General features: G+C 41.5%; 14 protein-coding genes and 1 non-coding gene across 43 annotated transcripts; 8 read left to right on the forward strand and 7 right to left on the reverse strand.

Moving 5' to 3' along the window:
• Window positions 1-105779: 105779 nt before the first annotated feature.
• On the forward strand, window positions 105780-494175 carry KLHL29 (kelch like family member 29). 4 transcript variants are annotated; one of them, XM_059842956.1, is made up of 15 exons: window positions 105781-106014; window positions 171939-172045; window positions 253301-253606; window positions 348124-348237; window positions 355389-355530; window positions 356266-356814; window positions 421435-421573; window positions 436446-436645; window positions 443924-444183; window positions 456743-456941; window positions 459677-459859; window positions 462572-462752; window positions 471219-471412; window positions 479505-479649; window positions 491839-494175. In XM_059842956.1, the coding sequence occupies exons 3-15, from the start codon at window positions 253346-253348 to the stop codon at window positions 492020-492022; spliced, it is 2751 nt and encodes a 916-aa protein (XP_059698939.1). In that variant the 5' UTR covers window positions 105781-106014; window positions 171939-172045; window positions 253301-253345; the 3' UTR covers window positions 492023-494175. The 4 variants fall into 4 exon arrangements, with proteins under 4 accessions (XP_059698941.1, XP_059698939.1, XP_059698942.1 ...); XM_059842958.1 differs by lacking the exon at window positions 479505-479649 and having other exon boundaries at window positions 105780-106014; XM_059842959.1 differs by lacking the exon at window positions 356266-356814 and having other exon boundaries at window positions 105783-106014.
• Window positions 494176-502042: 7867 nt separating this feature from the next.
• On the reverse strand, window positions 502043-576236 carry ATAD2B (ATPase family AAA domain containing 2B). Of its 4 annotated transcripts, XM_059842963.1 has the most exons (29): window positions 576024-576236; window positions 560823-560977; window positions 559310-559356; window positions 558152-558305; window positions 555998-556100; window positions 555359-555467; window positions 554084-554200; window positions 552958-553033; window positions 551077-551175; window positions 550045-550156; window positions 549493-549608; window positions 548535-548709; window positions 547671-547759; window positions 546743-546902; window positions 545709-545799; window positions 539571-539882; window positions 535784-535916; window positions 533686-533872; window positions 532850-533035; window positions 532061-532196; window positions 531553-531749; window positions 528852-529011; window positions 525550-525672; window positions 521343-521480; window positions 509991-510461; window positions 509766-509909; window positions 508057-508184; window positions 506750-506878; window positions 502043-505373 (listed from the first exon to the last, which is right to left on the reverse strand). In XM_059842963.1, the coding sequence occupies exons 1-29, from the start codon at window positions 576177-576179 to the stop codon at window positions 505332-505334; spliced, it is 4245 nt and encodes a 1414-aa protein (XP_059698946.1). In that variant the 5' UTR covers window positions 576180-576236; the 3' UTR covers window positions 502043-505331. The 4 variants fall into 4 exon arrangements, with proteins under 4 accessions (XP_059698946.1, XP_059698944.1, XP_059698943.1 ...); XM_059842961.1 differs by having other exon boundaries at window positions 509766-510461; window positions 531568-531749; XM_059842960.1 differs by having other exon boundaries at window positions 509766-510461; window positions 576024-576235.
• A 542-nt stretch (window positions 576237-576778) lies between these two features.
• UBXN2A (UBX domain protein 2A) lies at window positions 576779-602244 on the forward strand. Of its 5 annotated transcripts, XM_059842966.1 has the most exons (8): window positions 576779-577011; window positions 582337-582518; window positions 587993-588046; window positions 589480-589615; window positions 591437-591546; window positions 593097-593237; window positions 597963-598127; window positions 600925-602244. In XM_059842966.1, the coding sequence occupies exons 3-8, from the start codon at window positions 588006-588008 to the stop codon at window positions 601211-601213; spliced, it is 882 nt and encodes a 293-aa protein (XP_059698949.1). In that variant the 5' UTR covers window positions 576779-577011; window positions 582337-582518; window positions 587993-588005; the 3' UTR covers window positions 601214-602244. The 5 variants fall into 5 exon arrangements, with proteins under 5 accessions (XP_059698949.1, XP_059698948.1, XP_059698950.1 ...); XM_059842965.1 differs by lacking the exons at window positions 576779-577011; window positions 582337-582518 and adding an exon at window positions 584187-584291; XM_059842967.1 differs by lacking the exons at window positions 576779-577011; window positions 582337-582518 and adding an exon at window positions 584187-584291 and having other exon boundaries at window positions 589480-589573.
• Window positions 602245-605933: 3689 nt separating this feature from the next.
• Window positions 605934-644341, forward strand: MFSD2B (MFSD2 lysolipid transporter B, sphingolipid). The gene is made up of 15 exons (XM_059843315.1): window positions 605934-605942; window positions 606781-607020; window positions 610246-610362; window positions 614434-614558; window positions 617964-618087; window positions 619223-619301; window positions 623233-623402; window positions 627631-627721; window positions 627816-627937; window positions 630258-630341; window positions 631646-631726; window positions 636953-637062; window positions 638610-638753; window positions 640557-640733; window positions 641731-644341. The coding sequence occupies exons 1-15, from the start codon at window positions 605934-605936 to the stop codon at window positions 641786-641788; spliced, it is 1731 nt and encodes a 576-aa protein (XP_059699298.1). The 3' UTR covers window positions 641789-644341.
• Window positions 644342-649228: 4887 nt separating this feature from the next.
• On the reverse strand, window positions 649229-657127 carry LOC132325541 (WD repeat and coiled-coil-containing protein). 2 transcript variants are annotated; one of them, XM_059842970.1, is made up of 4 exons: window positions 656773-657127; window positions 653146-655015; window positions 651597-651714; window positions 649229-649828 (listed from the first exon to the last, which is right to left on the reverse strand). In XM_059842970.1, exons 2-4 carry the CDS (start codon window positions 654994-654996, stop codon window positions 649557-649559), a joined length of 2241 nt encoding a protein of 746 aa, XP_059698953.1. In that variant the 5' UTR covers window positions 654997-655015; window positions 656773-657127; the 3' UTR covers window positions 649229-649556. The 2 variants fall into 2 exon arrangements, with proteins under 2 accessions (XP_059698953.1, XP_059698954.1); XM_059842971.1 differs by lacking the exon at window positions 656773-657127 and adding an exon at window positions 655237-656727.
• Window positions 657128-666424: 9297 nt separating this feature from the next.
• Window positions 666425-682080, reverse strand: LOC132325543 (WD repeat and coiled-coil-containing protein-like). The gene is made up of 3 exons (XM_059842972.1): window positions 680063-682080; window positions 671232-671352; window positions 666425-668257 (listed from the first exon to the last, which is right to left on the reverse strand). The coding sequence occupies exons 1-3, from the start codon at window positions 681980-681982 to the stop codon at window positions 668091-668093; spliced, it is 2208 nt and encodes a 735-aa protein (XP_059698955.1). The 5' UTR covers window positions 681983-682080; the 3' UTR covers window positions 666425-668090.
• A 13301-nt stretch (window positions 682081-695381) lies between these two features.
• On the forward strand, window positions 695382-746509 carry FKBP1B (FKBP prolyl isomerase 1B). 2 transcript variants are annotated; one of them, XM_059842974.1, is made up of 4 exons: window positions 695382-695521; window positions 698789-698836; window positions 736624-736736; window positions 746296-746509. In XM_059842974.1, the coding sequence occupies exons 1-4, from the start codon at window positions 695485-695487 to the stop codon at window positions 746455-746457; spliced, it is 360 nt and encodes a 119-aa protein (XP_059698957.1). In that variant the 5' UTR covers window positions 695382-695484; the 3' UTR covers window positions 746458-746509. The 2 variants fall into 2 exon arrangements, with proteins under 2 accessions (XP_059698957.1, XP_059698958.1); XM_059842975.1 differs by lacking the exon at window positions 746296-746509 and adding an exon at window positions 739271-739974.
• On the reverse strand, window positions 744365-748604 carry SF3B6 (splicing factor 3b subunit 6). Its single transcript, XM_059842973.1, has 4 exons — window positions 748391-748604; window positions 748031-748149; window positions 746035-746173; window positions 744365-745548 (listed from the first exon to the last, which is right to left on the reverse strand). The coding sequence occupies exons 1-4, from the start codon at window positions 748418-748420 to the stop codon at window positions 745459-745461; spliced, it is 378 nt and encodes a 125-aa protein (XP_059698956.1). The 5' UTR covers window positions 748421-748604; the 3' UTR covers window positions 744365-745458.
• A 231-nt stretch (window positions 748605-748835) lies between these two features.
• Window positions 748836-755359, reverse strand: TP53I3 (tumor protein p53 inducible protein 3). 4 transcript variants are annotated; one of them, XM_059842978.1, is made up of 7 exons: window positions 755204-755359; window positions 753661-753776; window positions 753320-753462; window positions 752344-752611; window positions 750902-751114; window positions 749928-750124; window positions 748836-749181 (listed from the first exon to the last, which is right to left on the reverse strand). In XM_059842978.1, the coding sequence occupies exons 3-7, from the start codon at window positions 753455-753457 to the stop codon at window positions 748975-748977; spliced, it is 1023 nt and encodes a 340-aa protein (XP_059698961.1). In that variant the 5' UTR covers window positions 753458-753462; window positions 753661-753776; window positions 755204-755359; the 3' UTR covers window positions 748836-748974. The 4 variants fall into 4 exon arrangements, with proteins under 4 accessions (XP_059698961.1, XP_059698960.1, XP_059698962.1 ...); XM_059842977.1 differs by having other exon boundaries at window positions 753588-753776; XM_059842979.1 differs by lacking the exon at window positions 755204-755359 and adding an exon at window positions 754415-754601 and having other exon boundaries at window positions 753588-753776.
• Window positions 755360-764054: 8695 nt separating this feature from the next.
• Window positions 764055-791425, forward strand: FAM228B (family with sequence similarity 228 member B). Of its 3 annotated transcripts, XM_059842989.1 has the most exons (8): window positions 764055-764224; window positions 767589-767693; window positions 771082-771153; window positions 771811-772008; window positions 774079-774166; window positions 774540-774614; window positions 782490-782640; window positions 787098-791425. In XM_059842989.1, exons 2-7 carry the CDS (start codon window positions 767601-767603, stop codon window positions 782507-782509), a joined length of 546 nt encoding a protein of 181 aa, XP_059698972.1. In that variant the 5' UTR covers window positions 764055-764224; window positions 767589-767600; the 3' UTR covers window positions 782510-782640; window positions 787098-791425. The 3 variants fall into 3 exon arrangements, with proteins under 3 accessions (XP_059698972.1, XP_059698971.1, XP_059698973.1); XM_059842988.1 differs by lacking the exons at window positions 782490-782640; window positions 787098-791425 and having other exon boundaries at window positions 774540-775690; XM_059842990.1 differs by lacking the exons at window positions 782490-782640; window positions 787098-791425 and having other exon boundaries at window positions 764057-764224; window positions 774079-774156; window positions 774540-774709.
• ITSN2 (intersectin 2) lies at window positions 775171-855610 on the reverse strand. 6 transcript variants are annotated; one of them, XM_059842981.1, is made up of 39 exons: window positions 855526-855610; window positions 842559-842622; window positions 824382-824474; window positions 822676-822739; window positions 821031-821194; window positions 819552-819749; window positions 819142-819238; window positions 817349-817473; window positions 816056-816119; window positions 813755-813892; window positions 813579-813664; window positions 812302-812564; window positions 811493-811642; window positions 811126-811266; window positions 810230-810317; window positions 809454-809593; window positions 806632-806768; window positions 805046-805488; window positions 803736-803857; window positions 801812-801987; window positions 801389-801533; window positions 800772-800977; window positions 799874-799938; window positions 799019-799185; window positions 798691-798736; window positions 798383-798504; window positions 797500-797596; window positions 796485-796676; window positions 783622-783743; window positions 782653-782759; window positions 781861-782044; window positions 781186-781284; window positions 780866-781033; window positions 779811-780023; window positions 778966-779087; window positions 778367-778449; window positions 778138-778221; window positions 777668-777841; window positions 775171-776644 (listed from the first exon to the last, which is right to left on the reverse strand). In XM_059842981.1, exons 2-39 carry the CDS (start codon window positions 842587-842589, stop codon window positions 776487-776489), a joined length of 5274 nt encoding a protein of 1757 aa, XP_059698964.1. In that variant the 5' UTR covers window positions 842590-842622; window positions 855526-855610; the 3' UTR covers window positions 775171-776486. The 6 variants fall into 6 exon arrangements, with proteins under 6 accessions (XP_059698964.1, XP_059698965.1, XP_059698966.1 ...); XM_059842982.1 differs by lacking the exon at window positions 855526-855610 and adding an exon at window positions 855189-855279; XM_059842983.1 differs by lacking the exon at window positions 855526-855610 and adding an exon at window positions 854973-855073.
• An 8451-nt stretch (window positions 855611-864061) lies between these two features.
• GCFC2 (GC-rich sequence DNA-binding factor 2) lies at window positions 864062-881465 on the forward strand. Of its 3 annotated transcripts, none has more exons than XM_059842992.1 (18): window positions 864063-864457; window positions 865616-865723; window positions 867170-867331; window positions 867941-868066; window positions 869030-869109; window positions 870037-870152; window positions 871884-872070; window positions 872563-872686; window positions 873955-874033; window positions 875255-875367; window positions 876096-876295; window positions 876713-876863; window positions 877131-877252; window positions 878416-878492; window positions 878670-878736; window positions 879460-879606; window positions 879951-880075; window positions 880400-881465. In XM_059842992.1, exons 1-18 carry the CDS (start codon window positions 864112-864114, stop codon window positions 880512-880514), a joined length of 2445 nt encoding a protein of 814 aa, XP_059698975.1. In that variant the 5' UTR covers window positions 864063-864111; the 3' UTR covers window positions 880515-881465. The 3 variants fall into 3 exon arrangements, 2 of the variants coding, with proteins under 2 accessions (XP_059698975.1, XP_059698974.1); XM_059842991.1 differs by having other exon boundaries at window positions 864064-864457; window positions 867848-868066; XR_009485979.1 differs by lacking the exons at window positions 879460-879606; window positions 879951-880075; window positions 880400-881465 and having other exon boundaries at window positions 864062-864457; window positions 867848-868066; window positions 878273-878492; window positions 878670-878703.
• A 390-nt stretch (window positions 881466-881855) lies between these two features.
• On the reverse strand, window positions 881856-886743 carry MRPL19 (mitochondrial ribosomal protein L19). The gene is made up of 6 exons (XM_059842994.1): window positions 886617-886743; window positions 886294-886405; window positions 884572-884690; window positions 883915-884049; window positions 882964-883145; window positions 881856-882202 (listed from the first exon to the last, which is right to left on the reverse strand). The coding sequence occupies exons 1-6, from the start codon at window positions 886672-886674 to the stop codon at window positions 881987-881989; spliced, it is 822 nt and encodes a 273-aa protein (XP_059698977.1). The 5' UTR covers window positions 886675-886743; the 3' UTR covers window positions 881856-881986.
• Window positions 886744-900214: 13471 nt separating this feature from the next.
• EVA1A (eva-1 homolog A, regulator of programmed cell death) lies at window positions 900215-1102541 on the forward strand. 5 transcript variants are annotated; one of them, XM_059842995.1, is made up of 8 exons: window positions 900215-900422; window positions 956500-956714; window positions 967183-967306; window positions 984237-984389; window positions 998603-998746; window positions 1089663-1089827; window positions 1093556-1093750; window positions 1101086-1102541. In XM_059842995.1, exons 1-8 carry the CDS (start codon window positions 900323-900325, stop codon window positions 1101454-1101456), a joined length of 1467 nt encoding a protein of 488 aa, XP_059698978.1. In that variant the 5' UTR covers window positions 900215-900322; the 3' UTR covers window positions 1101457-1102541. The 5 variants fall into 5 exon arrangements, with proteins under 5 accessions (XP_059698978.1, XP_059698979.1, XP_059698981.1 ...); XM_059842996.1 differs by having other exon boundaries at window positions 900219-900422; window positions 1093559-1093750; XM_059842998.1 differs by lacking the exons at window positions 900215-900422; window positions 956500-956714; window positions 967183-967306; window positions 984237-984389; window positions 998603-998746 and adding an exon at window positions 1036764-1036992 and having other exon boundaries at window positions 1093559-1093750.
• On the forward strand, window positions 1022755-1022826 carry TRNAC-GCA (transfer RNA cysteine (anticodon GCA)). The gene has a single exon. It is a non-coding gene; the product is annotated as a tRNA-Cys (tRNA).
• Window positions 1102542-1153433: the final 50892 nt, after the last annotated feature.

A 1153433-nucleotide genomic window follows, 5' to 3' on the forward strand; every position in this document is an offset into this window, starting at 1 on the left:
TCTACTTTTCCAACTGAAATGTCACTTTGAAATGGAAAATCACAATTTTTTTCAGTGTTCAATTATTTTTACACTTTCAAAAATTGCTTTAATTTTTCAGCAGAGCTTAAACTTTCAAATATCTCTGTGTGTTCCAAGAATCATTTACCACAGAATGGCACAACTTTGACAGGAGAAAAATGTTCATTTGCATTAGTTTGCCTTATATATGCTGTTGGGGCACTAAGAGGCACTTTGTGCAAGGAGAAGAATCTCCTGCTGGTGAGTTTATAGCACAACTCAAGCAAAAAGCAGCTTGTATAAACAGCAGATGCTGACCTTTTCACTTAGTGAGAGGGGGATTCATCTCCATCTCAACTGGTCACTCTGGCTCCATTTAGAGCCAATGGAGACAAATGAGTAGTTTTAGGACAGAATTCACAAAATCTCTTTCAAGCATCTAAATTAGGATGAGATTAAATGCATCTTAAACCAAGCTGCTTTCTACCCCAATCATAAACAAATAGCTTCTTTACCATCCCTGACTACAAAGTGAGGGTAAGCTATAGGTCAGATGCACATTTCTACATTTAGGCTGATGAATCCCCCCATCAAAGCCCAGTGAAATCACTGTGACTGTCCACTGAGTTCACTGGGCACCAAAAGGGAATCAGTGCCCGTTAAAAAAGCATTTAGCTGCATTTATTACTCCCAAATCGTAAGTGCATTTATTTTGGGTTTTTTTAATACCAGGTCACTAATTCTTGCATATCGATAATTACACAGCATTGCTTCTTAATGGCATTTGCATAGACGCAATACTCAAACAGTTGTAAGAGGTCACACACCTTCCCAACTGAAAAATCAGATTTTTCCCTTGTTGACTGCGAGGAGTCTACAGGCCTGATCCAGGACCCTGGAAACTCAATGGTAATGTCCCCTGTGGCTCCAAGCCAGTGCTGCAGCAGACTTTAAAAGTGTGGGTGGGGGTAAAAAAAAAAAAAAAATTCACAAATGTTTAGCAAAGCATTCCAGAAACAAATTCACTACTAGCACTCAAATCTTTTGTTTTTCCCCAGAGCTCAGACAACCCTCCCACTTAGAAATAATTATTAGCTGGAAGCTCATTCTGGCTTTTACCATTCCAAATGAACCTGACAAGCAATTTCCAAAGGAATTTATGTGCTGCACTGCTGTATTTCCCTAGGCTATGTTTTAAAAGTGAGATCCCCTTTACTGCCTTTTGAGAGAGTTTAAGCAAGTTTACCAGTCCCCTTAGGGAGTATTGGTGGACACTTTGTGAACAGAACAAGAAGCTATGCCATCCTTTCTGCAGGAATTCTCATCACTTCACCCCACTCATTAGAGCAGTGAAAAAAGGGCACCTGTGGAAGATCTTTTAGATAATCACTGACTTAGTTTAACAGATGTTATGCAAAATAATATTGGCATAGTGAGACTAACATGAATAGTTATAAAATACATATAGAACACAATTTATTGCAAACCACCCTGTGCCACAGATGACACCTGTCCCTACCTTTCTAGTTAATTTTACCAATACAGCTTAGAAAGAAGGCCATGTAACATAGGTGATCAGGTTTATCCAAGTTAAAGAAGTCAAATATCCAAAGTTACCTGTGATTTGAACAGCTCAGAGGTATACCCATAGGCTCACATATGTTCACATGAAATCTTCACTAAATATTTTCAATTATTAAAAAAATAATTTATTTTGGCCTCTTCAAAGGTATTAAAAGCCTCAACTTGTACATTACTTCCTAAGAACAAGACTGTTAAGCACGAATGGTGTTTGCATCTGATCCATGGGCACACCTGTACATAATAAAGAAAAGAGTTATTGCTTGTAATAAATGATTGGAGAAAATAATAATTACACTGAAAATTACAGACTATTCCAATTATCATACCTAATTATACCTTACATATTTCTTCATGCATATGTGTGTGTATATACAAATAGATAGATATAGATATAAATATATATTTCTCATATACCTGTGAAATACATTTGTTTAGGTAATCAAAAATATGCAGGGGAAGTCAACTGATAAAGGGTGTTGAAAGGATCTGACCAAAGCCAAAAAGCAGTAGCTGAGTGAGGATGGGAATTCAGATGTAATAAGTGAAGTCCTAACCCAGCACAGTATGGACAACAATATCTTTTTTCTGTTGAAAAGACTATATGTGTTACTCCTATTGCTAGCATAAAACTGTTCCTGCAGGGCATCTAATCAGGGCTGGCCATCCCCATGTCATTAAACTCTCTTACTTTCCAAAACATGTCAGCAAAACCCATACCATGAGGAGAATGTTCTAAAAGCTCTGACCATATAATTGTTAGTAATAACAATAGTTGCTCAGGACAAAAGTGGTGGCCAGGGACCATTGAACAGCATGGACAGCTTCCAGCTCAGCCCCAGCCATTGTGTTCTGCCATACAGACGTGTTACCTCCATCCAAGACTTGCTGTTTGCTTTCATCTGATCTACAGAGAATATTTTTTGCTGTAGCTGCCTCCAGGAGGCTAAGTCCTTTTGCTCAATCAACAGAGGTTTTTGCATTTGATATCCAAGGCACACTCTCCAGTGGTGTCCTACATATCAGGTTTACATAGAGATCGTGCTTCCATGCTGGGCTAGGCACCCTACAGAGACATCATTTGTTTCCCCAGGCAAGAAAGCATTACACATATAAACGAAGAGTGCCTTCAGTTGAAAAGACATTTCACACTTTTCCCAAGTGCATGAGGGACACAACTAACAGAAACATAATTTAATAGGATTTTTTAATGAGTCCTATGGTAGATGTTTAATGGCCAAAAAAGAAAGTAAAAGCCCACTGTACTTTGTGAGAGGCCAAAGAACATGTGAGTTCCCAGATTAATTCACAGGTCTCCCTTGAAGAGCAATCCTTATTGTCCTCTATCAAATTGCATTACTTTATTTTGAGAAAATGGATTTACTTATTCCTTTGCTAGAAACTTGAGAATGACATCACCAATCACTTTGTGTGACACCTACATGTCAGCAACATTGGGTTATATAGTGACAGACAACTAGCTTCTACCTAGGAAGAGCTTAATAAAATTGACTTAACAGATATTTTTTATTATTCCCAAGAACAGTGTTGATAATGAGATTTTTTTAGGTAACCACACTTCACTTGACAAATTATGAAGAGATCAATTTTTTTCCCATTAGCCTCACCCTCATCAATGGCTCAGCTGAGGTCAACTAGCCCTTCACTTGTAGTTAATGGTACACAGCCTTTGTCTACTGATTTTCCTCTATCAAAGCCTAAAAGAAGAAAAATCAATGGCTGTTATTTCAAATTCAAAGGAAAATACTTTAAATTAAAAACATATTTCACTTAAAAGACATCATGAATACATTTGGGAGAGAATGCCTTAGTCTGATGACAACTTGATACACAGGCCATAATCTGAGTGGTGCTGAGCATTTGGAAAACCCACCTACAAAATCTTAGATCTCTGAGAATATTATTAGTAATTTCAATTAGGTCTAAATGTAATCTTTGGATTTTATCTGGGTATTAAAGAACTCAGTGGTGGTTTGTACTGATATAATAATATCTAGGTAACGTATTCCGAAACTTAACATACTTTAAATTATGTTTATGCCATTGTCTTTTTGTACTGTTGTATGAGCTTCAGAGTGTGTGTTCCACCCACCCCCATTCCCTCACCTGCCAGAAATTCACCATTTCCACAGTACAGATTGTGACTTTCAACAGAAATATATAGGTGGATGCTGAGTCCCACAGAGAGTCACATCCTCAGACACTCTCTACCACACACATGCAGAACATCCATGTAAGACATGTCAGCATAGAAGTAAGGTATCAAAAAAACAATTTAATAAGTTTATAATAAGGACCACCTTATTGTGAGAAGCTGGTCATAATTTTACACTGTTGTTGGTTTTCAAGGGGATTTAACTACCTCTCTAGGCAGAACTGTTAGCAATTGGCTGATTACAATCATAATTTAGGCCAGATTCAACCTTCCAAATTTCTGACACTCAGATGAGGCATATCTCTCGGGAAATCCCTCTTTGGTCCACAGCAGCTTAAAAGTAGTTTGAACCTCTGCTGGGTGGGGTCTGCCTGTTATCATTTCCATTGGCCAAAACCCAAACCTGGGATAGTTTTAGTTTATGGTTTTATAAACCAGAAGAGTTTGTAAAGAGTCATCAAAGTTTGGATTGGAGGAATCTGGATCTCTGTATACCAGATGTCTCTGAAAGAAGCACAGATGCATCTTGCCTAATTTAACATTAGGTATCAGTGCTAACACAGCAGCATCACAGCCAACAGAGGAACATAAATGTTTCCACCAGGCAATTTTACTGACCCAGGTGTATTCCTTGACTCTCTCTGTGGAGACACAGAGACACAAATACAAACAGCCTTCTGCTCATCCTTCACAGAATCATAGAATAATTAACATTGGAAAAGACCTTTAAGAGCAAGAAGTTCAATCATCATCCTCAAGTACCATATGCCAGCATTTTGAACACTTCCAGCTTTGGTGACTGCACACTTCTCTGAGCAGCCCATTCCTATGCTTTTCAACCCTTTCTGTGAAGAAATTTTCCCTAATGTCCCATCTTAACCTCCCCAGGTGCAACTACAGGCCATTTCCTCAGATGAAGGAACTAATAGAGGATTTTAGATTTGAATTCCTGGAATTGCTGTGAGATTTATATGTTCAGCCTAAGCATCTTTGCAGATCTAGCCAAAGGGTGTATTCTTTTAATGTCTGCATCAACTGAATTAAAAAAAACCCTAAGACTCAGGGGTTCCTTCTCTGGATTTTCACTCTACTATGTCCATTTAAGCTCACATATCCCATCTGCAAGATTCTTTCAGACTTCAAAAGATGGTGAAATTTTAACTGATAATTTACACAAGAAAGGTCTATAAGAGCTGCATGTAATAAGGACAATCCAGATAAAAAACCACAGCAAAAATTTTGGCAGCCAAATTAATAACTGGTATAACTCTTCAGAAATGCCTAAGGATTTAAGCACTGCAAGTCCTTTTCCACAGTTTGTCCTTTAAATTCTCTGCTGCATTATGAGTAAAAAAAATATATTATATATATAAGACTTAGCTAGTCATAATACCAACACACTCCTTTGGCCACAATGAACAGTAATCTCTTTTTCATGAGTGCATATCATACAGATATTTGTTTGTATTAAATGGAGCAGTTTTTAAAATATTTTGTATTTGAGAAGATTGTTTTAGTCTGATGCTAATCTTTTGTGCTAATTGACTCTCCAAGACATTCAGACATTTCAGTGCTCATCCTGAAAAAAAAGAAAAAAGACAAGGGTGATCATCAGGCCAGGTAACATCAACAACTTGCAATGAGTGCTGGACCTGGACTCCATTTTTATATCAGTCACGGGAATGATTGTCCCTACTCAAAATAATTTAAGGTCCAAAGTTCCCATCCAGAAATTTATTTAGATTTTCCTACTTCCATTTAAATCAATACCAATTACAAACTTACATGACTTTGTAGATCTGGTCTCAGGTATTCACAGTATTGTATCAGAAGTTAGACACTAATGTAAAAGTATGCAGATATTATTAGTTCCTAACTGATCTTGTATACCCTATGTTAGTGAATTTTTTTTTTGGTTTTCCTCAGTTTCATCTTGCCTTGTAATACAAGATTAATTGCTTCTAGCCCAAATGTTGCCAACAACAATACCATAATTTTTTTATAAAAGGGTGGATGGATGCATAATAGGACTACAAGTACATTGAATACTCAGGGATTTGTTTAACCTCAGATGATCACTACATGAATGAAGTAGATTCTGTGGAGATAATTAATCAGGTTCAGGAAAAAGAAAGCTTGCACCTTTATTCATTATCTTACTGGAAAGAGCCAATGAAGCATGAATTGATTACCTGGAATACATTATCTTTCCTAGATGCTGCCAAATATGGGTCCTTCTTCAGTTAAGTAGAATCATGACTTCTTGTGTTTGGACCAGAAAGACATTGAATTTGCATTTCAAATTCATGCCAAAAATCAATACAACCAAGAGACTTACTAAATCTGTATCTCAAATTTATATAATCTGACTGTAGCTTGAAATACAGGGATAACAGAATTAGAACAAGACTAAGGCAAAAGAACTTCAGTCTGGAAAATAATTCTTGATCAATTAACTGAATTCTCCCTACATTCCAGGATCCATGAGAAAATATTTGAAGTAAACTAGAATTCAAAAAGATACAAGGATTTGGTAAAAATATTAATTTCCCTAACCTACAGAATTAAAGTCTGTCAAATAAAAGTGTGGCCATGATCATATCTCTCCCTGGGAGAATGGATCAGCCTTACAGTGAAATACACCCAAGTTGTCAAGCCCTTTGTCTATGGGCACACAACCTCTTGGAACAGAGTACTTTGAATTAATTCTTATGGGCCAGATCAAAACCCCACAATTTTTTTGTTTGTTTCAATATACTAATCTCTATACTTTTACTCAACAATAACCAGGGTGGTGCATTCTGCTGAAACAGCTGCAGTGAGGAGGCACAGAGGCAGGTCTGACATAAATAAGTAAAAGTGAGGTACAGGCTCGTGCTCCACAGAAACAAGCTGCAAAAAGCATGTGGGCCCCAGTCTCTGTATGAGTGGAGGCAGAAGTGATCACAAGATCCTCAAAGAGTGGCAGCATTTTGTTGTCCTCAAGCCAAAGAAAACTCCTGTGAAGCACAGCATTGAAGATGAGGCTTGGCTGGGGTAGATGGAGAAAAGAAATTGGAGTAATCAGAGGACTGAAACCACTGATCCCTCTTCTTCAATAAATCTGCATGTGTGTATTTTGTAGCAATAAAGTAAAATAGTAATTTTTAAAAATGTCTAAAATATTCAGTCATTTCATGAAATGCCTGTTTCAATCCTAGATACAACTAATATTTTCAATTATTTCAGAAAATTACCAAATATCATAGCTAGACACTGTGGGACATGCCAAAAGCTAGTTTCTCTTGGATCATGTGACAAGTGAAACAATACTTTTATTATGTTTCTTTTTAAAGCTATATACTCATATTTGTGTGTGAAGCTACATAGCAATACACATCACAGAGCTAGCATTTATTTTTAAAACTGAGACTATTTCATAAAGTGATTTCTTTCTGTCCATTTTAAAAAATAAATGCTTTTTAAAAACCAACTCAAAACAGATTAAAGGGGAATTAGGTTTACTGCAGGCATTCCACCTTCTGTGATAACCTGACACTTTAACCCTTGCTAGTGCTGGGACTTGCAGCCCACACTTACCTGCTAAGGAAACCCTTCCTGTCAGCACATGAATGAGCAACCCAGGAGAGCAGGTGATGGTGTGCTGGACTCCATCAATGAGCACCTGAATCAGTTGGGGGTCCATGGTCCATCCCAGCTGCAAAACCTTTGACCAGTACTTCTGTTATGGCAGAATACTCACTGCCTGTCAAAATGAAGGAAGATCTATTTGCAATAGGAGAGGAAGGAAAACTGGTGTGGACTCAGTGACAGCAGTGCAGATTTGATGAGACTTCAGGCCTTATGATTCCTTTCTTATTATTATTTATTACTAATTTATTATGGACAAGAAATGGAGCTTCAGATGTGACCTGAGGCCTTGCTGCACACCTGGAAAAGAGAGAGTGAGTTGGCTTTAATCAGGTCAATCTCATCATCTCACAAATTCACAGAATCATAGAATCTTTAAGGTTGGGAAAAATGTCTGAGATCATCAAGTCCAACCATAAACCCAGCACTACCAAGTCCACCACTAAACATGTCCCAGAGTGCCACACCTAAAGGTCCTTTAAACACCCATGGGGACAATGGTTCCACCACTTCCCTGGAAAGACTGTTCCAGTGCTTGACAAGTCATTCAGCGAAGAACTTTTCCTTAATATTCAATTTAACCTCCCCTGGTGCTATTTGAGGCCATTTCCTCTCATGCTGTCCCTTGTTCCCTGGGAAAAGTGATTGATCACACCTGGCTACAACCTCATTTCAGGGAGTTGTAGAGAGCAAGAAGATTCCCCCTAATCCTGATTTCTTCCATGCTGAGCCCCCCCAGATCCCTCAGCTGTTCCTCATCAGATTTGTGAGCCAGACCCTTCATCAGCTTCCCTGCTCTTCTCTCCAGTACCACAGTAACTCAGGGTTACTTGTGTTCCAGCCTTCCATAGAATTTTTGAATCCTAGTATGTCCTGATCTGAAACTGAAAAGGAACCCACTACTGCCCTGAAGCACTCCTGGATATAACCAGGATTTTGGTGCTGTGTGGGAGTCAAATAGAAGAGACTTCCACCTGAAGAACAGTTTCTCCTTCACACTCCAGTGAACAAATTGAAAAAAATAGCCCATGAGGAATACAGATATTAAAAGGAGACAACCTACTTGGAGATATTTTCAGTATAAAAAGTTCCCAGAAGGACAGTCAACAAAAGGGCATGTGGTCCCATGGCTAGGGAATTTCCAGAGGACTGAAAAGTGCATGACTGCTCTTTTGCTCTGTATCACTGCTGTTGTTTATTAATTCCCTGAATAGTAAGAAGTGGCTGGAGACATTATTTCCCACATAACCACAGTGTGAAAGCACATGGATAATGCCAGGATTCACCTTCTGTCAGTTTATGAAACCAAGTGAAACAGGCATATGATCCAGAACACCTGTAATGCCAGTCAGTTGGCAAAAATGCCTGAAACCTTTAATTATTTCATGAAAGGACTGATTTCACAAGCTGACAGTAATAAGCACAGACAACAGAGACATACACAGATTTTAAAATACTGCAATGTATACTTATGTGTACATAGATGCACGCCAAAGTAAGCACACAGCAGCCAGTTGTTAAAGGAATTGGTTATTTCCCAGTGCCACCAGCTGTCTCCTGCCTCTGCAATGATGACTCAGTACAAACCAGTGACCCTTGTGCTCTAGGGAACAGTTTGTCTTTTTGAAGTTTGATTTGTCAGCGAGGATAATACCACCTTAGCTTTTGCACTGTCCTCCAAAGTGTTCCTATAGGGCTCCCCAACACCTGGAGAGCAATGAATCAAAACCATTCAGGCCCCAGTTCCAGTCACTGCCACGGCTGCACATCACATAAAATGACTTTTTGGTTGTTGTTGTTGTCGTTCTTTAAAATGTCATTTTCTACAGCATGGAAAAAAAGTTTCTGAAATTTTCAATCCATTTTCCCACTTCTGAACTAACTTGGCAGTCCCAGGTTTCTTATCTCATGCTTCACAAATTAAATACAATGAAAAGAGAAGAGCTTTTCATTTCAGGAGGGTGATATCATTTATGCTTTTATTTATTATTTTATTTTATTTTCACTTCAGTCACAACTTCTTACATTTCATCTTGTTACATTTTAGGCTAAAAGAGGTAATCTAACATGACTTAGATTCTCCCAAGCCGTAGCCTGTCAGATTGCTGAATTATCAGTAACTAGTCAAGCAGCACAGTAGAAACAGATCACATATGCCAGTTCCTCCCTTCTTGGTAACCATTTTCCAGTCACTGGAGGAAAGTGCACAGTCCAATCTCACTTTTGCATGATCAAAGTTTGTTCAACTCTGTAGTTCAGCAGATGCCCTTGGGCACCAGGTGGTCCAATCAATTATATCAGAGAAACCAATAAGTTCTGTATCAATCTGGAGATTCTTTGCTCCCTAACTTGTTAAAAGAACACATTCCTTTTTCTTTTCTCCTATTTAATGAAATTTCAGACTGCCAACCTTCTTTTAAAATAGTCTCAAGGAAAATACAGCAATGAAACTGCTTTCTAAAAGATTGTTTAGAAATCTAACATTATTTGTTGGCATCTGGAAGCAAAATGGGGGATGAGAAAATATGTTGAAAATATCCAAATATCTTGCACATTGACATCTGTGTATTCAAACTATTCCAACTGGAGCTATTCTGACTTACACCACCAGGAAATCCTCCCCAGATTTGTCGTGTCAACACAGATCAGAAGGGAACACAACCTGTGCTGTCAGAAGCACTTAGAAACACCCTAAAGACAATAACAACAAAATTAATGTCACATAACTGCATAGAGAAGCCACATGTCCTTGATGAATTGCTGAGGTTTTTGGTGGGTTTTATTTTATTCCTTTAGAGAGGTGAAACAACTGTTGACAAATATTTTAGTGGTATCCATCTTTTTCACAATATAATTATGATTCACACTCACTTGGCCATTAACCTCGGAGTATTTATTAATAGTCATGCCCCTAGGAAGAAGCAATGTTTTATGTTTAACAAAGAAGTGGACAGAAAGCCCAAATATTTGCATTCCATCCCCATTTCCACAAGACTTTCTTTGTGGACTTAGCAAGCATCACATCTTCAATATCCCTCAATTATTCCACGGGTGAAGTCAGGATAAGTCTTTCCCCACTGACCAGAAACTTGAGAAGGTTAACTTATGATTAGTGAGTTGTTTTAAGGTGATTAGCTGAAAAGGAATGGATATGTAAATTATTTCCAATCTTGTTTAGGCTACTGTCGCTAAAAAACAGAATGCAGCATAGACAGATGAATATAGATATTTTTCTGTGTATAGCGTTACAAAATCCAAATTCCAGCAGCTGCAAGCATTAACTGAAGCAATGACAAATGATCTGCATTTTCTTCATTAAGGTAAGAGTTGTATATTACAGTCTAATCAATAATAGAGTCATGCTACTAAAAATGAGATAGGTAATTATTTAGGGAAGCAAATAAATGGAGTCTTAGGGCTCTTTGCTACCACAATTTAATTTCCCTGTATTTTGGCTTTTAGCATCTTTTAAGGGGGAAAAAATATTCTCCATTCAGACAGGATAAAGTCTACAGCCAACTATTTGAAGACTCCCCTTGGTCGAGGAGGATGGCAACAGATTTGTATGCAGTGACAGCTTTAACAAATCACCCGATAATGGGGTGTGGAGTCTGCAAACATGTTGCTTTCTTCCTCAATGGATAGCTTTCCTAGTGCATTCAGGGATTATGCATCTACTTGTCGGCAAGAATAAGTTGCTGCTTTTCACTCCCTTCAGCTTTGCACAGGCAGCATAGTAAGAAGAATGGGAATGAATCTATTAGTACTTGTGCATCATAAATACATTTGTTTACAGAGTCCCTTGTGCTTTCAAGACAACAGAGTTGCATGATCAAATGCAAAATAACACTGTGGAGGAAGAGAAGCCAGACACACAACTGCCTTGAACTTTTCCTCCACTCCATGAAAACTACATAAAAAAGCTCCCGAGGCAGAATTCCCCACAGGTATGCATAAGGTCAGAGGAGAATTTTACAGGCAGTTTGCAGCCACTTTTCACACAGCTATAGAGGACTGCATAGCATTAAGGCTGTGCTGAGCACATTGTGTTGCTATTATATAATGTGTCCACCAGAGCTGTTATTGCTTTTGATGATGCTCAAGAAACAAAGAAATCAGCTTTGTTCTGAAAACTCAAGCAGAATGCCTGTGCTTAGCAGAAACGAGGGAAACAAGATAAACTCTGAGCTCTGTGATATATCTAAAGAGTTGTTTTCCTGGAAGAGTTGCTTTTGAAGGACTTAATTACATTTCTTCAGCATCATAAGCACCTAAGAATGGTGTCACTGTGCATGTGAAAAAACCAGCCCCACAGCACGGGGTAGCCGGACATGCTCCACCCTCACAGGGGAGCATTTCTGGCAATCCAAGGCTGGGTTGTCTAAGGGAGAGGGGCAGATGCCCACGGCTGGCATTTGCTGTGTCCCACCACGGCAGTGCTGCTTTCCCTGCTCTCATAGAACAGGCTGCAGTGCCAGGAGAGATTTGAGGCTGGAAAAGTCTCCTGGCACCTGGAACCAAACCCTATATGGCTCCTCAGGTTGTAGATAGCTTTAAAACATTGCTTTTGCCCTACATAAAGAGTAACCTACAGAGAAAGGTGTTGAAATAAAGGACCTAAATGGCAGAAGCCATTCATGCCAGAGGAGGGATTTCCCTTCCATTTAAGAGGCTGTTCTGCACTGTGATGTTAGAGGGAGATCTGGTTAGTGGCAGATGAGTGAAATTATGAGTCATATGGCTGCTTTCTCTTTCTGCTCAGCCGGGCAGGATGGCACATCAGAGCCAATTTCTCTCCTCAGGTCTATGTCTACATATAGACCAGTACTTTCTTCAGTCCAAAGGGCAGAATTTGGTTCTCCTTTAGATCACCTCATGTTTATAATTAAAATGTCAGCAACTCTTTGCATGAGATTTGCACCCAGGGTATAGTCACTGCGACCACAAAGACATCCACATCCACTCCACCTCCAATGTCACTGAAAGCTCAAGAACTGTGCTTTTCATACTGACTGTGGATGTCTTCCTCCATGAAAGCTGATGTTAAATATTCCCCAAGCTTCCTCAAATGTGCTCCTGGCTTTGAGAAATTGCCACAGGGCAATTCAGAGCAAATTCTGTAAGCAATTCAGTTGCCTAATCACAGGTGCCCCAGGGAGTCTGGGGGACTCTGGCAGTGTGACAGAAATGACACAGGACCAAAAGCTTTTAGACAAAAAGTCTTTTGTGACCGACAAGACAACCCAGTGGAGAAACAGCTGGAATACAGGTCAGATATGCTTTCCTGTAAAAACACACCTGAATCCCATCTGGGGTGGTAAATCTTTGCACTGACTTCTTCACTGGATTAGGTGCCTGTGGTTTTATTTGGAGTGGGAGGTAGTCTAAAAATAGATTTAAGAACCTATGGGTGTTTTCTAAAAGACAGGGGAATATTGCTGAAAAACACATCAATCCTTTGCTGCACCATTAGATGTCCATACAGCTCCAAAAATATTGGTCAGTCTGAAACTTCTTACAAAGTAACATTTTTTTTATGGTGAGAAAGCCCTGCATCTCCTTTCTGTGGTTTTACAAATCATTAAAAATAAATAATAATTAGTATTATCCCTACATCTATAGTTTCATCTTAATATTATCTGTCTTACTTTATGTTATCTGAGGTTATCTTGCTATAGACAAACATAAAGTGATGCAAAGTGTCCAGGCACAGAAGTTCTAGGCAAAGAGGCATTCATCACTATCATATATTTCAAAACAGATGGGCAAAAATTCACCAGTGGAACAGTATAAAGAGAGTCTCTTGCTTATCATTTCCCCCTTCAATCACATGGCATTATGAAAGATCAAAACAAGGAGCTCTGAAGAATGCAAACCTTCAGAAAGCCACACCAAAAGAGAAGGTGAAATATAATGTGATTTGTCACTACAGCCACAAAGTCACAGAGTAGTAAGAGAGAACAAATCTGTGTTTATCAACATCAGATAAGTAGGAGAAGCAAGGGGGGGAAAAGTACCTCACCCTTATCCAGATGTGATCGAATTTCTTTGGAAAACACAGAGCTGAATCTAGTTCAGTAGAGCATTGAAATTACAGTACATGGGGTTACTAAAGCTCCTTCGTTTTGAAGACTAGTAGAAATATTCACTGGAGCCCTGAAATCCTGCACTGATGAGAGGTATATTAGCATATGGATGGATGCATGGATGAAAATCAGGTAAGTAAATTTGTACTTCTAGAAGAAGGAGAATTATTTAGCCTAATAAAAGAGAGACAAAATTTAGGACTGGGCTCAGTACCCTGATTTTAAGACAAATTGACCCAGACTTCCAGATCTTCACTGTGTCAAAGAAATGAAAAAGGCTATGACCTTCTAAAAATAAATATGTTGCAGATAATATATGGTGTTGATACCTTTCTATAGAAAAACTTCAGACAGTAGCACTTTTCATGACTTAGGAAATTCAGTGGAACAATTTTGTCTGCAATTACATAAGTCCATGCTATTTTGACTTCAGCCTAGTTTCATTATATTTTAGGTTTTAACCCAAATCGTTGTAGGTTTTAATGACTTTACCAGATATCCTTCCAATTTAAACCAATGTCAGCAAGAGCTAAATCAGGTGCTTTGTGCTCATATGATTAAAAATAGATTTCACAGACCCGTTCAAGTTACCTTTACAGCCGAGAAGGAGTAAAGACAACAGCTTGTGCCTAATAGGAATGCAGGAGAATTAATTAGAAGGACACTGTTGACCCCATGTTGGATCACTTCTCACCAAAAAAAAGTTTGTCAACTCCTTACTTTGTAATACCTCAGTCACTACAAATGAGACAGTGAGACAAGCAGAGTTAGAGACACAGTTTATCATATTGTGAAGTCCAGCCACACGAAATATATTGCCCATGAAATAAGATTAGACAAATAATACACCTATGATATAGCTATGATAAAAGTCCACCAGCTGTATTTGCACCACAATCATTGTTTTCAAAGAAAAGTACATGGTTTCAAAGTCGTCAGCTTGAGGGTAGAAAAGTCACTTTGTTCAGTTAAGCAAGGAGTGGATGTCTCTGACTTAGTGAGATGCTGCATTTGCTCGTCCCTGCTCACACCCACTGCTGACCCATGAGCTTTGACATTTACCCAAATGGAGTAGAGCAGCTCTGTCTTCTGCCCACGTGAAACACCCAGTTTTCTCTGTAATCTCAACACACTTTTCATGCCTGAATTTTTTTCAAAGATAGCAAAGTAGAACACAACACGCATAAATATAAGACACAGACTTGCCTATGTCCTCATCTAACAGCACCATCTTTGTAAATTCTGCAGAATTTAGGTGCAAAATTGTTAGCTGGGATCTAATCCTGCTGTAATCCACAGCTGGTAGGTGACTGCCAGCAACCATCCCAATTTGTACCAAACACTGCCATTGGGAAAGGTCACATTAGGCAGGAAAAGCCTACTTATGGGAAACTGTGTATCAAGTTCTATCTGAAATATCTGTCCCCTTTGAAAGGTAAATCAGCCAGAAATCTGCCCTAAAACTTGACACCAGGAGAAAAAAAAAAAAGAGTTTTCAAAGGCATCTTAATTACTTCAGTTTAGCTTTCTGCCATATCCAAATGGTGACATAACTGGAACAATTTAATAAGAGACTAAGCCTTACCATCCATTTCCCGTCCCCCTCCCCTCCAAGAGTTGTGATCCTGTCAGCTGAGAGTGGACAGAGAAAGTGCTTCTGTTCCCCTTCAAAGCAAAAATAGAACTGCTTAAACCACCCTCCAGACATGTATGCAGTTTCCAAATGTTAACCCAGATCCACTTCCTGGCATTTGTTCCTAACATGTTTCCAAGCCATTTGAGACAAGATTATTTTATCCAGCTTTTTTTAGCTCTGTTTCAGAGTAGCAACCACAGGTTTATTCCATGTGCACAGCATCTGACGTGACACTGCCCCACATGGTGGTTCCTCTGCATTGTCATGATTACAATCCCCAAGTTTTCACCTTCTGTAAAGACACCATGCCACCAGAGACTTACACAGCCATCGTGCATTAAAAAGCCCTCAGTGCTACCACATCAGTGGGCATCCACAGAAAAGGTTTACTGCAGAAGTAGTGTTTTAAGTAGCCTGATTTTTGCACACAGTTTGAGCATGATCTTAATATCACGGAGGGATGAGGATTTATGTCATAATGCCACACTGCAGTCAGTGTGGAGCTCAGCAGCATTTGAAAATGACTTGACATTGTCTGTGGAGAGCCTGTGTTATCCAGGTATAGTAATCAAAGCTGAAAAGTAGAAGGAAACTGAATATTCAGCTTTGAAACTGTTTGGGTCTGTGAAAGATTACTGTGTCCATGTTATGCAATCTCAGTGCAGCAGCATTGCAGAAAAAAAAGTTGCAATAAATTTGGAGAAAACCCTATAAATCTCCAAAGTTGGAACTGTCCTTAACCTAAGACAAATGAACTCAGATTCAACTCTCCATGTGACAATTCATAGATGAATGACAATGAGACATGATTTAATGTGATGGTGAAAAACATTTCACTGGGGCATCCCAGGCTGACCCAGTGGTCTTCTGCCCAGGGAAACAGAAATCGGTTTTGATACTCCAAAGAGGGGGGCAGAATGTTGTTATTTCACAAGTAATGTCTCAATAATATGTTAGCCTTTCTGAAGTGCTTCTCCTCACATATATGATTGGTCTCCATGTATTTCTGAAGCATTTTTTTGTGTTTTTATTGCACCGTATGTTGCAATAAAGCATTTAGCATATTAATTCTATTTTTAGCCCCCAGTTTCAAGTCTGCAGACACTCTTGCTGGCACTTCAACCCTTTAGGACAGTCTAGGCCCATCCTCTGTGACTTATCTTGCTTTGTTGTTCATACAAGGGACAGTGCACATTTGTACTAAAGACATGTCTCAGCAGATTATATCCCTTCTAGAGCTGTAAGAACAACCTGTATCAACCTTTAACTTGCTCAGTGCAATATCCAAAGGCAGACTAAGAAAAAAAAACCTTTCAATTTCTAAACTGCTTCTTCCCTGAGGCAAGCAGCAGTTAGCAATGCCCTTCAAAGTATAGATGGTGCCGGGATGACACCATTCAGTGCAGGAAAGAAGTCTGATTCAGTCTGTGTAACGGGTAACAGGACCATATCTACTGAATGCACAAAGGAGCCAGTTCTAGTTCTTAGAGCACTAGTTAGAGACTTAAATGCTGTTGAATTGGTTGTACTTAAATCCTTGATATTCCATAAAATTGCTGTGGAAACCTTGGTAAGTCTCTTAGGATAAGCTCCAGCCTAGATCAGACATCTACTCTAATGCAGCTCTTCAAAACATCAGCTGTTGGCAGCAGCAAAGGGGCTTGAAGTGGGAGTGTGACCCCAGCAGAGCAAATTCTAGGCAACCCAGGAACTGGAACAGGACTCTTGTCACAGTTCAACCCCAGATGGTAACTCAGCCCTCCCAGCTGCTCACTCCTCACCAGTGAGGTGGGGGGAAAGAACAGGAAGGGTGAAAGTGAGAAAACTCACGGGTTGAGATGGAGGCAGATTAATAGGTAAGCAGAAGCCACACACATAAACAAGCAAAACAAGGAATTCATTCACCACTTCCCATGGGCAGGCAGGTGTGCAGCCACCCTCAGGAGGGCAGGGTCCCTGACGTGTAACAGTGACTTGGCAAGACAAATGCCATCACTCTGAACATCCCCCTTCCTTCTTCTGCCCTTCAGCTTTATCTGCTGGGTATGATGCCACATGGTATGAGACAACCCTTGAGTCACTTGGGGCCAGCTACTGCAACTGTGTCCCCTCCCAAATCCTTGTGCACCCCCAATCTCCTTGCTGGTGGGATGAGGAGCAGAAAAGGCCTCAATGCTGCATAAGCACTGATCAGCAGTAATGAAAACATCCCTGTTTTCAGCAAAATTCCAAAACACAGCCCCATACCAGCTACTGTGAACAAAACTAGCTCTGTCTCAGTCACAACCAGCACAGCTTTATGTTCAGGTCAAAATCCATTTCACTGGAATTAGGTACTGAAAAACTGTCTTTTACATCTCAGTCATTCACCACAGTCTCCCTGTTTACTGAATTTGCCCTGAATGAGTGGTATCAGCATTTGTCTGTGCAAAACATTGTGGTACATTTTTAAATACCAAACGAATGTTTAAACATCACCATCTTGTTGTAGATATATCAATACAAACAACCAAACATGATGCAACTAAGTAAGTGTATTAATCAGTGCCAGATGATTAATTCCCACATCATTTCCCTGCTTCCCTACTGTTCAGTTATTCCTGTGTCTTTTAGACCCAGACTCCTCCGCTCAGGGGTGCTTCCATATGTGCAGGTGCCCACACACACAAACACAAACACACAAGCAGGCACATCTAATTACTGCTAGGCACAGTGGGATTCCAATTCTCACCAAGACCTTTGATTCACCCATATTATAAATTATGAAAAACAAAAATAATGGAAAATCCAAGGACAGGGAAAAAAACCCCAGGGGAAGATAGTTTTCCAGATGCTAAATGCCCAAAGCTCTAATCAGACCCCAGGGCACGTCGTGTCTGTCAGATGGCACTTCCTCTCACTTCAATTACAACAAGGCTATGGATGAAAAGTTGGATGAATATACAAAACCGTTTCATCTTTCTGCAGCTCCATTGGCTGGCTCAGCCATACTTTGCTGAACACAGTAAATCCCACAAGCCACCATCCGCTAAGGAAAAATCCTGAAGTATTTCAAAGTGCAAAGCACCAAGTGACTCGAAGAAAAGCACATCTTTCATTACTAATGGAACCATATGACTAATGAAACCATCTTTCAGTGGTTTCATTAGTCATATTTCCTCCCATTGCACCTTTTTTTAATTCAGTGAAGGGTCCAGATTTCAAAGGAAGGGATTCTCATTATCTTATCCCAGTCTAGGAAAGAGAGGAACAAAAAGCAAAAGTCAGCTGGAGAGATGCGTTCTCCTCATTATCCTCAACTGCCCTTTACTATTTTGTTTCTCATCCTCCCAATCCTCTGCCAGCTGACACTCCTGTTTTGGCAGAAAAGTTGCCTGTGTAAGGGTAAAGAATCAAAACTGAATCTCTCCCTAAATTTCCCTGTTATTACCTATTTGTATCAGGGACTGCAAAAACATAAACTTGACAGCCACGAACTGTGTGGATAAGTGTTTCTCACCTCCTCCACAGCATCTTGAAATATGCTCCATGTGAGCTGTAGGAGAAACAATAGCCAGCAAATCTTCGATAATTGTGGAATGCCTCCATGCACTGCATGTCTGAAATAGATATAAAGCCACAGTCTCTTCCATGAACACTAGCAAGAAAAGTATTTTATCTAATGCTAAGTGAAATTACCAGCAACAACCAGCAATAAAATATATCTGCACCACCCTTTCATTCTCATATTGCTGAAAAATGTCATATACACACAAAAGAGACTTCTATGGTTTACTGTGTGCACATTTGAATTTGGCTTTCAATAGAATAAAAATTTCTGAACTCAAATGTCAGAATCACCATTTAAATAGCTGAATAGCTAATTTTCCACCCTTTCTATAAAGTTAATGAGACAGGTGTCTTCAGTGTCACCTTCTCAGACAACTATGTCAAAATTATTTTTAATTGATTTAAATATCAGAGTTCTAAACACAGCAAGTACTGAGTTCTTGAAAAAATTCATCCAAATCCTTTTAAAAATTATTTCTTCATGAATCTAAATATAGATAGACTTCATTCTGGCAGCAAAATTTGATAGATGCTACAATGTAGGTGAAATTTTCCTTTTTGGGAGAAGGGCTACACTGATAACCAAATTTTTCAGATTCTCTGACTTCTGCTCTAAAAATGGAAGTGTTTCATGCTGTATCATTTCCAAGAAAAGTGAACCAATTATATTTGACACATTCTGCTTTCCAGCTTGCTCTTATTTTCTTGGAGATTCATGAAAAGGAGATGTGTGCCACATAATGCTCTTCCCTGCTCACTGAGTGCATTGTCTAATCGAACAGGTGATGGATGTGCTCAGATGGTCAGATTGATTCCTCTGAACCGCTGCAAAACAGCGGCACCATAACTCCCCCTCAAAAAGAATGAATGACAAAGAACTGACACAAATGGCACCTAAAAGTTATCTGCTCTCTCCAGTGCCATCTAATAATGAACATAGACAACAATCAAAAAGGAAGAGAAGCCAGCTTGATAACCTGGTCTGGCACAAAGAAAGTCAAGCATAAACCAGTTTAATCACGAATCCTGCACATGCACCTCATGACAAGGAATGGAAACCCATTACCTTGGATGTAAATGTCAGCCCTGTGGATGACAGTGACAACACTCTAAGCTTCTCTTTTCCTCATGAAAGCATTTTAAATATGTTAAGATATTTCCTCAACAAGCAACTCGTGCGTATTGGAGCCTCATATCTCCACTACTTCAAAGCAGAGGGTTTTGAAGCATGTTCTTGGCTCTCTCTAGGAGAAATCACTCATGTAACAAGGATGCAAGGTGCGGTTGCAGCAGGTGTCTACACTGCATCATATCTATTCAAATGAATTCAACACCCACTGAATTACTTTGCATATTAAGTGAACAAGGTTGTCATTTTCATTTGCCTTTAGCTTTCCCCCTGCAGATGATCTAGGGCATTTTCTCTGTCCCCTTTTACAGGAGCATAGTGTGGATATAGGGGGTTTGGTGCCTTCTCCTGACTTCAAGGATAGAGGAGTCACTGCAATCTCTATGCTTTAAGAGGGTTAAACAATGTTCCCTCCCTGCACCTCCCAGACAGTTACTTTTCTCTAAGCCCCTTCAAAGAACATGTCAGTAGTTCATGGGAAGCAATCTTCAGCTTTTTGGGGTTGCCTCTCCTAGGTTTCTTCCACGGAGGTCCACATGTCCTCCAAGGAGACAGTGCAGCCAATACAGATTGGTTAACCACACATCATGGCAGTACCAATTTCAGTGCTCCTGAAATTCAGAATACCTGTGTGAAGGCTTATATATGTACAGTGTCTAGTGGTTTCTCACACTTTCAGAGGCTGATTTTCAAAATGCTTTAGTGACGCTAGCTCTGGAACCACAGAATCATAGAATCAAATAATGTTTGGGTTGGAAGTGACCTTAAAGATCATCTAGTTCCAATCCCCCTGCCATGGACTGGGACACCAGGGAATCTTTTGTTCCACTGAAGAAATACCAGGAAGAAGGAGATGAGTTTGTTGCTTGTCATGGTTTAACCTTGGTAGGCTCAGTATCCCCATAGTAGGATGGGGGAGAGAATCAGAAGGGTAAAAGTGAGAAACCTCACAATTTGAGATAAAACCAATTTAATAAATAAAAACAAATTAACAAATAGAGAAGAAAAGAACAAAACTAAGTGATGCAAAAAACTGCAAAGTGCTTACCAGCAACCAACCAAGGCCCATCCTGTCCCCAAAAAATGTCAGTCTCAACAACCTTCAAACACCTCCACCCCCCAAAAAAAAAAAAGTTTTATTGCTGGCCACATCATTATATGGTCAGAAATAGGTGAACTGACTCCCTTGGGTCAGTTAGGTTCAGCAGTCCTGCCTATGACATTTCCCAGTTCCTTGTAACAAAAACATTTCCTCTTTGTCAATGCTGTCTTTATCACAAATCCAAAGCACAGCACCTTAAAAGCTACAGTGAAGAACTTCAACTATATCCCAGCTATCCCTATGATTGCTGGACCAAATATCCTGCAGGGACCAGAGGAACTGGAGCTTAAGCATTTAGGGAAAAACTAGGAGGGTAAAGAGCTTAATTCTGTGAGGACAAATGGATTTTAATTCAAATTGACTCCTCTTCACATGAAAATGCTTTTTACATGCAATATTTTCTCTGTAAATGCTAGGAGATAAATAATGGTAAAACCAGTAATGGAATTTATCTAAGTTACCTAAAGATTTGGAGATCCTGTTCAGACTACTTATCTCATTCCTTAATAGTCAAAGGAGAGGAACTGACAGGGACAGAAGTCAGTTCACCTCACCTTTGTCAAAAGACTACTTGTTCTCCACTCTCTGAATGTCCCTGCTTCTCCTTAGTGACTGCAAGAGTAAGCTAGAAAATCGACTTGGGCTTAATTCCTAGGCTTTAGACAGATAAACATAAGTAACAGAAATGCCAACCACACCTAAGGAACACCCTGGGAAAGAGTCATAAAAAATAGAAGTTTGGAATGGTCAGGAACAGAAGCCTTTCTGTGATGTTTGTGTGGCAGTTGCATGTGGCACTGAGACACCACTGTCTGCACTGTGAAAACTGATTTCCACATGGTGCAGACATGTCCCTCTGCCACTTTTCCAGGCAGCAGCATACTTTTCCAGGAGCAGTATCCTATGCATTTCACATGAGCACTGATGGGGGGAAAAGGTACTACTTGAAGGATAAAAAAAGTACCAAACTTTATTTTAAATGAAATATTTTTAAGTGGCAGCAGGAGCCTATGGCTCCTGAATCCTGGCAGTGGAGATTCCCTTGTGAATTTGGGAATATAAGTGCCTTTGCCAAGTGTACAAATGACCTTTGGTTCTGCAAGAAAAAACCTGTGCATTTCACTCGAATGTTTGTCTGGCCACCATACTTAGACCGCAGAGGGATAACATGCACATAAAAGATATATATCAGTATGTATTTATTGGACTGCTCCCTATATAATGTTATTATGTTGCACTTTTAGCTTCTTAACTAACAGAGAAATTGAGAGCTGAATGGAAAAACAGACCAAATGTCACTCGTTTTAGAAAGAAATAGGAAAAATGTGCTTAATTCAAGGAAACTGTATTTGATTAATGTATTCTGAGAAGTTCATTGTCAATGTAGGTTAGGCAAGATGGTCTATAGATTCTAGAGGAAGAGATTTGAATACACTATTAAATACAAATCAGATAACTTTAAAAAATCAATTTTCTTCAAGGGAAAAAATTCTCTCAAGCCAAAAAAGATTCAACTAATTATATCAAGAAAGTGCACATAATGCACTGTATATGCAGTAGTATAGATTCTGTTCACAGAAACATGCAGGCAGAAAACTCTGGGAGATGAGCACAGCCCAACTCAAAAAGCAAGTTTTATGGCCTTTTGCAGATATATGACTTTGACCTAAACTGGGGTTTGATCAATTTCCACATTGTCATCATTCTCCAAAGAAGATGAGAGTAGCTATAACTTATAAGCAGAACCCAAAGCAGAAAATGATCCCTTATCAGATGGAACACAGACAGCTCAAAAGTGAAACCTGACCACGGAACAAGAAATCATATGGATGTTTTAAGCCTTAATATTAGATATATTTATTTAAGATGTAGCACTTCACATTTTCTTAAATGCAACAGCCCAAATTAAAGCACACTTTGAGTTTCAGTTTTGCTGAACCCATCCCCTCCCTTCATATGACATTATAAGTGACAAAAAGGATATTCACCCCAGAACAGTTTTCCAGCATAATCTCAACAGAAATCAAATGGAGAAAGCATTAGTAACTGTATACTACCATCAAGATCTCATTGCCACTAATTATCCACACAAACCTCATTAAGGAAGTCATCTACACCTCTGTGTCATTAAAGATTTAATAAATAGGACCCCAGAAGATGGCAACCTGAAAGGTGCAACAGAAGTCCTGAATTTCAGGACAGTGCCTGTAAACTGCAGATGCCTCTGCAGCCTACACTTTACCTCAGCCATAAGCACCTCATTGCACTACTTGGGATACTTGGAGAACAAATGGTCTTTTGAAATGACAGGAAATGTCTCAATTTCACAAAAAATCAATTTATTTCAAACACAAAAATGTTAAAGAATGAAAATTCAGTTCTGGGGCTGGGGCAAGGATGATGTCCTGGTCTCCCTTTTTACATCTACCCTGCAAAATACAAATAAGAGCCTAGGATCTAAGAGCCTAAATACAAGTAAGAGCCTAGAGTGCAGACCTTAAAAAGCTAAGGGAAAGGAGGCCTTAAATTTCATAAATAAAAATTTCATTTATTAAAAGGGAAAAAAAATTGGGTAAAATTTCTTTAGTTCTCTCCCTAGTTAATATAAAAGTGGTACTTTGAATGAATGGTGTCTGCTATGTATTCTAGGGAGCAGACATATTGATCCACCAGAGACATCTTGCTATTGCTATATAATAATATTTTAAACCCTTTTATTTCCTTCTTAGGATTCAGCCCCACATATAAGAGAATATACCCCTAAGGACTGGACAACACCTGGTGTATATATAGGGATAAATCACAAGGTGGATATAAACAAAGAAAGATCTGAAATCTCTTGACAAAGTAGCTGTTTCAATCCTTTAAGAAGGCTATTGAAAGTTGATCTTAAATGTGATTTTAGGAGCCAAAAATTTTTGTCAGCAATTTATTTTCTTTACAAAATTAAAAAAATTCTTCAAAAATTGAGCTGCCATGTGGATCCCCACAGCAGTGGAGCTATTTTCTTTCAAGATATGGTTGCTTCTTAACACTGTAATTAAGTTTGAATATTGCTGCCACAGTAAATCATGCACTTTACAAAATTACTGTACAAAATATAAAAGGGAAATAAATTATGATGTGAGCTTTGTTAAACTTAAAATACACTTGACAATCACTTTACCTAATTAGATATATTTGCCTCCTGAAAAGTTGCTGTACTAAAGGTGATGTTCACCTTTCCAAGGAAAATAATCATCTCCCAGAGCCAGAGGCATATATCCCACCCCTATTTCTTATTATTACAGGAACACTTCTGTATGAACTTCACAAGCCCAGCAGCCAGGGGACAATTTCCTAGTCCCAACTCTGTCAACGATCTGCTCTGTGTTCTTGGGCTGGTTGTGCCAGCTCAGTGCCTCTGTTTCCAGATCCATTGCTTGCAAGTCTTTTCAATTTGGAAGTTATTATAATACTATGTACAGCATAATAGCTAATAATAATTACTGTAATATACATAATTATATTATGTGCCATGTAAAGAATAGTAGTTATAGTAAGAAAACCTCAATACTTTGAGGAAATTAACATTTTGTGGTTATAAACTAACCTAGATTTACAATTCCCCAGGTTTCATGAGGTTCCTTTACTAATTTCAAATAGTGTTTTCTTTTAGAGGACACGTAAGTGTTCTTTTCCTTTGTACATTCACAAGAGATTGGAATATGCACAGGGCTCAGACAATACTGTCCTTTTGTGCAGCTTGGCAGAGCTCCACTTATTTCCATGGGGTTTAGTCAATTTACATCAGATGAGAATCAAGCTTTTGTTTTCCTCTACCTTTTAGATACTGGTTTATTTTAAGCACCCATAGTGATAAAACAGAAAGACTCATCCACTGTGGTTTCATATATGTGAAAATCATTATTCTTCAGGGAGAACTATGGAGACCAAGTTCTGTTCTGGACTCCTACCAACACAGTAATGAACAGTGAGGTGGTGGGTTTGAGCATGATGCTGTTGTCTACACTCCACACAGCTAAGGAGGAATATGAGCAGCAACTCATATATTTTCCTCCTCCCCCAAGCCCAATTGTACTGAAAGGGCACCAGATGTACAATTAAAACGACCTGAAAGCTCTCAAAGCAGCAAAGTTATGTGCTCACCTTGTCTTGAAACACATCTCTCCATTGAGATTGTGGGGTGGCCTAGGGTGAGTGATCCCATCTGCACCACCCAAGGAGTATCCTGGATCAAGGAGAACCTTCCAAGAGTCTCTCAACAAACCTTCCTGGCTGCTTTGAGTCTCCTTAAAATGGCCAAGGTCTGAGCTATTCTCAGAACTTTTAAAATCTGTCATGGACATCTTTAATATAGGTTGATTGTAGTCAGAACATAAAGAGCAGCCAAAAATGTATCAAAAATTTTGATATGATGTGAGTTCCACATCAAATAAATCTTCCAGGCTCCTAAGGTTTATTGCTCATATGTTGCTTTCAATTAAAGGGTCAGCCAAAAAAATGGTGAAAATCCAATTTAATTCCACTTTTCCCCTTTTTTATCCAAGTGTCACTGTGACAAATAACTCCCTCAGGCTACAGTACCTACATCTTCCAAAAAGCACCATTCCATGATATTATTTATTATTTAATAACCTAATTTTATAAACAATTGTCTTTAATGTTAGTTATTAATATTATGAACACTAAAATTAATAAAGGATTCCTTAAGGAATCATGTCTTGTGGTTGTACCTCCTGATGTGCAACAAATGGCGTGTTCCAGCTAAGATCTTTGTTCTGTTTTGGAGCATAGAAGGAAATCTTCCATGTGGCTTCTCCTGTGTCTGGACTGCAGCCACCCCAGAGCCTTTCCCTAATTCAGACTGCAATTGAGTCTTATCTGTTTTGAAATTCCCACCAGCCTGTAACCAGGCTCGACACTGGTCAGCATTTTCATGCAAACAGAAAACCAGGAAAAAGAATGACAAATAGATGACGTATCATGGAAATTCAGGGATTTCTTTTCCCAGGTAAGGTCTTTCCTCTTTCTGGAAAGTCAGCAAGAGAAGGAAAGGAACGATGAACCAGTTCAGTTCAGGTTAATACACAATTTTTCATACCAGAAGGTAAATCGATAAATGGTTGCCTAGATCAATTTTCTGTCATGTCTATGCAACATACTGAGGAAATGTAGCAAGGGAAGCACTTGAGGATGTGGCAGGTAGGAACAGAACTGGCATTTTGATTATTATTTCTGGAGAGTTTTGAATTACTAGATTTGGGGAGGAAGGATTTTTCTTTCCACAAGTGAGACTGAGCTGTGCATTCACCACACGTACACACCACTGCATTGGTTGTTTATGCTCTCTGATTAACTGTAAAAAATGTTATACCATTTAAGTGTGAAGGTCTCCACTAAAATTATAGAAATGTATTTATGGGAGACTTAATATGTACAGCAGTTGTTTATTAAGGTCATTGGTATAAAATATATGACTGATGCAATGACTGTGTATCATTACAGTGCTGAACATACAACACACCAACAGAGCACCTTGACAGATGCATGAGCCTCTCCCAGACAGGGCTGGAGCTGATGATCAGGCAGTGGATGTGCTGCAGCCTCTTCTGCTGTACCTCCCCTGAGCAGAGGTTATTAGAGCAGTGTCCTGCCCATGCTAAAGTCACCAGGTGCCAGCCCACAGTATTGTAGGTGGAAGGTTTTGAGTGTTCAGTCTCTTAAACCTGCATTGTGCAACTCCAGCAGAGCAAAACAGATTTAATATCAGCTTACTTGCAGGCCCACTGATGGTGCCATATCCCAGGTGGAAATCACAGCACCTTTTGTATTAGCACAGGGGCAAAGCATCAGTTAGAGAGATGCCAGACCAGGGCTACTATTTGCTTCTGCTCCCCTTTTGCCCCTTTAAGAAGAGGGAACAACTGGGAGCCTGAAAACATTTTCTGTATCCTAGTGGGTTCATTCTGGGTTTCCTTAGTCCTCTACTATCTCTCCAACCTCACCAGTGATTTTGGTTAACAATTACATGTGCATTTTGATAATTATAGATGTGAATTTAAAAATTCCTTTTAATTTTTTTTTCAAAGTGGCCTGAACAAAGCTGGAAAGAAAAGGAAGCTAGGTTTTATTTGTGTACTATGTAAAGCTGCTTCTTTGGACTACTGTTAATTTCATATTATATAATCCTGCATTGTCAAATAAAAGCAGATATTTCTAGGTTTGTTTTTTTTTCCCCAGATCTGAAAACCAGCAAGAGTTCAAATGACTGGTCCAGGCAGGCTGTTAAAAGTAAGAACTCCTGGAAAAAAATTTCCAGCTTGCATTCTGATGCCATAATTTTGCAATCATCCTGTTTACAGACTGGGACAGTCAAGTGAAATTAGACCAGTGGGCCATGATCAAAGCTAAAAATAAAATTGCAAGAACACTGTGTAAAGCTACAGCTCTAATCCCTAAAGAAAAAGGTAGGGCACCTTTTTCAATTTCAGAAGAATTTTAAGAACCCTTCTCTCCTTCTAACACAGCTTGAGACTTAGGAAAAGTATTGCTTTTAAGAAACTGTCCCACTGGAACTCAGGCCAGATACAGGGGCAGAGCACAGCCTAACTTCCCTGGCCTGCCACCAAAGAGAATGAGTTTATTACAGCAGGCAGAGGGAGAGGGGTCTGACAGACAGCTGGCCATCCAAGCACTCCATTATTAAAGACTGTTTGGCAGGATGCTTTGTTTGAAAGCTGTGTTTGTAAAAGCAGCCTCGACCAGCATCTGCATTAACTACCAGTTTTATGAAGTACTAACTGCTTCACAATGTCATTGACACAAAGCAAACTTAGCCCTCTTCCTATTTGAAGGAGAAAGAAAAAAACAACTCCTGGGGTTATTTAATTTTTTCCAAACATATGTTGTGAAAGGCCTCACAGCAGTTTGAACAAACTCTCAGAGCTACAGCTAGAATCATGCTGAGACCTTCTCTTCTGCAAAGAAAAAGCTGAAGCCTTTTGCTTTCATCAGTAGAAACAATGAGCATGGAGCAGGCTGAAGTACAGATAAACCTTTTCTTGTTTGGGCTGCCATGAAGGTAGAACCAAAGAAGACCATAACAGTATATAATAGGTGTATTTTCTTGTAGTAGTAAATCCTGGCACAACACACATGTGGGAGGATAATACAGTTTTGTTACCAGAGCTCTGGCATCTACACCTCTCTCCAACAGCCAGTCCAATTTCCAGCTGCTCTGTGGCTGTCAAACTCATCATAGAATAACTGAATTATTTGTGTTGGAAAGGACCTTAAAGATCACCTCTTTCCTACCCCCTGCCATGGGCAAGGACACCTTCCATTAGACCATGTTATGCCAAGCCCCATCCAACCTGGTCTTGAATACTTCCAGGTATGGAGCAGGCAAAACTTTTCTGGGCAATCTGTTCCAGCACATCACCACCCTCAGAGTAAATAATTTGGTCCTAATATCCAATCTAAACCTACTCTCTTTCAGTTTAAACCAGTTACCTGCTGTGAAGCACCAGTTCATACACCAAGGCAAGGTATTTCTATTTTTGTTCCAGTTTGTGCAGAGTAGGGAGCTTGGTGGTAATGCAGCTGGCTCCCTGATTATCAAAAGTTTACACTATTTATACATTTTAATAAAGGCATAATCATTCATTTATTACAAATTATATAACTTTTCTATTAATTAGTACCCCAAACCCCTATTTTCTGGTTCTGTCTCTTGTTTCTCATGTTAATCAGCCCACAGGTCCAGTTCTTCACTCCACTTGACTTGGAAGGCCATTCTGAGTAGGTGGCCAATGAGTTGGTGGTTGCAATCTCCCACAGCCAGAATTACCTTTCACTCAGTTATGGCTCAGTTCTGCTGCCTTCACTCTTGGTGGCTGTTGTCCAGACAGCCCATTTATCCTGGGACTGCCTTTTTATTCCTTAAAACAACATTTACAATACAATTGCTTAATCAAAGCTGCCCACCTATAGCTATTGATTAACACCTGAAAACAATTGCAAATTTTTATTTGTATCTTAAGGGAGTCAAGCCATTTTATACCACTATCACAGAAGGTCCTTGTAAATAGTCTCTTTCCATCTTTCTTGTAGGTTTCTTTCAGGTACTGGAAAGCAGCTATAAGGGAAAATCCTCTTCATGAAAGGGAGAATAATAAAAAGAAGTCTATATTCCTGCCACAGAACTTCTACTTCCTTACAGAAATACCCAAAGCTCTTGGCCATTCAACTTATATTTTTTAGAGATTTCTGAGCAATGCTGTCAAAGCTGTAAATATTTGAGCCCCTCTAAGTGGATATTTTTTGCCTTTCCCGTACTTAAAACTAAAAGTTACTCAGCTCCATATGCAGACTTGTAAAGCCTTTGTGATGCTCTTTCCCTAAATGTATGTTTGGAATCAGTCAAATCATTGCCCAATACACCAGTCCTCAGCCAAGGGTACATCTACTTTCCCCCCACACACACTCACATAAATACAGCACATGCAGCATACAAAATGTGCAGACAACAATGTAAACTTGCTCCCACAGGAGGGAGAATGCTCCTTATCCCATCTATGATGAGGCCAAGCAAGCTTGGCCATTCGTGAGAAGACCTCAGACTATTTCATGTGCAGCTTCTCTGCATTGGAATAGGACATGGATGGGATACACGACAGGAGCCACAAGAGTAGGGAAGTGATTAAAATGAATCCTCACTTTGTTCAGTAGCAAAATGTGGCCATCACAGCCAAGTTCAGCATTCAGTCTCTTGGTGGACTATATTTGTGCTCTGTCTATGGTTAACAAAGAGACAGCATCTATACTTAAATCCTAGGACCAGCAGGTTCTGCCCAGTCTCAGGGCTGGGCACTGGGCACAGTCATATCCTCCCTAAAATTTGGGAATTTCGCCTCCACCCTCTGATTCCCCTGGAGAGAAATCTCTGCAGGTTTAACACACTCCAGACCACCTTCAGAATCTAATCCATCTTGTTTATCCTAGACACCTATCTTACAAACTGAACCACCCACCTATATTTCTGTAGACTGTAGATGACTCACTGGACAGCTAAACTCAGCTGAAATGAATTCCATCTGAAATGTTCTGCAGGATCAGACTCTATTTTACAATTACATGGTATTGTAGGAGTTTGAAGTGTTTTATCTAAATTAAAAAAAAAAAAAAAAGGAAGAAAAGGAATCAAAGAAAAACCATAAGAACTCGTACTTTTAAGCTTAAGTCCCTAAATACACCAAAGCTGTGAATTTTTTCAGTAATCCATTTTCTGCAGTGGTAGGAACATGTTGACTTCCTCTATTAAGTATTATAATTGGTAAGAAAATGAAACAGAACAGAACAAAAGGTCTTTGGATGCCGTGTTAGCTATCACCTCCAAGAATAATTTTGATCTTGCAATTGTAATAGCCAATCTACAGCACTGAATTTATATAAGACATTTTTGGCTGGTTTATGAGAGAAAAATCTTGGCATTCTCATAAACATCCATGTATGTGTCTTAAAAGTAATGTTCGTAATTTACATAAACTAAATAAGGTAAATTGGAAATTTCAGCTCTCAGGCAAAAAGTGTCTAAGAGGCAATTTCAGATTGATCTAAATGCCAGAAGGACTAAGGTCTACAAAAATATTGTCCCTTTCCTCAAAATGATAATACCTCAGCCCTGAGCATGCACACACACACACACGCTGCACAGACTCCTGTACCTGTCACCTCCTCCTGTTCAAAATTAGAGAATTTTGTGCCAAGGTACTATTCTTTCTGCAATCCAAGCATCTTTTTAGACTAGTCATTTTAAAATCTGGTCCACTGTATCTTTCTGCTCCTCATATTGATTTCAGTGCTGTAAATTGTCAGGTAGACCCATTACAAAAGGTCACACTGTCGAGTGTTTGCCGTCTGGACCAAGCTGGACCTGAGCAGCTCCCAGCCATAGATCCCCTCTGGAAAGGTCTCAATTATATTGCTCTAATGCAGCCTGATTCCCAGGTCTTCTTCCAAGATAATGCTCAGGTCAGTCACTCACCATTTTTCTTCCACCCTGGTGTTGCCAAATCTGGAGTATGCAAATCCCTTTTTTTTCTCCCCAATGTGATAATCATTCTCTTTTGTTAGGCACCCTGCCTGTGCATCTGCAGCCAGATAAAAGGAAATCAAATTGGATCAAAAAGATGATTAAACCAAATGTCACTGTTTCACACCCACCTTGACATCTCTTCAAAAGGCAGTAAATTATCAGAGGACTCCACAGGGGAGAATGGAGTCTGGACAAATAAAGATTTACCGTTCAAGTTTTTCAGGTGTTTTATCAAATCCTGACTTGGCAAAGGAGAATTAGAGAAATTCACTAAACACAAAAGTGTTTTGAGAGCTATTCGTGGGATGTTTTATGTTGCTTTAGTAGCTCATGGCCATTATTTTAAAAATTACATTAAAAGCAAGCAAAGAAAAGAACAGAGTTTAGCCCTGAGGTTTATTCCTGTTAAGTATGCAAATGAAATTCACATAGATCTCTAAAAGGATATTTATTGTGCTGGAAATAATAAGTAAAAGTTTCAAAATGGTTCTTCTTTCATATCCCTGTGCTTACAAAAGTCCATTTACTGTAAAGGACAGTTAGTAAAGGTGTGTTTTATTTCAGACTATAAATAGCTGAACTTTGCTAGTTCTCTCAGAGGGACACCATGAGACAGTTGCTTAGATCACACACTTGATGTTAAGGAGCATAAAATCCCAAGCCCTCCAGATAAAAAAACTTCCCTTTTTTGTTTTTTTTTTAAGGTATTGGGTACTCAGGCTACATACAGACCATGTACTCCTCTTCTAAATTTAGTGTGTCTGATTGCATGTTCATCCAATAAGAATCATGAATCAAATATATTTGAAAATGAACAAATTTCACTGAAGGTTAAATTTTAAATACTCTCTAAAATTCCACCTATCAGAGCCACATCCTGAAGTGCTGCAGAGCAAGAAATAGCTATTAAGACAGGAAAGGGGAAAAAACACCTTAAATCAGAAAAGATAACAGGGAACTTCAAAAAATGTTTTTATTCTGCCACTTATTTCCCATGTGGTCTTGGTTTATTGCCTATATTTTTACCACAAATTTCCAATAAATAAACCAAAACATAATCCCATCTGGTTTCTGAGACTTTTAGTGTTCATAAAATAGTAGCCCAATCAATCACTGATGTTACAGGAATACCAGACATTATTAGGAGCAACATGAAAAATGAGCAGGAAATCAACTTTTCAAGAAGTTTGGAGTTTATTTTGCCTTCTCTATTTGCTAAATTCCAATGTTATGTAAATAACCCCTCCAGACGAGTTAATAAAAATACTACTCTCATCCTGGTTTCCATTTCTCATGCCAAGGACACTTCTTAGGCTCTGTAAGAAACGAGACAGGCTGGTGAGGAAGCAGCTCACTGTACCCCAAGGTCTGCTTGAAGGAGCGGAGGCTGCCAGGCTGACACAGAAAAGAAGGGAGTAGAAAAGCACTGAAGGTCTTATGTTTGGGAAACAACGTCCCCTGACTAAACATTTCAAAGTAAATAAACCAGCTGACTAAACATTTCAAAGGAAATAAACCACCTGTTTTTGAAGATACAAGGAAAAAAACACATACACATTTTCAAGATGAGAGGCAGAATTCTTACATGGAAAATGAGCAAAATTTCCTTAGAAGTCTGATGGCATTTCCCCCAAGTGGCAGGAAACAACTGGCTTGGGACAGCCAGCTGAGAACCCCATCACAGCTGCTCAGAATGAAACTTCTCTCAAAGCTTGGCTAGGAGGGTCCAATTTTTTGAAAATTGAAATGATAGAGGAGCACAGGAGATAGAAAGTATTTGTAGAAACTCCAATGTGCATCATCAGTGGATGGATGTTTATTGCTGGTACCAAGAGCACACAAACAAGGTGTAAAGGTGCAACCAGGTGGGACCTGCCTGGCCATTAGGTTTTGTCCTGGCAGAACAGAAATGGTGGGAACAGATATCTCAGCTAGTAAACAAAAAACAGAGTCGTGAAACATTCTGAGTTGGAAGGGAGCCACATGGATCATTGAGTCCAACTCCTGGCTCCTTGAGGGCAGCGCAAATGTCAAACCATGTATCCAAAAGCCAGGAGGTGTTGCAGAAACACTTCTTGAACACTGAAAATTTCTTCATGGAAAGGGTTGTCAGGCAGTGGAACAGGTTGCCAATGGGAGTAGTGGAATCACCATCCATGGAAGTGTTCAAAAATGTGTGGCTATAGCACTTGAGGACATGGTTTAGTGGTGAACATTTTGAGGTGAACCACCATTCAAGGTGGTTGACAGTTGGTCTTGGTGGTCTTAGAGATCTTTTCCAGCCCTAACATTTCTGTGATTCTATGATTTATGAAAGAGAGATTTTCATGGTTTCACTTTGTAGCATGAAGTGCAGACTCTGTCAGAAAGAAACAAAAGTTGATGTTTTGTAAGCCTACACGAATGCAACCACAGGTCATGAACACAAATGTAACCAGAGGTCATGAACAGAGCCACTGGGCACTGAAAGCAAGGCTCAGCTGCTGAGACACCCACAGTAGGATGAGGCACTTCAGGTAAGACAACGACCTGTGGGAGACGTGCCCCCTTCCAGACCATCAGCTGGAGATGAACACTGATATCCTGGGCATCTCATATGGCACAAGGTACTTCTATTGATGGAATTTCTTCCTTGTGAACAAAACACCCTTGGGTGAGGGGAAAAAAAGCTATACTCAAAGCTCTCTGAATAACCACTCAAAGGGTGGAATTAAAGAAATCCTGAAGAGAAAAGACAGAAGTAATGTCAACTATTTTAGGAATGTTGATGACTCAGCCCAGTACTTGCAAAGCCACCTTAATTACATGGAAATTTCTATCAGACTGCATGTCTCCTAAATAAAAGGGGTTTAGAGACTGTTTTCAATATCCTCTCAGTAAGCCCAGACATAATAATAACCTGTTTGACCCAAAGTCAAAATTGAAATACACTCAAAATAGACACCTACCTAACTATGATTTTATTTTTAAGTTTAAACCATCTTAATAACTATATTTTCGTTCCATAACACTTGAGTCTTAGTTGCAGACAAGAACAAAATTTTACCAGATAATTTAAAAGAAGTGAGAAAGCAATAGTTCCATGTTAAAGAGGTTACAATCAGAATATGAAACAGGAGACAGCAGATGGGTGTTCTCTGATGGAAGGACACAGGGAAATGATAAGGCAGAAGTTGTTAATTATGAATGAAGATTGAGTTAGTGAAAATAAAGCCAAACCTTCATCCTTTTTTTGATGGCACCACAGAAAACACTTTTTTAAAAGAGCATTTTAAAGCAGGTGATGTGATAATTTAGGGTATATTTCTGTTATGCTACATGAATTGGAAAAACCTTAAGTATACTTCAGAATTTACCATTTAGAAGACGAGGAATGATATGAAGGTCCAATACAAAATTATTTCAGAAATACCAGTGGTAGTAAAAAGACCAGAGGTGGGATAAAGATGAAAGTGAGCAACACAGACAGCTAGTTTCTAGCAGCTTTGACAAAGGGGTTCTAGTGGAGAGACTTTAAAATACAGCACACATTTTATATGTTAATTCAGAAGTGAACATGCAGCTTTTACAGTAAATAAAGTTAGGCCTCATATAGGATCACTTCTTACAACTTCATTTTTAAAAATAAAATTAATATACCTTTTAGACACATGAAAAATTCTCATATAATTAAGTTTAATATCACTAAAGTAAAGAGAATTGTCTTTATTAATTTCAGAACTAGACTTGTGCTCTATTAAAGAACACCTGCATTTCTTTTTGTTCAATAAAAATAATTTATTTTTATTCAATAAAAATTATTTTTATTCTATAAATTAGTCAGACTTTTATTGATTTAATTTTACAAAGGATGATGAGCCATGGAAATGTTAAGTAGTTGGGGTTTTGCCCCCAAACCTCTGGGGTTTACCATAGGATCAAAACAGAATTTGGTGATTTTTTTCCCAAAGGTGCTTTTTTCATTGAAATGTCAAATCATTTTGCAGCATTGAACTCCGGAGGTAAAACCTGTGGCACTTATTGAAGGTGGTGAACATAGAATGTAGCTCTTCTCCTTGGTCATCTTTGTTCCTTAAAACACTTGGGGAGACAGAGGAAAAATATATCCCAAAAGTCATGCTATCCGTTCTTGGAGTTCTTCCCAGAATAAAACTGTCAGAAGGATCTTGCTGTTTCTCAGAGCTTTTAAGCAGGTGTGGAGCTCAGTGCAGAGCACATCCAATAATGCAGAGCACATCCAATCCCACCGCAGTCTGAAAAGAGCTGCAAGGCTTGTGACACCTGCAAAAGTGCAAGTCTGCAGAAATGGAAAGCACCTGGTTTAAAAAGTTTTAAGCCCTGTTTTTCAGAAGATTGCAATAAACTTCCCTGACAAGCCAACAAAACTGAAATCCCAGGTACCTTCAGGAGGGGGTTCCTCTCCTAAGGAAACAACAGCATGAATGGCAGCTCTGAATAATGCTTGCAGTAGAATTACACTTTTCTTACACTTACCACAATTATTTGAGGTATGTTAAAATAATACTGAGAAGACAGACGTAACTCCTCATTGTAATAATGTTTAACAAAAAGAAGTAACCTGACCTCAACCTAAATATAGAAAATATCCAAGAAGTGAGCAAAGAGGGATGCTGGGGATGGGAAACTGAGATAAAGAAAGACTAATTCACTTGCCTGAGGTAACCAGGCTTAGAACTGAAGAGAAATTTCCCAACTCTCACACCAATGCCTTAACCACAAAGTTAATGCTCTGCTGATCTCTATTTTATCCTTCATAACTTTTAAAAAATCCCATTCCTATCAGGCTTCATTTTCTCACTGCTTTGACTGAGCACAAGGGTGAACCGCTGCGGGGTAGGCAGGTAGATGAATTGTATTTGAGTTAGACTACACTAGGAAAATATGTTTGTCCTTTAACAGTGAAAGATGCATTTTTCATTCAGGCAACTCAAAAACTAAGTCTTTTTTGTTACATATTGAATGCAGCTAAAAGTGAATATATTTCCTTATACACCTGTGCTCAGAGAAAGCAAAGGCTAAGTAATGTATCCAGCCAGTTCATCCTATGCAGCTTGTTAGGAGCTTTCTCAATTTCTCATAATTTCTGCTCTCATAATCTCCTCAAAATTGACAGAGACATTTGTCCTCACTGAGAACTGAGGCCAGACTGGAAATGCAGTTATGTTAAAGACAAGTTTATGCTGATATTTTCAAATGTAACAATACTAATATATTATATATCCCTGAAATGCAAGGCTTTTCACCGCACATAGCTAAAAGAAATTTTGTCATAAACTGACAAGCAAATGTTTTATTAAACCTGTTAGAATTCATTGTTAAATAACAATGTTCAACATTTATATCCTTAAATCTCTGCATCTACACAAACTACCAAATCTTGCAACACAAGTGGATCAATTTTTCTTTCATTACTATTACTAAATCTGCTTTACAACAGGCAGCACTGAGTCTCAATTTCCCACCTTCCATTTGCCAAAAGGTGCAGATTTATTGCATCATACAAAATTTAAAAGACATGGATTTAACTTTAAACAGCCCTGATTTGCCATGTATGTTCTCCTATGCCATGTGTTAGCTCCTCTCTTCTCCTCTGGTCTTCCTCACCACTGATCAAGTCTGCAAAACACTCAGCTCTGGGGTCAGTGGAGATATTTGCTGCAAAGACAGAAATTTTTGCTTCTCCTTGCATATCCAGAATCCACTACTTGAAAAAGCTCAGATGTTTTTGCTGAGAACAGGATGTTATCATATCACATAAAATTTTGGGGAGTGTTTAGGGAGTGCATCATTTCTGTGAAGGCGATGCAAGACATGAGTTTTAGGAAATACGTTCCCTAAGCCTGACCAAAAAAAAAAAAAAAAAAAAGATTGCCAAGACCTGATATATCATTAATTATAATTATCAGTTGCCACATCATTTCATTCCATTCTCCTTTTGATCATGCCAGGAACAGAAGGAGCTGCATTCTGTCAAGGCCTTGTGTCAAGAGAATGGAGAAGATTATTTTGTATTCAAGCAGTTCACATTTCAGGGCACATGGGCTGAACCCTTACGAGCAAAAATAATGATGAATCACATACCACTTATGCACTCATATTTTGGCCTGGGTTTTTCCCCAAAGCTAGCACACAACATACCATTTCCCTGAGCAGCTCTGGTGCTCACAGCTCTAAACATTTTTCTGCCCACTATACTACTTTTTCCTTTTCTGTTTCCTTCTGTTTTTTTCAGGTCCTTGGTGCTAATATTCTCCAGGGTGGCTTTGTATCTTCCCTATTGTCCTTTCTGTGTTCCTCTTTGCCCCTTTACACAAATAAATCTGGGATTTGCCTAGAACCAGATGATTGTGGTTATCTGAAACATCAGCCTGTTTCTTCCAAGGTGGTTCCCATTTTAGCAGTGAGAAATCCATTCCAGGGAGTACTGGGCAGCATTGGTCTCACTGATCCTTCTGCTTTATAGGAGGTATTCTTGCATCTCTTAATGTCATTGTGGGCTTCAGATGTCCCAACAGTTGCTCAAACACCACAATCTATTTCAATTTAATACTTCAAGGAAGATGCCACTTGTCCACTGGGATTTGCTTTTGCAGTAAGTCCAGTGGGAAGACTTGCTACACCTTGCAACTCAGCTGTGCATGGGAGACAGAGACAGGCTTTCTGTGACATTAAATCATTTGTGAGATCCCTGGCATGCTCAGATATTGCTCCCTAAGAAGCTCAGGCTCTGTGCAGCCTTCCTATTCTGAACTTCCAGAGCCCAGGAATGGTATGGATGTGTCCCAACCAACGTTAGGTCTGAAGGAAAGTTAGCCTTGAGGATCTGGAGCTTTTAGGATAACTAGTATAGGTCTAGTTTGTTATTTATTCTCAGAAAGCAGAATATAAAGCTCTCAGCAAATTTGGAAGCAAGGTTATGCAAAGAAATGAAGGTTCCTTTCTAGGCTGTCCCAGTGTCTCTCCTCACATCTCCCCTCAAATTTCCATCTTGCTGCAAGATTTGTTGCTGCACTCTCTTCCTTCTCTTATTTCCAGACAGGGTCCTTGGCTGCTCTCTAGCAGCAAAAGAGCTTCCCCAGCTTACAGAGTGTGCTTGGGCAGGGGGCTGTCAGCAGCACTCTGTTAGAATCCTGACTTGCTCCAGCCTTCTCATTCTTCCTTGTTTTTTTCCAGAGGAGCAGCCATTTTAACCACAGCTTTAGCAGTGCCATTCTTTTCACCAGACAGCTTAATATGCACTGAAAAACCTTCTCTCGATTTTGCCATATTTTGTAAACATCATAAAAATTCTCAATCCCACAACAGTTCAGTTCTCTCCCAGGACTCAGTATGGGCTTACCTTTCATGAACCACGTGGAACACAGCCTTAATGATGCACCCAGAAGCCTCACAAAATGAATGATTTACCCAAAACAGCACCTTTTAACACTTAGAGGGGACTTGGTGAGCAGAGCACTATCAAACCCTGACCATTTACAATATTTGGTTTCACTGTGCAGTGAAACCTCGTTAGTGTCCCCCCCACCCAGGCTCTGAGCCACACTTTGCATTTCTTTTCCTTTGTTTTGTTTTCCTTTCTTTTTTTCCCCTATTATTTTTATTGAGGTCTTTCTGCTTTCAGGTCTTTCTAATTCCAAGCTCTTCCAATCCCTAACACAGTATCACCATTGTTGCTGTAATTGTTACTGACCTAGATCCTGCTCTACCTTGATAGCTTGCACATCAAGACTTCAGAAAGTCAATGTCTGGCATAATCACCCAAGAAGTCATAAAAACTGTATCCATCAATATAAAAAAAATAAAAGGGGGAGGTCCCAGATAATGATTTATCCCAAGAGCAGACAGGTTTCCAAAGCAGAGAGGAGGAATTGCCTTGTGTCTCAAAGGAAGCCTAGGATGACTAGGTCATAATTCACTGGCCAGTTTTTAGATACTTTAAAGTTAGATGAAATGAGCCACAGACCTACTGCACAGGAGCCAGAATGACAGATTATGACACCATGGTGCTGGATACTGTCCAAAATTATTTTGGCTAGCCTAGAAGAGTCATCATTTTATCTTCTGAACTTCAGAGAATTGGTTTGCCTAAGGTTTTCACTGTGCAGGAAAGTAGCTTCGTTGGCACGCTTAAGTGGGAACAGTAAGGGAGGTTGGAAAACTGGGAAATGAATTAAGAGGCTGTCAGTGAGTAAAATACAATAGGAAGCCAAACTTTAAGCCACCTAAAAAACCGTGGGATACTCACTGTGTCCTAGAGCCACTGACCTTAAAAGCAGGGCCCTGTATTGCTCCTGCTACACAGGGAACTGCCTTTTCCCATTGAAATGGTGCATATCATACAATCCCTCCTGCAGCTCTTCCTCCTTCAGGCTTTGCAACAGTGACTGAGGTCTCCTTAACTCAGTTTCCCCTCAGACAGAGTGAACTGTGAGTAGAAATTTTAAGAGCAGAAGAAAGTAGAAGAAGCAAGCAACGAGAGATGAAGGCAACAGTTAGAGGAGCTGTCTGAAAAGGGATCAAAATGAGAGTAGCAAAGAAAGTAGCAATGTTAATTATGAAATAATCAGAGAGAAGTCTTTGGGGTTTTTTTGGCCTAGATATTTATTGCAGTACAGAAGTAAAGGGTCACAAAGCAACAGTGGGGTAAGGACTGCAAGATGTATTCCTCTACAAGGAAGCAAGAAGGAAGATTACAAGATTACAAGGAGAGCCACGTACTGTGTGGACAAACAAAAAAGAAAGGCAGGACAGATGACAAAGCCAAAGGCAAGACAGGGGAGAAACTGCAGCTGTAGAGAGAAGGAGGTAGAAAATATCACTGCACCTCATTCCTTCAAGTTGTGTACATCAAGAAAACAAGTGGCAGCATCTGCTATACTGCAAGGATGTGGCCTGCACAAGGCCCACCAAAGCCACTGCCTCCCGTTCCCAACTGGGAGCCTGGTCAAATGGTTAAGGTATTAGACTGGGACTCAAGAAGACTCTCACTATCTTGTTTCAGGTCTCCTGGCATCTGGGAAACATCCCCACCAGTAAAACAAGGATCAAAATATCCTCTCTCTATTCAAGACGTCTTTTCTCCTTTCTTCATACAGCACCTCCCATCGTGGGACTGCCAGCTGAAAGAATGGCCCTCAGTAAAGTTCAGGTAATAATGATAATGTGCCTTAGATGGAATTCTTTGAAGAAAAAAGAGTGCTTAATTGTACCGAGATTTCAAAAACTATGTATGCACAAAGGGCTTTTAAAAATAATTGTGTTTATTTTTAATCTTATTTGCCAGCCTTATCTTTCAAGCAGTCAGAGATAGCACCAATATAATCTGGCAAAAGCAACAGTAATTTAATGGAAAGAGTAGATAAAATGTCCAGATGCATGTCCAGCATGTAAATCGAAGGAATTGCCTTATTGTACTTGCCAAATTTAGTGAAGAAAGGTGCAAAATATCTCAATGAGAAAATTGTTAAGACTTGGATAGTTTTCCTGCATGGCTAAGAAAATGCTAGAACACATTTAGAGAAAAAGATTGAGAAAAAGATTGATATTATTCCAAAGTAATATAGTGACAGGGAGACTTGGGCTCATAAACTTTCTGAACTAAGAATGACGTGAGCACCATAAACAAGTCTTTGTCCAGAGAGTGCTCACAAAGTTCGTAATACATATTCTAAATCAAGATGCACATAAAAATGGACAATTCCAGTGGGAGAGACAGATCAAGAGGTGCCTGTGGAGCCACCATAAATACAGCTGCTATGGGAGAGTCCAGAAACAAACCACCACCAGGCAGAGTTCAAGACCAAGCGCATTAAATGAAAGACTTAGGGAAAGAATCCAAAAGCAAGAGCCAACATATGGGGGCCGATATTTATTTCTTGTTCTGCTATCTGACCTTGGACAAGTTATTTTGGACTTAGATTTGAAAAGTAATGACCATTCTGTTCCCAAACTAACAATGCCATTAGAAGCATGCCTTGCCAACACTGTTGTTTCTTGCAGGCGCAGAGAAGGTGCTTCTCATCCCAGGGCAGACCCTGCCAAAGTACTCTGTTATGAATGGAAAGGGTGGCATCTGTTCTCAAAGCTGTGTTTGTGCTGCTTGTGAATCACACCATCACTATGGGAAGGCATCAGCTGATCACACTCAGATCTCATCTGCAGGAACAGCACTGAAATCCTGGAAGGGGATTAGGCTTCTACAAAATCCCTCTGCCAGGCTTCTATCTCTCTGCACTCAGCTTGTAGATCCCATATCCCAGCTCATGGACCCTTCAGAGGGCTTGCAGGTACCCAGGCTGTGTGCAGACAGCTGGCTGGAGCATCTTTGCTAAGTGTGACTGCTAAGTGTGCCTCTGTTCCCAAGGAATGTTGCAAGACCTGGGTGTCCCCCAGGGTTCTTCCAGACTTTGATAGACCACATCCATCACAGCCCCCACAAAGACCTCCCTCCTATTCATCTCTCAAAGTCATAGAATCATAGATTCATAGAATCAAAGAATCATAGAACAGTTTGGGTGGAAAGCACCTTAAAGCTCATCTATTTCCAACCTCCCTGCCATGGGCAGGACACCTGCCACTAGACCAGGTTGCTCAAAGCTCCAACCAACCTGGCCTTGAATATTTCCAGTGATGGGGCATCCACAAGTTCTCTGGGAAACCTGTGTGCCATCACTCTCACAGCAAAAAATTTCTTTCCAAACACAATCTAAACCTACCCTCTTTCAGTCTGAATCCATTCCCCTTGTCCTCTCATGCTCTTGCAAATAGTTTCCTTCCATTCTTCTTGTAGGCTCCCATTGAGTACTGCAGTCCCATGAAGGAAACACACAACTAAAGACATGTAAGCTCCAGACATTTTCTGGACCAGATTCCTCCCCGACTCATATCAATTCTACTGCAGGATAAGGCTATTGATTTCAGTGGTGGTATTGCTGATTTACACAAGGTTGAATAAGAGGAGAGCACTGGTGACCCCTGTAAGATGGGGATAATAATCTTTAGCAACCACCCAAGGGAAATGTGAAAGTTAATTAATTAGTATTGTAAATCTCTGTGAGATCCTAGCAGTCTATAAATGAATTCAAATGGTACCAGAGAGAGAGCATAAAATTTGTCTTCTTTCAAAAGTTTAAAAGCACAGACAAGGAGGAACAAAGTAGATAACAGATCCAAACATTCAAATTTTGAACAGTGTGTCCATTTCAAGCCCCATTACAGTAAAAATGTTTAAGACACATATAAGACATAAACTGTTTTCAATCCTGAAAGCAAGATTCCCTGACATTTTCTTTAAAAGAAAGTGCTGTCAATACAGCCCAAAGAGGTTCATAAAAGGGCCTGTTTTAAGTTTAGTCAATTAAAGATGCAAGCAAAAGAACTTTAGACATCATTGACCCAGATATTCTATGGCATTTATATTCATAAAAGAACAGAATATGGACACCACGAATTGCAGGAAAAATTCCCAATACAGATGGTTAACTCACTGTTCTGCCCTTCAGTAGTGCAGAAGTCGGAAAGGTGAAGGAGTCAAATGTAGAGGGCTATTCCCTGATCAAGGGAGGAAAGTGTGCTATTTAATAATAAGGAGAAAGGGAAGAAGATTTTTTAAAGCTGTTGGAGTGTCAGGATGATGCTCCAATAGAGCAATATTTCCCAAAGGCTGCATTCTTTAAGGACAATCAAGTCCACTTCTGACATGTTAGTAGGGCACCATGGTTCATTTGCACACCCAAATATTTAAATGGGTGCACACATGGTTTGCAGTGAATCATTGGGATTAGCTACACCTTCTACAGATCTAAGGACTACAAGTGGAACAAGGCATTTTTTATGGCGTGCTACACACAAACAAATGGCACAAAGACCAAAAGCTTAGAATGTGCTTTTCCCAAGAGAGCCTAAGACCATGTTCATTTGTGCTCTGCAGTCTCATTCTCTCCACTGACCCTAAGAAAAGTACTGAGATTTGTTGAAATATTTGAGTAGCCAAATTACGCCCCTTCTTAAGAGATTATGTTTGCATATACAATTCAAAACATATTATAGGCCTAAAAAGGATAGTAAAATATGACCTGCTGCATTCCTTAGGTAGTGGTGGCGGGGTTTGTTTTGGTTTTGGTTGATTTGCTTGTTTGTTTTTTTTTATTTCTTATCACCTGTGTCCCCAAAGTCAGCACAAAGCCAGGTAACAGATTTAAGTGCACGTGTATAAATTCAAAGCAATCATCACTGGGAAATCAGGAGAGTTCCTCTTCATTTAGATGACTTCATGGTTTCCATCTGACTCCAGTAAATTTAAAGAAGTAAAAGAAAATGTTCATCTATTAGCCACCATCTAAACCAGTAACTAAGTCGGAGGAGGCTGGTTGGACCTCACCAATCCCACTGAGTCCCATAAAAGAAATGTATTTTCTTAAAGATGGCAAGAAAAGACAGCTGTAGATGCAAATAAGAAAATAGGACAAGCATTGCTAACTTAATTTGCAGCATCATGTTGATAAGCCAACACTTTTGCAGCTGGTTTTGAATGTTTTTCCCTCCAAAGAGTCCCATAGCTGCCTTTACCCTGGCATTGCTTTACTGCCTATTTGTAGCTGGGCTGTGTGACTACAAGTGCACATACAAGGGCACTTCTTACACAATCATGTCTCTGTCCTGTAATCAATAGCTTCCCTCACAGGTGACCTGGTCACTGATCATGCTCCCTTATGTATATGAGAAACCTTTGTGGATGAATCCTTGCAATAAGTACTATGTTGTAAAGAACCATTTTTGGATAAATGGTACTCAGACAGTGTTAAAAAACACCCCAAGCAGCAGCTGACATCATCAGCATTTTTCAGCTCTCACCTGTGCTCAGTGTGCTATACCAGGTATAGCCCAGGATAAAAACCAAGCAAACCATGTGATAGCTGAAGATGTCTTTTGAAAATGCTTTGAAACAAATAAACCCAGAATATTTTTAGAAGGCACAAAAAGTGCATTATTTATTAGCACTGATTCCCTCAGCCAGAGATTACACCAGGATCCTAACCCCCAAGTCCCTATGATCTCTGTGTTTATTCTTCCTTGAGAATGAAACACATTTGCAAAGCAGCATGAGGAAGATTTTCTGATGTTGGTCCGTACATGGACCAGGCTGGGCTCTAGGGTGTGAGTCAGACAACCTTCCCCCTGCTCCCTACTTGGTCATCTTTATGGTCTATCTAGACAGAAAAACATCTCTTCTTAAGCACAATGTCTAACAGGACTGGAAACCAAAAACAGGGTTTAATATAATGTACCTGTGATAAATAGTTTATTCAGTTTCCAGGGGAGTCTGATCTTCCCAACGACAGGCAAGGAAAACTGATGAACTAAAATAAAAGTGGGATAACAGATACAAAACTGCTGCAGACTTAGCTTAAAAGTAATATATTGTTCTAGGCTAAGACAGGTCCTTCTTATTTAACATTACTCTGGGATGTACCTATACAGGATGTCAAACACTGCTCTATTTGCATGTGTTGACTTTAATCCTCAGAAATCTGTGAAGGTCCAGATTCTGAAAATTTCTGTAGTGGCTCTTAGTGCCTCAGTTTCCTCATCTATTTTATGTTAGGACATTATTGTTTCTTATACAGCAACAGTGTCTAGAGAAATAGTGCCTAGAGGCCAACCAGCTCAGCATTCCATGGTGCCTTGGTAAGATATGGAAAATTACAGTCTCTGCACCAGACATATAACAATGCAATTGTTTATCTTCATTATAGACCTCTCATTGAGACTAATGCTTCTCAAGTGCTTAGAAAGCCTGCAGTGAAAGGTGGGTTGTAAATGCAAGAAGTGGTACCATGGATAATAGATTACTGTGATTGAGGTAAAATCACAAACAAATATAATGTGTGGTGCATTAAAAGTAAAGAAAAAGCCAAGGATTTAGTAATCAGCTATCATCAAACTAAAGAAAAATATCTCTCTCACCAAGGAGTCTGGCTACAAAGTGATGGGTGGACTTCAGTTCAAAAGTTCAATTATACAATTTCAGATTCAAAGGAAACTTCAACTCAGCTATTGCCTGGTGATACGATTACTGAAACCTTGAAGGAAGGAAATTGAGTTTGAGCTGAGTGTAGGAGCAGTAATTTACCAGGTGGAGTAGTCAGAAAACATTAACCCTGTAAATGCCATTGGTAAAGCAGAATTTATTAATGCACCAGTGTCTTATTTCTGAAGGTAACAGTCAATTTCTAGCTCATAACACAGAAAAAGTATGTTTTCAACTTAAGGAGCCAAGATCTGTGCAAAGCCTAAGGAAAATTTCTCTATCTTGAATATCTGATAGAAGAATTACTGTCCCGATCTAGTCAGAAGTCCATCTAATCCTGGCTCCCCAAAAGCAGTAAACAGCATCACCAGTTTTGGAAGAAGAAAAATAAACCTTTTAATAGTTTTGCTGTTATAACCTGCCCCAGTGAATCCCTTTCTTATATAGGTCATAAATCAATTTATGCCCTAAGTTACCAAGTTGTTGGCATTGTCAAAGTCTTTTTTTTATGTTGTCGTTGAGAGTTAAAATTCAATTTTTGCTATGATACTCATGGGTAGTCTTCCTGTCCACCTTGCTGACATCAAACCTTGACATTTAAGTGTCTGCCTTCACATAAGCACATGATAAAAACCGATTTCATTTTGCATTTGCATGGCAAATTTCCACCTGCAATGCTAAAAGTATCTACATTGGCATTGATTTTACCCTCTATCCAAGCTGGAGCAGAGCAATGATTGCAATAATCTAGTTCAACATCCCACTTAAGACACTGTATATCAGTTTAACTCACCAGTTGAGCATCTGATTCAATATCTCATACCTGAGCCAAGGATTTGCTTCCATCCAGTCATGGACATAAAAGCATCTTATCCCCAACATTAAAAATACAGTAGGTTTAGATTGGACACAAGGAAGAAATCTTCTGTGCTGAGGGTGTTGAGGCACTGACACAGGCTGCCCAGAGAAACTGAAACACTTCCAGGGAAGTATTTAAAGCCAGGTTGGATGGGGCTCTGAGCAACCTGGTCTAGTAGAACATGTCCCTGTCCATAGCAGGAGGATTTAACTACATTTTTTCATAAAGATTGCTTTCAACCCAAACAATTTTATGATTATATTTCTGATTATGATTTGATATTCCATTCATTATGTGAAACTCTGCTGTACAGTATTTTATTCTTGAATACTAGCTGTCCAGCCACAGTAGGGGAGGACAACTGGCAATAAGATGAGCCTAAATTTTCTTACTCAATTCCAGTGTCCTGTGCAAGTGATGAAATTTAATGCTTAGGTCCAACTTTGAAGTCTCTCCACAGTAGTTTGTAAAAAGGACATTTCAGAATTGATTCTGAATCACAGAATGCCAGATCGAAAGGCACTTCAACAAACATCTGATTCAACATTTCTTGGGAAAATCATGGTCTAGACAAGACAGCCCAGCACCATATCCAACCAAATCTTGAAAGTATCCAATGTTGGGATAAAATCCTGATTTTTTTTTTCACACATGATCTACAATAGTTCCCTTTGTCAGGAGAAGCAGCTGGAAAAGAGTCAGGACATACTATGGTGTCTCGATGTGTTCTGGTTACATAACTGGACCATGCTGCTACTTACTGCAGTCAGGGAAGTCCAAGCAGACCTTGGAATGCCCAGCCCCTGGGCCATGCAGACGTAAACATCTTGTGCTACTGCAGGCATGTCGGGGGTCCAGCTGCCAGTCCAGAAGGACACTGGTTCCCTGTGGATTTCAGCTCGTCTGCCAGCCTGTGGAGGAGCTGTGGGTGCTGTGAAAGGTCTCAGAAAGCATCTCATGCGAGGCCACCAGCTCTGTGTGTTAGGATTCAAACACAATGTGTGAACAAACCGTAAAGGGCAGCAGATCTGACCCACCACTGACCAAACGCGCTTTCTTCGTCATTGAGGTTTAGCTCTCCCAAAACGAAGAGATAAGGCTCAGCAGATCCCGTGGGAATTAACTGTATGACCCCTTGAAGATGACAGCCTGGGGCAGTGACCACACCTTCGATGCCAGAGGAACTGCCAATGCAAATAAATCCTGAACTGTTGGCGAACATGGAACTCAAGGAGAAAAGCTCGAAAAGCTCTTAATCTCACTAGACAGCTGGGATAAACATTCACAAAGGAAACATTTTCAAAAGGCTAGGCAGATTATAAAGGCACCAGGAGTCACTGAAATCTTGTTAAACATTGTTCACTGCATTACTTTAGATTTTAGTTTGAACTTACACTGTCAGATAAATTCCATTTATCTCCTGAATGCTTTTCTCACTGTGTTTGTTGCTAAGAATTCACACCTTCACTGAAGATTTACATTTCGTCCTTGATCAAGACAAAGATAATGTTCAGCTTCAATCATTCTAAAGCACCTTTCTGGGTTTTTTTCACTTTTCTGGGTCAGTGTTTCTTGGTGTCACACTGAAAATACAGGCTGTGGTGTTCAACCCTTAGTGTAGGAGAGAAGAATGTTCTTACAGGAAAGCAACTGAATGAGTCCCCCAAAGACCCTCTCGAATACTTCCATAAACTTCCAGCCTGACCTTGGGAAAACTGCATTAGTCTCCTCATGGATCTATAAAATAAGGAAATAAAGGCTTTTTCTTCCCCATCTGCTGACCTTGCCTTTTCCTACATAAAAGGCCAACCTCAATGGGAACAAATTTTCGTCAAGGCTGCTAATCATTCTTTCAGTACAGCCTATCATGAATTATCAACATCATGGTAAATTTGGTGATTTAACCAATGCAATATCTCCACTATAATACAGAAATATAAATACCCAAATGGTATTTTTGGAGGAGCTGTTGAAGAATTCCCTTGAGCACTCCCACACTTCCATTTGCTATCCTATCTCACTTGTCATTAATTACAAACTAATGAATGCCATTTTCTGTTCTGCATTGATACTTTACTTTCTCCTCCTGTGGGGCCATCAAGCAGCACTGAAGGACGTGTGCAGACTGACAGCATTTATCTATGCCATCTCACAAAGCTCAGCTTTCTAGATAAAACAAGACTTTATTACAAAATAACCCCTCTTTCCAAAAACCAATTTCACTGATAATCCCTTCAGTTAGCTGCAGCTTGTACTAAAAATTAATTTTATCCATACTCTTACTTAGATGATGATAAGGATGACCACATGCCCTGTGACATTTACCACAGCCCCCTGTACATTTTCCTGACGTGCTAATACCATCTTTTCACCCAAGCTTCCTTAAGTAAGTCTGGTTTCCTGCTTATTTTGCCTCCTTGGCAATACAGAGAAGATTATTTTGCTCCAAGTTCTTTGTTATAAATTATGTTTGAGGCAATGGAGTGATTTATACCAATAAATCTTGACCATTATCTCTAGGCACTTAATGACTGTCTACAATAATTACCTGTGATACTAAATCTATACTTTTAAATTGCTACAGTAGTTGCTTGCATGGTTTTGACTTGGGCTCACAAGCTCATTAAGTCATGAGCATAGTGAAGGCATTAACAGAAATCAGGAACCACTCCTGGAAAGCTGTTTGGACAGGGTGATCTTATTTTGGGTGGTTACAAGTCTGATAGTGCAACCATGGTCTGTTCTCTTCTACTTGACTGCCAGTCACAGAATAGTGCTGGATGCATTTAGCAGCATACATAACCACCTGAAAGCATCAAGGGAGGAACTAAAAGTGTGTCTGAAAAGGCAAAATTATCTAATTGCCTCTAAAACACACTGTAGATGGGCTACAGACCTGCAGACTATATGATCTGTTAGCTGATGATAGAGTAAAAATGATTTTATATCACCTGGGAGAGGGATGGGGATACAAGCTATCTCAAGTGCAATCTAAAATAGACTTAGGACTGCCTGGACTAGCCAGGGCTCCTTGTAAGCTGGTCAGAAGTCCCATACCTTCATGGACTCTGTCCCTGAGAGCCAGCCTTGAGACAGACGGAAGCATCAGCACTTCCTGTTCCTACACCAGAATTCCTCATTGCCCATTTTGTGTAAAAGATGCCAAGTGGTTTCTGGGTCTCAGACCACAGGCTTTTCCCTAATGCCAAAATGGAGAAGGAAATTCTTAGAAAAGTTAGAAAGCTTTTCTGTGGCTAAAAGAAAAGAAGAAAAGAAAAAAAAAATCACAGAACCTAAAAGTTATTGAAAACAGTGTCATAACTTCTCTTCCCACCAATAGACATACTGAAGTTATTGTTAAAAGCATTAATTAATCACACAACTTCAAAATCTGCATCAGTAATAAAATAAATACGGACAGTACAGCCTGGCTGTTCCTGAATATTGGATGTGTTATTACAGTAGTTAAGGTGAATAGTGATTACCTGTCTTGCTTGTTGATATTTTCTTGGGCAGGTAACTATAGCTACACTAAAAGACATTCTAAACATATGTTTGGAACATCATTCACTGATACATTAACCTCTTTTATATGGCAAGAAAAAGTCACACATATTAAGTTCTAATGTGCAATATTCAATTTGAGCTTCAAGGAACAGTGATGGGAAATAAACTGTCTGCAAACTACAGAGTGAAATTCAGTCCAACCATGTTGTGGCTTTATCACTCTACCATGAGTGTAAAATCAATGTTTACCCAAATTCTGAACTATGGGTCTTCTTTGTAAAATACAGCATATTGATAGAAGTGAGTTAGACATAGCCAGGCTGTGTATGGTTAGTATCTGGCAGTGCAAAAGATAGAGAAAATAAAATAAAATGACAGCAGTTTACCTTTCCCCCAGAAAAGAAGGTAAAAGGAAAATTACTGGATTGGAGTTAACTCGAACAAAAAGGGACTTTATTTTCAAAACAGAGAATGGATGTTCCAATTAATTGTTCCAAATTACTCCAGTCCAGCATATTTTGCCTTATCCAAGATTCACTTCAGAAACTGGCAATATTTGGCATTTCACATGATTAGCCCCTGCTTCAGGATGTCAGCTTTAGCTCCAGTCCCCTCTCCTCCTCCCAGATCACACTCTCTGTAATCTGGATTACACTCTCTGTAATCTGTCCTCTCCCTGCTCCTGCAGTACCTGTGTTGTCATCACCAACAGTGACCAAACCTCAGCTGCTTCTCCAAGCGACTTTGTCTCCCACATCCCTTCAAAAGGCAGCACTGAGCACGTGGTAATTCTTTATGTGCCTAGAAAGACTTCCCATCCCAAATTCCTAAGTAACACTATTCCACATTCTTAGATATCCACTTCTTTCCACTACAAAGGAGTCTGCACTCCATTCTTGCAGGAAGAGATGGATTAGATTAGACTGAGTTTATGAACTGCTTTTTTATCCTTTGGGAAAAAAGACATTATAAAAAGGCAGGGTTTTGTATCATCATTAAAGTCATGAACCAAATTATCATTAAAATATAGAAATTGCCAATAGACAACCAGAGTTTTTTCTATTAGCAAAATCCACATTTTATGGAAGTTTATCTTGAGCCAGTTTTCAAATGTGCAGCCTCAAATGTACAGAGTTCATCAATGAGCTCTAAAGATGACACTGCCTGGATATACCAGCACAGCAAAACCACAAAGGACCAACTGCCTTCTGAGCTGGGAGCAGCACTTAGGTGATATCAAACTTTTATAAGACAGGGAAGCAGGATCCCAGCACATGAATGCTAAATAGCTGAGGAGCCAGAGTAGAGTGCTGAGGAACATCACAGTTTATCCCATCAGGATGAAACACTATCTAACAAGAAGACTAAGCACAAAGAGAAAGGGCTTAAAGCATTCAAGTTGAGTAGCAGAAAACCCTGTTTATGCCTCAAGTTTCCCTGTGATCTTGGGAGGCCACAATAATTTGAACTGTTAGAAAGAGGAAACAGACAGCAGTGTGTGTCGTGATACAGAGAGCAAAGGATTTCAGAGTCCCTTGGAGCAGCCTCTGGAGCCCGAGTGAGGACATTGCACAGCCCAGGGGAGGAGGGTGATAGCACACAGCATCAATGGAACCATGAATGGTTAGATTCTTCACATGCAGAAGGGAGGGATAAAAGCATGGATCATATCAAGTACTCCTAAACAGATGGAAGACAAGGGAGAGTAGGAGGACTGTGAGTTCAGGCAGAGAGTGAAAACAAAACAGGATTTTGTATAAATAATACCTAGGAGGGTCAAACTCATCTTTACAGGACTTCCTCGGAACTCAGTTTGTACATGACTTTGGTCTCAGATCCACAGGACAACATGGGCACCTTGTTTCTGTTGACTTGAAGAGAAGGCAATATCTTCAAAAGACCAGACACAAATAATCTTTCTCAATGTCATTTCTCCATCTATAAATCAGGGATAGCAGCACTCTGCAGAGATTTTAAGAAGAGAAACCCATGAAGTGTTTGCTTACACCAGGAGCAATGAACATATGAGCAATGAAGGCAAGGTAAACAATCAGACACTAATAACTTGTGTCTTACTAGTTTGTAAATATTACAGACATTGAATCCCATTCATTCCTGGTACAATGTCATTAATGAGGTCACATTCTGCTTTGTCTGTCTTTATCTTTCTAATGATCCCTATGGAAAATTGAGGCAGAGAAAATGAGAAGCTTCATTGTGCTTAATATCCAAAGTGACAAGCCTTTGTAAGTGGTGAAATGAGATTCTTCTACACAGGTATAGTGATGAGGCTTGAAAGAAGCCTGTTGCTGGATTAAACAGGGTAATTGCAGTACAATTAGGTACAAGCACTTAACTCCCCTCTTCCAAATTCTCAATTATAGTAATAAAAATGCTTTTGTTTTGTCTTTTGTGCTTCATGGCTTACAAATGCTCCTGTCTTCTGCAGCTGAAGAGAAAAAAAAAAAGGAGAGAGAGAGAAAGAAAGAGCTTTGACACATATCCAATGCAAGTGGTACAGTGTTCCTCATGATACATTACAGCAATGCTTAAACCCTGACAGCCCCAGTGTTACAGCACAGCTAAGTCTATCACTGTTCTTTCCTGCCTTCTGAAAAGAGCTTTGGATAAAATGCAAAGTTACACTCTTAAAAAACCTTCCAGTGGTTTTCAGAATTATTTTTCGGACTCATCCGGTAAATCATCTTCACTTGCAGAGCTCATGGGAGACAAACCACAAACTGAAAATAGGATCCTTGTGAGTTAGTCACCCTTGTGTTTCATGAGCATCATTCCTAACAGCAGGCAAAGAGTCCTGATTCCTGCATATATATCCATTATTGGCAAATATTCTCTAAGTCACCTCAGTGAAAAAAGATCCCCAAGATGAAGAAAGCTGATGTAGCTTCTTCATTACTTGCATTTCTTTTCCCACAGAATTTGAAGGACACTCACATCACTTAACACTGTTTCATGAGTGGATGGCTTTAACTTTTTAAAAAATTTAATGAGGCCAAAAAAATAATCACTGGTGAAAACCAGCTATGTTTACATTTCTTTCCATGTAGATCTGGGTATTTACATAAAAAAGGAATTGTCAGGCCCTAACCAAATTTTACTTTGATTTTTATCTGTCCATTGTACCATTCACAAGAGCCCACCTCCAGTTCCTATCCTCAGCTTTCTTCCATCTCCCTTTTCTGCTTTACAGGGCACACCTATCTAGAAATCTGCTGTTTGGTGGTTCTATTTGATTTTATTGGGTATTTCCACATTGCACAATATTCTTCACATTGCACACTCCTCCCGGGCTTTTCCTTCACACCTTTCTAGTATCCAAAAAGGCACAAGCGCATTCAAAATATGCCCCACAGGACATGGGGTATGTAAAGGGGTACAAAGCAGAACAGAATTTTTAGGACCCATAACAGAACATCATTTTGGAAGCGTCCACAATTTCCAGTATGGAAAGAGAAGAAGGCAGTGTTTGGTTTCAGGCTCTAAACAGGATGGTGGGATTTTGACATTATCACCCTGCCACTTTCCTATAAGATTAGTATGCAGGAAGCCCCAGGTGTTTTTGTCCCATAATCTCAATCTCTTGGATGCTTGGGGAGGCTGTGATTCATGGTAAAGCAGATGTGCTTTACTACCTCAGTCATACCTGCCCCATGTTTTAAGATTTACTAAGCCCACAGCTCTTAACCAGACCAGCTACACATTCAAGAAATATTTGGATACCTGTTCAGCTGTCAAAACCAAAACAGATTCTCACTCTTTCAAAAAGTATTACCTCTTCTCAAGTGTTCTAGCAAAGGCAAAACTTTTTCTATAAATGTTTTGGATGGTGCTGTGGCCAAGCAGAGTAGATGCTCAGAATCAGAAAAAATATGCATGCATCTTGAGGTCTGACTACTGAAAACTCAGTCTTGAAGAGCACTTAGGTATTCACTTCATTTTATTCATATGAGTAGCCTCAATGACATTAATAGGCATGGGGCTTAAATAATAGCTGGAGAAGTGCCCCGAGTTACAGAAAATAAAGTAAGAAAAAAGAGAAGCAAAAAGGAAAGAAAAACAATGCAAAGATTAGCTGATTTTTATTATTATTATCATTTTACTGAAAGATTTCTTTTGTATATCATTATGCTAAAATCTATGCATAAATATGTATGCGTGAAGTTTCATTAGCACACATTAATCCCACATTTTATTACTGTGCACATTTCAGATAAGTAGGGAAAAAGATTCCTTGACCCAAAGAAAAAGCTGATTTTGCCTATCATTTATGTAAAGTTACATCATATCTCCTAGATGTGTTGCAAGAGAACAAAAAATTGTAATTAATTTTAAAGGCATCTCAAAAATGTCCAGTTTACTCTAAGGGAGTCACTTTTAAGCTTCTGCTGTTTGCCATTTTTCAGTCATTTCCTACATTTGATCTTGGCTGCCCACTTTTATGGACAACCTGGAATAACTTTCTGGTCAGCCAGAGCTGTAGGCTCTTTCAGTAGCCCATAATAAATCTTAACTCTCATTTAAAATGCCTGAGGACTTAAATCTCCAGCTGCTGCTTCAGAAGGGCCCAGAAATTCCCCTAAGTCAGTACAGACAATGGCACCTACAGAGTGCTTTAGCAGACCCCAAAGCAGGCAGGGAGGTTCAACTCAGTTGACTAATCAAGGCGTCGACTAAAACATCCAGGGAATCAATACAGCACATGCACCTGGGAACAGCAAGGGCTGAGGCTGTTCCTGCAAGGAAAGGGGAGCTGGGAGCAGGGATGACATCAGGGCAAGAAGGGCAACTTGCCAGTCACAGGCATGGCTGCTCATCGTCACACAGGTCAGCAAAGGTCAAAAAGAGACCAGAAGAATGCAGCTGCTAAAAGAAGGGTGGGAGATGCTGTGTTCCTGATTTCTCAGACAGCTCCTTGCAAACACCTAAGCTGGTCAGGACCCTCACACCATAAGATGGATGACAGGAAGAGGAGTTCAGGGTAGCCCATGGCACCTGAGAAGACACCAGACTCTCACACCTAGGTAGCTGAACAGGCATATATGGGCATCTAGTGCCATGTTAGAGAGCCTCACTGGGTGGCACAAGACCCAAAGCAGTCTCACCCCCTTCCCATGCAGATAGAATAATGCAGGCATTTCAGATGTCTCTGAGTGACTGCACAGACAAGTGTCACACTTCCAGTGGCCATCTCAGTGTCTCTGCAGGCTGCACTGACCCCATTATAACCTCTCTTCTGAATATCAAGTCTGTATCTATAGGTAGCAAGTATCTATAGGTAGCCTAGTAGCTATAGGGGTCTGCCTACAGATGAATAAATTCAGATTCCTAATCTCCAAATCTGTGCCAGCTGTTTAATACAGTTTGTTGGGAAAGAGCTGGAAAAAAGGGTCAATAGGAACACTGGTTCCTGTTCACTGTCAAACAGAGAGAGACATAAGGCTTTTACTATTACCATTCTTGTGATCCTAGCTGTTGTGAAACAGAGCCATCTGCACTTACAAAAATAAAATCAAAACTAGACTATATATTTAATATTTTATGTATGTGTGGATATATGTTTGTATAAAAAGCAGTGAATTATAAAAGAACAAAGAGAAGGAACTCTTACTGTATTGGGTGAAGGACTTAAATGTCCCAGGTATTTCATTTTGCAAGAGTCCTTTCTGTGTGTCTGCTGCAACAAATTTCTTTGTGGATATGTTCAGCCCTAGCAGGCTCAGAAGTAGATATTGCTTTGTCTTTTCTGGATAGAAATATAAATGTTATGGGCTAAAAATTTATATGAAAAAAGACATTCTAGGAGGTTATTGTCTTCTGTAGATCGTGTTCTGATTACATGAAAAAGAGATACTTCACAAGAAGATATCTGGGACCCCAAGAGAACTCATGGATGAGGGAGACAAGGTGAGAGGCATCAGATACCCCACCTGAAGTCACTGAATGGAAATAGCCCCTTCTGTCTGTGTGCTTCATATGCAGGGATGAGGATGAAAGCTTTTCCTAGGTTTGAAAGGAAAAGAGCCTTGAAGATTATGAAGTGTTTCTATACTTTGGTAAGTCAGGTTGCATGAGCTACAGATAGAAACTTTAACACTCATCTCATTAGAAATTGTTGGAAAATCACATACATCCTCTTTCTTTTTACAATGTCATGGTTTCAGGGCATTGCATTTGCAGGAAATTGGGAACCAGTCAGTCTAGAAAAAAGTTTCCTCTGGTATGACATCCCATCTCTCCTCTAAAGATCAGCATTTATTTTCACGCCTCTCTCCTTCCTGACTTCTTGTCATGAATCAGAAACAGATGAGCTCACTTTTCCTTAAAAACAAGTAAATAACCACGGCATGTTGTGATCCTACTGCAATGTCTCCTCCTGCCCACCACCTTTGTCCCTTTAGAACTCCATTGTTACAGTTTTCAGAAGATTTGGGAAGCTTCTGTAAGTTTTCTGGCCAGAGTACACTACATAGATTCTTGTTCTCCCAGACACAGTGTCAGTGCTCTGTATTAGATCATAAATATGTATTTACATGAGGCTGATGCTGATAACAGCTATGAACCTAATAGAAGATTTTGCATTCAACAAGAGAAAAGATTTTCGGTTTTCATCAGCCTGTAAGTCTTGCTTTCAAATTCATTTCTTTCCACTGGATACAATCTAATATGGTTTGAGAGTATCATAGCAATCTTGATGCAGCACCTGTTGAAAAATACATGGCCACCTCCTGGGGTGTGGATAAAGCCTCAAAATGGAGAATAAATAACTTATTATAAAGAACTGGATTTCCAGTTGTTATTCACGGTAATATAAAAGAACTCCTGCTTTATAATTTAGAAACTCCATCAGTTTCATATCTTTATAGTATTTTGAAGGCATACATCAGCTAGAAGGAAAAAATAACCATTTACTTTTCCATTAAGAAGGGTAGAAGAAGGGGAGTCATGTACTGCTTTCTATATAAAGGTACTAGACACTGCTTAAAAACGGAAAATGAAAAACCTCATAAAAATAAATAAGAACCTCATGTCTTTCACTTATAAAGGAAATATACTAAAGAAGGCCCTATTCTTTAAAATTTTAAGGGGGAAAACCCCCCCAAACTAACCCTCCAAAAAGCCAAAGAAAGATACACCTTGGGTCAAAGAGTCAGAAGACGTGATCATGACAACAGATTTGTACTTCTGGCCCCACCCCAGGTGGAGAATGAGTTCCTAGTGGGGGTTAAGGGTTCCTGTTGCATGCAAGATGGGACAGTGCCTGTATCAATCATCCATGGTGTCTCAGTGGCAAATCCACGGACCAATGAGACATCTGACACTGAATTGAGTTTTTGGCCTCTTGGCCAGAACAAAATCAAATGCCATGGTATCACAGCAAGTGGAAACTAAAAAATGCAATATAGTGAACAATAGCACATAAAAAATATCAGAAGACACTCAGAGTAGGCTGACATTTAGATGTTGTATTTCAGTTTCAAAAAAGATGGTTATTATGTGAAAGCTATGAAATGTGACATTTTTTACCAACTAGCACTAGGCTTCTTGATATATCTGTTACATACTTTCTCTGCGTGTTCCTATGCCTGTGTGTGAGCACAAGAAAATGTAGGTTTTCATTACAGCTTTGCACTGCTTGAAGCAATCACAGTGCTGAAGGTCTAAAATTATCTCATATTCTTTCTCTTTAGATTGTTTTTTCTGTCCCAAGAATGGGGTTGGATTTTCAAAGCTACCTGGAGAATATGGATGAATCTCAGTATTCACCCCATCAGCCATTATCTTGATGTAAAGTACACAAACACAACAGGAGCTGTCTGAGGATGGCATATGCATAGGACAAAAAGAACTTGTATTAACGAGACCCAAACTCAGTCTACTGCCTCCATCTGTACTTCTAAATTAAACAGTCCAGGGAGCCCAACTGGCTGTTCTGTTAAATGGTTTGAACAATACATGGCATGCTTTTTCCAAAAAAACCTTGCAGACATAGTTTAGGACTTGGCATTGGCTATGGCCCATTCCCAGTAGGCACATCAGATGCAGCTCCCCCTGTTAAAGGACCAGCACTATCATGTCCTATCCACAGCCAAATAGATGGAGCCACATCATGAGGTCATCACGGCATGACCACAGGCCCCTCTAATGATTTTGACACATCACACACTATGCTCCAGGCAAAAGAACCAGTAAAATGCAGTGAAAAACTGTGATTAATTATGCATACTTTTGGCAACAGTTGGGAGCACTGCAATTCAGAACTTATTTATTTGAATTTAAAAATAAAAGGAAAACCAAAAAAAACCCAAAAAATGAAAGAGTACTGGAAAGATAGTCTTGTGCCTGATCTCAGATCTGGCACAGCAGTGGATACAGGTCTTACCTGTGCTGAGTCCTGCTCTGTGACCTTGGGACTTGGACTTCATATTACTGCATCTCAGCACATCAATAAAACTGCAGTGACAAACCACCCTCAGTTCTCAGCTATTATACTCGCTCATCAGGGCAGTGTGTGAACATCTCTTAATATCATTTTGGACAGCATGAAGCTCAATGGGCTCTCGCTCTCAATTTGGGCCTCTAGGCTTCTGGAATGCACCAAACAATAAAGTTGTATATTTTGAATAGCTTTAGTAAATCATCTATTAAAAAAAAGAGCTTTTGCAGAGCTCGCAGTGTGCCTCATCATGGGATGTACTGCCAAAATTGTAACAATTAGCTGTCTATCTTAGGTACTTCTGTGTCTCCCAGAACCGTAGTATGCCAGTATATCACAAACTTTAATGGATTTTTCCTCCCCATCCAGCTGTGAGGCTGAGAAGGCAGTGTTAGCATGTCCCTTTTACAGCAGTCACTGAGACCTGTGTCTGAGCAGGGCAGCCTGGCAGCTTGGGAAGAGCCCTGCATGGTCCCATTGCCCCTTGCCCCCTGTACCCTCATTGTAAAGGAAATCCCAGCCTACAGGCTGGAAGGGGCTATGGCATTTCCTATCCAGATCCCAGATGTGGGGGTTGAGGGACCAGGATCACTGCAGAGCACATTTCTCCATCTGCCTGCAGCTAGTCAGCAAGCCCAAGTCATTGGGAAAACTAAATGCCACTGATTTCAGAAAGGCTGATTTTAAACACACCTACAAACCCAGGCTGAGGCACAGATCTGTTTTTAAATTACAGCTGGATCTGATCACAACATGAGATAGCTTACCCACTGTAGCTGCAAATTGTGCCAGATTGAGTGCAATTGTCATTGTGAGCTCTGGGATTGACAAAGCCCAAGGGGCTGACCAAGGCTACACAGGACATTACTGACAGGGAAAGCCATTTTTCCTCCAGAAACTCCAAGGCAGACCCTGCAACCTCTAAGGTGTTTTTTCCTTCTAGACATAATTTCCCTCCTGGGTAGCAGAATAATGGAATCAGAATTTTGTAAATACTCTTTTCCCATCTTGATGATAATTGACCAAAGAAGTTGTCTTGCAGCTTCTGGAAATAAAGTGGTTACCACAATTAAGTTTCATTTCAGGAATATGTTTTATTCAAGAGACTGTCAAACTGATTGTCAAACAATCTTGAGTACAAATTTTAGGAATAAGTACCCTGGAACTGCTGCCTTCCTTTCAGAGAGACCAGGAACAGGAAGCAGAAAACTTTGGGTTCTTAGTGGATTTGACAGAGAAAGGAGATGTGGTCACCAGTTTCTTCCCACTAGACCTTGAAATCTTAGGCAAGGTCCTTGACCCATCACAAGAGATGGAGAGGGCCAGAAGGAGCTGAAGACTTTAAACCTGTTGTAGAGTTAAATGAAACTGTGAAAGTAATCTGCATTTTGAAAGAGAATGAAAGAACAGTTAAAAGCCAGGTGTGTTCTTTTCAGGTGATTTTCCCAAAGAAAATATCTGTAAATTTGCTTTCTGGCAAAGAACTGGAGCTTTCCTGGTTCCTCTGTGACATATGTCAGCACTGTCATTATTTTGCTAAGCAGACACTGGGTGAACAAGGCAGAGGTAGAAGCTGAGAAAACGGTTGGTTGAACAAAGCCATCCTTTCTTTTCCTCCTGTTAGGTAACACTTTAAAGAAACTGAGGTGGAAGCTAGTTTTCTTTTCAGCATGAGGTTGAGAACACACAGGATCTTTAAATGCAGTTCAGCACCTTAGCCAGTGAGCAAGAAGTAATTAAATTACATTTGTCCAGGCTGGTTGTTAAGTTGTCCTGGGTGGCTGAACAATGGGCTTTTCTGAGCTTGGAGAAAATACATATTTTTACAATTAGGTGAAGCAACAAGAAGACAAAGAGATATGAGGAAGGATGTTTTAAATGACAAGAGCTACAGAGACAGAAAATCCCATGTTTGTGTTGCTAAGACAGCATGAAAGGACTTTAAGAAGGCTTTGAAGAAAGAAAGAGGACGTAAGTAAGGCAGAAAAAATTCAGAGGTATGCACATAGAAAACATATAAAAGAGACCAAAAGTATGTTATTATTTTTGGGTTTCATTTTCTCAGTCTGTGATGGAGTTACATATATCTAAAACAAACAGCTGCAATATCAGTTAGAGTATGGAGAACCTACAAACAACTCCTACTGCCCCTGCTCCAGGCATTCCCCAGCTTCAGCTTTTCAGGCTCCAGTATGTGCAGAGCTCAGTGTCATACTCTGGAGGGACATTACTTTGAGATGCAGTGATCTGAGATTTATGTTCCTCATGAAGGAATATGGTCTTTCAGGACACAGAGCTGCTGTGCTTTTTTTCTGGAAAACACTTGCACACACATACAGACACATTTCACTTCGTGTGATACTTTCTGCAAGTTTTAAAAAACCAGTTACATCCATATTCCTAAAAACAGATGTATATTATCATTTCAGGCAGTGAGATATGAACATTTTTAGAATAGGTTACTGTTCTGTAATACCTGTCACCACTGTCTTTTACTTAAGATGTGCAAAACTTCTATTGCACTGACTTAAAAATTAACATTTCCTTTTACTTTAGGGCATAAAGACTCATAATTTACATTATTGAGAAACAATATTCACAGTAGGTTGTTCTGAACACCTTCTGTTGTTTTTTTTTTGTGCTTTTGCTAATTTTTCTTTATGTCTTTTTCAGCATCCCCACCATTGCCACTGGTTTATGATAATGTGAGTGATCATTTGTGTGTTTGCTTGTCTGTGCAAGTCAAGGCCCGTGCAAAAGGGAGCAATAATCCCCTGGCACACACACTTCACACAGAAGGTTTTCTATTTTTATATACTCTTTTGTCCCACTACTTTACTTCAAGTCTTTTCAAAATATGAACAATGGTTGCTTCAATGCATTTAAGATGCAATGTGACAAATAAATGTTTGTAATAGATGTTCTTATTCATACAAGACAATCCACTCATGGCAGAGAGGCTCTTCTCAGGCATATGAGGGTGGCCTTTGGATTGAAAACAGCATCATTTCTGTCAAAAATGAAGTCATCAGGGACAATAAAACAAAATTCTAAGAAAATACACACAATATAGCAAATTTAAAACACAGCTACACCTTCCTTCTAGTGGCTAGCTCAGCTGGAGAAAGACATAATTATCTAGTTTAATGTGGCTATGGGATCACCACAGAGTTTGGGAGTCCTGCAATTTTCCATTAGCAGAAAATTGACAGAGTTCCAGAATATATTTTAAGTTGGACATGGATTTTGCACTCCTACATATGGTAAGAAAAAGCCAAGAAGAATGTGATATATTTCAATCCTTATGCTTCTGATTTATTCCAGTCTCCTTCTGTATCTTTTATTACCATTAATTTTAATTTAATTGGAAGGGCCTGGCCTCTTTTGCTCTAGGCACCACATACATTAATTAAAATTTAAAAAAGAAAGATTAAGAAGTAATTCAACAAAATTCTTTTGATTAGACCAAATATCAGGGTCCAGTAGGTCATCTTAAAACATTTCTCAAAAATACCATTCACAATAACTACAGCTTTTGCTCTTGGGCCTCTCCAGGACAAACACCAGTGCAGGAGGTCAAGCAGATTAGGAAATCTGAGCTGAAGAGGAGATCAGAGTAAAAAACAGTAAACAGGGTGCTCCATCCAGATGGAACTTCACTGCTACCCCCAGCTGCCTGGTTCAGGGAAGGTGAGGAGGAAACATTCTCCCAAGGAAACAGGCTAGTGCTGCGCTGCTGGCACCAGTTTCCGAATTCTCCTTGGCAGAGGGTAGAAGCCTGGCAGCCTGCAGGGCAGCAGTGCACCTGCTCCAGCTGTGCTGGCTCCTAAGTGGGCTTGTGCATTTTCCACCAGCTCTTGTTCCCAGCTGCTCCCACAGGAGATGCCACAATCACCTTTCCTTAAGGTGGCTGATGCACTGGATGTGTCAGAGAAATGATCACACTCATCTCATCGGGAAATAATTTTGTTGTTTTGGGCTTTACTCAAGGCCTCAGCTGTATTTTAGGTGCATTTTGCTTTTTGGGAGCCTCTGTTGTAAATCCCTTTTTAGTACTGATTCTCTCTTTGTACTGATTGACTTCCTGGGCAAAGGAGGTTATAGTTCAAATCCTCCAAGGATTTTAGGAATAAAATCACTGAGCTGATAGCAAAATACACAACCTCTCTTTCAAGATAGCTACTCTGTTACACTTTTGTGGGATTGCAGACAATGCACCTATACTTTAGAAAAGGCTGGACTTATACAGAGGTATACCTTGATCATTTTAAAAAATAATCATTGCATATAGAATAACATGTTTCCTTACAAATAAAAAAAAATCTAATTAGCACAAATTCTGCAGAGAGAAACTATGCCTCACTACTCTATTGGTATTCTTTGAATGTGTTGATAAATTAGCAGGTAAAGAAGAAAATATTCCTTTGATTTCACAAAGTTTTTGACAGGATTGCCAAAAACATGATACTCCTGAACTTAGAAAGTCATACAGAGGTAAAGTACCACTGTGAATTCAGAAATGGCTAAGAGATAGAAGACAAAGTTAGAATTAATGGCCAAGTTAAAAATTTAAGAGCAGATGCCTTTAGATTTTACGTTTGCTCTGGCATTATTTAACATACCTGTTAGTACCTGGAACAGGAGATGAACAGTGAAGTATATCAATTTGCAAATGACAATATATTATTTACATAACTTAGATCTGGCTACCATTTTAGGGATTCTCAAAGAAATTTAACATATACAGGTTTTAGCTTAATGAACACCAAAGTGTTCACCATTAAAAAATGGAAAGTGATACATATCAAACTGAAAGAAATTGACTTATACAGCATACACTGCTTTAAACTATGTTAGGAAAGAGATCAGTTGCAATTGTGATCATGTAACAAAGACTGCACTTGCAATTAAACAAGCAAATGCAATTTAATAACAAGAAAATTCCTGATACCAGTATATGAAATAATGATGTGCCATTATAATCTTGTATCCAAACAGACCCTGTTATCTCAAAAAAGTTATTAAAAATTACATGTTCAGAGACAGGTTGAAAATCATTAAGAGCACAGAGGTCACTTACATAAAATCAGAATGAAAAGACTAGGATTGTTGACTCTGCAAATTAGAAAACCAAGAAAACCTACACAAAAGCATATAAAATATAATGAGTATAATGACTTGCTCAAAAAGGCAGATTGCTAGCTCTGCTCTCCTTAGCCAAGGAGACATTCAATGAAAATGAAAGATAATCAATTCAAAGCTGATAGAAAGTAATAATTTTTCATACATGATAAGACTGTGCTACTCCCTGCAGCGAAGCAGTCATGAGATCAATAGCCCAGTAAAACCCAGAGAGGAACCAGCTTTCTTACTGACAACAAAAATGTCCCTTCTTTCAAGAGCTTGGCAAAGTATGCTAGAAGGATTGAATATTCCAAGGTTAAATCAAACTCTGGTGATTATGGACATCCTTGAACACCTCTCCTGCAGCATTCCCACATGGGAGAACATTGACTCAGCTGGCTTTGGCCATTTGCCAAAGATGGTCTGAATGGATCCTAAGTCTGATCTAATAGGGCATCTCCACATATTCCCATCTTCTCAAAAATAAGATTAAAGGACATGCCTGCAGTGATCCTCTCAGTAGGATTCTAGCAAATGTGCAGTATGGTTACTTGCCAAGGAGCAGTTTTGTATTTTTGGGTGCAGTCTCCATGATATGGCTCCTAAATAGTCCTTCCTGTGATGCTTCTCCCTTTACACGTCAGAGTGCAGCACCTAGAGAAGGCAGAAGCTGTTGTATCATCAAATAGTTCATCGAGTGAATTTTCTCTCTTCTTCTCAACGTGATAGATAGCACAACTCTCCTTCCTCTCATTTACAAAGATTTTTCTCAAATGAACTATGAATAATTAAAGTCTAACTCCATTTGTTCATTTTTTTCTTAATTGAAGAAATTAAAGATGTATGTAGTATGACTTCAAGGACTGCATATGAAAAGATATACATTATTTTATTCAAGTATAGCACTTCAAATGGCACTGCACATATTTCTCTACTAATTCATGCCTCATTCAAGTTAAATATTTGCGCCATATGTGGCAAATTAAGCTAATAAAAGCAATTTTGTTAGACGCTGGTGTTTTTGTCACATCTGCAAACTCCAATTTTTTCACCCTTGTGCTCAATGAGCACTAAAAATTTCTTTCCTATATTTTCTTCTCCTTTTTTTAACCCCAACATTGAGTTATTGCAATTATATTATTAATGAGACTGAACACAGCCAAATAAATGAAATATAGATTCATTATGGACATAAGCCCTCTTGCTGCAGGGCACAAGCACACTGCTGACTGTTTGGGGTTAAGCAGAACTCTCCCCAAAGGTCTGCTTGTTACAGTTATTCATTAGGAGATTAGCTGCATCCTCCCTTGACATACCTCATTATGATGGCTTTTGGAGTGTGGATACTGGAACAGACTAATAATTTATCAGGTTCTGTGCTGCTGTTCTTCTGATCCTAACATGCCACTGTTAGAAAACTTATGGGAGATCATTACTGGAGGCAAAAGAATAAGCAAAACCTAATAGGAATTATTTTCCGTATGGATCATTTGCTAATTAATTTCATCTATGGCTAATGAAAAGATGATAGACCAGTAGATCATTGGATCATTGCAAAAATTTGCTTGCAGCGCATTCCTAAAGATTTATTTTTTATTACAAACATGCAACTGTTAGAATTTTGCATCTCATTCTATTCCAGTGATTGTCCTTCCTACCCCATTTTTAAGCCATCAGTATATTATAACTTCAGTTAATTACACAATATAAAACATAGGAGAATGAGAAGTTTGTTGAGTAATGAATTTCACAGTGACATGGTTCCAAAATCCCTCCCATCAGACTATTTACTGCTCCTCCTTATCTCCTGAAACATACCACTACTACAATTCCCACCATTTCTTATAGCAAAATATCCCTCTCAATTTCCCAGAGCCACCTTCAAACCCTCTTTCTCAATTTGCTTGCCTAATAGGGAGGTGAAAGTTGGCTTGGGCTGTGATTAGTTCAGCATTTCTGCACAGGGAATGTCCAATTGGCCATTGCCAGATGGAACAAATAAACCATGAATGCTCCTTGATATGACTTCAGCTGGAGCAAAGATATATAAACATCTACAAAGCTGTTGATTTTCACAAAATTTGTAGGAATGTAGTATCATTGAAACCTTTACTCCTCTGTCAAATAGAGCTGAAATTGGCCCCCAGGTTCAGAAGTTATGAGGGAGCTGACAGTCAGCATAGTGGCATCAATCTCGTTTCCTTAAGAAACTTGGCTAAAAATATCAAACCTTAAAAGCAAGAAAATGAGGTGCAAAAGACATCATAAACTCTACAGTGCTCTCACAATGAACAAAGATATGTTATCCTTGCCAAGCCCAATGGAATGAGATTTCACAATCTCAGACTGATGGTCAAAGTCAATGGTGCAATAAGGAAGTGACACATTGCAGAGTTAGCAACATAACTCTATTTACTGCCCTCAATTAGATGTTGGAGTCTATCATAAATTAGTGTCTGTAGGACCTGACATGGATTGTTGTTCTGATCCAGTGGTTGACATTACAAATGGGAAATGCAGGCCCAGAGCTCCTCTTTAAGTCTGGCCTTAAACACTTGAAGTCTTTGGTGATATTCACCTGTGGTGAAGTCAGACACCTTGCTGGAGGTGCCAAAGCTACAAGGCTTGTCATCCAAGCCTCTCACTATTGATACTGGAGAAAGACTGGTTTTTCCAAAGAGCACCTCAAATCAGCTGCTGTGTAGATTTATCCTTTGAAGGAATTTTTAACTCTCTACTGATCAGCAGAAAAGGCTTGTTATTCATCTCATAACCTAAGCTCCAAATGTTGGTATCTAAAGCTAGATAGAAACACCATCAACCTTTAAAATGCTTGCCAAAAGACAAGGGGTTTATTGACACTTTTCCTTTCCATTTTTTCTTCTCTCTGACGGCACATAAAGCAAAACCTCCTCATTTATTTCTTCTTTAATACCAGCATCACATATTCCTTTGCACCTTGAAGGAGGTCAATTAGTTGGCCACATTTTCCTCCACTGGCTCTGTTAAAATGGAGCTCAAGCTACGCTGATCTATGATTAATGAAAAGTGAGGTCTCATTTGCATCACTCATGCTCAGCCTGTACCTGTTGCAGTTTGGAGGAAACAACAAAATGTTGGGAACTAAGTGTCCAGACCAACTAATTCCCACTAAGTATTACTAGATCCTTCTGCACTGAAATGATTAGGTCCTGAAGCTGTGAAAGCAGTAGTTTAAATAAAATATTTAGACCCAGAAGAATTCATCTGACCAGTCTAAAACAACTGCAAGGCTCTAAACCCTTTTTGAGTCTGAGCTAGCAGACTGGAACAACTAAAGGGGCAAGAATAATAAGATTAATCTGCTGTGGTTGGCTCTCTAGAATGCTTATTGATAAGAAGGGGGATATGATAGCCGGGCTCCTATGTTCCTTCAGCAAAGTCTAAACTCCAATACCAAATGGCTGCATACATTCAAAATTCTCTCATCCATACCCCAAAAACTTGGCCAACCAGTTATTGACTTTTATGCAAGCTATCTGACCACCAGGACTGCACATAAGTGGTTAATTCTACTCACAGACTCACAAAGGACTAAACTGTAACGTCACCAGCAGCTCGGGGGAGGATCAGTGGGATAATTCACTGCCAAAGAGGGGAAAGGGAAATGGACTGTTTTTCAGAGGCCACAATCTTTTCCCCATTTCCCTCCAGCAACCATCTCAGCTCCATTATTTTGAACAGCTTTTTTCCCCTCAGGCTCTTGCAATGCCCAAGCCTGCAGAAGTGCAGAACCATGACAATAATCCATCACCTCCCCGTGTCCACAGGGAGGTCATTCCTTCAATGAAGTTGCTCTCTGCAATGTATGGGTCATTCCACAACAGAAGAAGGGAGGAATGCTGCACCTGTTGCATTAGATGCTGTGAATGAATTTTTTTAGGACAGTGGAAACAAAGATGAATTCCTCCATTTTGCCTCCATGTTATTAAACAGTTTAGTTTAGGACAAATCAGGCTAATAGCCCTCATTGAGGAAAACCCAGCACTGTGCCTGTGCCTTTAGACCAGAATAATTCTAAGATTAAACTGTACATTGAGATCTAGTCAAAGCTTTCTAGAAGTCCAGCAGGTACCATCAGGATGCAAGCAAATTTTGGCAGTTCCACCTTCCATTAAAATCCTCACTTGAAAATGAAAAACAAGTGAGATTCTCATTTATGGAAAGGTTCCTTTACATTGCACAGTGGTATGAATAGGTATCAAAAATATTGTGTTGCATATATATAGCTTTGCATGTGTGCAGAATATCTTGTGTGAAAGGAAGCGCTTCAATATTTGCTCAGTATTTCATCTCCCAATATAATTTCAATATGTAAAACAAATGTTACTTATACAGCACACCCTTGTAAGTCATACAGATGCAGTTCGTTCCACCAGGCAGGTTTTATTAGTCACAAATCCTAGCCAGCTTGTTTCTTTTTCCTGTATGCTGTAGTGTTCATAAGACAATTGAGTCTGGGGACTGGAAAACATCCTCATATGCAAATTTGCATATAAAGCATACCTTTTAATTTATTGTTTGGATATTAGGTGCCGTGACAAGATAAGTCATATGATGTGTAATTGCCCCAGTGAGGATTTGTTGGTGTGTATAATGTATACACTTCTATTAAAGTACAAGAAGAAAATTACTTTGTCAATCATTTCTAAGATAAAAAGGGCCTGGAGAAAGCATTAATTCTTCTGCTGTCACTTCTGGCTCTATAGTCCTTTCTATGCACAACTACATTTCAAAAAATATTGCTACTGTACTTTAATCTTAAATAATTCAGAAGTTTTCTGATTTCTGATTTGATGCGAAAGATGGTCAGATGTGTTTGCACAGGCATGCGCATGCACACACACGACAGGCACCCAAGATCTGAGTCAATAATTCATAATTAAAAATCCAAATAGATGAAACAGATGGGAATGACACTGCTGTCCCCAATTTGTCAGAGACGTCAACCCCACCAACAGGTAAAATTAACCCAAAGCAATACTGGCACTACTAGCACACATGTATTATCAATACACAAAACCATTCCGTATCTGTGTTGGTGTCCTCCCACTTTGTTGGAAATAAGACCTATTCAATCATCATCAGAAATAAAAGTATTTCCTTTGCTTTGCTTATACTCCAGCCTCATCCACAGTGTTATCTTGCTCACAAATATCTAAGGAAAGTGAAGGAAAGGTAAGATCTTTCCTCTTGAAGCACAGACCTGCTGTCCAAACCCTTTCGTTTCCACCCATCACTGAAAGCAATAAGGTCTCTCTTTTCCTGCCTCCTAGCTTCATCTCCTCTGCCATTTATCCAATTCTACTGCTCTTGGAGACTACGGCAAATTTTGTCACAAACTATCCACAAAAAAACCACATGCACCAAAGTGGAAAAGGTTCTGTCTTTGGGCATACATGGAATAGATTAACCTACAGCTTGATTGGAATATCTGGATTTTTATAAAGGAAAAGAAAAAAAAACCAACAAACAACTTGTCCTTAAGCAAAGCTGAAATCCATCTGTGGATTCACAAACTTTTATGTGGAAACACCTTACAGTTAGTAAAGTTTACAAAATACTGATTCACATTTTGCAATCCATCCTGGGCCACCACTGCTTTAGCACTCTAAGCTAGTTCTCCTTAAATTAGATAAACACCCATTTAGTCTGCTCAGAAATTTTGAAATATAACATCTCTTCTCTGGAGAATTTCAATAATATAATGAGCCAAAAGACTCTTAGGGTAGCACTTCTTTGGGTCAGTTCCCAACCGTGTTATTTACATGTGTATACAGAGTCAATTGTTGATCTATGTGCAGCCTGGGGAAGGGCTTTGCAGAAGATGCCAAGACAAGTGACCAAGAACCAACCCACTCTCTTATTTATTGGCCACTCATTTTGTGGTCCATTCACTCAGCGCCTGAAGTAAGTCCTGCCAGGAGGTTGTGAGCTCATGCCAGCAATCCCAGCAAAAAGCATAGAGCCAAGGGAGCTCCCTGGGCCCAGGCCTGCTCCAGAAGTAAAGAGCTGGTGGCCAACACACCCATCAGACTCCTCAGGGTGTCTCCTGAGGCTGCAGCTCACAAAAGCACAAGCATTTGTCTACCTCTGCTGTCCTAAGGCAACTCTGACTAAATGGCAGAGGGGAGAGAGTCAGAGCCATCCCTGGCTTGGCATGGCCTCTTCACTCTCTCCTGCCACATCATCTCCTTTTTGCAGCCAAATATTCTTTTCCTGTGGGTTGCTTTTTTTGTATGTAACTTCTGAAGCATTTGTGAACTCGAGTCTTTAAAAGAACTGTAAAACAGCACAGCAGCACATTGCCTCCTGTACTCTGCTCCAGCCTGGCAGAAACCTTGAGATCTGCTCCATAGAGCCTGCCAGCAGAGGCAAGAGAGAGCTGACAGAAGTCCTTGTTTTTCATCCTCTAGGTGCAGATGAAGGGCAATAAATGAAGTTTCTTTGCTTGTTTGTTTGCCAGTATGGTTTATAACTAAAGACAGGTGGAATGGGATGGTTCATTTCAAAACAGCACACCTTCCCCACAACTCCAAACCAGGGGACCTACACAAAAATATGTCTTGCAAACAGTCCCTGACACAGGCTAACACTGGACCTGAGCAGAATTTGGGAGTGTGATGATTTCTGCAGGCCAAAACTGTACCAGGGCCTATGATAAAAAAATATAACAAAATAAACTGCAGTACTCCATGTGCCCTGGCACTGACCTGCAGGCATAACAGTCTGTCCTTGTACAAAAGGGCTTGGAGCAACCTGGCCTCATGGAAAGTGTCCTTGCCTGTGGTGGGGGGGTTGGAATAAAATGATTTTTAAGCTCCCCTCCATCCCAAACCATTCTGTGATTCTGTGATTCCACAATTCTATGAAATACCTCCCCCAGTGCTCCTCTGCTGATTCCAGGTATTGTTCACATATATTTCCCTTTTTTTTACCAGGATTTTTCTACTTTTCTCCACTTCCAAAGCACAGACCCACCTCTGAGCTCTCAATCCCAACCATTATGGCTGTCTGTTCTCCTCCTCCTGCTGCTCTTCGTGTCCCAGCCATTCAGCCTGCAGCAGATCCCAGCTTGCCCCCTATTCTCATCCAGCTTGCTCACTGGGATTGAAATCTTTAGGACCCAGAACCACTCTCCAGTGACCAAAAAAACAAACAAACAAAAAAATATTTTTCAGAAACTAACAAACTAACAGTTTGGCCAAATGGAGGTAGCTGTATGCAAGGACAGCACTTCCCTGACACACAGGCAATCTATCTGCCAGACTTCAAGTCCTTGCCTGAATTAACAGCTAAAAGCAGAACCAGCAAAAAACCTGCTAATAAAACAACTGTGAGATTTTTGTTTTAATATTGGCAGAAAAACATATTTTCCCTGACCCAGTTTTAAAAAGTGCTGATTCACTTTTTTAAAGCTTCCTAAAATATTCAGCTAAACACAGGCGCTTTTCATATTTTTGGAAAGTTTTAATCCAAGTTATTACAGTCTGGCAAACTTATAAACCACTGAAAACAGAACTCAAAAATGATAAAGACTAAGAAACTTTAATCACAGGCTTTGCAAGGGTGGTTTAATCCCCAGAGGGGGTTATTACACCAATAATAATTTTTAAAGATTATGGAATTATTTAATTTTTTATTTCTTGACTTGGAGAGATTTCTGGTCTAAACATTTTTCTATGTCTAATTATGATAGAGAAATACAGCACTAGCAAAACTTATAGCAGCACTCACATTATTTAGACTGCTAGATTTTGCTAAGTAAAAAAGCTGCTTGGAAGAGGGAACACTGGCAGAGTAGCAGAAACCTTACTATTGTTCCTAAGCCTGGATTTTCTTCCAGAGGATAATGCAGTCACTAGTAGGCTGGTAACAAATTCACATTTCTGCACTGGCATACATTATTTCATTATTTTTAAACAAGAGAAGGAAAAAATCAGAAAAAAATATATACACTAATTTTACTGCTTTTAAAGTGCCATAATGCTGTGAACATCATCTCTTAACTGTTGGAGAGATGGGCTTCCCCACACCACTGCAAAAGAACACACATTTCAGACTAGAAAGCAGGGAGAGTGATAAATCTCCTTTCTGAGCACCAGTCATCATTTTTTTATTGTACCAGGCAAATGCATTCTGGTTTTTAAACCTTCACATTAGAAACAAGGAATAACTGGTTTAAACTTTGTTTAAAAGCTGGCCAAGGTTATATTTGCTTATGTAAGCTTCATTAAATTCCAGATTCCATTCTCCTTTTTTTCATACTATTTCTAAATCCTAAATAAAAGTATTAGTCCTCTCTGCTACTTATAACAAACAATTCTTGTCAGTTATTCTCTATCCACAAAAAACCTCCACCCTTAAAACCTTAGCTGATAGCTCTTTATAAAAAGCAACACTACCAAAAAAAACCCCAACAAAAAAGTCCCCAAAAACCCAAACTCCTGGCCTTTCCAAACAGGCCAATATATTTGTAACAACATCTTTACCGAGTTCATGTATCTTCTTTATTGCTCTTCATAAACAGGCTATTGGATCCTTCGGACTTCCAACGTGAAAAATGAAAGAATTTCCTCCCATTCTTGCTTCTCTTATCTCATAATTGTTTTGTTCAGAGCAGTAGGAGAGACCAATATAAATGTCTTTGCTATTTATTTGCCCTTTTCAAGCTCATTCATACTTTTCTTGAGGGCATTTTTTTCTCCTTTTCCTTTTGAATTTGTATGCATTTACTGCTCTGTAAACACAAGCGAGTGAAATTGTTTGGGACTTTATTCCAGAGCCTTATGTAATGCTGATAACAGAGCAAAATATTTAACACTGAGATTTCACTGTGTTTTGTAATAGTGGTACGAGGTAAAAATTTAGGGATGTGTTCAGCCCCCAGGAACACTTGTAAAACAGAACTTACGTTCCCAAACCTGTTAATCTTTTGAATGTGCGATATCAGTCATCCTTCCTTCCAGACATCCTGGGCTATATTGTTAGAGCCCTTGTTCTGAGCTTATAAAGAAAAGGATGCAATTGACAGCTGGATACCAACACCTGAAACGTCTGTCCTGCATGAGAGGGTTCACAGCTCTTGCTTGTCTGGAGGTGTGGCAAGTGCAACTGGAGAATGCCAAGAGCTGTCTTCAGGAAACAGCGTTTTCCCATGATCTTAGGAGTATAAATTGTAGTGTGGACCTTCAAAGAAATCCCAGGAAGGATACCAGTTGTATTGGGTTTACATGACAAAGCTTTTGCTAGTGGGAGTTTTACAGGGGTTACTTCTATAAGAAGCTGTGGAGGATTCCTCCTTGCCCAGAGGAGCCAGTGCAGGTCAGCTCCAGGACAGACCCACTGCTGCCCAAGGCTGCGCCCATCCGAGATGATGGAACTCTGGGATAACAGAGTTAAGAAAGGGATCAAAAAACAACTGGTCATTTACAGCCAGAGAGGGAAGTGAGAATGTGTGAGCAACAGCCCTGCAGACACCCACGTTAGTGCAGATGGAAGGGCAGGAGATGCTCCAGGTGCCAGAGAAGAGATTCCTCTGCAGTCCCTGGTGAAGCCCATGGTGAGGCAGCTGTGCTCCTGCGGCCCATGGAGGCCCATGGGGGAGCAGAGATCCACCTGCAGCCCCTGGGAAACACCACAAAAGAGCAGGGGGGGGCCCAAAGGAGGCTGTGCCCCATGGGAAGCCCATGCTGGAGCAGGCTTCTGGCAGGACCAGTGTTGCTGGAGCAACCTATTCCTGAAGAATTGCAGCCCATGGAGCAGCACATCAAGAAAAGCAGCCTTTGGAAAGGACTCAAGGAGTTTGTAGAGGACTTTTCCTGTGGGAGGGACCCCACAATGGAGCAGGGAAAGAGTGTGAGGAGTTCTCCCCCTGAGGAAAATGAGCCATAGAGACAACCTGTGATGAACTCACCACAGCCCTCATTCTCAGTCCCCTTGAGCTGGAGGGAAGGAGGTAGAGAAAATCAGGAGTGAAGCCTCAAAAGAAGGGGAGGAGTGGGAAAGTGCTTTAAGATTTGGTTTCATTTCTCATTATCCTACTCTGGTTTGATTTGCAATAAATTAAAGCAATTTCCCCAAGTCTGTTTTGCCAAAACACTCCCTGCCCATAATTCACAAGCCTTTTGTTACATTTTTCTCTGCCTTGCCCAGCTGAAGAGGGCAGTGATGGAGTGACTTTGGTGGGCACCCGGTGTCCATCTGGGGCTCACCACCCAGGTAAAGACCCATTTCCTGCGGCTGAGCCTTCCTGCCATATAACTCTGCTAACCAAAGTAGACACATTCTGCTCCTGCCTTCCTTCACCTCCCTGCTCTAGCCAAGGGAAATTGTTATGGGTGCCTCTAGCAGGCAAAGGTTTAGAGAGAACCATGGGTCAGCTGAGCCCTATGCATGCAGATATATATATATACACATATATATAGATAGATATATATAGATATATAGATATAGAGATATATAAAAATAAATGAATATATGCATAAGTAATTTAGAATTGAAATTCTCTACCTGACTCTAACATTCTCCCATAACCTTTTCCTAGCTCAAACCTAGCACAGCACAAAATCTCTGCCTATGTTTTCTGATGACAGCCTGTAAGGTGTAAGACTGGTATGGGAATAAAGGTGATATGCTATTAATTATACAACAGAAACTGCATTGAGAATCTAGATGAGGAAGTGTGGAAACAATCTCTTAAGGGAAATTGTCATTTGGTGTTTTTTTCTATCCTCTTTTTTCTTCTGTAGGTTCTTGTACCACTCTCACATCTGTAGCATCTAGTGGAGCATTAAGCAATGTGACTAACATCTGTCAAACGTGTGGTGTCTGCTTGTGTGAATACTTACTTGGAGTGCTCCAGAGGCTTGGCAGCTGGTTGTCTTTTGTGATCTGGAAATCAATCAAGGAGGACTTCTGCCAAATCAGAGATTTTTACACTCCTCTCTGTACTAATCACAGCAGACATTCTCTAACTGAGGCAAAGACCAGCAAGTTGAGGACTGAAAAACAGAAGTACCCAGAGACACGCCTTGCCTGGGATACTTGGACAAGTTATGTCTCCTGGGGACTGGTGGGGAGCAGCGCCCTGTGGTGAAGTGAAACTGCTTTAACTGGCCACATTGTGAGGGTCCAGGGACATTTTATTCAGGAACAGGAAAAAATTGACAGAAATCTTTCATTACAGAAGTCGTCCAAAACTGACAATCCTGACACTTCACGATGTGGGTGACAGCTCACGTTCCCGTGGCCAGCTCTTCAGTGATCATCAGGCTGCTGGGTAAGGCAGATCAATAACTGCTTTAATAAGACAGAATAAGAAGAGGAATACAGATAACAAATCTTACATCCCTTTTGTCCCAGCACTCTGTGTTTGTGCAGCATCGCACACACCCTGGATTCCATCCAGGGAAATAAATATCACCATTTTGGTCATTTCAGCTAATATGTAATTTTCTTAATAGAAAACCACACTATTCACAAAGAACTTTTGCTTGACAGCTTCTCACTGTACTTTTCAATAAAGGCAAGGCTGAGCAAGCAGTATAATTGCTGGTACCTAGGAGAGCTGCCTGTGGCATCACTCACAGTGATCTGGCTGAGGCTGTCCTGTGACCAGGGGGTTTGTGCAGCACAACACAGCCTGGAGGCCACCCTGGATGTGCAGCACAGGCAGCATGGCACAGGCTGCTCATGCAATTGCTGTGTGGGTCACCAACAATCACAACATACAACTGTCTCCCAGTCAAGATCGATATATTCCATCCACCCCTTGATCCATATAGAGTTTCCTGTCCCAAATATAACTTACAGAATATATCAGTAACGTATGGATTTCTCAGGCCCTAAATACCATAGCCAGTGGAGCAGACAGGGCCTGTGCAGGATCATTAAAGCCTGAACTACACCTGCACAGCTCCCAGTACTGGCTGTAAGGGAGGTGGGTTTGGGAGGTTGTGGCAGGGCTCCCCATGGAGACAGGACAGTTGGGTGGCTGGGTATAGCTGCCGCCCCAGGACACAGCACTACCTCTTCTGCATTGTATCCTCCCTCCTGATCTCCATTCCAGGCTCACAGTGAGTCACAGAACTGCTGCCATTGCCCAGACATGCCTTTTTCTACTGACAGCATCAAGATACATAACTTCATTTTAGTCATTTAATGGCCCTGCTCTCTGGTGAAAAGCTATCCACAGACTTTTTATGGCAACATGACCTTGGTCAGCATTGCAGGAATGAGGATTTAGTCACCCCAGATCCCAGATTCAGAGCTACTCAAATCACTAATAATACTATTGAGAGAGAGAGGAATCTGTGTGGGATCACATCAGAGGTCTCCTGACAGCAGTGCTGTTTCCTGTCAATGCCTGCTGTAACTGAGCCTTGCAGTAGGTCTCACACCATTTAAGCTCATTACCCTGGGGCTCACAGCCTCCCTGAGACAAGAAAATGTAGCTTATGGCTAACAATGTCAAACATGACAGAGGGATCCACAAGTATGAGAATGGATGTTTGCCTTTTGTGATGCCCGAGAAATCTATTTAAAAAACTGAAATGTTATATCAGATAAACTTGGTTCTGTCATTTATGAAACACTTAAAGAAAGAATAGTTTCTGAAGTACACTTATATAATACAATACTGTAATAAAATACCTAATAAAAAATTAGCTCAATTAGCTGAAACATTATTCTTTCTACCACTAGCCTAAGACATATGTAAAATTTTATTATGTTTAATGGCTGTCTGGGCTCCTGCTGTAATGACTTCAAGCAGCTCACTGAGCTATGATGTTTTTGCCACATGAAGTTTAAATGGAGGGCAAGACATTCAGAGGGAAATTTCAGAGAGAAACGTGACAAGGTGCTGGGCTTGATGGAGGCAGGGAGGTCAGGAGAGAACAGGTAGATTTGTAAGTCATTGATGCAAAGCAGATAGCTGAAGCCATGTGAGGCAGCAAGCTCACTGAGAGAAGGGTTTTAAATGAGAAAATGAGCCAAGGACAATATCAATAATCTGCAAGTAATTGCCTGGTTTTGCACGTCATGTCAGAGACACTGTGGGAGGTGCCTCCTGGGACTCACCTTAAATACTGTGGAGGAACTGAGCATGGAAGGAGACAGAGGGTGTTTCTACAGAACTACTTTAGCTCCATTCAGGACTGCATGCTAGGAGTAAATCTGATAAGTAAAGAAGTAAACCTGTAGGCTCATATCATGAGTAGTCTCAGAGGAGGCAAACTGGATTCCTGGATGGTTGGATTAAACCAAAGGATGTGCACTAGGTGCATTCCAGCTGCCAACAAGAGTCCATTTCCCTGGGTGAGAGTAGGTCCAGTCCAAACTAAATCCTCCAAACCAATTTTAGTGTGGATGACAGGTTCTGAGCACTGCTGCTGTCAAGTGTTGCAGCCCATTCCCACAGTGCCCCACTACTTGCTAATGTAAACACAGACACAGTGGTATTTTCTTTCTAACTTTGCTGAAGACTTCCTGGATGGACTCACATCAATCACTTCCCTTCTCACTGTTTGTGTCCTTCATATACAAAATGCTCTTAATACCACATCCTGTGCTGGCTGGGATGTGGAAAGGGTAAAATTGTTAACATACATCAGGCACGCAGACACGATGGTGACAGACATCCCTCTGTAAGGCAGGGAAAACACTCTGAAACAATATTTGACTAGTGTTCAGTACATGAGATGGGGACCTTAGCCTGCACACTGGAGATATGCTTATGGACCAGACTCCTCAATTTAGTGACTTGTGTACTTCTTCACTCACTCTGAAAAATGGGTCCTGGTGGAAGAGAGCATGACATAATAAAAACAAGGAGCTGAAGGAAAAGTTCTGCAAGCTCTAAATGGTGGATTCTTTACCTTGCTGTCTTCACATCCTTTTGAGATACCCTGGGATGTTCCTCTGCTATGAAATTGCATAATGTTCTGTTATTGTCTCTTTCAGGCGGTCACAAAACCCAACTCACTGTACAACAGCAAAATCTCTCCACGTGTTTATGAAAGGTGTCCCATCTAATCTCTTTGCATGAAGTCTGGTCATCATTTATATTGGTGTTCTTGAGGCTGATTCATTCCTGTATTGAACCCAGCTGTGTTCTGTTGCAGAATCCATTGAATTCAAATCAGAAACACTGGTCTGGTACCACAAAACCTTGAAAGGTTTTGCTAAATAATTCTACACTCAGCAGAACCACTACATTTATGTTCTGTAGCAATCATCAGCGCAAAGGCTACTGATTTAAATGTAAATCACCCTTTTCACAAAAGGAGTGCTATTCCCTCTTACTTCAACAGTATTTCTTCCTCAAAACCAGCCAATTGTACAAACACTTCAACAGGATCTGTTTCTCTTGCTGTCAATAACTTCATCACAGCTGTAAACATTCACAGATAGCAAACTTCTCAAGGCCTATATTAAGAGGCCATGTCCTACCTATAGAGCTTTCTATGTGAATCAATGAAATTCCTGAATTAACTCAAAAAGAACAGTTAGATTTTTGGAGCATTTTCTTTGACACACTTTACCCGCTTCTCTGGGAAAACACTTACAGTATCCAAAGGTTTTCCCAGCTATTGAATTTGTGTTTGTTTGCTTGTTTCTGCAATTTGCACACAAATATCTCCCCACGACACTTGAATGTTTGAAAAGGGAAGATCCACATTCCTAACACCAGGCTGTAATAGCAAAGAGCATTTTCCTGCTTTGCTGGCACATCACATTAAAGAGGCTGCCCGTAATCTTAGGAGAACAGACAATGTAAAAAAACCTTCCTGCTTATATCAGACCTTGTTATTAAATTTATATCCATTTCTCATAATAACCTACATTTTCCTTTATCAGAACTCTGAAAAATAACTCCTTGTGCAGGACTTGAGCATGGCATTTGATACAGTCATCAGAGGAATTCTGATGTCCTGTCTCAGGGACATGGCAGGGATTAGTGGGATTGCAAGCAGATGGCTTCAATCATTCCTCACGGACAATACTCAGTGAGTCATGAAGACTTTCTACTTTCAGAGCTATCACCCATGAAGTTCTGAAAGAGTCCACCTAATTCAGTGTTTAGAAGGCGACCCTTAGTGCGAAATAGCTTGGACTAAAACACAGGTAACACACCACAGGCAGCCAGCACAAGCTGGAATTGCCTCTACACCTCTGTGCCCAAGGTGGCACAGCTGGCTGAGCTGATCGACAAGGGGAGCTGGGCTGCAGAGGGGAGCACCAGTGACATCACTGCAGCCATACCAACGAAGGACAGTCATCCTTTCCACTGCTCTGCTGCCCCAAAGGTCCTGGAAATTACAATAAAACCACAGCTTTGTATGGCAAATGGGTCTCCAGTTAGAACAAGAGGACCCCAAACAGCCTCTCTCTGCTCTCAACCCTACCTCACCTTCTGGCACCTCTTTCCTGAGATACAACTAAAGACATCAAAACCAAGTGATCTGCCACATTCCACTGACAAGGGGCCTGGAATTCTTTTTCCAGTCCAAGCAAACACTGTGATCAGGCAGCTTCTCCTCAGCACAAGGCTGGGAATATTTATGCAGAATATTAATATCTTCATTCGTAGGGCTTGCAGATTATCCTCTGTTTCTTGTCTACAGAACTTCAAAAGCATGATTAATTTTAAAAAATGTAATTGAAACAAAGACTCAAATTCATTTTTAGCAGGGAGAAAAAATAAATTTCACTGCAGTATGTGCAGGGAAAGGTAGCTGGACTACCCCTATTCTGTGAGAATGATCCCTTGGCATCCAGTTGTCCAGTTTGCTGACAAATTAAAACTGGGATGTCATTTCTTTTGTGAAGCAGCTCTAAGATTAATGTTTTTAAAGACTTCTTCTTTACTTCATTATTCATCCTTCTCACCTTTTTATGCAACATAGCTATTTCAGAAACTCTTACTAGGACTGCCATATATAATGTTATACCTACCAACATGAGAAAAAAAAAGATTTTATTTTTTGGAATACCTTGCATCAGGGATAATACATTCCTGCTTTTTAGAGGGATCACATGTGTGTATTTCTCTTTGCTTTGTAGACCTGGTCGGCACAGTCTAGAGGCAAGGCTAGATACCAAAGACAAAAAACACTTTAATACTTTCACATTACTTTAGTAAGATCCAATAAAAACATATTTTTTAAATAATTCCAAGAAATAATGTATTCAACCAGACCAGTCTTTAGAGTACTTTCTTGCTGGACATCTCTGGTGGCACAGAAATTATTTTTACCAGAGATCTGCTTAGGGAAAAAAGGAAGAAAAGGCCTCCAGCATTCATCTTGGATTTGTGTGATACTTTTAACCCTTCTGCATGGCAGAGAGAGTTCACGTGCTTTCCACTTTATCCCATGTGCCTAAAATTTATACCCTGAGCTGCTGGCTTGTATTCTGACTATATTTTACCTTTTAGAGCTCATCATAAGCAAGCCCTGTGGAATTGGAACACACTGTATTCCTGATGTTTCATATCAATCCAGCCCAGCATCTCCAAGATAGAATAATAGTTTGTGGCCCTCTAACATAACTCTATCACAAAATGGATTGGAAGAAACTTCTCTACACACCTTCCCATTCACATCTACAAAAGCTTTCATTAATCTTCTGATTCCCAACTTCAAGATGAATCAGAGTATTTGAGACATCCCTTCTCCATTTTGCTTAAGGTTATAAAGTGGTAATCTATCCTTTAATATCAGGATGTTGAGCCAGTTGTCCAGGTGGTTGAAAGTGATGACATTTGCTTCACTAGCATTTGCAAGCAGAGGGTCTGGCTTACTGGTGATGGAGCTCCAGTCAGCCTAAAAGAGTCATTATCTGTGCTACCCTAGTTAACACCTTGGTTAATTTAAAGATTCCAGAGTAAAATAGCTCCCATGGCTCTGTAATAAAACTGCAGTCCATTGGCTATGAGTGTTTGTACAGCTTAAGTCAGAAAAAGTAGCTAATTTACAATGGCATCTCCTTTGCCTTATTCACTGTCCAGTGAAAGAAGCTAAACACCTCAAGCAAAATAGTTATCTCATCCTTAAATTGATCATTCTTCACAGGCAAGACCAGGTTCTTAGTACAGCCACACTAGATGTGAACAGGTAGTTGAGGGTGGTCTCTGGGCTCTGAGTTTACAATCTAAGTAGACCAGGTGAGAAAAGAAAGTGTTGCCCTCCACTGAGGGTAAACTGAGTCCAACATAAAGTGATTTACTGTGAAGAAGGATTCCTCACAGCCAGAAACTTTAATGAAATCTTTTAAGGTACAGCTCAGCACCCTAATTACTGAATCATTTGTCTTGTATTCTCCTTAGAAGCAAAGGTTTTTCCATAATACAAATTCTTCCTGCAGGTCTGAAAGGTTAAGCTATTTAAGAAATGTGATTTCTTAAACCTGGCAAGATTTGTCCGCATAAAAAATATAAAATAACAGTAATAAAGCATAAGTAGTTTTTACATCACCAAAGCAAAGCAGAAAATATTAGCTAATTCAACCTTACAAGACCCCTATGAGTTAAGTACAGGCTACACTTCTCAAATATGTGTTTTATCCCTCCCTTTCTCTTTCTCTAAACATGCAACCAAAATTATAAACAAGGTGAATAATCCTTCTGTGTGGTAACCATGGAAATCAGCTATATCAACTACTGTAAATGGCACTATATCCAGCAAGTCCACAAAAAGCAGACCTACTCCACCCTCACAGAAGGTTTCCTACTCGCAGTCACCCAATGACCTAAAAACTACTTTAATATTTTTGCTGAGCAACCTGTTGCAATATTCAGGAACTGCCCTTTGTAAGCTTGTTTTAGAGATGAGTAACTAACCATTTTAGTTAGACTGCTAAGGCAAAGCCAATCCCAGTGCCTATCCATGCTTTAGACATTCTCTGGCCAATATAGTCCTGGCCTTTACTATGGCAGACCCTGTACCCTAACCAGGACTGGCTGTTCCATAACAACTCTTTCTATCCAGATAAAATTAGCACCTGGACTGTTAATAAAGATTATGACTCAGAGAAGAGAGTAAATTAATGTGGCAAAATGCACAGTATTTTAAGGTTTTGTTTCATCAAAGTTTTACATTTCCCCAAATAATGTTGTTTTCTTCATCATTTTAAGCAGACATGCTTTCACAAGAAGTCACTGGGCAGCACTTTTAGGATACAAACATGATTTTCAGCCTACTGCACCTATAGCACTGACTGATACTCTATTTTTGATTACTTCAGCTGAAGAAATATGAAAGCCAGTCCTTTCTTCTGAGTGCACTGATACAAGATTACAGGCACCTCTAATTCGTATAACCTCTACCCTTTTGTATGTCCTACCTCAAATGTTTTTTATTAACCTTGTTTTCTTTCAAAACTCAATTCCTGCAGGTGCTTTCCTGCCACATGATGACTAAGGCTGCTTAGTTTAATAACATCAGAAACTTTTTATGTCCTTTTTGTCCCATGAGGCTAAAATTCCTCTTACCTGGAGACGTAATTTTTCACATAGAATCATAGAATAGTTTGGGTTGTAAGGAATGTTAAAGATTATCTCATTCCAACTCCCTGCCATGGGCAGGGACACCTCCACTAGACCAGGTTGCCAAAAGCCCCATTGAACCTGGACTTGAACACTTCCAGGCATGAGGCAGGCAACCACAGCTTCTGGCAGCAACCTGTTCCAGTGCCTCACATCCTCACAGTAAAGAATTTTTTTCCTAACACCTAATCTAAACCTGCCCTCTGCCAGTTTTAAGACACCCCCCTCAGTCCTACCACTCCATGCCCTCGTAAAAAGTCCCTCTGCAGATTTCTTGTCAGCTCCTTTTAGGTACTGGAAGGTTCTATAAAGTCTCCCTGAAGCCTCTCTTCTCCAGGCTGAACAATCCCAGCTCTCTCAGCCTTCCCTCACAGAGGAGGTGCTCCAGCCCTCTCATTTTCATGGCTCCTCTGGATGCAGCCCAACAAGCTGTCCTTTCTAGTGGTCACATCATAGTGACCACATCCTAGTGGTCAGCTAACCTGGGGGCTCCAGCAGGTTGAGAAGGGGCTTGGGCAAGCTAAGTAGAAATAATTTAAATCCAAACAAGAATTTGTGACAGACAGAAATGGTTCCACTGCCATTTGACATGCCAAAATTCATCTTTTGGTCTCCAAAAGCTTATATCAATAAATGCAGCATACCTGTCCAGTTCTGCAAACCCTCCTGGTATTTAGAAAAGCATTACAGCTGATCTCAGTGAGAGCTCAGTCTGAACCTGCACTGCAGGTCTGTGCTCTCTTTCAAGCAACAATTTGCATAATGGTGATCGTTTCCAAAAAAAAGCTTTGCAGGCTTTATACCCACAAAGCCATCTCTGGATGGAGAAGACAGAAAAACAGAAAACAGAGTGTTGGCCACCTGAAGAAAGAAAGGGAGATTTGGACAATACTGATATTATGGACTGAAACCCTGGGTTTGTAGCACAAAGATCATCAGTAAAGAGCTACACAGCAATATTCATCAAGCTCTGTGTAACTCTGAACTTCCAGTTCCTATGAGCTGGGTGCCAGACTGGGACCATTCCACACAGAAGTGCCCAAACCTCAGTATGCAGGTTTAATTCTGAAGATTAACACAGAATACCTCATTAACTGACCCATGAACCCTGAGAAGACTGAATTAAAGCTACTAAATATGTACCTGCAATTCTAACAGTTGTTTGCAAACAGATTCTTAAAACACTGTCCAGAAGTTCCCTCATGCTCCCCCATCTCCCTAAACAAAGGGAAATTGGCACATTTTAATTCTGTTCTAGTCAAGGTAGTTTTGTAGTGCCCCTTGCTCACCAAGAGCACTACCAGTGACATGATAAATACTTCTCAGGTATCATTCATCTTCTCCTTCTTGTTATTAAGGTGAACTGTGTGTGCAGCATAACATTTTGTTTAAAAAGGACTTGGGATTTTCACAGGAGAAAGGAGAAGATTGATACAATTGTCCATTCTTATTTTGGAGAAGGCAGGTGAAAGAAGCAGGTACCCAGGAAAATGGGAGGTGATGAGGTTTGCAAAGATCCTCAGTCCCTGAACACTTTATTTAGTATGGAAAAAACACACCACGAACCCTTCAGTGCCTGATGGACAGGGGGTCAGGGGGGAGGGAGGCTCGGGGTGTCACCTGAATGATCTGAGGGGTGGGTTCATGTCCCTGAGGCTGAACCTGGCAAGGGACACACTGAGATCAGCACCTGTGGGCAATGGGCAGTGAGCAGCAGGCAGAGGGCAGGCTGGGATGGACAGCAGGATGGGATGGACAGCAGGCAGGGACAGACAGCAGGCTGGGATGGACAGCAGGCAGGGACAGACAGCAGGCTGGGATGGACAGCAGGCAGGGACAGACAGCAGGCAGGGACAGATAGCAGGCAGGCAGGGATGGACAAAGGACAGGGACAGATAGAGGATGGCAGCAAAGCAGCAGACAAGGATGGAGAGAGGGCAGGGATGGACAGCAGGTAGGGGTGATCAGATGGACAGCAGCCAGGAACGGACGGTGGACAGGCCGGGATGGACAGAGGGCAGGGACTGACAATGGACAGGGACGGACAGAGGGCAGGGATTGACAGAGAACAGGCAGGGACGGACGGCAGGCAGGGACGGACGCACAGTGGGCAGGGACAGACAGTGGACAGGGACGGACAGCGGGCAGGGATGGAGAGCGGGCAGGAGCGGACAGAGGGCAGGGACTGACAGCGGACGGGGTCGGACAGCGGGCAGGGACGGACAGACAGCGGATAGGGACGGACAGACAGCGGACAGGGACGAAAGGACAGCGGACAGGGACGGACGGGGGCAGGGACGGACAGACAGCGGATAGGGACGGACAGACAGCGGACAGGGACAGACAGTGGACAGGGACAGACAGCGGATAGGGACGGACAGACAGCGGACAGGGACAGACAGTGGACAGGGACAGACAGCGGATAGGGACGGACAGACAGCGGACAGGGACGAAAGGACAGCGGACAGGGACGGACAGGGGACAGGGACGGAAGGACAGCGGACAGGGACGGACAGGGGGCAGGGACGGACAGCGGACAGGGACGGACAGGGGGCAGGGACGGACAGGGGGCAGGGACGGACAGGGGGCAGGGACGGACAGACACCGGGCAGGGACGGACAGCGGACGCACCTCGCGGCTGGCCGGCAGCAGCAGCGCGGCGCGCGCCCTCTGGCGGCCGCAGCCCGCAGTGCGCGCGGGCCGAGGAGAGCGGAGCCGAGCAGCCGCGCCCGGGCTGCTCTGCCCTTCCTTTTCTTACTCTTTCATCCTTGTTTTCGTTAGAACTCGAGGTTTTCACACCCTTAAATGGCTCCAAATTGCAAAAAACACGAATCCTTTCACTTTCATACTTCAGTAGGACTGTAAGAGATATCGAGGAAGCCAAATTAAGGCGAACAGTGCTCCTCGATCACTTAAAGTTTGTGCTTCTGAATTTCAAGTCTGCGACTGAAATGGGCTTTATAAAAAGTGGATACTTATGACGTCATTTAAATGTCACTGAATGTAGGAGAGGTTAAGCAAGCAGAGTGAAGGCACAGGCAGTGGTGAGTGTGGCATGAAATGAGAAAACAAAAAAAAGAGGAAATAAACCCTGTAGTTATCGCAGGCAGCAGCATAAGAGGGATCTAAAGAGAAGAGTTCAGTTTGTCTCACAGTTTTATCTGAAATTAAAATATGTTTAACTGTTTATATAAGGGAACTGACAGAGCTTCTGCCTGTAAGGGGAGATTTCAGAAACCTGAAGATCAGGTTTATGAAACAGAAAGTGAGGGCAGAATCTTTGCTAAATCAGGAGCCCTGTTCCATACAGTCTCTAATTTAAAGATAGACACTGCTATATTGCTACAAAACAAGAGGTATTTACAAGGTGAGAATGTTGATCACTCTGACCTATATTGTTGATCACTCTGACCTCTGCATTGCTACCTATAATTCAAATAAGAAATATTTTAAAATACATATTAAGGTCTGTCAAGTTTTTCTGAACATCAAGCCATATTTTCTGCTGCCCATTCAAAGACCTTTATAGTGGTGTAGAGATCCAGAAATCAAAAAACAACAAAAGTATAGTCCCTTAACGTTACTTAGATCCTGACTCTATATAAGGACACATGCAGAGATTAAAAATTTAATTCCAGAACTGTAAATATGCACAACAAACTGTAAACTTGCACAACAACAAGTGCATCTCATAAGGAAAGTTCTTAAAAATTGAAAGACACATTTAAAGCCCAAGACAGAACCATTTCGTAGCTGTTGCTTATACAGAGTGAGGTTAAAAGCTAATGCACAACCAAAGGCCTTTCCTTGTGCAAGCACAACTCTCCTAATTGGAACTCCTTCATACAGAAATGCAGGATGTGTTTGGCAGAAATCCTGAATTCTCTTCAATTCAGTTATTTCCCTTTTCAGTACCTGCTTCATTCCCTTCTCTTTCAATGGAAGGCATCTCGTGTCAGACCACAATCACTGTCCCCCCAAAAATAATTCCAGTATTGACATTTACAACTCTATATAAACATACCCCAATAAAGGCATTTGGGTGAAGTGTGGCAGGTAAATAAAGATGATGACATAATGGTGCATGCACTATTTAAAGCAAAAAGAGAGGAAAAAATGCTGCATGCTGGCTCTCAGTAAGATTAAACATCCTTCTCTTAAGGAGGGAAGTGAACCAGAACTGATCAGAGCTGGAGTCAGTGGAGTTTGGGAGAACTGCCTGTCTGTGAGGAGGGTCATTCCAGTTCTTTTGGAAATCGATTACATTCCCCAGCTACCTACTGTTATATTGCACCAGGATATTATTGTACAGTCTTGCTACAGAGCCCTCCATTATAGAGCAGCTCTATTGGCATTTCAATGCTCAATGAAGGCTAGAATTGCCACAGAGGTTTCAATTAAAGAAAATTCAAAACTAAAATGGAGAAGGAAAAAAGAAGAAAAAAGGCTGGGTTGAAAGTTTCCAGCAAAGGTATTTATGGCTGTCTGTCACCTTTTCTTTTTTCTTCCTGGATCCTGAAGGGAAGTCTAAAGCATGCATTTAAACTGATGTGTTTTGCAGAATTTTTGGGAGGAACCCTAATGCATCATTCTGGTGGTGTAGTAATAAATAAAAAAATAGATATCCTTACCCATTTGGTATAAACTCAGCACTGCCCAAGTTAGAAGGGGGTAAACTACATTTACCTGTATTCCCCCTTGGCAGCATCACTGCAGGATGCTACTAGAACATATCAAAAGTAGTTATTCCATCCATAGCAGGCTGTAATCACTATTTTTCCTAACTCCTAGTCTGGTTCAAACACCCTGTGGTACCCACCACAACTACACAGGACTCCATATATCCTTTTCTAAACTGAACAGCCCAGAAGAATGGGTGTTTACTGATTACTTTATACACATCAACCTACAAAACCAGAGCATTCCCTGGACTGGCAGAGAACATAGCTGCTTGAAAAATATGGCTTAAGTTTCCTTCTACTAAGGTTTGATATTTTTAATGTTTTATCTTCTGTATTTATGGTCTGAACAAATTGGGTTAATTGCTTTATTGGCTGTACCAGACCCTATATTTGAGTTCAAGATTAACATTGCAGCCAGTTTCTAAGGTGATGGCAATTTAATTATTGTTTATGTAGAAGTGATTAACTAAATGCCAAAAAAAAAAAAAAACCCAACCCAATCCTAGCTAAAACTTGAAAACAAGGAGGGTCTGTAAAAAGTTATACAAAAACCTAAAGAATTCAGTTGAGCATGTGAGATCCTGTCTATAAGGGGGTTTAATTCCCTTAAACAATTTGATGTCAAGAACACCTTGCTGTTTACAAGGAATTTACAAATCTTTAATTGCACTTTCCCCATTCAGTTACATTCTTTAAAACTTTCCACAAGACAGAGTGAGAGGCTGTTGTGGAGGGCAGCAGCCATAGTGGAGAGGGTTCTTTTCATGCACAGGTCTCTTTTAATCCTTATTTTTACATCTTGATTGCATTTCACAATAGCAACTAGGCACTCCAGGCAGTGTTTTTAGGGCAATTACTACAATTCTTGGGTGGTCACTCTGCATTAGATTTCATGCCTTATAAAACAACATGAGGTGTTCCATAATGACTCAGAAATATACAGCCTTTCATGTCCTATTGCTTAATTAAGGAGGGTGTTTTGCAGGACAGATATTATTGCTAGTCTGTGGTTTTTAATTTTACTACACAGTAAAAGCACCCTAATTCATACCAGGAATTGGCAAACCCGCAAATTAGTGCATTTTCTGAATTAGAAAATAAGTGAATAAAACTGCAGAAAGAAAATCTAAATGTGAACATGGCAATATTAAAGCAAATGTGCTCATTTATCCTGGGAAATATAGCTGAGTCTCATTCTGTTGATATTTAATAGCCTTACACCTTGGCTTTTTTAAAATATAACGAGTCTTCAGACCCCAGACCTACAATGAGCTCCCTGTGTGTGGACTCCTGCACAAACATGGATTTCAGCAAGGCTTCCCAGGAGAGCTGCCTGAGCATCTCTTGTGGCCATACTGAGAACAGGGTATCAAGACACTGGAAGGACTTGTTGAGACAGCAGGGTTTTGTGGCAATTATCATTTCTGTGAGGTGGTGAAATAAAAGCCAGTGATCTTCCAGTCACTTTTACATTAGCGTAAATACTGTAACTTTTAAAGCTATGCTTAATTTTTTGAGAGGAACTGATAAGCAGATAAGTCGCAAAATTTGACCTACTTGAATAAATATCTATAATCTGACAAACAGTATGCTGCAATTTCCCTCTCCCTTCTTTATAAACCCACTAGCTTTTTTTGCTGACAATCTAAAATGACCAAATGCACAGACAACACATGGAGTAAGTACATTCACCTCCACCTTGCTCACCTCCCTTTCTCCCTGTGTCAGAAGTTGGCAAAAATATTGATCCCGACCTTTACCCCAAATTATTTTGAGTCAAACAATTTTCCAGATGTAGGCAATGAAGGGTACAACTTCTAACAAATGCCAGTGATGTTAATGCTCTCAGGGTCCAAAGCCTGGTGTTTGAAGGCAGTGGGGCAGCACATAATGAGTACAGGATTCTCTGGCTAAACCCAAACATTCTTTTTCAACCCACTGGTCCTTGCTGAAGGCCACTTTGCTCTATCATTTTCCACTGGCCTTTTCTGGACAGCTCTGCCTGCCTCATTTGTCATATAAATGCACCCTAGACCATGGCACTTCAATGAGCTGGAGGAGATGAGCAACAACCACTTATTCAAGTGGTTGTTGCTCATCAGTGGTTTTGGCCAAGTTGGCCAAAAGAGATTATTGACCAAGTTGGCCTGATGAGATTATCAGCCAAGTTGACTAAAACACCTTTCATCCAAGGCTCTGCACAGCTTTGTTGACTCATTCCAGCAGCATACTTCAAGAGCTCAGCCAGAATTGTAGCTTTCATCCTACCTTGGGAGAGTCTCAGCTCACCAAACAGGTGCCTGCACCTGGCTAGCAATCATTAACGCTGAATTATAGTCCCTAGTCTTAAGGAAGCACATTCAGTCAGCAGAGAGCTAATTGCCTATCTACTCAGTAGGTTCATGGGGTCATCCCTACAGCTTCAGACAGAAATCCTAAATTATCCATAACTGCCTAGTTCATGGTTTGCTACTTTTTTCCAGCAAATTATACTGGTATCACTCTAACATGCAACGGCAACTTCTGGGCATGAAATTGTTATCCCATGGAGAATAAAGGAATTTTTCACCTGTATGGGAGCCAGGTCTCATCCTAGATTCCTGAAGAAGTGTGTGATGTCCCTTCTAAAAGTAAAGAAAGATTGTACTACTGCCAGAGGAATTTTTCAGGGCTCTTCAGTCTGAGACCTGACTATTTTGGGACCATGGGCCCCAAAATTACCAAATGCTTTTGAAAATTACTTTGGGTCTGTGACCCACAGCAGCCATTATCTTAACAGCCTGTCTACAGTACAGCATGAGGAAATATTTCCTTCCATTGGCTTAAAATTTATATGCAACCTACTTCAATGAAATGCACTTATTTTTCTCTTCCCCTTAGAAAAAGAGTGGGGGTAAAAAATAAAATAGCTGCTCCAATTTTATTTATGTTCTCTGTAGTCATAAATATCTGCATTCAGTCTCTCTTTTACATGCAAAGCAATACTGCAATCTCTCATGCCAGGCCCACTTCTGCTGTCATTGTAGTCAGTGGTCAAAATTCATATGGATCTCATAGGGAATCAGAATAAGGTCTGTGTATAAGCTGTCCTTCTACATCTCACCGTCTGCACCAAAGTAAACAAAAAATGCCATACTTACATAGCTGGAAACAGAAGGAGAGAAGGATACACTAGCATTTGCTAAATATAAAACAATAAACAGTTTTAAAAGGTGCTACAAATAATGGATGGATTTAAAAAAAGAAGTACAGCTGCACTATATGTGACTTTCTTAAACAGGTCCATGTTGAGACTCTTTTTTTAATGATTATTGCCTTTCTTAATATATTGTAGCAAAAAATATGTAATGTTAACAATATAGACAGCACTATAAAATAGTCTAAATTATTGACCATTTTTCAGCCTTGCAAGGAGAAAGATTTCATTACAGCCCCAGCTCTGTCATGGGCTGTGTGAGTGCTCAAATTTGCACGGTTTCATTTAACAGAGAGCCACACAAGCCCTGGGATTTATCCCCAAAGATTTTGCTCAGGAGTGACAGGGTGAGAGTCTCATTCTGTAAAGTACGATGATGTGGCACAGGCTTTAAATCAGTAAAGTACCCCTGTTTAGGAAAATACACCTAAGACAAGAAGCCGTAGGCATGTGCTTATGTGCTTCCACGAATCAGCCTGATTGCTGTATTTTTCCTGAGGCAGAGATAAGGTTTACAGACACAGGTCCCAAATTCGGGCCAACCTAAATATTATTTAAATGCATCTCTTTCTCTTTCCCTCTTTTTGCTGAAAGAGCTGGGTTTGCTGCACATCTTATTCCTATCTGCCTTTATTAAGCTTTTTATAAGTGTGTAAGAAAAAAAAATATTCAGCATCCCAGACATCTTCTTGGGTTTAAGATCTTAACAAATGAGGACACAGCTGGGCTACTTGGTCTGTGGATTTGCTAGCTGCAGGATTAAGTCCAGCTGAGCTGAAGTTTATAAACCAAGTTATTGACTTTAAAAATTCTCATACCGCTTATCAAAACACACCACATTGAAAGAACACCCTTCCCAGAATCAAATGTGGCAAAGCTTTCTCAATTATAGACAGCCTCTCCCCATACAGCTGGCCTTACCATAACCTTACTAGTCTCCTGCATCTATTTTATTTCAAGACTCACTCTCAACTTGCTGTAAAAAAATAGTCTTTTCTATCTCCCATCCTAAATAAGCAGGGTCTGGGCAGCAAAAGGTTGGTGGCATATAGCCCAGCACTGAAAGTGGAAACAAATCATGCCCCAGCAGGCATCATCCTCCCCTGGCAAAGCCCAGGCTGCCATTAGGTGCTACTCACCTGAAAGGATTTGTCTCTAGTCTGATGTTAGCACAGCGCCTTTGTACATTGCTTTTCACTAAAGGTCTGATCCAGCTGCCATTAAAATCAATGAAAAGGCTCCCATTGACTTCAAAGGAGTTGAGATATACAGTATATTGCAGCAGATGAAAAATACCGAAGGAAAAGAAAACCTGTCTTTTAGTATATACTTTCGATTTTTATATAGTCTTCACCATAACAATGTTCTGAAGAAAGGGACTGGAAAATTTTCCATGTCTGTCAATGCTGAAAGCTGGTGGGGGGGGAGAGTGGGGGAGGAGAGTTTTGACAAAAGAAGATACTTCCCCATTCACTTCAAACTGCATTTTTCTGTCAAAAATTGTTTTCATTAGCAAACATGATTAAATTCTAAACTGACAATAAAGCTGGGGAAGTATTTTAAAACAGACCATCTTTGGAACCATACACTTACTCATCAGTCACCACAATTTCTGTGACTTTGAAGGTTTAATAAAAAGAAAAAAGGTCAAATATTAGTGCTTTTATTGCTTGTGTCTATAGGGAGGATCCCAGTGCCTGACTCAGCCCAGCGCTCTGTGACAGACATAAGATGGGATAACACATAGAGGAAAGAGAGAGATTTATTTGAATACAGAAAGCTGGGCCAGACATCCACCTATGAAGCTTTATAGATGCACATATTTAAAACACCTTTCAGCAGCTTTTTATACCATTACAGTTATTGGATTTTTCATCTTTGACTTAGATATTAATTATTTAATTAGAAACTTCAAGACCTGCATAACTACTAAACCCTTCCACTATTATTCTTTCCCCAAAAAAGAAAAAAATATATATGCACCTAAGAGAATTTCTCAGCAGTCAAAACTTCTATGGAAAGCAGTAATACAACTGTGGTAGGCTAGATTATTCAGGGATTTGGATCAGGCCACACTTTGGTTCAGATCACATCTGGCTTTCCTTGAATGTAATGACCCAACATTTGGTTATTGTTTTGTGAATATGATTTACTACCAAATTATTCCCTCTGGATTCACTGGAATCTGACAGAAAACATCTTGAAAGGACACATATGTTTCTATTTTTTTTTTTTTAATTCAATTAATTCTCTGGTTTTAAAATATTTTATAACTCGGTATCTCCAGCAGGTTTTTCTTTTTTCCCACCCCCAGTAGACTACTTTGAAGGAACGACAAGCTGCTGAAACTCTACACAGGGCATTTGTCCATTATGGAAGAGAGATCACAAAAGCATTTCACATCCTGCTGTTCAGAGAAAGAACAAGTCTATTTCTACCTCACATGGCAGGGTCGTGCACATGGTGGGTTCAAAGAAGAATGATGGAAAAATACTCTGTATATCAGATACAATTATAAGAGACTTATAATCGACTGCACAAACGTAACTTCCCTAAGGGATTCCTGCTGACCCTCTCACAGAATGGCTTCACCTCAGGGATTCCCATCCACCAAAGGGTTCTGCAGATAAAGCCTTTCCTCTGGGGTTAACCCCTTGCACGCCCCAGCAAACACAGCATCCTTCCAAGGTACCCCAAAAGAGGGGCTGGGAATTTCTGCTAAAAATCTGACCTGCTGGAGTGTGGGATGCTGCTGGGAGGGCAACACATGCACTTGAGACACACATGAAGTTCCTCCCCTGCAACCACTGTCCCCCCATCTCTGCTCAGAAGACCACTTAGAGCTCAGGGGCCAGATACATGTCTACAGGATCCACTGTCTGCCCAAATCAGTCTCACATTTCACAGTTAAGCATGGGGTGCCCTGTCCTCCTCACATGGGCACCATTGGAACACACTGCACTGAAACATTCTGGTTTGTAAAACATTTTTATTAGTGACTACCAAAACACTACTGGGAGCTGGCAAAAACCCCAAAGGTTTGGGTGAATGACTGAACAGCTCAAGGCCACGGCTAATGCAGTTCCCAGGACAGCAGCCCTCACACCAGGCAGAAAGCGACTGGCTGTGTTAAAGGTAAAATCCCTGATGAGCCTTATTTGGAGTCTTGATAAACAATTAATGTCACAAGGAAGAGATAACAGTATTTTTCACTGACCCTAATGTCAAAATGTTTCCTTTTCCCTTTGCTTCATGTTGAAGAAAGCATGGCGTTAGCACCTCTTACCAACACCACCATCCTGTGAAAAGCAGAAGCTGGAATCAATTAATTTTGGAACTCCGGCCTTGGACAGGCTAACTCATGTGCCTTACTCCACATGAGTAGCCAAAGACCAAGGGATTACTCCTGAAAGTCAAGTGACAAACGTGTGCTTTTCTGGCTGAGGGTTTCTGTCATGAAGGAGTCCCAGCTTCACAGGACAAGAGGATTAGGTTTCATCCCTAGTGCCTAACAAGATATTGCTCTTTAAAACAGTCATTGGTGCACAGGAATAGGAAATATAAATGCCAATTCTGAGAGAGACAAAGATTTTTTTCTGTGTAGTAACAAAGACCTCAAAATAGTCTATGCTGATGAGTGAACAGAGGATTAGATTTAAATTCAACATATTAATGTACATTTCTAATCTTAAATTTCAAAAATTATTAGCCATTTATAGGCTGAATAATACCTTCTGCACTCATTTTAGAGAGTATAAAAATCATAAAGGTTAGCAAACTGTGTGGATCAGAATATAAACTAATTGGCATCTGGGATTAGGAAGAAATCTCCTCCAATTCATTGGTAAAGGCTTCCTCAAATACGGAACAGAGCCCATTATTGTTTGGCTGTTAATAACTCAAGTGACATTTGCCATATGCCATCAAAGGACCCGGAGTCAATATGGATTTTATCTCTGTTAAGACCTGCAGATTCAGCCTCAAATTGTGAATTCACAATTCAATAGTGAGTTGAACATTCCCATTTTAAAACAGTTTTTGAAAATGGTGGGGATTACTTGGAAATCGTGCGATGCCAAGGTGCAAGGGAAGAAGTCACAGAGGAACAGAAGTGAAAGGAAATAAGATTTTGACATAGGACAAATATCAAAGTAGGTGATCTTTTTTCCTTCGCCAACTGTGCTAAAGTTGTCTTTTTAAACTAGAATCACTGTGTAACTCCAATCAAATCACATTCAAAGCAGTTATTCCAGTATGTCCCTAGCTGCATTTCCGCAGTAATTTAAGTACGTTATTCATATGCTGAGTTTCTCAGAGAAAGGGAAATAAACTGAAGGTGGTTTTTTTCCCCACAGTTAAAAGTACATTGAAGGTATGACCTTAAAGTAAGGATAAACCTTAAGATATTCCTCATTAGTTTTTTCTGGAATAAATGTTGATAGCCTAATATAGGTGGAATTAAGCCTCAGTTTCTTATGCTTCAGTATCTCTAGAAAAGTCACAATTTGTGCTAGAGGGGTCTGCAAGAAAATGTCAGTGTCTCTGAAGGGGCCATCTCTGCCACTAAGAATTAATGAGATGTCTTTAGAGGTGGTGATAGTCCTTTCCCAGAAGTACAAGTTGGCTCCGTGAATTAGTATTTTTCTAGAGCTGCCAAGCATCTCAGCTAGGAAAAACCCTCACTCCCTGATGTCTCTTGCTGAAATGTCTGCATCCCATGTCCCTGCAGTGCAGACCTACTACCTCACCTGCACCTCCAGACAGCCAGTACTGTCCTTGAGGAATGCTAGTCGAAAGACTAGAGAGTCATAAAATCACAGAATGGTTTGGGTTGGAAGGGATCTTAAAGGTCATCATGGGAAAGGAGCACCTTCCACTAGACCGAGTTGCTCCATCCAATCTGGTCTTGAACATTTCTAAGGATGGGGTATCCACAACTGGGTTGAAAAGTTACTTTTTCCCCAGAAGAGTCCAACCACCAAAAGCTTTCCTAAGGTTTAGGTTACCATCTAAAATCAGAAGTCTGTCTGTAGCTGGAATGGCAGGAGCCAAGGGAGGATGCCTTGAGAAGAATGTAACATAGGGAGCTTACGCAGGAAAAGCTCACTGGCATGCCTTCCCTCACTCCAGCTAACTGCACCAGTTGGATTTCTTGGGCCAGCAACACTGCCTCTGTGTTCAGCATCTCTGCACTGATGTTTTGCCTTCGGGAATTCATCCCAGCCCTTACTGAACCACACAAACTCCTGGCATTCAGCACACTCGGTGCTGTGCATGTCCTGCCCAGTACAAATTCAGCACACTCAGTGCTGTGCATGTCCTGCATCCAGAGGCTGCCCAGTACAAATCATCAGCAGAGCCCCCTCGGGCTGTTTTGAAGCCAGTGCCTGTGATTTTCCTGTGCTGGCCTCAATTGCAGAGGTGATGGTGTCACCTGCCTGGAAATGCTGCCAATCATGATGCCTGCCAGAGCAGCCAAACCTGCTCCATTTTCAGGAATATGAGATGTTATTGCTGTTATTTCTTAATGCTGAGTGAGGGTCTGCAAGCCTACAGCCCCAGGACTATGTGAAATAAAGGGTTCACAGAGGTTCTTCCTTGGGCTCCAGCCAGCAAACACCTGCTCACACACAAAACTCTCCATTCAAGCCAAAGGGACGACACCTGTCAGCACAGTCATGCCTGCCATGATATCTGTTTGGCTTCCCAAGTGGAAGAAAACCTGCTCCAAGCTGCACCAAGTGCCTGATGTGCTCCATGCTAATATTTGATTCACAAGTCATAAATCTGCATTGCTCAAGTGGGTCTGGGGTAACAGTAAAACAACCACTGAAGGTGGAAACTGACACAATTTCAGACACTGCTAATGAGTAGTAAGTTACTGTAGTTTGAATACTTTATGCATTACTGAATCAAAACTTAAAGGCAACTTTTAGAAGACACTAATATGATTTCTGAGCATCTGGATACCTTCTAGATCTATTGTTTGAGCACTGAAATTCTTAGCTATAACATGTACAGACCTGATGCTGTAAAATACTGAGTCCTGACCTGTGATTTCCAGTCACTATTGAGAGTTTTCTGCCTGGGGTTTACATCTACATGCAATCATTGCCAGAAACTAAGATGGGTGTTCACAAAAATCACTTAGATTACTTCTAAAAATCACTAAGATATTTGGGACAAAAGACAGATTCTTTGTGGAAAATCACCATACAATCATAAAATAGTTTGGGTTGGAAGGGACCTTAAAGATCATCTCATTCCAACCTCCCTGTGCCATGGGCAGGGACACCCTGCACTAGACCAGGTTGCTCAAATTCCCATTCTACCTGGCCTTAACACTTCCACGGATGGGACATCCACAGTTTCTCTGGGCAACATGTACCAGGGCCTCACCACCGTCACAGTAAAGAAGTTCTTTCTTTCTAATGACTATTAGATGTGTTATTATTGTCTGCTTCTTCCAATGTCTATTACAGAAGTAAAAAGGCAGATTTATATTAAACACTCACTCTATAACACCCGTAACAAACCATCTTTTTGAGACAGCAGGAAACATCTCCCAAAATATCCAGACATAGAATGAGGTGTAAAGTAAAATACTTTTCAGGAATGTTACTGCCTATTTTTTGAGGAGTATGATGGAGAATACTCAGATAGGGTGAGTATGTCCAGCCACAATACACAGAGAATTTAATGGAAAACATAACAGGCATGACTACTTGTTGGCTGCATTCATGCTTAATTTATCTGAATGCGATCCCCTGGAATGTATCCCTTTCCCTAATATTCAAATACAAAGGGTTTCAAGATGCAGAAAACTTGCATCCAAGTAAAACAAGAAGGAGGGTGTTTCCCTCTTCTTCACTGAACAGGCTATGGGATTCATTGCATTGTATTGTGCCATTTCAAAATGGTTGTAAAAGTTTGTCCCTAGGCATAAAACCTGCTCACTTACTTTGTGAGTGCATCAGCTAATGAGCTCTTATTTGCCTTTCCAAATTAAATTATTCGTTACAGGTAGAAGGAATTTTGCAGTGGTGGGTTAAAAGTAAGGGAGTGAAAAAAGCACATTAAGCAACTTTTCTAGTCTGTTCTAATTCAAAGGTATTTTACTGTTCTTCTAACACAGAAGTACTAAACTCACACATCAAGTAAAAGTTGCTGGCAAACTCTCAGGAAAGGTGCCCTTTTCTTTCACCGTCATTCAGCGGCAATGCTGCCGTTTTCCTCTGCCTCCAGTGGTTATGTCATCTCTGAGGTCAGTTTTCTGCTTCTTGAACATGACTTGGCTGTTTATGAAACGTGAAATCAGCATCAACAACCCGTAGCAACTTCAAGAAAGAAGCCCTGGGCTAACAAATAATAAAAAACCCCTTATTTTTGCCCACAATGAGAAAAATCTACAGAGCTGCTACCTAAGGGCTTTCATTGCCTTCGGCACAGAAGGAATCCACATTTAGAGAGTGCAGCCTAAACATTTTCACTCTCTGAGCTCATCATTTATTTCAGTGGCAGATGTCCCTATGTGAGACAACCTCGCCAGTCATCAATCCCTCTTTAGATTAAACATGAAAGGGGGTCTATCCTCCCATCAACACAGGGGAGATGTACTAATATGGCCCAAATTAATGTACTAATCATCCTTTGACAGAATAGAATTTAAAATATCCCAACTCTACCACTCCAAAATTGCACAGCCTGAGTCTGATCGTTTGAAAATCAGTGTTGGTCATCAGGGATCTCAGATTTCATCTGAAGTTTTTCAGGGTATTGGGCACAACCACACACATTATGCTGGAGAAGAGGGGAAGAGAAATGAAAGGGGCAAGTCAGGGGGCCTTGGTGAAAATCCCAACACAGTTGGGCAGTTCAGCCAAACCCCAGCTTCTCCCCAGTTATTTAGCTACAAAACAAAATTTTTGTCCAAGAGAGCACTCACAGAAAACACTATCTTTGCACATACTTGCTTGAATACGCACTCACACGGGTTTTCAATCTCAGTGTTTACTGGGGCTCTGGTTACATTCTCCAGACAATTTACTCATATAATGTGTTTTTTTCTCCCTCTGGCTACCGTGAAACAAAGTTTCAAAAGGGGTAGGCAGGGAAAAAAAATCCTCTTGCTCATGTTTTTCTCTCCTAAATACTGAGGAATTCTACTTCCCTGGCACGGTTCTCACTATTTACATGCGTGTAGCTGTGTACATACCCCAGCTTGCTAACCCATGCTATGCACAAGGGATATAACTGAATAAGGTTATTCATAACCAAACCCTCATACAGCTCACTCGGTGCCAGGATTTTAGTCTATGCTCACGAGGCTGTGATTAGTCCTAGAGAACATTATGAAAATCAACCTGGCTAATTATTACTCCAAATAACTGAGACAGGAATGCAACAGAGTCTCCAGGAAATACTATAAGAGAAGCAAGATTTGAGTGTTTGCATTTGTTTGTTTGTAAATGTTCTCATTAGCTCATCTGTAAGATTTATGCTCCATGCAAGAATTACCAGGGGAAATTCTATAGACTGTTCAAAGAAAGAAGGCAGAAAGATGATCACATCACTCTTTTTGGATACAAAAGCCTCTGAATGCAAAAATTTTGCGCAGAATGTTCATCACAACATTGTTAATCATATCCTTATTGACTATACAAACCATTTATAGAAAGTTTCCCAGCACTTAAAAACAGAGCTGAGAGCCTGATTTCCTATATATCTCCAAGCAAATATGTTTTTCCCTATTTTAAACCCCTAAAACACAGCAGTTTAGTCCTTGGGAGAGTACATCTATGTATGAAACAAAAAGAACCTGTCAACAATGTCAAGACCTCTGCAAAAGCACAAATGGACAAAATGAGAAACATTTAGGTGATCCCAGTATGAACAGTGCGCCCTACACCCTGGAGACACCATGTCACCTTCAGGACCCCTGCATATCTGACATGTGGCAAAAGACCTAATCAGTTTAACTACTGGATTAATTTTAATATAAATATAAAAGGAAAATAAAGCACTGAGGCGCCTATGATGAGAGGAGGGTGGGTCTGCACCAGTGGAGAACAGAGGTAAAAAGCCATCCAAGGCATCCCTGATCTTCAGTTGAATGCAGAAAAATGAAACAATTCCCAAATAACCAAGATAATATGTGGCCAGTTTCATCCAAGAGAAAAAATAAATCCTTCCTGACAGTCTGCAAGACCTCACTAAAGCAAAAAAACGAGACAGTGATTATTTGCCAATAATTATTCTATTTTGAAACTGTAGGTGTTACAAGGATGGTGAGAGCAACCCTGGCAGTGCTGGTGCCCAGAGCCTCACAAGGGACTGAGGAATAGGAGGAATAACAGGTTCTCAGAGTGAGAGACAAGGAACTGCCACCAGCATCCTGACAGGGCTCCCACTCACACATGCACAGAAAGATGTACAGATTTTTCCACAAGGCATATGAAAGGAAGTATTTAAAAATACTTATTTAACATCCTCTTAAACATCCTGTGACAGATTTTACAGGGCAAACAGTGTTATTATTTAGGGCTCTGCAGGGTAGGAAAACATTTCTTCTTTTAAGAGTGGATTTGTCTGACTTAAGTCGGCAAACACTGGGTCCTGTAATGCCTTTGTCAGGTAGATAAAGCAGATCCTCACTCTTGGGTATCTTTTCCATGGGTCAGTACCTACCTGCAGTGACCAAGTCACTTCTCAGCTGCTTCCCTGATGAGCTAAATAAGTTGAGCTGCTTATGCCTTATGTTGTCATGCTTCTTTTCTGAATCCTTTTTCATACCTTTCCTTTGAACTTCCCTTACTATTTCCACATTGCTTTTGAACTGCAAACACCAAAACTGGACACGGTTCCTAACAGTAGCCTTACCACGTTGTGCATGTGAGCAACAGCAAATCCTCTTATCTGCTTGATATTACTCTTTTTTACATCTCAGGATTGCATTGCCCTTTTAGCAACAGAATTACAGTGAGATTTCATTTTGAGGTGCGTATTCAAAAAGAATCCAAAATCTTTTTCATAGTTCTTGTTTTCCAAAAAGAGCTCCTACCCTGCACAGCCTCTTGACTTTATGCTTTACTATACTGCCTTGCACTAACCCAATGTTCAGAATTTTTTCATTTTATTTTGACCTCTTCATAAACTGAAACAGGGCAAGTTTAAATTAGATATTAGAAGGGTAATTAGAAGGGTAACCCTCTTTTACTGTGAGGGTGGTGATGCACTGGCACAGGCTGCCCAAAGAAGCTGTGGCTGTCCCATCTCTGGAACTATTCAAGGCCAGAGATGGGGCTTTGCACAGCCTGGTCCAGCTCCCCCTGCCCATGGCAGGGTAACTGGAACTAGATCATCTTAAGACCCCTTCTAATACAAACTGTTTTATGATTCTACGATTAAGCACTTCAGGTCACTCAGCAATAATAATTTGCCCCTTTATTACTTATCCTTCCATTTGTTCACCATTAACCTGTGCTATGTGTAAACGTGATTCTGTATAATTTCTTTGATAAGTGATAGAAACACTTGGCCTTTGCTCAAAACTTGATTCCTAAAGGAATCCATTAAAAAAGAGTTTTTTATAATGTTCAGAATCTGTGAAAAGCATCAACCAAATAAAAAACAGAAGCATCATTGTCATTTTAAACTGACTTTTACAAGACACTAAAGAAGGAACATTTCTTTTTATAGTCAGAGCATTGATGCCACCCCCTTCCAGGGTGGGGATGAACTCCCCTAATGTCTGTAAGGTACTGAAGGGACAATCTGCCTCAAACACCTAACCCATATGTATATATTTGGGGTAAATCAGGCCTTCTAAAATAGGTGTCTATCGGTAAGTGAGATCATTAGTGCCTCCAGGCTCCAAGGTATGCTGGCATGCCTGGCTGTACCTCAGCTCTATCCCCAGGAAAGGCCAAGGTATCCTCAACCTTCTCCTATCAAGTTTTCTATGGGTCTGAAGGGGCCTTCTCTGGTCATTCTGCCTAGTAGGAAAACAAAGGCTGTGGAGAGTAGCACTGTCTCCATCTCACTCCAGAGCCTGGATATGATTCCCTATATCATCAGTGGCAACTAATGCAGGTGGCCACTAAGCCTTCTGAGAGGCTTCAGCAGCACCTACTTGTCTCATTTTCCTCTCTGTGAACCTGCTTCTGGCTCTTTCCACAGTCAGGTTTACGAGGTGCTTAACATTTACAGGGAAAATTCAGTATTTAATTAAGCTGAATTACATCTCAGCATTTTGGTGAGATTGTTTGGGAAGCCATCTAAATATACAGAAAAATTATGTGTATATACTGAACCAAAATATTATAGCATATATTTTGGTCCCTCTATTAAATGACAGGACAGCAATATCTCTTCTCTGTGCCCAGGGTGTCATACCACTGCTTCATTCAGAGCTGCAATGAATTATTTAAAATTAAAATTACCAGAATCACAGAATATTCTGAGTTGGAATTGACAAGAATGGGGGGCATGATGCCTCTCCTAAAGGAAATGTGACTGAGTCATTTATATTTTTTTGTTCTCACTCTCTGTTCTAGTTATGCCACAGATGGTAGAAAAATAGAAGTCAAACCAATTTAATACAGACATTCAGTTCAAAATGGCACATATTTTAGTTCTCCCTGTATAATTATGAGGAATAGGTGGAAACATATTGTTACTGTTTTAGACAAACAAATCAAACAACACAACTCCCTCTAAAATCACCTTGAAAGTCCAATTCCTCCCACATCCTCCCTCATAAACTAGTGTAGTGGAGTTACTCTGATAAAACTCAAGCAGCTGATGCAATGACTTCAATGGCAATGAAAATGCCTTTCCATGTGACTGAGTGGGACTAGAGGTGACTGGAAATAAAGTTGTTAAACAGAACCTTCATAAACTTTCAAGAAGTCCAACAAAAACCTGACTTCTCTGCTATCCCTAACGATTAGAGATTTTCAAATAATTCAAGACAGTGCTCTAGACTCTGCCAGTATAGTGAAATAGATCCTACTTTTTTATTACTGCCCATCAGAAATCACAATCACAACTCCAGCAGAACCCACTTCTGTCTTCTGGGGGAAGTTTTAGCAAATGGTTCTGTCATGGCTAAGAGAAATCAACTCAATATACTGCTTGCTCTTAGAGGATCAGACTCTTCTCATTCCGTTGACAAGTCAGGGACAAGGACGTTTTGGCTCATACACCTAAAATCACACAAATCTTTATTTCACCAATTCCAAGCAAATGACTTCATAACCTCTGCCTGCAGAGACGTGTGTGTGTCTGCAAACAGTTTGTGGTCAGGTTAAAGAGCTAAATGCCTGAGGAAATCAGGGATATGTAAAGTTGAGGAGTTAGAATATAATCCCCTTGTCAAAAAAAATACAGGAATATGGTCAGCTCTTAGGGGGATGATCATATATCTTCCTCATCTCTTGGTACAATAATTTCCCTGAGTAGGTTACCAAACAGTGATGATCTGACACTCCTCTTCTTGTCTGAAGGTTGATTCTTTTCACAATAGTTGCCTGCGTTGATGACTACCCTGTAAATGACATGGAGGTGGGCATGGTTTGGGATGTATGAAGGACAGAATTCTTTTCTAAGCAGCTCGTGGTGACAGGACATTGTACCTGCCACCTCTGCCTTCCCACCCCTGAGAGCAGCTTTGATTGCTCAGCCAAAGATAAAAGATTTGCTCAGAGAAGGAGGTATTTCATTTAACATGGTGTGCCCATTGAAGTCAACTCTGTTTTTCAATAAATTCCACAGGTTAGTAGTTTTGATCCATCTTAAATTCATATTTCGGCAATTAACTCAAGCTGCACAGATAAAAATTACTTTAAATGTCGTTTCCTGCTTCCTTTGGGCATTATCTTTCTGTTAAATGCTAAGGATAATTGTAAAAGATATGTATATATGAATGCTAAAGCAGAAGCAAACAGTCTTTATACTTCAAATAAATAAAAATAGATGATTGAAAAAAACCCTAAGATATCTTTCAAATCTCCACAGACTTTTTCAGAACCCCTAAACCCTGTGAATATACAAAATATCTACTGCTGTATTTTCTAGATATTTTACAGATCTATTAACATTTTCAGACAGTAGAAAATTGATGCATTGACATTAGAATCTATGTTGTAAATCTGTAATTGAGGAGATCTTCATTAGCTGAAAGCAGAAGTGAAACCTTCCAGTTAAGGTCTGGGTAGCAGATACTCCTCTTTCACTATGCCTTAAAAAAAATCTCAGGCAACATTTCTGGAGATGAAATTTCATTACCTTTGAAATGGCTTAACCTGCATAAAAAAAAAAAAAAAATTGGTAGCAATCTAAGAATTATATTTTGAATCCCTTAAAATAAATAATAATTTCACTCCCTTAAGCATGTACAAACCTAGGGGATAAGTTTTACCACAATGTAGGAAATATTTATAGGAACCCCTTTGCAAAATCCTAGTACTCAACTATTATGCTGGTCCCTGTGATACATACCCACAGCTAATCTAATGGCATTGCCATCAAATATTTTTCAGACTAAAATGAAATCTCCAATAAGATGAATAGATCTGTGTGTCTTCCAATATTTTATCAGAAGATGGACTTGATGCTCTGACAATTCAAGATGCCATTAGCTTTGATATGATCAGCAAAGACAGGGGAAGTTGTATTATTCTCATTCTAATACACGCCTTGTAACATAATGATCTATTGCTAAAAGAGGAAATCTCTTCTTTCAGAGGAGCAAGCTTTACCAGCCACCAAAGTCTTGCAGGCTATCAGCTCCCTAATCCAAAATTGGGATTCTTTCAAATAATCCTCAGCCTGTCAAGCACAACCCTGTAACAGATTCTATTTAAAAAAAAACACAGCCCCATCCAAATAAACCCCTCTACCCAGAATATCTGTGTTTCTGGAAATAGGTATTTTGTTTCATTAGCATTGAAAGGATCCTTATTTTCAGCGTTATTATGTGGACAAAGGTTTGCTTCCCTTAAAACTCAAACTACTACATAAGAGTAGGGACAGGATTTCCCAAGTGCTGAGAAAGGATAAGAGCAGCAGTGCCAGGAATAGCATGCAAAGCATGGGGAATTTCTCCAGATCCAGGTATTCATCTTAATTTTTAAAAAACTTGCAGACTGCTTCACTTCATCAGGAGCAGGATGCCCCCAAATAACTTTTCAGACCCCTGACCTTCTCTACAAAACCTGCCAGCTTTTTTCTCAGAATCAGAGCAGAGAAAAAAAGAAATTGAAAAAAAAAAAAAAAAGAAGCAGTTTCTTCTTAAATTACTGAAGTTGCTAAAATAAAATTGGAGCAAGAAAATTAAAGTATAATGGTATATTCAGTGTAATCAAATGCTTATTCTTCATGAATATGAAATTGTGATGCTAATTCTGAGTTGAACTGGTTTAGATTTAGAGCAAAGTCACCGAGGATCAAGAAATTCTCTGAAATTCATTACCTGTAACTGAATGCAGAATCTGACCCTGTGTCAGCATTTGTAAATCAGGTATTTGACAAAATTTGATGGGAAAACTAAAGTCAAGATTTGAGCTCTATCTTCTGGAAGTGAGAGTATGGAAGTACCTTCCTAAAATGAAAATGCAGAAAATGGTCAGTACTATAGACATATAGAGCTTCATAGCTTAAAAGTGCTGTCCAAATATTAGCTAAATCCTTACTATAAAACTGTGAGGCAGATAAGATGGAAGCACTTATGCTAAAAATAAATAAAACCTAGAACTGTCTCATAAAACTGTAAGATTTTATTAAAAATAAACAGGGCTGGTTGGTATCCTTAACCTCAAGGTCACAAAACAAAGTACTAGGCACTGGAGGATAGCAGCAGAAGCCAGTACTCCAAAATCACTGTGTCTAATTAAGGATTCCAAAGAATCTCTGCTTTATGCTCTCTCCTGTCTCAAAGCATTCGCTGCGAGAACATTCAAATGCCACCAGGAGACTGACACGCTACTTGTGAGGTCAACAGTCCCATTGAGACTTCTTCTCATCGGCTTTGTCAGATTCTGGGCCAACCATATATGCTGGGCAAATAATGCTCCACCAGGGCAAATAGCACTGGGCAGGGCTCTCCTGTTTGGAAGGGAGAAAACTGAGGGGGGGGAAACAGTGTGGAAATCAGAAGAGTGTGTCGTGTGTGCAAGTGCTAAATAATTCAGATTTAAACTGTTCTGAACTTCCGACCCTCACACTCCACTGTGATGTACAGGACTGGAGGTTTCAATGTTAGTTCATGATTTGTGAAAGACTAAAATGTATGAAGTCTGCCTGTACCAGCGTGAGTCCATATTCAGCTAAAAGCATTCTAATATTAATGATGATGGCTGGGTTTAGAACTGTTTTAGTCCACTGCAATAATTTTCATTTGTTTACGAGGCTGGGAAGAGAGAAAATGAAATTGCCCTGTTAGTGCTGCACCCTGCTTCCTCCAGGCATTGGGCAGCATGTGTCCCTTTTCCAATAAAAACATAGATTGCCTATTTCTCTGCGTTGTGTGCTTCCCCCCTTTCCCTTTGCTGGCATTTGGTACAACTGCCTTACTTCTAACACGTTAGAGCATAGATGCATTTTTTTTAACCAGCAAAGTAAGGAGAAAAGAATTTGATTAAGCTTATTTTTATGCTTACAGGAAATATAAAAGACAAAGTGTTCTATGTATAAAACTACAGCATATGCAGCTTGTGTGCACATCAGAGAGATCCCTACAAAGCAGCACACGCAGTTACAAGATTATACAGAAGAGAGAGACAGATGCAGATTTCCACGCGGAAAATCTCTGGTGACTCCAAACGCGATGGATATTAAAAAAAAAAAAAAAAAAAAAAAAAAAAAAAAATCGCGTTGTTGGGTAAGAACGGTATCAACGTATTTCAACACTCCTGTGGACTTGGAGAGGCCCAGGAAGAGGACCTCGGGGAGCGGTGATTTCATAAAGCGGGGCAATATTTCTTTCCAAGTACCCGCTACTTTCCCGCAGGCAGCGGGAGCGCGGTGACCTTTGGAACGCGCCGTCCCCCTCACGTCCCCGCCGCGGGCCGAGGGCAGCGCTCGGGGCTCCGGCGCCGCCCGCACCTGCGCCCGGGCCGGGGAGCGCGGCGGGAGCGCGGCGGGGCGGCCCCACGGGGCGGCGGCGGGGCTGGGGCTCCCTCCGTCGTCCCTCCCTGCCTCGCTCCCTCCCGCGGGGGCGGCGCGGCGGACGGGGCGGGCCGGGCCGGGCTCCACCGCCTCCCGCCGCCGCGGTGATTGGCCCGGCCCGCCCCTCGCCCCGGCGCCCAGGCCACCTCCCTCCCTGGCTAAAGCGGGCAGTAGGTGAGGGGAAGGCGGCCAGACGGGAGCATGGTCGCGGCTCCGCAGCAGCCGCCGCCGCCGCGCTGCGCCTCCCTGCCCGGCCTCCAGCGCGGCTCCCGGTGCCCGCAGCCGCGTGGGGCTCTGCGTTAGCGGCGGAGGCTGCGATGCAAAAGCTGCCGCCTCCCGCCGCCGCGCATCCTCCCGCCGCCTGAGGACGCGGCCGCCTGCGCCCCCGCGGAGGGAGGTAAGCGGCGCGGCGGTGCCCTGCGCCCGCCGAGCCCCCGCCGCCGCCCGCCCGCCGCGCCGGGCATCGCGGGGCTGGGGCTGCCCTGCGCCTGCGCTCGCTGCCCGCATTAAAAACTTCCTGCGTGCCTCCCGCTGCCTGGGGGGGTGCCGTGCGGGGGCCAGCGGGCCCTCAGAATGTTGCTGTGATGGTTTCGGTTTTTTTCCAGGGTTTTTTCATCTTGGCGTGGGGGTCTCCACCCCCGCCGCGCACCCACAACTTCAGGCACTCGCTCGGGGAGCGGCGGCGGCCGCGCAATTCCTCCCCCCTCAGCCCACCCCCAGTCCCGGGGGCGGCGGTGTCCCCGCAGACCCCCATCCCTCCGGGGGCGGCTGTCCCGGTGGATCCTCCATCCCATCCCCGGGCCCGCTCCCGGAGCCGCCGCGGAACTGCCTGGCGCGGATCGGCGCGCACCCCGCAGGCAGCCTGCTTCCCTCCCTGCCTGCTTCCCAAACGCCTCGGCCAGCCCCGTCCTCTCCCTGCGCCTGGCATGCATTCCCGTTCCCCCTTCTTGCTTCTCCACATCCCCATGCGTGATGCATACGAGGAACTTTTCAGCACAATATTGCCTAAATATATATATATATATATATATCTGTGTGTATGTACACATTAAAACATTTCGTACGATTCCCATGCCGATGACATGTCCTCGCCGGTGTGAGGTTTGTTTGGCTGCTGCTGTGCTTTTCCATTGATGCTTTCTTTCTTTTTTTTTTTTTTTTCCCTTTTCTCTCTTTTTTTTTTTTTTTTTTTTTTTTTTTTTTTTTTTTTTTTTTTTTTCCTGAGGGTTGTTTTCCTGTAACTTATCTCCGAACCCGAGTGCTGCCTGGTGCCGCTCGGAGCACAGAGGTGCATCCCTTGGGTGCCGGTTTTCGGAAGGTCTGGCTTAGGCTGGGAGGGAAAAGCTACTTTCTGTTTTGACATTGAGTGGACGTGGCGAGCTGTCCTTGTCGTGTGAGGATGCAGGTCTGTGATCCCCGGGATTTTGGGTTCACGTCTCTGTGCCTCCCTGGAGGGTGGAGGAAGGTCTGGAGGAAGGGACTTCTGGAGATGGATGGTGGTGTTTGTCGTGCACTTCATAAACAGTGTGTGCTCATCGTCTCCAGGATTATTTTTTTTTCCTCCTCTGGTCTCATTTATTAAACTGAAAATATCCCTTGAACGCTGGAGACAGATTTATCTCCCCACCACAACCAAAAATGATGGAGCCCTGGTCATGTAGTTGGCTGCTTATCTTTTGCTACTGTATATGAAAACTGCATAGAAAAAATACAGCGTTCTGGTAACTAGATTAAGGGGGATTTAATCACTTTTCCAACAGCAATGGAGGAAAAAGCCATGCATGTTTGCTGCAGGCTTATTACTTGTTTAAATGGAAGATTATATAGAGCATATTTCCGATAAATGAAGAAACTTTCTTTTTCCTGGTAGTCTTGAAAACAACTGAGCAGTGTGTGTGTGTAGGCACGTGTGAATCTCTTGCACCGATTTAAACACGTTAATCAGGCTCTTCTTTTGAGGTACTTTCAAAAACCCAAACTACTGTAGCTTTAAGGTGACTGCAGATAATAGTATTATTGTTTCTTATAATTAGCAATCTGCTGAAACTTTAAATCCTCCTTGAAAGATAGGATCTGTGTGAGAAAATGGGTAGTGTTCCATAAGCTTTATTATTTTTTTATTATTGTTTGCCTCCAAACCAAAGCAACAGAGTGTCTATTATTGTTGTATTCTGGCTTAAACTGCTAATAGCTTTTTTTTTTCCCATGTAGAGAAAAATCAAGTACAGCAATATTTTACTCTGACATTTATCTGCGTCAAACTTTAGTTATGCTCGGGAGGTTGTTTAATTTTCTCTGAGTAATGTTCAGGATTGTGGCTTTTTGTTTGTTTATTCTTATAACCTGTTCTTATTGTGTGTATTTCTAGAAGTTGTCTTCAGTTTCGGATGAAATATTGGAGCTATGCAAATAATTTAGTGACCCAACCAGAATGAGACTTAGCCTGCATATGTAAACTGTGCTTTTCATTGCCTTGTTTTGCATAGCTGTTTTTTTCCTCATAACATCCATGTTGATATTTCCTAATAATGCCTAAGGTATTTTAGTTGAAAATTTACATTTGGTGTTTGAATAACTAACTCTTTGAAAAAATGAAGGTATCACTGTGATTTATTTAAAAGTGGAAAAACATCCTGTCATATACCAAGTACTTGTCTTGCAAATAATGGCCTGTAACACTTAATTTGGATGAATTTCTGTTCATGTTCATTTTGCATACAATGAAGGGTGTTAAATGAACTCTGAAATACGAGCTGGGCTCTTGGTCTCAAACTGCCTACTTTCCTGCATTTGTTGTCTCCAGTAGCTTATGAAATGTGTGCACAGTGTGTCAACCTTTCCCTTAACAACAAAACCTATGAGCAAATGTTCAGTGTGAATTATATTACGGAAATAAAATATTCTATAGTTGTCATGGTTACAAATAGAGGCAGGGTTACTGGTTTTCATCTGCATGCTGGGGAGGGGGGATCTAGTTTTGTCACTTTTTAATTACGTTTCTATTGAGTGATGGTCATACTTCAGATACCCAATATATTAAATACATGGCAGAGTGAATTAGATTTTGTCAAAGTCTTGCTGAAATGAAACAAAAAGTGGTGGTGTGCAGGAACAAACCCTTGTTCATTTGTTTTTTTTATGAAGCAGAAATCTTGAGGGAAGAAAGTAACCAGCTCTGTTTTGTCTTGGTTTCTAGATTAGCATGCTGGCGGCGTTGCTGATCTTCTTCAAACAATAATAAAAAGTATATAGGTGTATGTTGACTGGAAATCTTCTCAATGAAAGGAGAGGAAGGCACAGATCTAGGAATTAGATGTGATTTTGGGGTTTACTGAGCGCTGTGTCTGGTGCTATCACTTTTAGTGCCTGTTTGCAAGCAGAATTCATTATGCCCAGGTTTGCTGTGGTAGTCTCTCCGGCGATGTTGCTCTGCTCCCACGCGTCCTCCTCTGCCAGGTAGCGATCCGTGGTGTCCCTGGGAGCCACTCAGCTTTGGGCTGCGCTGGCAGCCACCAGGACCAGGACCGTGAGTGTTTGCAGTTGTTGGCGCTTATCCCAGTGCTGTGTCTCTCCTTCTCCGTGCTCATCTGCAATTCAGTCTTGTCCATGCCTACTTGTTTTCCTGACCTTTTAATTTAGTTCCGATACCTGATGGACCCAGTTCTTGTGAAGCGCAGGAAAAAAAAAAAAAAAAGGGCCAAAAGAATTAATTTTTTCCTTCCCTTCTTGCCATTGTGTGCTATGGTGGAAACTCACACACAGCATTAGGGTGGGAAAAGTACCCCATGATCTGTAAATGGAGAGAGGAATTCCCGGCTGTCCCACCTGTTTTAACCCTTGTAACTTGCATCATACCCCTATTGTGCAATATATTTTTTATCTTAAAACTCATTTAGAGTTTTCTGTTGCGCTTTGAAGTTTTGGTCTCTCTTCAGTATTTTTCTTGAGGTTTTCATCATCCCTTCTTTAGGTTGAGGACTGAGTTCTTGAACTTGAGTTCTTGTAATGACTTGTCCACTAAAGTCCATCGATCAGTTGGATTTGCTGCTGCAGGCTATGGACCCAGGGAGCTCACACAGGTGAGGGCCTGATCCCAAAGCTGCTCTGTTTGCAGAGCCTCAACTTTATAGTGCAATACTGAAGTCTGCATCATCTTAAGATCACTAATTCTTTGTGGTGCAGTTGAGACTTCTAGCTAGCTAAAAATCTCAGCATGGTTTAGTGACTTACTTGTTCCTTCTGCTTTTTTGTTTTTCATTCCAGATCTTCTATTTTGCACAGTTTGCCGATTCAGTAATCTTAAATATGACATAGTATCATTAGCTTCTGTCATTTGTGTATCTAATCACTTTCTTAATGTACTCACCTCTCAGCAGAAGACAGTGTGAAACCTGTATCCTAAAGCCCATAAACATACAAATTAGGTAATGTTTAATATACCTGCAGGTAACTGAATTACTGCATTAACCCTTTGTCATATTTTAAAAATAATTTCTCTTGTTTTATGTTGGCTTACCCAGTGTGGAGAATGATTTCAACATCCCTCTGTGCAGTTAACTCTTCCATAAAGTTACCTGTAGGAAGGTGGACCTCCTGCATGGAGGCTTAATATGCTCTTCCCAAGAAGTAAACTGCCAACAGCAAATCCAAGTGTGAGGCTGTATGAAACATAAACAGCTTTGACATGCTTCTGTCACTTCTGTGTTTCCTTTGTTACCAGAAGTACAAAGAACTCCTCCTCAGCTATAAAGATATTAAAAGGAAATAGATTAGAAGTCTCTTATGGGAACGCCTTTCTGTCAGGTTTTTGCAAATCACCAGTGTGTCCCAGGGTGTGAATATGCATCGAGTACCTGGTACGGTGAAACCAGACCTGGTGCCTCAGTGCCCAGAAGCCTTCCCAGTGCTGTTGTTATGCGGCCAGTTACCTCTGTGCTGTCCTGAGCATCTGATAAATGACAGTAACTGAATTCCTAGTCACACTCTTCCATAAATAATTTTATGTTGTGGATTAGGGTATGTGGAACATGGGACCGTTTTGTCTAATTTTTATGTGCTGGTTTCCCTTTTTTTTCTTTTTAATCTATGATGCTTAGGTTTGGGTTTTCAGATATTCACAGCTTGGATTTTGGCCATAATTGGTATTAACATCAGAAAAACAGGTTTTTTTGGTGGTCTTAAATTTCAGGTAAAGTATAGTACTGGCTTGCAATAATAATACTGATTCTGTGAAACAGTCTGCTGAATTATAGACAAAGACTTATTTTAAAATGAACTCAATGTTCCTTTTGTAGCGTTCTGTGATTTGTGTTTTTGTTTAATTCCCTGCCATCCATTACAATATGCTACGTGATGTGTAATGTTAAGTGCTGGGATTTCTGTTCAGGTTTGTTTTTTCTTGGGTTGGTCTCCAATTTCAGAGCTCTCCATAAGTACAGGTTGTACACAGTTTGATTGGGAAGCAGATTCTATCTCAAGGTGTGCAATGGAACTCGTTCAGTGCAGCAGTTTGCAAGAAAATCTGCCACTGATAAAATTCCTCTGCAACATTGCTGTTAACTAAAAGCTGTTAAGTATGCTGTGGCAGGAGTGTTTCTTGGACTGTCAGCATAGTTGAAAGATAACTCCCTGTCAGCTTGAAGGATTCTTCACAGTATCTGTGGCAATAACCATGTTTGGTAGTAGGACTCAAAATCAGAAGAGGCTAATTTGTTGAGCTGGACTCTGTCTCTTCATATTTTTGAATCTTGGAGAGAAACTCATTATCAATCTCAACTCCTGTTGTTTATTTTAAAGCCCCCCAGACAAACCCAAAAACCTCCATCCCAAAACCAAGATCTTCATGACAGTGCAGACTTCAGAAATCCTGGGTTTAAAGTGTGATTTAAGGCCTTTTGCTTCAGACACTTCTTAAAGTCCATGCTGATGAGTAATTAATATTTAAATCGGATAATTCTGCTCTAAGATCTGCTTTGTCAGACCTTGTTGTAGGATTTTGTTTTTGGTCTGCAAAAGCAATGCTGGTGGATTTGCAGATTGCAGCATTCTACAGCTACTCAGAGAAAGGTTTATTTTCTCAGTCTGAGGCTTAAACATGCTCTCTCCCTTAATTAGAGGGAGAAAAATTTAAATGCAGTGAGTTTTTCCAGCCACAGGTGAACCCCAGATCAAAAGGAGAGGTGAAAGTGTTCAGGAAGTTCATTGCAGTAATCACACAACACGGAGGAACTTTAAAGTGGATGCAGCTGTGATTACCTGTGCTTTGAAATCTATATGTATTGCAAAGTTTGGTTGATTTGTAGCTTGTTGAGCACCTGAATTCATTAAATGATTCCTAACATATTGTATACTTCAGAAACTTCATTTTTCACTTTCTCTTGATTTTTTTATTGTCTCTAGCCTGCCAAGGGTGGAACAATGCCAAATTGGAACACTTCATATTACAAAATGTTGTTGGGTATATAAATGTCTGGAAAATAGTTTTGAAACTATATGAAATGCTGTAGAATGAAGTTAAGCAATATCTTTTTAAGCTTATTCATTAACTCTTCCTAAAGTTTGGAAGAGCAGTGGCAGAGAAGCTGCTAATTCTGTATGAAGTTTCTTATATTCTAATACAACCAGTAGAGCACAAAAATATACGTGGATGTGAAATATATAAACTATTTCAGCTCTATTGACCTGTACACAATGAAATGGCTCCTTGGCAGTGCCTGTATTCTTAAGTGCATCCTTAATATGGGGTGGCTCAGTAGAGCTATTTGGCATGAAGTTTTTGCTTGGATTATGAGGGCCAGGAACTGATGGCAGTGGAAGTTGGTTCTTCTGGTTGAGGCTTTTTTACTTTTGCCCTCTTCTTGGGTGACTTTTTTAAAGAACTAGTTTGAGGCTATAAAGGATATCTCTGGAGACTCCATGAATAAAAGAAGGAAAATAATAGAAGAAACACTTTTCCTAAAATTTTGCTGGTAGCCACTGGAGTAGGGAGAAATTTCTGGAAGGTTGGAGTAAGTGGCTGCTTGATTATGAGGTACTGGTTATGTTTTAAGGGTTTTATTTAAAAACTGGATCATATAAGTATCTACTTCAAAGATGCATCTTGTTTCTTTCTCATCCTCTATTCTCATCCTCTATTGGGGTAGGAGTAGATACAACAAAGCTGCCAGATGTTCCTCATGACAGTGGACTGCCCTGCTTTCCCCCCAGATAAGTGGGTTTCTCCCCAGTTGTGCAAACAGCTCAATAGATTACATCTGAAAAGCCTCTCTACTGCCACAGACACTTTGCAATCCATCCTACTCAGAGTAGAGAAATACCAGAAACACTGAGGATATTGTGTGATAAGAGGTTATGAAAAATGCTATGGCTTCTTCCTGTAGAAGGGCACAAAAATGTGTGGCTAACACTCCCAGGTCATCTCTGACAGACTTGCTAATAAAATGCAAGGCAAAATGTTAAATGTACTGCACTGCCCTCTTTATTATGCTATTTTTGGCTGATCATATGTGGAAAGTATGTATCATTTAAACAAAAGTCACTGCTCTATCATCCCTTCTTTCTCACCCCCACACTGTTTCACATTTCTAAACATTGAGCATACCAATCAATAATCCATTAAGAGGAGAATTAACTTGGGAGAAGCTTGCATGTATTTGCATGTAGTAGCTTATTTCTTGGTCTGTGGCTTTGTGTTGCTTTTCCCCAGTGTCATAGTCTTTTTTTTTTTTTTTTTTTTTAAGAACACTCCAAATATTTGTGCAATTACTTCTACTAGTGAGGTTTGCCATGCTCCATCTTAATTTTGTCAATATGAATTGCTGGTAGAGCTGTCTGCAGTGCCCTGCTTGCAGGCAACATCAGTCAAATGTTTGTAGTTACCTTTTTGCTTCTGTTTTACAATAGCTGGGCATCAAGGTACTAGGCTTCAGATCAAATGTTGCCCCCGGTTACACACATGTAGTTAACAGAAATCAATGTTGCATAGGCGTAAATGAAAGTTGGGTTTGATCTTTGGTGAGTTAACTCTTATCTCTTCTACATTGATGCTGGTCTAGATTTTCTGCAGGCTGGATTGAATGCCCATTCTCAAATTCAGAATTCGTGAGGCTTTGGCTGTCTGTGCCAACATTTTATTCCTTATGGTCTTTGTATGAGACTGAAAGTAAAAACCTCCCGCTTGCTTTCTGAGGTCTGAGCCTTAAGACTGCAAACAAATGTAATGAGATGTGATTAAAAGCTGCCTGTAGCACATAAGAGTGTGGGCTGTGGCTGCGTGGGACCTCCTGGGGAACCTCTCAGTTGATCTTGATGTGTGAATTGTCACAAGAGCTGCTGAACTGTGGACCAAATCCCGATCTAGTTAACACCTGTGGAGCTGACATATTCCAATATGTATCTGATGTTGCACCGTGCTTCTCTACCCTGAGGAACAAATCACTTGTGAAATTCAACTGTGAAGGTCTTGAGGTCGACAAAAAAGTCTGCAAATTTCAGTAGATGACAGCAAATGCAAGAGAGGGGGAAGGAAATATTTGCTAGTTTCTGGTGTGTATGGTTCAGCTGCTTCAGTACCTTATCTTCTTCCCCCTCAGTTCTGTATTATATAAAATGGGCCAAATTTGTCCTAGGCCTAGATCCTTGCAGTCAAATTACATTTGGTACCCTGAAAACATTAGATAAATATTCTGCCCATTCTTTAAGTTTATTGAATCTTTGAAATAAAGCCTCCTTCCTAGTATGTTTTTTTCCTTTTTGGAAGAAAAGTGTATAGTTTTATGATTAAACTTCTGGGCAGTTTGAGTTTTGCAACATCACAGCCTCATCTCTGGGAACTAAAATGCAATGAGCAGTTGTGGCCAATATTTGAGTTGCTTGGAGGAGGGAAAAAAAGAGCCTAGAAATGGTATAGGAATTAAGGAAATAATAAGGCTTGCCTGAAGTCCCTGAAATGTGAGATTGACTTTAAAAGTAGTACTTGGATACAGAACTGCAGCCAGAGATGAAGAGGAGAATTATGATTGCCCTAATACTCTTTATTTTGGTTTATTTGTTTTTCCTCTGTTTCAGAGAGAAATTTTGAAAGCCCATTTGTGTGTGTATAGGGTATGTTCTTGCTAAAAAAGAAATTGAAGCAAGTTTTCCTTAAATTCACTGTTTCAATATCACACTTGAACAGTTCACAGCAGCATCCTTCAAGCCTTCTAAAAACTATTCTTAGACAAATATTGTTGTTGCAGCAGCTAAGTTACTGAAGTATTGTATTTCAAGAATAAGACAAGTAAAACAAGAAACCCAACCTTTGTGCCATGCTGGCATCTTTATTCAAAGAACTGCATACAGCTGCAGTGCTCCCATGGCAGAGTTGAGGGAGTGTGGGCTGGAGATCAAGAATGACACCCAGTTGGGTCAGGTTGAGAGGCTTAAACACTAATTTATGGTGGAAGTGCAGGTGCAGCTTGAGCCCAGGCATCTCCTGCTGGAGCTGATGGTTAACCAGGGCATCATCAGGCACTCATCTGGGGAAGCCAGGGGGGGCTGGTTAGACTCCTGCTGGAAGTCCTCATTAACCATTGCCTTCCCTTTTTTAGGCTGCACTGATTATCAGGCAGTTATTCACTTAAGGAAAGCATGAATAGGCTCAGATTTCCTCAAGATATTTACTAAAATGGCATCACAGATGACTTAGTACAAGTCTTTTCCTGTCTAAATATTATCTTGTGAAATTAGAATCTCTCAGTTCATGGCTTTCAGTAGACCAGTCATCTCTTGAATCTGACTATAGCCACTTCAGGGTTGGCTGAAGTGGATAGTTTTACTCTAGAAAACAAAGCATGAAACCCTTATTTTTATGTAAAAGATTGCAAATTTAACAACAGTCAGAACTGTTCAGCCTTGAGCCATCTTGATTAGAAAATTGAAAGATTATAAAACCTCAAGATTAACCACCAGGATAAGATCCAAGAAATGTCAGTGCTCATTTTACCTAGATAATATTTCTTTTAATTTTAGGCAAAAATTTAGGATTAATGCCTGGGCATCATGTGTATAACTATTACATGCACAAATAGACCATTTAATCTTGGCTTGCTCTATCTAATAAATATATTTCACTGTAACTGCAGTCAGCCTAATGTTTTGGGATGCTTACAAGAATGATTATCAGACAGCTCATGCAGGAGAACACCAAGTGACAGTGTTGCTCTGTGAAACTCATGGCCTCTGTCTTCAGAAAAAATGGTAAGTGTAACTCTGAATCTCTGTGTGAGCTGCTGGCCAAAAATAATTTTACGAAAAAAGTTTCTGATCTTCGCCAAGCGGGTTCTAAGCACTGGTGTCTGTGTCTGCCACTAGAGAGGGAGGGAGCTCTGTACAGAGCAGGGATGCAGGACTTGGATAAAGGCACGTGTCAAATAAATGAGTGGCTTTTGACAGTTTTTTGTTTCTCTTTCTGAGGGCAAAAGGAGGGCATGAATTTTAAATCACATCATTTCTTTGTACCCCAGAACAACTTTGTGAGCAAAGTTTTGTTGCCCAGAAACATCTATTACAAGACAGAAATGCTTCACATTCTATGTGTGGAGGAAAGTTGGAAGTATTTTTGCCATAAAGCAATAGTTAACTGCAAATTGTACTGTGGAAGCTGGAAACAAATACCTAACCGTCCTGAGGAACCAAGAAAGTGCCACATTCTGTATGAAATGGAAGCACAAAGAGAACTCTGGAAAGCAGTGGAGTTCTTCCATTTTCCTTCATGTGACCTCTGTGTTCTAGTGTGCCTTTTTATTTAGCTGCCACTCTGAAGCTTTGCTGTTGCACATACACAAAAAAAAATATCCCTAGAAACTATGTGGGGTCATCTTGAGATCTCTGTGTAACTGCAGCTTTTTTTGGCTGCTTTAGGGTCAGGCTTGTGCAGTCCCATCTGCCTGGTAGCTCTCTTCTTCCGGTGTGGCTGATTTGCCAAAGCAGTCTGCTTTACATATATATATATATATATATATATATTCTCAGTGTAGCTGTACACGCACTCTGCTCCCAGGTTGCTGCATTATCTTTTCTGTCACTGCATCTTAAACCTTCAGCTCTCTTTTTTTAGATTTATCTTGTTTCAGATTAATGAAAGCAACGCCCACAATTATTGAACATCTAAAGGATAAAACATATCATGTTAACTTCAGTTTATATTTGAGGGTTTTTTTTTTCAATCTTTGATTTTTCTGTTGAGGCAATAAACTCTTCTGAAACAAGGGCTGTTATTTTTTTGCCTGTACAGTTAGAGCTGCCTCCCTAGTTGTGCCTGGTGCTTTAGCAGCACAAAAATGATTCATAAGCTCTGAAAATGCTGTTCTTTTCCACCCCTCCTTTCTCCAGTTCAGTCAACAAAGATTCTGTTATGCTGAGGCTAAGCAGAACTTTTCTGTTTCTCTTAATTACTTATTTTTTAAGATGAAAATATATCCTAGAGAAGAAAAATTGATGTTACATAATGTTATGATTTCTAAAACTATTTTAACAGGATTAAAAAAAAAAAATGAGATTATTCTAATCCAGAGATAGTGAGCAGTAAAACAGGCTTGTTAGTCAGGGCTGTATCTGTTTCTTCTGGAAGGCAAGTATGTGCTTTGTCTCACTCCATTAAAAATAGTAATCCCAGGAATATATTGAGGGCTCTGAACTAGTTCGGAGGTGGTTGTTGATGTAGAGGTCCACAGTCACGCCCACCAGAGGGCATTTTATCACCAGTTTCTTGGGGAAAAAGTTTTTTTCCTGAAGTCATGAATAAAGTAGTAAATATTGGACGGGAAAGCAATGTATGAAACATTGTACAGATAGCTTTTTTGTTTATATATAAATACATATGCTTATTTCCTGGCTGTATTTATATGTAAATAAGTAATGATGTAGGCTTGAATGGTTGGGTTTCCCCTCTGCTTTCTAAATACTTTCTAATTTTACTTAGGGATAATCTGAGGAGAAAGGAATTCCTTAAAGCTCTCCCACAGCTGGTGTAGCCATTGGTTACCAGGACACTGCCCTCCCTTCCACACAAGTGCAGCAGATGCTCTGGATGATTGCAGTGTAGCCTTGCTCCCCCTCTCCAGGGCACTCGGAAGCAGAGGCTGCTGTTCAGGAGCCCTACTCATTTAGGAGGCAGGAATTTGTGAATATAGTTCATAGTGAAGCCCCTGGATCTAAAGGAAGCACTTGGCAGCTGGGGAAGTGTACATCTGCCAGATGGACCTGACATCTTGTGTTTGACAGCAGTTAATGCTAAGGCATGATATGCAAAATACAAGGATGACAGCTAGGAAATGAATTTTTATTCTAAAAACTGTTTTGATTTTGGTTTTTGCTTTTTTACTCATCTGTTTTCCATTATGAAATAAAGCTCTGCAGGAAAGGAAGAAAGAAATCTGCTCCTTAAAATACCTTTTCTGGCCAGTTTTCAGGGTGTTTCCTCATGAAGCTGACATCTGTGCTGAAGGTTGGGCTGCCCTAGTTCAGATGTGTGACCTTCGTCGGCCTGATACAGCACATAAAATGTGATTAATTCCCTTCGATTCCCTATGGATAAATAGATTCTCTCCAGCAGAGCCCCTGTGACTTGTTTGCTGTCTCAGTAGAGGCCTGGGGTCATCTGAGACCAAGCTGCAAACCCAGGCAGGGCTCTGAACAGCCTGTGCTGGGACATGCAGGCAGAGCATGGTAAAAGCTTTTCTCTTTTGCAGGACATTCTTTGCTCTGAATGATTTGATTGGAGATTTGGAGACTGTGATCTTTGAGAATCTGGCCCTTATCCACAGAGGATAGTGATCTTTTTTGGGATGAAGGGAGGCCAAGATGCAAGGCAGGAGCATAGTTCTTTGTAGGGATGGATGCACTGTCTGTTTTGTGTGCTGCTAGTGGGGAGGCAGAAGGTGCTCTGGCTTCTCCTGATCCTGAGGGTTTCATGGTGCTCTGGTGTGAAAACTCTTCTATGCAAAATAGGGTGAAGACCCTCAACGAATGGTGGTTGCAGGGCTGTGTGGAAACAATTGATCAGACCTTAAAATGATTGCAATGAAAAAGTGAGGTGAAGGATTAATCAAGACTAGCTCTGCCTCATCATCAGCAGGCAGTCTCCTGCTAAACTACCTCAATGTTTTTCAGCCTCTTTTTTCAGATGATATATCCTTCATCCAGGAAATATTTTTTTTTTCAGCAGTGTTAGTGTCTGTGCAAATAAATGACCTATAAAAGAATTTTATTAATTCTCTAGGACTAAAACTTTGAATAACATTTTTAGCTAGATAAATTTGCTTTCTGGAACTGTCCATATGATTTGATAAAGACCTATGTCTTTGCCACCTTGTCATCACTGAATTTAGTAGCTTAATATCTCCAAGCATAGTAAAAGATATCTTGTGGTTAAGATTGAGAGAGTTGTGGGGTTTTATTGCTGTTTGAGGGCTTGAGTGTAAATTAGGGTTAAAAGGACTTTGGATGTGAATCTGTATTTTGTTTCCTTGGGTTTTAATTTTGCCTGTGGTGATGAGCTGGACCACGTATAAATGTGGGGACCCAACTGTAAAGACTTAGGTGAGGGAGTGTTGTCATAGTGGGTGAGTTAGTCTGCTAAGAGCTTTGCTAGCATAAAAAAACCCCAAATCTGTTAGGGTAAAAAAAAAAAAAAAAGTAGATGGCAGCACTAAGCTGTTCTGAAGGAGAGAGAATTTGAAGGTGGGAAAGATGAAAAAGCCTGTTAAATCTGCAATTATTGCAACAGTGCAGAGCTCCCACAACATGATAGCAACTCACACTAGCAAAAGAACCTTGCAATCTGGTTTCCCTGCTGTTATGTTGGGAGTAGATGCTACTGTTTCTTCTCTTTTCATTAGGAAGGACCATGTGAGGTCTCAGTGTAACTCTGAGCTGAAACAAGCTCATATCTAGGTTTCCTACAGAGTGACTTAAGGATTTGACCTGTCGGCTGTTTGTATCTTGGTGCTGACTTGTTAGCACTATTGTTATTGTATCAGAAACAATTCCTTTGCTTCCAAAGTATGTTCAAATACATATGTAACCTCAACATATTTTCATTGAGGCATGTAGGTCTGTGGCAAAGTTCTGAGTTATAGCCAATAGTGTTTTTTTGACAGAATTAGCCAATACCAGACTGAAATACTTGAAAGATGCTGATTATTCTGCATTTGAATTAGTATTTTAATGTGCCTCAGCAGAAGACTTTCATATTAAAAAGAACTACTTCTCACCTTTTGCTTACTTTGCTGCTTTTCTCAGATGTCAGACACTGATTTAAGGCACCTCTGGAGAGGGAGGAGATGCTTGCCTTGGAGCCAGGTGACTGCCTTGCTTGAAATCTGTTTCTGAGCAGCAAAAGACTGTCTTTGCATTTTGTGAACTCCAAAATAAAGCAAGCAAAACCCCAAATTCACCGTTTTTGTTATTGTACTTACGCTTTGAGGCAGCAAATAACTAAGGAGTTGGCAGCATTGTATGGGCAAAAAACATGAATGCTTTCAGGACATTCAGCTTTGAACAGAATGGGAGAAAATACATGTGTTTTTAATTACCAAACTAGCTGTTCCCAACATTTGTCTGACCAGCACTCTCTTTAGGGAGCAGGAGAGCCTGATGATGTGCAGAAGGTGAGCTGCTTGGACTCTAGTCAGGCTTGGTGCTGTGACAGCTTCCCTGGGGAAGCCTGTTTTAGTGCTCAGCCACCTTCTGAGTCAAGAACCTCTTCCTAGTGTCTGTTTTGAACTTTTTTTGATCTTCTTTTGCAAATGGAAAATTAGTTGTGTGGATGGATATTTGGTGTCAGAAAAATCAGGAAAAAAATCAAAAAACCTTCAAAATAATGTAAGAACCAATAAATCAACAAAAAGAAAGGGAAAAAAAACCAAACTCAACCAAAAAAACTCAACTCAAGAATTTTTTACATGCATTGATTTGTAGCTTCTGCGCTGAAAGTAACTAACTTTATATGGTGGTGATTGCATGTATTGTTTGTTATTATAAGTATTATAGGAATTTGGCAGGGTTTAAGACTGCTAAAATAAACTGTTATTTTAGGAAACAGCAAGTAAGTTCTGCTTCTGGAGAACTGGATATGTTTTGAATACATAATTTTTAATATTACAGTTTTTGTACCTTCTTGAGCAGCTAAAGTGGTTAATTGATATACACTAGGAGTGAACTTGTTTATCACATGGATCTTATTGGTCCAGTTGTGACCTTAGAAAGATGGGAAATATGATAGGGTTTTTTGTCTGAATCTAAGTCTGTGATACTCCTTTTTAAAAAAAAAAATTTAACTTCATGTTTTTTTGGAAAAAAATATTCAGTGCTTTTAAAGGGCTTAATGTGTTGTGTCCAGATGAAGCTTAAAAACAGTCTGACCATGAAGCTGCCAGACTTTAGGTCCATTTAATCAAATACCTCCTTCCAGCAGTTCCCAAAGGGAACCATTTATAAAAGGAGAAATGATATTTTGATTTGGGCTGTTGTAATTACCTTTGTCTCACAATACCTTTCAGGGGTTATCCCAGAAGTTTAATACCTTGTACCAAGATTTGTTTTATCCTGCACTCTTTAATCTATTGATGTTCTTAGTCATATGTGTCTGCTTTGGGGCAATTTTTGCTTTTTTGGCCGTGACAATTTCTGGCTTCAAGCTCTGCAGTCTGGTTAGACATTTTTGAGACTATCGTATTTTTATCTCTTCTGTAACTTGTAGCTTTTATTGAATTTCCCTTTGTTATGCAACCAAGAAGAGAGAAACTGAAGTTAGGATTTCTCTCTGCTAGTCATGATTTTACATTTTTATTTCATCCCTGAAGTCTGCTATCCAGTCTTCACTCTGCCTTCAAATAAGCCTCTCCACATCCAAAATACAGCTGTTATGGTCCTCTGAGTGTTCTCTGAGTCTCCAGTATTTCCCATGGATTTGGGTGCCTAGCACAGAGTAAGGAAGCAATACTGATGATTTGACAGTGGTGCTTCAAAACTGCATTATTCCTCAAGCTAACACACTGAAGGTTTCTTGGTATCATTTTCCGTGCCTCACTGAGCAGTTGTTGCAGAGTTTTCTGTGACCTCTCCAGACTGGTGCCCATAGGAATTTAGCTGAAGGACTGAAAGTCTGGATTGCTTTCCTTGAGATTAAATTAGTTGATATAGTCTGTTTATTTTAGTACAGGTTATCATTGATACTTTTAAGGTTAGGGGTTTCCCTTTTGCTAAGATCGGTGCTTCTTCTGAATGGTTTTACAGATTTTGGGGAGTCTGAATTGGACCTTATTCTATCTTTGGAACTGGGCTAGCATCAAGAAATTCTCATTTTTCGTGTGTATATCAAGGGCCCTGCAGTTCCACAGGCTTCCTTTCTCTACCAAGCTTTGCATCAGTAGGAGATGGTGATTTGCTGAAGTCTGGCTGTTCCCTTGCTGTGCTCAGGATTAGACACTAAATTTTGTCTCTTTCTGGTTTTACTCTCAGGAGCAAATCATGGAGAGGAGGGGAAGGATGAGCAGTGTGACTCAGTGTACAGCATGCCCTCTCTGACAAACTGTGCAGTCCCTGAGGTTTCTGTCAGCTCAGGCCAGAGCAGTGGTATCTTTAGTGCAGCCAGGCTTGTGTTTGAGTCCTTCAGGTCTACACATCCGTGTGTGATGGATTCCCCCAGCTGAGCAATGCTCATCTCTGCTTGTATGCCTCATCCCCATCCCACCTATTTTCCTCTGTTGCCTTTATAATGAGTCAAGTTGAATTTCTTTAAAAAAACTTGATACCCAGCTTCCCTCTCTGGCTTTGACTTCTGGCTGTCATTTCTCAGGTGTCTGAACAGTTGCCTCGAGGCTTCTGCCTCTCTGTTCATTTGTGCTGATTTAAGCTGAACACGGCTGATTTATGAAATATATCTTAAACAAAGTTGGCTGAATAGCAAGGGTTTTTTTCTCTCTTTTTCTGTTTTTTTTCCCCTCCCTTCATGGGAACTTAATTACCGAGGAGTAGAAATGATTCTGGTGGCTGGTATTTTTCTGTTTTTATTCAATTTTCATGAAAATTAGATCCAAACGTAAGTACTGTGCATTTCTTTCACGCTGCAAATTCTAAGAAAATATCACTTATAAACAGTGAAACAAACAAATAAAAATGTATCCATTGCTTGTTTGCTTTGAAGTAATACTTGTATATAATCAAATTACTCCAGGAGCTGGCAGGCAGCTTTAAGAACAACATCAAATGTGATTAAAGCAAATACTCAGTTGGCAACCATTGGACCTTTATCACAGTTAAGGCTTCTCAGTATCAGACTTCCAGCACTCCTGAAACACTGTGAGAATGAATAAATAACCATCTTCAAAAAATCTGAGGTGATTGCATCTGTTTGGCCTTTGTCATGCTGTTTCTGCTCTGTGACTTTCTGCATTTCTGCTCCACGACTTTCTGCATTTCTGCATTTCTACATTGTCTCATGTCAGGCTTTGCAAAGCTCTAGGAACTGGGAAGCTGAGATGCAGAGGAGAGAAGGGATTTGCCTCAGGCACTCAGATCAAATGTACTCCCAGTTCTGGTGGCAGAAATTGCACATTTCTCTCTAGGCTCCAGTAATATGTTGTCCTGGAGGGCAGCACTGTTTGTTTGTGCCTGGGCAGTCTCGAAGGTGACCTGCCTCAGGGCTGGGTTGGTGGCTCTTAGCTGTGGTGGGGAGGTGAAGTTTTGCCTGTGATTTGAGCAGGTTGTAGTGGTGATAATAAAACCACATCTGCCCCACTGCCAAGGATTTGGATGGCCTTGTAAAAATGAAATTTACTTCTAGTGTACCTTTCCATCCTAGTCATCATAGAATAGACAGACACAAGACAATGGTATTTTTTTTTTTTTTTTAATTCTCCAAAAGTAAAATGGTCCTTACCTTCAAAAAGATCAAGAAATCTTTTTTGTCATGTGCTGCCACAACAATGCCTGTGCTTTCAGCACTTGAATTTTGCCACTTTATTTTGTGGAATACTTGTTCTTTATTTCAGTTGTACACTGGGCTGTAGAATGTGGTAGGCTCCTGTAGCAATGCCCTCAGTCTGCCCCAGTGTGCCTCTGTGATGGCTGACAGTCCCAGAGGCCTTGCCAGGGAGCTGCTGAACACAGTCTGCAAAGAAGTAGCAAAAAACCTATGGAATTGAGCCCTAGCAGGCAAAAAAATTATTCCGAAGCTGTGACTTAGGCAAGTTTTTCTGAGCTTGGCAAAGGAGGCTGTGATGAAGGTTGCCTTGGAACTGTCGTCATGCTGAAAGGGAACTCATGGTCTTTGGCTTGGATGTTAGCAGAGATTAGAGCCATAGGGTCCTAAGGGGTTTGGCTGTCTTAGATAATTTTTGCTAGTGTGAGTAGTTGAATTGAGGCAACTATTCCAAACTGCTCAGTTCCTTAAATGAGGAGCCTCTTGCAAAGAGTAAGCAATGTTCTGGTAACCTGGAAGAACGTGGGTGACTAATCTGCAGTACAGTGCGAAGTCACACCTCTGGCACCAGTGCTGTGCAGGAGCCTGTGCATTGGCACAGCAGTGAATGGAGCTGATGGAACTGTGTGCAGGGCCATGGTCTGTCAGAGCCTCTCTTGATGAGTAGTCTGTATCCTATAGCTGCTGGATGGCTGTGGGGATTATTCTGTATTTCCCAACGGTGGGGTTTTTCCTTGTGAAAACTGAGTCATTAAGGTAGGAAAAGCCCTTTACACCATTAGGGTGTCTGATGCCCAGACAGCAGCACCAGCTATCAGGCATCTCTTTCTCAGTAGCACAGAAAAGCTGGGGCTGTGGTGCAGCACTGAAGCTTCAGCATGAGGGTATCCTTAGAGCACTGAGCTGGGGCTCAGACCTCAGAGCAGCAGAAGGTAACACTGCTGCAGAGACAAGGGCTGAAAGTGGAGCATCAGAGCAAATAGAGTGTTGGAAATCTGAAGCACTGTCCAGAAGGGAAACATCCTCTAAAGGAAAGTCAGCTGTGCAGGAAGGAGATGATAGAGCTTTTCCTGTTTGCACTTAAAGGAGAATTAAGAGGATAATCTGCTGTGACAGCTGCCAGGTACCTGCTGCAGTGCTGCCTTAGTGATGCCCCAGTCCTTTCCCAGCACCTGTGGCTGCTAGCTGCTGATAGGATGCAGCCAGTGGGTGGCCCAAGTGGAAGCGCCACTCCTGTTGGAAGAAGGAAGAACTCGGCTTGTGGAGAATAGAACAATCACAGATAGCAAAATTGCTTCTTTTCTGCACAGAATTGGTGAGCTCCACCTAAAGACAGGTTGTAGTATTGCTTATGCAATCCTGAAAAGTTCCAAGAAAGGAAGAAGTAGCAATTGAAGACATTGTTCATAACTAATCTTATGCTAAGACCTGTCAAGTCTTTGTGTTACTTGAATTGTTTTATTTCCATATTTTAAAACCCTCTGAGAAGGCAATTACTGTCCAGCTGTCTTCTAGCTGTGTTTTCATAAAGTTGACCCCGCTTCTAGTTTGAGAATATGTTGCCAATTACCTCCCTTTCTTTAGTTACTTTATTTAAATGCCTTTATCTCCTAGTTCTTGACTTGATGAGGTTTCTCCCTATCAATCATGAACATACTTATACGAGTGTTAGGACAAGTCTTCAAGCTTTGAATGTTGGTTGTGGGAGAAAACTTTTTAAAGTGTTTCACCCTTTTGGGGGGAACATGTTCTTCCTAAAATTCTGGATGGGCATTTTCTTTTAGTCACTGTAACCAAGCCAATGCTGCTGTGATCTGGCAGGACTTGCTCTGACCTGAGGATGGAGAGGTCATGAAGTCCCATTTCCCTTTTTGGCTCTTGGTGTTTCACTGCCAGTTGAGAACTAAACTGAGAGGCTGTCATAGAGCAGCATTTCTTGAAATGACCTGCTTCTTTCATCCAGCAGTGACACCTCACCCAACCAGCAAGGCTGTATGTGCCAAACTTTGTGCGTGCTTGGTAGCTCCAGAGTCCAGACCACAATCTTTTTGTAGAATAGAAGCCAAACCCTGGAGCTGGGCTGGTCCCCTATAGTTACCAGTTGCCTGGCTTATAATCTTGAAGTAGTGCACCTACATCTAATGTTAATTATTTGTCTATGCAAGCTTTCACCTACATCTTAACTAAGAGGCAAAAGTGTGTGCTTTCAACACGAGAAAGGTCAGGGTTTACACTTTCCTATAAAAGCTTGTGGTTTTGGACTGAACTCTTTGCTTTTGATGTAAAAAAACCCAAAAAATCAACAAACTAAAATCAGTAGTTCAACACTCTTAAGCAGGTATCCCTTAGAAACATGTTGGGCAGTCCAAAAAAACCTCTTACACACTTAGGAAAGAAAGTGCTGAATGTTTCCAGAAATGCTGTATTACTGGCTTAGGGCCCTTCTGTAGTTCAGTAGTTAAGCAATATTCTAAGCAGGGCAGCAGTAGGGAAATTCCCACTGATGGAATTTTTATTAATTTTTATATTTGAAAACTTAAAATGGTCAAATCTTTACTTAAGTCAGAGGAAAATGTTGAAATGTGTTCTGTTACAGAGAAGGATTTCCTTTTGAACCCAGCTGGACAGTTTTAGCCTGAAAAGAAAATCAGCAGCACAGGTAGATACCAAATCTGTTCTGCAAAGAGCTGTTAGTCCCACTGGAAAGATTCCTGAAATGAAAACTTCTCCAGCACAATGAAGTATCAGTAGTGTATCCTTCCCCACAGTGGAAGTTCAGAAACACAAAATGTGGAGCATCAGTCAAGCAGTTTTCTTGAAGTCCTGTGCTACTTCATTGCTCATGAGAAGGGGCAGCCAGTGTTTGCTGTATCAGTTTGTTTTGGGATGGGTTTTTTTGTTGTTGTTGTGTTTGTTTGTTTTTTTTTTGTTTTTTTTTTTTTTTAATGGTAGCTTTGAGGAGAAGCATAATAGCAATGGGAGTTCAGCAAACTTCAGCAAAAGAGACAGGCAGAGTAGTCTGCTAGGAAGTATCATCATTAAAAGCAAACTACATTTGTCAAAATAAATGAATGCAACAGAGTTTATGGTACATTAACTTGTTTGCACGTAACCAAATTCTTTTGGATTAGCAATTGGTGTCCCACTCATTAGTGAATGTTAATTAGGTTCTATTGTGATACTTATTGGCACGTTTGAGAACAGAGAAGGAAAAGGAAACAAGTTATTGGGACCAGGCCCAGTAAACTGCTAAGCACTCTTTGGTTTGAACTGAATTTAAAAGTATTATTTAAACTTCCCTTCAAAATGGGAGAACCAGCTACCTGCAGCCCACCAGGATGGCAGCAAACTTGCTTTGTCTGTCACAGCCCAGCTTCTCTGTGATTCAGATTTGATTTTTTGGAAGATGTCAGAGGTGTTGCTGACCTTCCTTTGCTGCCAGGCCTGGGCCAGGGTCCAGCCTTCACCTCTCCCCTGTCATGCTGGAGGGTGAGCGGTGCAGCTCAGCTGCTCTCGTGTTCCACCCTTTGGAGCTGCAGCTGCTTCTCCTGTTAAGCACAGCTTTTCCAGAAGGTACAAAGCGAAATTGGGGCGAGTCTTGCCAAATCCTTTGCTGACTCTGAGGCTGTGAATACCATTAGTGAAGACTGACTGTAGAAGAAATTCTCATGTTGCTGTTGGGAGAGGTAATGGCTGTGTCTGAAGGATTTCCATGCTACCGACGTGAGGAACGAGGCACTGCTTTGTGTCACAGTCACAAGCCAAATCCCTGCAACAGAGCAGGCTTCTACATGTGTTTGAAGGTGGCAGAGGAGCTGTTTTGGCAAGTGCATTAATTCTTGGAGAATGATTAGGTGGGATAGAGCTCTTCCCCCTCTGTATCAAGGAGGTTTCTCTCCCGATTGTTTAATTTTTTATGAGTAAGTACAGGAGAGAAACTGCGTAATTCATGAGCTGTGTTTTAATCAGATGTTAGCACTTTGCTGTTCCATATGTCTTACTAGGTATCTCAGCAGTTTTTTTGGGTAACAGTAAAACACGAATCAAGCCACTCTTATCTCTTCTTGCTTCACCAAGCAGGACTCAAATGTGGAGATCAGTACAGTGGTCCCGAGCCAAGATCCTCAGAGGTTTTTAGCAAAGACTGCAGTGGCAAAGACACTGATGAGGTGACATAGTAGAAGCTTCTTAACACTTTTAACATTCAGAATGTCAAGGAAGAAGCCATTTTTACTCATACCTGAATGTTGTTTCTTTGTCCTAGGTAGCAGGTAAAAAGTTTGCTGCTCTTTTTGAAGCACTTATTGATCAGTGTTTCCTGCTGGGTATAAGTGTCTGTACCATCTGTGGCCAGGGATGTATTCCTTTATATTGTCCTGGTGAACTTGGCATAGTATTGGTGCTTTCTTGTATAACTCTTAATTAAATCTCACCTGAAGTGTGCTTCTAATATTCTAAGTTTTGTCACCAAACTCTTACTTCTACTAGAAATATGATTGGCATATATATTTAGTGATTTTTTTTTTTGAAGAAAAAGTTTCTTTATCTAGCGAAATATGATGAGCAAAACCAGGTTGAAGGGAGTTGGTTATACTTGGTCTCCAGTGCAGCATTACCTGCATACTGCTGACAAGTTTGAAAGATTACAAATAGCTATCTTTGATGCTAAACCCCTTATTTTCAGGGTATTACAACCTCACTCTAAAATGCTGAAGTACTTCCAATGGCTTTAAAGAGGTACAAGTTAATTTCAGAACCTGTGGTAAAGCAGATTGATTAGCAGCTTGGGGTAGTTAGAGCATGAAGAGCAATGGGATGTCATAACTCTCTGGAAGAGTCATCTGTGTCTAACTGAACTCAGGATGATGTCATATCCCAAGTCGTTCTGTGATCACTGAAGTCTGCAGAGATAGATTTTCCCCTTTGTTGTCATGGGGGAATCATCTGGATCAACTCCAGGCTGCAACTTGCTTGGACCTTCTGGTCTATGGCCGAGAATTTTTTTCAGGCATGCTGGAAACATGGTTCATTTAGCAAGGCTTATCAGCAAAGCCAAGAGCTGTGTTAAGGTTACTAATCCTGCCTTAGAGAAGGTTTCTTGCATTATTTCCATATGAGTATTTTTATTTTGCTGTGATTGATGGCCAGTGGTTAACCAGAGCATTTTGGGTTGCGCGGAGCTGAATGTTCGAATGCTGAGCTGTCAGGTGTATGGCCAATGACTGAAATACAAAGATTCAAATTAGATACCTTCATACTGAATGCAGTTCAAGGAATCACAGAGTAGTTTGGTCTGGAAGGGATTTTTAAAGTTCAGTCCTCCTGCTGTGGTCAGGTATGTCTCCGACTACATGGAGCCCCATGCAATCTGACCTTGAGCATTTCCAAGGATGGGGCACCTGCCACCTCTTCACAGAGAAAGATGTGCCAGTGTTTCACCACCCTCATTATAAAAAACTTATTTATATTGCATCTAAAAAAACTCTTTTATTTAAAAATTATTGCTTCTTGTCCTATTGCAACAGGCCCTGCTGAAAAGTTCATACCTGTCTTTCTTACAGGTCACATACTGAATGGCCTTGATAAGTTCTTCCTGAGGCCTTATTTTCTTCAAGCTGAGCAACCCAACTCTGCTTTTCCTAACAGAAGAGGTGTTCCATCCCTCCAGTCATTTTTGTGGCCTTCTCTGGACCTGCTCTAGCAGGTCAATCCATGTATTTTCTGTGCTGAGAGCCCCAGAGCTGGATGCAGCATTGCAGACGTGGCTTCAAGAAGGTGGAGTAGAGGGGTGGAATCACCTCCCTTTCAGTTCATAAGAATTCCTGAGCTCATGTCCTTGAGATAAACTGCATGTAGGAGCAGTTAAATAAGTTCTCTTGTTGCGCTGTGAAAACACTGAAAGTGCCTGTCTTGGTCCAGGGGATAAATGGAGAAGTAGAAGTGAGGCTCTCCTAGGGTGTGCACTTGGGTAGCATCAGCCTTTTGGCACCACTTGGACTTAGCTGGGCTTTGATTTTGGCACCATTTGGACTCAGCTGGGCTCTGATTTTTGTACCTGTCAGTAAAAACTTAAACATTGAAGAAGGACATAATTGCAAGAATATTATATTAGGATTATTCTAATAAAAGCCATTGGAGTTGGGATTCTTAAAACCAATTCACTAGGGGCACATCAGTTCCTGTCTTGATCTAGTCTCTGGGATTTTTTTAAGCTGACTTTATTCTGTGTAAATTAAAACCAAAACTGAGACCAAACTCATTCTGAGGAAATTACTAGACTCTATGGAATTAAGCATAGTGCTTCCGGTCTTCTAAAATCATGCTTTCAACTTCTGCTCCAGGAATATCAAGTTGAGACTTTCTCGCAGTCATTTAAATCTTGCTGAGTGCTTTGAGTTTATCAGCAGGAGTACATGATGTGTTATTCCCTTCCTACCCTCTACCCCCTCCCACAACTTTTTATTTCTACATGATTGGCCCAATGGGATATAAAATAAACATGCTTGCTCCAGAAGGCTCTGTAATGCAAGGAAGAATAGAGATCTGCTCTTCCCATGGTGACAGAATGCCTAAATAAATAGTTGCCAGTATGAGCATAGAAGCTGGAGTAATGGTAGTTTAACCACTAGGAAATGTATTCAAAGAACAACTGGTAGTAGAAGAAAAGAAGCTAAAAATAAGTATGCCCCTTCCTAATGCTGCATGGTGGGTAAAAGGGAAATATTTATCAATTTTCTATAACTCCTCTTCCTCCCCCCCTTCCTTTATTTGAAAATCCTCCTTCAAAAGCATAAGGGGATTGTCAACAACTGGGTGCACAACTGTAAGTATTTTTTTTCACCCAGTAAAACCACTTTTATAATTGGGAAATACTGAAAATAGCTGCCTTCCTGTAGGAGGATGGAAAGTGTTGCAAAACGAGATCTTACTTGCAGAAAAATGTGTCTCTTTGTTTTAAAGACAGCAGAAAAGGATTTGTTTTAGGTGTTAAATATGTCAGCATTGTAAAGAGCCAGCAACCCACTTTGTTTTTAAATGTTTAAATAATTGTTCCTATGCTATGTTGCGGTGAATTATGATTAATTATACAAGTCACAACTTGGTAAGAACCAACCCATGAATGAAATACTATATTGAAAGGTTTGTTTTCAGCACTTTTAAAAAAAATTTGTGAGATTTTATTAAAAAAAAAAAAAGGCTGGCTAAGAGAGGCCAGCTGGCACTATTATAGAGTGATTGGGGAGAGCTGTGAGCATGGAGGAGGCACAGCGTGACGGAAGGCAGCCAAAAGGATTAAGGTATCTTAGAACTTCTTTGCCGCAGGCTTAGTCTGATGGCAGAGGGAACGTGTAATTCCTGCTTTATTTTATTTGTGGCACAAGTGAGGAAGAGGGTTGGAGTCCTGATGACACATTTTGAGGGATGGGGCCAGTGGAGCTGCTGCTGGGGCATCATGCAAGTGCAGAGGGATAAAATGAGAAAGATGTTTTAGGTCATCTTTTTTCTAAAGCTGCTTTCTGTTGACATAAAAGGATAGTGAATGGGACTGTCCAAATGGCAGAGGTTTCAAGGGAGGATTGGGAGTAAGAAAAAAGTGCTCTGCTTCAGAATTAATGCTGGGTTGGTAGAACTCTGCAGATATTTTCAGTTATTTTCATGGGACATTCAGGGACTACAGTAGTCTCCTATATTAGACAAATGTCCCATTTAACATGTAAAAGGATAGGCTACCTTTTATTTCTGCCCTTTTTTAAAAATAAGAAACAACAATAAAGTAGTAGATATTGATATCTTTGAAATTTGTTTCTGTGAAAATTCAGAGACGCTATTTTACATTCTGGAGATATCATTGATACCAACTTGTGTGTGTGCATATATTTGCTTGCTTATATATCTGCTTACATCTGTTTATGGGTGTGTAAATATATACACTGAAGGCACACAGAATTAATAATAAATTACAAAAGGCCCAAATTCTAGTTGGAGTTTTTAATTTTTTTTTAAGAATCTAGGTGTGAAGTTGATGGTGTCACTTTAATGCTTTCACTGGCAGTATCTCTTAAATACTTCCATATTCAGTTTTAAAACATAAGTACTTGTGCCTCTTATCTTCTGTGGCCACTGTTCTAGGAAAGAAAATCAACATTCTTTGTAGTTTTTGTACTTTCAAGGTATTGAGCCCTTGTGCCCTAATCTCTCTCGGAAGGGATTGTAGGAAGTGAAGTGCTGACTTGCTGCCTGTATTTAAATCCTCTTTGCGAACTTTTAATCTTTTTTATTTAATATTTTCAAGTCAGTTTGCAGCACAAGACTGCTCACAACTGCAGGGAGACTTGCATTTTGGGAAGGCGAGCACAACCTGTTCTGTGATGATTGAGATCTGGACTGTGGCATGATTAGCCAGCCCTTGGGGTAGAGGTTGGCTGGCCCTCAGGAGCAGCCTGTAAATACACATTCATCTTGTATAAAGCTGCTCATACTTCTGGAAATACCCAGTGGGTGTGCCAAAAGGCTTATTGCTGGCACTTTGGGATTGACTAACATCATTGCCTTAGCTGGGCTGAAGTGGACTGAGCTTAAGGCCCCCCTACCCTTTGGATGCTATTTACAAAAGTAATGTGAGAAAACCTGAGAGCTGACAGAGATGGGCACATCTCAGAATGGTGGCAGGTAAACACTTAAAGAAGGAATACTAGTTCTTTGAAATTCTGAGTTTGGGAATCCTTGACCACAGTCAAAATTTTTGGAAGTAAATCTTTCAATTCTCTTATACCTCTGGGGCATTTCTGACTCAGAGCTTTTGAGTGTTTTATTTAATATACTTGTTTAACTTACAGGTCTGATTGAGGTTTTTGAGTTGAGGGTTACTGTTTGTTTTCTCGATTCATGTTTGCTATTATAGGACAAAAGAATTTTTGTTGTCAGTATGTGTATTTTATAGCTTCATAATACAATCTAAGCACTCTTAAGTGCAACTTGACTGGCCAAAACATAACAAGCAGTAAATGCTTTTATTAATATTTTTTCCTCTTTATTGAACTGCCATAATTGATGCAAGATGAGGACCTTAAGAAGAAGTAGAGGAAAATTGCAGCTGGCAAGGTTAAAGTCTAGTCTGAAGTGAGTGTTGATAAGACAGATGTGAAGAGGGAGGCCATGTTGTCACTGCGGCAGTGTTAAATCTCTCTCCCAAAACAATCGCATGTAAAGCTCCACCTATGTGGCTAATCATGTTTACATTGTTGAATGTTTCCATAGCACAGCAGTGCCTGCGTGCTGCTTTAGATTAGATTAGCTGCACACTGTGTTGAATAGATAGCATTTTGACTAACTGTGTGTCAAATGATACAGCCACTATGAAGTGACTGAAGCAGCATCTTCCCCCTGCCCTACCCAAACCTGCAGGTTTGTCTCCATGAGGCCATTTAAAATCATTAGCATCAACAGCTTAGTAGGGCTGACCAGAAGAGGAGATCTGAAAAGGTTTTTTTTCCTGTCTGTTGGAGATTGAGACTGTTTTACTTGTAGGAGAGTATTCATTTTGAAAAGCATTGGTTCCTAAAATCCACTTTGTCCCTTACAAAGGGAGAGCTTCACCATTTCTGCTGCACAGCAATTTTGTGATCAAATCATGGATGTACAATCCTGCATAGACTAATATCTGGAAGTAGGTTATTAAAGAGATCAAATGTTTCTCTTGCCTAGGTGCTCAGGTCCTAAGTAGAGATTTTTGTTTTAAAAATCTGGATAGCAAGGGAAGTGGTGCCATATGAACAAGGTGCACTTTTGTTCATGCAGCAGTAGCACATGCTATATCCTGTGGGTACAACTCTCTCAGATGGCTGATGTGGGGGTGTCACTGTGTGCACATCTATCTTCAGAGCATTTTGGCAGTTTGTGGATGCCTGTTGTATAGAGGCAAAAATAAATACACAGTTGGGGCAGTGTGCATTGCTTGACAAAGTGAGTTTGTTTCCAAAGCAGAAGCCTCTCCATTCTGCTTATTTTTAGAGGGTGGGGAAAACTGATTAAAGTTAGTTTGGAGGAGCAGAAGCCTTCTAGACCACTTGACAGCTTTACTGACTGCTGCTCGGATGGACAACTGCCTCTAGTTTCCTTCTTACTACATTCACAGTGTCATGACTCAGGCAAGCAGATACTCAATTATTAATGACTTATCTACAAAGAAAAATAATTAAAAACAAACCCAAAGCAATAGAGCACTTAATTAAGAGTTAGTGGTGGAGTTTCCGCTGTCTCTTAATGGAAAGCTTCCAAGAACAATTTACCTTCCAGAAAGAGTACCTGCATCAGCCTCATTAAAAATGCTTCCCGTGTAAACCAGAAGTTGGATCTTACTTTTAGGCAGGCAAATAAACTTATTGATTAGACACTAATTGGAGTTCTGCAGAGCAGAAGGGAGCCTGCATATATTTCAGAGACTTCATGTAGAACCTTGCATTGGTGTTGCATTGTTGATGATCCCAAGAATAATTTACAGGAGGCCTAAGGAAACTTTGTCATAAAGATGAGTTTTAAGACATTTTGCTCCTCTATCTTTTATGGCATTTCTTGGTATCTGGTTGGCTTAGAACTCCCTTGGGCATTTCAGCAATGTCATTGTTACTGTGTGTAGTACCATGTATTTTTTTGTTTTTCATCCTTTTTCCATGTCTTAAAAAATTATTTGTAGCAAAACTCCCCCAAAATAGAAGGAAAACCTAAGCGTCTGAAGTAGAATTAAGGTTTTCTGAAAATGCAAGTTAGCAGTACCTACTCATAAGATGTAAATCCCTTGTGGAAGAGCTGTGTATGCAGCATGTGCAAATTAGTCTATTTATTTCTCCAAGAGGACCCATCCAGGCTGGCTCCTGCCTTCTGCCCTGTTTTCCTGGAATTCTTTCCCCCAGCAGGACTTTCGAGCTACTGCAGTTTGGAAAACTCAGGTTTATTCATTACTGCAGTAAGACCTGCATGAATAAAAAGCTGTCTGGGTCTTAGGAATTCAGTTGTCACTGTTCCCGAGGCAAAAAGAATATAATCAAATAAAATCAACTCATTTTAGTGGAATCAAATTTCTGAAGGTGTTTATATCCTCACATTTCTGTCCTGTTTCTCTGTATTGCTGTGTGCTTGCTCCTTTCACAGAGTCATAGAATGGTTTAGGTTGGAAGAGATGCTTCAAAATCAGAGCTTCATCTAGTCTGGCCTTGTCTTTGGTGTCTTCCTCCTGACTCTGTGTTTCTGTGATTTTTTTTTTTTTTTTTTGTCTCCATGCTTGTAGTTTAAGGTCTTTATCTTTGAAGTCCTGTTCTGTTCCCCTTCCATCTGTGAATGTGTTTCAGTAATTCCTGAGGAGGCACAAACAGAAAACATGCTAAGTAAGTCTCTAATGCAATTTGGTAGCTGGAAATAAAGAGCAAAACCAGCAGGATGTGATCAGCAATGACTTTGCAAACCAAAGGGCTGAGTGTTGAGTTAAATGAAGTCACAGTCCTTTCTCTATTATTTTTTATTTTGAAATGCTGGCAGTTTCATTGCTGCAGGGTTTTATTTCCCCTTTAGTCCTCTGTATGCTGTCTTAGCTGACAGTATCTGGTTGGTGAGGTAAATGATCTCATGACATTACTGTCTGTGAGGTTTTGGTTTTGCTTTTCCCCCCTCTGTGAGAGGAGAGCTTTAATTTAATTACTTGGTAAGAAGAGTTGGTGAGTGGTCACTCGAGATCTTGCAGAGGGTTTTAACCTACAACTCATTAGTGTGACTTGGTAAAAACCCCAACTGGGCAGGCAGCTTTTTGCAATCACTATGGTTATCTTCTTTAATTATGTTACTATGTTCCCTATACAGAAGTAAGTAGCCAAATTTAAATTGTATTTGTAAGCTGTTAATGAATAGTAAGTCACTCAATTTCTGAGTTTTCAGTTAAATTTGAGATAATGAATAGTTGAAACCTTGGTAGTGTTTGTTCTAAAACTTTTTCTGACTCAGCTGTGCTTTATCAGAAAATTAGAAGAAAAATTCTTTAAGCTACATGTTTCTGTCATTTGTGTTTGAGTTGTGTGGGTAACAGAGGCTCGACAGTGGCAGGATGCCCTTTACATGGATGGGTAGAGAAAACAGCATTTATGAGACATTAGTCTCTTCCTGTTTTACATCACTGATGGACCAAAATTCAGTGGCTGACAGAAGAATTGAAAAAGGAAGAGTTAAGTGACGTTCCTGTCTGCAAGATGACTTTGGCAGCAGTGGTGTCATGGCATGCGTGTCCATGTTGCCATTCTAGTTCTTGTTCTTTGTGTTTATTTAGTAAAGTTTTGTTTTCTCTGAAGGCTCAGCTTACAGTGGTTTTTTGGCACATGCAGGCTCTTGGTTGGCACAGCCAACAAAGCAGTGCCTTCACAGGGGCTTTGTCAGAGAATGTTTCCCCCAAGTAAAGATACCTAGATAATTTTTTTGCTTTTTACTTTAGCTATTTATGAAACTTAGCTATTGATCTTTCAAAAACCTGTATAGTGTAAGTTTTTGTAAACTGCCTATGATGGGAAATCTGAACAGGGCTGCTCCTGCTGGCAGCTCATCCACTGAAATGGGGCCCTACATTGAGAACAGCATGTTCTCCCTCTCGAGACAAATAAATACCTCTTGACAGGTAACTTGCTAACTGTGTATTTGTGCATTGTGTTACACATGATTCCTGACACACCTAATTACCTTGAAATTACAGATAAAAGTCCCTTTATATTGACTTGACAAAAAATGTTTTGGTTGTAATTTTTATTTATAAGAATATGGCATTTTTTCAAAGATATTTTTAAGTAAACCTGTTTATTCTCGAAGTGCAGCTGTGAAACTGCTTTGACAGAGGATTGTTGATTACCCTTAAAACTGCAAGACAAATTTTGGTCTATTTAAGAACTTTGTGTACATGATAGAAAACAGTCCAGCTGAAAGCATGTGGTGTAGCTGCTCCTTTTCACATGTAGGATGTTTGCCAGTGGGGGATTGTTTGGGGTTTTTTTTTTTTTTGTCTCTGTGATTCTGTTACTAAATGTTAGAGGAATCTTAAGGAAAATATCATCTGAATTTTTAACCTTGCTGAACAGCCAGCCTGCTCCAAAGCTCCTGATTAGTGCAGAATTTGATCACAAAGCATGATTGAGAGTAGCAGCTTGTCATTGTGTGTGATTAATGACAGCTCCACCTGCCATGGAGCTTCCTAAGTGGTAAAAGCAATCCAAACTGGAGTGTCCTCTTCACTCAGTTGCAATTTAGGTTGCAGATTTATTCTCTCATCTCCTCCCCCCTGGGCCCCCCCTGAATAGTGAAGCTGAAAGAAATAAGCAGGAATACCTGCAAAGATTCAGGATTACAACAGGAAACAGCTGGCTGATGAGGGGAAGTAGTGGCACAGAAAGCAGGGCAGGTGTGGTGGTGCTTTTGGTTGAGGGTCAGTAGAATGTATAAATGTGGGTGTGCTCTGCTGCTCCTGATGGAGGTACAGCTGGTGCAAGAGGCTGCACAGAGCCAGTTCAGGCGCACTCACCTTACCCAGGCAGGGTGGACCACTGACTATCCAGCCTGCTCTGACTGATTTTAGTAATTTTCTAGACTAATTCTGTACTAAGTTTCAATAAGAATTCTTGCTACATTTTTTCTTTTTTTTTTTTTTTAAGAACATCTGCAACACTGCACCTCTCCCAGTTAAGCTCATATTCAGCTTCTGCTGACCAGAACCTTCGTAGCAGTAGGAGCAAACCTGTACATGCCCTGCTTGGCTTTTGAGAGCAATTCAGTTTGGTACTGTACCTGGAGAAATGGAGGTACCTGAACTACATTGCTCAGTAGTGAATGATTTCTGCATGAATGAAGTCTTGCAGGTACACCTAGTCATCCTGACTGATCTCACTAATGTTATTATGGAGCAGAGTCTTTCACACGGCCATGGTTTGCACCACAAGCACAGATTATAGGGACATGCCTGGGGAAAGTGTGTATTTCTCTGTAATGGGAAAAGAAATTAAACTTCTGCAGGAAACAAAGCTATCATTAGTGGTAAATAATGTGCTTCAAAATAATGTGCTTCAAAATTGTGTATCAGTGAGGGCCTGCTCCTTTGCTCTCCTGCCTCTGGTAAACACTCTACATAAATGATGCTTACAGGTTTGTAGCTGACAGATCAGAAAAAAAATACATTTAAAAAAAAGTTTTTCTGGCATTCTGCACCAGCTGCAGGAGGTTTGTCCTGGTAAAGCAGGTGGTGGTCACAGGGATGCACAGGGCAGTGATTCTGTCTCGTGGTAGGAAGCACAGACAGGCTGGGGGAGTCTGCCCTAATGCTCGAGGTCCGGAGGAGAATTTGAGAGGTGGCCTTGGATTGCGAGAATGACTCAAGCACATTCTAGCACTGATCACCTTTCTTAAAATAAAAGCTGTTTGCATTTGAGTCAGTCAGTGTCTCCCCTTACCTCAGACATCTAAGTTTAAGCTCCTTGCCCCAGGGTGCCTGCATGAACAGGAGAAAGAAATAGATTGCCCTGACCACGTGCCTGTCGTGAAACTGTTGGGGCTGAGCTTAAGATGGGCTTAGTGTCTCTCTCTCGTGGCCAGTTTGTGCTCATGTAACTGTTCCCTATTGTTCACCTCATGAAATTCATCAAGGCCAACTTCGAGGTCCAGCACATGGGTCAGGGCCATCGCCAGTGTCAGTGCAGACACCTGCGGGTGTTGGTCAATGAAAAACTGGACATGACCGAGCAACATGTGATTGCAGCCCAGAAACTCCACTGGGATGCATCAAAAGCAGCATGTCGAGGGAGGAGATTTTGCCCCTCTGCTCTCTCTGCAGGTGTGTCTCTGGGATCCTGGGTACAAAACAGACATGGACCCCTTGGAGTAGCTCCAGAGGAGGGCCATGAAAATGGTCAGAGGGCTGGAAGGGTTTTCCTCTGAGGGCAGGCTGATACACTTGGGGTTGTTCTGGGGAGATCTTCTTGTGGTGTTTCAATGTTTAAAGGATGTATAAGAAAGCTGGAGCGAGGCTTTTTACCAAGGTCTGTAGTGGCAGTACAAGGCGTAACAACTTCAAACTTAGGGCAGATTTAGATTGCATGTAAGGAAAAAAAAAAGATTCAGACAGGGAAAAAAAAAAGGTGGTTTAGAGAAAACCACTCTGGTGTCAGTCTGTGGTTGCACTGGATGTAGAAATGCTGCTGCTGCATTTGGTACAAATTCAGCTCAAAACTTTCTCTGTCTGCCTCTGTGGTGCTGCTTGCTTCCAGTGAGCCTTCTTGGTGTTCTCGGCAGGGTGAAAGCTTGACAGTTCATTTTAAACAAAAATATCAGTTTTCAGAGCTTCTGTTTTGAACGCAATATGAGAGAGTGTGTATATAAATACTTCCTCTGGCTCATGCCTCTGTCTGCAGTGTGAATTAACATCAGTGTTTTGTCTTCACAAAAATGTTACCACACTATGTTGTTACGTGCCAGTATGACAACCTAATAGGATCACTGTTTCCAACTTTCCCCTCTCCTTATTGCAGGAAATGATATCAATTTCGCTAATGAGGAACCCAAATACAGCAACTTGCAAATATTTGTGTTTTGGCAGGCTGGTGTCTCTGCAATATATGGGCCTGTCTCTCCTAGTCCTTTGGTATCAGGAGATGATACACCAGTTATTTCCATTTCCTATCCTTACCACAGAGTCTAAAGAGCAGCGTCTCTTTAAATGCAACATGGAACATAATGTCTGGAGAAGTACTCGATCTGATTTGCCTTAAAAATGTGTATTTGTGGGGAAGGAAATACCAGGAGATGTTTGGATGATAGGAACTTTTTGAGTGCTTTTATTTATAGGTTGGCAGTGCTAAGTGTATGAGCACATCAGCTCATCCTTTGAGGTGTTAAGGAGGTATTTCTGTTACTAGTTGAATTTGAGGCCAGCAGGGAGATGGTGGCCTGGCCCAAAATCCCAGAGACCCAGGTAAAAGAGGCAGCGATAGCCCAGTCCTGTGAGCTCTCTTTCCTCCCAAGTGGTTGGAAACAGGATGTACAACATCTCCAGTGTGTAAAGGAGCTTGGTTTTGAGACACCATGGATATCCTTTGGTCCTGACACAGATCAGGTGGTCCTGGCTGTTACCCAGGCCTGGCAGCAGTAACGTTTTGCCTGTGACAGTTCCATGTGCAACTTACCACACAATCAAGGGAATTAAACTCAGAACACAATAGTTACAGACTTACCTTATTCCCTGCAAGCTAAGAAGATACAGCTAGGAACCTGTCTTGCTACCATGTGGTGACTTGCAATGACTTGATCAAGAATCTGTATGATTGGAGAAATAAAGTCATTTATACTGCAATGCTAATAATATTTTTGTAAGTGTTGTGAAACTGGAGGTAGTTGTGGGCTTTTATTCCTTTATGGGTATTTCAGTTTGAGCAGTTGTGCAAAAGAAATTATATTTATTTGGTTGATACCAAAATATATTCCTGTTCTGTAATTTTGATCTATCTCTTTCCTGATACATAATTCAGTTACTGCCTTAAAGGCAGAAATAGCTTGAAGTGTACTGTTGTTTACTTCCATCAAAGCAGGATTTTACCTGCTGACCTATGGACACTTAAAGTTAGCTTTGCTGTACATGAAATGTTATTCAATTTTGATGAGTCTAAGCAGAGTGAATATGTATGTTGTGAAGTCCCAGTAATGTGCAGAAAATGTAGCATAAGTATATTTTAAAGTTGTAAAATTTAAAAAAATAAATGAAAGCCCTTGGTAAAATTGCTTAGCTGATAACTCAGAAGCCAGAGGCTTAAGTTGTTCAGAAACAAAAAAAAAAAAAACCCCAAAACAACAATAACAAAAAAAAAAAAAAAACACCACAAAAAACCAACCCTAAAAACAACAACAACAACAACAAAAAGTAGTTTTAGTTTCTAGAAAGTGGAAAATAATTATTGACATAACTGTTGTCAGGAAAGGGACTGTAAAAAGGTGAAGTCTTGCTCAGCAGATCTTAGCAGACCTGCTAAATTTCTAGCCTGTATGTCAGAGTTCATTTTTCTTGCTTCCTTCTCCCCCTTCCTCCTGATGCATGCTTGTGCTCCCTTTGGTTTCACGGAGCTAGCAGAGCGCTGATCCAGGGGGGCTGGCAGGTGCAGGAACTGGAATTACCGACGGCTTTGCCAAGCTGTGCCTGGCGGCCACTGCATGAGCCCCACAGGGACAGGGGCTGTGCAGGGGGTGTCCCCAGGCACGGGCTTGGCCAGTGCTCCCAGCACTTCTGGGAGTGATGGGCAATGAGAAAAGAGTCCAGTATGACTCAGGAGTGTGCTGTGGGAGTATTGAGAGCATCTTTTTCTTGTAAGCTGAGACTTGAGATAGAAGCCTGGAAGCACAGTCAATCTGGAATATCACATAGCCTCTTAAAGTCTTTTTTTACCTTCTCTTCTTGTCCATTTACACTCAAATGAAATATTGTTTTCAGTCTACTTGGAATAGAGCTGGTTACTTGGACTATGGGAAGAATACAATAAAAAAAGCTGAAACTCTAGTTTATTCTATGTGGAATGTTCCATTTTGTGAAAATTGCCTCCAACTGATAAGGCTGCAGAGCAAGTTCTCTGTGAATTCAGGCCATTTTGTGCCTTAAAGGCTTCTCCCTCAAGAAGTGCAAAAAAAAAAAAAAAAAGAATAAAAATATATCCACGCATCCAATTAAATATTGGAATTTTGAAAACCTAAACATAGCAATTAAACACAGGCCCCTTCCTTTTATTTTTTCCACTTATTCTAAACAAGCCCAAAGCACTTTGCAAGCTACAAATGGAGGTCATACAACAACTTAGTCCCTGTGGTCATTAGCCAGAAAACTGAAATACAGATGTCTCTGGGGCAAAACCAAGTAGTTTTTAAGTAGGACACAACTTTAGGACAATAAAAGAATGTCATCCAGCCGAGCTGAGATTCTCAAGGTAGCAAAGAAGTTGAGCCCTTAGGTTGTAATTTTAAGGGTCTGCAGACAGCTGGCAGAGGGACCACAGCCTTAAATATGTATTTATTGTTGCATTTACCTCTGTCTTCAATGCCCTTTCGTGTCCCAACTCCCCCTTGATACGTGAAGTTTAGTTTGTAGCATCCTATTTTAAAGTCATTACTTGGAAATTTTGTGGTTGTTCATTTAAAATGTCACTTGAAGGTTGAAGGACTTTCTCTTCAGCCAAAGCATCGGAAATTTTTTCTTAAGTTGGAATAATTTTACCGCTGTGGTAACTGGGGAAATAAAATAATCCTGCAGAACCTGCCAAAATGGAAGCATAAACAGAGGCTTTGAAAGCCCACATTTCAAACGGAAAAAAGAGCATGTTCTCAAGCTGTGATGGTTGATAGATGTTTGCAGTATTTTGTCAATAAATGCCTAAACGGTATTAAAAAATAAAGGAAAACATTGGAGTTTTTAATAACTAGTATTTTTTAAAGACACTTTTGCTAAATTCCGTCATCTCAATTGTTTCCTTAAATTACCAGTGTTCATTGTAGCACTTACAAGTAGGTTTGTTTTTTATTTTTAACCTACAATAATGGTATCCTACAGGTTGCAGAGGAGCACCCAAAGACGTAAGTCTGAACAGTGTTTTTGTGAACATGGGATTTTCCCCTTCTGTTAAAGGTTTTTTTAAAAAAAAACTATTGATGTTTCCACCATCTGGGGACTCATAATAATTTTCAGGAGTGTGAGAAGTGGTCTCTTTCTTCATTCTGTGTAGAACATTATTGGAGGTGTGGTAAAGCTTATGAAGTCAGTGCTGCCTCTGTCCATAATGAGTGATCAGGCAGGATTCCTCAGGACTTGTTCTGTGCAGGTGCCACCTGCTTGTATTTCTGCCTTAGGCTGTGGTTTGGTAAGCAACCAGATCTTATTTTTGGGAGTTGGGGTGGAACATGGAGCCACAGTAATGAGATGAGTGATACTGGACTCTTCTTACAGAACTAAAGTGACATATACTGTTCTTCCCAGAGTTGTGTAGTGTTATTTCAACCCATGGAAGCCCCAAGAATACTGCCTATGGGAGGGAATTATGGTGGTAAATGGGAGTGAGTGCATGATCTTCTTCTGTAACCTACCTCCAGATGTGGTGGTGACCATAAATGTCTGCATGTGGCTGGTTCTAATATTAAAGAGGGCTCTGCATTTTAATGGGATGAGCATAGAGCTGAGACATTATTTCATGAGTCTTAATCCACCACTGCCTATGATAATTCATTAACTTTTCTGTCTGTCTGCCTTTGAAGCTGTGAAATGGGTAAATTCATAATGCCTTCCAGAGGAAACTCTGGGAAGGGTTCCATGGCAGAGCAACCCAGGGGAAGCGCTTGTTCCAAGGATGCTGCTGCAAGGTCCTTGGAAAAAGAGAGAAAAGGACCAAGATCTACATGATGATCACTGTCCCACAGAAAAGTGTGGAGGTTGTGGATAGAGAAATAGAGTGGGCTTTCCCAGCAAGGGCTAAAGGGATCCTGCCTGGAAGCTGTGGGTTGGGAAGAGGATGTTTCTCTGGAGCCCTTTTCTCCAGTCTTTCCACGCAGTGTCTTTTGCTGGCTCTTTTATTAACATGGGTTTTAGACCTTTCCTCATCCTCCCTGCTGTGTCAGTTTTTCCTCCCATTTTTTTCTTTGCCTCCGAAACATAAAGTGAAAATTAAACAGGATTTGAAAAATGGCATCACTCACATAAAGCTTGTTGCCTTTTTTTTTTTTTTGGTAGGGTCTGCCTCTTTTTCTGCACCTGCTGCCATCTCTGCTATTTTGATGGGCTTTACAGAGCAGGCAGTGGCATTTGTGCATTGCAGAGAAAGCTATGACAGTGGTTTGTCCCAAATTATTTTAACATGAAAATAGTAAGTGCAGCGTGCTAACTAAAATCTAAATACCCATAAAAGAACAAGAGGCAGTTCCTCTCAGGTGATGTTTGCCACTTCTCAATTCAACTTCTCCTACTCATCTGCAAGGTCACTGGGGAGGTCCTACAAATCCTGTGTTTAATTTGATAATTTAACTTTGTCCAGATGCTTGCTGTTTAGGTTTCTTGTTGCTGAGGCTGTTGAGAGTGATCCTGCTGGGTCTGTGAACACCCCATCTGTCTGACATGGAGTCTGAGTAGAAACGTAGGTAGTAAATGTACAGTAAGGCTGGCTGGTTGCTGGGTATGTTTCTTTTCTCTAGGACTGGGTTTTATGCATAAGGATATTGCATCAAAATCACCAAAATCTTAAGGGCTACTGGTATTTGACTTCAGTGTTTTAGATGAGCAACGTTTTAAGAGTGGGAACCTTTTACTGATCTTCCTGATTCAGATAATGCTAATGTAATATATATTATAATTGATATATGTGATGGGGAGAGAGTAACTTCTCACCAGAAGTGCAAGCTGAAAGGAATGCATTGCACTGAAGAGAAACATGGGTTTCATTTGTTTAGTTTTTAGGTTTGTTTTTTTTTCTTTTTTTTTTTTAAGAGATTTTGACATAATTCTTTCAAAGACAGACTCTTTGTAATTTAGTGTCTGGACTTCTCTTCCTTTTAGAAATGTGAAAATTGTTCTTTCCTCCAGCTATTTTCAGTGAGCCAGTTCCTAGAATTTTATAGAGAAAGGATAATATTTAGGTCATAGGAAGAAGGCTGTTGGAAGTTGCCTTCAAATGTACTGTAAATATCACAGCAACAGTTATGAAAGAAGGAAAATTGTAGCTTCAGTACAGTATAAAAAAATCAAGTAGCTCTGTTAAGCTATTAATTAAAACTATATGAAATGCAGTGTAGTGCAACATTAGACTCTGTGAATGAACCAATAGGATTTTCTATGAAAGAGGAGAAGTAACCATCTAAGAAAAGTAAAAGTGGGAAGGTTAAGGCTGGACTGTTTTTAATTTAGGAAAAATAGTAGCTCTGTTGTCCACCAGAAAAGGCCCTGCAGCTTTTCAGTGAACAGCCAAATCTTTGGGACTGAAAAGCTGCAGATGCCATCCAGGCGTACCCATATCAAAATGCTGACAGATTTGCAAGGATAAATAAAAATTGAAGACTTGTGCATGTAAAAATGAACGTAGGTTTTTTTTTTTCCTATAGTTGAAAATAGGAGTTTTTTTTAAAGCCTGGGAATGGCTTAACAGAAATTGTTAAAAATTAGTAAGTTAGGGGTTTTTTTAATTGTTTATACCATAGTTGTGCAGTATCAAGAAAGAATGTTAGAAACTGGCCTAGATAAGCATTCAGCTGAGTACAGAAAGTCCCTCAGTGGCAGCTGGTCAAATGAAGAAGTTAATCTCTCTGCTCTCACAGGCTATCAAGCGTTACACTTTGGCTCGTGGGTAAGTGCTCGTTAGTGACTGGGAGCTGCTGGTGTTGGTTTTCAAGGGCCTGGGGAGACATTCTCTGGGGTTTTGTGGCTCTGTCAGCTCAGGGACTGCTCAGTCAGGCCAGAAGAGGCACTGGCATGGCTGTGTTTCCTCATCTTTCCCAAACAAGGGGGTTGCTTGAGCTGCTGAACGTCTCGGAGGCTGCTGGTGTTGGCGTGCCCAGGCGGAATGTTGCAGCCTTGGCCAGGCTGTCCTGGAAGGATGGGCACACAGGAGGCTTTCCTTGAGTTCTGCCTCAGCCCAGCCCTAGGTGTGCTGCTGAGGAAAAGCAGACAGTTGGTAGGAATTTGGCCACCAGCCCAGCTTTCTGGCCTGTCATACAGAGAGGGAAGATGTCTTCTGTGTCCCGCAGTTGGACACTGTGGTTTGTCTCTGGCAGCTGTAGGGAGCAGGTACAAGCAAGGGCAGTGTGCTTGGGAAGTTGCTGTTTGAAAAAATCTAATGTGAGAGGTGGGAAGCAGAGGGGTTTTCCTCACCTTTGTTTTCATGTAATCATCATTTCACATTAGTGTCATTAAGACGGGTTGTGGAGACAGTGTCAAATTTGCACTCTCGCTGCTTTTTCCTTTGGAAGGGCAGAAGGAAAATTTTTGGTAGCTTGTGGCTTGTTTTCATCTTGCCTGACTTGAGGTGTGAGTGGTTCAGCACAGAGCTGCCTCAAAAACATCCACAGTTGGGAAGTGGATTGGATAAATGGAGTAGATAGAGCAGACTTGAAGTTCTTTGAAAAGCAGTTAAATTTGCCTGTCACTTGCTGTTTAAATGAGTGCAAGTGGTATGTTGATGGGTTGGTTTTGGCCTGAAAAGCTGTTTTGTAGAGGAAGATGCAGAGCTCTGGTTTTATGTGGTGGAGTTTTTTTGGTACATGCTAAGAGTGCTCTAAAGTAAAACTTTATGGCACTGAAAAATGGTTGAAGCATCCCCTCAGTAAAGCAGATGCGTGAGGCACTCTAAAGCAAAATCCACCCTTCTTCCAAATAATCAAACTGGGGAAAAAAGCCAGGAAAACCCAACATTATCTGAAAATCAAGCTCTTCTATCATAAAGTACCCAGTTGCAGCTTACGTTTCTCTTGCCACACTCCAGACATTGATGGGACTGTAAATGGCTCTCTGTTAAATGTATGCAAACCAGATTGTACAAAGCAATGATTTAAAACAACAACTGTCTTTCATCTTTGGTGAAGACAACAAATATTACAAAATCTAAATTGTCTGGAAAAAGTAGTTTATCTTTGAATTCTGACAGCATTCAACAGCTGAAATATATAAATGCACTCAATTCTAGCTTTGGAACCTAGATTTAATGAGATGCTCAGAGGAAAATCTTTGGAAGGGCTTATATAAATTGTAGAAATGGGCCACTATGTTGTCACAGATAACTACTTTTTTTCAACTTTTGATCCATCTTTATAAGCAATCATTTTATCAGACAACATTTGGGTCTGTGCTTTACCTGTCCTTTTTTGAAAATAATTTTCAACAGTAACAAATAATCACAGGCTGGAAATGGAGTCCTGTCACTGATGCCACCGAATAACAATCGGTGAATGTGGAGCGTGAGCTGCTGGGCTCTGCATGGTGCAGGATGCACCTGCCTGCAGCTCAGCCCCAGTCTTCCAGTTTATTGACTGTGGTGCAGGAAGAATGGAGGAGGAAAAGAGGAAGGGTGTGGGTTGAAGCAGAAAATTTTCTGTTGGTCTCTTATCCTAAAAAAATGTGTACCCTATATCTGAGAGGTTGCAGAGCTCACACTTCCTCAAACCGACTTTGTTCTGATGCAACAGATTTCACTGAGCAGACTGCCATTCTCATTTACTGCTTGGTATATCTCAGTGATGAGAGATGATATCTGGCCTCATTGTCTTCTATTTAGTTAGGAAACAGCCCAGGATGTTTTTCAAAAGACATTCCTACGTTAACGTGAAAACAAAATATGTTTTGACAAAGATATCCTGATAGGAAAGGAAACCCGTGGAAATGCTGAGGGTTTCATCAATCTTAGGAGAAAGTTATTAAATTTGATCTGGTATCTGCTCACTAATTATAAACCAAAATTCCTGGAAGCCAAGGAATGCCCTTTTTATTTTCCCTGTTGTTGACAGCTAGAAATAAGTTCTGCTAAAATAGATGTGTTCTTAGTTTCTTTTTTGGTGTGAACATGAGCTGTAGATACTGGAGTCAACTGATTTTTCTTCAGAGAGTTTTTGTGTGTATCAGAAAAGCAGTCAGGAGCTGCAGTCAGCACTGAGTCCAGCTGTCCATTCCATCTCCAGCTCAAGTTCCTGAAGGCCGTCCTTCCCCACATGGGCAAATAAAAAGCATGGAGAAGGGAACCAGAAAAATGCCACATACCTAAAGCTCACCTCCCCTATACATATTTCTGATGTGAATCTATTTATTGCCTTACATTCTGGGGTATCTAAGCTTGCTTCTTTCTTATGCCACCAAGGCCAGCAGTCTTTGGATGCGATCTGGTCTCTGCCGAGTAACTATTATTTTTCAGGTAGAACAGAATTTTTACCAGCCATTTCTGCATTTTTCCACAGTGGCTTAGCCACCCATCTAGATATTGGCAGATGTTGTGGCCTTATCAATATGACAGATTTGAAATATTTTCATCTTTTCCTGGGAAATACCGGTTATGGTGACTCTTGTTTATCCATTGACTTCACTTATTTTAATACTTGATCCTTTCCAAGGGATTTGTTTTGAAGGTATTCAAATGTCCAGCTGTAGTTTCAGATTTTCCTTTCATTGCCAGGCAGTAAGCTGGAAATAACTTTAATGTCATCACCCTTACTCCTCCTCCAGTGATCAAATCATGCCAGTATGTGTCCTGTCTGTGCTGCAAGAGTTTGTTTCTTCTGGGTGATGAACTGTTTGTGCATTTGTATTCTCCCTTCTTTCAAAATGTTTGACTTGAGACTGATCATTGCGTTTTGCAGACAATTAATGTTAAAAAAATATTCAAAATTCAAATGCAAAAATAAATTCAGTTAATACTTAATGCTGGATGGGTTCTCCTTCCCTGCATACTTCAGTCTTTACTCTGCATTGGCTGAGTCACTGTTCAGGGAATATATGCTTAAGAGTAAATTGCATTCTTCTAATCAGAATCACAGATTGGTTTGGGTTTGGAGAGACCTTTAAAGATCATCTAGTCCAGCCCTTCTGCCTTGAGCACCTCCCACTATCCCAGGTTGCTCAGAGCCCCATCCAGCCTGGCCTTGAACACTTCCAGGGATGGGGCAGCCACAGCTTTGCTGGGCAACCTGTGCCAGGGCCTCACTCGAGGTGTTAATGAGGTGCAGTAGTGGGTAATTTTTCATACATTTTGGAGTGAGGTCTGGGAAAATAGTGCCTTTCTGGTGTGAGAAAGGCGTGTTGGGGTTGGTTGGATGTTGGGCTTTGGCACTAGTAACTGTTTTAACACCATTTGTTTGACTTTAGTTTAACCGTACAGGATAAATGCAGACTGTGATCTACTTTTGTTCCATGTTACAACATGAGGGCATCATGGGGAGTTATCCTGCCTCTGTGGTTGCAGAAAAGAGAGAGTGTTTTCAGTTTGATAGACACTTGTTAGATTTTGTAGCTGGAAGACTAGGTTAACTTTGGGTTTCTGCTTCCTTTTTCAGTGGTTAAGATGATGCTGGAGGAAACTTCTTGTTTACTGATGGAAGGAGCCTAATATCTCTTTAAGTCATCTTGGGTTGATATTTTGAGTATAATTTAATTTTCCTGTTTTTTCTCTGTGTGCTTTTCCAGATTTGGAAGAATTTGGGGATTTTTTTTTTTATCAGTCATCTCTTTATGCCAGAGTTTCAACATTTTCTCCAGTTGGTTTCCACTGGCAGCTTTCCCTTAAGCTGCTGTTATTGTATCTTTCATGCCATTGTCTGTGTTGTGAAATGTTAAGCAGCTTAGCCACGACTGTTTAATTTCTCTGTTAAAGCTGATGTTTTTGAATAGACTTGGCTTGCTTAGCACCTATCCAAAGTTGATGGGCATCCTCCCTTTACTCTTTTAGTGCAGGCTTTCACTTTCTAGGTGACAGCAGATTTCTGGGTCAAGCCCCTGAATTCAGAAGGCATTTTCTTTTAGCTTCTTTCAAAAACTACCAGTTTAGTGTAGTTAACTATATAATTCTTATTTTCAGGCTGTATTTTTTTCTTTTCAATTTATTCTTCATGTCAGCTGCCAATTTCTCTCAACCTGTGTGTGAGAATTTGAATGTGTTGTATCATCTTTTCTACAGAGCTATCTCTTGCCTCTGGTTTCTGCATCTCCAGAATTCATTTCCATTGTGGGAAGTGATTGGTGTACAGCCTAAAACATGTCAATTCGGAATTGTGTTGGATATGCATCTTGCAGTCCATAAAATCTTTCATTGATATTGATCTGAAATTGCTGCTGTAATTGTATTTAGTCCTCGAACGTGGATTTCTCTCAGTACTTTTTATTTTGCCTTTTTAAAGTTTGGGTTTTGTTCTTGCTTTGCATGAAAAGTAATCAGATCAGATGTCAGCTGCACTACACACTTTAATATCCTGGATAAGTTGAGCTACATTTTCATTCCAGTAGACGGGTTTTTAATCTGATCTATGGGTAGATATCTTACTGGAGGAATGAATATTCCACCAACAAGAAACCCCAGAGCGATTCTGTCAGTCTTTTGCCATCATAACTTTTAAAAATTATTTTTATTTATTTACTTATTTATTTCCAAGTGTGTGAATGTCATGCTGGTTGTTGTCTGGCCTCTCCAGTGTAAGCAGGTGTCATGGCTGAGGACCCTGTCATAGTTTGCTGTAAGGTTCAGCAGTGCAGTCATTTTTCAGTGTGTGGAATCCTGTAATTGTTGTTTTCTTGTGAAAACATGTGAAATGCAGAAGTTGGCTGCTAATTGGCTCCCAGTCTACCAGCAGCATTTCATCATTAGAAGTCCTAGTTAAATGTTCTTTTTGCAGTGAGGGAGAATCATTTTCCCATTTTGTTTCATCATGTCTATAATGAATTCTTATATTTAGCTATATCTTTTAACCTACTCCTCAACATCAACATAAGCTGTGGATTTTGAGAACACACTCCTCTGTTTTCTGTTACTTGTGTAGCTTTTGACCTTGCTGATTTCTAGTATCCCAGAGAACTATAATTGTAGCTGGTAGAGAACCACTCATTTTGGAAATTGCTGTTGCATTTGGAATGTGTAACTGCCGCTCCTCTGTGCCTTCCCCAGCTGTGTGGTGCTGTGCTGCAAGTAAAAGGGGAGATGGGAGCACTCCAGCCTCCAGTTTTGTCAGCCACCCTCGCCTGAGAAGTCATTGAAAGGGATTTGACTAACCCAGGCAAGGAGAGGCTTGCAAAGTGCAGTAGAGTTGAAAACATTACTTGACAGGTAACTATTATGAGTGGCAGAGCACAGTAGCGGTCTTCAGCTGCTTGTGAATGTCCACAGGCACAACCGACTTGTCAGAGCCTCCTTATGCAGATACTTTCTCTAAAGGCTCAATCCTTGAGATACTCCTGTAGCATGGTTTGTTGCAGAGCCAGCCTTGTATGGCTTTCTGAGTTAACCTGCCCTGCTCAGGTACCTCTGCTGGCTTATCAGGTCGGCTCATTCCTGAGGGTGATAGGAAGCTGGTGGGTCTGAAACACAGAAAATATCTTGCTTTTTTGTGTGATCTTTGCTTTTCTTGACCTGCCTGGCTTGGTGTGGCCTATACTGGAGAAAGTTGCAGCTTTTGGTGTAGCTTGGGACGTTCCCAAGATGTTCTGGGGTCTGTTCTGGTGTGTCCACGTGTAGATCCTCAGGAAGATACCGCTGGCTCAGGTGATGTTAAATTCTAAATTGTATCTTTGTCTACTTAGAGATGGTTGCTTTCCTATTCCTGGTTGTGCTCAGTCCTTTTATACAAAAAGTAGGTGCTTTTGAGAGTGGCCATGATTGCATAATTTTTATACTTGTATTATTATTGTTATTATTTTTTGATCCAGCTTTGTGTGCGTGGCAGAAAAATACCCATTCATATTGCAGTTGTGAAGTTTGTCTATTAAGGAAGTCAAAAATGATACTTGACTTGCTGTCATGTTGTCTAGGATGCTGATCTTTAGTCCAATACCACATGTAGGTTTCTTGGCTGTCATTCTAAATCTGTAAATACATATAAAGCTATATATATGTCATATATTTAAAAAACAGGGAGTGTCTCCTGAATGTAGCAGGAGTATTATTTGAATGTCTTTTTCATTTATGTGACAGGGAATTGCAGTGGAAGAAATGTGCAGGCATGCATCTCCAGCTTTCCTTGGGATGTTGGACAGTGTTACAGATTAGTGATAACACGTGTAATCACGGGTTGAGATTCTGCTGCAGGGGATAATCTCTTGTTTGTTACATTGAATGCTTTTTCTTTCCTTAGCTTGCTTTTTCATGAGTCCCTTTCTGGGGTAGATGAAGCCTAGTTTTCCTTTTATGAAATCCCAGTTGGTGATTGCTATTAGCAACACGTTAACACATTTCCACAAGCTTGCACCTGGTTAAAAACAAAACCAAAAACCCAGCATGTGTGCTGCTTTGTTTCTTGGGTTATGAGGTTCAGTTTGAATAGCTGATTCCTGCTCTGTGCTGAGGTACTCAGTACTTTGCTTCTGAAAGAAGCTGAAATGTCTTTTGTTGTGCTTGTTGGTTACTAAATTAAGTAATCTGGAGAAGTTTAAAATGCAGTTATCTTCTGTCCTTTAAACAGTAATGATGGACAGTTATCACAAATGGAAGGCAGTAGATGAGGTGCCCACTGTAGGTGTGAGGATTTTTGGTAAGAGATAAAGCTTGCTGGCTGGAAGATCCTGGTAGCTGTGATCAGTTGATTGTTTGATTAGAGATTGGGTTATTATATCAACTTTGAATATCCATGAAGCAGTTATTGAGGTCCTTCGTAGCAGCTCATCTACAGGCAAAGAAGGACTGATAAAGCTGAATCAAACATTCCTTAGAATTAGTGAGAAAGATGTTTTATGTTTGGGAAATTTGGATTTGGTCCTATGATGCACAATGAAGTGATTTAAAAACTTGGCCTGTGTTCTGCTTGTTCCCTGCCACCCACCCCACCACTTAGTTTAGGTTATTAATTTTACTAATAGAAAATATATTGACTTTATATAGGATTCTTGATAGTATCTCCATGAGCTTCTAAGATGCCAGCAAAGCAGAATCTGGGGAAACTAATATTACAAACTGATGTGGAGAGGGGAGAAAAAATTTGAATGGTTTTCTAGCACATGACCCCTGAAATTTGAACGTGTCATCTGGAGAAAACATAAATCTCCAGAGTTTACGTATCTGAGTCTGTGCTTAGTCTTCTGATTTACAATAAGTAGCATTTCCATGTTCCAGCACTGAGTAAACATGTTTTTAGGAAGCAGGGTATATCTGTTCTGGCTCAGGAATATACAAGAGGAGTTGTACTATGTCAGTTGTTCAGGTTAAGTTCTTCTTAACCATCTCTTGGGGAAAAAAAGCAAACCACAACAATGTAATAAAACAGATGGAGAGCACTGTTTCTTCATATCTTTCTGTGACAGGCAACATTCTTCTAACAGAATTACCTATATTAAATTATGGATGAGCTGTATTGCAAAACTAACACAAACTTCTGTATTTTCCAGGTCATTTTCTCCATGTTTGTCCCAAATGGCATTCATCTACAGATATTCATGTCATTTCATTGTGGTAAAGCAAAACTCTACTCCCATGCAGTGAAGTCCCTGATGAAGGGATCTCAGTGAAATGAGGGGGAGCAAGTCACTCTAAATCCATTCTCTGCAGCCCTCAGGCAAATATTGCAAGAAACTTCCTGGAACTTGCTGAACTTCCCAGGGGAAATAAAAAAAAAAAAAAAAAAGTTTTTATTGGTGAATTAAGTTGCATATATTTTATGTGAAGGTTAGCTGGGAATTCCATCTAGGCATAAGAGACTGTCACCCTAGCTGCTGGGGAGATGCTGTGTGTTCTCCCTTGGGGCAACCAGAGCCTTTGCCCAACAGTTTGGAGAAACCAAGGAAGAAAACAAGATTGGTGCTAACAAGTTCCCAAGGGGGCTTTTGCTCAGCCCTCTAGCATTGTTGTAAACCAATCAACTGGGTGAGAAGCAGCTGAGCCAGAGGAGAAAGCAATGAGGTCCTCGCAGAAGAGCTCTTAAACATAGATATGTCCATTTGTAATTAACTCCCTTCCCTGCCTACTGTGTCTTGCAAGAAGTGGGAATGTTTTACAAGAAATAGAGCAGCTATCACAACAAATGAGGGGTTTGAGGGATTTTGTTCCTCACCCAGTACTGGCCTCTTTAAATTGGAGCACAAATTTTTTGAGGAGGAGCTGGGGGTATCTAGCCAGGAGAAGAGGAGGCTCAGGAGGGATCTTATTGTTCTCTACAAGATCCTGAAAGGAGGCTGGAGCCAGGTGGGGGTTTGTCTTCTGATTAGCAGGCAGTAGGAGAAGAAGAAATGGCCTCAAACTGTACCAGGGGATGTTTAGATTGATAACTACAAAAATTTCTTTACTGACAGTGTGGGCAGGCATTAGAACAGGCTGCCCAGGGAAGTGGTGGGATTACCATCCCCGGAAGTGTTAAAAAAAAAAAAAAATTAAAGTGTAGATGTGTTTAGGTTTAGTGGGTGGTCCTGGCAGTGGTGGGTTAATGGCTGGACTACACAACCTGAGGTCTTTTCCAGCCTTAATGATTGTGAGCTGCAGTTAGAGCAGCATGGGCTGAAGCGCTCACTTGTGACTAATGTCATCCAGATGTTTGCTGTTCCAGTCCTCTTTAGGCTGTGTATTCCTGAGGTTGCTTTAAATGCTGTAATTTTATTTTAGTTTGATTCTGTATAGCTGTCTCTATATTACTAAACTAAACAGGGCTAAGGCAGAGGCTCAAGTGCACTTGTGTATTTGGGTGATGTCCACATGCTCTTGGGCTGGGTTTTGGATGAGGGCTTTCCCTAAATCATGCTCAAGTGTGACCACATCTGTTATGTGGTCACATAAACAGGCTGGACAGAAAATCCTCCTGGAGAGGAGTTTGGGCAACTGGAGTGGCAGCTACAGTGTACCAGAGAATTGGCACTTACCTGCTAAATGCATCTTATTGGTGTCATATATTTATTAAAGTCAAGAGCCTTTTAGATGTTCTGTTTAGGGTTTTTTTTTTGATGCCTGGAGCTCACAAGCATGTGTATGTACGTACAAGTGTGTGACATGGCAGAGCTGTTTCTGCCCCATGTGGGAGTGCTGTGGTGGGGAGCAGGTTTGCTTTCCTCTCTGCTGGGAGAAGTGGGAAGAGTTCTACATGCGTGCTCACATCCCATATCATGGGATAGCCTGGTGGATGTAGCTGGCTCCTGGGGCTGATTTCAGGTGGGATTTCAGGTCTCAGGCAGTGGAGAGGTTTTGAAGCACAGATGTCTGTGTTTAAGGCAAATGCTTTAGCCACTGAGGTATTGAAGGGAAAGGGAACAATGCTTTCTCACTGCTTAAGGGGAAAAGGCAAAAAAGCTTCACTTTTTATTGCTCTCGGCAGAAGGGAAGGGAGATGAAATGGAGCAAATTCCAGCAGGGACATCACTCCTAAAAAACAGAAGTGAGGGTTTTTCCTACCTGCAGAAGGCCAGATTTCATGATTTATTCCTCTCCATAGTGTTTTCCTGGGCTTATGCTAGTCTCCTGGCCACCCAGTATCCCATGGTGTGCAAGCCCTGCCCTGGTGTGCCTCACATGGTGCCTGGCAGGGAGTGGAGCGCTGCCCTGCCACACTGCTGCTCACTTTCTGCAAACACTGAATCATCTTTTGTGATCTAATCTGTTTTAAGAGCTAGGAGTATTAAGTTTCATTCTCATACTGTTTTAAAGGTGGTGTATAACTACAGATCAATGTGTTTTTTTTTTTTTAAACATGCTTTTCCTGATGTATATGTTAATTTTTCCTTAATCCTCTTGAGTTCCAGTACTCTGAGCTGATTCTGTTACTTGGTCAAATCCCATTCTGGTACTTGGGAGATACTTGTAAAAAATACTGGTGTGTTTTCACCCCCTTTTTCTAGTATGGTGTTAATTTTTGACAGAGTTCCATGAAATACAGCCTTAAGTTAATGAAATAAACTTTTCTTGATCCAAGAGATTAAATGTGGCTGTAAATTTTTAAGCAGAACCAGTTGCTGCAATTCTCCATCAAAGAAAATCTTGTGGACTTGAACGAGTAAGACTTAGAGAGAGCATTCTCCTGGGGAAGCTGATTAGTTAATACTTGAGTAATACATTTTTCTTTCCTCTCCCCCTGCATCTCCAGACCTGAAACAACAGAAACGATTCCTAGATCAAAAGACCGCTTGAGTCCCTTTTATCGGACAAATATCATAAATGGAAGGCTCTTAACTTTTCACTTGAGTAACGGCTCAGGCTTTCACGATTCCTTTAATAAATTTAAAGTAGGTCATAATACCCACCACTGCATCCTTAAACTGGTATAAATCTTGGTTTTCAGAGTTTTAATTACAGTGGCTGCTCCCATTAGGTGGTCTTGTTTCATGGCAGGATGCTAGACAGCTCTCTTGCTCTAAGTCATTTATGTGGACTGCGGGTATGTCTGTCAAACCATAATGAGCAATGAAAGAATGAAGAATGTTAATTTAACCGATGCTGCTTTTGCTGTTAACGTAAGTACCACCAGCTGCACCTCGTAAACATTTGCTGTTTGCTTGCCGGCGCTCTGCTGTTTAGCGAGGCCTCGTGTGATTGATAGAGGCAGAATCAGACTGATGGCTGGTGTGCCGCAACTTCTCCGAAGCGCTGCTTCTCTGAGTGCCTTTTTGTTGCGAGAGACAGCTCCTAAATTTTAATTGCTTTTCAAGCTACCAAGTGCTGCTCGTGTCAAATGCGGATAATTGTTTTATGACACAGAGGTGCTATAAATTAAGCAGAGGTCAGCGTAGATAATGCGTGCATTACCTGCTGGAGGAGTGATGGCTGGGTGGAAGTGACACGTAGGAGACGCTCGCTCCGGTGTGTGGGGGTTCTTGGTGCTCACACGCAGCTTCTTAAACAATGGGCCCTAATAGGAAAAGACTGGTTGCAACAGTAGAAGTGCTTGAAATCACTTTATAATTAGAGAAATTACTGAATAATGCAGAACTCCGCAAATGGCTTTTTTTTCCGACCCATTAAGCGTTCAGGTGAACATTCAGAATAAAGCTGCAGACCTCCATTCACCTGTCAGTTGTGGTGAGTACTCAGCAAAAGCACATTTTGTTCCTCTCTGGTGAGTCATTAAGAGGGTGATGGACCCCAGGAATTTGACACAGGCCACATGTGCTCCAGTGCAGCTCACCCAGAATCATCTTGCCTTCCTGCTCTTGCTTCACTGTTTAAGGTGCTCCTGTACTTCTTGGCATGGAGCTGCTTCTTATTGATATCCTGTCCAGCTTTTTCTTCTTTGCCTTGATAATTTCTTGAAGTGTTTTTGATCTCTAGCATAGTTCCTTTCTCATTCTCTGTCCTGATATACCCAGTTACTTTAGAGACAACTTACTACACCTCTGTTTTTTATGCCAAATGTATGTCAGGGTGAAATGCTCTAAATCAAAATGACTGCAGTCTTTAGGATTTAAATTATTTAGTGTTAAAACAAAGAAAGAGTCATAGAAGTAATTGATTTCTTTTTGTTCTGTATTACATATAACTTATTTTCATAATATACTCCAGTTAGTAATAATTGAAATATTATGAATTGCAGCTAAATATCTTAAATTTATACCACTCTTTGCTAATTGTAGTAATATGCTTTTATCTCTGCACACTATTAGGTTTTAAAGCTTTATATTCTCAAAGTAACAAATAATGTACCTTTATTAAATTTTTACCAGATAACCCATGGCAAGTCTTTTTTTTTTTTTTTTTTTTTTTTTTTTTTTTTAATGCAGCTACAATCAGTGAAACTCTTTGTTTTGAGTAGAGATGAGAGAGATGCAGAATAAAGTAGAACTGCTGGTTATGACCCACAGGACTGGATGGTTATGGCACCAGACCACAGGCCAGGGTCTCATCCCTGCTTCTGGAATACTCCAGAGGGATGAGAACTGTAGTGACCATGGATAGAAACTTGTAAAACTTGCCAAAATTGTTGTATACCAGTGTTCTCCTTGGGTCAAAACCTAGCCCATAATGTGTCTGTTTCTAGCCTTTAGAGTTAAGTTTCATTTATTTCAGAGAACTACGTTTATGTAAACTTCTGATGTCTGTGCACTGAGATGCTGTAGTCAGATTTTTAAAAAATGCTTTAATGTAGTTCTAGGGACCTAAACTGGTTATTATAGGGATTCATGCCTTCAAGGCTTTGATATTGGGCTATATTATCTTTCCCATTTGGTTCCCTGTTTCCAGCCCGTGATTGAGAAATTAACTTTCCTAGGTCTTATGTTCAGTGAATTGTCCCAGTAAAGAAAACACTTTCTGGGTAACAGCTGGTTGTGTTGAAGCAAACAAAATAAAAATGTACTTCTAGATAGCCGAGGCTGAAAAAAGCAGACTTACTGAGAAAGATTACCAAGGACAAAGACAAATATATTAGCAGTTATGAAAGTAACTTACTTTACTTTTTAATACACAAACATGCTTGAGTTGACTTTAGAGGTATATTTTCAAGTTGTTATCTTTTTGCTCATAATCTGAAGAGAATTCACTGATCTAGAATAACAGAATGGTTTGGGTTGGTAGAGACTTTGAAGATCATCTAACACATCCAATAAAATTTTCTTTAAACCTTAATCTGTTTAAACCCTTATATTAAACCAAAGTTTTAATACTTTGTTTTTTAAATTAAATTTGAAATTATTACATTTTAATCTCATGTAACTGAGAAATATTTGTTTTAATACAACATAGTATGAATTTCATTATGCTTTCTTAAGAGAAAAAAGATTATTTCACTGTCTTGTAACAGTATTTCCATTTAGTGGGCTGTTTAATTTATAGCCACTAAAAATGAATTTTTTTTTTTTGTGTAACTCAGAGGATTGTTTTAATGGCCCTGACAAAAAAAACCCATTAAAATTTCATATCAGCTCCAAAGCAGGATGTTTCCATTTACTGTACAGTTTTTCTTTTGGTTACTTTTTTCCCCCCCACTCTTGACTATGTTGTGAGCAAACCAAAGAAAATACACCATTGGGGTGTATTCAGGTCCTGTTTCCACTGTTCCAGTGTGTAACTTCAGCAGGAGACTTGTCCTCCCCCTCAGGGTGGATTCCTCACCCTCTTTCCATTGGCCAGCACAGACTTTGAGTGGATCAAGGGAAGCAGATCCCAATTCCTCAGTCCGTGTTGGCCCCCAGCAGCTTTTCCAGTGCTGCTTTTAGCAGCAGGCCTGACAGCAACTGAAGACTTGAGCTGTGGTAGGAGGTGACAGAGGTTATTGTTGGTTCCTCTTGCCACAGAACTGATTTGAAGCTCACACCTGAACAGTTGATGGAAGTGAAGAAGGGATGAGACCAAGCCAGCTATGGGTGTCCTTACCACCAAGTATTTCTTTCACCTGGTTTCAGAGAGGTTGATGCTGCATTGGGGACTACAGTGGTCTGTAATCTGCTATGTTGCTAATCCTATGTAGATAAACAAATAGGTGGTGATATATATATTTTTTTTTTTAATTTTTTTTTTCCTCCAAGAAGGAAAAGCTCGAGGCAGTACGTCTAACTGGGTTGTGTTCACCTTGGTTTTGTAGGCTGGAGATGAGAAAATGAACAAGGAGATAAATACTCCAGCCTTCCAGCTCTTTCTGTTAACCTATAGGGAGTCCGGATAAAGAGTAGTGTATCTGTCCACATGGAGGCCACAAATGTGGGATGAAATGGGTGAAACTCACAGCTTCATTACTTCTCTGATGAGCTGGTAGCAGCATTTCTTCCTCTCTGGCAGTGGTCTAAGTTTTGCTTGAAACAGATCTACTGTGTGAAGAACTAGAGTGCTTCAGTGGATGAAATACTGCATGTTTAAAATTGAATGGGTGGAGAAAATTAACTTCTGCTGAACAAAGAAAAAAAACCAACAATGACTTCTGATCTTCTATTAGAAATAGCTGAAGTCAAGTCAGGCTGCATTAAGCAATCAACAAGTAACACTTTTGTTTCTCAACAACTTCACTTACCTCCTGCTAATTTTCATCAAGATTCCAGACAATATACTACTAACCATTATTTTCTCACCTAGTTTGCTCAGTACTGACAGATAATAGATGATCCTATTACAAATAGATTTGACACTGCATCCATGAAAATGTGAAAATTGGAGTCTCTCGTCATTATTTAAAATGTGTGCTCACTCACTCAAATGAGGTATAAGAGTCTGCTTTGGAGATAAAGTAGTCCAGATTGCTGGAAAGGCTGCTCCAGTGTCACCCAGGTTAATGCAGATATATTATGTATTTATATAGCCTATAGGAGGATAACTTTTTAGCAAGTGATTTGAACTGAATATGTACTTGATCAGGACTCTCATTAATAACCCATGGCCATGCTGTTCTTCTGGTAAGAACTTACCCTTGCAATCACAAAGATTAATTCTGGGGCTGTCTACTGCAGTTTGGGAGAATGAGTCCAAAGAAATGGGTGAATCATACAGAGATCTGTGTAAACTGAACTATAGATTAAGATCCTGCGCCTGCGCTGTCCTTGATATTTTGATTAAAATGACCATTTTTTAGTCACCCTTCTGGAATTTGGAACAATAGTGTTTTGCTCTGAAGATGATGGGTGCTTGCTCACACTGCATCTTGCTTGAGGGCCTGGTGTCAAACTGTAAGTTCTGTGCTTGAGATATCAGAGATAAACTGACTTCTTTCCATGAGGCTTGAGGTCATGCCCATGTTTTCATAAAAATTGCAGTAGTGTCGTTCAGGAGTTAGTAACTGATGGATTGACACACAAAGTGGGATTTGATGTAAAAGAGGGAAGAATTGGTTAAAAGTGAGACAAGAAGCATTTTCTCTTATACTGGTAACTGGATTTTCATGTTTGATGGGTCGTGAGAGACCAGCATATTTGAAGCTCTTTGGAGAATAGACAACATCCATGGACTGTTAGGAAAGTCATTTTGCACATCTCTGAGTCCTAGTTATTGCAGAAGCCCTGCAGCTCAGCAAAACACTTTTGATAGACTTTCTTCTCAATGGTGTGTACCTCTAGCATAGCATTTGTGATCTTGGACCAGAGAATTGTCTGGGCTAGTCATGTAAAGGCAGGGAGTGTTTTGAGAGTCTCTGAATTACACATATGACAAATGTGGACTGTAAGAGAGGACACTGAGTGGGAAGCATTTGGATGAAGGTAACAGATGGGATCGGGAGCTTGCACCTGAAAAGTGCATCACCAGAGAGCTGGAGCTGGGGAGAGAAGGCCTTTTTACTAATCCTGACATTGCTGTTAGGCCATGAGTTAAAAAATGAGGATGTAAACAGCGCATCCCTGGTGCTGGAGCATGATCATTGTACATTCTCTCTGTCATCAGCATATTCTCTATGTCAATAAATGGGAGTGTGGTAGTCCTATTCAAAGCCTTTGATGACAGGCTGCAGGACACTGCCTCAGGCTGTAAGACAAATAACAGTGGTCTTCTCTGTGGGTGCTATCTGACTTGTAAAAATGAGTACCTTTCTGCCTGTGCCAGAGCTGGGTTGTTAGACACAGGCAGGCTCTCTGCTCTCTGTGCTGAACTTGCTCAAGCTGCTGAACTGGCATGTGTTTTAGTCAGAGCTGTAAACAGGAGTGTCAAGGGAAGCAGTACTCTTTGTCTCCACAGATAGGGCAAAGCATGAGAAAGATGGCAGTAATTTAGTGATGGAAAATTACTTGTTGTAATGCCTCTGTTCAAAGTAGTTGTGTGTCGTCCAGGCTTATTGAGGAAGCTTGCTAGTTGGGAGGTGCTGGAGGTAGAAGTGTTGTGTCACCCACCTAGGGTGCAAGTGAAAATATGTGATGGCCAGGATAATAAATCCTCTAGGAAAATTATTTTTCTCCATTTATCTTGAATGTAGGCATCTGGATGACTGCAAGCAGTGCTGACTCTCCTTAGGGAAGGTTAGTGCTCAGGCTACCCACTGCTGAAAGTTTCTTGGCACCATATGTAAAAACCCTAAACCCTATGTTTTTATATAACCTAATTCTTAAATTAAATCTACCAGCTCAATTTTAACAGCATGATCTCCTCACACAATTGAATGAATTCTGTGATGGTCATATGTGCTAAATTCAACAATTTGCGTCTGGAGAACAAATTCTCACTGTGAAGGAAGTACTTCTTTTTCAAATTTTTCTCATGGAATCCAAAGTTTGATTGACTGTAACATGCACACCTCCCACCCTTCCTCTTCTGTCTTTGCTTGCTTTCTTTGGTTTTCTCTAAAGGCAATCTTTTGTATCTGATCTGCTTGTTCTGCTGTTTCTTTGGGGATGACAAATTAAGCCACAGGTCTTTTTATAGTGTTGCCATTGGGAGGTGGAGAGGGGATTCAGGGCTCCACTACTCTGGTGTGCTGCTGGCAGTCAGCTTTGGAAGTTTGGTTCATTCCTTTGGAAGAGCAGCTAAGATCTGTGCCTCAATGGTGTGAGGGTGTGACTCTTGTCATTTTAATGGTGAATTAGGATGTAATAAATGGGACAGTTTGTAAAGGGTTGAGTAAGAATTATAATTAATGCCAGTCAACAAGAGCTTCTGGAAAACAGACCCTGTCAAGCTAAGCTGGTACCTATTACATGTTTTTAATGTCATTGCAAGTTTGATATTTATGGCTTCTGCAAGGTGAAGCCGTAAATACTTGGTGAAACTTGACTTGGTGAAACCATTTTGATTAAGAAACAATAACAGTATAGAAACATAGATTTAATTTGATTTTGCAGGTGTGAGGGATGGGAACTGAGATTGCCCAACTTAACTTTTCAGGTTTGCACCCTCTCCTAAGCCAGTTGTCCTGGACTCCTTCTGAAGTCACTGCAGAGGAGGGAGTGCCATTGCTCCACCCTCAGTTGATGGTAGGGGAACATGAGCTTGTAGAAAAAGCTTTTGTTACCTGTGTCAGCAATCTCTGTGTAGGTCCACAGGAGAACTTCAGGGAGGCTGTGCTAAATCTGGGTCTGTCCATGTTGCATACACTCCCAGAATGTTGTGTTCAGATCTATCTGCACCTCTAGGAGGTGGATGAGATAGTGAGCAGATTAGATGAAGAGTAGAAGAGTGATGATGGTGGCTGAGGGTGGAAAAACACACCTTACAGCCACTGGGATTTCTTGCAGACATTCATTACCCTAATCCAAAAGAAAGAAATAATTTATTAGCTTTTCTATTTGGGAAAGTTTAAGAAAGGAAGAGTCTTCAGTTTCTTTAACAAAAATATAGCAAGATTTCCTGTATAGAAATGACAGCTAAGAAAATTCAAAATAAATAATGAAAAAAAAACCCCAAACAAATAGGTTTTGACAGACAGAATAATTAATCACTAAAATCTTTTGCCAGCACCAGAAGGCCTCACTAGAACTTTGGAAACTATTACAGTTTGGGGCTTTTTTCTTCTTTAAAAAAGCAACAAATAAAGTCATGTGCCTTATAATGCGAAAGAAAATCAGCCTGAGGTCAAAAAAGGACTGCTGTGTTATGCAGTCTGTTAAAAGTATGTTGGCCCTTGTGAAGAGGGTATGGTTTTCCCTGTTCTGGTCAGGTTCTCAGAGCCTTATTTGTGTATTATGCTGCATTCTCCTGGCACATGGCAGTGTTAGTTCACATTGTAAGAGAAATGGTTGCTTTTGCCCTTTTGAGCGCAGGCTGTTGTTTCCAAGCTATGGTACTGTGCTCTCCCTTCCCTTTTTGTAGCATCAGACCCAACAGAATGAGCTGTCATCATCCCTCATGTCTCTGGTACATCATGAACCAAGTGCAGTTCCTGCTTGGTTTCTTGGCATTGTGCAAGGCTTCAGATAAGACAAGGAGGGACACAAAGACTCTGAAGAGCCAAGTCCTTACTTTGCCACCATCCTGACTTTTTTTGCAGCAGCCTGATCCTATCCTGCTGCTCTCCAGCTGCCTCATAGCATTTCTCCAACACTGCAAAAGGCAGGATCTGGCTGCTCTTACATCACCTGCAGTTGGTTATGTTACCTGACTTCCCAGCAGTCTCTGAGAGTGTTACTAGAAGAGTAGGGCTTTGTAATAAAAACCATCAGGAAATAGCAAACCAACGGGTTTTGTTCTGCTTCTGTTGGCTTTTGACAAATATCTGGAAAAGACATTGAACTGCAGAAAGTCAGTTCATGGTGTCAAATAAGTTGAGGTCTTCTCAGTCTCAGATGTTTCAGTGCTTTTAATGTGAGTCTCTCCAGCTGCTTCAGTGAAGCATTGACATTGAGAAAATATGTTAGTCAAGCTGTCCTAAAACTTTGAGTCTTTTAATCTCAATGCCTTCAAGCTATTTCAGAAGAAGGTATCTTTGCTGGTCTTTGCTTCAACAGAGAAATAAAAGATACTTCAACAAATGTACTTCCTTGCCTGCTACCTTTAAACTAAAAGTTTAGAGGGTTTTAAACTAAAGTTGCCAGTGGAGGGGAACCTCAGTCCATCCCACTCCTATCAGTTTGATGGCAGAGCCTGGAGAGGGAATTGCAGGTCTGCAGGAGAGTACCTGAATCCAAGCCAGCTTCCTCAGGGGCTCAGCTTAATGCCACTGTGCAGAAGTGGGGAATCAACAAGAGGAGTCAGAGACATGCATGGCTGCAGGGCTGTGGTCTTACTGGCCTGGTGGAGACATGCCAGGATGGTTCTGTGACTGAAATGTTGGAATAAAAGGATGTAGGTTCTTCATAAAATGCAGGAGGTGGAAATGAGGAGAAGTGTTAGTGGCCAGCTGGAGTGCATGGAGTTCTGCCCGGGGGTTGATGAGAAGCTGACTGAGAGCTTATGGGACAGGATTAAAGGGAGGGCAGGGACAGGTAATTTTTCTGCCTTGGTCTTCGCTGACAGGTGTTCCAACCCAACTGCCTGAGTTGCAGAAGGAAAAGGCAGTGATTGGGAAAATTAAGAACCACCTGCTGTAGGAGATAATGAGTTTGAGAACATCTAAGGAAGCTGCAGGGGCACAAGTCCATGAGACCTGATGAAATGTGTCTGTGGGTTCTTAGGGAACTGGTGGATGACATTACTAAACCATTATCCATCATGTTTGATAAGTTGTGTCAGTATCATGAAGCTCCCACTGACTGGAAAATACCTCTCATTGAAAAGGAGGACATGGGAAACTATTAACCAGTCAGTCTTATCTCAGTACCTGGCAAGGTCATGGAGCAGATTCTCCTGGAAACTATGCTAAGGCATGTGGAAAATCACAAGATGACTGGTGACGGCCAGCATGACTTCACTGAGAGCAAGTCATGCCTGACAAATCTGGTGACCTTCTGTGATGGGGTTAAGAGTGTTGGTGGATAAGGGAAGCACAATTGATGTAATCTACCTGGACTTGTGCAAAGCATTTGATGCTGTTCCATGTGAAATTCCTGCCTCTAAACTGTGGAGACATGGATTTGATGGCTGGACCACTTGATGGATAAAAAGTTGGCGGGTTGGTTGCACTCAGAGCTGGGGTCAGTGTGTCAGCGTCCGCATGGAGAGTGGTGATGAGCTGCATTCCTCAGGGGTCAGTTTTGGGACTGGCACTGTTTTGCATCTTTGTTGGCAACATGGACAGTGGGACTGAGGTACCCTCAGCAAGTTTGCTGGTGACACTTAGCTGTGTGGTGCAGGTGACACACTGGAGGTAAGGGATGCCATCCTGAGGGCCCTGGACAGGCTTGAGAGGTGGGACTGTGGGAACCTCATGAAGTTCAGCAAGGCCATGTGCAAGGTCCTGCACCTGGATATCAGGGTCATCCCAAGCACAAAAACAGTCTGGGCAGTGAATGGATTGAGAGCAGCCCTGAGGAGAAGGAGTTGGGAATGCTTGTGTATGAGAGGCTGGACAGGACCCAACAATGTGCACTTGCAAAGTCACCAAGGATCATCTTCTTAGGACCATGAAGGTGATGAGAGAGCTAGAACATCTCTCCTGTGAAGAAAGACTGAGAGAGTTGGGGTTGTTTAGCCTGGAGAAGAGAAGGTTCCAGGGAGACCTTGTAGGCCCCCTTTACGTACTGAAGGCAGCAGAAAAAAACTGGAGAGAGACTTCCTACAAGGACATGCAGTGGTAGGACAAGGGCTTTAAACTGCAAGAGCAGATTGGGATTAAGTGTTAGAAAGAAATTTTTTGCTGTGAGGATGGTGAGACACTGGCAGAGGCTGCCCAGAGAAGCTGTGGCTGCCCCATCCCTGGAAGTGTTCAAGGCCAGGTAGGATGGTGCTCTGAGCAGTCTGGTCTACTGGAAGGTGTCCCTGCCCATGGCAGGGGTGTGGCAAGGTGATTTTTGAACGTTTCTTCTACCCAAACAATTCTGTGATTCTTTGACCTTCATCATCCAATCTCCAGCAAATCCTGTGGACTTCAATGAATTGTGAAGTTGACTCTACTTCAGGGCAGTCTACTTTTTCACTAGATTGTATCTATTTTTTGTTCAGGAACCCTCACTATTAGGGTTAATAATTTTTAACTGAACATTTATAATCTGTTAGAACTCCGTAATTTTTGAATAAACAATCTTTTTAGTGCTTTATTTTTGCATGGGAATATTTTACATATCCTTTTTTGAAGCCCATACATATCAGCAGATTTTTTTGAGCTTTTAATGGGAGTTAAAAAGTAAATAAACTGGGAATGAGAAGTTTTTACTTGCATACTATGAGTGATCTCATTTTGAGTCTTAACTACAGCATACCACAAAACTTAATGTCATCTGGATAAAGCAATTCTATGTTTAACGTAGTTTTGGGGAGGAATAGTGAATTACATGCTCTAGGAATGGGCTCCTAAAGTGCCTGTCTGCATTTCTTTCTGGAATTTTGTTCAGTTGGTTTGGTGTGTATGCTTTAACTTCATTTGCAGCATCAACTAAAGGCCATTTAAAAAAACAAAAAAGATGAGGCTTGACAGACTAATAATGCTGGCTAGCTGATCTTCTAGGTCTGTAAACTCATTACTAACCTGTAATATCTGTACATATTTTAGTGTTTTGAAAGCATTTTTTAAATGAAAAGGCGTCTGTAAATCATCTTGGCAAACTTTGTCATAATTGCTCATTGTGTTTGAGTTTGCAAAAATAACTTTGTTTATGATGTGGTATTTTTAATGGCATATTTCACTGTTTCCATTTAAACTTCGAAGTGACATCTTTGTTTTTCCCCTTTAAAAAGGAGCATAATCCAGATGTCTGTCAAAAGAGTTGTTGATGTAGCATTTTATGAGTAATTCTTATGTTTGAGGTTTTTTTGTCAGAACTGTATGCCAAGCTCTTACGGAGCTCCCCGTGAATATTATTGATGTATACTTCCTCTTAAAGAAGTGATTATCCAGGCATCAACAGCCAGTTGTAAACCACAAATGTTTTCTCAAAAGTTATGTGATGTCACAGGAGGAGTTAATTTGTCAATGTTATGGAACAGGGGAATACTGAGTGAATATTATTCTCCCTTCCCTTTCCATTTATTAACCCTTTGAAACACAGGCCAGCATTTGAGTTTGGGGAGCTTCAACTATTGCACAGAGTGACCTCAGGGGTTGCTGTGTGTCTCAATCTTTGATGAAGAGATGTTCATAGCTCCCAGCCTGTTTTCAGAGAGATCAGTGGGATTGCAAGAAACTCAGTAAAACTACCAAGTAACCTCAGGTGTCTAGCAATTATCATTTCAAACCCAGAGCTGATGGTACAGTGATGCTCTCATTTGTTGCTGCTAAAAAGTTTTCTATAAATATTTGAACATTATTTGTGTGCAAACATCCTTCTCTAGTCATTTTTTCTCAGGTAGTTCCTTAGTTTAGGTGGCTGTGGCTTAAATTCTTTGGACCTTAGTGAGGACTGACAGCATTGCCAGGCTTTTCCCAAACATTTCAGAATCCTTATGGCTTGCAAATGTCCTGGGATCTGCAGACCTCACAGCATTTTAGCTTGCAAATTAGTAGTTGGCTGGTTGTCAGTTGGGGAAAAGAGAGAGCTGTAAATTCTGTAATAAATAATATATTAGGATAAACATAACAATAGTATTCTGCAGACATCATGGTGCAGAGCAGTCACTCCTTTCCATAAAGTCAGGTGGGACTGTGAAAATGGATGCATCCTTCATTTCCAGCCCTGTATTTTATTTTTTTTTATCCCAGCCTACAACTCTTGAGTGCAGCTCTGCCGAACTTCAGAGCCTCTTGTGGGATCTGTAATTACTCCCTTCTCAGACCACTTGCTTGGCTTCTGGCAGCAGTAGGACAACAGGTTGCCAGGCCTTATAGAGCTTTTCATGGTAAACATGCTAAAGATAACAGATAAAGATAGCAGCATACAGTTGTCCCCAGCCTGGCCGCACTGACACCTTTGGGTGTGTTGGTCTGTCCTTACCTCCTGTGTCCATACAACTTCCCAGCCATGCTGAGCTCAGCTCTTTGCAGTGGCTGGTGTGATTTGGCAGATACAGTGCCTATAGCACCCTTCTGCTGCCTGTAAAGCTTCCACTTAGCTGGCCTAGCAAGTGCTCATACTTTATGTTGGAGTTGGTTTTTCCCCCTCCCTCTGATTTGCTTTCCTTTGCCTTGTTTCTTTGCACAGAGGGTGCTCCGTGTCTGGTATTTCATTCCTGTTCTTCAGCCCCTGCCCCAGGCTGTGGTACCTGATTTAAGAGAGGTTGTTTGCAGGTCAGAGCATCTCATAAAGGGCATTTTAAAAGCACTTTGTGCTTCAGAGTTGATTTATAGCTTGTCTGCACAGGCAGGCTTTCATAGAATATTTTTGTGTTAAACTTTTTCTGGCTAATTAACCTACAATAACTATGTCCACATCCTTGGCTTCATCCTTCTTCTTGTCCAAATACTTTTTTCAGCCACAGGTGAGACGTGGGAAGGCACTGCATGGAGCATTGCATCTTCACTGAGGTCCATGTTGTGCAGCTCTGCTGTTAAGTGATCTCTTATTCAGGGAAAGTGATCTCTTATTCAGGGAGGCTCTGGAACAGTGAGTCCCTCCTTGCAGTACTGAGCTGCCAAATGTTGCTGCCTGCTCCTTGCCTTTTTTCAGATCTGCTGTATGGCTTTTGGATACTTTGTCTGTTACATAGAAGCTCTGAAACAGTGCATTGCTGCATTAGAAAATTGTGGTTTTGGCTTGACATTGTATGAAATCATCATCTCCCTCATCCTCTCTTCTCTTTTGGATGCTTCTTTTCTAATTTACTATTTACAGCTGAGCTTTCTGCTTGCTGCTTGTGCTGCTACCATATCTCATTGTTTGCTGGTGTAGCTGAACTCTTCTTTGGCCAACCCAGAACTGTAGAGGGGAGGCCATCTGATACAGCTCCTCTCTCTGAAAGATCCAGACCTGCTTCTCACTGACCTGGTCTTTCATGCCAAAGGCACTTCTGATTATTCCATTTCTTTGTGGGGATACTTGTGTTGATGAGAGGTGAGCTGATACCAACTTTTCTTACCATGGCCTGCAGCTGATTAAACCTGAAGAAAGAGCTCTCTCCTTCAGGAAGGAGGAGATGTAGTATCTAAAGTAGGTAGTTTTAGATCCAGTTGCTTCAAGTCACTTAATTTAGAAGCATAGGCACCGGACAGAATCCTTAACCTTTCTATTTTGCAGTAGTTAGGCTCCCAAAGGAGAGATAAGCCTGCCTGTAAGGCACCTTCAGCTTCATGAGAATTAATTCAGGGAATGCAGGTTTTACCTCTGTGCAGGGCAGTACACTGTGATGAGAGACATCCTGGGTTTGCTGTTAAAGCTCCTTGCTGTGTTTCTACCTTTTCCAGTTTCAATATTTTATTTTAGTGGTTCAGAACTGCCTGGCAGCTGTTGCTCTCCCACAATGGTAACTGAAGTAAAGTTCTGGTAAGGTTAAAATCCTTTCCTATAAGCAGCCAAGATTTTCTAAAGCAGGGGAAAGAAAACTCACCCAAATGCTAGTAAATCATGTAAGTTGCAGTATGTTAAAGACCATTAAGTGTGTCTTTGTATTTCCCCGAGTGGTTTTTTACACTTCTCTGGAATTGTGTGTCCAAGAGTAAGCAAACAGATTTTGAACTTTGGCCCATCTTTGTGTACCATTTTCATGGTGACAGGTAATTGCTTTTCTTGTTCCTTCATTTCCTTCTGATTCTTCTTTCTTCAGATGTCCCATATCCAGCTGTGAGTTCTCTTTGCCTTTCTATATCACACTGCTGTCTAGAGCCTGCCATGTGCTTTGTAAATATTCTTCATGTCTTTCATTATTGAGGTGAGAGAGAAGAAGGTTTCCTTCATGTAAAACTGTCATTGGCTACTCAGGCTTCTTCTCTATCTGAAACCCATTTTACTTTTATTAGTCTCAAATGTTTTTTTCCCATTCTGTGAAGTTCTGGAACAAGAATCCTGAGATAGCTTTGAGAAGTGTGTAGTTCCCTATGGAGATCTTTCAGAGTTGCTCTGGCCTAGTGTTGCCCTTGGAGATGATGGGGTAACTGTGATATGATGAGTCACTATGCAAAACAGAAATTACTCCCTTGAGTAATTTCCCCTTTCTTCTTTCCATAAACTGCCTCATGAAAACAGTGCTTTTTTTCAGCAAACTAAAAGCAAAAGAAAGAAAATATTCCCTTTTTGTTTCAGCATTTTTAGGTAGTACATGGTATATTCCTTCATTATCTTATGAAAATCAGAAATACTAAATTACAAAGTCACAACAATGTATTCAGGTAGTGTTAAATAAATAAGTAGACCAGCTATTAGAAGAGCCTTAGCTCCAAAATGAGAGGAAATCTGTAAAGAAGACAGGCTCAGGAAGAGCATGGAGCTCTGTTTGATGGACTGAATGGTAATGATGAGGGATAATGTTATTTGCATTTCCACACTTTCACCAGCCTTTCATGTGCTTCCTCTTCCATCATCTTATGTTTTTAGGAAACTAACCTGCAGCTGGCAAGAGGTTAGACAGCACAGAGTTTTTTCTGCTTGGAGCTATTTGACCTTTTAAGTTCCTTCCACCCAAAGGTGACCTTGAACACCTTCAGGTCCATAGATGGTCTTGGCTCTGGTCTTCTCTCCTGGTGGGTGGTTCTTCATTTCCCCAATCCCTGCCTGCAACTTGGGCAGTGTGGGTTGGAACACCTGTGACTGAAGACTGGGGCCAAAAAGTCATTGAGTATCTTAATGTTCTCCATATCCCAAGTAACTGGGTTTCCCATTTTCTTCTGGAGAGGGCCAACATTTTCACCAGTCTTCCCTGTTGTCACAAAGTACCTATAGAAGCATTTGGAGTTTTCCTTGATGTCCTTGGCCAGAGTTGGTTCTATCAGCACTTCAGCTTTCCTAATCTGATTTGGGATGTCATTCCTCTGGCCCACGCTTTTAAACTTTTTTTTAGTGGTTTGATCTTTTTTTCCCTCGTTTCTCAGGCTGATGGTGTGTAGTGCCTCTCAGCCAGCTCTTATTACAGATCATTCATTGCAGCATGAGCCATTTGGTCAGCTAGTCAAGCCAAAGTTGCTGTATGCTTCATTTGCAGAAATATAGTAGGAATTTAGCAGTTTTATTAAACTCTTAATGGAGCTCATTGCCTGACTGATCTACAAAGTGACCTTGGATAAGTCATTCAGTTTTTCTGTGTGCTTGTACCCTTACCATCATCACCTTCACACACCTTTTTGGGCTGTAAATATTCAGCACTGAACCAGTTTTAGACTTTCACAAGGGAAATTATTTGGTCAGGCTATTTAAACATAGCAAAAGTCATGCATATATTCTGAAATAATATCCTAGCAGGGTAGGGAGATAACTTCCAAGGGTATGTTTTGTGTGCTAAAGTTTCGAGAGCTAGCAGGTTGGATTAGTAAAGTGTTACTCTACCACTTCAAAATTATTATAAATAAATAAATAAAGTTTATATAAAAGGAAAAAAGGCTTAAGCTGAGGCAATGGGACGGAAGCCCCGGTTGCATTGCGAGGGAAGTGCGCTGTAAACTTCACATTCAGATTGTATCAACTCAATTACATGTATGCAGCAATCTTGTCATTGTAAGAATCTTCTTGGTAGAAACTGAAACTCTAGGGCTAAAAACATGAAATCAATAGGCACAGTTATATCCACTTAAAAAAAAATTGTATTGATTTGCAGATAACAACAGCAGTTCATTCTTGCAGGATTACATGCCACTTCCTGTCATAAAGATTGCTTCAATATGTATTGCATCTGAGATGGAGACTGTAGGAATAAAACTGCTTTGCTTTAATGAATAGTCATTTTACTCTGTGCATTAAAATGAGATATATTCCTTTAAATTTATCTCCAGGGATTATTTTGATTTCATGGGCAAACTCTGTGTTACCAAAGACTCTAGAACACTATTAAACTTTTAAATAGTCTTAGATTGCCTTGTTTTTGCAAGTGCTTGTACTCATCCTCTCTTTGATAGCAACTAATTAAGCAAAATATCGTGCTCTTTCTGGTCTCCTCCACATCCTTGATTAGAGGGTTAACACCATGTTATCTTGGGTATTAGATGTTCTTTGCTAAGCCCTGAGTGCCTACCAGCATCTAACTCTCTGTGCTTTGGAACAAATTTCTGTCGCCTTCTGGGGTTTAAGTTCTCTATTCTGATTATGGTGGTCTCCCATTGAACAGCTGCTTTTTTTTTTTTTTTTTTTTTTTTTTTTAGTCTGATGCTGTGATTTATTTGAATCCTATTCTCATTACACACAGGTGATTTCATCTTTGTGTGTTAAAGTAACTCTTTTCAACTCTTTCTAGGTGATCTGGCTTCCCAGAAATCTTCTGCTAAATGCAAGGGTTTGCTGTCCTGTTTACTGACTGTTACACCTGAGGCTGATTTTGATACAGATTGTGGATATCACAGGGTAAGTGTGCAGATGTCTTTTTTTTTTTGGTGGCTTTTCTTTCATGGTCTCTTCCTTTCTTACACAAACACAATTTGGGCATTGCTCTCGCTTTCGGTGGCTGCAGCAAGTCCCTATTGCGGCACATGCAAAAAATTATTGTACTATGATAAATGCTAAGGCTATAAACCTGATCAGGAGTATTTTAATTTGGTGGTGTAGCTCCAAGAGAGAGCAAAGTTTTTTGTGTGTATAGGCCTAGAGTCATGGGGCCATATCTTATAAAACTGTAAAAAGCTGTAAGAGGCTTATTTGGGTGTAGTGAACTTTGAGTTTTAAGCTGATAAAAGTGCATGTAGTTTTATATTACAAATGAAAAATTCTTCATAATGTACATAGTTAAAATATCTGTGAAGTTTGCAAGATTTGAGTTCAAATATTTGGAAAAGGGAGATTAAAGGTTAGTTGGTTTCTTAGGGGCATGGGAAGGGAAAACTGATTCCCTCTCTTACCCAACTCTACTATGCACATTACCGTAGAAACTTAAATACTTGACTTCATTGTTGAATGACTCTTGTGGAATTTTTCGCCTCCTGCCTATGAGAGGAAAGTTCAATTTTGTGAACAGAGATTTGATTTTTCTTCTTTTTTTTGCTTCTTCCTCAGTCTTGATCCTTTCTGCTATTTTTCTTGCTTATTCCCTTTTCTAGCTTCTTTTTGCACTTCTCTGTTTTTTTATTATGGAGCTAATCCTGTGCCTTTATGCTGTTTCCTGTCCTCTTAGCCTCCTTTGACCAGCTTTCTGCTTTCTTCCATCCAGATATGTAATTTTTTGGGATAATTCAGGCTGGAAAACACCTGTGCAGTTGTCTAGTCCAGCCTCCTGCTCAGAGCAACGTCACTTTTAAAGCAGGTTGCTGGGGACCATATACAGTTGGGTTTTGCATTCTCTAAGGATGCAGACTCCAAAACCTTGTTAGACCCCTGTTACCATATTTCACCACCTCATGAAGGATATTTTCTTCATTTGTAACCTGAATTTTCACTGTTGCTGTTTCTTTGTTCTTGTCACATCGCTGCCCTTTTAAGAATAGGCTCACTCTGTTCTCTTTGTACCTTCCCTTTGGGCAATCAGAAAACACAGTGAGATCTGGGCGAGACCTCTGTTGTAGACACCACTATGCTCCACTGGACTTTCTCCAGTATGTCAAAGCCTTCTTGCTCTGGAGGGCTCACAAATCCTACAGGAAGGAGAAGGATTGCTTCCCTGGGCCTGTTGGCTGTGCTCTCACCAGCACAGCTCAGAATGGACACACATGGGTGTGTTCCAAGGGCGTGTTGCTGGCTCATATTGTACCTGCTGTCTGTCAAGACCACTAAGTCCCATATTATTTTTCATATTTTCAGTTTGTTTAATCTTTCTCATACACTGTCATGCATTCCTTACTTCCAGCATTTGCTCTTTCTTCACAAGATTCCTTATTGAACACCTCAGTATCCCCAGTGCACCTTCATCACAATGTTTCTGGCAACCTCTTCCCATAAATGTGCATGAGCTACACTTTGGAAATAGTGAAACACTCTTGGAAATTAGTTTATTTCCATGACCAGCTAACTTAAAGCTTTCCATGTAGCTTTGATAATTTAAAATTCTTTTTCAATGCCTGTCATTAGTATATTCACAATAGATCAGAAATTGTGTGTGTGCTTGGGTGTGTACAAGTGTGCATGAGAGAGTGTATTTAATCCTTTTTTCTGTATACAACCAGAAATAGTGTATATAATAATAATATGTATATGAAACTTGCAGGAAATCAAGTCTGAGTTATGAACAAGACTTACTTTATATTCCTTCTTTATGTTTGTCCCTGTGTGTGTGTATGTGATGCTACAAATTGCAGATGCCAACAACTGTAATTGTAGTGGTGGTTAAATCAGATGTTTTGCTCTTTTTCTTTTTTTGGTGGCCCTTATGATGAGTAATGCATCTGCTTTTTCTGTATTTTAGTAGAGCATGTATGTTGGGAGATATTCAACACTCAGGAATACAGTCTCAGCCTTAGCTTGACGTGATGATCAGATGATTCTTGGGGAAAGGAGAGGTAATCCTGTGCTCCTGGAAGCTTTGGTGTCTGATTCCCTAGGGGAAGGACCAAGGGACCACTACAGCAGTAGTCCAGTACTGAGTTCATCATTATTAGTTATGCCAGGATGGCTGGAGCTCCTGTGCAAATGCCTCTGTTTATATCTGCCAAGGAGAACAAAAGAATGCACTGGAGTGCAAGTGGAGCAAAGAGGGTTAAACATACTAAGTCATGGGGAAAAAAATTGAGCAGAAAATAAGAGAAGTGGAAAGGAAAAGAAAATGTGCAGAAAGGAGGATAAAGACTTGGAAGAAAGTGTGTTGGTTTTAATTCAGAGAAGTGTTGTTCAGCTCATGAAGAAGTAGTTACACTAGTGCAGCTCATACGGTGGTGAGTGACAGTTTAATTCACTTTCTGTGGTGGGGAATGTCTAGTAAATCTGGCTTGTGATAAGTTGCCACATTGCCTAGTCACATCAGTATGAAATGTTTGGGATAATCTTAGGCTGAATATCCAGTTACTGCAAAGTGATTCTGTTGGGCTGTGGGATGCCCATGGGCGTTTCTGCCACGGTCGCTGTGATCTGGTTATAATACATATATGCAACAAAAGAATTAAAAACTAGTAATTTGGAAATGAGAAACCAGCTGTGTCCAGGCTTCCTCTTGAAGGCTTCTGTTGCATGAGAGAAATAGTTTGAAAAGGCTGTGAGTTTCAGGATGGACTCCCACTGTCTCCTTCTGGTAGTGAGCTGCACGTAGGAGTTGCACACTTGTCTGTCTCACCCATTTTTGGATACTCCTAGCTCAGCTGTTCCCCTTAAAAAGCCTTTTAACTCAATTTTTCTGAAGGATATAAATAGTATTTCTGCATGTTGACTGTAGCCCTGTATATCCTGACAGTCACGTGTGGTTGCAGTTTTTGTATTCTGGTTGAAGAAGTACTTAACCCCAGTGTTTTCTGGTTCAAACTGAATTAATTTTCACCATATGCAGCATCTCTTACAATAGCGCGGGTGGTGGGGAGGAATTTGAAATGATCTTGAAAGCTGTTTTGGAGATGAAGTTATTTTAATAACTGTGGGTCTCCCTGCACAGCAGACTGATTGTTTTTTGGAGTATTTCTTAGGAGGAGAGGTCAGGAAGGTGAGTAAACTCTAAGCGAGACCTCAAATGACCATGTGTATTTAGGAGCTTGAGCACAGTGATTGTGTTTTGCTTTTCATTTTTCACAGTTTTCAAGTGGGTGAAAGCAAAGATTTGGATTTGTTCCATTTTATCCCTTTCAGAAGAAGGAGCAAGCCAAATAAAGTAAAAAAAAAAAGTTAGTCACATAAATCCAGGGTCATGCTTCTTGGGTGAATTAGTGATAAGCTTTGGGATGCAGCAGAGAAACCAAACAGCAACCTCACTTGTCTTGGGGATGGTGTTCAAAGAGCAATTCAGTTTGGGAACGACCTTGGAGGGATTATCTTGTCCAAGCTCCTGCTCAAATCAGGCAAACTGCAGAGGCAGAGAGGTTGTGCAGGGCTGTGTCCATGTCCAAGCAAGTCCTTTATTACCCCTGAGGATGAGGGCTCTGCAGCCTCCCCACACAGCCATTCTGCTGCTTAAGCACCTGCTCTCAGTTCTTCTTCCTTATCCCTTACCAGATTTTCCCTTGATGCAGCTTGCACCTGTGTCCTGTCTTACTGCACAGCCCAGGAAGATTCTGGCTCACCACATGCTCCACACCTTTAACCATCCATTAAATCATGACAAACTGGAGATGTATGATTGTAAAAAGCTCAAATCAGTGCTTCCCAAGCACTTATGAATCAGGCAGTATTTTCTGACTTTGCATCCATTTAACAGCATGTGTGTTGGGGTTTGGGGTGTTTTTTGGGGTTTTTTTGGTTGTTGTTTGGGTTTTTTTTGTTTGGTTGTTTTGTTGTTGGTTTTGGTTGGCTGTTTTTTGGGGGGTATTTGGCTTATAGGTTTTTGGGGTTTTTTTGGTGTTTTTTTTTTTTTTGTTGTGGGTTTTTTGGTTTTTTTTTGTGGTTTTGGTGGGTTTTTTGTTTTCTTTTTTTTTCAAGAGGACTCTGATTTTACTGTGCTGTTATTTCAGGGAGCAAGGATGGAGTGAGGCACAGACAAGACCCACTCTTAACATTTCTTTAGATGCCAAAACAAAAATACCTGTGTTCATTTCTGCCTATAGATAATACATGTCAAATAGACATGTATTTCGTCACAGAGCTTGGGGTTGGAGATGGTTGCCATTGCTGTTTATTCCACAGCTGTCTTAGTAATAGCTGTGCTTCAACTTCCATGCCTTTATAATAGAGATTATGCACTCTTATTCACAGGAATTGTAGGAATGCTACAAGTCCTACAGTATCTTAAATGGTTTTAGTTACTTGGGAGAAAACTGCTATAAAGAAGGTTAAAATATGTATTTTTATGGTATAAACTATATGTTTGTACTTGTACAGATTTATGTTAACTCCACACTCTTTGTAGGCTGCTTTTAAACCTAAGAAGTGTTATTCTGTAATGCATTGTGTTACTGTACAAATTGGATGCTTTTATCCAAATTAGGTGTTGGAAATCAAAGGTGACACACACAGGGGTTGTTAGGATAGCCTTTTTTCACACAGAAGATTTGGAAGTAGAAAGAAGGCTTAGAAACTTGATTCTTTTAAAAAGTAAGTTCTTTTTTAAAAGCAGTTAAGTATTCTTTCTGTCAGCTTCAATAATAATGAGCTTTTTGGTGCTGGGATGAGCGATAATTGCAAATGGCAAAAAGTCATCAGAATGTTGTTGCTCTGATTGCAGATTTTATTAATCGTAAAAGAAATGATTCACCTAGAAAGGCTCTTTTACAAGTACTCATTTATATGAAGATTTTCTGCCTAATTTATTTTGTTTTAAAAAAAAAATTAAAAACCCCCACGAAACTCCACAACCAGGAACCTGCATGAAGTAGTCCTGTCCTTCAAAACCCTGATTATTTTGTCCTTCCTATCTAGTTTGCTTAAAATGTCATCTGTGCTCCTTCTTATCAGTGGCACCAATCTTAATTTTGCCTCCTCTTCCTCAGTAATGTACGTGAAGCTTCTTGGAATTATTTTATAGTTGAGTACTGTGCATCTTCCCTGCATGAATTCCCTCCACTTTTAAAAAGGATGTTTATCTTTTATGAATGACTTCTTGGGTAGATGAGTTGTTTGGCCCTTTACATGTTTCTGATCTCATGATGTGTTGGGATTTGCAGATGTAAATTAAATTTTCATCTGTTTTCTCCTACTCCTTTTATGTTGTTTTCAACATGAGTCTTGAGTTAATAAAAAAATGGAGCACATCCTTCACTGTAAGAATACAATTAATCAGTGAGCCTGCCCTGTGAGCTTAAAGCAGGGTACATACTAAAGTATCTCTTTAATTGGGGTTTTGGATGGTAAACTCTTTGGGGTAATGGTGCAGCCTTTACATGTGCCTGCTAGAGAATTCATACAGAGAGCATTGCTACGGCATCAATATTCAGCAGCTGCCTGCCCCTTATTCCTTATGCTGAAATATTAATAGAGCAGTGATTCTTCACCTAATCGTGCCGAGATCAGGTGCCTGTAAGTAATCCTACTGACAATATCCCAGTATCCTGCACACAGCCCAGCCTTCTTGTGGGATCATACCTTCCTGGACCACGCTGAACACCAGTTGTTCTCAGTAAATCCACAACTGCTACTGCTAAAATTGTGATGGGCTCTGCTCCTGGCTGTGTGCCGCCAGGTCACCCTTTTAGCCTGCAGGAGGTCAGTAACTCCAAGGGGGCAATAAAGCTGCTACTCATCACAGCAAAAGGGAGTTCAGATGTGCAGATGGAGGAACACTTTACTATAATGCCCATGTGACAAAGCTGTCTTTGAACTTTGCCATATTGAGATCCTTCACCTGGCATTGTGATCACTTGGGCGTTTTCAGGACTGGGTTGCAGTAGTTTGTGGCAAATCCTCTAAGGAAGTGCAGAATTCCTGTGCCCTGCCGTGGGCTGTAATTTAGAAACAGAATTGCACAGGATTGATTTGGCAGACTTCTCAGTGTATTTTCTAAACTAATATTTAAAGTATGCCCCACTAATTCTGGTCTCAGAGTTGGCTGTTGAAAGTCTAGTGTATTTTAACACAAAATTATGCAGGCTGAAGTGAAGTTGGGTATGGTAGTGCAGCAGATTCTTCTGTTTCATGTGTATTTGAAAGCTGAGAAAGCTTCTGCTGAAGTCAGACAACACTGGCTTGTCAAATTGCTCACGAACTAAAAGATTGCTCTTGGATGGAATTAATTTGCAGTATCTCATTTACAGTCTTAGTTTTGTCATGAATTTCCCCTACTCGGCAGCCTGAAATGCCAAGTGAAAAAGTGTTTCAGTGGGAGATAATATAATATATTAAGAAAATGTTATTGATCACAGTATGCTTTTACTGGAAGATGACTTTTTCTGACCGGAACACCAGGGACTTTGCCTTGTTATTGTAGGAAAATGTATTGTAATATGCAAACAGGATTATTGTTAAGGTCACAGCAACTTTGTTTTTACATTCCACTTCTACTGGAAGCAAGCTTCTCCGCAGCTAATGCTGTCAGCTGGGCTAGAGTGAGAACAATTTCAGTTTTGAACTTCCAAACAAGAGATTGCAGCAAGTGTTCTTAGTTTTTGAAATAGGGAATAAATACTGTTTTTCACATCACCAAAGGTCAGGACTATAATTTGGTAGGGATTACTGTAAGCGTTTCATTATGATGATGAACTGCTTTGTGGAGGTTCTTTGTCATAATCAATTAATGTACATTTCTTCATCACACATGTGTTTTATATGTACCTTACAGACAGAAAATGTTGCACATTTGGGTTTAGAGTGGCTTCCATACACAAGGACTATGAAGCACTTAATTTTTCTATGTGATGTGGGAAGATTAGCTGGGTGGAAGAGTCCATAATGCTCACAGACATCTTATGTGGGTCTCTGGACATAATTGCCCTCCAAAGCATGAAGACATAAATTTGTGATGGGGTGCCCAGAATAGGCAACTTCAGAACAAGGACAGTTTTAAACATGCTTGATTTAAAGAGGGCCTCCACTGCATAAACAGTAACTCAGAGCTATTAAAATCTTGCTTGCAGTGAGGTTGCTTTCTGCTGAAGGGCTCAAAATTTCCCCTCAAAGGTAAGCATGTCATTAAGATCATAATTCTTAAAGTTATTTTGAGCTATTCCTAAGGAAACTCATCTAAATAACATTCTGCAAAACTTTACTCTTCACGAAATCTTACCTCTGTGTGATATAAGTTATAGTAGTTGCCATGTTAATTTAGACTGGAAACACAAACTCTCTTGGAAGAAATCAGGGATGGTTGTACTGCAAATCCAAGAATATTGTCTTTTCTGTGCTAGTTTTCCTTTTGCCCTGCTCCACTTGCAACATATCCCTCCAGTGGTTTTCTCTGTTTTTGTTGCAATAAATCTCCACTTCAGTGAATTTGAAGATACAAAGCTGTCTGCAGAAATTAATCTCTGATACAGTAGTGGGTTGCTAACCTGGTCAAGGTTTCCACATGGCAAAATGATTTCTTCACTTTAAGAAACCATCTCCTGCACAGGTAAAGCACTGTTACTAAAATGGTTGTTATAGTCTGAAATTTAATTGTATTTCTTGGCAGGTTTTTCTAATTCAGTTTGTACAATGAGAAGTTGTTGTAAATCAGAGGAACCGACCTTAGTTGTGCACAAGACCTCTTTCCCTGGTCCTCTTTGCAGGCTCCTCTTCTAACATGTGCAGGAGAGAGACCACCTGTGTTATTAAAGCAAGCAGAATGGAACAGTTTAGATTTTGGCTTTTAAAAGAGTAAAAACAAAACCACAAGTCCCTGGATTTTTTTTTTGCCCTTTTTAGCTGCAAGAGTTTGCTATGGTTTGTTTAGCACAAGAAACATGACTTGACATGCAAGTATAGTAAAGGTTAATTGTTGGACTTCCTGCAAGAATTAATCCACTGTTTGTACTTAGGATGTTTAAAAATATGCAAAATACTTTCTACTTTCCTTCATGGCTTAAAGAGAAGCAGAGTTACTACCATCACTTCACTTCCCAGTCCCCATGGGACCTTGGTTTAAGGCAGCTTGGCTCACAGGATCAGCTCAGCTTGTGTGGATGTCTGCCCTGTGGGACTCGTGCTCCTAAAGATGCTTTATATTGCCACATGTTTTCCTGCTACTTGGCAGGAAAACGATGCTCAGCCTTTGTAATTCTCTTCATCTTCCCAAGATGTGCCAGAGCTCACCCCACTCACAAAGCCTGTCTTGTGCAGACATGAGTCTCCAAAATGCAATGGCAGTTCAGGAGGGATGGGAATGTGTCCCCGTCAGCTGTGTTCAGTAAGGATAGGTAGAGTTTCAACACGTGTTGTTTAAAAACAACTCTGTCAACACAGCTGTTCAGCATTTCCTTGCAGCCTTTTGTGACTAGCTTTCCAGAATGCTGTTTAAAATACCACTAGAATCGGCTACATCTGGCAAACCCTTTGGATGAACTCAGGTATTAGTTTGATGTGCCTGAAAAGATGAATTATTTACACATAAATCCATTTAGTTTTCATGTTCCCTATCTTCATGAACTGAAAGACGAGTGGAGGGAGAGAGGAAAAAGAAGAACCTCATGGGAGAACAGTTTGTGCTATTGAAATCATAGTTAAGTTGTTTTATTTGATTTTTTTAATGGTTCTTGGTGGGCACAGTAAACACAGGGAAGGTATCGTTCACTTTTACTGCATCTTGTGCTGAGTGTGAGAATTCAGTAGTAAGCAGAAAAGACAACAGTCTATAAAATCCCTTTGTGTGTTTGTAGAAGAGTTTGATATAATGACATGAAAGGTATCTCTTAATCTGTGCATCTAATTGTAATGCAGTAAAGAACAGCTTATCTGCTTACAAGTATGTGAGCAAAAACATTTAGGCTGAGCATTTATGGGGACACAAAGAGGTGGTTCTTGAAGAGCAGAAAAGGCTTTCTAATTTGTTTTTCCTGCTTACGGGAGTTTCATTTTTTTAAAAAAAGTCTTTTGCACAGAAGAGATAAATTGAAAGATGCAGATAGATGGGAAGAGGTGGTGGGGTTGTAGTGGGAAGATCATGGGCAGATTTGAATCTTCCCTTGCTCAGTCATAAACCTGCTTCTGAGCTGCTTCATGTCCCCGTGGGACATGGCTCTCTGTACAGCCTGACTTTGAATAATAGAGTTGCCATTAGAGTCCAGCATAAAAAAGATGATTGGCTGTGTGCTTGATTTACGGAAAGGCAGGAGTGGTGAAGCATACGGTACACCAGGGGATATTTATGCTGCTAATGCTTAAAACACAGCCCAGTGTTTTGCGCACTGGAGATGCTTTCAAATGGCAAAAACAAAGGTGCGAATGGCAGTAAATCCAGTTGTTCTGATAGTTGAATGGCCCCAGATCAAGATCAGGCTGTGCAGTCTCTTCAACATGCAGAGCAAGTCTGTTAAAGCCCCTGTTTAGTTACTGCCTGTTACAGGATTATCGGCTTTGAATCAAAGAAAATAATTTCAAATATGTTAGGATTTAGGGTGTATTGTTTCATCTTCATCAGTTTCTAATGCAAGAATTATTTTTTCCAATTTATGTGCAAATAGGCTTCCAAAATCTGTTGCTGTGAACTGAGATTTTGTCAGATTTTTTTCCTTCATCAAATTACTCCTGTTCTGCTAATAACTGTCAAATTGCACCTCAACTCAGCATTTTCTTGATTTATCTTCCCTGCAGCAGCTAACAGTAGCTCTCTGAGGTGTATCACTTGGCTGCTGTGCAAACAGGCTGTTCTTAAGGTACTGAGCTGTGCATTTAAATTTTTTTTAAATGTTACAGCAATTATATTTGATTCTTAGAAGAAGAATTCATTGTTGACTCAAACTGGATAAATTTTTCAAAATGTGGAGGGTTTTTTCTCAGATGTTCATAAGCTGAGAGGACATTTGGCATTCATATTCTGCGAGGTCTGAAACAAAATATTAACTCTATGTTTTTATTCTGTTTTTTCCTAAAGAAAATATTAGTCACATCTTTCTGCTAAATAATACATTCTGCTCCATTTGCACAAATCCACCCCTTTCTGTGCTTCTCCAGGAAAATACTTTAGAGGGAGGGAGGTCCTAGAGAAGCTGGTTTGGAGTTGGTTAGTAGCTCTTAATGGAAAAGATGTTTGTGAGGGTTACTTCTGGCTGCTTCCTTTCGAAAGGTGTTTCTAATTAAAGAGCATTTGCTGAGCTTGGATTAATTTTGTGTGATACAGAAAATTCACCTGTATTCCTTGAAATACCATTTCTAAACAATTTTCTGCATTTAAAGCAATTTATTTCTCTCAACCCTCCATTTGGGGAAAACAGCTAGAGGAAAAAAAAAATAACCTAGTTGTCTACTAAGGCTAATATGCACATTGCATGGAGAGGCTTTCTCCACTCATGAAAGAACTCACAATTTTATAGAAGTTGCTTGATACTAAGAAAATGTAGATGCACACCTGTCTCTGTGTGCTGTGTGGACTTGAACCAACAAGATCGATATATCCAAATTATAGTAGCTTTGTCTAGTGTGAATGAGATGCTACTTACATTTTCAGGTAAAAGAAATCAACAACTATTAATTTGGCAGAATTATTTATTTCTTACTGATGATATTTTCAGTGTATCTAATCAGAGCACTCATGAATAGAAATGAAACAATTTAAATAGAGGCAGTGTACATTGTATGATCTTGTTTTCTCAAACTGTTCCATAATGCAGTGAATAAATTTATCTGTTCTACTGAAAAGACTTCTGCAGAAATCATGCACAATGCTTTCACCTCTATTATTAAATACAGCTGTTTTATAACTCTTGGAAGATGGTTATTTCTGCTGCTGCTACAGGCATCTGGAAAAAATGTTCATTTTCAGGCAACAGAAGGGAAAAGCAGACTTAGAGAGTCTGAAAATCCAGGAAGGTACACCAGGAGCACTTAACTGAAAGGTGTGTAGAAAATGATGAAGTGATCTTACTTCATATTGCTCCCCAACCCCTGGAGTAGCAAGGTTCAGATTTACAGAGGGTAAAGTAATGACTGGAGAGAGGCTGGTCTGAGTCAGCAGCTGAGCCCCTTGGAGGCACAGGGAGAAACGCATCCATGCGGAGGCAATGCTCACAGAATGTCCTGGTAGAACTTGAATTTTACTCTGAATCATTGGATAAATGTGGGACACTCTGGGAGAGAGGCAAGTTTTAGGTGGCCTCACCACCAGCTAGCTTTTGGCTGTCCATCAGGCCTCTTGGGAACCTGGTGGGCTTGGCAGAAGTCTGTGTTCTCCTCTGAGGTGTTGTACTCTGACTGTGCAGTTTGAGGTGGTGGTGGCTGAGGGTGCCAGCAATGTACTTTGCACTTGATGCTGATGGAGACCACTCTGTCATAAGGCAATCTGACTTAAGACTCTGTGGTCTGCACTGTTTAAAATGCCTTTTTAGGAAAACTTTTCATCCAAAATTCAAATTTCTTTATTAAAGGTTTGTGTTTACTTAGAGTTCTTTGCAAACTAATTATTTTCTCCTTTCTGTTTTTTTGTTTGGTTGGTTGGTTTTTTGGTTTTGACTTTTTTTTCCCTGGGAAGTTATCTTTTGCGCACCCCAGATAATTTTATATGGGGAGCTTTGCTTATCCTTGGTAACAACATAAACTGATTTTAGAGGTGAATCTGCACAAGCTGGAATCAAACTAGGAGGTCAACGTGTTGTCTTATCCTTCCTACCGAAAGGATGCAGATACAAAATGCTATCATCATTTCTGTTACTGTGCCTTTAAAAACTGTGACTCTGCTGTCAAGGCAAGATTTTGGTAAGCAAAATCTCTTAACTCCAACAGGTTTTATTTAGATTGCCATAGTTCATTCATATATACCAGAATAGAAGTACTTGCTTCTCCTCACTAAAGCTGCCCTAGGATCATTCAGTATAAGCCATGGCATGCATTTCACTTTTCCACAATTAATTCTCCTAATGCTTGGGAAAAGGTGGTGGGGAGTGCCGGTGGAACTGTCCTTTACTTTTATGCTGTTTATGATCTGTCCTTTACTTTTCTTCTTTTTTTTTTTTTTCACTTGAGGAATTTTAATCTCAAAATGAATTCCAGCACTTACATGCTTTTAAAACCTTACTGGCAACCATCACCTCTTAATCTTTTTACATTTCTTGTGATTAGCAGTGCTTTCTAATCCTAACACCAGACCCAACAGCAACTGTTAACTGCACTACTTGTTTTACAGCTAAATCTAATCCTTCTAGTAGTCTGAGGCCAACAATCACTCTGAAATTACTAACTGCAAGACGTTGTGGCAGTTCTTCCGTTGTTTTTTGGTTTTTGGTTTTTGGGTTTTTTGTGTGGTGGTGGTTTTTTTTTTTCTTCTTTTTACTTTCTCATTCCTTATCATGAATTGATAAATACAGCAATTGGTATATTTCCAGAAAAGACATGAAAATAGGTGCTTTTCCCCCCTTCAGTCTTATTGTTCTTTTCTTCTGGTCCTGGAGAAGCAATTTGCTTTCTACCTGAGTTTAGGATTAGTAGTGAGATGTGTAGGTGGAATGTGTTTTAGTGGCTTTCTTCCTTTCCCTTCCCCCACACCTATTAATATATCTGTTAGTAAGCTAATGCTGTTAGGCTATGCAGACTGCTCAGTGTGCAAGGAAAGCTAAGACAGCCATCAAATCCTCACACTGCCCTGAAACATCTCTCCCTTGTGCCAAAGGCTCTGTGTGTGTTTGTCTATGGGGCAGCAATAGATCTTATATCCAGTGAGTTCTCAAAGAAAGGGTAAAGAAATTGCTGATGTAGATTTACTGGTGTGAGGTTTTTTACCTTTTCCCCACCTGGAAACTTGTGTGGGTGTTAACAGTCTCTACAGGAACTGCTCAGAATTTACATTAGGAAAGGGGGAAGAGAATGTCAGAAAACTGAAAACTTTTCTTTGTTGCTGCTTGAATTTTTTTTTTCCCCATGGGAGGGGCCAGGGAGGTTTAGCCAGGAGTATGCAACCCCCAGATGACCCTAGTTACATAAATCCTGGAATAATTTTCAAGGTGGATGAAAAGAATAGCAAAGAGAGGCTGCAGAATAAAAACCAGCATTTTTCCATAATCACAATAGGTAATAGCTAATGGCATCTTCTGCTTCTGCTGGGGTCTTCCATGGTGTGTTTTTCTTAGTTGTGATTTTCTTTCTCCAACCAAAGGAAATTTGAGCTTTATTTGTTATTGGCAGTACTGAGAAAGCATTTTGGATTTTAAAGCAAGGTAGGAAGTTTTAATATATGTGTATATATAAACATGTCCATTTGTGTTTATGTATTTAAAGAGCAATGGTCCTTGCTCTGTGAAGATCTCCTGTCTCCTGGTCCTGGTGTCTGAAAGCTCATCTGTATTCTCTGTCAATTGACTAATAGAAGATGGTACTTGTCTCTCGTGTTCTTTGCCTTGCTCATATACCATGTCAGCTCTGGCAAAAAGTGCTACTTTTGTATTTAAAACAGGAGCAGAATTGCAAAGCAATATGTAGTTTAAAACAATCAAAATGTAACTGTGTCATTGCCCTTTTCACCTTATTAAATGTATAGTAACTTAAATCACTTTAATCCATTACTAGCAGGATTGTCTGGCTGCTGGAAGAGGATGCAGGGCTTTCATCTCTTCTCAGACAGAGCTGCTCCACATCTCTTGTGGGGAGAGTCCGTGCCTGCTCATCTGGGATGTCTTCTTTTTCTGTTGAACAGCCAGGAAATTTCAAGAAGCTGCATCTTCCTCATGTGCATGTGTGCCCACCCAACTGCTCTTCCTGCTCTGGCTGTTTTCTGAAGAGAGGTTCTGGCTGCCCCTTTGCTGGAAGGGTTCAAGGGCAGGCTGGATGGGGCCCTGAGCAACCTGGTCTAGTGGAAGGTGTCCCCCAAGGGAGAGGGGCTGGAACTAGGTGGTCTTTTGAGGTCCCTTCCAACCCAAACCATTCTATGCTGCTATTTCTGATTTCCCAGGGTTTTGGGGCTCTTCATGCTTCTTTGAACAGTTCCCTCTCCACTTTCTCTGTTTTTCTTTTTCCCCATATTCTTGAGTTCAGTCAAGGTCCCTGTTGAGTTTGTACAAGCTTGTAAAATATTTTAGCTGTGATTAATTTAGTCTTGACTTTCCAAAGGGATAAGTGCTTGTAATATATTATGAAATCAGGCTCCCGCCCTTTTTGATTATTTTTCTGCTTCACACCTTTGAGTTCCTTCTCCCAGATAATTTCAAAATTTTGTGAGATGGGGCAAAAATATATAAACATATATAAACTTTGCACAAGTCAAAATTAGGCTTTTTAGTCAAATGCCCTGGCAGGGGAGAAACTGGGATGCTGGTGGGGCTTTCCCTGGCAGCCTGGGAGGAGACACTGATCCCTACTGCTCTTGTGAGCTGAGAATACTGATGGCTGGGGAAGGAGGGGATGAAGTGAGAGCCAATCTGGGAGTTGGCAATATTCATATTGTGTCTTAAATTACAAGTGCAAGTGCAGGGCTCTTCGTGCAGAAAGGAGAGGTTGAGAGGGTAGCCCCAAATGTTAGGGTCCTTATGCCTTGAATGCCATCTTCAGTGGGAAAGTGGCTTAAAGAGGATCTAGTGTGAATTAGGAAACTGTGATGATTAAAGATTGGGGTGAGCAATACAAGAGAAGCATGGGGTAAATAAACAATATAGGAAAAATTAAGTCGGTACCCTGCATAAAACATGAAGTAGTCAGGGGTGATGTTTGCAGACTTGCTGTAGTGTTGCTGATGGCCAGAGAGACTCTTGAGCTTGAGTGCTGCTGTTGTTCTATTCTGTTTACCTGCTTTTATAATTTCCCAAAGAGAGACATTTCCTGAGCCCTGCCTGCATAACTCTTCACTCTCCAGTCAGTGCTCCTGTTTCCTGCACAACATTATACCTACTTACAAAAACCACTCTAGTTAAAAAGGCAAGCATATTTATCTGACAATTTTCTATTTTAGCAAAGGCAGAATATCTGTTCCTTTCAAGTCTTCTGACTGAAAGCCATGCCGAGCTGATTTATGTAAGAAGTTGGATCTTCCACCGTCTCTTTTTTTAATTCAGCTTTGAGCTCCAACTACAGAACACATGTGGTGGGAAGCAGACAATCCCATTACCCTGCTCCTCCTTCTCTATATCTGCTGAAAACCTTTTTTTTCTGGTAGATACTGTAAAAATCAATATTCCAGTTGCTGGGAAGGAAGGAGCGCTATGCAGGTTGATACAGAGGGATCTGCAGTCTGTTAGGTGTGAGATTGCTTCCTCCTTGCCCAGGTTACAATCCTAGTCTTGCTGCTTACACGTTTTGGGTTTATATGCATAAGACAGATGCTTTTATGTTTCTGCAGTAAGTTTCAAAGGAGCAGAATTGATCAAGGCTGCTATCATGAATAGTAAATGTTCAGTCCCATAAAAATTGCTTGTATAAGTAAACAGCGTTCCAGAAAGTGACAGTCCTAATGCCTTATGTTGAATTTCATTAATTCTTTTACCTCTTTAATTTCTTCAGTAGCTTTTGAGGCATGAAAACTGATAACCTTCAGGCTACTCTGTACCTTAGAAACCTCTCTACTTTAGAATAGCATAAACAGTGACCAGTGAAGCTGAAAGGAAAGAAGATAGTGATTAAAAACATAATACAAAAGTGTGGAAAAATCTTGAGTTCAGAAGACACTGAGATTCAAGAATAAGAAACTTTAGCACTCGCAGAGCACTGAGTTCCAGCAGGGCAGCAATAATGATAGGCACAGGAATACTTACTTGAAAAGTCACTTTTCTTACCAATCCCTCTCACTGATGCCAGCTCAGGTGTTGGGCTGGAGGACAGGGGTGGCTCTGGCTGTCAGCACTGAGGGTGGAGGGATGAATCAATATGCAAAGCATGTTTTTAACTGCTTGAAACCCAGGGACATGCTGTACCTGACCACAGCCTATTTCAAGGTCTGTCAGCTTTGAGGAGTCAGCGAGCTGGCGGTGTCTCTTTCTGAACATACCCATGAAAATAATTGTGAATGATTAATTTTAATTACTGTTGGCTGAGGGCAGATCCTTGGCCGTGTGGATGGGTTTTATCACTCTGTGTCAAAGAATTGTCTGAGCTAGAAAAATCTCAAACTTCTTGCTGTTTGAAAGGTGTGTTGGGGAAAGGGTGTATCTGCAGGAGGCTCTCCTCCCAGCTCTCTCAATTGCTTGGTGGTGTAGCAGCTTCAGCAGCTGCCCGTGGTGTGTGAGTTAGTGCAGAAAGCACTTGAAACTGGGAGTGGGGAATGGCTGGAGGTGAAGATGACTGATGGCTGCTCCTGTTGCCTTATGGTCTCTCTTCCACATGTTGTGTTCCTCTAACCTGAGATAAGCAGACAGGATGACTACACCAATCTGAAAGGACTGTATTTCTGTTACAGCTTTAAAGCACATTCCTTCTGCCTCATCATGCAGTGTGTTTTAGGCTCTGTCAGTGGTTAGAGTAGTTCTCCTCCAAATCATGTTGGAGTTGCTCAGTGTATCTCCTGTAAAGCCTAATCTGGGAGCAGTGATCTGTTTTCTCTGTTTCAGAGAAGTACCTGAGTTAGAGACATCAGCTGTTGCTTTGCTGAAATCTCTGGTTTTCTCATCGTTTGTGAGGTATCCCATAGGCTGTTGGAGAAGAACAGGTTGGAACCTCTTCTCAGTGTAGCAGCTAGTTCCTCTCAGGCATTGAACCAAAGTGTCTTCATTCTGGTTTAGGGAGGTTTATTTATTTATAAAGTTGGAATATGCATTTAGACACCCAAGAGCCAAGAGGAGGTCTATCAGGTAAGCTGCTGGCCTCAAACTCTGAAATCTACAGCTGAAATCATGGGCTCAGCTTCACTCCCAGTTCCCCACTAGGTTGCTTTTTGGCATTGATCAAATAATTTGACCTTTTTTCCTTATGTTTTTGCTTTTCTATTAAAAAACATACTTCTGCTGGGCAGAGGCTGAATTTGTTTGTTTAATCCTTTTCTTTTTATATACTTGTACAACATTAACAGGAAAAAATTTTGGTTTGGAGTGTGTAGCTGAGAATTGAAATTGCATGCAAAAATATCTTCCAGTCATTATAAAAAACCTGAAAGCGTACCTAATTTAGAAATGTCTGCTCATGGAAATAGTTATTCTCAGCCAGTGAAATTCAGTTTGGTACTACTAGACTTTGAGCTATGAGAGTGTGCAGATCAGCAGCAATCATTTATGTCCCTACAGAGTTTTAAGAAATATTCCTAATCCAAGAATGGTTTTTGGAAAGGTTTCCATAGAAGGCTTGCTGCTTCTGATTGGAGTGGAGCTCTGTAGACAGCTGAAGTTCAATCCCTGAGCTCTTTATATATTCCTTAAAATTTTATCATTTTATTATATTTAAATATTTGTACAGACCATATAAACTTGGTATGACCTTGCTCTTGTAGGTGGAGGCGAGCACTGCATTTTCCTGGGAAATTGCACGATAGTGTTGGGAGTGGAGCCCAAACCACCTGAACCTCCCACTGGGGCTTGGACCATGAATAATGCCACCTTCAGTGCCTGGCATGGAGGGTGTTTGTGACTAAGCTGTCATTGCAGCACACTGTGATGGTAGATTTTCCTGCTTGAGCTAATCCTGGTCATGTTCACAGCCTCTAATGGAGTGCCAAAAATTAGCACACTGGGCAACAGCTGAGTCTTGTTCCAGCCTGTGGGGTTGGTAGGAATATGTCAGCTTTAAAGGTTAGGAAGGTGGGCTTGTTTTGTCCTCTTCCTTTAGTTCTGTTTTCTGTTCGGAGCTAAATACAGTGATCGTGGCAGTCTGCCATTGTATTGTCTGTGCAGTTTCCTTTTGCCAGGATAATCATCATCTGGACCCTCTTTTAATTAAATTAGCTCAAACAATGAGCTGTATGAAAACTGCGCTGGGACTTCAGCTGCATTCTTCTGGGTAGACTCGCACGGCATTGTTTGGTTTGGAGACTGATGAGGGGACTTTGGCTGGGCTTGCAGAGGTGGGGAGGCATTTCTTCATACTTGAATTTTCTTGGGCTGAAGTCTTCAAATTGGCAATTTGAGCAAGAGTAGGCTTTTTAACAGGCAACCTCTGCTTTAAGTGTTTCTCAGAGGAAAGAGATCTTATAAAAAACTGCTTCCATTTGAAGATTTTTCCTGTATTTCAAGTTGTTAAATGAATAAATGAAGAAATTAAGTTTGTTTCTACCATAATTGTCCAGATCAAAACTGGTCAGTGGGAAATCTGCTGTCAGTTACTGACGACTTCTTATTAATCTCTGCTTTTTCTTAGCTCATGGATGTTTTTGTTGCTTGTTTTTTGTAGATCAGTGTACAATCTTTTCCTTTTCCCTCCACTACTAACTTCTAACTTCATACTTCTTATGGCACCCTTTACTTATTTCCTGCATTTTTGTCCTCCCTTCATTTTTCCTTTTTGAACAGTTAAAACAGATACCAAAATACTTGCTTATAGAATATACAGTGATATACAGTGAAATAGGGAACAAATGGAAAAAGAGGGAAAAAATCATGTATACTGTCTTTAAAGCATGCAATTCCTTTTTGCCTTTCCTTAGGCATTCCTGACGTAACATGACTTGTTGAATGACCTGTAATTATGCAAACATCTTCATTTTTTCTAGTCTTCTGTATGGACTAATAATTAAGTAAATGGTCTTTTCCATTCCAACATACATGGAAAAGGGGTCATGTGGTCTTGTGTGCTTGTTACAAGGAGAGTGTTTGTCCTTGTACAGCCTAAGCAGCATTTAAGGTGTCAGAACCCCTTCCAAATCATCAAGAAATTTTCAGACAAAATATCCCAGTTACCTGCCTGCCTGTTTGTCAGGAAATAATTGAGAAGATACAGAAGGATCTTTCTTTGTCAGTACATTATGCTGGAGCCCCAGCTGCTATTTTGTTTCTGCCTTGTGTACATTTTGATGTGTAAAAAACATGGAGGCAATGTGATTTATCCTAACTGAAGGATTTTGCAAAAGGGTGGATTCCATTTTCTCTATAGCTCTGTTTTGATAACAATGTCAGTTACACTTCAGCCAGATACAAAAAAACAGCAATGTAATTTCAGCACAGAAAACAGAAGTCAGAGGATGACTCTTAATCATCCTTACACATCCAAATCAAGGATAGAACTGTTTAAAAAAAAAGTACATCTGCAAAGTACAGTGGTTTCCATCCAAAAATACTACTGTAGGTACCTCCCAGGTGACAGCTTGTTCTCTGTCATCATGACAGTGCCTCTTGACATGATGGTCTCCAGGAGGTCATCCATTGAAAGGAGAGTGTACAAGGGAGATAGGGGACTCAGCTTAGCTGCAAACAGCACACCTTTATTTAATGCCACGTGCATGGCAGTGCCAGGGGTGTGCACTGGAGATGGTGTTGCATGGATATGGAGAGGACAGCTTGAGTCTGAAACATTAGGGGATGGTGGTCAGGACTTTTTGAGGCTGCAGTGGCATTGTTTTCCCCAAGGCTGTATGTGATTCCCACAGCAGGTGCCCAGTGCTGTGTCAAGGAGGGCAGTGCCACCCTGCTGCCCACACTGGACCTCGACCACTTAAATCAGCTGGTCCCTCCCTCTGGACCTGCCAGTCACCCTCCTGGGCTTCCTGAGCTGTCTCCACAGTGGCACATGGATTAACAAAGAGCCATGTGTGCCTTCAGGAAACCCTGAGTGACCCTCAGGAGATGATTATAATTTGCTCTTTTTTTCTTGAGGGCTGTTTTGATTAAGTACCCTGCCCTACCACACAGGGCAGCTAAGACATTGCTTATGTTTCCTGAATAATGGCTGAGGATTTGTGTCTTTGTGAGCATGCATCAGTGTCTGTTGCTGCTTTCTGCAGTGCCAGCACTAACTGTGGTGAGAAGAAGCTAGGAAAAAATGAAATAACACCCTAAAAGTCACAAAAGAAATAAAGAAACCATATTTCACTTTTAATAAGTCTCATGATTTTTTTTAACAGGCTGACTTCTGATTTTTTTTGTTGTCTTTCACTACTTTGAACTACTCATCGCTTTCCTCCTCCTGAAGGATTTTGCAAACTGCTAGGTTCATATTAATACACTAGCTTCATATTAATAGGAAAATTATGCAGCTTTTGTACAATTCCCCTCCATCTCTTTCTTCTTCTGTTTTCTTCTAATTAATGTGCAACAGAGTCCAGCTACATCAGGTAATTTGCCATTTGTCAGATCAGGTGAAGGTAGTTTGGTGCAAAAGGCACTTTAATGACATCTGGGTGAGCTTCTTTGCTAATTGGGTTTCAACATATGCATTATTGCCCACTTTAACTCAACAGAATCATTTAAATCTGATTCCTTCGCTGTTATTTTACACTTAGAATTTGTGACATTCAACCTTTTTTTCCCCAGGAATAAATATTATTTAATTATCAGAGATTGACAGAATCACTGAGGTTGGCAGGCCTCTCATATGCAGTCCAACCTGAGGCTGTCTTGTGTCTGCATGGCCTGATGCTTGGTTCATGGAGTGGCTGAGAAGATCCAGAATATGGTGGTCTTATTGGGAGAGTACTATTTAAGGTGAAAAAAGCATCATACCTTGCTTATTTAAAATGCCTAAATTCTAGTTTACACGTATATCCTCCTTCATCCTTCATAGAAATGGGTGTGTGCTCCCCTGACCTAGGACACCATTTAGTTACAGTCCTTTATGCCTGTAACTCTAGAATATCTTGATTTTCATACTACTGTGTATTTTCTTTCTCATTTCAGATTCCCTTTTTTACCCAGAAGAGAATTACATTTTCTACCTGCGAGCACTACTGCTGCAGCACGTTGGAAAACAGGATGCTAAAGGCATTTTGTTGGTACTTACTGAGTAGGTTGATGTTGCAGTCACAGAGGGAATTGCAGTGTCATGCAAATACACCCAGTCTAGCTTGGTATCTTCAAATGTTCCAAACCAGCTTGTTCAGAAGCTTGTACTACTCTACCCACAGTCTGATGGGGTTCATAATAAGCTGGTGTACCCTGCTGCTGCTTCAGCTGATTTATGGTGCTTGTATTTACCTTGCAACCCTATGACCATGTCATAAAATTGCTGAGGTAGGAAAAGACCTCTGAGATCACTTAGTCCAACCATTAATCCAGCACAGCCATGTTCATCACTGACCTGTGTCCCGAAGTGCCACATCTAGATGTTATTGAATGCTTCCAGGGATTGTGATTCTATCACTTCCCTGGACAGCCTGTTCCAATGCTTGACCACCCTTTCAGTGAAGAGTTTTCTCTTAATATCCAATCTAAACCTCTCCTAGTGCAACTTGAAACCTCTTGTTCTATCACTTGTCCTTTACTCCTGCATGATGTACTTGGAGGTGGGTTGTTTTATTTACTCCTTTTCCTAGGAAAAAGCCCTTCTTTCTTAACGTTTTGCATTTCAAAAGCCCTTATTTCTGTGAATGTGTTTTTTGGTCAGATGGGAGAGAGGTTAATCACTGACCTGGTTCCCTAGGGGTCACAGCTGTTTCTGGCATGGATATCATCACCTCCCTGCTGCAAGGGTCCTTGTGAAGAGAGTTTTTTAGGAGAGCACTGTCCTGTATTTTAATTTATCTGACCTACGTCAAAAGCACTTATGCCTGTGGGGCACTCTGGGAAAGCATAACCCTCTTTTTGAATCATAACCACAGTAATGCAATATTGTCATACAAAGGAAATTAGAAAAATAGATAATCGGGCTGGAATTATTCAGGAATTTAACTCCAGGGGGATCCTGACTTGTGCAGGTGGTACTTGGTTTCCTGCTTCCAGTGCAAGGGCTACTTCTAGCAGCCCAATAGCCCTGTGCCCGGGAATGGTTTCTGTGTGTCTTTTTTAGGGAGCTGCAATGCAAAATGCCACGAGAACCAGTTTTTGTTACTGATAAGCAGTTAATGTTTCTTAAAAACTGTAGAATGTGCAGAATTTGGCAACTTCAGAGAACATGGCAGCGTCGGAGCAAGCTGGGCTCCCTTGATGTGATGGGAGACGCTCCTGACGTGGCAGCCTGTGAGGGCTCAGAGCCCTTGTTCTAATTAACGCTGCTGTTGGACACAAATGCACAGAACCACTTCTTTTTGTCTTCTGCAAAAATCCAAGCTCTCGTGCTGAGAATTGTTTTGACAGTTGGCTTTCCATTAAGCAGTGAGGAGGAGAGCGAAGTGCTCCCGTCTAGACCTACTTGCAGAACTATTATGGAGAGGAGAATAATCTTACAGGAGAAGTTCCTATTTCCAGGACCTATTTGTACATTCTGACTCCTCTCCGTATAATAGGATTACACATTTCTTATCACAACCACAAACTGGATGTGAGCCAGCCATAAACTGTGCACAGTGTAACAATATGATTGCAGGCGATCTGTTTTTTTCACTTCTCTCCTTCTTCTCTCCATTTCTTCTTATTCTGGGTTAGCAGGGGAAAAAAAAATCGTATTAGTGTAGAATGAATCATAAAGCATCACTTAAAACATTCCTATAGCCCAGTATATAGAAGCAAACCCACTTGACCAATGGAAACTAATTACAGACAAGGAGTGTGCCTTAGGAGGAAAAGATATTGATGTTTGAAGTGTTTCCTGAATGCATACATTTGAATCTGAGGAGAAAATTAAGATTCTGTTGCTTTGAGGGAATCTTCATCTATTCATATGATAAACGTGGGAGTGACACTTAAAGCTGAATGACTGTGGACTGGCACTCATTGCATTGCATTGCTGTTTTCCTTAGCATGAGTGTTTGATTTACATAGTACTGTGGCAGTATTCTGTCTGCCCTGAAGTCTACTGGACTCTAATATAGTGAACAGATAAAGTTTGTTTGGCCTGAGGTGTCTTAAAGCTAAATAAATTCTAAAAGGGGAAATCTGAGCATGTGGTGACTACCATTAAATAGGATTTAAAAAAAAAAAAAGGCTAGAGGGGAGAAATCCACCCTCTTAAAAAAAATAAAAATTATAATATACATAATTAGAAGTGGAAGTCTTTTAACAGTTCCTACTGTTAAATGTTGCTGTAGCCATCTGCAGGGAAATGTGCATTCCTGGAGTCTGGCCAGACTTCAGCATTGTTCTGTGAGGAGAAGACGACCCAAATTGCCCTTCCCCACGTCTGTACCAAGCACATTTGCTACAGCTATTTTGGGATTTTTAAACCTTGGTCTGGGAAAGTAGGATGAGGCGTAGCAGTCATTTCAAAGGTAGAGCCTCTCTTGAAACTGGGCTAAACTATGAACAAGTGTGGCAATGTTAAATGGTATTTGGGATCTGCTCTGCGTCTCGAGGCTGCAAAATAGAAATGTTTGTCACTTGCTAACCTCCATTTCTGAAATATGTTCTTGCAGGACATGAGAGTGTCATTGTTCTCTTGCTGTTTGGACTAGCTTGCAGATTTGGGCTGAAGAAGAATAGCTTATAAATAGTTTTGTACCTTAGTCCTAGTTTTGGAAGGACAACACTTTGAAGGTATTTGCTGGGTTATGTCAGCTCTGAGGTCTTTTGTTTGTCCTGGATCCCTCTTTTAATGCATCTTTTCCTCCCTGAAGCAAATGTGAACTTAAGAAAGGAGTGTGTGGGAGTGAGGATTCTGTACTGGCAAGGATGCTGACCCGAAGGCAGATGTGGATGGGGGGGAACCTTAGGGCTTTCTCTCCCTTTACCCATATGAATTAGGGTGAAACAGTTTGTGCTAGATATTTGCATTTGATGTCTTACTGAAGAAAGCCTGTTCACTGAGTTGTTAGAAAAAGAGCATTTTTAACTGAATTTTGCTGGCCATTTGCAGGAGGCTCAAAAACTTCCAATCAGGGTAGAAATGCCTTTGTAAGTATATAATGAAAAAAGCATAAATGTTCAAATTGGGCAGGAAAAACTCAAATCAAAGCTGTGGTCGCTAAAGGCAGCAAGTGCTTCTCAAGCAAGCGTAGGTGGCATCTTGGCTGGGGCAGCTGCTGCTGTGTTCTTGGCCCACAGATTTTATAAACTCAGTTACAGAAAAAAAATTGTCAAATGAAACTGTATTAGTCATGATTCTGAGGAGGGGTTTTGGGAAGGGTGGGAAGGAAGGCTAACACAACATGAACCAATTCTCTCTGGGTGGGGCTTTTTGGATTTCCAAGTCCCCTTGTCCCACCCTGAACCTTAACTGTGTTGTGTCTTTTTGAGCTGTCTGAAGTAATTCTGGAAGTTGTTGAGGTTCTAGTCACACATCCATAAGGCTTCTCTAAATGTTAATATGCAAGGCTCCAGTTACATGTGCTGTTGGACTCTGCACGCTAACTGTGGTTATTTCAGTAATTGATTTGAAAGGTATAGATGTGAGGTGGATTGATACATTTAATCTGTAAATTGTATGTAAAAATTGGAAAAAGTTACCTGCATTTATTTCGGTATTCAAATACTGTTTCATTCATTTATTGTAAAAGCATGGGAAATAACAGTTAAAAAAAAAACAACAACCAAAAAAACACCACAACCAAAAGACAGTTAGTATGAAGCTTTATTGGGAATTTAATATACAAGTTAGGAAATTAAAAGTTCCTGCAATAAATGTGACTCTCCTGTTACAGGTATGCTGCAACATAAATTTCCCAGCCTCTACAGCAACACTAATTTCTGAATATGTGCATGATGGTTGACGTAGAGTGGTTAGGAGAATTACAGCCTTGTTTTTCCTAACTACTTCATTTAAATTCTTGACCTTAATGTTCTGTTAGCCTTCCATTTCTTGCTAATCTGCTTTAGAAAAATAAACAAAGTACAAACCGCAAGTATCTTGCAACTCCAAGTATTTGGAGAGAGAGAGAGATTGCAATAATTTTTGTGGCTTCATCAGTGTTGAGTCCTTGACGACTGATATTGGTGCTAACATCCCTTGTCTTCATGGAAGTTGCCAATGGACCTATTGGATCTGCTCTCCTTGAGACTGAGAAAATGGGATAGAAAGCAGTTTTCCACTTGGAGAGTGTGTAAAGCATGTTTGTGTCCCATGTGGGATACTTTTGGGGCTGCTGGAAATGGGGAAATGAGTAGGAGAACTCATCTGTGGGGTGCAAGGTGGAACCATTGCACATCTGAAGAGGTAAGATCGATGTAGGGGACTACCCTGTCCCACCCAGCCTTTGAGGGTCTTTTTAGGTCTGTGTGCTCTTTGCAGATAGGTCCCTGTCTTGTTGACTGATCTCCTGCTGGGATCACTGTTGTGATATTACACTCACACAGTTGTGATGTGTAGCATTTTCATGGGGCAGTATCCACTCAGAACAGGACATACAGACTTCTGAGGGCTCTTTCCCAGCTTTCCAGAGCTACAATAAATCACAATTCTCCAAATTGCAGAAAATTTGATCCGTCTTTGCTGGGCCCCTATCAGCAAATGTTTACTTCAGGGCATTGTACAATTTCCCACTTGCATAAGAAACTGGCACACAGAACTGATAAGGAGTCACTCCTGAATGTGGGTCACCCTTTGTGTGGCATCAGGCTGTACGTGGTGCTGGCAGAGCTGAGAGCAAGGAAGAACAAAGTTTCAGAAGTAGCCTCGACAAACTAGTTAGAGGCCCCTGGGAGACAGAAACCTGATTTTGTAAAATAAATCTCTGTCATATTTCATATGCAATGCAACACTAGTCCCTTTTTAAAATCTCTTGTGGCTAAACACTTCTATCATGTCCTTACCACCTGCTGCAAATCCAGAAAGAAAACAAAAATAACCAAATCTTAAGTTGTAGCAGCTGAACCCATTTCAGATAGATCATAAAAGCTATTGTTTACGATAAGTGTTATCTGATTGCTGGCAGAACCTGTGTTTATTGCTTTTTCCATTGTACAGAGAGATTTGTAAGTAGACAGAAGTCTATAATTATACTTAGTGGGAATGGAGAGCATATAAAACGTAAAATGAAATTGCTTGGTTTTAATCTGAAGTAGCATCACATCAAATTTTCCCCTTTTTTACATATCTTGGAACAAATATTTTGGTTTGAATAACATTGGAGGACATTTAGGAACTATCAGGAACATATTCTGTGTAGAATGTTTCCATGTACTTATGTTTAAAAATGTTTTCACTGAAAGTCAAACACTGGGTGCTTATTGTGCTGGTGGTCATGAAGAAAAGCTATAAAGTGCAGTCTGACAAGTGTCATTGACTATCCAGAGTGAATCTTTCATTTCAGAACAGTAATTGTGTCTTTTTCTCTCTGTGATTAAAAAAACAATGAACAAGCCAGGTGGAAATGGATCATACAGTTCATTTTTTTCCATGTTCTAGCAGTCCACTTTAGAGCTCCTTTTTTTTTTTTTTTTTTTTTTTTAACTTCCCACATGAGGAATGAAGAACAGAAAAGCCCAAATTATGTATAAAATCCCAAGGTGCAGCTGTAAAGTCTCAGCTTAGATATATTCAGCTGTATTTTTTTGGGCGTGCTTGGCTTTGTGTATTTATTTTTTATTTAGAGATTATAATAACTTTTTTGTGGGGATAGAAAAATATGAATATAATATTTTCCTATTTTGATTTTCTCCAGTAGTGTTGCATTTCATGCTAACAGAGCAGTCAACAGCTCAGTCCTCCTGGCAGTCACAACAGTCAAGAACAGAGAAGTGTGATCCACCATGACTAGGGTTTAATTTGATATTAGATGAGCCTTACTGCTGCCCTGTTTTTTGTACTGGTGGTGCTGGCCAAGGCTCGTGGTTGTGACATTGCTGCCAGCTGCCTCAATCAGAAAGTCATGGAATGGTTTGGATTGAAAGGAGCCTTAAAGATCCTCTAGTTCCAGCCCTCCCATGCCATGCCAGGGACATATTCTGCAGGAAGTCAGCCATGTTCATACCATCCAGACCCAATGAAGCGAATCCTTAAGAATTTGAGATGCTGACTCAGTGGGAGCTGCCCACTGTTGTCCAGGAGAGATGGTTTTAGTTAGGGGTAAAACTGTATGTTGCAATCCCTGCGAGATGAGGAATGAGGTTACTCACCAAAAGAGGAGGTTGATCTGTGGTTTTTGTCTGTTAAGGCTCCATCTGTACTGGGAAGGTCAGGATACAGGCATTTGACTGGGTAGAAGCTAACCTTCGTGGTGTGAGTACCCACAATGGCTACACCTTTACCCTCTGCAAAAGCAGGGGAGGGAAAGGAGTATCACATCTAAGAGGACCATTTTAGGAGCACACTGAAAGTATTTCTCTGCTTTTAAACCAAAAGCAATGAAGAGTAGGCCTTGTGAAAGAAAATATTGCTCCTCAGAATTTCATTACCCTAATTCCTTTGAACTCAGAATGCTTTGTATATTACAAGTCTGGACTGTTTTATAGCTTGTCTTAAAATGAGAAGACTAATCTAAGTTATGCTTAAGTCTGGAACTTAATGTAAATGCTCACTGTCTTGCAGAATGTGCCTGTAGGAATGGCACAATCTGAATGTCAGGTCTTTGAAATCTATTCTTCCAGTATTTGTCCCTTATACTTACACATGCCTGGTAGTTACACAAATTATATTGAATCATGTGATCATGATGCTGGATCAAGAAAAATATACCAGCATGTCCAAGAGCAAGAGGAGCAGGTTGTTTTGGACTCACATCAAGCTTCTCTAGCCTACTTAAGTCTTTCAAAATTGGAGTTAGTGCTAATGGTCTAGGGTGGAGGCATGGAACAATGATATTATCTGCTCAGCTGGGTGGAATTCATTTCTCAGATGCTTGTGCATGTTCTGGTGCCATAAAAATGAAATGGTAGTTGGTCAAGAGGATTTTTAAAATGTCACACTCTTCAGATCATGACAGGTATGCCAAGAAATGTAAGATCACGTGAGTACTGTACAAGAACAGGCAGCAGCTGTCTTACACATGCAGTCCAGACATGCCTGCAGGTGTCCACTCTCTGTCCCTTCTTCCAAGCTACTAGCTGCTAAATTTATCCCAATAATTTAGAAGAACATAAAGACTTAAAACCAAAATTCACCATTGCCCTTTGCCAAGAGGAGGAGCCCTCATGGGCATGCCAGGTCTTGAGGCTCCTGGAACTGCCAGGAGATCCCATGGTAGACCTTGAGCTGGACTTGCTGTACACTGTTACTTGTACTCTAGAGAACTGAAGAGCAGGGTGCTGCATCAGCTCTTCTCCTTTATTTTCCATATTAAGGTTTTTCTTTTCACCTTTCGTTTTGAATTGGAATTCTTGCATTATTTCATTCTTCTTTCTGCTTTAAAAGGCTAGATTAAAAAAGTATATTTAAAATGTCTTTGTTGTATTGGCCAAAAAAATCTCTTTCACTGTTTGTTTCCTTATGCTCTTTTACATCTGTGTTCCTACCTCTGATCAGTGTATCAGACCTGCCAGGGTGAAATTCAGATGTGGTTTAGAGTATCTCACCCTAGTGGCATGGTCATCTCTGACAGCTTTCTTGGTCAACCTGTAGCAGTAGTTTCACATGCTGAAGATGCGTAATGAATGTCTGAAAAGCAAATACAGTTGTAAAGCCCAGTGACAGAGACATTAATTTCTCTCTCTGAAAATGCACCATCATTCCCATTTCAAAGATAATAGAATGCATCCACAGAAAACAAAACCATCTCCTTCGCTGTGTTTCTGTTGGGAGCACTCCTTAGAAACATTGGCCATTTGTGGTATATTTTGGAAACCAGAAGATTTCCATTGTTGTCAGTAACTGCAGGAAGTTTTTCTGTGTTGCATAGACTGGGTGATGCCTCTCCACTGAGACTGCTGTCAAACTAGTGGGTGACATGTGGGCAGCACTTGGGAGCTGGTCAGCAGTCACTGGAGGCCACTTGTTTAATATCTAGACAGCAGTAAAATTGTGCAAGTGTAGGATCCTTAGGGCTGTTTGACTAAAACTGAATAGGACTGTTCTTTCAAAGTATTTCTGTTACAGCTATATCCTACTGCCACAACTGTCTTGAGGTTAACAACAGGAAAGGTTCACCAAATATGTGTTATATATGCAAAAGATATGTTTACTATTAAAAAAAAACAAACAAAAAAGAAATCTATCATCCTTTTACTGCTGGGACAGCTGAGGTTTAAAAAAGATGGATGTATAGAAGCTGCTGATAAATTGGGGCTGGTGGTTTACGTGTCATGCCCAGGCTCTCCTTGCCCAACACGTTGGAGAGATTTAGGCTTCTTGCCTTGAGTATATGGCTGCCTTCTGCTGGTTGCTAGAAAACCATAGCATTAAATATAGCACTAAATCCATTTTCCCCAACATGTCAAAGCTTCAGGCATTCACATCCATCTACTTGAACTTTATTTTTTGGACCTTTACCAAAGGCAGGCTCTCTACTCCTCTGACCAAAAATCCAAACTGGCATGTGATGTTCTTTTTTCCTATTGTTACAAAACCAGTGCCAGCAGTTGGGGTACAAAAGCTGACAGATGCCTTGGTGGGTAGGAGCAGTCAGTTCACTGGTGGAGATGCTCAGAAATGAAACTCAGATGCAGCTGTGGAGTTCAGGAGTTCACAAAACTTCAGTTAAGTGGCTCCTGTCTGGGTTGTAATAGTATTGCAGCTGTAGACTTGAGAGGCTCCTTCCTTATTCTTTGGGGCACTAAAAAAACTGACAGGTGAAGGAAAACTCATGGAAAATGTAGGATGACAGGTTCCTGTGCTTATGTACTAAAGCCTGTGGAGAGAAGCTCTGCATGTGGCAGAGCTCCCCGGGTTTCAGGCAAGGCAAAGGTCCCCCGAGCCCCAGCAGCACTCCTGGCTACACTCTGCACCGCGCTCCTGGGATGCTCCAGCAGCCCTTTGGATATTTTTCATGATCTGCAGCAGTGTTTCCCCTTGGCCTATATGTTTTCCCTTTTGTATAGGGCCCTGCTTCCTTGCCTGAGGAACTCTTGCAGACATCTATTTCCCTCATCCTTTCTGAGCCTTTTCTAAGCTTCCTTCCCTTCGCAAGTCTTTGATATATTCCCTTCCCTTCCTGATCTGAAGACTGGTAAGCACAGCAGGTGAGGAGTGTTAGTGCTGCATCTGCTGCTAATTGGGCTCACAGGCTCATTCAGAGAGTGCTGGCAAGTGATGTACTGAGTTAATCAGGAGCTGGGTTTGTAGGAGAATGTTCATATTATGTAGGGTAAGTAGAGATTTGCATGTCAGCTTTTAAAGTGGGAGCTTATCAAAATGAGCCTAGCTGCTGCTTTCTGTTGTTGGTATCCCCATGACCCTCATTTACTTGGGGTGTTTCAGCACCTTGACTCCATTTATCCCCTCTAACAGCCTGGGAACATGAAGGGTGTTGCCATCCCCATCACCAGCTAGGTGATGCCTCGGAATCCAGGGCTTAGGGAGGAGGTTAAACAGTGCATTGCATCCAGTGCTGGTGCTGGTTTCAAGAAATTCCTGGCTGTTTCTTCCTCCAGACAGCAGCAGGTGAAGTGTTGACATGTCTTTCCTTCTGCTGCCCTTGCTAGGACAGCCATCCATGCCAAGAGGGCTGGAGAGGCAGCTGGAGAGTGGGAGCCACATTGATCGCGAACACCAGCAGCTGATGCTGTCCAAACACATCTGGCAGGGCTGAGGAGGTTCTTTCACCAGTCTTGGACAGCACCTTGTCCTTGCAGCCTTCCTCCTGCTTATTCCAGCCCTTGTGCCATCATGGATGGGCTTCCCCAGCTTCACCTCTTCTGCTTCTGTAGCTTACTGATTGTGGATCCTTTAATCAGTCCAATGCAAAATTACCCTTCTGCCTGTAAATGACAGCCAAAACTTGCTTTTAACATCATCCCGTTCAGTAATTTGCTTTACAGGATAGTGCCTGTGGGCTCTTGGGGCAGCACAGGTGTGGAGGCAGCAAATGACAGGCGGGGGCAGGCAAGAACTTCTTAGGCTGACTTTGCCTTGAAGCCAAGGTATCCGCTAGCTACAGCTCAGTTTTTTTGCCTAAGGTCATGCAAGAACGCTTGGCAGAGCAAAGAACTGAAGTGGGTCTCCTCAGATCGTGGTTACCACTCTAACACCAAGACTGTTTTTCTTTCAGCCCTTGAAAATGGTCTAAACCTCCCATGAGGTGTTTTGTGAGAACTTTTTAAGCAAAGATTTTGCTCTTAAAAAGTAAGACTGTTTTGCTTTGAAAGGGGAAGTTCTTGTTCCTGTTTCCTTTTTGATGTAGTCCTTCTGTTCTTGGCCTGTTAACTTGATACTACTCCCCATTGGACAAAAGCTGTTTTCCCTGTATCCAAAGAGCCAGGAGGAGCAGCTGCTCTCCTGCCTCTAATCTCTAGTTCTTCCCCCACTCCTGTGCCATGCCAGTGGGAGCTAGGACTAAGGAGCCGTGTGGGGAGCACAGATCCAGAAGTGAATCTGCTGTGTCATCCCTGAGACCAAGAAATGGTTCACTGATGTTTTTTCATGAAGGATCCAAAGTTTGTGCGCCATGTCCAGGAAGGACATGGCTGTGGAACTGGCTGGTTGTGGAGCACACCCAGGTTCTTTGTCAGAGCCACCTGCAGCAGAGGAGGTGGAAGCCCTCACCACCTGGTGACTTCTCTGTGACATAGTATGGGAAATGAGACTTTTGTGCTTTCCACCTGGTGCCACAGGATGCCCATATTGGAGCTGTGGGTACAACAACATCTTCTGGCTTACCTGCATGCTGTGGAAAACCTGTAAGAGCAATTAATTTCACTTCCTTACAGGGAGCTTCCTTCAGTCAGGTACTCCGACCTCCCTTTCTTCCAGAGGACCATCATCCACTTGAGTTCTTGGTGCTTAACTGCACTGATTTTATGTGTTTGGAAAAAAATTAAACTTGCTCCTTTTCCTTTATGTCATTTTCTGATGATGATATCTCATTCTTTTAAAAAATTGAGTAATTGCTTCAGCACTATCCACAGCTCAGTTGTGCAGGTGCCTGACTAAATTATCCCATGCATGTATCTAGTGTTCACTCCAGCAGTCTTCCGTAATTGACAATTAATTTGTGAATCTTTTTCCATGCTGTTCTTTCACCTTGAGTGCTGGGCGTTCTGGATCTCTGCCACCTCATATTTCTTGGATAGAGTCACTGTGGCTTTTTGTCTTACAGTATCTGACTCTGAGTCAGTGTAACTTGTTGGAAAAAAAAAAAACCTGCAAAATATAGTGTGCATTGGAAGATGCATTTATAAAGGTGGAGTAGTTGCTGGAGAACAGTCTCTAAAACAAAGAGAAAGTTAAAAATCTTGATGTGTCCAGAGAAATTTTAAGAGAAGGTATTTACCAAGTAAAACGATTAGGCAATGCCTTTGTCACCATTGCGTTTTTCATTCTTTTGTTGTGTTAAGAGGGGATGACATAAATCATATTCTAGGATGCCTTATGTCCATCCCATTCAGTTGTATAAAATTTCACTGTGTGGTGCTTTGATTTCTAACCTTTAGAAGTTATGAGCTATGACAGAGAAAATTATAAACTCCCATTTGTTTTGTGCGCTTGTGTGGGGAAATTCTGTCCCAGTCCAAGCACCATGAAGCTTACAGTGCCTTAAACTGATTTATGAAGCCTTTTTTTTTATTTGCTTGCAGCTGGTATGTGTAAAGCCAAATTCAGTTGCCACACCTGCAGTAAATCAGTAATATATAAATGTTTTCTAACGTGGGAAAAAATCTATTAGTGGTTGAATTAAACCTTTAAAGGACTCTTATTCCTCAGTGTTAGGCTTCTTTAACTTTTATATGTGATTTTAACACATTCTGAAGTGTTAGGCAAACTGCAAAGACCCTTTGAGTATGTATATTGTTAATACATTTTAAGAATGGTTTCCTTCTGAAAAAAAGGGTTCTGTCATGTAAATGTTAGTATGTCACGTCTAAGGAGAGGCTTCCAAAGCAATCAGAAGTTGGTGATTTGGTAGGTTTTATTGTTTTCTTCATCTAAGAGACCATCTCTGCCTTTGTAATAACATTTAGTTTTTATTAGGGACAAGCTAAAAGCCTTAGAGAATGATGGGAGAAATGACAGGGCGTTTGCTAACAAACCTCCCCCATTTCCATATTCTGCATATCCTTCTTGCCTCTGCAGTCACTGGGACCTGAACAGGGAGCAGAAGTGACCTACAGCCTCCTCAGTGTTCCCCATGTCAAAGGCTGAGGATGCTTCTGTGCACCCTGAGCTGAATTCCCAAGGCCTGAGCATGTCCCAGCAGGAGGAGCCCCGGGGTGGAGGGGTGGCAGATCAGGCCAGGCACACGCTGCCCCATCGGAGCTGCCATCTGAGCTGCTCTCCTGGGCATTTCCATCACGTTCAAATGAGCCAGAGCTTAAACGGTGCAAGCACAGCAAGGCTTGGATAACTAAGCCATGTAATTCTGCTGGCATGCTGGTGGCCATATGGATGCTGCTTGCATGGACTGCTGGGCAGTGGCAAAATTGGAGGCCTGTCCTACAGTTTGCTCTTCTTTCTACTCCTGTAATTCCCTCTCTCCTTCCTTCCCTTTCTCTTTTCTTCCCTTTGCACCTCCCAGAGTATGTTTCAGCCAACACAGCTGAGCAGGTACAGAGAAGTAAACAAGTTGCATCACTACACTAAATTGCTTTCTCTCCTCTTTCCTTCTCAAAAGCACAGAAGGGAATAGAAAAGGAAGATTAGTTGTGTTGGAGTTCCATCCTGGAGCTGTTCCTGTGCCATGGATTGCTCAGAGCTGAGCATGTATGCTTTGTCTGGGATAAATAACACTGAAACTCTGTCTCAATTTTCTCTGCAGTTTTCTCCCTCTTGCATTCATTTTAAAATTTCATTCCTCACTCTCATTATTGCCAGGCCTGCTGTTGCGTGCCCAGGGGAGCCAGGTAAAACATTTTTATTTACTTTTGGTTTGGTTTGATTCCACTTTTAGCTTCCTCTCTCCAAATTTTTTTGTTTTCCAGTGACTTTAGGAGGAATGGGGGCAGCAAGAAGGAGTGACATTTATACCATGTGTGAGACACTTTCAGATGTAAATCCATCTCCGGCAGTGTTAGATTGCTGCCTAATTCTTTCCCTATAAAGTCATCCCAGTCTGGGCTTACTGTCTCCACCACTGGTTGTAGTCTTGATCTCAAAAACATTTACATGGAATGAAGAGCACCAGGGGCTGAGGAAATTTGGGAATTCTGGATTGGATTGCTTAGATTGTTATTGGATAATGGATTATTTGTCAGTTTAGAGGTACCAGTCAAGTACCCTGATTTTGCAGTCTGAAAGCCTCAGGAACAGCAGTGGTTTAAAGACTTCATGCTTTTTCTGTGTATTTATCTTCCCTGCAGCCTTTTCAGGCTGCCTGTTCAATGGTGCTGATGCTGTAGTTTGAGACATGCCGTGAAACAGATTATCAACTGGTCTGGGCTAAAAATAATCCTTCAGCATAGGGAGGAGGGGAGGGGTGCTGGGGTTTTTTTCCTGCTTGCATCAGTTCACCACTTTGCAGGATGACCCACAGGTGGCTGCTGCAGCTCAAACCAAGGGATGACACAATGGATAGGAACAAGACAGTAAAGAGCTGGAGAGATGTAGGAACTCCGTAAAATAGCTTTTCCTTAGGAATTTTGGCTTCCCCCTTGGCAGCTGTTTTTTGATGCACCTTGCTGTGTAGAAGTTTTCAGATGTTCTAACCATGCTTGTCTATGGCAACTCCTGCACTTGCAGCAGCTGCTTTCTGGTATCTCAGTGCTGTTGTTCTGTAGTGATAGGTTATTTCAAATCCCCCTTTACCAGCAGTTGCTGTGAGTGCTGGGGGAGGGACACACATCCTGTTTGACCACTGTTGATCTGAGAACAGTAACCTTTGCAGAAGGCCAGAGCAATAATGTGTTAAACTACAGACAGTAAATCTGCAAGAGCCTATCTGTCAGAACGCTCTGATTTAAAAGGTAATATCCTTCTGCAGGATTACAAAAGGGATATCAACTGATACAGAATTTACACTGCAACTTCCAAATCAGTGACTAAAACAGCTTCTAGGCTGAGGACAATTAGCGTTTTCTTATGTGCATGACAGATAAGCGAGGATGAGGATGGGTTTGCAGAAGAGGCTCAGAGATGCTCTCTGCCTGTTTCTAGTGGAGGAACCGTGGACAAGCCCATGTGGGTTAGCAGACCACTAGACTGTCTAAGCACTCTTAAAGGACAAAGTTCAATCAGCTTTTATTCCAAAGAGCATTATCAGTGTGTTGCACTAATCCCATGTAACGGTACTCCAGCCTGACATAGGTACCGTGAAGTAGATTTTGGTGGCATGGATTGGCCATGCTGGTTTAGCAAAGACATTAAGATGCTGTCAAAGTTGATAGCATGAAAGACTTTCTTAAATTACTCTGCTTTTCTGATTGATGGAAATGAGGCTTTGCCCCAAGCGGGTTCCAATAGTTAACATGCCATGAACTCTGTGATATTAAAGTTATTGCCCAGTTATTTTTTATTCTCCTGACTATTTTAGTGTTTGGTTATAGAATTTATTGCTTTGAGGTGTTGCTTTTTTCCCTTAGCTCTGGCCATTGTGCCTTGAGGTTGGAAGTGTTCTGCTTGGTCAGTTGAGTATTTGTGTCCCTATGTGCACTGTGCCAGACTAGATCTGGGTGACAGAATAGCCTGCGCTATAGTACCCGGGTCAGATTTCAGCTCTTCCAGCTTCTGCAATATCATTTTGTTTTTAATTTTAAAGCACATGGTAGAGGCAGGAGGGAGTAATCTTAAAATATTCACAGATACTCACATGCACAGACGGGTTGTAGCAGAGATTTCCTAATCTTTCCATTTTCAAAGAAAGAGATAGGAAAAAACCCTTCAGGTCATTCAAGGCTTTGCTCAGAAAACACCGGATTTATTGAGGCTGGAGACATCCTGCTGTTAGGGCTGCTGGGAAGGAGAGGGCCTAAGGTTCCTATTCATGCACAGTAGTCCTATTTCCCCCCATTTCTTTCTTTTATTTTCCCTATGCCTTTATATTGCATTACCATGCTCTTGCCCCCCGCCCCTCCCAGCCGAGTGTGCCTCTCCATCACTGGACATTGTGTTGCTTTTCCCCCGCTGTGTCATTCTCTTGTGTGCAATGGCAGCAGCAAAGTAAAACTGACTGAAATGCTGATCTCTGAAGCCCTGGCACACAGTGCTTTAGAGATTAGGATTTTAGTGCATTATACTCAGCTGCTAGCAGAGCAGAGCGCTGTGACAGGGAAACACAGCGCCATAGCCAGGGGATCTGGCTTGGAGCGGAAGACCTGGTCCCTCCAGGCAAAGCTCTTCACACATCTCCTCCTGCAAAACATCTTGGTGAGCGTATGCATGGATGGGCTTGAGTTTATGCAGAAGATGAAGAGGGATATCCAAAGGCAAGTTGAGAGCTTTTTCATCTAAATCGTATCTATTATTAAGAAATTAAAAAAAAAATCCTTAATAGTGAAACAGAAAAGCTTTTATGGCAAGATTTTTCTCACTGTTCTATCTACATCCTCATTCTTCCTTTTCCTTTGCTGGGTTTAGCTTTTTTGTTTTCCTAGAAACTAAGGAAGACTGATATTTTTCCTCTTGTTCCCACAGACTTGCAAGCTCATAATGCTGCAGTAGCAATTTGCTCTAGATCCAGATCCCCAAGGTTGGACAGTACAGCAGGCATTTGGGGCAATGCAGTGTTGTAGGAGGACTAACAGCAGGCTTGCTGCTTGTCCAGCTTCCAAGGAGCCTGGCTGGGTTTTGCTGGACACTTGCCAACTGCCCCTGGAGCTGGTTGGTCTGTGAGTACCATGGCCAGTCCTGCCAGGTGGACCTTGGGATTTTTTTCACACTTTGAAGAAGACCTTTCTAATTACTGCCCTCAGCTAGTGCCTGGTCCTCATTGGTTTTGAAAGAATCATTACTTAATGACATAAAGCAATTTTAAAAACTTGGTAACCTCTAATACCTTTATCAAATATCAGATAATCGCACATTTTTCGGTGTATAGTTTTTCCATTGGCTTAAGGCCACTTAGTTATATAAATATTAAGACTTACTGCTGCTAGGTTTAAATCCTATTTAAAAGTGCATCTATTCTGTATTCAGAAAGGGAAGGAATGATATCAGGTACCAGAAGAAATTCTCTCTTCTGGAACAGTGAAATGTTTCTCCAGCATAAGCTGAGGTTTGTGCTGCCTGCAGATGCTGGTGAGCATCTGTCTCTCTGCTCTTGGTTTGTTCAGCAGCTCCTACTGCTGCTTGCTTTAGCATCCTAATTCTCCTTCTCCTCATCGCCATGCTTGGTTCCTCTTGCTTCTTCTTTCCTTTGTCCGTTGGCAGCACTTGCCCTCATGGCTTCTGCTGATTTTTGTATGCCATTTCTTACCTGTTTTTTTCTGGTTTTGTGCTTTGACCTTGACCTTCAAACTGTAATGAATTTTCTCTTCTTTGAAAGTGGCATCTTCTTGCACCTTGGTGCTTTAGCACACTTTCTTTTCTGATCTCTTTCTCTGATCCATGATGTAGGTTTCCCTCCTGCATATTCTGTGACTTTAACCATCCAAGGCTCTTTTTCTCATTTTTGCTTATTATAACTTCCCTTCACAGCCATTCTTAAGTGGGATTTTCCTGTTTTTCCTCCCCGCTACCGTGTTGCTGTGAAGCCTTGAGGCACAAACCACAGGTCCCCCACTGATTTCCTGCTTTTCACACTCTTAGTAGCCACTTCGAACAACAATTTTTTACTTTCTCATCGTGTGCAGCCCTGCACTTTCAGTGATTTCCAGTAACTTCTCTCAGATTCTTGGTTTGACAGATTCATGGGGTATTCTACCCAGCTGCAGTTTAATGTTTTGCTCTCTACCACATTTTCCTGACTTTGGTTTTATACCTTTTCTTTCCGTTTTCCTGATTTTGCTACCTTCCACTTACTGTCCTCTTACAACCTGTCATCCTTTTTTTGTGTTTTCCATATAAAAGCAGAGTCTGGTAGCTTTGAAGCATCCCACAAGTGGCCATTTGTATTTCTGTTGTCTCTTTTTCCTTGTAAACATGAGAAGTCAGCACTCACCCTGCTGGGGTTAGGCACAGTGGGAAATAAAAAATGAGAGTCCTTGAGCTGAAGTCCTTCTTAGTGTGATTTGAAGCACACACCTGGCTCCTGTGCACACAGACTGGGAGCTGCATATGCATGAGCCATGCCATACCCCATTGCTGTGGCTACAGACATCCCCTCTCTAATCATTTGGAAACCCTGAGCCCGTGAGCCCACGCATGAGCTGTGCTGGCTGCTTGTGATCTGCTCTTGGTCCCCTCTAGTCACCCTGGATTCTGGCTCTGAAGAGCCTCCCCTGTTTATTTTCTCTCTTTGAGAAGATGCTGAAAAAGCAGCCCTGGAAAGGGAAGCGAGACGAGGGAGAGGAAAATATCAGAGCCAGGAAAGTGGCAGAAAGGTCAACAAAAGTAGAGATGAATTACAGCCTTTCAGCTTAGCCAGGAACAGCACAAGGGAGACTGTGATAGGTGTTCCTCTAGCAGGGGAACACAGGTCACAGAGTTTCCAGCTACATACTATACCTTCTAAATAAATAAACCAATAAATAAGTAATGTGCATATGGCAGAATTTTGAATAAAATAGAAAATGCCTGACTTTTTTTTCCAAGTGGAAGGGTTGTTGTTCAAGTTACAGGACATTGCTTTTCACCAGAAGCTGTGGATTCTAGGCAAACAGTTCCACTGTCAGGGTTGGTCTGACTGACAGTCCCTGGTCTGCTGCCATCAGACACATGACTGAAATGGACAGTGAGCTGTCCTGGGCACTGTTTTGTTGGATTTAGTCTTGCATACAGTGCCTGTTGTGGAAGTGGCTTGACACTGTGTTCACCATCCCTCATGTGCCATGTTTTCCATGCAGAAGAGCAAGGACCCTGATGGTGGGTATCCCCTGGGGACCCATGGTGACACCAGCTATTTTCCCGCACTCCAGAGGCAGCTATAGCTCATGGGTGTAACCAATGATGTGTGTGAAAAGCACAAAAATGGGGATTTGTGTTGGAATTTTGCTTCATTGAATAAAAGATAGAAAAAGTCTTGCAATTGTGACCTTTTTACATTGATTAACCCTTCTCAGAGATTGTGTAGATCATACTTGCAGTCCCTTCATTGTGCATGTCTGACCCATGAGGCTGTGTCAGCTCCAGGGCAGTACCATTGCTATAAGGAAAGTGTGTGTGGACAGGCTGGATGGAGCTTTGAGCATCCTGATTTAGTGGAAAGTGTGCAGCAAATCTGGGTCTTCAACAGGTCTGTTTGATGAAAAAGAAATGGTACTGTTCTCTTAAAAATGTCTGTACATTTTCTGTGAGCAGCCTAATGCTGTGCATTTAGAGTTTCTGTGTGGCCAGCGCTGGTCACTGACCCAGGGCTTCTTTTTGAACAGGGAAAAGGGAGGAAGAAAGGACTGAGAATCCTGTTCATTTCTTTAATTTATGCTTTCAAAAAGTAGCTGCTGCAATATTTGGGTCAGGTAATGATTTCTCAGTACTGGTTGTGTTTCAGTATTCATACCTGGCTACCCAAGAGTGGGTTTTTGGGGTTTTTTTTCCCCTTGGTCTCTCAATTTAGGTGATGCTTTGGGAAGTCACTGTTACGGGTGTGGTGCAGAGCTGGTGCTTGGCCTGTGCTGGTTGCTGCAAGCCAGGAAGCTGGTGTGGTTTCTGACTTCAGGCCAGCTCAGGAGCAGCTCAGAAATACCAGACACAGAGAGTTCCAGTGGCCTGAAAGCCTGGGAGCCAGGGACTGATGTGCAGCGAGAGGCTGATTCTCCCTGTGCCCTCAGGTCCTGCCGCCTGCTCTGCGCTGGGGACCCGCGGCCACATGGCTGCAGCACAGCTGTGCAGCCTTGAAGCTCCCTGCTGCTTGCCTGTTCCCAGAGCCTGCTTTTACAGGGCTCTTGCTGCCCAGGAATGAGGGGAAGGCCCAGTGTTTGCTTGGTGCAAGCCAGACTAATTTCCATCCTTGTCAAAGTGCTCCCATTGTCACTGTGCCTTGTGGTGCAAGGCAGGATTGCTGGGCTGCAGCCACAGGGAGCTCAGCAGAGCTGCTGGTTTTCCCTGCCTGCTCTCACTGCCAGATTTACACAAGAGACAAGTTAAAGGCATGGCTTGAACTGTGCAGAGCCAACAGATGTAGCCCCTGCCCTGCCCTGGCTATGCAAAGCCACTATATCTGTGCCCACTTGCTGGGCAGAGCAGTGTCAGGTTTGTGGGCAGGCAAACCTTGCTTTCCTGTCTCTAGGTATTTGCTCTGGGAAGGGCAGGATAAAAACAAGAAGAAAAAGAGCCACATTCCAATGGTGGCTTTCATGAGAGGATGATGCCAGACTCTTCCAGAAGCTGGTGTATACAGAAGTAAGATAGGGCATTGTTGCTGTTGGGCAGCAGTGCAGTGCAGTGGGAGCTGCTGGGGATGTGCAGCACTGTGCTGCTGTGCCACTTCCTTGTGAGGTTCTCCTGGTGCCAGGCTTTCTGTTTGTGCTCTGCCTTCTGCCAAACCACACATGGTTAACCCCAGCTGGCAGCCAGTGGGATGGGATGGGAATGAAATGGTTTGTTCTGGGTGTCCCAGGAAACCTTTTCAGTCCTCTGGAAGACTTCACAAATTAAAACTCCAAACCTGACCTTGATTTTCATACTGTTTATTCACATACACAGAAGCACCTTTTTCTTTCATGTGGAAGAGAAGGATCCCTTTGCTCAGCATCTTCCAGATAGATAGTGTCCTGCCATTGAAGTGCTGCTTCCAGAGCCAAATTTTCTGTTATGGACTGGCAAGATCCATAATCCTGCCTGAGTTTCTGAATCAGGTTTCCCTGAGCTGAGGAAGGATCTGAATGGTAGGCAGACCCACTCCAGAGTCTGCTTCTCACTGATGTAGGGATACAGTCACACAAAGGAGCCTTGCTTTTTAATACCCAATCTAGGCTCTGTAAATAGCTACTTTTATTTACTTCTAGTTTTACTTGTGTCATCCACACAGACATACATATTAAAAAACCCCGACTCTACCAAGAAAATTACACTGGAGTGGGGCTCTTCAGTGGTTATTTTTCTCCTGCTGCTCAAAACAAGTGCTCTAAGCTTCAGATCATTTTTAGAAACCTCCAGAGCATCGTCATCCTATATTTGCAGAGTAAGGCATCCTATATTTGTTAAACCACCATCTTCACATGCTTTAGCTATGATGGCTGTGATGGCAGCCACCACTTGCACTACTTGCTTACTCGCATATTGGTGATTCAGATGTGCAGGGTTTTTATTCACTGTTGAGAGGCTGAGTGCTTCCAGAAGGGACTTGCACTGTGCCTGCAAGTGGCTGTAGTGGATAATGAGCACAAACCTATTAAATAGTGAAACATGAGATTCCCTATCAGATAACGTGGTGCTGCTAATTCGAGTGTTAGGGAGACAGGGAGGTCATGAGGACATGGCAGTGAGTAAGCAGGGAGGGAACAGTCAGCAACACTGGGGCTTTAATTCTTGTACCAAAAAATACAGGCAGAAATACATATATTTTGTGATTGCTTAAAAAAAACCAAACCAAAACAGCAAAACCCAAAAAAACCAAACCAGCTGCAAGGCAGAAAACTCTATCAGAAAAGCTTTAAATATAGAGGGAGTTAAATCCAGGTGGTATAGATGGACTCAGATATGGTCATAATGACATTTTTCCTTTGTAATTCCTCAGAGTTGTTTTTTGTAAAATTCTTTTTTCATATTTCTGTGCAGACACTATATTACATTGGCATTGATTCACTGAATTTATTCATCATCAATAAAATGAATGAAATTGTAGATGTACAGTTTCAACCACCTGCTGTTGTTTACTAGTGAGACTACCAGTGCCCCTTGCTTTCTATAAATAATGTGAATTAAAAGCAGGGGACTATCCAGTAGTTTTTTTCTTCCTCATCTTTCCCAGATGCTATCTTGCTTTACTTCCCCCTCCCTCCCAATTGTTATTCAGTCTCATCTCTACCACTTCAAGAAAAGCCAAACATTAAAAGGAAGATTTAATTTCTAGTGAACAGTGGACTTGGTCATTTGTTAAAAGGCTCATCAAGTTGTTAGACTGTGTGAAGATTTTTCTCTGGTCTGTATGGTGCTGACTTTTGGTAATGGCATTTTAAAGTAAAAACTCAGATATAAAATATCTGAACATTATTTTTGGCTCTCCTGAGCTCGTAATTCTTATTAAGGAGAAAGTTGTTTGCATTCATTGATTAGTTACAATTGTAACTTCCAAATAGCTTTGGGCAATATTACATGAGAACTGCAGTTTCTAATCTCCTTTTTCAGCATGGTGTTGTGGATTTTTCCCCCCTACTTTTGTAAGTTTGACATGGAACAACAGGTTTTTTATTTTATCACAAGACATTAAAGACACTGTTTTTGCTGAAGCCTAGCTCAGCCTTATGAGCCACTAGGAAAGATTTTTCTCCTCTGCAGTCTCAACAAGTAAAATTCACCTGCTCCCTCTGTGTCGTGAGCATCTCAGTCAACAAGACTATTACTTGCCCTTTGATAAAAGCTTGGACAACATCACCATCCTCACATCAGAGTTTCTCAAGGCCTTATTAGCTGTTGTTAGAGATTTTGGTCTGGTTGGATGTTCAGCTTTCCCACCTGCTGTGAGGGTATGCTGAGCTCACAGCTCTGTGCTCTCACTGAGAGGAGGGAGGCTATAAATTTGACTTTGATGCTGCAGAGCAGGGCAATACTCCTTAGCTGGCTGTGCTGGTTTGGGCTGGGATAGAGTTAATATTCTTCAGAATAGCTGGTATGGGGCTGTGTTATGTTTGTGCTGAAAACAGTGCTGATAGCTCAGGGATGTTTTCATTATTGCTGGGCAGGGCTTCCACAGACTCAGAGCCATTTCTGTGCCTCACCCCACCAGCGAGGAGGCTGGGGGTGGACAGGGAGCTGGGACAAGACACAGACGGGACAGCTGACCCCAGGAGAATCCCAGACCATGTAGAGTCATGCTCAGCATATAAAGCTGAGGGGAAGAAGGAGGAAGAGGGGATGTTCAGAGGGATGAGGTTTGTCTTGCCAAGTCACTGTTACACGTGAAGGGGCCCTGCTCTCCTGGGGATGGCTGAACACCTGCCTGCCCATGGCAAGGGGTGAATGAAGTCCTTGTTTTGCTTTGCTTGTGTGCATGGGTTTTGCTTTTCCTGTCACACTGTCTTTATTTCAACCCCGGAGTTTTCTCACTTTTACCCCTCTGATCTCTCCCCCACCTCACAGGGGGCAGTGGCTATGTAGGGCTGAGTTGCCTGCTGGGGTTAACCAGGCTGCTGCCCTCACACCTCTGGCAGGCAGTGTTGATACTGCTGACAGCACTGGGCTGACTAAACTCTCTGATAAAAGGACAGTTTAGTGCCATTCATAAAAAACCCCGAAGAGCCAGACGGTGGTGGTTGCTCTCTGTGGGTCTGTGATGGGATGTGAAGGGAGATCTCACACCTCTCACAGAGCACAGACAGCCTCTGTCAGTCTCTGCCAGTAAAGCTGTTCTGGTTCCCATACAGTGTTTCTGCATTTATAGAGTTGGAGCGAATGAGAGATTTCTCAGCCCCAGGATTAGGGCCCCTGATGTTGCTGCTGGCTGTCCCCCCACCTTTACACAGAGCAGAGATGCTTCTGAAGCAGAAATCTGGGAAGGACCCACCCAAGAAAGGGAGGGGGGAGTTTTACAGGTGCATCTCCATTTTTACTAAAACTGAGCCAAACCAAACATTTTCTTATTAAAAAAACCCCAAAAAAACCAAAATATACTTTTGCTTTGTGCTTTATGTTTTATTTTGGTTATCCACCAATTTTGTGTCCAAACCCTGTTATTCATGCAGTCCCAACTGCTACAGGATATGAAGTTAAGAAACACCTAAGGAGGGGCAAAATTTGTACTGGATCAAAATGACAGGCAGCAGAACACTGGGAATACATAAACCAAAGAAGCCATCGGGTTTGGGGTTCAGCTGCTTTTCGATCATAGGCAATGGGGATTTTTCTTCAGCAAAATACTCGTCTTGTTTTCTGGTCAACTGAAATCTTCCTATGGGGATATTTTTCCAGCTACAGCTTTTCTCTTTCACTGATGAGAGCATCTTTTGTTATCTAGAAATAATAATTTTTATGACAGGGTAGCTGAAGTCATTTGAGGACTTAGCCTTGCAGTCTGCTCGTATTGAGCAGCCACACAAATTGATGAAATGGTCGAATTTGAAGATACAATTTCCAACTTTCCTCATTAATTTCCTACATTAAAAAGTAAAAAAAAAAAAAAACAACAAAACAAACTGACAAACTGCTTCCAAACTCTCCTGATGAGAAATTCTCCCAAGTTCTACCACTTGTGTCCTGAGTACAATGAGAAGCATTCTGTTTCTCTCATGATCTCTGTGGTATCGCCAACAGGGATAAAAAGATGTTGATGTTCAGAAGGTTTTGTTGAGAAGCCTATTACTGTTTGCTAGTGTTTTAAACCAGGAAATTAATTCTAAGCTGTTTTGCCTGAATGGCTGAGTTTTGTCATTTTACCTGCAATTTAAAAAAAAAAATCAACTTTTATTGAAGGGAAAAAAGATAATTATATAGTAAAATTGTTGCTATTCTCTTTTTTAAAGACAAAGAAACATCCATCAGAACAGATGTGAATATGCAGACCTGTAGTAGTTTAGAATAATTGCTGTACCCATATAAGCCAGTATTTCTTTCCCTCTGTAATTTCAGTGTAGTTTTTCTTGTGCATTTCCAGGTTGGCCTTGCTTTTTCATTAGCTCTTTCTTGGGCTGGTCCGGGTATTCTGAGCTCGATTAATCCTTTTTTTGGAAGTGGTGTGCTTTTATTCCCCATATTGTTATCACAGCAGGAAGAAGGGGAAATGTGTGATGATGGAAGAGTTTTAACATTTATGTATGCCACACATGAAGTTAGGGATCCCATGAGGATTGTTTGTGTTCTTGTATATGTGTGGATGAACATCTGTGGAATGACAGCTTAACAACTTCCTTCTGACATTATAAAGGGGCCATAATGGTACTATTTTTTTTTTTTTTACGTTGGCTTTCTTTTGTGTTAACACTTCTAGTTCCATGCTGATTTCAAGCTGTGTTCACACTATAATCAGTTAAAAAGTTACATTGTTTTGGGGTCAGCTAGACCTCGAATTTGGAATTAATGTCAGAGTAGTAAGCCTTGAATGTTCAGGTAACAAGGGTCTAAATCTGGGCTCTTTCCCTGTTATTTCCTGTACTAATTTGCTCAGGTGAGACATGATCTTTTTCTTTCCCCTTCTAATTTCCTCTCCGTGGCCTAGGAAACATTTTGCAGGTAGTCAAATTGTCAGTTATACCTCAAAAACCTGAAGATGAAGAGGTGAATATGCTTCACTGCTTTGTGTCTCAGATTAAACATAATTTTAAGAAAGCAGAGAGATGTTGGAAGTTTTCCATGAAGTTTTCAGGCTTGGGAATGCCAGGCTTGGAAGGGCTCTCAGCTCACTATGTCCAGTCACTGCTGGTGGATCTCCATCCTGGAATAAATCATTGAAATTTCAGCTTACACCCTGGCATGTTTGATGTCTTTATATCAGCTATTTTTGCACCTTGTGAATGTTATCAGCGCACAAATGTAAATGTATCCTGAATAAAGTTCAAACTGGAAATGGAAAATCAGATTTGAAAGCACCACTTTACCAAGTTTCTACATTGACTTCCCAATAGGAATAATAAAGACTAAAAGGAAAAAACAACCCCAAAACCCCAATAACAACAAAATGCCTCTCAATCTATTTTTGAGGGCCTGATCCAAATCCCAAAGCACAAACCTAATCAACATCCTAATGATTAGAAAGTCTAATGTACTTTCCTGGTAATCTCTGCCTCAGACCCTTAATTTCTGTCTGAGCTATAGCAGATCTTTTAGGACATTAACTTGTCTGGTTTACAAATTCTGAGCGATTAAAAGTCCACACCATCCTTATGGTTTTTTTTTTCCAGTGATTAATTACTACATGAAGCCAACTGGTATTTAATATGTGTTAACTATTTCTGTCTTGCCTTTAATTTTGGTTTTGTCTTCCCAGTGAATCTTCCAATGGATTAAAGACCTGTGCTTAGAGATGTTGATCAAAAACCTTGTTAACCTCCTTCTTGATAACATCGTGCTTCTTGAGCCTGTTCTTTATAAGCCAAGTTTTCTGTGCGTTTTCAGATCTTATTTAGTGAATATTTTTTGATTGAATTTCTGTGTTTTATAGTAGAGACAGCAGTACTGGCTTTACTTATCCTTTATACTTTTCCTATATACTGAAGGATTTATTCAGCTGCATAACTGCGACACTGCATAGAAATCTAATGCTCAGTTGGTAATTTATGATAACCCCTTCTTAGCAATGGAGTATTGATTTCCCCAGCCTCTTCTAAAGGAAGAAGGGGTGGCTTGAATATTAGAATTCTCCTACCATGATAGCTCTGTTTAATATTGATTATCATAACCATATACACTCTTGAGATCTAGTTGATAGAAAGTTGCTAGAAACTTTGAAAAACACATAATAGCTTCCAAGTAAATAGTAGAATACCCAGAACTGATATTTCTGACATCAGGCAATTCAGCTCCTGCATGCGAGAAAATATGTGTTTATGCTAAAAATCCTGCCATAATTTTCTGCTTGGGGAATTGAGACTTGCTAAAAAAGTTTAATATGCAAAGCTGAAAATCTACATTTTAAAGTCCTTTTTATGCAAAGACACAAAAAAATTAGCAATTTTTAATAAGCAAATGTATAACTTAAAGAAAAATGTGCACCAACAGTATCAATTGTATAGGTGGCATTCATTTGGCTCAGGAGCATGGCATGGCAGACTCTGAGCTCCCACTAAGGAGCAGCACAGCTTTCCCTGGAGTAGCATCTAGCCACCCTGGGGGACTGTGCAGGGTGGGCACTGCAGGAACCCCACCTTTAGTTGAACCTCTGTGAGGAATGCAGGTGGGCAGAAGGTTATGATCAGAAGACAAAATTGACCAGGATGGCGGGGATGAGTGCTGCTGCTCCCAGGATAATTACCATCACCCTCACTGTGGGGCTCACAATCTCTGCTCAACAGCTCAAATAAAGAAGAGTTTGTAAAACCCCATCCAGCAGCAAGCACTCAAGAGAAACCACCTGAGATAAGTAACCTCACTTTAGGAGCATTTGTTTTTCCTTAGCAAATGGCTTTACTCTCTGCTGTGCTATATAAAAGTTTTCTGATATTCATTATGAAAGTTGTATGTAATCTGCTTTAACTCAGTCTAGTTTGAAAAGTGGAATGCATGGAAACAGGCAGCCTGAGAAGAGCTCCTGAGCCTCCAAGTCCTGGCTAAGAGAAAGATCCACATCCTGAAATTACTGTGCTCTCTTGTGAAACTCTTCAGTTTAAAACTGCTTTTGGAAGCTATTTCCCTCTTCTCCTGTCTTGTGGTTAGAAGTTTTTTGGTTTCTAACCTAATTCTATTTAGAGGAGGTTTATAACATGATCTCTCTCAATGTTATTTTTTCGGCATCTTTTGTAGTGTACAGTCAGGGCCCTCAATTCTAGATTATTTTCATCAGCCATGAAAGAAGATACTGGGTTATGTCTGAGAGCCCTTACCAGATTTATGCCTGCAATGAATGTTTAAAATAGAGTCTGGAACACTCAGTACTCAGTTTGTAATGAAAAACTTGAGTTTTTGTTGGAGTAGAAGCTACTGCAATTACCAGTAACAGTTTTGCTATCCTAGCCTGCTTGTTCTGACTCTTCTTGTCTCTGAAGACTGGCAGCACTCAAAAGCCATGTATATTTCTGCTCTTTAAGGCTGCATGTTTCCTGGCTGAAGTTTTGAGTTTTGAGATGTGACTCTGTGACTCCAGTGATAGCATTTCCCACTGAGATTTATTGTGAGGCTTTACCCAAACATCTTAGTCAAAAACAAACCCAGTTTTCTATTACAAGGAATTTTTGCTGGTCTACAAGTGAAAGGAGCTTTTAGCCAATCTCATCTTGCTACTCTGCAGACCTATTATATATAATAATATGTATTCATTTGACCCTGCAACTCCATTAAAAAAACTCATTTTAATCCTGAAAATATGTGCATCAGAATATCAAGAATACAGAATCAGTAGTCATCTTTTCTGTACTTAACATCTGTCATTAAAGGTTGGGTTCAGTGGTGAAATTTTGTGTTCCACTTCACACCCCTGGAATTTTGGGTTTGTTTTCTGCAGAAGTTTAGTATGCAGTGGCGCAAGGAGGTTATTTAAGAATACTCCTGGTTTCAGCTGATTTCCTTAGCAAATAATTTTGTGTGCTTCACTTTGCTCTAGCAATTTCCACAGCCTCTTGGATAAAATACTAAAAAGGATCACATAAGCTTTACCCCTCCCTGTAACATTTAGCCTGTCTCTTTCATTATAACAAAATATTGCATTTTACATGCCAAGTCTTAAAACCTTCCTTCTAAAAATGGTAACTGTATTTAATAACTAATTACTCTAATGATCCTACAGAAGTGCTCGAGACCTGTTTTAGTAGTGGTGTCAATTACAACCATCTGCACGATGAATAAAGGAACCATGGCCCAGCTGTAGAGTTGAAACATGTTGGCATTTTCCTACGGGCAGCCATATGGTACTTAACGAAAGCGAATTGTTCACACTGCAAACAGCTCTGCTCCTGATGAATGATAACGTTTTGTTCTGGAAAATGGCTCCACAAACACCGGGAGTATTTTTAAATGCTGGAAGTGTGTCTGTAAGTGACAGGCTATAAATGGGAAGGTCTTTGGAAGGAGGAGAGAGGGTTGAGAAAGGAATTGTTTTGGTTGCCTAGGGGTGTTCTAGCACAGCCTTCCTGTCTCTAATAGCAGTATCTTTTTTGTGCATACATAGCCCTGAATCTGTAAATTTTATTTATTTTGGTAAGGAAGCAGATAATTAGAAATGTAACTCTCATTTGCCATCAGCATGCCCAAGCTTGAAGCTGGTGTGAGCTTTAAAATAGTGAAGCTGAAGCTGTGAAGAATTAATAACTCTTTGCCTCACATATGTGCAGACATTTTCTTACACTCAGAAGAGGAGGCTCAGAGTTGTCACCGCAGTAAGTATGTGAGCACACAAGTTGGGAACAGGTCTTGGCTTCTCAGCACTTGGTGTTAGTCAGGGAAAAAAGGGCAGATAACAAATCAGCTGTAGAAAAGATCTTCCACTTCTTTTTGTTAGGAACAGAAGTAGTGGCTTTTTTCCCCTCCCCACACATAACTGTCAGAGACTGGCTTAATGAACTCATTGTGAGACTGATGGCTCTTTAACCCCCAAATCATTAACCCTAGATCTGAGCTGAATCAACAATAGGTTGTTCCCATTTTATCGTTTATAGGTAACGTTTGTGTAATATGTTTGGTCTCAGTTCAGTATCTGTCTTTGAGACCTAACAGCTGCTAATGACCAGGATTAATCATTTTATTAATCTTGGAAATTGATTTTTTCCTTGTGGCTTACTGCTTCTGTACATGACATGTAATCAGGAATCTTATATCATTTGAATTCCTGTTTGATTAATAAATGCTTAATCTGGGGATTTTTGTTTTCTCCTCTGTGATGTAGCTGTAGGTGGAGGTGATGATTGTTCCTGAGGTTTTATGCCTGGATCTCACGAGAGTGATACAGTACTCCTCGCAGTGAGGTACCCTCTGCATTTTGCAAAGAGGTGACTGGTTTTAAGTGCCAGCAGTCTGTATGTTTGCAGGTATCAGGGCTGCTTAAAACCTCTTGATAGGTCTTGCAGCAGTTTTGCAGCGACAGTGCAGTAAAAAGCCTCACGAAGGAGTGCCAACCAGGTTCTCATTCCATGCGCCCAGAGCTATTTGCAAATTCACCACCGCAGCACGGGGGCTACAGCTCTGAAGCCCTGTGCTTTTGGTCTTGGAGCATCTGTCACTTGAGCTCAAAGCAAATCTTCCTTAGCTCTCCGCAGCACAGGGAGGATCACACTGCTGAGAAACCCCCAGTAATGAAACAATCATCTGCTAAAGCCTCCTAACGCCAAGTGTAAGAGTGAGCACAAGGCCAGGAAATTGCTCCAGAATCAGCTCAGATATTTTTTTCTTGCAGCTGTCTTGTAAGACTGTGTTTTTATCTGACCCTTCTTCACAAGCTGTGGTTTTATGTTATAGGTTTGTCTGCAGGCAGGCAAGGAACCCAGACATGGTGGGGTGCAAGCCCACCCTGAAACCCATGAAACGCACGGGGCTGTGATCTAAAAGGCATTAAGCCTCCAATTGCAGCACATTGTGCCTCATATCCTTCTGCTGTTTGATCTGTTACAGCAGCACTGCCTAATGCAATAAATCTTCCTCACTTTTAATTAATAGTTGTTCATCTGTACTGCAATAATTTCAAGTAATATTTACATTAAAAAGAAAGTACAGGATGGAGTAGGGAAAAATATCTCCAGGCAGGAGCACAGTAAAAAAAAGCCTCTTCATCCAGCTGAGAAGTAAATATTATAATTTGGGAGCAATACATTGAGTGTATGTTTTACAGAGGAAGGCATAGCCCTTCCATAAGAAGCCAGCATCGTGAATCAAACTCAAATGTCTTAAAGCTCTGCAGTGTTATTTAACGTGTAATTCTGCATTGCATTTCCTTAAGGGCAGGTTCAGAGGTTCCTGCAGCTCCTGTGTTTCAGTTTGCAGCCTGTCCATCTTCCTCTTCTGCCCTCTTACCCCTCCTGTGCAACCTTTGCTTTTTTACACAGCCTTATTATCCACTCCATCACAGAGATTCATTTGACTTAAAATGCAGGGAAAAAAAAGAAATTTGCTTCAAGTTTGTACATACCTCCACATTTAGATACCACAGGTATCTAAATGTGGAGGTATGTACAAACTTGAAGCAAGGTTGTGAATCTTATAACTAATACTTCCCCAGCATGTAGCTCTCTAATCATGTTACATGTTTGGTCCTGAAGGGAATGAGTGAAAAAGTCACAAGGCACAGATTCTGGCAGTGTGGGCTGCAGGGCCTGCTAGTAGCCCATGGTGCTTGCTCAAAAGGCAATCTGCAGAAAGCTGATTAAAGCCAAGTATAGTGGTGATAACTGTTTTCAGGCAGAATGTGTTGCAGGACCCAGCTCAGGATGCCTAAACTGAGTCTCAATATTTTGTGTATTTGTTGCTGTTGTTCACTCTTCTGGATTCCTGTGACTTCGTGCTAAAAATGCATTGGTGAAAGTTGGGAATTTTGGTTTGTAGCCATGTGGTCATGGAGTGGAACTTGAAAATGTCACCCTGTAAATAGTATAAGCATAAGAGCATTTGAATAAATAAATGAGTAGTTTCTGAGTTGGAATGCTTGTGTCCCAATTCAGTTGGCCCAACATAGGCATCCAGTGCCATTTAAGATATCTCAGGATCTCCTGTGGTGCCTCCAGCTTGCCATGCCATATGGGTATGGGTTTCCTGTAGGTCTGTTGTCATGTTTGCCTCGCTGGCTCTGTGAAGATGTCTCATATACCCTGGAGGGTCACAACTGGTGCTAAATGCCTGTGTTTAGGCAATGGAATCAGCCCTTCCTGTTGGAGAGCTGTGCAGCTGATCTGAGCTGTTCTTACATTCTAAACATAAAGGAATTCTTCAAATTTCAGGTCCAGATTAATCTGAGAAATTCCATTTGAACCTAGAAGAAGCCTTTTACTATGAGGAGAGTCAAATGCTGGAACGGGTTACCCAGAGTGATTCTTGAGTCTGTGTCCTTGGAGATGGTCAGAGCCTGACTGGACGTGGCCCTTGGACCCCGGCTGTACATGACCTGGCTTGTGTGGCAAATGAGGGCTGAACTATCTCCAGAGGTGCCTCCCAGCCTCTGCAGTTCTGTGTTGTATGTGACTCTGTGACCCTTAAGGCTTAGTCAAATAAAGGATTTGGAATTTAACAGCTATTGCCGTGTGTCAAAGGTCGTTCCAGTGATGTGGCAGCATTTCAAGCTTTTCTGTGTCCAGACTTAGGGAGTTCAGTTTCTGCAAAAGGTGCTGTGATCTTTGGTATAATTCTCTCACAGCATCTGCTGAATGCATCAGGAATTGCAGTGATCCACCTCTTTTTCACAAATAGTTTTAAGCTGTGGATGGAGAAACCTCACCTTTCTCACTCCGTAGCAATGCTTTTGTAGTAATCCAGCAGAGCCTTCCTTCCTTTAGCAGGGGAGGCAGACCAATAGATGTCTGTGCTGGAGTACTGAAACAGCCATGTTCAGTATTTTGACCTGCAAGTTTGGTTTTAATCACTGAAAGTCCCTCTTCCAACTCACCGTTTAAAAACAAATTTTTTTTAGCGAAATGGAAAAATTGAACCAATGGAAGATACTTTGTTTGGACTTAGCAGTTTTTCCACATACTTAAGAAATGCCTTCTCTGATCAAGTGAGAGCTCTTCTCCAGTTTCCTTTAGGAAAATATTTACAATTGTTGTTTCAGTTTGGAAATCTCTTCCATATTATAGCACTTCAGCTACATTAAATATTTAAAAAAATAATGACTGTAGAGCCATGCCATTGGATGAAAGACAGAAACTGAAACCACTTATGAATAGAATTGGAGCAGAGCAGTGTACTTTCCAAGCAGAGTGAAATGCAGAAATGAAACATCTAATCAGTACTTACCCTAGAATCTTACTTACTTTTAATGTATGTACACACCCCAGAGTATTTTAAAGATAAGAACTAAATATTATATTTATTTAGTAAATCTGAGTTTGTTTTGATTGCCACTGTGTAGTACTGAGACAGACAAGCTTCCATTCACTCATGAATTTCTGCTCCACTTTTTTTTTTATTTTTGACTTTATTTTGAAGACAGGAACAGTCTACTTAGATGAGTGGCGTGCAACAGTTAGATACTGGGGAGCCACTGTGGTCCCCAAGCCCCCAAGCTCTCCAGCTCCTCTTGGTTTCCTTTCTTTGGCAGGAGATCCCAGCACAGCCTAGAAACTTCGTAGATGAATCTCACAACAGACAAACAGTGACTCCTGAGGCAGGCTAAGACAGGACTCAAGGAAATGCCATGACACAGAGTCAGGGGAGGTTTAGGTTGGATATCAGGAAAAAGCCTTTCACCCAGAGGGTGGCTGGGCACTGGAACAGCTCCCCACGGCAGTGCTCACAGCCCCAAGCCTGAGAGAACTCGAGAAGCATTTGCAAAATACTCTTGGGCGCGTGGTGTGACTTGGGGTATCTTGTGCAGGGCCAGGAGTTGAGCTCTATGGTCTATTCTATTTCTATGATTCTGTGATAAAAGGTGTTTAATGCTGGGGAGCAGCACAAAGTAACATTTAGCTGAGCAGCAGAGATCACTGTAGTCAGTCAGCTGCTGATGGAATTGGCGCAGCCGAAGTTCCCAACTGCCAGGTTGGAGGCTGTGTCCAGAGAAGAAGGTTGCAACATTGTGCAAAAAGGTCAGAGGAAGGCGTCAGCTGCTCTTGTTCAACATGGTTTTTATTAGTAGTAAATGTAGTTGATTATGTATTTTCTTTACTTAATCCCACAGAAAATCCCCCAAGCCAGGCCATGGGTTCAATATATTAGATGGTGTGTGCATGTGGAGTAAAACCAGCATTCAAGCTCCCTCCAAGTATCCCATGTGCTAGGTGTAATGCAGGAAAGATGGGCTGGGCATGGCCAAGGATGGCATGTGAGCTAAAGCAATCATTCCAAGGGATAAGCAGGAGCTAGTGCACGCCGTGTGTCAAATGGTCACATCTTCTGAGCGTGGCCCAAGTATTTTGAAAGGAGGGAGAGGTTTTGGTTTGTTGTGCCCTGGCACAAGCTGTTCTGTGAATGTTGCAGGAGTGTGGGTCAGATGAGTGGCATTAGAGTGCTGTGGTGAGGTGGTGAGGGTTGACATGGCTGATCAAAGGTGGGAGTCAGCATGCCAGGGGCACAGAGGGGATAACAGCCCGAAAGGGCATGGAGAGCCAAGATGCACACACTGATACAGAGGGGAGTGGGGAGGGCAAGCAGTCTGGGAACATAATCCCTGTGGCAGCCGTTTGAAGAGATCACCAGGCTGCTGCCTTGCAACCCTTGACCTTGATAAGGCTTGAGATTTCCAGTGAGGCTGCCCCAGTGACACAGCTGTAGCTGGGGAAGGAGACCTGGGGGGATGTTGTGACTTTCATAAATGAGCCAAGCCGCATGCGCTTGCATCCCAGAGAACATAAAAAAACTATTTAAAAATTGATGTGCATACATTAGACCTGTTCCCCAGCCTTTCTCCCCTACCTTGGGTTTCACAAGTACTGAGAAATCAGTATAGGATTACATTGAAGAGAAGGAACTAAAAACCACTTCAGCAGATCAGAAATAGCAGTATCACTTTCACAGCATTCGGACAAAATACACATAATTGACACAGCGAAGTGGTAGCATGAGCCTCGTTTTTAATGCATTTGGAGAAGGAACCTTGAGATACACTGGTGTGATACAGAGAGAGTAGACTTGTTAAAGCCAAAGCTGCATCCAGATTGCACAAACCAAATCTGACCCTATTCTTCCACAATGTCACACAGCTTTTACAGGAAAAAAAAAAAAAAAGTACTTTAAACACTGCCAAAAATTACTAGCATTTGTCTTCAGATTTCAAAGAAAATTAAACAGGTTGAGTTTTATTGTCCAGTTGTCTGGTAAAACCTGCAAGGAGGGTAAAGTGGGGTATACATTGAGTTTTACTTCTTCATTTGCTTTATTGTTTAGCTTTCAGTCTCATGTAAATATCAACCAGAGTGGCCATCCAAACCTCTGGGTACCCCTGATGTATGTTGTAATATATGGGAATGTTCCAGATACAAAGTAAAATGCTTATGAAAAGGCATGTAAGAATAGTTTGAGCCATGGTTTAGTTTTCATTTAAAGCAGATATTTTTAGTCTCTCTCGATGGCAGAAGCAGATAGCTAACCCATACTAGAAACTCTAAATGGATGCCTGTTGTAAATGGAAATTACTTCAAGAAAAGACCTTTTTAAAAGGTAAATTTTACATTTTTAATTAGTTATAAAACTAAAAGCTGATATGCAAGTATTGTCACCAAAGTAATTAAACTGGACTTCAAAAAAATTAGTTTAATTATAGTTGTGCAAGTTTCTGTACGGATGGCCCTAATTTCAGAATAAATATAGCCTGTATTGAGATAGTAAAAAGCCACTTTCCAAACAAAAAAAAAAAGATGTGGCAAATTTGGTTTTGGAATCTTAATGTGCACATACATTTGTATGGCAATAATACGGATGGGAGGTTGTTTATTTTCAAATAATTTTTTTTAATACTGGTTCTAATATATTACCTGAAAAACCCATTTCAGGCATTTGCAGTTTTACTCCCTTAGGTAGAATGTTACAAGCACAGAGAAAAACTCTCGGACCTCCTTGTCATTTTTTTTTCTCGGATTGTCACAAGTAAAAAGAGGAAAAGCAAAGGCTAGGCTTTATTAAAAATTAAAAAAAAAAAAAAGAAACAAAAAAGACTGAAATATATTGCATATCTTGCTTTGATGAAGTCCCAGACTCTTTCCTGGTGAAATTAAAGTGGATGTTATAAAATGCCTGGTAACTCTGCGCTTGCCCTGGTCTCTCTGTGTTTTCCAGACCCCACAGGCACTTTCCTCACAGCCTCTGCTTTTGGAAGGTTTCTTTCTGCCTGTTGGTGATAATATCAAGGAGAACTTCATAACACCTGAACACAGTTGTTTTGATTTTTTAATTTTTTTTCCTCCCTGAGGGTCTTGAGCTGCCTCTGCTTACCACAAATCTCCCGAAATCTCTGAAAATGAAGTTTTGTACTTCTGTATCCTAGTTTCTGGCTGTGTTTGCCCATAGCCATCCCAACATGTCTCTGACAAAGTGATCAGGGAACTCAAGTTAAATCTCTGGTTTTAGCACATCAAAACTCTGGTTTAAAGCACTGCTTCTGCTTTGGGTTAGGTGGTTTTGTTTGGTTTTTATTTTCTTAAAATGATCTTAAAAGCCCATTAGGTGGACTGACAGCTGTGGACAACCGAGGTGGGAAGGGAGGATGGTTTCTCTTTAGCTCCTCCTGGGCCAAGCTGCTAGGAAAGTATTCAACAAATGTTTTGGAAAGTTCCCTCTTTTGGCACCTGAAAAATCTCAGAAGGGAACTGTAATTCTCCTGCACAGCAGGAGTTAAAGCAATTAGCTCTTCTGTCTCTTAAATCTCCCTTGGGTTGTGAGATATTTAACATATAAGTACTGACCACATACGATGGCAGATATGATGGTGTGAAAGTAAAAATAATTCCTCAGGCAGTGACGTGACACACAGTGTGATGTCCAAAAAATACAGAGAACAACCAAATTATTTGTGTCAAGGGGAAGTTTCTATTTAAGCTGCAGGGAGCTGCCAGTGCCACCCTTGGTGCTGCCAGGATGTAGAGGAAGAAATGGTTGTAGTTAAGGTTGGTCTTTAATGCTTGTCTCCTCCCAACCTTTCACTAACTCGACCTCCAGTCATGAGTGGACAACAAAGAAGTATTAACTCTACAGTATGGAGAAAGAAGCTGAGAAAGAATTGAACTTCCTGGCTTTCAATGTGTCTTTCTAATTGTTGTTGTCCAGCTGAAGGAGTCAAAAGGGAAATTTCTACAGAAGTCCAGGGTCACTGAAGCCCTTGTTGGAACAACAAGGAGCTGCAAGTTTAAAATACCTCTTCAAGCCTGGCCCAACAAAGCGTCTACTGCCTTCAGTCTTTCTCTTGGAGAAAAAAAAATCCACATATATTTATAAATCTTTCAGTGGTATTTTAACACTTTTATTCTCAGTGCTTTTAGTATATGCTGCTTAAAATGGGCATGTGTGCAGCCGCATTATCCGCCGCCTGAATGACAAATGGTTTATCAAGCCCTGACAGAGCACCCGCTTCATGCTGAACGGAGCAAGGCAGCTGCAAGGACTCTGGCTTCAGAGAGATTAACTTCCAGATAGGAAAATAATAATAAACAACAGCCCATAAGCAAAGGACTAGAAAAGAGGAATCGAGACCATAAAGCGGAATCACAATGATCCGAACGGACAAAGGAAAGCGGATTTGTATATCTGAGCTTGAAATATGATAAATGAGTGGCAGATGAACGTTGCTAGGCTCCATGATCGCAGCGAGATCTGAGAGAGGGAGACGTGGGAAGGGCGCTGCAGGAGAGCTGCAAATCTGACAGCAGCCAGGGAGCAGGGAAAGAGGGGGAGACTTGGGTGGGGGTGAAGAGTGCAGGTCCCCAAAGGTGAGACGGGGGAGCTGCACCCTCGTGGAGGGTTTTGCAGGGGAGGGTGGCATGGTCTGAGCTCTGAGACGCCTGGCATATATGTCAGGGGGGCTTAAGGCTGGAAGAAAGGTGGTGAGAACATCCAGTTTAATAATTTAAGTTCTATAAAATTAACTGTTTTAGCACCTGAACTATGAACACCCCCAGGATTTTAAAAAGGGGCATTTAAAGGATATCTCGGAGTTCATGCTTTCACACTCAGATATTGGCATTCACATTTCTATTAGTATGTCATGATGCAACTTTTCTCCCTAATGGTGGAAATTTCTTTTGAACAATCTAAGTCTTGTGACATAAGATTCTGTTTGGACCTGGACATCTGGGTTACCTTGGGCAGTTAGATGAGTGATTGAAAGATACTGCTTACCTGATTATTCTGAAGAGTGGCTCCCAGACTGCTCCCTTGTTTTTAGGGTCCTTTATTGGTTGGGGGGACTTGTAGTTTGGGGTGTAGCAGGCCTTGAGTATCAGTGGTTATTCCCAAGGTTATACATGAGTGCAATCCCTACCCTGTGCTCCTCATAGTGATACTGAGTATCTTGTGCTGTAGCGTGCAAGAAAGTCTGCTCACGGAGAGCCAGGGAAGTTTTGAAAGTAGTGTCACATACCACCTGTTAACCTTCATAATCACTCTATTACATGCTATTATGACCTAAAAATCACCCTGTTACAGCAAAGATTTTGATGTTGTTCCATTGTGCCAGTGAATTAATTAGAAATAGTTAATGGAAATGCAGCTGGTAGCATCTGAGAGCTGAAGGAGCAGCATGGCCCAGTGGCTGGACTTGGATCTCAAACCTCTTGTGGCACTCTGTTCGTGACGTAGTTTGGGACTTGGGTAGGTCACTCACTCCCTGCCTCGATTTCTCTGTCTTGCCAAGATCATAATCTACCCTGCTTTTATGAACTATTCCGTGCTCTAGAGCTGAAAACTTTGCATCCTTACTATATTTGGAAGAAGAATGGAAATGCTAGTGGAGTGATTGTATTTATTTTCAAAGAATTTGATAAAGAACTACAATTCAGATACTTTGGAGTGAACGTGCCCTGGTTTTTGCACCTCTGCTATGAGATGGTATCACTCTTGGAGAAATGTATGGATAATAAAATACTGTGAAATGACACTATTGCCAAATGAGATTGTGATGAATAGAGCCTTGTAGTATTAAATCTATGGGTACTTTACATTGTTATGACAATAATAGTTTGCACTGTTGTAATAAGTTCCACTTCTTCTTTTAAAAAATAAATTTAGTTAGACTTAATGCATCTTGGAAAACATACCCTCCACTGAAATCAGATATACATCTCTTGGAATAAAATTGCTTTAAACATATATAAATGTACATTGTATGGCATATCACAGGCAGTTGTGAAATAAATGTTTATCAGTGTGCCTTATGTAAAAAGACTGCAAATACATGTTCCTTTTTGTAGTTCAGGTTTGACAAAGTCATTGCCATAAGTCTTTTGCTTTTAATAAACAAGATTACTTTGCAGCTGCTACTTAAAACTCTTTTATTAAAAAAAACCCAGGTACAAAGCCCTGCAGTGAGGGGCTGGGGGGTTATACAGAGCATTCTAGAGATTTTATTCTCCTTTCCCTAATTACAGATAAGGGGTGCCATGCTTACAGCTCAGCTTCGCAGGCCCTTGAAGGATTTTATGATTCTGCAGCTGCCAGTGCAGTTTGTTGAAAATCTTTCATTTTCATAACGGGAGCTGGGATGAGACTCTATTCCTAAACCGGCAGGATAAAAGTACTTTGACTTAATAGGTGCCATCCGTGTTAAAAGGATGATTTTGAAGATTATTAGCTGGCATGACTAAGATTTATGATGCAATCTGCTTTTTTCTCTTCCTTAGTACAGATAAGGGGGGTTATTATTGTTAGTAGAAATACCTATTAAAATAAACCCCATGAAGCAGTTTCAAGGATTTGATAAAAATGAATATAAAGTTGAAGCTCCCAGCTTATCTTTAACTCAAGTGATTTTCATGGGGTTATAACTCTTCTGGCATGGGATGAAGGAGCAGGAGTGTGATTTTTATCCTCACTCTACAATAGAAGGGAAAACCAGATTTTGTATTCCTTTCATTAGCACATTACTGCTCATTACTCCTCAAGTTCGCTTCTGCAAGGGAGAGTTAACAGAGATTGCAGGTAGGTGGGAGTGAGTTGGGAATTTGCATGAATGGCTCCTTTTCAGGTTGCAGACAGCAGTGTCTGAATGCCAGGTTCTGCGAGTAGTTTTAGGGAGAATCTTTCCTGCCAAAGTCATACTCAGAAGAGCTGGAGAAGCTACGGGTGGGAGAAGCTTTAAAACACACCCCACATGATGCTTTTTCCTGTCAAACATCTGGGTTTCAGGCTTCCAGTCCTGCCTGCTGAGTCACCTCATCCCTCTCTCCTACTTGTTGCTATCCTTTTACATCTAAACACTGCCAGGGCTTGATCTGTCAGTCCTGAGGAGTCGTCAGCAGCATCAGCTGGGGATTTTGGCCACACAGTGTGTTTTTATGTCTCTGTATGTGTCCATCCCAGGTAGAATGGGAGGGAAGGATACTGAATTTGCACAAGAACAATAAGACATGCTATTGATTCTTTCCTTAACTTCCCGGCTTTTATTTTTTTTTTTCATGCTTCTTAATCTAGGTTTCAAAGACAAATAAGCCACTTTTCATTCTTTTTTGCTTGTTTTTGGGGTGTGTGCATTTTGCTGTTGCTGGATTACTCACTCACAGCCTTGTATTCTGAAGTGATCTCCTATACAGCATCTAGTGAAACCAAATTGTTACTTTGATTTAACTAAAAGCTAAAATTTTTAGGTTTCCTTTTTTTGATGAAGGAAAATGTATCAGTGTGAGTGACTCAGAAAACATTCAGAAAATATCCTTGCTGAATATTAAAGGAATAATATATCATTTGTAGTTTTAGGATTTTTTTTCTTCAAATAATACCTAATTTTTTTTAAAAATTAAACTTTTTTTGCATTTATGGGCCTTTCTGATGATTTGGGGGATATTTGTAAAGTGCTGAGCGTTTTTAAAAAATATGTCTATTATTTGTGCTATCCAGATTTTAAATGCTGTTGACTTAGACAACTAATTAAATTAGTTTTGTAGCTTTCCTTCTGTGCTGAGTAAGATATATTTGCAGGTTGTACAGCTGAGCGTGATCTTCTGTCCCCAGCAATGCTGCATCTGCAAAAATATTATTTTGGCTTTTGGCTTCTTGTAGCCTGAAAACTTAACTTGGAGTATGGTGACATTGGTTTGACCAGTATTGGTTTTGCTTGGCAATGCATTTTTTTCTTTTTCAGGGAATTTTGTTTGTTTCTTTGTGTTCTGCATACTGCTGTTCAGGATTTACAAAAGCAAAGGAATTCTGCTCCCAAGGAACAAAAGACTTTGCATTGGTGGAAGAGCACGGGGATCATTCCTCAGCATTCAGATGCTGACTGAGAAAGGAGAGATTGTTACTAAAATTGAGTTTGAGTTTACCATCAGTCCCATGGCAGAGCACACTGGGTCCTCTGCAAGCAGGTTCTCCAGTGCAGGGATTCCTGTCTCGGCAGAGCTCTGGGTTTCTTGTTAAAAGCATCAAGACCTGGCTCTGTCCACTTTCTCAAAAGCCTTTTTGTGTCTTAGCCAGGTGGTGAGATGTTTTGGATTAAACTTCCAGCTGTTGGGTTGAAAGTTTCAGTGCCAGGTATGATCCAGTGATTTCTTGGAAGCTGGTGCAGTTTCCTCTCGGTAGTTTGGGCAGGGAGGTGTACGTGGCATTGGTCAAACAGGATACTTCAAGCAGCCCAGTGCCAAGACTTTCATTCTCACTTCCTTCATATTTATTAAAAATGACTAGAAGGAAGTTCAGAACTTTTGTATCTGAGATTTGCTACATCTAATATGGTTGTCAGACAACTAAGAAAAAAGTCACTGGCTAATGAGTCTTAATTGTAACAAAACATCAAATCATTGTCACTTCTGCTGCAGTAAATGGCATTCATTAAATTAATCCACTCCATTACAGAAGTATTTTGCAGAGAATACCATGACCCAACTGCTTCTGTAACAGTAATAAGCTGAACATATCACTGTGGCCCTATTAGGTATATTAGAAAGCAGTTTGAAGCATGGCTGCATGACCTGGAGCAACATCAGGAGGTCTCAGGTAGCATGTTTGAAAAAATAAGCTGCCTTAATTAGAGACAGGACCAAAGCAGAGCCTAGATGTGAACATTCCTGTAGCTTAGCACAGCAGGAAATCAAAAGCTGGATCGAGAACCTCTTTGGCTTCATTTGCAGAGCAGCACAAGCCAAAAGAAAACTTAGACCTTGAACTGGGAACAGGGAATTTAGAAATCTGAATATTGCTTCTTTTTCTTCACTCAAATGATTCCCTTTTAACTTTGGAGCTAAACCCACCGTGCCGTCTCTCCCCTTTTCACCCAGTATCAGAAAACAGAGAACTGCATCATTCCCCAGCACCGCTTTTACAACGCTGCCATCAGAAATTTCTGGCAGGAGTTGCTTTGACTTTTAGCTGCATTCAATTTCATACCATATGTGTACATACACCCAAGGATGATATAGCGCCTTTGTAGCTGGGGAATGGCCTGCTTTATTAAACATCCCCCTTGCCAAGGGGGAAATTGAGCAGCCACAGTAAACACAGATGCAGGGAGGGTGGAGCAGTCCGAGCGGTGTCGCAGCGCATTGTACCTGAGGAAAAGCGTCAGCCCTAATTGGCGCTGAGCGCAGCCCACCTACTTAGCGAGAGAGGCTGCCAAGAGCAAATTGCCCCGGTGCTCTGTGCGCCGTGCTGCCTTCCCATTGAATGCACTCAAATGGAAGGCTTTTGCCTTCATTTTCAAAACTCTCCATGTGTTGGCAAAACGCTGTCTTGGGGAGAGGCTTTCTGTCTAGAATAAAAACCTCCTGAGGATGCGTTCCCTACTTTGCCTCCTCCGAGGGTGGTGCCACTCCAATTCTTCTCGAAATTTGAAGATGACTGCGGGGGAGGAAGGGGGGTGTATTTGTTTTGGAAAGAGGGGATTTATTTATTTTTTTTCTGGGAAAACACATTTTGGCCCAGGAAGAATGAGCAAAATGACAATCTGTCTTGGAGCTCTTAAGCTACTAAGCACAACATTCGGTGCTTATATGTTGTCACATTGCCAGCAGCGGGTATGCAGAGGCAGTGCAGAAGAGAATAAATTATTGTATGCCATCCTTAAAACAATTCTTTTGAGAGCCAATGCTTTGTTTTTACTTAAAAATTCATAATCCCCTGTTTTGGCCCTTCTTTTGCACCCAAGCACTGAGATGTGGCAGGGATGCTCCTGGAACAGACTGCACTGTGGGATTAACTCCATGAATTCCATCACAAATAGAAATGGTTGGTCGATTGGCAGGTTTTCCTGCTGGTTGCTTACATTTTCCCTTCTAAGCTAATAAAATTAATTGTCCAAAACTAAAGTCCCCTATGAGGGGTTGGCTGTAGACAGCTGAATTGGAACAGAATGGGGTTGCTGGTTCTCTTAAAGGTTTCTGCTCAATACCTTATTTAGGAAGGAACTTCTTTTGCCCCTGGTTTTTGGATGAAACTATGCTTAGAAACTTAATAAATTATAAGCTTGTCACTTCCATTTCATCACTGCTACATTCCCACCTGCTTCTTCACTTCAGTTTGCTCCTCTCTACATCTGAGAATAGGTCATGAGTCCTTTGTTTCTTTTTAATGGTGTGAGCTTGCCAAACTCTTGGTACGTTGGGGCATTCTTGCTCACCTAATGATTTCACTTAGGGATTTTAAGTTGGATAAAACAAGGTCAAAAAGGTATGCGTACATAAGTAAAGAAAGTTTTGCAAACCACCTATTTGAGTCCATCTTGTTTGAGGACTGGGGAAGGTCTTGGAGGAATTCTTTCTTGGACATGAAACAAAGAGAGAAAGGAACCTGGATGTGATAGAAGGGAAGGTGATGAGTAGAAATGTGAGATGTGGTGAGAATAAAGAGGAAGAATTGATTGAAAGATTGATTAACACTGGGGGAGCAAATTTGAAAGGGCATCAGGGGGCTGCAGAGTCCTGGGTTTAAGCTGCATCTGAAGGTAGGTTGTGTCTCCTTCACCCTCCCAGCCTTCCTCCAGTCTAACTTGGGATCTCCTTTTCTGAGTTTTTCTCAAGCCTTTCCTGTCACTCTGGGGACCCAGTGCTGCCAGAGTGGAGAGCCCTGAGCTATGCCCAGGTCATGGCATTGGAGGGGTGAAAGGATGGGCACAGTACCTTTTAGAAGGCTTGTAGGGCCAGCGAGTATGATAGTCAAGTTTTTTTGGCTGCTTCAGAAAGACAGTGGTTCAAGATTTAAAAAAGGCAGTAACAGCAAATTGTGTTTTGTACATTCCTAAAAAGGACTTTAATCCAGTGGTGTGTGGTATTTCCCTAGTTGTGACAACTGTGTCGTTGTTTTTCTCATTAGAAAAAAAACCAAAACCACAGTGACTTCATGAGTAAGGTTTGGCTTTCCCTCCACAAGGAATTCAGTCTTGGCCATTTTGCTAAGTGTATTAAAATGCACAAGAAAATTGTTGTTTCTTTTTTCTTCCATATGTTCATTACTGCCACAATATGACTTTGTGCAGACTTTACTGTAACCTGTACTTTAGCTGGTCAATGTAATTTATAACAGAAAAGCTACATATTATAATGCCAGAGCTTTCATAATATGTGTGTGTTGCCTTCACTCTGCTCTTTCATGGTAGTGCTACAAAATATTTTACCAGAACAAGTGTAAATCCTATAATCTTCAAAATTAAATGGGGGGAAAAAAAACAAACCACCAAAGCTGGAAGGCAGAAGCCTGTACCTCGTGCAGTAGCGGAGCCTGGGGTTGCCTGAGGAAGGTAATGGCAGGCTTGCTGAATTGCAGAAACTCCAGTGCCCTCTCTCAGGAGCTTTGGCTGAGATGTGGGTGTTGGTTAAACCTGCCCAAAAGCTCTGTTAGAGCATGATGGGGACATGGTGTTCATCTGCCATGTCCTTGGTTGTTTTTCTCATGTCTCTCTAGCAAACTCCAGTGCTCTGTTGAGCTGAACCTGCAGTGACATTGAGCTGAAACTGCAGTGACGTAGGACATCTGAAAGAGCAGAGAATTATACCCACTCCTTGTCTTGGGTCTAAAGCTGGAGTTAAAAGCCAGCAGCACCACCTGAAAGAGAGCTTTAGCCCTAGTGCTGAGCATGGCCGTGCTGGGCTCATCGGCATCCGGTTTCTGGCATGAAAAGTCTGAGCCCAGCAGATTTCTGTAATGCCTTGTGCTTCAGTTGTGTGGGGAGCCAAAGCTGGAAACCAGATCCCTCAGCAGGATGTGTTACCTCCCCTTGGTGTCAACCCAAAGCATCCCTGTGTTTTGGAGTGACATGACACCAGAGGATTTGGGCAGTGGTACCTCATTAGGGAATTTCCAGCAATCCTGCAGTGATAAATGGGCAAATGATGTTCCCTTTGGTTTATGCAACAGCAGGACACTGGGCACCTAAATAGCTTTGTTAGCAATAATGTGGCTTCCTGCAGACTCTGAGGTACATGAGCCTAGAGGGATTTTGCACATGTTTAAATTGGATATAATGTCTGACCTCTGCTCTCTCTACCTGAGGACATCTTCTAGTTTTGATCCATATTTTTTCCATCCTCATCTCACCAGCTGAAGAGGAGGGATAATAACATTCTTGACCTCAGAAGATTTTGTCACTTTTAAACAGGTACCAAGGGTGTTTGAATCTGGTGGCACTGGAGAAGTGTAAACAGTGAGACAGAACCCAACGGCACAGAGGAGGCAGTTGTGCAATATGCAGATTTATTTTTTGTTTATGTCTGGCTCCTACCATTACAATGTTTCTCTAAAATTCTGAGTGTGTTTTGTGTACTGTTGATCTTGCACATGTGCCTGCATTTCACAAAAGAATTAAAGAGATCCAGTGTAATGCCAGGAGCACATCCCCCATGTGAGTGGTACTGCAGACTCCCGTGCCGTTTCCCACGTGTGTTAGGAAAGGATGCTCTGGCACTCACTGTCACAGTATCTGAGGCTGGATTTGGCTTTCCATTCAGCCAACAGATGATGTTTCCAAAAAAGAAACTTCTACAAAATGGGGAGTCTCTGGGAGATAATTATGTGGTTGTATAAATAATGAGTGAGATATGATCTGCTAGCTCTATAGTCACATCCACGGAGAGAAGAGATGAGCTTTCTTCGAGGGCAGTGGAGTTATCTCAGCTCAATTAAATGGACGTATAGTACCAGCCTGACACTGAACATTTGTTCCCATAGGAGCCTGTTAAAGGGAAATACAGTTAGTGTTGCATACAGCCTGTGTTTAGACCTCCTGCTTAGATTATGAAAAATGTTAAAGCTAAAAAAAAACACCCTCATTATTTGAGTTCCAAAAGCTGCCTGGCTCCTGCACACTCCCTGCAGCAGGGCACACCTTTCGCACTGCCCGATTAGCTCTGTGTTATCTAGTTGCAAATGCCTGGCTTCACTATTCCTGTACTTTATTTTAAAAGGCTTTTGCTGTGTGCAATTGAATGTACTGTAATCTTCTTATCAAATACCGAAGCTCTTTAGTGATGCCATTTTGAAATGTACTTTGGTTTTTAAATTGCAAATTCTTCTCTGGCTGGAAGGTCTCTGTTCTTGGTTTAGGCAGTGTTTGTGAATGTTTTTGTGTGTGTGTGTGTGTGTGTGTGTGTGTGTGTGTGTGTGTGCGCGCAATTGGCTGTATATAAATGCCTGAAACATGCTGACCCCTTTCCTGATAATGTCCAATTGTGGGTTTCCCTCTAAAACACTGGAAAGGGAAGACAAAGCTTCTGGGTAGGGTTACAAACCTGGTAGCTGCCCTCCTGGGTAATTTGGGGGTGCTTTTCCTGTGTTTTTTTGGTTGTTGTTGTGTTTAGAACCTCCAAAGAGCTAAGTTCTCTCCGAACAAGGATCCTCATTATTATTTATATTATTTTAAGTGAAAGAACAAGGCTGGTCTAGTTTTGAGTACAGAACTGAAAATCTGAGCTCATATATTCTGGTCTCACATCTGTCAGTAACTTGTGATGTGACTTGAAACAAAATCACTTAACCTGTGAGTCTCTTTCCCTACCTGTAAAATGGGGTTGAGAGTAAGAGGGATACCATAAGCATTAAATATTTAATGTTTGTAAAGTGCTTTGAAGACAAAGAGTGCCACATAAATGCTTATCATTGTCTTAAAATACAATGAACTGGGTAACCTTGTGTGGGAAGAATTTGCTAGAAACTGTAACTCTACAAATGAGGACCAAAGCAGGAGAAGAAAGGACATCTTGCAAAATTGAGTATTAAGAATTTTTTACAAAATGCACTGGAGAGTTTGTCTCTAAAGAATTAGCAGAGGCAGTCTTCAGGAACATTGAAAATACTTTCAGAACATCATAGGATTCAGCAAACAAAGTTGGACTTCCCTGCTAATAAAGAAGAAACTAAAGTTCTCAACAAATGGCTCTGTTTAGCCTGGCCACAGTAATCAAGCATGTAATGGGGCCATTATGGGAATGCTGGGAAATAAGAGATCTAGTTATAGGCAGGCATTATTTCGAAGTGTATGTCTAATCCATCCTCAGTGGATGTGATTACTTACCTAGAAGATCAAGGAAATGGTATGGATACGTACTTTATTCAGGAAAGCAATTGGTAGAGCACTCCATCAGTGAAGATCATTCCAAGCAGCTCGTTCACTTACGTGAGCTTAGAAATTGTTTACAAGTGGATAGGCAAAAAGATAATAATAGAATGCATGGGGGGAAAAGTGAAAGAAACTGGGAATGCACATGTCTTGAAAGCATGAAATTAAGCAAACTCAGCTTTTGAAATGATGTAGAAGGTCTTCCCCATGGTGTCTTTCATAAATACACTACTATATTGCAGATACAGAAATACTCAGTCCTTTCTGTCCCTCCTCTCTACCACTACAGAGGATGAATGCGTGAACTTCCCTGGGAGATTCTGGGAAAAAAACTTAAACATCAGCAGGGCTGCAGTTCCTCCAGGATGGATCCTCCTCCACAGGCTGCAGCTTCTGCCTGAATCCTGCTTCGGAGTGGATACCTCTCCGTAAGGAGAGGTCTTCCATGGGCTGCAGTGTGGATATCTGGGGGAAAAAAAACAATGCTGGAGATGGACTTCTTGCATGGGCATAGTAATAGGACAAAAGGAGTGATGACTTTAAAATAAAAGAGGTTTAGATTGGATATTAGGAAGAGATTCTTTATTGTGAAGATGGAGAGACAGTGGCGCAGTTTGCCCAGAGAAGCTGTGGATGCTCCATCCTGCAAGGTTTCAAGGCTGCGTTGGATGGGGATTGGAGCAACCTGGTCTAGTGAAAGGTGTCCCTGTCTGTGGCAAGAGGTGTTGGGAATAGAGGATCTTTGAGGTCACTTCCTCAAACCATTCCACAGAACCTAAACCATTCTATGATGATCCTATGATCAGCTTCCGTCATGGTCCTCTCCATGGGCAGCAGGGCCACCCCTGCTCCAGTATTGGGATCACCTTCTCCTCCTCCTCCTCCCTCTTGGATCTTGATATCAGAAGGGTTGTTTCTTATTCTTTTTTCCCTTAATCCTCATTGCCTGTGCAATGTTCTTGCCCTTTCCTAGAAGTGTTTCACAGAGGCCCCACCAGTCTGGCTTCAGGGATCTGTGGTTCCCTGCAGTGGAGACAGGGAACTGGCTGTGGGCAGCACGGGGCCACCCCTGCCTCTCCTTTTGTCACATCCCTGCAGCCTTTCCAGGTCAGAGAAACTGCTAGGAAGAAAGGTGTTGAGAGGTACATGAGTGTACATTCAGTGATCAATAATTTTACATTTTTTTCCTTTTTTTTTTGAGAGGGAACTGTTGTGGTGCTCGCAGGCGAGCTTAGGCATGTGTTATAATTTAATGTACGACATTGCTGGTCCCTGTTTGTGCCTGGCAGGCAGGCTCCTGGGTGAGCCAGGAGAGCTGTGCTGTTCAGAGTCAGAGCAGAGCGATTGTAACAGCCTCCTGTGCTTTTTGGCCTAAAAATCTATAAATTTATAAGACTTACAGGAGTGGTGTGGTGACTCATCTGTGCAGCAATCAAGGTGTCACAGCAAATCAAAAGTTTCCATCTCTTCTTTGAGACGGGGATTCGGAGAAAATGCTGACGGTAATTAAAAGAATTGCTCATCCCTGGCTGTGAAGCTGCCGTGTGCCTCATAAGATATGCGTCTTATCTCCAAACTATTTATGGCTCTGTCTTGGGTAGTGCATGCTGGCACCCAGGGCTGTGGAGCAGGACGTGGCTTCCCAAAGCGGGGCGTGCTGCTGGCACCTCATGCCGCATGGGGCTGGATTTGGCATTTGATGTTTTCCCCTGGTGTCCAGAGCTCTGACTTTGTTCTCTCAAGTGCCATCATCTGTTGGGATTATTTACTGGGAGCACAGTACCTGTGCCTGATCTTCCCGTGCCTGCTTTGGTTGATGCCTAAGAATTACTGAGATGATGGTAATTCTCAGTCTCAGCCTTTGACCACTGTTCGTGCCTTCACGGAGAGCCTGAATATTAAGCCAGACTGATCAGTTAAGCTGCAACAGCATCATTGGATGGATGCTTCTTGTAAAAGCTGTAAGGTTTTTCACGTGAGGAATAAATGCTCATAGTGATGTCTCTGTAATATTTTCATTTATGTCTCCTTGTTATGTTTTGGATCTCTGAAAACAAACTCCATAGTAAGTTTTGTAGCAGTAGTAAAATAATTTGCTTCAACAGCTCACTATTAGATGTCACAACATACTTTTGGTTATCCTTCTTATGTGTATGGGGAAATGGAAATGTGAAGAAAGATTAATCAATCAGGAAAATGATCTGTTATTTCCCTTTTCATCTATTCCAAAAACCTGATGGGCTGCGAGGCAGTGTTTCTAAGCAATGCATATAATGTATGCAGTTACTGCATGCTCAGCAGCCAAATGCAAACATTGCAGAGTAGAAACACAAGGTTTATCTAAAAATAAACAAAAAGGAAACAGAAATCTGTACTTCAGATTCTACACACAAGCTGTTCAAACAGTAAGATCTTAATAGTAGATTTAAAAGTGTCAACAGCAATGGCCTTGTGTTTTTGCATGGGTAAAACTTGTCAGCAAATGCAGTCTTTTGAGTGATAATAACACTAAAAGGCTTACAACAGACTGTCCTTGGTGTACTGCAAAACAAAAAAACCTCACAGGAACAACAAGTATCTGTTGACCTGGGGTCAGCATGGGAATCGCAGGTCACTCTTGTAGGCTGAGAAGCTTCTTGAGGAAAGAGCAAAATCCATGAAATCATTGCATTGCTTAACCACGCAAGTGGAAGGTCAGAAGGGAACAGACCTCTTCAGATTATATTTAGTAACTATGAAGATTTTGCTTCTAGTAGTTGCTTTGCACTACACAGTATTTTTCTCCCCTACTCCCTGCACCTCCTCAGAAAAAATTTCATCCGATCCAATCCGAAAGTAATCACGTACCCATCAGCAATTTTTCAGCAGACCAGACAAAATTATTCTAAAAGCAAAAACCAAATTATTTTGCTCTACATATGTTTATGGACAGATGAGCCAGGCCAGATCCGTTCAGGAAGATGCAAGGATGGGATGGTAGCAAATAAATATGCAGTGCTTCCAAATATTAAACTTTCCCCTGATGCACTACTGTAAATTGAAGTGAGTACTGTTGCTGCTAAGGTTGGCTTTACACATATTTTTTGCTGGTGTTGACATCTACTGGATAAATTTGCTACTGACAGGAGGAATATGCTCTGTTTCAGAGAACAGGAGAGTGCTGTCCCCTCCTCTCAGGAAGCTTGCATTGCACAGCTCTGTCTTGAACAGTCATACATCCTCACCAATGCCTTTTTTGTTGTTTTCTTTTTGTTGTCTTCTGTTCCCAAAATTGTCCTGTGAGCAAAAATTCAATTTAAAGATAGTAAATGGCAAACACATTTGGGCAACAGACTGATGAAACAGCTGCTGTCTTTCTCCCATAGACCTGGATTTCTCTGTTTTGCCCAAGGCAGTAAAGGGAAATTAGTTTATTAGTTTCACGTTGGTCACTGGTGGATATCATCCTCCCTCACAAAAATAACACTTTAATTCTGCTTGATTTGAAATAATTGACCGATCAGGAGTGAGGCATGTGAAGGGAGCTACCAAGACGGAATTACACCGTTGGGCTGGAAGATCAATTGCTGGGGAGGAGAGCTGAGACACTGCAGCCTTATATTACACCTGCCTGTTTATTACACTTGGCCTGAGGGGAAGGCAATGCACCATTCTGATCTGTTGCCTCGGAGAAGTACGGATGTAAAATGAATGCAAAATCAGGGAACAGCAAGTTGGGTTTTTATGTTAATACATTTTGTATTGATATTGAGGACATTTCAGTAAACTGAGCTTCTAGTTTATAGAACAGCATATGTGTTTTTCCTTTTCTCTCTGCCAATATACTTTCCTAAATGTGGTTTAATTTTTATTTTTTTTAGCTTCTCAATAACACTTGTAGTGATTGACTGGTAGCAGTAGCACAAATACTTAGTAAAATTAGTCCCACTGGAAGATTACTCAGATGCTAGAGCTCTTCTTACTTCTCCTTCCTCCTCTCTTTCTGCCTGTTTTAATGATTTCATTTTAAGAAAAACGACCTGAGGCACAGCAGCGAGAGAAAAAAAATAAAAGTCACAAGAAAAAACAATAGATAGACTTATGTTTGGCAAATCTTGGAACAGAAGCAAGTCCAGATGTTTGCTATACAGGCATTTGGCATGTATATAACAGCCTCGCTACAAGACTGCATATAGAGTTTTTGACAGCTTTGGTGGAATGAAAATGAATTATTGCTATTCAGAATAAAATGCAAAACATTTTGGCCAGTGCTTGCAAATCTAGTAGTTTTCAACTTATATTTTTAACTAGATTCCTGGTATTCTTAAATGCATATTTAAGTAGGTGCTTGGCAAACATGATTTGATTTCTCTGTAGTATTGAAAGGTTCTACATCACCTAACATATCTTGAGGGGGATATGGTGAGTGGTTCATGATCTGTTTATTATTTGATCCTGTTACTTCTAAAGCAGCTAATTAAAAGCTGCAGACCTCTGGCCTAGAAAGGGTGGGCTGCTGATTTCCTGCATTCAGCAAACAGCCTTCATCCAGCAGCTGAAAAGATAAAACATGAGTCACTTGGGCCAAACTTAAATGAGATGCAAGAAAGGGTGGTGGAAGAAATGGTAACAGCTTTTAAGAGGCAGAGGAGCAAGCAGAGAGGCAGTTAACTTTGATACTGGCTGAGGTATTAATTCATTAGCATGGTGGCACTGTCCCTCTGGTTCTTGACGCATCGCCTTTCAAAACAAAACATAAATAGCAAGTGGATGTAAGTGATACTTACTCTATTGAACCAGCTGAAAATAAAGTCAATCCATTTTATGAAACATGGTTAGGCCACGAGAGGTGATGAGCTGTGACTGCAGATGGACAGATAACGTGGGCTCTGGCCAACTCCAGTAACATGCACTGAGAAGGGAATGTTTTGATCCAAAAGGCCCAGGTGTCTGCCCAGTATTTCCAGCCAGATAAAGGGGTGCTGGGTGCTGATGGAGTGGTACTAATGGTACCAGTGCCCTGAAGCAAAAAGATGAAAGTACAGAAATATGCAGAGAAACTCCTCTCCAGACTCTCCATGATCTCTGAAAGAAGAGCAAGAATACAGGTGTCTCCTTAAGAAAAGAGAAGCTCATGAGGCTTTGTGAAGGGAGGCTAGTGGCAGTCACACATTGAGGGCACCAGAAACTGTAAAAACTGTAGTTATTCCCTGTGGGTCAGAGATGTGTATTCTCTGGGAATTCACTTAGTTCCTGGAGGACTGGGATAACTCCACCTTCATACCTCAGATGCCACAAATCATGTTAAAGCCTTGAACATCTTTGGATGCCTGTCACTATGGACTGTGCTAGTCTCATGTTCAGTAAATGTAAAAGAACATGTAGATGTGGCACTTCAGGTTTAGTGGTAGACTTGGCACTGTTTAATGGTTGGACTTGGTCTTTTGCAACCTAAATGACTCTGATTCTATGATTTAATGTTTTTTTGGGTTTTTTTTTTTTTTTCCTGAGGCAATTTTCATGGAATAAGCTCTTTTTATGTACCAGATGGTAAGAGACTGTTTTGTGCTGTAAGTGTACATGTGCTCTTGATTTGGGGGAGCGATACGTGTCTTCTTTTAACAAAATGTGTGTCAGAAGATTCTGTGTGGTCAGAGGACATCAGTCATGAAAGAGAAAATGTATTACTTCACCTGGTGCTGGCCGAAGCTTTTTAAATGTGAACAGTGATGGGGTGGGATGACCCAAAAATACCCTCTAAGAGGGAAATTTTAAGTACGTTTTCTTTGTTACGGCATTTTGCAGCACTGCAAGTGATCCAGATATCTTATGCTGTAAAATACACTGCACTTAACCCTTACCTTGGCAGAGAGCTTTCTCCTGTAGTAATTCTGACTGTGTGATCAGTCTTCCTTTAGGGTCTGGAAAACTGAGAACAGCACTTAACAAAAGGAAATTTCTTCTGCCTTGAAGAAGACCTAGTCCCCTTCTCCTCCCACGCCCCCCCACCCCCCCCCACCTAAGAAACCATCCCCAAAAGAGCCAAAATCCTGCTAATTAAATTTTGTGAGATTTATTTTGTGACATTTGGCAACACTGACAGTGGCTTATTCTACATTTCTGCTTTATTAACTATGAAGTCTTAGGCAAGATTAGGTATGTCAGGTCCTGGCAGCCACTTCACACATTTTGAAAAGATGGCCCATTTCCCCAGAAGAAATCCAGTCGTGTCCCTGTCTCCTCTCCCCACCTGTCCCTGGCAGGCACCCCTGGACCCTGGCCACCAATTGTCATCCTGCCAGCCCCCGTGCCCAGGTGCTGGCCCCCGGCTCTGCCGTGCAAGTCTTGCTGCACAAACCCTGCATGAACTGGCCTTTAACACGGCAGCTCTTGGCATTTGGTTTCCTTTCGTTTGCTTTTCATGCTAATGAGATAATTTAATTAGGGAAGACAATGTTTTGGGCAGCGTTTTGCAAGCAGGAGTGTTACAAAGGGACATCATTTTTCTCTCTCTCCGTTTTTAACAAGGCTGGGTTCCAGACACTGCCAGCTACCCTGGACCCTGCAGAGACATCTGAGGAAGTTATTTTGCTGTTGTGTAAAGTTCTGGTGGATTTTAATTTATGAAACTTCTGTGTAAAATTCCTGTCTTGTTGCTCTAGAAGGTCCTTGGAGAGACCAAGAATCTGCAGCAAATGGCATCTAGAATTGATATTGGGGGCTGGAGGGTGGTGAGGGTGAATTTTGTGCTGAGTTTTTTGTAAGGTTGTGGGGACGGTTTGCAAGAAAGCTGTGGGGGAGAACCATATCAGCTAGGATGTCTTGAAGAGAGAGAAATAAATTTAGTAGTTTTCTCCTGGAGTTAGGAATTTTATCCAAATACATATCCCAAAACAGTATATTTTGACATATTTTCTATCAGTTTGAAATTGATGATAAGTACATCTGAGGATGTGGATGGAGGCCTTTTAGAATAGTCCAAGAAAATTGTATGATCAGGAACATTTGCAGAAGGAGACCCTGGTGCCGGGTGTAAACTTCAGTGTGATTGTGTGTGTCCAGGTTTGGCAGACAACAGGATTCAAGACAGGACTTGTCTTCACCTTCTATTCCAGCAGTGTGAGCATCAGGACCACCCTGAATCTTTGGGAACTTTCTCACCCTGCCAATGCTCATTACCCATTGAAGGATGTGTTACCCAATCTGCCCAGATTGTAAAAAAATTAGTATCTGAAAAACAAATTACTATAGATAGGAAATGATCACAGTGAAGATAAATTTCCTAGAAGCTTAGTAATAAACCAGACACTTAGAGATTTTTTAGCAACCCCTCATTTAGGAAGGTCGTATTATGTCAGCTGTGAAGGACACGAACTGCAAGGTATGGTTTCACTTGCATCATGACTGGGTTTTTCTTTTATTTGGCTAGTCTAGTTTATCTTTTTACTTACCTAGGGGGAAGATTTCCATATGCATCTGAAGTACTCAGAAATAAAAATGCACAAACTTTTCTACAATATATTGAGATAGCAAAGCAAAAATCTCATTTTCGTTTCTTTCATAGTGAGCTTTCTGCTGAGAAGACACCGTTGTGTTCATGCTCAGATTTTTTTAAAATATGTCCCAAAGCATCACTTCTTCCAGCATATATTTGGAAAATTAAATCCTATATAATCTCTTTAATCTACTGCTCCTTTATCACTTACAGGGTTAGGATTTGGGCTTTTTTTTTTTTCTTCCTGTTTTTTCCTTTAAGATCTGATTGTAGCAAAGCAGCTCAAGTCTCTCTGCCTTGTCTTGGATTTTACAAGAGCTTTACAACTGTTTACAAGACTAAATCAGGGGTTTACAAAAGTAGACCTTGCTTGATAATAAAGTTGTTTCCTTGCCTCTCAAATATTTCTGGATCTTATCTTTCTACACAGCTGCTTGTAGTTCAGCTTTACAGAACCTCTTGATTGCATTCTTTCTGCACTTGTCTAACAGAGAGTTCTTTCATTGAAGTCACCCAAACAGAAAAAAAAAGTAGTTCAGTAAAAATTGTGAAAATGGATTAGTCAGATCCATGTGGGCTTGTAACAATGATTGTCTATGTGTCTAAGATAGTTTTTGTAGGTTATAAAAAATGTTGATCTCGAATAAAACATTTTTCTTGGCACATTGCTGAAGAGTTGCTCCTGAAGCTGCCAGGACTACTAGTACCTTGTTTTATTTTGATTTTCTTGAAGATGTGTACATATATGACCTGATGATTGAGTTATATCCAGAATTTATGGTCATACTGATATGCTTCGATGTGATTTTGGTGCCATGTGCATAAATTACATCTGCAGACCCGTGCCTGGGGAGAGGTTGTTGTGTCGGTAGGCTCTGATAAAACTGCATGTCGTAACATTTCCCCATTTCCCCTGCAGCGTATATGTGAAATCATTCAAGCTTAGGTACTTAGACATCTTCCTTTTTATCAGTTACAGTTCTTCATGCTAGATCTGATTCCAGCAAATCTCTCTCTTCCTCTTTTTTTTTTTTTTCTTTTCTTTTTTTGGTGTGTGGATCTCATAAAATACTTAGGCATTGCATGCACTTAACTGCTTTTACAGCTCTCTGATGGGCTATTTTACCTGTACTTCCATTTATCCTGTCTGAAAACATGTAAGATTATTTAGCTGCGTATTTTAAAGCTTCAGGTTCTTTCTTTTTCCTTTTCTGCCATTTCCCTAATGGCCATGGATCTACTTCCGTCACTGTCTCCCAACGTTTCTCGCCTATCATGTTTCTGTAATGTTATTATTGAAAAGGTAAATTTAGAAACAAATGCTTACCCAGGAAAAATTTAAATTAAAAGCTTGACCTTTATTTTTGAAGTCACTTAATGAAGTTGACTAATAGTCTAAGAAATCTGATTCTCTAGCTTCAGACTGGCTGAAAGCCTGTTTTTCCTTATATTTATATCTGTGGGGACAGGCACTTTAAGGAGACCTTGACTAGATAAGCGTGGAAAGCAGGGAAAGAGCTGCTCCAAGGCTCGAGCCCGGACTGTCATTTAGAGAAACATGAATAGGAAACATTTTTTCTGCAGAACAGTGAGTGTTTTGGGCTTGGGGGAAGAAGGGCTGTGTTTAAATGTATCGAGCATAAAATGAAATGTTAACCACTAGAGTTTAATAAATCTGCAGCAATGATCTGTTTGAACCTGGTAAGAGCCCTGAGGACAGCACGCTGCTATCTCACACGCCGCTGGCCTTTTCCTTTCCTCTGTGTGTGTGTGTGTGTAAGCCGTGGAAATGAGGAACAAATGAGCCTGGATAAGAGATATGGTGAAAAATGAGTACCAGGAGGAGGGTGGTTTTATGCTAAGAAGGTCGGAGGATTTCCAAATGGCCAAAGTGTTCAGGGTAAATTTGGAGGCTGGATGTTGTCATCTCTTTAAGTGCCCTACATTTGAGTCCCGAAGATGCTCACATTTTGCCAGAAAACTTTCTCAAATATTATTGTTGAGAAAGCCATTAGTATGAGATATGTCTAAAATTCCTGGTTGTATAAAAAGTTATGTTGTGTAGCAGGGGTACACTGACATTTTACTTTGCCTTGAGAGGGATAGATTTAAAGTAACGTCTTTTTATGGTCTCTCTCACCTGTTGCCTTGCATGTTTTGGCCTTGTCCCATTCCTTAGAAGGTGTTTGGTGTTTTCATCAGTCTGTTACACTCTTCTGGTCAACCCTCCCAAACCCATCTTTCTCTGAAAGTAAATGATGGGAGAAGGGGTCAGGTGCATGTATAATCCTCATGCCTGGCTCCTGCATAACCCCTGTCTGAAACAAAGAGGGCTGTGTTCTGGCATTCTTTTTGCAGCACATGTACAGTGATGCAGTCTTGGGGACTTCTTGCCTTGCCATATCACAAAATCTCATTTTACATTTGTCACGGGATTTGTATTTACCTCTGGTTGCTCGATCTCTTCTTTAGCTTATAGCCCTTTCCACTGCCCCCCCTTAATACCAATTTGATCTCCTTTTTTTTTTGCTTTGAATTTATCAGTTCATCCAGTAACTGCTTTTTTTCCTCTGTCTTTAGCAGGGTGGGGAGTTTTTTCCCCTCTAAGAGAGTTTTTGTTCCTTCTGGCTGCACAATAAAATCCTTTGATTCCATGTGACAAACGAGAATGCGTTTCCTTTCTAGTAGAGATTAAAGGCACGGGGCTACTCCAGTGATTACATCTTGAGTAGAGGGTGAGGGAAAGCCTGTCTCACTGACTTCACCACCTTCTCCAGACAGTGTGTCAGCTGAATTGAGTGTACAGAGGAATTTTCAGCAATAGCAGGGTGCAGTATGCCTCCTCATGGACTACGACTCTGGGATGCACAAATCATAAATTCTTTCTCCTGCTGGCTGTGTCTTCATCGTGGGTTTATGGCTCTGATGTAGGGTAGACATATCTGAGATAGCTCAAAGCTTATCTGCTCTAGTACTGGCTCCTACATGTGACAGTGTGGAGCATCATGCTAGCTGACAAATCAACCCCACAACTGAGATTGATAGATCTGCAATTAGCCAGGGCTTAGCTGGCACAGTGTCTAAAAAAACAGGTAAAAATCTTCTTTCTCTTACTCTGTGCTGTTTAGAGGGGTCTAAAACTAGGTAAGAGAAAATGTCTACACATGAATGTTGAGGAAAACTTCCCTTAAAAATGTAAAAACACATGAATTAATTGTAGCTGTTAATGTTGATGTTCATAAGTATTAGGCATTGATGTTTCTCCTTCTCTCTGTCTCTGCAACAGAAAGGGTTTTTTTGTTTTGTTTTGTTTTGTTTTGTTTATTTTTAAGGGGGAAAAATCTCAAAGAACATGTCTGGAAAATTGTAGCCTAAAATCAGATATTGTGGAACTGGTAGTGACAGGGTTAGGGTTGTGGCTGGACTTGGTGATGTTAGAGATCTTTCTCAACCTTAAGGATTCTGTGATCTCTGACTGCAGTGACTGCTGCCCTCCCTGCTGTTTGAGTGAGGTTTCCACTGGCCTCCCTCTCTGCTGTTTCTCAAGATGGTTTATGCTGCTCTGTGTCAAGTTCTGTGCAGAGGAATGTGATGATTACACTTGATTCAGGACACAGTGCTGGAGAAGTTTTTCTTCTGAGTACAGAATATGTTTAAAGCATTATTATTTTGATTGTGATCCTCAACATCAATAAGTCTAGACAAAGCATAAACTCTGGATCTAAAAATACACCTCAAAATTAGCTAGTCTGTTCACAACCCATTTCTTACCTCACCCAGCAGCTATTTATGAAAACATTTTGTATTCTTTCTAATTTTAAATAGCAAGCACTAGCAGTTGAATACTCATTTATTAGATAGTTATCCCCTCTGGTTTTTCTGCACATATTGTCACTGTCAAGTAACTTTGTACCCAGACGAAAATGCCACATTGAAACAAGTAGTATATATTTATTGCAATATATTGGGGAAGGGAAAAAAAATGGAAAAAAAAAAAAGAATTTTGTTTAGCCCCAGCTTTTATTTTTTTCATTGGAAATATGAAGTACAGTAGCTGGACTGAGAAGTGAATGTGCTCATGAAGAGGGTGTTGGGTTTTAAGTAAACTTCTTAATGCGTGGCTTAGTCACAGGCTTTTTTTCCTGCTTGTTATTGACGTACTTGCCTGTCTGTCTCATCTGATAGAAGAATTGCTGGGGGCAGGGTGCCTGGGATCGTGTGGCAAAACTGCTTGCTATTGACTTGTGTGCATGTGTGCTGCTGCTCTCCGCTGAATGAAATGTCAGATGTGCTCAGGAGTGTGGGTGGGTGGGTGGGGGAGATGTGATTTGGTTCTCCCTGGTTGCCTTGTCAAGGAGTACACTAATGCAGCTAATGGAGATCCTCAGGCTAGAGAGGAGAAGGGCATTCAGTTGACAGCCACCATCCAAACAGTCACAAAAGATAGCTTCATACAGCAGTGGAGGCTGTTGGGATTAAAAAGAAACTCTTTTGAAGGCAAGGAGTAATAAAGGATATTTTGAAATTGCAGTTTGCAGGCTCCTTTTTTGCCTGACTTAGCAAAATGGCTGTAAAACAAATGAAAGAGAGGTTATACCTGTGGAACTTCTAACCTTTAAAGACACTGTGTTTAGGTACTGAATTTATTCTGAGATAGTTTTCACTAGAGAAAAAGTTTGCTTTCTTCACCTCTACTGAAAGAAAAGGATTTGTTTTCACTACAGCAGCTTTCACAGCACTGGTGTCTCTGGGTTTTCCTGTGGTCATTGTACAGCTGAGCTCACATGGTCCTCTGGAAAATACAGAATTAGCTTTCTCAATGAAAGTATCAGATGGCCACAAAACTGAAAGACAGAGGAATCTAAGTAAATACCAGAACCATCAGCCCTCAAATCATCAAGTCAAACATTGCATCACATTCTGTTAGAGAAGAAAATAGCTGGGTTAAGAGGAATGTTCGTTTTTTGGTCAATACCAGCTACACTGTGGTGTGGTCTCCAGTGTAAGTTCTTGCTGGAGGTGCTCATTCTTGGAGAGGGGCAATGTACCCATCAGATATGCAGCTTATTGGGAGATTTGGTTTGGTAATATACATTTCTATTATTGAATTTTTAACTGAGGAGGAGTATTCTTTGTCTCAGCTAGTGAACCAGTTCTCAGCTACTCTCAGCTCTCTAGTGAACCAGGTGAATCTTTCATCCTTTAGGCATAATGATTGGTTTTGTTTGCCTTTTTAATTTCTACCAGGTGAATAACTAATATTGGCAATAGGCACACTGTTTTATAACTTTTCTAAGTTTTTTTATCTCTCTTAAGGAGTTTCTTACTTCAAGTTTCTGGGTTAGTTTAGTTCTGGCTCCCTCCACAATCCTTATAAAGGATATTCTTACCATCCATTATTGTATCTAAGAATTTGTGAAACAGCATTGCTTCCACTGACCTGATGTCATTATTACAAAGAACTTAGTGGATCATGTGATGCAAATAAAATAAATCAGGTTCTTCAGTGACCTAGATACTCATTATTTATTTATGGAAATAAATACATTTAGAATTTATTCATATTGTTTCTTCTATTGCAAACGCTGTAAACTTTCACTTACTTAGAGCTCTGCTGGGAAAATAGCATTATTGCCACCATTCTGCACATTAGGAGACCTTGCCAGGAAGACTTCAGTAGCTGCTCTAGGCTATGTAACATATAATTATCAGAACTAAGATTAGATGTTGGGAGTCTTGATCCACAACATTGTGTTTAGACATCCCTCACCTGGCAGATACAATCTGTAGATAACAGAGACTGAGGGGTGATAAGGACAGGGTGATCATAGAACAACTTGGTCATAGATCACCTATGTGTATTAAGTGTTTAAAGTATAGCCAGAAGCACGAGGGGAGACAGAACACGTTGGCCTGCCCCCTGTAGAGCATCCTCGCTGTGGGGAGGTGTCACAGAGTAAAATATTCCTGTAGGTGCTTACAGTGAGGAGTCTAGCAAACAGGGGGCTGTGTGGAGCAGTATTTGGCTTTGAAAATAGAGAAGTAATGGGTAGATTTATCAGGTAGATTTTTTTGTCTTTGATCTTTAGCATCTATATTTGGTCATGTGTGAGATACAGAAAAGATCTGAAGGCTACTGAAAAAACAGAAAGAGGGAGCTGTTGGGAGTGTTTTCCTGTTGTCAGAACATTGAATTATGACTTTCTTCTTACTTGGCTTTTCACAGTTTGTGTGCTTCTGCTTGTTATTTTGATGAAGAGTTTGGGCTGATGGTGTTTCTTCAGGTCTATGGGACTGGGCTCTCCACTGTGTCCTTGTACTTGTCTAAACTCTCTCGTTTGTGTTCTAGGTCAATATTCACTATGACACTGCTCTCTTCCTCTTGATGTTCAGCTGGGAAAAGAGGAGGAGCAGTGCTCTCCTAAGGCAGAGAAAGCACAACAGGGTCTTGCCTGGTGGTTACAGGGCACGGTCCCTGTGCTGGGCCCTCATCCCTGACTCCTCCTTGTCTTTACTCTTCCAGGCAGGCTCTCGAGTTCCCCCTGAGAGGCAGCTGCCCTCCAGCGCGATGTCACGGCACCACAGCCGCTTTGAACGAGATTACCGCGCGGGCTGGGAGCGCCGGGACTGGAGCTCCAACGGGAACCATGTGGGCAGCACCAGCTGCAGCAGCGCCGCCAGCACCACCAGCAGCTCCCGGCCCGGGCTGCTGCCCCTGCCCATCGTCCCCTCGCGCCTCCCCACGCCGGCCACCGCCGCCTGCACCACCGGCAACAGCGAGGTCATCACCAGCCTGGTGGCCAACTCCTCCCCAGCTTCCAGTACCAAAGTAAGAATTCACTTTTTTTTTTTTTTTTCCTTTTTAAAATTTTTGTTTGTTTGTTTTTATTTTTTTTAACGGGGTTGATAAGTTGAAGGGATGTTAGAGATGGAGCGTCGTCTGTCCCTTTGTAAGGCTTGCATTCATGGGATAGCCAAGAGTAGGGAAATGAATTTATATGGGCAGTCTGTGTCTTTTTAATTCTTTTCTGTGTTGTACATACACCAGAGTAGGTCTTTCTTGCTCCAAGACTGAGTGTCTCCATGCTTCTGAAAGGCCCAGGCAAAGCAAATGTTTCCTTCTTTTCACCACTGCCTACGTTTGGGCTTTCTGTGGCTTTCCCTGGAACTTACTGCTCCCATTTTTCATTTGAGAATGCTCTTCTTGTCTGTTGACCCAGGCAGAGATGTGGTTGACAGCACCTGGATGTGGTTCTCATCCAGAGGGAGTGGAAAGTGACTAAAGGTCATAATTTTGGCTGAATGGTGTTTTCTCTTTAGCTGATAGTTTCCTGAAAGGTTCTCAAAGCCTCGTTCTTAATGCAGGTTGGAGTGGATCTGTGGAACTGCTATAACCAGGCTCACTCATTTGTGCAAAAATGCACACTAAGGAATGAGGAAGTGTTAAGCACCAAAGAACAGAAGTCACTCACCCTCTTCCCTCCAATAATATATTGGAACAAAAAAGCCCAAACTATTGGGCTTTTTTGTTTCAATATACTATTGGAGGGAAGAGGGTGAGTTTTCCTTTAAAAAAACCAAACTTTTGTAGAACTGCAAAGTACATTTGGTATTTTTGGAGAAAGTTGGGGTTTCTTTTGGCATCCAGATTCAGGTAGAACAGCTGGAAACAGAACAACCTGGCAAATAGTAAAGGTGACCATAGTGGTGGCAAAGTGAGACAGAAGCATTGCTGGGTTTCATTTTTAGGATATTTAACAATTTCTTTCAACTTTGTTTCATTTTAATAACTGAAACTGCCAAATGCAGCAGATGTAGACAGAGGGAAAGGAGACAATGAAGTTATTTAAAGTAAGCCAAGAGCAAGCTGAAATTTTGCTGCAGTACCATTATTATATTGATTTTTTTCACACAGTAGAAAAACAAGGTCAATGCTACAGAAGGAAATATTAGCCTTAAGTGTAGTTGTAAAAATTTGCCATGGCATCTTAAAATTATTATCATTTGGAAGAAGCTACTCAGATTCTGATCAAAACATTTTTTGTGTTCTCCAGATGCTACCCAGTGATAGATGCATTTCAATCATGCTTTGTCAGGAGATGATTGAAGCAATTCTGGAGCTAAAGCCGTGGTTTCATTTATCATGACCTTTGTTCCTGGTTCTGCTTAAGAGTCCAACGATTGTCTGGAGCTGATCAACCCTTTTCCCAGATGTTCAGAACCATTTTGAAGCTTATCAGTGCTAGTAAACCATGTGTTTATTGGGGGAGAGGAGGCAGGAACAGCAAGTTAAGTGCCTTTTGATCATATGCTAGATGTGAAGTGTCTTCTAAATAACCTTATTAGACAATTTTCTGATGACTTTCATTAGTAAGAATGTTTTGGCATGAATAGATCAAAAGCAATAAATAGACAAGAATGGAGGTAACAGGAGACACTTTTTATTCTGAGAACTGTTAATCAGCTGTGTAATCTCCCATAAAATAAGTGTGTAAAAATGCATTGAGTTTTTGCCCCAGCTTCTTCTGCTGTGAATCAAGCTCTAACTAAAAATTCTAACTTGCATGTATTAAAGAGGAAAAAACTATGAAGAGGTGAGAGAGGTAGGTAGGTAGGTAGGTAGGTAGGTAGGTAGGTAGGTAGGTAGGTAGGTAGGTAGGTAGGTAGGGTAAACAGAGATGTAAGGGTATGGTGCCTAGCAATCTTGTAACTAATAATGTGAAATGGTGTCACAAAAAACATCAGGTGCTCATGCACACTCCTGTTCACCCTGCCTGCCTGTGTCTCTCTCCCTCACACACAGCAGACTTACTCTTGTGGTCAGCAGTGTAACCAGCCAAGGATTTTCCCTGGTAGAATCCAGCTAATGGCTAGGCACAAAAAATTGCATTCATATATTGAAGAGATGGATGCAAGTTAGAAAAACAATGTGGTTACTTGCTTTCTTTTAAAAATAAAAACATAAGAATTAAAAATACAATAATACTTTAAAAATAAACCAAGCATGTGCTAAGTTGCCTTGAGCTATGGAGAGATCGCAGCCTGCCTACCTTTTGCAGCCATTTATGTCAACATGTTTATTGGGTACCGGGTCATGGGGGATAGGTGACATCCAACAGCTGGATTTGTTAGTTCTGTTTTGGGAGTGAGATTTTTGATTGCTGAGCTGCCCTTCTGCAGGCTGAACCTCCCCCAGCATTGTGGCAGGTCATTAAACTCAGTGGCAAGGGTGTGCCCCACACAAGAGGTGAGCAGTAGATAAGGTGTCATGAAGCAAGAAGATTGGTTACCTGGTCCTCCTTGTCTGATTGTCCGAGGAGATAAGCACAGCCACCAGTGCTGCCCCAGCCTGAGGTCAGAAGGGACTCTTTCTCCCATCCAGGTACCAGTTTTGACTTCAGCATATCTTTTAGGAGCTGGTTTGGCAATCTTGAACCATAGAGAACTACCATCTGTAGCCCTTCAAACTGAGCTCCTTCTTACTTGATATCCTCCCAGTTAAAAGTTTGCTTTGCTTTTTTTTGTAAATCATCTAGTCTGTCCTCAGTCCTTTGGTCATTGGTTCCTTCCTCTAGTATCCTGCTATTGACCAGTTTTGGTAGCCTCCAAATAAATCTGCATCTTTTGCATCCCCTCCATTCTTCATTTGCCTTTGAAAATATGGGTGTTAAAACTTAGACACCCAAACCTTATGCATCCTTTCACTGTCAGATTCCCCATTCCCTTGCCTGGGGATAAAACTGCTCCCTCCTTCTGTTTCCATGTCTGTATAGCCAATAATTGCTTCAGACTTTATTGCCAAAGTGCTAAATCAGTAGTTATTAAAAATACATGTACATGGCATCGTCCTCAGTTATGAATTATCAAACAGCCATAGTATTGTCAAAGACTGGAGTGAAGTCTGTTTGACAGGATCTGTCTTCTGGGTACCTGTATTGGCAGATATTGGTCATATTCCCATCCTGCAGCTCAAGGTTAACTGAATCCTAAAGTCACAAATTCAAAATGGGGGAAAAAACTTCTTTTCTCTCTGACATGTAACTGGACTGTATGACGTGCTGCCTGATGGAATTGTTCAGGGAATTTATAGATAAATTGTTTTAAGGACCACTAGTCTACCTAATCTGGCTGAACCATGGTCTTTAAAATTATGTAAATGTATGTAAGATTAAAGACTTTGCCAGACGTACGTGATATGAATAGAAAAAGCATTGGAAAGGAGAGAAAAAAAATGAAACCATCATCAGAGGAAGCTTAGGATATGTAAGACTAGCTGTGAGGGGGTTGGGTTTGGTCTATGTTTTCATGCTTCTGGAAGAGCTTTTTACTTTATGTGAAGGACTTTAGAAGGTTTTTATTACTAATTATTAATGTGTAGGAGAACTTTAGAACTAATTATTCTTTGCAGACCTTTGAAATTTATTCTCAAAGCGTACCTGTAACCTTCTTACCACAGATGCTTTGGTTCAAATCACACTTAGTGAATCTGCCACCTTTAAGTGGTTATGGATGTTTGGTCTGAGTTATTTAAACAGAAAAGCTGTCTTTTCCCAAGCTTTTTTGCTGAACAAAATGAGACTTTGCACTGCTACAACCCATTTCATTGGAGGCTGCCAGAAAATACCAGAAAAACTATTTAAACATCATCAACCTCTAAGAAATAGTTTGATGCTGCGCACCCAGTATCTTGACAGGGAAAGTGAGGCACTCAGAGGTAGTGATTTTTGGGTTTTCTGCTCATTCTGTTTCACTATGAGTAAAGTTTCAACTCTTGTACTCAATTTGGTTTTTCTACCCTGATTCTGTACACCAAGGGTTGGGCCGCAGACTGGCACCCAGAGGCAGCACAGTTTGGAGAGACGAGTCAGAGATATTTCCTCAACCCCTCTACCAGTAGTCCATAGGAAGGTGGAAATCTTGCCAATGAACTCTGTGTTTGGATCAATCTGTCAGACTCTGAGCTCAGCCATGTATGATGATTGAGTTCAGGGCTGGTTCTGTACATGGTGGGGTTTTGGGTTTTCTTCTGTAGTGAGGTTATTTATTGGTCAATGGAAACTATCCAAGAAATCCTTATAAGACTACAGCACTGCTTAAGATATTGGCAACAAAACAGTCTGAAATTCATTTAAGGATGCTGCACACCATTCCAGCTATGTTTTCTGTTCATCTCAGCAGCACCTTCATTCTTTGTTGCTTTTCCGAATTACTTTTCGAGTTACTTGTACAATTTTCTCCATCAAAGCTCCTGTATCACAGCTTCAATTTAGAAGTGTTGTCATGGGCTGTAATTTGAAATTTTATTACCAAGAGATTTTTTGGTTATAGAACATTTACTTTTATCATCTCTATATTATTTTTAAATGCCTGAAAAGATTGATACATCAACAGAATCTGTGCACCACCAGGCGAGATCTATTTTTTTTTTTTTTCAAACTTAATTTTAAAAACCCTTTGCTCGCAACATATATTGATTCTTCAGCCCCCCAGCATTTAATGATTTGTTATTCTCAAGGTTAAACCTATGACAAATTTTACAAAAACACCGGTCTTCAGTTTTGAAGACTGAGCTCAGGGATAGCTGTGCAGTTTTAAGTCTTTAAATAGTGTAACTGAGGCGTGATTGTGGCCTCCTGTTCTCACAGTACTCCTTTAGCATTTAAGACTTGTGTGTTTTTGCTACCAGAGTTTATCCCACTGTGGTTAGCCACAGGTTATGCTGTGGGAGGGAAGACAGTGATGATCAAACATTTGTTAACCTCTCTGGAAAGTCAGACAAGGATTGCAGGCGAAGAAGTAGCCATCACTGACTTTGTACATCAGTGCAACTAAATAGCATTAAAAACAAGTGGGGTGGGAAGAAAGTTATTGTGGTAAAGGAAAAACAAGTCAGTGTGGCTGAGGAATGCACTGTAAGAAGAAATAAAGGGAAAATGCACAGAAGTAAAGTGTTATATTCTTCTTTCCTTCACGGGCCAAGAAAATGTAGCTCCCTGAACAGCAGCCTGTCAGATGCTGATGATTTGCAGTAGGCTGCAGGATTTGTGTTGTCTGCTGTGTTTCTCTCACTTAGGAGGTGGTGATTTGCAAAGTTAGTGTACGGCTTCCACAAATATTTAAAATATTGATTAAGCAGAGGAAGAATAAACACGAATTGTTTTTCAAGTTACGCCTTATGTTGTACATGACTAATTACATACAACAATTTGCTCTGCTACGGTAACTGAAATTTATGTACTCTTTTTATTATAAAACATAAGATGCTTGCATAAAGAGAGAGATTATAAATATTGGAATACAACAGGTGCTAGAAAACAGTCAAAATATGCAGTGATGAAATATATGGGATTTGCTCTTCCAGCTTCTCTGTGAAAGCTGTTCTTCCCCTCCCCTAGGGTTTGTACTGAGAGCTGGTGTATTTTTGTCACCATTTCAGATAGCAGCCTGGTGATTCTTCAGTGTGGACCTGACATAGCAGTCCAGCCCAAGTGCACTGCAGTGGCAAAAGCTGTTTTAAAGATCCTCAGATTCTTCCGGCAAGTTACTGTGATGGTACACATGGCTTCAGTTGCTGGAAGTCAAGTTGTAACAGTGATTTTTTTGTTTTTCAGAAAAACACATTTACCTCTAGACACATTTCTAATATAGAGCCATGTTTCATTGGTAAATGAGATGCAAGTCTGCTCCCACCTAAGCAGAGACTTCTGATGCACAGGAAGCTCTGATTATGGCAGACTATGACATGAATGCTTAGGAAATCAGAGCAATGCCCAGAGTATATAACATTGATGGTTTGTAACAGAACAAAAGGACAGGTTTTCCCTGGCACCCAAATCACATTCTCCTGGTTCTTTAGGCTTGAAAATTCACTAAGCTTGTAAAATTTACATTTTGGGCTGACACACAATTTAACTGAATTGCAGCTGCCAGACTGAGGCTTTTGTGAGTAGTCTGCAAGCAAGGAGAGAGAGACAGAGTGAATTAGGTTGGCCATGATGTGCCATCACACCAGCCCAGCTAGGCTGAAACCAGCAGGGTGCACCAAAAAAAAATACTATTATGGTATCGTATTTGTATCTCAAACTAGAGAGGTACTTTAAGAGTTGCATTTGAGGAATCAACAGCTTGAACAAGGAATGAGAGGAGATTTGGTCATTGACTCTTAGGACACATTTTTCTTTCCTCTAAATACGAATTGACAAAAAATGTCTGTGAATTGATCTGAGCAATGACTTCTGCTGAAGTAATCGCATTACGCTACTGCAGAAAAGTCACAACTCCTGGGCTGTATTCATACCACCAGGGCAGAGGAGAGCAAAGGGAGATTGATGACGGGTTCCAGAACTGATGTGATGAAGGTATTGAAGCAGAGGAACAGATTCTTCCCTTTGAAGGAGGTGGAGATGTCTTAGGTGTTTTTCAGTCTCCTCTCAAAAAGGCTGTTCCTAATGATCTGTGGCCCTAGGGCTTAGACTGTGCTGATGATCTGCCACTTCCTCCTACCATCTCATTTCAGTATTTTTTCTCAGATGCATCTGTACATATTTTTTAGTAGTGTAGAAATTGGAACATACAAAATGTGGGTTTAATTTGTCAACTTGTGCAGATACGTTATTGGAGCAAAATAGGTTGGAAAGCCCTGGCATGCTCATTAATCTGTAAAGTCATAAAAAACTGCTTGGATTTTTTTACTCGCAGTGAGTTTATCATCTGTTGAAAGAGCTAAGAGGTCTGGCCAGTTTCTAGGCCCAGTTCCATTTGAAGATGAAAGGCAGCATTTTTGAAGCACTAATTGACATCGCCAAATACTTACAAGGTCATAAACATGACAGCTTTGGATAAAGAAAAAAGAGGACTTCTGGGCTTTGGCACTTTAAAAAAAAAAATCTCTTGACTTCCAAAAGGAATAAATATCAGTCATAAAGCTTAAATAAAATTTGTGTTGGCCAGGATTTAAGTGCCTGATTCCTTTAAATTATTGAGAGTTATTTTTATTTTCTTACTTCTTTCTCGGCATTACCTCATTTTCACATGTATTAGTTGCAGATTATCCATTCAAAATAAAGCAAAATATATACTTCTGTCATTCAGGAGTCATGGGTGTTTCATTATAAAATTTGTCCCAGGCTCCTGTCAAGATAAAAAGGCCTGGGAATTGCCTTGCCTGTGATTTGATGTGGGTTACTAGAGGGTTTATTTCCAAGGAGCGGCGCTTCTAAAGGAGGGCAGGTTCTCTGAGTCATAGGTGCATATAATCCTGAGGTTGGTTGCTGTAATTTAGGAATGTAATGCTATTGTCAGCATCAAACACGGCCACAAAAAGAATTTTACAGGGAATCTCTTGGTGGTTTCCTATTATTTTGCTGTCAGTGCTTAATAGGTAGGGCCTGGAAATTATTTTCAAGAAAACTGATACTTTCTCAACAAGGTAATTTCTGATTTTGGCGTTGCATGAAGAGGATAATGTCAGAGAAATCATTGATGGAAGGGATGGCTTGATTGAGGTATAAAGGAGCCTGATGTAAACAATTTGAGGGCTGTTCTACTGTTTGGGTGGGATGTCTGCATACCATATTTTTTATTATAACAGGAAAACAATGGTAATTTGTATGAAATGCAGTTTTAAGGCACAGCAGAAGGAAAATGCATTATATGTATGACAAATGTAATACTTTCTTGATGACATCGGTTTCCTCAGCTTGCAAAACAAATGAACCAAATGAATAAAAAGAAAGAAAGAAATAGAAGGGAGAAAAGCTTCACTTCTCCCTGTGATTTCCATGGGCCTTGAATTCCTCTTCGGTGCAGCACTTGTCTGCGAAGCTGACAGACACAAAAATAAATTTGTCCCTGGGAGTGGTAAACAGGACATTAAACTCTGCACTCTGGCTCTTTGAATGGGGGGTGCTGCACCTTCAAACCCTGGACACAGGCTGGAGTGCTCCAGGCATACCAGGGAGCTCTGATCAGCCAGGGCTGACACTCCAGACTGATGTTAGAACATCACTGCTGCCCTGTCTACAATCCTGAAAATCCTCTTGAAAAAATGCCCAGACCTTGAAGAGAAGCGTGGGGATCTTGTGACTCTGACATGAGGTGTGGGCAGGCTGGGTGCTGCGAGGGAGGGCGGCAGCGCCAGGAGTCCTGTTACAGCAGCGATGTCCCTCCGTCCCCACAGTGCCACAGGGTGCAGACATCTCCTGCAGAAATGGAAATACACAGGCTCACTTCCTTGGGAGTGGGCAAAACTGCTTAATTGTCAATGCCTGTGAGAGTGCTGTAAGGGAGATCATGAAAGGAATTCCTCACACTTTTTCCTGACTCTACTTTCACTCTGTAGAAGCAGCTCTGATGAAGATTTATAATCTCACATTTCTTTTAAAAGAAGCGTGTGTAAAAGGATAACCAAGTTATTTTGTTGGGGTTTCTCTTGGAATTTGAGGCATTACTGAACGTTCAAGTGATGGTTAGCTGCTGTAACACTCTGTTCTTGGATGAAGTGGGCACTTTTCAGGAAGCAAAATGCACGTTTGCTTTGATTTGGAGGAACCGACTATTCCAAATTCTCCCGAAGGTTGGTCTGCCTCTGCTGGTTTTGGTTGTTCTCTGCTCCTGTCAACATGAAACATATGTGGTTGTTACCCACTACAATTTAGCATGACCAAATTGGTTCACTTTGGAAAACAAAGCTTGTAAAAGTTCTAGAGAGAACTAAATGCGTTCTGTGAACTGGTGTTTGTGTGTAAAACGATATGCACCCACTGTGTAAATAATGAATAACTAGTAATAAATTCTTCATATCATAGCATTATTTCTTACTTTTTATGATCCCAGGTCTTTTATGGTGATCCTGAAACAAAGCACTGGGAAGTATGTGAATAATATCTACTATGACTAAGTTTTTGCACAAACACGCCCAGAAGAAGCAGCTTTCTTGGCTGTGTCATTTGAATGTTTAAGATTATATACTGCTTATATTATTATATTATATAAAATAATGTTATGTTTTAATTCCAAAGGGTTATACAAAGCCCATGCTTTCAAAACCACTGAAGTAATACATCAAATGAAACATTTGTCAGCTGGCAAGTGAAACACAAGAATCATTGAGGTTGGAAGGAGCCTCTGCAGATTGTCTGGTCCAGCCCCCTTGCTCAGGCAGGTTCACCTTGACCCAGCTGCCCAGGACTATGTTCAGAGGACCTTGAGTATCTCCAAGTAAGGAGATTCCCATCCTCTGTGGGCCACCTGTGCCGGTGCTCTGTCATCCTCTCAGTGAAACAGTGTTTTTTGCTGTTTATAAAAATATAGGGAATATATATAGGAATATTTAGGTTGAGAAAGATCTTTAAAATCATTGAATCCAACCATTAGCCCAGCACTGGCCAGCCACCACTAAACAATGTCCCCAGGTGCCACATGTACACGTCTTTTATTACCTTTGGGGGTGATGCCTCAACCACTTCCCTGGGCAGCCTGTAGCCTGTTCTCAATGCTTGATAAATCTTTCCAGTGAAGAAATGTTTCCCAGTATCCAGTCTAAAACTCCACTGGTGCAACTTTCCTCTCGTCCTATTGCTTGTCAGTCTCTTGTCAGACAAGAGACTGATCTCCACCTTGCTACAAGCTACAAGCTCCTCCTGTTTGTTGCACATTACTGCAGGTGCAGGGTCCAAAACTGAGGAAAGTCTCCATACAGCTGAAGAATCTCCATAGGAAACACTGCAAACTCAGCTGTACATGACCAGGAATACTCTGATCTAACATCAAAATGTGCTTTGTTTTGAGCAGGAGACAACCAGATGATCTGCAGAGATCCCTTCCAGCCAGAAGCATTCTGTAATATCCTGACAAAATCCTAGAATCGAATCAACTCTTCAGTATATTTCCCAGTGCAGAGGTTTTGATGGTTTGCTTTAAAACAATACCCAGAATCCTCATCGGCTAACAAATACCAGAACTTTGGATTTATTTTAGGTCTTCTGAGCCTAACTCCTATCTTGGCATAGTCATCACAGTTTTGCTTTTGAACAGCTTGTTTCCTTTAGAGTTTTTGCTTCATGCTGGGATGGAGTAAGACTGAATAATTTATCTTCCTTTTCCTCAAAAGCTGAACAATAGTTATACCCCACATGGATTTGAGACATTATTATCTTTCTAAGCTTCCATTAATTATCTTTATCATCCCTGCTTTTAAAGGTCTAGCATTTATCTTTGCAAGGTTCTTCAAGCTGGATTATAGAGGAAAATTTGAGTGTATTAATTCCATTCTTGCTTATGAAGTTCTAAACTCCATTTCATAAACATTTTTTTCTACTGCTCACAATAATCCTACTGGTAGTTTTTCTGTGACCAAAGTGTCTGATGGGTAGAATTGATGACTTTTAGAGTCGTCATACACATGAATAATTATCTCAGATGCACTGCTTTGATTAAGACACAGATGTGTAGAGGTTTTGAAGATATGGATCACACATGCGTTGTTTGCAACCTACAAAGCTGCCATTCACCTTGTTTTCTCAGCCTGCTTAGAAATATTGTACTGCTGTGCAATGAAGTTTAGCTCAGGAGCACTGCAGGATAATGATATTTCAAATTGTCATCTCAGCTATGATTTGTACAGCTGTTACAAATTTTACAATAAATCCATTTCCTAGAATCATAGAATGGTTTGAATGGGAAGGGACCTTTAGTTCCAACCCCCTGCCATGGGCAGGATTACCTTGCAAGAGAAGAGGTTGCTCTGAGCTCCATCCAACCTGATCTTGAACATTTCCAGGAATGGGGCAGCCAGAACTCACCACCCAGTGCCTCACCACCCTTGCAGTAAAGCATTTTTTCCTAATCCCTAATCTAAACCTACTCTCTTTACGTTTGAAGCCATTCCCCTTGTCCTGTCACTCCATGCTCTCATAAAATAGTCTCCCTCCAGCTTTCTTGTCAGCTCTCTTCAGGTACCAGAAGGCTGCAATTAAGTAACACCACAGCCTTTTCTTCCCCAGGCTGAACAATCCCAATTCTCTTAGTGATCATTTCCATTTTCATGTTAGGTGGATAATTCCCAAGTTTTCCAGTAAGTTGCCAGTGGTTGCTTTGCAAAGGGACAGGGCAGGCAGTCAGTGCTCTTTAGAGGCTGGGGGATACTCCTGGATGCAATGCACTAAATGGGGTGACAGAGGACCCTTCTAAAATAACCAGAAGTCAAAGAGTAGAGCAAGGCACCTCTAAATTCACCCAGACAGACCCCAACTTAACTTTGTGTTTCTCTTCAGCTCCCTATGGACTTTGTTATTCCTCAGGTTTTGCTAGGTGGCTGTCCTGTAAAATAGGGCAGTGGAGTCTTCTCAGGAGTGGAAATGAAAAGAGAAAAGACAATGCACACAAAAGTCAGGAAAGGGATTTCTGGAAAGGGATTTCAGGAAAGGGATTTCAGGAAAGGAAAGGAAATTTCAAGGAAAGGAAAGGAAATTTCAAGGAAAGGAAATTTCAAGGAAAGGAAAGGAAATTTCAAGGAAAGGAAAGGAAAGGAAATTTCAAGGAAAGGAAATTTCAAGGAAATTTCAAGGAAAGGAAAGGAAAAAGGAAAGGAAAAAGGAAAGGGGAAAGAGGGGAAGGGAAAGGGAAAGGGAAAGAAAGGGAAGGAGAGGAAAGGAGAGGAGGGGAAAGGAAAAGGGAAAGGAAACAAGGCTCACACTGACAGTAGCCAGATACTGGCACGGATGCACTGAGATGTTGCTGCATACCCTGGAGCTACCTAAAATTCAAGTGCTCAAAGCCCCATGCAATCCAGTGTTGTCTTTGCCTGCTCTGAGGAGGAATTGTACATGGTCACTTTCCAGAGCCCTTTCCCATGAAAGCAGGTTGGTTATTTTCTGGTGGTGAAAGCTGGCAAAGAGCTGTGGAAAAGTCTTGGAGGAAAGTCAGTCTAGGCTCTCCTAAAAGGTATCCTTCAGAGAAGAGAGAGGGGGTACCTACCACACAAAGGTAGTTATGGAAGTCACCTTGACCTTGGCTATAAGCCTGCAATCTTGCTCACCTCACCTTCTGAGCTGTTGGTAAGGGAGTGAATTTGCTCTGCAGCAAAGACCTTTTGTATCATTCTTTTGGTATGGATCAAAGAAAGTGGTTCAAAACCAGAGAGAGATAAGGCAGTCACAGCAGTTGTTGAGCAGTGTGCTTTTTGCATCCAACTCTTTGAACCAGGATACAAAGCAAAGCTTAGGCAGTGCTGCAAAGTTTGCAGACCAATTAATTTAATTCATTTATCTTTGCACCTTTCTACTTCCGTCTCAACATCTTTCTCCTCCTGTCCCATTCTCCATCAGACACTTGATTTAAACTCTTCTGACACTTCCCACAGCATTCCTGACTGTACTGGAAGCATCATCACTTGTTGGCTACTGCCACTGAATCGTGGTAGGAAAAAAACATGCTGGGCACTTATCACAACTATTTTGGCCTTCTGCTGTATTGGCAGATGGAACACCTCAGTGGAAATAAGGCTATCTGGAAAACAAAGGAAAAACAGCAAAAACAAAACCCGAAGAATAACGAAGGGAATCTTGACAACACTTCAAGATTTAAATTTGGTTGGATGCTCTTTTTTTGTCTGTGTTCCAGCCAGCTCTGCTCACAGTACAACTGTGTTTGGCGAGGTCTCCCTGAGCAGATCAAGCAGTGCCAGGGCACAAGCCCAAGAGCTGGAACTTGACCATCTATACCATTAAATTGTTAGCACAGGCTCTGCCTTGTGCTCAGCCTGGACCAGCTAGTGCTGTCATAAACAATTCCCAGGCATGGCCTAGGGATTAGCAAGAGCCAGCAGCCATTCCCAACTGGCAGTTTGGATATAGCCACCTTGTTTTGGAGGGTAAAAGTGTATAATCCTGTGAACGTGGCCAGGCCATATAATTTGGCCTTAGAGCCGTATAACAGGTCCTGGCTCTGTTTTGTTTTCTAGTTATTGGGACAATTTTGTGTTTGAGGCAAGTGTAATTGGTTTTACTTGACTCCACAGTTTCATACTTGACTGAGTTGTATCTGAACAATAAGGAGCACAAGCACATCTCCACTTTGTCTCTGCTTTAGGCCAGTGTACCTCTGCACCAAAATGATGTAGTCTGACCCTATTGAAAATTGTCACAGCAACTTCAATAGTTTGGAATTAGTTTTCAGTTAAAAATAGAAATGCATAATCTAAGGGAGTCTAGAAATGTATCTTCTACAGAGTTGTGTCAGCTGGTTTTCAGAAATTTTTTTAAGGTTTTGCACATGGGCTACCAATTTCTGGTAAATTGAGTTTCTGTATCAAAATGAGTATGTTCTGTAGATTTGCCTTGTGCCAGGAAATTATTTTTGTATTTTCAGTTGCATCTGGAAATAAGAGATTGTGTTAGATATTGGACAGTTGTTAACATACATCTGGTATGAAAGATCATGGCAGCCATTAAGCATTGAAGTAGAAACACCTCTCACTACCTGCAAAGTTGGATTTTGTTTAGTAGCCTGTCTCTTTTCTTCTTTTCTCACCATGGCCATGAATAGAAAATAATACTGCTTTCTACCAGTGAAAGCCCAATAAACCTATGCTAGCTGCCAGGACTGGGGAAATTCCAGAAGTGTGGTTGTATCCTTTTGTCCTGCCCTGTTTTCATCCTCATGCTTCCATTTCCAGCTGCCTGAGGTACAGTTACGTATGCATCTTGATTTTTTTTCAAGATGAATTATGAATGCTTTTTATTAATGGAAGTTGCCTGATTGCATGAGCAGAGAGCTCCAGACCGTTTTCCTGGCACATCTTACTAGTGCTGCAACAAGAGAGACCTGAGGTTTTGGTTCAGCTTCAGTATTTTAGTCATCATATGAACCAAAATTAGTGTTCCCACATGTGGCTCTTTCAGACCACACACTCCTTCTAGCACAGCCGCAGCGTGGGCAAACAAAATTAGAGCAGCACTGTTAGTAAGTGTGTCTTCTTGTGGGGTGGATTTTGCCTTGATTTTCTACCAGTGCTGGCAAATTTGGAGACTTCTCAGTGCCAGATATTTTATCTGAAGCGTTTCTCATAGGAAATGTCGACTGGTCCATTTATGATGGCATCTGGATAGAAATCCATGACCATATGTTATATTTGAGATAGTTCCCCTCATAAGAGACTATAGAAACAAAGCTTGGAGCACCTCACCTTTGGTGTTAGATTTTGAAGACCTCTAGGGGACTCACTTTCTTCATCCAATCAACCATAAAATCTGCTGAATCTATCATACCTTTGTAGAAGAACAGTTCATGAGTCTATTTGATGAAGAGCTTAGGGGTTAATAGTGGGGTGTTTTGCCAGTCAGGTTCAGTCAAATGTAACAATATTAGCCTGGGGTAGTTGTTCAGTACTGTTGGAAATGAGCTTCTTTTTCTCAGCTCTTTTCCCTTTGTGTTTCTGCTTCACTGTGTTCAGTGCCCTGGCTGTTTGCTTTTCCTTTGGAGGTGAGTGTTCCTGGACAGAATGAAAGTACAGAGATGCCCGATGTGCAAATGTGCATTCCACTGCTGAAATCTTTTTACGAGGACTGCACTGCTTGGAGGGAGACAGAAAGGAAGAAATGCTGTTGCAAGAAGCAAATCTAAATAAGCTCCCACTCCGCCGTTTTCAATTTACTGGAGGAAATATCTTTCTTCATATCATTTGACTTTTTGATTGTTAGATCAAATTGAGCCGTGTGGAATGAGCTTCGGTGATCAGAACACAAGACCTGAAAACCTCTGTTTGGCTGCTCTCTGGTCTTTGTGCAATTGGTTTGCTTAAATTTGCTGTAATAACCTTTCAAGAGTCGTGTACGCATTTTTCACTGAGGACCCTGCTGTGCATTGTGATTATGTTATCTGTTGCCTCCCTGAATGTTTAGCATGTTATAAGTGTTGTGTTGTGGGGCTTGGTTTTGGGGGAAGTTTTTCTCTTTGTCTAGGTCTGTCCTGCATCCTCTGTACCCTCCTTGTACCCTTGTATTTTGCAAGCTTTTACTTGCAAAATACAGGGTTGTGTTGCTTTTTATGTATTACTGTCTGTATGTCAGTCCTGATTTTCTTCCCTCCCTCCCTTCCTTCTCCTTTTTAAGGTATCTGCTTAGTAAAGTATAGAGCAAGCATGCTGAGTAGCTCTGATAGTTGGGCAATCTGAATTCAGGCATGGATGTTGGATGGTGAGTGGTAGGATGCAGGCTGGGTGTGTCGGAAGGCCGTGTGCCCTGTTTCTGGGTAGGACAGAGTGAAAATGCCCTTTCTCTGAGTGCCTCTCAGCAGCCAGCCAGAGGGAGAGTGTTGAACAGGAATGCAGTTGTGTGGCCTTTTCCCCCCTCTTTCTCAGGGAAAGCAGCAGATGCTGGCAGTGAACATGGTGAACTGCAAACGGGTAAAATAATGAGCTGAAGTGATAGCTTAATGGAATTATTAATGGGATGTTCAAATAGTGAATGAGGATTGATTTTTATTAGCATGGGTTTTGCACATGTAAACCTATGCAACAGATTACACCCCACTCATTTCCCCTTCTCCAGTGGGGTGTTTATAGAGTAGGCTGTGTGCTTCAGACTTCTTTAAATATTGCCCTTTCTCTCACTTATCTACCAGTGCTTCTCAGTGTGTAACTCTTCATCTGAATCTGTATAATAAACCCAAAGATTGAACTGAACAACGAGGAAACCTTGGAATGGAAGCAGAAGTAGTAGGTGTTCAGTGGGAGTTTGCTGTTTGCTTATTCATTCTCACCAGAATAAAAGACAGGAACACGACGGAAGCTCAAAATGCTAAAGTGCAGCTCTCCACAAAATGTGAGGCCTCTGCTGGGAGGGGCTGTATTACCTACAGGGTGGTAGTGAAGATGTCATAATTATGAGCTGGCATTTAAAGAAATGTCAGAAGCATTCAAGCAACCCCCTATTCAGCTTCCACCCATGTATCTTTTTGTGTCCTCAGTCCTGCCATCTATTTTCCAAGGACTCTGGTTTTGATTACCTTTTTGTTTGTTTTTCTGATAAATGCTGTGTTTATCCTCTATGCCTGGCATGTGCTTCCAGAGATTGTTTGCAAGCCCCTCACCCTCTTTGTACGAGGATTTCTCCTAAAGAACTGTTTACCACCATGATGCTGGCAAAGACTAATCCTCTGATTATGGCTGGATTGTGAGTATTTCTGAATGCATCTGTATTTAGGAGCAGACTTTGCCAAATACTTGTTTGGGAGTGTGTGTGCAGAAACACATATGGTACTACTCAACATTGTTACCTGCCATCTACTTGCTTGCTTCTTGTGTGTTATTTTCATCACGTGTCATTCTCTTGTAATTTTTGGATGTGAGCTCTGCAGGGCAGGGACTAGACCATTCCTGGCACTTGGGAAGTTCTTTGTTTCATTTAATGGATTTTTTTTTATTGCTACATGTCTTTTGAAAATCCAAGAAAAATGCTTTGTTGCCTTTCTGCCCTGGTACCACAAAGTCTGTGCAAAGATCATTGGTGACCATTAAAAAAGAAGGTTTTTTTCCAAAGAAGCTGCCATATTTCACCGGTATTGTGATAATGTTAAAGCATGTTTTGTGGTGCTAATGCTAAATCAGTTCATAAAAGGTTAAAAACAGTCATGGTAGGTGAGACTGTGCATTCATACATCTCAGTACTCTGCCTCCAGTAGGGCTGATATTGCAGGTACACTGGATGCATCCTTCCCCAGAGTGTACTGCCCACAGCTGCACCCTGGGGATTTCATTTACCACGTGTGTCTTTGTCCTTCTGCCACATGATAAAACATGAGACATTGGCTTGCCTGCAAGTAGCAAGTAGCCCTCTTGAGCTCAGGATTGCTATCCTCATCCCTACTGTTTAGTATGGGTTTTGTTATTTAGATGGATTGCTGTTTCTTAGGGAGAGATAGCCATGGCAGTGGCTGCAGTGAGCAAAACACAAAGATCTGAAGTGTGCCTGATCCTTAAAATCTGCTTCCCTAAGGGAGAAGGAGTTCCTCAGGCTCACATCAGTGCCTGGAGGTGTGCACAGGGACAGGACGTGGTCATGTCTCTCCATCTTGTACCCCCTGGGCCAAATTACCAAGTAATTTCCTGGGCAGAGGAGGGAGAGCCTGCTGAGCAAGCCTTGACTTGCTGCTTGGGAACCATAGCTGGACACTTTCCTAAGTGCTGGTATTTCAACAACCAGGCTGTGTCAGGGAGGAAGAGGTTGGATATTAGGAAAGTTTTCTTTGCCCAGAGGGTGGATGAGCACTGGAGCAGCTCCCCAGGGCAGTGCTCACAGCTCCAGCCTGACAGAGCTCAGGAAGTGTTTCCACAAAGCTCTCAGGCACATGGTGGGATTCCTGGGGGGTCCTGTGCAGGGCCAGGAGTTAGACTCAATCATCCTTGTGGGTCCCTTCCAAGTCCAGGTATTCTGTGGTTCTGTGACCATAAATGTGCATGTAAATTATGTCTGATGATTCTGTGGTGTCTAATGGATGCAAGATTGTGGTCAGGTACATGGTAATGCAGGAAGACTAATCTCTGATGGCTGTGATTTCTATTTCTGAAAAAAAATGCTGACTGTGGGTTTTTTTTTTTTAATTGTAGAATCACGTTAGTCCTGGGATTGAAAATATTAGGTAAAATATATTGTACTCATAATTCATATTAATGGAAATTCAATAATGGCAACCTGTCATTCAAAAAGATTAGAAATGAGTCCAAGTGTTGTGCTATAAAAACATTAAAAAAGCATTATGAATTACGATCTATTGCACCATGTTTTGCTTGTTATAAATAATGAAGGGAAAAAATAGTCCTTGGAAGTTTTTGAATTGTCCATTTTGAGAGAAGCCAGCAATTACTTTGTAGAGCTGACTGTGCACCATTGATCTGACTTATGGATTTCATAAGTGCAGTGGTCTGCTAATTTAATAAACGTGCTCAATCTGTTTTTAAACAGAACAAAGAACTTTGAAAAATGATTTCCTTTCAAACTAAAATTAACTCTTATGGCTTTTAAATATTAGACTGTGATATTTGCTTCCAGATTTTCATTAAAATACCTTCTGGTTTCACATTTTTCCTGGGATGGGCTCAGTGCTTGCGGCTCATGTTTTATTATATTAAATACTCATATTTCACTTATGCTAATTTGGCATCGAGTTATGAATTGGAGTTCTTAGGCAAACCTTTATTTGGTTCTACATTGTCAGTAAAGCTTGCAGCTGCTTAAAAAGTTTGCCACTGCCAAAAGCTTAGATAAATATGTGTTCAGAAAACTAGAACTTGCTGTGTATTGGACAGAATATTGATAGACTGTATGTGATATCTTGTCTAAGTAGTTTGTATGTAAAGCTGCAAGTTTTGGGAAAAAACTTGCAGTGTTTTCAATAAATTTGCAGCAAACTGAGTAAAGGGAGATTTCCTTGTCAATTTAATGAGTACTCTCAAGCATGAGCTGTGATTATTTTTGTCTCTAGTCTATTTTAGCTGTTGTAACCACAGTAAGTCATAAATCAGTTCAAGCTGCTCTTGCAATCTGTCTCCTTTTGTGAATCTAAAACCTACCTGTTGGACTTTTACGTGTTCAAAGGTCAAACAATGTGATGGCAGTGTCCATCAACAGAGTTTCAGGATTTGGTGATGGGATACCCATTAATGTCCAGGGGATCTTGTGATCTGAATTCTTTCTCCCTTCATGTGGAGACTCACCTGCCTTGTTGGAGCACAGAGTGTAACTGGGACCAAAGTCCTCCTTGTTAAACAAATTCTGAACTTTATAACGTCTTGATCCATCCTTCCTTTCCTTCTCCAGTCTATGCAAAATGTATGGTATCCTGAATTAGCATTGACAGGGTAACTGAAGGAGCTTTGGTCATGTGCCAGGTTTAATTCATTTGTTATCAAGACAGAGAAGTGAATGTGACAGTGACAGCAATAATTATCTTCTTCTGTAAAGAAATGCAATACAAGCTTATGCATTTTGTTTAAAGGGGGCTTAAGGAAGAGTAAGGCAATTATACCTATCATACACTTGTGACCTGTTTTTATATCAATCTTGACAAGCTTGGAAAGTCTGATGGTACATGTTGGGCAAAGAACACCTAAATCCAAATAAAATAACTTTCAACTGGTACCGTATTTGTACTGCAGTCTGATAAATTGCTTTTTCAGAAAATGGCTCTGTTGAATTTTTTAATAAAGTTAATGGGCTAGGACAGACAGTAGTGGGTTGCTGTCTGCTTAGTGTATTCTGGATACAAAATGAAATTCCCTCAGTCTTATTTAATATTACAGGTTTGGGGTTTCAGAGGGAGAAAATGAAAATCAATGACATTTGCAACACAACACAATATTGGAGCAGCAGGATTCAGGAAAAGTAGCTAGTGACTGTCCTTGAGGACTCCCACTAATTATATTTTTTAGCTTCCACCTCCTGCAGATACAGGACTAATATTATTTACTTTTCTTTATTCTGGCTCTGTTGGATTGCTTGAGCAGCTCTTATGAGCTATTTGAATAGCGACACCTTTGAAATTCATGCATAGCCAGAAATTCATTTCTTGCTGATATTCAGACCATTTTAGGGTATTTCCATCCTGGAAGGTCTTTTGAAGAGCCTGAAAAGTGAGTTGGCACAAGCATGAGTGTTTTGAAAAATTGACTTGATGAAGCAAACTTCTCCTTGACATAGGGCAGGGCCACGGTCACGTAACTTTGGATGCTGATCCCTCTACGTTTGGGTACTGGTATAGACTTTGCAGCCTTGCTTTGGAAAAGGCTTGTCTAAAACTAAATGGAGGTACTTTGAGAGAAGTGTCTGGGAAAGAACAAGTTTGCAGCAACTGCATTTGTTTTCAGATGGGGAAATATAACGATGTCAGGTCAGCGGCAGAGCAGCAGCGCTCCGTGCTGTGCTCCGCTGCCCAAGTTGAGCTTGTCAGTCCTTGGGAAGTTGAGAAGCCAACTGAGTTGTCAGTGTCATCAAGACCAAGTCCTGAGGCCTGGCCAAGAGGCTGTGTCTGTCAGCTGAAAGGCTGAGCTCCTGGGCTGTGTCTCGTGGCAGGAATTGGCAGTATTTCCCTGGAAAAGCACCGTTCCCGCAGACAGCAATCCTTCTGCTGCTCATTGGGCCATTCGGCACATCGGCGTCCTCTCCTGCCCCTGACAAACCTCCCTTCTCTCTGCTGACTTTTCTCCTGACTCAGCAAGTCTTTCAGCCGTATTTGCGCTCTTCCTAATGAAAAAAAAAAAAAAGAAAATGAAAAAAACTGTTTCTTTTTAATGAAATTTCTTGTATGAGATCAGAAAATCTAAAATTGTTTCATTGATCTTTTTTGTTTTGTTTTATTACTTAAGCACTAAAAATGAAATAGATAAGACATAAATGAACTGGCTCATCTGTTGTTTCTTCCCTGCTCTTGTAAGGCTTAATTTTTTGTGCCTACTATAGAGATTTGTCATCTGTAATGCACTTTTTTTTTTTTTTTGCTTCTCATCTATTTCCATGCCTTTCCATTTATTTCTCTATCCATTTCCATTTATTTTTACCTCCAACAGTGTGGGGTACCTGAAAGCTCTCTGTTGCATTCCTGGGAACAGGCTAAGCAGATGAGGCATAAGGAGAAGTTTAGGGAAACACAGAGCATGATCCTGTTTCACTTGACAGCTTCTGTTGAATCCTTGAAGCTTTGATTCACCTCATATATCTTTATCCATCCAAATGTTAGACATCTGTTTACAGTTGGCTTGTAGCCCCTCTTTTTATTCAGCAGGGAGGACTAGTGCTCTACAAAAGATGATTTTTCTCACCCTGCAGTAAGTGGTTTGAAGGTCCACTTTGGTATCCTTTTCTGTTCCCATTGGATACAGAGGGACCCTGTAGATCACTTTTGGAAATCTGATATTGAAATGAAACCACTCTCCACATTCTTTATCATGTTATCCATCTGTGGCAGCAAAGGCTATATAAGTACTTAAAGATCTAAATGTGAAATGAATGTACCTTCTGTAAATGGTTATTGATACTGTAAGTATTAATATTAGTATTGTCCACCTGCTAAGGGAAACAGAAAATAACATCTTGCCTATACTGAATCATTTGAGTGCCAGAAACTTTGCCTAATGTTTCGCTGCATACATTTTTTTCCCCTGTTTGTTATGCTTTTCCTTTTGCTGTTCTTCATTAATGCAAATTTTTCTCATTTGTGATGCTGGTAGGAAGTGCTTGGCCCATTACACATGGCTTGGTCATAAACAAGGTATTTGCTCTTTCTTATGAACAGAAAAGTGTCAGGAAATTTCATTCTGGGCTGTTGGTGACATTATCACATTGGAGTTTGTTGTTAGAAAACTATTTTCTCTGCAGATACTGCACTCAACCTCAAGATTTTGAGGTAAAACCACACAAATAAAGCAGTTCACCATTTCTGATCAAATTGCTCATTTTCGGTTTTGTGGAAAGACTGTAAAGGAATATATTAAAGGAATAGGAGAATCTGTAGATGCCATGGGGAGCTGGAAATGAATAAAAAAGAGCAATGGTGTTGTGAGGCTATTGAGGAGACAGGACACTGATTTCAAACTGAGAAGGGACAAAAACTAAGCCAGACCATTGGGTTGGCTTTGAAGCATTAAGGAAGGAACTCAGCTGCAACAATCACAGCTTGTACTTCTTTCCAGTGTGTGTTATCTGACAGGCCACCATGCTGAATAATGCAGAAGGTGCAATTGTTTGTTTTAAATGTCTAACCTCCATCACTATAAAGGCAGGTAAACATTTTCCATCTCTGTTACCTGGTAGTGAAGGATTGGTGAGAGAACAAGTGGGAGATCTGAGGGGTTTTGTTTACCTCTTGAATATGTCCTTCACAGAGGTCTCAGTCTTGGGAAAATCATCCACAATGTGTGGAAACTTATTGCCTCCCAATTACCCTAAAATTTAGGTGTGGACAGCTGTGGAGCTGGACTTCAGTGTTTTGTGTTGGTATCTGTAAGAGAGGGGAATGAAGCCATATCAAGGCTTATGAGGATATACACATTAAAGGTGATGAGGGGCACCAAGGCTTCATCCATACTTGTACCCTGAACAGTCAGACAGGACATGGGCCCAGTGTTTTCAAATTTTGAACAGTGCAAAAGCAAATTGTGCTAAGCAGTGTGAAGGTGAATTGATTTAAATTCTACCAGATGTTATCGATTGGTAGTATATCACCATTGCTAGAAAAAATTACAGCTCACTGAAGGGAGTTGGGAAAATAAAGGGATGTAATCTGGAATACCACATGGTCCAGAAGAACACAAAATAAGACTGCAAGAAACCAAGACACTGTGATGTCTTTGGGATGATTCTGTTTGCAAGAACATGGTTCTAGGCTTTGGAGACATTGGGAAGAGTTTCTAAACTCTGGGAGGTACAGTGGCACCATTTTTAAACAGAACTACCTCAGCTGTCTGCCCATTTGCCATGGATTCCCTTGGAGCAAGAGTTGCAGGGTGAGGATATGTAAGTCCAGCTTGGTTGCCCATGCTGGGGTTTGGTTTATGAGTAGAAACCCACCTTTCTGCATAGAGCCAGTCTGCTCAGCTGCTGCAGTGTAAGCTTGGGTGCACCTTCTATTTGCTAACCCATGGGATGGACTTTGGAGCCAGCAGTGCCTACGATCTCATGGCTCAAACCACCAGGGCTTTGTTCTTAAAGCCCTCGGGAAAGGGCATCAGAACTTGCTAGATAATCACCTCCAAATTAGTTGTCAGTGTAACAGTGTAATTAACAAGAGCCAGCAAAGACCTTGGTTGTATAAAAGGAGAAATATCGAGTAAAAGTAGTGAAAATTCTTTGATAAAGTCTATTCTATTAGTAAGGCTGATGCTTAAATACTCTGCCCAATTCTGATGTTCTTGACTGAAGAAGATGGAAAAATAATAAAGCAGTTCTTAAGGAGGACCATAAAAACTATCCAGGCCTGGAGAATAAGCCATAAAATGTGTTTCAGTCTGTTCAGTTTCTTAAGGGAGGTTGAAAGATGATTATTTAGGAGCTGACAAATGGAAAAATAGCTGAAGTGGAGAACATGTAAACCTTGCAAACAATACTGAGTGACTCTGAGGAGCAGTGAGATGATATTGGGAAATCAAGTAGTCCCAAATGATCCCTTCTTCCAGCTTTAAGTTGTGAATCTAGAAGGACTAGAACACTTGATCAAAACTTGACTTTTAAATGACTAAAGGACCCCACAGTCTTCCACCTAGGTGCTGTGGTGTCTTCTGATGTCCACTTCAAAGGTTTTCAGTTGATTAGGTCTTTGCTTGGAAGATTTATTTTGCAATAGTAATAAATATTTAGCTGATTCATTTGGAATACAGTCGGTTGCAGAAATGAGGGGGAAACAAGTTATATATATGTTTATATATATATATTTATCCTTTTTTTAAAATTTTAAACTTTTTGCCATGAAAACTCTTGATTTTAAACCTCTTGCTGTTCCTTCTGGAGATTTCAGTGTGTGCATTCGTGCTATGTTCTTGTAATGCTAGATTATTTCATGATGTGACCGCACAGAATCACAGACTACTCTGAGTGGAAGGAACCCACAAGGATCCAACTCTTAAGTGAATACAGGCCCATACAGGCATCACTCCTGTGACTTTGGGATTGTTAGCACTGTGCTCTGACCAGATGAGCCAATGTTAGTGGGTGAAAGTCTTTGCAGGGAAAATAGCTGAAAATTAAACTCCTGCAGCTGCAGCACTCTTTGGGATCTAAAATTATGCTTAGAGAAAGATGTGTTAATCTTACTGCTGTGTTAATCCTACTTAGCACTTTACCACAATTTTTTACAAGGTCTGCTGCAAATGTCAAGGTCTTTAGTTGCCAAATGTCCACATTTGATTTCTTTCTTTTGTTCCACCATTTTTATTTGTATAATACTATTTTCTTCCCGATTTTTTTTTTTTTTTCCCCTGCCTCCATGGTTCTTAAATACTTCCTTTAATCATAGCACTCATTTTATCTAACTGTCAGTAACACAACTAAGACTATACTCAGTAAACTGTTAATATAATGCACAGTGACTGAGATTGCACTGAATGTTTGAGGATCATTCCACAGCGAGGCACCAGGGAGACCACTCCTTGTGTCTGACAGTATGTTAACCCATGTAGATATTTCTGTAAGACCTGGCTGCAAATGGAGAGGGATGTGAAAACACACTGCATGACACGTTAGGCACTGTCACATCACTGAAGGCGGCCGTGAAGGCATTTGCTGACGTTGCTGAGCTGATGGTGAGTAGGGTATAGGGTCCATACAACGTAGTGTAGTTTGGGGCTCAAAATGCTTCATTCAGCTTTTGGATTTTGTCTTGTTATTACTCTGTACTTGGCATTTCTCAGATTCAAACTTCTGAGAGCCTTATAGGTAGGTGTATTGTGACAGCGCTAAAAATATGGACTTTAGAGTCATGACAAATCTCATCTAGTCTCAAAACAGTGAAATGTTTACATAGTTATAAAACACTCAAGCATCTGCCCTGTTGAGGTACATCTTGCTTATCTATTTTATAACATTTTTCATCCTGTTAGCATTCGTGAATTCTAGTGTTGCCAGCTCCAGATGTTCCAATGTTGTGACAAAGTCGTCAAAGTCTTAAGATTTTTACAACATAATAAATTTAGAGTTGCTTTTGTTTTCTTTATGGCTTCTGAGGCTTTGGAATACGGTCAGGTTGCATTTCATGTTATTCCTTGTAGCAATCAAGGCCGGAAAACATTTGTCTTTTTTGAATGAAAACAGAGATGGCTTTTGGGAATCATTTGTAGCCATGTCACTTCTACTCAGCCATAAAAGAAGGTGCTCCCAAGAGGATGGGGGGAGGGAAGTAAAGTTCAAAGAACAAAATCCAAAGTTTTAACCCTAAATCTTTCTACTGCCTAACCCAAGGGATAACTACAAGCTCTGCAGATGCCTTACTTTTTCAAAATTTTGAATACTCCTGACATCTTCAGCTAGAAATATGTGTGTGCAAGACCTGTCCCTTCCTTAAGAGTTAGACTTGTCTGGGATGTGGAAACCAAGTGGTCCTTTACCAAAATCAACAAAGTGGCATTTCTTAGAGTATGCCTTTCAAAAAAAAAAAGGCATTTAAGGAAATTTGAAAACAAGACTTCAGGTCAGCAGCAGCTGTCTTTTTTTGCAAACAGCAAAAAAGCTGTTTGCAAAAAACAGCACCAGGAGATCTTAAAACTGTCAAAAAATTGTGGGGAAGGAGGATTTTGGGTAGAGATTCCAATGGCAGGTTCATCATCTCTGCTCTGCGGTCAAGTGTGTGCTCTCTGGAGAAGCTTTTTCATTCAAGACTACTGGCAGTGGATGCTCTGCATATTTGTAAGAGGGAAAGCAAAAAAGCCAAGGTCTGAAGAAGAATGAAGGGATATTGTCTCAGGGCCTCTTGCTGGTCAGAGTGACCCCGAGAAAAGTTAAAAAGTCTTTTTTCCCAGCCTGGCGCTTGAAGAAGGAGTCAGAGCTCTTCAGTTCTCGGTCTCAAGGTTGTTTATTGTTCCTTATCTATAAAATATTTTTTTCCTGTCCAGCTGAGGTCCGTTCAGCAAGACAGCCCAAGGCACTCTGCCTGCCCCCGGGGCAGTGTTATCTTTTTGTACTAAAAACTACGTGTACAATATTTACAATTACTTTCCAATACCTATCACCTATGTTAGATTAGACAGTGAGCTTCTACTCTAAACCAATCCAAAAGTGCCAACATCAGAGCAGAAGATGGAGGCAGAGAAGAAGAAGGAGAAGGGCTGGACATGTCCAGATTCCTCCATCTTGGCCCCTGAACCCCCATTCTAAAAACCCCAAAATCTACTTTTTCATCCTGTGATAAATTCACTATCATTCTACTTAATTTGTCGTGGCTTGCAGATCTTCATCTAAGGTTGGTAACTTGCTCCACGGGTCATAATCAAAACCACAGGCATCGTGGGCTGTGTGCCAGGGTCTCTGAGACCCCTGGCAGGGGTCTTGGCTGCTCAGGGCAGCCAGAGGGATGTCCTGGGTTCTGACAGGATGTGTCCTGCATTTGAGAAAAGGAAGGTAATCCCAGCTACAAGCAAAACAAAACAAAACAAAAACAAACAAAAAGACAACCAAGCAACAACAAAAACAAGAGCGCATTATCTTTTATTAAACCAAAACAAGGAAAAAGGTAGTCTGCCAAAACACATGGTCTGGGAGTAAGGCTTCAGACCCGCAGGGCAATTTGGGGTTCAGATCCTATGGACAGTAAAATAAAGGTAAAAGTTCCTTAGTCAGTCAAACTGATATGGCACATAACTTTGTAATATAACATTAAGAAAGGATTTTGCTTAAATTATACATTTAATTTTAGGGGGCTATATTGATTTTTTTATAGATACGGTTTTGACTTCGCAAATAATTTATAACACTTCTGCTCTTTCAAGAATATCCTTGTGATGTTTTCACTCTCAAGTCAGTGAGAGTCAGTCTCAGTTATTAAAAGTCAGACTGAAGCTTGCAAATCCAGGATGCATGTGTCCTTTGGAGGTGAAAAATCCAATTACAGCAGCATGCGTCGGGGAACCTGCAAGCCTGGGAGGTGGGTTTATCTCTATCTGAATAACGAGGGTTTGTAAGAGAGCTGGCAGCACAAGTTGCTGGGCCCTGGAGAGAAGCATTTCCCTGTAGATAGCAGCCAGGCTGCTCTTGTTAGAGGCAGAGAAGTTCTCAGTGCACCAGTCAAGCCCCAGATTGTTACAAGTACTGAAGCAGTACCAAAAAAATCCTTTAATTTTATAAAATAACCACAGTATCAGACCACTAGCTTATGAAATAGAAGACCTACTTCAGTTGCCTCCTCAGTTTGAGGAGATTCAGACTTACACTTCTGATTCTCCAGGGCTGTTTTATAACACAGCACTGTTTCTGAACAACATTCAGTATTCCTAAAGCAAGGATACAAACCTGGGCCTCTGAGCTCCCATCCCACAGTGGGGCTGCAGAGCCACACAACCCTAAATGAAGTGCAGGAGGATTTGAGACTCACTCCTTCCCTCAGCTTTCCTGCTGGGCTCCAGATACTTAATGAGGTTCTTGCCTTTTGGGAGTTTTCATCTCAATTTGCTGGGTTTGTGAGACATCCATGTATATATGCACGTATAAATATGCATACAGATGGTACATGAAGTCTAAATGCCTGACATGGAGTTCTGGGCTCTTCTTGCATAAGGAAAACATGGATAAAGCAAACATGGTCCAAAAATCCTGTGTCCTTCCATATAAGACGAAGCCACAGAAATAATCTCCAATTCTCAGTCCTGCAACTTCAGCAGTGAAATTCTAAAGCTCTGGTTTCAGAGCATTTCTGGTTAAAATCTTTAGCACTATCATTAATGCCTAGAAGAGACTGGAAACATGCATCAGAATATTTGTAGGGTGGTCTGTGGCTCCCTGTTCAACTTTGCTGACAGATGCAGGACATGATGCTGGGACAGGGCAGCATGAGCCACTGGGCACTGGATGCAGGAGGGGAGAATGGATAAGGATTAATGGTGCTACTGTGGAGGTAAAGGTTAAGAATACTTTTGCTTTTGAATTTCTTTTGCTTGGGATGAAGGTCAGTGAGCTTGACTTTTTGCCTCTTTTTTTTTGCATTGTTTCCATTCAGATCTTTCTTGGATTTATTTAGAGGGATTTTGGAGAATATTTTTAATTGGATGTTAAGAAGGTCTGTTTCTTGGTCTCTATTTCTGGCCACAGGAACTAAGTCTTTGAGTCTTACTAAAAACTCTATAATGTGGTGTTTTGAAAGTTACCTTGCAAGTTAAGCTGAATTATTTAGCCCTCTATCGTGCTGCTGTCACCACTTCCACAACCTGAACAGATTATTCAGTGTCAGTTTTTTACTTTTTGATTGTAGGAAATTACCTAAGCTGTAATTTCTTATTCACTTTCTATCTCTGTTTTAAAGAACAGTGTAAATGTTAAGTCCTGACTGGTGGGATTTTTTACTGTCTTTAAAATTCTTAGTAATTCCATCTCTATCAATGGAGGCAACTGGCAGAGCAACCTTGTCTAGTGGAAGGTGTCCCTGTCCATGACAGAGGGATTGAAACTAAATGATCTTTAAGGTCCCTTCCAGCCAAAATCATTCTGTGATGGCAGGGGACCATGTACAGCACACTGTCAGGTAATAAAATTCTGGTGCAATAGAGGAGACCCCAAACTTTTAAGGGAATCACTTAATACAAACATCTCAGTGTACCTGTCCAGGTTACATATGGCAGCTGAACCAGTTGAGGGACATAGTCAATATTTTTTAAATGGAAAATTATTCAAGCAAGTCCTGCTCTCTGGGGTTCACCAAAAGATTTTATTACAGCTGAAAGCTACTAAGGTAATAGACAGGGGTTGAAGGAATCTCAGAGGAAGCCCATCTGCTGAGGTGCAGAGAAATCTATGCTTTGTAGAAATGCACTATTTGTTGCATCCCACTCTAGAAGCCTTTGATGTTACGAGGTTGAGATGGTGAGAATACTATTTATTTAGGTACCTGAATATGGCATCTGGTTATTCTGGATCCAGACTGTAGTATCTAACCTTCAGAGCCTTCCATCAAAACGCAACATTAAATGAAGATATTAAGCAGTTTGTACGTAATCCTGGTAACGCTGGAAAATCCAGTGGTTTTTCATACAGAAGAGACAGGGGACTAGCAAGAAGTTTGGTGCAGGACTGAGGCAGACCGAGCAGTAAAGACAGTAAATTGACATCTTGCTGCACTGTTTTTACAGCAGCCAGTCCCATATTTTCCCAAGCAGCAGGACTGACATTAGAAGGTGAGACTGAAGAGCTGGTAATGCAGTTGTGTTAATAAATTGCAATGTGCCTGGACAGGTCAGAAGGGGCAATGCAACACGAGTTGGATAAGTGTGAACAGAGGAATAACCCCATGAATCAGCAGAAGGGATGCAGTGTACAGCTGTGATGACTCTTCAGCCTATAAATGTAGCTGATCTCAGTTGTGGGCTGTATCATCATGTACGAGGAGTTCTGGGTTAGTGTAGCATGTTCTCAATAGATAATCTGTTGAGGTTTTCACTGGAAATAAACTTTTCTTTTGCCTCAGAAGAAAGGATGAGACTCAGTTTCCTTAAAAACAAGTTTCTTCAGATATTAGAGATGCAGCAGGCAAACCCACCATGTCTTCAGCTTCACAAGGGTATAGATCTCCTGTAGGACCTGTGCTGTGTCATCCAGACTGCTGCAGATGTGCGAGTTACCTCAGGCACTTAAATCAGCATTAGACACTAAAGTATAGGCAGCTGAGCCTCCACCACTGGTAATTTATTTAGTACTAAATTGTGGAGGCTTTTGCAAAGGCAGCAGAAATGCAGCCAGTCAGCAGGTTGTGGGGATGGGTGAGTCCCAGGGCACCGAGGCACCCGCGTGTCCCCTGCACCAGCCATCGGCCGTGGCCATCGCTGTCCTTCACCCGGGGGCAGCAGAGATTCCCCCAGGGACGGGGGGGATTGTGAGGACTGGCAGAAAAATTGGAAAGGGGGCAACTTCAGTCCAAGCCAAGGGGAAAGCTGCTAATAGTGTGCTTTACTGCAACATGGAGGCAGCCCTATTACTCATGACTGCAGAATTGGGTGGGTTATTGCTGAAGAACCCATATTAGGAGACAATCGTACACTATCAGTGGGAACTGGGGAGGCTAATGATGTTCTAGCTGGAATGAATGAAGAAGAAATTACATAGTGGATTTCGTGGAAAATTGAGGCTTTGGGTTGCTGTACATTTTAGTAGTCTTGAGTAAATGTAAACGTGTGTGTATTTTCTGGCATGTTTTACTTTGCTCTAAGCCTTCAGCCAGATTTAGTTCCTTACATACATTTTTTTATTTCATTTTTATTGTACTGGTGAGGCAAATATTTAAAGAAAAGAAGTAGGGGGTTGGGAGAGGACCAAAAGTTAATGTTATAGCTTTTTAATTAGAAGTCTTTTAAATTACAGCAATTTTATACTCTAGTAAGTTTTCAGGGCCATTTAGATTCTAAAATACCTGCCAACTGGGAAACCAGCAGTTCAGTTGTTTTATTTTTCCTCCATTACATCTGCAGCAGAATGTGACTTTTATAGACATTTGCTTTTCCCCCAATGTTTCCTGCTGATGTGTTTCTTTGTGCCACTGCAGTCTTCAAAATGCTGATACCATCTCACTGCTGTGTGTTCAGCACCTCTAATCGTCTTTGTTGGGTTTTAGGTAGGGAATTGATTTTTCTTCTGGGTTTAAGGTGATCCATGTCTGTAGGTCTGCAAGTACCAAGAGGAGGAGACATCCATTAAATATTCCCACACACCCATCTCCATTCACTCTTCTCCCTGAGCCCTGTGCTTGTGCATGGAGGGTTTCTTCCCTCCTTGCCTTGTTTGCTGGCTCCTGGAAGAGTCATCTGGAAGCTGTGACATTGCCATCAGTACAGCCCAGTGGTGTGCTAAATGAGAGGCAAGTCATGTTAATAGTCCTGCACAACCCTACATCTCATGAATATTTTAGTTTACTGGCAGAGCTCCTGTTGTGCTGCATAGTCCGTGCTGTGTGGAGCTGCAGTGGTCTGGAATATAATTGTTGAACAGGGAATTAAAGAGTGTTTCACATTTGGAAATTTTCAGTGATTCTTAGAGATAAGCTTGGTAAATTAACATAATGTTGACAGGAAAACCATGGGGGATTGATTTCCATCAGGTCAGATTCATGGGGCATCAAGTGGGGTTTGATATGGGAATAGGTCAACTCTGCACTGACCTATCAAATACACATCTAAAATAAACCAAATAGTTGGAAATATTAAAAATCAGACCCAGTTATTATCTCACCCTGTGTTTTTATGAAGAAAAGAATGTTCAAAAGCAAACAGGCAAAAAGCACCATCAACAATTTGCTGTGGGAGTTTTCTCTTTTTATAGCTTAACAAGAGTCTGTTTTCTGAAGGTTCAGGAGTGTTTAGTTCTGTTCCTTAATCTTCAGAAAGTGTAGATGAGGCAACGAGAAGCAATAATCAGAGCACAGAACCCTGATCTAAGTAGATCAGACGCTCCAGAGAGCCTCCCGTTGCACTCAGCAAATGCCCACAGTGTCTGTCAGTGCTGGTTTGTATTAAAGTGCTGCCTGACGGGGCTGGGATGGGACGTCAGGGAAGGTTACAGGATGCTCCATGATAAGTGTGAGGCCACCTGTTGTATCTGGACAAGACAAGATCTGACGTGAAAGATAGCTGGAGGTGTTCCTGTTGTTTCCCTGTATTACATTCTCTCTCTTTTCTTTATTTTCTTTTTTTTTTTTAATGCAGTTATGTTCTTACAGAGAAATACCTTCATTCTGGTTTTGTCTTAGTTTGTCTTTCCCAAGTGGCTCGTGTGCATGCGTGCATGCATGTCAGAGGAATCTCTATAGTCTTCACTTATTTTATTTATAGCTTGCAGGTTTAATGTTGTTGCAGTTGATTATTCATAAAGAGCTTTATCAAATTGTTTTCAGCTAGATAAGATTGGGGGGGGGAACCTATATTTAATTATTGATATGGCCAGTCTGGTTTGTAGTGGATGTTGTCCATGTATCTTCTAGTACACAGACAAAAGCTTGCTTGAACAGTTTTTTCTCAGTTTCTGGGCTGCTTTCTCAAATGAGATGCCTTTTGCAAGTTTCTTACTTTGGGGTTAAGTGTGTGAACCCTGGCTGAAGGCTGACTGCAGGGATAGACTATGTTAAGAGGATTGAAAATGTCCCCATTCAGTAAAATAATGACCCTTGAAGAAGGCCCTGCTGCCTCAAACCCCATCAGCAGGCTTGGAGCTGGTCACCAACATTTGGGTGAAGGTGGTGGGCTCAGGGCAGACCCTTCTCCCAGGAACACAGTCCGTGTTCTCCCTTCCGTTTGCCTGATTTTCTTTGCTTTCAAGCTTTTCTGCATAGTCACACTGGAATAAATAATAAAAAAAAAAGAAGAAAAGGTTATGCTGTGTGTCTCCCTCGGACTCCTAACCCAGAGGTAGGGGTCTCTCCTGGCTGACTGATGTCCCTTCAGCCAGGGAAGAATTTTAAAGGGTCTGTGTGGCTCAGATACATTTCCAGCTGACAGCTCTGTTGCACAGGGTTGTTTTAAATGCGAGTTAACTGTCAGCACTGAAGCCCACAGCATGAGGAGAAAACTAAAGCAGTAAACTGAAAGTTTGGCTGCAGTGCACTTCCAAGGCTTCACCTGGCACGCTCTGGGACGCGGGGCCAGCCAGCCATGGCTGGGTGAAGCTGCCACCCACGCAGAGGAGAAGCTGCAGCAAGGCACTGCCTCCTTCCCGCGTGCCTTTCTGCTGGGGTTTGGCTCACGTGGTCTGAAATGAATGAAAAAATTTGGCAACCCGATTGGCAGGTCAGCCTTGAGAGGCAGCCAGGATGTGTAGTGGTTATCAGGCAGATCCTGGGCATGGCATCACCTGTGCCACACAACAAACACAGATGTGGCAAAGACAAATAGCGGGCGGAGGGGAGGATTCGAGTGGGAAGCGAAAGCGGCTTTTGCACAGACGCGTGACTGGAAAATTTAGTAAACCAAGCAAATTGCTTACCAGAAGCTTAAATAGGATTCCTCTGGTATCCAGCAGGATTCACAATGAGTGAGTGGTTTATAAAGCAGCACATCCACAAAGAGAAATAGCCTCGCTGAAACTAGCCAGCCAGTGCCTTAGCAGTGTAGTGAAATCACTTCAATAAATAACTTCTTTTTTTAAATAATACTTTAATGCTTCAGATTGGTAGCAGCATATTTGTGTAGCCTTGAACTTCTCAAGTGTGTTTTAAAGCAAACTATTTAAACAGCATTTTCTGCCTTTGTAAAGTCCTGACTTGAAAGTGATGCTGCATCTTGTGTATGGCTTGATGAATCACCAATGCCCAAGGCTACACAGAGGATCCAGGTCGGGCTTTGTTTTAGGTGTTAGTGATTCATCAGTGGGTTCTGGGGAAATAAACTGGACCTCTGGTCAGGCCAGGCATAAGAGCCTTCGTTCATCTTTTAATCCTGGAAAATAAAATAGATTTCCTATGAAGGGAAAAAATAAAAAAAAGAAACAGCAGAAAAGTATTGCATAAAAGCAGTAGAGGGAAGATTACTCTGAAATCAGCAGAGGAGAGCAGTTATCACTTGAAGATAAGCAGTGGGTAAAGGCAGGCTTAATTCTGAATCTTTTTAGAGCAGTGAACAAAAGAGTTACTTTGCCAAGATCAAAGGTCTGTTCTTGACTGTAGCTTGTTAATTGTTGTACTGGATATTGCTATTTAGGTACCAAATTTGGTGACTATTAAGAATTTTTCCAGAGATGATGGAAGTGTTCCAACAAGCTTTGCCAGACCATTTCCACTCAGTATCGGTGTATTCACACCTACAGAAATCTCTATGGCCAGGAGAGTCAGGTCTTGCATCCTGTGACTGAAGGACCTTGGGCTTCTGCAGCTGGAGTGGGAAGTCAGAAGGTGCAAGAGCAGGGAGAGAGGTTTCCTCTCTGTCTGTGGATCTGGCTGAGCTGTGGCTGCTGCCAGGGTCCTTGAGCTGAGTTGCAGAAAGCATCCTGGGTTATTCCTGGGTGCTGTGCTCTGCAACCACACAGGGCAGAGTCCACATTTGGTCTGAGACAGCAGATCCCTCCCTCCCTTCTCCACCAGCCTGAGGTGTGAGGGCCAGGCTGCAGCCACAACCAAGTTAGCAGATTTAGGGGCACTGCAACCACAGTGGAACCAAGTCTTCACTTTGATACAGCAGATCATTTGACATGCAATACCAGGGAGGCAGTTGTTAGCACCAGCCCTGACTGAAGTGTGGGAATGAGTCAGCTCTTGGGAATTTATGCATATTTAGTCATAGCTGTTGGAGAGAAGATGCATTTTTCTGCCTGCCTTGTTTGTTATAAACAATGCACGTGTTATCCTTGTGAAACAAAAGTAATATGTCTGCCAAACAAAGTGGTGAGAGACTGAACCTCAACAAATGCAGATAAATTCAGAAATTAAGTCTCAATTTTCAGCAGTGAAGAAAATTGACCAAGAGGTCAACATATGAAGAGATTTTTGCACTGAATCTCCATCACTGTTGATTTTTATATGAAGATTAGATGCTTCTATATAAGATACACTATATCGATCAAACAACAATCAGTTCAGGGAAGTTCTGTGTCTTCTATTATGCAAGAGGTCATGTTGGGTAATTTCAAAAGGTCCCTTCTGGCCTTCTCTATGAAAAAAAAATACCATTCAAAAATCACAGTTTACATAAAATACAATTCTCCTCTTGCCTGATGCTAAATGAATTGAAAAAGCATGTTTGAAGGAATCTAGCAGATTGTTCAAAACACTATTAAGAAACTGCAGCTGTGCTGGAGTCTGAGATACACTGTATTTTATAAGGTTTAGCAAATAAAATTTGTTTCTGGTAGGCTAAATATGTATTCATAACCCACATGATTGCAATTTATCTCACTGTTGATGTCTTTGAGGACATAGTTTTAAAATAGAGATCCAAAGTCCTATGTCACTCAGTTCACCTGTGAATTGCTCTTTTATCTCCTGTACAGCTGACACTGCAGTGTTGGGGATCATGTACTCTGCAGTGCTGTAGGGTTTGTTTGTTTACTTTGTTTGGTTTACCTTGCTGTCATCTCTGTTGGTGATGACAAGGTCAAAGAAATTTAGCCTCCACCAGGGGCTGTGGGGTGAGTAGTGATGCTTTTTACTGCCCTGGAGAGGGGCAGAATTCCCTTTTCGTCTGCCTGGCCGTTGCCTTCACCTGATGAGCTGGGTGGTTGACTGCCATCCTCAGTCAAAATCTTGGCTCAGTCTTTCAAGTTTTCACGAACAAGGCTCTGGAACAGCTCAGACTGAGGCCAAGACCTCGTATTAAAAGTCCAGTTGGCTGGGAAGGAGAAGCAGGAGCCACAGAGAGGATAGGATGTGTTGGACCATCCCTGTGACGTGTGGTTGGTGTTGCTGGTGGTGTGCACAAGCACCTGAGCTGCAGCCACGGCTGCTCTGTCCCCAGGGCTCTGAGCCAGCAGGGAGCAGTCTGTGTTGCTGCAGGTCACTCCAAGTGTGTGTAATGGCTGGCCTGGTCCTTGCTGCTCTGTGCCCTGAAGGTGAGTGGAGGATGGAGAACAGGAGAATTCCCTGTGGTTTTACTGTCACTGTGTGCTGGAAAGCTCTGGCACCTCCAGAAAAGTACTACATGGAACAGAGCAGGATATATGGTGCAGCCTAGCATCTCTTGAATATTGCTTTTAGTATCTGTAGTCCCCTAAAAGGTTAGGCAGTGCGACTTTTTTTTTTTTTTTTTTATTCTTTATTTTCACTTCAGTTTTTTTGCTCTTCTGCTCGCTTAAACACATATTTTCTTGAGACAGTTTTGTGGAGGCTGAAGAAGACAGTGCAGAAACCCCATCTCAGACCTGAGAGAAATGTGGGCTAAGACATTTTTCTTAGAGACAAAAGCCATAGTAACTGGGATAGGTAATATTAAGGACTTTTATCACCAGTTAAGTGAAGACACTGTGATTTTTTCTCTCAAGGATGGGTACAGGTTAATAGTACCTCTTCTGTTGATTTGCAGGACACACAGCTATAGAACAGCCAAGCTGAGCTGTCATGTCCTCACACGTACTTCAGAAAAAGTCTAAAATTAATTACTTTTATTAATGCTGTTGAGGGTTCATCATGCAGTGGGTATGGGATAGGATGGGGCCCATGCAGCTTTATGTATGTGTCACATAAGGCAAGTCACAGCACCTCTGTGCATCTCCTGTTGTGCCATCCTCTCCCCATCTCTTCATTTTTCTTTATTTTTTTGGGGGCTAGAGACTTCCTCCCGAGGAAGGTACTCTTTCTTATGTATTCCTAGTGTGTCTAGCCCCAGCTGGGATTGTAAGAGGCTGCTGTAATACAAACAAACAAATAATAATAACTAGAGATAAGAAGAAAAAGTATCCAGCTTGAAATATGGATCCCAAGGTGCTTGACAGAGAGAAAACTAAGCAAATCTTACACAGAGGTCATTGAAGGAAAATAAATAAGCGTGCTCAGCTGCCAGATTTACAGGCTCCCAAGAAAGCTGCAATTAATAAAATGCATTAATTGAGAAGTGTGAAGAATATCTTAAAGCTTAATGCATGGAAAATATGTCTATATACCCAGAAAATAAACATCACATTGTGAAAAGGCAAAGTTTATATTGCATAGCATAACCAAGCTGAGAATGACTCCTGTAACTAAGTAAAATTTATGATGCACTGACATGAGACACAGAACACTTTACCAGTATCTAATACTTCAGTCCTGATGCAGTACTTCACTGTTTCTAATGGAGTCACAAACTTAAAACATTTTGGGGATGGCTGCTTGAGATTTTATTTTGACCAATGCAGCTGAAAAGCCTTGAAAGTAGTTGTGGTAGATCTTGAAGCTGTAACTGTTCTTTCCACATGGACATTTCACTTTTTTCAGAACCCTCTGATAACTGCGGAGGGTTTGTTATTGTTGTTGTTTTTACTTTCCATCAAATATTTCTTGTTGCAGTTGAACAAGTTCCCTACATTTCCTGTGGAAAGAGAGGAGAGGGGATTGGTACAGCCTAACCCTCTGCATTTTCCTTTCAGTCAGCCACAACTTCTTTACTTTTCATCACTGAAAAAGACATTTTTATGCAGATCACAGTTCTGTTTATTATCAAGTTGATTGATCCCTATATATTCCTTTATGTTTTCTAGTGTCTTCTAATGGTTCTGGTTTGGGTCTTAAGACTTTTTTAATTAAGTAGATTTATTATATCTTCCATTTATTTCCTCAGCTGCATGAATTAAGCTTATTGGAGTGATTTTCATAGATTCTGTTGTTTAATCCTGAAAGCAGCTTTGTTCTCTCTTGTACCTTAACATGAGTTAAAACATTTTTGGGAGGGGAAAGAGAAAGGTTTCAGATTGAAAACAAGGCTAGGACTTGGCAGATCCAGGAGAGGATGATGATTGATCAGAAGGTCTTGTCTTGATAGTGTGGAGTTTTATGATACAGCTTCTTCCATTAGAAGAGTTAGAGGGAACCTGCTAGGCCACAGAGATAAGGTGTCCATCAGTGTTACTTCATCAGGGTTCATGTCTTACCTTCTTCTGTCCCAAAATTAGTAACTTGAAAAATGCGACTTCCAGTTGATTTGAGAGCAGGACTATAAGTCTTAACTCTGGATTCCTTCTTGCATATTAAATGCTGTCCATAATATTATTCTGAGTGTGCTTTTTTTTGTGATGGACTGCTTTTTTTGGCTTTTATTTTGCATCTGACATTGGTGCCTCAGCCTTCTGCCTCCCGGTCGCTCTGCTGTTTGACTCTTCCTAACACTGCCATGGTGTTTGCAAGAGTGAATTCTGCTATTACTCCAGGGTGCTTTCAAAGTCCTTCTTGTGGTCAAGTTCAATTCCATTTATTTTTGACATGTTTTTCCTACTTCAGAGACCACAGTGCATTGCTTTATATTTCTGTCAAACTTTGTGTCATAAAAACTTTATGATTCTTCTTCATTGTCCCTCCTTCTGCTGCCAAGCACTGAAGTCCTTAATTTTTTACCTTTTTTTTTTTTTTTTTAATAGACATGGCATTGATCACAACCTAGGCTAGAGGGTTAGGATGAAACATTTACACCCCATGGTTATCATGGCAGTAAATAATTGCTTCAAGTCTGCTTTTTTATGCTTTTCTCTATGATTCATATCATAGTGTGGTGTGAATTTCACAGTATGCTTTTAGAGACTTTTAGTTGGACACTTAAGGTGCCAAAGTTAGGATGATCCCCATATAATCAGAGGAGGGTGCCCAGCAAAGGACTGACCCATCTCATCACTGAACAGAGAGGGAGCTTTGGGAGCAACATTCCTGGGACTCTTCATTCACATGCTATGGAATGAAATCCAAGTCAAAATTTCCCACTTTTAAATACTGGAGTAGATGAAATTGCTGTGTTTCTTGATAATTTATTTACCCATGTGCTTGCAGTCCTTTTACATACATGTCCCTCAGCTGAACATCGCATAAATTCTGTTACAGACTTCAGTGAATTAATCAAATGTGCCCTTGAGAATGGTGGACACTCTGTGTTGTTTGAGAGTTTGTCTTTGATGGGAGAAGGTGTGGAAGCAGTGATATCATCATGCTACCAGGGACCATGGCAGGTGATCAGAAGAGGGAGAGGTGGTGAAGTCAGCAGAAGAAAAAGAAGGCAGATTTCTGGGTGTTACTTTGCAAGGGAAAAACTAAAAAGATGGGAACATAATTCCATATATCATCTTTCTTCTGAGTGTTCTGATTCAGAAGTAGAAGTTGCTAAGGTGGAAGGAGTGCCAGGAGTGAGATAGGATTATGGTTCTGCAAAAGGAGGAAGTGAAGGGCTGTCATTGAATGCTCTCATAGGCAGTGACACTTGGGTACAGTCATCCAGACTGAGAAAATAAGAGTTCTGTTCCTCACACCAGCTCTGTAACCTTGAAAAATTTGCTGGACTTCTGGCATTTCTACCTCCTCCTGGGAGTTGTCCATCTCACCCATTTAGGACAGAAGGTCACTGGATTTGGGTGGCCTCCTGCAGTGCTGTGCCAGTGCCCAGCACAGCTGGGATCCCATTTGGCCTCCAAGCCATGTTGAAAGCAGTAATACTTTTACACTGCCAGCCTAGGCAGGAGGAAACTGGGAAGTGTTGTGTGAAAACTTGGAGTGAAATAACTGCTTTTCTCCCAGCAAACCACCTGGGAGATGTGTTTTGTTTTGCTTTGATAGCTTCTGACACTGTGTCTTATATTGCGACTTGTCAAATTATGTCAAAATTGTGATATGCTGCCGTGTTACAAACCGTATTTATTGCTAATTTCACACTAAAATGTTATTCCATATCACTTTGTAATCTGGTGCCATATTTACTGATTTTTTATTCCATCTGGAACTTATCAGCCTTTCCATGATGTCTGCCAGTAGCCCAAAAGTTCCTTCCTTGATCTTCTCTAATACCCAGGGATAACTTCCATCTGGTCCTAGAGATTTGTTGCTTTTAAATTCCTCTAGATTACTTTCTTTCTGTCTCACTGGTGCTGAAATCAGCTCAGATTGTGTATGTGACATGGGCATTTTTCCTCTTTTTTTTTTTTTTGGAAGGCATTTAGAATATACTAATTTATTTTTAGCTTTCTGGATATCCTGCAGTTTTCTTCAATTTTCTCTCCCATTCCCTCCCATGATTCCAGTTCTTCCCATGATTGAAATACTTTTGTAATTCTCCATTAGGAATTAGTAAAACAGCAAAAGCAAGAAATTAATGTCCCTAGCCCATGGGGCTTTTCACAAAGTTAGATGAAATTAAAGCAAAATAATGAGTAGAGACACAACTGAGTTTTTTACATTCTTTGATTTTCTTTTCGTAATTTATGTAGTAAATAATTTTTTCTTTCTTTTTCTTTTTTTCTTTCCTTTTCTATTTTTGAGGTATGTGACTTGTTATCATTTGAGTGAAATTACATGCCAAATGGATTTTCATGTTGTTTTGCTGCTTAGGGTCATGACATATATTTATTATTTTTGAAACACAAGTAGTTTTAATTATTTTGCTGCTACTCATGTAATTCTGGATAGCTGCTAGCAACTGAACTTTTACATTTTTGTTCATGTTGTTAATAAAGTATTGTTTTTAAATTTGTGAAGGTTTGCTGCTGCTCATCCATGTAAATTAAAACAATAATTTTCAGCTTTGGTCATACTTCAGGAGAGTCCATTTCACATTTATTCCCGGTCATGTGCTTGTTCTGCACTTTAGCCACCCATTTCTATCAGATCAAAGCTACCCTTGCAGGTGTGTCAGGAGGCTGGATTACAAAAACATTTCCATACCCTGAATATTAATAATCTTGATAGCCTCCCCTTTTCTTTTAATTCAGCTTGCCAGCAGACTCTACATGCCTTAACATAAACATTGCTGCCTTTTGATTTAATATTCAGTCCTTCCATGTCTCCACAGCCCCAGGAGACAACACAGGGCCCCACATCTCTAAAAAGATGCATTTTATCTGGTTGTATCAACTCCACTGCTCGCACCAAGGGGTGGCCCTCACAGCTACCTTGCATCTTGAATCAGTGGAATTTATCACTCTGAAAATCCAGAGTGCTCAAGGGAGTGAATTACTCCTTGTTGTGAGTGACAGTGGAAGAACCAATGTCTAAACTTAATTTTCTCTGGGAAACTGTGTTTTTACTGTTGATCTGATGTTCCAGTTACTGTCCCCTCTGCAAGGAAGGTGGTGTGGGACATTAGCTCACATGAGCTCCCATGATTAAGCCCCTTAGAACACTGCTCTGGATATTCATGGTCCAGAGGTAGGAGATGTGGTTGACTAAATGGCAGTAATTATCCCTACTGGTTATAATTAAAAGCTGTAATTCATATTATTTATCACTCACACTTCTGTTTTTCCTTCGGGTGACTCACTGGCTGAAGCATAGCAGATTCATCACAGCTTGGAGCCTGGCTTTTTGTTATTAAAAAAGGAAGGAGACGGATTTTCAGTTGGAAGATCAGAAGTTTGTTGCATTCCCATTTCTTCATTGGAGACACTTCACATCTCTTTATTAAAAATTCTCCAGTAGAGATTATACCTTAAGCAGAGTCCAAATTAACTTTTATTAGATCAAAGTATCTTATTTCCAAAATCAGCAGTTAATGCCACCTCAGAATAACTCACGGTTATTAATTTAGTTAAGAATGACAATGGAATTTCACTTTGTTTTTTCCTTTGGGTCAATATTCTCTTAATCAACTTTAGTTTAGCCCAGATTAAATTTCATTGCAGAACTTCTCTTTCTTAATCAGTTTATAAACATGTAGCGGTAAGCTAACTAACTGAAGGAACTTTTTCTAGGAAAGCACCAAAAGAAGCCTTTGAGATAGTCAATGTGCTAATACTAATAATCTTATTTTTCAATAGGTCCTGCTCTTACTCCCTCTCTGAGAAGTAATAGTCTGTGCAACCTGGGATTTGACAGAGAATAACAAAAGCTGCTACTCTGTTAAATTGCAAAGATATTTCAGTATGCCATTATAAAAGCAGTGAAAAAGAAATTAAAAGTAGATGGTTTATTGGAGCTTACAAAGCTGTTAAAAAGTGGGGCGGGGGGAAAGAGGAAGCAAAGAAAACTCAAACTAAGCAGAAGTACTTTGGTAAGTGCCTTCTCACCAGTAATGCTGAAGCCTAAGTGTTCCTAAGGAGGTGCAGAAGTGCTGGACTTGCTGATTCCTGGTAGCTCCGCTGGGTCTTCTGTTCTGAGAGTTTCTTGCTGCAGAAGATTTGCTTGGAAGGAGCCAGGCAAGGAAAGCTTTGATGAGGCAGCTGTTGTTCCCTGCCCCAGTTCAGAGAGAACTTCTGCTGTAGAGTCACTTGTCAAGGTGTTGGTTGAATTCAGACCTAGCCATGCCTTCCTCTCCCTCAGGTTTGGTTCACAAGCTTCTTCCACTCCTGGATATGGTTTGGGAGGCTGAGACATCAGCAGGGTTGGGTTTGCTTTTTGTTCCTTCAGTGGAAAACCACCTTTTGTTTAATCAGGATGTTTTCAGAGTTATCTTTGTGGTTCTGTCAGGGGTAACTCAGTCAAACCCCACTCCTGTTCCCAAGAGTTAAGCATATGCATCTCTGAAAGTAAGGTGTCTAAATTCTCCAAATTTCAACTCAACTAATTACTCAGTATTTTAATACAATTTTTCCTTACGTCCCCTTGCAGTCTCAGTTCCTTGTCTTCTTAGTCCCTTGTCTTAGTTTCCCACTTAACACAATGTTTTATGCTCAGATGCCTCATATTAAAAATTGTTTATAGCATCAAATAAAAACATGCATAAAACATTTAGCATTTGTGTAAATGTAATCAAGCAGTTATAATATGGAAAGTCTGTATCCAAATAAAAGTGTTTGCAAATATGCATCTGAGGAAGAGCTTGCATAATCCTTAGAACTGCAAACACTGGTGGTTGATACCCCCTAAGAAGTACAGTTTTACACCTATTAATGTTTTTCTAATTGTTGTAGAAACACAAAGTGCTTATATATGGATAATTTAGGGGAGGTTTGGGCTTTGTTTCTTGGATTTGGGGTTGGGTTTTTTGAGGTTTAAATTGGAGGCTTATTTTTCCTTGCTGGAAGAAAAGACAGTTTATAATTTTAATAATATATCTGGTGCATCACCCGCTTCTCAATAATTCAGTGTTTCCAGGATCCTAAAGTTCATTCTCATCACCAGGTACTTTCCAAAGGTACACCCATCTTTAAAATAAAGTTCTTGTGATAATCTACACAAAACCACTGTGTTGTACACGGGTGCTATGTGGTTCTTTTCTGATAAGATGCCCTTGTGGATTTATTTGCTTATTGTCAACATGATTTCTGGATTCCCTGCCTGCTGCAGAGTGTGATTTGTAATTAAGGATGCCTCGTATGAAGTAATCTACAGAAAGCACCATGGTAACCAAGGGACAAACAAGTATTTTAAGGTCAGGTGTAAAAAAATACATGCTACAAACTGTTCATCCCAAAATTGCATTTGGGATCCTCTGTAATCTCATTTGGGATCCTCTGCATTTGGGATCCTCTGTAATCTCATGCTGTAGCAAGAAACCTGGCTAAGGAGAATGTGTGGTCTTTGGTACTTGTGATCTGTCTTGGGTTGGTGGAAAGAGATCCCCACTTAAAGCTTGAAGATTTTCTATGACTCCACAAATCCAAAGTGGGTGACCCCAGTACTGCATGAGGGGTGCTGACACAGTGCTAATTCCCTAGCAAATAATAATAATTCAAAATAGTTGTATGTAAAAATCCGTTTGCTCGCACATTTCCATCAGTTGCAAGATGGAGACGTCTGATACAAGTTCACTCCAGATGTTTTCCTTTTTCTGTGAATATTTATGGTTTTGCTTGCAGAAGGAGCAGCACTTAAACAAACACCTTTCTGTCCTTACACCCTCTAAGGTGTTTTGTTTTGGAAAAATGCAGTGTACACAGAAATGTTTGGGAAAAACACCCCTCAAGCTTTAGGTTTCTGCCAGACTCCCACTGATAAGCATGGCTCTGCTGGAATTTGCCTGTCCTTTTTGCAAAAGCACTTGCATAGGTAAGATAGCATCTAGTGAACCTTTGGGAAGGGTATATGCTTGTTTGTATAATGCAAAGCAAACAAGGAGATGGAGAAGATATCCTGTGTTTGCAGGAGCAGCATTGGGCAGAGGGTGTTTACTGCAAATGCACAGAGAACTTTTGCCTTGCATATTTATTTAGCAATAATACACCTTCACTTCAGCACTACCCAGAAAGTTAAAGGTCATCATGAGTGGATTCAGACCTCTGTGAGGGTAGAGTTAAAAGCTGGAGGTAGCTCTGAAGGGTATTACTTCTATTTCATCAGTAAGGCTGGATTTGCTGGCAGAGCTGGGAGGTGATACCCCTTAGCAATACACATCAGGTCATTTGTATCCCGCTTGCAGTGCAAGGTGCATTTCTTCTGCTTGCATTTTCTGGTGTAAACAAACATAGCAACAAATATAATCTTGGAGAAATCCAAGAGCAAGGGAAGGAAGCGTAGCAAACCAAATAAACTCCCCAAACCAGCCCCCACACTGAGAGTAAACAAAGATGTACCAGTGCACACGCATCTTGTACCTGAGCTGTGCCACCTGCCTGTACCAAATGCGAGGCACTGCTGAATGCTCTGTGGGAGCTGTGCAGAGAGGTGCAGTGTGTAGGACTGTTGAACTCCTGGGGTGGGTTAGGATGGGTTGAAGACTCTGTGAGGATTTATATATACATTGTTGTTTTCATGCAGTTTGTTCAGGCTAAGACAAAACCCAGCCCTTACCTGCAGAAGTGCAGTCCCAACCCAGCTGGACTCAGTGACTTGGGAGAAGTCAGAATTTCATCCCATGTGTTTGGGTAAGCACAGAGAGACCCCTAAAAGTCCGAGTTGGTGTGGCAGGGTAGGAAAAATGACTCTCTACCTTGAGTACACCTGTTCGTAGCCTTAATAGAGGTGCGTTTATGGAAAGTTTGCATGATCTTTAGAAGGGCTCCTGAAGAATATTTTTCACAGTAGAAACACTATCATGTACTGTAGTGAATGAAAACTGAGATTATGCTGGGCAAAACTCTGTAATTCAGCAAATCACTTAATTCTGTGAATGGGAACATTTTCCTTCCAACTTCAGGGTACAAAGAATTCTTTTACATGAATTCTGTAAGCTTTAGAATTCAACAATGGCAGAAATGTTCTTTTTTTATACCATCAGATTTGGAGAATTCCCTTTTAAGGCAATGCAAAAAGTAACTTGGCTGCTATTGTCTGCTTCACCTGTCTTATTTTCTTTCTTGATTGTTATTGTTCTTACCCAGAATATCCTACTGCTTGATCAGTGTCCTCATACATGGTTTGTTTTATTACACCTACTTAGAATACTTAAAATAGCTCAGTGGCACTTGAAGAATAAATCTGGAGTTAATTTGATTACAGTGGTTATAAGATGTAGCAATTAAGTGCAATAATTTTTAAATAGTATGATTTTATAAACATTGAATGAACATAATGTAAGCTGCAGATAACTCCTGCAAATTTATAGTAAACAACTTCATTGTTTATTTTGACAAACCTTCTGGAAGCTTGAAATATTAATTTACATTTTTATAGAAGTTGTTCATGCCAGTAAGAAGAGAGAGAGCTGTATGTATTTTAAAGAGTGCACATTTAGAACAAGAGATTGAGTGTCTTCATGAATTATATTGAGAAACTACTTCAGGTTTCTTAAGTAGGGTATAAAATATGTTTTGGGATGGCCCTGTTCTTCTTACCAGTTTGGAATTTCTTCAGTCTGTGTTGTCCAGTAAAGGAATGAAATATTGTTCAACACAAACCATAACAGCCATCTCAGTGAGAGACATGCAGAATTAAATGTGCTCTCCAAAGTGTCTTTGCTATCCTTTTTGAAATTCAGTAGTGAGATCTGAGCCCTGAGTAGATGGAAAAAGTCATCAGAACGTGTGGCTGGGAGAACTTGAACAAAATGAGAAAGCAGCTCCTGAATCAGGGAAGGCACATATTAATTATTTTGGCTTATTTGCTTTGTTCACTTGGGGCTGATTTTTGTAAGCCATCGTTATCCAAAGGGAAAGACAATAGTCCATTCCCTTCAGGTGACAAGAAGATCCTTTGTTACTGCAGTAATTCTTCACAGATTTTGAAGCCATGCGCACATGTATAAATAAAAAATGAAGAGCTCTCTAAGAGCTCACACATATAAAGACTGCAGATAAGCAAACCTTTTTAAACAAAGGGGTTTTTTAAAGAATGAGGCAATAAGAGAACCTCCTAATTCAGTGCTTCCCTGGCTTTCTGTTGAGGCTGGTTCAGTTCCCTTGGGAATTTAAAGCCACTTTTTAACCTGCCTCACTTCTAAAGGCAAACAAGTTAGCTTAAATTTCAAATGTACACATGTGGCTCAGACTCCTTTTGCTTCTCCAGAGGGGCATGCTAAGAGAAAACAATGAAATGTTACTGCAGCTTGGTTGTTAGTTGTTGTTTTACAGTGACTTGATTTCTTGTGGTCATCTGTGTATAACCTTAGTTCTGTGTAGAAGAATTTGTTGTAATTCAAAAAAATTCCATTAAATTCTCATTTTAGTTCAGCCTTTGTACATCTGTTATGGTGCTGTTTTGCTTGTATTGTGTGTCAGTCCTAAGGTCTTAGCCCTTCAACTTCATGTGTTTGTCTGTGCTGTCAGTTGGGTAAAAAACCAAGGGATTGACATGGAAGAATTAAACTGGAATGAGACATATTGGTTAGTGCAGAGCAAGGATAACACAAATTGTTTAACAGGTAAAAAAAATCCGTATTACTGAAAGTTGAGTGCCATAAAATCTACATTATATAGAATTTAAGATTTGATAACCAAAATCTTAATGCACAATTAAAAAAAAAATGTAATAGCTTCCAGCTGTCAGTCAAGTATGTTTTTGTTTCATGTCGCTGACTCCTTCATGTCTTTTCAGCTTAACCCATGTCCCATCCCTGCTCATCCTGAAGCAGGGAGGTAAACAAGTGTCCCTCTGAATGATGGGCAATAGTAGATGTCTTCTAGCAAGACTATTTTTATTTCTGACTTCTGCCTAACTTTTTTTTGTTTATTTTGCTTAGTTTAAAGTGATAGTTACAGACTGTAAGAAACAAGAAGCCTGTATTGACTAACTGTATCAAGTGAAGTAAAAGTAATACATGTTCCTTGTCACCTTTACATCAGAGGGCTTTCAAAGCAGCATCTCTGTATTTGAGTTGCTTTATTTTCCCCTCAAATCCACAGCAGCTTTGTCCTCTTGGTGCCTTGGCTGCAAACACAGTCTGTAAAGGCAGAAGCCAAAAGGGATCTTGGGGTTCTGTTTGCTTTCTATCATACACAACAAGCCTAAATTTGGACTTGGGTAGATCACCTTCACAGTATAAATGAAAAACCAGATTCTTTCCTCTTTTATTTTCTCTGGTTTTATTGCAATGGGTCATTGAAAGAAAGCCTGGAGGGACATTCTGGAATGCATTTTTCTTCCTCCTGTCTTATTTTGTACATTTGAACTACTTCAGCAATTTCTCTCCTTTTGCTGGACAACTCCTCAGAGAAATTAAAGAATTATTTATTTATGATTATTAGTTTCCTTTCAGCATTTTAAAAAATGTCTTCAATGTTTGAATCATGCCAGCAGGCATCACAAGCAAAATCTGTAGCAAAGAAAACAACAATGTAGCGAAAATAAAGACAAATTCTATCCAAAGAGGAGAATGGAGGAGAGCTGTTGAGCGACAATAATTAACCAAGTTTCTCCATGCTTCAGATGCCTCTAGGAACCACCTGACAAATTGAAGGGGTTTGGGGTATTCCTGAAGATGGAAAGGTCTGAGCTGTTTCCGTTGTGGCTGAGAGAGTGGTTAGCTCCTAAGACTACGTGAAAGACATTTCTTGTTATAAACTCCTCATTAGCAGTAAAAATGAATGTTAACCATGAATGTTTATCAAACACTGTCCTCTGAAACTGCTGGCTATGCCTCCATTTCAGGCAGGTTTCTGCTAGGCAGCTTTTCCTCTTGAAACCAGTTGGAGAAATAGTGTTCCATTGTTCAAGTTCATTCATCTGGGCTCTTTGGGTTTTTACAGGAAAGTACAAGTTCCCCGTGCTCTGCCTTCCTGCAGCAGGCTGTCACTGGAGGCACATCACAGGGAGCCATCTCTGAGCTGTGGGGAACACAAAGCTGGCTGTTGCCAGTCTCCTGAATTCACTTCATCTTGTCTCCTAATTCAATCCCATAGCATTTTCCCTTGCATGGGAAAGAAGTGGGGTTATGCCTCCTTATGAGAGAGTTTCAAGCAAAAGGTTTTGCCTTCTGGGCTCTTCTACTGTCAGTACCTCTTGATCTCTTTGGTTGATGGCAGCTGCCTAATCCCAGTGGGAATAGAAGTATAAACTCAGGGCAGCAAAGGACAGAAGACAACAGAGTTTCATTGTAGTCTATCCCACAGTCTTAACCAAAGACAAGATTAGGTTTGGGGTTTTGGGCAGAGGCTGAACTGCACCCTCCTAGAGACCTTGGTCTCACCAAAGGTCAAAGATATAAACACACCCCCCGAGGACCCTGAGTTTCTTCACCCTTCATCAGGCACTGAGGACAGTTTACAAGGGATAAGAAAATCTCTGATTGTCATTTCCTTAGAACATCCAGAAACTGATGTGTTGCCATCACATATTACAAGAAACCAGTGCTGCTTTAAATCATCTCCTCTGTTCCACCAGTTGTTTCTCCTCCCAAGATCCAGTGTCCCTGTAAGGGACTGTTTGGCATCCTCCATGTGTCCTCGACTACTGTTTGCAGTAGTAGAGGACACATAGAGGGTGCCAAAGGCAGACATCTATTTCATAATGGACCTTCCATTTCCTACAGATTGTCTGAACTGTCAGTTGAGCAGGATTCTCTTGTGGTAGCAGCAGAAGCTCCCACTACAGCTCCTGGCCTTCAAGGGTCACCTCAGAGATCCTCATTGTTTCTGATCTTTTCATTATTAAAGCAAAAGAAAATAATTTTTCAAATCTTTCTGTCCTATTTCCTTTGAATATCCCCTTCAGATACTGCAGAATAATCTTATCTTTTTGTAGATAAGGCAGTTCCATTGAGAAGGCTGTGGGTGATGGCTTCCCTGTGCTCCTTTAAGGTCTTGATCTTGGTTTTTTGAAGTTAAATTGCCAGAAAGGACCTTCCCTGGAGAGCACATGCTGGATTTTTTTCCCTTATACGTCCAAAGAGGTCTGCATGTTCTTTTGAAACCTGTGGGTTTTGTGGTCACAGAACATCAGTTACCCTAATTAAAAGAAGATTTTTGTAATGTCTTTTTATTTTAAACTATGCAAAAATTCTGTAGTGAGATGAGCTAGCAGGAAAAAGTTAAATATGCCTATTGTGCCAGCCTGCAGCCACATTACATCCAAGCTGGGCTTCCTCTGGCATTTAAGAGTATTAAACCATCTAAAGGGAGTTGCTCCCATGGTCATGGACCTCCATTTATTTACGTGGAAATAAAGTGGTCTAAAGTGCTCTAAAAGATAGGCTTTTTACCCCCATAAGATGACCTGAATAGGACCTTTGTTCCTTGAATCTAACTCTTGGCATTGCATGGAATCATGTTACTGGAAGCACTGTGACCAGAAGTTTCAGACTCCGTCACTGTCTAAGGAAGCCCTTTCAGAGCTCCACTTTTCTGCTGCTGTGTTCAATGACATGTCATGACCTTTCCCTATAAAGAAAAACCTCATTTTTTGTTTACCCCCCTATTAGCAGGGAGCAATTATACAACCTCACGCTGTTATCTCTCTCCTGTCAGCTTTCTTGCCATGTGCTCCCTGCAAGATCCAGCTTCCATGGTGACAGATTGGACCATGAACTTATTTCCAATGGAAAACAGTTTGCAGCTTTTAGATCGAGGTTATACCTGCTTAAAAACACTGCTATTTAGACCTGGTGAGCTCACCAGGAGGATATTAAATAGATTATCTAATCTGTTTGTTTCTCTTCCTCCTGTTGACATCCTGTCAGTTTTGTTGTTAGTCAGAGTTATGAAAAATGGACCTGAAAGGAGCCCACAGCATGAGAGCTACAGCATGTTAAGAAGGTAAGAAAATTGCCCAGGGTGTCCTGCATAGAGATTTCTCTGGATGAAGACAGAAGGAGGAAAATCCACTTGTACCACTTTGAATGTGCTCTCTTTTAGTTTACTACACAGCCGAAAGGTGAAGTGTAACTCCTTTAGAACTGTTGCTGAGAGCAGCACTGTCCCAAAAACAGAAACAAGAGAAGCACTTTTGAGATAATTGAGGTCAAAGCCAAGCCAGCACAAGGTGAAAGGCCTTTGAACACATAACCAGTATCATGGCAAGCATGAGAGGCTGATATCCCTGATCCATAGATTTAAGGAATTTCTGTCTCCATTTCTGATAAAATGAGTCCCCTCAGTTTTAGTGTAACTTAGTTGAAGAGGATTTGAGCTACTGGGTTTTTGCTTGTTCCTTGTAGACTGTTCCAAGGCTGGTCAAGAGAATTTGAACTGTCCTATTCTTCCCTTAGAGATACAGGGACACAAGGCCATCCTGCTGCTGTTGGCTGGTGTAGGATTTCATGTAATACTGCCTTGATCCTGAGCTCATAGGGTAGTAGGTGCTACCAGAAGAAAGTGCAGTGCATGGGGAGGGTGTCTGTGTCTGTATGCACAGATACTCTTAGGAACATACGACCTGACAGCGATCACGTTGGTTCCATCTGCTTCTCTTCTCCACCCAAACATGCATACTTCTACCAAAGAAATAAAACCTCAAATTACTTGTGTGGTCTGCAGCTGAGCTACCAACAGAACATACATATATATATATATATATATATATTGCATGAGCCAAGCCCTACTGTTCCCAGGCAGCTCAGCTTCTCGCCGTCATTTCAATTACAGAGTTTTGTTTTAGTGCGAGATGAGTAAGAATCGTGAGTTTTGGCCCGAGACTGCTTCAGCAGTTATGTGTCATGCTTAATTTTACTGCACAGCAGTTTGCCAGATATACCATATTGGAGACGTGTTGATCTTTGTCGTTTCCAAAACTGACACTTCCTTTTCCAGTCCTGCCTGTTAAACTATTTCAGTTGGACAACACTGAGCTTTTGAAAAAGGCTGATGCTTCACCCCATTTTGATACTGTATTTTAATTCAAGTGTTTAGTTAAGACTTACATGCCAGTTCAGGTTGTGATTTTTATTTTATTAGTAAACATAGTGATATTGGGATGAAGCCATATTACAAACACAGATACACCCTTGGCTGATCCAGTGATGGAGAGACGTGCCAAAACCTGTTTTGCTACCCATAAGCTCTTGTTTCTGTGTTGTTTCTAATTTTTATGTGAATATTCTGGCTTTCTCTTTGCTACAGAATTAGTCCTGGTCATATCAGTGCAGCTTATGCCAGTACAAGCTCTAGTACAGGCAGTGCTATAGTCTGTTTTAAAGCCATATGAAAGGTCAGAAAAAGTGGTGTGAAGGACTTTATTACAGAGTTTTAGGATTAGACATGACCTGGCTGCTGGAATTTCAGTCAGTAGTCTTTCCCAAGTTGGCCAGAACTTGAGGATGTTTTGGTTCCTTGCATGCTGAATTATTAATCTCCTCTTAGGTCTCAGGTGGGTCTGGCAGAGCGTGTGAGGAGGAAAATAGGTCTTTCAATAAACTGTAGCTCGAGATAAATGAAACAGCTGCTGTTGGTCTTTGGCCTTGTTACCTCTGTGCATTGTATTTGCCCTCTGGAATATCACATAACTGTAGAACCATGGAATGGTTTGGGTTGGGTCATTAAGGGATCACACAGTTCCAACTCCCCTGCCATGGGCAGGGACAGCTTCCTCTGGACCAGGTTGCTCCAAGCCCCATCCACCCTGGCCATGAACACTTCCAGGGATGGGGCAGCCACATCCTAGAGTTGTCCATCACATAGGACTTAATATAACCCCTCATCTGTCTGGATGTATCTTCACCAATCATCTTAAAAATGTACTGAAGAACAAATATACAGAGACAGTTCTTCAAGAAGTCAACATGGGGAATTTTCATGCTCTTGTGATTTTTTTCAAGTAGAATGAAATGAGGACATTCTAATTTTATTTTTTTCTCATTAGGAAAAAATCCGTTTTTATAGAAATTCTTTCTTTCTGTCATAGACGTTTGCATTTATTTGTGATTGTTTCATTTGAGTCTGGGTGAAATCTGTATGTGCCACTGGTTTGTGCATCCACTGGGATATTCACATGAAGCTCTGTCTGCTTCTGTGTAGCTCATGTTGAAATCCAAAACTGTATTTATTTTCAATGTGAACACAGCTAGAGAAGTTAATCCCAGCATCTTGAATGCAGCATTACCTAAAGGCTGATGATACAGAAATAATTGAAAGTAAGTACAGCAAAGTTGTTGAGATAAATTTTGACATAACAATGTAGGTTGGTTCATAAAAAGTTGCAGTGACAATAGGTTATAGTGACAGCTTTTCAACAACTGTATAAGCCTCCAGATGGAAGGGAATTTGGCTTAATGAATTATAGGCAGTCTGTGTAACACAAGCTCTTTTTATATGAGCAGCTCAGAATAAAGAATAAACTTATTCATACTGGCATGTGTTAAATAACATCATTGTTAAAAACATGGGGTTGTAAAGAGACTGAGAAATGAAGGAATTTAAAAAAACCAAACCCAAAACTGTTAATATCTCAACCTTCAGGCTCCTGAGTAGGGCACTGACTGCTTTGTTTCAGAATGATCTGATAATGAAAGTTGTCACTGGCCAACTGTGGAGGCTCACAGCCTGATGAGGTGACCCTACTGCAGAACCTGTTCTTTTGTGCACTTGCTCTGGGTCTGGAGTAGCCTGAGCTGGTTACTTGTTACTTACACCTGGGGACAGGTAGTCAGAACTCCTGAGAGCACTTAATTCCCTACCTGTGGCACAGACAGGCCTCATGACCTTGGCAAATTACTTAATATCTGCGTCCCCATCCAGAAAATGATGATGATACTTACCTGCCCCCAGGAGAAGCATTTGGCCTTCATTAAGGATTAGGACATGCTATTAGTTTAGTTAGTTGTGTTGAAATGTGCTCGGTAAGCAAAAGTTATTGTTAAATAATGAATGAGGAGAAATGCTGTCAAAGTAATCCAAAGGACTGAGCCAGTCTAAGAGCCGTGTCTGAATAAAATCACATGTGTCGTGATGTCAGAGCAGGGGAGTGCGACCGAAAACTAAGAATAAGCAGCAGATGTCAGTGACTCATTAAAATAACAAACTTGTATTTCTAATTTTGTCAGCATGCCGTGGCACTTTCGATAGGACGGATTAACCACGGATGAGCTTTGTAGGGTTTTTGACACACGTGGCGGTGAGTTAAGGACATGGCTGTAGCCTTCTGCCTGCCTTGCTCTGTCTGTCTGTGCCTGGCTTACAAGGCAGGATTCAAACACACAGACTGAGGATTTAGAAATGCAGGAAATTTCTGTGAAGCTACTAATTGTGGATGTATAAAATTGCCAGGTTTTCTGGGTAGGGAGTGCTTTCTTTTGGTAGGGAGTAATTTTCTAGCGGGTCTGTGACTTTAGAAATTTTCAGGTGGCCTGATTTGCATCTTCCAGCTCCAGCCAGCAGCCATGTCATGCATGGATGGATGCATTTGCTGTGGAAGTGGAACCAATGCAAAGTATTAGGTATTTTCTTACAGCAATAATCGTAAGGGTGTGTAATTATTTATCCCACTCCCTGTTTCGTGAGTGCAGAAATCTTGATTGTACTGGCAAAGCAGATGTGTATGTTTTGTCTGCACAACTGTGTGTTTTTGATACTCCATCTCCTCAAACTCTGCAAGGACTCATTTTTCTCAGCATATTCTATACTTAGGAGCACCTGGATCATTACCCATGCACCTCATGAAGCCTTTTTCTAACTCATTTTCCTAATTAGCAGCCCATCCCTGCCTCGTGTGGATAATAATGCTTTCATCCATGGATAATAACACTTTCATCCTTGCACAGGTGAAAGGATGCTCTCCACAGCAGCCATTCTTTTTTTCCTTTTGCATCTCTAAAATGGCCTAACATTATTTTGGGGATGGGTTTTTGTACCAACCCTGAGCTCTGCCAAGGCACGCTGGAGGTCCTGCCACAGCTCGTTGTGGAGCTGCTGGAAGAGAGAGTCTGGGAGAAGAAGGAGCTGAGTGGCTCTGTTGGCCTTTGCCTGGCCCCAGGCACTGCAGCTCTCCCAGAGCACAACAGAGCCTTGTCCAGCCCTGAATGACAAGCAGTTCTATATTAAGGGAAACATGAAAACACAGCTTATTAGAAGCCACAGGGTTGATTGAAAGCATAATAAATGGCAGCCTACCAACAAAGATTGTTGCTCTGGGTAGATAATCTGATTAGTAAATATTTATTTCATTACAAAGTCCCTTTTATGGTTTGATCCGTGTGCAGTCAACAATTCTAAGTGACCTCTTCAGCATTTTAAATGGGATCTGGAGGTTCTGCCATTTGAACCAGGGATACCATAAACAAATAAAAGAGTTTCAGTGCTATTAGAGGTAGTGGTATGAAATGCTATAGTATTTATTTAGAGAATAAGTGGCATCTGCTATTTGGTTAGGTAGTTTGTTTAGTTATTTTTGAACTAACTTGTTTAATCTTAAACTTTGAGAAGATACAGAAATGTTACACTCACCTGAGGACAACTGAAAAACATCAACTCCTCAGTTACTGCTGTGTGGACATTCATTTCACTGGTGACACTCACTAACAAATCTCATCACCTAATAGTCTGCAAATTGTTTGTACCTGGGTTTTTCAAGCACTGTAGCAAATGCTTTCTGCCCAGACATGCCTGGTGTAATCAGCTACCAGGAAGAAAGGAAAAATATACAAATTTTCATCAGCTTTGCTGGTGCATTATATTTACCAGAGCAAAGCAAACAAATCTAAACATCTTAATAGTAGTGTTATTCATAAATATTGCTCAGTCATTGTCCTCAGAACTCTTCAATGCAATGTTCAAGGTCTGCAGATACAATACAAGCATTTTTACTTTGTCCGGCATATCAGATAAAGGAATGCAGATTGAGGAGAATGCAGTGCTTTCTCCCACTGGAGGTTGTGGTTTTAACTTTAAATTCAGAAAATGCTTAAGAGAACCTTATGAAATGTAATAAAGTTCTCTTTCCCAGAGCTCACACTCTCAATCTGAAATTGTATTGAGGGAATTTGGGTTTCAATAGTGTCCTTACGGAGCAGCTATGCTTATTACTTAGATATTAGAGATGCCCTGTTGATGTACAAGCGTTTGAATTCCAAAGGGAAATAAAGTCTGTATTTTCAGCTTATTATTGTACAATATTGTAGGCACTCTGCAGTAAGTGTCAGAAAAAAACTGTTCTTTTTCCCTTCTAACTTTCACCACCTAACGTGCTGTCTTGGCTTTCTACCTCTACTGCAAAAGAAAACATCAGCTTAAATTTCCAATTCCCCAGTAAGAGGTTACCTACATTATAACACTATTATAGCTAATGTAGTTTATGTACTTAATTCTTTGTGCTAACAGTGGTGGCCACAGTCTGAGGTTGTCATGACACCTAGGTGCTCAAGGAAAGGACTAAAATTACCCAAGAGCAGGCTGAGAAGCAGGCAGCATGTCCTCTCCTCCTTTGTCTATTCCAGCCCTGGATTTAACATCCTGCAGAGTTTGCCCTGTAAATACAGGGGCACGCCTGTGAGCACAGCTGTGGGGTGGCTCCCTCAAAGAAGCAGAAGGAAAACCGTGCAGCAGGCACATGGAGGGAGTTGTGGATGCCTCATCCCTGGAAGTTTTCAAGGCCAGGTGGGATGGGGCATGGAGCAACTTGGTCTAGTGTGAGGTGTCCCTGTCTGCAGCAGGGAGGTTGGAATGAGGTGATTTTTAAAGTGCCTTCCAAGTCACGCCTTTATATGATGATTTCTGTGTACTCAGAAGGAGCTGCTCTGTGTAAAAATGCCTTGTCACATCCCTCACCATCTCTTTTTAACTTGCATATGCTCCTGCTCATTGTGGGAATACCTTGCTTACAGCCTGGCTCGTGAATGCCTTTCCAAATCATCCTTTTTCCCACCCAAGCAGTAGAAGTGGAAAACTGAAAGCTCTCAGTTTTCTCTGCTCTCAGCATGAAACAGAGCAAGGAGGGGATGCTCCAGGCAGGCAGCAGCTCCAAGTTAACTGTCAGGTCAACAGGGAAGGCCAGGAGCTGGTCAGTGTGCTCCCAGTGCAGCCGGGGTGATGTGCCTGCCTTTTGTAATGGACAGGGTTATTTATAAATGATACACAGAGGGATTTTGAGGTCTGCAAAGGCAGCGCCAGGGCAGCGTCAAAAAATACTTGAAGGTTTTAGTTCAGCCAAGATCGCTGGCCATGTTTACCACAGCCCAAAATAAGCTCCAAAAAGAGAGGGAATGAAAGACTTCTGCTCGGTCTCAGAAGAACTTTCTCCACTTCCAGTTGTGCAGCCATTAAAAGAGGGACAAGTGTGCTGTGCAGGTATCAGGAGAGCTCCTCTTCTCTGTTTTATTTCTTTCTGACCCCAGCAAGTACAGAAATCTTGCTGCTTCAATAAAAACTAAGGACAGGATTTGCCCAGCTGAAATGAGGAAGCTTTGGCATTGACTTCAATCAGGATGTTTGGAGCTGAGCACCCACATGACTTTTAGTTCATGATTCCTATGGGTAGCTGCAACACTTTTGTACATAACTATTCTACTTTGCATTTCATTATGTTTATTGAAGCTGTATTCTAACTCTAGGTTTGGGGGAGCTTAGCCCCTGAGGTTTATTTTGGAGTGGATGAGAAAAGTCACTCTTGTGCTAGGAGTGGAGGAGAAAAGTCACTCTTGTGCTGCCTTTTAGGTCTTCCTGATGTAGCAAGATAGAAGACATGTAATAATTTATTGCCACCTTAAATATTGATTTATTATTTTTCATGGCACATTTATTCAAGGCTTCATGCCATCAGGTTTTCAGCATCTCTGTGTGTGTGTGCACGTGTCCACACATCAATACTCATTAATACTGGATGTCCTGTCAATTCCCTGAAGTGACACAGAAGTGGACCATGCATTTGAAACTGTATATTGGCATTTAAGAATTGCCTGTATCAATCAAAGATTTTTCTCCCAAAGAAAGGAAGAGCCCAGCCAAATAAACAAAAAGTCCTTCTGAGATGTGCAGTCTTTGCTGCTGAAATTTTGAAAGAGATTTTTTAACCTAAAGAACATTTTTTTTTGCAAAGCCTGTAGTACAGAACTCACTGAGCTGGGTTGATGGCTGGAGGTGTGTGTTTTTGTGTGTTTCCACCCTTCGTTTCAAGGATTGCTTAAGAATAAGATCCTTGCATGGATCAGGACTCAGGTCTCAGTCTCCCTATTTCATTGCCATGTGATGCCTTTGCTCTCACCTTCCTCAGCTGGAATTTGAAAAAGCCAAACTCAGGGAGAGGCCTCAAGAGAGAGGCTGTTGCATTGTAGAGTTTTTAACCCCTAAATGACCAAATTGCTTCATGATTGGGCATATCCACTGTGGGCCAAGGGGTGATGGAGCTCACAAGTGATCCTCCACATGTGCCTTTTCTAAATATAGATGGTGTTGATGAAATCCTGGTCTCCAGAGGGTTTCTAAACGGGACAGGGCCCCATGTTCCTGTGGTACCCTGTCCATAGCACTCACAGCTTCACTAATAGGAAAGCCTGCCAGCCCCTCTCCACAAAGGTCTTGGGGTGGTGTCACCCACGGCACACCTGGCTCATGGGTGACATCAGACCTGAATTGAACTGCATGGTCACTGTTGGCCACCACTTTAGTCGTGTCACACTGACTTGTCCAATGTCTCTTTCAATCATGCCCTCTGTTTGTATGTCCTTTAAATAGTTTCTTTCCTAACTTCCTTCTGTTAACAACTTCGTGCTAATATTTTTCATTTTTCCCCAAATGTCTGCTACCTGCCCATTTTGTGTCCTGTTTACAGTTGAAACTCCTTTGCATTATGTATTCAGTAAGAAATGCCTTGCTCTATGAAATGCCTTCTGCCTGCAAACACCCCGTTTCCCTTAAGACTTCCAGCAATGATCTCTGAAAATATCCACACCACTTCACAGAGAGCTTGTCTCTGGTGTATTCAGATGTCAAACTGTTTGTGTCTCGGCTTGGAGCAGACACTCTCTCATTTGTTTGCAAAGCCCTGCTGTGCACATGGGACACTTCTCAATAAATAATAGCACCAGATTTGTCTGCTGCATCCTATAGTAAAATTTCAAAATAACCCCAAACTTTTCACAGTTGAGGACTGTCTCTCCTTGCTCTCCTCCCTGCATTTTAAATTATGTTTTTGCTGTGCTTCCATTAAGCTTTTGCAATTGCATTCTTCAGTGTGTGAGAGCTCACCTTGCACAAAATCAGGCTAAAAATCAACCACAGATTCCCAGTGGAGAATCTTCCTGGAAAGGCTGGAATTTCTTTTGATGAAGAAGACACCATGGTCTCTAATACCTCTTTCTTTTTCCAAGCCTAGAGACTGGGTGAGATGCAGGGTGAAGTGAGGAGCAGAAAGCTGATGCATTTCATGTGAGCTGAACCCACCAGGGATGTGGGGAATCTTACACCATCCCCACAAGGCAAGAAAGGACTTGTCATTCTCTGACACACAGCTGGGCCAAGCAGTGCTAAACTGAGTAAGCTCCATGTGGCTGTTTTCCCCCAGCTTTCTTGCCATGCTCACCTCTGACATGTCCAAACCCCTGGCAGTAGCAGGGCACTGAGCAGCGAGATGGAACTTTGGTCAGGTGCTGTTTGCCTCCTCCTCCCCTCCCACCTGGATCCCTGCTGTTTCTTTTCCACTGGCTGAGTTGCATGAAGCATCCTGGGGTTTTTGTCCATGGGGAGTAAAATGAAGCAAAATGGGGTACTTTAGGCAGCTGTTGCAGTTAAGTGAGTAGTATGTGGAAATCATCCAGGCAGTACCAGAAGAGTGTGAGCTGTAGTGGAACAAGGCAGCCCTGCTCTGTCCTTGAGTCTGCTGCTTTTGATACAGTACTGTTGGCATTTTCATGGCAGGTGTGTGTGGAAACAAAGAGGGCTCTGAGGGGGCTTGAAAGAAGTGATGTTGTAAATTTACAGTAGCAGCACTGTGTTACTAGAGGTGCCCACAGGCCTATTTCACCATCCTGCTTTTCTGCCTGTTGTCCCTGCTGTTCTTGAACAAGCAGGATATTTAAATACATGAAAAATTGCTGTCTCCAAGGGACATTGCCTACTTATAACAGCAACTAATCTGTGAGGTGACCAACCAACACCACCACCTGAGAGTTTTGGGTTTGTTTGTGCTCAAGAGTGTGTCTGCACATCACAGCTGCTTCTCTGCTCAAGAGCCACTAGAGTATTGTAATATTGAGGAATCCTGCTCTTGCCCAGAAGCTGATTGCAAAACAAACCCTTACTGTCCTGACCTGCAATTTGTACAGTGAATGGCTTTAAAATTAGGGCTTGGCGAATAACTGATCCATCTGGTAGACTGCCAAATTGAAAAATATCATCACCAACACCAGATAAATGCTCCTAGATGACTAAACAGCACTGAGTCTATTTCTTCTGATCAGCACAGGAGCTGCAAAATGAAGAGGAAAAAGAAAGTACAAGGAGAATGAGGTTTTACTGTCAAACAGAGGAGTCCAGTGCACTCAAGAAAAGGCTTAGTCCTTTGAAGAAAAGTGGGGGAGAGAAAGGCAGACTTCACAGAGGGGGAGAAGTGCATGGCTGCCCTTTCACCTGGTAACTCAGTTCTGCTCTGAGGGTGGCACTGACCAGGGTTGCCATCCCTTTCCTGCCTGGTAGAGCCTGGATCCATCCCCCTGTGAGCAGCCAGCCTTGTGCACCCACTCTGCATCTCCTCCTGCCCCTGCCACTGGTCTGGGTGCTCAGACAGCAAGGGGGACATCCCCACCATGACATTACTCACATCTTCATATTCTCTCTCTTGATGAATAGTGCAGATATTTCCATCCAACAGACTCCAAAAAGTGAATTGCAGCCACGTGAGAGTTCGGACTTCTTCCTGGAAAGTGGAGGTCTTGATTTGCATCTGCCTCAGAGCTGGGGTAAAGCAAGGCTCCCACTGTTTCCCACCTCCCAAGAGGACTATATTGAAGTTGTTTTCCTTTAATCTCTCCCATTTCACGTCAGCTCTGCTGTGCACCAAACACATAAAACATGCTGTACATATCCATGGCATCATACAGCAGTAAGCAGAAATTAATACAAGTCTACTCTTGTAGCAGATGTTCTTGCAACTCCCCAGAACAGAGCAGTCGGGCCTTAAGGATGAAAGGAAATTAAAATAGGCAGGAATAGCCCACCTGGCTTGATGTTGTGCTGAATTTTTGGAGAAGAAAGCAGCAAGAAGCTGGGAAGCATGGTAGGGATGAGGCCCTGCCATCAAAGTCCTTTGAGTGAGAAAACCTGACCTCAATCAGAATAAACTGGGAGGCCTCAAAGGATGGGTGACAAAGAGCCTTGGCAGTAGGTGACATGAGAGAAGGCCAGCAAAGTATCTTGGGCATAAATTGTAGTTGGCACTTCAATAATCTTGAAGCCCTTGCTTTGGCAGACTGATAGATTTTTTCAGAATCAGATGGACATTAGAAAAATATATTTTATGGACTAGATTTTAATTTAGGGACCGATCAACTGTGGCACTGTCCTTTCTCTTAAAGTAAGGTCACCTCCATGTCCTTAGGCTGTAGAATACGTCTCTCCCAGATATTCAAGTCTCTGAGATGCAGTTTAATTTGTAATGTTGTAAATATCTTCAAGTTTGCCAGTTCTTGTGATTTGATTGCAAGTTTTGCAGTACTGTGTGATTTGGAAAGGGGAAAACCTCAGCTGTGAAACTGTGAGGCTGTGAGGAGACATGTTTGGTTGCTGCTTTTTTTTTTTTTTTTTTTTTTTTTTTTTTTTTTTTTTTTTTTCCTGCTGGCTAATACCAAAGATCTGTTAGAAGTGTCCTGAATATGATGGTTTTTTTCTGAAATAAGTAGGAGAGGCAGTTGCATGTGCAAAGAAATACATTTCTATGCCTCAGGTTTGGTACCAGGGAGCCTGGTGGACCCATCACATCCAGCTGTGTCACAAGGTCTGAAGCCAAGCTCCCCACAAAGAGCTGTGCTGTTCTTTCATGTTCAAGGATGGGTGTCCAATTAATTGTATAGATGCATCCAAACTGGGGCTTTCTGTGTTCTTACTGCATTTAACCATTGCCATCCATCTCCAGCTTGCATTTCAGCTCTGAATCTTGATGAGAACAGATTAGCCACATTTTCGGTTAGTTGGGCAGGTAGGAAGTAGGCTACTTTCCTTTTTTTCCCAGGAACTGTAGCAGAGTTCATTGCTGCTTTGCATAAAGTTCCCTGTGCTGTTTGATTTATCCTACTCCTTATGCATTAATAATTTCCTTTTCTCTCATTTATCATCTCTGGCGAAGTTAGAACTCTTCATGCAGATACAGATTGTTCTAATAATAAAAATAGCAGTAAAAATAAGTCTTGGTGCTTCTGCTTGTTCTGCAACAGCTTTTTCTGGCTGGAAAAGTATCTTTCACATACATCAGGGAAGTCCTAAGCACAGATTTAGGCTGAATGAAGAATGGACATGAAACATGTTGGGGTGAGTCCAGAGGAGGTCACAAAGGTGGTCCAAGGGCTGGAGTACCTCTGCTGTGGAGACAGGCTGAGAGAGCTAGGTTTGTTCAGCCTGGAGAGGAAAAGGCTCAAGGGAGCCTTAGAGCATCTTCCAGTACCTGAAGGTACCTAAAGGAAAGCTGGAGAGGGACTATTACAGGGATGTAGTGATAGGACAAGAGGGAATGGCCTTAAGCTAAAGAGAGTAGGTTTAGATTGGATATTGGGAAGAAATTCTTCATTATTAGACACCTGAACAGGTTGCCCAAAGAAGCTGTGGATGCCCCATCTCTGGAAGTGTCCAAGGCCAGTTTGGATGTGGCTTTGAGCAACCTGGGACAGTGGAAGGTGTCCCTGCTCACGGCAGAGAGATTGGAACAAGATGATCTTGAAGGTCTCTTCCTTCCAGGCCAGACCATTCTGTGATCCTGTGGTTCACTTGAGACTGCCCTTTATGTTTGGCCTTGGGTTTTTATACAAGTATGTCAATTCTCCTTTTCACATAGTCATTGACCTTTAGCAAGAAAGAAAAATGAGGGGAGGTTAGAAATACAAATAGGTGATCTCTGCTGATCTTTTTTAGACAAGTCTGTGGTATTGTCAGGGAGATCCAGTGAGCAAGTGAAGCATCATTTCCTCTCCTTGGTCTCTTTTCTCCCTGTCTAATATGAGATTAAGAAAGAAACTCATAAATACTCTTTCTTTGCTGCCTGCATTTAGTGTTTCTAAATTTCACTCATCACATATATTTCTTTCTTCACAGCCCCTCAACTGCTATTTGGTCATTTATGCAGGAAGTCTGTCACCATTGGGACAGAGCCATCTTTCTACAAAGCCATTTTAAAACTGTTTGCAGAACAAGAGGTGTTAATGCTGATGACTTCTCCTTTAGCTCAGATTTTACATACAGATCGAGGTGGACATTTTATTTATGTGTTTCTGGAAAATCAAATAATTTCCCAGCTGTACAGCTCTATTAGGATCATTAAAAAAAAAAAATCAGAAGGTTTATTTTGGGCAGGTTTAGGATGTGTTTAGTCTCACACCCTTGAAATACTATAAATATTCACAGGCATTTTTCAAATAACATCAGATCTAATAGATGATATTTAAAGTTACTAAACATTAGATGTGTTATTAAACTGATCTTCTGAAAAATACATTCTTTTTCTCTTGTAATTAATCTCATTAAAAAGTCTTTAGCTGGTATGGAGAAATAATGGATCTTTAATGTTTTGTTTGATATTGAAAGCAAGTTTAATAGTGAGACATTAAAAAGTAGTTTTAATGTGCCACTCAGCATGCATGGTGATCACTTGCAATCCATGATGCCTAATCTAAAGGTGATGAAAACTTCATCTTGGGTCAAAAAGGTGCTGGAGAAATGTGCTGAGGGAGGATGAGATAGATAACTTGGCACCTGGAGACCAACATCTTCCTGCTCTGAATAGAACAGCCCCAGTGAGAAGCAGTTAATCTTGCATGTCAGTAGTTGGTAGTTCAAGAAGTCACATATCCCAGGCTACCAGTGTGTGGTCCTGTTTTATGAAATATATACACATGTATTCCCAACTTTTCTTTTTTATGGTAGTTCTCATAATTCATGAAAGTGCTAAAAATCCATCATCTGAGCTACTCCTGTTTCAAAAGCAGACCTCAAAATTTATCTGCAAGCCAAGTGAGACTGGCCACTAAATGTCTCTGACATATCTTCTAATCACTGGAAACAGTTCAGCTGGACTTTATTTTGGCAGATGGATCTTACTTTTCTGTGGAACTTGTTCAAAGAGTTTCTCTGTCTGATTTGGGAATGAAAACCACCTATGACAAATATCCAGAGACCTACAGGATCCTGGTGGAAGAAGACTGTGAGCCAGCCAGCTCCCTTAGGATTTGGGACTGGCAACTTAAAGACTTTCAGGTTAGGAAAAAAAATAAAAGAGAGTGAAGCAAATACATTGTTTAGTAAGAAACCTTTCACTGAGAGTAACTTAAAGTTAATTCATTGGGGTTTATTGACAAAGTAAAAGACCAACTAATTCTGCTTGCATGTAGCAGGGTGTTGGGCACCCTCTGACAGAGATGAGAAGGAAAGGGTGAGGGTGGTTTGCTGGGAATAAGGTCTGTGATATGGTCACATGTAACATCTTCTCAAGTAAAGCAAGGAGGAGTGGTCGAGCTGAGAGGGCAGCCCAAGACAACCCCAAGGCTTGGGCTGGCTCATGCATGGCTGTCCCCTGCTTGTCTCGGGGGCATTCACGTGGATGATCACCTCATGGGGAGGAGAGGAAGGCTTGGAGAGTACAGAGGTGACTTTCTGTTGACTGTTGGTTTATCAGTGCAAGGCCATTCTGTATGTAGATGTGGAAGTAGGAGGGGAAAAAAAAAAACAAACAAAATGCACAAACATAAAAGGGGAATTCATGGGCTGGGAAGTGATACCTGAAATAGGAGCTTTGAGTCAGCTGGTAAGAAAGTCTGGTGACAAATACAGCTAAGCACTGAACTGGGCTCCTTGGCAAGGTTTTGAATTGTCTTCTCAGGAGACCTTTAAAACCTTATGGTAATAGGGCACTGGCAAACAGCTTTCAACTGTAGGAAGGCAAGTTTAGATTAGATGAAGGAAGAAACGCTTTAAAGGTGCTGAGGGAACGGCACAGGATTCCCAGGGAGGTTGTGGATTTCCCCTCCCTGTAGATGTCTAAGGCTAGGATGGATGAGGCTTTGAGCAACCTGGTCTAGTGGAAGGTGTCCCTGCCCATTGCAAGGGTGTTGGACTAGGTGGTCTGTAGGGTTCCTTCCAACCCAGACCATTGTATGATTCAGTGATAATGAGATGTGTACACCAGGGTCAGGCTGTGTTTGTGGGTGCCACCTTTGAGGTGTCCAGTTGGGCTCCTTCTGGCTTTTTGCTTGTTCCATTTTCAGATAACACCTTGCAGGCTGGGCTCATATCAGTATCAGCCTGTAATGGGAGAGTGTTGGCACTGTGCGACTCCATTCCTGCTGAATGTTGGCACTGAGCAACTCCATTCCAGCCTTGCACCTCCATTCCTGCTGAATTCGTCTTCCTTAACTTGTAACCTATTTCTTGACAAATACTGTCTGAATATAAAGTGAAGAAATATACCTGACAATTATGATGGAATTTTTGTGCTTGTAGAATTGCTTTGGCAGCATCTGTTTTTTCTAACATTTAAATAGAAAAAGCATTACAAGCTTTCATTTGCAGTTTAGGTAGCTGGAAGTTCAGGTGGAAGAGCCTTTGCATCATCCATGCTCATTATTAAAAAGACATGGGGAAATTGGCAAGAAAACAACCTGCTTAATATTAAGAAATGGGACTCAAAGTGCAGATTTTCTTGGCTGTGTTATAAGCTGGGTTTGGCAAGTCATACAACTCTTCACTTTATGTAGCCTCTCTGAGACTCAGTCTGATCTCTCTTGGGGAATTTTGGAGTAATGAAGAGAGACAGAACCATGTAAGTGCTAAATATTATTGTTACTCTCATTTATTCTGTGCACAGTTTTTTATTTAAGTGCTACATTTTTGTATCTTCCTTAAGAGGATTACAGGAGCATTTTCTTTCCCCTTTCCCTATAGTTCACAGAAGTTTGTATAATTAGTTTATTGGTATAAATTGGTACTCACAGATTTTCCATTGCTTCTAAATAAATTGCTACATCATCAATATGTTTGTGAAGAACATACGTGTGTTTAAACTGCAGGTAAAATGTGTGGGGCCAGGCAGATACCCTGATCTTGGTGGTGATACTGAATACTGTGGGCTAAGAAATATTAAGTCACTGTGACAGTGCTGAACACAAAGGGATAACTTCCTCTTTCTTGTGGCACAAAATCAATGTATAGCATCAAGACTGTATATTGACAGCTTGATTATAAAGGACACTGAATATACTTGACCCTGGGATAGCACCAGAATGGAACAGAGCAAGACATTTATACAGCACCAACAAGGGTAGCATGCATTAAATCCTGCTTGCTGTTCTCAGTTACATGAGATATTTTTAACTCTTGTTACCATTACTCTTTCTTTTTCATATCCTTTTGCTATTTGTTTGCTTTTCTTTAGCACTTTGGCACTCGTACTTCCTCCACATGTGTAGCTGGCAGTTAAGCTCTGTGACAAAGCTTTGTCATGACACACCACTCCTTACTCTCCTGACAGATCTTGCTTAGTTTGTGAGGGGAAGGCACAAGCTTGCCACTGAGACTGGGTAAGAGCCAAATGTTACATGAGTTTTGTCCTTTTAATTTCTTGAAGCAGGAGCGAGGTTGGTGCCGTGTGGAGGTTGGCAGTGTCCACACTCAGAGTGGGGTAGGCAGGAGCCACAGCAGCAGAGCTGGTGGGTCTCCATCACCCTGCTGAGCAGTCATTTGTCCCTCTGAGCATAACAGCAAAGGAGCAGTCCCCATGGCATGTCTCTCTGCCTTCCTACGTATGTTTTCCATCCTGTTTCAGGTGTTATGTCCTCTCTTAACACCAACTGTGAGTTAACTGGGCAAGAGTGCTATCCTGCCCACTTCCAGCTGGAGTATAAGACAGGGGACTAAAATGAAAGACCATAGTAAACATTATGATTCATCTCATCCAAAAAGGACAGAATGCTAAAAATGGTAGCAAGAAAAATCTCTGCCTTCTCTATTTTAACTTGTGGATAGCTGCAGTTACTAAAAGCATATTAGGCAGTTGCAAATGAGGGAGAAATTAGTCTGCAGGGTAATTGCTAAAAATGGATTTGGCACTATGAAATTTGTGAGAAGTTCCAGTTTTCACAGGAGAGTGTAACCTCCTGCTTGTGAGTCACTTCTGTGGCATTGCTTCCTACCTCATTACTGCCTGACCCTGACCATTGCAAAACTTGATCTCTCTTTTGCCACAGAATAAACCACAGTGACATGATCTGCCACCTCTCCTTGATGTGTTCTGCTTCCAGTTACTGTCTCCTCTGTCATTCCATTGCTGGCATAGTTCTCATAATACTCTTATCTCTGTTTCATTGTTGTTGCCCTTATTTTCCTTTGGCAGTGAGCACAAATTTCAAAGAAATGAAAGCTATCTCAGCTGTTTCCCCAAGCAGAGCAGTCTCACCAGCCTGGCTATCTGATACACCCATCCCAAATGGGATTTTGTTCACCCTTCTCTGCACATCTCTTTTTTCTTACCATCTTCATTTCAGGAATGACTAACTGATGGGAGAATCTCTCCCAAAGCCAAGGAGACAAAAGCAGCTATATAATTCCTTTTTTCCTTTTTCTTTTTTTTTTCTTTTTATTTTTTTCTTATTTTGAAGGGCTAACATTTAGAGATACATCATTCATGTTTCTACAGTCAGTAAGCAAAGGTCAGTCTGTGCTGTAAACAGAGCTGTGATTGTGGTACAAGTCAGGACACCATCCAAGCCTTAATCACAGCAGCTTGTAACAAAACCAGGGAGATGCAGCAGGATAAATGCCATTTGTGGCTCGCTGTGTGGCTGAGGATCCAGTGTCACCCTGGTACCCAAGGAGCTGGAGCAACACTGGTTCAAGTACTGCTGCAGGTGCTGCAGTTGTAATTGCTTCCCAGTTGTCACCCAAGTATCTTCTTTGATTTTTCCCCCTCTTTGCAATAGATCAGGAAGGAATAGAGCTGTTTTAACTGAGGTGGGTACTCATCATTCCCCTCCCAGTCTCAAGCTTTCAGGCAGGCACACGTTCAGCAGGGAGAAGTTGCCTTCTGTGATCTCGGTGACTGTTTCTAGCAAATTTAAGCAGGATATTAGATTGCTATTTTACATTCTCTCAGAGCTGCTAAAGCACAGTGTGGATAAAGTTGAGTGCACATCTGTCAGAAGAGGAAACATTATCCCCTTTTTTTATTATTTAGAGAATATTGGTGCATACAGATGAGCTTGGCTCTGGCAAGTCATTTAGGGAGAAAAAAAACTTCAAATCATTGGAATCCACTTACCATGTCATTCTCCCTCTCAGAGTAACTTTCAGTCCTAGGTTCTTTGTAAGAAGCAGTTATATAAATTAGGGAACCGAAACATGTTGTGTTTATGTGTATGTTTGTGTAGTATCCATCACAAAATGCAGCTGTCTCAGAGGGGGATTTTGCAGTGCTTAAGAGGTGCACCACATCACAAACCAGATGACAGCACGCAGGGAAGAGAACCTTATGCAATTAGAACTACAATTTGCTACAGAGAATAAATCTGGCAAACTCATCCCTGTCAAGTTGTTTATCTGTTTAGCTCAGTTGCATTAACAAAGAGAAGCCCAAAGCACTGTTTCCTTTTGTGCTGGGGGTTTCAGCACACTGAGCTAGAAGATAGTCCCTAAAATCGGGATCTTAGGATGTTATGATACAAGGCAAGAGCTGGGTGAGCAAACAGATGGAGGGAGCACAACTGAGACCTTTACATTTAACATAATAAGCCATGGTCACACCATCTGCCTAACTCTTCTGGAGTGTTTTGTTGTCAAATTCTCACGTAAAACACCCCAATTCTTGGGAATATTGCCATAAAACCTTTACTGACTGCAGGGAGTCGGGCTTTTCACTAAAATCATATTTCTGGAATACTGTTACCAAATTGCACTTTTGAATATTTTACCCATGGCTTTGGTCTAGAAATAATCCATCAAATTGTGATGGGATGCATGCTGTTATTAGAGCTGATTTTCCTGCTCTTGTTTGTTGTTGTAATTTGTGGAGAAAGGCCATAAGTTAAATCTCTAATTCACAAGTTTTAATGTAAATCATATCCCATTACAGTACATCATAGTGATATAATACAATATGTTAGTTTGCCCTAAGTGGATGTATTTGTCTCTATTTTCTGGCTCAGATAATAGTTACCATCTGGGTGTGTGTTAATTTTTTGTTGTTGTTTCTTTTAATCATTTGTGTCGCTGCTTGTTCTAAAGCCGAAAATGACTAAAATTTGAAGCTGATTTAGGAAATTGCCTGGAGAATTTCAAAAGGAACATCAGACACTTTAAATGCTTCACATTTTTAACCTATTACCAAGAACATTTCAGTAGCCTTGAGGCAAGTTCCTCCCTCCATTCTCCATTATATGTCTTTGGATGTCTTATAAAATCAGCAGCATTGGGGTTGAGCACAAGGGAGAAGGGCAGAATCCCTAACTTCAAACCCTTTCTTTTATCTGGACTTAACAAACATCAGATAGTGTTGTGAAGGGTTTTGGTGTCCCCCACCTCCATGAGCAGGATGCAGAGAGATGTCCAGCCTGACTCCAAATCCGAGTGTTCCTCTTTCTGGCTGCTGTGAGCATTTGTGCTGCAGTCAGTTTTGTCTTTCTTAGGAGTCTGTGCTTATAGCTGTAACATTCATTATCTGTGTGTTTTTATATGCATGTATTGTGTACATCCTTCAGGCTCTTTTATTCAATCTCTTGCAAATCTCTATGCCAAGCCAGTAACGACACATCATATGAAGGAATGTAGATGCCTAATTTGCACCTAAATTTTATGTTCTGGTGAAGATGTCCCTGTAAAGTGCATAAATTCCTTATAAAGCCACTGGGGAGAAACAGTTGCTTTGAAGGCTCCCAAAGAGTGATCTTTTCTACCTGACTTCGACACTTTAGTTGCTCTCAGTAGTGCTGTGATCTTTTTCCTTCTGATGAAATCTCAGGGATTTGAGGCATGATTTTTTTTTTTTTTTCCTTGTTCTGCTCTGGTGCAAGGTGACTGTGGTGGTCAAAGATCACAAAGAACACACTGAACTAAATTTGGCCTCTGCTGGGGAACAAAGTGTGTATATTCAGTTGCCTGGTTTGGGGCACCTATGAAAATATTTTGGATGTCAATTTGGAGAATGTTAATGTAGGCTCCAAACTTGCACTTGTTTAAATAAGGAGTAGATGATTTACAGCATTATATCTGCCTTCTGACTGGTTTCTCATGCATAGGCAGGCATGTGGCTGTAAAAGCTTTGTGTTTCAAATCCTGTAACTTTTAAAACCTGAGCAAATAGAACCCTCTTTATTCTGGTGCACCCCTGTCCTTAGTGCCCAGAGGAGCTGTGGGTGCCCCATCCCTGGGAGCATTTGAGGCCAGGTTGGATGGAACTTTGAGCAACCTGGTCCAGTGGAAAGTGCCCCTGCCCATGGCAGAGGGATTGGAGCTAAATGGAAGTTTAGATACCAAGCTTTCTAGACTGCCTTTGAGCCCTTTACCCAATTTAATTTTTCTCACCACACGCAGAGCAAGGGAGAATTTATCCCAACAGCTTTCCCAGACAAAATAAAAAGTGTAAATCATATTTTCTAATTATTTCTATTCAGATATGGAAATCCAAATCACACAGTCCCTAATGATGTTGCACACAATGAAAGGAAGGGCCTTTACCCAAATACTTGACTTCATTGTGTCATGATTAGAGGCAACAAATAAATGAGAGAAAACAAGGGTTTGGCTAAATGGAAAAGTCATGGCTATTTTCTCTCTTCAAACTGTTTTGATATGATAAACTGTGAAAAAAGAAATTACACAGGAGAAAACACTTGAAATTACTACTGGTATTGTCAAACAGCACCATTTGCTTGAATATCTAATGTTCAGACATCAGTATTAGTCAGAAGCAGTCTTGAGATCAAATCCTCTGAGACTGACTTGAGTTTGAGAAGCATCTTCCTTTGCTCTAGAATTTTGTTATTTACAGTGTGCCTCTGATGAAGATTTTTGGATATAACAAGATTTTTCTGGGCCAAATACATGGCCACATGATAGATGTATATATGTCACCACCAATATAGATCAGCATCCAAATTGGACAAAAGGAAAAATAAATTGAAAATTAAATTGCTTGACACCTATTCCAAATTAAATTCTCTTTTCTGTACATGCTAGAGTTAAGCATGACTTTGCCTATGCTTTAGGCTCTCTCATCTCCTCTGGATTTGAGTGTATAAAATATATCAGATGGAGTGGTGCAGTTTATTCAGAAGTTCAAAGGTGGGGCACAGAAGCTTAATGTATCTGCATAACAAAGATTCTGTTAAGTGGAACCAGCCATACTGCAACAGAAAAAGTGGCCAAGGGCCTTAAAGGAAATTAAAACCAGCCATAACAATTTGGAATTCACACAAGAGCATAAAGGATCTTCTGAAGATAAATAATACATGCATTAAAAAGTGTTGAACAGGAATTAATGTGATAATGGAGATTATGTCTCAAAAGCAAAAACAAAATCGTAAAATAAGAATGTTGGGTGAAACACAAAGCTCTGTGACACCATGCCTGCATGGGAAAGGCAAAACTCCAGTCTGGGCCTTCTGCCTGCACAATCTCAAGGACACCATTGCATTTTCAGTCCGTGTCCCTGAAATGGACTGGTGCAAGCTGAACTGGCTTAGGTTTGATTGTAACAGAGGGAAATGTTCTGGTGCAACTGTGAGTCAGTGGTTTGGATTATTCAGTTGGGGGGGGTGTGTTTTTGTTTGGTTTGATTTTTTGTTTGTTTTAATGCACAACACACATATGACTAAAGAGGATCAGCAGAACAACCCAATCCTTCTGAATACTGACAGTGAGGTCGTAGGCAACATGTCTCTGTTCAATCCATAGGCAATATCCATAGGCTGTAATGGATTAAAAGCCATAAGAGTCTTTTGTGACACAGAAACACATTATCAGTGTTCTAGACTTGTTGCAATAAGAATTTTGTTAGTGAATACATGCTAGTGTTCCCATAAAGGACTTGGCACTGCAGTAAAGAATGTGAGAAAAGCCATCCCTGACTGATCAAGTCACAACCAATACACAGAGCTCAGATCTGCTTTTGAAACCACCCTCCACCACCCCCACCTGGAAGATTATCCAAATGATGTCGGAAAAGCTCTGACTCGTAAAATCTTGAGGGCTCGTCCCAAGATCATCTGAAGTCGAAGGGCTTGTTTATATTGACTTGATGAGTTTTGGATCAGAAGCCTTGGCTCCTCACACATGTGACATTCAGCTCCCTAATTGTGTGCAAATAAAAGGAGAGAACATAAAAGCAGTCGAGTTTCTGTGCCCGTGATTGTCCTCAGTGATGCTTGGTACTCTTTTTCCAGAAGAGCTTCTGCTACCTTCTCACTCCAGGCTGTTTTGATGACTTAACAAGGAAAGCTTCTGCCATCAAACAAAGCTCATCCAAATACACATTTTCCTTTGATGCATCCCAGGTCTCGAACTGAATTTCTTCAAAAGCAATAAACAGAAAAAAAGAGAAAACAATTATCATCTTTGTGTGTAGACATCTGAGCTTCTAAAACAAAGCTTGCTTTCATGTCTTCCAAGTGTTCAAGGCTGGAAGTAAGCTTTTGACCTGATTCTCCAGGGAAACTCCTTTAGAAAATAACTTACTCTTTGATTTCTTGTCAGGGTTTTATTTCATGCCAGTCTTCCTAGACTAATATTATAAAAAGGACAATTTCAGGAAATAGCCTTGAAGCTGTAGAGAGGATGCTAATAGTTCCAGAAAAAAAGAAGTTGAGCGTCAGTTGGAGAACACAGAATTAGCTGAAAAAATCAGCAGACATTCTGGCTGTGGGTCGTGGAGAGAGTTTCTTCACACCAGTGGATATGATACACCTTTTGTTCACATTACTTGTTACAGTGGGTGTCAAATTTATCCCCACCAAGGACATCAGGAGTCTTCATGCTCAGGGATGGGAATAAACACTTTACAACAATCATTTTCTCACATTGTCATATTATTTTATTTTACTCCTGGAAATACATTTTTCAACCAGTGAATTCTCTGGTTGTAAGATGCAGTGGAAATATTTCATGACTGAAAATATTTCATCCTGCTTACTATATTTTATTTTTGAACTTCCTTGAGAAGTGGCTCAATTCTGAAGAATGATGAGCACATTAATGCTCACATTGAAAACCTGGACTGCATGAGTTTTACACAATTTTTCTCGTTTTCCCTTTAATGCTGCCTATCATTTACTCAGACACAAGTGTTTGTAGATGGCTGACATGGAACTCAGAGCCATAAGACCTGGTTGTACTTCTCAAACCACCTCAATTCTTCAGTTGTGTATGAAGGGACTGAATCTTTCAGACAGGATCTCTGCATGTTTTTTTGGTGATGACACTGATACACAAGGAAATATTTGAGCAACAGTGCTTCACAAGAAAACAGTAAAGACAAATAACCAAAGTTCTGTTTCACATAAATGTTAAAATTGCCAAAAATTACATGGGGGTCAAAGGAAAAGGTACTGTTTCGACATCAGAAGTGAATTCCTCAGTATTCCTTTTAAGACAGCTCTTCAGACTTTTTACTCCTCACACCTATCACTTTCCACTGCATTTTATTAGCCCAAAGCCAAACTTGTCCACCATTTTTTCCAATAAGAAGCACTTGGAGATGATCTCTTTCCGTGTTAGGCAATGGTGTTTGTTAGTAGTCTGTTGTTTTCCTTTTACCATTGACTGTTTCTGCAGTCTATGACACATTTTATTTCCTCATAACCAATTCAGCCAAAATATAAAATATTTAGTTTGTCCATATATTTGTAGAGTTTGGGGCCACAGATAATGCCTGTGATTACCTTCTGAAAGGCAATAGTTTGATCCAGTGGTCCTGGAACAGATCCCATACTTAATGATGATCAAAGATCATGGCCTGAAAATATCCTTCATTCTTAGTCTAATTTATGATGGACAATTCTCTTTTTTCCTTGACAGTACATTCCAGGGGTTAGCTAATTGCAAAACCTTCATCTTATTTCCTCTCTGAATGTACCATTCTGCAGCTCCCAACAACTGGATCCCTTCAGTCTTTGTCCCCTATGTTAAAGAATTAAAAGGCTTTTCCCATTGTAAGGTAGCACTGTGCTTTCATAAAGTCTCCTCTTATCATTTTTCGTGTTGGAAGACATGACAGAGAAGATATTTTAGAGTCAGAAACCAAATAATGTAGCCTTTGAGGAAGCCTCTAAGGAAGCCATGAGCTGAATTACATGTAATTGTTTATGCAATGCAATTTTGGGGACATGACAGTCCTTTTAGTGTCATACTGTAAAGATTCTTACTATGCCCTGGAGGAAAACCTGACAGAAGTAAGCAAACAAAGCTATTAATCACAAATCTGTGGGTTTTTTCTTTCTTCATATAAAAAGTGTCAGAAAAAAAAAAAGGCAATAAAACTTGTCATTTGTTCCGTTATTCCCCCAGAAAGATGCAAACTGCATCACCCACGCAAATCATACCTGTGTTTATTGTGGAGGAAAGTGGTATTAAATCCTAAAATGGAGCACAGATAATTATCTTTGATAACCCAGCTAGTTCTAATGACAAGTCTATTTAAAAAGGTCTTTTTTCTGACCTAGCAAAACTGAAAATGTTTGTGAGAAACAAGAAGCTGTGTAATGAGAGGAAAGCTTTAATTCTGTGACTTGATGAAGCAACTCTGAAAGTTTTCACTTAAAACCTCAATATCAGTTTGTTTAAGTAATTACTTGAGACAGAAAGTTTAATGAAAATTAAGCATCTTAAATTCAAGTTAGATCCCACATGGACTCTGTCTTACCCTTGTTGGCTCACGTTATCTGGCTGTTTGGGGGTTAATGCAAGAAGCCTTTAAAAAACTCAAGTTACAACAACATTTTAATGCTCAACCAAAACCAGTATCAATTACAGGTAAAACTTTACAAGTGCCATCATTTCTTCAGGTCTAAGTCCAGGTGGCAGCTTGTTTTCAAAAAAGCAGTTGGGTACTTTGGGAGCTGTTTGGGATCCTCCTTTTTCCTCTTCTGCCTTAAATTTATGATCAGTGGTGAGTTTCTCTGCTTGCAGTGATACATTTGAACTGGGCAGTAGTTTCCATTCCTAATTCACCAGGTTCTGTATTGCTTTTGAAATTTTGTTTTGAAAAACTGTATCCTTTGCAATATCATTGCATTCCTATAAATTCTTAAGCTTGGCATTCTTAAGAGTGCTTGAAAGTTCTCTCACTTGCATTAAAAATATAGATTGTGTATATCAAAGTCTCCTGGCTTTATAGATAAAAGTACTTTGAAACTTTATATTATTAGCATGGCACACTTGCTTGAAGTACTAAAATAGTCTCTTCAAGTGTAGCTTCTTCTATTAAATCCTTCTGTAGGATTCATGTAACTTAAAATTTTAATTAACATGTTTCATAGCCCTGCCAAATATTTAACTCCTCAGTTATATACTCAAGCAATCCCTTAGTTATTAAACAAACAAAATATTGATTACTTGTAACAGAATTTTCTTCCTGTCATAAAAGCAGGTACCTGCCATCATCCAGTTCAAAATAGCATCAAGGTTAAACCACAAGCAAAGTTTAAACCTGGATAAATTATTTTCTGCTACAGGATTTTTTTTACAAAGTTAAGAGACAGAAAAAAGTTGAAAAGAGTCTGAACACAGGTAAACAAGGAGGTTGTCACCTCTAAAAGAGGAAATGAATTGACAGTAATCCAAAAAACTACATTTGAAGTTTCTTAAATGTAGCATTCTTTTGACATACTCTTAATTCTTGTTAAGTTTGCAAAAGACGCCTGTGTGTCGTTTATATCATCATTTATAATAAGACATTTCTTCAGAGGAAAAACTCTGTGGTTTATAATTACATTGTTGTGCAGGAATTAGGTGGGATATTTTTATGGATGAGCTTATGGCTTGAAATAACTGAGGTTGCTGCATTGTCAGTGTACTCAATTAAAGAGTTAATTTGTTGGCATCTTCTAGGATAATCATATTTTGAAGGGAAGAGACAAAATTGTCTTCAGTAGAGTCACAGAATCGCTCTGATTATAGACATCCCTAGGGAAATATTTTTGCTTGTCTGGCTTGGGAGAGTTTTAGCACCTTATTAAATTTAAGTTTACAGTTTCAAGTCTCACGGTGGATATTTTATATGTGACAAGAAAATCTTTACTATGTTTAGAGTACCTGGGAGTTTCAGGGGATGTCTGTGTCAAAATACAGAGTAGTAACCAAGTTTCCTGAACTTTAACTGTCCTTTCTTCCCTTTTACTGCCTACTCCCATTTCACTTTATTCACTGGAGGTTCTAATTCTTCCCAAATTGCTGTATTGGAATCTAATTCCCTCATATTGCTGTGCTTTGAGAGTCTTTACATTGATGAACAAAATTAGTCTTTTTAGCAAGTAATTACTTAAATTACCTCAATTATATAATAATGTAAGGTCAGCAACAAAATTATATATACTTTAGCTGAGTTGTTATAATGCTGATGACATTAAGTGCCAAGCACTAACTTCCATCCTGTTTCTCCCAAAGCCAAGGTTTTGTACAATCCCACTGCAGTTTATGCAGCATAATTTAGTTTGAGGTGTTTATCATAGTACAGATAGCCAAAAAGGTATTTGAGATAATTAGTTAAGTGATTTTATAATTGCTGAAACATCTGTTGGAATGAATTCTGGCAAGGTAGCCATTTTATCGAAATAAAAATATTCTCATAATACTTTTGGCAAAATAGCTCCCTTGGAGTCATTGAAATGGCTGTGGGGAAGCATTTGGGGCATTGAATTAGTCTTTGGTTGCACAGTGCATAAACAGCCTGCCCTTCTGTCTTTCCAGCTTAGGAAGACATAGCCAGGCTCAGTGCAGGAAGTCTTTAGCTGCTCATATTAAAACTCTCTTCAGCTTCTTCAGTCCTGGGGTTTTGCAGAGTCTGAACAGTCTTTGTGCTCATGGGGTGTTCCCTCTGTGCCTTCCCTGACCTCAAATACGCCAACACCTCAGTCCTTTCACTTCTTAGGGCTCTAATGAGAATTCACAGATCTGTTTGTTTCAGGGTTTTGGTTTTTGTCACTTCAGACAGCTGTAAGCCTACACATCCTTTTTCAGAATCCATAAATGAAGATGAACTTCTACAAACACAGCTATTACATTTTTAGAATTTAACAGCAGCTAGCATTTTGAGAGCTTACGTTTTGGAAAACGACAGCGATGCTGCAGTTGAGTACCTGTGGTAGAAAAAGCCAGTCTCGTGGCAAAAACTGTGGGTAGAGACTAAAGCTTGTAAGTGTATTTCTTTAGTGAGAGCAGGTGGCATGTTTGCCATTAAGCAGTGTCAGTGAACAGACACAACCTGGGTCCGTGGCATGAATGCTCAGTTGTCTCAGTGGTTCTTGGGGCAGTTTTGCCTTGATCCAACTGAAAATGTGATTTATGCACAAAAAAAGAGCAAGAGAGGGTGAGTGGTGAGAAACTACTCAAGCAAAGTGTCCAAGCAATAGCATTATGTCTAATTTTCTATGAATATTTTGGCACGATGGGGCAATCAATGGACTCTGATATTAAAGACAGGGAAGGAGAAAGAAGCTCAAGAGATGTATATCAAGGTAAGAAGAGCATCTAGAGAGGTGTAAGTGGTGATGGAGAGGAGGATGGGATGGCAGTGTATAGGCTGTATTTACAGTCATTAAGATTAAAAGAATTTATGTAGTTCAGTAGGTGCAGAGCTGGTGTTAGTGTTTGCTTTTACCTTTTAGACCAGACAAGTTTAGTAAGGACTGGTTACTTCAAAGCTAGCTTAAAGCTATTTATGAACTTGTCATGTATCTAAAGTTTTCTCACCTCCATGAGAAGATAAGAGAATTTTTAGCTCCAGGTCATTTTCTGGAAGAGTGGAGGGATGGCAGAGCAACTGGTTGGTTGTCTGCAGGGAGCAAGACCTGCTATAAGGCAGCTTACTGTTTTAAATGGATGAAAAGTATTTGATGGAACAGGTGTGAGAGGCATTCAAAGAAACATCCCTGGGTATTTCTGCTGAAATGCTGGATACTTTCTGTTTCTGATCACAGTCATCACTGCAGAGCAAGGCACCCATGTTCCTCCATAGCTTTCTTTAGAGGGGGTAACAAAAACAGTTAACACAAAAAGACATTGGAAATAAGGACTTTTCTTTCCTCTTTTAAAAAATGTTAAGATTTTTTTTTTCCAGTGATATGTGTGGCTGATCTTATTTCAAAGTCACTTTGAAATTTTGGAGAAAAGGAGGCTCAGGAGGACTTAATCCACAGCTCCCTAGAAGGAGGTCGTAGCCAGGTGTGTGTCGGTCTCTTCTCCCCAGTGACAGGATGAGAGGAAATGGCCTCAGGTTGCACCAGAGAAGGTTAAGATCAGGTGTTAAGAAAAAATTTCTTCACTTCAAGCATGGTCAGGGATTGGGGTAGGCCGCCCACAGAAGTGGTGAAATCACCATCCCTGGGAATGTTCAAAAAGTGCTTGGATGTGGCACTTGGGGATGTGGTTTAGGGTAAACACAGCTGGCTTAACTGCTGGACTCCATCTTGCAGATCTTTTCCAACCCTAATGATTGTATGACTTCAGGGGGATGTATGATGGATGAAAATTTCATTGCAAATGAAAAGCACTTTTAAGTTTTAAAAAAAAAAACTGAAAGAAATGTTGGACTGTTTTGCAACCAGCAGTTTGTTTCTCACCATTTTTATAGGTATTATTTTTATAGTAGAGAAACTTTTTTAGTGGCAAATTTTGTGGCTTATGACATAACTAAAGCCATTTAAGAAGTTTATTCTTCTGTGACTAAACTTTCATCTGTCAGAATGTGTGTCGAAACACAAGCATTGACATCTGGAATGCTGAAGCTTGTGAAAAAAAAATCTCACCATTTAGCTGGAGGCAGTGCATGCAGTTAAACTTGTTGAATCAAAGTTTACAGTAGGCAGTCAGCATCACCTCCCTGCCCGTAAGAAGTCATTGTTTGGTGTTCAATAAAAAAAAAAAAAAAAGAAAAGACAAGAAAACATTAGGTACAGTTAAAACTTTGCAGCCATTGACTATTACTTGTGTCTCTAAATCCTTTTGTTTCCAGAGAAAAGTTTGGCAGTTGGCAAAAGCAATACAGGCAGCACAGCTGTTGTGTATAATACTGAGAAGTTGGTCAGGAATTAATGCTTAGGTAGTTGCAAGTTTGTAAGTGACAAAGAAGGAATATCTGCTGTAGAAAAGGGTGGCTTATTAGGCTACATTTGCATGCATAAGTACAGAAGTGTGTGCAGAAGCACAGTGGCAAGCAGCATTGGAAACCAAAAGGTGTCTCCTCTTGAAAGGAGTATGGGAGACTTCAAGTAGACTGTTGAGCATCCAAAACTCATGAAAGATCAGGTAAGGCCACTTAAACTCATCCCTGTCACTCACAGCCATAAATTACCTTGTTTTAAAGAGCCTCTTATGTATTTTTTCCTTGTCTTGATTTCCCCCACTCTGTCCTGGCCCTGCTTTCCCCAAGAGTCCCACAGAGGTTGCACCTTGGCAGTGCCAAAGAAACGGCACAGTAGGGATAAAAGACATAAAGGATGTTTATGCCTTTGTGCCCACATTTCTCATGGCACAGATGTGATCTAGCGATACAGGGCTTTCACCAAATTACCTCACACTCAAGTGATTTCCTGAAAGATTTGTGTGCCTTAGAGCTATTTCTGCTCCGAAGGCAGCAGGTAAATAGTGCCTTTCCTTAGATATAAACACCAGTAGTTTTGTCTCTGTAGATGGTCTTGTGTTCTTAGAAATCAGGGAGCTCATCAAGCCCAGACTAATCTCAGATTTTGCCCAAGATGCTCTCACACAAGGACATACTCTCAGTGCATGAGTATCTGGCACTACATCCGAGAAAGCTCTGCTCTCATGTCTCCCTGGCTCCATTCCTAATGCCAGAGTTTGGAGAATTAAATTAGTGTCCATGGTAGAACACTAGGCCAGACAAGGAGAGAGCAGTGACAGTCACTGTGACCTAAGCAAGGCTTTTGACAGGTCTCCCATAGTACCCTTGTATGCAAATTTGGGCTGTTATTTCTAGATTTTGGGTTGGTATATTGTAAAGTGGGTGAAAAATTAACTGGAGTTCAAGTCTTGAATGGTTGTGATCATGGTGATCATGGCATGAAGTTGGTGACTGGCTCCTGGGAGTTCTTGAGGGGTCTGGCAAGAGCAGGCTCTTCTCAGAGGAGCACAGCAGGAGAAGAGGCAACAGTCACAAGCTGCAGCAAGGGAAATTTCAACCAGTTGCTTAAAACAAAATTAGGTGGTCTGATACTGGAGCAGGCTGGCTAAAGAAAGTGTAGCATCTCCATCCTTGGTGATATTCCATACTCCACTGGGCCATGCCTGGAGCAACCTGATCTGTCTTTGAGATTGGCCCTGCTTTGAGCAGGAGATTGGACCAATCAGCCTTAAAGTGACCCTTCCATCTTGTGCTATGATTTTATAAACCACAGGACAAAAATTATATTTAAGAGCACCTCCAGTAGCCTGACTCCTCATTTCCATGTAAAACGCTTAATATTGACTTTGGGGCAGAGAAGGATCTATTTTAAAGTCTCTTCTGCTCTTCTGTGTCCAGGGCCACAGTGCCTGCAGATTCCTTCTTGCAGTAAATAGTGCTGCTCTAATGGACTTCCCAGCAGTGCAGGGAGTGGGTGGTGAACCAAGGACAAATGGAGCAGCATTCCAGGGTAGCTTATTAAGTACCATGTCCATAAGGCAACCCGAGTGCTTACAGCCTTCTACTCTTAGATGAGGTCTGAGATCTTTGGTTGCCCTTTCTCTCCACAGTGCCCTGAATTTGGCACATAACAAGGTAGTCTGGGTGTGATGGTACCGAGCCAGCTGGAGGGCAGGAGGAGATGCTGATGGGTGAGGTATTTATCCTGCCGTCCTTCAATATAAAAAGTTAACATTTAATTGTTGCAACTGCTTTTATTGCAGGCTCTGATGTTGGACAATTACCTTATCAATTTCTAACTTGTACCTGAACCCCAAGGGTCAGAGCTATACTTGGGAGAGCTGCTGCGTTCGCCAGGTTTCTGCTAGGGATTGGTTTGACTCGGGCTATGCTCTGCTGTTGTCTAGCAGCAAAGTTTGGAGTTTCTGAAATTGCTCTGCAGTGCGACTGCTGCGCAGAGGATTAAAGTTGTTTCAGCGTATCCTGCTTTGCTGAAGGCCACATGTCACCTGGCCAAACAACAGTTTAATGGCAAAGCCAGTTTGAAATGTTCTGTGTTAAAGGTGCCTGGATTCACCCTGACCATTTTCCATTCTTTTTGAGGCTGTGACCTTTTATTTATTCTAGAAGCCAGCTGGAGAGGGGAAACATCACAGAATCATAGAATGGGTTCGAGTGGAAAGGACCTTAAAGAACAACTAGTTTCAAGCCCCCAGCTGTGGGTAAGGGTACCTTCTACTAGATCAGGTTGTTCAAAGCCCCATCCAACCTGGCCTTGAACATAGGGCAGCCACAGCTTCTCTGGTCAGCCTACTCCAATGTCTCACCATCCTCACAGGGAAAAGTCTCTTCCTAACATCTCATCTGAATCTCTCTGCTTTTACTTTAAAGCCATTCCCCCTTGTCCTACCACTATCTGCGTGTGTAAAGATGTGGCAAAGATTTTAAGGGACTTTTAGAGAGCCCCTGAAGACAGAAATTGAACAGCATTTTCATAATTATTCCATGGACTAGTCTGCATGACATCAATGTGATTCATGCAAGGTCATTACAATATATCTTAGTATCTGAGTAGGAAGTGGGAACAAGATCCTGGAAGGAGGAAAAACCTGTTGTATATCTGATTTCGGTATTAAGTACAAACAGAATCATAAATAAATAGTTACGTTCTGTCTTGAGAAGCTGGGATGAAATAAGGTGGAAGGCACCTTTAGAAAACCTCACATTTTCATTGGCCATTGACATATTGTTTGATACAGATTATCTGTGAAGCTGCAATTTGATGATAACCAACACAGCTGTAAAAGTGTGTAATAAATAATAAACAAAATATAGAATGCCTAGAATAATTGAAATGGCCAAACATTTATGACCTAAACTTTCGTTAATGCCTCAGCCTCTTCTAAGAGGAACAGTGAGGATTGCCACCTATTTCTAAATGCAAATATTTTGCAGAGTGATTTCTTTTTGCCTTCTCCCCCCAGCACTTCTCATTGCATCTCTTATTCCTCTTGAATGACTATATTGCATTTTGTACAATAAATGGCATTTGAGTGTGTATTGGAAATGACCAGGATTGGTATTAGAAATTAAATAAAATATTACCTTTTTTTTTTTCCTTTTTGTAAATTGCTCCAGTGGTAGCAAATTAACAGTAAATTGATAGAGAAAGGTAAGCGCAGATCCTTTAAATCATAGTGAAGTTTTTGGCATTCAAGCTAGAAGTGTCTCAATTTAACACATCATTGGTTTGTATTATTAGAAATTTCATTGGTTTGTGGAGCGTATGATGGTTATGCTCTAAAATTGAAAGTACATAGACTCAGGACTTCCACAGTAGGCTGAGCTCTCTCGCAGTTACTGATCAGTGTGCAGCAACTGCCATGGCTTGTTAATAAGCACAGGCAAGCCACCATTAAAACCCTACTTGCCACTGTATAGAAAGATTTTTAACAGTACTTATTTTCTTGTTTATAGTTCCATATCAATCATGAAATGGGAACTGAGAGACCAGTAAATGTCATTTGCCACTTTTCAAGTGGCAGGAATTTATCATCTTCATTGCATTGCATCGCATTCATCTGTTTCCTTCCAAACGGGAGTAGGGATTAGAGTGGAAATGTGTCTTGAATCATTAAAAGAAACTCTACTTAAAATAGTAGGGTTAATTAAGCTAGCAAACTTGTTTCAGTTAATACTTTGACAGTGTGATCCTAACTCTTCTTGTACTGTTTTGAGCCTCGTTCCCTAAAAATTGACCTAGAACCCCCTTGTAATAGGGGAGAGACTTGGTTAAATAGTAAAATATTTTTAGATGCTTGCTAAACTTTAAGAGGGTCTTTATTTGCCAGTTTTATGGCTGCCTTCTCCATGGTGTGTTTGGTGGGCACTTAACAAGGGTTTATTATGTCTATAAAGTCCTAGCACGATATATATTCCTTGTCATGTACAGGCTATGTTAAATGTGCCTTCTGTCACGATCATGAGGCTGGTTTTATTCAGATGGTGGTTTTCCCATCTGTGGGGAATGAGAATTTCTCCATTTTTGTGTGCTGCTAGGGGGTGATTACTTGGGACTAAAGATACGGTGTTTGCCTTTTCCCACGATCTGGTGGACTCCTCTGTTGTCAGCCTTTTGCTCTTAAGGCCTGATTTTCTTCATTGTTCCTAGCTGAATAGAACTTGCTAAAATGCTTGCGCTGATGTAGCAGAAGCAGCTGATGTGTCTGAAGCACGGGTGGTTTCACTGGCTTGTGCCAGTGGTGCCCATTGGCAGGGCAAAGAAGCATGGTCTCTGCTGGGGACATGCCTGGTGACACAGCAGCTTGGGTAGGTGATGCTTGGAATGCTCTGTGATCCTGCAGCACGACGGGACATAGGCATGGCATGTCACCAGGTGGGTAAGGACGCTGTTGGGCCTTTATCAGGTAATTGGAGGTCTTAGTCGTGGGATGGAAGAGTATTTGCAAAACACTTGGGAAACCAAGTAGCAAAGGGGATGCCAGATTACTTCTTTCTCATATCTGAAAGCTCCCAAGAGGAGCATAGCAGGAGCAGTTAGCAAGCTGGACCTGCTCTGCAGGTTGCAAATTAAATAATCTCATTTAATCTGTTCCATGTGCTAAAATACCTCTGCAGCTGAGGATGGTCAAATCCAGCCCCAGTATAGGCAGGCAATTCATTAAGAGGTGCAAATCCAACCACAGTCATGCAGATATATTTGGCCAAGGACACTGATTCAGGACATGGCTCCTGCAGCACAAAGAATATCTGCACCATCTACACTCTCACTGAGACATTGCTCTGCAAAGCCCTTTTTTTAATGGAGCCAAAACTGGGATCTGAATGAGTTGTACTTAAAAGCAATTGTCTCTCATTTTAATTAATCAGTACTGCTTGAATACTACTGGTTGAATAATGTATTTAATGAATAATGCTGTTGTCCATCAAATAAATTATTCAATTAATCTTTCTTTTTTGCATTAGCTAAACACTTCTGTAGAAGTTCGGAAATATCCGTTGAATAATCTATTAGAATGATGCATTGCTTTTCAAATATATGATACAACAAATAATTTTATCTAGTATTCAGCCAAGTTTTCCCTTAATTAAAATTTGCGTGTATATAACAACTGTGCCTAAAGAATCACAAAAACTTTAGGTAATAGCAGACATGAGGTGGACAGAAGTGTTTCTGTTATTTTGGATGATTTATGTGTTTTAGCTGCTGTGGTATTGTGTTCTAAGAGTATGTCAGGGATGGCAAGAGTTCTGAAGATTCTCTTTTTGTTTGGTTTTTTTAGGGTTGTTTTTTTAAATTATTTTTTTGTTTAATAAAGTTACTTTTATTCTGAACTCCAGATAAATGATAAACGTTTTACCAGTGAAATGCAGCCACCCTTGCAAGAGAAGTGGTTGGCAGTCAGTTCATTGTACAAGGGTGGAGAATGAAGAAACAGAGACTGAGGAAAAGAGCCAATTCCAGCATGGATAGATTCACATGGCAGATTCGGACATGCAGAGAGCTCTCACTCCTATCAAACAGCTCAAGGAGCCCATCTCAGAAGGGCTGACTACTCCTACGAGGGTCCATAACTGTGGGTGGCCAGGGAGCCAGCCTCCAGAACTAATATTTACATCAGTAGTGTGCACAGGCACATCAGATGCCTGGACAATAACAAAAGGATTGGTCAGAGCTCTAGTACGAGGAGGGTGATGGCTGGCCACTGCTTCCTTCAGACTTCACCACCAAATCTTGTGGGAATGTACAGATATTGGGCTTGGGAGGCAGAAGAGAGTGTGCCCAAACCCCTTGTCTAGCTTGCATCCTCTGCCTCATTTCTGCTGACATTCCAATGCCCCCATGTCCCATTTTTGGAGGTGACACGCTCTCCAGGTCTGGCTTTCAAGGTCCTTTAGGTACCTCTGGATTGTCAGGTTTCAGGTTAGGCCACCCTAACTCCATCTCTCTGGACATGGGCAGAAATTAAGAGCCCTCTGTGCCTTGGCAATTATGGAAATCAGTGCTTCCCTGGATGGTCCCCTACTGAGGTGCTCTGGGAGGTCAGTGTCCTGTCCCCGAGGAGAGACTCAGGCAGTGGGAGGCTTCAGCTGTGTAAAAGTGGAGCTGTGGTGCACAGGGTGGCCCACTGGGCATTTTACACTAAAATTCACTTAAATAAAGAATGGAAAGCCAGTCCTGTTTTGATTTAGAAGAGGAAGGAAGTCCTTTACTCTTGCATTTACATTTTTCTTTAGCTTCCAGTTTGTAAAATGAAAGAATAATTTAGAGGTTCAGAGGGTTTCCGTGAAGTATGAAATAACCCAGCCACTGCTGCATTTGGGGTCTAGAAGACAGTCAAGGAACTACGATTGAGGCCATTAAGGTCATCTGGTTTTGTCTCAGCAAAATCCAGTGGGTTTTGATGTTTAGCAGCTTGGCAAAGAATGCTTTTTAAAGGGAAAAAAGGAGTAATTTATTCAGGAATTTAAGTCCTGGGCTTTATCGCTGACCCTTGGGAATGGTTTTACAAATGCTCACCGTCTCTCTAGTTTTGAGTGTCTCTCAGAATGATGTAGGCTCTTGATCTAGCCAACTTGCCTGTATCTTTATATTAAAGTTGCACTTCTTATGATTGTGGATTTAATTTAATGCAAACGGAATTGTGTCTAGGTGACATGATCAGACTGTGTTATGCAAACTCTTACATTATGACATTCCTCTCACACTAACTAAAAGCTTTGTTGCAATATATTAATATAGAAGGGGTTATTTGTTTTGCTAGTAATAAAGGCTGTATATTTGCTGTTTAGAAGTAGTAATAACATTGACTTTTACACAACCTTGGGGAGAAAGTTGCGTTATATATTTATTTTTGAAGAGTTAAAAATTAAAAATGCATCTTGTGTATGTTCAGCTGAGACGAGAGCGAAGGAGAGTACATACAAATTCCATCAAATACAATTAGCATAATCAGAGGCTGGATGAGAGCCACAAATGATTGCACAAGGGGAAAAGAAGTAGTTCCTGGGATCTTGGTACATTGCCTGAAGCTGAAAGGGACACAAAGCAGTAGGAACTATTTTTACCCAAGGGCAATTTTTGCTGATACTGCCCTTGCAAGCAGCTCTTATTTTATTATTTTTATAGATTCTTTTTCTGCCTTAAATTTGTATACTGAATTATCCATGAGGATAAATGTCAGAGTGGATTAAGATTAAATTAGGAACTAGATACTTCAAAACAAAAAATATTCCTCCTTCCTATGTACTCCCTTTAGTTTAGTCTAGGGTTTTTGCACAGGGACAAAGTTGGCTTTTTTCCCTGTAGATGCTCTGGGTTGCAGCTACATAGACCGTATTTTCCTTTGAATCTTTTTACATTCAGTTTTTCTGCACAGATAATTTAACTTCCAATGTCTCATCTTCCTTGGTTTAGGTCATCATTATCTTCATGGAGTTCCTGAATTTCTTTCTTCTGCTTGTAATATAGCTGGGTGATGTTCTTTGTAATTTTTTTTCCCTTTTTCCCTCTGGTTCTGCTGCAGTGCATGCAGGGGCACAGTCAGAGAGTTTACAATGGCTCCTACCATCCGGAGAGTGATGAGTAATTTAGACCACTTGTTACCCAGGGCTGCCAGACTCCAGCTTGTTAAAGAGCCGACAGAAAAGTAGACATGACACCAAAATTAGGTACCTGTATTACACTGTTTAGCTGCTGCCCCTAGATCTTACCAAGTTAGTTATAATAACCCTATTGATGTTAGTGGATGAAAGCTCAGTCTTAAAAAATTCCCTCCATGTTGTACACAGAGGTTTTGCCGATCTGCAAGCCAATCTTTTCCCTCCCTGCCTCTTTTTTCCCCAAACCAGTGCTTTTTTTCTGTCACTTTGTGTTTCATCTCTTGTCTTCTTATCATGCTCACCTCCTTTCCACTCCCTGTGACACATGCAAATGTTCCAGAATACATTCATGCTCTCGTACTTTATTAGTCTTTCTCAGATGCATACTTTTCTGGGTTTTATTTTTTGCTGGGCTTGTTTTGTTTGGCACTCTTTTCACATTTTAATGCAAAATATGCTTAAGGGTGTCTATTTAAAACTGCAGTTGTTTAAACACTCCAAATGGTCCCTTTGGGAAGGCAGAGGAGTGCAGGGAATGCAGACAAAGGCAGCTGATGATGACTTGTATGTAGCACACCTTCTTTTGTCCACAAAACAGTTTACAGCATTGATCTGACCAGTTTCTGGCTCAGAGCAGCTTCCAACGGTTGCTTAGTCTTTAAAATGTTTTTTAAAAACATTAAACCCCAGTGCCTTCTTTCACTTTGTGCAGAGATCTTCCTCAAGAAAAATTCTAATGGGAAGGAGTTGGTCAGTTGAGCACTACCAAGATGTTTTTGAAAAGCAAGATTGGAAGGACGTACAGCTAGAAATAGAGCTCTCTTCCCATCAGGGAAATGCCTGTTTTCTGAATATAGAAAAGATTTGGGGAAGTTTTTAGATACACCATTCTTTCCCTCTGGTACTCTTCCAGTTCAGATAATGCTACTGATGTCCCTGGGCTTACAGCTCAAGGTAAGATGCTGTGCTGGGTGTGTGACAGCTTTTCCAGACATGGAAATGTCACAAGTTTAAACCTCCCATTTTAGACCCTGTACAGCTGTAAACAGGAATTTTATTCCACTGAGAAAGGCAGGTTTTTACTCTGCCGGTGGAGTTAGCTCTCCTGGCTAGTTCTGAAAGGGCTTGAACTCCCTTAAGCTTGGTATTGAAAAGCTTTAGACAATCACATTTTATCGGTATTTTACTTTTATTAGTGAAATAAAAAAAAAGAACACAAATTTGAGACCTACCTAGTTTAACCTTTGGTAAATAATTTCAATGTAAAAATTTACTCATGAAAGAGAAGGAAATTAAAATATGTCTCTAGATGACTAGTTCCAGAGGCAAATAAATAATTTTTAAATAACAGCAACAAGAGTATCTTACACTTTTCACCTCTTTAAGAATCACAAAGCTTTTTAGGCAGCAACTGCTGTATAAAATGTGAACAGGGAAAGCTGTTTCCATGTGTCCAGCTTGGTGCTGAACGTGGCCATGATGCAGTGAAACAGCGTGGGACTGGATGAGGGGGCTCCTGCATCTCCTCAAAGCAAGAGGGGAATATTAGGTGGGCAGAAATGTAATCACTGGAGTTGAAACTGGGCCAGGACAGTGGGACTGACAACACATTCCTGGGAATTGTGCTCTTTGATCGTAAATATCTGTGAAGCGAGCTTGCCAACCATATTGATTTTGGCAGTGGATTATCACTGATAGCCAGGATCTGCTGCCCTCCTGCTTAAAGCAATGCCCTAATAGGTTTTTGGACGAGCAGCCAGGATATATAGAGAGAACAACTCCCAGGATACATTCACCCCATCTCAGATTCCCTGAGTGTGTTGGGTTGGCCCCTGAAGAAGTCCTGTACAGGTGTTTGGTGCTCGGACAGCGAGTCCTACACATTTGGGAAGTGCTGGCCCCACACAGAGCAGGTGCAGGTGCACTGTGGGATGTCCAACCCACTGGCATCAGCAGCTCTGTGCAGGTGCCCATCCTTCTGCTGAGGCTGATCTGGCTCTGCTCCCTTTCCATCATGAGCTCTGACCAGAATGAAGCGTGAGCAAAGCCTGACCTGCATGACAGCTTTTTTCCTTCAAACTCTGCATTTGGGAGACAGTTGCTGGCTTTACCAAATGTAAGACCCATGTTTCAACAGTCAACATGTTAGGTAGTGATGCTTACAAGCTGCTGGTACTTTTGTTCTTAAATGAAATTGAGTATAGCTATGAGGAGGCTGTTGTAAAATTCTGAGGTAAAACTTGAGAAAGTTTTATGATGCTGTTTGTCTTTGTGTGTGAAATGCATAGAGATTGTGCCCTAATCCTCAACTGATAATTCCAAGTCCTACTGTAATACAAATAATAACCAGATATTTAGGATAGATTAGAATTTACTTTTGGATCCATTAGCATTTTGGTTAAATCTGACAAACGATTTAGAAAATCTATATGAATTCAAAGAGCCTGCTTATCATATTTTGTGACAGCTGGGTGAATACTTGACATCTTTGTGCTCTTAAAAGAACATATGCAAAGACTCAATTTAATTTGTAGGGCTGAGGGAATTTATTTGCCTAATTTTGAGCCCACTAGCACATGATGGATTTGAAAGTTCAGTTCTAACAGGAGTATAATTGGGTTCTCATTTCACTTAGAAGAGAGCGTGATAGAAAGGGTGAAGAGAGAGACAGAGACACGAGGAAAATAAAGTAAGAAAATGAAACTGAGAATACTCTTGAAAAAAATTGCAATGAGATTGAAAAAAGAATGTAGCAATGCGCAGCGTGAGCAAAAGCCCGTACATAAAAATAAGTTACTCTTTAAGGGGACAGAAGAGACAAGATAATGCATTCTTAATCATAGTGCCAAATGTCTTTTGGCTGAGAAGAGCTGATGCTTTAAAATTCACTCACTGTCATAGCTGAAAACAAAGACAAAATATTAAACCCCTTAAGCTGTGGGAAAGGAGAGATGGATGTTTCTCTAAATACTTTATGGAGTCAGTAAGTAAAGCAGCTCATCAAATGTTTAGTCTTGCTAGGAGAGTCCTTCAACACAAATACCTGGAGCAAATAGTGAGCTGCAAGGAAAGGACACATGGCCATGGCCATACAAACCAAATCCCATGGGTGAACATCTGCCTTGCTGACAGCAGTTGTTGTCTCATGTCTCCTGTGGTTTCATTTGGGATGAAGACCATCTCACACTTAGGTCAGCTACCACAACACTCAGCTTGGTCTGTTCCCTGCATGCAAGGAAAGTCCTGACGCCATCACAAGTGCCAAAGTCCTTTCAGGTGACTGGATGGGCGTGATGTCTGCTGGCAGTTCCCAACCGAACATACTTAGAGACAAAGTGGCACTGTACCAGGTTATAGTGAAGGAGTCTTCCTGAACAGTTCTGAATACTTTCGTAAGAGTCAAATATTCGGATTTGTTGATTTGAATCTGACCTGCTTACCTTCTTTGCCTTTTGTTTTTGTTCAGACCACAGCACCTTCTTTTCTTACTGTTTTTGAAAGATGGGTGAACCCTCTGCTTTGGCCCCTAATGTGCGTAGTGGGATCAGTGGCAGTGTAGTGTCTTCTGTCTCTGTGCTGCTGAGGACTGCTGCCATGTGAGCAGCACATCCTGTCCAGTGTCCTTCCTCATCCCGTGCAGAATGTGGGGCCAGGATTCACAAGCAGCACAGTATGCCAGCATTCTAAAGTGGCTTTATTAACAGTCCTTAGGGAATAGCTCTCTACATCCCTCATTTATCTATTAAGTGAATCTCTTTGCAGAAGAAGAGGGCAGGAATTAAGTCTGGTTTCAGTCTAACTCAGCATTTATATTTTCCGAATTACGTCCAAATGAGCTGGCTCCTGGTGTCCCCAGCCTTTCGTTTGCCTTGCATTGGACGCAAAGTCCCTTTGCAGCTGGGCACTGACTGGTCCAGTTGAACCAGCCTGAGCCCAAGGCATTTGAAGGTAAATCTCTGTTGAGTGCTGTAGGACCTTGTCAGCTGCTCGAGGTTCAGCTTAGTACACAGCAAATAGAAGTGTTTCTCCTGTGATACTTGTATGTACTTTCATTTTTAGGTAAGAACTATATTTTCAGCTGTATCACTGGCAACTTTCATTAACTCTCCTTGTTGAACAGTAGCTTTTTCATCTTTATGCTTTACTAACGTTGTAGAATTAAATGGGTTTTTCTGTCTTTTTGATTGTATCCTGATATTCTGTCATGTTTTGATCTCTGTGTAGTGCACATAGACTGGAAACTCCTTGAGGTACAGACTCCTGGGGAAGGAGGGCGTATGGGGTGTATTTTTTCTTTAGAGGGCAGAGCCCCACAGCTCTTTACTGTGGCAGAGCCCCACATACTATGGTACTGTGAAATAATAGCATTATTATTATTATTGTTATTGTTATTATTATATTTCTTCCACATTACCTTTGTAATACCTAGAAAATTCAATTTAGTTTAAAGTATATTGAGAACTCTAGGTAAAGAGAGGGAAATGGCTACCTACAGACACAGCAAATGGCCTGAAGTACTAATACATTTCTGACTTTATACAGCAACTTTTCCTTAATCCGATCACTGGTTAATTTAATCCTGTTTCCTTTGATTGGATCCCCTGGAACCAAATAATTTGTATTGTGTTTTAGTCTGGTATTTCTGATCATTGTCTTTGTTAATTTGATCAGGATTGATTGAAGCAGTCATTGAAAGTAAATCATATAATTAATCAAATGCAGCATTAGAAAAGCAAGCCCTCAGTGAGTCTGTTAGCTTTTACCTCTTGTTTTTCTTCCCCAGTATATGAAGCTTGGACTACTTTTAGAAAAAGATGATGAACTTTTTTATAGCCTCCACAGCTCAGTAGTAGAAAGGGAAAGAGATACAGATATATCTATGTACATATGCTTATTTAATTGTGAATAGAATAGAACAGAATAGAATTAGTTAAGTCCGAAGGGACCTACAGTTATCATTCAGTCCAACTTCATATCTCCTCTCAAAGCATCTAAATGTCACAAATTCTGTGACCCTTTCTGAGACAGGCATATTTGGTGGAAGATCTTGCTTAACGGCTGAACTTTCTTGCTAACTCAGTGATTTTAAGAAACTCGACATGTGATTTATGAATCATCACTAAACATAAAAAACAAGATATGGGTCTGTGCTATTCTAATAACATCTGGAAAATCTGGTACAGTCGGTGTTATCGTCTCAAGCTGACAGTCACTCCAAAAACTGTGGTATGGGTGGAAAGGAGATGTTAGATTCTCAACAAAGATAATTTTGATTTCTACCTGTTGTGTGGAGAGCATACCTGTTGGGTTTTTTCAGAGTAGGTGTGTGGTCCCGTTTTGCTTTTTCTCTCACTCTGATCAATAGCTGTGACCAAAGTTGGCCATTTTGATCTGCACTGTTAGATATTTATAGATTTGTGTTCTAACTGAACCTCTGTTACAACAAACCAAGGCTCAGTTTGTATTCTGGAGGCAGAGGTTGTACAAGAACAGCCAGAACTCCCCTTGCTCTTCTGAAAGCCACAGCAAGTTCAGCAGGGGACAGGCCGCCTCTTAAGGGGTATTACCTGCAGTGACCCAAGCTGGCCTCCCTGGCAGTCCAACTGGGGGGAATACCAGGGCACTGTCTGCCCTGCACCCATCCTAGCAGGAGTAGCAGCTTCTGATGGACCATGACCTGCAACAGCAGAGGAGGAGAATTAGGAAGATCAGATAACTACTTGCTGTTGTAGGTGAGGTATCCCTACCAAAGGTCATTTAATTTTAGTTTGTCCTTCCCTTCATGGCTTACAGAACTCACCTGTGTTATTTAGTGCACACAATAACCCTTCTCTCTCTCCCTGTCACCTTGACATTTCTTGAGTGGGAGATTATTTTTAGAGGTGGTTTACTTTGTATTAACTTCCTGGGAGCAAAGAGAGTGTGAGGTTTGATGCTTTTTGTAACATGAATTTTCTTTCAAAGATACGTAACAGGTGATTTTTAAAAACAGAAAGTCTGTGGCCAAACTCGCATCCTTGCTGGATTTCCTCTTCTTAATTAGTCCAATGGCTCAAACTGGATACTTAGAATAATTTAATCTTAAAAGAATAAAAAGTAAAGGAATGTAAATCAGTGAAAGAAATGTAAGTAGGACTTAATCTTGATGGTACCCATTTATCCATGGATGACAAAGGAGTGTTTAGCATCACAAGCTGCTGTGAACAGAGTAATACTAAAAGATCATACGATTCACACCCAAAATGAGAATGAGGTGTCTGGAAAAAATGTGCAGCGATGTAGCACAGTTCTGACAGGTGTACCAGTAATGCTAGACCAAGCTATACCATTATCAGTTTTGCTTTAAATCATGTGGCTGTGGACAGCAAAGTATGTCTAATAGCCATTTGGTAGATTTATATCTTGGGATGCAATGTGTTTGCCATAAATCTTTTAGAAGGATGGTGGTTGAGGCACCTGAGGCAGTCATGCTAGTCCACGAATGCATTCTGCTGAAAGAAAACAGGAGAGCTGGGCAGCTTCCTATTGGTAGCATGGAGATACAGACACAAAACAAGCAGGAATGCTTTGATATAAAACCTGCAGAACAGAAGAACTGAAGAAAACAGTGACTGTGTTTCCAGCAACACCATATATTAGCAGTCTGTTGTAAATCAGATTAAATGTCTGCCTCACTCCCTGATCCTGCACTGAAGTTCTTGTGTTATTAAAGCTCTGAATCTGAATGGAAATAGGGTTGTAGCTTGAGACCTCATGCCCAAAAAGCATCTGCCAGTCATGTCTGGTCAAAACAGCTTGGGGAATGTTTACCTTCTTTTAGGAACCAATGGGATATTGATGGTTTCGAGCTGGTTTTGCACAAACTTGTTTGAATCTTAAAGGGCGTTTTCATCTGTCTGCACAGAGGAAAATGGTTTTATAGCAGAGGAAAAAAGGTTTTAATAAGAATCATTGAGATCTGTGATTTTGGATTAAAAAGAAATGCAGTATATTATTGTAGTATTTTTCACTGTGAAATACATTTGTGTTTCCTCTACACAAAAAAAAATTTAACAAGACCAGAGGAATTACAAGAATACCCAGATTTTAGATGTTATCTTGGATGTAGAAAAAGGGACAGATTATTAAAGTGTATTTCTCTCTATTCTAAAAGAAGTAGCACTCTAATGCTGTTTTTCACATCTTAATTTTAGTGCCTGCATAACCTACCTTCATAAGATGCTCTTAATTGAACATTTCAATAGAATTTGAATAAAGTCTAATATATCTGGGATTCCTCCTCCACTTCTTAAAATATGATGTGAAATTTATTAGTCTTAATGTACATATCCCAGAGCTAATTGTTTTATCTTGTAAATCAGTTTCTCCTCTTTTTATGGCTTTTACTTTCAGATATAAAAAATTAAATAAATTCTTGATTGAAAAGTCTTCTTTGTTTTGCAGTAGCAAAAGGGGGAGGGGGTCAGCTTTGTAAGTGCAAAAGGATTTTTAGTTCTTTTTTTAATTATTTACAAATGCTGAATTAAAGGACAGCAGAGTTTAAATTATGCATTAAATTAGCATGTTACTGATGGAAGACACTCAAAGAAAGTTGAAATTTTTTAATTGCTGTGTTCCAAATTCAGCCACAATTTAATAGCTTAATTGGTGTTGATGAACTTAAGGCAGCGATAAACCCCAACCTATAGGCTTATTTTTCTTTTTGCTGTGAAAGGTAAGCTGCTGTTTCTACAGTACTGTCTGTCCTTTTGTTTGAGAGTTGACTGAGTATACTTTGATCCTTTTTTTAGAAAAAGAATTCTCTGTTCTCCCTTAAAGAAAGCTTCCTGAGACCTGGATCAGATTATGGAAACTAAAGTGAGCACACAAAAGTGCTTGTTAGAAAGTGAAATATATGTGCAAACTAAATGTGCCCTTGATGATAGCCTTATTGATCAAGCCAAGTTAATAAATCACTAATATCACGCAGCACTGTTCAACACTCACAGGCTTATATTGGTTTTCTTTTTTTTCCCCCTTTCTTTTCATGTGCCTGCTGTGTAGGCAGAGAACATGCACTTTCCTGCCACGGACTGTGTACTACAATTGAAATACTGAGTTCAGAGGGCTTGAATGTAAAATGTCGGCATGCAATACAAGAAAAAGGAACTTTTATAGCAGTAACTTACTGCTGGGATTGGGGCATTTTGCTTCTTAAGTATTTCTCTCTTTCTTTCTAATGCTTCAGGCCCTCATCCAGAATGAAATTTGGGCTCCTGTTTGAATAATTAAAGAATTCCATGGGAAATTTGGCATGAAAATGCCATATGGAGTGACTTCTGAACCTAGCAATGGCCAGCATTTGCATTCAGGATAAATGTTTAGTTTTCAAGAAGTCTGCCTTTAGGTTCTTCTTTAGTAGCTTTGCCAGTACATAAGGACAACATCCTTTGTGCACCCTTGGGATTCTGGTCTGACAAGCACTTACTCCATTATTGCCCATATTTCCTTAAGCCCTCTGACAAAAAGCACTTATGATGAACTGGATTTATGTGCCCGTGCCATGGGATGCCTGCAGGATCTCTGAGAGCCCTCTCACGTTGTGCAGTGCATGTTCTCTGTAGCTGCCGCGTTGTTCCCAGTGCCGCGCGTTTTCTCCTCCGTCGTGAGATGGTTTTGCATTCATAGCTTTGCTCTGATTTGGGGTTGATCTGCATGCAGACCGTGTTAGTAGAGGAGGTTCTGCTCAGGCTAAAGTGGGGCTTCTGTGCTCGAACCCAGTGTCGTGCGCTGATGTCCCTGGTGTCCTGGAGCAGCAAGTGTCGCAGCCGGGACCTTGGTTCGATACCTCAGCTCCGTTCCCTGATGTTCTCGCTGAGAAATGAAGGCAGCTGGGTGAGTACCTGAGCCTCTGCTGGTGCAATTTGCCAAGACAGAATACAAAGTAGCATTTATGAAGCACTTCTTGTCATTTCATGGTCCTGCATTCATTCCTAGCTGATGACTGGAGCACTGGTGTGAGAGCGGTGGTTGTACTGGGCAGTCAACGCCCAGAAAGAAATAGACATCATCTGTGGTCAATTCACAACCTTTTTCTATCCCATCCTTCTCTGTTCTTTTCCATAACCTCATTCCTTCTCTTTCCTTCACAAACCTGCAGGTAATGTGGAGGGTGAGCCTTAGAAAAGGTTGATGAGACAGAAGTGGCTGACCCTTTCCCAGAATGGAGTTATCTTCCATTGGATTGTCAAAGCTAGGAAATTTGGGCTTTCTTATTTATCAGAGTAGCCAAGGCTCAGTCCAGGAAAGTTGGGGTTGATTTTGGTGGTGGAAGAAGCTGGACATGCTCATACGTGTGCCTTCCTATCAGCTCACAAACTGAGTGGTGAGAAGTTCTGCTCTGTATGGAGCCAGGATCAGGGCTGGGTAAAAAGTACTGATGCTGTGCTGGTCTGGAACTTGTGTGAATATGTGGAATGCACCTCACTCTAGAGAGAAGCAGCAATATGTTTCATTAGTTCAATAAGTTCAGTGGAATTTAACCAAGTTTAACAGTGGTTTAACTTAACAAAGGTTAAGTAAGTTTGATGGTGAGGTTCACCTTTTTAATTACGGCATGAAAGAAGGGCACAAATGCAAACTGAGTTAGAATCAAGTTAGAATGTTTTATACAGAGACTGGAGATTCAAAATGGTTAGGAAGACTCTCCTAATGAATCATGAGCTACAGAGTGGTGGAACTTAGGTGCAGCCAGGTCCAGTCTGAGTCTCAGACAAAGGCCTATATCTAATGAAAGAAGTACTAATAGTGAGGGAGAGCCTTCTGTTGAGTCACAAGGTTCAGAGTGGACCCGCTTGCATTCTAAACTCATTATGGAGCCTTCGTGCAGTCAGGCCCAATCAAGGTTTCAGACTTGGACAAGGGATCTATCTAATGGAATGATCTATAATAAGTTGATAATAATTAATATTGAGTAGCTACATGAATTAGTAATGTTTCATTAGTATTAATTTAGGTTCCTGACAGATCAGCCATTGGTAAAGGTCTCGCTGTCTCAAGGAGCCTTCTTGAGAGTTGTCCCAGCTCAAGGAAGGATCGCCGCCGTGCAACTAGGCTGCCTGGCCAGAAGAGCTCAAGAAGGCTCACTTAGGCTGTCAGATTTCTGGAATAAAGTGGTTGGGTTATAGTTCAGTTGCACATGATGGAGAAGGTATGCATGACTCTCCTTGTACTGACAAATTTCTCTGCTCCTTGATTAATGAGTCTTGGAAAAGCCACCAGCTATTCATGTCTTAATCGCATGATCAGCGTTCCAAGCTCATGTACACTGATGCTCACTCTGTCACTGTTTCCTTCATGGTTTTTCAGAGAACAAGTTGAAACTAGAGTTCTTGGCCTGGACATGGATCAGACCTTTACCACCTCTGCAGCCTCTACCAACCTACCCCAGTTTGTTCAAGGGGTGGAGTGCATCCATTACAGGGATGTGGGCCCACTGCTCTCATGGGTTTCTCCAAGCCTGTGTCATTAACCTCGAGGTGGGGAGTGTTTTTAAATCTGCTGCAAAGCAAGGACTTTACCCCATTGCTGAGCCATGTGTCTCTGAAGTCTGTGCCATGGTGCTCCAGTGCTCTCCCTGGCTGGTGGCACCTTGCTGGATGGTGTTTAAGGAGTCTAAGTATTGAATTATTCTCTCTGCTCAAGAGGCAACTTAGACTTCTTTTGTCTTTTATGCAGGATAGTAACATTTTTTCTATGAGTTAACTGTATTACTCTCTTTCTTGTGGCTCCCACATTAGTTTTGGGAAGAGAAAAACAACTCTGTGTCATCGCAGAATTGCCTGGTGATGGGAACTGTAAGGTAGATGAGTTCTTCTCTCCACCCATGAGCAAGTCCTTGAATGAGGTTTTACTGCAGGACTGTTCTTTCTGTTCCTCTTATATGCTGGCCTGTCAATATCTCTTAGGTTTTTAATATGTTACAGTACACTCGTCTCTTAAAACAACAGTTTAATTTCTGTAGCCCAGCCACACAGCCAGTGCTAGGGAGATATTGCAGTCATCAGTGCATCTGTAAACGCTCTGCTTCCATCCTTAAGAGCTACTTTGGCCATGGACTAAACTCAGAAATATATTTGGCTCCTGTCCAGCCGTGTAGGAATTTGCTCCATATAAAGAATTATTCCTGTATGGTCAGTTTTTACATGCACGCCTACAAATAATACCTGTTTCATGCAATATTTAACAGTGTGAACTACAAATTAGACCATAAACTCTTTGGTGCAGAGACCACTAAACTTTTTAGAGCATCAGACACATTCAGACTTCAAACCCAACCAGGGCCACCAGTCATTACCAGTTAGAGGCATAGAGAACAGCTTTAAAAGGAATTCCTTCATTAAACTGAAGTTGCTTTTACCTGTGACAGGCCATAAAACCTGAATCTGTGGGAGGGAATGTTTGCCTCTGTGCATGCATGCACCTCAACCTTTTTATTTTCAATGGGAAGAGAAATAGACTGGGTTACATATTGGATACATTGTCTTGGTATTAAGCTGCCATTCCCAATCTCTTTTGGAAAATTGGAACAGAGATTCACTACTTCTCATCCATCACTTTAAATGAAGGCCTTATTAAAACAATTTTGATTGCTGGGAATCACAAACAGTATCTCTCTTTCCAGAATAGTTCGTTTTTGCTCATGGAACTGTTAGAATAGGTCTTAACCCTCTGAGCTGTAGCAGGATGTATGTCAGTGTTTCCACAAGCTCTGAGGAATTAGCTGAAATGTGTTTGTAAGGCCTTTGCAGGAGGTGCTTGGTGGTGTTGAACCTGGGGAAGATTCTATTGGAATTTTTGTTGTTGGATTTTTGTGTTATGGTAGTTTTTTTAAGTCCACTAGCAAACTCTTTGATGCTGTTAGTACTACAACAGGTTTTATGTTTCTGTTGATGTAAAAAGGTCTGACTAGAAGTTTAGATCTTATTTCATTACATATTTGTAAAGCTTAGGACTTTAAGTCAGACTTAGTTGTATCTATGCCTCCTAAACACCTAAGAGTAGCTGTATACAGCCATGATGCTGTATAGACCAAATCACTAATTCCCAATCTTTAGCATCAGCTGATGGCTGTGAACTCATGAACTTTCTTGTGGATATTCTGAAAAGCCCCATGAATCTGAAGGTTTTAATGTTTTAATATAATAAGGTTCAGTGGACCAGCTGTACAACAATTACTGTTGCCTATGGGCCATGGTTTATGACTGCTTGAGCTGCAAAAAATTGACAGTCTGGCAACTTGTCTGTGTTAGTCTCATGTAGTTCCAGAATTGTTCTGTCTTGCTCTCTTCTGCCTGTACATCTGTATTGTAGTTAATTTCCTTAAAACTGGGAGACTGCTCTCTACTGGAGTTCAAAGTGGCAGGTGGTGAAATGCAGACTTCAGCTAAACATTTTTATTGGTTCTTAACGGTGGCTTCAAACTAAAGAGGGAAAAAAATCCTGAGATTTTATTTTGGGGTACTCTATCCATGACAAAGAGGACAAATTGAACATTTTACAGGTGGTAGAAAGATGCTGATGATTCCTTAAGTAGTCTTTGTAGTCTGCCAGGAATTTCAGGCAATTAACTAGCCAATGCTGCTGTTGACTAGCCAGGTTTTAACAGACCTTTCAGAAACCTTTTGGTCTTTTCATGTAAATAGACTTTTGGCAGAGATGTATACCCAGTAGATTTTGTAATGCATTTCCTTTTTTCATGTGTTCCATGTTTAATTCAAACAAGCATCTGACATGAAAGCTAAAGATAAAAGTGTAACATAGTACAATTAGTTTCTGTGAAGTCTGTGGATCACTAATGGAACACAGCTCTTCCCCCTGCACAACTAGCATAATACAGGCCATTTTTTGGTCATTTGTGTTGTACATTAAAAGCATCAAATAGAGCACTGTCGTGGGCCTGAGCGAATGGACAGAAAGTTCCTTTGTTTGATAACGCTGGAAATAATTTCACTTTCCAGAGACGCAAATGGGTAATTGCTGCAATCAGATCAGAGACATATAGCACTTGTAATGTAACCCTTCATGTATTAAGAAAAATAAAGCAGAAATTAGATCAGAGACCAGAAGTATGTATACATTTTAAAAGGAAGTTCAGTGAGCCGTTTCTCTCTTTCCACCACCATTACTGTCTGTGTTTCATGGCTGTGTGTTGTGATTTCGTACCAACTGATCTCTGGCACTTTCTGATCAAACAACACAAGTTCAGGAGTACAGTTTGAAAGCAACCTACTGGATTTGTGTGTTTAAATCCACTGAGACTCTAAGAAGCAGGGTTTGTGAGCACGTTTAATGAAATAAAATCAGGCATTTAGTGAAAGTGAAGGAGAAGCATTTATTGATAGCAAACTTGATAACTTCCTTCCTCTTTTTTAATGCTTGAAGTATGGATTTAGATCTAGATTTGGCTGCAGACTCTACCACTTTCACATGTGTCTGGTAAGGTGCTCTAGGGTTTTTGGAAAACAAGTTCCAAAATAAGCAACTGTATCTTTGTAGAATTTAGCAGAGCTGTACTTCCTTCTTTATCCATTCTGGACAAAGAATACAGGTTCTTTTAAAATTGTAGCATGTGTGTCATTCTGTATTATTTAAGGCAGAGGAATTTTTTTTTTTCTTATTTTAAGTCTTGACAATGCCTCGCAATAATGATAAGTGTATATTTCAAACCCATTGGTAAGACCCAGTTCATGCAACAAAGAAATGCAACACACAGATGCCACACATGGAGCACACAGGGTGTGATTTGAGTCATGAATCCTCCTTTTGGTTCCTAAAAATGTCCATTTCTCTATATTGCATTTACATTTTTTAAAGCTTTGCTTTGGAATAAATATTGGTATTTCTGGGGAAAGTATTTTAGCTGATATATAGGCAGAGAATGGTGGTGGGTCTTTTTTTTTTTTTTTTTTTTTTATTTTATTTTTTTCTACTGCAGAGTATTTTGGCTGCTGTTAAACAGTTTAGCTAGACCCAAAGGGATACTGCTAAGATGAACTGGTAAACCACCTGCAGCGTTATATCCTCTTGTCAAAGACCTTGTACAATGTAAAAGCTAAAGGTATTCAGATTTCTCAGGACAATTTATAAATAGAGAGCATTTCTAAACCGAGACTTATTTCTTCCCCTCCTGCCCTTTCTTCACCATGAATAGACCAGAGCTCTTAAAGCTCTTGACTGTCTGCATGTCCTCTCTTTATGTCTTTTCTGACTCATTTTTATTTCAGTTGCAAAAGCTATAGAGGTAGTCAGAATGGTGGGGACAGAAGTAAATGGGAATCTAAAATCAGAATATCGTTGTCCTTGGTGCAAATAAAATAGAAAAAAAATCCAGAGAAATTACATTAAAAAAACAAAAAAACATAACCCCTAAACTATGGAAAAGAATAAATTTATGAGTTTTGAAAAAAGCAATTACAGGGAAAAAAATATTAAGAATCACATTTCCCTGTGAACCTCTACAGGTGAATGTATAGCATTTCTAGTGGGGGCAATATTCCCATTGTGGCTTCTGGGAGCAAAGAGGGCAGCACAGCAAAACCCGTGCCCTCTATCAAGGTTTGCACACACAAATCCTGACTCCAGGAGCCCACAGAGGATAAAGCTCAGGTAGAAAAGGGAGTGGGTGTCAGGAGAGATCAGAGGCTCTTGGGTGAAGGGGGTAACACTGGAGCAGGGCAGGTGCTTGTGGGAGTGCTGGTGGGGAAGAAGGGCGGGCAGGAGGAAGCAGGCGCCTCTGGTGGATGTGAGGACAGGAGGAATGACAGATTGGCTTGGGGAAGGTGTGCATGTATTTGCAGAGGGCATAAATGGGTTTGCTAATAACTTCCTTTCATGGGTTGATTGAGGTACTGGTGATGGGTGAACAGGCTGCTGGTGTTGACAGAGATTTCATTGGTACAGTGTGACCCAGGGCATTTATGGAGCTGCTGTACCCCCATCTCTGAGCTAAATTACTTCCCAGATGCGAGGCAAACAAGCAATCACTCAGACTGGTCTGTTCTTTATGGCTTCACTCTTCAGTACTCATTCAGCAATAGGCAGCTGGTTCCGTTTGCTTGGTTTAGAGGTTCTGACACCAGTAAAAACAAAACAAAACAAAAAACTTTTAATCTTCCAGCAATGAAATACACAGCAGACTTAAATAAATGAGACCTGTTGGAGCTCCCTTGTTTTCCTACAAGCCTTTACTCGGCAAAGGCGTGATTGTTTGGGAAGGTCCCCTAAAATTGCAGCAGGGGTCTGGTGTAGCATTTAAATCCATGTGATAGTTTCTTCATCAAGAGATCTCTTTCAGATCATGTCTGCTTTGATGATTGTTCAGCCCAAATCCTTCCCTTCCTTTACAGTTATTTTAACCTCTCTGAAGACCTGCCAACATATCCACTTTAGCAGCCAGTGTTGTTATGCTTTTTTTTATTGGCATTCAATTTCAAGGGTTGACAGACAGTAAATACGAAGACTTCTCTTTACTGTTCTACAGTAATTTGTCCTACAGTTGTAAATAAGTCTTTCTTGTTCTACCTCCTGCTTAACAAAACTCACTATTTTTAGAAGAAATTGAGCAAACAGAAGATTGTTCCATTTTATGTAGCTGCCACTGAGTAGATATTACCATACCTGGGTTGTTGTTTTTTGGGCTTTATTTTTATGGCAAATGAAGTGACTTATTTCTGAAAATACTAGTTTGCTATGGATTTTTTAAGGTAGATCTATTAAATTTCCAGAAGCATTTTTTTTCAAATGTATTGTATTTCCATACAGACATCTCATGCAAGCCAGGAGGACAGTCACAGAATCACAGAACTGTTAGGGCTGGAAGGGAACTCTGGAGGTCATGTAGTCCAACCCCCAAATAAATGATATTTAAAGATCTTAGGATATCCTCTTGGACTGTAACAAACAAGCAAGCTACTAGTTATGAGGAACCGTAATTAATCCCAATAGTCAAAACATTTTTATTCTGTATTTTTCCTTCTCTCTGATAGACACCGTGCATTTCCAAGACTGAAAATCAGCCTCAAGGACTTGCAACAAGCGTCAGGTGGGGACAGACACCCATCAATCAGTCCACGCCCTGGGACACTGATGAGCCTCCATCTAAACAGATGAGGGAGAATGAAAACCCAGGTATGTCTCTAATCTTATTTGTAATTCTACCAGGGAAAATCGTTCAAAGCAAATTCAATGCACTATCTCCATTTACCTCTGTAAATTAGACTTCATTGTGAGCCCTTTCTTTATTCTTTAGCAGGGGTTTTCCCTCATTGTAAAGACCCCTCAAGTTTCTTCTGTGCCAGGGCTGATACAAATGTATTAAGATGCTGCAAGTTCATTAGAGTGGGGTTTTTTATCCTTCTCTGCCTTCACTGGAGGGAAAGGCACTCTGTAATACTTTAAGACTTCTTTTATGTCCAGAACTACCTGAAATGATTTCCAGCTTCCAGACACATATCATACATTGTGCTACTATGCCAGACGCCTAATTACAATGTCTTTGTAGTGGCTGGAGCACCATTATTATACACACAGAGTGTTTGTCAGGGAGCCGTGAAAGCACAGCAGGGAAAGAGGTTAATTTTCTTGGAAGCGTGTGCTTAAGCTGCATAAAGTGCAAAATACATAAAACCGCAAACATGCCGCATGTCACCTGATGAGTATTTTAACAATTGTGCTCACATCGCTGCAGCAATTTTATGCACTTACTGCTTGGGAAGGGCTCCAGATCCCAAACTGCATTAGGTGTAGTGCAGCGGGGCGTGTCGGTGCCGTCCAGGGGTGCGGGAGGGGAAGGATGAGGGTGTTGATGTCTGTTCTCCCCCATGCCGAGCCCACCGCCATTGCCGGCCTTGCTTCGTGCCACAGGTGCAGCACCCTGGGTCACCACGGTGGCAGCGGGCAGCCAGCCCGCCCTCATCACGCACTCCTACGGGATGACACAGCCGCCCACCTTCAGCCCGGCCGCCAACGTCCAGGCCCCCGTCATCGGCGTCACACCCTCCCTCCCGCCTCACGTCACCCCCCAGCTCCCGCTGATGCCGGGCCACTACCAGCTCCAGCCGCAGCCCTCCCAGCCCCTCAGCAACATGGTGGTCAACCTCCAGAGCCAGCCCTTGTACACCAACAGCCAGCCCCTCAGCATGTCCTCCATGAGCGGTGTGGGCCCAGTGGCCCACCCGGGCCCTGGGGCGGTGGGCAACGGCCACCTGGCCTGCCCCATGCTGCCGCCGCCGCCGCCGGCCCTGCCCTCGGCCGCCCTGCCCAGCAGCGCGCCCGCCACCAACGGGCAGGCGGCCGCCCCGCTGGCCCCCAGCGCGGCCGCGGTGGGCGGCCCGGACAACACTAATGGGGTGCAGATGCTGCGGACGATCGGCGTGGGGAAGTACGAGTTCACGGACCCCTGGCACCCCAAAGGTAAGGCGGGCCAGCTCGGCCCCCTGGGGCGCGCAGCGGGGGCGGGCAGCGGCTGACCCTCGGCGTCCCTGCCGCTCTCTGTGGGCCCGCTGGCTACAGTGGCTGCCTACGCGCTTTTCTAAAATGCAAAGCTTTTGTGAGTTACTGACGACAAAGAGCAACGTGTTAACAGGAGGTACGACAGGCTGTGGGCGAAAAGTAGTGAAAAACAGCTTTCAGGCCCATCAGATAAGCTGGTGTTCCCAAGGGTAAAGCAGCCATCATCCCATGCCTCTCCCTGTGAAATAAGCTCCATGTTTCCATCCACCCACTGTTCTCCTGGCTGCAGTTGTGCATCTGCCACAACAGTGACCTCCTTCTTCAGCCCTTGACTTCTCTCCCTGCTCTGGTAGGAGCTCAGGCCAAACACAAGTCAAAGCTGACTGCAGCTGAACAGCCCAACATGTTCAGCGTTAAGGGGAAAACTCTTCATTACCAGCTTCATTGGGCTCAAATGCTGCAAAACACATGACTGAAAAGGCATGAGCATTCTGAGAGGTGACCTTTTCTGAGGAGCACTTTGTAAATGAGCCCATCTACCAGGTCATAGTGGAGTGTTATTTCCTAGAGTCTTACCCCCGACACTTCAAACCTACCAACGCTCTGTGTTCCAAGTTTCTAATTGCATTTGGAGAGTTTTCCCTTCCTCCCTTACGAATCACGACTGGGCCACATGTACAGGTAAAGCAAAATGGAGCTTCCAAAAATATTAATGCAGACCTATCAGCAAAATCAATTAAATTGATTTTGTAAAAAAAACAGCACCTTCATTAAGTCTGTGATATATTATGTATGCATTTCTATTCAGATACAATCCTTGTGTAAATTATTTATTTGCCACAAGCTATTAAGTTCTGTTGTGTAGCTCTGAATTAAAGACAAGGAATCTCTATTAAAAATGATTAGTCCAATAACTCTTCCTGCTCTTTACATAAATTGTACTTTGGTATGTGTAAACCCTTACCAAAGTTTCCTTGAAAAGGAGCTCAGATACAATCTCAGCAGAACTTTTCTAAAACTAGATATTCGCATTGCTTTTAAGTTTCCAACCCCAAACCTCTATGGTGAGGGCTCTTGCTGGATAATGAGCTTCTGAATTTTTTTTTGAGCTCTCTCTAGATGGGCCTTAAATGACACTGGCCCAGTTGGATAGCTAAAAAATAACCAACAATTATAAGAGTATTGTTAATTCTTTCCCTTTAAAAAAGAAGAAAAAAGCCCAAAGTCCACAAAAGCAATTTGTCAAGTCACGTTTGTAAGTTACAAACCATTGATTTTGTAGAAGGAGAAAGGGGAGAGATTTATACTCTATCCTGGTAGACTGAGTTCTGCTGGATGTCTCTCTCCTCCATAGGAGCTATTTGTCTTCTAAGAGACATCATCTCCACTTCCCATAGCCACCTATCCCAATTTTCTGCACTGGGTACTCAGATGCATGATGAAATTAACGCAATTTAAAGGATTACTTGGTGTCACTGGAGACATGTGCAAATATACAATACAAGGGAAAACACATAAGCTTAAACCACTTTCTCGGCAGTAATTTGATCACATATCTGAGCCCTAGTGACACTAACCTAGTGAGACAAATGAGCATGTCAGTGACTGCACACTTGAGGTTAGGAATACTCCTAAATGCCTCGCATACTTGGGGCCAGCAGCATGAGCTGTTATTTACTCTTCCTCCATCAATTAACCTTCAGCAGATCTCTGGCTAGCAGATGAAGTAAACTTCAAATCAAAGCCTAAGTAAAAAGATCGTAAAATATTTAATCAGTCTTTAATATTTGATTTACAAATTCTTAGTCAGCCTTCTTGCTTAACCTGCTGTAACCCTGGTCTAGCCTAATAGTCTGAGCACCCCAGAGACCAGTCAGCCTAGGAGATGTTCATTAAGGTGCAGAGCAGAGTTCCTCACTGGAAGATGCCAGGCATGCCAGACCTAGATCTGCTCCTGTATTTGGAAATTCCTGTACCTAGGAGAAGGATCATAAGAAGAATACTAAAACAACCAGTATTTCTAATCCATGGCAATTGCTGACACATTAGCCATACTGTACTTCACAAACTGCAGGCTAGACAACTGTTTTTCCAGGGATTAGGGAGCTTCTCTGTGACCACCAGCTATTGAGTTATTCCCATTGTGGTTAAAAGCAAACAAACGGAACAGAATGAAGTATGCATATACAAATGTCTCATAAGCAGGACCTATTTTATAAAGTAATCCCTTCCTCTGTTTCCAACCTAAAAAGCCCTTACATCTAAAGCTGTAATTCTTCATGACACACCTGAAGTCAGAGAAGATATATGTTGGATTTGCTTGTTTTGAACGAGAGAGAAACAGTCAGGAAAGAGGAGACAACTGGGTGCTGAACCAGACCTTAAAATCTCACTAGAGTAAGATTCTTAATATAAATTCCGTGAGTTTCAATGTGGCTTGATTATCCAATTATTTTATGTTTTAGTTTCTGCCCTCAGGGATTTCAGTCTTGAAAGCCTGACTGATTTCACAGTCTTACATGGTAGATACCTTTCTCTCCAATAATGAATGGAAACTAGAAGACAGTATTAAGCTGTTCAAATATACAAGTTCAAACTAGTTCCCTACAAGTTTCATTTCAATATTCTTTCTCTTTCTTGGGGAGCCTTGGCCAGTATTATAATAAGGGCCACTGCTAATGGCCTTGAGATCTATCTCATTAGCCTGTGGAGCTCTGAATTATTATTTCACTTGACAATCCAGTCTTGTCCAGGTTTGAATAATTGCCCAACTATCCCTTAAGTAAAAGAACAGTTCTTTCTGGTTAATGTGATAGGGTTTCGTATATTTTTAGATTTTCTTAGGGAGCTGATTTGAAACATTATGTTTTATTTCCCATAATTATCTTTCCTTTGGCTGTGTACGTGTATGGGCCATTTTATATTGTGTTCATGCAGAACTAGGTTTCTTCCTCAGCTGTTTCTAAATACACATAAACAAATAAGTTGCCAAAAGTTAAAGGCACTGCTGTCTTATTTGCAATAGGTCAAGAGATCTCACATGACTGAAAGAGTCATTTCCATGGCTCTGCAAAAAATGCATTTTGATAACAAGAACCATGATATAAAACAGATATATCATTTCCAGTGTTACAGCTAATTTTTACCTAATTCCATTGAAACTATTTGTAAGAAAAATTGTGCATGGATTAGAGGATCTTCTTGGTCAGAATGGGTTATGTTCTTTAAACAGAAGTTAACTTTAGCTACATGATCTATTTACTTAGTGAATTTGTAAAGTTGTTACATTAGACAGAAATAGTTTCAAAGGAATTACTGTTTTTAGCAATGTATGAAGAACTGTAGAGCTGCCTTGTGAAATGCATGGGTCTTTTACCATACACAATGAACGGGAGTTTTGGGAGGCATCTGCTTTGACCTGTAGTTTCCCTTTGGATAGGATTAGTGCCAAATACTCGTAGCTGACTTCTAAACCCATGACACCTTAACACAGAGATGTAAGCAACTATTTTAGGACAGAAGTCGCCCTTGTTTTCCATCCATGTCCTAAATCTTGCTCTATAAGCTAAAGTGCCAGAGCAATTGATAACAGCAGAATATTCAGAAACATAAAGATGTTGATTGTAAATGTATTCTGTGAAAATCTGCTGCAGTCCTCATATCAAAATTTTTACGTGGCTTCTTCAGAAAATACAGAGTTGCAAAGAATATTCAAACTGATTTTCAGGATCTTCAGGCTACATGATGTGGCCAGCACAAATTGTCACTTGTGCAATGTGCCTGCAGGGAAGAGAGAAAATCATCTCTTCAATTTCTGACACGAGGTACCAGTGTCCTGTGCTATGGCACAGTGGCAGAGACCAATGTCAATGTGCCTGCCAATCTAACTGAGCCATACATAGCAGAATTAATCAGTCTGATGAAGACTGGAAGAGATTGGTTTCCTTGCAGAAACTGAGTAACTGAGATGTAGTCCTTGTCTGTCTCCTGGAGCAATATGCATCCTGATATTCAAGACTTGTTAATCCAAAACTGAGTCCTTGGTGGACACCTATGATATCATGTAGAACATAAACATTCCAGCTTGGACTCTGAGATCTATTACACATTTGGAAATACACTCCCTTCATAAATTTTATATACTTTGAAGCATAGTTTCTAACACAAAAAATGAGGAAAATATAGTACTTTATTTCTGTACCTACTCCTGCAGTGTAAAATTAACTATGGACATCATGGGGTTTAATTTGTGGATGTTAATAGAAAATACTGATGTTCGTTTCCATAGTATTTGTGTTCTATAATTCTTTGGTTTGCAGTCCTTAACTAGTGGGAAAAGAAAGCAGATGCTAATTAGTGTTCAGAGTGTAATGACTGTAGAAACATAACAATATCAGAAATAAAATCTGAATGTTAATCCTTGTAACACTAATTTCTTAGCACTTCATTTTCAAGCATCAGCAAATAGCATGAACTGAACAATAACAAAACTACAAAGGAATACTGTTGCATCATCACTTATTGATTGCACCTTTCACACTTGACTTTATTGCATTGGAATTCTCATTAGGCCTCAGACAATATTTACTTTCCTTAATCATGAATTGTAACAAGGCAGAGTACAACATTTTGTCAATAACTATCAACTTTTTCTTCAGAAAAGACTGAATTTTCAAAGGGATTTCAGCTTGACCTGCATTTCTGTGAGTGCACGTACTTTCAGACAGGAATGCTGGGGGGTGGAGAGTGTTTAAATTCTTCATGTAACCAAGCATTTGTTATTTTAGTAACATTAGTTAGAGGATATTGTGTGATGAAGATTCTAGAAACCTTCTTTTCTATTCTCTGCCCCCCACCAGAATACATGGCCTGTGTAACCTTAGGAAAATCTCTTAAGGTAGAGAGATAAACAGATTATTAAAATTATAGATACAAAATGACATGTAAAATTGCATGGTGTGTCTGTGTACATGTATATACATATATATGGGTATGTATCCACATAGTTGTAGGGAAGGAAAGCTACAATAGCAATAGCTGCATTCTCTCCAATTGTTTGTAGCAGAGTTAGGTTAGCATGCGAGTGTTAGCACTGTGCATGTCTCTTACTGTGTTTTCCTTAGAACAGTGGTGGTTTCTGGGATGGCCTAACTGGTACCAAGGCACAGATGAGATGGTCATTTGTAAGCTGAACTTGGTAATGATGCATAAGAGTTCACAGAATCACAGAATGGTTGAAGTTGGAAGGGGCCTTTGGAGGTTTTTTGGTCCAGCCCCCTTGCCAAGCATGGCCATTTAGAGCTGTTTGCCCAGGACAGCACCCAGATGACTTCTGAATATCTGCAAGGATGGAGACTGCACAAAGCCCCTGAGCAAGTGTCAGTGACCCCCACTCAAGTAACATGTTTCACAGGAGGAGCTTTCTGTGTTTCAATCTGTGCCCAGTGCCTCTGGTTCTGACAAGTGAGGATCATGAAAGAAGCCTGGCTCCAGCCTTTTTGCACCCTCCCTTCAGGTGCAATTTATAAACATTCATGTAATTTCAATTTATATACATTGATGGGATCCCGCTGAGCCTCCTTCTCTTTTCCACGCTGAACAGCCCCAGCTGTCTCAACCTATACTCCTGGGAGAGGTTCTCCAGTCCCTTCTTCATCTTCATGGTTCTTTGCTGAACTCTTCAAGTATGTCTATCTTGTATTGAGGAGCCCAGAACTGGACTTGTCACTTGAAGTGAGTCCTCAGCAGTGCTGAGTAGAGAAGCAGGGCCACCTCCTATGATCCCATAGCAATATTTGGCCTAATGCAGCCAGCCCAAAATACCTCTGGCCTTCTTAGCTGCAAGAGTACGCTGCTGGCTTATGTTATAGCTTGCTCATGCACAGTAATAGACTTAAAGTGAACAGGTCCTCTAAAATCAAATTTTTATCAATATTAGTTACCATCTTCTTTGATTAAAATAATCTTAACAGGACTGAGAAGTTGATGAGAGTATCTAAGCCATCACTTGAGTGAAAATGAAATACTTTCCCCTTTCTGTGGTCCAAGCAGGGTATTTTTCGTAATTCCTGTCCTTTTAATGTCACTGTCGGTCAGGTCATGAAAGTCAGAGATTAACTGCACTGGAGTCAAAGAGGACTTGTAATCATCCTAGAACATTGCCTTGCTAAACATACAGCATAAAAAAGATGATTGAATTATCTTTTGATTGACATCTCTCAGTATGTCAGTGACTTGAGATTTCATATTTCAACTGGAGGAGGATCTCCTCAGCACCACCAATATTTTACGTGGGTTATCATAAAAAAAAAAAAATTGGGCATTGACGAAGTGAGTCAAAACTGAACCTGCTTTTAAAAGTCATCTGGTCCCTGCTGCTATTTTTTGTACGTCTTTTTTTTTAAATAAATGTCAGATTTGCAACTGTAGTTTATGTGTTGAAAATACAGAGCTGAAGAGCTTTCATTTTACTGTTGCATTATATTATGTCATCATTTGCAGATCCACCTAGTTAATTAGACAGTGATACATTTGAAGTTGTCTTGAATTCCTTCCCACTCTCTAGTTTTAAGTTTACTTAGAATGTGGTTTTGTACCAAATATAGTTTTGTCCATGACAGTGGCCATCAAATGCATTCAACATAAGCCTGAGAGGCGGCAGAGTTCTGTTGAATTACTATTTTCTCTCCCGTCCACACAACGCTGTATTCACAAGGTGCAAAATTCCTCAGGAGCTGGATGATAACCAAAATCTAGGATCTCTTTTGGCACAGAATACGTAAGTGGCAACTTTTTATAAATACAGACCAAATTTTCAGGCAGGCTGCCTATCCATCCATGTATCCATCCATGTATCCCTCCATGTATCCATCCTTCCAAATACTGTTCCAGCAATCCATTGCAGTTAGCTGGAACTGCATTTGGATGTTCTAAAAGTTATTAATTGTCCAACATACTTGCAGAGTTGCCATTCTCCTTTCAGAGCTCATGTTTAATATCTCGTTTCTCTGACCTTGTCTTCCCTTGGTCATCTGTCTTGTTCAGCTCTTGACACATATGTAGGTGCAGCTTTGTCTGCATCCATCCGTTTGGGTGAAACAGGAAACATACCAGTTCCCTTTCACTCCGTCCTCCTGTGCCTGGAGCCACTGTAAAGCTACCTTTCCTGAGCATTTTATTTGCTCCACAAGTTTGGATTTTCCCAAAATTTCCCACTAAGATTTCTTCTTCTTCACAGCAGCATAATTCCACTTCTTTTGATATCATGACTTAAAATGTGGACAGTCAAGTTGTAGCTGCTACAGTGTCAGCATAGAATGGGGACTTCACCCTCAGTCCAAACTCAAAAAACTAGGTCCATCCAGTGCCAGACTGTGCATTTATGTATGTACATAAATGTTCCCAAAATGGGCTATTCTGTGACCTCTGGAGATCTCCAGAGAAGCAGATTTATTAAATTGCAAATGAGTTTTGGTTTCCTTACAAGAAAGTGGAAATGCCTTTTTTTTTTTTTTTTTTCAAATCAGCAGTCCTCCATGGAGCAGTGTCTAAATTCTGAATGAAAAAGAATAATTTCTGTCTCACTGCATTCAGAATGAGAATTATTCTGTCCCATGTTAAATTAAAAAAATCTGAACAAATTTGTGAAATGCAAACATTTCCAAATAGTGACTTTTCTTACCCTGCTGAGCCTTGAGATTGCTAATGATAAGCTCCACTGTCCCATAGCAAGGCAGGCTTTAAGTCATGGTCAATAATAACAGCTGTAATAATAATAATAATATGGGATTACCTAACACCTCGAATCTTCTGAAAAATATCATTGGGGATGAAATCATCAGGAGGAAGAGGGTAGATAAGCTTGCAGAAATGATTACTCATAAACAAAACTTCCACCCTCTAGATATGCAAATAAAAGCAGCCTGAAGTTTTGTCCTAATAAATTCAGAAAATTACAGTATTAACTGTTTTATGTACATACTGCTGTACTGGAAAAATCTCTGGGCTGCAAAAAAACCTGTAAGTTCAAGAGAAATACTTGACCAGGACTGTTTAAGTCAGAAGCATTAGCCTAGAGAAGGTGCCAAGATGCTTACTCAAGTTTGCACCATATGACTATGCAATACTTAGAACAGAATGGAGGGTTTGCTTCAAGACTTTGTGCATTATATTTTGCACAGTTTTGCTCATTGGCATTACTCAAAATAAATAAAAATGTAGGATTAAAGAGAACATTGTGGTTTTTATTCATGATTCCTCTGATGTTTCAGAAGGAGAAAAAATGTGTTTTGCTCATCAACCTGCAGATGGAAGTATTTGGATGAGGATGAGGAAGATGGTACAAAAAAAGACAACTTCAACTAAAATAAAAGAAGTCTTAAGAGCAGATGTGGGCTGACACTCCTGTTCAGACTGACTGATTTATAGAGTATCCAAATCCAGTATAAAACCCAACTCTTCAGTGTGACCTTTTCTTTGTGAAGGAAGAGGGAAATATTCCTTTCATCCCCAAGCCGTGGTTCCTTTAAACCAAGGATCATTTTGCACAAAACACTACCATCCTGTGGAAAACAGAAGAAGGAGCAGTGGTAGTAGATTCCCATTGCTTGTAACCTAGGAAATAAAAGATTCTGCTCTTTGCCTTTTCCAGCATGCTGTGTGAACTTTGTTACAGATGTGGATTCTCTAGATGGCTGAATTTGCTGTGTTAAGATGTTTTTCTTCTATCTTCATGATATTCTCTTATCATGGCCATACTGTGCCATTTTAAGGACAACAATTTTCTTTGAGCATTTTGTTTGTTCTTCTTTAGGATGGTTAGAGCTCTGATTAGGAACCCCTGTTGAATCTCCAAATAGAGAGGCACTCTTTAGGAGCATTTTAGAAGAATTTTTTCTAGATGGATACATGCAGCAGGAATCACTCAAGTAATTTCAGGTTTAGACAGATGCAGATATTTTAACATCTATATGTAAAGAACCATCACACTCCATAGAAATACATAAGTCTCTTTCATTTGTAGAAATGTATCAAGAACATTGACTCATATTCCTTCAGCTCCAGAATAACAAACTCTTCATTGCATGTTACTTGCTGGAACAGTACAAGCAAATTTGATGTCTTTTCCAAGGAGCAGCTGTATAAGGACAGTCAAATCTTCTCACGAGCAGAAATTCACATTTCAAGAAGAGCCTATCTGTGAAAAGGCCACACCAATAATAATTTCTTCCTTGAGAAATTAAATTAATTTGATAACCCTTTGCTAGAGTCTCATGTCTTTGGATAAGCCACCACTACTTTATTCTTTAATTTTTTTCTTTCTCTCAAAACTGCCATATGGGTAAACCTTGTGCAGTTAGTCTCAATGTTATCAGTCAGAGCTGCCTTAATTCACTCACTTTTGGGGAGATAAAGTGGTGCTGAGAACACCTCTTGGCTTTAAGGATAAACTCAACCAAGAATTTTACTAAAGCCAGGAAATTATTTTATCACGTATTGTTGTCCAAATTTGTGGATGTTGAGGTGGTAGATTCAGTATTTCAGAAAGTTTTGGTATCTCCTGAGACTGGAGTCCTCTTTTTGTGTTGTAAAGAAAGTAGAGAAGGGCTGTTTATGTACTGAAGATATATGTAACTGTCTAGAAATTATGTGTTAACATATTTAGAAGACAAATTTCATGGATAGGGTCAAGAGTTTCAGCAGACTGACAGCTCAGCATGAACATAGCTCCTCTGTCAGAGGAGCTGCCATATAACAATGTACAATTTTAATTAAATTATTTTACTGTCTTTGTATTAAGAGAGCATTTTGATAATGTTGGTTCAAATTACCTAAAATTGATACAGTATTTGCCTATTGAGTGGAGTAAACAAGCACATCAAGCCCCTCTTTTTGATCAATATGGCTTTCCTCTTCTACCTGTGGAGAGCTACTTCTGGATGTGATACATGCAGTCATTTACCAAGCATCATTTCATTAGCACCACTAAAGCCAATTTGGGCATATATTGTCAACAGTTTTGATTCAGGATTTGTTGAACTTCTGCTTGCACTGTTACCTCACACAATTTCCAGTGCTGTCTTACACTGTTTAAAATACTAAGGCCTGCTAAGAGGGTTAATGCTGAGAGAGAGGCTTATATACCTCATTGAGGAGCCATCATTGCAGCAGTGTGGTGTCCCGCAGGGGGCTTAAGCTTTTCTTTCAGCAGTGACTCAGAAAAGGACAAGAGCCGTGTTCGGGTTTCCACCAGCGCTCAGTCTTTCCTCAAAGGCTTCCTCAGTAATTCCCAGCTAATCACGGTCCTCATCAGCCTGTGTAATGTGCTCATCACACGCTCATTTTCAGCTTTTGATTTGGCCTGGCTGTCTGCTGGGGAAGGTCTGCTGGTAGAAGTCTCCAAGTGCATGAGCAAGTGAGCTCTAAGTGTTACTAATAAAAAATCCTTTAATCCACTTTAACAATGATAAATTGGAACTGAGAACTCCTCTTACTTTACAGATACATTCAGTTCAGAATTTCACTTAAGTCAGGAAATCATTTTATGGGCAAGAGAAAAGTCCTAAATACCCTGATGTGGATGATGGAAATGAAAGGCCAGGTGCTTAATTGCTCTTACTGTATCTGAAGCACCTACTGATGACTGAAGCTTGACATGGCTGGTTCATAAAAAATTCACTAGTCTTTGCCATTATTTTTGTTCTTAATTTACTGTGGAATTTCCCTTTTTATTTTCCCCATCTTGTAGCTGGTACATGACGAAAGAAAATAACTGATCTGGGCCACAGAAGTTCAGATTGAGCAAAGATCTGTCTAAAATGTACTTCTCTGGATTTAGATGGATTTGCTACATTGTCTTGGTAGTAAGTACCCAACTCCTAAAATCTATATTGTTATCCACCTGCTACCCTATGTTTGCTTCTATGTGAAAGAACATAGCATGATTAGACACAATCAAAAATAAAGTCTCTTTATTCTTCTTCTTTCCCAGAAGCATGGGAGTTTGTACTAAGGACTCATCCACCATGGTTTGTGCCTCTTGTAATCCCTACAGATCTCTGTTTCAGTAGCCCAAACACAGCTCACTGCAGTGTTAGACCAGGCTCAAAGCAGAGTGCGGGCAGCAGGAGGGCTCTTGGAGGGATGTTCACCCTACCTGTCCTTATTGTGGGGCTCCTTGCTGGGACACCTCAGGTACCTCCTCCATGCCATCATCTTACGTGACCTGGTCAGGCTTCCGGAGGCAATTCACATCCCAGGACCTGATTTCCAGGCATCCATCCATTATCTGGCAGGAAATGTAGGCTTATTGTTTCATGTCTGATTTTGAAAATCTGGCCCCAGCAGCAGGTTTCTGTGCATCACTGTACTAACATCTGGCTTTTACTGGCTTGGCAGACTGTCTGTATCATTAAGTAGAACGAAACTATTCACTGATATGGACGGAGATGATCCTGCATCAGTTTCCAAAAGGACAGTAGGGCTATTGGCAAATTAAATAGTTGAAGAAATTCTCCATCTCTCTTCCTTTTCATGATGTATCAGGGACTAAAATTGAGGGGAAAGCAGAAAACAAACTAATGTGAGTGTAATTCCCAAATTTCAATCTTCTGTATATTATGGGTCATTACCCGTTAATTTGCTAAATGGCAGTTTCCTATGAAAGAAAAGTTTTGTTTAGCTGTATAATGATGACAGATGATGTAATTAGTATCATCCTTGCACTGAGAATGATAAAAGCATTTCTTTTGTGTGTCACTGCTTTTAGACAGTATAATATCAAAAATGATAACAGTGTGAAAATTGGACCAGCCGCCTTCGTTTTGTGCACGTAGAATACCTCAGTAATATGATACAAGTAATGACAGGTACTTTGCCATGTATTCATTTTCTCCACTCTCTAGCCTTTATTTCACAGCAAAATTAAAGCACAGCACTAAGCAGACCAGACGTGCCTAAATGCAGACCCATCTGATGAGCCTGTAAACGGCCAGTGTCCCTTTACTATTGCTGCTTATGATAATTAAGCAATTGCAAACAGGGTTTTTGAGGGAGAACACTGAATCATTTTTCAGTTAAAGAAGTTGGGGGCTATTTTAATTTCAGGCCACATTTGTTGCTTGAATTAGTTTTAATTATATTCTGTATAAGAACTTGCCCCATATCCTGGTCTTGATAGTGGTAGATATTCTCATTTAAATATAAATAAATGCCAAACTTATTTAACATGGAAAAGTGACTACTGTGACTGTGTAGTAACAATTTTCTCTTTGTTGCCATGGTTTGGATTTTTATATAAGCTTTGCAAATATAATAAACCTAATGGAGCTCTTCATCCAAGGAAATGGGTATATTCAAGAAAATAAATTACATTTTGCAAGCTAATGAGCTCTACTAATTGTGTTTATCCTTGTGAATTAATACAATTTAAGCAAATCTATCCCCCAAAATCAAGCATTTGATTGCATTTTAGCTGCGTGGAAATCAGAACATCCGAATCAAATCTGAGTTTACTGGATATCCAAGGGGTAGGGGGAAGGTTAATTTTCATTGACTTGTGCAGCTGGCACTAGATGCTAGTAAAGTAGGTAAAGTTAGATTTTGTAAGTTCTGACTTTTGTTTGCTCTTTTTTTATCCAACTGCTTCCCACACAGGCAGAATTCCCAGCAAAGACTTCTGTGTACTAAATCCCATGTAATACAGCAGCAGGCATGAACAAGTCATGGTAATTAGCCCACATGCCCACAGGACAGGATAATGGAAGACAGAAAAAGGGAATAACAGTTGTACTTTCTAAAAGACAGCTTGTCTTCATCCACTTTCCTCTCTCCCTCCCTTTTCTCACACTTCCCTTTGCCAACATTGGATTTCTTTTTTTTTTTTTTTCTTCCTATAAACAGGTTTTTATTTCAGAGAGGCATTTTGGGAGATTCAGGACAGATTAGATAACTCTCAGTATATTTTGGCAGATTTTAGGTTACTCTCCCACTTGGCTTCTTGGAAGGATTTCAGAGAGTAGAGCAAATGGTCAGTTTGAACTCTTGAAACTCTGCAAATACTCTCAAAAACTCTCAAGCAAACTGCATTGGTCAGCAGGAAGACGCAGGCAGGTGCTGGCCAGAAGGTTTGTGCTTGAGGAGGGTGACAGCAGCTGTCAGCAATGTCCCTTATGGAGGCAGTTCAGCTTGCCACGTGTTGGGTTGCTGCCATTTTTAACACCGTGAGCAAATGCATGCCTGAGATGAAGTCTGAGCCTGGCTGACTGCACTTCCTTAGTCCTGACTGCTTTTTTATCCTGCCAGATCATTTTCAGCACTGATGCAGGAGTCCCAGCAGTTAACAACCGTCACAGATTCTTCAGATAGAGCTAGTGTGAGATCAGAGCTCTCCTGTTTCTCAGCAGCAGGCTCCTATTCACTTAAAACTGGGATTGAGAAGCAAGGCCAGCCTTCCTTTCTCAGCTTGTGAAAAAGTAGCATCTTAAATATGGATAGTAGACACAGAACAGGCTCAGAAGTGAAGCTGTTGGTTTGTTTATTGCAGCTTAGTTAAGAGCCAGGCTGATCTTTCCTTGACTGCACTGAACAAAAGATACTTCTTCCGTCTCTGGTATTCAAGTACTGAGAAGGGCTGTTAGGATCTGTCTTCTAGAAATTTTCAATTAATTGCATTTGTGTAGTGAGAAGAGCACAGCTCCTCAGCATTGATGCAGTCGTACTGTTACAAAGATACTTAGAGTGACTTCTTGTAGATGAGTGACAAGCTTCACTCATAAGAGTGGCACCAATATGTTTGTTGATATAAAACAGTGATTTTAGAAAGTTTGACAGTAAACACAGCAGTGGTAAACAAAATCTGGTGACAAGATACACTTGATTATTTACTGTAGAGAGAACGGGGTCAGACAAAATTGTCAGGGAGACCCTGTCCTTCAGTCATGAGGATCAGAAAGGACTCACTTACATTCTAAACTCCTTTTCAGAGCAGAATTTAGGTGCTGCTGGATCCAGACTTAGTCCCAGCAGTTTGTGTCTTAAAATCTGTGTGCAACCAATCCTTTGTATCATGTAGCTAAGTTTTCGAAGTTTAGCATGCTATTAATCACTTACCAGGAACTTCTTATGGCAGGAAATCTTTCCATTTTGAGGAGTAACCTTGAGACGTGTCCCTACCCAAGGGGAGATCCTGGTGTGCAGCCTGCTGCCAAGCAGGGGAGCTCAGCAGGCCCAGGGCTTTCCACTATTTATGGAGCATGATAATTGTCTCATAGTCATATTTGCATACCAACCACACGTGTTAACTTCTCCCAAATTTTCCTTGAGTCAGACCTTGTTCAACACTGTAGTTAGGTGGGTGCACTACTCAGATCAGCCCTTGGCTGTTGTGTTATCTGTGTCCACTTTGAGCTGGATACAGCCACCATGACCAGACACATCCATGATGACCCCACTGGTGGTTTTCACTCGAAGAGAATTGGAGAAAATAAAGGTCAGGTTGGGGGAAGGGGGGAAGCACACTGTCATAGGAATAAAGAAGAAGAATTGAGAATGATAGTATGAGCACACTGGAATAATAACTTCAGGGTAAAAAAATATCTAGTAAAAGAAATAGAATTTGTATAAGTAAGCCTTGATGCATAGAGCTATTTTGGATTCCATAAATGCCAGGCTCCTCAAGGAGGCATTGACATAGGCCACAGTAACTTCAGGGATGCATGCAGATAGATACATAACTATAGGGTCCCAAAGTACACATTAATGAAACTATTATCTTGTCAATGATTCAGAGTGCAGAGCTATCTTTAGCAGAAGTTACTCTGATTTTTCATAAGTGAACATGGAATTTAGTGACATTTTTATTATTTGACATCACATCACTGTTGAAAAGTAAAGAGGAAGCCAGAAGAAAGATAAAGTACAAAAAGCTTTACATGAAAAATATTGCTCGCCTCTGATGGAAACTGCAGGCAGCTAGGAGAAAAGAATCTGGAGCTTTTTCAGTTCTTGGCATTGAAAGATTTTGATAGGAGCAGTTTAAAAGTTATGTGTTGCAGCAAAACTTCATCTCAGAAATGAGTATGGCTGTGATGACATGATAGCTTTGGGCTTCTGACTTACTGCACAGACCCCTGCATATCAGTGAGAGTTAAAATCAAAGTGAAACCTCTGTTTTGAACTTCCTTTTTCTGCAGCATTTGAGCAGATCCTCAGCTTTCATGTCTCACCGCGTGGGGTTCTAGAGGTCACTTCTCGAGCCCCATTGACCCCATGCAGATTTATTGTGGAATTGTTTCAGTGAAAACAGAGCTTTGAAGCATCATGCAGGTTGCCTGGTGACTCCCACAAAGTGATGACCACCCCAAGTCTGGGGGAAGAGATACCTGCACAGAGCTGAGCTCTATTATGGGTTATTAAGCTGGGAGAGGTTTGAATGATAGAAGGAGTTCTGGCAGGCTGCTAGCTCTCACCATCTGGGAAAATGGGAATGTTTATTAATAAGAACCTTTGACATGAAATGCATGATATGTGCCCTCTGTGCTAGGCCCATGATTAATAATATTAATTATGGGGAGTTCATTATAGTCTCATGGGGATGTGATATGTAATTCAGCCAGCGTTTCACTGTAAATTTGCATTAATGTCCACTTTAAGTACAGTAGCTATCTATAGCAATGCAGAAGGAGCTGCAGTCAGTATGTACAATAACATAACCTCCTTATTAAATGATGGTAGACTTCTACTTAAAAGAATTATAGATTGTTAACGTTTCTCCTGTTAAATCATTACTGTGTTTGGCAGTGTAATATCTGTTGCAACCTACCTCCTAGTGCTATTAAAACTTTCCTTGGTGGTGGTGGTAGAAGAGTCCAGCTCCTTTCTCCTTTTCTGTGCTGAAAAAGGAACCAAATAATTTTGGAATCCCTTTGGAAGTAGTCTTGATTGCAGTTTCATTAGCAATTAAAAGAGCATGTAACCTAATGGTTTTTCTACCCCAGTCCAGAGAAAGTATGCACAGTGGGCAGCTCTTCAGTTGGTGTAAACCATCAGTGATGTAATGAAAGCAGTGAACCTTCACTGATTTGCGCTGAGAATCTTGCCTGCTCCAAATTGTTCAAACGTATGCCTTCCTAGGGCTGTGCTTTATTGCTAACTTGCTTTCTAATGAAAAAATAGTTCATCTTATTTAGAATTCCTTTTCCCCAATTTGCCTTCCGGGAATCCCTGGTGAAACTGCCTCTATCTGGCCTCAGTTCCTTCTGAGCAACATGTGCTCATTCACTTACCTTCATAAAAATGACCCTTATATACAAACAGGGTTTCTTTTCATCTTTCGGTAGCATCTCAGAAACCAGCAGACACTCAAAGCCACTGCCTTCCTGTAGTGGATCCTGGGAATGGCTGGGAGGACCATAGCTCTGGTGGCCCCAAGTATGTATGGTTTGAAGCAGCTGGGGAAGCAGCTGGTAGCGCTGTGGGAAGCATCATGCAGATGCCAGAAATAGGCTGAAGGACAGAGTCTTCATTAAAAGACTGTATACATATTAAAATATATGAGTATATCAATAGGGATCCAGTCAAACCACGAAGAATAGGAGAGAAGGATACAAACCCAGGTATAGTTTTCTTTTGGAGAAAGCTGCAAAGCTGATGAGATGTTATTCTTATTCATTTGTTTGGATGGCAGTAGGTTTTAGAAATGCAAGGCTAGAGGGGACCTCCTGGGTTTTTGTGCCCCATCTTCTTCAGTCATGGGTAACCTTGTGCAAAACATCTCTTAGGAGAGTCCAAGGATCACTTGCCTTACATTCCAGCGCATACCAGGGGCCACAGTATCCTTCCTCTCTGAAATCTGCCACCTGTAATGAAAGATGGAAATGTACAGCTGTACTGTGCCAAAGGAAGACAGGAGAAAACTCCAGATCATCACCAGCAGCTTTGATCCTTAAGAGTTTTCTGTTTGGGAACTTGTTCAGTTTTGTTGAGTTGCCCACCCAAACCAGAGAGTTGTAAATCAAAGTGGCTTTGCGAGTGCCTGACCTAGAGAACTGGGTAGCAGCCCGCAGCCGTTTGGCACTGAATGATGCAAGTCCACATCCAGCACCTGTTGGACACTAAACACTTTTCTTAGAATCCATGCAGCTGACCAGCTCCTGGGGAAAAGGCAGCAGCTGTTGGGCAAAAGTGGTTAAATATAGGAAATGAAGAATGCCACACCCAACTGGAAAGGAAAAGAGGGAGACAGGAATCTAGCAGCACTGAAAATTCTTATTGGTGAGGAGGCCCCTGCAGTGATCAGGAATTTGAGGAATTTACACCCTCTATTTTCTGTCTTGTCTGTGACTGCACCTACACTCATACACTACATCAGCCTCAGAAAATGCCCAACATAGTTTAGTGCTGACTGTATTAATGAGTGTCATTTCTGAAATGTTTTGGAGGAGCATGTGAGAGCCCTGTCTCTCGCTGCGAGTCACATAGAGTTGCTGAGATATGTTGTCCTTAATTTGACTTGATTCTTTGTAGCACTTTTAATAGCAAAAATGCTGTGAAGAGCTTAAATATGAAGCTATACAGATTTAGCACAGATGGAGTTTGAAAAGGACATTCAACCTTCTCTAATCTTCAACTGAGATCAGCAAGTAAAGCATAAGGAAGGACAACCTGAAAGATAATATTTTTCATTGTGATAATCTGGAGTACTTTAATTTCACTGAGGCATTTACATGGCCCCTTATTGAGGAGTCTGAGTGATCCTTTTGCTTTAGCTGAAGGACTGTTAAGAAGAAGCAGAAAAGCATACCTCTTTTCTTAGCCAACCTTCAAGGTGATGCCAGATATCCTCACAGAGAAAGACAACAGTGTGAAGTCGAGGAGGCTTAGTTGCAGATTGGAAGATTATCCCTGTTCTTTGGATGAACAAAACAAAAGAAAGTAAGAAGAACAGGGAGAAACACTCCTGTTTTGCTTTATTTACCTGCTGCACATGTATGCAAGAGAGTGGCTCAGGACGCACGGGTATCCAAAGCCCCTGGCCCTGGTGTCCCTCTCCATTCCAGAAGGACATCTGGCCAGCACACACTCCCTCTCCTCCCACCCCTTCTCCTTCACACTGGGCTGCAGCAGCTCAAGCTGGCTGAGCCTCTCGTGGTGATGATATCATGCAGCTAAATTAATTCCAAAGCTGGTCATGCTTGGAATTAGTTAGACAGGAGACAAAAAAGGAAGCTGAGAAAGAGGGAAAAATGGACTAGGTGTGAAACACCATGCAAGGAGAAGAAGTAGTGGGTATGGTCCTAAAGGTGCCTTAGGGTTCAGTTTAACACAGAGGGTCTGAGGTGACAGGAGCTCAGCAAGCCTGCACGGATCCCTTATCCCCAGACAGGATTTCGCTAAGTACCTGTTGGCCATTCAGCCCTCCAGAGCTCAAAATAAGTGATCCTTTTCATTTCAAGGGCAACACTTAGATGGGCATGAAGATTCCTCATTTTAATATACTCCATCTCTGTCTTATATACAACCATCTCACTTTACCTCATTCCCTCACTTGCCCTTGCTGTGGAGCATAACCCATGTCCAGGAATGAGCAGTGCTGAGCAAGCATCATGTTCACCATTCACTGCCTCAGCATCTGCTGCAAGTTTGGGCCAATAAATCACAAATGTTGGGAGGAATGGGCCACCTCCTGCTGCATGTCCAGACAGCAGTTCCCACAGTGGGCATCTGATCCTTGACTGAACCTCAAGGCTCTGCCATATGCAAATAGTAGTAATCTCTGGTTTGTTGTTTCTCCAAAGGCAGATGCACCTGCATGTGTCTGTCTGCTTGGAAGCTTAAATAAACCCAGTTGAGGTTTGTTTGCTTTTGCAAGCTTGATTCATCAGCTTGATTTTCAGAATGTGTAAAATACTTCCTCAGAAATAGCTTTCTGCTATCTTTCTCCTAAATTTGCCTTAGAGAAGACTTTTTATAAATATGTAGTTTTTAGTCTTCTGATACAATGGATGCTGGCTGCAAAATGGTGAAAGAGTTGGCTTCTAACTCTGTTTTTTGAGGGTTTTTTTAATCATTTCCAGCATAACAATCTCAGAGACCCCATGAACAATGGAAAAAAAGAGTTATATGGCACACAGTGTAACTCTTAGTGATGGTCCTGTGCAAAACAGGGAGTTGGACTCGATGATCCTTCTGGACCCCTTCCAGCACAGCATATTCTGTGATTCTGTGAACTTTATATGTTGAGCCAGGTATAAGGAAAGGACAGAGAACTTCAGTAAACCATAGTATTTTAGCAGCTTTTATATAAAGCCACTCAGACAAACTTCTATATAATAATCCCTAGCAGCTACATCAGATTTGCAGGCTCTATCTACTTTTGCACCTTTCCTGCAAGTTACCTTGTTTATTTTGTACAGCTGCTCTTTTTTACTGTTGTTGCATTATTTTTGCTTACATACAAATAACTTACAGATAGCATTTATAACACAAAAAGAAAAAAAAAAAAGATGGCTGCACCAAACAGTCTGTGAATTATGAGTGCCTCTCTGGTCCTGCAGCCAAAAATAGTGCTTTTCACTAAAGTTGGTGGACTATATCCTTCCTAAATTGCTGTACCTGATCAAAAGCATTTTCAGAGCCAGGACCCACACTGTTACACAAGACTTCAACTACTTCAAATACAGCAAGCAAAATTATGATTAGGTCCTTGAATCTGTTTCTAAGTGCTGGTCCTAGCTTTTCCAGATACACTGCTAGTGCCTGAGTGGCTCAATGACTGGTCTCCATCTATCATCAGTGGACAAATACATTGCTACAGGACTGGCCATCTTCTCTGTTGATTGGGCAGCAGATTTTAGCACCTGGCCTGAGATAGAAGTGTTTCGTTTGGGATGCTGAGCTACAAGCCTGGTACTTCTTGCAGACTGCCTTGCAGATCTCAGTTTCCTCACCTTATCCATAGTTAAGGGGAAGAGGTGCTTTATGGTTATTTTAGATTTGAAGTTCTTCTTTCGAAATGCAAGGACTTCCATATTTCTATTAGAAGTTATTTGAACAGTTCAGAGGTCCCTTCAAACCTAAATTATTCTGCAGTTCTATGAGTCTAAATTTTTGAAGAGTTCCTTAAAAATAAAATTAGGTGGGGAAAAGCATAACTTTTAACTAGTCACAGAGCTAGTTTAAATCTCTTCTTTGAAAGTTTCCCCAGCTGCTCTCTGAATTGTGCAGTGTGCCCTCTAGGACCCATTTGCTCTGTCTTGGCAAATCAGGTTCTTAGAGATGAAAAAAGTGATGGGAATTTTGGGGGGAAAAGGGGGAGCCTGCTGCCCAGAATCTAATAGACACCCAGAATCTAATAGACACTGCTTTCCTGTGTGAAAGCCCATTAGACTTCCTATGTGTTCCTCTAGGGAGCTTGTTTGATGCTGAAGTCAGTACTACCTGGATCTTTTGGGTTAATTAAGCCCCTCAGACCACACCTACACTAATAAATTAAGGATGTATGTGATGGATCCCTGGTACAGACATCCAGCTGGCACTGAACCCTTCTTCTTAAAATCATGCACTCACCGAGAGAGGGTGCCTGAGTGTTAATGGTCTCTTGGGAATGATCCCTGTCCTGTTAGGAGAATGTTACTTGGCCCAGACCAAAACCACATGAGTGGCAGAGACAACTGAGTTCTAGTGCAGAAGAGTGGTCCCTGGCAAAGGTGAAATTACTAATACAGATGATGTTCAGGGAGCCCAAGCTTACACACACCTATTCATGAGTTCCAAGTAATGGCACAGTCCTCCCTCTTCTCTGTGAATGCTTTTGTGGGTTCTTTCCTCCATTTATGTTTTTTTTTTTTGTTTTGTTTTTCTCCCATATTCACTCTTAAAATGGTTTGGTTTTTGTTCTGTTACAAATTCTGGCCCCTTATTTCATAAGGTCTCTATGATGCTTTCCGTCAAATCTTCCTAATTCATTAGGACTAGGAGTGACAGCATGCTGTTCCCTCAGCCCACATATGGAGAGCATCAGATGGACAACATCCTCTGTAGTACCATCTGCCAGTAGAAAGCTGAACCTTTAACTTCCAATCCTGGCTCTTTGCCCAGATTAAATAATCAAGTGTAGACTGACCACCATGGTTTCTGTGAATCAACCGCTAGAGGGAGGCAGGAGAGACGTAGCTTATTTTATTTTTCAGATTTTGTACTGTACAAAATTTTATATACTTTAACATCCAGTTTTTGTAGTCCTTTTCCATAAAATAAAGCCAGTTTTATACAACCCTCGCTTGTTGCATCCTTACTGGGGCATTGGTTATGGGCTGTTCATCACAGGCACTGTCTCATGGCTTTGTTTTTATGGGGCATATAATAAACTGTCACTGTGTTTGCAGAATATATTGCATCTGAGAGTGGGATGAAATAGTGGATTTTGGGGTTCGTTTCAGCCAGAATTCTCCAACCATTCCTTCTCCATAGCTTTAAGCACAGCAGAAACAGGCAGTCAAACATTGCAATGGCATGTTATTTCATGTAAGGGCTTTTTTTTTCCTACTTTCAAAGCTAAAAAACCACTGCCAGCGGTGGGAATTGATCAAACTGTAACATTTGTGTGCAACACCCTAATAGATGCTATAATGCTGTTAGCCTGGCTTACAACATGGCAGCTAGACAGGCATATTAGCTGCATCCTTTTACATGCAGACCTTGCTGTTAAATCGTGTTTAGCTAATCTTGCCTTAGGGGAAATTGGATTTCAGCCCCTCTCCCAACCTCAAACCCCACTGTAAGATATAAAATTGGTTTTTAGAAGTCTCTTTTTCTCTAAGGCACTTTAATTGGCATAAGGTAGTTGCTCCTATAGAGAGGCTATCGATTAGCATTTTTATTTTGCTATATGTTAAAGCACACTACTTTTAAAAGCGTTTCCTGAGCTACCAGGGCAATAAACCTCACAATAAAAGGCCAGAATGAGGACTGACTTGGCTCACTTACTCCTGCTGGTCTCATTGGGGTTGTTATTTTGTTTTTAAAACTGACAAATGGCTGAAGCTGTGTTCCATCAGCCTTCTCACCACTCCTTGAGTGAAACCCAAGCTGGACATAGGAGTTGGTATCAAGTGCACAGCCAGATTTGCCTCTGGGGTTGAGGGACCCGGAGTTCCAGGTAGCTTTGTCTGGTGCATCATGTTCTTCAGTGCCTACCTCGGGGAAAACAGCAGGCACAGTCTGTTCTTAGTCCTCCCCTCCTTCTCCAGCTCTGGAGTTGCTGACAGTAGTGTAGCACCACCCCTGAGGATGTGAAACAAAGTCATTAGAGAAAATAGATTGAGGGGATTTTCCCAAAAAAATACGCATGTGTCTTAATATTTCATTTGGTTTTTCCAGAATGTGTTATTAGACTTCTCAAAAAGTCTTTAGTGCATTATTATATCTTTGAAAAGATGTTAAAATGCCTCTTTTAGTCCTCAACACCTGTTTTCAGCATGAGAACATTGGTGACCACTCTCAGGGCTTTGTTCCTTTGGGCTTCTTTTGTTCCAGAAATTAAATAAGTTACAGTTTTAAGTGTAAAAGTCCCTCAAGTTAAGTCTGTCTCACGTCTGTGTCAAACTCAGTTTTCTCTTAGCTAATGGGTTGCTGACAGCTTGAAGTCAGGAATTTGTATGCATTCTAGCTGCAGAACATGTCCTGAATGCCTCGTTTTTTCAATTTATCTTTTGTTTCCTACTGCCTGTCATATACTAAAAGTAAAAATAACACTTGGCCTCTTTCTGTTTGCTATCACCAGTGAAAATAAAATTTAAATATGTAGATGGCAACACTGTGGGTTTGGAAATTTATTTATTCAATAAAGCAAATACTCAAGTTGCCAGAGCTTTGTAGCAGTAGAGTACATGAGTACTCAAGAGCAAAAAATGTTGAGTGAAAACAATTTGGTGGTCCCAGTCCAATGTCATTATGTTACTTATCATCAAAATTCAGGTCTTGGAGGCAAAATAATTTTGACCTAAGACAAAGCATTTGTGTATTTACTCAGTGATATTTTTTATAGAAGCCATTGTGGGGGTACATTGCTTTGCCTGGATCTTGTGTTTAATGGTACTTTGCATCCATCTATGCCACTGAGACAGATTTTAATTTTAGAATGTTTCAGAAGTGCCTTTTCACCAATCAGGCATTAGCTGTACGAAATCACCGTGAACTACTTTGCTTTCTCAGCGTGGCTCAGCTTTATCCTCAGTCAATAGACATCTTATCAATCCTTGTTCAAAGACATTCTCTTGCTTCCCCTGGGCTAGTGCTAGTGATAGATAAAAAGTCTGCATGCTTGGGTTGTGATTTGTTAGTCCCAAGTTATTTGAGGCAAATGGATAATAAACAAATTTTAAAAGTCCACCCAGTTCATTAAAACTTGAAGCAGTCATTTGAAAGTGTGGTGGGGTTTCTGAGGGCTCTCAGCTTCACAGCATGGCCCGTGATGATGCATGTGCAAACCAAAATGTAATATAAAGTACACTTCTTTCATCTTCACAAAGAGGTTTTATCATACAGCCTTAAAGACCTTTAGATCTCTCTACATCTGAAAGGAAGAGCCAACATATCTTGGAATTTCTCAGTATAGATTCAGAACCCCTTTAGTGACTATTCCTTTGAATCTCTGGGTTAACTCTCATTTTTGTTTTCTATTAAAGTTTCTTCTTTTATTACCTTTGTACTTACAAAGGTCATTAGGGGATTATCCCTAAACTTCAAAATGTGAGCAATTTCTGACAGCTCCTGCTATTTCCCTTCCTATGGTTAACTTGACTTTTCACTTGAACCAAAAAAATAATTCTTATCATTGCTTTATCTGGATTCTAAAAATTTCCCTGAAGAACATCTTCAGTTTTCTTTAGTGTCAGTGTGACAGTCTTCCACCTCATATGGAAGACAAATGAAAGGTTTAATAAGAACAAATTTTCCTTGTTAAAATTAAGAACATTCTATGTCTGTGGATTAAGACTATGGTTTTAGAAGTAAATTCATTGGTACTTCTGTAGCAATTAGCTGTTATTAGAAAAATCACTCAGTTTTTCACAGATTGGTTTATGGGTACATGGGAAAAACATAAACAAAGCTTCTTTTTTAATGAAGATAAATATAAAATGGTTTGCAATTAAAATATACTCTGTAAAAAACTAATTGTAACCTCTGCATGTGCCCAGATAGCTTTCTCTCCCCATCCACTAAGCTTTCAAGACTGCCATTAGTCTAAAATAAACAGCCATTTCCAACTGGGAAAATTACAAAGAACTTCAGAGAAGGCTGGGCCATCTGAGGATCCCCCAGTATGAGAAGGCAAACGTGAAAGCATTTAAAAAGCAAAGAGCTTTTCTCTTGAGGGCCAATGTGCAAAGGACTGGAGAGAAATGAATGTGTATCAGCATCAGTATGAGAGTTTATTGTCAGAATGCAGTGACAGGAAAAGTGCAGGTAAATGTGGGATGTGGTACATCTGCCACCTGGTTTAGCCCATCCCCTTCCTAGAAATCTGAGTATACTGTCATGGAGAGACATTTCTGCTGCTGCTGCTTTAGTTTGCCATTGCTTAGGATGAAAAGCTCTACAGGCAGGTCTGACTGATGTTACCAGCCCTGAATGCCTGTTGTAGGGCCTGGGATAATAATACAAACGTTCCTGAAGAAGCAAAGGGGTGCTAGAATATTTCCTGACTTAATTTGGAGAGTTTTGACTGTGGCTTCCTCAGCCTCATCCTCCTTGTCCTTCTCCTCCTCCTCTTCCTCCTCCTTCCTCCCTACCATTATTTTTACTTTGTTAGAACCCATCATGCCACCAGCTACAAACAGATTTGGATGGCTCTCAGATTACAGTTTCCATGTCCTTGTTCATCAAAGGTTGCAATAAAAGTCTCCAGAAATAGACTAATGGGGGCAGAATTCTGGAAGGCCCCAGTCTGTCGGGATACCAGAGGCTCAGGAATGCCAGTGGGATATAAGCAGATCACGAAGAAGTGATAGGAATTCAGCATATAGCACTGGAAATTCAGCTGAGTGAATAAAAATTCTGTCTTTCTGCCACATTTTTTAGGGTTATTGAAACTAAGGGAGCGTTTTACTAGAAAAATTATGTTATAAGGCATAGAGCTATTATAGTCCTACCTAATTGTGCAGGTGATCTCACTTACAATTATGAAAGGTGGAGAGAAAGACTACAGACACGAAGATTTTATTTTTGTTTAGATGAAGGAAGCAAGAAATATATGGGTATAAGTCTCAGAAGCAGATGTGCACAAAAATGTATGCATGATTTACAGGAATTATTTATGTAAACTTGATAGTAATGTATGTGGCAGAAGACTAAAGACCTTAGGGGTAGCTTGCTTATGCAAAATTACTTACTGATTCTTGAGACCCAGTTTTCACACTATGATGTGACCAGATTAACTGCCACCCCTGTGAAATTGATATCCTTAGAGGCAACTGTAGGGTTTTACTCTGCTGTGATTCTGTGATTCTCTCATCTCTTTAAACAAACATTCTATTTCATCAACCTGTGTTACACATAAAAAGTTAAAGGAGAGTAAAAATAGCTAAATTGAAGCAGTGCTCTGATCTGTCTGCCTTGACATCGTGTCTTGTACAGTAGTTAGATCTGATTTTTAGAAAAAAATAAGAAAATCTTCAGGAGACTTGTAGGACCTTTCCTAGGCTTATATAGCTTATTGCTTTCATTTGAAATCTCCTTCTATTAATATTTCATAATTTCAGAGTAGAAAGAAATCCTTATGGCAGAAGGATGAGAATAGCGGGATTTTCTCTTTGTTTACTTTTTATGCAAGGTAGCTAGAAAAGTAAGTAAGGTTTCTCTGGGAGTAGGGAGGATTTGACTGATTTTTTTATAAAGGTTTTCTTTGTTATTGTCATTTCATCATGTTCACTTTCATCCAAAATCAGTTCATTATGTTATGACAACTGAAAGAGATTTCTAAGGCTTCTGTAAGGTCTGGAACTTACACCGTCAGTGTGTTTCACTATTGTTCCACTGTTTTTAATTTGATTAGCCCAAATAAGCCATAGTTTGCAAAGAGTTCCTGTTCTCATAGACTGTAATTTTCCTCCCAATATTATTAAATACCTGATGAATAGAGAAGAGAGGATTCTATACTACTTCATATGTTCCACTGGAAATATGGAAGATCTCAGTAGCATTAGTAAAGCCTCACTTCTAGCAGAGTCTTCTTGAAAACTGGAAACTGCAACCACAAGCCTCTGTCCCTAGAAAGCCATCCTTGCATGCTCCCAGACCAACATGTTTTTCTTGGCTGAATGTCTAGTGATCAAATGTTGCTCCCCACTTCATTACACTGATATACTGAGTGAAGCATTTGGCTTGTTGACTAATAAGCATAAAATACAATTAATTGCAAGGCTTCCAAGAAATCTTACTTAAGGAAGAGCAATGCAGCTTCTTAAAGTTAAGTATCTACTGAGGAAATATTTTACCACTGTATGGGCCATCATTTTTTTAGTTGGCAAACAGTTTGAGAGGGCTGACACTGTGCATGGCCCCAGCACTTTTGCTGGCTGGAGCATGTCCCTTCCCACTCAGTCCACCACTTCTTAGACAGGGAGGCCATGGCCCAAGTTGTGGTGGTTTGCTAAGGTTCACAGAGCAGATCTGTCACACAGCTTTGAATCACAGCCCTTGGTCTCTACAATCTGCTCCTCTTTTCTGAAATGAGAGTAGCCCATGCTCACACACGCTCATTTAGATCACTGTCCCTAATGCTGATTTACCAGCAGGGTTTCAACTTCTCCTCACATTATTGCCACACATGCTCCATTTTTCCCCCTGAGTTAGGACACAGTAAGTACCATCACAGTCCTGCATCACCCCCTAATAGCTCTGCAGGCGCTCAGCTTGGCACCTGAGAGTTCTGCAGGGAATGGATATTTGTGGAGGATTAGGGACTTGAAGTAGGTGACACTTCATGATTTTACTGACCAAATGATTCAAGCTGCCTTTGCAAACTACCTCAGGATCCTGCTGAATTTTTCTGAAGGCTGCATTAGTTTGAGTAATCCTGAATGTGGAATGAGTCCTCATTATTCTGTCTCTGAAAATGTTTTCTCTGAGGTTTGATACCACAGCTTCTGCTGTTCTGTGATGCTAGTGTATTCTGTTGTTACCATGTGCTTATATTCTTATTCTAAAATGACAACAAATAAAAAATTTTCAGTGTAGAGAATGAGGACAAGTCAGACAAGCCTGCCTGCTAAATTACTTTCCATTCCTGTGGTGGTTTCTCTGTGATTGGATTAAAAGAGGTTGTCAGTGTATGCTCATCCTGTCCCCTGGCTAGGTATAAATAAAGGCTTGGCAGGTTCTAGTACAGCATCTGTTTAACCTCTACAAATACCAATATTTACTCAGAAATTTAAAACAGTGCATTCAGCCTTCTCTTACTGGAGGGCAGCAGGAGTAAAAAGTGGCCAGTCAGGTCCATGGCATGTCAGCTCTCCCCATGGGCTTTCCCTTTCATTATGTCTTGCTGTCTCCTTTTGTTTAACGTAAGAACTGAATTATGAACTGCTCAGGAATTCCAGACCCATTACCACAGTCTGCTTTGCAGAGAGCTCTCTTTAAGGTGTTCAGTGATTGCTTTCTCTTCCATCCCAGAGTGGAGCTAGAAATGAAACATGTGCCATTCTGTATTTTCCAGCGGTTGGGTATTGTAATAGCCACACTCACAAATCTGTGGAGTTCTGTCCATACTCATTATGCAAACACTTTCTTTCCTCTGGTCCCTTGAACTTTTGCTGTTACCAAGAGCGCAGTGGATTTAATCATCTGTGTGGGTAAAATGGCACAGAAGAAAGAACTTGGAAATTTTGCATATTTTTTAAAAATAATTTATTAAATTCAAAATAAGAATTATATTGCACTACATTTCCATCACATTTTCTTATTTCAAAAAGGGATCAAAACCCTTGCAAAGGTATGTGAATGGGGTTGCTTTCTATAAAATGAGTTTTTACTTAAAGAGAAAAAATGTTTACCTCTGAAATGGGCTGTATCAGGCAGCCTAGAAAGAAAATGCATTACTTGAGAGAGCCACTGAGTATGCAGCAGCAAAAAAAAAAGAGATTATAGTACTTCTGCATGGTCTAGATATTGAAGCAGACCCTTCTACCCATTCCTTTGTTCCCTGAATCCCTATAGAGCATTCCTTTGTTCCCTGAGTCCCTATAGAGTCTTGCCTCCTCTTTTCACTGTCACACTTCTTCAATCCCTTTGAGCTGCTGTGGCTTCCTCACAGCCTCAGTGTGTGTCATTGCTGCCCTCCAGCCCTGGCACAGCAATTCTCTCTGCTTGTGTTCATTTTCTTTTACCCTGGCCATTCTCTGTCCCCCTGTCCCCAGAGAGGCGTAGGCATTAGCACACCAATGCACAGGAGTCAGGCTCTGGGCTGCAGTGAGCAGTTCTGAGCTGGGCTTAAAGGACAGAGATCACAAGGGGCAGCTGGCACAGCAGGGTGTCACACGTAGGACAGGTAATAGGAAAGAACAAAAGAATTGGTACTTCTAAAATCTCACCTCTTTTGAAGACATGGATTTCTTTTGGAAACTTGGATTCACACCCTCAAGCTCCACATCTGGACCTTTAATTCATGAATGACCAAGTAGAGGGGAGGTGGCAAGGAAGAACAGTTATTGGGTAGACACTCTGCCTGAAAAATAGACACAGTCCCCTCCTCTGTTTTAGACACTCATGTCTCCCACCTCTCGGGGGAGCAGCCAGCCTAGTCTCAGGGTAGACACTCTGTGGATGTTAGATTGTTGTGTGACAGTCACAGAGCTAGAAGATCAAGTAGGAAAATCCATTGTGGCCCACTAAACCATCTGTGAGAGTCAGAGAGAGCACTTTTTGGAGCTGTTGGACTTGGTTTGTTGAAAGCAGAAGTTACAAGGAAGCTGCCCCCCCTAGGACTTCCCTTGTGGCAGAAGCAAACAGGAAAGCTGAGCAGCTGACAGCAGAGGAGGAAAGCTCAGGCCTGAGTTTAAGTGCCGATCACAAGGAGTGTCCTGGAGCAGTGGGACAAGAAGGCAGGAAATAGGGGAATGTGTGCTGTTATGGGGAAGCAGCAAGCCCTTCAGCCAGGGGCCCTTCCCACTGGCCATCCAGGAACCATGCTTTAGGGTAGATCTAGGCATCCTCCTCCTGCTGGTTCCCATTAATGGTTGTGACTGTAGTACCATTTCCCTTTTTTACCCTGGCTAAGGCTCCGACCCCTCGGGGTGTGCTGCGCTGTGCTCTGTGCTGGGTGTGTGCCCAGTTTAGTCCTCCTGTCATAAATCAGGCTGGCAGGATGGTCTGTGAGGAGTCTGGGTATAACTCTCCTGCTCTTTTAGCTGAACTTCTTGGTGATGTTCTCAATATCTGTGCAAGAAAGATTTGATGGAAAGGCTAAGGCTGTCATTCCTTGAAGATGAAACAGGCTCCTACGTGACTGAGATCCTGTCAAACTGACAATTTTAAGGTTGCCAAGATTTACTTTAATTATGTATATTGTATAATTATTGTAGCATGAGATACATGCATACATTTAATAGTGTTAGGGTGTCTGGGGTCTTGTATAAGTTAATAGATAACCGAAAGTAGTAAATAAAACAAACACATGGGGCTATTCATAAAGAGAGCTGCTAAGCAGCACAAGGACAGGGCTGCAGCTTTCAGCAAGCACAGTTGGAAGAATCAGATTTTGTGAATTTCCTGAAAAATGTTTGGTCGTAGGAGCGAGTTAAAGCATTCATAGTGATCTGTGATGCCCTACGTGATTTGTGGTCTACAGGTCTAAAGGAGATCCTTCTTTTATGTGTGGGCATCACAGCTGAAATTAGGGGAAGCACCTCTGGTGAAGATTTCAGAGGCAGAAAACTGGCACACTGGAGCTTGCCTCAAGCATTGCCTTCTGGAACATATTGGCTGGAAATGAGATCAAAATGTCACATCTCTGTGTGATGGGGTTGTACTTGGGCTGCTTTCAGGTCCTGCCTCCTAATATGGGACTGGTACAAAGCTTGTTGAACAACTGCAGGCAATCTGAGAACAGCTATAAATTAACTTGGGAAATACAGCCTGACCTGCATATTTTCTGCTAAAGACTTTTAGTAATTTAAACTTATTAAGGTTTAAAATCTGTTAATATATCATACACAAACGAGATAGATAAATAAGTGAATTCACAATATTGTTGCCTTTATTTCACAGAGTGTCAGTCTTATCCTGGCTGCTTCAAAGTTCTGTTTCTAAATCACAAATGCATGAAATAGCTGTCCAGCTTTCCTACAGGAAAACATTCACTTCAGATTTTACTGTTGCTACTGAAGAAACTGTCCTGTTCATACTGGCAAAGCAAAGGGAAAAAAGTTTTACAGGTGCTGCTAGACCCCTATGAAAGCCAGTGTGTTCTCCCGCATTAAGACTGAATTAGAGGAGAATCAAATGGAATTCTCAGTGTTGTAAAAAGCTGGTCTTAGGAAACTGTGCAAAATTAAGATTCAGAAAGGATGGCTACTTCACAGCCATGAGCAAAGGTCCTTCAGCTAGACCTTCTAGCCTAAAGAAAATAGATTCAACTCCAGTGCCTCTAAACAAAAATAAAAAAAAGCAACCAAAAAAACCAAAAAAAACCCAAAAAAAAAACCACCACAAAAAAACCCAAACACACAAAAAAAGAAAAGCTAAAAGAGCAAACAAGCAAAACTATATTTAAAACCAAGGGAATACATTTACATGGGAGATGGAGTGTGGAAGGAAAAAACAAGGCTACAAAAGATCTTTGTTAAGAGAAGAAAAAATTAGATATATCCTCTAAAATCTGCAGTGAGTCACTACAGGTCATGTTTTATGGGGATTTTATTGCATGCTTCATGTGTACCTTGTAGAATAAAACCATATGCATCTGATTAGATTACTTAGTACTGGGAGTGTAAGGTAAGAGAATAAATTGAATGCAATCATTTTTAAAGGAAATTATATTCCTGCTGCTTTCTGTCTGTCTGCTGCCTTCTATCTTTTTCTCTTTTATTGTCTCTTTTATCTTGGTTCTAAGATGGCTCTCACACGGTATCTACCTTACAGTCCCCTAGTTTGTGTGAAGGCAATTCGCAGCTCAGTGCACTGCCTGTCTCCCCTGATTGTTTACAACTGGTTTATTAACCAGGCTTTGTCTTGGACTATCTGTGCTTCGTCAGGAGGGAGTGGGAGAGCACAGTTGTTCATTTTGCATTGAGCATGTGTGCTGATGTGGAAACATCCACCCATACACCTCAGTGGACATATCTGTGTTAAAGTGAAACCAACTTTTATTGGAAAGAAATTAATTTATTACTAATGCAAGGTTATTACTTGGACCATATAACCCTGTGTAAGTCTATGATATTGCCTCCACCTAAGAGTCCTGTATTCCTGATTAAAAATTGCCAGAGGGGAGTATATGCCTTGCAACCACTTATCTACCCTGTTTTCAATTTCACCTGCTACAATATTCCATTTGAACTCTTTCTTAAAATTTTCCAGCTGAAGTGAAATATTTGACTTTCTCATTGGGCTTCAGTTTTGAGGTGAGAGGGCAGGGGCTTGAGAATTTTTTTCCTTTTCCCTGCTGCCTTCCTGTTCCTTCCCCTAGAAATATGTTGCTATGAGTGCCTTTGGCAAAATAGTGATTAGCTATAATGAAGATCTGTCTGAGAGAGATTACGGCCTTTATGAGGTGGCATTTTTCAATTTGACTGTGCCTGCACCTTCCAGGCAGTTTGCTTTCTCTGGACACAATTATATTTATTTTGTTCTATAGTTTTAAGTACCTAGGCTAGGCCAGGTTGATTTATTCATATCATTTAAGTAGACATAACACGTCATATATTGAATCTCATGTTCTGTCATGATATACTATCATCTTGCCATCTACAATAATGGATCCACATGTAGCTATCCAGCTGATCCCCAGATTCCCAAGAAGACGTTGCAGCGAGATTGAAAAACTGTTGAGACGTGTATCTAGTCTAATGATTTTTGGATCTCCCCTGGTTCCAGACATTTTTCCTGGGGTAAGATTTATCATACCTCACTTCAGGTGGATGTTAATATTTGAGATATTTTATCAGGGCTCTTTTTTTCATCAGTTAGATGTAGACAAGAGCATCAAGGGAGTTTGTGGCCATTCGTCTGATCCACTAAATGTGAACTGTGCATGGCTCCTTTGGCTCTCTTGACTAGGTCTCCTCTGTTGAGAGCCCAGCTTGAGAGATCTGCGCCAAGTTAGAGGGGTCACAGTCTGTATGTCCTACTCAAATCTTGGCCTTTAACTCAGCAGATGTCTTACCATCAGTTGTTGCTGTGAGCACCAACATCATCTCACCTGCCCTTTCCCGGTATCATGTTCAACACGTGTGCCGCCTTCTTTGCAGTCTGGTTGAATCACAGTCTTGCTGCTTTTTCTGCCCTTCTGTGATACAGGCTTTCCAGGTCATTCTCCACAGCCTGAGCTCTTCTCTTGTCTCTCTTCATCTCATACCTCAGCCACCAAAGTTTCATATTCTTTGACTTGGACGTTGCCAGCCTTGTTCCTTTTAGAGCTTTCACAAAGCTAACTGGAAAGAATGGACTTGTCATCAGGTTGCCCAGCTTGATGAATCTTTTATTGCCTTCACTTTATTCTGCCCTATCAAATATGTCACCTGCATTTACAATAAAGGTCCTTAGAAGTCTCTGCCTTTCCTGTCTACCAATTTTTGGTCAATGAAGAAGCTACTTTGCTCAGACATACATGAGACACCATCCCTTTTGCTTTCAACCCAGCACTGTCTTTTCCCATGCTGCTTCTTGCACCAGGAAACTAAACACCCCTAAGAGTACCACATAGTTGTCCTGCCAGTTCATCTGGGAAACTCTTCTCCTTCGTGTTTAGCAGAGGCTCACAAGCAGCTCTAGGTTGGTACTTTGACGCAAGCTGCATTCCCAGAGTGCCACGTCCCTGCCCAAGTGTAGCACACGCATCCTTTGGGCTGCCTATCCCCTTGGAAAAGTCCCATCATAGGCATTTCTCCCCTGGAGCCAGGCAGCCTTTCAGCCATGCAGGGGTCCTTATCTATGCTTCAGTTTGAACTAAAGCTCTGTAGGACTCCATTACAAGGTTGGCGTTCATGTTTCCCATTGCTTGAACGAACTATTCTGACTTGCATTGCCCTTCTCAGTGCTCATCCATTCATTTTCTAAAGCAGTATTTCCCTCCACCACACACTCTGTACCCGCACACGCTGCAAAAAATAGGGAGAAATAATTTACTTTTTCTTTTAAAACACGGCAACATGGAGGATTGACCACTTCTTCACCTCTTGAGAGTATCGCTTTGTTAACATCATTTTCAATAGAAGTCTTTTTCTGTGCTTTTACAGGTCTAGCCTTTTGAACCCTCAGCAGTATGCTCGTGGACTTTATGGTTTTAACCAGGTCCATTATTATCTAAATACTTGGGGAAGCAGGCAGGGGAGGGAAGAGAGAATGACAAGTGACTTCTTAAAGTGCTGTTCTTGGTAGCTCTTTACAATATACATTAGGAACAGCGGGGAGAAGAGCTTTCATGATAGATCAGAGGCTGTTAAAAAAAGAAGCTATGGTGCATAGTCTCAAAAAAAAAGGAGGGGTTGGCTCATATCTGTCACCATTGGGCTCGCATTTCATGTTTGCATAGGGTGATCCTGTTGTGCACAGTCTAGACAGATCGGTGTCAGGTTTGCCCCTGCTGCTTTACAGACATGCTGGCTATAGTTTGCTTGTGAACAAAATCTCTTCAGGTGTTTTGGGATGCACAAGGCTTAAGATCTTTAAATGCTGCTTTCTAGAGTGTGTATTGCTATTAATGGGCCCATAAAGATCTCCTTATTTATTATTGTTTAATTATATGCAACCTGTTGCTCCAAAATAGCTGCACATAATTGCTATTTATTTCTCAGCTAGCTTCTCTGTACATGTATTTAAAACATACATTTTGGGTTTAGTGAATCCTGTGTTACTGGATTGTTTAAAGTGACTTTATTTTTCGTTGTCTTTTCTCTAAATGTTCTTTTGATATTTAGAGTGTTAGTGATGATATTATTACATTGCTGTTAGCTATTGAATGAAAGATTGCTGTTGTATTCTGAATGTGCTGATGCTGAAAATCTGTGATATAAATAAACTTCCTCTGGTAACATCATTATAATAGCACAAGCAGCAGAAATTTATGGAAAGAACAGATTAAATGCTTAGACTTAAATTCTTCAGTGTGCAACTCCGCTTAAACTGCTGTGTCTGAATTTTGGGTTGCTGAATCAGGTGGAAAAAATCAAACTGACACATCGCTTGTCTGTGCATTTTTACTATGATATATTATGTTACTAAAAGAAAAAGCTCAAAATCTACCATTGATAATCCTGGCTAAAAGTTGGAACATAAATTATTAAGATCTGTAGTTTCTTTTCAAAGTGGCCTGGGACTTAATGTATATATCACAGCAAAGAAATGTAACATCAATATGTACTTATGCATTATGAGACGTTTTTATGTACGTAATAAAGCACTCACTATGTAACTGTTTATCTAAGCAACCGATAGGAAGGTTGAGAAATTCACACAGTTAATCATATTCATTTAGCTAATTAACAGCTAATAGCATTAATCATAAAATGCATGAATATTTAAAAAGTAATTTATTATTGAATATGAAAACTATTTTCAGACTTGCTTTCCAAACTATATTTTGTTTATTTCTATTGATAAAATCTCCCAAGATACCCAGTCTCAGTATTTCACGTACTCATCCTGTAAATTGAAAATGCAGTACTACAGCAGGAATTTACCAGAGATTCACACACCTCCAATAACCATCTCCAATTACACTGTGTAATCACTCCTAGGCTAGGGAAATAAGACTCCCAAAGTCAGGGGGGCTTATCTCCAGATTGGTACAGTCACCTATACCTTGTGTGGAGCCTCAGGATCTCCCAGAAATAGGTTGAAAAGTAATATTATAATTATTCAGTAGGACTAGTGCACTGGTCCCAAACCTTTGCTGCCCTTTGGCAGCAATACTGAGCAAGTAATGTTGTACAGTGGGATCATAATTTCTCCCTGTCAGCCTTAAGTGTTAACTCCTTGATTCCCTGTGGCTCAGAGTAATGCTGTCCATTAACAACCTGTGGGGAATTAATGAAAAAGCTGAAGACATCACCAGCGTCTGTGTTTCTAATTCAGTAGGTTTGTTCTCTTCTTTTCGATAACTTTTTTATTACAAGTTTAATAGCACCCAGTGAGACTCACTAATAAATGAATGAGTGTTCATTTCCTGTGCAGGTTTTGTCAAATTTGCCCTATTATCTATCTCCCAAGTCCAGACTAAGAGTAATAGAGTGACAAGTCTCATAGAAAATTGAGGAGAGGTAGATGTGTCTCTCTGGGGGAAGAACAGGAAGACGTGCATACAGGCAAAATTAACGTATAAAACTGAAAAATAAAATAAAGCAGCATTTTACCTATATTTTTCAAACATTTATTTGTAACCACATTTCAATTAATTGAAGTAAATGGCTGAACTCGGCGGGTATGCCAAGATGAAATTATAAGCAGTCACAGAAAGCATTACAGCAGCACATTAGCAGTGCTGTGGGGATGGCTGTGTAGGAGGCATTTTCCTACGAAACCTGTTTTTTTCTTAAGTTATTTATAATTGTTTCAGCAAAAAATTACCTCCCTTCAGGGCTTTGACCTGTAGAGTGGGTGCTTGTTTGCTTTATGGTGATGCATTTTCAAAAGCTCCATGTTCCCTATGGCCATTAAACCTGTGGTACAACAGGTTTATAGCAGCTGAATTTTTTTCCAAATGTTGTTTGTCTGGTTTGGGGTTCATTTTCAGTGAGCTGAGCGTTAGTTTATTGCAGAAAGGAAAGCTTTCAGTCAGTAATTGAACTCCAAACTGACTTGGACCTTAATCCTGCAGTGATTTATGCAGATATTTAATGTCTCCATAGAGCAGCCAGTGAGCATGGAGTCTGTGCTTTATGGGGCTGCCTTCCTTTGGAAATGAGAGATCTGCTGATGACAATAACTTAAAATGCTCACTTAAAGTGGGCTGCAAAGCACACAATTAAACACATTCGTGTCTCATCGTCCTGGGAGACTGTTTCCAAATATTCAGAAATTACCTGGGTTTAATTCTCATATAAATGCTGTTGAAGATGAAGAAATTCAGTGTAAAACTAATGAAACTATGTATTTGTATGCACAGGTACAATTCAGTATTGGATAATTCACTCAAATTCTGAACATAAGATACATTTCTTTTTTACACATAAAAAAGGAAACTGCAATTCAGCCATATTATGATCTAAGTTTATACTAATATATCGCAATTTGTGTGCTCAAAACAGTCATTTTAGCTTGCAAGTATTTTCACATTTAAGGTAATGTATAAAATCATATAGATAAGGTCTATAAAATTATACATTGTTGCAGTCCAGTTGGATTACAAGAGTTACTATTTTCTTTTAAATGTGTATGTGCTTTTGTAAACTTATCCGGTTACCCAGTTTAACAGAGAATAACATCCTTTTCTGTGTTCTGGTGGTGGGGGAGTGGGAAGAGGAAAGGGAAACGTTTTCATCTGTCCTATAGAATACTGTAAAGAAATTTTAAAGAAGAAATTTTAAATGATATAAAAAGGTTATAATTTTCTGTGAAGTCATATGGAACTCAGCACAAAGTGCTGATGACTTATTTTAATGTAAATTCTTCATCTTGATGTAATTCACATGGCATCAGCTCTGATAAGTAATCAGACCTTTCTGATAAAACCTAAAGCACAGAAGAGTAAATGAATGCCATACATTTAAGTCCTGACTGTAAAGCCATAGTCTAACCTTGGTTTCAACTGTATAATCCATAAAGTGTACAGGAAACATGCAAACCAGGGTTACTGCAGTAAAGGTGAGCCTGGCAGGAGCTGATGATGCTGTAGAGCACAGGATTGCTACAGAGGGGCACGACCCACTGCAGTCACCCCAGACTGACTTTAATCCTGCTTAGCTCCTGCCTGGCATGCTGACCTCAGCCATGGGGCAAAGGCATAGTTAATACATAATTAAAGTTATGCATGTGAGTAGACTTATGGACACGCTGCTCACTCAGAGCTGAGGATTCTTTGTTCAGATCCCAAATGAATTTTGTTTGTGTGTGTATCAGTGTTCTCTGCTGGCCAGGGACAAAGACATATTAATACTTATTCAGTCTTTTGTAATATCCTTTGCAATCTTCAAATTAAGGTTCCGTGTAAGTATATTGTAGTGTTGTCGGTTGTTCGTGTTATTAATCCTGAAATAATAAAATGTGTATTAGATAGAATCAGGGCAGCTCAACAGTATATTGCAAGCTATAAGCTTTCATTAACAGCTACAAGAAATTTTTTGTTAACTCAATGTGTGTGGAGACAAGGAGGGAGAGAGCTGGAGGGACTGCGATTTGGGTTTGATAAAGAGAGAATAAAACAGGAGTAGGATTTGGATTCTGGACAGCTCTGGCTGCTCTTCAGCTTTTTCCATCAGTTGTCTTCTGGCAATACATTGTGCTGCTTGCTCAAACATTATAATGGTCCTTTATAATGGTCTTTTAAACATGTGTTTCATGGGCCAGGTAGGTTAATGTGCAAGAGCTTTTTTTTTTTTTTTTTTTACTCTTTCTTTTTTTTTTTTTTTTTGCATTGCTCTCAGCAAATAGGTGAATGCAGAGTGCTACAGAATGCAGCAGCTTTGGGGATTTTTTTCACCATGATTAAAGAATAGTTCATCTATAACCAGAGGAGATCTCAGTCACTAGGAGATTGCAGTGGCCAAAAGGGGTATTTAATCATCTGGCTAGGATCAGATCTGGAAGGAAAGGCCATCGTTATGGCTGCAATCTGACTGATGAGGAGAAGCAGCCAGAAGTGAGCTGCCCGCTCCTACTTTCATCCATCTGCTCCCTCCTTTCTCCATTTTTCTAAATATTTTTTGTGCCACTTTAATTATGATCAGCAGAGGCACTTGGTAGAAGCTCTTTGTTCTTACAGGTGTGGCAGGTCCTGCAGTTTCAGGGAATGGTGGAGGAGCACTACAGAAACAAGAGCAAGATGATAACACACACTTGGAAGGACAGGCATGTGTTTATTTCCCAAATGCTTTTGGCTAGAGTGGCATGTGAAAGCCCACTTCATGTGTTGATATGCAGTGCCTGGTGCTGTCGTGTTCCTCAAAGGCATCGGAATGTTGCTGAAGCATCATGACAACTTGGCTGTCTTTGGGATCAGAAAGTTCAGCATCTCTTGGGCCTGCTGCATCTGCTGGTTCATTTGGCAAGAGAAGCAGTGGTTCATAGTAACCACCATAGCAGTGGTTCACCTCCCAAGTTAAGCAGAAGAATATATTAATTGTAGCTATGTGTTGTCATCTGTACACTCGGGAAACAATTAGGGAAAACCTTCCTAATTTTCAGTGCAATCTGAGCCTCGGGTGTTCAGTAATAAACCAGCAAACTGTGACTTTGGCTCTTGGATGTATTGGAACCTTGCATGACTGCTGAGCTAAAAATGAAGCGATTCTTTCTCTCCTTCCTTAAGTCTGATCTTGAAACTGTATTTGCAGTTTTCTGAATTTCAGGTTTCTGAAGTTTCCCCAAAGTGGCATTGTTATGTGGCTTAATAGAGGCTTTTGTGTGGGATTATACACATTTGAGAAAGGGAATCAGCAGATTCTTATAAATGAATAGTGCTGCATTTCTTTAGCAATATTTCTCCTTTATCTACGTTTCATTTTTTCTCACCAGATTACAAAGAGAAATTGAGTCAAAAAAAAAAAGTTGTGGCTATTGCTAGACAAGGAAACAGCATGTTGTTAGGCAGGGAAGGTGGAAACTCTGTATCTTGTGTTTTGGTTTGGCCCATAGGAGGCTGCAGGGCTTGTGCCAGCCACGGGTACAGTGCAGAGCTGCACATGAGTGCCCTGGAGTGTGCAGTTAAGATGAGCTGAACTCTGCCAGTTTAAGCAATCAATCAAACCAGTCTGCCTTCCTCATCAGTTAATGCAATGAATGAGATCCATAATGTACCATGAAATGAGAAGCTTTTCTATGGAGGTTTAAAAACAGAAATGTGACTGCTTAGATACACGATGTACAATTGCCTTCAGTTCCAAATCATATGCTATCAACTTCAATTAGGTTGAAAACTATTATAAGATTTAACTTTTGCATCTGGGCAGGGTCTGAAATTGGTGTGTTGGTCATAGGTAAATACAATCTGACCACCGAAACGTGGAAGAAACAGTAGGGAGACTACACTGAGACATTGCAGCTAATGACAGCTCCTAAAGCTGCAAGGCCCTGGTTTGCCAGCATTGCTGTAAATCAACTTCTCTATTGGATTTCAGGCATTGGAAATTCTGTAATCACACCACTGTGGTTAAAATTCCCATTGCAAAGGGCAATTGCATGTTGTAGGATGTCTCAGATGCCCCATCCATGGTGCTGATGTTGCTTTAGTGCTAATGGCAATATAACTTGATAGTATTAAGAGATGCAGTAGCTTATCTAAGCCTATCATTATAGTAGCCATATGCTCACTGGGAAAGTGCAGTATCCTATTTCACAGAAAGTTAAAAAATTATTGACAGTTGAATGACAACATGGTATATAGGGAGATGCTATAGTGAAAAAGTTGTCTGATGGCTTAGATTGGTTTTTTTCCCTGTCGAGTTTAAATTGTCAACACTCCTTGTAATAATAAAACTCTTTGTGTGGAGAGGACTATAATTTAATTTACTACTGTGAATATTGATTCCTGGATAGTACATTCTTTATCCTGTAGATGACCTAGATCCTTGGTTCCCTAAGGGTTTTGAATAATAACAGCAGCAAAATGGTCTGGATTACATAAGAGAATTGATGGAGATTAGTCACTTTCTCTGCTGACATTTTAATTTTATTCATTTAATTTCTTCCTCATATTCTGTGTCTTGCTTTGTAAGCTGGAAACCATTGTCAGTGAATTGGTGTTGATGAGCACTGAGTGTTTTAAACATTCTTCCTAATCATATCAAAACTTATATTCAGAGTAAACCAGAAAAGACCACATTCATTTTGAGACCTGATTTCATTCCTCATAAATTGAAATAATCCTCATCGAGATGATTTACTCCAAGTGTTTTATTGGGAGGGTAGTTGCCATGTGCTTCTGACAGAATTTCCTCACAGCAGTCATTGTGGTGAAGGGTTGCATATTCTCACAACACAGGGAAAACCGATGGAATTCCCCTTGGAATCCACAAAATCCCCTTTTTCCAACTTCTGCCACTACAAGAAAGGATAAGACCTGCAAAAGTTATACAAGATTCTTTTAAAGAATAAGGAAAGGCAGGAAACAAGGCTGGTAGGAGGGAGAGAAGAGGGGTGTGGGAAGGAAGGTGGGACGGGTCTATCAGTCGCTTTCTGAACCCCCAGCTGAGAGTACAAATGGATGAAATATTCAGGTTTTTGAAGGCTCTGTAGCCACAGGGGCCAGTGATCAATCAGGGTATTGGGACCCTAAGAGAATTACCAAGTCTCTCAAAATTCCCCATCTACCCATGGGAACATGGCAGAAATCTGTGTGGAAAACGCTGAACAGAGCATGACAAAGTAGCACAGCTTCAGCATAAAGCAGGGGTTACTTCAGCAGGTTTTTAGCAGCACTTCCTTTGCCCAGTTATTTTGAGCCACTCTAAGGCGATTAGAGCGGCTCGTTACTGACACTGAGGAGCTGAGGAGGGGAGTTGTGTTCCCTTTTGGGAAAACTGTCACTATCTCTGCGTGAGCTCAGATGGAAATGAATAAAAGTCTGTTTCGTGCTCAAAGTAGCCAGTGAGCCCTCTTTTTGCTTTCAGTGGCTGGGGGTTAATACAGTCAGCTGCGGGATCTAAAGCCTGTTTGCTCTGTCCTGCAGCCGCCTGCTCTGTGAGCTCTACTGCAGCAGGAGATACTGTATTTGTACATTAAAGACTATTTTCCCTGTCCTCCAAGCATTTCAGTGCTGCCCACCAAAGAAGCCTTTACCTAATTTAGTGACTGTTTTCTCCCTGAAACACTTTCCAGTCAAGGACCTGATTAGGTAATACTTCAGGCTTACAATTATCTTTGCACCACCGTTACTAGAAAGAAGTAGGAAAATGTAATTGCTTGGACAGGATTTGTGATGGGCACATTTATTAGCATAGATTATTTCGTATCTATAATGGATACATAAAATTGCTTTTATATAAAAATAGAATTCTAAAAGTGTTGTTAAATCCCTATAAGTTATGTTTTAGTTTTATCTAAGATGAGACAAAAAAAATCTGACAGTACAGCTGTGTATCTATTATGGACATAGAAGGAGAAAATTACTGTCTGTGGGAAGTGATAAACCCTCTAAACCCATTTCTGTCTGGCACCACGACTGAAATATGAGAAAGAGGTTCTTGAAATAATTTGATGATATTTTTATGAAAATCAAATTTTCATGTTTTAATAATAGTCTTTCAGTCAGAAGGTTATGTGATTTGTGTACAACACACAAACCTGGTTTGTGTACCGAGAAAACCAGGATACTTGGCCACAGGTTCGGTTTCCAAGTAGATAATTACCACAAGTATTCTTAGGAATAGTATAGCCATTTAGGAAATGGTAAAATGAAATCTGAAAAGAAATTCAGGATGGAACAGCCTGGTTCTTAGTCATAACCTCAGCCATTTGAAGCAGACGCAGATTTTATGTCATTCAACACAGTCACTGCTGTTCCTTATATATCTCCCACACTTCATGTTGTACAGTATGTTCCTACTGCACAATCTTCAGGCACAGAGAGAGAAAAACTAATAGTTTCTGGATAGGTGTGGTTTCTTAATTAAGTGTTGCATTTTAAATCATCAAATATATTTAAATTTAGTCCTGGAAATACTCAGTGTTATTATTAGGACTCAAAATCTAGGTCAGCCTCTCAGAAGATTCTGAGATGAGGGCATGTCAGCATGGGCAAAAGCATTAGCCATTCAAGCTGCATGTGAATATGCAGAGCTTCATATGAATTTTTATTACATTAAAGAAAAGGGTTAGGGAAAAAGCCAGAAGGGTTTGGTGGAGAAAAAAAAAAATCTGCATTTGTAAGTAACAGGATTTTGCAATTTAGCCCATGTGTTAATGGCAAAATAAGCCCTTAAAAGTATTCTTTCCTACAATACTTCATTTATGGCTACTGGTTAATAAGGCTAGTCTGATTTCAATAGTTGCCTTAATTTAAAATGCTACCTTGATTTTCACAGGAATGGCTCTTATTCCATGAATAAATTATTACTTTGTCACTGTTTTTGTCAGCACTATTAACTATGGAATATATTCTCACTGGTCATTTAAAGTGTCTTTCTTATCAGTATTGTGCCTGGCATTCATTATCCTCTTATCTCTCCTCCATTTCTCTCAGTAGAGAGGTAATGGATTGATTACTTTCACTGCTATATTGGTCAGGATGTACAACAAATTCTCTTCAGCTCTACAGCTCATTCATCATGGATATCCTTTAATCCCCCATCCCTGAATTTAAACGTTTCATTCTCTTCATATATATTGGATATTATTAGCAAAGACTAGAATCCAAGCAGTGCATCTTTTATAACTCCTTTACAGTAAAACATGGTTACTGAAAATGTCTTTGTGGGGGGCTGTCTCTGTTATACTGCTCAGGGGGTGTTTCAGTGCCACAGAACCGCTAATTCAGCAGCATTTGCATTTTCTGAAATACTGAATTCTATGTTGCAACTGGAGAATTACTGAAAAGAAAAAAAACACAAAAAGGGTTCTTTGTGGTGTGGTGCTCCCCAATGTGCTGCATATTCCTATGGTTAGTAACAGAATCTGTGCTAAATGGGTGCATATTTTTAATTTTTAAATGGTATTTGAAAATAAAGACCATTTTCTTGTAAAAATTATGTGCTGTACATTGTACCTTCATACTATATGGAAAACTCTGAGCAGCTGAGCGGGCATCACAGGGTTTTCTCACTGTACCAAGCAGAGAACAGAGAGTAGCAGTACTTTCCTTGGATTTTCTAAGAAACTTGGTCTTCCTGTTTAAACTGTCATTGTAGAAGAGTCCAGAAGGCATCAAGATTTTGCTTGGAAAGACAGTAGAAGAATGTTAGAACAAACTTAAACTGAAAGTATATGTAAAGACTCTTCTAGAGATAGAAAAAAAAGTTGTTCCTTCCTGAGGTGTATGAAGGACACACAAAGTCTCTGTAATGCAAGGGAGATTCCCCAGAATGTAGCCATGTGTGAGAGGTAGCTCTGTATCACTGACTGCTCATCTTCTAGGACATACATTTGCTTTTCTTGTCACTGGCACTGTTCCTGATACTGTTGCTTATCAGTTTGGTCTGCACCCAGGCCCTGGCATGTGGTTATATCAGTGCCTCCTGTGCAGGAAGAGCTTAACCTGCACTTTTTGAAGGCATTGGCTTCATCCTGGGAACAGACTAAACTTCATTCCAGAACAAATAGAGGCAAGTAATATTCTAAATCTTCCCAAAAGATGCGGAAAGGCGCAAGTCACTACAAATTACCAAACTCTGAGAAGCAAACCTCAAAATCACTGGTAGTCCTGGGACTCAGTCTGTCTTACAGTCAAGCCCTTCCTGAGTCTCTTGCAGATGAAAGCTTCTTGCAGTACAGTGAGATTCACAAACAGCCTCTTCAATGCTCTTCCCTCATATCTATGCCCTAGTCTCACTCTCCTCACCAATCAATATGGGTGAAGACTGATAAAGAGCAGGGGAGAAATTAAAAAATTGATAGCCATATGGTGACCTGGAAGAGCAGCAAGTCCCTTCAAATAGGGTGTGGTGGTATTCATGCGTTTGTTTTTAAACAGAAGAGACATGATGTCAATAAATTAGAATGAAGAGTCATCTGAAATGTGGACAATATTCAATTTACAACAGCCACAGTGCCTCTGGGTGGGGAAGAAGCAGAGAGGAAGGAGATCTAGGCTATGATTCTAGGGACCTGTATTTGAGCATGAATTTTACAATGCTGTAACAGAGTGCAGAGAACAGACCAAGCGCAACTGATCCAGCGTTCAAAGATGTAAAGAGATGCTTTGGGTTTTTTTTTTATTTAAAGCATAAATAGTAAATCACTGAAGCATTTCCAGTAGTGTGTCTGCCCAAAATAAACCACAGAACCACTGCATATTTTCCCTTGAGAAAAGGGAAGAGTACTTGCTCCTGATGGCAACACGCTTCCTAACATGACGTTTTGCTAGAAAAATATATCATGTCAAGATACTTTTGAGCTGTCCTGCCTCCTCAATTAAAATAAAGAAAACCTCCTTATCATTATACCTATATTCCATCTCTGGGGAGACAGTCCAGAAGGAAGATTGTATTGCTTCAGCTGGGTACTGAAATCTCTGTAAGCAGCCCCTTACCTCTTTGACATCTCCTCTTAGATGTCTTGTCAGAGTGTCTGCTTCTTACATCTCTTTTCAATGTCTTTTGTAGTTGCTTTAAATGGAACATGGCCAAAAATTAAGTTCTCATCCTTCCCTATGTCCCTTTTATTGTTATCAACAGTGCTATTATCATCTCCATCTCTCAGCAGTCGGCATGTTCATAGTTACATTTCTGAATGTTTTGCTTGCCAGAATTTGTCTGGTCGGATCAACAAGGTTTTTGTCACTGCTCTAGAAGTAATTAGGAAGGACAGATTTCTCAGCAAGGGAGAGGCACACAAGCAAATCTAGACCCGTGTTAGGATCCGTGAAGGTTACTGCTTAAAGGGATAAGATTTTTAGTAGGGCAGTAGAGCCCAACAGAGGGGAAAAAATATTTCTCTCTGTGCTGTTTTAATTTGTACTGAAACTATTAATAGCCCAGGCTTTTCTCATTTCCTGTATTTTTCCCAGTGTGTTGTCCCTTTCTGCTTCTGCTCCCACCAGATTGAAAGAAAGAGTTATTTGTTGTCTTTAGAAATGTCATTTGTCCTGTATCACAGTATTTGATTTCCTGGCACCTTTTGCTCAGCTCTGTGGTTCACAGTGGGAATAATGTTGTGTGTCAGTGACCCCATCATATTATAGTACAACACTGAAATTCTTTCAGGTATGCAGGAGAGGGAGAACTGCTAAGCGTTCGATGCTGCACTCTCCTACAAAGAGCACTCTCTATTTCAACCCATCATTTATTTAACATTTGACAGCCTCCAAAAGGTAGGGAGGCTTATCCATGCACTTAAATGGATCCTGGAAGGGTGGAATTCAGCCTGTATTACCATCAGACAATCTGCAGATTCGTCTAATTTGACAAATTTCTGCTAGTATTTTAATAATTTCTATAACAACCCTTGCAGAAGTCTTGCTTTTTCAGCCTGTCCTGTCTTTGGATGCAGGCTCCAGTATTCAGCCAGAAGTTGATCATTCATTGCGTTTTGAGAAGTTTCCCCCAACTTTGCTCCTCTGCCCCTGGGACAGGGCCCCACCATATTGTTTTGGTTTGGGCAGGGACTTGGGACTGAGAGCAGAAGGGTTGGTGTCAGGGAGCTGCAGCCTCAAAAGCAAAATCCCCAGTGAGTTTTTGGGTGCTCCATTCTCAAGTAGTGTTGATGCACACACTTTCTGTGTTACACTAGAGCTTGTGTCCACCTGAGTCCTCAGGCAACTTGAATCTTCTCCTTGGCAATGACATTTCTGCTTGTCCTGACTGAACTCAGATATCCTGTTTCTTTTATCTATACTTGAAGCTCAGCTGCCATTCTCTAGTTCATATCTGGAGGGCACCCACCAATGTGATATTTCTAGCTGACTAGTGCAAAATAAGGTTCTTTTCTGTTTTTCGAGAGTCAGGAGCTTCTAAAGTACCATCTCTTCTAAACTGCTGCCTTTGCCATGGATTACCTCTATGACTTTATTTTAATTATTGCATCAAAAATATTCAAATAGCTGTGTCAAGTTTGTCATCAGGACTGCATAGTGCTGTTCTTAATATACTAAGATCATTATTGAGAGACTAAATATTTTTCTTCCATATAGCTCCTGTGCACTGATTTGAGAGTTTTGATAACTTTAACTGTTTCTGCTTTTGAGTTCTTGTGAGTTATATGAGATTAATTATTAAAACAAAATGTGAATATAGAGTATTTTCAGATGTTGAATAGCTGAAGAAATAAAAGCCCAATTTCATTGAAAATACACAATTTTTAAGAAAGTAGCTTAAGATATGAAATATTTCTTTATCAACATTTTATGAAAATATGGTACTTAATTTCTGTTTGTTTCAATTTCGATTAGAAATGCTAATTCAAATAAATTTGAGCTGAGAAAACAGTTTTGAAAACTAGCAGTTAAAAAGAGATCCGGAACCATCACTGAATAGGATATGGGAAAATTAATGCCATCCTTCTTAAAGCAGGTCGAAAATGAAAGCCTGAATGAGTATTAGCACTATTCTTTAAAAACATGCAATACAATATTCATTAAGTTTTGATCAAATGTTTTACAAATGGAGGATGATTCAGATCTTTTTATAAACTGATTTTATTGTAGGAGCATTTTACTATTAGATGATTTGTCTTGCTAGGAAAATACTCTCCTCTTATTACATTCAGATTACACTAAGACTTAGCTGAGGAGATTTTGAGATTTTGGTTTTTGGTTTCCTAGAGCTATCTAGGATAACTCTCCTTCTGGTTTCACAGGAACAAATGCTGTATTGAGTTTTTGCCTTGGGAAGTTTGAGAAGACTATTATCAAACTCTGAAAAAAAAGATCCTGAACTTCTGCTTTATAATAACTTTTTAATACAGTATCAGAAAGATGCAAAAGATCTGCCTGGAGACTGACATTTAGCTATTGTGCTCTTTTAAATTAAATGACAGCTCATAGAGGCATTCAAGGGCTAGGTGTAGAATCCTGTTATTTAAACATTGTCAAAGCTTGGGTTTAATTAACTCTAATTCAGTGTAGTTTCCCCATCCTTGCATACTCTTTCTGTCTTTCTTTCAGTCCCTCTCTGTCGTTTCTTTCTGCTGGCCTTGAAAGGCTTTGGGCACCAGTCAGGGTTACAGTGGGATTTCAAATGCCTTCATGCCGGTTGCTGGGTGGAAGGGAAAATTACGTCCTGGCAGAGCAGCAGCAAAGCATTTCATTGTCAGCTGGGAGATTGGGCTGCAGGGTAAAGCTCGAGTGCTAAGTCCCAGACTGGCTGGGGCTCTTACTGTTCCAAATGATGTATGGTGGCTTCTGAGGCACAGAGACACCTTGCTTTGCTGAGCAAAAACGTGTAGGACGCATTTGGACTTTCAGAGCCAGAGTGAACAGGTCATCTGTCAACTTCACCGTCAAATGAGGCGGCAGAAGTTGCCCTGTGCCTGTCCTGGAAATCACAAAATCATAGAATGGTTTGGGTTGGAAAGGACGTTAAAAATTGTCTCCTTCCAACACCCTCCTATGGGCAGGGAATCTTCTACTAGACCAGGTTGCTCCAAGCCCCATCCAGCGTAGCCTTGAACACTTCCAGGGATGGGGTATTAACAACCTCCCTGGGCAACCCGTGCCAGTAAATAATTTTACCAACCTCACCAACCTTCACAGTAAATAATTTCTTCCCGATATTCAATCTAAATCTACCTTCTTTCATCTTAAAGTAGTCCTACTTGTCCTAAATGTCTCTGGAAGGGCTGTGGTGCCAGCACAGTCTGCAGCTCTGGGATAGCTGCACACTGAGGATCGCAGCCCAACTGAGACAGAGATGAGTAGCAGCTCCTAAGAAAATCAGCCAGGAGCATGTGTGAGGGGATGGGAAAGCCATCAAGGAATGGGGTGGCACAAACATGTAAGGAGATCAAAGCCTTAAGTTGCCTTTCCTTTGGTGCTCATTCAGATTACTATCTTTTGGCAGAAGTAGCTCAGATTAAAGACAACCATTCCTGAATACTTTCAAAAAAATAAATGGCTTTCTATCCATACCTAGCTCTCAACTCTCCTTGAAATGCTACTGCAGTTCTTCGGTCTCTATGGATATATGAATTACTAGTCTATTTCTCCAGTGTGATCTTGGATGAGAAATATTCCTAGGCCCTGAATGGCAATTTTGTAATGAAAGTTACAGTAGAATAGGCCAGGAACCAAACAGTACCCATTACGGTTTGCTTTTATGTAATCACCATTCAAAAGCAGTCATCCAGCCTTTGGGTGATAACAGTTTTCCACCTCAGTTATACCCAGTTCAACAGCTTGGTTGTCTAAAATAAACCCTAAATTTCTTCCTCTTTCTATTTGATTGCCATTTCTCTCTTTGCATTCGGTTCACATTCTTTTTCTTTCAGAGCTTTCAGAGCATTTATGGCTTCAGAAACCTCTTCAATTTCTCAGGGTGACTTTCCAAATAGTGAAAAGTCACCTGCTGATTTTCCTGAGACCAGGAGATCTCTTTTTTGTCCTAATCAGCTGCCAGCAAGTGTATGGTGTCTTTCATGCCAGTAGCTCCTGTCCTGGGTGCTCCCTGGCCACTGGGAGCAATGGGGGAAGCCCTCAGCTATCTCTGCTTTTTGGTAGATGAACATCAACCCAGCTGGATCAAAGGAATTGAAAAATGTGGACAGGTAGTCAAATCTCATCAGCTCACCTTCCTTTGTACTTAGCAGGGATAGATGGACAATCCTGAGGGAAACCCAGATGTGCTGAAACAGATGTCCAAGGAAGCGAGAAGACTCCCCCACTGGAGCAGCCTGTTTCTGTCTGCAGAAAGAGCCTAGAGAGCAAAATTAAGGCCAAATGCCTTTTACACATCTAAATGTAGATTTGATCAATTTCAGCCCAAAATATGTACCCTCTGTAAAAATATGCAAGTGTGTTTATCTTTATTTAATTTTAATAAGCAGTATTTTGAGGAGTGCTCTCCTGTCCTCTACCTGAGGGACTGGTGAGGAGAGCAATCCTCAGCTGTCTGCTGCAGTGCAAACAGAGGTGGACTGAAACAACTGTCAAAGCTGACACTTCAAAGATCTTTCTAGCTTTTCACAGCCTTCAGAAAAGACAACCTACTCAGATGTTTTCCTTATTTTTTCCAGATTTTCAAAGAATAGCCCTCTTCTCATTTAAAAAAAAAAGAAAAAATATTTTAATAAAGATGATGCCATTATTTTTCTATCAGTGAAGGACCACTGTGATTCATATTAAAAACATTTATCTACATGGGATACCATTAATACTGGAAAATATGACAGAGTTAACACTATACATTGCCAGTGCATGTATAGTGTATATGTGAAATGATAGACTTGAAAATACAAGTACATGTGTTTATCAATTTCATGTGTACAAAGTACATAGGAAATTGATAAAAGGGCAAAAGGTGTGCTACGTTCCAGTCTAGTAGAAATGAATAGGCATGTACAGAACATTGTTCTCCTCTGCTGGCTTTTAAGGCACAAAAAGCAATTTGAGTTGTAGTCTTGCTTTAGTGCCATTTTGATTCCTCCCACAGTAATGTCAGTGCCTTCCGTGTGTGTGTGGACACATACATAACGTTTCTATAAAAGAAACTTAGTTCAGTTCTGGTTAAAAATGTTTTGTTGTGTTGTTGCCATTCATACAAACCCTAATTTTTTTTATAGTTCCATGAAAAAATGCATTTCAGGTTTAATGGTGAAGTTTCCACCCAACCCATCATGGCTAATGCTTGGGGCCATGTGTAGTGTTTGGGTTTAGGTGCCAGTGGGGGTGACTCAGTGCAATTGAGTTCAAGGAGACTGAAGACATTGGGTCAAACTGTGCTGTACTGTGCCATGAGGCCTTTGTTATTACAGGTCCTAGTGCAGGCTAGTTACCCCTGTGATCTGTTGGGGATGCTGGAAGTCATTCCCAGAGGGATGAGCTGTAAGCTCAGGCACAGCCCTACCAGACCAGCCTGAGTTCAGCCTTGAGCTAGCGATGCCCACACATCACCACACTCTGTTGGGCTGTGGTTCTGTCGTGCCCTGGCTCCTTTGGAAATCCAGTGTTGCTGCCCTACACTCCCTTGCAAGGTCTGCAAGTGCCCTGTGAGGTGATACAGGCACGAGCTCTGGGGCTGGGTACCTCGAGCATCACATCCAGAGTACAAACCACTTCCATCTCGGAGGAGGTGAGGGGGCAGTTTGTTTTGTGAACTCAGTGCTTTGATTAATCTATTCAAATATTAACATGCCTGGTGAGGTAGAACATAATATCCTCTGGATTTATAAATATTCATATACTAACATCTGCCACATCTGCATAGTTATAACTCTGTTTTCATGGGAGGAAAAGCGTCTCTTTGAGGAAGGTCCAAAGTAGCAGAGGGTTTCTCTCGTCATACCTGTCACTTAGCAAGTTCTGTAACTTTTAAAGATCTCTCACAGTTGCATTATTTTAGAGTTAGCCTGGTTCACAAGGATTTAACTCCAGAATAACTGTTAAGGTTCCTGGATCATTTTTACTATGTGTATGTGAGGTAGTATGGTTTTTTTTACAACATAAAACAGCCTCTTTGATCATTTGCAGCCTGATTTCTGCCACTGGCACAGTCCTGAAACAGCTATGCTTTGCACAGTTAATAGAGTCAGATTTTCCTTATAGTGTTGACCTCTACCTTTGGTGCTTAAAAGCATGCCTTCCCTTTTCTATGGCTTGGCACGAGCCTTCAAAACTCCATGTCCTCTCTTTTTCTTTTTTTTTTTTTTCCTTGCTTTACAGTTTTACTTTATTTATGGTTATTCTGCTCCAAGATGTCTTTTCACTAGGTTTACTCCTAGCTTTGTTCATCTGAATTTTGCCTCTAAGTCTACTTGGCTGCCTTCTTCCAAGAAAAATAAAAGAAAGTAGCCCAAAAATATAATCAGCAGCCTTGTTTGTCAGTAGATTCCAAACAAATCTATATCAGCTAGCTTACTAGTTAAAAAAAAAAACAAACTTTTTTTAGAAGTTCATCCCACTGGAAATCTTTGTTGCTTCCTAACTTTTGGGTAAAAGGAAGGCATTGTTTCAGTGCACCACCAAATAAGTGCTTTTTTGCTTTTAAAAAGAACTTGAAAAGATTGCTCCTCAAGTAGATTCAAAATGAGTCCTTCATTGAATGTCTTTTTTTTTCCTTCCTGAAGCTCTATTCAGTACCGTACAGTTGTTTTTAAAGAGTTATATTAATTTTTCTCATTTATACAATGAATACTAAGGACCACAAAATAATGGTTTGAACTATTTCTTGAGTCCATCAACCACAGAGGAACAAAAGCATAATAGCTAGAGTTTGCACTTCCAAACTTCCAGAGTTCTGAACTTTGACTTCTTTTACTTGAATCGGTATTAAAGATTGTTGTGAAAATGATGTAAAATTTGTATGATTTGAATGATATAGTCCCCTACAAAAGGGAACTTGGATCTTGCTTTTATGTGAAGTTGACATTGCAGGCTGTTGTTCCCTGGAGAACAAGCAGAGATTTGAAGCTCTGATGAATGGCTGTTTTACAGAGTAGGTTCTTGCCTTCCTGCTCTATCTTTTTAACCTTTGATATTACTTCAGTTAGTCAAAAGCAGTTTGATCCTGTTATTTCAAGAGAAATCATTATTTGTCTCTGTGACAAATTACAGGTAGGTTAAATTTTCAAGAGCTGGTAAGTTCCAGATTCAGACATTATTTAGGCATTTTGAAAATTTTAATCTACATCTTCTGTGGTTTTGTTGAGTTTTTTTTTTAATTTCTCAGAGTTCTTGCAGACAAGGACCCCAGATGTGCTGCTTCACCTTCAGTTTTATTTTTCATTTACAGCATTATGAATCTTTAAAAATAAGTTGCAGCCTACCCAAATTACACTTCAGCTGAGCAATTTGGTGTCCTTAGGAATGCACTGAATTATCTTAATCACATTCTCAATGATATATTACTACTTTTAAAATTATTGCTAGGAGAAAATCACAAGTGTATAAGAAGGAGCTGAAGAATAGAAGTGTAATAGTTAAAGAAAAAAAGGAAGACTAAACAAAAGCCAAGACAGAAGTTGACTAGAAAATTAATATTAAAAATCATGAAATCAAGAAACAGTGTTTCCTTAGTGGTATTGCAAAAGTGTGTCTCTATAACTGTAATTATTATATAGTACAGCCATGGGGACCAAAATCTGCTCTCGGTTGGAGGGGTTGGGAGGGTGTGTTGGTTTGGAACTGGGAAATACTCAGTGTCACTTTAAAAGGCTTTGTGTCACTTTAACTCCACAAGACACTGCACAGCCGCACGGCTGAAGCAAGCTCTGATTATGGCAAAGTAGGTACTGCTTGATGGAGTATTGACAGTGTCTTCAGTGAAATAAATTGTCCTTGAAAATATTTTTTCCTGTAAAATGCCATTTTAATCAGTTTTTTCCAAACCACACTAATTAGAAAAGTCATTTAACCATCATTAACAAGGTACATATTTCCAGAATTTGTTATGAGAAATGATGTTGTTTCAGAATGTATTTTATATTTGTTATCCAGTTTAATGAAATTTAAATAGCAAGTTGATATGATAGTTCATTAAGATGTAAAATGGTCAAATACACTGTTTTCATTTTAGAATGTCATGCTTTTAATTATGTTGTTGCTATTTAGTACTATAAAAACCTCCTATTTTCTAGGTCAATGTTTCATATTTGTGTTATGATTAAAACAGTTTGACATTTTGAATAAAAATATACTAATTCGTTGTATTAATTAAAAATAATGACCTAGGAAAACCATTTCCAAACTAACCTAAAGACGTCAGCGCTGTGAGACTTGACAGTTGTGCCATATTGTCACTATTAATGACATTTTCTACAGCAAAGTAAAAATGTGCATACAAAGGGGAAAAAAAAAAATTAAAAACTCTTTTCATTTTTAAAACTCTGTCCATGAAATCTGCAGTCCATTGAAAGGGTCACAGGTACTTGGAAAGACAAAACCAGCTTTTGAAATATTGACATTTCATGTGAAACATAAAGGGCAGCTTTTGCACAGGTAGATGTTTGTTCTTCTTCAATACATGTTGGCCTTCTGCTGTCAGAGCGGGGAGGGCAAGTACACGAGAGGTGGAATCACAAAGCCCTTGAAGTTTGGCCGTAGATTTTTAATGAGGTTGTTCCCAGGGTTGTTAATTTGTACACATAAACTGCTATTGCCACATACTTAAGTAAAAGTATCACCATTTTCATTATGTGTGTGTCTGTGTGTCTGTGTATAAATATATGGTTTGGAGACATGAGAAAAAAGGAATGAATCTATAATTACCTCCCCTGAAACTGATTCAGACACACAGCACACACTGATTAGAGACACCAGGTTCTACTGTGTCATAGGGCAATGCATCACTGAAGACAAAGTAAATGATCACTAACTGTTCTGTTCCTGAGGAATGCAAAATAAAAATTCAAAAGGCCGCAGACAATAAGAGGTTGTTATTTCATTTCCAATCCTGTATGTTACTTTTTGGAGCTTTCATCACTGAGTTTGAGGCTGCCCTTTCTGAGGACCTCAGAGGAAGCCCTCCTCTAACTTGGTTGTAGGTTCTGGTTTTGTGTGTCACAGATTAGTGAAGTAGCCCATCGATGAACATCTATAAATTCCCATCAAGAATCTTCTGTCTAAATTAAATCCTGTTATTTTCTGTTTGCCTAAAGCTGTAACATATCCCTATCCAGAATCCTCATGGTTTCAACAATAGTTTTCAAAGATACCTCCCAGCCCTCCACATTTCTTACATTTCACTATCTTTAATGCCCACATTCAAAAGTGGAAACAGTAAATGCTTTCCTGTGTATGTGGCTTTTGAGATCAGTGCAAGTGGCTTTATGGACCCCTGTAAACCTGCAAACTGCTGTTGGGCAGCTCTTGTTCTAGATATTTCGGTCATTAGCGAGAAAAGCTGCAAGTACCTTAAATTAAAATAGATCTTTGATTTCCCACTAGGACATCCAGAGAAGAAATTCACTTCAATTCTTTTTTGAAACTTTATAACTTTGTCTTCCCAGTGCGGGCTGGAGCCCTGGTGAGGCTGTCATTTGAACTGGAGCTGTGTTGCAGCCTCTTTTGTTCTCTGCTCGCTCAGATGCCGGCTCGCTGCCTGCTGGCGTGCCGGAGCGAGCGGGATGACTTGTGGTGACAGCTGTAAAGTTGCGGATGGGAGCAGAGAGAGGAAAAAAGCCCTTGTTCAGTTAGGAGGGGTTTTATATCTCTCTGTTGCCATAACTACACAGAAGGAGAAAAACATGCTTCTTTCATGCTTGTCTAGATTCAAAATTGCCTGTTGTCATCCTTTCATAGGTTCAGCACCTTTGCGGGTTGGTTTGAGTAGCATTTTCGGATTATGAAATGATTGTGAAATTTGTATATTGCCTTCGCAGTTGAAATTTTGACTTAATCACCATGTTTTCTGAGGTGTTCCTTTGTTTTCGTTTGTTTCCGAAATGTTTTAGCCAAGTCTTATCAACCATCTTCATTATGTGAAAGCCATTCCGCTCTCAAAACAGTCTTTATAACCTTGCTTAATTCTTAGAGAGCCCATAAATTTTAATACTCATTAAATAAATCTGTGTCCTTTAATCTCAACCGACTTCTTAAAAGTGTTTCTTTTTTTTTTATTCTGAGTTTGGTAAGGCAGCTACTTAAGCACATCCTGATAATTTAATTCTCTATGAATAGAAACAACATTTGCAGTTAAATGGTTTCTTACATTATCAGCTAGTTATGGCTCATATTCTCTTGCCATACTGTACAAACCCCCTGCTCAGGCTTGGATACTAGGAAGTGACTTTACTAGGATTTATACAAAAATACTTAATAATAATAGAAATACCTTCCAAGAAGTTTGCTTAAAAATAAAGGCTTAAAAATCAAGATTTTACCTTGTTACAGGAAAACATTAGTTAGGCAGAAGTGAGGACATTTTGCAAAATGTTGCATAAACAGCTACAATAGTGTTAGACTTTGAAAACTTTACAATGTTTTCAAATGTAGGCGAGAAAAAACAATTAAAAGTTTTTCTCATCTTCAGGACAGATAGGATGTAGAGATTTGAAATTCTTGTAAGTAAGATGATGTTCAGGCGAAATCTTGACACAAATTATGGCTTTTTTAACATAAAATACCATGTTCTTAAAGCTCAAGGGGGCCCAAAAACTAGCTCATTTATCATTTTTTTTCCAAACCTCTAGTCATTTATGATTCTTAGGTAAGTTAACAGCCCTGTATTTAACTACTACAATAACTTCTGTTGTTATGAATAGTCATGATTGCAGACCCCACACCTGCTGAAGCTACACCAGGGAACCAGTTGCTGAAGTGGAGTTGTTGGATTGCAGAATACCCCAGGGAGGCCCTAGGTTTGACAGAGAGCATAATTTTCTCTTTTTTTTTTAATTTTTTAAAAATTATTTTGCAGTATTTGATTACACTTATCTGTTCTGATAGTGTAATGAATCACTAAGAGTTATTGTGAGGACACACCAGAAAAACAGTTCTCTATGATATGAGATGTCCACTGGACCAAGAAATACTGTCCAGTGTTCCTGGACAGTATACAGTATAATCCATGCATTTAACCCAGTGCATAACACATGGCTGGTAGTAAACCATTCACAGAGTATATAGGCCTAAATACTGAGATTTGATACTTTGTTATTTATAGGTGATGTATAATGTCTTCTGAAAGGGTGAAATTTCAGTGCCCAAGATCTGAATGCTTTTATTTGCTTTCATAAGGCATCCTGTACAGCAGTATGTGAATGTTAGAAAATATGTGCATTACCACTGTCTAGTAAAAATGTATTTCAAAGATTTATGTTGATTACACTTGCATACATTCCATGAAAAGACTAAGCCCTACCCCTGTTGAAGCTGGGCAGCTCTGCTTTGTTTAAATGGGCAGAGGAGCAGCCTCGTCCTTGCTAATTAATGTATGCTAAGTGCTTTGAAGTCTTTGATTGTCAGGTGTTATACCTTAGAGCTGTGGTATCTTGGGGTTGGGGTTTTCTGCTCTAATAGATGCAATTTGCTCTGGATACATCATTGATTTATTTTCAGAAGCCTGTCTTTTCTTTTTTTTTTTTTTTGCCTTTTGGAACACGCATGGTTTTTTTTTCTGGCTGGTGGTACAGATGTGCCTGTGGCTGCTGTTAACACACAACTGGCACCAAAACTGGTCAGTGTTTCACTGGTGCTGCTGTGTCAGGAGACTGTTGGTGATCACACCATCAGTTTCACAGATGGGTGCTGCTTGTTCAAAGCCTTCAAAACTGGGAAACGTTTAGCTAATGCCTTGCACTACATACAGAGATCAAAAAGGCCCAAAAGCTATCCCTTAGTCTTCTGCTACAAGCAATTAGGATAATACCAAATCCGTCCCAGGCCACATAATAATAAATATTTCAGCCTTCCCTTAAGTGTGGATTGATATTCAGGTCTGCCTCCTGGTAAATAAAACAATCAGAACTAAATTTCCCTTTGCATCTGGGCTATTCTGCATTTCCAGTGCCCACAGGTTTTTTTCTTTTCCTTCTCTTTCTGCCTGTCTCTCTCATTTTGTCTCCAGAGAAAATTATTGTCTGCCTGGAAATCAAGTTACAGTGCTAACTGACATAGTGGCATGTTATATGTGGAGCGGGGACCTGACTGGCAGTTTGCTGGGATCTCCTGGGCTTTGTTTGCCTTGGCCAATATAGAACAGGCTGCAGCCAACTTTGTATTTATTCAGGGGTGAATCCTGAAAAAAAACCCCAGCAGACCCTGATATAGGAAGCTACATTTTTATCTCAACATCTCAGTGGGTATTTTTATGCTTGGTCCTTTGGTCTTACTGCCTTTCCTTACATGGATCACAGTGTGTGTTGGAAAATGAGAGAGATCAAATTGTCACCATATTCTTTTCTCATTCTTTGCATCCATATATGTAATATAAATGCAGTTCATTTCAAACCCGCTCACATATGCTCACTGTGCATTTGTAACCCTGTTTGATTATAAATTAGCAGGCATGGATACCATAGAAGACTTTACCTCATAAATCAAAGCAGCAAAGGTATTCTAGCCCCTAGACTCCTTTTTTTATTATTTTAATGCATAACTGTGGTACCAAAATCTCTCTAAAGTTGCATCTAAAGCTTTTTTTTTCCCTAGAGATTTAGGGTGTAGTTCGTCTCTGAATATTATCAGAAAGTATGTTGAAATTGTTCTATGGCCTAATAGAGGGAAATACCAACTGTGTAATATGTGAAGGCAGCCTTGAGGTACCTCCTAATGTCAGTTCCAGTGATGATAATAGCCTGAAAATTAGTTTCAAAACATGATATGGTGACTTCCCTGAATTTTCAGTATGTTTAGAAAGGTTCCATTTACACATAGGGCTGCAGTTGTCTTCCTCAAGTGAATAATCACCACAGCTGACTTTATTGACCCTTTCTCATCATAAGGTGAGAAGAATTTGCCTATGTGAACGACAAAAAATTATTTAGCACAACAGGGCATCTCATTGCCAACAATCATTTGAGTAGAATTATCATATACAACCACATACGTGTTGTTCAGCAGAATTTAAAAATATTTCCCAACTCTCCAGCATCTGTTACTGTTTTCTTTAGCAGCACAGGTGTCTAACAGTGTCAACACAGCCAAGATCTAGACAGGTTGGTCTGCACTGCAAAGTCCTACTGCCATGGCTGTACCAGCTTGGAGTATGACAACTTCACACCTTGCATTTCACATTGCTGTGCTGACAAAACCCAGCAGAAGATGACTCTCGTTGCCTTTGTTCAGGGGCTGGTGTAGCTGTGCCAGCAGTGATACCTCTCCATCAGCATATGCTCCATCTTCACCAGGTTGTGTAGCTGGGTAGCACAGGCTCGTCAGGGCACAGCCTTGCCACGCACATGTTTAGTATTGAGCTTTTCTCAGTTCATTTTATCTGACTTAAGGGCTTAGGAAAGCAAAATGTGCAGGAGATAGCCAGAATCAGTCAAGCATTTTCGTGTGCCTTGGATGCAGGATGGTGTCCTGTGGAAACTCCATAATGCATAGAGACTGTGAGAGGAGGACTGGGCACACCAGTATCATGCAGACAGTATTTTGCACCTCCATCCCAAGCCTTTAGCAGCCTTGACTGTTTGCAGTACAGTACAGAGTGAGAGTACTTCACTGTTTGTCTGCCTCCCCCATCTCTCTGATAAAGGATCCTTGCACAGGCAGTCCCAGCTTTCTTACACCCCCCTCTCCTTCTGCTCTTGGAAAAGAAGTTCAACTGAAATTGAGATCCACTAAGAAAAAAAAGGTGGAAGTATTTATTTGCAACAGATTAGTTCTGACCTTCTGCAAAAGAAAAAGAAATTACTGTCTCATCCCAATTATTTAATCTGCCTTAGTAATCCCTGGGGAGAGACAATACATCCTACATGTCCAAGCACACAGAACTGGTTGGGTTGTGCCTGAGACAGGTGCTGTCTCTGTTCAACTGAAGAGACAGTCCAGGTAACTGGATGTATAATCTTCAGGGTCCTGGAAGGAAACTGAAGATCACAGGGGTTCTTCCCCAGAGAGTGGTTGGGCACTGGAACAGGCTTTCCAGGGCAGTGGTCACAGCAGCAAGCCTGACAGAGCTCAAGAAATGTTCAGACAATGGTCTCAGGCACATGGTGTGATTCTTGGGGCTGCCCTGTGCAGGGCCGGGAATTAGACTCAATGGTCTTTGTGGGTCCCTTCCAACTCAGGCTATTCTATGACCTTAAACATCCTCATCTGATAGTGATTCTCACCAGGCTTCACTCATTTCCCTTTCACTTCTCCTTTCAGGCCAAAAGAGATTAGAGGACCTATTTCTTACCCTCAGTCCCAAGTAAAAAGCTGTTCTCCAGAGGTGTATGCTTGTCTTCACAAGAATATGATGTAGCTGGTTTTTGTATTTGTCAACTGGGAAATAACTAACCCTCATCCTGAACATCATGGGAGACCTTGAGGGGTGGATGATGTTCATCCTGGTCTGCCAGGTCAGGGTGTCTGGAGGAGTGGAGAGCAACATCAGCCACGGCAGTGCCAAGTGTGTCTGCTTAACTTCATCAGCTTGGCCTTATGAGGCTGCTGGGCATGGAGCTGTTACCTCTGCAGCTGCTCTAAGCCATGTATCAACAGCACAAGGGTATGTTCAGTAGGTTTTGGGGTACTCTGCAGCCTTTGGGGTTCTCTGTGTGTCTGTGGATGTTGTGGTGAGGAGCAGGACTTGTCAGAGTGGCAAAAAATCCCGAGTTCTTGTGTGGTTCATGTGGGAAGGGTTCACCACGCTCAACTCCTTCCTGTCACTCACAGCTCCTGTTTGACTTCTAAATCTTCTGCTTCATGATTTAGTTTCTTGTATCTACCCCTACTCTACCAATATAAAAATAAGCAAGTGTGGACAGTGCTGGCACTTAATGGTTAAAATTTTTGTTTTGCATAACTAGAGCATAACCTTGGGAATTAATCTCCATACTTATTAAGGGAAGAATGTAATTGGATTTTCCTCCTGGTAACTTTTCTTGGCTTTCCCACGTTTTCTGTCCCAATCATGAAAGCATGAGGCTGTGTGAGCAAGAACTGGTCTCTTGCACGTTCCTCACTAGAATAATTAGTGATGTTTCATCAATTGCCCTTTGCAGTTTCATAGAAGGTTAGTTTCCCCAAGTAAATTGTTTTAAAAGCTGTTTGTAAAAATGATTCTTCCATATTTTGTAGCTCATTATATTTTAGTCCTTTCTGCACTCTTTTAAAGCTTTATCTACTAGAATTTAAGTAGAGTACTTTATTAAAAATGGAAAGAAACCTGAGAGCTTCCATTGTGCTATGGGAATGTGCTTTAGAGAGGGTCTTTAAGTATCCAGTCTTCACTGTGCTTAAAATACTGAATAAATAAACTTTGGGAATAAGTTCCTTGTTCATTTTTTATTTCTGAATTTAAGTAATTAAAAAATACTATATAATTTCTTTTCCCTTTATTTGATCTACACTGTTACACAGTTGTGCTTGGTCCTGTATTTGATCCAAAGCTTGTGGGCTCTTTCGTTTAATTTGTAATTTGTCTATTAATTAGAGGGAGAAAATGTGGTATGATGGCTGAATCTGGGGATCAAGAATCAAAACTTCTGAGTTCTTCCTGGCTCTGTTTCTGACCTGAGGAAAGTCACTTACACCTTCTGACCTATAATGTCTCTGCAACTCTCAATATAATTATATTAAATGCCCCCAAGCAATGATAATGGCAAGACAGAAATTGCTCCACAGAGATGTTCAGTTGCAGGTTTCAGGTCAAGTCCCCTTTAGGTTCAGCCAGTATGTAGCTCATGTAATTTTGGGGTGTCTCTTGTGCAGTTCTTTATGAAGAAAGTATTCAACCAGTCTTTCACTGAGAATGATTAAGCATTACTAGTGAAGAAGGGGACAGAAAGGACTGGCTTGGTTTCGAAATCTCATTCCAGTGTGTGCGTGTGTGCGTGTGTGTGTGTGTGTGTGTGTGTGTGTGTGTGTGTGCGCACCTGTCAGGAAGGAAAAATCCCTTGCACTAGGGTAGAGCAGTGGCTGTGATTCCCTGAGGAGAAGAAACATCAGTGCTCATCCTGCTGAAACTCTGCACTTCAACTGTCCTTGCGCTTCATTTTTGCCTGGATCTCTTAATAAAACAAATAGTCAAATGAGGGAAAAAACCCACCAAACAAAGACAACAAAGTTCATAAGAACAAAGAAATGAGAGGAATAAATAATCCAGTAGGAAATTCCCAGCACATCCCGTTTTGAAGGTTTCAGGAAATTCCATTTGTTTGAGGAAATGCTGAAAATTAGGAGGAGCCCAGAAGAGGGCCTAGCAGGAGACAGCTGAGGTCATTTTTCACTGCCAGGACTGCACTGTGTTGTCTCTTCTTTTACAACTCATCGGCAGGCATTATTACCTGGTGAAAAAATTTGTTTTGCAACTCATCCTGAGTCCTCATAAATCATTAATGCCTGGCTAAGCACAGTGTGAGCATTACAAATTCTCTGAGAATGAGGGCCCATTCTGATATAACCTTGTGTCCAATACTAATGCCTGCTAGTTATTTAGTAATACAAAGGAGCCTGAGCGAGGAAGATCGATGAATCAATGCGGTCTCCTGACTTCCTTCTCCTCTCTACCTGCCTCTCCTCTTTCTAGTTCAGATACCGAGCTGCAAAAATTCAGGACAGTTCATAGGCATCTCTCTGTGGGCAGCACTATAACAATTTAGGGGAACAAGGAGGGAATCACAGCCTGCAAATGTCTGTAGGAAAAAAAGGAGCTTTGGTTTCTGAGTAGAACTTATTCTGGTTTCTGGGTTTTTGTGAGCCAAATTGCATCACTACTCCAGACCTGTTTTCTGGTTTGCATCCCTTAATGAATCCATGCAGCATAAAGCACATTCAAGTGTGTAAAGAGCACAGATAGAAGCTGTGCCCACAACTGACTGTAATTAAAGGGCGTTCAGCAAGTCCAAATAATGAGCCCATTACCTATGGGAGCTGCTTGGGGAATTAGATGCTCAAACCAGCTCTCACAATACTGGAGACAGCACAGAGAGGCACAGCATCAATAGGTATTGTGGCTGAGCTTTGTGTCTTGTTTTTCAGTAATCTTGGCCACAGTCAGGAGTTCAAGGATGGTCTATACTGATCTACTTACCCTGAGCTCACTTCCTAAAACCCCCAGCCCATTAAAGAGTACACCTCTCCTCTCCTCTCCTCTCCTCTCCTCTCCTCTCCTCTCCTCTCCTCTCCTCTCCTCTCCTCTCCTCTCCTCTCCTCTCCTCTCCTCTCCTCTCCTCTCCTCTCCTCTCCTCTCCTCTCCTCTCCTCTCCTCTCCTCTCCTCTCCTCTCCTCTCCTCTCCTCTCCTCTCCTCTCCTCTCCTCTCCTCTCCTCTCCTCTCCTCTCCTCTCCTCTCCTCTCCTCTCCTCTCGCACAGGATCCATCTGTGCAGGTGCTATTCATACAGTTGTGCCCTTTGAACACTGTAATAATTGATCATGAGCTTTAAAAGAGGGAGATGGAATGAGGTGATGTGGAGATTGACCCTTTGTAAGGGTAATCTTCATGGTTGGAGCCCTTGTCCTGAAAGGCCTCTGCAAGGAAGGTTCTAAAGTCACAAATACAAGAGAAATGGAACTTGAATAGGAACTTAGGAAAAGTGCAAATGGGGGTCAAGGACTGTGGTCGGGTAAATTTGAAAAGGGGAGAGAGTATCAGAAAGTTTAGAGAGAAAAGTAACAGTCTTTAAGACATGAAATGATAGAAAATTGATGTGAGGAAAATGTCGTTGCTGTAAATGAAAGTGGGAAAATGGACCATGACAGAGAATGGGGGGAAAAATTGTTCGTATGAGAAAAGGGACAGAAAAATGCTTCCTCCATAAGTATATGCAACTGATAAAGCACCTGGTGCTGTTCTGTGAAACCAGAGACCTCAGTCACTTTGGCCCTCAACCAAGTACAACACCCCTTGTGCCCAAACCATTCTTGATCTTTAGCTGAGGCCCAAAGTGTTCCTTGTGCAGTGAGACTTCAGGCAACACACCTCCAGCAAAAGCTTGAGACTCCCCTGAACTGGAGTGAACATTCAGATCCATTTTAGGTTTTGCTCAAAATGTATCATTGTGCTTTACCTCAGCTGAATTTGTTAAAAATAGTCCCTGCTACAGCACCCACAGGACAAAGTGGTTTATTTTCCCCTATTATAGATCTGACAAAAGCCTGCTGTTATTTCTGTGCCCTCTCTAATGATCTGCTTGCTCTCTGGAGAGCACTGACCCATTTCAGCATAGAATAATTAGCCTTTCAGACACTACTGTGTTTCCATTAAATAGACATAAATGTGCAAGGTGACATTTATTTACTTAGGCCTGAAAAATATGCACCACAGATGTTGGGGCTTGGGAGAGCTTCAATTTCTTTTCATGAAACAGTTGTATATTTGCATGCTTTTGTGTCGTTTAACACTGGTGCTTGACTGAAATGATTCCTGTTGAGTTTCCTTGGGGAAGCAGGGGAGCACAGGGATTATTTGGGTCTGGGTTTCACCGTGAGACCCTTTGTCCATGCTTTGGCAGCTCTTGCTCAAGCCTTTCAGTAGCCTTGAGCACAGTTAGAGATACAGACCCTTGAGGTCCCTTTTACTTCGTGTAAGGACTCCATGTAAGGAACTGTTGTTGATTTACAGATCTGTCTGAAGAGGAATGTGTTCAGGGTGTTACACTGAGGAAATGAGAACCTTGACCTATTGCAAACATAAAATAAACCCAAAGTCCTTTAGTATTTAAAATCAGCTCTTCTGTCATCTTGATCACTGGCTTCTGAACCACCAGGCTATTGCCCAGGTGAAAAGTATATTATTCATCTTGATAGCCACTTTAGTCTGCAAAGTTGGAGGGAAGTCTTAGCCTTAAAAGTCCAGGCAGCATATAAAACATGTAGGTTGCCTAGTAGTTCACATCCCCACATGGAGACATGGCATGCTACCTTTTCATTCCATTAGCACCAATAGGCTCTGTAAAAGGAGACATCACACAAGGTAGGTGCTTTATTGCAGGACGGAAACACTTTCATAGGTTATTTTAATCATTATGATTCTTTCATGATGTGTGAAAGTTGATTGTTGCTGTAAATGAAGCCATTGAAGGCTAAAAAATAAAAATGCTGTGATGGTAAAAATCCTTGGAGTGCAAAAAATAGGAATTGCTATAAAAGGCAGTAATTTATTCTCTGCATGAGATTTCTTTTTATCATAAGGATGCTTTAAAGCTAATTCTGAAACATATTCAATTGTAGTCTATATAGCTGAGGTATATTGCAAGGTGCATTGATAATTTAACTAATTTTATATGCACTGTAATTTATATATTATTTAGAAGTGCAATTTTTATGTTAACTGAGAGGCTTAACACATTTTTACTATGTTAAGGATAAGTTATTTTTGCAGGTCTTGTGGTTTTATTATTTTGACCCATATCCAGTTCATACTGCATCATAATACCATTTTTACTAATACTACTCTAGTATGTTCAAAACTTATTTCCATTTGGATAGAAATTCATTAGCTCTTGATTTTGATTATAACAAATTATTTTATCTTTTCTGTGATAATGCATTCTCTGTGTTTCTGATTTGCTAATGCTGAAATATTTTATTTTCATTTTTAACCCTTCCAAATTTAGGAATTATTTTTGCTTTTTTTTTTCTGTGTATATATATTTCAATTGTTTAGACCTACTGGTTCCTGCTTTTTTCTTTTTCTTTTTTTTTAATATGTTATGTTCGTAACTTCTGACTGTCTGTGTTGAGCCAGTCTTACCAACAAAAATATCAATTGTTTCCTGTTTCTCTACTTCTTTACAAAAAAAAATGAAAATTAAAAAGTAAAAATAAAAAAACTCTTAATGGGAACCCTGGCACTGTCTGTCTTCTCTGTTCTGCAGAAATGTTGAAGGAGTTGAACCAGCAACGCAGAGCGAAAGAGTTTACAGACCTGAAAATTATTGTTGAAGGCAAAGAGTTTGAAGTCCACCAAAATGTTCTAGCTTCCTGCAGCTTGTATTTCAAGGACCTGATTAAAAGGTTTGCCTTCCTTCCAGCTGTGATCTGCTCTGTTCTTTTGTAGGGCGCATTTGTGTCGCTTTTTTTTCCTCCCCTCTCTTGCAGGTTTATGAAGATTGAATCTCCTGTCACAGAGCCAGTAGCCATTCTTTCCACCTCCTCTGAATGTATTTCCAAACTGAGGCTCAGATCCATTTGTTACACATCTGACTCGTACAGTGTAATTATTTCTGATGAGTAGAGGCTGGTTTTGGCCGAAGAAAGTGTTCCACCACTGAGAGATCTAAGATTTAAACTCCACTGCTAATGGTGATTCAGTCCACAACTAAAAACTGCTGCTGTCAATGTTTGCAAGGGACTCTGTCACACACGACAAAAGTCTGTGCTTCAGGCTGCAGAAAGCCATCAGCATTCAGGTGAACGGTGCTGAGACATCGTGCAAATAAAGCATTTGGAGTACTGTAATCCCTTCACCCTGAAATCTTTGTTACATGCTTTTGTGTGGCTTTTATGGGCGAAGGGATTGATATTTTTATTATTTGGGGACTTTTAAAAGAAGAAAAGACAAGTGATTAATTTCTCTAGGAAAAAAAATGTAGCTCGGTCTGCATGTTGGACTAACAGTAGCTTTTTCACACAAACACTTCAGCTTAGGGTAGGTACAGTATGTACATTTTCTAAACATCATGTCTCCACCTTCGCATTTTCCCCCCTCTGTTTCTAGCTGATTGATTCTAAACAGTGCATGATAATCTTTTTTTTCCATTACATTGATTTTTCAATTTGTATGCTTCATATACTTGCATAGGAATAATTTGGTACTCTCGTATTATTAGTAAGTTAGAGTAGCAAGTAGGGAGACAAAAAACACAAGGATAACTTTCATTTTTCTCTCAATCATCAGCAAATTAATGCAGCTGCTGATTTTGCCTTGCAGTATTTTCCTGAGCAGACTGAGCCTGGACTGTGCTATAAAATGGGATTAAAGAACATTTTGCTTGCTTCAAATCCTGTATTTAAATTTTGCCAACTAACACAATAGTGACTGTATTTTATTTCAGGATGGCATATTGGCTGGTATCTCCTTTCAGTGTATTGTGTCCTTTTGCACAAAGCTGGTTCTATAATTATGGATATATATTACATTTCTATGATATAACTGTACTGACTGCCTTATCAATTATTCATAAAAAATATGTTGGCCTAGGAAGCATGTCTTTTCCCCTCTGTAAATCTAATGATTGCTAGCAGTAGCTATGCCAGATCTCTCCTGTCCTTTCTCTTCTGTCTGCTCATTATTATTTAATCGTTAAGGCTACAGTATATGCTTTTCAGGGTGATAAGGAGTAGAGTCTACAGGAAAAGAAAAATTATAGAACCAACTTACAGAAACCAAATCACTGACTGCCCAATGACTGTCATTTGGATTTTGTTGTGAAGACATCTGCTTGTGTGCAGAAGTCACCAGGCAGTATCTATTTCTAGAAGCATACTGACAAATCTTACTGCTTTATTATTTAGTTATTAAATGGAGGTCTACGTTAGATTGAGCACTGCTCTGTAATGAACTTAGTGAAAACAATATAAAAAATTGAATTCCTAGATTTTGTGAAAGCAAAAGCCAATTTGCTTTCAAAAGCTAGTTTTCAGCACGTATTGTATTTCAGCTGCCCACATAAGGCTTGCATGCATTACAAGAAAAAAATAGTGGAAGGTTTAGACTGTTTGCTAAACTCACCACTTTTTGCCTTCTTTCACATCATCAGCAGCAATAAATATTCCAGAGGTCGATTTGTGTCCACCATCAGGTCTCTCCATCCCAGTTGCTTTCCATATATAACCTCAGTTGCACACATGTAACCTTGATGGAGCCTAATGGAGTTGCACAGGTGTATCCAAGGCAAAAATGCCTTTATTACTGATGATGATGCTTGAATAAGAAAAAATTCAGCTTGTTGTCAAGTTGAGTTTGCAAAACTGTCAGGTGAGAAAAATAAATATTCACCTGTAAACTGAGCAAATGTGTCTTTGCGAGACAATAAACTCAGGGCCATGGGGTGGAATTTCTAAAGATTTGCTTTTTGTAGGATGTTTGCAGTGTAAAGCCTTGTCCTTTATGAAACCCCATGGAAGTCAAGGGCTCAGATTGCAAGAGGCACTCAATTTTTTGTGGGATCATGCCCTTAATAATACACAATCATTATAGTTCATGGAGTTAGAATGTTTACAGATAAAATACATCTAGAATCCTCTATGATATTTGTTAGCAGCTCCTTTGAGGCAGCACTTAAAGCTTTTTGTGATTTATATTGCACTCCTTGTGTTATTGTAGAAATCAAAACAAGAAATGGCAGTTTTTCTTAAAGAATAAAAGAGATCTCTTTATATTAAACATAATAGAAAGGCCATTTCAATCAGTGCAAGCCAGGGTTAAACCCTAGTGTCATTCCATCCACAGGCACCGATGTGTCACCTGAAACATCAATGAGAATATGATCTATTCATGAAGGTGCTATGTACCTCTATAGAAACATGCAGAAATAGAATCTTTCAGAGTATTTACCTCAGCTTATTATTTGCCACAGGCTGGTTATTATTAACCTCATATTCTGCCATTGATTCACTGTGTGTTCAAGTTGGTATCTGATGGTAGAATAGCAAGTAGTGTCTCAAAAGAATAAAAGAGAAATGTTCAAAATCAAATAAGATCAATTATTTCCTTCTCAAAATAAAACCAAAATACAGATAAAAAAAACATAATAGAACTAGAGTTATTGCTCATCTTCAGGAAGGCTATTTGATGAGAATTAGTCATAGCAGGGAAGAAAATATGTTGTTTTTATTGCACTGATAAAAAGATGATAGCCAGGTTTGATTGTCCAAAACAATTGCAAAGTTATTTACAAAACAAATTTGGTAATGAGAGTGCATTTTGAAAACCCTTTAGTTTCTCAGAAAATGGCTAATCCTGTGCTGAGCATTCTGCTCCTCATCCAGAAAATTCTCCATTCCATGTGATTTATCTTTAAATATATGAGCCCTTTTGAGCTTGGTTTAATCCAGTCCTGAGCCTGAGCTCAGCACCATACCAGGCACTTGTTTTGGAAGCAGGTCATCCCTGTCAGAAGCTGCACAGCACTCAAGCCTATTGCAGGACTTGGTGTTCATCTCCCTCCCAACAGCAGTTGACCATGGAAAACAATCTCAGCCCTTTTTAGTGCAGAAAAGGATCATGTGTATTAGGAACAGCAGGTGTGAAATATTCCTGATACCCATTCCATATCACTGTGCCCACGAAGGGCAAAAGGTGAGATTCGGGGGAAGGGTGAGGATCCATACAGGACTACAGCAGTATAGGGCTTCAGGAGAACATGGATGATAAACAGCAGCTGGGTTGGGGCACTGTCCCCTAAAGGCCATCTTACATATTTTGAGTGCACTGCCAACCACATTGACTCCAGCCTGTTTGACTTTGCTACTCATGGAATCAACCATCTCAAAACAAGGGCTTAATTTATGATACAGACAATAAAAAGGAAAACTTTTAAGGCTTCCTGAAGGATCTTTTTCTCCTAATTTTGGTTCCTGTGTGCAGGCAGGGCCCCTGGACCAATGAAAGGTGCTTATGTCTTGTATGTCGTGTGTTAGCTAACCAACATTTAGGTGCAAGGCTGGCATCTAAGACAGGTTGAGTCTAACCTCACCTTCTTGACTGTTACTGCAGTCTGCAGAGAGGGACACAGACCTTTCCAAGAGGCAAGGCCTCTCCCTGCAAAATAGGTGTCTAAGAGAAGAGGCAAAGGAGGAGGCCATCCCCCTTTCCTATAAAGGAGAGGGTGATTTGCATAGACAGTGAACTTATGATGGGTGTACCATTGCTTTCCTCGGGGGTCCAGCCTAAGCTGGCTGTCTAAACTTCTGTGCAGCTGGGAGGAAAGATGGGAATGTATGTAGGATGATACATCCCATCTCACAATAAATAGCACGATTTGCCTTCTGAAGTGCTTATTTTTCATGACCCAGAGAGAAATACCAGTCACCTAGCCTGAATCATAGTTGACTAAAAGGACATGAATTATTTCTTATGGAAACTAGTGGTTTTCTTAATGGCACATATTTATGCTTATATCTGTACACAGGAAAAAAAAAAAGAAACAGATCCAGATCCGTCAAAAAACACATCTCCAAAAATGTGCCTCTTGCAGAGCACAGATTTTCTTATTTAAAACATTCTTTGGGGAGGAAGGAAATCAGCTCTGGCTTTGTATCTGCCCTAGAAGAAATAGTGGAAGGTGGGTGTGGGGGTGTGTAGAAGGAGGAAAGAACGAATGGAAAATCCCGTGAAGAGCCATCTTTTTTATTTCCAGCTGTATTTGGGATAGACAAATGCAGCTGCTGAATAAATGGAATTTCTGATATTTCCGTAACAAAAAAATGTTTCACCGGAACATTTTAATTTGCTGCTTTCTTCTTCTTAACCCAGAGTGCTGGAATCTTTACCAAATATGACATTATTAAAAGGAAGCACTTGACATAAAAGTCTCTTCTTGGCCAAAATGCTTGCTTTTGTAAAAGGAAGCTTTTACAAGAAGATTTCTCTCTGGTCAGTTGCTAAAGATACACAGATCTTGTCCTACAAGCTTTATCTTTTCAAGATTAGATTTTAATGATGCATTGTAATCTTTAAGTCATCTTGGGTGTCTGATTCCACTGGCATAGAGTCGTAAGTCTTATGTACAAAGAAATTCTGTCACAAGAAGCAGTATTTTGGATGCATTGTAATCTGGCCCGGCTGTGTTCATCCTTCTTTTCCTACAAAGCAGACCCAGTGACTTCATGGCCAAATTGCTTTTCCATAATACCCTGCCTTTTTCTCAAGTCTTCAGATTTTTGATTTTTTTTTTCTAAAGTACTCTCTGAGGGCTTGAAGGCAGGGCAGGAGAAGTAAAGCATTTAGGGTGAGAAGACCAAATTCCTCTTGCTTTACACCTACACAGAAGACGAAGATGTCATTCTGCATTTTACACCATTGTGTGGAAAGGGAGCATTTGGATGCACAACAGAGAAACCTGCCACTATCCATCTGAAACAGGCTGACAAACCTGCATAAGCGTTTAGGTGTCTGGAAAACAGACTGTCTGGTTTGTGTTTACATTCTAAAAAGCCCAAAATGAGAAACAGCAGGATGAAAGAAAAATCTACTCTTAGTGACCCCTTCATGTTTTCCTGCTTATTAAGAGTCTTGCTTTTAACTCTGGGAGAGAAGCAAGCAGCCTTCCACATCTGCATACTTCAGCTCCATTGTAGAACAGAATGAATGTGGAAACGAACTATAGCATGTAGTTGAAAACAGAGAAATAGGGAGTTAAAGATACAATATTTGTTTCTGATGCCAGGAGAGGTCCCTTGTGCCTAGAGACAGACCTCCGGGGGTTTCTGTTAAACCATTTAAACCATGAGAATGGGATGTCGCATGGGAGTGTAAAATATCCTTCACCCTTTACTGCAAGGGGACAGGTGTAAATTGTGCTGTGGACAAGGTTTTTCTCTTAAACAAGGCAGTGATAATTGCTGTGTGTTGGGCACAAGATCTTGGCATGGGACAAGCCCCCTGCTCTCGGTGGCCTATTTCCATGAGCGCTGCGCTCGTTCTGCCTGCCCAGGCAGCCGCCTGCCTGCCCCTCAGAGCTCCCTGCTGGGCTTCAAATTTCTCAGCTGCCAGGCCTTGGAAAACGTGTTTTCATCAGGCAAAAATGTATGGTGTTCTACATAAGTGAATGGCACTTTACAAATATTCAGTGGTGTTCTGTGCTGCCACAAAACCCATCGCAGGTGTCACAGCCTGGCTCTTTCCAGCCCCGCACGCATGGCTGTGGATTCAGAGGGTGAGGGGCTTGGGCTGGATGCCACTCTGCAAGGAGGGGCAGAGCAATGTGCCCTACTCTGAAGAGAAACCCTGGCAAGGAGGACAGAAGAGCTTCTTTTCAAGCCTTGAGATGCAGCACAGAAATTAATCTTCTGCCTGTAAAATTCTGCCCTGTGATGGCAGCTGTTGAGGCACCGAGCAGATCCCTGAACCTCTCACTCCTCTCCCTCGCTGACAGCATCTCTGTTTACTGTAGCTGAGTCTTCTTGCTCCCGTAATTTCTAGACTCAACCACAAATTCTGCAAATCTTACCCAAGGAATGACAGACTGATCACCTCTGTTGCTCCAGCTCTACCCATCCACGAGCCACCCAGCTGTCATGCAACATGTCTCAAGATGCCAGTGGGAGTGACCTACCTGTGTTTACTTATATCTCACAGCCCTGCCTAGGCTTAACTCTTGTTAAAATTCAGGGGTGAAAGAGAACAGTTATCTAAAAAGGTGCAGTTCAAAAAAAACTAATCAAAGACAACAGAAAAAAAATCTTCCATGGCATAGAAACAGGAGCCATATTCTTGAAAACTGTCATTTTTGGGGCAATTCCAAAAGCCAGTCTTGCGCTAAAATGAGGGTAATCAAATCTCCAACTTGCTTATAGGTTGCTCCAGGGATCAGTAGTTCACTCCTTTCATTTATATCATCAAGGATGAGCCACTGCTGGATTGGGATAATGAATTTGAATTAATATGACTAGTTTATGATCATATCTGATTGCGGTTCCCTCTTTTTGCTTGCACAGTGCTGAGCTTCAGTGTCTGAAATACTCAGAGCAGTTCTGCAGGGTGGATGGGCAGGGACTGATGGGGTGAGAAGAGCCACATGCCCTTTCCTGCCTATACTGTGGCCATAGGTGAGGTGCTTCATGCCTGTCATTCATGGGTGTCTCTGGATTTATAAATACTGTAGAAGAGCACTAGCAACACCCTGTAGCTGAAGGAGAAAGAACCAGTGCCTGACAGAATTAATTCTAATTACTGTAATGCTGATTGGGATCCTTGGGCACTGCCATAATCATAGTAGTAGTAATAAATAATAATGGTGGTTATCATTATTTTATTATTGTTTTCCCTCTAGACATTGCAATGATGAGAAAGAGTCTTGGATAGACTACCTAGATAATTACTTGTATAAATTTCACCACATTCCTAAGAAATAGATTTATTAGCTGCATGCCAGCTCTCTGCTAAGCTGGTTTTTGATGGTGTAATAAATATCATTAAAAGAAATCAGATAGGAGTTGGGTAAGGGCTTGAGCTTTAAGGTTGATGAGAATAAATTTTTTATTCTGTCAACTTACTTTTAATCTTCCTTCCTATATAATCCCCCAGAACCTGCTTGCATCTTTTATTTACCTTTAACAAATAGTAGCTCTCACCCAGGTTGTTTTGCCACTGAATTAGGCTGCCAGAGATACCTGCAAACAAGGTAGATCCCACACTATTAATAAGTTGTCCCAGTTTTTTTGCATCTCCACTAGTACCTTGTGAGATGCAGTCTATTCTCAGTCCCTAGGAAGAGTCCAGGTCATGAAACACTGTTCTTCCAAGGGCACTTGCTATTCACTTCTTCATTCACTTGCCAGTCGTTTAAGCCAGCATCTTCAAACTCGTCATCTTCTTTCTTAAATCTCAGCAGGGAGCCAGATTCATGCCTCTGACTGTGATCCCCGATACCATAGCGTTACAGGCTGCCGCTGATCCTGCCTTTAGAAATGGTCCTGGCCAAGCATTTAGATTGTGTTCCATCAGTGAATGACATTAAGGTTATATAGGAAATGTGGCTCTTTTGTTTGCTTTATTTTATTCTGGCCATGTTGTCTGAGAACAAAAGCGTTTGCTCTTAATCCCGTTGCTCATCTTGGTTTGTAATGATCATTTCTGTGATGGTGAATTAGCAGGAGCTGCTGGTGCGTGCCCGAGCTCACAGCCATTAATTTTCCTGATTTTCTTCTGATAGAGCAGGTGCAAACTGGCAGCATTTGACCCTAATAAGTTACACTAGTCTTGCCAGATTTTGTTTGCCTGGAACAAGGAACATTATTTGTATCAACATCCCAATAAAAAGTGAGCAAATGGATTTGTTGGGCAGGTAAATTTTCCTGAATTTGCAAGCCTGTGTTTAAACAATGTAATTTATTTAATCTTGTGATTTTACTAGTTCTTTATTGTAATCATACAATAGAACCATTACAGTACATGTTTTTTTCTCTCATGAGACAGATGGATAGTGACTGAGGCTCAAAGATAATGTTTATCTACAAGATAGAGTAACGAAGGCAGAGATTTGCAAGTTAATACATTTTGAGCTGATAAAACAATTCCAAAAGAGAAACAATGCTGGGGTGTATTTTTTTTTTTAATCCTGTTTAATAAAACATTCAGTGACTTATGACATACATATTGCAATGATGTTGCTCTATAAATGCCCCTTCCTGTCATCATTTACATGATTGATTACCTTGCAGCTGCATAAACTTGTATAACTCTGTAAATAACCTATTACCTCAGTATGCACGTGTTTTTTGGTTCATGTTGTGGAAATATATGTTGTATGTTTGAGCATCTAAACTTCTATATCTCATGAACCCATAATTGCGATAAATCAAGATACTCAGTGCGAAATACAACTTGCCATGTAGAGTGCTGAGTCTGATTTGTACATAGCTGAAGGCTGGCTATAATATAACAACGTTTCTTTTCTTCTTCTCCCAAGATACATAGACATATTGGCTTTGAACCATTAATCACTCTGAAGACGATAAAAAAATCAGATAGTGGACAGTTAAAATGCAGCGTCATTGCACTCTCTTCTGTGTCTGAAGTTTCAGTGCTGTAAGGATTAAAGTAAAAAGTTAAAGTTCCACAATAAACAAGATGTTCAGTCTAAATTGTGTCGACTTGAGCAGCAGTTTCTAATGAGCACACAGCTAACAGACTCTTAAGCCTCATGAGAAGCTGTCTACCCCAGTCTGGAGTCCTTTCTTTGGTAATCAAAATAATTTGACAGAGATAAAAAGAAGTAGCTTTTCTTTGGTTAAGTGCTTCATCTTACATGAAAATCTTGGATTTCCTATTTTCTGGAGTCCTAAATACTGTCCAGGGAACAAAGCAATTTAATTTGATTATTTTATTGTCCTGTCTATCTTAGTAGAAAATATGTAGCTCATTTATAGTGGGAACACAATTACTTTAGGGTAAGCATTTATATTCCTAATTATGAAAACAAGCCAGCAAGATCAGCATGTTGAGCTGATAGGGCAAATCCTGGGAAGGTGTTGGGGTGGAGAGGCCAAGAGGCAGCTGGGTGATGGGACAGGCCATTGCTTTGGTCCATGCAGGGAAGGACCAGCCCCAAAACATGGGCTTCAGTTTCCTCAGTCCAGGGTGGAGCTGGAGCTCCTCCCTGCTGCCAGCAATCCTGCAGGCTCCTGTCAGCTCAAACACTTGCTTTTAGTGGATGAGAATTAGATCTCTGAGTTGTATGAAACCCTGAGCCATAGATAGTCAAAGACAACATTTTTTTTTCTTACACTGCCAGAATGAGTGTGTTCTCCTATTTCTTAAAGATTGATTCTGAATGAAATATGAACAAAATTGAGGTTATATTATGGAGCCAGCTCCTTCCTGCTGTCTCCTACTGGGAGAAGCAGGTAGTGGCAGTAGACTCACAGGTGAGCCTTGGAGAGGAAAAAGGGAAAAATTACATACCAAGTCCCACTTGTCCAGGGAAAGATCACAAATAACAGTTCTAAGTGTGTCTTTATTTTAAATGTTAATCATTTATTTCAGTGCCCTTTTGGAGCACAAAGCTTAAATATACGTCATACCTCTGAGTCTACGGCATGGTGAGTCATATGGCATCGAATGTAAATAGGTGTCACAAACTCTGTCAGTCCTCCTGTTCTCAACCAGGCAGCCTGGGTGGAAGCTGAACCAACTGTTCCTAGGCAGTAATGTACATTTACATAAAATGTTTCACATTTTTCATGTTTATTCTGTGCAGATGGCTCCATTTTGAACATCCAGAATTTGTTTTGACTTTGTGACTGTAGCTTGTAAACAGAGCGTTGGCTGGCATCTGCACTGGGTATAGGTAGCTTTTCGTATTTGATCTAAAATTGAGTGAAGCTGTAGCCAAACCATTAGTCAGTCAAAATAATGTTGCAAGCCAGTTAAAGGCAGCATATCCAAACCATGAGGGAAGGCTGAATGAGAGGCGGTAGCGCTGTCCATAAATTGACAAATTGATGCGCTCACGGTGTTTCACTTACACAGCTACTTTATCCAGCCTCTCAATGTGGCTTTGCAATTCAAGGCATCTCACTATTAAATGGTTTGAACAGAGTCACACAGACGTTCTGTTATGGGAACGCGTTGATACAAATAATGCAGGAAAAATGCATAGATACACATCTATTTATAACTCAACATGCAGAAAACTTCAGTTGCATCACTATTAAACATGAAAGCAGTATGGCTGATCCTTGTGTGTGTTATTGCATGTTTGGAAATTATTTTCAAGGACAAATAAATAGCAAAAAAATGTAGATTTCTATACTTTTTCTTTTGTCAGTTCCACTACTAGATCTTGCAGATGAAATATTAGGGTTATTTTTCTTGCTATCAGGTATTTAAACATTTTTGCTCTTTCCTATATATTAGTTAACAGAAAGGGACACTGATTCTGATTTGTTATTTGAGAGTGTAATCAAACCATCTTTTGCTTTAAAGGGTTCCCTGTGCCTTTGTCTTCTCTAGTTGAAGCAATTTAGTTGAAGGATAAGCAGCCAAACTATGTTCAGAGGCATTCAGTTGATTTTGTTGGATCTAATTATTCCAGACAATGCAGAATATTTTTCAGTAACTCCCCCCTTACCCATTCAGAGTATATCTGTGCTTCCTGCTTATCTGCAGGTTCAGTGCTGCTTGCACATTGCTCAGGTGTATCACCTTGCTGGAGAAATACATGATTTGTAAATCTGAAAGAATTCCCCAACAGCTACCATAAAATTAAGCTGTTAAAGAGCTCTTGGAGCTTGTTTAAATGTAGACCTAAACAAATCTCTTTGCTGTTTAGCTCAAGATAAATCTTTTTAAAAGTCCTGTTCTAAATCACTTCCCAATTTTAATGAGTTTATATATCAGCCTTTGCCAGATTTTTACTGTAGCTTTTCTCCAAGATTATAGCCATGATAAAGTAAGAACTAAAATTGTTTATTATATATTATTCTTCAGAAGCAAAACTTTTTCCCCCAGAGGCTGTTGGGAGAGCTATTGATTTTCTGCCACAATGTGAAATGTGTGACCTTTATAATATGAGCAATGATTACAAGGCCAATAAAATGACATCATTCTGTTTAAACTTTAGAGTTTGCCGGGCAAATAGCAGAATGTGCCACATTTAATGATGTCCATGGACGATAAGGGTGCGTTGACTGGCTTCAAGTGAGACTGAAACATGAAGGAGGCAGGCTCTCAATCCCCAAAACACCTCATTTTTGTTTGTGCCAGGAGTTGGGGAACAGGAGTGTATGTACCAGGTAGAACTATGACTTTTCCCAGCTCTTAAGGCAGGAAGTCAGGGTTTTTCTGGTAACAGACTTCTCTAAATATTTGCATTTCCTGATGTCACCAACAAAACTCCTCCTCTTGTGACACAGGATGAGCTATTTGGGGAACAGCTCTATATTTGGCTACAGATTTTCCCAAATCCACTGCATTTGCAGTTAAGGGACTAAATTCTATTCTTGTAATATGGCATTAGCCACTTCATTGCAGTTCCTCTAGAGGAGCTAAAAGAAGACTCTGTCCGAAATAGATGAATTCTAACTGCACAGGGCATATGATATTCTAAGATTTGTGAAAATGAGGAACACAGAAACCTTTATTCAGGCTTTGAGGGGGATGCTATAACCTGATTCACTGAAATCATTTCATAAAGAAGTCTTTGGAATTTCCCATTTCAGTGACATCAGTCTGTTTCCTGATGTTATGTTCCTCTTATCCTCCAGACATTTAATGTTTGATCCATTAGGACCTGCTTCAGCCAATTCCCTGCACATTCTTCAGCCTCTACCAAACCAGATCCCTGGCATGGAAGCCAGGGTAGCTGTGATTTCCTTGTGCAGGCTGAATGCAGCCTGTACTCAATATTTGATTCAGCCAAACATGAAGCCGAAGAGCTCCATGCTTAGAAAGCACAAGGAAAACAGTACAACACATTCAAGGCATTGCAGAGGCAGGAATAGGGATAATTTTCTTTCCCATTTCTGGCTCATTGTGTAATATCAATAATCTCTGTAGCTTTGTATTATACTTGCCGTAAGTGGCTCTAGTGATTGATTAAACACCTTAGCTTTTCTTTGGCATTTAATCAATTGCAGCAGCAGTTTATTGCTTGGTGTATTACAAAGTAAAAGAGATTATTACTTAATTATTGTGAAAAATAGCAGCTTGCAGTTGTTGCTAGCATGGGTATGTGTCTGCACTGACATTGGTGTCACATCATCCTTTCCTTGGTGCTCCTGGTCTCTGCACTGGGGGCGATTGTGCGATTCCCAGCGGATCACGCGCGATCCTTCCCGCGGCTGTCACCAGCACAGTGCAAGTAGTGGCATTAAATTAATAATTGCTTATGGTAGTCCCAGAGTGCAAAGAGCCCGACTCTTGCTTGCTGGGTACCTCCAAACCTCACTGAAATTTTAGGTGGTGTGTTTATTAACCAGCCCACGTAAAAACGAGCTCACTGTCAGGTACAAACCACTTCTGGGAGCAGTTCAGCAAGAATTACTTCTGTACCAAGAGGTATTTGACAGCCCAGAGTGCAGCACCAGATGTATGTAAACTGGAGATAAATCAGATATGGGGCATATCATTGGGGTGTGAGTGTGAGAAAGGAAAAAACCCTACATTTTGCAACATCCTCTTAAAGATCTAGGAAATGGCAACTCTTCTGTTTGCCACCAGAGGATTTCTGCCTCAGATGCAGGATTGAATCCATCTGCAAGAGTTCAGAAAGAATACTGTGATGTGCTAAAGGATTTAGGGTAGCTGAGACCTCGGATTGTAGGGGTACAACAGGTGTCATGATCAGTATGTTTTCTTAGCATCTACTTGTGGAATAGGGTCTAACCCATCTGTGTTGCCATGAAAAAGGACAGTTCAGTATTTAGAATTTTAAAAATGGGGTTTAATTCCTTGGTTTAATCCTGACTCTCTGTGATCATAGCCAAATTATTTTATCTCCTTGTGCCTCAGTTTCCTCCTGTGAATGGGAGTAGCCATTGTTCACTACCTTAGAGAAGACTAAGAAATTAGGGACTGCTAGCCGCTCCTCCATTGAAAATGAAACCTCTTTAAAGTTTTGATCTGTCAGAGATTCATATGAATTAAAGCTGTGCCCTTGACTTGACCAGGGCTGGTCAATGAAGGACCAGTGACAAAGCATCCACTGCAAATTTTAAGCAACTTCCCCAAATGATTTAGGTATTCTTGGGACAGGTGGTTGGGGTGTCATGCGGGAAAAAACCTGAACCTCGTGTGTTGTTTATTTTTCCTCTGTGATGGCAGTAGAGGTCTGACCATCACCTTTCTAGGCATCTGTGTGAACCCAAGAGGTTGGTAGTGCTCGTGGTAGTCTCTGCTCACGCTTCAAGCTGGCGTTGCCTGTGAGTAGTGATGCTGTGGCCAGTCCGTATCTGTCGCGCTGCATCGTGTGCCGGTTTTGTGTCACTCGTGCCATGCCTTTTGCAAGTACTCGAGCAGAACTGGAGCGAGCAGACGTTGACTGTCCAGTGACAAACAAAAAGCTCACGTTTCTTTGAGAAGGTGCTGGATGGTCCTAACCATTAAAAGAGTTTATTTTCTTACTCCAACAGATTTCCCCTCCCCTCCTTGATGTTACCAAATTTATCATCACTTTTGTCTTTCAGGTGTAACCTGTCTTTAGTGTTGCAGACACATCAGCCATGCATTAAGAACTGGGCCCTTACTTTATAATTCAGTATGACTGTCTTTTTGTCCAATAATTTCACAAGCACTAATGCACACTTCAAATGCAGGAGATACTTTGATCCCCAAATTGTTCAGCACTTCATGCAGGAAAAACCATAGGCCACAGTCATGAAACTCCTAGAGGATGGCTGCTGGCTTCCTGTGGCAGAGCTGGTTGTTGTTTTCCCCCCCTCTCCCTTCTTTGCTCTAACCATTTTGTCTGTCTAGCTTGTCTTGTATTCAGTTTTCAAAGCAATTGCCATGAAGGGCTTCCTTTTTTTAGTGCCTAAAAGGGAACAATAGATTTTTTAGAATAAGCATATATTTTATTTTATATGGCCATCTGTGTACCATAGATATCATATTGATCATATCTGTAATTTAATATAACATACTGAGAAGTTCAAGCTAGATAGAAATTAGTAATTTTTATTACTATTTTTTATGAAAAGGTCTTTAAATGTATGCTTAAGTGTACATGACATCTAAAATTATTGTAGTGCTGGATTCTTGAAAAAGTAGATGACCTTTTCTCTTGAAATTGGAGAGTGGTTTTTCCTTAACAGTTATATTACGCACAGAAGATGAGATGTTAACCAAGATGTTAAAATGTATTGTTTCCCTTTGAAAGCTAATCCTGTTCCTCATTTTCATTAATGTTGAATCATTCATTTTCCTTTTTCTTTTTTTTTCCTTTCTTTTCCTTTCCTTTTCTTTTGCAACTGTTTTTGCATGAAAATGCAAAGTAGCAATAAAGATTTTTTTGTAAGACTTGCTTTAAGACTCTTCTCTTTCAGATCCAGTTAAAGTTTTTAAGTTCAGTTATTTTAAAATTCATATTCTTCAGTTCCGTAAACAAAAATAATGGAGAAATATAATGAGGTGCAAAGCGATTTTCTAGCCCTCACTAATCAATAAATGCCAATAAATTGGGGATGGTGTAATGTCCATAATTTAATTGTCTGCTGTTACCAGGTCACCACGAGACAGCAGCAGAAGCGGGGAGAAGCTGGAACTGGCCATGTCCAACCTCACTGCAGATGTCCTGGAGTTACTCCTGGAGTTTGTTTATACAGGTTCTTTGATCATAGATTCAGCCAATGCAAAAACACTACTGGAAGCTGCCAGCAAGTTCCAGTTCCATACTTTCTGTAAAGTCTGCGTTTCATTTCTAGGTAAGAATCATTGTATCTAGTGAGCTTTTAAAATCATGTTAAGGTTTATAAACCTGTCTTTGAACAACTCTTGAAAGAAAATGAAGAAACCCGAGATGAAATAGAGTAAAATAAAGTAAAGCAACATTAATTTGGTTTGTGATTTGAATTTCCAATGCTGACATGATGGCCAATGGTAAATGGTCTAGGGAAGTATAGCTTGTTGCTTGAGTGACAACAGCTTTCACATCTTGTATAACCTATTTTGTTGAATCTTAATCCACTCTTGGAATCTTGATGACATTTTGTTTCCCAGAGGATGATCTCTGCATAAATATCAGGCTGTAACACACAGGTTACAGGTAACATAACTGTGACAGCATATTTTGGGTTCTACACTAGGCCAGCTTGGTCAAACACCAAAAGAGATTGGAGGTGGGCTCCAATGGAGGAAGAGCTCCTACAAATCTGCCACAAAATTAAGGACTGCATTGCAATTGCTGCAATTTTCTTTCATTTGTGAGAAAGTCCTTCTTTACATGTCCAGTGTTCCAGACAGAATGTTCCTGGGTTTGTTGCTGCATACAGAGCTATGGCCTAATGTCATCACAGAGGTGGGTAGAAGGAAAGGCTGCTGTGCCCACTCCTGGTAACTGGTGTGCCCTGTGTGCACAGGGAGCATTTGTCTCAGTGAGGGTCTACAGAGCTACACCTTTGCCAGTGCCTCAGTCCATCCTCTCATGGCCAAGAAATCCATTCTTCTTGCCAGGCACATCATGTCATCCTCTCCTTCCACCTTCCCTCTGCTTTCCAGCCAAGGTTATTTCAAAACAGTCCAAGATTTCCAGCTCAGCTAAGCTTTACTGGCCGGAACAGGAACTGGACAGACCTGGTATGGCAGAAGAGGAGACACAACAGCTGAAACACAGTGGTTCAAATTCCTGCCTGTAGCACAAGCCACTCCTTCACTGTCATAGCTGTAACATCAGTTAATAAGGCAGTAATAATTTTAAAATTACCATAAATTTATTAATACCAAAAAATTGATCTTGGTGTTAAATGATGTACTTCCAGGTGTAAGTACTAGATAACCTTTTTTGACATCTCATTTCTGCTTGGGCTTCCTCAACTTCCATCCTGGTGTGGGAGGGATTGTTGTCTCTGAAGCCCAAATAAATTGTAGGTTTTCCCTGGGCAGTTCTCATTTGAAATTGACATCTACTATTGCAGAATGTGGAAGATGAGACTTTAGAAAATGTTATGCTTAAAAAACAAGAACAAAAACCGCTCAAACAAGTCCGGTTTACTGTTGTGTTAATTTTCACTGCTAAGCCAGCCTGCTGGCAAGATGAGTAGTGTGACTAGGCTGGTACAATGCAGGCATCAGTAAAGAATCTCTGGCATTGTAGTCTCCTTTCCAACTTTTTATATACCCCTTATTTCAAAGTCTGTTCTCAAATGGGGAGCGGACTGGTGATGTGAAATTTATGCCTTGCAATCCCACCATGTAGACTGTGCAATTTGAATGAGGCTCTGGCTCTGGCATTCCTTGCTCCCAGCTTCCCTTCACCAGCTTTTTACAGTGATTAGATCTTACAGCCTTTCCAGAAATACAGGATGTGTTTAAGTTTTGATATCACTGAAGATTCAGCCACAAAACCAAAATACATTCATTTCCCTGAATCACTGTGAGAGTTCTCTTTTCTGATAGTTAATATTTTAATTCAGTGAACCATGTTATATGTGAAATAGTAGAGTTGGTTATAAGTTCAGTGATATATGGAGAGTCACTGGAACTTTCTATTCTCATTTGGAGAATTCACGGAGTGTAATTGCTTATTTTTATTTATAGCTGTGACTTGATTGCACTACAGAGACAGCAGAGCATTTGCCATCTGAAAAGTTTAGGGAAAAGCATTTTGTCTTCTCTGGCTGTGTTTTTATTTTTCACTCAGCCACCTCTGCACTATTCAAAGCAAAACTATGGTAAAAATCAGGGGGGTTTTTCCTGCAGGGCTTCTGGAGGGTTGACCAGTATAAACAGTGAATTTTTCCTATCAGTCCATGTCTAAATGGGGAGAGAAAGGAAGTTCAAAGAAGTGAAAGCCCCAAAATATTAAGTCTGTTCAGCATAGCACAGCACAATCTCAGAGGAAATTCAGGTCACCCTTTTTCAGCCATGAAGATCCAGGAGGATCCTGTCATGGTGATGCCCAAGCAGCTTTTGTGTCTCTATCCTGGGCCTCTCAGCAGCTTTGGGCAGTGGCACCCCAAATTTTCTTGCACTTTTTGGTGAAGAGATGTGGCAAAATATGTCAGGGAAGTAGTTTCATTTCAATGGGAGATTTCTTAACTGGCTTCCCTGGGAAATTATAGCCATGTTCTCTCTCTTCCTCACAAGCTGTCTCCTCGGCTTTTGTCTAGACCATGAGAAATGAGAACAGTTCTGTGCTGACTGATGCAGCGATGGTGACAGGTTCATGCAGGCACCATAGAATAACTGGGCAAATGTTTGCAAACTGGTCAGGATATCATAGGTATTTCCTCCACCAATATGGCTGAAGACTTGAGCCTTCTTTTTTTTTTAATATTTGCTTTTTTTCCTGTCATCACAGTCATGGCTTGAATTGGGTTTCAGGTGATTCACCAGTATCACAGTTTCAGTCCATGGTGCATTGACACACATCACAGGAGGAAGCACATTCTGAGGATGTACTTCAGCCAGCTGCTGATAAAGTAAAAGTATTCATCCTTAAGCCTAAAGAAGCTGGTGGAACCTGGTAGTTTCATGGGCCAGATTAGGAAAGAGCAAGAGCTCTGAATTTTGTTAGTCTCCTGAGCAAAGAGCACAAAATCAGTGTTTGGAAAGAGTATTAGAGAAAGCAAAGAGAAAAAACAACAATGGACCAGTGATGGGACCTGCATTCCTCAGGCACCTGAGGAGAAAAGAGGCCTTTATGGTCTTCAGGAATTCAAGAGAAAGTATTATGGACAATTTTTTTATTCATCCAAGGTGGAGAATTTTGATCCAGTTGGAGAACTGCACTGCCCACCCCTGGAGAAACCCTAATGTATGCACTTCATATAAACAATGTATCAACTTCAACCATATCTGGAGATGGGAGGAAGGAGGAAGACTCTCACAGGGAAGGGAAATCTTTTGGACAATTCATTAGACAATGAATGCATCTGATAGTCTTCCACCTATCCCCCATCTTCACATGCTTTTTGACACTAGTAGGAATACCTGAGGAGTAAGTTTCCCATCAGAATGTACACAGAGTATCACGAGGAAGTACACATTTGGTGCTGTTTTTATTGATATCCAAATCATCCTCTAGAAAGCATCTCTGAGTGAAAATACAGTGCTTAATGCACACAAGAGGGGGTTTACAACCACCACTGAGCTTCCATCATACTGTTACTACAATCTCACTGTGACCCTTCCTGCATACTGTTTATCTGTGGTGTTACCTCAAGTCTCCCCACTCCCAGAAGTGCAGTTGGAGCAGTCTGCCTGGCTGATTGTCTCCTGATGATGCTGCACAGGATCCTGCTCCAAAGTCACATCTAACACAGTGGAAAATACCAGCTGCTGATCTGCATTATTGTGGCACAAGTAGCAACAAATATGCTATCTAGCACTGTCTCAAACCAGAGACAACCTACTAGATTGCATCTGATATCCCTAAAGTCCACTCATGACTCTGTTATAAACTGTCCTTGAGCACTGGGAATAGCTTAGTAGTCAGCATTTGTGTTCTGAACAGGGACAAGGTGAAACTGCAAAAAAATGTGCTATTACAAGCCCAGTGTCACTGTGGCAAAACAACAATTATTGTAAAAATGCCAGTGTCCAAAGAAACACAGGAGCAGGCATAGCAGAGCTGGTCCTTAGCTGTCTTTGTCACGCCAGCATTGACAAGTACCCCTGGACTGCAGTCATTTGGGATGAGCTGTATCATATAGCAGAAGTCTATATCTGAGTAGTCATGCAGGGTCCCTTTACAGCCAGTGAAGAGTAACAGACATTGGTAAGGCAGGGTTCTGCTCATTCTGGAGTCATCATCCAAAATATTACCAGATTAATCCAGAATATTCCCAAATTGCTACTTGGAATTGCTTGTTTATGGGTGTGCTGGGATATTAATGTGAATGCAGAGTTGCACCACACTGAAGTCGAGAGACAACCAGTCTTGCTGCCAAATTTTTAGTCAGAAATAAAAAATGGGGGGATGAGGTGGTGTCTTTATGTTCATAGGATAGAGATTTTCCATATCACCTACAGCTGTTGTCCCAAGGTCTGTCTTCCTCACCAGCAGTGAATCCCTCTAGTTCACATGCCAGTCCTCATCTTAAACAGATGTTGCTGTGCCCACCTTGCTGTGGTTCTCATCACACAGAAGTGAACTGCAGAGAAGTGTGTCACCAGCTTCCTGCACATCCCCTAATCCCACATCTCCCTGGGACCCCTCTCCACAGAGCCTCACAATAGTTCCTGAACCAGACAGGGACATCTTTGGATCTGCCACCAGGGGGTTTCTCAGGGAAGAGGAGGGAGTAAAGCTCCAAGGGCCAAGATGGAGCTCCTTGGAGCACTGTACCAGTCTGCATCAGTCACCCCGTGTTGTTAGAGCTAGAGAAGCTTGTCCAGATCAGAAGAAATCAGTTGTGAGCAGTTTTTTCTGCTGCACACCACAGGCTCAGCTGGAAATGGTGCGGGGATGTCTCCCGATAGAGGTAAAACCAGTCCTCTGAAGAGAAAGACTTGAAAGTCTTTACCATGATGTGCTGCTTAATGAGTCCAAATTGATTATTCCCTTCATTATTAACCCTCTGAGGATAAGGTGGAACAGTGGCAGATTGGCCTCTGACTTGAGAGTTTGCCAAGAAATTATAAGAGTTTTGGGCTCTGTTAGATGATTACTTTACCCCAAGCCGTATGTACACCATGAAACTGTGCCAGCAGACAGAAGCAAGGAATCTGAAAGATGTTTTTTTGGTTTTGGGGGGTTTTTGTGGTTTGTTTTTGGTTTTGGTTTTTTGGGGATTTTTTAGGGGTTGGTTTTTTGGGAGTTTGTTTTTGAGTTTTTTTAAATTCCTTTCCTTTCCTTTCCTTTCCTTTCCTTTCCTTTCCTTTCCTTTCCTTTCCTTTCCTTTCCTTTCCTTTCCTTTCCTTTCCTTTCCTTTCCTTTCCTTTCCTTTCCTTTCCTTTCCTTTCCTTTCCTTTCCTTTCCTTTCCTTTCCTTTCCTTTCCTTTCCTTCCCTTCCCTTCCCTTCCCTTCCCTTCCCTTCCCTTCCCTTCCCTTCCCTTCCCTTCCCTTCCCTTCCCTTCCCTTCCCTTCCCTTCCCTTCCCTTCCCTTCCCTTCCCTTCCCTTCCCTTCCCTTCCCTTCCCAAACCTTCCCAAACCTTCCCAAACCTTCCCAAACCTTCCCAAACCTTCCCAAACCTTCCCAAACCTTCCCAAACCTTCCCAAACCTTCCCAAACCTTCCCTTCCCAAACCTTCCCAAACCTTCCCAAACCTTCCCAAACCTTCCCAAACCTTCCCTTCCCTTCCCTTCCCAAACCTTCCCAAACCTTCCCAAACCTTCCCAAACCTTCCCAAACCTTCCCTTCCCAAACCTTCCCAAACCTTCCCAAACCTTCCCTTCCCAAACCTTCCCGAAACCTTCCCCAAACCTTCCCTTCCTGAACCCTTCCCTTCCCAAACCTTCCCAAAACCTTCCCTTCCCAAACCTTCCCAAACTTTCCCTTCCCAAACCTTCCCTTCCCAAACCTTCCCCTCCCAAACCTACCCTTCCCAAACCTTCCCAAACTTTCCCTTCCCTTTTTTCCTTTTTTTTCAAGAAAAAGAATTGGTAGCTTTGGGCTTTGTAGCTATCAGTTTACACCCGGTCTCTGGGCAGTCTTTGAGTGACAAAATCTACTGACAGCAAACAGTGCTGCTACTGCAGTCAGCTTGAGGAAATGGGCTCCTTGGAGTCAGTACAATCAACTGATGCAAAATGAGATAACCTAGTTTTGAGACTGCTGGATCTGTAAAAGAAAATAAGAAGAGTTGGGAGGGGAAGAAAGCAAAACAAACCCACAAAACTCCTAATCTCATGTCACGTTTAAAAAAAATAGGTAAAGGTGGTTCATAATCCCATTTTATTAAAAGCCACATATAGATAGTGTGCAGGTTTTCAGTCTGATGAAGGCAGAGGCTGGGTGTAGGGAAGAATCCATGAGCATTTCCAGCAGAAGCAATCTGATGAGAGTTTTGTTTGAAGAGATATGGGGCATTCCTGTCCAATGCTCTGTCACAGTGCACTAGGATATGACACTGCCAAATGTGATAGACTTTTCTGACAGCACCAGAGCCTGCCACTGGTACCAGTGCCTTTGTGATCTATGGCAGTCTCACTCTTACTACTTTTTTCTTTTACAGTTCTATATCTTAAAATAATATATTATTCTTATTAGTAGTGGCTTAGTTAACAAAAGCTGCAAAGAATCTGAGAGTTCCTCTTATAAATGTCTAAAATTGGTGAGTTTTTCTTCAAAATAGCTGGAAAGAAAAAAAAGTACAGTCAAATGCATGGTGTAGCACACTTCTAAGGCAAAGCTACACACTGTGCTGCTGCTTCTGTTTGCTGGGAAGGAGATAATGCTGTCTCCTCTGTGCATGATTTTCTTTGAAACCCACTACACAACGTTTAACAGAAGGCGTTAGTATAATCTGTGTTTTGCATAAGGGATGTCATCACATTCAGCAGCAACAAAGTTCCTTTGAAAAAAAAGAAGGGGGGGGAGGATTTTTTTTTTTTATTTGAAGTAGCTTAGTAGCTGAACAGGGCAAAAATTATCATAAAGTGACTGCAGCATTCTCAGAAATGTCCTTAGTGCTGTTTGCATTTATTCTTAAGTGTCTGCACTGGCGTTTACATCTTTGCTGTTCCTTAAAGCAACATTGTAGGCGGTGGGAACAGCAGCAGTCTCTTGGCTGGGTTCCCATCCCTTGGGAAGCCCCAAATGCTGTTATGTCAGTAGGTTTCCCCAGTGCTTTGTGGAGGCTTACACAAGAAGCAAACTCAGAAAGTGCATTTGTCTCCCCATCTCCAGCTCACTTTTTGTACTTTAAACCCCAATTCCAAATTAACCCAGGGTGCTGCTTCTAGTTAACTCCCTGAAATTAATTAGGGTTGGAGGTTTGTCCACGACACTGATTTTTCTCATGATCTTGGAACAAATGCGAATCTTGCTTTTAATAATTCTCAATTGCCTTTTTTTGTTTGTTTTTTTTCCCTTTTTAGAAAAACAGCTGACTGCTAGCAACTGCTTAGGAATATTAGCCATGGCTGAAGCCATGCAGTGTACTGAACTATACAACATGGCCAAAGCTTATGCCCTGCAAATTTTCCCAGAGGTGGCAAACCAAGAAGAGATCCTTAATATCTCCAAAGATGACTTCATTTCCTACATGTCCAATGACAGCCTAAACACCAAAGCAGAGGAGCTGGTGTATGAAACAGTGATAAAGTGGATTAAGAAGGACGCCGCCATCAGAGCTCAGGTAAAAATAATCTCAGCAGCCTCACTCTGCTCCATTTCCATTAATGTCTCTTTTAGAATAGAAACCATCTTCATGCAATTTTAACCATACGAGTGTATGGGAGATGGGATGGGCAGTTCAGATTGAAAAAAGACAAAGGGAATGCAGGCTATGCACAAAATGTATATAATTTCAAAATTGATCCCTGCATCTGATCATTTAGAATGAAAATCTCATTTGTGACTTGCATGGTACAAAGTTGTTGACTGTAGGCTCAGTCAGAGATAAATTGAGAAGAATTACAGTTTTGTGAGATGCTGCTTTAAGGGGATGCATTTTAGTAACAGCAGGAAATAAAAAATCTGTCAGAAAATCTGTATTTCTTTTGATGCCACATACTGAATAAGTATAACTCCAGTTCATAAAATAAAGATTCTGTATCTTTATTGGCTGCTTAGATAATCCCTTGAGTTTTATGTATTTATTAGAGTTAGCCTTTCCTCAACCATATGAGTTATGCAGTCTGCTCTTGTCTAAAGAAACTGGGTCTGTAACTTTCCTGGCGCTGTCTTGAGGTAGTGCTAGAAACAGTGACTGGAGGCTGATGATTGTCCTTGGGACCAGAATTCATCCCTGGTGATGTCTAAAAACCTGCCACTTGCCTTGAGTCAGCTCTGTGATCTGAAGCCCAAACCTCTCCATTTGGAGGCCAGTTCTCTGCACAGACTCCATAAGGGGAAGATTGTTTTCCCCTTCTTTGGAGGCCAGAGTTATTTCTGTTGCCCCCCAGTCACAGTTTTGGCTGTCTTAAGGTGGACAGTTGCTCATGGACCCCACTGTATCTCAGGGAGGTGCTTGGCCATGTTGCTGATGCTGTCCCATATCATGACAATCTGTAGCTTCTTGACTTAATGTGAATTCAGGCACCTAAACATGCAGTTGGATGTTAAATGTGTCATTGGATGTGATCCAGAGCAGCTGCACATCCACACCTCACCTCTAAAGTGGAAGAAATAGTAATTCCTGCTCTCCCCCGGCTGCTGGATAAGGGCATTAAGGACAGTGGGGTACTGCATGCCAGGCAAGCCTTGCTGCCTGTGCTGCTTCACCAGCTGAGCTCCTGGTCCTGCCAGAGCCTGCAGCCCCCAGGGCCTCACTGCTGCCCTGTGTGCCCAGGAGCTGTGGCTCAGCAGGACAGTCCTGTGCTGGGGCCCCACCCACGCTCTGACCACCTCCTCCATGTGCCAGCAGTGCCATTTAGCAATGCCCAAGGTTATTATTGCCTAAAACATTCACACAGTACCGTGGATTCACTGAAATCCATGCCTCTTTGGCACTTGCTGGCCTTGAAAAACACACTGTTTTAGAGTGTTTCCCCGAGTGCTTGAAGTTTGATGGCTCTGTGCCACTCTGAGCTTAACACGACCTCAGGGACTGTTCCCAGGGAGTTCTGGAGCCCTGAGGCAGGAGCCTGTTTGCCTGGTGCCAACAGAAGGTGTCACTCACCAGACAGTCTGGGTTATGTTCTCAAAATTGTGGTTTTAAATATTTCCTTCTGCATCCTGCTGAGGCAATGTTGGGAATTTGTTTTTTTAAGTAGTGGTTTTTCTTGCTGCCACCACCACCATCCCCTCCTCTCTTCCTTTCGTGTTGCAGTTGAGTTGCTTTTCTGGGTTTTCTTTTTATTCCCAAGTTTCCTTGTCCTCTTTCCTGGTTCTGAAGTGCTTTTGTAGTTTATGATGGCAGTTCTATTTGCTTCTCCAAATTTCTCTGTGGTGCTTTAGTTTCATGCATTACTTTACAGGAGCTTTTAATTTTTAATTTGTATTTATCCAGAGATAAGGGTTTTGAATAAATTACTATTAAAGATACCAAGAAGAAACTATTTTTCATGCCCAATCCTACCACTAAGCTAGTATATTTAAATAGTAGCTCTCACTTTTCTTAGTACTCTGTGCACTGCTTGATCTATTATAAAGCTCTTAGTTAAATAGGTGCTTATTTTTTAAAAGTAGGAGTTCACACTTACCATGAAAAGTGCCATCTTTACAGTAATGACTTCTGCATTTTCAGAGCCTGGGAACAAATAGCTTCCATGGTGCATAGGAGGGAAGATAGACCTAAACGATCTTATTTCTAATGAAGAGGATGATGAATAAAAATTTGTGCATGGTGTGCAGCATGGCCCACCATGCCAAGAACTGCCCAAACTCCTGTGAGATGCATGGGCTGTTTAGAGCTTTGGAGAACTGGTCAGCTGTGGCAATATTGAACACAGGATGAACTTTCGTGCAGGACCTGTGCATGGATATTTTTATTTTACTCACATATTGGAGATAGATTCTATGAGCTGCCTTTAGACTGTTTGGGGTGGAGGACACCAGGACTGTTGGGGTATCCTGGGAGGGTTGATGGATGCCGTGAATTGCAGCAGTCCCAAGACATCACTCCAGCTCCACTGCACTCCTCAGGTGACCCAGTCTGGTTTTACTTCTCACTCCCAGAAGTTGTGCTGGCAGTTAAATCCTTCCAGGCATGGATTTCCAGAGCCCCTTTCTTCATTGTCTCCTCATCTCCCTTTACCTTTACAGTTCAGGCTCTATTGTCACATTTTTATTCTCAGTAGCTCCAATGGCAGGTAACTAAAATGCCTCTCTGGCAGCTTCTTCCAAGTCCTGCATTGGTGATTCTCCCAAAGGTGGAGGTCTGGCACAAACAGGGGAAGGGCTGTGCTCTTCATCTCACCTGCATGTCCATCTTCCCTGGCAAGCCTGGCAGGGGTTCTCTCAGCAGAGACATCCCCACAGAGGAGCTTCTCTCTGAATCAGCACCCTCTGCCCCCAGGGCAGCTGCAGCCCTCCAGAAGTCATTGTGCTGTAATGGCTTTGTGTCACACTGCAGTGCCTGGGGACAGTAAATCTCACCACTTGTGCTCCCCCACCGCAGCCTCATGCCGTGCTCTTACAACAACTTATCCATCACTGCCTCCCCTCCTGCCCAATCCCCTGCTGAAAGCCTCTGGGAAGGAGATTTTCAACAGAGCCTCCTGTTCTCCTGGAAAGGTGTTGTTTGCTGTCTACCTGCTCTTCTCTGCCATTCTAAAAGCTTTTCTTTAGATGTCTGACTGTTTTTGCTTTTGTTAATTCTTTCCCACCAGGCTGGAGGGCAGTGACAGGGAAGGCAGCAGGATTTTCTTGGAAGGCAAGTTGAAAAGCTGTGCTCTGGCTGATGTTTAATTGTGCACATTGTGCTCATATGAACAGTGCTCATAAAAGTGCTCTGTGGCTTTACAAAAGACAGCACCTGAGCCTTGTTACAAAGAGAGAACAGCAGTGCTTTAAGGGTTGCTGATCATCTGCATAAGACAAAGAGGCAGTTCAGAGAGTGACATGTTATACCAGGATTTGGTAAATAATTGTATCCCCCAGCGTGTTGGAGCAGTGCCCCAGCTCACATGGTAACATTTATGAAGCTGGCTTAGTGCTGCTGGTAGTGCATTTTAGAATTGGTCTGGCCAGAAAAAGCAGCTGTGAGGTGAGGTCAGGACTAGTAGGTAATTTCTAGTGGACACAGAGCACTGGTTGCAGGAGTCCTTCTGATTGCTGTCACTGAGTGCAGAGCCTGCATCTGACTGACTGACTGACTGACTGACACATCTGGGAAAGCTGAATCTACTCTTTTTTCCTATTTATTTCTCTTCCTGACTGATGGATGAGATTGTAGGGTTTATCCTAACAGTTATCCCCTTGATAAGCTTATTACAACTCCAGCAAACTCATGCAAAAAATATATTGCATAATGGAGGCTTTGCTGTCTGAAACCAGCACGGTCTGAGCTGCCCAAACAAGAAAAGATTTCTGCCAGGCCCCACACAGTCTTCACCTGAGCACATCTCCCAACTCTCTGCATGGCCTTGGGCAGGTTGTTTCACCTTTCTGCTCCCATTTCTTACCCTGTAAGCTGGAGGGAAGCGATGTCTCCCATGAGGCATGTTGGGAGGATTCAGTGGATAATGAGCCACACTGTCCACAGGTACTGATGACTGCCAAAGCTGCTCAGAGTCATGCCCAGCATCCACATGGGATGGGAAGGATGGGAAGTTGCTGGATGCATAGCAATTTGCTGCCTGTCCAAACCATAGACATCCCAAAGCTCACTGGAAATGTTCCCACTTTCTCTTCCAAGTCCAAAGTTGTATGTTTACTCTGAGATAAAAAAAACACTCTACCGTGTTTATTAATGATAGAAAGCCTGGCAGAGTCCCCTTGTAGGGGGGGACCCCTGAGAGGGATGAAGCTTCCCTCTCACCCTGAAGAGGGACAAGACATGAGGAGAGGGCAAACATTTCAACAAGTTGCTCAGAGAAGTACTAGAAGAGAGGCAGATACTGCAGTGATGAATGAAGGACAAGAGGCTCAGCTGAATGACAGCCACCTTTTGTTGCACTCTGCAAGGGTACCATCATGTGCTTTTTTCCCAAACCTTTAAAATCTTGGTGACCAGCAGCAATACAAAATGTCTCCTCCATAAAGGCATTAACAAGCTTTTTATGAACTTGAGTCCTCAGAGGCAGATTTATCTAAACAGCATCTTCATGGTGTCTGAGAACCAGAGATGCGTAGACAAATTTGAGGTAATTTAGAGAAGAGCAACACAAATGATTAAAAGACTGAAGGAACTGATGTGAGAAAAAGAAAGATTAAAAGATGTGAATATGCATGACTTGGCCTAATGACAGCTAAAGAGGGATAAATGTCTGCAAGTGTTTGAAGCCCCAAGGAGAGGGGTTGCCTGGAAAGATGCATGGAAATAACAACAGTGAGGACCACTGGGTCGAATTTGAGACTTGGCAAATTAGTCTAACACAAAGCCCACCTGTAAGCTCTGTATCTGTCAGTGAGGGTAAGGAAAAGCGATGGAGAGAAGGAGAAGAGGATTTATGTCAAAAAAGCTACAAATGCCCATGAGCTATATTTCGGCAGTGACGGAGAGTGGCAGTTTGAAGGCAAGACACTACAGAGGAGAAAGGGTTGGTGACTGTGAGAGAGCACATGGAAGATCCCTTGTTTCCCAGGCACATTTTAAAGAGCCTCCATGCAGAAGAGCAGTTTGCTTCAAGAAAATGGAGAATCTGACAGGTAACAATGACAATTCCAACTCTGCTCTGTGATGACAAGGAGGTAATGATAGAAGCTGATAGCCAATACCAGCATGTACAAATTACTTATTCATCATAATAAGAAATTAATTGATCAATCAATGTACTCAAGGGCATAAAGTTTCAGGAAAGAGTGTTGAAATAAATATGAAAAAGGATGCTTCCAAGGGAACCTAAGTGAATTAGGCACTAACACTCTGTAACACTTCAATTAGGCTTCTTTGAAAAGCCCACACTATCCTGGTGCTTTGAAATCCATTTGTGGGAAGAGCAGACAAATGCAGAAAGATGCCATAATGAAAGTACAAGAAGCTTCATTTTCTCTGAAAGTGAAAAATGCAAGGGATGAGCAGTAACCGCTGTGATTTCCCAGGGATGGGCTGCTCAGAGAGCTCCAATTTGAATGAAGCTTTTGCAGACACTCAGCTCCCATACAAGCTTACAGAGGGAGAAGAAAAGGCAGCAGCACGAATGGAATCAGTCCAGGAACATGCCCTTAGCTATATATTGGAGGAAGAAACTGCATTAAATAACAAAGAGGATGCAGGTGACATTAGCAGCTCCTGAAATTCCCTCTCTACTGAACTTTTAAGTTTTTTTTTTAATGGGATACCCTTGACAGAAAATCTACAGAATTATTTCTCTGAAGTTTTAATTGGTTTTAGGAGCTCCCTTGTCTCTCTGTCTGATCAGTCTCTTGATTTGTAGCTTTTCCAACACATTTTCCTGTTTTTTACAAATCTTTCTTCGCTGTTGCTGAAGCAACGGCCTTACAAAGACCCACATCCACAAGCAGCTCCTCCCAAGTGCTCCCTTGCCTTGTGCTGCATGTGGCCCCAGCATTCAGGACCAACCTCCAGAAACAAAATTATTTTATATTCTAGTAAAGAAGCGTTTTAGAGAGTTATGGCACATGGATTCATACACCAGTGTATTGTAGGGACAGAGAAGTTTACTTGGTTCTGTGAAGCTCCTGAGAAGCTGCAGCTGGTTTGTTGTTGGCAGTGTGCTTTTGAGGGGCATTGTTTGCTGTGTTTGAATAGGTGACTGCCCATAAGCAAAAGAAACACCACTTACCCCTGCTATTGTCTGGGGGAACTTCAAGGGGTTATTTCATAGAGTTCAGTTAGCAAGCTAGAGAATGCATGGTAAGAGTGAGGCTTTTTTTAATCCTTATCAGGCACATTCCAAATATGATGGATCAGTGATTTATCTTCCTGTGCATTTAAAAGCCTCTCATCATATTACTGCTGGCAATACCAACCTGTGAGCTGCTTTGCAAACAGGAGAACAGGACAGCCACTCGCTGGTGACATTACAGTGTTTAGTCAGCTGTGCTGCCATAAAGATATCACGTTGAAACCTGATTGCAGGAAGACAGAGGGGCTGCTCTTTCCCTCTTGCTGGGCACAAGATTTATGTGCATGGCATCCTGCCACCGAGCCACCAGCTGAACCCAGTGCCTGCAAACCAGATTTTCTGCCGCATGTTTATCTCATGATATTAGGAGGCTGTTGGCTGATGTGTTACCAAGCCTTTGGGTTTAATCTGAAGGCAGCATTGCAATTCCAAGAAGTCAAAGTGGGTGATTAGTAAGTACTCCAAGCGCAGCAGAAAGCTTAGTTGGGCTTGGATATAACCTTGGGTGTTGGAATGTGCAGGAGTTTACTGGAAACATAGTGTGTGTGTCTCTGTAATACTCAGGGGTTAAATATATCAAAGCAAGTCCCTTCATTACCAAGTAGCAGGGCAGCACTGGGAAAATCTAGCCAAAAAATACTTATTTCTGAGAATGGCAAAGCAGTGCACCAACAGCTTTGGCTTCCCCATATCAGCCAGTTCCCTGTTGGGCTTGCATTTGGCAACTCAGAGATGGCAATATTTTGAATATCAGGTTGGGTAAGCTGTGGGGTAAGCCTGGTTTGGGCTGGAGATGGTGATAGGGAGGGACCACTCATGTTGCTTTTCCAGCATGCCAGCTTGAAAGGTCACTGTGCCACATCCCCAGCTGTCACCATTGGCAAGGCCCATTGGGCAGTTCGCTACCTGGCCACAGCCAGGTGTTTTTTAATCAGCATGTCCAGTTGTCATTTGAAGGAGTCTAATGCAGTGGGGACTTGGTTCTACTTCAGATCTACCTCCGATGGCTTCCTCCATCCAGGGAGTTTCTTGCTCTCACACTGGGGCAGTGCACAGCATGAGGAAGTCTGGACAGAAGATTCCTATGAGACAACATAAATCTCCTTCAATGAGGATCATATCTATTCCTATTTCATAATGTTTTGAAAACTATTGCAATTATGCATAAAGGGCTGAAACAGCAGCTCTTTTATTGGAGCAAAACCCTACCGTAATGTGGGTAATCTACCTTCTGTATTTGTATTTCTAGCTGAAAACTGTTTCTCTAGGCAGAAAGTACAAAGGGGCCTTTGTAGGGAGAACAGTAAACTAGAGAGACAGATAAATTATAAGGCATAAGGGAAACATTATTTTGACGTCTTTAGACATTATTTCAAAAATGTTAAAAATCTTGAGGGCTTTCCAGTGGAGCATTTAAGGAGCAGGAAATATGACTCTGTAGCAGTAGACATACTTCCTTTAAAATCTAACTGTGTACTGTTGTGGCCCAAGTCTGTGCAGTACAATGAGAGTCCTTTTGGAAAATACTTTTGGGGATTTTACTGGATTAGAGATTTGAGAATAAAAAGATTATTTTTAATGTGATAGTGAAGTGGGTTTTGTAACTGAGACTGTGAAGATGCCAGAACAAAGCCCACTTGCAAGCAAGCATTCATAATACTGATGTAATCAGTAGACAAGAAATGTCATAAAAAGTTTAGCAAAGTAAATGTTGTCACTCAAACTACCAGTCAGGAATTAAAAAAAGCATTACAGGCTTCTGTTGTCTCATTTGCAGAAGCACTGGCCTGCCTAATGAGATGGGAGTAATTTGTATGTGAACAGATTATTAGGGAAAGGCTTGAAAGGGTCAGCCTCAAGGTATAGCTGGTCATGTTGATCACATATTCCTCAGAGTCAACACTGACCCAGTGGTAACACTTAGGCTTCCTCATAGCCTGATCACAACCTTTTAAACACACCCAGGACAAATGGACACAAAAATTCCCACCAGACAGTAGAATTAATTGCCCTCCAATTTGGGTTGACATATGTTTGTAGACATCTTAGTGTGCTGTGGTGTGAGGTATGTCTGAGGAACACAATCCATTTCCCAGGAGCTGATGGGTCACAGTTCTGGCCCAGAAGGGGACATTGATAATCTCAGCTTCCCCTGGTGCTCAGTGCATCCTCTCAGTTTACATTGCCCTGGGGACTGTTAAGTGTGTTGACTAAATCTCTCTTAATTATAACATGAGTTTACACATGTTTGCCTGACAAGTAAATACTTGGCTTGTATGAACCCATTCAGGTGTCTGAATCTAGAGCTGAACCTCTCCCCGGAAATGTTAATTAGGGAAAGATAAGATCTCTTTTAAGATTTTTCTCTCCCTGTTTCATATGAAACACATATCTGATTGTAGACTGGTTGCAGACTGTTCGGCCACTGAAATCAGTGCAAAATCACTGAAATATGTGCCTTGAAGCAGGACAGATAGCATCTCTTAGAAGCCTCTGCTCTCCTGTGTCCCCGATGACTGTCCACAAAGACTTTGCTGATGTGGCAGCAGGGCTCTGGCTCCTGCAGAATCACCCTGGCCATGCAAAGAGTATCTGGCAGCATCACTCAGCAAGGACTTTATGGATGAGATCTTCTGCTGGTGCAAAACCTGAGCAGTTCCCTTCGCCCAACAGGAGCTACAGTGAGGTTCACCTCACTTAAAAACAGTCCTGATGGTGTTAAAAAACTTTCCTAGCATTTTAAACAGTAAATATTTAGATTTTTGCATAATGGTGTCCATTCTCAAAGAGCCTGAGGTGTGGTCATACATGTTTATGAGTTGGTAACTCCTAATTTTAGGCCCAGAAGAGGTATTAATATTCTCTCCTTCACCCTGGAATATGATGCAGGCTGTAGAGTAGTCGTAAGTGATTCCCAACAAAGACCTGAGAAATATTTCTACTTGTCCAGTCAGCACCTGCGGCCAAGCAGGGAGAAGAAAACATTCCCAGGGTTACAGGCACAAACCATGACTTCAGGGACCCGAGGTGGATGAATTTGGCATTGGGCCCTGTGCGTGTATTCTGCTGCTTTAGTGATAACTGGTAATGTCAGTAGGTGCAGTAGATGTTTCATAGCTGTATAAGGCACAACGGAAAGACAAGAGAGAATGGAGAGCAAATAACAGATGGTAAAGAGGTTGAAATGCTTTATGGTGCTTATTCCAGTCTTAAATGAAATGGATAATAGTAACAGGATATTTAGTACAATCATAGCTAACAGAGCTGGGAAGTCTTCACAAGGGAGAATCCAAAAGAAAAAGGCTGCTGATTGCCTAAATCACTTGAATATTCTTAAATCAGTGAGGCTAAATGAAATTCACCCTTGACTATAGTGCTTAAAAGAACTGGTGTGAAAAGAGGTTGCTTTATAAAAGCTTCTCCTGTCTTGTGAAGATGCTGCCATGGTTCATACTCCTTAAATCTCTTGGTGAAAAACACTGCAATTCTATGTACCCTTACTGCTCTCAGCACCAAGCCTGAGTTGTGGCTGTGTGTGGTCGTGCACACACAGGCACACACACAGAGCCAGCTTTCTGTAGCTGTTTGAGCAAAGGGAAGAATAAGAGTGAAAAGTGACATCGGTTTTGATATGTGACATCAGCTTTCTAGCTGATGAAAGGGAGCAGCATGTTCTAATTATTATTCCCCTTCAAAATAAGCCACGAGCTCAGACAAAAGAGGAGAGAAAGGAGGGGGGGAATCCAGGAGAGAAACAGAATCACATTGTCTCACTTATCTAATTAAAGCAAGGTGGGCGAGCAAGAGGGAGAGCTCGCTGTGCTCAGGGAGCAGTGCTGCCCCATTTATTCAGGGAAAGGTGGGAAAGGGAGGCAGTAACTCCACTGGGCCCATGGGAATTGTCCCATCCCTGACAGAAAGGAGCTGTTCTCCCAATGCTAATTGGCAGTCAGCTTTTGGACATGGTGGTAAGTGGAACACCGTGCCCCCATGTAGTGGCACACCCGTCCGTGCTGGTGTTTGGCACCGCTTTGTGTTGTGGCTGCTTCCAGTGCAGACCGGCCTCGGGGCTGCCAGGGGTGGCTCTGGCATGTCCCACTGCACCAAGGGAAGGTGCTGGCTCCTGTGTACATTCCATACATTTTACAACTTTATTTAAACTGCCTTTAGCAACTTGTACTGCTTCCTGAGCAGCCTGTAGTGGGAATTAGCCTCCCCCGTGGGATTGTCTCGCCCACTGGCAGTGTACCCTCTCTCCGCATTATTCCCCTGTCCCGATGCCACGTTTCGTTTTGGCTCCCATGTAAGGTTAAACGCCTCCAACCTTCTTAAAAAAAGCACTTCCTGAAGTCAGAGATTTGCCACCCACTGCCATATGTCCACGGCTTCCTCTCTTACAAGGTAATGGCATTAAGATATCTGCAGCCAAGTGCCTGACATTTGTGGCTCCGGGGAAGGAGCAGCCATTGTACCTCCTAGAAAGCACCTCAGAAATGGTTTTCAGCAGGGGAGGAGTGTCTTCTTTTATGTTTTGAGGTTGATGAAGTGATCTCAAGCCCTACTTGGCTCTGTTCCACACTAGAGGTAGTAGCAAGGAGTCAGGAATGAACTGCTCCCAGGGTTTTTTTTCCCAGAAAAGAAGCACTGTCACTTTTCCATCCCTTTTGGATCACCAAACAACTCTTTTATCCCCAAACAATTGCAGAGTGGCCAGGCTTCAAGTCTTAAAGCTGTACCTCAAATTGTCAGCTCTAGTGTTGAGGAGAGCTGATAAGCATAGACTGGGAGTCAGCCTGACACCCTTCATCTCCTCGGGGCCACAGATCTGCAGGCACATGTAGAGCTGTTGCAACCCCACAAGTTGTTGCATTTTTGCTTTGGCAGAACTTGCACCATGGTGACGTGGCTCTCCAGTAGGAGAGCAGTGTGAATTTGGAGGAGACATCCTTTGTTTTTCTTCTGAATTTAAGCCTGCTTCTTCAGTTTGAGTGGGGAAAAGGAAGGCCCTGGAAGCCCTCACAGGTGTCACTGCATCCTCCACCTGCTTGGCCAGCCCATTACCCAGTTCAGGCCATATCCCTACCCTCCCTTCTCACTATGCCCCTGCTCCATTTTTATCCCTGCTCCTGCTCTTGTTCCTGCAGTGACTTGGCTCTCACACCCTGCAGGGACAGGCATGCTGCTGAAAAAGAAATGAAAAAGAAAGTAAGAGCCAAGTGGCTTCTGGAAGACCAGAGGCATCTGCAGGCCAGCAGATGCTGCTGGCGCCCCGAGTTTCTTGGGACCAGCACGGACCTCAGGAATATTTATTTGCATCCTGGCCTCAGTCCCAGTTTGGATCTTTGGATGCTGCTGCTGTATGAATATTTATTGCAACAGATGATTATCTTTAGTTGCTGCTCACCCTTAGTTTGCATCCTGTTTGTCTGCCTTGCTTCTGGAGTTGTGTGTTTTCCTGTTGCTCTGCTTTTCACTGTATTCTCATGCAGTGTTGTGATATACCCAACTATATATAAAAAGAATAATCTGGGGATGGACTCCTGTTTTTTCGATGGCAGTTTTCTCTCTTGGGGTTTTGTTCTCATTTAAGCCGTGTTTGGTGACAGCTTCATTTGCTCAGATGTCCTTTACCCTCTGAGGTTTAATGTATTTGTTTAGGAGATGAAACTTACTGTCAGTATTTCTATAGCACCCTCTGGAGTCAGACTTCCATAAAAGCTAGAGCTACATAATTTGTTTCACCAACAAATAAACTCTACTAATTGAAGGATTGTTAGCAATTGGTTGACATCATTCAGGCTCTATCATAGTTGTTGAAATCTACCCTATTAACTGACTTCTGTTTCACATTTATAGTGCCAGAAAGACTTGTTTGGGGGTTTTATTACAGTGCAACAACCACACTCACATTTCAAGGTTAATTCAGATAACTCAAATGCTCACTCCATGTCTCCACTGCATAAGGTGTTCCATTCAGCCTTGAGTTCAGAATGAGCTTTTATTTCCAAAAATTCCTCCATACAGTGCTGTATAAAAGGAGTTGCCACCTTTTGAAGATTATATTAAGTCCTGGGACCAAACCCAGCGTGGGCCAGGCAGCTCTGAGGGCTGCATTGTCTCTGTCCCACTCATTCACTAAGCAGGGCTTGTATGCAGCATCCATGACAAGTGTGTTTCCAGGCTGGATGACAGGGGATGGTTTACAGGCAAGGAAGTGGAGATGCCAAGTGGCTGAACTCTGACCTGAAGGCTGCATGTGTTATTATTTCCCCCCCCTCACAGTATGCTGCAGAGCTGCTGGCAGTGGTGAGGCTCCCCTTCATCCATCCCAGCTATCTGCTGAATGTTGTTGACAATGAGGAGTTGATAAAGTCCTCGGAGGCTTGCCGGGATCTGGTGAACGAAGCCAAGCGCTATCACATGCTGCCGCACGCCCGCCAGGAGATGCAGACACCGAGGACCCGGCCCAGGCTCTCTGCAGGTAAAGCAAAACGTCCTTCAACAACACCAACCCCCTGATTCTACATTTCCTGGACATGCCCTGGGACAGGGCACAGACCTTGGTTCCTTCCCAGAACCTGCTGATACTTCCATCTCAATTTTCCATTGTTACTTTCCTTCAGAATTTAGGAGCCTCCCCCAGTGGGTGGACATGGGTGTTCAGATATATGCTTCTGAATTGGGATTTAAAAGGAGCCTAAATTTGAGGAATTATTGTCTTTGACAGAGACTGTAACAGTCCTCTGTTGTTCTGAAAATAAGCCCATTGCCCTCTTTGCCTCAGTTTCTCTAGCTGTAGAAATAGGTGAATAATTTTATTTTTTTGCCATGGAGCCTCTTGTGGGGAGCATCTGTCTGCTATTCAACAAACACCTTCAGTTTCACAGCCTTTTGTAAGTATAATATCTTTATATGGTGAGGCTGGTGTAAATATGTTATTTTTATACTGATGAGTACTAGATCAGACTGTTTAATGCCTCCAGAACAAATGGATCATACATAACATATCCCCTTTTAAAAACACAGCAGCTATGAAAAACTGAGTCTTCTTAAAAAGTTTCACACCGATTTTTCCTTTTTGGAAGAATGCATGGAAAAACTCTCAGTGCCCACCTTGCCAGCTGAGCCCATATCAAGGTGATGTGAGAAATGTCCTAAATATTCGCTGAACAGAGAATGCAGGTACCACATAAGAAAACTGCATCCAAGAAGGAGTCTGATGAAGCAGGTGAATTGTTTTAACATGCTGCCTGTACTTCTGCCTCCCATAAGTACAACAGAAAGCCAGACAAAACTTTCTGTCACTGCCACTGATGCTAATGTGGCACGGAGATGGCATATCAAACCACAGCATTTGCAGCTTCAGGAGACTGCCTCATCAAGGCACCTTTCAGAAGGACGAAGTGTAGAGGACTTTCAATAACAATCTACCCTAAAAAGTCTTTCATTGAAGATGACTAATGGTGTGATGTTTGAAGGGATTTTTGAAAAGTGCTTATTTTATGTATATAAAATTGTAGGTGTAATGTGATCCATTTCCAGAAGCTTGTTGATGAGGGAAAAGTGATTCTCTCAGGGTAAAGGAGGGTGATTATAGTTTTTTAGGTCAGAGTCTAATTATATAGAATCATGTTATTTTGCATATCAACAGCATTCATGGAGGCACAAAGGATCTCTAAACACCCTTTGTGGACTCGCTGCTGCATGTCACATGCTCTCTCGAGGTCATTGATTATAATCAAGTTATGTCTTGCACAGGTGATTAGATTTTCTGGTACGGCGCAAAAATAATGATCTCTTGTTACTGAGAAACATTTATTTTAAACTGTACAGCACTTTATCTTAATAACTTTTAAGAGAGTAACCTTGCTTGAATGACACAAATATATTTTTTGGAAATGCTAATGAAGAGTGACAATAATCCATTACTCTGCAGACGCATTTCTCTCCTCTGCTGCTCCTAATCCCTCTCGCTGGCAGTCTCACTCCTGCCCTGCACCTGTGCACATTTGTCTGTGGGCTGGGAACTGTAACACATCTCAGCAATGGTTCCAGTCAGGAGACAGCTCCTGAAACGGTGATGCCTTCCAGCTTGTGGCCTCCTGGTCCTTCTTCTGAGCCTACCTCTCCTGGCAGCACATTGCACAGGGGCTTCCAGTTGCTGCTTCAGCTAAATGCCAAGTCCAAACCATTCCCCACACCTGACTCTTGGATGGAGTCAGGAAACATCCCAGGGTTATACTGTGACCCATCTCTGTGGGAATGAGTCTGGAGAGGAGTTTGGAGTAACACAGAGATCAGATGTGACTCAGCTCTGGCTGTGAAGTGGGAATAAAACCTCAGAGATGTGGACTTGAAAGTTTTGCATGAACAGACAGTTTGGCTTGCTGGATACCTACCATGTTATGGGCTTGGGGGAGCTGTTCCAACACAGATAAAGCTCAGTAAATAACTATATTAAGGCAGGGGCCATCTTTGTCATGTTTCCTAGCACCTGGTAGGCCAGGTTCTGTCCATATGATCAAGTCCATATGATCCATGACTTGAGCATATGTTATCTGGGTCTGAAAAATCTGCTTTCCCTGGGAAAAGAAAAAAAAAAAAAAAAAAAAAAAAAACCAACCAAAAAAGAAGCCAAAAACCCCCAACAAATAAAGAAATAACCCACCAGAAAATTATGTATTAATAGAGTGCATGCAGAAAAAATATCAGGATGAAGATCCATAACCATAGCTTCACTTTCTCCAGACATTAGCTTTTAATGTGAGAAGACTTTAACCTTAGGTTAAAGTCTAAATATGCTTTTGCTGGATAATGACCAAGCTCCAAAGCTATCACAATCCTTGACAAAATGCCCATTTTCTTCAATGGAAGAGAAATTTGCTACCTGCAAGTCTCACTCACAGACTGTTGAAATGAATGGACATCTTTACATGGAGCTGCCTTTTTATTTCTTTCTGCCTAAGTTTTGCCCAGATGGCATTCTCCCTCCCTAGTTCTCCCGAGAGTGTTCATAGTGTCATTCCTCACCCACTGCTCCCCCTACACACACATTCCTGTTTTTTCTCACCCTTCGTGGTTTGATTGCAGACTCTAAAAGAGATTTATATATGATACATTAAAGTTTCCCTGACTGATGAGTATTTTTGGACAGGTTCCTCCCTGGTTGAGAGATGCCACTTTTTTATAATACTATTTTTCTTACTTGAATCCTAGGAGTAGCCGAGGTAATAGTCTTAGTTGGGGGTCGCCAGATGATTGGCATGAACCAGCGTGCTCTAACAGCAGTCACCTGCTTAAATCCTCAAAACAACAAGTGGTACCCATTGGCCAGCCTGCCCTTCTATGACAGAGAGTTTTTCAGCGTGGTCAGCGCTGGAGACAACATCTATCTCTCAGGTAAGCAGCAGATTCCATAGAAACAGAACCACAGAAGGGTTTGGATTCAAAGGGACCTTTAAAGGTCACCTTATCCAGCCCCATCCAATTTGGCCTTGAACAGGGATGGGACAGCCACAGCTTCTCTGTGCCATGGCAACCTGTGCCATGGCCTCACTACCCTCGATGTAAGAAATTTCTTTCTTCTGTCCAATCTAAATCTCCCTTCTTTCAGTTTAAAACTCTTACATCTGATCCTGTCACTACAGGCCATGATAAAAAGCCTCTTTCCATCTTTCTTATAAGCTTCCTTTAAGTATTGAAAGGTCACCATAAGATCTCCCCAGACCTTTCTCTTCTCCAGGATGAACAGCCTCAGCCTGTCGGCATAGGAGAGGTGCTCCAGCCCTCTGACTATTTTCACACCCTGTCCTTGGACTCAATTTAACAGGCCCACGTCCTTCTTGTGCTGGGGACCCCAGAGCTGAACGCTATACTCAAGGTGGGGTCTCACAAGAGCAGAGTAGAGGGGGAGAATCACCTCCTCCACCAGCTGGTCATGCTGCTTTTGCTGCAGCCCAGGATATGCTGACTCTCTGAGCTGTAAGTGCACTTTGCTGGGTCATTTCCTCTTTTTTTGTCCACCAGTACCCCCCACTCCTTTTTTAGAGGGCTGTTCTGAATCCACTCACCCCCCAGATTTACTGGGCTGGGAGAAAAGTTACAATACAGGCAGCCCAGTCAAAGCAGGACCTGTCAGAGTTTTACCCAGCTGCTCCTGGGGAGAAAAAAAAATTAAAAAGGTAGGAATAATGTTGGGAGAGAGGGATTTCCCTGCTTTTATCTTTCTCCATGTCTCTGCAGTGTTAATGTACTTTCAGAGCAATCAACAACAATATTTTGCAGTTGCAATGTGAAGAAAATAGGTCTCACAACCATCAAGCATGCAAAGAGGTTTCACTGCCATAGAAACACAATTTAAAATACTCTCTGTAGTTGAATCTAAATGGTAGGTTATGGAATTTGAGACAGACAGACTGAACTGCTGAATATGTGACCTACGCTTAAAGTATTTGCTTACAGGAGCATTCATGTTTTGTACTTGTTGAAATCTCTCTTCTGACAGTAGTCACTAGCCCTATAATCTTCTTAGTTTTGGTGAAACTGAGAGCACGCTCCTTAAAAGGCTTTAACTCCCAAAGTATCTGACAACACCATGCCCTGAGCATCACAGTATCTGGATTTTTGCAGTCTATTGGTACCTCTGCTTGGCTAGAGGGAGAAAAACAATTCCACCAGACAATGCAAGAATGCTCTGATGGCAGCTGAGTGGAGGCTGGATGATTAAAAGAGGAGGCTGGGCAGGGAGGTGCGGATGTGTGTGATCCGAGGATGTCGTTGGGAGCACAGATGCACCTGGCATCTGTACCAGTAAGGGGTTACAGCTGTTGCCTTTCCCTTGCCGAGCTCTCTCAGTGCATTTTCTGCAGTAAATTGCTGCCTGTGGTGTTAAATTCCATTAATACTGCATAGAGACCCTAAGAATTGATTGGAAATTATTTCTTGATGTTTTTTTCCCCATGCTTGTTTGCCCATGCTTGAGAGCAGCTGGAGCAAAAGTCTTCTGGGGAGGCTTTTGTCAGATGTTGGCTTTTAGTTATTCTTAGCTGAGGTGCTTGCCAATATGTACAGCCATTTTAGGCTGTGCCATACCTAGTAACAAAAGCTTAGAATCCTAATTTCAAAGCTCATTTCAGCTCTTTCCCTTGAATCTGGATGAGTGACCGGATGGTATTTGGTGGCTGCAATAAGGAGAGCTGGAAATGCAGCTAAGAGTCAGTTGATATTTTGCTTTGCTCAAACATAGAAGACACAGGAAAAAAGTGAAGGGGAACCAACAGAAGTGAGAATGGCCTGCTGCAAGCTCCAAGTACTGGACCTTGCACTGCATAGCATAGGTTTGGAGAGCAAAATACCAAGGAGGAAGTCTGGTTTTCTCATTAAACCATGGAACTGTGTCTAGTTCATTTTCCTGGCTTGACCACTGACTCCGAGTGTGGTCCCAGATAAATAATTTCACCTCTTTGTGTTTCAAAACAGGATAATAAGACACCCACTAAGTGGCTACCTTGGAAGCTTGAAGCAGAAGTTAAAAAGTGACCAATATAAATGTTTCATGAGATCATCCTGAGCTGTTTTACCGGAGTGGTACAGCTGGTTCTTTTATCTACAAATTAAAATAAATAAGAAATATGCCCCGAAAATTAGAAATTAAGCCTGCAGTCCAAGCACTGACTTTATTGTGTCCATATATGTGCTGCTTCAATCCATCACTGTATTAAGCATTTTAGGTTTCAGGCTGGCCTGTGTCTTGCAAGCCAAGATACACTCAGCCTCCTGACACCTTCTTGCAAGTGTTGCAGTAATTTAATAGACTGGAAGTTATTTATGAACACTGAGAAGGGTCTATCCCCTTATGTATGTGTCCCTCGTAGTCTGACATCTTGATTTCTTTATGTCATCTTATTAAAAAAACCTCAGCCTTTGGGGCACATGAATAAATGACACAGATATGCATCATCGGAACAGATGCTCAGCATTGAGGGTGATTTATTTTAATTAGTCAAATGTCATTTGAAGAGTTTTTACTGTGTAACAGGCTTTGATTGCTGTGTGCAGAGCTGCTGCCGTTGCAGGATCTCCCATAACTCTCCCCTTTTCTCTGGGTGCCAGGCGGAATGGAGGCGGGTGTCACGCTGGCCGATGTCTGGTGTTACATGTCCCTGCTCGACAACTGGAACCTGGTGTCCCGCATGACCGTCCCGAGGTGTCGACATAACAGCCTGGTGTACGATGGGAAAATCTATACCATTGGAGGGGTCGGTGTGGCAGGCAACGTTGACCATGTGGAAAGGTGAAAAAAAAAAAAACCAAACCATGTGTTGTTTGCTGGAGCTGTGCTGAAGGACTGTTTGCCTTTTAAAGGACAAATTGAATGGACTGTATGTGTTAAAATAAGCTTTTATAACAGCTAAGAAAGTAGGAAAGTGGGCAGGATTAGATTTCATTTAAAAGCTTCAGTGGAAAGTATTGTTTCAAAACCAAAGAGGAAAGTTGCCAGCTTCTCGCTTTGCTCAGGGGAGGGAAGAGAGGAATTAAGCTTCTTTGGACATTTTTCCAGGTTATACAATGAACTAATAAACTCCCTTTGAATTTAGTATTGATGAAAGTCTTTACAGACCACATTAGTACTTTTTTTTTTTCTTTCCTTTTAAATCCAAAAAAGCCCAACAGCAAAGTAAGTCTCTTGTGTGTGTTTTCCTGGTGTAGCACCTCAGTCTTGACCTGGCTGGAAGATCCTCCCTTTGGTGGTCTTGGCCTGGGGCTGGGACCTGCCAAGTTGACAGTTAAACAACCAATAATAAATGGAAAGTTCTGAATTCCTGGCTGAACAAAGATGGGAGAGAATGGAAATTTCTCTTTTCAAGTAGACTCCAGATGTATTTTTTTTCCCATAGAACTTAAAAAAAACAGGAAGGAACAGAAGTGCAACAAAAATATTTCACTAAGTAAAATTCCAAAACCAACTGATTCCTTGTCACCCATGGCATTCAATAAAGCCATAGATTTTATATCTATATCAATGTTTTCATTAAAAAAATAGAATTCACTTTGAAATGCAGTTTATGAGAATATTCTATTCCAAAAATATCAATACAGTCTTAGCCTTCCCCAAACACTTAATTGGGAAATATATTTGGGAAATATTTTTCCTAAGTTAATGTAGCAACCAAAAATATTTTTGTCAGTTTTAAATGCTGAATTTGAATATTTCTTCAGTAACATTTTGAAGCAGACATTTTCCAGTAAAAGTTGCCTTAACAGGCAAGGCAAACAGGGATAGGCCATTAGGAAGGATTTTGGGGGAAGAAAAAAACACATTTTTCAAAAGGTTGGGAACTGGTGTTGGTGATGATGCTCTCAGCCATCAGGGAAATGCAGACAGCAAAGAATGTATGATAGGCCATAACAGTGAAAGCAACATGTGGACACTGCTCCCCTCCTTCACCCACAACTTAAGGTGGGCACTGCCTATGGGACTTGCTTTGAAACAAATCTCGTCCTTTACAGCAGATTTGTTTCTAGTATCTGAAGGTATTCATCCCATAGTTTAAGTCAGTAAATTTTTAACTAGCAGAACTGTTTTGTGAACACAGGAAGAAGAGAACCCAGGAAAGAGATGCCATTTCATTCCATCTCTTGATAAAGATGAACAGCAAAAGAATGCTATTGAGTCTTGATAGTTGTCACTGATTAAATTATCTCTTCTCAGTTTTCCTTGGGTCTGATTTCTGTCTCTGCTCTGATTCTCATGGTCTCTATTAAAGTATCCAAAATGTTGGTCAGCTGAATGAACCCTAAATCAAGCAGAGTCCCCCCCGCTCCTTCCCTCTCATGTCAGTCACCCAGCCCTCACCATAGATGACATTGCAGCCTGCAAAGTCACACTCAGGCCCTTGGTGGCCCCTGCTTGGCTCAATGAGAGCAGCAGTGCTGGTTTTCCATTGTACCAAGCCCACCAGGAGACCTGGATGTGGGAAAGGAGCAGATTTCCTCCCTATCATTTCAGTGCACACTGTCTCAGCCACAATAAGGATGTCTTGTCATGGGGATTTGCTAAACCCGTGGTTATAATTAATCTGCTGCTGTCTATAGAGTGGCTTGTGAGACAGAGCCATGAAAAAAATGCAGCATGGCCTCCTTTGGGCTGTGCTGGGAAATGAGAGAAGTTTAGGGATGTTTCCTTTTTTATTCTTCATATTTAAATGACAGTAGGGGGTGACAGAAGTGAAGCACAGCATGGCTGAAGCTGTGTTTTGGAAAGGATGTTTCAGGGTCTGCTGTCAGAAATGAAGGTGAGGGAAGGCTGACTCTCTTAGCAGTGCTGAATAAAGTCAGGCCTTTTCACACAAAAGCACTTCCCATTTGGACAAGGCAGGGTTCAGGAGTTTAAACTGCTGTACCTATTTTTGCAAGCAGTGAGGATTTCAGAATTTGGATTGCAGCTTTGGAAAAAAACACACTAAAATACAAACTAAAATTATTTTAATTGCTGATTTGGCTGCAGTGTTACGAGCAGTGAATGCCCACTTCTTGCCTCTGCTTTTCTTCCCTCCCCTCCTCTAGAGCTACAAGAAGCCGACTTTCTCCCACCATATTTCTGTGTGGATTGCACATTCCTCTTTCATACTGTGTTGGTTTGGATGGGACAGTGTGATACAATCTTTCAGTAAAGGGTAAACCTCTCTGTCATTCCAGCAGGTCATATAAAAGCACTAAATTAAAATAGTGTGGCATGGTCATATGCTCTATGTCAAGTGATGCTGAAAGTTACATTTACCTCTAAAGTTACCACTCCTCCCCTCAGTGTGGAATTGCAGACACACACTCCTGGGTTTGGGGTAGTTTTTCACCTCCTAGGAGGCCTCTGAGATTATAGCACTGTTATCCCCCCAGATGGAGGTGCAGGGGCTTATCCAGGCCTGACCCACAATGCAGTCCTGGGCTGTGCCACCAGTGTGAAGGGCAAGGCACTGAACATCCTCCCTTGGTGGACCATTTTCCACCTCCCCTGGTGCACATGCAGCTTATCTTTCCCAACCACATTTTGCTTTCTGCTTGCTTAGTCAGCCCAAGCGTGACCATGCCCAGCTTTGGCCAGGTTCCGACGTGTGTCTGCTGGCGTGGTGAAGGGCATGTCTCCACTCCAAAGTGACTTACCCTGACCTCACCAGTGAGCAGACCCAGAGGATGATGTCTAAAGGGTGTCTCACCACAGTGGGTCTTTGAAGACAGAGAACATAGCATTTTCTCCCAGTTTCTTTCTTGTTCTCCATCTGCCTGTCATGGAATTCTTCTAATATTGGATCCTAAGTGGTTAAAATCTTACAAATATGTTTTTTACGGCATCTTACTTTTTAAAAGCAAATGTCAGGCCACCTTAGCTATACATGATACCACATGCCCGCACTTAATACATCTGCTGCACCATTACAAAGCATTAAAGCAAGTAGGGACCACTGGACTCATAATGAATTATGGCATCAGCTCCTGTGTCACTCTCTCCGTGCTTTCAGTTGTGTCATTGATGCTGAAGGGTGCAGCTTCACCCAGAAATTCTGGTGCCACTTCAAACAGCGGGTGTTTTCCCATCAAATTCAACAGGGCTGATTCTTTACCCTTTATCTGCCATTTGTCTGTAAGGAGGCAGCAAAAATTCCACTTCGATGGATAATATGGGACTATCAATCACAAACAGATGAATAGGAGTCATTCGTTACTCATCTTAAAATAATATGCATGTGCCAGAGGGGCTGAGTTATAAGTCCATTTTTGTGGCTGTGCATGGGTATATGTTCAGGGAAAGTTATGTTTTTGCAATGAGTGTTTAGGGAAATAACAGCATGGCTGCAGTTCTCCATCAAGCCCCTCTGGCAAGGTTCTGTGTGACAGGAAGCAAGTCATTAGGTGTTAGGCGAGAAGGTATTACACTTTCTGTCTTCTTCTGAGATATGAGTTGACTTGGGAGCTGGTGAAATGAAGTGGATCCACGAACTAAGTCTTTGGATAATGGATGGGCCCTGTAATATATGCAATTTGAGAGCCGAGGAGGCTGCGTATGCTGACAAGACAATGTATGTGACTGGAAGTGTGGAAATGTGGGTGCTTTGTGGTTATTATATGTTTGAAGGACAGAAGAAGATGAATCCCCTTGACCTGACAGCACTTTTGCAATAAGGTTGTCTAAAATTGGGAGATTACTTTTCTTGGCAGTGCATACGTTGAAGACTCTAAAAAAATCCATGTAAAGAATAAGCTTTATACATTTTAGAAGCTGCTTCAGAACCTACTGTTTTACTGAGATATGATCATGTAGGAATTAGGGGTTCTCCCCCAAGGAGGGTGGACTTCTTCACCAGGATTGCCATGCACTAGAACAGGCTGCATAGGGGAGCATTGGAGTCACTGTCCCTGGAGGTATTTAACAGTCATGTAGATGTGGTGCTGAGGGACATGGTTTTTAGTGGTGGGCTTGGCAGTGCTGGGTTAGTGGTTGGACTCAATGATTTTAAAAGATCTTATCTAGATGAAAGAAAATTAAATATATTGCCTTGTCTTAGGATAGTTTCTTATGCCTGTCAGAAGAAAAGGAAAAAGGCAAAAAATGGTAATCCATTATTGTGATTTTAAAGATGTGGATTATCTGAGGAGCAGTTCAATAAGACACTGTACTGCTTTAGTTTAAATAGAAGCTTTCCTGCAAACATAATTAAATAATGTTTAAATAACTGAAGGATTTCTTGCAGACTGACAGAAATGGTCAGTGTGTAGGCGGCTGACCATGATGTAAGGATCATATAATGTGAATAAATGAAGATACACATATGGCTGTTTACCCTCGGAGGAGAGAAATTAAGAGACTGAGGAGGAAAAAAAAATACTGTTTTCAGGTGCTGAAGAGATCAAAAGTCAAGAAGGCAGTGAAGCGAGTGGCACAGCTTGAAATGAAGGGTTTTCTGCTGGTAATACTGAGGTGGTAGGGAAAGAGCGAGGAAGGAGGAGGTGAATGAAATGAATGAAGGACTGGGAAGATCAGTCCCACAGATTAAAAAATCCTAAGAGTGAAGAGTTGTGGAAACCAGCAAGGTTTTATTTCTGCATGTGCTCTCTTCAAGCCTGAGCTGTATTTTCTGTTGGGTTCAGATAATTTGTTGTATTATGGGTATATAAATTATACATATACATACAGATATACATTATTTTTACAGATAATGTGCATATACACATCTATAAGAGATCTAAAAACATATAAGGTGTGCGTGAATAATACATTAATCAGCAGGTAGTGAGTGCACAGGAGTCAGATGAGATCCCTGTGCTCAGTGCAAGTGACATGTGAATGACAGGTGGGGACACGTGTCCTGCAGGGCTGGGGACTGGCAGGTTGCTGGGGCAGAGGAAGGAGTGTGAGGGTAAGTGTGTAAAACCACACATGAGTCCTTAGCATGCAAGGACTGCAGACCAGGAGTCAGCAATACAAAAGGAGATGTCTTTGAAGATTCAAGTTGGGCAAATTGGATGGGCTCGGTAGGCCCACGGCCAAGGACGAGCATGGACACACCAGGAGGGAGCGGTGGAAGAGAGGGAAGAAAAACCTTTGCTTGGCTTGAAGCCAGCTCACATTATGTCTCCATCTATGGCTTCAAACAGGGGATTCGAATGCAAAGCTTGACTAATGGAAAGAGATCAAAGTGATTATTCTTTAAATCAGTTTCCTCCCTGCTGGCCCTTGAGCAGGGCTGCTGTGACAGGCAGCCAGGAGCCCCACGAGCTCCAGTGGCCGTGGTGTGATCATAGTGCCAGAGATGACACAACAGATGGAAAAGCCCTAGGGCAGGGAGGTAAAGCAGGTGTCAGTATTTTCTGTCCTGGGAGGTTACAAAGGTTCACCTTCATTCATTTTTAAACCAATTTAGTTAATCTGGTGGAAATCCTTGTGTGAACAAGGAACATTAAGAGCTGACTTGAGATTGACCAAAATGATGGAAACCTGCCTTGCAGAGACTTAAGGAGCTTAGACTACTTAGTTTATGCCATAGAAGGTAAAGAGTTGACTTTATTATTTTCTGCACATCCATATGTGAAAGAGAGAGATTTGATAAGCAGACAGCTTTATAATCCAACAGGGAAAAAGAAACAAACTTTCTGGTGGGTGGAAACTGAAGCAAAACAGACTAGAAATCAAATCTACCCATTTTGCAAGGATGGAGTGAACTGGAGGAGTAAATTCCCAGGGGATGGAGGGACTTGGTGAACAGCTGTTGGGAAACCTTGAAGGCATCAATTTCTCCTCTTCAGCCTCAGGACTAGGGTAGACACTCAAGAAAGTTGCTTCACTGAGCAGCCCATGTAAAACCCACATTAGCTGGCCATGTTAGGTAAACAAGGACTTGTTTCCACCTGCTTTATGGTTCTCTGATTTTTTAAACCAAATGACCTTCAAGAAAAGAGTGGGGGTTTAATCTTCACCACGTGCACCTGTATCCAGTAGATTTTCTGCTTTTGGCTTTCAGCAGATAAAGTGGAACTCATCATTTTTGGTTTTTCGGTGGCAGATGAAGGACAGTAGGGGAAAGAAAGATCAACTCTGTCATCGCAGAGCATAAACAGAGAGCAGTGGAAGTGGGTTAAAAATGGGGTCTGTGGGACCTGAGGCAGGGACATTCATCCAGAAAAAAAAGGTGATTGTTTTTGTGATTTGAACCATTCTCTAGTATTCCTATGGATGCAGGCCTCAGCCATACCCAGCCCCCAGCATATGTGAAGGATATAACCCCTTCCTCCCAAAAATATATTGGGACACCCAGAAAGTCATTGCCAAGAATCTCCTTGTCCTGGGAGCTGAAGTGTGCCAGGTACTTGTGCCCCTAACAGGAAAGGGACTTGGCTGCTCACCACCCCCATCTCAGACCAGTTTGGCTGCCCACAAATGTTCCTGGTGCTAAATCAGAGTAGATGGTGTGAGACAAAATGTATCAGTTGACAGGTGGAATGGTCCTAAAGGAGGAGCAAGAGAAAGAACGCTAGGTCAGTTCTCAGTTCTGTTGTTTTTCCCATTCTATACCCAATTATAGCCAATTTTTTTAACAAGACATCAAGAATTAAATTACCAATTACTGCAGTAGCTGAGTTAGCAAAGTATGTCCCAAAAGCAATGTGTGAAACTTTATATTATGTGAGATTCTTTTGCATATCTGCTTGGGTGGATGTGAGTGTTGCTCCCTATGAGTGCTGTGAGTGAATGCAGGAAATGCAGCATGTGGTTCTTACCTGGAGGAGCTGCTTGTGCAGTCAAAATGCATCTGCAGGCTCAGGTTTGATACAAGAATCAGCCCAGTAAAGGTGTGTCACTGTGAATGCTCCCAGCACCATGTTGTTTAATCTTGTTATATTTCTTTCCTTTGATCACTTGTTGTAGATTAATTTAATTTCTCTGTAACTAATTTAGAGCATCATACAAGGCAGTTCTCCATGCTCATTATAAGGGACTTTCCTAATTTTTTTTAGTTGAAGTTTGCCTCCCTCTTGCTTTTGCTTCAGTTTTATGAGTGTGTTAATTACTTTCAGTTAAATTACTTGAAAACTCATTAGTGCATTTTTATTAAGCACATTATTTTCTGCTGTTTATGCCATTTTTATCATTCCTCCCTTTTATTTTCCCTAAGTTTGAGCAGTGAAAATTTGAGGGACTTGTTACAGAGGGAGAATTCCCTTGTTGCCAAATCATATTTTGCAGATGGGTTCATGTTCATCAATTCATTTCATGTTCGCATATTTCATATCACTGTCTTTAAGAGCAAAAGCCCTGAATGGGTGGTGAGGGCTTCTGTTCTGGCAGTCAACAACTCTGAAAAATCACTATGCAGGAAACTCCTGTTTGACTGCATCTGTCATTACATGGAAATACAGAAACCTAAAAATCACATCATTCTCCACTGTCTCCAAGACTCATTTTAGCACAGCTATTTGGATCCCTGCCACATTATCTTTAAAAAAAAGGGATGCCTGTATTTGTGATGTTGTCTAAAATGAATCTTCAACCATGGATTGTTAACTGTACATCCCTTATGGTCAATGGCTTAATTAAATCAGATACCCATGACCTTAAAACTAATTTAGCACTTTCATGCATACTCTTTTCTGTTTGATTCATGTCAAATACAAATGCAATGGTAAAATCTTACTCCAGCATTGACAGCTGCAGCATCCTGAAATGAAGCACAGTAGCTTGGTTTGCACACTGAAAATTAAATGGAAGCAACTTATTGTGGCACAAAATAAGAGTTGCTGGTCAGTTAACTGGAGTAAAAGGAGCCATCATGTTGCATTATGTTGCAGGTGAGATGTGTTCCACAAGCTGAACAACTGAAGTATATTAACAGTTGCCTGCCCACAGTCACTATTGGATATCTCTGCACTGATTAGTAAGAATAATTTCATTGTATACTCATTAAAAGAAATTAATCAGTGGAAGACATCTCAACAAAGATGTCCCGAGTTTCTGCACCTTGGACTATAATGAGATTTGAGAGGCATATATAGAAAACAGAACCACCTTTCTCTGGGCTTCTATCCATGTTTTAAAACCTTAGAGAAAAGCATTCATTACATAGTTTACCAAGTGGCTGAATTTGCAAGATGTTAAAATAAATACATTTTCACCTCTGCTTTCCTTCTGCTTGCCAAGCCGCCTGTCTGTGCCTGTCTGTGCTGTCCAGTGCTGCTGAGCTCAGCTCACTGCTCCTGCTGTCGTCCCCAGGTACGACACCATCACCAACCAGTGGGAGACCATCGCCCCCCTGCCCAAGGCCGTGCACTCGGCCGCGGCCACTGTGTGCGGGGGCAAGATCTACGTCTTCGGAGGGGTCAACGAGGCCGGCCGAGCCGCGGGGGTCCTGCAGTCCTACATCCCTCAGACCAACTCGTGGAGTTTCATAGAGTCCCCGATGATTGGTAAGGGTGTGTGGTGTCACAGCAAATCTCTGTGCTACAGGGGTCTGAATGCCTTTGCAGAAGGCAAAGGAGTTGTGGGGTGGGAGGGGATATCCCTGGCACATAGTGGAAGGAATGCGTGGATACTGTACCAGAGAAGCAGTTATGTGGATTTTCACTGAAGGCAATTGTCGCTCATTAATGCACACTAGTTACGAGCTAGAAGTGATGAGTTCAAAGCAGAGGAGAAAAGAAATCAGTTAACTAGGTATGAACAATTAGCCATTTTAGATTTTAAAAACCTCCAAGTGCAGTGAAACTTCATGCTGGCATCCTGTGTTGTCCCATGTGGGCTCACAGCACTTCTCAAGTAGTGGATTATCACTCACGGGTTTGTTAAAATGCTGCCTGTCCTGTGGGAAGTGACAGGCATCCTGAACTGGAATTTATCAGTGGTGTCCACAGGCATATGTGCTTCAGAGGCTGACAGCTTCAAGACGTAATTTATTAAAACTATGTTTATTAGTTTATGAAGCCCTTGAGCTCACCAAATATTAAGAGCAAGATGAGAAACCAGGTTTTCCAGTGTACCAGCCAATGTCAGAGGTGGTGACTTCCTTCCAAAATTAGAAGAGCACTCAGAAGTTTGCAACTTACTTTCTTTCTGTGGTGATTTGCACCCTTGAGTGTTTAGGCTGCTTTTTGCAATGAGGTTTAGCACTGAGCCAGGCGAGGATGCTCCTGCAGGCGACAGCTGACCTGGGTCATCTGCTCTGCACTGGGCTCTGCCAGCCTTCGGTCTGGCTGCACCCAAGTGGCCAAAGAAACAGCTCTCACACAGTTATTGCAGAGAAGCTGCTTTCAGAGTTGTTTGCCTTCACCTCCTAGTTCAGAAAATCATACAGTGGTTTGGGACCTTTAAAGGTCATGTAACCCAAGCAATAACCAAGGACCATCTTTCACTAATTCAGTTTGCTCAGAGACCTGTCCAACCTGACCTTGAAGTTCCAGGGATGGGCCATCTACTTCCTGTCTGGGCAACCAGTTCCAGTGTTTCACCATTGGTGTTGAAACTGTGATTTCATTTTTGAAAAAAACATCTTCTCATTACTGAGCCTTAGAGCGATAGGAGTAGCAAGTAAGTAATCATAGAAGGACAGCTGTAAGGTATTCAGGTAAGGCCTGAGCATAATCAGAAACTTTGAATAAGATGCTTTTCCATTGCAGCTTGTTACAGTGATTCCAACCCTTTTGCTGGGGGTCCTGGTAGATCAGGACATGAGGGGCAGGTGCTCTGTGGCCACAGCCTCCCCTGGCAGACAGCGCAGCCGCTGCTGGTCTCGCATGCAGCCGGAGACAGCATGACACAGGCAGGACACAGTGTGAGGAACCCAACAGGAGGGTTTAGCCAGCCAAAGGCAAGTTTGTGTAAGACAGCAGCACAAACAACCCCACTGCCCAGCTTTTTCCATCACGTGGCTACAGCTATTGCTGCTCCTTTAATAAAAAAAAAAAACAATCCTGAAAAAATGAGTGCTTTATGTCAAGTCGTATTCCTTTTCCTTACCGTAATAATACAAGTGCCTCAGGAGCTAAGGAATCATCCCCTGGGCTTGTTCAGAGTCAACACTATGTGTGCTTAAAAAAACAGTCTTAACCATCCAGAGTTGGGCTCATCAACCATTGTTCTAATAGAGTTGTACTATTATTTCTTAATAGTACAAAAATACATTAAAGATACTCGTGAAGTTAAAATATGGTATTTATGTTTTCTTGGGGTAAGCTAAGTTCATTAGTGAAGCTGAAGGCATAAAATAAATGATAAAACGAGGAGTTCTTTGTTGGGTAATGTATAACGTCAATTTACCCGCAAATAACTTAAAATAACACAAAGTCTGAAAAATGGCACCACCATGGTGAATGACTGGGAACGTGAACTGGTGTATTGCCTGATCTTCACTACAAGGCAGTGGGAATTTTGGAAACATATTTTAATTTCTCCAGCTCTACAGAAACTATAGTGTCACCAGTATTTTTAAAGTATCCCCCTAAGAAGTAGATGCAGTGCCAGGTACAGTACAGACTAAAGGAAAGAGGAAGTAGAAGGAGCCTTTTGCAAAATGGAGCTGGGATCAATCCTGACATGATCACTGCCATGATGCCTCTGACAGTCTCAGAGCCTTTTTGTGCTGATTTGTGAGTTGCTAAGGTGTACCTCTGAGCTAAGGCAACTGAGATGTCTGATGGTGAGTTGTTCCAAAGTCCCCCCAAAGATCAGTGAAACCTCTTTGACCTCAGATAGGACAACAGTTTAAAAATGCTTCAAGCATGCTCAGATATGCAACGGTAGCTGCAGGCATTGAAAGCAGCCAAGCTCTGTGAAGATTTTTAGACCAGTGGCACCTGTCACAGTTCAGTGTGGTGTTTTATGATAGTGAATTGAATGCAGTGTGGCACACATTTGAACCCAAAAGATCCATCTTTGTCAAAGCATCACATGCCAGCCTAACCCAAGGCAGTGCTGGTATCAATCACGGCTCCTGCTTTGTCCAGTCTGAGTGGAGGTGAAGCAGGCTGGGCACTGACATCCTGCCTGTGCAGAGATTCAGACTGGGGACTGACAGGAAGTCCATGCAGCTCAGCCCTTGCTCTTCTGCCTGGAATTCTAAGAATATGCAGTGAATTCACTCCCAGTTCCCATTTATTCTTTCTGCTTCAGCTGTCAGGAAGTGTTGGGACATGGATGCCTGTGAGCAGTAGGTATGAACCCAGGCTCACTGACACGCTGCATGCAGATGCTGTGGAAGCCTTTGGACAAGTGTTGGTCACACACATTCACATGTGGGGAGGAGAAGGCCTTCCTCAATGCCCCATCTTCTGCCCCATGTCAGTGCTTTCCACCTTGGAATGGCCAGATGTTCCTGCAGCAGTGCACCCCACATCTGGATGTCACTGGGAGCCTCACAGAGCTTTCACATTGTATGTTTATAGTAAACCACGTTGCACATTCCCTTCTCCTGTTTTTAGATGTAAAAACAAAAGTCCTACATGAATAAATGAACCAGGGCTATGTACTTGCATCATCTGCCTTTCCATTTCTGGACAAGATGTCCTATATAGCTGTGCTAAAAATGTATTCCATGCCCAGCTTCCTGAGCTTTGTCTTATTTAACAAGATGGCCATAGACATGCTGAAGTCAGGGATTCTAAGTAAGCCTAATTACTTGGTCACTGCCTTTTAGTTCACATTGTGCCTTCATGACAAGGCACTAAATTATAACTTTTTTTGATACTCTGAACAGTCAGTGTGGAATTAAAAGTTTTTATTAATGTTTTTGGATTGTAAGAAAACCAGTATTTAATTACCATGACTATTATATTTTTCAATCTGGTGAGCGCCAGAGACAGAGATCTAAAATCTGTGAGTATTTCTGGTTTCTAATCCAAGTATCTAGTTCCTCACCATACCATTTTCTCCTGCAGTGATATGTCAGACCAAAGTGGGACAATCACAGACCTAAGAATGCAAGACCTATCTAGAAAGCAGCACTAGAAGCATCTGTGCATTTTTACTGCACTGTCCCACTGTCTAATTTTGGATAAAATGAATAATAATAATTATTTATTTTTTGACTTTACAAGAAAAATCAGATATATGTCTTGGCACTCTCCCAAGGCCAATAGTTTGGTATTTTTGTAGGGGAATATGGCTGGCTTTCACCTGAAAGTCCCACAGCAATGAGTGTTTCATCTCATTCTTCAGTGTATTTTTCTTTCCATGGCCAGTTCTAGGTGTTTTTCAACCTACTAAGCTTAAATTTCTATCTCAACTATTTCTCCTCTGTACATGCCATGTGCTCCCTTCAGAATAACTTTTTCCACCCCTCACTGTTTCGCTACCTATTCTCTGCCCTCCAAAATCAGTGTTTTTGTGTTGATGTTTATTTAATGTCCTCTTCACTCCTACCTCTCCTTCATTTCCATGGCTGTTCTTTTCCCAACACTCTGAAACTGAAGTTCACTAACATGGTGCCCATAAATTTGATGCTAAAGCTTCCCTGTGGTGGCATGTGGAGCCTCCTGCTTTGACATGGGCCATGCCCACCACACATACACAAAATGTGGTGTTTGCAAGTGAAGACCCTCGACTGTGGGGTCTCCAGGGAAGGTTTGCTCAAGGGTCAGTGGGGAAGCCCTAGGGCTGGCAGCCAGTTGTGTCTCTGGAAGAGATCAGCTCCCAGGAGAGCTCTGAGCCTGCAGAGTGACATCCAGTCCCTCACTGCTCATGCAGCAGCTTCACCTGGGCCTCACGAGCTGTGTTCAGGATCAGATCACAGTCTCCTGGTTATCCTGCGGCCATGCCATTCTTGAGTTTGTCTGCAAGGTGTTCAAGGAGGGGAAAAGGCACTTACACTTAAAAGCAGGCTTAGTTTGTATTAACCAGACTCCTTTCTCTAATCTGCTCCATCAAGTGCATCAACCTCCCCAGGAGACAATTTGGTTGGAGTTCTGCCTGGACTGGTGGCACTCCCACATTCTTCTTCCCAATAAAAATGTTTAACTAGCTTGGTTATAATAACCTTTTTCTGTATGAAGTGCTGCTGCCATTCACTGCAGTGCCCCTTCAATCTCTGACCAAGTGCATTACTGGAAGGCAGTGTAAGATCTTTGAGCAATCACAGAAGGGAAAACAGGACTGTGCTAGTTGTTCATGTAGAGTAGGGAGAGATGTGAGAGCCACAGACACATCCCAAGAGCAGCCTGTCCTCACTAAGTAAGGAGCACAGCAGCAGGATAAATCATCAGCCCCATGTGAAGGACGCCTCTGGCTCAAGGATTGTCATGGAGTGCACTCCTTCCTCCAATGGCCTGCCACAGAATAGAGCTACTGGCTTATCTTCCTGTAGCAACAGAAAAGAAGAAAGATGTTACCACGTTATCCACTTGGAGAGAAGATTACATTTTACCTATTATTTCATTTACATTTATTCTGCCTTCTAATCTCAAGTGTGTTTGCTGACCTGGACAAATCCCATTTAAGATTTTCCAGCCTGAAATGGATTACTATATCAAACAGCCTCCACACTTAGACTTTGAATAGGAAAGGAGGCTGCTTCTCTGTTTCCATGCTTCCTCTCCCCTGTCTTCCTTTTCTCCAGCAGCTTCTTGAAATGCCCAGTGGCCCCACTGTATCCCACAGAAGCCTCTGACACATAGAAGCTCATGTTCACACCCAGTAGCTCTGTCTACCTTCTCTCCAGCTTGCTGCATTTGACCAAAAAGCCCAACCAGAACATGCTTTTGCAAAACTAGGCTCCCCAACAGCTACCTTGCACTGGGACCATGTTAAGGACTTCAAACAGTGACAGAAGTTGGAGTCTGCTGAGAGTTTGCGTGAGCATGCCAAGCCCTGAAAAAGACACCACCACAGGAAGAGTGTGGGTTGCAGCTGGGTTGAAGTAAGGTTAAAGATTGAAGGTGGTCATCCACGCCCAAGGATCAGGAAAACTTGAGGTTTCCAAAATCCCAGTATCCATGAACAATTTCTGTCCCCAGGTTAACAAAAGAAAAAAACACCAAAACCCCCGCTTCCTCTCTACCTGTTTCTGGAGGAGTGTCCCTTGTGTCTTTTTGCTGTATCTTCATCAGTAACAAGAGACTTTTCTGTGAACAGCTCCTTTCTTGAAAGAAACAGCAAAGATTTTTCTGTGTCTCAGACTTACTTGATAACCAATTTATGAAATTAGAGCAAAAGACAAAAGCAGTAAAAAGACAACAGATAGGAGATGTATTGAAAAATTGATGAGTATCAAACATGATTGCCTCTTATAAAGAAAGAAAAAGAATATCAGACTGTCTGCCTATTCAAAAAGGGGAAAAAAAAAGTCACTATAAAAATACCCAAGGGGTTTCCCTCTCGTTCTTGAACAAAAAGAAATGTGAAGTCAGTGATTCAGTCCCCTGAGAAGTCACTGTTTCTGCCGTGAGGGAGCCCCAAATAATTTCCCTGTGAGATTTGGGAGCTGAGAGGATTTTTTTAATGCAAGAGTTTCATTCTCCTTCAAAACAGTGCCAGTCAGAGAAAAAAAAAAAACACCCAGGAAGATGTGATAATTAAATATGGAAAATTTCTGGTGAGTGTCTTAAGTGGAAAAAATGTCACATATGCAAGTCTGATTTGGAAAGGGATGCGAGCCGGGTTGTTGGGATAGATAAGCCTTTCTGATGAATTACAGTGGCTTAGCGGCACAGTGAAGAAACTGAATACTCCTTGTTCTATTTTCTGGATGAATTAGTTTCTTGCCATCTGTTCCCAAGGATCAGTGACATTTTCCTAATACAGCCGTGGTTTTTTGACATATGCCTGTAGATACTCGACATAGTAGGAACTCAACTTTAACCCCATCATGGGTTCTGTCTGTTTCCCTGCTGGGTGCTTCACCCCTGTAGGTCCCCCTGGGCACATGCCAGAGTGGGGTGGGATGAACTGAGCCAGACCACCCCATGGCCATGCTGGAACAGAAGCAGACAGCACAAAACCATTCTTTTCATTCTAGTTTTACCAGCTGAAACTGCAATTAAGGAGATACCTCTCTTCTGGAGATGATCATCAGCTTTTGCTTAACTCCTGTCAAATTAAATCTCTGTTAAATATTTAATGGAATAAGGTAGTTTTACAAGAACCTCAGGGTTACAACACACCATGCAAGAGGTAAGCAAATCCCAAAATAAAGCTGCTGGATCTGGTTTAAGCCCATCCTTTTCTGTGCTCCTAAAAGGACACAGTCATAATGCTGTAGCTTTGGGAGGAACATATAAACCCCTTTGGTGTTATGTAGAGGCTGGTATCAGAGATGTAAGAGCACAGTAAAGGTGGTATCTCACCTCTTCTCCAGCTCCTGCCTGCAAGTCCCCTTGGGAGGAGGTTGCAGGGGCTGAAACCAGCAGGACTGTGTCCAGTCTGATTCCTTGCTGGAGATGCGGGGGGATCAACATTCCCTGAGCACATGAAAATTCTCCATTTGTAGTTATATATAAATTAAAGCCTTTCCAAAATCTGCATTTTCATGTGTCCCCCGACCCCAGTATGGCCTCCCAGGAAATATGCCCTTCACACCCCAAAGGGCTAAGCCACCTGCCTCTTAGAGAGCTGGTTGTGAAGTTTATTTTAACTCAAAGAATGTATTTCCCCATCTTTTGTTCCCAGGCACTACTGACTGGTTCCGAGGAAATGTTGATTAAAAAACTGTATCTCATCAAGACAGACATCATCATGAGAAATTTCAGCCCAACTGGCTCATATTTAATAATGTGCATATGGCATGCTAGCAGCATAAGGGACAAGCCAACTAATTAGATTAGAACTATTTTATTCAATAATTTATGATTAGTTTTACTAATATTTCTAATAATGCCACAGCTAACAAGAATTTTAAAGTGTCCTTAGAAAATCTGATTGAACTTGACGCAGGATGAGAGATTTGCTTAATTTCAAACTCCTAACCTCACACAGTTTGTTGCTAAATTACAGGAGTGCTTGGAGATACACACACATCTGAAAATAAAAATGCAGGTGAATTTATGAGACAGATAAAGGTGAAAAAGAAATCAGGTTACAGAAAATCTTCTGGAAATGCAGGGGTGACATTCCCACAAGCAAAAGCACAATATAAAAGAGTATCAACTATTGGATATTATTAAGGGGGTCTCTTGCTATGGGTTTCTGCTATGCTTAGCTGCTGAACAGGCATGGGAAGCACCTGAGCTAAAATTTGCAGCAATTCAAAATTCTGAAACAATCTAACATCTTAATTTCATATATAACTGTGGAACTTTCTTGGTGACTCCTTTAGGCTTCAGAAGAAGATAATTGTTCTTTAGCAGTTTAGAGGGAAGCACATACTGGGGGATGAAGAAGTGATGAACTTTAAAAGTGCCTTTGAGAACTTGGAGAGAGGAGAACAAAACCTGGAAAGGTTTCCTCATTTTTCTTTCCCTAGCCTTGGAGGTTTAGAGAAACGTGACTTATCTATAAATAAGGGAATGTATAAATAAAAAAACAGTCTCCAAACCTGAGCCTAAAACTGATCTCAGTGTTGCTTTCCATTGACAGATAACAAATATGCTCCTGCAGTCACTCTCAATGGGTTCATCTTTATTCTTGGAGGAGCTTATGCGCGAGCAACCACCATCTATGACCCAGAGAAAGGCAATATTAAAGCAGGTCCCAACATGAACCACTCCAGGCAGTTCTGCAGGTGAGAAAAAACATTAAAATGGAATTACCGGTGCCTTAACATTTTCTGTTGATAAATGAGCTACTACAAGTGAAGGGGAGAGGGGAAGGGAGGTGTGAACCATTTGGGGTTTTTCCTCATCTCTTTTCTGTACGTACTCAGGCACACAGCATTTCCCAGAGTGTACATTCAGCAGTCTGTTGTGGTTCACGTGTCTCCTCACATCCAGGCACGATGGATCATGGGGTGGGATGTGAGTTGGGCTCCCCCAGTGATTACAGGAATGCTGTTCTCAGTTTGCCATGTGCAACTAGAGGATGATAAATACCCTCTGTAGGAGAGACCACCATAATATGGAATGTTTTTGCTAACCAGCTAAAAGATCCTTGAAAGAAAAATAATCCTGAGTAAGCACTACACACAGATATTAATTACTATTATTTATTAGGTGCTTGTGATTGCTTTTTGGGCTCCCTTCCCTGATCGTGGTCACAAGTTGAACCAATTTCACCAATTGTGTGACAAAAATAAAACTTGGCAGCCATGGCAGGTACTGGCAGCACTTAAAGGCCTTTTAAATGGTTTTACATGGCTGCTACTGAAAGGCAGGCTTGTTCTGCACTGTGCACAGCCAGCCCTTCCCCGAGCAGATTCCCAGCCTGGGGAGGGGCTGAGCTGCTGGTTTCCCTGGAAAAGCCACAGCTGCTCTCTAGACACTGCCACAGGCACCAGGTGAGGGTTTGTTACCCACGTCTGATGCAGCAGCACCCTGAGGCACTGAGCCAAGCCAGGGTGGAGGGGCTGTGCCAGGCACTCTCCTGACAAAGCACTGGCTGGGGTGGGAGGAAGAGCAGCAATGGGCAGCAGCAGGGCCCACAGCAGACCCACTTCTTCCAAATATTCAGCCAACTGCAACTTGCTCCAGGGGTGTCCCTGGCCCCCATCTTACTGTTGGAAAACACCTCCATGTTTTAACTTGGATTTAGCCTTTCACTTCAGTACATGAGAAAATGCCTTTTAAGAAATCATGCTCAGTTTTTCTCTTTTTGCTGTTTTTTTTCTCATTTTCACCTTTTCTCCTTCCTTTTATTAATTTAAGGGGCACCCTCTCTTGGCTGTTAGAGCAGAAATTGCTGTAAGCAGAGGGGTCAGAGTGCCAGCTGTGTCCCAGGCCGGCTCCATCCCATTGGCTGCTGCCCTGTTCCCCTGCTAAGGACACATCCTCCCAGTCCCTCCACTCCAGCAGGAGGCAGAGCAGGACAAGAAGTGCAGTGCTCAGGCAGCATAGAATGATATTTTTCTCCTGAAAACTAGAAATAACAGGTCCAATACTATGCAGTATTAGAGCCCTAAGCTGTAAAATGAAACACAACGGATTTGGACATTTGATATGTTCCTGCATCTTCCCATCCATCATAGAGAGGGATGAGCTGCTCTTTGAACACCTTGGGTTTGTAAAAAGTAAGAAGAATCTGTTAAATATACAAGAGAAAATGCATGGCTGATTTCACCTGTTGGCTGAGCACCTCACCTGAAAACTTGCCTGGGGTTCTAACATGAAGGGATGCTTTGCTCTGCCCCCTGCAGAACAGAATGACCAAGGAAAGTGAACCAGTGGCCTAAATATTCCCTAGTGCTTAGGCACCAATAATGGGCTTTGTTTAAGTAGAATTTGCCACCCATCCATAAAAAGTAACTTCAAACTTTTAAATTACTTTTTTTTTCTAATGCCTAAAGCTACAGTGGTCAGAAACCTACGTTTATAGTGTAATGGTCACCAAAAAAATGCATATCATGGGGAGCAAAAAAGGCACCATTTCAAAGATTCTTGAATGCACTGGGAAACAGTCAAGGAAAAATATTTCAGCCTAAAGACATGTAAAGCTTGTGACAAAACCTAAATAAACCACTGTGTGTGGAAATAGGGAAGATGGGTGATCAGCAGTAACAAATAAATTTAAAACCTGCTGCTGCTACAGGAGGCTGAGAACCAGTGCTGAGGGCTGATGGGAGTAAAAAGAAAGACACTTAAAAACTTTGGGGACAAAATTTCTTATTTGAATCAGTTATAAAACCACTGCTGATGAGACTGATGAGGTAGCAAAGTAAAATACAGACCAACTGGGTAGGTGTTTCTCATCTGTATTTGGAAGGGAGCAAGGAGGTTTGGTTCTGTGTTCTGCTGTGAGGGACCAAAAGCAGTTAGTGTTGGCAGCAAGGAAAGATGGGAACTCTGAAATTATATTCTCAGATCCAGCAATGCAGATGTCTTAGACACAGGTGTCTTTAGAGACTTCATTGAGAAGCTGATTGAACCACTAATGTTGATTTTTAATAACTTTTCAAGTTGAGGATGGATCAGGGCACTGCCAGAGTGTTTCTGTACTTTGAAAAGGTGAAAAGGAGAATTTCAGTGCAGCAATTAATTTTGCAAAGTACCAGCATCAAGGTAAGTGGTCTCACTTAGCCTCATGTTGGTCCTCTGCAAAATACCAGAGTGGTTAATTTGGGATTTCATCAACAAATAACTAGATGCTAATAAAGTAATGAAGATCAATCAATGCACTTTTCTGGAAAATGAAGCTTGTTAAATCACCCTGTTATCACAGACTCATTTAGGTTTGAAAAGACCTCTAAGGTCCTCGAATCCAGCCATGAACCTGACACTGCCAAGTCCACCAGAGGTGTTGGGAAGCCTGGTTCTTTGTTATGGTTTGTAATACAATACTCCTGGCTGCTAAAAACAACTGTGATGCTGTAATATACTGCAGTTTCTCCAAGGTATTTGGCTGGCATTATATGGAATTAACAAGGCACATGGTAGAGAGATTAAATCTGCTTCACTGACAGATCTCAAAATGTAGTTGTTAATGAGAAGGTATCATTCAGCAAGGCCACTGGCAGCAAGCATTTCTTCCTCTCCAATGCTATTTAATTCATCTATCAACAATTCAGGTAATAGAAAATCTCTCCTGATAAGGCTGCAGGGGGCTTAACACTTACTGGGTACAAAATATTACAGAAGGAGCTATTTTATCAGTTCCCTGAATATCTCTGTTGAACTGTCTCAAGCCAGCAGTGGTATTTTAAATACAAAGTAAGACACAGAGCAAGCACACTCATAGCAGCCCTGCTCCCTTAGAAAGCCAGGCTCTCAGAGGAGGCCATAAACGAGATCACTCAGAGCAGCACAACATGAGCTGGCATCACAATGCTCTGGATAAAAGGTCAGTGCAATATTGGGGATATAAAACATGCCCCAACACCAAAATGAAAACAAGCTGAAGCTGAGTAGAGCGAGTGCTGCCGCATACGGCGCTGGGAGACCAGTGCGGGTCCTGGGTCCTGCATCAACGTGTGGAAATATCAGCAGAAGTTCAAAGGGAAGCTGCCAAAATGACCCCAGATTGCAAATCAAACCTTTGACATGAAACTCAAGGAGTTTATCAAAGAAAGGCTGAGAGGTGATTTGATCACTGGGAGCAAATGGAGAAGCTTTCAGTCTCACAGACAAAGGCGTAGCAGGTCACAAGGGCTGGAAAGTCAAGTTACACATCTCGTAAGTGAAGCACTTTTCCAACAGCAAGGATAATTAAACAGAGACGCAGCAAGGGAGGGGGTGAACTCGCCAACACTCGCTGTTTTTAAGAGGAGATTAGATACATTTCCAGGAGAGATGCTGCCTGGGGAAATGTCCATGGCCTCCATATCCACAAGCTCAGATTAACTAAGCACAGAGGTCCCTTCTGACCTTAGCCTGTGAATCTATAAATTCCTCATTCCACTCATTAGCATGGATCACAAAAAGCATGGTTTAAAAGCAGCAACATAAACAACTTAAAAATTAACTGCATGCTATTGATCTCCTCTCACCAGGAATCACTCAATACTGAATTTGCTGGGAAAAATCTTGACCGCATCACTTTTATTTTTATCTGCTTTGTTTCTACATGTTAGTGATGAGGGAGCATGATAGCCTCAAGCAGAGGGAAAAGAAATGTGTGTGACATTCCCTGCCTGTGAAAAATTAAAGGTCCATTCAAATGGTTTTAATATCAAGTTAAATTACTTCTAATGAAAAATGAAAAATAAATGGTTCGGGTCTCCAGCTCACAATCAACAGAAGAGCAAATTGAGGATCATTTTCAGATTAAGCCCAGCCTGATGGAAGTCAATAAGAAATTCATGCTGATGTAGAATTAACCCCTTGAAAGATGATGCTAAATGGGAAAAGTCCTATAATAGGCTTGAAGCATTTTAAAATTCACTGAGAGGTGGAACACCTTCCACACATCAGGTGAGGGAAGTATTTGACATTTCCCAAACATCAGGCAAGTGTGAGCTTTTTGCCACACACCCTTTCTCAGTTTGGCAGCCCCTGTTTATTTGCAGGATCTTGAGATGGTGGACAGCAGCCAAGAGGAATGAAAAGCCAGGATGAGATGATGACACCTCGCTCTGCCAGACACCTCCCTCCAAAAAGACTTGCAGATATCCCTCCCCTTCAGCGTGGCTTTGCAGGTGGGAGTTCTCCCTTCCTGCAGTGCCCTTCAAGGGTTTATTTTTCCACAAGTGAGAAGAATACCAAATGCATTCTGTGCATGATTAAAAATTCCATATTCTGCTTGCTTAGAATGCAGGCAGCGTGCAAACAGGCTTGTGCTACAGAGAGCCTCCACGGGGCAACAGCGGCAGCATGGTGGTGCCAGCAATAATTCCAGAGAAGCTAATTTAGTACCAGCAATTCCCAACTGACACCAGAAAAGCATTTTCTTCCTCCTCCTCTGACTGCTAACCAGTAAGATTTATTAGATGGTTCTGCTGAATGGAAATCTTTAATAAAACTTTGACTCAGGCTGAACAGCACAAAACCAGGGTCAGTGTGGGGATTATTTTGCACATATACACACCCCCCCACCCCCACCTTTTCTTTTCAAGTAAGGCCTTGTTTTTCAACAGCAAAGCACGGTGCTTCCTGTAATGACCTGCCAGGCATTGCTGACCTACAGCAGCAGCTACAGACTCCCCAGGCTGGCTCCTTTCTGCCTTGCAAAGCTCATGGTAATTCCAGGCACTGGAAGGGATTGGAGCACAGCTTGTTTGGATGGATGTTTCAAGGTGCAGCTATTATGGAACATGTTTCCTCAATGGCCATGGGGTTCCTGAACCTACAGTCAGGAAGGCTGGTATGTTCAGCCAGCAGCATTTGCAGCTGGAGGTGTTTGTAGTCCAGAAGGGAAAACCAAAACCTTCCAGCCTTTCTGGAAGGAGACATAGGTGTGGGGCTCCGCTCCACAGACAGCAGTGAGAGCTGCTGCACCAGACTAACTTACCAGGCAGTAATCTCTGTCGGAGCTGATGACATGAAGGATTGTGGTGGGCATTAAAGCATAATGATATAGACAGAGCACTCAGGCCATTACTGATGTGCTGTGGACTGTGGAGTAAAACATTGCTGGTTTTCAGCAACAAGTAACGGTGCCACGTGATGGTTTTGCATCATTAGCAGGGGAAAGTGCTCATGGAGTAGGGGAGAATATAACTGGAGCTTGGCCAGAACACCCACACTAATAATCCTGCTCCAGGAAGGGGCATGATATCTTCCTAATTGACCATGACTAATCTGGACCCTCATTTATCCAGCTCATTGTAAAGATGACACTTCTGGCAGCGTGACACGGCCACCCGAGCTCGAGCCTTCTGCGACACAACAACCTGGCTGCCAGCACTGGGGGCTGTCAGCACTGCCACCAAGCAGGGGACAGTGCCTTGGCTCCCTGACTGCCACTACCCACAGACACAGGGCCAGCAATGCCTTTTGCTCCAGTGCCTCAAACCACCTGCAGGTGTCTCAGAAAGGTCCCAGGTTTAACAGAAAGCTCAGGGGGCACTTGCAGCTCTGCCTGGCACTGCCCAGAGCCACACCCTGCAGGGGCTGCGACCCTGGAGGCTTCCTTGGTCCTAACACCAGCTCCATCCAGTTGATGAGCATCCTGGAATTACAGAATATCCTCAGTTGGAAGGGATGCACAAGGATCATCAAGTCCAGCTCTTGTCCCTGCACAGGACAACACCAAAAATCCCATCAGCATCATTCAGTTCCACCTCCAGTAAAGCCCTCCTGAAATCTCAGGTCAGGAAGGAAATTCATCCACTAATAAATGCAGGGATCTTTTTTTTTTTTCCCTTCTTTTAAGCAGATCCTGTGTCGAACTAACTGATAATACTCAATAGTGTTCATGGAACTGCTTGAAATAAATGTGTGCTTCTGCATGCATAGCCAGAAATGAGGAGGGAGAAGAACATTGTTTGAGGCCTCAGTAGATACTAAGCTGCAAGCAGTCAAAACTATGCTAATTTAGCCATTTCAAATTTTTTGCAACCCTAAGAGTTAAAAGACAGAATTTTTAACAACTATGTGTTAACAGTTTCTGATGAGGCTGATGTGATATTTAGGACTGAGCAGGAAATTTTAAAGTAATAAAAGTAACATTTTTTGTAGTCCCACTGCTTGATGATATGTCCAGCATGTCATTGGGAGAGATAAGTGGAGGAGCAAGAGCATCCAGGCATTCACCTCTCAAACATACAGAAAAAAAGACAATGATCCTCTCCTTCCAAATCTTAGTGCCCATCAGGGAACTTCCATCTTCTCACTCTACTCAGCTCTTGTCTGGCAGCACTTCCACTTCCCACAGTTCATAAAAGACACAGATAGACTGGAGAGGGTCCAGAGGAGGGTTGTGAAGATGTTCAAAGGGCTAGAGAGCCTGCCCAATAAGGGAAGACTGAAAGTCTTTTCTCCCTGGAAAGAGATGGCTCAGGGGAGCCTCACAGAATATTCCAGCACTAAAAGAGCAGCCACAAGGAGGTTGGAAGCTCTCTATTGACAAGGAACCACGGGAAGAAGACAATGGGGCAAGAGGTAAAACCTGCACAAAGAGAGGCTTCATCATGATGCAAGAATTTCTTATCGTGAGATCAGTCATTCACTGGAACAACCTCCCCAGGGATGTGGTGGAGTCCCCGTCACCAAAGGTTTTCAGGATGTGATTGGACAGGATGCAAGATAATCTCATCTGGTGCCCCTTTCCCACAAAGGTTGGAGGAGATGATCTTTCAAGGTCCCTTCCTCCCTGGGCTGTTCTTGGATTTTTTGGTTCAGTGACTTCAGTTTGTCCATCAAGAGAGCTGTCAGAGGGGGACCTTCTCTGCCACTTGATCAGCCTGGGCAAGGACTGAAAGGTCGATAGGCAGGGAAGAGATGTAAAGGGTGTTTAGATTACACAAGCACACCAGTCAGGTCCCCACCAGCCCTTGGCACACCTCAGCTTCATTGGGATTTTCCTGGGAGTGTGATCCAGAGCTTCGTGGAGGTCAGCAGATGGATCAGAAGAGCCATGGCAGTGTCAGGGGACAGTCACAGCATGATCCTCTGACACTGAGCATTGCTTGGGAAATGAGGGATGCCCAGGCACCTGAGGAGAATCACAGGGCAGGAGAAGCTTCTCTAGTGAACAGCAGTAATTACCTGCAGAGTAGAAAGCTGGGTCATTCATTAGCCTGCATGGTAATAATTTGCTCTAACTCATTTTTTGGGAAGGAGTGGCTGAAGTGATCTGGATTTGGATGCCCACTACCTTCTCCCCAGTCATTCTGCTGGAGAGGTGGAGGTCTGGCTGCTCCCCAGCCAGGGAAGTCACTGCCCCAAAGCCATCAGGGTTTGTGTCCCTGCAGCAAGGCTCTCTGGCACAGAGCTTCCTTCCTTCCTTCCCAGGCTCTGACAGCCTGTAATCATTTTATCTCTCTGGATTAATGGCACCAAGCAATAAACTCACATCCTAATTATTGTAATTATTTCTTTCTTTGTATGTCAGCCTTGGTAACGATGTTTTTACAACGGATGGGATGGAGGGGAGGGGAGAAACGGAATATTGTCACAGTAAAGAAGAAAGAGCAATGAGCATACTCCCTTCCAACTCACTTTTCTTAAGGTTTTAGAACCCAGTTGAGTTTCCTGTTCTCTCAGGTCCCAGAAAGTAGCAGTGATTGTCCGAATACTACAAAGTAGCAGCAATTTAGGATTAAATTCTTAATTATCTTAAGCACCTACTTGCCACTTTAGCCCCAGAGATGGCTGAATGTCTCCAGAGTTCCCTGTTCATGAGGACCCACTGTGTGCTCAGAACTATTTCTTCATGGCAGGAGCAGCTCACTGCTTTGCTTAACCTTAGGCATGACTCACAAGCATTATGCCAGTCTTATCTATGGGAATTGCATATGGAGGGAGCAGAAATTGCTCTAATCACAATTTAAAATTCATACAGTCTTCCAGAGGGTGGAATTCAGCATGCATTTCTTCCCCACTGTATTAGCACCATGATGGGAAGGTACAGGATTGAGCTGGACAGGAATTCTTTCCAGGGCTGTAGCCCAGGTTCCAGAGAACAAGGGCAGCACTTGCCCACTCACTGTAACCCCAAATCCAGAGCATGGGCTGGGGAGGAGCCCAGACCCAGATCATTTTGAGGTGGTTTCCTTGGCTGCTCAGCTCTGTGGTGGCAGCGGCTCTGGCTCAGAGTAGCTCCTACTAAACATGCCACAGAGAAGATTTCACTAGAAGGGATGTGGGTGGCAAAGATGTGACACAAGAATTTGTAAAGCACCCACATCCCTGTTTGGAGACCTAACATGAGATACCTGAGGGAACACCAGCGTGTAGGGCCAGATTTCAGCTGAGCAGCACAGAGCCAGCAAGGAAGGGCTGGTGCCTGCTTGGCTTCTGTTCCAATGGTCATCTGTAGGGTCTTCCCTCTGGTAATGGCTCCATGCAGAGGAATTTCATCAGTTAATGAGCAGGGAGTGGTGGACCAGCCTCGCACATCAGTGTGACTGAGGACTGGGATCCTCTCTGTATTGGTGGGAAGTGCTGCTATCTACACCGGCATGTCCACACCAGGAAATCAAAACTAAGGCCATTCACTGACAGCAGACTGATCATCAGCACTGATGGAAGCAGCTCCAGTCTCCATGCTCCACACTAATACTTGCTTCAATTGCCCATTACTGATAGGTTCTTCAGACAGATCTTTTTTGGGGGTCTTTTGGAGTGTGTTTCATTTTTCCCACTTAACCCAACAAAACTGATGACCCATTTAATTTTAATTCCCTTTTTTCATCTAGCATTGTGTAGGAGTACTGTTTTAATTAGTAATCAACATTTCCTTAAAGAACCAAGGCAGCAGAGTTGCTTTGTACCACAGTCCATCTTTGACATTAGACCTTCTTCCACATCCCAAAGCATATTCCAAAGAAATAAGCTTCCATCTTCTTCAGCTTCACAATCCAGAAAAAAAAAAGTTAAACAAAACCAGCAACCATGTCCCAAGAGCCTCATCTCTCAACTCTCATTCTGCTTGTTTCAACAGCCCCTCCACCACATCAGGAGCTGGGGTGTGGCAATCCTTCCCCCTCCTCATTTTGCAAGCTGAAATTCCCAGGCCACATTTTGCAAGCTGAAATTCCCAGCCTGCCTAAAGAATAAACTTTTCCTGTCCAGAGGTCGGTTTTCCACCCCTCAGCAAATATCCTAAGTCCAAAACTGTTGTTTAGTTAGCACATTTCTCTGATTTACTGGGTTGGCTGGTCCTGCCACCTCTGCTTCCTCCTGGACATAGGGACTGAGCCTTGGCAGGAGTTCCTGCCAGGCAGTGCCTCTCTGCCACCAGCTCTGGCTCCTTTGGAGGTGAGCTCCTTCTCTTTCAAAGCCATCTTTCGGGACGTCACTTGCTTTACTCAAGTCCTTATTCTTCCCTATTTCTCCCTGACGTTTGAAAAATAATTACCCGTGGTTCAGTAAGTTCATTAGCAAACTCCCTCAGGAGCCTGGGCTATGCATCATCCAGCCCTGCTGATTTGTGGATAGGCTCTAATCAAATGTTTCAAGTCTCCCTCTCCTTCCTCCTCCTTTCAGATTAACAGTTATTTTGACAAGATTCTCATTATTTCCTATTTCCTGGCGGTACCCAGGGACTAGGCTTATTTGAGTCCTCACTGTTGTCATTGTGAGTTTATTTTTAACCTCGGGCTCTGCTTCTCCACAAGGACATCAGAGTCTTGTGTTCTTCAGAAGCACGTGGCATTGTCGGTGCCATTTTAGTCTCAGTTCATGCTGTGTCTTCCAGCACTCTCTGGCTTTTGCCTTTATCACTTTTTGTCTTTCCTCTTCCCAGTACTGCAAAATAAGCCAGACAAAATTACTTTGTTTTTACCAAGACTAGAAGTTCACTAAACTTTAACTTTTCCACCTTGTTAGATCTAGGCCACTTTCTTGGTTGCAATTAGTTTCTCATCTTCCCCTCTTGTTCTCCCTGCTATCCTTTGCCAGATACATACTCCAAGTCTCCCTTTTCCTTCCCAATGCAATCATTCACCAGCTGCTCTCCAAATGGACCCAGCCGCCAGAAAAACCACTGCCAATCCCATCCAAATTAACATCTTTAAATCTGGAAGGCAAATTTGGGCTTCCTGGCAGATGAAAAGCAGACAGCCCCAATTTTGGGTTCCCCCCACGCAGCGCAAAGGCGGCATGGAGCACACGGCAGGCCCTGCATTGGCTTTTCCCCCCCAGATGCCTCTGCCATTCCCAAATGCACACATGGGAGCCCAGTCCCATCTTCACCAGCCCAAAGCAGTGTCCTGCTGTGTGCACCACTGCTCAAGAGGCCAAGGCATAAAGTGGAAGGAAGAGGAAGAGATGAGACCAAGGGACAACTTTTCTTTCAAATACCTTCCACACCTGTGCACCTTCTTGTTGGGGAAGATGAAACAAGAAAGCCTTACAAATATGATTGCCTGGCAAAAGATTTTGAGAATATAGAAACTATAAGCGAGATTGAAATGAAAGCAAGCTTTGACATCTCTTAGTTACTGAACAACAGGAAAACAATGGTGTGGCCGGCTGAAGGTAATCCCCTTTTGATGAAACAATACCCTCTGCAAGCAGGCAGGTCCAAGGGTCAGAGCAGACCCTGCCAGCTTGGCAGAAGGGGTCCGAAGAGTAGGTTTTAGAGTTTAAAATGTAGCACAATATGGTAATGTAGTGATTCTTATAGGCTGTATGTAAATGCTATAGGATTTGTATGCTGTACTAGATTGGTTAGTGAGAATCAGAATATTCAACACAGAAGATGATTTATTGTATTGTAACGAGAACTTCGCTCTCTTATGCTCTTGCTTTTGCTCTTGTTCTCTTGCTTTTACTCTTGCTCTTAGCTCTTGCCTTTTTACGTTATTACCCTCTCATCCTTTCTCTTCTCTCGGGCCTGCTCCGAGCTGCAGCTGGCAGCTCCCAGCAGGGCCCTGTACCCACGCCCTTTGCAATAAACCGCAAGTTCCACGACTTGGCTTCAGAGATCTCTCGTCTCCATCCGTCCCAACCGTGCTACCCCCAGTCTCGCCTACACCTTCTCTCTTACCAGGAGCCTATGGACCATGGGACTAGCCCAGCCCCATTATTCCTGATTCACACGAGGTATCTGAAGTCCAACACTTTCACTTTAGGAAAGCAGTAAGGTCTTTTGTCTTTAGATGCTAACAAAGAGCTGCCCTGTCATTCCCTCAGCCACACAGCCCCGGCCATCAGGTCTGTGTGCCCCAGATCCACTTTGCCATGGACAGCTCTGGGGTGCACAGGGACAAAGTCAGCAAGATCTCCAGGACCCCATGCCAGGACACCACCATGCAAGGGGCTGAAGAAACAGAACACACTTGAAGACTTTTACCCCCCATTTTGTAGCATCCATTAACAATTAAAGAAGTAACTTGAAGAAAGACCTTACTCCAGCTGAGGTGGTGGGAACCCCCAATTGGATTGGTTTTGCGTGTGCAAAGTATTACAAAGACACAGCACCCTGCTGCTTTTGCTGCAGATCCCATGTGTGGGCTGGAGAAAGATCTTACTTGGACTTCTATCTGTTGTTTACATTAGAGATAACAGTTACCTACCTGGCAGGAACACAAAAAAGATTAATTTGGGGGAGAGAAAAGGAGAGAGAAGAGAAATGCCCACACAGCTTTATACAGATAAGAACAAAAGGTGTATTCATTGTTTACCCTTTGTTATAAAAGATTGGGTTTGTTTTAAGCCTAAAAAGAAAATTGTTCAGTAAGACAACTAACTCTAACTTTTTCTTTTTTTGAAAAACACAGTGCTGTGGTTCTGGATGGAAAAATCTACGCTACTGGTGGGATTGTCAGCAGTGAAGGACCTGCCTTGGGAAACATGGAAGCCTATGACCCTAAAACAAACACATGGACACTTCTACCAAATATGCCCTGCCCTGTTTTCCGACACGGCTGCGTAGCAATCAAGAAGTACATTCAGAGCGGCTGATGTTCCCCAGGAGTTGGATGGAGAACTGTTTGTACCTGCTGAAAGCAGGCAAGAATAATACTGTTACTTAAGGAACAAAAGCAGCAAAGCCAGCCAGTGAACATATTGCTCTAAAGTCTTGAGTAGTGTCTACATTGAATGTAGAAAAATCATCCTCACCTTTTGGTGAACAAGGAGCAGAGAGCTCCGTGCTATGTAAGATATTGTAACTTAATAATGCAAGGGTGTCACTAGATGTTATAGTGGCACTTGTTCTGGACATCGGCTTTCGGTCAACCCAGGTGCAATAGAATTTCTCATATTTTTTAAGCTGGGGAAGAGAGGAAAAAAATAATCTGCATTTTACTTTAGAGCTCAAGCTTGATTCTTGAAATAACCATGCAGATTAGTTTTACTATTACACTTTAGGCATCAGTCTATTTGAAAGGTCAAAGTGTCCTTACCACTTTGATTCCTACATTTGTTTCTAATACATGCTTTTCAATACCAATGACTAAGAGAAATTTTGTGTGGCAGATGGCTTATGTTGATGTCAGTCTTCCATCAGATCAAACAAATATTTCAGTTCTCTAGAGAAGAGCCCAAAAGCAGGGTGAGGTGGGGACTAGGGAGAAGAAGAATAGCCATTGGTAATAAATTCCATGTAAAATGATAAAAACAAAAGGTCTGTTGGGCTGGATGAGTTTCTGCTCCTGGTGATTCTCGTGTGGGCACATGTGGCTGTGCCCACGGTGGGGGGTGGGAGGCTTCTAAACCTTTTCCTCTGAGTTTCTGCTGATGCACTTGGCAGTGCTGAATTCCCTCAGCGCAAAATGGAAGCAGTTTGGATTCCAGAGGCATTCTCCTGATAAACCCACTCTTCACTTCTGGCTGGAATCACAGTAGAATGCACAGCATAGTGTGGGTTTGCCACGTGTTCATCAAACACAGAAGATGCCTCCTGTGGCTGCGCACTCGGTTTTGGCTCTCAACCAAAATTCCTTACGTCGGGATACACGCCACTATCTTTTATGTAAAGGCTGAGAAGTCTTTGATTTTACTTTATTTTTCAAGTTCCTTCCCTAGGTGTGGAAGCCTTATACTTCTTATTTACAGATTTTAAACACTTGAGTTTAAAGCCCATGGTAGAAAAATGCATAGACTTAAGCCCAGTGTAAGAGACTTCAAATTATTACTATGTAGAGTTGTACGTATATGCACAGCACAGGGGTTATATTTTTATATATATTAAAATATTGTCTATCCAGAGAGCATTGTGACGTGGAAATTCTTTATAAATTTATACATAAAAGGAACAAATGGGAGATGGACTGGGTAACATAGAGGGGGCAGGGGAAAGAATCTTAAAATTCAGCAGTAGAAAGTAACCCCAAGCTAAGGATTGTCTGGTTTCCTTCCAAGTAGAGGGAAAAAAGTTGCCATACTTGCCTTTGCAGACTCAAATCCCAAATGCCATACCAGTAATTCAAGGAGAGTCCTGTACAGGGTGTGGGTGAGATCTTGCATTCAATATCTAGTTGAATTTCATACCAAATACAATAGCCTTTTTATATGAAGGGAGGTCTGCCTACAGCTTTGGGGAAATCAATGCAGATGTTTAGCTAATCATCTTATTTTATTAATAACCATTTATAAAATAAAATTAAAAAAAAAAAACAAAGACATTTGTATCTTGCAGTATTTAAAGAAAATGTGCTCGAGTCAGCTGAGTCAAGCTATAGGGTGACTCAAGCCTCTCATTTTGACAGTGAGGTTCCAGCCTTTGTTATGCAGTTGTTTTATTTATTCTTTAAAGAAAAGAAAAATAATAAGCACAACAAAATTATATACTAGTTTGTCATTTAAAGTATTTATGTCAAACAGGGTGCAAGTGTGAACCTAAAGATTGGAGCACAAGTTTCTAACTGCCTGGGGCAGGACTAATTTTAGTGTTGGTGTGTGTCTACCTCCAAAGGAGGTGCTACCTGTCAACAAGACTGAAACACATTCGACATTTTCAATTTAGCTTATTTCTTCATTTCTCACACTGGAACAAAACTGGCTATTTCTGTGAATAATATTAAAAACAGGGTTATCTGTAATGGTATTGTATATAGTTTATGTTTACTGTTAAGTTCTTGTTATATTATAATAAATATATTTATAGATCTAGATTCAGCATCCAGATTGGATTAATTTTGTCATGATTGATCAAGGAAAAACACTGCACAAATGGGGACTTCATGTTTCAACCCAGCCAGGGATGAAAATGTATTCATTCCATCTAGTTTCTCTTGCAAATCCAAAAATTTATTGCTAATACTTAAACACTCAGAGGCTTCCAAAGTGCATCCATTCTCATTTCAGAAAAAATCTCTTAGAAGTAATTTTAGATTTTTATTCAGAAGGACTGGGTTTTGTTCATCTATTTTCCCAAATGTACTATTAAGTAAAGAACAGAAGGGCTCAAGATAGTTTAGGAAACGATCTTGAAGAAAACCCCTGATAAACAGATTCTTTATTTTTTTAAATGAAAGCAAAAATTTGTGCTGCACTGCTGCTGCAATGTCTAAAAGATGAAAGCTGCATTTGCCCTATGGTCAAAATTCCTTTATATCCAGTGTGGGAGCTCTGTACCTCACTGGATACATCGTTCGGAGAGCAATTCCATGCAACTGTTCATGGCTTCTTTGATGTTTCATTAGGGTGTCATCTGGTAGTTGTAAAACTGGATCTGGAACAAAGATGAGCCAAATATAACTAGTCTCAAATACCACCACAGTGGAACATTTCAGCCGGATCTAAGGAGGTAATTTCTGTTCTGCACATTAACAGAAAGAGCCTAACATTTATTGAAATTGTCTCCAGTTCTTACGGAGTATTTAAGAGCGTGAACTGCAGTTTTAAACATTTTAGTTTAGGCTTAGTGGCTGAGGTTGAACAGCCTGTGAAGATTACTAAAAGCCTTGCAATTCAATATTACAAAACTATGCTGCAATAATCCAGACCAAGTGGGGTGAGTTGCCAGCCTTTCATCAAGGCTCTGCACGGATCTCTTACTCAGCACTAGTCAATAATACTTGGTAGGATGAACAAGACACAGACTATTTACTTTACTTGTATGTGGAAATTATTTTAGTACCCTTCTGGGAAGTTGGCTGAGTGCTTATGCCAAATGAATCATATGCACATATCTGCTCAGAGATTTTTCTTCTTAAAAGCTTTAAGAAATTCAGGGGGACAGGCTTGCTCAACAGCCTCTTTGGCTCACTGGTGTGACTCTCCCCTGGCCCACCTGGGAAGGAGAGTGATCTCCAAAGGGGCTGGTCACTGTGTTCAGGTAATCACCCACCCCCGACAATTTACACAAGTCATCCCCCTTTCTCCCGTTGTTTCATCTAGCTGCAAACACGCTGTACTAATAAAACCTCAGCAACCCCATCTTTTAATTAACTGCAGGTAGGTGTTAAGGCTGAGCTTAGCACAGTGTAACTGCAGCAGCTAATTAAGAGCGCTGGGTACACTCCAGCTTGCCCTTGGAGGGGCGCAGACAAACCGAGCCAGCCCGAGCCCCGCGCTCTGCAGCTGCAGGGATTAGCCAGGAGGGCAGCTGCTCCCACCAGCTCCACCAGCACAAATCTGTTTAATCAGCAGAGATGGAACGGGCACAAGTGGCTTCAGGTACTCGACCGCCCTCCCAGCTTCTCGTGAAGAATTTGTCTGGAAAAAGGGAAGGGATCCCAAAGCTTTTCTCTGCAGTTTCCAATGCAAGGGCATGGTCTCAGAACCACACTGCTGCTCTGTCCCTACTGCAAAAAGGTGACGTAGTGTAATGTAATTTTAAATAAAACTACACATAGCACATGCAGTCAGGACTTGGCAGGCTGCAACCTGTGCCAGGTCTGTAAGAAGACACTGACTCTGTATCTACTTGGACATTTTTAACTTGTCATGCTAATACAAAATTGGATGAGACCCTTAAGCTCACCCCTTAATGCCTTCTTTCCCATTTTAAGTCAGCTCAAAAACAGGAACTGAAGCATGCTTTCAGCTGAGGTAGAGACGCCTGCACGTACAGGAAGGCAGCACTAGGTTCCCATCATCAGCGAGTGTTCTGGGTTGATAACTTTAGACTGCAGAAAAGGCCAGAAAGAAAATGGTCTGGAGGGAAGCAGATGGATGCATCCCGGGCACGGTGTTCCCATCACTCATTACATTGAGCTGGACAGCAATAGCAGAACAGAAACACCATTTTTCCTCCAAAAAGCCAAGCTGTTTGAGGCATGATTAAACACTCGCTGAGGTTAGGATTCATGAGAGCAAGGGCTGACATTGTGGGCTCCTCAGCTGAGCTCTGGAAGCCCAAAAACAAAAACCAGAGTGGCAGACTACCCTGAAAAACAACTCTCCCTTTGCTGGTCACCAGTGTTTTTTCTTTTGATAACATACACTACTTTCAGGAAGTCCTGTTTAGCCAGCAGATTTCTTACAGAGTAATAAATTCCAATTTCCTTTATCTAAACAAATTCTACTTCAGTCGGCAGCAGCTTTACACACAGAATTAAATGTTTTGGTTCAGTTACTACCTGGGAGAAGGAAGCTCCAGTGGTGCCATCAAGCCATATCTGCTGCTGCATTTTTCATTAGTGGTGGGCTGTACAATGAAGGTTTGAAAGGCTTCCTCCTTTTAATTTCATAATCTGTTGGTTTTGAGCAGTGTTCTTTCTTCCTTCGGAGTTCATGCACACCCCAGATATTACACAGCAAGATTCATACTGGCAAAATACAATATCAAACCTTGGCTGTTGTCCAGCATCAGAGACCTTTTCCTATGTTTTTGTGGCTAAAGAGCAGACACCTGCCTAAGGTCACCTGTGATGCTTTTTACAGAAGCATCAGCTTCTCACCTCATTAAAAACAATACATGTTAATAAAAAATAGGTCTTACAGATAAAAATGAGCCAATCCCTCTCCACATCTTGGGAACTTCAGCAGTCCCTAATTTCTAGTGCAATGTCCCTGTGCTGCTGGACAGCATCCAAATAAGGATCAGGGAATTGAACAGGGAAGGGGACACACCAAATGCTCTAAGAGTATCCTAAGCCTGATGCTCCACCAGAATCACTGTCCTTTTATCACAGAAACAATAATCAGCTCTCACAAAGCAAGCCTAAACTGACAAACCCACTGGAATTTTGGTAGCTGTTTCCATTAAAAGAGATCAGTAAGTTATACATTTTCATGTCCAGTGAATGCAGTGCTCCCTTACTTGTTACATCAATCTCAATTTTATCCATTTCAGTTTAGGCCCAGCTTTTCTACAAGTTCCCTGTTTCTGTATTGGAACATTTCAGGCTGAGAAAGCTGAGGCTGTTGAGCCTGGAGAGGGTTACAAGGACACCTCATAGCAACATTCCAGTAACTGAAGGGGGCCTAGAGGGAATCCAGAGAGGCACTCTTTGACAGGAACTGTTGGAAGAAGGGAGATTTAGATTAAATATCGGGAAGAAATTCTTTCTGTGAGGGTGGTGAGACACTGGCACAGGATGTCCCAACTCTGGCAGCATTCAAAGGCAGAGTTAATAAGGTCTTGAGCAACCTGGTCTAGTGGGAGGTGTCCCTGCCCATGGCAGGGGATTGGGGCTAGATGATCTTTAAGGTCCCTTCCAATCCCTAACATTCTCTGATTCTATCATAAAAAAGCCACACATAGCCTTTCTGGGGAAAATTGGGAGTGGAAATGTGGCAGCTTGGGAATGGCCCATATTTCTGTTTACTGCTTGGCAAGAGGTATCCCCTGCAGAGATCAGTATGTCCAGACTGCTCACTACCTGGAGAGAATATGAGACTTTCCCAACTGGAAAAGGGGTTTTTAATTCCAGAGGTAACCTAACACTCAACCATCTCCAGAAAGCCCAGAAGTCTCTGCCCTGCTGACATTCATTTTTAATAACATGGGGGTATTTCAGAGAGTGCCAATAATGTGACAGTTATCAAAGGGCAAGTGAAATGACTGGGTAATTACAGGGCATTCACCTGACATCAAGCCCAAGTAAAAATGGAGAGATGATATCTAACTAAAGTGATCATGAATCAAATGGATAAGAAGAACTACAATGATTTTCTAGAAAATTGGCTGTATCACACAAAGCTGATCTCATTCTCTGACAGGATTACACATTTGATTGATAAGGTAATAGATTTTCAACAGCATGTGACAAAACACTTCAACTTCCTCATGGTACAGTATTCAGACAGCAAATATTAAATGGGCTAAGAAAAGGCAGATTAATTGAGGAATATCCAATTTGCTGGAGTAATTCTCAATTTGGTACTATCAGAGTGTTTCTAATGGGGGAATCCTCCCCAAATTCTTGAAGGAAAATGTTGACATAAATCACAAGTCGCAGACCTGTGGAAAAGGAGATTAGCCAAGGGAAAGATAATGAGAAGGCCTGAACAAGTCATACATATGGTGCTGGCTCCTCTGGCTGCCTGGGACCCATTAAACTCTTCATAAAGCTAAGCAGGACCTCAGAGAGGTGGGAATGGGGAACCCTGACATTCAGGATGGAAAACTGCATCATGAAAAGCTGCAAGTCTGAGAAGAGCCAAACAACAAGTGTACCGAGCCCAATTTCATGGTATAAAAGGCCTAAATTGATCTTTAGATGTGCAAAAAGGGGGACAGGGAACAGGAATCAGTGATTTTTCCCTCTATAAATGGCACTGGTGGGACCTATGCTGGAATATCACATCAATTTCCTCTGCGAACAAATGTTTTAGAAGATGTTGAAAAATTGACCTACTGCAGAATAAAGCCACAAAATTGACTTAAAGGCTGGAGAAAATGCAGTGAGAGCCATAAAACCCTTGTTCTTCAGCAAAAAGAAGATGGATAGGCTACTTGATCACAGTGCATTAGTGTCTTCATGGGGGGGAGAAACAGGTATGAATAGTCCAAAACACCAAGAGATGACAAGCAGAGCCAGGAAGGTGAAGCTGGGCCAAAACAAATGAGGAATGAGGCACGTGTTTCTACCCATGAGTTTTAACTACTCCATGAAAAGTTCAGAGAGCAGGGTAGATGTACTCTGCAGACTAAATGCCTTCCCCAAAAACACTGTTGAGCCTTTCAGATGTCAGCAGGCCCTGGGCATGCAGAGGATTAAATCATACGTGCCACAGCATCCAATTCAACAAACCAGTGTTTTCTGCTGGCATTATTCCCTGTGAATAAACCCAAATTTTTGTTAACAAATGTCTGAACATTTAAATCATCATTAGATGTCAGCTCATTTCCATTTCCACAATTTATTCTCATGCATTGACAAGATTAACAGTGCAAAATTTATGCTCAGCTTGTGCTTTTGTGGCTGTCCTCTGAATCTTGTGAAAAGGAGGCTTTTTATAAAAAGCTTTTTTCCTGCTGGACAAGCTTTAGATTTTACAGCAAAACTCTGAAGCAGCCTAGCCCCAGTATAAAGGTGAGACATTAATTTTATACCAGTTAAATTTCCAGTGCTTCATGAAAATATAGTCTTACATGCTTTTATTTATGATATTTCAAATGTCTATAGGAAACAGTAATTTATCACTAATCTGATGTTAGCCACATTCAACATGTCACTATCCATGTTACATTTCCTTTATCACACTAGACCTTTTGTAATGTCACAGAGAATGCAGTGGGCATCACTTGAAAACTTATGTTGGAATTATGTTCATTAGAAATCTAAAATGTGTTAGCAATTTTCCTTTCCTATCACCAAAATCAGGTTTCACTGCTCTTCCAGGCAGCCTCCACCAGAAGGGATTCTACAAGGTGTAACAAAGTCAGCAGGAGAATGCCAGATCTTTACAACAAATCTGTAGCTGTGGCTTTCACAAAGAGGTTCTTAGCTAAAACATCATTTTCTTTTCCTTCTACAGCAAAAAGATTCCTTCTTAGAAAACTAATTGAGTCCAAATTTAATGTATTTGCTAGGATGAATCAATCCTCTATAGTCTCTTTCACTCCCTTTGATGAATAAATACTTCAAAGGGAGTCCTTCTGAAACTCGACCTTAAGTCTTTCCTTCCTCCCAGTGCAGAGTCCCAAAGTGGACAGGCCATCTCCCACAAACTCCTACTTTCCTGTAGACACAGTCGAGCATCTCTGGATTATGGCACAAATCAGATTTGACACCGATGCAAAAGAGTTTTCTCATGTCCACAACAAAACCAGGATGACAAAGTGGTGTGAGCACTCCCAGAGCCACCCAGTCCGAGGGACCTGCACATTTCTCACACATACTCTGCCAAAATCCAGATTGCTGGAGGACAGAAGCAAACCCAGCAAACCACAGGAGTCCAGCACAGCAGAACCAACCCCACTTCATCTGTTGGCCAACACATCCTGACTGACAGCCCAGACATGGAGCTTGAGCAGCCCCTGCCCCACCCCTGGAGCTGGATGTCAGCAGCTCTGAACACGGCTCCACGTCACCTTTTGCACCTCAGTCTTGAAAGCAGCATTATTCCACATCAGCATTCCAGACCAGGCAATCACAATGCAAATGGCCAGGTTCACACCAACATTCCACCAGCAGTGATGAACCCATTTCAAATTTTAGCTGCTTATCATACTTTTAAAGGGAAAGGATTTATCCTGATATAAAAGTAAGGCTTAGTATAGCATAACTCAAATGCAATTCTAAAATAAATGGAATTTCACAGTAGTCACAACCATCTACTGGCAGTGGGTTCAACCAAAATATACTTCCTATGCAAATGATCACACTGGAAAAAAATTACTCACCTAGAAATGGAATGAGGCTGAATTAATTAAAGTTTATAATCCCTCATTTTTACATAATAGTTACATGACCACAAGTGAAGCATAAAAGGAGGAGGGGAAAAAAAATGAAGTGTTTGGCTTCATTAATCAGTTCGTAAGTTTACTGATTTAGCTTGCAGAATTTATTCACATGCAGTGCTGGCTTAAAACCCCATATATTACAAGTCCAAATCCTATCCAAGATACAGAAGAAAAGGATCTCATTTTTAATTTATTTGAATAAATTACCTGAAGAGCTTAAAGAGGAAACAGAGAATATGCAGCACTGTAAATTTAAGGAAATATGGAAAATTGGATTTCAAAACTACATTCAAGGCAGAAACCAACAGCAGAAGGAAGCAGCACTAAGCAGTGAACACTTGACAAATACGAGTGTTGCACAAGCATCTACTGAGGCTTTAGGAACACCCACCCCAACTATTTCTTACTAAATCATGCTTTTGAAGTACCACTCCAAATTCACTAAGTATCTTTACAAGAATCCTTTTGCCAGTTCCCAAATATTTTGTCTCTTTTGACTGGTTATTTTTACAGCCACTGTCAGAAATCAGACCTGAATCTATTCCCTGTTAACATGGCCATTCCCACCCCTGAAAGACAAAGAGAGACACAAGACCTCACACTCCACTTCCTTTATTCAGACTGCAAACCCAAGCTGGTGCTGGTCCCTGCAAGGTGAAAACACACCAGCCCATGCTGAGCCCAGGCTCTCACCAACCAACTTCATTATTACACAACAGGTATTAAATTTCATATCTAATTGTGCTTTCAAAGTTGCATATAAAAGTGGAATTGGAGTCAGACATGAAGTTACTACCACCCACTTCCTCATCCACTCTTTTGCCCAGGAGCCCTACAGTTTAAGGTACACAGAAAGGAAAAGAGGGAAATGCCCAGGGGTGTTCCATGTCCTACACCTCAAGAGTTCATCTATAAAGAAACAAAAAGCAAACAAGCCAAAGTTGTAAGAACAACTTTGCTAAATATAATAAATAGAAAGGAAAGAGTCTTTCCTTTAAAAAACCCTCTAATTATAAGCCATTTCTCTAATGGACAAACAGTGAAAGCAGAAGTTGCTCAAAATAATTAAACAGCAAGATCCCAAAGTGTCACATCTAAACTGCAAAACCAAGGAGAGGTCTAGTAAGGAAAAGACTGTTTTCAGCCATTTCTTTTAAATACATTTTTGAAGGAGCTAAAGCTGTGTTTTCTTGTCATCTTTATTCAAGTATTTCACAGCAGTTATATTACAAATTACAGTAAAATGTTCAAAATTTCCAGAAGTTCAAAAAAATTAAATAACTTACTTCAAACTAACGTAAAATGAAGTCAAAATGCAAAACATCAATTTAAACACAATTCTGAATAAAACTATAGAATCCAAAATATACCATAGCTGATGAAGGAAGTCTACTTAATCCACAAAGTAGACACACGTTAATGAAACCAAACAGGACATCCCAATGTCTAATTAACCCAATGTACAAGATACAAAAGATGCAAGTACAAGCCCAAATTCAAGCTTCTGGTGTGATTACAAAATAAAACAAAAACAAAACAAAAGACTATCAGCTGCAGGACCTGCCATTCACGAGACTGAAGGCAAAACCAGCGCTGACTCACCAACTGAATTAAAAAAAAAAAAAAAAGGAAGACAAGATATTACAAAATTCAGTAATCCTATAAATACATTGGCATATGAGGAAATCAAGTAACAATACAGAGGACACAAAACAAAACAAAACAAAATAATCACAGGTGAGATTCAAGCTTGCAAATACAATTAACTCCAGAGTCATCACCCAAGAGCAACTCTATCACTCCAAAACAGCCCCCCCAGCCCCCAGGGGAACCTCCTCCTCCTCCTCCTCCTGGCTGGCCACATTCCATAGAGTCCAGGACAAGGACTCACACAGGAGTTTATTTGCAATTTTCACAACAAGAAACAAGGAAGAGAGGTCAATTTGTACAAACTCTTGCCAGTGCTATGTGGCAAAAAAATTAAAAACATACAAAGAGTAAACAAGTTTAGACCACATGGATAGATTAACAGCTGTTTTAACTCTATAACCACCAGACATCTGTAAAGGAAAACAAAAACTGAAGTGTGGTTATTTGGGCTAAGAAGGCGAGTATATCATTTTAGGTAAGCTGTCCACTAGAACATCTGGTATTAGCTACGTTTCTCTAAAACAACATGGCAGCTCCTCAATCAGTAAAGTTGCCTCTTAATGATTTTTCCCAATCAACAACTGACAGTAAAAATTTTCCTTTAGAAACCTGACCTTTTAGAACCTTTTTTAATGCTAGGCATTAGCTTAAACTTGCTTTTTACACTCACTGGTGACTAAAATTCTCAACTGTTTTAGTTTATATAAATTTATTATCTTCTTAAAAATGAATGCAGTTTTATCTTCCACAAGTGCTGCTGTTACTTGAACAAAAACTTCTTTGAGTAAGTGAAACTGGAATAAATATTTTTAAAAAATTCTGCAGCAAGAACCTGAGACTTGCAAAAAACCCTTTTATCAGAAACTTGCTACAAAAAATCTGCTACATTTCATTTAATCAAATCTTAAAGTTTGTAACAATTTCCATCAAAATACAAAATGCTGTTAATGTACCAGACACATAAATATCTCAAACAGGTATGATGCTAATAAATACTAAATGAAACATGGAAAAAAAATCCCATAATCAAATCTGAGATCAAAGAATCTCATTTAACATGTGTTTTCTGCTTGTTTTTGTTGTTTTTAATCGCACTTTCCCACCTAAAAAATACAGTGTTTCTGCATGGGTTGCATTTCGGTGTAACTAGATGTACATGAATGCTTAAAACCTTTTCCTGCTATTACCTATGAAGAAAAACAGTGGCATTCAGGGGTGAAAAAAGGTCTAAGATAGGCTGAATGTAACCATAATGGACAAAGCACTTTGGATTACTGCAGTAGCCCAAGGCCCACGTTTTCTCTCTCTGCAGCACTACCCTGGGATGAGCCGGAGAGGTGGAGACGAGTCCCTAAGCCTGGGGAGCAGCGTGATTCCAGTCCTCCATAAACACTGTTGGTAACTAAAATACAAAAAGCTGAGGTAGCTCAGGATCTCTGCAGTAGTCTGTTTTGTCTATTAAAAACTAATCACACTGCGTTGCATATTTCTGGACAGACACTTCTGCAGCTACATAGGGACAGCCACGACGAACGGTTCAGGATGGGAACACCAGCCAACTGTTCTAGAACACTTCCCCCGTGGGCGTGAAATAAACCAGCCCAGGTAATGGTCTAAATGTGATAAAATATAAAAACTGCCTAGACTGTTCTCTCCAGCTGCCAGAAAGCTGTTGAACCACACAATTCAGACCCAGAGAACTCTTAGCAAAGATGGATTCAAAAGGCTCTCTTCCAATCCTCCCCACAGCAACAACGCTTTGCACAGAACGACTTGTGAAACCTAAGAGAAGTTTTTATTTTCAGCTGAGGTTGGGCTCCAGGACTTTGACCAACTATAGTGTCTTCTTGCCTGCACTGCACAGTCCAAGCTATATCACAAACACAGACCTTCCCAACGAAACCTGCCAGCATTAACCTTGCTTTCCTTAGAGAACTCGCACTGGAAAACAAGGACACGGTGGGAAAATGCTTCATTTTTAGCAACACAGAAGAGTTTCACTGTGTAACTTGTTTCTAAAACAAAATATATACCAATGAAAAAGGAATTTCACCATTTTGGTAAAGTATGTGGCTTTTTCAGTGTGTCTTAGTTTAGTTCTGTAGAGTAAGACAGGCATTATAGAACCATAACACTGGCTGCCATCCAATGAAGAGAATACAATTCATCCTTTTGGAGATCTTCATTCTGCAGACAGCTTTCTAACATTGCCATTTGCTATAATCCAAACAAATTGCTTAGCCTTATCTTTCTCAATTGACTAAAAGGCACATTAAAGGCAGTTCTAGAGAGCCTCATCTTCAAATTACTGTACATCCAGTTACTCAAGATTCCTACCACAATGCATCACTGCCTTCTTTAGGACAGATTTTTTTTGTCCATAACCCCAGAGAAGAGAAAAATTGGAAAAAAAAAAATAAAAAAAGGTTGCCTGTTTAAAAATATTCAACTTAGATCTGCTCTTTCCAGTCCTCTTGTATGTGTTGGTCTTCACTTTGCCTGAAGTTTCCCCATAGATAATGCATGTAGAGTGAACAAGAGCAGGAATGAGAACAGTTTCTGTAGCACCAAAAATCTCCAAGCTGTGGCATTGTATTCTTTATTTATATCAGATACAACTATATGAAGTTCCGTTTGGTTCTTGTAGGCTGGTTGGTTTCAGGTACCTGAGACAATAGCACCAAATTCAACAGAAACAAAAAGAGAGAGCACTTAAGACCAAGGCTCTGCACATACTTGGTGCAAATGGAAACTGAATGGCTCAGAGGACTGCTCTCCCATGAGCAGTTTGAGAGGATAAACCCACCCATCTTGACGAGTTCACAGGAATGTTTCAAACACATGAACTGTTCTTTCCATCTCCTGCAAGAGACACAGACCATTAACTATTCATAAATATAGAGAGACAGGAATAGAGTTACTTTATGTAGTAGTACTTACTGTGATACTTTTTTTAATCTGAACAAACAAGTATATGAAAACAGACACTTCTGTTTATTAGCTGCTATCTGCTAGCAAAATACGGTAGAAGAGGGAACTCATTAAAGAAGCATTAATGCAGAAAAGCCCTCTACTATGACAGTCCATGAGAAAAATCAAGGCTTATTAGGGTCACTTATATAATTAATGTGCTCAATATATATTAGGAAAGCATTGCAATGGCACGCTGCATGAGTTCAAGTCTTACTGCACACTTCTGCAGTTGGTGACCCAGCTGTAATCGCAAGTCTGCATAGTTTGGATAATCAAAGTAAAGATTGGTCTGTAGACACTCCTGCTGGACAAACGCCTTTTTAATCTACCTAACATCTTGCTCAGACTTTCAACACATTTTTAGGTGAAGATGGCAGGGAATAACATGAAAACAGTTTGAAAAGTATTCTGCAGGAACTCTACAAAACCCCCCACTATGGCTTTTCCAGGTTTTGTTGTAAATTATTCATGGAGAAAAATATTTCAGGCTCAGTGATCCAACTGGAAAGTAGCAATTGTTGTCCTTTTCTCAGCAGGGCTGGTGATCAGCTGAATCAGCCAGCTGATCCAAACCCCTCTGCAGTTGAACAGTGGTGATGGAGGGAATGCACACCCAGAGCTGGCATCAGCCTGTGCCAGTGGTGAAATGACCAATTTGCTGCTGATGTACAGGAGGCCTTGGAGGGCAAACACTTCAGTGACAAAGGATGATGGCAAGGCAGACACCTGCCTTCTACCATGCTGCACTGACCTTCCCAAGACTGCACTTACTGATCAAGAGAGAATGTTCACACTTCTAGGTCTCCTATGAAAGTTGGAATCTGCAACTGCATGGAGCAGAGGGGGGGAATTGGTTTTGGCCAAGTTACACCAACACAATTAAGGGCAACAGCAGCAATGCCAAGTCGGGGTACCTATGAAATCACCACTTTACATCCACTGCTAGTCATGCCACACACATGGAAACTGCTTCTACTTCATTTTACTCTGCTAGCATGTGCTTTTCATACTGCTATATTCTCTCCTCTTTCTCCTCCCTTCTTCTAGGTTAAATTCTTAATCCTTTTCTACAGAAAATGTTCTTAGAAACAATCGCCAGTTTCTAAGTTACCACACTAAGCTTTTTTCTTTTTATAGATACCTTCTTCAAAGTCTATTAAAGGCTTTTGCCTGCTAGTAGAACAATAAATTGACAGATTAACAGTTTCTGAAAAGCCTATCTCACAATATTCAGATCAAGAATAAAAGAAGCTGTACAACATCACCTCTATAAGTTGTGATTTGTCATAGTCTCTACGATGTCTGTAGATGCATTGACTGAGGAGTGAATACAATCTCTCAAGTTGGTCAACAGTCAGGTTGTCACTTTTCTTAACCACTAAATCAAGCAGTTTCTGTTGGAGCAACAAAAGGTAAAGTTAAGAAGGATTCTAGAATAATTTTTAAACGTTTTTAAGGACAAATCAGAAATGCAATGTGTTTCTGTAGCCCTCCTGTATCCCTGAAGAGATACAACAAATGAAATTAACCACACCTGGGTATCAGCAAGGCCACTACTTCAATGTTTATACAAAAAGGACTTGATGTCTCCTTTCACTTCTCTGCTTATACCCACACTTTTCTTCTTGTCTTAAGATTCTTTTACTCAGTATAGCTGGGGCAATGTTTGGTCTTTTGGAATGCTATTGCATCCTATTTCATCTTGGTTGGTCATCATAATAAAACAAACCCTAAAAACTTCTTTGATGGCCAAAGTAGACATTTTTAAGCACTTATACTGGCAGGGAAAAAAAGTGCCACCACAGGAAAACATTTGGTCTTCCACAAATGTTGTTAAACGGAACAAAAAAAGAGGAGGAGGACACACAACATATGCAAAATTTCTCATAACAAAGGTCAAAGTATTTTACATAGTGGCAAAGAGTGACATTTAAGATATTTTTTTCTCATATCATAACAATTCTATGGTTTCTGAAGAGATCATCATTTGAATTCCACAGAAAATGGGATCTTAATTTCATAGGTCACGGTAGGTCAAGCTACTTTTTACAACAGAAGACAGCAAATTTTGTTGTAACTTTAACCGAAAAAAAACTTGAAGCTTAAAAAAACTGGAAGAAAATTAACTAGCAGTTTATAATGCCAAAGCATCCACACAAATTTCCATTTGCTTTCCAATCCACTAAATTTTCTCTACCAAGTATACCTTGGTATACACAGGAAAAGATGATATTAACTCCCAATTACCAGGCACCCAGCAGTTTATTGGTACCTTCCATGGCCAATTAACACATGTGAGTACCTGCAAAAATGGGCAATTGAAAGAGTGGACTGCTAGGAATCCAGTGTCATTACTGGATTATAAGGGTAGTAATGATGGGACAGTAAGGATTCAGTAGTTTTATTAACCTTTCATCCCAAAAACACTCATCGACAAATCATTTCCACAAGTCACTCTGATCACAATACTTGTTTGCAGTCAAAACTAAAGGAAATGTTGCTTCAGAACACAGAAAGGAAGCTTCTTCAGTGGAGTCTGTTAATAGTTCAATTTATTTTTCAGTTCTATTACCTTTAGTCTGTCATGGTCAACAACCACAGAGGGTACAGGATCTGAAGGCTCCTCTGGAACCTGCTCCAGACTTGTGGGCTTTGACTGCTCCACAGCGACTTTTCGTGTTTTCTTGCTTTTGAACAAACCTGTAATTTGAAAAACAACTATCAGCACTGTCAGTCCCACAAAATACAGCCTATTTCTTCACTTCAGTTTTATTTTGCTTGTTTAGTTTGTTGGGTTATTTGGAATCAAGCAAAATTGTAGCACTGCACATTGTTCATCAGCTCTGCCAATTCTAATGCTTACAGGTGCACAAACCCACAGTTCAGAAGACACACACAAAATGGCAATCCTTAAACCCAATTCCAAAGTGCCAACTTTGAATGAAAACTGAATCCCACTATGAGTTTTCTCATCATATCTTTCTACTCAACAACAAATAATTAAACAGCTTCAAAGACAAGTTCACACACTAAGCAAATGCTGAAATTCTTTCTCCTCAAATGAAACAAATCTTCATTTTTCTCTCTAAAGCATCCTGTGCCTTCATCACCACATTATTCCAACACCTGTTATACTCCAAACCTCATGTGTTTGTTACACATTTCTGTTTTCTTCCACCTTTGTATTCAACCTATTGACCAAAATATTTTCTTATCTCCTTATATTCTCCCTACATTCATTCACTATTTTTCTCCTCAACTATTTAAAACACCTTTTCTTCTGAGGACCACTGCTATCATAACCATCCTAAAACACACAACATTCACCCACCAAATTCAGAAATGTAAAGGCTCTTAACGCATCACGCTCTTCTTGTGATATTCCTAGGGCCTTTCTTTTATTATTCTCCTTGCCCTTAGAGAAAATGTGTATGTACAAACACAGGCAACATGTACACAGTAATCTTCTCATAATTCAGATCTCTCATTAAAGCTCATTTACTTTGTAAATCTCAGCACTAACTTTTGAAGTAAAGATTCCATTCTTTTAGATAATTCTGAAAGCTCATTAAAAAGGCAATCATGCATAAGGCTTCTATTTCTGTTCCCTGAGGAAACTCTCTCTCTTGTCTTCAAAGGACATGGCCCCTTCTTTTATACACCACCATGATTTTCCTTCTCCTTCTCTTATCTTTTTCCTGCACTGTTATTGTGTTCACTGTGACTCCAAAGCCAGATATCTTCTCTAACAGATGAACAACAATCTGGCTTTTGTGAGGAGTTAAACTGCTTCAACTTTTGCTATGCACAGTTTTTTAAAGGAATGCATTCTTTATTTCTATGCATTTTTACCCAATGTCAATGATACTGTTATCACATTCTCTAACAAAACAAGTCAATATCATGTAGATCAAAATATAAATCAGACAGAATATACAGACCATAATATGTGCTGCATTTATCACTATTTATACTATTCTTAAACACTTAATTATTGTATTGATGTTATCTCAGTATTTCCCACAAAGCTTACAAATATGAACAGAGCAGTGTTAGTGTGGAGATACACTTTCTTGCCTAGGATAAAAATATAGCAAGTCAAGATTGCACTTCAAATACTTCTATGTGCAATTAAATGCTAGAAGCATACCAAGAGTTTCAAATAAATAGTCAGCAATTAATAAAATATTATTATATAATAATTGCAACATAAGATATTAGAGTGAAAAATACACACTTGGACACTGAGATAAAGACAGAAACATAGAAAACAAGCTATACCTTCTTTATCTGCTTCAGCATCTTTAGTTTCAATGTCTGTGCTCTGTAGTGTTTTCTCATTATTGCTGCAATGTGGTAACTCGGCTTTCACCAGATCAGTTCCTTGATTTTCCCTGGAAGCTTCCATTTTCTCCTTTGGCTGATCTTCAGATAAAGATTTTTGCTTGTTACTAGACCAATCACTGTTGTCACAGGGTGAAACAGCATCAAGTGATTCTACTTTACCATTATGACAGGCTGCAACAGGTACCCCTTCGGAGCCAAGTACAGATGTCTCTCCATTCACACAGTCTCCTTTCAAGGTAGAGTCCTTCTTCAATTCCTTTTCAGCACCCAGCGTAATATTGTCAGTTATTAACAGTGATTCATTTGAGCTCTCCTCTTCTGTGGATGCAAAATTGTTTTCCTTTCCTGATGTCCCATTGTTAAGCCTCTGCTCTGCATCTATATCCATAATATCACAAGAGGATTCATCATTTGTCATAGAGAGGTCTCCTGTTTCCTCTCCGTTCTCCTCAATGCAGTCAGTGCTGATCTCTAGCTCTCCATTTTCCAGTAATTTATTGTCCTCACCATGATTTTCATCATCAGCAAACTTTGCATCATCTTCATCTTTCTTTAAATTATTGACTTTCCTCTTTTTAATAATGCCTTTTCCCCACTGGGAGCGCCGTCTCGATTTTCTCCTTATTCGAACTGAAAACAAACACACCAACAAACACTTTGAGATGCACAGGTACCCCTCAAGCATGTAAGAATATGGTGTTGTGCGAGGCAATCAAGTATCTTCACTTTTCAAGGAAAAAATAAGGTGTCTGTTGATTTGAATGTGAGCAAATTAGAGGAAACAAGGAATTTTAGAAGTATAAGGAGTGGACACTCAGTCATCCACTCAATTCCTAAACTATGGAAGCAAGAAATTCCTACTTAAAACAGCTAAGCAGTGGTGTAGTAATTTGGGTAGCTCATTTGGGTAATGAGCACTCAAAGACAGTTATTCTCATTTTCCTTTTTTAGCTCCTCAATGATTTGAAGTGATTATACAATAAACAAATGAAAGTGCAATCCATGGATTCATAGAATAATTCAGGTTGGAAGGGACGTGAGGAAGCTTCTAATACAAGCTATTACTCCAACCAGAGTCAGCTGTGAGGGCCATATTGTGCTACTCAACTTCAAGCAATATAGGCATGCGATTCCCTTTTTTCATTATTTCTCATGAAATTTTACTTTTTCTTATTTCTTGGTTTTATTTTCTGTGCCTTTGAAAAATTACAAAATAAACTGTTTTTCAGAAAGGCCACTTTATTTTATTAACCTATCTGCAGTGAGATACAACTGAGGTACTGATCTGAAGGCTTTGGGGCACATTTGTAATTTGATGAGAAAATGCAGAAGGAGGACCAATCCAACCTAATGCTATTGTCAATATCCTTTTCAAAAGTACTAACTAGACACAGCTCAGAAGACCCAGAAGACCAGGAAGACATTGGGACAAAGTGAAGTTTCTATGTTTGAATCCAAGCAATGATAAAGACTGTTGTATTTTTGCAAAATTGCTTAAGTTGTGGCCAACTACAACAAATGAAAATCGCAGCCAATAGTAACCAGAGCCTGACAAGTTTCCTTTGCTTTCAAAGTGAACTCTTATGCTGAGCACCTCCATAATGTTCTTTACATTTGTAAGTTGCTTTGATTTATGGGGTATTAAGTCCTACACCTGTGTCTGCCAAGCACACACTGAGTTACAAAGATCTTGCTTTGAAGATACAAGCACTATGCAGGTACAAGTGTTGAGAATTAATTCACAGCCACTCAGAAGCACAGTTGTACTTCAGAACTTCTCCCCATGAGTGCTGTATGTAAGCAGGTAGTTTAACAACTACATTAGGAGTAAATCCTCACCTTTTAGCTTTAAAGCTATCTAAAGTTACAATCACACTGCAATAAAAACAGTCTCACTTGGAATGTGTATTTCTTGCTACAATCTTTATGGAGAATTTGCAAGACTTGAGGGAGGGGGGAAATCCCCTTTCTCCAGCCATATTCAAGATCTGATCATGACTTCTACAGTCAGTGTCACTCTTTTATTGATGACAAACTACAACCTACTCACATAACTTTTCAGGAGTTCCATGTATTTTTTCCCTAGATTGTGCAACAGATTTTCATTAATCACTGAAGCAGCAAATCTGAAACTAAACAGGGAAATGTAAACTTACAGACAAAAATAAAAATAATACTTTACTAGATAATGAATTGAACCTCAGCTCAACTCCAAGGATGGGTAAATAAAACACAGGAGGAGAGCAAAGTCTTTTGAAGGAAATCCGGTACATCCTAAATGTATGAATACACTGATTTTTACACTTTGCTGTAATTCAGATAGATATATGAGCTACACTGTGAAGTATATTTGACATCTTTTACATCAGTGAATTGCACTTCAAATATTTACTGGTGCATCCCTTCTGTCCAAACTGTGAGTTTCACCTGGGATGAGAATCCATAATTTCCCCAAACACACAAGTACATTCCTAAAATTCTTAGGTGTGAGAGAAATCACTTTAAAGCAAAATGGAATTAATCCTTTTATTACCCATCTCATTACATTTCAAGTCTTTCCCAATTGAGAGTCAGCAAGTCCAGCTCACTCAGTGTCTCATCCAGGATTTTTGAACAAACATTATGTGTGTTGTTTTTTACTGCTGGTTTTAATTAGGACAAAGCAACAACAAAAAGTGAGGCAGCAATGTCTTTTGGAATGAGAGAGGGAATTCTGGTTCCAGACCCTTAGCAACCAAAACATTGTTACACAGATTTTTCTTTTACATAGAGTCAAGCCTCTAAATTAGTGGAAAGTTGAGCAAGGAATACAACATCTAAAAACAAAACCCTGCACCAGTCTTTCTGTCCTGCTTTATTCCCCAGTTAAGTTAAGAGAGTGGTACAAGTGTTTAATGGACCAGAGAACCATGTGACAAATTGTAGACACTAACACCAGATTTCACCACCTATACTGGCCCTCTTTATAGTTACTGGAAATAAAAAAGGCACTACTACAAGAGTATCATGGATCTGAGAAGCTGCCATAAGAGGCAGGAAACTGAATCCTACAGGACAGTTGATTATGACTTTAAAAGGACGAAGCAGCTAACACAGGGTAAAACTGATGCAAAGGGCCACTGGGGAGGATCTAATGGGTTAACAGATTGCTGCTAAAAAATAAACTTAGCCTGGAATCCCATCTTCACTACCTTAATGTTTGTATTTTAGAAGACTGTAAATTATCAAGAGCAGAATGCCTGACTTTTTATTTTCTAGTCAGTATGATTCATGACTATCAGCTTCCAGCAGGCAACAGAATGGGACAGCTATTTGCAGAAGAAAAGCTTGGAGTGAACTTTGTTTAAAAAACGAACATAGTACATACAATTGCAACTTAATGCTTTAACACCTTTTCAATTACTCCTTTTAAAACTACTCATCAGAAATTTCCTCATTGATACCCAGTCTTTTGGCAGTATTTGTGCCAGAGGCAGTGGAAATACTATTGTCAGAAGAATCCCGCTTCATAGAACTGAGTTTCTCTAACTCAAACTATTATAATAGCAATTATTCACACATGAATACATTCACTTGCCTTCTAAATTGGCCAACTATTCACTATATAATCTTCACATAACCTCTACAGATTTGCCAAAGGGATCTTAATTTTAGTTTTAGCTTCTGTCTGGTTTGCTTTTTTGTAAATCACTACTAAGCATTTTTAATAACAATAAATATCTGTCTGACCACAAGTCACACCTAACATTTCACTCAGGTTCACATGAAGTTGGTATCAAAACTAAACTTTGCCTGCTCTTTTTTTCCTAAGATGCACAATCTATGCAGACAGCACTTTTTTAAAGTACAATGTAATATAATGCAATTAATCACTGAATAGAAATTTACTGTACATTTTGTTAAGCAGAAAGTGAAGTTCCTCAATTCTTCCATTCCTATGTTAAGACAATCTCAGAGTCGTCTGAAAAACCCATGAACAAGGCAGACAGCATTTCCCCTAGGTATGATTAAAAATAAATTCTGAACTGTCCTTACTTCAGAAGGACTAGTCCTCTAGATGAAGTTAAGTAAAATGAAACCTGTAGCAGACTTTCAGAAATCCTGAATTCTTGCCCACTGACAGGTGCTACTTGCAGATTCTCCAGTCAGATACACTAAGTAATAACAACATTATCTGGTGATGTAAGTACCAGCCCTGTCCAGAGCAGAGCACTGTTCTTGGCTATTAAAGAACAGAAATAGTAGAGAAAAAAAAAAAACAACCTAAAAACATACTAAAAAATATGAACCAAAAAAAATTAAAATTCCTTCCTATTTTTCCAAAGCATTTCTGAAGACCCAGAGGTAACCATGACCTTTCTGTTTACGGTCTCAGGAAAAAAGATCTCAAAAAAATGGGTGAATGGCACAGAAGTTTCAGAGCTGAGGTATGCACTGTTGCTGTCCCCCAAGTCCAGCAGTACAGTGACAGAACTGTAGACTACAGAGAAATAAAATTAACAGTGGAAAAGAAAGCAGACATAATTAGATTATTCAAAGACTGTCAATTATTAACAAGCAAGTCTGCTTCCCTTAATGTGGAAGAGCTCTAATAAGATGCAGCAGAGATCTTTCTCTTGAAATTTCTGTAGTTTGACTTCTACAGTACCTGTCAAGGCTAACAAGTTCACTTTATGCTGCAGAGAAGACCCTTCCATGCTTCCACACTGCTTAAAACCCATCAGAGAATGTGAATCCTCTGTCAGTAAATGATAAAACTGACATCCATCAAACAGTAAATTCTCTGTTGTTACTGTACTTCATGAAGAATTCCTGGGGATTAAAACCCAAAGAAGATTCTCACGGCAAGGAAGATCACCATGGATCTAGATTTTCAGTCTGCACTATCAAGAACCACTTAAAGCAATTCACGTGTTTTAAGTTTTTCTTCCATGATCAAAACCCTCAACACCTTTCTGATGTCTTGTGTGTAAAGTAACTCAAAGCCTTGAGAAATCACTTATAACCAGCAACTTACACTCTCTTATACAGCATCCAGGATATCTATGTACCTGACACAGTAATTTAGCTGCTTCCAGTAGTTCCACATTCCTTACCAAGAGGCACTAAATAGTCCACTTGAAAGTCTCTGGAGTTTCTACTCACAAAGTCCCAAACTGCAGTCAGAGATAAGCAGCAAGAAAGAACAGATCACAGTTCCACATGGGCTTAAAAAGTAAAGTGAGGTGCCAGCTTCCACTAACAAAGCCATTTCTCCCTCCAAAGCCAGCTACAGCATTTCCACTGTCTCATTTGTGACGGCACTACTGTTCCTGCAGTACAACAGATAAGGAAACTAAATCCATCTGAAACATTAGGTTGTTGGGGTTTTTTCTGGCTTAGTTTTCAACGTCTTTGGTTGAGCTTTCCAACTCATGAATGACAATGCTGGCACAGGGAACACAGTGGGAATATGCCATCAGCAACAAGTCAAGACAGCCTCTTTAGTAGTGACCTGCAGTTTGACCAGCTTAAAGTGACAGTGGAACCAATTCCTAAAAGGTGTCATTTTCTTCACCTAGATGGAGGGCACTCAAGGCACAGAACTGACCAACACATGAAAAGAACTGCATGCAACCAATTCACATATTTATGATTTTTATCACCTTATATAACAGCTTATGTTTTGAAAGCAAATTTTGTCTCAACACAAACAAGTCAAGTTTCATAAGGAGGAGTTGAAATAGGTAGAAACCAAACCTGACTGCAGCATTTCCAGTATTTTCTTCCCCAGTCAACTGCTTTCCCCTACTATTCCCAATTATGTTCTCCACTGAAGCTCTTCCCAGTGTTTGTCATGGAACTATCCCAGTATCTCCTGTTCTTTCCACCCCAGCTGAACAGGACACACTCCATGTCTGAGGTGTGCATGCCATGCCTGGTCAATACCAGGTTTTACCTGCTCAAATACCATTTTCAATCTAGCTCCTTTTCCTGCAGCAGACACGTGCATTTGTCCAGCTACCAATTTTCACAAAACCCGCAGGAATCTAATCTTTCAGCTCTCACTCCTGTCAAATCTGTCTGAACTCTACTAAATGATTTAGAAGTTATTAGTGGAGCAGAGATGGACAGAGAGCACAGGTATGATTTTCTTGGGAAACCAAGATAAAAATATAATTTACATGAAACCAGAGTAATTATATTAGTAAAATATATGGCAAGACCGTCATGTTGGAAAAGTAAAGAGGCAAATGAAGTCAAAAGAGAAAAGACAATCAGATTAATGTCATCTGTGGAGATAATCTTCAGATTTTCACCTTTGTAGATGTGCTTATTTCCCCTCTGCTCTGTACAATAGCAACTACTGCAGCAATACACATCCTTGGTACCTTCAGCTGGCTCTTAAGGACTACTGAATGACACCTTCCTGCTGCAAGAGAGCCATGAACAAACACAAGAAAGAATCATGGCTACTGGGTGGTTTCTCTGTCAAGGAGGCAAAATCTGAAGTTAATAAATAGGTAATAATCCCAAGAAAATCCACTACTTCTGCAGACAGAAACACTAAGTCTTAAAACAATTTAAAGCAAACATTGTCACAGTTTTCAGAAGGGACGAAGAAAGGGATCTATCTAGTCTGAAAACTGTTTTTATTACATCACTTGTGCATACCACTTAGAGGGAAAAAAAAAAACCCAAACTACTTCAGAAGATGGTTTTACCATGTTTACAAGAAAGGTGATGATAGTGCTTTCAAGGAAACCTTAAAAGAGGCTGAGCCATCTTGCATTACTCAGTTATAAAGACAAGAACAAGAGACTATAAAAAAGTCACTGATCAGGTAAATTGTAGAACCCACTTAGCCCTCTGTCAGAGAAAAAAGACACTTGATTAATTCAATAGGCAGGTTTTTAATAGTGATGAAAGAAAATTTCTTTGTCACTAGATATCACTGAGTTCAGAAGTTTGATGGGATCCCAAAAAAGAACAGGCAGTCAAGATTTATTAGAACTCCCACAAATTCACTAAATTGCATTTTAAATTAGAAGAATTTAAAAGCCTATGGGGTTTAAAAGAACTGTTAACCAACCTGGAATCATCAGCTACGTTGGTATTTCCTTCAAAATCAGGCATGAAAAAAATTATTTCTCAAATGTTTGAAACTTTCTTTTAAAGCATCTGGCTGAAGGCAGCACAAGAGATCAAACCACTCCCAACCAGAATGCCAACTCCTACGTACTCAGAACAAAATGACAGAGACAAAAAGAGACAGTTGTCCCAGCTCTGACTAAAGACATCCTCACATTCCAGAAAATCTTTTTTGATGGTGCTTATCAAGTAACAGTACTTGCCTCTGTCTCAAGTGAGAATTAATCCAAGTCAAATCTGGAAAGCAGGAGGAGAAAACTAAACAGTAGCAAATACTGTAAGGGTAAGTGACAAAACAGCAGCTATTAGGATTTTCATGTCAGCATCTGAATGACTGTTACTTTGCCAATATCCAATTCTTGAATCCAAACTCAGAACCACACCAAAAGGAGAAAATAGTTCAAAGGATCAAAACCATATGGCATCAGGTCTGCCATGTCCTTTGATAAGGCACTGCTGCAGTCTAAAGGACAGCAATCACTGACACCACTGTCACAGAAAGGTCAAAGAAGAGCCACTAAACAGATGAAAATCAGACAAAGATTGAGAACAAAACAGTTTCTGAGAAAGACTGTAAATGAAGGACCTTTTCTTTCTAAAAATCTTTTTTAAAAAGTACTCCAGACAAAACAAAAGCCTTTCCAATATAAAGCAGAAACAAAGTGTTCCACAGGACAGCAAAGATCACCCATTTGGGGGTGAATAAGAGCAAACCAAAAACCAATGAACCAAAAAAATCCAACACAAAAAGGCAAAGAAAATAGTACTTATTTAGAAATGTTTTCTGCCATAGTTTCTTAGATCCTTGCTTGGTATCCCTACAGTCCTTTTAGAGAGCCCACTAATCACTTAAATTACTGGGAAAAGTTAGCAGGATGTTTACTTCATATTTCATAAAATGACTTTCATATAAAACTTATATTTTTAATAGTTTGCATAACACAAAGGATTTAAATTTTCTTTATTTGCTCCAAATGCCATTTTCACAGCTATGCTATTTATCACATGGCATAAAAAACATCTTCTCTATGAAGAAAACATAAAATCTGCAGTCTATCACTACAATATATTATCATTAAATGCTGCAAAAAAAAGATAAGAATGCAAAGCCAAATCTTCCCCACAGAGTTTATTTATATGTAACACTAAAGGAAGCAAGTGCAAGACAGTAAAATAGTATGTACCATGCCCCATCTACTGGCAAGATGGAGCAGCTGGATGCAGTTTTATTATACAGGATCCCAATGATTAAAGAGATGCTAATGCTTTCTGAGCTAACGTGTATCTAAACCACTTAATTTAGCAAACACACCGAACTGCACACTGCTGGTAGTTTCCTTTTCCACACAGCTCCATACAAAGGCAAAATAAGACTCTTCTCAGCAGTGCCCAGTGACAAAAGGCAATGGGCACAGACTGAAATAAAAGACACTCAAAATTGTTTGTACCCAAGCACTACAAGAGGCTCCCCAGGCGTGACACAGAGCCCTCATTCTTGGAGATTTTTAAAACACAATTGGACAAAGCTTTGAGCAACCAGTTCTGAGGGGAGCTAGACTAGAACATCTCCAGAGGTTCCCTCCAACCACTGTAATTTTGTGATTCTATAATCATAAAACTATTTATATCAGACTTCTGACATCTGTCCCATTCCAAGTTCCCACCAGAATACTTGCACTTTTCTCAAAATACAAACTCGATAATGGAAATATTTTAAATTGTGGCAGAACTTCCCCAAATAGATTTTCAGCAACTTCTAGTAATTCAAGACTTTTAAAACTCATCTATACTGTGAGACACAATCCACACAGCTGTACCTTCAACAAGGGAAATGGGAGTTGCAGATTAAATGTAACTCAGAATGTGTATCACCATGCCTTCAAACAGAAAAATTACTTATTCACCACATTTCCAACAGCCCATCTGGTCCAATCAAATTAACAAAATATCTAAAATACATCAGAAAAATTAAATAAATCACAAAATAACAGGTAATTAAAAAACTAAATACATTTTTATACAAAATATAAAACCTCAGAAAACAAACCAATTAATCCAACTCTCACTCTCTAGTCTACTAGCCCTGAGCAGGACCCTAAATTTGGCAAGGCTGCTGCACTGTCTGCAGTCCTCTCTGTTTTTAGAGAAGATACTTGACAATAATTTCTCTTGGAGTCCTCAGGTTTGTCATCTGAATTAACCCTTTTTGCAGGTCTTTTCTAAAATTCTGTCAAACAAAGCCCCTAGAAATAGTAACAACTGATCAGGAAAAGAAAGTTATCATTGGTGATTCTTTCCTTAGATTCCTCTAAGGGAAAACATTAATTAAAGTTCAAACAGCAGAAAATATGCAATTATTTTCAGAATTATTGAAAAGTATGGTTTTATCCTGTTTAAGTAAAATACTTTAATAGTTTTTCTTGTTACTCTGATTGTGCAATACATTATAGTCTTTAAAAAAATACTATTTCATGACCATAAAAAAATTCCACTCTCCCTCTAAAATAAACCCTCTTTAGAAATCCCTTCTCCAAACTTATTTCATTTAAACAATCACAATCCAGAGTTTCATTTTCTGCTATTTGAGCTCCCCACAATCTGCTCAGTTCTGCTCTCACCCTTCTCTAGCTTTTCCACCAAATACCCTTTTAAGAACGTTTCTCTTCCTCATTTTTAGTCTCTGCTGAACTGACCACATCAATCTTCAAGAGTGCCCATGTACTACTTGAATCCTTTCTGCAGATTTCTGATTGCTCATCAATTCCTGGTTCTCTCTCTTGATTACTAGATGCATCACATCCCTCCTGGGCTAGTTACCTTTCCTGGACTCAGCCTTAAAAGGCAGATTTTCATTTGATCGTAGACCCAAACACCACTAAGCCTCAATTTTTCTTGCCTTCCAAGCTAGATCATGAAAATACCAACAGGATCAGTGCCTTAACAGTAACTTTGTTGTTTGCACAGACACTGGCAATTTCCTGCAGCCGATGGCTCGAGTTTTCAAACAACTGCTGCTGCCTGCACAACAGAGGGGCAGCGAGAGAGGTACCGGAGCCTCTTTGGATGCGAGTCACCAGCAAGGGCTGCTCTCCCCCTTCCCAAGGGATGTCCAGCTTGGAGGTCTATAAACCCCACCGTCTGCTGCTCAGCATGCACAGCCAGCAAAATGCTCTGTAGGGCAGCCAGAGGGAAAATCTCCATCCTGGACTTCACAGGAAATTTAAAAAAATTAATTGGGAATCCCTTCCCTACACTCTCTGTTTTGCACGAGCTGCCAAATGAATAAAGAACAGCTTGGATCCACATCATCAATTTATTATATAACAATTTATTCTAACCATAATTCTGTACCATTGACTTTAATTCTTTTAACGGAAGAAATTACAGCTTCGGGAAATAAAATCATACACCTCTAATTAATTAAACCATTTGACATCAACACTATCATTCATATATAAACAATGTTCATCTCTGGGCAGTTATCACCATGCCTAGAAAACGATTTCTCATCAAGGAAAAGCACCGTGAAGGAGAGCACAAAAACCAAAATGAAAATTTGTCCGCTTCCATCAGTTTGCCATCAATCAGCAAGAATTGATAATGCTACTAATAATATATTAATAATGGACTCCATATCTTCAGCACGAAAGCCAGGTGCAACTATCAGTACACCCCCATACTCACTGTCTCCCATAGTCTTTATTTTCTTTATAATGAAAATATCTGCTATGTATTCACCTGTTCTAATCAACTTACCTTTTGAAAATAATTAGCAGTGCCTCTGATTACCCACTCAAACCTCACAATCCTAGAGATTTTGATCACTTAACTGGATTAATTCAGTAGGCTCCAGGAAGTGTATCTTAACGTCCTCCAGTAATGGTACCTGACTGTTGAAAATCATTGCCATAAAGGAAAATACAGTTAAATTTCCAATCTCCTCTCTAGCTTTCAGCATGACGCTGAATGTACTGAAGGCAGGAATTCAATGTAGTGCAGGTGAGAGACTATTAAGCAGTGTAGAGGTATTTACCTGCTAATACACAGAGTAAACAAACCTAAAACTCATCAAACCACTGAAAAGTGTTCTTGGATCTGAGTTGTCTTATACTGAAAAGTGTTTTACAACGAAAAATGCAGAATACTCACGCTGCATTAGAAAAACAATTATTCTTTATCACAAAACCAGAAATCCTGCCTCTTTACAATTTCTTGGGCAGAGATTTTATGTACTCCTGGAAGGAGTATTTCTTAGTTCCATGTGTTTCATGACTAAAATTACTTCTGGAAACAATCAGTAAGCAGCAGTAGAGACACATTTCCAATGTCTGCCATTGAAAGGACCTCTAATTTTGCACAATTATCACCCAAGGTACTTACAAGCACATTTATTTGCAGAGTTGGGCCACACAGCCATGGTGGGTTTTTGCTTGCTCCGAAATGCCTCTTCAGCTCTGGCTTCTGTTTTCCGTACAGTGGAACCGTGAGGATTTACCTGTTCTGCTGGCACTGAGAAGCCTGCATGCAAAAGACAACCATACCTATTTAAATAAACCAAGCTGCAGGAATCTACTGAATCAAAGAAGAAACTTGGAACACCATACTGCAATAGGAATACATCCATTAATATTTAGCTGGACATTCAAGATAAAGATTTGACTCAACAATATTTGGTTTCTGCTGGCAAAACAACTTACTGGTTGCATGGTCTTAAACTGTCAGCTCTGATGCATTAGAAAAATGTGACTGCCTCTCACATTCTTTTGGTCCCCAAAGATTGACCCTTCTAGTCTTATTTCCTCTACTAGCAAATTCTTACTGACCACTTCAATCTTTTACTTATTTTAAACAGTTTTAAAATAAGTGGCAATTCATAACGGCATTGTATGCCATATCAAAAAGAGTATCTGAATAAGAACCCTGTATTGTCACTGTGATCTATGTTATGTAAAATGGATCCATTTCAGAGTCAATATGAGCTCTTAAATTAAGAAAATGCAATTCTGCTTTTAACAAAAGTGTGGTTTGCTTCCTATAATATAACTTCATCGCATAGCTTCCACTGCTTCATAGGTTTTTAATTAAATTCTAAAAAAGCAAACTTTCATATTGGTTAAGCACATTTTAAAGACATAAATGAATATCTGAAGTTCTGTATTTGTGAACTAGAATTTCCTATCTATCCACTAAAATGGTCTTCAAAAAGTTATACTACATCTCTAATAGAAACCAGAACCAAGTGATCAAGAGCTGAAAATAAGCTCCAAAACTGATGGATGCAGAAATTAAAAAATTCACACAGAATCTCTCATCTCACAATTAATAATTATAGCATAGGTTTCTAGGTGCTATTATAAAAATTTTAAACTGCATATCAAACATATGTCATTACTCAAAACAACTATCACTTCTACCTTTTTACTAGCTGGTTTCCACAAGTAGTTGCAAATTTCAGTAGTCTAGGATATAGATAGTCGGTTCTGATTTATCTACTTAAAACTTGCGGTCCTTAAGCTTAGCATCATTCAACAACAGCATTTCAGTAACAGAGGAACAAGAAATTCTAGTTTGACTTCTACATACTGATTTTATTGTACAGTTTATGGGCAGTACTTTTGAGACTGGTCACCAGAGTACTAAGTAAAAATGGCAGATGTGTGGAGAACAAAACAAAACAAACAAAAAACCAAAAACAAATGAAAAAAAACCCCAAAACCAAAACACCACCACAACCACATCCCCCCGCCACAAAAGCCATGTAGAAAATATTTTACAACTACATTTTAAGATTGCTAAGTAACTTGCTGACAAAATTGTGAAGAAAATGGATATGAAGCTTTTTAGCTTTTTTTATCCCTTGCTCAAACTGCTCTGAAACAGGGTACATGTCAAAGTCTAGACAAGCAGATGCACTGGGATTGTCCTGATCTGCTGTCTTGCTGAGGCTGTTCTTTAGAGAAAAATGAGAATAATGGCAGAATTGATCAGCATTCACATCCTTTCCATCCACTACAATGACCAGTGCCAAGACTATACTCCTGAAGTGTCACCATCCAGGTGTTCTGCACCACCATAATCTTTGACACAACTCCTGATCCCTTGTGACTGCCTTCCAGCACGAGGCTTCCTCAGACCTCAGGAGCTTGATATATTTTCCTCTGTTCATAAACAGTTAATGTAACACAGCTTCTTCCATGCATTCCAAGTCTTTTGGACTTGCTTTGGTTAGCACTCCTTGCTGACCCAGTCAGTGATGTTAGCCTAGCACATTCTACAGCTGGACCAACTGCAGAGCTCAGTTGTCACTGAAACCACCAAGTGTGGTCCACATACAAGCATCTTCAAGTGTCACCTGCAGGTACCTGTGACACTGTAACAGCTTCCATGCCAATGTACTGAATCCACTTGAATCCTGCCCATTCCTGTCTGCGAGTTGTTTTGTCCCACAAACTGGTGCTGCTCATCCTGTACCTGTACCTCAAGGCCCTCTCACACCAATGGTACCTGCTTTTTCTGATTTAACAAGTTCACTGCATGATACCATCAGCCTTAAATATGACTTAAGACACTGCCCTTCTTTCAATAGAGTCTGCAGGCATTGTCTCCAGAAATATCTATTACTGGGCCACTGCCACAAAAGGAGGGCAGCATTCCAGTTCTTGCAAACTTGCAAGAAAGAACGACAAGCCATAGAGTCATTCTCTGTAACAAAGAGCTCTTACAAACATTTACTTTAACCTCGGAAGCAATAACCTTTAACAGTCATGGGGACTTGGATAATTAACTGAGCACAGCTCACAGCATGACGCTGTGGCCAGAATTGTGAATATTCTTGTAGTTCTAATAGAAAAGTACAGAGGAGAAATGAAGGCATTATATTAGCTCTGTTTTACAGCCACAGCGAATTACAATTGGTTCATTTATCCACAATTCAAGACACACATTGGAAGCTTGCACAAAATTAGACAAAAACACGCATGACTGAATAGGAAAATACAAAGAATTCTATCTGTTTTAATCTGAAGGAGAGAAAGCCTATAGATACTTGCATAGTTCAAAGAAGATTATTAATAAAGGGTCTTCAATCTACCAACAGAAATATTTCAAGAATCAGCAGCTGAAAGGTAAGACCAGCCAATTCAACCTAGAAATCAAATAATGGAGCTTTATACCAAAGCAGGAAACAACTTGCCAAGGTAAAGCTGGAATTATTGAAATCAGTGATCCCTAAATCAGCGTGAAATTTTGTTCTAATGTTATAGTTCAGTGATTTTCAACCTTTTTCAACTTTCAAAAGTTTAAAACTTTTCCATGGAGGTATACTCTTTTTATGTAAACTGATCACTGCTGCCACACCAGGAATATGTTTGGACTTCTGATAACTTTCCCTGGTCACTTCAGAAGCTGTACACAGACTTGCAAGGGTTGATTCTTAATCAAAAAAATCAATACATTACCTCCAAAACTACACTTGTACATATGCTCGGGTGAACTAAAAATCCAGTGGTTTAAAGGCTGCTCTCCCTTAGCATAATTCTTATTATACTGTACTACAGGCCCTTCCAGAACACAGCTCTGGTTCCACCACATCCACATCAGAAGTTAGAACAGCAACCCTAACATTTACTTATTCACCAGATTCTGCAGTACTGTGTAATAGTAGGCAATGCATCCTTCTTCTGGAAAGGATGATGGTGTCCTATCAGATCAGCTCACAAAATAGGAAAAAAGTAGAGGAGTTTCAAGGTCAGTCACCCTTTAACCTGCACTGTCTGAATCTGACATGCATTCTTTATTTCATATTAAATTTAAATTTTTGTATGGAAATGTGTAAATTCTATCCCATATATGTACAGAAGCTTTTCTTGTTGCCCTTGTCCCTGGCCAGGTTGAATTCTCTGAGGGCTTTAGCTTTCCTAACTTGATCCCTGGCTGCTCAATTCCTTTTTCTGTTAACGAGATCCCTGGCTACCTTTTTCTGTTTCCACTCTCTGCAGGCCTCCCTTTTGTGTTTATGTTCATCCACCACCAACTTGTTCATCCACACAGGCCTCCTAATATGTTCACCTAACCTCCTCTTTGTTGGGAAACATTGCTCCTGAGTTTGGAAGAGGCAGTCTTTCAGTATTACCCAGCTGTCCTGGGCCCCTCTTCCCTCCAGGGCTTTATCCCATGGGACCCTACTAAGCAGATCCCTGAACAGGCTGAAGCCTGCTCTCCTGAAGTCCAAGGTACTGAACTTTGCTGTGCATCCCTCTTGCTGCCCTTAGGATCTCACACCCGTCCACTTCATGGTCAGTGCAGCCCAGCTGCTCTTCAGGTTCACATTCCCCTCCTTGTTGGTGAGAACAAAGTCCAGCACAGCATCTCTTCTTGGTGGCTGCTTTATGACTTGGAGAAGGAAGTTGTCCTCTACTCATTCTAGAAACCTCCTGAGTTGCTTCTGCCCTCTGTGCTGTCCCTTCAACACATACTGGTGTGGCTGAAGCCCCCCACAAGGTCCAGGGCTTGTGAACATGAGCCCATTCCAGCTGGCTGTAGAGGGCCTCTGAATGTGTTGTGTTATGATAACTGAAGTTTAACATACCTCTTTTTCTTCTTGCTTCCTTGATTTCTTCACACATCTTATTGAATTCTGGATCCAGTTCAGCAGCAATGATAGCATGAGCAGTGTCCTTCAAAGTACATGCTCTATGTCTAATTATTTTATCTAGAAAACAGGACAGCACACTTTTTTTATCACAATTACAAAAATTCCTTAGGATTTCTATGTTGGTTTGTATTGCATATTACTACACTGATACAAACAGAAGTAACTAGGGAAAATTACAAATGACTGAAAATGCAAATTAATCAATATTACAGCACACTCAAAAATCACAACCCAGCTATTGAAGAGATATAGGCGTTTTTAGAAGGATAAACTGGTACTTGAATCCACAGTGGCAACTATAAACAAATGTAAACAGTGAATGATGAACACACCTAAATCAACTTGCCATAAGGTGTAGCCAGTTTCCATAAGCAGATCTACACAGCATAAAGGAGTGGAGAGCAAAGAGTTCCAAAGTAACAGGAGACTTGTCCAGGAATTAATTTACCCACTGGGGTCCAAGAATAGTCACAGTTATACTGCCTGGAAAATCACACTGGACATCATCTCCATCTGTAAGGCAGACCTGGCTCACTTATGTTCCTTCCCTGTTGTTTTTTTCTTTAACCTGAAATTATTGCTTAATTATTATTTAGCAACTGTGCTAAATAATTGTGCTAAAACACATTATTTTATTCCTTACATTGAATAGCTGTTTCTCATTTAAATTCATTTTTTAAAAAAAGGGCAAGAAACAAGCCTTGAGTGTGCTACATTTTCAGGCCTATTTGGGAAACAGAACAAATTGCCCATGCTGGAAGCCTAAATGAAACTCAGGAAAAACCAGACCAGTTCCTCTACCTTTGAAACACACAAAACAAATTATTCCACCACTGAAATTTGAAAAGTAATCATAACTTAATAACTAAGCCCATATGCAGAGAAAATTGACATCTAGAACGTAGCATTTCAATGAAATCTACAAGTCATTGTTTGACTTCAGTACAAACATATTTAATTTGTCAATCCATCCATAGTGAATTACTTTTTCCAGCTGTTGCAGGTACTCCAGCAGTAACCACGGGCATTAATGTCTAGAACATATTCTACAACCAGCAGATTTAATGTTTTAATAATCTTTAAAGACAAGAATTAAGAATATCACTAAATACTTATTTCACAATATTTTTAATTCTAAAAACAGCTGGTTTTACACCTGGAAAAACTATTGAGTGAAAGAGACTATCCAGTATCTAGCTCAAAAGAGTCCAACATTTTCTGGGGAAAACTACTGCCCATTAAATCTACTGAATGTTGGAAGGTTTTGCCCACATATTTGTGAAGCATTATGTTTTATGATCACAAAAACCCCCACACTCCATTAGTACCAGATGTAATTGTGAAATATTAAACTTCAAAGTTTTGGTCAGATAATGAAGTTTAAGAAGCCCTTGCAAAGGAGGAAGGGATGGGCGGGGAGAGAAATAAAAAGGAATCAAATTTGGGTGTTTGACTGAACCACTGCCTTCCTCTAACCCTGTGCTAGGCAAGACTTTCCCCCAGACAGTGCTTCAGTGAGGAAAACACTCATGTCCAACATACAGAGGTTATGTTCCAGGGCTTCAAGAACATTTCCCAGTCAAACAATGGAGTGAGAAAACCCCAACCTGTCTTACAGAACCTGTCTGAAATTTTATAGCAAAGTACCAGGAAAAAAAAAAAATCCCCAAGCAGCCAGTTTTTGATATCCAGACTGCAGATAAAATCAGTCTGGTCATCGCTCTGCTTTTCCAACTTAACAAAAATTAACAGGACAAAAGCAGGTACAGTATGAGTCTTCTGCAAGCACAAGCAAGCATGTATGTCTGGCTTTAAAGAATGTGACCATTTATAGGTTAATATTCATTTAATGAATGCATCTGAATGCATGGAATGCTTCCTCTGAACAGCCATAATGTGCTGTTTCAGGTGTGTTCACACAACAGCCCAAGAAATCCTGCATGCCAGAAGAGCAACAATGCTCTGTGGTTAACAGCAGAGGACAGAACAATTTTTCATTACCTCCTATCCAAAACTGAGCCTAGAAAGAGACAGATCAATTTCTCCCAGTTCAGTTCTGACAGCAAGGACAATCAAAATACCCCTAAACAGGTGCTCTTCAGATAAACTCTGAATGCCAAGTGCCCATTAAGGGCTTTAATTAGTTCACATCAACTGCATATTAGAAGTCCTCAAAAGTATGTTATCAAGAACACAAAATAAATGGACTTTTCTAGTTGAAAGAAAATAGTGCATCATAAACTGAAGAAATAAAGTTAATCTTCTACAAATATGAATTGGGTTCAAAAGGCAATGTGAAACTATAGCAGACTGTACAGTACAGCAAACTATGCTGTAGCTAGTCCACACATGAAACACTTGCAAAATGCCTCAGAAAACCAAATATTTGAGAAGAAAAATACAGAAAAATCAGGCTTTAACCTGCTAAAGCAATTTCACAAGATGTCATGAAAAACTTTATAACATATTCATAACATCTACATTTGTAGATGGATCCTGATCTCCAAGTACCAAATGTATTAAGCAGAACTCTACATTAAAAGGGTGCTTTGTGTTGATGCTTTGTAGATGACTCTTGAAGCTGCCAGCTGAAAGGCTTTCCTTTGGCAATGTGCACTGTAAGGCAGCCCTAACAAATAGCACACAAGATCTTCTATCCTTAGTTTGGAGTGTGAACAGCTTTTAGATGCATTTCAGTCTACAAATTCCTTTTTAATTGAAAGCATCCCACCACACTTTCTCAAGACAATACTGTCTAATCTCTCCTAATCAGCTGTAACTGACGACTTCCTTACCTGGTGATTTATCCTGTTTTATTTCTATCCCCAAATACGTAGATTTTGATTTCTGTGTATTAATTTCATGTTCTAAGCTGACATGGAAATCCAGCAGACCACTGCCAGATTGTGTGTGGATTCTCCACAGAGCTCTCCAAATTACAGTGGGGTTTTGTTGCCTATAAAAATCTAGATACCCAAAAGGAGCTATCAAATTTGAAAGGAAACTATGAAACATAATTTATTAGAAAACAGCTCTGAATGCTGCAGTTTTCCTGCTCTTCTGATGTCCCCACTGCACTCCATGCCTTAGAATACTAAAAGGACAGACCCTTAGGACTTGCTTATCGTAATTACCACAAAGCATGCAGCTTATCTAAATGCCTTAATAGCAACAGAATATGGAATTAAGTACCAGGCTTTCAGGGCTAGGTAGGCCAAAAAGAAGTAGGTTCTTACCTCCAGGATCTTTGTCTGGATTGTACTCCAATGCATTGCTGCAGATCAGGTCAATGTCTGTTAGAAAATCCTTGGCTGTTAAGTAGTTGTGTTTATCAATTTTGGTTATTACTGTTGATAGGTCCATTGGCTCTTTGATAACCTCAAGGTAATCTGAAACCTATAAACAAACAGCACACAGAAATGACACAGGACCTATTGAATAATGACAATCCCATCTTTATACTTGGATTCATTCCACATGCTTAGCTCTAACACATTAACTAAACATCTTGATTTCTAAGCAAATTTATGTTAAAAATTCAAGTTTTATCAGCCTAAAAATATAGGACTTCCAAATATTTTCCTTCAGGAGCTCACCAATTTATCTTTCAAAATTAATTAAACATTATTTTTGAAGCAGTACAACTTAATGTAAATGCATTTTTCATTTTAGACTAATTTAGTTATAGATTTTTATGGTGCTATAACACTGTCATGGAACTAAAGAGGCAAAACACATCAGTCTAATTTGAAGCCCTAGGAAATATTAGGAAAGCTCTATTTTTTTCACTTCATAGGTAAAGTTCTCATTAAACTTAACAGCCAAATTATCAGCTTTTAAATACCTTCTAGTAAATAGTTTCTTCAATCACTTGTTAAACAAAGAAATCAGGTTTTATTGATTGCAGATGTTAGATTGGCTGTACAGAAGGACAATCTGAAGAAAAAGCTGTGTGTCACGGTTTACTATGAGCTTAGATCATAACTGGAGATTCAGCAACCAGTGGGGCAGACTAAAAAGTGTTTAACATAATTCATGATACCATAAGGGTCTCAGCCTTAATAGCCAAATGCATCAGCACAGCTGCTGTAATAAAGTTCACCAAAAAATCAATGGATTTTTTATTAACTTCACAGAAAAAAGTATGTATCAATGTTTCAGTGTGATTTAGATTACATTTAATTAAACACACTGGCAGCCTCTAAAACAGTACTGCATTTTTTCCTTTTGAAATTGTCCACATATGATGGTCACTGTCAAAGCACTTAGGAATTAAACAGAGATTCAAGTCAAGACATAATGGCTCTATAATATTTTTTTTTAATATAGTGCCTGAAGAAATATATTACATATCTCTCTCTCTCTCTCTCTCTCTCTCTCTCTATATATATATATATATTATAACATTAATGCATTACTTCAGTGGACAGCAATGTGTCACCTAATTCCTTAAATACAGATATTGAAATTCATATTGACAAATGAAAATGGCAAAAATTCTCTTTTTGTCTCCCTTTATGGAAACTTGATAGGATCTTGTTCAGGGATTGGAAAGCTAAGCCACAGGCTTCCTTTTCTTGCTAGCACAGCATCAAAAAATCTTCACTGGAAGCTGTAAATATTGCTACTGATTTAGTCAGAGAAATTCTTGACTTATCACACAGCAGCATTCTTTGCAATGCAGGTAGGAGTGAAATAAACCTAACACATTTTTTAAGGAAGTCAAGCAGACAAGCTGTTGTAGAAAAAGAAAGGCTAGTCCTGTGCTTAAATGCAGCAGGTGGGACGAAAAGGATTACATTTGATTTCTGGTGCTGTGATATATTAGCAGGGTTCTGGCAAGTCTTCAAATAACAAATTCACATTTTTATTCTCTTCATCTACAAAACATGGACAGTTACTTGTTCTTTCTCTATGTGCCCTTACTCATGTAAGTTTAGACCACAAATTCTTGACAGAAAGGAACTACTTTCACTACAAGTATGAAGAGTTTCTACAATAATGGACCTCCCAGTTTCACAAGAGAAGTTAAACCAAGGTACTGCTGAGACCATGCTCATATTGTAGGTTGCCCCATTAAAGAGCTCACCAGGCTTTCAAAACCAGTCAGCTATGGAACACTATGGAAAACTCCAATTAAGAGAGGACTGCATCAGCCCGTAAAAGATGCGTGTTCCATCTTGCAAGGAATTTACACTCAAAAACTGCTTTTTACAATGCTGGTCTCCTGATGTCCCATATTCATCTTTTAATGTCTTCCAAAAGAGATGCTTCTCTCTTCAGAAGCAATTAGGGATTTCTTTTCAGTTAGTAAGCCTGCAAAGCTTGCAGGGGGCCAGCATCTGATCTCAAAGTCAGACCAAACACAATCCTATTCATACAGCAGCCCCTGAAAACAGATTTGCAGATCGAACTGTCTCATCAGTTAGGTGTGTACAGTCCATAATCGACCAGTTAATGCCTCATAATGTGCTACCATCTGTGATTAATGGCATCCACAAGCATTGCTCCTGAAATTATGCAACAACACTATTAATGCTGAATGCATTACAGAACACAGATCACTTTCCCAATATTATCATGACTATGATTACAATGCTGTAAAAGCTTTCATTAAAGAATTATATTTATGGTTTCAAGTATTTCAGAAGCACTGGCAAGGATAGGAGTGTTGGCATTTTAAAATGCTCATTTCGTTTATAAAATGGACAGGAATGCACAAGGTTTTTCCAAAGGCCATTGGCAATAGAACATGTTCCAAATTCTTGCATTGTGGACGATGAGGCTGTGACTGTACCACCAGCTAAAAATCTTAGATTGGACAGATCATGGATCAAACATCTATTTTTCTAATTAATTTAACCATTTCCTTTTTTAAATTTGCATTCTTTTTCTAGTATTTTCAACTTCATTGTTTGCACATTACTGAAACAAGACCTCTTCAATATCCACCGGTTTGCTGAAGATGTTAAAGCGTTTGTCTGTGGCCAGCCTCTTGGTGACATCCCTGAGAAACAGGCGCAGCTCCCGCAGGGTGTTCTCCTCCTGGTCCTCCATCCGCTGCTTCTCCGCCTCCGACAGCTCCCGGGCAGGACACGGCAGGGCAAGAGGAAGAACTTCCAGGGCACGAAGAGCTAGGGAAAAGAACAAGAAATCAGACAATGGAAACGTTAACAGTACAGTGGCTCTTTGCATGATGCCACTCCAAATTTCATTATGTGTATTCAACATGCATCGTGGATCTGTCACTGCATCCTTGACCCCACAGCTCTTCTTCTTCAATAACTGTTAACTGGAACTATGAAATTTATTCTGGGCACTGATTAATGCTGTTACATGGAAATTAAACTAACTGTTAATTACCCACACCTCTTTAAAAAGGAAAGTAACACAAAATAAAACATTGGGATCATATTATTATTGGTTTTACTGTAACTTAGTTTACCAGCCTGTTTCCTTCTTGGTGGGGGCATTGCTGCCTCATCAAGGATTAAGCCTTTGAAAAATCGCAATCTGTCTTCTTCACTTGGTCTTTGAATATAAAAAACCTCTTCATACTGGATTCTGAAAATACATTTCAGCTAAAAAAAAAAAAAAAAGCCCATAAGAAAAATGAGCCCCCACTGAAAAAAGACATGAACAATGACCATATTGTAATGCTAGTAACAAACTTTTCAAAAGCAGCCACAGGACAGGAGATGGTAAACTCTACCTAAAGCTGAGCTCACAGCAAAGGCAAAATAAACACTTGTAATTCTCACTAAATTTTCTATAGTAACAAAACATGCAGTATCCCACAATCCTAACAATGGCCAACACTGCAGTACTAGGAGAGTAAAAAGGGAAGAGAAAAAAAAAATCACAGAAAATGTTAAGGAGAAAAACCAGGATTCCTCCCCCTATGCCGAGCCTCAGAAAATGTAAAGCTCAAGGTCAGGCCTTTAGACTAAATCTGCATTTAATTATAATGGAGTCATTTGTCAAAAAGAACAACTGGCATAATGAACAATTTTGTCTTCTCAGCAGAGTGCCATGGAGCTTATGAAAATCAGTAATACAGACATCCCTCCCTCAATAAGGAAAATTACTAACATTCAATAATTGTTACATTTTCTGTTTGACATATTTCAAATGAAGTTAGAAAGACACTACAAAACAAAATTATTTTACATGATTAAAACATTCAGAAGAGCACAGAACTCCCTAACAATGCCTCCTTCCATGATAAACTTACCTCTTCAGGCAAATCACTAAACATGGACTCAGAGGTAGACAGTAGAAATATAGGTGAGAAAGATGGTATATCTTGCAGCAAAGTTAGGAAAGTAGCTCTCACAGTTTCACTGACAGCTTCCCACCAATCACCAATATGAGGCATGTAAACTATACTTGGTACTGTTCTTCGAGCTTCACGAAAGATCTAATTAAAAGAAACAGTTGTATTTCAACTAAGGAACTAATTGTAACCATCAGTTGTGAGTAACAAAGTTCTTGCACATTAGAGAATGATTCATGTTTGTGGTATTTTATAGACAGATGTTCAAGCAGAACAGAATTATCTAAAGACTTTCTAAACAAGTGTTTGTGACTTTTAGCTACAGCACTCAATTATTTTATGCCAACATGGCAGGGAGACTACAAAGCAACTACTTTAATTTAAAAATACATATGTTTTAAAAAACTTGCTATGACTGAACAATCAAGATGAAAATTAAACTGTTTTGCAATTCATGCAATATTCACCAAAAGATAGCTGGAAATGTTAAACACTTAAAACTAAGCAAATGAACCTAGAACCACAGCACACCAATCCACACACAAGTGAATAAAATGAGTATCAGGCACTGAATACCCAGATGAAATTTACTTAGCACTAGGTATGTGATGAGGGGGCAGATTACAAATGTAATTACATTCACTAGTCACTAAAGAGATTTCCATCACCCTCTAGAGACCTCTTTACTTTAAACAGAAAACCTGGACTTTAAGTTACATTCCAGCTGGCTGCCTTTATATTGATACAACCAGAACTACATAATTGGCTCATTACAAGGGAATCCACAATCTCACCTGTGCACATGACTCTTCAGGTGTTTTGGCACTGACTGAATAAAGGGCTGGCAGGTCCAGCCTGTGTACGGAGAATTTTTCCAGGGTGTGCAATAGTGCTGGAGCAAGGTGCGAAGTCTGACCTGAACCTCTTTCCCCAGAGAGAAGTAATCTGGGTCTGTAAGAGGTTGGCTGGTGATAAGCTGACCTGCCACAGAACAGTAACAACAGCCAATTAACATAGCAGTATTATCAATAGATGGATATACAGGAGATATTTTAGAATCCATAAGACTTTCAGTAATGGGTAATAGCTTCCTACAACAGCCTAAAAAGATCAACTAACCCAACTACCCCTGAATACTGCTTCAGGTGCCAATAACTCAAGATTTCTCTTATCTTTAGTTTCAAAACCATTTAATTCAAACTCATCTGTGGGAAACTATGCATATATTAAATTCATTACAATTTTCATTATAACCAGTTTATTTAAAACTAATTCCTTGGTCATATAAAAAGACATATTGAACATCCAGTAAAGACAGCAATTTAATCATTCCAGTTCAGTCCTAACTACTAACATATCTCTTTAGTAGCCTCAGGAATCCCAGGTCAATCCTTTTACCCCTTAAGTGCCGCCCAAGATTTTCAAGAACCAATGAACATTTCAATAGTTTCCTTATTTAAGAAAAAGGACCTGAAGTAGGGTTGAATAACATCACTATGCATAATGTATTTTAGCATATTTGTACACTTCTAGTCAGTAGACTTCTGGACAGAAGGAAGACTTCAAAGAAAAACTGCAAAGGTAAACTTATTTTGGTTTTTTTTTTGTGGTTGAGAAGAAACTCTAAGCCCATAGAAGGGGTTTTGGGATTTTGTGTTTGTTTCTTTCTCTTGCGTGGTTTTGCCCAATTTTATGGACAAATGATACATGAAGAAAAATGCATTAAGTTTTTCCATTAGAAGTCTTTTCTATTTATAGAAAACTGATTATAAAACCAGAAAGTTTTTAATTAATTTGCATTTTCTCTCATTAAGGCATTTCTATCTGCCCATCAGTGAATTCAGGCAGTGGAACAAGACTTGCTGGTATTACTTCATGTTAAACATTTTGAGACAGCAATGAACACTGCTGACCTTTGGCTTTCAGTTCTGGTGGTGATGGTTACACACGCAGCTAACAATCAGAAATGCTCAGAAAACAGACTGAGAGAGGCTTACATACTTTGCAAAAATAAACAAAGTCTTGAAATTCATTTATTTAAAGACACACACATCCACAAAAATATATACTGTTGTTTTGGGTTTGGCTTCCCCCTTCTGAACCTTGCAACAAAAGCTTAAATTTGACATTAGAATACTTAACTATGTCCCTCCAACTTTTTGAACTTTAATCCTTCACAAATTCTGTTCTGGCTTTGCTATTTAGCACAAAAGGTTTAGCAGTTTTCCACAAGATGGCTCTACTAAACAGTGCCACTAATGAACAGTTTTTCTAAGTTCATTTTCTTTATTCAGCAAACTCCCTGAAGAAACTACCACACAAAGTAGTCTAAAACTATTCTAAATGCAAAACCAAGAAATGTTAATTATTGTTAATTACTGTAGTAAGTCAAATTTATACAGGAAACACTCATCCAAATTTCACACATTTTTTCTAAATTCCTGTTTTCCTGAAACTTTCCATGAAAAAGAATGAAAAAAGTACATTAGAAATGCTGAATACAATCATTATACATGATGCTTCCAAGTAGCTGCATACACAGAAGCTCAACCATACTTTGAACCAAGAAAAAGCACACAACCCCTCCAAAATATTCCTACATACACCACTTCTCAGCTCTTAATCTTTCAAATCCAAGTAGTCTGTTAAAATTGAAAATTGGTGTTAGCATCTCTATTCCTAATCTACATACTGAAAAACATTTCTGATTCCAGTGTGTAGGATGTGGCCTTTCCCACCCCCACATCTAAAACTCCTGGCTGTGCACATACATGTTTCCATTACAGAACACCACTGCCACCCCAAAGCAAAAGAACAACTTTTTTAGTTCTCCTGATGCAAGATTCTCCTGGGTTTATCTATCTAATTATATGCATTTAGAGAAACACTCACATTGTAAAATGAAGGTAGGGTTTATGTATAGCAGCTGATGACTGTTTCTTTGGTGATCCTGAGTGACAGCTCGTCTCAAAAATTGATGAAGCATTCTCATCTTCACTATCATCTAATATTAGACTTGGTACATCTGTTCCAAGAGATGTATTAATTAGAACTTTATCACTTCTAAGTACAAGTACAACAAACAAGACAAGATATTACAATTTTCTTTGTGTCAATTATAATAAATCCTCAAATGTAGAAGAAATTAGTTAAAACTGTCTAAGTATCAGCCTTCAGAATAATAAGTACTTATTACTTCAAAAACCAAAACAAATTAAATACTGTAGAAGTCTAATCATAATTACAATTTTTTTAAACAATCAAGCTAAACAACTTCTCAAATACAAAAAAGTTAAACTTGCTATAAAATGCTTCCTTCGGGTTTATTTCACAGCTAGAGGTTTTTTCAAGGATGAAGCTATAAAATTGGTAATTCCTCAGACTACACAGAATTTTGTAATTATTTACTTGTTCCAAGTGTCTAAATTCTCATAGGTACACTTCTAAAATTATTCTCAGCATGACTATCTAGACAATGTATGTTTATGAAGAATTGCTTTCCACCTTCTGATAATCTGCTAAAGAATATCAAATTACATTTTACCAAAATCAGTTCAATGCATTCCATGTCCATATACTTTACCTTTACCTATTTTAATTCCTTTGCTAATATATCAGCACAATGAATTGAAGCACTTTCTATTCAGACCTTGAAAAACAAAAACCTCAAAGACTCATATTCACATGACACACTGCAGAGACAAGAAACCTCAAAAATTCCAATATGGCACTAAAACAGAACAACCAGGTAACAGCTGAAAATCAGGTACATTAGCTCCCAGAGCTGCAATGGGATTAAGAGTTACTTGGTGTGATTTGATATTAGGCAAGAACTGCTGCAAGATCTTATTTCCCCCAGGAAAGGAGCTGAGCTGCTTTTGCCCTATGCCACGGCACTCGTTCTCATCTCCATAGGGAAGGAAGTCTGCAGTGATGGGATGAAAATGGCCACAGCCACTCAGCTGTACAGCAGGAGCACTGCAGAGGCTGAGCAAGAAAATGCTCTGCAATGGATGGGCAGCACTCCTGAGAGCAGCCCAGAGTCACTGTAGCACATTGCTGCCCAGGACAAGCACCAGACATCCCAAACGCAGCTCAAGCTGGCCACAGCCACTTAGGAAAAGGGACTGCTGTGAAATGAAAGTGTGAGAGATGCAAGTATTATTCTCAAATACCAAACCACTGCATGACTTGTTGGATTTACATGAGGCAATGGCACAGGTCCTGCCACACTGATCAGACAACCACCATGGGACAAAGGAGTCGCCTTCAAGGCAGTGTTAAGTGTCAGATGGAGGTGCCATCTAAGCCACAAGAAAAACTGTCCCAGGGTTCCAGGAAAAATTGTTAAGAGAGAACAAAGGTTTCCTTAGCTGGCTGTGTGATGTAAGAAACCAAATTCAGAGTAGGCTGGGCAGGAACAATATTCTGCTGGCATGGAATGAGGATGTGCCACATCCTTGTCAAGCTGTGATGCAGTCACACACCTGACAATCACTCCTCGGGAGCAAAGATGAAAAAGGCTTGAAGACCCCAAGTAGTGGCCAAGAGCTAATCCAGAGCAAGAAAACATGACACAGAAGCTGTGGATATTTAGCTAAAGCTAAGGATGGAGACGTCCAAACCAACTGGACATAGGCCTTCTATCTCTGGGCTCACTAAAACAGTCCCTAAAACAGACAGAATTTCCAGAATACCAAATGCAGGCACAGTCCTATGCTCATGCACTGGACACAGCTTTCTCTTCCTAAAATACATCATTATTTTAAAAGGCAGCCCTCTTTTAATCCCAAGCATCAAGTTTCTGTGACAGTCTCTGCTCGAGCATCTGACTCATTGAATTACAAGAAAGAGGAATTTTTATTGAAATGCAGAAAACCTGATGTACAGATTGTAAGCATAGCTGTAAGCATGTTCTATATACTTGACTTTGAATTCAAGAAAATTTAAAGCCCTATTGTATAATCTATATTTATGTATAATCATTGTACCTGAAAGTGGATTTTTCTGGTTTTAACAAAGATTAAAGCTTGTTATTCCATATTTTCTTGGATTTAAGGGGGTAAGAAAAAAACTAAAGGAAATGTTAAAAGAAAACTCAGTTCATGCATCTTCAAAATCAATTATCTACAAATATTTAAAAGTACCCATAGCAACAAATTATCTAGTAAAACTACTATTTAAATCAACTTAAGCTTCCAAACTCAATTTGTTAGCAGTAATGAGCAATAATAAATAGGAATGTAAAAAATATAACCAAAGAAAATATTCTGAACTTAAACCAATTCTTCAACAAGAATGACAATCTCTAAATTGGGTGCTACTAACAGGTTAGCAGTATACAGAGACTTAAGCATCATAAATAACTTTCAGCTGAGGAAGCCCAATAGCATCTTAACTGCAGCTGCAAGCCAGCTCATTTCCCTCTACCCACCACCACGTGCTCCCAGGACCCATCTCTGGCCAACTCCAACACTTGTAAAAACCTCCAGATAACCCACAGTCAGCAGAAAACACATAAATACATCATTTTTGGATGAGTTTTCTGGCTACAATGTTTTAAAAAAGGACCTGAGGTACTCAAGCAAGTGGAAAGATGGAGCGAAACTGCACAGCTGGGCTGGAGAACTGCAGCAGCCAGCACAAGGATCAGCTTAAGCTGCCTGGACTGCAGGCTGAAAGCATGCCCTGGAACAGGAATGAGAGGAAAGTCATGGCTGTCACAGATTTGCTTTATGACTGGGCTGTTTTCAAGTCAATCACACACAACCCCAAGTACTGTTTACAGAGCTGGGGGGTGAGAATGATCCCAGATAAGAACAGTAGACTACATCAGAATAAACAGATCTCAAACCCAAAGGTAGCTTGTTCAACATTTAACTTCCCAGAAATGACCATGGTAACTATTAAAGTATGTCTCAAGAGAAGAGCTGGGTAGAAAAACCCCAGAACCTATTGACTCATTGCCAGTCAGTCAGTCAGAGTCCTTCTTATTCCCTGCATCCCTGGTGCACCCACACTGCTACCACTGCAGCAGTTTCTGGCATTCACTGACCCCTTAGGGAGTTGATTTTACTCACTAATTCAGAAAAAAAGCCAACTTGACAAAACAGCAAATAGTTCTCTACTTGCTAAGCTGACAGAATCAGCCTGGAGGATCAGGAGTGGACCAGGCCAGTTCAAGGACATGGAAGACTCAGGACTTTCTTCTAGAATCAGCACATGACCATTACATAGGCTCATGTACTAAACACCTGCTGGGCTGTGAGCCCCCGAAAGCTTCTGCACCACCAGCAAGCAAAGGACTTGGGATAGCTAACCGCTGTTGAGGACAGGAGTACCAATTTCAGGTCCTGTTACGCTCAGCCACATTGTCTCACTTTTTTTCTTTGTTCTGACCTTTAATTATGCCCATCATTTCTTGTATTTAAATTGCAAATTACTTGTGAGTTCTTTTTATGGATGGCCCTCACACCTACGGGACCTTGCTCTGTACAGGTCAGGTCATTAGATTCTACAACAACTTGGAATCAGCAAAAATAATTATGCAACATCCAAGCAAATAGTACTTACATCCTAACAACACCAAAGGAAATAAACACCAGACTTAAGGCTAGACAGAGAAGCTGAAATCCTTGCAAATTGAAACAGCATTTGCAAAAGAACCCAACCCACATACCTTCACTTTTGTCACCCTGGCTGAATTCAGCGTGGGGGAACACTTTGTGCAAGACCTCGAGGAGCTTGCTGAAGGTGCGCTCCAGGAGCGGCCGGATGACGGGGGACAGCGCGTGGCCCGAGGAGGTGACGGCGCGCTGGGAGGCCGGCACGATGTTCTGCATGGCGTGGTAGAAATCCTGCGCGCTCAGAACCACCGAGGAAACGTCCAGCTGCAGCTTCTGGCTGCTCATGTAGATCTGGGGGTAGCGGCGTCTCAGGGCAATCAAGGCAGCCTCAGTGCAAAGTGCTTTTATGTCAGCTCCACAGTACCCTGGTGCACACAGAAACACAAACACCTTCCATGAAACAGCACTGCTGTGCCACACCTGCATCAAACATGCATCCAGCTAAAAACAAATCAGGAATATTTAATTGTCAAGGTCCACAAAGCATCTGCCAAAAGGTACCAGGTCATAATCTGATGACAGTGTTGTGTATCAAGAAATTAGACATATTTATAAGATAAACTAAGAAATTAATTCCACATGGAAGTTGAAATTACCTCCATTTTCACTATATCATTTGGTATACAGTGTATTTCCAGTCCTGGGTTACAGATCTGTTATTGCTCTTTCTTTTCCCTTAATATTGTCCAACGTATGTGTGCAATTTTAACAGGCTAGTTCCTCTCCTCCTTTTTTCCTTTAATACGTCCACATGAATATAATCTTTAATAGCAAAGTAATTTTGTTACATTGAACACCACCAACCTTAAACTTTTACAGTCTGAGAAAATGAGCAGTATAAAGAAAAATGTTTCGTGAGTAGAATAGGGAAGAGATAGCATCTCTTGTTTAAAAAAGCATTACTCTGAATTCTTGGAAAAATGTTAACTTGTGCTATGAAGGGAAATGTTTCAGACTTTTAAGAGTTTCATAACTTTACTAATATAACCAAAGGTAGAAATTAAAATGCATTAAAATTTTAATTTAGCCTATCTTCATAAGTATCTACAGGTGGCTACCTATAATTGCTTAATCATCATTAGTGAAAAACACAGATCTGATAATTATGAAATACAGAGAGACTTAATACCTCTGAGTCTTTTGCAGTACTAATGGTTTGGGGATTTTCCCCAGAGCTAGAAATTAGATTTCAAGTTTTTCCATCTCTCTCAGCAAGACACATTAATATGCCTCTGTATTTTGAGGCACCATAGCTCCATCTTTCAAAAACTGTAGAACAGTATTCCAGTGAGAAAAGTCATTTAGAGAATTAGAGTCACTATAGGAAAGTGTGTTGCACTGCAGTGCTGCCATATAAAAGTCCATGGGTTTGTAATGAAGTGTTTATAGAAAGTAATTAATCAATTCTTTAGTTAAAACTATTCTCATTCAACTGTTGTTTTACCAGACTTCCTCCTCTCACGAAGTCTTACATTGCTTGCATTTTTTCTACTCTATTTTTGTATTAAAACCAAGGAGGGCAGGTTTAGATTGGACATTAGGAAGAAATTCTTTACTATAAGGCACTAGAACTGGCTGTCCAAAGAGGCTGGGGGTGTCCCATCCTTGGAAGTGTAAGTCCAGGCTGGATGCAGCTCTGAGTGACCTGGGATAGTGGAAGGTGTCACTGTCCATGGCAGAGGATTGGAACGAGATGAGCTTTAAGGACCCTCCCAACCCCAAACATTCTGTGATTCTATGATTGGTCTTTTGGCAGCACCAGGCTGCCCAAGTGAGGCCTGCCTTGCTTCTCTCTCTTTAGCCTCTGATGTTCTTTCAGTGCTCCTGACACATCTATTTTTACAAGATCCATACAGCAATAAGAAACAAAGGTGATTCCATACACAGTGTTTAAAAAAAAAAAGGAAGCAATTAATATGGAGGACTGTAGACACTTTCCCATCCCCATTTTTCAGATATATTAATTTGGGGGATAGTAATAAAAGATAAATACTTTTCCACTATAAAGGTGACTTTAATTGGATGAGACTTCAAACTGGACCTTTCTTATATATACTTGAAAATAATTTTTTAAAAAACCAACAAAAAAAAAAAAAAACAAAACAGATGGACAATCACCATAAATATTGGATAATTCCTGCAATTTTTAAACCAAGCTTTACAATTTTATAAAAAGGTCAGTAGCTGTATAAATATTGTATAAATTTGGTGGGTCCACACCATGACTGTTACCTAAAACATATGTAGCAAATCACATTCCCAAGTTACCTTGAAATAAATACACAATACATTTGAAATATGTTCAGATATATCCATTATATTAATCAATAGACAACTAATTGTTTTCAGCACTGAAGTTATGATATTTAGGGGTTTTTAACTTTCATTTAACATGAAATCAAAACTATACAGGCACACTCCAACCACGTGAAACTATTAAACAGTAGCTACTGGTGCATGAGAGAAACCAAACCAGGGTTCTAAATTCTGCATTGCTCTTTAGGTATCAGGAACCAAGTTCCCATTTAAATTGGTCCACTTCTCATCCAAAAACCACACTAGATTAAACAAAATATGAGTGAGGGGAGCACTAAACCAAAGTTTAAATCAAAGATGTGCTGAAGATAGGCAGCACCCTGAATGCCTGTCACTGTAGAAGCTAGTTTAGTATCTTTGTGAAAAGATTCAGCAGCTCAGGAGCCAGATCCTTCCCAACTTTTCTATTAACAAATGCTGTAACATCACTTTCTAATAGTCATTTTAATCACCGCTTGTACATCTCCAAAGAATTGCAAAATTAGGAAATAATAGCCTGTAGCCTATTTTTAAAATTAAATTCTCAGGTGATCAGATACACAATTAGTCTCCATTTCTCAGGAGCAATTACATTTGAAGACTAATAATTGGTGTCTCTTTTTGAGGGACTCTCTTGTGCATACTGTACATCCATTTCAGTGACAAGAAAACTGCAAAAATCCTGTACCTTGAGAAACATTAAAGAGCTTTTTATTGCTAAGAAGCAAATGCACACTGATTAAGCAGAAGAAAAACAGAAGTGAAGTATTGTCAAAACAAAACAAAATGTATCATGCCAACAGTAAATAACCTGATGCAGATTTTACCCAAATTGACACTGTAACATAAACTCAGGGTTCAGTGCATTTGCTTCCATTTTTGAAGCATCTCAGGAAAAACATTCAATTTGCCAAGCAAAAGGCACTGGCACACCTCAACTTAGAACAAAATGAGGATTCCTGTCAAGTAGCCCATTTTCTTCTACCCAGCACCATCAAACTCTGCTGAACATTAATGAAGTACAACTTTCAAAGAGCAGGACAGCAAACAAGTGTATTCCTATGCAGGTTTCCAAAGAATGCACTTTGATCACCAAAATTTCCAGCCACCTCTACTGTGCAGAAATTGTACCCTCTTTAAAATTTCTTCTCCCTAAAACCCACCCTAAACCCCACAATAAAGTGCTACTAAACAGGGTGAAGCATTTAGGTGAACAACTTTGACCACTTCTTCCACTTTATGTTGTGCAACTCTACAAAACTCTCAAAATGACTGCAGGGAAAGAGAGTTAGCAAGTAACTCAGCAGGATGACAGAGATGAAAAATAACTACAAGGTTTATTTTAAAGAATTGTGAAAAACAGGAATGCTAATGCCAAAATCTCTCCCACCATCATTACCTGAGGATGGGAAAGAAAAATTTAAATGGCATCATTTTGCCACAAAACACTCCTGCAATAATAAGCATAGAATATTTTTAACAAGCATCTTCAGCATAATGATTTGCTTCTTTTTAATTCTATTTAATAACATTATTTAAATAACTCTTTCTACATTGTAAAAAGATTCATCTGCAAAATGCCAGATGGAGGAATTCACACTTTTTCAGTTACTAGTATGTTTTGTTTCCTGCAAGACTGAGTTTATAGGTAAGTCTCTCTAGCTACAGAAAGTTACCATTCCAAACAAGGGAATAAGAACCAGAGATAAGATGGAATTTATAGAGTATCTGGGACCCATCTCCAGTAAAGAGAAAAAACACAGTAATTGTGTGTGTTTACTGAAAGTATTAACAGGACAGAAGTGTCTGGTCTTCTGAGCAATGCTGTGCTCTCCCCAAGGTGCTTCACTTTGTCTCACACACACTGCAGTCACGAGGCCATTCAGGGAAGTGGAGCCTTTAATTCTCACATACACAGAAATGCATTAAAAGGTTGTAATCCATAACACCTGGGACAAAAATCTGTTCTCAGGAAATAACCTATTTTTTGCAAGTCCTGGGGCTTTTCTCTTCCAATTTCCTTCTAATTACACCCCTGGATCATAAGAAGTTCTGAGTTGCACGTACACCTGCTTCCCCAAAGGCATTTGCTTTGGGAGTATTTCAGCAGTTTTCTTCATTAGGATCCAAAAGCTTGGAGTTAAGTGTTGCCAAGTCTGCTGAACTGGAGAGAAGTATCAACCATGCTGTGCCAAAAGCCTTCCAAGTCTAGGTAGCTTTCACCCGGGGAAGAGGGGGTGTTGTTTTTTGGGGGGAAGGTTGTTTGTTTGTTTTTAAAGAAAACCTGTGCACAACAGAAATATCAGACTGGTATAAACTACATCACAGACATACATGTGTGCCAATGAGTCCATCGGTAATGGCCACAAAGAATCTGGAAAAGTCTGTTTAAATCTTTGTTGCAGATTTCACATACGGAAATGATGAGGCACTCTCAAGGTGAAGAAGATACACCAGTCTTACTTCAGCTGTTTTGAAAAGACTTTGTAATACTTCAAAGATTTTCATCTTGAATGTATAGAAACACTTAAATTCCAAGATACAGACTGGAGACTGTAAAGTGTACAGTAGCTGGAGAGCAGGAAAGCCAAGGAAAACAGAAAAGGATGTTTCTTTTTGTTAGCTGACTTCCACAGAACTGACAGGCTTTATGGAGCACAAAGAATGTCTTCCAGTCAAATGTACAAATGGCTTTCCCTATTGTCTGAAATTTTCAAATACTGTGTTCTCAATGAAAAAATATGGTGAATTTTTAAAGAAACATCTGTGGGTTTTTTCCCCACCTATTCCCCTCTCTCCCACTAAGCAGCACCACACGTTTGCACAATTCAAGCAGAATTCACATTAAACGGGTTTGTTGTGTGCTGTTATACCCGGCAAAGCTAAAACTGGAGTTTGCTGGACAGTTCTGTTTTCTCCTCACCAGAAGATACTGAGGTCTTTGTGCATCAAAAGCGGAGGGATGCTGCTTCCATGAGAGGTGTCCCTGCGGATGAAGAGGATAATTCGGATGTACTGCAGCTGACTGAATGGACTGATGTTCAATTTAAAGTTCTTACATTCCCTGATGATGGATTCCAAAGCACAGACATTTGAGACTGCTCTTTGTCTGAGAACTTCAGTGCTCGTCCAAGCAGATGACTTACAGAGGATGTATCTTTGCATGCAAGCTGTTGAGAAGGAATTGTGGTGTGTGCTTTAGGGTCATTTCCTCTGTTAAATTCACTATACAAATATTTGGGTTTGTTTCTGATTAGATTTAAACAGCAGGCTTATCTTGAACAGCCAACCTCCATTCAGTACAGCAGGTCTTTGTGAGCTCCAAAAGCGTATTTAATGTATTCGTGTCACAGTGCTTTTTTTCTCCCCTACCTATGTCTACACTATGAGGTTGTTCTGTGCTAGCAATCTGGAAAAAAAAATCATCTTTAGAAAGGCTGGTTAGTTTGCTGGATTTATGTCAGAGGAGAGCATGACAGTCAGTAAAAAACAAACAAAAATCAAAAACCCCACACACAAGTACTGGGTTTTTTTTCTCAGTAAGTACAAAAAAAAACCCAAGCCTGCCTATCTCTTTTGTAATTTACCAATTCAATGGGAAGACTACCTAAAGATTTCAAGATTTCGCTTTGCTTCTCTTTAAGGGTATGCATCTTATATAAGGACAGTGATATCACAGAAAGGAACCGTGGTTGTACTTTCAAATGACTACTACCTACTCATTTTGTGTTTTAGTAAGAGAGAAACATATTTGTTACTACAAAAAGAGTGTTGTTCAAAGTACAGAAGTTTAGAAAGGCAGAGATAAGAAAATCTTGATACATATAACATACCTTCCAAGTTTTACACAGAAGAGAAAGGCTCTACAGTAAAAGTACTAACAACATAACACTCACCAACACATTTTTCAGCCAGTTCTCCTAAGAAAGGATCTGACAATTTGGGGTTCCAATCCCTGGTATGAATTTGCAAAATGTGCTTTCGTGCCTGATTAAAAGAAAAAAAAAGAAAAGAAAATGAGATTAAAAAACTAGCAAGTCAAATCCATATCATAGAAAAAAAATATTCTTTATTTGTGTGCATCTATAGTTATTTTACCTGCTTTTGGCATGTAACTGAGACACATAAAATAGAACTTAGCACTCCATAGTCTTAGCACTCGAAAGAACAAAGCTTTTCCCTTCTTTTTAATTTCATATTTAAGCAGTACTTTTTTCATCAGTTACACATTTTGATTTCTGTTTGATCAACATTATTATACATGAACTGATCAAAACTCATATTATATTAGGAATTATTATAGTTTTATGATTTCATTTTTAATTACTGCACCTATGAGTAACAGGTTCTACTGTCAAAGGCCTCACCAATTAATAGGTTGAGTGGAACAGCACAGCACATACACAAATTCCAAAACAATTCCAGCTAAAAGTTTCATAGAATCTAAATAAATCTATCTATATACAAAGCACATTTAATTTTAGGTATAAATTCATGAAGTATTATGGCTGAGTTTATTTAAATTTAGAAAAAGGAACTGAAATGTTCCTGTTGCCAACATCGTAATGCCTGGCTGTGCATCTACATTTTTTACATGCTTAGAAGTCTACAAGATTTAAAGTTATTTTGTCTTACCATAAGTTTCAAGCCCCCATATAGTTAGGGTTCATTATACAAATCCATAGTTTTGAGATAAGCAATTCAGTTTATTGTGAATTAATTACCCCTGTTTAGTTTTAGCTATATCCTGAAGATCTGAAGCTCAATACAACTTCATGTATACAATCTGTTTGTACTAAAAATGTCTTCCTAAATGAAACTTTCTTACAAGCAAGAATGAATAGCTTTATTTCATAAGCTTGGTTGTTAGGCATTCAAATGTTTAGTCTACTACAGATGTTTATTAATAAATCTCCTTTCCAGGTTTTACCTTCTTGTCAGGCAAGTTGAAAAGAAATTCCCTGTCAAAGCGACCAGGTCTCCTGAGTGCAGGATCTATAGAATCCAGTCTGTTTGTAGCACCAATTACAACTATTTCACCTCTGTTATCCAGTCCATCCATGAGGGCAAGGAGAGTAGACACTATAGAGCTACAAGAGAGTTTTCAGAATAAGAAATTTTAGGAACACTGCAAGAACTTCTGCATTTACAAATGCAACATGAATACATTCAAAAGAAAAAAGCTAAGCTACAAACAGCTGCATAACAGTTTCAAGTCTCCTAAGTTCCACTGGCCTCCTGGTCTGCTGGCCCCAAATTTCTCCCAGCAGAGTGGAGGGACATGGACACATCAATACCACCGCCTATAAAATGACAGGTACAAGTGTGTTGCCATACAGAGCACAGCAAAACTGAGATCAAAAGCAGCCACAAAAAATTTCAGCCAACATCAAACTGTTTCAAGAAATGTTCTAAAAAATTACAAGACAGCAACACAAGATATGTTTGTACAACACACCATTAAGAATAAAAATCACAGGTGAGCTCAGTTCATTGACAGAACATTACAATTCATGCTAGAATAACAGTTTTTCAACTGGTTATTCTATTGGGCTGGTAACAGACAATCTGTTTACAGCACAAAACAGCAAATCAAGGAATGGCTGTGGAAATCTTGTAGTTAATAATGTGGCTGAAAGGTAATTGTCACTGCAATTCAATTCCCAGCAAATTACAGTTTGCCTGAAGGCCTGAAAAGATGACTTTCAACACCAAAAAACCAATCTGTCCTTTCTAGTGTAAGTGGGCTTCAGAAAAAGTAAAAAGCTTTCCTGTGAAATGAGAAAAAATTACATTTAAGAGTTTACCAAGATAATGTACCCTATACCAAGATAATGGCAGCATAGAAGAAATATTACCTGTGAATCTGATCTTGTCTGCTAGAACGAACTGGAGCCAAACCATCTATTTCATCAAAAAAGATTATAGAGGGTCTCATCAAGTATGCCTGGTATGCAATAAACAAAAGAAAAATTGAATTCACTGTTAATTCCTAATGTATCCATCAAAATTGAACATTGGTTTCACTAGAAAGCATTAACATGCTAAACTAACACATATATTGAGATATTTTTGCTAGAAAGTGTAAAGTCTGAAATGAAAACTGAATTTCTAACTCCAGCAGTGTTTCAAGGCAAAGCAGAGTGCAGTCTACTTTGAGTAAGCAAGATGGCACCAGTGTACCAGTTTTACTGTGTGCTGGACAGGTTAAAGACAAACACACACCTGACACTCAGAAAACATGATCTTATCTGCCCATAATCTGTTTGTTTAGACACCTCTGTCTGACAACTACTTTTCTTTGAGCTACTGCTTTACTGCTTTGTGTGACTCTCTGTTTGTCCAATCTCTCCTAAGCCAAAAAAGAACACTAAAATAGACACACAACCAAGGCAATCATGCACTCCCCTCTGTAGCATTTATCTTGAACATGTCAGTCAAAATCAAACTCACTGATTTTTTTTTCCCCAAGTTTTATCCAAACTACTTTGCTTCATTAATGAACAAATCAAAAGACTTCTTCCTCTGAGTTTCCAGAGCAAGAAAAGTTACTGTCAGCATTCCCCTATTCTTTTCATCTAAATATGCCATTTGGTAAAATCCTACTTAACTTACAAAAATGTACAGTTATTTAGTTTGAATTGGAAATACCTTTGGCTACCTAAACCACAAAACGAAACATACAGAGAAATTATATCAAGAAAAATGTATTTTCTTCTAACCTGATCAAAAAGGAGTCGAAGCTGACGTTCAGATTCACCAACCCACTTACTGAGACAGTCTGCTCCTTTCCTCATAAAGAAAGCCACCTTTTTGTCTCCTTGACTGCATTCATTAGCTAGAGCTCTAGCTACCAAGGTTTTACCTGTTCCAGGAGGACCATAGAATAAACAGCCCCTGAAGATAAATGGATCAACACAGTCACAAACTTATTTTACGTCTCCTGAAAAACTCCAAGTCAAATTTTATAATGAAGACAGGGAGCCTGGAGAAGAATGACTTAAGATCTTGTATTATTATTTTGTAGTAGTATTGTATTATTAAAATGTTGTAGTATTAACATGAATTCATAAAATCTAAGTTTGTTTTATGCTTTCAAATCAGTAAAACTTAGATTTGTAAAGAACATTAATTAAAGGCATATTAAGTTTCCAAAGGATTCTTCTACATTAGTTAAATACGACCTCTTCAAGTATTAGATTTTAAGTAATATCTTCATCAGTATTTGTTACTTCTTTGGAATGAAGTAATTAAATGACAAAAATACCCCAAAATTTTCAATTGACTTAAACACCATTTAAATCACATACCAAGATGCCTCATTATTAAATATTATAATCCCAGTATAGTATTATTGAGAGAAACGTCAGCATTTTTCTTGATCTAGTAAAATATTTAATAACATAATGGGAAAAAAGGCAAGGTACTACTAAATAAAAGACATGAAAATTCTTTCTTTAACCAAATCACAAAGTTTACTTTCCTCCCACAAGAAAAATACACTAGGTTTTTTTAATTCATCATCCTGCTTATTACATATTCTGATAGACAAGTTGGGTAGCAAACATGTAAATCTATTTGAACTGTAAAACACTTCAAGGAAAGAATCAACCTCCTATGTGTTTTCAATTCCTCAGAGCCTAATTAAAAAAATACAACAGTGAGAGTAAATCCACCTACCTTGGTGGCTGAATTTTGAATTTTTCAAATATTTCTGGATAGAGAAGAGGAAACACTACCATTTCCTTAAGTGCAAGGATATGATGGCTCAATCCCCCTATACTATCAAAACATACCTTAGGAAAAAAGAAACCATATTAAGTTTATATTGTAACAGTTTTCCACAAAAGCACCCTTAGTTATAAGACATTTGGAAACAAATTAGAAAAAACATTGCATTGATCAACAGGATTTTCCTAAATTTTGAAAGTGTGAAAAAAACAGTTGAGAAAGTCAACTCTTGGCTGCCCACATGAGGCTTATCTGGTTTGCAAGTTAACTGTGCCAGGGCTGCCTGGACATCTACAGAGATCCAGCCTAAGTCCCAGAGCAAATGCTTTGTAGTCCAAAGTAATAAGAAGACAAAAGCTTTGGAAACAATAAAATAAAATTAAAAAAAAAAAAAACAGTGAGCTTTTTTATTCATTTACTTCAACATCAATAAGAGGCTGTGGAGAATTCTGCTTATGCATAATTCAGGGAAGGAAGATAAAAAGCTCTAACAAAACTTACCGATTTATCAACAATCATTGGGTCAACATCAGCCAAACTCGCCCCAACTTTCACCCGCTCCCGAAGGATTCCACTAGCTAAGTCTTCTGCTCTGAAGTTTAGAGGCAGGCACCTGTTCAACAATAAACAACCACCAAATAAATACTGTTCTGCTCTCATTGCTTGGAGGTGAAGAAACAAGAGATTCAATGCCTTTTACTACATAAAGAGATAACCTTCCCAGACTGGTAAACAAAACTAATCTTCTTTTTGTGGTAACTACGGTTATATATCTGGAAGTTCCTTAACATTTATGCATCCATACACATATTTCCATCTGTAGAACTAGGCTGAATAGATTATTTTGATTGAACACAGAAGAAACAGTATTTCCTTCCTTTAAGCCCCTACACAGACACTACATCAGGCCAACACATAGTTAAAGGGAGGAAGAAAGGTACTAGTAAGAGACAGGTTACACTCAGAACTACATTTCTGGTCGTTGAACGCTGCTTGAATTCCTTGCAATGGAAAGGGAACAACGTGGCAGACAGGAAGAGATGGAAAAAAGACAAGGGAAATTTTTTCCTGCAGAAATTTCTGACCTAGTATGAGTGAACAAATTTATTTACAGATCTTCCACTTCTAGATTACTGATAACACATGTTAGGTCAAAAAAATGTGCATTTGGTGTTTAGAATGCATGAACTCTTACACAAAAGGAAAAGGGAAAAGCTGGGAGTACAATTGAATTAAGTAGGACCAAGTTACACCAATGATATTTTAACTAAGAAGAGTTGATTTTTATAACCCAACTGAATCAAACAGCTAGTCTTATATTTCCATCTTTTTATCATTATTATTAATTATCTACTCATAAGACTCCAAAACCTGTATTAATATATAATCAGCACTCCTCCTAAACCACATCTGCAGTAATTACCAGCAGAATCAAAAGTCTGCAGAACTCATAAAACATTACAGACTAGTTCTACTTGTTTTCTCATAAATAATAAAATCAAACCATTCTAAAGACCAAGGATGTTTTGATACCTATTTCTTGCTCTGGCTATGCTTTTAGATTTTCTTCTTTCAAAACGTTCTTCATCTGAAGAGGTTGTATCGCTGCTGTGAATGGCGTGCTTCTTTCTCCTATTGAAGTGGCAAAACAAATAGAAAACTCAGTCTTTTTTGCAGTGGAATGGCATGTTTTGGTCCTTCTCTAAAAATAAAACTGAAATGGCAAGTACAGTATTGTTCAGGTTTGAGATGCATACAAATTCTAGCTTCATCAAGCATCAAAATAGTATGAGAGGGAAACAACAGCTCTTACTGCCACAGGGATTATCTGAATTCAACATCAACATTACTAGAACAGCAGAGCCCCATAACATGTGTGGTCCAGTCCATGCTACCTCAGCAATGTGATTTGAATATTTAGTCAATAAGCTGCAATTATACTTAAGAAAATTTCCAACTACTCTAGCCATCTTTAACATAACAGACATACCAAAGTCTCCTTATTCAGTCTAATGCTTCCTTTACATATTCTTTAAAAAAAATCCATACTTCACAAAGTATATAATCTCTTTTTACAAGGTTATTAATTCTGAATAGCTGAACAGGTTCTAAAACCACCTGTACTTCTGATCTGAATCCAAGTAAAATTACTATCCAAAGTCTGAATTAACCATTTCTTATATTAGTATCACAGCATTTCACAAAAAGGAGTATTTCCAAAATATTAGAGAATGTACATTAAATCATCTGTACAAAAAAGTGTTCAGTTTGCTATCAGGTGAAATGTTCAGAACTTTTTGCATGAAAAAGTTGGTTACTAGTAAAAACTCTTGGATTTTAAGTGAATATAGTAAGCTGCATTATTTGTATGAACATGATAATGCACTGAATTAACTGGTTTTTGCCAATGGATAACACGGTCTATCAATTTTACTGTTCAATGACCAAAAATGAGATACATTTCAAAATATATCAAAGAGAATATCAAGCAATTGGGAAGACTTCTTATGACAAGAGGGGATAAAATGAGAGCCAAGTAATGAGCAGGCTAAAACCAAAGGGATAACAACTTTCACACTCTTCATGTATGAATAGTAAGTACAAGTACAAATCCAGAGATTACCCCAAAAAATGTCATATGCTCTTCAAGGAAAAAAAACCAAACCACAACTCTTAACTGTATTACAAAGAAACCTTAGAATCCTAAGATTCAGCTATTACTTTATTTACTTTATATGTTTTCACTATGCCATTAAATTGAGCAATAAGACAAGAGTTTCAGCTATGACTAGTATTCATTTACTTGGATTCTGTTCGTGGACAGATTTGTCTTTTTGAAGCTTTGAGTAAGTTTATTTTTTAAAAAATGTTTTAAGCTGTAATCTCATCTGTTTTGTTACATAAAGCCTACCAACAGTTTCCAAGACAACTTGATACATTCCAGACTTCTTTGACACAAAACATAAGAGTCAAAAATTATGCTTGCTAAATATTTTATTAAATTGTTGAAAATTCTTGCATGAAATTTGAACAGAAAGAAAACAAAAAACATTAACCTGCTTTGCTCAGTTTTATAGAACAGAAAGGGAATATTTGTTAAACTGATGCGTTGGATTTAAATATTAAATATACGGCCTTATAGAGAAAGCTACAATGTGCCATGCAGAATTCTTTCCAGTACTTGTAGCACACCTGTTTCCATTCTGTGTAGCACAAAGCTTCGAGTAGGTTTAGACAGTGCCATGACAATCCTCTCTGGATGCTGATCAGAGTCTGAATTTAGGATACAATTCAAGACCCACTCACATGCATGAATGAACTGTGCAACTCTCTCAAGAATGGTTTGAAAATCAAAAGCTACCAAAATGTACTGAAGGAAAGCAAACAATTACAGACCAAGAGACTGACATTTACCTGATATGGCTTCTTCTTGCAGGAGATCTGTGAATATCAAACAGCGTGTTTTCTCTCTTTTTTTGATGAGCTGGCACTACAACACCAATTACAAAAGAATAAAAAACTAATCTTAATACAGCACAGAAGTGCTGGATTATCAATTTTCATCAATAAGGTTATCACTGTTTCTCTAAAAGCTTAAATTAAAGAAAGAATTGGGCAGGGGGCTTTGTCACTATCACTGTACTTGGCTTGATGCAGGCACAGGAATTCCATCCTCAACCTCCCCAAATTGCTAGAGCTGTGTCTGTCATGGCACAGAATGTAACTCAACCAGGGCACTAGCATTTTGAGTTTATGTGCAGGACATTAAAGTCCATACCGAAACCTCTTCATAACTGATAATATGGGATGTCTTGAAATTTCTCTGAACAAATAAACTGCAGCAGTTCTCTATCAAAGAACCCATACTCTATGATCCTCTGACTTGCAGAAATGGTTCAAAGCTGCATCAGGGAAAACTCAAACTTGACAAGGAGAAGCATTTCTTTATTGAGAGAGTGGTCCAACACTGCAAAAGGCTTCCAAAGAAGTGGTTGATGCCCCAAACCGTCACAAGAGGCATTTGGGCAATGGCCTGAGTAACATGCTTTTTGTCAGCCCTGAAGCTGCCAGGCAGTTGGACTATATGATCACTGAAATACCTGAGATTTCTCATTTGTGATAACTGCTGCTATGCCATTTATGCACAGTTATGAATTAAGCTTACCACTCAAGAAGAGAAACGGGCATAACAGTAACTATTTTTTCTATGTAATCACCTAATTTATTAGATTGCTTTCTGCTAAGTATTTCTTGACCTAAACCCCATTCAGCCCCAGCCCTGAGCCCAGCACAGGGTGGTATTTGCAGAGTTCAATGAGGCAGCAATGCCACCACCACTGACAAACTGACAGTGTGTCAGTGTCTCAGTGTGACACTGCGTCTCAGCAGTCCCATCCACATGGTGAACCACAACAGTCAGGGTGGAAATCACACAGCACTGCATCCCTGCTACTCTGTCAGGGGTGAGAAACAGCCATCCAGCTATTCCCTCCCCACATCCATGGTACTCCTGCAGGTCAAGCACTGTCAGGTTCCTCACCTATTGGAGGGGCCTGGTATCTCTCAACAGTTTTTCTCTGTCTGAGATTATATGGCCGATCATTTTCTTCCCCTTCAGCTTCTTCTACTTCTATATCTCCATCTTCTTCCTGAGACTCTGTTGGGGGGTAAAAATATTTTCAGAACACTTCCACTTCATGTCAGAGCTACTTTCATCCTAAAGAATTAATTTTTTAATAGTCCCAGAGAATTACTGCCCATTTAATAATTAACACTACGTGTCAAATCAGTGGAAATTTGAAGGTCATGATAAATCTACAGCACATTGTCAAACTTCCTTCTAGAATTTTACACAAGATTCTGGAAAGGCAAAAGAAAGAAAAATAAATGCATTCAAAACAGCTTTAGTTGTAAAATACTTCAAATATCACTTCCATCCACTGTATTTTTCCTTCAACAACTATCCTTCAAATTAAGGACAATTCCTTTCTTCTCTTTTCCCATAGGAGCCTCAATAAACCAAATATTTGACAAAGCATGAACATAAGTACAACTTTATGATTCACAGTATCATTTTTACACAAAGCAAAGAACATAGAAATACACTCTACATATTTTGTGTATAAAGGCACAACATAGGCCCATCAGTTAACAGGATCAGAATTTCCATCCATGGATATCAGAACTAGGACTGCATTCTTATTCATTGGGACAAACCATACCTTCCACAGCAGTTTTAACTAAAAACTGAGATGCAGTATGCTGAAACCTATATGGGTGCCTGAAGTTTAAGTAGGATTTTTTAAGGAGCCGAAGCATGATGCTGATCAGGCAATCAAAGTTAGGCACAATCCCAGCTTTCCTGGTAATTTTTGAACCCATTGACCAGTTTCATTTAAATTTTTAGAGGAAAGTAGAATTTCAAACACAGCTGTGCACCTACAAGCTTTCTAAAATGTCAGTGGACAGAAAGGAGACTTTAATTAATACCTTACACCAAAGGAAGGATGCAGGCCTAATTATTACAAGTTCTTTCTGGTAATTGCCACTCAGCACATGAGAAACACCAAGTCAGTTAGAACACACATTCATCACACCCTGATTTCCACCAGAGGATTGTTACAGGGAATGGAAGGAAAGCTCCAATTACTTAGTATTAAGAAAAACAGAAGGAAGGAAATTTACTATACAAACATTTAGAATCCAGGCTTTGTTCTGCTTTCTGAATATAGCAATATATTGCTATCTTATGGGAAGGAGAACTTTCTTTTGTAAGTATTTCAGACAAGCCCCCACTATTTTTTACAACCCATACCTTCTTCTTCCCCTTCTGTGGACACTTCATGGTGGTTCTGAATCCCATAGCTATTTCTCCTCAGTGACTTCCTCCTTCTTTTCACTCGAGAATACATATCCATGTTTTCCTGGAATGAAATGCACATGCAATTCCATCAGTACTGTCCTATGTCACTCAGTATTAGTTCCAGTGCAGCAAATAACGCTCCACACAATCTCTAGTCCTCAAGTGTTTTTCCAGCAGAGCTTTCCACAGGTAGACTACAAAGGCAGTCTCATTTAACAGATGCTAAAGTCAATCTCTCAGACAGTACCTAGTCCACCTAATACAGAGTAACACCAGTATCAAGTTTCCATGAAAAAAGCAGATGATAGTCCCTGGTCCTGCTGCTTCCAGGCTACCAGAGTATGCTACAAACCAAAGAACCACCACAGCACATCAGGAGAGCACGACAGTGAATTTATCAATAAAGGAAACAATGTAGAACATATCCACTAATTTAGTTCTGGATTTTAGTTTATCATGTTTTTATAATGTCATCCACTGAAGAAAATCATAAACCTTTAGACAGAGCTACAAATGTATGGTGTTTGCAAAAACAAACATGCTCTGCCTTGATATGACTTTTATCCAAGATCTCAGAAAGTCTGCACTTACGAATTCTGTATCTGTCCACATCCGCAGCCGTTCTACTTCCCCAGATCGCCTGTTCCTCCTGATGTTAATATTATCCATTTCCTGCAGGACAGCTTCAGCAGTACTGAAATATATGCAACAGTTAACACACTCAAAAAATCAATGGCTTAAAACAATGCCATGCAGAACTTTGGACATAGCATTCAACATCTTACTTGTCTATCAATTAGCTACAAACCTAACCATAATAAAATGGAGAGAATATAAACTAAGAAGTATGTAAAAGAAGAAATGCTGATGCTATTTAAGTTTGAGGTTCAAATTAGATAGTAGTATTTTAACAAACTTTTTTAAATAATTTGGCTCAGTATAAATTGTAGCACATAAATTTGCAACTGCTGAGACTTTAGATTAGGTGTCAGGTAAGATTAAATTTGCAAAATATGATAGTAAAACCTTTCACCTATATAATTATAATAATGGGAATGCAATTAATGCCCCCACCCCATAAGCTTTACAGTTTCTTACCCTGGCCTCAAAAAGACACTACAACATTTGGGTTTTTTATTAAATCAATAACATCTAGAATCTCATCATTCAGTATTTGACCTCACAATCATTTCTCATCTACTATTTAGTCAGTATTTTCATAATCTGGAGTATTTGTAAACAGCTGTCAAAACAGCCGTGGCATGTAAGTGATAACCCTGGCCAAGATGCTTCACTGCTAAAGAAGAGAACAGCACAGTATTAGCCAGGACAAGTCAATTATTTGGCCACCTGTCCTGAAGAACATGTTACTGCTCTCCATGGTGATTAGAGTAGCTTTCAACTGGAATTCTACTATATTTGTATAATATTTGTAAAAAGACAGAAACCTTCATTTCCTTTTTTTCAAGCTGTTTAAAAGTAAATCTAAAGGGTGAAAGACTGCCTAGAAAGAAGACAGTGGAAGTTCTGGTGATGTAAGGCCACGCTTTCATTATGAGAGCTCCTCTCCATTTTAAACAATTCTTCCAAAATATCTGTGATGAGTGACAGAACCATTTCAAGTAAAATCATGCTGCAGTTTGCTACCAAAGAAAATAGGGTTGGAAGGGACCTGGAAAAGTCAACGTGCTCTGCCAGGCAAGAGCACACTACAGAATGCCTAAATCATTTCTGACAGACTTTTGTCAAATGTGTTCTTAAAAACCTCCAATGATTATGGGACACACTGTTACCAGTATAAGCTCATATAGAGACTTCAGTACCATGATCTTATGAAATTACAACCTTCATGGAAGACTTTTCCCTACTGTTGATGAGGAGAGGAAAATTCAATTGCAACTAAAAGATCAATGTAATTTAATAAAAGTTTGCACACTGATACCAAGTAGTTACTGAGTAAGTAGAAAAAGGAAATTAAATTAATAAAAGATTCAACAGAATACATTTAAATAAAGATCATGCTTGACAATTAAATGTTTATGTTTAAATAATTTTCCAGCTGTGGAGAAAGCAGTCTCTCATAGATATGACTGCTAAAACCTGTTTTACAGGTGGCAAGATCAGGACATATTAAGTGACCTGCCCAGGGCTACAGAGAAATATTATTTCAAAAAAAGCATTTCTGGCTCCCATTCCTATGCTCAGACCAGACCGTGCCTACCTGACCTACTTTGTCTGCACAGTAAATGTCAAAAAGTGACACCCACCCTATGTGAATTATTAACAAATGGGAAAAAACAAAAACAAAAGAAAGCTACAAACTTTTGATATTTTATGATCAAAATCATACAAGCAAAATCTAGAATGCTTCCAAGCACTGCTGCTAATCACCAATTTACATGACATTTAAGGTATCACTACATAAACAGGTTACCAAGAAACAAACTAGGGTGTGGATTTACAGCAGGTCAGGCACTCTGCAGTAACTGCCAACACACAGCTTTATCCAGGTGTAAGGACAGAGTAACTTACTCCTCAATGGAAGCCTGGGAAGCTGCTCTGCATTTAGACCATGGACACCATGGCAGTCACAGCACAGACCCAGCTGTAACTCAAACCACAGTCTAGCTCATCTCAATGCATCCCCACAGTAAAACACAGACATGGCACTGGAACACAGGGGTTTCTAATTTTAAAAAAATCATTAATGTGCTTTGTGAATACAACTGTAGTATCCCCACATACCTGTTTACTAGCTGATCAAACAATAAACTCTGATTCAAAGTTTCAAATCTGTTTTTCCTGGACCGACAACTTTTTCTGACTTCTATATCTCCGTTTATGCAAGCATGGTCCCCATCTCCCTTTTTTTCCCCTCGAAGGGGGTGGCTTTTGAGAGCTAAGAGAAATTTGTATTACTACTTCAAAATGCAGGAAACAACATTTTCACAAACAAGAATTAATAACAGAATACTTAGCAAGGACAATAAACCAAAAGTTATTAAGTACAGTATGAACTATGTATTTAATTACTTTCAAAGTTATTTTAAAAGTAACTTCTGCATATTCAAGCTTGTTTCCTTAGATGATAATCTTATTTTACGATGAAAATTTGGCATTCAATTAAGCATTCAATGTTTTTAAGTTAACATCAATACTAAAATGCACACTTGGCCCACAGTTTCAATTCTTAGTCTTTCAAATATAGTATCAAAAGACCAGATACAACATACTGACTTCACAAGCAAATCTATACCAGCTACTCTGTACAGTGCCAAACAAACAAAGAGATCCCACTGCTAATTGTTCCTTAGGCACCACAATAAATAATAAAATACCAAATATGCCTAATGAAATAACACTTTACATAGAGTCAACACAAAATAAACAAGACAGAACTGATGAAAAAGGGACACAAAAGACAAAGTGGTTGTAGCTGAGATAAGCGATGAAATGGCAAGTTTGTAAGGTACAAGCTTTTTAGAAGACTGTTCAAGGTAGCAGGAGCTGCAGACAAGGCAGGTCTCTCTAAAGCAATAGAGTTAAGTAACATTAAGAACCACAAAAGGTCAAATTTCAGATAAGCAAAGAGACTAAGTAAATTAAAGAGACCAACTGAGAGAAGAAGGCCAAAATTAGCTCATAACAGTAATTTGGGAATTAAGGAAAACATCGAGATCATGGCCAAGAGGTCTGAATTGAGAAGAGAAATGGATTTTCATCTAAAAATGTTCCCCATATCCACAGAGAGTATCCAAGATGGTGACAGGAAAAAACTGAGCAGCAACTTTTCTGGTCAAAGGAATCAGTAAAGTTATCAAAAACATATGCTATTGAAAATCATTGACATAAAACTGTTTAATGCAAAAACTAATATAAAAAGTTTTGCTATAATTCACTTACATAAGCTACGTCCATTTGGTAGTGTAGCACCAGGCTGAGAAGTTAACCTATGAGACAATCAGACATACAAATAACATTAACATTCCTTAGTCAAGCAAAAGGCACACAGTGAAAATAGAACTTTGACTGTAAAACGCTCCATGATACTCTGATTTCAAAACCTTTCCAAGACATAGCCTTGGAAGAGCCTCCTTCATGCCCAACACCTTAGTAAGGACAAAACTGCTCAGTACCAATTGTATGAATCTCCCCAACTGCCAAAGCATCTCTGATTAATCTCCCTAATCTTTCTTCATGCCCTTATGCTATTAACTCTCTCCTTAAATTTCAGAACTGAAACTTGGTATAGCTCTCCAAAGGCAACCATCATTCCAACACCTTGGATAAACCAATAGGATAACAAAACTTTTGGGAAAAGTCTTAGTGACTGAAGATCACTGTTAAGCACAGCGCTTTGGATTTTGGCAGAACCAACATAAAACTTCAGATGCAAAGACATGTCGCAGTGGGTTCTAAATGAGCAACAATATGATTTTCAGTACCCTGGCCAAATTTCATTTGACACAATGATCTAAATTCTCCCAGCTGCATTAAATATTTCTTTTTGTATATTGACATTTCTAGGAGCTCCAGTACAAGTCTGCTCTTACAAGCAAAATAAACAGAAGGTGCACAAGTTTCAATACATTCCCAATTACCATGGCACATTAATATGCTAGATTTAATTCATTCTGTTTTAAAAGAGAAAAATAGAGATAAGAAGAGGTCTTTCTTGAGATTTACAAAGCTTTTAAGCAAACTTCATCCTAGCAGTCAACAGTCCAGTAGTGACTTGCAGTCAGTCTTACATACAAATAATTTCAAGAATGATTTTGACATGCACATAAAAATGAAATACATATCTACAAAATAATCAGGATTAACTGAAAGTTCATGGATCAGGAACATACTGTGTACGCTGTCTCACAGTTACTTGTAACCATGTAAGGAACCTTATGAATACAAGGATGCTTTGTAAAATACTATGAAATAGTTTATAAAATAAAATTATTAATTCTGCTTCAAGTTACAAAAATGTGGCAAGACTGAGGCTATATTCAGTAAAATTTACTTACTAGGCTGAACAACAAAAGAAATAAACTTGACTGTAACCCATTCCCTAAAGATTGTAACACTGATTCCCTAATTAAAATATCATGTCTTCTTATAGCTTGAGTACATAAAAATAGCAATTACATTACTAAATTTGGATGCATCAAGAATCTAAAATTCAGACTGCATCTCAAACAAAATTACTTTATATTTTTTGTACAAATATGCATAGAAAGGAAATAGAGATGAGACGATTGATGCAATCCACATTCCTGGAGTCTTAAAATGAAGAAAATTGTGTAAAAATAAGATGTTTCAAAAGTACACTCCTGAGCTGCAGCTGACTGCAGAAGTAGCATAAGTGGGATAACAACACAGAAAAAAACTGGTATGAGTTCCTTTTTCTCTTGGCACCAGTTACCTGGACTGTCCAGCTGAGATGCTCCATTCCTCTCGCTGCCCAGTACCGCGCGATTTCGCTTTGTCTTTGCCCACAGGATCAGCATGTTTTGAGGTACGTTTGGCAGGAGGAGATATGTGGCTATCACTCAAACTAGCATCACTACCTTCATCTTTCTGAAAAGAAAAAAAGCATCAGACCATACTTACTTGGCTCATTTGCATATATCCTTACAGAAAAAAGTGTAAACTTCAGCTCAGTAAAAGGAAAGTCTCTGTCAAACCCTCAGTGACCAATTTTTGCGCAATATTAGAAGTGTTTATTCTGAAAACATTACCAGAAACTATGAAAATATTTCAAATACTAAACTCCTATTATAGTTTTCCTGTATTTTTGAACAAGTATTGTTTATATAACTCATTGTATTCCTTTATGTATCATACACGATACTGCTATTCTCACCTTACTTGCAAAAGAGCTAGTAATGCCATAAAGAGAGAAAATGACTGTGAAAAATTAAAATACTTAAAACCACAGCAATTGTTTATTCTGCTGCTGTTGCTTTTGTCTTTAAAATATTTAAACAAACACTTTTCCTTCCTGTAAGAGTTTTCCAGTACCTTGTTCTACCCATCAAACTGTCCAGCACATAGCCAGGAGATGTCCAACATGTTCATTAACAGCATTAAGCACACTAACCACATTACTCTTAACATCTTTTAAAAAGCACCTAAACAGTACCAAAAGGGGCCTTTTTTCTGTTGCAATTATCAAAGGTAACAGAGACAGAAACTCAAAGACAGTAGCAAGGCATTACTTCAAAGTTGTACACAAAAATTAGACAGCAAACTTCAGAGGATCTGCTTCTATTTAGGTGAAATATCACAACAAAACATAAAACCAGGATTCTATTAACTAAAAATTTTATCTCATCAAAACAGTCTGGATGCCATTCAGTGGGGCCCTGGGCAAACCTCATGAAGTTTAAAAAGTCCAAGTGCAAGGTCTTGCATCTGGGTCTGGGCAATCCCAAGCATAAGTACAGGTTGGGTGGAAAAAGCCAAAAGTATCCTGGGCTGCATCAGCAGCAAAATGAGCAGCAGGTCAAGGGAGGGGATTCCCCCTGCCTATGCCCCCCACTCCTGAGATCCCACCTGGAGTCCTGTGTCCAGCCCTGGGGCCCACAACATGTGAAGGATATGGGCCTGTTGGAGCGAGTCCAGAGAAAGTCACAAAGATAATCCAAGGACTGGAGCAGCTCTGCTGTGGAGACAGGCTGAGAGAATTGGGGTTGCTCAGCTTGGACAAGGCTCCAGGGAGATGTTATAGAACCTGCCAGTAACTAAGGGGACTCTAAGAGAGCTGGAAAGGGACTGTACTGACAGGACAAGAACCGGTTTTAAACTGACAGATGGCAAGTTTAGGTTAGATATTAGGAAGAAATTCTTCCATGTGAAGGTGGTGAGACACTGGCACAGGCTGCCCAAAGAAGCTGTGGCTGCCCCACCCCTGGAAGTGTTCAAGGCCAGGTTGGAAGGGGTTTTGAGCAACCTTGGATAGTGGAAGGTGCTGCTGCCCATGGCAAAGGTTTTCGAATGAGATGATCTTTAAGGTTTCTTCCAACCCAAACCATTCTATGATTCTATGATTAAAAAACTAAAGATCCTTTATTGCAACGATAGAGAACCAATTTTCAAATATTAAGGTCCAGGAATTGTCAGGAAGAACTTGAACTACGACAAAGAGATAGTTTTACTTAAACACAAGGAGATAACCACAGAAGTCCCATTTGTTCATCAGGTTTAGTAACAACAGCAAACTGATTTGTACTCCAGATACCTCAACATCACATGTCACATACTCAAAAAATTAAAAAAAACAAAAGGCTTATCTTTTAAGAGAGGAAGACAGAATATCAGAGCACAGTATTTAGAAAGCAAAATCCAAATGTATGGGTGCAGTTTGACAAGACAGCTCAGCACCACTGTGACACAAGAAGAGCCCATGCACTCCCTTGCCTGACTACACAGCACCACTCCAGCCTCCTCAGATCTTCTTCGGATGTTTCTCTGATGCATCCAGAAACCAGACCAGCTCACTAAAGCTTCAAAACCTCACTTTCCTTCTTTTAGATGAAATTTCTACCTCGTCGGTGATCTTAATCATTTCACTGAGGGATCAGACAAATACAAAAGATAATAACTAATACAAAAGATAATTCCTAAATACAAAACACCTGCACCCTGCATAGCCCTATAAAATACATGGGCAGCAGCTAGCTGTTTCCCATAACACTGAAACTACAAAATACCAACTGTTTACAAAATTTTAGTAGCCTTCATATTCACTTCTGAACACTGAAAGTATTTGTGCATATACTTTCTGCTTTATTATCAGTTTACTTGTGGACTTAGAGAAATACAAACCTGCTTAGGTCAATTTTAGTAACTACTTTCTGAAACTACACAAGCTCCCCTGTGAAGGATAGAAGCAGAGTTTCAAGGTAAGCCACAGAACCAGTTTAAAACCGGCTAAGCAAGACAGAGAAAATGAAACTAGGAAAGATGAAGCAGCATGTAACAAAGCTTTACAAGCGGTAGCATTACAAGTATTTGCCAGCAGTGAAATTAGTAATGCACAGGTTCCTGTATTCCATCTCCACCCCTTTTCATGCAAAAAGCCAAACTGCTCCAAGTCCTCTATCATCACCTTTCTCTGCATTTCCTCCAGTGCCTTGCTTCTGGTCCCAAGTCACAAGTTCAGCTAGGATCATGTCCTGTCAGCTGGCAGTTAAAACAAAATACTGGCAATGGAGACAAATTCTGCTACTTCAGGTCTCCCTCTGCTACAAAATTCACAAAATAATAAAAGTTGAGTATCTTTGAGAACTGTAATACTGTCAAATGAACATATACTGGCAAATAGCTTCAGAAACTGGAAAAGCAGGCTGTCAGTGTGATCACATGAGCGATCAGTTCCTTGCAGCTGCCTGAGGAACCAGACTAGCAATTAAGGGGTTTATTTAATTAGGTTATTCTTTGTTTAGGCTATTATTTTCAGCTGAGCCTCACTTGTCTGCATATTAACTCTATGCACAAACTCAGCAAGTACAAACCAAGTTAAATCTTAAGATACTCAAGTCCAAATACTAACCTACATTAGAGTACATGCTGTGTAAGATGCACTAACACAGAAAATGTTTTATCATGAAGTAGTGACAAAGCTACTACAAAGTTGAAATCACTGAAATTTTAAATACATTACCAAGAATCCAAGCTCAATTTTCCAGTTAACAGACAATTTTAAAAATTCAAGCTCTGGGGAATGAAATCAGACTACCATCCAGAACCTTCACTACTCACAGTAAAATGCAGATATAGTTTTTATAACACTCAAGAGATTTTCCAAACTGGGATATGCTAGAACAAGGAAGAAAATTAATTTCAGTTTGGGAAGCCTTTACAGAGAGCAGTCTATCCACTGCTTCCTCCCATTTATAGCAAAACAGGTCTAATGATTCCACAGCAGCCAGCCTGCTCCCTCAAGGAACTGGGTCTCAAACCATTTATACCTTCAATGATTAAAAATAGCACTTCGGTTTCAACCCAGAAACTTATTACTTCAGAGTAGGTATCATGAAAATGTTCTGGGACTAGAAAAATATGATACAAGCATCAAGCATTTTTTCTTAAAAATTAAGAAATTAATAATGTAATTGCAGAAGTAGGAACCAAGGCACTGCACTCAAAGCTCCTAATGAAACACTGGCACTGAAGCAAACACACTCACATGCTGAGAGAATGCAGAGAATATGAATTAATAAAATCTTAATCATGTCAGAAATTGCCTTCAAGCATACCAAAGCAACAAAGAAAAAGCAAGCAGAGAAAAATCAAAAAATGACTTTACACAGTGTCAGAAGGTACAAAGAGAGAAACAAAATTTGGTGCAACTGCATTGATCCAACAGAAAAGAAGAGACCCAGCAAACTCCAGCTGTGATCCAGAACAACCAGAAAAACCTCTTACAGAAAGCACTCTTGCTACAAATGAGTAAGGAAATAACTGGCATTAACAGGATACCACCCATGCTCTAGACTGGCAAAACACAGTCTTATCTTTGGATTCAAAAGTAAAATGGAATGTGACAGCTGAATGAGTACCACAAATCAGCTGTTGAGCTAAGATTCAATTTAGGCAGAGGCAGTGGGGGCAAACTGGTAACACATCTTCACTGAAGGCACTTGAACAATGGTACTGATATATCTAGAAACAAAAGTGAAAATGAATAATAAAGCAAGAAAACATATATAGCTGCATATTATCTCTATGCTTTGTATGAAAAGGAGAAAGACAGAAACACTGTTTAATACCCATCTATGAGCAAGCTACAAACACACTGGTATACATTATTACCTGTAGTCTCTTCTCCATCCATTGCTAAATTTCAAAACACTAATTTGATACTAACAGAGTTTTATTTAGAACATGTAGAGTCCTTAAGTTTTGGAAAACACAAACTAGAAACCCATTAATAAAACTGGCCTTTTCCTTCCCAATTTATCCTCTTATAACAGTGACTATACCAGTACAGTCTTTAAGCAAGACTGAAGAACACACAGAGCAGGGCAGTACTCACTGACAGTGCCTTCAGGTGTATCACAGGAACCAGTTGGCTAAAGCATGACATTTGATTAATTCCGAAGTTAAAATACAAAGATTACTTATAGCATCTTTGAAAGGAAAGGGAAGGGGGAGTTTGTTTCTTCTGTTTAGTTGAATCTCCTGGCTAAGAGAATAACCAAAGAAATCTTCTTAAACTGCTGGTCTGAACACCCCAAAATAATCCTAACACAGAAGTCTTGGACACAAAGAATGAGTACAAACCATCTCCACCACTGGCATCTCCAAGCATGTGAACACAAGTTCACAGAGTTCTCAAGTAAGAGATGATATAACATTCAAACCACAACCACACCTTGCAATTTCTGAAAAAGACTCTGTCTGGTTTGCCACAGGTTCATCTGTACTCAGACACAGGCATGCAGACATGAATATCTGAGTTATCCACCATGGTCAAACTTGCTGTCCTCGCTGTACATTTTGTGGGGCACACCCTGCTGTCTGCCACGCCCTGAACACTCACACCACTGCTCACACAGCTCCTCACTCAGGCAACTTTTCAACCCATTCCCTCAAGCACTTCAGCAACTGTTTTTTCTATGGCCTCTTCCCATGTCTAAGACACAAAATTAATGCTCTGACGTTCAATCTTCAGCTGATCAATCCTATTTCTCTGCATTTTGTTAAATGCACAAATAGCTTTTCTTTTTAAACCACTAAATAAGCACAAAAGACCCTGAAAGTTACTTTCTCTTAATAATAACAACGAAACAAACATTTTCAAAAAATCTGTTTCAGCCACAGGTTTTCAAAAACCTCTGCTTCTAACTTTAGTTAAATCCTAGCTTCTGATATTGAAATTAACTTCTTCCACTTCATTTGGCTCTCTGAAAAAACAACAATTACAGACATGTCTCAATCTTATTTTTAGTGACACTGGAGAAACTAAATCCAGGTCCCCCGGTTATTTCTAACTTTCTATTTTCTAATTTAAAATACATCTTTTGATTAACAACACATCTTCTTGGATGTCCCAGATTATTAGTCTGGATCCTTATCTTAAAAATACATGTGAAAAAAACTGGTGTGCCTTTTCTCCTTCCAGTTCCTGCAAAGTTCTTAAAATGAGCTGTCCATCAAAAGATGTGAAATACTCAGGGCTCTTTAGTGCATTTACTAAACTTTTATATTCTACAGTATAAAAAGATAAAATTGTCTTTCTAAACTGCAACACTTATTCATTAAAAAAAATGTGACTGTGCCCCCAGTACCCCAATTAGTTAAGCTCATGTCCCATCCCTGCCCTCATATAGCTATTCAGTTAACAAATAACTTGCTTTCACTGAAACTATAATGCATTTCAAACACCAGTAAAATACACCAAAAACATTATCTAACTGTCTGTCCTATGATTCTGGAAAATCCACTTGTTCCTTTGTGTATCAGTTTCTACAAAAGTAAAAAATATGGATTAAAACATTAACTCCTAAAAATTTAATTGCATTAAAGATCTGCGTCAAGATCTATTGATGAGAGTAAGAACTAGGTTTTGCTAGCATTAAGCTAATGCATTTTTAGGCTAGGCATACTAAGCAGATTTAAAAAATCAGAAGGCTTCACAATCTCTTTGAGATTTTAAGTTTTGTTTGGTTCCAAATTCTACATACTAGAACAAAAAAATTTTCTTATGATGTGATCATGTCGTCTGACCAGAATCTAATAAGTCCTTTCAAATCCTATTTCTTTTTTTTTTTTTTAAGTTCACCACTTTGCTTTGTAGCTTTTTAACCAAAAAACAAAAGGGGGAAGGAAGGGGGGAAGGAGTAAAACTCTCCTTATGTTTGGTACAAACATTTCAAGTAACTGAAACTCTCATGATCATGCTCAAACCAGGTACCACACCTTGCCTTACACATCCACAATAAGCTCTAATTTCAGGATGACACACCACACTACCCACTCTCTCCAGCACCAACACATCCTCACAAGCTCCTCTTCCCCACCCCAACGCACATTTTCCTGGCAAATGCCTCCAGCCCCTCGTGTAGGGGAGAAGTGGCTGACTGCTCAGTGGGAAGAGGTAAGACCTGATACACTTGTCTGGGGAAGGAAGGTAACATGACTGAACTTGAGGTCGAGCATAATGCGGCACCCTGTATTTGTGATGGTACACAGCATACTGCTGCAGGCTGAACACCTACCTTTGTGTCCTAAAAATCCAGTGTGAAAGCACTTTTACTTCAAGGCTAGACTGGATCGGGCTCTGAGCAACCTTGTCTAGTCAAAGGTGTCCCTGCCCAAGGCATAGGGTTGGGAAGAGCTGATCTTCAACATCCCTTCTAAACCAATCCATTCTGCCCCAGCCTTCAAATGACAAGAAGCTGAGAAATAAATGTATTGGGATTAGAGCACATTAACTCCCTTAGTGAGAACTCCAAGTTGCATGAAGGCCCTGATGCGTTAACCTTGCTGACAGCTTGAAAAAAACCATCAGCTTAAAAGAACACATCTCCTGGTTGCAGTTCTCTAATTTCCACTTGTTTGCACACAGTCATTTATCAGACATTGGCTCTCCACAGGTGTTAAGGAAAAATAATGTTCATGCTTAAGTGCTTGATGATCTTGGAATAAACAACTATTAACGATGTATTTCATTAGTGGTAATGATAGTAAAGAATGCCTCAATTGCAGGATGATCTGAATCCTTTTAACATTCAGGTTCCGTTTTTTTTTTTTTTTTCAGTGAACAATGCTCACGTCAATATTAGATACTAAGAACATAAAGAATACTACAAGACCTTTTCAGATGAATAAATTCTTCACCATTTGTTCAACTTTTAAAAACCCCAAACATGTATCTTCCACAGGAAAATCTGCTTTATTATTTCAACAGATTTCCATTTTATTTCCTGACACTCTTCAACCCTAGAATTCAGGTTTTTTAATAAATGTGAAAGCTTTGAGAAAAGCTAAAAGTTTACAAGTTAAAAATATAAGCACTGTTAATTAGGGATTTTCACACCTGCAACCACTCCCTCTGTCTGTTACAGAAAAAAGACACCTGTTTGTATCCACACCGAGTGAGTGCCTGTCAACAGCTTCAGAGTGACACACTAAAAACTCTTGCAACCTAAAGGTTACTTGGCTCATGACTGAAAGGGAAAGAGACCTGCGGAGCAGCCTCTGCCAAACTGTGACAGAGGCCATAAATAGTGAGCTGAGGTTTATCCTCCCATCGTCAGCAGCCTGTCCAAGCATCTCATCAGGAGCGCTCCTCTCTTCTCTGTGCCTTCATCAAAATTAGGATGATACTGTGAAATTTCAGCTGATAATCAAATCAGAAGGATGGAGGGGAGGCAAGGGGAAGCCAGGGGATGTGGAGAAGAGGATTAGTTTCAGCTGGTCCAGTAACGTGATCCTGATCCCGCTGATCAAATGGCCTGGCAAGCATTAATATTGGCGAGTCTGTTGTTTTCACAACTGCAGAGTTCACAGCCAGAGCTCACAGCTCGCAGCACATGTGAAATCACACACCTGCAGAAGAGCGAGTCCACTGAGAAGAGTTCTCTACTTGCTGTATGGGGTCCACACCTCACTTAAAAGTATTTCTAGTAAATCCACTTAAGGGAAATTTTTTAAACCACTGATGCGCCTTATTCAACACTGAAGGAATAATAAAAGCAACACATTTTTAGTCAGAACTACATTAACCATTTCTGTGAGTTTCTAGACTCTGTTAACAAAGACTTTTACAGCAGAAATTATATTTAAGTGATGAATTGAGAATCAAGAATGATTACAAATCTGATGTGGAAAAAATGTAAACATTCAAATGTTTTTTTCCTACCCTCAGTCCCTGAAAATCCATCTTGTTTCTGCTTAACAGTCACATCCTAAACAAAGCTTATAGGACATGGCCTCCTTCAATACTAGTATAAACCTAAATAAAGACATAGAATTACCTAAATGAGGATAGCAAAGAGTACAGACTGAGAAGCCCTGAACCAGACTGCTCCCCAAGGTCTGGACATGACCAGGAAACAGACTCAGTAAACTAAGCAAAGAAGTGTCTGTAGCAAGGGAAACTAGGAAGGTGGCCTTCTGTGTGGATAAAAAATAGGATTAAAAAACACTTCTGCACCCCTAGCTGCAATGCACTCGAAGACAGTATTTTCAAAAGAGAAAACAGAAATTAAAGTTGTGTACAATTGTGATAGAAATCTTAAGATTAATGTATTGAAATTTAAATCATCATAAAAACAAAATTCTAAGCCTCAATGATACATCAGAGAAATAATAGAGGATAGTTATTAAGTATTTGAAATGAGGGATTGCTGAAGCACAGCAACAAATTTCACTGCAAGTAATCTCTTCCACATGTAGAGCTTCTTCATTTCAGGTTATTTAAATAGCTTGGCTCAACTATTTATCCATTTAAAATGAAGGAACTGACTGGAGGCTGGAGAAAAGTGAAATGCCCCCTTCCCACATTATGAAAACAACCAAACCAAAGCATCTGCTCCAAGTGCAACTGGACACAAACTTTCTATCAAAGCTTTACATTAGTTAGGCCATCAACAGACACTGCTAGAAGCATAAAGGTAAAACCACAAAGTTCAGTACACGCTACAAGAATTATGGAACCTGGAGACACGTCTAAGTTCTGCATTTCAAATATGAGAACTAATGCTGGCTCCTTCATAACTAGCCCAGCTGGAGCTGAAACTATTACAGCATACACATATTCAGTGCAAAATGAAAAGGCTTACAGAAGATTACACATTAGTCTTACAATTGGTTGAAAAGTTGCCTGTTTTAGTAACTACCAAGCAAAAAGAAACTAAATTTATTCAGAAAAAGAATCCAAGCACGTATAAATGCAAACCAACACTTGAACAATTTAAACCAGAATTAATGGTTAAAATAAACCATGAAAATCCCATCAAAGGTAATGAAGACAATATTTCAAGAGTGAAGTCAGACTGAAAAATTGTTTTGAAAAACCAGCTAAGCATGAAGTGTACATAAAAAAAGGAGAAAAACATATTGTCAGTTCCCTTTGCAATAAATGGGTTCATGAGTGATATTACCCACAGAAAAAGTAATCCATTAGAGCTAAAATATCTAATAAACAATCAGCAATCTTTCAAAGGGTCACAGCTACAAAACAGCACACAAAATTCACAGCAATGAAAGCTTCAGCTCATTGATGCCTACTTGTCGCATGCTTCGTTCCGAGATGGGTTCTATAAAGTTTTACAAAGAAATCATTCAAAGCATCATTAGATTGGAAATAAAACTTTTCCACAGCATAGCAAACATTCAACAATTTAGGGCAGGATGTGCAAAACCATACCACATGCAAGTGAAACTGCAGGGGGATAGAGGTGATCAGAATATAATTACCTGAGCTAATTATCTTGCATAACCCCAAGCTGTATGCAACTCTCGCAAAATTGTCATGGGCTGTCTCACAGCCATGGGTCAAACCTTCTGTTTGAAGTTCAGACAAAGACAGTAGTTGGAGAAGCAGCTTTTATTAATATTACTTTGGGACAAGCCTAATGTTCAGAGGAAGCAATGCAGCACACAAAACATCAACACCATTTCCTGAGTACTCTTTGGAGGTCTTATCCATCCACTGGATTAGCCCTTGGATTGCTTCCTTTGAAGGCCCTGGAACAGTGTGACAGCAAGGACAGCCAGCTTTGAACAGGATGCACCACTGCCTCCCAAAACAAACCATGGGCACTTCACGCATCCTGACTGCTGAGAGTAGCCCAGACTGATCTGGCACAATACATAAGAAGAACTCAAACTCAGGAGAGCCCTTCAGAACCACAAAAGGATCACAAATGCCAACTGTATGGTATTTTGACAGAACCCTGAACAAAGACTGCTTCCAACAATTGCTCCATTTCCCACTGCTCACAGCTGTATTAACACCACACAGCCAAGGAATGGCCTGCACGACTCATTTTAGAACACTGATTTTTCCCTGCTAAATCCCAAAAGAGCAGCAGATCACTAAAACAGAAAGAACCCAAGATTTTATTACACACCAAAAAGATGAGCTTTCCTGGGAATCTTCCTTTAAATTAAATTGTTTGGAATAACTTGACAAGGTTCTATATTTCAGGATGTATTTCAAAGAACTTTAAAAGCGTTAGCCTCAGCACCTTTACGGATACTACTGCAAACTCGAACACAAAGGCAATGCAGTTCTTTAAAACACAGATATTGGACAGGAGCTTTTTTCTTGAAGAGCTTTACACACAGGTGGCCAGCAAGTGCCATTTATCCAGCAAAAGGAGGAAAATCTAACTTTTTCTGTAGCTTTATTCTAAACACCAGAACATCCAGAACACCATGAGACACTACATAGACAATAAAGAAAATATGCCAGTCAGGGTCTTTCATAAAAGAAAACTTGATTTTTAGAAAGCTCTATTGGTTATGTGTAAAACTTGTAATTTAAGAGAAATCATAGTAAGTTTTACATTTTCTATGTTTTTAACAGCTGACCATTAAGGGCTTTTTGAAGAGTAAAATGTAGCAACAAGTTTACGCCACAAAGCTCAAATGATCACCCAGAAACCAGAAAACACTTCTAATGCTACAGACTGAGAAACTACAGTGAGAGATGCTGAAGCACACTGGATCACAGGGCACAGAAATGCTGCTTGGCTCTGCACCTTTGCTCAGTGCAGCAGCCCCTGATCGCTCCCATTAGCAATTAAGTACAATGGAGAGCTCTGGGCTGCACCGCACAAGTTGAACAATGTTGGCAGCACTACTTTTAGCGAGGATCATGCGTTACAATTATCACCATGCCCTCAAGTAGCTCTTAAGGCACTGCTAATGCTTTCTTGGCTAATTAAATTAAGCTAACCTTGTATACATTTCTAAAATGTCTAACTAGTACGCTGACATGATTTAAGAGTGTTTATTACATGATAAATTCTTGATCAACACTTTTCATTTGTGCTTTGACATGACTAAGAAAAATTATTTCAATTGCCAAAGAAGTGTTACCAGCAATCACAACTCAGTGTCTGAAAACATCAGACATCAGTAGATACAAAGTGCAAATTTAACCATTTATGGTCACAGGATCCTCAATTTTTTCATAGTGTGAACAAAGTCCACCGAACCTATAAGCCTTGTGTTAAAATTTTGTGTCTCTGTAGAAGATTTTGATGAGCATTTCTTGTCAGAATGCTTTAATATAAAGCTAGAACACTTCCCAAATTTTAATGCCCAAAATAAAAATATCTGTATTTTTATACACATATGTACAATTTGTCTAACAACAGAATATATATTTATGCAAGCATAGCTACAAAATCTACTAAATAGTGTGCACATCAGTCCTGGAAACAGGAAGAAAACAAAGCCCAGTTTTTCCCTTCTGTACCCTCCCTATGCACTCTGCTATGACATCATCTCAGACAATAAACTTCTTGGCTCCTTGATCCATTTAGTGAGGGATTTTGTTCATTTTAATCTGGCTTCTGGTAAGCAGACAGACACACATGTATTCATCTCCATCACTGACTGCGTGGTCGCCAATCAATAATTCAAACCAGTTTACTTTTCAAAGCCTGACGTCATTGCTTTCTCCAAGCTGAGCGAGTACTACTGAGGGAATACACTGAACATGATAAAGGCATTTAGACTATTACAGTCCATTTCCACAAATGTTGCCTCAGATTCAGATCAAACAAAAAAGGACACTATTCACATACAACTCAGCAGAATACTGAAGCAGAAGACTAAAAACTTAAGTCAAATTCTTGGGAAAGGAGAGAGTCAAGCCTATCCTTATAAATGTATGCAAAAAACCCAAACTAATGGAAAAAAACCCACAAAAAAGTATATCAGAAAAAGACAAGTGGAAAAATAAGAAGGAAATAGATACAGAAGAGGTAGAAGGCAAGTGCTATCCCCCTCTTTTGGTCTACTCAGCATCTTACAGGATGCCATTAGGTCACTAACTCAGTTTTTGTTGCTAATAAGGAACAGACAGATGATCTTTTAAAATACATCCTGAAAGGTGGCTGCAAACATTCTCACTGAAGAGCATTTCTCAGGGAGTCCCAGTCAAAAGCTCCATGTAAGAAAATTAAGTCACACACTGCAAACAAGAAGTGTCCCATCTCTGCCAGAGCTCCAAACTCTAGCTGCCCATTAACCCGATTAACTGCTGGTAGCAAGGCTGGTTTCCTGATGTGACACCCAAAAGATTTAGAAAGGACAGACTGTTCCAGTCAACCAAAAAGAAAAAAAAAAAAAAAAAAAGGAAAAAACCCCCAAAGAAACATACAAACAACTGCATGAAGACGATCCCAGCACGCTCTCTGAACACAGCCTCACTATCTGTCTCCCGACAGTCACTTCCAAAAGCAAAGGCTTTGTCTCCCTACTGCTATACTTATTCATGTCCTAATCACTGAGATCCTTCTCTGGCACTACTTCAAGAAGATTCAGAAGCTCAGAAAGACACTGTATTGCTGACAGTACTTACATCTGAAGAATAAAAAGAGTTGTTCAAAAACAACTTTAAAATACAGTGAGATATACATATTTTATAAAACACACTGGATGAGAGAAATAAGAAAAAAAAAAACTTCTTGGATAACTTCTGCTCATATTTGGCAATTACATCTTAAAAGGAAAGAAAAAATCTACCTCACACACGAGAGGTATTGTGAAGTGAAACAAGTTCATTCCCATACACCAAAATTTACATTTAACTTCAGAAGAAAAGCTCCTTTAGAAGTGTGGGACATATCTTGAGATGTATTTACAGTATTTTACACTATTTTGCACAATCTCCTTTCCTTACACCGTGACACTAACATAATTTCAATGTTTTAATGATTTGTAGTAAAAAACTGCTGTTATGAATTAAAAATACTTGGAAAGAAGCCCAAGCTAGTTTTCTTAGCAGCAGTAAACTCCCTGAGAAGTAAGCCAGTAAGGGTTACTTCAAACTTTGCTTCACAAACCACAAGACCCACGATATGAATAAACAGAAACTGCACACTAGAACAAGCAGAACTGCTTTTTACAGCTATGGTGCTGCATCCCCAGGAGTCCACTGAAATTAAACAAGGAAGAAATAGGGAACAAGGAAAAGTAAGATGGGGGAAGGGAAGAACTGTGAAGTATGAGAGACCTGAAAGAGAAGCACAGAAGGCATAGAATACCTCATCAGTGATTTGTATTTGGTTTAGTATTTTAGTCCAAATGGATGGGGTAAAAGGTTTTGTGAGAATTCCAGGTGACATCCTTCTGACATGCCTCTGGCTGCTGGTGCTGTTTTTCTACTGGGCTGATCGACTTCCTCCTTTGCACGGCAGGGACATGGTCAGTTGGTGCACAACTGTCAAACACTCGGACCCTCAAATTTCACTTCCATATTTGCGTTGCTTTTATTGATTTTTATTGCTTTTATTGAAAGACCTTTAAAGCAATATGTGAAGTTTCATCAACCAAAGAAAAAGTCCTGCCTACAATTCCTCCTGTGGGAGGAATTTCTTCACAGACAGGATTATTAAACATTGGGAAGGGGCTGCCCAGGGAGGCGGTGGAGGCACCGGCCCTGTAGCCGTTGAAGGAAAGACTGGATGTGGCACTCGGTGCCATGGTCCGGTTCACAAGGTGGCGATCGGCCATAGGTCGGACCCGATAATCTCAGAGGTCTTTCGCAACCTCATTGATTCTGTGATTCTTCGATAATTAAAAACAAAAATTACAGGTTTTGTCAACAGAGCTGTTTAGAGACAAGGAAGAACGGAGACTCCTGAATTCTTTCTTCCAGTTACAATTTACCAAATGTTAATTCTCCAAATCGGGCTGTACAATTTAACTGGCAGTTAGCCCGTCTAACCCAAGCAACCACGGCGAGTTCGGCTGGGAAAGCATTCAACTTAAACTTGACGGCAAAAATCACACCCTCCGTGCCACAAAAAACGGGGCGGGGGGCTTTCCCGAACACCAGCTTCCTCCCGTCGCAGCCGCCAGACGAATCGAGGTCATTTAGGGAAAAGGGGAAAAAAAAAAAAAAAAAAAAGCACACACACACACACACACACACACACACATACACACACACACAAACCAAACCGGGCCGAGGTTTATTGCGAAGTTGCTGCGGGCGCAGCTCCCAACTTTTGTCTGGCGGCGGCAGCGCCGGGCGCGGCCGCAGGGGGAGCCCCGCGCCGCCGGACCCCGCCGGACCCCCGCCCGCCGCCGGCCCCGCCGGGCACCGGCACCGCGGCCGCTGCGCCGCCCGTGTCCCCGCCACCCCCGCCCCTGTCAGCGGCCCCCGCCGCGCCGGCGCTGGCCCCACAGGGACTGCGGCTCTCCGCAGCTGCCCCCCGCGTCCCTGCCGGCTCCGCGGTGCCTCCTCTCCGCGGGCTGCCCGCCGGCCCCACCGTCCCTCCGACAGCCGACAGCCGTCTCGGCACCCGCCCCCCGCCGGCTCCCGTGCCCGCAGTCCCCCCCGCCGCGGCACCAGCGGCGCTGTCCCCAGCGATTCTCCGGCCTCGCCGCCTCCCTCCCTCCGGTCCTCCGTGGACCCCCCGGTCCTCACCCGCGCTGCCGCCGCCTCCTCCAGCCCGGCCGCATCTGCCTTGGTGCCCCTCTTAGAAGAGCGGGTGCGGGACGAGATGAAATGGCTGCCGGCCCCGGCCGCCGCGGCCGCCGCTTTGCCCAGGGGGCGCAGAGAGCTCTTCCTGGTGTTCACCATGGCCCCGGCGAGGGGGGACACGGGGGGCGCCGCCGCCGCCGCCGCCGCCGCCGCCGCCGGCGCGGAGGGAGGAGGGAGGGAGGGCGGACAGGCGGGGGCTCGGGCAGGGAGGGGAAGGGGAGGGAGAGGGGGGAAAGGGGGGAGGAGGGAGGAAGGAAGAAAAGCCCTCCGGGGAAGCCGCTCTGCCGGGCAGAGACGCAACCGGAGCCGTGCCGGCTCCTCCCGCCGCTGTCGCCGCCGCCTCTCGGGCTCAGCCCGGCTCTAACTGGCCGCCATTACTGTCCCTGCTCCCTTTCTCTGCTCGCTCCGCGCCGCCCCCGCCAGTCGCCGCCGGGGGGCGCTGCGGCCCCGGCGCGGCCGTTCTATCCCGGCGCCGCGCGCTCTATGGGCCCGGCCCGGCCCGGCTCGGCCCGGGGGAGGTGGCGGCGGCCGCGGGTCTCTGGGGAGCTGGTCCGGCCCGGCCCCGGCTCCGCGGCGGGCACCGAGCGCTCACACAGCCTCACGGCCCCACCGCGGCCTGGAGAGCCACCGGCCGGGCCTGGCCCGGCGTGACCCCGTGGGGCGGGGGAGCCGCCGCCGCCGCCTCCCCCTGAGGGTTGAGCCGAGGGCTGGGGAGTTCAAGGGCAGGGGGAGCGGCTGCCCGGGGCCGCGGGGCGCGAAGGCAGCGCCGGCGCCCGGGAAGGGGCTCAGCCACCCGTCCTGGGGGGCTGGAGCCGTCGGCTCTGCTCGGCCAGGGAGGCTCTTGCCAGGAGCTGACCGGACAGCTTGGGTGAACAGATCTCCCGAGGATCAATCTCCATAATTCCCTATGGAAAAGTCTTTTCACAGTCTGGTGAGCCTCATTTTTTAAGAAATCACCTTGCTATCCAGGCTATCGGGAGTGCGCCCTTGCTTCTCCCATCGCGCCAACCACCGGCACCGTCCCCTGTGTTTTGCCTCAACCTGCGTTTCACGTTCCTTGCTCTGTCTTTGGAAAGCTCATTTCTCCTCTGCGATCCCTCCTTATCGCAGATGTATGTCAGAGGGGCAAAGAATACAACGCATTACTGTACACCGGATGCCTAAATGCTTTTCAAATTACTCACAAATATAACCCTTCAGCCTCTTCACGAACCCAATCCCTTCTCACCGATGTATAATCATTCTCTCACCACTTGTTGCCCTATACAGAACTTATAACAGTACCTGCACATAAGCCCAGAAACCAAAAGCTTTGTGAAAGAAAGGTAGCTGAGGAACACAAGGATACAGCTGTAGGTGACAAAGTCTCAACCTTTTAATTTTCACACTGACTGGTTTGGCACTGCTGGGCCATTTCAGTGCTTTACTTCTTTAACCGAAAAGAACAGTATCAGGAAATTACTGAGCACGTGATTCTGACTGTTAGGCTCAAGCAAGCTTTCTCCAAGTATTTTTACTGTTTAAAGATTGAAAGTGCAATAATCTTTTAGTAAAGAATAATTTTAAAAACTATTATTCTGTTTTACCTGCATACTCCCATATCTTCCTCTTCAAGATTACAGTCTGTAAAAGTATGGTAGAACGCGTACTTAAAAATAGAAAATATGCAAGAACGACATCAGGCTTTATAATAAGAAAATCAGTTTTTTAAATATAAAAAAAAAATAGCTGTGAATAGCGGCAAATTTTTAGTTTTATGAAATACCCCAAAATACAGTGCATTTCAGAATGGGAACTGTAATGTCTCATCTGACATTCTGTATTTAGAGCTTGTAATCTATATTAGCAACAGTGCTTCATCTCCTGTCCCAGAATCTCTCCAGTGTCTTTCAAAAGTAGAGTAGTTCTGCTCCATGAGATTGGTTTTGGTAGGTTTTATAGCCTTTGTTTCTAAATTTATCTGTTCAAAGGTTATGAAAGGATGTAGTAATTTCAAACACTTGTAGGCTAAATGAGTATTTTAATTAAAAACCTACAAGGGGTTTTGTGAATGGTATTTGGAAATCACATCCTTTTAGCCTTCAAAAGAAGGAAACTGCAAGAGACTGCTCCTTACCAAACACCAAGAGATATGTTCAGTAACAGTATCACATCATATATATAATGATAAATAATGTACTTTAACATTTCTGTCCTGTAGTACTGATAGGCTGTGAAACTCAGATATGGTTTTCAAATTCTGTTGGTCTAGAAACAAACGTTGATCTCCAAGTTTTCATACTTGTCACAAAAATATCCCCATTTTGGGAAAACCAACAGATGAGTGGCCCAAAAAAGGGCCCAGGCTGCAGCAGTTACAGTGAATGTCATAACTCAGGATTGCAGTCATTGGCAGGGCTGTTTGGGGAAGCTTGCATAACATCTGCTTGCAACATGCCTGATTCAAACCAGCACTCTTCCTCTCATGAACACTGAAGACTTTTAAAAAGTAAAATAAATTTAGTCAATATGCAAGCAAACTGATTTTCCTGCGTGCCTGTCCAGATCTGCTTGAAATAACAGAAATTCCCCAATTCAAAAGCTATTTATTCAGATTTGCTAGATATTTATACCACAGTTGTGTCCTTTTTTTTTTTTTTTTTTTTTTGTCTGTGTGTTCTGATCTCATTCCTGTGAGCCATACCCAGTGAGCACTCTTTACGATGCCGGAGGGACTACTGTGGAGAGATTGATGTAGTTAAAAATCCCTGATCTCTGCTTTGAACATTTGTAGTGCTTCATTCTCATTATGTTAGCATGGTAGGAAACATGGAAAGACATGCTTCATTTTGGATGTTTACTCACTGTGTTGTTTTTCACAGATGGTTTTATTTACAGGTTTCTTAGTTGTCTTGTTCCTCTTAGAAGGTGTGGCTGGTTATTTTGACTGAAATAGCTTATGGCTTTATAGCTTCCATGTCAGCCTCATCACCATTTTTAGTACTGACAATATAAATAAATCAATCATAAGTTACAAGGTTTGCTTGGGTAGCTTTGATTGGATTTTTTTTTTAATGCAGAGAACATGTTAACATAGGATTAATATTATATATCACACATACTTAGAGATTTAAATGTGGTTTTACAATGAAAGATGAATTACTCTAGAAAGGGATTTAGAATAATTTCACTAATCCAATAATTTACTTGTTCCCATTTTTTCTATCTGTTGTTGGTTCAAGTGTCATATGAAGACAGAACAGCATTAGAAATCTATTTAGACTCCCTTCAGCACTCTATGTGCAGGAAATGCTCATGGGGGGAGAAAAAGTAAGAACTCTGAGTAGTGAGAGACAGTGAAAAAATTAGGGAGGGAAGGACTGAAGCCACATTCCACAATGTATTACATTAAAAAAAATTGTAGAGCTCATTCAGTTTCAAGATTTGTAGTTTGGTCTTACAGACCGATGTCTAAATGCTTCTACAAATAAATGCCATTGGGAAGGACCATATTTCAAATGGAACTAGTTTATAATGAATGCTGAAGCTTACAGCAGTATTCAATGTCCTTTTACCTCCAGTTGTTCAGAAAAGAGATTAAGGTATCTGAGAGATGTATTAAGAAGAAGCCACACCATCTGCCAAGGCAGGTACACCACTGGGAAATTGGAAAAATATGAAAAATTACTTGAACAAAAGAGTCCTTTTCCATTAAAAAAGAGCTGGGAAAGGAAGTCATATTGGGACATCATGATGTAAAAAGACGTTAAAAAATTACCCAGGATGGAAAACCTTGTTTGCTACGTGAATGATATTTAATGACACAAGAAATATTTGGAGATGGAAGATTTTGTTGTCACATGTCCCTATTTTACCAGGAAATCAGGAATTACAACAAAAGAAAAAGTCCTTCCTCCCTTATTCAGAACTTTTGCAAAGAGTTTCTTTCTAGTAAGGACCAGAGGGCTCTATTCAGTGAATTACCATTTGCTTCAATCATAGGCAATTTACCAGAGATTACTTTGCAATATCTCTGAATAGCAGTAACATTCCAAAGAATGGAAATCAAATCATCTTTTCAGGCCTCTATTTATAAGCTCATATGTGTGCCTCTCAATCATGCTGTCAACTCCTCCTGGTTTCAGTTGAATCTTGAAATAAAAAAAGATTCACAAGAGATCTTGCTTTTGTAAATGCACCCTAAGCCTTTTCCTGAGGGGCATATTAGGAAATTAGGATTGTGTGGTTACTCCTTTGAGAATTGTCCATTATGAAGATAGGCCCATGGGATATAAGTTCGGAAACTTCAAACAAGCAGTGTCCGGGAATCAGGATTGGTACTACCTTGATCTGGAACAGAGAACATGATGCAGTCACTCCACATTGCAGGCATTTTGCTATGTTATTATAGAAGGCTCATTATTTGAAGACCACTAATGTCATTTAAAAATGGATAAGAGTTATGATTTCATATTAAACACTTAATGTCCAGTGCCATTATCAGCACACCTATCTGAAGATTGTTTTCCACACTAGATAACATCAGTGTAACTTGAAGAGGGATCAGAAAGTAGGTTTCTTAGATAACATTAAAAGGGAGTGGTAAAACTTCCCTCCTAATATTTCAAAATTATCTTGCCATCACATCTGGCCATTAGCTTCCATAATATTTTTCCTGTTGAGCTAAGGTCACAGTAGATAGTTTTTCTAATAATAATAATTGTGTGAAACTCATAGGCTGATGATATTGCAGCCAGGCATCTGCAGGGTCTGTTTTTCACTATCATTCAGGCTGTAAATTACTTCCATCTTGGACAAAAGTGGCAAATCATCTCACTTTGGTGCTTATGATCATTAGTCATATGAAAGTAGCACTGCCAGCCTGTTACTATGCTGGGTGATGTATAGCTTTGTAGTAGAAACCAGACTCTGTCCTAAAATGCTCACAATAAAAATAGGCATTTATGAACACATGTGTAGATAAGCTTCAGCACCATACAAATGCATAATGGCTTGATTAGGATCACATGGCAAGTCCATCAAAAACATTATTGGTTCATAAATCTCTCTAGTCCTCACACACAATCTTAGGTTTCGAAGTGGTTTTTTTTTGTTACTGGTCCAAGAACAAGCTCATAAAATACACCACCATGTCATCATTGTAGTTTCACTTAAAAGTGTCTTTGAGAATTCACGATACATTATTTCCAAATGTTATCTGGTACAAACAGTTGCTCAAGCTGCCTTGAATTTTTCATGGGCTTATGCATTTCACACTAACTTTAAAATAGAAGCTATATTAAATTTTCTTGTGTATTTACAGTCCAAGAGTCCAGCGATGTGCAGATACTTCTTTCAATGCATGGGGATAATACCCTTGTCATGAATGCTGATTCACCCATGAAACAATGATGCTTTTCCAGTGCACAGCTGACTTCCTAGAAACATCGGTTCCTTAAGCTACTGCCCTCTGTGTGGCAGCCTAGAAGGTTTAACATTCCTTCAAGGATCACTCATCCTATGCAGAGGAACGTGCTGTTTTAGTCATTGGAATTGCCATTTACAGGATAACCAGATCCTGGTCTCCTATTTATTTTGCAGTCCCAGTTCCCTCACAGTGTGCTCCTACTCTGTGAGCACATACTTACAAAAGGCTTCAGGCAACAGCTCCTCTCTCAAGTTAAGGTCAATCAATACGGCTGATGTTTAATTATAGGTAGCTGACAGTGTCCTCTGGCATAGGCTAACCTTGTTAAATATAAGGTTTAAAAATATCCCTTCAAAATTAATTTTCTGCTTGTTTTTAGATGCCCTGTGTGTGCTGGTTCTTCTGTGACCTTGACAGGTCTGGCAGTGACAGCTAAAACCCTGCTTTACTTTGTCAACACTGAGATTCACTCCTACATTATAAAACAAGTCTGGGGGTTGTCACTATCTTCCACGCCACTGCTTCTGATCTCGTCTGACAAAGGGGCATGAGATGGTTGTATTCATCTCATGAATACCCTGTTAGAGGTTTTTCAGCAGACACAGTCTGGGCTGTTTGCTCCTATTCACCACACAGTAAGAAAAGGACCATTTGCTTCTGTTCATCTACTGTACTGCCAGAGAATAAGCTGTATTAAATGCACAGAGTCTAAAAGGATTTTAGTGATGTCTTGATCGTAACAACACTCTAAATTGAAAATTTCCAGCTTTAAAGAAAATATTTTTTTACGTTATCCAAGAGCTGCAGATCATTCTTCAGATTTTTGTTACTTCTATGCTTTGTCAACAGTTTGACTCCTATGGGAGGACAGCACTACTTAGAAGAGCTTTTAAGAAACCAAATTCACTAGGACGCTGATTCCTATTGTAGTAGGTCAGCATGTCTCCAGCTGTACTCTGATTTCCAGTAATAGACCTAATCTTCTAAATCAATAAGTGATTCCAGCCAGGACAACTGCACCATTACACCAGGTAAGTCCAACCTCACCTCCTTCTCTGCTTACCTTTGGGTCTGTCAAATTGTTGCTGAAAGGGCCCCTAGGAAAGGGTTAAGCATATTAATGAACTTGTGTGTTTAATGAAATGGAGATAGTGTACTTAAAATATTGAAAGAAAATTTAAAACAGTCCAGCACTGCAAAACAACTTTATGATGTTTTAGCTTAGGGTTTTGTAAATTCCATTATTTTTCTACAGTCATGATATCTGTAGTTTAAGTTCTAAATATATAAAAGCTGTTTAATAGAATCAGTAACACTTGTAACAAAGAAGTACCTTCTATTCTAAAATGTCAAAGTATTTTAAACATTAAACAAAACCAGGAGAATAGAATCTCTGCAGTCCGTGTTTTGAAATACAAGACTCCATGTATTTTAACCGAAACAAAAGGCAAATTTCTTACTATCTTCCCGGAAGAGTCATAAGCAGGAGCTCTAATTAGATCTCATCCAGTTAAAACTTAGCAATTAATCCAAACTGCCTTCAAAATGATCAGTGCATTGTGACGTGCATTATAAAGAGAAAGAAATTATAGCTGTCAAGTGTCAGATTTTACTTCTGTTACTCACCCATCACTGAACTTTGAGACTAAGCATCCTATTTTAATATTTCTGAACAATGTCATTTTAATTGTTGTGATTAAGGGATTGCAGAAACGTGTCCCACGTGAAGACGACACTCAATGAAGTATTACCTCTACTTTTAGAATTACCTTTGATCGCACTTGTAAATTCGCAGTGGATTTCCCATTAATTTGTGTGAATTAGATAGTTGTGGCTGTTCGGTTTAGGTTAATTCTTAATGTTTTACAGTGCATCGCTAATTATTGGGGGGGGGGGGGGGGAAACCCAACCCTTATTAAACAGCCCGCAGGTGCAAAGGACGCGTTCACTCTGCTCCGTGTGCGTTTCTAGGGGCTGGCAGCTTCTCCGCGGTGTTGGCCCTAGATACGTGCATAGCTCCTGGCACCACCACGGGACCTCCTCGTCCCGCAGAGAGCGGCTTCTCGGAGGCCCAACACAGCGCAGGGAACTCGGCTCAATCCTTCTTCCCTCCCCGAGGATCCCATCCCATTTTCCCGGCCGATTCACCCTCGGGAGCTCTGCTTCCCAGACAGCGCGCCGCTCTTTTGTCCTCGATGCGAGGCCTCGGCTGAGCTCCTTTCCACATATGTCAACACTGGCCCGTAATTAGCGCTCGCCGCACAATGAGCCATTGCCGCTCTGCAAAGGGCTCGGCGTGCGGCTGCTCCCGCCGGGGGCGCGGGGCCAGGCAGGTGCCCAAACACAGGCACCATTACCCACTCTTGTAGATGCCGCGGCTTGACAGACGGACACGCAGAGCATGTCCTTTGTTCCGCAGTCGGGACAGGGCTGCTTTCGCAGTCTCAGGCTGGGCAGAGATGTTTATCTCTGCTGTGCTGTGCCAGGTGCTGCCCGGGCACCGCCGCAGCGGCGCGAGGGTTCCAGCTCGTAAAGGCGGGCCGGGCCGCAAGCACCCCAGCCCTCGCCTCTCCCCGGAGAACAGACCAGGACAGGACAGTGCAGGGCAATCCCCGAGGAAGCCGCGTTTCCCCCAGCACAGCAGGTGCCGGTCCTTACGGACACCCCTTCGCTCCCCCCGCCATACCGGGGCGGAGCTCTGCCCGCCCCGCCCGGCACCGCCGCGCCTGCGCCGCTCAAGGCGGGACACCGAGGAGTTCCGCGGCGGGCGGTTGGTCCCGGGCTGGGCGCTGCGGGACGGGCGGGTGAGTTCTCTGCGGGGAAAGGCTGGGCAGGGGCAGAGCGTTCCGTAGAGCCAGCGCTCCCTCGGCTCCTGCCGGCGCTCGGACTTTGCCCGCGGCCGTCCCTGGGCGGGCGGGCTGAGCCTCCGCGCTGCCTCCGCCCTGCGGCTTCGCCCTGCTCCGAACCGGCCGCGTCCCGCAGCAGGAGCGACCCTCCGGGGGCCCGGCCTGGCCCCTCCCGGGGCTCCCTGGGCGTTCCGCCTCCGCGTCCGTACCGTGGGATTGCTTCATCGCCTAAAAATATCTTCGGGCGGGCTGGTTTGGCGCGGAGCGTATGCCCGGCCTGGCTCTCGGGGTGCGGGTGAGTTCAGGTGTCGCAGCCGCGGGGTTGTCCCAAAATAGGTTCTTTGACCTACTGTGCATGAGGCTAATCCGCACACAGAGCCGAGGTACTTGATTTATTTGCGGTTCTGAGCAGAAAGAACTGGGTGGAAAATCCACAAAGCCAGCACGACTATCAAAACTTCTCACTTTTTATGCGTGTCAGCACACATAGACTTTAATCATCACTGGCTACAAGTTTGCATAGTTCTCTTATTAGTGTTCTGTCTTTATTGGTTTACTTATTCCCTTCCTTCTCATGCTAAGTAGCCTGCGTGCTCGGTCTTTCTCTTCTTTTAGATAGGTGATTTTCTTGAGTTTGTGATCTGTGAGTTGCTTGTCATGATTTTGCCCTGCCAGAATTACCTTTTACCCACTTGGAAGTGAGTTCAGCACAGTTGCTGAGCTGGGTTTATTATTTTTTATCGTGGAAGTTCTGCCCGATGTACTTGTGGCCTGAAAATTGTGCATTCTTTGTGTCCACCATCAGTGGTATATCCTTCTTCCCAAGCTTTGTTTAGCCTCCTCCCCTTAGGTCTGAGATCGTTGAAGCATGTCAAGTGCTAAACCTTAACAAGGCAATTCTACAGAAAAGTAATTTATCTTTCTAACACCTGGACATCAAGGTTGGGGACAGGTTTCTTTCTGAGTGCACAGCTCCTTTAGCCATCTGGAGAGGAAGCGTGAATGCTGTGGTTTGTACCTGAGCACATCAGTCACGTTCAGGCCATTAGGTTTGGTGATCATCTCGCTATTAATTTGTGCTTGCCATTTCTCTGTAGTCTCCCATCTCTCTGTGGCACAGTACAGTGCAATTTTCAGCTGTAATTTCTGTGCTGTGCAGGGACAGACTGTGCTGTGCTGTGAGCAGCTCTCAACTGGAGAGTTTGTTCTGCCTAAGTTAGTAAGGGGCTAGCAGGCTTTCAGGGGAGGGGGCTGCATGTGCTTCTGTGGATATTTCTGCCCTTCAAAGCAAGGACAGCCTCACAGATTGCTTCTCTTGTGTTAAAATAACTGGAAGTGTGGGCTCAGAAATATTGACCATACAATTATTTGCCAGAAAAAATACGCCTATTGAGAGCTGCCTGTTTGGAAGGCCTGGCTGTGAAAGGCCGCTGCTAGGTCAGTGGCTCATCTTGGTGAAGCTGGAAATCCCTGGGGCTGTGTGGGAATGGCCAGGAGTATCCTAACCCCAATTAATAGATGTAGCTGTGGTGGGTTGATGGCATTTCCAGCTTCTTCCCATGTCTTAAATTTAGCTTCTGGAGGTGGTGGTTCAGTTCTGAGGTACTTTTTGCCACTGACGCAAAAATTACGTACCAAAATTCTTAACATTTCCAGCAGCAGCTAGGGATGTCTGTCAGAAGTTGGTGGGAGGAGGTGGTTTGTGCTGGCTGGGTTGACATGCTGAGCTAAAGTGCTTGCGGTGAATTCTGATGGCTGTGTTCTAACAGCTTTTGGCTATAATAAACATCAATATACTGTATAGGATGATTCTTCACCTTGAGAGATTAGCACAAACATTTCTTCTAAGTGTAATTGCTGTTGTACTTTAGAAGGAACAGCACCTTTCACAGCTGACCAGTTTTGAATACTATTCATGCACATTTGAGGCCAGCCTAATGTAGCCAAAGAGCTAATTTGAAGAGCTGCTTCATTGTGTCTGTTTCTTTTTAACAGCTCTGATGACAAGTCACAGAGGATCAACAAAAGCAGATGGCAGGAGGTGGCTCTTGTTGCTTTGAGGAGTAGCCTACTGGAGTGAAAGATTAGAAGATAAGCACATTAACACAAACCACAAAGAATTACTTTTGGCTAAACACAAAAAAAACCCCTACATGCCAGAGTGTTAAAACTGAATTTGAGAGAAGTTTGAAAAAATTATGCTTTTTAAGCATTCCAGTTTCACTCTACTCACTTGATACTGAGAGTTCTTTTTTTCCCCAAGTGCAGTGCAGAGTTCCAAGAGCAACAAACAGATATGCATATAACATCATCTTGTACCAGCATAGGCTTGCCTGATAGATGTAGGGCTCTGGCAGAACATTTGTGGGGGAAAAAAAGACTATACTTCATCTTGTGTGACATGTCAGAGGTGTGCAAAATATGTTTTGACTTAATGAGTAACAGCACCAGTTAAAGTTAAGGTTGACTGTTGTAGGATGTTTTTGGAGGTTTACATATTTTTCTACAGAATGTATCTCACATGGATTTTAACTTTCAAGTTGAAAGAATACCAGTAATCAAATACCAAGGAGTGTGAATTAGTACTGCATGTGGTGGGGTTTTTTGTGTTTTGTTTTGTTTTTTTTTATTTGTGCTGCAGTGGATGCTGTTTTCCCCTAAACTCCACATCTTGTTAAATTAGATCTGAAAATCACCTAAAATTCATATTAGTGGTGTTGTGCATACTGCTTTGTTCAGGAGTGTGATGGCTGTCACTGCTTAGTTTGATGCTCTGTAAAAGCCACGCATAATGTTATAACTTAGTCCTGAACCTGCCAGGAGCAGCCCATCATCTTTATAACCAGTGGTTGTCAGGGTTAACTCTCTGAACATAGTTGCAACTGAAAATTTCTGATTTCCTGTGGGTTTTTCCAATTTTAGAGTGATTTTATTTTTTAAGGGTATTTTTGGGCGTTTCTGGCTTTTAGTGACTTAATGTGACTTTCTTCAGAGCATTCAAAAGTTACTGTAATGAGATCAGTGTGGGATTCTTCATTTCTTTTGACTCAGCAGACTAATCCTGTATCATATTTAGTACTTACAAATCCAGGATTTTCATGCCAGCTGACAGTAGGCCAGAAATGATAATTCAGTTTCTGAGTTGCTGCAACCATGTCTTGAGGTAAGGTAGGAAGGGTAACCTGACACATCTTGCCCCTTTAAGTAATGCACAGTTAAGGTGAAGGTCACTCAAATGCCTGCAGTGGCAGTGCAGTTTTTCTGCAACCATCTCATAATGCTGTGTAAAATCGGGGAAGTTTAAACCATGTCACTCAGGAAAGGATTGTGATTTTTTTTCTCTCTCTTTACAGAAGTATTGGCAGGTATTTTCACATCACACTGTTATTATTGTGAAATGTATTTTGTACATTTATGAAAAAGTAACCTTGCTCCTGAACGTCTGGAACAGATGTGTGGTTCATGTGTCATTAAATTAGAAACTGCAGGAAAACAAAGAACCATCTGGAGACTTGGTGGGGGGCAAGGTTGAGGTTTCTGGTTATATGTATTATCAACACAGGAAAAAATATCAAGAGTGCTTCTGCTACAAAAGGAGGCAAAGTGTGATAATCATTTTGTTTTGTTTTGGTTTTAAAACATTTTCTTTTTGTAATTAGGGGAAGCACCAGAATGAAAGACATGGACAATATCAAAACTGTAAAGAAAGAATGGTAGGTGCCAGTTCTCCCCATTTTTTTGTCTTCCTTTCCCACTGCTGTTTGTGTGTCCTGTCATTACTTTTCAAACTTTGTTAAATTCTAAAATACAGTATTTTTACTGTATTCATCTGTTCCACATATACTGAAAGTTTAAAAAAAATCCTGTTGTTCTGCTGAAAGATTTTTCATATACCTGAAATGTTTCCTAGATGCAAGAAGCTGTGTAAATATTTTAATTTAAAATAACAAGGCAGCCTTTCAAATTGCTAACTCACTGTGCAGCTCTACATCTGATGTGGAGGTGTTTGCTTTTCCAGTTCTGTTTCTGAGGTAAAGCATAGTGAATACCTACATTAATGCTGCAAGTTTCTTTTGTTCTATTAGAAAACTAAAATGTGGGCAGCATACTTTTGAAATTTCTTCTTTAAAGTTATTGAGGTTTTCTTTTGTTTAAGATGTTAATCTCCAGGGATTCTTAGTGTTGCATAGGTGCATTGCAAACAATTCAATTTTATGCAAATATATCTAATTAGCATTCCAGTAAGTATTGCTGCTCTTGAATTCAATGCAGAGGTTTATGTAAAACGGGATAATTTTTCAAGAGCTGGGATTTTTATTTTCTGAATTGCTTAAAATAGAGTTTTCTGAATCTCCCTTAGGAGTAACTCCTGCAATGTTTACGAAAGACTGCATAATCTTCTTACTGTGCAAAGAACCTATACTGAGATAATCATTCTGTTGCATATTTCTGCATTTTGATTGGTGAAAATCTAACAAACAGCTGTCACATATACAGTGTTCTATAAAAAGATGTGGTTGATGCATCTTTTTTAATATCCTGGCAGTCTCCACAGTGTTGAATGCTTCCATTGTATTTCTTGTATGCTTCAGTGGTGTTGAGTTACTTGAGTTTCCCTAATGCACATTCCAAAACAGTGATGGTGGTTCTGGGATGGTGCTAGGAATGGGGAAGTTCAAGTTGGTGTTGATGAGTAAATCCTAGGGGAATTTTCTTGTCTATTTTAAAACTTATGGCAAAGGAACCATATCGCAGAATTGCTTTAAGGAAAGCCTTTCATTGGTGTGAAGCTAGGTGTATGATGGTTAGAAGTATGAATAATTTAACTTGCATTCCTGGCTCTGATACCAAGTTTAGAAGCTTTGCATAGATTAGTTCATCTTTTTTGATGATGTTCTTTAGCTTGTGCTTTTGAAGTGCAAATTGCAGCAGTTAGAGATTGGTAAGAAGTTTATAGAAAAGGCACAATGCAAAGTTGACCTAATGTTTTATACTCAGTAAACTGAGTAAGCTGGTTGCAGGGGATTGTGCCTTCTGTACTTCTTGGTACTGAGATTCTGAGGTACCTACTTGTTTTCTAATGTACCTACGTGTCTTCTAATACGTCCTCTGAGGAGTCATTTTTGCTTCTGTCTTTGTTCTGCAGGGTGTGTAAATCAGGAACTGATGATCAGATTTTGAATGGTACAGAACAAAACTGTGACTACTTTGTAGATAACCTTTTTGAAGAAGCTCAGAAGGTTGGTGCTATGTGTATGCCCCCAACTACAGTCAAGAACCAGGTAGGCAGTGAAGAAAAAAAACAGTCATGTTTGTTATAACAGCACTCCAGGAGTATTCTGGAGAACAGATACTGGAAGTCCAGCAGTCTGTTCCAGTCCATCAGAAAAAAAATGCACACAGAATTCAGAAAGCTGTAGGAACAGCCTCCCGTCTCCCAGTCAGCCAGGCCTTTGCTGCTGGGCTTTTGGCTCTCACTGCTTTATAGTTGGTTTAGAGTCTATTCTAGAACTGATGCTGGCGTTGGCTAATACACTTCTGCTTTATTAGGAAGGAGAATGAGGTGAACAGGAGTTCAAGGAATGACAAGTACTGTTACATAAGAAGTTATTTAAGGAGCTGCAGCCTTTTATGCAGAGGCATAGCCCAAATATTTTTCATTTGGTCTTATTCATATAATTATGGTTGTAGTGGGATGTTCAGTGTGGGTTTGTATCTCAGTGATTCTGTCCTTTTCGTGTTTTTCTCTTACTCATCGGTGACTGGTAAGAGGAGGGAGAAAAGGCCATGTGGAACAAAGATGACAAGAAGAAATTTGGGGTGGGCATTGCTAGAAATTATGTTCATAGAGCCTTAATTGACCCTGGAAGAAATGAAATGTCAGGAGCGATATCTTAAATTGCAGTCCTGAAATAGTGTTCCATGGCATTAGTTGTGTCAGTGCTTAAATGGGAAGTTGGTGTGGAATAATTAGTCCATGTTAAATTTGCATTCTGGCTGACTGTAGAGGAGCCTTCCCAAAATTAGAACTCTTTCCATATGCATTGGTGCCATGAGACACAAGAGTTTTTGATGGAATCCAATCTTGCTGAGTGCTGTCTACTTCTTTTTGACAGATCACCCAATGGAAAGACAAGGAATTCTATTCAGCAGTTTGCACATGCTGTTTATTTATGTAGCAATCACCTAACAAGTCAAACTGGGGAAAAAAACCCCCAAACCAGCAAACTTGTCAGGTGCTATCAATCCTTATTCAAACTAATTTTCAGCTGTGGTGAATTCTGCGTTTGTGGCCTCATCTGTGGCTGAGTATCTGCCAAGACAATGTTATTGCAGGGATCAGACCTCGATAACCAAATGTTTCTTTAAATGGCATGGTGCATTGATATGAAAATACAATCTCAAATATCCATCTTACAGTTGGAGGGATTTCAGTTAACATTGCAATGGCTACAAGTTGGAGTAGCGGATGATTTCTGGCAGAGTTAAGGAATTACTGAGAATTTATTTTTTCATTCCCCTAACCACCAAGGTTTTGAATACCCAGGAATTCCAGGGTAACATAAGTATATGACTACCTGAAAGTAAATTTGTAAATTTTCTGATACTTGCTTCATTTCCTGACTGAAAGGCTTCTGCATGCATCGTCTCAATGCCTTTTCTTTGAGAAAATCCTCCTGAATGATTGGAACAAGGCTTTACCCTAATAAATCCCCAGCTGGACTATTCTGGCACTTGGTGTTCCAACACCAGGCATGTATGCTCTCAAATTAGCTCTTGAAGAGTTGCAGCTGGCTGGGATAGTCCAGCTTTTTTTTTTTTTTTTTTTCTTCTCTGCTGAATTGAAGGAGTGTTCTTGATCTAGGAAGCCAAAATGATTGGGGGAAGGTTTGTTTATAACCCCGATTGACACAAGATACTTAGAAATGTCACTTACCCCTTGCAGTTGCTGTGCCTGTTGGCATGGGGCCAAGGCAGATTACAGTGAGCCTGCTCTTAGTATTTTTAGTCCATGAAGTGGATGATTTATAATCACAGGGTATGTGTGTATACCAAGCTTCTTTTTTCTCGGTGTTATAATGAGAATTGTTCTTACTCTGTAGGTTGATGTAATCATTAAACTTTGGAAAAATGGGTTTACGGTAAATGACGGCGAACTTCGGAGCTACACTGATGTTGCAAACCAGCAGTTCTTGGACTCCATTAAAAAAGGGTAAGTGAGTTTTGTGTTCCTAACCAGCCTGAGTTAATGTGCTTTGGGCAGCACTTAGCTTATGCTCTAAATTTTTTACATGGCTTTGCTGCACTGCAGTGTCCCTGTAGGAGCACAGGCCCTGCCAGTCTCGTTCCTGCAGTGCTAATGGCTGTTGGAACATCAACAGGTTTAACACAGCTCTCAGTGGCAGTAGTTGTACAGTTGCTGATGAATAGATAAAAGTCAGTGTTGGCAGGGGGCACAGCAGGTGCACAATGAAATAAAGAATAAATCAGTGCCCAATAAGAGCTACTGATCAAATGGTATTTTGACTAATGAAGTCAGTGCACAAGGGGTTGAGCATTTCTGGTTTTATGGTCTTTGTTTTCTTTTTCTTGATGAAAAGCCTTAAATGGACACAGATGTTCTATGTAATCAAGCAACTCTGATCAGTCTTAAATTTCTGACATTTTTCCAAGCACAAACTTGCTGTTGTGTATATATAACAATCTTACATAAATTCCTGTGTTAATAGCCATCTTACATTTTTCCCTATATTAAAAGTTTACATGCTGTCCTGATTTCTGCTACTGTAAAGGAGTTTGACCATACTAACCAGTGTTATTTTGAGCCTTTAATTTGTAGTCTGTTCCTCACCCTGTACAAATGGAGAGAATATAATTTTATGGATAATGTAATTTAATACCGCTTTATCAAGCATGTGAAATTACGAAGTCATTATATTTTTCTTTTCCATATTTTGCTAGGCCACCAAAAATACTATTTTTACTCTATTTCTCCTGTGTGTCTGTCACCTGTGTTAGTTGTAATAGCAATTACTGCACTGTTTAAAGCCCTTTGTGCGTTCACCAAAAGTTTGCCACTTTTTGTTCCACTGTTTGCCTGTGAAGATGCTAATTATGAGATAGTTTCTGAATAATTGTTGATGGTGGAGAAGCATTTAGTACAGCCCCTGTGCCAGCTGAGCCCCACCACCCAAAATTGAACTGTCTGCCTCAGAGCTCAGAGACAAAGGCATTATTGTATTCTGGTTCGTGCAATTAAAGCATTAGTAAGGTGATGTTACTGCACTAAAGAGTGGAGCTGTTAGTGATGATATAATTTTTAGAAGCTGAGATCTGTGTTTGTCATTAAATACATTGTGTCCAAACTCAGTTCTTCCTCTTTAAAATCCTTTTTCTTTTTTTTTTTCCTATGGAGATAAAATAATTTGACCCTTTGCAGCAGTGTATGGCAACACTAGACTTCCTACACATTATGTGTTTAGAGTGGTAATTGCTGAGTAAATTTGAGCATCATTCAACAACTTGCATCATAGGGGATTTTTTTTATGGTATACTTTCTGGTTAATTTGTTGTTCAGGAACTTGAAATTATTTGTATGCTATGTGCTTAACCTAACTCTTAGTAAATACTTGTGAAGTTGTTTTTTAAAAGCATCATCCTTGAAGGGCCAAATGTTGAACAGGTATTAATCATTGGTCTATTTTGTGTACTGAAAACAGTATAGTACTTTTTTTTTTTGACCTTTTGTTTTTTTTTCTTAAGGGAACTGCCTTTTGAGCTGCAAAAAGTTTTTGATAAGGAGGAGGTAGAAGTGAAAGTGGAAGATAAAAAGGATAAGGTATATTTGTCATCGAAAAAGCCAATGTTTCATCCCTTTTCTGGACATGGTTACAGATTAGGAAGGTGAGTAGGCTGATGTGATCTGTGATTGAGTAGCTGAAGGAAACCATGGTGATTATGGTGAAGGATCAAAATTCAGGTTGCAAGCAATCTCTGGAGTTTTCTAGTCTAAGCTCCTGCTCAAAGCGGGGTCATTTGTGGAGACAGATGAGGTTACCTAGGCTTTTATCCAGTTAGATCTTGAAATCCCATAAGAGCAGAGGCTGTGCAGTGGCTGTGCAGCCTTGAGTGCTGGACTGTCCTCATGGGAAAGATTTTCCTTATATCTCATCTGAATGCCTCTCATTGGAATTTCTGTCCACCATAATGAGCATCACCTCCTCCTGCAGACCCTGGCATGCTGCTTTTATGTGCCCCACAATCATCACCATCTCTTCCACAGGGTGAGCAAGCTGCTCTCCTCCAGCATCTGCTGACAGTGTGAGTGCTCCATCCTGCAGGCATCTTGGTGTCTCTCCGTGAAGCTTGGGGCATAATTGGCTCCCACCATCCACTGGACATGTTGCTGTGTTGATACAGCCAAGAAGCTCTTAGCTTTCTTTGTTCAAGGTCTCAATATTGGCAGAATTGTTTCCAGCTGAAATGCTGTCACACTTCTATTCCGTGATTTTAGAGAAAATAATCTCTTTTTTAGTTGTATTAGCAATAATTTGAGAAGAGGGGGGAGTGTGACAATCCCGTAAAGAGAAATGAAGAAGTAAGAGGTTATTTTGCATTCTCTTAAAATTGTTCAGTAATTATTCATGCATGTATTGCAGTAAGGCATTTTAGCATTCTACAGTGATCAGTGTCTTTTTTTGTAGTTGGAGTGTGTCAGCTGCTCATGCCAGTGCTGAAACTGGACTTGATTTATAACCAAACAACTATTGTATTTTGGAAGGCTGTTTTAGGGCAGCACACCAGGAGATAATTTATTCGATCCCTGTGACTTCTGCTTACTCCAGCCACATTATCTGCTTGACATATCCCTGTCATGCAGGGTTTGTGTGCCTGTAGAAGCTGGCTTTGGCCTAGGGACCAGGACATGTTCAGTGATCAGGTGGCACTGCTGAGTGACCTGCAGGCTGGAGTTCCTAAGCTGTGATGCAGCCTTAGGTGAACAGCTTGTTTCAATTAAGTGGGAAGGGTTTGGCTGCTATGGCCCAGAGCTTGTGCTAGGGGAAAGCCTGGCCTGGGCAGGAACAGCTGAGGCAGGGGAAGATGATAATGTGCAGAGCAAAAGACTGATAAAGGTAAAGGGTGAGTGGTTCCAGGCTGACTCAGAGATGCAAGTATCTGTTTTATGAGTTTCATCTGTTTCTGTTCTACAGACCATTGAGTAGATACAATGGGGAAAACCTTCTCTTGAGAGATAGGTGAGATGCTGCAAGAGTTTTTTTTTGGTGGCATGGAAATCCTGAGCAACTTAACCTTGAAATCCTAGAACCTAACCTTGTTATATCTACAAGTAGAGCTGTTCATAAAAAAACCCAAAAAGATCTTCAGCGTGCTGGGTTTCTGCTGCTAACCAGTGCTAAATGCTAGGTTGTTCAGTCACTTCTTGTGCTCTGCCATGCCTACAGCAAGTAATGATCTTGTTTCCCAGTAGGCAAGTTAGGTTTCAGAAACATGCTGATCTGTGAATTTCGGTTCACTGGTCTTGTACACTGAGACATTCTACAGCTTGCTCAGCATTTTTTATTTTTTTCTTACTCTTCCTTGTCTATTCTGTGCTGTGCTATCAAAGCCTTTTCCTTAAAGACAAGTAAATATTAGTGCTGATGTTGGAACCATGAGCCATAAGTGCTCCTACTCCATAAAGCAGTGCTCACTTTCTGCTGTTAATAAATGTACGTTGCATGAATACACCACACTTGGAGCAGAAAAGCTTTGTGGGGCAGCAACAGAGCTGGCTGAAACCTGGAACAAGTTTTAAGCTATAGAACTCCTTTTCTACAGTTACATTTGTGTGATTAGTTAGAAATGAGAGAGACTGAAATGACTGAAGAGTTTACTTTAGCTAATGGCCTAGCTAAACCTCTGCTTAGCAAATAAACTTATAAAATTAATCTTGTATATTTTGTCAAGTGTTTCCAGGTGGAGGGATTTTTGTAATGGATGAACCATTTTGAATTGGCCTATTGACTAGTTCTCAAAACCTTTGTTGGAGGATCTGGAAATAACATATATGTTGATATAGCTCAGACAAGCTTGATCCTCTGCCTTTTGTTCTACAGAAGAAATAAGTAAGACAAATCAAAATTTTTCAATGTGCCTTATGAACCTGTGTTATTAATGGGTATACTGTGTTTTATCTATTGCTGTCCAGCTGAATTTCATAGTTTGGGATTATGACTAGATTTGCAACCCCACTTTTCTATTGAGCTAATCTATGCATCTTTGAGACAGCCTCAGAAACATGTTCATTAAACTATTGACTGAAATCCCTTGTAGCAAAGCAAGCTTGCTCTGTAACCTCATTAGGCTAAAGCATTGTGTGTCAAGCTGCCTAACCATCAGTCAGGGTAAGGCATGGTACCTAACTGCTGGGCTTTTCCTTGTCAGAAAGTTGACAGGATGCTCTTAGGTCTCTTCAATCTCTAGTTTACATCTTCTGTTGAGAATCTTAAAAAAGGAATAAGCCTTAAAAGGAGTTATAATGCTTCAATCTCAGGCTAATAAGACTTAGATTCTTGGGTTTTGGCTTTAGTCAAAGCTCCCACCACTAGATGGCTTTATCTGTCAGTTCTGCAAGAGAAAAGTTTTTACATATAGAAGTGCTTTAAATCTTGATGAATACAGATGCTCTAACTTTCTCTTAAAGCTTCACTTAATGTGCTGGCTTCAGTCTCACACACACTTGCTATCAAAAGAATCACCTCCAGTGCCTGCTGCATGTGGAGATGTGACTGGGAAGGAGGTTGGTTTGGGAATGACACCAAAATCTGTGTCCTTCAAGGCAGTTGTCTGAGCTACAGCTGTGTCCGGTGTAGCCCAGCCCAGCCTGAGCCAGACACCTCTGCAGCCTCTGCTGTCCTGGAGTCAGCTCACTCACAGGAGTTCTGCAGTGTCTGAACCAGCAACAGGAGGCAGCAAGAGCTGGGCATTGCTGGACTGAAGTATGACTTGAAATTTAATTTATTTTTTTTCTCTGCTTGCAAAACTGTTTAATCTTATCTTGCTGATACTCAAGCTTTTATTCCTGATCTGGAGGGTAATTAAGTTTTATTTTGTATTGAGATCAAGCATGAACAGAAGCTGTTTGTGAGGCAGGTGGGTGCTAGTACATCACCTGTACTAATAATGCCAGAATATTTTACAGATGTGCCTCTTGGAATTTGTTGGTGCCAAGTCCTTGTGCCCCAGCTGATTTCTGTGTAATGCAAAGCAGTTCTGTACCTTTTACCTGTCTCCAGTCACAGTGAACATCTCCTATTGCTCACTTGAAAATGGGATATCTTGATTCTCATTCTTTTTCCTGAGTTTCTGTGGAAGATACAAAAAAGTGCCTCTGCTGGCTCATAACCTAGAAGTTAGGGCAGCACTTAAATGGGCAATAAAAGTTATTGAAATAGCTCTGACTGAACTTGCACTTAAGACTCCAGCTTTATTAGCCCGAACATATTAAGTCTTTAGCTAATAATAAATTAGCTTTGACTTTTCTGCTTTATGAATAAACTAATACAGGTACAAGAACATAAGAACGGGGTTTGTCTGCAGAGCAGGTGTGCAGCATAGTTGTGACTGTTACTCTGGACTTCAGTTACCCATTTTTCTCTCAAGAAGCTGTAACTCACCAGTTCTCTGTGCAAAGAGAGCTTTTCTGCAAACTTCCATGTAGTGTTCATGTAGTCTGTGACCACAGCTGAGCTCAGAGAAGTGGTAACTCCTTAAATCACTGCTATTGTTCTGCAGTAAACATCTGGTTATACTCACGGGAGCTGAGACTGTGCCCATTGGATCAGGCCCAGTGAGGATTTAAACTGTACATGCTGAACAAGCTTAGTCATGAAAGAAGCACTAAGCTCTAGGCATTTCTTCAGCATAACATTTCTTGCCAGCAATTTTTTTGTTTGTATTTTAAGACTATGCACTTGGACTGAGGTTGATGTATTCTATTAAGTCATTTTATGAATCTTTGCCCCTGTGGTTTGGTCAGCTGTGGAAAATGCCTTAGGAAAAAAATCCGACTGCTGTGTGCATCAGTCTGGATTTTTCACATTAAGTCAATTTTTCTGATAGATGAGTAATTCTTCTAAGCTGAGATAGATGATGCTGGAGTCTAAATCAAGGCTAACAACATTCAGTTAAATTGAATTACTGTAATCACATTACGCTGAAAATTAACTTTGAGTATGCAAATTCAATACTCAACCCCCTTAAAGTTTCACCTGTGTGATTAGAGTACAAAAATGCATGAAGAATCTCCAGACAGTTTTGTCTCTTGTATATTCATATTTAATCCTCTGATATTTAAAGCTCCTTTCCATCTTATAAAAATGTTAAACACAAGCAAACTGAAATTCTTTAGCATGTTTTAGTCTGTAAGTGAAAATAATGGCATACCTGTAGGAAAAATAAGAAAGAAAAAAGCTGATATTTATGTTAATGTTCCTATATTTGTTAAAATAAAAAGTCATCAGCACACTCTGCTGTGGGGCAGAAAGCTCCAGGAACAGAGGTCTGGGGGGAAGTTTGAGCTTGCATGTGAATACAGAAGCCATAACTCCATGTGACTTTGCTTTTCAGTGCTACTCCAAAGATAATCTCTAAAGTGAGAGATGATCATCCAGGGCCTGATCACAAAAGACACCTGCCTTTAGTACCCTTGAATGATTTGGAGCCTATCACCAGTGTCCAGATCTGGTTAGCTGATGGGGAAAGGATAATTCAGAAATTCAATGTTTCTCACAGGTAGGATTTATTTAACCACTGTCATATATGTTTGCATCTGAACTTTGTCTTAATGCCTGTATGTTTAAATCTTTAATTTTATGACTAATCTACCTCCTCAGTTTACTTAGCATTGGACTGCTCTTCAGCTGGATTTAGAAAACCTTTGAAAATTTGAGAAACCTTTCAGCTGACAAGAGAGCATAAGAGAAATGTGAACTGTTAAAAGTCAGCTCATAACTGAGTGTAATGGAAAATCTGAGGAAACTGTAGGAGTTCTTTGTAGGTTAGTGAAAGTTAAGGTGTACATGTTGCTCATTACTAGGAGAAATAGCTTTTAACATGATAGATCTCTCACAAAACAACTGCATCTGGAGCAAATGGCTTATTGAAAAGCCTGCTGCTCGTTGGGCATAGGCAGCACCACTTGTGAGAGCTGGAGAAAGGCACTTAGAGTTAAGCCAGAGAGACCTCTGGGGAGGGCTGGAGTGGGTGCACTGGGCAGGGAGGTTCATCCCCTGCATGTCAATATGGACAGAATAGAATGCACACAGTGTGTTTAATTCTTAATTAATAAAATTTCTGGTTCCTAAAGAGGCTTAGAAAATGAGGATAATGTCAGGAGGTGTCAGCACAGCACATGTATGCAGGAGCTTTGAGAAAGTGGGATTAACACCTTACCATTAAATTGTAGAGCTACTGTCTTTAGAGACCTTTCTCAAGTCTGAATTTAAGAAATTACTGTCATGTCATATGGAAAGGATGTGTTGCCTGTGCTTCTTTGTGAAGCAGTTTGAAGGTATCACAGATTTAATACAACCCAGGCTGCTGTCAAGATAAACTCTGTGTGTCTGTGGCTGGTCAGAAGGAAAGCTCAGCTGTTGAAGGTTAATGACTGTAGTGTTGTCTTTGACTTGTACTAATTTATTACTATTAGTGGCCTGATATACGAACTGAAACACTGTTGTGATGTAGTGCTGAAGGGTAAATTGCTATTTTAATTATCAATACTTCATTGAAGGGCTTCATATCTCAATTATTCCAGGTCCCACACACTTAAGTATATTTAGAAGCTTTTTGTCTTCATAGTAAATCAGTTTTTGAACAGCTGCTAAGTGCTTTTGAGAGGAAAAAAAACATCTGAGATAAGCAGAAAAACAGTTTTACTGGTGTAATGCTCTTTTTGAGGCACTGTGCAATAAATATTCTATCATAACATAGCCTCTCACCACAAGAGCAGCATGTTTGTGCTGTACACTGTACTTGTGTATAACCTGATAAGAACCAGAGGGAAATCCTTTTAGAGCAATATCCTTGAGAGTGGTGATTGCATACACAGCACTCCTTTCAGTGCACAAGACAGCTATTTGTTAACTAAGCTATAGATTAGTAGCATGTAACACATATGTAGCATATTACCCAGTGTCTGGGTAAATTGATGACTTTTAGCTTTTTGCAGTTAGATTGTGTAGGTGCCACAGTAACTACTGGCTTAGATGTGGGTTGATTGCTGGTGAAAGATGGGAGCAGAAGCATTGTAGGGTTGCAGTGTGGGAAACTGAGACATGAGAGTGCAGCAACTAGGAGAGCAGAGCTGTAGGAACAGCTCAGAGAGCTGTGTCCTGGATTGAGTTGTGTCCCCTCTTCAACACTTACTATGTTAGTGTGACCCTGGAGCATCAGGTGTGGAGCCTGGCAAGGAACTTGTTCACCCAGAAGCAGAGAGCTGGTGACTAATTGCCTGAGTTGCTCTTGGAACCCAATAAAATTTGGTGTAATGCATGTAGACGCCTGTAAATGTCCAAACAAAAAATTGAGTCCTGATTGAGGTTGTTCAGGTTCTTGAGTTACAAGACCAAGCAGTGTCTCTGTGTTGAGGTCTGCGTGCACAGGAATCAGTTTTTGCTTTGCTGGCTGTGTCTGTCCTGGTGAGTGTGGTTAAGGCCTGGAAACTCTTGGGCATCTGCTGAACTGTTAGGATGGCATTGCCCCAGGCCAGCCAGCACTTCCTCAGTTAATACCTAACCATCCATGGTTCAGCTGTTAGCTCAGGTCCTGGACCATTCCCAGGAGACAGTGAACCTCATGGGAGACTCTGTGCACGGGGGAGTGGAAGGATGAATTTAGGAATGTGCCAGCAGCCAGTCTGCCAGTTGGCCTTAGGACCAGAGAATGGACATTGACACTATGTTAATTTTATTCATATAGATGTATTTTTTCATCTTCATTTTTTAATTAGTTGATCCTGATTCTTCCACAGCAAAGCTTCTGTCTTGCTCAGTTGTTGCAAGGCTCTTCACAGGCAGATTGAGTCTGTAGTGAATTTACCATGCCCCTGCTTTGGGAGGATGGGACCATACTTAGACCTAGTCAATGTATCAGCTGTCCAAATAGTTTTTGCAAAGACTTTTTCTTAATTTTTATTATGGTTCTGCTACATGAACCACGCACTGGAGGCTTCTTTATTCTAGCTCTTGGCTACAGAACCCTCAGTTCAGAGCTCCACCAGCTGGTTAGGAAATGGTAGGTTTGTGTAACTGCCACCTGAGCCACAATGGTGCATTTGAGTGCTCAGAATGAGATACTCATGCTTGTCCCCCTGGGACTACTCAGAGCATGCAGACCTTGGTCCTTGCCTCCCAAGTGGATCAGGCATTTCAGGATACCACTTCATCTGTCTTGCTCCAGTTCTGTGCTGTCAGGCATTCCATGCCGTGGTGTTTCATTCCTGTCCCATGGTGGCTGTGTGTGTTACACACGTGTGTGGGGATTGCAGTGCCAAAACTCTAATGCTGAGTTTTTATTTCTCTCTTCTCAGAATCAGCCATGTCAGAGACTTCATAACAAAGTATCAAGGGTCTGAGGGAAGTGTTCCCTTCACACTGACCACCTCCCTGCCTTTTCGAGAGCTGCAGGACGAGACACTCACGCTTGAGGAAGCAAAGTTGCAAAACGCCGTTGTTGTTCAGAGACTTCGGAAAACAACTGAACCTTTCAGACTCTTGGTGATAAAAGCACCTGACAATGACTACAAAAGTGCTGCTACACCTAATGGACAACTCAAGAATGAGCCAAAAAATGCTATCAATAGTACAAGATCAAATTAGCTTTGTAACTGACCAAAAATTATCTGCAGGGTGAACTAGGCAAAACCAAAAATGTAACCAGCAATATGTGGATGCCCTCACATCCTCATGCACTGTGCTCTTAGGGAGCAGAATGGGTGCTGTGCTGTCATCTGCTATAATAGAGGTATTTTCAGCTAAATTGGGTAGTCAGAGCCTGGCTGTATAACGTAGCAGAGCTAACTGTACAGCAGATCATCCTTAGAATTTCCTTAGGTAAAAAGCTTCTTAGTATTTAAATAAGTGGGTCTAGGTGGAACAGTTCTCTGAGACTTAACTACTGATAGCACCTTTTAAGGAAAAATAGTATTTATTTTTGCACTTTGGACTAAAGTGAAACTTTACATTGTAGTGTAAACTGCTGCAGTTTGCGTTCTTCTCACAGTAACTCTTTGACATCCAATACTGCAAGCAAGCTCACATTTGAACTCTACCTTGAAAATCTTCAGGATGTAATTTGTGTCACAAGATCTGCAGTGTAATAATGTTCTATCAAGTCTTCACATGGTGGTAGGTGCATGTGTGAGAAGATACAAACAAGGTAGTTTGGTGCATACTGCATATGAAGTGCCTCAAAGAAAGCTCTGAAGGAATTGTTCTTATCAATGGTTGAAGTGGTTTCTGCTTCTTTTGGGCTACTACGGGTGTCTTGCAGGTCAGGTCATGTTAAACTACCTAGCTCATTCGCATAGGGACCCACTTGTAGCTTTGTCACTCAGAAACTTCAGCTTTTTTGGCTATTACCAAGGAGGAGTAGTAGTTGAGAGGGACACAGTTGTTTTTGTACTGTTTATTTGCCTCTGTCCTGAACTGCCCAGATGATGGAGACCCTAGTTGAATGTGGTCAAGTTTCAAAGCTGTTGAAAATCCTTACTTGAAAACTGACATTTTTCTCTCCACTTTGCCCCATTTCCATCCAAATCTTTTATTTTGCTGTTCATGTACTTGAGGCATAAAGTTTGTAGCCAACTATTCTGTGTTTTGCTGAAAGAGAAAACAACAGAAAGACTTAATATTTTGTACTGTGTTTACTAAGCCTGTGGGTTTGTGAATGGAACTAAAATCTCCAGGTAAGACATATCCCAGGATCTTCAGCGAGTCCTGACTCCTCTGTGCTACCTCTGCCAAAGGATGGTTGTTGGGGTTGTACTTCTTTTGTGTGGTTAAGTGAAAGTTGAGTTTGGGTTTTCCTGGTTTTGTTCGAAATAGAAAATTACTTTGTTGGAGCAACCTTGTTGGAGCAACTATTCTACAAATAGTGAGACTTCAGACTAGGGATGTACTCTCCTTCATTCCCAGGGATATAAAACTGGTTTTCTTCAGCATCTCTCATGGTGTGCTTGAAATGAAAGTCAACTGGGCAAATATCTATTTAGTGTCCTCAGAAAACAAATCTCTGAAAACTATGCCTTTAAACACTTTCCAGTGCTATAAACTTCCTGTGCTACTGTGCCATTCAGGTGTATGTAGCAAGTGGTACAATTAAATTTTCTTTGCTCTTGCACTGACTCCTATGAAAAACAAAAATGTATGTGCAGACAAATACATTAGTAAAACTGAAAAGACAAACCACCTACAGTCACAGCTCTAATCCTCTGTACCCAGAGCTTCCTGAACAGGGAATTTTATTAAGCAGTGCTTTCAAATTTGTCTTAATATAAAACCTAGTATTAGAAAAGCACGTGTGGTTCATTGTGAGTTTAGTTGTTCTGTCTAAAAGGTGCATTAAATGTTGAAACTAACAGTGTACTACTATTCATGCATTTGCAGCACAAATTTTTGAAGAAATAAATAGTGTAAGTTTGAAATTGGAAGGGGGGAGTGTAAAATTCTGAAGTGGGTAAATTTCGCTTGCTATCCATTGAAAGGAGCAGTGAGTTTGGTATTTCAGTTTTGATTCATGTCTGCTACCAGCATTTTAAGAGGTTGGGCAGTTAGGTGCTTGACGAATACCAGCTATCTGACTGCAGCTTTGGTGTTCTTGAGTGTGCATTTGCAGTTTGAAAGTGTCATGATTTTAATTACAAAATGAGAGAAAATCTTTTAAAAGTTTGAAGTGATTCTTCTGCATTAATTTCAGATTAGAAAATGTCTAAATAAAGGCAACAAACTGTGATTGAATAACTTATTTCCTAACTTGGAGAAAATCTTTGGAATTAATAGAAGACTTTCCTAAATCTAATTGGTTTTGGTTTAGCTTCCTGTGGTGTCTGTAGACAGCAATTGTGCATTGGTCAAACAACAGCATAACTGGCTTGATCAGTGCTAGAATTTGTGAAACACACCAATAGCATCAGTTATTCATTGTTTCTACACAAGCCTTTGCTATTTTGAGTAAAGCCTGTGCCTGAAGTTACTTTACAGCAAAACTGAAACAGCCAAGAGAAGAACAGCAAAAGGAAATGTTTTCTGTAGTTTTCCCTTTGTGAAGAAACATGCAAATGCAGGAAGACAGTGTTCAATGTGTATGAAGACAGTGTGTAAAGACATAACAACCTAAATATTGAATTTGATGCATACCTTGTATTAAGCTTGGTACTGGCCAATCTGTCTTTGTTTTAAACCTCACCTGGCCTCAGCCTCTAGAGACGCCCTTCAGAGAGTTTTCAATAAGGTGTGTTAGGGCCACAATCTGTTTTTTGTTAAAGGTCTAGTTTTTAGAAAATTCTTTAATGCCTTGTTCAGAATTTTGCGAATATGCTGAAATTATTATTACCAAACAAGGCTGCACATGATCTTAAAGTCAGTATGGTTTGCAGTCAGGGCGTGGTTTGCAGTGCCTGCCCAGTAGCCACCAGGTGACCCCTGCCAGGAGCAGAGCCCTTCAAATCAGTCACACCAAAAAGCCCTGGGTGTAGAGATTGATTAGTCATCATCTCCCCAAGAGAAGCAGGTCACAAGTCCTGTTGGCTTCGTTAAACCCTCTTCTCTCAGCCTACCTCACTGTTGAAAGGATTCATACGTCAAAATGCAATCAGTATTTCCTCTGATGCAGGGCATGCGTGCAAGAGCACTTTCCCAGGGGCAGGGTGGTGGTGAACTCGTGTATCCTAGATAAGAGTGTTGGCTCGGGGCAGCAGAATCACAGAATCAATGAGGTTGCAAAAGACCTCTGAGATCATCGCGTCCGACTTAAGGCCGATCACCACCTTGTGAACCGGACCATGGCACCGAGTGCCGCATCCAGTCTTTCCTTCAACAGCTCCAGGGCCGGTGCCTCCACCGGCTCCCGGGGCAGCCCCTGGCCATCTCTATCCACCCTAAGGGCAGAATTAGGAGCCGCTGTCCCCGCAGCGTGTCCCGCCTCAAGGGCGGCTGTTGTGTGAGGTCCGTCCCGCTGACTGCGTTCTGTCCGGCGTGGTTCTACATCCCTGCACATCGGGAAACCGCGCATCTCTTCAAGGGACACAGGAGGCGTTTTGGGGCTGTATGAAAACAGCCCCGGCCTCCTCCACCCCCGTTCCCCGTCCTTGAGCCCCGCACGCTGTGGAGCTGGGACCGCCGGGAGCTGCCCCGCTCCTCTCCCCGCGGAGGGTCCGAGGGCGGGGGCTGTGGGGGCTCGGCGGGGCGGGGGATCCCTGTCCCGGGCCGTGAGGGCAGCGCCGACGCCTTCGCCCCTCCAGGGCGCTGGGAGAGGGCGGCGAGGACACCGCCCGCTGTCCCCGGGCTCCGCTGCCCCGCCCCGGGCGCGCAGGTGTCGCTCGGGGTGGGATGTCCGCGGTGCCATGGCGGGGACTGCGAGGGACACCCCGGCGGGCGAGCAGGAGGTAGGGGCTGCGAGGGGGCGGTCGGGGAGCTTGGGGCGCCCCTCGGACACAGCCCTGGGCGAGAGCGGGGTCCCGCCACGCCGGCGTTCCCCTTCCACCGCGGGCGGGTCGCGGGCACTCGGCGGGGCCGGGGCAGCCCGGACGGGCTGAGGCCGTCCAGGTTAGTGCGGGGTTTCGTGCGCGGCCCCAGCGAGTCCCTGGAATAGCTCCTGGACCCTTCCCGCCGCCCCTGCGCCCGCCGGGCAGCGCCGCAACCCCGGCGCTTTCCCTGGAATGCGCCGCACGGGATTCCCTCGCTGGCCGCTGCGGTGCCAGGGAAAAGCGCCTTCGCTTCCCACCTCTGTCCCTTCCAGGGCTGCCTCCCGGACCGAGGCAGGTGGAATGCCGGAGGCAGGTGGGGTTCGCTTCCCCCGGAGCCTCAGAAACTCCCAGTTTCCGGGGGTGTGTTGCGGTGTGAGCGAGGGTATCCCACGCTGCCTGCTCAGACTCGCTGCTCTCCGCGGGAGGAGCGGCAGGCAGGGGAGGGTGGGCGAGGACTGCCCCACTCCATGGCTCTTGAGGGAACACCAGGTGAACCTGGGAAGGGGCAGCTTCCAAACAGAGCGGATAAGGAAGACTTTCACAGCATGTTGGGGGGCATTCAGCCCATGGAGCTCTTCAGACACCTGGCACGTCCTGTTCGGGCTTGGATTTTTGTGTTTGGAAAGCATCTGGGTGAATTCATGGCATAAGTCTGCAGATGTTGCACAGATGCACTTGTCTCATGGAGTTCCTCAGAGCTGCGTTGCCAGCAGCTAGAAGAATATCCTGAGAAAGCACCACTGTATCCCACCTTACTCATACTCCCTTTCCTAGGGGTCTGCACACAAGCCCTGCTCCTGTTTTCTTCCATTCGAGGGTGGGCTGATGTCACTAACCTGAAACCAGTCCTCAAGATGCTCACTGTGAGGGACCGGGGATGCCACCCGTGGCTGCCACACTCGTGCTTTCAAGAGGCAGTTGTTTGGTCACTCACAGAACAGAAACATTACCAGTGTTAATTCCACACTGGGGGAAAAGCTGACCCAAAAGCTGCTCCTCGCTAGCTACATTTCATTGTTTCTCAGATAAACCTAGACTAGCATTTATCTTTGAGTCACAGGTTTCGCTCTCTGTTCTTACTGCTTTTAAATTACTTGTTGGTTCAGTTCTGGACTCCGCTGATAACGAATAGCTTAGGACAAAACTCTGCGGCTGCTCCCTATGCCTGTAACACAGTTGCTGAGTTGTTTTAACTGAGCTGAAACACTTTCTGTACAAATAAGATGTTCTGCTATAAATATTGTATTCAATTTCTGTTCTGTTGGGGAAGGAAAAATTTACAAGTATGGTTTTAACTTACAAGAGAATTAAAAATAAAGGAACTACAGTGTAGGAGAAGCATTAATTTTCCACAACAACGTTTAAGCTTTCTATTTAAGGAGCAAAATCAAATCTCTCAGCTATTATGCTTTCTTGGTTTGCCTTGAAACACAATTAAATTTGATATGATGGGAGCGTGTATAAGTGAGAAATTGTCAAGTTAATCTGAGAACAAAATAATTGTAACTTTCTTTGACCTTCTGTCCTCTTACCTCTCATGCCATCATCTCACATTTCTCCTAAAGCTTGTAGAAGCAATTTGATGTTGATGTTCAATTACGCCACAGGGGTCTTGAAACAAAATTTTGATAGTACTTTTATGTTTCATTCCTTATTTGACCTATGCATTTCTGTCTCTAATGATTCGTGGATCACTTTCAGCTTGCTGATGAACCTGCACAGGTGAAGAAGCTTTTACTGGATTTCACAGGAATCAAGCATTTTGTGTTTTTTGAGGAAGCAATGCAGCAGGGACATCCAGCTCTTGGAGGGAAGCCCTGCGAGCTGCTGATAGCCCGAGCTCTGCCGCTGCCACGCAGCCCTGCTCAGCGTTATCCTGCTGCTGTCAGCATCTCTGAGCAGTATCGTGCAAACCCAGCCAAGGCTGGGGGCCTTGCTGCTGTAGATCCTGCAGCAGCCAGCTGCCATGTGCATCTTCTGTGCCCTTAATTGCAGCAATTTAGAGAGAAGGAAATGTTTCAGCTTTACTGGTGCAGGGTCCTACCTTCATTTTGCCACTTTCCATTGGGTACTGAGGCAGAGAATGTGGTCGTCGCCATATGAATTCAACATGGAGAGTCAGAAATCTGCTGTGGGCTGCTTCTTTTTGAAAGACACTCCAGAATGTAGAGTCTGAGGGATTGCTTCTCAGCAGCTAGAAGTTCAGGGACACTCAATGAAATTAGCAGGCAGCAGATCTGCAGTGACAGTGGCATTTCCTTTCACAGTACGTGTCATTGCCATGCAGAACTGCCGTGATGTTTATGGCTTAATGTACAAACAAGTTCAAAAAGCAATTAGGCAAAATAAAAGGAAAACAGGTATGGAACAGTGATCAGGATGTAACTTACCTTCCAGGGGGCTCATGAACTGCAGATTCCCTGTGTTTCTGTGGGTGACCAGACAGGACACCTCTGTATGCCATTTCTATCTGACAGCTTGTTTTATTCTGAAAATAACATTCATAACCAAAATTTAATTAAAACTTAACTACTGCTGTGACCAAAGTATTAACTTTGCTTCAAGGGGATCTGGGAGCACGGTTCAGAGAGTAGTTGAGCAGCATTTTGGGTGTGTGTGGAATTGCAGTGAGACTTCAAAAAATAAGTACTAAGATTGTCAATTTTCTAATTTCAATTTTCTGTATAGACAGAAGTACCACCTGCAGCCTGTAAGTTTAGATTTTGATTGACCATTTTGTGTACCACAGCTTTAATTAGATTATTTATTGAGAACTTCACATTCTTCATCTTCTAAAAACATTTTGGAATCATGTATGTTATATAGAGGCATTTGCTTTTTCTGTTTTACCACAGCCTTAGCTATTGAAAGGACAAGGGGTGATGGTTTCAAAGTAGAAGAGCACATAAGAATGAAATTCTTCACTGTGAAGGTGTTGGGGACCTAGCACAGCTTGACCAGAGAAGCTGTGCCTGCACCATCCCTAGAAGTGTTCAAAGCCAGGCTGGATGGGGCTCAGAGCAAGGAAGGTGTCCCTGCCTATAGCAGAGGGTTTGGATTGAATGATCTTCAGAAATCCTCTCCACCCCAAACCATTCTGTGAGTCTATGAAAGTGAGTGTGAAGGCAGCATTACAGATCTAAAAGGTCTTTTCCATTTTTGAGGTTGCAATAGGATAGAAGATGTGCATAGCAGTGGTTTATATCTCTTGATTTCTGCTGAAAGTCATCTTACCAATGCTTGGAGATCAGGAGGGAAAGTATCAAGGGAAAGCAAACTTTTAAAGTAACTTAATGATTAAAAAATAATACTTAAAAAAGGGATTGACTAAAAAAATTAAAAAGTGAGACAAAGTTTTACACAGCCCCTGGAGTAAAGCTCAAAGGGACAGCAATGAGTCAAGCAAGTTCTGTGGACCCACAAGTCTAGTAAAGCTCATTTTTTTTTAGTACTTATGTATGGAAAAAGAAGAGTTACTTTGGACAGCAAATACCATAGTCTGTTTGTTTTGTTTGTAATCTCTTATCAAATTAAATAGTGTAATTGTTACTATGAAGTCTGTCTTGTGACTGTTTATAACTTTTTTTTTCGCCTGCAAAGAAAATTGCCAATGCAGTGAAAAATGAGTCCTGCTATGGTGATAACATTTTGCAGTTCATGCCCTGACAGGGTCCACTTTCCTTGGGTGTAGTATTGGGATCCCACCCAGTCTTTTTCTGGGAAAACACAAAAAGGAAGGAGTCCTGATACTTGTGCTTGTTTGTTCACACCCACTCTGATAAAACAGTTCAAAGGAAAATGTTTAGATGATGAAAGGCATTGCCTAGAAATCTAAAACCTCTCAAAAATGTTACAGAGTAAAGATGATGGGTTATTAAATTTAAAAATGTTCAGAAATTAGGTAATGTGTCAGAATATCATTGTGGTGGATTTGATTTTCATATCTCTATTTTTATCCCAATCTAACATAAGAATTAAGGACTTGTATAGTCAGTTCAGAGAGAAGACAGACCCAGGATTAATATTGCTGCTCCTCTTCATGTTTCTTGGCTTCTGTTGACAGCAAATTTTAAAGAGGGACTGAAAGCCTGAGAGTTAAAAATTTTATTTGATGTGTTGTCCCTCTGAAAGGAATACAGATTAACAGAGTCCCTTTCTTTCTTCATTTTGAATTTTATGGCATAAAATTAAATCCTACATTTTTTTAAAAGGCTTTCCAGTATCCTGGACTTCTACTGTTGGGGAAAAACCCTGTGTTCTTCATTAGAATCTCTATTAGAAAGTGTGCAATTTTTATATTTTAATTACTGGTCTATACCCTTATTTTCAACACATCTTATTTACCTATTTTATTTGAGAATACTCTTGCATGTTTATGGTACTTTTCCAACATCAAATGACAAATAAGAGAGCACAGTTTTGCAGGATGTTTTAACTACACTTGGAGTGATTTCCTAAATAAATCTTGGGCCCAAAATTACTTACCATATGATTGTGGGCAATTGTGGGCAATTTTCACAAAGATATAGAAAAGTCAAGTCAAAAGAAAGATATGCAAAGTCAAGTGATTTTGCCACTGTCACACCAGTATTTTGTAACAAAGGAAGAAACAAAGCACAAAGTTTTGGGATCTGTTTGGTCTGTGGAACTTTCTGTGAATGTTGTCTAATTACTGTGGTATGAGTGTATTTATCAATTATTATTATCTAAAAGATTAATAAAAGAGATACTTTTTTAAGCTAAAAAATATTTCTAAAAGTTTTCATCCTTAAAAAATATGAATTAAGCATTCAAAGACAAAACTAAGCTCAAATAATAGTGTAGCACTTCTCTGCTGCTTCTTGCTTGTTTGTAGACTTGTTTCCTTTTAATGGCTTGTGAGAGGAAGGTAGGTAAACCTGAGGGTCATCACAACTCACTTTTGGGAACACTGTAATCTGCTTTCAGGGGCTGAATTAGAGAACAAACCCATTAAAAATCAAAGTAAAGAGCACCCAAATGCCTGTTGATGATAGGGGTTGAGGGCATGTGGATTTATTAGTGGAATAGCTGTGAAGCAAATACATTAAAGTGGTGTTAACTATAGACTTTAACCTTATCACTTGTGTAGCTTTTAACTTGTGCACCTTGGTTCACTCATGGTTTGTTCTACTTCCTCTCTCACAGGGCTACAGGCTCTCGATGTGCAGCAAGCTCTGCTATGCCATAGGAGGGGCCCCAAACCAAGTGGCAGGGAGTGCTGCTTCTTTCTTCCTGCAGATCTACCTGCTAGACATAGCCCATGTAAGTAGCACAAGAAACATTTGCAGATTGTAGACTTAACTCTGATATTGTCAGCCGTGTCCTGGAATGATAAAAGGGGAATTAGTCCATAAATATTTTAAATTGTCTGGTTGTCATTGCCTCTAGCTGTTCAGCATCCTGGAAACTGCATAAACTTGCCCAGAATTAATTTTTTCCCCCTGGTTTTCTTTCTGTCTTGAGATGTCTGTTGTTCACTTTTAGTTTGGGATCATTGTTAGAACTTTGGGTGCTGTAGAGCTCACACACTTTCAGACACAAGGAAAATCAGTTCTCAGTGTCAGGAGTCAAAGAGTGTAAGATAGGAGACATCTGAAAACATTAACAGCACCATGCTGAGCTCGTGAAGTTTTGTTCATTTGGTTTAGGTTAAAAATCACTCCTATTGTAACCAGTAGCCATCACAGTCTTAAGCTCCACCAAGGGAAATATAGGTTGTATATTAGGAAAAAGTTTTTTATGGAAAGAGTGATAAAGTTCTGGAATGGCCTGCCTGGGGAGGTGGTGGAGTCACCATCCCTGGATATATTTAAAAAAAGACTGGATGTGGCACTCAGAGCCATGGTTTAGTTGAAGTCTTAGGGCTGGGTTTGACTCCATGATCTTAAAGGTCTCTTCCAACCCAATGATTCTGTGATAATTTCACACAAATTCTATTCTGTTTGTCTAAGGTAATTTTGTGGCAAATAAAGCTGAGTTATCCTTCCTGAAGGTTCTTTGCTTCCAGTCTGTGGCTCTCTGGTGCAGAAGCAGACCTGGTAAAACAAAGCACTAGGAGTCATCCCATTCATCTGACTTTCAGCTGCTCCAGCTAGATTTCAGAACAGCAGAGACACAAAGAAAATCAATCCATAAGCAATTTTTAATGTTTTGGATTTTCTTGTAGGCATGCATGGTAACTAGGACTAGTTCTCTAACTAGGATAGAAAAAAGGATTTTAGGGAGTTGAGGCCCAATTGCAAGGACGGTGTGAACAGCTCTGAAATTACAGGTGGGATTTCAGCACTGATGACTGCTCCTATTTTCTGGAAAAACCAGGATGTTCTGGGTCAGATATCACTACCCATTTGCTGTCTAAAGGCAGGATATTATGACTGGAGGTATCCAGAAATTTGGTTTTATGTTTTTCCTGTAAAAGTCTGGTATTAAAAGCTGACTTGTAACTTGATAAAATTTTCAACACAGTAAGGTGTGTTGTACAGCTGACATCATCTTGAGTGTCTTGTTGAGACCAAAGTCACAAGAGGTAGAAAAGGAGCCAGTTTTGGACAGCAGTGTCCAAGATGTCGAGTGGATGGTGTGGAATCTGAGGAGCTGGAGGTGGAAAAAGGAGCTTGGGGCTGCAGCAGGGAGGTGGAGCAGCTCTGACTAAAGCTGTTGCCCACTGACATCAGGGAGGGCAGTACAAACCACTGGAGATGATGAAGCAGGAACTAAATGAGAAAGACTCTAACACCATTTCCCCAGGGTGCTTAGAAGTATGGCAATTTCCCCATTCTTTGCTTGTCACAGAGACTGAAAATTCTCAAAGCAAGGGACTGTTCCTTCCTGTGTTTGTGTGCAGTGTCCAGAAAGCTGGGATCCCATCCATGAATCTTTGGGCCCTACCTAAAAAAGTGGCATCAGAATAATTATTTTATTAACAAGCTTCTACTGAAACCAAATAATTTTGCTTAATATTGGTAGTGAGATACTTACACTTTTATTAAGGGGCTTAATTATTTGTTCCCTGATGGTTTAATTTTTTCTCTGAAGTAGTCCTGCAGGGACAGGATTTATTTCAAGGCCTGATAAATAGCCCTGAAATCCTGTGTTCTTTCCCACATATTTTCAGGAGAGAGAATGTAATTATATAGTCACTACCCAGATTTATTTCTTGCCCACTTAGAGAGCAGAATTGTTTTAGCTTCTTGAGAGAATGTGAAAGTCACCAAGTGTGATCTTTCATGCATAATCTGGCCCTTTTCTAAGAAAATTGTATTTTCTATTAATTTTCTGTAACTTCCGGTTTTTCAATTTGAATTCCTTGTTCCATCTAAGTTATGTGTATAGACTACAGACGTAAAAGGAACTCCAAATTTTATGGGATCCTTGAGTCAAATTGCTAGAGGACACCAAAATTCTCTGATAAAAGGATCCTGGTCTTTATTCTTTTTGAGATGGGTGAATTTAGCATATTTTATCTTGGATTTTATTAACACCGAGAAGTTTCTGGCATTGGTGCTGACAGACACTGTCTAGATTTAGGAGATAAGAAAATGCAGCCAAGGGATGTATAAGCCCATACCAATGATGAAGACAGGGTGACCATACAGAATCCACTCCTAACACGAAAGAGATTTTGCTTTTTCCTCAAAGCTTTCTTCCACAAAATGTTTGAAAAAAGTACAAATCTGGAACTCACCTAATTTGTAGTTTTTGTTCTTGTCCCCCTCATAACTGCAGTATTTCAACCCCTGTATCTTTCTGGCTGCTATTTTGTGTTTATTTTGGCTGGCCTGTCTCTTGAGGAGCAGTAGTGACCTGTGGGCAGTCCTGGTGCAGCCCCCACGAGGAGTCTCAGAGCTGGTGGGCTACTTGCCACTCTTTGGTGGCTATGGGAGGGCACAAGCCAGCTTAGGTGGGTCAGCAAGAAGGTGGGACACAGTCCAGTGCTCATCCCAGCTTCGTCCCACCACACAGCAGTGGAATGGGGAGCCACTGTTGTTATCTGCTGGACACTGCCATTCCCAATCCTTCCCTGTTCACAAACTCTCTGGGGTGGAGTGTGTGTCTTGGAGCTGGTGGTGACAGGAACATTGGCTGCCACTGCAATTTCACCTAATTTGGGTTAAAATGTGATGGGTGTGATGTTGGAAGTCAGTAGCACCTGCCTTTTGTGCCAGGTCATCCAGGACATTCAGAGATCACTGCTTCCTTCTTTCACCTCTGAAGAACACCTACAGCAAATTCTGCAGGCGGGGCACATGCACCAGCTGCATTCCTGGTGCTGCTGCCTGGAAGAGAGCAGCCTTTGCAGGAAAGCAGGGGATACCTGCTCAAGCTTGGTGTTGCATCAGCTGCATTTTCCAGGCCTTTGGAGCACTGCTATGTTGAAGCACAGAGATGAAGGGACCTTGTCTGCTCTTGCTGTTTAAACAACAGAGGCTCTTTCAGCAGCTTCTCTCAATAACTGATGTGAGGAACATTCACATTTATATAGGTTTCAATGACTTTTTTTTCAGGGCTATAGTTGCAGTGACATGAACAGAGCACTTGGAAGAGAACCCACGTTTTTTAACCATTGTGTGATGGGAATTCCTAAGCTCTGTACAGATACATGTGAAAAAATAACTGCCTTGCCTGGGATAAACTGCATTTCTATATAGGCACTAAAGTATGGTCCACCTGGGTTAATTTCAGAGGTTTTTCTACTTGGCCATTTTATTCTTATGTAATCCATGAACATTTTTGAAGTGAGAGGTGATGGACACGTGCTGGCAACTTGGATTTGAACAGATGTGCCTTACGCAATTCACTTGTCACTGCTCGGTCCCAGGTGGATAAAGTCTGTTGTGCAACAACCTCTTCCTCAGCCACATGACACCAGCTAGCAGCCTTGTTGCTAACCTCAGGAGAGGAAAAAACATTGCTGCATGTAAACAGCCCCTCTACCATTTTTTAGATCAGGTCAGGATAAAGATATAGGGAGATGGAGATGTGTGGGGGGAAAGCAAGAGGATAATTACAGAGGGACTCTGTCAGATTGTATGACTGAAACAAGGACTTTGCTATTTGACTGATTAATTTTCCTCATCCCAAACACATTCTGGATGTTCCCTTCCTTGCATTTTTCCCTTCTGATCCCTTAATTCACAACACCAATCTCAATGTCTCATTTGTTTGCTATGGGTAACCAATAGGAATTTCTATGACAGCAGCATTTGTGTTTTGTAAATGAGCTATCATTATTCTTTAAAACACTGAGGTGTTTTTTGCTGGAAAGTTGCTTTATGCTGTTTCATTGTATTGTGAAACAATGGCTCTTGTTTACTGTATTCTGTCTTCTTTCAGATTACACCATTTCATGCCTCTTTGGTGCTGTTCATTGGCAAAGCCTCAGGTGCAGTTACTGATCCTGTTGCTGGCTTTTTTATTAGCAAAAGTAGATGGACAAAAATTGGTCGGCTCATGCCCTGGTAAGTATAAATGTGTACATATATTTACATATGTATGTGAATATTGAGTGTTGTGATCATATAGCCACCTCACTGAGTTAGTCTCAGGGATTGTATTCATTCCACATATATAAAATAAAAACTAAAAATTGCCATGTCATCTTTGACTTGTTCACCCATGAAAACACAGAAGAGATTGTCTTCCACTGGAGACACAAACAAATAAAGCCAAGAGACTATTTTTAGCAAAACTGGAAGCTGAGTTCTAAAACTTTCTTAAATCTGTGGTTGAATTTTCATCTTTGTCTAGATTTGTTTAGTTTGACTTCACTCTTTCACAAAGTTGGAACGTATTTCTACTTGTGTCCTAGAGTGCCTTCACATCTCACAATCAACCTTCCAGGTGCTTTCAGTTCAGGGAAGGATGCATGCACAGCTGTTGAACAGATGTGTGCATGGATGTGGAATAGATGTGACACCATGGCACCAAAGGGCTCAGCAGCCAGCACTTCCATGGCGCTGTGTGAGGTTCTTACCACTCATCAGAGTCCTGCTTCTCTTACATCCCATAGTCAGAAAAGTTCATTAAAAATCACCATGACTCTTACAATGAGTGAGATGCTGCAAGGTTTTGATTTTTTTTGTGAAGGAAGTGTGTGATGTTTCACTGTGACATCTTACCCACGTGCACATGCTGTCCTTGTGCTCTGAGGTTAGAACAATGCATGTTGGCCATATGGGAATGAGATTGACAGGTGTGAAGCAAGAAAATTGGAAAAGATTGGGCCATGCTAGAGGAACTCATCTATGCCACAGGGCACGTGTTTGTTGGTTTTTAGTATTTTGGAAGCCAAGAGGAATGGCTTCCACAACTACTTTGTGAAATAGGGAGTCTTTCATCATTTTATCTCATACATTATATGGATGTATTGTAAGATATTTTAAATTAATTGCAAATTTTTAATTGCTATAACACACAAACTTGATTTACAACAAAAATCTAAGAGTAAATGTGTCCTGAGCCAGGAAGTTGAAATTTCAGGGAAAATGAGCACAGTTTTTTAGGTGGTTCTCTTGCTGTTATGCAGTTTTATGGCTACAGAAACTTGTCCATGGGCAGCCTATATATGACAAAATAGAGAAGGCAAGTACTTGTCGGAAAAAGGCTGAGATCAGCTGCTCTTGGCCCTGTAAACAGGGTCTTCAGGTTGAATTTAAGATTTTGTCAAGTCTCATGGGAGAAGAGAAGCTTACTGCTTTTCTCTTTTCAGGATTTGATTGGAGGCCAGGTAAGTGGTGTGGTTTGTAATGACCCCTGAATTAACCAAGTAAGAAAGATACCCAGAAGGAAAACAATGAAATTTTTGTACAAACGTCATTAGAAGTATTCTGATCTTTTTCTTTTTTTAAAGTTCTCTGAAAATACAGCGGGTGCATGTGTTTATTGTTAGTATTACACTGATGTTAGAATCATTCCTGTCCTAGCACCAGCATGAACTTATCAGCCCTTTTCACTGTAAACCAGCTCCAGCACATCCTGGACTTCTTACAGGAAAAATGCTTATCTAACACCATCTTTCATCAAACAGCTGCTTTCTTTACAGGAGGATTTTGTCTGGGTTTTTTTGGTAGCACTAATATTTTCATGGAAATTCTGTTCCTAGACTTTGAGAGTCAGGCCTTTTTTTTTTTTTACAAAGCAAAAAATGTATCTTCCCTTAGCTTAAAAATACTTTAGTATTTTGATTTTTTTCTGACTTCTTAACAATCTAGAATGAAGCAATAGATTTTTTTCAGTCAGAAAAGCTTGCCAGCAAAGCAAGAACCTTAGTAAGGGAGGTGAATGTTTAACTATCGCTTAATACTGTCCTCAATATAACACAAAGTCATCATCAATCACTTCTTTAGTGGCTTTAAAAGGCAGAAGCAGACATTGACTTGAAATACTGGTCAAACATTTTGTCAAAAGAGATAATAGCTGACAATCAGATATTCAGCCACTCCAGCAAGGCTTTGAGAACTCCCTGGCATTAGAGAGGAAAGGAAAATGTGGGAAAGGGGAGAACAATACCAAAGGGTTGTTGCCAAACAGTTGCATGAAAAAGTGACTGTGAAGATATTTAGTGTGATGCCTCTGCCTGGACACCATCTGGAAGAGCTCATGCTTTTGGAGAGGAAGGTAGATTCCCTGAGATGTGTTAGGATTTTACCCTTGTTTATGTTTTCCATTGCTCTGGGTGAACTGTGGGCTGGGGACCAGAGGGGCAGAGAATACCAGAACCTGGCACTTTCCTGGTAAATGTTCAGCTCCCAGTGATGCTGTCCATCCCAAAGAGCAGTGTGGGAAAGCCATTGTTTTACTAAACTATTTACCCACTTACTCTTTTGTGTTCCAGGTTTTCAGTTCACTATTGCAAAATAATCAGCTGACCCCCAATGTCAGTAGTGCTGTTGTGAAGGGATTAATCTGTTTTCTCTTTTATGTGTTTGGAAATTTTTTGTCAGGATCTTGGTCATCTAAATACATTGTTCAGTGCCTGATTTACAAGAATACAGGACAGGCCTGATGCTGCAGCTCAGACTTTTAGGAAATAATAGCATCTGACCAGTTCTGTATCATGGAGTTTGACAAATTCTATTTGCCTGAAAGAGGTTTTAGACTAATGTCATTAATTGCTGGTTAATGGCAATGTCTGGAGTATAAGTTTCTGTGGTTCTTTTTTTTTTAAGCCACCTTCCTCTCTGAAGATGATCCTTTTGTGTTTGAAGCGATTAGGAGTTAAATGGAGGAAATGATCATCTACCCAACAGGACACAGTGTAGGAGCTTTCACAACGGGCTGTCCATTGTCTCTTTTAGTTTTTTGAGTGTTTTTAAGTGTACCAATATATTTACACTTGCTTGAAGTAGCAGTGAAGACACTAAGTTCAGGTGAAAACCGAAGGCACTAAAATTAGAAGAGAGAATATTAATAATAGGTAAACTCATGTAAAAATTTCTGGAGTATGCAAAGACATGATGACAGATCATAGTTTTTAGTGAATCTTTCTAATAAATGTGCAATCTGAGAGGTGTGCCAAGGAATGGTAATATAGGTGTGCTGTTACAGTGCATGTGAAAAGAAATTATGTCTCTTCTGAATGGGATATTAATTTAAGTGTAGCTCTTCTCTTTCAGACTCACTGGGGTTTTTTCCTCTTTATGAAAGTATTAATCTGTGTACTTATATATTTTATATTAATATTAATATATTTTATATTAATCTGTGTATTTAATGCACACTAAATTTTGATATTTAAAAGCATACATTACTGCAGTTAGAAAAACTGCACATAAATTGTGTTATATTGATTACTAGCAGGAAAATTTAATGTGTTTTGCTATCATTATTTTAAGATTATTGATGTGTGTTAATTTTCTTCTCAGGGTGCTGGCATGTACACCCTTCACAATAATTTCCTATTTTTTAATGTGGTACCTGCCTCCATTTGTCTCAGGAAGAGTTGCTTGGTATCTGACTTTCCACTGCCTTTTCCAAGCACTGACCACAGTAAGTAGATTACAGGTGATGATGTTCTCAGCAGGAACTTGCTTGTTGTCTGTCTATATTAGAGCATTCATATTTGGTAAAGTTGTTTTCACATTTTACTTCAACTTCTAGTGAGTTGGTTGCTGGTTTCTGCCAATGCTCTTTCAGGTAAATGAACTGCTAATTCATCCAGGCTACCTCCAGTGCCCTCAACACATTCTTGTATAGATGTTCAGATTCCTAACTCCACTTGGACATCCAACTTCTCATAACTTCTCAGGAGCAGATTAGGAATTCTGTATTCCCAGGTTAATCTTGAATATTTCCCTCAGTCCTTTATTTCCCCAGTAGAAAGATGATCCAGAAGACATCCATATTTGTTTTAAATAATTTCTTTCCTCTTTCTTTTGAAAGAGAAACACAGGGTTTCCATGGCAGTTTTGAAAATGTACACATGTGCCATTTTTGATGGAGGTGAACAGAAAAGCATTTTGTACAAACATTGTGGGATGCAGAGTGCAAGACTTAATTTGGCTACAGATCTCTGGGGTGGTGGGAACACCACAGAGAACTTGGTTATTCAAGCAGGTTCATGTCCCAGTTCCTCTTTGCAATGGTCTTAACTAATGCTTAAATTAAGGAGTGTGTGGCACGGTGGTGCTGGAAGACAGAGTAGTTTTCACTATTATCTCCTAGATTTACACAATCAGACAGATGTTTGAAATATTTTGGGTATTTGTGTAGTCTTCTGGCTTTAATAAAGTGGAAAACTCTATTTCTTCTTTATGGCTTTGCTTCCTGTTGGTTAGCTCAAGCTAGGACCACAATAGTGTCTTAGTGCAAAGAAAGCAAAGTTCTTTCAGTCTCTTGGTGAAGGATGTTTTCCCAAGGAAACTGAAGGAGCACAACATCAAGGTAAACCCTCTGGGTATTTTATTATTTATTATTTGTGTTCTGGAAGATACTGTTTTCCTTTTATATGCTTTTCAAACCAGAAAGAAAAGGCAGGTCTTTGTGCTAAAAAATTGGTTGAGGGTTCTTAGTGTTCTGAATGAATGTTCTAAATTAATTCCAAGGTCCCATTAAACCATTTTTTGGATATCAAAGGAGTACAGCAGTTTTATCCTGACATTTCCTATGTTCTTTCTTTCCATAGTTATTCCAAGTACCATACTCTGCCCTCACCATGTTTCTCAGCACAGACCAGAAGGACAGAGATTCTGCAACAGCATATAGTGAGTGTGACCTGGGCTCTCTCCTGGGGATTGGGGCTGAGTTTTATTAAAAATCCTTCTTAATCTATAGGAAGTTCCTAGTGATTTGTGTCCCTAAACTGGACTTCTATAAGAATATTTTAATATGTGATGAAAACAAATTTGTCTTCTAAGGAATTGCATTTTTCTAGTTAAATTGGAGACGTTAATATTTAATTGTCTCAAATTTAATTGTCTGATCAGCTATAAACTCTTTTTGGTTTATTGCTAGCCAGAGGAAACAATAAAAAAATCACTCCTAACCAAGTCAGGGTGAGGAATAATGATTTAATTTCAAGGTGATTTGTGGGGGAAAAACCAAGAAACATTCAATTCAAGAAAGTATGAAAGTAATTTTGAGGAGTTTTTTGTTTTGGTTTTATTTGGGGTTTGTTGTTTTGTTTAGTTGCCTTCTTTTTTTTTAGTTCATATTTCCTTAGATTTATATGTTTCATGTTATAAATTCAAATGCCAGACCTGTTTTCTCAGAAAAAAAATTGAGAATTCATAGAACCAAGACAGTTAATCTCACCAAAAAGGAAAGTAATTTTGTGTGCATGTTCACACCAACTGAAATATCTTTTTTCATTTCATCTGTGTTTTTAAAATTAGTTCTGACATACACCAGGCAGTTTAAAGGCAGATCTTGTTGTAATACAGCTAGCACTCTGAGTGTGTTAGCTAAAAGAAGGAGGCTTTCCAGACCATATCTCTGGCTCTTCAACAACCAAAACCAGACAAACTTTTAGCTTTGAAGCAAATCAATCAGACCAAAAAAAGTGCAGTGAAAATACTTTCAAGATTTCCTGTAAAGATCATAAATTGAATGCAAGAACAGTTTCCTTCCCTCCTACTCTCTTCAGCTCTGTTCTCATGCCTTCTTTACTAACTGCATTAAGCAAGGTAAAGAGAAAAAAGTCAAATATTGCATGTAAGACTTCTCTATGTCTTAACCTGTCCTTAAAGTGTTGCTTTAGAATAACTTTTAGGGTTTTTTGTTGCATCTGTTTTCTCTTACTGGCAAGATCCCTTTTCTCTTCAATTAGTCCTTCTAACCCTCAACATCCTTGATTGTGTTGAGACCCACAGAAGCACAGTGAAATAGTGAGAAGAACTGAAAATGTAATGTCAAAAATTCTAGATACAATACCCTCTGAGCAACCCAATCCCTCTCCAGAGACAGGAACTGTTGTAATTTGCATTACCATCAACTATCTTTAAGAAAAAGTCTGGACTGGCAGTCACAGGACACGACTAAACAGCAGAAGATTCCAGTTGTGTTATATTCTTTGGCACTGACTGTATTCTGAGTCATCTGGCCTAAATTCTAACTAAATCTACGTACCTAGTGTTTTCTATTGTCTGGTTTTATGTCTTCAGAGGCTGTGGTCCAAATAAATGTGCTTTCTGATCTGCTAGTCCCATGCAGGGTTCACAGGCATGTGAAACTTGTACTCATAAAAGCTGTTGAACTCTGTGGCTGAGAGGTGTCACACATTTATGGTGTCATGGGTTTAACTTTTGAGTGTACAGCTACTCTCCTAAACCAAATTAAGATGGTGGAATGAACCATAGTTTTGACTTTTCAAATGTTGATATTTTTGTGCATGTTGATATAATATTTGTTTGGAGCAAAGTCTTGTAATGGTCATGCTTATGTGAGAATCTTTTCCTTTTTTGGTAAGTGTTTAACTTAGACACTTTTCCCTCTCTTTGGGCTTCACAGAGAATTCTTCCTGCTGATAGACTGTCTTGGATGCAGTCAGTTCTTCAGGCATTTCTTCAACTGTAAAAGAAAAACAGCTGTGTAGTATGAAGTGTGCTCTTAAAAATAAGGTTGGGATCAGAGGATCCATTACCCTCTGCTGGAGACAAGCAGAACTGCTTATTATAAATTTTATTCTGCTGTTGCTATCAATACAAGGTAGAAATACTGGATTCCAAAGTTGCTTTAACATAACTCCTACTTTCATTCTGGCCAAAAATATAACCTACTTCAAGGTACAGTCTGCTGGCAGATCAGCTTTCTTGGCTGATGTGGGAAGTAATACATCATAAATTCTGGGCTCACAAGAACTTTGAAGGATACCTGTTCCTCAGCTCTTGCTACTACTTAGAAAATAGTTTCACAGTGGTTATATTTCTGGTGCCTCTAATGATGCTTCTGGGTTTTATTCCATACAAGTTCTTGATAAAATGCAGATGTAGAGCCTAGACAAAGGTTATGAATGTGTAGGTGGTGTTTGAATGGAAGGTGTGGTTTGAGTGCATTGCCTTTGCACTGAGCTTGGAAGCTCTGCAACACCCAACTGAGACCAGTTTGTGTCCAAACACTTGAGACCAGGTTGGAGTTAGATTTCCACCAAATCTAACTCCAGGATTTCTGTGTGCATGGACTGAATTGCAGCATTGCTGGTAAGATTGGATGTGAAGTCTGGTAAGGGGCTTTTTTTACTTCCCATTGGTTTAAATTAATGTTGCACGGCGCCTCAAATTTTCCACTCAAAAGCATTCTCAGTTTGGGAACAAAGTAGCAATGGTCTAAAAGGTCCAGGTCTCCTAGGGAGCCTCTCTTCCCTTTTCCTCAGTGGATCTCGCATAGCTACCCATGGCCTGCATGGCTGCAGTGTCTGAACCCCTCAGGATCTGTGTGCATTGCCTCCCTTTAGATGGTGAAGTATTTTTATTCCTTTACAGGGACACGCAAAAAGTCACATGTCTGAGGTCACTGAAGGCTGTTATAGATCAGGGGGCTCGAATAAACATTTTTCTAGGAGCTTTTGAGACAGCTGTCACATCCCAAAGGGAGCATAACCACCAGGACACAACCTGCTCTGGAAGCATCCCTTCAGAATCCTCCATGGTGCTTCTCAGAAAGCAACATATGACCCTGGCACATATGACCCCACTGAAGGAGAAAAAACAGAAAAAAAAGCCTGAAGTTTGGGTTAATGAGAAGTCCATTTCCTCACAAATGGGAACACTTTCCCCCCAATTTTAATCTGTTCATGCATTCAGCCCTAATGTATCTTTATGCAAAATGAGTAAAAATTCTCTGGAGCTAGGACAGGAATTCACTTTATCTCCTGACCATGGGCATGCTGGATATGGCCACATTGCAGGGAAACAAGCACAGCAGGCTTGAAATCCCTCAGGATGAGGAGCGTCTAGAACCCAAATTTCTCACCATTTGCCTTGACACAGCTGAAAGACCTGGTCAGGTTGTTGATCAATTTCTCGAGATGATGCCCAGGGTTAGATTTTTGTTTTCCTAAGTGGAGGCTTTGGTTGTTTTTTTTCAGATGATCCCTTTTTCTGGTGAGAATTAGTGATCTGAATTGTTCTCTGAGGTTGAGGTAGATAGTTCTGCCTGACTCTGGCCTTAGGCAATTGAGAACAGCACCTGCTGTTTCCAAGAGCTTTGTAGCTGTACTATTTCCATAAACCTGAGGCAAGTATCACTTTATTTTACAGTTGGAGGACTTAGAGGTCTGATTAGATAAGTGTTTCACAAGTTGCTGTCAAGTTTGAGATGAACAGTCTGATGTCATGACTCCAAGTCCTACTTTGGAAAACATGGCATTTAAAAATTAGTTCTACTCTGGTCCTCAGGATGAAAGATCTCCATGTTATCTCCTTGTGGCTCCTAATCTCAGCATTCACATCTCTCATGCACCTTGTAGAGAAAAGGCTCTTTCATGGATGCTTCTTCTCAAAACTGATGAGAAAATAAATGACAAAACTCTCTTCCCTTGCAACTAACTGCAACTCTCTTCCTTATTGACCTTTCAGTTCTTCTGTTCTTGGCATTGCTCATTCCTGTAAGAGGAAATAGTTTGATAACCTTTCCCTTCAGTGAGGTAGATGAGCAAGATTCTCATCCTCAGTGCACATTTGTGCTTCCATTCTTTAGGAATGACCATGGAAGTGCTTGGGACCTTGATTGGAGCTGCACTTCAGGGGCAGATTGTGGCCAGTGCTCATGTCTCTCCCCACTGCACTGTGAATCCCTCAGTAAACACCACTGACTCCTGGCATGACGTTCCCAGCATTCCAGACCCCTCAGATCCCCTGTCTCATCAAGTAAGTGTCTATGGGAACACACTAAAATATCCTATGGAGAAGGGTGGGGATGTTTCTCTAATACCAGATCATGTCCAGCAGGATGAGCATGAAGATGACCTCCTTGAGATCAGTGGTGCTGGAGCTGAGGCAATGACCTTGCTGCAGACAATGCTTTCCATCTTTGCTGTCCTTGCAATCCCTTCTCAGTGTGTCACCAGAATTTCTCTGAGGAGCTTTGCAGGAGGTGCCAAACCCATAAAGCAGCTGGGAGGGACATGGCCACCCTTCCTTTTCACTAGGGGCTGATTTACAGTTTTTAGAAGCTTAGCAAGAAAAGCACCTTTTACCCCACCAGAAATACTCCATCCAGTTTTGGGGTCCCCAGCACAAGAAAAAGCTGGACCTATTAGAGCAGAGCCAGAGGAGGGTCACAAAAATGGTCAGAAGGTTGGAGGACTCAGCCTGGAGGACAGAAAATTCCAGGGAGAACTTACTGCAACCTTTCAGTACAAAAAGGGGATTTTAAAGATGGATGAAACTTTTAACCAGAGTTTGTAGTGACAGGACAAGAAGGAATGGTTTTAAACTAAAGAGGATACATTTAGATTAGATATTAGGAAGAATTTTTTTTTTTTTTTTTCTTTTTTTTTTTTTTTTTTTTTACATTGAGAGTGACAAGGTACTGGCACAGGTTGCCCAGAGAAGCTGTGGATGTTCCACCCCTGGAAGTGCTCAGTGCCAGGCTGGATGGGGCTCAGAGCAACCTGGTCCAGTGGAAGATGTCCCTGCCCATGGCAGAGGGCTGGAATGAGATGACCTTTGAATGTCCCATACAACCCAAAGCATTCTATGATTCATGAAAAAAGGGTTGATACAGCATGATCTTTCAGTTCAGCAACACTGATTTCCAGAGGAGTTACCACTGGAGATCTCCTGTACAGATTAATGGCGATTTTGGGAACAGAACCAAGTCCTATTTGCAATCTGTACTTTTGTGAAGGTACAAAGCACTGTTGAAAGCAAATGATTGGTAACACCCCATTAGTGGGGGCAGATCTCAGTGGTTAACATGTGGAATGAACCTAGGGATCCATGCTTATTTATTTAATTTTCCATGACAGGCTTTTCCTGTAATTTTGCAAAAATAATTTAATCTCCTCATACTAGAGTTTTATATTTTTTGAGAAACAAGGAAGGTTTTGTATCTGGGAGGAAAACCTAAAACCTGATCCAAACCTCAGTTAACACAATTTGATAGTCTTCCATTGTTTGTGGTGGTCTTGAAACAGGCCCTGAATTAAACAATTACATTGTGCAGGGATTTTTTTTTTCCTATGTCACTTGTGAAATCAGCAGATTGTTGGTTCCAATTTACCAACTGCTGGATTCATCCTTTCTTTTTATACTTTCATCTGTTGCTCTGTCAGTGCAAGTACCAACCAGTATATAAAATACCCTTTGAAGAAGATTCCTTGACCTGAATCTAATCTCAAATGCTTGATGCAAATGAGGAAGTACATATTTGTGCTCTTCCTAATGCAGTGGAGTAGCTCCTATTATCATGCTTCAGCAGCAGTAAAATCACAAGCTAAGGTATGTTTTTATCTATGTTTTGGATTGGCATACTCAGGCATCAGCACTGGTGGTCCAGGAAGGGGTCAAAGCCTTGGCTCCCCCCATTCCCAGACACTATTCTTTGCCTCTGTGCCACCTGATCCTTGTTTTTTTGGCACAGGCTTCTCATGGAGCTGATCTGGGCCACAGTCTGAGGACAGCTGGGCTGCTTCTCCAAGTGGCCATGTCATTTTATGGCTGAATAATGTGTTTTTGAAGATGCTTGTTTGGTAACTTGTAGTGTGTGTTTTAATGAGACACAGAATTTCATCCTGCCTTCATTTTTAGCTTCTGGGACAATGGTTTGATGTAGAGCACTACTGTGTTTATTGCACCTCTGTCACTTGTCAAGACAAGTAGCTTGAAAAGTCATGGAGCAAGCTGAATTTCATTGCACAGCTGATTCCTTGTCTGAATCTACTTCAGACTAAAATCCCCAATTTCTATTTTGAAACCTCTGAAATGGCTTTCAAGGAGAAAAAAAAAAATACACAGTCTTGATTTATTTCCTTTCTGTTTAACCACATGTGCTTTCCTGTCCTTTTTGAGGTAGGAGGGAGATGGAGAAAGAAACTTCACAATGGGTTTTTTATTTTGAAAAACTAGCAAAAATCCATAGCCTAAAGTAGCCAGAGTTTGTAGGTAGAGGCAATATCTTTCATTAAACTAGATACTAAAACTGGGAAATTATGGGAAAGCTTTTAGACACAAACATTTTTCAGGTCTGAAGAAGCTGCAGTGTGACTGGAAAGCTGCCCTTTCCTCACACCACAGAGCAGAATTTGCACCTAATTAATTGCACAATAAAGAGGAGATCTTAATGGATCTTGAATTTTGGTTGTATGGCTGATGGGCATTAAGTTACAAGTTGAGGCAAGACTAGATTAATTGAAGTATCTCCATCAGGAAATATTTAGAAGAGGGAAAATCTTGACTTTCTTTTAGTGCCCTTTAGGAGTATGACCCTGACTCTTTTTGTCACAAGGACTAATTCTTAGCTGCTCAAGAGCACACCTGGTCTTAAAAAGCACTTAGTGAACAACATTATTTTGCTGGCATTATTTTGCTCCTTACTGAAAAAAAGGAAGTGGAAGAAATGGTAATTTTTAAGCTCTCCTGAAGTTGTTACTGTAAGCTTATGAATGGATCTTTACTACTGGAAACCAAACATGAGCATTGATGGAGTTGTAGATGGGCTAACAAGTTTTGTTTAGGGTTAGAGAGTATTATCTGGCCTGCCATGAGTATCCTTGATGGTTTAAGCTCAAATGACATTTAATGATGAAACACAGCATTTAATTCAAATGCTTCAAGCAAATTAACAAATGCATAAAAACAAAATATGAAAATCATAAAGGAGTCCTGTTACTATTCATTTTTTTTAATCCCCTTCTCTCCTGTCTCACCTACATTTCAGGATGAAATTGCTTTGTTTGAGTGAATTCAGGTATCTCCACTACTGCACTCTGTATTCTGTGCAAGCCATAACCAACAGTGTGAAAGTACTCTGTGACTTAATTTATAGTTCTGATATAAAAAAATCCCGAACCTTTATTCCATATAAAGAATAGTCCTGTATTCCTTTATCTGACCATGTTATTTTCTGTCACAAAACATCTTAACAAAAGCTGTTTTCTTGAAAATTTTCTATTCTTACATGGTTCATCTGAATGCATTTGCACCTATACTAAATGTATTTATATTTTGATGTACATTCTTGTAATTGCATTTTTTTATTAACTTCTTCTTAGACTTATAATAATTTAATCTACAATATATAACCAATAATTTGGAATTCAGTTTTCCTATGAAGTAATCCTTGTTTCATAAAGATCTATAAGCTATCTTTGATAACACAGTATAAGGTAAATTATTGCATCATACTAAAGGAAAATATTTTTTAAAGCTTTAATTCAAAGTCAGTGTAATCAGAGTTAGAAACAGTAAATGTGATCTGCTGGTGTGGGAGGTATCCTTGGAGGCTTTGCTCCCCTGGCTAAAAGGAAGCAAAGATTTCTGAATTTGCTTGGATATGTCACTAAATAACTGGGAAAACCAGCATGCAAGGTACCATATTCTCAAAACATTGGCATGTAAGTATGATTTCTAAAATTCATTATTATCATCATGTGACATTATTATCATTATGTGTATATGCAGAAACTGTAGTAACTATGTTTACATCAGTACTGGGAACTCTCCCATACACCATGAAATTCCAGACTGCAGTCTGTGTAGCCAGATCAACTGGACTTTCTGAAAATTAGAATGCCTCTGTGGATGATGCATGGTTTTGATTAGGTGACTGTGTATGTCTGCAGTTAGTCTCAACATAAGCAAATTTTTAAAACATTCAGGTTGCCAACACAGTAACCCTTTTGCTCACTCCTTCTTTTTTTTTTTTTTTGCTTCAAGAAATATATATGTGTATGGTCTGAATTCATCCTAAGGTGTGGTCTATAAATGAACTGCAGAAGTGAACATTTTTCAGAGAGGCAGCAGATGCATCTGGCTGTATGCAGATGGGCATTTTTTCATTTGCAGGTGGCTAACCAAAAAGGGACTGAAATTTTCATAATGACTTGTCATTCTTCTGTAAAAATTTCAAATGTCTTTTTTTTCCTTTTGAAAGGCAAAAGTTTACATGATTGCAGCAGGGGTCATAGCAGGTGTGTACCTCCTTGGAATTGTCGTTCTTTTTCTTGGAGTAAAGGAAAGGGATGGTAAGTTATATTTAAATGTGCCTCGATTTAATAATTGTTATTTCACATTCCTTTATTGAAAAGATTTTTATTTTATGTGTTCTGGTTTTCTTAGATCCTTATGCCTTAAATTCAGACAGAGCAATTCCTTTTTGTAAGGGGCTTGCACTCACCATGAAGCATGGTCCATATGTGAAGCTTACAGCTTCATTCCTTCTCATCTCGACAGCAGTTCAGGTAACTTCAGACCCTCAGTCTGTCTGTTGGCCTCATTCCACTCCCAGCATGGGAGAGTCTGAAATGCAAATAACCTTTGGCTGGTGACTGGAGGGGTGATCTGGGGGGTGTTGCCTTCCCCTGTAAATCAGTAGGGAACCAGAGTCCTCTTCTGGTGCCTGGGGTCCTGTGTGGCTGGAGATTGTTCTAACAAAGGAGAAGCAAAGCCAAAGTCATGACCATGTAAAGACTTCTTTTCTTTTCTGTTCTTTTTTTTTTCTTTTTCATAAAAGGTGAAGAACTAGTCCTAGTGACCCAGTCTGGGTCATTCTGTGTTATCCACCCACAGTCTCCTGTGGTTTCAGTTGCTTAGAGAATGCTTTTTCTCTTCTGTCTGTTCTTCTCTCTGTGTGCCCTGTTTAAACTGTTGCCCCTCTCCTTTGTGGAGGTGACTGCTCTCAGATAGTGGCTGCACTGGGTCTTGTGGAGTCTTTTGTGATGGAAGGCATTAGGTCAGAGTAAGAAGACATTCAGAAGCAGGAGGTCTTACCTGTGTCAGAGCTAGGTAGAGCTCATTTTGAAATGAGGACCTGCAATTGGATGTGGCTCTCATGAAAGGTGCAGTGCATCCCCCCATAGAGAGGAGCTGTTGAAAAGCCACTCAGTAGGAAACCCTAACTCCCCGTAAGTACAGCAGTCCTAAAAGCCTGACTTTTAGGACATGTTCAATTCAGTAAATATATTATTTTACTCTGATCTTGTACATAGCAGTTGAAGTTTGCTTTATTTTGAAAAGCAAATGATTATCACATTTTTGCCAAGAGACTCTTAGTCATGTGAACCATTGATCAAGGTAGTAGCAGGAGAGAAGGCAAGAAAATGACATGTGAGAGAGCAGTGTGGTGCTCACCAGCAGTCCTGGTGAATTATTAAGTTCCTTGGAAGGACTGCTTAAAAGTTTGTTTGCCAAAGAAGCACTGAACTTTTTTAATTGGCCTGGATTTGGGCACAGCATCTGCTAGTCCTTGCTGGAATACCCAAGGGTGAGAAACAATAACAGAAGTTATTTCTGCTCATGTCTGAGATCTGCAGGTACTGTGAGCAACTGAAGAGACAGGGAGAAGATGACAGATGAAAGGTCCCTTATTGTCCACATCCTTCCAGCATCCCCTCAGTCAGCAGGGACACAGAGCACATCTGGTTGCTGGCAGCCAACTACTTGCTGACAGCACCCAGAGAGGAAAAGATCATCTGTCAGTCCATATCTCTCTGTTTTGCTGTTTGTGCAGACCGAAGGGAAGGTGTGAGGGGAGGCAGAAGCTGAAAGCTCTGTTACTCCAGTTGAGCCAGAATGAGCAACCCTTGCTGCTGTTACTTGAGGGAGGGACACTGATTTTGTGGAATTTAGAGAGTGGATTACTGCCCAGCAAAAGGAATAGGCAGGTAAAGATGCATTGGCTGTAATTCCAGAGTGTGATATTCTATGTCTAAAATTAGGGCAGCATAAACAGGGACACAAACTAGGGAAGGGTTTTGTGGCAATTGAGACAGGATACAACCCTTTGGATATCCTAATTTGTATATAGGTGATTGGCCACCTGTAATCTACAAGCACACAAAGGGAGCAAGAATTGATCATGCTGCAGTTGCAGGAGTATTCAATTCTCCTCTGTCACTCTGCTTCTGCAGAATGGCTGGAGCTGGCCCTCCATCATATTTGGGTGTTCAGAATCCCCCTGAGTTCTGCAGAAGCATGGTGGTGGCAGTGGCTTCACCTGTCATATAACACAGTGCAGTTAGATCCTCCCATCTGATGAGGATTCAGATGTAGGGAGATATCTGACCCAAAGCTACACTCCATAGCTGAGGGTGCATACAAAACCAGCTGCTTTACTACAGGAAGTTGGCAGGAGTGTTATTACAGCTGCAATGTTACTTGTTTTGGAGTCAGAGATTCTGGAGAAAGATTTATGGCCTTGCTGGGGAAGTTTCTTGCAGTAGCCTGCAGCTGAGACAACACAAGGCAACTGGGACATAGGGAATAAAGACTTGAGACAGAATCCTTTCATAGGGCCATTCCTGTTGTGGTCAATTTTATGCTCTGTTAGGTGTGGCCTACCTCTTGCTTGCCCCAATATTACTGGCATGTTATTCCAGTGATAAGGGGATAGTTACTGCTTCTTTAAATTGTTGCAAACAAGGGAAGAATGAGACTCCCAAACTCTACATTTAACAAATCAGTTACAACTATATTTAACTGACATGGAGTGTGATGCAATTTTTGTCTCTTTAAAATTTCCCTCTGTCTTTTGGTGGTCACCAAATGTCTTAAATTCAACAGCTGGAGCAGGGGAACTTTGTCCTGTTCTGCACTCACGCTGCCGGCCTCCGCAATCACTTCCAGTATTTGGTGGTGACCATCTTGGTGAGTTGCACTTCTCTCCCAAATGTTCCCTGGTTTTTGCTGGGCTTTGGCACAAAATTACTGAAGACAAGAAGAGTTTTGTGTCTCAGCAGAGCTGCTAGGAAGCTATACTATCTTTTGCATTGTCTGTTTGAAATAAAGCTGATGTTCCCTACTGCACTTCTAAAAAAATAGTGGTTTGGAGCTTTTAATTCATTCCTTGCTGTTTTTACCTGTAAGCCACAGCTTCTATAAAAGGTAGAAGCTGCTTCTAGAAAGGAGGTTTGGAATTTTACCTCCTTTGTCCCTTTCCACAGTCCTATGAGCTGAAAATTAAACAACTTCAATTTGCATATTCATACACACGACTCCTCTGGGCTAGGCAGCTTGCAAGGATAAATATTTAAAATACCCAGAAATGCGAAGATTCCTCTCTAGAGCAATTGGCAGTGTGACAAAAAGAACCTTTTACAGAATCTTTTTTCTTAACATTCAGGGATAGAATTCTGCTTGCCTATGTGATACTTCTCCTTTCCCACATTATAAGACATATCTTTTTCCAAAACCATTAAAACCAAGATGTTGGAGAGCAAAAGAGGAGTGCTGGGTGTCTTAAGGCTCTGCAAGTGATGGTCACCAAGAAGAGAGACAAGAGACAGTAGAGTTAAAGGAAGTAAAGACTGCAATATAGCTAACAATTTATGTCATTATTGAGATGACATTTAAATAAAGGTCAAGTGTAAGGCTGCCATTAGTGGCAGTACTTCAGTGCACATTGCTTGTGGTTGCTGCTGCTAGGGGTGAGTATTTCAGGGTCTGAAACAATAATGTCAACTGCAAGCAACTATTTCTCTTACAGATTGTTCCTAAGAAGGGACACACAGTATGGAATGTACTCTTAAGTATATCTTTGGATAGGTTTATCTTGCACTTCAGCTTTGTTCTTGTATCATGGGGTAGAGATAAATTCACTCATCATTTGTCAGGTTCAGGCAGTGTGGCAAAAGGCATTAGCACAAAGTGTGGCTGTTTGCAGTATGTTTGAACTTGGATGAATGAGCACAGCTTTGACTGCTGTGGCTTGCATTAGAAAAGGAAATTTTAAGACACTGTCTTTTGAGATTTGACTGTGGAAAACCCTCTGATGGATAGCTTAACAATGACTTTTAAGAAGTCACTCAAAGGATGAGGAGAAACAAGAACCTGCATGTTCACCTTCCTTTCAGGCTTTTGTGTACTAGACAAAAAGATGTCTGTGAGCTCTAGAGCTGAAGAAGACAGTGGAAGTAAGCACAGTACAGATACAGGTTTTTTGTCCCTTGTAGGTATCAGCAGTCGTGAGTGTTCCTTTCTGGCAGAAGTTTCTGCAGAGATTTGGCAAGAAGTGTGCAGCATGTGGGATTTCGGTAAGCAAATCCTCTGAGAAAAAAATTCCGCTTGTGCTCATTTCGTTTGACAACGAGCCACTTCAGGAGCTCTTTCAAGTGCTTATAACATCAATCTATGTGAAATTTGCTCCGTTCCAGAGTTTGTTTTAAATCACTGTACCAAATTTCAGACAGATTCCAAGTTTCCAAAGGAAACTTTTAAGAAATGGATTGATGCCGGAGGGGGGGTCCCAGTTTATTTAAGAATCTGCACCAGTTCTCCTCATTTGAAGCTCTCAGAACTGAGCTTCAATGAGGTTTTATAAATTCAGATCTGAGTTGCCTTGTGTTGACAAGTTACCTGTTGGGCAAGGCTTGTTTTGTCTTTGTTATATGGTGCTGCGGTGTCTGTAATTCAGTCTCACAGAAGGAAACAAAAGTGTGTTAGATTTCCTCTAGGAGCATCCCTCTGATCAGAGAGGGACAGTTATTAGTGAAGTAAAGAAAAAGGTGACCTACCTGAGAAAAGAAGCCTAGTTTAACTCTGACACAGCTCTGCAAAGCCAGCTCAGTGAGCCTGCCCTTGTCACTGATGGATTATTTTAAGTCCCTTACTTAGTGCAGACAGCAGCAATTTTCTGTCATCATCCTTGGTGAGTTATTGTATAGGCCTGTTCCTCCCCATTTTCCCCCTGCTTACCTTCAATTACTTATGAAAGAGGAAAGAAAAATTGCCTTGTGCACAACAAAGCAGGAGGACTTGAAAAATCCAGCCCAAAGCTGTATGTCAAAATTTGAACAAAGCTGAAAAATTTAGGTCTGGTGACAGAGTTGAACAGTTATAATTTTTGGAATTAAAAGCTGTGTTGTAATGACTTCCAGAGAAACAGAAGTAACTTTAAAACCTAAGTTCCAAATATGCTGAATTGTTACGTGTTTTGAAGTAGGCATCTGGAATTCGAGCCCCATCCTTATTTCTTTTTACCACTTGAGCAAAGAGAAATGCCAAAAGCAGTATTGGCCCATTGACTATGCAGATTTCCTCCTTAGAAAATCTCCTCCTCTGTCTACTTGGCCACAAAAAATGCTTTCTTCAACCAGCTTGGCTCTATAAATTTAGTTTTACATGACTGGAAAGCCTGTCAGCACCTCTGTAAACATGGTTTAACTTAATTTTACAGTTGAGTTGCTTGACTGTTATGGTCTAAGTGGGGGATGGATTGAAAAAAAGCCACCTCTCTGTTTCACCTTGGAAACATTTCTCAGGGGACTCAGTGTGTGCTCAGTGATGGATTTTGTGTCTGACAATGCATCGCAGGAGCTTCCTACCCTACCACTTGTGTGATCTGTACAACTGATCTGCACTCTCCCACTAAGAAATAAAGCACATCATTTAAGGCTCCTAAGTTTGTCAATGTTCTACTGGAAGGGAAGGAGACAGGGAAGAAAATTTTTTTTTTTCTCTAAAACCTCACTCACCTTTCAGGGTGAACTTGTGATTGGAAATTCATTTCCTGAAAAAAAAAAGTCACAATGCTCCAGACGAATTTTTTCTGTTGAGTCTATGTTGAAGAGAGCCCTCAAAAAGTTTAGAAGCTGGTAGATAAGCAACAAGAATCTTGGGTTTCTTCCACTGATATTTCTCCCTTTTTACCCATTCTCCCAAAAGACATGACCAACGAGTCTAACTACTACTGATTAAGTATCTCAAGTTTCTAGAAGTTTAAAGCCTAGAATTTCTGGAATTATCAGGAATTAGCCTGATCCCAGGCAGGATCCTTGATAGCATTCTTCCCACAACTAGGTTGGTGCACAAGCTAGAAATTATTCTCTTCTGTTTATTTCCTTCAGCTTCCCCGTGCTGTGTTCATTTAGGGGTCTGCTCTGCCCTCACGGGGCAGACACTGAACTTACACTCAGTCTCAGCTGGTGACAGGAGGTGAAGTTGTCATGAGAAATTTTAACAAGTGTGGCATCTTCTTGGTTCATAGTTTTGGCAAGGTGTCTAAAAGCAAAGGCAGCTCTCTCCCACAACTCTAGCTTCCATCCTAGCCAATAATATCTTTTGACCATGAGTTTTGCAGGATTTAGTAAAAATAAGAGCACCTCCTCACAGATAAGCAATTGTTTATTTGCCATCTATGAGCACTGTGCAGTGGGGAGAGATGCCTTTGATGAGTCCTGGCTCTGCAGCCCCATTTCCACTCTCCCATCCTGTTTCCACTCGCATCCTCCCTGCACCTTTTCCTGATTTGCCCTTCATAATGTGCTGCTGCAGAGACCAGTGCCAGCCTCAGCATCCCAGCAGGGTCACCTTGCACGGCGCTGTCAGGGCGCGGATGGAGGGCACGGGATAACTGTGGGATGTTGTTTATAACTCAGAGGGCAGCAGCCCTGTGACAAGGCAGCAGATGCCAATAACAGAGTATTTGCTTTACTGGTAAGAAAGAAGAAGCTGCATTAGCTGCTTATTGCAGTGGGAGCACTGCCCCCATGAATGCACTGCCACTGCATGAGCGAGGCTTTGGGGCATTGTAACCTCAGTCCTGCTGGCCCTGCTCCTCTTTCTCTAGGAAATTACAGTTACAATGATTATTATTATCGATCTAGAATTTTGTTTAAGTGCTTTGGTTTCTGAGTGGGTGCCCCACGTGGAGCATAAGGCAGTCATAAAATTGCTTATAGACAACATAAAATCTGATATTGCTGGAGTGCTCTCTTGTGGTGAAATAACGATTTTGCCACAACACTGGGCTAATGCAAGGATTATCTGCTTGTGCTGGGAACTTGCAGTCAGAAAAGGTTATTTTCTGCCTCCTTAGCTTGGGAGCAAATGCTTTAGATGGGAAATGCATTTAAAACATAAACATAATGGATTAGACTGCAGGACTCCCAGAATCACTTATCATACAGAACTGTAAATAGCAGTGCTTTGGGGAATCACTCTCTGTGAAAGCTCTTCTCATGCCCTCAGCTCGCAAGCTGCACGTATAGAGGATTGAAACACTTAATGTTAAACTAATCCCCATCATTAAAAAGCCCTGTAGATAAGCCTCTGGCTCTGGATTCTACATGTGCTGCTGTGTCTGTGGTTCACAGGCGTGGGAGATGGAGCATGTGACGGGTATAGGACAGCTGGGCAGTGGCATTCAATCAGCATTTTAAAAAGTGGATTTTCAGTCCTGTAAGCCCATTGCTTCAAGTTGAAGTTGAAGAAATCTAGTGACTATGACTACTGCCAGAAAATAAATCCCAAGCATCCCAAATTAATTTGGTTTTGAGGGTAACCTCTGTGGCTTGTCATGCAATGTCATGAGTGGATCCAGCTGTGGGGAGTGGAGTGAACCACTCTGACTTTTGGGTTTATTTAGTGCTGAGTATGTATATGGCTTTAAAGAGGTGATTGGAAACGAAAGCAAATTCTTCCTCATCAAGACTGAAGGTGATCTGTGAAATGGTATATTTACAGTTTAAAATGACCGCTGAAGCCCTGCCACTCCCCTTGAAATGCAGTGTGAGGATGTTTTAAGGCACTGTCTCCAATAGTAAATTAAATAGTTCCACTGGCCTAGAATAGAAATGGACATTTGGTCAACTCTGTTATTTAACTGGCAGAAAAATCTTCACCCAAGCTGATTAGCAATCTCCTGAGAGTTATCAGTGTTCATGGATAAGGGAAGAGCAATTGAAAGTGCCTAGCTGGGCTTGTGCAAAGCATTTTACACTGTCCTGCATGTCATCCTTGTCTGTAAGCTGGAGGGGTGTGAATTCAGTGGATGGACCACTCAGTGGATAAGGAATTAGCTGGATGGTGGCACCCAAAGAGCTGTGGTCAATGGCTCAATGTCCAGGTGGGGGCCAGTGAGGAGTGTCATCCCCAGGGATTTGTATTGGGACTGGTGCTGTACAACATCCATGTCAGGGACATGGAGAGAGGGACTGAGGCACCCTCAGCAGGTTTGCTGGTGACACTGAGCTGTGTGGTGCAGGTGACACGCTGGAGGGAAGGGATGCCATCCTGAGGGGCCTGGACAGGCTTGACAGGTGGGACTGTGAGAACCTCATGAAGTTCAGCAAGGCCAAGCAAAAATCCTGCATCTGGGTCAGAGCAGTCCCAGGCACAAAACTAGTCTGGGTAGTGAATGGATTGAAAGCAGCCCTGAGGAGAAAGAAATGGGGGTGTTGGTTAACAAGATGCTCAAGATGACCCAGCAATGTGAACTTGCAGCCTACAAAACCAAATGCTTCAAAACCAGCACGGGCAGCAGCTGGGAGAGGATTCTGCCCCTTGGCTCTGCTCTCACAAGACCCCTCCTGGCATGCTGCATCCAGCTCTGGGACCTACAACCTCAGAAGGTTGTGGACCTGGTGTAGTGAGTCCACAAGGGGGACCACAAAAATGATCAGAGAGTTAGAGCACCTCTCCTATGAAGAAAGGCTGAGAGAGCTAGGGTGGTTTAGCCTGTAGAAGAGAAGGCTCTGGGAAGACCTTAGAGCCCCTTCCAGTGCCTAAGGCAGCTTTGAGAGAGCTGGAGAGGGACTTCCTATAGGGGCATGGAGTGATGGGACCAAGGGGAATGGCTTTTACCTGACAGATAGGTAGATTTAGATTGGACACAAGGAAGAAATTCTTTACTTTGAGGGTGGAGAGGCTCTGGCACAGGCTGCTCAGAGAAGATGTGGGTGCCCCGTCCCTGGAAGTGTTCAAAGCCAGGGCTTTGAACATTTGGATGGAGCTTGGAGCAACCTGGTCTAGTAGAAGGTGTCCCTGCCCATGGCAGGGGCCCTGGAATGAGATAATCTTTAAAGGTTCCATCCAAACCAAACCATTCTATTGTTCTATCTAGCACAGTTTGGGAATCAACCACTTTAGGGCTCTTCACACAAAGTATTTATATGGCCATAGGTTTTTTGGAGACCATGAATGTTCAGGACTATGAATGTGGCCAAGGTCTGTGAGTTGGCCTCAAGACTGGTAAATAGGTTCTTGGGTCTGTTTAATTTACTAGTTCTGTTGTAGCCCTAATACTGCTAACAGAGACAACACTACTATCACTTGTCCTACTTTTCTCTAACTATTCTGGGTAGTTAAGTACAGATTGGCTCAGGGCTTTTTGGAAATGCAATTTGACCAAAATACTGAAGTGTGAGACATTGCTGCGTATGTACTGTTCTGTAACATAGTTTTGTATTTTGAAGGGAACAATCTGTAGAGCATTGAGCAGTGCATGCTGTAACTTAGATTATAATGCTTTTCTTCTTCAGTGGATGATTCCTTTTGCAGTCATGCTAGTCACCATTCCAAACCTGATCCTGGCTTACTTCGTGGCCTTCGTCTCTGGTCTGAGCATTGCAGCATCTCTTCTATTGCCATGGTAGGAGAATTTTACATTTGAGGTGGAGAATGGATGTATTTCTGCATTACATGTACTACTGCGTGGAATTTGCCTCTGAAAAAGGCAGAATATGGCAAAAGTCACTTCTAAGAATCATTTTTTGGTTTTGTAGTGGATGCTATATGCAGTGATATGAGCTTGGTTGGCCTATTGTTAACAGACTGCATCCACTGTAACTGTAGCTGCTTTTTGTACACAAGAGTATGTAAATTAATCAATAATCTAAGTAGCTATACAACGTGTGATAGCATTGCTTCAGGAATTATGAAGTTAGGCAAATCAATTAATGCTGAGCAATTAAGAATGTAGCAGAGGACACAAAAGGCAAACTATGTCTAACCTTACTTTTTATATGGACATGTAGTTATAGAACAAGGGGTAATGGCTTTAAACTGGAAGGCAATAGATTTAAATTAGTTTTTAGAAAGAATTTCTTTTCTGTGGGGGTGGTGAGGCCCTGGCACGGGTTGCCCAGAGAAGCTGTGGATGCCCCATCCCTGGAAGTGTTTAAGGTCAGGCTGGATGAGGCTTGGAGAAACTTGGGCTAGTGGAAGGTTTCCCTGCCCATGGCAGGGGGCTGGAATGAGATGAGATTTGAAGTCCCTTCCAACCCAAACCATTCCATGATTCTTTGTGCCCCTGCTTGAGTAGTCCTTTGTTATGGGTCAAATGCACAGGGTTATGATTATAAGAAACCAAGAATTCAAGGTCTTTTGCACTTGAGAACTGAAAATAACTGGGGAAAAATAACTCTAGGATGAGCATGGCAGGACACTTCCTTTTCAGACTGAATAATTGTTATTGAGATCACATTAACCAGAAAGCAAGACCATTGCTGAGAGCACTGTTTTTCATAACTTTTTTGTACAATGCCCAGAAGACTCCAAGAGATCATGGAATACATATTTTGAAATAAGTTGTCAAACTATGTAAGCTTTTCTGCACAGAGGATGAGAAGACTTTTCTTTTTCCAACAGTAAATGACTAGATATATTGGAAATGAAATGTCAATTCACAATTAACATTCAAGCAGCTTCCATTCTAATTCCCCATTACCTAATTCAGTCTCTTTAAAATACAGAGAGAATAGGTTTCATTGGTTTCTGAAAATGTCGGTACCTTTCTGAAAATGTTGTTACCTTGTCAAAAGAGTTATTTCAGAGTGCAACTATTCAGACATTCAGGGTCCCTGGAAATCTTAAGAAAATCTTAAGAAATGTTGGGGGGGGTTGTTATTCTTTTTAGTATCACAACTTCTGATTGGAATGACAGGCAGATTAGGAAATTCTGTCACCTCTCAAGTGTTTGATTTTCAGTGATTTTCCACATTGTAATATATGACCATGCTTTTCTTACAGATTTTTGCCCTCCTTTCCAGGAATAGAACCTTTTGAACTGGATTCTTTCATGTGCATGGCTACATCAGTCAGCTTAAAAATGAAGGAGGGCTGTGCTCTATTTCATTAAGTTTGGACTTTGAAAAGAAATTTTGGCTTGAGTTTTTCTTTTATCTTGCTCACTTCTAGGTCGATGCTGCCTGATGTTGTTGATAACTTCCGCCTGCAGAATCCCCATGGGAAAGGACATGAAACCATTTTCTATTCTTCTTATGTTTTTTTCACCAAGATGTCAGCAGGAATTGGCTTAGGAATTTCTGCAGCAGGACTGGAGTAAGTAACACTGTGTTTCCACTTAGTGGATCTACTCTGAAAGCATTCTGAGGTTACAACACTTTTACCCTGTGGAGTTAATTGCATGCGCTGAGCCTGAAAGTGCCAGCAGCTCCAGATGGCTGACCACTAAAGACAGGATTGGTGCCATCTAGGCCAGACAACTGAGCATTAAGTTACTTGCCCTGACATGATTCTATTCAGAAAAACCTGACTTCCCTTCAGATTTTCCTCTTTTCAATTACTCATGTAAATTTTAGTGGCTTATATGAATAAAGAACTAAACACGAATGTGCAGCAGATGAAGGTCCCCCACAGGTGATACAGGTGCTTTGTGCACTCCCTGTTGCACCTGAACTGGACTATCTGTATGAGCTTGTAAGATTTTACATGGATTGAAGCACTTTCAGGGTGCCAGAGACCTGTTCAGCATGAAAGGATCACCAGTTCCTGCATGGTTTTAGGGAACTGGATACTGATCAGAGTCAGGAACAGCCTTTCTCCCAGCTCTGCCTGTCACCTAGACCATGTCACTTTAGGGGAGGGTTTATAGTCTCTTTCCACTTTATCTGGTCTGTTCTGACCAGCCAGGCTGAGTAAGTGGCCAGGCATCTCCTGCCCTGCCTTTGTGCAAGACCTGGCAGAAAGGGACTGTGCCTGTCCCTGCTACAGCACACAATAAATACTTAGAAGGGACATCTATCCCTCAGCTCCAGATTAGGTTCTGGTAACCAGAATGTTTTACTTTGGGACCTTGAGCTGAAATTGCTAAATAACAGGCAATGTTGGCTGAACATTTTGGGCTTAGGAATTTTAACTGCTTATTGCTAAAACCCTCAAGCTATTTGCTGTTCCCCAATTAGCCCCTTTTCAATTGCATTCCAGTTGTGTCCCAGCAATTTGCCAAGGCAGATGTTTGTGGGAGAACACAGAAGACAGAGTGATGCCAAATGAGCTTTCATTAGGAGGATGTTCAGAAGAAAAACTCATTCCACAAATTGGGAGTAGGAATTTGAGTATATCAGCAGTTGTGGGACTGCATGGAAGCCCTGAATCAGTGAAGTGTACCTAACTCTGAGCACTTGAGTAAATTTGTCTATCTTGAGACGAGTGCTTAAGTGTGTGTTTAAATTAAAGTTAATTATTGCTGTTGAAATTGGTGAAATTACTTCCATGCTTTTAAAGCAGAGCTTGAATACTTTGCTGAATATTAATAGGAAACACAAAACAGATTAATTTCACATAGCCACAGAGTCACAGAATGGGTTGGGCTTGAAGGAACTGCAGTAGCTCATCTGCTTCCAACCTTCCTTGCTCAAGCAGGGTCATCCCAGAGCACAGGCACAGGATTGTGTCCAGATGGTTCTGGAATACCTCCAGTGAGGGAGACTCCACAGCCTCTCTGGACAATCTGTTCAGTCTCAGTCACTGCACAGGAAAGAGGTTCTGCCTCATGTTCAGGTGGAACTTGCTGGGCATCAGTTTATTTCCTTACATGGGATTCCACAATGCTTTCTTTAAAAGTATGCAAGCAATTTGATAAATTTCAACAGCAATAATTAGTTAAATGTTATATATAATAGCAAGAAAATACAGAGATAATGCAGTTATCTGAAATTGAGCACAAAAATGAGGTTTGAAGAACACAATTAGAAATGTAGTGGGGAGAAGGAAATAAGAGAGGTGTAGGGAAAATGGGAGAAAAGTCCTGAAGAGTGGGGGGGTGGGGAGAAGGAAGCCTTCAGGTGAGCAACAGCCTTTTAACTTTTGACATACACACACCACTTGTTTCCATTTGTTTAGGTTTACTGGGTACAAGCCAGGGATATGCAGACAGTCAGATGATGTGATCCTCACATTGAAACTCCTCATTGGAGCAGTCCCTGCCATCCTCATCCTTTTAGGCTTGTTTATACTCCTTTTCTACCCCATCACTGAAGAAAGTCGGAAAGAAACAAAGCTTGCCCTTGAAGAGTTAAGGTAAGTTTGGACTGGCAGCAAAACAGCAGCAACACCCCCACAGCAGCTCTTAATCATACTGGGAAAACTATTATTGTAAGGAATCCCTATATTCCTTACAACAAAGTACAACAGTGTGCTCTTAGTCAAATTATTAACAGAATGGTACCATGACATGTTCCAGTATCTCTTTATTGTAGTGCAGTACAACCTGCCTAGAGGACCATTTATCAGAAATTTCAGCTGCTCTATTTACATTTTCTCTGGAGTGCTCACAAAGCACTATTGTGGTACATTGTTTCAGGCCAGAAATAAGGAATATTCTACATAGATTAAATGTGTGGGGGTAATGTGAATAGCTACAATTTACTTTTATATAGAAGAAAATGTTATGTTGTTGACTGCATTCTTGGTGTTTATGGGATACAAGAAACATCCAAACCATTTAGAAGTGTAGGCAGAAAAGATTGTGGGAGAAAAAAAGAGGTGAGCTTTGAGCTATTCTTTCCCTTTTAACTGTCTCTCTCCCTTCCTCCTTTTTTCTCCTTCTCCAAGGAAAATCTTGTCTAGCTCAAATTCATCCACCTCTGTCAACTCTTGAGGACATACATAAGGACAGTCCTAGCAGACTGATGGATGAAATACCAAAAAAAAAATAGGTTGTTCCTTTGTCTTGGTTTTATTATCCTGATTTACTGGAATTGGAAACTGATTTCCATGCTAAGAGGTCCATTCCAGGACCTAAGTAAGGGTGCCTGGGACCAATTCATGCCCTAAAATATCCAAGATATGTGCATGTGGTTGGTGGATATGACAAAGGCCTCTGTGCAGACTGGAGGGGACAGGGTGAACAATCTAAAAAGGGAGTGGTTCCTCTGCTCAGGAGCTTCAGTCATTGTCCAGAACAATCGCACCTTGCTGGGAGTTCTCAGCTGTTTGAGGTTGCCAAACTCAGCTTGATGAGTCAGCAGTGAAAGCCAGAAGGGTGTTCATGTATCATTTGTTCTGCTTTTACCAGGAGGAGCCACCAAAGCACAGAGAACTTGGACAGCCATGAAAAGGACACCTCTGTCTGAAAGCTCTGAATGCAGAGGCTTTCCAAACACAGACTCACATCCCACCAGCAGTTCTGTGAGAGTTTTCTAGGTCATTTCTCTGCTCAGATTTTATCAAAAGGGACAAAGGATGATTCTCACATAGCCAGTAATGAAATCAAGAGAAGACACCAAATATACACCTAACCCCATGCACTGTGCTAGAAAAGACATTACACATGTTCAGAAATGCAACCTATTGAAGGCTTGGGGAGTTTGTTTGGTTTTTTTTCAATGATTAATGGGAAGCTGGGATCTTGTTCATGGGAGAATTTATGCATTTGTAACTTAAGAGGAAGAAAAAAGAGTAAATATGACCAGAAAATCTTTCAGAACGTTCTGAATTGGAAAATACTCACAAGGGTCATTGAGTCCAATTCATGATGAACCATCCAAATATCAACTCACAATATACTTCACCCTTGGGGGCTGGGGTGGATTTTGAGCACAATCTCCACCTATAACTTGCACACTATTGTGTTTGGAAAGCACTTGGGAACCTGAAGTATACTATATATATAGTGTGTATATATAGTATATATAGAAGTATAGATATATACTATATATATATAGATTCATATATATATATGAAGTTAGGATTTATTTTGTTTTGAAATCAAGCCAATCACTCATGCAGACATATTTTGAGGATTTTTTTAAAATTTTCTTGAAAGAGATTTTGAGATAATCTAAGTTTATATATTCTATAAGAAATAGAACCCTGCATTTCCTGTTACTGATGTTTCTTGCTTGTGAAACCTGAAAACTGATCTCTGTCAGAGAATGAGAACTTTGTGTTTTCAAAATCCACATCTCCCCTGAGGATATGAAAAATCAGCAGTCCCTTTCCAAAAATTATGCAATTTAATTTTCTTTAAATTTTGGCCTTTAACTAACAGCCATACCCATTTCTCACATGGTGTAGGCTCTCTGCCTCACAAAAAACCATGGCATGGGTATTAATCTCAGCTTGCACCTATTTTGTAATAATGAGGCTACACCAGTCTTTTAAATGGTGATTTTTTTCAATCAGGGATGTTATCATGCTTTAGATACATCAACTCATTTCTACTGTAGATTTATACTGTTGAGCACACTTTTTAAATGAAAGACACACCTAATCTCAGGCACCTTCTGCAGCACTGAAGTTCAGACCTGTTCATTCTTGGCTTCTGTGGTGGCTCTGGAGACTGGCTCCAAGCCTAAGCTAAAATGATGGGACTCTGAAGACATATCTAAATCTGGAAGGGAGAGTGAGGAATTCAAGAGGTTTTTTCACCTTGAAGAAATTAGCAATGCAAGACAAGACATGAATTTCATCCCACTGCCTTCCCTGTGTGACTCTGTGAGTGCCTTTTTGCCGCACCAAAAGTGCCTTTGGAGGACAGGCTTGCTGCTGTTCGGGAGCACCTGGAGGAAGGGGCCACCTGAAATTTGCTCAGGGCCATTTGGGAAGTGGCTCACAGTGCTGGGCTGGAAAATTGGGAAAGATTTTGCTGAAGGACACTGGGATGTAAAATCAGTGCAACCATGGAAAGTCTCATTAAGTTTGATACTGAAACCTTATCAGGCAAGTTTGGAGTCAAAGGCCTTATGAACTGTCCTCAAAATGTTTAATTATGAGGGAGCTTCTAAGGGTATATTTTGAGAGTGTGTGGGTAAGAGCTAACTTTTTTTAAGATTTCTGTTGACTTGCCATCTAAGGCTGGGGTTTTTTGTTTTCTTCCTTGTTTCAGTTTTTGGACAAACCAAGATATGTATGCCTGGGGCATATGTGTTTACAACAATAAAAACCATAAGCCTGTTTACAATTTTGAGTCTGATGGAATTTGAAATAGCAGATTTACTGCACTTTGAAGTAGGTAAGTTATGTAGCAATATCACATAGCTCCAAAACATCACAGAGAGCCATTTGGGGCATTCTATTTATTCTGTAATATTTGTGTATTTCTGAATAGCCACGTTTAAAAATAACCAGAAGGCCCAGTAAAGGCTGTTAATGTTTTTTAATGGGTTATGTTTTCAGCTACTATAAATCTGTCGCTACAAGGCAGTGGGTCCGTGTCAGTTTGTATTAACTGAACACTCAGCCTAGTGATAAAAGGGCTGCAGAAAATGCTGGCTGGGGTTGAGTGGAGCCATTTGAATGTGGCTTACAATACTATTTCTAGATCAGTTGTGCAATTGCCTCTAAAATTGCATAACACCCAGTCTGAAATCAGACTCTTGGAAGGTAAACTTGGTTGATTGTAAACTGTTTTCTTCTTCTCCAGAGAGACAATGTGATCTTTATCTCACTGAAGTATACTCAGTCCTCACTTTGCATATGGTACCAGCAAAGGGAACTGCCAAAAGAAAAGATAAAGTTTCTTTAGATTAAGCGAAGCAGACTATTCTTATGTTTCAAAAATCTCATTATTTTATTTCATTATCAGAAATATAATGTTGATGTAATTTTGTTGAGAAAATGGGTTTATTTTTGCAAGGCAGAAGAATGGAGGATTAAGTGCAGGATAAGCTTATTTTTGTAACTTTCTTTTCTTAGACTCAATGTTGGTGCAGTAAAATGAAAGAGATTTATATGTCTCTTGTCAGTTTTATGTGTATGTCATATGCATGTTCAGAACAAGTGACTGAAAGAAGCAAATTTTTATGTTGACAAGTATTCAGATTAAATGCTAATCTAATGTAAACCTCTTGCCTTCCTGCTGACTGGCAGTAACAAGGGCCAGGTTTAATTCCCAGGGGTTCTCCTTCAGGTAATACCCAAATACATTAATAAGAATATGGGAGACTGGATTAAACCAGCTGGATGCATAAGGGACAGCACTTCCCCACCTGCACACGGGCAATTCCAACAAATATGGGAAGAAAAGAGAAGGATAACAGAGTTGTGTGTCACTGGGTATTGCTCTGTAAGCCAAACCATGTCCAATTCCTTGTCCTTGCTGAAGTCCATTGAGGGCAGCCCAAATCTTCCATGCTGGGCTGGTTACTGGCAGTCAGTAGCTGAGCTGGTCACCAGTCATAGAATCATGGAATCACTCCAGTTAGAAAAGACCTTGAAGATCATCAAGTCTAACCATCAACTCAGTCTTCTCTTCCAGTTTCATTGCTTTTCCTGCCTAGCAACAACGCTGACACCTTCCAAGGTTACCCCACCTCCCTAAAGGCTCCTGCTGGTGATCAGGTAACTCCATGTCAGAGCTGCTGTTCCCACCAGGCACTGATGGAGGGGGTTGCTGTTGGCCACCAGCTGTGCCTCTGTGTTCCTCTCCTGCCTCTGTGTTCCTCTCCTGCCTTGCTGTCCCCTGCCTGCCCCTGAGCTCGCTGACCGACCTTGGCTTAGCTGGATCAGATCCCTTCTGCCGAGTCTCCCACGTTAACAGGTGGACACCACTTTGGACATCTGTCCCTGGGGAGTCCCTGAAGGTTGGGACCTTCTGTGTCAGGTCACTGGCTTTTCAGGAAGGGCTCTGAAGATTTGAGTAGTAATTCCTTAAGTCACTCCTGAACCTAAGAATTGCTGCTTGATTCAATCCCTGCTGCATCTTCTCATCTTTATTCACCTTCAGCATACTAAGCAACGTAGTTGAAGAGGAAAATGTTTTAAAGCAAAATGCTTTTTAGTTCAGAGTTTGTTTCCAAATATCACTTGTTCATTTACTTCTCTGCTTGCTGTTCTGGGCTGTAGACAGAAAACACTGACTTAAATCAATCTTCTTGAGAGGAGGAGTTTTTCCACCAAGGAAACTCAGGTCCTTTCAGACCTAGTATCTGTTGTCCAGCTGTAAGATGAAGAAGATAAGGCAAGTCAAAGCTTCTCAGCTCAAAGTCCCATTCAATTAATTACAGCAGTTTAGTGGTCAATCATATACATCATATGAATTTTATAACATAGTTGTGTAAAAGCAGTTTCAAAGTGTTACAATAGCCTTTTCCTTAAGAAATCTTCTGGACTGATAGGAAGCTTAGTTGGACTCATAAAACAGGTGGGTGAAGGACGGAATTTTCTTTTCATGCAATTTCACGGAATTTTTTTTTTTTTAACTTTCTGCAATTCCACAGTTCAGCTACTCAGCAAGAGTGCTGAGTGTTATGGTTACAAGAATGTGTATATGCTGTAGGCTTAAAGTATGAAATCAGATGGCTTTCACTTCGCAAACAGCAAACCTGCTGCACAGACCAGATGCCAACTCACTGAGAAGCTTCATTCAGAAGATGAAGCAGCAGCATTTGTCTGTCCCCAAGGCAGAGGAGGAAACTTTTTGCTATGTAGCACCTGAGAATTTACAGTCTCTGGAGACACAAACTGGCATGATAGAGCTGAACAAAGAGAGGACACTTTTAAGCTGTGGCACTTTTCAGAGGGGTTGGGTCCTCAGCACCACTTTTAGAGGCATTACAGAGAGGCAGCCTCCAAGGCCAGCTGGAGAACAGCAGAACTGCTGGATGGTAGGGGAACGTGTGTTTGCTCTGGAAGTGTGGAAGCAGAAATAAACCTTATTTCCTGGTCTATTTCTTACTCCAAATGATCTTAGATGAAACTATGAATTTCAGCTACACCATCCAGATGTCTCTCCTCACTTTTGCTGTGCTCTGCTGTAGATGGTGAGGAAGAGTTGCTCAGGTCTCATGGAACTGATGATGGTCATTTGCTCAGTTTCACTGATAAAGCTCCACTTTGGAGGCCCAGCACCCATCTCCTGCCAGCCTGTTTTTGCTGATGTATGTGGCATCATCTCCATTCAGAAAAGGATCAAAAGAATTTCCCTCTCACCTTCCTCCATCATGAAATTTTATCTGTTTTACCCAGAGGCTGTTTTTGTCTGCCTAGGGCTTGTCACCATGATGATGTAACAGGTTTACATTGGCTGAGAAGATTCTGTTCAAACTGGCTGAAGCCCATGAGGACTTAACTTTCCTTGTGTTTCCAAAATAAACTCCTTCTCTGGTCACCTTCAAAGTCATGGAATAGAATCTGCACATTTTCACATCCAGCAGGTTCAACAATTCCCAGAGTTGCTGGACGTGTTGGATCGTGAGTCTCAGTGCACAGAAGAACCAGTGTGGGATGAAGCAGAACTGCAGCCACCCCGGACTCCTGGCAAAGTCTCAGCTGTGCTGAGCTTGACAATCAGTGAGAATAGGCAACTCCAGAATTCCCAAAGGGACTTGTAGACATGAAAGAAAAGCCATAAGAGAAGAAAGTTTGTTAAAACCCTGTGGTCTTCTCTTAAGGATTCTTGGGTTAGGTTTGGTACTTTTCCCAACTATTTGAGCTTTCTTTTAACATTCAGCTTTGGTGAAGATCATCCCATAAGTTTAGGAATGGTGTTCTGATTTGAAATCAAGCAGCCCTGAAAGGAAGTTCTTGGGTGTGTTGGTTGACAAGAAGCTCAACATAAGTTGGCAAGGTGTGTGCAGAGCCCAGAAAGCCAAATGTGCATCAATGTGCTTTTGTTGTGCATCAGTGTGCCAAATGTGTCCTGGGCTGCATCAAAAGCAGCGTGGACAGAAGGAGGGAGGAGTCCACCTCTGGGGCCCCCAGTATATGAAGGACACAGACCTGTTGGAGTGAGTGCAGGGGAGGCCATGAAGATGCTCTGAGGCCTGGAGCAGCTCTACTGTGGAAACAGGCTGAGAGCTGGGGTTGTTCAGTCTGGAGAAGAATCAAGGGAGGCCTTAGAGCCCCTTCCAGTACCTACAAGGGAGCTGGAGAGGGAATTTTTAAAAGAGCATGTGGTAAAAGACAAGGGGGAAATGGCTTTAAACTGAAAGAGAGCAGGTTTAGTCTACACATTGGGAAGGAATGATTTTCTGTGAGGGTGATGAGGCATTGGCACAAATTGCTCATAGAAACTTTGGATGCTTCATCCCTGGAAGTGCTCAAGGCCAGGCTGGATGTGCTTGGAGCAATCTGGTCTAGTAAAAGGTGTCCTTGCCCACAGCAGGGAGTGGAACTTGATGATCTTTCCAACCCACATGATTCTGTGATTCCATGAAATATGCAAGTCTCAACATAAGAATTTCACTCTTCCAAGATTCCTAGGATCATATCTTACACGCAGTATTTGTCCACATGCACAGAGCACACCATGAAGAGCCAGGGTAATCTGTTGACCAAGCTATTAACAGTTTTAGCAGGTGTCTTGCCCTTGCTGTGTCTCCGTCACTTACCCCACACGGCACTGCCCTGTGCACAGGTAAGTCCTTGGTGCTCACCTGAGGAGCTGGAAGAACTCCACAGGTCTGTTTGGTGCAACCTGAGACTGAGCACACTTCTGGTGGGAGACACTTTCTCTTGTCAATCTAACACAAATAGGAACAATTCCAAAATAGGCAGCTTATTTTTATACACTCTTTGGCTGCATAGCAAAATTACAGAAGAAGCATTTGAGTCATGAGAAATTCAAAGTCAAGGTGTTCTGCAGAGCCAAGAGTGCTCAGCCCTGACCCTCTCCTCCCATAGGTTAGTGGAATGTTGGAATGAGGAACAGGCATGAAAAAGGACTGTCAGGCAGCTGTGAAGAAACATGGACCATCCCCAGCATCTGACCTGCTTCGAACCCATGCCCAGTGCTGAGGTGTCAGTGACTTTCTGGTAAGGACAGGTGTAATCATGGTCCACCTTCTGATGAAACAGTGACCATTATTGAGAAGATATGTTATGTAAAGGATTGAGCCCACAACTGCCAAATTATTTCACCTGTTTTCCTTCTTCCTTGTTCATCAAATACTCTAACAGCTAGTTTCACCACCCAAGGCTGAGTGCTCTCTGCAGCTTTTGCTAGTGTTGTATCTTTAATACTGTGTTTTTGTGGATATATTCGGTTTGACAGTGGCTAAATTTCCAAATAGGCAATAAAAAAAAAAAAAAAAAAAAAGAGATTATCTTTGTCCTGAGACAGCAGCTCCAATTCTATAATCTAGCTGCTTGATGCCTTCTCACACAGTAAGTGCCACTGTGAAAGCCTGATAAACTGCTTAAAGTTATCATGCTGTGATTTTATGGGAAGCAATCTTGGATTAGTCTTTTCTTCAGTGCTGCAATCATGTTACATAAACTTGTGCTTACGTAAATTTTTTCTACATTTCCCCTTTGCATTTTCTCTCTCTCTCTCACTACAAAAGCCCATAGAACATTTTCTTCTGTCATACTTTAGCTGGATGAGAGACATGGCAACCACTTCCTCAAATCCAGAGATGGAAGCAGAGAGGTGTTATGGGCAGTTACAGGAGGGGAAGAGGACGTTGCTTCCACATAATATGGATATTTCACATAATCCTATTTTGTCCCAAACCTTACACTGGTGCTTACACCAGTGCAAACCCATGTGCACTTCTGCAGGCACTGCTCCTAAACAACACCAGTGCAATATTTCAGGCTTTGGCAGAAGAGAGGAAATGGGGCACAATGCAGCATTTTCAAAGATTTCTTTATTATCCAAGTTTACTATTATCTAAAACCACCAATGTATTAAAGACCAAGATGGAAACTTGAGCTCAGAAACTTGTAAGAATGCACATTTTCAACCTCATATGTACTGCAAGAGGCATAGTTAAAAAACACTGCTCAGTATAAAAAAAAAGTTAACATTTCCAAGGACCGAATAAATAATTTACAATGCAACAAAAATTATAGAAATTGTACAGACATTTGAGACTGTTGTTAATAATTTGCAGTCCCATACAGTAAACATAAAAGCCTCCTATCATCAGAGAGACATTGCAAAACCACTGTCAAAAACTACATTTTATTGCTGGGCTGTTCTGAAGGGCTGATGCTGTCCAAGGTCTTGGAGGAGCAGTCCCTCAGGACTTCCAGAGAACTGGTGATGTCCAGGCTTTCGGAAGAAGTGGATCTACACCCCTCTGTGGAACTGATGATGTCCAGAGTTTTGGAGGAGCGGGCACTGTAGCCTTTTGCAGTGGCATCTCTGATGAGGATCTCCTGTGTGGATGTAAACATTAACGGGATGAAGCCCTCGCTGTCTGCTGTGAGGATGATCCAAGAGGAACCTGGGAAGACAAGCACATGGCTGTTGATAAATCTTTGTGTAATTAGGGTACATTTAAGTTAAAAAAAAAACTTCTTCTAGAATTAAATGCTTCTGTATATTTACAGCTTTCTAGAAAAGAAAAAGTATGAAAATATACAGGTTGTACAATCTCAAAAATAAAGGACACTTGGCAACTATGATGGATTTTGCCAGTAGGAGAGGAGACAATAATAAATGCATGCTTCAAATGAGGAGGAGGACTGAAATTCTGAGCAGAATTCATAAGCATCCACACTTGGTTTTAATTAGGTATTGATAAGCTACTTCACAATGCTAAAGCTGTGAAGATACTGTAAAAAGCAGAGATTTAGTAAATTAAATGACAAATTAATTTAATAAAGACAATTTAGACGATGCTTTTATTACACAATTTCACTATACTTAATTCCAAGAAATACAAGGAAGGAACACTTTACAATACTGTACAAACCCAAAATCTCTGGTCCATTTGCTATTTGACTTCATCACTAGCTTTTTTCTTTACAATTTGAATCTGAAACCCTGACTTCTACCAATATAGATAAACCAGAAAATTTTTATATTTTTATCCATTAAGCTGATGAAGCAAGAAAATAGAGCTCATGAGGGGTAAGGGAATTCAGAGGAGCGTTTCCAGCTGTTTGTAAATTTGTATTATGTAACTTTACGTCACAAGTAAGGCACAAGAAGATTGTAGCTGAAAAGCACACAACCCTCTAATCTTTTGGCTTAATTTGGACCAAACTTAAAAATCAATACAACTCAGGATTTGAAAATACCATTCCTACTTTGCATCTGTATATTTCAAACATACTCCCTCAACAATTCCTTAGGAGAAATAAAACTTGGATACTGGCAAGAAAAGCACCCTTAGGCTTTGGGATGGTTGCCCAGTGATCTGCAAGCAGGGGGAGAGCAGATACAACAGGGGGCAAGAAGATGGAACAGGGCACAGGGAATACCTACAGTAGTGAGAAATAATACCCCAAAGTGTGTTTTCTACCTCTGCCCAGAGTGAGACACTCAGAACTGACATGTACACGGACATGTGGAATGGGCACAGCATGAACTGAAGTGATAACAGCAGAGGAGAACACAGCAGGAAGAGAGGCAGTTGTCCTCACAGCAAAACCTGATGTGAAATGCGCTGCTGAAGTGTACAGAGCTGCTTCTGTGCCACAGGATTTCCTACAGCAAGTCTAGATGCTGGAGCCACAGATTCAAATACGGAACACTGTACTCCCAAAACCAGTCCTACTCTCCTTGTTACTCAGACTTCTCTCTATAGAGCAGCTGAAAACAAGTAAAACACTGGGTGAAAGCAATTTTCCTGTATAACTAGTTACTTGATAAGGGCATCAATATGTAAGTTTGCTCGTTTTTTTATAATGCAAAGATACTTCTCAGTAAAAGAAGATTCAGAGAAGAATTTTTACATTATTAAAAAAAAAGGCAAAATTTTATTCATCTTTCATTATTTACTCCTTAGGTTTTTCCCTGGATGGAATATGCATATTGCTATTGCTCACTAAGAATGACACACAGAATCACAGAATTGTTTGGGTAGGAAGGGACCTTAAAGCTCATCCAGTTCCACTCCCCTGCCATGGGCAGACACACCTTCCACTAGACCAGGCTGCTCCAAGCTCCATCCAACCTGGCTGTGGGACACTTCCAGGGATGGGGCAGCCACAGCTTCTCTGGCAAGGTGTTTGAAGTGTTTGTACTCTTGGATAATCCCAACATACCGTGCTGCATTTCTACAAGGGAGAGGTTGAATATCTGCTGGACGATGTTTAGGCGGAGTTTACCACCACAGAGAAGAACAGCCCGACTTTCATCTGCATCACTTTTGGAAAGCTGCTTCTGAAAATGCAAGCAACAGTCATTAGCTACTGTGATGTATAGTTAAAATGGCATTCATCACAACAGGATCACAGATATGTCTTCAGAGGCATTATTTACAGAAAGTCAAATGCTTCACACATTCAGGTCCGTTTGCAAGATTTATCCTTTGAAGTCTCAGCTGTCAAAGTGCTCATGAGTGAGTGACAGCAGCAAGGAACAGTGCTTATCCAGCACATCAGAACAGGGAAGAAAATCATGCACTGCTGCTGGAGAAACCAAGAGCCTCATCCACGACACAGTCCTCATCCCCATCATTTCATCTGTGAGGGACATTTTCCCAGGGAGCTTGTAAAGCTTCAGGTTTTCTATCCCCATCTTTCCCCACCCATCCCTGGTCCAAACCTTCAGAAGTGAGAACTCCTGGTCATGAATGCTGGGGTGAGGAAGACTCACAAGGCAGAAGGGCTTATTTGTCCCACCCCTGACCATCACTGCCCCAAGCCTTAAATCCAAAAAGCATCTTCAAAGAATATGCCCAGTTGGGCATTTTTTAAACCTCTTATTACAATTATTAAATGTTTACAATGGAAAACAGTGATGAGAGTGAGGGAATATGATTTAGAACTTGAATTCAATACTATAAAAGTTGGGAATTTTTTGCAATAATAAAGCTTAAAAGAAAGAGGTAATTGGAAAGAAAAAGGCAGCTTAAATTACTTTGAATATTGATTAAGGTTAATTAATCTGAATTCTAGAAATGATGTAGTAGATCTCTGCTAGGTTTTGATAATCAGGTAATTTACCCTTTCTAGCATGAGATTTGCAAATGTAAATCTTTCAGCCAAGCAATGTGTTTTTCATGTGAAATTTCACTTTAAATCCATTTTTAAGCCATGTAAATGGAATTATCTATTGTGTCCCTAAAGGTCTCTTTCCTCCTTGGATGATGCTCTCAATGCTAATTAGCAACATTTCTGTTTCAAAGCCAAGGCAATTTGCTTTTGTTTCAGTCTCCATTATTTCAGTTTTCCTCACAGGAGAGCAGGAGATTGATACCAATACCCACACATGGAAAACTTTACTTGTCTAAATTTCTATACAGAAAGCTTTAGATGTCGCCTAGGAAAAGCATTCCCTTCCTAGATCACTACAAAGGGCTTTAATTCTGCAGCTGGGCTGCAATATGTGGGTCCTCTGGAGACCCAGGAGCCTCACTGCAGAGCTGAGGGGTTTGGCCCAGTGTGAGGTGTGGCAGGGAGCTGCACATTCCAGGATATCCCATTGCTTTAAAAACACTGGAAGCCTGCAGAGCAATGGGATTTATAACCATATATAACTACCTGCAGGAACAGGATGGAAATCTAATCCTACTGACTGTTGCTTGAGCACTACAAAGAACACACAGCCATAAACAGGTTTCACCATTAAGGCTTCCAATATTAAAATTACCTGGCAGGTGATTTTAATAAATGATGGTTCCTGAGAAGAAGGGTAATCTGGAAGATTTCTCTTCCCAGATTTTAGCAGCTCAGTTAATTCAGAAAGATGGTGCTGCAATTCTGCGAAGTTGCCAGACAATTTTTCCACATTTTTCAAAAAGTAACTCGCCTCCTTCTCACTGAACAGGTTATTCTTGTAAGAATTGGGTATTTTGGAAGCTGAGTCATGCTGCCTTTTTGGGGACGTTGGCCTGTTTGAAGCATTAGACAGTGCCACACTCCGATTAACTGGTTCAGCATCTAGAGTCTCGACAGCTGGAGGAAAATTCATGGAAATCTTTTTCTCTTTGAAGTCGCTGATGTTCAACACCAAGTTTTGTTCATAAGCAGGACTCTTGATTTCTTCAATGAGTTTCCTTCGGCTTGTGGGGGACTGAAGGGCAGAGTGATCTGGTATCAGGAGCCCACGGCTGAGAGGGTGGGCATCCCTAGAGGGATCATGAGTAACACTGGAAAGGTTCAAACTGGAGCTGCCATCAGCTGACACAGACTTTGAAGGACACATTTCAAGTATCAGTTCTTTAATCATCAATCGGATCATGTATTTGTCTGATCTTGAAGATGGAAGAAAAGCAGGGTCAGAGAATTTCTGTCTTCCAACCAGTATCAGTAACAATTTATTGGTCAAGAAGCACAATCCCTTCGGCTTCTCGCTTTTCTCTAGCTGAATTTGTTGAATATTGGGTAAATTGGATGAAGTCAGTGAATAGACTAAAATAACATTACAAGTATTGGAGGCAACAGATACAGTTTGAGTTTTGGAGTCAAAAGCCATTATATCAGGAACAAGAATGCCTGGGATGCTCACTTTTTTAGTAGAGGTAACCTTTCTTTCAAAAGTCACCAAGATGAGGTGTGAGGAATCCTGGCCACTTCCCGTCAGGTAATCCTTGGGCCTCAGGTGAAGGAGAGGGCTGGAATCAGCACTCTGCTTGCTAGAAAGTATGTGAGTAAGATCCACAGGAGATGTAACTACAGACAAGGGCTTCTCAGAGTCCAGTGACTTCTTCCCTCCATCCAAAGAATGTTCTTCCTCCCCACACAAGCTGGACTGTGAGGGGAAGGACTCGGTTTCAACACTAGATGGAACTTCGAAGGCAACACCAGCGTTTAAGCCACAGATCTTGTCCAGAGGGAGCTCGGTGGCAACAGCAACTTGTAAATTCTGAGTAGCTTCCACGGCACAGATGTAGCCTCCCACATCAAAGATTGGGCAAAAAGAACAAGCGCTGAGTGTTTTCTGAGCATCATCCCAAATGTAAGAATGGAGGGCACTGCCTACCCCCACAACCAAACGGCTGCCTTCCTTGGTCCAACAGGCGCAGTGGATGAGCCCGCTGCCCTTGATGTCAGCGTTAATTCTGGAGTTGTTGAGGTGGACAGAGGGCAGGACAGAGGCGTCCCGGGTGGTCAGCACGGCCAAGACCTCCTTGCTGGGATGCCACACGCAGCCCTGGGGGAGCACGGGATACGGCTCGCTGATGTCGCAGACCTGGGAAACCAGGAGCTTGTTCCTGTCGGTGCCGTTGAAGCAGAGCTGCCAGATGGTGATGTGCTTTTTGTGCTGCACGGCCAGCAGGGCCGGGGCCTCGGCGGGACACGGGCCCCAGTAGAGCCCGTGCACGTGCTCAAACTGACCGACCACGCTGGAGTCACCGAAGGTGGGCTCCCCGTTGTGCAGGTGCAGCGCGGTCAGGATCACCTGCTTGCCGTCCGTCCAGGCCAGCCCGTGCACGGGGTGAATGGCCTGGTGCAAGGCGTTGAGGCCAGTGCGCAGGAGCTTCGCCTTTCCCAGCTCCATGGCTTTTAGAGTGGAACATCTACACATGAATGAGAAGGAAAAATAAATTATTGTAGAGGACAGTACCTGGATGATTATTTAGCTTATGACCCTGTCAGTGCTGGACTCTTCCTTCCAGTGAATATAAACATAATGTTCACCTACGCTTAATTCCCAGCCCAGTAATTTTTTTGTTTATGATGTTTCCATCATGAAACGCAATTTTAAGACAAAGAAATTTTGCTGTTTCTATAGGTTTACCGTCAGATTTCTGCTCTGTTTTCACCACAAGACCAGTCCTTTCATTCTAATCAGTAATTTGCTGTTCTCAGAATATTTTCTATTTACTTCAATATCAACAATTCTCAAAATATTGCTGCTGACTCTCATCTTCCTGGAGCACTTGTGGTCAGATGAAGTCATCCCTTACAAGTATAACCACGCATTAATGTATTATCTGCAAATCTGATCCTGTATTAAGCATGTGAGAATGAGGCATTTGCATGGTTATCCCAGAAAGCTGTATAAGAAAGCAAATGCAATTTTGAAGAGAGTTCAAGTAAAAGCAGATTTTTCTGAGGAAATTAAAGAAAAAATAATTTAAAAGAAGGCATACACAAGGCATCAACACTTTGGAAAACTTCAGGATTTTACACTAACTTCTAGTTTTTGAGGTGTGAGCAATCCCTACTCTGTGCACAAAAGCCAGTTCAAAGGAATTGATGGTTTCCTCATTTCAGATCTCCACAAAATTTGGTTCAGATGTAAAGCCATGGCACAGAATGAGTTGCAGTTTTAGTAAGAAACATGAAGAACAAGAAGAAAGTTGTTTGAGACTAAAAACTGTCAAACTGGAACAGTTTATCATAATGTGCAGGGCCTGGCACCACTCAGTGTTTTAATTATTTGTGGATGACCCTAAACTAGAAGGAAGAGGATTGCAAGAATGGATTTCAAATATAAAAATTGTATAGAAATTTATGTTACTATGACCAAAGTAACTTCTCAACCTAATAACAAGTGCAGAATAATATCCTTAGTTAAAAAAAAAACCCCACCAACTTGGATACCTCTCCAGGAATAATTACCTAGGTAGAGGTATAGCAAAAAAGGATGTGGCTTACAATGAATTGCAAACTGAATATTTCAGTAATGTGAGATATGCAACCAAGTAAGAATAATTCATTCTGGAATGTTTTAAGAGGGATGGAGATACACAAGGGAGATAATTGCCCTACTTCCTCATTGCTAACAGCACCTCCACTGAACCTACTTCTGAGTTCAAGATGATAAAAATGCTCAACAAAGCTAAGAGATCAGAGAAAACACAGAGAGAGGGTTCTCTGCCTGGAGAAGACTGCGAGTGGGAACTAGAGAACATTCATCAGCCCAGTGACAGGACATCCATCCACTGGTCTCCAGGTGTACTCTGGACAGTGCATGATAATAATCAGCTTAGTTTCAACAAAGATTTAGGTCAGCTATTAAGGAAAAATTCTGACTATATGTGATAGCTAAGCATTGAAGCAGGTTACCTTGGAGAGGAGGGGAAGGCATTCCATGAATTTCATAATCTGTACGAGCCAATTAAGGAAATGTCTGTCAGGGATAAATTTAAGTACACTGAATCCTGCCTCAGAGGAGAGCACTCAAGATACTTCCAATGCAACTTCTCCACCATCTACCTGGCCTCTCCTCTATAACCAACCTCAGTCCTGTTAAGCAGCCACCAGTTTCAGGAAAATTAACATTGGATGTTCGCTGTGCTCAGAACCCACACTGCTGGGCAATACTTACTGATGGCAGGGAGATGCGAGATAATGTGCCTCACAAGGCACAGAAAGATGCTAAAGCCTCCTGGGCCGTCTGGAGAGGTTCCGGTGTCACAGCGGGCGTTTTCACAACCCCAGCTGCCCTGGAAAAGCAAAAAGAGCAAGAGTGGCCAGTGCATTCCTGTGCCCAAAGCCACTCCGCCTCCTGCAGCGCCCCGGCCCAGCCGCAGCTCCCCGGGCAGGTGTCACACCGCAGGCCGGGTGTTCGGCGAAACGTGGTGCCCGTCCCACCCCCAGGGACAGAGGAGCCGCTGCAGGGACCCCCCTGCACCGAGCGGCCACGGCAGCAGCGGGCCGGGGAGCCCGCACAAACCTCCCGCCCGCGCCGCCGCTGCCTGCGCGGGCCCGCCCGCCCCGCTCCTCCCCGCCTCCGCCGGCCCGCCCGCCGCCTCTCCGCCCCGCCGCGGCCGCAGCCTCGCTCACCCCGGCCCGGCTGCGCTGAAGCGGTCCCGGGCCCTCCAGCCCCGGCGGCGCTGGGCGGGGCTGGGAACCGCCTTCCCGCAGGGCCTGGCCCGCCCCTCCCCGCGCCGCCCGGCCCAACGGGGCCCAGCTCCGCCCGGCCGCGGGGGGCGCCGGCGCCGCTCCGCCCTGCCGGCCGCTCTGCTCTGCGGCGGCGGCGCTCTGTGGCCCCGCGGGCGGGGCCGGCACGGCGCGGGCGCCTCCCCCTGCTGCCGCCTCAGCTCCCGACCGCGCCGCTGAGGGGCTGTGGACGCTGGGCGGGCGGCGGGAGGTGATGGGGACTCACAAATCAGAGCATATCCGCAGCTGGGAGGCACCCACGAGGACCATGGAGCCCAGCTCTTGTGCGCAGCGCACCCCAAGACTCACACCGTGTTCCTGAGAACGCTTCCTCAACTCAGGCTTGGTGCTGGGACCACCGCCCTGCGGAGCCTGTTCCAGTAGCCAGCCGCCCTCTGGTTGAAGAGCCCTTTCCCGATATCCAGCGTAAACCTCCCCTGACACGACTCCGTGCCATTCCCCCGGCTCCTGTCACTGGTTGCCAGGGGGATCAGTGCCTGCCCCTCTGCTGCCCCTCACGAGGATGTTGAAGACCACAATGAGATGTTCCCTCAGTCTCCTCCAGGCTGGACAAACCAAGTGACCTCAGCTTCTCATAAGGCTTTCCTTCATAACCTTGCCATCCTTGTGGCCCTCCTTCAGATGTCCTTTTTGTATTGCAGCACTCAAAACTCCACGTGGGACCCCAGGTGCGGCCACACCAGTGCGGAACAGAGAGGGACAGTCCCCTCCCTTGACCAGCGGTCAGTGCTGTCCTGATGCACCCCAGGGCATGGTTGGCATCAAGCAAAGCATGACCAGCCAGGCTAAGGAGGTGATTGTCCTGCTCTTGTTGTTTCCATCGCCCTCAGGGGTCATCCACGGTGTGACACTTCCACACAGGACCCCCAGCCTGCTCACACCCGTGTGGCTCCTGGAGAGGCCAAGGAAGTAGCACAGAAGAGCAGAGATGTCTCCAGCATGAGGACATCAGGTCCCTGGTGTGGTGTATCCCATCCCATGGGGTGGTCACACTGAAGGGAGGAAAGCATCTAAATTCAATGCAGAACTACTCCAATACAACCTACCTGGTCCTGATTTATTGTATTGAGCATAGCTCCTTAAGTCTCTGAGGCCTTTTAAAAGTTAATTATATTGCGTGACTGTGCCACTTTGCCGCTCCTCAGCACTGCAGAGCAGTGTATCAGATCATTGTACCAGTTTTGAAACCCACACTCCTGATAGGATGCTGAAACACTGGAAAAGATGCCATAAAAAAGAGCTGCCAAAGGTTTGGGAAAAACAAAATGCTTAAAACAGTTGCAAGGTCAAATATGTAAGTAGCTCCAACTTAGCAAAAGAAGAACACTAGGTGGTGACTTGGCCATATCGCATGAGTGCCTGTACAGAAGGGAAACAAAAGCACAAAAAAGCCCTGAAGTTAATGAAGGAACGTTTAACAAGAGCTGTGGACAGATTCAAATATGTAAGACACATCTTTGAGTCTGACTGACCAAACTGCCATCAGAGCCATCTTCACATTAAAACTTGCTGATTTTCAGAGACGTACCATTTTGAATAGTAAGTCATAGAATGGTTTGGGTTGGAAGGGACCTTAAAGATCATCTCGTTCCAACCCCCTACAGCAGGTAGGGAGACCTTCCACAAGACCAGGTTTCTCAGAGCCCCATACAGTCTGGCCTTGAAACCCTTTGGCAAAAGACATTCCCTCCTCCCTCCTCCCCACCACTGGCTTACCTGAACAACTCACTCAAGCCAATTTCCCAAGAAGTTCTGTTACACAAATGTTTAATCTGTTCTTACCTTCATAATATCCATTTTCCTCAGTGGTGAGTCTGGCCAAGCAGGATTGTCACTTGGTGTCTGGGGCCCTGAGCCACCAGCTGGCTTTATTAGACAAAAACAGTTTTCTGACTATAATTTTAGTCTCACAAAGAATTCTGTTGAACAGCAATGATTTCAGTATTTTTTAAATATAAAACTTAAATTGACCATCCATATTAATAGGCAGAAATAAACATTTAAACCACAGAGACCACAGTTTAAGAATGCCTCAAAGACATTTTCATGGTAAATGTCTATTTTTGTTTCCTATGCATATAATTATACAATTAAGTACTTTTAAAGACTTATTTTCATCATGCAACTTGTGTTATATGTAAACTGCTAATAGAGTTCAACAAATGAACTGAAAATTTCACAAAAACTCAAGAGTTAGTTGAAAATCTGCAAAATAATATTTCCATTGAAATGGAATTGACTCAACCTACCAGAGTGCCAGAATGGTGTGCAGGTAGTTATTATTAAACCAGTTGTTTATTTCCATGCCCAACAGTGTGTGTCTTATTTGTGTGACCACAGCCTGGTTATTTTGACATGTAGAACAGCATGAAAAAGGCTGGAGGCTGCTTAGCCAGCAGCCGTGAGCCATGGCTGGTTACACAGCCACAATATGCACAGGCACAGTGGTTATTCCTCAGCAGCTGTACTGCAAATAAACATCTCTGGTTTTCTTTCTTTTCCAGACTTTCCAAGCTGTTCACTGCTGATACATACAATGTGGCTGTGACTTTGGGGGTTTTAATGACCCAGAACCCCCTGGGGGAAGTCTGTAAGGTAAAAAATGGCTCAATGAAATCATGCAAGGAAAAGTGTTTAAAAGGCTGAAATTAGAGAAATCGTTTCCTGTGGTCATGCTCATTTAAAGCACACATCTTGGTTTTTAAAAACATGTGATTGCATTGACTCAGGCTTATCCTTAAACACTGAGCAGACTCGCAGATCTGTTCTCAGGCCCTGCATGGAGAGCAGATTTGCCTTCTCATAACTTAATTTGTTGTATCATTTGGGTGTCTGCTTTTCTAATTAGTTGAAACACAATGTTAATAAGAATATAGGAGAGTCAGACTCAGAAGAGTTATGGATACCTTCTAGAGGGAAGGAGTAAAGGTAAAATGGTTGGGATGAGATATGTAGATTTGATGGTTTTGCACTCTAGATTTTTTCTTTGTTCTTACTGAACTTGTACACATTTAAAGAACATGATGCTACAAGGGAAAAAACTAATTTAAAGAGAGTTTCTCTCAGCTTCATAAGCATAATTTTAAAACATATATATATTTAATCCAGTCTATGGACACTACTGAATGAGCAAATTGATCTCATAATTGTATTTCTTAATGGGAAAAGTTAATGAAGCACTACCATGTAATTTAGACCTCGAAAATATGACATGGTAAAGCTTAGGATCAGCAGCTAAAGATACAGATGTTTTATGTGTTTTTTATTATCAGATTAAAAATGTTTCTTTTTCATTTTGGGAGCTGATTAGTAATGAAAATAATATAAGATGAGCAATTTTGCTGAAAATTGCCTCATCCTGAGTCAATATCATGTTGTCAGAAGAAGTCAGACAGTGCTGGAGGGTGTGTGAACTGGATCATTGTATTGTGTCTGCTCGGCTTGGCTGAGTACAGCCAGACGGGGTCACAGCACAGGCAAAAATGAATTTTGTGCTCTGTAGCACAAAGTATTGCAGGGGATTCCTTGTGACTCCAGGCTTTGAGGATTGGAGAGGATCAGTGCAAATTTTGGGGATTAGAACAGCAACAAGGTGGAAATTGCTGCTTTTCTCTGCAGCTGTAGCTGCCACACCTTTCCTAAAGCAGCTACCATCCAGGTCTCCTGAAGCCTGCCCTGGCAGGTTGTGCTGCACAGGTACATCACTTTGCTGGTTGTTGTAGAGACAAGGGAGACTCAGAATGTTGTGTATATTAGTTTTCAAACGGTTGGTTTTTTCCTACACCGGGAAGAAGGCATGGGAAATGTACAAAACTCAGGCAGGAATGATTATCACCCCTTGCAGTGGTTCATGCTGTGTCAGCCTATTTTTTCTGTGTGTAAAAACTTGCACCAGTGCTTTTCAGTGTCTGAAACAGGCCTTCAGCTGAGTTCTGTCCACTCTGTTGCAGTTCAGGAAAGACAATGCACACTGGCGTAGGGCAGAGAAACAAGATCCAGGGTGGATGTCTGTGAGAGGAGCTGAAGAGTGGTGTTGCACAGAGAAAAGGAAACTCAAGGGAGACCTAAAGGACAGAAAAGTTTTCAAGTATTTCACAGATAGCTGCCCCAAACAAGGATCTAAACTGTGAATAGTCAAAACAGACCGTCCAGACCTGGAGTAAAGACCCTGGAATAAAGCTCTATGCCAAGCTAATACTCTTGTGCTGCTGTGGAAGTGCTACAAAGTAAAAATCAGTCTCGTGACTTCTCAGTTTGTTGTATACCATAAGTAACACACAAAACCAGAACAGCATAATGTATATTGAAAATAAGATATACTCTTAAGAGTCTTTCCATTTTAAAATTGAGCTATGTAAATCAGCCATGTTGTAAAGAAGGATTTTTCATATGACGGCGTTTCTTTGGAATAATCTTTGCAAGGGCATTTCTAGGCATACGTCTTCAGAGCAAACAGTATCTTCTTTTAAATTACACATCCTTGTAACTGTGTTTAATCCAGAACCAAGCTGATACACAAATCACATAATTACAGATATTTAACAATATCTTGTGAAAGAAATTGTTCAAATCTTAATCTTTCTGGTAGGCATCTGGGTTCCCTTTTCCTTGTGCCACACTATATACACATTTTTTCTCCTTCTCTGTAAATGTTGCTGTGAGAACCCTTCCTTGTGCCTGTAAACAATTCAGTCCTAGATACTTCTGTCTCCTACAGATAAATTTTCTATTTTGCTTTTATGTAACTAATCTGCAAAAGTACTTCTTTGATCTTTGCTGCTGCTTAGGTTAATCCTGCAGTTCTGGCACACTGTTGTCATGCACAGTTTTCTTTTATGCTATTAAGAGGTTCAAGTGTTTTTAGATAACAGTGCATCAACGAAGATCAGTGTCACTACATTTTGTGCTGATAACAATATCATTGATATCTAAATAAAATGTTAATGAGGAAAGGTAGACATGGAAATTGAGATGACAGCTGTGTACAAGTTACATAAGCATAAGAATATTTACAAACTGAATGAAATCATGAAATGTTTGAAGTTCAAGTGAAACTTTGACAGTACTTTGCAGTGGAGTCAGTATTCTGACTTTTCTTTATTTGACTTAGGTGAACTAAGTTTCTGAGGGAAAGGTAGCAAGGGAAGCAATTAGCATTACACAAATCAGATGGTGTTATGCTGTCTGAGGTAGGAAACATGTAATAAATGCAACAAGCCAGATTGAAAATGCTCTGAAGTGTTATAGTTAAAAAGAAATTTATTGATATTTAGAGAGACATGGAATTCACTGACAGATGAAAGGAATGAGCTATGATAGCAGGAGGCATGTTAGTATTTGTTGGTCTGCCTTCTATGCTGGCACAGCTGTGCAGCCGACCTGTGGGTTAGATTGAGAAATGGATCCACTTTAAAAGTGTTTTGGTTGGTATTTTTAGCCCCATAAATGTTTGGGTCTGTGTATTTCCATCCAGTGACTGCAGGATGAATGAAGAGGGGTCCAATGGAGAGTAACAAGTCCTATCACTGGTATTGCTTTGGAAAACTTCAACTCAAGTTAAATTTCCATAAAGGCATCAGACCTTTTCTTACACAGCAAAAGTTTATTTTTTGGTGGCTAAAATTAGTCAATCATTGTGAATTTGGTACTATTTTTATAAAATAATGTTTGAGAACTGTGTCTTTCTATACTGCCTTTTATGTTTTTAAAATTTATTAAGTGTGTTTGATTGGAAGGAAGTGACTGTTGCCTCTGAAGTGACCTAAAGGTTTGCATTTGCCCAGAGTTTGTTTGGTTTTGTCTGTAGTGTCATCTTGTGGTGTTTGGGTGCTCTCCTGGCTGTGTGCTGCCTTGGCTGGTAAGATGCCATGGTCCTTGCACAAGAGGGGTGGATCCTTCCCACTTTGGAGACTCAAATGTCATTATGTCATGTACATCTGTGTCATTAGCTGGGGGGTAGTGGCAGCTTTCTCCTTATCCATTACTTAATAACACTGTCAGGAACTACTAAACCTCAGCAAAGTGAGTTTGCATTTAACATCAAGATTGTGAAATTGCCTGTTGAAAAAAAGGAAAACATAACATTGACTAATTAACATAAATATAAATATATGACATTACTATTAACATTAAACCGCTAATACATAAGTTGATTTCAGTTGTGTGTGACAATGGAAAATAAAGTAATACTTATATGTGTGAAATTTCAGAACTCCTGGGATCTACCTTGCCTAACTTCACATGTTTAAAATCAGGCCAGATGAGTTCAGCTCTAAAGGATGGGTTAGTGCTACCAGGTACTGTATGTTGGGTTTTTAAAGAACAAGTTAGATAAGCTGACAGGAGTTACTTCAGAATAATTTGCTCTGTTTTGTGTTAGAGAGATGGACTTTTCAGCAACATTTTGGGTGGGAAAATGGTCCAGGCCTTGTGGTTTTCTGTTAAGGCAGGAAAACCTGAAAGTAAAAATAGCTAAAAATAAGTTTATTATCCAAGCTTGGAAATACAGAGGAAAATGAGAATCGGGGGGAAGGAAGTTAGGCTTGATGATACTGATGATACTATTTCAGTGATTGAAAAGATATTAAAGAAATTCACATGAGTATAGAAAATGCTATTCTAGAGTAATAGAGGGGAAAATGGAAGAGCTAGTTGAGGGTAATGCAGGGCCTCCTTTGTACACTTCCTGCTGTGATATCTCATTTTTTAGCTGTTATAAAGAATAACAAAATAATATTTCATTGTGCAAAGTCAGCATCATAAATTAGCCAGCAGAATTTCAGATTATTTTGATTTTGCCTGATTTCATTTCTATATTGTTTTGTTATTGTTCTCATGAAGCCGTTTTAAAAATTAAAAAAGAAAAAGCCTATGTGGAATACATAACTTCTGTAGTAAGCATTTTGTCAAGAAGTGGGCCAGTAAAAAAAAAAAAAAAAAAAAAAAAAAAAAAAAAAAAAAAAACATGAAAAGAAAGCAGACTGTTGCATGCTTAGCAGGCAACTTATAGAAAGTGTAAGGTGAGTTTTAACTTTGAAGCAGATTATACTTTTAAGTAAAGCTGTAGCAACTCCTAAAAATATACAGGGATACATATAAATGTGCTGGCTAAAGATGCAGAGTAATTAAAATGGAAATTTAGACTTTGTGGTATGTTGTTTATTCCCCACAGGGGAAATGTTTTGGAGGAGCTGGTACCCCATTTAGACTTTTCAGTGCCACTGGTTTGGTGTACTGAGTGTCATTCTGCTTCTACTTCTAATTTAAGCTCCTAGTCTTCCTTGCTTTCCTCTGGTTTAATTACAGACTGCAGACTTCCCTGCTGGGTGGCTCTGGACACGAGCTTAACACCAGTAGTCTCCTTATTTTCCCAGAGGGCACTGTCCTTTCTGGTGGCTGTCTAGTCTGGTGACTGTCCTTTCTGGTGACTGTCTAGTCTGGTGACTGTCCTTTCTGCTGGTGAAAAAAGGAGCTAAAAAGGGGGTTTGGTGCTTCATGACATTTGGATAATCTGAACAACTCCCCTTTCCTACACTGATTGATTTTGGCCCTGTAAAATAGCATTTGGGGAGGATGGTGACTGCTTCTCAGTCTATGCTTTTGTCCTTTTCACAGTCTCCTCTCTGCTCAACTTGTTTAGTACAAACTCTCTCTCTCCACATGCCTTTATCACTGTTTTTGCAAATATCTTCTGTACAGCTTGTGCTTAATAGAGCAGTCGTCTTTTATCTCTCTTCTTCACTGATTCTCCATCTGTTCTCCATCCAAACCAAACCTGAAAATTTATCCTCTGCTTTGCATAAATCTCTTCAGCACTTCTTCCAGTGCTTTTATTGCTTTCAATTTAAACTTTACAGCCCTGTGATAGATACTACATTACTCTGCACTGTGCTGCTCTCCTTAATCATTATCTGCAAACAAATATTTCTTTGTTCAATTGTTGTCCATTTTTGAGTGTATCTATATGATTTAAACCCTTGTTTTCAAGCATATTTACCTAACAGCATATTCATAAATATAGGAGCAGTTCTCTTCTTCAACATTATACAGTTTTAATTGATGTACAGTATTTTTCCTAAGCCTTCCTATAAAATTTTAAGTGTCCAACAAGATAAACTGGAATCCTTGTTCGTTACCAGACTACTTGTGCTGGCTGATGATGGCACTTTCAGGTAGAATGGCTCCTACTTAATCTTTGAATCATACAGCAGGGAAAACCATGTCACCAATACATAACAAATCCAGAAATTCATTAAGCATCACACAACTAAGTTTGTAATTTTACTGCTAGTTACTCCCTGAAACTGTTGTGTCATCTGAATATTTGTCCTTTTTTAGCTCCACCAAACAGAACCAAACCAAACTTTGATAGGTGTTCAAAGAATCTCCTTTGATTTCTGATCTCAACACTCAGATTATTTTACAGAAGAGTAATGCATGAAAAACTAAACTGGTAATATGACAGAATGACAAATAAATGTCTGATTATAAGTCCTGAGGGATCTTTAATGCCTGTATAGTTGCTGATCTCTGCGAGTTCAGTTTTTCCCCTTCCTAGAGTTCCCCTGTAACATTTTCTGTGTTTCATTAGCTTCAATTCTAGCAGACCAAACTATGAGATTAGCACTCATAGAAGATAATATTTCAGAAAAAAATTTCGTTGTAGTTTTTTCCTTTATTTGTCCCTAAGTAGACCTCTAAAATAGATCCTCCCATCACTCTAGTGAGTTATAATTAAGTTTTATTTTGCTTGGACATTACATAAGCATTGTAAATACCCAAGATTTATGAGACATAAGGATGTTATTCAAGGGTATTTGCAGGATTAGATACATCTGCTGCCTTGAAATGTGCTATGTCCTTTAGAAATCTGATCATGTCTTCCCTCACCATGCTGTGTCTGTTAACCTTCATGTTACTTATTTGATTTCAGTGATTTGTGCTGATTTCAGTAAAGGAAAGCATGACTTACATCAAACTCTTAAAGCAGTAGTAATACAAATACCCATTTGAACACAATTCTAATGCAAAGAAGCAGGAAATCCAATTAACCCAATAACTATAAAGTAACTGATGTGTTTAATACTTAAAAAGTCATATTTATTTGTTGTTTAGGGTTTTTTTTTACAATCAGGAATGCTTCTTGAGGCTGCTTATAGATATCTTTACAAACAAGGTAGCACAAATATATTCCATGGTATTGCATGCCTGTGGTTATTGGTGATTTAGAATGATGATTCCTTTGTCCCTGGGAAGATACTTGCATGAAAAAGACATTTGATTCAATTACATGAAGGCTGTTTACTTATTTCAAGAATTGAAATAGTTTCTTATGAGATTCCTGGCTGCATCACTGCAATGGTACTAGTGCCAAGCCTCCAAACCCATTAAGGTCCTTCAGAGCATAGCTCTACTGTCTTGATCCAGCCTTTGTTTGGGGTGAAGTATTGTAACTGAATTGTAGTATCTATGCCCTATGAATGGGCTTGCCACAGTTCCCAGGAAGGGAGACGAGACTCCCCAGGAGTATAAACAAGACCCAAAATTCACAGTATGAAAAATAACTCCTAATAGTAGCTTGAGTGTCCTTCCTTGTCTGTTTCCCTGGCTGTACAGAGTGAAGCAGGAACGACTTTCCACGGTTCCAGCAGTACAAAATGCCCTTGCACACATGGCTGCTCACTCTGCTTTATCCTTCTCTTTGCATTTAGATGAGGAAAAATTAGGGAGGGCATTAAGTTCTTTTCTTATGCCTATTTCTATCACCATAATCACAATAGTTTCATTCCCATGGACCTGTCTGCCTGACTCTCACCTGTATCTGTATTGTCTCTTGTCTCTCAGGGTGAGGTTCACCTGGCTAAAAGCAAATGTTTGTGTTCAAACCAGTCCCCCAGCTTGTGTTTGCAGTCAGTGGAAAGGAACAGGCACTTACTTATTTAACAGGGACAGTTCACCACAATCAGTTTTAGAAGTCTCTGTTAGGGCATGAATAATCTGCTGTAGAAGTGCTTTTCTTTTTCTGACTGATCATGCAGGAGCGTAGATGAAATGTTCAGTGTATACACCTGCATTTAGCCAAATGAAATTTACATTCAACATCTTTGATCCTCAATTTATCTTGCAAGATTTTTTCTTTCTCTTCTGTGTGCATGTATAAATCTACATGCTGTGTAAGACACTGACAGGAGACAGTGATGCAGCCTTTTTAGTAATTGAACATTTTCATATAAAAATTAGGCATTTCTGAAAATGTTGCAGGTTTCCATGGGATCCAGCTGGAACAGAAAAGAGGCTGAGACAATTTTCTTTTTTTTTTTTCCTATCCTTGTTTTCCTTAATGAATATAAAAGCTCTTTAGTTGTATTTGTTGTATTTTCTTCAGGTTTTATGTTAAACTGTACACCTGCACCAGCTAGATTTGTTGTTACTGCATGATTTTTAGCATAATACTGCTCCTTCAAGAACATCCTGGCCTCAGTCAAAGTAGACAATAGTTTCTTGGCTCCAGCCATTAATAACAGCAACTGTGGTGATCTTCACTGGAGGTCCAGTCCTTCCAAAGGAATAGTGAGGGTCCAGCCAACCCGAGGATGTAGCTATAGTGTAACCATGCCACAGATTTTGCAGTTACAATACACAGAAAGTAGTGAAGACAGCTTTCTAGTCTCTCAGTGTCTGAGAGCACAGAATGTCTCTGTATTGTAGGAGAAGAGAAGGTCATTGGGGTTCTTTGTTCAGAAATTATGTCACTCTGCTTGGTGGTCGCATTGGGATGCTTTTTTTGTGGGAGTGACCTCCACAGACTTCTGAACTGTCAGTTCCATCCCTTATGATTATCTCTTGTGTGGCTTTGAATATTAATGGCACAAAGCCGTCCTTGTCTGCTGTGAGCACAATCCAAGAAGAGCCTACAAAAATTAAGCAAGAAAAAGAAAATGAGTGTGCTGCTGTGGTTACGTAAATGTAGAAGCACGTTTCTAAAAGTCAGTGAGCATGCAGGCAGAGCAGGGTTTCTTTTTGTGCACTAAAGCCTTATTACACTAATGACATTAAGGTCTGTCAATCCATGCTCAACACACCTTTGTGAAGATGCAGTGAGGGGTTAAATGAAAGGTCTTGCAAGGTTTGAGGCATTTTGTCCCTTATTTAAATTAAGTTCAAACACAAGGTGCATCTTTGCTAGTTCTAATAAACTAAAAGTATCTTCATCTTCTGAAAACTCAGCCAGCCTATCAGCTGGCTTTTGTTCTAATGACATCTGCTTAGCCTTTTTACTCATCGGCTCTACCCAAATGATGAAGAGATTAGAAAAAATGGAAAAGTTGCCAACAAAAATTATTGTGCTGTACTTGTTCTAGAAAGTGGTAGGGGTCCCCATCTCATTACTGTCAAACCAAGATTGTTCCATATGTTTTCAAATTCATATAGCAAATAGAAGAAAGTTACACATTTAAGATGATTTACAAAATATGACTTACAAAAGCTGCTACAGTAAAATTTCTTATCTTATAATTATTTATAGAGTCTTCTCCTAAAGAGAAGGAACAAAATATGGATGACATTTTAAATCCTTTTTTTTTTTTAAAGAAAAGGACAAGATTTAAAAATCAAAATACTTCAAAACCTTTTAAGTTCTCTTTCTGTATTGCATAGAAGAAAATAAACGCTTCCCCCCCCTTTTTTTTTTTTTTTTTTTTACTTTTCTTAGCAAATTGTCTTTAAAATGAAGCTATATTTATTTTCTTTCATTATTCATCTGGCTTTCTTTCTCTCTGGATATTGCAGTTCTCATAGAAGAAAAGTGAATTATCTTTTTTCTTCCAGTTTGACACTATATGAAAAAAAAAAAAATCTGTGGCAACTTAAAACCATTAGGGGAGTCCTTATATTACACACTTTCTTTAAAGCATGTGGTTCTGTCATTATTGAACAGGGGCATTAGCTGGGATATGAGAGAAAGAAAGCCTTGATAGGTTCTGTGTTGGGATTTTAGATTTTGGGATATAAAACTGGTTTTGAAATGGAATGTGAAAAAAGGAACTGAAAAAATCTCAATGAACAATCCTTATTTTTGTAAGTCATAACAAAGCATGCTCCTGGAAAAGGTAAATCTCCCCTTCTTTAACCACTAACAAAGCACTTTTGCAGGCTAGTTGTGTGTTGTCATGTCACCTGTTACATCATAAGAAGATTGTCTTTCCAAACCATGGATCTTTAATCTTCTGCTCTAAATACTTTCTTTCTAAATCTGAACAGACTTCAGATTCTCTGAGCAGTGGCCCTGAAAGTGGAAGTTCTGTGGTCCAAATGGATATTCCATTGTTGATCAAATTGATGAAGCATACTTTTGTGTCAGACTTTTGGAATTATTTTCATCCATTGAAATGATGGAAATTCTCCGTGTCATTGATAACACTTGCTTGGAAGCATATCCCACAGAATATTTCAATGGAAAAACCGTGTGCAGAGTGCAGTACCCTTTTACTGTGAACAATTATTAGGATGATATGCCAAAAAGAGAGACTCCTGTGTGCTGCTACCAGGGCACTACACAAGAGGCTCTGTTTAGCACAGGTAATGGTATTACAGTCCTGGGCTTAAAGTGCAAACAATGAGGCCGAGCTCATTGCTCTTGTAACTCTGATGATCTCAGCAGCATTGCTGTGGACATGAATTTGACTTACAGTTGTGCTGCTTTTCCCTCCAATCTATTAATGCTTAAGTGTTTACTCATAGTAAAAATGGCAGGCTATCATAATACAAGCATGCTCTTCATGACATACCCTTTAATTATATAGTATTAAAGGATGGGAGTGATATTTTTAAACTTTGCATTTAATATTTATCTCTTGTGTCAAAAGAAACTTTTAGGAAAATAAGGAACTACCATCTAGAACTGAATAAAGAGCTACACAACCACTTCTGCTCCAAACCTTATAATTTTGCAGGATTTTGGTGAGTTTTAGAAAGATTTTTGTTTCAATTTCTGTTTTTGCTGAAAGCATACAGACTCAATATCAGAAAATCTGAGCAGAAAGAGGGATATTAGGATGATTCTGAGACATTATCTTTTTGATATCTCTGAATTCTAATACATGAAATTAAGGAGAGGTGTTCTGCTAATTAAATATTCAACTGCTCTATAGAGCTGAAAATATCTTTTCTCAGTTCCCTTGTTTATTATGGGCATTTCTTTCCAAAATCAAGAGCTGGAAGTACAGGCCAAAATGGGCTCCTCCTTGCCCTGCAGCTCTGAATCATGTTCCTGCAAAAACCCGCTGGGAAATAGCTCAGGTCTCAACAGCAGTAGAGTTTTTTTGTATAAGTAGAGTGCTTCCACTGCACTGCACAGTCAAGGAAGATTCTGGAAAATGGAACATGCATGGTGGGTGGTAAAAATGGGAGATTGGCAAATAGAAACATTGAGCTTCATTTTTCATCTTACATTAAAATAATCCCAAATGCTACTTTACATATATATATATATATATATACACACATCATATTCTGAGAGTGAATTTTTCTCCAACCTATATGCTGTTGTCAGGGCTGAGACATGCTAGTAAGGATGGGTGAAGCAAAATGCCAAAAGGTTTCAGGAAAGCAATTCTTCCAGGTAGCATGGTTTACTGATTATTTTCTCAGCCTTTCACTGCAGAGGCACCTAACATAGTACTCTAATAGGTAGTTTTGCAATTACTTAGCATTTAAATTATTTCAAGAGACTCTGCTGTATTTCAGACAAGGGAAAACACACATTTGCCAAAAGAAGTTAGTTAGCTCAGTTTACTAAAGTCTGGGGTAATTATTCTGTCACAAATGCCTCTTTTATATGCTAAAAATCTCAGGTGAAACCAGATAGCAGAAATGAAAAGAACATACCGTGTTTCATTTCAATAACAGGCAGATCAAACAGCTGCTGGACTAAACTCAAATGGATCTTGCCATCACAGAGGAGGACGTCTTTTGTTTCTTCAGTAACTGATCCGTTTGAAAAGCTTTTCTTCATATCCATGTATGTAAAAGAAAAGATCTAGTTAATGGCTTAGACATCGAGCCTGAGTACTTATAACCATTCTTCTGCTCTTACTCCTTTCAGTACTTTAGCCATTTTGCCTTTTCTTTGCCTGTCTTTCCTACAGTTTAAAGATGACATCATCATGCAGGACCATTCTAAGCACAATCTCATAGTCCCATGTGAGGAGGATTAAAATGCCTCTTTGGTTTTTGCTTTGTGAGCTTCTGCAGCTCACAGCTGCCTCAGCCCTGTAGGTGTATTGTCCTGGGCTGGGCATCTATGTGTCTGTTGGGCCTCCCTGCCTGAAGCCAGTTCAGTGGAAGGGAATGTATCAGGCCTGAAATAATGTTGTTCCAGATGCTGCCAGAGTAAATGAGTACTCTGCTCAGTTTCAGCTGTATGTGTGGGTGGGTTTGAGAACCATTGGGCAGCTATTCCGCCCTGGCAAAATAACCTCAGGTTTATTTTGGCACAGGGAGTATTCCAGAGACACTGGACCTAGCAACAGTCTCTGAAAAGCTGTCACATCAGGGTAGCTTGGGAATCCTGTGACTTGCTTTGAGAGGGTGGGAATGTATTGATTTATAGCCTTGGAATTTGCTCTGATATTCACTGAAAGAACACACTTGAATATAAAGGTGGCTTGTTTGTGCTTCATGAAATTTAGGTGGCCCTGAGAACATCTTTGTGTATCATCTGTATGGTTACTGCAAGGTGCAAGGACAAAAATTGTTGAGCTACTATGGTCATGGAGTGGACATATATTTGAACTTCCATTTTCCTATCTGCTATCATTTAAAAGTCCTTTTAACACTGAAAATTTTCCAATGTTATTATGAAATAGATGTGGATGGGACATTTTCTTCTAAATAATATTGCTAAATAATATTTCTATACTTTGTCCTGTGAACTGCATTTTGTTCTTTACATGCTCTCTCCCTCTGTAGTTCCATGTGTTGTGTTTTGCTTTGTTGCTTTTTCTTTGGCATCTTTATGTTTCCAATACCCCTGGATTTTACATATTTGGACAGAATGGACAGTCTATTTACCCAATTTCATAGACCCTTCTGTTTCGTACATTCAAAAGGGATCCAAGGTGATATTTCAGAATGGTTTGACAGGATCTCATCTATTCTAACTCCTGTTCTAGTCCTACTCTGTCTGTGTCTACTTCACAGCCTTGAATTTTTCTTGCTAATGTAAAACTTATGGTTGAATGAATTCACAACTGCGTCTTCAATTTGTGTGCACAGAAATCTAACCTCTGACTAAACAAATGTCTCTTGTAATGCTTGTCTTCACTTCTAATTGTGCTGTCTTTTGACAGTTGCTCTCTGTGAATATGTGCTTTTTTGCTGTGTAACAACCTTTCTAAATCAATCCCTTTCACTTTTCTGTACACAGTATCTGTGCTGTCATGCAACTGCATTGAATTCTGTAAATCAGAATATCTGCTGACTGTTGCAAATGTCCTTTCCCCCACTCTGCTATTATTTACTCATGCAGATAGTCTATGGCTGATTGTTATTTATTTATTTATTTATTTATTTTATTAATAAGAACCATAAAAAATATTTTTCCATTAAATATGTTAACTTTCCAACTTTCAAATGTCTTCTCATTTTTTTTCCACATTCAAAACAACCAGAAATTTATTGGTGCATAATTAATGATGGACATACCTAAGGAATACATCAAGGAAGTATCATTGTCTTAGTCATAAACCTATAGCAGCTTTTTGTTACATATAACTATATCAGAAAAGTTCTTTGTCATTCTTAGGTATTTCTAAGTTATGTAGTACTGTATTCTATTGAACCTAAACACACCTGAAACTCAATGGGATGAATGTTCAGCAGTGAGTGTGTGCTTTGCATAGGCATTGCAAAGGTCCTCTTTGCCCGTGCAGGTATTTGTGCAAAGCTTTGTTTGTGGACTAGCACATCTAACAACTATTTCATTTTCCTGAGTTCAGGTTGGAATAACAGAGTTTATTCAAACTGGAACTTCAGTTCATGAATTATAGAAAAAAATGAACTGTACATGAGACAAGCTCATTGCCTTGACCCAAGTGGTCCATTTTTCACACAGATATCCTTCAACTCAATAATTATCAGAAAAGAATCTAGCTTTGTCTGTCTTGACTTGAAATCAGTTGAATGGAAACGTATACTCAAGATGATTTTGTTCTAGTTTGGTTCCTATATAGCATTGCGCATTATTATTGGAACAGCCATTGGAAATGGAAGACATTTTTGTATACACAAAACTGCACAACACCTACTTTTTATCCTAAACAGTTTTTCAAGGACAGACCTGAAAGATCAAGCCTCGTTTTTTTGTCTTTCATCACTTGTCAGTGTTCATATGAGCTATTTTCTCTGTCACATGCTTCTGTTTATAATATAACAAACATAATCATCTTATACATTTTTTTTGACTTTTTACAAATTCTGTCAGATCAAGAATCTTTCTCTGTTATAGTCTTCTAAGGATTTAGCCTTTTTGTTTGATGCTTAGGTTAAGTGATGATAGTGTGCCTTCTCTTGGAGGAATGTGTTCACAGATGTCACATCACAGATTAACTGATTTAAACCTGTACCTTCTTGTGAGGCAGGTAACCCTTAGTATCCCCTTTTTATAGATGATCATACCATTACACAGGGAGCTTAAGAGATTTAGTCAAGGTCATGGGAGTATTTTGTGACAGAGTTAGAAGTACAACTAAAATACCAACTTGCCTTGGTATTTCCCACTTTCGTGCCATAACCCATAACAATTTTCTATTCAAATCTAGATTTAATCCACCTCTTCCCAAAATCCATGTCTGATTTTGCTATGTTGTTATTTATCTCAACAGGAATCAGAGGACTTGAAATTCCCAGATTAAAATCCCTTGTGTTAGTTGCTTTATCCTAGAACAAAGTTTATTGGTAGACAAAGAACATGTTAATCACAGAAGAAACAAAGGTATTTCCATATATATTAGTTGTATATTTTCAGATTAAGTTTCTTTAGCCAACTTCCTGTAGTATGTCAAATCCAACTCTCCTTCAACAAAAACCCAGCAAAAAGAAATGGTCAATTCAATAATTGTTTTCCTTCACCCATGTCAGCCTGCCCAGATCAGATTTTACAGCCTATAAAGGTGTTCTGGGCAGCAGCCAGCCTGTCACAGCAGTGCCAAACTGTCTTTCAAAACTCACATTGCAAATATGTAGGAGAAAAACATCATTTGCTAAGGCAAAAGAATTCCTGGATGAGATGTTATATATCTCACATATTTCATACTACATAATAAGTGAACGTGCCTTCTCTCCCTTTTCTGAACCCCACTGGGCAGTCAGCTGGAACTGGTTCTGCCTCTTGACCTTTTCTTCATTTTTCTTGCATTTCCTAATGCACTGCTTACACTCTCCTGCATGCTGAGATCATCTTAATAAACTTAAATTCACCAACTGATGAACCAGTGAGGTAAATGAGAATGTGCTACCACTCAGAATTCTTTTTATTGACACTGGGTTAGCGATCAGTTGAAGTCTCAATGTGTTCTTCTTGCCCATGGATGTCTAGGAATGTAAAATGTTTTTCAGATGAGACCTGCCAGCTGTGTGCCCAGTGCTCATTACCTGCTGAAGGATATGCCTCACTGTTGTGCCCACACACTGCCTTTGTTCTTTCCATACCAGTATTGTATTTTAAATTCACAGTCATCTTGTAATCACATAACATATACAAAGCAAGGATTTCATCTCTTAATCCTGGAATATATTACTGTGCACTTTATATTAGTTCATTTCATTAATTTCAATCCTTTTTAAAAATTTGTTCTAGATGTTAAATATAGTCATCAATTTACAAGTGTAAAATCCAGATCCTTTACTGAAAATATTAGACTTTATGTCATATGCGGATTTTATAAGCATAACTCAGCAGATCATTAATGAAACTTTTATATGACACTGAAAATCCAGCATGAGAAAATCAACTAGTAATTTTTTCCCTTTTCTTCTATATTGCTGTAACTATTACCATCTCCATTGCAGCTAATTCCTTAACCATCTTATTTTTCTTCTATTAATCCTAATTCTCTGCTGTTGAACAAATAATTTCCCCTGTGGCATATTTCAAGTACTGTACTGAATTACAGGTATTTTAAATATTCTTCATCTCCTTTGTGGTAATAATCTGTTCTTTTATTAGGGAAAGGTATCAGGTTAGCACATGCATTGTACAGTGAATAGTGCTGTAGTTGTCTAGGATTCTGTTTTCATTTTTTTACATCCCTGATTTCAAAAGTGTTGTGCTCCACTGGTGATTTCAGGTTTGATACCTTAGTACCCATTAGTCAGCTTGCTTTTACCTTACCCCAATATTCATTGTGCAGGATGAGAAAAAGCTAGTAGATTAGCTAGATGTGGGAGTTCTGTCCCAGAAGACAATGAAAAGACACTTTAAACAGCTAAGGAAGAGAGCATTGAAGAGGAAGGAGAATTATGATTTACAGTCTCACTGCGCCTCGTGCAGCATTGCCACAGGTGGTGTTCATTAGGTTTGACAGCTTGCACTGCTCCCCTTCCCTGTCATTATTTCTACTGTTGCTGTGATTCCTGCCTGCTTTTTGGTAGATTCTGTTTTTATTGTGGTGGAGATATTGATATCTTTTCTTTCCTTACCCTTATGTGGGACATTCCAATTGCAACCTTAATTAACCTGGCAGAGAAGCATAAGCCTGTAAAATGTTTATGCTGGAAGAGATCTGAGGTGATCAGAGGTGCTTAAATCCCAGGGCAGTTTGCATTTATAGGGCACATCAGCATTCCTGGTGACACCATGCTTGGATTTCTCTCCTCTTTGCTCTCTGCAGCTACTGTTTCAGGTGTATTGTCATCTAAGATACACCTTTTGTGCTTCCATGATCTTTATGTGTGATCTCTGCTTTCTTTGTGCAGTATGATAACTTGACTCTATTTTTGACATTGAGTGTTCCTTTCCTTTTGCACCTGCAAAACAAATCATCTGCTCTAACAAAAGGAATTGTGTCTCCTCTACAGACCCTGCTTGTCTGCTATTGATCAGTTTCAGAATGCCGTTGACAGAATTTGTTCATAACAAATTCCTCAACCTTTGCTCAAAATGTTATCCGTGCATTAATCACACAAATCCCTCAACCTTTGCTCAAAATGTTATCCATGCATTAATCACAATTTCTCTTGCCTACTGCAGGTCTTTCTTTTACAATCATCCTAAATCTCTTGTTTCTAAATTTCAGGATAGCTGACTAGTTTCTTACTCCAGGGAGCAGTCATATCAGCTTCCTCTTCCATCATTTTCATGACTTACTTTCTATTGCTCAACCCGAGTCAAAGTTGCCCTTTGGATTTCAGAAGGGTTCATGGTCTTATTACAGCTCATCATTTCAGCCTGGTTTTTGCTCATTTTACGGTGCCCCCCATATATTCCCCCTTCTTTACATCATGTATTTCTATCAGAGCTTTGCTGCCATATGTTTGGATCCTTTCTGTTCATCTCCCAGATATGTGTAAAAAAAAAACCAAACCCATGTTTATTTTGTAGCTGACCTTTGTAGCTGTCAATAAAGCTTCCTATAGTAAATTGTATGAAGATACTATAAAAGTACAGATTGACTTATGTACAATTATTGGTCTGTGCTAAGAAAAGAAAGTCATTGTGACTAATTGCTGAAAATGTATTATTTCCTGTTTAATTATGCAATATATGCTATCAGTGATATAAACTTTTGACATCATACTGCTTGTGAACAAAATGTAGGAGTTTAAAGATGTTCTTCAGATTAAAATGAATGTTATTCCTCCTGGAGAAGTTTGCATAAATGCCTTTAATTTGAGATCCAGATTGGCTTTATTTCCACTGTAATTAGCTTTTGAATGAGACTAGTTTAAATATTCTGCAGCTGTTTCTTTTCTGGGGGAAAGGGATGATAAAAGTATCTTTTTGCAAAATGAAACAGAAAAAAATCTGTGACAGATCCTCTTTTATTTTTTTTTCTTTTAAATAATGTCTTCTTATTGCATTTGTCGGTCTGCCCTCCCCTGAATCACAAACCTGCATGTGATGAAAGAGCAATAATATTTGCTTTTCAGGGTTGAATGATCAAGTTACCTCTGGTGGCTGAATGCTATTACAGAAGTGATAGTGCAGTGACATTTCCAAAGTGTGAATGATCGTGGTTTTCTTCTATGGCTATGGGCTACAAAGAATACAAATTCTGGTAGCACTGCATAGATGTGACATCAGAGGAGTTGCAGGCAGACTTGCACTAACAGGATAAACAAAGGTTTCGAAGATGTTAAATGAGCAAACATTATGAATTATTTAGTAATAAATGTTTCTGGTTTTTTAGTTCCCTAAGCAGAACAGGAAATACACATAAATATGTCAATAATGCTTCTGCACAACAGTGTTCATAATTGCTCATTAATTATTGCTCCATTTTTAACCATTATATTTTAAACTTTCATTTTATTTTTTTAAATGTATAAATATGGTTATGCAGTTCTGGTAATTATATTCTTTAGTGCAATAGATTTCTCAATCAAGACTGTGCCTCTGCTGTGCTGGGGATTATAGAGACACTTAAGAATACATGCACTTGGCACAAAGAGCTGGAAGATAATGGCCATATTATTGACTGGACTGCAGTGCTCCTAAAGCTTAGAAAGTTTTCCACTGGCTGATATTTATATCATAAAGCAATAAAGCTATTTCCTGACTTTTTGCTCTGTGAACACAGAGTCTGGCTGGAACTCACAGCCCAGCTGGTCTCTGAGCTCACAGTGCACTAAACAACTCCTGAAGGAGGAACAAGGTTCAGATGTCTGAATATAAACTAATCAAAACAACTATTTCTCTGAAAATTATTAGCTGCCTATGAAGCAAATATTTCCCTGTCTGTAGACCTTTCTGCCAAGTCTATTTTTCATTATTTTTTGGCATCATGCTGTGATCCTGTTAGATTTCAGAAGAGGGGCTGAACTATTCAAGGCATTAGTCGAGACTTCCCCAGGAAAGCTGTGTGTGGGAAGGCATTAGTGGCACTTTTTCAAGTCATTGTAATGCGGAGCTAGCAGTGCTTGCTGCTGGCTTAATGTGAAACTAACCTGTTCAGATAAATAAGTATTCCTTTCTAAACATGGTTTTTCTAGCAGTGTTTTAGAAGCACTTAATTTTTTTGTTGATCTTTCCAAAGAAAAATAGCAGGTTAACTAATTCTTACTTCTAGTGCAAGCACGTGCACAGTGACTTCAGATCTTAGATTAATGTTATGTATCACAAATAAAACTTCTCTTGGGAAAGGTTAATCCAATTGACTCCTAGAAACAGGGCTGCTTGCTAAATAAATAAGTTGATTTATGTTAAGAAATCAAAATTAATTTGAACATACTGGAGAACAGAAGGGCTTGCTTCTTGGCCAATAAAATCCTAAATTATTTAAAATAGACATGCTACTTTTCCACCAGAATTTGTATAATGTGTTCAAGTTAAATTATTGACTAATTCAGATTGAAAGCTTTGCTTTTATCCAGACAATCCAACACACCAGAATCTGTTTAAATGTCAGGTAAACACTTGCTAGAAAGTAATGACCATGATTGAATTGAGTCACCATTCCCTTAATGACTGTTTAAGCAGGGGTACTTAGATGTCTATATAGATTCCTTTAAAGTTAAAGGAAGTAAAATTTGCTTCAGCATCATCACAATGCAGTGTGATGCAGTGTAATGCTGCTTATGTTGCAGTGGATAATAATGCATTTATAATTGGCATCTACATCCTGAAAGGGATACCAGTTTTATCACTACCATCAGCATGTTCAAAAATCTGATCAGTATGATGTTAGTATTCCTGTGAATAATATTAAAAACCATAGATAGAAATAATTACTCAACCTACATTCCTTAGTTGAAATTCTTATTGAAGCTAGGAGGAAATTTGCCAAAACAAGGGTAGATAGGAACAGGATGGTTTGAAATTCTTGTATTTATCTAGTGAAATCATAATTACATATTGATGGATTAGAAGGTTTTTGTTTGTTTGAGGGTTGGTTTTTTTTCTGAAAATTTTAAGTGGTTATGTTTTACAAATTGAGTACATCTTATTTTGCAAAGAATAGTGTTGAGAAATCAAAGCAGAAATAAGCCAAATTCATGTCATATCCATTTAATTTTTCTATAAATTGAGATTCAGTACTTTGTTTCAGTCCTCCTGTGAGTCTGGCTATCTTCAGACTCTGGATTTGAGCTCAGGTTTAAATTTATTACATTTCTGGTGAGCTACTGTAGCCCCCATTCATCAGCTTATCTCTGCACTAAACTAAAATATAAGTCTTTTGTAGATTAACAACTCTGGCTCTGTTCTCTCTGACAGATGCACACAAAATCAGCCAGCATCCAAGACAATTGTGCATGATCAAAGAATAAACAGACAAATCTCCCATGCTGAGTATCCTCTAAATTATCCACATCATCCTGAGTTGTTGTTCCAATGACAAATTATAATTCCATTTTAAATTAAGCTTGATTCCAAACCAAGGTTATATTTCTTATGGGTTGATAAGAATAAACTCCATCCTCTTGCTTTAAAGCTAAATAAATGCAAGATTGTTTAAAAATTTGGTTCCTATCACAGTATTTCTAAGCTGACAAAAAGTTACCTGGTAGGTGACATGCACGACAGGCGGTTCCTGGGAGCACGGGTAGGCTAAAGAAATCCTCCTGCCATTCCTAGCCAAGTCTGTTATTTCAGAAAGACTCAGCTGTAACTCATTGAAACTGCCGCAAAGTCTCTCTAAATTTCTAGATATGTGACTCATTCCCCTTTCACTTGGCAAATTGTTGTTTTTAGGAGAATTCGATGCTTCTTGGATCACATTGAACTGCACTTTAGGGGATGTTGGTCTGCTGGAAATCCTGCTGGGTGATCCAAAACCACGAAGAGACACTGAGCGATTCATAGGTTCAGCATCCAATGTGTCCAAGGCCACCGAGGAGTCACCTGGGAGCCTTTTTTCATCCAGGTCACTCACACTTGATGAAGAGCTCTGTTCATAACTAGGGCTCTTTACTTCTTCAATAAGTCTTCTCCTGCCACTTGGAGACTGAATAACTGTGCTTCTTGGTATTAACAACTCCCTGCTTTGAGGTTGGTCTTCTGTGGCAAAGTTCTCAAAGAATTTTCTTTTGCCAGGTATATTAACAGAGGATTCAAAGTTATATAACATATTCTGCTTAGTCTCAGGCAATGCTGAAGAATTTTCTTCCAGCATCAATTCTTTGACCATAAGACGCATTACATACCTGTCTGAACTTGAAGATGGAATGAGATTAGGATCAGGGAACCTCTGCTTGCCAATCAGAATCAATAAGAGTTTATCTGTTAAAAAGCATAGGCCCTTTGGTCTTTCATTTTTTTCCAGCTGGATTTGTTGAATGTGAGGCATGGAGGAAGAGGTTACTGAATACACCAGAACAATATTAGAAGTATTAGAGGCTACTGCCACAATCTGAGCTCTAAGATCAAAAGCCATTATATCAGGAACCAAAATACCAGGGATGGTGACTTTTCTGGTGGTTGTTACCTTCCTCTCAAAAGTCACCAAGATCAAGTGAGAAGAATCTTGACCATTTGTTGCTGCAGAGTCTTTACGTTTCAGAGTAATGAGAGGACTGGGATCAGACCGACGGTGGTTTGCAAGGATGTGGGTCAAATCCACAGGACCTGATGAAGAAGAAGCAACTGAATCAACACCTGATCTATCTGAATCTATGGACTTTCTTCGTGTGTCCATGGAGTATTCCTCATCACCAAGCACCAAAGCAGACTGTGAGATTAAAGAAACAGCTTCTGTACCAGAGGGAATATCAAATGCAATGCCCGCATTGATACCACAGATGTTATCTAAAGGAAGCTCAGTAGCTACAGCAATTTGGAAATCCAGAGTGGCTGCTATAGCGCAGATATAACCTCCCACATCAAAAACTGGGCAAAAGGAGCAGATATTTAGAGTTTTCTGAGCATTATCCCATATGTAGGAGTGCAGGGTAGTGCCTATAGCAACTACTAAACGATTACCATCCTTAGTCCAGCAAGCACAGTGGATGAGTCCGCTGCTTTTGATCTCTGCCTTAACCCGCGTATTGTCAGTACGAACGGCGTGCAGGACTGAAGCGTCTCGTTTTGTAAGCACAGCCAAGACCTCCTTCTTTGGATGCCAGACACAGCCCTGAGAAAGCAGTGGAAATGGCTCACCAACTTCACAAGTCTGAGAAATCAAGGGCTTTTTCTTCTCTGCACTGCTGTAGACCAGCTGCCAAATGCTTACGTGCTTTTTGTGCTGAACAGCGAGCAGAGCCGGGGTGTCTGTAGAGCAATATGGGCCCCAGTAAAGCCCATGCACATGTTCAAATTGACCAAGAATGCTTGAATCTCCAAACTTCAGCCCTCCATTTTGATAGTATAAAGTAGTCAGTATCACTTGCTTCCCATCTGTCCAGGCAATCCCATGCACAGGGTGGATAGCTTGATATAAAGCATTGAGGCCGGTTCTCAGCAGCTTTGCCTTTCCCAGATCCATCTTTTAGCCTTTCTTTCTAATGAGGATAGTTCCAAAATAGAGAATCCATGGAATTCACTTGCAGATCACCATGAGAAAGTTTTTTCTCATGTCTCCTTCCCTTCCTTTCCAGCATCAAGCTACTAATTTTCTGCTAATAATCCAAGAGACTATATTGTGAACTCCTTCTCAGGAGGCCTGCAGCTGCTCTTCTAAGTATAAATCCATGTCAAAGCTGCTTTGGCTATGTCTTTTCCTGGGAGGAGTTATCATCTTCATGTGATTGCTAACAAGGTTTAACCAATTACTGTGTGTTTTCGTAGAGGGCTATTTTTAACTCTTCAGTGCTGGGAATATATTTAAAAATAACACTAATACCTTGACCTTCAGTGAATGAAGGTCTTTACCAAAGAGAGAGATCATAAGCCTAAGTATTAAGCTACAGCCTGAAATAATGACCTGGCACTTCTTTCAGCCAGCCTTTGAAGGATGAAAAGATTTAAACATAACTGAGAACGGTACAAAGCAGATTGCAATCTGTGATGGGCAGCATCTTTCAAAGAGACAAGATCTGAAATGGCTATGAAAGGAAAGTAGAAAAGGGAAATCATGCTCTGTTCTATTAGTAGTTACAAGAGAACAGAGGAAGGTGACATGAAAAAAAAAACTAACACCCAAACTAAAAAGCCCCAAATACATAGTCTAGAAGCAAAGAGAGCTGATTAGTGATTAGTGTTTATTTTACTGGGACATACTTCCTAGCCACAAATATATATTGATTTCTTTCTTGGTCTTTCCAGCCACCTATATCTGAGGGCTGTTCCCTCATTATACAGACAGAATGCAGAGAGGAATCCAAAAATTCCCTGTTTCTCCTAACCCTGCATTTTCCAAAACATGTAACATAACATCATGCAAGATCCTTGAGTTGTCAAAGACCAAGAGACCCAACCAATAAATTGCTGTAGCACAGTGGGGCTGTGGGAGGATACAGCAGTTTGGGTGGGCTGTGTTGTTTCAGGCCCAGAGCTGGGCCAGATGGACTGCTTTGGGTGTCTCCATCCTTCCCTCCTCAGCACAGCCCTCTCTGGGGTTAGCATGGACAGAGTGTGTGTATGGCTGAGCATAAATAGTCAGGGTGGGATTAATTAACTTAAATATAAGTAACCATTACTATTTTCAGTGCCCCAGGATATCTCAGACAGCCACACAGAGCTGGCAGGTACAACACAGGACTTAGGGAAGAGTAGTGCCATTCTGGGGTGGCAGCTGGCAACAAAGAGATGATCCCCAGACAGTCCCTGGGCTGCCTAAGATGGCATTAGAAGCTTATAAGCAGGTAAGTGAATCCCATCCTCAGCATCTTTCTGTAATTCTTGTTTTGCCAGGGCATTTCCTTTCAGCTTCCATGTAACTTGTGTCTCTTGCTTTGTAAATTAACAAAAAGGGAATAAATTAAACCTGGGCAAAGGTTTACAAATTATCAATATAATCACTGTGGTTAAAGATGTAAGACTTAACAATACACATTCTGCATCCTCAACTCATTTATACACCATATATTTGTATATTACTACCTGAGGAAAAACAAATGTCTTGTTAAAGCCAGTTTGACCTCTGTTGTAAGAATTTTTTAATACCCTTTTTCCAGGTGTATTTACTGAGGATGGTTATTACTACAAAAGAACTCACAAACTGGTGTAATTATACCACATGCTCATTCACAACCACCATTTTTTTTGGTGAATTATTTAATGAAGATTACATTCAAAATAAAAACTTTTTTATATTCCTCAAGAGCAAGCCAGCAAGGATGACTGGAATAGGTAAAAGTTAAAAAGCTAAATATACAGGTTAGAAGATCCTTTTTTATGCAAGACTCATAAATTCTTTGGTCTCTGTCTGTGCTTGTGGTGAAACCATGATTTTTAATGATTTTGCCTTACCCTTTGTGGCACAGATGCCACTCTGCCATACCTGTTTCACTAGGAGTTCTGACAATTGCCTCCAAGTTGTAGCAGGATTATTGTTTTTCTATATTAGTTAAAGTTTCTTACTCATAGTAGTTATAATGAATAGATTGCATTAAAATACAATCCCAGCAGCTCCATAAATTGACAGAGTCTGTATAATATATATTTATTTTACTTTAAAATATTGATGTTTCACTGCTTTGTTGTCTTCTGGGTGTATTTTGCTGAAACTGATAAAGCTCTTCTTTGGAACAGTATCTCATCTACATTCTGCACCACTGTGCATTTAATATCCTAACAAAACTGTGTTGCAGCTGGTTTCTAGGAACCTAAAATGTGGTTTGGATGCAGAAACTTCTGCCTTAGTGTGACTGAAATGCTCAGATGTTATGCTAGGGATAATGTGTATTCTGCCAGCTATGCTCTCATCTTGAGAGCATGGACTGATTACTCGTGTGGAAGACTGGACTTTATTTTGGTTTTTTTTTTTAATTTCATCCTCTCATAAAGCATTTGCTCTTCAGCAGTGTCTGTGACATTATCAGAGGTTAATACAGGGCTGAAAATGTGAGGTTTGCCAGTAAGTTTGTCAGAATCAACCTCAGTTTTGGAATTCAGGTCATCTCATAAACACTGAAGTCTTGAAAAATATTTGCAGCAGAGCTACAGTAAGATTTTCATCTATCTCTGAAGGCTTTAGGAAATAGGACTTCATCTGAAGTCATACTTATGACACACATATGAAGACATACTTCATCTGAAACATACTTATTTCTAATTAATTATCTGAGATACACAGATACAAGATGGCAACATCCACAGCATTCCGCTGGCATGGTAGTGAGGGGAGTCAAGTAAGCATGAATTTGCTGTGGCTTTTTCAAAACACTCTAAGGCTCAATGTTCCTTGAAATCTACAGGGTTTAGACACACTGCAAGCTCTATTCTGTAGCAATTGAGCTGGAACTTCAGACTCCATATGGGATAACATTTGAGAATCTCAAGGAGAATTTCCTCTCGTGGTTCTGGTGGCAATGATGTGGGCAAGGAACTTGTGTGAGAACAGAATCTTCTGGTACCCCCATAAACACCATGTATGAGAAAATGAATTTGAGATAAGGTTATCTTTCAGATTGTGTCTTTAAAAAACTGTAAATAATGCAAGACTTGTAAATGTAAAATACACCTAAGTTATGCCATGATTATGGATTTGAGCAAGTTGTACTGGGGATCAAAGAAGGCACAAAGTGAATAAAAGAGACATTAAACTTTTGTTTGGCACAACCTCATTTAAAAAAAATAAACACAGAATTAAAAAAGAGTGGAAAAAACAAGTTGCCTTCATTCAGTTAGCATATTTTTCTGAAAAAAAAAAAATTTCCATCTCCTTGGCACGCACAGATCTCTATAAAACACACTCAAAATAAAGGCTGGTAATTGAAAACTGTCCTGGAAACACCACAGTTAGAAATCTGAGACACTTCAGTGAGCAACCACAGTCTTTACACCTACAATAAGCTAGATTCTGATCTATTAGCATATTCTGGTGTAACTGAGATCAGAATGTCACCTTTAGCTTAAACAAGGTGTTTCACTGGTGGCACCTTGGCTGGCTCTCCCCTGCAGAGCCATTCCAGCCAGCCAGTCCTTGGGGCTTTGGAGGAGATGGTTTTGAGAAGTCATACATAAAGTCCAGAATTGGACACTGAGTTGCACATGGCTGCCAGTTGGTAGAGATGAGTTCCCATGGTTCATAATGAGTGTTGGAAAATTAATCCAGCCTTCATCATTGCAGAGGGTGAGCTGCCTTTTCTTATAATACTGATTTATATTGATGTTTTCCCACTTTGCTCTACTTGCTACTCAGGGAAAGAGTGAATACTTCTTGTGTCCAAATGGATCAGAGCTAATGAGTTCCAGGTTCTAGAATATATTTACCTGTCAATCTCTTGTCCAGTGGGAGATTGGTATCTAAATATTTCTGTGGATCTGAGTTCAGTGCCTTGCTGAAAAAGCTGAATTTCAGACTTCATTTTCTCCTTTAGTCATGGTAAAATAACTCTTCCAGGCTAAATGTTGCTTCAAGTTAATTAAATAGATGTTAATATTCCTGGTGACTTCAGAGGAAGAGAGATCCAGCTCAATATGTAATAAAAATGTAAGAGTAATATTTTTTCTAATATTAATTTAGCTCAGCTTCATGAAATGTCTAATACTTGGTGGTATTTTTACTTCAAAAGTATGTCTGTTTAAAGCTACTCACCATGAATTCACCAATTTAAGTAGGTGTGTCATTTACTTCAACACTTTTGAGAAGCTTGAGTATTTATTTACGTCATAAATGCATACTAAATGTCTCTATTCTTTCACACTGACATTTCTTTGCCTCGAGATCTGGTTTTAAAAGTACTTATCTGTCATAAGCTAATTTGAACAGAATGTAAAAATTATGCACAGTTAATAAAGAAACAAAATACGTAATCTGTCAGAGCAGATCCAGTGATCCACGCCTTGTAAATCAGTGCTCTCCTGACAGGGATGTGTCTGTGTGCTCTTCCTGCTCTCAGAATAGGATTTTACTCACCAACTACACGTTTTTGTACATATGCCATGTAAAGTGGGAGACACCTAATGAAATACTGTAATTTTTACAAATATATATTTTATAAATTGCTAAGAAATTTGGTTAATTAATAAAAAAAACACAAATGCAAATTATTGTATAAAGGCAAGACCCTCATCTTTTCTATGTGGGCTACATTCAGGAGGCAGGAGGAGACTTCAGGCAGGAAAGTCACCACTTCTAAGACTGGTTTTTTTCATATGTGCAGACCCTTGGTGTTACTTTTCTGGAGCATCTGCCTGGGCCAAGGGTACCAAGCTGGCTTGATCTGTTATCTGTAAATAGAGGCACCTAGCACGAGGACACATATGATGGACAAGACACTGCTACAGCAAGACAGAAGTTTTGCTTCTTCTTGTAGAAGCTTATAAATTCTGTGAGCTCATTTCTATCCTCAGGGATATGTGGCTAGATGGCAACTCTCCAAATGTCATAGGTGTACAACTGACTGCAGTGACCTCTCTGACGCTGGACCTTGGGTTCTCTGAAATCCCTCTGGGTCTCAGGGAAGGCACCAGAGATGCTCCATCATTTGAACTGGAGCTGTCCATCATTCTTGCAGGTGTGTTGTCAGTAGCTTTCTTGAAGTTTGTGGCTCTTGGAACTCCCTTTCCTCTGCAACAGAAAGGCAAATATGCAATTCTAACATAGAAATCCAGCACATCTGGGGGAGTAAAGTTGGTGAAGCAGTTGTTAATCACCCAAGCTTTCCCTTTTGTGGTTTGGAGTGAGACTCTAGTTCACTGGAGTGGAGAGATGAGAACCAAGACTTTTCAGAAGGCCATTTAATTCTCACTATCATCAAGGGCTTAGTGTTTTTTGGGCCTTCACAATGTTAAAGCAAAACTGGTGAGCAATTAGGAAGGAAAGCAGGATGATTATGCAAACATGGTCACAGAGAATGAGACTCATATCTCATTTAATTGTAGGTGTGGGATTCATCCCACAAATTAGTATTTTTCCTTAAAGTAAATTGGTATAGCCACCTACATGAAGGTAGTACCCAAGCTCCCATTAGGCAACAGCGTGGAGCTTCAACTCTCTAACATCTCTCTGCACATGCACACTGCAGTTGTCTAAGTCAGACCCTTCCTGATTCACTTAAAAGTCAGTGGTGAAAAATAGATACTTTTAGGGCATGATTCATTCCATCCTAAAGTACCTAAAATAGATGAATAACTCTTGCTTCATGAGCCTAGCTGAAGTGCTTGGATAGGAAATGGGTATGGACAGATGAATGCCAAGAACAGTTGTGTAGTCATTACATGCGTGTCTGTTCTAACTAGAACATTTATCAGTGATCAGCCCACCAATAGCTCTTTCTAGAACTGCATGATTCCTACCCACACCCTCTCTGTCTCAATGCCCTCTCTGTCTCAAACCACTGGTTTTTGACTTGATGCTCCCATATGCCCATGCCAGTCTCTTGTGCACAATTTTTAAAGCAATCAGGTTTTCAATAGAAACTCTAGCACTATGTTACAAAAATTATACTGGGCAGAAGAGTATGAAATGTTCTTTAGGATATATTTCTGTCTTGGCAAAGAGAGGGAATGAATGATCTAATGGGTCTTTCCATCTGTAAGTCAACATTCAGCTTCCAAACTATGACAGTCTTTTTCTTCATTGACATTAAATGTATCTGTTTTTGAAGAGGTTCCTTATTAGTACCTTCTTTTTTACATGATGATGTAAATTTATACCCTTCAAGTGACATTTTTATAATTCCCACCAGACACATCAGATAACTCAGGAACCTCTTGCATGGCTAAATGCTCTTTGCCACGGTGTGCATACTCAGTTAGATCACTCTCAATTGGAAATCCACTGAGACTTGAAGAAGAACAAAGGATAGCAATATTTTTAGCAGATTCACATTCGTCCCAGCTTGGTAAGCTGAAAAGGTCACTAAACTCTGTCAGCTCGGGGAAAATAATTTATTATTGCAAAGGAACTCAGGACAGCATGAGCTGGACATAATCCTGTATCCAAACTGATTGGTTGACAACGACAGAGTCAAACTCTTAGCAACACCTGTTTTGGAAAGTGCACTAGAGAGCAAATTTTATAAAGCATATCAAAATTGATTACTTCTGAATAACATGGATTCTAGTATCTATTCAGGCAGTTAAACTGTGTTTGAGAATATTGATTGAGAAAGATTGTGGGGTCTCTCTTATTTTGCTTGATGTATGGTATGTGTTTGGTGATAACACTTCAGATGCCCAAGATAGTGGAATAGTTTGCACTATTCCACTATCTTGGGCATAGTTGCTTGATCTACTTGGGACAATTTCAGAAGTGTCTGAAGAAAACTGAATCCCAGCTGTATTTTTAAGCCCTTGTAATAAAACACCTTCCCCTTGGTCTCCCATTGAAATGTTCTTGCTAGTTAGACTGAATAGGATCTCCCTACTTCCCTGATATAGACAAAAATATTGGTGAATGTGTTCTAACACAAACCTGCTAATTAAAATGAAACAATGGTAACATTGTGCTGCTATCCACCTGCTTCTTTAAGCAGTCCACCTGTAACTGTCTGTGTAGGCTGAAACTGAGCTATACTGGAAGATGTTTTTAATCCCCAGCCCTTAAGATAGCAGAAGCATTAGCTAGACTTGAACTGAAGGTCCAGTAGGGTCTACATTTTTACTGAAAGGCTGTGATGGCTCTGTTTTGGCCCTCTTTTTTATCTTAGACAAGGCCTTCAAATGTAATGGAAAATAAAATTAAAAATACTTTTTCCTGTTTTCCTAGTAGGAAGGATTAGAAATGTTTACACTTGGTCAGTTTAAGACTAAATGCTTGTTCTCCAGGATTTAGCCACCATAGGTGCACAACCTGCAAAGGTTGATTCAGCCTTGTCTTTCTCTAAGAGAGCTAAAGGCCAAATGCTGGGTCAACCTTGGTGAGAACCTGAATACCAGAGAGATTAGTGTTTCTGTTGTTCTTAGAGATGAATGTAAAAACTCTGAGATTTTTAGTGGCTGTCACTGATCTGTTGACACTCACCTGGAATTAAAGCTGTCCCTGGAGTATCACACAGAAAAAACCCCTACTTTTTACAATCTTTCTGTTCTCTCCTACTAGTAGCTGCTCTGGAATGTTAGTATGTTACAATCTGCCTCTCTGGCTGCTGAACTTTTAGTTATAACTTCAGATCATTTTGGTCAGGAGGTTCTAGAAACTCATTAAATAGTGTTATAATTGCACATACAGAATGAAGGAAAACAAATACAACCTTAATTTTCTGAGTCCATTAGCCAGCTCCCTTGATTCATTTATCTGGAGGATTGAGGATGCCAGTTAATTTCATTTCCACAGTTACATTTTCCAAAGTCTTAGAAAGACTAATCAAAAGCTTGTAGCTAATATTTGCGGCTTGTTTGGATTTCTCCTGTTGTTTGAACTGCTTCCAATATGTCTTGCCAGTGACATTTCTCCACTGAGCAGAATAAATACCAAAATTATAGAGAAATAGTTTTACTGAAGAAAGCAGAAAATGTGTTGCCCTGTAAAGTTTCTCAAAGCCACTGACGTCCTTCTGTAACTTCCACAGCAAGGAAATGACAGAGACAGAATAATTAGTTTACAGAATAGATGCAATATATGTAATTCCAGTTTGAAAGATAGATTTACTTACATTTTTTAATCAATTTTTTGCTATTAAATATTGGATGGAAGAGAAAATCAAATCCTCTTGGACTGTCTAAGATATTGTTATTATTGGAAATTTTATTTGTGAGACCACACTGCACGACCCTGAGTTTAGGCTCTGTTACTTGCCCTAAGGTGTTACTTGCCCTCTTTTATTTATGATCTCTTCCCCTGAAGTATTTGGAATCTAAACGAGGTAGAATGATCATTTTTCTTATATAAATTAAATACTGAGGCACAGAGCAATTCAGAGCATATCTTCAATTCAGCAAGCTGCCTTCTAAAGAGTAGGCAGTGAAGCAATATCACTGCAGCAATCTGCACGTGTGCTAATTAGTCTGGATGGATGCTGCAATTTCATATTTATATTGCATCTGAGGTGCTAGCTATTGTATTAATCACCTAGGAGCATTATGCATTGCAAGGTGATTTAGGATCTTGCAGTCAATGTTGGAATTGTGGTTAACCTCACTACCATTAAAATTTCCTTCTCCATGTTGCACGAAAAATATTACAGACTCATACCCCAGTTTAAGGGAAGGGATCTTTGGAGGCCATATGGTCCAATTTCTTGCTTGGAACAGGATCGGTTTGTTCCTGTTCCTTAAGGCTTTGTTTGATAACCCATCTTGTGAAGATGTTTTTATCTACATATAGTCAGAATTTCCCTTGCTATGACCTGTGTCCATTGGCTCTTGTCCTTTTGTTGGGCATCTCTGAGCAGAGTGTGACACCATCCTCTCCACCCACTGGGTAGTTGCAGACAGTAACTGAGATCCTTCTTCTCTCTGTCTTCTGTAGGCTGAACAAATTCAGCTCCCTCCTTCTCTCCACATTCTCCAACCACTAACAACATTGGAATGGCTGGGCTTGCTCCAGTATGTCCTTGTACTGGGGAGACAGGCCTGAGAGACCATGAGTCTGTCTAAACTCATGTGGGTTTGGAAGCATTAAATTGTGTTAATCTCTTCTGGAAGCAAGCTCCATTATTAAGATCCTGGTCTGATGGATTTTTTGCCTCCATTTCAGAATACAAGCTACCAATTTCTTGCCCCTAGTAGCTGGTGGCATATATCCTGATGAACTGGAGTCTTACTTCTGCATACCTGAGGTCACCTCATCTGGTCTTGTAAAAGGCTTTGAAGATCAGGCCTAAGACCTTTGTAATGACTCACATAAAAATGTTGTGAGAGAGAATATGTGGGTAGCTGAGCTGGGAAGAGCTTGGTGAGAGAGGTGATGGCTTTCGATGCAGTTTTAGTGCTACTGAAAAAAATCCAGCTGCAGTTTTGCACTCAGAGCTACAGCTGCAAGAGGAATCAATAGATACAGATGTGGATAAGGAGTTCCAAGAGGAAGATGAGGATTTGGAATAATTGCTTCAGGAGGAAATTTTATTCTGTTTCAGGGCACTTGGAACAAGTATCAGTTGGGAGGAGGTGACTGTGCTGCAGACCTGTGGTAACCAGCAGTGGTGAGAAGTGAGACAGGCACATGGAGATTTTTGGGTTTAATCTGTAAATCACATGGCTGTCACTGTAGGTGTTCTGTCAGACTTGCCCTAAGCATGTGCTTTGAAGGAATCAGGGATTCTGGCTGACTCTCTTTTGTCAATGCTCGTGTGCACAAGAACATTTGCAGTGACACGACCTGCTGAGCTCTGCAGGCTGCTGTTTGTTTTGGTCAGGATTCCTTCCAGTGAGGTGCTGGCTTTGCATGACCTGTACACTTTGGGATTAAAATTACTTGGTTGCACTGAATGGAAAGGTCAGTATTGGTAACACATTTTTAGTTTGTTTTCACTGTTCATATTACACTGGTTGGATTTCAAAGTAATGCTGGTTCTTTATCCATGGATGCTGGTGAGGGAAATGTGTATTGTTGGGGGTGTTTTGTGGCCTCCATGAATTTTTACATTTCCAGAATTTGTGCTTTCCATTTATGGGCAATTTAGTGCTTTGCCTTCCAGGGGGGTTCTTTGTGTGCATATGGAATCTATTACACATGATTTGTAGATCCTTTGTAGATTTTAAAAACAATGAAGAATGGGATTTCACAATATAGGAACTATGAACTAAGTTAAAACACCCTAAAAAATTTGAAAACTGTTTGTCTTCCTAAAAGTGGAAACACATAAATATTTTATAAACAGTGCTGGCTGTAGGGGTTTGAACTAAAGAAAATGGGATGGATATTCATCTGCTAAACTTTGAGGTTTTGGGTTTTTCTCATAATGGCTGTGGCAAATTGTCCTCTTTGTGACCACTGAGTAACCTTAGATGTTGGAGTCATGTTGTTCCATCAAAACATTTGGGAATGAGTGTTGAGAGAACCCCCCCACTTTTTCAGCCCAGTCTTTCTGGTGCCAGAATTGAAAAACATGCTGTGGGAAGGTTTTGTGGTAAAGAACTGTTCAGGAATGTGAGCTCTACAGAGCTTTGGAGAGAGAGACTGCTGGACTTTGCCCTTGGTATATGTTTTGATACAGATACACTGGATCCCAAAGGTGGTGGAGGTGGATGACATGCAATGACTTTCAAAGAGCATTCTTAATACACTAATCTGGTCTGCTTTGATAATCTGGTTTTAGCCATTTCCTTGGTCATGAACTTTCCCTCTTAGTCCCTTTGTCCGTTCTGTTTCCCTCCAATTCCTTGCCAGTTTTAAACCATTTTTTCTTGTATTTCAGAGCCTTTCCTGAAGATGTGGTCATTCCTTGTTTCAGTCTATTCTTCCAAGATCTTCATGTGCTGCAGACTTGTTAACACATATTTAAGGATCTCGATGCCTCCAGTGAATACTGTGAGGGGAAAAATAACATTATTTTTGGTTCAATATTTGTGGTGTCAAAGATTTTTTAACATATTCATCCAACAACCATGATATGCTCTCTACAGATCCTTATTTTCTGTCTTGGAAATTGGCCTTTCCTTTCTTTCCATAATCTTGGGAATATGAGTGTGGGGGATCTAATTAGCTGGTGCCCAAAAGAAGCATTTAGAGTCTCACCACGGGGCAAGAGGCCATGGGATAGGATGATTGTAGATACAGCATGTTCGACTTAGGTCACAGCTTGGTCCCTCCTAATCCCATTTTGTGCCTTCTGAATTTTGCTGTTGGTGGTCTTCACTTTTTTATTATGATTGTCAGTCTGCCTGAGGATTCTGTGGTCTGCCTTTAAGGCCTGTTACTTGTGATGACACTTGCAGCAGATATTCTGTGATCTTGTCTGAACTATGTCTATTATGTGATTAGGTCCAATCTCTTGTCATAAGACACAACTCGAGAACAGCTACTCTCCCGTTGTGGAGAGATGTGTGGCCTGATCAAAGGAAACATGTAATTATAAAAGCTAAAGTGAGCCCAGCAAAGAATCATTTGCTTTTGCTCATTGGATTTATGTCTTCTGATGCTCTGATCACCTGAGAGGACACAGACATCTACCTGGAGCCTGGATGAAAGCAGTCCTTTCTTGTAAAGTCAAGAGGGCAAGTAGGACACCATGTACCTAGAATTTCCTTTTATAACACCCCTTATGCACTCAGCTTTTCTTGTGCTGTCCTTTTTGCTCTGTAATGACTCAGAGGCACCTCTGGAATTAGCACTGTTCATGTGTTCTTAATGCTTCTGTGCCATTTGCCTCCTACCTGGCATTTTCCTATTTCTCAAATGCATTTTTAGCATCTTTCTACTGATCAGAAATCAAATCAAATCTGAGACTGGCAATGGGAAAGAATCCCTTTTCAGAATTTCCATTGTTACAGACCTCCTCTGATAAACGGCAGTAAGTGCCTGCTTATTCTGTACATGCTACCTGCAGATGCAGAATTCACTGGAATGGGAGGCAGGTGAAAGGAATCCATGTTCAGCCCTCATTACTGCTTCTGAACTCATGTGAGCTCATGATTTTTCTCACTTGCCCATTTTTGGGGAACTTCAGGCAGCCAGCCAGCCCTGGTATTTCAGAGTATCTGACCTACAAGGAAAGATAGATACAATCGAGGCCCCAGGTGAAGGAACAGTCTGATGAGAGTAATGTGAAAAGCTGCGTGGAGATGGTCAGTGTAGTTCTGAGCATGCATGCAAGGGCCACATGATCACAGTTACCAACCAGCACAGTAATTCCTCAGTTCAGTCATCCTGACAGCTGCCCATATAGAGGAAGATCTTTTTTCCTGAAGAGAGCCCAGTTTGTAACAGATAAAAATATTGAAGAAGCAATGTCAGAGAAGTGCAGGGTGGAATTAGATGGTTACAGACAGCTCTTTCAGTTGAAAAACTGATGATGTTGCGGTTCCATTTTTATTTTTAACTCAGAAAACACAAAACTGCAAACAGAACTATTCCTTTAGAGTCCTGGGAATCAAATACACTGTAAGTGCACGAGGAAATAGTCTATTTCAGGTGCATTCCCTAGAAGTAGTTGTAGCAAGGTTGAATATGTAATTTCACATCATGGGAACACCATACATAAATAGATTTTCCAATTTAAAACATGGATATGAACAAGAACTTAGAAACTGTTTTGCACTGAAACTCAAGGTCACTGCCAGCCTGCTGGAGACCTGCCGCTGCTGCTGCTGCTGAATGGGGTCACCAGCGGTGGGTACCACTGCCCAGCGGTGGGTACCACTGCCCCGATGCTGCCGTTCACCAGCATAATCGCGGGGACATTCCCTTCAGCGCGTACACCTAATGTGCTAGCACGGATGCCTTCCTCCATGGCTCTTTGTGACGAGAAATGCCGACCCTCCGCTCGCACTCAGCCGCGTCCTGGGGTCTGGATGGTCTGAAGCGCCGCGCTTGGCTTCCCTGTGTGCCCGGCGCGCCTGCAGCATTACCCCCCCGGACCCCCGCTCCCGCACACGCCCGGAGCCCTCCGCCGCTAGGGCTCCGCACGGCCACGGGCACACGGCGGGCAAACGCCGGCGAGACCCCCGGAGGAGCGCTCCGCCCGGCACCATCGCTAGAGCGAGCCCTGCCCGGGGGATGGCAGCAGCATCTCCCGCACGGCCGTGGCTGCGGGAGCGATGCCGGCGGGAGATACCCCCGCCGCAAGGCTCCCCTCGTCCCCGCGGCCCCCGGGCGCTCGGAGCGGGGGCGGGCGGACCCCTCCCCTCCCCTCCCCGTCCTCCCCGCCCCTGCCCCGCATTGGCTGCGGGCGCTGACGGGCAGCCGGGGCGGCCCCTGCCCGCGGCCGCCCAGGGGCACTGCCCGCACTGGGGGTCCGGCCGCGCCGCGGAGCGGGGCTGAGTCGAGCCGGTGCCGCCATGGGGGTGGAGATCGAGACCATCTCTCCGGGAGACGGTACGAGGCCGTGCGGGGAGCAGCCCTGCGGCGCGGGGACGGGGGCGCCCGGTCCGGCCGGGCAGCCGGGGGCTCCGGGAGCGAGGGAGCCGCGTCCCCGCCGGCGGCAGAGCGGGGAGCGGGGAGGCGGAGGGAGGCACGGCCGCCCCCGCAGCCCGGCGGGCACGAACCCCCGTGCGGGAGAGGCGGAGCGCGGCCGGGCGGCCGCCCGGGGTCGCGGCGGCGGCGGCGGCGGCGGCGGCGAGGGGCCGGGGTTTCTGTGGCATCCGCTGACAGCTGCGCGGCCCGAGCGCGGAGCCCGGGGTCAGCGCCGGCGCCCGGCGGGGAGCCCAAACTTTCCCCGGCGGCGAGCCCGGCCTCGCCGGGGCTGCCGACCGTTCGTGCCAGCATCCCCCGGCAAGGCATCGCCGCCTCCCGGTCCAGCGTGGGATGCTGGCGAGGGCAGATGTGCAGCCCGGGTGGCAGTCACCTCTCCTTGGCGCACGCTTGGCTTTCGAGAGCCAATCGCAGTGTTTTGCTCTTCCTTGGCATTATAATATAATTCCGTAAGGTGTTTGTGTTTTGGGGTTTTTTTGAAGAGGATGTAATTTCTAGCATACATATGTAGCTATATAATAGGCCAGATTCATCATTGGCTGATATACAAACGTAAATAATTCCTTCAAGTTGATTGCAGATTAAGTTTCTTGGCCCAGTATCTTTCCTTTCTTTGTATATGCTTATAAATTTGCTTCTCCCTCTGTGCTGTTTAGCTCTAGAGATTGAATTCCTCTCTCGGTTGCACAGATGTAAAAAAAGATTACTTATATCCACATAAGTAATGGTGCTGAGTTGGGAGTAGGAAGGAGGGTGGAACTACCTCACAGTAGTACTTTCTATCTATTAAATAGATCAAGGCTGTCATTGTAAGTAATATCTGATTCCAAATAAGGCTATATGGATTAGATCTCTTGGTTTCAAGTCTTAATCAAAATCAGCTGACTTTAAACACTGTCTTAAGCCACAGTGAGTCAGTGGTCTTGCACATCTCTGCTTTTAATTTGGTTTTGATGTGAAATTATGTATCTTCATTGGCTTTGCTGGTGATAACTCACACAGCAGAGTGTGTGTCCATAAGGCCTGAAACAGCTTTTCTCAGATCTCTGTATAATAGTGGATCATTTTAATAATGCCTGTTTTACTGGAGGTAGGATTCATCTCACATAACTTTTCTCAGGTTAGCTAGCTACTCTAAAGCAGTCTTCTGGGTTTTCTCTGTGGCCATCTCCAGAGAATAATTTGTCTTGCCTTTCTCTGGATGGGCTGGCTTTCTCTCAAAGCACTGCTAATTCTTTGCTGTCAATAGAGGAAGCCCAGGAGACTGGCATACGAGAGTTGCCTGTGGTTTAGATGGCCATGAATTTAAAGGAGATTAATCCCACTTTAGCATACCATGGTGACCTTACCAGATACCTGCTGTGCTGCATTTTGTGCAAGGTGCAGCTAGGGAAATTCCATCCAGCCAAGTCAATGAAGAAGGCTGTTCAGGTGGCACTTGGAAGCACCACTTTCTCAATTTCTGTGTTGTAAATCTTGGTTCATCATATTAGCCTGCCCTCCGCCACTTAGTGCTCATGTGGTTCTGGCCTGTGAGCCCCAAGGCCATAGCTTGTGTGTGACCTGCTGGTTTATACCCTGTGAAGTGCCCTGTAATGCAGAACTTGTTATCATGTTAATTCTGACCAAAGATCCAGAAAGCCAGCTAAGAGATGAGCTTCAGTTTGATAGAATCATAGAATGGTTTGCTTGGAAGGGGCTTTAGAGATCATCTTGTTGCAGCCTCCCTGCCATGGGCAGGGACACCTTCCACTAGACAGGTTACTCCATCCCCATCAAGCCCAATGCTGAGTATTTCCAGGGATAGAGCATCCACAGCTTTTGTGGGCAACCTAACTCAATCCCCAGTATTTAGCTTTCTGTCAAGGATGTTCTTTAATAATTAATCTCATTGATACTTTTAATTTCTTCTGAACCTGGGCACTCCCCTGGACAACCTTGAGAGATCATAGTTGGCATCTTTAATACACCATAATCACCTAATTGAGCCTTGAGAGTAATCCCTTAGCTTTTAGTACCTTTAGCAGTACCTAGAACAGGTAAAATGGAAATGGTACATTCGTTTTGTGTCAAGCAAATAATTTAAGCTTTTTTTCCTTTCAGTATGAACATTTTAGGAGGAGCTACCAGGCTCTTAAAATAACTCAGCATACTACTGCTTTACTGTTGCCTGATGCTACAAAATTAAACTGCTTTTGTCTGTGAAAATTTCTGTAAAACCCATCCCTGCTAATTAAAGATGCCCTCACAGAGCTGTCTTTCTTGAATGGAAGGCATTAGACATGTGAATACAAATGGATTTTCTCACAATGTCAGGCTGAGACTTTATTTGAAAAATTACAGCAAAAACATTCTGAGAATATTTAAAGTTATAATCCATGAAGTTTTGACTGTCTTTTTTGCACTTACAGAATGTAATGCATTTGTAATGCACACATATATAGGGAGAGTTATCTAAGAAAAATACTGCTTGGTCTAAGAGATAAACAGCAGCCAAAATGGGACCTGTTACCCTAAACCATCCCATTCCTGTCTTGCAAATTAGTGATTTAATACATGGTCACAGAATCATGGAGTTGTTAAGGTTGGAAGAGTCTTCTAAGATCATCAAGTCCAACCATCAACCCAGCACCACCACCATGTTCACCACTAAACCATGTCTTCAGATGCCATATGCATGAGTTTTCTCAACTCTTGAAAGGATTGTGACTCCACCACTTGCCTGTACAGTCAGTGTTTTACAACCCAATGCTTTACAACCTTTTCTGTGAAGAAACGTTTCCTAATATCCAATCTAAACCTAACCCAGTGCAACTTGAGGCCATTTCTCCTCACTTTTGCCCTCCACTTGTTGTCTGGGAGAAGAGGCTGATCCCTGCTTCACTACAAACTCCTGTCAGGGAGTTGTAGAGAGAATAAGGTTCCCCCTGAATCTCCTTTTCTCCAGGCCAAACACCCCCAGCTCCCTCAGCCACTCCTCATAAGCCTTGTGCTCCAAGTTGTGTGAGGAGCCACTTATACCTAGAGCTGTCATGTGGATGTCTCAGGTATCCTAATGTAACCAAATGGCTAATAGCAGGTCTCAGTTCAGCATTTTCCTCTTGAAAGATAAACTTGCCTAGCCAGGTCAATCAGAGAAAATAAAAGATTAACCTTTTATAATTTTAACAGGACGGACATTTCCAAAGAAGGGTCAGACGTGTGTGGTGCACTACACAGGTAAGGCATGTTCTGGATGTCCTTCTGCTTCACATCAAGAGTGATTTCCCATTTCAGCTGTCTGTTGTATTTTTTGTTGTGTTCTGTCACCTGTAATCCATTGGATAATGTTTGGGTGGGTTTCCTGCCTATTTCACTTCTAGCTGAGCTGTTGAGGCTACAGTAGCTAGATGTGCCTGCTGGCACATTTGCCGTGGGAGCTTTGCAGAAGAAGTTGCAGACCTGATTCATTAAGCCATTTTATTAGCTAATGAAGTTGAGCATGAAACAGTCAAAATGCTGGATTCATATTTTTACAGCCTCTTGTCTTGACACAGACAATTAATGATTGTATATATCTTAAAAGCATGTGTCCATGTATTGGCAGTAAAATTCATTCCAGATTGAAGAGATCAATACCAGGTCTGTTTAAACACCTGCTTTATGGACTTGTGTTAATCTTAAATGGTGAGCTGGTTAATGGAGCTGCTTGTGCTGAAGAAGAGAATGTTTTTTAATTCAGTTTATGGTGTTATGCTTTATGGGTAGTTATGTAAGTTGTCAAAGGGATGCAAAAATCTCTGCAGTCCGAGTCTCCAGCTGGGAAGTTCACTTCAGCAACTGCCATTTTATGAGATATTTTACTTAAGAAGCTAACTTGCAGTTTATATAGGGATTGAAGCTTCTCATCTAGGCCTACATAGTGAGCTAATGTTTTCCTCTAGTGTTCAGGATGATAGAAAAGTTCTCTCTGGTAACTGTTGCTTTCCCTCAGCTTTGCATTTGATTCTTACAACTGGAGCAAGATGGGAACATTTTCCAATAAATATGACTAATGAAGTAAGCCTGTTTGTATTTTCAATAAACCTTTTATATCATTTCAATAATACCACCATTCAGAAGGTTATGTGGGAGTTAGTGCACTGGCTTGGGGTGGAGGTTGTCTGGGTTTAAGCTCCCATATATACATTTATATATTCAAAGTATTTTGGTCTAATGAAGATTTCTAATTTGAATCAGAAGATGTTAAACACATGGATCTCCCATTCCAGTCTCAGCTCTTACAGGCATTTCTCTGTAACTTAGATATGAAAATAGATGTTTTGAAATTATTTTTGTGAAGATGCTTAAAGATGTTTCTCTTCCTGTCCAAACTTCAAAAGGTTTTATGAAATAAAATTGTCACCTCCCACCCCTAGTTAGTTCAAGATAAATTTAAATGTCAGGACTGAAATAGGCAAAAAAAATTGAGCCTGGTGGCTCCCACAAAGCACATTTTTTTCAGGCTAACTTCAGAGAGTGTGAATGGTGAAATGTGAAAAGATAACAAGATGCTGCATACTGCTATTGATATTAGATAGTGTCTTAGATGAGGCTCTTGTAAGCTGGCTTTGACATAAAAGACTTATAAAAACTCATTAAATCAATCTCTAGTGTAAACTGTGCTTTCTCCATATACCTTGCTGCTGGTGCTATGCAACCTCTCTTGCCTCCCAGATTAGAACAGATATCAGGGGAAGCTCATCACCTCAGTTCCACTGCTACTGCCAGCAGTCTTTGGTGATAATGTTTTTAAGTTGAGCCCATGGTTAGTGGATAAAGTGTTTCCTTCCAGTGATCTATAAAGCATGTGGATAAGATGACATGTACAGTACTGGAGATAAGATAATTATTAACAGGCACATCCAGAACCTCATCAGTACAAAAAGAAACTGTACTGGATCCAGATAAAACTGTTTTAAACTAAAACTCAACACCTACATATCATCTTTGTCTTATTTATTCAGTATGCTTAATACTTATCCTCACCACACTCCTCTGACTCCTGCTTTAGGAATTGTATAGCTAAGTTAGAGGGAAGTCTGCAGAGAAATGCAGAATCTCTGCCTTGCCACCTAGAATGGGAGCTAGGAAAAACTAAGACACTTAGGTGCAAGGAAATGATCCAGAAATGATCCAGAAATGCTGTTTTTCAGGGCTGCTTAATATTGTATAGCATGTATAACTCTCAAGTGATCTCCATGTCCAGCTGATGTGACACTGTGGAGCTGGGCACAGATACCTGTGAGGAGCTGTTGTGTTATGGGAGGGGGGTGAACCATGCACTGACTGACTCCATCAGGATCCAGAGATTGTTTGGATCCCCAGAAAAGCCTGACCTCACTGGAGTGCTTGGAGCACACCTCTGAATCCAGGATCAAGCAGAGCAGAGAGCCAAAACCAGAGCCTGTGGGAGCCCATTTGGTGTGTAATAACTGAACAGTTGTTTCAGACGTGGCAAACCTGTCCCCAGCTGCCTCTTGCAATAGAAGAGGGTCATAACTCTGCCTGCCACATCCTGAACTGCAACCATTACATTCCTGGGGAGAAGAAAGCTGAATTTTCCCACTCCTTCCAGTCTAGCTTGGGACACTGAGTAGTGAAGAGTGCAAGAGCCATGGGCAAGGAAAAGAGCAGGCAAGAGGGTGAGTATTTGCTGCAGGCACTCTTGCAGGGATATGGAAGGAGTTGTCCCTGTCCTTGGGGATTAATTCAATAATTTTTTTTTAATCCTAAGATTCTCCCATGTGGTGGTGCCAGCTGGGCAGGCCATGTAACTCCTTGCAGTGGCCCATCTGCTCCCACACCAACACACACTGTGGTGATTCAGCTCCCCAGCACAAGCCTGGATGGTCCTGGGTTTTTGTGCATGTATAGAAAAAACCTTGCCTATCCACTAATTATTCCTGCCTCAAAGGAGAGGAGAGGCTAAAAGGGGTTCTCTTCTGCCAGAGCAAGTTATGAATCTTTAGGGAGACTCCAGTGAGGAGTGGGCTGTGGGCTCTGTAGTGTCTTATTTCCCCTCTTGCCTTTGCATGCATTCACCATGTGCTGGGTAGTGATGGCAGACAGCGTGGACAGGAAGGGACTGCTGGCACTGCAGGAGTAAAAGGCCCACAGCAACCTTCATTTTTTAGGAGTGAGCTGTCTGTATGACTTGTCCTGCTGGTCCATGCAGGAAAAGTCCAGAGAGGACCAAAGGCTGGGTCTCCAGATGTTTGGCAGAGCTTTCAAGCTCTGTCTGCTTGTCCTCCAGGATTTTATGCTTCATCACCAAGGCAGAGATTCAGCAGGGTAGTTTCTAGTCTGACAACCCTACATGTTCTGGAGGAGTGGGAAGTGAGAACTGGAATCTCCTCAAGATGAAGGAGAACTGTGATTGAGTTTTACACTTCTGCTGTCAGCACTCCAGCTATTAGGCTGTTACATGTGGCAGCTTTTCCTCTTTCTCTCCTTGATCAACTGGATACAGAATCTCAGGGCACTGCGTGGTGTGATTCCCGAGAGCATTGTGGTGCCTGAAGGAACTGCCCTAAGTTCTAGTGGCAGCAGAGGTTAAGGTGCAACCTCACTAGGGAGCAACTTAGAAAGGAGCTCTTCATTTAAGGAGATTGTTTTTAATTATTTTTTTCCCCCTTAGGAGTAATTCTGTGCTGCTCTACAATTAGAGCAGGATTTTTGGATTACCCTTCAGAAGTACCTAATTGCCATTTCATAAGATGCCTTAGTGCCTAACTTTGGTCCTGCAAATCACCTGCTAATTTTTCAGCTTTGCACAGCCTGATTTAAGTACACAAATAGATGTCCAGATAATTGTAGAAGATTAGATAGGGGGACTGTGATAGAACATGAAACCAAGTCCCAATCTTAGTATACGATAGAAAAATGTGGTCAGGTTCCTGAATTCTTATTTTTGTTTACAAATATAACAAATATAATAATTTCTTCTTAGCATCCAGCATCCATGTTGAGTCTCAAAAGTTACCTGCACAATATTACTGTAATGGGATTAATAGATAAGGCAGAGCACTGGCACTGAAATGCATTTGCAGCAGCACTGGTTTATGTCATGTTTTTTGTCACAGATTTCCTGGAGCAAGCTTCTCAAAGCCTTTGGCAATCTGCTTACTCCTTCTGTTTTCCATCTGTAAAATGATAGCTGTACTTTGTCTGCCTCCTGTAGAGAGATTGCAGGCAGTTTGAGATATGAACTGCCTCCTTCTTAGTGCCTGTTGTGATGGTGACCTAATCTTGATTGGGTCTTCAGGTTACATTGGACCACTGACAGTAGTACAAGCAATTAATCCTGGAGTGCATAAAAGGAATTAAGGCATTTTCTGCAGTTTTGATTATTATGATTTAAATTTGTTGACTCTGGCAATGGGAATTAGCAGTGTAGAATTTTCAAAGATTTATGAACATGATACAAAATGTGACTTTCAGTTAGAAATGCCCCTCAACAAAACCTTCACTGAGGAGGGATATGCTCTGTCTGGAGACTATGAGGTAAAACCTGCACTCCAGGAAGGTAAATCCCATTCCCTGCCCTCCTGCTGGATGATGGTGTGCCTTCACACCAGCTTTGTGTGTACTGAATCTAAATCTCCTCATGATAATGAGAGGGCAGCTTTTTTCCTCAAGTTATTCAGAGTTGACATTCTCTTGTGTTGTCCCATGTAGCTTGTGGCAGAGCTAAATTCTTAAATTCTTCATTTTTTTCCTTGGCCACCTGTAAAGCTCTGATTATAATACAATTACTCTTCTTAAGGAACTGATGATAACCAGTGTTTCTAGTGTGCTGGAACTGACTTATTTGAGTGACACTACAAAGCCACAGTAAATCACTAATTATTTATGAAACTGGACTTCTCTCAGAAGATTTTTCATAGACTTTTTTAGGCTAGGACTATTGCCCCAAAATTACACTAAATAGATTTCCAAGAGAGTAGAATACTTCAGTTGGAAATTACCTAAAATGATCATCTCTTCCAACTGCCTGGCAACATCAGAGGTGACCAAAAGTTGAAGTATGTTGTGAAGGTCATTGTCCCAATCCTCTTATACACTGACTGATTTGGGGGATCGACCATTCTCTGGTGGTGGGCCCCCCACTCAGTGAAGAAATGCTGCCTAATGTCCAGTCTAAGCCTCCCCTGGAGCAGCTTGGAACCATTCCCACATGTCTTGGATCACAGGCAGAAGAGCCCAGCACCTCCCTCTCCCCTTCAATATTTATATACTGAGAAATTGCTTTTTTATTATTTTCTTAATGCGTGAAGTGAAATTCCCCATTGAAATAAATGAATACTACTCCATTTACTGCAGCTGTGCAAATTCATTCTGGTTTAGGAAGCAGGCTTTTATTTAAAGCAGAACAAATGATTAATTGTTCTTTTCCTAGTGGTCTAAGGACAAATTTGTATCATCTTCTTTTCCCATATATTGCCAGAATTACTTTAGATTGTTTCTTTAGCTTTGGCAGTGGTGTAGTGTTGAGAATTATGGTTATGTCTGTGAAGCTGAAAGCTCTTTATATAACAAAAGCATACTGCATAGATATAGATGAACAGTAATTCATAGAATATGCTTGATTTATCATGATTAAAAACACTATTTTCCATTTAACACAATAGAAATGTAATGCAATTCCTTTGAAATAATCCTTGCCAAAAAGATCTGCTGATTTTTCTTGGATCAAAATCAACTCAGCCTTAAGTGTACATAGTAATAGCCAGAGATTTGTCTATAGTGACATACTCTCAAAAGGACTAAGGTAAATTCAGAGTTACTTTACAGTGTCATCTGTTTGTCTATGAGCATGACTGGATGAACATCAGCCTTGTGCAAGCATTTGTGCCAGGTGAGTACAGGAGGATGTTATTTCTCGGGTTCCACTTTCAGAAACATCTGTACTACTTCAGGTTGGAGCTCTGCATGTGTAGCTGAGAGGAAAATTGAACTAAGTAAGGCATTTAATCAAAATTCTTTGTCTCCAGGAGGCTCTCTAGCTGAATTTGGAAGAGGATAGTGAACACTGCAATTAGAACTATCATTAATAAGAATTGTATTGTAACACACATTATAATTGAACCTTAATTTAAAGCCAGCTAAATCTTGCTTACCTAGAAGAAATTTAATTCTTTAATCAAGCATGTTCCCAAGATACAATATACCAGAGGAGTGTGACATCTGTCCATCCTTTGGGGACTGCCAATTTTTTGGGGTTTTTTTATTTAATGCCCTGGTTTGAAAGTATGAAAGCCTTTTGCTTCTGTGGAGATCTTTGTGGTAACTAAGCACTTAGAAACATCTTTTTTCTTTGGTGGTTCATAACTGCAAAATGTAGTTTTAGTCCTCCCTGAGCAATGTGGTCTTTTGCTGCCCCTTAGAAACAATCTGCAAGTCTTAAACTCTGTCAGTAAAGGGATAAAAATTCTCATCTTTGCCTATTTAATGATAGATTAGTTATCCCTGGAAGTATTTGAGCAGTGACTTTGGCCTGATAGTGACAGTAGTGGTCAGAGTCCAGAAGCAAAAGTCTGAGCAGAAGAGATTTCTCCTACACATTTTGCTGCCAGCTTAGTGATTGATGTCAGGAATATTACTTGCTCTTTCATTTTGTAAATTTGATGGAAAAAGGGACTGTGGCTCTCAAAATTGTCATGCAATTAATGTTTGAAAGTACAGTGGGACTCACTGTAAGAGGCTGTTGATGTGAGAAAGTGATTTGATGAATAAAAAGGTTCAGAGATTTATAAGAGAAAAAGTAGCAGGTTCAGTGGCAGAGTGAGTTTAAACTGAACACACCAGATTGTTGCCTGATGGAAAAGGATCAGTGTAATTAACTGTAGCTCCTCCTTTGCTGTGTTGCTGTGTACGGTGCCCATTGGTTTCCCTGAAATCACCTGTGGTGCTAGATGTTATTTAATGTGGGTAAGTGACTCAGAAAAGGACCTTGAACTATTTCAACTGTGCTCTTACTGGCAACCTCAGCTGTGAAGCCTTGGTTTGACTAAGAAGCTTGGAAGTTTCTCCCCTTTGAGGGTGCTCCCCATGGCACTGAGGTGTTGTTTGGACTGCTGCTGATAGGCTTGGGGCAGAGAAAGGGACGGGTCCAGGATTGCCCATGAACATTGTCTTATATTCATTTGGGAAGAAGACAGGATGAGTTTCATTCTTGCAGAGTAAAGAGGATTATAAATAGATTTTTTCAAGATAGCATACACTGGCACTTCCTCCCCTGACAGAGACTTCTGTGTCAGCATGGGATGTGCTGAGTGATTTGGTGATTGCGAGCTTTGATTTTGGAGCACTTGCCCAACCTGTACAGGATATCCTTTCATGGTGGGATTGTAGCCTCATGCCCTCTTCCCATTGTGCACAGAAATGAAACTGCTAGTGAAAAATTAAACTTCCTACTCCTACCTCACAAAACCCTTGAGGAAGTGGATTTCAAGATATTAAGAAAAAAAAAAGCTCACAAAGCAGATTATCTAAAGTACCAGAGAACTAATAGCCTCTGTTCACCAAGTTTCTAAAAGCTCAGAGCTGATCCAAAAAGTGCCATCTTTTAGAAAATTACATTGCTCTTTCAAACAAGGTTTTTTTTCTAGAACCTATTTCCACTTATTTTCAGTGATTCCAGTGTGCCCTGCTTACAGCTCATACCTGTATTTGAGGACTTAGACCTGAAAGATTTGCATCAATTCTTGATCATTAGAATTCCAGGTCCTTACAAGAATGACATTATTTTTTAGTAATTTATGCAGCCAAAATCAAAGAACTTTTGAAAAAACTGTGCAATGAGTAGTATTTGTTAGTGTAAAATGTAGAAATGATCCTACATCAGCCAAAGAGAAGCTCTTATCAGCTGGCACCAGTGATAGGCTTGTCTCCCGTTATTGACAAAACAGAACTGACATCACCGTATTTACCTAATTAAGAAGTCTAAATTGAGAGCTTAGTTACCTTGGGTTACCTAAATAGTTAGATTGTGGACATGCCTCTCTTGCTATTGATTAGATAAAGAGCTTAATACTGTTCCTAGGTCAGGCAGCTCAGCTAGGCAGGGAGTGTGGAAGGGGGAGATTTTCTCAGTTGTTCAGCACGTGGTGTCCTCCCTCCGCAGCGGATCCACGGCAGGGGTGTGTGTAACACCCCACATCCCAGGGCATTACCTGAGCAGATGCTGTGCAGCCAGAGATCTCTGCAGCCTTGTGATCTCCAGCACTCTGAGTTGGTGCAAGTGCTGCAGGGATGTGTGTGGGAGATCCCTGGGGAGGGCATTGCCAAGGAGCTCACATGGTCCCTGGTTTTGGCTCTGGGAAGAGCTGAGCAGGCGGCTCGGAGGACGCGCGCTGTGCCGCGGGAAGCGGCAGCAGCAGCTTGGTGTTGGCAGGAGTTCTGCTGAGTCTTGCTGAACCAGGGCCAGGGGCTGGGGGGGCTTTATACTGAAAGCAACATCTCTCAATTGAGGCGTATTATTTAGCTTTACTTACTCAAGGGCATTGTAAATCTCCCTTAATTTTTTTTTTTTTTTCCCCCACAAGATTGCTGGCTGCAGGAGTTTGTACTCCCTTGCACATCACCCAGTGTGATGGATCTTAGATGTAGCTGTGGTGTCATCAGGCAGAGCCAGAGCATCTTTGTAGCCAAGGCAGCAGGTCCATGTACTTAGGCAATGTAGTCCTTTCTCTCCCATCCAACACCTTGGGACTTCTGAAGCTCAGGGTTACAGCAGTAGTTGTGAGGTACATTTGATTTGTCGACTTCCCTCTGTCTCTTCTTATGATATCCCAAGTGTGGTTACTCCTTCCAGATCTTTTCCATTTAATCCTGTATAGTTATTTGGTTCTTAGTTGTCTCTTCCTGCTCTAATTCACTTCCCTTTGCACATTTAATGATGTAACAACCTTGATTTAGCAAGATTGTCTTCCCTCTACTTTTTTTCTCAGGTATAAATGGAAAACTTGTTTTTTGAAGGTGTTTTCCTGCTGGACAGCAGAAGAGACCTAACACCTGAGTAGTTAATTTTCCAATCGGTGATTGCTACAAAAAAAGACACTCTTAGACATTGGCTTTATCTAGTTTTTAATGACCAAAGTGAAAATATATTTTGTTACTTCCTAACCTGTTGAAGTTGCTGCTGTTGCAACTTTGAAAGTAGCAGCTTTGCGTTGAAATTTTTTACACTGTTAGAAAAAAATAAAACCGAACACAAACCAAACATGTAGTTGTTTGGAAATTACACTAAAATACTATATAGGGATTGCAGTTATGGGAACTTACATTTTAGTTCTCTTCTGTGGATAAATTTCTGGTTTTACTACAAGCAGGGATTTTCAAGAAGACAGGAGCACCTCATACTTTTGGAAGTGTAATGTAGCCATATCTAGGATACATAAGAGAAAATAGAAGGTGGGTCCTACAGTGGACAAGTTCCTGAGGCATCATCATCAAGTGTTGCCATTTTCAGAATGGAATGTACAATTTTCCGCCTGAAGAACTGAAATAAATTATCTTGCAAAAGATAATTTGTAAAAGCTGCAATTTTGGTGAAAAAGCCAAAAGCTTCTAATGCAGCTCAGGGCATGTTTGGTTTCTGGGCTAAAAGGACGCATTAACAGGTCATGTCCAGCTGTTCATCCACCAGTGCCTCCAAATCCTTCTCTGCAGGGCTCCATAAGCCATTCCCAGAGATGAACGCTGTTCTGCAGTGTCATGCTGAAACACCTGACTTGGCTTGTGCTTGAGGTCACTCTCTGGCAGTGTCTCTCCACTGATGAGAGCAGGAGCTGCTCCTCTGTCACTCTGCCTGGGTGACTAGCTCCCCACACCCTTGTGCCTCTCAGTGGCCAGCTGGCAACAGCTCTGGAAAACTATGGCTATGTCTGTCCCCCTCTGTCGGGAGAGATTTTGGAGAGCACAGACAGCCCCATTGATAGCTTTCAGTTTATTCTGTCCCTTGAATTTCTTCTGCCATCATTTGCACCTCATCTTCAGTCAAATAAATAGCAGGGACAGGTTCAGATGCTTGCTTAGGTCAGTGGGCAGTGCTCCTGCAGAGCACAGCTGAGGGCTGTCATCTGACTGTGCCAGTTTTGTCGTGTCCTACCTTTTCCTGCCTGGAACTCAAGAGTCCTGACCTTCTATGTCTTAACACTGAGGACTTCCAGGGCCTGTAACTGTAAGAAGAGATGTCCAGAAGTCATTGGGACAGGGTGGAAATGCCTCATTACAAAATGATCCTTACCTGTGCCCTTAAGACTTGTTCTTTGTGAAACCAGCTATAAAGCTCATCTCATTTTCAATATTTTTTTGCAATCCCTGGCTGAGAGTGTGGGAGTTTTAAATGCGTGTGAGTCAAATGCAAATTCGGAGTTGGTACAGTCATGAAGAGCTGCCATCATGAGTCCCCTGTGGACAACTTAGAAAGCTCAATCTGATCACAGAGCTACTCACTTCATTCATAAATTGCTTTGGAAAAGGAAAAACTTTTTTTGTTTACTCCCTTTAAAAGACAGGGACATTCAGAAGGGAAATGCTGTGTCCAGGGCACAAAGTGAGCATCTAGAAAAGTTGAGGCTAAAAATTCATGGGCTTTTGAATTCCCTATCTACTATATTTACTTTTCCACTTATCTATTGCATTACCCACCTGTATATATTATATATAGGGTATACCAACTCTGTAGAAGAGCTGTTTATTTTTTTTTTTTACAGACCTCAGAAAAATGTTTATCTTTTGAGAACAAACTATTTAAATTAAGATAAATGGTGGAAAACCACTATATACTTTAGTTTTTATTAGCTTTTCTCTTTCTCTAACAAGTCTTGATTTGATTGGTTATATAAGCATTGTAAACAGAATAAGGGCTCAGTCCTTCCCTGCTGTAAACAACAGGGGACTTGATTGTAACGATTCACTGCATTTCAATAAAGTAACTAAAGCTTGCAGTGCATTGATTTCTTGAAACTGCAGAACCATTTCTGAAATGCTTTCCTAAGACTTGCTATTGTAGCACATCCCAAGCTCCTCTTCACATATGAAAGTTTCTAAAGCATTTGGGAAAGCAACAGGAAACAAAGTAGTCTGGACCTGAGAGAGTGTGGGGCTATAAACAGGGGCCGGAGGTGATAGAGAGCTGAGAAATTATTTGCCTTACAGCAAAAGAGCAATAAAATCTTGGGCTGAGATTTTTTCCCTGCAGGAGTGTGAAAGGAAACATTGACTGATTGCAAAGCACCTCCACACTGTAATGGAGTTACACAACCTGTAATCTCTCTATTATTCAGTCTGTCACTGTAGGACTGGCTCATTTGGAGGCTACAAAGCATTTAGATGCTGACAGCTGTATGAGGCTGTAGGGGACATGGTTGGCCATTGTGTTTATAGAGGGCAGTGAGATAAGAATAGCTCCCAGTCTTCATTGCCTGCCACGTTCACTTGAGGTTTTGGACACCTCTGTACGTCTTGTGGACAAGTAGCTGTGTTGAAAAAGCAGGGGCCACTAGGGCAATACTTATCTTGGCTCTTCTTTTTCCCTTGAGAAACTGCTGTACAATACAGGCCAAGAGGGTGTCAGCTGATAAAAGTCAGACAAATGCAAAGTGTTCTCTGGCTTTGACGTTGAGGATCCTGGCATCCCAGAGGAACCGACACTGTCTGGCACACCGTGGATAAATTAATGACCCCAATGTGCCCTTCCACTGCATCCTCCTGTTGGTCTCTTACTATGCACAGGACCACCCTTCTTCTTCTAGGTTTTTTTTTTTCCCAATACTTCAACAAGTTGTAATAGACTTCTAGAAGAAATTTCTAGTATGTTTGTTTAGTCACATGCAAGTTATTGTTAGAGTTTTCAGTGTTATTTGTTTTGCAGCTTCTTAAGCACATTCTAGCAGTATGTTAAGCTGAGACTTGTTTTCAGATTGCTTCCTCAGAGGGTGAAGCAGTGGATTTTCAGCACATCCAAAAGAACACAAGTGCAGCCCTGATTTGAAAATGTTTCTTTTGCTGCAGCATAATTGCTTGTCACAGTCACTGAAGGTGCCACAGTGTGATTAGATAGAGCTGAAACAGGGAATGCAGGGACATCCCAGCTCTTTCCTCCTGCCTCTGAATCACTCTGTCTTGTGTGTAGAAATGTTGCAGGGGCTGCACTATGAACTGGGCTGAAAATCTGATGCGAAAGAAAAGTTGGGGAAGGAGGGAAGAAGTGGTTGTGAAGGACATCAGGACGACAGGATGGAAGTGCAGGGTGATGGAAAGATCAACAGCCACTTGTGATCTGGCACTACAGCAGGCCTGGAGTTTTGCAGTGGTGTAGGGAGCCAAAGCACCAGGGTGGTTGTAGGGAAGAGAACAGAAGACTTGCCTGTGGGAACAAGAGGGAGTATTTATTTCTGCTTCCTTCTCACCTTTCTGCCCTGTCCAGCTTCACAGTAGTGCACAGTTTGGGGACCCTCTCATAGCAAACTCTCAAGCTCTCCATTGCAAAAATGTTCTGGGACAAATTTGTCTGGTTAGCATGGTTCATCTGTATAACACTGCTGTGATGAGGACTCTCTAGTGCTGCTGTTATTTGTTTATACAAGTGATCTCAGAATAAATTTACTTGACTTTTTTTTTTCCCAAGAAAGAAAAAATTTCTTTCTTGAATCTTGGTACTGAAGAACATTCTTGGTGCACAGTTATTTAGTGGTGGGTGGACAATCATTCCAGGGCTGAGACTGTGGTGCACAATGAGAGCATTTGACTTTGAATCGGAAGACAAGGGTCTATACATGGGGAAAGAATTATTGTTATAAATATATTTACTAATACAGTGTGCATGACTTTTAAAGGAATTACTGTTGCCCTTCTGCTGAGCATTTGCAAATTTCGTGTTTATAATTAGCTTCTTATCAGAAAATGAATCACTATCACCAGCCAAGGTAACTTCTGAGCATAACCTGTATAAACCTGTCACTGAGCAGGATTCATCAGAACCACATTAGATCCTAATGAAGGCATTAACTTGAATGTCAAAGGCACCACCAGGGTGAAGTATTTAAAGAATCCACCTTTCACTGAAGTAATGACAATGCTGCACAAGATGATGGGGATACTTTTTCCCCTGCAAATGATTTATGGCTCTTAGATTTAAAAGTGAAAAAATGGTTTTGCTGAACCTTCCTTTTACTGCTCCTTGTGGAGCAGCATTTGGTAATTTAGAAATGCTTCTTTTGGCCTAGCTGAGTGAGGATGGGTTTGATGACAGGCCCCTCATGCGAGGAAGGTATTTAGGACTTTTTGTGGGGAGAAGCCACAACCCATGGATGCTTTTCTCCTGCTGTTTGCCAGAGAGCTGGGGACACAACTTAGGAAAAAAAAATCAGCACACCATATATTTTTTAAACTGTGATGCATATCTTATACAACAAATTGTGGTATTAACTTAAATATGGTATCAACACTTATACATTTAAGATGGATTAGGGTCAATTTTTACAATTTGTTTTTCTGTTTTTAGACGTGTTCGAGGAGGACATCTCTAATGTGTGCCATAGTATAAAGACATATAGTATAAGTAAAAAGACCTTAGATTGAAATGTTAAAAAATTTCAGGTCAAAATGAGGGTGGGTTTTTGATGTTCAAATCATTTTAAAATAAATTCTGACTCTTGTTTAGTGTCAGTATTACAGTTCTGAATATGTGTTATGTTGTGTTGTACCTTGTTCAGCTGGTCTTTCTCATCTGTGTTTTTGTTGAGTAATAGTGACAAAATTCTGATTTAGGATGTCATAGAAATAGAATATACTATTTCAGTTGGAAGAGACCTACAACTATCATCTGACCCAATTGCCTGATCACTTCAGAGCTGGCCAACAATCATGGGGTATTATTAAAGGCAGCATCCAAATGGCTTTTAAACACTGACAGGCAGTTTTGGGGTCATTGGTAGAAAATCTTGTCAAGCTGGCTCTCAAGGAGTCGGTGTGTGGATGTCTGGATAACATTGACAAAGGATCATGAGGTTTTCCATCATGGTCTGCGAGGAATTCATGGTGCCCCGAATAAGAAACTTTAAAAGATACCAAAAAAAAAGCCAGTGGATCTAAAATTGGCTTATTCAATAGAGGACCTTAAATGGGCCGGTATCAGCTCCACTGTGATGTTTTTATCAGTGGAGGAAGATATCAAGGGGATAAAAATTAATAGAGACATCCTAAATAAATGTTCTCATCCCATAGGTCATTGATTCACAGTAAGAATTAATGATTTAATATTGTCACCAGTAAATAATTTGTTTCAGTTGCTGTAAAACTCTTTACAAACTGGAAGGTGGAAGAGCAAAGAGTGACTCCTGTGCACTTTAGGAGCCCTTTGTGATGTGAAGCAGTGACTTTGAAACAGACTTGGGGAGTTGTGGTTGGTTATCAACTGAACACATGCTCTGAGCTGCTCTTTGGCCAAAAATCTGACTGCAATCCATGAATATATAAACAGGAGCACTGAGGAGAAGAGAGGGGAGCCAGAGATCTCGCACAGGTATTTCAAAAACAGTGTGCTCAGTTCTGTTGTCTACAGTGCTGGAAAGATACATGAGGAAAGTAGAAGTGCTGGGAGACCTTTCTGAATGAAAAATTGCCTAATTTATTCAGCAGGGGTTAAGGGATGGTTTGCTACTTACATGGGGAATAAAAAAATTGATAGGACAATTGAATTGATCTTTTCACCAAGAGAAATAAAGATATCATAGCTGGAAAGTGAAATTTTGTAAGTTCACCTGAAAAGAAGGAATACATGTGAACTGGCAATTCTGATTCATAAATGAACACCAATCAATAATTGCAGTCACTTCATCTGCCTGAGAAATCTTTTAATTGGTTCTAATTCAAACAGGAATTATTTAGTGAAAATCCTGCAGCCTCCATTAAAGTAGGAAGTTGGAAGAAGAAATTGCAAGGATCACTTCTGGCATATAGGTGCATTAATTAGCAGTTTTGTCATGTATTTTGGAAGCTTTGGTAGCATTCTTGTTCAGTGGTGTTTTCCTTGTGTAGATTAGTCCCAGAGACTTCACATCCTTCCTAGATTCATGGTTCTTAGGGCTGGACTGGTAATTTGTCCAACTCCCCCCATAACAATGTTTGAACTTGAACTCATGTGCTTCCCTAGGTTTGATCATGCCAGTTACTTTTCTTCTTTTGCATTTCATTTTTTGTGCATATGGATCTTTGATACCTTTTCCTGTATATAAATGAATGACAACTAAAAGATGGTGTCAATCAAAATGTTACCTGCTTTTCCAGCTTCTGGGTGATGGTCAGGGAAAGCTCAGGATGGGTCAGGCTGGAAGGGACCACAGTGGCTCATCTGGTTCAACTTCCTGCTAAGGCAGGGTCATCCCAGAGCACATAGCACAGGATTGCATTCAGACATTTCAGGAATATCTCCAGTGAGGGGGACTCCACAGACCCTCTGGGCAGTTTGTTCCAGTGCTCAGTCACAGCACAGGAAAGAAGTTCTTCCTCATGTGCAGGTGGAACTTCCTGTGCATCAGATTCTGCTTGTTGCCCCTTGTCCTAATGCTTGGCACCAAAATGGTGCCCTCCCATGGGTGGAATTCCCTGACACCAGAGGACAGTCAGCATTTTGCACAAGATACACCCTGCTGTGAAGAATGAGCTGGTGCAGCTCTGGAACCATTTACATCCACTTGCATACTGATCACCAGCTTGCACTGGACTTCCTTAGAACTGGTCACTTCTCAGAAAAGTAATTGAAATGTATTAAAGGGATATTCAAAAAATGCTTGGTCAATTATAGAATGTAAGATCATGTTTCAAAGTCATTTTCCATGCTTAGCCAGAGGACTTAATTATGTTTTTAGACCACTTTGGTTGATACAATTTTTATTAGATAGTGCTTATTGTATATGAAAACCAAAATAGCTGCATTGAAACAGATGGGTGTCTGACTTCAAGGTATGTCTTTGATGTGGGGATTACTGGGCAGAAACCTGGGATTGGAGCTGGGAACAGACAGCTGTAATGGCTCTTTTTATGAAAAATGGTAAGTACTAGACATGCCCAGCAGAAAACAGCAACACCTACAAGAAGGGAGCCTTTCCAAGGGAATCTGCAACACACAGAACATACAGCTCAGGAAGATTGACAAGGCATTGTGCTGCTCAGGGTAACAAACACTGTTTGCATGAATCCCCTTGCAATCATCACGTCTCGTTTAATTGAAATCCCACTACTTTATTCTTCTTTAAAAACATTTGATTGACTCTTCTGGAAAACACTGCCTTATCAACACAGTACAGGCAAAGCAAACTTTGCAGCAGCTGTCCTCAGGAGTGGCCATTGGCCATCTGAAGCCCTGGCCCCCTGTCAGCTCTTCCCTGTTTTGCAGCAGGACTTTTTGACTCTTATTCTGCCGTGTGTTCCTGCCCACAGGGCACGTGGTTTTGGGGTTCTCTGTGTCACAACACATCAGAACTGTACCGTGTTACAGGAAAACCCAGCAGTGGCAAGCAGTGTTCACTGTTTGGGCTTTAAGCATACCTCAAGGACATCTGTGTATGGGAAAAAGAAAAATAGCCACACTAGAAAGAACATGGAAAAAATTACCTACAGGGTGATTGTGAAATAAAATTATCCCACCTAGAAATACCCTGTGTATAAAATAAAATTATCCCACCTAGAAATACCCTGTGTATAAAATAAAATTATCCCACCTAGAAATACCCTGTGTATAAAATAAAATTATCCCACCTAGAAATACCCTGTGTATAAAATAAAATTATCCCACCTAGAAATATCCTGTGTACCTTCACAGAAGTTCACCTCGATTTTTAAGTCATGCTAACACTGGAGGTGGTTTGGGAGCAAATTCTGGGGTCACTGGATGATGTGTAGCAATCTGACTACGTAGAGAGGACTGGTACATGGGTGGGGCTGTGTGGACACAGCAGGATCCTGGGATTGCCTGCACATTCCTGGGCATTGCTGGTGGCAGTGGTGCAGTCTGTACATGGTGATACTGAGCACCTTGATGCCTTTCCCAATGTGAGTCTGCATCATAGACATGACAAGGAATAGCATAGATGATCTCTTGTTATTGGTAAAATACAGCCTCATCCCGTGGATAGTTTGGGTGTAAGATTTTTCACTTGATTTTGTAACAGCTTTGTTCTGTTTAAGTATAAAATGCTACCTACTTTATGTATTTTCTAGACCTAGTGATTTAACCAAATCACAAAAAATCCTTTGTGAAAGATGTCACACTTCTCATCTGTTAATGTCACACAGCAAAACCTCTCAAATGCAAATTCACCTGCAATTCAAATTTTGCTGATTTTTCTCGAAGTATCTGTTCATCATTATCTTCAATAGAACACAATTCTTCTTTTCTTGTGTTGGAGTAACCCTCAGAGATTTTCATGGTGCTACTCACAACTGACATAATGAGGTTAATTTTATTGAGTGTATTTGGTTCCCTGTACCCCAGTGTTCATGATTCATCATTTCTTTTGTGAGTGAATAGTGAGATGATGAGATAGCAGGTTGACAGGGGCAGAAATACATTCAGATTTAAAACGATGGATGTGCCTTGTGAGCAAGTTCAGCCAAGTAGGATGTCAGGCAGTTCCATGGGGATTGCCAGGTCAAAGCTGACTCAGAATTACTATTTATGAATACTCCATCAAAATACAAGCATGAATAATGATAAATGTCTGATTAACACACACATCAACTGTTCCATATTCCGTATTCCACTACCCAATTTGCACCAAAGCTGAGAAGTGCGGTATGAAATTTCAGTATTAGAATTATGGCTGCCTGCTGTGATTCAGTGCAGGTTCTTCATGCTGGATAATAAAAACACATGGTTTTTGCTGTGTGGACATGATGAACTTTGCAATGTTCTGACTTGTCCATTTCCTCACTTTTAAGAGTCGGGGTTTTTGTAAGTGTTAAATGTCATAGATGTTTTTGCGCAACTTAGGAAGTTAAACTTTTAAAAGAGATGTCTGGGCTTTGAAGTGATGGTAATTACTGTAACTTTGTGATAGTTGCATTTCACGTCTGGGGAAAACATAAGAAAATATTCATAGTTGAAAAGTTTCTAAAATAACTGTGTTGAAATCAAAGGAGTTTGATGCCCAGGTGCATTTGAAATGCCTTCAGTATGACTACTACATCTTTAGGCACCTAATTATCTTCAAATGTCTGCCCTTTATGTCATGTTTACATGCAAAAAATGCTTGGCGGTGTTAAGTTAATGATTGGACTTGATGATCTCAGAAGTCTTTTCCATCTTAAATGATTCTGTGATTATAAAAACGGTGCCACTTGTCACTAGTGTTGTGTTTCTGACATGGGTGTGTTGATGTGAGCATTGCAGAGATGTTGGGAGAAATTTGTATTTTCAACCAACATTTTTATATCATAGAAAGTGTGTACGAGACCAGATCTTACATTCTGCTGTTCTGGTTGGGGTGATATTTTTAATCTGGTTACTACCTACTGCATTTTGTGTACATTTTCAGTTTAAAGAAGATTGTGTGAGTGGCTCTGCAGCAGGCACTGTGTGTTTCTCATCTTTTGCTGGACTTTTTGATGTTATGAATCACGGAGGCAGGTCTGGCCACATTAAATGAAGATTGGTCCCATTTGGCTTGCAATTTTAAGTACTTACTAGTTTATTTAATAAAGATGTTGAAAAGATGTTGACTGCCTTCTGTTTTGTACGTGTGTGTGAGTCACAGGTGTAGGAGATGTGGCACGTTCAGCCTCTCTCTCTCTCTTGGCTCTGCTGGGCTGGGGACAAGCACGTTCTTGTTCTCCAGCACCCCAGGCTGTGTCTACATTGCAGCTGACAAGGGCTGGGAGCAGGAAGGTGTGTGATCACAGGCTTGCCCCAAGGCAGGCTGCAGACTGCCCCTGCCGTGTGCCCATGGCCTGGCAGAGCACTGATCTGCCAGACAGGCTTAGACAGAGTCCCTTGGGCTGTGCCCGGGGTTGCACTTGCATTTCACTGTCTGAATATAGAGTAGGTCTGATCCCAAGGGCAGCCTTGGGATGACCCCGGCGTGCACGTGGAAATACCCCAAGTCTCAGAGCACAGACAGCTCTCTGAGCTGCAAAGTTAGATCGAAGATACATGGCTGTGAGAGAGAGAGAGAGAGCAATTTCAGCTGAGGAAACATCCATGACCTTGACATGCCCCAGCCATGATTTTGTAGCTCTCCACTGGTGCTAATCCCTGTTGGCTCAGACCCCAGTTGGGATCAGACAGGTCAGCGCCTGCTTAGAGATTTCTGACTGGAGAACAGAAGCAGAGCTCAAAACAGAAGGAAAAGAATGAAGGGGTTTAGGATTAGAATGAGAAAGATTACATTTGTCTTGGCAGTAGCAATACCACACGCACACGCGGTGCTGGGGAGCTGCTTCCTGGCAGCTCCACACCAAGTGCTCATGGAGCAGCATCCAGGCTGTGCACTGCAGCATTCACTCGACTCACAAGTCTCAGCCTAGCTCTGGAGCCAATCCCAGAGCTTGCTGCTGGCCTCACGGGGCAGTTTATCGCATCTTCTATTTAATCTTACTTTGGGCAGACTGAGAACCCGATGACAAGAATGTCCCATGCATGATTTAGCTCCTACAGATGGTCAGGACATGCCTGTTTTAATTTCTGGCATGTGCAAGCCAGAGGGAGAAAAGGCAAGGAATTTGATGGGCACAGTAGAGTAGTTGCAAGGAACACCCTCCTGCTACTCTGCAATGCAATGTGAGAGTCACAGCAGGTAAGCAGTGTTTTATCTGAGGACACAAGGTTGTGTTTGCTTCATGGGTCTCCTTAGGGCTGCACAGGAAGGATGTTCATCTACTTCTTGAAAGCTACATGTTACTGCAGTTTGTGACATTTGTGGAGTTACACTATTGATTTTATTTTCTTAGGAGAAGACATAAATAGAAAATTCCTCATTTATACACCTGAGCATGCCTTGGACATCTGGACATTAAAGCTCAAAGTGACCCAGAAGCAGGACATAGTTCACTATTTAGCATCCAGCTGGAGAACTGTGTTAACTCCTGTATTACATAACTGCTTTTTCAGACAATTTTTGTATTTTTCCATGCATCTCTGAGAGTGCTTCCAGTTATTCCAGTAAACATGGGTGTGTAGGAAGAAGGGGAGTAATTGCTTTTGAAATGGTTGAAAATAATGCAGTTATAGCCCTGGAATCAGATGCTTCAGGATGTGGCTATTTATTTCACAGTTCTGCTTAAGATCCATCCTGTAGTGATCAGCCAGTGGTCCTTCTTGGGTTTCAGACAAATATTCAGGAAGGGAAATTTGGGAAGATCTACGGATTGAATTTATTCACAGTGATAAACTGCTCTTCAGGGTGAGTGACACATTTAGCTCTGGAAAAATAAAGAATGAGCTAACCAGTCATCACAACCAAACAACCATTTTAATGGTTCTTTGGTTGCTTTCAATGCAGATGCTTTTGGACAAAGTTTTGCTCTCAAATGTCCTCCCCACTACTGTAGAGTTATTATTTTTTTTTAATAACATTGTCGTTGTTTCCTGGAACAGCAAAAGGAGAATTTGATTATGTTTGTATTGTAGAATCATTCAAGAGCCCATTGTGCTTAACTGTGCAAAAAATGGATAGGAGAAACTCTCATTCTCAGGCAGCTGAGGAAGATGAACAACACAGAGGAAGGGACACGGTCAGATACACACATGTATTACAATGATATTTACTTGATGTGTTCAAAGGCAAAGTGAGAGGCATCTCTCAGCCAAATTATCCATTTAATAACTCATTTTCCTGTATTGTCATAACACGTTTGGGTGTTGAGGAGAGAGCCTTATAGAGTGAGGTGGCCTCAGAGAGATGCATGAAGAGAGCATTCAGGGCATGGAGCACAAGAGTCAACACCTCCAGCAGGTCTCCAGGACCATTTTGTTTGTTTTGAACATGTTTTAGCCCACGGGCAGCCTTGCCTGGGCTCACTCCAGAGCGAGGTGGTGTTTCTGTGGAATGAGTAGTGTGGCTGTGCTGCTGTTAATACCCAGGGGAGGGAGCTGGCCATGGATGTGTGCACAGACATCTTGTGGCCTTGAGTCAGCCTCTCCTGTCCCGTCTGCAGCCCGCACTCACCCGGGCCTGAGCACTACAATAACCACTTCAGGCAGGGTCTGCCTCCCCCCATTTAGTCTCCCTCCACTTTTGCTCTGTAAATATTTGTCCCGTCCACATCTATTGTTGGCACAGAGACATCAGCAGAAAGTTCTCTTAAGCCTGTGCTTGCATATTTGGATTCAGGCCAGTGAAAGTTAAACCTGATCGTCTTAGCCTCTCACTACCCCTGCTCCTTCTTTTTTTTTCAGTAGTAAATGATGACTCTCCTCGAGATGAGCCAGATTTTCCTGGGGCAGGCTGGCATTTCCCCAAGACATACACATTTAATGGCATGTGCTGGTGCAAGCAAACAGCAGGATAGAGGGGTTTTGTTCCTTTCTTACCCACTATCTAATTTATTCCTTGCCACTTTCCCTACCCACAGGGGAAGGATGGCTGTCTCTCTATACAAGCCAGAGTTTGATTTATTTATTTATTTATTGCCTTCCTTCCTCAAGCTGCCTGTAGCAGGCACACCGAATTTCCAAAAATGAAGGTGTTAATGCAAGTATCGCTTACTGCCCTCCTGTAACATCCATGCCACTGCTACCCAAATTGAGAAATGCAATTTGGATGAGTCAGGGAGTCTGCCCTGACTCAGACTAACTAATGTAGGAGTGTCTCGGGGTCATGCATATTTCTATTAATAGGGTCAAACTTGAGCAGGGAGCTCTGGTTTGATTTACCTATATTTAGCAGTCACACCAATGCAGCAAACCAGCCAAAATAAACCTGGCTCAAATTTCTTTGAATTTGTGATAAAACAAAATAAAATACAGTCATTATCTAAAGGTAATGAAACATGTTCCTTTTATTCTGTGCTCAGCCAACACACTAATTTTTATGTCATGTTCTGCTGTTGCAGTAAAAAAGTTGAAAGTGAACTATTTTTGTGTCTCATACATATCTCTTTTTTTCCTCACACAAATGAAACCACAAGTATCTCTCTTGTATTCTGGTCCTTTCAAAGTGTATGTGCAAGGACACTGGGAGAAGCTCCTTCCTACCCTCTCAGTAGACTGTTGGTACAAAGACAAGTGAAGAAAATGTTTCTTACTCTTAAGAATAATTTGTGGGGAGATATTCTCACTGTATCTTTTATAATACCAAAGTTTATTAGTCCTGTATCTAGCAGAGTAATTCCATATTAGAAAATCTTTGTGGTTCAAGGTTTAGAATGTGTTTATTTTCTGGCTTCCAGGAAGGCAAAATGTCTCTAAATACAGTGAGTGAGGAAAAAAAAAAAAAAGAAAAAGGCAAGAAATTGTATAGACTGTCCAGGGAGCTAGGGAAGCTGTGTAGGAGAGTAGAAAATATCTATAGCAGACTGGATGATGGGAAAACCCTGTATCCCAAGTCTCCTATCTCTGGAATGGCTCAGTAAGAATTTCTCCTCAGCTAGTACGAGCTCACATTGCTCTATTGACCTTTTTGAGGTTCAATTGATTTACCCCAGCTTGAAACCTGACCTTTTGTGTGCAGATAGCAAGGTGGCATAGAACTTCTGTGTCCAGATAGCAAGGTGGGAGAGAGCAGAGCAACACTTCCTAATCTCCACAAAGGCTTCTGAATGAGATAAAAACCAGAGCCCCTGCTTTGCATTCTGTAACACTTTAGCAGACCCAACAGGATGTGAAGCTGCTCTGAACAAGATCAGAACAAGGGTTCCATGTTCATGCAACCTTAAAAATACAGGTGACACTGATTTGTGTTCTCTTTTGAGCAGAAATGTTTGAGGTGTAAGCAAGCAGAGACGTGGCCCAAGGCACTCAGTCGAGCGGCACTGTCCCCACAAAGACGGAAATAGAGATCATATCTGGGCACCAGTCTAAAAAGGCTCTATGGACTGTTAAACCAATTAGGGATCAGATAACATGTTCTCCCAGTCACTGGGATGGAGTCTGTCTGCCTTAGAGTAAAAACATAATTGTGCCATTACTAGAAGTGCTCACTGTCAGCTTCATGTCATGTGTGAAGCTCCATGTCCTTTTAATGGCTCTGCAAAGCATTAGACTGAAAAAAACCCCAACAACAACAACAGAAAACTCCAGCAAAAATCTGTAGTTTAATCTTCCTCTCCTTTTTATCAAGCAATACCAAGAGTCAACATAGATCTTGGAGCTCACCCAGAGGAAGTTTGGTATTTGATTTGAACATGCACAGTGCATCCCTAAAATTCAAAGTTGTGGAGGCCAAGACAAATTTATCTTGCCTTATAACTCTGTGTTACATGGCAGCCAGATGTCGTGCTCTCAGCCTGTGAAACATTTGCTGCAGAAATTGTCTTTGCAGCATGGCAAATGACCTTTCTGCATTTTGTAGTTTGTTTTTGGTTTTTTTTCACTGCTAGGGCTTCACCTCCAGCCATTATTAGATTACTAGGCAGAGAACACGACACAAAGCTCAAGCTGCTGTGAGAAAATAGAATTTTATGTACCCGCACATGCACCAGCTCTGAAGAATTGGTACTGTTCATGTGTTTATTGGGTGTAGATATGATCAACCTTCAGGCTGCACTACAACAGTAAGTGCATCACTGCACAGGATCACAGGGCCCCCTGAGATCTTCCTTGCTGATATGATTCTGTAATTTCCTCTTCCTTTGCATCCTTCAGTCTCTTACTTGCAGCTGGAAGACTTGAAAAAGAAAAAAAAGAGAAAAAGAAAATATGCCATGGTTGGATTTCTAGTCAACAATATCCTGGGAAAAGCAGCATTGGCTGTTCCACTGAAAAAGTTGCTACAAGATGATGTCATCTGGCAGTAGGGACCAAAACAAGACAGGGTATTGCAGCAGCTAAAAATGACAATCTGCAATGCACCACTATTTAGGTTTCATGGTCCTACTACAAAGGAGTTTGGGAAAAGAGATGCAACTAAACACTGCTGGAGTTCTGGCTGCTTGCAAGGTGCACTGTGCATAATTTGGTGTAAGAGAGGTGAAAAAATATTACACCTGAACAGAAGCAGACTGTTTTATTTGCTCCAAAATTACTTCTCTGCTTAATGCAGTGTTGCAATCCAAATGCATGTGGTTTATAAATAACCTTTTCTTTCTTTTTGATTCATGCTACTTTCTTTTAAACCCTTGGGAAATACTGATGGAAGAGGTATTTGTGAAACTGTTTAGCAAAATGTTAATTTGAGATTTGCTCTCTAGGAGTCTGGTGTCATGATCTCCAGGCTCAGATGCTCAGATTTTTCCAGGAAAGGCTGTTTGTGTCGTGGAAGGCACCTCAGTACTAAGGGCAGATCACAGAAGGGCTCACTAGGTCATTTGTAAGCTGTGCAAAAATTTATATGTGGGTTGTTTTTTTTTCCTTGGGGAGTTGGCTGCTGAATAGCAACCCTACTGAGCTTTGAAATGTGTGATCACCTCTCCAAGAAGGCTGTGAACATCAAGTAAGAAAGTGAGGATCCATAGGGACAGAAGGCAGTATTTAATCCTGCTGCTAGAAGGCAAACACCAGGGCACACAGTGCACAGGCAAGGCAGATGAGGTTGTGACTGAGGAGGGCAAAGCACACAAAAATTACAGAGAGATATATAGATCAGGAATTGAATTACCAGAATTGTTACAGCTGTCTCAGACTTTTGATACAGTAAATATTATAATAGCTGTAATTTCCCTTTTGATTCCCTTTTTTCTTGGCAAGTGTTTTATGACACAAACAGCCAGAATACTTACAAGTCTGATGAATGATTTCCAAAGACCCAGTGTCCTGGATGATTGCTGCCCTTGTGAGCAGGATCACTGAAACTCCCTGTGCAGGCAGCCAGTAAATCAGCAGGTCCGTGTGTAAGCATTAAAATGGTTCCCAAAACAGAGAGAAATTAACTGCCAGAAGCCTTTTTCTTTTTTTTTTTTTCCCTTCCCTGTGCAAAATGGGAAAATCAAAGCAGCAACTCAAATGAATTGGATGTTTACACATTCCATAACATTAGATCTTGTGGATTACAGAGTGAGCCATGTTACTGGTCAGGGAAGATCTGTTCAATTATTTTTAAAAGCAATGTAGAATACCCAAGTGTTTGGGTGAATGATTATTTTAGGCTAGATAACTGTATCCCTCTCACATAATTCTCAGCTTTTTTGATCCAAATTTTAGCTCAGTTCTGCCTTTCCCTTGTCTGGTTGGCTGTGTGGATACTTGGATTTTATCTAATATGCCTCCCCTTCAGCAAGCTTCTTAAGAATTTAAACTTCTCTGTTTTCCCTTTATGTTTGCTTCTTAATAACTCTGGTGTCTTTTACCTTGGATATAGCTAAACAATGTTTAGTGTTATGTAATTGGAAAGGTGGTGGTGCTCAAGAGCCCCTTAGACCTCATCCAAGCTGACTTTTAAACAGATTTAAATACTGGTAATAGGAAAGCCCAGTAATGAAGTCTTCCTAGAATGTAACATTTCAGATGAACATAACCCTTTTCTTTTTTTTTATTTTTTAAAGCTGAATATTTCAGTCCATTCAACCCTGAACTGTATTTTCTCTGAATCTTTGAGATTGAACAGGACATTGATTATTTTTTCCACAGAAAAACAATGTTTAATACTGTGTTTTGAATGTTTTCCCCATTTGATTGCTAGGAACAGATTTTTATTGACTTCACATAGTAAATTGCTCATATGGATGCTACTTTTCCAGTTACGCACGCTGGGGTTATAAAAGATAGTGTGACCTGGGATAGAGCAGAGTCTGGTCTACAGCAGTCCCTGTGAGTTATTCAGTGTATGCACCATCTCAGTCTTTGCTTTTACAGATTATTATATTGCACATTTCACTAGAGAGTCTGAAATCTTCAGGCTTTTCATTGTTGGTGTAATAATACATTTTTTCATGTAGTGCTTTGGTGTTTCATCTACACTCAGCTTGTGCTGTTCTCCACTCTTGTGCTGTTGAGGTATTTTTGGCAATGTTTATCTCTGTTGTTTGTGTCTATGGTCTGGATACTATTTCTATTTGTAGTATCTAAACTGGCTTAATTTACAATGTCTTTTTCTTTTTGTTGCACTCCTGAGTGTGGAAACACTTTTGCTTTTGGGAGAAGGTTTTGGTCTGTGCAGTTCATCCTCAAACTCCCACTGCAGGCAGTGAGGGCAGTGCAGGGACAAACCCTGCACATCAGGCACTGCTGATCTAACAAGCTTTGGGAGCAAGGATTTGTTGCCCAGAAGGGCTGTGGTGTCCCCATCCCTGGAAGTGTTCCAGGCCAGGCAGGATGGGGCTTGGAGCAGCCTGGGCTAGCAAGAGGTGCCAGAGGGATTGGAACAAGATGGTCTATCCAAGGCCCCTTCCAACACAAACCATTCCATGATTCCATGAGTCTGTGAACTGGGATCCAGATCTTTGCCCATGCCACTGACTTCCCTAATTACTGCTTGTTTCCTTTTCTCCTAATTCCATTGTTCTCTATTTCCAGCTACCATAGTGATTCAAAGGGGGAGCATAGAGGGTGATCCCACTGAGTGTTTGGTTGTCTGATGATGAGAATGCCATCATAAAAGGTGAAGAAAACGAGTTTAAATTCAGGGTTAAGGTGCAGTTGAACTCACAGTGCCTTGACAAGTGTTTGTAATAGGAAAGGTGGGTGGCAGAACCATCTCTCCCTATCATCTTTGAAAAAGAATGAACTTTCTCAGCCTTCTGTCTGTCTTTAAACCAGGTTCAAAGCTCTACATCCAAAATGAATGATGATGCTAAATTTTAGAAAGAGATTAAAACTGAGGTTCATCCTTGTACTTACTGTGTCCTGCTACCTGACTATTGGCTGCACTTCACTTGGTGCACAGGCTTTCTGTATCTCACCTTCTGGAAATGCCTGATTGTCCCTCTTGCCTCTGTAAGAAACTTCTTTTTCTGTCTCTCACTTCAGTAAAATGCAAGGGGAAAGTCCCTAATTGGTGATATCCCTCTCCTTACCCCTTTCTCTGAGATGTGTCCCCTGAAATGTTTATTTTGTGTTCTTGCTTCTCCATTGCCCAAGACATGAGTGGCTTATTAAGGAGATGAAAATAGATAGAGGCTCTTGGAAATTCCTATTGTTCTTCAGAGAGACAACTCTAATGTCCAGCAGAGCAATGCCTGGGACCCATCTGTCAAGATAACAGCTGCTACTTTTTCCATAGTTCATTTATAAGATCACTGAGATCAAAACTTAGAGATGGAAAAGACCTATTTTTAAGAACAAACTGTGCTGTTAATAGCTCCTTTCCACTGTGGCTCGGAAGATGCTTTAAAGGCTTACTGAATGAAGCCTTTCAGGATGTCCAAGGCAAAGTGCATTAGTTAATAATATTATTGCTGGATATGCTGTTGACTGGCTGACCTTGGTGGAACAGCAATGCTTGTTTCACAGGGTATAAAATGAAGGTGAGTTATACTGACACAGCTGTCTGGTGACACAACCTGTTCTTTTTGACATCCAGCTTTTTGCTGTGATCACAAATGTACACTATTCCATATTCTTGCAGGATTCTGCTCTGGAGAATAGTCCCAAGTGCATGATTCAATGTAAATTTAAATTACTGAGATCCAGGTCTCAAGCTGTTACATATATTTTTGTACTTTCATTAATATCAAGGGAACTGTGCCAGTTCACACCAAAGAGAATCTGCAACATCAGGAATGATGAGCAAAAATAGGAAACAAATGTGGCAAAAAAATAATCTCACAGTAATATGATTTCAGAACAAACTCAAAGTTTACAGGCAGAGTGATATTTATGACACTGACAGCGTCTGCCTTGGAGCCCAAGATAAATCACTGTTTACACTGAAAACAATAGTGCAAAAATACTCTTTTTTTTGGTGAAAGCGGGTGCATTCCTAGTAGGTGGGAAGAGCAAACTGTACATCCATGGAAAGATTTGTCCCTTTGATGAGTATATCTCATCTACCTTTTAAAATGAAGGTCTAGAAAAGTAAAATAAGACATTTCTCTAGTGGAGTCCTGCAGCAAACAACAAAGCCTCTACTCAGTGAATGCTGGGTTTATCTGATGTTAATGGCAGGCTGAACTTCTGACAACACAGTAAGGGTTTCCCAACACATAACTTGTTAATGAACCCTTCTCAGAGTTCATTCAGAGACTGGAAGGGGCTCTTCTGTTATTCCTGCAGCAGGGTTGCTGATTGTATTGTACACTGTAAATGACTGGGTAGAACTGTGGTCACCAAGTCTAAACAACCTCAGGCAACATAATCCACTGGAAGGCATTTGGTGCACAAATCAGAAGAACCAGCTTGGTTTTAAGCTGCATTTTTTCACTAATCTTGACTGTCATAAAGTAATTTTGGGTGGAATTAAGCTTTTCTGTCTTTAGCTACCTAGAAGTCTACAATCTCTCCATGTCAGTGAGGAGAGTGCAGCATCAAGATGCCTTTTCCATCCCAGCAAGGGACTCATCCCTTGAGTGAACCAGCAGTGTGTTCCACCTGATCACCCTGGAAACTCTGTGTGTTATGCTGGAGGGAGGCCTCATAGTGGCCTCAAATTGGTGTCAGTGAAGTCATGTCTCATTTTTCTGCATGGAATCCCAGGCAGGAGGAGATGACTCCCCAGGAATTCTCCAAACACTTGTGAAGGGAGGGGCTATTGCATAATGCCAGCCAGGAAGGTTATGCCACATCTCTAAAATAAGATATTACAGGGATGTCTGACCAGTCTAGATCAAAAAGTTGGACACCCTGGATGAAAAGCATTGGACTTCTGCATTATGTATGTTTTATGTACATATGAGATCATGGTGGAACAGCAGTGTCTGCCTCTGACTTATTTAGAGTATATGTAATCTTGGCATATAGACTGTGGCTGGCTGACATAGTGGCTCAGTAAACACCCATTTTTATAAACTATTTACTTCTCCAGTTGTGTCCTGTGTGTTTCTCTCTTTTTCCAAGAATGTTTTTCCTTTTCTCCATCTTATTTAAGGGCAGAGTAGCTGCTGAGTCCTTTGCATGATGTTAGATGATGGCTGTGTTTGTCAAGATGAGTCTCAGTAAAACACTCCCCTGTCAAGGGGCTGTAGCCATGCTGAGCATTAAGAAAGTGGGATGTGATAAAGAATCAAGTAAGCAAGGACCTGTGTGAGAGAAAGAGCATTCATTCACCAGGGATGTGGGGAGAAATGTTATTTTTCAGTTGCAAATGCTCTAAAAGCCAACATGCCATCTTGGTGTTAAGTGGTAACATGTAAATAATATACTTTTAAATGTTCAAATTTATTGTCTTTGGGCATGCCCAGAGAAGCTGTGGATTCCCTGTCTGTGGAAGTGTTTAAGACCAGGCTGGATGGGGCCCTTAGCAGCTGGATCTAGTGCAAGGTGTCCCTGCCCACGGCAGGGGGTTGGAATGAGATGATCTTTAGCATTCCTTGCAACCCTGACCATTCTGTGATTCTCTCCATACCCCCTTAATTCAGTGCCCTGGTAGAGATGGGTGAAACTGTCACTAGGCTGTTGCTAGCTTAAGCCAAGGGAATCAGAAATGTTGCAGTTAAATGAAGATTTTTAGCACAAATTTTATTCAGAATGGAACATACTACAAGGCTGGACAGCTGAAAACCAAAAAATGCCCAGTCTGAGAATAGCTTATCATTAAAGCACACCTAGCTGCTGGTAAGATTGTATGTTGGGCTGGAAGGTGTTTCTTCTGGCAGTTTCTTCCCTGGAGCAGAGGAGGAATTAAGAACCTGGTGCATTTACCCCAAGTCCCCTCTCATGTGATCTCAGAGCCATGCTCAGAGCTTTCACAGGAAACCTCTAAAGATTTTTTTCTGGTGTTTTTCCATGCTCTCTGCCCCCAGATCTGTGTTGAGAACTCTGGAGTTCCACCTCGGGCCCTTCTGGTGTGGTACCTTGAGAGACAGTGGCTGGCACACTCACACCTATTTCAGTGTGGTTTAGCTGCTACACAGGTGTGTAACTTCCCAGTGGGAGGTCACCTGCACAGCTGTGTATGTGCCACAGGCTAAAATGTCAAATCCACTACACAGGCAACCATGAAACAAAAAGGGAGGAGGGAAGAAAATACATGTGCCATAGGATGAGAATGAGAATGAAACCAAGATTAAAAAAAAAGAGATTATTTTATTGTTCTGTTTTCATGGTGCACTAGGTGCTCAGAATTCTTTGGGCAAGCTCTGCTGCTTGTGTTTGTGTGGGAAATCTTGCAGACTCTCTTCTTTGTATTACAGCCATGCTTGAGTTGTTCTTTGTGCTTCTGGGCTGCTACCAGAGGGTAGGAACAGAAAGACCCAGACCAGTGAGGAACATTCCCTCTCCCCGCAGACCCTGTGTCACAGGACATGGTGTTTGGGGATGGAGAAACAAGAGATCCAAAGTATTTCTGTATTAATATATTCTCTCTAAAATGCTGCTTTAGACATTTATCGTCCCCCTCAGTAGCATTCCCACACTGACCTGATTCTGCCATGCTTATTCAAATGAAATTTGCCTTATGCTGCAGTACATGTATATTTTACAGCTGAACTTTGTAACAGTAACAGAATCAAACTCTAAAATAAAATTACTTTTTTAAGGTGATGGGATACCAGAGGAATTGTTTTCTCTTTACAACTTATGTAGAATATGCTTAGCGAGCCCCATATCTGCCTTGAAGGTAAATCTACTTTTTCTTCTTTTAAAAGTATGCAAATCCCTAAAGCCACTAGGACACAATAATGCCTTTCAGCAGAGTGAATAGACAATTGCAGGTAATTTTCCTGGCTGTGAAGTCGAGCTAAGTGCAAGTTCTTTCATTTTGTCTTGTGGTTGTAGGCAGCAGTGATTCATAGCCCACGGTGATGCATTATTGAAGAGTTGTCTGTTGTGTCTTCATTGCACACTGTCAGCTGTGTAATAAATAATTGATTGTGCTGCTCTTACTCCACATTAAAGATATATGAGTATCTAATACAGGAAGAGAATGAAGTAGCAAGGCTGCCTGTGTTCAAAAGATGAAGCATTACTGAAGTGTGCTGCAGTAGCAGGAACTGGGAAGTGCCCACCACTGCTATCCATTTCCCACTTCTCCACTTTGAGTCGGTTTGTCATGGCAACAAATGGCACATGCAAGTCCTTGCTGTTGCCTTTCTAGACAAAATGAAATAATTGTGGTAAAGGGCTGATATGCTGCAGAGTTGTGCTTATCCCCTTCCCCCCTTTTTTCAACTATTATCCCTCTAGGCTGAAAATTCCCTGAAAGTATTAATAATTTTTTCTTAAGTGGCTGCAAACTGTGAGGAAAATGCAGTCTAAGACAGTAAATCCTTTTTTCCACATAAGACTTTGTTTATATTAAGCAGAGAAAATGTTAGGAGGATAAAACTGAGTGTTTGTAGTGGTACTAAACCTCTGTTGTTGAGCCTTTCCCTGGAAAAGTGAGGCTTCCTTTGCAGTTCAGTTGCCAAGGTCCCCAGACAGGACACAGTAAGGTGGCCCCTATTCCAACACAGTGAAGAGAACAAAAGCATCTTCCAGCTCACATTCAGCACTCTTTGTTTCCATTACAATAGCCATGAGTAAAATTAATGAGACAACAAATTTGTCCAAAAGAGTTTGCCTTGGAAGTCAAAGCAAGGGGATCAGAGGTGGGTGCTGCTCACTGAGTTGTGGCAGGAGCAGGCTCAGGGCCAGGTCACTGAAGGCTGCTGTTACAACAGAAATGTGTAAAACAGTGAGTTGAATTTTGAGATAATAATGACATTAAGATGGAAGAAGTGTTAGATGTCTGACTGATGCACATCTGGATTCTGATGGAATGTGTTGCAGAGCTGAGTTAGGTCCTGGGAAGAAGAAACACGAGGCACTGACAGTATTTGCCTAGAAAACTGTTTCCCAGATCTGTGTGTTTAACACCAAGACGTCGGGGAATTGCTTTTGTTCCTGAGGGAACCACACTTTTTTCAGGTGTGTTAGCTTGAGACACAGCCACAAGCTAAGGTGGGAACACCACTGAATGCAGGGAATGCTTTGTCACAGGATTTCAGAACTGAATCTTGAAGACAACTGATCTCTTTTAATGTAAAATGCAAGTAACACTACAATGGAGTTCTGCTGGTGTGAATCAACCTGGGATGTGATTTGTGACTTTATGGATGTGTTTCTCTCACCACCACTTCAGGGATTGTGTTGAACTGTGCCTTCCTCTGCACATTGGGAAGGCATCAATGTTTACACAAGGACTTTTGGGCAATTACTAGGACCCTTCTGATAATATATTTTCCAGGCTAAAAGTGGATATTAGTAATAGTTGCATGTTGTAAATGGGGGGAATATCAGAATTTCCAGCCTTTGTGATATTCTCCTGACAGAATATGGATGTATTTTGACATAGAAACAATATATTTTATGAGGAAAAAAATAAACACTTGAGATAAAAAATTCTTAACCCACAGCAACTTTAACTCCTCAGAAAGCCCTAGGAACCAACCCCAAAGATATGTTCCTAACAGCACAAATTGATTATGGGGCATAATTGGAAAGGTGATGGCATTGAGTGGCATCAGAATATAATCCCTGTCCTGAAGAGCCTCTGGTCTACATAAAATGAAATAGGATAGTGTCCTAGAAACTGCTGGATATCTGCCTCTCTTTCTGCTGCCAAAAAGTGCTCTGGAAGTGGCTGTCTTCAGGCATATGCATTGCCTTTACATTCTGTAGGTAATTACTGTTTGAAAAAATATAGGAATGGAATACTTCCTAGATGGATGATGCTGTTTTTTGAAAGTCACCTATTTAATTCAGTTTATCCCCTCAATACTTGTGAGGTAAGTGAATCCCATTGTCCAGGATAAGAAGAGAGCAACTAGTGAAATCAAGAGATTTGTTCTGGATTAGGATCTTCATCTTCTGATTCCCAGAATTTGTCAACACTGCAGAGACAAATCATTCAGTAAACACTGGAGTCAGTGAAACCTGAGATGCAATTTTCCCTACATTTAGGGATGGATAGCTGTGTTTGTACTGCCTCTCTAGGGCCCTATAAAAACCTGGCAGTCTAGCACTTGGTTTAAGGTACCTTACCTTTTTTAAGATAGTTGACTGAGAATGATAAACAGTTCCAGAAGGTTATTTCAGCCCTAACATCTAAATCTAGGTGGGATGAAACATTCTTGGAGATACCCCTCTTTCTCCATTAGCCATAGGAGTAGCCTAGATGCCAGGTTGAGACCCAGTTTTTGCCTTTGAAGTGGATAACATTAGCAATAGAATTTATACATGAGTTTTCCAGGTTCAGGCACAGAAGCTTGACAGACTATCTGTGGATGGCCTCCAGTGTTCTCTCTCTATCCATCCTTTATGTGGATAACAATTTGGCCATGGTTTGGGGCAGTGTTTTGTTGGGACAATAGGTGTCTAACAGCTGGGATGGCTCTGTGGATTTGTGCTGTGTGATTGCTTATATTCCCAGCTGAATTGTTCTCAGATGAAAGAAAAAGAAACTTAGTCTGTGGTCCAGCCTTTCCATTCCTGACCTCTCCTAAATAATAGAGTTAACTCTGATAACAAAGACTGAGCCTTTCTCTTGGTAGAAGCTCCTTCAGGCTCTTCTTTCTACACAGATTTTTTTCATTGCATGCATTGGATCTTAATGTTGGTATGATCCCTATTCCTCTGCCAAATGGGGTTGAAATTGGCTCAAAGAGTCTCACATTATTAGGCAAGTGCAGACAGTCTCATTTCATTAGCCCTCTCCCCTTAGGAAAGAGACTCCAGTGATGGGATCTTAGCTGAAGTAGTGCAGTGTTAAAAAGCAGCACAGACACAGCTGCAGGCACACCTGTGTTTTAATAAGAAGTAATAACTTGTGTTGAACCTCTCCTGAAGTTGTGTTTTCACTGCCAGTTTAGCCCAAATGGCATTGTAGTCCTGGCAGTTTGGATGGATCTGTGGTCATGTTCCTTAATAAAATGATCCAGCTACTCTTTAATCTGCAGCCCCAATGAGCTGAACATCCGTGATTCACTAGGACCCATGATCTGAAATGTCTCCTTTTCTACACCCTTTTAATTTTTAAAACCTGGTTTCCAATTAGGATGCCTTGTAGATCAGAATGTTTTCAAATCCATGCCATATTCTGATAACCAAGTTTGTGCAAGTAATTATTTTAATACAATGATTGTTCCCTTTCAGAAACCTAAGGGGTTTTTTTACAAGTTGCCTTACAGGCATCTAGATGTCCTTACTCAGTCAAAACTCTTATTGATTGTTCTGACTTGCAAAACAATGTTGTTGCTGAGTTCCAGATTGTGGGGTTTTTTTCTCCTTGCTGTTAGCTGGATAAATAAAGACGTAGGCTGAAGATGGGCATCCATCCTTGTTGAAGAATATTAACTAAATCAATTTTTTCACCAAAAAAAAAATCAATTGGTGCATTAGCAAGAGAGAAAATAAAGCATTGTGCTGTTTTAGCTCCCAGGAGCCTGCAGAGCTAACTCTTAACTCTCAGAATCAGAGATAAAAAAGATCTAAAGTTCACATCTAAGTCCACATCAGAACTTCTTCAGGGCACCTGGAGTCTCTGACTCATTTCCAGACTGGATTGCATTTAAAGGGCACTCACATAAAAACTGACCCTCCTGCCAGAGCTCCAGTGAATACAGACACATTTGACTCTGCATTCCAGTTTGTCTTCCAAAAGCAGTAAGGTGATGGCAGAGGAAGTTACATTTGTGAATCCATAACCTCATGAATTTTCAGTTGTTGCTGAAAATAGGATGTTGCTGTAAATATAGAAAAGCCTGATTTCTTCTACAAGGCCTAACACATCTTCTATGGGCATTTTCTAGTGAAATGAATTAGTTTTCAAATGGTGTATCAAACTAGCATGGGAAGATGGAAATGTTGCTTTAAATGGGAAACATTGTCCAGGAGCTGTTGTCAGAATCTCTGAAGAGTTAATTCTTATTCTGTCACTGGTTTGATGTGGGGTGTTTTGTAAACCATCAGAGCTTTAAGCTAAGAGTTTTAATAGGATTTAGCTACAAAGTGAAATGAATGCATAACAAAGTGTTGTGGAACTTTGAATCTGAACTTTCAGATTGAGGCTATTTTATAATAAATATCTTCTTTACCTCCTTGGGCTAATGTGGAGTAATTAATGTTTGCATACTGCTTTGAATGTGCAAACTGTAATGACAATACTAAGTTTTAATATTAAAACTATTTAATATTGGGATTCTATAGTAGTCTCCTTCCATTTCATAGAATCATAAGGTTTTATGATGTGTTTAAAAATAAAAGTGCTCTGAGGAAGGACTGTCACTTAAATTTAAGATCAAATACTTCAAAAAGGATTATATTATATGCCTGAGAGTTCCCCCTGAGCTGCTTCTCCCTGCCTGCCCTCCCCCAATACAGGCTGAATTTCTATATTAAAAATGAATCCATCTTAGTCTGTAGCTGGCAAACCTTGTTCAGGAGCTGCTGTGGCTTCCCAGCCTGCCTGGAGGGGTTTGTGGGTATGACTGAGCTGATACATTGCACAGTATATGGGAATTTCCTCCTGTATTGGTGAGGCCACTCCTTGAGTTCTATGTCCAATTCTGGCCCCTCAATTCAGGAAGGGCATTGAAGGGCTGGAGTGAGTCCAGAGAAGGGCAATGGAGCTGGGGAGGGGTCTTGAGGGTAAATCCTTTGAGAAGTGGCTGAGGGAGCTGGGGGTGGTAGTCTGGAGAAAGGAGGCTCAGCAGGACCTCATCACTCTCTACAACTTCGTGACAGGAGGGTGCAGCCAGTGGGGGTCAGGCTCTGCTCCCAGGGAACAAGGGACAGAACAAGAGAAAATGGCCTCAAACCTGCCAGGGCAGGTTTAGGTCGGACATTAGGGGAAATTGCTTCACAGAAAGGGTAATTAGATATTGGAATGAGCTGCCCAGGGAGGTGGTGGAGTCACCTGGATGTACTCAGTGCCATGTTCTGTTTGACAAGGTGGCATTGAGTCAAAGGTTGGACTCAGTGATCTCAGAGGTCTTGTCCAACCTCATTGATTCTGTGGTTCTGTGATTCTATGTACTTGCATCAGAGCACACATACAGCACTTCACTATTCTACTGTGAAAAACTAAAAGATAATGTCAAGCACTAATGGTAATGGTTATGAAGCATTCCTTATGGGCAGGTTACTCCATAGTTTTCTTTCTAAGGCCTTGAGCACATGCATAGGTGTGTCTGAAAGACCAACTTGGACAAATGTTGGACTTGGCTAATGGCTAATTTGCCTTAATATGGCATTTGATTTTAATATTGATGTAAAATATCTGGACAAAGAACCCCACTGGAATAATCAAACACTGTGTGCTCATAACTGCAAGTCAAGAATTCCATTGCCACTGATTTAACTACTAATGAATTTGGAGACATCTGTGTCTGAGCTGTTGTTTGGACTGCCCTTTATTCATTGCACAGAAATAGGGACTGCTGGGATGTGATTCATTATGTCCTAATGTACATCCCTAGATTTGGTTAGATGAATTGCTCCCTGAAAGTGCATTTTCCTCTGACTTGATTATCTATTTTCTCTGAGTAATTAGCTCAGAAGTAGCTGGCTACATCTTAGAAGCCTAAAAGTTGGCAAAATGAATCCTACCTTTTTAGTCTCTGTTTTTCATTCTGGCACATCTCTTCATATTTACCTTTGATTCATAGTACAGACTTTTTAAGCAAGCAAAATATGCCTCTTTGTTATTGGACAATAACGGATGGGTTTTGCTGAAAAATAAAATTTGTGCATCAAGCTGATCTGTTAATATAACTGCTTTAATGGAAAGAAGCTAGTAAGACTGTATCTTTGATACTGAATCTTAAAGACACTTTTTTTTAGCATTTTCTTTCAAAGCCAGACTTGTTAATGTTCTTTGCAACCAAAGTCTTTCTCAGATTAATTAACTTCTCTTTGTGCAACCTCTTGCATAGAAGACTCATGGTGTATGCCCACAGCACTGGCTCTACAGCACTACAAAAAAAGGATTGATTCTAATATATAAATATCTGCCAAGCCTTGCAATATCCAGAGAAAGGCATTTTAAGTACCAGGTACTTCTAAATTGAAAGCTACTGTAATCAGCCACAATTTAAAAAGAGAAGGAGAATAGCTGATCATGTAGTGCTCTGTGAAGGTTTGCCCATTTGCTGAGGAATCTGGGCATGTGTTCAAAACCCATGGATTGAAACAGTGCCCATGGGAAGGAACAAGTCATGTCTTCTGTGACTGTCTCTGAATGAAAACATGAAAAATGAGGGTAGTAGAACATTTATATAAATGTCTCTGCTGCTTTCATATTTGTGACTGCAGAGTCTCTTCTGTTGTCCATGTATGAGGAGAGATGCAGTTGTCACGTTGTGTAGAGGTCTCACACACATGGTGTGGGATGGCTCTGTTTGTGTAACACGTTATTAGGGGCAGCCCTGGATCAGGCACCTGTCTTGGGATTCTCTCTCCTGCTGCCTCCCACTTGTTCCTTGCCTGCTTTTATCCACTTAGGCAAGGAGCTCCACTGTGCAAACAACAGCTCTTCTGTATGTCTGTGCAATGTTTGGTGCAATATGGGTCATAACCTATTGCATTGATAACAGTAAAAATAATTTCCATTTTAGAGCCTACATTACAGGGAAGGCAAAGGTAACAATATGGTACCACTGCAGTTGCCTCTCCTGCCTTTTGAATGAGGCTTTAAAGTAAAAATGGAAATGAACAGCTGATGTGACCAAGACATTAATTTTTCGTTCCTTCCCTTACCTCCAGCACTTAAATTTAGATGTATCTCAGACTGAAACCATGTGTCTTGTTTTGGCAGGAATGCTACAGAATGGAAAGAAGTTTGATTCCTCCAGAGACAGAAACAAACCTTTCAGGTTCAAGATTGGCAGGCAAGAAGTCATTAAAGGATTTGAAGAAGGTGTTACACAGGTACTAATAAATTGTTCTGGCTGAACCTGGCTGAAGAGTGTGTGAGCTCAGCAGTGTCCAGGGCAGTGGTGACAAGACCAAGTGAAAATCACAGTGAAGGATATGGAGTGTTTTGTGAAAGCATGGTGCATTTGAGCACAGTATTTCCTCTAGTTTCCATGCATCCATCCATGCATCCATGCATGCATGCATGTATCCATCCATCCATCCATCCATCCATCCATCCATCCATCCATCCATGGCTATCCCCTGCTCACAAGCCTTTCCCCATGGTATGCATTTGGGAGAGGAGAGGTGAAGTCCCCACCCCCCCATCCCTCTCCCACGGGTAGCTCCACAAACAGACAGCAGTGGCCTCTAAAATGTTGAGGGGGCAGCTTTTTATGGAGTGACCTCTAATCAGCTGCTCCGTAGAAGCCCAAGCTGCCCTTTCTGATGGCATCTATGACCCAGCTACAGGTTCTGACCCTGACTGAATAAGGTACTGCACTGTTACATTTTTACTACTTCAGACTCCCAGCTACAAAACATTCACTGACCAGCCCTTCACTGAGAGAAAGAAAACTGCCCTCCATTGACTGCAGTTTGAGTACCAGCACAGTAAAAGTCCCACAATACAAATTATTGCCAGGTCTTGCTTTTCTGTGCAGTGCTGTGAGGGCCCCCCACACATGAGGAGTGTGATCAGGCTGCTCAAGAGCACGAGTGAATGAGATCAGGGTGCAAATTTCTCCTGACTTCCCATTTCAAGATCCCAGAGCTCAGTGTAGGAGGCGACTGTTCAAATACTCTTAATAGAGAGAAGGAAAGAATGTAAAAAGAGAAACAATCCACTGAGGAATGATGCAAGTGTGCTTTTCCAGAGAAGGGTGGAAGAGACAAGAGTTTCCAGCCCTATGGAGAAAGCAGTGCAAACATTCCCTCCTGTCTAGACAGAGAAGTCCATTTGAGGAGTCTTAGACTGTGAAAAATACCATCTTCCTCTGAAGGATTTGAGTTGGACTGTTTAATATTTGCTTTGCAGAAAGGCCTGAGAGATCTCAGGACTGCAGAGCTGTAGGAAGCAAAAACCAGTGCAGATAAAGCAGCAGCAACAAGTGCTGGGTGAATCAATTCAGCCCTTCCTTGACTGGTCTCACTCTCCAGCTCTTGTCCCTTAGAAAATAAGTGGCCGAGAGCCATGCCAGGAGCCCGTGGGGCCACACGCTGCCCTCCTGCTCCTCCTAGTGGATCACTGACACAAATCGAGCTCGTGGCTGTCTCCTTCCAGCCCAGGGTTTGGGGGATTTGGGGAGTGTGCTGGACAGAGTCTCTTGGGACAAGGCAGTTCTCTATGTCCAGCTCACAGATTTCACAAACCTTTGTGTAATGACTGTCAGATGTCAGCAGGCTCTGTCTGCATTTCTCTGCTCAGCTTCTCAAAGTTCAAGTTTGCCTCATCCCTAAAACCCCAGACATGACCTACCAGCTGCCTGCTTTGCAGGGATACATCCAAGCATTGGACAGCCAGCCCCATGCAAAATCTCTGTGGGGACCAGGGAAGGCCATCAGCTTGGACATCCTCAGCCCTGTGCCATGAGTACTCCTTGAATGTGGGAAAGTTCAGATCACCATTATTCTTCTACCCAAAGTAATTGACTGTCTAGCTCTGTATATTTTATAGAACCTGAAAATATTCTCAACCAGGAGGATCACATAGTCTAGTGATGTGCCCAACCATGGGAGAGAGGTCTGAGTTAAAATCACTGCTTCAAATCAGGGGAGGTTTCTTGGCCAGTGAATATTCCATCACCAGTGTATGGTGCATGAACAGCAGTTTGAAAATGTTCAAAACACTCAGAAGATAACTCCAGATCTCAGTGAGCAGTTCCCTTCACAGCCAGCCTGGAGTGAGGGAAATCAGCATTCCTGCCCATCCAGGGGCAAGGGCTCTCTGCCTGGATAAGTAGCGTAAGTGAGATGTCTGCCCTGAGGCTTGGACTGAGTTTAGGGAAATAAGTGCTGAGCCTGGCTGTGTTGGGCACTGATCTCTCAAGAATCTCTGAGGGCCTTTTCCCCGAGCCTGCTGATGGTGTCCCTTGTACCCTGTGCTCCACAGGAGATACTCAGACTACTCAGACCTCCTGCAGCCTGCCCCAGTATAGGCAGGATAGACCAAGCATTGTGTTAAGAAGACTTTGTGTCACTTCCAGGCTGGTGCTGGCAGTTTAAATAACTGCTGTGAGAGTGCAGATCATTGAGGAGGCCCATGCCCATGTCTGAGCTCTTTGTGGCAGCTGCAGCTTGAACTGAGACCACTTGGACTCAGAATTGTAGAGTGGCTTGGGTTGGAAGGGACCTCAAAGATCTTCCCCTTCCAGACTTCATAATCTTAAAGGTCTTTTCCAAACTAAACAATTCTATGAATCTGGTGATCCCAACACTGCTTGATTCTGTAAATCTGCCAGGTAATGATTTTTTTTGTTTTCCTCCTAATCCTGTTTTTTTGTATGTGTGTGTGTTCTCTTTTCCTTTCTCCGACATCCGAAACGCAGATGAGCTTAGGACAAAGAGCAAAGTTGACCTGCACACCTGAGATGGCCTATGGAGCCACAGGCCACCCTGGGGTCATACCTCCCAATGCCACACTCCTCTTTGATGTGGAGCTTCTCAGGTTAGAGTGAACCTTCCCGAGGGAGTTGGCTGGAGACATCTGTTAATAACCATCCGTTCCTTCCTGCCTTGCCAGTGGTGGGAGGAATCTTCACTGGAATCCCAACCTTCCCTGCTCAAGCTGTCCTGTCAGTAGCGCCTGACTCTTGGTTTCCTATGCCTTCCTTCTCTTTTATAACTTTGTGGTGTCTGTATTTGCCTTTTATTAGAAGCTTTGCTCTGAGGAAAAATGTCTCCCGGTGTAACATTTCCGAGTTGTACATTTTATTGAATTTGCATGTACGAAGAATTCACGGTGATGACTGAAAATATATATAAATATATATATATATATATATTCCTTATTGAAAAAAACCACTGCCTTACTGTACACTAAAACCAAGAAGAAATAACCACAAAAGGTGCTCAAAAGAAAAAAATCCTATGTACACCTTGTACATGAACGGGCATTAGCCAAACAGAGTTACCTGCGCTGCCACTTTTCTCAACTTGTACGTTCTGCTTGCTGCTGTTTTAAAAAAATACTGTCTCATTTAAGAATTATAAGTATATATATAAAACAATAAAATCTTGATACTTTACTGTTTCTCATCCTGTTTTTCTCTTCTGTCTACCGGGATGCTCTTTACTGTACAAGAAGTTCTTCGATCATCAATCCATTTTTTGTTAATTATTTCTCTTATATGAAATACATCTAGCTCCATGCACTGCTTCTATTAGAGATGGCCCAGTGGAAGATCTCTGTGGGAGCAGAGGTACCAGGGACATGCAAGTAAGGGGTGCTGGGACAATTTTCCTGACTCTCCATTTCCCCTGCCTCTATGGCCCCTCAATTCTGGCCAAAATTTGGCTGCTGAAGAGATAGGAAGTGCTGCTTGTCAAAGACATGCAGTGCTGGTCTAATTCTGTGCCTTTACAACTGCAAAACTAGTGTAATATTTTCTGCAGGAGCTGAGCAAGGCTAGGAAAGAGCAGGATTATGTGCATCCACATTTCAAAAGAAATCTGAGCTGTGGGATGATGTGGCCACTGGACATTCTGGGGTTTTAGGCCGTAGCAGCTGCTGCTGTTTACAAAGCCTGCAAACTGACTGTGTGCACTGGGCCTCTGGCACTTGAGACTCAGCAATATTTATTTCATTTGCTGCTTATATGAATTCATGAAATGCTGGTTTCTCCTTTGGAGGCAGGAAGATATGTTGGCTGTTACTTACCTGGATTTGGGAGCAGGACCTGATCAGCAAGGCTTTCTCCGTGCTGTAATTTTGCCTTGTCTGATTTCTTTCCATTAGGTTCATTTTTCCTCTTTGCTGTAGAAGACCAGAGCATCACTGGGTTGTGATGTTATTTTTATTTAACTTGACTATAAACTATTTGCATGGTTTTCTACTAGCAGATGTCTTGATGGTCATATTTCAAACAGTTGTGCTGTTTCTATATCTGTGTAAGGAGAACACTCCCAGCATGAGCAGTCAGACAGCAAAGCTACAGAGATGATCCCAGGTGACACCTCCTGGAGTTGGGAGAGGGAATGAGCACAGAGAAGCAAGACTGGTGATCTGGCCAGGGACCATGTCTTGTGGTCTTCTCTCTCCAGATGTTAATTTTACCCACAGAGCTGCATTTATTTCAGCTTGTTAATTAATAAACCCATAAAACCATATCTTACAGATTTTTTATACACTGAGTGGATTAATTTTTTTTTTTTCTCACTCTGCTTTCCATAAAGAAATGAAAGGATTTTCAGAACCCCTCTTCTGGAAATCTCAGGTCACTGCAGCAGCTGGGTTACACCTCCACTAATAATTCTTCTATTTAGGGCATGCTAATTTCCTGTTAAAATTTGGTAATTGGATCTGTCAAGATCTGATGTCCACCAGCTTTCCCAAATAATTTTAAAAAGTTCTGCTCTCCTTTGCCACTGCCCTGGCCTCTGTCACTGGCCTTCCTTTCATCCCTGGGTCACAGATTGAACTTCCCAAAGTCTTGGTTAAAGGTGGTGTGGCTCTGCTGTGCCTGTCAAACAGTTTCATTCAGCACATTGGTCTGAGCTGTTCCTATCAGTGGCTCAGTTTAAGTTAATTGCTTATTTTAAAAAATGGAAAAAACCTGAAGTGTGATAGAATCACAGAATGGTTTGGGTTGGAAGGGACCTTAAAGATAATTTGTTTCCAGCCTCCTGCCATGGGCTGGAACATTAAACCATGTCATTCAAAGCCCCATTCAAAGCCCCATCTTTGAACACTCCCAGGGATGGAACATCCACAACCTCTGTGGGGAACCTTTGCCAGTGTCTCACCACCCCTCACAGTAAAGAATGTTTTTCCTAATCTATGAGCTAACCCTTCCTTCTGCTAGTTTGAAGCCATTCCCCCTTGTCCTGTCACTCCATGTCCTTGTAAACAGTCTCTGTATCTTTCTTGTCAGCTCTCTTCAGGTACTGGAAGGCCACAGTTAAGTCAAAAGCAGCACAGTTACCCCAAAGCTTCTCTTTTCCAGGCTGAACAATCCCAATTCTCCCAGCCTTTCCTCATGAGAGAGGTGCTCCATCCCTCTGATCATCCTGGTGTCCCTCCTCTGGACTTGCTCCAACAGGTCCACATCCTCCCTGGGCTGAGACCTCAGAGCTGGATGCAGGTGGGGTCTCACCAGAGACCAGCACTTGCTTTGGGCCCCTTTCTGAATGTCCCAACAGTGAATGGCAATGCCAAGGACTGTGTGAGTGACCCTGGAATGGCCTCATGCTCCCTCCATCCCCTCTTGGCCTTGCTGTTTGCGAGCTTCTGCTGCATCTGAGGCAACGGGCAGGGCATGGCTCTGTCTTCTGCTCCTGCGGGTTTCTCGCCAGGAAAGCCAGCACATTCCTGACGGGCTCTGAGAGCTGATCATACTTATCTTACCACTTCTGTCTGCAGAGCTGCCACTGTGCTCTTCCCTCCTGCCCTCCCAGCACAAACCAGCCATTACCCACTGTAAAATCCTTATTACAGCTGGCTGATGAAGCTCTCCCTCGTTGCCTCCTCTCTGCAGAGACCTTGGTTGGAAACAGGGACTATTACATTTTTCATGCCAATTTCATTAAAAAGAAAAAATCTGAAAGGAAAAGTAATTGTGCTTTGTGATATTTAGGGAAATTAAGTCTTCAAGGAAATGTAATCTTCAGCTCTTTATTCGACTGCAAATGTGTTAATTTATTTAATTGTATCATCGATCAACACAGCACATATAATTATTACCTCTATATAATAGATTGGAAAAAATTTACTGTCATTGCCTGTGTAATCAGATATACTCTTGTTACTAATTTCTAAACAGATTCAATGGGAAAAAAATGACCTTCAAGTCTTAATTTCATGCCCTACTTCCTGAAAAATTAAATGGAAAGTGAGCACACACAAAACCAGCACAGATGCAGAGTGCGAGCCTGGTAACATCTGCTTTATTTGCTGCCCCTCTGCCATTCATGAGCTGAACTCATTTCCCTGTTCTTTGATATTACATTTCAAACAAAATCTTGAGTAGATCTCATCAAAACAGCCCTCTGGGCATTCCATTTCCATTCCCTCTGTCTTGCAGGTACAAATTATTATTTCATTTTACATGTTCAGGGACATTGAAAGCCCTGAACAGGCACTGGAAGAAAAACTATGAAATGGAATATTTAATGAAAGGCGGCAGCTGAGCTCTCAGAGAAATCAAAAGCTGCTGATCTTGAGGATTCATTGAAGGAATTTTTATTAATCTTATTACCCTAAAGAATTGCTTTTTATATATGTTTTTCAAACAGCATCAAATCCTCATCAAAACAGACACTGCAGTGCAAGCACCATGCTCTCTGCTATTGACAGAAGCAATGTGGTATTTGCATATGATTTAAAACAAGGCTGGCAGCATGCAGCACCATTATTGGCACTCTGGTATTTATTATCAGTGTTCATTTTCTATTAGAACCATAAATCCAGCATGGCAACAAGCACCTCCAGTTCCTGTTTCAGTAAGGTGCTTTGTTGGTGTAAATTATTTCAGTTATCCAAGTGTTTGGTACATGGATGTGTACACATATACATGGCACATATATATTTTTTTATAAATATAAAAGATACATATTTGGGGGCAGAGCAGTTTGTAACACTTGAAAAGCTATGGATGCTCACACAGAAGCAAATCCCCCAGGAGGATTTAATTCATTTAAAGATTTTTAATGCAAATGTTCTTGCCTGAGAACTCCTGGTTTGTTGTTAATGTGATGGGCAGGACCTGGAAGCCAGGCTGGCCAAGGAGGGACTGCTCATCTAACCCAGTTTCTGGGCTCCAGGTCTCCCAGTGCCTGCTCCTGACCTCAGCCAGGGTTACTGCAGCCTGCAAGGCTTCTTGCTGCAAAAACAGCATCAGTTTCAGGGACAGATGCAGATTTGGGGGAATTGTGCACTAAGCATGGCTCTGGCTCACATCCCCAGTGCCTGTGTGCAGGGGAAGGCAGGGCAGATCTGTTCCAGTGTGCTCCAGGGTCAGGCACAGGATAGGACTTCAAGCACCCACCCAAAGTGGGTGAAATCACCTCTGCTTTTCCCCAGAGCTGGCTTGGAGCTCACTCTTCATGAGCCATTACTGACCTTTTCTTTGTAGCATCTGATTTATTAATTTGTAATAGTTGATTTGAGGAACGAAGAAAATAGGACCATTTAGTGCAAAATTATGATTGTCTAGTTTCTCATTGGTTCCAGCTAGTAAATGTGAGAATTGCTGTGAGCCCCTCCCAGGTGCCAAAGGAGGTGCTCAGCACAGGGCAGTGACAGGGATCTCCTCCAGGTGAGATGTGGGCATTGTTCTCACAGCTGGGCACCCTCCTGTGTCACACAGGGACATCCCTGTACCCACAGACAGATGTGCTGCAGCTCCTGCCTGCATCAAACACTCAGGTGATGAATGACTCCCATCTAACAGCACAGGTTACAGGCAGGAGGAGCACAGCCTTGATTAAAAAAAAGCAAAATATGCATTTATTTTTTCACCAAATGGACACAGCACTGTTCCCAAAGTGACAGATTCCAAGAAAAAAGTAATTTCAGAAAATGGAAGCATTCCTCTATGACAGTACAATACACTGAAAAACAAAACTGGATTACAAATTCCAGGCAAAGAACATTGTGATCTGCCCAGGTTCTGCACTGGCTGGAAGCTGTCTGGTCAGGGAATGGAACTTCACATCCATGCAAATAAATCTTTCCAAGGTAGGATACTACCCACAATCATACAACTTCCAGCTGGTTCAGAACACAGCTGGTTCTTTCCCACTCCCAAGAGATACTGGCTATGCACAGCCTGGATCACACTCATTTTAACACACAGGACATGAGTACTGAAAAAAGAGCCAAAAAAAAAAAAAGTAAATTTGTTTTTCCTCCACCACATGCAACACATAAAAATGTAGGTACAGAAAATGTGTTACAGTTCAACCATGCCAAGTAGAAAACAATCACACTACCGGTGTCAAAATGAAAACCTTCATCTACTGTCTCATTTCGGTCATGTGATCTTCAACTGATACCAAATCCTAGTCCAAACCTGGGACACAAAACAAAGCGCCATACACTTTTTTTTTGGAGTCTGAGAGCTGGGTTGTTTCACTGCAGCTGATCAGAACTGGTACCATCACTGGGAACAAGGTACTTGGACTGGAGTCCCCTTATCAGCTGGATCCTTTTGCAAGCCTTCATCTTCTACAGTTTGTGAAAGAAACTTTGTTACAAACACAGGCTTGGGCTTGCTTTGTTCAGTCAAACACAGAACCGGCTCAGTCCCTTCTTGAAAGCTCCTGCTAGAAACAGGACATTGCAGCCTTTACCAGGTCACCCTCAGCAGAGGGAAGCCATGTTGCCTTGGGGGATGTAATCTTAAAGCAGATCTCCCTGTGTTCTACATTTATTTAATCCTAATCTGAAGATATAAAAACTCATATTGCAGCTTAGCAAATTCATTAGAGAAAAAAATTACACTTTGTTAAGAACTCCTATGTTTAGGCCAAGAACTCGATGACAGGGCTTGAAAACAGCTTTCCAAAAAGGATCAGTTTATTTTGGTGGGTCTGTGTTAATCCCATATTTTTCCTTGAGAAGCTTAAGCTGTTCTTCTTTCTTCTTTGTGTCCATCTTTTGGAATGCCTGTAATAAGGAAAATAGAAGATGTAAGAAGACAAAAAAAAATCTCTCATCTCATGACAAGTTATTTCCCAGTATCTGCAATAAGCACCACTGTGAATTCCATCACCATCACACACAGAGCATTGTTTGATTCTTGTCCTTGGAGAATGTCACAGAGCCCTGGATGTCATCACTGACAGGGAGGACATAGAGAACTGGAGACCTTTCTAGCCATAAACAAGATCTCACCTCCTGCTGCAGCTGTGCAATTGTGGGGCACAACTGCACTCCCCACAAACATCTTTTTCCAACCCTTTGTCCAAAGGTACTTTTTTTTTTGCACACGAACCACCAGAAACTCTGACCATGTATCCCATTCACTCCCTCTAACAGTGTGGATTCTGTTTCTTAAAAACACCCAACAACTGTCTTTACAGAGTGATGCTGGGTTTGTTTCTCTGTGACAGCTCTGCTGAGAGGTGAGCTCCCCAGCCCAGGTGCACATACCCTGTTGGCGTTGTAGTACAGCACCACGAGGTATCTGTTGCACACGTTGAACCCCGACAGGTGGTCACAGGCATTCTTGGCATCAAAGATGTCCTCGTAGACCACGTAGGCTGTTCCTCTGGTCTCTGGGGTATTCCCACTGCTCAGCAGGGCAGAATCAAGGTCAAATAAAATGAACAAGAAATAGTTTATTTATTTCACAGTGACTGAGATTAGATGAACTAATGCAACGTCGCTAAAAAGCAATGTTATTTTATCTAGGTATTAAACTACATCCCTGCTTTCCACACCAAACAGTTCAGAGCCAGAGACAAAAGGAAAATGTGCTGTATTTTGCTCCATAAGGGAAATGCACCTCTCCAGAACGACTGGGTTGTTGCAGCTTTTGTCAGGGCTGCCATGTTGTGTCTGGAAATTATTTAAATCTTTATTACAGCAATTAGCTTTTATTTCATATTAAAAGATTTGGCTGTCAGTGGCTGTCTGGATCAGATGTGTCCCTAGAATGGAAAGGGCTCCTGGCATATCACAAAGTCAATGTAAGAGGCAGAACAGCCCCGCTGGTGCAAGCCCACTGCTGAGGCACAGCCATCACCCACAGGAGCAGCAATTCCATGTCCTTTTCCTGAGGGACGGGACATGTCTGGGCACATAACAGCAACGAGCCCAGAGGAGCTCCAGAGATCCCAAAGGTCTCAGGTAACAGAGACTTCACAGTCAGAACAACATCCCTCAGGTGCTTCTGAGAACTCCTGAGGACAAATGGTATCACACATATCACACTGGTATCTCTGCAAGGGTGAGGAGGAGAATGGGATAAACTCTGCACGAAGCACAAAAGCCTTTACAGAGGGGCTTACACGTTATGCCCTGGCACTGAGGATGTTGGGATTTCTGTGGGAAATTCCATGAATTAGTAGTTCTGAACAAACTGCTGGGTGCACACACCAGTGCATCACTCCAATGGAAAGCCCCTGATATGTCCTAATTGCGTCCCACTATCATGCTGTTCCAGCCCACACGTTTACAGAAAAGTTAAGTACTGGCTCTCCTTTATGCTCATTAGCAAACAGTTCCACCTTTTTAGCCAGGCAGTCTTTACACTGCCCCTTGTTCCCTCAGTCACTTCTCCAGTCACATCCACTGCCCCTCCTTGCTCATGAAGGGTCTGTCTGGTGTCAAATCCCAGCATGGCACAAGCAGCACATGTCCCCTTGTGTCCTCTGCTTACTGAGAGCAACTCTGTAAAACTCACTTTACTGTACACAACAATCATTCAAACAAGTCACCCAGGGAAGCTGTGGATGCTCCATCCCTAGAAGTGCTCAAGGCCAGGATGGATGGGGCTCAGAGCACCTGGGCAGGTGGAAGGTGTTCCTGCCCTCTGCAGGGGGTTGGAATAAAATGGTCTTTAAGGTCCCTTCCAACACAAACCCTCCTATGATGATCAAAACTCAGGTCCTCAGCACTTGAACTAACCAGGAGAAGAACGTCAGAGTTGCTGCAGACTTGTACAACCTCCAAACATTTTAGATCCAAAGGCACAGCCACACCTCCCCTACCCAGACAGGGTATGGCCTGAGAGCATCCTGTCTCTGCTACGCAGGGCTTGCTGCTGGTATTTGTTTCTAGTGAACAGATGCAGCAACAGCAACATGCTTGTTTTCCCACTGGTTAGCAGATACTCATAAAACAGGAAAACTGTTTGTGCTCAGCTTCTGCCTTTCCTATTTTTACCCCAAGTGAAAGTGGAGGAAAAACTTCAGTTGTATTTGAAACTTACTTAAGCAAACAAGTCTGTCATATTTTATCAACTTCCCCAAGTTAATTTCAAATTTAAGCTCATTCTCTGCACCTCCCATCAAATTCATTTTTTAACAAATTCACGTGTTAAGAGCATCATCACATCCCCTCTGGCACTCGGGGTGTACTCCAGCGCATTGAACCTTTCCAGCTGTGAAACCCTTCACGGTCCAAAGAAGCTGGAAATACTCACACTCTGATCTGCCGGATGGGCCCGTACTTCCCAAAAATGTCGTACATCTCCTCGGCCGTGATTTTGTAGGGCAGGTTCCTGATGTACAGGATCCGGTTGACCTCCGGAGGGAGCCGGATCTGATGGGGAAAAGACAAGTGGTGTGTTAGTTCCACGGCACGTACTGCAAATCTTAAACCCAGCAATCTAGGGGCAAAATAATGGAATCACTGAGCCACGGAACGGCTGAGGCCGGAAGAGGCCTTAAATATCACCCAGCTCCATCCCCCCTGCCTCGTTCCCGTCAGAGCAGCGGGGTGCCCGGAGCGGGACGAAGCCGGAGCCCAGCCCGGCAGGGACGGAACGGGGCAGCGCACTCACGTTGGCTCGTTTGGCTGCTTGCATCGCCATGCCGGCGGGCGGTGAGTGGGGGCCGCGGCCTGGGACAGAAACACCGGCGGGGAAGGAGGTTGGGGCGGAGACAGCGGCGGGGACCGAGCCCGGAGCGGGGACAGCAGCGGGGTCCGGGAGCGAGGGGCGGCACACCCGGGTCTATCCCAGCAGGCACCGCGCGCTGCCCTCACGGAACCGGATCTATCCCGGCGTGCACCCGGCGTGCACCGCGCGGGAAGAGGCAGCGCGAGAGCCCGGCCAGCCCTCCTCACGTGACCCCGATCCCGGGCCCGCCCTATGTTTAAGCCCCGCCCCTTCGGCGCGGACCCCGCCCCCTCCCTCTTCCCCCCCCCCCCCCCCCCCCCGCCCAGGCCCCGCCCCGCCCAGACCCTGCCCCGCCTCGGCCCCACACGTTCGATCCGCGGTGCCAGAATTGCGACGTGAACCTCTTTAATAAACGGTTCCTCCTTATCTTTTCCCCCTCCTTGCCACCCACATGAGTCGGTCCCGGTGTGGAGCAGACGCGGCGGGATGGCCGCAGTGCGGCCCCCGCAGTGACTGTCCCAGAGCAGCTACTGCGGCGGCCCTTTCTTGCCGCAGACGGGAATTTCGATGACGATTTTGCCGATGTTCTTGTTCGCCTCCATAGCCCTGTGTGCTTCAGCGATGGCGTGCAGGGGGTGAACGCTGTCCACGAGGGGCTGCAGCCGCGGGGAAGCTCCTCCGGAAAAATGGGGCAGCACCTCCTCTGTGAAGGCTCTCACCAGCCGCTCCTTGTACTGCGAAAAAACACCTGCAAGGTTATTTCCACTCGCTTCCCTCCCCCAGGCGTCTCAGAGCATATAAAATGTACACGGCCCTCAAGGAGATACCTTCTGACATTCTCACAGTGAAACGGAGATAAAAACACCTGACAGGTCCAAATTACAAACAAGAAGAAAGCTTTTAGATTTATTACATCTTAATCGAATGAAATTCCCCAAAGCAAGTGGTGTGAGCTCTGTGAAGAACCATTTAAAAGAAACAGATAAAGGTCTTGTAAATATTCTGTCTTAAACCATGCACAGAATCCACCTTAGAGCTCCGCACTGTGGGTCTTTTACTGTGACATCTGAGAATATTCCACATAAAATGAGTTTTCTTTAGTAACTGGGCATCCAAATGGCCTTGGTTCCTATTTTGAAGTGACCCAATAGAGATTTTTAATTTCCCTCCTCAGACTTGATCAAGTTGCCTGATCACTGGAGTTTTATTTCTTCTAGGGCCAAATATCTAAATTATGGTATTCATGAAGCACATTAAGAAGTCCTGGGTGTCATTCCTCTCATTCAGGGAGGAATTTGATAAAAATAGAAAAAAAAAAATTACAACTTAATTTTGTGACATTTTCCAAAGAATGTAGTAACAGTTCAAGGTGGGACTTTTTTGACAAGAATGTGTTTAACACTGGTTTTAAAAGAAAGCTCTCAAAACTACCATAAATTTTAAGATCAAACTGCATACACTGCTGATTGCCACTACTTGCCTCCTTGTCTCGGGTCCGTAACAGGCTCGTGTGGATGCTGGCTCTTTTGGAAACCAGCCTTGCCAGCAAATCCCCATGGACTTCACCTCCACTCAGCAGTCCATAAATAATCCACCGGCCATCAGTGCTCAGACAGTTGAGATTCTTCTCCCAATATGAGGCCCCAACACAATCTAAAATAATATCTACTCCAGAACCTCAGGTAGAAACAGAAGAGATTTCAGCAATGAAGTCAAGCTGCATTAAGGGTAGGATAATTTCCAGCATGACTAAAATTTCAAGCATGACTAAAATTTCAAGCATGTTATTTATAGGTACAGATTTGGCCCTACAATTCTTATTTAAATCTTTCTACTGAAATTAGGAATTGGCTCAGTGATTTGTAAGGAATTACAGAATCAGGCACAAAAAAAAAAATCATCAGTTACCCATAAGCAAACTCAGGCATAAATCACCCCAAATGCTTAGAAAAGCTACATTTTTCTAACAGTTTAAGAATTAAGTGGCACTGGCACAGGTTGCCCAGAGAAGCTGTAGGTGCCCCAGCCCTGGAAATGCTCAAGGCAGGTTGGATGGGGCACAGAGCAAGCTGGGCTGTCCTTGCCCATGGCAGGGGGTTGGAACGCGATGATCTTTAAACCCAGGATGATCTTTAAACCCTTTCCAACCCAGACCATGCTGTGCTTCTGTGATGTCTCAAACACCAAAATGTGAGGATTTGGTCCCACAGTTCCTTGGGGAGGCAGCAATAGCATGGCACACTATTTATGCCCCAAACGAGCACAGCCAAAGAGAGCCCATGCAGAAAACAGCACAGTTAAACTAAGGAAAGGCCTGTTCTGGGCTGAGCAGGATATCAGGTTGTGCTTCCAGTGTCACTACTGTCTGCTCCCTCACCAAGTGACAGCTGAAACTGAGTGTGTGTCCACTCCATGTTGGGAGGTTCATTCACACTTTTACAGAGAGGTTTTTACCTTCGGTGAACTCCAAGACCTTTTCACTGAAATCTTCATTCTTGTAGTTGAACCCTGCAGCTGCTCCAGCTTTTGCTGTTGCTTCCAGTTTCTCCTGAGTTCCTGCTGTCACAATGGGAATGGCCTTTGCCAGTCTCACCAGCTGAATGGCTGCCGTGCCAACCCCACTCGCTCCAGCATGGATCAACACTCTCTCACCCTCCTGTACTTTACCTGGAGAAAGGCAGAAGGAATTTGTTCACCCTTTGGGCATCACCTTTGAAGTAAAATATGAACAATCTGGAAGATAGTGAAGAGGAAGTTGAAAGAGTTGTCCTTGACTGGACATTGGACATCTTCATAGCCATCATAAAAGAGAAAAATCCAGAAGCAGCAGAGGTTGCAGTGTGCTGACAGGATGTCATTTTCCCAGCCTCAGTTGAAGGACTTTGTCTTGACTGTGTGCAGTTCTGGGCATCTGTGACCAAGATGCTTAAGTGAAGGCAGTCACAGCCTTTTATACCATCAGCAGAAAACACACCTGGAGGATGTTCATATTGAAAAATCAGGCACTCAGCAATGGAGAAATACCAGAAATGCTGAGTAACCATTAAAGACCAGTCCTACCAATCATTTTACCCTCTATTGGTTGCATTAATTTGTGTTTCACTAATTGCTCCTGAAAGTGAGGCACCAAGTAGCCTCCCACTGATGCCCAGAAAACAGCACTGCTTGAAGCAAGTCTGCAGGGAAGTTATGTTTGGAACTTTTTGTTCCTTATTGGATCTTTCAGATGCTACTGCTGAAGAGTGTAGAAGAAAGATATTTCTCACTGGAGGAAAACCTTGGCAAGTTTATTACCTTGGCAGAGTATTTTTAAAATGAAGAATGTAGGCTTCTGTCTATTTTAAATGAGCTCAGAGTGGATTTTACCTACAAATTACCCTCTGTTAAACAAAGGTACAAGATGTTGCCTACTGTGAATTCACAAGCAATTAGTGATAAAGTTCTTGGTATGGTCATACATGCAATGAAGCCAAATCCTTAGAAGTAAGATGTGTTTCCAGGTGTCTGGAAAAGGTGGGAATGATTTCAGGGTTTAGGCTTAATGGAAGATGTCCCTTTCCATGGCAATGGAGAGGAACTAGATCACCTAGTTCCTTTTCAACCCAAACCATTCAGTGATTCAAACTGAGAAATACAGATGAAAAGAAATTGGCCATCTTTTCATATCCTTCCTTGTAAATGTGTAACCAGCAGGGTAGGTTGGCACTGGGGAGAGGTGGTCAAGATTCAAGGATTTGTGTCTGACATACTAGAGTCTGACCCACAAGAATAAAGTGACAGAGAAAAGGTTCTTTGAAGGCAAACAACATTCAAATGGAGGCATCAAGGAGAGGATTTTGTAACAGAAAGGAAGATGAGCTGTTTCAGTGGGATAAATGGTCAAATGCACCTCTCACCTACAAAATGGAGCAGCTGAAATGCTGTTAGCCAGGCTTCAGGAATGGCTGCAGCCTGGATAAAAGTCATATCTTTGGGAATTGGCATCAGGAGGCCTTCGGGCACTGTCACATATTGGGCCTGGCCTCCCCCGGGGAGCAGAGCCATCACAGCATCTCCGATCCTCCAGCAGCCTGAGCAGCCGGGACCCAGCTCAGCCACACTCCCAGCTGCTTCCAGGCCTAAAATGTCACTTGCTCCTTTGGGGGGAGGGTAATTCCCTGTCCTCTAAAATAAAAATATAAAAAAAAAAATAAAAGAAGAGAAGGCAAGGAAGGAAAAACCATCAATGAGTGTAATAACCTGCAATATTTCATTCACACGTCTCCAGCCTAAATTTGTTTAATCCTGATTTTGCCCTGTGCATATGTTGCAGTAATTTGGAAACACTTTGGCTTCCTAAGTATTATTCTAGCCTCTGGAAACACTTTTGCTTCCTAAGTATTATTCTTCCTAAGTCTTATTCTTAAAATAAGTATAAATTGAAATATTTGTGAGTTCCATCTGTCCAGGCTAATTTCTGCTGTGGAGATACTATGGTCTCCATTTGCAGAGCATGGCTTGCAGCTCAAACTAATAATTTGAATGTGAATTTGAATAAATTTTCTCCTACTGGGACTGTGCTATTGGAACATTTCTTTTTCATCTCAAATGCAAGAAAAGGGTCTGAGATCTGGAAAGACCAGAGCTTTGGTTTTACAAGTTTTTGTTGAAAGGCAGCTGCCTTTCCACGCCAGCCCAGCACTGCACTACCTCAGATAAAAACATTTATCTGCTGAATCAACAAACATCTCTTCTTTCAGCCCTATGAACTCTCCAATCCCAATGCTCACCAGGTTCAAACTCTTTTAGCTCATCAGATCTGTGAGGACTTCACAGAGGGGATTGAAAAATGTGTTGTTTTTAGGTGCATAAATCTGCTTAACTTACACATACCTGGAGTAAATCACCCCTGTTCAGAGCACTGGCAAAGACCTTCACAAGAACTTCTCCTTCTCCTGGATTTGGTTTCGTCACTTCTTTCATATAGAGATTTTCTGGGCCTCCTGGGCAATCAAAATAGGCTGCTAACATTTTCTCTAAAAAAAAACCAAACAAAACCAAACTGAAAAAAACATTGCATGAATGCAGGCATGCACAGTGGAAAAATCCCAGTAACGAAAGGTAACAAATGGCTTTAAAAATTCCTATTTCTTCCTCTTGCCTAAGGAGGTGATTGCTGTGTGCCTGGTTTGCTGTGGTACGGGCTTTCACTGCTGCAGGAGTCTTTCAGGTACCTCCTCAGATGGTGTTCCTGGGATCCTTTTGGCACCAGCAGATGGGCTGATCTGTCAAGCCTTCTCCTGCTTGGTAAAACCAAGTGAGGAACAGTCTTCTCTCTGCTCCCTGAGTCCTGGGTGGAAGGAGATGAGAAGGAGAGGCAATCACAATGGGAACAGCCGCGTTGATTCCTGAGAGCTGGTACTGCACTGAGTGCAGCACAGGATGGGCTGCAGGCCAGACCCTCTTCAAGTAACCAGAACTGTGGGACAGACCACCCTGCCCTCTGTAAAAATCACTGATTTCTGCACAGGAAAAGCAAAGTGCATACCTAATTATTTGTGGTAAGACTGCAAATGCAGAATGATAAACAGCTTGAAACCCCAGGGATGTCAATCCCCACAGGGTGGTGCTCTATGGCTATTTTATGGTGAATAAGCACTTCCAATTATTTGTACAAAATGCAATTTAAAGGCTTTTGTTTCTGAGGCTGGCTCTCTAGTCATTGTTATTAACCATTTAATCCAGTCCCTCAAAATTTGCCTGTGTGAGCAAATAAATTCAATGGAAAGCCCACCTGATGCCACCCCATAACAATTGTTTCTGCTGCCTTAATTGGGTCCAAATTTAGTCAGTTAAAATAAGATGTGAAGAAACCTTTTGTCCTTCTTTCATCAGAGTTCATTAACATGCTTTTTTATAAATTATTGTCTTTTTTGTTAGAAGCAGGCCCACAAAAATGTTTTAAAACCCCCAAAAACCAAAACAAACCCAAAAATCTTGAGGGTCCAGCTGCCGAGATACATGAAAAGTCTCCTTTTCAGCCCGAACGCTTGAAGAGTGAGTCGGAGTTCTTCAGTTCTCAGTCTCAAGGTTGTTAATTGTGTCTTATCTATAAAAATTTTTCTCCTGCCCTGCTGAGGTCCATCCAGCAGGACAGTTCCAGGCACACTCCCTGCCCCTGGGGCAGTGTTATCTCTTTATACTGAAAACTATGTATACAATGTTTACAATTACTTTCCAATACCTATCACCTATGTTAGACAGTGAGCTTCTACTCTAAACCAGTCTAAAAGTGCCAACATCAGAGCAGAAGATGGAGGCAGAGAAGAAGAAGGAGAAAGGCTGGACATGCCCAAATCCCTCCGTCTTGCCCCCAAAACCCCCATTCTAGAAAACCCAAAAATCTTTTTTTTCACGCCGTGATAATTTCACTATTATGCTACTTAAACTGCTGTGGCTTGCTAGTCTTCATACAAGGCTGGTAATTTGCTCCACGGGTCATAATCAAAACCACAGGTGTTCTGGGCTCTGTGCCAGGGTTTCTGAGCCCCTGGCAGGGGTCCCGGCCACTCTGGAGGCCCAGAGGGATGTCCTGAGTTCCGACACAGAAAACCAAGAGGATCTGAATATTTACATTTCTCTCAAACACACAGAAAACCACCGAAACTAAGATACAAGTTTCCAACCATTTCAAGCTCTCAGATCTACCAGCCAGCAGTGTCTGAAAACAACAATTTTAGGAAGCTCTGTGGCTCCCGAGCTCACTCCCGATCTCACCTGTTTCCTGTAAGGAAGGACAGACAGTCTGTGCCCCGGAATAAACTCAGCCCGTCCTCGGGAAGAGAGTCCCACCCCAGTTCCTGCTGGCATTCAGCTACTCCCCTGCAGGCCAAGGCGATGAACAGGGCGAGGCTGTTCTACTTTAGAGTGACAGATATGAGGAGTCAGAAATATGAGCACAGCTCCCCATTGTTTCTGCGAACGACCTGGATTGTTCCATGGCTTGGCACAGAAATCTGTTTTCCCGCTTGGACTTGCAGCAGAGATCAGCCACATCCCCAGCACATGGGAGAGCTTGGCCTGCTGCCTGTGGCTGTGCCAGTGTGTGTGATAGGGTGTGCTCCAGCTGTGGAAGTCCTGTCACTTCAGAATTCTCAGTGTCTGAGACTTGATTTGCACCACTGGCACTGAAGGTGTGGGAGCTGGGCCAGCCCAAATGCCATGAACCCGCTGGGGAGGCTGCCCTGGGCTCTGCTCCTGGGGAACAGCGGCGTTCAGAGCTCGCTGGTTCACATCCTTACACCCCGTGTGTTTCTACCTGGTGGTTTGGAATCAGAATCTGTACTGTTCTAAAAGTCTGATTGTATCTCCTTGAGCTTTGCAGAAGGATCAGGTCATGCCTTTCTCAGTGTCCTAATCACCAGCTCTTGAGTGTTTGAGCTGTCAGGGAATAAAACTGACACTTCAGACCATTTAAAAATAGTAACTCATATGTGTGGGATTTTTCTATGGATTTTTTTTCCTGTAATAATGAGATTTTGGGATTTAGGCTTTTAAACTCCTCTTTGAAATGGAACAAATTTAGAATCAAGTATAGCTAAAAATTCTTTTGTTCTCACATAACTTGAAGAGCTAATAATCAATGTGTTTCTGAAGATGAAAAGATCATGAAGCCTGGTCTATAGTACACACAGCCTGATTCAGTGCCAGTACTGGCATTGTCCCTCCTCCACTGTCCCCAGAGAGCTTTGCAATCCACTGCAGTTTAAAATAACTTTCTATTGCAGTCATTGACAATGCAAATTCACATGATAAAAATATGTTTTATTATTCAAGGATGTACCGGACAGTCTGAAAATGTGTTAATGTAGCAATTTCCTTTGTCCCTTGGGTCTGTGGCCCCTGTGTAGCTGTAATGCCATTAGAGAACTTACTTTGTGTAGTGAGATTAGTAACTATGTTATCTGGAAGCAGGCTAAAATAAAGCATTAGAAAGATAAAGCACAGCATCTTAAACCAAATGTTGAAGACATCACTTTCAATTCAGTTAAGAAACTTAGAGGTCAGATGTATAGAGTAGTCCTTTTATGAGCAGCAAGCCCGCAATTGTTCATGAAAAAAAGAAGGGAGCTCAGCAGCTGGAATGTTGTAAAGAAGCAGTTTCTTGTTTAAAGTTCTGAACTTCTATACTTTATTTCCTAATGAGCACTGCTGAGGTTGATGAAGTCCCAAGTTTTCTGTTGATTCAGCTATCTTTCTCTCTAAAGTGGTCTGCTATAATAACACAAGGACATAAATAAAAATTCTAATCAATGATTATAAAAGTCATATACAGATTTGCTGTAATGGAGATGCTTTTTTTCAAGTACAAATCCCCCTTGCACTGTACGGCACTCAAATGACGACAGTGCCGTTTCTATCTGAAAATTAAAAATACATGTATTTGTGAGGTATTATCTGCTTTAAAGAATAAACACTGAGCAGCACTCTAAATAATTTTCAGAAATATCTTGTAACATGCAAAGAAAAGTTACTTTTCTTTTTTTTTTTTTCCACAAAGAAATCATCCAGGATAGCAAGAGTAAACTCCAAAGAATAACTACTGCAAATCTGGCCCTGGAAAAACTTAGCATTAGTCTTTGCTAGGAACAGTGGCCAGTTTTGAACAATGTGACTATTTGCAAGAACAAATTATGAGTGAATATTGTTACAGGATTTTGAAAGTGCTGGTATTTTTTGCAATCTTTCAGCTTTACACTTTCTGCCTTCCTCCTATGGCAGAAAAAAAAAGCTCACGTCAAATATGATATGGCTCCTGAATTTATTATTGAGCCAGCCAGGCAGACAATGGTGCCTTTTAGACCTGCTCCAGCTCTGTGTGTAGTCCTGCTGAAAATAATAACATTGAGCCAGTCTGAAGTTAGCTTATAGGGGAAAGCCTTGCTGTTAGATTTTATAAATCCCATTCCCCAAGGCTCCACACTGGGGCCAGGTCTGTTTAATGTCTTTATTGATGGTTTGGAGGAGGAGACTGAGTCCACCCTCAGTAGGTTCCCAGACAGCAACAATTTGAGTGTTGATCTGCTGGAGAGTGGGAAGGCCCTGAAGAGGGATCTGGACAGGCTGGATCCATGGGCTGAGGTCAGTTGTTTGAGGTTCAACAAAGCCAAGTGCTGAGTCCTGCACTTGGGTCACAACCAGCCCTGCAGTGCCACAGGCTGGGGGCAGAGTGGCTGGAAAAGTGTCCAGTGAAGAAGGACCTGGGGGTGCTGGTGTCAGCGGCTGAACATGAACTGGAGTGTGCCCAGGTGGGCAAGAAGGCCAAAGGCACCTGGGCTGTACCAGCCATGGTGTGGCAGCAGGAGGAGACTGTGCCCTGTGCTGGGCATTGCTGAGGTGACCTCGAGGGCTGGGCCCAGTTCTGGCCCCTCAGCTCGGGAAGGACACTGAGGGGCTGGAGCGTGTCTAGGGAAGGGAACGGAGCTGGGGAAGGGTCTGGAGCACAGGTCTGATGAGGAACAGCTAGGGGGGCTCAGCTCAGGAGACTCGGGGGAGACCCTTCTCTCTCTGTACAGCTGACAGGAGGGTGAAGCCTGGTGGGGCTTGGGCTCTTCTCTCAAGTTACAAGTGATAGAACAAGATGAGATGACCTCAAGCTGCATAAGTGGAGGTTCAGATTGGAACAATTTCTTCACCAAAAGGGCTGTGAAACACTGGAACAGACTGCTCAGGGTCACTATCCCTGGAGGTACTTAAAAGACATGTAAATGTGGCACTGATGGATGTGGTTTAGTGCTGGGCTTGGCAGTGCTGGGTTAATGGCTGGACTCCATGATCTTAAAGGCATTTTCCAGCCATGATTCTGAAGTTCTGTGATTCTGGGTACTGACAGAGCTGTCATTGGACAGAAGAATGGGCTTGTTTCATGTGCTGTATCAGTGATAGTAACTTGGCAGCTACAGGTGGTTTCACTGCATTGTTTCTCCAGAAGTGGGCAGAAAATATTTCTATATCGACTCCTGGTGTTGAATCTAGATCTGTGTTCCCAACCGGCATCCCGGTTCAGCCACAGCTTTGGGATTATAGCATGGGCACAGCACATTCCATTCCAGCAGGTCTCAGGGCCAGAGAATGGACCTACACCCATCTGCTTTACAGTCAGGATCACTGAGCACAAAGTGGTTAAAAAGAACTCATTCAAAATGCCACTTAAATGGCATCTTTGTTCCAAAAAATCAAAGATGTGAAATTAGCAATCACCCTGCAAGTGAGCTGAGCTGTACCCCGGCACTGAGCTCTGAGGCTGAGAGAACAAGTGGATTTAGTAGAGTGCTGTCCTCCCTGCCATTATTTCTGCTTTGTGCTCTGATTTCACAGAGTTTCCACCTCTGCTGTCACTTCCCAGGAAGCTCTTGATCTCTCACATTAAAGCCAAAGGTCGATGCAGAGACTTGTCTTTATACCAGTGATAACTGCATTTTCCACATGCTTTTTGTACTGACAAGGCTGTCACTCAGCAAAGCCTGAAGTTGGTTCATTTTCATTCTGTTCTGTAAAAAGATAGATGTATAAATGTTCATTCCCCCTCCCCTTCATATTGGAAAACATATTTTCCTCCATGTGAAATTCAGGAGTTTCAGCAGAAGAAATGTAAGACCTCAGATAAGCAGAATAACAGTAACAACAACATCAAAGGCATGAGAATTGACCAGCAGAAAACTGGTCCTCTTTCCCAGAAAGGCCATAAAAGTCCAGTTACATTTTTATAGTGTAAGTATTTCTGATTTTTTTCTCCTGGCATTAAATTTTCATCTTGATAAGGAAACAGTCCACAGTGAAAACACTAAGAAATGAGATAAAACTTGATACAACCATTAGATCAGAGCAGAAAGAGGGAGCTGAGAGTTTTTTTCTGAGCTGGGCTTGACCCAAACCAAAAAATATTTTCTTTTTAAATAAATAATCAGTTCTAGCACAGTGTGGGAAAATTACTGGAGGGAAATTAAAGAAAACTGAGAAGTATCTTGAGGCTAAAGTTATAGTCACATTATCACTGAAACTATGGGGAAAACAGAAACTCTCCAACAATATCTTTTCAGTGTTGGAGAATTGAGGCATTACTTTTTTCTGGCCAGGATGTTATTTTGGCCAGGATGTGCAGCAGAAATTATTTCATTCACACATGCCTGGGTTGTATGTTGAAAATCATTCCATCACACATGGTTCCTTACTAGACTTTTCACATATTTATACATACAAACCCCAAAGAAATTAATGTTCATTGGTCTTAAATTACACAATTCTTAGTGTTTGATATCCTATTGGTTATTGATTCCTTCACCTTTGATGTTAATTAGGACCTCATTCTTTGGTTCTCTTATCAATCTTTTTCCAGATCAGGTGTCTCCAACTACCCCAGGGGGTGATGTTATTTAATGCTCATTTATCTCCTCTGTATCTTCTGGCTACTCTTAATCTGTAGATGTTAAGGCTTCATCAGGCTTTACGTGGTGAACAGAGTCTTTTGAAGAAAAACTTCCAATTCCCCTCCCCCTGGGCAAAGGTGAGCAAAGCAAAGTTATATTAAAAAAAAAGAAGTTACTGAAAAAAAAAAAAAAAAGACAGAGAAGTTGCATCATTCCCAACAAAGGGACATAGGAGAAGACATCTTGCTGCTGTGTAATTATTCTCCTCAGGTGTAACACTGAGCACATCCCCATCCCAAGGTTAGCTGAGCTGAAATGCTGTGACACATTTCCATCCCAAAGTTACCTGCCCCCAAGGTACAACCACCCCTTGCTGTATGACTGGAACCACTCAAGCTCCACCCAAACATCAAGAAAGGGGAGAAGTTGGAGAAGTCTCTGATATTGTAAAAAATACAGGTCAACAACAGCTGTTGTTTGACCTGCCACAGTCTCCAAAAAGTTGAATTTATGAAGCAAAATAATGTTTCTACAATCCAATCAGTTATTCCCCATTCTTGCGGAATGGACAGCATGGTTGCATAAATGAACCCCTTTTCCCCAAAAGTGGGCAAAAAATTCATGTGCTGGGCATTTTGGGAAGAGCACTGGGAGTTCAAAATAGCTGAGACTCTGAGGGATTAAAGAACAAACCACTCATGATAATTGGTGTCCTGAACAAATTGCAACACCCTCCACAATCTTCCCTCTTGGCTCTGGCAACTAAGCAGTGGCTTCTATTGGAAATGTTAATTCAGCAGGAGGGGAAAAGAACATCAGCTGATCATAGGTGCATTTGGTGTACTCTAAAACAATGTTTCTTTGGTCTTTCTTGTATTCAAGCCCAACTGTGGATGCAATTGATGACAGCTGCAATTATAAGAGGAAGTGAGGAAGGTACCTTACCCACTAAAATTGTAAAAGTGTGTTGGGAAGGATGAAAGTTTGACAAGAAAGTCTCACAGATATGTATGTTTAGCAGAAAGATTTTTGAATGTAGAGTCTGATGAAGGAATAGAGATGGAAGAAAGTTTTGATATAGAAGAAAAGAATTGCTGAGCCAGTTTTACTGGATAACCTAGAAGGCAAAGGGTATGTTAGTTAGAAGAGGTTTTTATGACTTAGAGCAAAGGATAAACCCATCTCAAACAAGAAGATGTTTTTACCAAGCAGAAAGATAGCCCAGGCAAACAAGCCTGCCAATGTGACAAGTAGAGAAAAGGTCTCAGAATTTTCCACTGCAAGAAAACTGAATAACAACTTCTAGCTTAAACTGTAATGTACTGACTTTTAGTGATTGGAGAATAGTAACATGAATATGGTGATTACAGTAGTTATGATAGGCTATAGATAATAGTTAAGGTATAGATTGGTTCTACTGTATTAAGATGCTCAGCAAAGAAAAGTATAGAATGCAATGTAACCAAAACCAAAGGGTCTCCAGGCCTGCCTGCAGCTGGAGCTGACAGCTGTAGGCAGAGCTCTGTCACCCATGACCCTGGACTGCTGCAACCTCTTGGATGGAACAAACTGCATTTTGGAGAGCCCCTGGAGTCCCACATGCCTCATTTCGGCTCTTACAAAAGTGATTTTGGAGGATAATGCAATTGAGTTTGGAGAGAAGTTCCAATTCTGGTGGTATTTAGTCAGTTTTACCTATGATGCCATTGACAGCACAACCACAGCTTTTGTGTTGACTGTCCTCAATGCTTGGGTGTGTGTTATTTACCCAGTCATTGTGTGAGGGCTCAGTCACAGGGACTGTACTCTATTCCCTGGAGCAGAGAGTATGGGCACAAAAGGATGGAAAAAATGGCAAGGCATTGATGTCATTGTGCAAGAACAACAAGGAGTCAGTTGTGAAAGTAACACTCTCAAAGCTTAAGACATTTGTGTCGACACCGAACAAAAATGTTTGTCACTTTGAGACACATCCCAGGGAAATCCCTGAAAATGTTTTCAATTGTACATATTGGTGACAGAAGCATGAGAAATCTTTGTGTTCCATGGTAACTCGTAGATGTTAGTGTAGCTACAAGTAATCACTCAAATGTTTGTGTTTGTAAATTCACTGAAATTATGGGATGTGGTTTTATTTACTCAGTTACTGTCACATCATCTTACCAATTGTTACAGTTTAACTAAATGCTGATTCAAGACCTCCTGCCCACCCCTATTGGAATGAATCTCGCCTCGAGAAGGAAACTGCTACAACATGAAGACTTAATTGCTGAGACAAGCTCAAGGAAATGGACAAAGGACTCTGGTCCTTGTCCATCACAAAGTGGAGAAAATAGATCATGTTTTGGAACCAGTCGAGAAAGATGCAGAACAGTGGTGGTGGGATACCCTCTTCAGATGATCACCAACTGCTACAGGAATTTGTTGTATTGATATTAACCCTTTTTCTTTCTGTCTTGATTAAGGTATTACATGTTAAAGTTTGTATTATTATGAGGCAATTAGCCTATTGGCCACCCCTACAAACATCAGATAATCCATGCAATACAAGTGCTTGAAACACTCTTAAATTCCATTTGGATATTGGGAAGCTTGAGTGACTACAGTCATGGGGTTGATTAAGTGGGAAAATGGGGGAAAATTTGAGATATCTGGGGGAAAATCTTGAGGCTAAACTTATAATCACATTCCAATAGAAGCTGTAACTTTAGGAAATTTTAGGGTAAAATGCAGTTGCTATTTCCAGGAGGAAATGCAGTTGGCAAGCACAGAATTCATTCCATGGTAGTTCCCCATGCAACACCCCCAGCAGCCTGAAGCAGATGCTAAGGAGGGATGAAATGGATGGTGGAGCAGGATGGAGACCCCATGGCCAGGCTCTGTTGTGATCCCTGCAGGAATGGGAAGTCGGTGGTACCTTGTAACCTGATAAACCACACAGCAGCTGCCAAGCACAGGATGGAGGAGATGTCCTGTTCCTCAATCAGCAGCTGTGGGGAAATGGCTCTCCTCAGATGAACCCCACTCTTTGTACTCTCATTGTAAAGATGTGACACACCTCCATCCCAAAGTTACCCACCCAAAGTGTGACCACCCCTCCCTGAGCACACTCTCTATTTTGTTAACTATGTCTTTGAGAGCAAAGGGAGGGAATTTTTCACCAATAGAGAATAAAAGTATGTTTGACTAGAGTCACTCAAGCTTCACCTAAGTGTAAAGAAATAGTCTAACAGTGAGTTAAGAGGGGGACAAGTTAGGACAGGCTCCACATAACTTCTGGGGTGGGTTGATGGGCTGATCTTGTCTTTTCCCATGGGCACATCTGTTGGGTAGGGTCCCTAGTCTGTACACACTGATTACCTCAAACTTTCACTGGTGATCAGAGCCTGTGTATCCCTTCAAACTTGTTCTTGCAGTCAGTGCACAGTCAGTGACAATCTCTGCCCCGACTCTGTGACAATCATCTGTGATCAGTGTATTTGTTAATAAAGTGTGTCATTCCTTCAATTGCTCAGCCTGAGTCCTTCAAGGATGCTGGCAGACAATGACAGTGGATAAAAATGACAAAATTAATAACATAGAGACTAAGAGTGTGGAGGATCCAGGAGGATGGGGGTCTTTCTTTCCAGACTGATATCAGTGACACGCTGCTGTCACAAGACCCTGGCCAGGTTAATGAACGCACCCTGGGCACAGCGGGCTGTGCAGGGGGATCCCATTCCAGGGCAATGGCAGACGGCTGGGCACAAGGGTCTCGTCATGCCTGGGGCGCTGACAAATCAATCGTAATAATACATTTTAAAAAATAAAGTATAAAGGGCTCCAGGAAACACCCCGTTTACGTGGCACACAGTTATTGTGAGATCTGTGTGTCAGTGCAGCACTGCTGGGGGAAAAAGCCCTGACATTTCTCTCATCTGTTGGTATCTCTGGCTGATGGCAGTTTCAAGTTTGGTGTCATGGTTATGTGTGAAATCTCATAATACGATTTAATGAACTTTGGATAATAATAAACTAGGGAGCCCGCCTTCGCCGGCTTGGTTCGGGTCGGCCCCGTTCGGCCGCGCTCGGCTCGGCTCGGTGGAGCCGTCCTCGCCCCTGATTGGCTCGCTCAGCGCGCGCTCCCCTCTCTGATTGGTGGGAAGCCTTGCCGACGGGAGGGCGCGCATGGGGGTTGCCAAGGGAGCGTGGGACGCTGCGCGGCCGGGCGCGGAGGGATCCGGTCGTGCCTCCGCCCCGTCTGTCTTTGGGGAACCAGATCAGGGCTGCCGCTACGTTGTCCCCACAGGTTTCTGTGCTCTGTCCCCACGGGTAGCCGGGCTCCTCTCCCCACGGGTGGCATCTCCTCATCCCGAGAGGCTGTGGGTGATGGGTGAGGGATTATTTTTTTAAGATCACGGAGGGGCGGTGCGACTGATGTGAGGCGCGACCAAGGCGCGCCGCGCCGCCATTTTCCCCTCAGCGAGGCGGGGCTGTGGGGGGCGGCTTTGGTTTCGACTGTAGCCTTGTGCCGCCGCGCCTGGGGGCTCATGGGGCTGTGTTCACCACCCCAGTGAGGGACCCCGGCACGGGGGTAGTAGGTGTGGATCCTTGCTGGCCGCCCCCTCTTCCCTAGGGCTTGCGGAACCCGCCTCAGGACCGGGCAGGGTGCGGGGCGAGCCGTGCCCGGAGGGTCTCAGCCCTTCCCTTCCGCCGGCCTTTATCTCATCGCTGCTCTGAAGTGCTGGGCCAGGCCAGGCCCCTCCGGGCATGCACGCGTTACGGGTTGGCTCAGCAGTCTCAGTGTGAAAGGTTCTGTTCGCTGAGCTGCCCTGCTCGCACTAGAGACTCATTCTCTCTCCGTTCTCTGCCCCTGCCCCTGAGGCAATGCGGGGGGGCCAGTAAAGGCAGCCGGCTGTGCTTGTGCAGGGTGGCGTCCGTGCAGTGACACGTGAGCCTACGTGGTTGGACGGGATTTTGAAAGGACTGAGGCATATGGGAGGGTGCTTGTATTTGAGACAGAGTGATTAAAATGTGTTTCCTCAAAGCTGCTGCAAAGCCTCGTGTTTGGGCACAGAGGGTGTGAATTTTAGCAGATGGGTGTTTGGGGAAGAACATTGTTTTACTGAGAGGAAAGAAGAGAAACCTGTCTTTAAAACTTACTGGTACAGAGCTGCACTGCTGACAGCACGGAAGGATGCATGTTTATCTAGCAAGGATTTTTAGGTTGTTCTCAGGTTTAATCATCACAGAATGATTTGGATTGGAAAGGACCTTAAAGATCATCTAGTTCAAACTCCCTGCCATGGGCAGGGACACCTTCCCCTAGACCAGGTTGCTCCAAGCCCCATCTGACCTGGCCTTGGATGCTTCCTGGGATCTGGCACAGTCAAACAAATGTCCTGATACAGGACAGCCAACCTGCTCATGGGATTTGACATCTGCAGACTGCAACTGCTAGATTGACTAAATGCTTGTTTTATCCACTCAGATTCTGGAAATCCTTTACTCTATTTCTGTCTAAGCCTGTGATTAAATCTGTAGTTTCAAGACCTGCAAAACAGCTGCTGTCTCATATCAGTGAGCCCTGCCTTTGCAGAGAGGAGGCTTGGCATCTCCCAGCAAGAGTCCAAAAAAGCAGAAAAAGAAAGGATTAAGATTCAGTAGAAGCTTGAATTATGAAGATTGCTGGTGGAGGGAAATCTGCAGCTAGAGTCTTTACCACTTGTGGGTTCCTGAAGGCAGATTGCTGCAGAGGCAGATTCTCTGTATTCGCTCTGTTTTATCTCCCCTGGGATCCCAATTCTCTGAGGAGGTCAAGCACCTCCTCTGCTTTGTGCTCAGTCTGTCTTTGTGAGGTGGACAAACTGCTTGGAGTTGGAGGAAATCTGTAAATGGTGGCATGACACAGGAGCCTGTGGCACCTGTGCTTGTAGGGAGGCTATATTGCTCATAGGAAAGTGTGTTGGGTTTTTCTGATGCCAAATCTATAGCACATCCATACCCAAATCTCTTCAGCCCTTGCTGTTTGCCTGTTAATTTTGTATCAGAAATTGGTTCTGAAATTGCTTTTCTTCAAGCTGGCACTGAGACTGATGTCATTAGGGTTTTGCCTTTTCTTTCTTTTATATGTTCTCTGTATTCTTCACACATATATTTGTAGCTCTATCACCTATTGTATTAGTAACTAGTTTTCCCAGTACTTTTCCATGGCCTTTCCCTAAGCAGAAAGAGAATCAAATTCCAGAGCTCCAAGCCCCGAGAGGTACAAGGCCCCTGTCCTATCTTGGTTCTTCCTGGGAAGCAAGGCTGAGAACAACTCTTTGGGATACATTCTCATGGACAAAGTACAGCTAGTGCTGAAGGGGGGCTCCAGAGAAGGGGCTTCACTTCGGGGGGAATTGCATCACCACTTGTCCTCCTAATTGGTGCTTTTTATCAATTATGCTAATGTCCTAAAACCTATAAAAATGTGCTCACCCTGGGAGGGGTTTGTGTGGACATCTTTCCATAACTGCCTCTGAAGGTCTTCAAATAAAGATCCCCTTTTATATTACCTCCTTACTAAAATTATCTCAAGATTCATTTCCAGGTTGGGAAAATGGCAAAAGGAGTAGGTGAATTCCTGAAGTCCCTTCCAACATATGCTCTCCTGTGATTTCTGACTCTTTCAGTCAGAAAAGACAGGAGAACATTGCTGTGAGGATGCAGAAATATCCCAGCAGATGTTTTTGTCAGTGTACAAGAGCAGGGAATATAAAATGAAACAAAGACAGATTACAGACTTTACCTTGAATTGATGGTAAGAAATTTGAATCTGCACTCCAGAGAGGTAAGCTGGGAGTCAGATATTGTCACTAAAGTGGTGGATTGGACAGAATAAACTTTCAAGTGTTGTCTTAGAAAAAAGATTCTATGAATATAAAAAAAAAAAGGTTCTATGAATACCCAAGAGTCTTTGTAGATTCTTATAACTAGATACTGCAAAAAATAATTGAATATCAGATTTATTTTTTTTTATTAACTGAGAGATCTGTCTGAAGACATGGGGTCAGTATCTCTGGAAAAGCAAGCTTTTATTTTGTTCCATTCTTTACCCAAGTAATGTTATGGATCCATTGTTTCCTGGAAGCAGTGTGTCTCCAGTGAATCTGAGATAAATAGGGGTTTAAATGGAGGTTCCTGTAAAGGGCAGTTTGTCTCTGTGGTTGCACTGTCTCTGTTATAAATCAATCCAGATATCCTGATGCACATACAGGAGAGAAGATGGAATTTTCTGACTGGAGCTGAGTTAGCACTTCAGCATAAGCTTCATCTGGTAGAACTAACTTTAAAAACCAATAAAGTGTAGCCATAGTGGGATGTAGCAGTTACTTGAAAGGAATTTTATCTGATTGAAAAAGGCATAAAGGAAAGAAGTAATGGTCTGGAAGTGAAATTTGATAACTCTGAAATGTTTCCAGAGCTGACAGGCATTTTCAAATAATTTGTCAATCACTGTTCTCTGAAACAAAATGTACTATCCGTGGTGTGTGGAGATGAGGACAGACAGTTCCACCAGAGGCAGTGTCTGATTGTAAACCTGATACTTCATCTCTGTGTTTTATTTACTGTGACAGGAAAATGCTGCAGGTATCAGCAGTTAGAAGTCCTTTAGAGAGCTATTTCACTGATCAGTAGGAATTGTAAGAAAATTTAGATTTTGCTGTTAATACAATATTTTTTATGGGTTTTGACAGTTTTATTGTTTTTCCCAGACTAATCCAGCCATGGGTAGTGTGAATTACTCAAAAAGTCCCTGGCTACAAAGATTTGCAAATGGGAAACCTGTGAGAAAACCCAAACAGCAAGAGCCTTGGAAGGTGAGTGACCCCAGCATTCCTTCAGCTGTAGGTTCTACTGTGAGCAACACAGAGAAGAGTATCTGTAACTGGGAGCCCAGGTGTGTCATTGGGTCCTGTGCTGGAACTGGCCACACAATCCCACTGAAATCCTAACAGCGTTTTCTGGTCTGGCTGTGCTTCCAGACTTCCATGCCTGGTATGTGCCTGAACTCATCTCTGAGCCCTGAGCAGGAGCTGTGTGCTTCAGTCCTCGACAGCACACTCAGGAATGGGTGTTGCAGTTGTGTTAATTCTTACCATTCCATCCTAGTTTTTGCCTTGGTTGTAGTACCTGGATGAGAACCTGATCTTTGTAAAGGAGGTTGTCCTTTTATGCAGAGCTTTTCCTGCATTTATCCAGAGGTTCTCCTCAGCACCAGCAGAGTGGCACAGCCAATAACTTTGATTGCAGCGGACATTTTGGGAAGGAAAGTATTGCCAAAGATTGGCTAACAGAAGGAAGGGCTTCTGTTGTGTGAAGATGTGAGTGGAGGAATTAAATAGAAATTATGAAGGGAAGAATGAAAGATTGTTATTTTCAAAGTTCAGTAAAATCTGAGTGTCGTGGTTTGAGAGGAAGTGAGTTTTTTGGGATGCTGTGGTCAAACCAATAGGTGCTCAGATTTGAATATTGGCACCTGGTATGGCCACTGAGGACATGGATATTCCTCTGAGAACACGGGGGGTTAAAAGCTGAGAACTCCTGGGGGAAGCTCTCTTTCTTGGGCTCCGTCTGTGAAGGAGAGATCAGACCTCCTCTGCCCAGCTCCGAGCTGGGCCGGGGAGGGGAGGCCACGAGGCCTGAGTTGACGTAGGCTGGGCCTGGGACAGAGAAGGGAGGTGAAGGCCCCTGCAAGATCGAAGGGTGGAGGAGCACTGAGAGGCTTTGGGCAGCCCCCCCAGGAGAGAGAGAGAGAGCTGGTGTCTGTGCCTGTGCCACCTTGAAATTTGATAGCACGGCCGGGAGTGAGGGGGAAGGGGGGGTGCTGTGAGGAGGTGCCAGGCTGCCTGTGGGAGTTCTGGACAGGCAGAGCCTGAGACTTTTAACCCTTTTCTTGGATGATGGAAGCCTTGCAAATGCTGATTCCTCCTGGAGTTGAATAAGAAGAGAGACAGAGATGAGATAAGAGAAAATGAGCTATGAGAGAAGCTGAAAAGAATCTTAGGTGGGAGGAGGTGATGGAGTGGCCTTTGGCTGGACTTTTCTTATATGGCCATGGACAGAACCATTTTTCCTGTGACACAGAGACTGCATTTAGGGGGGAGGCAATGGCTCGGAGCCAAGAGAGTGCAGTGATGTGATGTAAAAGAGTGTCGTGAACAGAGACGACGGGTGAGGAGGGTGGTGGTGGTGCCTTCCGTCTCCAGGGAAGAAGAAGAAGATGATCTCTGTTCTCGAGACCCCTCGGCCCCAGGGGGTGAAATCTGGGGGGGGGACAGGTGTCCCAAAAGTGAGAGACTGTGCTCTTTTTGGAACTGGGCAAAGCACCCTTTAAAAAGGAAAACCCTAGAAGCAGCTCTGGTCCATGCACAGTGGTGAGAGCACTGGGCATGGAATGAAGATGCCACGATGGCAAATGATCTCCGGGCAGGGCCATGTGTGACATAGAAACACAAGAGGTTTCAACTGTGTTTCCTGGGGAAGCCTATGGTATAAGAGGGACTCCTCTCTCCTTGATGAACTGAGAATTGATTATCTGAAGGGTGGTGATGGAATGAGAGTTGGTGATCTGAGGGGTGAATGTATTGGAAATTTGGGCGGGGGGAGGAGGAATGTTTTTGGAAGGTTTTCATCCTGAGTTCTGTGTGTTATCTTTTATAGTTGTAGGTTAATAAAGGTTTTTTTTCCCTTTTATTCCTAAGCTGGAGCCTGCTTTGCTCTATTTCTGATCACATTTCACAGCAGACACCAGGGAGGAGGCATTTTCCTGGGGGCACTGGGATTGCGCCAGGCTCAAACCATGACACTGAGAGATGTTTGTCATGGAGAAGGAGAGCAAAGAATTCTAAAATTAGCAACAGATTCAACGGGTTTTTTTGAGCTCTTGCATCCTTTTGAGGCAGTTTTATTATATTACTTGCAGTTTGGTGTGTGGAAAAGTTTCCCTGAAACAAGCCTGAAACAAGCTTGTGACTAGTTAGAATCACAGACTCATGGAAGAGCCCAGGCTGGAAGGGACCTTGGAAGACCGTCTGGCCCAGCCTTTCATGAAAAGAGACACCAGATGAGGGTATCCAGCTCCCTGTGCAATTGCACCTTGAAAACCTTCAGTGATGGGGACTCCACCACATCCCTGGGGAAGTTGTTGAGTGAATGATTGATCTCACTGTAAAAACCTTATCTCTTACATCGAGACGAAAGCTCTGCCAATGCACCTTGTACCTCTCATCTCTTGTATTCTTGCGGTGGCTTCTGGTGAAGTGAGAGCCTCTATCCTCTTTGTAGCTGCCCTTTAGGTAGTACTGTGATGAGGCTGCCCCTGGGCCTGCCCTTTTCCAGGGAGAAGGGACTTCATTCCTTCAGTGAAAGGACACCCAACTCCTTCACATGTGTCTCATCCTGAAGGAAAGCTCTTCTGATCACCAGTGATGGTTCTTAGCTGGAGTGATGGCCATGTCTTTGTGCAGCTGTTATGGTGCTGACTTTAGAAAGGATCTGTGACTAGGTGAAGTAAATTCATCAGGCATAATACAAGATACCAGTTGTTTCAAATAGTAGTATGTAAGGGTCCTGAAACATGCCAGAAATTTAGATTTCCTCTTTCTGATTTGTTTTTGGTGGAATTTTTAATACTTCTTGTCTCTTCCTTGCTTACTCTGATGTGTGACGTCCTTCTCATCTTAGTGTAATAAACCTTTAGGAGTGTGGAGCTGGTCAGCAGGGCCAAGGCAGACATGACTGAAAACTACACCATCAATTGGAATTAAAAATCAATATTAAGCACAGGGAGTAGCAGGCTAATATTCCATTCTATGCATAAAATGCATTCTATCCCCAAATGATAGATTTGGTCTGCATTGCCTGAACTCCTTGTCTGGAGTGCAGGAGTCTGAAGAGCCACATGTTTGGCACAGGTGAGAAACAGCGGCAAGGAGGAGGTGGTGTTTGGTCATGGTGAGGAGCAGCCAAGGAGGTCTAAGCATGTACATTCCAGTTCTCTTTCCAGCTCTTCCAGTGCTCTTCTGTTGCTACTTAACCCAACCGTTCAGAGCAAATCTTGCAAGGATTTGCCAGCTGGGTTGTGGTATAATGTGCCTTTATTCATGACACTGGTAATTATTTTGAATATTTTGATTCAAAAGTAAATCTAACTCCTGCTCTAAGTCCTGTTTTCATCTCATGTGGGCTTTTTTCATGTTTTCTTAGGCAGCACCTGATCAAAGCCGAGACATCATCGCTTCTGCTCAGTGCATCTTGGACAGAGAAAATTTTGTGAGGGTAAGTGTGCTCTTTTCTCATTTGCTGTGTGCTTTCCTGCATGTAAGTATTTTTAGTTCTTAAACAGTGATTCATGAGAAAATGTTAATTGCCTGTATTCTTAAAAAACTAATATAGAGTTTTGAGCTTCTGATCTTTTCAGTCCACTCTGGATAGGACTGAAGTAGTAACCCTGAATGTGAATCCCAGGTGACTTAAACTGCCTGTTTGCACTAATATTTGTTCTGTTGGTGTGGTAATTTGTGACAGTGGTGCTGTGAGCAAAGGGCAGGAGGGCTGCTCTGATCTGCTCCAGCAGATTGCCAGTCCTGCAGGGAATGTCCTTCTGCTGCCTGTTTTGCACAGTCTGGTGCTTGCAGCCCCCTGCTCTGCAGTGATTTCTGCTCAATGACCTGATGGGAAAAAGTGAGTCATTTTCTGCCAATTTTGCACCACATCTTCAAAAATTAAGTGTCTGAATGCCAGAGCTCTTGAAAGGGCAAGCTTGGAAATAAGTGGTGGGAAGTGGAGAGGGAGGAGCAGAAGGAAGGGCTGGAAAATAGATGACTTTGAGCAGTGAGCAGTCAGGTCAGCCAAGCTGCAGACTTTTACATGTGGAATCGTTACTGTCATTGACCAATAGTTTATATGGTTTTTATTTTCCATTTCTTACTTAAGGAGCTGGACGTACATTTGAAGCACAGGGATTTCCTAGAACTGAGAAAGACAGAGCTTCTGTACAAAAAATATCTTGAGAATGTTTCAGAGCCACTTATGCAGAAAATGAAGGACAAAATGAACAGCCAGTCAGAGAAAGAAGTGTGGAAAAGGAGACAAGAACAATTCTCTCAATATTTAAACTACTGTACAAAGAAGGTATCAATGAGAAATATATTTCTCTTATGGAGGGGGTTGTATACAGAGGGTTGTGGACAAGTTCAGGGGTTTAGCTGTTACTTCCTGCTTCTGAAGTAACCTCGAGTTCAGATATACCCCTTCTGTAACTTAATTTCCCAAGGACTTCTGTAATGGTGATGTTACAGCTGCCTGCATTCACCAGCAGCTATGAACAGCAGCATTGCTTGGTGCAGTGAACACTTGCTGGGGTCTGAATATGGTGAGACACCCTGCTGAGGTGTGCTTGCCTTTGTGGGCTGGACCATTTAGTAGGAAAACCTTGAGCTCTGTCTGCTCAAACCAAAGGCTGAGTGAGCAGGGTGTGGGCTGCACTCTCAAGTCTAAGGAGTTCAGCTACAGCAGTACTGCAGCTCTGTTGGCAGAGCATGAGTGAAATGATTTTGTGGCCTTGGATGCTACTGATCAAGCTTCAAAAAAGAAAAAATATGGGAACAGGGAGATACAAACAATTTTGTTAAGTCTGCATGCAGGTAATGGACCCAACTAATGGATTTTATAGTTCCGTGTGTTTCAGTGTTCACAAAAATAGCAAATTGCAGTCACTGTAGAAAATACTTGTTAGTTTTCTTCATTTTGCTCCTAATTTCACACCACTCTTGAATGTCAGATCCCACAAGTAAACTTTCTGCATCTCAGGAATGAAAAAAAAAAAAGAGAAAAATAAAAGCAGTTATGTAATCTGCCACAAAAATAATACTTTATGAGAACAGGCAGTTGTTGTCAGTGGAAAACACTGCACAGTGGAGTTGTGAGACTGTAAACAACCTAGTTATCCAGAAATGAAAATGCCATAGGAGCTGTGTTGTTTTAAAGAGACTAGAACTATCTTTTTCAAAGGCCTGATGTGACAGACCCATGCATTTAAACTGCATGAAATTACAAAGAACTGAACCAGTCCTACTGCTGGAGTCCTGGGATTTAGGCTATGTTGGGTGTACTGCACATATCTGGGTCTGCATCAGTCCATCTTGCAAGCTGCTGTGCCAGGTCAGGAATTTGATGGGTGCCCTCCAGAAGCAATGGCTGATGTACTGGGATGTGTGCTTCTGCCTGAAGGGGAGCAGCAGCATCAGTGATCAGCTTCTACCTTTTCTCCTTTCTCTGTGGTGTCAGGTCTGTCACCAGCATGTCTGAAAAAGCAGGCTTTTTGCATAAGTTTGCATTAACTGTGGCAGCATATGATAGATTTTGCAGAACTTGAGACACTTGTGTGGGTTAGTTAATGTGGTTAATTCTGGATGTGTTTTCCCTTCCCTCCCTTCTTTTTGCCCATTTTCTTTTGCTCTCTTCCCTGTTATCAGCCTTCTCCTTCACTTGTGGCAGTGTTGTTGATGAGATGGAGCTGTGGCCTGGACCATGAGGTGTGGGTTCAGGTCTTTATTCCAATGTATAGATGGAAAAGCCAGTTCAGATGGACTGAACCCAGACATGGAACTCTGGTATCTTCCAGACCAGTGACCTGCCTAAGGTTGTTTCTAGTGAGGACTCACTCACTCTTGTTTTTCCTTTTAATATCTGTCCTGCTGACATCACAGAATATTTTGAGTTAGAAGGGACCCAGAAGGATCATCATGTCCAGCTCTTAAGTGAGTGGCCCATTCTGGGATCAAACCTATGACCTTGGTGTCATTAGCACCATGCTCTGAGAAACGGAGCCAATCTCAGGGCTTCCTTCTCTGGAAAAACATTTTCCAAAAAAATAAAAATTCCATTGTCTTGACTGTCCTAGTTAAGGTTAGCATTTTAGCCTGTCACTATTTCTGGATGCTTCGTGAAATAATTTGTTATGTATTTATGCCTGTGGTAAATTAAAATGGATGGAGGAATTTTCCTGTTACAGTTCAGTCACTTTCTTTCTGAGGTGCAGTGTATGAAAATTGGGAATTCTTTTTTCACAGAATTCAGATTTCAACCACCTCTGGTGCCGTGTTATGCTGTGCCTGGCTCTGTCCCACCCAGGCTGCCTTCTCTCACTGTTGTAACACCAATAGCTTCTGAGACCTGACCCAGTACCTGCTTCTCCCACAGGGCTATGTGTTTTTGGATGATTATGACCCATCAGAGTATGATCCATTCTTCCAGAAGACATGCACAGACTGCTGGAAGGTGGGAGCAGGTTTGGAGTCCCACTTTGATCAGCAGGAAGTTAACAGAGCATGTTACTGATGTGCTGCTCCAGGGGAGCATGTTCTAGTTTTACTAACTCACTCCTGCTGCATTTAAGCCCAAGAGTGTTTGAACATGGTTTTCACCAGGAACACAGATTGGATCTATACTAAGCCCAGTTTTTGAGGCACAGTAGCAATGGCAGGGGGAGGTTTGTTTTCCTCATTTCAAATCCATCATGGAAGCATGGGGCGATGTCCTGTCTAAGGAAGGTTGGAGAGTTCCCAGGCATGCTTAGTGTGTGCTGTGTAGAAGGAAATAATCTGACAGCTCTGCTGATCTTTACAGAAGCATGGCAACAGTCTTTTTCCTTCTCTTTAAAGGATGGAATTCATCAACCAGCACAATGACGTCACCTGTGCTCCAGCTGACCACAGCAGCAAGCACAGCCATCAAAGGTACCCTCTACAGGTTACAGGCATGCACTGCCAAAGCAAGTGAGAACAGGCCAGGCAGGTCTGTGGGCAAACTGCAATAAACTTACTGTCTTAAACATGTAGTTCTGAAATGTTGTTACCCAGCAGCCAAAGAAATGTCTGAGATGCTCTGGCCTCTACTTGCCAGATCGAGTTTAATGCTCTATAAGCCAAAACCTGCTATTTTGGGAGGTTTAATTTGGGCTGAGCTCAGTAAAGACAGTGCTGGTGTTCTCTCCTGGAGACAGTGTCCAAGCAGTAAATCAAACTTGTAACATACATCGTAGGTGTTTTGAGAAGGCTGGAAATAAGTAGGGGAGAGGAGATGGGAAGTGGTGTCCAAAACATCTGGTGCTTTCTGCAGAGCTGGTGCTGAGCAGCAGCTGCTGCCAGTGCCCTCAAACCTGACCCTCTCCTGTGCCAGTGCAGTCCCATCTCCCTGCTGCTGTGGCTGACCAGTAGCTCTGGGCTCAGAGCCTAGAAACAGAATTTTCTCTGTCCTCCAAACTCCTGTTGTACAGACACAATCTCTCAAGAGTTGCCAAGGTTGAGTTTTATTTAGGATTAGAAATACTGAACCACAGAAAACTGTTAAATGTAACAGAGGTTGACTCAGTAATAGGAGGGTGCACAGATGGTGACTGGGAGGGAAACTGCCAGACTTCAGGAGGAATTTCTGCACCCATGGGAAACAAGGGCACAGGCTACTCAGAACTGCATGCTGTGCTTCTGCAACAAAGCAGTTTAAAGGAGGAAATAGAATGGTTACAATGTAACAAATATTTATAAACAAACTTTCTTTTTTTTTAAACCATCCCTGATTTGGTGCCAAGAAAAAGTTTTTCTTTCATTTCAGCCAGTTCATTTTACAGTTTATATTGGGATCACAGCTCCCCAGAACAAACCTTTTAAACTTGTGATAAACTTTCCTTGAACAAATCCTATAAGTTTTTCTCATTATTTCACATTCCCCTGTACAATAAAATATACTTTTTTAAAATCACTATGCATCAATAAACATCTGTAGACAAATTAATAAACTTATATTTTACTCTCTATATACATGTTGGCAATGTCAAAGCTTCAAGATTCACATGGAGGTCTGCAAGACCAAGGAAATGTACACAAATAACTTATACTTAGGAAAAACCCCAAAGAGCTGAAGAGTATTTTGCCACATTGTTGTGGGTCACAGTATTTAAAATACTTTTTTCTAGTTATTCTTCACAACCACATTGTCTCAGCAGAGAACGATAAAATCAAACTGAAGCAGAAAGAAAAATCAAGTAGCAGTTACTGATTCCAGTGCAGAACTAAAGTCAAGTAAAGAACTATGCTCAATTCTTAAAAGAATATACAATATATTGGAGACTTCTCCAGTGCTAAGGCTTCTTCAGCATTTAACCGTTAAAACGATCATCCTGAGATGGGAAAATTCCAGTGGATATCACTTTTAAGATTTCAAATGGAATGATTCTAGTGCTGAGCTTAAACCATTCCTCAGTCTGTATGTCAGACTCAGTGGTAAAATATACATACAGCTTGGTGCCACATTTCTACATAATACTTTTTATGGCCCTGAAAATGGAAACATTGGCATCCAAACCCAAGATATTCCAAAATAATAAAAAGGCACTGAGCTATAGTACTGTATTTACAGTAACATTTGTGTTTGCATAGATCAACAACAACTGGGAACACTGCAAGGAACTAAGCACAACCAGAAACTAAGAGGAAATACAGAAGCAGCAGGAATTCTTGCTTAATCACCAGCATGGGACAAGGAATCTTTTACCAAAAGATGTTCAGGCTGTTGGCTTCAGTTGTCCTTCATAAATTAAAAAGAAAGCGTTCTTAGAGGAGTGTTTTCTGATCAAAGAGCTGCAGGTCAAAGCGCACCCACACTTCTCCTGTTGGAACTTCATGCAGCAGTAAGTGTTTAGTTGTGGGGCCTTTGCTCTCTTGTTCTGTTCTGATTTTTGCTACTGGGACTTCAGTGCGACCCAAAAAATCTGTTGGGCAAATGAATTAGAAATTTCATTAGGCAAAGATATTGACCATAGAAAATCTGAGTGAGGCAGGTTAATGCAATGCTGTGGGGTATGTGCTCAGTTCCAGAGCACTGCTCCCAGGCTTCCAGTTGGATTGGCCGCCAGCCCTGTGTAAACCAGCCAGCAGTGACAAAAAGGGGTCTTTTTAGAAGATGTCACGGTTTGAGCTAAGGGCTTTAAAAATACTCTTAGAAAATACCCTTTCAGAAGTACAATTTCAAGTGTTCTTCAGTTTCAGAGCTGGCTGGTCAGAGTTAGGTGATGGAACTTGTTTACAAATCAGCTGAGGTGCTCAAAGACAGTAAAAAAATCAACTATTTTGGCTCAGCCAACTTTTAATTATGCCTATATAGCATACTTTTTACTAGAATGATCTTCAACAATTACCTCTACTAGTAGGTTTACAGTCCTGTTCAGAAATCATAAACTTTCTGTGTGACTATTTCTTACATGACATCTTTGTGTGTGTGTGCGTTAAAAGGTTCACCATGGACTGAAAAACAAGACTCAGCTGTCCAGCCAAACTCACATTAACTCACAGGAGAAAAGACTGAGCTATGGTTACACACAAGGCATCTCAGGTCAAGGCAGTTCCCTGCAAATTTGCAATAACTGACTGTGTGTCAGAGCCCTGAAAAAGCACTTAACCTTTCAGAGAATATGAGAAGCAACTGACTGCCAAAAACGTGCTCAGTTTCCAAGCAACAAGAAAGCTGATCAAGCTGTTGCTGTGAAAATATAACCCAGGACCTTATTTTTGAGCACTTATTGTGAGTAGAATTTCTGCTTTCAACTTATCTGTCTCCTCAGTCTGACCAGAAAATAATTCTGTGTCTGATACAGAAGCCAGACTGGGATCAGGTCTGACTGCCTGGAGTTACTGGCTCTGGAAGGCTGTTGAACCTCCTGAGTACTGAGGCATTGTTTTTACCCAACACTTCTCAGGCAGCAGTCAGACCTACAGGCCTAAATACTCACACTTACCATCAGGTGAGAACTGATCCCGGTCAAACATGGTGATACACAGGACATCCTGATACAGATCCTTGATGAAGAACTGGCAGTTGAAGTTCCACTTGGGGTTTAGGGTGTCCTGCAGGGTCCTGGTAGTGTAGCTCTGTGAGCCCATGCTGATCTCACAGTACGGGTTGCTCTTCCCTAAACACAGAACATGGAGTGAAACCCCTCTGCAGTGCAGAACCTCCCCCTCCATCTGCAGCCTGCCTGGACACACATCAATGCTGCTGCCAGATGATGTGGATCAGGCAATCCTATGTCCCAGAGCAGCAGAGAGCTGGTTCTTCACTCTGTCCTCTGAAACTGAAGAATGACTATTTCATATAGAAACTGTAGGCAAACCACAGGGATTCCCAAATGACCAACTCCTCTCTCTCAGCAAGCCTTTCCAAATGTTACAGGAATAAAAGTGCTCTGAGACTGTTTCCCTCACTTACCATTGGGCTTACAGGCCTTTAGTTCTGTTGCTTCAATCACTTGCACCATCAAGCGTCCTATTCCTGAGGTTTTCTGTGAACGAGCTGGGAACAAAGAGGTCAGAAATAAACAGATTGGTTGGAACTGTAAGAACTGGCAATAGATCTGAAGGAGACATTGGCATCCTCCAGGAAATGGCCTGCCCCTGTATCCAGGTGGATAGAGGGAAATGCAGAACTCTGTGGGTACCTTGATAAGCCTTTTCACGTTTCCTCTTCTCCGTTTCAATGTATTGCTCTGATGCTGCTTTGATTTTCTGGACCCAGGCAGTCCTGCAGAGAGCAATCCCTACAGTCAGGGTCATCCCACAGGCAGCAAAATTTTCAGTGACTCTGCCCCACTCTCTTTCCCCATTCTCTCCTCCCTAAATTTTAGAGCCATCACAAATCAAGTCAGTTCATGGACTAAGGTGATGGAGTTTTTTGACTTAATCTTATGCCACATTCCAAATCAGCCTCAATAAATGGACATGGAGCTGTCTTTTATTAAAGACAGCTGGGTTACATTAAAGACTGCTCAGGACTAGGGAAGAGCCCTATGGGATGCTGGATTTTGGAGCCCTAAACTGTTCTTTGATACAACTGAAACATCAAGGAGCAGCAGATGTGGCTGGATGCCACTGCAAGAGCTGCTGCAGAAGCAGAACAAAATCAGAGAAAACTTCTCTTTCAGATAAGAGTCAAGTGAGTTTATTTCCTGAGCTCAGAGTCCCTGTGTCAGCTCACTGAAAACAGATCCTGCAGATCAATGAACAAGTTTAAGCTCAGATTTGCATTTTCACTACTCACCGCTCATTAATGTTGTCAGTTTTAAGTGTGTAAACTCTGTCAATGTGTGATATGTGAAAAACTGGCTCATCACTTGAAGGGTCTGTGGGCAGCTTCACAAGGACTTCATTAAGGAAAACCGGCTGAAAGAAAAGCAAATGTCACTGTGGCAGCATCACCCTGTGACAACAGGCAGAAACTCTATATGCATGTTTAAATACACTGTTTTACTGTAGGGAAAATGAAAGTCTTAGGACACAAGAAAAAATGAGATCACCATGTAAAGGATGCAAGAAAGAGCTGAGAGAAAAATTTCTCTGGCAATTCACTCCATTCTGCTTTCCTAGGCAAAGAACTTTGTGAAAGGGGAAGGAGTGTGCAAGCAGAGCTGCAGTGTGGAGCTTGGAAATCCAGGAATCTCTCATGTTTTCTGTGGGAAAGCAGTCCTGATAGTTAAGCTTATGTCTTCAGTTTCAGAATATTGAGAAGACACATTGTGTGGGCACAGAGACTAAAATTTTGCATCATCTACTGTTTTCTGAAGGACAGGAATTTTCTTGTGGATGCAGGAACCTGTGCAAACTGAAGTCAAGGCTCCTGCTTCTGAACATCCCACTCAGCTGTTCAGGCATGATGACACTTCTGCCCCTTCCCCCCAGAGTGGATGGAAGTGTTAGTTAAACCAAGATGCAGAAGTCTGTCCTTTTCCAAGTACTAAGCCAACATCAGTTGTGCAAGTTGTTTGCCAGAACGTGCACTTGTGACAGCAAAAGAGGCCACACAGCTAATCCCAGTGGGAGAGCAGCATTCCTCATCAGAAGCCAGGGCCCACTGTACCAACACTCGGAGCACCTTGACTCACTCACCATTTTGTACATTTTGAACTGGGAGTTGGATTTAGGGCTGAACAGTTTATCGGATCCAGAAGACACAAACTGTTTAACCATGTAGGTGAGCAGCAGGAAGTCATTGAAAAGGAATCCATACAGCTCCTTGCTGCTTTTGGCCTTGTACAGCTTCCCACTGTGCAGGAGCTTCCGTGGTCCCAAGCAGTTTGTGAGGGAGTTGAACACAGGTTGCTGGGAAGAGACAAAACCCATTAGCAGCAGCAAGTCTGTGCAGACATCAGCTCCTGCTCCTCTTCACTGTGGAGACTGACCAAGCTGCTGAAAATGCTCTTCTCTTTTCTTTAATGAATTCCATTCTAAATAAAGAGAAGGGAACTGTTCTGTGATCAGCCATGGCCACAGCACAACTCCCACCTCAGAGGAGATTTAAGCTTTACCAAAACCACACAAAGAGATGACCAGATGGAGGCATTTACTGCATGGCCCCTTCTGTGTTGTCCAGAAGCTGTGTTTAAGAGGCTGCACAGGCTGCAGTCAGGTCACTTCTTACAGGTGATTTGGTGATGGAACAGGACAGACCTTCTGGGTCTGTCAAGCCCTGGTTCCTTATGCAGTGGAGAACTGTCACACACACCTTAGTTTGAAGGCTGTCCTGAAGGCTGAGCCTGAACACCACATATCTTTGAGGATCTGGCACTGAGGGCTGCTGTTCCCTGCCTGCTTGAAGGAAAACCCTGGGAAACACACACTAAGTGAAATCCTCCATAGTAACACCTGACTTAGCCCAGTGGCAGCATGATCATGAGTTCAGAGAGAAGAGTTATTTCTGTCTGTTTAATGGTCTAAATGGCACCACGTTTAAGCTGATAAATTAATATTTCTCTGCCACTACAGCCATGCAAAAACAATGGTTCATCACGTTATGGCTGTGAGTAGAATTCAATAAAAGCTTCCCTGCCTCAGCAGTGGATCATATTCCAATAAGGGATATCAGCAAAGACTTCCATTCCCTCCCCAGCCTTGCTGAAAAGACCCTGAAAAGCCCCAGCCCTGCAGAGCATCAGTGCAGGTACCTCAGCAAGGCCTTCACACTGGACGTGGGCCTGGATCCATTCCAGCCTGTCCGAGTTCTCCTTCTCACGCACGCCCTCGTTCACCTGGGAGCACAGCTCCTCCGCACGCTCCAGGGCGAGCCGGAGGTTACTGTGATCCGGGTGGTTCTCTGCAGTGTTCTCTAGAATCTGGCGTGGATCAAAGAGGGGAGAAAGCAAGATTAAAACAGAGGTAAGCCTGTCAGAGAAATCCCCATAAAGGGACAAGCCTTTATCTTGGCTTTTGCTATGGAGATCAAACTCAAAGCGTTCACCTACAAAACCTCACTTGGGGTACTCACACTCTTTATGAGCAGGGGGTAGCGCGTTATCCTTTGCATGGGTTTCAGGAGGAAGCTGGAGAGGGGCATTCCTTTGCAGCGAGGGTCCAGGGCAAGTTTCTGTGGTACAACCCAGAGATTTAGCAGAGACATTGCATCAGTCATCAGAAAACAGTTGCATCACTGGCACTGAATACTGAAAATTCTCTGAGCAGATTCATTTTTCCAGGCATTCCAAGAGATATTAGATTTTTTCAGTAAGCAGACACTATTTGTATCTAGAACAAACAGGAAAGCTGGCAGTGTCATTGCTCCCAGATGTTTTGCCAGCATAAATCACAGGGTCATTGTTCATGCAGAATCCTTACATTCAAAACTGTACCAGCTTTTATTTTGACACCACGGGCTCCACTCAGGTTAAAAGAGAAAAAAGCAATGAAAGAAACAAATGCCCGATGTCAACTGTTCTGGCAATTTTCCTTTTATGGCCTAAGTAAATTAGCTAGAGAGAAAGACAGAGTTATAAATAAAGAGCATACACAGTGTTAGCCATGGTCACCATGTCAATACACCTTGGAAGCCTCTTAGCTATTTTTGCAGGATTTTACTCTTCTTATTTTGATGTGGTCGATGCTGGTTAGACAGGCTCCTGTCACTGAGGAAAGGAGAGGGCACAAAAGCCACTGAATCAGATACCTTTAAGTAGTCTTTGAAATCAGCATCTTCGTCAGTTTTCTGCTGCAGCAGGGCCGCTCCGTTGAGCTGGCAGCTGCAGAAGCGGATGTAGGCCTGCATGTGGGACAGCTCTGCTGCCAGGATGTCCCCGATCATCTGCACCGGCATCTTCTCGCCTCCCGTCTTCTTACGCACCCGCAAGGCTCTGCGGACAGGAAAGAGATCAACATCCAACTTTGCTGCCAAGTCACAACCTTACAGATCCACCTCTGCAAGGACACAAACCTGGCAGGTGAATTTCCTTACACAGCACAGGCACTTCCAGGAGGTGACAGGGTCCTGCTGAAACCCCAGGAAGTCATCCTGACACAACACCCTGAGCTGAACAATCTCCCTGATGGGGTCTGGGGGACTGGGACTCTCTGAGGTTTTTGGGACAATCAGCATCAATCTCTACATTCAGCCAGCATCCTATTCAGTGAATTACTAGCCACTGTATCTTTCTAAAGATTATTTTTAGAGAATAAAAGGTTGCTTTGCAGAAAACTGGGAAGAAAAGCTCCCTACTTTTGTGTAGAGCTTTTTTCTAAGATATTACAGCAAATGTACATCTGTTCTTGCTTTTGATTTCTCCCTCTCTCTTATTATAGCTCCTTTTGAAGCAGTCTGACTGCATTCAGCTGTTCTGAATGCAAGCATCCACAGGAAATAATCAGCAAGGACAGAATATTGACTGTAAACCCAGCAAACTTCCTGAGGAAAGAACGACAGAATAATGAAAAGGAAAATATAAGGCTGCAGGTAAGTACTCACTTCAGTAACTTTGTATTTGACATGATGAGTTCCTTCCAGTTAACAAAGATCAGCCCCATTTCTCCTTCTGTGAGACAGCCTGAATCAGCCATTGGTTTCTGGAAAACCTGCAGCCAAAAAATGAGCAATTCTTCAGAGAATAGAAACAGCTCAGCCTCTTGCATAGGCCAGCTGTGACTTTTTTTGAATGTTCAGTGTCTAATTTCTCAGCAGTTAACAGCAATTTCTTACTAGCACTTGTGACAGCTGTTTCCCCTGAGTGCGTGACCCCATTCTGACACTGGCACCAGCACTTGCAAAGTGAGGACAAGCTCTGGGACCTGCAGGCTGGCAGCTCAGCAGAAGAGCATTCCTGTAATTTCAGGGTCAGTCACTGCACAAATTACACTCAGGCACTGCTCCTCTCCCCTGACCCAGAGCACTCAGGGTCACCCTGTGTGCAGAACCACAGCTGCTCTCAGGGGCCCTTAACACCTCATCTCTGGGGAGCAGAGCACCCTTGTGACTCAACTATTTAATATCTGCCACACTTCACCACACCATTGTTCTGTACTGAGAGGTCAAGTTGGACTCCCAAGAGCACTTAATGCTGGCCTGTCCCTGTCCTGCTGAGGGAGGTGGTCTTGCTTCCAAAAATAAGACTGTGGATAAGGCACATGCAAAGCTTTTATGGTGTTCCACAGCTCTGTGCAGCTCTGCTCGACACCTGGCCCCAGCCCATCATCTTTCTACTGAGCCAGAACACCTAAGAACAGGATTTGGAAAACAGGAAGGTCTTTGTAAGCTGATGGGTTTCACAAAGTGGTGCCTTTGCCTGGTGAGCAAACACATATCATTCACTGGAAAGGGAGGTGTCCACACACCTTTCTTCCTCCATCATCTCACAATTCACAAGAATCCCTTTATAGTTATTACTCAGTATAGAGGTGCTCTTTTTCCAAATGCACTTTCACATCCAGGACATCTCACCTCTATGACGAGCTGCAGGTCGTCCATGTACCTTTCTTCAGTCTGAATGAGCTCGTGAATGTAGCCCTGCCTTTTCCTTTCCATGGGCTGCATGGTGTCAAGGCTCTGGAGATCAGCACACCCTGCAGGAAGTAAGTCAGGAGTTCAGATCCCACTCAAGGCATTAAATCTGATAAATTAACAAAATTGCACAGTATTCAGCAGTCTATAGCTCAGACTATACAGGCACTGGTAAACCCTCTCTGCAGCAGCAGCAAGTTTCAAAATCAAGTGATGTAGCAATCGACCCCCTCCCTTCTTTGTGTCACTTTTCACTCTATTGCCTTTTTATTTCTTTGAACACCCTTGTACTGTGATGCTGAATAAGAGTTCCTGACTTCTTGCCACTCCATTTGTCTCATGACTTTTCTCATCTCTTCTGTCACACTGATTTGAAACTGTGCTTTTCTCTTACCTTGAGCTATGTCTTTTTGGACTTTATGATCTTAAAGGTCTTTCCCAACCCTAATGATTCTATGATTCTAAGTTGTCTTTTGTGAGATGAAGTAATAGAAAATGTGGCTGCTCCTGACTTAGGACATTGGACTTTTAATCCCCATCCCATTGCTGGTCTCTGTCTTAGTTATTAACTGATGATACAAAGCACCACTACAAATTTGTAAAGCTGTAACACAACATTGTAGTTGTGTAACTGCACACCTTTTTTTTTTTTTTTTTCCAAAATGAGCTGGAACTATATTGAATTATTTTCATGCAGCAAGGATGAAGAATCAAAATCATGCACAGGAACACACTGACAGTCAATGTCACAAACCCCAAGTTTCGGTCAGAACATGCAAACCCTGCAGCTTCACACGACTCTATCTCTACTGGATGTTAGTAACAAGACAACAGTGTTCAAACTTTGAAACAAAACCAAACCAAAAACTGGTAAAACCAGAGAGGTGAATGTGTTTAGCTGGGTAAAGGAGAGCACAGAAAGTCAATCTGATCCCTCTGTCAGCCATCACAGCAGAATATTGCAAAGCAGCAGGGTGGGGGAAAAGGAAAAAGAAGGAACAATTACAGAGTGTTTGAGAACATCCATCTATCCCTGGGTGTGATGGCATCAGACTGCAGTACCAGGTGAACTCTGGGTTTGGCAGGACAGCAGAAAGGACATCACAGGGACTCACTTTGATCCAGCAGTTCTAGAGGAACAATACTTCATGAAGGTTCACAGGAGTTGTGAAAGGCACAATGACCTACAGCAGGAAGGGCTGTGTCTCCCTTGTCACCCTGACACTCCTGGCACACAAGGATGTGACTGTTCACTGCCAAGGTATAAATCTGCTCATGGGAAGGCGAGTTAGTAATCAACTTGAGGGAAAGAAACAAAGAAACACTAAACATTAGGCTGGACTTGATGTGACAGTGGCCTAATGGGAACCTCACAGGCTACTGAGGTTCCAGCTACACCAGCATCAAGGTGCTCTGAAAGAGCAACTGTCAGCACAAGAGAAACTCTTGATAAGTGAAATTTTAGGACACCATAATAGGGAAACCCTTTGAACAACACAAAGAAGTAAAACAGCAGCAAAGACAAGAGCTAGATTGAAAATCAGGACTTTTCAGTTTTGTTTTGCACCCTAAGGAGGATCACAGATCTTAAGCTTTCTGACAAGGTTTGAAAGAACACCACTTTTTAAGAAGAGATGAGGGATTGCAGCTCTTTTGATCACACAGAATACTCCTTCTGGCCTTAGTTATCCCCAAAGCTACAACCAGGCCAAAATTAGATGAGAAAAAGGAATGAAGTTACAGATAAAAGTGATTCCTGCAAATTTTTATTTATTCTTAGTCCATTGGGACAGTCTGTGGCCAATGTGCTACTTCTGGATTCTTGTGTCACTCTTCAGTCTGTACAGGACTGAGGTTAAACCCACCTGGTTACTATGACATGAAATTTCAGGACCATCCAAGGGCTTGCACAGTAACCAGACATTAACTGTCCAGATTTGGAAGTCTCAGCTTTGGCCAATGGCTCTCTTTCCTACTGCAAGGTGCACTCCTGTGACAGAAGCAGGGATGGACTGAATCCTGTTGGCTTGTCCCAGCTGCTGGAACAACCCACATGCTGGGATTTGGGTCTGTTTCATGCTGACCACTGAAAGTTGGGGCCAAGCCTGGGAGAGAAATGGGCCCTTTTTATGCTTTAAAATAGATTTGGTTTATAAATTTGTTATCAGATGCAAAAATTCAGATACATTAACTGGCTCCTGTGCTAACCTTGTGTTTGGACTGTCAGCTTCTGGGATGAATGCAACTTTATATTTAGAATTTAATATAATTTTATTTAAACACTAGTGTTTACTAGTGAAAACACTTCAAATTTTGATAGTTCTGATGATACTGGCATAAAAACACATTATGCAAGCCCCACATTTTATTTTAGGCAGTGAATTCAGGCACTCGAATCTGAAGGGAAAAACAAAAAATAAAAGGAGAATAAACCAGCCTAACAAGTGCATTTGCCAATGTTTTTCCTAAGTGGCCACAGCAACCCATGGGCTCACTGATGCTGAAAGGGTGGAGCTACATCTCTACCCCTTCTCCTCCCACACTGCTGTTCCCTCCTTTCCTTGCATCAATTCTGGCACTTATCTGACTCCCTGTTTACATGCTGGCAGCAAACAAATCCCAAGGGGAGTAAAAGAAAGCAGTTTTCTGCTGGTTTAACAGCCAGGAATGTGCACAGAAGCAGTAAAACTGCCTTGTTTGGCAGCAGAAAGCTCTTGGCTTGGCTTCCCTCTGGTGAGGCTTCATCCCAAGCTCCCAAGGCAGCTCAGGAAGAGCAGTGGGATTTCCAGGAGTGTCTGCAGCAAGGAATTGCAGCTCCTCACCTGCTCTGCTGACCAAGAGAGATACCTGCTCCCTGGAGGGGAAGTCAGCCTGCCTCTCCCACCAAGAGCAGGCAGTGCCAGGCTTTCAGCCAGCCTGGGGCACAGCCTGCCCAGCTCCCTCTCCAGAACACTCACCAGAGCGAGCAGGGGGTGTCTGGAACCTTGAAAACTCAGGGCACAGCAACAGAGAGATGCCTACACTGACTGTGGTGCCCTCTGGGCTAAATCCTGCTCTCTGAGCTGAGGAAGCAGCTGCCAGGGTAAAACAACCTGGAGAGTTTATAAACAGGAAATCCCAGTCTCTGAAGTTGTGTTTAAAATTATACTTTCCAAATATACCTGAACAAGGAGCATTTTTTCCGACTAACATAACTACCCCTGCATGAAAAACTACTGAGTTTCACAGTGAAAAGATGCTCTCTTCTGCAGGAGATTCAAAGCCCTGAAAAACATGGGGGGCTGGGGGAGAAGACCTTTCCAATTACTGACTTTTTGGGTATGAGCCCACTCACAGGGGAGAGGGAACATTTTTGAAGAAAGGAAATCGTCCAGTGAAAGACAGATAAATAACATATGTCACTATTTTCCCAACAGACCTTCCCACTCAATGGACAGGGGAAAAAAAGCCAGTAAAAGTGACAGCTCTGAAAAGACATCTCCACCCTCCAAGAGGAGCTCAGGCACTCATCTGGAAGGATGTACTAACCAGAGGCACCAACTGCTTTGGGTGACCAATGGACTCTATTAAGGGATAGAGAAGAGGTTTGTTTTGATATTAGGAAAAATTTCTTCATGGAAGGGGTTATAAAGCTGCCCAGGGAAGTGGTGGAGCCATCATCTCTGGAAGTATTACAAAACATATTGATATGGCACTTTAGGATGTGGTTTATTGGTGCTGTGTTAATGACTGGATTTGATGATTTTAAAGGTCTTTTCCAACCTTTATGATTCTATATAAACTGCTTTTTTAAAGGAAATACCTTGGTTTGTTTAGGATTGGATTTTTTTTTGGAAGGGGTTGTTTATTTGTTTTGATTGATTGACTCTGAAGCCAGCTGACATGGCTGGGAAAAACAGGTAAAGGTTGGGAGTCTTTCTCCTGCCTCCATTTTCCCAGCCTGCCATAAAAGACCAAGAGTCCCCTTAAGGACCATGGTGCATTAGCACAGTCCCCTCAGTACAGCCAGAGGGCAGCTGATGGCATCAGGGGACACCAGCACAGCCACACACAAGGCCAACACACTCCTGTCACTCCTGGAGCCACCAGCAGCCTCTGAAACCAATGAAAGGAATGAAGACAAGAAATCTGCTACTGTGGAAAAGGCAGTTTCCATCAGGCCCTGGGAGAGATAATAAAAACTTTTAGCCAATCTCCCCTAATCAGTAAACACAGGATACTGTGCTACAACAGAGGAAATGTATGAATCAATTTTCAAGAGGTTAAAAGCAAAATCAAGTCACTCCATCACAGTTGACACAATGCTCATTCCAAGCTATTCAGCTGGGAAAAAAATCCTCCCCAGATGGACAAAAAACCACAACAGACAAGCTAGATCCTTTTATGTGTCCCTTTAATAAAATACATTTGCATAGTTATCTTACAACTTTGTTCAAATCCGAAGGTGAACAATTGCCTCATGCTAAGCACAGCCTGCATTTGCATGTCTCAACAACCATCCCACACGTGACACTCAAGCTTGGGAAGGACAAGGAGGGGCTTTAAGGCAGCACACACCAGAACACAGCAGTTTTATGGGTTCATTACACTGAAGTAGCACAATCCTGCAGCAGCTCCTGCTGCAGGCCAAGGAGTGTTGGCATTCCTACCAGCAGACTTATTTACAGGTGTTCCAACCCTGCCCAGGAGAATCACACAGGGATACAATCTGACAAAGCTCTGAGATGGCAGAAATGTTCAGTGACCAGAGGGAGAAGTTTCAGTTATTAGTGTGCAACTCTCTGATGGAGCTTTGTGCCTTCTGCTCCTGACTGCACCATCAACCACGTGGAGACAGAGCTTTGGGTGCTCCCAGCCCTCACCACCACGGGCTCCTCACACACCCAGCCCTGCCTCTGGTCCCAGTGGTGGCCCAGGGCCTTCCCTGCATGGATCCAGCTCTGGATCAGGAACTAAGCTTGTGTCAAACCAGGCTTCTGTAGTTTGTTAGTCCATTATGCAAACCAGACAGTTACAGAAATAGCATTTTGGTACCCGTTCTTGTGCATTTACAGCACTGTTTGGTTCTCACCCCCTGTGACACCAGGGCCCCTATTCTCTGCTGGCCCACAGGAAACAACATTTAGCAAGTACCACACTGCAGGCAACAGCAAACAGCATATTTTACTTTCCATGTTGGCTTCAGTTTTACTTTTTAACCTTGTGTTAAAAAGCAACATTTAGACTCTCAGCTCTTGCCTGGGAACCATGAGTTCAACAAAGGACTCAGTTTTCCACCTTGCCCTTAGCTCCACAGCCAACCTCCTTTTTCACCCAGATAAGGGCGATTTTACTTGACTGGCTGGGATGGCCAGCCTAACTCAACTCTATGGTTTTTTTATCAACAAAGGGGTGGATTGCACTCAACCAGAGAAAAAGTAGCATTTTTAAATGTAAAGTCTGATTTAAATGCAACTTCCAATAGCCACACTGCTTCATTGATACAGAATATTATTTTTAAAGAATCCTGCTGTAAATACATCCTTGGCATAGTCTTTCCTTTGGATGATCTGATGTGTGTATCCAGCTCTTTCTGCACCACTGTGCAGGACAGCAGAGCTCTCAGGCAACTGTGCAGGAGCTGTGCTGGGCAGACTTCTGCAATACAGATGAATACTGAAGGCAGGGACTATGTCCCTCTCAATCAGCATTGTTAAGGTGTATTTTTATTATTATATTTATTATTACACTTAAAAGAATTTAGAGCATACTCAGGTAATACTGAAACATGAAAAGATAGCTGTGAAAGCACAATTGCTTCACTTCAATACTTTTCAGTTCAGACTTCGAGGCAGAGGTTTCCATAATTATCAGTGCTCACACCTACACAACAACACAGGGCCACCTGTGTGAAACTTTGCCAAAAGTACTGTAATCTTCAACTGTATCAGTTTAAAAAAAAAAATTAAGAATTAGTGGAATGCCACTTTAGGAGATTTCCAAAACAAATACCTTGTGAGGATGGGAAGTTGTTTTTAATATTTCAAAGACAATTAGCAGTAATCTGGTATACAAGGAAAACTGACTGAACATTGATTGTCAGTGTGGCTTAATTCGCACAGATGAACAGTGACTTTTTGCCTTTTAGAAATTACATAATTTAGAAGATTACCTAAATCTTAGCCTACAGTACCTGACTGCTCAATGCTACTGGTGCAGCACAACACATTTCAGCCTGTATTAAATAGAATTTCCAAGAGAGAATTCAGAGAAGGCAATTCTAGGTGAGTAGTGTATTTTAGTAGAAACACTTAAAACATGGTCTCAAAAGGAAATCAAGTAATCTGAAATACTCAAAGGATCATCTAGCACATTATTTGCCTACAACAACATGATTTCATTCTGTAACAAAATACTGGTTCAGACAAAATACATCCAGAATAAAAACCCATTTGTAGTTTTCTGTAGGCACATGGAATAGACTGTATTGCACAGAAGATACATCTCTGAACTAAAGGGCACATATACATTAGTTGATCAAGGATTTAAATACATAACATTGGATTTTGGAGAAAGGCTTTTAAATCTCTGCAACTGGATTAACCTTTTCCTGATAGTACCTTCACAACATTCATCTATATATATATATATGTCTATATAGTAAACAAACAGCTTGTTTTGTAAACATTTCTGATTGCATAAGTGACCTTTGCTGTTTCATAACCAAGTTCAGGAAACCAACTAAATTAAATACTGTATCTAGAGATCTCTCTTGTTGTTACAAGAGCAGAGAACTATTTAATGAGAGAAGTAGTCTAGAATCAAATTAATCCTTTTATTTAAAGGGGAAATCAAGGTTACAAGTTCCTCCTTCCCTCCAAACATTATAGTAAGCCAAGGGCAGCTCATACTGCACTGCATTTCCACCAGGCCAGGACTGTGGGCTGAGGAGCACAGTTCCATCCTAAATCTAAATGCAAATGCTCTGCCCTCACTCCAGGTTCTCTTAGTGTCTCTCTCCTGGCAACACCTCTTCAGTGAGGTAATCTCTGCATTAGGCTGCTGCTCTGTTTGCCAGGAGGAAGAGCAGCAGCTTTCAGACAGTACTTTAAACATCATTGCAGACCACAGCCAGAGACAAACAATTCAGTACCATGAACTATTTAATGAAAAGAAGGGGCAGGGGAAGGGCCTGGTCACACAGGGGCTGTGCAAGTACTTACTGCAGCAACTAAGCACATTTGCCAAAACTGAAAGCAAATATGAATGATCAGGATTTAGAGGAAGGAGGCTGTTAAGGGATAAAATGGGTTGAGCCAAAACAACCTGAATTCCTGCCGTAGTACTACTGTGAAGGAAGAAAAACCATTAAAATATCCTCCACTCTACACCTAATAGTTCTTTTCCCTGTTAAAAAGGGTGTGAAAAGGCTGGATGGAGTGCACCAGACCTAACCCTTAGATCCTGTAGCATGATTGTAATCACAGTGACTATCAGCAGCAGACAGGTAGGGTTTGTATCTGGATGAGCCGTTGAAGGCCCCCAATTTTAAAAGCTCAGTATATAAGAGATTAAATCAAGTCCATTAGAACAATAATCAATGAACATTTTAATTCTGCAAAATATGTACATAACAACATTAAAAGAACACAAGTGCCCATTCCAAACAGCTCAGATAAACTGTGCAAATAGTGGGTCTTTGTGTGTCTGCAATCCCACCATGCAAACAATACTTGATATGCATGCTAATGACTATGATTATCAATCCCAAAGGAAATACTAAAGGAAACAAGAATGAACAGCAGTGAAAGCCACACAAAGACCCACTATCCTTTCTGCTTTTACAAATCCACTGAAACTGCAGATTAGAAGAAAACCCACGAAAACCTAATTTCTTGGTTGGATCTAACGTTCAAACGAAGCAAAAGGATTGTGTCAGACACGTGAGCAGGGCTGGCCACCCTGCCTCCACGCTAGTCAAACTTGGATAGTGGGTCTCTGAGGTGCTTTCACACTGGAAGACAACATTGGGTCCTAAAAAAAAAAACAAACAAAAAAAAAAGAAGGATAAAATGAACATAAATTTGAAGAGTGAAACATACGAATTCGACGGACAAAGACAGAACAACACCAAAAAGGTCAGAAAGGAATGATGAACATTCAACTTTCTGAAAACAGACATCACAAGCTTCCACCCTTGCAGCTTCATATTTATAAACACACAAATTTAAGTACTTCTGACCAGCCATGGCTGACTCTGCAAACCCTTGCAGCTCATTCATTTGAACAAAAAGTTTCTTCCTAAGGAGAACTTCTGTCATGTAGACTTCAACACAAGGTCAAGCCCTAAGGATTTTTTTAAAGGCAATGGCAAAATTCCCTGACATTTCAACAAAACCAGAATCTCTCTTGAGAAACTTCTACTGGGACATTAGAAAATCAGATAAAAAGTAAACTTGTAAAGAAAAATCTCGTTGGAATTTGTTCATATCAGCAGACACATATTAACCTGTTCAATTCTGTTTGAGCCTGGAAGAAATAGTCTTATGTGTCCATGGAACAGGAGGTACCACATCCCTCAGAATCCAAGGGCTACATGGTCTGAAAAGGGACACACCTTGTGGGCAATCCAAAGACTTTTCCAGACCCCAGGATTACACCTGGAGGTGTTATCAAGCCTGACTGACATTCACCAAATAGTTTTAGAAATACAAAGTCACTGTGCCACTATGAAGTAAGAGACTGATTTCATATTTGATCTTTGCTAAAAGAGGTAAAATTCTGGAGCTGTTGAGTAAAATCAGAATAAATCATTAATCCTCATGTGTTAAAATATCAATGTGGAACTGAAACAGGCAACACCTCAAAGCCACTGCTACCATGAACTGTTACTCCACACAAAGAGAAGTTACTTGGCAAGAACTGGAGAACTTCCAAATGTGCTGTCCATAGAGACACAGAAACGCACCAGCCATGAGCACATCAGTTCAGAAGTTGTTTTTTCACTATGAACACCCCTGAAAGTGAGTCAGCTTCATCCACCTGACAGTGAGGACAGGAATTAATGAACATATTTTGTGCATGGAAATCAACTTCTGGAAATACAGATCCTTGTTGCAGGACTTGCCTCATGTCTCCAACATGTCACATGTACAAGTAAGTTTGGAGAAGACAAAAATGAGGTAGCTCTAGAGATATTGCTACAAACAACAACCTGGAGCTCAGGCTGAGCACCTGAAGGAGTAACTCTGATGTGTGAGGAACTGCAGCAGTGTGGGCTATGGAAAGGGAAAGCAGAAAGAGTGAACAGGAAACAGTCACTACACGTAGATTAGAGCAGAAAGAACTAGCACAACATTCAGCTCTGAGAGTCTCATGGGATGAGACACCTCAGGATGATCCAGAAGCCCCCCTGCACATGGAGCACAGGTGTGTCCACCTGGCTGAGCTGCCCAGCCCTGATCAAGAACATCTCTGAGGGATGAACTGATCTCTAACACCAGAAGACATCCTGCAACCAAGTATGCAGACACATCTGCAGCAGCTGTCTTCCCTCCTTACACTTCTCTCCTGTCTACCCCATCTTAAACATCCCTTGGGAGGAATGGGAAGAGAACCTGGGAGATGTGTCCTTGTCAGATCCTGGTAACACAGTTAGGACCTGACTCTTGACATTTAATAGTTGAGATTTACCTGAGGGGAGAAAATCTCAACTAAAGAAAACAAAATCACATAGTTCACACTGGTTCCATGGATGACAACTTGGAAAGGTACCTCATTGAAAAAGCCAAGAAATAATTAGAGAACAAGTTTCCAAGTGCAAAGCAGATGAAGACTGGCCAAAATAAAATTATCTCCAGACCAGGCCACTGGGAAGAACTGTGAAGTGGTAAGAGCACCATGCCTAACCCCCTTACACACACTTTGGAAAGGATGGGAAGAGAACCTGGCACTAGACAGGTACTGGCAACACACAAGATCTGACCCTGCATGGTTATGCAAACACCCAAAGATTTATTTTAAACCTATTTTGAAACCTGCTGAGTATATTTATTATTTATGATGGCTTTTGTGCAAACATTAGAAAAAAGGCTATTAAAACTCATTAAAACAGGAGCAAGTCTAACCACGACCAGAGTCACCAGGAGCACGACCCAGCTGTCCTGTGTTCTGCAATCACCACGTGTTTGTTTAAGGGACAAACAAACCTACAACACCCTGAAGTAATTCTGTTTTTCTTTTTCTTTCCTTGCAGGGGTCCTATGCCAGGATGTGCAGCTACACCAAGAGGAAGAGTGATCTTGTTCTGTTCATGGAGCTATGTCAGCAATTTAAGGGAAGGGACATCTCACTGAGCCTTCTTTGCTTGGGAAGTTTGCCATTACAGCTACAGCTAATGACTCCCAGAAAAGACTCCAGATACAAAGGTCTCTAAATCTGGGAGAAAACCATAATTTTTCTAAGCCACAAACCTATCTGAGTAAACCAAATTTGCCTGCTCCCTTTACAATACCATCATATTTGTTCTAAAAAAACAGTGGGGGAAACTGCTATTATTCAACAGAGGCATTATAATGCTCAGATGAGCAGTTCCTTGAAATGCAACAATGCATTTTTAAAAAATATATTCTCTCATATCTCAAAGCTGTTCTGTAGAGAGCCACATCAACATTTCTGTGGGACAATTCCTTGGTGATTTCACAAGAATATTTGTGATAGTTTCTCCACTCTGTTTAAACAAGAGCCAAAAATATTGTAAGGAAACCCAAGGAAGTTTGGAAGTTCATTCAGGACATATTTAAACATTCCTCTGGTGACAGAAGAGGTACAGAGCAGTGGCTTACTGCTCACACAACTGACCAGCAGCAGCAGCCCAGCTGAAATCTGGAGAATGGTGTTTGAACAGAGCTACTGAGCCATGCTGGGTTTGTGCAGGCTCCAGGCTTGAGGCAGGATTTTTCCTTAAGTTTCCAAATGCCTATATCACAACAGAGCTGCACAGCCCAGCACAAAACTAGTGTGCAACTTAGCTTATTTGAAATCCTGAGAGAATTTAAAAAATGAGAATAAATTCAACATACTCTTTGTTCACTGGTAGGTGGATTTTGTAGAACTGCTTCATAGAGTAGTGATTAGAGAAAAGTTTAATGGCCAGGTACAGATGACCTGGTGCACATTTGCACATCATTAACCTTTGTCAAAAGCCAGTTTGATGTGGAGGGAAATATTCTTATTTCACATCACTGAAATCTGAGGGAAAACTTAATGAAGTACCAGCAAACAATGAGAAAAACTTACTCATCATCCAGAACGTTTCCAATTACAGCATGGTCTTAACATGGCTTTTGCTGAAAATCAGTGGTTTATGTGATCACCTTGCATTTGTCACATTCAACAGTGTAACTTGAAACAACAACACACCTGGTGTGACAAGCTGTTACCTCTATCATTTTTGAAAATTCCTAAGTTTTAATACTCAGCCAGAATCTTCATTTTATAGCCCACCTGGTATAGCCTATAATGTTTCTTCAAAAATGAGATTTGCAAACAAATTAAAGTTTTCAAAGGACCATTTTAATGATTTGGCTATGTCTAATCAAAGAATGTTAAGTTCAATCTAAATCCAGAAGTTTCTGACAGCCCAACGACATTGGCCAGAGTCATTAAAAAATAAAAAACAAAAAACCAGAACAATGTGTTAGCAAAAATATGAGCTCAGAAGTAATTTAGCTAAAAAGAAAACCTCACGAATGGTGCACACTCTTTTTTGCCCAGGAACAATAACAAGTTACCCAGGGAAAATATTTTAACTTTCCAACCCATGCTGTACCTTCATTATGAGTTTGTGAATTTTTCTGTAAGAACACAACTATGTGAATAATGAAGTGCCGACTGATCCTACAGTAGCTACAGACTAACAAGAGTGAGGATCAGCCAGATTTCCAGCTGGGAACTCCAAGAGAACTCCAAACATTGTCTAGAGGAAAACAGCAAGTGAAGGGACAAGGCCTGTCGTGTCAAAGGAGCAACTCTGGCATCATGGTGTGTTCCCAAACCCACTGGGCTGATGTAAAAGTTGGTTTAAGCACAGGATGAAAAGCTGAGAGTAAAAATTGTGCTAAATTTCTCTGGGAGGAGGATTTTCTCTGGGGACAGGGGACAAAAACCAGGGTGTGTGTAGGGGACATCAGAAACCTTTACTGTGTTTATGTGCTAAAAAGGCAGAGAAGATGTTGACTGTCAGGTGTACAGTTTAGGATCCAGTTCTCAGCCTGCTGCTGGTAATTTTCACCTCAGCCTATGTTCTGACATGTATCTTGTCTCTCGGGACTGGATGACAGCTGGAATGCTGGGAGCCAGGACAAGGACAGACCACGTGCCAAAGCCAAAATCTTCTTCCTATCCTTTTATTCATATTTTTACTTAACTGATGTATGTGTTAAAATTACCACAGCACTGTTCCTTATTTTACAAAACTTGAGCAAGTTCTTGTAACTGCAGCGTGCCTGCACTGCTTCCCAGTCCATGTTAATTATCAGCATCTTGTTGGAAGGAGAACTCCTACCCAATCCAGTATTTTTAGCTCACCCTACAGCACTCTTGCTATCCTACACTGGCTGGTTGGTAATGTGCTGGTTGTTTGTAGGTTAACTGGAAAAGGGTTTAAAGCACCTTGTACTATAATAAAGTATTTAAAGAAAGAGTACTTGAAGTACTGATCAATTCAGCTGATGCCTGGAACTCCAAATTCCAAACACAAAGAAGAACAGCAATGCACCTTTGAAATGAAATAACAAAATTAATCAAAAATAGAGGTTGCTTACACTGCTGACTTGGATCGGAATCTGTGGTCATCTTCACATAGTTTGAGGGGAAGAGACCTGTCACACCATTGATTTCTCCTTGCCACCAATCAGCATCATCCTTGTTCAGCACATTAATCAGCTGCCCCTTGGAGAAAGTGAGCTCGTCCTCGTTGTTGGCCGTGTAATCATACATGGCTATCACCTGGCACACTGGGAAGGAAAGAAGAGCAGAATGGAGTTATACTAGTGTTAAAACAGTTTTCTCAGTGTTTTACAAAACCACAGGAAAGAAACAACCATCTCACATGCACTGTTGCATGAGAAAAATGCCACATGATTTTATCTTGATACAGAATTGCCTTCCCTTTTCTTTTACTTCTTTAAAACTGAGCCAGCCAGTAATTCTTACTTCCACTTTATATATCTGTGAACTTTTATAATGAATGGACTGCATCTACTGGCCTTCCAAACACTTTAAAATGCAATCAAGTATCCTTCTCTCTTCTACTGGCTGAAAAGACAATGAGTTGGATTATCTTATTGCAGACACTTGTGGGGAAAATGTGCCAGAGGAAGAGGAAACACGCATTAGCTAATCATGAGTTGCTGCTTTAGTCACAGGGAAGTTTTGCCCAGTAAAACCCAGGAAATTGTTGTATAAGCAACTCATAGCTGTAGAGAACAGCATAATTTAAGCACACAGAAGCAAAAAAGCTCATTTTCTATGAAATAACCTCCTTTGTACCCAACCATTCAAAAGGAAAAACCTAGAAATAACCTGAAAATTTGCTTAGTCTCTCTCTTTGTAAGGAGCAGTGTATGTAATTCCATGTGGTTTGCCAATGTTTGCTAGCTCTAAGATTTTTGCTAGCACTTGGAAACATGGGGTTTCCAAAAGAGAAGAGTATGGCTCTTCAGAGCAATCATCAAAACTAAAAGGCCCAGAAGATGGATGCCTGACCTTCACAGATACATGAACATTTGCAATAGTTACATAAAATTCTAAATGAAATACAAAGTCTCTTTTTTTCACCTGTGGGAGCAGCTGATGTGGTTCTTTCACTGCTTGGACCCAGCAGCTTCACATGGCTGGCAGGGAACCATCCCTTCTGTCTCTTTTTCCCTCTTGCCTGTAAATGTTTATAATGGTTATTACACAACTGAAAAACCAAATAGTCCATAGACTGGAAAAAATTGCAACATATATGTCACAGATTTTTCCCAACAAAAGACAAGAAGTCAGGCTTCTAAACAGCTACTGAATGAATCTCAAAAGATAAAAATCTGACTAAAGCATAAAACAATGCAATTCAGATAAAGCTGCACCCTAATATGTTCATCCAAAGTGAGATTTCAGTGTACAACTCAAATGTAGGGCTGAAAATTTGTTCTATGAATATTCCACCTATGCATCATATCCAGAGGTTCTAATGAGGTCAAGAGCACTTTAACAGGATATTCTTCTTAAATCTAGGTGGGGAAAGGAGAGAAGTGGGAACAGCACTTTTGCATTAGAGAAACTTCCAACTCTGGCTTCCAAACCCACCTGTTCTTTCATTAGAATAACTTCACAGTTTAATGTTTCACCAATTAAATCCTAACCAATTAAGTAACTGTCAACTCATCTCTTCCTCCTCCCGCCTGTTAATCGACAGTTTTACTATTTTATGTGACCAAGAAAATCGACTCTAAAAAAACCATAAAACCCCCAGCAACCCAAGGTTTAAAAAAGCCAACCAACCAATCTAACAAACAAAAAAAATCCACCACACAGCTTTTCTTCCCCTTTTGTTTATACAGGATAACTTTCTGCCCAGCTTTTATGTAACTCCATGCTTAGTTGTTTTTTTGAATTAAACCTGAGAACAACTCCTAGCCATTCATGAGGTCACAATTATTCCTCCTTGAATCACTACCTGCAACTCTCCTTGCCACCATCCACTGGCATTTTTCTTCAGAATAAGTATCAGCTGTCCTGGAGCAAGACTGAGCTGTTCAGTTCCTGATGCTGCATAGGCAGTAGTAACCTGAGCGATTTCTGGAAAGAAAGCAGTAATTGCATTTGTTATTTTTTCACTGCAGTAAGAGCTGGATCTACAGAAATATCCCGGTACACAACTTGCAGCTAAGAACATCAGCCACCATTAAAACACTGCTATGAACCTAAATGCTCAGAGCTACTCAAGAAACAGCCTTAAGTGTTAAACGGTTATCATACACTTACCGGGTTTCTTATTTATTGTTCCAGTTTTGCCAGCATAGCTAGAAGCCTACAAAGACAAAACAACAACCACCTTTAATGTGCAACAAAACCAGTACAGTTTACACTAAAAGCACATGGAGATTTTGACTTTAAACCCATATTTAAAAGAACACCATCCTGTACAGAGAGAGAGGCAGTGTGACACTGGCTACAGCTCTGATTTAGCACTCAAGCTACTAAGGATTTTCTTTTCTGTGCAGCATATTGACCTCTGCTCAAAATCCCTGTGTGAGAATAAAATGGAGAGAAGATATATTGAAAATTGTTAATTCTCAGACTCTGAACTCACATCTGGATCTTTTGGTTTGACGTAATTGGAGGGGAAGATTCCAGTTCTGGTATCGATGCTCCCGGTCCACCACTCCCCTTCCTTCTGGGTCACCAGGATCTCCTCACCTTCCATGAACGTCAGGTCACCGGGCTCGGAGCTCGAGTAGGGATACAGGGCAATGTACTCTGTGCAGGGAGCACACAGGGGAGAGCACAGCTTCAGAGGGGCACAGAGCAACCCCAGGTGCAGATAAAGAGTATCAGCAGTCTCCAGTGTGTGCACAACAGGGATCATAACAGTGTGTTCATAACAGGGATCAAACCTTCACAAGTCTGTGAACTGACCTGTCCACCTGCTTGGCTGAACTCACATTTACTCTTACAGGTACACAACTTTGTAATGAAAAAACACAGCTGCAATTAAAATATAATCAGGGAAGCGTGGAGATACACTGGAAATTCTTCTCCAGTAATACTTGTTTTCTCTGCTCCTTACTGACTGTAAGAGAATGATTCACATTCAGGATATGAAAATTTTTTTCTCATGTTTTTACAGAACAGCATAACAAGGTAGAGAACAGCAGGAAGAGAACTCTGCTTATGGGTTTTCAAAAATATATTCATGCTCAAGAAGAAGTCTTAATTAGAGAACCTAGGCCTATGCTCAACATGAATTACTTACAACCTTCCTATTTTAGAATCTATTTTAGTTCCTGTTTTAAACTTTTGTATCAACAGCTGAACACTTGCACTGTGTGTTTTGGACAAGCACTCAAAGTGCTGCTCAGAAACTCTTCACAAACTGAACTATATTTACATGTCATTAAGCAGAACCAGACTGTAGCATTAGTTGGCGTTTTTCATGCTCTCTTACCCTCTCCTGCTGTGTAACTCTGGGTATAAGGCCTTTTGTTTACAGCTGCATAAATAGCTTCTGGTCTGCAGAAAGAAGGAAAAAAAAAAAAGCTTTGTGTTACCAAGAGGCTGATCAAGAGCAAATCTCTCAATTCACATGAGACCAAGATCACCTTGGTTATACCAGAGCTGGTTCTGACTCTGAATTAACTACAAAGACTTCCCTGACTATCAAACAGTGCCAAGTACTACTGATACTTAATATATTTATGGTACCCAAGAGCACACCACTTAAAAATACAATGTGGTAAAAGGGAAGAGATACATTCACAAATTATGTTATTCAAAAGAAGTAAATTAAAAATTTTGAATAAATTCTCTTATTCTAAAGAATTTCTATGAAGTTTTAGCAAAATACACGAGCATGTAAATTTTTAGCAAAATTTACATACAGTGGTGCAGCCATCCCAGCAGTAACCAGACTTCACCTGGCAGGTACCCTGGAGTACTAGAACAGGCATAATAATCTTTTCAAGTGAAGAAAAATACACTACTGCTCTGTGCAGACCTTACAATTAGTATTGGGTCACTTAAAAATTGGCACCTTTAGAGGCAGAATGCAACTGCACTGCAAGAGAGGAGACTTAGTAATGAACAGAAAGTCCGGCACTTGACGAATAATCAAACACCACTGATGTTTCACAGCACTCAGCCTAGCAAGACTGTCTGCAGTTACACAGCATTGAGCCCAACATCACTTGGCTTGCTAGAATGAAATAATAAAAGCCTAAAAGGACACAGTGTAAATTCTAAATGGCATTTATGTTCTGCACACTAAAGGACTGCAAGAATTTTGCACTCTAAACCACCTCTTTTTGCTAATTGATGAATAAAACAACAACAGAAGTCACACTTACTCCTCTTTCTTGGTTTCACTCCCAGGTAAGAGCTTGACATAGGACTTTGGAAACCAACCCCTTCCTCCATGTACCTCTCCAAACCACCAGTTCTCCTGCTGCTCCAGGACAGTGATGATGTCATTCTTTGAAAAATTCAAGTGGTTATCTTTTTTTGCAGTCCAAGAACAAAGTGCTTGTGCTTTTAGGTTCTCTACAGGCTGCCCCTGTAAGACAGAAGTGATGTTGGTTGACCACACTGCCTCAGCTGTTAAAAACAAACACTGCTGTATCTTTTATTGAAGGTTAAGCAAATTCATTCCTAAGTGATGGCTGAATAACTTTGTTTACATCAATGCATGCATGCAACTCAGTTTCTTATTTGTTAGAAATATCTTTTGTGTCTAATTATAGGTGAAAATGATTTTAGAATTATGAAAGATGAGTGTTCTTGCTCAGTGGTCCCTGGAAATATTTGGAATTATATCAATGAACACTAGTAGAATATTTAGATGAGCTTCTTGATCCTCCAGCCTGTTCAGTGCACCCAGCACTACCAAAGTTGTATGGTGTTCTGGTTTTCCCTTAAGTCATTTTCATTAAGATGAATCTGAAATACATCAAGTTCTACACGGTACCTGTCCATGAACAGGTGAAACAGATCCAGGGGACACAGTACGAGTAAAAGCTGATTTCTGCTGCCAGGCTGTGTTAACATTCAGGCTGGAAAAGGGGATGTTTTGGTAATCAGATTCTTCTGCGGATTTACTTGGTGAAAGTGGTCTGCAAATTGAACACAAGGCATATTTATCAAATTAGAACTTTTATTTACAAAGTACCTCAAGCAGAGAACTTTTTTTTCCAGCATCTATAAAACTGATATTCTACACAATGCAAAGCAGACTATCAAATACTTTCATTTTCCAAGCCAAGACATTTAAGAAAGTTCTTCAGTAAGTTTTCTGCCTTTATATTTTAAAACCAAGCAAAACTATACAGCACATTATGTGCCAGCTAAATTTAGAAAAAGCAATTTAAACACAAACATAACAACAACTCACTCTGAAGCAGCTGAGGTAGTAGATAAAGATACTGTAGGAGGAAGTAAGGCTTTCTTAGGAGATAAAGCTTTTTCTCCTTCTGGTATTTTTTCTACATAATTGCACGGAAACCAACCAAAATGTCCTTGAAAACTCCCATAAAGCCAACCAGGCTCTCCCACAGTCTTTTCATCAACCTATGGACAGGAGGAGAAATACAAAGGAAAGAGAATTAGCAGCATGGAACAAGCAGGGTACCTGGTGTGTCAGCACCTGCTGGCTCTCTGACCTGAAGAGGGCCAGTGCCCACACCAGGATCAGCATTTTCACTCTGCCCTGGCAGAACTGAGCTGATTTTGCCCTGTGATGATGCAGCTGCACTGGTTTCAGACACAGGTGCAGACAGACCTCAGGGACCCTGCACTGCTTCAGACAGCCCCCAGACGTGCGCATGGGGGTCATGCAGTGCCTCTGAGCCACCCTGTCCTGCCAAAAATGCCAGTGCATTGTGCTGGATTCTGCTGAATGTGCAGCCAAGAGGAAGGGGCTGGTGAGCCCAGCAGAGCAGGAAACAACTGCTGCTGTTCTGCTCACAGATATAATTAACTCTGTCAGCTGACTGCTTCCAAAACACATTCAAAAATTCTGTTATTTACTGTGCGATTAAGTATAGAGCATCCTTAAACATTCACAGCAATCCTGAAGCTTCCATTATGCTGCAAATTAGCCAGTTAGTGAAAATTGGCTAAAAATTAGCAGCCAATCAAACACTATCAGCTGGTTAGTTTAGCTGGGGTTTGGGATGCCAGAGGAGGAGGAGGTGGCAGCTGTTAGCCTATTTCTGAAATCAGTTATCAGAAGTTGAATGATACAATTACAGCTGAGAAGGAAGTCAAAGCAAAACCTACTTCTCTTGTTCCCTCTTCCATGGCTCACTGGTATGAAAATGCAAATAAATGCTTTAACACAGTCAAACTGAAAGCTAATTTAGTCAAGTGTTTTAATATTTTGTACCACATTGCTTTACAAATTCTTCCTTATCGCCTACTTGTATTACTCACAGTCTGAATGAGGAGCAACCACACATACTTATACATTAGAAACTGTATTACCACGGTGGTAAATCAGTTTTCACACATCCACCTGCAGGCAAAGATTTTCAAACAAGTGCTAATAACTAATACACATGAAATAACACAGACTTCAACTGAGAAGCCACAAGGCATTTCCAATCTTATGGTCCTCTGTAAAATTATAGACAGCAAATTCCAAAAAGTGCTACAATAAATGGACACAGAACAAATTACTCTGAGTGTCTGCCTGAGGGAGGACTGATAAAGGGAACACTCAGAGAATCACAGATTCACAGGATGGTTTGGGTTGAAAGGCATCTTAAAGATCACATGGTTCCCCCCCCTCTGCCAGAGGCAGGGACACCTTCCACTAGACCAGGTTGCTCAGGCAGAAATGTCTGTTAAGAATACACTGGAAACAGCATTAAGATTCAAAAGAACCTCTCACATCTACTTGTTATATAACTAATTTGATTTTAATTCAAATGCCATCAATGAATAATTCATGTGTCTATTAAGTATGCTCATATTTCAAGCAAACACTCAGAAGCCAACTTGTACATGTGCAATGAGCTGCAACAACTACATTGTATCTGATCTCCTAATTTTAGAAAGTTTATGTTTAGCATTCACTGTTCTTATATTTAAAGAGATCATACATATCTAGGATGTGTAAAACTCAGATAAATATTTTGGCTGAACTAATCCTAATTTCACCTGTTTAGAAAAACATAAAGCAGCAATCCAGTTTAAATTTTGAGTAAACCTTGCAATACATCAACACAATGCTTTTGACCCTTAAGACTTTGTTCATCTCAAGGCTAGAGAAAAAGGCTAATTTTTGCAAGTTAAATGTGAATAGCCAATCTTACCTGAATTACATCTCCAGTATTAAAGCTCATCTCATCGTGGTTCCTTGCCTCAAATGGATACAAAGCTCTGTAATTTACCAAGGCAATGGAATTCCTTGACTCTGCAGCACCAGCTGCCTTGCCTGGAAGGTAAGAAAACCAGTTTCCACTCTGACACAGCTGAGACAAGCCCTCAGCTGGAGCCCCATCACTCTAAGCAACAGGTAGGAATATCAGCTCTTGCCCCTGACACAGTGCAGGTATCAGAGGAGATCCCCAGGGCATCAGTTTAACACACCCATCATGGAAACCTAACTGAGACAACAAAATGCATTGACTTCTGAAGGGAAACAATCACAAAAACACAGAATGGGTTGGGCTGGAAGGGACCTTAAAGGTCATCTAGTTCCAGCCCCCTGCCATGGGCAGGGACACCTTCTGCTAGACATCGTTCAAAATGACATTTTAATCTTCTCCTCTTTCCTTGCCACACTGCTCTGGCTAAGCCCCATTTAACATTTAACACCACTGTAATGTTCCAAGTTGAAAAGATCCCACTGTTGCAACAATAAGTGTTCAGCAGCATGTTGAGTAGATCTTATTTAGAAATGTCTAATAGCAAAATATCATGATTTCTATTTTCTTTACATCCCTGTTCTTCAAGTCAGTGACTGATGTTGCAAACAGGGAATGTTTTACAAGGTTTAGCTGAGGTGTGCAAGTATCTTTCAGCCTTGCCCTAATTTGATCCTTGCTGAACTCAGAGAGAAAAGTGGCTAATAAAAACTGACAAAAACTAATGAAGGATAAAATCAAATGTGCCTTTAGTGAAAATATTGTTAAAGCACTATTTTTCCAAGTCACACAACTAGTTAGGTCTAGTCATTCAGGTTTTTGGTTTTTTTATTTGAGTCATTGGGTAATGCAAAAATAAACTACATTTCACTGTTAAGAACACTTTGAGCATTATCTGCCCATCTTTCATCAAAGAACAAACCCCCCTCCATATTAGCATTCTATTTTAATGAGAGAAAGTGCAAGCCCTAGGAAAAACCTAAAATATTACTGTTCCCAGCAACTGCTATTTGTTGCCCATGATCACTGGAAGATTTGTCATCAGAGTCATAGGTGCTGAAAACTGACAGAAGTAACTTTAGTTTATAAGATCATTTATAACTGACAAAGACAGGAAACACTGCTGATATGGGTTCTTTTTAATTGTAACTTAGGCAAGAAGTCTGCCATAGAGTCACATCATTAATAGTACACCTGAAGAGTGAAAGAACACTCAGGAAAGTATAAGTACAAAAGGCTAACGATTTTGAGATTACCTTCATTTTTCCAGGGTGGCTTAAGATTTTTCCCCTCTGTTGGCTTCAACAGATCTGCCAACTTTTCATTTATGTTTATTTTTGAAGTGTGTTTCTCCACCTCTTGAGAGTTGGTTGCTTCTTTTATCTTTTTTATCTCCCCATTCTGCTTGCGCCTCTCCTCAGCTTCTTTTGCTATTTGTTCTTGCTTTCTTTTATCTTCTTCCAGTTGCCTCTGCCTTTGTTGTTCCACCTCCCTCGAGATCGTGGCTTGTCTATTTTTCTCCTCCTCTGCAAGAAGCTGTTGTTTGTTTTCCCTTTCCCTCATGGCAGCTGCTTCTTCAGCTTTCAGCTTTTCTTGGACTTTTTCCTGCATTCGTTCTTCCTCCAGTCGCTTCTTTTTCTCTTCCTCTTCCCTTCGGATATTTTCCTGCCATCGGTTCTCCTTCTCCCGTTTTGCCTTCCTGGAAGAAAGGAATGAGAGAGGTAAGAGAACATCCACATAAAAATGAATGAGATTGTGTTCCTACAGTAATCAGTGACACTTGTCAGCAAAACTGAGTTTATGATATTGATCACTCTGCTCTCAGGGTCATCAGCTCTGCACAGACCATGGCTTAACATGAGTGCCAGAGTGTTCCACAAAAAAACAACAAATTGATTAAAAATCAGTAATTTTAGTCCATCACCTGTGCAGTGCCTTCATAAGCACTTCTACCCACCTGCATTCTGATGAACAAGAACTGATCTGATAATTGAGCCAAGCTGGATTTAAGCTCTCCAGCAAGGCAGTACCCAAATCTCCTGACTGGAAACAATGATTTCCAAAGAGATGAATTCCACTCAGGTACATAGATAAAAATAGCCTTTGCATACTGATCTTGGCGGCTTGGTATTTTTGCCTTCAGCAGTTGTAATCTATCCAATGTGCTTATCCCTGCCAGGACCACATTGCAGCAGACAGGATCTGGAAACCTGACTGCGTTCTCTGTAACTATTCAGATGTTATCCTGTGCCTCAGCTGTCTGAAGAAGTTAGTATTCAATTCAACACAATATTTTAGCTGTCAAGACCTTTCTTCTGAAGAGAAAGGACCTAACCCTTAGGGCCATCTTCTTAAAAATGTCTAGATGAGACCTTTTCATCCATTTCCTGTGGGACACCCACTCCTCTGATGGGCATTTTAGTGCTTCCAAGCATGTGGCAGGATGCAGTAGGAGCTGTGCAGTGATGCTGTTACTCCATCACACAGCTGTGTCCAACCAAAAACTTAACAGGCTATCACCACACATATGACACATGGCTCTCCTAGACTGTCACAATGTTATGAAACTTCATCACAGGCAGAAAAACACTGTGATGAGCAAAGCTCATGAATCACCCATAATGCAAGGTTACAGCTCTGCTTCTTTAGTCAAATAAAATACAAATCATTGAAAATCTCAAATTCAAACCCTCTTACACAAGTGGTACTCCACATAAAATGCTTCCTCAAGGCAACTGATAGGATATATTTTTACATTAAAAACATTGATCTTATCTTAAAAGTCCCAACAGCATTGTTTTGTTCTAAGAACTGCAGCACTGACACCCTCAGCCATGATTACCTTGCAGCCTCATCTTCCAGTCGCTTCTTCTGTGCCAGCTCAGCTCTTCTTCTTTGTACCTCTCTTATTTTGTCCTGTTTGATCCTGTGGAGCTGCTCCAAGGCTAATTGCTGTGTGCTGTAACTTTCCCTCAGGTCCTAAGGAGGGAACAATGGAATACTTAAAAGGGAATAAAGCCAATCTTTGAGAAAAGCATCCAGGCATTTAATGCTTTTTCAACCAAGTTTTAATACAAATGGCCAAAATAGTATTAAGTTATTAATAGTCCTTGGAGGTCACTGCAAAGAAAGTCAAATAATTGAAAGTATAAAAGGAGATGGCAGGTTTGCAAAGTCAGTGATGTAATTTGGGCTTTCAAAGAGCCCTTCCAGTCCTACACCTGCTGGAAATGCCAAATACAGCAGAGGAGAGGGGAAGATGCAGAACTGAGTGTTGAAACACAACATTACTGAGGGCAGTGAATTGTATTCTGGGTAACTACAAGGAGGGAGATTTCAGTTGAAAGCCAACACTGTACCACAACCTGAGAAAGTATCCTGCAGTAGGGTGCTCACCCTTGATGTTTCCTGAGTGATCAGTCCCACGTTTAAACCAGAAGAACTTCAGAAATATACCCAGCAGTCTTACCACTGTGTGAAACCACAGCTTAAAGACATTAACTCTGACTGGGCTTTTCCTGGAAACCTTCTCAGTTTTAATCTTTTTCTTTCTGAACACATCCTTCAATTCCTATCCCACCTCCCTCTGATAACAGTCTTTTCTTCCAAGCAAAAACTCAGCATGAATCTTTTTGATAATTAAATTTACAGACAAAAAAAAAAAAAAAAATCAACAATAATAGAATTTACTTTAGCCTGTACTTCACCTTGTTGCAAAACACCTCTAAGATCAGTTCAGTCTTTTTGCTTAGGAAAATCCTGCTGATATACAACAGGTACAACAGCAATTCAACAGGTAAACCCTGACTTTTTGTATCTGATCTCATAAATACATATAAAGCAATTAAGAATGAAGCATTCCCTCTACAATATGCACCTCTACCAAGAATCATGTTGCCTAAGACATATGGTGCAATTTAGATTGCTGTGTCACTGGAAGTCTCTGTAGCAACAAATTAAATCAAGCAATTGACTACAATTTTTTCTCAAATATATTCAGCTGGGAACTTCTTAATTTGCCCAGAATTTCAGGAGCACTATGGAAATGAACTTAAATTAGAAAAATTATCTGCCTTTAAAGACAGAAAAACCTTCATGCAAAGCAAAATGAAAAGCTCTGTTAGGTAATTCTGGTGGGTTTTTTTTCTTCATACATTATTCTAAAAGTATTTCTGACCTCAGCAGACAAAAGTAGTTGTGAAAGATAGCAAGTAGGTTTTAGTACTGGGTTAATCTGGAGGTTTGACAGCACTGTATTTGCCAGACCATATTTTGCACCCTGGACAAGAACTTGCACACCTGACTCACAGCTTAGGATGGATGGTTACAGGTACAGAGCAAGAGATGGAAAAGTGGGAGAAGACACTGTTTCCATCTGAGACTGCTTTTTTGGTTCATGTTACCATAACTAACAAGAAAAATGTTTGGGTGAAACAACTTAGAGAACAGACCATTAAGAAATGAAAAAATTAAAAGTCAGGATTTTGCTCTCAGTATTCTGCAGTTTGGATTTCTAAGCAGGTAAGGACATTAAGTCTTAAAGAAGATATAAAAGCTAGCAGAAAGAAAAGCAGCCTACTGATTTTCTTTTGGGAAAATGTATTTAATAGAAGTTGTACATCCAAACAGAAAGGGTAAGCAGAGAGAAATTGCGAAATAATTAAAAAACAAAAAAGCCAAAGATTAGAAAATAACCTTAAGTAAGAGGAAGAGGTTGTTGAGACAGCTTAGCAGAGACAAAAGGCACTGAAGAACAGAATCATCCATATTCTCACACTGTAAGATAAGGCAGATAAAAAGCCAATTAATCTTTGCACTGTATTTTGAAAAACATATTTTAGGGAAGACTGAACTGTGGATGCAGCCACTGAACACAGCAAGCCATGCAATAAACAAGTAACTGAAAATGGCCATCGCATGAAGCCACTTTTAAAAAGAAAATTAACTCCTTACACATTTACAAGTTTTTGTGGCCTTTTTTTAATTGCAGAGTGCTGAGCCATTGTGCTGGCCCAGCATCAATCCATTACTTAAGGAAAAAGTTTCCCCAAGTGCCACTTGGAGCAAGCAGACAAATAAGGTTACATGGATGTGTGCTACCCTGTGAGAGCTGCCTGAGCTTTTAGGCAGGCCAAGAGTTGCCTCAGAAACAAAAATTCAGAGCCAGTGGTCAACAACTCTTAGCTTACAAGAAATTAACAAATATTAACAAATAAGTGGCCTACAGTTACTTTTAGGCTTGTACCCAAATCTGCCACCAGACCTTGCACAGTGTGCTGTGAAACCACACAGGTCTATCAACAAAAGTCAAGTGTTCAGTACACAATTCAAAAATAGCAGCAAATATGACCTCATACTGTAAGAACAGAATGTGCAAGGGCCTGAGAAATTTTAATTCTAAATCAAAATGAGTTCTAGAAGGCAAAAGGTGAGAGTGAGAAATAGCTGAGTCATGCAAAGCAATAGTTAGCAAGAGACTCATATTTTAGTATATTAGCAATATGTTTGCATTTGTATTGTGTTATTTACTCCAAGACTTTTGATAATTCTTATTTGACACTGAAGTTGGTGGAAGCCTGGTGAAAGTGGCACCAATATTTATGACTGGATGGAGAAATAAAATACAGTGCTCACAAGTGTAGGATATTTAGATAATGCAAGTACCTTAAGCTGACTGTTAAACTCATCCATTTCAGCAAGTTTAGAAGCAGTTTCCTTCTCAAGGGCATCTAGTTGTTCCTTAAGTCTTTGGCATAATTCTTCTTTTTCTTGGGACTTCTTGTGCACTGAGTCGACTCCAGTACCTGCATAAGGAAAGACATGCAATTTTACACGTTTCTGGGGTTTTTTTTTCAATTTTTTCCCCAGATTTTAATAACTGTTTGTTATTTTCCTATTGTATACACAATCCAAACCTCCTTCCTCACAAAAATTCCTTGATTTACCTTTCTATTGATATACAGCACAAGGAAGAAATATCCCCAACACTGAACTAAGGCACACAGGCATTACATGCAATACAGACAGAATAATTTGCAAGTTGTTGGTTTTTTTTTAATATCAGACCAATTCATACCAAGTTTCTCTAGACAGAGACTTCCAATGTAATTTGAAATAAAGACCAATGTAAACTTTACAAAAATTAACTCCCCTGAGTTTAGACTACCAAAAAAAGGACAAATTGTGACAGTATCTGTGAGCTACATAGCCTGTATAAATAAAGTTTTAAGCAAAATCTGTGCTTTCTTGCCAAAATGTGTTTGTTTGTTCCTTATTTGGAACATGGAGGAGATAATGGAATGCAGATGAGACAATGGCACTAAACTGGGAAGATGTAGAACTGAAGGTGTTATTAACACCTCTGTACCCTTCAGCCTTGATTACAAAGGATGAGAACTCAGCAAGGCAATCAAGAATAGAACTCATGTGCAGGCACTTACTCGGAGTGTTTTCAAGCTGAGCATTTTTTATCCTTTCATTTAACAACTGCTTTTCAGGAACCAAATAGATTAGCTTATTCTGATAATCCTGTAGATGTTGAAGAGAACATAACAAAATTTTAATATTGTTTATGAATCATTAAGTAAAACTGAGAGACTTTTCAAACATAGCTTCAACTCATGTTAATGAAACAGGGATGCAAGTTATTATTACTGGATAAAGAAAAAAAATGTTTCTATACTCTTAATAGAAATAATATTACAATTGAAAGCTTTTGACCCCAAACCATTAAGACAGATGGAAAAATATTGAAAAAACATGCTAGAAGTGTAAATATTATCATAAGACCAGTTAAGGTGACTGCCCCAAGCCTAGCATAAAACAGTAACAACATGAACAGAAGCTTCCCTGATGAGCAGAAACATCACACAAAAATACAGCAGAAGATAATTTATGGTACTCAAGTGATTAGAAATAATTATTGTCTTGTTACTCAAATAGAGAAAAAAAGGATAAAGGAGCAGCAAGGTAATTCAACCTAAATACCAACTTGGTCTGAACATAGGACAACATTCCTCAAAAAAAAAAAATCTGAGTCTGGAGCCATAGAAGAATTCAAAATTAAAGAGAGGTCTCTACTATCAGTCCACAAAAGAATAGCTGAGGTTTTCACAACTATTACTGAACTTTCAGCTCATTTTAATACATATAATTATTTGTTTAACACCACAGACAAAACAAAAAGCCTCTGCAATGCTGACAGTCTTGCCTATTTCCTCTCTGCATTGCAATCCAACTGACTGCATATTTCTCCCTATGGAGATACATTATCAACAGCATAAGGGAAACACAGAATATGGTAAAAGAAAACCATAAGCTTAACAAAGGTACACACCTCCAGCTGTTGCTGTAGCTGCTTGACTTCCATGATCCCTTGGTCATATTTCCTATCCAAAGCCTCCAGCTCAGTTTTTCGCATTTGCTTTTTGCTACGAATATCCTGCAACCTGCCTGAGATCTGCTGATGCTTGTCAGTCTGGAAAGAAAGCAGACACAGATTATAACACACATGACAAAAATCCCTGTGCTAAGCCTGTGGGCAGGTTAGTTCACAACCAGTTCTCTAAAACAACCCAAAATACCTGCTTTAGATTCCTCACCCAAAACAGAATGGAACTCCTAGTGGGCCATTAATGCAGGTATAATATTTGTATAATTTAAAATACTGTATTTTAGCATATGTGGTGAAATTCCTGTCTTACCAGGGCTTCTAATTCAAGATTAAGGCTCTTCTTTTTAGAGGTCAACTTGACAATTTCTTCTTGCTCCCTGTTACGCTGATTGAGAAGCTCTTGGCGACGGATTCTCTCCCATTCCAGCCGTCGCTGGCGCTCGAGTTCCTGCTTTGCTGCCTGAGGAAAAGTTGCATTACCTTAAATTACAGTGGAGATGCAGAACTCAGAGAGCATGATTTAATATAATGTGCTCTATTTCTAAACAGCACAACAGCAACACAACATAATGTCTTCTCTAAAGTGCTCTTATACACTTCAGCATCAAAAAACGCAGGAAGTGATCCTACAAGATTCTTCGTGCCACACTCCTGACTCTGGATGAAAAAAAGCTTCATAATTCAGAAAGACTTTGCAGCTTGGAATATTGCCCATAAACCAGCACATTGACAGATACTGCTTGTAACCTCCTTTGAGTATTTCACAGAACTACATAAAATATGGAAGTGTGATGCTTGCACTGAGACACCAAGTAGAAGCAAATTTGTCTCAAGCTCGGCTGTCAAAATGTTATCAATTATGAATTCAGTAGAGTCTTTTTCGGAATACAAATTTTTGCAAAAATGCAAGAAATATGCCCAAGAAAATCTCATCTGTCCTATGAAGTATCTGAAAATCTTTAACCTATACCAATATTTATAACATATGGTATTCTCTCTCCAAGACGACCTGGAATCAGCCAGGCCAGGAGAGAGAGCCAAAGGCAGCACTCAAGCCCTGGATGCTGTATGCACACACACATTCCTTGGAGCATTAAAGAGCAATGTGAAGAAAACAACCTCCCGCCTTTCTATTTCTTTCCTCCTTTCTTCTTCCCTTTGTCTCTCCAGCTCTCGTTGTCTCTCCAGCTGCCTTTCCATTTCCAGCTGCCTCTTCCGTTCCTGCTCCTGGCGCTCCCTCTCTCTTCGCTCCTGTTCTTCCCGTTCCTTCTGAGCCTTCCTTTCAGCCTCTCTCTGCTGCTGCTCCAGCAAGACCTGTCGGCGTTTTTCCAGCTCCATATTTCCCCTCTCATAGTTGGCTTTCCTTTTGTCCTCAAATGTCACTAAAAGAAGGAAAGGTCGTTATTTCTGCCCTGTGCAAAACACTGCTCTCAAACAAGGACTTCAGTTATGCCACTAAAGATAGAAACTCCTTGGCAGGTTAAGGTTGTTCAGTCACGGATGATGTAAGTATCTTCCATTTGTTAAAGTATTATTTTTCTCCTCAAAAATAACTCTAAATTTTCCTAAGTATATTCCAATGGGGGAAAAAAAAAATAAAAGAAGAAAAGGTTCCAGTTTAAAAATGACCACAAAAATGACTTGAATGTTATAGGAATGCCTCTCACTCTAAAGAATGAAAGAGAAAAGAGTGCTAGAGGAAAACAAAAAAGAACAGCTTTTATAAGCTGGGAGAAAACTGTCTGCTGTTAGAAAGGTTTTCCAGCGTGCAGGAAACATTAACACATGGAAAAAGAGCTTAGTTTTTAAGGGTGCTCCCTGTAAGAGTTCCTGGAGCTAAAACTATGAGTAACCAAAACAGGATCAAGCTCAATTACTGCATACAAAGATAAAAAGAGACACAAAGGAATGGTTTAGGCCCCAGCAACCACCCTTCCAAAAAGAGAGGCAAGTCCTGTCTTGCAGTGCCCCTGTAACATCATCAGTAACAGAATTAATGTTATGTCCCAACTGCTTCCAGTTTGCACAGATTTGAACTACACTGGACCCCCCTGCTTTCAGAATGGCCAGTAATGCCAGGAACTTCCAAATGGAAAAGAAAAATTGCAGTAGCACAGCAGTGTCTGGCCATGAAGGGTTTATTTTCCAGAATACATTATTAATCAGCACACTTTTCCTTTCCTACAGCTAAAAATAGCCCCTGTCACTGCCTTCTCAATTCTATTAGATGTAACAGGCTGGCTACATCCACTTAACAACCTTCCTACCCTCCCAGTTAAAAGGGATCTAGCTCCTGAAATGAAGCTCTCCATGGACTGGATTCTTCCTTCCACTAAAGGTTTCAGTGCCCTTCAAAACCAGCCCCATACATTAAGAACATGAACCCTGTTTATTACCTGGCTGTTTTTTCTGTGGCTCCTCCTCTTGCACAGGTTGGTAAGATGGCAGAGTTCCATTTATATTTTCAGTATATTTTCCACTCCTGGAGGGGAAAACAATCCCACCCCACCACTGTTAGAGAAACAGCACAGTAGTGGTAAACACATAACATTTCACTGCCCTCAGTGATTACCTGAAAGAAGGTGGCACCAGCTCAAGGGGCAGAGTCAGGGGCAGTGGCTGCCCAGCTTTGGCCATGTCTGTGAGGTGCATAGCCAACACAAACTCATCAGCCTTCAGCTGCCCATCTCCATCTATGTCAGCCAGGGACCTGCAGGGGTTCAGCAGCAACACCAATTAGAACCACACATTACAATCTCTCACAAATTACAGCTGAAACAAGGCACTGCGGAAAAACAATTTTTAAAACTGACAGTTCCTGTGGAATGTTTTGGTAAAAATGCTTACAATTAATAACATAAATAATTGATGAAGGGAGATATTATTTGGTTTAATCATGTACTGTTATTCAGTTCATGGAATCATGGAGTGGTTTGGGTTGGAAGGGACCTTAAAGATCATCCAGTTCCAACCCCCTGCCATGGGCAGGGACACCTTGCATTAGACCAGGTTACTCCAAGCTCCATCCAACTTGGCTATGCACACTTCCAGAGATGGGGAATCCCCAGCTTCTCTGGGCAGCCTGTTCCAGTGCCTCACCATCCTTACAGTACAGAATTTCTTCCTAATATCCAATCTGAACCTGCTCTCTTTCAGTTTGAAGCCATTCCCCCTTGTCCTATCTCTACAAGCCCTTGTAAATAAACTCTCTCCATCTTTCTTGTAGGCTATTTTCAGGTGAAACTTTATTTTCAGATTCACTGAAACGTTCTCTTCTCCAGCCTGAACAAACCCAATTCTCCTACATTTCCATAAAACGCTGAAAGTAAGAAGTATCTCTTGCTTTATTGCATCACAAATAGAAGAGCTGGAAAGTGAAACCAGGACTGTTCTTAACTAGCTCAAAATGCTAGAAACCACTTTTTCAATTTTTTTTTTTTTTTTGAAGCCAAAGAAAACATTACATAAAATTACATCAAACTCTACAGAGGAAGCTTTGCATAGAATTCTTTTTTACACCTTGTGTCTCCTTGACAGTGCAGGGCAGGCATGAGCTGGTGCAGAGTAACTTGCAGTAGGTAGGAAAAGGATCACCTACCCCCTCTAAGGAGCAGGAAACCACATGAGACTACAAAATGTTTCTCACAAACTGGGGGGCAGGTGGGGTGTGTGTGTGTGTGAAACCAGTGAAGGGCAAGAAAGCAGGAGTCTCTCTCAAAGAACTGTCTATGGAGATAGAATTGCTAAAATGTGTCCTTAGACTGCAGAAAAGCAAAATGCTTAGTAAAAATACAGTTCATTAAAAAAGCAATTAAAAAAAAACCCTATGAAAAACAAAAAGGAAACAACAAACCAAACACCAAAAAAACCCAAATCACCCTATCACACACACACAACAGTGAAAAACAAAAGCAGGAGATGATGATATTTTGTTATGTTCACACACCAGCACTAGTCACATGTAACAGCACCATTATTTCAGTAATTACCATTAATAAGCACCCAGCAGAAATACTGGTAATGTCTTGAGACAAAACTGAAATTTGGGCTGCTATTTCTTTCTGCAGGGGAAGACAGAGCTCCTTGCATTGGCTACTGATACCTTCAGGATACACACCCAGAAGGAAGAGAGCCACTGCACACCTGATTTATCCCCCCAGACTCCAGAGAGGAGCAATACAACCCCACAGCCCACGTTTACCTTCACAGCATGAAACCAAACAAACTGAGCTTTGCTGCTGCTAGAGACACAAATGACTGTCCTGGGACAGAGGAAGAAGAAAGGGAACTCAAGAGGAGATGTAAAGCTATTGTGAATTCTGCTGGGCCACTAAATTTCATGCATAACATCTGAGTTATACTTGAAGGTGTAACCTAAACTGCCTTGTCTAACAGAGAAGATCATTCAAGCCTTCAGACATCTCTCACCTCTTTCATCAGCACAATAAAGACAAGTCTTAATAAACATGTAATATGCAGATATCTTTATGGAAACTGCAGTAAAACTCAAAAAAGCTGAAGAGTTACTTAATTTTTAATCTTCCTCCATACTTTAAAACTAACAACCTAGATTTCAGAATCCTACTTTTGAAAGGAACAAGCCCTCAGCTCAGCTCAACAAGAGCACCCCTGGATCAGACGCTAATTGAAGTTAGCATCTCTTCTATTACACAGAGTTTAACAAACACACACAAAGAATGAAAAACTGAATTATCTCAAGTTGTCTTTTAGAAATGTAACTAGTGAACACAGTTTAACTAGCAGCTGAGTTTCTGTTTATGATTTTAGGACTGTGGTATCTCTATCACTTATTTAATAAAGTACATTTCTTCTCTTAACACCATGAAGACATTGCATCAGTAACTAAACTCACCAAATAGTAGCCAGCTGAGTCTGTGAAAGATTTGATTGCAGAAGGGCATTCCTTGCTTGAAATCCTTAGTGAAAGTGTTAAAGATTTTTATTAAAATAAACACTTCATTCAAAGGTTCACATGAGGCAAAAAATGGGTCATGAACTGGGGCATGTTTATTTTTAATATTAATCTAATCCATTTTCATCAGTTGGTTTTACTTCCAAGCATAACAACAGGCAATATAACCTGAACACAATGAAGATGCAAGTATTCTCCTGTACCTTTTTCTACCCAGAGCACCTAACAGAAAAGCTGACATGAAAAATGGGTATTTATGGTAATCCCCACAGCTGTCACAAAAGCACAGCTGACTGTTTGCCTAAACCTTGAGCTATCACCTGGAGAGCTTTCCTTGCCAGCAAAGAATCTGATACATTTCTAGGCGGGTGGAGGAAACCTTCAGTCCAAAACTGACTGATCCTTTCCTTAAGGAAGAATTGTCCTGCTCTTTTGTAGACAAGGGAATTGAGGCAGAGTGCTCATTCAAAATGGGAAATCTAATGAAGACACACAAAACACACATAGTGACTTTGCACCTCCTGACTGCTCTCTGAGCACTCTCTACTCACTGCACTACACTGAGGAATCCCATTTTGTAACAACTTTTGTAAAACTCTCCTCTTGTATTAACTTGGTATGAAATCTTTTGAATCCACCATAATGCTGTGGCTCAGCACAGATGTCACTGGAAATCAACAAGGACTCTCTTAAATTACGTTGGGAAAATTCCAAGCAATGGCTGCAGTTCTGCAGTGTCTTTCCCAAGCTGCTTTCTGTCAAAAGATAAAGCCCAAGTATCTCAGCATTGACTGATACAGGAGCATATGGCATAAAAATGATGGAGAATGTCCCCCACTGTCATAAGAAAGAGACTCAGTCCAAAGAGTGATGTTTGAAAAACCCCTGCTGACTTTACAGAGCTGAACTCCAAAGCCTTGTGGTTCTCAGGCTCCTCTAGTCAGATCCCACCACTCCAGGCTTCTCCTCTTCCCTGCCACAGCTGCTGTAGTTTCCCCAGTGTGTTTGGCTCCTCCAGGTCTAACACAAAGCCCAAGTCAATGAACTGATGGTTATTTCCATTCCTTGGGTGGCTGAAATCCACTCTCTCCTGCACAGGTCTGAACACCAACATTTCAGCTTTTATTTCACATGCAAGTCAAATCCCAAGCTGGGATTCCATCCCTCAGCCTGTGATGTTCAGAGACAGGAAACACTCTGGTTTTCCCAGTCCATACCAAAAGTCATACTCACCTGATAAATATCCACTCATGCTTTTATCAAGACTGTTAAATTTCTGTCTGTATTTTAATCTGGAGGCCTGAGGAACTGCCCAGTCTGAGGATGTAATCTTTGGTGAATTCCCAGCTAGTGATGCACTAGAGGAAGAATTTGAACTGCAATATAATTTCAAAACAAAACAAAGCAAAAAAAACAAACCAAACCAACCAACCAAATATTAAAAGAAAACCAAAAGAGAAAAAGAGATAAAGAAATAACTCTAAATCACTTGGTTAAAAAAAGAGGCATTGGAACAGAAGATTCCATGTATCTTCCAGTAACATGAAACAACTTCCACAAAGTTTTACCTCCGCTAACCTGGTATAAATAATTTCATCACAAATATGGAATTTTACAGCCAAAGTAGGGATATATTTGTAAGGAAACAACATGTGGATCAGAAAATAATTTTCCTTTGGTATCACAGGCACTAATGCACATAATTAATCCTTCTATCACTGCAGAATAATAGTAGCGGAAACCACAAGAAAACACCTCCACTATCCCAGGAGTGTTGGGTCATTGTTTAAGCAACTTAGCAACTTTAAGAGGCATGTAAATGAATAAACGTGAGAATAAAAATGGATCTGATGAACTCATAACCAAAAGCAGCTTCTAAAGCTGCTTTAATCACCTATTCTAGCTCTACCTCTTCTTTCTCTGGCAATGACATGCTGAGTGGAGCTTTTCCAACTCAGTCAGTTTCTGCAGAATAATGCTGATGGAGGGTGCAGATATACCCATCAAACTTCCATCTAAACTCCCAGCATTTTCAGTGTCCCATCTCTGAAAATCAGACAAACTCAGGAGAGCTGAATTCAGCCTGCCTTGTTTAAGGTGATCCCCTGCTCTGTCAAGTAAAAACAACCAAACTCTTTGAAGTGCTGTCCAAAGCAATTGAGAATGCTGACAGAGACAAAGCCTCTCCAGCACAATGCTGGATTGACATGCCCTGCATGGAATGAGACAACATGATGGTGACAATGCTGCCAACAATAACACTGGAGAAGGGCTCCTTTGTACAGCACCAGCAACAGAAAGCTTTCAAATCCAAAAAAGACAGACAACCAAAACAAAGATGGTTCCAGGCACATGCCATGCCTGTGGTTACAGGACATCTGCTGACATCAGGTGTGTGAGGAGCCCAGATCATGCACCCCACATGCTCTGAACAGGCAGCAAGGAGGTGCAAGAGCCTCTGAGTTACTCATGGAACTGACCTGGGGTGGAGGTGCCCTCAGGACCGTCCTAGGAGACACCCCTGGATGCCCAATTGGACAGATAAGCCCAGTCCCTCACTTTAGTCTATGGCAAAGCTCCAAAATCAGTGAACCAGAGCAGCTGATTACAAAGATCCATGATCTTCTATTATTCAAAAAGCAAATTCACACATAAATATTGATAACAAAGCCTATTCTTACATGTCTGCTGATGACATGGTGCCCTCTATAATGAATGAGCACATAATGCACAAACATTGCTTTTATAACCACTTAGCAAGGTTTGCTTCTATTTACTAATGAGGTACATTCCCTTCTTTTTGGCACTGCTCATCTGACCTCCCCACCTACTTTGGATATTTTGTCAATTTACTGAAAATTACTTCCTGTGCATATAAAAACAAAATCTGTTTTTTATACTTGACAGGTCATATTAGATTGACTAATTTTTAACAAATGTACTTTGGGAACATAAATGCTCTGTAAGTTTTGAAAGGTATACTACTTTAGCGTAAGATACAACAATTTCAAACTTAACTTCCATACCTGCTAGATCCTAAATCAATTAGTGACTGTGCCTTCTGCATACTGGATCCACCAAATCCTCCTGCCATGGGGCCTAAAGAACCAGTATGAGGCAGCGCTGGAACAAGAGGAAACAAAAAATTAACCCCAGAACTGTAAAGCAACTGGGTATAAGATAATGCTTCATAATCAGCATTCACTTTGACAGAAGCAAGAAAAGCTAATCAGAGTCTTGTTGTTATGATTAACTAGTTAGAACAGAATTAACAAATCTGAACTTTGGAGAAAAATCATTTGTAGGGTTTTCTGGGGTTTTTTGGTTGTTTTTTTTTTAACTCTCATGCATGTGTTAGCATTTCTGTCTGAAATTAGCCATTGGGAAAATAAGAATCCCAATTCTGAGAGCAAGCACTGGACTGTGCTATACTTACTTGAGGAGAAAGGAACAGACAAAGGCTGCAGAAGGCTGGATGTTCCATTTGGCAACGAGGAGGTACTGACAGAAGGCACCAGGGGAGCAGAGATAACCAGAGGAGGAATGGAATTCATGGAGGTCAGAGCCATGGGAGCCAACGGTGCGATCGCAGACACAGACGTGGGCATGGACAGATTTGGCATACTACCCATTCCTAGAGCAAAATCCAATAATTCAGGCTTTAACATTGCAGAGGCTTCAGCAAGAAAATGGGTCCCTTATGTGGGGCAGAAACTACACTAAGCAACTGGCGTCTGGGTTACAATGAGTTAAATTAGATGCTCATGTACAATATTTACTTTTTCTCTAAATTTAGGCAAGACAGCTCACAGGAGAAAATACACTGAAGAACAGGAATTTAAAAAGAAAAATCTTGACAAGCAAATTCATTCTCAAGGTAGTCTTAGCTACTATTTTCACAACAGAGTAAGATCTGGTTTTCTATAATTGCAGCTATACCTATTTCTTCAGCAAGCCTGCTCCCTGAGGAGAATTACAACCTCAAAAGCTGTGACAATCCTCCACAGGGAAAAGCTGCTGCTGTTTCTGAACTAAGTCTCTTCCAATTATCAGCCTTGGAAGAATCCACGGGGGTGAAAAGTCCTTATTAGGGACCCATGCTTAGCAAAGGGTTTCTAGAGGCAGCTGCCTGAGGCAAATTAGGGCACTTGAATTACTGGCTGCACCTTGTGGAAGACAACAGTGCTGGTGAGATGATGGAAAGTTAATAGAGGTAACTGTATGCCAACCACAGCTCCCTGTAAATGCATGCCCTTGTACCCAAACACACGAGATTTGGTGATGGACAGACATTTTAAATCAAGTATGTAATTAATATGTGCACACATTTAATTTCAGTGTAGAAGTGTGCACATATTTTGTAATCCAGCTCAAGTCATTGTGGATATTTTGTGCTATAAAATAACACAATAACAAGCATGCACTGAGTGCCCAAAAACTATAAAAAAAATAAAAGAGTCAAAGGAAATCTATTCAGTTAATCATATAATCAAAACAGTCTGATTCACTTCGAAAAAATATGTAAAACAGCTCTACCAGTTCTACCAAAACTCTGACCTTTGACTAAATTTAACTTTAGAACCCCCACATATAAGTAGGTGACTGAGTAGGAGGAAAAAAAAAAAAGACCACCAGTACAAAATAAGAGCTTGCAAGGCAGATGGCAGATGTGAGTGGCCTTCTTGTCAAAATTGAATAAATGTTTTACTTTATTAAAAGTCTTCAAAGAATGAAATTTTCAAAAATATCAAGAAAGTGACCTGTTGAATTTCCTAAATCAGAATATCCTATTTTCTTTTTTCACACTGATTCACTAAACTTTCATGGTCAGATTAATGCTTTTATTTGGCTGCAATTAACTGTGGCTTTTTTTTTTTTACCTCTGAACACTAAGTAATTATATATTCGTAAGTACCAAAGCGAGCTGACATTAGTGGTGAAAACACTGGAGTTTGTTTCATGACAGGAGGGAGAACTGAAGGCAAGTGCTGTCCTTGCAATTTCAGCTTGATGAGTTTCATAGCTATAGAGAACTCCAGTTGATCCATTTTTCCATCCTTGTTCAGGTCTGAAAGTGTCCTTAAAACAAAACAAAATAAAATAAAATTAGAAAAGAAACAGAAATATAACATTTTTGACCTATGAAACGCTTTCCTACAGATTCATTAACTGTTTTTGCACAGGAAAACAATAAACTTATTGCAAAGTAAATTTTCAACTTCACATAACTTTCTTACCTTTGAGAAGTTTGAGTACCCACTTCTGCAGAGTTCAGTTTTGAGGTTGCTATCTATTAAACATGCTATATATTAAACATTCCCAAGAAAGCAGGAAAGCTTTTGGGAAAGCAGAAGTCTCCTGCCGAGTGGATACACTTGTTGCCTCTGCTGCAAGCCTCTTGCAATGCTTTTCTTTATGCTCCCAGCCAGAATAATTATTTTAAATTAATCCTTGGGAAGGTAAGGAATTAATGCAAGAATCTGGAACAAGATGCAGAAGGATGCAGAAACCTCCTAAAGGCACCATACACCACTATGAAAACTTAATTAATTCACAGTGGTGAATTAACCTCCCAGTGGTGAGGTTTTCTGAGTCTGATACCCACACTGTCCTCCTTCTGACAGTTCTCCAAATAAATACAACAGGAAATATAGGCAACAGTGCATGCATAACCTCCACATTTCTGGTCAGACAGATAATAGGAAATTTTATTAACATTTAAGCATCTAAGGACCAAGCACAAGAATGTAAATAAAATTAGGAGAAAAAAAAAATCAGACTAAGGTTAAGCTTCATTTTTCCTTTGATTCTGTTACTGCTCAGTACAAAACCCCAAGGCCTCATAGAAAAAAATCTCCTTGCCCCTCTTTTCTAGACTGAGGTTTGATGGTGAACACAGTGGTGATGCTGGTTGGACTTGATGAGCCTAGAACACTTTTCTAACCTTAACAACTCTGATACTATGTGGCTGAAGGAAAAACTAACTTGTATTCAGTCATTTTCTTTGGCACTTTTTCTTAAAGTTGTTCTTAATTATTATGAGACTAAGTATGTGTCTTTTAGCACACACACCCCAAACTGAGCACAGGATTCTAGTGAGAACTGAGGGGTTACAGGGAAGAAAACATTTCAAGTGCTGCACTCACCACATATATGCTGCAAGGAACAGCACTTTTTTCAGTTCCTGTATTACAGCATTGCGTGGTATCCCACATATCACAACTGTCCTTCTACTTTTTTTATGTCTTTAGATTTTTTCTTGTCTTCTACTTTATGTGTACTTCAAGCCCTTAATATAGTTTAAAAATGCTACATTCAGCATGATCCAATTTGAAACAATATCATAAGAAAGATGTAAAAATTACTGATTTTTAATTAATTGTTGGTACACATGTGGGCTGAAACCTTCCTCTATATTTAATGAAATTAAAACAATGATTCAGACAACACTTTCTACCTTGACGGCTAAAAGCCTCTGTGAAACACAACACAGCAAAGGTAGCATTTGAATACTATGAATCTGCTGTCTCAGAAAAAACAAACAATAAAGAATACCTTACCATATTTGAGCAAGGATTGAAGATGGCAGACCTGATTGCAAGAAAAAGGTACGTGCTTGATCACCTGGGATAAACAAAGGAAAAAACAGACTTTTATACCAGAGACAGATTTTTGAAGAGCTCAGCATGGTCTTGGGGGATTAGGTTTTTGAAAGAAACCTCCATGCTGGATGCCAAGCTTTCCAGGGCTTTTTTTCCAGCTTTTAACACTGGTGAATGTGATTGTCAGACACCCATGAATTCCATAATTCCCAGTCTTTGCTCTGAAAAGTGATTTCAGATAGCTATAAAAACTTTAACAGGACACAAATCAATGGCTACCAACATCTTAAAAGATGCATGGATTAAAAAATGAATGAAAATTTAGTCCTGCCCCAATTCATATGCAGAAAAGGATGAGAATGCTGTTTCTTTTCTTCTCTATCCCATCTAACTTTAGCCAGTATTGTGTCTCTAGAAAAACTAGGAAAACACCATGTTCTAAATAATAATCTTTTCTGTCAGAGAACACCCACGATTTCAGTATTTCAGGAAGGGAATGGGAACTGTTGTGCAATCAATCCCTTACCAAGTTCCACATCAGCTGGTACACATACAGAACAGGGACAGTGGTGTTTATGCCTACATCTGGGTGAATTACAGATGCTTAAAACTAAGACTTCAAGTTACTCTTTCAGCTCTCTCTTATATTCATACACAAGCTTTTATTTCAAGCATTTGCCAAATAAATAACAAGGCCTGCAGATGTAGATGCAGGTAAGAGCCCAGATGTGGCCTGAGGGCAGCTCTTGGCACTGCACAGTTTCCAGCTGGAGGCAAACACCAACCTCCCAGTGCTGTTTGGCCAAAGCAGGAGTTAGGTGCCACTTAGCATGTTCCAAACACTTTCCACTCTCTCCTCAGTCCTTTCCAGCTTGGAAAGAGGAAAAGCAGGGCCAGTGGAGGAACTAGACAGGGCATTACTGGATAGCTGACCAGGCAGGAGCTGTCAGGGCTGGTCTTTAGTGCCCAGCCACCCACCAAGAATGGGGTATTCTAAAATTAAGACATCTTTGCCAATGAAATTAGGTCTTTCTTGATATCAAAAGCAGATTTTAGATTTAAAACCTCCAAATTCTGAAGTGCATAGCAACATGACCCAGTTGTTTCAGAGGAGACACAGCTGAATGCAACTGGAACTGACAGCAGGCCCCTGCAAAATGCTATTAGTTCACCCAGTCCCTGCTGAAGGCCCAATGGCCCAAATTTCAAGCAGTTGTTAACAAGGACAAGCTGTCAGCATCCCTCTCCCTGCCTGCTCCTGCCAAACAAAGATGTCTAACAGCACAGCATTCTGTCCTCACACTGAGAGACACTTCTGCTGTGTCTGATGTCACCTGCCAGAACAGCTACTGGAGGTGCTCCCTGGCAGCCTCCCATGTGAGCACAGATTTCACCTGATATTCTCTGGTTTCTGAAACTAGACAGCATGGCAGCACACAGCTGGTGGCTGCAGAAGTGACAGGGTTAAACAGAACAGCATTCCCGTGCCAGACTTGAGAGGAAAGCTTGTTAAGTTTACTAATAACCTGTGGCTGTTTGCCTGAAGAACATGGTTATTAGTCACACAACAAAGGGCTAGAAATAGGATGCAGTTCTCAAACTGTTCTGCAGAGATAGGTATGTGTACACAGAAGTTAATGTGTAATGCAGAGCCTCAGACCAACCTGTAATGAAACCCCCTGTGGGTTTAAGGCTATCGAACTGCTTGTCATGCTTGGCCCGCTCTTCAGAGGTGATGGCCCATATGTTTGGCCCTCCTGGAAAAAAAAACCAAAACAAATCAACAAAAAACCAATGAACAACCAAATAGACTGAAAACTTACAAAAAACCACGTCACTTGCAAAATAAAAGCTTGGATTTCTCAAGAGACAAAGTTAGATGTGGACACACCCAGCTCCTACCAGCTTGGCAAGGACCTTATGCAACACAAACCTGCTTCCCAGATGTGCAAGCCCAGCTGAGACAATGCCCCAGCCAGACTGCTTCACCCTGGCTTTCAAACAAACTCTGTCGTCCTTCAGAGCTGGTGAAGAGGAGTTTCCTGTGGCTGCTGATTGTTTGCAGCCCAGGCAGGATGTGCCTCACCATTCCCTGTGTGAGCCAAACCCTCCCCTGGCTCTCTGATGAACAAATGGCATTCAGTGTCACCCAGGTTCCCATGCATGGGGTTAACACCCTCAAGGCTTACACTTGTCTTGCCAGCACTCTAAAAAGCAAATAGGGACTACTAACAAAAATAACTTGGTTGTGTCTGACAAAGAAGTGACATTTTGGGCTGTTTGTTTTTTTGTTTTAAACAGCATGCAATGTCCACTATACATTTTTCATTACTTCATGAAGAATAAAATATTACAGCCTAAGAGTAGGAATGAGAAGTTACAGGGAATAACTGTGTTTACAGTGCTGGTAATACCAGGCAGAACCAGAGAGACTTTCAGAAATGCTGCAACCTGCTGCATAAAGGTCAGGGTGTGCATCCTTTGCAGGAAAAGCAGCTTGCCAGAAATAATTTGGTTTGTTTTTTAAGTAAAAGGATGTTTTAGTCAGGAAGTTCTTGACAAATATTTAATTTTTCGAATCAATGAATGCAAGAATTAGCCAAAATTCTGAATGGAACCACTCAAAACAGCATTAAAAGGTTATTATATGAAAAAAACTTCTAAAATTACATTCTGCTGAGTATTACTACTTCCAAAGAACTGTTAATCTGCTCAAGTGTTTGTATTGCTCCCTGAAAGAATTATTTATTCAAGGGAATAAATAATTCTTCTAATATGATATTAACAACTTGCTTTAAAAGCCACAGTACTTGGGGGAAAAAAAAGTTAGCATAAAAGGCTTCCTCTTCCTGCATAAAACTTATTTCAAAAAGCTCTGAGTCTCCAAAATTTCAAGAGGTTTTTTCACTGTTTTTTAATGTGTAACAGCAAAGTGCAGGGACTGTGAGCTGATATACTTGCCAATACAGACACAGTAACAATGTTAATCATCTCTCCCCTTTGTTTAGCTACATAAACAAATACATTTTCAAAAACAGTATTAATTTTTTCTCTTAAAAAGGTCCTGTTAAAAATGTATTTCTCCTTGTATGTGTACAGATTTAATTTTCTTTACCCTTGCTCCCTTAGAGCAATAAAATAGTTGAAAAGACCAAAACAAAACAGAAACTCACTGGGGAGATGTATGACAGAAAAGATAGGTGGGCATTAGGATACAACCTCTACACACTTGAATTTGGAGTTCTGCTTCTCTCTTTTGAGGATATGCCAATTTTTTTTTTAGTGTGGCCTCAATGAAAGAGTCTTTTTACTAGTTACATGTGAAATTGCACTTCAAGAACACCCCTTTTTTTCTTCTGATTAAATGCGCATAAATAAATCTAGATTAGATACTGATAATAAAGTGAAGTAAATCTGAATCAGATGCCTAGAAGTCAATGGGCACTGTAAGCATTACTGGAAGACACTAATGAGGACAACTTACACCCCTAAGGCAAAAATTAGAGCAGCACTTAGATTTCTTTTAAGTGTTAATTTTAAGCTAGAAATGGGAAATGCCTAAGATGTGGCTGTGATTATAGAAATTATCTCAACCAGATGAAAAAATGCTCCTAAAGCTGCCAGCAGTAACTTCAGAGAAATTGACTACTTTTTAATTTTTGGAAAACAAAATATTATCAACATTACATTTTCCTTCTATTAAATACCCCTCTCTGAACATCTTTTGAAGAAGGTAGCTGCAACACTCCTCAGCTTTTTAACACTAATGACAGAAAGATTAAGAGCACCACAATATATTCACACGGTCAGTGGCTACAAAGGGATAAAAACAGAGAAACAATTTCTTGACTGGAGTTATGACCATCACCATGGCCCCTCTAGAGAACCCAATTTACATTGCAAGGCAACTTTTGATCATATATGCACAGTTTCTTCCTTATTTGTCATAGATTAAGCAAGAAAATGGCAATTGATCTTGAAAATCTCACATATTTCTGTATTCAAGAGTTGTTTTACTATCTGGTAAATTATATTTCCGCTCCAACTACGAAATTCAGCATTCTACACAGCATTGTCTCAAATGCTAACACCTTGCATGTCAGCAAATCCCCAAATTCATACCTGTATCTGGATGATGATTAAAATCTCATTCAACAAGTGATTCAGGATCCACATTTACCCTTCATTCTCATTTTTGCCTTCCTTAAGACATCCAAGAACATTGCTATTTTTTGCACACTTGATATTTTGCACACTTTTACCTCTGGATCTACATCTTTAAGGTCCTTTCTGTTCCATGCCTGTGGCTCTATGATTCAGTCCAACTGCCCTGCAAGTAGCAGGAACATCTTTCATCAGCCCAGGTTGCTCAGAGCCTCATCCAGCCTGGCCTGGGAACACTCCCAGGGATGGGGCAGCCTGTGCCAGGGCCCCATCTCCCTTGTAGGAAAATTCTGCATTACATCTATTTGAAATCTACAATTTTTTTAATTTAAAACCATCACCCCTTCTCCTATCTCAACAGGTCCTGCTAGTGTGTTTGTCCCCACCTTTTTTACAGGCCTCCTTTAAGTGCTAAACAGAAAGAGAAAGATCTCTCTGGAGCCTTTTCCAGGTTGAACAACCCCAAGTTTCTATCAAGTATAAATTTAATTTTAAAAAAGAAATCTTTGACTAAAACCACGTTATTCTATCAACAAGTGCTTCTACAGCCTTCCACAGTCCTAGTGAGTCAGTGCAAGCAGCTGTCATGGAATAGTGATAACTACAAACATCATCAAAAGCACATTCTGGGAATGTTTCAGGGAACTGAAAACACCAACCTGCTGATAATTTATTTTCAACACTAAGAAAAATTTCAGATTCTCCCTTTCCCTAGGGACAAAGACTGAGAGCTTTACTTTTTTGGTGATTAATTCCATAAAGATATGCTCTCTAATGGTTTCTTTATAGGCATGGAAGAAAATGTAGTAAGTCTTAAATTCCAATGTATAAAAACATAGAATTTTTAAAATATATTCACAGCAGGAATTAGGATCTAGAGAACAGCACACTTTTAAGACAGCACACCCCTCCCAGTGAAATTTTAGTGCTTGGCTATAACTGAATGAAGGACCAGAAAATTAAGTTTTATCCAAACTTCACTTGAGAGAGTGTCTGCCATCTGCAGCCTGAACTAGAACAGGTCATTGTTTTCTGAATAGAGGTTAATAACTGCTGGACAATTAAAGTATTTGTGTAAAATAAAATAAATAATAAAAAAAACCCCCATTGCTTCTAGTAAGGATCCATAGTGAATGCAGTCAAACCCCCCTTTAATTATTTAAAGGATTCACTGTTTTTTTCAACTCCCACCCCATATGCCACAGAAACAAGATAAAGAGCACAGCACAAGAGGGAAGGCTAAAGCACTGTGAATGATTGTATTTAGCTTAACCAGGTGTTCACAGCTCTTTTGATGGTGCCCTTGGTGACACAATTAAGAAAAGTAAAATTTGTGTACAGAAAAGATCATATGAAGATTTCTCAAAATACTATATGAAAATACCATATCAATCTATCTGAAATAAACACTTTCAACCTTGGGACTCACAAGGTCTTGGCAATTCCACAAAGCACATCACAGCACCATTCTCCAAAGTAATTGTTGTGTTTACCTATATAGTACAACCAAGATCATCACAAAAACTCAGCCAAAATCAGTCTGAAACTCGATTCTCCTGCGCCATCACCATCAAATCATGCTACAAGAATCTTGCTACTATCCTCACAAATACTGTGTTTGCTTCCCAAAACTTCTTCACAAGTGGTAAAAATGGACACTCAGTGGAACTGCTGAGAGAAGTTACACTGCCTGGTTTGCACACAGCCACGTCCTGGGCATGCTGAACTGTGATCAAGGGAAGATACTCCTTTCCTGGGAAAGGCAGAACTGCAGGAGGAGTCAAACATCTGCCACCCAAGATGTATCATCTAAACTGATCTGGCTTAACTCAGCCATTTTTTGCACTAACATACCTTCAGTTCTAGGGTTGAGAAATGTCTTGCCTGTAAACCAGACCCAATGAATTCTGCATAGAGAAACTTCTGCTCTTCCATCCACATGGCCCCAGTCCTCACTCATGGCAAGTCATGCATGAATCACAAACCAAACTGCAGGGTCTGCTCCTCACAGCCTTCTCTGATCACAGGATAAGCAAGAGGCAGGAATCTCCTTGATGGAGCAGTGCTGAACCTCTGGCTGCCCAAGCAGCAGTGAGCTACAATGTGTAAAATCAGATTTTACAGATCAGTTCCCCACCAGAAATCAAAATACAGTTGCTACTGCATGCTCCCATGAGAGGCTTTGCTGCTGACAATGAATAGTACATTACTTTTCTGATTCAACTTAAATTTCCTGGACATTTTTGACATCTAAATCATTTTTCCCAACTCTAGCTGATGAAATTTTGGAGGGGGAGAACAGTACAATCTCTCTGACAAGAAGATATCTCATTAATTCATTATTCTTCAAAACAGGTTACTTTAGAATCTTACAACTTCATACATGAAGCCAACACTGTATTCGACTACCCTGGAATCAAAACTCAAGAAATGCTCAACTTGAGAGATTTTTCCCACAAAGACTTTGCCTAGAACAGAGTAACTACTGTCTTCACCTACTCTTTCTGCTTATGAAAAACCACAAGTCTATCTTACTACGACTTCTAAAAGACTGAGGCCAAATTTTCTTCTTTCTTTCCTGGTACTTTTAGAGAAGGCTGGTACTTTTAGAGAAGACTGAATAAATGTCAGCACTGGCAATTGTTCTCAACATCCAGTGTTGGAAACCTGGACTTCACATCCAGATATGTCTCCACAGATTCCCTATTCCAAATATTCCCTATTCCAAAACAGAAAGCCAACAGTGAAAGGTCCTTTATTTGCCCACTCCAAAACTCTACAACACATTCAAGAGTTCAATGTCACATGTGTACTCTGCCCATGTGGGATGACAAAGACCCAAACACCCAAAGCTAAACACACTTCAAACTTCACTGTCAAGACTTCTCTGAAGATGACAAAATACAGACTGCCCTCACTTTCATGTAACAGGTATTTCTGTAATTCCATATGGCAGACCTCACAGTTTTCTATTGCTGGAAACTAGTGACTATGCTGTTGATTTGATATCTTCAGTTTTGTTAGGTTCATTTTAAATAAAAGACACCTCTTTAGGTGAGAGTAGGGAGGTCGACTTATGGCAGGATCACAGCATTTCAGGAAAGCTCTAGAAATGTCTTTACAGCACTGCATCAGACAGATAACCTTTTGAATAAAATAAAGGACTTGCTTTGATGGGCTGCCAACATCAAAAGGGAAACAAGCACTGTTCTTTCCTTAAAACAGTAAATCACCAATGAAAGAGAAGGGAGAAAAGAAAGTTCAGCCCTAGAAGAAAAGTAGATAGATTTGAAAATGCTCTGTGTTAAGACCTCTGCTACTGGTTAGTCCTGCCCATAGGCAAAAGGCAGCTATAGTGAGAACAGCAGGATTACTGATAAGGAAAAACCATAAGACATTTCTCACATTCTCCAGAATATCTTTGTTTCTCACTCACAGGCATTGCTCGTTTTTCTCTAATAAAAACTATGCTCCTATGACTTACCAAGTTAATTAACTCCACAGAGATGATAAACCTAAATTGAAAGAGCATTCCTTGTACATGTCAGTCATGAGGATTATACCACCACCTCTGTAACCATCAAAAAAACTAGCGTGAAGCTTCATAATGACCTTAAATAAATACTTATCCCTGTGTTTAAAGACAGGGAAATTTCAGCACAGACAAGCAGCAACGTGCCTCAAGCTGTATAACAAGGGGTTTTCCTTAATGCAACCAGCAATCACATTACAGTCTCCTATTAGGAGCCTCCAGAGAGTTGTCTGGTCTAGGACATATTGGGATTAATCTAATAATTCCAGTCTTTCTGTGTTTGCAGATAAATTTACCACAGAGGCATTTGTCACAGATTTGATTTAACACTCCCAATTGAGATGTTGAATCAGGCTTCTAATTTTTTCTCAGTGGTGAGTAAACACTCCAGGAGTCTGAAAATACACAGAACATTTTACCATTAGTCTGAATTTGAGATTCTTTATCAGTGTTATTGCTATTTCCAATATTTGCTTCCCTCCTTCACTGTTGATTCTATATCTCTAACAAGAGAAAAATGACTAATAATCAGCATCGACCCTTATTTAGGTGTGCTAATGAGTATGAACTACTACTGTGGAGGCTTTGGGTCCATCCCAAAGCATCACCTGCTCTTCCTTGAGGTTTGCACCTGCTCTTCCCAGGTTCCACAATCTCAGGTCATCACAGGAGCCCCATGCAATCTTCTTTCACAATACATACATTAATCCCCAATTACTCATCCTACCAGAAATGCTCCATGGAGGCTCTCATCTTTATTAAGCAACAGCAAGGCATCTGCCAGAGGAAAAGGGTGTCTATTTCTGTGCTTAACTGTAACTTCAGCCACTTCTTTTTGTGTGCACATAGTTAAAAGGAAAAACTTGTAGCTAAAGCATGTTAAACATGATTCTCCTTCAATTTTGTAACTTCACTAAATTTACAAGAATTGTGCCCATTGAAGCCAAGAGAATTTTTACAGATTTTTCAAGCACCTCTTGCACAGCTGGTACCTGCAGACAGGTTGTTAAATAGTGTCAGGCACATGCAAGGCTACAAGATTTGACCAAGAAAAGGCTGTTTAATTGTAGAGCAAACTTACCGAAATGTGGGCAAAGCAACAGCAGCCACATTGCATTTTAGAGTGCAATTAATATTCTTTACATTATGTACAGAATTTCCAGATATTTGCTATACTGGGAACTCTCAGGTTGGGCAGTTCACTGAAATCAAATATTGAGCTTGTTAAAACTATCCACTTGCTCCTGTGAGATACGGTGCAGAATTCTGCCTGGAGATCTTGTCACTGACAGCCCCCACTCTGATAGACAAAATCCATCCATAAAGGAAGAACATCAGAACACAGAACACTCTGTGCCATGCAGTGATCCCAATGTAGAAACATAATCCATGCTTTCAGGAGGAATATAATCCCTAAAACAATTTAGAGATACATAATAGTGTAATCCATGCTAACAGTATAGATCCAATTCTTTTCTGAACTCTACAGCACACTTGGCTATTCCAAAGCACTTAAACTATCAGTTTATAATAGCAGGATAGTATTTCTATACTTTATAAATATCGTAGAATATTTTAGCTCATTAAGGCTATCCATTTTCAGAAGATCATTTTTAATTAAATTATGGCCAATTCCACTGAAGCACTAAAAAACCCAAAAAACCCCCAAAAAACAACAATAACAACAACAACAACAAAAAACCAAACAAAAAACCACAGCAACAAAGAAAACCCACACCAAGGAAGAAAAATACTGAAAAATAAAAAAAAGTAAGGTTTTGTTAATGGTCCACTAATGTAAAAATACATCAGGAAATGTGTGCTAGAAAGGTGTATAAACTTGACAGTATTCTGAGCTGCAAATTAATATGCTACCCTTTACAGTAGTTTTCTGTAGAGTTTTTAACAATTCATTCAATAGTGGGTTTTTAAAGTTTTAATGAAGCAAGCTTCCTACATCTCATCAAAAAACTGCAATCACTCTAATATGCAATGCTGGTAAACTCATGTTTTGTTATTAACAGCTAATTAACTTTGCCTTTCCTTACAGGAAGATGCTGGCACACAGAGCTGGGCTTAATCTAAGCCTTTGCCAGATTTAGATTCAATACCAGCAATTACTATAAAATTATTTTCTGCCTAATTCTGGAGAAACAATGGCAGCGAAACCAGTTGTAGTTGCTGAGTTACACTGATGCAGCACATGAACCAAGCCCCTTCTTCTAGCCAATGACAGCTCTGTCTGTGCCCAGAATCACAGAACCACAGAATCATTTAGGTTGGGAAACACCTTTAAGATCACGGAGCCCAGCCATCAACCCAGCACTGCCAAGCCCAGCACTAAACCAAGCCCCTCAGTGCCACATTTACATGTCTTTTAAATGCCCACAGGGATGATGACTCCAGCACTGCCCTGGGCAGCCTGTCTAATGCTTGACAACCCTTTCAGGAAAGAAATTTTTTTCCAGTATTCAATCTGAATCTCCCCCGGTACAACTTGAAGCCACTTTGCCTTGTCCTGTCATTTGTTACTTGTGAACAGAGCCTGACCCCACGTGGCTGTCCCCTCCTGTCAGGGAGCTGTGCAGAGCCAAAAGGTCCCTCCTGAGCCTCCTTTTCTCCAGGCTGAGCCCCTTTCCCAGCTCCCTCAGCTGCCCCTCCTCAGATCTGTGCTCCAGACCCTTCCCCAGCTCCGTTCCCTTCCCTGGACACGCTCCAGCCCCTCAATGTCCTTCCTGAGCTGAGGGGCCAGAACTGCACACAGGGTTTGAGGCACATCCTCTCCAGTGCCCAGCACATGGGAATGGTCATTTTCCTCAACCTGCAATTCATACTTTTGGATGGATTTTAGAAATGGAAAGAAGAGAAAAGTCATGCCAAAAAGTCTTTCCAATGGAAGGTATGAAAAGGTCAAGTAAGCAATATTATCATTGCACAATATAGTCATACTTTGCTAAATTCTCCAGCTTTAAGCCCTGCCTCTATTTGTTTTTAAGGAGAGAAACTTCCAGCTGACAAAATCCATGGCCTTCCTTCCCAGCCTGACACAGAGGATTGAAGCCATGCTTCCCCTTCAGTTAAGGACAAGTCAGAAGCTTTTCCGAGTAAACTCATCAACCTGTATTGTATCAAAGCCTTCCAGGAAAAAACCAAAAATTTTTAGTTACCATGTTTGTGGAAAAAGATCACCAGAGCTTAAACCAAACATTTCTAATCCTGGAAACTGATGCTTTATGCTGCTGCTGCTCACCAGCATTCACAAAACAACCCTATGACTTAATTAAAAATTTACAAAAGAACAATTTGTTTAATTATTGTCTAGCAAATCTCTGTGGAGTGCAGCAAAACTAATAAGATTCAGGTGAGTTTCCATCTGTGGCAGCCAATAAATCTTTCTGCACCAGGAGAAATGCAGGCAGTAAAAATACCAGGGAAGAGGATGCAAAGTGAAACTTGAAATTAGGTGTGGTAAAGGAAATTATTCTCCCACAAAGACATACACTGACAAAATCAGAACAGAATTCTGTTTCGGGAATATTAGGTCCTTTCCAGTAATTTTTGTAGTTCTCATCACTATCTTCATCAGAGTAAAAACCACATTTCTGGGTTCTCAGACTTGAGGAGGAAGTCTGGGACCAGGAGGAAGCTTGATGGGTTATATTTGCAGGGGAGAACTGGGACAGACTTGAAAGAGAAGAGGAAAACAGACAAATAAAAAAATAACCCCAAAAAATTACACAGGAAGAGTGGGAGAAAAGAAAAAATGAAGAGGCATTTCCTGAATGATCTTGGAATAAAATAAAAACAGGAGATAATTCAGGAAACAAAACACAGTAACAGTCCTTCCAGCAGAGACTGAATATTCCCCCAGCTGATATCCCAGCACAGAGTGACAGTGTGAGCCAAGCATGTGGTGGTGCTGCTCCAGGGTGTCTCCTCAGCCCCAGGGCAGCTCCTGAAACAGAAACTGCCTCATTACTAGAAGGAAAATCCACCTATCTCTAATAATTTAAGGAATCCAAGACCTTTTGTCATCCACAGCTTCCTACAGCTTTCATTGTTTATTTGACACAGTGCAAAGTGCTCTGTATGACTGATATCTATGGTACTTTCATCTGATACTGGATAATCCTTGTGTTATCAGAGAATAATTACCATTCCCTTGCCTGAAAAATAATGGATGACCTTGGGAAGGTGACATCTGTATTTTCCACCATTTCCAAGCTGAAATGTCCTAATCAATTCAATTAATCCACACATGGAAGCTGTTCTGTATCTTTAATCACTCTTGTGACCCTCCTCTTTGTAACTTCTAGTCCTGGCAGAAAGAAAAAATGAAGGGAAAACTGGAAGGAAACACAAAGCAAACAGAAGTAAGAATAAGAGAGTTTGCTCAAACAGTTCTCCTTAGAAGGATAAATTACTAATTAGCAGAACCTGCCAACTACATCCAGCACATATACAATATTACTTTCCTAGCACACATGGGGGTTTGATCTGAAATGTAATAAATTTAAAACTGTTTAATTTATGTTCATACAACCATTGGTATCAGTTTATATCATATCAGTTATATATATCAGTTTATATCACAGTCCCTAATCCTGCCTTGCCAGCAGGCTCATAGGGACATTTATGGGCTAGAATTTGGAACAGAATTCTTCCCTGGGTATTACAGTTGTTACAGTTTCTCAGTTGCCAGAAACCATAGATTTAGCAAGCTTCTTGAGCCAAAAAAACCCCCAAAGGGAAAGGAAAAAAAAAAAAAAGGCAGCAACCATTTAATAGCCATGGCGCAGATCTTTCCTCCTCAAGTTTTAATTCCATGTTTCCAAAAGATCTTAAAGACAGTGAGTCCTAAAACTGAGTTGTGAGTTGTTCACTGTGTTAAACAAGCTACCAAATAAACAAACAAACCCATTTTCTTCTGCTAGCCTTAAATTCAATCATTTCACTAGGTACCATGTTGCTTTGCAGCTATGAAAAAATACAGTAAATATTCCTTCCCTTGCTAGCATTTTCTAAACTGTTATGGCTTTACAGGTTTTTAGCTGTCTCTAAAAAAACACCTAAACTATCTGTAGCTGTCTCTAAACTAAACTACACAACTCTAATCCATTTAGTCTCACTTAGCACAGGAGTAAGATCTCAACCTCTCTGTGGCCACCTTTTTCACAGATATCCTTACTTTGTGTTTAATTCCTTTTGTGTAACAGATTCCGGCAGCTACAAAGTGGATCATTTCCAGAAAAGGGAGCTTAGTGAATGTTATCTTCAGGCCAGGTTAAAAAGGACTGTCTTTGTATTTCTTAATCCAATCTGAATACAGAGAACATGAGTAATAGGAGGAGAGACTCTGCTGGCCTTCCAACCCACATCATCTCCATCAGAAACAGTTTATACACTAACTCACACCTGTAAATTTTATCTCCCCAGTCCTGAAGATTTCCTATGAGACACAGACCTATGACAGCACTATTATTTGTTTCACAACAAATTTCACTTGTAGCTGGTAAGGAAAAAGAAGTGTACCCTTTTTGGTGCAGTTATACAAGTATCAACACACACTGTAGCAGGTGCGGAGCTTCACAGCAGTGAAAACGGGACTTTTCAGGAAAGATCTGTTTCCTACAGAAACAGCTGTGCTGCAGAGATCATGGTTCAATGCAAAATCATGGTTATGAGAAGAATTGCAGGGGAAAATGTCGGTGCATAATTTAAAATATACCACCTCTTATTTATATTTATATAGATAAAAAACTTTTAAGCAAATTACTTCAGTAAGACGAAGTAAAAGAGCAGCAAAAGTTCTTGATATTCATTTAATCTTACCTGTTCTGGAGATTTGCATACAGAGAACTTCACATCCAACTAAAGCACAAATGTTTTTAGCTTATTAAAACATCTTCTCTGAAGATAGCCAGGATGAATGCTAGTCCCATGGACACTGACATTCTTTCATCTTTCCAAGGTTTCACCCCTTGCAGCTCTCTCAGAGATGATTCAAAGCTACTGTCCCATTGTCAGAAAAACAACAGATGTCCCAAAGAACTGATGCAGTACACAGGAAAGCCTGAACACACAAGATTCCTAATTAAAGTAATAGGCATTATATAAATATATCTGACAGACCACAATGCCTGAAAAATGTGTTTGTTCTTGCCATTATAATTAGTGGGCTAAACCTGAACTCATTCTGCCAATACTGATTAGTATTGTCTGTGGCCTGCTCAAAATGATGATCACAGATGATCTGGAATTTAGTAGCTGTTAAGATGGTGCCACTTCACACAATGCTCATCAACCCTAAATTGCAACAACCGCATGAAGTGGCTTATCAGAGTAATGTATTTCACAAACTTGGGAGTTAAACCTTCAAAGAAATGAACATTTTAACAGTCAAAGCAATTTGAAACTTAGCCATGTTTTAGATTTACGTTTTTGAGTCTTCTCAGCTAAGCCTTCAGCCTTCTGCTCCATTTTGGGAAAGTATTTGTAGATCTTCTTGTGTTTTTTTGTTTAGGGTTTTATGTGCTTTGAAGAAAAAACACCAGGAAGTCTCTCTGACATTCAAAATGAATAAAGCAGCTTACATTATAGTATTAGTATTCCAGATAAAAACCGTCCTGGGTTTCCCACTCAGTGAAAACTTACCTTATAAAAGCTAACACATGATACTAACAAAATGAAATCTTAGCAAAACAAAACTATAGGCCTAAAGTAAGTTAACAGCTCAAGATCTAACACTAATCTTCATTATTATCTAATTCTTCATTACATTTTAGGAGTACCAGATTGGAAGGGACTTCCAAGATTACCATGTGCAGTCTGCTACTTCTCCAAGAAACTCTAATACATTAATTCCTTCCTAAAATGCAAGTTCTGCCTGAAGGCAATCAGATTTCCTCCTTGATCATGGTCCAGAATGTCACTGCTGACAGAACCATTCCCATTTCCAGACCAACTACATCAACAGCTGCTTCATCTCTATTTACCCCTGTCCTAACATTGTACTCAAAGACAAGTTGGTTTCCTTCCCTAATGTTGTTCTTCCTTGTAAGAAAAAATAAAGAGTACATTTATTTACTGAGTAGGAAATGCAATGAAATTAAAATTAAAACCCCAAACAAAACAGTAAGCTTTTATTTGGGCAGGTTAACGAAGGCAATCCTTTTATTCTTTCTCAGCACTTAATTAATTACACTGAAGCCCAGCTCTGTATCTATTTCACTCCCTTGGTTCTTTTTCCCCCTCTTAAGCAGATAACCCAAATTCTACCCTCTAACCCACAGCATGTCTCACCAGGGCCTGAAGCAACAGCATACAGCACTCCTTATTTCATCCACCACATTTTAGGATGCGTTTCCTTTCCCCCAAATCACATAATTACTACGTGATCCTCCAACACATCCGGTTGTCTTCCTCGTTAGTCACAGCCAGCACACAGCAGAAATTCTTCTAGCCCATAATGGTATGGCTAAAAAGTTATTTGAAGTCAGCACAGCAGAAATGTGATGAAATTTAATCAATGATATGTAGCCCATACTGTGTAATTCTGGCTAGAAAATTACTCCAGAGTTTGTCATCTTCTAATTTAACCAGCATAAGTTTTCTTTTTATTGTTGATATTGCCATAAATAACCATTAAGACTGCCATCATGATAAAATCCAAAAAGAATAACATGCTTACAATATTCTGGTCTAAAACTTGCATTTTCTTTCCCTTTCAGCCATTTATTTCTCTAATCAAATCCAACCATGGGATCTGTTACATGTTTTCTACAAAACTCAGGTACTGAAGAAGGCACAAAGTGCAATCCTCCCTTGTTAAAACCTATTTCCATTTACTCTATTTAACATATACTTCCATGTCTAACTATTTTTTCCTTCTAAGATCGCCTCTAACATCCTCCATGTGAATCTTATTATGCTCACAATTAAATATAAATAAGACACCTTGTATTGTGAAACCCTACAGCACTATTTCTGACTTACAAGATTAAAGAAAACATATAATATGGCAGACACACTGGAAATCCAATTTTTTGCAGGGTGTGGCAGTGGAAGATAAACACCCCTCTGACTTGAGCATATGAATTTTGCTCCATATCAACTGACACCACTGCCCTCACAGAGAGGAAGCTTTAATTCATAAATAAAGACAGAGAAAATATTTGCTCTTGTCTTACAATTTCTTTCCCTTTCCTACTTTTAGATGGGAGAACAAGTTCTGATACTTGTTTTGCAAGGTCTAATTCAGCTTTGTGTCTTTATCTACACTTGTTGACATTCAAGTCTACAGTTTCCATATCTACAGTGCACACAAGGTGAAGAGTCAGGTTGCACTCAAGCAGCTTTTAATTGAACTCTGATGACCAGGGTTGATCCTAATACAAAAACATCCAGACTGCAAAGCTTGAGACTGACTTTTCTAAAGAGAAAGGGCAGCAGAACCTGTTGGTGAGTGTTTTGCCCTTGCCACCAGGGAACCAGGACCTCACAGAACCCCTTCATGTCTACTTTAGTCTCCAACACACCTAAGTGTGAAGACACAAAATTCACAGCAGCACAAAATCCAGTTTTACTTATGAAGGTTTGGAAGCATGTGAAATGAGTCACAATTATTACTTTCTACACCTCAGTTTATCAGAGATCTTCCTGCTGGACCACAGAAAATTTATATCGAAAGGAAACAGGTGGTAGAAGGGAACAGAAATGGCAAATAAAAACATAAACAAAAAAAGCACAGCCCAAAAATTCCAATGGTACTTAAGTAAACAATGTGAAAGATACAGATCAGCAAATACTGCTTTCCTTGTTCCAGGTGGTGTCTTAAGATTAAATCACCCCAAAACCAAGATCCATCAGCATGGATATCAAACCTTGAACAAATCTAGCCTACAGAAGAAGGAAGGAGAGTTGGAAAAGAAACATCTTGCAACTCCTCTTCAGCTGGAAAGAACACATCACATGGCAGTAAAGGTTACTTCTTGCAGTGACAAAGGCAGCAATCACTGAGACAAATTAGATGGAAGTACATTTTAACCTATTAAAGCCTTTATCCTTTTAAGTGTCGTTTGCAGTTAGTATATTAACTCTTTCTTTAGAAACACAATTGCTGAAGTTGTTATTTAGTGTAAGAAAATGCCTTTTCCAAAAGCTTTTGCAAGACTTGGGATGGATTCCTAAGCAAGCTTTGTTCAGATGGAGAACTGTTTGTAAGAAGAATCAACTCCTATAAACTGGGTTTGTATTATCATTTTCACAGGAATAATGACCAATATTCAAGCAGTTACAGGATAGAACTAAGCTCTCAGTAGGGTATCCTCAATCTTGTTTGCTGATTGGGGAGAAGGAAATGCCTGGAGTGGCTCTTTGATAGAACTGGACTCCATATAGATAAATGTCTCTTATCCATCTGCTGCTGTTTAAGAGACACATTGCTCAGCCTTGCCTGCTCATATAAAATGTCACCATAACCTTCACATTTTGCATGGAATATAAATTTGTAAAAACCAGCGGGTCTGCGCTGAGTTCCAGAAAAATCAACACCCACTCTTTAGTCCTGGTTTTCCTCTTTGAATTTCAGCTTGTTGGTAAGGCACCCACAAAGGTCACCTTGGACAGCAATGGAGAGCAAAGGGAGCTCCTTTCTGGGCACTGTGTCCTTTCATGACTTTAAAGAGAGGTTTATCAACAGCACTGGTGCCCCCAGAGCACACAAGGTTTACACGTGGCCAGCTCCCAGCACAGCACAGCCGCCACCAGGACACACTGAGGCTGGACAGGCTCAGGACCCTGCTTGGCCAAGGTAAGTTCTGAAGGTGCCTCAATGAAGCTGAGTGTCTCCACAGGAGCTACACACACAGCTCAGTTCCCCTTCCTTCTCAGGATCCTGTGCAGAGCTGCTTTCTCTGCTTTGGCTGGTAAATAAAGTGTTGCAGCATCTCCCACTTGTATTTGAGGCTGAGTATTGTGCTGTGAACCCTGCAGCTCTCAGGCTGTGTCACATAATCACATACTTGTACACACATCTGCTCCATACCATCCCCTCACTTTTCTGTGACACTGAGCACCAAAACCAACCCAGAAACAGAAACTACTTCATGCATTACACTACTTATGAACTAAAAGTTAAGTATATTGTACCTTGGTAAGAATAATAGGTTTTTTTCCCCACAGAAGGAGCCCACTATTTCCCCCAGCAGCAGACAAAAAAGGCAGTGCTAGCACAAAGGTGAGGCAGGCAGCCAGTGCTCCCAGGCTGCAGCAGTGCCTAATGGCTTGGTTGCCTCACACATCACCTCATTCTTCATGTCACTACCAAGGTCTAACTACATAATTAGAGGTTTCCTACAATGAGTGGCAAATGCAGGTGAACTACTTTAAATGCAACCACTACAGCAGTGCTTGTAAGTGGTAAGTAGCAGGGAAGAGGAACAAAGATTAGAGAACAACTTCAACAGCAAAGGTTGCTCAGTATTTACCTAGAAATCACATGAAAACTGCTGTTGAAAACACCTGACTTGTTTGAAATTTCACCAGTTATGATAAGAAATATGACTGCAAGACTACACACAGCTGACACAATCATCCAAACTACTCTGTGAGGAGCAACAGTTTAATTATTGCCTTGTGTCTCTCTTCCCCATGCTCTCCCTCTTACTGTGCCTTCCAACACAGTAAAATTCTGAGAGGGGAAAGGCAGCATCCCCTGACACCATTCCTTTTGAGAGTGGCAGACAGTATTGCCCAAGGGATTTCTGATCAAGGATATTCTCCCAAACTAAGGCTTCTGAGAGCAGCATATGTGGTCAGCACTGACAGCACACTTGCAATCCTCCAACAGAACCAAGGAATAAAAAGCCATAACTAAAAGACATCAAATAACTTATGCATACATCAGCCACAGAGATAGCCAAGAATATAAAGCTGTATCTTCTCCAAAGAGAGCTTCTGACTGTTTATTTTAAATTAAGAAGCAAAAACCATATGGCAAAAATAAAAAAAAAAACTTCCATTATGTCCAATCAAGTGAAAAAAATTATTTGGGTTTTCTCTTAGTATTTATTGACTCTTTTTACTTGGCTTTTATTGAAAGGTCTGTGAAACAAAGTCTGGAAAAAGACTTAGTGTCTTTCTGACTTTGTGTCAAAGGTGTAAAAGCAGCTGACTGTATAAAAAAACTCAAAACCATTGATTACACAGATTTTTATTTTTTTTTAATGAAATGCATTACACTTACATGAAACAGGTTTGTAGGTTTAATAAGAGGTTTAATTTGAAATCTGAATGCTGTTCTGGGGGGAATAAAAACAACCCAAAAACCCTTTCCCAATTTATCTCAGTGACAATTTTCTAAATTAGTTAAAGATCTCCCAGTCCGGCAGTAACCTTCACAGACAAATGAGATAAATACTCATTCCTGTATCTATGTTTCTATTTGTATCAGGAGAAAAACTTATCAGGAGTATCTGAAGTACAAAACATTGTTTCTATACTTGCATTTTCACTTTGGCTAGCTCTGTAAATAACAACATGTAAATGTCAAATATCTTTGCAGGTCTTTGCAAATCGTGCCTTCACAAATAAGCCTCCTCTAAAAATAAAAGTTTCATCCCATACACATACAGAGGAACAATTTTAAGGTTCCAATTTTCATGTCTTTGAAAGGAAATCACCAAGAAATAAATTTAAAAGTTTCTGCAGTGCAAAGAGAAAGAGCACAGTCAAGAGGAAAATGCTCTTTTTTTTTTTTTTTTTTTTTGGAGAAGGGCTGATTGTTTTCATCAATGTCACAAACTGCCTGACACGTTCAAATATTTTGTTTAAAATAAACAGCGTAATGGACCATAATGGAGCACACTTTGTGCTGAATTACATAACAGAAAAGGTATGCAAGTTTAATCAACTATTACTTAGCATATTCCCTGCCTGAAGTCAGGCAGGCTCCACCACAACTCGCACATTCCTCAGCCCTGGAAATGCCCCGGGATTGCCATCACAGCCCAAATGACACTGCAGCGATGCTGTCCCCTCCCAGCCTACGGACAGCGATCGCATCTGCAGCAAAGCGACCAAAAACCACAAACAAACAACAAACCCCAAACCTCCAGCCCTGCCAGAGCGCCGCGGAGCTACTCACCATTCACGGCTGCGGGAAACTGAGCCATCATGGTCCCGACCGAGCCCCGCTAGCCCTCAGCCATCTGCAACATGAAAACATCGTGCGTTAATAATGCAGCAAGGGCAGAGCCGGGCCCCGGCCCCGCTTCCGACGGCGAACAATGCCCGGCCGGGGCTGCTCGACCACCGGCATCACACCGGGGAGGGGTGGCGGGATCTTTTCTTGGTCTTTTTTTTTTTTTTTTTTTTTTTTTTTTTTTTTTTTTTTTTTTTTTTTGTCCAGGGTATGCAGTGCAGCCCCGAGCCTCGCGGCAGTTCTTAAAGGAAAACAGTACCAACTGCTGGGAGCGATGCGCACAAACAGCCCCCGGCTGGCCGGGACGCATGGAGAGCCCCAGCACATCCCCGCCAGCGCTCCCCGGTAAATATTGTGTTTCATTTCAAAAAACTTCAGTGCTCAGCTCCGTAAGCGAAAGCTGCTGCTGAGCGAAGTGGAAAACCAATTGTTATTTAAATTTTTCCACTCCAACACTCCACGCACTATTAACAAAGAAAACACTCTTACATGATGCATTCTGAAGAAAGGGCTTGTCCCAGTAAAAATCTGTCATCAGCCAGTTTTGCAGAAACAACACAATGAAGTTATTCCTTCTCCTGAGCTACTGCATCAACACTCAAAAGCAGCACTTAAATGGGGTCTGAACAGAATTCACTTTCATAATGAATCTCAGAGTACTAAGACTTTTTTTTCTAGTGTGTATTCTTTCAAGAGTACCTCTATAAAGAATTCTTTAGAACTGCAAAATAGTCACGAATAATTATCCGAGGGAAAAGCATGAACAATTCACTGCTTTACAAATATAGAACTAAGACAATGAAGTAAGCCTGTGCTTTGGAAGAGATAATTTTACTTAAATACTGAAATTTATACATCATTATCATTGTGCTCTCTGTGGAGGAACTACAGTACAGGGTGAAGCTAGAAAAATGAAATATTTATTTTAATTAAAAGAAACATGAATCACATCTTGCTCACCTCCTTTTTAGACACCAAACCTCCTACCCACACACATACACAAAAAACCCCTTCACCTCAATACAGGCACATATTTTAATATTAAGTACAGAAATATCACAGCCCCCATACTCCCTTCCTGCAAAGAATTTCCTGCACATCTCAGCACAAAAATTACACAACTGGAAAGCACTCCAGTTCTACCTGAGGACAGGAAAGTATTTTTTGTATCTACTGCACATTTCTTCAATAAAATTAAAAATGTCTGGGATCAGTTGTTAACAATTCTTTCTCTATATGTAGCTCATATCATCATTATTATACATGAATATTTTTTTGGCTACACACACACATATACATATCTACCTAAAGAAAGTAAATGGAGTGGTTGGTGAGTCCAAATGATCTCTCATAATGACACAAGGTATCAACCACAGAAAGATGAAAAAAGGAAGCATGGACTTGTTCCAAGACATGGACCTACCAAGCAACCTACCAAGAGACACTTGAGATCTATAAAGAGCCTTCCTGAAAAGTGCTGCCAATGTTGTAAAACATTTCTACAGCACATTTCTCTGCAAAAGCTGTTCTGTCAAGGAGATCTAAAACAGAACCTGAAACCATGACACAAAGCAGGATGCTGGAGAACACCCCCAGAATCAGCAGACTTCTACTTCCATGTGACTTGTTCCAGATTTAATCTTACTGGTTAAGGGCTACATATTTGATCTTTCCTCCAACTCACTTTATTCTATTAATTTCAGGCAGCTTTTTTTTTTTTTTTTTTTTTTTTTTTAATGAGTAATCGCAAAAACATAGACTATCCCAAGTTGGAAGGGACACAAGAGGATCATTGAGTCCAACTCAGACTCCATGAAGGACACCCTAAAAGTTAAGCTGACTGTCTAAAGAGCACTGGCCAAACACTTCATGAACACCAGCTGGGGCCATGACCCCTTCCCAGGGGAGCTTCCTGTGCATGTCTGCCCCCTCTGTGGAGAACTTTTCCTTATATCCCATCTCAATGTGCTCTGATATGGCTTTAAACCATTCCCTTATGTCCTGCCACCAGAAGAGACCAGCAGTTCCCTTGCTGCTCCCACCATGAGGAAGGGGTAGTCAGCAATGTGGTCACCCCCTCAGTCTCTTCTCCAAACTGGACAAACCTCACATCCTCAGCTGTTCCTCAAAAGTCTTGCCCTCTTTGGGGCAAGACCATCCTTGTTTCCCTCCTTTGGACATATTCTGGTACTTTTATATACTTACACTGTGGGGCCAAAAACTGGACACAGTACTTGAGGGGAGGCCTCACAACACAAGTGAGATAATAATCAGACAATACAGGTCTTGATAGTAAACTGATTAACTCTTACAGCCCCAAATCTTATGATTTACTTTTAAAATACAACTCACAACTCATACAACTCACAGTTATACAGTAGCATTTTGCCTCGGTTTTGCTGAAATGGCTTGTGTAGACTGAGCTTTCAAAATCCTCCACTGCTGAGCACATGAGTGGGAGAAGTAACCCAGGCAGCTTCATGCACAGTAAATGGGGAAACCCCTTCTCCTCATTTTAATGTCCCTAGAGTCACAGCTATACCACATTTTAAAATCAATTTCAACTGAAAACTTCTGAGGACTTTGATGTCACTTTTGCTTGGTGAAGGTCATTCCTATTTATGAAGGCCCTGCATCTATGGAGGACACAAGCTGCTGGTTCATTTTCATCAGCAAAAATAATAAGCATCCCCATCCGAATTATCAGCATGGGATTTTTCAGTGTACCTGAAAATTCCCCAAGTCTGGGCTGAACCAGCCTGGTAAATCTGTGCTGAGCATTGCCATGTGGATAAACCAACATCCAAGGGGCAAAAACAGGGAACTGCCCAATGGGTCTGTACTGCGAGTACATTACAGCAGGATGATGTGATTAAATCATGATTTAGCTCTGTTGCCTCACTATTATGTCTATATGTAGACCTTGCTGTATTTTAAATAAACACTAAACTTGAAGGGAACCAAACCCTCCTATAGCAACCCTTACAAACAGAGAAAACCATGACCTTACAGAAGCAACCAAAAATCATAAATGGGACTTTTGCAGGATTTTGTATCTCACCAGCACTGGGAACACAGTCATATTCCTTTGCACAAATCCACATCATTCAGACACCAGGACTACACCAAGAACAGATACTTCTACAGTGACAGCTTCTCAATTGTACCAAGAAGTGAAAAAAGGAAGAATAAAAGTATTGCTGCAGTATAATTTCCCCTCAATTTTTTTAAAGAAAGAGGAAACAGTCCAGTAAACTTGAAATCTATGCACATTTTTCAAAACTCTGGGAAAACAATCCTTCCCAATGAATGGAGCTTGCCCTCAACAAGTATTCTGTCTTCTCCATTTTTCCAGGACATTCCAAAGGCTTGGAGATTATGCATATATCAAAGCTAAAGGCAGCTTATTTTCACAAATTGCAAATGAAGTTGCTGCAGTTACCATCTATAAAGATTACAAAGGTGTAAAAGCACCTTAAGCCTTTAGAACACAAGTGTGAACCACTTATTTTCCAAGGGGAATCAGAGCAAAATATTCTCACTTTAAGACAGATTTTTTTTTAGATAGATTCTGATAACTTTTACTCATTAATGGGGGTGAAAGCTGTACACATCCAAGGACCCTTTTTATATATACAATATCATACAGAAATGTTCACTGAAGAAAGAAAATAAGAATCAAGAAAATACTATAACCAAAGTCCCAACCAGGTGCTATGGATGAAATTATAGACATTGCCACCTGAGCATTTCACAGAAAGCTTTTTCTGCAAAATGCTCTAGAAGCTGTGCCTGGTGAACTCAGTCAACAGTTGTAAGAAACCATGGCAGACAGTATGAAATCCATGGTGTAACAACAGGATCAAACATCCTTACAAACACTGTAGATGACATTAAGTTCTGCTGCCATTTAGGGTGAAAACAGGAAAACTTGGATCTCACATTTGAACAGCAAGTTCTTGTAAACAAGCCATCTGACTAGCCCAAATCTTTAAAGCACTAATTGTTTTCACAAACTGACCTGCCAGACTGCAACTTTTGTTCCCTCACTCAGTGTTCATTATAGTTGATAAAAGTGGAGAAAAGAAATGAGGAGATTGCAAGAAGCAGGGGGCATGTCAGGACCATGCTGAAAGCATTAGAAAACATTAGAGCTGGGCAGACTGCAGGAGAAAGGAAAAAAGCTTTTTGTTTTCCCTATCATAGGCATATTGCCATTTTATAAAGGGCAGCCTTACCACAATCTTTCTTAATATTTATACTTGAATCAATTTTTTTTTCCCAAAACATTTCTCAGAAGAACCACAGCCACATAGCTTTAGTAGGAATGAAGGTCTGGTACACCAGGCTCTGTCTGGAAGAAAGCAAATCCCATGGAAGCAGCATGTGTGGTCACACTATTACACTTCCTTCTCTCTGTGGCAGGAGGAAGATATATTGCAGAATTTTGCTGCAAGAGCCAACTAGCAAGGACAGAGACTGCAGCACTAGTTACCTGATTTACTCTTTGCAACACCTGTAGATCTGGACAACACAAAGACAACTCATTATATTTGCAAAGCAGTGACACTGTAATAGCCCATGTAGTTGTTTGCTACTTTTTTTGGACTACTCTCTTAAAAATTAGAGAATAAGAAGCATTAGTAAGGCATTATGAAGCAGCACAGACTGTAACTTCTCTTTGTCTTTTTGTTCAAGACCTACTGGTATGAGAGTTTACTGATAAAAAACAAAAAAAGAAAAACATCTCAACATTGTGGCAGGCCAAGCATTTATCTCCTTTATACAGTACAGTTATACACAGCCACATGGCCTTTTCAAAATGCACTGTGGCCAGCTTACAAAGTCCACCCACTCTGATAACAGATGAATGACATCAGTGACAAAACGGAGGAGTTGACTGTGGGTAGCACATTGCTGGCTCTTCCTGCTCCCCCTGCTACTGGAGATAACAGTACTGAGAGCCTCAGTTAATATTTTGATATTAAAAAAAAAAAAAAAAAAGAGGCATTAAACATTTTGCTTCTTAACCCTATGGTATGAAACCCCTTCCTTGCTCATTGTGAAAAAGAAACTTCGCTCCTCTACCCAACAGTGAGCGCGTCCAGAGGGGGCAACGAGGCTGGTGAGAGGCTGGGAACACGAACCCTGTGAGGAATGGCTGAGGGAGCTGGGGGTGTTCAGCCTGGAGAAAAGGAGACTCAGGGGTGACCTTACCACTCTCTACAACTTCCTGAAGGGTGGCTGTGGTCAGGTGGGGGTTGGTCTCTTTCTCCAGGCAGCAAATGACAGGACCAGAGGACACAGTCCCAAGCTGCACCAAGGGAAATATAAGTTGGATATTAGAGAAAAGTTTTTTATGGAAGAGTGACAAAGTTCTGGAATGGTCTGCCTAGGGAGGTGGTGGAGTCACTATCCCTGGAAATATTTAAAAAAAGACTGGATGTGGCACTGGGTGCCATGGCTTAGTTGAAGTCCTAGGGCTGAGTTGGACTCTATGATCCTGAAGGTCTCTTCCAACCCAGTGATTCCGTGATCCAGACAGAACACAAAAAGTATTTTTCTGACAAATACCTTTCTGCCCACCTTGCTTGACTAACATGCTTTCTGAACTTACTGACCATCCAAAATACAAAGATCTCTCTTTCTGTTCAGAAAACAGAATTGTGTGGTCACTATTGCTGGGCTTACTCTGTTTCTTACACAGCTGCTCTGCTGTGAAAGCACCCATTCAAAGTATCAAGACACAGTTCAGCTCTCTCCTCTGTTTCTGGAGATTAAAACTGATCTTTCCTTCCTCCTTTCTAGGAGAAGATTTCTCCCATTTTATTTTTAATTCTCTGCATTAAGGCAGAGACCTGCAGGTCCCTCTCTGTCTGTCCCTCCAGCTTCAAACCTTCTTTGCAAGGAAGAAATTGTTCTGAGGGAGAGAATGAGAATTCTTCTTCAGGAAGCTCACTATTTAATTCCCTGGCCCTTCTCCCAGGAGACATAAACTTCCTCAGGAAGAGATGGGAATTGAACCCAGCTCTGTCACACCCTAGCAGAATACATTCACTCACCTGATCCCAGACAGACATCACCACCTCTGCTCACTTTGCTTAGAAAGGAAATGAAAAAAACCCCAAGAAGTAGAAAGTAGACTATTTATAAGATTTTTTTTTTTAAGGCTCTGAGCTTCTACCTCCAAGAAGCAACTCTAGGCTGCATAATGTAACCTTTCCAGAGAGCTGAGTGAGATATGCTTGCTCCTCAAGGGGTGGTAACTTAAAATACTCTTGTGGTTTTTTGGTTTTTTTTTAATGCTTCCTACTTTCCAATTCACATGACTCCACACTCCATATGCCTTTTTTTTAGATTCTGTTTTAAAACACATCACTTCTCACATGTAATATTTTGTGAGCTTTGTGCAAGCACCCTTAATTGCTGTTTGGTGAGGTCCACACACCTTGAAACTTGCAGTTCTCCATTTCACACTGTAACTCCTAATTTATGTCAAAGTGGACTTGGGCAAGACGAAAGTATTTGATGAGTTGTCTTCTTTTCATTGTTTTCTTACTTCAACCATGAATGGAAACATGAGAGCATAAGCCTAGTTTTAAGCTTATTCATTTAAACTCTTGCCACCCTAGAAGAACATTTTGAGCCCACTCCTGTCCTTCCATCAGAAGCACAAGCAAAATGCTAACAGAGGAAAAAAACTAACAGAAGAATTCTTAACGTTATTTTCTTCTTATGATAGAAGAGATGCTGCTTAACTTGGTGCTCATTTTTCAGACACAGATAACAGTGCAAAATATACAGAACATCTAATGGGCTGCTATAGCAAAGCATGAAACCAAAGATACATGAACACTCTCCTGCGCTCAGCAGAGAACAATCTTTGAGTATCTGTAAGACTAATGAAAGTAAAACATTCAGTGAGACTGGATTTACAGTTTAGGTATCTGCTTTCAAGCTGGACAGGTGCACAAAACCATCAGGTTTGACTTCTCAAAATTGAATGAGATGACAAGCAGAGAGGAGAAAGGCCACAAGAAGCCTCTAAAGCACAGAAATGGTGTTTATCTCTGATGAATCAAAAAACAGGGAAACCTCGTGGGAGAAGAAGCAAAGATTAGCATATGGCAGTCAAAACAGGAAAAAATAACTAGGTAGGAGTATTTTAGTTGGATAATGGATGGGTAAAAATGGATTCCCCAAAGTGACACTGAAAAGTGTGGGTGTAATGGAGATTCCCCCCCAGCACAGGGACTCTGGGACCAGCACACTGGTTCTGAGCTGGACCCAGGACACAGGCAGTGTGACACAGCATCTCCCACCTGCCCCAGCTGAAGACTCCTGCCTGACCCCACTCCCATCCACAAGTCACATCCACGTTCATACTATCAAGAACAGCGTTTCAAATCATCCAGCTGAAATGTGGTCTCTTAAACCTTTAGCACAGAGCTCTAGAGCACACAGTAATAATGCTTTGAGTATCAAATTGAATTTCATGATCTTAGGGAATCAATTATCTATCACCCATGTTAAACAAACTTCTCAATATCATGTAAAAGGAGCAAATATATCTCAGTTAGAAAGACACGTGTCCTACCTTAAAGTCATAAGAAAGTTTTAGCTTTTGATTAGTACAATTCTTGACCTTTGAAAGATAAGACCAAAGCATCATTTGAATGTGCTCTGATTTTTTGATACATTTATTAGTATAGCCATAATAGGTAATTTTTTTTCACATTCCGATTGTAATATTTTTAGAAACAAAGAAAAGTTAACTCCCATTTCCTGTTCTTCCCTTACTTCATGTGTATGCTGTTGAATCACTAACTGCAGCTACTGCTCATGACTGATGCCACAGCATTTCACAAGCTCCACTTGCATCAGCCTTGAACATTTTCACTAGTAGAGCCAGCTCAGAATTATTATCTGCTACTTCTAAAGCAGCAACATCCTGTATCAAAGTGTCTCAAAGTCAAACTGGCTGCTCTCAGAATCACTGTTCCAAGGAAGCTGTGACTTTTCTGGATCAACCATGCCTTTTCAACTATCTGTAACTGCCAAAATGTTTAAAAATAGTTCTCAGGTACTTGTCCTCTATTAGGTAATTCCAATGCTTTGTGCTGTTACTGTCATCATGTTACATCATTTGAATTTCATGTGTTGTTCTGAAAATAAGAGTTACACAACACTGTCCTCACCTATATATTAATGTTCAATCAATTTTTTTAACTCTAGGATCCAAGTAACCAACATGGGCAGGCTCTGTTCCTATACTGACAAAGTTCTAAATACTCTTAATTTGAAGAAAAATGACATTTCACCAGCTCCATTTTTACTGTATAATTTTTATGTGACCTAATCCTCACCTTTACAACATTTGGTGCTGATGGCATAACAATACCAGAAAAACAAGTTAGTTACTACAGTCCCTGTATCATCTTGCAAAGGGCAATAAAACAACATATACGTGGAAGGAAGAAGAATAAAGAAGTCCTCATGAAATAGTCTCCTTTTTGTTTTCTAAAGACTTATCCTTAAATAAACCTGAGAATTAAAAAAAAAACTTAAAAAACAAAAAACCAAAAACCACCATCCTGATAGACAAGTGAATTAATGAAAGCAGTAGCATTATAGTAACCAAGCAACCAGGATGCCTGAATTCTTAGCTTGCTTTTCTCAGAGTATGAGACATGAGTAAACTACTTTGATGAACCCCATCACCCAACATGAACCAAGCTTAACAGAAGGGTGTCCTTTGCAATGATCTTAACTGAATATAATATTCATAAAAAGCAGGCAACCAGACTGAGAAGGTACAACCGAATTTAGTACCCTCAAGGGACAGAAAGACTGCTCTATGTTTGAGTGCCTATATTAGACACCAGAGGATCCACATGGCTGAAAGCTGCTCTAAATATACTGACCACAAGAAAAAATTCAACACAGGCTCACATCTGATCAAACTCAGACAGCTAATGCCACAGAAAACAAGGCTTCACTGCTCACAGCTGGCTTAAAATTTTAGCTTACATTGGTCTGTCACTGGGAGGAACTTGAACTTACACATAGACATAAATCTCCCAGTTGTATATTGATCAGGAGTCAGACACAGAATACCAGAGGGAATTCAGCTACCGGCAATATTTGCAACTAAGTATTTGAAAATTTCAGGATCACTTAAAACAGCTGCCAGGCCCTTCCAGAAATACAACCAGGAACTCTAACATGAGCATTTCCCTTTAAAATAGTCTGATGTGTCATCTATCACCAACCAGGGCACACAAGAAAAATGCAATTTTAAAAGGTGAAGTTCAAGAGTGATAGCATGTTTTTAAAGGTAAGAAGAATACAGTAACTACCCTACTTCACCCCATATCTAGGCTCAACCTCTGAACCTCAAAGTATACTTTGTGTTGTTTTCCTGACAAGTGATAGTGCTTGAAATAGGTCAGTCCCTCATAAAATGAAGAGGACTCTACAATTAGCACAACTCTATCTTTGTTATCTTTATAATCACCAATCATCACTTAAGACAAAAAAGCCTAAGAAGGGTTACTGACTTTCCCAATCAGGAACCTTCCAATTTAAGCAACATCCCGAACTCTGTGAGCCAACTACTGCTCTCATGACTTTCACAGAACAACACCATCAAGGTTGACCCCAAAACTTAAAAACATGGCAGGATCCATCATCCAATATCCTTTACCAAGACATTTAACATTGAACTGGACTGAAAGCAGCTTTTGAAAGTCAAAATAACTTGACAACATGTAAATAGAGCATTTGCATACATGTACACATGGAACAAATCACAGCCTCAGTGCTGCCAGGAACACTGGCTAATGTCACTGTGAGGCCAAGCTCTGTTATTTTTGGAGGGTCTTGGTGACTGGTCAAGGATCCTGGTGTCTGGAAAAAGGCAAACAGAAGGCAGCTAAATCTCACTTCAGTCCCTAGAAAGATTATGGAGCAAATCACTGTAGGACCCACCTACAGATGCTTGAAGAAGAAAAAGGTGAGGGAAATGGCATGTGGCTATTGAGGACCAACCACACCTGACACATCTCATCTTTCAGATGATTTGCCCTTTGAACAAGGGCACAGTAGCTTGTTTTGACAGTACAAAGGCTTTTAACAAGGTCTCCCACAGTGTCCTTACAGCCAAACTATTTGAAAAAGCTGACTGTAAAGTGGGAGGAAAACCTGCCTGACCAGCAGACTCCAAGGGCTGTGGTCAGTAGTCCCAAATCCATCTGGTTGGAACTAGTGATGCTCTCCAGGAGCTGACACCATGACCAGTATTGTTTAATATCTTCACTGGCAGCCTGGGCAAGGGGATGGGATGTAGATTGAGTCAGGGTAGGTACCAAAGAGGAGAGGGCTGTCCAGTGAGTTTATGGGATCTCCACCCTCAGAGGTAATCCCAACACAACCAGACATGGCTCTGAGACCTGACCTGGCCATGCTTTTCATAGGATTGGACCAGAAGATCTCCAGAAGTCCCTTCAAAACAATATTGTTCTGTAACTACATTTGAGGTAAATAAAAACAAATGGAAGCAGTTAAAAGCTTTTTAAAAACTGAGATAGTGGAGGTATTTCATTTCAAGTGAAAATAGGCCAGAAATTAACATTATAAATAAAGATGTCCAATTTTTGAACCAGTTTTTAAAAAGGCAAAGAGAACAGCTCTGGCCTTTAAAAGAAAAATCTCATTAAATGCTTTTTTCACATATTTTGCAAGCTGACCAAATTAAATCTTTTGAGGCAACAGCAGATAACCTGTTAGTTAAAAGTCTGCAAGTAAATTATCTCTCAGACCAGAGACATCTGTCTCAATTTGTGACAGAACTAATCTGGACTATACTGCCTTTCAGGAACTAAACCCACAGTATTTTCCTGACAGATGCCTGTTCTCAAAGGCTGTGAAGGTTTTCTGATAACACCCCAAGCAAAGTATACACATCACCTTTCACTTTCCAAATGCTGCCTCACTTTCCTCACCAGCTCTTGACAAGCAGCTCATTGAAGAAATACTATCACCTACAGACTTAGCTTCATTTTTCATAGCTGCTACTTTCCTATGCCATGAAATTAATTCACTTTTCAACATTAAAGACTACAACAGAAATATCTGTAAAAAGCTTTACTGTAAGTACCACTGTGATACAAATCACTGTTATACCTGAGTCTCAATAAATAAAGCCTTCTCAAAAACACAGTTCAAAATCATCCACCCTCACTTTTACCTTGATCTATCTCATACTCTCTACAAGAATGGTTAAAAAAATAAGCACCCATAAAGCTTTGGTGCTTTGACTAGCACTTATGGTAGATAATCCCATTATTTTTATGATTATTTTTATGATAGGTACCCCATTTTGTTGTTATTACTGCTATGGAAGCATCATCCTCTTGGTTTCTATTACAGTGACAGCTACAACTCCACCAGGGATTCATCCTGTACCCCAGATCTCATACAGATGGAGGAGAAAAAAAGTAAATGCAATTCCCTCAGGATAGTAATTAAAAGGATAAGCATATTCACTTGATCTAATTTAGGCATCTGAGTTAGGAGGCTAATCTAACAAAAAATTCTGTTCAACACAGAGCACGGAGCAGCCTAAATCCATGTCTGCAGGCATCCCACAGTTCTCTTCACATCACAGGGAGCCCAGAGTCTGAATTAGGGTTTCTCTAAATACTCAGAGGTAAGGTGGTGTGAATGCCCCTCCCAGATGAGTCAGACTAAAAAAATACACACAAACAAAACAGGGGAGGTAGAATGGAAACAAGGTAACAAAAATGAACAAGGTTTGGGAGCAAAAGGAAGCCCAGGCAGCTATTTATCCGACTAGTTCCTAGGGCTTATTACTTCTACATGTCACTTTCGCATCAGCGGATATAGATGTTTGTTACAAGCGAATTTCAGATGAATGATATAAAGTTCTTGAGAGCAAGCAGCAATTTATGCAGCACCGATGATACCCACAGCACATGCTGCTTCACACACCCCCCAGCCTTCCTGTGCGCACTCCGGCCACCACAGGCCAGCAGCAACAGCAAACGAGTCCAAACCCCATCATTTTCCCAGAAGAGCGACGCACAAGATAGGGCAACCTGGACACAAGGGCAAAGAAGCTTGAGACTTCTCATTCCCGTGTTTTAGATGGGGAATTTCCGACTGATGTTTAAGAGAACCGCCGCAAGAATAACTTCAGAGAACGCAGGCACAATCTTAAAGCACGATCTACTTTCGAGTTCTGCGATGTGACAGATGTCAAAGCCCCAGCTGGCCCGAAAACCATTTACTGTATTCAAAATGGTACCTTAACGCTTAGGAAACCGAATCACGTACCTCAGCCTCATTTTATTCTCTGAATTACGACATGCCGCGGTGAGAAGTCGAGACCGAGAAAAGCCAGTCTATTTACAGACAGAGCAGTTTGCAAACTTTAACTGCAGAAACCAGCTCGGTTTCTCCAAACCCCGCGTTTTCACAGCTAACCTGACGGAACAAAATCACCATCACCACAAGGAACGGGGCTCTACAAACGCGTCCGAGTCACCTCACCTCGGCAGGGCGCTCCCCCGGGCGCTCCGGGAGCTCTCTGGGCACGGACGCCGCGATCGCTCCGCTCGCAGCGCGCTGAGGGAGCGCGGGTGAGCAGCGGCAGCGCCGGCAGTGGCAGCCGCTGTCGCCACAGCCCCAGACACCACCCCCACCCAAAAAAAAAAAAAAAAAAAAAAAAAAGGAAAAAGCACACCTAGAAAAAAAAAAAAAAAAAAAAGGAAAAAAAAAGGAAAAAAAAAAAGAGCCCAGACTCAGCTAAAGAATAAAAGACAAGTAAAGCGGCTCAAGGCAGTGAAGCCCGCAGCGCTCCCGCCCGCGCCCCCCGGCCCGCCGGTACCTGTTGCGCTGCCCCGAGCGGCGGCTCCGCCGGGCCGCGGCCCCTGCGCCTCCCGCGGCGCTCGGCCCCACAACATGGCGGCGGGGGCGGAAGCGGGGGCGGGCGCTGCCCGAGGCCGGGCTCCGCCGCTGCCGGGACGGGGCTCTCGGAGCCCCATGGAGGGGTCGCTGTGCCCGGCAGTGCCGTCCCGGGTCTGGGCCGGGCTCGCCAAACAGTGCCGCGGTCCGGGGATGTCGGTACGGAGCCTGTCGGTGCCTTTGGTATACGGTAACAGCTACTGCTTAAAGACCTGGCTGACAGAGGATTTACTGCGTCCTTGCTCACCTCTCTCTCACTCCCGCTGCCTCCGCATTTGCTCCATAGGTTACCTTTGCTTTAGCTTTCCAGCTGTATGCCAGTCCTGTCTCTACTAGAAGCTGGAAAGCCGTGGCCTCTGTTCAGCATGGGTAAAGCTCCCAGATTAAGATAATTCTTTCACCTGGGAGCAGGTAAGAGCACCCTTGGTGCTTGTCCATGGGAAGGAGCCGTGTCCCGCTGGGCCCCAGACCGGCACGGAGGGGCTGCACCAGCTGCTAAACTGGGCTCAGGGCAGGCACTGCTCGGGGACTGAAACGCGTAGGGTTTCAGGGGTTTATCTTTCTAAAAATTAAAGAATCCTGCAGGAAGGCAACAAGTCAAAAATGCCATAAATTTTAACCACCAAACGTTTTCCTTCTCCAGGGAGGGGATCTCGCCGTGCAGACGATTGCACGGCCTTCCTGCTATGCCTTTGCTGGCTAGATAATTACCTATCACCTTCGTACAGCCCAGATTTTTCCACTGACTCATTCTTCTGGGTTCCTAATGAGCCTTTCCAGTTCGTTACACCTTTTAGCATTCACGGTGATTCCAGAAGAGTCACGTTCCCGTGCCATGGCAATGGCTGTGGCCACATCCTAGCACTTAGCACTGGCAGGATTTGTGCTTACACACCTGATGTCTGCATTTGCTGCTGCAGCTGCCACATTGCGCTGGCAGCATTCATGCATTTACCCCTTGTGACCTCCTCAGCCCTCATCTGATTCACTGCTTTTGAAGATACGGCATTCTCCTCCCTCACACCCAGCCCAAAAACATGCTTTGTATTTTTATCCTATGAACAGACAGCAATCTCAGCTTTGATGCACAGATATTTGCTGTGTAGGTGGATTAATACATGTGTTATTCAAGGGGCCCAGGTGGCCCTGGGCTGTTTTGAAGTCATCTGCAGATTTCATAAGCAGTGCTTCATATAATTCCAAATAATTATTTGGGATAACAAAGCAGCCCTTGGTCAAGAACAGGCTTCTCTGAAGCCCAATTAAAAAGTCTCTCATCTGACATTTTTCACTTGAATTACTTTATAGCACCTCTTAATGCACAGCCTTTAATCTGTTTAGTACACATTATAGCGATACAGCTCTAAATGTGACTTTGTTGTGTTGGCAACACCTCCAGCCTGCTCTGGACTGAAGACAAGTGCTTGCACCAGGCATAACAGTTTACAGAAACACCATTGTAGAGAGGATTAAGTAACAATAAACCAGATAAACACTTTTCTTCTCCTAAGACAAAATTGATCACGTTACTCATTACAGTAGTTAAGGATTGGGAAGGGCAATGTAAAAATCTGTGAAGGAAAGTCTCTAAGAACAGGTTAGACAGATGTTGGAGGAGTTTGGTAAATACAGTTGATGGTGCCCTGAACATTGAACTAGGTGACTTTTCAAAGAACCTCATGGTTCCTTTCTTCTCTAATTGATGTTACTGCCACGTTCCACATGCAATAAACTTGGGCCATGTCTGTGCTTAACCACTGGCTTAGAGCTGACAAAATACATAAAGCAGGAATTGCATAAAGGATGTTGGGATATTTGATTCTGTAAATATGACAGATGGGGAATGACCCCTCTGCTTTATTAAATGTGAGATCCCTATAGGGAGCAGCAATGTACCTCAGATGGGGTAACTACACACCTTGCCTAATACCTCCTTTGAGACAAAACAGAAGCCAGGAAAATCACAGAATGGTAGCATAGTTTGAATTGGAAAGGACCTTTAAGGGTCATCTAGTCCAGATCCCTGCAATAAGCAGGGATATATTCAACTAGATCAGGTTGCTCTGATCCAGCCTGGTCTTGAATGTTTGGAGAGATAGAGCATCAACAACTTCCCTGACACTGTTTAACCCCCTTCATTGTAAAAAAAAAAAAAAAAAATCCTTCATTATATCTAATCTAAATCGACTCTCTTTCTTTTTAAAACCATTACCCCTTCTCTCACTGAAACAGGCCCACTGAAAATACATACCTCTTCCCATCTCTCTCTCAGGTCCCTTTAAGTACAGAAAAGCCACAATAAGGTTTCCCTGGAGCTTTTTGTCTTTGGGCTGAACAATCCCAACTTGCTCAGCCTTGCTTCTTACCAGAGGTGCTCCAGCCCTCTGAGCATCTTCATGGCCCAAACTAGACCCACTCTAACAGGACCACATCTTTCTTGTGCTAAAAACCCCAGAGCTGGACATCCAGTGTCCAGAATCACCTCTTTTGACCTGTTGCCTGGGGAGGGACGAGTTGTAGGGAATTAAAAATTCAGCTGACTCCCTAGCAAGATAATCTGGTATATAAAATTAGTACATAAAAACTTTATGTGTTCTGATTCTACACAAATTCAATGCATCTGTGTTATCACAATGAACTGGAGCTGATCAGAGATACTAGAAGAATAAATATCTGTAAGATTAATTAATTACCAGGAAGAGGAGGAGGACTCACAATCTTTAGTACAGACACATTTGAATGCAGAAGCCCCTCAAGTCCCTGTTCCTTGGAAACAGAGTATGTAAACATACAATGTTTAGTGTCAGCTATGAAAACATGCATCCTTGAAGTAAAGCTGAACTCTTACTCAACCTAAGGGTCTTACAGAGATGTTTTATTAGTAATGTCCAAGGCACAAACTAGTATTACATTTTTTAAATGGAGAATGAAATTTGTTTCCACTCAGAGTTTGGCTACTGCTTGAAGCAGGTTCAAAAGAAAAACACTACTTTTATGAAGGTGGATTTTCTACAGGCGCTGTTGCAGATACTGCCTTTGGGCATCTCAGGGCTTGGAAAAAGTGCTTTTTACAAGCTTCAACATGTGGTTTTGGGGGCTGATGTAAAATACCAGGTGAAATAAAAGTCCCTTCTGGTGTCAGTACTCTTCTAGCAATGAATAGATAGTGGCAAAGAAACTTAAAACTGCAGGAATGACTTTGTTTCAAAAAACCATTAAAGTAAGAGAAATTGTTTAATAATAACTGATAGTAGAAAAGGGAGCTGAAAGGAGGAGAAACCAAAGGTATGATAAGATAAAGGCTTGTTCCAGATATAGGGGTAGGGCTGCAGCACAGCAGCTACTCAGAGGAGACCCATAAAGATGAAAAGTGTGGGAGGAGCAGAAAAGAAGTAGGATTTACTACAAGCAATGTTTCATCCTCTAGGATTGTTATGGTATCATTTATTATCCTGGGTTCCTAGTGGGAGGTGTCCCTGCCCGTGGCAGGGAGATTGGAACTAGATGATCTTTAAGGTCAAACTCAACCCATCCTATGGTTCTATGATGTCCTTGTCATGTCTGAGCCAAAAGCAACACACAACAGCAAAACCTAACAAGATATAATGAAGATGGAGAAACTATTCCTATTACTAGCATCTCAATTTTTACATTAAGGCTTTACTTTTTGATCATTATCTGTACTCTCTCTCAGTTTCCTGTTACAAGCAATTTTCCTATCTTTAGAATAATAAGGAAAGATCTCCACTGAGAGCAAAAAAAAAAAATGAATAAAATTGCTTAGCCTGAACTGAGTGGCAAAAGGCAACATGACTTCTTCTCTGCTCTTAGTTTACCCCATAATATTGCTTTTTTTTCTTTGCTCTGCTGTAGAAAAACACACCAGAAGTGAATGCTTTATTCTCCCTGCCCAAGCCCTCTGACCAGGCAGTGTCTAAGCTTGATGACAGGCATCTTCCTGTAAATGTATGTTTAAAATACCTAAAGTTAAACCAGGACCAAATGTACACCAGAAATCAGTTACTGCAAGAATAAGCCATGCTTTGTGCACTGGTCAGAAATCAAGGAATGTAAAGCAACAACTATTTCTGAGTGGTCAAAAAGCAGTAATTGCTCAATAGCAACCTGCACACATTCCTCCTGCAGTGACCTGTTTAATTTTGCTTCCTAGTGAGTGGCATTTCCTCATATGGAGAGTCCAGCTTGTTGTCCCAGCTATAAAGAACTACTTAGGAACAGCCACACCTACCTGATGAGTGACACCTCTGACCCCTCTATTAGATTCAACTCTCTTATTCATGCTACATTTTCTTTTTTCTCTCCAGCAAACACAGAAGCAAGGAGCCCTCACTCAGTGCTGCTGGAGGTTCCATATTTACAGCAGTGCCAATTGCTTTCCTCTTTTTGAGTAAATGCTAGATACTGTCTTTTAACCCACATCATTATTTAAAAATGGAGGCAAAAAACTAGAACGGGATAAACAAAAGGACAGGTTAATATTTGCTTTCCACACCTAACAGAACAAGAGTGGTGCATTTCTGATATAGATTCTGAGTAACAATTTATCAAAAAGGAGTAGAAGGCACAAAGCACACACTGCATCAAAAATAGAACTTCTAGAGGTGTTGGTTTGGTTTCTGAACCAGAAGCCCACACAGGTTTTAAAATAACAAATGGCTACCTGTATTAATTTTGCAGGATTTTCTATTACTTCATAGCTGTATGAAATAAAATATTAATGTCCCAACTTTGTTCCCTGCCAAGCACTGGTATTATTTAATAGTGGATGGGGAGCTGGACTGTATTTGTTCAGTGTGGCAAAGGCTTCTTTGCCTACCGCACTGAAATTATTTTGAGATTTACAGAACATCTATGTAACCATAGAGAAAGCAGCTTTCCAGACAGGCCAGACCATGTTGTGAAGGGAGGCAGTGCTGACTCATGCAGACTGAATTATTGCAAATAAAACTTTGCCAACTGCTGAGCAGACACAAGGGTTTTACTTGCTATCCCTAGCTGCAGTGCAGGCGGGCAGAAACGCTCAAGCACACAGGAATTTCACAAGTGCCAAGTGCTGACAATAGCAGAGTAATGGGGTTAAGCAAGGTTATTTGTTGCAATTTTACAATCCTGATGCCACAATTAGTAAATAACACCTTGGTAAGACAGCGTTGCAGGTTCATTTCTGACACATTTGTTTCTCTGCACTCAGGTTTTGATGCAAGCCAAGAAGCCACTCTGATCCAAATCGTCTGGGATCCCTACTGCATTTGCTACAAATGTGCGGTTTTTCCCCACATCTTTCACTTTTAGGTGCTAAAAACCTGTTATTTCATACATACTTTTGGGTTCTGAGGACCAGTACTGCTTTTGAGTAGTGTACCTCTTGTGTACTGAATTTTGTGAGGTTGTCTGGAATTACACGTTGCTTTTAAGGTATGGATAACATAAATATTGTGGAAATTTTGAAATAAATCTTCTCAGATTTCAGAATGTTTAATGAGTTGTCTGTGAAAAGGAAATTTTTTCAGATTTATGGATTTCTGGAAAGGTGCAAGCATGCTATAAAACAAGTACATGCTATGACAAAGATAGACAAAACTGTAGAACAGTAAAGTGAGTTTATGATTAATAACATAATTAATAAAAACAGGGATTCATTGAAAGAGATCACTGTGATTTTAAGCTGGCTTATGGAAGTCTACACAAAAGCTCTATGTTGATGGGACACAGAAATTTCCCCCGACTGCAGCACTTGCTTGCCTGGTGTAATGCTGAGAGTTTGAGGCACTGCTGCCCCCATCTGCCTGACATCCTGCTGGACTTTTCCATTAAAAACGGAAGCAAAGGCAAATTCTTCCACCAGCTGCAAATAATAAGGTTGTGCTGCACCTGGAATCAGTGGCAAACTTGTTGCATTCAGGGGGTTAGTCTAATTTTGCAGTGTTTCCCCAAAACAGAGTTGACCTCTTAGGTTTAGGGGCTTTTTTTGCAGTCGAAAGTTGTTTTTGACCAGAGGTAAGTCTGTCAGAGCAAGTCACTTTGTAACTTACGTTGACATTAAAGTTTAACAGAGTTCAAGCCAGAGCTGAAATCAATGGAGTGTGAAAAGAGAGATCATACTATCAGCCATTAATGCTTCACTTGAATTTTCATGCAAGGTTTATTTTGCTTTTATCCTGCTTCTTGCTTTGGAAAGGGAAATCTATAACAATTTGCTGATCTACTTCACTGATCTACTCCAAGTCTTTCTGAAAATTCATTTCCCAGAGGAATTTTGGCTGCAGAGTCACTAAAACACTTAAGAACAAATGATTCTAATATTTGTGACCAATAAATCCTCACCTGTCTGTTAAGTTTAACCTTCATGGCTAATAGTTTAAGGCAAAATTATCCTTCTGTTCTGGGTCAGCAGTGTCAGGAAAAGGGCTTTTACTGCCTAACAAGATAAATCCATCAGCACTTGGCATTGGCAGTCCTTCCAAGAAATACTGTGCTTCGTGGGTGAGGCTGAATTTGCTTTTCCTCTTCTGAACTGGGATCATCATGGATTGGATGCCACTGCCTAGATCAGTATCTTGGCACTTAGTGAGCAAATTAACTGGAGGGACAACTGCAAACATTCAGTTTGCAGTTTCAACCTGCTGGAAAGACAAAGAGCACAAGAGCTGTGTCCCCTGTTTCTGCCATGCTGAGGTCCTGGCCCATTTTGTCTTACAAGGAGCCAGCTCAGTTGTGCCTGAGTAGTGGTCACTAGACTGACAGGATTTAAAATCAGATTAAAAAGAAACACTTAAATACAGAGACACAGCCAGGCAAAGAAGCTCTGTCACTATTATAGAGATGTTAAAGGTTCCTGGTAAAACTCCCATCTTTGCTTGGCATGATGAAGCCTTCATCAGTCCTGGAGCAGTAAATGAGAAACAGGAAACTTATGGGCATTATTTCAGGTAAATCTACATCTGCAAACTTTGCTTTGCCCAGGTTGCAATGGAACAACTCAATACACCTGTGCATCTCCAGACTATTCTTAACTTCACCTTTTAGTCAGAGAAACTACCCATGGAAGTCCATACCAATTCCACAGCAATAAGGCAGTTTTGAATCAGAGCCTGCAATAAGTCAATTTAAACACTAATCCATGCACAAGTTTAATTTCAGCATTTGCATAAGTACTTTATTTTTCCACCAGTCCCTCACCCTTTTTCAGTGCAGAAAATGAATAATGCTGCAAGGTGAATTGTGCTTCTTGAATTGTTAAAATTTTCATAATCTTCCTTATTCACTAAGTAGCCTTGGGTTTTAGTTGATAATCATTCAGAAGCAGTGCTGAATAAAAATATGTTTTAGTTGATTTTCTCTTGGGTTTTTATGTTATTCTTACTGTAACTGGTGCTTCACAAATACAGCTTTTTCTTCACAACATTCCTGAGGCAAGTTAATATTAGTATCCTCATCTTACAGATGAAGAACAGAAAGGTGGAGCAATTTGAGCATGAACATTTCAAACGTTTGCTATTCTTGGATTCTTCTCTTGGGACACAAAGGCTTACTTGAAGGACTTGCTCTGCCTGGTTTCATGGTTTCGTTTGGAGTGGGATGCACTTTCTTTCCACAGAGCAAATCACACACAGCTCAAGTCAGCACGGCAGAAATCAAAGGCTGGTACAAGCTACAGTGCAACTCCTCTCCAAGCAAACCAATTTGTCATCACTTGTCACATTCCCACCTTCCTTCTGTTCCCAGCCATATGTTCCCCTCCCCTCCCACTAGCACCTGCCTGGCTCCTTCTGTGAGCTCAGCCTGAAGAAAAGAAAAAAAAGTGTGATTACTTTTTGACAACAAGCTACAGAGTCAGTTTTACATTTATAATAATCATAGAATGGCTTGTGTTGGAAGGGACCTTAAAGATCATCTAATTCCAACACCCCTTCCATGGGCAGGGACACCTTCCACTAGACAGGTTGCTCAGAGTTCCCTCCAACCTGGCCTTAAAAAGTGTATTTATTTGTTTTTAGGGTATGTTACTACTAACTCTAAACCAGCTATTTTATTTATGTGTAGTAAGGCATTAGCAATTACGTTTCAATTTACTATTCATTATCGTAATACATAGCAATCACAAAAGTTTATAAATATTCATTAGTAATTATCGCCATATAACTTCTGCATACTGAAATAATGCATTATCATATATTATTTATAAATTATATTTTATAATATCAGAATTCCACAAGCTTTCGATGGTACTGCGGAAGAAGGGGAGCACTCACCCAGCACGGCAGCCCCTGCACTGAGGGGCGCACGGTTTGTCAAACAAGTTGCATTTTTAGGCATCAATGAATCACCAAAAAACGCCTTTTACGTTTGTTTTACACCTTCCCCTTCTGCTCCTCCGTCCCTCCCAAGCTCCCGCCCAGGGGCGGGCGGGGCGCGCCGGGGTCGCCGCGCGTGCGCGCCGGGCCCCACGGTGGGAGCGCGGCGCTCCCGGCAGCGGATCCCGGCAGCGATGTTCCGCCGTCCCCCGCGCAACTTCCGCGGCCGGCGGCGCGCAGCCTCCAGCGGCAGCAGCGAGGGCGAGCCGGAGCCACAGGCGGAGCCACAGCCGTCCCCGGCCGCAGCCCCGTCCCCGGACTCCGGTGCCAGCTCGCCCTCGGAGCGGGAAGCGGAGGCCGAGGGCGGTCCCGGCGCGGAGGAGCCGCTGCCCGCGGAGGAGCCGGCCCGCAGCCCCCGTGGGCGGGCGCGCAGAGCCGGGGCGGGCCCGGGCCCGGGTCAGCGCCGAGCCGAGGCCGCAGCGGGGCTGGGCCGGGCCGGGAAGGAGCTGCTGAGCTTCGGCGGCGAGGAAGAGCGGGAAGGTGAGGAGGGATCGAGTGTGTGTATCCTGCAGAGCACGGGCCGAGGCTCCGGGAGCGGAGGGGCTCTGCCTTGCGCTGCCGCCTCAGCGAGCCCCTCCTGCCTTTCGCTATAAACACACCCAGCCATGCTGTGTCAGGGGAAGGGCACTCGGGAGCGTTTGCGCGGTAAACCCGTACAAAAACCTGGGCTGGGCCTGGTTTGTCTGGAGAAGACAGAGAGCTGATCTCATCAGTCCATCTACATATTTCGAACGCTGATGCGAGAGAATGGTGCCGGCCTCTGTTCGGTGATGCCCAGCAATGGGATGAGGAGCAGTGGCCATAAACTAAAACATAGTGAGTTCCACCTCAACACGAGGAAGAACTTTTTTACATCAAAAGTGGCAGAGTACTGGAACAGCTGCCGAGGGAGGGCGTGCAGTCTCCCTCTCTGGAGGCATTCCGAACCCACCCGGACACATTCCTGTCTTACCTGTTCCAGGTGATCCTGCCCTGGCAGGGGGAGTGGCCAAGGGGGTCTCCAGAGTTCCCTTTCAACCCTGACAATTCTGTGATTCTGTGAAAAGTACTTTGACAATTACTTATGTCCACATTCTTTCAGCTGGAAAGTATTTGAAATCTTCTTAAAACTGGAGAAAAGCAGAGAAACAAGTACTGTATGGTTCCACGACTAAACAAGCTTATGATGAACAAGCTTAAATAAATGAGACTTTAATGTTTAACTGACACTTGTGAACTGTTACTGTTGTGGTTGATGAGAAGACATAGCCACCTTGGTGGGGACAAGCTACAGAGAGACCCTGCATTTCAGCAGTGCAGTGTTGCTGTGTAGAGGAGGCTGAGCTGCAGTTTTTACCTAAGAGGTGATAGATCATGAGTGATAAAGCCACAGTAATATTTAGGATTGATCCATCCAGAACTAAACGACTGGACATAGATAGCCCTTAGTGCCATGGTCTTGTTGGCATGTCAGTGTTTGGTCATAGCTTGGTCTTGATCTCAGAGATCCTTTCCAACCTAATTGATTCTGTGATTGAGAAGTTATGCTCTGCATACATAGAGTTTACATGCACTTTTGTGTGCAGTACATACATATATATGTGTGTATATTGTTGGCTTTATGAATGTTACTCAGAATCACTTTGTTTTATTTGTTAGGTGAAGAGCTTTTTAAAATTAAAAAGCCGTCCTTCAATGAAGTAACCTTTAGAATTAAAAAGAAGGAAAGCTTACTGCCTGCACAGACAGAAGCTGAAGAAAGCAAAAGTAAGTACTTTTTTTAGTTAAATATTTTATGAAATACATGAAGAGTGATATAAAAATACTGCTGTTAGATGTTTTTTGCTTGTTAATTGAACCCAGAATTATACTTACAATGTTAGTTTACAGGTTTATAATTGTAATGTATTTGTGCTGAAATTATTTTCAGTTTGACCTTGGTAAAAGTTTATTAGAACTTGGAGGCTGTTCTTGAGAAAACCTGATTATGCAGAACCATGTACTACACCAAAGTTAACAAAGTTTTGATAAGTTTATACCTCAGCATCATCTTTCAAACTTCGGGCCAGGTATCCACTCCTTATTGCTGTCAGATTGCAGTTTGATCTGAGTATTGGCATTGAGGGAAAATGTGAGCTTAGTAGAATTTTTTCTGATGAAACTTAATGTGAACATTATTAAATTGTTTGCTCTTACAGCATTTAAGTATTTTAATTGAATTCAGTCAATAGCCTTGATTATTCTGCTAGTATCCCTAGTTTCATTGAAATACAGTCAGTTGCCCAGAGAGGCTGGGCTCCCTATCCCTGGAAGTGTTCCAGGCCAGGTTGGACGGGGCTCTGAGCACCTGATCTAGTGGAAGATGTCCCTGCCCATGGCAGGGGAATTGGATCTAGATGATCTTTAAGATGCCTTCCAACCCAAGCCATTCTGTGGTAACTCTCCTGTTGGAATATTTGGAGTTTGTGTGTTTTAGAAACAAATGCATCTAAAAGTTCTCTTTATGTATTCCCCTTTTGACACCTCTGTCAATTCACAGATATACCATATTTGCTAATGTTAGATAAAAGTAAATTAGATTGAGACTGGGCAATAATTCCCTTTGAGTTTGTGATTCAGCTGAGATAGTAAATCTTCTTTGTAACTTCTTGAAAAAGCATATTGTATTCTTATAAAAGGTGGTACATTCTGTTGTTCAGTCATCTGATGATTTACTGAAAGTGCAGTGGCAGATGAGAAATCAATATTTTAAAAGAATTTGATAACTGGAGACAAGATAGATATAAATATTTATAGTTTAACTAAGAGCTCCCTCATTGTTAATGCTTTAAAAAAAGTGCTTTCTAAATGCAGTTTTTCAAGTCAAGAATCCAAATATGCTGTGAGCAATCAGAATATTAATTAGTTGTTATCTGAGAGCTGATCTCATTGCTTTTGTGCATGTAAATACGCTCTGTGTCTCAGAAGGACTCATAGTCTTTCTATGGGAAGCGTCATCAAAGATGCTTTTATTCAATACAAGAATTGGCTTGTAAATGACTCTCCTGGAATGTTACAATTTGACATGTTTTGGTGAGAACAGGTGGAGATAGACAAGTGACCAGTCTTTGCTGCAGCAAGGTGTAAATAGTTTCTGGTAACCAGTTATGGCACATCATATTCCAGCAGCTGAAATTGAAATAATGGATCATACTTTTTTCCCTAATAATGAAGAAATCTGTCAGTTGGAGCCTGGAGTTGGTAACACCAAAGAGACTCGTGAAGAGGATGAGGACAATGAGGATGAAACTTATTCTTCACTGAATGAGGATTATAACAGCTCAGATTCTGAAAATGAATCCAGCTCTCCACAGAGGAGGAAGGATTTATCACCAGGTTAGTTCCCTGGGGTTTTTTTTTGGTTTTATATTTTTCCAAGAAAGCTATTTTAGAATATTTTGTGTTTGAAGTACATGACAGGTTAGGTGAGATGAGTTCCACTGAGCTTAAACCACCTAGGGTATGGGCATGTGTTTATCCTGAGTCAGGGCTACCCTTCTGGAAGAGTAGTGGTTGGTTCCCCCACATTTTTTGTTGCAAATATTTGCTGTCTTTCTGTGTTAATTTTGGGAATGGAGCAGAAATTATGAGCCCTGGTTATAGAAGAAAGGCAGCAGAAAATTCCTCTTCAGTGATGCACAATTCCCTTCATGAGGTGAAAATAAAACCTCACTTTGTGAGTGAGAGCCACTTTTTCATCTCCTTATATTCTACATGGCAACCATTGTAGAAATCCATCTTGTGTTCTGTATCCAGAGTTGTACAGTAGTGCTGAACAGTTGTGATGATTGGCATTAGATACAGAGTGTTGCTTTTGGTCTTTTCCTTAGATTTTCTCTCTCTTTGATGCAGGCAATATCCCCAGTGCAGCTCACATTGAGGCTGCTCGGAGGAAGCGTCACTTAGCCAGGACAGAGGCTGATTATCTTGCCCTGGATGTTTCAGACAGTCCTCAGGTCCCTCAGGGAAGAGGAAGCAGTGATTTGGAGAGTGAAGATGAGTCTGAAACAAAGAATCTTGATTTTGCTCCTAAAATGAAAACTCTTAGGCAGAGGATGACTGAAGACATGGGTGAGTTTGTGGTGTTTCTCCCAGAGGCTTTCTTTTAGTCTCTGGAGCTACGTGGGCCTTGTCCAGTAAGGAGTGAGGCTTTGCTCCTCAGGGCTCTTGGAAAAAGGCTGTGCAGTTGGTATTGAGGCTTATATGGGTCTTAAACCTGCTTTAGCTCTCACTGGTGGTGGTGCAGGATACTTTGAGAAACATTTACAAAATTATTTTTGGCCTTGTAAGAGGCACATTTGCTATGAAGTTACTCTAAGTCCTGCCTCCTGCTTCTGGTCTGGTCTTCGAAGTGCTCTTCCTACACTGACATTAAAAATTTGAAAAATGAAAAACAAACAAACAAACCAGCATTCCAGCTCTTCAGAAGCAAACAGACCTACTGCATGCAAAACATAATTGGCTTTTCCATTGTTTTTATTCCCTTAGAGCTGCTTATAGTGTTGTTTATAACACTATGCTTATAGTGTTGTTTATGAAGCACAGGTTTACTTATGTATTTGAATAAGGGCTATAAGAAATGCATATCTATGAGCAGAATCTGCCCATAGATTAATTCAAATTAATGCTAATGAGATGTTTTTGTATCTGTTGTTGAGTGTATGTTCCGGAATGCTCAAGGGTTTGTTGGGTGTCATGTCTTGGTCTATACTTACACTCTTGTTTACATGTATTATTCATGTAAACTTTGTTTTGAGAAATAAAAACAAGATGTTTTTGTGCCTCCTACTGCAGTAGTAGTTGTCTGAAAAACAGTTGGGGGAATTAATGTTAGTGTGAATCCTACAAATCCTAGTAGCCTTTTCCAAGCCTTCCTTGCCTTTCGGTTTTGCAGTCCTCCATCTGCAGGTTTTTCCTATGTTTTTTGTGTGTATCACTTCTCAGTGTTGGCTGGGAGACCCATTTTTGCTGTAGGTGGAGGGGAAAAAAATAAAGGGTATAGTTACATCCCATAACAGTTGTTTTACCTTCCAGTGTCTCTGGGTGATGCATCAAGTGACGATGAAGCCAAGTGGGAAGAGCAGCAAATAAAGAAGGCTGTTAAACTCTCTCAGGTGACACATGCTTTCCTAACCATTGGAAGTTACTTTTTGCTTACAGTCAAGAGAGCTTGTCTGGAGTACTGTTGTTATCTCTGTTTTGCCCTCTCGTTAAGGAGGATTTTAGGAAGTTATTCCCTGATTCTTCAGGGAAAGATGATTAGAAATATGGGAAGATGTTAATGAAAATCTGTAATCTCTGTTTGGCTGTTGAGAAGCAGTGTGGTGGTGTCAGCCCCAGAGGCAGATACCTGTTGTAATAAGAGATCACAGGAAGCAGAGGAGAAAATTCTGAACTCTGAATTTTTTTGCTGCTGTGCAAGGGATCTTGAAAGCAAGAAAATGCAAACGATACAAATGTTGCAAAGTTGCAAAACAAAAATTATTCTTTTATTCTGCTAAATTTCTGTTGAGTGGCAATCTGAGAGCTCTCTTCACAGTTCAGCAGAATGCTGTCTTTTTCTCGGTCAGTAATTGGCAAAAGCAAACTATATTCTGATGTGCTGGAAGTTTTGGTTCTGGCTTGGATCACTTACTCTGGATCAGACTTAGGAGTATCTGAATAACCAGCTCTTTATTGAAGTCAGAATTGACAGCTGTAGAAATTTTTCCAATTTGAGGAGTAGAGGAATGAGAGAAAATTACATCTTTCTGAGACTGGTGTTCAAATCCAGTGTGATCTTAGGTCCTCATACTCCACTTGCTTATGGAAAAGTTAATTCTACTCTTCAGGAAACAGCAGCAACTTATAGCTGTAGACCTTGTTAGTTATGAATTTAATGCTTGAATTGATTGGGTTTTGTCTAGATTTTTTTGTGATTGAAATATATGTCTTTGTATCAGATGTCTAGTGTTCAAATGATGTGTCTTGTTGGTCTGTAGAGCTGCAAAGGGAGAAATTGTGTAAATGGTATATTAAAAATTGACACTTAATTTTTGTAGGAAATTTGTGATGATGGTTCTGTGCGTAAATATCAACCAGTCAAACCCAAGTTTGATACCTCTGTTTCTCTACCACCTGTGAGTTTGGAAATTGTGAAGAAGAGACTGACTGAAAGGTAACTCCTTAACTTAGGAGTTTTCTGAGTTTTTTTTCACAGAATGAAGCAACAGCTTTAAAGTCTTACTCTTTTTTTCCAGAGCGCTGAGCTATGTTTGGGTTGTTAACCAGAGTAATGATGTCTAATGGAGTACTACAGATTTTTTACTTTATGTGGCAATACTTAGTTTCAGGGGAGCATTTGGACTTTCAAGAGTGTTTATATCATCTTGAACTTTAGAAAGTAAATTCATTTGTTAGGCAGCAGCTTTTTATGGTTACCGGTGGTTCTTGACAGGAGCCTTGGCTCGATGTTACATTTGCCCAGCAAGCAGAACTTCATTGGGGGCAGGTGGAGCTGGCACTCCCAATCCTCCTTCTTATAGTAGTTTTTCTGGTAGTTTTTATACAACTGCAAAAATAGCCCAGTATTTCCTAAAGCAGCCTGAGTTCTCTACAGCCTATTCAGAACATGCCTGGATCTTTTTCTTTAGTTCTGTGCCAGGCTGTGACTTCTCTTGAGCAGCTCAGCTGCTGTGTGGACAGCTGAAGTGTCCTGGGAACCTCCTAGAGGGTGTGTGGGAAGGACAGCTGGGGTCAGGCATCCCAAGGTAAGCCATCCCCTGTCATCCCTCCCAGCACTGGGAAGCAGCTGTTCAGATAAGTTTAGACAAGTAACTTTATACAAGTGAGACATAAATTGTTCTGTGAGCTTATACCAAGCTCTCTCTGTGTAATTTTGCTTTGTACAGACCATCACTGCCACATTTGTTTAGAGAAGTGAAACTAAGTTGGACTAAATATTTTTGTGGAATTGTATGCTTTCTTAGCTTTAATCACCTGAAGGAATTGAGTTAACTGAAGCAGGAATTTATGTACAGAATCAAATAAGAAAACATAAGAATGTAGCTGTCAAGAGTGGGAAACTTGTCTGGGAAACAGCAAGAAGGGGTGGGGGAACCTGTTTGGTGTAGGTACAAACCTGTTTTGTTTGTAGATGTTTTTAACATATTAAGTGCTGAAATAAATTAATATTTTTTCTTTTTAATTTGTAGCACAGTAGAACACAATAGCTTAGTTCATCTATTTTTTTTGGCAAGTGTTTATTTCAGGGAAGTGAAATAAATTGTGGTCTGTTCTTTGGTTTTGTTACAGACCTGCTCAAACTGAGCAAACACTTGGGATATGTAAGGAGGGAAGGCTAAAAAAGAGAGGAAGCAGAGTTATAATATATGTAAATGTTTGTGTGCTACCTGTCTACTAGAGACAGCTGTAGAAGTTTTTGGTGTTTTATCACACAATGGTAAGAGTTGTCAGTTGGTTTGTATTTAATAGTGAGCACATCGTGAATGCTACAGGTACTTCTGTCCATGCAGCTTTTATTAACTGGTATGGACATGCTGATGTGAGCTGTAGTTTTTACCAGATTACGTTGGGTAGGTGATACTATGTAATTTTGACTTTTATGTTTTTGGGAAGTGTGGTGTATTGAGGGGTCCAGGTAAAATACCTGTGGTGCTTTCAAAACCAGCACCATCTAAATGACATTTGGGTTGCCAAAGCATGATGTTTGTTCCTACCTTGTAAATGTTGGCATGGGTAAATCTTTCAGTGCTGCTCAGGTCAAATTCAAGGGCTATTATTAGCACAGGCAAAGATGTTGTATGTGATTATAATGGGAGAAATGTTATGGAGTGTATCAGCTGTTAAGCTGGCAATAATTCTGATTGTCTGGGTTTCTCTCTTTTAGGATAACATCCTTACAGGATGTGCACCGTGCCCACCAGAGAGAGTATGAAAAATATATGGAGGATATTGAGAGCTCAAAGATGTCTGTCCAGGAGTTGGAGAAGTCTTCAGATGCAGCTCTGAATTACAAATTCTACAGGACCATGAAAACATATGTAGAAAACTTGATAAACTGTTTGAATGAAAAAGTATGCATATTTTTCTCTCTTTTTTTTTTTTTAAGATGATAAAGGTGTATTCTGTCAGTGAAAAATGAGGGATACCACCCAGTTAAAAATCAGTTCTATCAGAATCAAATTTAATTTAAATTTAATTTTGTGTTACTTTGCAGTTGTGAACTTCTTCAGGTAACTTTAAAGAGAAGAAATGTTTGTTAGTAAATACATTTTCTTCAGTGGCTAGTGCCTCTAAAACTAACTGCAATAAAACAAGGGACACCAGTGGTGTCCTGGTGAACCCTTTTGTATGAAGTCTATGAAGTCTTAGTCCTTGATGTGTAACTGGCATATAGTTTGTGTTTTCAGCCTGAAAACTCACATGACTAGGAACTTACTTGTCAATCTGTGATACTTCTGTTCTAATTTCACAGCCATACAAAAAAAAACATGGAAACTGGTTTTTGTTCATTCTTGTGAGATGTAAATCAATTGAAAGCCTGATTGGTGTTTGCTGTATTGCAGCTGGAGGACATTAATGAGCTGGAAAGGGCCGTGCATGCCCTTCTTCAGCAACGAGCTGTGAGAGTATCGAAGCGAAGGCAGGAGGAGCTGAAGAATGAATCTGCTTATATTCAGCATCTGACAAGTTAGTACCAAGTTCAAATTTTCAGTGAGAAAATAACTTCTGTCTTTGAGCAGAAATACAGTTCATTTTTGGGTTATGATTTTAATTTTCACCTTTGATCCCCTTTCCCCTTCCCATTGTCAGTAGGTGTGTTCTACTGTACCTCTTTTGAAATTCTCACCTCAGTAATGCCCATGACACTGTTTTTCTCTGGCTTAATTTCTCTGAATATGAGGTGACCAAGTACCTTGTCAATTTTTAATTGTTCAATTTCCCGTCAATATTTAAAAAGAAAAATGGGAGTCAGTTTTCCAATAGGTTTCAAGTTGGAGAAAGCTTGCTTATTATTGAATTCTGTGAATATCTGAAAAAGCTGAGTGTGTAATTGGCAGCATCACTTTTACCTGAGGGTGCCTGTAAGGCTATGTGTGTGCCCAGATTGGAGATTTCAAACCAGGAGGTGACACCCATGTGGCAGAGCATGAAGAGAGAAGCTACTCTGTGTAAGGATTTTATCTAAAAGAAAACTGTGTTTCAGTCACTGTAGGAAAAATTAGTATAGTTTTCTCAGCTCATATTTTCTTTTCTCACTAAGGTATTGTTTATATGCTGTGTGAATCTCTAGCTGCTGCTATTTAAAAAACCCAAACAAACTAGACCTCCAAAACCCTTTAAAACTGTTCAGGCAAAGCTGAGAGCAATCTGCTTGGAGCTGCTGGGAACAGATGGAGGGCAGATGCACTGTATCCTGGTAAATACTAAATCATATGGGTTCAGTCTTCTCACTGGAGGGGATAAACTGCTGATGAGAGAAAGTAGCAGCCTGGATGGTTTTGTAAAATGGGGTGGCAAACTGACAACTGGTTTAAGGAGAAAAGGGTAATGCCATAGTAAGAATTGCTATTTAAATGATTTTACATCCAGCTCATTAGAAATGAGACTGCACTTGCATGTTTAGCAGCACATAGCATTGTTTTTTATGTTCCTGATTGTATTTAATATAGTGGAAAGGCTGTTTTTTCTTACAGTATAGTACTTCAGTAGTAGTGCACCCTTTCTCTTTGGCATGTTTTGCACATCAGCCAGTTATTAGTGCTACAAGGAATTCACTCTGACTTACTCTGGACACTGTTGGAGTTTTGATTAGGCTTGTTCTTTTGTTGGCTATTTTCCAAATTAAAAAAAAAAAACTTCAAAACAATAGAAGGAGATTCTTTGTTTCCTGTTGGAAAATAAAACAGGAACTTTAAAAACGTAGCACTTTATTTTTGGCTGTTTCTGTCTTTTAGGTGGGAATGACAAACCAGTGAAAAGCAAATTGGAAGGTGGTGAGAAGACACAGGTCCTGGAAATGTGTGAGCATCGAAGGTAACTCTTACACAGAGGTGCACTTAACTCTTATAAATGTGCTGTGCACTGACTTCCTGTCATTCCTGCAGAATATGTAAACCTGTAGGATTATGAAATGAGATTACATTAAAAATATTTCAGTATTTGCTTTCCACAACTTGAAGTACATGGAAACCATCTATGCTTTAATGTCATTCTCTTCATATTGATTTGAACCTGAATGCTAATAGAGCTGGATGTTTTAAATTAAAAAGTCTTAAGTGAGACAAAATTATGAGGGGAGCTGTTTTCTTCCTATTTTAATTAATAATATTATTAACCTTTACAGAAATATATTTTTATATTATGTATAAATAGCAAAATTGGGCAGAATTGTTTCTGCTGGAGAGGCGAAGGTGAGTGAAGCAAATCAACCTGTAGCCCCAGGTCTGCTATCCGTGTAGGTGAGACAGATGCTACATTTTTGATGCTACAGTGTTCACAGATTGGTACCAGGTTTTTTTCATATTATTGGGAGCTTTGAAAGTTTTATAGTTGAAGTGGTACCTCAAGTTATAACTATACTTTGAAGCAGCAAGTACCTTGAAATTTTACTGGAGGAAAAGTGGTATAATAATAAAAACTTCCTCTCAAAGCAGTTAACTTTTAATGCTAATGGATATGAATAACTGTTTAAAAGTATTTATGCAATATCACTTCCATATTATTTATCATTTTCCTGTGGTAGAAATTCAAGCCATTGATTTTACAGCCTGTTTCTCTTGATGCCATGGCAATAGTTTTTTGGAACCCCACTGGCACATGGGTGCTATCACCTTTTTCCTGTGGGTTGTTGAACAAGATCCAGGACTGGCAGGACAGTCTGAGAGCTCAGTAAATACACACTAAACTGTCAGACAGGATCCAGTTCAACACCAGATGCTCAGTGTTCCAGGTGGGATGAGTTGTTAGCCTCATCAGTGGTGATGAGGTGAAGGGAAGGTTATTGCATGGCTCCAGGGGGAGGTCGGAGATGTTGCTCTAAGCTCTTGGATGTCAGTTCCCAAATCCCCTCCTTTTTCCACAGTTCAGGAGTCCTTTTGGTTCTGTACTCACTGTTGCTCCCCCATTGTTCCTCTCCTCGGGCTGTTGTTCTCACGACTTGTTTTAAGTACATTTTTTGAAGTTGGATTATTTTTTTAAGCTGTCTCCTGCACACACAGGAGAGGATAACTCATCTGAGTTCATTCCCAAATGCAGGGCCTGCAGGCGGCAGGCAAGGGAGCGCTCAGGAGAAGGAGATCACCACGAGGGCTTGTCCAGTGATGAGGAGCTGACTCCCACAGAGGTGGATGAGTTCCAGAAGAGCAAAGGTTGGTGAGACAGTTCTAATGTGTCCTAGAACAAGATCTCTTGTTGATATTTCTTTAGTGATTTTCTTTAAGGAAAAGTAGAGGAATACTTCATTTGAGTTCCATCTTTTTATTTGCACACTGTAGAAAAAAATGCACCCAGGCAATTCTGACTAATGACTTGGGAGGAATGGATAAATGGTTGTAGATTTCTTGTGGTGTCAATTATGTGGTGGCAGCATTCTACATGGCTTTTTAAACTAGAGGTTAGCTCTGTCAGATTATGCCAAAGCTGATCTGGCAGTACTCAGTGCAGTGCTGCAACATGTTTTGTACAGTCAATTTATTTCCTGAAGCTGGGGTGTGAATTAAAGGTGATGTTTTAATTATCTTAAGTGAATGGATGAAGAGGAGGAGGGAAAGGTATAATAACTTTGCAGAAGGGTTTTCATGCCTGAATTTTTATCATTCGGGAACAAAGTTTGAATTACAATGGTTATATAAATCTGTGAAATAGATCATGAAGAAACTTGCCTTTCCTTGGTCTTCTGACACTATTTTTCTCTAAAACTGGGTTTTTGTTGGAGCTGCTTTTAAACCATTTCAATGTCAGGTGTGTCAAAGATAAATAACAAATGCAATTCTCATAAAAATACCTTTTATGTCCTATAGATGCATAAACCCTTCAGCTTATGCCTCAATAAGTTCTGTGATTATTTCTTTTTGTTCCCAATGAATATTATCCATAGACAACGTTTTAGAGGATAGTAGGAAAATCTTTGAAGATGTACATGCAGATTTTTGTGACATCAGAAAAATCCTGTTGAAATTCCAGGAATGGAAAGAGAAGTTTCCTGACTCTTACTGTGATGCTTACATCAGTTTCTGCCTGCCTAAGCTATTAAACCCGTTGATCAGAGTTCAGTTAATAAGTTGGAATCCTCTTGAGGTGGGTGCATCAGCTGACATTTTTGTTCAAAATTGTATGTTTGTGTGTATGATGTATTAATATGAAAAATAATTTTTTTCCCATACCTAGCACAGTGAATTAGTAATTAAGAAAGCTACTGTGTTGTCTCAAAAACTGAAGCATGTTGTGGAATGCTTCAGTTTTACTTCCAGCCCCTTTTACCACACCTCCAGCCCCTTTTGCTGCACCTCCTGTAAAAACAATTCTCCTGGGTTCTTTGAAGACACTTGAAGAATCCCACCCATTAAATTATGGCTTTAAATCTAATTTTGTTGTTTTGGCCCATTCAGTGATGAGGGTAGAGCTGAAATTAAGTGTGACTTTGGGTGTTACTGGATAGAGCTTTTCTCTTAATGCTGACCAGCTGAACAACTAATAGGATTGATCTTTCTGCAGAATTTTACAGAGTTGGAAGAGATGCCCTGGTTCAGAGCTATAGAAGAATTCAGTGATGCAGAAAATGTATCTGAATCAAAAAGAGATGATGATCATGATAAAGAAGTTTTGCCTAGAGTGATTGAAAAAACTGTTCTTCCCAAAATTACAGGTATGATGAGATTGTATTGAAAACCTTCACTGCAGCTACCTTAAATAAAAATGATAATATCAAATAATGTCGGTGATATCACAGTGCTCCAAGATATAATGATTGTGTAGTTCCACAGAGTGGGGCTGAGGTGGCCTCTTCAAAATTATTGTGAGAGGCTGAGCTTTTTTTATGTTTACTTCTGTTACATTGTAATGGCTTGAAACTAGGGTAGATAAGTAACTTGCATATTATGAATTAAATAAGTTCCTATTTTTTTTTTTTCAGCATTTGTGAAGAGTGTGTGGGATCCTTTATCTACTTCACAGACAAAGAACCTTGTACAGCTTTGCAATAACATCTTTGGAAAACAAATCCTTTCCAAAAATGAGTCCAGCCGAGCAAGAGAGGTAAAAGCTGTGGTACTGAGAAAGGGGAACTTCACCCACTGTGTGTATTTTGTGTGTGTTCCTGTGGGCACTGAGAACATTCTCCTGAAGCTGTTTGGTTCTGATTACTTTTTTGTTTTGCCACTTTATATTAAGATGATTTAACAATTAAAATTCCAGCTCTCTGATTCTCTCCTTGTTGAAGATAATGAGGCAGAAATCAGCTACTGTTCATAGAAAAATTCTGCCTGTATCTATCCAGAATCTGTTTGTAGATTTAATCTTCCTTCACTGCAATAACAATGATTTGCATTTAATTATCTTTGCAAATTTGAGCTTTATATGCTAGTAATGCTTCAGTGGTGCATCCCTTAAGCTTTTATTTATAAATTAGGCCTAGAATTTTAAAACTCGAGAATCCCCAAAGGTTGGTTAATTGGTGAGGAGGAAAACTACTATGTAATCTAGCAATCCTTTAATAATTACTTTTTTTATACACAGTCACTCTAGAAAGCCATTCTTAGCCTGATTCTGGGTTTATTCTGATGTAAATCAGAAAGTTTATCTAGTGAAAATGGGACGGATTAAGTGGTGAAATGGATGTTTGGGCCCTGCGTATGAAAATAAATATTTTAAAGAAAATGTTTATGCTTTCCAAAGTTTGCTGTTTTGAAACCATGACTTAAAGTCAAGTGATACAACTGATCTTAGCAAGAATTTAAAATAAATAAATAGGCTTAAAAAAAAGCTAGGTGGCAATCTATGGCACCTGAAAACATGTTGCTCAAAAATACAGGCTATCCTAGCTATGGTGATTTTTTTTTTTTTTTTTAACATAGAATTTAACATCTTTTAGTGGACATCCCATGTGTATAACTTTCTTTGGTCTTAATCTGTACAGTTTTTTTGCTGCCTTGCAGATTAATGTGCAGAACCAGGCCTCACCTAGGGATATAGCTTAGGGATATAGCAAAACCCTCTAGGCTAAGCCTATAGATAATTACAGCTGTGATTTGTCTGCTGTTTCTATTTTCTATTCAGGGTCTCAATGTGTGTTTTATACAAATGGAAGCTGCACTTATCTCTAAGATATGAGACCTCTGGATGAACTAAATAACCTTTGAGGTTGTTACAAATGGAATATGAAGTCTTCTGAGGACACATTAATAATTATTTTTTAATAGGATTTGATGAACACGGTTGTCCTAAGAATGAAGAAATCTGTAGAGGAAGATGTCTTTATTCCTCTGTATCCTAAAAGGTAAGCTAACCCCCTGACTCTTCAGTTTGGATTTTTTTTAGTTCCTCTACCTTTCTCCCTTACAGATGTAGATGAAATACTGTAGACATGCATGTCTGAGAGATCAGAGGTCTGTTTATCTTCTTTTAAATCCAACAAAAAATAATCTTTATTTCAACTTTTTCTTCCCATGACCAGCACTGTGGAAGACAAGTCATCACTACGTTCAAAATTTCAAGAAAGACGGTTTTGGTCAGCTCTTAAGGTAGAGAAAATAGGGCTGGATTTTGTTCTTTTTGTCCTCTCTGAAATTCATTTCACTGGAAACATTAACATCCCAGACCATATTTCAGTTTTCCTGCTATTCATGTTGCTTGTCCTCCTCCTTGGCTCAGAGCAGGTTAATTTTCAGGTAGCTTAACCACAAGGTATTTTACCTTCGCAAACACAGCTTTACACCATGCTCAAAAATGACAGTTGTAAGGATTACTAGTGATAGAAGTAACAGAAAAAACCCTCAGTGCCTAATAATATTGACATGAACTACAAAAAAATCTTTGTGATGCCACAAACTGTAGCACCATCATGTCATGAGGGACTCTGTGTAGTCTTGTCCTGAGCAGTTGATGTAAATTTTTCACTTCTGTCTTTGCTTCTCTGACAGTTTGCTTAGTTGCCTTAGCAAATTGTTTAACCCCCTAGAAGGCTAAAATGGTCTTCCCACCCTTGGGAGGTCATGTATATGCATATACAGGTATATCTATGCATACAGATAGATGCACTTGTAAAATTAATTAGGTTATTTATTCTGTGTAGTTTATTAGTGGCTAACTGACCAGGAGTTTGAAGAGTGTAAATCCTAGAGTTTGAGGACTTGCATTGGATGCACATATTACCTTTCTATGTTTTTCTTTTATGAAACTTGTAAGAGTTTTAGCACACTGACAGCCAGCAGCTCTACAGCTTCTTTGTTTCCTCATTACTGCAGCTGCTCTCCAATGTTGTGCTTTGGGATGGGATTGTCCAGGAAGACAAGGTCCGTGATTTGGGCCTTAGCAAGCTGCTGAATCGTTACCTTCTGCTGAACATCCTGAACACACCACTAGGGCAGGACAGTATTGAAAAGTGTAATAAGGTAAAAGATAACATTCAGTGGAAGAGGGTGTATGCTCAAAGCCTTTTGTTTTTCATGAAGAGGGGTCAAAACTGAAGATGGAATATTTAAAAAAAAGAAAATGTAAACATTTAAAATTTGGTTTTATTTTTTTCTTTTAACAACCTTGCTGCATAAGAGCATTTTAGAGCAAATTCTGGTCTGTGGGTTCTTAAGCATAACTACTTAGAGAGATAATCAATGTTGGTTTGAAGGAAAAAACCCAGTAATAATGACTGAACCTGCCAGAAGGTTCCTGTCAGAAATGATGTGACTTAATTATATTGAAATGCTTGTTAAACTTTTTCCAAATGCTATGTTGACAGGTGGTTGCATGCCTCCCAGAAAGATGGTTCCAGGATCTCAAGGGTGGATCAACTCTCCCTGAATTACTGAACTTCAGCCAGCACTTGCTGCAATGTGCCCGTGAGCTGCACAAGGACAACCACAGGTAATGGATGAGGCTGTCCTTGAGATTCAAATGCTTCCCCAAATACTTTGAGTTAAAATTCCTTAAATACCATATATTTGACACTTTAAGTATGCTCATGTCATGTGTGTATATATATATATATATCTATCTAAAAGAAAATATGGAGTCTAATGTGAAGGAGCACTTGAGCAGTCCTTGTTTACTGTGAGAGTTTGAGGTGGTTGACATTGGGTGCTGTTAATGATCAGTGTAGCCAAGGTCAGGAAACAAAAATGATACTTTATACAAATTAATAAAAGTGCTGCTATATTTTTTTAAATTGTTTTTCTTATTCTTAAATAGTGATGAAAGAAAAGAAGTTCTTCTCCTGCTGTTGAGAATTGGAGCTTTGCATATTGTAGAAGACTTCATTGAAGAGCATAAACTTGAACACCTTAAAGCAATGATTGGGAAATAGAAACCTTTGAAGGAATGCTTACATTACTGAAACAAGCCTGGTATTCACAGTGAACCAGTTCTAATATGAAATTTAATTAGTGGATCCTGCCTACTCAAGAGTAGTGGTATCACTATCTTGGTGTTAAATACATGAGGTGTTTTTTCAAAAATGTCTTTTACTGCCATCTACTCCTAGATTAGAGAATATTTAGAAGTTGCAGTTGTCAAAGCAATGGTTCAGGCATTCTAAAATGTGTGACAGTGCTTTAGTGCTGTATCCTTCTTGGAAGGAATCTTGCAGACAGAAAGTGGCTGTGAACTTCATCACTGCTAGTCAGTAGACAACTGGAGAGGTTATTTTCAGTATTAATTGCCAAATACCATTCTGACTCAGCAGTCACTGACTTGTGGTCCACAGTGATTTTTTGGTAGGGTTATTGTTCAGCCATTCCTAGTGAAAAGGATTCATGATGCCCCTGATACAGAAACAAGGGGCGTCAGTGTGCAGGAAAGGAATCAGGATTTTCATCACAGACACTGTGATGATGAGAACAGAACAAGTTACTTTCTAGTAACTGGAGTTCTAGAAATCTCCCTTTGCTTCCCAGTAAGCTCTACAGAACTTCACTTCTTCACATCCTTATTAGGATATTATTTCTAATGTTTTGTAATTTTGTATATTTGTAATAAATATTGTTACAGAACAACAGGGATGTTTCATTGTAAAAACTGTAATGCATCACAGAATCTATATGTTTGTGACTATTTCTCCAAAATCTTCTGGGAATAGAATTAATAGAATTTAACTCTTGTAGACTTAATCCTTATGCCATCTTTTTATATTTTTTTAAGTTAAAAATATATTTTTGTAAAATATTTTAATTGTAAATAGGTTTGATCAGTATTACAGACAAAAGATTAAAAATAATTTGGGGTTTTTTTTTGAAAATAAAATATTTCACTGTGGTAATGACTCTTACAGCTCAGTTCTTTAACGTTTGACAAAATGTTATTAAGTTGTATGAAAAAAAGCCCTTCCAGCTCCACTAACCTACAGGAGCTTCAGGATATATGTTGCAAATGCCACCTTCTAATAATCAATTTCTCCTGTTTTTCCTCTCAGAATGCCAACAAAAATGCAACTGCTGATCAGCAATCACCACAAGCTCATGATCTCATTGCTTTTCTCTTGTTCTGCTTTGCCTCATCCCAGCTTGTCTCTAGCACCAGCCTATAACAAAAATGTACTTGATGTTCTGTCACAATTTAGCTCTGTAGATGTTTGTTTCTGGAAGAAAGATTCCTTGTAATGATTTGTAGGCGTTGAGAGGGCAGTGGACACTTGAGCCACAGAAATCTGTTCATGCTGAAATCTGGAAAGGTTAACTTTATTGTTGCTTTGCCCATGTATATACAAAACTTGACAACTGATCATCCATACAGTAAACTAAAAATGTTAATTTTCTCAGGAATTCTAGACTGCAAAAAACATTATTTTCCAAGTTCTTCACTCAGTTCTTTCCGAATCTTTTCCTCTATTTTTGAAGTATCATATTCTCTCAGCATGTCAAACTCCAGCCATGGCTGGCTCCTTTTCTGTGCTGCTTGCATTTTATGTTCTGGTAGCTCAAACTTGATTCCCTTTATATTGTATTTGGGTCTTTCCCACCGTTTTGACCATGGTTTAGGTTTCATTCGTACCTGCACCTAGAATGAAAGATTAAAAATTTTTAAAAACCCAAAACAATAAAAAGGTACTAAGAAGTTCGATTTTTGATTGTGATCTTAGCAAAAGGTGACAACTGCTGCTCTAACAGGAGGAAAGTAAGAGAAAACTGACCAATCTGTCAGTGTGTTGTTTAGTAACTACTATGATATTATGATTGTTATCATAGTATCTTGTAAAACTTAAATTAACACTGTCTTGATTTATCACAGAGTCCTTAATTGAAACACAAACTGAAGCTAACTCATCTTTTCTAGTTTTGCTCCTTATGAAGAAAAAAATAAAAGTAGCACAAGAGGGAAAGGGAGGAATTGCCATACCAAGTTTCTACACAATACTCTGGCAGGGTCTGATGGTTTCTGGATCTTCCCTGAGATGCAGATTTTAGATGACTTTTCCATCTTTCTTACCTTGTTTCCTGACACCAACCACTCCTGAATCAGTAACTACATTAACAAAAACATTCCTGTAAGAAAAGCTTCCCTTCTGCACAGTTCTACAGAGGAATGTGGAAGCTACTTTTCTTTGCATGTCTTCAAAATGAACTCCAGAGGAGTTGTAGGTGTTTACATTCTCACCATTCTTTCATTATAGAAATGGCACAAAGATTTGCCTGTTTTTTATCTGCCTTTGTTATCCTGGTAACTGATATAGCAAAGAGCTGCTCCAGCCTGCCAGGATAAGTCATAAATGGAAGCTGTAAATAATCCTGTGCTTTCCCCCTGACAGACGTGGCTCCTACCTTGTTCACAGGAACTTCCTCATGATCCATGCGAGGCACAGGTTTCATATTGACATCGACAGTGCTGTACTCGGGGAGGGCGTCCCGCAGGTACATCAGGTTCTCATCCAGCCTCTTCTCCAGCTTCAGCACCTCGATGGCCTGGATGCGAGGGCTGTACAGTTCGTAACAGATTTCAACCCCTTAGAGACAGAAAGCCTGGTTTAATGCACCAACTTCAGGAGAAATACTAAGACCCAAGCAGTATTGCTTCAGTTACACGTTTCTGTATCATTGCAAACTGCTTTTTAGAACTCAGAGCACTGCAGTGCTGTGTGCACTTGTGACTGCACTCATGCACTGTGTCTGCACATTTCTTAGTCAATCACATCTTTGAAGCCATTCTGTATAAGAGACTTGAATGGTGCAAATTTAAGGAAGACGAGCTTGGATTTTCAACTTTATTTCCTTTTGGTTACAATGGCTGTTAATTATGCATCTCAGTGTAGGTGTAGTGCGTATGAAGAGATGCCCACCCCTTTCATATTTGCCCTCAGAACTCCACTATTTGCACTGCCCCTGATTTTGTCCTAATCCAGAATATGAACCTGTGATAAAACTCTTCTAATCTGTTGCTTATTAAAACAGTTCCCACCTACATCCCTTGTTCAGGAAAACACACAGTGCTCAAACTGGGCTGGTGTTTACATGGCAACACACAACCCAGGCTCAGACACAAGCACAACCATCACAGAACATCTAAAAATTACTGTGCAGTTCCATGCCTTTCAAGTACAGAGCACATCAGCATTTCTGTGCTCACAGTTTTAAACTTGCACAGTACTCTAACAGGCAGACTCATACTTTCACTTTAATCTGCTGTTTTCCTCCCCAAGAACTAAACTTCTACAACAGAACACATTTTTATGCTGCTGAACACTTGCAGCATAATTACCACCGCTGAAACCCCACCTTGGTCTTCAATGACATTGCGGAGGACAAAGGTGGCGCCGAGCCCTGTCCCTCCCCTCTGGATGCAGATCCCCACAAAGCGGCTGGATTTGTCGCTGGCGAGGGGATTCGCAGTCGTCACGGCCAGTACGCTGCCTGCCAAAAAATTGACACAAATTAATATGTTAATAAACAGTTAATATGTGCCAAACTGTGGGAAGAAGCAGGCAAAGTGCATCTATTCAGGTGCATTTTGAAAATACTTTCGCTTCCCATGAAAACTGCCAGAACCAGAAAAAGCTGCTAACCTGACCTGAATTAATATAGTTCAGGTTACCTACAAACTTTCTTCACCTTTATGTTTCTGCTCTTCCCTATCCAAATTGAATATAATTAATCTAATGTACTTCTTTTCTTTCTTTACCTCTACTGGTAAACTACATGCTCAAGTGCCAAGAATGAAAAATACCCACATAACACATTAGGATAACTCTTTCAATGAATCAGGATTAAATATGAGATTAAAATACGAACTGTTATGTATAGAAACACATCTAGTTGATCTAACACACCTAAGACTTTATGTTTTATGCCATTCTATATATGACCACACTTTCTAACACCCCACACAATATAAAATACTGCCAGAATTACAAAAGTTTTAGTGCTGACACTGACCAACATAGAATTCTGGGATGTTGAACACTTTTCTTCTCTGTATCATATCCTTTCTTTCTATGTAGTATTTAAGAGGATCTTTTCTCCCTCTGGGAGGTATAAATTCAGGGCTCAGGAACCTGAAAGAAAAGCCAAACTTTTAGAAGTATGAAAGAAAGCATTTGCATAAAAAACAAAAGACAATTCCAAGTATTTGGCCTAAGAATTGCCAGCTGTTGCCTTTTCAGAGATATCAACTGCAGTCTATGGAGTCACCAATTTTATGTAATTATTGTTTTTTGATATCTAAAAGGAATTTTTGTGGGGTTTTGATTTTGATTTTGGGTTTTTATGTGGCTTTTTTTGTTGTTGTTCTTTTAAACAGCTTTTTTCCCAAACCAGTAATACATGTTGGTCTCAGAGGAGCTGACTAAAAGAGGCCAGTTCAATTAGTGCTGTCACAGCTTAGAAACAGATTATTTCATGGTCTACTTGTAATCCCCATGACAAAACACTTTGTTGACTTTAATAACAGATATGGAAGACTCTATTACAGTTTTCACAAACTGATTCTACAGGACACATCACATAAATGTCCTTTTGTGTTACAGAAGCTTAAATAGACTGGCAAAACTAATTTTTTTGCTACTAAAAAATTAAACCATGCCAAAGAATTTCTCCATGGCCTGGACCTCAGTTATTGACTGCTGAGCTGAGTGCCTGACTTGGACTGGCTTGAGCTGAGAACCATTTCCACGAGATATTTGGATGTGCTCCCTCAGGTTTGGATGGCAAGACCACCTTGCCCTCAGAGCAGATGGATGAAGGTGGGCTCAATTCAGTTGTACAGATGCATCTTAAAAGTCCTGGATCTGTTCAGGAGAGAAGTGCCCAACAGAGAGGAGGACAAATGCAAATTTGCCCTACAAACCTTATGGGGCTGTGGGGGCAGCAGAAGTTCTAGCTGGTGCTGCTGCCCACAGGCAGCAAACAACAGCAAACCCACTCATGATCTTCAAAGTGAGGTTTTTGGAGGGGGAAGATGAACAATATAGTGCCACCACTCTTCTCCCAGACGCAGCACTGCACTTTGAACCACTGGGTCATTTAAAGCAGTGCAAATTTGGTTTAAAACCCAGAGAGATTGTGGATGCTCCAATCCTGGGGATTCATGAACAGGCTGGATGGGATTTGGAGCAAGCTGCTCTAGTGGGAGGTGTCCCTGCCCATGGCAGAGGGGGTTGGAATAAGATGATCTTTAGGTCCCTTCCAACCCAAACCATTCTGTGATTCCATGAAATGGGTTGAGGTGACATCAAAAATACCCAGAACGAGACATCTCATGAAGGTTACCAGGGCCATCAGATCCATGTCACAAACAGTGATGCACAAGCAGCCTTGAGGTCCAAGGCAAAGGCAGACCTGCGTTCCTGTCACATTAGAGAGATGCCTTTAACAGACATAATCTCCCACATTATCCCCAAATTTGCAGAAGTATTTACTGCTCTACAATTATTTTTCATGTTTCATTGCTTTCAGAAAATCCAGAAACAGTATTTTATGGTGTTTTGAACATATTCAAACATAAATGGTCTTTGCTATAATTTTACAAACTGTGTTTTGTTTTTTTGTTGTTGTTGTAGTAACGCCTTGACTCTTTAAGTAAGTGCTCACACAGTGAGCAGCCTGAGCACAGCCCAGGTGAGGCCCTGCCAGCTCAGGTGAGCAGTGGGACACCCTCACCTGCTCTCCTCCTTCTGCGTCTTCCTGTCGATAATGACGGGCTTCGGAGGCGGCTGGAATTTCGGTGGCTTTCCATCGCTGCTCACTCGATACCCCGATATAGAAAAACACCCTGTAAAATATAACACAGTGTTTAAAACACCCGTGATTTCAAGTTTAACCTCTCCCCACTAAAGCACGGCATGGCACCACAACCCGCCCGCCAGGCCAGGAGCCTCCTCCCCCCCACTCTGTGGGCCAGAGAGGGCAGGAGGAGAGCGCGGGGCAGCGGGGAGGATCGGGCGAGGCTCGGAGGTGAGGGTGAGGGCCCGGGCGGTGCTCACGGGCGGGCAGGGCGATGGCGGCGCCCCTCGGCACCAGCCTCCCACAGGCGGCCGCCATGGCGGCTGCGGCCCGGCCGCTACGGCGAGCGAGGGGGGACAAAGTGCGTCGGGACGGAGCGCGGAGACGGCACCGCCTCACGGGGCGGTGCCAAACTGGAGCAGGTTTGGGCGGGATACCGGGAAGGAATTCGTCACTGTGAGGGTGGCGAGGAGTTGGGATGGGCTGCCTGGAGACGCCGTGGGCTTCTCATCCCTGGAAGTGTTCCAGGCCGGGTTGGATGGGGCTGGTTTAGGGGAGGTGTCCCTGCCCCAGGGCAGGAGCTGGAAGGGACGTTAAAGACTCCGCCAACCCAACCCGTTCTGTGATTTAAAGATGAAGGGAAAAAAAGCGGTCCCTTTCACGTCCATCCCTCAGGGCGATTCGGGTGTGGCAGGAGGCCCCAAAGCAGGGGAGAGGGGCAGGGGCTGTCCCTGGGATGCGGAGCTGGAGCTCCCAGTGCATCCCCGGCATCATCACTACTCAGCACAGGCACACTCGTAGCACCTCCTTGGACATCCCAGAGGTCACGAATTCACCAGAGGGTATGAATTCTGGCTTTGCCACATGAAAGTGGTGGTATGTTTTCCAGAAACACCCTTCTGTGTGTCTTCACGATAAAAATACTCAACTAAAAATTTTTTTCGAGGCCATTGTTATCTCGGTCCATAATTCAGATATCTCCCAGTTCCAGTGATTTTCACCAAGTAGTTTAGAAATTATTATATGCAAAACTACTGTTGAGGTATCTTTAATATGTTTGTGTCAGGTTTTCTTGGCCATCAGTCTGGATTCAATTAGTGCCTACGGAGGCAGGAGGAAGGTGAATTCTAAATGCAGGTCTATAAATAACACCCCACACTTTAAACTTTGCAGAGATTCTCATCAAAATATCTCTGACCTCATGAACTAATTAGATACATCACGTTGCCTGTGACGTTCCCCCAACCCCTTTTATTGGTTGCAGATGACTGCCCAAGCCTCCACATTAACACGAATAATTTCCTACTTTGTGATACTTGGTGCTTGGCTCCTTAACTGTGCTTCAGCAGACGATAAGGCGTGCAGAAGACAAGTCACAGGTTTCTGTAATCTGCTGGTTAACAGCGAGTTAATCAGCAGGACATGGATGGGACAGAAGAGGGCACTCTGACCCTTAAAATACAAAATAATCTCCACCAGTACTGAGCACGCCACTCCTCAGGTTTTATCTTTTATTTTCTTATCCCTTATGTGAGCACTATTAAAAACCTAGAATAATATTTTTCAGGGGGTGAGGAATTATCATGTAGGGGTAATTCCAATAACTTAATGGTGATCAAGGAGATAACAAAATAGCTGTAAGGAGATGTGTGGGCTGTGACTTGGGAAACTGCAGATTTGTAGCTCACAACTGTCTTTAAAGAAGAGAATTGGATGTTTCAGTGTCAGGGAGCCACATTTAACTCCCTGACTGACCACTGTGGATTGCAGGCTAACAAAAACACTTTGATGCTCAGGGAGCTTCACTTCCCTTGAGGTGCCCTACAGGGTCCAGAAACTTGCCCCTGTGTATTTCCCAATTCCTGTGTGGGTTGTGGAGGCACCCTGGCATCAAGACACTGAACCATGTATTGTTGGGTCTCTTTTTTCAGGAATAGCTTTCTTGAGTTTGGAATACAAGGGCAAGACACTCCCCTTGAGTTTCTTAATTCTGTCACATCAGACAGAGGGGGAGAAGGGCTGCCTCCCTACTCTTCTTGCCTATATAACAAAATCTGTGAGAATATGGATCACTTTACTATCACTGGGATAGGGTGAGGTTCATAAATGAAAGGCATCAATGTTCTCAGGGGATATAACAAAGGAGGGCAATGAAGGTGGTGAAGAGCCTTGGGGGGAAGCCCTATGAGGAGTGGCTGAGGGCACTTGGCTTGTGCAGCCTGGAGAAGACACTGAGGGGAGACCTCACTGCAGTAACAACTTCTGGTGGAGAGCGGAGAGGCAGAGGATGACCTCTGCTCTGTGGTGACCAGTGACAAGACCTGAGGGAATGGCCTGAAGCTGTGCCAGGGAAGGTTTAGGTTGGATGTTAGAAAAAAGGTTTTTCACCCAGAGGGTGCTTGGACCCTGAAACAAGATCGTCCCCAGGGAAGTGGTCACAACACCAGCCTAAGAGAGCTCAAGAAGTGTTTGGACAATGCTCTCACATGGTAGGCTTGATGATCCTTGAGGGTCCCTACCAACTCAGCTAATTATGTGATTAAACAGACTTTGGTACTTCTCTGAATTAATTCTGACTGAGTTGAACATATTTCTAGTCCCTCCTGTCCAATCCTGGGGATGCTCACTTATGGTTCCTCACTACTCAAATCTGACTTTCTTTGGGAAGAAAAGCAGGACAGGTAGTAAATAGTGCTTAGCATGACCCTCTCTCGTCTGTGGAATTAGAATGTGGCCAAGATCTTCCATTGAATGCCATCCTTCATGTTAGTGTTTTTGAAGTCTCCTCCCTTATTTCAACACCCTTATTGAGGTATTTGTTTCAAAACTGAACACGGCAGTTCAGCAGTGCTCACAGTCACCCCAAACACCCTCAGTTATCCAGCTGGACAAACTGCCACCTCCAGCCTATTTCAAACCCAAATCTCCTTAGACATCAGCGTTTCAGTGCCTTCCTTCCTTGATGTGTCTTTGCAGATTTATCAATCAAGTCAAGAGATTCTCTCCCAGGTCAGCAGTACAACTGATCCCTCTTTGCACTTCCTTGCTAAAGATTTCACTGAACATGGTCCTTCTCATTAGAGGAAAAAAGGCCAATGTTTAAGGAAGGAGACCTTGTGTTTTGCTCCCTGTATTCTTTGTCACTCTGAGCCATTAATTTCTGATTTCTTTGCTTTAACTCAGCTTTGTTGTAACAAAGGCTGAAGAACAGACCTTTTCAGACCATATGCTGCATTTGCAAGGTAAAGGAGGGGTGCACATTTCTGCTGTGGAGATGCCCAACAGATTGTACTGGCCTGAGCTGACCTGCTTACCTGGATTTAACCTGCTCATGTCCCCAGGAATGCAGTGCTTCAGTCCCAGTACCACCAGGGTCAGGGCTGTCAGCATCACCTTCCAAAACAGTCTGCACTGCAAGCTGAGATCCCAGAGATTTCTTCTGAACACCTGAAGCCACATTGCAGCAGCCCCAGCACAGCTGTCTGTGGCCTGTCTGAGGGTGTGAAGTAGGGAGTGAATTTTCATGTTGCCCAAGGGAACATGGATGTGTTTTTATGGGAAACACAGCCAAAAGTGGCAACACCTGCTGTTATTATTACTGTGTCTCTAAAGGAAAAGAGATATCTGAGAGGGGCTAAGCTGCTCTGGAGATCTGGTCTGTTGTCCCTTAGGAGTTGGGAAGAAGCAGCAGGATGTCCCCAAATTACAAAAGAAATGGGGCTGGCTCATGGAGGGCGTCTCCACCTCATCTTCTAGCTAAATTGTACTCTTTTCAACCTGTCAAGCTATTCATAGCTGCTGTAGCCCTAGAAGTGGCTGGTAGAGTAGACATATCTCCTTTCAGACTGTCCAGAGGTATCTGAATCCTTCAGGCTCTCTTGCAAACTGTGTCAGCAGAGACACAAGGTTATGCCTGGATTCCTCTGTGTACTGATTATCCCCGGTACCGAAGCAGCCCTATAAACTACTCTGGAAATGTTTGAGTATAGTGGATTTTATTAGAACATTGAAACAATCTGATCTAAGTTCTAGTCTTTCTGGAAGCTTCCCTTTAATGAGACATGAGTTATTGTTTAACTTAAAGTGAGTTGACCTAGCTGAAAATAGTCAAAGAAATCCCAAAATGTCACTTAAAATGACCTCAGGTGGCAGACCCTTCTGGCTCGAGCAGCTGCTCATAAAGGTGGCCATCAAGCATCCACAATTTCATTTTTTCCTTACTGTAGAGCAAGCAAAGAGGAGAGGGAGAGCTGTTCTTCAGACACAGCATCCCAGCACTGAGCTCAGGAAAGCGATGGACTGGAAAATCTTCCTCTCCTTCTGTCCAAACAGCCCCGGGGCCTTGGTTATTTTGGAGCCTCAGTTGTTTTGGAGCATGCATCCTGCTGGAGCCACATGCAGTTAACCCTGCCAGGCCAGTGCATGTTCTTCCCTCTGTGCAGTGCTGGGAAAGTGCTCACATCTGCTCCTCTGAGCGTGAGGCTTCCAGAGGGCCTCTGGCAGCAGGCATGGCTTCCATGGCACTTCACTACTATGTTCATGCACACCTATGCTCTTCCATTTCCTTTTCCCTTTGTTACATTCCAGCCCTGGAGGGTAAATTGTTATTATATAACCTGTATAGGAGTAGAAAAAAACTGTGTGCCAGTGATTTCTGTCAGGGTGCTGGGGATATATGGAATGTAATCTGGTTTGTTGGTAGCTTTGCCAGTGCCTCAGTAGATACTGGCTCTGTGTTCAGAGTCAGAAGTGTCTTTAAATTCCTCTTGGAATCTGTGATGTTTTCAGATCATTGAGAATTTGAGCTGTGTGGCTTTGCTGTTTTTCTTGTCTTTTGCTCTTTATTATGTCCCTACTCCTCTTGATTATGCCTCCGCTCAGAATCCCGTTTCCTCTGGGATGCATGGCACCCTTACAGGTTACAGAAGGGACAACAACACTGGCTGACCTCAGCATTTATAAAACATTTGATTCTACTAATTTTCTGATTTAGTAAGAAATTTTAAAGAGGAATTGTGTCTAATATGGAAGACAATGTTGAAATTACTCCAGTAATCCAATAAACTGTGTAGAAGACAGATATATAATTGCTTAGAGGTTAAAAGAGTGAGATGTCATGAGTTTGGAGAGTTATGAAGAGTGTGACAAAGTAAGGTTAAGTTCAGGAAATTATGCCAGAGGTCTTTCCCTTAGGCAGTAAATTCTTGTGTCTCCTTGAGTCCTGTATGTGTCCAGATGCCAAGGGGTGTCCTTGCCTCCAAGCTTCTGTAGTCTGAATGATAGAGGCTGAGTTCTGGAGCCATTTTATAGAAAGCTGCCCCAGAAACACCATTAAATAAATAACTCATTGACAAGTCCAGGCAGCTCTTTAGTACTTATCTCAAACTGGAAGACATGTCTTGGGTTGGGAGCATCTATCTCATTCCAGAAATTCGAGGTCCTGTCCTTCAGAAACAGTTGGGAACCTAAAGAGACCTCCTATTTCCTGAGATGCTAAAAAACCCAATTGAAATGAATTATAAAAGAAATCCCATTTATCTTGAAAGGCAAGTGTAATCAAAAGACTGATGGGTGAACTCCCAGGTACCTTTACATTTCATAGAGTCAATATTTGTTCTTTCTCTATTTATAACCCTATTACTCTCTCTAGGTGGGCAGGAGATTTCAAGGGGGACCATTTGTTTTTCTTGATTAATGCATTAATGCTGGTGGTTTGTCATAGTAAATTATGTCTACTGTCTCAACCTCTGTATGTAGGAGGAAAAGCAAGTGAAAAATTTATGATCAAATTGCTCAAAGTCGTGGCTTCTCATTATTTTTAACAAAGACAACTTCTGCTCTTCATTTTTGAGTGACTAGTGCTAACCTGAAGAGAAAATGTCTCTTATTTCCTTTGTTGCAAAAGCCCTTTAGAAATCATAACATTGTTTTCCACTGCACTGGCTCAGCTGTGTGCAGTACTATTGTGTGGAAATAGGTGGGAGAGAGAAACTGCTGCTTTGTCTTCCGTCTTACTTTGCTTCCCTCTGGACTCACAGGAGGGCTTTCACCTGAGAACTGGGCTTTACAAGCTTTGAGTCTCTGCCTCTTTCACCACAGAAGCATCAGCAGCTCTGGACACTGGCTTCCTAAACCAGCTGAAGAAGCTCTCAGCTCTCCTGGTTATTCACAGCACCGTTTGTGGCAATCTTCTTTGGGTGAAAACCAAACTGCCTCAAATCAGACTCCTTTAAATGAAAAAAGCTGCTTTTCCTCTACTGTCAGGAGATTCATTTTACAGAAGGAGCATTAGGTGGAGATGAGCTGGTGTGCTGTGTTGGGATAGATTCAGTGAACTGAAAAAAAACTTGTTTTACCTTTCACTGTGTAAAAGGGAATTTGATTAGTTATGCATGTCCAAGACAGGGTTAGCAAGTGAAGCAAGAAATTGCCTGCTGTGTAGTAATAAATGTAAGAGATTCTCCATGGACAACAATACCTGAGATTGAGAATGACCAGGGAAGGGCTCTGTATGAAACAGCACCCAGGGGATAAATGCAGGACAGGGAAGAGCACAGCACCAGTGTTGGGCAGGGTAAGGCTGGGAGGGTGATGCTGATTTGGTTAGTCTTCAGAAGGGGATAGTCCAGCAAAAACTGAAAATGTTTTGCAATCTAAGTGGGCTCTGGTCTCTTTTTTTTCTCTGCTGAGGTGTTTCTGAGGCAAGTTACTTGTGTTAGAAAAGGCATTTTTTATACTTATTTTATGTAGTCTCTGGAGGCACGCAACCACTAAGCTATGCCCATACACACACAGCCCTGCATATAACACTGCTGTCAGTCCAGGCAATGCCCAGCCTGGTGAACTCTGATATTTTCAAATTTCTTGTAAAAAAGCTGTAAATACCTGTAAAGTTTCCTTCCTTCCTCTGCATCCTTTCTGGCTGGTCTGGTGAGCAGCGTTACCACATTAGGTATCAGTGATGTGTGAGCCAGGTGCCCAGAGACAATGACTGCAGCCAAATTTCAGTATGAGCTTTCTGCAGTGGAAAACGTCTCTTGCCCTAGGATCAAGTTAACTGGAGTTCACTAATGATAGTGTTGTGGCTACAGAGTGTGGAGATTTGACTGTCTTGGACTTCAATGCCCTTGTAAATTCCTTGGGTTGTTTTAGATGACATAGTCCAGTGCTGTCTGCACTGCCCAGCACACCTGGACTTTGTCACTGGATAGTCTCTTGGGACCACTGTGAAAAAAAATACCTGGTGATATTTTTGGCCTGAGTACTAAAATGCATGTGAAAACATATGGTTACTCTTGAAGAGCCCTCTCGAATGGAAAAGATTTAAAAGAGGAAAGGAAAATGTATGTTTAAGTACATGTGAAGGGAGAACAAAAACCTGTTCTGGCAAATGGTAGATGTAGTCCATTGTTGAATTTGCACTGATGCCAGTGAAATTACACTTGGGATTAATTATCCCCATTTGGCAGAAAAGCATTTCCTCTGATTCCCTTTGATTTTTTACCAGTTTGTGATCTGTGAGCCAGAGGTTTTTTGTGTAATTTGCTGTCTGTTCAAAACCAAGGGAAATACCCTCTGCTCCAAGGCAATGATAAATCTGAGGTGAAAGCTGATCTGTCCGAGTTATGCTGGAACCAGGGAAGCCAATAAGGTTTTTTCATTGACTTCTCTCTGTGCTAAATGCTCCTGAGGGAATGGTCTGTCCTTCTGATCACTGTAAATAGGTGGGAGCACAAACTCATAGCAGCCTGGGCTGTAGCTGTGCTGGAGTCAGGAGGCTGCAGGATGACCTGTCATTCCCGGGCAGCTCTAATCAGGCTTGCCAGAGTAGCAGAAGGAGAAGATGCTGCAGCACTGGCAGACAGTCTGCTCTGGAGTTATTTTTTCAGTTCTCAGCCCATGCCACTGTGTCTTTATCAAGGATATTACAAACTCTTGAAACACTGTTGGGTCTCTTAGAACATATCATCTGTTTGTGGTCATGCTATCATACTCCAAACCACGATTCCCTCCTGCCTATTGGGAATGGCCAAAGTTCCTGCCAGCTCCCAGCCATGCTCAGAAATGTTCTGGATGCCAGGTGGCCTGGATCAAAAGTGAACCAAGGACTAGTCCAAAATGTGAGTGGCAGTGCCTGTGTTCCGACCCTTATGTGGTTCAGACTATTAATATAAAGGTGGATTTTATGAAAAGACTTCTTGACAATGTTTGGAAACAATCCTTTTTGTGGGAAAGGTCTCTGGCAACAAAAATGACTTTTCCAGTGTAAGTTATAACAGTAGTTTCCATGAGGATGGGCTATGTGTAGAGGATGTGTGTCCATGAGGGACAGAAGAACCTGGGGAATGCTGAAGGATTCTCTTGTCCTACAATCTACTGCCTTTGCCTGCCCTCAGATGGAGTACAGAGGCTTGTGATAAATGCTCATTGTATCATTTTAAGGATGAATGTTGAGATTATTCCTTTTTTAAAATCAAATAACATTATAGCATATTACTCCCACAGGACAGGCAGAGAACTTCTAGGCAAGTTAATCTGAGAAACAATTCTGGTTCCTGTGGAAATTAAGGACAATGTAAATTATTTGTGAAGGTTGGTAGTAAAACAGGAAAAACAAAAGGGAAGAACCTAGTGGAGATCCAGATTAAAAGGGGTCTGTAACCTGAAGTGACTCATGCCTACACAGCAGTAAGATTGAGACAATTCTCCCTTGATTATCATGGGTGAGATAATAGGAAAAACATACTGCTGCTCACATTGAACCAGCTGGAATGTTTCTGCTCTTCAAGGCCAAGACCAATGAGGTCAGAGATAGGTATCCTCAAGTGTCAAATTCAGCCTCTCATCTGAGAAGCGCTCCCAGAGAGCTATTGAATATACTAATGGAAAGATAGTGGTGGAAACCGTAAAGCCAATACCTAGCATCATCCAATTAATGGAGAAATCTACCCAGAAAAACTGTTAGTTTTTATGAATCAGGTCAAGTGGAGAACTGTTTCACTTTACAGATATGAGAAGACAGTGAAGGTCCTGAAGGTCTCAGTGTCTCTAAACATTTTTGTGACTCGCACTCTAGTACAAAGATCAAGATGACTCCAAATTCCTGTAGTTCTAATACAGGGATTAATGTCCTGTGCACAAGGTACCAACTAAACCCAACTGGATATGCCGATCCCAGAAAAATTACCAGATTACACAGTACCCTCTGACACAGAACATGGAATCATTAGAATAAAGAGAATGCCAACTGAGAGAGGTTTCAATACCAGTTACTTGGTGAGTCATGAGGAGAAAGTTTTCAGCTTTGTTGTGGATCACTTTGTAGTCTTCAAATATTTTACTTTTGACATTTTCATGCATTGGAGGATTTTGCACCACTTTGTTCAGTGTTTCCCAATGTTTCAGTGGGGTAAGTGCATCACTTGGGCCTTTTACACTACACAGAATTTGGTTGAAGCACTACCCCCACTTGAAATCTTTCCCAGTATGGAGCAAAGTCCTCCAGGTTTTATGTTCGTTTTGTAAACTGAAGTGATTGAGTGACACAAAATGTGAAAACTTCAAAGGCTTTTCAGTTTGAATATTCTGCACAGCTGTTGTTTAGCATTGAATATGGATTTTACTTGTGAGATACTTGGTGTTGTATTGCAAAACTGCATTATGTGAAGTCCTCTGCCTTCAAATTGATGAAAGCAAACAGTGCTTACTTCCATGAGTAACCCCATCTGTTTCCATAATACACTCTTAGGAGAAAGAGTAAGAAAAAAAGAGGGAACAAAGAACTGTACTCTGCTGGGAAACTTTGCTATTTTATGTTGAAGCTCTGACCACCCAGTTTACATTTCTTTCTGTAGGCATAAATGCACATATACTTTATTATTAATTTACATTCATTTAGAAGGAGTGTGGCCAAGTGGAAAGAGCTCTGGCTGGACTTAAAAAGTATTTAATATTTTCTTATCTCTGTCAATTTCCCCTGGCTGACATTGAAAAAGTATTGACCTTAAACATATGACTGTTCTTTGTCCATGTGTGAAATGGCAGAATGCAGCAGGGCCTTTTGGAAAGTGCTTTGAGACCTTATGGGAAAAAACAGTAAGTGAGTAATGTTATTAGGGTTAGAAAAAAAAAGTAGTCTTAGAAAATTTGTACTAATAAATCTGCATATGTCTGTGTAAACAAACAGGACCTAAATCCTACATCTGGTTCTCCAGCTGAGATCTATTCCTGGTCCAGCTCTTCTACTGACCAGCCTTTGGCTGTTGATGGTTTAATCAGCAAGGAAGAGGTTAATTGTGCTGGGTCAGTAAAAGTAGGAAAGCATTACCAAAAATCAGCCCTGGAAGGAAGCAAGATCAGCACAAACAGCATTAAACTGGGAATCATCCTAACGGGGTCTATTCCTGATTACCATTTATGAACTGGATAATGTTGGGGTCACAAAACTTAATGACAAATTACTTCCTTTCTCACTGCCTCAGTTTACCCAGTTGCAGTTCTACTTAACTGTATTTTGGGAATTTGCATGCATGTTTCAGATATTACAGTTTTATGTGCAGCAGGAGAAGAGGATCTACAAGAGAGGAGCATGGGAGGAGAGAAAAATGCACTTAAGTAACATAGTCTAAAAGGACGACTGAGGTACAATTGTTAAGCATCTTAGACTTAGAGGGACTTCTCCACAGTTAATCTGTGAAGGGAAAGAGAGCAAATACCATTCCTCCAAGCTAAGATGTAATGCTGGACTGCATCGGTACTGGCCTATTCCCACTTCTGGGTGGCTTTGGGGGCAAGGGATCCTAGAGAATGTATATCATTATATGTGTTATTACCTATCCCCAGAGACATATTTGAAGACATGGATGAATTTCAAGGGCTGTTACTCCTAAAAGTAAAGTTCCATTTTGGTGTTGCCTTGATTCATGTTTACCCCATGAGACTGTCCATGACAGACATCCTTTATCTGTGCTGTGCTGGCACAGGTGGTCTCTTTGCCTTGCAAACACAGCTGATGTTTCCACATACCCCAGGGAATAAGGGCATTATGGAGATGGGCTTTAACTGAATTGTCTGTTTCTCAAAGGCCAATTTTTTCTTTTCTTTTTTTTTTCTTGTTCTTTTTGGCAAGAGTTGCTTTCTTCTGTCCTTTTGGAAGGCATCTGTACAGACTTACTTTAAAAAAAATGCCTTCAGATGACAACACCCTCCCCTTTGGTTTGACTTTATTCACATTAACCTTAAGGCTGCTCAAGCACACTGCCCGTGTTTAGCCTTAAACCCTTTGTCACAAGAAGTTTTTTTTTTCTTCCCCATGTACTGAGTCAGCCAAACCTAATTACCCTTTAATCAGTAAAATCAACACCTGCTAACAGGGTGGGCTCTTTTCAGCAAATAGTGCTTAGTTTTCCAGAGGCTGATAAATTTCCAGGGGTCCTATTGTTTCTTTGTCTTGCTCATAAGGAGCTTTGACTGATAATCTGGTAATGGGTATGGTTATCTCATGCATGTAAAACAGCAGTGGTGAATCTTCCTCTTGGCAAGGGTAGCAGAATAGGTGAGACAAGAATTATACATAGATGCCAGGAGTCAAATCTCCTGGTATTTTCTCTTTAAAACTTAGGTCAACCCTGGAAAAGCATGCGTCAGAGACGTTTGGCAGGTGGGATTAAAGTATCAGGTGAAATAAAGAGCAAGGCAGCCTGTAAAGGTTCCTAGTTTTTTATCTTGCTTAAGCAGCAAAAAAAAGGGGGCAAAATTGTCTGCAGAGAGAAGGGACTAGGGCTGGATTTTACAGAGCCTGTTGGATCCCAGGCTGTGTCTGTGCTGTTAGGGCAGCCCAGAGTCACCACTGTCCTTGAGGAGACTCATCTGCAGCTTCACAGGAGACCCTCAGGGTGTACAGATGTGTTGTGGGAAGGAGGTGCTTAGGTGCAGATCAGGCCAGAACAGCCTCTTGTTCCTGTGGTCATGGGCAGGATTTGAGCTCAAACTCCAGGTTTACCACTCTGCTTTCCTCCTCTGTGTGGGTGTTTGGAACTTGAGCAAGTGGCTGTATGGGCAGAAGGCAAACAGGGCCACGGGACTTACCACTCCCCTTGGGGTCTGCTTCTAGTATACAGACCATCCAGGACAGACTTCTGGTGGAAAAAATTACTCTGGTATTCATGGAAGCACTCTTGAAAATGTCTTTCACATGTAATCAGGAAGCCAGTCTGATATTCATCTGAGAACAGCTGAAACATTGTTAGAAATTTCAGAATAAGAAACAAGTTCACTCAACTCTGAAAAAACCCTGGAGCCCTTTGCGATGAAGTTTCTTACTCTTGTTTTTAGCTCTCAGATCAATGTTTTTGGAGAGCTCCACCTAATTTCTTGTTGGTGAACAGGACAGAGAAATGAAAACCACTTGTGGTTTTCCTTGGATGTTTCCACTGAGGTTATTTTGGCTGGATAGGTGCTGCAGCTTTGTTCAGCAGCTGTATTTGAGCCTGGCCCCGTGGCTGCCATCCTTGGCAGCCCCACACAGTGCAGCTCCTTAGTTTGAATATATGGATACACAGGCTGCTAAATGGCTGGTGCTGGCTTTGCCTGTGAAATGCATCCTCCTCTCTCTGCGCCAGCGCTCACCTTCTGCCCTAGCCTGGGTATGTGGGGTTATGGCCATTATTTACATGCAAACGCAGTTGAGGCTGGTGACCAAAGCCCAGGACCTCCTTCCTGTACCCAGGGACAACAGAGTACACCCATTTATCTGTGTCCCAAGTTCTCAGCTCTTTCAAATTAACATGACTGGCTTGATGCTGCCAGGATATGGATGAAAATCAGGCAGGATCAAACAGTGGATATGCTTCGAGGTGAGCTGGAGCCTTCCTTTAACTCTGCAGGGTGAGCAGTGCTCCGTGAGCATCTAGGGCCATGCTAGGAAGTTAAAGTAATTGCTATGGAAGGAGCCAGGACTCCTGGGTCTCAAGACCAGGTTGGATGGGGCTTGGAACGCCCTGGTCTAGTGGAAGGTGTCCCCACCCATGGCAGGGAGGCTGGAGTTAGATGATCTATAAACTCCCTTTCAATCCAAACCATTCCACAATTCTATGAAAACCACAGGTCTGGATCTGCTGAAAAACCCTCTATTGAGTTTGGTGGAGGATAGAGGAGTCCAGTGGGTTAGGGGAGCCTGGCATGGCTTTCTGCTGTCAAAAGAAAGGAGAGTTTTGGATATGTGGCTGATAGCAGTCCTAGTCCTGCAATCCTGAGATCCAGGATGGTTTGATCCCTGGGCCTGTGCAAAGTCTCTTCCACTGTAGGATCACTCTGAACAGAGGACACTGAATTTTCTTGTCACCAGTCTGGCAGGACACTGCTGCTCACACTGATTTCAGCAGTTATCTACAAATACCCATCAGACCAGAAATCCGTGTGAATTCAGGTGCTTTGCTTTGAGCTCCCTGCTTTGAAAACTTTGTTCATCCTTCTGTCTGTCTGTGCCAGAGAGACAAGAGCTCTGCATATCTAATCCAACAATTTCTGGGCTTCTCCAACCCAGCCCCTCGGGGCACCCCTTTCCCCGACTGCCCCCCAGCAGCTCACAGTGCCACAGCTGGACAGCTGCATAACAGTCTGCAGCAAATTTGGGCAAAGAGGTGGCTTTTAGGACCCTGGGAACTCCGCCAAGGCTCAGGTAGGTCTGTCTCATTCGTCAGCCGGGATTCATTCACTCCCAGGGGTGTGTGTGTGTGTGTGTGTGTGTGTGTGTGTGTGTGTGTGTGTGTGTGTGTGTGTGTGTGTGTGTGTGTGTGTGTGTGTGTGTGTGTGTGCCGAGTGCTTTTCCTTCCCCGCCGCTCCGCTGGCTGCGAGCCTTCCAAGCAATGGGACTAACGCTGTTCTCCGGGCAATGAGGAGTGCTGGCCAGGGACAGGAACAGCTTTCCTTTTCTCGGGAAGAAAACGAGCCGTGAGGACACCTAAGGATGTGCTGTCCAGATGTGTTTCCCACATCCACCTTCCTCCTAGGACTCGTGTGCTTGACAGCTTTCAGCAACTTTGCCAAGACTTCTGCAGACTTCTCAGGTAGGGAGAAGCGCCGATCCTTCCCTGTGCTGCTCGTGCATGGGGGCTCTTATTCCAGGGCTCAGGAGCAGCTCAGGGAAAGGGGATGTGAGCAGATCTGGGATAGTTATGTGGGAAGTAATGTTAATCTTTTAAAAATAAGCCAAAGGTGAAAAGTGTCTTCCGTAAGAGGATTTTGCGTTTCTTTAAAGTCTTTCTCAATAATTAGCAAAACTATTTCAAAAGAGTTAGTCTGACTAACTTTGGAACAAGAAAAACAATAGTGTTAACTTGTGTAAGTTTGTAGCAGGAATGATATTAACCTGTGTAAGTTTTTAGCAGGTTTTGTGCTGTGTTTCTCATAGGAGTGAAAAGAGGCGGATTAGGAGACTGGGATGGTGTAGGGTGTAAATTAAAGCAAAACTTGCAAGTCTAAATTATTTTGTAGTGGGCCAGATTCCCTCCTCTTAACATACAACTCCTGATTGTTGCAAAAGCCCCCTGAGCTGAGATAAAGGAGGTACATGAACAGAACAACATATATTCTGAGCCTGTGTTCTCTTCAGCTGCAAGAAAAACTATCATTTAATAATATTTTCTGAATCTAAAAATGTTGATAGCACTTGTTTGGAGTTGTACACAGCAGGTAAATACCCAGCACTTTGAAAGTCTGGAGTCCCATGTAAGTTTTATAACTCTATAGCTGCATTAGTTGATTTAAAATTATGTTTCTGCTTCTGTTCTTTCTGGATGTGCATGTGGATTTGAGAAAAGGTAACAGATTTCATTTTGCAGCTTCAGTAGGGCTGATCAGTTTGCTTGGGAGTGCCCAGTGAGAGCCACTTTTCTTTTAGGATATTGGTTCTAATTTTGGGTCTTAGTGTGAAGAACTAGCCTGGCATACTCTTTAGGGGTGTTTTGCAAAACTCTTGTAGTGGATAAGAGTTGCCAATTATAGGTTGCTGATGAAAAAGTGTCTTTTGCAAGGGTTGAACCTCACTGGACTTGGGTTTCAACACATCCCAGCACTGCTGCTTACTCCCTGGGAGTGCATGTGTCTGTGTGCTGTGAGAAATTTGTGTTAGAAAGGAGGAGCTTGTGGTGGAGGGTGAGGGAAAGAATATATACAGTGCTGGAAGTCTTAATTTGAATTGAAGGGGGCTGGCTTGCCTGTGATTCAGTCTCTTTTGGGGGCACATCTGTCCTGGGGGCTCCCATTCAAGGCAGATCTGCCTCTGAATGGAAAGGACTGAGGCATTTCCCTGTTTCTGGTGTGCTTTTATCTTTTTCTTGGCACTGAGCTTTCTCTGTGCTCCTAAGCAGAAGCAAGCAAGCTGATTCAGAAGGGGTGCACGGGCTAGGCATGATGGGAGCAAAAGCTGCAACGGGGAAAGGAGTTGTCTTTCTGAAACGTTGATAAAGTTTTCCCAGCCAGGCCAAATTGCCAAGCGTTAAAATGTGTCCAGGTGTCCCAGGGCAAAGGTGCTTTACATTGTGTTTGTACAACATAGCTGCAACAGTGGAAGGAAATTAGATAGGCTTCAGTGGTGCTGGCAGGGGGACCAGATGCTGTTCTTTTAAAAAATGGATAAGAAGATTGCTGATAACAAAATTATATTTTCTGTAGCATCCAACTGAATTGTCATGCTTTGGGAGAAGAGGGGTAGCTTGTATCTCTGCATATTTGTGTGGCAAGACTGTATTCTGAAGCAGGGTCTGTAATCCCAGAAGCACAACCTCCCATGAGTTTCCATAACTGTTGAAACCTTCTGCCAGTTCCAACCTATGTTTTCTGATAGCAGGCTTGGCAAATGTCCCCAGTCTCATAGGACTGACTGTACCTTGCAGGACAGGAAACATGATTTGCTGCAGGAAAGGGCTGTACCCAGTGTGTAGCAGCTCAAATGTAGTTTTGTAAGCTCAGAAACTGAGTACCCACAAGATGATAGGGGGAAGGGAAAGGTACAGCATTTCCCAAATCACACCTTGTGCTTTCCCAGCACATTTGCACTGACCCCATTCACCTCCCTCCAATGCATGAGGGTTTGCACCATGTGCCTCTCTGAAGGAGCAGCAGCCCAGGTAACTCTTCCTACCTGATGGAGCATCTTGTTTGTCACTGTTATCCTTATGAGTGGATTGTCAGCTGGCTTAAGGAATGGAAGGAGGACATCCTTCTAATATTATTTGACTGTAATTATTTCTGGCCTGTTATACACTTTTCTATACTTCAATATGTTCTGAATTCTTCACTGGCATGACTGGAATTGAGCAGGTGAAAATCTTGGGGGATAACTTATAGCTTTTTACTGTATGCCATCCCACCTAGAGGTGGTGCATCAAAAACATAAATTGTCTGCACCCCAGAAAGATGAGTGGATTTGTATTGCAGAGGAATTGCAGAGGAATGTAAGGCTTGCTGTGATCCCACAGAGGTTTCTGCAGCAGTTGGTGCTGCAGGGAGATGACACAGCTCTTTGGGATGTAAAGGCTTTTCCAGCTTGCAAATGAATAGCACTACGGTCCAGAGACAGCAGGTGATGCTCTTTGGGGAAGAATGGGGGTTTAAAACTCAATCCTGTAGACCTTGTATAGCAGCAAAACCACTCTGGCTTCTCAGCTTGGTTCCACTCAGCATTACCAAGGAGATGCTGCTCTTTGTAATTGGTCATGGCTGTATGGTGGGGGCCAGAGTTTGTGAATCCAGCCCTGGAGGGAGAAGCTCAGGGACAACCAGTCTGGAGCTCTAAGCAGATCATAAGTCAGCAGCACTGACCTGACTCTCATGCTGCAGCTCTGCAGTAAGGCTGGATAAAAGGCTTACCAAGGACTTCAAACCCAACCATATCCCACTGCTCCCAGTACTCTCCACTGGCTGGGTCTTCAAGGGACGTGTCTCTCAGCTGCAGGAGGATTTGATTTTTTGGTAGGTCATGGCAAGGCACACCCTGAGAAGGTGCCCAGAGCTGTGGTTAATTGAGTCTCAGCTCTCACAAGAGAGCACAAGCAGGGCTGGTGGGGATTTCTAACCCCTGAGCACACAGCACACTCCATCCCTCCTGTTTGAACAGCTCAAATGCCACAATGTGAACATGAGCAGTGCGTGTCCTGCTGGGGACTGGTGCAATATGAGATGTAAGAATTCAAATTCCTTTTAAGTGAAGTATTTGAACTATGTGAAGAGTTTTGAAGTTGTTTTCTTTAATAGTTCTTTAAACATTGATGTTTGTAGCAGGGTGTGGGGGTAGGAAGCAGATCCTGAGGGAGAAAGTGGACTTATCAGGCACTTTGCAGTCACTTCTTAAGAAGACCTGGACTTTTTCTCTGTGGCTGCTTGTCAATGAACTCTTGGTTTAATCTCATTCCGTGATCTGTTCTTGTGCTCAGGACTGTTTGAAGGCTTAGAACCTGCTGTCTTGATGTGTCACTTACCCCTAATGTTGAAGGTGATACTTGAGGACTATGATGAGGTGTGGGGTAAGAATCTGATCTTTTGAATCTCTGTACATTAACCATAAGCCTCTAGTCCTAATCACTGCAGCAGCAACAAAGTCTCCAAAATCTTTGCTGTTTGATTAAATTTGACCTTTGTTTTAGTCCCTTTCTAATTTTAGTGAGAGTCCAAGACAGAGCAATGCCCTTGCCCCTGCCAGGGGAAGCTGTGCCAGAGCCCCTCTGCATGGGCTCTGGGAGGCAGTGATCCATGTGCAGTGCACAGGCCTTGCTCCTCAGAGGGACAAGGTTAATGAAAATGGGACCAAAAGCAGGCTTTGATCTAACTTTAAATGCAGGCATTGAAAGCTTAGTCAACAGCTATTGCTCATATCCTGTGTGCTCTCTCTGCTCATCCATGATGTTCCTGTCTCTGAAGCTAAGTCATGCAAACACATGTTGAATTTTGCTCTGCCCACTCTGCCAAGGTGACCATTTAACTTCCAGCTGCATACCTGCAAGGAATTAAGCTTGTCTTGTTATCATGCCATGCTCTGATTTTCCTCAAGGATTTTTCAATTCATTAGCTGATTTCAGGCATGTTGGGCAGGAGGGTGGTGGCATCAGATCTACGGGATTGCCACTAGTTTCATGTTAATGGAGACAGGTCCCTCCACTACTGCAGAAAGGGTTGTGAACTCAAGCATTTACAGACATCAGAGAATCCACTGCAAGGACCTAAGCCAAAAACTTAGGTTTCTAGGCATGGAAACAGCTTGGCTGGGAGCTAGTGCCTTTTTTGACATGGGAGAACCCAGCTGAAAGAAAAACCAGCCCCGGTAGTGCTGCTCCCCTTGGGCCTGCTTTAATGTTTATGTTCTTTGCATTAGATTTTGGCACAAGCTGGATGTGAGCAGCACTTTGCTTAAGGGAGCTGACCTGGCATCGAGCCAGATGAACACTGGTAACTCCCATCCACACCCTGCAGGTGAGCCCTGGGTAGCTTTTGGAACCTCTCCCTGGGGGCCCATCTTAGTTTTGAAAGCATAAAGATTTTTATTGTTGTTGTTATTATTATTGTTGTTGGTGATTGGTTGGTGTTTTTTTTTCCTTTTCCCCAAGAATATCAGGTTTCAAGTGAAAGCTGCTCTTGCCACCTCCCTGCTAATTGGCTCAGTGTGTTTGTTTGAGTGATGAGGGCTGGAGTTGGGGAGGGGAAAGGCACTTCTCCCTGATTGCATTTAATCAGTCCATAATAAAGGCAATTTGTTTGACAACTCCATTCACCAAATTATCGTCAAAATCTACATGCTAACAGCTTCTGAATGCCTAATAGCCCTGAATGGGTCCATGGTTCAAGGGGGATCCAGGATTTCCATGTGTTGAAGGTTTCAGACTGTAAAAAGAAGGCATTTTCAAGAGAAAGGCAGATACATCACCACACTGGAAAAAAAATTGTAACTCAGTAATGAGAGTTGAGTTTTTGACCTCAGGACCAAACAGACATGCTTTAGACTTTGGTTAAAGACTGGGCCACGTCCAGGACACCTCCATAGCTTGTCCGGGAAGGGCTCTGAGTGATGAGGTAGGATGAACCTCAGGTTGCTGCTTAGAGCGGTCCCTGCCCCAGGTGATATTTTCCTCCCCAGCTGGAGGCCAAATATGCTACTCCATCCATCCCAGCTGCCTGGTCTGCAGTTTGGTTTACTGAGGGCAAACTGCCAGTGCTGGGGTAGAGAAATTCTCCTTTGCAGAGCTGAAAAAATCCAAAACCTCATCAAAGCTGCTTTAGAACCACTTGGCCTCTTCTGATAACGTTCTGGAGATGTGGCTGCTCGGAGTGGGAGCTGTGGCTGGGAGCCATGGCTGAGGGCTTCTCACAGAGGGAAGCTGCAACTGGGGTTTGTGTCACATGTGTCTGTTTGCCAGTGGAAAAGAGTCTAAAGACCTCAGAGAGCTGGGAGGTGTTGGAGGAGGAAATCAGTAGGAGTTTGGATGGGTATCAAGTGCCAGATCTTGGGAGAGCAGGAAAAGAATCAGCACAAAGGCTGGGGCTATTTTGGTGCCTGAGAGAGTTGTTTTGGTTTATCAGTGGGGATGCAGCTTTATGGTATCAACAAAACCATTCTACCAAGACTAAATACCATTTTAAGCAAAGATACAGGTTTCTGTCTACCTCTGTATCAAGGCATGCTCCAGAAAACTGTGGGTTTTCCAACAGTTGTGATGAAAATGCAGTGAGGGGGGACTCTGTGCCTGCTGACTGTAAAAATATTCAGCATTTACTTTTACTGACAGCTGAGGGGACCAAACTGAGCTGCAGGATGACAAACATGTGGTTCCAATTCTTTGTGCTTGTGGTCCTGGGCAGTCACCAGGGGCACTGCTGTTACTGCTGCAAAAACACAGCTGCTGGTTGGTGTTTGTGGAACCAGGGAAAGGAGACACAGTCTGGGAGGGATGGATGGGGCTGCTGTGGGTGCCAGGATGTCTCATGAGGAGTCTGTGTGAAACCTCATGTAGGCAGTGACTCAAGCTCAAGAGCCATATGTGTGCATCTGGCTGCTGTCATGTGGAAATCCACTGGTTTGGCCATCACAGCCGCCGGCAGGAGCCAAGGGACCTCAGGGATCCCAACATCTGGGTGATGACTGGCAATATTTATATTGTATCTCCTAATTGCAGGGGCCCAGAAAATGATGAAGACTTTTGTTAGTACCAGGAACATTTTATTTAATTAGTAGTATTAACAAAAAAAAGGAAAAAAATCTGCTGTGGTAATTTTAATAACTTCAAAGTATCCCAGTATCCCACTAGATGCACAGACAATTCGAGGAAAATGTCCTTGAGGCATTCTTCCTATGTCTGTGTGTTATCAGGGATAAAAATGCTGCAGAATTAAAGAAAGCAACTGTTTCTATCCTTAGGTTAAAATTTCCCCTGACTTAAGGCATTGTAGTTTGGTCAATTAAAAATAAAAAGGTGAGAATTTTGATTTATCCTTTTTTCAACTGAGATACTTGGAAGTTAAACTCACAATTTAATCTGGGGAATGGGGAGAATAAGCTTAGTCTCTGCAGGAGGAGAAAAACTGTGTATTTACACTTGGCACTCGTGCTGATCCTTTTGTTGATGCTAATTTAAACACAGCCTGATCTCCTAAAGTGTTCAGAGCTGAAGATTGGCCTGTGCTGTGTTTAGGTGGGTGTGCAGTGATTTAGTTGGCCAACACCAGGGCTGTTTACATGTCTTATTTGGGACTGGCTGCTTATGCTTGGCATGTTTGTGCAGGTATAGATTGAACTTTCTGTTTTCTGTTCCAAAATAGCAATCCCAATCCCTGGGCAGGGTGGGGGGTGACGGACCATTTAAAGCAACTACCCGTTTTGTTTTGGTTTTTTGTGCTCTTGTAATTTTTTTATACAGATACCCAAGAGCTTCACAGATTGTATCCCTTGAAAGGTGTGTGACTGCCTGCAGGAACAGACCCAGTGTGCCCCTCAAAGTGGTTGAGAGGATTTTTGGTCAGGCTGGTTTGGTACAATACTACAAGGCTCCTTGTGTCCTTGCCAGTGCTGTGCCTCATTGATCCAGTGTTGCTGCTGTCTGGAATTTTTGTACTCTTTCCAAAAGACAGCCACAGGCCAAAATCTGCTCAGCTGTGAGGCAGCTTTGCTGACTTGCCAAGAGCTGTGCAGAATGAACAGAAGCACAGAAGTTAATCCCAACTCATCAGATAAAAACTAGTGTAGGAGTAATAATTGGGAACATCTTTAAGAGAGCTGCTTGGGTTACCTGTTATTATTTTTTATTTACTTAGCTGCTCCTTTTGCCTGAGGATGGATGGTGAATTGTGACTCTTTCAGCCTGGGTTTGGGCTAATCCAAATGTGCCTGGCTCAGTTCACTAACTGAGGGTATGAACTCATTTGTAGTAATTAAAACTGTGAATGTCTCCCCTTTCAGTGTGTGCAGTGCCTGGCTGCCTGGAGCTCAGTGTGTGTCTTCTCTCATCAGAGAGACAATGATGAGTTGGTAGTTCTGGGTTGCACAGAAAGATAAATCTTGGCTGAGTCTTTTCAGATATACTCTGTGCTCTTGAACTGTGGTGTCAGTGATGATGGGGCTCCTTTGGGTGCTGAGGCTTGCTGTTCAATAATCCCACTTGGATCCATCTGGATCCTTGCATGAAGATGGAGCAGTGTGTGTGTGAGCTGCAGTTTGGCCAAACCCTCTGAGAGCTCAGGTGTCAGAAGTGTGTTTGAATGAACAGATGGATGTAGGTGTTGCTGAAGAATTTGCAATAGATGTTGTCCAAGCACTTTAGTTGTGGCAGGCAAGGGAACTCACATCCAGCTGTTGGCAAAGTATCCCACAACCTTAAGAAGGAGGAAGAAAGATTTAAATAATATATTTCATTTTTTAATGTTATATTTAGAGAAGAAGGCCTAGAGACCTAGAGGAGATTCCTCAGCCATTTGCAATCAAAAAACTTCACTGTGTACTATTGTGCATCAACTTTTGACCTGATATAAATACACTATTTGCCAGAAGAGGGATTTTTTTACTCCCCCAGCAGCCCATAAAAGAATCAGAATCCTCAGGGTGTGAGAAGGAGCTGACTTCAGGTGAGATACACAAAATCCTTGACAAACTGGGTACCTGATGGTGATGCTTGTCAAGACGGGGCCATTCAGACCACCTACTCTGAGACCCCCAGTGTGCTTGTGTTATTTTATTTTCATCTGCTATCAGATGCCTGTGGTTTTGCTGCTATGATATTATCAACATGTGTTGTATCAGCCTCAAGGGTCTAAAGTGGGCTTTTACTCCCATTAGTAAATATGAAAACAAACATAGCAGTGTGGGGATTTTCTGCTAATGTTTCCTCTGTGATTTCTGTATCATACTGTGGGCTGGTGTTGAAATTAAGGGTGCTCTACAGCAGGTGCAATTCCTGACATTAATTTCCCATGTTTGCTGTGCTGTGCAAAGGCTTTTGGCTCACATGTTTTCCCTAAAAGTTGTGTTGGGCCAAGAGTGCAGACACTTAGTGCAATTAAAATGATAGGTGGTAACTTGAGCTCCTGTGGCTGGGTTATGGATTATTGTTTTGGGCCTCAGTCTTTGGGAGATCTCCTCCCTCTGTGGTCTGTGTGGGGCCTCAACATGCAGTGCTGCTCTGGCCCTGGGTGCCCACAGCATGCTAGGGGACAAAATTCTACAGTTCGGTTTGGAAAAAGTTCAACTTTTGTGTGAAACATTTGAATAACAGCATTATTATTAAAATCAAACATTTGGAAGTTAGGAAATGTTTAAATTAAAGTAGTCTTAGCTGCTTGAGTCCAGCCCTTTGGGTGTTTACGTTAGTCTTTAATGAGAACATTCTTTTTCTCTAATTCCTTGGGATTCCTATGTTGTCCCGGGCACAGAACAGTGGCCTTAAAATTGCTTTCCTTATTCTTCTGTTTTTTATAGCCCTGGGGCCTTATTTCCTGTATGTTTAATGGTATTTAAATCCTATTATGTTATTTAAACCCTATTCTGCTTGTTGTGAGGGATGTACTTACAGGGATGTACTTACCCTTCTGGAAGGAGTCTGGAATGTTACCTGCATTGCACAGATAAGGATCCAAGGCAGAGAGATTGGCATCAGGAGGTCAAACTGCCCAGTATTTCAGAGATTGTTTAGTATCTACCTTTTTCTCCAGGAGCAGCCCTTTACCTCTTCTCTTAAGCTGTGGTAAGCAGGAAGAAATGTGTGGTACTCAGTACACAGTTCCTTCTCCAATGTTATATTATCTGTGTGCAAATGGACTGCACAGGTTAAAATGGACATTTCAGTTGCAAAGTCAAGTGCACAGAACTGAGTGCAGTGGGTTAACACCTGTAGGCAGCCAAGCACTACCCAGCTGTTTGCTTGCCTCTACCTCCAAGTAGGACAGGGGAAGAGGGAGGGAAGAGTAAAAGCAAGAAAACTCATGGAATGCCATAAAAATAGTGAAAGAGAAGTGGATGAAATTAAAAAAAAAAAAAAAGGCAAAATAAGTGATGCAAAGGCATCACCACTGCCTCCCACAGGCAGACATGCTCAGTCAGTTCCCAAGCTGATTTACCCCACCCCACTCTCTTTTTTTGCTGAACATGACACTACATAGCATGGGATATCTCTTTTCGTGGCTGGGGTCATCTGTCTGGTTCTATCCCTCCCAAAATCTTGTGCACCCTATTATCTATTCACTGGTAGGACAGAGTGAGGGACAGACAAAGTGCTGATGCAGTGCAATAGCTAAAATATTAATATATTATCAGTACTGTTTTGGCTGTGGATCCAAAGCACAGCACTAAAAAAAAAAACAAGCAACAAAACAAACAAACAAACACAAAACCAAAAAGAAACTCCATTACAGCCAGACACAGTACATTAAGGGAAGGGCAACATTGCACCTGTATTTTGTGTGTAATACGATCTAGAGGTTGATATTATAGGAAACCTTCAGCTGGCAGATATGATCTGAGTCATAAAGTGCAGTTGTGAGAAGGGTCTTGTTTTGCATAGTTTTGGTTGTGGTTTCCTTTTCTTTTTCTTTTCTTTTTTTTTTTTTTTTTCCCTAGAGCAGTCATGCTTTGAGGGTTACTTTATTTAGGATAAGAGTTCTTAAAATTGAGTTACAAATTTGGGGTCGGTCCTTGAAACACATTCTAAAAGATCTTTTAGAATGAGTTTTGAAGGCATTTCCCCCTCTGAATGATTTTTTTTTTCACTTGCTTCTGTCCCTCCAGAAAAGAAGAAAAAAAATTTGTGTGTCTATTCCAAGGCACAAATAAAGATCCTGCAGTGCAAGTGATATTGCTAAAAATAGATCCTCTGGGATTTGTTGAGTTTATTTCTCTCTGGATTTTTATTGTGTGGGTAACCCCTTGGAAACCAAGGTTGTTGATCTGACTGTTTCCAAAGCATGCCCCTCTCTTCATGTATCCTTTGTGCAGGGGCCACTTCTGTTGTGTTAACACTCTTTGCTTCCTGGTTTATGTGCTCATCTGAATTCCAGCTGAAAGGGGTTCCAGCCCTGTAAAAGTGAGTGGGGCGAGGCCGTGGCTTGCAGTGGGTGCCGGAGCGCGCACATCTGTGACCCACGCTGTGCTCACATGTTCCTTCTTTGTTGGCCTCACAATAAAGGAGAGCGCTGGGGTTTTGTTCAGCTAAACAACTTGGATGGAATGAATTGTATAGGAAAAAGAATAGATGAAGCTTGGCTGTTATTTGCCATAATGTTCTTTGTTTTAGCTGCAGTGTGGGGGATGCAGCACTCCCAGAAGAGGATGGCCTCTACAGCAGCCAAGGGGAGCTGATGGATTGGAGAGGGATGCAGAGAGATGTTCAGCAAGAAGGGGTGAAACATTTTTCTGATTTGGATTTGCTTGTCTTTAGCTGACAGCCCCAGGCTTTCACTTTGGCTTTACTGCAGGAGCAGAGACTGCTGTGCCAATAAGTTGGACTATAAATGTTTGGTGCCATTTGCCCTGGGTTTGGTCCAGAGTTACTGTGCACAGATAGTAGTTAGTGCATTTGGCAATGGTACAGCCCAGGGGCTGGACTGTAAAGGTCTATCAGCAGCTGCAGGAAACTGAATACTTAGTGTCAGACAATCCATTTTTCTTGCTGGATAAATGAAAATCTCTTTATCTCTCTTTTCATAAACATTGTCCATATAATTGGAGGGCAAGGTTCAAGTTCAAACTGATAAGATTACTTTGCTTCCCTAAGCTGTGTGACAATGGTCCCCTTGGCAAATTAAGCCATGGATCTCCTTTTGCTGTAATGGGAACCAGTCTCATTAGAAACAGAGCTGGATTAGTGATGAGTCCAACCTCCCATACAGATACACATTCTGACCCCAGCAGGCCTGAAGTGCCTTTTGTTCACTCAGCCTCCTCTGTATTTTCCCAGCGCTCCTACATCTGTGTGATGGAGCTGGGGCTGATTATTTCTGCTCAAGCAAAGCCTGCTGAGGGTGGAAAACAAGCTGATTGGTCAGCATGGTATCACAATAGGAACGATAAGGTGTTTGTAAAATGTTTATCTTGATTTAAGTCATTGGAGTACAAGACTGATTAAGTTGCCTGTTACAGGGTATTGAAGATTAAAGGCCAATTGTGACTGCTTTGACCTGTGAGGAAGATGATCCTTTTCTGCCTCTCAGCACTGCTGTCATCCTACCCATCAGAAAATCTGAATCTATTCATACCAACCTCCTCAACATCTGAATGCAGGAAACTTTTCTGGGGACAAAGAAAGACAAACCTTTTCACCTCTGATCTGTGTTCGTTCTGTCTGTCCTTCTTCATGCCAGTTTTGGCTCCTGAGGGGTTGTTTGCAGCCATGTCCAAGCTGCTTTATAAAGCAGGTGGGACTGAGAGTCCTGAGCTGGCTCTGGACACCAGTGCCAGCAAGAGAGCAGCATGGCTGTGCCTACAGCAGCCTCCTGGGCAGATGCTGTGGCTCAGGAGCAGTGCTGAGCTCTGGGGGTGCTGTGTTGGGATCCACTCTATCTATCTATCTGTCTATCTGTCTGTCTATCTGTCTGTCTATCTATCTATCTATCTATCTATCTATCTATCTATCTATCTATCTATCTATCTCTCTGTATTATCAGCAATTTTTTCTCTTGCTGAGGGTCCTTAACTCTGGGAGATTAGAGGTGCAGCCCTGGCTGATTCCAGGTGTTCCCATGAGATGCAGTCTTGCTAAAGATGCTAAGAGGGGTAAATCCCACTGCTTCCTGGGTTAAAAGCCATTTTCTGATCCTTAAGGAAATCCTTGTGCTCTTGCCTCTCTCGTACATCCTACTTTTCTGATCTTGGAGGTATTGCCAGGAGCTTGACTCCTGGATGGAAATTTGTGCTTGAAGCAATCTGGCAGGGAGGGCAGACTGTGGGTGTGATATTTAAAAGAGGCACCAATGGAAAAATGAGCCTGATCTGTTATTGTAGTAACTAGTTGCTATTGATTAGCCAGGGGGCTGATGCTGAAGTGGAGGGGAGTCCTGACTTGATGAGTAATTCACTAAAAATCAGTGGGATTATTAACATGAGGGAAAGTTGATTTCTCTATATGCCCAATCCTGATGGGTACAAACAGTGGTGTTTTTTTCTTATTATATGTGATTATCAAGAACAAGGGTTAACCAGGGTAACTAGCACTGGTAAACTGTAGTCTGTGACTCACCAGCCAGACTGCAAATGGGCAGCCAAAGAAAGAGATCTGTTTTCTGTTCTTGTTTCATTTCTGGATATATTTTAAGGTTTCTCAGAAAGATCAGAACAATGAAACACCCTCTGACAATAGCAATCTCTTTTCTCCATGGTGCAGCCTGAGGAAGCATTCAGACCCTTTCCTTCTGGGATTGCTCATTTCCTCTTTTTTTTTTTCCTCCTGAAATAAAAACAATACTCTCCCAAAAGCACAACTTCTGCAGTGCTCTGGCAGAGCCAGCCTCTGTCACTCCATCAGGGAGGCATCAGATGGGACATTGTCTTCTGTTTTCCTCTTCCAAGCTGCAATTCAGGGAAAACAAATCACAGCAAAAAACCCCCACCAAAAATAAACCAAAAAACCCCTAACTCCCTTTTCATATATTGTTTTAGTGCTGTCAAAAATAGTAACTAATGCCCACTCTGAATTTCTTTCAGTCTTTTTGCCAAAGTTTCCATCCTTTATGTGCACAGAGGGGAATGAGGCGTGTGGGAAAGAAATCACATGCAGTGAAATGAAATATCATCAAGTCACTTGGAGCCACAATCCTTGGGTGTCCTGAAGTCTGAGGCTGCAGCCCCAAGCCTGATTCAAGTGTGAGGGAAGCCTGTGATTAAAGAGACTGTCACAAAACTCCTGTCCCTGCCAACACAATCCTGAAGCTCACTGTGAGAGCTTGAGATCTGTGGGACTCTGCCTCTGTTTTGAAGCCTGTTCTTTTTCATTACATGATTCCTAATTGTCTCCAAACATCTTCCACTGTAGCTTGAGTCCTTTCTGGTTTTCTTGTAGCCCCCAGTTACCTGAATTGTGGTGACTTCTAAATAACTTGGGGGCTGAGAAAGCCTCTCAGACTGATGATGGCTGCCTGCCTATGCCAGGCAGATGTGGCTGGTGGGAGCATTTTCTTTGTCAGCTTGTCCTGATGATGGGCTGAATAACCTTTTCTATTGTCCCCAGGCATTTCTGGTGGAGGTGGTAGAGAATTAAACTCTACTAATACTTTTTTTCACCACTGCAGCTGTGGTCCACCCTCTTCTGCTTTCCAGTACAGTATCAGAATTATCTTGGTCCAAACTTCATTTTTGTCTTACTAAGGACCAAATCAGCCAGACCTACCCTGATCCCCAGGGGAGACCTTGCCACAGCCTTTCAGTACTTGAAGGGGACTTAAAGACAGAGAGAGACTTTTTGCCAAGACCTATAGTGACAGGACAAGAGGTAATGGCTTTAAACTGAAATGTTTAGATTAAACATAAGAGAGAAATTTTTTATGATCAGTGTAGTGAGACATTGGAACAGGTTGCCTGGAGAAGCTGTGGGTGCCCCCATCCCTGTTCAAGATAATGATGGAGAAGGCTTTAGGCAACCTGATCTGGTGAAAAATGTTTGGGGGAGTTTGACTAGGTGATCTTTGAAGATCCCTTCAAACCCAAAAGATTCCGTGATTCTAAGATTTCAGAATTCTGTTTAAACTCAGACTTGTTCCTTTTTGCAAAACTTTTCTGTTGGTTGAAAACCACTTTTCTTCTGTAGGGTTAGAGAGGGCTGCAGGATGCTGTTAGTTCCCTGGGTGAGAAGGTATTACCTTGTATCCATGCCTGTTGGATGTGGAATTGTGTATAAATCCCTCTTCAGCCTTGTCAATATTGGTGGATTAGTGCAGAGCTGCATTTCTGTGTCTGCTGGCCAAGGCAGCCCAAGCTAGAGAATGCTGCATGGGGAGGGAGGCTGGCCAGATGCCTGGTCCCTTGTTTCAGGCCTTTCTGGCCCATTTCCTGGTATAGTTTTCTGAAGAACATCAGAGCTGCCTCCATCCCAGCTGTGTGTCGTTGGCACTACAGCAGCACTGATGCATGGGGAGAGAGATTAGGCCTTTTCCTGAACACTTGGCCTGGTGGTGGTGGAGCAGGAGTGAGGTCAACACCCTCTTCTGCTCTGAAGGAGTGGCTATCAAGGGGCAATCACTTCATTTATGGTTTTTTCCCACTGGTGACAATGAGCCTGATTTGCATTGTGGAGAAGCTGACATGTAGATGGTGCCTGGCTCATTTGATAAGAGAACTCAGCTGTGCTCCAGCCCCTGTGAGATGTGCAATGAGGGCAAGAGGTTTTCTTGGACATTAGGCATGGGGAAGGAGCACTTATCATAGAAATGTGGTGGGAAATGTCTGTCTGATGGTGTGTTTAAACAGAGAGTGAGGATGCACAAAATTGTTGGACAGAGGTGAAAATTTACTCTCCCAGACTGTTCTCCATCTTAATGTTGCCTGGCTGTGTGAGGGGAGGACCCAGGCTTCCCAATGCCCAGGCACAAGCAAAGCTTGCTGTATTTTCAACACTCTGAGAAAGGCTGTGTTTTTCTCAGTCTGATGGCCTGATCATACTAGAACTTCACTGATAAATAATTATTGATGTCTAATGAGGCTTTTAGGATTGCTCTGGAAACTTTGAAACTTGCAGTAATAAAAGGCAAGGCTGCAAATTAAACACCTTAGGGGCTTGGTGTGCCTCCAAGGCAAGACAGGCCAGGTGCTTTTTGTTTGTGACTTTACTAAATGTTCTAGCTTTACTTGAAAGTTTTAATTTTCCTTCCCACTTCTTCCTCTAGTCCTGAATTTCCAGCAGATCTCTAGCTAACATGTTCAAGCACATTCAATAAATCTATGAAGTGGAACTCACAGTTAGAGGTTATTGATCATTCATGAAGAATGAATGTAGAGAATAAATACCAATAGCATTATTTTGCAGATGAAGAAACTGAGGCACAGATTGTACCATTGGCAGTGGAATTCTGTTTTCCTTGGCTGTTACGGAGACTTTCATCTCACCTAAGTTGTTGCTTTGGACTTCTAGGAGATGCATCATCTGACTTTCATTACAATTACTTCTAGAGATCACTGGCATCCCATCCATGGTTGCTGGTTCCTTCTGACTGTCTTTTTCGGACTTTTTTTTTCAGGACACATTCTAAAAACTTCCTATTAGGGGTGTGAGGTGAGAAGCTGGAATACCACCCTCTGTCAGTGTCCTTACGAGGAATGTCTGTGCTGCATTAGTCTTGCAGTTGCTCCTTTACCCTGAGGAGCACCAGGTAAAACTCCCTGTACTGCTTTGATGGAGCTAAGCCCAAAGAACCCCTCTAGCCTCAGTGGTTTGAGATGAGTGTATTTGGGTTTTCTGTTTTTCACTTTCCATCCTAAGGATTCTACTCATTGTTTTGATGTATGTGCCATCCCCTATTCTTAGAAATGCTGTGCTTGTTGAAAGAACAGAATGACTTTCATTCACTCTGAAACAACCTTGGGATTTGTTTTCTAAAGCAGACAAGGTGTAACTGCTGCAATTAGGAGGTGATGGGCTCATCTCATTAGTCATTGGGAGGAAACACTGGGGTCAGTGGGCTGGATAACGAAAAGTGAAGATGGATTTTGATGTGCCAGATGGCCTAGCATGGTGGTTCCACTAATTTGGGAGGAAGGAGAGCCAATAGTAGTTTTGAAGAACAAAAGCTGTTGGCTGTTGCAAGAGTTGGCATTTGATTTCTCTGAGCAAAAACACCTGTGATTTCTCAGTTGAGTGGTTGAGTGGGGACTTGTGGGATCTGTCCAGGCCTGCTGTATTCTAGTTGTTTTTTTTTTTTTTTTTTTTTTTTTTTTTTTTTTTTGGTGCCTTTTAGACCAGTTTTGGGCAGTAAGAGACAGTCTTCCAGCAAAAGTTAATGAGGCTCTGGCATTATATCTGTGTGCTTGGGTGATTAGTGGCTGAGCAAGAAGAAATAATCCTGACATCTCATTCTTTAAGAAGAGGTTGATAATTTAAATATCTCTGTGGGGATAGTTGTGTTTATGGTGTCCCCTTATCCACAAATAGATAGGATTTTAGATTCAGAAATACCAATACTTGTTTTGGGGGTGAGATTGTAGGCTTTCAGCACAATGCTTTGGGCTCAGCCCTTCCTTTTCTGAGATCAGTCTTTTCATCCTTATGGAAATAAGCAAGAGATAGAGGTTTGGGGGAAGAAAGAATAGAGAAGAAAAAAACCTGTAGTTTTCAACAGTGAACTTTGAGACAGGAACATCTCTGCTTTGGCTTGGCCCAACCTGAGATACTGTCACCAGATTTTGCTTTCACAAAATTAGCACCCAATGGCTGCTTAAATTTCCACTCATTTTTGTGTTCTTGGTACACCCTGAAGCATCAGCACAGGCTGAGGCACTTTCCATCCTGAGTCTCTGCAGGGCTGTGGCCCAAGAGATACCCACAGGTAAGTGGGAAGAAGCTGGAAGGAGCCCTTCTCCTTCCCACTTTTCTCCATGCTCAACACAAACACTCATTCCTTACCTCTGTCACCTACCCTCACCTATATTTTTTCAGGAAAAAAAACAGTAAGCAGTCTTTGGCAAGCTTGGCTGTATTGCCTAAAACAAAAGCTGAGGAAATCCAATGGCACACTCTGGCCACTTCACCTGGCAACACCACAGTGCTGTTTTCTTTTAGTGAGCATGCAGCACAGGAAAAAGCTTGTACTGGGCTCTGGGCCATTACAACAGTTCTACTGAGGAGGGCCCAAACTTGGAACAGTCTGATAAGACCTCTTAGTCTCTAAAGCAATGGCCAGGCTTCATCTGGCTGTGAAATAATGAAAAATATATTTATGATAAGAAGCCTTATTGAAAAATGTACTTGTAACTGGGACACAGCCAAGTCAGAGCCTTTATTTCCTGGCAGAAGGAAAAGGAGGAATTTTTCACACTGGTTTAGTGCTTGGTATTAGGCAAGTTCTAGGGGCTGGATTTTCAGCAAATGGACAGCAATGTGGGTCTAATGGCAGTGATAATGATCTGTGTACAACTTGAGAGTGCCTCAGGTTAAACATAACTGCATCCTTTCCATCCCCAAAGAGCAATAAGGGCTGTAGTTTCTTAGCCCCCATCTTGAGTCCTATTTACATTATCATTGGTAAAAATGAACACACTTTTTTAACCTATAAATGCCATGCACACAGCAGCACTTTGACACAATATATACAGCTTAGCCATTTCCAACATACTGCCTTCCTAAGGGCAGGCATGCAGAATTTAATGTGGAAAATGTTAATCTGGCAAGAGATTTCTTCCTTCTGCAAAGGGTGTGGGTTCTGCTGCTAAGGGGATGTGACTGCCAGGCACTCCAGTGAGCAGAGGCACTCACAGTGTCAGGGAAAGTCCCCATCAAGATGCAGCAGTGGGGAGGCTGTTGTAAATCAGAGTGGCCCCAGACATCCTACAGGGCAGAGGGGAGATTGATGGGGTGGGTGGGGAAGCTGAGGCAAGGAAAGTTCAAGCATCACCCTGACCCTCAAGAAGGGGAAAATAGCCCCAGCCCCCAGCAAGGTTTGATTGAAGCCTGCTGTTCTCCCAAAGGGGAAAGGTCAGGCTCCGCTCTGTCAGGCTCCCTCAAACAAAAAACCTGTTTATACAGGACCCACCCCTGTACCTTGTGAGGTGGAGGGTAAATGGGCCAGGAGACATTCAGTGCTCCTCTCTCTGGTAACACTTGTGTCAATGAACAGAGGAAATTCAGATGGGGCTGGTAGTAAAAGCCTGGAAGGAAGTGGTCAGGTTAAACCCCACATAAACATTAACTGGAGTTAGACCCATGAGCGCTCCATTGGTGGTCCTGGGATGTTCAGCTGTGGGTCCCTTGCAGAAGGGATGGGTTGTGTTTGGGGTGGTGGTGGTTGCCAGCATGGGCCTGAAGGAGGTCACCTCTGTGCCCAGCCCTGTGCCCCACAGCCCGAGCACAGCTCAGGGTGGTGGTCACCCAGGCAGAGGAGGGTTCCCACACTTCCCTGCCAACCCAGTGACCTGGAGCAAAGCTTTGCCAGCCTCAGCGGTTTGGCTGGAAGTAAGATGTATGCTGTATGTCTGGGGACCTGTGGTCAGGAGGGCAGACAGAATTCACAGAAGAATTAAAGAAGAGACCTTAAAGATCATCGAGTCCAACCCATGCCCTAACTAAACCTAACCTCAACTAAACCACGGCACCAAGTGCCACATCCATACTTTTTTTAAACACATCCAAGGATGGTGACTCCACTGCCTCCCCAGGCAGGCCATTCCAGAGCTTTATCACCCTTTCTATAAAAAACTTTCTCCTAAAATCCAGACTATATTTCCCTTGATGCAGACATTTTGATGTGTCCTGAATTTCCTGCAGTGGAGGTCTCTGCCAGAAAAATTGACCTTCTCTGTTTCCAGACATCATCTTTCCTGAATCCACTAAATGTAGGGACAGGGAATACCTTCTGGACACCTGAACTTATTGTGACCTGTGTCCCTCTGTAAGGAGGGACTCTTTTGATCCCATATCACCTGATGGGCACTTGTCCAAGTGTCATTTGATACAAAATGCTTCTGTCACTTGTATATACAGGACAGAAATGTGGATATTGGGACTCAGATATGATTTTCATGTCCTGTCCTCCATGTGGTTTGTGCTCACATTGTAATAAAGCTGTTTGGAATAAGCAGCTTGTTTGACTTGTCCTAGCCAAAGGTTGAACACCTCTTCAACTAACCACAGTAAGAAATGGCAATTTCTGGAGTGAATTGGATGTTTCCATCATAGGAGAGGAAGCAGGAAAATAGCTTCAGCCATCTGATTTTAATATACCACTGTGCATCTACTGGAGCCCTCCCAGCTGCTTTCCAAACTCTCCTCTTCCTTTCTTCCCTTACAAGAAGCTGAAGTAAGTACAGCTCAGCCAAGCATGGCACCTCTGCTCTGGTCCTGCATGGCTTCTTTCTGTTTGAAAATTACTGGTATAGAATACATTGATTAATGGCCCAGTAAATTAATTGGCAGCCCCTGTAGCTTGCTTTGCAGCTGATGGCTTGCAGGGAGCTGTTGGAGTGGAAAAACACCACAAAGTGCCAACTTACCAGGCGTGGTAGTGCCCGCTGTATGGCAGGTGATTTCCTCACAGGAAAGAAAACAAAGGCTTTTCTCTGAGGAATGTTGCAGGCAGAGACTGACTCACAAGTAGAGTGAGGGAAAGGAGTTTTAAAAAGTCTAAAACCAGGGGAAACTCCTTAAACATATAATTCAAACACAAAGTTGGCACTTTTCAGATAGTGGAGTCTTTTGCCACAAGATTGTAGCTGAAAACTGACCTGGATTTATTATTTACAGTGATTCTGTGGTGATTCTAGTGTTGAAGGGAAGATCAAATTCTGCCCAGATCTGAGGCTGTGAAGTTTCCCCTCCTGCTCTGTCTTTCCAAGGCAGCAGAGGTGTAACTAAAGAGGGAAGTACAGGCTGTATCTCTGCCTGTACTTCACTGCTGCTGAGGCACTGGCTTTCCCCAGCTCTTCAGAGTCACTTTCTGAATAGAAGGCAGAGCAGAGACTGGGAAATATGACCTTAGAACACTGTCCATATGAGCCAAATGAACTGCTGATATTAAATATCAAAAGCAAAAAGTTTCTGTGTTCCTGTAACAAATTGATATTCCGATCTATGTGGGGAGCAAAAGGTGCCATCTAGAAAGAAAAAAATGAGACTTGTCAAAACCAAATGAAATAAAATATATTACATCATTTAAAAAATGTTATGGAGAACATAATTTTGTCTGTCTGATGCATTCACTCAGCTCTTTAGTGTGAGCCCCATTGCTTTGTTTCTCCAAATTTGTATAAAAATCTATTGAGGCTTATTTGAGCTGTCTAGGTATTGCAGGAAATAAAGAAAAATTGCCTTGCCCTGGTCTGAGGTGTTTTCTTGTGTGAAAATACTGCTCTGCAATGATGCCTCCTTACCTGGGGGGCTTCTACCACATTCAGTTTTGTTATTGTTGCTTTAAAGGACAGCAAGGAGCGAGGTGCAACTCCAGAAGTCAGTTCCTCCAAACAGACTTTGAAGAGCTGAGACTTAAGTTGGATCTTAACCAAGTAGCATTTCAGCTCTTGCCTAAACTCCTGGTTTCTTGGTTGTGTTTTGGTGGGAAGTAAGGATTCCAAGCAGGACTGGAGGGCCAAATATTGTGTTAAATCTGGGTCTTAAAGTCACGGGATGGTTTGGCTTTGGCATAAGGAATGGAACAAAACTTTGCTGTGGGAGTCTAATCTTACCCAAAAAGGAAATCTGACTTTATGGCTTTTGTGATTCAAAATGCTGAGCATTGTAATACAAGAACCTCCTCTGTGTGTTCAAAGTTGTTAAAAATGAATTTGATGGGTTTAATTTTATATTAATTCAGAAGTGTGGTCTTGTTCAGCAGCTGGGATAAGAGAAATGTGTGGAAGGGATCACAGTAGAGAGCAGATTTCCAGCTGTTTCCTGGCCCCATGGTTTTTCCCCACTATGTGGCTTGCTGTCCCTCTGCCTGCCATGTGAGGTCTGTGCATGGAATAAAATGGAGCACATGGTTTGGAGGTAAGATAGTGGGGCAAGTCTGCTTGTGTGATGGGTGCTGTGGGTTCCTCAAAGAGTGGTGAAAGACCAGGAATATTTTGCCTGAACGACCTCGCTGTGACTTGCTGCACACATTGTACATCCAATTTGTACATCCAACATTGTACATCCAAGGTGGTTGATCAATAGGATTCATTATAGGAAATTAATGCCTCAGCCAGCAGATCTTTATTTAAACACAGTTGTGCCTCACACCAGTTTATTTGGAGACAGACTGGCAGCCCCTGTGTTTTGCCTTGTCTTTGCATAATGAGACACTGAGATATTGCTTGTCTTGGCTAAACAACAGAAACAGGCTGTGATGAATTGCATTTATGCCTGTTCCTGATTGTTTTAAGGTGCCTATTTCTGGTGGCCAGGAAGAAAGATGAGTGTTTACATTTTCTTTAAATGCTGACACAGACTCTCTGCCCCTGAGTAGTCCAGATTAACGCATAGCCAAGAGTTCTGGCTTAGGGCCACAAGGACAGATTATTCACTGTACTTTGAAAGGGTGTAGGGTTTCTGTATCTGACCTTTTGGGGGGATAAATGGGAGGATTAGCTGCTAAGGAAGCAATTATCCACTCTCTATAATTAATATCTCCTTCTTATTCTCTGGTGTTACTCGACCTGGAACTCTGAGAACCTGTTGGTGTTGCCAGTTCTGTAATTACCACCTTTAGAATGAGGGCTGGAGTCCCCGACCTTCCGAAGTCAGGGTGGTGGAAGAGGGGAGGAAGAACACAGGGGTGAAGTTATTGAATCCAGCTCCAGTGACCAAGACAATGGAGATGAGGATGATTAAAGACTGTAGTTTTGTTCCTGAGGTAACTCTCTACCCTTTAATGCCACAGTGGCTTTTGACATGAAGATGAAACATGCCTGCCATTCTTGTAAAACAAAGCCTGCCCTGCCAATAAAGCAAACAGGTGCCTAATGCCTCTGCACATGCCTTTGGGAAGGTTGCCTTTCCCATCAATCCTGCTGTGTTTTCAGCTGTCACTGCTGAAAATGCCATCTTGATCAAGTGCAGCCAGGGATTGTCATTCTGCACTATCATTTCCCATTTGCAGATGTAGCCAGAAGCTGATACCATCTGACAGTTCTAGGAGGAGGATGCATTCTTTTTACTCTACCTTTAAAAGCAATCCTGGATTCCTCACTTATCCCTCTCTGTTTTCAGGTATTTATGCTGTCCATTGCCATTGAAAAGGAGATTGAGACTCAAATAATATTTAATGATTCTTGGGAAATCTTAAATTTTGGTCTGTATCTGGATTAAAAAATTATATACATTTATTTTATATAAATCTATCAATATATAAATATAATTACATATATAATAACGGAATCAATTATTTATATAATTTTACATAAAACAGAGCAGTGGTTCAGCCAAATCAAATTGGAATTTCTTATTTGAAAACATTTCTTTTCACAAAAATCACTTTTGAAACAAAAAGCCAAAGCAGTATAAACTTTTAAAACATGTAAGTATAAAGTGAATATTCAACCTATCTTTAAATTTCTAAAAGGATTAACTGGTGCTTTTAAATTGTGCTTGCAATTTAAAAATTTATGGCAGGCTCTTATTAGATGCCCTTGCTGAAGAAGCAGGAGAGGTAGAAGTTAGTTATTTTTCCCCTGCACTGTATTTTGAGATAAGGGGAAATCAGAGTTAATAAATTAAAGACAATTAAACGTTTTATATACACCTTGGTGTTCAGCTATGTGCTACTGAATACCAAGGGTTTTCAAGGGGATTTCAGCTGAGTGAAGACTTGGGAAATTTTTCTGGGAATTATGAGGCTTGAGCAGGTAAGGTGGGACTTTGTACAGCACAGAGGTAAATGGGAAAATCACATAAAAACATGGTGAGATTATGCACCACATCCCAGCAGTGGGATTATCTTCTGCCTGCCACACACTGAAAGCAAATAGAAGCAAAAAGAGTGAAGCATTTACAGTGCTGAAAATCAGCATTTACTCAGAGGAGACCTCCGATGTTGTCTCCTGGGACCACATCTAAGGAAGAGCTAATCTGTCAAATGGTCGTCTGCAGAGCACTAATTCAGGAAATAATCTGTTTACCAAGCCTTGAGTGAATTTGCATTGAGTAGTCAAAAATAATGCAGAAATTTGCTATATGTGAGCAAAGATTTTTCTCCTACTGAGCAGGGGAGGCTGAATTCACAGAGAAAACACCTTCCATGCTTACAGCAGACAACAGAAAATGTCACTTTATTGACAGAAGAGGGTGTCAACTGCTACTCATAGTGTGGAGTCATTCTCAGAGAAGTGGGGTCCCCCCTGCCTGGGGTGGGCTGTTTGTCTGAGCTCAGTGGGAGACTGATTGAATTGGCCTGACTTAACCCTGTGCATCGCAGGAACCTGAGGACTGTTATATTACCCTTGAGGCAAATTGAACTGGGAGACAAACATTGACAGTGCAGATTCAGAAGAAGAAAAACACGTGAGGAATGTGAAAGCTGAACATCCTGTATGCTCTTGCTGATTAGTTGGTGCTGCCTTTTATTAAACCGTGGAGGTCACCTTGTGTTGTAAAAGATGTTTGTCTTGGTTTTCAGAATCCACATGGACTAGCCTGTATGGAAGATTCAATCAGATCTCTGCTGTCTTCTGTTAAACTTTCTAGTACAAATCAAATCATAAATTCAGATAATAGAGTAACACAAATCCTTTTCAATTAATGAATCATCATTAAGTAGTAGCAGCAATAGTTTATAGGAGTCATAATTTCTCAGCTGCTGTGTAGAACTTGCATGTCTTGTGCCAACATTTGCTTTTTAGTATCAGGACTTTTTAATATGCAGGATGTGCATCTACCTTGACATGCTCAGATCAGGAGCATGCTGAATTTTCTGCTTCTCAGCTGATGTTGCACAGAGCTATAGAAACACAGAATAGTTTGGGCGGGAAGGGACCTTAAAGATCATTTATTTCCAAGCCCTCTGTCAAGGGCAGGGACACTTTCCACTAGATGAGGTTGCTCAGATCCCTTCCAGCCTGGCCTTGAGCACTGTCAGGGATGAGGTATACACAGCTTCTCTGGACAACCTGTGCCAGGGCCTCACCACCCTCACAGGGAAGAGTTTTTGTAGGCTTTCTTGGCTAGAGAGGATTTCCTTTGGCAAAGCAGTCTTTGGATGTGTCCAGTGATGAGAGTTGATGCTCAATCTCCCAGAGCTACCTGCAGTGCTGATGTGAGCTCCCTTGGTGCCTGTGTCACTTATGCCAGTGGTGACTGTCCAAGCCTCAAAACTCATGGTCACCTCTTTTTTTCCTCAGCCCCAGAAGAGGGGATTTTTGGTTCTTTTGATATTCTCAGGCTTTACTTGTCTTGGGGATGACTGCAGTTTCTCTTTCTCCAAACATTCAATGACAGCAAATCATGACATCTGCTATAGCAATAATAATTACTTTATTGAGAAATAAGTAAAGTTACAATCAATTCAGTCTGTCTGTGGTTGTACCCATACATCTGGGGTTACTCAAAGCAGTTTTAGATTTTTCCATGGTGTCTAAAATGTACTTTAAAAGTTAGTAAAATAAGGGTTCTCCCATAATCACCTGTCTCCAGGAGATGGAGCTCCAAGAAAAACACCAATTACCATTGAGTTTGTAATTTAAATTATGAAGGTTAGCAACACTAATTCTATGTCCCTGGCTGGGAAGACTTGTCAACAGCTCAATTACCATGAGTGGATCTCATTTTGTATTCCAGAAGTGTAGGGAAAGGAACTGAGAGGAGAAAAATACACTAATTTTCCTCAGCTACAGAGCGCCTGGGCCTGTATCCAGTTGTGAGTAATGCTCACTGGAAACAAGACATGAGCATTTAACAAGGAGGGTAATTAACTGTTAGTGTAGCTTATGAAGATATGCCACAGATTTTTTGCTTGTTTGGAGCTTTTCAATCCGAAGCTCAAGGGTTTGCTTAGTGAATGCTTCTTTTTGGAGTTATTGAGGCTCAGTGAAAGGTTTGTCATGTGAGCACATCAGGCTTGTGTTATGGTGGAGGTCTGGCTAAACAGCCTTAATGGCTCCGCTTGGCTTTGAAACCTCCGTAATTGGGTTGCACACAGGGCTAAGATTTGCTCTTTACTGATTAAAAATACTCATGCCAAAGAGACCCTCTGCATTTGGAACTTGAATAGGCCACTCTCTTTTGGCTCTGACAGCTTTCAAAGGAAGTCCTGAAAGAGGGGAACTGCCTGCCCCATGGGCAGCAGAGTTCCTGCTGTTCCCCTGCCCCGGCTGCTTCTCCTCCCTCCGGCCCTGCCCAGCCTGGAGATGCCTCCCTGGCCTTTGGGAAAGCAGGGCTTTGCCTGGAAGGGGCTCTGCTTCCGAAGGGACAGCTGGCTGGGCTCAAATGCAGCTCAGCAGATCCTGGGAGGAGGTTTGGGATGGAGAGAAATCCAGCCTGTTCAGTGCTGGACTTTGCAAATGGGTTAATGGAAAATTTTGCTTCTTGAGAGGGACCATGACTTCACCTTGGCCACAACAGACCAGCCAAATATGTCAAAGCTTTATAGCAAATGACTACTCAAAAGTGTTAATTATTATTGTGGTGGTGGAAAAGCATCTCATTGTAAAACATAATGCCAAGGAACAGACAGAGTTTTTATTTTAAATAAAAAGGAAAAGGGCTCTACAACTTCCTTTTTTTTTCTGATGAGTTTCTTCCCACTCCATTTTTTGAATTTGAAAATTTTGAATAAGGTGACAAATTTAAATTAAGAAATCAAACCAAAAATCTTTTTCTCAAAAAGCTTCAAAGAAAAAAAAAAAAAGGAAAAGTGATAAGAAAAGAAAAATCAATAACAAAGTGCACGGTCATGTTTTTTAATTTCTTTTTATTTTTGATGACAAAGACAGATAAGGGCTTTTGGTCACAGTGAATTTTTAAGTGCTTTAGGAGTTTTTTAACCAACACTAAAATCAATACTGAAGATTATAAAAGATGGCAGTTCAGCCTGAAAAATAGCTGTTGCTTGTGCAGGCAGAAATGTTCACATATACTCAGCTGAAGCTCTGAATATGTTTTTATGAGTTCAGACCAAATATCTACGCGAATAATATTCCATCTAGGGGATCAAATAAAATTAGCAGACAGCTTCACGCTGTTGGAAATATTCAGAGCCCTTTTTCTGACAATGAATAACACAGAAATTAAGATGTACCTTCAGACAGTGGAACCTGCTTTTGTGAGTGCAATATCACCGTTCTTTAAAGTTATTTTCTGTCGAAGTGGGAATGCCTCAGTGTGCAGGTGATATTTTGGAGTGCTGATTTCTGTCTTTATAAGCCATAATTCTTCCTGGATTTTATTATTTGCCATAGATTTTGGGCATTGATATCCTCTAGTCACTTTTAGACTCTGCACAAAGTACAGTAACAACTGAAGTGCTCCTGAGAAGTTCCTGCTGAGCCAAAGTTTTGGCATTGGCTGTGTCCTCTCTCTGGTTTTCCCTTGTGATTTATAGATGAAATCATGGATCATGACCATAGTGCTGAGGTGTTTTGATGGTTTCTCATATTGTCAGACTCTTGGCACTTTCCTAAACAGTTTGAGTCCAGTTTCTGGAGTTAAGGATGGGCACACAGGCCCAGAGAGCTGCTTTGAAGGTTACAAGGGTATAACAACACGGCCAAGGCGAGGCCATGGCAGCTGTCTCAGGGCAACCACCACTCACTAGTTTTGAGGCTGTGCAAGAAAAATAGGTGATCAGGGCATCCTTTATTGTCATATTGCAAATTTGTGAAGCCCAAAGAGGGTAGGAAATCACCCAGGTGAGGACTCTGGAGTCTCTGGTGGGGCCCATGTGTGCCCAGGGGTGTCTGCATGGTGTGGCAGCTGGAGGAGGTGTTTCTGTGGGGGGTGTGCTGTAACCCCAGTAACTGCGGGAGGTGTGAAAGCTGCCTTTTAGGGAGATCTCCAGGCAGTATCAGTGTTATGAAATTACAGCAAAGGCAAATAGGATGGATGGGCAGAAATAAAAAGTTGTGAGATAAGCAATGCCTTGAACACAACCTAAAATTTAGAATGCTCTTGGGGCTGCCTCTGACATCACCAGCTCCACTGGTGCTGCCATTGCAGAGGGTTAAGTTCTGTGGAGAGCCTCAAATAGAACACCAAGGCTGCCCTTGGGTAAAGGTGTGCATACAGATAATAATATCATGTTAACAATCGCTACCATGTTGTTCTCTTCAGGAGCTCAGGGATCAGGATAACTTTCTGTAGCCTTCAGCTCTGATGTGCATGTCCTTTCAGGAAGAAGGAACAGTTCCTCTGGTCCTTCTGTCATGATCTAAGAGCAACTTGATGAGGAAATATCCCAAGTGTCACATATTCATGGAGCCAGACTGCTTAAGAAATAACTTGGTGCCACACAAAAGCTTGGACCAGTTTCCAGAGAGTCAGTGGTCCTCATAGCTGCCATTCTTAGTTCCGAGGAGTATTTGCAAGCACCAGCTTAACTTCAGCTCTTTAATGGTTGGCAAGAAATTGGTTTGCTTTGCTCCTTCTAGAATAATAAAATTGCTAGAGGTTGGAAAAGACCATTCAGATCATCAAGTCCAAACAACAACCCAGCAGTGCCATCATGTTCACCACTAAACCATGTTCTCAGGTGCCATCTCCACACATTTTTTGAAATGCTTTCGGGGATGGATGGTGACTCCAACACTTCCCTGGGCAACCTGTTCAAATACTTTACAACCTTTTCTGTGAAAGACATTTTCCTAATATCCTTTCTAAACCTCCCTGGCACAACTTGAAGCCATCCGTTTCCTCTCATCCTGTCACTTGTTACCTGGTGGGAGAGATCAAGCCCTACCACGTTACGAGCTCCTTCCAGGTAGTTGTACAGAGCAACAGGGACCCTCCTGAGCCTCCTTTATTTCCAGGCTGAGCCCCCCAGCTCCCTCAGCTGCTCCTCATAAGATTTCTGATTGAGGTGCTGGTGCTTGGCTCTTTGTGAATTGCTGATCCTCGTTGTTTATTACTGGGGAGAGCTGTCAAAGGCTTGGGGGTCTGGAAAAGTAGATTAAGTGCATTGCCTTTCTCCCTGATTTTCCATGGCAAATTCTAGAGGAGGTCCCTCACTGCTTGTCAATGCAGAGTCATGAACTGGGCTTTCTATGAGCCCAGTGTTTCTTGGCAGCCTCCTCACGTGGGCTGTCTGAGGAAATAGATGTTGCTGCATGCATCTTTTCCCAGGATATTTCAGGGGTGATTCAAAGGATCATGGAGGGGTTTCATTCCTCTCCACACCAGACCCTCTCCTCCACTTCTCCTGCCAGAGCAGTGGAGCTGCCACTAATTGGCCTGACAAGTGGAACAGCTCCTTTCTGAGGGGACCCCACACTCCCTTGTGAGAGGAATTTGCTTTGAAGTCTTCTCCCTGCCCTGCATTGTCTACACACCTTGCTTTGTGTGAGTGTGATAAATGGAAATCAAACAGTCCCAGATCAAGGAAACAAGCACTAAGTCCTGCCTGCCTTTCCAAAACATTTGTTGTGTTTATTACAAAGTTGTCAGGGCTGCACTGAGCAGCCAAATTCAAAGCAGCCAAAATGCTGAATAGCCAAATGCTGCTCTCCTCTTTTTGACTCATTTTTTTGTGTAAGAACACATCAAAGCTGATGGAAGTGGGCTGAAGTGAGCTTGTTAGTACGAATGTCTGTGTGTGACACAGTGTCAGAAACACTGTGACCTGGCACAGCTATACTGTTGCAGTAAGAGGCCCAAATCAAAGTTTGTAATTAGGATACTCAAATGGATTATTCCCATTATTACTGCTTAGAGCCCTCAAACTCTTCTCAGCCATGAAAAAATGGAGATTTCATGGTCTAATGGTTAGATGAGTAGAGCAGTATCAGGAGGGCACAAGGCTGGGCTTCTGTTCCCTGTTACTTTCACTGAACTGCAATGTGCACTCCCTAAGTCATTTCATCTCTCTGCGTCTCTCCTCTTCCTCTCTGCCACTCTTGTCTGTTCTGAATCAGATGGTAAGACTGAATTAGACCCTGCACTTACAGGGGTAAATAAATCCCTCCATCTTCTTTATTTAGTGCATCTGGATGTGAAAAAGGAGGAAAATTTCCTTAAAAAAATAAAAGGGGGAAACACTCACTAAAAAAAAAAAGGTGCCGGTTTTCAGCTGCTGCTCATAACAGCCTCTGTGGCTTGAGAGGGAGCCTGGGACAGAAGGGGAGAATCAGTATTTTTCAAAAGATAGGATTTCACTACAGGGAAATTATGCATGATAAATTTGGTGACCTTCTGTAATGGGGTTACAGCAGAGGTGGACAAGGAAGCACAACTGATGTAATCTACCTGGAATTGTGCAAAGCATTTGACACTGTCCCATGTGACATCCTTGTCCCCAAACTGGAAAGACATGGATTTGATAGATGGGCCACTGAATGGATAAAAAACAGTCTGGATGGTGACACACAAAGAGTTGTGGAAAATGGCTGAATTCAAGTGGAGACCAGAGACGAGTGTGATTCCTCAGGGTTGGTATTGGGATTGCCACTTTTTATCATTTTGTCAATGACTTGAACAGTGGGACTGTGGCACCCTCAGCAGACTGCTGGTGACACTGAGCTGTGTGGTGCAGGTGACACGGTGGAGGGAAGGGATGCCATCCTGAGGGGCCTGGACAGGCTTGAGAGGTGAGCACATGTGAACCTCATGAAGTTCAGCAAGGCCAAGTGCAAGGTCCTGCACCTGGATCAGGACAATCCCAAGCACAAATACAAGCTGAGTGGAGAACGGATTGAGAGCAGCCTTGGGGACAAAGATTTTTAGTGCTGGTGGATGAAGAGCTCAAATGTGACCTGCCAAAGTGCACTCACAGCCCAGAAAGCCAAACGTGTCCTTGGCTGCATCAGAAGCAGAGCAGGCAGCAGGTCAAGGGAGAAGTTTCTGCCCCCCTGCTCTGCTCTTGTGACACCTGATGAGCAGTGCTGCATCCAGCTCTGGGGCTCCCAATACAGGAGGGATGTGGACCTGTTGGAATGAGTCCAGAGGAGGCCATGAGGGGATCAGAGGGAGCAGCTCTGCTGTGGAGACAGGCTGAGTGATTCAACCTCATGGAGAGAAGGCTTTGAGGAGAACTTGCAGCAGTTTTCAGTATCTAAAGGAGCTACAAAAGAGCTGGAGAGGGACTTTTGACAAGGGCATGTAGTGATTGCATGAGGTGGAATGGCCTATTGGCTCACCAGAATTTTAGTTTCTCACCTAAGATATTTCTCTTTCCCAAAGATGTAAACTGTGCAAGGAGGGAAAGTATGTGGCTGTTCAGCCCGTCCTGCCACTCTGGAAGTGTGGAAGAGGATCTCTACCAGCTGAAGAACTGAGCTGTGTGGGCTGGGGTGCAGTGGCATTGAATGCCAGCAGTTCTGTAATCCAAACTTTTTGTTTCCTGAATAACTCAGTTTCTGGGCACAACTGGGCTTCAGTGATGTGGGAGGAATCTTATTAGGAGGTTAAAATGAGGAAAGACTGGCTTTTGTAAGAGGTAAATGAAGTAGTTATTAAAAAGGAAGGACAAAGCTACCAAAAGCCTCATTCATGTTACAGGTTCAGGCATGGGACAGAAGAGAAATCCACAAAAATCTGCCTTTCAGCTTTTTCTATTGCCTGTGTTTGAATGGGAAATTGGATATCCCCAGGATCCTGGGAGACAGCACACATGAAAACTTCACTGAATTCCTTCAGGGGGATGTGAGGAGGAAGTGACATCTGTTTTGCATCCAAACATTACTTGAAGTCTAGTTAAAACTCTTGTTGTGACAGGGAAGTGAAAAAACACAGGGAAAATCCCCCTTTCTTTATGGTTGGGAATCACTGCAGCCAGGCAGGGGGAATACTAATGGGGATCTCTGATCTTTCCTCCACTTACAAATCAATGCCATCCCAGTTTCAAACAAGTCACTTAGTCACCCACGATCAAGTCTTCAGTAAATGTGGAACAACTTGTTAGTGATAGAGGGGATCATTCATGTTGGGCTAACTTGGCCTCTCTCTATGAGAAAGAGAACAATATTAATCTAAGCAGGCATTTATTCACTGCTCTTCAGTTAATTATCTTGACTTATTTTGATGTATGGAAAACAGTGGCTCATGTAAGTTAAGGCTGTTTTCAAAGGCAACATGGGGATTTGGGATGTTGAGACTTCTTGGATAGGGAGGAACACAGCACAAATCTGTATGTCATGAAATGTTCTGAGGCTTTTGGCTTTGAAGATCCTTTAACTTTTTCAGAATCAGAGATGGTAACTGTTTCCCTTTATGCTTTTTCTAGAATAAATTCTCTTTGGATACTTGCCTTGAAGCTGGAAGAGCCATATACAAGTGCCTGAAGGCCCAATTTATAGAGTGAATTTTTTTTTGAATCCCCCATTTGAAGCTCTTCTATCCTGTGAAATATCCCTTTGGTGTATGAGATATTACCTGATCTTCACCATGTTCGAGGAATGACCTAGACATGGCACTTAGGGCTATGGTCTATTTGATAAGGTGGTGATTGGTCAAAGGTTGGGCTTGTTGACCTTGGAGGTCTTTTTCAATACAAAAGACTCTGTGATAAGACTGCAGTAGTTATGGCAGTTGCCTGAGACAGAGAATTCATGGACAAGGACCTATCCCATCCAGGACAGCCCAGGGATTTCCGTGTCACCTGTCCTAAGGTTGTAGCTACCCTAGCACCTTGCTTTGGGAGTCAGGAAACATCCCCATCGAAATGAAACCATAATGAAAACAAGTTTGGAAGCGTGGAAATATTGCATTTTTCTTTGGATCCTTACCCACAGAAATAGCTGTGGGTTTTTTTAAATGGGTTCTAATTCCTTCAGCCCTCAGCTATGCAGGTAGGCACACCTAAATTTAAAATATCCCCACATTTTGCATGTGCCCTCCACTCAGCTGCTGGAAGGCTGTGGTGAAACAAGAGAACAGCTGAAGGCTGCATGTGCATGCCTCCCCCAGATCCTCTGTTTTGGGGCAGTTAGGGCAGCACACCTCTTGCCCTGCTTGCCAGAGGCACTTGAGCTGCTGCCTTCTGAACAAGATGCCTCTAAGCACCCATGTAAATCAGGCTGAAAGCTGAATTATTTCTTTTTGTTAAGCAGAAGGATCAAGCAGGCAAGTTTGGGCTAAAGCTTACTTTGCTTTATGAGACCACACAGCCAATCTCACCTGCTCTCTGCTAGACAAAGCACAGAGCCTGGAGGTGGGAACAAATGCTGGAGGAGGCCAGTGTGGGGAGGGACTGCTGATATTCAGTCAGGAGGATTTACCTGTGTGGTATGATAAGCAAGACAGCTGTGCTGGCTTTCCTCCTCATACATAGAAATGAATGATCAGCCTATAAGCTGCCTGGCATTTTCCCTGTTTCATATCCCAGTTTGGACTACACTTCTAATTAGCAGAAGACTGAAACAGCCTCATGCTTGCTCTATGTCTAATCATGGGAGCAGATGCTTGTGGATTTGTCTGTTAAAATCCTGCTTTCTCCCTTCTTCCTCATTCTTGACACAGTTCCACAGTCTCCCCAGACAGGCTTGAACTCTTCTCTGCGGAAAGCAGAGAGGGAAGATGGAACACCAGAGGTATCCTGGCATGTGTGAGACTGAGTGCCATCAGTCAGATGATATTAGTGTGGAATCTGCAAGGAAGAAGATGCTGCAGTTACATTTGGCCATGGAAAACTGCCAAAGAGCAGCTTCTGGAGCTGAGCTCCTAATCTTTGTTGTTGTTGTAAAATTATGAATAGGTGTGGTGTGGGGAGTTAGTTTGACTCTTGTGGAATTAAAGTGCTGGTGTCTTGCATGGCCTTTCTCAGACTGACACAGGGAGCAGCTCCATCTGCACAGACCCCTCTTTGGGAGGCAGAAGCAGAAGAATTCCCCTTGCTCAGCATGGCAGAGATGGTGATTTAATGCCTCAGACCTGCATAGACCAAAGACCTGGTTACCAAGAAATGAGTGAGTGCATGCTCACTTTTTCAGAAGCAGTTTATCTTGCCTGACTTAAGGGTCAAATACATAAAATATTTGCCTGGATTTAGACCTAAATGACCTAATAGCACTAGGTTTTGTCTGAAATAGTGTCCAGTGTCAGGAACGATGCCAGTTCTTGAACTTAACACTTAATCAAGCTCTGACTACGCCACCAATCAGTTTGTTAAGGCTCTGGAAGGGAATAATTCTGTTAAGTTTTAGCTCCTCAAACTGCTCTGCTGTGGTTTTGTTCTCCCAGGGGGCCTGATGTACTCCAGTGGCTGCTCTTGCAAAGAGCTGGATTATAAAAGTCTCTTGATTCTTCCCTTGTTAGAGGCTTGTGGTTTATGAGGTTAGAAACCTTTCTGGCTTAAGCTTTCACGTTGTCATGATAAGCTGTTTTACATGAGTGAAATTAATTTCTCTTTGGTTAATTTCAACTAAATAGGCCCTTTTCACCTACAGCAGAAGAGACACCATCTTTGGGATTTTGAAATAAAGTCTTGCAAGTGAGAAAATCAAAAACAAACAGTGGGCAGCTGTTAAACTTCTCTTGCACAGAAAAGTTTATTGAAACCAGGAGACTTTTTTGTTTTTGAACTTGGGAATTGAACTTCAAATTTATTTTTTCTTTTACCATAACACCATTGCACAGAAGGCAATGCCTGATACAGCTCTCCTGCAAAGACTGGGTGGATTGTGAGAGACTGGATTTCTCTGTGCGATTCCCCTAGATCATGGATTCTCCAAAACCTGCCTAACAGATTTCAGAATCTAAGTGTCATTCTTCCTGTGGGTGTGTGTTCTTTGTGCTGCAGATTGTAAGGCAGCTGCAGCAGAGAGTGGATTCGAAAATTATTAATTTTGGTGCTGAGGTATTGGTACTCTAATACTGGGGGCAAAAGAGGTGCTGCAGCAGCACCTGTGAGACTTTTGGGGACAATATCTGGGTCATAACGGGAGAGGACAGAATGGGAAGTTACATGAAACAAAGGAAGACTTCCAGAACACAACAAAGTAGTTCAGTGACATGAGTGGAGCCCCAGAAACACAGTCTATGCCTTTCTCCACTAGACAGTGGCCCATCCTTGGCACATTCATGTTTTATGAGGTTGCATCCTCACATTTTCCTTGGCATAGCAGCAGTAAGTGTGATGTGGTGTGGAGTAAGCTGTGTCACAAGTGACCCTTGGACGCTGTCCCTCTCCTGGTCTCTAATTATCCTGTTCAAGGGATCCTGTGCACATCTCCAGAGAAAGTGATGGAGGTAAATCTTCACTTCTCCCTCAGCCTCAAAGTGTTCTTGCCGTGGGAGTGCCCCTGCCCCTTGGGATTCTGGCCTAGAGGGCTACATGGGGACATTCTCCGAGGGTTTCTTTTCCCCATCACATTTTGTTCATTCAGGCAGTGTGTGGCCCTGTTGACTGCAGAATGTCTGGCTTCCTTTCTTTGTCTCCCTAGCATGCTCTAATGTTTGGCAGTGAAAGATACAAGCAAAAGAAAGCCAAATAATTAGCTATCCCAGCCCTAATTTCCTGGGCAGAAGTTCACTTTTCAGTAACTGAAACTGGCTTAATCCTAATCCTCTGCAAATCCCCCTTCCTAAGAGTCTTTGTGAGGATCCCTTATTGGCAAGAGCTTCCGAAAAGACCAGTGCTGCTTTTAGGCTGATATTTTTTTAAAGCCTGTAAGTGTTGTACCTGATGTGATGTAATACAAGGACAGTGAATCTCTGAAGCCACAAACCCCTTACTGTGGGTTATTAATGTACAAAACAAACTGGAAGAAGAGCTCTGGTGTTGCAGGCACAAATCTTCTCCCCTCTGTTTTTTCTATAAACCTCGTTGCTTGCCTTTCCTGCAAGCTGGCCATTTTCTAGGAGACAACCTCCTCTGAAACAGCTCCCACTGCCCCTTCTGCTTTGCTGACTGACAGTGGTGGATTTGAGGGGATGCTCTGGGATAACTTGTCATTGCTGCTTTATTTAGCCAGTGAAGAAAATTTCCCATAACTGATACATTTGGCACTCATTTCTGATCATCTGAGTGATGATTTCTGCTTCTCTGTGTTGTCTGTGTAAGGAACCAGAGCCTGACTGCCCAGATCAGATCTTGTGCTCTTGATGACCCAGTAGTTAGGGCCTGAGTTGACCTGAGTTGTAATTCATGGGCTGTGTGTCTCAGGCATGTATGGGACTTAAAAAAGGTGGAAATCTCAGCGAGCAATTCTCCTTCACCTTCACAGGGAGGGGAGGAGAGAGAAATTTGAGGGAAAATTAGATGTCCTGGAGTGGATAGTGAGTTTGCCTGGAGTGAATAGTGAGTTTGATGATGAAACCTACACTTTTTTTTTTTTGCCAAACAAATGGGTCAGATTTCCCTGTCTCATCACATCCTTCTTTTGCCTCTTAGTTCTCACCTCTGCTGTTCCAGTTTTCAGTCCTGGGAAAGGACTGGATGAAAGACTCTGAGTTTTACAGGTGCTGCCCTCACTTCCTCTACCTTCTTTCTTTGTCACAGGGATCAGGTGGGGCACACCTGGACTAAGGGGAAAAGGCCAATTATTTATTATGACAGCCTGATAGGTGAGCACCTTTCTTTGAATAGACGTGCTAATTAAAGGCAGTCTGTGTGGTAATTATGTTTTTCTGCATTGTAACCAAGAACTCTAAGAAACTTGCTGGTCTCAGCAATAAAATGGAGATAGGCTGGTGGTAGGAAATTTACAGTCTAATGCTGAGGGAAAATTTTCTTGTTATCACCACAGATTTAAAGAGTAGTCTCTTTCTGCTGTCTGCTTTACTTATTTCCTTCATAAACCTTTGGATTAATTAGCTTGGATGACTTTTCTCCTGAAAAAGGATTAAAACAAGGAGTTAGGAGATAAATTAACATTGAATGTGCATCTTTACAATGTTGCTGGTATTCTTCCCCACTCCTTCCCCCCTTTTTTTTTCTTTTAAAATCCCAAGATGCTTCCATCTCCTTTTCACTGTGCACTTCTGCTGAAGTGTCAGGGGTCTGAGATAATTCTGAAGCTTCATCCAGGCCCTGTGGCAGAGTTGTTTGGTGATTGCTTCTCTTCCTCTATGAATTTAACTATCACCCTATTTCAGCACATGCAGCTCTGAGGAGCAGGGTCATGGTGGCTTGTTCCAGGCTAAATCCTAGATCAGTCCTAGATCCAGCTGCTTGGGAATGCCTGGGTGGGATTTAAAACAGTCATGGCTCAGATTTCTGAAGCTGTTACTCAGACATGAAAAAGATGATGTTTCTTATCTTTAGATGAATTCACATCTGTCAAAGGTTTAAACAGCACTGGCAGAAGTAACCTGCTCACTCCTGTATTTAAAGACAAGGTCTGTATCAGGACTGTATGTGTCCTGGGCACACCCTGGGATCTGTGGAGGGACAAGAGGCCAACTTGAACCCCAGGCTGGCTGAAATACCCTGCTGAAGTGGCCTTCCACCTCCACAGATGGCAGAGGGACCCTGGGGTGATGCTGCTCCTAAATAGCTTGGTAGATTTGCAATATTAGTTAGGTAACCCTGAATACTTTGCTGTGGCCTGACTAGGACTGCAGTGCTGGCTTTAGGGATGCTTTACAAATGCCTAAAAAATGCTTCTCCTAACCTAAAGTGAGCATGAAGTCCTAGACTGCAACATGTCCAGTGCAGTGCCAAATGCATTCCCCCACCTTGCTTGCAGAGGAAAAGTCATTTTCATGCTGGGATAGCCACTGACACCCCTGGTAGCTGAGCTGCCTCATGGTCAATGAATGAGCCTTAGGATGTTCCCAGAGCCTCAACTAATCCAAATAGCTCAGCTGAAGGATAAGAGATGCACCCAAGTGACACTGGCTCAGCTATCCTTGAGGACTTTCTATTTTACTGGCTTTTGCTGCTTCAGCTAAATCTACCAGCCCTTACCCTTTTGCAAACTTCTACCAATGCAAAGTGTTCATTGGTAAAGAAAGGCTTTGTGAGAGGACCTGTTCTCCTGAATCTGATTCTCTGTGCTTCACTGCTCCAAAGACTCACTTGTGTGGGACTGGGAGAGTTGCATATTGTTATGCTGAATTTTAGGAGCTGTCTAGGAAATGACCTCCCCAGCCTGCAGGCTGAATAGGACCTACCAGCCTCCCCTTGTGTCCATGGGTCATTTACATTTTATGTTAAGGGACAGCATAGCTCAGATCATAGTGCTTTTCAGAGAAAGCTGATAGTTCCACTATCAGCTGAGATTTAATACTTTCACAGCAGGCAAAGCCTGTCATATCAATTTGTTGTTCTGGCCCATTCCCAGGCAAAATGCCATTCCCTGGTACAAAAGCTCCTATTGTTGGCATTGGGCTGATTCCTAACTTGCTCAATGCCTCCTACTTCACAGAAGTGTAATATGCAGTATGAAACACAATTTTAAGGCTTGTAGATTATAACTAATTCTCAGCAGTCTAACAGAGCAGACAATGATAATTATGGAAATCTTAGGAGCTGCCTGAAGATGAGCAGGAGATGGAGAAATTAGTCTACTATTACAAACTTTAATTCTTCCAATTACTCAAAACACATTTAATAAAACATTCTATCTTTTGGCAAAAGAAACTTTGATTAAAATTTCTGGGGGAAAGAGGAGGTAAAGGAACAGCTCCCTGACTCAGGAAATCATACCTGTCCTGTGGAGAGCTGCTTACCATGTGGTTATGCCTGTATGAGAGAATTAAGCACTTTAAAGGGACTGGAATTCAGTCAGAGAATAATCAATGGATTTAGGGGGGAAGGGACCATTGGAGGTCTTGTAGTTCAAGCCCCCACTTAAAGCAAGGTGCACCTCAAAGTTGTGTTAGGGGGGTGTGATCTTGCCCAATATACCCTGAAAATATCCCAAGGATGTGGCTTCCACAGGCTCTCTGGCCAACCTGTTCTGGGACTTAGCCACTCTGGTGGTGAAAAATTAAGCTTTGTTGGGTTTCCCCTTGTTGCAACTTCTGACCTTTGCATCTTGTCCTCTCTCTGTGCACTTCTGGGAAGGATCTGGCTTTCTCTTCAATAACCAACCCCATGAGGAAGTGCAAGTCTGCAGTCAGGTCCTGCCCTTAATCTTTCCCAGACTAAACAAACATACTTTCATTACCCTTCTCTGTTATGTGCTCCAGCCCTCTAATCATCTTGGTGGTCCTCTTAGTGAACTCCCTTCAGTTTTTCAGCATCTCTGTCTGACTGGGATTTCTGTGAGTGCTGGGGAGATAGGAATCATCAGTCCCTTGGCTGCTGAAGTGAGGAGGATTTCAGCACATTAGAGTGTCTCTAAGTGCTTTCCTGGAGCTGGAACAAAGCTGTAACCACAGAGGTTTTGAAGTTGCTCAGGGTCTTGTTCAGCTGGGTTTTGAGCAAGACCAAGTACAGAGATTATACAAATTCATGGTAAAAGGATCTGCGATAGCTCACAAATCGTCCTTGGGAGGTGACTGTTTCTCATTGTTGACTTTAAAGAGATGCAAACATTGATAGTCCAGATTTTGATGTAAGTTTAAATGCCCTATTATGAGGTCGATGCCTGCAATGTCCTTACACAGTCTGTCTCAGCTTAGATCTGTTCCTGCAGCTGTGGGTGGCGAGTCCGGTGTAAGCAGGGTAGAGCAGGTATGCTCTCCTCTGCTCGTTGGTGAGGGAGTTTGGATTTGAAGGAGGATGTTGTATGGGTACAGTGGTGGTAGATTTGTTCAGTATTCCAAATAGGGAAGGCAGAAGTGGGTAAACTTTGTATCACCCACATTAGAACTGGGTAAATGCCCGTTTCCTGTATCTACTCCAGTTTTCAGATGAGTGGATGTTTCACCTGGTGACTGAAATGTTCTCAGATGTGATTTTGAGGAGCGTGATGTGGTGCTAAAATATGGGGATTTTTGTGGTTTTTAAAGCTCCAAGTCACCTGAAAACATCAAACTGGGTTTGAGTCTATATTACCCTTCTCAGCGATAGGCATATTAGTTAAGCACTTCAAAAGCTTCCAGCTCACACAAGCCTTCTTTCTACCTTTGGAAGGACTGCCATGGATCAGCTACCTCCAGCTCTTTTTGGGAAGACTGTGCCCTTCAATCTTCTTTTGATATTTTGATTGAGAACTAGGTGAAGGGTTGGAGTGACCATGAGAACCTGATAACAGCCATGTGCCTTGTCTGCATGCGAGCTATGCTGAGAGGTGTTCCAAATATTTATAACCCTGTCCCCTTCTGCCTCATCTGAAAAGCATCTTGATAGCCAGCCTGGGTCAGGCCTGAGGGAAGAATAATTCCATTGCACTCATGTTAGGTCTAGTGCTGTAATAGAAAGAAACAGACTTTAAAACTCTTCCAACCAGCCCTTCTGCCTGGGCTGGACAGGTTGTTGAAAGGTTCTCTGTATTACTGTTGGTTTTGGAAATCCCTGGATCACAGAGCTGTGTGTGAGGCTCTGAGCAGCAGATCAATCTCTTTTAGCTGTTGTTCCCAGATGGGAAGTATCCCAGTAACCTACCATTTTTTCCTTTTCCTGTAGGGAACAAGAGCTGCTGGGAGGAATTATTCCAGTCTTGTGAGATCTTAGAGTCACTAAGCTCTGAAAGCTGCTTTTTGGAATTGTTAATTTGTATTTAGCAATTATTCCTTGCTGTCCTACTCTTTGCAGTCCTGAGGAAGGTTTCCATCCCACCTAAATGCTGTTTTTCTTTGGAGAATAATTCTGCTTGACCCCTATGACTTTAAAAACAATATATAGAAGGTTTTTGGTGCTTTCCCCCACAGCTTAGCCAAGATATAACAGTTCTGTTGTTCCTCAATGCACAGAAAGTAATGTCTACACTGAAATTGTATCCAAGAAGTTTCTCTCCTTGTTATGGTGCATGTTGTGGAAACCCAAGATTTGTGCCCTTGGTTTATCCTCTGGGAGGGACAGTTCTGCTCCACAGAACCCGAGGCATTCTGCCAATTCCCCACTGTTGTTTTCATCCCCTGACCTTTTTCCTGGCTAACCCCCCTCCCACCTCAAGGGTGAGAGGCAGTAGAAGGAAGATGGAGTTACAGCTTCCTAGACATTTGGCTGTTTTGTCTTTTGTACATCACTTTGTGGCTGACAGGACGTAATTTTTTTCTTCAGAAAATGCCTTCCATGCTAATCTCTGTGCATTAGCTGATCACAACATAAATGCTGGTCCATTATTCCAGTGCTTTCCTGTGTGTCTTTCATCTCCATGCTCTCCAGTGTTCTCCTGTTTCACTTTTTCCCCTCTTTTGTCTTTAAGTCTGCTTAATACAATCCACCTCAGTACCACAACTCCCGGCTGCAGAAACAGGGACATGTACTGTAATTATATTGATGGACTCAGTTAATAAACCTATTATTAAAATGAGTTAACTATTATTAACCTGATTCTGAAGTGCTCTGCAAAGTCCAGTCTTCATGGGACTGTGACAATGATGTCCCTTTCCACTATTTCTTTATCAGCTAATAATAGAGGCCTATTGACTTTTCTGCTGTACTAACATGTTAACTAATATGCCCCAGCTGATTTCCAGAGAATTCAGCTATTGCTGTTGTTGTTATTATTATTATTATTATTATTGCTCTTTTACCTTCTGATATTTTGGGTAGCTGGAGAGCAAAACTCAGTGCAAAGTAGGCTTGGGGTTTCTCTGTCCTTATTTCTTCTGAGTCTACCATGCAGATTTCTATATCTGAGGTCCTGGGCTCTCTGTACAGGCACTGCAGAGATGTATGCATTCTAACATCATGCAAGAGCAGCTGTACCAGCCTGAACTGAAGGACCATCATAACCACTCTGTTCTAGTGTCTGACCAGTCTCACAACTCAAGGACTTCTTGTATGGGAGTTCATTGGTTCTTGATGGATTTTTCTTCCATTCATGGGTGTTGTGGTTTTTGGTCCTTGTGAATGCTTGAGACCTGCATAAGTGCAGTGGCCACAAGTGCCACAGTTTAGTTTTGCAGGTGGTAAGAAAATCCCCCCTTGTGTTTCACCAACCTTTTAAAATTTAATTGAAAGAAACAGCATTTTCAATCCCTTCATCTCCCTTCCTCACTTCCACTTTCTGTGTGGTCTCTCACATCCCAGTTGCCTGTCTTCCAGGTAGAATAGGGTTAGTTGCAATTTAACACCTTTCTCTAAACGTCTCTGAGTTCTCTGCGTGGTTTCTGAGTAGGGAGAGGGATGGGAGGTGGATCTAGTAATGAGGACACTCTTCTGGGTATGAATATGGAATGGTTATACAGTGACACCATGGTGCTTTCTGCATTGCCTTCTACTCCTTCCTAACAATTCCTAGGTTTTTCCCCCTGGTTATTAATGAGAATTGGTTTTTACATTTTCAGAGAACTTTTACTACTCCAAGACTCCTATCATGTGTTCCTTTGTTTTACTTACATTGTCTTTTATTTGGGATTTTTGACCAAACTTCAGTACCTGCAGTAAACTTGGCAGAACTTTCACAGTGTGACACTTCAGACCTGGGCTAGGTGTGTGCTTTAGCATGAGACATTACAGAAATACCAGCCTGATTTTTCTTCTTTTTGCTGAGAGATTGCTTGTGGTGATCCAGGAAGGCATTTGTTGAGACTTGGAGACAGAACTTCAGGAGGTGTAGTCAAGCAGACTACATGGGAATGCTGTAGGTTGTGAAATATCTGGACACTAAGTCATTGTGTAAAACTCATAACAAATTTTTCAGATTTCGTTATCTAAAACTGTCCCTGTAGCTCTCTCCATGTTTGCATCAGAATAAATCTAATTAATAAACACAGATGTGGAGACTAAACAAATCCTGAAAGGTGATATTGTTACAGTGCTTACTCAGCAGTCAGAGTGCCAGGTGCCATTTCCATTGTCTGGAGCAGCAGTTTGCTTGAGTGATAACATTGTTTATAAAGGTCAGTGATGCTGCTTGTGCAGGAGATGTACCTGGGAGGGCCTTTTCTTGCTTCCCTTCTGTTGCAGGACAATTCAAGTATAACTAATAGGCATCTCTGTGTGAGCAGAGCTGAGATGATGCTGAAATGCACCTGGGGTCATAACAAACAGAATTTCTACTCTGAATAAAGTTGTTTTTTCCAAGCTGTTTTAAAGGAGACTGGGGCTTGTCAATGCATCCTGAGAAGTGATTATATCACAGAATGACCGAGGCTGGAAAATGACAGAATCATAAAATCATTTACTTAAAAAAGACCTCTAGATCATCTTGTCCAGCTTATCTGCTTAGAGCAGGGTCACCTACAGTAGATTATCCAGGGCTCTGTCTAGTTAGATTTTGAATATCTGGAAGCTTGGAGACTCCACGATGTCTCTGGACAACCCTCTCCAGAGTTTGATCACTCTCACAATTACACATACATGTTAAAATGGAATATCCTGCATTTGATTTTTTTTCCCACAGCTTCTTGTTCATTCACTGGATACCAATGAGCAGAGTCTGGCTCTGTGTTCTTTACCCCCTGTCCCATCCATTATTTTTACACATTGACAAGATCCCCCTGAACCTTCTCTTCCCCAGTCTAAGCAGTCCCAGCTTTCTCAGCCTCTCCTTAAGCAGCAGATGCTCCATCCCTTGAGCTTTGTGGCCCTTTGATGGACTCATACCAGTGTGTCAGTTTCTTTTTTGCACAGGTAATTCAGAACTGTACTTCAGCTGGGTCTCACCAGTGCTGAGGGGCAGGCTTTCCTCTCCTGACCTGCTACTGATGCTCCTCCCAAAGGCTGGCTTTGCTGTGAGGGCCCATTACTGGCTCATGATCAGCTTGGCATCTGCCAGGACACCCTGGTTCTTTTCTACCAAGCTGCTTTTCAGCCTCTTGTTCCCCAACATGGTGCACAGGGATATTCCTCCCTATGAGCAGTCTTGGCATTTTCCTTTAGTTAAAATTAATGTGATTCCTGTTTGCTCATTTCTGCAGACTGTCAGAATTCCCTCTGAATGATGGAACAACCATCTGGTCTCTCAACTGCTCCTTCCTGTTCTGTGTCATCTGCAAGTATGCGGATGCCATGCACAGGTTCAGAGGTGTTCCTTAGTGTTTGAAAACATAACATTTGCCTCAACAGCAGAAAACCTGGGTGCAGGTCCCTGTCCTGACCTAAACCAGGATAATGTAGGAGGGAATATTCTTCAATCTAAGGTGTTTGAGAAGAAAAAAAAACCCAAACAAACAAAACCCTCCAAAAACCAAATCACCTTTTCTGGGGAGGGATGATGTGTCTGAGTCCAGCACGGGGCTGGGGTACAGCTGGGGCATGCACTCAGATGCAGTAACTCAGAAATGCTCCCAGGTCTTGCAGTTTAATCATAGCCTTTAGCTGTAACACTGTCCATATATGAGCACAATCCTCACTGACTTTTCCAGCAGCTGCCCCTGAAGCTGTTTGGTCCTGGAACACAATAAGTACAAGGAAAACGTGCACTGTGGATGTAGCTGCTGTTACAGCCGTGAGGCAAAGAGCCCTTCAAAGTGCTACTCTGCTAAAGAAATCCCTTCTTCTAACCTATTAGTCAAAACAACTGCTCTGTGTGGAAGCAGCACAAATAGCTTTTAGCCAAAAAGCTTTTCTAGCTGCTGTTTGGCTGGGGCCTGTCTGCCCTGCCCGAGTGCTGTCCCCATGCAAGGGGTGACTGCAGCACTCGGCTTCATAAATTCCACTGTCGCCTTTCCATTGTCCCTTTGTTCTTCGTTGCCAAGGAAGCCAAATATTATTTCTGTCCTTGAAAGAAGTTGCAAATATGGGCAATGGCTTCAGTAAAAGGTGGGGAGAAATACCTTTTGTGTTTTCTCTTATTGCCTTTATAGAGCTGATTTGGGTGATGTGGTAAAATGGGGCTGTTTTGTCTTTTCTCTGTTAGTCAGATGTCTTTATCATTATTATTAACTTATATTCCAGACTAAGCAGTTCCCTCTCTTTGTGTATCCTTTCATTCCCTTTGTCACATCCTCAAGTGCTACTGAGTGGTCCTGAATAAAAATCAGTCTGCATTTATATCTCTTTATCCCCAGGCTTTCTGTGACCCCTGCTACTTCACATTCACAAGCCCTTCTTTTTTTCTTCCTTGGTCTTCCCATGAATATAGCTGTAGGATCATCCTCAGTTAACATTTGGAAAACTGAGGTGCAGATGAAACTGATACCAGATGAAATGTACTGGGAACTCCACCTGGCCCTGTGGCTTCCAGCCAGAGGTGACCATTTTTGATCACAGAATCAGAGAATGGTTTGGGTTGAAAGGAAACTTAAAGACCCTCTCATTCCAACCCCCTGCCATGAGCACAGACACCCTCCACTAGACCAGGTTGCTCAAAGCTTTCCACTTGAGCACCAGGAAGGTAAAGCTTGTTTAGAAGGTAGAAAGTCTGCATTAATAATTGGTCTTCAGCCCAAGCTACAGAGACAGTCCTGCCTTTACTCCCAAGTGCTCATTTCCTGTCTTTTCCAGGAGGAATATGTAGTAACTTGAGGTTAGGTGACTTCAGGCTGCCTGAGCAGTGTTACAGTTTGGACTGGTGATGCTCAAGATGCCTGTCTATTGATAGTATTGTTTATATCAAACAATAAAAGAGCAATTTACCTGTGACATCATCATTCCTGCTATCCTGACAACATTTATCATGGCTTAAAGTTGTCCAGTTGCTGGTGAATAATAAATTCCCTCTTGGCTAAAGTCAATGGCTTAAACAGCAGATGCTGATCTGGCAGTTTTTCCTGGTTGTGGCAGATGCAGCACACTGCATGTTCTGTTAAGGCAATACTTGAGGTTTGTAGCCAGGTCATCAGAGATATAGCGCATCAGAAATCAGGAGAGACTCGTGCAAACCTACTTTTTGATCTCTATTTTTTTTTTTTTACCTCCCTCTTTTTATAGTCTCTCTGAGATCCCATTTTTTCCTGGTTTTTTTTTTTTTTCCCATTTTTGCAAGTAGGTATGATTTCGAAATAATAGATCACACGAGGACATAAAGACAGGTCACTTACAAATGGATAGTCTTGCTCAAAATCTTTATCTTTTCTCCTTTTTACTATTTTAAGGCTGCTCCCTGTTCCTCCAGTTTCAAGTGACTCAATCTCCACAATCCTTCCAGCTGATTCTTGCTGTCAGGATAAACTCCTGAGACCACCCTTCTGACAAATGAGAAAGAGATTTTATATGTCTACTCTAACCTTTGTCTTCTTTTGTTTTCCCTTTTTCATTTCCTTCTTTTTCCCTTACTCTGCTTTATCCTTTCACTGTTTAGCCTCTTCTATCTTGTCTCAGTCTCTACTCATTTTCTTTCCTCTCTTGGGGTTCATAAAGCTGCCAAGGCCTGGCCAAAGCAAAGAGAAATATGCATTTCACAGGCAAAGGTCATGCAGAGGGCAACATCATAGCTCTTACTGCAGGTCCTGGGGAAAAGGATGCAAGTTTGTTTCAGAGCTGTTGCTTTCATTAAATTTGACAAATCTACCCTCAATAAGAATAAATAAATAAAATATGGAATGTAAAGCAGAAGGAAAAGGGAGATGTGAAAATCCCAGTGCTGGAAACAAGCTTTTGCCTAACTTTGGGATTGTCTTGGGAGGTGAGTTCTGGGAGAATTAAGCATGAGGTCTCTATTCTGGAGGGAAATCACCAATGTGGGTTCTCTGCAGTGTCTCAGCAGAGCTCATGCAATATGTCTGTGAGCAGTACCTGCCCTTCCCAACACAAGCTGGGATTTGTCATTATCCCCGCAAATTTTCTGCTTTTTCACTGAAAAATCTGCCGGGTGGGAAAGCAATCCAGTGATTTGACCTCCTTGATTGTGGAGATTGCCAATCCTACCTATCATTGCACAGCATCAAATGAGAGAGGCCTTGAATTTCAGTTTGCAAGGCAAAAAAGATTCTAATAAAACTACCATTGCAGTGCTGAACTGCTTTTTTAAAACAGTGGGGGAGACTACAACTTGATTGGAAAGTTTTCCTGTAGGAAAACTCTTCCCTGCCAAGTTGGTATTTGCACAAATGGGTCACACTCTATTATTTCATGCAAGGTAACAGGATTTCAGATTTTCTCTCTGGGATCACAAGAATTGTTCAACATTTTCACCTGCCAGTTGAAATCTACATTTTTCAGGGATGTGTGGTCACTCAGAGAGCCCCAGAGCTGGCTCCTGGCATTGTGTGCAAAGCACTCACATCTGCTTGTGATGGCTTTAGCAGAAGCTCCCGTGGGGTTATGCACTTTTGCCTTCCCTCCTGCCACTTGGCCCAGTCTAAATAAATCTGCCATTGCCCTGTACTCACAGTCTTGTCAGAATAATTTCTTTTGAATGCACAGACACCTGTTTATTCAGTGTTGGTGTTTCTTAGCTCTTGTCAGATTGTCATGGCTGAATTCCTGATTTGTTTAAAGGATTGGTTAGTGTGCATAAAGTCTTGTCTGTCACTTGTGTGGTCAAATAACCACTTCCTTGGTCCTAGTGTGATATGCGGTGCAAAAGCTTTCTTTTAATTCGGGTGGTAGCAGGACACTTCCCTGTCATTCCCAGTAAAGCTGTGGGCAAAGGCCAGGCTGATTTTAGGCACATCTTTTGCTGTAGCTCTGCAGAGGCTCACAGTTATAGAATGGCTGATTTATAGCTCCCTTGCTGTATGTTCTGGTACAAAAACAAACTCTGCCCTCTGTGTTTGCAGTGGTGAAAGCCTGGGTTTTGGTAAAATTGGACCATCCTGAAACTTCCCAAGTTGCTGCTCTGTCTCTCACTGTCACACTGTGTGGGGACATGAAGGAGCTGTTACAGACCTTACCAGAGAAAAACACAACCTGCTTTCATGACAAATGCCAAATATTTCCTATTTCCAGAGAAGATTTGGGACTGAATTTTCTATGGTATGTGGTGAACTGATTCCTAAATACTAGAGATAAAAAAGGTGCATTCATTGGGCATAAGGGGGCTGCTGACAGGCTCTGTGCTTGCCAGTATTGACTTCTAAAACAGCTGAGGGCCCAAGAAGGGATTTGATGGAGATAGAGCTGCCAAATGACACAAATTTGATTTCAGGAATTTTAGTGTCTGGACCAGAAGGTGCAGAACAGTTATCAGTCTCTTGCCCTAAGACATAGTGATGCTTCTAGGAAAGGCTGAGTGTGGGGACAGATCCTGTTTGAGTTCTTAAACCTGGCTGCAGGAAGACACCAAGCTTTGGGATTGGTTTTTTCTTAGCTGGGCTCTTTCCAATTGCATTTTAATTTTGTAATGATGTTGATTTTCAAGGCTGAATTTTTCATAAGAATTTATCACCTGAAGGGATGGGATCAAAAGGCTTTAGTGTGAAAATGTAAGTCCAAATGAACACCAGTGAGATTTTAATACATGAGGAAAGGTGCATTGCTAGTTATGCATGTATCATGAACTGTTATATAATTATGGCAGACTAATTATATAATTGTAGTTTTGCTGTTAAAAATCTCTTGTATATAAACCACCTAGATAAAACTGTCCTTTGAATAAAATAAATCTGTTATAACTTAATTTAGAAGAGCTGCATGGCCGTGGTGGTGTTAAGTTCTTTATTGCTACTTAGAATGCAATGGCAAGGCCAGAGTGAGCAATGCTGTGATTTATTGTGGGATGACTGTGTTTTGGAAAGGACTTGGTTGTGAGCCAAGGAGAAAGAGCCAGCTGAAGCTGCTCAGGAAGTATCACCCGTGTAGTTCCCTCAGCTGTAAAGCAATGACCTTAAGCCTTACTGCAGCTGTATCTCTGGGATGAAATAGTGCCCAGCTTGTCACAGTGTATGGAATTGACCTTTGGGGACTGTTGGAGGGGTAATCTAAATCTCTCTCAAAATCACAGCTCTCATTCTCTGAGTACTGAGCAAAGTACCCCATAAGGCTTCCCAAGACAGCCTGGTTATGCTATAAGATGTATTTTATAAATTTGATTGCACTATGTGCAATATAATTTATGTATTTGGCACATAATACTTGCCACTGCAAATTATTCTTTTTTCAATTGAAGCAAGACATTAATATTTATAATGCTGTAACACTACCATATTACTTATATAATATGTTAATATTTATGAAGTTATGACACAATTCTAACAAAGTGTTATAAGAAATTTAGTACTGCAAAAAATGAACTTCTCAGTTGTAGTGAGGTTCAGGTTCTTCTGCAACTTAACTTAGGTAAAATATTCTGCAAAGTTGCTTGGTTTTTTTTACACATGTGTGTGTTCCTATGTGTGCATATAAATATATTTTTTATATATACACACACATACATGTGTACACACATGGAATTTTGAGTGGGAAGTGTTAGGAGTTGCCAAATCTGGCAGCCTGATAGAGGCAGAGAAACAAGAGCCCTGTGTCCCCAGGTGAAGGCAGCTGTGGTGCTGAGCAGCTGTTCCTGACAGAGCGTGGCTGGGTCAGGCCACTGGATTCAGGCAGGAGCACTTGGCTTCCACACAAACACAAACAGCACCAGTGGCATCATCCTGTTCTCGTCTCCAGCTGAGTAAGATGAAAGCCTTTTGGTAGGAAATATGCACGTGCATTCAATGTGGATCCTCTGAAAACTGGCCCCAGAGAGTCCACGTGGCCCTCGGGTCTGTGATCCCCAGTCACCTCACACAGATGGGAGCATGCAGAGGGGCTTTGTTGACTCCTGGTCTTCTTGTAGCTGTCCTGGACCTCCTGTAGACAACTGAAAGCCTCTCTGGTCTTGGCAGTATTTGTCTTGTGGCTGCTTTCATACCTGCCTCCCAAAGCTTTTATTCTACTTGCCAGCCAGCCCAGCTTGACAGCCAGTAGTGGCCACAGATGTACCTACACACTGAGCACGTCATTTCTTGCTCCAGTGCCTGGCAGGACACATCCATGGACACTCTGACCTTGCTCCAGCTATGGTTGCTGTCACCTCCATACATCACACTCACCCAAATCACTGGAAGAGGCTTAGAGCTGAAACAAGGGAGCAGGAATCAGTAGCTGGAGAGAGGGTTGCAAGCTGTGAAGTCCTGGTGCACTGCCTTCCAACCAAATTCTCTGTACTATCAAATTTCTTGCAAAATCGTGGCTGCCTGCAGCCATACAGCTCAGCAAACTAGAGTTTTTTGAGAAATTCTCGAAATCCAAAGGAAGTGGATGGTCAGCACCTTGAATCACCAGTCATGATACTGGTGCACAATTCTAGGAGAATCACTGACAAATGGAGGGAGTCCAGTGGAGGGCCAGGAGGATACTTTGAACCTGAAGCACATGGCATGGGAGGGGTGGTGGAGAAGAGAAAGCTAAGCAGCATCCAGATGCTTCCTTCTGCTTCCTGAAAATGGCTATATGTAAACCAAAGCTGGGCTCCTCTCAGAGGTGCAAATTAACAAAGCAGGAGGCAAGAAACATGAGTTGTGTCAGGGGAAATTAAGACCACTTATTTGAAAAAAAAAAGTTGAAAAAATTTGAATGACAAGGGAGGTGAAGCCCTGGCAGAGATGCCTCAGAGCCCGGGGAATACCTGTTGTTGGCAGCCCTTGCTCAGGGCTGAACAAGGTGCTGAGCAGCTTGATTCCACTTTGATATTCACCCTACTCCAAGGAGGAGTTCGGGCTGGGTGACCTGCAGGAGGCCCTTCCAGGATAAATATTCAAGCATTAAAAAAAGAAAAAAAAGAAGATAATTTTTTAAACTCTGTCAATTTGTCTTTTCAAGAGGTGGAATATCAGAAAAAATAAATCTCCATAGCTGTAAAGGCTTTTAAAACTTGTTTTAGAAAAAAAGTAAGCTCTCAAGAAAATATGGACTTATGGGACAGTCAAGAAAATAATTCAAGATGATAATTCAAATAGCAGAAAAGATTTTTTGTATTGAATTTTTAGGCAAATTGTTTAAAGTTCTAGACCAAAAATACTTGCAGTTGGAGTTACTTTTTTAATTCTCCAGAGTAATTCCAGCCATCTGTGTAAAAGCTGTAGTGTTTTATTAAATTTTGTAGAAGTTTAGAGTTAGGGAATTTAAGGGAATAATTAGCAATAATCCTCAATATTATCTGTGTCATATTCAAGCCTGCAGAATTGAAAATGACAGTGTTTCTATTCCTGCCACTCCTAGCCTTCATCAATCTAACTTCCAGTACTTTCTCATCCCTAAAAAAACCTGCTATGAAATACTGATCAGCATTTACAAAACCTTACCTTGTTTAGCCTTGAAATGCTGGCACTCAGCTGCTGTTCTAAGTTCACTCTTTCAAAACCATTTTTCTGAATTAACACTGGATGCTGTTCGGAACTGTAGCCAAGGTACAGAAGATCAGATAGTGGGCAGGGAACTGTTGACTTAAAATAAAAATATTTTCCTTAATATACTTACAAGATGTTCAGGTTTGTTCAGAGCTGTATGGTATTTGAAAGGTGAAAGGCTTGGGGAGTAGCTGAACTGAAAGCAAATCTCTCTGTAGAAGGATTGTAATAGCACATTTCAATCTCCAGCATTAGTAACAAAGCAAAACAAACCCTACTTGTCTGTACTGGGCTGCTCTGTGATTTGAGAGAGCTGCTTTTACTGCCACCACCACAGGATTATCAGTAATGCCTGGTATGAAATGCATTCATTGAGTTCCTGCTCTGGCTTCAAGCCTGGCCTGGGGTTACGTTTCAGCCCTGTTGGCCCATCCTCATGGCTGTCACTCGACTCCCCTGGCTCAGCCCTGTTTCTGTGAGATGTTACAAGGATCAGTGCTCTGCCCTAAAGAAAAAGCTGAAAGTCTCCAGTCCATGGCCTACCTGAAAACCAGTGTGGTTTAGGGGTTGTCTGAACTCCAGAAAAGTATCTGATTAAGGTATCTCCTGGAAAAAAGTTCCGTGTCACATTCAGTGTCTGTATAACATCTGCAAGGAAGCTGAGGAAATCAGCAGACAATGGCAGCAGATACTGAAAAAACAATATGGATTTGGAAAATAAAAGGATTATAAATAAAATAATCTGTGTCAACCAGCAACAAGGGAATACTTAATTCACTAGCAGTTAATTGCCATGACTCCATGTGTTTCAGTGATTGATAAATCACTGATTTCTATGTGTAAAGTCCTTTTTTTTGTGAGGTTGATTTGTCTCTATGACATGTATGTACTCCTGTATTTGTAACCACAAGAGCTCAAAATGGGATATTTTAAGAAGACATTACAATAGCTTGGATGTAGCTTGATGCAGATGTTTATGAACCTCTGGCTTTAATTATATGTAGTAATTCATTAACCATTAGAATCCTTTGAATTTTCTTGTAATTTATTAGAAGTTTTGGATCACATCCAAACTGTAAAAAGAGTTAGTTCTATTGTGATTGTCTCTATTCTTCCAGCACATTCCTACAGAGATGTTCCCTGGTGAAAGATGAAATCTCTGTTCTGAGGATTGGCAAGCTGGTGTGTTGCTATGTGCCTTGTTCAAGCAAAACTAGAACTGGTTTTAGTGGGAGCAGGAGAAGAGAACTTGCTGGTTTTAGATAGCCATGGTTAAATGGGATATATGAATGAATGTTTGTGTGCTCTGCTGTTATCATAGAACAGTTACAGACTCATAGACTCACAGAATCATAGAACAGTTTGGGCTGGAAAAGGACCTTAAAGACCATCTCATTACAACCCCCTGCCTTGTGCAGGGGCACCTTCCATTATCCCAGGCTGTTCCAAGCTCTGTCCAACCTGGTCCTGAACACTTCCAGGGATGGGGCAGCCACAGCTTCTCTGGACAACCTGTGCCAGGGCCTCACCACCCTCACAGTAAAGAATTTCTTTCTAAGAGGAGAATTTTCTAGTTTAAAGCCATTCTGTCTTGTCCCCTCACTTTGTGCCCCTGTGAAATGCCCCTCTCTGGACTTGTTGTGAAGCCCCTTTATGTACTGGAGGCTGTATTTTTCTCCTGGATGGGTGGAAGCTCTTATGCCATCTGTGCTTTTGTGAACTGCTCCATCAGCTGCTTTGGTTTCAAAAAGGAAGGGCTGTAGCTCCATGAGAGTAATAAAGGGGGATGTTTAGATTTACAGTTCCTGTAAAATGGTGATACTCTGTATGAAGCTGTTATGTTTCTCTTTCCTTCATATGTGTTAGGATTTAGAACTGACTGTTGGGTGGGAACTGATCAACAGTTTCCTGGAGGGGAATGGTTCAAATGATTCTTGGGAGCTGACATTGCTGGGGGGAAGAAAGTTACAGTCAGGATTAAGCATTGTATTTGGTGAGTAGTGTAAAATAATTGCTGATGACTGATAGCAGGTAATCCCCACATTTTGTAAAAATAAATTGCAAGTGGTGTTTGAAGGGAACATTTCCTTATATTTTGAGGGAAAAATGATCTATCATTTCATGATGCATTTCTTTTGGTTGTTTATTCTGTCTCCAGAGTGTAAATCCCTGCTTTGGCGGTGACTCTGTTTTTTTGAATTGAGGAGACTTTTAACTCTGGAGCTCTATACATTGATTTAATTTGGAAGTATGAAAGCCCACCATCAAAGATTCCACATCCTTGACACAATCCTTAACAAAAGAGAAGTGTTAACCCCAAAACATATTGAGATTATTTTTGTTATCCCAGGTTTTCAAAACATGCAGCATTTTGAAAACACTTAATGGGTTTAATTCCTTAGATTTCTTTGTTGCTTTTAACATGTTTTCAAATGAAATTATTATTTTTTAAGAAAAGCTCAAAATTCTGCCTGCTCTAACATTGTTTTACCCTGGTATACAAGTGCTATAAAAGTCCTCAATCACCTGCCATTGGCTTCATGTTTAAGTATTTCATTCAGCAAAGAGAGTCCCAGTAGTTCCCTCCCTAGTACCACTCATAAGGGTATAAAAGGTTACTTGGAGACTTGTTACTGAAAATTCAACAAGGGTCCTGAAAATAATTCAGATTTTGGGTTACTGAACAAGGAATCAATGGGTAATGAAATGCCAACACTTTCAAAAGAACTACCAATGTTATAGTACAAATCTGACACACTTAAAGAGAAAAAAAAAACCCCAATAATTCCCTACAGCCACTTCCTTTTGCACTTTGAAGAACATCATCTCCTCTGTGACCATTCCCGTGCCTAATGCAGCCTCTTCTCTCTGACAGTGGTCAGTGCCAGATGTTTCAGGCATTGTGCTTTGTGTATTATGAGTCAGTCTCCATCAAAGCATTCAATCCCATCAATATCTTGAGCTTGAGTGAACTCACGTTATTTTGAGTTTGCTGATGGAAGATGAGAGGAAGGAGCTGTTTCAACAAGTGATCTGCACTAATTGCAGGGGCTGAAACCTTCCCTGATTCTGAATTGGCAATATGAAAGGCATGCTCTAGGAGGTTGTTCTGACAGAGTAGTTGAATATTCAGAGGAGATAGCAGAGTCCTGACTGCACTTTGGTTGTATTTCTCTGGCTCGTTAATAGGGTGGCCTCGGGGAAAAGTCCTAATGCACTGGACTAACAGCGTGGAAATACATTTCAATATTTTGTGTTGTATTCTGATTCTGTTTGGGGTTTGCTTGCCCTGATGGCCATCCTGCATAGTTGCCTTACTTTTGAGGGAGAGAGCTGAACTAATTCCAGGACTAGGTGTGCAGCACCCCCAGGGCATGTATTCTACCAGCTGGGAAAGCAGGTCCACGCTAGTAGTTAATTTTGTCCCAGAGTGCCTCCTTGAACAAGTGAAATAAAGGCACTAAATTAAATAGTGTTTTTTGCTGATCTGATGCAGCCCTGTCACTCACTCTGGCAACTGGGGCTGTGTCTCAGCTTTTTTCTTATGAGTAAAAGCTGCCCTCGGGACTTGGAAATTAATATGCTGATTTGAGTAAATATTTATTTGGCACACACCTCGAGGCACTGCAGCAACAGAACTGTTAAGTAAGAACTACAGGCTAAAATTTAGAGAAATCAGAGAATCCAGCCCCCACAGTGGCAGCTGAATGATGAAGCTAAATTACTGTGTGTTGGCTTTCTCTAAGAACAGTAATCTTAGTTGTTTTAGACACCTTGAAATTTGTTGAAATTGGTGGTCTTTCACAGCACTCCTGAGCTAGGTTTTGGTGTTGGCATGGAAGAAGAGCTATTCCCAGTAAAAGGTCTGGATATGGGAAGTAAAACATTGGGAAAGTGGGATTTAATTATTGTTTTAAAGTACCTAAAGGTATAGACAAAATGGAACCAGTCTTCTCTCTGAAAGGTTTCACTGTGACAGTTGTTAGGCTTTGGCACAGGGTGCTCAGAGAGGTTGTGGAGGCTCCACCTTTGGGTTCAGAACTGGGAAAGCTGGACTAAATTGGCCCTGCTTGGATCAGAAGGCTGGACTAGATGACTTGCAAAGGTAAAAACCTAAGTCATTCTGTGATTATTAGTCACCAAGAGAATAGTCTCTTTTTTTTTTTTTTGAAAAACAAGTTTTATCTTCCCTCTTAGGAATTTGTCCAGGGATTGTTTCTTTTAATTGCTTTGTCTTTTTTCTCTACTCTGTCTCTTAAGAGTATAGCAGCAGCCATCCCATCATGTCCTCTCTCTGTCTTTCTTCACAGAGGAAGAGGAATATAGGGACAGGCATTGTGGGGTGGCTGCTTGTAGGCTTGTGTAGGTGGCAGTAGTGGGAAGGGGACTTTCAAACCCATTGCAGAGAGGAGATCTGTGGGGTTGAATGGAGCCACAGCTGACACTGACATGGGGCATGCTCTAATGTTCCCTGTATGGATGTCTCTGTATCAGCAACGGGGAGGCTTCCATGAGTGTGGCAAAGCCAGGATTGTTTGGGAGCTCCCATGGCAACCTGGCTGCAATCAGCCCTTTTGACTCAGTGTAATTTTAATGAGACTTTGTCCCCCTGCTTTATTCTTGTCTACAACTTCATTATAGCGGATAACATAATCCCCTAAGAAACAAAGAGAGATTTGCTTCTGTGCAGTGTTTTCCTGCTAAGAATATTGCGACTGTTCAAAATGAGAGAGAAAGCAAAGCTCTGCGGAAGTGTCAAAGGCCTAGAACAGAAGGTGCAGCTAGAATTAATATGGTATAATGTGAAAGGAGATCAGAGATGGGACTGGTGTGCCAAGATGAATTAGGACCCCATACAACCAGTTGTACCCCAACCTTCCCCTTAGTGACTCTGCATTTGGGCCTTTTTGCCCATGATCATTAGTTTAGAAGAAAAGTGATGTTGGAAGGGACTTCTGTTCTCTAGTCTAAGCTACTGCTCTAGAATGTCAGACTGGGTGGCTCAGGGCTTTATCCAGTAATGTCTTGGAAACTTGCAATAATGTAGGCTGCACCGCTTCTCTGGACAAGCTGCTCCACTGCTTAGCTGCTCTCTGAAGGAGTTGCTCCATATATTTGGTCTAAAACCTCTCCTGTTTCTTATTGTGCCTGTTATTTCTTATTTTCCTACTGTGAAGAGCCTGCTCCATCTCTTTGATAACCTCAGAGTTGATACTGGCAGGCTGCTGTTATTTCCTCCCAAAAATGTCTCTTCTCCAGGCTGAAGAAGCCACTTCTTACAGGGGAAATGTTCCAGCTTCCAGCCTTTCTGGTAGCTTCCTGTACTCACTCCAGTTTATTGAAATCTGTTCTTGTATTGGGGGTCCAAGAATTGCATGGGGCATCTAGATTGAGCCTAAATGATGAGTTTGGCTCAGCTGCATTTCCTGTAAACCTGACAGATATGCTGATGTAAATAAATTGTATGATTCAACTAAGAGTTTAGAGCATCCAAATGTTCCTTCCAGTGAGGATATGAAACATGGCTGAAGGTCAAATCACCAAGTGTCCCTAATGTCCCTGTCATCATGTCTCTGCACCTTTGTGAGATGAGTAATAAAATCTGCATCCCTCATTGCCTATTATTTTGTGTTTGTTGGCTGCACTGCTGTAAATCAACTAATTATTAACAACTTTTCCCTAATGATGGTTTTTGTCATGGTTTTTGCAGGTTACATATCACAGGTACTAAAGAATTACACTGACCATGCCTGTGATGGAGAATATGTCTCCCTGAGATGTCCCCACAGAACCACCATCAGCATCCAGTCTTCTTTTTATGGCCGAATTGTACCAAGTCATCAGCTGTGTCCTTCTCGCTATCCCCACTCCTATGCAACTTTAATTAAAGAAGATGTTGCCTGCTCAGTTGGTACTTCTCTTCAGGTATTGTTAAAATGCATTTCTTAATTTTGAACTTCACCTTTCCTTAGCCAGGCAGCAGCTCTCAGTGTTGGTGCAGCACAGACCTGCCTTAAGCAGGACTACCCAGCACGGGAGCTCTGACATCTCACTCAGCTTAGCGGATGATTCATCCTTGTAGTTTAGACAGGACTGAATTAGATTCTGATAGTGGATTTCTTAGTTTTCCTGCAACTCTAGTCAGTAACAGTTCAGGAATGTGGTTGAAGGAGAATTACACTTCAGGACTGCATTATGTTTGACTGTGTTTGAAAAGCATTATTCTTATAGTTTTCCTTCCCAATTACTAGCTTTTTCAACACATTCAGAAATTGCTGTAGCATTCTTTTTGCTTTAGATCCAATTTCAAGAGGCTTTTACTTTGGTAACTTGAAACCCAAAGAGAATCCTTGGCTTTTCTTCTGGTGACTCATTTGGCTCTTAGGCCACTGTAAGTGGTCATACATCACTTAAACTTGCAACATCCCCCAGTAGTTAATCAGCTCTGACCATCTGTGTAGGGAAAGTTGTCTCTGTGTATTGTCCCAAGAGCACATGTGACGTCAGCAAATCAAAGGACTATTTGGAAGGTGCCAGTGTTACTCAACTGTCAGTAAGAACAACTAAAATTAGAAACACGAGTTGGCTGATGTTGAGATGAACAGGGTCTGCTCCTGTGTATTGAAGCAAGCACAAGTTTTTCCAAGTGCCAGATTTGGGACTGTGAAAACTTTTGGGCAAAGCTCTCAGTCATCCAGTATGTTTATGGCTTAGAATCAATAATAACTCATAATAAAAATTTATAGCAGACTAGATTAATGAACCTACAGGGTTAGTGAGTAATTTCTTTTATAATTTGGCTAAAGGCCAGAGTTTTCCACATCACTTCTCCCTCTTGCATCCAAGGTTTTTAAGAGACATTTACAGCATTTTTTAAAAAGTTGATGTGAGTGCTTTGGCTTCCAAATGCCAGTGGTAAGTTCTCAAGAATTTGCACAAGGTTGGTGTTTGGCTGTGGTGTAACCCTTAAGCTGACAGATTTGAAGTTGCCCTCATGACATTTCCACTGCACAGCAAGGGACTGAGCTGTAGTATGGGAGGACATGGTCCTTATCAGCAGAAGATTTTCCCAGATATGATAACAAAAGTTCATAATGAAACAGATGAGAGGCAGTTGTGTTGTTTAGGGTGGGAGAACACAGAGAGAAAGCTTTGGCAGAGGCTAGCCTTCCCTTCTTTTATCGATTTACAGAAAAATTTACTTGCAACATTTCATTTACCAAGGTGATTGATAGCTCTGAGCATCGCTTGAACCCTTGTGGGTGAGTGGCCCACTTAAGGCATTTGGAAGAACTTGAGAAGAGGGAAGATATTACCCTAGGGTTTCCATTTCATGGTTTTATATGTAGGAGGGATTGAAAATAAATCTTTACCTGCCTCTCTTAGCTTTTTATGTCCTCAGACCTGTTCTCCATTAGCTTTGCCTTCAATATTTAGGTGGCTTGTAATTCCCAATCCCTGTTTATCAGAGCGAGAACTGTGTTCCCTGTAGGTAGTCCTGCAGCAGAGCCCTTGTGCAGTACATTTCTTACATGACTGAGACCAAAACACTGTTATTAACCCATTTTGGGGGATGCAGATGTGCTGGGAAAGCAGCTGACATTCTCTCTTCTGCCACAGATTTCTTGGGACACCTTTGGCAAGTTCCTGAGCCTTTTTGGAGGAGACTCACAGCCTCTTTGGTGCCCCCAGGTGTGGCTTTGATCCCTCCATGTGTTGTGGTTGTCCAGGGTAGGATGAGTCCAAATGGCAGAGATGAATCTCATCTTCTCTCTCAGTTCTGGAGGGGGTGAGGCCTCTCTCCACAAGCTGAATGGCAAGCTGCCTGCAGCTCACTGGTAGGAAATGCATGTGTGTAGGAAAACTGGAAAGCTGTAGACAAGGAAATTGCGTGTATTTTTGTGGTTTTGCAACTCAGATATATGGCTGCTACAGGCAGGACCAATTGTGTGTATATTCTGGTTGTCAGTAATTGAAAAAGTCAGCCAAACCAAACCCTTCATAACTAAGTATATAAAATCACTGTGTCTAATCAAACCCATGACTGTATAAATTTGCTGCTTCTCTGGAGAGTGGTCTGGAGAGAGTGTGAGGAGCATTTATTAACTGTGCCCTGCAAACACTAGCTGTGCATGTAATCTCCCATTTACAATTTCTCTCCACTGTAAATGTCCAGTTCAGATGTTGTTTCTATGTTAAAAAGGGAAAAGAAGGAGTTGATTACACTGGGAGAACCACTACTAATTCAGTTTTATGTGACTGGCTGCCAGTCACATAAAGCTTAATTCCTGCCGGATTCCTTGCTTTAGTCACTTGTTTTATTTGCAGACCACTTAAGACAGTGTTGTGGTGTGAAGTTATATCCTGTCCCTTAGCTGTGACTACTTCCTCCTTCCCTTCCCCCTGCCCTCTTCCTAATTGCTGTCTGTCAAGTTCCACATTCCAGCAAGGGCATCATGTGATTGGCAGAAGTTCAAAAGATGTTTCTCAGACCTGGGGTCATTGGCCTGTCCAGGTGTCATTGTCCCCTGAGACCCTCCCCCTCCCACCTCGTTGGTGGCTCACCTATCCTCTCCCTCCCACCTCCCTGTGAGTTTAAAAGGCGCTGGAAACACGCGCTTGGGGTCTGTTGGAGCTGTTACCGAGATTCAGAACTGTATCACCTTGGAATAAACTCTGGATTTAACCCTCTGGCAAAACCCGCTCTCTTTCTCTTCACCATCACCTGAACTTTTTCCACTAGAGGTAAACTGAGTTTCTACTTTGCTTGGGCTCATTCTGAGTGCCTGACTGCAACTGCCAGCGAGCCAAAGGTGTCTCTGAGGTGAAACATCTCCAGCAGTCACCTCTAGCTCGGTGCACTAAGGCCGGACGAACCCAGGCATGCTCCACTCAGCAATAATAAGACAGTGTGTATGAGACATTAGGGCAGTGACCCAGTGACCCCACACTACACATTTCTGTTGTTCTAACACTGTAATGTCAGAGTCAGTGGGAGCTTTCCAAATGCACAAAGAATTTGGACATTCATAGAATCATCACAGATTCATAGAATGGTCTGAGTTGGAAGGGACCTTAAAGATCATCCTGTTCCAACCCCCTGCCATGTGCAGGGACACCTTCCACTAGATCAGGTTGCCCAAAGCCCCATCCAATCTGGCCTTGAACACTTCTAGGGATGGGACAGCCAGAACTGGGCAGTCTGTTCCAGTGCCTCACTACGCTCTGAGTAAAGTTTCTTCCTAGTATCTAATCTAAATTTACCCTTCTTCACTTCAAGGCCTTTCCCCCTCACTGTATGTCTGCACACCCTTCTTGTAAGCCTCTTGTAAGTCCCCTTTATGTACTGGAAGGCTGAATTCTGGACCAGTGTTTCTGATGCCACTTGTTTTCAGCAATGAAACACTTGAGATCTGTATGGAAGAATGTAAAAGGGTTGGCTAAAGTTATTGCTTATTACCAGAAAACTTAATTACACTTTACAGCTGATTATCTGCAATTTTCTCATTTTGATAAATTGGCAGAAAATAAAACCATAGTTTATTTGTAATGAAAAAAGAAAACCCTGGAGAGCCACTTAATTTGTTGTGCTTCCGTTCCCTGATATTTACCAAAGATATTGAGGACTAACTTCTCTCTTCATATGTACAGGTACTGAAATCAGCAGATAGATGCTCTTCCAAGGGCAATATTATGCCATGTCACTTGTTTCCCCAAGAGGAGCTGTGCTTAGAAGGTGCTCTGAAGCTGAATCCCAGCTCTCCTTAGAAAGATTAGCTAATCTGGGGAGGGAGTGTGGGCATGGCCTGTGCCCTGGGTCTCTTTCAACACTATCCAGGACAACCAGTGCTTGGTGACAAGGATCACTAGTGCTGCTGATGTGGTATTTCCTTTTGTCCTTTGAGTGAGAGACAGGACACCTTTGTGGCCACCTTCTCCTGCTGTCGCTTCAGCAGCCCTGCAAAAGAGCAGATTCCTTGCATGCCCAGTTATTCTGGATTAAAGGTAAAATACCAAGTAAAAGGAAACATTCCTAACTGCTCCAGCTTTCTTGGCAGGCCAAGGACAATGGTTCCTGACATGTCCAGTCACCAGATATTGCATGGTCCCACTGATGTCACAGCCCTAAGTGGCCTAAACAGGAATAAAAATGAGCCCTTTCTCATTACTCTGAACATCTAGAAGATGATGACGGTCGGAGGAAAGACAGAAGAAATTGGTAGAAAGGAAGAATAATGGTCATCAGTACCACTGGGAGGAGAACCCATTGTTATATTGAATTTTAGAACTCCACAGTTTCTAGGCAGTTTGAACAAGGAAAGTTTCAGTCTCAAAAATGTCAGTGAACTAAAGAGCAGTGTGGGCAACTCTTTTTCAGACCATATTCATTACTTTGCAGAGGTTGGTGAGCAGTGAGCTCAGGGTCCAGAAGAGTTTTCGGCACTGCCAAAGTTGCTGTTAAAAATCACATAACCAGTGCTATTTCATTCATGAATCTTGCCTAAGCTGAAATAGAACTCTCTGGCATGTGGCTCCTCCAGCTAGTTATTTGCAAGTAGAACTGTTGGATGCAGAGGTCATAGACAATCTCTAAATTGCTGTGTCTGTGAAATCCTTGGCATGACTGAAGCAGCTCATCAGAGCAGAGTGATTATGTCCTGCAGGAGAGGAGGCACTGGAGGCAGAGGTGGTCAGTGCAGCCTGTCTCCCTGATGAGGCAGGACTGCTCCCCAGGGTGTAAGCCTCCTAATGCTTTGTTTACTCTAAATTTAAACTTTCCGAGTCATGGGGCTTCCATCATTGCCACTAAGACCCTGCTTGACAGTGTAATGGTTTGCTCACAGGGATTTTTTTTCCACTTTGTCTTTTAAGCTTTCCCTTTCTTTAATCCCATGACTTTTGGTTATGCATCCTTTTGTATTTCTTTAGCTTAGACCTCCTCTCCCTTTGAAGTTGACCCTGCATACAGATTAAGTTTCCTACTGTTAGGAAATGTAGGTAATGTTAATTAGGTGATATTTGTAATGGAGCTTTTATCAGGTCCTTCTATTTGATGACCATGTTGCTGCTCTTTGTGTATTGCTGTTTCTGGGCTCTTTCAAAGCCCTGCCAGAGGAGCACTGGTGAATCCTGCTGGTGTTTTAACATCCCAGCCCACTGCTGTCTGCTCTACTGTCTTGCTGGCATCTACTACCCCCATAGCAGAGCTGGTGACAGGGAATGCATGCCCAGTTTTCAGTCCTTTATTTCACAGTCTGGTATGTTTATATGAATCACCAAACATGTGGGCATAGTTCCCTCCTGCTGACTTTGCTGTGAGCACAGCAAAGTCCATGGGAGAGTGATAAGAGCACTAAAACCTGCTATAGATCAAGATTCAGGGCCTCGATCTCTTCTTCAAGCAATGCACACATGGAATGCAGTAATTTGGGCAAAGCTGAACTAGTTTCTAGTGGAGCAGCCTAGGAAGGTGGCTCAGTGAAGCCATAGGCAGGTCACCTGCACCTCATCAGCATGGATTTCACTTCCTCATGTAGTCTGTGCTTCCCTGTTGCTGATTCTTGGAAAATCTTTTTCTTCCATGGACTTCAGTAATTTGCATGAATGGAGATGAATGTTCAATGTTCAGAAACAGGACATGTAAATAAGTTTTCAGCTTGAAAGCACTAAGTTTATAGCATGTTTTAAAGCATTACCAGTGTGCAAGGGTACACAAAAGAGTATCAAAATTCAAATGAAATGTGACATGAAGCCATTGTGCTGTAGGGAGAGTTCACGCTGCCTTGTTTGTTGCATTTACTTCTTCCCATTACAAGAATTCTGGAGGTGCACCAATATAAGTGCTGGTGTAACTCTACCATAATGTCCATAGCCTGGACTGAATTTGATCAAAAAATACTTAAAATTACTTGTATCTTCCTGCATAAAATTCTTAATACAAAGCTGTGTGCTTTGCACATCGTTCTGATACATTCCTGCAGTTTGCTCTGTGATTTACTCTCCCCAGCAACACACAATTTGGGCAATTATTTAGTAGGGCTCCTCTGTGTAATTTCATGCATGACTGACATGCCCTGCAGTCATCCTTATGGTCCTTTGAAGATGGAGGCTGTACAGGGAGCAGCCCTGTGGCAAAGCCCTTGTTCCCTTTGAGTTTCACCATTGGCTTCTCTGGGCCCAAAGTTTCACCCTAAGTGTGTTGAATCTCTGAACTGCTCTGAGGGACCAAGAACTGAGATAAGTTTAATTGCCTTGGGTGTAAGCTCAGTTGTGGTTTATTTTAAGCATGCAGGGGAAGCACTTTTTGAAGACTGATTTGAAGAGACAGGCTAAAAACGAGCACACCCCTGGGAATGGCTGGGGATGGCCTCCTTGCAGAGCTCACATCCAGCTCCTCATTTAAAAGGTTGTTATCTAATGAGAACAAGCAATTACTTAGCTAATGAGCACAACAAAATGAGCACGAGAATGCTGTTTCATCTGCAGTGGCTACTTGAAAGATGATTTTGAGCTTGAGGCTGCCCTTGCTTTAAGACCCAGGTCACCACAGGGAGATTAATCCAGGGCATAAATCACAGGGGTTAGATTAGTGTTTGTTTTACTTGAATTCACTTTTCTTGCTCTCTTATCTCCTCTAAATCTTGCAGCTTCTTAGCTCAGTCATGAACCAGGGAGTGGAATGGGTTTAAACAGCTGCAGTTTCCCTCCTGAGCACTGGCTGTCAGCCCTCAGGCCTGATTTACCACTGTAACACAATTATAAAATGGCACAGTGCAATTAATGTGTCTTCCCTCCCCTTTCATGCCAGACAGGAATTCCTGAATTCCTCCTCCACCTTCCTCAGTTGGAGTGATTGTTATAATATAATCTAAACTGAGGTGACTTTATTTGGCTTTATTCAGGGATCTACCAGAGTTGGAGACATAAGAAACTGGTTGTACTTCCCAGTTAGGGGCAGTTCTGTGGGCCTATTGCTGCTCCTGTGCAAGTCCAGATTGTTTGTGGGCCTCTTTCTGGCTGGTTTTGTGGTTGTGTTTTCCCACCTTTTCAGCTGACAGTGACAACCAGAACAACAAGGAAAACATAGAATGAATTACCTACATTTTTCCATCCACTGAGCAAAAACCATGTGAGCTCAAGACATTCCCAAACAACCAAGTGAACTCCCAACCTTCCTGGTGTCAGTCTACCTGATAATCTGCAAATACTTCAGAAAAAGCATCTGACATCTGCCAGAGCTCTGATACTATATGTATGATGTATGTATGATTTTTGAGAGTAAGGCCAGAAAGCCAAGGTCTTGGCTTCTGGTAAAGACCAGAACCTGTGGACCTGCAGGGAGCTGTACCTTTGGGGAATCATCTGGTCATACATGTTCTGCACATTGTTTAAGAAGATGCTGGTACATAGCACATGCTGATGAAAGCAGTGGGAAAGAAAATTTCTGTGCATACAAGGATGGTAAAAGTTACATGTTCAAGTTTTTAAGTTAACATTCAGACTGGTGTAACAACATTTTAAAAAATATTTAATCAAGAAAATGCACTGCCAACTAGAGGTTATTTTCCCTGCATTTTTTCCTGATGTATTTCACTAAGGATTGAACATACAAATTTTTTTATTTTACTTTTTATGGATATGTTTCATTATGCATAAAACATTACTCAAACTGTGTACAGGAAATCAGAAATCTTAATGATTTTTTTAGATTTTCCGGAAAAAATGTTGCCCTTTGTGGGGAGGTAAAATAGAGTTAAATGAATGAAAAGGAATATTGATTTCTTTCCCCCCGTGAAACTTTTCAGTCATGGCTATTGTCAAATTAAATTGGAACTGTAGCTAAACACTATAACAAATTAGTAAATGGCATATTGAGACCCAAGAATACTTCACTTTTTTTCTGTGCTTTCACAACGGCAGGGGTGACTTTTGCTCCTTAATTTAGTTACAAATTTCTCCCTAAGGCTTTGTTTTTTGCTGCCCTCTTCTACCCTTTGCATACCACTGGAAGTAAACTCAGGAGGTTTCACTTATGTGGAATACAAGGAATAAGCAAGAGCTGCCAAAAGTTAGAGCAGAGCCAAGACAAAGTGGCACTACCTGAAGGCTGCCCATGTCTGTGGTTCTCTGAGGTCAGTGAGTTGTTGTCCTTGTTCCTGATGCTGAGCCTGAGGACAGATGAAAAATTGCTGCTGAGGTATCTCAGCTGAGGTTTTCAAACTTGTTTTCTTGTTGGCCTAACTCAGTCTCTGCTCCTGAGAAAACCCAGGGAGGTTTTCCAACTGGTTTTAACAGCACCCATGACACAAAGCTGAAGGGTCTTGAAATGCCCACCCGTCTGCTGCGAACAGGTTTGTAGTTCAAAATCCAAGCCTGCTGCCTTTGAGGGGAGAAAGCTTCCCTAGAGGGGAAGGAAACATTTGGGGTCCTGCTTCTTTTCCCATGCTTAATATTCTTAATTCTAGTTGTATGTAAGCATGTCTGTCCAGTACCAGAAAATCCTTTCAGGTGCAAATTATTTGGAGAGAATTTCTCTCCATATGTGTAGCCCTGCAGAATTGTTTCAGTTGTTCTTTGCTTTTTGAGATGAAAAGAGTTATCTGTGCTGGATCCTTGCTTAAATTCCTTTGCAACTCACTGGATTTTGCATTAAATTAAATTTCACATGCTGAGTGAGCAGCCAACCCTTATGAGCCTAGAGGAAAGAATATGCTCTTTCTATGCATTTTAATGTGATGGTCAAGCTGGGGCTAATGCTCCCAGGCACCTCCTTCAGTGTGCACCTCCTCTCAGCCTTTCCATCCTAAATCCTGTATTTTTAAATGAAATGCCTACATTTTATTACCTTTGTAAGTGGAAAACAACAGCATATGTTCTCTGCCTGCTAGAAAAGGCCTGGATTGTTTTGGTTTGAACTTTAAAATAAAGGTCAGACTTGAGGCAGGCATGAATTCTTGCATGTGTCAGCCCAAAAGGTGAAAGCTGTAGGAAGTTATGAGCAACTGCAAATGAGGCAGCTTCAAATTGCACTTGAAACTGGAACAGCTGTTGTTCAAAGCATGACATTCAGAGTTATACTGCTAAAGATTCTATATATTACATTCAGGGAGAACTCAAAAATAGAAAGTAGTCACTGAAGCAGAGAGAAAATTGGTTTGGGTGGCACATGGTTGAGCAGGAACAGCCTTTATGTTAATGGCACAGGGAGAAGATTGTGGGAAAGCCCAAATATCGAGGTGGGTGTAAGAAAAGTGAACAGAGAGAAGACAAAAGAGACCAGGGGAGCCTAGGGAAATTTCTGAGGAAGGATTTTCCAGTGCCTCCTTGCAAGTGAAAATTAATTGTTTTGGGGCTGGAATTCACAGCTCTGTATCACAGGGACTTAACGAGGCTGGTGGATTACCTCGCTCTGTGGTCTCAAAATGCTCTGACAGGTTCATGTGTGTCGGGCAAACATTATGGTAATTTTAGTGCTTTAGGGGCTCTCCAGGAGTACATAAATACCACCCTAGCCATCCAGCTGAATTTAAAACTTAATTACTGCCCCACTCAATAATATTCTCCCCCACTACCACTGCTTTAGAGGATCACAGGGTTAAAAGAAATCATTAATCTTCCTTAATGAAGCTATTTTCTAGCAGGAGACAGAATGTCTTGCCCCTGAGGATTCTGAAATGGAGTTTTTGTGAGTGTTATGAATGGGGGAGTGGGGAGCAAGTGCTAGAGGAAAAGCAGAAAAGGGGGTAGGACCCAAAATGCTGGTAGTGGGAGAACCCCCTGACTCACAGCCCCTTCCTGAGTTTAGCTAAAAGAATGTAATAATCATGAGGGAAGAGGAATGAGCCCTATTAAAAACTGACTAAGTTGGCTGTATAAGAGTGTTCCCACCACAACTACTAATTATTGGAATACCAGCGATTTATATATCTATATATTTACCAGCTTTTATATAACTGAGACAAGAGCTGTCTTGAAATTATGTATCTCCAGAGAAATCTAAAGCAGATTGGTGGTGCCAGAGTTCAAGTCTTTACTTTTAACTATCAAGGTGGATCCATGTCCTCAAAGCTGCTTTTCCTGGGATTGTACTGTCTTATGATCAAATAGCATGCAAGTGTTTCAAAATCTCTTTGACCATCCCAGTGCAAATCCTTCCTTTTGCACCCATGCAAGGGGATGAAAACCTGCTCTCAAAACAATGCAAGGAGCACGGGGTCTGTGGCTCGTGTGGTACCCGCTGTGTCGGGCACCATCACCTGCCTCCTGCCAGGGCTGGTTGTGGAGGCAAGGATGGCCTTCCCTTTCTGCAGGTTGTCTCTGTTTGATGTTCCCTTTAGCAGGGACACTGAAGTGCTTTTGTTTCTCTGTTTCTGGTGCCTATGCCCGGCTGCAGAAGATGCTGGATGAGTGCCAGGACAGGCGGAGCTGCCAGTTTCTCGTCAACAGCCGGCTCTTTGGGACGGACCCCTGCCCCGGGACTGGCAAGTACCTCCTCGTGTGGTACAAGTGCAGGCCAAGTAAGTATTTCTCTGTCAAATATCTTTGCTCAGTTGAGACCAAAGCATTTTTATACTTAACACTCACCGGAGAGGCCTTCTAGGACTTGTTCCCTTCCACTTCTATTTTCAGTGTAAGACACCTCCCAGGGTGGAGTGTTCCCCTTCCCCCTCACTCGCTGCCTTGCTGGGATGCTCCTGCTCTGCCTCCTTCCAGCTTGCCAGCAGCCCGAGTTTCTGCAGGTGCCAGTGCCAGCCTTTGCCAGTGTTCAGCTCATGGTGGGTGGGCTTCTCCTGATCCCACCTGCAGCTTCCCTCCTGTCCTGGGGGGTAGAGGGACTGTCCCCTCTCTGCCGGCCCCTCCAGGGGCAGCGGGAGCTCCTTGCCTGGCCCTCAGAGCTGGGTGCCTCAGGCAGGCCCTGGTGGTGCTGCCGGTGTGACAGGAACCTCACCTGCCCACGCCGTGCCAGAAGCCAACTTTTAATTGTTCCCAGATCAGGCTGGGAAATGTTACCTTGTGTTTTGCATGATCTCATTAGCTGTGTTTAAATTAACTGGGGCTGGATACTGGGGGTGCAGTCATGCGTGCTGCGGAGGAGTGAGCCCAGAGCAGCTTTGGCTCAGGACAGCCAACGCCCTCTTGGCCAATTCCTGGCCCCATCAGGGGAGTTAGCACAGCCTAGACACCATTCTCCATCAGGGCCTTGGAAGCAGATACATTTTTTTGGAGACAGATCAGGTTTGATGTGGACAAACTGTGCCCACTGATGTCAGCTGGAGAACAGGACCGCTTTCTATTTGAGCACAGGTCTGATGAAGAGCATCTGAGGGAGCTGGGGGTGTTTGGGCTGGAAAAAGGAGGCTCAGGGAGGACCTTATCACTCTACAACCACCTGAAAGGAGGTTCCACCAAGGTGGGGGTCAGCCTCTTCTTCCAAGTAACAAATTATATGACAAGAGAAAACAGCCTAAGATTGCACCAGAGGAGGTTAAGGTAGGATCTAAAAACTGGAAAAATCTCTTTACTGAAAGCATGGTCAAGCATTGGAACAAGCTGCCTTGTTCCACTCTTCCAAGGGAAGTGGTGGAATTGCTGTGGTTGGAAGTATTCAAAAGTGTGTAGATGTGGTGCTTAGGGACATGATTTAGCAGGGGACTTTGCAGTGCTGGGTTAATGGGACTTGGTGATCTTAGAGATCTTTTACAACCTTAATGATTCTATGAATTAACTGGTTATGGCAATTAATCTGGACATGGCATTTCAGAACCAGCCTCAAGATTGTTAGATGACATTACTAACATGGCTCCAGCATCACAGCAGCAGTATTTTTGGGAAGAAACAAAAAACTGGAAAGTTTTCACAGGAGAGAAAAACAGATCTGACTTCAGAAAAGGTTTAAAACAAAAGCAGAAACATTCAGACTGCCAGCAGCAGCACAGAAGAAGACTTTTTGCCCCAGCAGGCAGAGACCTGTGCTAATGAAGTGTGGGGGTCTGGCCAGATCTGTGTGGAATTCAAATCAGAAGTAGGTAATGAAGCACCTGCATTTGTTGTGGGATTTTCATGGGTGATTGTAACATCCCTTGTTGGGTGAGAAATGCATTTCTTTGACAGGGGTGTTCTGACAAGTCCTCCTGAACCTGCAGGGTTTGTATTAAAGCTCACTTGAAAAATCTGACTATTGAGGCCTATGCTGAACTTCTGAAGGTACTTCAGGACCCATCTGTGCATTAATATTTATGGCCTGGCATTCTTTGATAATTACAGATATAGTAGTAAAGAAGGAGTTTGGCAGTGTATAGGGTAGGTGATTTTCCTGAAAGAGGGCAGGGGAAGCTGCTTGAAAAAATTTCCCCAAGACATTTTTCAGGCAGCTCAAATTTTTCAGAGTGAAACAGAATAATCTGACAGAAATCATTGTTTCTTAGTGAATGGGCAAACTTTTAATGAGAACCCACTAGATTACTAACAATGTTTGAAATTTGTGAGAATTAGCCCAGAGATACCAGGTCATAGTCAGCCTTTCCCTGGTGATTCAAAATGTTAATTTTGAGTCTCACAAACAGTATCTAGTGCTGTTGTGAGTTCAGTAAGCCTTTCCACCTTTCTGTAGGAAGAAGGCTAATGAGGGGACTGAGGAATGATGCATTCATAAAATGCAAAAATAGAGGATAATGATAAATCTTGGTGGGCTTTTTGGGTTATTGACTACTTGATTATTGTTTATGAGCTGTAAGTGAATACATGCTTAAGAGCTGAACCCCAGGACTGTGGTCCTATGAAGTTTTGAGCTGTTCCAGAAAGTGTGAGCGCACAGAGTTGTAATCAAAGTCCTTGTGAAGAGCTCACTGCCTGGCACAGGATCTGATCATAACTTTAGCAAAAGACAAATAAAAGTTTTTGGGTTCTGTTTCTGAATTTGTCTTTCTTGTCAGCAGACATAACATAAATACTTTGATAAGAAGCTATTTAAGGCCTGAATTGTCTTGAATTGATAGTGATATCTATTTCTTTTTGTTGCTTATTGAGGGAGCCTGTTATAATCACGTCACTGAAGTATGTGTTTTGGTTAAGCACATACCTAGGTAAAAGGAGTGTGAATTTTCTTGTATACAGGTGTTAGAGGCACTTTGGGAAGTGTCCTGCAGAGTTTGGACAGGACATCTTTAATATAAAATAAGGATACCCAAGCTCTTCCATTGTCAGAGTCATGCTCAAACCTCAGAAGGCCTTTGAATGGAGGCAGTTATCCAAAGAGAAAGACTTCCTTGAAAGAAAGCAAAACTGAAGTTAGTGGCATTTGCTTGTACCTTTGCTGAGGAATTAAGGGTTGGTGCAGTCATCCCCTCGAGCCACTGTCACTGCAGTTTTGTCTCCCTGACATTCCCCTGCGTTTGAAATCGAGTGGTTCCGATGCTCCGTGCTCTGTGGGGTTCATGCACAAGGCAAGGTGCTATTTTGGTTTCTCATGGGCAGAATTTCAAGGAGATGGAGGACAGTAAATCAAGCTGAAACTGAAAGACAAAGATTTTTCAGATGGTGGGGCTCTGGGGGGCAGGGCAATGAGGGGATGTCTCCTGTACTCATACCTCAGAGACTACTCTTGCTGGAAGCAGGGAAAACTTGTGCAGAGGTGTTGCAGCTCACCTCCTCTAGAAATTAAATTAAATAGTTCAGAGAAGTGCATGCTTAACTAGAAGCAGTGAGAAATGAATTTGCTTGTGTGGTTTTTTGGGAAGCCTTGTGCTATTCATGGTCTCCTCTAATCAAATAGATGGCTCTGGGATCTAATGGACATTCATCTTGCATGTACAGGACTCAGATATGTGCATGGAACTGCTTTTAAGTGTCAGGAGTTTGGGAGTCCTGCAAATTCTCCATGCCTGTAAATAAATAAATACACAATATATGTGTACTTTTAATTTTAAAGTTTAGGATGTGTAAGGAGATCAGAAATGATCAATAAAATACTCTGCTCTGTCTCAGTTTGTGGCAAGGGAGTTTTACTTGCAATTACCAAGTGTCTTGAGGGCCAAGGTCCATCAAAGTGTAGAGAAGCTTAGATTTTATTTTCAGCTGATGTGGTGGTGTTTGATCAAAGTTTGGACTTGATGATCTTGGTCTCTTCCAACCTCAAAGATTCTATGGCTTATTTTATTTTTCTATAACTTGTGTGCCTTAGTTTCTAATGTATGCCACCCTTTGAGGGGATGGTCAGAGGCACAGTACAGGTCTCAGCAGAGCACAGCTTGTGCTTCTTCCCTTGGAGGTGCCTCTGCAAATCCTCCTGCTGTCCACAGCCTCAGCAGAGCCCCTGCAGGCTCCCTGCAGCTCAGGGTGGGGATGTGCTGCTGCAGCACTGAAACCTGGAATTGTTCTCTCCTAGTGTAGGTGTAGTTTGGAATTTAGCACTGGCCAGAGATGGTTTCCAGTGGGAAGTCTGGGTATGGGCACCTTGTTTTAGAAGCTAAAAAAGTTGTTGAGGATGGTGGTCCCACACCAGTGGGCCTCAGTGCCAGGGAATAGGCACATTCATCAGGGCCAGTGTATCCTGAGATCCACATCCAAAGCACAGTGAAGCCTAGGATCAAACCCTGAACCCACAGGGGCCTTAAATCTCCAGGGTACCTTTCAGGATCATTAAAAAATTGCACATAAATCCAATTATTTCCCAGGTAACATGCTGATTTGATTTAGACCCATTAAGTGTAATTACCGGGTGGGCTGCAGGAACAGATAATTAGAGGGAATTGACATACTATTTAATTGGACTAACATGAATTCCCTCTAACTGAAATCTGGATTCACCAATATTATTCAAACAATTCAGTGTTTGTTCATCCCCCTCACTTCAGAGACAGAGAACTGTGTAAGATCGTGTGTTATTGTAAGCTAGGAAATATTTGCTCTGTGTGCCAGACTTTCTGGAGGGGCTGTGTGATCTAATCCTGGCTGGGAACAGGATCTGTGGGGCTGCCCAAGTCATGCTGAAGAAATAAGTTCACCTCTCTGCATCCCAGCAATACCACTGTAGCTGATTTTATTTGGTTTGGTTGCTGCTCTGGGCTATTGCACCAGCAGAGATCCATCTGCCCCTGCACAGCAGCTCTTTGCCCATTGTGGCTTTTTGGTTAATTTTTGGCTTTGCTGTTTCAAAAGTGTCGATGCTCCTGAACAAAATGGGGGCATAAATGTTTGCCCTGCTCTGCAGAGGAAATGCTTAGGATGAGATATGTTGCCTGAGTGGCCATTTCAGGCAGTGCTGTTGAGAAAGGAGATGGCTCCTACCTGATTTGTTTGACTTACTCCATGAGACCCCACACAGTGCCTTTCTTTTGTGTCCTCCTTTGACATTGCCACGCTGTCCTGGATGGAATGATTCCTTCTCAGCTCTGAGGAGCCTAAAGCTGCAGCTTCCCATAAAATGCTACAGTGATATATTCCCACTTTTCTCTTGGGCAGTCACTACTTTACCTTATGACTTCAAGGACTATGGAAGGGTTAATCTACATCCAATGTTTTTTAAAAAAATATAATTATTTTTATTTCATTTTAAGATGCTGAGTGAAGCAGCTGGATGTGATAATTGAAGGATGGTGAATATGAAACTACTCTGTACTAATCATCCCAGTGATGTAACAAAGTGTAAATCCAAACTTTGCTGCTCTACCTGAAACCTTTGAAGTTTCAGAAAGCCTGGATTGTGACCTAGGCTCCAATTTCAGCTCAAATCCCTTTCTAACAATACAAAAATTTATTTGGGAAAGGAACATCAAGGCTCTGAGCAACGTATCTGGGAAGGAAACGTTTGCTGGCAAAGGGTGAAGTGCCAAAAGTTTGCAAGGCGTTAGGAGGAGGAAAGGGGATGACGGAGGTCACTTTGTCCTGGTTTGGAACCTAGCTTTGATTTATTGGAAAACCTTTGGGCTGAGAATCAGCTGGACACATGTTTTAGGAGAGCAGGCTTTAATTCTCTTCACCATAGATTTGATAAAATGTAAGATAAAAATTTAAGAAGCCCAGTTAATTATTGTGAAAAGTCAAGGCTGTTTTTCAAACATGGGAATGATCATCCTGAAGTCCTTACCAAAATCTTACTCAGATGACTTTATTTTTCTTAACAGCCCTAGGCAGCTTTAACTAGAAAGCAAAAGAATTTGAAAACAATTAGGAATTAATCCCATTTAGATCACCTTCTGATGAAAGTGTCATCTTTAAATTTCTGCTCTCTATGATACAGTGACAGCACTGCCATTCTGTGTCCCAGGAGTGTCTGCCTTATGGTGAAGATGTGCAAGTTTTTTTGCCAGGGCAAACAGCAGAATGTGTTGCCTGAGCTATTCCAACTATCAAAGAATGGTGAAGAGTCCTGCTCCATGTTGTGATTTCATGTCTTTTAGTGAAATGGTCAGGTCTGCTCATTAGATTTCAGCTGAATTGGCTGAAAAGTTTAGAAAGGACATTTTGGAAGGTCCACCTAGGCCTGCAGTGAGTGCCTTTTGTTCAACTTTTAATTTTCCTACAGCCCATTCCTTCAGTATTGACTCTTGTGTGGACTTTGCTTGGCTGGGGATTGCATCTTTTCTGTTAAATTCAGTGAACATAGCCTAAAAAGCCACATCTCATCACACATCCTCAAGGCTTGCATTCCCTAGACAGAATTTGTAAAATGCTGTGAGAAGAGCAGAGAGCTATAGAAAGAACAGAGGTTTTGTGGCAGTTTAAGATGAGAGCAAAGAAGGACCTAAATGTATTCCTGGTCGCCTTAATGCTGGTGATTGATTTTAGTGCCAGGATAGATTGGTAATTCAGTGGTCATCAACCCTTTCAGAAAAACATTAATCTCCTTCATCAGACAGGTTTATTGGTGGCAAGAGAAGTTCACTGTATTGTCTGCTGCATTGTTTTTTGGTGGGCCAGGCTTCCCAAAAGCAGCGTGATGGAGTTGGGGATGTTTAATGGGCACATCCCCCTGGCCCAGCCACTGAGGCAACAGAAGGAGCCTTTTGCCTCCTGCATTCACCAGCTCTCTCTTGCTTATCTGTATTATTTCAAAACTGTTAAGGTGGTGCAGGGAGTGGAAATTTATAAGGGCAATAAAACCTCAGGCAGGAACCGCTGTGGTGATGAAAAGGTGTAAATAAAGGAATGTTGTAAATAACAGAGGGCAGATCTATCAGCCCACAATTGTGGCCAGAGAAATGCTAATGCTAATGATTAATATTGTTTTAAGCTGTTGATGCACAGAGATTTTCAGGAGCTGTCAAATAGCCCTATCTCTATAGCACATTAATCACTCGACTGCCAGGAGGAGGATTAACAGGAATATGTGATTCCAGTGTCAGCAAATGCAGAGATTGTTGTCAGTTTAATTATAAATATGATTGCAATATTAATATGATATATTAATATAATAAATGGAAATATGATATTATCACAGATGTGATTATATTACAGTATTTTTATTATAATCATAATTTCCTGCTCCTGCAGAGAATGAAACTGCTGCTGGACCTTGGAGAGTTAAAAAAAAAAATCCCATTTTTCTTTCAAACATAATAGTCAGGCCTGATTGACATAATAAGGAGGCAGTGAAAACTGTGGTGTTTCCTACATGTAAATGTAAGGATTCCCTTTGCTATATCAGGTCTCCAGTGTCCAGATGTGAACCACTAAAAAAGACAAATTCTGAAATCTGCCTAAATTGTATAAATGCCAGAGCTGTGACTTTTACAGATTCTCTTTGTCCACTGTCATTTAAGTTTTCTGTGGGTCAGGGAAAAACCCCCAATAAACCAGGGATAACAATGTCCTTTTCTAAGCCATGAATTTTAAGTGAAGGAAAAGGAAGGGTTAGACTTTCGGTGCTGGGATAGGTGAGTCCACAGCAGTGCCAGGAGGAGCTCCCTGTGTTCCTGAGGAGATCCAGCCCATCCTTGGGCACTGTGGCACCTGTTGTGCCCATCTGTGCTGAGGGCAGAGGCTGTATGGTGGCTGGTCCTGCAGGTGTCAGAAATGGCTTTGGCTGCTGGCAGGGGCAAAGTGATCAGGGAGTCTTCTCAGAAGATCCAGGAGTGTCCTTGGAGCAATTAACTGGAACACAGGGAAGCCAAGTTGTGAAAACAGAGCCCATAAGTCTAAATCCCAGCCTCTACTATGGTAGAGGTTTGCAAGCTCTGAATGACAGATTTCAGGATTTTTTGATGCACTGGTGAAGAACTGAGATGAACAGTGTGCCCTAGAAACCATGTTCTTAGAAGCAAACTGCAATGCTGCAAAAGTTAACTTCTGTGGAAGTTTGGATCTGTTGTATTACTCCACAGACTAAACTGTGAGTGTAGGACTCACAGAACAGAGAAGTAAATTTATACAGCACTTCTGCAGGAGGTCCTATATATGGACTAATTCAAGACTGAAAATATAGACCAATTGTTCTCCTCAAATAAATGTCTTTTAGGAAAAAAAAAAGAAAAAAAAAAGAAAAAAAAAAGAAAAAAAAAAGAAAAAGGAAAAAGGCAGAGAAGAGTAAATCTTCTCTGGGGTATTGTCATGGTAATAAACTCTTTCCATTACCTCATTATTTTTTCAATATCTGTCCTACACTTGGTTTGCAAATTAACTACACATTTTTAAAACAGGTATCTCCTGATAGTTTCAATGTTTCATCATACTAATGGTGTATCAAGCTCTTCTAACTTGCACACTGATTTTTCTTCAAAGGCACTGGAGGTTGTCAGCTATTCATGTATCTGTGAACTGGGACCTCTAAAGCATCCATGATGAATTTTGGAAATTTGGTTACTCTATTTCTCTCAGCTATATTCTTTTTTTCTTCTTAGGCAAAGCCACTGAAGGAATACTGTGTAGTTAATTATTTAGGACAGTAGTGAACTAGCTTTTAATCTAGTGGACCTCATTTTCCCATATTGTAGTCTCTAGGCAATGCAGTGGGTTATATGTAAAAGTATCAATTAGGTATCCTTTAATGTTCCTGTGTCAGAATGATTATCACCATTATTTTAACGTCTGGAGAAGACTGTTTTAATGATATGAGACTAAGTTCTCCCTTTCAGCTATTTTAATAATAACTTTAGCAACATCATTCCAGACTTATACAATCACTGGAAGGGCAGAACAAAACTGCTGTGAGCAGTGGTGCTAATGAAGTATTTTTCCTTATATATCTTTAAGCTACTTTTCCTTATTGCATCTCTCTCATCTTTTCATTGGAGAACAACATTTTGGCTGTGCTTCCCATGTTGCCTCCTATAGTGTTGCTAGTCCTGATTTAAGTCCATGATAGCTGGCCAAGTTTGCAGTTTACAGTTTGTTAGTTGGCTGGTTTACAGGTCATAAATCCATGCTGGTCGACTGGTGGGACAGTGCAATGATTACAACCAGCTTTGGCTCTGGTTTGGCTCTCTTCTGAAATTGGCTACCAGTTCATAAAAAATGTACAGGGACTTCACTACATTTGTCATCTCGATGTTTCTGTGAAATCTCACTGAACTTTAGCCAGCAGGTCTTTGGAAGCAGGACGAACAAATGGTGAGGCAGAGGCTTAGGCAGCAGAGCACCAGTAAGCCATAGCTGCTTCAGAAAATCAGTCCAATTTCAGTAATGGAAGAAATGGGAAGAGAATTAAATTTGTCCTGGGCTCCCAGGTGTTATTTTTAACTCCTATCTCATTGTCTAGTGCACATATTTTGATTTTTTTCCTATTTTTTTTCTCCTTAGATAACCATATACCTCTCTTTGTCCAACAGGAAAGTGCAACTAGGTGCATCTGAACTCTACTTTGGAAATGAAATGTAGCAGTTAATTTGCAGCACTGCCAGCCTTTTCACAGCAGAATATAAAAGGACAACTACTTCAGACTAATGAAAGTGACAGTGGGAAGAGGTGCCTTTTAAACACTGCGAATTGGATAGGTGCATCAGGAGTGTAATTTTAAGGGAATCTGACAAGGTCGTTTGTAAAGAACAATCTTCTTACTTGTCGAAAGGGTTTCAGACCTCCAAAACTTGGCACTCTTGAGTTTTCAGGGTACTTTTGAAGTTGGCAGGCTGCCTGTTTAATATAATTCTGGACTGTCATCTGAATTGTATCTTCCAGAGTTTCAGATTATCTCCTGTAGGAGTAAGTGGTGCATGCCAGGCTGCCGAGGGTGGTGAACTTCAGTTCTTAAAAATTAAATGAGACCATCTTTACAAAAATTTTCTCAATGGAAAATTGAACTGAAATAATATTAAAAGATATTTGCATGCAAATATATAAATTTGTGACACTGACTTTTTTTAATTCTCCAAATTAAAGGTAAAATCCCTTTTAGACTCCTTTGAAATGAAGGAGTCACCAGGTAGCCCACAGTACAATGCTTGTGAGGGAGTGACAGCAAGGGCTGTACTCCAGGACTCTGGAGACTTTTTTGTCCTGGAAAGCTTTTCTCCACCCAACCCTGCCTAAGGGAATGCTGGCTGGATTGATATGGATTTATTCAAATCCTGATATGATCAGAAAGTTCTCATTAGTAGCAGGGTCACATGGAATAGGAGGAAGCTCTGGAACTCGGGATATGAAGTGCATGTCATAAATAAAATTAGAAGAAAACAGAAAAGAAAGGAGCCATAGCAATGTGAACTGGTCTAAATAGTAGGATTTTGTCATTGGGAGAAACTTCTGACCTTTGTCCCCTGAAAAGATGAGGGGGAATGGCTTTAAACCACAGATCTAATCTAAATCTACTCTTTAAAGGAGGGTAGACTCAGATTGGATATTAGGAGGAAATCCTTCACACTGAATGTGTTGAGACATTGGCACAGAGTGCCCAGAGAAGCTGTGGCTGTCCCATTCCTGGAAGTGGTCAAGGCCAGGTTGGACAGGGCTTGGAGCAACTTGGGATAGTGGAAGGTGTCCCTGCCCATGACAGGGAGTTGGAATGGGATGACTTTTAAGGTCTCTTCCAAGCCAAACCATTTTAAGGAATCCATGAATCTATGATTTACATTCAGGATCTTGAAGGCCAGAACCTGTTTACATCTTTCAAAGCACAAAAGAGGATAAAATACTGGAATAATAAATGCTTTCTTCAAATGAAAAATAAGTAAGTATATAACATAGGAATAGAAGCATTGGGAAAAGCCTTTGAGTGGTGCATCGACTAGAAAATACTCTTTAATACAATTTTTTCTTCTCTGCAGGGTGTAGTAGCAGTGAATCTGTCCAAGGCACTTTTGCTCTCACTGCTTTGAGATGGACTCCCTTATTTTAATTTTGGGATGGACTTAGTTCTACCTACTCCTGAAAGTATTCTCTATATTTTACAAAAGTTCCTGGAAATTGGCTGATTGATTAGAAGAAAAAGAAAATATAAAAACAGGGGTCACAGATTACTAGGAAGGGTACTGGGTGGATATCTCCAGGATGAGTTGTTCACGGGCAGTCCTGTGCACAGCGCTGTTATTCAAGGATGCTGTTTAGAGGTGTCTGTCCTATTTTTTAATAGGTTTACTGTCTTGGAAACTCATTTTCCCAGTTCCCACAGAAGAGATGGAAACAGGTTCTCACTATACTCATCTCTCACATGACTAACAGGATTGCTGGAACAAGTTGCCCAAGGAAGTTGTGAAGTCTCAATCCTTGCAGATGTTAAAAGCTTGAATGGATATGGCCCTCAGACACTTGCTGCTCCAGTTGACTCTGGTCTAAACATGGGGGTTGGCCCAGACATTCTCCAGAGGTGCTTTCTGTCCTCAGTGACTCAGTGATTTATGGTCTGGAGTGACTACATCCACAGTAAAAAGTTCAAATTTCCATGGTTAACCCTTACTTTGGCTTCTCTCTTTATGCTGACACAAAAAATTGCTGTGGTGGCTTTGCAATATAAGTATTCTGCCCAGACATGTGCTGAAATCAACAAAATCTCATCACATACGTTATCACCATCTTTATTATTCAGGGATGGTTTCCAGTGTCCATAAAAGTTTGTTGAATTTTAACTGGTGGCTAAAAGGTTATGTATTCCACTTGTGCATCTCTGCTGTTCCACTTTACAATCAATCCATGCCTGACAGGTGCAGGAGGAGCTGGAGGAGGGAAGAGTGACATGAAGCATGGGAGGTATGCCCACCATTACTCGTGGAGAGAATGGCTAGAAGAGAGTTCTCCCTATACCCTTTTTTACAGACCAGCACAAACCACCATCCAGTAGTTAAATATAGCTATTTGTCAGCTAAAGGGAATTAGGTGATGGTGGAATGGGTGGATATAATGAAGAGTTACGAGTTTCAAGGCAAAAAATGTTCTTTCTTTTGGGTGGCATGAAGAGGAGCATATAACAAAGCTGGCATGAATGTGAGTGAGGCAAAAATTGGGTTAAAGAGAAATTGCTAGCTAAGATGATGTCCAGTTTGGTTCTGAAGTGAAATCTTGGGTGCAGTCATGTTAATTTAACAGTTATAACCTATATAAGAAAGTCTTCCATGGGAAATGATCCTGACCTGATAAGGAATTGGGGAAAAGCATCTCTGTTTCCTACAAATTCACTTTGCTCAGATCCTCAATTCTAAGATTTAAATCCTTTAGGATTTTGTGAAGAAAACAGATTTCTCTTTACATATATTTCCAGCTCTTTGATCTGGGAAATAGTGTCAGCTATAATGCACTGATTAAGTGAAGTATGAACACTTGGAATAGCAAATTTCATAATTTTTTCCACAAGTGCTGTTCAAAAATATAATTTTAGGCAAGGTGAACCTCTGGCATTGATGCATTTCATCATTTTGTTAGAAGCAAAATATCTTTAGGAACTTTTATGTCTAAGGTCTCACAGAGATTGAGGCAATTGACATTTATTTTTGAGCTTCCAAATCAAGATAATTCAGAAAACTCTTGTGAGCTGCAAGTGAAAGCGTTCTTAAGATACTGGATAAATGTAATTGCTAATGGTCATACAGGTTAATATTATTGTACATATCCAATAATTACTAAAGGTCTTCTTATTGACTTTACTGTTTGAGAGGGACCATTTTTCTATTAGAAACATTTATAATTGTTTTCCTGTAATTGTCCAAGCTGAATTACAATTGTGTCATATAATGACCTTTAAAAATGTGTCTAGAAAAGCCTGCAGCTGTTCCCTCCTTGGGTTCTCTCTACTGAGTTATATTTAAGCCAGTGTCTCTGAAACCAGGCAGTAATAAAAGGGATATTATCCTTAGCAAATATCTTAATCATGGTAAATCTCTGTTGCCCTACAAATGACTGCATGGGGGATTAGAGTGGAGTAAGCCATTTGCTGAATATCACTGCCACCTTTCCGAGGCCATTTAAGCGTGTTTAATTTTTCAGGGTGAAACATGAAACCCACTAATACAAATGTTTGCATTTGGCCTGAATTATATCCAGACTGTAACAGTTAGAGCAGGCTTAGGACCAGATTGTGAGTGATCTGTAGGAGGCCAGTTCTGCTTGGGAGAGTGAGCGAGAAAAATGCATTTTTGTACCCAGTCCCAGCTCTCGTATGTCACTTACGCTACCTTGCTTCTTTTCAATATTTATGTAAGGCTATCATGGGGTGAGGTACCAGTAAATATATGGATGATGCTTAGCTCTGTGTTTTTTTAATATCAGTCACAGTCCTTACTGTCATCCAGTGCCTGGGAGCTGTGAGTGTCTGACTTGGGCTCATCCTGGCTAAAATGGAGGTGACAATGCTATGAAGTACAAAATACTTTCAGGGACTTGTGTCCTCCATTGCATCACTTCCTATCTGTGTGTTTATGCAGATTTCTTTCAGGTTGCCCAGAAACACTGAGGCTCCCTGTTTTCCAGTGGTCAAGCTTAAGGGAACCTTTTGAGAGACTGAAGTGCTACTGTGCATTTCATGCTTTATTTTTTCCTTTCTTTTAGCAAAGCAGTGCCTTCACTCTGTGCCTGCCCAGGCAACTGCAACCCTAGCCAGTGTGGACTTAGCCAGAGCCTTGGGAACTAGCAGCTCCAGGAGGTGTTTCCTGGGGCAGACTTCAGTGACTGTGAGGTGACACCTGTTTCAGGTGGCACAACCCTCTTATTCCACACTGCAGTGTGCCAGGAACACATCACCACATGCTCCCCTTGTTTCCAAGGAATCTGCACTTGCGTTCACCTCCCAGCCTGATTTCTTGAGCTTTCCATCAGGCAGCTTTCCCCATAAGCCCTGAACACGACTTCCCAGGGTGGCTATGAGGATAAGAACTGTGGGTGTGAGAGGCAGTATTTTGTCGTTCATAGGATCATAGAAACACAGAACAGTTTGGGTTGGAAAGGACTTTAAAGACCATTTAGTTCCAACTCACTTGCTATCATCAGGAACACCTTCCACTATCCCAGGTTGCTCACAGCCCTATCCAGCCTGGCCTTGAGTACTTCCAGGGATGGGGCTGGCACAGCTTCTCAGTTCCAGTCCATCACTACCCTCATGTTTTTCCTAACATCCAATGCCTTCCTCCAGTTTAAGGCTATTCTCCCTTGTCCTTTCACTACATGTCCTTGTGAAAAGTCCCTCTCCAGGTCTCTTGTAGCCCCTTTAGGAACTGGAGTAATTTGTTGATTGTCTCATGACTGCTGGACAGATCTTCAGCAAAGGTGTGGATATCTGTCCATCCCAGTGTTTACTGTGCTCCGTGCAATATTCTCTGGTTTTAAATCCCAGGCAAGTTTCCAAATGACAAGCCCTGACATTGAATGGTCAGCAGAATTTAATAAATATTCTAACGACCTTAAATGAGACCATGAGATGTGTGGTTAAGCAGTTATACTTGTTAATTGGGAGATGTAGCTGATAATAACCAAATTGAAAGAGGAAATTGAGTTAGTGCCTGTAAGAAATGAGACATTCACAGTGGACCCTCTCATTAGGGACTTAAAAATTATTATTTTTCTAAACTTAATCACCTATTTCATTTTTCAACCACTTCAGCCAGACACAAGTATTATTTTCTGTGACAGTGGTTTAACATAAGGTATGTATAACTTGTCTTATTGGAGAGTTTGTGTCTTTGTGCTTTTAGCTTGAACCCGTGTTTTTTCCCTAAGGAAAAAATAAATTCTGTTAAATGGATAAAGTTTTACTATACTCAAAAGTTTTACTATACTAAAGTTTTACTATATTAAATTTTAAATCAAAATTTAATTTCCCTTACAGAAGAAACAAAATTCCTGTGGGAGACAATTATAGGTGAAGAGGAAACTCCTTGGCATGTTCAGTATATCTTTCAGATGCTTTCATGGTGATTTTGGATAAAATACCTACATAGATAAAATGGACATAGAATTATAGAACTATTTGGATTAGGAAAGCCCTCTAAAGTCATCAAGTCCAACAATTAACTTGACACTATTTAGTCCACCATTAATTCTTCACAGGTGTATGAGGTTTCTCTCTCTTTACTTACTCTGAAGGTGTAAACTTTTGTTTCTGATTCCAGCCCCTGTTTCATACACTCAGTGGTTGTGGGTTTATCCCTGTAGCGGTTGAGGGATGTCTGCTCTTTGCACAGACTCTCCCATGGAAGAGTGAGGCCTTAATTGTGTCTTCCTCTAGAGAGGCGGATCAGAAAGTGTTTTCACATTCACTAAATATTTTAGAGGTTTGAAAGTTTCCCTGCAGTAGGATTAAAAACTAGAACCGGTCAGAGATTTTTGTAAAAAGGCTGCAAAGTTATGTACTGGAATCGGGTCCAAGGTTAAGCTTCTCAGCTGGACTGAAGGTTCAGAACAGGATTGTACATTCCAGCTGATGCTCTCATCACCAGGTAATTGGCTGTTTTGAGGAGGCTATTTTTTGGCTTCAAGTAGGAATTTTCAAGCTGAGCATGAAAAGTCATTTTGTTCTCAGATGTTTCTTTTAAATCAGCATGCCTCTATTTTGGTATAATACATGTTTTCTCAATACAGTTTCTTCTGAAAAAATCTAATCTAAGTTAGAAATTAGCCCTTCTTTAAACATGGATTTAACCAGATGACCTGAAAAGTTCTCCAACCTAAATTCTTCTATGATTCAGCTTGGAAAGATCACCCTCGATCTCTAATAAGGAAAAGTGATTCTTGAATGTAGAGTTACAATACAGTAAAAAAATGTCACATTAAGTGCTGAATGTCATGGTCTAAAGACTTATGTATTAACTGATAAACTAACGATTAGCTGGTGTTCTCAGCTGCTGAGTAGTTTTATGCATATGGACTTTGCATAAATTCTCATAGATAGATAGATAGATATGTGTGTGTGTGTGGGGGGGTATATTATACACAGAGAACTGTGTAAGGGAAGGACAAAAATCATGTCTATGCCAGTAAGTGACACAGGGCTAGGGGCATCCCCAGGCACTGAATGATGCTCATGTGCTCTGTGGCACCACTTTGACCTGGTACAAGTAGAATCATTCAAGAGGAAATGACTGATCATGCCTGGGATTTTACCATGGGCACAAACCCTTCCCATTTAGCAATCTGTATGCTGTTGTGGCTACATTTCAAATGGTAAATAACACAAGGAAGTGGAAGGTCACTCTAGGCTGGGGAAGGAAGGTTATATTCCAGTCTGTGTCCTGAGTTGCCTGCAGTGTCCATAGGCAAGCCACTTCAGTTCTTTTAGTCTCTTTATGCCACTTGCATTGTCTTGGCCTCTTTGTTTCAGATGTGTAAATGTCTTGCTGTAAAAACTCAGCTTTTCAAAACAGTTTTTGTTTTCTGTGGTATGTTGGCAGGCACACATGGGAAGGGCCTATTCTAGGTTGGGACCTCTAGAGGTTCCCATAATCCAAATAATAAAGACAAGGGAATGACATGTGATTTCTTATGAAATGACCATCCAGTCTCCTTGAAAGATGCAAATTGAGTAATTGTTCTTGCTTTACAAGAGCAAGAGTGCCCATTTCAAGAAAAATTTGGGGACAATCTTCTGCATATCTGTGTTTGCAACAGGCAGGAGCAGTTTCCAGAATTATTAAATTTAGTAAAGCTTCTATTGGATCTGCCATGGAAGAACTGCTGTGAAAAACAAGCCATGGAGCATGATTATGTATGTATTTGAGCTGCTGTGATATAGAATAAATGCCTGGCACATAAAGGGCTGCTTAATGGATGAGATAGGTTCCTAAAGACGGGCTTTTACCTTCCCTTGCCATATTACCATGTAGAAAACACTCAAATGCCATGCCTCTTCATTTATCTGTCTGCAAAACAAAAATATAGGCTATTTAAGAGAACTGACATGTGCTGGGTTAAAATACATTTTTAAATGTGTTGATAATGCTGCAGAGGGAATGTGTAATGGAAGAGATCAATGCTCCTGTAGCAAATGCAGTGCTAAGGCTGGGGTTGTGCAGAGGTTGAGGTTGTGCTGAGGAGCTGAGGTGCACCACCGGGCCAACCCTGGATCAGCTGAGTAATGAAGTGTTTGTTTGCTTCCAGATGAATACAAGAGTAAAGTAGCCTGCGAAGATGACAAGCTGAGGCTGAGCTGTAAGAAGAGCATGGTGATAGCCATTTACTCTGCTATCTTTGGGAGGACACAAGGAGGCAGCCTGGAGTGCCCATACCAAAACCTAGGGATGCCCATGATTGGTAAGCAGAGGAATGGCTTGATGGCACACTGATGTGGGCAGGGTGATTTCATTTACTGTCATCACAGCAGAGCTGGCAAAGACCCTGGTCAGAAAAGCAGGACTGGGAGATAAAACCTGCCATGGTATGCTCCTGATATGTGGTGCCTTGTCAATTAGCAGTGAGCTTCATCATGAGCACCAAACTGAGGTGCAGCTATGTGTCCTAGCTGAGTTCCCAGGCCACAGGCTTTTCACAGATTCATCTGATTGTATGATTGAAAGTGCTTGAATTTCTTTTTCAATTTTATGTGTTCGTGCTGGTTCATCCACTGAGCCTCTGCCTCTAATTTGGAGGTACATATTATCTGGGGATGTCATGTACCATCTGCAGCCACTGAAGCCTTGACATTTAAACTTTTACTGAAGTTAAGGCAAATTCAAAAAGCAAGTTGTTAAGTTTCATCATGTTATGGTTGGCTTACAGTACCTTCAAGTATCTTCTTTACTCTCAGACTATCAGGGTCTCTTACAGTCATGAGTTAAAGATAAATAATTGAAAAACATTCACTGGAACTTGAGCTGATGTGAAATGACTTTGAGTATTTTAGGCTGTGGCAGAGAAAGCAACAGTCACAGTTCAAGATCCTGTGCTCAGCATTTGTCATAATTCCTCTCTGCAGAGCTGAGAGGGAATTAACAGGTTTCCCATAGGAATTGCCTCCAGAGAGGGAAAGGCTTCAGAGGAAACTGCACATGGAACCTTGATCTGGTGCTTTTGCCCATGCTGGGATCTGTTCAGCTGTATCTGAGGAACTTTGGCTTCACAGCTGCTGATCCAGTGCCCTTAAGGAGTTAAACACTATTCAAATGGAAGCATGTCAAGTGAGCAATATGATATTCAGATGATGGGTGTCAGTAGAAGCCCAGAGGTGGAATGAGGCCAGTCAGGTTATTTGTGCAGCGTGGTAAGTGTCTTGGTTGTGTCGCTGTGCAAATCTGAGCGCTTGTAGCACAGCTGAGTTTTGCAGGATCTCCTGAGGTGACCAGTGTTCCTGGATGTTCTCCTGTAGTCCCCCAGTTGCCAGAAGCCAAAACAGATGTGTGTGCAGGCTAGCCTGGACCTCTTTGGTGTGGTGTTTGGGATGGGCTGAGTCTGTGCACTGGGTGCTGTGGTGGTTGGGCTGCTGGGTGAGAACTTGCCAGGTCTGTGGACCAGGATGGGTTTCTGGAGCAGACCTGAGCACCCTGCTCTGATGTCCTTGCTGAGAGGGCAGGAACAGGCACTTGCCTGTGACAAGGCACCAGCGCAGGGACCCACTCTTCAATGTCAGCTTGAAGCAAAACTCTATGTGAAGCAACAAAGGGTAAAGTTTTATTCTTCTGTTCCCAGCTGCAAAATCATGAAACTGGTACTGGCTGAGAGCAGGGTATGTGGGACCAGAAAATGGGACAGCAGGCACAAACAGGGAGAACCAGCAGTGGGGTCTGACAGCAGGGCTGCATGTGCCATAGGATCTCCAGCACCTGTATGCCCCTGCTGTTCTCAAACTGGCCTTGTGAGCTCTACAAATTGGGATGTTTGCCCAAGGAAATGAGGTGTCAGATCCTAGAGTGCAGCACACAGTCTGCTGCTGGGATGAGGCAGGGCCTTCCTCAAGTGTCAGCTCCTAAATGAAATTACTTACATGAGCAGGCTCAGTGTAATGCCAAGTCAGGGGTGGGAATGCTGAGGAAACTTTACACTAAAACACCAGCTCAAGCTTTTAAGCTGTGAACAGATGCTAAAAATGACAGAGTTGTTGGACAGGAGCAAATATCCACATGTTTGGAATTGCTGGGGTCTCAATTATTTTAAGTCAGTCTGGTGCTCCTGGGGTGCTGTGAGAGTGGGTATGTCCTATCCATAAGAACAAAGGGAGGGTGGGAAGGGTGTCTGGAATGTCTGCTGGCTGCATGCCCTGCAGGGCTGGAGAGGAGATGGGAGGAACTCACCATGGAGCTGTGACTTCCCCGGGCTTTCCCAGCCATTTGGGCTCTGTGTGTGTGGGGTGAAAGACAGACTATGGCTGTTGATGTTTCCTTGCATGCTGAAATCCTGAGCAAATTGTGGGGGCAGGATGAGCTTAACTAAAAGAAAATTGGGGCTGAGCAGATGGTCATTGCCAGTTCATGCTCCAGCCCTTAAATTCCATTCGTGTTTGGGAGTGGTTTTTTAGTTTTCCTCAGCTACAGCTCAGGGATACCCTTGGCATGAGGCAGCCTCTGATTATCACAGCCTTCCCTTCATCTGCCTCTGTGAGCTGAGCCAGTGGGGCAGAGCTCCAGTGCTGCAGGAATGGGAAGATGAGCTCTGGCTGTAGTTTGCACTTCTCTTGGCCCTGCAGGAGAAACTGGTGTGGGATCCTCCTCCAAACCAAATCAGCAAAAAGCACATTCACACTGTGCTTCCCCATGGCACCCTGCAAACCTCCCATTGCTGCCTCCAGGGACAAGAGCAGGTTGTGCTCCCAGCTGCCACGAGTGATTGTGGGAACAGCACTCAGGGTCCCCCAGCCTGCTTCAGAAACTGCTCTTCTCACAGACCTGCCTAGCCCAGCAGGCAGCTCTGTTCCTTCAGGAGCAGGTGGAAACATCACAATTTATAAATCAAAGCTCCTGCTAGCTGGAGAACATTTCCCTGCACGTTTCCACAGCCCTGCAATGTGGGGAGGGCTGCTCCGTGGCAGCCTTTGATCCCAGACATTCACAACAAGCTGATCTTACAAACATGACTGTATGAGTCAGACCTTGCAGCAACATCCAGTTCCTGTAAGGCAGAACCCAACTATGTTCTGTACATGGGAGATTTATTTTGTTTGAGTTTCATGGGTATGATGATTTGTGTCAAGTCTGAGCCTTGGCAAAGGGCATTTTGCTGGAAGTAGGCTCTGCACAAGTTTGCAGCGATTATTTTTATCCATGCAGCCTGAGCTACTTGATGAGTGGAGAAGTCATACTTGCCCCAAAAGCGGTGAAGATTATCTGTTCTTCCTCTCCTAATGAAAAACAGTTCAGAAAATTTGGTTCCATCTTTCTTTCTGTGGACAAAATGCACATTTGGATTGAATTTAGAAATACACAGCTTCTGCAGGTGAGGATTTTAAAGAACTGAGGTCTAAGATGGGCAGGAGAGGTGGACTAATAGAGCATTGCATATGTAAGGTAAACCAATTCGTGTTGTTTCTGCCTTGAAAAACAAGACCTTGTACTCCTGTAGAAGTGTTGAGGAGATAAAATCCACTAATAGTGAATTTCCTGGATTCTGCATTAGGTGCTCAGCTGGTTTCTGAGGTATCCTAGTGTTGCAGCTATTCATGTGCTGCTTTTGGGTGATGAAAGATCCCCAAGTCACCATTCACATGCCATGCCATGCCAGACACATGCCTTCTCTTTGTATAATGTTTATGGGAATGTGCTTAGCATCTGTGAAGAGAAAGTTATGGTGGAGAACTCCATCCACTTGCTGTCATGTTTAAGTGAAAATCTGTCAGGATCCTCTTTTGACTGGAAGCATGCTGAAACTTGTGTCTCTGACCGTAATGGGAAACCCCTGCAAACAGCTGGAGCCCTCCTTGAATGCCTTGGGAACTCTGAAAAGCTCCTAAAAGAATTTGACCTTATTTGTAACTCTCTTAATAAAGCCTCCACTTTGCTGCCAGCATGTGCAGTGAGCATACACAGAGCATGGGGAGGTCTCTGGGGAAAGGGCTATTTACAAGCAACGAACCATTAATATCCCTCAGCCAAGTGAGCCCTTTGCCCCCTTTTCCTGCTGTTTACAGCTGCCTCTGCCTGCATCTCCAAGTGGCTTGTTTATTCTGAGAGAAGTAATTTAAAAAATGGCCTTTTCCTACATGTGTCTGAGTGCAAGGTACCGATCTAATTAGGAGGCTGAGGAGGAAGATCTTGGATGTAAAATGATTACCCTTTTTGTTGCTTAGTGGGGCAATATCTTTGCTCATGTTCAGGATACCTGCCTTGTTCACATTATTCATTTTTACAGTATCTCCTCTCCGAACCACAGAGAGTGAGAAGGATGTGTTCAGCTGACTTCTGACACAGGATCCAGGACTTCTTCTCAAGGACCCCGTCTTTCTCCATCACGCAAAGCCCAAAGCAATTTACAAATCTTATACAAAAAGCCCAAAGCAGTTTAAGTGCTCATCCTTGGTAGAAGGAATCTGGGCTTGGTTTTGGAGTCACTGCAAGATCGTGGGAACCGTGGCTCCTCAGCCTTGCTCTGGGTCCTGGGGTGTGGATTAATCTGAGACTGCTGAGACTGAAATGTCCTTGTCACTTGACATACAAGTTGTCTCCTGTGCTCTGTAAAGGGGAAAAATGAATGTGTTTACAAATCTCTGGGGAAGCTCAGATGGTCAGTGGCACTCTTTGACTTGTGGGATCTGATAATGGAAGAGCAGAGGAAGGAGTTCAGCAAATGAGCCTATGCTTTAGGTGCTCATTCCCTGGCATTTTTCATTCTAATGCAATGACAGAAGGTGATCCAACCCAGTTTGTTTTGATTTCCCCCTCTTAATGCAGATGTATATGAGACTTGAAGCAGAGTCCTTACATAAATATTTATTACAACATATAAATAATGGACCCTTCTAGTTTGTTTATCTGTGACCAGATATAGCATGTGAATGAGAATGAAATTCATGCAGTAAAAAATCCATTTTATTCCAGGGTACATGTTCCTGCCAGCAGAAGAGCTGGCTTTAAGAAGCTGCTGCCCCTCCAGCTGTGCATTTCTGGCTCTTTTCTGCTTCAACATCTATGACCATTTTCCATCCTGTTGCCATCAGGACAAGGTTGTGGCTGTGCTCGATTCTAGTCTTAGGTCAAATGCTTAAAAATAAAAGTGTGGAGCTGGACAATGAGGAGTAGTAACACCTGGCACTGTTGGGGGAAGCAGAGGATGGCTGGGACTGCAAGAAGGGATGGGGTATCCACAGAAATCTGTGCTGGTCAGACAATGCCATGTAGCACAGCTGATCTTCAGCAGATCCAAGTGGCTGAAAGACTTTTGTGTTTCATCCTGGTTTTCCTGTCTGGCCATTAAAGCAGCTGCAGTGCTGGGTCTGTGGGATGAGCAGCAGCTGGGGGGCTCAGACCCTGTCATTCCTCTCTACAGAGCACACCAGGCTTCCAAAGCATCCCTGCTGTAGGTGTGACTCTGTGTATGCTTCATTTACATTCAGGGCAGAAACTATTTTATTTTGTGTATAGCTCATGATTAAGAACATGTTTTTAGAGGCCAGTCTGTTTGTATGTAATAAAACCCATAAGTATCCAAATCTGAAGGCTAAATAAATATCAGTTGCTGTTTAATTCACTTATCATACCTTATTAAATTTCAATTGAAATGCAGTTCCCATTTAGAATGCTGAGTTAAAGTGGGACAAAGCCTGCTTTCAGAAAGTTGTTCTTCAATTTTAGATACTTTATGTGTTTCACTTTTTGTCTCAAAACAGCAGGAGGTAATTAAAATCCCTTTACAGCTGTTTCTAGAAAACTCCAACTATTGTTGGATTCCTTAGAGCCATAAAAATGATTTATATGAAATTGTTTTTATATGCACACAATAGCTATTAAAAAAAATAATTAAAAAGTACATGCAATTGTGAGTCTGGACAAGATCTTTCTCTAAACCAAGGTTCAAGTTGATTTTGAAATGCTGTTTACAGTGCAGTATGACCCCACACAGTGATTGTAATTAAAAATTCTGAAACTAGTAATTTAAATAGCACTAGCAGGCTCTGTGATGCTATTGGTATATTTGAAGAAGTAAAGTATTTCTATCAGTAATATCAACTTCTTTAGTAGCTGATCTTATAAAAGTTGCTTATTGCCTGACTATTAGTTAAAAGCAACCCCAAAATACAATCCTAACAATAAAAGGGCAAAGTTCAAGGGATTTAAATGTGTAGCATCTCAGTTTGTTTCCATGGAGTTGCTTTGAATGAAAACCAGTGTAACTTGTTCAAAACGGATAAAGTTCCTCTTAAACTAATTCAGATGTCACTCAAGAATATTGCAAAATTGCCACAGTGAGAGCCTGAGAAACAAAGGTAATGTCAAACCTGGGAGTTTGCAGGCACGCCACGCTTTAGTTTAGGGACCAAGGGCAAGAAGTGACTTGCAGGCTGTGTCAGCTGGGTAATCTCTTTAGAAAATGGCCAGTCCTGCAGCTTGTGAAGTACAAACCTTGCTTCAGACTAGGTCTAGGCACTTGTTGAATATCCCCATGTTCAGTAAAAGACTATTTTTGGGCTGTAATGAATAGGAAGGAGAAATGAACTCAAGGACTTCACAGAGAAGTAGATACATTGAAAGCACTGTCCCTTTATTCTGATATCTTCTGAGTGATGCTAAAGCTGTCACCTTCTTTGCTTCTTTTCTTGAATGCCTTACAGCCCACGATCCATTCTGCTGCAAATTAAACAATAACATTTAACTGTCATTGCCACACCAAATCTTCTATGTTCTCTGAGACTTCTTGGAGCCATGTTTGAAGCTGTCCTTGGATTCTCACTTCAGCCCCCAAACTCGAGGAATGTTATTAATTTGATCAACTTTGCGAACTATGAATCAGTCCCTGCAAAACTGGAGGCTAATATATTTATGTGATACAAGGATGATAAGATGATTAAAGTTCACATTAATAAACCAAGTGATTATAAATGTAACTATAGGGTCTGTAATTAAATTTGTAATCGATTCTTCAGTTGCGGTCTCTAAATGTGATTGGTTTTTTTTGAGATAATTTTCTCTTTTCTGACATACTGCTGAAGTTTCCAAAGTTTTATGAACTGTATAGTGGCTAATTTTATTCTCTCTTTTTGTAAAACACACTTTTTAAAATGTAAAGCTGGCCTTCTCTGCATAGCCTTCTAATGTTTGGATATAGATTTCCTTTGTAGCCAGTTCAGTGACATTGTGCAAGACATATGTTCTATATACAGCTGTATCAACATGAAAGTCTCTGCTGCTATTTGTAATATGATGATGAGCATTTATCATTTTTCAAATACCAGCAGGGAACTTCACCTTTTAATTGTTTTGGGTTCCTGCTCCTGAGCTTCTTCTGTGTATGTAAATACACTTCTGCTTCTGTACCTTTTTTGTTTAAGGGCAGTCTTTGGTTTCTATTGGCTGAACTTCACACTCATTGGTCTTAAGGATACTTAAGTATTTGTAGTTTGATTTTCTACCTCTTTTCTTGTGGATCTAGACCCAACTCACTTCTTTTGTCCTCTATCAAGACTTGTGTGCCATGGCAGGGAAGAGAAACCCAGAGTATTTCAGTTGCCCCCAACTGAAACTGTGTGACAACTTTACACTGATAAAGAAATTACTTCCCCAGGCTGCTAAATGAGAGAGAAAGTGGACGAAATCCATCTTTATTACCAGTCCTCTGCACTGGCTTTTAAAGAGAATATCAAACTTAATGGGTATGAGCTTAGTCGAAAATGCCTGGGGTTTGATGTACTGCGCAGAGTGCAGACTGACTCATTGATATTCCGTGAAGACATCCTTCACAGGCTGCTGGATGGCTAATTTTGGCTGGAGCTGAGGCTTAGGCACCTCTAGCAGCTGCCCCTGTGTGAAGGAGCTGACATTTGTATCAACCACAGCTAATGGAACATCTTTAAAATGGATGAGAAACTGCCCAAAACCAGGAGAGCTTCCTTCCCTCCTGCTTATGATAGAGGTCCTTCTTCAGATTGAGGCAGTCACTCCTAGGTAAAACATGAAGGAATTTAGGCAATTGCCTCACCTGAAAGGTTGGAGTTACTTCCTGCTCGTGTCTTTTCTGCCATTCCATTGAAATTTGCTTTCTCTTTTGGCAGACAAGTGTATAACCACAGCACTGATTCAGACATGTCAGCTTTCTTTGCAGGAACGAAATTTCTCTCCTCTTAGTTAATTGACTCCTTCCATCTTTAATTCTGTCCTCTCACATTCATAGCTCCCAGCAAGTAACCTTTCCTCTTTTGTTCTCGAGCAGAAAATCAGGCTGATTGTTTTAGGGAAAAATTCTGTCCTCTGCTTGGGAGGAGTGTCCTCCTCAAGCTGTCAACTGTTTGTAAATTACTTCCCTTAAGGGAAAATTGATCTTAAGTTGATCCTTTCACCTGCTCCTCAAAAGACAGCAAGGAAAGCTAGGGTTCTGCTGATGGTTTAATTTCGAGATTTAGGTCTGCTCCTGATGCCTTTACACTGAGCCAAAGCATTCCGCAGAATTTGTCTCTTGATCAGCTACCACCAGTCCTGTTCCAGTTCCTAAACATTTACTTTGTATGTACTTCTAGAAATAGTATTTTAAGGCAGTGATCCCCTTTCTGAAGTCTTTAATTGTGGCCAGCCATTTGGTCCTTTTGACACCTCAAGGTCTTATATTTCCTTGGCTGAAAAAAGTAGAATGAGTGCCCCATTTTTCTTGAAAATTCACAGACTCAGAGAGTCTGACTCATCCTCTTACGAGTGGGTGGAGTTTTTTCTCAGCCTCCAGTTGTCTTTCTTTTTAAAGTGCATGCATGTTAATACTGGGTTGAGGTCCACGTCCTGCTGTCTCTCCAGATCCATGGACAGCCTGTGGAAAACTTCTGCCAGGCAGCTTCACAGCATGCTAACATATTCACCTGACCAGCTGTGTGTGGTCCTGCTTGCTCTGGACAGCCTGTCTCATTTGTGCAGGAACCCACCTTTGCAGGTTCAGCAGGGCTGTGCCAGGTGAGTCTGATCATGAGAAGATAAACAGATGAACAGATGTTCTTGAACATCTGCAATATGCCCAACTTCACTGTGGGATTAGTCACCCTTCTTAAAACTCAGGGTTTAAATCTGTTTGTGGATCCATCTGTGATGGCTGCTGCCTTGGAAGAGTCTCTAATCTCCAATAGAGCATTTAAGAGTTACCAAGATGTAAAAATTAAAGAGTTTGGAAACATTCTTTCAAACCCAGATAGGTTTTGCAATCAAAAGCTTCAATGCATGGCTCTGATTTCAGATTTGGATGTATCACCCTTACTGGAGAAAAACAAGTAACACTGAGTACCAAAATTAAGGATATGATTAATAGGCATTGGCTCCAGGTTTTTTTTTGTGGGTTTGTTTTTTTGTTTTTTTTTTGGTTTTTTTTAACCAGGAAGAGGTAATAAATAAATAGTCATGCTGGGAAGCAGCCTTAGACAGACTAAAATCCATTCATTGTGGTGAGCTTGATGATACGGACATTACATCACCGAGACCAATTCCAGTTTTAAAGCCAACATGGTCTGCAAGCTGCAGCTGGTAAAATCCTCCATCATAGCTCTGTTGCCCTGGTTTGGGTTTTTACCCTGACAGAGGCTGGGCGGATGGAGTAGGTAAGGTGAATTACTGGTAAGGTGAATTACCCACTGAGGACTTAGACTAATGTTGTGAAATCCAACTGGCCAGTGGTCTGCATTTGTGAAGTGATCCTGGGAAAGGGAATTCACCTTGCACAAGGGGCAAGGCTGGAGGGACGTGCAACTTCTAGAAATTGGGGCCAGAGAAAAAGAGAATAAAGTGAGCTGATCCCACTCCCCCACAGCCCCAACTTCAGCTGAAAATGCCATATTAGAAAAGCACAATGATACTTTTAAACGCTTTCACATGTGAAAGTTTCACCATAGCCAGGATTCATATGTGCTCTCTGGCAGTGTACTGAAGCAATCCAAGACTAATGAAAGCCAAGGGTAACTCTGGCCCAACCTCTCTAAGAGGGCTCTCTATCATCCATGAGGTCTTAAAGCAGTTTTTATTGCTGTATCATGGGAGTTTAGCTTTGTGGGCTTTAAGAGGTTCTCGGCAGGGGCCTGGCTCTGCTTAGCAGTGCTTACCTCAGACTTAGTGATATGGTGTTGGCATTTGTGAGCGTCCTTCCCACGTCTCTGACACATGGAGTCACTTGTTTGGTACTGGTGCCAGGGTGGTATCTCATAAAACATTTGGAATTTGCATTTAGCAAGCAAACAAGCAGCAGAAGAAAGGAGATCATAGAATATAAAATCATTGAGGTTGGAAAAGACCTTAAGATCATCTAATCCAACTGTAATGCTGCCCTGAATGAGCATGACATCTGCTACAGTAAGTGCCATGTCTAGTCTCCCACTTCTGAAGACCTGGAAAATAATTTGGTGAGCTGAAGGGGACCACAGCCCAACCCTGCTGCACCACATTGCTGGGCTTGGCTTTCCTGCATCTTTTTGGCAGGATAAATGCATGATTTATGGATAAAACCCCTCTGTTTTCCTGCCTGTCTGAGCTCTCTGAGGACGGGCACCTGGAGGTGAAGACTTCTGACCTGGAATCACCTTCTGAAGAGGTACTAATATAATTGGAGCTCTCACTTCTATGAGCTCCCCAAGGACTTATTTACATTTGGAAGTTAAATTACCTATATGTAATCTAACAGGAGTGAATTCACTGTTTTTATAAGACTGAGATACAGGGGTAAAAGAAAATACCATGTTGTCCCTTCTAGAGCTCAAAATGCCATGGTGGTGACTGTGATTTATGAAGGGGCTCTAGTCTCATCTATCACTCAGCCACCTCTCAGATGTACTGTTGACATCTTCAGTGCTCATTAGTGAGGGAATAAAGATGCTTGAATATGACATTTTGGCACCCAGCTAAATGAACTCCTTGTCAGAAACCCTTTGAAGTGTGTATGGGAAACGGTCCCATTTGGAGGTTGTGATTGCTGCTCTTACATTTTCCAGTTCAATGTGTTATGTGGAGGATGAACATGCTGACGGACCAAGAAATCCAAGATGGGAGACAAAGCTAATTTCAGTGTTGGTGCAGTCCTCCCTCAAAACACTGCATGCTGCTTGCCCTGGCCTTTATGGGAATGTACGAGGCACTTTTGCTTAGAAATTGTGTGGAGGCAAAACCAGGGAAAATTCCCTGTTGTGAGCAAAATGAAGTCTTTGAAGTGAACACTTGGTCAGAATTTGTGCCTAGACCCCATCTCTGTTTTTTCAGGGCTACAAAAATATTACTGTTTCCAAGAGAATGGTTCAGGTCTTTCCATGGGGAAAATGGGAAGAGTATTTGAATTTACCATATGGGAGACTGTTGTTGTCAGTAGAGCTTAGCTGGATCTTCTAACATGGATACCTCAGATGACTTTCTTCCACTTCTGCATTCACCAGATTCTGGTGTTCATTAGGTCTGGAGGTCAGGGAAAACAGTAAGACTTTCCTAAATCGCAACTGTTTGCAGCAAGAGTCAAGGAAATTGAGCACTACAAGAAACCTCCACTGTGCTATATTGAAGTCACACTGTCAGCCACTTAAGAGAAGTCAGAGATTGTTTGAAATCTTCAGTAATGACCTGGGACAAGGTTTGTAGGTGGTACCAAACTGGGCAGGACTTGTTGCAGCCTAACTAGAACACTGGATTGTCTGGTTTGGGGCTCTCCAGGTAAAGAGAAATGTTGGAAAACAGGAGCAAGTGCAGTGGAGCTCCACCAAGCCGGTCAGGGGCTTGGAGCATACAGCATATGGGGGAATACTGAGGGACACAGGGTTGCTCAGTTTTGAGACAAGAAAGCTCTGGGTGGGATCTTACTTCTGTTTTTTTCTAAGGAATAGGTGGTTCTACATAAGATTCTTTTTGGGAACACACAGAAGGAAACAGCAGATGAACACCAAAAGCAATGAACATGAGTTGCAGCAGTAGAAACCTGATTACACACAGTGAAAAAATTCTTCACCTGGAGAGGGGCTTAGCCCCGGATCAAGTGTCTAAGGAGTTTGGGAAATATTTCTCTGTGGAGATTTTCAGAACTTGCCTGGGTGAATTCCTGGGCAACCTGATGTAACATCAAAGCTGGCTGTTCTTTGGGCAGGACGTTGGAGTGGATAGGCTTCAGATATTGCTTTCAGCTAAATTATGGCATGGTTTATGTGCTGCAGTCCCAGCAGGAGACATTTTCCCCAGATATATTTTTTCATCCTATGGTTTGCAAAAAGTCCATGTAAAAGAGGCTTTTACAATCTTGATGCCCTACTTTCTATGTAAGGGACTTTCATCTTCACCTGTAATTGAAGCATAGAGAGCTTCTTCTACTCTTCTGCTTATTTTGGCTGGTGCAGGTTGAGCTGGAGCAGCCTGGCAGTTGGAGAGTTGAGGACTTCACTACGGGTATTTGTGACTATGGTGGCCTGGTCTGTGCCCAAAGAAGTTGAGTGTCTGGGGTTAAATGTGTACTGGTAATTGAGTAGTATCAGTGGCACAGGTACTGGAAATATATCTGTACTATGAAACTGCAGCATGGTCCACAGCATGTTGTCTTGGCTGAGATAACTCTCCCAGGCAGTCCAGAAGCTCAGAAAATTCTGGAATGGTTTGAGTTGGAAGGGTTCTTAAAGATCATCTTGTTCCAACCCCCCTACCATGAGCAGGAACACCTGCTACTAGACCAGGTTGCTCAAATCCCCAAAAATACAGTGGGAGCCTTCTGCAAATTGACTATTAGGAACTAGCACTGTTATTTCTCAGGCTGTATTACCTTTTTGGAGTAATGCTAGTTGGCAAAATCATTCTAAGGTATAGGGTATCACTTAAACAAAGGGGGTAAATGTGTGTCCATAATTTAGCTCTCTTTGGTTTCCTGATGCAGATGCTGCTGCTAAAGTCAGTTTGGGTGGAGACCATGGTCTGTTCAGAGCTGCTTGGGAGGAAGGAGGCCATTAATACCAGGACATGATAGTGATGGCTAGAAAAACTGTCAATGTTAGTGTGAGAGTATATGACAAATAAAACTCCTAGAAGCATTTTCTGTCTGATGAATCTACAGCTTTGGCACCTGAAGAGTCAATTTGATCTGTTAAGGTGGAGAGCAGAGTCTGTAGTTTGTTAGTGTATACATATTCCTAGATGAGGAAGGTCTCAAAGGCTGCCCATCTCTGGGGATGCTGGATACAAAAGCCTTGTTGTACCTCTCACAGGACCAGCAGTGTGTAATTCCCCATGGATACAGCATGCTCCTGTGCCAGAGGGCAGGGCCCCTTAGCAGACAGCTGTGGGATGTTCTCTGTTATGTGTGAGAACTATAACAAATAAAAAGAATAGGCACCCTCCATGAAATCCTCTGCAGCATTTAGATTTGTTGAGTTTCTCTAGCCGGACGTTTGCAAAAAGACAATGAATCAGGATTGCTGCATGCCAGATGTTTCCACTGAAACCTCTGACACTCATTGGATCAGAAATCCCCTAAGGAAGTTTGGGTCATTCAGTATGAAAATGTTCACATGAAGCCTTCTTCTTTTGTCATTTGCAGCATGTGAAATAAAATGCTGCCTTTGATTTGAGAAAAAGGGCATGTAACCCTGTAGGCTTGGGTTTCTGTGGCTTTCCTGTGTCTTTCTTGGCTTTTATTGTTATGCTGGTTCTAGCATTCAGTACCGTTTGAGGTCCATTTTTCCTTTCCCTTCCTCCTAATTAGTGACCAAAAGGGGTTTGTATTCCATTCCCTGTAGCTCTCCTGTTCCTTTCAGCAGTGATTTGATGTTGAAGAAATGTCTACTTGCAAGTTTCCCCCTGAGCTTGGTCCTGGTTGGACAGTGAAAGAAAACTGTTGGTCTTACACCTAAAAGCTCAAGACTTTATCTTGTGCAAATTGTTCTCACCCTAGGTAAGAAAACAGGCAAAACCACCTGGTAGAGAAAAATATATGGGAAAACACTTTCGGAACTTCCCATATTTTAAATTTCTAATATGATAAATGTTTCTACTTGCATGGAATGAATGTGATTAAAACAATATTTCTACTTACATGGTAGATGATAATATTATAATTATTACACCTCATACTAATTTTCATTAGATTTAGAAGTGTAGCATCAAAGAGCAGAGACACTGATCACCTTTGTCTTCAACAGGGGACAGAGAGGGGGATTTGTGACGCCTCTTGTGGTTGTTACAAAGATGAAACATCTTTTATTCTCAGCCTTCTTTGTGTTATTCTTCAATGTTCTTTCAATTTATTAGAGGTGTGTTAGAGTCAGATACACTTTCTCACGTAAACACAAAGACTTTTAAATACGGAAATCTTGTATGTACTCTCAAGGTCTGCAACTGGTAAATGATTTTTAGGCAATTTCTGTTGCAAATGGACAAATATTCACAGATAGGTATTGTTTTCCCTTTTAGAGTGTCAGTCCGCCACTGCTCTCCAGCTCATGATCAAGCGCTGTCATGGGAAAAGAAGCTGCAGCATATATGCCAGCACCTATGAATTTGGAGATCCTTGTTACCCAGGCATCCAAAAGCATCTTAATGTCATCTACACCTGTGGTAAGTTACAAAATTCTCTAACTCTCACTGGGGTCTATGTTTGTTGAGCAGTGCTGTGTGGAGAATAAGATGCAAAGAGTTGTTGAACTTCCAGTTGGCTCGTGGTGATTCTTTTTTCTTCGACAAGGAAAACCTTTGGATCACCAGAGCAGTTTAATTCTGTCACTTTTTGTACTCATTGGCTCTATAGAAAAAGAAAAAAATGTGAAAATGGTATTTATTAACCCATTCATCTGCTTCTGCAAGGCAGAAAAATCTGGCAGTGAAGTCAATCTGCTCAGTGGACATTTGCACACTGAATCTTGGCATCCTGGAGCAAAGCTGTGGTTATCAGTAGGATCCTTATTACTTTATTCTGTATTTATTTAATTTTGTACCATAGAATCAGGTGATTACCAAACCATCCTCATTCACTGTGTTAGTAGAAAATCACTCCTGAAAACATTGCAACAATTTTTCTAACAAAAGACTGTTATTAAACAAAAAATAAACAGTTTGCTCTCAGTTGGGAGCTTAAGTCATAGCATTGAGCAGACACTGTGCTCTTACCTGACTGATCATCTTATTTTGCAACAGAGGAAAAATTGTTCCTGTCTGAGCTTTCTAGTATAAAATCAACATCTGTCTTCTTACTGTGATGATGCTTTGGTCATTTGTAGCTGACATATTTGAAAATATTTCCTTCAAGGTTTTGCTTACATAGTTGTCACTAGGATCAGCTCAGTCTCTCTCTCTCTCTCTGTGTTCCTTTCTGCATCCATCTGGAAGTGCAAATTTTGGTGCTGTACTGAATGTGCTGAGCAGACAGTGGCTCATGTACTGAAGGAGAAGTTGTCAATGCCCTCAGACAGCAAGGGGGCTGTGGGTCACTGTGTGTAATAGCAGCATGCTGAGTGACAGAAAGCACTTGAGATGGAGTCACTGTAACATTTTGTGTAGTGGCTGCAGCATGGTGGCTGTGCAGCACCCTGAGGAGCAGAGACATTGATGCAGGAGCATCAGGCTCTCAGCTTGTCTGGCTGTTGTTTCATTTGGCAGGAGTAGCAGGAAGGCTGGGTTTTGTTTGAAGTGATGCAGCAAGAAGTAGCAAGGCTATCTTTGCAAAGCCCTGTGAGATTTCTAGTCAGGAAGGTGATATTTTAATATCACTTTTCTCATAAAAAGGCTGGGGAGAAGCTTATCCTCATGGGGATTTGACAGAAACAAAGGCAATGTAGAAGGCAAAACAGGAGCTCCATCCCTCAAAAATCCAGGGAAAACAAACAGAGCCTCATGATGTATTTCCAAGAGGATTTCTCCTTCAAAGGCCTCCATGCCCTTATTTTAGAATTGCGGTCCTGTTCTAGAAGTCCACTATAAAAGACACTAATGAGCTCTTAATCTGACCTTAACTCTCTAGTCCAAGCCTAACTGCATCAGGAAATGAGTCATGCTTGAGAGCACAAAATGGCATGTTTTGCTTTTCTGTTGGTAAAATCTGCCTCATCCTTTGAAGGTGGCCATGGCTCCTTTTCAAAACCATGATCTCAGACGTGTCTCTGAACTGGATTTTGTGATCAACAGACACATATTTCTCGCCTCAAATAGCAAAGTCCTTCAACATGTGAAAATGAAATAAACAAGAAATCAAATTCCAGTTCCATGTGCTTGTGCCAGACAGAACTTAGTCCTGGAATTCTTTTAGAAGAAATGATAAAGCCAAACATTTTGGTATTTACATGACCTAGAGAATGATATCAGTGTAGAAAACCTCCTGCTGGCTGTCTCTTTGTTTCAGGTTTCCTTAAAGCTGTACACATTATGGCTCCTGGCATAGTGCTCTCCTACTTTCACTGAAACTGTGGGAGTGAAAGGGGACAGGCTGGGACAAATGGGCATGACTGCACTTCCCTGTTGCCTGCATCTCAATAATATCCCTGTTTCCCATCTTTTGCACTTGGAAACACGTTGTCTCTTGCTGCTGTTTTCTGGAGATCAGTGAAAGATGCAATGAGCCTGGCATACTTGGGAAATGTGATGGGTTTCTGCAAGCATCACTTCAACTCTTTTTGCTGCTGCTTCAAGTAAGTGACCTCATCACTCTCTGAGATCAGGCAGTGCAGTCAGTCTGCTCCTCTCTGTCACTCCCTGCCTGCCCAGCTGTGGCAGAGATGTCCTGCCATGTGTTACTGGTCTTACCTGCGAGAAAAACTGCCATGTGTCCTTGTCCAGTGCTGCTGACCTGCTGTGCTGCTTCAGGAGAGTTGGTGAGAGCAAGAACCGTGATGGACATGGCTGTGGGTGGGAGAGACTTCATGCAGATATTTCCTTTGTGAGGAACTTCAGTAACTACAGGGACAGAGCAGCTGAGCTCTGCTTCTGGTACTAAAGCGTGGGAAGGACTGGAAGGAGACCAATATGTCTTCTGATAGTAACTCATGAAAAAAAGTCTGCTGTAAGTAATTTATGAGATGACAAAAAGTAATATTATTGAAAAGCTCGTGAGTTGTTAGCAGAAGTCACAGCTGAGAGGGACCCTGTTACAGACTGGTAGTGTCTATGTAGCCCAAGGCCTAGTGAAGAGCTGGTGAGGTCTCTTATCTCCCAGTCCTGGCAGGAGAACATCTGCAGGGTCTCTCAGGTCATCATGTCCACACTGTTCTTCTCTAGCCTGACAGAAGGACCTGGGCCCTATTCAAGATCTCCAAGAGGTAAATGGATGAGGCAAGAACTTTGCTTTCTTTAAGCCACATCCATATTTCTTGAAGGTTCATTCCTCTAGCTTCCATGTTTTATTGGACATGAGAATTCCTGCCAGACACACACAATTTTGCTGGATGAATCTGTTCTTAAATAAAGGTGTCATCTAACTTTTTGCCAGCTGTATTTTTTTAAAATATTGGTTGTAATTACTCCAACCAGTGGGAATGGCTCAAGTCAGCAGTTCTCCCTATCATATTATATCCCTTTGCACTGTGGGTTCAAGGCCTGTTGGCATTACTTAGCTGAGAGGGAAATGCCACCAGTTTGTATGTATGCATGAGATGATTGATGCAAACAAGCACCCAGCAGCCTGGTGTGATAGAGATCTCCTGTGTGCATCAGGGTCCCATTAGCCCAGCCAAGGAAACAGATGAAAAAACCTCCAACATAAAAACATTCCAAACCTGAACCTTGGCAGGAGCTGAATTAGAAAAAATTGGCCCAAAGCCACATTTAGCTAATGGAATGGTATGGAAGGTGGGATTTTCCAGTATGTGGGTCCCATTACTGCACTAATAAATACATTAATTATTTTTTCAAAAGAAAAAGGCAAGTTCATTCTGGGAACCACATAAGGCCTGGTGAGGTTGAGCTCTGAGTGTGGCAGCTGTAACAGAGGTAGATATAAAATTTTTAGTTCTGCCTTTTATTTAAAATACCCTTAAGGTCTTAGAGTGGAAAAGAAAATAAAAAAGCATTAATGCAACTGAGAAAAATAATACAATGTAGACTTACTAGAAGTCTTTCTTTCCTTGTTTCCTCTTCCCCCAAACATCTTCCTTTGTCTCTGTCTTTCTTTGGTATAAAACATTGTAATTTTTTGTAATATCTGTCAGTAGCTTGGTAGTGGTTTTGTACTTATTGATAAAACTTACTGTGCTCACAATGTTTTCATTTTCTTAATTGTGCAGTTATTAACTTCAAAGGCTCCCTTTAATTCTCTATATCTCTTTCCTCTCTAGTTTGCTAGAGTAGCTTTTTTTTTTGCCTGAGCTGAAGTCCTAACTGAGCACTGCATTAAAACCTGTGGAATTTTTTCACACACACAGTGCCACTTGGACTCAAGGAAGCGTTGAAGTGTGTGATTTATTTTAGGACCTATGGATAATTACCATGAAAGTTAAATATTTTCTCAAATTCTTCCTTGAGTGGGAATGAAGGGCTTGTCTGTGTGTAAAGTGAAACCTTATTCTGAGCACTGAAAGTCAAGGGAGCCATTCAGAGTGCCCACTGTCCCCACTGCCAGACCTGCCTCCCTGTGCATTCCATGCAGGCTGCAAATATCCTCTGCTAAGGACCTGCTGTTCTTTAAATGCAGGCATCCATCAGAAATGGCTTGATGAGAATAAAAGAAAATAAAAAAAGGGGGATTGTGAATTTCTTTGTGTCTAGATGTGCTTCAGTGGGTTGGTTATCAGTCCTGATAACTGGTGACTTTTTAGTGCTGCAGTTGGACATGTGCTGAACAAAATGGAGGAAATATGGCCTTGGATGTGTTTTTGATGTGAATATCTGTCGTACATTTAGATGTGTGCGTGCCTCCTGCTTGATTCATGCTTGCCAGGAAGGGGTCATTGGGCTGAGAGCTAATGAACTGCCATGGTAACTCATAAATTGCTTGGAAAACCCTGCAGTTCTGCCACATTAATAATCCTGCCATCCTGCTTTATGAGGCAATAAGCTGAGTCCCAGGGGCCAAGTGCTTCACATCCCAATGAGAGAATTGTGCAGGTAAAGAACAAAGCCTGAGCACAGGGGCAGCAGCTACTGTTGCTTTGGGGTGTCTGGTGCTGCTGGGAGACCAGATGGGGTCAAGGAGAGGTGGCTGAGGTGCTCTGGGGCAATGGGGGTGTGCTGACCTTTGCTTCCTCTGAGTGCTTGGGAAAGCAGCTTGGCTTTCTCTAAAATGTGTTTAAAGAAATGTTCTTTCAAGTCGGACTAGAGGCAGGGTCTTTGTTGAACAAGGCAGCTCTGAGGTGGTTGCCCTCATGATGATGATGAGGAGGAAGGGAAAAAAGCTGCACAAATTCTCTCCTGTCATCTCAAAGGGACTGTGCTCTGGCCCATTAGCTCCTGTGCAGTAAATCTATCAATGCCTCAGGCTGGATGAATGTAATGGTTCCTTTGCTCGTAAAATTTATGAATTCATGAATGCAGAAAATGTATTTTTATCACTGCAAAAAGCACTTTCTGATGCTATAAAACTTAATTCCAAGACCTGCATAAAATAGAAAAGGAGCAATTCCAGACTTCCAAGAAAAAACAAAAGCCTTTTTCACCCCTTTGAAACAGGGCAATGCAGGCAGGGTCTTGCTAGGGAAAGACGCATAGAATGTTTAATGCAGACTTTCTTTCTTCAAAAGTTGAAATAAAATTTCTGTTTACAAACAAATAAACATTTTAGGCAATCTACCTCTAGGGATGTTCCACTGAATGTATAATGTCTGATAATGCTTGTTTAACTGGGCTTCTTGTATAATGCTGTGAAGCAGAACTCACAAACATGTAGATTTGAAATGCACAACCACATAGGTTTGACCTGCCAAATAAATAAAGAACAGAATAATGATATGATATAATTCCGTGTGGCTACTTTCATTGTTGAGACACTGAGTTCAGACATAGTTTAGGACATCTATTCAAATCCTTTGTCATATTTTCCTAAGTTAATAGAGGTTTGTCAAGTAATTTTTGTATCAAGCCTATGCTTCTCTTCAAGGTATAGAGTATTTTAAAAAAGCTATCCAACCCTCATGTAATGACTACAAATATTGAAATATTCATGAAGTGGGATTCATTTGACCAAGTGTAGACATATAAGCCATAGAGATTTATAGTGTGCACATCCCCTTCTGAGAAAAACTCCTTTTACAGGTAATGTGGAGAAGCAGCTGCTTTTGAGGCACAAATCATCTCATCCTAAAGTAAGTGCCTGAAAGAGATGAACTGCATATTTGAAGTGACAGTTCTCCTGTACTGACTGTAAATGGGGGTCTTGGTGCTTAGCTGGCATATTGTTATCTACAGGTAGAGCCTCCACCATGCAGATATCTACATCTACATCCACTCACCCCTGGAAGTGTTCAAAGCCAGGTTGGATGGGGCTTTGAGCAACCTGCTCTGGTGGAAGATGTCCCTGCCCATGGCGGGGGTGGGTTGGAACTAGATGAACTTTGAGAACCCTTCCTACCCAAACCATTCATGGATTCTATGGTTTCATGAGCTGGTTAGATGCTTTCAGCCACCGTGTTCTTATGCAAATGTTTTTTTTGTCAAAATTATCATTTCTATGTAATGATAATACTAGTGTTTTGTCCTTATATTTATTGGTTTCCACTCCCACTCTGACAGATCTCCAACTCTTATTCATCCAAGTAAGAGAGGAACATAATGTTTGTTTAAGTTCTTGAGAAATTACCTCTAGCCATGAGTGTTAATGTTGAAAAAGTTTTCCAATAGCAGCTTGGTGTCTGGCACCTCAGCTCATGGTTATATCAATCTCTACACTTGGGTTTGGAGATGGGTTTTCCTATTAACTGGTTTTGATTGGGATTGAGGTCTTTTTTCTGCATTTCATCTCTATTAATTCCCTAAACGTTTCCAGGAGTTAGGATGGGGTCAATGTACTTGCTGACTTCTTTGACTGGCTGGTTGTTCTTTTAGACTTCTGTTCTCGAGGTCAGATTTGTTCTAAAGTGTCAAGGACTGCATCTGGTGGTATGGCAGAGGGGGCAGAATGGATTTTCCCTGGTGATGCATATTTTTTACCAGATTCTGCAAACAAATGGATTTGTTGACCCTCCTTCCAGACTTTTGCATTTTTCCATCCAGGTGAAAGAAAAGCAAAGAGCTTGTTTTCCTTTCAGAAACTTAGACCTCACATTCACAATTACTCATAATTCAAGAGAACCTGTTAAAAAAGCTGTGGCAGCATAACTAAAAAAAGCACCATTATGGGTGACCAGATAGCTCAAGGCTGACGTTTTCTGACTTCTGAGGCTGTGATTTTATCACCTTTGATGATGACTTCATAATTTTTGAGGGTGCAGTTTCCTGCATCTCAAAAAGAAGCAAAGAAGAATCCCCTCAGTCAGCAAGACTCATACTTTGGATTCATGGCACGGATCTGTTGGAGTTCATGGATTACCTGAGGGCAAAGGCAAGATGCTGTCTCTTTTGCTGGCCAGTGCTGAAGAGTGGGACAATGCTTTACTAATGGGCTTGGAGGTACCTGCTCATAACAGGCCACAGCAGCTCTGCCATCCTGCACCAAGGAGGAACATGCTACAGGGACAAGGAGCAGTGATTGCACTGGGATGTGAAACTTGACCCAAACAGCCTTATTAGTTTTGAGCTGAAGGTAAATCAGGTAATTGAAAACTGTCGTTGTGCTGCTCCTGTTTGTCTTTTCTTACTGCACAGCTCACTGTAGCTTGATATGGATCGACCCAGGAGAGTCCGAACACGCCTGGCCTGGCTGGCCCAGACACAGCAACTCTTCATTACCAGGGCAGAATGAGCCTGTGTCTGAGACAGATTAGGGTAAATAAATATTCTGAGGAAGCAGAGCTCTGCATCTCAGGTGGAGGAGGAACAGGTAATGCTGTCACCTCAAGGGAAAGGCTTGAAACCCCTTTGATTCCTGCAGAGAAGAAATGGAGGCTCGGAGATAAAAATCATTGCCTTGGGGATGGGGAGGAAAGAAGATGGGTCAGAGAGGGAGTTGAAAGGACTTTTTATGATGATCCTAAGCAGAATGAGCTGTAAGACAAGTGCTACTTTACAATTAGGGAAGGTTTTCAAACCCGCTGCTGTGGTCCTTCAACTCTGGGAGAGCTTCTGCTATGGTAATAGTTCCATAGAGAGTTAGCTAAAGTGCTCTGCAATCCCTGAGCTCCACTGTTCATGCGGTGTGTGCAACTGAGACCTTTGATCCTTTTATCTCTACATTTTGTAGGTTTTATTTTGTTTTGTTTCATTTGTTAAGGCCTGCGGCCTAAAAGTCACAGGGGAAGACAGCAGGGAAGAATGGTCAGTCTGTTTTAGTGAAGTGGTGATAAGAAGGAGACAGGTGGGACTTTAGTTTTTCATTCTGGTTTTATTAATATATTTTATAAATTTAAGAAATGTTTTATAATGGACCTGTAATTTCCACTGTAATAACTGTAATGCTAAACTGTAATGTAACCAAGATTTTATGGTGGCTGACACAACTTTAAAGTTACTAAATAGATTTTCTCACAGAATGATTTCCTCTGCCAAAAATATGCCCAAGTCCTTGAAGCTGAACAGCAATCTGCTATTTAGAGAGTGGATTTCAGGCCTGGGGTGGGTCTGGAGGCTTCTGCCTGGCTGTCCTGAGATCTCCATGCTTGAATAGGAGGGGTGCAGTCTCAAAATCACTCATGATCCACCCATGATTTCACCCCAGAAAAGCAGATCTGTCTGAGAATGATTGTGCAAGAGGACATCTGAATGTCATATGTCTAAAGGAAATCTTTCAGGAACTCTGAAGAGAGACAAGTGGAGCAGAATTAAAATTACACGGGTTATCTCTGTGGTGATTTTTTTTCCCCTGTAAGCTTAACCCTGCTGTGTAGACTTTCTATTCTTTGTCATATCGATGCCTTTAATGATGCTTTAAAAATTCTGACCATGAGTAAGTAATAGATATTTATAATTTTAATACCACAGGTTATTTTTTTACCTGGGAATCACATTGAATAGCCTCGTAAATAGCATTACTCTTGTGTCTCCATGCCTGTTAAGACCTGTGCAGATTTCAAATATAGTAATTACAGTAATGTTGGCAGGTATGAGACTTCTTTACTGGTGAGGAGGTTGGCAGCCAGTCTGCCAGCCCTTTTCAAGCAGGAGACTGAAAGCTGCAGCCAGAGGAATGTGTCAGCCATGAATGGCTGACCCTTGATTCAGTGATCACCCTAACTCCTCCTAATTGAGGTTAATGCCAGAAGCACTGACACCTTGATGCTCACTCATTAGTGCCTGGAGGCTACTGGAGATTGCTGACAGCTCAGTGAAACACACATTAGATTAAATTTAAAGGGAGCATTTGACACCATGACCAATTAAGATATATTTGCATTTACGTATATTTGCCTCCCCTTTTTTAAAATGTATCAAGACAATGACATTTCCTTCCACCCTTTACAGAAGGATTCATGGCTGGTGCCCTTCTGCCAGCACATGCACGTTTCTCTGCTGTGCATCTACCACTGCTCTGCTGGTTTCTACTGCCCTCTCTCCCCTTTAATGTGAAACAAATAGGAAATCCTCTGGGATTTGGAAAATGAAAATTTGGAAAATTTTTTCCTGACCATGAAAAGATAATTTGAAGACCAGGACAGAGAGAAGAATAAAAAATAGCAGTTTTTTGAAGGTTACCCAAGATGCAAATATATGTGACACCTCTGTAGTGGTGTCTTGGTACACCACTTGTGAGCTGCTGCTGTAATAGAAAATCAATATAAAAGGCACTCAGGGGTGTCTGTAGCCCATTGATGAGAGCTACATGGGCATGGGTACATTTGAGGGATGTGGTTTACTGGTGAACTTGTCTGGGTTAATGGTTGAACTCAATCTTACAGCCCTTTCCAATCTAAATGATTCTATGATTCTATGATCAAATGTGTAATTTAACTGCTGGGAAGTGCACTAATGAATGTTACCACAGCTACAGGCATCAGCAAGGATTGTTGTGCAATGCACTCACTCCCTAAGAAGCATTTCCTGCTGTGGGTGATGTTACATAGGCAGGCCCAGCCAAACTTTGGGAGAAAGTGTTAGTCTCATTTTGGGTGTGGAGAACATTTACACAGGGGTTTGTGTCATGGCAGCTAAAGGTAAGAACTGTCAACTGTCTTATAAGCATATATTCTGTGCAATGTATATTCATTGTTAGATGAGTAGATACATGCTTTGTTCTCCAGGTGGAATTCTCACCATGCAGTGTTTCCTGACCAGTCTTTGATTACATGAAAGAAAAGAAAGCAGTAGGATATGGCAAGTTAATTTCTAATTCACTGCTGATTTGAACCTGAGGTGTGGCTCTCCATAGTCAAACCACTAATCCTGTGTGGGCTACGCAGGGAGGAGGGTGCTGTGCCTTGTGTGAGTTATGTGATTTATAACAGCTGAATGATGACCAACCTGGGTCTCTTTAGTGTTACTAAAAATAATTTCCCTTATTCCAGTTCAAGTTCTTGTTTGGGAGAGGCCAAATAATGGCCGAGTGTAGAGGCTGACTTTTATGAGTCTACTCACTAACTGTGAACAAACCCAGCCCTACATCATCCTGCAGTACTATAAGAGAACTCCAGGGAACTCCTCAATTTGGACATTTTCTTTCATTTCTGCTTGATCTCTGAAGCCCAAGGCATGGGTATTTTATCTTCTGGTTGTAGGCAAGTTTTGGAATGGGCTTTTATTGTCATGCTGTCTGGTTGTCTCTGCCCTGGTGCTTAGAGATGGGGATGCCAGTGAGTCATTTAAGAGTGGACACCTCCCAGAAGTTCCTTAGGTCATGTCTGCTCAGCACAGATGACCTTTTGGGGGGCATCCCACCTTACAGTGGAGAGGAGATTGCCATGGAAGTTTTGTTCTTTGGGAAACTTTCCTTAACATTCATCTGGCACTTGCATTTCCAACCTCCTTTTCAAGACCTCCATTTATTCAAAATATCCACACCCAAACAGTTAATGCCCCTTCAGACAGACACTTCAAATACTGTTGACAGGGGCTACTTTTCATGTCCTGTTTTAGTAACTGTTTAGCTAAGCCATTCATGTTCAGCTCCTTTAATCTTCCCTCATAAATCAACTTACACAGCCACTCAATTGTCTTTTTGTTGCTCTTTTCCACAATTACCTGTATCTTTTCACAAACACTGAGCAGGCTTATGATTATTTTCTCCCTGGGGGCCAGAAGAGACTTAAAATCTCTTTGCCATATATTAGCCATGACTTGTTTCAGCATTGGGCAGCAGCAGCACCATTACCCAGGAAGAAAAGCTGACTCTCTGCAGTTTCAGTCCCAAGTATCCTGCTGCTCAGTATTTCACTTATTATCCCTCATTTAGGTGAACTGAGCCAAAAAATGTAGGAGTTTCTGAATGTCAGAGGAGGGAAGCATTTCTGCATGGGGAGGACAGGATCATGAGGAGCAGTATCAGGATCCTTTGCTGGCTGCTTGTGTTTCCAGCTTTACTGACACACAGGCCTGGAGCCTTAAGGATGGCTGATACTGCATAATATAAACAAGGAAGCAAATCCTACTAGATCCCTTCCAAAGATATTTAACTAAATTCCTTACCCTTGAGCCCACCCTGGGCCATCTCTTATCTTTGAAAGCCATCTCCCAGCTGCCTGCAAAGGCTCTGAAGGCTGGTTAATCCCAGCAGATGGACCTTGGTGTCTCTGCCTGGAGGGGAAGGAGCAAGGGTGGGAGGGCAGAGTCTTGGAGTCTCTTTGTTAATGGGTGTCACTCCATTTTGGTTCAAGCCAAAGCCTCAGGGAGAGGCAGAAAACTGGTATGCAGCTTCATTTGGAGTCCAACAAACCTGCTTTGGGTCAAAAATTTCCCCAGCCTGGATAAACTCATAGCTTGCAGGGACCCAGGGAGTATGTATCAAGGACCAACCTCTAAATGGGGATTGCACTATTTAATCCCTGGATCACATGTATTTGCTTCAAGCTTTGATGAAATTCTCCAAGTATTTTCTTTAGAAGAAAAAAAAAAGCTTCCTGGAGTGGACAAGAAATGCCTTTTTTAAAAAGGTCCATGAAAAATTAGAAAGAAAATAACAGCTTACAAAAGGGCAACCCCCTACTACATCTCTTCCCCAGTCATGGTAGTCAGCATGGCCCAGTGGAGGGGGCCTAAGGGCAAGAGGTTTTCTGCTTAAACCTGATCAATCATCAGCTCCTTGGGCAGTCACTGTGTTTCCTCCTGCCTGGTGTGGTTACACCCTGGGGCTGTTTGCTCAGCATCTGGCAGAGAGAGCAGCAGCCTCCCCACCTCCCTGGCGCTTTGGCGTTTTGGTTTATGCATCGAGTGCAGACATGATCACACAGATGTGAGGAGTCTCTGCTTTCAGTGCCTACAGTTGCTGTTGAACTTTATTGACATGAAGCTTCAGAATGATCGGGTGTTAAGCTCCTGCCTGACATATCCATTGCTGTCATGATAATTCACTCAGTCATGAATTCAATGACAGCCTCACATTTATCTTCCTTTTTTTGTTGTTGTTTCTTATTGTTATAATTTTTATTACTATGAAAAAGAACTAATATTAAATTCTCTTCTTCTCTACTTTTTCCCCAGTGAAAAGAATCAAATCACTAGGGATATAACTCAGGATTACATACTAACACACATTTTTTGACATGCTGCATATTGATCAAAGGGCCTGACTTCTGCTCTGTGAAGGCTGTATCTGATTCCCACAGGGAGAAAAGGCAAATTTTCTCCTCTATCCTATTAGAGATGATCAAAACCTTCTGCAGACTCCTTGGGTATCGATGAAGAATGAAGTATAAGATGTTGGTGCAGTGCTGTGGCCATCTTTTGGGAGGATTGAACCACCTAGTAAATTGGAGTTGGAGCACATGTAATGTAAATTTTCTGTCAGATATTTCTTAGCTTGTTACAGTACTAACAAACAAATGGATTTTCTTTCCTTCCTCACCTCATAATTCTTTGTCCTTTAAGTTGTGTGAATTAGATATGAGGGTACCTCTGACAGTACAGAAAATTAAATGGGGAAGGCACAGATACTGGTTTGTACTTTCTGTTTTTCTTTCCTTCCTGTCCCGTTCAGTGTTGTCAGGGTAGTGATTTTCTCTTAAGCAGCACTTAGGCCTATGCATATGTTTGCATTTAATTTCCAGATGGGGAGGCAGGCCTCTAATAACAGTGTGAGCTGCTGCTTTATGGATCTGGCTGGCTGACTGAGTTACCTTCTTTTTGCAGCTGGCCAAGAAACTGCGCCCCACACCCGGCATGCTGACACCAACACACTCATGGCTGAGCCAGGCCTTTGGACTCTCAAGCCAGACTGGTGCAAAAAATTATTTACCTGTCCCAGGCTGTGAAAAGGTTCACCAGCTCTTTACATACATGGGGCTTTTGAATCCAGGATCATACAAACTGCTTTGTTTTCTGGCATGACTGCTCTTCATACATGTTTTTCCTGAAGTCTTGGGCAGATTTTATTCAAGGAAATGTATTTAACCATTAGCATTGACATTTTGGTTATGGCAAAAATATTTTCCATAAGGTAGAATGACTTGTAATGATCTGTCTGTTTCTCTGTCAGTGCTCTTCTGCAGGCTTTCTGAAGGGATTTCTGTGTCTCTGTCTCAGGGGTCTCACCCTGGCTTGGAGAGTTGTGTTTTCCTGAGGGACCTTACTTAGCAAGTTGTAGGTCTCAGTTTACCTTGGTCCAACCCACTTTGAAGTTCAAGACTAAAGTTTGGACTAGAAACCTGGAGTCTAAGTAGAAGGCTGTAGAACTGAGTGCACAGACATATTGATCTGAATAGGAATGCATTTGCAAATAGGTGTGTTATTAAACACACTCTAATGCTGACCAGATGTAGCTGTCTATGGTATAATCAGCTACATATGGACTAGATACCTTGGCCTCCCTTTGTAGTCAGTATATGAAAAGAAAAAGGCATTTCTAGGTTGCAGTTTATCTCATTTTCAAGTAGGTATCTCAGGTACCCCTTACAAGTGCTTGTTTTCTCTCTCCTTTTTAAAGGAACCCGTGGTGACTGGACCAGATGTGAATATCTGCATTGTTGACATCTGAAGTTATGCCAGATAGTTCTTATCTTGAATATGTTTTCTAGAAAATTATCTATTTTCAATAATTATTTCTCCTTACTTTCCTGTCTTCAAACCTCATGATGTCTAAACTATCTTCAAGCACATTGTTGGTTACAATTTTATTAAATTGCTTCAAATAATTTCTTTTTTTTTAAACATATTAGTCTTTGACAGTTTCACATCTTATTACCAGAAAAGTAGAAAATTAGTGCGTAGTTAGATAATATCTGCTTTGTATAAATAACATCTCTTCTGAAGAGTTCTTAGTCTTCAGTGGGTTTGAACCCTGTTTTGCAGGATGGGATTCAGGTTTTGATTCTGATTCTGAATGTAACTGTCTAGAGGTTTCTCAGCTCTTGCTGTAGCCAAGGAAATTTGTTTTTGTACAGACTAGATACAGAGAGCTCAGTAGCCCATATATACACATAAAGCAATATTTTAGACAATTTGGTTTATTTATAGATCCTGCCTAATATTTGCACAATCTGTCTTTGATGTTTCAGCCTAGGGCTGTTCAAAAGCACTCAACAGTCAAATTTAACTGGATCATGGGTATTTGACCAGCTGGATTATTCTTGGATCAGTGCTGACAATAATGGGTTCTCACACATGGAATGCCCATGTGGACAGTTATATTGACTTCCCAGCTTCTTGTCACTGTGCAAAGATGAAACCTTGGGAAGAGTTTATCTTTGTCTGAAGGATGCAGTGGTCTTAATATAGTTTCTTTTGCCCTGGCAGCTGCTCCTGTGGAGGACACAAGAATGCAGGAGAGAGGCATGTTGCTATTTATTTCTTGTTTTTACCCATCTTTGAAAACAGTGAATCCCAAAAATGGACATGGCAATGATGTCCTTCTTACAGCACAGAAAAGCAAAGATTCTCTTTTCTGTTTTGGGACATTAAAAGAAACCATGTCCTTCTGAAATGCATTTCCTTTTCCCAGTTCATGAAAAAAGAAAACCTTTCCCAATCTTTTGTCTCAGTGGAAGCTTACCCAACTCTGAGGCAGGAGTTTGCTGTTAGGGCTAGAGTTTTTAATGTTGAAAACATGAGAATTCTCAACCAGAAATGCCTTGAACCAGTGCAAGAATAACAGCTTGTCCTATAGTCAAAGCTCCTGATGGTGTTTATGCACTGTATGAGGCAGAATGCTCCTGCAGATCCAGTTTCACCAGCTTTGTGTGGTGTTTGTCCTCATGGAAGCAGCTGGGGTGACACCAGCAGGTCCATGAGCACCTCCAAACCCTCCTGCTTCCTGACTGCCCAGCCATCCTGTGTGCCCAGCTCTGCCTGGTTGGAAGGACATGCTGCAGCCAAGCCTGCAAGGAGCTGCTTGCTTGGACAACCTGTGTGACCTGAAGAACAGACCAGGCCCCTGCAGTGAACACCTCCAGAAACACAGGGAAACTCTCCATTCTAAGCAGAGCATTTAGTGCATGCGGCTTCCACCTAGGTCCAGTGGTTTGTGAGGCTATACCAGGAACTACCCAGCCCTGATCTTGGCAAAAGCCAACACAACCTAATTAGAGCCTTCTCCAGCTGGCTGCAAAGCCATCAGCACCATCAGCCAGTCTTGCAGCATGCCATGCTTGGCCACTCCACTGTCCCTGCCCCATGGAGGTGTCCTGGGAGTTACTGGTGCTGGTTTAATGCCCACTGGTGGGAAATCCCTGTGCTAGGATTAGTACCCCAGCTTGCAGCTCCCAGCACTTGGTGTCTCCCAAGCAGCAGAGGGGGCAGGGAATGAGTCTGAGTACATCAAGGAGGGAGCTGTGACCTGCCAGGCATCCCTTATACTGGGCAGCCAGATTGGAGATTTAACTCTGTTTTGGAGAGAGTCCCCATGAGCTACAATTGTACAATTAAAATGCTCCCTGGTCCTAAGAGCAAGTGGCAAGGCATGGCTCACATCTGAAGAGAGGAAATCTCTATACCTGAACTGCAGTGAAAAGTCCCTGGCTGTGCTGTCCCCTGAGCCATGCCAGGGCAGAGAGCAGACCAAAATACCTCTGGAAGATTTAAAGTTACAATCTGTGTACAATTCCAAGCCCGTGCTTGAGCCCTTTAGTTTATTAATATATATATATCCTGGATTTGAAATTCAGATCAAGGAGTATTATTGATCTTTATTCTTCCTTTCTCTCTTTGTTTATTCTTCAGTCTTTCTTTGATAACAGGCTATGGCATTCATGAGCCTGGCATGCTAAAAAACATCCCTGCTACTGATCAACACAGCCTTACTGTCAGAAAGGGCTATGAGGCTGCAAAAAAAAAAAAAAAAAAAAAAAAAAAAAAAAAAAAAAAAAAAAAAAAGTGGGGGAAATATTGATACTGCCCTGTGAGCTGGAGAGTGAGTCTGGCATTGGCCAGGGAATGGCCAGTGAACCCTGAACTTGGCTCCCATCACAGTGAGAGAGTAAGAGAGGAACAGAGGTGAGGGCTATGCCCTGTCACTGCAGGGGATGCTGCCCCATTTTTTGTTCTTAGGCTGTTCTCAAAATATTTCATCCAGTTCTTTCTCTCATTTTTGTTGCCATAAGGTTGGCAAAGCAAAACCAGTTAATACCAGCTGTTCCTTCTGTCCACAGGACACGGCCACTTGGCTGCTCAAGTTTCCTCTTCTCCTTTTGCTGTTCTCCTTCTCTGAGAAAGGAGCAGCTGTTCCATTCACCTCTGTCTGGGACATTTGGAGCAGGAGAATGCCTCTTCTCTCACACTAATGACCTTGTCCATGATTTCTCAGCCTACTTGGAACGAAAAGAGATTGGACAACATCCATCATTATTTAGATTGGCAGTGGAAACCAAACTGGGCTAATTTGATAACTTTGAAAAATACAGACTCCTCAAACCAGTGTTTCTTTTGGACATGTACATTCTAGTAGCATTTAATTTATTTCTTTTAATTACCCTTCCTAATCTTTATTAAATATTACCAGTTCAGTCTGAACTCTGGTTTTCTTTGAAGGTTCTTGGGATCAGATCCTACTGCCAAGAGAAGCTGGAACATTTCTAGTCATTAACCAAGAACGACTCTGAAAAGGACTTTGGGATCAGAAATATGGATATATTGAAGTAACCTTTCTAGTCAAAGTTTGAATCCCTTCTTAGATAACAGCTATTGCAGGGAGAAAGTCCAAACTCCCTAAACACAGTGGGCAGAAAAAGTCAGTAAGCGATGATGTCTTGTCCAAGTGGCTCCTAGGACCTGCTGCAAAATACTTTCAGTGGAGTCGACAGGTTTTGAGTCAGGTCTTGGGTGACTCTGTTCTGCAATGAACACAGCAGTAATTGTAGACCATGGTGCTCATTTTGGTCACCATGATATTATTATAACAGATTCCCAGTCCACAAACACACCCTTTCCTTTGCTAGCCCAGCAGATCCTGTGAACCTAACATACTGTTGAAAGAGAGTTCCAGATAATGTGGTTTCCCTGAGCTCTTCAAACATGTTATAAAACCAGAGGAGCTGCAGTAATCATCATTATTAGTAAGCAGACTTGGAGCCTGAGTCTGAATCTGCTGTGAGTATAAACAACCTGTGTTCGTGTGCATCCTCCCTGCCTTTGGTGATGAGTGTTTCACTGTGAGATTAGAGGATGAAGGCTCTGAGATAAAGATTTCAGCTGTGTGCCTCTTAGCACTGTAAAGCCCATAGAATATCAGAAAATTTATTGCTGTGACTTAGTTGCAAACTCCCTGGAGTGGACAGGGGTTGTGGACCTCATGATAAATAGCACACTCTAATATTTAGCAAATGATAATGCAGACCACAGAAAAATGGGAATAGAGGAAAATATACTCCCAAGGGCTGACAACTAATGCAAAGAGCCAAGAAATAGTTTATAGTGGGAGGGAATTTCCCCAGCTTCCCTCCTCCATGCATAAGTCACTGCATTATGGATGCATTGCACAGGGCCTAACATTGATCCCTCCAGCACCAAAGTTACACCTGGCAGGGGTTCAGAACATACAAACTCACAAAGCCCTTCAGGCAGAGCAGACCTGATGTTTTCCAGCCCCAGCTGGAAGGTGGTAGAGCCTATATTTGAAGCAGATGAAAGGGCTTGTGACTGAAGCCCTATAAACTGGTTGTTTATAGGGCTTCTCTGATGTGTCTGTGCCATCTGCCTCATGCAGAGAGCAGGCATCTTACCAGACCACTTCTCTGTCAACCCTTCCCAATTCGCCTCTTTCCAGAGAGCGAAAAAGTCCTCCACCTTCTTTCACCCAACCAACAAGGACATATTTGTGCTAGAAATCTCCCTCTGCCTGGGAAATGCCCTCCTGGAAGAGTGACATTCCCTGACCATAAACAGAGCTGTGTCATTGCAGGGGATGAGGCACATACAGCATGATGTCAGAGGGTGGTGGGTGAGCCCTTCTGGGATCAGGATCCCTTGGTGAGGTATTGGACATGCATTTGTACAGACAGCACTCTTCTGGTGAGTGCTCTGCCAAATTATGTCAGCCCTTGAGGCAGGAGGGTTTGTACAGCTGGTAAGGGGCTGGGGTGAGCTGGGGGTTGGGGTGACCTACAGCCCCTTTTCCTTTTTATGGCCTTTAAAAGAGGCAGCTGGAAGGTGAATGATGCCAACCAGCTGTGCCTGCCACTTCCAGTCTGGGATGAGGAAGGGGATGAGCACAGTGAATTCCTGGTGAATGTGTAGAAAGGAAGGAGAGGGAGGAATGAGGGGCAAGTCACAGTCTTGAGACGTGACATGTCTGCAGTGGATGAGGCAGCTTCCCCTTGATGCCCGCAGGAAATCCGGGTCATTAGAGGGTGATGGATGCCTCAGCAGAGCTGTCTGTCCTGTGGTGATGGAAAATGACCATCTCATGCAGCACCACTCTGCTTAGCCCACAACTGAAATGAGCAAACTCAGAGGCAGAGGGTGGCAATGCCCAAGGGCTTTAGATGTTACTTTAGGATAGAAGGTGAAAAATGATGTGGGTAAATAACTGATTGTGAGGAGCAAGGCTCTGATTGCAACTGAATTTGATTTTTCCTTCATTTGTGGGAAATACAGACTGTCGGAAATCAGACATTCAGTCATGACACTTGTGAGAGACAAGGATTAGAACTGCAGACTTGGGCTCATAAGGTGAGAATTAAAGTTTCCTGTATGATTATATGGAAACTGCAGTAAAACACACATAAAACCAAATTGCGAGTCATGTGCTTCAGATGCTGGAAAGGGAGGAATGATGGATAGCCTGTGGCAAAATCCAATGTATGTACGTGTGACTGCAAAAGATCAGAAGAAGGCATAAGCATCTGATTTAGAATACTTGTAGTGCAGAGGCAGATTCATAGCATATGTTGAGAGCTTATAGGGAACAGGCCATGCAATATGTGATACCACACGCAGAGAGCCAGCACTCTGGAAACTTCCTTCTCCTGGGAAAAAGATCATGGAGCAACATTTATTTTTAAGAGGAACCCTCATGTTTTATATATTTGCACTTTCTGTCATGATATTTGATAGCAATGCATTTCATCACTTGGAGACATGCTGCTTGGGAAGGCAGGCCTGGAGAGTACCTGTGCTCTGCTCAAGCCCCTTTTCTGTGGCAGCATGCCATACTAGTCCCTTTATCTGGCCATTGTGTGTTCTGAGACCAAATTGTGTGTAGCTGGGTTGAGCTAATGAAGTATATCCTGGGAGAGACGCACTGGAGGAGTTCACCATGGATTGATAGACCCAAGGAGTAGATCAGTGAGATGCTCACAAATAGCAAGTCCAACCCTTCCTCCTGAGTTCAAAAAGAACTTAACATGAAACCTGTATGCTTTCAAACCCCTGTGTTCTCAAGTCAAAGCAGCAATGCCCTAATTAAACCCACTTCTAACCCTGACTCCTTACACATAACACAGAGGAGCTGGCTGTCCTGCCCGTGCCCCCCCCTGCCCTCCCTGACAGGCCTTTTTATGAGCAGACTGGAGCACTGTGCATTCACTTCTGGCTGTGGGCAAGCAGGATCCTCTGACAGGGTCCTGCCACTTGTTGGAGTAGAGGTGACTGGTGGAGGCACATCTCTACCAGCCAGAAGTCCCTCATCTGTGATGACACAGACCCTTCTATCAACATCTCCTTCACACTGGATGAAATATCATTTGGTTGAGGCCAGGGGGAGCAACCTTCCTCCTTCAGATCCATTTTCCAGTGAGTTGGGGCTGCTTTCAGGTATTGAACAGGCAGCCAAGGCCTCTTACTGCTCTTTGCTGACACCATCACTCAGCATCCTCCTGCAGCATAGCTGGGGGGAATGGAGGCCCTCTGGCTGCTTTCCAGCCACCAACAGCTGCACGTTCCCCTCCAGAGAGGTGACTCTGGTCCCAGGGAGATGGGCCGATGCAATGGCATTTGGAAAGACCCACAGCAAAGAAGCAGAACTGGGAGGAAGGGATCATTACTGGGGTAAGAATGGTGGAAAAGACTCCATGAAGGAAACTGCCAATGAGACACATGGTTGGCAATGGGAGAGAAGTGGGAGTGATGGAAAAGGAATGAAAGAGAAAACTCTGAGAGGAGCAGTTCAATCACTCTGTAGATAATATAGGATACTTGAGCCAGGATTTCAATTTTTCATTTTTCTTTTTTCTTTTTTTTTTATACTCCAGCTCTGATCTGAGTTACTGCAGAAGAATTGTTTTATTGTTTTGTGCCTGACTTTCCCCATTTATGAACCAGATAATGGCCATTAGCAATCCTGTAGCAGGTGAGGGCATCTTCAGATCCAAGCCTGGAAGTGTTGACACTTGAGCATTATTGATAGACATGTGGAGACAGGCTGTCTCTGTGAATAATTCTGCTAAAATCTTCTTGAGTCTCTTTAAATTTGGCAGCTCCAAGAGCACATGCACCAAACTTGAAGCACCTTCACAAGGTCTGACACTGTTTCTTGTGCCCTTAACTGTTCTTCCAGCTCATGATGGGTTTTGCAGTGCTGGTGTCATGAGGGGAGGGAGTAGCAGAGCTCCAAGCACATCCTTAAGGACCAACCACCCATAAGATTTGTCTGCAGTTCCAAAAGTGCAAGTGAGGTCTCTGTCTGAACCAGTCCTGGAAGCCTGGACAGGCCTGGGTGACCTCAGCAGGTCAATTACCCCCTCATTTCTTAATCTCTGCATTTAAAAAAAAATATGAGGATACTTTGCAGAAGAGTGATGAAGGTAAGTAAGGTATAAAGTAGGATGTGATGAGATATATTCAGAATCCATGGAAGTGCTCAGATAAAAGTTCTCCATGAAGGTGGATTCTGTTATCTGCCATTTATCTGCCATTCACCTCACTGCACTCCACCCTTGGTCACTAATCATTAACATCACTCAGAGACTTGAAGTGATTTCAACAAATTGTCTAAGATGTGCTGCTCTCATTTCAATAGGTCTTAGGCAAGACAACAGGAGAAAGTAATGCAATGTCACAATGCTGATAGCAAGCGAGTCACAGATGCTGATACCAAGAGACTTATTCAGTCCATTTTGATCTTTTTTGTCTTCCTTTTCTCATCTCATCAAACAATCATTGCTATACTCCACAACTGTGTCTCCCTGAGATCCTTCCTTAGGACCCATAGCCCAGGCCTGAAACTCCCTAAAGAACTGGCCATTTTGAAGGTCTTCACTGTGTCTTCAGCTTTGTTCACATCTCCTTTCAGAACCTGAGTAAGTGATGAGGTGGAAGTATTAGACACTTCAGATGGAAGCATTGTAGACACAGTCCTGACTTTGATGTAGGCTGCTGCTTGTGCTTCACTGGCCTGTGTGTGCAGCAGAATGTTAGAATTGATGGGACATAGTAGAGAGCCAGGGATGTTCAATAGGCTGGTGTTCAGTTACTTGAAAGTTTCACATCTTCTGAACCAAGGCAGTATTTGGCCTTTATTTTATCCCCACTTTGCTGTCCCAGAACTGCCCTGGCCAGTTCCTTATGCCAGTCTGAGTCACACGGCAGCTGGAACAAGCTTCTCTCTGCATTAGGTTTTGGAAATGTTTGTGCTTTGAAAGGGTAGGGCCCATGTAGAGGACACTTCATTTTCTCCAATTTACATCATTTTGCTGCTCAGATGTTTGGTTGTTTTTTGGGGTGTGTATGTCTTCAAACTTCCAGAACTCTGTTGAAACAGCTATTTCATGACTGGTGATGGAAATTTGTACTTATGTTTAGTGGAATGACACAAAGAAATAAAGAGTTCAGATATGATGCTGATCCAGAATCCTGTTCTTGTACCGGGGTGACTCCGTATCCACGGTGGAAAAGGAGCTCTGATCTGTGCAAAGGGTGTCTGTAGGCATTACAGACAGAAACTTTTTCCCATGCCAACATACCTTCCTGCACTTCTTGTGGGTTAGCTGACTTTCACCAAGTTGGGGAACATCCACAGAGCGCCGTGAGTGGAAGTGACATATTTACCTCGCCTTGTCTCCTTTCATCCCGTTTTAGACCTCAAACTGTCTAACAGCATTAGGAGGCCCCACAGAATGAGAACTTGAAGTCAGTACTGCTGGATTTACCGAATCTCTGTGCTATCTCCTGACACTAACAGTAACTGAATACATCAGGAAAGGGGCGAATTTTTAGGGATATGGGAAACAGGAAAATCTTAAAAATGAAACTTGGGAAACTAAATCTGCCTGCTGTGTTTGTCATGCAATTAGTCAAGGAGCTGGCTCACAGAGTTGTCTCTGAAAACTAGAAGAATCAAATGAGAACCAGAGGACAGAGGAAAATATGTTGTATTGATCTTTACAAATGAGCAGCAGTCATTAAAAGAGTTAGTAACTATCCGATAAATTTGGCTTCCATGTCTAGTGAAGGAGCCTAAATAAGGAAGGAAGAAGAATTTGCTGTGCCATGCATTCACATGGAGCCATATGTATATTAGTGAACCCTCAAGAGAATTGCCAAAATGGAATGTAAATGATGGAAAAGGAAAGGGTGAATTTTGTTGTCATGGAATACTGGAGAAAAGACTAAACAAAGTAAATCTGTAAGCAGTTAAAGCAAACCTCATCCCTGGTGAAGAAGAGTTTATTGAATTTTCTGTGTGACTCAGAGCACACTTTAGTTATTAGTTTGATTCCTTTAATGGCATGTAGAAAGTATGCTGCCCGTCTATACATGTTGACTTCACCATTGAAGAGGAACATGGATGACACACACATAGATTTGGTAAAGAAATCCAGAGAAAACTTAATCACTTAGCTTGATCCAACTGAAGGCCAAGTAGATGAAAATAATATGGTCATTTAATCTGTGTAAATAAGATGTCTATTCATGTACTGAGGCAATTAATGTATTGTTTCATGAAGACTGTACTGAAAATTTAATTTAAATTGACTGGAGATGAGGATTATAAAGCAGACTGAAAACAGGCTGGAGGCACCAAAAACACATAGTGATGAATAAATGCCAAGACTTGGTGGAAGATACCTCAGGGGAACAGAAGGGAACAATGTTAGACTGTTTTTGTTTAAGATCCCTATTAATGGTTTGTAAGGAGGGTTGGCTGTGGTAGCTCATTGTGGGATGGTGCTCATCTTGGGAGAGATCATGCTTTTTAAAGCACTCATACTAAAAACTTTTGATGTGGCAAACTTTGGATGAATCAAAATCACAGCAAATGGTGCCAAAAAGTTCGGTCTGGGGACCTTACCCAAAGTCCCAGTGAATGTACCTGTCTGTAGGTGCTTTCTGCAGAAATCTCAGTCCATGTGGTTCACCATTTAGAGCAAACGAATTCTCTTTGTTTGCATTAGGGTTCAGCCTTTCCCATTTATTTATTTAGTGTTTGTCTGACTTTGCCTACATTGGATTCTCCAAACCAGAGCCTCCTGGCTGACCCCATGGACATGCTGTTTCACTGTCCTGGTGTTTGAACATGTACTGTGATTCCAGCAAGAATCTTGATACTAATAAATATTTCAGGCCACTATTACCTCTGATTGTGGGTGTTCACCTACCCTGCTGAGGGGACAAAGGGCATGGTGCTGGCTGAGAAAAGGGATGGACAATGCAGCTGACCTTGCTGTGCACATGTGGGCAAAGGACCTGGACAGGTAACCCTGTTCCATATTTGGAAAGAAGCGCAGGGAAGGAGTTTAAGGGAATGCAGAGCATTTTTCCCATCATTTTGCAATTCATTAGCTGACACTGTCCAGCACTAGCTGTAAAGTTCTGTTTTTATTCACTCACATTCACACACTTTTATTCATAAGACATTGCTGAGGTACCCCAGAAGTGCTACATCCCTGTGAGTGTCTTGTTCAAGGCTCAGGAAGAAATGCAGTGAGGTTGTCTGTGCTGGACCAGTTCTGCAAGGCTGGCTCATAGTCATGTTGTGAACTCCCTGGGGCAGGGAATGTCCTAATGGGTTTCATTTACAGAGCAGTGCCATTCAGGAAGGGGGTATAGCTCAGTGGTAGAGCATTTGACTGCAGATCAAGAGGTCCCTGGTTCAACTCCAGGTGCCCCCTCAGGTGCTTCTTTTTAGGTCAGATATTAGAGAAACCATTCTTTATTGTGAGGGTATTGAGGAACTAGAACAGGTTCTCCAGAGAAGCTGTGGATGCCCCATCTCTGGAAGTGTTCAAGGCCAGGCTGGATGGGGCTTGAAGCAACCTAGTCTAGTGAAAGGTATCCCTGTCCATGGCAGGGGATTGGAATGAGAGGATCATTAGAGTCCCTTCCAACCCAAACAATTATGATTTTATGATTTTTTGTGGTTTTAAGGAAATACACACAGTGTTTAGATACTGAGTGGGATCAAGATTATGAAGGAAATTAAAGCATGAGCAACCAAAGGGACAAGCCACAGCCAAAAAGCAAGTAAAGATGGAGAGAAGGAGTGAGTGTTAACCACAGGAGTGCAGTTATTTCAACCCCTGCAAGAATCTCCATTTTCTCTGCATAGTCTTCTGGTTTGGGTACAGATACCGCAATCTTAGTGTCAAAAATGCCAAATTTCCCTCTTCTTCTCCAGTGCTTGGCTGAAGGAAACATTCCTCACATATTCCTGTGCTTAAGTGAACATTGGTTTGGGTCTTGAGTGGGAGGGATGACTAAGGACTAAGAATTAATTGCTTGATTCATTCTCTGATTATTCTTTACAAGTATTAGAAAAGGTGTTATTATCTGCTGAAAGATCATTATTTTAATTGTGCTTTGATGAGAAGAGAAAACAAGGGAATCAGTTACTCCATTAGTAGTGTATTAAAGACAAATGCAGAATCCCATGAAACTTTTCCCATAGATGACATTTATTAGGTTGTAAAATAACCTCCCACAGAAAAATTTGAAGCCATGTCACTTAACTGATAAATTACTGAGGCCAAGAAGCCATACGACCTCCCTAAATTAATTGCTGTTTGAACTGGTGTGAAAATTAAAAGAAGTTGGTTTGAAGATTCCCAGTGACTGTAAGTATCCCACAACCCTTGCAAAATTGTCAAAGAAACCAGGTTTATATCTGTTCTGAATGTCTAGATTTAACTTCTACCTGTTGGCTACTATAAGATCTTTTAAGGTTGAAGAAACTTAGTTAGCTAATTCCAGTTCTCTCTTTCAATACTTATGGTCTGTAATTAAGAAACCTCTCAGCCTTTTCTTTGTAAAATTAAAGAGGTAAATCTACTCATGTCTTTCTCCATAATGAGGTGTCCCAATTCTTTATTCATTCTTGTGTCTTTTCCCTCAACTATTTTTCATTACTCAGTACCTACAGCCTTTAGAATAGGCTCTGAATACCAGCAGCAGTCACACCAATGCCAGGTTGTGTTGTTATATAATTTCTTCTTCTACTTGGTATTACATTTCTAGTACATGTATTATGCTGCTGAAGATGTCTACACCACTTAGATTCTATCACTTTCTAGGCTTTTTCCATTTTGCTTCTGGCCTCCTTTCTCATGCCCGAGGAGCAAGTTCTCCACTGTTTAATCTTACATTCAGGACTTTACTGAAATTCATACTCGTGGCTTGTGTGCAGTTTACTGAATTCCTCTCTGGATGGTTTTGCTTTATTGTCCTCTGTATTCCATCCTGCTTCCAAAAACTCCACAAATTTACTAAATAATAGTCTAACCTTTTCTTCTGTATCAGCAATAAAAACACTAAATAGCATCTGGCAAGATAACATCTATAGGGGCCTGAAAATTCACTTGCTGAGTGAATGTGTGCCATTTAGTATTTAATTTGGAAAGCTATCAGCTGGTCTCCAATTAATCTACACTGTACTATGTTTATTTTAAACCAGCCAAGTATATTACTCAAGAATTCAAATTTGGTGCTCTTCAAAAGCCCATTGCCTCAACACTATTACTTTTATCAAGCTCATTTGTAGGCTCATCAAAACGTGAGACTGGGTTAATTAATGACTCCTTTTCCATTACATGTTAATGTATATTAATTATTTATTTGTTGAGCCCTGTCACAGATGTTCTGGGATTTTGCCCGTGATTGATGTGATGCAGACAAGCCCAGGATGACAGGTCTAATTACTCCTTTTTAATGTATGTGGTGTATGGCAAGCATCCACTTATTTACCTCCTAAAATCTTCCTCAAGTTTCAGGGAAGCATTGTGTTGCAGTGAGTTGGACACATCCATAACAAGCAGCTACTGGGTTTCACTAAGGGATTTTAATTTTTAATACTATTCTAAATGTGTCTGTTGGTTTTTATTATTGTATCATGCTCCCTTCTGAATTGCTGTTTGCATACAGAATCTCTTGGGCATGTGCTTCTTGAGAAAAGAGACAGGAGCAATCTTTAGGAAGATCACCTGACCCGGTCTGAACCCAACTATGTTATTTTCCATTATTTTCCTGCACCCATCAGATGAGCATGGGAACATCTTCTGGTAGTGCATTAGTCAAAATGATCATACATCTTTCAACTATTGTTTTTATAACCTCTCCTCTGGGGAAGAGTGTTTGAAGAGCAGCATATTATTTTCTTAGGATTTTAAGGCAGTTTGACTTTTGTGAAATGTGTATCCTCTTACATATTTTAGAATCAATGCATCATTAATGTTGGAAAAGACCTTTCAGATCATTAAGTCCAACCATTAACCCAGCACTGCCAAGCCCACCACTAAACCATGTTCCTCAAATCCACATCACATTTTCTAAATATCTCCAGGGATTGAGACTCCACCGCTGCCCTGGGCAGCCTCTTCCAGTGCTTGACAACCTTTTCAGTGAAGACAATTTTCCTAATATTCAATTTAAACCTCCACTGGTACAACTTGAAGCCATTTTCTCCTGTCCTATCACTTGTTACGTGGGAGAAGAGACTCATCCCAGCTTGCTATGACCTCCTTTCAAGTACCTCTGCCTTTTCCTCCTTTTTTGTCATTATGTTCTCCTCTGCTTCCAGTAAAGGAGGGAGATTCTTGACCCTTCTTGGGTTGGTAATTTATTTATAGAAACATTTTTTTTTGTTGTTTAAAGAGCAGTAGCTGCACTTTTATTTGACATAACAATTGAACCATGTACCTTTTGTGAAAGGGAATGAGATTTGAAGTCATCTGCAGTTCCTACAGGAATTCATTCCACCATTTTGATAAGACCCTTTTTTCTTTTCCCATTGATCCAGAAGATCATAGTTGCTAACCATTGTCTTCTTCTGGTCCTTGACTATGTCTTGGAGATGTCCTCAGTGCAGACCACAAAGGTACGGGCACAGAATTCCAGAGTTCTTCAGGAAGCTGGAATAGACAGTGGAGGAGAGATTTGCTGTGCCATGAATGCTCTCAGCCAGATGAGTTTCTTGTATCAAATATCTCTGTGCCCATACCTGTCCCATGGATACATCCATCTCTCCATCCTGACATGACAGACATTACTCAAAAATAGCAGGGAGCTTAGCATCAGCATTCCCTGTCAGCTCAGCTACTGCCTGTTGGAAAGAAACCTTCCTTCTCTGAGGTACTGGGGATTTCAGGTTGAAATCTTACTGTGGCATAAACTAGGAAGGGGGAATATTTGATTCAGGAATCTTAGCTCAGAGTCTGGAACATGTTGACAAAGCTGAGTTCTGGGTATGCAGATAGGCCAATGATTAATGGCTAAAACCCAAGCAGAGCTGCATTATAAATGGAGAGATTTGTGTTATTTCTCACAGAATATGACTGTGCTTCTTTGCAATGGACAGTTTTGATATACACTGATAACAAATTGGGGCAAAATTTATAGGTTTCAGGGAGGTCAGATGTGTTTTATTTTATTTGTCCTGGTGGGGTGTTTTTTTTTTGGGTTTTTTTGTTTTTTTTTTTTTCCCATTTCTGTCAGCTTGCTTGCATGGTAAGCCCCTTGCTCAAATTCATCACCTTCCTGAGGGTAGAAATGCAACTCTGAGATATTGAAAACAATTAAAACTTAACATGACATGATTATAGGCATCTATAGGCATCTAACTAAACTCCTTAAGATCAGCAATTTCCAAAGTTTCCTATTTTTGAAACCCTTTTTGGGACCACAGTACAGTTTCCCTTTGCACATCTAGGTCTATGATCATTCCAGTTTGGGACTCAGGATCCATCCTGGTTTGGGAACCCCTGTTCCTGTCCTGTAGGGAGTAAACACTTTCCTTGCTGAGCCTCTTGGGTCACAGGCTGCACTTTCTATAACCTCCAAAAAAAGAGAAAGCATCAGCAATGCAATTCAAGAGAAGGAAGGATTTAATCACTCCTCTGTCTGTTCCTACCTTTTCAAATTTCAATAACAGGATCCTTGATCTCCTGTTTTCTTCTACAGCACATGGGACACACTCATGGGTAAGTATTTACTGGATGGATTTGGATTTGGGAACAGATCTTTGGAATCAAGAGCGTGGAGAATTTTTCAGGTTGCCCAGTCAGTTTTGCACCTTGATTTAAATAATTGTTCATTGAAAATTTATGTCACTTTCATCACCTTAGTGCAGCAAAGATAATGTTGGTATCTGTGGCACAAATAGACTGAAAATCCATCCTGCTATTAATAAATGGTGTCTGCAAACACAGTGGCTTTTTACTGTTCTTAAATATTTGCCTGCTTTTGGCTGTGCTGTGGAAAAATAATGCCTGCTGGAGTGTTTCTGCTTCTGCCTGTCTTCTGATTGTGACCTGACATGAACTGGTTTATGTAATGCTCCCTAGCAGCAGTGCTGCTGCTGGAGACAGGGCTGTTCCTGTGACCAGAGGTAGCTCCACATCCAATTTTAAAGGTTTTTTGAGCCGTGCAACTTAACAAATGCCAGGAAGGAGAAGGTTTCTTCCTGGGCCTATCACTGGCACTGGAAGCCAGGAGTGTTTTATCACCAACTCCTGAATCAGGTGAGCTTGCTGAGAAGGGCTGTGTTTGTTCTTTTGTCTTGTTCTCTGTTGCCAAAGACTCCTGATTTTCTTGTTCTCAGTTCCTCCTCTCCAGCAGATAAGGTGAATATTGCAGCGAGGTGACTCCTGTTTGTTAAGTGTCACGATGTGGGTTGGGAAGATTTGATGCCTTAGCTCAGGGTGGTGGAGTTTCAGTTGCCTTCACAGGAGCATTGCTACAGCAGTCCAAGGCTCTGCTGCTGATGTTTCATGCTTTGGTGTCATCATCTCTGCAGGAGTCAGTTTCAATGTGACATAATATACAACAATATTTAGTTTCAGGCCAGGAATTTTCTTCATCATTTATGTTTGTGGAGGCCATGATTTCTTTAATGTAGCACAAATCTAACACATGCAGGGAATAGACACCCTCCAGATGTGCTTCCAGGTCTAAATCCAGGTCTAGAAATCCATACCATACTTCATTCAAGAGCAGTGGAAAGAGGGCCTGGATACCCCTTGATTTCTTTGAGCTGCCTCCATACTTCAACAGCAGAGACTTTGCAGCATGAAACTGTAATTTAAGGATAGTCCTTTGCTGATTTCAAGCACTCAATTCTTTGAATTTTAAGAATTAAGTGCTCTCGTGGTGGAAGTGATGTGTCTCAGCTGAAGTCTATTTTAAAATAATCTGCTGGTGATCAGTTGTCTATGACCAGACATCTGGCAAGAATCATGTGCCAAGAATCGAATCTGTAAGTCCAACATACCCCCCTGAGAGGAGTTTAGACTGCACCAGTGGAGTGTGCTCCTTGGGACAGCAATTCTGACTCATTTCCATGCCACAGACTTATGCATCTATACACAGCAGACCTCAGACTGCAGCACTGGGCACCAGGTGTTCTGCTTGGCTTTTCTCAGATGCTAAAGCTTATATATCGGGTTTCCCCCCCACCTCTTTTCTTTCTTCATTGTCTTTTGTTCTTAATTTTCTCTCTTCTCCACTCCACTTTCTATATGGGTAAAATGACACATCTCAGCTTAGAATTTATGTTCACATGTACTTGTCTCCAGTTCATGCTCATGATGGCTTAGAAAGCCTGAAGGGATATTCTGTAATTTAGTGTCCATTCATGTGTGTTTTCAGTACTTCCCATTAAACAGCAACATGCAGAAATGTTGGCAAGAACAGAGATAACAGAAATGCTGTCCTCACTGTTCCAGGGAGTACAAAGCAGGCATTACAGGGACAAATTTGCCTTATTTTCTTCAGGGACATCTAATCACTTCAAAGGCTCTCCCTCTGACTGCCCAGTTTTTCGGTCTCCCTGTGAGCTGCTGCAACCTGGAATTGGGAGTGTTTGGGCAGATGGTGTCAGAGACACCTCAGCTGTCATCCCAGCCAGGGAAGCTCTGAGAAGTGCCATGAAACTCGACTGTAACCCTGTTTATATTCCCTACATCCATATTTATATTCCTAGAGAATAAAGAATACAGTATGGTATGGGCATGTTTGGGCTAGCTCCACACGGGGTAAGACTGACACCCATGGAACCTCCAAGCTGATGTGCCTCTGGATGGGGTCCATCAGTTCAGCAGACAATGTGTCTGCCATAATTTCACTGTATCTGGACCAAGCTGGTGCATCTCCCTACCAAGTGCTGTCCTGCAGCATGACTTAGCAAAGCTTGGTAGGGCATCAGCTTGGAGACCTCTCCGTGTTGTGACACAAACCAGATAAAAGCTACAGGGCAGCATCCAAATTTGTATTTCATTTGGGAGCATCCTCAAAGGCATTCAGTGCACTTCTGCCCTTTCTTTCTTAGGTGTCTGTTATACCTCTGGCTCTCATGACTTAAGGCAAATTTTGCCTTATTGGCAAGATACCTCATTTTAATAACCTTTTATTTTAAATTTGCAGGACATAAGCACCACTTTTCTTTGCTTCAGATGGCCAGGACTGTATTCTACAGCATAAAAAGCACTGGTAGGAAACAGGGAGTGGAACTGATTCATCAGTAATAGCATCTCAAAAGCATTTATTTATTTCTTAAGTGCTCTGGGAAATGCTTTCCTTGAAAACCACAAACTGTGACACATGTGGATTGATTTTTGTGGTTTTTTGCTGAATATAGAAAGCAACAACTCTGCATCTAGAGTGATTGGAGGCATGGAGACCTTGCTGACACCTCTGTGACATAGGATTATTCAAGCAGGATAAGGTCATACCAGAAAACTTGCAGGAATCTCAAAGCAGGATCTGACAAACCTTGCAAAATCAAAACCCTCGATGTTCTGCATGCATTCTCCTTTCCAGCCTCTGCAGCCGACTTCCTGAAAAAGAGGTTAAAGGAAGAAAGGTACTTTAAAGTTCCTCTTTGTAAATGAAATCATAATTGATGGAAAATTAAAGCAATTGATGTAATATAAACCTCCTGGTAACTGGAGAAGGTGCTACAGAGGCTTCCCAGCAGTTATACATCAAGAAACATTCTTAATCTCCTAGATAATGTGGAAAAGGAATGATATTTATTATCTACAAGTCCTTACAAGCTGAGGATGCAGTTTATAAAACTGTATTTGGCTCCCCCTCCTTTTCCTCCTTTCTTGTAATCCTTCACCGTGGATCATTTTACATCCAAACTCACCTTCATCTGTTATCATACTTTGGTGATTTATCGGCATCATGAAGTTCTGATTAATAAGGCTAGAAGGACATCCATCAGAAGAGCTAAGAATGTGTGATCATTTCCTCTCAGGCTCTCATTAGCTGTGGCTGTCCTTCTGGGAGTTTTATCTTTGTCTTTCTATTTCCAGACTAAAGCACATGAGGCTTAAAAATAATATCATAAGATTAATCTTTTGTTTCTCTTGCCTTTTAAAACCTTTGGTCAAGATGGAATATGATCTCCATGCTGTCAGCTGAAATAGTAGAAACAACCCAATAAGTAGAAACAACCCAAACTGTACAAATACACTCTTAATGAATGAGCAGGCAAGTCAGAATAATAGATGGCTTGATTCAGCTTCCTTCATTCTAGATGGAAAATACAAAGCTCTACAGATAATCCTATGATCATATAAAATATTTGTGGGGTAGATAGGAATTACACTCCACAGTGTCTTTTCCAAGAAAACTTTCTTTTTCTTTATGTTGCTTTGGTTTAAAATGATATGAGTTGTGGTGAAATACCCCTCTGGTACTTTCAGGTTGCTGTGCTTAGTGAAGCGGGAAAGGTTTTGTTTCAGAGTTTCTATACTAAGCTCTTTTTTTAATGAGACACTCCTAGGTTAAAAATACCTTCTGAAAGCAACTTCCCACGTCTTTCCTACATCAGTGACAGATTGGAGAAGAAAATGTGGAGTACGCCTGAAAGTGATAAGTTGAGGTTAGAGGTCTAGCCAAAGTCAAGTGCTAGGGAGTTTCAGCTGTAGAGCTGATGCTTTGAATTATAATAATGTGATTAATGTTTCTAATGTAAGTGGGTTTGGGAGTTACAAGGACTTGCAGCAACAGCTTGGATAAGAATGGTGAAACCTGCTTTTAGAGTTTTATTTATAGCACATTCATTGGGTTGGGCAAAATGGACAACATGTGCTTATGTGGTTAATGATAAATCCATATGAGGACTAAACTAGTCTGCTGAGTTATGAGGAAGCCATTTGTAGGTCAGATTTTTCTGGAGAGAGAAAGACTTGAGAGAAACAGTTCCTATCTGTTTGGGGGTAGAGGGAACAGGGAAAGGGGAGAAGAAGAAACTAGCTTTTCTCCTTTTGTAAAATACATAGGATGTTATGTTACATAAGTGTTACAGATCTTCATTAGTTTTTAAAGGTCATTTGCCCCGATGTTTATGTAGATGGCTTCATAAATGCCAAAAATAACATGAGGAGGAGCAGATATGCATGGAAATTATTCAAATATTTTTTAAATAAATTGGCAGATAATCTAATGTTAGCATATAAAAACTGCAAAACCCAGAACAGAATACATCTCTGATGCATTATATTTTTCTTGTGGGATTCAGACAATCTAGAGTGAAATGAAAGGTACTGAAGGAAAAAAAAAGTTATATAAGACTATTCCTTCTGTTTGAATTCACCACACCTTAATCCTGCTGCTGTAAGCAGTTTAAGGTACTCTTTCAAACAGAAATAGTTTCCCCAGGTGAGAGTATAGTTAATAAGCCCAGTATTTTGGCACATGGTTCATGTTGTGGTTTTAGTTATAGATCTGCCAAAAGGATAAAAAAAGATTGGTTCCCCTCCTCTATCCTTATTCAGGGTTGTGCAGGTCCTTCAGCCACAGGTTTCCACCAGAGACCATGATGGCATTTGGACTGAAAAAATAAAAAGGAAATAATAGAAAGACAAACAAAGACAAACTAGTAAAAGAAAACCCTTTAAAAATCCCTTTATATAGCAGCCAAATGCATAAGTTTCACCCTAGAATCTCAGTCGTTGCATGCTGCACATCCTCACAAACAACCAGGCAAAACCTGTCCATTTGCAACAAGCCATTTCCCTTCTCCACTCTTATTTCTAGGTAGAAATGGAAATGTGTTGTTCATTTTCAAGGAAACAAGTTGCCAAGTGAATACTCTCAAATGTGTTCCCCTACCTCTACTGCGTGTTGCTGCAGGTGCTATTTGTGAATGAGCTCAGATTATCAGAACACACTTTCAGAAAAGCTGACTGATTATAGTGAGTATTTTTAGCAAGAGAAAATGGCACCTAGTGCAGAGATATTTAATGATATATATGTATATGTACCATAAAAACAAGTACAGGAAGCTCTTTCAGATGAATTCCCATTGAAAAGTCATTTATTACTCTCAGGACAGTCAGTTAATAAAATACTTGTAAGCCAGAGTGGATCCTTGTGAGAAGATGTATTTTAGTGCCACCCAGCATCTTGGGCTCCAGGGGTAACTGCATGAAAACTGTGCCTAATCAGAGTTTACCTCATTGAGAGGCTACACAAGATGACTTGTTTCTGACATCAAAAGTTGTGACAACACTATTATAATATTTATTTTATAGATATGAAAGAATCTGTGTTTTGCTCTGACAGGTGAACACATATCTTATTTTTGACCCCCTTGGTAGACACAGAAAATTTTGTGGACAGATTGCAATAATTACCTAGGCTAGTAATCCCTGGTGCAGGAGGGTCAGCTCCAGAGGTGATTCATCTCACCTGTCTTAAACTGTGTTTAAATAAAACACAGTTTTATCTAAAATTATCCTACACAAGGCCCAGTCTCTATTAATTAGAGACGGTCAGTACAGATATTTAGCTCAGATCTACCCTTGAGCTGGCTAAGCAGAGTGCAGATACATCCTACCCCATGGATTAAAATACTGGTTTTTTGAATGACAAGCAAGGACCAAGCTCTAGGAATAGATGTGCTCCTTACCTTGGAGAGCTTACAGACAAAAACCAGTGTCTTAAATACAAGAAATAAGGATAAAGCTGTGTTAAAAAGTCTGAGACTCACAAGGCAAGCCTGTATTTACCCGAGGCTTCAGGATGAAGAAAGGTCTTGTGGGTCTTTTGGGTATCTTATCATTCTGAAATTAGCTATATTTAGTTTACTGGTTAAGTTAATTAAACAGCACCAGGGCCCTGACACTGGAAAACGGTTATGGTGTTAAATGTTATCATGGTCCCTGTTTATCCCAGGGTGGGGTGCCAAGTCTCTGGTATAGCTTGACCAGTAGCATGACCCAGAGATTGTTCCCAACAGGAAGTCTGCATGGGGCCATTCTTTTTTAGAGGTTAAGGGCATTTAGCTCCCCCTGTTCATGAGGTGTGCCTGCTGGCCTTGGAACCAAAGACCAGCCCTGACCCTGTTTAGTTAATCTCTTCCTCTTCTCATTTTATTATTTGACCTCTTCACAATCAGAACCATGGGGAAGCAGCTATGGTGTGCTGGGCTTCATGCAGGGCTCACCTTACTTTGAAATAATGTGGTGCTATCTAATTCCCTTCTGCTGTTCTCTCTAATCTGTAAAGACCTCACAAATCTGATTTTGGCCTGGTTACCCTAATCTGCATCGTGGGCTGCCCAATTCACTGACTTCAATGGGCCACACTGGGCTGTGTCAGGATTTGGAGTTGATACTTGGTTTTTTGAGCTGGCTGAGCAAACAGATCTGCAAAATTTCTTCTTGACAGTGCACTAGCTCTGATCTGAAAGGAGACACAGCTTTCGACATCTGTTTTAAGGGCAGAACTATTCTGAGCTTATTTAAACTTGATACAAAGCTCTGTTTATATTTCTTTGATTAATTGAAAATAACCTCTCATTAGGGAAGTGACAACCGATACTGTACGATTGTGCTCAAGTCATTCACAGGAGTGAAAGAAATACACCAAAGGTTGGGCAGGTCAAAGCCCTTGTTCGGATCAAAGCGTATGTTGAACACTGTATAAATGCCAAATCTGAAAGTGTTTTGTGTTTAAGGTTGAAGTTTGGAGTAAAATGATACTATAACAATAAATCCCCAATTCAGCTTGTTAGGTCGCTACTGCATTCACAAAGGCACAGCAAAGAGAGGGATGCGTCTGATGGAGCAACTGAATAGGAGTCTAAGTCTGTTAGAAATTTACAGTATAGGTGAGGTAATACCACATCCAGGTCTGGTAGGCACATTTGAAAAAGAATTTTACTGAAATGGAAATGGATCTTGAAAGAGTGACAGGCATGGTTTGTGGTTCGTCCATAAATCTGCCTTACCGTGAGAGACTAAAAAAGCTCAGCTATTTTTATTTATTCAGGACAAGGTTATGAGATGACTTGTCTGTGGTTTTGTAAAGCTGAGCTTGCATGGAGAGGGAGCAGCAGGCTCCAGTTTCCACTCAGAGCTGCATGGCTTGGCTGCTTTCAACCAAAATATTGGAGGGTCCCCAGGTATGCCTAGGCTTGAAATATTCCTGCTGTTCTGGGGGTAAACTGAGGATGGGCTGTACCTTGGTGGGCTGCAGCCTTCTCTGTCCATGCCTGATCTGCAGCTTCCTGGAGAGACTGATGAGTGATGGCCAGGGTTGAGGTGGAGAGTGAGGCCAGACAAATGCAAATCAGAAAGGCAGCCCTTCTTCTTGACAGGCTCATAGCCACTAAAATAGCTTATCTGGGGTGGATTGTCCTTCCCTGAAAGCCTCTGATTTGGGGGGGAGGTGTCCTTGCATGATGCGCCATAATTTGTAATGATTCAGGTGTTGTTTAGGTCACCATTCTGTGGCTTCAGCTATGCAGGTGATCAGGCCAGATGATGGAAATGATCAAATGAGTGACCTCACCTATTAAATAGGAATATTTAAAAATTATTTTTTTAGTGGCAATATTATATTCCTATAAAACTGATTGGTAAATGGAGATGTCTCAGTGAGGCCATCCTTAGCCTAAGAAAGGTCAATTTTTAGGAAAAAATCTCTCACTACTTTCATATTTGTAGGCAGAATGGCTATGTTTATATTTGCTTTCCAGGAAAGAGTTAAATCTGAGCTTAGACCTGGGTTCCAACTGTCCCTGTGGTTTGCTATATCTGGTAGAACATCTTTCAGTAGGAAGAGGAGTGATACAGATTCTTCCAAACAACATTTGACCTTCTGTTCAATCTACAGTGACCTGATTGTGCGGGCATCTTGTCCACTTTTCCGCAGTGGTGTGGGAACCAAATCAGGAAGATGAGGACCCCTTAGAAAGTCCTATGGGCTCCTATCAAAGAGTTTATGGCACTGCCTACTGCAAGGGCAGGTGGCATTTGCAGAGAGCCCAGAGTCAGGCTAGGTCTGGGCTGCCTGAGAAGGACACATTTTAGGCTTAAATGATACTTTAAAAACTGCAGCCAAGTTCAATAGCTGCTGTGCCCTTGCACCCAGCATGTAGAGAGGTGCTCAGAGGGTTTGTCTTGCTGGAAGGTTAGAGTGGATATTAGGAAAATAATCCGAATAGATTAAGAATAATGCTATTTGAAAATCCATTTGATCGGATATCAGGAAAAATTTCTTCACTGGAAGGCTGGTCAGGCACTAAAACAGGTTGCTCAGGGACGGTGGAGTCACCATCTTTGGAAGTGTTCCAAAAATGTGTAGGTGTGATAATTGGGGATATGGTTTAGTGGTGAGCATGTTGTTGGACTTGGCAACATCTCCATTACAACATTCCATTCCATGGTGACATTCTTCCATTGCAAAGTTTTACTTTACCTTGATTAATTATCACTACATTGGAGTGATTATTCTGTGATTTTTTTTTTCTACTAATACTCTTTTTTTCAGCCTTCTGACTTCAGAATTCAAAGACCAAGGTATGAAATACCTTGAGGTATATGCTCACGGGACATAAAATCTTAATGATTTTATGATTATATGATTCTGAAGTATCCATCCAGCTTTGTTTAGTAAAGGCAGCTTCTTGCATCCATCCAAGCAAAGGTTTGGCCACACACTCAGTGTGATTTTCTGCTTCTGTGAGTCGCGCCACTGGCACATCTCGCGGGTGCCTGGGCTGCCCCTTGTCCTGTCCCCGGGCCGTGTGCTCCTCTCCGGGCTGGGCACAGGAACCCGGCCCGTCCCCCCTGCCCTGGGAGCTGCCGGCACTGCTGCATTTCGGAGCGGCTTCTGCAGCCCCGGGCAGACGTGCCGGGGATCCTGGGGCAGAGGGACCTCGCTTCTGCCCTCCGGCAGACGCTGGAGCATCCGAGAGCTTAGAAAAGCCAGGAAACTGCTGAAAATGGCATTTTGCTCTTAGTGTCTAACATCATCGCACCACTCCTGCTCAAGTAAATAAACTCTGATGGGAATCCCGCCCCTACCCCCTTCATTCCTTGCTTTAATAAAACTTGTCACAGTGATTTTTTTTTTCCAGTCAGCAGATTTTTACGCTGGTTAATGAGGGGGAAAAATTTCTCTTCCCCCCCACCCGCCCCCAGTTGCCTCCCCTCTCTTTCATGTCAGGGGCCAAGTTTGGATTGGAGCCTGGTGAAGTTTCTGTGTCATTTCCTGTTGCTGCCCTCCCCGACACTCGCTCCGCGCTCCAGCCCTCCCGCAGACGCGCAGGGCGTCCGCCCTCCCTCCCTCCCGGCCGGCGGCTTTTGGGGAGGATGTGACAGCGCTGGGCACACCTCACGCTCCCGCCTGTCAAGCCGCATTCCTGCTCCTGCTGTCCCCAGGGGCTCAGCTCCCAGCCTGCTGCCAGGAGCGCCAAGAAGCCGAACGCTGGAACAACTTTCTTCTCTCCACGCAGCTCGCGGTGCGTCCCAGACTGCTGGGAACCTGAGGCGGTGAGAGCAAACCCATCCTTCTCCCGCAAACTTCGCCCGTTCCTGCTGTCCGTGCAGGTGCTGGGGAGCGAGGCGGCCGGGGATGCCGGTGCTGGGTGTTTGGGTGGGCGAGGGGCTGCGAGGGGACGGGGAAGGGACTGGGAGGGGACAGGAGCCCCGCGCGTCTCACTCCGTAGGACAGGTCAGCTGCGAGGGCTGGCATTGGTGCTGTTGTGCTGGTAGCTTGATGTGAGTGACGGGAAAAGGGCTGTTGAACAGAGGGGGAGAGCGGCACGGGGATGCACAGAAGCCGGACAGGCAGCGAGCGGAGGTGAGGCAAAGAGCAGGGGCTGCTCAGCCTTTTCTCTTACGTGTTTGTCTTCCAGCTTCAGTTCAGTGCTCACAGGTTTTTCCCAGGGCTGGCTTGAGGCAGCGTTCACGGGGTTTGTGAGTGTGTCCAGTCCAGGGGATTGCTTTTCTGAGCAGAAAAAGCTGATACATGTGGAAATCTGTGTTACCCTCGCTTGGAGGAGCGGGCACAACTCGGTGGGCATCTGTAAAATCTTGCCTGTGTTGCCTTTCCTCTGCCTTTGCCTTATTTGCTCGCCGAACATACGTATATTTGGTAGGAAAACGACACAAATGCTTGTGCTTTAAAGTGGAGTAACTGTGACTTCATGTACTATTTCTGTCATTCCTGACTCGTTCAGTCTTGACTGTTTCTTGGACAAACAAGGCATAACAAAGTGACGGATAAATCCCGAAGCATGTGCTGGAGCCGGTTCCTGGAGCTTCCAGAGTTAAAAGGCTTTCTTGAACTCACTGACACAGGGCAGTAAATCTCCATGTGTCGGTAAGCGAGGAGAAAAGCGCTTACAGAGCATTGCGCACCGGCAGAGTCGGTGCTGCACAGGCAGGATCAGCTCCCAGCACCTCCAGCTACCCAGCAGCATTTAGAAAGGTCAATTATATGTACAATATTTACCAGCTAATTGTAAGTGGGGCAATAAAAGCCTTGGAGTTGGCCCCAGGAGAAATGATCCCCAGGCGTTGTGTATGGTGTGTTTACCTCCCAGTCACTGCTTGATTCATGTTGCTCCCTCAGCTCCCTCTCGTTTCATGCTGGTTTGGCAGTAGAGTTCTCTCTGTCCCCCCTTCCCTAATGAGAAAGCAGTGGAAAAAGGTACAAGATGGGTATGCAGGAAAGAGACTTAGGGCTCACCCTGAGCACTTCAGTCCTTCTCCCCTGCCCTCAGCCAAGGCACATCTCCTCCCATGGCTGGGGAAAGTTCAAGCTCCCTGTCCAGCCTTGGCACCCCTTGTCTTGCTGCCATAAGCAATAGGGGACCCAGGAGACATTCACTGACAGCTTTGCCTGGAGCCAGTTTCTAGGTAAAAGCTCAAAGATTTTTTCACAGTTCTTCCATGAAAGGCATTTTTTTTTTTTTTAAATCGAGTTGAGTAGGAAATCCTTTTTTGGGTCTTCCAGTCTCCCAGACTCTTTCTGAGTGTTGTGCTACTGTAGGATTTAACAAAAAGAATTCACTTTCAGTATTCTCACAGCAGGCTTATACATCTACTAGTGAGGTGGGCTTGAGGATCTGTGCTACCACACAGGGCTTGATCTGAGACAACTTCTGGGTGTTGCTGGAGTTCAGGAAGGGCCAGGACACTCCAAAGGCAGTTTGGATTTAGTCACCTTGTTTCAGAGTGTAAGGGAGTTTAATAATATGTAGTCGTCAGGCTGTGCCAATTGGCTTCAGGGCTGAAGAATGGGCTCTGGCAGGGGTTAGTTTACTAGCAGAGACATACATAGCCAAAACTGAGTAATGAGCTCATGTAACAGAGGGAGGAGAGAAACTGTAGCAGGAGTCGCTCTCAGCACCTCCTAGGAGCCTAAGAAACAGCATTTACCTGGAGCTGTGCTCTGTGTTCTGGATGTGAAAGGAAATGGGGTGACCGACTGGCATTTTCACAGGGGTTCAACAGGCGAGTCAGCTCTGAGGTGAATGGAATCATTGCCTGTGCAAGGTGACTGGAGGGCTGACTGAGCTTCAGGGGCTGCTTTGGAGCCCCAGGCCCTTGGAAATCCACCCATATATACAGCTGTTGAGGGATGAATCTCTGTCTCCAGTGCAATTTTTGGGAGTTGGCTTCTAAACTATCCCAAAATTTTACCTATGTGCTAGTTGGGAGGTGAACATAATTTCACCCTTAATTTTTTTGGATTTAAATGTGAACCCACTTCATTTTAAGCTGAGATCACCCTGCTGATTCCAGTGATGCTATTCTTGATTTACAGCAGTGAAAGGCAGGTAAGAATCAATCCCTTAATATCAGTCCCTTAATAATTTTCTGACACTTGCAAAGGAGAAAGCAAAACAAGAGAAACCCACTCAGGGCAAGATCAGGATGAGAACTGAAGGGTCTAAAGTACCACCAAGAATTTTCTGGCCTTTTTTTTTTTTTTTTTCTTTCTTACTTGCCCTTCATCTCAGCTTTTTCTTCTGTCAATAGAAATTTGTTCTGTGCATGAGCAAAAGCTGGGTCCCTGTTTTTACACAGAACTGCTGCAACAGCAGCAAACCCAGGGTCCCTGTCCTGTCTCTCTCCTTGTGTGAGCGTGCTCTCCACACCACACAGTGCTCGTGTAGCCTTGACAGATGAGCCAAGGGATGACCATTCCAGTTCTGCTGCTTACCTTGGGAAAGTGCTCTGGAGCCCAACAGACTTTACTGTCTGGAAATATTTCCTGTTGCACAACATAAATTGTCTCTTTCAGTTTAATCCTGTTGTCTTAGATTACCTCACCAAAGCATTACCTTGAGTAAAGCCTCTCTCAACAGCCACTCCACTGCAGGGGGGGGAACCAATGTTCTGAGAGGCCACAGGGTGTGAAGACTCTGCAAGAAGGTGGGGTGGGCACGTGCTTCCCTTCCCCCTTTCTCATCTTGCACAAGGGCAGGGCAAACAAGTCCTGCTTTTTAACATTGGGTCTGTGCAACTTCTCGTCCCTGAGCCAGACCCCTCTGCAGCTCCACAAACCCATGATGGCCACTGAGACCCCCCAGGAAAGATCTCCTATCACTGGGGGCTTCTTGTGGTGCTGGTGGTCCTTTTCTCTGAGCTGCTTTTTCCAGCTTCGGTGCTTGAGCTTGGTGTGTGTGATGCTCCCTGTCCTGCCCGAGGTTGCTCTGAGGATTCTGCCCTGCCCACCAGTATGTTGGCTGCCATCTGCTTCAGTGTCTCACACTTCTCCTGAGGAACAGCAGCAGCATTTGGGGTAGCCTTGGCCCAGTTTGTGGGTGCTTTCCAGCTCCCTGTGCTTCTCCATCTCCCCAGACTGAATCAGACACTCTGTGTTCATCTGCTTTGCTCTTGCTCAGCTCCAGCTCTCATGGTATTTAAATGCTGATGCACAAATTTAGGTAACATTTACACGCTCTAGTGAGTCTTCAGCTCGCCTGCACAAATTTCTTGTTTTCCTTCTTCTAATGCAGTGCCACTACCTGAGGACAGTGCTGCCTCCTTGCTCCAGGGAGCTGTTGATCCCTGCTCTGTTTATGGGACATTGCCTTAGCAATGAGGATGTGTAGTGGAGATGGTCAAGATTAACCAGACCATATCCCTGCTGCTGGCCAAACACAGCCAAAAAGGTGCCTGGCTCCTTTCCTCCCCAAACAGAATCCTGTTTGCTTTGGCTATTTTTAAACATATTTGCTGGTGGAGCCTGGAGCTCACTGTCAATCAGCCTTGCCACAGATGCAACCCACAGCTCTTTAAAATGGATTATTGTGGAGATGGGAAGGACAGTTTTTGTTCTTCTGTCCACTGGCTTGGGGCTACCTGACATGATGGTGGTTGTGGCAGTCACTTGCTTCCCAGTAAATCAGCTAAAGGCAACAAACTTCTCAAAATCAGAGGCTTTCTCTCCTTCCTCCTGACTTCTGAACTTGAACTGGTGAGAAGGAGGTGAGAGGCCTCTGTATCCCATCAGCAATTCCCTCAATCATCCTCTCCCTCCCTGAAAGTGTTATTTTTGGTTAATTCATACAAGTCTGGGCCTCCTTGGTCTATCCTGTGGGAGGAAGCCCCAGGCTGGAATTTTGTAATAAAAGCCAGATTTTTCTCTGGAGGCAGAGTGGAGGAGGCCACTCCTGTTGCTCCTCTAGTTCTTGTTAGTTCTTGATCAGCTTAATCTGGCAACTGTGAGAAGTTTTCTTTCTCTGCTGAGAATAAATTTGGCTTCTGAGGAAGGTCAGCATTGTGGTGCTCACTCTGAAATACCTGATTTCCACAGAGCCACTGGTGGAAATCACAACTCAAGCTGTTTGGACCTCATCTTCCTGATGGAAGTTCCTAGCAGTTCACAGGTCTCTGAGTGCATCACAGGCCATTTGCACCCATGCAGAACCATGGCTTTCCTAAAAACCAGAAGTTTCCTTCCAGTGTCCTTGGCCAGAGTTAGTTTGCTCTTAACCTTAGGAGCACGAGGAAGTCTGTCCCCTGCCACACCAGCAGTGGCTGGTTTTCACTGGAGTGGATATGTCTGTGTACCTGCACCTGGAAGAGTTTTCAGAGGTGTTCTGTGGTTATGAAAAGAACACAGATCTGGCCTCTGATTTCCTCTGTGACCACGATAATTCAGCATTCTTCTCCTTCACTGACCACTGAAAATGGAAAGACCACTAATCCCTGCTCTCTTCTTTTTACCTGTCCTTGAAGTTGGGGTTGTTTCCATAGGGGCTGGCGCAGTGACAAGCTGAGATCATCTGAAATTGCCATAATTGAAATATGCAGGTGCAATCTTAAATATATCCTGGGAGCTTACTAACTAAATCTGAGTTTTCTTCAGACCCTGTGCTAAGGATGGAGACAGCAGTTGAATCTGACCTATAATCCTCACTGGTACTTCTCACACTTACCTGGAAGACAGTCTTTTGGAGTTTCCCATCCAGACTTACTTCACTGACTTAATAAAATCTATCTTGTGCTCCTTTTATTTTACTAGTCACTGTAATTCCCCTCTGACATAGCCTAAACTATGGTTGGACTACTTTTTTCCCTTCTTTTTTATTAATGTATCCATGGACTGCATAGTCTTCAGAGATTTATTTTTCTTTAATGAAATCAGCCTCATTTTCCTGGCTAGGGCACTGCATGAATGTCACATTTAAATATGTGCTTTCAAGTCCAGTCCTTTCCCTCAGATATAGTACTTTACACTACATTTGTCTGTGTTAAACTGCAGTGCTGATTTACTACATCAGTGACCATTAAAGACTCCAATTCCTCTGACTCCTGTTTTGTTGTTTCTCACTGTTTATTATCCACAATGATCTGATTTTTAGAATAGTTGGCACATTGTAAGCTAAGTTTCTTAATTCTTTTCTTCTGCTTGATACAATGGTTACAATTAGATTAAAGTGTATTTCGTAGATTTGGATCACAGAGCAAGTACAAACAGCTCTCCTGGGAGCCATGAATGTCACAGCAGTGTGTGGTGCCAGGTGTGCACAGGAATGAAGGGGTAAAGATGTACCCAAAGTGTAGGGAAGGTCCCTTACCTCTCTCCCACAAGCAGGAGGTGGAAGCAGAGACTGATCAACTGTCAGAGGCCAGTCCTTTTTTTTTCTTGAAGAGCTCTGTAAGTGTTTTCTTCCTCTGATACAACTCAGAAGTCAGAAGGGTGCTCTTCAGCCTGCTAAGGAGGCTTGAACAGCACTGAGCCTGCAGGATCTGAGATATGGTCAGCAGGATTCTAAATAGCTTTTAGTCTTACTGTTTAAACATGCAAAATTGGGAATTCCCTTCGTTCCCTTTGTTTCCTTATTTGCAGAAGCCCAAGCTAGGCAAACCTGCCAGGCATGCTAATGCCTCCTGACAAACTGCTTCAAACCACGAGTTTCACAGAAGGACAGCAACAGTGCAGCACAAACCCTTCCCAGAGTGACAGAAGTACACCTTGGCCATATTCAAGTCAACCTCCACCTTCAGGCTGTGCTTCCCTGCATGGGTCTGCATCACCTGTCCTTCAGGAGGATGCTGGGCCAGGTGGTGAATATCTCATGCACCACTTGTGAGAAATTCCAGCTGAAATGTAGGAAATGCTTCTGTGCCATGTCAGACAGCTTCTGAGAGGAGCAAGGCAGGAGGCAGGTGCCTGTTCAGATATACCCCATGTGTTTCCAGCTGGCTGGCTCTCAGCAGCTCCTCACTGGGCACACAAGGGAACACCTAATTGTCCTTCCCAGACACCCTGTCTCCTTGGACCCTACATGTACAGCACAGGTTCTGAGTCACTCCTCAGAAATTCAGTGCTCCTGACTCCTTCTGACTCCTCTGAATGCCTCAATGCTTAAAATAGATGCTCCAGGTCATGCTGCTGGGTGGGACGGCTGCAGCTTCACTATTGTGACATGTGGGTAAGGCTTTTATTAAACATGGCCTCAAGTCAACTTTCCATAACTCAGGTTTTGCAGGTGCAAAGGATGGGCTACAATCTGGGGAAGTATTCTTGACCTTAATCATTATTTGCAAAAGCAGTGTGTGAGGCACTGCCTGTTGTTACTAAGAGAAATGATGCATGTTAGAAGGGAATCACATGGCTATCAGGCCATGCAATCTGGCTTTATTTTCCAACAACACTAAGTACTTGCTTATTCTTTCTGGACCTTGCCTATAGTTTTCTAGAGTTGTCTCTGAGGCAGGAGCTTTCTTGAAAGAAAAAAAAGTATGCACCAGGGCCCTTATTTGCTCTCTGCACAGCTCTGACTGTGCAGCTGGCTGCCAAGCATCACACAGCAAGGCAGAGCAATGCTTGTGAATCACCATGGAACAACATCAGACGAGCCAAGAGACCCATGTGATTTTAGGCAGGGCTCAAGAATTTTGTTCTTTAGCTTCAACCCAGGGGGCAAATTTGTTCATTTTCCTGGCACTGTAACAATGATAAAGTCTCTGCACCCATTTGCCCTGAACTGGTATGGTTTGTTCTCTGAAACATTTGCTGTTCCCGTTTTGTGTGACAATAGCAGTTACAGGGTAAGTGGAGATTTTGTGGGACCAATTTTCAGGTACATTAAGCTGCTTTCACCCCCTCCTGAGAATATAAAATGTCCTTAAAGCAAGTGTAAATGGTATTGACTCCAGAATCAGACAAATAGGTTCCCAACTCTGAAGTGAGTATGTGTTGCAAACTTTTGTGGGGAGATGAATAACTAAGTTATTTTCTCACCCTCTGAGACAGGTGCTTAGGACAAAGTACTGATGTCTGGTGGCCACAACGGATATTGGAGGAAAATTTTAGGAAGGTTGAAGTACCTGGGTCTGAAGACATTAAGTGCTCCAGTTGCTCATGCACTTGACACATGCAGATTCCTGAGCTTTATCTGGTGGCTGCCAGTAAGCTTGGACTAAAATCACAGAATCATGGAAACAGAGGGTTGAAAAAGTCCTCTAGTTCCATTGAGTCCAACACCACTGTGTTCACCACTTACCCATGTCCCTTAGTGCCACATCTACACCCTTTTTGAATACTTCCAGGGACTGGTGAATTCCACCTTGGCAGCCTGTTCTAATACTCAAGCACAAACCTCGTGAGAGATGTATGTAATAACATAGATGGTAAAGTTCTAGAACATGAAATGTTCATTACTACAGAACTCACTGCTACATAAAGACCACTAGAGCTTTCTTGACCTTCGATTCTTTCCCCTCATGGCAGAGATCACATAGTGTGAATCAGCTCAGAGATGAAGTGAAAGCCTACAGCAACCAGCAAAACAAAACTTGACCTAGGGAAGAAGGAAGGTATTTTTTGTGAAATCCAGGGATGCAGGCAAAGATAGGAGGGAAACCACCTACTAAAGAGAAGCAAGCTTGTGAAGTGGACACAAAACCTCCTATGTTGACTTTTCAGGTCTCCTGGACAGCCTACAGTTATTTCACATAAGCACAGCTTGACACAAGCGCCCTAAATTATATCCCTGTCTCAGTGGCTTCTTGGGACCCAGTGTGCCACACAGGACCACCATGGACATGAGGAGGAGCCCAAGTGCAGATGGAAGAGCAAGGAAGCCTGTGACCTCACCCAGTCCAACTTCTATGCCATGAGGAGGGTCGTCTTATCCAATTGCAAAGTGGGAGTGCTACCTCAAAGCCATCTGTCAGAGGTTTCATTCCTTCTTGCTTGTGGTACCCTGGAAAAGTGAAAAGCTCTATGTGATTGCTAGTGTTAATAAGAAGGAAAGGGTGGAAGAAACCCCCATGACTTTTTGTTTCATATGTTGCTTGAGAAAACACATGCTGTCTGCAGTGATACCTCACAGCATGCTAATTCTTAAAGCATATATGCAGAAGTTTGAAACTGGAGGTTCTGTTGACCCTGGAAGAAAAAGCCAATTCTAAACAGAAGCTCAGGAAGAAAAATCTGTGGTTCCATCTGTATTTGCTTTTGCTTTACTGATAAATGGATGCAGCTTGCCTATGTCATGGTTTTGTGCTGCTTATCTTCTGAATCTGCATAAACTTTATTTCTGGGCAATTATAATTTCAAGACCTGGTCACAAGGTAAGCAGCTGAGGAGCTGCATCAGTTCTTCCATCCTCTCTTTCACTGAAATCTTGAGCTTTGGGTCTTGCTTTTGAGCAGAAATTTTGTGATGGAGACTGTAGGGACTAAATGCCTACATGGAAAATGTGAACCTCCACAAGGGTTTGAACTTTGGTCTACAGAAAACAACATCATGATTTCAATCTGCAGAGGGCCATAAGGACATTCAGATTAAAAACTCAGTATGGGAAAACTTAAAATAAAATCTCCATGGCTTTTAAGGGGCTTTCTACCTTCATGTTTTCACTGGGCCATGGACTACTCGAGGGTATCTGAGGGGCTGTTTTCCCTTGGTCCATGCCTGCCTTGTTGATTCAGCTGTGGCACTGCTGTCGTGCAATACACAGTGACAAGTCATTCCTGTGAGGTTCAAAGGAGAAGGAGAAGAAGTCAGTGCTAAGGGAGGCTGCAGTGTTTGTGGGGAAACACCTGTGATCTGTCATTCGTTCTTCTGAGTGTTTAATCTGTTACATCATCATGCAGAGTCTGGTACTGCAGGATGAGATGGAATTGTTCTGTTTGACTTCAGTTCATCTTTTTTCGGCCCCTTCAGTCTGAATGTAGGCTCGTCATAGCTGAAGTTTACCAGGAGGCACTGTAGAAAAGTTCTAGCATGCATTTATTTAAACAACATCTGATACATTCTGGAGGATAAATGGTATGGAGCAGCTAACAGTGTTGTTTCCAAAGACCATCCTTGGCAAGAAAACAAAGAGGAAGTAAAGATCCGTTATGTGTGCCTGTGTATTGCCCCTAGAACAGGATCAAAGTTATGAAAAGAAACTCTGGTTTTGTTTCTCCACAGTTGTTGAAGTTCACAGGCTTCCCAGGATCTATATTTCAAGGCTATCATCAACCAAATTTTGTACATTTACATTTGTTCTAAATAGTTTTCAGGCGGTGAGTAATTAGTGGTTAGAAATGGCTTGTCATTTGGTGATAATTTGATTAAGTGAAATCCTTTAGGAAAATGAGCATTCCGGGTCTTTTGTGTTTCCCTCCTTCACCTGCGGACCACAGCTTCTTCCCCACCCAATCTCACAGGAGGCATCTCCTTTTTCTCCTGCATTTCAGTAAGGAATAGATGGATCCTAGTCAGGAAGGACAGGAGGATGCCTCCAGCCAGAATGAGCAGCAGGAAAAGACATTAACTCCAAAAAATTGCCACTTTAACATTTTTTCTGGAGAACTTCAAATGCAGTAATTACATCCCTCTCCCCAAGAACTCCACGTACTCTGTTCTTTTGAATTAATTAATCCCTAAGCCTGAAGCATTCTGCAAACAAAAGAAGAAGACCCATCCCTGTACATTTCTATGTTGGCCACTGAGCTAGTGAAGAAAAGGGGGGAAATAAAAATAAAGAGGCAAAGTTTACCAAATTATGTATAAACAAAATAATTTTCTAATGTTGTGCAAGGTAGGATATGGATATTTTAAAATAAGATAGTGAAGTGATGTAAGAGTATAATTTGACCTGTCAGTCCTTGTTAATAAAAACACCATTTTGTGTCCTGCTCCTTCATTCAGAAGTGGGGACAGTAGAAGGGAGAGTTAAGTACTTAGGCATGTTCTTTTATAAAAATCTTTGTTTTACTCATTTACTTCAGGAAATTTTGATTAAAAATATTGATTTAAAAAAGGATAGTGTCTTTACGCCTTCCTGTATAACTGGAGATTTGTCAGATAGTCAATGACCCATGTATTCCCAGCTGGTGGGAATTGATTTACAAATGTTTGGACCTAGAAACCCAAATGGATTTACAAACAGTTGCTTGAAGTGGTTTTGCAGATCTCGTTGTGACAATGACATATTGCTCATGATTCCAAACCACAGGCTTAGTACCAATGCAGGGCTACCTCAGGTGGCAGAAGGAGAGAAATAGCCTCATTTTCCTGGCTCTCTACAACTCCTGACAGGAGGTTGGAGCCATGTGGGGATTGATCTCTTCTCCCAGGAAACAAGTGAGATGACAAGGGGAAAAGGCATCAAGTTGCACAAAGGCCAGTTTAGATTGGCCTTTGTGGAAGGAAGAATTTCCTCAGGAGAGGGTTGTCAATCATTGGATCAGGCTGCCCAGAGCAGTGGTGGGGTCACCATCCCTAGAGAGATTTAACAGACATATAGATGTGGCTCTGAGGGACATGGTTTAGTGGTGGGCTTGGCAGTGCTGGGTTAATGGCTGGAGACTTGATGATTTTAGAGGTCTCTTCCAACTTAAAAGGTTGCATGATTCCTTGCATCCTGGAGAATTTTCCAGTACTTGGCAAGCCAGCATGATCCAGGGTGTAGCACCCATCTCTGGCCACCATCCCAGAAAGTACATCTCACATCCTTCTGGACACTGTCTCACAAAGTAGGCAAACCCAGCTGTTTAGGTACCTAAGTAAAAGCTCAAAAAGGACTAGTGAGACCATTCAGCCCATCTTCCTGGATAACAGCAGCCACACACTTGCCTTGGCTTACATCCCATGGCAATCACAACAGGCATCCCACCCCTAATTTTCAAGGGGTACCATCCTTGGTAGTGGTATTTCCACCACTGCTAGCAGCTGACCTGGGTAAAGCTGTTACTGTCTCTCCTCTTGGTTCTGTTTCCCTCTGAAGCAGCACATGCAACCTTAGGGGTCCCTATATCCTTGCTGGGAGCCCCCTGACCTGTAGTAGATTCTCCCAGGGAGTCCATCCAACTTCATTTGCAGGACCTGTGTATGCAGAGCACATGAGATCCCTCAGGAAAATTTGCAGTCTAAACCCATTTAAAATTTTGTATGGAAAAAGAAAAGTCTGAAAGTCCACTCCCAGCAATATTGCATGCATGAGGCTCGGTTAATTCACCTTGAAAGAGGCCTTTAGGAGGACTTGCACATTGCTGGTGCATTTGAGATAGGACATGGGTGAGTGCCCAAGAGCAGCACCAGATAAACAGAAATCATTGCAGCAGCCTGGCGAGGGGGCCATGGGATCTGCAGGGCTGGCGGTGCTGCCAGAGCAGATCGGTTTGTGCTGCAGCCGCTTTTTCTCACAGATGGGATAAAAATAAATAGATTAAGTATATCCAAGAAAAAATAGTTATGCAAAGGCTTGAGAAAGCTGCCAATGTCAGCAAAGGGAGGCAGCAATGTAAGCAAACTTCAGAAGAGGGGAGCTGCAGAGCATCCTGCTGGAGCGAGCAGAGGGGACTGGCTCTGAGTGTCGGCTGCATGTGGGGTGAGGGGCTGGCCGGGCAATTTGGTTGACTTGTGTTTACCCAGGCAAATCCCAATGGAGAGGGAGGTTTTTCTTTTAGCTGATAAATGTTCCTGCCTCTATGTTAAAATAAAAAATTTAAAATGTTTTTGCTCCCTTCTGCGGTTCTTTGGGTCAACTTCTTCCTGGTTGAGTCACTCAGGCTGATAGGTAGGTGCTGAAGTCCCTGCTGGAATCTGGAGCTCCCTGTCAGTGCTTTTGATTTCTGTTCTGCTTCTCTGGGGTTAGATATACCTTTGGCTTTCATCTTGCACCTGGGATTCATCAGATTATTGGGAATGTCCAGTTTAGGCAAGATGAGGAACTGCTGCCTTAAACTGGATCTTGTATGAGTGAGCAGTAACACCTCAGCTGTCAGAGCTGCAGGATGGTCCCCAGTGAGCACAAAGCTCAGTTTGGATGACTGATGCAGCAGAAGCAGATGGAATATCAGGGCTTTGAAGGGCTCAGACAAGCAACAATTGCTGCTTCTTGGTGGCTCTGTAGAAACTGGCTGTGAGCTTGGTCTCAGGCAATGGCAGATTAAACTGTCTTTACTTAGTCAGCTGTGAACCTGGCTTCTTGTAAATTTCTGCTCTTTTTTTTCCTTTTTTTGTTTTTTTGGACAGTCACTACAACTGGGTCAAGGCTAATGGTGTAAGGGTCTCCATACATTAAATCTTCAGAGGGGCTGAGCCATAGAAAAACCTCTAACCTGGCACTAAGAAGGAAAGACTTACAAGTGCATGCAAGTATATGAAGGGAGGGTGTCAGAGGATGGAGCCAAGATCTGCTTGGTGGTGACAAGCAATAGGACAAGAAGCAGAAGCTGTTGCCCAGGAAGTTCCACCTGAATGTGAGGAAGAACCTTTCTGTGCAGTAACCAAGCATTGGAACAGAGAGTCCAGAGAGGGTGTTCACTGGAGGTATTCCAGACCCATCTGGGCACATCCTGTGCCCTGTGCTCTGGGATGACCCTGCTTGAGCAGGGAGGTTGGACCAGATGAATGATGGTGGTCTCTTCCAGCCCGACTCATTCTGTGATTCTGAGACCAAGTCTGAAATGGTGCTTCTCTAATTTGTCAACATTTACTCTCCTCTGGGGAGATGTAAACAGTGAGGGGCATGACCAGAAGGAATGAAGTCCACAAGATATCATTCTGCACTAAGGAACAGTAATTTTTGGCCTCTGGAGTAGTTGCTTCAGACAGGTTTTTAAATGCACTTAATTTAGACAAGAAATAATCTCTGTGAAAGGGGGTTGAGAACGTGTAGGGAACTTTCTGGGGATAAACATCTGCCTCTTTTTGGTTAACAACCATATTTATTACATTAAAACAAATACCTCTATCTGACCCAGAGAGCTTGTGGAAGGAGGCCAGAAAATAAACTGTGTTGCTACCGACGAGATAATGGATCAGAAAAAAATAATTAAAAAATTGTAGTGCTAAAAAAAACCCCCTCAGTCAAAATCTGTTTCTCATTTCTTTTTACATTCCTCTGAAAATTAGGACAAGTGTAGTTTTTCAGCTAGGTTTCACATTGTAGTTGGTGGGTTTTACACTTGGCCAAAGAGAACTACAACTTGTATTTCCCACATTGTTTGAGAACCGCATCAGAAATGTGTCTGAGCAGCAAAGTTCACTCCCCCCATGCATTAGGGCTGGGGAATTGATGTGCTGTACATGAGAAAGAGTGACCAGATACAGAGATTGTGTCAGGACTCTTAGATGGCCAGGAGGGAGCTGTATCTAGGCATTCCCTTCAGCCCTCTCCTCTAGAGCTGTCTGTCTGTCTGTCTGTGTGTGAGCAGTGTCACTGATGCCAACGCAGTGATCCCTCTGTCTGCCTGGCCAGCCACACTGCTCTCCCATCTGGGGATGATGCAATTTCCTTTGCTTCTTGATTGGGAGATTAAAGGAGCTGCTTGTTCTCCCTTTTCCTTGTAGATAATTTATTGTTTCTGGATTTTATAACTTTTTGTATTTGAAGGTTTCCTGCAGATGGATTAGGAGGCAGTGCAAGCAGTGCAATGACAGCATTGTCAAAGCAAGTATCTACAGTGTAGGCTACCTGTTCCTTTATCCTCCTGTTGTATACATTGTGTACATCCTGTCTGTCACTTCAAAGGCAACTTTGGCTGTTGGACATTGTTTACTATAGGAAAGTTAAAAGGGAAATTGTCTTGCATGTCTTTCTGGTAGCTGTTGGTAGGTTAAATGGTGACTTTACCTGCCTGAAAGGAGGCTGTAGACAGGTGGGAGTTGGTCTCTTCTCCCAGGAAATGAGGAAATGGCCTCAGGTCGCACCAGATAAGGTTTAGGTTGAATATTAGGGAAAGTCTCTTCACTAAAAGTGTGGACAGGCATTGGAACAGACTGCCCAGGGAAGGGATGGAATAGCTCCCTGGAAGTGTTTAAAAATGTGTAGATGGGGCTGATTTAGTAGTGGGTTTAGCAGTGCTGGGTTAATGGTTGGACTTGATGATCTTAGAGATCTTTTCCAACCTAACTGATTCTATGCTTAATAACTGTATCAAAAATTTCAGAATTTTCCTCCTCTTGGTGTTAGGCCCATTGGTAATATATATTCTTTTGAAACAGTCAGACAGCACTAATTACCACCAAGTTTTGTATCTAGGGGACCCTCCTACCCAGAAGCTTCTGTTGCCTCTCTTGTGAGCAGCAAAGGCACCTGCCACAAAGAGTTAGGAGGGTTATGTAGGGATTTGCATTAATAAGACATTGAGCTGGAGATTTGGCTGGAGGCGTTAGCTCCAGCCCACCTGCTGTAGGGACCAGATGTAAATCCATGAGGTCCTGCAGGGGTATGCTATCCTAGCACAGGCCATCCCAGTCCTGGGAGCCTCCTCTGCAGCTGTGGGTGGAGCTCTGCTGAGTGGTCTGGGTGCAGATTGTCTCCCCTGAAGCCGTTCTGTTACCACAGCCTGGCACCCCATGGATCGGTCCTGCTTGTGGGATGGAAAGGGACTGCTGGCTCTTCAGCCTGAGGAGTGAAGTTGTGCCCTTTTGGGCTCTCTGGGGCCAAGTTTCAGTCCTGACACCTTGGGAGACTTGCCATGTGATTTGACTGTTCTTTCAGGACACAGATAACTACAGCTATTGATTAATTTTGTTGTTAAGCACAGGAGGAGCACAAGGGAATGCAGATGTCTGTCAGCTTTGCAGCAAGTTGCAGATACCCTTTCGTGGCAAGTTTGGGTTGCTTCTGCATTTCCAATTGTCCCATTTTCTTTGATGTAGAAGACTCTCCTGAGTCTGAAATTCTTCCCTTTAGGTTTCCAAGGTCTGATTCTTTCTGTCACACGTCTCATGGATGTTTGGTTTTTTTCTAAGGAAAAATCTGCATGGGAATGCTCAATATATGAAGGGCTTGCAAGGTCTGTCCTTTGAATGCATGGACACTTTCCCCTGTGGTAGGGCAAGGATTGATATGCAGGTTTTAGCTCCCAATAAGCCTCCATGTGGAGTGGGAAGGCACCTGGACCACAACTCAGAGGATTTTAGGAGCTCTCTCTGGTAGGGAGGTGGATCCATCTCTAGTGGCTGTTCACATCCCTACCACAAGCACATCCTTTGTAATGACACTTTTTTCTTCCTTCTCAAATACAGGGGTTGCTTTACTTAACTTGATTTACAACTCTATCAACCAAACTATTAATACATTTTCCCAGTGAAGACAAAGCTAGTCTCTGACAAAATGTTTTTTTCGTTTAATTCTATTGCTTAGATGGAGAGATTAAGCAGCAAATAGAGTACCTGGCCCCAGTATAAGCTGCTCTGTTTGCATAGCCCTGTCAGCTCTGCCATTTTTCACACATCTCATGGACAAAGTGTTACTGGCAAATTGTTTATGTACAGAAGGAGCCAATGGCATGTGCCTTCCCCAGTCCTGCTCACCCACCTTTTACTAAAAGCTTTATAGAGAGAGCTGCAGAGCTGCTGATAGCTGCAGTAGAGAACAGAATGAGTCAAATGCCAAGTTTTGCTGCAGAGATTTTCCTCGCTGGGACACTGACAAGTGGAAACACAAACTGAATAAATGGGTCTGATGATGCTGGACGGAGAGCAGGTTTTAAACCCCCAATTTTCCCAGCACACCAGCCCCCAGTCTCTTGAGTTACACAACATTACACAACCCTCTTAAATAGGCCAATTATTTCTCTATGCAAGAGTGACTCAGGGAGATTTTCCTGTCTGTTGCATATGAAATATCTATTTAATTTTCTCCAAGAAAGCCCATTTTTATTTGCAACTCAAGTGAAATCAATATTCCAAAATGGCATTTCAATAAAATCAAAGTTGTAAAGTAAACAAAGTAATGGGAAGAAAAGCGCTGTAAATAGATTTTTAAATGTCAGACAGTTGATATATATTTTCAAATATGAAACTTGATTTCACAGTGATAAATATGGGAAACTGGGAGCAGTTGAATAAGAACTATGAAAAGAGAGATATTATGTGAAGGTGTCTATGCTTTCCCTTTAGCTATGGCAACCTGCAGGTGTGTGGGACCCCCCTGGGTGGAAGGGTGTGAACAGGTATTGTTTTTGAAACAGAGTCATAGAATTAAAGCATAGTTTGGTTTGAAAGGGAACTTAAAGATCATGATGTCCAAGCTGGGACATCTTCTGCTAGACCAGGTTGCTCAGAGTCCTGTCCAATCTGACTTTGAATGTTTCTGGGGATGGGGCATCTACCACCGTTCTGGGCAACCTGTGACAGTATTTTACCACCCTTATTAAACAAACAAACAAACAAACAAACACCTGAAAAAAGACAATTTGCACTAGAGCCTCTATTGTTTCAGCAAGCCAATTCCTGGATTTTTTTGTCTCACCAGGGATTTCATAGGGGTTAAAGAAGGAAGAGAGCATTAAGGAAGAGCTGTGGGGGTCATTGCAGGAGTCAATATTGCACTGATGGCCAAGCTGATGGTGCTGGAATCACCATCTCTTCTTCACCTGTAAATCCCCCAGTTTTACCTAATGTTTCACATGCTTCACAAATGACAGTCCCTCTTGCTTTTCCCAGGAAGGCACAGGGTGGTTGTGCTCTGCTGAGCAGTGGCCATGTCCCAAGCAGCTGCAGCTGGTCTTGCACTGGGACAGGACTTTCATAGTTCAAACTGTCACTTGCAGTGACCCACAGCAGAAACCCTTGTGATTAGAGACTTGAGGACATCCCTGCAGCTTGCAAAAAAGGTTTGTCATCTTTCTGGGGAGAAAAACTACTGGAAGACTGAAGAAGTGTTTCATCCTCAGATATGAAAATTGGTGCAAGAAGACAAGTGTAGAAATGCCACATAACTCCAAAATGGATTTTGAGGTGGTAGAAGAATAGCAAACAATGCTATACATTTTTTCAGCTTTCTTAATCACAATATCCCTCCCTAAAATGTGCTCCAGATTCACCAAAGGTATTGTGAAGCCAAAGCTGGTTGGCTTGCAGGTCAGAGAGGTGTGAATGGACCTTAGTCACTTACAAATCAAGATTTCTAAATTAATTGCTATTATTTTAGTAAGAAATTTTGGGAACACTTTAACATGAATGAAAAAAACAAGAAAATAATTGAACTAATAATCTGAAGGGAGAATTGGGACATGGTTTCAAATTGTTTAGAAAAAAGACAAGACATGGAGGCTGAGGATTAATACAACTAGTATCTCCTATCTTTGGAGCGCTGGTAAGCAGGAATGGGACATTTGGTGGAAGAAGAGACCATTGCTTTGGGACTGGAGTTCTCCATCCTGGTGCATTTTTCAAGCTTTTCAGGTCACCACCTGAACAGACATTTCTGAGAGTGGGGAGTTTCCCCCATGGGTGAATGATCCATGGGGTTTGGTGTGTCCATGCTGTGATGTTCAGCAATGGGCTGAGCTTGGCTGAACTGCCTCTTGTCACCTCCCTGGTTTTACCTGGGTGCTCTGGATTTCTGAACAATGGTGATTTTTTTAGTTTGGGAGGATGCTGTTCACATCACCATAAAAGTGGGCTTGGGCATTATCTTTGATGCAGGAAGCAGATGTGGTGCTGTCCCACTTTGCTGCCAGGAGTCTAAGATAAAACTCAGACCTCCCAAGCTTTCCTGTTGTTTTGTCTTAATCCAGGAAATTCAGCTGGCATCTCTCTTATTCCTGCTGGTTAGAGAGACTTAGAGCTTTCATTAGATGCTGGATCTTGATCTTGGCTAATGAAAAGCAGAGCAATATCACACTCACAGTCTGGCAGGGAGTTTGAATACTTGTGCAATAGCAAAGGTCCTCTCAGGTGCAGTTTATGCTGTATGGTTTGTGTAATGCTCAGCAAAACCCTGTCAGTGCTGAGGTTTCTGTTGCTCATAGAATTCCTTTACTATTTTTTTTTATTTTCCTTGCTTTGTAGAATTTGATCTCTGCTTTAAATTATATCACCGGTAATGTGTGTGCTTTGATTATTGTGATGTGCTGGATCAGGATCATTCCCTTCCTCAGTCTCAATTTGCTTCACCTTCACTTCTAACTTTACTTTCTGGGAAAAGGAAAGGATTGTTTTCCTTTGGGATTGCCAGAGATGATGGTCTTTGATTTCTACGTCTATGGCCTGAAATTGTTCTCAAATCCAGTCTGTCATATTGAAATGATTTACTTCTTTCATTGTTTGAATCTCCCTGTTATTCCTTGCCAGTTCTGTGTGTGAGAATGTTCATTCCTGCATTTACCAGGGTTTTCTGCATCTGACTGGAATGGCAGGTTCACATCTGTCTTTCATAAGGAGGGTTTTACAGACAAGAACTCCCTGGAAAGGGATTAAGCCTTTTGGCTGTTGTTGTTATTGTTGTTCCTGAGTTTGTCACTGCTCTGAGGGTGATAAATGCTGTGCAGGAGACCCACCATGAGCAGCTCGTGTCCCTGATATCGGATGAATATCATTGTCTCTTTGCCCATCATCACCTGTATTACAATTTTTGTTAATGAAAAGCCAGCAAGTGCTCACAGTGCAACAATCTGGGCAGTGCAGAGCAGCTCTAAGGCTGTGGCTGAGGGCTACTCAGTGATGAGGCAGTGTCCAAAATGGATAAAGCAGGGAGGGACTGCATATCAATATTTCTCCCATCTTAAGCCTATTTGTTTACTAATTCCCTGTGGAGCAGGTATCTCCTGCTAGTGGTGGATAAAATGAGAACTATCACTCTGTGCACTGAACTAGCTGTTCTTATATTTCTGGGGGTGGGGCTAGATTATTTTTAAAAAACAGATAAAGTGGTAGATAGCTGGAGTTTTTAGTATCTAAATCAGCCCACTGGCACAGCTGGAGTGCATAAGCCAAGAATTCCAAGTAGTTGCCATCATTATGTGGTATCTGCAGGTAAAATTGTGTCTGAACACCTTGAAGGGCTTTGCTGAAAGCCCTCAGAAGCAGCGAACCCCTCTTCTCAGCTCTGTGATCCCACAGCAGTGTGGGCAGAGTGAGGAAGCAGCTTTGCTGGCTTTTTACTCTGACACAGATTTGCCTCGGTGGCCACTGGCAAATTAAGTTCCAGGATTCAGCTTTCTCACTTGTGAGAGGTAAATGCTATGCTGCTTTTAAAACATTTACGGTATTTTTGAGAATTAATTAGTTGGTGTTTGAGGCACAATAGTTTTTTATAGGGGTTTTTCACTGGGTTCTTGGTCCCTTTGGTCTGGAGGGTGTTAATTGCTGTATGCTTTTGGGATGGCCCTAAGGAGATGAGAGTAAAGGCATGTGGAGGTAAGTGTGTGATTAAAAAACAAGCCTGGGGTAGAACAGAGTTCCCCAGGTGAGAAATTGAGTTGCTATTGGCCTCTGGCTTTCCTTTTGGCAAGTATTCCTGTAAAGGCCCCAGTCCAGAGAGCATCCCATGATAAATCCCACTGTTCTTGGGGCTCTCAGGGCTGCCCCTTTGCTTTCACAAGTGCTCAGACACGTAAGGGCAGGAAGGACCTGAAATTGCCTCCTCCTTCTATCTGTGTGGCCAGGTGAGGAAGTGAGGAATGTAATTTCATGCACCATAAATACTAATAACTCCAAGTACTTAGGACTCGAGCTTGCACATACTGTGGTGTGAGCTCTCTCCCCTGGCTGCAGTTGGAGCAATCACACTTAGGACCTATTTGTCTTGGCAGAGCTGCCCTTAGGAATGAGGTAACATTGGAAAAGGCATTCCTTCACTCATGGCAAATGGATAAAAATATCTGAACTTCCAAGGCCTGGGGAGGAGAGCAGGAACCAGGGTAAAGCACAGAGCATGGACCTCTGGAGCAAGGGCTGCAGATCTCTGACACCTTGCCACAGCACCCTTGTTGGACCAGGAACTACCTTGGGGTGTGTCATGGGCCTCATAATGTTTTGCTCAGTTTGGCCACTCATAGCATGAAAGTTGCAGTAAATGACCTCTGTCCTTGCTAAAAACTCTGTTTTGCAGCTCAGTGTCTTACATACTGAGTTTACAAGAGCCTCTGCTCTGCCAATAGCTGTGAGAGTATCTTGGACAGTGCTTTGGGACAGAGTACACAGCACTGCTGTTAACCAAAGATGGGCTGAAGATTAATGTGCTTTTCCTCCTTTAAAATAAAATTAGGCAGCCTTTCTCTTCTATGACAGAAGAGATGCTGGTAAAGGCTTAAAGTTAGGGATGTTAAACTATTTGGACATGCAGGAATGGTGTAGTGTGAGGCTGATAGTTGCCTTTCTTGTATAAAAGGAGCTTTTCAGAATGAAACAAAAAAGACATAATTTCACAGCTTGAAGGAAGGTAATGAAGTGCTGCAGTTATGCCTCTCCCTGAAGATCTGTCCCCAAGCCTTCACAGGCAAAGCAAAGGGCTTGCTCAGGTAGTTTATTATGCAGTGAGAGTTCCTGCTGCTGCTCTTCCCGTGCAGCTGGAACCCCAGCCCTGGGTGTTTTTATGTGTGATGCATGCACTTGCTTAGAGACACTTCATAAATCACATTTGAAAAGTGACTTTTTTGTGTGTATGCATTTTGCTTAGTTTTGTTTTGGAATTTGGCAATAAACAACCCAACTAAAAGAAAAATCAAGCTTGGAATTGGCTCAGTCATCAGCTCTGGGGGAAGGGGGGCTCTGGAGGTCCACATATTTATAAGTGTGCAGTAGTTGGATTGGGTGTATCAGCTACTTTTTTGGCAAGGCTGACATTGCTGGATTATTAAGAAGGATTCTCTATTATTTATGTCACCCATCTGAGGTTGCTCTGTCTTTGCAGATGTGCCCTAAAGCAGGGAAGCAGAGCACAGGCAGTACAGGCAGGCTGCTTAACTTTTATTGGAAAGCCCTGCTTTCATTGCAAGAACAGCTTTTTACCGCCAGGCAGCTCCGTCTGTCCTTGTTTTCCTTCCAGGAATGCAAGGGGCTGGGGGGGGACAAGAAGCAGAGAAATGCAACTTTGATTGAAACTCTGGGGAACTGTGAAAAAGAGCAGAAAGGAAAGCAAGAAAACCATAAAAACACTCTTGTGGGGGCCAGTGAAAACATGATACAGTCCTGAGAGCATGAAGGGGCTGTAGGAGCTGTAGTTCCTCTTTCCTCAGGATGCATTTGGATTCTTGCTATGAAAACTCTTCCAGGTAGAAACCTTCACTAAGGAGGTTGGAGAGAACATGGACATGGTTTAACTTGTTTCCTCTTGTGGTGCTAGCAGTGGGAAAAGCTGTACCTGTCCGTGAGGGCAATGTATGGGTCCCACTCACTGTCCCTGAAAATCTTGATGTCAGTCCTCAGTGCCCCACAGAGGTGCTGAATGCAGGACTGAGGCCAGGAGAGGTGTAAATCCTGACCCACATGAGCTCTTAGGTGCTTGTGTGCATGAGCCAGCAATCAGGACCACACACCCATTCTCCCAGTCCCATCTTGAAGGCTGCAGGAGCCAAATTCCATGCTGCCAGCAATTTTTCTACCTCCCTGATCAAGGCCCACTGGAGGCACCCAGCAGGTGTCTGCCTTGTGTGGCTGATGTCTGAATCAAGGAACAGCTCCTCACATTTACCTAGATGGGATGACCAGGATGGCCAGGCTCTCATGACTGATGCTCCTGAGAGAAGAGCAGCACTGTGGATCACTGTGGCTGCTGTCAGGGACACAGCCCTTCTTCACTGGGGTTGCCAGAATCAAATCCACCCATGTGGTGATGAAGCTTCACAGCAAGGCTCCACTCTGAGCCTTTTGGACTCAGGGCTGTGTAGGGCTGAGCTTCCCCAGTAGGAGAAGGCAACTCCTTCAGCAGGGCTCTCTGCTCCCTTCAGGATGTGGAAATTTTCAAGCCTCCCGAGGCTGAGGTGAGGTTTGGAAGTGCAGCCCTTGTCCCCTGAGCTGCACTGGCAGTGTTGCAGAAGGTGGCTTTTATATGCACTTGTTTGATGGAGAGTGGCCATGACTGCTGGGCTGTGCTCTGAAGCTGGGGCTGTCACTGTGACAAGATCCTGCTGGAGAAGATGAGTCCTTCAGGAGTGAGTATCTGAGCCAGTGGCATTCCCAGGCATGTGCAGAGGATGCCAGCCTTAGATGTTAAAGTAGTCTAGGTGTGAAGGAATTTAGTGAGGTGCCTGGGCAGGAAATCAATATTTTTTTTTGTGACTCATTTTGCTAGTGTTAAGCACTCACCTTCTCCCTGAAGTGAAATCCACAGCCTGATTGCTGTGCCAGGAATCCTACCTCCAGTGGTACTCCCAGGGTGAGAAACGAAATGAAGGCAAAGAAAAAGGCAGAGCCCAACCTTAGGGCTTTGTCTTTGCTAGGGCTGATGTGGTAACACCAACAAAATCCTTTATGCCAGTGGTCACAGCTCTGGAGCTCTCCTCTGTCAGTTGTGGTGTCTGCTGAAAAATGCCACCTTGTCTGCCTCTCTTCTTTTTCTCCTTGTTTTGCCAGGATGATGTATTTATTTGGGTTAGGTGTCGAGCAACATCCTCTGCTAGAACAACACCACTGGCTGCCAGAATCAGGTCACTGCTGGTCACTCCCTGAATGCTCAGGTATTTCAGGCTTTGTCTCTCTGCAACACTTAGGTGATGATTTTAGAAATGCTGCGTTATGGAAGCTCCCATTCCCAAATCATGCTTTGGGAAGAGCTCCTGGTTAGCTGGGAACATGATACCCCAGAGACTAATTACAGACTTTGGCACTGCTACCTGAAACTGAGGTGACCAAAACTCAGTTGTCTCATCCAGGTAGAGTTTTGATGTTCAAGAGAGCAACTTTGACTGAATTAGTCTGGATTAAGTCTGGAAGGTTCTGGAGCTCTGAGGAAAGTGACTGGGAAACCAAGAATGATTTTAATAGTACTGTGTCTATGATCAGCAGACAGTTAAAGGCTGCTGATGCAGGTGGGCTTTGTCAGCATCTTCTGGTTCATGTGGAGAGGAAAGTGATCACTCCTGAGTCATGCAGCGAGCTCTGTGAGCTCCTCTTAGAAGCCTATTAGTCACCAAGCAGGGTGGACACTGACCACTCCTGCCAGACATTCAGTCAGGGGAGACTCTTCTGGCAATGCACGTCCATGCTTTGCTTTCCTTTCCATTAGAAGTGTTTTCCTAGTGACTAATCAAGGTTTTCCTGATGTAACTTCTTAGCCCATGACTTGTCACATGTCCAAATGAGTACAGAAAACAGATTTTTTTCTTTCTGCTGTCTAGCAACCTCTGTATTTTTGAAGGCTGTTTTTATGTCTCCCAGGTTCCTCCTCAGTCTCCTGCTGTTATAGTGACAGTATCAGTGCTGCCTAAAATTTGTGATTGTTCTCTTTCCTCTGGAATCTCTCAGGGAGCTCCATGATACACTTGCATTCCAGAGCACCAGATCAGGCAGAGGACTCTAGCTGAGATCTTCTTACTGCTGAGCAAAAGAAAAGGGTTTAGGTCTTCTGATCTGAGATCCATCAGCCTCTTGACATCACTGGTTGTTGTTCACCATTCTGATCTGCAGGACAGCTCTGAAGAAAGCTGATTTTCATCCTGTATCTTCCTTGTGGAATGTTCCTGGCTCATTTTGGTATCTTGGACTTGCCTGTATCTCCAGTCTCTCAAGATCACGTTTGAGTTCTCTCTCTCTCATTTTATTGGAGTCCTTCCTAGTGTGGTATCATCTGTAAATGTAATAAACATTATCTATATTCCAGCATCCTGGTCATCATCCACATACTCTGTGTTCAGGAAAATGAAAATATTTTCATTAGAACCAGATCTAGGACTGACCTCTGCAAAACTCTGCTTGATGTATCCTTTCAATGTGAAAAATGAATCCTTGATAACTACATAAACACTTTTCCAGGTAGTTTGATTCCTGCCTTAAGAATACACTGTGCTTCTGTAGTTTGATTACGAGAAGGTCCTGAGAGACACTGTTCTTTCCAGAACACTGCTGATGTGGAGCCTCTGAATAAGGAAGGTTCAGATTAGCAGTAAATTAATCCTTTGGTGAAGGCAGACCATAAATGAAATGCTAGAACACACAGTGGCCACTCTGAAGGCTACTGTTCATTTTTCCCCCTCATTTTCTGAGCAGCAGCAGCACAACTCTCAAGACCACACAGCATTTGATGCTGCAAGGCAGACAGTGCATCTTTCAGAACATTTCACTGACTTTCCTACTAGAGGCACATGAATTTTTCCCTCTCCAAAACACCTTTCTCAAGACAGGGACATACTGTCTAGAATGAGTGTTGGTGTTCCCACACCTTTCTGAAGAGCGGCACAGTTAGAAGTCAGCAGCCAGACTTTGCCTGGAAAATAGATTTTACTTGCAGAATTGGCAAGTCCTGCTTTGCAAAGACATTTTTCTAGATTAAAACATACGAATCAGATACTTACCAACAATAATAAATGAGATACAGCCAGGAAGAATATATTATGAATTCTACCCTGGAGTATTGCATCCAGATCTGGGGTCCTCAGCACAAGAAAATGGTGGACCTGTTGGAGTGGGTCCAGAGGAGGGACACAAAGGTATCAGAGCAGCACCTTCCCTACAAAGACAGGCTGAGAGAGCAGGAGTTGTTCAGCCTGGAGATGTAAAAGCTTTGGGGAAAACTCATTGCTTTCTTCCAGTGCCCTAAAGGGTGTTATGAAAAGGAGAAGAGGGACTTTTTATACATGCAGACAGTGACAGGACAAGGGATTATGGTTTTAAACTGAAAGAGGGCAGGTTTAGATTAGATGTCAGGAAGAATTTCTGTACTCATATCACAGTGAGACACTGGGACAGGATGCCCAGAGAAGCTGTGGATGCCACATCCCTGGAATTGTTCAAGTCCAGGTTTGATGGGACCCTGAGTGACCTGGTCTAGTGAATGGCACCTCTGCCAATGGAAAGGGGATTGGAATGAGATGATCTTTAAGGTCCCTTCCAACCCAAACCATTCTGTAGTTCTATGATTCTGCAGTTCTATGATACTGCATATAAATAGGTGCTCAGTAGAATTTGCTGTTATGATTTTTTTATAGTGCAAGTGCATTAGCTGGAAGTGGGATAAAAATTAATTTTCTTTCTATGTTGTTTGCATCACAGATTCTGGCTTTAGCTCATTTCTGATCAAACTATTCATTACAAATATACAGACACAAGGTTTTTGCCTGTGTTTCTGACTGCTCTCACTGGCTGCATCCATATCAGCAAACGTCAGCAAACTGCACAGGCCCAAGGTGTGGGTTCAAGCATCATCCAACTGGTTTAATTGTTTCTGTGCTCTTTGCCCTGGCTTTGCCCCCTGCTACGTAACCCTCATCCACACATGGTTTGGCAGCCAGCATGGCTCTTCCCAGTGAGCAATAAGAATGAAGCCATACCATGTGGGAGGGTACAAGGGAGAAAGTTTAGCCATATGGATACAATCTGTTCTGTGCCTGTTGCCCTGGGGGTCAGAGAATGAGCCTTGACCTGTCTTATTTATAAGCAGAGACACAGAGGCTGCAGAACCCTTGCATTGTATGAAAAGGTACAGAGTAGTTCAATAACATTTTCATTTATTTGCAAGGTCTCTTTCCCCTTGTGCTTCTGCCAGGCTTGTTTTTAAGTCCAGATGCTAATACTTGCATATAGGTGAGTTTTACAACCATTCACATGTGCCTGAATTTGTTTGGACAAAGGCTCTTTTGTGATTGAGGCTTAGCACTTCGTGAGCCATGGGTTTGTCTTCAAAATAGTTTTTTTCACAGATATATAATTTGTGGTGTGGAGGAAGAGAAAGACAAGTTTGCTGTTTGGATTTTTGACTCATTAAATTTATTCTGTGAGCAGCTGAGGCACAAGGATGCTTACACATGTGCTTCATGGCATGACTGGTGCTAATTACAAACACTTGAGCACAAAAGCAGGACAAACCTGGCTGATTGCTCCTGCCAACTGTTTGCTAAATTGGCTCATTCAATTCACTGAAATGGCAGAAAATCAAAAAGGCAAAAAGTGAGTGCTTGGATTTGCAAGTAAAACCAGCTTGCTTTTGACTGGGCAGGGGAAGAGATCAAGTGTGGGTATGAGGATAGCTAGAAGTAGGCAAAGGGAGAGAATCAGAAGGAGAGAAAAGCAGGACAGAGTTGAGGGTAAGTTAAGCCCCCCCCTTTCTGGCAACAATAGACTCTTAATTGGCTTAACTCTTTTGGTGAACATTTACTTTTCTAGGTGATGGAGAAAGGTAGGAGACTTCAAAGAATCAGTCAGTCCAAGAATCAATAGCACCTATTGCAGGATGGGCTGAATTGCCTTGGGAAGGTGAATTGTCTCCACCTGTATGTGACATAGGAGATTTCATCGTCTAGTTTAAGTTAATCTTTTAATCTTAGACTGATATTGGATGAAGCCTGGTATTGGACCAGTTCACATGTAATTATTAACATTAAAAAGCTGAGACAGAGATGAAGCCTGACATTTCTGTATGCTTAGTCTCAACCCAGGTTTCTATCCCTTCTGTAGAGGAGCTAACATTTGGCACTTTGAATGATGCAAATACTGATTTAGCAGAAGCATTTCTTCTTGCTAAAAGCCATTGGTCACCACACAGCCCCACAGCAGACATGTTGGATATTGTGCCTGGTTTTTGCCAGCCAGTGGATGACACCAAGATGAGCAATGCAGCTGATGAGCTTGAAGAAAAGGGTTCCATCCAAAGGGACCTTGGCAGTCTCCGTGATCTTCAACAAGGCCAAGTTTCAGGTCCTGCACCTGGGTCATCTCCGCTATCATTACTGACTAGAGGGTGAAGGGATTGAGAGCAGTCCTGTGGAGAAGGATGTGGGAATGAAAATTGGTTGTGAGTCAGCAATGAGGACTTGCAGCATTAAAAACAGAGAGAGAAAGAGTTTTTTCCCAAGATCCATGGACAGGACAAGGGAAAATGGTTTTAAGCTGAAAGGGTAGATGGGATTAGGTATAAGAAAAAAAAAATCTCATATGAGGGTGGTGATACACTGAACCTGGTTGCCCAGAGAAGATATGGATGCCCCATGATTGGAAGTGTTCAGGGCAAGCTTGGGAGTGAGTGTACTCACTCACTTCTGTGATATGAGTACAGAAGTAGTCAAGGTAAGGTTGGGGGCTTTGAGCAACCTGACCTCAGCCCCCATGTCAGGGGGTTTGGATTTAGGTGATCTAAGGTCCCTTCCAACCCAAACCATTTTGCAACTCTCTTTTGTAGATATCATAGAATCTCAGGATCAAGTGGGAAAGGACCTCTGTGGGTTGGTCATTGTGTCCAGATGGGTCTGAAATATCTCCAGTAAGCCAGGAGCAATCTGTTCCAGTGCTTGGTCACTGCACAGGATTGAAGTCCTTCATATCCATGTGGAACTTCCTGGGCATCAGCTTCTGCCCATTGCTTCTTGTTCTGTTGCTTGGATTTCAGGCTTGTTGTTCTGGAGTGTCTCTGTCAGGTCAGGAAGGGGGTCTGGGGAAGCATTCAAAGTCAAAAGGTGAAACAGAGAATAACTGTCCCTGAGCTACAAAGGATAACCCAGTGGGAAACATTTCAACAGAAGAGTGGTTTCTGTTTGGAGTTCAGATGTGTTAAAGGTAACCTCAGTCACTGGCCTGCTGTTCCCAGGCTGTCATTTCTTATACTGGAGCTGTCAGCATTGTCTGTCAGTTCTCGCCTTGAGAGGCCATTTCAGGTCTCCAGACTAGGGATGGAACTGCTTTTCTTCTGCCTTTGTGCAATCATGGTCCTGAAATGGGCCTATGAACCAGCACCTGCTCTGTCACACCAGCACCTTTAATGAGGCATATGAACTACCACGGGAACTACATCATGGAGCAGGGTGGAAGTGTATTGGGATATTTGGTTTTTTTCCAGATGATACTTCTGAAAGTTCACAGACAGGTCTCTCTTAAGTCCTCATGTTGATCATTGCCAATTAAAAAACTTTCTGAAATGTCCTTAGCAGCTCCAACAGGAACTGGTCCACCCTCAAGATGAAACCAGCTCCATGATGTTGATTAACAGTTGATTTTTTCACACTTCTGATTGATTGGCAATTATGAGGTCTGCTTGTTACAGGTTTCCAGCATAGAATCAGTGATTATTTTTCTCTGTTAACGATGTTATGAGCCAAGCCCTGAGCCTCTGGCAATTCTCTGAATTGCTCATCATCATCTTGAATTTAGATTTCTTGATAATTAGGATGTCTGAGTTGGACAGTGAAAATGGACATTCTGATCTAACCCTCTACTATGTAAGTTGTTATTTTCCAAGCCATCTGCATGCTGTGAAAGCAGGCTGGGAAGCTCCTCAAATTTTTAAAGGTGAAAAGGATAAAAATAAGTTTTCCTTAACAAGCCATTCCTGAGTGCTTTGCAAACCACATCTTGAGTGTCAGCAGGACATCGCACGGAGTCTGGTCATATAAAGCTGTAAACAGGAATTAAACAGATTGTGTTTTGTAGCTGCACATTGCTGAAAGTTGCTCCCCACTTGCTTTTGGGAAGACTCAAACCCTGTCCCAGCACAGTGTGGGGTGGTTTGCCCCTTCTCTCATTGCTGGTTCTCAGTGCTCTCAGAAAAGGAAAGAGGCCAAAATGGGGCACTAGTCACAACCAGATGTTGGGCTGCCTCAAGTGCCAGGAAGTGGAGGGTGATAAATCCCAGGCAGGCCTGAGCTGGGGGGAGGTGACACCCCCGCCTCTCACATGTGATTGCCATTAACCATTTGCACTGCAAGAAGGGAAACAACAGGGCAAAGAGGGCTCTGGGTCTGAGGGGCCACGGGACAGCTTTCAGAGGTGGCTGGGTGAGACACGCTGACTTACACGTTGTGTCCATGGGACAGATGCAAGTGCAGGAGGGTTTTAAGTAGCCTTCAGGAGTCAGGAATGGGAGAAATGAGCATCAACATGAAATAAATGCATGCAAAATGCAATTATTTATATTAGAGAGTCTTATTAGCTCATCTTGGAGAGAGAACTATGCATGAGTCCATTGCCTACTTTAAATGCTATGCCTGGTCAGGTAGACCTTCCTGCCTTTTTGCTCATTTATTTTTTGTACCCCAAGCATGTGTTCCACAGTGTTGGAATAGAAACATACCCAGAGCCAAACCAGGTAAAATAAACCCTGATTCTTGCAAGTGGCTGCAGGCAAAATTCCATCACAAACAGGCAATGAAATAGGATCATAGGATCACTTGCCATATGGTAATTCAGAGCCCCTGAAGGGCTCTGGTCCTACCTCCTGCTCAAAGCTGGATCAGCTGCAGGGCAGACTGGGTTGCTCAGGGATTTGCAGCAGGCAGCATATAGGATGTTGGGAAACAGGACAAATGCTGAGATGGTTATATAGCCTTTCTCTCTGCATAGTGAAAATCTCAGCCTTTAGCTTTGGCTCAGTTTGGTTTGAAATTAAATGTTTTTGATTGAACCACAATTAAAGAGCTTTGAACTCTTACCCTACAGTCATATTCAGCTACCACCATACACATGGGCATGGATACAGGGCAACTGGTGCAAAATGCCCTAAATTGTCTGTCTGGGAGGTCTGGGTGGGAAAAGAGAGAGGATTAAAATCTAAGGAGGGGTCATCCCTAAGTGCACTGGGAGAAACTGGCCCAAAGCAATATAGAGAGTTTAAGAGGTGATGTCTAATTTGGGGAATTCCTTAGGGACAGCAGGGTGGAACCAGCTCAGGGGAACAGGAGAAGGAAGAGTGTTGGCTGCATGAGTATGAGGGGAAGAGCTGGGAAGGGACCAGACAATTCTTGCAGAAAAGAAAGGAGTCTGATGGTGCTGAGATCACAGGAAACACTATCTGTGTGTGCACATAAATAGTAATAGTAATGCAGGAGCTGAAAGTATGGGAATATAGTTCATGTTTGGAAAAACATGAGGCTAAGTGATGTTAGAAGCAGAGTTGAAGATGCATGCTTAAGCATAATGGGCAGCTCATTACACATGCATTTAAATATCTTCTCCAGTACATCCAGTGCTTTATAAAGGTCATGGGCTCATTTGTGGAGTTTAAAAGCCAGAAGAGACCGTGGGATCATCCAACATGATGTAATACATACAAATTGAATTATATCTTATCCATGTACCTTTATAGTAAGCTCAGTACAATAAACACCCCTTCTTGGGGTTTAGACCTTGTCTGGAGAACCCATAAGAAGGACAAGACACCTTGGAAGTGGAAGTGACAGTAAAGATTAGTGATCTTGACTGCTTAAGACCTGCAGTGTTTCTGTAATTTGGGGACTGTGCTATGACTGATACATTCACTAGAAGCTGGCAGTTTCCTTCTCTTCATACATCAAGGCATCTTTTACAGAATCCATGTTGATACAGTAAACAGCATTCTCTTTCCATTTTCCAGCAGAAAGCATTTTTTCAGGTCTTGAATCACACTGATGCTTTAGAGTGGCTACCTAGAACAGAGGCTAGACAAAGTTAAGAGAATAAAGTGGGTATTTATTAAAGGACTTCAACAGATACACCTTGGGCAGTCAGAAGCCTCTGAGAGGAGCTACGCCCAATATGGATGATAGTCATGAGTGTTTCAGATAGATGTGAGTTTGGTCTATTTGCATATCAGGGGTTAATTCTCCAATTACATCTTCAGGTTATGAAGTCATATTCCCCCAATTTGCTCCTCCCGATTCACTTTTGTTTATGCTTTTCAGAGCCTGAGGCTGTAGGATGTCCTTGGGTTCCAGGCCCACAGGAATTGTTTTGTCTGACCAAAGTGGGAAGACAGTAGTTAACACTTTATATGAAGTTTAGAGTTATGCACTAATGCAGCACAGGATTTGAAAAATATAAAGGCTAAAATCCTAAGGCATCAACACAACAAACTCATCTCTGTGTCTTCATTCATCTTTTTTCAAGTTAAAACAAAAGGACTGCAAGAATCAAAAAATCATTAAAACCAGGAAAGACTCCTGAGATCTGTTAAACCAGCACCATTGTGTTCACCACTAAACTGTATCTCTGAGTAGCATATCCACACCTTTTTTAACACTTCCAGGAATGATTTTACCATCTCCATGAGGAGCCTGTTCCAATGCCTGATCACCCTTTCAGTGAGGCAAAACTCCATCCTTTAGGTAGGATTTGACTCTGCTCCTGGCCTGCTGCTCTGCTGCCTGATGGTTTGCTGCCACAGCTGTGTGGGCATGAGCAGACTGAGGTCATCAACCCAAGCACGCCCTGTGGTAATGACCAGCAACAGATTTTCTGTTTGCATATTTCATATCTGAACAATTCAAGATTTATTGCTTCCCCTGAGGTTCTTTTAGGACCAGAATTTTTCATCAAGTTGTTTGTCTAACTCCATCCTCACATGCAGCTTCCTACCCCGCCACAAAATCAACTATGTAGTGTTTATGTTTATTTAGAAGCATTCTGTTCCCTGTTTTGTTTTGTTTTATTTTTGTTGCTGGTTTGTTATTTTGTTGTTGTTCCTTAGCATTAACTTTACAATATATTCAGGGTCTAATAAATTCTAATATTGCTCTAGATTGGCATAAACACTCTGGTATTCTGTGGATATGCTGGAATTATACTTTTCTCTCCTGTGTGAGTTATTTGAATTTGAAACCATGGCAGTCCAGGGCATGTAAAATGTTGCTAAAGCATAAAATGGCAACAAGCAGGGAATTTATGTGTGTGCTAATGTCAAAAAAAAAAATCAAAATGGTGATTGCTCATGGGCAATAAGGAATGCACATGCAAACTCAGAAGGCCTTTTTGGAATTTTTTTTTAACATTCAGACAATTATTAATGGTTCTATCTGAAGGAAATTTGCATGTACAGTAAATTTGAGATGCAGAATCTTTTCAGCTTGTATTCATTGTTAGGGTTTGCCTTGCATGCAAGTGTGTCAGGCAAGTAATGATCATTTTGTCTCGAGCTCCTGTGGAAAAAATATGATCTTTGGAGAGCTTTGAAAAATGCCATTAATCATCTCTGCTTCACCCACGAGGAAGAATGGTTTTGAGATTAGGGCTTTGGAGGGACTCTTGGAGGATCTGGTTTGTGTTTCCCAGATCTGTCACAAGCATTCATATATCTTCAGGTTGTAATTCAAAATAGTTTATCTAGCAGCTCAGTAGAGGCAGAAATAACCCCATTTTCAAATGCAATAATTTGGTTAGGTATTAAGCCCTCTGTAAACTCCTTTGCAGCTATGGGAGTTCTTGAAAAGACTAAACACGTGTCTCTCTGTACCAAGTTCCTAACTTTAAAATAGGAATAACAGATTTCTTTGACCTTTTTAGTTTCATCTTCCCCTGATTTTCTATGTCGATTATAAACATTTTGGAGCAGGAACCCCCTTAAACTGTGTTTTTGTGGTTCCAGGGAGGACATCAGTCTTGTTTTTGTCTTTGGGTACATTTGTAAAATGAATCCTAATTTGCAGTTATTTGGCCTAAAATTAGAAGTCTGGGAAGAGAGTAGGTTAGGAGTTTTCAGACACATTAAAAGCTGTGGCAGAGATGTGGAAATGACCTATTGATCAGCTTGCAGGAGAGGCTAAGAGCATAAAGTGTAGCAAAGGAATTCGAGCTCTATATTCAGAAAAGTGTTACAGAGGTGAAAAGAGAGATGTTCTGGAAAAGTCTGAATGGTTATCACTGGGTCTACATCATTGAGGGTCTTTAAAAGCAAGCTAGATGTGATCCTGCTATGGGTCTAGAAGGCTAGACTAGATGACCCAGCAAACTTATTTCCAGCCCTGCTTCTCTGTGACGCTCATCTCTAATTTGCAATTGCCTCAGGCTGGTGACTTTCCCAAACCCATGCAGAGTGCTGTTGAGAGGGCCAGGATTTGCTCTGCTTCTCCTCTGACTGTTTGCCAGTCAAACTCTCTGTGGACTTCTCCTCAGCAGTGCCAAAGCTAATGCTGCTCTTTCACTTTGGGATGTTTTTTCCTGAAGCACAAAACTCTGCCTTGAAATATGAGTTTTCCAGCCGTGAAGGGGAACGTTTGTTTTCACACAGGACTTGAGGCAGGACAGGAGAAGGTGTTTGGTTTTCGGTGACGCTACCCACATGTGATTCTTGGCTGGGTACAGAGTGTGGAGTGGAAAAGCCTTACGTTCCAGCTGGCTTCACTCTACAGCACAGGAGTCCCTGCCAGATTTCTCAGGACAATTTAAATCAGCTCAGGCTCTGGCATGCTCTCTCTTGTGCAAATGGGAAGGTACAAGCATCTGTGCTGGGGGTCTTACTCCTTACCAAAACTCCTGGAGGTAGGTGTTAATGAATGGTGATGAATGGGCACTGCTCAGAGCACAGGGACTGCACCTGTCCTGTGAAATAAAATGTGGCAAAGCCTCTCTTGTCCTAGGGATGAGTGGCTCAGCAGAACTTGCATCTAGCCAGATATTTTTCCTTCAAAACAGGGCAGTCACACGTATCCCAGCTGCCCGAGGGCAATGATCCAGTCTACGGCCAGCTGTGACTGGGGAGAGTGCTAGCTGGCATGGGCCAAGTTGCTGTTGAGCACTGTTTGAACATTTAAAGAGTACAAATGATCATTTGCTGTGCTTGGACCAATGCCCTGGGCCTCCTCAGTTTGCAAGGAGGACCTACAGCAGCAGTGCCAGCACAGCAGGGAGCTCAGTGCTGGGAGGGCCCTACAGCTGAGCTCTGTAGGATGCGCTGGAGTTCCATCCTGGCAGGACAGCATGTCACTCAGCTGAAGCCTGTGCTGATGCAGCAATTGACTCACACCAGAAATCCAGTGTTTAAACTTTCTTCTAAACTCATGACAAAGCTCCGTGCTGTGCTCCAGGTGCATTGGCCAGGCGTCCAGACACTCAGCTGGGAGCACCCAGACAGGCGGGGTGCCAGCTCTAACCCCATCTTTTGTGGTTGCTCTGAGAGCTGACAGCACTTGTGGTGTGAGCCAGTGCACCTCTCAGACCTGGTGGGTGGGGGGAACGTTCCTGTAGACTCAATGTACCATGTATCTGGGAGATGTTTTGGTTGGGTTCATTTTTGAGGAGAAACAGTTGGTAATTGTCAGCTATGGTCCTAGGCTGTCTGAAGACTTTAAAAGGAAATGTTTTCTTCTTGACAGAAGAAAAGGATACATTCAATCAGATTTGGTGGTAGTGCATGTATGGCACCAGAATGAATCTTCTAATCTAATATGCAAATCAAATTTACTTGGGTTTTTTTGGGTCAACTGCCTTGTGTTCTCTGCTACACCCTCTGAGTCTGTTGCAGGCAGCCACACAGGACCAGTCTCTAACAGTTTGTAATGTTCAGAATTTGACTTACAAATGGGGACTAGTGATGGCTGTGGAGCTGACAGCCCTGTAGCCTGGGGTGAATATGCACTGGTTGTCAGCAGAAATCACACATTCTCAGCCATGTCAGCTTCACACATCACCTCCCTGTCACAAGCTTGCTTTGGAAGGACCATGTCTGGACACGAGAGCCATGCCAGCCCAGGGGAGAGGGGACATTCATTACGTTTTTGGTATTCAAACCATGACAGCCAACAAGTCTTCCCTTAGAGTTGTTGGTAATTGTGATTTTTCCTGCTGACTGCTGAAACAAGGGTAGCACATTCATTTCACTTAATTCATCACTCAGACATAATCTTTTGTCTTTTGGGCATATTTTTTGACTGACATCTCTGTAGTGCTTGAATCCCCATCTGTTGATGCCTGACTGGGTATGTCCACCTGGGGGAAAGAGCAATTCCTATATTCAAACATTCCTCCCAAGAGGCCAGGATGTGGTCTGGTTCACTCTGGCCTGGTGATGCCTTTTCCTGGTCTTAGAAAATTGAGAGCCAGACACAGGTGAGGGATAAGGGGATAAGGGGTTTTTACCTTAGTGTTTTTACAAGGATCCTTATTGGTGCACCACTTTGCCAAGGTGGGAAGTACCACAATGCACACACACGATATATCATGCATACAATTTATAGACCCTGCAGATTAGCATATCTAACAAGGATGCCCTAATGGGAGGCCTGGAGGAATGGTGTGATATTCCCCCACCCAAGGAATTCGCCCCTGGATGGGCCAAATCTCTTGTTTACAGGATATATTCTAGAGAGCACCTTGGTTTCCCAAGATAGCATAGGGTTTTCTGGCCTCCTACTGTGAGGCCTTTAGGATGTTTGGTCTTCTGGCCTCACCAAATACTAGGGCTATGCTAAGTTATCAGACTTAAGGAATTACAGGTATGCATGCTAAGAATACTGAGGGTGCACAGAATTTATATAAAAGGTATAGAAAAGAAAAGGCAAAAAATCATCTGGGCATCACTGGCAGTCAGAAATCTCAGCAAACTGTTCAAAAGCCACAGTGGTCACTTCTACCCTATGGATAGAAGGGCTCAACTGTTTTGAATTTTCCCTATGTTTGTAAAAATAAAATTATTCCTAATAAAATAATTAAAAGTGCTTAGTTTGATTAAGGCTCATATTTATCAGCAGTGTTTTTACAGCTCTTTGCTGCCATTACTGCTAAAGCTGGAGCACAGAACAGAAGAGAAGGCTGGGTCAAGACTAATGCTGCAGCCAGCTTTTAATCCTTCTCCTGACAGTCCATCTTTCATGGTGGCTTGTGTCCATCTGTGTTCATGTGCCAACAGGAGCAGAAGCCAGCGTAAGCCATCCTATTGAGCTTTTTGTCAAGGTGTCTTTGGCAAGACTTCCATTAATAATTAATTCTAAGAGGAGTTTGTGCTCTCCAGAGTTGGAGCCAGGCCTGGGAGCACAGCCATGGTAAGCTGTACCTGTATTTAGCTTGGGTAGAAGGTTTCTGTCTCAGGAGAGCTGCAGTTCTTGTAATCTGTGCATTTTTTGGAAGTCAGAGGATGCAGTTTGTTGTGTATGTGGGTAATCACCTTGCTAGAGCTCTGTGTCTGCTCTGCATGCTCAGTGCTGACAGGGACTTATTTCTCTAGGAACTGTTTCCTCTGTTGGTTTTTTTTTTTTTTTTGTTTTTTTTTTAATTGAGAGTACAAACAGGGTCTTCTGTGCTGAAAAACACCTGATAAATAACAATAGAAGTACAAGAAAATAAATAAATGCAAAACATGTCTGTAAGAGATCAAAACATCATCATATCATAGAGTCATAAAGTGGTTTGTATTGGAAGGGACCTTAAAGATTATCTCATTCCAACCCCCTGCCCTGGGAAGGGACACCTTCCACTATCCCAGGCTGCTCCAACCCCTGACCAACCTGGCCTTGGACACTTCCAGGGGTAGAGCATCCTGTAGGGGTAGGGCAACAGGTAGGGCAACCTGTGCCAGGGCTTCATCACCCTTGCAGTCAAGAATTTCTTCCTAGTATCCCATCTAAATCTACCCTCTTTAGGCAGGGCATTCTTCTTTCAAGAGCTCAGGGTGTTGGCCTGAGGGAGCTCTATCAGAAAATGGACTTTTGTTTTCAGTCAGTCACACTGAGAGGAAAGAGGATTTTTAATATCTGAGTATAACATCACATTTTTGGGATGCAGTTATGGTTCATTGTGTTCAAGTGTGGCTCTGAAGCCTTGATTTCCTAGATGGAAATGTTTGTGGGCTGAGAGTATAAGAATAGGAAGTTCTCTTTTATCTCTACAGTTGGCTCTATCACAGGAAAAAAAAACACTAATGGGAAGCAATCTTTGCTCATTAAATCAAATGATTGATACAAGCATGGCTTAAGAATAAGTTCCACTGTAGTTTTACAGAGTGGTTGTAGTGGCATTTACAAGAGAAATCTTGGGAACCCAAGAACATGGGGGAGGTTTGGCTGTGCATCTATCATCTATTTTAGTTCTCTGTCATTTGCATCATTTAACTGAGATATGGAAAGATTAAAAGTCAAAGACTTCCCTTTGGCATAAAAAGGAATAACATTTATGGCTTGAATTTGACCCAGGATTTTATCCCACCATCTTTCCCTTAAGCCCTGCTGGTGTTCTTGATGGATGAGTGGTCAAGTATGAAATCCTTTTGTAATCACACGAGCCTGCTGAACTCTCTAACACAACCTTTGTGTTCCTTGTGTTTAACGGGACAAGAGGACATTAGGGAAAGATGTGGTAATTCATTTCCTTCCTGTTTCTGGGCAGTGGCAGCTCTGTGCTGTGCTAAAAAAGTGGTTTGATAAAAGTGATTTGATAAGAGTGTTCAGCTTGGGCTGGCTGAGTTCAATCCCTTCATCCTTGGAGGAGGCTGAGAGCTGCTCTCCATGGAGCTCTGACAAGTGGAAGGGATGGGTCCTGCTCCACGAGGGCATATGGTGCAGCACTGATGGGCTATGGGAGCAGGTACCTCTGTACACAATCAGTATTTTTGCCACAGATGTGGCTGGAACATGTGCAGGGACAGTTCAGATGAGTCCAGGCAAATTTTTTCAGCCATGTTCTTTGCCTATGGAGCATTTCAGCATTCAGTGTTTCTAAAGGGCTGTCCATTCAGATAAGACACAGCTGATAACATCCCAGAGTGAATATGTGTCATGGCCCTGTGTCTGTGTAGAGTCCCACAGGGCTGTTCCAGCTTTCTTTGCTGTGGACAGGCAGCAAATTCAGCTCTTGGCTTGGCCTGACACATCTCCAGGTCATCACTGGGTCCTCTGTCTGTTGTGCTGTCACAGACCTGTGATGTGATGTCCCACATGCTCTGAGCCCTGAGGAACAGCAGTGACCTCCCAGGCTTGGACAGCTGCTTAGTCTTTGTGTTTGACCTCTGGACTTCACTGAGCACTAATGTACTGATGAACAAAATAGTGCCAAAGCCCAGCTCTTGACACCTTGGTGAGGCTGGTGGTGCCCTGGCCACCCAATCTAATGGTTGGCATCCCTGCCATGGCAAGGGGCTTGGAACTAGGTGGTCTGTAGGGTTTGTTTCAGCCCAAGCCATTTATGATTCCATAATTCTATGATCCATGACACTGAACCTCCTGCTAACTTACAGAAGTGACATTTTATGTTGCATGGTCTGGACATGGCTTAGAAGTCAACAGGGACCACATGCTGTTCCCAGCAGGCATTTTGGGTGGAGTCACCTTGTTTTGAGTGTGAAGCGAGTTTAACAACACAAAGGTTACACTGTACCAGGTGAACGGTGTGTTTAATTTTCTTGCATCACAGCAACCACAGTTTACTTCCAGAACATATAAGAGTGGAGGTTAATGCTCTTCGTGTCATTGTAAACAGTTTCAAGGATCAGGTGATCCTTATTTTATCTATCACAAAATCTTCACAGGTCTAAACAGAACACTGGAAGGACCACACACATTTTTCTTCCCAGGTTTCCTCATTGTTTATGGCAATGAAGCTGGTGAAGGGTCTAGAAAATGTCTTATGAGGAGTGGAGCTGGGAGGAGTCTTATGAGGCTGAGGGAGCTGGGGGTGCTTAGTGTGAAAGCTGGGAGAGGACCTCACTGCTCACTACAACTCCCTGAAAGGAGGTTGTAGCCATGTGAGGGCCAGTCTTTTCTACCATGTCTCAAGTGAAAGGACGAGTAGAAATGACCTTCAGTTGCACCAGGGTAGGTTTGGATTAGATATTAGAAAAAAAATCACAGAAAGACAGTTGGGCATTGGAATAAGTTGCCCAGGGAAGGGGTGGAATCACTCTCTGGAAATGTTCAAGAGGTGTCTGGATGTGGATATGTTTAGGGGTGATTATGGTGGGGCTGGGTTGATGGTTGGACAAATTCATCTTGAAAGTTCCTTCCAATCTTGATTGTTCTGTGATTGTGGGAAGATTTCAGTCACCTTTTGCTTGAAGGTCAGGGTCTGCTGATGGAGGTAGGGTCATCACTCCTATGTGTGGGCTCCTTTTCAGATCACAGCATCCCTCTTCCTCAGCCAGGTGCTTGTTAACTGCAGTTAATTGTAGGTATTGGGTATTTAGTCTCTGACTTTTCAGGAGAAGCTAACAAAACACATCTTCAGATGACATCAAGACAACACCGAGGAAAAATATTTTCTGCCTCTGAAGACAATCTGGAGAAATAGAAAATCTGAGGGTGGACATTGTCTTCATGCATAAAAAGCAGCCCCAACCACCTCACTGCCTGCTTGGACTGCAGGGAAACAGGGAGGCTGGGTCTTCGAGTCAGATACATGTCCCTGCTCATTGCAGGGGTTTGCATTAGGTGACCTTTAAAGATCCCTTCCAACCCAAACCATTTTATGATTATTTGAAGAGTCATCTGACTATTCATCTCACCTCTGTCCTTTCAGTCCCATCACAGCAGATTTATAGGGTGGTACGAGCTGCATCAGGCTTGATGAAAGACCCTGCAGTGCAAACTTCTGTGATTGGCCTTGGAAGAGCCTGGGAAACAAGTGAGAGGTCAGAGTTACTGCTCATATGTCCCATTAGATGCCTGAGTTTGAATAATGTCCCAGCCATTTCACTCCTTTCATCAGCCTGCTGTAGGGAGACCAGCCTGAAGATGGATTTTGGTTTCCGTCTCTGTAAGCTTGGCTGCAAACTGGTACTTGGGTGCCTCCAGAGTTTGGGTTGCTGTTGGGAAACTGGGCAGGCAGTTCCTTGCACCAGGTGCTGTACAAACACAAAGATGCCATTTCTTCTCCATACAGTGTTTTAATTAGTGTGCCTCTTTCACAATGAACATCACTTTCAACTCTATTTGTCTTAGACTTTCCCTTACCTGGAACATAGTTGGAAGTGAGTTATTTGCTCAAGGGTGAAAAAAAAAATCTTGCTTTGATGCAAGATTTTTTTAAAAATACAGATTTTTAAGATAGGTTCTTTATTTTATCACAGAGAAAAGTCTGAATCAACTCAAAGGTGGAAAGCTCAGACCAGTCAGAATAGTGATCCAGTTCTCACCCTCTGCTGTAACATTGATTTTAATGGAATGGTAGAGGTCTAAACAAGGCAGTGATGTAACAGACTTCTACTGTGGACTTGCTGCAGTTCTTGCTGACTAGGAGAAAGTTGGGAAGGAGGTTTACCTGAGTGTAAATGAGATTAATCTCCTGTCTTATTCCACTGAAACAGCCAATGCTTTGATCTTCATTCAATTATTTGTTGTTTTCCCCCTGTGCCCAGGAGTTATGGGCATGAATCACAGCCTTCTCCTGCCAAGCTGAGGTCGGTTTTAATACTATAATATTTGATATATCTCATATCGGCAGTCTGCATCTGGCAGTCAACAAGTTAACAACTATTTTTCTCCTCTAGCTATTATGATCCCATGCAGTTATTAAAGTTAAGGTAACTAAGGTGGATTACTTCAGATTTTAGGTAATGTGGATGGTTATTGGAATTGCAATTAATAACATCTTGTCACTATAACCCAAGCAGGTTGTGAGGTAGATTTTATCCTGTGCATTGATAGGGATTAATTTTCCTTTGGCAGCTCCAATTTGTGAGCTGAGCCAATCCTGCAGCATGTGTCTTTACAGAGATGGGCAGTGGCTCCCGTGGTATGAGGTGGGGTCATCCCAGCATGGGACAGAACTACTTTGAAGGACTGTATTTATGAGTTCCTCTCCTGTTTACAGGGTCTCATAAACCATCCCTGTCTATCCCCCCATCCAGGAAATTTGTTTGTTAAAGGTTTACTTGTTCAAAAGGTGTTCACAGCCTCTTTGTGCTGGATTAATCCTTTTATCTGATGATAAGATATCAGGCTTGGTGGGCTCAAGATATCCAGCAGAGGGAACAAATACTGCAGTACAGAGCATTATAATCCACTTGAAAGAAGTGGCACCTTAAACTGAGTGCATTCCAGATAAAGGCTCTGCCCTGGGTTCAAGTTGCTAGCAGCAAAGGTATGTGTTAAAGTAATGTTTTTTCTAAGAATCCCAAAAAGGAAGCCTAAAAATAGAGGTCCTACAGTATGGAGGTCCTTGGCTGAGTTAGCAACCTGCATTTCCTTTGGAATATGTGATAAGAAACACTTTCAAACACATGGCAGGATAAGATGTGTCTCTATTTACATGTTTTAACTGATTGAATTCAGTAATTTTGATAGGGGAGCAATGCCAGTGCATGGGCCTTGCTACCCAAACAGGTAGAAACTGGGCAGTGTTTAGCAAAGGCCACCAGCAGAAGCGCATTGCTGACTTTACCAGAATGATCCCCTGGGGCTTCCACTGCAGTGGCAACCTGGTGAATCAAGTATTGCAAGTAGTCAGGGTCTTCAGAGACCTGCCAGCCTGTTAGAGGGGTCTCAAGGGAGCCCCAGGCAGTCCTGGAATAATTTCTGTACTAATAGGTGGGTAGAATCTGATTCGGGATTGTTTACCTCTGTTAACTTTGGAATAAATGAGAGAAGCTTTTTGCCCAGCAATGTCCTACACCTGAATGTATGGATATACATTTGCAGCTCAGTCTTGCAAAGCTTTACTTGCACTAATGCAGGTATTTACCTGAAGGGGTAAAACTGACGGATTATTCAGCTAGTCTGTATATCTGAAGGAGGGACAAATTAACCTCCTCCCATGCCAGCAAAATACTTTCAATTAGGTGGTGTGAATCCAGGTATCATTTGAGATATTCATATAAATGAATCATAATAACATGTGGGGAGAGTGGGAAAGAACAGACTGGTGTGCAAGAAATGTCCCTGCTGAACATTTCATGAAGCCTAATAGAAACAAACACTTAGCTTTAAAAAACCTTGTGTTCTTTAAAAAAACCCCACTACTAAGTACTGGAAAGCTGCCACAAGAATCCAGTACTGAGTATTCCCACAGTTTCTTCCCAGTGCTCCCAGACTGTAGCTGCAGGGCAAGTTGCATAAAAGCGTGGGGTAGGTGCTCAGGAACATCCTCACTGGGCTGTAACAAAACCCTGGCATTGTTTTCCACGGCGTGTATCTGCTTTTATGTGGGGTCAGGAAAGTGACTGTAATTTGCTGTTTCACAAAACTGGCAGTTACTCACAGTAGCAATTGTAGTAAGATTTGGGCTTGCAGTCCTTACTGCTCCCTTGGGGTATGCATGGAAGCAAGATGATGCATGCTACGTGTTTTCCTACCAGAAAAATAAATAAAATAAAATACATAAACCATGCAAAGAACTTTTCACAGTCTCCAAGCCAGATTATTTAAAGCTGATGCTGTGTGTTAGAGAGGTTCTGCCTGTAAATGTACTTTGAAAAAACAGGGGAGGCTTAATACTCATAATTAAAAAACATCTATAGGGTTTTTCCTCAAACTTTCCACTGTGCTAAGGAAATTTCAGCCCCAAAGGAGGATGTCTCACAGGTTATAACCATGTGAATGGAAGGATTTATATTGAAAACAGTTTTGCCACTTTGTTCACAGATCCTTGGATTTCAAGTTTGTTAGTGTAGCCTGGTTTCTATAAGCCAAGTGCTGAACCACTGAGGAGCCAGTGATCCCCACACTGAGTTTTGGATCTCAAACTAAGCTGTGTTTTCGTTCAGTAAATATACTGATCTGCATTCATCTGTGTATAATTGAAGGACATTTAGCCCTGTAGCTGCCTTACACAGTTTTGTTCATTCCAAATCTTTATTCCAATGCAATTGATAACCTTTCCCTGAGCAGGGTTTCCAGTTTGGGCATCTCATGGGACCCTGGGAATTGTCACACTGTGTCAAACATGTGACCATAAGAAGTCACTGCCTTTAATGTCAGAGGTTACCAGCTGCTTTCTGATGACATTCCTCATCCCCTGCTACCAAGACACTGCTATCTTTTTGGGAAAAACTTCTAGCCCCTTGCCTAGTTCTCTGCTGTTTGATTGCAGAAAGGAAAAGCTGATGAACTGATAAAGAACTAGCAAACACTTTTGGATAAGTAGCACTTGGATAGAAAGAAAATATTTTTGTACACAGCACAGTTTTGGTGCCGTAATTACCAACACTTTAATTATGCAAGGAGAGCAGTTGGGAAGAATCTCCAAGCTGTGCCTGCCAGCAGACACCGAGACAAAAGATGGGGGAAGTTCCAGAGATGTGTTGGTTGTGGTTTCTCTTTGAATTAGGTTTACTTTCTGGATTGCTCTTCTGGTGTCTCAGAGGTCATCAGTGGTCAGTGGACTATAGGGTGGGTGACATTCAGACCCAGGCACAGAAAATCCCCTGAATATCTATCTTGGTCAGTAGTCTTGGAGGAGAAATTATATTCCTAACTCTTGGAATATAATGATTGGATCATTCCAGGCTAGTTGGCTCAGATGCTGAAGCATGAGGCTTCTTACTCTTTATTAAAATATGTGGGCAGTGCAATGTAGCTGTAGGTGTTATTTTTCCTGATACCTTCCTTTCCTGCCTGGATTCTGCTTTTTGGCTGCTCCTCTCCTGTGCTTGGTGGAGGCTGGCATGGCTTCCCATCAGCTCTAGAGGGTTTCAGGACCTCTGGCCCTTTACTCCATCCCTTTCTCCCTACTTTATCTTGGATATCCTTGCCCTGGCTCTCATTTAAGTGACTCTCAGTGATAGATAATGCTCACCCAAACACTGCTTGTGGGTACACAACCATTAAGATCTCCAAGGGCCACTTCCCCTGACAGTGTTTGTGTACACCTTTCACTGAAATTTAAGGGAGTGTCTTTTGGCCCGGGTTTTACAGAATTGGTTGCTGTGACTCAGCTGATTCCTGATAACTTGCAGGGCTGTAACCACTTGGGTATGGGCTGGCATCCTGAGTACAGAGACTCTCCCTTGCTGGTGAGCAATTCCTCGCATGAGCAATGTCCTGACTCTGGATCAGCCACACTTGAACACACAGTACTCACTTCTCTGTCAGGGTTCTCTGGGAGCCACATATTGTGCCACACATTTCCTGAAAAATAGATAAGTGACACAAAAGAATTTCTGCCAAGGCCTATAGCCTAAATGTCAAAACAGCTCTGTATTATAAGAGGAATCACAGTACTCTGGGTTGGAAGGGACCCACAAGGATCACCAAGTCCAGTTCTTAAGTAAATGGCACAACCTTGGCATTTTTAGCACCAACTCAGGGTCTGACCAACTCAGCTAAAGTCTTGCAATGTTAAATGTTTGACTAAAATGTGTGAGTTGTGTCCAAGTCCAAAATTTAGTGTAACTCTGATCCAAAGTGGAGTGGATATATTCAGAGCATTGCATAAAATTCCAGTTTGTAATAAGTCTCTCTGAAGAAACCAACAAGCAAATATTCCCTAAATGCCTAAGAAAGCCAGGGCTGGTTTGCAAAGTACCAATGAAAATATGTCACAAATGCAGCCCAAAGAGGGGAAATAGGGAAGACTGGTAAAATGAACCTGACTTCCTTGTTATTCTGATTCTTCTGGCCCTGGTGGAGGTGAGATGCAGCCGTACTACCAGCAAACGTGCCATGGTGGGATGTAGATGAGCATGCTGGAATTTGGACAAGAATCAGCTTGAGTCTCATCCTCCTCAAGATGCGTTATCTTGTGAAAATGCAGAACTCTCCTGACTTTGGGAGCAGGCAGAAATTTACCAGATGAAAGTAACTCTTTGTATCTGCAGGTATCTCTTACAAGGCTTTCTTCCTTTTGATCCATTTTTCTTTCCAAACAGAACGTGTAGGGAGCAGACTGGCGCATGCGATGCTTTCCCTGTGCCCTTTGGAGACCAAAAGCCACATCAAGCAGGAGATTTATGAGTTGCTGGCAATAGATGCTTCATATTCTGTTATTACATTTCAGATGATGAAAGAAGAACAACTGACTTTCATGGCTATGAAAGCAGTAGGAAAACTGCCTGTGGACAGATTGAGCATATGCATCACTAGATAGAAATTAGGGTGTTTTATAGTTTCAAATTCAGATTTGGAAAGTTCAAGATAGCAGAAAAATATCTGAGTAAAAGATGTGAGGCAGTTCGTAAGATTTCAACTCAGATACACTCAGGAGAATAAATCCAAAGGTAACATTATGATTCATTAACTATCCCTAATTAGGCTCCTAAATTTAAGTAGACAGAATCTTCCCTGGAGGCTTTCAAAGGCACCCACCTTTCAGTGTTGATGATACAGGGAGCTTAGGAACATAGCTTATTTAAGGAGGACTTCTTCCTTAGGTACCTACAGGGCATGAGTTGAGTTCCCAGATTAGGTGAATTGGATCTTCTAATAAGGTTATTGCATTTCTGGGCAGGCAGAAGTCAGAGGAGTCAGGGAAAAGTATTCTGTTGCCCTGTGCAGGAGGAGGAGAGCCTGGGAGGGAATGGTGCTCCTGTTTGTTTCTTCCCTCTGGAGTCTCAGTGGGATGTGATGTGTTTCCTAAATCTCCTTCATCTCTGAAATCCTCTTGTATCACTGGGCCTTTCACCTGTGAGAGATTTCACTGGGAGCAGTGGTGAGACTGAGCTAATTTGTGTTCCACAGGCTTTGTTCCTGGACTGCAATTGCTTCCACTTTGGAAATTTCTTTCCTGATTGCAGCTGCACGAGGAAAGGATAAGCATGTCCTTTTCTGTGGAGGGCAAATAATAGAAAGGGTTTTCTGTATTATATTTATATTCCAATTGCACAACACTTCTCTAGCTGGCTGCTGCCAGGAGATACAGTAAAAGGCAAAGCATCTGGGCTGTCTCAAGAGGAGTCTTGGCAGAGTGATCTGAAAGTTTTTATGGGTTTTGTTAGACATCCCAGCTTGTACCACTTCCCACCACTCCCAAATCACCAGCAGAACAGAGAGATTCCTGCTTTGGGCAGAGTCTGGAGGGAGGGCCCTGGTGCAGGCTGCGAGCTCGGGGAGGTGTAGGTGGCTTTGGTTGTGACAGAGCTTGTTTCCCAGACAGTCACACTTGCTTTCTCCATGGTGCTTGGAAGTGGCCTTACTGTAACTGGCATGAGTCACTTCCTTGTTATTGGTGGTTTGGAACACCATGCATGGAAAGCACGGCTGCCACAGGCTGAGGAACTCCCTCTTGCTCTTGGGCTTTGCATTTAGTTTTGGAATTGCAGCCTATATCCATGCTGGGTAAAAAAAGTTTTTTTCAAAATAACTGAAGGAGATGGAAGCTGATGTTTGTAACACTTGCATTTGCTAAATCTCTGATCTGGTGTTTGGGTTTTTTTTAGTGAGAGTGAAGGTTTTTTATGGCAGTTGTTGATCAAATCCCAACTTTCAGACTTATGGTCTGTTGCAGAAAGTCCCTTCATGTCTCCTCTTGTCTCCTGGGACAATTTACACTTCCTGTTTAAATGGTATTATACCCTCACTCTAAATAAAATATAGGATGGTATGACATGCCTTTGCAGCCAAGGTTCAGAGCTGATGTCAAGGGTGCTCAGCCGTTTCCAAGGCTCATGGAGACATTTGAGAGCTGCAGGATCTGATGATCTCCTTTCAGGTGATAGTACTCCTATCTGACCAAAAATCCAGGATGTCTGGTGGCAGGGCAGGACTTGAAGGTTGGCTTTGGATGTCTGACACAACACATGGGATCATGAGAAGAGGCTAAACCTCTTTCCGTGTGAGGCCCTAAGCTAGATGGAGCATGGATAGCTGGAAAAGGTTTCAACTTGTTCCTTGGCCATGTCTGAGACCCTTGGGATAAAGCCAAGGGGGTAGGCTGTGCCTCAATTTATTTTTGTTAATCAAATTATCATCTTCCCAGCCCTGTGTTTCCAGCTACACAGTGGTGTTACTGTTGTCACCAGGCACAGAGTCTTCTTTTGTATGGGATTTTTCCTTCTTGCTCTCTGACTGTTCTGTGATATTTTATGGTCTGGCACAGCCAAAATCCATTATTTTAATAGGTATTGTTGACTGACTGCTTAGTGAATTTAGGTTTTACTGCACAAAACCCACTGTTAGTAATGCAATTTGAGAGAGCCATATACACGTGTACTAAGGAATTGCTTTCTTATAACAACTTGGAATCGTGAATGATCCTTTTTCAGGCTGAATGCTGTGAATTTTTAAGTCTCAAAAAAGAATCCTTCAGAGATGCTACCTCTAAAAACATGCAGTAGTTTATATTGGGTGTTTACTCACAGGAGTATTTTCCTATTATTATTATTTTAAAAATATGTTGAGCACCAACAGTTCCTGGCCCCAACGTGCCCAGAAAAAAGGCTTGGTTGTAATTTTCCTTGGTGAGGGAGTAATGTTTTTGTTCAAATTGCACTCTGCTTCAAGCATGCTCAGGAGAGTTTGCTGAAGATCCTGCAGATTTGCTTTAATCATGCTGAGCTTTGGGAGCAAATGCACAGGAGAATATAGAGCAGAGGACTGAAAAATGACAAGCCCCTTGTCTGTGTGTTTTAAACACTGAGCTTTCATTGATCCCCTCCAGTTGACTGATGTGTACATCCAGTGAAGATGGAGGTCAGGGGATAATTTCTTCCTGGGAGTGGAAGTCTTTAAGCCTGTTTAGGGCAGAGCAAGAATCAGAGCAAGCATCAAATGATCAAATTAGCAAAAAGAGGGAAGGGTTTGAATGCAAGGCTGAACTTGTTTCCTTTCTTTGGCACAGACTCCCTCTGTGAGATTGGACAAATAATTTTGATATTTAAACACTTTCAAAACTCTGTCCCTGAGCCAATTCCCCATCCATAAAATATGGGGGTATAGCATCAACTGTTTGGATTAGGGGAATAATATATGTGTTTAAATTGAAACACTCATCAATGCTGGAAAATAATTACACAGAAAGAGCAGTATTCCTCTGAAAATAATATATTGTGGCAATTGGTTGAACCCCCAGGACTGGAGTGTTTAAAACTAGAGAGATCTACATAGGAAACACAGCAAATTATCTCATTATGGTCTTTTTTATGGTACCTGAAGAGGGCCTGCAAGAAACCTGAGGAGGAACATGGACACATAATGACAGGCGAAGGAGGAATGACTTTAAACTAAAAAAAGGTTTAGGCTGTGTATTAGGAAGAAATTCTTGACTGTGAGGGTGGTGAGGCCCTGGCACAGGTTGCCCAGAGATGCTGTGGCTGCCCCATCCCTGGAAGTGCTCAAGGCCAGGTTGGACGAAGCTTGGAACAACTTGGTCTTGTGAAAGGCATCCCTGCCCAGGGCAGGGGACTTGGAACAAGATCGTCTTTAAGGACCCTCCCAACCCAAGCCAGACTGAGATTCTCTGCCCTTAATGAACAGTGGAGAGGTATTGACTGGCCTTTTCCACCTCTTAGCACTGCAATTCAGAATGTTGCTCCTTGTAGACACAGTAACTTTTTCATTTCATTAGCCTGGATTTTTCTGGCCACACAAGAAACTGCTTGTGTGAGAATTCCAGCAGAAGGCGTCTCCCCCGAGTACAAATAAGGATACTGTCAGCAGCACCAGCATGTGCCTTTCCACACTGTCCTGCTGGCTGCTCCTACCGACTGATGGATCTGCTCTGCCCACGAGAGCACACTCTGGCTTTGATTTTCCTTCCCCCCTGTTTCTGCAGTGTGGGGAGGCTGCCAGGCAGTAGAGGAGAGGTTTTATTGTGAGATGGGTGCCATTAATTCATTGCAAATGGGCAATGCAGCTCTTGGGTTGGGAACTGGTATAAATTATTGCTAGCATGATGTTGATTTGGACAGATGAGCAGTGGGAGCTGGGATTGCTTTTAAAGCAGACACAGAGGGATTATGTAAAGACTTGAAAGCCTGTAATGGAAGAGGAATGAACCTGCTGATCCAAAAGAATTGCAGATTTATAACCTAGAACCAACTTCTGCAGGTACCTTCATGGAGTGTCACGGAGATGGTGACACTTTGTCTCCAGATCAAGTCCTGGCTGGCATGGAATCCATGTGCTGATGTTTGAGTTGAACCCCGGGGGGGGTGTCTGAGCAAGGCTTGCCATCTGAAAAGTTACAGCTCTGCCTGTGCTTCTCAAATGCACAGCCCAAGTTGCTGTAGAATTTTATCATTTGGATAAATACCCAGATTTCAATGCTGACTGCTACCCCCTGAGAGACTGAAAGTCCCTGGAGGTCCCCAGAGGAACTCATCTCCTCTCTTCTGGATGATCCAAACTCATTTCTCATGTTCATTTTTAAGTGCAGAACTACGAGTGGGTTTTGTGCAGTGACTGTGAGGTGTGTGAACACTTTGATTGAAGCTGTTTCTTCCCCTCTTGATCCATCACTCATTCTGCCAACTGAGTTGCTTTAACTTCTCTGCTTGATTGCATGGAGCAGGACAAGTGCCAACCCTTCCCTGCCAGGATTTCTGTGCTTAATACTGTGATAAGACTAAAATCCTTGGTACTTTTTTTTCTGGTGGTTTTAATAATAAATAACTTTCCTTGACACTTTGCTTCAACTCATGCCATGCTTTGTATCAGATGCACTCCTCTCTGGAGAATTTAAGGAGGGCATTTCAAAGGAACCAGATGTTTAATCTTTCTCGTGGAGTTGGCTGCCACACAGGAGCTAACTGGAAATTGTGAGGTATTTTACACTTGAGAAATGCTTTCCATTTCACAGTCTTTCTAAATCAGAAGGAAGCTGTGTATCGGCGGAGCACCATATAAACTAGAAAAAGAGCAGACTTGCTGCGTGCCATCTCTCTGTGTACTCTTTGCAAAGATGGGCCTTTCCTGGCAAAATGTACTCGAGATGTTTATGGAGTCCACAGAGAATAATGATCCCTTGAAATGGAAAAGTCCAAGTTTGTGTGCTGTAGACACAAACATCCTGTGCTGCTCTAAGTTGCTTCCAGGGTTTTAAAGGGATCTAGTTGCTGATGTGAAGAAAAGCACCTCTTGGAATTTTTGAAAGTACCAAAGTGTGTGCTAGTCACAGGTGTTAAGCATGTGCCTCCATTTGGGAATCTCCATCCACCTCTGTTTTCTTTGTCCTCACAGTCACCTCTGTTTTAAGGCACCAAATGACTACCTGATAGTGTTCTTATGTCCTCAGCCATCCCAAAGAGGTAACAGCACAGCCCTAGTCCATAAGGTGCTGTGACAATAATACTCTCTATTAATGCTTCTCCTTGAATCCTTCTCCATCTCTACTCTTTCTTGGGATACTGTTGACCAGTTGCTGACTGATTTAGCAATGGTTTGCTTTACCTGACTCCTCCTCTGATCCTGTAGGTAGCATTCAGGTGGTGGTGGCACAGATGCCAAGATGGAAAAGGCATATCTCAGTTCTCTGGGTGTGCTTAGGAATACCCCGAGATGATAGTGTTTCCTTCCCCTGCTTCACTAAAATGTTCAAGTGTTGAGTAGTGTCACTTTTTCTATGAAAGATGCAGGTTTATCCAGCCTGTCTTGTGCCCTGGAGATGGTCATGAATGCTGAGAGGTAAAGGAGATATTTATGAAGAAGAGTAAGTCTGAAACATGAAAGCTTTTTGCTTCATTTTCTTCACTGGATGCCTATCAAAAGGTTATATGGGATGCAGTTTGGGTGAAAAGTTTATAAAGGAAAATGTTCTGTGTCTTTTAAATACTTATCAGGTCCTCAGTCTGAGATACAGCAATAGGACTCTATTTTTGGAGGGTGCTGAGCCCTAAGTGCTCTGCGTCCTTTTGGGTGCCTCAAATTCAGCACCCAGAACTGCAGTTCTCCCTGGCTGTGGTTTGCAGGATAATCTCTATTCTACCCACCCCCTCTCCAGACTTTCTGATATTTCCCTGGCACAGGTATCCCCCTCATTCCTGTCTGGCTCCTACCAGGGGATGTGTTTTTTTGCTGCCTTCCAACTGTTGCCAATTCAGGTTTCACTAGAAACCTCTGTGCCAGCTCTTTGATATTCAGAAGCTGAGGGGTTTTCTGTCTGTTTCCTGACCTAGCATGACTCTTCCAATAATGCAAGACCTTCAGTGCTGATGTCCTGGCAGCCTAATACAGGAGGTCAGTCTGTAAATCTAGTTACGATTTTCTTTGCCTCAGCAAAGACAGCAAGTCAAACATAATGTAAACGAAGTGGTTGGATCACTTCACCCACCAGTAATGTGGTGGGTGATGCAGGCAAATTTAATGGATGCGATTAAATCTCCTGTTCCAGTCTGGCAGCTGATTAGCTGCAGGGGGCAGGCAGGAATTTCCTTTCTGATCCAGAGCTGCCCTCTTTCCAAGTTCTCCTTCAAGCTTCTGCCAAGCATCTCAAAGTGCTTTGCATTTTTAATTGTGCTTCTTCACGCCCGTGTGAGGGTGGAGATGAGAGATAGCATGATCCCAAGTGGAGCCCTGGGGAAACTGAAGCACTGGGAGGGGGCAGCCTGCTTGGAATGAGAGAGGAAGGTGGTGTTAGACTTGGAGAAAGGGGACATAGGCATCCCAGAAATCTTCTCTTGAAGCTCATGTGGGTCTACTGAACTTGCCTACTGCTCAACAGTCTGTGTCAAGCACACTGAAGTCTTGGTTGTCTGCTAGGCATTAATGTATAGTCACTGACAGGAAAAATAAATCTTTCTCCTGTGGAAATTTTAATTTATTTTTGTCTTTCATCACTCAATTCGTCTACTTTCTGAAGAGTATAACCTGTATACATATTTCTTCTCTTTGTATGGAGAAGCACTTTGCTCTGAAATAGCCTGAGGTGTTGGCTGTGGCTGAGGAAGAGAACTGGTTCAGCTCCATAGATGACTCCATTCTTTGTCACCACAGGGGAAATTTGTGAATTCACTGTGGATTCACCTTCACTGGGTGTATACTGAGGTAGCTACAGCAGCTTTGATTTCTTTACCTGGTTGTACAGCTGAAGAACTAGCCTTGTAAGTAGGAGAAAACACTCCAGTTATTAGGGCAGGCTTTGGTCCAAAGAAGAGACCAGAGACATCCAAACAATCTGACAAGTATTAACCCATCATTCCACCTGCATATTGCTCATGCTGTGGCTGGCAAAACAGAGAGCAGTAGGGGTTAACCAAGTCTTCATGTTCCCCAGGATGGTGGGAATGGAGAATGGGCTTTTCCCAGCTTACAGCCTGCAGCTCAATGGGAAGCAGTGTGTTTTGGATCTCACAGGGTGAGCAGGGTTTCTTACAGCAGGAACTTATTTTTGTGGTGGGTTATTTAAGCTTTATGATTTCACATGAACAGCATCCTCTAGAGTTCGGTTTTGTGAATCTGGAGTGGACAAAAACTTCTGATGTTCAGTCTTGAGCCAGCAGCTTGATGGCTGAGAGAGGCAGGATTTCAGACATAGCTATAGCTCCCATTGCTATAGGGCATCCTGTCCAGCCTGCTGTCATGGTAGGAACAGAGAGCTCCAACTGGAGTGCCCTGGAGCCTAGAGCTGAGGCCAAAGCCCAGCTTACTAACCTCTATTTCAGTTTCTGAGTGTCTAAATAGAACATCTGAATCTGATCCTTAGCCTAGTCTCAAAGCTTAATTGTAAATAAACAGTATCTTAATCACTTTATGGTTTCCAGAATTCTCTCATTGAATGTCTCTATGCTGGCAATTGGAAGGCATTCATCATAGTGGAAAATGAGTGTCTGTTTGGGCTGCACGTGGTATAATTAACTGTCAGCTGAGCCCGTAGCATGGCGTGACAATTCTCATTCTGACCAGCTGAAATAACTCACTCTAACAACTGTGCTCTTCTTGCTCCTCTCTTTCAGTTCCCAAGAAGCTTCTGCATGAAACTCAGGCAGGACCAACCAATCAACAAGGGTATCAGAAGCCACATTTTCCGCTGCAGCCAAGAGTGTTTGACCCTGATGTTATAGGGGACGGCGTGTTCCTATCGGATGTCTCTCCTTCCAACATAGAGCCAGCTCTCCCAGGTAGCTGTGACCATTGTCATGCTGGCCCAAACCTAAGGGTGTTGTGGTAACTGTTCCTTTCCATCTCCTCTTTTCTGGATTTCTGTATTGCTCCTACATCCCATCCATGTCACAGTCAGAAAGGGTTGTGACAGCTTCAAGATGTGACCAATGACTGTCTAAAGTGAAACTGTGAAACTGTTCAAGAAACACTGGGTTTCTTGGGATAGTAGTCATGGCCATGCATGTCCAAACTCATCACAGAAATACTCTCCAGACCTGTCTAGTGTCAAACAGAAAGAACAGGGCAGAGACAGTAGATCTGCCTCATGGGACAGAGAAGTTTTCAGCTGAGCTTTGAAATACAATGCTATTTTCATAAAATGCAAAGTGAAAAGATATGAATAAAGTCTGATCTTAGCCATCTCTAGGGATAGGTGAGTAGGAGGAAGGGGCGGTTTATGAATGAAGGAAAAGCACAGGTGAGCACGTGTTGGATTCCTCAGTGGTTTTGTGTTGTTTCCCAATAGGCAGGAGATGGTCTATGATGCTACTGAAAATCCCAGTCTGTGCTCCCAGAGATTCAGCTTGAGGGTGGGTATGGGTAGAACTTGTCTCTGTCTACACTTCTGGCAAAGTTAATCCCCAGCTTGGATAGTCAATTCACAAATAAACAAGAACTGGCAATAACAGCTTTGTCAGTTTGGAGGCCTTACTGAAAAACTGTCAAAGAAAAGAGTTTTAAGTTAGCTCCAAATAAATATTGTGATCCTGGAGATTCTTTCAAGCGAGGAAAAATATCCTGAACTCATTTCCACTCATCTAAACATTTTAACTTCTACGAATTACACCTTTTGTTTAGTTTTCGCATAGTTTATTTATTCACTTTCAAAATATGCCCCACTTTTCAAACAAAGAAGTCATTTTGAAATTAAAACCTAGAAGACTGTTTCAAAAATAACAAAATACTTGGAAATTTCTGTAATCTCCCTTCCTGTTGTATTTCTTTTGTTAAAACTATTTGCTAATGTCAGCCTGGTATCATGAATAACCTCTTCTATGCTTATACTGTGATGTTGGGCAAATTTACTGCTGGCTGAAAGAATTTTGTTCAGCTTTGGTGTAAATTCACAGAGAAACCATTCAGGTGACTGTCAACAGCTAAGAAAGGGTGGTGAGGAGAAAACCAATAATAGTGAGCTGATTAGGCATTGAAAAGTCTTCAAAGCCAGCAAGGAGGAAAGGGAATATCTTTTAGTATGATCCTTAAAGGAATGGCAGACCAGGGAACCACACAGTGTAGCAACACATGGCCCTTGTGAAATTGTGTGTGTTTGTTTTTTCCTTCCTGCGTAAGTCCAGTAATTTCTGTCTTCTGTGCCTGTGCTTGTACAATCCTGCCAATGATAAAACCAGTTCTGTGGTTTTGTGGTGCTCTTTGCTGGAGTTTAGTGTATGCAGGCCAGTATTAATTTAAAAGCATGTTTGATTGCATCTGTTCATTTGACAAGTTAGAAGTGAAAATTTAAAAAAAAAGGGGGAGTCTTCTTACATCTCCCATCTCCTCTCTAAGAGGAGTTAACCCTTACTCTGCCTCCTGAAGACACTGTTGTGGCACGTGGTTTACAAGGGCTGCTCCACACCCAGCAGAGGTGATGTCCCTCTGACATAGGAAGTATGTGTGAGATTATTTCCTGGTGGTGCCCTTCATTTTCCTCGATTGTGAAGGGATCTTACATTTACTAGTTAAGAGCCAGACCTCAGTCAGGAGACATCTCAGGCAGGATTCAGTCATTTGTGATCACCTGGAGTGTTCACCTGGCTTCTAGAAGGGTGGGCATTTCCCCTGCATCCCTTCTCATACCTGCCATCTCTGCATGGATGTCCTCCTGACCCTGGGGTGTCTTAGATGTTTGTGTATGAGAACATACAATGAGCTTCAAGTGTCTGCTGTGGGGAGAGCTGAATGACTCTCTGCTATCCATCAACTAATAGCAGGATTCTCTTGCTTTAGTTTAGATCCATGGTGCTTGCTACTTGAGATGCTCTGAAATATCCAAGTTTTAGGTTCAGTTTTTGGAAGTTAAATATTTACCCTGCGTCTGTGGATGTCCTTGGAACAGCAGTAGGGAAAATTTTGAACACTTGTACAGGCCGATTTACCAGACAGGGGAGATAAAGAAGATATTAGAGGGCATGTTAATCTGAATTTTAAAAAATTCTGAACTAAAAAATATTGTGAAATGTTGCTATTGATTTCCTGCCAAATGTGCCCTTGGATGTTCTGTGTCCCTTTTGCACAAGGGATCAACAGCAACCCCTATTCTCCTAAAGCTCTAGGGATATTTAACTCTTTGGGATATGACACCCAAGCACTCACGTTTAAACACTTTGCTTGAAGTCCAGTCATTAACAGCGTGGTAACCTTGAACATGTGGCTTTTCCAAGGCCATGCAGCTATTCAGTGGCAGAGGTACAGCTGCACCCACATTCCTTGGGGCTGATCCCTCACAGTGACACCTGGACATCCATCCCTGCTGGTTCTCCTCCAGGCAGATTAGGAGTTGGCATCACTGCACACACATTTCTGCCCTCAGTCCCTCTCCATCCAGTATTACCTGTTCTCTTTGACACCCCTCACTTTCTGTTACTGCCTCCTTGGGCTGAGCTGCTTCCTGGCACCCACAGCAGGAAGCTGAACGTGATGTCTCGCACTGCTGGGTTTTCAGGGAAAGGAGATGGATCAGGCAGCCAAGGAACAGAGACCATCTCACATCACCACTCCTGACAGAATGCCTTTGCTTGAATGGCACTGGTGGCATCACTGGAGATGGAGCTGGCAGTGTCCTGAATTTAATACCTGCAGATAAGCAGAAGCCAGGTGCAAGTCTGTGATTTTACAGAGTGGTGCTTGCTTTTGGCCAGAACTAGACACCCAGAGAAGGGAGCCTGGAAATCTGTAATAGCTACAGTTCAAAACTCACATGGATGGTGGACCTGGATCCTGTGCACTGACTTTTGCCTGTGTGGAAAACAATTACTGTTCTGTGAGTAGTGGGGGTGTCTGCCTGCAGATCAAGGTTTGGGGAGGACTCAACAGTGAGCTGATAAGGTCTGAAAGGGTCTCTTTGAGCCTCCTGGAATGAACTGCCTCCTTAGCTCTAGTCTTCAACAAATAAAATAAAATCATTAACCCATGTTCACTCACCTCTCCAGAGGGGAAATGGTGTCTGGGTGAAACACGGTATGAGCAGGCTTCTGAAGGAAGTCATAAACTCAGGTCTGCCCTTCCCCAAGAAGGTTGGAGAGAGAAAGCACGTCTGTTTGCCAGCTGTGGATGGATCACTACAGCACCACACCAGCAGAGGGTTGTGGGCTCTGCCTGTGTTTTCCAGTCCTCCTTACAAGCTTAGCTGAACCCACTGTTGATAAAGTCTCCTTTGATTTACGTAAGAGAAAAGAAACCTGATTATATATTTGCTGTAGCATAGGTGGGTGTGTTTAAGTGGTGACATGAAAGAGCAGGAGATGGGGGAGAGATGATGATGCCTGGATGCAGATGAGGTATTTTCTCAGCTGAAGCTGACTGAGAAGGTGTATTTACCCCCCAAAAAGGGGCAAATTTGGGTGGCTTCTCATCGAGCAGCTCCAGATTTCTGAACACAGATGCTGACCTGGTGGGGATAAGGCGGGGTAGGGCTGGGTCACGTTCTTCATTCCTCATTTCTCCTTCCCTTTCTGTGTCAAAGCAGAGAAGAAGAAGGGGAGGTCAGCCACTTTCTACCCTCTAGACAACACCCCCCTCCTGCTCCCTGTGGATGAGACAGAACTACCGGGGCTCAGCAACAGCAGCAGCAGCAGCAGCAGCAGCATGGAGCCCGTGGGCGTCGGCACGGAGATGGCCCTGCTCAGCAACATCCTGGCAGCCTATGCCTTCATCACAGGTACTTATGTCTGGTGGCTCACACCTCCCTGGGCTCCTGCAAGCTTTTTGTAGACCCTCCTTTCACAGTCACCCGGGGCTAAATCTGCCTCTCTGAACTGTTTGTGTATTTCATTCTTCTCTCAGTGAATTTTCCCTTGAAAGGCCTGACCGGGGCAGCTCTAGCAGGCAGTGTATAACAGAGTTTATTGTGCACTGCTTTCCACTGGCTCTGCTCTCATCTGGAGTTAAACACAATGTAATCTTACATGTGGTATTATTCCTAATGCTTCATTTTCCTGGAGATCAAAGCCTGGCTCATTAGGGAGGCAGGTTTGTTGTCCTGTAATTTGGAAAATAAGCAGCACTCAAATCTTTGTACTGCTTAAGAGAATTTGGCTTATCTTCACTAGAAGTGTGAAGATGAAGTAACTTGAGAGTCTACTTAATTGTATATTTAAATCTACTTTAGAGTAAGATTTCCTTGGATCACAGTTTATCTTTCACCCACGTGTATCTTTCAAGTAACGGGGGAGCAGTGTTCTAAAAAATTCACATTTAAATGTGAAAGAAAAGTGACAGAACCACGGGGAATGCCTTCAAACTGCAAGAGAGTAGGTTTAGATTAGACCTTAGGAAGAAGTTCTTTACTGTGAGAATGGTGAGACACTGGCACAGGTGGCCCTGAGAGGTTGTGGCTGCCCCATTCCTGGCAATTTTCAAGACTGTATTGACTAAAACTCCAGTATTTGTGAGCTACTTTTTCATGTCTGCCAGCTAATCCAGTCTTGCTAATTCATTAAACACTGTGCATTCTTGGTGCCATGCTCTTGCTGAGATGCCCCCATGCTACTAATCCAAGTATTTGGATTTGAAGCAGCTAACTTGGGCTTTGCACTTTGGAACCACTGAGTAGATTAGTGAGAGTGTTTCTGCATATTATTTAGTGAAGGATTCTTCTAAAAGGACCATGAAGGGTTATACAAATTTCTGCTGACAGTGCTGTCATCAGGATGCATTTTTTCATGACAGCCCTCGGAGTCAGGCAGATTAAATGCAAGTAGTAGTGTTCTTCACAGAAGGTAGCTGGGTAGGATAGATTTATTTTCTTGCATGGGTATCTCCTAGGAAAAGTTAAACAAACAAGCTTAAAAGGAATCTTCTGTCTATCCCACTTCTTCCCCCTTACCTACAGATACCAGTTTTTTTACATGAGAATACCAACCTTCCCATCCCTACGATAAAACAAAATGCTGTTAATATTGTGTTCTCCATCTGAACAGTAATGGAAGAGAAAGTTGTAGGATTAATGGTCCAGGATATTTGGGACTGTGATTCAGGGCTGGTGACAATGCTCCATGGACTTTGCTTCCATTGACCACAGCAGAGCTCTTTGACTCTGCGTTGGTTTTAGGGCACAAGGTCTTGATTCATCACAAGGTGTCAGCCTTGGCAGGAGCCTCCAGATTTTACTGCAGCACAAACAACTTTAACTGTCCTGTTGCTGTGGGATTTGTCTGCTCTGTCTTCTTGTGGTTTCCTTGTGTTGTGTTCCCATCCACTGGATGTCAAATAGGTAAACTCAGACCTCAAAACTTTGGTTTCACGTGCTGAGTTCAGGACTTGGTTGCTTATGTTTTCCAATGCATCATGGAATCACAGAATGTTTTTGGTTGGAAGAGCCCTTAAAGATCAGCTGTTCCATGTTCCTCACCACAGCTGTTAGATGGGTTTCAGTCTCAGTGACATATATGTCCAGTTTGTTATTTATTATAAAAATATTTTATGACTGCCCCATGGATTGAAACAGCAGATGTCCTAAACCATCTTTATCCGCTGCATGTAATTCGGCCTCTGCTTTTAGTGGAAATGATGGATTTGTCATGATTTATTTTGTTATATGTGAGTATGAGATGTTTTAGCTTATGACTTCAAAGACAAACTGTATCATAGGGCACAAATATAATTTACATAAAACTAGAGCACTGCCAAGCCATCCCTTTTCATAGTGCATATTGTGAACAGCAGAACAGTTGGATTTTTTTTTTTTTTGGTGCCTGCCTGAGTTTGGGGCCCTGAAGGTAGCTCAAGCCACAGCTGATGTCCACAGAGGATCCATTATAGTGGCTCAGGAAAGTCAAGGGAGGGCTGGGAGCAGCCAGGGAGGGCTGGTTCTGGGTCACACATCTTCCCACTGCTGCTGACCACAGCTCTGGTGCCAAAGAGAAACAGCAGTGCAAGAGCTGCTCTGTTCCATGACACTGAAAACATGCCTCAGGTGCTCTCTACAGACTGAAAGTGCTGCATTCAGGGCTTCCCCATGCTGATGAGTTGTCTCAGAATAGGCAATATAAAAAAGTGTTTTTTCTCTTGGGGCAGAGGGTGGTGGATACTCTCAGATCCACTGCAGGGAAAGGAAGCTGTGGGGTTTTGCTATTTCATGGGTAAAGTGCAGGCTTGAAAGGATGATCCTCTCTACAGTCTTTCCTCTCTCCTGGCAGTGGGGTTTTTTTTAGCCTGGGGAAAGCATCCACAAATAGTGCAATCCCTTGTTGCCATTATATTGTAAAGGTTCCATATTGCTAGCACTTCCTATCTCCTTGATATTTCTCAGAGGCAGCTCCTCTAAGTACTGACTCATCCCTCTTCTCACAGCAACCAGCCAACTCCAGCTCCCCCTCAACCAACAAATCCACTCTTTTATAGCACTCTTCTTCTTATTGGCTACAGCTGAGGCCTGTTAAAATCAGGCCTGTTCCTAATCTCAAATAACTGGCTCAGCTGCAACTCCTTAAGGGGTAAGATTACTTACTTTAGTACCTTTATTTTCTTATATTGTATCCCCCCACAATCCCTTCTGTGCTCAATGGTGTTCACATTTTCTGCACAAAATGGCAGGTTTGGGTGGGCAGCTGCAGGTCAAGAGTGTGCAGACTCAGTCACTCACACATGCAGAGTCTTACAGTGCACAGAGAAGTGCCAGTATTAGCAAAAGACTCTGTGCTCATTTCCACCATCTTTTGGACTGATACTCCCATATAAAAGCTGGGAATCTTCCTATGAACAGCTGAAAAAATCACAGCAGGAAGCAAAAGAGTCTTGATTTGCAGCTATCATGGTTAAATATCAGAGCCAGTTAGGTGTCAGTCTCATCCCAGATTCCAGAACCTGTTTCTGCAGAAACAGGGAAAAAGTGTGAATAATGTCAATGAGAAATGAAATTAGTAGCTGATCCAACAGATAAATATTATTTAGAGTTCAGTCGTGCAGAAGACTCAGAGACACCCTTTTTTTGAAAGCTGATTTTCTTTACAAAATTAGGTTTTTAATTAGAGGCTATCTCTGCCTACAAACCTCAGACCTGTAATTTGTTGTGGACCTGTTCCTGAGTGTTTGGAAAGTCTTCACCAGTCTCAGTGACAGCTGGAACTGTCTTTGCAGTCACAGACTATCAACAAGACCAGAAACTTCCCTCGTGGTTATATAAATATTATACACTCAAAATGTATCAGAGCTCTTCCAGTGCCTCCTTTTGGACAGGAGACATCCCAGTTTTGTCACTGCATTTAGGATGAAGCACTTGGAGAGAAACCTCCACAAATTCCTGTTTTATTCTTCTTTCATAAGCAAAACTTTGCTGCCAAGTTATTAACAAGGGGCTTCCAAAATACAGCCCAGGGGAGATCATTCCAAATTTTAGACTGCTTGGCCTGAGCCTTGTTAATAAGGGGCTCCTGGAGAGCTTCCTCTCTTCTGTCAGGGGATTTCAGCAGCCTGTAGGGCTGACTGCAAATTCCCTAGAAGATATTGCTCCTGTTTGTCTGGCCATGCTTAATGCTGAACCTTTTACTGGGGGCCCTCTGAAATTTTCCTCCCCACTGAGGTTTCAGAATGCATGAAGCCATTACAGGAAGCCAGCAGCGTTAATGCCTAGATTGTTTTTTATTTATTGAAACAATTTATTATAATAGCAGTAACAGCCTTGGCCTGGGGCATTTCCTGGGGAATTAATGGCAGTCTGGGCTGATGCTCCCAGCAGATTGTTAGCCCTCAGGAAACAAGCTCCGTAATTGCTGCTGGTTTGGTTGGAAAAATAAAATAAAATGTGTTTTTAATTTTTTTGTCCAGTTTGAATGCCTAGAGAATGGTAGCTTTCATGTAGAGGATTATGTACAGCATATATCTTTTGTCTGCATGGACTAATTTTAGGTTTGAATCAGTGACATTTTTATCAATGCTTCCAATCCAGAGAGAGAAATACAAGGAAGGAGAAAGGCAGCCCCAGCCAAAGAGATTGGCAGGAGCTGGGTTCTGCTGGAAGCTCAGAGCTGTCATCTACAGCATTGGAAGATAAAGCTTCAGTGGTCAAAATCTATGTTTTAATGAGTCTATACACACATACACACACAAGAAGGCATATCAAAATTGTGCTAACTCCTGATACTCATGTTCATATACTTTTAAAGAACTTTTCTCCAAGTATAATAAGTGTTTTGAGGAGCTTCACTGTTGGTGTGATGAATCTGGGCCACCTTCGAGCTTTTGGAAGGTGCTGAGCATCCATTTGCTGAAGAAGGTGCCTGGTTTTGGTCTTTACAAGTAGAACATGCAGTGGGTTAGGCTCTCAAAATCACTAATCAGCCATCAAACCCCCAAATCTAGGCTATTGCTGACTTGGCTACTTGAAGTGAGAAAAAGCAGAGCCTGTGGTTTTTAGCTTAAGTTGCTCTTTCTGCTGTGAAAAAAAAAAAAAAAAAGAAAAAGAGAGATGCTGCTGTGAAAGTGGATTGTATGTACAATAAATGTCAAGACTGCAGCTGAACACAGGGCTACATCTCCGTGAGGAAGTCCAGACAGTGTCTCAGATGTTGACAGAGTGGCTGTAGGAGCTCATAAATGCCACTGGAGCCCAAAAATTCAATTACAGCTCTTGCACTGCATGAAGGGCTGTACGATGAGCACAAGCAGGGAAAGAAAAATGGTTGCTTGAGTAGCAATGGAGGTAAATGCTCATGAACTGATACAGTAGCTTAGAAAAAGGAGTGTGGAGGAGAAAGGAAAGGCAAGACAAGGGCAAAATCGGGGGCAGAGAATCCACATGTGTCTGTGTCTCAGGCTCCAATCTATGTTTTTTTTATGAGTTGCTCTAAAGGAGCGAGCAGTGGAACTAATGCAACCAAATCAAGCCCATGTGTGTGCAGGATGTAGTGCTCAGGAAAGTGTTTGTGGCATCCTCTCAGCCAGGCAGAGCCAAGGCAGAGTGCATCCAGTGCCTTCCAGTACAAACACCCCAGTTCTGCTCATTTGCTCTTGCTCCCATGATCCAGCTGTTCCCAGAGCCCTTCTTAGGGCTACCTGCAAAATGAGCTGGGTGATTACTGTCCTCAGTTAAATTGCACATGGAGGTAAAAGTGTTATCAGGTAGAGACTCTTCTTGTCCTGTTTTTTTTTTTTTTTCTTTACTGTTCACATAGGACTGGATGGACAGCAGCAGCTTTTGCTTTTTCCTCCTACTACACAGAGGAGGCTGCAGTTTTGAGTCCTGACCCTTGAATTCAGAGTAGCCATTGCCTCCAATGGAGGCAGGATTCCACTCAGCCAGGCTGCTGCTGGGGCCGTTGGCACATTCTCCTTACCTGCTCTGGTATCTTCTCTTTTACTTTTGGAATTGTGCTGTCTTGCTTTTGTCAAAATATCTTTGTTTAAAGCCTGTGGCCTCGACCTTCCAACTACTGCTGCATTTTGTAGAATGTTTGGTTGGAAGATACCTTACAGACCATCTAAAGACCATCAGTTCTAACCCCCTGTCATGGGCCCACTGGCACATTCAGTTCAGTGTCCTGCTTGTTCTTTGCATAGCAGCTGAGTTTGCAGGAGGCTGGTCCACCTCTTTCTTTTTTTTGGACTTATCTGCTGCACTTTCCTCATCTTTCTTTGTCCTATCTTTAGCCTGATTTTTCCCCATGTCATCGACACCAACCACTCTTGGATCAGTCTAATGATTTATTAGCCAATTTTCAGACTGTCTTGACATCTTCTTCCACCTTGGCTCATCAGTCACCTTTGAGATTCACTTGGGAGAGAAGTGAAGAGCACAAAGGCATTTAATCTCTGTAACTGCTCCATGAGCACCTCCAGGCCCTACTACTACTAGGCTGCTTAGAACAGCACAAGCCAGTGTTTGGGCTCTGACCATGGAGTCAAAGAATAATTTATGTTGGAAGAGGCCTCTGCAGGTCACCAGGTCCAATCCCCTGGTCAGAACAGGCTAACTTCTAATTTAGAGCCAGCTTTGAAATTAGAGCAGGGTCTTGCCCTGTTGAATTTTGAACATCTCCAAATAGTTTTCAGTTCACCTTTGACAAACTCTGCTTTAGGAGACTGGCTGGAAAGGGCACTTCTAAAAGTACTGTGCAGGGAAGTGAAGCCTTTTAGCTACAGAGATCTTTTGGGGCCAAATGTCAGGGTCTCAGCTGGGAGAAGCTGTTATGGATCCATCTCTGGGTTCAAGGGAGTAAATCTCATCTGAGGAACTGACTCCATCCTTGAGCTCAAGACACTCAGCAGACACTGCAGAGTAGAGCTGGCCTTGACACTTCTAGTGCACCAATAAACCAGAATGATTCAGCCCAGGGGAATGGCAGTAGCAACATTTATCATAATTACACGTCTAAGTAGTCCCATGGACCAAAAAAAAGGGAAAAAAAAGGAGGTGGTACATAAACAAGATGACCTAGTTTGAAAGGCATTGTGGATCCTTTGGAGTCTTGTTATATCACCTCAGAAATGTGGCTGTGCAGGACTCATCCTGTTGGTGCACTGACTCCAGTTCTGCCTGTGGAGCACAGGTAGATATTTTGGTGGTCTGGGCAGGGAGCCAGCACTCTTGCCTTAGATAAGCAAATTAAATCTATGAATAAATAATGTGCATTTTTGCCATGCTGCCAAGCCTCCCATTTCAGCTGGGCCACAGCACAGGGCACATAAAGTTTTGTAATCATCCTTACGCCTGGTGTGAAGGCAGAGGATGCGACAGCGAGATGCACTTACCTGCAGCTGGCTGTGCTGCAAGCCCGTGGGAATCAGATTTAATTCTGTGGGCTGCTCCCTTCCCTTCCAACTCCAAAACACAACTGCAGCAAACCCGCATTCTGCATGTGGGCAAATGCCCTGGCAGCAAATCCACGGTTTGAATTCCTGATTGCCCTGGGGGGAGGAGGCAGGAGGGCATGGAAGTAAAAGCAGCCACTGGAAACTCGGTCCCTCCAGAAAGTGTTGTGGTGTGTGCACGGAGGGGCCGCGTGTGTTCTGTTCTTTGAAGGGTTCTTTTCCTCCCTCATTTCCTTTCTCCCTGCAGAAAACCCCGAGCGGGCCGCGCTGTATTTCGTGTCCGGAGTGTGCATTGGACTCGTGCTGACCCTGCTGGCCCTGGTGCTCCGGGTGTCCTGCCGGACGGACTGCAGGCGCTCCTCCTCCAAAAAACCTCCCCGGGAGCGGGAGAGCGACAGCGACAGCAGCGACAGCGACGACGACTCGGACACCACGTCGGACCTGTCTGCCCGCAGGCACCGCAGGTTCGAGAGGACTTTGAACATGAACGTGTTCACCTCGGCGGAGGAGCTGGAGCGGGCGCAGCGGCTGGAGGAGCGGGAGCGCATCATCCGCGAGATCTGGATGAACGGGCAGCCCGACATTCCCGGCACCAGGAGCCTCAACCGCTACTACTGAGCCCCGGGGGCTCAGTGCTCCTGCCCTGCTCTCCGGGGCTGCCCCACACCTCGGAGAGGAGAGGGAGGGAACAATGCCACACGGGCATCTTCCTTTTCCCGTCAGGTGTGCCACCTGGAGCGGCGTGGATGGACAGCCGGGATGATTCCCCATCTCTGTCCCTGACATGTTGGTATCACCCCTCTTCCCGGACGCTTTCTCGTTTCAAAGAAGTGGTTGCCAACTTGCCAACTTCATTTCTGAGTAGCAGGCAGGAAGGAGAAAATGGCAGCTCTCCCGTGTGGGATGTGGCATTGGGCACACAGCTCCCTGTCCTCCTCTCTTGGCTGGACAGGGAAGCTCTCCAGGATCTGGTCTCCATTTAGGGTTTTTTGGTTTCCCTTTCCCGAGGACTGTGGGAGAATTGTGAACAAAATGACAGCTCTGGAAAGATGATTTGGGGGAGGCGCATCCTGACCGATTGTCTTGTGACTTCAGAAGCCATGAGATTAACCTAATTAAGACCCAACAGCAAATAGGACTTGTTAAGAACTGGGGGATGGGAGGGAGGGGGATTCTTCCATCATGAAATCATCTTGGTGCTTGGATGTTTGCCATAGTTTGTTCAGTTATTTATGGCTGTCTTTTCATCTTCCTTTTCAATGGGGACATTTAGTTTTTTTACTGACACCTCAGGGATAAAATCCTATTATTTTTTTGAGTCTGCTCTCCCTGCTGGCCCCTGTCAAACACAACCCAACCCATCTCCAACAGTAAAATTCTGGTAATATAAGAGATGTGTCAGTCACTAGTGAGAAGTTAACAACCTCAAAGAGGTTGAAAAAGGTTTTCTTTTTGTTTTAAATATATATATATATATATTTGAAGATGCTGCACAGGAATGTGCCTTATTCTCTTTTTTGTTGTTGTTGTTAAACTACAGTTTTCCTATGGATAGCAATGCACAATGTTTTATATATTTTATTAAAAAAATAAAAATTAAAAAAATTCTGTGTTTACCAGAGGAAAACCAACACAGAAGAAGCCATGTCTGACAACAAAATGGGTAAGAAATGCTAAATAAACTCTGGTTTGCTTCCATACAATTGAATTTGCATCCTCACTTTTGGCATAGGTGTTGCTTGAGGGAGATCTTTGGAAGAGTAGCACACCTCTGCAAGCAATCAAGGCTGATGTTTTCTGCATGCAGGGAATTGGCAGCACCTTTTTTTTTCAGCTGCAGCCCATCTATCAACTTCTGTGGTGCACATGGGCAGGAGAGCTGAGCAACGTGTTGGTTACTCAAGGGGTCACCTCAGTGTGGTTTCATGATGCTTTGAGTCTGTCCCCCATACTCAAATCATACCTGGGCCAGAAGCAAATGTTAAATGAAGTAAAAAAAACCAAAACAAAAAACAAAGTGTGGGAGAAAAGGTGCAATGTTTTAAATGTTTTAGTGCTTCTTCAGTTGTCCCCTGGAGTTTTCAATGGGATATCACCACCCTCTTCACTCCCCAAGCAGCAGTTCACATCACCTCAGCTGAAGAACTTGGTGTTTCTCACATCTGCACGGCACTGCTGTAGCCTGCATGGCTTTGGGGTCTGCTCCTCTGTCATTTAGGCATGGAAATATTACTTCCAGAATCTTAAGGGTTTGCAAGGAAAATAAAGATCAAAAGCTCTGACTACTCAGAACTTTTCCCAAGCTTTAAGGAGAGCCCACAAGATGACTGAGGATGTTAAAAGAGATGGTGTGCTGTGCCAAACAGCTGCATGGTGGGTCAGACCCCTGGCACTTGGGGCCTTCTTGGCAGTCTTTGGGATCACTGGGGCTTTTCCCTTGATGAGGAAAGCTGGTTGGGAGTGCCCACAAATCCTCCTCGTGGCTCTTGCAGGGTGAGAGCAAAGCTGAGTACCTGCACCTGGTGGCACTGGCACTGTCTGAAGTCAGGCTGGCTGGTGAGAGGTGGCTCCAGCTGGGAAGGCAATTTGAGCACTGTGGGGTGATTATTTGGTCTGGTCCTGTGAAGATTTGAATGGAAAGGCTCAGTGTTGGAATGGGATGTAATTTTTGCATCTAATATGTAGAAATAAAGCAGGAGGCAGGTCCCGAGGCAGGTCCCAAGCCAGGTGCTTTAGCTGGAATGTTGAATACACTCTGCTGAGGGTGTTGAGGAGCAAAGGCAGGGTGAGGTCAGCGGGGTCGCTTCTGTTGGCCGTGTGTTTTCCCCTACAATGATACAGTCCCTCAACCCTGGTGATTCAAGGACAGCATGTTTTCAGATTTAGAATGCTCTGTCCTGGGACATAGCTCGCAAAACTGATTTAAAAAATGTTATAAATGAATGGATTTATGTTTATGATTTTCCCAAATGATTTTTTGTTTGACCAGAGGAAAGAACAACTGTGGTAAATCTAAGTATACCTGATATGCAACTGTGGGATTAAAATATCTGCTTCAAATGTAAATCACAGCCAAACTGGATTTGCAAATGGATGAACAGTCCTCCCTTAGCATTGCTAGTGCTGCTGTAAATCTTCCAGATGAAGTTTGAAATAAAAAGGAGCAGGGTTGAGCAGACAAACCCATCACAGCCTTGCCCTAGGTAAAAAAAAGTAATACAAGTATTCTCACTGTCTTCACACCACGAGCAATACCTTCATGTACTTTCTAGCTGTCTCAGGGACTTGCATTCTAAGAAAACTTTGGCTAAAGAAAAACTGCAATCCTTGGAGCTATGGAAAAGACTTTAAGTCATTGGGTAGCTATTTCTCAGTTTGTCTCAGAAGTACTCAATAGTTTGTCTGAGGGACAAAACACAGTCAAAATTCATGGGGCAGGAGTTTGGTGATTTGTCTTTACCTCCAGCAATGGAGCAAAACCAGTCACTTGGAGTATGGAAGAGCTGGATTCACTGGGGGTGGGGTCAAATCTGTATTTCTTACCCTGCAAAAGAGTATCTTAAGCATATGGAGGTTTGGACTTGTCTGGTTTCCACCTTCTGTGTTGTGCTCAGTGTGCCATGTGAATATTAAAATACCCATAGAGCGAGGGAGCAGAGAACAATTGCTTTTCTACAAGCCTACTGTGAATCCCTCTTGTAGGAGGTTATGTATAGCTCTGCTCTCCTACTTCCATGCTTAATTAATTTCTTACATTAAAATGAAATATTATTTCCAGAATAACACTCTTCAAATTCACCAGGACAGATAAAGGAGTTGAAATCAATTTTTCCTGTTTTTGGAATGAAATTTCTAATTTACATTTTGGGTAAAGAGATGCTGAAGTCATTTTCCATGTGGATCTGGTTTTTGTGCCTCAGTTTAACTTTAGAATTTTATAATGGGGATAACAGAGCAATCCTGAACTTGATCACAGGAGGAAGCACATGACATTATATTTAAAGGAGCAGCATTGCAACTGCCTCATGCAGTCTGCTGGACCCAAGGCTTGGGGCAGGTGAGCCTTGAGCAGTGAAGTGCCTGTGCTGGACACATGCACACCTCTTGCAACTGCAGGAGACTTGGATTAGTAACCACAGAGCCGTGCAGTTGTACCATGTTAGTTTTAGTGGATGAGTGTGATGTGCTGGAAATCCGAGGGTTGCACTCCCAGGAGAAGATGGACACATTGAAGAACTGAATCAGGTTTTCAGAACCTTGACTGCATGCTCATTATCCTCCTGTCTGGTGGGGCAAATGGTTACAGAAGCCATGGCTGTGCATGGAGAGGTGGCAGAGTGAAGGTTGCTCCAGCCAGACCCCCACCCTGGTGTCCCACTCTCTTCCCATGGCCCCTGACTTCTCAGGGCTGTTCTCCCCTCCTGCCACCATCCGGCCATGGGCACTGACCTCCTTTGAGGACCTGTGTTCAATGTACCCTGAAAATCTCAGTAATATGGTGTTTGCTGCCTTTCCCATGTCCACCCTGGTGCTCATAGCCTCGATGAATTCCAGCTGGTTAATGAAGCATGCCTTTCTCTTCCAGGAACCACGGTGCCACTACTTAACCCCTTGCCTGCCATCCTTCCCAGCACCCCAGGGGCTACACAAATAAAATGAGCTCCCTGAGCCATGGTGCTGCCAGGATGTACAGCATATGCCTGTGGTGCTGCAGGGAATTTTGTGCTGCATGGAGCATCTCAAGTTTCTGGAGGTGTCACAAGCAATTAATCATCTAAGACTGGCCCAGAAATCCTTCTGCTCAGAATCATTGTGGAGGTTTTTTCACAGTGAAGTTTTAATAATCTGATCTGAATTTCTACTGTCCTTAGATACCCCAAAAAATAATTCCCAGCATTGCTTGCCTTTGCTTCTACACTCATTAGAAGTGGTGCAGCTTGCTCCTTCACATAATTTCCTCTATTTTTTGTGGTTGTCTCAAGGACTCTCAGTTAAACACAACCAACCAAAAAGGCAGAAATGGTTTTGGTTCCTCACAGGGCAGCTCACCATTGTGTGCTTTCCAACATCCCTGAGCTGAAGGTGTTCTCTTACTCTGAGTGATGTGGTGGTTTTGTAGTATTTAAACAAATATTTAGGCAAATCAGTTGCTTTGGGGATTTTCAGTTGCTGGGCACTGAATGGATCTATTCCAGTGACAGTGATGTAATGTCACCATTTGGATTATTGCACCAGGGAGCCTAGGGCACTGAGGTGATGTCACTGGGAATGATGTGTGGGCTGAACCATGACCATGGAAGCTGCTTGGAGGCGTGTGTGCCATGGGTACTCTAGGGGCACACTTGCTCATACCATGAAAGCCAGCCAGTTCCCCAGGTGGATCTCTCCAGAAGGATGGATGGCTCTGTCCTCAAAACAAACTCAAGTGCAACTGGCCCATTATTTCCCTTGGGAGGTCTGTGTTTGCTGAGGGGAGGGGTAAGATACATTCCTTGTTCAGGTTCCTGGAAATATGGACAGAACTCCTCCAGACTCAGGTTTAATGGATGTCGCCACTGAGTCTCTTTTCCCTCTGTCTGATCTCTGGTGGGGAGCTCAGGAAGGTCCCCAGAAAGAGGGAGGTGCTGCACCAATGTGCTCCACACTGAACCTCTGATCAGACCCCTTGATGGTTGGGAGTGAGGGACAGGGGATTCCTGCTGCTGATTTACCCCACCTGTAACCCCCAAACAAAGCTCCCTGGGGCTGAGGCTTCACCAGGAGCCAGGGCAAAGGGGCCACTCTGATGACCAAAGGCTGTTGAGAGTACTGGGCACTGAGGTCAGGACCATGAGCATGGCCAGGCAAATGTGACACCCACCACTCCTACTGCAACCTGCCAAAACTGGCAAGGTTTCCTGGCCTGCTCCTCTGAAACCAGGTCCTGAGGGACATGAGGGACAATATGATTTTTTTGGTGCTAAGAGAAGTGTCTGCTAGAGAAGACACTAATTTAGGGCTGGGAGTAGACTGGTGGTAAGTTACATGGCTCACCTACATGCATGTGTCAGTGATGGCTTCACACTGCACATGGGCACTTGCAAATATGTGTCTGCTTCCCAAACCACTCAGGACTGTCAGAATCATCCAGAAAACATTTCAAAGTCTTAGAATCATAAAACTTGTGTTGCAATTGACTCAAGGATCATCAAAGTCCCACTCCTGGCTCTGCACAGGACACCCCACAAGTCACACCCTGTGCCTGACAGCATTGCCCAAACTGAGCTCTGTCAGGCTGGTGCTGTGACCACTGCCCTGGGGAGCCTGTTCCAGTGCCCAGCCACCCTCTGGGTGAAGAAACTTTTCCCAATGTCCACCCTGACACAAATTCAGGCTATTCCTTGGGTCCTGTCAGTGTCACCACAGAGCAGAGATCAGTGCCTGCCCCTCCTCTTCCCCTCATGAGGAAGTTGTAACTGCAGTGAGGTGTCCCCTCAGTCTCCCCTTCTCCAGGCTGAACAGACCCAGTGGCCTCTCCTCCTCCTCCTAGGCTGAGAGCCTTCACCAATACAGATGCATTTTTAATTCCAGAAATTCACCATCTGATTTTATGTTTTGTTACACCTCCTTTGTCTTTTCATCTTCTACCCTAATGAAGAAATTAATTGGTAAAACTAAAGCCTCTGGATCCCTCCCAAAGTCTAAACAAAGGCAAGTTATTTTATTTCATTCTTCAATAATAGAATCTGAATAAAGTGCTTGGAAAAATATTCCCGTGGAGATTTTTATTCTTTTTTATTTAAAGGCATTCATTTTAAAAGAGAGTTCTCAGAAGAGTATGTGACATTTTCTTATCAGCTGTACTACTAGAGGAACTTCTAATCAGTGGAGAGGGGCATGCTACTGTGTTAGTGCCCAATCCACCATTCTTTAGAAGTATTTTTAATTTTACGTGTCCCAGTCCCTCCTATGTTACTCCTTTGCTGAGCAACCTCTTAGAGTCCTCCTCCAATTTCACCCCTAGATTGCCCAGCTATGGCCAGGGCTGTAATTTGTGGCAGACCACATTCCTGTGGCTGATTTTTCCTCCTTTACTTTTCTCACATGGCTGGGGTCCTGTGCTGTTTTCTGTCAGCTGCTGAGGAAACATCGAGTTATGGCACTGGGATGGACCTTGGCTTTCAAGAGTTCATCAGCTACTTTTCTGTTGAAAAACATGGATTGGGGGCAAGGGTGTCATCACACTGCAACACAGGGGTGGTAGTGGAAGGGAAAAAAAACCTGGATTTGCATAGTTTTTTCTAATGAAGGACATTGTTCTGAGCAAAGCTCAGTGGTTGAGAGGGAGAGGAAATCCTCTGAGCTTGAACAGGGGAAATGCAGCTTGGGGGGGAGCCTGTTTCTGCCAAGGCTTTGTGTCCTTTGCCAAATGTAATCATTGCCCCTTTGGCACCTCCTGAGAGCTTCAATGATTTCTCCTGCATAGTAAGTTTATGTTTCTGAAGCAAAAACTTTCTGAGGACAGAGAGTGACAGCAGATGGGGAAAAAAGTCATGTTTCTTTCTTTGAGCTAGAAGAAAACACCTTTCCCTTTTCATAATGACTCTTTTCATTATGACTTCATGAAGGAATACAAGCTATAAGGATGTGATGGAAATTGGCATTTAAAAGCCCTGAAATGGGACATCTAAATAAAAATGTATCTTTCTTTGCAGTTTCTGCCAGAGCATTCCCTTGGCTTGTTTATTTTCTGGTGGTGTTTGGAGTCTGATGTTACTCTGTATCATGAGTGAAACCAAAACTCCCCCAGGCACTTTATGGTGATGCAGTGCCATGCTGGAAAAACATCCTTTGGCTTTTGAAAAGGCAGTAATTTGTACATTCCATTTCTTGTAAAAGTCTTTGAAATTCCCTTTTATGAGGAATGGTCCTCTCCTAATTTCTGGTGTGAGGCGACTTTTTAAATGAATGGATTGTTTAGAAGGGACAGAAGTAGTTCTCTTTCCTCCTGCATTTTTGAAGCCTCTAGACCACCCATGATCAGCAGAGTTCAGAGGCAACTGATGGTTTTTCAGAACTGTTCTTTGTATTAATTTCTTTCTTTGCTGGTTGCTCTGAAGTAGCAGACCCAACTGGACCTCTGTGTGTTGCTGTTTCAGGCCACAGCTCTCCTGGGGGTTCAAGCTCCCGAAGTGATTACAGCACCAGTAATGAAGCTGTGCATTCCTGGCATCTTTTAAAAGGACAATTTAAGAGAAAAGGTTTAAGAGGGATCAAGCAAACCAATGTGAGTCAGAATGGGTGACTTTGCATCCAAACCAATGCAGGATTTTTCTCCTAGAACTGGAAGTGGTCTGGCAATGACAAGTCTTCTTCTGAGAACTGACTGAAAAAGCAGAAATAGTAATTACTACTGATAGTGCCTTGAACACAATACATTTCCCCAAACAGCAGCTCCAGAGGATGCTTTTCCTGGGAGGGAAAGTTTAATGCTGTCTGACAAGACCCTGAAAGCTGCCACTCACAATCTTGGAGTGCTTCTGAAACTCCCCTGATGTAAATCAGAACCTCAGCAGGCTCTTGTGCCTCGATCTGTGGTCAGGGCTGCAGTCCCAGAGGTGCTGGTCCCTCGTGCACCAGGGCAGGACAAACACCAGCAGCACAAGCAGGGATGAGGAAGGTGAGGAGGAGCCTCTCCCCAGATATTGCTGAGGGCTTGGGGCCACTGGGGAATGGACTCTGGCTTGCTGGTGAGGACAGGACAGGAGAGGAGAGGGACATGAGCAAGAGGTCTGAGAGAACTTGTTGAACCTAAGCACTCTGCTTCCCAGGTCCCTCTCCTCAACCTCCAGGCATTCCAAAAACCCTCCCAGCTACAGCCCTCCTTCTGGAGGCTTCTTTGCCTGGTGACATAGGCCATGGCACAGTCTCCACTAGGTTGCTTGTTCCTTTTGGATGAAAGCTCAAGCCTCAAAAGTTGTATTTCCAGAACATGAACCACTTTCAGCAATGAAAACTTTTTCTGATGAGGAATAAGTCCTCTCTACCTTCCCCAAAAGAATAATCTCATTTCTTCTCTCTTCTTCTTGGTGTGGTGGAGCTGTATGGCCAACCAGTGGGATGTGATTTACCACAGGCTTATTTACACACTGGCAATGAAATATGATCAGTTTTCCAGGATGGAAAAATGCCATTTGAATGTGAACTAATTATATTTACTTCCTTACTGTAAATTGCCATTGAAAAGCAAAAGCAGCAGTGAGAGCAGTGTGTTTATGTCTAATACACCCACACAGATCTCCTCCAGTTAAAGGATGAAGGAGTAAATAGTTTCTGAATGAGCCATTTTGATTTGGGCCATTTCTAGTTCATATCAAGCTATAATAGTGACAGAAAAACCCCCATAGTTGTTGACTTGTAATCTGGAATATTTCAATTAAAAATTGCCTAACAGGGATGAAGGGATGAATTGAGAAGCCTCATCACAACTAACCCATTTCCACAAATCTGTCTTTTTTTTTTTTTTTTTAGGAAAATAAATGTTTTGCTGAAAGCTACTTAGCTAATCCCACACACTAGAGCTGAAGTTAAAGTCAGGCTGCACATAAAACCAGACTTTTTCAATAACAGCAAAAACAGGGATTGGAAGAAATTAACATGTGATTTCTATGTGAAATTTTTAATTAGTGTAGGGGGTTTCTAAGTTACATTCTTCCTTCTGGATCAGGTAGAAATTCAGAAAAGGTCTTGATGTAAATGATATGAAAGGGGTATTAGATGGTCTGGACAGCTCCTGCTAACTGTATAATGTGTGACACTGGGTGTCTTCCATGGGCTAAATGCAGGGTGTGCTCTGGCCCACATGATGGTGATAGAGCAACCCAGAAATAGCATAGGGCTATCAGTACCCTGAGCTATCAGTACCCTGAGCTATTGATACCCTGAGCTATCAATAGCCTGAGCTATCAATACCCTGAGCTACCAATGCCCTAGGCTATCAATACCCTGAGCTATCAATACCCTGAGCTATCAATACACTATCAATACCCTGAGCTATCAATATCCTGAGCTATCAATACCCTGACCTATCAATACCCTGAGCTATCAATACCCTCTTCAAGTGATGGCCCTGTCCATGGGGTGAGACTTCTGTCCCTAAGCAGTAGCTGTCCCAATTATTTGAAACTGGCTTGTTATGAAAGTCGTCACAGGAGATTTTCCTTTTATTTAGGAGCTGAGAAGCAGGAATCCTGAGTTCACTTCCCTGGCATCATGCTACGAAACTCACTGGAAGCCCTTGGTGGCATGAGGGTCCATCACTGCTTGCTGGAGTTTGTAGCCATCAGTCTCTGAGCTCAGAGAGGAAAAATGACATTTTGTGTCCAAAGCATGTTTTGGGGCTCTGAGAGACTGGCAGGATGGGGGAAGCTGGTGTGATGGAGCACTTTGCCACCATCAGGGATGGAGCCGCTCCAGCCACTCCTCTCTCATGGAGACTGATGGTGTGGCAGAGGAATATTGTTAGTGAGGAGCTGTCCTGCCCTCCCAAGCTCTGTGAAAGCCCTCCAGGCTGTTTGGATCAGGCATTCACACCAAAACCAGCATGAGGGTTGGCAGCCACCTCTGAGTCCCCCAGGGAAGGATACCATGATAACAGGGTTACATGCTCTGGTTCCATGACTGCTGGGGTAACAAGGAGGCTTTTCTTTGCAGCTACTGCTCTCTCAGGCTTCATTTTCTGGAGCTGAGTGCCAACACCCTATCAAAGCTTATCACGGCTGCAATCACTCCTTCTTCCTCTTTGCAGGTTGTGGGAGTGTTGGGGTGCTTTGCAAATAGAACATTCCCAACGTGCCTGAAAGGACAGCAGTGTGTTTTTTCTGCCCATTTCAGAGCTGGGGGGGAGGAAAAGCAGGGAAAAACTCCCGTCTCTGCAGCTTTGTTTGGGCATTGCATCATGAGATGGTATTGTGTCTAGTGCCTGGCCACCACCCAGACAGACTGACCATCAAGTTCAGCAGACAAGACAAATATTAAAAGAACATAGAGGAAGGGAATTCAGGTGTGCAGGGGGATAACAAGAACCAGACAATTTTAGTGTGCCGGTGGGAAAGGATCAGTGCATCTTAAATCTCTCTATTTGTGATTTTCAACCTTACTTCAGAGGTGCTTACATCTCTCTTGAGTGTATAGCAATAGTCAGTATTGAATATTTAAGATTCAGCACTGTGAATAACTGAAGAAATTCTCTGCACACAAATGCCCTGTGAGATCTGCTGCACTGAGTGTGTTGACTGTGTAGGCATTGTGCTCATTCCAAATGACACAGGAGTTGGGGCACTTGCCTGGGAGAAGGTGGGTCTGGGCTGCTGTAGCTCTGCTCTTGGTCTGGTCAACCACTGATGGAAACAGAGGGCCAGGCTCAGATCTCTCTGGTTTCACAACACTCCTTTAGAGGTCCAAGCTACAGGAATGTCTAAATACCAGAGACTAATGAGACACATAGATTGAAGTCTGTGGAGTGGAGAAACCATAAAGCTTAAGACAGGTCCTGTTTAGGTCATGGCAACATGGCCTTAATATATTCAGTCAAGCAGAGGTTTTTTCTTACTATGCTTGGGTGGAAAAGCACTATCTACTGCTCAGAGCTTAAGAAATCTCAAGATATTTCAGGAGGACTCTAGCCAAATTCTCCTTGTGATGATTGTGAGATACTTCCTGAATGTATTGATGCTGTGGAAGAATGATATTTTTGATTTCTAAGCAATGTTCTGAATTTATTGCTGATCCTATGGAAATAACAGAAGCACGAGTGCATTCTTGTGTAAAATATAACTACTTAGGGTAAAAGAGTTATAAAAGCTGGTAGAACTTCCATTTGAATGTATGAAATATTGATGGTCTTAAGGTCCAGTGAAGTGACTTGCACTGATTAGCTCAGTGCAGGACTCAGACTATTGCTTTAGAGCCATTTATCTCAAAACCAACTATCTCCTCTGAGAGAGGGACCTTTGTAGCGTGATTTATAATTGCAAACTTCTAAATACAAGATTGCCTTGGTTGTGAATTTTTCAATCTTTCAACCTTAATTCCATGTCATGTGGTTCTAGTGTCGTGTTTTATCTTTGGTTTTATTCATAACATGGCCATAATTTCCTTGCTGACCTTCTATCAGTGAATTCATTACGTTTCAAAGGGCACATTGTCCTTCACTGCCTCATAGCAGCAGAGGCAAAACTACTTAATGGTGGTGTGTATTCAGAGCAGTCATTGGGCAAAGATATTTTATAAACATGACAGGGGGAATGGTGTAACTGCTCACCATGCCCTGAAAATAATGAGTCTGTGATTTTTCAGCCTACAAATTATTTTGTGACTCATGTTAGAAAGATCTGAGAATTAGCAACGTTTTTGTTGTCTTTTATATCTAAAGTCCTCACCTTGATTGCTGCTGTAGAAGTAACTCCTTCTGCCTTTGTGCATATGAATCTCTGCAGCACTGAAAGGCTCAGCACCTCAGACAGAAGCCAATCTTTGCTGTTGCTCTTCCTTTTGGACTGAGATGAGGTGATTTATTAATATTGAAATTGCAGCAGTCTGAAGAGCACAACTCAGTTCTTCCTATAACTGTTCATTCTCACATTTCACAGAACTTAGAAACATTTTCAAGATCACTCCTGGTTTCTCTTGCAGGGAGAACTCTTACCCCATGCAGAAAGGAAAACTTCAGCTGCAGAACTGGAAGCACATTAAAATGCATGCACATTAAAAGGAATGCATGTATGTACACAGAAACACACAAAACTGTGTGATGCCTGATGGTCAGCCACTCCTCTAAAAAATGGGCACTGTGTATTCAGCCACAATAGTAACAACAGCTCAATTTTACTTTTTGGGTGTCCACCTCAAAGAATTAGTACAATTTTTTGCCTTTCTGCATGATAGTGCTTAAGGATTTTGTATTCAGCACTGTAAAGTTGCAGAATTTAACAAATTAAGAATTTGTCACCAAAACTCAAGAGCAGCAGTTACTTTGGGATGGGAACAGGACCTCAGCATCCCTTTAGGCAGCAACAAACAACTCTCCTCTCAAAGACTGCTGAGGTTTGTAAGGAGATATTTTTTACCACATGAATCCACAGCATTTGAGAATGTACCCCTGCATTTACAAAAAAAAAAAAAAAAAAACCAAGGTACATTCAAATCAGGGCTTCACTGCTGGTCTCTGCAAGCTGTTCCATCATGTTTAATATTGCAGTCTTGCCAATTATTCCTTTGTTATTTTTCATTCAATTGTCATTGTCGTTTGCTCATGAATTTCTGACTTAACCCACTCAACATCCATGTTGATTTATGCATTTCTTTATTCAAGTAAAGCAGATGAGTGTGCTGTAGATCTTTTTGAATAGAGAGCAACTAGGAGAACAGATGGCCATGGAACATGAATTGTACTTCAAGTGGAACATGAATTCCACTTCATGCTGCTTTTTCCCATCACACTATTTTTAGTGATTGATGTTTCATCTGTTTTGTTAATGTATACATAAGAGGTAAAGAAGGTCCTGTGCTATTAATTCATTAATTAAAAGCAAATGAACTACAGAGAAGCTTCCACACTGATCTGTTACAGGACACAAGAGAATAATAAGATCATTAATATTGGAAAAGATGTCTAAGATCATTAAGTCTGGCCATTAGCCCAGCAGTGTCAATTCCACCACTAAACCATGTCCATAAGGGCCACAACTGAGCACTGGCATCAGTAGAGTTATATTGATTTAGATTGAACAAGAGAAAGTGGTCAATAAATGCATCAATGAAATCAGCAAAACCTCCACAGCAATTACTGAATCCTCAGGAGTGAGAAGTACAATGTTCTGGTTTTGCTGAAAAGGAACCCACCTTTGTGTCTGACTCAGACCTAGTTTTCTCATTTACCTCATATACAGAATTATGTATAGACTCACTTGTGGCTTTGCAGATAGGGCAGGAGGCAGGGACACTTCTAACACCCTGTGGATGTGCATGGATTGGGGGACAGTGTCTCTGCTACAGCAGCCTTTGTCTAGCTGGGAAAAAGTGTTGGACAGACAAGCACATCTTCCCATACCTTTTATCTGGGCTCTGTGCTATATTGAGATTGCTTCTTCTGTGCTGTCCTACAGATAAAAAGTCACACAGAGACAGCAACTTGATGCTTTTGTGTTGCAGTTCTGCATTGTGGGACAAAGATGGTTAATTCAAAGCCTGGGGTGAGACAGTATGTGTCTGCCAGAAAAAGTCTTAGACCTGCTCTTTGCAACCATTTGTTTTGATACCTCTGTCCTTCACTACCCCAATGATGAAAAGTTTGAACTTGACCAAGCTTCTCCTCAGTTGTCTGCAGGTCCTGGGAACTGATCTTCATTACAAGTTCTTACTGGTGTTAAGTGAGAATCAGCTAAACAGGAGCCTATTTAGTAAAATATTTCAGGGCTGGTATCCAGTGCTTGATTAACATTTGTGCTATGTATTGTCTTTTTGGGTGTCCCATTCGGGCTGAGAGGCAAGGGCAGATAATTTCCAAGAACCAACAGTTGTGATTCTGGCACTGATTAGTTTGGGAAATGTTGCTTGGTTGTGGAAGTAAGGAAGTTCTGTCTGAGATACATCCTTTGAATCTTACTCATGAGCAGCAAACTGATCTCCAGATGTCCTCAAAAGGTTCCTGCAGCTCTGTGCCACATCTGGGCTCTGTCTGTCTGCCCACGACTGCTCTCAGCTCAGCATCACTGGCTTCTCACAAAGTAGCCTGAAGCTGGGCAGGCTGCATTCAAGTAATGGGCTGCAGAAAATTTAATCCACTCTGACAAATTAGCAAAAAGAAGCTTTGGACCCTTCTCAGATCTGTGCTGATTTGAGCTAAGCAGTGTCAGCTCTCTGGTGTTAATCATAAGCAGAAAAACATGCAATGGCCATCATTAAATAGGCTGTTTTCCTGAGTTTTCTCTCTTCCAACTTTTCCAAAGGCAGAGCCATGTACACGATTTAGTGGCATTTCCCTGTGTATAGCAAGCAATTGATAATGCTCATCTTGAGCTTTACGGGGAAAATAAAAAGTATTTTAAAGACAGAAGTGTAAAAACAGAACTAAGAAGTTGTGGGCGTTACTTAAAGGGATCAGTGCTTTTGTTTAGGCTGAAAGAAGTGAAGTGCTCTGAATAATAACCTTGAAATTGAGCCAGTGCAGGAAAAATACCAGAGTTACTCTCAGTCTGTAACTGTTCAGTCAGATTGAGCTTTGGCTTGTAGCAGTGTGTTGGAAAGTTTTTCATTGTTCTTACCACTTCTGTCTTGTGGAGGGTCTAGAAGATGTAGCCATAATGTGTTTTGGGCATCGCAATGCCCAGCTCTTAGGTAACATAAACCTAGTGAATTCCCAGCCCTGAGCAGGTGTCTTCTCTAACAAAGTATCCATCTGCAGCCTCGCCTCCTCATTGCTTACCTGCTCCAGGACTCCATGCTCAAAAAATATGTATGTGCTCTGAGGGCTGTCTCATTGTCTGACTTATGTTTGCTGCCATATGATGCTTGGCACCATCTTGCAAAGACTCAGGGTCAGGAGAAGTTGATTGCTGTGGTCCTTGCCCTGTGGCATCCTCTAATCCTCCACCATGGACTGGACAGGGGTGGTCACATGTGCATATTTTGGGAGAGCAAGAGGCACTATGTGTTCCTTAGATATTTTGTCCAAGCTTAACAGAACCTCTGAAAGGTGTTTCAGCTCATCCTGAGGTGGGTATCCAGGGCAGAACAGATTAATTATTCTCTGAGGACTTTTCTGGGCACCACCAAGCACTTGAGACTTCAGTGTCTGGTTTGTTCCTTATCCAAGGGGCCAATGCAATGTCTCAGCACTTTTGCTTAGGGTCAGTGAGAGAAAACTGAGCCTCTGGAGAACTTTGGATGGAGGTGGTTCAGAGAGAGCCCCAGGCATCCTGGGGATGAGCAGAGTTAAATGTTCAGGATAGGAACCTACTTCTCCCTGCAGCTCTTGCCCCCATTACCTCACATTTTGTAGCGTGTTACCCCAGAGGATACTGAATCCAATGCCTTTTGCAAATGTTGCATTTCCATTAATATTTTAGCAAATAAAAGAGAGAAAAACTTTGTAGATGTTGCACTGAATCACCAGCCTAGTGTAGCAACATGGAGTTTCTACATAAGTGACATAATTAATTCTGACTAAATTAAGCTACATTTCTAATTAGATTTGAGTTTCTCCATATCTTGTATTGCCTGGGCTTTTGGAGCAAGACTTTGCCATTTAGTGCTGAGGGTAGCTTAATCTTGCTAGAGAGGCTCAGGCTGTGTTTTCTTCACATCACTTGGTTTTAGTTCGTCTTTTATGATTCCGTTTTTAAAAGAGGTTTGTTGTGGGTTTTTAAATTTTTTTTTAATATTTAAAAACAACTAATGAAAGCTGAAAAAAAAAAGCAGTAAAGCAAAAAAAAAAAAAAGGCAAAACTGTCTGGATGAGAAAGCACAGCTTGCATGTCTGCTGAGAAGCAGTTTAAGGTTAGACATCTGCCTTGTAATAGGTTGCGTCTGGACACAAAATGCCAGTGTTCACCAGTAAGCCTCAAGAAATGCAAAGAGCCTAAGCATAAATTTTTTAAGGTCTTGTATAAATCATGCATTTTATTTCCAGGTGCTTTTAGTCCTGAAAACAGATCTTCCCCCTCCTTTGGGAAAGAAACTAAACAAGACAAAACAAAACCCTAGAACATTCCTGTGGAGATTAAAAAAAAATCGTAGTACTTTATTAAAAAAAGAAAAAAGTTATGGGAAAAACTGATTATTTCTGATGAGCTCTGGCACTAGAATTTCATAGCTCATTTTATCTAATGGGCAGAAAATATTTCACCTTTGGAGGACTCCTCAGCTCTCAGTGTTAACTTTTCCTGAGGTACTTGTGAGAAGTAGCCTTCTTCCTCATCCCTAGACAACAGACATGGACTGCAACTGATGGAGTAAAAGGAGTTTTACAGGCAGATCCTCTCAGGTGTGGGACAGGGAGGGGAATCTCCCTGCTGGGACTTCCCAGGGGTACTCTGGTATTGTTAGTTGCCTTTAGCATCTCCACCCACAGCAGCAAATAAAATAGGGGAGGAGCTGCTTTTGGATGAGGCCAATTTGTGCCATTTAAGCTTGTATTAATCCTTCTAATCCCCAGTCCAGGATGGCTGCATCCAAATCACCCACTGGTCCATGTTCTAAACTGTGCCTTGAGCCCTGAGACCAGCCCAGGTCTGACCCATGCCAGGGGGGATGCCAATAATCCAGGAGTGTGGATGGCTGAGTGGCACTTCTGAGACCCATGTCCTCATTTCATGTATTCCATTCAGACAGAGAACGAGTTCCTGACAGGTGCAGAGACAAGGAGAAGGCAGCAGAACTGCTCTGGATGCTCAGGTGTAATTCAAGCACTAATTCCTATTGCTGTAATCTGTAAGGAGAGAGGTGGACCCAGACCCTGTTCCCTTGGAAGGGTTGCACACCAGCCTGAGGCAGCAGCTCTTGGGTGACTCTCCATGGCTGGGATTCTTCAGCGACCTGGCAAATCAAGTGGGACTCAGATCTTCTCTTTTGCCTCCAGACAACGAGGGGAGGAAACCATAGCCAGATGGGAAAGAAAGGGGAGAAATTCCCATGTCTTGGTTTCTCCAGCCCCTTTCCATGAAAGAAAGGATAGAGGTGATACCATGAGGAGCTGCGTGCAGAACGAGCAGACGTGGAGGAGAAGGGTAGGAGAAACACCAGATGATGTTTAGCTTAATCCCCACAGGGTAAAGCTCCGACTGCCTGGGGCACTGGGACCACATTTAGCTGTGAAAGTGTTTAAATGAGTTAATCGTGGCTAAGCTCCTTGTTGAGGATTCCAAATCTTTTCACTAAAAAGCAGATCATGTTAATCCAAATAAATTTCTCAAATCCACTTTTATTCAGATTATCAAACTTTAGGGCACATTAACTGTTCTCTAACATGTATGTGCAGGCTACATGGCAGATCTCCCCTTGTTAAATCTTTTCTAAGCATCTGGATTGAGGGACAAAGCAGTGTTTGAATTAACTCTCTCCTTTCATGCTCTCTCTTTTTTGGGGTTGATTTTGTATTCAGTTATGAGGATGGCCTGGCACCTGATCTTTGGGAGATGTTTTTGGCAGAAGGGGGATGTAATCACCTCAAGTTAAAGGAGTTGTGAATAATGTGAATTCATAACTTGCTTCAGGCTTTCTTTTTACAATCAAGAAAAGCCCTGGAAGCCACATAATCCTGTGAATGGGCACTCAAACCCAGGCTATTTGAGATCTGATTCTGGATGGTCATCTTCTGGAACAGACAGCATTTGCAAAAGCTTAACATCATGACCAAATATATTTCATAGCTGGGGGAGCTATTTATATTTTTTTTTGAGGTAAATTTCAGTTTGGTTGGAAGTACTGATCTGCCTTCTTTTGACACTCCGGTTCTGTAGACTGGGGGGAAGCATTAAATATTTCCTCACTACCTAATGTGCTGTAAACAATTTATTTAAAAGCAAACGTCCAGATGTACTAAATAATGCAGTGGGCTTGTCCAAAACTCCCATTTCTGAGGCCTGCATGAATAATACATACTAAAATAAAATGGACAAGAATTTCTAAGTTTGTTTAGAACTGAATTAAGAGCTGATAAATTAACAAACATGGTTGTCAGTGCTGGTTTGGGAGATGAAATATTCTGGGACACCAAACAAAATGAATCACAAACATTCCATGTCCTGAAATAAGCATCTGCAAAATGTCTGCATTAGCATTACTATTATGAATTTAGTCTGAAGAGACTTTCAAGCCAGAAGGGGCCACTAGATCCACTTGACTATCTCCACAACACAGGGTGTAGAGTTACACTGAATGATTCCTGTCTTGAGTCTTCAGGCTCTGGCTGAGCCCAAGCAAAGGGAGACAAAAAAGAAAAGATGAATATTTGCAATGGCTTGGATAAGAATTGAGAGAGGAAAACTTGAGAAGTGGAGGGAGATGAAAGGTGAAGCTCCAGATCAGTATCTGAAGGTCACTCACCATATGTTGGTTTAAGGTCTAAGGTGCAGAAATTGACCTGCAAAGCAGTGGAGAAAGTATTTCTGTCTCTGGCCATCAGTCACTCTGCTCAGGCTACTGTCTCTTCCCATCTTTGACTTACTGCTGGGGACCCAATTCCTTTTCCATGAGCAATCACATTGGAGCAATAAATCTGAATTGTTTCTGGGATCAATTGACAACCGTATGCTGGGAGAAGGAAATCCTCTAATTTCCCTTTCACTGGAGTCACATAGTCCAGATAACTGGAAGCTGAAATTAAGGATGGGACTACACCAGAGAGTTCAGAGCAGGATGTGAGTTTCTTCAGCATGGGAGTGTTTGGAGGCAGGCTGAGCCAGAGATGCAAGAAATGAACATATCAGGAAAGATATTCTGGATATCTATTTTGGAAAAATGTTAATTGTCACTGTACATTGCCAGACTGACAAACCCTGCAGGTTCCACGGGATGTCCCTGCAGATATATCTCAGAAATGCCCCATTAGCTTTTTCTTCTACTTGAGAGTTCCCCTCCTGCTCTGTTCCTCCATGGAGGGTCTCACAACTAAGAATTAATGGGAACTTTTGTGTTGTAGATACCAGGCTGAGTGAGACCCCATGGTCAAACCATTAAACTAAATCATCAAACACCAAACCTCTTCATCACTCATCTTGCTTCATTAGGCTTGCAGTTTAGTTGAAAACCACAAATGAAAAATGAAGATAAACCAAAAAAAAAAAGGGAAGGAAAAAAAAAAAGAAAATGGACATTTTTGCAGAGGCAGAAATTAGGGAGATCTGTTGAGAGGTTCCTTCTGACTCTTTTTCAGAATATAATTGGAGACAGTTTCCTTATCCTCACAATGCTTAGGTGGTCCAAATGAGATTCAACTGCTCCTGGTGCCAGACTGGTATCCTGATGAACTTTTTCCCTGCCTGGGCAAAAGGAGGATCTGGCAGCTCTTGGGGTGTCTGCCACAACACCACTGGGCTCTCAGTTTATCCTGCTACTTTATAGGGCCCTGTAGTGGGGGATAATCTCAACCCAGCTGCAGTAGCAACCTAAATACCCAAGGCAGGCAGGAGAACCAGGACTTTTATTCCTACCCTATAGAAAGGAAAGGGAGACACACAGGGTGAAAGCCAGCTGTCTCAGGCTGCATCCAAAGCAGGTGGGCTGCAGGGGAGGGGGGAATCTGACTCTCTGCTCTGCTGAGACCCCACCTGCAGTGCTTCATCAGCTCTGGGTCCCCAGCACAATGGACCTACTGGTGAGAGTCCAAAGGTAGGACAGCTCAGTGAGGGAAGATGGCTGGATAGATGAAACACCTCTGCTGTGAGAAAGGCTCAGAGAATTGGGATTGTTCAGCCTGAAAAAGAAAAGTCTTCAGGTGGCCTAATTGTGGCCTTCCAGTACCTAAAGGGAACTGACAAGAAAGAAGGGGACAGACCATTTACAAGGGCCTGGAGTGATAGGACAAGGGAAAGTGGCTACAAACTGACAGAGGTCAGGTTTAGATTGGATGTTAGGAAAAAATTCTTCCCTGTGAGGGTGGTGAGGCTCTGGAATAAGTTGCCCAGAGAAGTTGTGGATGCCCCAGAGATGTTCAAGGCTGGGTTGGAAGGGGCTCTGAGTAACCTGAGAGGTTGGAATTAGATGATCTTTAAGGTGTCTTCTGACCCAAACCATGCTGTGATTCTATGAGTACATTGCATCTAAACAACTGGGAGGACTCAGAAAACTAGAAATCCATGTTCCTGCTGGCAAACCAGCACCTGATTGCCACTGGTATGTGTGGAAGTTCAGTGCCTGCGTGTTATGCAAAACAACAAGCTGAAAAACGCCCTGACCTGAGCTAACCTGCAGAGCCCTGGCCCCGTGCCCAGTGCAGGGTCACTCTCAGCTGTTTGGTTAAGCCCCAGTTCCTGTGTATACAGACCCAATGGCACTCAGATAGGGCCATGCTGACATGCAGGTGCAGATCAGCCTGAACCTTTCACCCCTGCTTGGCTTCAGCCTCTGGTAGCACTAAGCCATCTCATGGCCCCTGCTTACAAACAGGTCCTTTTTTTCCCCCTGCAAGAAACTCCTGTTCAGTGTTTGGTCCTCTGGAGCTGCTTTTCTGCAGTACTGGTTCTGTTTCACTTCAAAAGCCAGCAAGAAATATTTCCCTAGTGTCCTCTCTATGCCTACTGCAATTTATTAAGTTATGCTTCAAACATTTTGGATCACAGTTGGGCTGCAAGGCATTACACAAAATAGGAGCATTTTGCTTGCAGAGTGCACAAGATGTTTCTTTGCTCATGGGATTCTTTGTGGTGTTTGGCGTGTCTCTCGTTCAGTTTATATTGATGGGCAAATATCCTGGTTCTTTTATTTTGATGTAGATTGTTTCCTGGACCAATCCCATATTTTAGCTCCGTAATAGGAGAGTGGGTGGAAGCAAAGAAACTGATAAAATCTCCCTTTGCTGCTGGTGAATTTCTGAGATGTTTTCTTCAGCTTAAGTTTTGGAGTTTTTTTATATTGTGGTTAGGAGTCCACATTTAGTGCCACACTGATATTGAAGAAGCCCTGACCAGGTTTTGCTTTGGATAGGGACAGGATGATGCCTGGAAGGCAAAGGGGAGGTTTCACTGAAGTTCATGGGTATGGCCAGTGTGCAGGGATCATGAGTTCACATGGACACACTGGAATGGCAGGGAGCTGGCTTTTACTATGTGTGAAAATTATCTGTCTTCTGGTTTGGGTTGAGATTTGGAGAACCTTTCTCTCAGAGCTGGGCAGCTTGCAATGGGATGGCTGCAGAGGATTCCTTGGCTATTAGGAACTAATGCTTCCCTGTGAGGGTGGTGAGGCTCTGGCACAGGTGTCCCAGAGAAGTTGTGGCTGCCCCATCCCTGGAATTGTCCAAGGCCAGGTTGGATGGGGCTTGAAGCAACCTGGTCTGGTGGAAGGGGTCCCTGCCCATGGCAGGGAGTTGGAACAAGGTGATTTTTGAGGTCCCTTCCAACCCAACCTTTCCATGGTTCTGTGATTTTCCCCTCTCTGTGTTGAATCCTCTTTGCACAGACACCTTGCCCACTCATCTGGCAGTGCCTGAACATTCCTGGCATCACAAAATCCTGGCTAATGGGGTAAAACAGCAGCAAATTCATCTTGCTTTGAACACCAGGCTGTGATGACACAGAGGCAGCTCGGCTATGCAGGACAGGGCAAACGGCCCAGGGTGGCAGATTTTTCAGATGGGCTCATTGTCTGACCTTGATCAACAAGGTTTTGGCACCAGTTGCTCCTGCACACTGCGGGGTGGAAGCCAAACCAGAGTTTTTTGAGGCTGCCCTCAAATGTAGGTGCACGCCATGCTTGCAAACATCACTCTTGGATGCAGGCAACATGCATCCCCCAAAACTTGCTTTGCCCACCCAAGCTCAGGGGGTCATATCAAAATGTCCTTGCAATGTGGGAGAAAGGAGGACAGTGGCTGGAAGCTGTCCCCAGGCATGGTGGCCTTTCCACAGGCTGCTCTTTTGGAGCTGCTGAAGTTCACAGAGCTCTGCTGGGGAGAAGAGGAGAGAGGGGGATGCGAGTGAGGCTGCCATATGGGGATGTGTCTAATACTAAACACGTGCCCTGATCTTTCCAGTTATTCACTGGAGAGCAGAAGTGTCGTGCTCCTGGTGAGCTGGGGCAGGAGGGGCCCCACATGTGAGCTGGAAGCAGAGCCAGGCCCATCATGGAGCTCAGCAGAGGAACTTCCGCGAATCAAAGGCGCGCGTGTTTATTTACAGAACTGCCAGCAGCAGGGGAGCCGCCCCAACAAGCTCATAAACATATTTACAGGGCTTTCACAGCAAGGTTTGTAAGGAACAATAAAGCAATCACTCAGCACCTCTGCTTAGGAGCTCTTCATGGCGAGGAGTCCTACCCGGAGCTGTGAGGCGCTGGCTGAGTCGCTCTTTACAAGGCCTCGGGCCCAGCCCGCCTCACTGAGCTTCATTGCTTTTCTCTCCTGGAAGCTTTCCCAATTCCCTCTGCTCCTGTAAGGAGCTGATCTGCTCTTTAACTCAGCTGGGATGGGGATAAGGATAACTCAGCTGCTCTTCCTTCTCCAAGGGGTGGAAAAACATCTGCCTTCTATGTGTATTGTCTCTGAGTTTCCACATTTTTGCAGATGTGTGAGCACCATGTCCAGTCTCCTGTAACCATCTGATCTCCAAACACCAGCGTGCACCAAGGAAGCCTGAGAAGCCCCCAGGTTCTCTCCCAAGGACTGTAAATCCATGGCCCTTGATGCTTGCATTGGAAATTTACCAAATACCTCATACCCATAGCACTTTACTTCACCTCTGGGCTCAGAAAAGGAAACAGATTAGATGATTTCAGTCAACTTTTCAAGTCCAGGGGATATTTTCTTTCTGCATTGTTTTCCTTGAGAGGGACATGATGCCAGAGGTAGAAAATGTCCCAGGACTTGGCACCATGGTGACAAATAGGGCCAGGAGGAGTGGATGGAACAATGCAGGAGCACAAAGGAAGGAGAGCAGAAGAACCAAGGGGCAGGACTGCTTTCCTCATTCATCCATCCCTGAGCTGCAGGCCATCAAAGCACACACTGTGCTGCCACCTCAGCTTGGCCAGCAGCCTCAGCTGCAGCCTGGAGCCTTTGATGCCTGTGCAGGGCTTCTGCCTCTGCAGGGCATGAGAGTTGAAAGGGACTGTGGTGGTATTTTTAGCAAAGAGCACAAAAGTATGTGGGAAGGGTCATGAGTTGTCCTGTAGAACAGCAGATGTTTCTCAAGAAATCACGTGGGAGGGCTGATGGTCTGGAGGAGGAATCTGCCAGGCTCTGGTATGGGTGGAACCCCTGGGAAAGGGCTGGTCTCTCACTGCCTTTGAGGGCGAGTGCTTGGAATGAAAACAAACTGAAGGGTTTTAGGGGTCCCAAACAAAGGCAATCTGGGCCCATTGCAATTTGGATATTCTCCATTACTGACACAATTCAGTGCCCCATTTTATTTTATTTTATTTTGTTTCACAGCATCCAGCTAGTATCATGAGCTTCTTAGACCTTTAAAAATGGCCTCTGTGTGAATAGGAGGAAGGGACTTTGGCCAAGATATTTATTCTGACTGCAAACTGAGGAATCATTTGGATTATTGGGCTAGTGCTTGGTTTCCTGAACTGGTTGTTGCTGCTCTTCTCTTTTTGGAGAAGAATGGGGTGGTGGCAATTTCTGGACCTAGGGCTGGAATCAGAGCTGGGAATGAGAGGTTAAGGGCAGTGCAGAGACTCAAGACTTAGATAAGTCTAGTCCTGGCTTTGTGAGTCATGGTCTTGCTGGGAATTTGGGTTCAAGCTTTGGGTAGTCTCCTCCAGCATCCATGGTTCTGTGCAGAGTCAGCTTATGGCATACTTGAGCAGAGAATCATATAATCATTAAAGCTGGAAAAGGCCTCCAAGGTCATCTGGTCCAATAATTAACCCAGCACTTCCAAGTCCACCACTAAACCACATCCCTTAGTGCCTCATCCACATCTACTAAATACCTCTGGGATGGTGACTCAGCCTGTTCCCTGGGAAGCCTGTTCTAATGCCTGTCAACCCTTTCAGTGAAGAAATTTTTCCTAATATCTAATCTAAACCTGGTGCAACTTGAGGCCATTCCCTGTGGTCCTGTCCCTTGTTACCTGGGAGAGGAGACTGACCCCCACCTGTCTCTGCTTCATCTGTTTTAATCATGTGCAAAACCCTTGGGAACTTTTTCATTCTTCATTTTGGGACTGTTACTGCAGTTTCCAGCTAATAGTTCTTAGCTGACAACTAACATCCGTGGAGTCACATATGGGAATTTGGGGAATGCCAAAAAATTGCACTATTTTGAAGGTCCCTTTCTGACTCGGCTTCAGGGTTTCAGGACATCTGCAGGTGCCTGGGATTTCCAGCTTCTAAGTATCTAAGCAATCTGAGCAAATTCACAGTAAATCACTAGTAAAATACTATCAGAGACACATCTCTTGTCCCTGATCTTTGCAGGACTAAATGACCTTTCAAGGTCCCTTCCAACCCAAATTATCCTACTGTTTAATGAATTTGGATGCCCTTAAAGAAGCTAAATGTGCCAGGAGTTTTAAGATGGGTATTGATTACATGAAAGGGTCTTATACACCATGTGGATGTGTGCTCTTTGGGAAAACAATTTCCCATTAAATTCTCCCATTCTCCCAAAAATATTGAAAGTATTACCAGTGTTAAAAAATGGTACAGTCATGTTTGGAAAAATAGCCTGAAATCCTGGTTTTGTTTTTTTTTTTTTTTTTTTTTTGTTTGGTTTGGTTTCTTTTTTTTTAATGTTGCCTTTATTTTGAATTATTACTGATATATTTGATGATTTGGAGGTTTTGCTTTCATTGCTCTGCTGGGGTTTTCCTTGTTTTCCTGCATTTTTTTATTGATTGGGTGCCAAGGAAGTGAGGAGTGGGTCACTGATGTGAAAAGTATCAGAGAGTATTTGATTAGAGCTGTTCAAAGGGAAACAATTTGGGCAATTTCTATGCCATTATGAAATTTAGAGCATTGTATTTTCGTCCCAGAGGGGAATGGGAAAAAAAAAAAAAAGAGAAATTGTGAGAAATTGTTGCTAGAGAAAAATGTCTTGTCAGCTGCTTCACCCTCAACTGGGAGTTCCATTCAGTTCTGAAGGAGCAAACATCTTCTACTGAATGTCACCAGTCAAGGATTTCCATGGAGACTGCAGATACCTCCTTTAGAGCTCGAGAGCTGCTAAGAGGACAGGTCTGCAAGTGTTGAACTGGAGGTTCACATTTTACAACCACTTTTTAGAAGTCCCTTTTCTCACTCTGAGAACCCTTGCAAATGTTTTAGGAGCAAGAAGACATTTGGCCAAGCAGCCAAAATCCACAAAGCTGCATGGAGGCCGTGACCCCTCAGGTAGCAGCTTGTTCACTCCGGGGTTGTATGAGCTGTGATTTGAATTTAAAAAAATAACAAATTGTTTCCTGAGGTCTGTTGAGGCATTGATACATCCTTTCTCCTCCTTGGAATGAGAGCACAAGCCAAACAAAGGTGAGAAAATACAGTCTCCCTGTGCATGTCTTCTGCAGAGGAGAAGAATAATTGTTGCCTAAATTCAGTTTAATCAGCACTCTGTCCCTTGGTCCCAGGCTTTGTTCTGTATCAGCCAACCGTAAAGCCCTAAAGAATGGGGAAAAAAGTTATTTTTGGCTTTAGAATTGCATAATCCTTCAGGTGAGGTGTTCAGCAGATGACAGAGCAGAGGGGGAAGCAGTGGAACTGGCCATGCAGCTCATCCCACTGCGGAGCTGAACGTGCTGAGCCCTGAGAGCCCTGGTGTTAATGGGCTGTAGCACATAGGAAGTGAGCAGGGTGAGTGATAAGGTCTGGATCTGGGCTCTGACAATTCCCTCAGGTGCCTGAAAGATCCAGTGTTTCTGCCTGAGCTGTTAAAAGGTCTGCTGCAGAAGACAGACTGCATGATGATTAGAACCATCTGTTCTTCACTTCTGCCACAGCAAATTCAATATTAAGGGCTCACAGGGCTTCCAACGGGGTCCAAACCCCCCTATTTGCTGATATGTACCACATGCAGCACATCCATTTCTGACCAGCTTCCTCTGGCCTCTTGGTGGCCTGGGGCACATACCAGGCAAGAAAGACTGTATAAAGTGCTCTGCCAGTGTGTGACAGGCCACCAAACAGGATCAGTAAACTCTGCATGCCATGGAGAAGTGATGTCCTGTGTGACCCTGCCCAAATTCACTGAATCCTCTGAACAATGGAACATCCATGGCTGGAGCTCCTCCTGCTTATTCCTGTCACAAGAGGAAACCCATGGTACATGGCTTGCTCATGGCCAAGGAAACCATTTGGGAAATCCATTTCCAAATCTGACCATCAGAGCTAGGATCTGATGGGAAAGGGCCATATCTCTGTCTCCAAGTCTGCAATGTCAGGCTAGTCATAGAATCATGGAATAGTTTGGGTTGGAAGGGACCTTTAAAGAACACCTAGTCCAATCCCCCTGCAATGACCGGGGACATCTCCAGCTAGATCATGTTGCTGAAAGCCCCACCCAACCTGGCCTTGAATGTTTCCAGGGATGGAGGGATTTCTACAACATCTCTGGGCAATCTGGGCCAGCGTTTTGCCATCCTCTATATAAAAAACTTCTTCCTTATATCTAATCTAAATTGCCCCTCTTTCAGTTTAAAACCATTACCACTTGTCCTAGCACAATAGGCCCTGGTAATAATTGTCAACACCTTTCTTGTAGACCCTCTTGAGGTACAGGAAAGCTGCTGTAAGGTGTCCCCAGACTCATCTTCAGGCTGAACAATTCCAACTCTCCCAGCCTTTAATAATGAGTGACTGTGTTATGTCTCCTTTATTCAAAACAAAACAAAATAACCAACCAACCAACCAACCAACCAACAAAAAAAAAAAAAAAAAAAAAAAAAAAAACACCAACCAACAAAACAAACAAACAAGCAAACACAAACAAAAAACCAACAAAGAAAAGAACTTCACCCAAGAGGAAATTCACCCAAGATGTCCAAGTCTTTGGCTGCAGGAGGCAGCATATCTGTGAGCATGGTTTTGACCATGCACCAGCGTGGTTCCATCTGTTCACTGCTGACCTCAGGTGGTCCCTGCTGGTGGCACCATCGGGGTCTGTGCAAACCCCAAGAGCATTTTCCCATTTTGTGTTTGCCTGCCTGCCATATCAGCACTTCCTGCCTCTGTGTTGCTGCCTTTGCACCCTTCTCCAGCAGTTCCCTGGCAGGGATATCCAAACAGAAAATCCTCTCCTCTGCTGCTCGTGGAAATGCCCTGTGCAATAGATGGCTCTGATCAACCTGCAGAATAGCTGACACTCAAGAGAAAAGCCTGCTCCCAGATGCATAAATATGGATTATCTCGTGTCCAGGGGGAATAAAAAGCTGTTGGTCTGTGCTGTGCGTCATAACACCCCTCAGAAGCCACCTGGACACCCAGAGATCCGAAGCGTGCAAACCAGCACTGCAGGGAAATGATGCCAAGAGATTAGGAAAAAATTAAAAAATATCAAAATCCAGTGCTTAGAGGAAGGCACTGAGATCCATAAACAGGTGCCTAAATGAATGATTTCACAGCTGAAGGTATTGAGCATCCAAAGTGGCCGTGAAAGAAGAAGATGTAAAACTGATGTGCAGATTCAAACAGAGGTGAACACCTACTTGATCGTGCTCTTATCTGCTAAATCACAGCTTCTATTGCAAAATAATTAGTGTCCCTGTACTTAATGCATGTTATTCAACAGAGCAAATTACTCTGTTCCCCTAGGTCTTATTAAGAGATAAAGCAATTTTCAGCAAGTTACCAGATTGAGAAGGCTGTGGCTGTGACAGAAAACATGAGAAACTGTTTCTTAGCTTATAGAGAATAACATCCATGATTTTAATTATTAAGTTTCACCTGCTTCATTATTTTTTGTAGTTCAGTGGTTTAATAATAAATAATTTTCCCTGTTTGATGATCCAGGCTTGGCACTGAGAAGTGGGCAAGATTAAAAATGAGTGAATTCTAGTTACATTGAGCATCTTCTAGCCTGCCTTGGGCTTTCCACTGACTTCCTGATTTAAGAAAGCCACTCATTCATGATGGGGTTTAGATCCAGCAGGAATGACTAGTTATGCCTCTAAAGCAATGCAAATTAAAACAGGTATCTGTAGGGACAGCTAAATGCTATGTCAGCTCTCATTTTCCTGGAGAACAGGATTTTCCCACACCACCTTTCTCTGCCCAGCTGCTTTGAATTAAAGCCAGCTCTTCATGAGCCCATTTTTCTCTCCTGGTACCAGTGTAAATCAAAAGCTAACCCTGTTAATGTCACTGGTGTAAAACTGGAGGAAATGAGAGAAGAATTAGCCTGGGAAAAATCCAATTTGCTTCTTACGCTCTGTCTTTCCAAGTTCAATCTAGATTAAAAATATTCACCAATGTATACAAATGGGAAACCAGCACAGCACACCATCTGTCTGGGAGTGGAAAAATCAGGACTTTTTCCTCTACCTCCCAGACTTGCTATAAAGCAAACAAAAATGGACAAGGCACTTCAACAGTTTCATGCTAAGAAAGCACAACAAGAAAGCTGCACAGTATCTAGGGATTGCAGTTCAAGGCACCTGGTACAAGCCAGGCTTTGGAGTTAACTGAAACCTGGGACCTGCAGGGTTAATGTGTGTTTATATAAGCACCAAAAGCTGTCATTTTAGCTCTCTTCCATGAATCTTTGCCGTGGCCCACATGTACAATAGATCTCTTTTCAGAAATGACATAATGTAGTGTTTTACAAAAAAAATAAATAAAAAAAGGGGTGAAAGTTTCCTTTTCATCCTGCCAATGGGAAACGTGTCTTATGTGCTTCAGCAAATTACTGCCTGGAGGCAGAACAAGCTCTTTGTAATATTTTGGTGCAAAAAACAGGTACCTAGTCATCCATCCAGCAGGGTGTCACATAGCTGTGTCCTCTGGAGAGAGCTGGATGCCTTTGAACTTTCTTTCCCAGCAGTGCTGCTGCATGGAGTTATACTCTAGAATGCCATTCCCCTCTCAGGAGGTCTGCAACAGCTGCAGCACAAGTTTTATGGGTTCTGCAGAAAGAAATAGTCCCCCAGAAAATACAGTAGCTACATTCAGGTGGGTATTTTGCTGGCCTGTGTATTCTTCTGACAGCCACTGACAAATGTGAATGCTGTGGTTGTAACAGGGCACACTTGATGCATCTTTCTCCTTATGAGGGGCTTGACAGCAATAAGTCACATTTTCAAACAGAGTTTGGGTGAGCTGGAGAGGGGAGGGTGACCAGTATAAGGAGTTTAATGCCTTCCATGAGGAATGCAGGGGATGCCCATGGAATAATGTATTTAATGCCATGTCTCTATGGGACAAAGCAGTGCTACTGAGCTAGAGTCATCCTAGGGACTGGAAATCTACAGAGAAAATGAGATCAAACCCAGACACTACCAAGTCCTGAGTCACACAAACTTGTCAGGTCTTGTCTTCTTCATGGAAAGGTGAATTTTTCTGCAAAGCAGTAATTCAAGCAGCTGGGCTGGGGTGCTCCTGCTCCAGCCTGGCCTCACACTGCATGTGATGGATTCAGAGAGAGGGAGTGGGATGGCATTTACCAGAGCAAAGTTAGCCCATGGGAATATTCTGCGGGGTTCATATCACAATGGAGAAAACCAACCATCCTGTTCTTTCTGATGTTTTTGTGTAAATAAATACCTAACTTGGAAGAAAGAGATGCTGAATGAAGTGAAAATGGTCTTTGAAGTCTCCAAGGACAGAGTTGTTTGAGTGGTCGTGATCTAAGTACATGACTGGGGCAGAGTTTGTGGACAGAGATCTTAACTGGCCCTGCAAGACTTGTCTCACTCAAAAATCACAGCACTTAACATTCCTGTCAGTAAACCAGCCCTGATCTCTCATTACTGGGTCACAGAGTGGGAAGGAAAATCCTTTCATCTTGCTATGGCTCAACTTGATTTTCCAAGTTTCCAGTGGATTACTGAAGTGACTGCTGGTGCAGCCTTAGTGATCTCCACCAGCCTTCCCTTGCACAGATACATGGAACTAAGAATTGACTCCTCACTGAGGACAGTCACTGGATAACTTGTGTTTCTCTTTGTCCCACTGTGTCCCCCAGTAGAATGCATTTCTCAGGGAGAGAGAGCTGGGTTTCTGTTTGTTTGCTTTGAAACTTCATTTTCTTAACCCAGCCTGGATTCAGTAGGGCAAGTTATTTAAGCTTTGTTTCCATGAACTGGTTGTTACTATGACCTTCTTAAGAGCTCTGAAAGCTTGTCAGTGTTTTCTGATGTTTTCTCATAAAATGTTGGTTCTCTCACTCTCCAATATTTTACAGACTATAAATTCATAATCATAGAGTGGTTTGGCTTGGAAGGGACCTTAAGGATCATCTAGTTCCAGTCAAAGTTCTTAATTGTTAGGTGTTTTTCCCAGTTCTTGAATCAATGGGCCTTTTCTGTGTTTGCTGCCATTGCTTTTACATGGTTTTAAACCTAACTATGTGTAGACTTCTTTCAGCCATCTGTAGATAGGTATCTCTGCCTAGATACTTGCCCATCAGATGAAGATATCTCCACTCTCCTGTTCAGACTCTCTTAAGTTTTACCAGACCATCCAATTATATATCACAAGGCTTCTATCAAACCAATGCTTGTTAGAGCCTTGTTTTCATGTGGTGAAAATGTGGGTGACCAAGTGACCTGGCCAAGGTGGAGGCCAGGCTGGTGCCTAGCGGTCCCTCCTCTCTGGGTTAGAAGGCAGGGTTGCCCACATTCCCTTTTGCCTTGAACTCCAGCCCAGTGACTTGTTCAGTTCAGAAACAATCCACTTTATTGCTCTCCCATGTAAATAAAAGCTGCATATCGCCACTGGGTGACAAGCAATTTCCTCCTACTCCCACACGTATAATAAAGGAGAAAAATTGCAGATGACATTGCTGTAGACTGACATAGAAAACAGCAATTTATGTATTTCCCAGGGGAAAAAAAGAGAAAGATTAGGGAAGACTGTGCCTCCCTATTAAAACTGCAGCTGCACATTGCCAGTGCAATGCTATGCTTGAAAATTGTTTCTTGGAAAGATACCTTAATTTTTATTGCCCTATAACACCTATAGAAGGAGGAGAGAGGAATAAATGTGGTGGCAAAGTGCACCCCTTAGTGGGAATTGTTGCAGCCACCATCCCAGGCCTGCCTGGGAGCTCTGAACAGATTCTTCATGCTCTTTGCTACACTCTGGGATGCCCAGACCCAAAAACCTGCAGACCTCAGACCTAATTCTCTGTCATCTTCTTCTCTGGATGTAATAATGTGTCAAAACAGGACAAGTCTACACAGGGGTAAATGTGGGGATTCATGTGTGAAGCCTGTGGGTCTCACTGGAGTTCCCCTTCAGGCCAGCAAAGAAGTCCTCAACCACTGAAACTGGACTCTGAGCCACACCTGAGCCATGCCAGGCCAGGATTAATTTGGTTCAGAATTAATCTTTTCATTGCTATAAAGAATCTGCAACTCCTGTGTGCTGGTAATACAACATCCTTCAAGGTTTACCACAACAAAATGATGCTGTTCTTTTCTGTCTGTGTCTTGACTGTGTTGTGCCTGGTACTCAGAGCAAATTGATGCCATTTAGTTTCTTTGGAAACTTCAAATGTTTTTCATCTCCCCTAACTTTAGGTGTCAATCATGAAGACACACATATGAAATCCTTGACTCGCATATGAACTGTTTAAAGTGGGGGATCCTTTTCCAGTACCTGGAAAGAAATGCAGCTTTGCTGGTGGTGCCAGTACTGTTCTATTTCAGATACCTTCCTCAGGCCAGGAGGAACCACCTCTGTTCCCTTCATTTGACTATAAAATATCTTTGGCCAGTTCTGACAACATTATCAACAGACAAATCCTGCTCCCTGTGTGTCAAAGGTCAGTTTAATGCTCTCATATTGTCTCTTTTATACTCCACTGAGAAGGGACACTCAGGACAATAAAGTATGGCAAAAAATTAAAATACAAGGAATAAAGGAGACAAGATATCAAAGATCTTACAACAGAGAAGGACATTCAGCTAGTCCAGACCGCACTCAATTAATAACAATAAAAAAAGCAATGTTTTATGTCCCCATCTTGTCTGACCATAAGGCAGCACAGGCTCTGCAAGAATAGCCCCTGGGGTCTGCCTGCCGCTGGCTGAGTCCCTCTCCACCAAAGCCTCGACCTCAGAGCAAAGTGATTGTATTATTCCAGGGAAAAGCCCACGGCTCCATCTAGAGGGGAGAAAGAAATACTGGAGCTTCTGGATTGAGGTGTTTCATCTCCTTCTGTGAGGAGTGCTGGTACCTGAAGGTTCACATGGACATGGAGATAGGCTGGAGGGAAATGGGAGGGCAGGTTTTTGAGACTGAAGAGGGAACTGTGAGAGGAATAAAACAGATCCAATTACTTTCTCTGTGGCTGCCTGCAATCAATAGTGCAGTGGCTCAAGGATTAGATTTGAAACAATCTGTCTGGAGATGATGGAAATGTCACAGGCAAAAAGAATATCCATGGAACTCTTCCTCTAAAGATGTGCCAGCCTCTTGAAAATTCTGAACAGTCTCTCTGTTTCTTTCCAGCTCTTTCACCTCTAAAGTTTCAGTAAGTTTAGTGAAAGGGCGGTGATTTCCTCCAGCAATCCTTCCCACCTGTCCTTTGGTGACACCCAAAGGCTCTGTTGTGGCCCTTTTCCTGCCTTGTACATTCTCCAGGGTGCAAAAGAAGCTCTAAGAAGCTAAGAAGCTCTGTTATAATCAAACTGTGGCCAAATGCCAGAATTAGGTGTTGGGAATTCTGTGGTGTGAAAACCAGTAGCATTGTCAGAATCAGCTGATATCTTGTGTTTATGTCCAGTTTATAAATGAGTGATGTCATCTCTGCTTGGCTGCTTCTCAGAGCTTGTGCATCTCAGGATAAAGGTTGTTACTGAGGTATCCTGCACTGTGACATCAGTCATCCTCATAGCTCTGTGCACTTAAGTTGCTGTGGGGTGCTGTCCATCCCTGTGTAGGTTCTGCCTGCAGCCCTTATCCCATGGCATTGCCCCTGCTCTGGTGTTTGGGGAATGACCCAGAATGGGCCCCACTTAGCCAGGAGAAGCCCAGATCAGAGGGGTGCAGGTGAGTGTGGGTAAGCTCAGGACACTTCAGCTCCATCCACACTAACAGTGAACCTCTGAACCCAGCAAGATTGTCCAGAGCATCTCTGCAGAGCTGTGTTGGTGAAGCTGGAACCCCCATCCCTGTGATGCCCAAGAGACACCACAAAGGGCTGGTGCAGAGGGCTCTGTGCTCCTGCCTGGATCCATCTCTGTGCTTCAGCCCAGCTCCAGCAGGTGCAGTGGGGATGGGAAAGCCAAAGGTCTTGCCTGTGGATAGACCTGGGTCTCTTCTGCTGCCCAAGTTGTGGAATGAGAAAGCACCCTCATCACAGGAGGGTGAGGAGTCTGGCAAGGCTCAGGGAGGGTGGTACCATGCTAGGGGTCCCTTCTGCATCACAGGAAGTAACTTTTTTTGTGACTTTTTGTCACTTTTTCAGTGTGCTTTTTGCTGGTACTGACCTCCAAAAGCTCTGACCAAATGGAACAATACCACAGACACAAAAAAACTCCTCAGACAAAAAAATCAAAGGATCACAAAGATTGGAGAAGTCCTCCAAGATCAAGTCCAGTCTTTGAGCAAATACCCCTGTGCCCTCTAAACCACATCATGAAGTGCCACATCTACTCATTTTTTGAACACTTCCAGGGATTGGGCTCCATGACTTCCCTGAGGAGCCTGCTCCACTGCTTTACCATTTTTACAGTGAAGAAATGTTTCCCAACATCCAATCTGAACCTCCCCTGGCACAACTTGAGGGCATTACCCCCTGTCCTATCAGACATCTTTCAAAGTATTAGAGGGAGAAGGGAAATTGGTAGGGTCTGGAGGATGGATGATCTTAGAGGTCTCTTCCAATCTCATTATTCTGTGATTCTGTGATTCTCCCTCCCCGTGTATTTATTCTCTGTCCCATCGGAACGGCGGTGGAAGCAGACTGAAGTGCTGGGGCTGCATCACCACACGGTGGCATGAGCTCTCTTCGGCAGCTGCTGCTGGCCCTGCGCTGCAGCACAGGAGCTGGAGCTGCTGCTCCACCAGCCCAGAGCGTCTGGCTGCCTCCTGAAAAGCAAGGATGGAGTTTGCAAAGGCACAGGCAGCTGCAATTCCAATCAGAACTGCTGTTCCACTTATCCATCACTTTAGAAGTGTACAGGCTTGGAGAAAATATGAGCACCACAGAAATATTGCTGAGCTGGCATAAAATGTTCTGGTGTATGTGTGCAGTCAGATCTTTTCTGCATCTGCTCATCAATGGTATGCTCAACACCAGGAGAATTATGAATACATTCAATCCAATCCTACATTCATTTGTTTTGCTTTCCTTCCCCCATAGTCTTGCTGATGCAGGCAAAAATCTTTTGAACATGTGTTTTTGCACAGAGGGGTTTTGCTGGTTTGGTCCCACTGCAATGTATGTGTCAAATGAGGAGACAGAATCAGTAAAGCACAAGCTGCTGAAGAATGTTGTAAAAGTTTTAATGCTGGAACTAGTGCTGATCTTAGGATTATCTCTGAATCATCTTCAGTAGATGGGTGCCAATCTATCATTTTCTTTCGTGATGCTGCAAAAAACTTCACTCCATGTGCTCAGGATGAGAGCTGGCATTTTTCAAATGAGAAACTGCAGTTTCATCAATATAGAAACTTTCCATAGGAACATGTCGATTCGATTACTTTATACTCAGAAAAAGCCAATGTTCTTAATTCCAACTATTATTGGCAATGTTCTTGGAATGGAACCCTGTGATTTTTTTTATTCCCAAATGATTGGTTTCTAAATCACTTTCATCTAACAATTAAGATATAAATTTTAACAATAGTCTTATTTGCCTTTCTAGGTAGACTGGAATTAAAATTAAAGTGATTTTTGAGTTTGATTCCGAAGTTAAAAGGGAGAGAAAGGACTTTTTTCTTTTGTAGGAGGGAAAAACTGTGGTTTTCAAGGCAGTTTTCATTCTGAGACTGAAACTGTGATGAAAAGTGGTTGATGAAGATTTGGTGCGTTTTACAGGGCCTGAGAGAGCAAATAACTCTTCTCTCCAGAATTCAACAGCAGCAGAGTGAAACACAGCAGGTTTCAGGACTGTGACCACCCACCACTTCTTACTGCAAGTGCTGGCAGCCTCAGCAAATCTGGGAAGTTGGAAGGGTCTTGTTTTTCCAACTATGTAATCACAGAGGATGCTTAAGCAGATTTGTTCTTAGCTTTGTTAGGAAATATCTGCTTCTTTTCTACTTTACATTAGCCTTGCTCTTGAATCCAGGTCCAGCCAGCCATCATCACATTCCCCCTTGCACTCTTTCAAAGCCTCATCACATTAAAACTCCCCTGTAAAATTAAAGTATTTCCTGGCTCACCAGAGAGGATAGCTTGGAGAAAATTGACAACAGGTAAATGCATCAAAAGAAGCAGTTAAAAAGCAGTTCAGCATCATTATGGAACTTCTTCCAAGTGCAGTTCTTCCTGCATGAAAAGCCTATGATGAATGGATTGCAGAAATGTCATCAATACCAGTAATTCTGGTATTGCCCTGGAACAAATATAAAGTAGGTAACACACAGGAGTCCATTTCATCCCATTTTCCACGATTCTATGGATTTTAAAATGTAAGAATAAGAAGCCAAGCCAAATACTCATCAGCCATAGCTATAGCTAGTAAATTAAGTGGGGACTGTTCATTTTCACTCACATGCTAATCCTTCTTACTGACTGCTTTTCAAAAGCAGTGGCCATGTCCAAACTTTGTAACATCAGGGATGGTCTAATGTTCTAATCCTTGCACAGTGCAAACATATCTCTGTTAGGAATAAACAATAAATGCTTAGAAATATAAAATAAAAAGAGGAGAAATACGCTCAGTGTTTGAATTCACCCTGGGACTGGCAATCAGTGGCTTTGTGATGTATGGAACAAGATGGATTTGTTTTCTGCTTCATGTTTAAGTCCTAAACAGACCTGCAGCTACTGTTAATAGTAAAATTAATGCTGAGTCTTTAACAGTAAACTTGTCATGATTCAAAGATTGTTTTCCTGTTTACTGAGAGCTATTGGCTGGGTGTCACTTTTGCCTTCTAGAACCACGGTCTCTGTCAGTGTCTGATGGGGTCCCTGTGTTTTTCTTGGCAGTACTGGTGTCCAGACTGTCACCATAACCTCTCAAGATTACATCCCCGTGCTTGATCAGGAATCCTAATCCAGCTGCACCACTCAATGTTCAATGGGCTCCTGCAAACACTTTTTCCCCCTGCACTATTGCTGCTGTCACTAGGCTTGATTTCTCTTTGAAGTCTTTTCTAAGTCCAGGTGTTTCCTTCCCAATGACATAGTAGGCACAGGGGACAACAAAAGTAATGTGTGAGATTTATTTATAAACTGGTAAAATCCACATACAGAAAGGGGAATGGAGTCACTGACTCTATTGCCAACTTGGATATAAATAATTCCCAGTAAAATGAAAGGCAACACATGTTACACTTATATGTTGAAGTAAAAGATATTAAGCAGGAAATATTTATTAAAGTAGTGCTTTTTAAAGGCCTCTTTCTTTCTTTGATGTAGGTACCTGTAAAAAAGTTAGATTAATGTAAATATTTTACTTTTGGATACAGACAAGTTGACTCACTTTCCATTTGAACAGAGATGAAACAGAGGAAGGAGCCTGCTTTTTTATAAGAACTGGGTTGGTTATTGTTTTCAGCTAGGATGGACAACATCTGATTTTCTCAGTCTGAATTTCATCAGGTTCAGAAACTCCTTTTTCAGCTACAAGTGCCTGAACCAGCCAACTATTAACTAAAAACATCTGCAGGAACTCCCTACTTCCTACTGCTTGAAACAGTGAAGACAAGACCACAAAATTTATAGGGACAGAGAGAGAACAAGAAGTGAAAATTTGGTCATGAGGCATGATTGGGAAATGGCAGACTCTCCTCTCTGCTCCCAGGCTCTTTTATAAAAGATTTCTAAATAAAAATGCATGGAGATCCTTGAGGCTCATGAGCACAGCTCAGAGAGGCAGCAGCCAGCAGATGTGGCATCTTGTGGAGCAGCCTCTGACTTCTCCATTGGGACAGTTTTTGGGGGACAGGGGCACAGGAACACTCTGAGTGTGTCTGCTGCTGCCAGGTAAGGACAAGGTGAGGGGAACCACAAGGCTCTGGGACTGAGGGAGCTCTCAAAGCTTCTACAGAGAGCATTCAGCTGTCTCTGTCCCAGAGTGCCTGGAGGCTTTGGTTCAGCTGCCACTGAATGGGGGTCCAAGCAGTCTTTGAGCTGCTCTTTTCTCCAGGATGTACTACTTTTCATCATTCAGATCCACACATGGAACCCTTCTTGCTTGCCTTAGGAAGAACCAGGTTGTGGAGCCATAAAATACAGGCTGTGCAAGACATAATCATGCAAGAAACCCTAATTACCTCACCCTTCTAATCAGCTCCTGACTCTTACAGAACCATGGACACAGATGGTTATAGGCATATACCTCTCTTTGCACTGCAACTGTTTGAATTTTAACCTTCCTTTTAAAATCTTCTTATAAAAAATGTGCAGTTCTTGAGTTGTCCTGTTTGTTTCTAGGTGACCATCAGGGGCTCAAATACTCTGATCTGGTGTAAGAAGGAACAATATGAACATCTACAAAATGACATTGCTGGCTTTAGCAAATGTGCATGTTTTGTAGCTGGTCCAGAGATGGCATTTCTCATATTCAGGAAGGCTCAGTTCATATCATGAATTAGTGATGCTATTGTACATCTTACAATATTTTACATAATTAAACGTGACAATGCCATTTGATATGGACAATTAAACTCGTATTTGTGAGCAAAGTGTAATTAACAGTATAGACACTGTGCCATTTTGGAATTTGCTTTCAGTGAGTCTAATTGCTTCACATAGCTAAAACACATTTGAAAGTTTATCTTTAATTTAGTTCTATCCTTTGCAATTAAACCTTTCAAGACAGCTAGATTAGAAACAGAATGTTAAAACATGAAGGCTGCTAGAATGCATACCCAAAAGCTCTCAATTTTTAGGTTATTTCAATAACAGATACTGCAAAAAAATTATACCCTTTGCACAAAATGCATTTTATGACTTTATAGAGAAACATTTTTCGTTGGAAGATCCTGGGGAAATGTACTTCCTGAGTCATATTCTATGTCCCTGGCTTCTTCTCTGTACATCTAAATGTTTCTTTGAAATTACTGAAAGATTTATCTCAAAGTGTGCACCAATCTTGTTTTCCTAAAAAATAAGGGATGTCATCTATAGCTGCAGTGATGATTCATGCATAAAAATGTAGGGTATTTTACAGCTGTATTTGGAGCTTTAAATTAAACAGTGCCAGGTGCTGGGCACTGGGACTTGATTGTCCAATACCTTTAGAGGAGACCCCTGATATTTCTCCTTGTGATTCCTGTGCATGCTGAGGAGCTGTTTTTTGCTGTACATAATCCATAATAAGCATTTTGGTTGCATTTACTCCCCTTCTTTTTTTTCTTTTTCTTTCTTTTTTTTTTTTTAATATGTATAAAATGAGAATTTAATAGCATGTCTGTGGTCATACTGGGCCAGTTAAGGCAACGTCACTGATTAGCTGAGAAGCACAGATGTCAGCTGCCTCTCACAGCAGTGAGCTTCCTTACACACTCAGCTGATGCCATAGGGCTTGAGAGGTTGAAATGCAAGACTGTGCCAGGAGATGCAGAGCTATTGATTCAGCTTCTCAATTACTTTAATCTCAATATTTCTAAGTTAGACCACAGCTGAGAAGGGCATTAAAAAGAATTAGCTATTGTTTTTGTCTTACATAATATTACTGAAACATACAGGGCAGAATCTTTCAGACTGTACGAGTTTTAAGCAGAGCTCAGGGAGTCAGAACACTGTCTGTCCACCCACTGCTCCAAAGAATGCTTGTAGGAGTCTGCTAGTCTAATGAATCAAAATGTTTTCAGTTTAAATGTCTACATCTGAACTGATTTTCTAGGCTTCTTTCATAGATAATAGAGAAAAGCAAGTACTTCTAATCTCCTTCCTTCTCACTTAAATTTCCAAAACAGCTCAGATGACTCACAGGCCATTAAGTGCATATTTATGAGAAAACACCAGAAAAATTAACTGAGGAAAACTAGGCTGGAGCTCATTCCTGGATGTCACTTAGAGCACCCCTCTGCTCAAAGCAAGACTAAGTGCAATGCTAGATCTGATTGCCAGGGGCTCTCTTGTGAACTGTTTTTTGCTGGCCTAGAAAAGGGAGTGATTAGCTCAGACATGGATGCTCATATTGCACACATCCTCATGCAGGCAGAGGAACTCTTTCCCCTCTGGCTATTTTTGTGTGTGTGCTTGATGAGTGCTCAGATGGCCTAGTCTTCTAGCAGCTGTCAGGAACATCTGGAGCACAATTAAAAGTGGAAGAAAAACTGTGATGCTAAATAAAGAAAAGCTATATATCAGCCCACCAGAAGCGTGCACAAAGTTGAACTAGTTCCATAACAATTTACCAAAGAAACACCTCTCTCTAGAGAAGTCTCGTTCAGACCTTTTCAAAATGCACTTGGCATGTCAAGTGCAATTAAATAGGGATGTGATTGAGTTTGAAATTTAAACTAAATTTAAACAGTTTGAGGTTTAGTGTCTTGTCAGAACCCAGGACATTCCCCTGACTGCCCTGGAAGATTTGAGACCCTGGCAGGGGGCTCAGAGACCTTGGCATGGAGTAAAAAAAACCTGTGCCTTCCATCTTAGCCCACGGAAAAAATAACCAACTTTGTGTGAGGATTTACAAGCCACAAGAGTTTGAGTAGAATGATAGTTAATTTGTCACAGGGTGAAAAAGTAGGATTTTGGAGATTTAGAATGGGGGTTCAAGAGGCAAGATGGAGGAATCTGGGCACGTCCTGTCCTCCTCCTCCTCCTCCTCCTCCTCCTCCTCCTCCTCCTCCTCCTCCTCCTCCTCCTCCTCCTCCTCCTCCTCCTCCTCCTCCTCCTCCTCCTCCTCCTCCTCCTCCTCCTCCTCCTCCTCCTCCTTCTTCTTCTTCTTCTTCTTCTTCTTCTTCTTCTTCTTCTTCTTCTTCTTCTTCTTCTTCTTCTTCTTCTTCTTCTTCTCCTTCTCCTTCTTCTTCTTCTTCTTCTTGTCCTCCATCTTCTGCTGTGATGGTGACACTTCTGGAATGGTTTAGAGTAGAGACAGACTGTCTAACACAGGTGAGAAGTATTGGAAAAGTATTGTAAATAAAGTACACATAGTTCTTAGCAGTGTAAAAAGTTAACACCACTCCAAGGGCGGTCAGTGTGCCATGAACCAACCTACCAGGCAGATCTCCAAAGGTCAGAAAAAGAATGTATTAGATAAGAGAAAACAAACAGCCTTGAAAAGCAGAGCTGAGGAATCTCAACTTCTTCTTTGGTCGAGGGGAAAAAAGACTCTTTGATACCTCAGGATCAAAGCACACAAAACTTGAGAGTGTCTGAATTTAGCTGCTGGGATAGGGGTATGTGTAGGCTCTCCAGGTATCCTAGCTGTGCTGGAATCAGCAGAGTTGGAGACATTTAGATGCCCAGAGACTGAGGCTGTGGCATGAACATGTGTCTTGTGTCAGTCAGGATGCCCTAGGATGTCCTATCTATAATTCCAGATGGAAAAGTCTTTCCTCTAGGTCTGAGCACTGGCTGGTGTCTTCCATGTCCTTCCATGATGCTGGATGTCTTCAAAGGCCACCTAAAGTGTCTTAATATTGGATTGTATTGAGTGTATTTCCACCCACCTGTCAGGCTTTTTTAGTTGGCATCTGTCATAAGTGCCATCATTTCTCTGAGAATTGAAAATTGCCCCTGGAAAATGCTCCCTCTGGATTATCCACAGTCCTCATACTGCAGGAAAGTTCACAGAACATAAAGGCTTTCCTCCTGAGACCAACACAGCTAAGCAGGGTGTCATAATAATGAAACTGAAGTCCTTAGGGACCTTCCACTATTCCCTGGGAATTAAAAAAAAAAGAAGTGAAAGTCTTAGTGAAAACATCTGTGCAAAGAAATACAGCAGATCTCAGTGCCACTGACAATCTGCCTACTGGTTAGTGTGGGTCCAGTTCCTGTATTGCTTTGAGTCTTCATTTGCCTTTAAATTAAATTGAGATGACACAATTTCTAAAGACTTGGAGATTCTTGAATGGCAAGGATGTGTAAGAGCTGAGAAAAATTGTTTGATGCTTAAAATAGGAAATAAGGAAAGTTCAAACTGCTGCTGGATCTTTTGAAAAAAAAAAAAGAAATTTCTGAAAAAGAAATGCTGGGTAATTGAAAGGAAACTATGCTACAAAAGTTTTAGAAAAAAGTAGAGAACCATCAGACAACCAGGAGAGCAAAGGCAAGTATAGAACTCCAAGTAAGTAAACCACTCAGTTAAGTAAAAAAATTCACCTCATTTTAAGCTCAAAATTTTGCTTGTCTTATAAACAAATAATGTCTCTTTTAATTTATAAAAATATTATTAGGATATGATTGCAGAAATGACATTTCCGTACTAACTTCTTACTATATTTATGAATGTGCAAAACTCTGCTGGAGTTTTTACAAATCTGGAGCAACAAGAACTGGTAAGAAAGAATAAAAGAAACAAGATGCACAAGCAAAATGCTTTCAAATTTTTTACAATTGGGCCTATACCACACTCAAATATCTAAAGTACCTGCTCATTTTTGAAGACTCTATTCTTCTCCATGAAATTCAGATGTAATTCTGCTGATATTAATGTAATGAGATGATACACCATTCTCACCAGATGAGGTCTGGGACCAGATCTTTATACACAAACATTTTTTCCCCCACTTTTGTGTGTCCCATGACTTCATTTGCCAAATGTAGTAAGATCCTCATAGAAAAGAGGTTGATGCACCAGCTGGATGAAAGCAGGTAATGGATTTAAAACTGTCTGAATGGTCAGGCCCAGAGGATGGTAATTAGTGGAACAAAGTGGAACAAAGTCTTGTTGGAGTCTAATAACTAGATTTTTCCTTATTTTCAGCATGCTCATAGTTAAAAACATATAAAAATCCTACTGAAAGTAGTAAAAATTCCTTCAGTATTTAAAATTATACATATTTAAGTGTTTTGGATGAAAGAGCAATTCTAGATTAATGGGAAGATAAAGCTCAGCTGCACTGTGACACTTGGACAGGATATAGAAAAAATGCCTAGTGAATTTATTGTGGAACAGAATATACTGCAATATCTGAATAAGGAAAGCAGATTTCATGACTGCCACAGAATCTGAGGCTGCTTATGAAATTCTAAAATAGAGTGCATTTGAAATGCAGTAATTTTCTTTTTTTAATTGAATACCAGGAAGGAAGTGAGTCTTGCTGAAAGGAAGCCAGCTATTGGCATGCTTCTTCAGCAATCCATCATAGCTTTGCAACTTTATTCTCTTGTACAGCACAACATATAAAAAGAAAGCAGATACATTTATTTAACTCGAGATTTGTCTGAACTGCCCACACACCAACACTGGAAAGCAGGAGAGCAAAGTCACCAGTCAGGTTTTGTTCTCCTGTGTGGGCTGGCACACACCTGGCAGACCTGTGGGATGTCTTGGACACCCACAGGTGTCTTGGATAGTGCTAGGCAGCTGTGCTTAAGCAACAGAGTTGAGAACTCTGCAGATCTGGGAGAAGTTGCTTAGATACTTCCAGTGCAAGAAGTCACCTGGATACAGACACCTCCAGAGAAGGGTCACTCTGGATGTCAGAATCATAGAATGGTTGGGGGGGAAAGATCATCGAGATCATCTCAAGGATCATCTTGTACCAACTCCCCTGCCACGTGCAGGAATGTCCACCAGACCTGGTTACTCAGAGCCCCATCCAGCCTGGCCTTGAACTTCTCCAGGAGTGGTGAATCCACAACTCTCTGTTCCACCCTCCTGGTAAAAAATGTCCACCTGGGCTATTCTATGCTCATTCTTTAATCTGCAAGCTCTCCAAAATGAGCACCTGCATTTCCAGTGAAAGCAGGAGTGCTTGGACTTAATTGCATTATTTCACATATTCTCAAGAAGAATCCCTTCATTCCTGTACTCAAGTCCTCATATCAGCTAATCTATTTTTAGGATTTCAAGCAAGGATATTTCTAAAGCAGTGGTTTGTTTTGGAACTCCTGTGATATTCAGGAGCAGAGTTGCTTCAAGTCTCTAGAAATCTCCACCTACCTGGATTTATGCAGTTTTCCCAGCTACTCAACTTTTCTTGGGACTAGAAACTATAAAGTTGCATGACAGAGCTTCTTTGGAACTTTTGAGATTATTGGGTTAATGTTTCATTCCTTAATTTCAGGTATTGTGCCAATCACCCACCTATTACCATGCTTATTTGTCCTGCTTTTTGTAATATCTATTTTCAGTTGCTCAGTTGAAGCAAAACAAAACTTTCTATGCAAATTTCTCCTTTAGAACTATGGCATTTCATTCTGTAAATGGAACTAGGTCATGGAGCTTGTCAATATTTTAAGCATGTTAAGACACAAAGGGATTAAAGTATTAAATACAAGCCTAACAAACAAGAACACAATGAATTATAATAAACTTACACTTGAATATAATTTACTCAAAAATACATTTCTTAACCTGAAAAATGCATGTAGCTTTCAAGAAAAATATTTTTTGCTATTTTTTAAAAGGTTTCCTGGTGAATTGAAACAGTAAGCCTTCAGTTGAAGGTAAAATGCTGTTCAGCCTGGAGAAGAGAAGGATCTGGGGAGACCTAAAGCCCTAAAGGGGCTACAAGAAATCTGGTGAGGGTGTTTTACAAAGGGAAAGAAGTGATAGGGTAAGGGCTTTAAATTGACAGAAAGCAGGTTCAGATTAGATAGTAGGAAGAAATTCTTCATTTTCAGGGTGATGAGGTCCTGGGGCAGGTTGCCCAGAGAAGTGTGGCTGCCCCATCCCTGGAAGGCTGGACAGGGCTTGGAGGAGTCTGGGATAGTGGAAGGTGTCCCTGCCCATGACATGATCTTTAAGACCCCTTCCAACCCATCCTTTCTATGAATAATTTCCTTCACCTGCAGATGTGCCAGCTGTTATGGCACCTGAGGTGTTTAACCTGTTACTAAACATGGATGAAACCATGACTGATCCCTCCTGTTTCCATGTTAACTAAAATATTAAGGGTGAGGATCACCCCAGCTAAGCTTAGCTGTCTAAAAGCAGACACCTAGTCTATACAAGGCATATAAGCTTTTAAAAAACTCTTAGGGATGGGAGTCTCCAGGAGGTGAGATATCCCACATTGAGCTAGACAGCCAAAACCCTTGTCCAAAAGTAACTCATAGGTTACCTGCTTTTCTTCATCACTTATAAGAACAAGTAACACTTTTCACTCCCTAGAAGCTCAGTCCTCCCCTGTTCAAAGGCATATGCTGCAATCCCAATCTGATTGGATTCATTAATGATTAAAAAATAACTTCCTCCTGCATGGTAATGCTAAAGTCTCAGCATTTATGGGAACTGAGGCACTCAGCAGCACAGGACAGGCTGGTGAAGCCCAAGGTGATTCCTGCAGATACACAAGAGAAACCTCTCTTAGATCATGTGTTTCTATCATTTTCAGACACTGAGGTAGAAAGAGGTTACTTCTGCAGGCAGAGTTGACTTGAAGAATTTGAGGCAAATTCAAGAAGAGGTGTTAAGAATTAAATGTGCAGTGATCAGAGGTAACAAGATTGATTTAAGATTTAGGCAGGAGGCAAAAGCCTTTAAGTGAAAGGGTCAGGAATTCTGTTTTTATGAATAGCAAGGCATCCAGCCAAGCAAGGTAGAAGCATTTCTCTGCATTTCTTAAGATGACTCTGCAGAATTGCTAATCCAGTAAATACACAGACCAATGCACTGTCCTTCCAGGTCCTTATCTGCTGATCTAGGAAGGCAAATGTCTTTCCTTGTATTTCTGCAATAGAAAGAAAATGTGCCAAGTTCATACCAGAAGTATGAAATGTGTGCTGCTAAAACTTACATAAGGATGTTGAGACAGTAAGTGCAGACCAGACAGCTCCCAAATAAGGCAGCTATTCTGATCTTTTTTTCTTTCTATTATATCTAAAAACAATTCAGTGCAATTTTGTATCTGTGGCAGGCTCCAACATGATGTAAGGTGATAGCACTGTTTATTTTCATTTAAGTTAGATTTTGGGTTCTGAGTTAGAAGTGAGCTAAATATTATTGAGCAGGGCTGAATTGGAAATTCAAAGTCATTAATCCATTGTTAATCTCAAGGTTTTATGCTCTAAATGCTGTGATAGCAAAGTTTTCTTCACCATACTTTGCCCACCTTTACTTTGCCCAATGCTTAAATGTGCATTGAAACACTTTTATTGTTGAAGATGCTCCTTATACTGGTCAAAGATAGCAAGAATATAGTTTTCTCCTAAATAAACCAATCTTTTGTGCTATCAGAGAAAGGAATCATATTGTCCAGCTGTTATTTCAAATCATATTGTCCAGTTACTATCTCAAATAACACCTACCCAAGATTAATTTCTATGTATTAAGGTTTCACTAAGGGCTAGAGAAGAGGAATGTGAGGAGGAAACACTCACTCAGACACAGGCATGTGAGTGCATTTTTTAGAAACACAGGAAGATGCTTTTGAAGCATCCAGAGGGGAATTTCATCTACCTCAGTTTGGAGGTTTAACTTAGGCAGATGACTGCATAGAGTTCCTATTGTCTATGTTATTTCTCCAGGAGTTGTGACTCCTTGATGTTCAGGCAGTTTCATGCTCTCTTTACTGCACCACACCATTCACAGCCTGTGTCTGCTCAGGGCTTCCAGCACTTTTTAAATTTTGAAGATAAGGACAAAATGCTTAGGATCATAGAATCATTTAGGTTGGAAAAGAACTCTAAAACCATCAAGCCTAACCATTAATCCAGCACTGCCAGACCCACCCCTAGACCATATCCCTAAACACCACATCTACATGTTTCTTGAACACTTCCAGAGACAGTGATTCCACCACTTCCCTGGGCAGATTTCTTAACAGATTCCACTGATGTCAAATAACTTGGCACATGTGCAACAGACTTGGAAAGTGAAAGAGAAAATGAGTATATCCTAAGTATTTTTGCACATGTTTAAACATAGCTTGATTTATTTATCAAGTCAGCCTATTGCAGAATTTTCAATTTGAACAATGATAATATTAACACATAAACACTATTTAATTCTACCACAAATATAATATAAATCTAATATAAGTATAATAACTAACTTTTCTGTAACTCACACCTCTTTAGAGAAGATATATTAACATCTTAAAAATGCATTCAGTGAGGGGAGATGAAAGGTTTTCATTGCTCATACAGGTGTTATTTTTAATTTAACTTGTCTCTCACCTTTCCTCAGAAATCTCACCTGCTTCTGCTGATCTGTTACAGCAAAGCTGTCAGCAAATGCCAATCAAATGCCAAATGGAAATAGTGCACACTGTGAAAAAAACTAAACTGAAGGGAGTGGGTGTGGAAGCCTGGGTAACCAGGAGTTTAAGCAATGCAATGTCTCAAACCCCAGAGATTATTGTGGAAAAGGGCAAGTTAGAACAGGATCTGACTGGATAAAAGGCCATGCAGAGGTGGGCACTTCTCTTGGAATTAACTTCCCTGTTTTGGACCATGGAGACTGCACAGCACAGAGCAGTGCAAGTGCAGGAATAGGGCCAAGGAGTGGGCAGGACCAGCAGAGTGGGATTGGGACCAGCCAAGACCCTGAAAATGCTCCAACCCACTTCCAGATGGATCCAGGAGAATGGACTGTGCATGATAGCAGGATTGCATGAGAAGTGAAAAAACCAGCCCCAGAGCAGGGAAAGCTGTCTACAAAAAAGATGACCCTCAGCATTAAGGTGCTGCCCTAGGCCCTGGAAACTCCAGGGCTGGGGTTTTACTTTCCTCTCCTATCTGATCTCTCTCTCTCTCTCTCTCTCTCTCTCTCTGTCCTTTCCTTTTTTATTATTTTACTTACTGTTCAAAGATAGGTGCAGAACAATACCAATTTCCTTGCTGAGTGTGTAACTTGCTAACAAAACTTGTAAAGCCTTTTGGATCCCTCTAGCTTTTGCTGTTCTATTTTGACCACAGGCACCTACAAATCTTTTGCTTAGGAATGGGACATGACAGTGGGGGGTTCCAATCCCTCACCCAGGACAACCTTCAGTTTGGTTTCAGCTTTGCTCCAGGGTCACTGGGATCAGAATATGACTCCTGGCATCTGTTTTCAGTTGCACATCACAAGGTGAATGTCCAGGTCACATACTGAACTGTCTTAGAAGCAATTCCACGGACACATTTCTAAATAATTGGTCTTATCTGCAATTAATCCTTTTGAAAATAAAAAATAGTGAGTTGGCCTAATGGTTTAAAAGATTAAAAAACATATTCTGACAAAAGCATAGGTTTGATTTGTCACTATTTTGTGTAAATGATATTTTTTTTCTGTGGAAAGTTGAATCAGATTTGGGATTGACATTGTGATATTTGGGTTTATTAGCAATAAAAAAAAAAATCTCAAGGAGTGAATGGAAGTTTTTATGTGGAAAAAACCAATACATTGAAAAAAGTTAAATTATATGAGGCCTGATGAGAACATTCTGTTTGATTTGTGGCAAGTTTTATTTGTCCTTAGCATGACTTTGGATTTTATTGGCTTGGAGACATCTGCGAGAAATTTCAGGTAAATATAAAATAAAACTCTTTCATATTAGAAAAAAAAACTTAAATGTTTGACTTTCTCAAAGAGGTGCTTGACTTTCTCAAAGAACATCCTTTCATCCCAAGACATCCAAAGAAGTCATGTCCTCCTGATCAACCTGATCAGGGTAGTGGCCGGGTAAGTACTAATCTTCTTCCCAAAGAAATCCAGATGTCTTTTCCTTCCAAAGCACTTAATTTGCTGCTCTGCAGACATCACCCTGGTGTCTTTGATCAGGCACTGAAGTAGGAGGTGGGGAACAGCCTGCAGCTGGAGGGAGCAGGTTACACTTGTACCTGCAGGCAGGAATTGAACCTGTAACCTCTGCTGGGTGTTGGCAGTTCAGTGAGGGGCCCATTAGTGCAGTACTTCCACTCACATGCATTTTCCTCTTCACTACTACTTACCTTTTATTACTTATCTTATTTATTACCTTCATCAGGCAAAAGTGTCCCACAGGAAATCTTTCAGAAAATACAGTTTCTGCTATGGGAGAATTTATAGCCCACTAACATTTTAAAAATTGTCAGCTAAGAGAACCACACAGGCATCGGTTAATATATATTTTTAATGTCCTTAATGAATCTGTATGCAGCAATTAAAAACAAGGGAGTTAATTTAAAACATATGGTTTATATGCACAATATATCTTGGAATTAATAAAGCAGAAGCAGACAAGTGAAATCAATGTGAAGAAATATATGCCACGTGTCTCATGTTAAACACCACTTCTGGCAGAAGTCTGTGTCAAATGCACCTTATAATAATCCTCCTGTGCTTTCTATCTCATAGGAATTCTCTGTTCCAAAATCCTACAGCTATACTGAAAGTGAGAACTCTCTGCTAACATGAAATCAATGTGTTTCTTAATGGCTCATGTGGACATCTCCATCAGAAAGAAGTGGGCCCTCCCATAGTTATTATATGTAGATATTTTCTACACTAAGTATTACATGTGCCACTATTAGCCCAGAAATATTCTCTGCTTCCTAAAGCAGGACTGCAGATCTGAGGTACAATACTCTGCATAAAACCTACCAGCCCAAATCCAGTCAAATAACAAAGATCAAAAGCTGTTTTTATTCAGACAAGCTTTGAGTTGCTGTTTAACTGAGGAGGAAAGTCTTGTGTAACTTTTATTTGTTTCAGGCTGAGTCCTTTGATCTGGCATCTCCCTCAAACCTGCTCCAATGCCTGCTGTAATAGGAAAGTTGAGAGTACTTTTATTTCTACAAGTATTTTCTGTGCCTTTTGAAGCAGTCCATCCAAGTTCTGATGTCAACACTGAATTGCAGAGAGGAGAATCATATTAGACTTTTCTTGAGGCACAGAGTGAATTGACATAAATATGAGTTATCTGTTAATATTGCTGTTTTTGTTGCCTGGCCTGATGACTGTGACTCCTATCTCCAGTGCTGCCCAATATATTCAATCAAAAAAGAACTATGTCTCACTCTTTTGGGTAAGCTGTTGCCAATAATTTCTTTGAGTCAGTTGATTCATTTTTATTACTGGTTTTGTTTTCTTTGTGCTGATATTTCTGAAGCTTTTCCTTGACCCAGGAAAAACTATTTGAAATGAATGTATTTAATTTTTTTTTTTTGTAATGAAAATCATACTGTGACTTCAAATTGAAAATGAACTGATAAAAGTTAAGAGTGTCTCTATTTGTTAGAATTGCTCTTCATGACTATTTACAAAAAGAGCAAACAGTTCTTAAATATCTTTTAACAGGGTGAATTAATAATTTTATTTCCAAAATCCATCATAATTACAATTCCTGCATTCTTTCTTTCCTTCTTGCTGTAGAATGAGATGAAGAGTTTTAAATTTTATTACAGGAGAGCCACTGCTTTGTGTGTATATAACTGTTTCTAAAAGATTGCACAATTTTCAATTGCCTGTGCTTAAATCAAAGATCACAAAATGAAAGTTCTTCAATGATATTTTCTTAATTTTTCCAAGCCTAAAACTTATTCTATTTTTCAGTTCAGTGTAGAAGCTGAGTTTGTTTTCAAATTTTTTTGTAGTAGAAGTATGGTGGTACATCCTAAAATTTATCTTATTTCTTCCTTCTGGTTTATTGTGATTTTTTTTTTTTTTTTTGTGCTACTGTTAACTGAGAGCTGCCTGCTGAGACCACAACCCTAAATTTCTATATGCTTAAAGTAAAGCAGCCATCACCCAGAAAATCTTCTAATCTAAATTACACAGGCAAACAAAGCATCAGAAGAAATCAGTCTGATCCCTATTTTATTGCTCAGGCACTGAGGTACACTGGAGATCAGTGGCAAAGTTCATATTGGAGTGTAAGGAAGATGAATTCTTCCCTCTCATGGCTGCAAGGGCTTACACTGAAGGACAGATTAGCCCTGGATAAGCAGGTACAAGCTGTGACCCCACAGGTTTTGTACCAGGGTGATTTCTCTGCTTGCCTCTCCTGTTAAGAAGGTGTGAAACATGGCAGTGAGAAAAAAACCAGAATTCTCTGTGGTATTTGCATAATCACATAGATGATGTATTTCCCTTGCATTAGAGTATATTATGACAAATTTACTACAATTTTCAATTATTACATTCACATGCTACAAGGTTTGTATAACATTTTAGTGTTGTATAATGATCTCTGAAGTGCTCAGAAAGCCTCACAGTTTTTCTGTGTCTCCCACCTAGACCCTTTGATTATTCCAAGGAAACATTCTCATGGACTGACCACTTCCCTCTGTCAAAATATATTTCCAAAGGAGAGCTGGGTGACTGCTGCAAGCAGCAGTAGTCTATAAACAGTTGCTGGGAAGTTAAGAACTAGTTTTGTCTTTCTGGAGGCTTTATTTTCTGAATACTGATGGGACATGGCTCTACCAAGTAGAACCCTTTGGCTTTCACATTGCCCATCCCTGAGATGAGGTCGGGTGCAGCTGCCAGCACTAAAACCATGTCAGCTCCTTTCAGTGGGAGGAAAGGCCACCACCTGATTTGGCCAGATAAAATGCTGAGGAGTAAAACTCCTATGACTGAGAAAGTTGTGAACCCTCTGGGATCAGGGATGGCAGCAGCTTTTACTTTTCTTCCCATCCATGAGCTCAGGCAGCACAGTTACCTGAGCTTGCAGTGGAGAAGTCTCTAGCACAGCTTTGGATGAAATATCTCAGGAAAGATAATTTGCTCTTGTTCTCAGCAGGCTGAAATAAACTGATTCAAACTCTGCACGGCAAAACCTTGTTTTGTGTTTTGAGTATTTCTAATTTATTTTGCAGTCTTTCCTGTGGACTTGCCTCAAGTTGCAGGATTTGATTTGCTTGTGCTATCCAGCAGGCATGTGAACTCCTGTGGCATTACAAATGGGGTAGATGGATATTTCTGCATGAAGCTTTGGAAGTACCTGAGTTTCCAGCTTCTTAACCCCTTTGGGTGCACACATGTGAGATTTTCTGAGCAGGAGGGAAGGAGGCAATTGATCACCTTGCACACTTGCTGCCCTGGCTATGGGAACTTATACTGCTAAGAGAAAAGGGCAGTACTATGGAAATGAAGGGTTCTACTCCTTTACTCCAAATTGGTGATTGAGTTTCCATTTCCTCGAGGCCTCAATATTCTCCTAATCCTGCAAGAAAATAATCTGTTTATGGGCTGGGAATTAAGTTGCAGGCCAAGCAGTTCTGCTGACTGTGTAGAGAGTAAATTTGGAGGCAGTTCTGGAGAGCATTGTCTGCAGCTTTCTGGACTAAGAGCAGCCCTCCTGTGAGGAAAGGCTGAGAGAGTTGGGGTTGTTCAGCCTGGAGAAGGCTCCAAGAAGACCTTCTAGTAGACTTCCAGTGAAGGGAGCTTATAAAAAGAGAGCAGGAGAGGGAGTGTTTACAAAGGCATGGAGTGATAGAAGAAGAGGGAATGGCTTTAAACCGAGAGAGGGTAGATTTCTATTAGTTATTAGGAAGAAATTCTTCACTGTGAGGGTGGTGAGGCACAGGTTGCCCAGAGAAGCTGTGGATGCCCCATCCCTGAAAGAGTCCAAGGCCAGGTGGGACA

Source organism: Haemorhous mexicanus, chromosome 3, assembly GCF_027477595.1.
Source record: "Haemorhous mexicanus isolate bHaeMex1 chromosome 3, bHaeMex1.pri, whole genome shotgun sequence".
NCBI lineage: Eukaryota > Metazoa > Chordata > Aves > Passeriformes > Fringillidae > Haemorhous > Haemorhous mexicanus.

Bases quoted from the DNA above. Each gene is read 5' to 3' on its own strand.
- KLHL29 (XM_059842956.1), top strand. From the start codon at position 253,346: ATGTCACGGCACCACAGCCGCTTTGAACGAGATTACCGCGCGGGCTGG. The intron at 421,574-436,445 runs GTTTGCCTTCCT...TGCTGTTACCAG, and splicing joins TTCAAGGACCTGATTAAAAG to GTCACCACGAGACAGCAGCA. The intron at 479,650-491,838 runs GTGAGAAAAAAC...TGAAAAACACAG, and splicing joins CACTCCAGGCAGTTCTGCAG to TGCTGTGGTTCTGGATGGAA.
- ATAD2B (XM_059842960.1), bottom strand. From the start codon at position 576,179: ATGGTGAACACCAGGAAGAGCTCTCTGCGCCCCCTGGGCAAAGCGGCG. The intron at 550,157-551,076 runs GTATCAAAACAT...ATTGTTGAACAG, and splicing joins ATAGCCAGAGCAAGAAATAG to GTGCCTGCCTCTAAACTTCA. The intron at 521,481-525,549 runs GTATGTTAAACT...TTTTGCATGCAG, and splicing joins GGAAGCAAGAAGAAAAAGAG to GCTTCTCAGTGCCAGCAGAA.
- UBXN2A (XM_059842966.1), top strand. From the start codon at position 588,006: ATGAAAGACATGGACAATATCAAAACTGTAAAGAAAGAATG. The intron at 591,547-593,096 runs GTAAGTGAGTTT...TTTTTTCTTAAG, and splicing joins TTGGACTCCATTAAAAAAGG to GGAACTGCCTTTTGAGCTGC. The intron at 593,238-597,962 runs GTGAGTAGGCTG...TTTGCTTTTCAG, and splicing joins CATGGTTACAGATTAGGAAG to TGCTACTCCAAAGATAATCT.
- MFSD2B (XM_059843315.1), top strand. The intron at 623,403-627,630 runs GTAAGTGTCTAT...TCCTTTTGAAAG, and splicing joins CAGATCCCCTGTCTCATCAA to GCAAAAGTTTACATGATTGC. The intron at 630,342-631,645 runs GTGAGTTGCACT...TGTCCCTTGTAG, and splicing joins ATTTGGTGGTGACCATCTTG to GTATCAGCAGTCGTGAGTGT.
- LOC132325541 (XM_059842970.1), bottom strand. From the start codon at position 654,996: ATGGAGCTGGGAAAGGCGAAGCTCCTGCGCACTGGCCTCAACGCCTTG. The intron at 651,715-653,145 runs GTAATTTTAATA...TTGCATTTTCAG, and splicing joins TTATTAAAATCACCTGCCAG to AAGCAGCTTTCCAAAAGTGA. The intron at 649,829-651,596 runs GTATGTTGGGAT...TTGTCTTCCCAG, and splicing joins CCTTGTAGAAATGCAGCACG to GTTCCTCTTGGATCATCCTC.
- LOC132325543 (XM_059842972.1), bottom strand. From the start codon at position 681,982: ATGGATCTGGGAAAGGCAAAGCTGCTGAGAACCGGCCTCAATGCTTTA. The intron at 671,353-680,062 runs GTAACTTTTTGT...ATGGATATGAAG, and splicing joins TCGTGCATGTCACCTACCAG to AAAAGCTTTTCAAACGGATC. The intron at 668,258-671,231 runs GTATGTTCTTTT...TAATTTTTGTAG, and splicing joins TGTTATTGAAATGAAACACG to GCTCTTCTTGGATTGTGCTC.
- FKBP1B (XM_059842974.1), top strand. From the start codon at position 695,485: ATGGGGGTGGAGATCGAGACCATCTCTCCGGGAGACG. The intron at 698,837-736,623 runs GTAAGGCATGTT...TTGTTTTGGCAG, and splicing joins GTGTGTGGTGCACTACACAG to GAATGCTACAGAATGGAAAG. The intron at 736,737-746,295 runs GTACTAATAAAT...TATTTTATCTAG, and splicing joins TTGAAGAAGGTGTTACACAG to GTATTAAACTACATCCCTGC.
- SF3B6 (XM_059842973.1), bottom strand. From the start codon at position 748,420: ATGGCGATGCAAGCAGCCAAACGAGCCAAC. The intron at 748,150-748,390 runs GTGAGTGCGCTG...TTTCCCCATCAG, and splicing joins AAGCAGCCAAACGAGCCAAC to ATCCGGCTCCCTCCGGAGGT. The intron at 746,174-748,030 runs GTGAGTATTTCC...CCTGCTGAGCAG, and splicing joins CCCATCCGGCAGATCAGAGT to TGGGAATACCCCAGAGACCA.
- TP53I3 (XM_059842978.1), bottom strand. From the start codon at position 753,457: ATGTTAGCAGCCTATTTTGATTGCCCAGGAGGCCCAGAAAATCTCTAT. The intron at 752,612-753,319 runs GTATGTGTAAGT...TTTTTATTTTAG, and splicing joins ACAGGGGTGATTTACTCCAG to AGGACAGGGAATTACCCTCC. The intron at 749,182-749,927 runs GCAAGTAGTGGC...GTTTTTTCGCAG, and splicing joins TACGGACCCGAGACAAGGAG to TACAAGGAGCGGCTGGTGAG.
- FAM228B (XM_059842988.1), top strand. From the start codon at position 767,601: ATGGGTAGTGTGAATTACTCAAAAAGTCCCTGGCTACAAAGATTTGCA. The intron at 767,694-771,081 runs GTGAGTGACCCC...ATGTTTTCTTAG, and splicing joins AACAGCAAGAGCCTTGGAAG to GCAGCACCTGATCAAAGCCG. The intron at 772,009-774,078 runs GTATCAATGAGA...CTTCTCCCACAG, and splicing joins TAAACTACTGTACAAAGAAG to GGCTATGTGTTTTTGGATGA.
- ITSN2 (XM_059842981.1), bottom strand. From the start codon at position 842,589: ATGATGGCTCAGTTTCCCGCAGCCGTGAATG. The intron at 803,858-805,045 runs GTAATCTCAAAA...CTTACCTTCCAG, and splicing joins GCCACCCTGGAAAAATGAAG to GCAAGGCAGCTGGTGCTGCA. The intron at 782,045-782,652 runs GTGAGTACTTAC...TCCTGTCCGCAG, and splicing joins TCAAATACAAAGTTACTGAA to AGCCTTGCGGGTGCGTAAGA.
- GCFC2 (XM_059842991.1), top strand. From the start codon at position 864,112: ATGTTCCGCCGTCCCCCGCGCAACTTCCGCGGCCGGCGGCGCGCAGCC. The intron at 872,687-873,954 runs GTTAGTACCAAG...TCTGTCTTTTAG, and splicing joins TTATATTCAGCATCTGACAA to GTGGGAATGACAAACCAGTG. The intron at 875,368-876,095 runs GTTGGTGAGACA...TATTATCCATAG, and splicing joins TGAGTTCCAGAAGAGCAAAG to ACAACGTTTTAGAGGATAGT.
- MRPL19 (XM_059842994.1), bottom strand. From the start codon at position 886,674: ATGGCGGCCGCCTGTGGGAGGCTGGTGCCGAGGGGCGCCGCCATCGCC. The intron at 886,406-886,616 runs GTGAGCACCGCC...TATATTTTACAG, and splicing joins CGCCATCGCCCTGCCCGCCC to GGTGTTTTTCTATATCGGGG. The intron at 882,203-882,963 runs GTAGGAGCCACG...CTTTCATTCTAG, and splicing joins AGGAAGTTCCTGTGAACAAG to GTGCAGGTACGAATGAAACC.
- EVA1A (XM_059842995.1), top strand. From the start codon at position 900,323: ATGTGCTGTCCAGATGTGTTTCCCACATCCACCTTCCTCCTAGGACTC. The intron at 998,747-1,089,662 runs GTAAGTTACAAA...CCTCTCTTTCAG, and splicing joins TAATGTCATCTACACCTGTG to TTCCCAAGAAGCTTCTGCAT. The intron at 1,093,751-1,101,085 runs GTACTTATGTCT...TTCTCCCTGCAG, and splicing joins AGCCTATGCCTTCATCACAG to AAAACCCCGAGCGGGCCGCG.